Source organism: Triturus cristatus, chromosome 1_1 (genome assembly GCF_964204655.1).
Source record: "Triturus cristatus chromosome 1_1, aTriCri1.1, whole genome shotgun sequence".
NCBI classification, from domain to species: domain Eukaryota; kingdom Metazoa; phylum Chordata; class Amphibia; order Caudata; family Salamandridae; genus Triturus; species Triturus cristatus.
Genome location: NC_140579.1, coordinates 267705363 through 268858795, shown reverse-complemented (window position 1 = coordinate 268858795; position 1153433 = coordinate 267705363). Strand labels below are relative to the sequence as shown.

The following is a 1153433-nucleotide window of genomic DNA, read 5'->3' as shown; positions in this document are numbered from 1 at the left end:
GATATTTTCCACAAAATAAAGAGAGAGGTAACATCGCCTTCCATCCCTGCTGATTTTTCACATGGTCCCAGACTCTTAAAAATCACAATAACAACGTACAATAAATTGAGCGAAGGGCGAATTAAAAAGGTCCTTTCCAGGTGTGAGCTCTTGGGAGGGCCTGGCCTACGTTCTGTCATTGTGAACTGAGAACCAATACTTGGATACTAGCAACATGTTTCTTACAGCACCTTGACACACGAGAAGTGCGGTATGAAGAACTATAGAAAAACCGATGTATAGAAATACAAGACAACATTAAATAAGAAAAGTCTCTGGGCTCCTGCTGCACTCCAAACTTCACCGAAATGCGCCCATATACCTTTACAGTAAATCAACAGGTTGAAAATGAGAAAAGTGTTCAGGTACGAAAATATGATTATTTAAACCCCTGGCACTACTCTTTAAACCTACGATCGTTCTGAAACCAGTCTCGGCTCTCACAATAATCGCAGTCGTGGGGTATTAGGGGGGTATGGCGGGTGTTGTGCGGCAGTGGGGGACGGGGGAGTTTAAAATAAAATAAAATACTACTTACCGGGTCCGTGCCGCCTCTGCTCCGGGGTCCCGTTGGCGCCTACAGGAACAGCCACATCACTGCTGGCAAGTGGCAACCCCTCTCAGCCAATACTGGTGCTGCTCCAGCAGCACCAGGATTGGCTTAGAGCAGGGTTACTCGCCACCCGCCTGCCCATTAGGAGACCGAGGTTTGAGGCTTTGCTCAACCCTCGCTCTCCTAATGGGCATGCGCGAGCCTGAGCAGACACTAGTACGCATGACTGGGAACGGCGGAAAAATTTGACGACCTTCACCAGTCATGCGCAATTGTGCTGCTGCCTGCCCCTGGTCTGACAATGCCTGTCAGTCAACATGACGTCGGACCGCCCACCCCCTTCAGACTCTGAAGGGGGTGGGCGCTCTCATTGGAGATGCAAAGGGAAGCGTTGGGAAAAAGGCTGCTAACATGCGTTTATGCATGTTACAAAAGTAGGAGAAATACCTGGTTGTCGGTTTTGCCGCTATTTATTTTGTGCGGAAAAAACAATGACCACTTGGTTCATATGCTTATGGTGTATCAATCACATTTTTTTATAAACATTAGTTCAAACATATTTCTTATACATTGACTTCATGCCTGAAATACGATACATATTGAATACAACACGTGATTTTCAAACATAGATGATGTGCATAAAGAAAAAACAACACAGTGCAACAATATTTACAAAAACAATAATTAATGTATAAAATACTTGAAATGACACCAGCGATTCACACTTATTATCAGTTCCCAATTTTTCTATCAATAGATTTGTTGGAAAAAGGAACTGTAACCACATGGGAGAAAATTACTACTCCGAGGGGTGCATACTTGATTGCCCACCCTCAACGGAGGATAAAAATTAATCGTTGCCCTATGTGGTAAGGACAGATGGAAATGGCCATTTAACTTATTAAATGGGGAACTGATAATAAGTGTGAATGCACATCATTTATGTTTGAAAATCATGTGTTGTATTCAATATGTATCGTATTTCAGGTATTTCAGGCATGAAGTCAATGTATAAGAAATATGTTTGAACTAATGTTTATAAAAAAATGTGATTGATACACCATAAGCATATGAACCAAGTGGTCATTGCTTTTTCCGCACACAATAAATAGTGGCAAAAACGACAACCAGGTATTTCTCCTATTTTTGTAGTATTCAATATTCGTTCTTACCTGGGTTGCTGAGGACGAGAACCCCCCCTTTTTTTATCATGCATGTTAGCACCCTCTTGTAAATAGGGCGCTGGTTTTATCTCCGCTTTTTTGGCTTTGTAAGCCAAAAAAGCGGAGATAAAGCCCTTGTAAATATGCCCCCACGTGCTCTGGTTGTTGTCCGTATTCCCCGCTTCCCACCTCACCAACAAAAATTGTGACCACTTGATCATCTCAGGCAATTGTGCACACTGGCTCCACCCCGACTGTGCACCCTAGAAGCCAAAGCCGGCGCAATAATAGTTAAAATAACAAGATCATTTGAAAAAAAAATGTTTCGGTAAAGACTTAAACCATATTACCAGAAGAGGGCAGTGTTAGATAAAAAATGAAGGGAAGTTCTCTTTCAATAAAAAAATGGTTACTTTTACTATTATGATAATTCTAAAAAGATAAAGTTTAGGAAGTCCGCTTTCTTTGAAGTTACCCGATTTAGACAAAAAAAAAATGTTTAATAAATATATTTTCCTGCAAGTGGACATATTATTGGAATGTTTGTATTCAATTGTTGTCATATAGCTACCTCTGAACCATGCACATGCTGTGGTGATCAATGAGTCATTTCCTTTTTGGGGCCAGCCCACGAAACAACTGCTCACAAGAATAAAAAACAAACATTAACAATGCAATAGGACTCGCATTTACGCGAGACCTATTGCATTAAAAATGGAAGTGCCGTCAGGCAAGAAGACACGAACGGGAGTGGGCAGGGGGGGGATCGAGAAGTCACAGACTGAGGGAGGGGGCGGGGGGGAGACAGGGAACAAAATAGTGATAGGAGTAAAGGGGCCAATAGCCGTGGAAGCATACAAATGATGAATGAGGAGGGACTAACAAGCCTCAAACCAATCGGAAGGCAGCATTTAAGACAAAAGCCAATGGGCAGAGAGTGGGCGGAGCTCCCATGAAGCTTCCACGCTACAGTATATATTGCATGCCTCGCAAAGCAATGGCAGTGTATTCGCGCTGCATCGCTAGGCGAGACCTTAAAAAGGTCTAGGGGGAAAGTAAAAAGTTTAGGGAACTTTAGCCAAAAAGTGCCAAGTCCAACAAGGAACCTCTTTGCTACATATACATTTTGCAGTAGCGTAGTACTATACAGACATACATGGTGTCTATGTATCTTACACTGACACCAAAATGAATTACACTTGTGTTAAACATTACTGTCAGGGCATACGACATTTCACATGATGATGATTGGTGAACTGACTTTCGGGGTTTTTAACCTAACTCACATAGAATATAATCTTCATCTTCTTCCTCCTGCCATCGCTGGTCTGAAGTTATTTGGTTCTCTTTCATGTCCTGGCTCCACAATTCAGCCAGTTGGGGAAGGTCTGGCCACTTCACACACCCTTTTCTGCAGTTTTTTATTTATTTTTTATGATGCATGGCACCATTGCTGTTTATCGTTTAGATGATGCAAACAGCGTACAGATCATGTTTCATTGCATGTGTGCTGGCAATGTCTTCTTCGCCGTACTATGCAAAGTATATGCGGTGTTTGCTGAATGCAATACCGCTGTTTTTCATGCAGTGTTTTACAAAGGCTTGTAAAATGGGTACCAAAATGCTACAGTGCACCCTTATGTTGTAACTTTGATCTCATTTTTATTTTTTAAAACAATGGTATAACATGGCATAACTATTAACTGACTCATGTGGTTCATAAACCTCACATGATAATTTAGACCTTTTTAAGCCTATACTTTTTGTGACTAAAATTCACAGCGAAATTCTTGAGGCAGGTGAACAGATCACATGTTAAAAATAATAGCTATGTTTAGGAGGCAGGTGACCACAAAACCTTGCAGCTAGATCCCCCAGCCTGCTACTACCATCTGGATCATGAAATGGTAATCAAGGATAAATATAAATAAACCAGCCTCATAGTTCAATCTTGGCCTGCCCATGACTAGTAAACAATGTGGGAGTCCTCCTTCACTAGTTTCCTGGACTTATTCACGTGCTGGGGACCAATATGTCTGTCCAGCCATCTCCCTGCTCTCTCAGAGACTTACCAGGGAGTAGTAAAGCAAAATACTCCACAACCATTTAGCACACCACTTGCTCATACACATACATCTATGGGGCATCAAGACAGGCGATAAAATTATCGCCGCTTTAGCGGCAAACGGAGATAATGGGCTTGATAATATGCTCTATGGAATTCCAATTGAAGCTCAGTTTAGACGTCCTTCACATCTAACCTGGGCTTCAATTGGAATTCCATAGAGCATATTATCAAGCTCATTATCGCCGTTTCAGCTGCAGTTTTCTGCCGCTAAAGCGGCGATAATTTTATCGCCTGTCTTGATAATATGCCCCTTAATTTGTTGACATACAATGCTACATACTTCTGCACACCAAAACGTACATGATCACTGTCTCACTGCCTCACTCACTATCACTCACACTCAGTGCTGCGGGGTGGTGGTGGGGCGGGGCGGGGGAGGGCAGGGTGGGGGTATTAAACTCCGGAATACGGCCGAACTGAATTGAGTAAATAAATAAAACTAATTGCGCGCTGCATTGCCGATTTGGCGTTGCAGCGCGCGCGATGTAATTTGTTTTATTTATTTACTCAATTCCGTTCGGCCATATTCCGGAGTTTACTACCCCCCACCCTGCCCCTCCCCTGCCCCACTGCCCGCAGCACTCCCTGGAGGAGCCGCCACTGCTCACACTCCAACAGCCCCTAGCTCTCATACACACAAACACACACAAAATCATACACTCACTCTCATACATGTATCCTGGGCTAAGCACATATGCAAGAATTTGTATACACACCCACCCTCATATATTTACGGTAAATTAGCCCATGAGTGAATATGTCCTCCCTATTATTGTGAGCATGCATGTGAGTGTGGTTGCATTGTTTGCAGATAAGTGAACCAGTAGGCCAGTGTGATTGTTTGAGGGCGCCTATGTGAATATATACCAGTGACTTCATATTTGAAGGCCACGCGTGTGTGTGTGTGTGCGTAATTTCACCTTGTACTCCCCAGATGAGGACGCAAAACGAGCATTACACAAACCAGTACAATCACAATATGGGAAACTGTGACAGCTGTCCTCTCCCTGTTCCTCCGTGATGCCTTATAATACCTGCTGTTTATGTCAAGAAGAGTGAATTGTGAAATGGTAAAATATTGGGGGGGGGGGGTAAAAGAAGAAAACTTTCGAGGGGTATAACCTAGCTACCTAAGTAACAGAGTTGCTATTTCGTGACCCATTTATTCTCCTTCCTATTTTAGAGGACATCAGAAATTGAAAAGGCCCAATTGTATGCAACCCAGAGCATGAAGACTGCAGCATAGGGAATTTCGAGGCAGTGAAACTGGCAGAAGGGCGTGGCCCAAGGCCTGTTGACCACAACATGCTTCCAGTCCCGGTGGCTTTTGGGCTCAGCCTTCCCCCATTCCTGGCAGGCTCTACTTCAGCTGGCGGACAGCAGGTGGCTTTCACTCATGACCTGCTCCTATTTCACTAAGCAGGAGTCTGCAAGACACAGCAGGCGTCTGGGCCCCACAATTACTGGTTCAGGGGTCTCCAATTGGTAGCTTGGAAGCTTCTGGCAGCACACCAGTGCCCCGGAAGTAACTCTGTCAAGTGCAATCCAGCACAGTGCGTAATTTCGAGGTTATAGCCACATTGAAGAGAGCCTGCTACACATCTTCGTATCTTTGGAGAAACCTCCAGCCAAACTGAAGTCTATGAAACACACTTCCCACACAAACACACACAGCCGGCAGTTCACACTTCCACTATCAATTTAGAAAAGTCACGTGGAGAATGGTCACTTTGCAAGCCCCAATCTATCAGTCATACAGTGTTAGCGAAAACTGGGCCAGAGTTGAGTCATTCGAGTGGCACTGCCAGAGATAGAGTGAAAGTTTGTGAGAACCATACATTAGTAACCTTGTAGCCTAGGAGAGCAAAGGCTGGATTACGAGTGGAGACAGGTAGTGGTCTTGTTTGCTTCAGGCGGTGTGAGTGGAGTGTCCATGTATGTATGTGCTTTAGTTTACATTTTTCTGTGTGCATCTGTACAGATATCTCTGCATTTATGTATGTGTTGTGTATGTGTCTAGCAGTATGCCCTGGAAAGCCATCTTCATGTAAGACATCCTCTTGTCAAGGAACACCAAATGTATCCTTTGCAGCCATTTCATACAAAATGATTTCTATTTCCTATATAACACGAGTTCTGGAATAATAATAGCAAATCTTGACATTTGATGGGCAATGTTGGACTAATATTGGCAGGTATCCTTCCACATTCTGAATAGGGTTGGCTTAGCAGTGGCCATCTATCACAAAATCCTTACCGTCCCTAAAATAATGTTCATGGCTGACATAAAATGGGAGTTCTTTGCATTATGGTGGGCAGTAATGGTAAAACTGTGGCTCGGACTTGGTGGTGGGCATCATTGGCATACTGTAGGCGTCTTTGGAATTATGTGGGCATCCCTGGTTTGTGATGGTGAAACATGAGCAGGTGGAGCAGACTATGTCTTTGTGATACACCTGTATTAGAGAACTCATGCATAAAAACTGATTTTGGGGCAAAAATCTAGCTTTAAATGTTTTTTGAGTTAATGGTATGCTAAAATTTGAAAACAAAATGATTGAACATTCAAAACATATTTAATTTAATGATGTTTCATACAGAGTTAAGGAGATTTATAGCTTTTATTAATTACTTTGTGTCAATGGCACTTGCAGTTGTGGTGAATATTTTATTAGTCACATGGAGGCACTTTAATATGATGATTTTGATAAAGCTTTTTATAAAGATTATGATAAAACTGATATTACTGTTCGCAGCTCTGTCTTATGTTTTTTTTTGGGGGGGGGGGGGGGGGTTGGTGTTCTACTACAAACTCGAATTTCAATTATCCTCCACTGTGAGAAGTTGGCCTGGCATATGCTGGTCACTAGTTAAAGTGGCCACCTTGCACCAGTCCAATTCGACTCTTATGGTAGATAGGTTTAAGACAACCTTTTAAAGAAAGCTATCCTAGTGGTAGCTGTGGAGAGCAGCCTTCAGGCTAAGTCTCAGAGGAATGTAAAGCAGCTTGTTTTACCTTATAATCTCTTGAATTACCAAATGAAAGGACACCACACAGGTATATATATAAAATATATATGTATTTATTTCTAGACACATTCTACTAATCTCTTTATGAGATTAGTAGTCAGGAACATATGCACAAATCAATGTTTCACAACAAATTAAGCACTTATTTGGCTGGGGCCCTAGGGGTGTACCAGACCATATACTAAAAAAGAGGTTTAGGAATGTCGATTTGCAAGGGGACAAGGCCTAGGGCCTTTAGAATCGCTGGGGCCTCACTAATCCACCCAAGGCAGGTAAGTAAAGGACCCACGGGAGACGCGTGCAGAGTGAGAACACAGCCGCGGGTTCCCTATTGATTTCAATGGAGCAAGTCGCGGTTGGATTTTGAAAGTTTTAGGGTACTTCGGGAGAGTCTACAAGCAAGCCACTTACAAGGTAAGTACTTCGAGGGCCAACACCCACAGGAGCACCGGAGTGCATTAGTTACCTCACCCACGGAAGCCGGGTGCATAGGTGTCTTTTAGTGTCGGGTCGCGACGTCATTTTCAATGGAAGCCGAAGAAGATTTGCTGCTTGTGAAGACTGGAGAAGTGTCCGGTGGAATCCAAGGCTGGATTCAGAAGAAGGAAGACCTGAAAGCAGAAGGGACAGTGTTCACAGTCACTTGCCAGTGACCCGGGGTCAGGAAGATGGATGCCCATGGTAGTCGGGTGATTTCAGGTGATTCATGGGTGTCTTGACTCTTCAGCCACGAGGTCCAGGAGATGTCGACAACAACCAGGAGCTGGATTCGGAGTATTCCACAAAGTCTGCAGCTTAATGAGGTGTCGGCAACCAGATTGGAGCCAACAAGCCTTGGCAACAGCAAGTCTCGTGGAATATGAAGAACGTCAGCGGTGCAGACCAGCAAGATCTGAGGGCAGACCTGGAGCAACCAGGGGAGCCCTTTGGTTTGTTGAAAAACTCTTCAGGGGACCCACAAGCCAGCTGGCAAGGGATTGCAAAGACACCTCGCAAGGATTTGCTTCACAGGAGCCCACAGTCACTCGGGACGTGGTAGGCCTCTGATTTTCAAGGGAAATCCTGCTAGAGGCTTGCACCATACGTGGTCCAATGCACAAGTTTGTAGAACATCGTGAAGGGGTTGCACTCGACAATAGTGCACGGTACCCGGGTATTGCTGTTCCTCGTCACTCGTGGGGTCCACTCGCCTCAGGTTTGCTGGGGACTCACAATGGCTGTCGAGAAGTTAGGAAATCAAGTTCTGGGGCTGCAGGGACTTCGGACTCCGGCGGGAGCGGGAAAGTTTGCGACCCTTGATTCAAAGTTTTGGTGCCTGCCAAGCAGGGGAGTCACTCCTTGACTCCAAGGGAGATTCTTCAGTCTTCCAAAGGTAGTGGAACATCGAAGGTCCAGGATTCTTCTTGTAGAGCGTCGTCCAGGGATATCTAGTTTGCAATGGCAAGGTTTCCCTATCTTATACTAAAGGAAAGGGAGGGACTAGCTCTATGACCACTCCTCTGGGAGGGTCAGGGGAGTGGGTGGTTACACCCACTTCCCTTTGTCCAGTTTCGCGCCAGAGCAGGGGCAGGTAGCCCCTGAAACGGTTTGAGCTGGCATATGCACAGAGGAGCCTACTGCTCCCCCAGTGCAGGACTTCAAAGCATTCTCGGAGTGCACCCACCCAGCCCCAATACACTAAATCCTGTCTGGAAGGTGATTACACCTCCCTGTGACAGTATGCCTATTGTTGGGCCTCCTCCACTGCGAGTTTCAGTCAGCAGCAGGAGGGTAGCCCAATGTCTGTGCTGATGGCATCCATTTTGTGATGCCAGGCTCTTTCAGATTTCTACCGTGTCTCCACAGTAGGTACATGTCTACCCCTCTAGAAGGGTGGGATCATACTCCCTCACCAGTTACTGGTGTGGGGGTATGATTTCAAGGCGTTTGACACCAAACACAACATGTTTTAATGCAGCCATCCCAAAGTTAGCATTTAGCGCTATGTTATAATGCACTTAAGAGTATATGGTTTAACCGCATCCACAAACAGAAACAGAGAATAGACTCTGAGGGCTGCAGAGGGGCCCTGCTCAGGCAGAGGCACCCCCTCACATGGAAAACCAAGCACCCTGCCCTCAGGATTGATAGGTCCTTCCTTAGGGGTGACTGATAGGTTTATATGTGTGTGTAAGGTGAGATATAGGAACCTATACCTCAGTGAGGAGTGCTAACACTACCTCGCCCAGGCTGCAGTAGCAGGCCTGTGGTGTCAGATTTAGTCTGCTTCCCAGGGGTGGCATAATACATGCTTCAGCCCCTGGTAGGCCTGTGAAGTACCTATGCCCTTGGTACCTAAGGTACCATATACTAGGGGCTTATAAGGTACCACAGTATCCAATCACTAGTGCATCTAATATGCACTCCAAGTTGTCTAGAGAGAACAGAGAGACTGGGGCCCTGATTAGCAGAGACCCAGCCAGACTAAAGCCAGAAACCAGTGTAAACATCAGAAAAAAAGTGGGGGCAACATAAGTGCAGATCCTACTCTCCTACATCCACCCAATCTGTTGCATCCAGAATATAGATTCACCAATCAGGTATGTATAAATGTATATATAAATGAGTTATTCTATTTTTATTTGCATTTGGTTTTATTTATATTCATTATTTTGCTATTTTAGAAACTACTAATTTTCCTGCCTAAGCCAAATGGGGTTTTCTGCCAGTTAGAAGTGTCACTTGACTGCTGAGAGATCCCCTGTGGCAAGATGTGGATTATTCCCAGACAGTAGACAATGGCCTTGGGAAGGTGTTTGTCCTTCTTGAGAAGGAAGGGCTAGGGTGACTGTGCCCACCATCTTTCTGAGTTTCAAAGGATACCTAACTGTCACTTGCAGATGTAGCTCACACCTAGGCCTGTGTCCCTTTTTTCTTGCCAGCCAAACCTAGTTGGAGGGGAAGCTTCCCCAGAACTGGTTTGGAGTGATCATAAGGAAGGGTTCACCCATTACACACCAAAACATATGGGTGGCCACAGGGACCTCAAACCAGGGGGAAAAGGGTTCTGCTATTCTGTTTTAAGGAAAGAGTGGTACTGTGGGATAGCTTAGAGTAAAACACATGGGAATTGCTACAGATGTGGGTAGGGTCATTCCTAGGAACTTTTACCCCATTGGTTAGGGATTAGCCCACATTTTCCCCCACCCACAAAATGGAACGGGGCATAAATGCGGCACCCCCAGTACCCTCATCCTGTGAAGATTCATAAGAAGCGCTGCACTGCTGTCTGAAGACCCTGAAGGGAGACTGGAACGGCTTGCCTTGAACCAGGGACACTAGAAGTGGCTCTAAGGGACAGTTTACTTGGCTGAACTTCTGTTTGAGCTACAGGGACACAACACGCTTTCAGAGGCCTCTTACCCTGCAAGTGCCCAGCTGACCAGTTACAACTAGACCTGTGCTGGACCCTGCTGCTGGCCACTGTTGGAGTGAGTCCTGACCTCTAATTGGTTCCCTTCAGCAGCTGGGCACTTGGCTGGTGTTAGAGAGTACTCCTCCTGCCCAAACTGCAAAAAGTGGGATCTAGAAACGTTTTGCCAACTTTTCCTCAAAAGAACAGTTGGAAGACCGGAACCACCATCAATCCGAGCCATGGAGATCGAATCACTGATTGGATTCAACTTCCTGGTTTTACACTGAAGGAGATTTGACTTCCAGAAAGTCCGAAGGTAGAGAGGTTCAGTGGGAAGCTGAGCAGTATCCCATTGCTGTTGAGGCCTCCCTGGGCAGGGCCTCTGGACTTCGCCCATTTGGAGAATTCCCAGCATTGTCAACAAGTACACTAGGATCGTGTTTTCCAACAAGCCGCCATCGCCAGGTCTGGCTGTGGATCCAGCTTGCAGTTTACCCAGCCATAAACGTTTCTAAGTCAAATAGTGAACTTTCTACCAGGATGAACTTAGTCACTGTATCTGACATGCTCTCCATCATGGTCAGATTTAACTTTATTACTTTGACCTGGTCTAGAGCCACCAGCTGACTCCAGTTGGCACGTTGTGCTTCTTGGCACTGGTTTTAATCTTAAATTTCTACTTATTGGATTTTAACCATTTTTGTGTCTTTTTATTTATTAAAATATTCTATATTTTTCTAAATTGGATTAAGATTTTTCTTTTGTTGTATACTCACATTTTCTTAAACTATATATATGTATCTTCATGATATTGTATTAGTCAATGTGAAAATTGGGTTATTGGGTGAGGGGTGGGGAAACCCTTCTCAAGCAAGAACCACATTCCTTGTCAGGGTGATCCACAAATGTCACTGAATTAACCTGTGGTTAACCCTCTGGTAGCTTGGCACAAAATCAGAAAGCAGTAAGGCCTAACTTTTTTAAATACAGTGCACCATGCCCTATGGGCTGTTTAGGGCCTACCCTAGGGGTGACATATATATTAAAAATGGAAAGTTTAGGCCTGGTAAAAGATTCATTTTACTGGATCAAAATGGCTGTTTACTACTGCACACAGACATCAATGGCAGGCCCGTGAGATGTTTTGAAGGGCCTTTTAAGTGGGTAGCACAATGAGTGCTCCAGGCCCACTGGTAGCATTTAATTTACAGGCCCTGGGTATCTGTAGTAACACTTTACCTGGGATTTATAAGCTAATTATGGGGCAAATTATCAACCGCCAGCGATAATTATCGCTGGCCGTGCTTAGCGATAATAGTATTATCGCAGGCTAGCTCTGGAATTTATCACCCTGGTAGCGCGTTATTAACAACGCGTTTCTCCAGGGCGATAAAAATTCCAGAGATAGTGAGGTTATCGCCCTTTTGCAGGGAACATCGCTGGTTTTCCAGCGATGTTCCCTGCAAAACGGCGATAACCTTGCTGATACGACCCACAGGGTCGTATCAGCATAATCCACCCCCTATGTTAGGGATGGCTAAGTCAGGAGTTTAGCAGACATTAGATTTTGGCAAAAACGTCCGTTTTCGCCAAAATCTAACATCTGATAAAATCATGTGGGCTGCCTTGTAAATATCGCGATGTAAACATCAGCGATATTTGCAAGGTAGTCCATCCGGGGTACGCCCAGTAACGCCCACTTTGCATCTCATTGGAGATACAAAGGGAGGCATTGGGAAAAAGGGTGCTAACATGCATAATCGCATGTTAGCACCCTTTTTCCCAACTTGTAAATAGGGCGCTGATTTATGATGATAAAGCCCTTTTAACTATGCCCCTGGATCTTTTAATTAGGTGTAAGCCAATGATACTATGTTTAGGGAGAGAACGCGAGCACTTTAGCACTGGGTAGCAGTGGTAACGTGTGGAAAGTCCTTAAAGCCCAAAAAACTGGTTTAGAAAACAGGTGGTGTGAAGGTAAACATATTGGAGGTGTACCATGCAGAAAGGGCCAAGTCCAACAATCAATAATCTGAATATAATATTAACCAATTTTGTGACATACATCTAGACGGGCTCTACTAGTAATCCTCACAGGTGTGGTCACTATTGTGATTGTGGCCAATGGGATCATTACAGCAAAAATTGTAAAAGTCAATAGTAGCTTGGCATCAATCAGAGGTAGCTCGTTATAGAAACGGTTGGAGAACAGTGTTTTACTCTCAAATGCAATCTCTCTTTTCACTCCTAAATCTTTCAGTTCTCCCCTGTACCTCTACACTTTCACAAATTTCTACTACCCTCCCAATGACTATTATTTCTGACATTGGCTCTCAGGCACTAGACAATAAAAAAATACTACTCAACATAGTATGTATAGGTAGGGAGGTGGGGCTTTATTTGCAGCTGTGACATCTTGCCTTGATCAAGATCACATTTTTCAATGTGACTGAAAGGGGGCCACCAAAGAATATAGCTAAAGCAGAAGCAATGTTAGTAGCTCTCAAGTGTACATGGTCCATGCATATCTCATCCAGTCCAGTCCAGATCCTTGATTTGTATTCTGGGTCCCATTAAAAACAATCAGGACTACAAGACCCTGAATGTTAGCAAAAAACTAGATTAGATGTGTTTGCTATGCATGGCCCTCGAAAACCTGAGAACTCTGATATTTATTTCTTCCGACAATATCCGTCCCTTAGTGTCAAGCGATCTGTAAGTCTGCACTCCCCTTTTAGTGCTAAGAGCATAGATATTTATGTCTATTAATAGTGGACAGCTCTGCATTTCCGAACAGAGTCTTCACAGCATATTTCTACTTAAAGCCTCACCAGCACCATCTATTCACAGTGACTCCCACACCATGGTTCTGTCTTCATAATACCACTAACCTGAGCTTTGCAGCTAATCACAGTGACACCAAGATCGAGTTTCTTTTCTCCATGTTACTAGTGATAATGCTTTTACTTTGGAGTGACACCAACTTGCCATCACCTCACAGTGATACGATCACTGAGATTCCCATTCATTCACACTGACTCCATAACTGAGCTTCCTCTCCCCATAACACCAGTGCCGGGTTTCCTTTCTTCTCTCAAAGCCACCAATGCTATGCTCACCATAGCCTGACATTGACATCAGTGCTGAGTTTCTCTTCTCTCAATTCCACCAATGCCAAGCTTCCCATTCGTTGACAGTGATGCCAGTACTGAGCTACCCATCTCTTGGCATCTCTTGATACCACCATAACCAATATGCCCGAGCGCACACCATCTCACTGTCTCATCAAATTAACCACTAGACTGCACAGCCGTTAACATCCTAGGCAAATGTTACTATAGATGCAAGATCAGATTTTCCTCAGAGTGCACTCCTGTCCTAGGACATCCAGGGCTAAATTGCGAATTAAAGCACTTAGATTGAGAGAAATTAATTTAAGGGGCAGTGAAGAACAACAGAAAGAGCAAAATAGGAGAAATGTATAGGGCTAATGAGTGGGGTACAGAAAAGGACAGAAACAGAGGGGGAGAGGGACAAATAATAGGTGAGGAACAGAGACAGACAGAGAGAAATATGGAGAGAGACATAGAGGCATAAAGAGAGGGCCAGCAGTACAAAGAGTGACAAATGGAGATAGAGCGATAGATAGATAGATAGATAGATAGATAGATAGATAGATAGATAGATAGATAGATAGATAGATAGATAGATAGATAGATAGATAGATAGATAGATAGATAGATAGATAGATAGATAGATAGATAGATAGATAGATAGATAGATAGATAGATAGATAGATAGATAGATAGATAGATAGATAGATAGATAGATAGATAGATAGATAGATAGATAGATAGATAGATAGATAGATAGAGTTGTTGGTTGACTGGGGTGTAAGCCCTGATCAAGCAATAGCCACAATCCATTGCAGGGTGTACCACGAAAAGTCACAAAAAGTTTAGCACTAAGAGCAGTCAGGTTTAACTTTGAGACAATGGGTAAAGTATTTATGCAGCGCACAAATAGCAATAAAGTAAAAACATTACACAAAACAATCCCAAAACAATTTAGAAAAATAGAGTACATTTTAATAAATTATTTGACACCAAAAAAACAAGCATCTAATCAGTAGAATGGGAGTTATGAATTTCTAGCGAGAAGAGCACCGAAAAGCATAAAGTTCCAACTGAGAATATCTGGACACACTGGACCTAGTCAAAGTCACACTTGCAAGCTGAAACGTGGTGGAGCTGGTGCTTCTCGTTGGTGGTCCCCGCGACTAGTCGATGCGGTAGCGTAAAAGGGTGACTGTTGGAGCTTCATGTTAAACGGCAGCGCGGTTGACAAGGTCTTGGTGCAAATGGTCTAATTCAGGGTTGCAAAGAGACCAAAAACAGCTATATAGCTCTCTGAGGCCACACCAAGGGCCCAGGACCTAAAGGGCACACTTGGGGCCAGGAACACGCTTTATCTGGGTCCAGGTGGTGGTGCAGAATGTTGGGGAGCCTTTTAAGTCCCTGAGGCTCAGATCAGGAGGCCAGCAGACTAGCTGTTAGAGTCACTCTAATAGCCCTGGGTTCAAGATGAAGTTGAAAGTTCAGTTCTCCTCTCCCAGGCAAGAGGACAGCAGGGCAGCAGTTCAGCAAAGCAGTAGTCCAATAGGGCAGCAGTCAGTCCAGCAGAGTAGCAGTCATTTCAGCAGCACAGCAGCCTTTCTTCCTGACAGAGTTTACAAGTACAGAAGTGTACTGAAAAGTTGGTGTCTGAGTTCCTCTTTTAATACCCGGGTGCCCTCCTTCTACAAGGTGAGAAAAGCTTCTAGACAGCGGCTTTGAAGTGTTCGGAATTTCCTGGCTCCAAGCTGACTGCAATGACAAAGTGAAGGTGATAGGTCCTTTGTGTGAAGGCAGAGCACTCCTTATTCCGTTGCAAGTGAGGCCGCCCCCTGATGCTGCCATCAGATGGCACAATAAGGCACATCTAATCACTCTATGGTGTGACTGTCTGTGAGGAATTTGCAAAGTCTGTCAGTTACATCCAGTCATGGGACCCAAGACAACTTTCTAAAAGAGGCATTTTCAAAATTGTAATAAAAACCCTAACTTTACTATTAATAAGGTTTTTTATTGCAATTCCAAAGGCACCAAACACGTCATAGATACCTGCACTCAATTGGAAATTAACATCTTATTAAATTTATTAAGAAATATCTCCAATGTTATCCTTTTGGAGGGGTAGGGCTCACAGTACTGAAAAACAAATGTAAGAGTGTTTTACTACCAGGACATGTAAAACGTAAAAGTATACATCCAACTTTTTAATTGCATACCACCCTGTCCCGCGGGCTACCCAGGGCCTATCTTAGGGTTGACTTATATGTAATAGGAGGGGAGTTTAAGGGTTGGCGAAGGGGGTTTTAATGTCAAGTTGGCAAGGCAGTTTAACACTGCATGCAGGCTGCAATGGCAGGCCTAGGACATGTTTTAACAAAATACTTAAGTGGGTTGCACAAGAAGTGCTCCAGGGCCACTGGTAACATTTTATTTGCAGGCCCTGGTTATATGGTATACCACTTTACAAGGGACTTTGGGTATAAGCCGATTCTACCACGTTTAAAAGGGGGAGCACAATCACGTTATCACTGGTTAGCAGTTGTGAAGTACACAGAGTCCTATGGCCAACAAAAATGAATTCCTCAAAAAGTGGAGTGTAAAAGTCAAAATGTTTAGGGATGACCCTGCAGATAGATAGCTAGATAGATAGATAAATAGATAGATAGATAGATATAGACAGGTATATAGATAATAATAGATATAAGAGTCATGGAGAGGTGTAGACGCATTGTCATGATGTAGGTAGATAGGTATAGAGAGGTAGAGATATCTAGAAAGATAGGCACATATGTATGGAAAGTTTACCTGTGAACCGAAAAGCTTCACTGCCTCATTGTTTTATTCATAGCTATTATTTTTTTGTGGCCTGTATGAGTAAACACTGTAATACCAGGCCCAAAGTAGGCCCTTCAGTGAACATGGCCTGATGCTGGTACAAGGCATATTGGGTCCCGGACCACAAAAGTAGATGTTGGAACCACTATTAGCTAACTCTGGTGTTTTGTATTAAATATTAGATACATCAGGGACAGCTTCAAGAACACCTCTGAGAAGGGCAGTGTTTAACTTCTCGGCACAACGAGTGAATCACTACTTGAAGCCGGGGACCTTGAGTTTAATTTGAATCAGTGGTTTCCGGTGTGCGACACCGACATCTAATTGTCAACATTGGCCCTTATGACAGTCTGCCACATGCTTCCACTGTTTGTCATATTTAAAGATGAGCCCCAAAACACTTTTTAAAATAATTCAATATACATGAAAAATTAATAAAACCTGCCACGCAACCATTGTTATAGCTTTGCAGGCAATCTGCCTTACTCCAATCCGCTCACCCCACTACATTCAACCACAATCCGCCCCATTGCAAACCACCCCAATCCAGCCCAATACAATCTACCCAACTCCAATCCTATTGAATTTACTCCAATCCAATCCATCCTCTCCATCCCCATTCCACCCCACTTCAATCCCATCCACCACAATCCACCCCACTCCAATCCAAAACAATCTGCCCCACTCCAAACCAAAACAATCTGCACCACTCTAATCCAAAACTAACTGACCCACTCAAATCCAAAGCAATCTGTCCCACTCCAATCCCCAAAAATCCATCCTATTCCAGTCTGCCCCACTCCAATCTAAAACAATCTGCCCCATTTCAATTAAAAAAGAACCTGTCCCACTCCTATCCAAAACAATCTGCCAGACTCCAATCTAAAAGAATCTGCCCCACTCCAATCCAAAACAATCTACCCAAACCAGTCTGCCCCACTCCAGTCTGCCCCGCTCCGATCCACCCTACTTTAATCCAAAACTGTCTGCCCCACTCTAATCTGCCCCTCTGCAACCTACCCCACTCCAATCTGCCCCACTCCAATCAATTTGCTCCACTCCAACCACAACAATCTGCCCACACAAATCCTTCCACTCCAATTCGTCCCACTCCAATCCAATCCACCTCAACCCAATTCATCCACTCCATCCCAATTCACCCCACTCCAAACCACCACAATCCACCCCACTCCAATCCAATCCACCCCTCCAATGCTATTCACCCCAACCGAGCCTAATCCAATCTATCCCACTTCAATCCTAAACACCTCACCCCAATCCAATCCACCCACAATAGACCAAATCCACTCCTCTCCAATCCAATACACCACCATCCACCTCAATCCAAAACAATCTGCCCCACACCAATCTGCCCCACTTCAATCTAAAACAATCTGCCCACACCAACCCAAAACAATGTGTCCTACTCCAATCTGTTCCACGCCAATCCAAAACAATCTGTCCCACTCCTATCCATAACAATCTGCAGCACTCCAATCAGCCTCACTCCAATCCAAAATAATCTTCCCCACTCCTGTCTTCCCCACTCCAATCCAAAACAATCTGCTGCACTCCAATCCACAACAATCCACCCTAGTCTAAACCCCCTCACCGCAATACAATTGACTTTACCCCAATCCACTCTGCCCCACTCCAATCCAATCCACCCCACATCAATCCAATCCACCCCAATCCAATCCGCCCAACTACAATTCACCCCACCTTAATCCAATCCACCTCAATCCAATCCTCCCAACTCAATCTAGTTCACCCCACCCCACGCCAATCTGCCCCACTCCAAACTGCCCCACTCCAATTTGCCCCACTCCAATCTGCCCCACTCCAATCTGCCCCACTCCACTCCAGTCACCTCAACCCAATCCACCCACTCCATCCCAATTCACCCCACTCCAATCCACCACAATCCACCCCACTCCAATCCAGCCCAAACCAATCTACCACACTCCAATCCTCTTGAATTCACTCCAATACAATCCACCCCACTCCCTTCCCAATCCACCCCATTCCAATACAATCCATCACAATCCGCCCCACTCCAAACCAAAACAATCTGCACAACTCCAATCCAAAAGAATATGCCCCACTCCAATCCACAACAGTCCGCCCCACTTCAATTCAATCCACCTCACCCCAATCCAATCAACTTCACCCCAATCCATTCTAATCTACCCCACTCCAATCCAATCCACCCCACTCCAATCCAATCCACCCCACACCAATCCAATCCACCCCAATCAATCTATCCTACTAAAATCCATCCCACCCCATCCCAACCAATCCACCTTGATCCAATCCATCCACTCCAATCTAGTTCACCCCACCCCAGCAAAATCCACCTCAATCTAATACAATCCACACCACTGCAATCCAATCTTCTCCACTCCAATCCACCTCACTCCCACACCATCCAATACACCCCATTCCAATTCACCCCAGTCCATTCCACCCAACTCCAGTCCACCCCACTAGAATGCAATCCACCCCACTACATTCCAATTCCTCCCTCCAATTCACCCCACCCCACTCCCCTCTAATCGACCCCAGTCCACCCCATCCCAATCCAATCTAATCCACCACACCCCACCACATTTCGTTTCACCCCACTCAAAACGAATCCACCTCTTCCAATCCACCCCACTCCATTGCAGTCCAATCCACCCTACTCTACTCAAATCCACCCCACATGACACCAATCCAATTCAATCCATCCCAGTTCAGTCCACCCCACTCAGTCCAAACCATCCAGCCCACTGCACTCAAATTCACCCCACTCCAGTCCAATCCACCCCACCCCACTTCAGTCCAATTCGCCCCACTCTAATCCACCCCACTCCAATCCAATCCAATTAATTCCAATCCAATCCACCCCCTCCAGCCCAGTCCAATCCACCCCTCCACTCTACTCTAATTCACCCCACTCCAAACCACCCTACTCTCATCCAATCCACCTAATCAATGCACCCACCCCACCCCAAACTAATCTAATCCATCCCAATCCATTCCACCTCATCCCATTTCAATACATTTCACTCCAATCCAATCCACCCCATCCAGTCCACCCACTGCACTCAATCCAACCCACTCTACCACACTACTTCAATCCACACCAACCCACTCCACCCTATTCCACCCCTCCATTCAACTCCACTCCACTCTAGCCACTCCACTCGACAACACTGCATTCTATGACACTGCACTCTACCACACTCTCTGCAACTGAACCACTGAACTACATTCCCCTCTACTAAAATCTAGGACCCTCTGCTCCTCCTACTCCAACCTATCACAATCTACTCCAACAAACCCAGTCTACGACACTCTACGCCCCCCCCCACTCCACTCTAGGACACTAAACAGCACTAACTTATAGCCATGATGAACAGCAGCCACACTGGTTTGTAACATGGCAAAAACCACATTGCCAAAGCCAATAGCTCTTGTATGGGCGAGACCGATTGGCTTTGCTAATGCTTGTTTTGAACAGTCACGAACCTACTGAGTAGGTGTTGCAAACCCTAAGTGATCTGCTAACCACATGGTAAGAACAGCTGGCATAGGGAATCCCGCCTTTGTTTATAAGTTAAATCAATTCTAAATTTGATTTCATTTTACACAGACATTGACTATCCTATAATTGTGTGCAATCACTTGAGACCCTGTTTCAAATACCAGTGTAATCACAAAGTAGGCCAGTATATTCATTTAAGCAATGATATTATGGCTTGACGTTCAATCAGGGAGATAAAAAAACAGATAAGCAAACTGACAGGCCACCAATGCCAAAATATGTATTTTCTTCCTGTGTTTGTGCTGTAGTACGTTTCTTAGCTAATCTGCAGTTTCGGCAATACAAATGCACTGATCCAAACCCACCTGTGTTTAATCTAGAATACAGGTGGGTTTGGATTAGTACATTTGTATAGCCTAAAACTGCAGATATCATATTCTCCATTTGCACCGCAAGTCGCTAATTTTATCAACAACTAAGCCCTGCTAACTGAAATGCACTGCATCAGTCAGTCACTGATTTGCCTGATTTTACAAACAGAGCTAAGGAACCAAACCCTGAATAGCTTCATAACACGTTACCAACATATTATTAGGTCACAGATAACAGTATCAAGTTGCACTGTTTACACCCAGTACAGTCGCCCATTAGAGTGATTCTGAGTATGGCCCGTAGAGGTTGTAGGCCTAAGCAGGCCTGCAGTCCGCCAGATCAAGTGGGCCTTTGTTTTGAAATCCCATGAAGAAGGGGCGCTCAGTGTTCTGCTACATAAGAACCGAGCTGGTGCTTGTAATGTTCAGGTCTTCCTTCCTGGACTTGGGGTGGTTCTTGCGGAGTCACATGGCTGGTGCGACTGTCCGACTCCACAGCGAGAGACTTCTGGTGGCCTATAAAATAACCAAAATCCAAGAAAGCCATGAATCAGGTCAGAGGTGACTTGTCTCTAAATTGAAAAGAGGCGTATTTCGTCATCGGGTGTGACAGCAGAGGCAGGCCAACAAACTGGCGACCGGCTTTAGTATCATTGACAGTGTAACTCTGGGTCCACAGGCCACTGGTTTCGCTGGTAAATAAGGGGTGTTGAAAATAGAAATAGAGGAAGAAAGAGAGAAGGTGATTATCTCAGCACTGACTGCATATGTTGCTGACAACTGGTGGACATGAGTGTGCCTGCTTCCCAGGAAGGGGATGTACCACAGGCACATGGCCTTAGCAATGGCACAACCGGGGGTTCCCCACAAATCGAACTACGGAGTCTTGCAGAAGGTATCGTGCATTGTTGTTTCGAGGGCTCTCCATGGCCAAGTCAAACAGCTAGTGCACTTTGGGTATCGGGGCGTAGTGAAAACCAAGTTCCGACTAGTAGAATCTTGGGTATCCTGATATGGGCACAGGTGGGGCAAGTGATAAGAACATGTCTATGGTACCAAGCTACTGGAGGTCCAGAACTACCAGTGCCTTTGGCCACCGAGGTGCCCTGCTCAGTCAGCACCATGGAAAACTGTGAGTGCAGATTTCTGCACTTTTCCAGATGGTAACCAACTCCTTGTGATAATAGACACTGTAGTGTCCACGGTCAATCACGACAGACACATGACTTCAGTTTAAGAGCAGCTTTATTACGTTGCTTCTATCACGTTCCCTGTCCCTATCCTATCTGACCTCTTCCTGTCACTGCCCCTCCTCTTCCCTTGCCCTCCTAACTCCGCCCACACCAACTACTGTACCGCTCAATCTCTACATCTTCCCCTTTTTAACAAAATGAAATGACTGACTTGTTTACAGTTCTTCAATAAGTCGTTTCGGCTTGCGAATGTCCTGTCTCGGTCAAAGTGACATAGTTCCTGTCACCACCTCAGGTTCTCCTAAAGTCCCAGGATGCGGACTCTCGGCAGCGCCGGCAGGTTGTTCTCGGACATCACTCTCTTGATGCCCCCGCATTCTTTGAAGCGACTCCTTCATGCCAGGAGTGCATTTCTGAAAATGGGACGCATTCCGGGTAACTCTTCGGCTGTCAGACTCGGCCGTCACCATGGCACCCTTTTTCTGAATGATTGTCAGTGGTTCAGCTCTGAACTTACAGTCTGTTTTCCTGTGCTGCTCCTGCTTGACGAGAACACAGTCCCCTTCATGGATGGAAGGCGATGTTTCTCTCCTTCTGGCGTCCACATACGATTTCATTCTCTCTTTCCCACGACGGTCCGCGGACACAACCTCTTGATGAATGCGAGCAGGTGAGACTGCTCGCAGAGCGCCTTCCCAGGTGGGTATCCTGTTCCTGATCGGTCTTCCCAGCATTAGGGTGGCAGGGCATTTGCCCGTGGTGGCATGTGGAGTTGTCCTGTAGGCCCGGAGGACCTCACTGAGAGCCACCTGAAGGTCCCTTTTCTCACTGGTCGCTTGTTGAAACGTTTTCTTCAAAGTGGCCATGAATCGTTCAATGGTACCATTGGCCTGTGGCCATAAGGGCGTGATTTTGCGATGCGTGAAGTTCAGGTGTCGCGCAAACTCACCAAACTCATGTCCATTAAATGGAGGGCCATTGTCCGTTTTGAGTAGCTTTGGAATGCCCCACGCCGCAAACACTTCATCCAGCACCGCGACAGTGCTGGCCGCACTAGTGGATGATACAAACTGGGCTATTGGGAACCGAGAATACTCGTCCATAATTGCTAGGACATACTTTCCTGACTGAAGAGGTCCATAGAAGTCCATAGCAAGTTCCTGCCACACGCCACTGGGCAATTCAGTCATTCGCAAAGGAGCTGGGGAACTTCCTTGACTGACAAGTTGACACTGCAGACAGTCTTTGAGAGTGAGTTCTACCATCTTGTCCAATAGCGGGAACCACACTCGCTCTCTCAGGGCTCTCTTAGTTGCAACCACACCTCGATGACCTTCGTGAGCTAGATTGACAATACCCTGCCGTAGTTGCGTCGGAATGACGATCCTATGGTCCCTCAGCAGAAGCGCTTCCGAGGTGGCAGACAACTCCTCACTCACATGTCCGAACGCTTGCAGCTCTTGGCTGTTTGCTGAATCTTCCCGTTCCTCATCACCATCATGCCTCCACCTATTAGTCTGCAGACGCCGAAGTGCCTTCTGAAGAATGACATCTTGCGCCGTCGCCTCCAGAATGGCCTCCAGGGGAACCGCAGGCGGTTGAGCGTGGCCCACGACGAAGTGGACATACTCCTCAGCTATTGATGCACATGGCGCCGACTCGGCTCGAGGGTGGCGAGACATGTAGTCGGCCGGATTCGCTGATTTTCCCGGCTTGTGCAGTATGGTGTAGGTGTACTCTTGCAATCGCAGACCCCATCGCTCAATCCGAGGTGGCATCTTCGACCGTGGATTTCCAAATATGGTGACAAGTGCCTGATGATCCGTCACCATTGTAAAGTGCTTGCCATAAATGGAAACATGGAAGTGTTCGCAGGCCCAGACAACCGCCAGACTCTCTTTCTCTGGTTGAGAATACGCCTTTTCAGTGTCTGACAAGCTGCGACTCGCATAAGCCACAATGTGGCGCTGATCCTCCTCTCTGTCATACTGAGCCAGAATCGCCCCTAGACCCACCGGGCTGGCATCCACGGTTATTTCCGTCTTCCGTTTGGGGTCAAAGTATGCCAGATTGTCGGCCGCCTCAACGGCCTGTTTGATGTCCTGGAAGGCCTGCTCACACTGACGGGTCCAGTCGAAAGGTTGTCCCTGCTTTGTGAGAGTTCGAAGTGGATGACTAATTGTGGCATAGTCCTTGATGTACCTGGCACAATAACTGGCCATACCCAGAAAGGAACGGACATCACTGACATCTTGAGGGCTCTTGGTATCGTTTAAGGCCATCACTTTTTCAGGGTCAGGTTTCATCCCTGCTCCAGAGAACACATGTCCAAAAAACTTGAGTGTGGATCGATGGAATTTGCACTTTTCTTTGTTCAATGTCAGGTTGGCATCCAAGAGGACATGGCATACTCGATCAAGGGCCTTGTCATGTTCTTGGACGTTGGACCCGTACACAAGGATATCGTCGCTGTAGTTCAGCGTATTAGGTATATGGCATATAGTTTGGCGTATCGCCTCTTGAAAGATCTCCGCAGCGGAAGAGATGCCAAAGCTTAACCGTTTATATCGAAACAAACCCAGGTGTGTCGCAAAAGTCGTTATGTACCTTGACCTTTCATGCAGCTCCAGCTGATGATAGCCCTTGTTTAAGTCCATTTTCGAGAACACCCTGGCCCCATTTAATGCAGCAATCATATCACTTAAGTGAGGCCCAGGATGTCGTTCCTGTTCAATCGCAGTGTTAGGAAGCCGCATGTCTACACACAGCCGCACTTTTCCAGAAGCGCCCTTCTTGGGCACTATGACTACGGGTGACACCCATGGGGTGGGGCCGTCAGTCCGTTCAATAATGTCTGAGGTGAGCAGTTCTTGAAGCTCATCCTCCACAGCTTGCTGAAGGTGGTACGGTACTCGCCGGGGATGTTGAGCGACAGGTCGGATCTGCTGGTTGATGTGAAGCCGAACCTAACATCTATTCATCCTTCCCAACCCATTGAACAGCTTGGGGAATTTGTGTAATATGTCTTGATCACCACTGACCCGGTATAAGATCTCAACCAACCGAAGTCGCTCTGCCGTTGGTAGGCTGAGAAGGCAGTCAACTTCCGGGCCATTAATCATATGTATGACAGCTGACACCGACTTGTTCTGATGTAGAAGAGTGGTTAGAAATTTCCCTAGACAAGGGAGCGGTTTCTTTGTCATCCAGGTGAATACCCGGACGTACGCCGGGCACAAAGGAGATGGTGACTTCATCTTTTTGTACTCCGTTACCAGGATGTAATTCAGTGATGCTCCACTGTCCAGGACAAACTGAGTGTCATGATTACCCACACTGATGTTCAGTCTCGGGTATGTCTTTAATTGATCCGGATCTGCGACCATGCTGGCATATTCAACCATGTACTCAGATTCACACGACCCTGATCGCGAGTCCTGGGATGGTGACCTTCCCGCCCAGCGAAATCTCCTCGACTCCCTGCTGGAATGTGATGAACTGGAAGACGATTTTGGCCGATCTTGCACAGCTTTCACGTGGTGTCGCCTAGTGTCAGAGCGAGTTGGCCTCGTCCCTTCGTTCTTCCTTTCCCTGCGATATTCTCCACAGGTCGCCTCAAAGTGATTAGTCCGTCCACACTTCCGACATTGCTGCCCCATGGCTGGACACGCTTCTCTGTGTGGGAAGTCATACCCATATCTGTAGCATTTCCGTCCCCCATCTTGTCTCTTGTCTTTTCTACTTGACTCGTGTCTCCTGCACTCGGTGTATCTCTGGCGGGAGGATGGCCGGGAGGGGTACCGGCGCTCCTTCGAGTGTCTACGCCTGTGACTATCTTGTACTCAACATACTTGCTCGCGTCTTTCAGGGCACCCAGCCTCCATGCTCTTAGCTTGCTCCTCCGCTTGGTCATACACTCAAGTCATCTCGTCTCAGGGTGACGCTGGATGTAGCGCGACCCGGCGCTCGGCAGTGAGAGTGTTTTCTCTCCAGTTGCACCACGGGACAGGGGGCACGTCTTCTTCGGGTTTAGGGACACTGGGCTGCAGCATCCCACCCTCGTCGCCAGCTGTGGTGTCCACGGTCAATCACGACAGACACATGACTTCAGTTTAAGAGCAGCTTTATTACCTTGCTTCTATCACGTTCCCTGTCCCTATCCTATCTGACCTCTTCCTGTCGCTGCCCCTCCTCTTCCCTTGCCCTCCTAACTCCGCCCACACCAACTACTGTACCGCTCAATCTCTACAGACACTTAGCCCAAATTTCCTGTGGTTGAAATAGATGAGTCGACGGTATTTGGGAAAGTGCACATCAAACTGGAAAATATTGTTTCCTTTTCAGTTGTGTCCACAACCAGTGAAAGATGGACAATAGCCTGCCTTTTTAGGGTTGGGAATTTCATAACTACCTAAATGTGCTTGGGGTGAAATACTGCAAGATCATGTGGTCAATGGGAAATTTGAATGCTTCATACGTACCATTAAGACCATGCTGATTGGAGTAGAGCAACAGATAAATGTCGAGGCTGTACTTCATTAATTTGTGAGAGCATACCCCTACCACACCTACCAGCAAACAACGCAGGTGCTGCCCCGCAGTTCTGATGTTTGGGAGATAGGTGGGAGATACACTGCCCCCAGATTTGTCACGAGTGCCTTACACTTTCGACACATCTGAAACTCACCAACCAACGCTACGGTGGAGTTCCACGCCTCCACGTAGCACCTGAGAACCCTACTGCTGCCCCTCCCCCCCCTGCGAGCTCGAGGTCGATGATGGCGGCCGCAAGGCGTTTGCTGCTTCATGCTGCAACTATGCGGTTTTCCCTTTGTCTCTGCACACCTTCGGAGTTTGTCTTCAGAGATTAGCAGCGGGATAAACGGGACAACGATAATTGGTGAAGGATCGGGGATAAAGCTGCCGGGCTGAATCCTCTACTGTAGCTGGTTTTCATCATCCGGTCTACCGGGAGAGACGTGATTCACAGCGGTGATCTGTGCTGGGCTGAGTTCTTCACTGCAAGGCTGTTTCTTTGGTGATTTTCTGCGAAGTTCCACAGTTTGTCTTCACGTCGAAGCTATCAGCACGGTGATCTGCCTTTACTAATAAACGCCGAGGTTCACACTTCTTGGAGTAAAGCTACTGATGCAGTAATTCTTCACTTATCTCGGTAAGAGATTCCTGCTGCCTCCGCCGCTGTGGCCGGTCCTTGGCTACATTGTATACCTGTTTGTGAAGTCTGGTGCTAACTTTTCTGCTCCTCATAGCAGTCGAAGTGTGCGAGGTCTGTCAAAATTTCAAGTCCCAGTTTTCATTTTGATGGATCTAGGAAATGGAAATGTGGAGTTCTTTGCAGCAGTGATTTAATTGGTAGAATACTGACTTTCTACGCCCATCCTAATATAGTTGGACAGAGTGAGGTGTTAGTCTACGCTGCTAGAGTTGTCTGCCCCGCTGCTGCACTTTTATATCTTGTACTGCAGCCGCTGTGTGGGTTAGATTTTCGGTCTCAGTACTTTTTGATGGGCTGGACTTCGCTTCTACTGTAACTTGTTGCGCTGTTGCTACTCATATTCACCGGTGAAAAGTTATTTCGCTATTACCAGTCTCAATAATGGGAAAGCAATTGACGGCCAAGGCCAAGGCCAAAATACGACGCCAACAATTAAAGGAGAATTCCGAAAGGGCCAAGCGGGCTGGGTCGGCCGCGGAGAGAGAAATCTCCTCTGTTGAAAATTCTGAGAGCTCCGGAGAAGGTGAGGACGGTCTCCCGGGCGGCAGCCCGACCCAGGTTCACCATCAGAGTCCTTGTAAATCCGCTGTTAGTGTGGCAAAGGAGGTAATTGAGTCACCCGTGGGGGGAATGGCCTTGGCTCTATTAGGTTCAGAAGCTAAATTACCTGAGATAACTCAGAGCTTTAATCCAGCGGCCTTATTCGATCCACAGCCGTCCAAAGAGGCCACATCAGTTTCTGCTTTCAAGGCTTCTAAACAATTCCCGTTATTTGAGCGAAAAGCAGCAAGATACGACCCCAATAATACAGCTGGTACTCGTGCAGTATCTTCAGGGGCTCCAACTCCCTCAAACCTCTCTACTTCTCCAATAGTTATTCCTCCCGTTGAAAATCTCGCTTCAACTGCTGGTCCAAGTACTTCCTCGATTATTTCCAGTGAGGTTACTTTGTCTCAGAGTCCGATTATGGGGATAGATACTGAAACTACTGGGGACTTTCAGATCTCAGTTAAGGACATGCTGAATTTAATCCTGCAAGAAATAAGAGAGATGAAGCAAATTCAAAAGATGGAAATGGAGGTGATTTGTAAGCGTCTGGACAAAATTGAAGACTCTATGGCTTCATTTTCTAATCGTCTGCAAGAGTCTGAGACCAGAATTTCTAGGGTGGAGGACAATCTGATCATCGCACAGAAAGAGATCATCACTGTTTCTAAATTTTCGAAGGCTTTCGAATCTAAATTGGATGAGTTAGAGAATTACAATAGAAGGTCAAACCTTCGAATAGTAGGTGTACCTGAGAATATCGAGGGGTCGGACATGACAAAATGGATCACTTCTTTTTTTTCTCAAGAGGTCGTCCCTGAGTTTAAGGGAGACTTAACAATCACTAGGGCGCATCGAGTCCCAGCTCGTCCATTCCCTAACTCTCCGTTTCCTCGGACTATCATTATCAACTTTGCCGATGTTCGGGTTAAAGAAATAATCCTATCTCAGGCCTTTAAGCAAAGACAATTTCATGTTAATCCTACCACTAAGTGTCGGATTTTCTCCGATATGTCGGCTGCTGCTGCTAGACGGAGAAAGGACTTTGTAAAGATTCTTCAGTTATTTAAGGACAAAGGAGCCCAAGCATCGATTGCACAGCAATCAAAGTTAAAAGTTTTGATTAAGGGCAAATTCTATTTGTTTACAGATGTTGATGAGGCTCGGGAGATGCTTGATAAGTTGGCTCAGGGTTAGGCTAAAGTTGGATCGTGTTTTGATTTGGCCAGATGGGTACTGAAGACTCTCCTTTCCCTTTTTGTTCCTTTTCTCTCTTCCTTTTTTTTCTCTCTTCTCGTATATTTTAATTAGGGGGGCGGGGGGTGCAGGTGGGAACTCGGGGGTCATGGGAATGGGGGCGCATTACCAAGGCGCTCTTATGAGAGGGGTTAGTGCCATGTGGCCAGCGTGGGAGGGAGATACAGGGGTAGTACAGGGCCACGGGACTAGGTCTAGGGGGGGGAGCACCTGGGTAGAGGGAAGAGCACTTGGGTGGAGGGGGATGGGGGGTAAAAATGGAAAAATGGAAACTCTTGTGGTTCGCGATGAAAAATTATGTTGGCAAGAAGTTATTCTTAATAATTAATGTCTATTGGAGGGGTTAGAGTTGTCTCTTTCAATGTCAATGGATTGAATAATTAAAAAAAAATGTGCACTATCGAGCTCTGGATTAAAACAGAGCGCCCAGCAGTTGTGATGCTGCAAGAAACTCATATTTCTGTGGATAAAATTAACTCTTTTCCAATGTTTAAAAATTGGTCTTTATATCGTGGGTTCTCATGTGCTCAAGAATCTCAAAGGGGAGTCGCGCTGTTTATTAATCGTAATTTAGATGCAGAAATTATCCAGTTTGAAGATGGAGGAGCAGGGCGGTGGTGTTGGGCTACTTGTGTAATTAAAAACAGGAATAGGCCGATTACCTTTGTTAGTTATTATGCCCCAGTGGAAGATCGTGCCCCCATCTATGAGGAGTTATTTCAATCACTACTAATGGTCAGGGGAGATATAGTAATAGGCGGGGATTTTAATATTCTTATTGATATAAAACTAGACTCTACTGGTCTCTTAAAGAAACAATCTAAACCAAAGTCATTAAGGTCCATTATGAAGAACTCCGCATTACTCGATCTTTGTGACCCATGGCGATTAAAATTTCCTCATAAGCAAGAATTTACTTATTGGTCGGGAAGACATAGATCCTCTTCTCGTATTGATTTTTTTTTGGCCTCTAGTTCATTAAAATTTTCATATCAGAAATTTTTGCATAATGGCTTTTCAGACCACGCAATGCTGGTAATTGAGTTTAAAGTAGGGGAAGAAATTAAGTCCCCCAAGAGATGGATATTTAATAAAATGTACCTACAAGATAGTAATTGGGTTTCCTTTCTAAAATCAGAAATTGTTGACTTTATTGCTCGTAATTCATACACGGCTCCATTACATATTATCTGGGACTCACTAAAAGCTTTTGTTCGTGGTATTATTATCGCTAAAGACGCAGAAGAACGGCGTATTATTAAACAGACTAGGACCTTACTCTACCAAAGAATCTGTTCCCTAACTCGGCTTCGACAATCTAATTTTTCTAGTCTTGCGCAAAAAAAATTAAATGAGGCCAAACGTGAACTAAGTACGCTTTTTGCTACACAGAGTGAACAGCAATTTCTTATACTATCTCAAAGGAGCTATGAGGAGAGTAATTTTTCTGGCAAACTCCTTGCGTGGCAGGCTAAGGAGCAAGCTGCTGCAAATTTAATCCGTACCTTGAAGTCTCCTATCACTTTGATAGACACATCACAGCCTGATGCTATTGGTACTATAATGCTTTCTCACTATAAACAGATATATAGTCATCATCAGGAAATAGACCATTCTAGGCTCTTAAATTTTTTAGCAAGATATGATATGCCTTCTCTATCTCAGGCAGACAGTGGAGCAATGATGAGTTTATTTTCAAAGTCAGAGCTGGAATTAGTGGTAAAGAACCTCCCAATTGGTAAGGCCTGTGGCCCGGATGGCCTCCCCGCTGAATTTTTTAAGGTTTTCTTCTGCGCCTTTTCTGATTTTTTACTACAATTAGTTAATTATATGTTAATGGGTGGGCAAGTTCCAGATTCTTTTGGGGAGGGCACAGTTGTTAGTTTTCTCAAAAAAGGCAAAGATCCCAAAGATCCCAATTCATATAGGCCTATTACATTACTTAACACTGATTATAAGATCCTTACTAAATTATTATCAATACGTTTTAATCACATTGCCAAGGATCTTATTCACCCGGATCAGAATGGCTTTGTGGCAGGCCGACAATTAGCTACAAATACACATTTTCTTACTGAGGCTTTAGATTATTTTCAGACAAATAAAATTTCCGCTTTAATTTTATTATTAGACGCGGAAAAAGCTTTTGATTTAGTGGTATGGGCAACTTTATTTGTTATTTTAAACCACTTTGGAATTCCTCCACAGATTATTAGTTTAATTCAAAATTTGTACACGGGTGCCAAAGCCAATATAATCATTAATTCAGTTATGGTGGGTAAAGTTTCGGTTCAACGGGGCACCAGGCAAGGTTGCCCCTTGTCCCCTATTCTTTTTGCATTTTTTATTGAACCATTAGCCACAGCTATTCGGGAATCCGTAAATATCTCTCCTCCTATTCCTTCTATGGCAAAAATTAAACTATATGCCGATGATATTTTGTTACTGATTAAGTCGGATATTCAATCTCAAACTGCCGCTCTTCAGCTTTTTGAGGAATTCGAACATCTGGGTGGTTACCGAATTAATTAAAAAAAAACTGAAATATTAGTTTGTGGTGGGGGTGAGGTTGAGCTACACACTGATTTACTCGGCTGTATCAATCCAAGACCGAAGAGGTATTTAGGAGTTATGTATTCTGTTTTGGTTTCCGATTTAGTTAGGTTGAATTTTGATCCTCTTCTACTCAAGGTTCAATCTTTATTCAATAGATGGGACTCGTTGCCATTTTCCATCCTAGAGCGAGTGGCACTTATAAAAATGTCTATTCTTCCGGTATTTAATTTTTTATTTTCTGCCATTCCCTGTTTTTTGCCCAGTGGTTTCTTCTCAAAAGTACAATCATTATTCACAGGGTTTATATGGGCAAAAAAAAGTCCCAGGATAGCAATGCGGATTCTTTACGCCAATACGGAATTGGGAGGTTTAGCTGTACCCAATATTAAAGATTACTATAGCGCATATTTTGCTCAATATTTAGAGCGGTTTAAATCTGGAATGCAGACCCCAACTGTGTTTATTAATTTTCTTTTTAATAGAATGTGTCATGAGGTTCAGATTCCTTCTCCGTTACATATTTCTAAATTACCGAAACTTACTCGTTATAAGACGATGCTTTGGTTCTTTAAGCGTCAGGATGTCTTTCTTAAAAGATATTCTCTCCCGCAATTTAATATTAGAACCTCCTTAAGAAATGCTCTCCTTTTTTTGGGAATGAAAATTGGAGTCGACACTGCACTACAATGGGCACTTTTGGGATTTCATTCTTTGTTAGATTTCTTGAGGGAGGGGACATGGCTGTTACCTGGAGAGATGCAGCTTATTATTCCAGGGAATTTTATGTTACTTGGTTCGTATGTTTCTATCTTTAAAATGTTGGTACAAGTTGAACCAATAAGCATTGGTTCCTCCAATCAGCTATGGGACGATTTGTTTATGACTTCTAGGACGAGGAAGCCAGGGGTATGGAAACGTGTTTTAGCACAATATACTGCGGACGATCTTAGCCAAAAAGCAATTAAAAAATGGCAAGAACAGGAGAATCATGTACTTACTATTAATACTTGGAAAATTATAAATAAACTGAATTTTAGTGTTCTTCGAGGATCTAATTGGAGAAGAATGCTATTCTTCAGTAAATGGCTTCTGTATCGTACTCCTGCTGCCATTGCTAAAATGTTTCCTAACACTAATGCCACCTGTTTTAGATGCCAGCAATATACTCCTGCAAACTGGTCCCACACTATAGCTAACTGTGTTAAAATTATGCCTTTTTGGAATGAGATATTCGAATATTTGCAAAAGTATTGTGGGATTCTGATTACTTATAATGTTAAATTAATATTGTATGGATACGATTCTGATCTTGGCTTGACAGAACAGAGGGTTAAACTATTATTTATTGCAATGGCAGTTGCAAGGTCATTAGTCCTGCAGAACTGGAAGTCAACTCAAGTTCCTCTTTTTAGTGCCTGGCTGCAAAAAATTAGGAATGTTAGAAAGACTGAAATGCGATATGCACAGCGAATAGGTGGGATTATGAAGTTCAATAGAATTTGGAGTCTTTACTTTGTGTAATGGTCGATTTCCGTATTTCGTAAATTATTTTCTCCATGTTATTCTGTATTTTTATTTTCTGCTTGCCAATTTATATTTTTATTCTCTGTTTGCCAACTTATGTTATTGTCAAATTGTAACTCTGACACAAGATTTTCAATAAAAAAAAAAAAAAAAACATCTGAAACTCATCAGAGAAGGCTGGAAACAATTGTAGAGCCAGCTGCAAAAAGAGGGCCAAAGCTCGGATACTGAAGGTGGGAGACTGGGTATTGATCAGAGACAGGAATCTGTGGAACAAATTCTGTGCCCTGTTTGGGTGCCGACAGTTGAGAGTTGTTGGCCTTAATGGTGCACTGGGCATGGTATTGGGGTGACCAGCAAATGACCTGCAATACATCATGGTTCAAGAAGCTACCAAGGCCTGAATCCCTAACGGTGGGAGGGACGTTAGGATGGCTACTCAGGTGACGAAGGAATGTCAGGGCGAGATGATTACGCTCACCCTAAGAAACTATATTCAGTGGGACCGGAACAACTGCCAGCATCTGGTAATAACCTGAGAGCTTTGACAGATCAAGAAGAACTCACCTCCCCAACCCTCAAGTGACATATTCATCTTAAGACTGTGCAATCAGATCACAATTAAATTGTTTCTTGGGTAGCTTTCAAGGTTTGTTTTTTGTTGATAAACCCCTGTTAGAAATGGGGGTCTCTAATTGGCAGAGGTAGGGACCCTTGCTTCTAGTCAGGGTAAGGGGGATACATGATTTAGATAACCCCTGCTCACCCCCTTGGTATCTTGGCTTGAGCAGACTGGCTTATCCCAAAGGCAAAGTGTAAAGTATTTGTACTCAAAACACACAGTAATACAGTGATAACACCACAAATGAACACCACACCAGTTTAGAAAAATAGAGTATCTAAACTCAACAAGACCAAAAAGACAAAAATACAACATACATTTAGTAAAATAGCACTTCAAAACAGTTATTTCCTAAATAAAGTTTAAAGAAAACAAATATCTCCACCTGGGGCCATTGTGACATTGTCATAGCAATACATCCAAAGTATGGCCCGAACATGAGGTACGGGGCATCAGGCATGGAGTCACGCAGACCCCCAAACAAACAGTACCTTGGAAACAAGCAGGCATCAAAGGGCGTCTGAGACAGCGTCGCTGACGGCATCGGAGATTACTTTTCCTGCTACTTTTAAGTTGCTTCCAGCTCCCAACAGAAGGAACAAACTCCAGAGGTCCAAAACTAGAATAGACACTTCCTGGCAGGTCAGAACACTCAGCAATAAGGTTCAGGGGAGCTGGGGGTGAAGTCTTTGTGTCCCTGAGACTTCAGAGCAGTAGGCCAGCACACACACAGCAAAGTTCCAGTCTTTGTCGTTTCCTTGGCAGAAGCAGCAACTGCAGGACAACCCCACACAGTGCAAAGCAAAGGGGCAGTACTCCTCACAGCTCACCAGCTCTTCTCCTTGGCAAAGGTTAATCTTGAGTTCAGAAGTGATCTAAAGTTTTGAGGTTTAAGGTCTACCACTTATACACTATTTTGTCTTTGTCCTTCTTTGTGCAAGGGTCGCTGAGCCCAGCCCAAACCAGTTCTATCCTCACTGGTGCAGTAAGACCACAGATGGTGGAGACAGCATTGTGCAAGGGAGACAGGCCATATTTAGATGCAAGGAAAACTCCTTCCACCACTCTAAATGCCGCCAAAGTCTATTCAGTTCAGCAATGAGTCATTCCAGAGGGCCAGGCACAACTCAACCCCCCCAGTGGCTGTCTACAGTGAATGCACATCCCCACCCCTTGTCAGTCCAAAACCAGAAAGTCAATCCACAAACAGGCAGAGGCACATTGAATGATTAAACAAGAAAATGCATACTTTCTAAATGTAGCTTTTTCAAACACACAGTTTAAAAAACATCTTTACTAAAAGATGTGTTATTAAATTCTGAGTTCAGAGAGCCTCAACTTTATTCCTCCATCTTGTTCCAATGGGATGTTATACTTGAAAGATGTTACAAAGTATCTCCCATACTATCCTATGGGACAGATAGCCTTTCAATAGTGAAACATGAAATTGGCAGTATTCCACTATCAGGAAATTTCACACACACCAGTACATGCCCTACCTTTCACATGCACTGCACCCCGCCCATGGGGGTACCATGGGGCCTACCAGAGGGGTGTCTTACATGTAAGAAAAGGGAAGGTTAGGGCCTGGTAAGTGGGTGCACTTACCACACGAGAGAAATGAGGGGTAAAAGGAATCTGTCCCACTTCGACCTCCTACACAAATATCTCAAACACAAACTGGAAGGGGGAGTTAAGATATATTAGCTGTTTAGCAAAGTGAGGGGAAACACAGAGGAGTGTTAAAAATGCCCACACACACAAGTTGTGTCATGCTTCATCATAGGGCTGCTAACACACCTCCGCGCAGACCAACGCAGGAGGTGAAGCAATAAGGAGGGGGAAGACAATACAACACAAAGTGACAATGATTTGGGATCACAGGTGAAGAAAGGTGCAGATATAGTGATTAAAACTGGTAACAGGGAGTCCCTATTATATTTTGAATACTGGGTACCCTGACCAGCGTAAAATCTCGTCTACAGCATCACCAGAACAGACTATGTCCACAACTGAGTAGTGCGATAGACTGAGACTCCCATTATTGAGGTATTGGTACCGTACAGCTGGACGAAATGCGTCCACTTACGGGGTAACAACCCCCCTCTCAGCATAAATTAACCATCGTGGGACGTCCCCATTAGAAACCTGACAACCCCCCACTTACTTCATCAAGGTGATCTGTGGCCACACACTGTGTCTTTCCCGGCGCCGCGTAGAAGTGAAGTGCGGTGCTGCCGAGGTTCTGTTCGGAAGCCCACTGATCCACCTCTGCTCACGTGGTCAAAGCATGTGATCACCGTGAGCAGAAGGTGGAAGGTAGTCTTAATGACTAGAGCCTAGTCCGATGTTAGCCATCTTACATGGGGACGCTGCTTATGTGCAAGCGCACCCTAATCAAACCCGGAGTGGACTCGGGATGGAGCCGACCCCGGTGCAAGATCGAATGAAGAGCGCTTCAATGCGTTAAGCCCCATTCTCCACCGTATGCACCTGACCTGATGGGCATAATCTAAGGCACAAATTGAAACGGGTGACAAGTACAAGGGCGGGGTGGGGATAGTGTGTTTGTAGGCTACCAGACCAAACAAATTTGCAATAGAAATGCCAAAGACGTCTGGGAATAATAAATACAGTTAAGTGAGTTGGAAACCATCTACCCTGTGTGGGTGAGTCCCCAGAGTGTTTAGAAGGGGAGACCTGCCCAGAACATAGTGATGTCAATTAAAAAAGAAATTTCTATACATTTTTTCAGTGTGTGCTGGAGTAGCCAGAGGTTCTGTACTAGGTTCAGATGAGGACCCAGCACTAGTGATTTGGTAGGCGGTGCAGAGGTACTGAATGATTAACCCAGGACTGGTTAAAGGTTGTTCAAGCTGTTCCAGGGTATGTGGTTCCAGTGCTTCCACTTCATGCGTAACTGCCTGCTCAAAAGTTTCTATCTCAATGGGGAGTGTACCTACAGACGGTGTGAACTTGGATTTTGGGCGAAAGGTGGCATCCCCTCCTTGTTCTGCTCCTCCTTCTCTTTCCCAGAAGAAAACTCTTAGTCTGATATTGTGGATGAAAGCCACCAGCTCTTGTCGAATTCTGAAAATGTCCAGTGAGTTGGTGGGTAGAAAACCCAACCCCTTGTCAAGTACTGCTACCTAGGCATCAGTAAGTGGGGTCCCTATGAGGTTCATCACCAGGAAGGTTATTCCCTGCTTGTTCCTGGTGATGGGTCCCTCACCATGCTCCTGGTGACCCTCTGTTCCAGATCCTCCCATTGCAACCCTGTTGTTCCCTTCTGCTTGCCACTGCTTTTCACTCGGTCTCTTCCTAAAAAAGGATTGGGCATTTGTGGGAACTGTGTCAGTTGGCCTCCCTGCATTCCTGGAAATGTATCCCTTCAGTAGAAGTAGTATATCAGTTGTATCCTTGAGGTACGCTGGTCTAGACTGGACAACGGGTTTGAAGAAAAAGTTACAGAACTGTGAGAAGGGCTCGAGTAAGGACCCAATACCTGATACTATGGGTCTCCCGGGGTGGGGGGGGGTCGCGTGGGCTTGTGCACTTTCGGGAGGGTGTAAAATATGGGCTTACTGGTTCAGATTGGCATCGGAAGCTCCCCTCTTTCTCTGTGATCCACTCGTTGTGCACTGCTTCCTCAACAACGGACACTATTTCATTCCTGATGTCCTCAGTTGGATCCCCTCGCACCACAGTGTAATTCCTAACCTGAACGTAAACAGCAGGAACCCAGAGAGGGCCCTCTTTATCAGGGAACAAAAGTGGATCTGCAGGACTTGTAGCCATACCAAGGGCCTGAACGACGACATACCTTGGAACAGCTTGAACAACCTGTTGAAGTAATCTAATAGTAATCCCAAGGGCCACATTTACCAGTGGCCCGCAATATCAAGTCAATAATAAGCAGTTGGCAACGTAGAAGGTTCAAGCGTTTATTGGCCACAACAGAACTCTACATAGAGGAGCCTCATCGAACCTCACCCATCAGGTGCGCCGAGGAAGACTGCTGGCTCCTTGACAGAACCACACTTATATACATTACAGATTCAGCATACAAAGCATTGCAAGTGGAAAAGTACCATCTGCCCGTATAAGGTTACTATCTCGTTCAAAGAAGGTCGGCCGGGTGACTCCCTTTCGTCTCGGGCACAGAGGAATTTAGCTTAGTACTCCCTACTGCAGATGTGACCTTGGGCCTCGGCCGTAAATACAATTCACCCTGTCTCTAGGCTGGTACGAGCTAAATCATACAGAAGGGGGGTAGAGAGAGACACGTGATCCGAAACATGACCGTTCATGATTCAAGATGGCCACAGTATGGCTTTCCGGCCCTTTCTATCATGCTGGACACAGAGACCAGAGGAGTTACTTTATAAAGCAGTCCCCGATGCATATGGAGTAGAGATACAGTCTAAGATACATTATGCTAACTACACATATTTGACTCGAATCCCACAGAACGGCCCTTTTTAGCATAATAGTAGCTATCCAGGGAACTACTCTTCAAAAATTCCCTCGTCTATTTGCATTATGTCGTGTATCTCTTTCTGAACTAATTGAGCGTTTACCTTACCCTGGTTTGCTTTAGGAGTAGGTAAGGCAAGGCGAACTTGGGTGGCACAATAGGAGCAACAAGCGGGCCCACATTGGATGCAGACACAACAAGTAAAAAGGAAACCTCCTATTCCTAGAAGGACCATGAAGATTTTCCAACCCCAGGTGGTAAGGAGATCCCAGAACCAGCCTGAAATAGACCAGGTTCCGGTCTCCGTGTGAATCTCGGATACCAATCGATGCAACTTCTGTATGGCCAGATGGACTGAGGGGGCGGAGTCAGGTATATATACACAGCAGGAGTTGCCAATCACTCTACATGCTCCTCCGCGATCGGCTAGGATAACGTCTAAAACAAGGCAGTTCTGAAGCGTCACAAGTCGGGTCGCTTGAAGCTCGACTGTGATATTGGTCAGTATCCCAGCAGTGGTATTTACTACTCCCTCTACTACCCTGGACAGTCTTCTAATTTCTTTACTGGTCAAAATGGTCCCCACATAGGCAGAACTCCCTTTATTATATCGACAAAATGTTGGGCAGGGGTATCAGTCTGGTCAGTGGCATCTCCATTAGTTTTTACTGAGTCTAAACTTCGTCGATTCAGAGAGTGGGATCGGTGATAATCAGAAGGCGCTATATAAACAGGAGGGTATAAGAAGGACAAGTAGCATTTACCTGACCATCCTCTGGGAAGCCAAGTGTAAGCATTTTCTCCACACACAAAATATACATTCGGGGGAGTGAGTATAGGTGGGCTGCTAAAGGTTTGTAATCTATAGGTATAGTTACATCTACTGTAACCAACAAATAAATGGCCAGTACCACGTATGCAAAAGGAGGATGAGCTATTCAACACAGGGACCGGGATGATTCTTTCATTTGACACATTTCGCTCCTGGAAATATCTAAAATCCTCGGTAAAGTTGAAGGACACAAAATCCGATACTTCATCCCTTAACCAGTTGTCATTCTCATGTTCCGTATACACATTCATACAAGCAGTAGGATCCAGGGTACCGTCCGTACCCTCGGCATTTGGGGTGAATCCCTGATGTCTTTCTATATAGGCCAGAATTAGATCATAATCCTTTTCCGAAAATCGGTGCCCATCAACTGCATAATGTTCATACATCATCGACAATAATCTAAACCATGCTTCACAACTGCCTAAATATGACAACGGCATTGAAATGAACAGATCATGTTTGTGCATTACTGAGGAGAGGAGCCCACATACCCAGCAGTTTGTGGTATTCGTTGAACTGTGGGTTTGATGCAACATTTCAATGAAAGCATTATTCACATAGGTCTGGCGGTGTCTTTCTTTATGCGGGGCAAAAGTCTGAAAATGGTGCTCCTCGGGAACGGGAGTGGTAGCTATCAGGGTATGCACAGGATAGCGGAATTCTAGATAAATAAACATTCCTAAGCATAACATTAATGAAACAACTATTATGACAATAAAAACAATCTTGGCACGCAAGCTCCAAGTAGAAAACATTGGCAAATGCGGATGCAAAGGGCGGTGTACTATGGGACGCTCCTCTTCAGGGACAAAACGGGCAAAAGGGTACATTCTCACTAAAAGTCCAAACATAAGCTCGGGGAAACGGAAAATCTACAAGCAGTCCAACCTGCCGGAGGGTGCTTCTTTCCTGTGTCCATTATAGAGCCTCACAGGCAGACTCCTATTGTTCCATGTAATCACAAAATAAGGAAAATGAACACAAAAACTTCTCGCGTCGGAGTTGTACTTGACGCAACTCTTGTAGAAAGGAAAACTCCACCTGGGCCCCCACCAATCAACCAATGTCTCTCTCTTCTTTCTGAACAGAGCAATATCAAAAAGTTCCAGGCTCTCAACGGGTTCAGTCCAGTGTTTTTACTTATTCCCAGAGGCTACCCAGATCTCTCACTTTCATTCTCTAGCCTGGGCCTGGGATCTTTGCTTTCGGCCGGGGCCGCAGGTTATAGCGAACATGACCCGGTGTTTCAGGATTAATGAAAAGAACAGGCACAGTGGGGTCAGGTAAAGGATTGGGTGTGTGAATTTCCCTGTCACCTGTTGCAACCCCAGATGCCTGATTACCTTTTACAGATGTTGCCGAACTTACGACACCCTCCGCTCGCCCATCCGTTTCTCCTTGGGCTTCCGGGGAAGGTGACTCTTCGGTCGATTTATCGCTTTCGTGTCTCAACACCTCGCTTTGGTCCCGTTGGTCATCCGGCAAGGGAAGCGGGACCTTTTTTAGATGGGACACATGGATCCAATGCCGCTTCCCTTCAACCTTCACAGCCGTCCTCGTGGCCAGAAGCACCTGGAAAGGCTTGGTCCAGCGTGGGTCTAGACTCGATTTCCGTTGGTAGTTCCGAACCAGGACCCACCGTCCAGGCTCCACGCCGTGTCCGGGACCCTCCGGCAGGGGCTGCAGTACTGCTGCTATCTGTTGGTGAATAGAACGAAGATCTTTAGTTAGTGCATAAAGGTAATCTGCCAACATAGGGTACTCGATGTCTCTAAGGGATTTTGGTCGCGGCACACCCCATACATTAGCGGGCCTACCAAATATCACTTCATATGGCGTTATTCCACTGCGGGAGTGAGGAGTGGTCCTTACAGATAGTAAAGCCAGAGGTAAGAGATCGGGCCATTTTAGACCTGTGGTGTCCTGCAGCTTAGCCAATTTCAATTTCAGGATCCCATTATATTTTTCCACCAATCTTGCTGATTGGGGATGGCGAGCCGCATGAAACTTCTGCTGTATTGCCAGACCCTTGCAAACATGTTCGACAAGGTCAGCATTGAAATGTTTCCCATTGTCACTCCAAATCACCCGGGGTACCCCATAGCGAGGAAAGAACTCTTTTACTAGAGCCTTCGCGGTGGCTAGGGCAGTATTTTCCTTGGTAGGTTACGCCTCCACCCACTTGCTAAACGTACAAACCACCACCAAAACGTATTTAAGATTGTTAACCCGTTCAAACTGAATGAAGTCCATTTGTAGCACCTCAAAAGGTAGGGTGGGTGGCGCAAAGCTACCAGTCAAAACAGGGATGCTACCCCCTGGGTTATGCTGTAGACAAATCATGCAATTCTGAACTAGTTGCTTCGCAGTCCTGTGGATGTTGGTATTATACCACACAGGATCCAGGATTGCGCAAATACCTTGAATCCCCACATGTGCAGGACCGTGTGCCATAGACACGACTGCATTTACAAATGCATTCGGCAGCAGCCACCTACATCTTTCTGATAGATCAATCCAGCATCCATTGTCATCCAGCCTTCCTATCTGCTCTTGCCAGTATTTTAGTTCTTCAGGGGTTGCTTCTGATTGCAATTCTCTTATGCTGTCCATAGTGTTACTGAAGGCCTCTGCTTCTATCATCCCTTTATGTGAACTCGTTACGAACATGGAAGTGGTATTAGATTGGGCAGTCTCTTTAGCGATTCTGTCCGCAAAGGAATTACCCTTACCTACATCATCAACTATTGCTTTATGAGCACTGCATTTAACAACAGCTATGGCTTGGGGCAGGGTCAGGGCGGCTAACAACCTCAACACCAACTGGCCATTCTGTATCTTCTGACCATGGGATGTAAGGAAACCTCTCTCCTCCCACAATCTTCCAAAGCTATGTGCTACGCCGAAAGCATACTGGCTATCGGTGTAGACATTTATCCTCAACCCTTCACCCAATTCACAAGCCCTCAGTAGTGCAACTAACTCAGCGGCCTGGGCCGATCGAAAAGGTACCTTGGCCGTCTCAACTATTGTTTGCAGCGTGGTGATCGCATAAGCAGCGGTCGTAGTGCCATTGGGTAACCGAAAACATGAGCCATAGACATACAATTCCCCTTGAGGGTCAGAAAAGGGAATATCTGTCAAATCTATCCGCCCCTTCATTTCTTCTTCTGTCCGAAATATGCAATCATGTATATCTTGACTGTGATCCTCCGGAGGGAGGGGTAGTAACGTAGCAGGGTTCAAGGTGACACATCGTTTGATAGTGATGTGTGGTGCAAACAGGGTCAATTCGTACCCCGTAAGACGCACACTAGTTAAGTGCTGAGTCTGTGTCCTGTTCAACAATACGTCCACAGCGTGGGGCACCATCACTGTCAGGTCCGTATTCAGGACGAGCCCTTCCGATTGTTGGATCGCCACTGCAACCGCAGCCGTGGCTCTCAGGCAACTGGGAAGTGCCCTGGCGACATTATCGAATACCGCCGAAAAGTATGCACAAGGTCTTTGCTTACCACCAAATCCTTGTGTTAATACTGAAAGCGAGCAACCGTCCACCTCATGCACGTAGAGTACAAAAGGCTTCCGGTAATCAGGGGTGTCAAGCACAGGGGCAGAGCAAAGAGCAGATTTCAGAGAAACAAAAGCATTCTGACATTCAGCTGTCCAAGGTAAAGGTTCATGCACATCTTTAGTCGTTAGATGCAGGAAAGGTTTAGTCAGTAAGGAATAGTTAGGGATCCATTGGCGACAGTAAGAAGTTATGCCAAGCAAAGCGCAGACATCACGTTGCGTGCAAGGAACAGGCATGTTAGATAGGGTTAGAATACGATCAGGGGTTAGCCGTCGTCCCTCCTTCGACAGGAGATGACCGAGATAGGTCACCTCCGGTCGACAATATTGAAACTTAGACAACAAAACTTTATTACCGTGGTCTGCCAAGTGCTGTAACAACGCAGTCGTCGCCATTCGGCAACCATCCTCAGTATCAGAGGCCACAAGAAGATCGTCCACATACTGCACTAAAACATTATCGGGTGGCAAGGTTAATGTATCCAACAACATTTTAAGCGCTTGGCTATAAATACTAGGACTCTCTGTATAGCCCTGTGGAGCGCGACAAAATCTGAAGCTGCGACCTCCTAAGGAGAAGCCGAAAAGATAACGGCTATCTTGATGTATGGGAATACTGAAAATGGCGTTTTTCAAATCAATAACAGAGAAGAATCTAGCCGTCGGGGGAATCATTGTCAAGATAGTAGTGATGTCAGGCACTACAGGATATTGGGGTACGACAATCTTATTAATTTCACGCAGGTCAATCACGAAACGATAAGTATCAGCATAATCAGGACTCTGATCTATCGGGGCCCGTTTGAGAATAGGAAGAATAGGGCTGTTGCACGTGTTAGAAGCCGTCTCTTCCACCACCCCCATGCGGATCAAACCATGAACAATGGACAGTAATGCCCGCTCCCCTGCAGGGGCAATCTTATACTGCGGAACTCTGGGCAATCGAGCATTTTGTTTCAGAGTGATCGAAATGGGTGGTATGCTCAACAACCCTACATCAGTATCTCCAGTAGCCCAGAGACTCTGTGGAATCTTGGCAAGCTCAGGGGGCAGAGGGTCCGTTTTAGAGAAACATTGTGTGGAGGGAGGTAAGGGTTTCCTAATAGTGAAGGAAACACCGTCCGGAGAGCAATAGATGCGGGCATACAGCCTCTTCAGTATATCCATTCCCAAAAGATTCTCACCACATTGTGAAGTCAGAAGGAAAGGTGAGTCAATGGAAATCGGCCCCAAGTTAAGAGAAAGCGGTTGGGAGATGGGGCTTACCACTGGAGTTCCGGAGAAACCTACAGACACGTTATTCTGGCCAGACAGAGCAGCCCCAGGGACAAGGGCATGTGAAACGGAACTATTCATATCCCCCGTGTCAACTAGAAACTTACCCGATGCATCCATTAGACAAGCATGTACGTAAGGTCCGTTTTGATCGATCGGAATTGACACGTGTCCCCCACTCTGTCCTCGGCTCTCCAATGCCTCACTGTAGCCTGCCGAGTCGTTACTTACACATCCTTCGTTATAGTTCTGCTTTCCTTGACCATGGTCGAAACAATTCTGGCTATTCTCACCTTGCCCAACTCCTTCCTGTCTCGTATATCCACCTCGACGACCACTGCCACGGCCTCTCCCTTGACCCCTCAGAACGCCGGTCTGCGCCTGCAACAACGGACACTGGGCTCGCCAGTGCCCTTCCTGCTTACAGAAGGCACACTGATTTATTCCTAAATCAGTTCGTCCTACACCCTGTCCAAGCCCCGCCCCTCGCGGGGCAAAGTTCTGTGTTCCCTGACCCCTACCGCGTCCCCTCTCAACTTGCTGTAACAAGACCCTAGTTTTCAAGTCCTTCGATCTCTTTTCCGTCTTTTCCTTACTCTCGTTCTCCCGATGCTCATAGTATTGAGCCATACTTAGAATAGTCGAGGGGGTTGATGTAGTCCAGGTACTCTCCGCAGCCTGAAGTCGGGCTGATATCTCGGGCAACAGGTTAGTTACAAACCTATTAACAAACAGACGTATGCCACCCTCCGACACGTTCTCGTCCTTCTTCTGCTTGCACGCAGTCAATTTGTCCCAATCCACCTTCCTAGGAGGGATTAGGGAATGCATATAGGTTATTATTTTCTCCGGCAAAGTCAATATCTCAGTTCTAGGATTATCTCCTGGCTTACGATCCCTATCCCAGTCTCTCAATTGTTCCCATGTTCCCCCGAACTCAGCCACATGATCCTGGTCATGCACCTGCCGCCATATGTCCACCGGTACCAATAGAGCAAAGAATAGCTCGATGTCAACCAGTGTCATCATCGCCGAGGAGGCGGCTTCTGTCAGTTCCTTATAGTATGCGGTAGGATTCTTTCTGGGGTCAGGCAACTGGGTTTTCAAAGAAAGTACCTCACTACGTTTCCAGGGGGTATATACCCATCGTTCCTGGAAACGGGCGTCTACTCTTGGGCGGGTGACCGCCCCTTGTGCGTCTACTATCTCGGTTACTTCAGGGTGATAAATAGGGTGCACCTCACGCATTGGGAACTGCTGTACTCCTGCAGGGCAAGCTGCGTGCAGGCGCATTCTGTAACTGACCAAAGTGTTCACATTCCCGTACACCGCTTCTGGACTTAGCTGAGATCTATGGGCCTGAGTGTGGATATCATATAGTATGGCCGGAGCTCTTTCCCCTTTATAGGCTTGTTCCCACAATGAAATGAGGCGTTGGGCCATATGGGCCAGCGCGTGCTGCTGCATTACTGGTTCATAATCTCGCATGGTGTTACATATGTCAGTCAGGGTATAAATAGGTTGCCGCATCCACTGGGATGCCTGGACTGCAATCACCTCCTTCTCCTCGGTTCCTAAGGCTGATCGAGTGAACAACTTCCTGCCATCTAATGAACCGGTCGGATGTACTGGAGTTGAAACAGCTGTGAAAGGAGTTGCACTCGCGGAAGAGGAGGTCAGGGCAGAAGGGGAATACATGGCCCCCGGTGACAGCTGTGGAGCTTCAGCTGTCGAGGCCGACAGCAAATTGGGCCATAAGGCCATACTTTCCGAGACGGAGGAGGACAGCTGAGAATGATCAATGACGAGCCCAAGGGAGGGGGGCTGAGGCGCCGATGCGACTGAAGTTGCTGTATAGGCAACTGGCGCCGGCATGGGGTCAACGGTCTTCGCTCCAGCCGATACAATAGCAGCTGTTCCCTCCGTGTACAACCGTTGCGGAACATATGGGGGTGGTGGTCGCATGTCCAGCAGGTCTTCTATCTCATCCTCTGCATTGGGTCGGGCCACATAACTTTTATCAACTTTTAATCTAAACTCCCGATTCATACAATCGATTCCTTTCTCTACCCTTGCTCTGTCATAGGCTACAGCTTTCTGAGTTATGGTCTGTCCCGCCTTGGCTCTCGCCAGCTTCTCCCCCTTCATCCGTCTCTGCTTGGCCTCTTTCTGCCAGGCGTTTAAGGCATCAAACATAGATTGCCTACTGCGCCTGGAGAATAGTTGCTCCTGTAGAAAGGCAACTTTCTTTTCATCAAAGGAACCAGTCTTCGGCCACTGCAACTCTTCATTACCTTTAGTATACTTATGCCACAGGGTGTTGAACAATTTGGGGGCAATTCCGTGCTTCACATACATGAAATGGCTAGGGCTGCCCTCCGGGGGGGCAGGCTGGCTCTCGGCCAACCGAGAGTCGCTGGTCCGACAACAACAACCAAAACAATTCAATTTGCTGAAACACGACATGTTGGTTAGTAGACAGACACAAATAACATATAACAGACCCTATGCCACAGATAACATGTATGTCGACATTACTCTCTGCAGTTCAACCTATCCAAATGTGATGCATCCAAACAAACGAACGGAGCCCGTTGACTCCCGTTCGTGGAGAATTATTCAAAAGGGATCAACAAAACCACAACAGGCCGTAGACGATCAGACAGGGGTAACCACGGAGTGGGCTACGTACCATCCCATGACCTCCCTGGTTCACCACTGAGACTGTTCTGATGTAGACCAAGCCGTACCTCAGATATGTCTCATGGCTACCCAGTTATAGCCACAGGTTTTTCCGAGTGCAATCCGGCCGTGCATTACTCACAAGTAACAACTAGGCATCTGATCTGTATCTCAAAACATCACAAAGGATCCGCGGAGTCTCTACAGTCAGTCCCTACTGGACCACCCTGCAAGACCTCCGTAATTCTCCTAGGGTACTCACGACCCCTCAAATCAAATACAGGTAACTGTTCCAGATGCACCGCTCAACAGCGCGTGCTTCAAACCAATGCACCGCTCAACAGCGCATGTTTCAAACAAACAAATTACTCACCGGGTGCACCCAGGTACGAATGTTCGTTCTCCGCTGCCAACTTCTTACCACCAATACGGTCAGCTCCTGGGTCAAGCCCGTAGGACCCCGGTGAAAGGTCACTAGCAGCAGAGGGTACCCCGAGCGGGAGCGCGAAGCGGACGTAGACTCCCCTCCGCCCACCCAGCCAAGACGCCCCCGATCCTCTCACCCGTTTACGGGAAGGGAGAAGACCCTGTCACGGGGTCCCTTCGTGGTCGCCAACTGAAGTAATCTAATAGTAATCCCAAGGGCCACACTTACCAGTGGCCCGCAATATCAAGTCAATAATAAGCAGTTGGCAACGTAGAAGGTTCAAGCGTTTATTGGCCACAACAGAACTCTACATAGAGGAGCCTCATCGAACCTCACCCATCAGGTGCGCCGAGGAAGACTGCTGGCTCCTTGACAGAACAACACTTATATACATTACAAATTCAGCATACAAAGCATTACAAGTGGAAAAGTACCAGTTAGTCCTAGAGCTCCTAAATGAGCTCATACCATCTGCCCGTATAAGGTTACTATCTCGTTCAAAGGAGGTCGGCCGGGTGACTCCCTTTCGTCTCGGGCACAGAGGAATTTAGCTTAATACTCCCTACTGCAGATGTGACCTAGGGCCTCGGCCGTAAATACAATTCACCCTGTCTCTAGGCTGGTACGAGCTAAATCATACAGAAGGGGGGTAGAGAAAGACACGTGATCCGAAACATGACCGTTCATGATTCAAGATGGCCACAGTATGGCTTTCCGGCCCTTTCTATCATGCTGGACACAGAGACCAGAGGAGTTACTTTATAAAGCATTCCCCGATGCATATGGAGTAGAGATACAGTCTAAGATACATTATGCTAACTACACATATTTGACTCGAATCCCACACTGTAACCAGTCCTGGGTTGATCATTCAGTACCTCTGCACCGCCTACCAAGTCACTAGTGTTGGGTCCTCATCAGAACCTAGTACAGAACCTCTGGCTACTCCAGCACACACTGAAAAAAATTATAGAAATTTCTTTTTTAATTGTCATCACTATGTTCTGGGCAGTTCTTCCCTTCTAAACACTCTGGGGACTCACCCACACAGGGAAGATGGTTTCCACCTCACTTAACCATTTATTTTTCCCAGGCGTCTTTGGCATTTCTATCGCAATCTTTGTTTGGTCTGGTAGCATACAAACTAACCACCCCCACCCCACCCTTGTACTTGCCCATCAGGTCAGGCGCATACGGTGGAGAATGGGGGTTAACGCACTGAAGCACTCTTCATCTGATCTTGCACCAGGATCGGCTCCGTCCCCGAGTCCACTCTGGGTTCGATTAGGGTGCGCTTGCGCATAAGTAGCCCCCCTATGTAAGATGGCTAACATCGGACTACGCTCTAGTCATTTAGACTACCTTCCACCTTCTGCTCACAGCGATCACGTACTTTGATCACGTGAGCAGAGGCGGAGCCGGGGGCTTTCTAATGGAACCTCGGCAGAACCGCACTTCACTTCACGTGGCGCCGGGAGAGACACAGTGTGTTGTCACAGCTCACCTTGATGAAGTAAGTGGGGGGTTGTCAGGTTTCTAACAGGGATAACCCACGATGGTTAATTTATGCCGAGATGGGGGTTGTTACCCCATAAGTGGACGCATTTCATCCAGCTGTACGGTACCAATACCTCAATAACAGGGGAGTCTCAGTCTATCGCATTACTCAGTTGTGGACATAGCCTGTCCTGGTGATGCTCTAGATGGGATTCCGCTCACTATTAACTTTGACTTACCTGATTATCTTTTATCCTCATGTCTCACAGAATGTGACTATAGGGAGCTGTCCTAGCTCCCTCGCCAGTTCAAGTCTAGAATTTAAATGAACTCGGTGAGCGTGACATTATGCATGATGGTGTCCATTCTGTCTCCTAGCAATGATGACTGCACGTTTTAATAGTTAGTAAGACAACATGACCTTGATTACTTATGCGTACATTAAGTGTGCAGATTTCAGGGACTGTTTATTTAACACAAACACACCGCCAGGCGTTACATTGTTTACCTCTTAGCCTGTGCTGGTGTTGTAACACCCTGTGATAAATTGCTGTTATTGTGTGTGGGGGTAGACACCACTTCATTTTGATATTATTTGTTGCACTGAGGACACAGCACGTTACACTTCACATGTTTTTATTGATTCTGTTACAGGTTCCTTATGGAGAGCAAGGGGTTCTACCACATTTAACCTGAGCAGTTACTCAGGAGGGTAACTTTCCCTTCACCCCTGGATCGTAAGGAGGTAGGGTTAGTACCCAAGGGATCATATTGTTGTGACTCCTGATGAAAGGCGGGGTATTACATTTAGCCGGCTGAAACATGCCGATGTGTTTGCAAAGTGGAGGGGTTGGAGCCTCATTATAAACTCCCCATACCACCATCCACTGGTCCTGACGTGACCATTTTCCTCTGGTCAGGGTACCCAATATTACAACTATAATAGTGACTCCCTGGTACCAGTTTTAATCACTATATCTGCACCTTTCTTCACTTGTGATCCCTTATCATTGTCACTTTGTGTTGTATTGTCGTCCCCCTCCATATTGCTTCATCTCCTGCATTGGTCTGCGCGGAGGCGTGTTAGTCTTCCCCCTCGTCAGCAGCCCTATGATGAAGCATGACACAGCTTGCTGTGTGTGAGGGCAGTTTTAACACTCCTGTGTGTTTCCCCAACATTTGCTAAACAGCTAATATATCTTGAGTCCCCCTTCCAGTTTGTGTTTGAGAAGTGGGTGCACTTGCCAGGTTGACATGGCAGTTTAAAACTGCGTACAGACACTGCAGTGGCGGGTCTGAGTTAACCTTTCAGGGCTACTCATGTGGGTGGCACAATCATGCAGGCCCACTAGTAGTATTTGATTTACAGGCCCTGGCACACTCAGAGCACTTTACTAGGATCTTACCAGTAAATTAAATATGCCAATCATGGATAACATAACCAATTATGTTCACAATTGACACAGAGAGCATGTGCAATTTAGAACTCATGTGCAGTGGTAAAATGCCCAGAGTCCTAAAACCAACAAAAACAGGTCAGGAAAAAAGGGGGAAGAAGCAAAATGTTTGGGGATGACCCTGCAAAAGGGCCATTTCCAACAACCCCCATTTGTATTCATGTTTCCTTGGTACACATGTCAATTATCACAATAGTAAGGTGTGGCCCTTTTAACACTGCCAGCAAACCAGTAGTTTACAACACATTTACTAGAAAATTGTACTGTAAAATGTTTCAGTGGATAGAAACCCCCACAAGAAATCCTTGATTAAGTCTATGTTGCTTGCTTCACTCACTTGCTTTGTGAAATTTGGTGTAGATATTTATGTACCCACCACACCATCAGCAGAGGCAGCTAAGCCGCGGCAGAGCTACACTGCACAGCTGAGACATGGAGCAGCAGCTGGAATCCCTCTGCATGGCAGTAAAATGTGGCTGCTAGTATTTGCCTTTCAGAAAATCACAATACCATGACATACAACCCCCAGCATCTGACCATGTTCACTGGTCGCCTTTCACTTGCCCTCCTTTCCACCGCTTTTGGCAGCTACCCTTTTCCAACTCCTTCCTCCTGTCTTCGCTTCTCCTTCTTGTGTCACCCTTTACTCCACATATATTTAACATGCCAATGATATATTGTCTCAGTTCATAGATATGAAACTAGGAATAGTACATTTTTATTTACCAGCAAATATTTCCCCACAATATTTTGGTTCTCAATATTATTGCTGCCATATTCGTGTACTACACAAACAAATGATGGACGGAATGCTGAATAAATCATACATTCACCCCCAGTCAAGAGATCTAGGTTAAATCCATCGCTCTTTTGCCAAGCCAGGTCCTCCCTGGAACGGAAACAAGCATCCTGGGACCGGTTTCTGGGTATTACCCTTCATCAGCCAGCCTATCTTGAATCCAGTGGCACAGTGAGCAAGAGACCCACGTCTGGGCATACCCATCCCACATAGGGTGAACAGTGCTACGCAAACAAAGGATGGACGGAATGCTGAATAAATCATACATTCACCCCCAGTCAAGAGATCTGGGTTAAATTCATCGTTCTTATGCTCACCATGCCACCCCAGTTTAGAGCTGCAGTGTAGTTCCAATAGTACCATTTCATGCAGGACCTACGCTGTTTACGGATAACATATACTGTGGGTCTGGGGGCAGACTGACTCCGTCCACCCCGCCGTATATGTTAGCCTATGTTTTACATTAGCTAGGTCGCAGTGCCATTAGAATCTCCTGTTAACAGAGAGATTTGTTTTTGGCAACCTTAGAACACAATAACCTCAGACTTGTGGAAACAATATACTACTTTTCACCCTGTCAATCATGCTTGCTTGATTTCTCTCAGAAAGATACACAGTGGAAACAGTTGGATGTGTTACAATAAGAAATTATTGTACCGTTGTTCTTCTCATGTAAAATAGATGTGCTGCTACAACTGTAACACAGTAGCAGAGATATAGAACCAGCAGTACAGTGAATAAAAAAGAATAGTACAGCTCTACCATTTTTCAATAGTCATGCACGTATACATGAATATAAAATGCATTTATAAAATAAAGTGCATACTCCTAAGATGCCTGTCTAGATGTACTTAAGTGTACCTAGCATGTAAGTAGGTGCGAAAGAGCTAATAAGCCTAAGAGCCTAATAGTCTAGAGTCTAAGAGTCTACGAGCCAAGAATCCCACTAGGATTTAGTCAAACCCCCATACCTGAATAGTGAGAGTGTGAGACTTCGTCCTGGACTTGAGCTGGACACCCCGCAAGGGATAGTCAGACCACTGTCAGCTGGAGCGATGGCATGCCGGAGCCGCAGCGTCTCTGGTCAGTGGGTCTGCCTTGAAGTCTCGGTTCCCTCCCGCTTACTGATAGCAAGAGGTGCTGTATTTATACAGTCTATGTAAGTGTGTTATCCATTGTTCAGTATGAGGATGACGTTGGGGATTAAACCTTTGTGCATAGATAGGAGAGGTGAAGTATGCCCCCTGGAGAGTGTTCTCATAAATTATTCATATGTGCTAAGGATGACGTCTAAGTAATATCGATCGGGCAAAACCCACCCTCGTCATGAAACTAGGTGAAAGGTTTAGTCTTTAAAAGGCCTCAGTCCTTAGAAGGCGTTCAGTCACTATAAGGCATTCTGTCCTTATTTGGAGTTATATCCTTATAAGGCTCGTTCATATGAAATGAAGGGGAGATGACATAGGGAAAGAGTACGATGTTCTCTAAACCTATGTCAGGGTACCGATATGAAATATAACAGACTCAGCCATATGCAAATCAGTCTTAACCCTGTGCCTCATGGGAAAAGTTCAGACCGAACTGCCAAGCCAGGTCCTCCCTGGAACGGAAACGAGCATCCTGGGACCGGTTTCTGGGTATTACCCTTCATCAGCCAGGCTAGCTTGAATCCAGTGGCACAGTGTGCAAGGGGCCCACATCTGGGCATACCCATCCCACATCGGCTAAAAAGTGCTACGCAAACAAATGATGGACGGAATGCTGAATAAATCATACATTCACCCATTCAGTCTAGCTATCCTGGCTGATGAGGGCTGAAAGCCCGAAACCGGTCCTAGGATGCTTGTTTCCAGTCCAGGGAGGACCTGGCCTGGCAGTTCGGGCTGGACTGTTCCCATTGGGCGAAGGGTCAAGACTGATTTGCATATGGCTGGGTCCAAACTGGAATGGCATGGTGAGCAAAAAACAATGGATTTAGACCCAGATCTCTGTACTGGGATGAATGTATGTTTGAAATGTTCTAATGTTTGGCATTAGGGGATTATGAATAAGGGCTTTGAAGTGATTACAAAAGCAGCTTGCTTCATGTAGCCGGCTGAATATGTAAAACCTTCCCTGTTACTTGAAATGCATTTAATCTCTGACTTTCTGGTCCATGCCTTAAACAACCTAAAATAAACTTTCCTGGGAATACATTATACATCAGTACAAAATCAATCAACTATTATGCAAGGGTTTCTGGGTGCTTCTGCAATCATTTCTAAAAGCAGTTTTTGTTTTCATGCAATCGAGTAGCTCTGAGATTTTGCTTTCCCTTTCTGAACCAAGCCTACCAACAAAGGCATGTAATTGTTGTAGTATTTGAGCACATTGATTAAGGACCACTGACTAATATGCCTATAACATTTCAGTTTCAATTGAGCTTTATTGGGTGAAGGTTATGTGTAAGGACATCCGTTTTTTGGGGGGAGATATGTCTTTATTCGTTTTTTATAATAAACATCATATTTGAAGTAAATCTCCTTAAGTTATATCAATTTGGTTCAATCCTTCAACATATTTCAAGATACAGCTATACAGTTTCGTAATACAATTATAATATAGTTTGTAACCTTTACTTATACTTTCCTTGGTGCTCCCATCCTGGAGCGGGAGTTACTCCCAGTCTCCTGTATATTAAGAGATATCCTTATTATACCATACACAACATAAAAAAGAGAAGTAATTTACTAAAATACGGTGTGAGGTTAGTGACTCTACAATCAATAAGCGTTACAACAAACAAATGATGGACGGAATGCTGACAATGCATACATTCTCCCCCAGTCAAGAGATCTGGGTTAAATCCATCGTTCTTTTGCCCACTACACCACCCCAGTTTAGACATGGCCATATGCAAATCAGTCTTGACCCTGTGCCTCATGGGAACAGTCCAGCCCGAACTGCCAAGCCATGTCTTCCCTGGACCGGAATCAAGCATCCTAGGACCGGTTTCTGGCTATCAGCCGTCATCAGCCAGGATAGCTTGACTCCAGTGGCGTAGTGAGCACGGGTCCCACGTCTGGGAATACCCATCCCACTTAGGGCGATAAGCGTTACAACAAACAAATGATGGACGGAATGCTGACAATGCATACATTCTCCCCCAGTCAAGAGATCTGGGTTAAATCCATCGTTCTTTTGCCCACTACACCACCCCAGTTTAGACATGGCCATATGCAAATCAGTCTTGACCCTGTGCCTCATGGGAACAGTCCAGCCCGAACTGCCAAGCCATGTCTTCCCTGGACCGGAATCAAGCATCCTAGGACCGGTTTCTGGCTATCAGCCGTCATCAGCCAGGATAGCTTGACTCCAGTGGCGTAGTGAGCACGGGTCCCACGTCTGGGATTACCCATCCCACTTAGGGCGATAAGCGTTACAACAAACAAATGATGGACGGAATGCTGACAATGCATACATTCTCCCCCAGTCAAGAGATCTGGGTTAAATCCATCGTTCTTTTGCCCACTACACCACCCCAGTTTAGACATGGCCATATGCAAATCAGTCTTGACCCTGTGCCTCATGGGAACAGTCCAGCCCGAACTGCCAAGCCATGTCTTCCCTGGACCGGAATCAAGCATCCTAGGACCGGTTTCTGGCTATCAGCCGTCATCAGCCAGGATAGCTTGACTCCAGTGGCGTAGTGAGCACGGGTCCCACGTCTGGGAATACCCATCCCACTTAGGGCGATAAGCGTTACAACAAACAAATGATGGACGGAATGCTGACAATGCATACATTCTCCCCCAGTCAAGAGATCTGGGTTAAATCCATCGTTCTTTTGCCCACTACACCACCCCAGTTTAGACATGGCCATATGCAAATCAGTCTTGACCCTGTGCCTCATGGGAACAGTCCAGCCCGAACTGCCAAGACATGTCTTCCCTGGACCGGAATCAAGCATCCTAGGACCGGTTTCTGGCTATCAGCCGTCATCAGCCAGGATAGCTTGACTCCAGTGGCGTAGTGAGCACGGGTCCCACGTCTGGGAATACCCATCCCACTTAGGGCGATAAGCGTTACAACAAACAAATGATGGACGGAATGCTGACAATGCATACATTCTCCCCCAGTCAAGAGATCTGGGTTAAATCCATTGTTCTTTTGCCCACTACACCACCCCAGTTTAGACATGGCCATATGCAAATCAGTCTTGACCCTGTGCCTCATGGGAACAGTCCAGCCCGAACTGCTAAGCCATGTCTTCCCTGGACCGGAATCAAGCATCCTAGGACCGGTTTCTGGCTATCAGCCGTCATCAGCCAGGATAGCTTGACTCCAGTGGCGTAGTGAGCACGGGTCCCACGTCTGGGAATACCCATCCCACTTAGGGCGATAAGCGTTACAACAAACATGGGTATTCCCAGACGTGGGACCCGTGCTCACTACGCCACTGGAGTCAAGCTATCCTGGCTGATGACGGCACAGGGTCAAGACTGATTTGCATATGGCCATGTCTAAACTGGGGTGGTGTAGTGGGCAAAAGAACGATGGATTTAACCCAGAGCTCTTGACTGGGGGAGAATGTATGCATTGTCAGCATTCCGTCCATCATTTGTTTGTTGTAACGCTTTTCTACAATCAATAATGGCATATTATATAACAACACTTATTGTGTCAGGATCACCTGTCATGAGTGCTTTGGTGGGTTCTGTATGGGGGTAATGTTTCTATACTTCTGTTGCGGTAATTAAACTGCCCAGAAGAGAAGTGGCAGTGTATTCTGTTGGTGCATTGAGCAACAACTGTCATTATGCATATGGGATTTCTCATTCTCATCTTCGAGCCTGGCTGGTGTAGATTGCTACCTAGCCATGTTGGTGTGGTGATCTAGTATACCATCAGGAGTCGTGGTGAGGTTATCAATCAATTTAGTCTCTGTGGTAGTGAAATACGTCCTCCAATCTGGGGAATTATATATCTTTGGGCGGTCCAGTGCTGAATCCCTGGCTATCTCTAATTCAGCTATTAGCACTTTGCGCAGATCACTAAGCCTAAGTGAAATCAGGGAGAGAGACGTGCCTTCTAGCTCATGGCCAATCTGCGCTTAGCAACTACCATGGCCAGATCTATAAATGTATTCAATGGTTTGCGTTGGAATGATTGTTTGGTGATCCCTAATAGGAAATGCTGCCCAACCACTAGTATTGTTGTGCCAGTAGCTTCTGTCAGTACATCCACTATGTCTGTCCAATATGCAGTTATTTTCGTACTTGACCATGCCATATATGTGAATGTGGCCATGGGGGTGTAACAGAGCGGGCAGATATATGAGGCGCCTGGGGACATTTGGGCTATCCAATGTGGGGTTAGGTATGTATGAAAAAGATAATGAAACTGTGTGTGCACAGGACTAGTTTTCATGCCTGGCAAGGCAAAACAAGAATCCTCAAGCCAGCTATCTTAGCGTATCAGATTTTCCATGGCGTGTCTTTTCTCAAGGCACTTTTTAGGTCTCACTACAGACAACATTAGTTATCTCAAAATAACTCATGTCACTAATTCACAACATACAGCATATATTATACCACATAAAAACGGATATATGGGCTTTTAGATCTCCCTCATAACCACTGGCTTGTTTCTTCCAGTAACGTTCAGGTATTGGCTGTCAGTGTTGTTCATCAGTGGGTAAGTGCTGGTCTCACTCTATAAAGTTTTTGGATGTTCACCACAGCATTGAAGTTCACTTTATTAATTCTTGTTTTTATATGCATGCCATGAAAGGAACCAGAATGGAAACTTCTCTCTCACTGTGATAACACACATAGATACAAGTGTTTGGAACATGATTAGCTGAGCGAGCAAACATCTGCCTGTACAGATATCTGCTTTCTAGTTACACAGTCTGCATACTGCCTGTTACCTGCCTCCTATTTTAAGGTCGAGCCTAGGCAGCGCATGCGCTGTCATAAGACCTGGTGTAATCACTATACTAAGTGTAATCCCGCCTGCTGCTTGGAATTAGTTCACTCCTCCGATGCTCTTCATTCCTGGCTCCTTATTGGTTCCTTATCTGGATACATCATTTCCGGTTTTGCCAAGCAGCACCGACCAACTACAGATTACTCACACTGTAACTGGCTAATTCTTTCCTTAGGGGTTACTTGGTTTATTTCCTGCTTGTTGTACAAGCAGTCAGTAAGCGCCTTGAACATTCGCTCCAAAACCTGAAGCAGGCAAGTCTAAGCGATCATGCCAAGAAATCCCTTGCATTTATTTTGTGGATGATTGCTGCCAGGGGCAGACTAGGTCCAAGCAGCCCGGCCAGGACGTGTCTGTAGCTCAATTAAAACAAGCATTTGCAATGCAAATTGGTCTCGCATTAGTGAGAGTAAGAGGTATTGGCGCTATAAATGAGAATGTGTTTTACCCATGTGTTTTGGATTGGATTGGATATATGTGGTGTGAAGTGGAATTATGTGGTTTGGAATTGTTAGTTGTGGAATTGTGTGTGGTGGAATTGTGTGTAGTGGATTTGTGTAGTGGAATTATGTAGCATGGTGTGTAATAGAAATTTGTGGATAGTAATTATGTGGTATTGAGTCTATTGGAATTATGTGTAGTAGGAGTGTGTGTCAGAGTGTAATTGTGTGGAATGGCATTCTGTGTGGTCGAGTGGTATGTTGTGGAGTTTAATTATGTGGTATGCTGTTGAATTATGTGGCATGATGTGAAATTCTGTGGTGTGGATTGGATGTATGTGGTGTGTTGTGTAATTGTGTTGTTGAATTGAAATATGTGGTTTGTTGTCAAATTATGTGGTGTGGAATGGAAATGTGTAGAGTTGAATTGTCTGGTGTGGAAGTGTGTGGCGCTGAGTGAAATTTTGCTGATTGGAATTATGTGACATGGTATGGAGTGTATTTGTGTGGATTGTGTCACCAAGTTTAAAAATGATTAAACATAATTACAAAGAAAGGTGGCCTTTGATTGAGCACACATTTACAAAACCTTATAATATGTAAAGATCAAATATCAAAACAAAAACATGCAGAGTCAACTTCCAGCGACATTTATGTTCATGAACTCAACCGGGGGCTTGAACAAAGCACATTTTAGGGGACAGTCTTTCAGCAGAAGGAACTATGTTGGCCTTAGTCCCAAACCAAAAAGAGGAGAGTTCAAACTCCTCAGCCAGCAGACAAGCAGAGTACCAGATGGTGCTAATGTACAGTTTTTGGAGGGAGGTGAGGTGGGCGGAATGAACAAAAACAGACGTGGGGAAGAAGGGGCTGGTTAGAAACGTCCTTCTTGCTCTAGTTCTAATGCTATCCTACTGGGATAAGAAGGGGAAGTGGAGAAAGATGCGTAACACAGTGGTGCTGGAGATGTGCAGACAAACATTGTCGCACAGAGTAGCTCCCTGCCATTTAAGTAGGGTTACTCTCGGAATGTGGCTAGTGTGGTGGGAATGTTCTGGTAGGGAGGAAGGCACTTGGTTTTTAAATTATGCAGTCCTGATTTAGACTCAGTCAGTGCTGATGGTGCCGACGGCGGTTTGTTGGTGATCAGGAAAGAAGCTACTGACTCACAAGTGTGCAGAACACTAGTTTAGGCTCTGGTGCTGGGGTGGGGCTACTAGTGGTAGGAGCAGAATTCCTCTGAGGTCAGTGAACACACTGCACTGGGCAAGCTGGGCTTGCTAGCGAGTCAATATCCAGAGAACTTAGAGAGCGCAGGGAGGAGCTGGGCAGAGCAGGGAAGGCAGCAGGAGGCATTGATGAATCATTTAAGGCAGGCTCACAATCCCAAAACCTTTAGCAGCAAAAGCATAACAGATTTATTATTTACCTCACCGTCTGGCGAAAACTGTAGCAAGCTGTCCCAAGTGACATGAATAATGTTTTCTCAAAATACTGGTTTTAATGAATCACAGGAGGATGTGGCTCACTTGGGTAAACTTAAAAACAATACAAAATACTATTTCAAACTTTTGACAAATGCATGCATTGGAACTGTTTGTAGTGTTGCGCTCTAGTTCTCGTGGGCTACGTTGTGACGTAGCACGCGAGGACGAACGTCACTACACTGTTCAACACTCATTTCGCAATCAGCATTATCCAGGGATCACTTCTAATGTAATTGTCTAAAGTATATACAAAAAGTCTTGAATGCTCGACCTAAAAATCAAGAAAGGCCACAGTCAATAGACGAGATTCACAAAGAGGGGGATAAAGGCCTAAACAAATAAATGAACTGAAAAGGGACGCTGCCTTGTTGATACCAGCATTTTTCCAATGTGAATCCATAATTATGGCCGTAGGTTGGCCTCTATTGCACCCTGATGCACAAGAGCAATGTAATGAAAATAACCTAATATTTTAAACGCCCTAAGGTAACCTCAATAGAAAGGACGGCTTCATTGTTCAAACAATCAGGCAACACACTTTGTTTCTTATAAAAAGAAACACTTCTAGAACGAAATATATATATTTAATAATATTCCACACCGCCTTTGATAGGCCAGTAAAGCACTTGTAAAACCTTCACGCCAACATAAAACAAGAGAAGAATAACCCGTTTGTGTTTCCATACTGGAGAAAGCCTGAAGCATGTGATGAGCTGTGAAGTGTTCTGAACGCTGCATTCCTCAGTCTGTAAGGTGAGCTCTTGGCCCTTTTGCCCCCTTCTGAGTTTATGGCCAGAGCAGAGCGTGTTTCTTTTGAAAGATTTACGGGTGGTTGGAAAGGACAGCCTGCGAAAACACAAGCAGAGGCAGGCAAACTAATACCAGAGGGGAGGAGGGACATGTTTGTGCTGTGCGATGCTCATCAAATCACAGAGTCCAGACTAGTGAAGCTCAACTCTCCCGTGAGCAGAAAGATGAGAAACCCCACCATGCAATCTGTAGCAACGCATGTGGCGCTCTTTTAATACAGGGCTTCAGAGATGGCCATAAAGGTAACATTTTCCACACGATCCTTGCTGTATACCTGCGATGCTAAGATGGGCTCAGTCCAGCCACTGCCCAGCACCGGGCACTCACCTCCCTGCTCTGCCGCCTCAATCCGCCCCAGCTCCGCGCTTCCCTCTTCAATGAAGATTTACAGTTTATTATGTGAGAGGCGGGGTGAGAGCGTCCCTTGGAAGAGAACTGTACCCGTCTCCTTGGAGTGTTGCCACAGCTGTCAAGCTCGTGAACGGTTTAGCCTGCACCCAGTATAACAAAGAGGTGAAGCGGCGCATGAAAGTGCAGAGGCAGGCATAAATGTACGCTGAAAATCAAAGTTACACAAGCAATGATCAAGGCAGGAAGCATCAATTAACAAGGAGAAGGGGCGGGTAGCGGTGGGCGGCACCGAGGGTGGGTGGCAGTAGAGGTGATGACGGTGGGGGCACAACAGATGTGCATCGAGCACTGCAATGCTGAATAAGCAAGCAACGAAAAAAACAAAAGAGTTCCAAGACAAACACTTCATTCCACTAGCAGCTTGTTTACCGTAGTTAGGCTATGCTGTATAGGCGTTCCCAAACAAATAAAGGAGGAACTAAAAAGCGCATTAGCCTGTGAAAACCAAGTGATTGAAGCAGATAAGCAAAGAAACCAATAAAAAGCCAATAGGGGGAGTAGGTGGAGTTTCACCACATATACTAATTACTTGATGTCTCAGAGAGACAGCGCATGCATGCGCTGCCTAGGCGAGGCCTAAAAAATACATCACGCACTCCTGCACGCCGTGAATGTGAGATGTGCCTGTGAGCTGCTAGCGTTTGCTAACATGGGAGACAGAGGTGCCACAGCTGAGCATTGTAGTTCAGAAGCCCGCTGTAAGACACGTCCAGCTTTAGCTATGCTAATAATGGGAAATGCGATCACTTGCAGCGAGGTGGCGCTAAACCAGGACAGATCTGTCCCATGGTTATTAACACAGCACCAGAACGGGCATCACACAGTGAAGTCCATGCCCTGTTCTCAATATTGCTGTTGCCAATGCCGCCGTACATTGTGTGACTTGATTGAGGTGTTTTACTATATTCCCATTATTTGTGCCTCATTGGAAGGAAGGGATGTCAAGCAAGGCCAGTGAGAGTGGGGTTGGGAAGGATTGCACCTCCGAAACCATGCTGGTGACAGAGCCTCAGTGCATGCTGTGTAGTTCCACTTTGCAGCTGCTGATCATATTTCATAGAGCTGTTAAGGCACTTAAACTCCAAAATTTGGTACTGTCTGGTAGTAAGTATTTTAAATTGCTGCATCAAGAAATACAGAGGTGCGGTCAACGAATTAAGGATTGGTACATCCAGTTCATGTGAGTAGCAATAGTTTCTCTTTGAAAACATTTACTGTATGTTCTAAATTTGCAGGCTGGTAAAAAGGAATTCTGAATAGTTTCATTATTTACATTTCAATATTTTAAGAAATATTTAGAGTGCTCATCGTGTGAATTTACATTAATACCTAGGTTGTCCGGTTTTAGGTTTAAACCTACATTAACTGATAAAACCTCACCGGAAGGGAAATCGCTCTCACCAGTTCAAACATATAAACACTGAAAAAAACCTGCACAACCACAAACTAAAGGCCATTCAAAGAAAGGAAAAGGAGAGTGAAAGAGTCACTTTTAGGTCTCGCTGAGTCAGCGCGCATGCGCTGCCGAGAGACTTTAGTAGGTGAGTTTTCAAAGTGCTGCTGGCTGGCGACAAGCTTGCGTTCACGCGTGAACCGCCAGCCTTCAGCGCCATCTGTCTTTCCTCTTGCTTGCTCCCTGCCTCCGGCCCTCCCCCCGCCTTCACGCTTACAGTGTTGCAGTGCATGGCTACAATGGTTACGAGGCCTCACCTGTTGGCGCTGTGCTAACAAACTTAAAGGTACACCTTGTTGATGGCACGAGGTGCCAGGTGCATTGAACCACAGCAGCCTTTTATTAGTATGTCTAGCATTTGCTAAGGAGGGCAGTTTGGAGGCTCCTTCAATGTATCTACGGACTTGTTTGTACACCAAGGTTTTACGTTCCAGGACATATTTAACCCCTTCTGCTCGGGTTTTACTGTTTAATGTCCATTGCATAGATCTGCATGTGACATCATCTGTAGTCAGAAGTGCCTTTTAAACTAGGTCCTGGTGATCTTCCCGTACTGCACACGTGACGCAGCATTTAAAACATGCTGATTGGTGCTTCTCGCCACGCTTGGCGGGGTAAGTTTATATTTCGCTTCTTGAGCCCCCCGTGCCACACATCCCGTTTCTTGGAGAATGGAACACCGGCTGGACCATGGTGTTAGCTCAGGATAACACCTGGTCGTTGTTGAGCTGGAAATGAGAGGGGTCCAGGCGGGTCCCGGATCCGGCAGCTATCATTAAGCGTTTCCTATAATATTGCACCCAGTACGGCTAATTTTAATGGGCTTACTGTTGATGTTTTTGCTTTTATTTTGTGTTTTTAAAAAGAAACATTGCAATTCCTGCTTCTCATTGTCTTAAATGTACAGCAGTGAAAATGAAATGCTGAAATGACTGTTTTTTCCTTTAGATTTACACGAGATGGACCTGGGACCACACCCCAAAAATTTAAATGCATCGACAGGCAAGAACCACACACCCTCATACTGCTGATACTTCCCACACACCATAAACCAATTTGTGACGTGACTCTGTGTGAACATATGTTGTTTTCCTGCCTGGGCATATGCCCCCCTTACTACTGGCAGTACTTCTGCCACCGGACGCTTGTGGGCTCTTTCAGGGATTCGGCTGAGGGGTAGTATCTCCGGGAGGGTCGGGGGGCCATTGGTTGGTGGCACCGCGTCCAGCACAGGAGTCGCCAGGCCTGGAGATGTGTATTCGCTTGGCACATGAACCATCTGCTTCCGGTGTGGAACTGCCTGCCAGCTCTCTGCTGCTCTGGGAGCTGCCTGCTGTTCTGGCTCGGAGTTGTGGGGGTGCCCGGAGAGAGCAGTAGGCACCGATGCGTCACTTCCGCAGTCTGCTGTGCCGAAGAAGCATCTTTAGTGATATCAGATCTGTGAGTAGTTTTTGTTACGCGAGCGTCATCTGTCGTGGAACTCCCGTGGGATGAGTTTCCATAGCTCTCAGTGACCACCGTTTGTTACTCACACACAGGCACTTCATTAGTTGTTTGACACATTGGTGATTGTGCATTTTGTTTGTATAGAGGAAGTGCTGTGACACCTGCAACATTTTTTGCCACAGTTGGTGTTTTTGTGGTCATTTGCATCCTTTTTAGGTCTCGCTGAGTCAGCGCGCATGCGCTGCTCGGAGAGACTTTAGTAGGTGAGTTTTCAAAGTACTGCTGGCTGGCGACAAGCTTGCGTTCACGCGCGAACCGCCAGCCTTCAGCGCCATCTGTCTTTCCTCTTGCTTGCTCCCTGCCACTGCCCCTCCCCCCACCTTCACGCTTACAAGCGTTCAGGGTTCTCCCAGTGGGTGCATCTCCGTCAGGCAATATCACACCCACCTTAAATGTATCTTCCATCGCTGCCTCAACGTGCTTTCTCTTTCCACAAATTCGATGTTTGTGTTCCTTTATTTTGAGATACTTTTAGTATTACTGTTTTGTGACTTAAGGAACATTAAGGAAATGTGACCATGAAACTGGACAACGTTCACAGTGTTTATTTCTGATCGCAGCGGCTGCTTTATGTCCGTTGCACCATTCAGGGAGGTCTTTCGTTGGCGCTTTCATGAGGACATGATGAGGAAGCTGGAAACTTTTGGCACATTCTCTTTAAAAGCACAGCATGTTGGCGACTGCTTAGTCGATTAGACCTATGTTGCGCTTTAGATCTCAAAGCGCTATGGTGGGTGCAGCAGTTATAACTCATGAAATATGGGGTGCAACTCACAAGGAGGGGGTAGGTTTGAGTGCTCATTGGTAGCAATCAAACTCTTAAGATGATGGGCTGTGTGTATCCATTATCAGCACTCAGTCTTCGCTAAGTGATCTTGTTTTGTTTTTGTTGTTGTGTCAATGCTTTGCTGCGCCTGTTTGACTTACAACGTGCTTTCTCTTTCTCCAAACTCGATGTTTGTGTTCCTTTATTTTGAGATGCTTTTAGGATTACTGTCACACACACAACCACACACACAACCACAACCACACACACAACCACAAACACACACACACACACAACCACAACCACACACAACCACACACAACCACACACACAACCACAACCACACCCAACCACACACAACCACACACACACACACAACCACAACCACATACACACACAACCACACACAACCACAACCTCACACACAACCACACACACACACACACAACCACACACACAACCACAACCACATACACACAACCACAACCACACACACACAACCACACACACAACCACACACACACACAACCACACACACTCACACAAACAACACATACACACACAACCACACACACAACCATACACACAACACCACATACAACCACACACACACACAACCACACACACAACCACACACACACACTACCACACACAACCACACACACACAACACATACACACACAACCACACACACAACCACACACACAACACCACATACAACCACACACACACACAACCACACACACAACCACACACACACACTACCACACACTACCACACACAACCACACATACACAACCAACCACAACCAACCACACACACAACCACACACACACAACCACACCCACACCCACAACCACACCCACACACAACCACACACACAACCACACCCACAACCACACACACACAACCCCACACACAACCACACACACAACCACACATACAAAGGGAGGAGACAACTGCAGCAGGACCTTCGGCTCGATCAGGACAGCAGAACTACCGGAAACGGAACCCCTCGGCATGACCTGGGAAGCAAGAAGTTGTCACTGGAGACATTGTGATACTATGAACAATAGTGTCATCAATGATCTAATACAAACTGTAAACTGTGACAAATAACATTCCTATATATTGCAGTACCACAAAAACAGCAACAAGCACTGGCATAGCCAATAGGTCTCACCTTTGGGACCTTATAAGTGTTTTGCCATGCAACAGTTGTTGTTGTTGCACCAAGGATATTGTGCTGCATAACTAAATACTTATAAGGTCCCAAAAGCGAGACCTATTGGCTATGCCAATGCTTGTTTTAGGTCTCACTTGACCCAGCGCTTGCGCTGGTCTGGCGAGACTTTAAGTAAGGGCTTCAAAAAATGCTACCAACGGCCACAGCTTGCAGTGCATGTGCGCGGGCGCACGCTTGAGCAGAGGCGCCATATGGCGTGATTACTACTGCGATTTTGGAAAACACACGGGCCCCTGAATCAAAGGATAACCCTATCAGGGAATTAAACTATATTGGAAAAAGAGTGATTGCACCGGGTAAAGTGCCGTTTTACAATGACATGGAAATGACGCAGCTCTGGACTCACATCTATATAGTATAACAAACAACGTAAATTGATTATAATCTTTTTTATTTCTTTTTTTTTTTTAAAGTAATTATATTTTTTCTCAAATTGTGACATATAGATATTCGCTACAGTTGGTGCACATGATGCCCCATGCTGACACCTTGTTTTTGCTTGTATAGTTGATTCTTAAATTCAAAGACGTTATCTCCCAGTACTACTTTTAAACATTCTAAGAGAAACAGTGATGGACATTTGATATTTGATAAACTATACAAGCAAAAACAAGGTGTCAGCATGGGGGCATCATGTGCACCAACTGTAGCGAATATCTATATATACGATCAGTTAGCGTGAAGAGGCAGTGTTATAAACCGAAGTTCCTACATGAAATTATATTGGTTGCAAATAACGTAGCATAATCAATATGTAGAAAATGCAACCTAGATAATAGGTATTCTTACAGACAGTCTCATGTGAATTAGTCTAAATAAAACCATTCCGTTTCCACCAAAAAAAAGCATGCGTCTAGATATCCGGTATATGTAACGAATGAAGAGAAAGGACATCTCTTAATCAATGTTAGAATGCGAGAACAGAAGTGAGAATAGTTGCACTGTAACATTTACAGTTTAGCTGACTCTACATATTTGGTAAAGTAGAGCATCATTAACAGAGTAAGTTTCAGCTTTAGCCATATGACTATCAGGAGACGCATCTCATATTTGGGAATAATATCAGATATATATAAAGTAAATTGAAGTTATGTGTAGAGATAGAGAAATGCTATATAATAGTTTATAGACAAAAATGTGGTAATATTACAATTGGTTATGGCTCACGAGTAGAGCTAATTAATACATTCCCCCCCCCTTTTTACCTTCTCCTGTATAACTTTGTGCTCACAGTGGTCTTTAAAGAAATATAGAATCAGAGTTATGGAACAAGAAAATGCGGACTAAAAATCAATAAGCAAATACCTGAAGAAGACAAACAAACGGCTACATATGAAGTTTTAGGTAAATACATATCACTTATTTAGTATAAAGTCACTGCAATGAAGTTATGTCGAGCTATACGCAATAACATCTAGGTGTGAATATAGGTCTCTATATATGCTCTTTTATCTGTATATATAGGACTCTACAATCTTTGCCAAACGGATTGATACCCTTGGGGGATATAACACGAACAATCACAGTATAAGCAATACGGTCCTGTGCAAGTGAAGTGGGTATGATTAAATCAGTCTAGTATCTATAAGGAATATTATAATAAATCAAAAAAATTAAAAAGTAGTAAATAAATCATTTATGTATTAACATTTCAGGAAAAACATATATTTAGAAACTACATGTTGGTGATATCTACAATTAGACAAGACAATTCATCAGAAGGCACATAAAGCACTCTATAGGTAAGTAATAAAGTAAGACAGTGACAACACTCAGAAATAGTGGGAGAGTATGATTGCCATATAAAACAGCAGATCTACACATTGTATCCTATGCCTTTCAGATAAATAACTACGTTGGACTCCTTCATGTATCCTGAATATCAGTGGAAACATTGAAGAAATATCTTCTTTTAGCTAAAGGTACCCCACCATATGTGATTATAAGAAAATACAGAGATTCAATGCTCAACATAGTAAATAGCATTAGATCATAACACTATACTGATAACACAAAGGTGATATGTTTTATGTACTAAAAGTAAAAAGAATTGTGAGATTGTAGACCATGATTAGAGATTCGTCTGGTAAAAAACTTTAAATGAAATTGGGATGATTTAATATAAGAATACAGCTAACTATTCACTTTTACCTCTCTGACTGGCCCGTCGTATTAGAAGATAAAAGGTGCAATAAATGAATGCACAATACTAGACATCGCTCTAAGGAGGAATGAATTGTCTTGTGGATCGCGGTGACTGTGCACGGTGTTGTTTGATTTTAGTTGTCCTAGACCTCATTTTCAGAAGCATCATTTGATTGTTTCGATGTATAGATATATCAAAAGTATCTAGCTTTGGCGCACTTATAGCTCTGGATGATAATTGTTATTTGTATATAACTTTTGAATTTTTATTTTAGAATACTCACTGGTAAAAGAAAATCCTGAAGAAGGCATTTGCTGAAACGCGTTGGTGGTATTCCTCAAATCACTGCCAGTGTTTTACTCATATTAGTTTGTTTTTATTGTAAATTGTGGTTGATTACAATATATGTGAAATATATAATGTGCTGCTAGAATTGTTGTCTCTACATTGTATTGTGATCAAATTAATGTAACACTAATTGTAATGCCGATTTATCTATGTATTGAAAAAAGAATGTTTCAATTGAATTTGCACACATATTTAATCATTTATAGATGAACATAAAGGGTGACAAAAGTATAAAAAGTTTAACATAAAACGGAAAAAAATGACTTTAAAAAAAAAAAAGAAATAAAAAAGACTATAATCAATTTACGATGTGTGTTATACTATATAGATGTGAGTCCAGAGCTGCGTCATTTCCATGTCATTGTAAAATGGCACTTTACCCGGGGCAATCACTCTTTTTCCAATGTGATTACTACTGCGCGCACCACTCACGCACATGCACTGCAAGCTGTGGCAGGCGGTAGCATTTTTCCCCCGCGATCACTTTCACTTTGGCCCCGCGGTTAACTTCCTTGTTCTAGCTCCCGATTCTCTCCCTTCCTTCCCCCTTCTAGCTCCCCACCTCACCTTCTCCCCACTTTCTTCTTTCCTCCCCATCTTCGTACCTTCCCTTCTTGTCGCTCCATCTCTCTTTCTTGTCAGCGTACTTGTAGTATGTATGTGCTTGTTGTCCGGAAAGGCTCTTTCTCGAGAAAGAACATACGCACACAAATGTATTACAGCTAAACATCACTGTGCCTATTTCCCCAAATACGTCCTTTGCTATATCTCCCCACATTCACACACCCCATCCTAATACTATGTAGATACGTACACTTTGAAGTACTGTGATGCGTCAATCACTCTCTCACACACAGTGTAGCTGACTTACGCAGAAGAGTAACATGTACTTCTGTCACAAACATGTTGCGTCTCATTCAAAAGAAAGTTACAGAATGATTTCGTCACTCATCCACGCACGCACTGTGTGACACACGCACTAAACGACTGTCATCACCCGCACAGCGCACGCTATCGCAACTTGATCTCTCTGGTGGTGAAGCGAGGAATATAACCAAGGAAAATGGATCCTATGATGCCCAGTCAGGAAGTGACCCAGCCACAGTGGGGCTGCGGATGGTCCCCTGTTAGCTCTGGGTCCTCACAGGGATAGCCACGCCCATGCCCATCCCTCTCACCCAGACTGTCTCTCTGTCACGCTCGGCGTCACCACCTACGTTCGCCCCACCCTACGGCAGCAGTATATTTCAGAAGCAATGCTGTGCTCCCTGCTGCCTTCGGTGTCCGCATCAAGTACCAATGTCACCCCTCCACCCCCACTCCACCCGGCAGAAAGTCACCCCCCCTCCCCGTCTCACCCTGCAGAAGGCATCGCTTTGCCACCCAGGCTCAAAACAAATTGCGCTCTGTTGTCTCAGGCCCCAGAATCAATTACACCCCCTGGCCGGCCCGTGTGGGTCCCCCTCCCGCGCATCTGCTCATTTCCACATCAAGCGTGCAACAGGCCGTTACTAGCAAATCAGAGCAATATGAAGCGATCGGCTCCCGTCCGTCCGAGGGGGAAAAATCAGGCCGGTGTTCCATCGAGCCGTGCTCCCTTTGGGTATGCGCTCCCCCTAAGCATCTGCGCCTGCGTATTTCAACGCGCACGCGCGTAAGCAACAACAAAACTTTGGCATATATTTCTGCACTCCCCAGCAAAGCCTCTAAGTACGCGCATGCGCACAACCATCATAAAATGTTTGGCATGTTTTTATGCGCTCCTTAGTACAGCCGCAAACTACCGCCATCGGACATAAAATGTTTGGCATGTTTTTATGCGCTCCCCAGTACAGCCGCAAACTACCGTCATCGGCTTGCTTTGTGGACGTTCGGGGACGGGCAGAGAAGGAATAGGTCTCGGGCAATGTCCTCTTCTTTTTATGTGCTGGCAGCTGTCCCCCCCTCTCTTCCTATTATTCCCTCTCTTCCTGTCTTGCTCCTCACTTACTGAAAACGGTAACTTGAAGAAACGGTTCACAATCTCTCTTTCCTTCTTTCATTTAGTTGCTTCCCTGTGAAATGGATCAAAAAAAGAAAAACACTCTTGCGGGAAATGCCCTTTTTCTTACATTTTTCTATTCCAAAGTGCAGCGGGATGGAGAGAAATAGAAGGTTTTAAATATGAAAAATAAATACATAACTAAATAAAGCAAGACAGAGTGGTTGCAAAGAGGCCAGATTGGTTTTATTCACATCCAAATACATCAGCCTCACTTTACAGAGTTTGCCAATGAAGTGCTACTTTTGTTTTCTAGTCTTTCTTTGAACAGCATTGTTGTCCCCAGTTGGGAAAGTGTACCATTCCTGGAGGGACTGCAATACCTGGTTGATGGGTGGATTGGAAAACAAAATGTGTACCATGGCTCTGTGTTTATAGATGTGGTCTTTTTAAACCGTACTGCTTACGTTTTGTAAGGATATAAGCAATGGACATTGAAACAGTTCCCTTCAGGGCCCTGTAGTCATGTCCTTAACATTCTGGTAAAACCACTCGCTGATTTCTGAATAGTGAGTGAGAGATCGTTAAGGTAACCATGTTGTTTCTGCCTACATTTCACATGCTTTGCTTAATCTTGCATTCCCTATGGGTGTTTGCTTTTTCTTATTTTTTTTTAGGCCGCATATCACTCTTATCAAGTGCATAATTTGAATTGAGCCCCATCCAAGTGTTTATAGCGGGCACAATTAGGTTGTAGCTGAAGGCTTTGCGAGTTTCTCTCAGTGGGGCAGTAAGGTGTTCAGTGGGGGAGAGGATGTGACACTATGGCCAGAGCTGTCGAATTTGGAACTGGGGAACTGGGTTCAGCCTTCATGACCAGTCCACCAGACCACTCTACTGAGGGAGCATATTCCCATGCTAGACCTTCGAAGGCCCCACAAGACCTTAGAAAGCTTGATATCTTAGCACAAGCAGGTGTACCCGAGTGGTGTCAATTGTGAGTCAACCTTGAAGGCCTGTCCACCACAATCCATACTGAAGTTCATCCCCAAACTTGCGGGCAGGCCTACGAAGCAGCACACCCTAGAGCAACAGTGATCCAGTCACTGTGACTCTGTCACTGAGGTCACATGAACCTTGAGCAGGTTAGGGCAGTGCGAACGGTGTGACCACACTGGGTACCTATTTCGGGTGGGTGCGTTGTGTTTGCAAGTATATTATGGTTTAAAAAAACTTACTGCCTTCTTCCTGGCCTCCAGCAATTTTCAGAAACAATAAAAATGTCATGATAACTTCGGTGATTAATGTTCTTCCTAGAGAGAGATCAGAGTTTTGTCTAGTGGAAGGCTTGACTCCTGGAAAGGATAGCACGGAGGGTTAATTTACCTGCTGCTAAGAACATGTACCGTGAAGATTACAAAGTGCACTGCTTTAATGGGGGGACCATGATGAATGGTCATTTAATGTCAGCTGTAGATGATGGATCCCTGAACAGTGTCATGTATGTGCATGTTTGCATTGTGCTGAGGGGATTACCAGGTAATTGTTCACGCAGTTCTCTGATGGATGTCACATGCGGTTTTTCTGAGTCCCCAGATAGATCATGCAGTCTGTGTCTTCTCTTTTGTACTGCCAGTCACTGGTGTATTCAACTGTGTAGCCTTGGACCGTGTCATGTATGTGCATGTAACTTGCATGATCGAGGTAACTATTAGCGGCGATACTACGTGTCTCTCGGTCCTCTTTCAAGTGCTTGTCGTCCTTTTTCCCCAGCAACCCCCCACCCCCAGGGGTGGCAATCTGAGGGATAGCCCCGGGCGCCACAAGCTCTAGCTACGCCTCTGGGTGAAAGAGCCATAAATGATCCTTGACGGCTACCGCTACCAGTCAGATATATTAGCATCTATTTCTCTTCCTCCACGCTACCCTCCCACCCCTCTCGAAACTTAACTTCTCGATACAGCAGTCACACCCTCGCGCAGATTTCCACACTCGGTAAAAAGAATAATTATATTTCTTTTTTACTTTAATTGCAAGGTGAGTTTGTATTTGTTTTTACTTTCTTAATGTGCACAATTTTACTCTTTTGTTGCCTGAATTGCTAATACTCAATTTCATGTTTCATTTTTAGACAATACTTAAATAAAGAGTAGTGTTTTGATTACTCAACTGTTTTACATTGTGAAACGTTTTAGCTTTTCTGTTGCCAGGGCTAGTTGCTTATACTTTGTCGGTATACAAACATTTGGTGCTGTGTTAACTGTTAATGTTACAGCAATTGAAGATGGCAACTTCCCTTCTCCATCTAATTTTTTAAATAATTCGGTGTCCATCTAAATTGAAAGAACGTGAGGAAGTACGAGCACCTATGTTTTACAGTGCCACCTAAATTATTTTTTCTCGTTATACGTAAAAACTGGAAATATTCATTTCTCAATATCAACAATGCTGTCGCTTATTGTACTGTATATTTTTTTTAGCATTTATAAAATGCTTCCTACTCTTTAAGAGTTCACACAGAGTTCTTATTTATTTTTGTAGTCCATACATCTTTGCATAATACATGGTGTTTATGGTGCTGAACATGTTTTACCCTAATTTATAAGTTTCTTGACGTGCGTGAGGCTTCAAACGTAGTTTCTCTGCATAAGCTAAGGGTGTTGCACAGTTTGTGCAAAACAGCCATGCATACTCATGTGTTACATTGATGTCTTTCTGCGACCAAGGTTGTTTTACGCCTCCTCATACCTTGTTGAAATTTATATTAATAATACACAAGTTATTTTTAACTTTCATTCAAGCAGGGTTTCGTACAGCGCACTACTCCCCCCGTTAGGGTCTCAAGGCGTTGAGGGTGTTGTTTTTTTGGGGGGTGTGGGCTGTGAGCAGCTTCTTTGTGATTATTCGAAGTGGAGGGTCTTGAGGTCCTTTTTGAATTTGTGTTGTTTTTTACTATGGTGGATTTGGAGTTCATTCCAAGTCTTGTCTACGAGGTAGGAGAAGGATCTTCTATTTGCTCTGGTCCTGTGGAAACTAGGGACGGTGGCTATTTCGAGATCAGTTGAACGGAGGTTTCTGTGGGGTTGGGGGTGGAAGGAGGTTTGGTCATTCAGCTATTGTGGTCCGTTGTTATGGAGGGCTTTGGAGGCATGTGTGAGCACCTTGAAGGTTATTCTTCTTTCTATGGGGAGCCAGTGGATGTGTTGGAGGTTTTTGTTAATGTGTGTTTTAGTATGAGTCTGCCTGTGCGTTCTAGACAGTCTGTAGTTAGCAGAGGAGTTTTTTCTTGATTACCTGCTCAGAGTGTTGCCGTGGTCCATTCTGCTTGTGATGAGTGCATGTGTTAGGTTTTTTCAGGAGTCAGTGGGATCCACTTGAATGTTTTGCAAAGTATGCCTAGGTTTTTGAACCATGCAGAGGATACGGTGTTGATCTGGCAATTGATTGTGAGTGAAGAGTCGAGTATGATGCCGAAGTTGCGTATGTGTTCTTTTGGTGTGGGTGGTTTTCTAAAGGCCGGTGGCCACCAGGTGTTGTCCCATGCATTTGGGGTGCAGCATAATATTATGACTTCTGTCTTCTACGCGTTGAGCCTCAGCCAACTGTTGCTCATCCAGGTTGCGATGGCTTTCATCCCTTCTTTGAAATTGCTCCTGGTGATGTCAACTTACTTGGTGAGTGTGAGGATGAGCTGGCTGTCATTGTTGTACAAGAACATATTTAGTTTTTGGTTTCTGATGATGGTCGTGATGGTGGCTATGTAGACGTTGAAGAGTGTGGGGCTGACGGAGGATTCTTGTGGTACTCCGCATCTGATATCTTTTGTTTCTGAGAGGAAGGGCAGGATTTGTATTCTCTGTGTTCTTCCTTATAGGAAATATCGTACACAGTCGAATGCTTTTTCCTATACGCTGGCGTCATGGAGTATGTTGACTAGTGAGCGGTTCGATATGGTTTTGAAGCCTGCTGATAGGTCCAGGAGGATGAGGTCTGCCGTGTGGCTTTGGTTGAGGAGCCTGCTCATGTCATTAGTATCAGTGATGAGGCTGTTCTCGTTGCTGTTGTTGTTGTGTAATCTGGATTGAGAGGTGTCTAGGATGTTTTTTTTCCCTATCAAAAAAAGAGCACAAACATGGGCCTTAATTTTTTTTAATTTGTTGGTTCTGCGGCGGGCTTGTTTTAGTATGGGTGTGACTTATGCGTTCTTCCAATTCTCAGGGAATGTAGCGGTCTCAAGGGAGCATGTTCATAGTTTGTCAAAGGTTGGGCTCGATGGCAGTGTCGGCTCTGTGCAAATTGTGCGTCTGGCCGGGGTCAGTAGGTGCTCTGGACTGAATGCTCTTCAATGTCTTTAAGTCGTTTTCTGTGGTGAGAAGTCCCCATGTGAGAAGGGTCAGGTGGATGGCGTAATTGGCGGTGTGGGTTTGAGGCGCTTTTGTCGTCTTGGTTCTCAAGGTTGTCTTAGAGCATTTTGAGCTTGAGTTTAAAGAAGGAGCTGACTTTGTTGCAGCGGTTTTGGGAGTGATGGACGTCAGATTTTTCCCTATTGTGTTTTGCGAATTCCTGTATGATGGCGAAGACTTCCTTGGAGTTTTGGTCGTTGGAGAGGATTCTGTCCGGGATGAAGTTTTTCTTTGTCTGTTTGATAATTGTTGAATTAGTGGTGTGCTGTGATAGCTGCTTTGTATGCGGAGTGTCAATCTGGTATTTTGCTCTCTACTTCCCCAGTCTTCGGCATGAGTGCTTAGATTCCCCTAGATCCATTTCAAACCATTTGGCTTTCTTTTTGTGTTGTCTCTTGGTCTTCTGGATGGGGCGAGGGTGTTGGCACATTTGGCGATCCATTTGTAGAGTTTGCTTGCCGCTATATTACTATCTGTTGAAGTTGGGTGAGGAGTTCAGGTGTTCTTCGTAGACTTTGTAACTGGTTCCGTTTTGGGTGCGGAATGTGCGTTTTGACATTGAATAAATATGTGCAGGACTGTCCATTTGCCTTTTAAGTTAGAAAGTAGTCTTTTACGGCTGATTACATTTTGACAACTCTATACTCTATACTGTTTGTCACGTTATTTCAATAATGATTGAAAAAGCTAAAAATTTTACTACGCTTTGCATAGACAAAAATAATGATGTAGACAATATTTTTTCCGAATTTTTTTGTTCCATAAACTGTTGTAATACATTTTTATTTTGAGAGTTTCTGTCCATATTTTTTACATACACTAATATTGGGAGTTTACTAGCCCCTATTCTTTATGGTGGTGTGCTGTACAGTTATTAAGTTAAGACCAACTGTTCAGTCATCTGCCTCGCTAGATTCATTTTCCTTTATTATTTTTTATAGTATCGAAATACCATAAACTTTGCAAAGGACATACGTAACCTAACACATAAATTACAAATAAATTGTAATATTTGTTGGCCATCATGATCAAACCATATCATTTCTTCTTTATGAAACAAATTTAAAATGTTACTAACTCTCCTTTTTTTTTTAGTAATGAGCCTTTATGTAAAGTTTCGGTAATAATCCTTAAATTCCTAAACAATTCATTCTTGACATATACCTTGCATGAGACATACACAGTACGTCATGTACCTACAAATCTAAAAATACATATCAATCCTAAACAGATATTTTTATTTTTTAATTGAGCAGCACATAAAAATGTTCTATAAAGTTAATTCAGTATTTTTTTAATAAAATGCCAGTATGCAAGGTTAGGGTGACAGACCTGGAAAAGATATACCACGTGCAAATACTACATAGAGGAAAGCCTTTTATTCAAATTAATGCCGAGAAGTGAGGGATGTGCAGGGAATTCGGAGATACTGCTACAAGTTTTACAAGATAATGCTATTGTGTTCATGCGTTTATGCTTATTGCACTAAAAGTGTGAAACCTCTGCAAGCATTCCTAAATGAGGTTATATTGATAGATAGAAGAATGGAATAGTGGGCAGGTTAATATGAGGCGCCAAGAATGGCTATCCAATCAGCATATTTTACATTGTGAAAAGCATATTGTTGAAATTCCTTTTTGTAAAAAAAGGGGTTGGGGGTATAGTAACTTTGGTATAAGCATACCAACTGACTTGATTGTGTTTATGCATTTATCCTGATTACACTTAAAGTGCTAAACCTCGGCATATACAATTAAATTGACTTTTCATTGGGACACGGTTTAAAGGGATAGGCATCAACTTAAGTCTGTTTCCCTAGCAGCTGTCAATGCATAGCGAAGCACCCCATAAGTTCCTGTCAAGAAACCTTTTTATTACTAAATTGGGTACCATCGTTAAAATTTAGTATCCAACCCATCTAAAATATTGGATACATTTCCAATTTCCGTGGTTAGATTAACAGGCCAAAGACTATGCAATGTGTAAATCTTACATAGAAGATACCCTATTTTGCAAATTCATGTCCGAAAAATGGGGTATGTTGATGTTGGTACAGGTTTTCAGAGCTCAGGTAATCGTGTTAATGATTTTTCGCAAATTGCATTGAAAGTGCTAAACCTCTGCGAGCAGACATAAACAATGTTTTAATGATATCTGTCTTGACCGGTTAGACAGCAGCTTACGACCATTTTTCTAGCAGTCTGTTCATGCATGGATTTCTATTGGCGCCTCTTTGTATCAGCCCCCCAGCACCAACAATGTCAGAGCCTTTACACCAACCATGGTTTTAAAAAAGCCCAGCAACTGTACTATTCTAATGTTTAGCTTTGTCTTTCTTGCCTCCGATTAATCCATCATTGTGTTTCTACAGTTCCTGACTCCTTGCTTCTTCAACTCTTTTCTTAACAAACTTCTTCTCTTTGTTGCCGTAGCAGGACAGATTGCCCTTTTGTATACCCACCAGGCTTCTAACAAATATTTTTTCATTTCTGCTTAGTCAAGTACTGTTTTGATAGGCTCATAGTTCTCTGATTTCCACTGCTTGCCTTGCAGCATACCATCTTATTTTTTTATTATGGCGACAGCCAGCTGTTTTATAAATAGTTTTATTTGAAATATTAGTCATTCCCTGTAGCATAACTTGTTTAATCTTAGTCCCAATTATTCAAATTTAAGGACTATTCAGGAGCTTTCATTCCTACCCTCAATAAACTTGTTCACCCTGCCCTTTTTTGTGTAGTCATCTATTTGGTTTTGGATAGGTATATTCGAAGACACCAGTCATGCCAAAATGTATTACAACTATCAATCACGTTTTGCAGTCTACTTCTTGTTTTGGACAACCAAAACATGTCCTTATGAAAGAAGAGGTATGGTTTTTTGAACTACTGCCAAGCAAGATCTAATCTTTGACGCAATTTTATTAGTAAGCAATACAGTTGGTATTGAATTTGAGGAAGAACTTTGAGCCATGGAGGCATACCTTGCGGAGTTACCTTTACTTTCTAACTTATAAAGCGTCCGAAACCCCCGTTTATCTCTGCACTACGGAAGTGCAACTGTTAGCAAGGAGAAGAGCTTTCTGACAGCTAAATTTAGGTGTTTTCACAATAGTAAATAGTCTGGGCATTTCAGAATGGGACTGGGAATTGTTTTCCAGTAGGAGGCGAGCTCCGTAATAAAAGGCATTCCAACCAGTGCAGGTTTTTTCAAAACGAGGTTCCCAAAGTTTGGACATAGAGCCGAACGGAGTGTTTTGGATTTCTGTTAACGGGTAAGCCCAACTACTAGGTAGCTAGGGCCACTGCCATTGAGTGCTTTGTGAACAATGCAGCAGAATTTAAATTTCATCTGCTTGTCTATTGGCAACCAGTGTAATCCTTTAATTTGGGGGAGAGATGCGTTCCGAGCGGGAGAGTTGGCGACAAAGCGGGCCGCTGTTTTTTGAACCACCTGAACTCTATCAAGGGAGGACTTGTTAGCTTAAATCAGAAGACCATTGAAATAGTCTAGGCGGCTAATTACTAATGCTTGGAGAAGTGTTTTACGCACATTCATAGTAAGAAGAGGGAAAACCCTCAGTAAAAGGCTTAGTACATGGAATAATGCGACTGCAGGGGTATGGACGTGCTCCTTCATATTAATTTTCTTGTCCATTATTACCCTCAAATTTTTTATCATTGTTTTATGAGCCATTGCGGCACACATTTAAGTGGTCCACCATGCTGGAGAACAGAGCAGAGGGACATCTCTTTGAATACCATTATCCCAGTTTGCCCTGAATTTAACTGCAGGAAGACGTTCATCATCCTAGCAACAAAGGCAGCCATGCCTTTTGAAAAGGTCAACTAGATGTTGGGAGTGTTTTTGTCTAAAGCCCCTAAATCCTGGGTGGCATCAGTGTCTGATATTGGAATCAAGCCTTGTTCCCTTACTCTATCTGCCAGAGTTGCCACCTAAAATTTAAACAATCTGGGCCTAATACAGGATCCCTGTGGTTCTCCTTCTCTAATATCAAGGTTAGAGATTTAAAGGTGCCTTCCTTGATGGTTAGGGTGGTGTGACTTAGAAAACATGATAACCACTGAAAGGCTAGACCGTGGATTTCGATCTCCCTCAGTCTTTTGAGCAGAATGCAATGGGATATTTTGTCAAATGCCACTGACAAATCCAGCAGCACCAGTAGTGCTGCTTGTCCGATGTCCAGCGAATGTCTTAAGTTGACAATAACGGCAATCAGTGCCCAAGTAGAAATTAAGGATTGAGTAGATGGACGGGGACAAATATTTATTCAGTAATGAATATACTTTAGCTGGAAGAATGTCCTGAGGGTAACCTTACTTTATCTTTTCCTTTAAAGTTTCCACATTATCAGATGTAATTGGGTGGGAAGCCTTCCTTAAGAATTCACATTAGGTGAAAGTGAGGGTTGGTGGATAGAAATATCAATCAACAGGTCCCTCACTTTAGATTATTTTGTAATAAATAATCTAAATTTCCATAAAAAAGTGATTTGCTATCTTATCACTGAGTTCTTGTCATGGGGTACTTCATTGTGACATGCTTCATGATTTGTGAACGAGTTGTGAATGCAATTGAGTTCTTTAGAGGAATTCCCCGCATGACAAATTTGCGACTTAATGTATGCTTTACGTGAATTCTTTAGGTTATGATATTGGTCTGTACAGATCTTGTTCCTAAATTTTATTATTTGTGTCATGGGCGACACACCAGCGTCTTTTCATCTTCTTCCAAAGGCTTTTTTCCTTCCTTTGATCAGTAGAGAACCATGCTGCATGCATGCTTCATGTCAAATTGGAGCACGCTTTGAAAGTGGCCAATCGATCTACTTTTGCTTCTACTATGGTCTGGTAATTATCATAACCTTCCTCACTGTTTTTTAATGTTACTTTGACATTGGCCGGGAAGGTGTCTGCGAAGGGATCTTGCGTCATTTTATTCCATTGTCTTTGAAGGCTTCATGAGGTTTTGCTGGAAGCAGGAGTGGCCTTAGAACCTTTGCTTTGAAAAATAAGTGTTGAATGATCAGACCATGTAAGAGGTCAGAAGGCCTCACAACCGATGTTATGAGAGTTGGTCAGAATTAGATCTATAGTATGACTTGCAAGATGTGTGGGCTTTACATAGATCATCTCTAGTCCTAAGGCAGTTAAGTCCGATAAAACCATTGCGGTATCCGCAGTGCTGCTAATCTCGGTAGGTATATAGAAGTCTCCTACAAGTAAGAAGTGTTTAGTTGAGATAATATATGGGGCAATTAGTTCCATAAGTAGTGGCTAGAAATCCTGAAGGGGTCCTGTGGGTCGTTATATATGTGCACCTTTCCAACAGCAGTTGGATTGAAAATTGATTTAAAAATAAAGAAAAATGATTTTTATTTCATTCCCACTACACTGTTCCAGTATGGATACATTAAAAGAGTCTTTATGAGCAATGGCTATACCTACGACGATCTTGTACTGCACATCAAGTCATTGTATACGTTAGCCATCGGATTGTTCCACCTTAATAGTGGTGATGGATCTAGGTTTCGCACAGGTTTTCGTTCAGTAAACCTATTTTGTTGTTCCTTGAACAAATCAATTTCCGGATTTTGATAGCATGCTTGGTCAATGATATAACATTTGCCAGAAACCAGTACTGGCTACTCTTCCTAATAGAGGTGTTTGGGGGTGAGGTGAGTTGTTAAGCACCACATTTCAGTGTCTCTTACCAGGGTCCGGTATCAAAGAGTACAATTGTTCATGTCTCAATTCTGTGCTATGGATTTTGCATTTACTACATGCTATGGGTCCCTCCTCCTCTGGGAGGGTTTTGGAGGAACGTTTTGAAGGGCTTGCCCATCTTAGTGCAATAAGCTATTTGCTTGTATAATTAAATTTCTGGTGCCTGCTAACCCCTGGTTTGGAAGTAGCATGGTTCCTGGATCCTGGAAACAGCTGTGCATTGACGGGCGCTGAAGGGCTTCCCTTTGGCACGCTGGTGTCCCACCCGCTGTGCGTCGGGCATGGCTTTGGTTTAATTAGACATGGGTAGCAGCTAGACTGCTGACCCGGTGACTCCACGCACATCTTGGTTTACGCTAAAGCCTTGTGTTACTTTTTTTAAGGCTACACCATAATTAGAGAACATTCCCCTCAGCGATTAGCCTAATCAAGTACAGTCCCAATGAGCAACTCCAATAAATTCCCTTGGTGGACCTTACTTAATATGGCGCTCAGTTAAACAAGCGCCACATAACTATTTCACTTTGTCACTCCCACCTTCCTCCATTTCACTTGAAAGAACTTGAAGGCATCATCAATGTCATTAACCTTGTCCATAATTTTCCAGTAGAACTTGAAGCTTCTGGCGGTCCTCACAACAGTCCAACAACTGCTCAAGTATTGTATTTCGGAAAATTTGCACAAAATTGTCCATTAACCATGGCATTGTAAGTTTCTGGTTCACATCTGCGTTGTTCATTTATGTTTTTATTCTTAGACTTTTCATTTTTTTAGCCTAACCTTTTTCGGCGGTCTACAAGTACAACTCCATGTAATGATAAATGTTTACTGTGCTCTTTCTAATTGCCACAAAGCATGTTAATTGTGAAACTGTGCACCCTCTTTAAAGACTTGCTGTTGTTATGCTGAAAAATACTAAATTGTGAGTATAGATTTCTTATTCATTCAAATGCATTGTACGTATATGTAGAATGCTCTAGTTTATATGAACTCTTGTGTACATATGGTGACAAATATTGCAAGTAATCTATTTAAAAATTATTAATTATTGAAACAACGATCTTTCAAAGTTTATAATAAGTATTTCCATTGGTTTAGTGACACAATATCAAAATTAAGAAATCGTCAGACCTAAATATTGAGATCCAAAGATTATCCTTCATTAAAAATATTCTCTTTCAAAATTATAGTTCTGCCTAAATTACATCTATGTACAGAAATCTCTAAATAATTTTTTAATTTTTTAAAAAAAATGTATTAATACATGATACCAAAATATCCTAAATATTAATATAGTTCATAACAATTTTTTGGTAAATGTTATCATTTTGTACAATGACTTTAAACTATATTTGTAATTATATTAAATGTATTATTAAAAAATGTCTGTATAATATTTTGTAGCAGATTTCCTGTTTTAATTCGATACTTTATTTATTTGTTAAGATGGTGGCACATTTTGGTGTTTATAAGGTTTAAAGTCTTGTGCATTTTAAGATAGTAAGTCAATATTAATTAATTTTTTTCTTTACATTTAAAAACAAGCTTAATAATACTTATGTTTATTGTATCATTGTTTTATTTATATTTTCTTTTTTATGTGCTGGTTGCGTGTTTGCTGGATGTATATTGTGAGGAGTAATTTGAATATAATTACATGAGATTCATACTGTAATTCATATTATGGGTATAATTACAATGTCAAACGTTAAGCCTATGGATGCTACTTGGAGGTTTACAGTGTGACTAAGATGTTGGCGCTTTCAGTGTAAAACACATGGTAGTTTCGGCTGGCTTCCAACCTGATCAAGGAGCCTGTCGTCCATTTTGAAATGCAGTGTAATCCCTAAAGGACTGTGCTTTCATTATCAGGATTATATTGTTTTTACATCTTTTCAATTCAGGCCTTTCTGGCATGGAAAGACTGTCAGAAAGTCGCTTTTGTGGCCTGTAGCAAGGCTCCCTTCCCTCGGCGGAGTACTGTTGTTGGTCATGTGCGCCCCTTGAAATCCCTGCACCGTGTGGCTGGCATCCATTGGTGCCTGCTACACGATGCATGTATTTCCACAAACTCCCATTTCTCTATGAGACATTGTGCTGCGGCCTGTTTTGAACACCGCACACACTACTATAGAGATATAGCAGTTTGCAACCTCACTATGGGGTCCATTAGGATGGAGGGCAGATGTCATCCACCTGGCGGGTGGTAGCAACCGCCGGAGCGGCGGCGGACATCCAACCAGCCATCGAAGCCCTGAACACCGCTGGTCCGATTAGCATTGCGGTCGTGACCGCAGCGGTGTGATTTCCCGCCTGCACTTTTCCGCCGGTTGCTTGCCTGGCGTGCTGAGCTGGACCGCTACAAGTGTGGCGGATCAGGGCCAAGCACCGCTGGCACGATTATGATGCCAGCAGTAGCCAGCTTTCCGCGGCGGTGGAACCGCTTTGGAAAGGCATGCGGAGAATGTCTCCGGGGGTCCATTGCGGACCCCCAATGTTTTGGGGATGTGTGTGGGTGCACTGGGGGGTACCATGTACCCCCCCTACATGTCCCTGTACCAGGCACTGTGCAGTGCCTGCAACACAGTGCAGGGACATGCAGGACATGCTTGTTTGGGTACCGCGGCGGTGCTGCTGGCAGCACCACCCGCCACAATGTTAACCACCGCTATCTGACTGCCGCGGTTGGATTCTCACTGCATAGCATAATTAGACCGGCGGTCTTCCCGCGGTTTTGGCAGGCGGTGTTTTCCCGCTACCATGGCGGTCGGGGTGATTTTCCACCCGTCATCCTAATGGACCTCCAAGTCTGCTCGCATTGTTCTTAGTCAATCGGAACTGCCGATCTACGGTCGGCCGGTTCACACACCATACCCGTTTCAGTTAAAGTAAAATCTGATCCACATCATAATCGGGTCATATATATTTCAGGGATACTTATTTATTTTATTTTTAAAAGTATATATTTGGGTTTAATGTTTTTAGTACAGGTTGTGTGTATTGTATGTGTATGGGGTGTAAATTAGTTTCAATTTTTCTTACATTTTTTTTTCTTAAATATTAAATTACATTGTGTTTTTGATCTTCTTTTGTGCTATTTTATGAGTGGTAAAAACTGTTTTGAAATTGACTAATATTATTAAATTAATATTGACAGAAATATTATTTCTGTTCTGTATATAATTAATATACTTTTTGTTTTACGTAGTAAGTTTCAGTTGTACCAATTTTTATATGAAATTTTTCAAAATTATTGAAATACACTAGATTTATTGTTGTTATTATTTAAAATTAATTGCTAATATTTTATTCAAATCATGGTGATAAGACTTTATTTCATTTACATTTGTTGTGTGTTTTTTTATCATTAAAAGTTCTTTTTGAACATTTTGAAAATTGTATTTATTTATTATATTTAAAATAAATATTTGTTATTATGTTTATTAATATTTCATTCTGTTATGTGTTCATAAGAATTTATTTTCATTTTTTTATTGTGAAATGTCTTATGTGGTTTGCAGAAATGGAGGGTAGAATGTGAATTAAGTAGTAACTATTTTATAAATGATTATATGTTATAAATGATTATTTTATTTATTGTATTTAAGCTATTTAACAAGGAAATTGTAATTTTTTTTTTTACAAATTTCACAAAGATGGTACTTATTTTGGGTTTCTAGTTTCAAATTTCTGATTGATATATTTTATAAAATATAAATTGGAATACCTTTTTAGGTTTTTGGTGTGCAGACAGAATAGCAAGTTCCAAATGTCCAACTCTAGAAATATTGAGTACTAAGGTGCCGATTCCGATCCGGCAAAATAAATTTGCATACGACTCGTATCCGTATATTTTCACGTACGAATCGTACAAGCACCGTACAAACTGCGAAGTACGATTTGTACGTGAAAAATACATACGAATTGCGTCGGGAAAAGGGTACGAGAGGGAGCCGGTAATTTTTACGTCCGAATAGCATCGGGAAAAGTGTACGATAGGGAGCCGGACATTTTTACGTGCAAATCGTAAAACAGAAATCCGAGCGCGCAAGTACGATCCGTACCGCCCGTCCGAATGCACAACCGCATGTAAAAGGCCCCGTACGGAGCAAACGCAGTAGCACACATGTACAAGGGTAAACTTGTGGCCGGATACGAGTCGTACAGCCCTCCCGCATATGTCAGCACCGTACCCCCGTATGTCAGCACCATACCCCCCCTGTCCGCACTGTACCCCAGCCCCTTACCTGTACGCACCGTACCCCAGGCCCGTAGGGCCTGTACATGCCGCACCCCATGCCCGTACCCAATCCCCGTACCTGTACGCACCGTACCCCAGGCCTGTAGTGCCTGTACGTGCCGCACCCCAGGCCCGTACCCCAGCCCCATACCTGTACGCACCGTACCCCAGGCCCGTACCCCAGCCCCGTACCTGTACGCACCGTACCCCAGGCCCATACCCCAGCCCCGTACCTGTACACACCGTACCCCAGGCCCATACCCCAGCCCCGCACCTGTACGCGCCGCACCCCAGGACCGTATCCCCGGCCCGTACCTGTACGCACCGCACCCCATGGCCGTACCCCAGCCCCGTACCTGTATGCACCGTACCCCAGGCCCGTACCCCAGCCCCGTACCTGTACACACCGCACCCCATGCCCGTACCCCAGCCCCGTACCTGTACGCACCGTACCCCAGGCCCGTAGTGCCTGTACGCGCCACACCCCAGGCCCGTACCCCAGCCCCGTACCTGTACGCACCGTACCCCAGCCCCGTACCTGTACGCACCGTACCCCAGGCCCGTACCCCAGCCCTGCACCTGTACGCGCCACACCCCAGGCCCGTACCCCAGCCCCGTACCTGTACGCACCGCACCCCAGAATCACAACCAACTCTTATAACACACCCACCAAAATTTCAAACCCAGCCACACCCACAAATGGACCAATATAAAGGGCCCACACACACAACCCATGAGCCTTTGCAACAGACCCACTGCTGACAGACCCCACAGACAAACAACTGCACCTTACTTACACCTTAACTACACCTTAACTTACACACCTTCACACAACCTCCTTCACAAACACCCCCTCTTCACATTCACACACACACCGTCACATTCACACCCACACACCCACAACCATCCACACCCACACCCCACACCATGCCCACAGACAAGAATCCAAAGTTCACAAGGGCGGAGCTGGACCTCCTTGTCAACGAAGTCATCAGAGTCAAGCCACAGCTGTTTGGAACATTGGTCAGACAGACCAGCATAGCCCAAAAAACTAGCCTGTGGCAGAGGATCCTCGATAAGGTGAATACTGTTGCGCCCATCCGAAGGACCAGGCATGAATGCCAAGCCAGGTGGTACGATCTGCCCAGGGCAGTCAAGAGGAAAATGAACGAGGAATACGCCCAGAGTAACATCACTGGAGGTGGGCTGCCCCGCAGACCCGTACATTACCATCCCTGGGAGGAGATGGTGATGGCCATGCTTCCGCCGGTGGGAGTACACGGAGTCGAATGAGTCGCAGAGCCTGGTGAGTACACAAACAACTCACGTAACATGGGGAAAATGGCATCCACACCACAAATACACCAAATGCACGCAACTTCCCACAAGCCCTCACCACACACAACCACACTCAAAAACCACGCTCATCCCACTAACGTCTCCATGCCCCATTCACAAATAAAGGCAATTGCATGTCCCAGGCCACACCAACCACAAACCCAAGACTGGATGTCCGGGATGCTGGGAGGGTGGGGCTCACACAACACATTGTGCAACTCAGAAGCAGACACCAATGCCCTCAGCCCATATGGCCTAGGTACATACCCATGCACCATGCCCAATGCACAGGGACTGGCAAAGTACTGACAAGGTAGCTGACACTTGACCCTGCTGTATGCAGCACAAGGCCCTCCTGTGACCACTGTACACTCAAACACCAACCCCACAAGCTCAGATATCTAGCACAGGAACTCACACTCACTGACATGCCAGCATGCACCATGAGGGGACAGACACATCACCTGGGAGACCCAATGACAAATCACACTACACCCAACAGCAGGCCCAGTCACACACCCCCCCTTACACAAGCACACACCCCCGGGGCAGGCAACGGATTTACCCACACTCACAATGGACATGTGACACAACAAGACCAATCCATAGCCAAATAAGCATCCTAGCCAAAATTCAACTCGCCAAACACTCAGGAGAACATATCAATCTGTCCCCCGCAACATACCCATTCCCAAGTGGACATTGAGAGGAATTCTAGGCACATCCAACTACCTGGAGGAACTGTGACAACTTGAATATGTATGAAACATGGATGTGGCATGAAACAGCATTAACATTGTCTCACTCTCACACACAGGGCAACGTCATGGACCTCCCCCCAACAATGGCGGGGAACAATCACAGTCCCAGGCTCAGCGTGAAGATGATCCCACCGGCAGCGACGACTCTCACCACTCCGTGGATGACCCAGACCAACCTGGCCCCTCTGGTGCCCAAGCCCCTGCAGCACCTGCGTCAGGTACATCTGTGCCAACCCCCACCCCCATTCCTGCCACATCCCAGGAGACACCCAGGAGCCCTGCTCGCACTGAACAACACAGCCAGTCTGACCAGGAGGGACAAGGTTCTCCGGGCACCCAGGAGGAGGCAGACAACCCCGCAAATGCCATCCCTCAGGGGTCCCGTAGACCCGATGTGCCCACAACGGCAGGCCAGGCTCGTGTGGGCAGGGGTGGTGGGAGTGGAGGCAGGCGGAGGCGCGAACCTGACCAGCCAGCTGAGGGAACCGGTATGTCACACATACGCCACATCCTGGACACATACCGGCGTGACACCAGGGGCATCAGCCAGGTAGTGGCGAGCCTCACAGAGATGAAGGGGACCCTCGATGAGATGAAGAACCTGCAGGCCGAGCAACATGCCAGCCAACAACAACACCAAGGATGGATGGAGGCAAGACTGGCTGAGCTCCTGGCGGTGCAAACGGACATGAGCCGTTCACTCTGTCGGATCGCCGACAACATGGGTAACCCTCCCTGTGCCACCAGGCGAAGACCACCAGCAGCCACAGGGAGGGAGGAGGAGGAGGATTCGTCCAACGGAGCATCACAGACATCGTCAAGGCCTGCATCTGAGGGTCCCCCCAGGAAGGTGGGTCGTCCACGGAAAATACCGTGAGAGTCAGCGGACCAGCCACATCTCCCAGGTCACCTGGCCTGGCACCTGGCCCTCTGGCGCATCAGCAGCACCTCATCCAATGACATTCTCTGCCACATGGACTTGCTGGTCACAGTCTGACCAATGATGACCAACACTGTAATCTGGACTCTGATGACTTCCAAAGAAAAGGATACCATCTCCCCCTGTGAACTTTGGATTCTATGCACCCGGTAGAGCACCTCAGTTTATCTACCAAAACACCTACCCCACCGTAAATAAAAACTTTATTTTTTCATGAGATGTTGCTGTCATTTTGCATTAGTCCACAACATATGTGTGTCTAAATCTCAAGCTATGCCTGAGTGTTGAACTAACTCCACCCATCCATACCCTGGGATCTGAGTCTGGTACAGGACACACATGGGTCACAATGTATCATTCAATTCAGACATGGAGCACAATACTCACCTGTGATGGCCTCAAGCTGCTGAGGGGGGGCTTGCAATACTGTGCGGACAGACCTATTTGGAAGAGTTTCATTAAGGCGTAGAGGTCATGCCTCATTCGGAGGGTCCCGGGGAGTGAGTCCCAGGTATGTGTTCCCAGGTGGGAGAACTATGTCCTGCATGCTGGAGTACGGTGGATGTGAAGAATGTTGGCCAGGTCAAGGTTGGATGCACGGAGATGGCACTACGGGGTCTCGGATGACAGTGGTAAAAGGTTGGTTTTGGGTCGGGGTTGTGGCCTGCTTCCTGAGTGTGGGTGGGGAGTCTGAAGGTCATCCTACAGCACACAGTGATCCATTGCAGCTATCTCTGCTGGACGGTGATGTGGCTGGGGCGCGGGATGTTGAAGCTGAGGTGTGCAGATGCACCCTGGATGTGGACAAGTTTCCCGGGAGTTTGGATGTGGCTGTCCATAGAGGGCAGGGCAGTATTTGACACGGATGTTGTCGTGGACCTGGGGGATGGTCCGTCTTCCCTTGGAGTGGATCTATCTGGGGATCATGTGCATAATGCAGAGGGTGTTGCAGTCTGAGGCACAGATGTTGGTGATTACCATGGCAAATGTGAGCAAGCAATCCATGATGCACACCATCTTGTGTGCGTGGCAACTGGGTGCTTGTGCAGGGCTCTTGCGGTGGGACACAAGCAGTTGACCCAGCTGTAAGGGGACAATCCTCAGATGTTGACCTCAGTCCTGTACAAGTCCAGCCTCAGGTGGCTGATGTTCAGCCATTCATCAATGGATGTCATGCAATCTTGAATATTGGAACTGGCAATGTCTGCGTCCTTGGTGAGGGTGAGGAGCACCTGGCTGTCAATGGCATACGAGCTGATGATGAGGTACTGTGCGCATGTGATGGTGGAGAGGGGGACCTGGACACATTGAAGATTGACACACTGAGAGATGATACCTGGGCCATGTGCCTGACGATGACACCATACTACATGCAGAAGCCTTGAGTCCCACTCCCATGGCCTTGCTGGCGTACAGAGCTGATGGGGAGTAGGAGGGACATGACCGGGATGGTGTGACAGGGCCTGGAAGGCATGGCAGCACTGTGTGGGCAGTCGGAGTTGCACACTCATCATGCAAAGGTGTTGTGTGTGCGCTTAGTGTATGCCTGAGAGCAGGCGGGAGATTTGTGGATGGACATTGCTTGGAGGGTGTCTGCAACATCAGACTGTAGTGTGATGTGGGTCATGCAAGGACCTGAGGGTCGTGCAATGTGCACGTTGCATGTGCAGACGGTCCAGCCTTTGGCACCGCGTGGCCGCAACTGTGGCACAGACAAGCTAATGACAGCCAAATAAATGGGTTGAGGGAGGAAGGGAGGAGCATCTTTGATGTGTGTGTGTTGCCAAATCCGGAAACTTTGTGTGCCCTTGCTGCAGTGGCTGCAACAGCAGGCGACAGGTCCTGGAAACTATGCCACAAGTTCCACACAAAGACTAGGATATCAGAAAGGACTACTGCAACAGGTGTATGTAAAGGAAGGAGTGTCCGGTTTTCCATGGCACACCCAGAGACAAAGGATGCACAATCACCAAAGATGACTGACACCGGATCATGAAACTGAAGGCCGAGCTGCGCACAGGAAACACACCCTCAGCAGGTGTTGACGGCCCGTTGTGGGGACCAACATGCAAAAACACATACACAGCCATGGACTTCATCCACAATAGAGAATCAAATACATGAAGAACAGCATGCAGGTTGCTAATCTACACATAGACTCTTATGCACAATCTTTGACATCCATGCCAGAGATGCCGCATGCACAGTGGCAAGAGACCTGCATTGACAGAGATGAGGCACCTTGGAGGGTGAGGAACACCTTTATTACTCAGGCTCACACCTATGGAAATGCATCAATATGAACAGACTCACAGGTCTTTTGGATGAACATGTGGGACCTACACTGGACACCCCCTTCGCACCACTGATGCTGTAAATCCATTGGATTGGCACACAAGTGAAGGGGGTGAGCCAAACATCCCCTGCTGCACACGGAGAGGCTGCAATTCCCCATTGAGCCTCTTATGGGGATGTCCCACACTATGTCCACCCGTAGCATCCCGTATGTTTCAGAGGGAAGTTTTACACACATTGATGCCTTCATCACAGTCCACAATCCCATTTCAGATGACTGTCACGAAGTGTGACTATCAATTCATCTGAGACATGCTACATGTCATGTGCCCCATGGTGAGTCGACATGTATGCATAGTAACAAAACCTGCACAGGAGCAGTGCCCACACATTCCAAACAACTACCACACCCAAAATGCCTTGCTGCAATCCTTACCCAAAGGAGACATCTCACCATGTCCGTGCATGTAAAGCTGATTCAGCAATACTCATGAGGAATAGCAGGAGCACAACGATGCCACGAGCAGACAGCATGCGCAACTACCTGGGGATGACAGACACACAAGAAGTCAGGAAAAAGATAGTCACCCACATGCATGGTCATGTACTCTACATGAATAAGGTTGACACCATGCTAGTTAAAAATTGAGTGTGTCAGCTAAAATGTGTGGAATGACATCATCACTCGAGTGACATATCAGAACACACCTCTAAGTCACTTAGCCTACAGTCAGCTGGACACACACATTGCAACACATGCCACACAAGGCTCCAAGCGTGCACACTCAGACCCAGGGACTCACCATTATGAGAAGAAGTTGCGTATGAGCTGACTTCGGATGTCCTCCTCCTCCTCCTCCTCCTCCTCACTTGCCTCATGACCAAGGTCTTCATCCTCCACGGGTGGATGTTCCTGCTCATCGGGATCCAGGATGAGTGGCACAGCTTTCTCCACTGCCATGTTGTGCAGCATTCAGCACACGAGGAAGATTTTGCAGACCTTCACCGGTGCATATGGGAGGGACCCGCCTGTCTTGTGGAGGCACCGGAATCGGCTCTTCAGGAGGCCAAACGTCCTGGTCTGCCCATGGGCGTTGTTGTAACAGTGATCTGCAGCTGTTCTGGGGTTGCGAAGAGGCGTCACCAGCCATGGCATGTTGGGATAGCCAGAGTCCCCTACATGGAAACATCATGTAAAGAAGTGGGTCAGGAGATGCCGTAACATACAAAGATACCACTAAATACAGGACAAACAGAGTATACCCACCAACAAGACATGCTCATTCGTTGTGCAGCCGCAGCATCATTTCTGGCACCCTGCTACGCCTCATGATGTAGGCATCGTGTGCTGACCCTGGAAAACGTGCACAGACGTGGGAAATCAGCATGTTAGCAAGACACACCACAAGGGCATTAATGGAGTGATAATGCTTTCGGTTTCGATAGGCTACCTCCTGTGCCTGTGGTGGTACCAAAGCCACATGTGTCCCATCAATGGACCCAATTACATGGGGCATCCCTCCCAGGGCATAGAACTCACCCTTGATACCTGTCAACTGCTCACGAGTTGGAAAATGGATGAATTCATCCAGGTGCTCCAACATGGCTTCTAAAACATCATGCAGGACACGGCTGAACATGGTCTGGGACATGCCACCCAAATCAGCTATGGTGAATTGAAACGAACCGGTGGCAAAAAAATGTAGGGCTGCCATCACCTTCATCTTCGGGGTCAGCGCAGTCGGATAACTGTGTCGCGGTTGGAGGTGTGGTGCCAGCCTGTTTGTCAGGTCCTCAATTAACTGTTGGGTGAATCTGTAATGGCGTATGCAGTCACGTTCCCTCATGGCACCCAAGTCTGGCATTGGTCGGGGGAGAGGCGGTGCCCTGCTGAAATTTGGAAGGAATAACGAAGATTGAGTACATTACAACACCAATGTCAAAGAACTGAGCACATGTTCAACAGCTAATACACATCTGCTAAATACAGAGTCTGGTCTGTGCAATACATCCAGGACACGTATGCCAGCCAGGTGATACTCCTACTAAGAGCCAGCTACAAACGTTGATTGTCAAGGTCGACATGAAACTAGCTGTGGCACAGTGCAAGTGAACAGCCAGGCACATTACAGGAGTGACATACATCCACATATCTGCATTAGAAAGATGTTATCTCATTCAGACAGCTTGCGGCAAGCTAGACGCACAGGTCACATGTCATTTAAAAAGTACAGATCACACACATTGCCATGAAGGGGTACATGTCAAAACTGATAACACAGACATTGAGACAACGCAGATATGTCCTCAGGTCGAAATACCATGTTCGATGCATACAGACACACGTTACGTGGGATTCCACATGTGGCATGGTGTGCGTAATTGTGTGCCATGCCCATCTACACACAGACACATGTTGGATGCAGCAACAGCAGATGCAGTTGACGGAGCACCAACAGCAAGCTCATGGGAACACATGACACACACATGACATAGTCACATAGTGGCACGATGGTAGTTAGATGTCAGGTGTATTTATCCGTGTACCTGGCATCTGGGAACAGTTGTGGGTTTTGGGGACTGTGCCATATCAGTGATGCAGTGCTTGACACGTTTGTACTACATGCAGATATGTGCAAAGTGTTAAGGGGAAGTGTGCAACATAGTGCCCCATCACACATGACATGTGTACACAGGTCACCACACATCTATTGTACAAAAACATGAGGAGACATGTGCCACATCACTGCCTGACACACCTAGGCCCTGCACATGAAGGACTGCACTGACAATGACTTGATGTACAGCCTTGTGCGAGTCTGACACCTCCATTCTTTTCGTGTGCGCCTCCTATCACCAGTGTAAGCTGTGAAACACACCGTACACACGCTCTGAGGGCGTGTGTACGGTCGTATCACTATATTGGGTAGGAGTACGGTGTGTGTACAGACCGTACACACGTACGTGTACGACCAGTGTGTACACGTACGTGTACTACGGTAGTACACGTACGTGTACGACCAGTGTGTACGCCTAGGTGTACACACTGGTCGTACGCGTACGTGTACACACTGGTCCTATCCCTATAGTAGTGTTGGCGTAGGTGTATGCCATAGTGATACGACCCGTACACGCGCGTGTACGGGCCGTATCACTATGGCGTACACCTACGCCAACACTAATATAGGGATACGACCCGTACATGCGTGTGTACGGGCCGTATCACTATGGCGTTCACCTACGCCAACACTACTATAGGGATACGACCCATACACGCGCGTGCACGGGCCGTATCACTATGGCGTACACCTACGCCAACACTACTATAGGGATACGACCCGTACACGCGCGTGTACGGGCCGTATCACTATGGCGTACACCTACGCCAACACTACTATAGGGATACGACCCGTACACACGCATGTACGGGCCGTATCACTATAGTAGTGGTGCCCTAGGGGTGCGTGTGAAACGCATCGTACTTGTGTGGGGATTTTAAAATTACAATGGGGACACATAAGGGACAAGAATTAGGGCCTCAATGCATGCTGGTTGTCATGGATATCGAGTTTCAAGATCAAAATTTTCCATCATGTGGGCTGGAAAAAGCAGTTGGCCACATTATACATTGTTGCAGAGTGGTTGTTGACTTGACATGCTGCTGCAAATTTGAAAGATGCTAATGCTGTCACTGGTGTATGTTTAAAGGGATTGGAGGAAACGTAGGATGCAAATGAGTCTGACCAATCACTCTGTACTCCTGTAAATGAAATAGGCCAGCAAGGCAGATATAAGTCAGCCAGAACCCATGAGAGGGCACTTGCCTGCACAACACGTCATTGGACACCACTGCTGCTGTCATGGCTTCCTCTGTCAACATGTCCAGGTCTGTGGAGAGGGCCCAGCCATTCACCCAGGAGGAGAATGAGGCGTTGCTGGACGTCATCCTCCCACAGTACCCCAGCCTGTATGGGAGACCAGGGGAGCAGGTGAGTGCTGACTCCACTAGCTTTGACTGTGCCCCTTTTTTGTGACTGTAACTTCTGGCATTGTGTCCAGGTGTGACAGACATGCAATGTTGTTGAGAGTGGGTCCCAGGTGGGGGGAATGCCTTATGTCTCCCATGCAGAGCATGATGTAGCTCATGTCTGCACTCCTCACTTGCATTGTGCTTACTGTGACAATCACTGCATGGTGCATGGCACATTCAGCCTGGCTAATCCTTTTGGCCATTTTTGTTCTATAGTCCTGATGTGATTCTGTGGTCCCCCCGGTGTGTCAGGTGACTGTACCCACAGATGTGTGTGAGTTGAGTGGAGCTGTGGTGAGAGTGTCCAAATGATGTGTACGCCCCCTGGACATTGATGTGTGTGAATGTTCCTTGTCATGTGGGTGAGTGTCTATGTGGAGTGTTGCACCACAGCTGCATGGAGGAGGCAACTGCTCTACCCATCTGATGTGAGAAGGACGCCGTGCTGTGTGTCTGACTTGCTGAGCTACCCCCACACCTGTGACACCCCCCAGGCAAGTGGCACATGTGCTGAGTGAGGTCTGTATCCGTTGTTGCCAATGGCAGGTGAAAGATCTGTGCCTGTGTGTGTCTGTGTACTCTGCTGAGGTTGCGTCAGTGGCCTGGGGCATGTGACTGCTTGGAGGTGCTGTCCATCAGCCTTGTGTTGCTTGTGATGCACAGTGTGTGCCATGATCAGGGAGTATGTCGAACCCCTCATGCCATAGGTATCAGAAAATAATCTTTGGTCGTGTATGCTCTTTGTGTTTGGAGACATTGTCCCAAGGAGTGTTCCTTCCTCTGTGGCACCTGACATCTTCCCTGCAGGGAGTTGCACAATTGTTGTGCTGAACCTGTGTCTACATTTCCTTTGTGGGTGACGGATCCCTTCAACTATGGCCATGCCTGCTCATCAATGTCTCCGGCTGCATCGTCTGTGCCATCCTTGGTAGTCACTGTACTTGTGTATAGAGTATGTTGCCATGCCTTCATGTAGAAATTGTCCCTTTTTCGCACTATGCATGTGTGTACTCCCAGCCTGGCACACATATGGTACTTGTTCAGCAGGGTATTTGTTCACCTGACTCACAATTGTGGGCATTGTATCTGTGGGAAGTCCTCCCTATTCCTTCCATGGGAGACAACAACTTGGTGGCTGTCCCAGCACCTGTACATTCCTATCAGTCCTGGAATGTGCGTGACAGTGTGTGTTCCCTTTGGCTCTCTTAGTTTAGTAGGCTTTAACATAACTATACAGTCTAGTGACTTGATCTCAGTGTGTGTATTGTGCTGCACCCGCTAGGGGTGGGTATGCATGTGTCATTTGTCCTCACACCCACATGTGGTGTGTCATGCAGTGGGGGAAAGACTTCCATCCTCATGGGAGTGGGACACTGCTGTCAGTGATGTGTTGTTATGGCACTCTCAACATAGTCGCACATTGGGGATGCGTTCATACACCCATGGAGTTGTGGTCATCTGAGGATGATGTACACACCCCCATGTCTCTGTCCACTGCTGGGAGTCCTCTGCACCCACTCCTCATATGTCTGGACACTGCTGGGAGTGATATGCACCCACCCCTCATATGTCTGGGCACTGCTGGGAGTGATATGCACCCACCCCATATATGTCTGTCCACTGCTGGGAATACTCTGCACCCACCCCTCATACGTCTCTGTCCACTGCTGGTAGTGATATGCACCCACTCCTCATATGTCTGGGCACTGCTGGTAGTCCTCTTCCCCCACCCCTCATATGTCTGGGCACTGCTGGTAGTCCTCTGCACCCACCCCTCATATGTCTGGGCACTGCTGGGTGTGATATGCACCCACCCCTCATATGTCTGGACATTGCTGGTAGTCCTCTGCACCCACCCCTCATATGTCTGGGCACTGCTGGTAGTCCTCTGCACCCACCCCTCATATGTCTGGGCACTGCTGGGAGTGATATGCGCCCACCCTTATATGTCTGTGCACTGCTGGGAGTGACATGCATGCACCCACCCCTCATATGTCTGGGTACTGCTGGGAGTGATATGCACCCACCCTCATATGTCTGGGCACTGCTGGGAGTGATATGCACCCACTCCTCATATGTCTGGGCACTGCTGGTAGTCCTCTGCACCCACCCCTCATATGTCTGGGCACTGCTGGGAGTGATATGCACCCACTCCTCATATGTCTGGGCACTGCTGGTAGTCCTCTGCACCCACCCCTCATATGTCTGGGCCCTGCTGGGAGTGATATGCACCCACTCCTCATATGTCTGGGCACTGCTGGTTGTCCTCTGCACCCACCCCTCATACATCTCTGTCCACTGCTGGTAGTGATATGCACCCACTCCTCATATGTATGGACACTGCTGGGAGTGATATGCACCCACCCCGCATATGTCTGTCCACTGCTGGGAATACTCTGCACCCACTCCTCATATGTCTGGACACTGCTGGGAGTTCTCTGCACCCACCCCTCATATGTCTGGACACTGCTGGTAGTCCTCTGCACCCACCCCTCATATGTCTGGGCACTGCTGGTAGTCCTCGGCACCCACCCCTCATATGTATGGGCACTGCTGGGAGTGATATGCACCCACCCCTCATATGTCTGGGCACTGCTGGGAGTGATATGCATCCACCCCTCATATGTCTGGGCACTGCTGGGAGTGATATGCACCCACCCCTCATATGTCTGGGCACTGCTGGGAGTGATATGCACCCACCCCTCATATGTCTGTCCACTGCTGGTTATACTCTGCACCCACCCCTCATACCTCTCTATCCACTGCTGGTAGTGATATGCACCCACTCCTCATATGTCTGGGCACTGCTGGGAGTGATATGCACCCACCCCTCATATGTCTGGGCACTGCTGGGAGTGATATGCACCCACCCCTCATATGTCTGGGCACTGCTGGGAGTGAAATGCACCCACCCCTCATATGTCTGGGCACTGCTGGAAATCCTCTGCACCCACCCCTCATACGTCTCTGTCCACTGCTGGGAGTCTCCTCTGCACCCACTCCTCATATGTCTGGACACTGCTGGGAGTCCTCTGCAGCCACCCACCCACCCACCCCCTTGGTGCAGTACACTGCTGTCCTGGCCGTACACCCCCCCAAATTTACTGCTAATATGCTGCACCAGGCCATAGTCCGCCATTTGTGGCGTGTGTACGCCTTGTATCCATAATGTACTGGTGCCGTAGGGTTACGGGTGAGACGGACCGTACCCCTGCATTCATAGGGTGTGTACGGTCCGTACCACGGTGCCCCTACATAACCACGACAATGGTGGTACGGACCGTACCCACGCTCTGGGGGGCGTGGGTACGGTCCATACCACGCGTACCCCTACGTCACCACTCCAATGGTGGTACGGCCCGTACCCACGCCCCCCAGAGCGTGGGTAAGGCCTGTACCACGCGTACCCCTACGTCACCACTCCAATGGTGGTACAGCCCGTACCCACGCCCCCCAGAGCGTGGGTACGGTCCGTACCACCATTGTAGTGGTGGGGTGGGGGTACGCGTGGTACGGGCCGTACCCATGCCCCACAGAGCGTGTGTACGGTCCGTACCACCATTGTAGTGGTGAGGTAGGGGTACGCGTGATACGGCCCGTACCCATGCCCTCAGAGCGTGGGTACGGTCCGTACCACGCGTACCCCTACGTCACCACTACAATGGTGGTACAGACCATACCCACGCTCTGGGGGCCGTGGGTACGGGCCGTACCACCATTGGAGTGGTGACGTGTATACGTCCACGTCCACTTCCGTTGTGGCGGTATGTGGGATTGGTGGACACGCCCCCCGAAGTGACCAGAACATGGAGGTAATTTATGTGCAGGATATATATGTTTTACATTGGGTGGGGGTTATGTTTCCTGCCCCTCGCCCCCCCCTTTGCCCCTGGGTGTTGTTCTGACCTTCTGCGGCGTCTGCGTCGGTTTCTGTGCAGCAGGTCGTAGGCTAGGAGGGCCGGGATGACACGTAGGATGGGGTCCATGGCTGTCCGTCGCGTATTGGGGCTCCTTCTTCGCGTCGTCCTCAATTTCCCAGGAGTTTTTGGCTGCCGTAAAAAATGAGCGGTGCGGAGTGACGTGGGCACGGATCGTACTTGCTGGTCCGTAAAACGCTGCCTGACTCCGTCCGGACGTCATGTACGCGATGTCCCGGATCGGAATTTTGGGTATTTTTTAGCCGGTCGGTGTTTTGTACGACTCGTACGGAAATGGTATTTCTGTACGAATCGTACTTGCGGGTTTGTAAGGTGGTTTTCCCGGGTACGAGTCGGACGGAGAATACGCTCCATACGACCATTCGTACCCGGGTTTTACAGGATCGGAATCGGCACCTACATGTCGTGACTCAGAAATCTCAACATCAAGAATATCGTCTTCATGAACATCATTTTTAATTTAATTAATATAGTTTTTAAATATATAAATATCAATTCAATAGTGTTTCCTAAAAAATGCATGTATAAAATGAATAAGTCATAATTAGTGTTATGTATGTTATTATAGATTTTAAATTTAAGTGCCGTCTTTTTTTGGTATAAGAACTGTTTTTTTTTTATAAATGTGTTATAGTTTTAGTAATTTCAATTTATTTTAATTTACTTTTGTTTCGTTTATCTTATTTTTTTACTTTATATTTCATACTGTTAATTTTGGGACTTTATTTATTATTCATTATTTATACATTTATAGTTGGTCAATATTAATTACTTGCTAATTAATAATGCTAATTGTGTGACTTTTTTATGCTTATTCTGTGGTTTATAGGGGTAAAGTTTTTTTTTTTGATTAATTATTAATTTGTTACAAAATGATAATAATTAATTGATTGGAAATGTATTACGTACATTGTGTGATTAATTTTATTTGTGGGTTCAGGGTTTGAAAGTTATAAATGCCGGTAACTAATTTTTTCACATTAATAGTTCATAATTAATAATAATTAATTGAACAAAAAATACTGAAATATTCAAATTTTTCTCTATGTGTGGCTTGAGTGGTTGATAGGCGTTAAGGTTGGTAATTAATTTATGTTTATTTTTATAATATTTTGTTGATCGTTGTTATTAAATATTTATGGCAATTTAATTAGCACAATTACTTATATTTTTTGGGGTTGCTTTTTCATTTATATAGGGTAGAGGGTGTGGAGTCATTTAATTTTAACTTCCTTTTAATTACTTATTAAATCCTTTTTTTTATTTTTTAAATGAAACATCATTTTAAATATGTAAATATGTTTTTTGAAAAAGTATAATTTAGATGTGGTTTGTGGTTGGTATAGGTTTAAACTTTATTAACATTGTCTATTTTAATTATTTTTCACGATTGATATTTCTTACAATATTTCTTATATAGTTTATTTAAGAAATTTCTTAGCTTTTAAATTTATATCTGTCATGTGAATCGTGTCGTGTTATAGGGTATGAAATATAAAAATTAAATGTAGGTAATGAAATGAGATTTTTATATATAATTAATTTCAAATTAAATATATATACTTTTGGATTTAATTTTCTTTAATATCTCTAGGTATGCGTCATTTGCATTTGCCATTATAAAATGTTTAATTTACATTTGGAATCTTAAATATATTTGTTTTTTAATTTATAAATTCTTTATATATTTCTGTAGGTTTTTTCTTTTCAAAAAGTTCTTGATTAGTTATTATTTTTTAAAAATTTTAGAACTCACTGTATTGAGAATATAAATGTTAACCCCTCAGCAATCCAATAGTAGCACGACTGTTGCACTGTTTGAAGTACGATTAGTAACCTTTACACCTGCACTATCCAACACTTTCCCTAGATTTGCGCTCACTTTAGTGTGAATAGTAATTTTTACTCCTCTGTATTTTACACTTTCCCTACTGTGGAGCAACCTGGAGTGTCAATAGTTAATTGTATTCCTCTGGTAGCCAACACTTTCACATCTGTTACACTTAGGGGCCGATTCCGATCCTGTATTTTTTTTCCCGTACGACTCGTATCCGTATTATTTTACGTACGAATCGTACAAGTACTGTACAAACGGTGAAGTACGATTCGTACGGGAAAAATACATACGAATCGACTTGGGAAAAGTCTACGAGACGTCCCCGGACAGTTTTACGTACGAGTCGTAAAACTGAAGTCCGAGCGCACAAGTCCGATCCGTACTGGCGTTCCGAATGCACAAGCGTACGGAAAACGTCCTGCACGGAGCGAACTGTGTACGACCCCTACCCCGAGTACACTTGTGCCCGGGGTACGAGTCGTACGGCCCCCCCACCTCAGCCCCGTATGTACGCGCCATACGCCCAGCCCCGTATGTACGCGCTGTACCCCCAGCCCCGTATGTACGTGCCATACCCACAGCCCCGTATGTACGCACCGTACCCCCAGCCCCATATGTACATGCCATACCCCCACCCCAGCCCCGTATGTATGCGCCGTAACCCCAGCCTCGTATGTACGCGACATACCCCCAGCGCTACATGCTGGGGGTACGGCGCGTACATACGGGGCTGGGGGTACGGCGCGTACATATGGGGCTGGGGTGGGGGTACGGCGCGTACATACGGGGCTGGGGTGAGGCTACGGCACGTACATATGGGGCTGGGGTACCGCGCGTACATACGGGTCTGGGGGTACGGCGCGTACATACGGGGCTGGGGTGGGGGTACGGCGCGTACAGACGGGGTAGGGGGTACGGTCTGTACATATGCAATGTTGGGGTACGCACCGTACATGATGACACGTAAGATGTGGGTGATGGCATGTACGTCGCGTAGCGGGCCCCCTTTTCCTCGTGCATCGTGGCGTACTTAGCTTTTCCAGCACCTTTTGGCTCCCATAAAAATATAGCCGTGCGGAGTGCTGTGGGTACGATTCGTACTTGCTGGTCCGTAAAACGCTGCCTGACTCCATGCGGACGTCGCGGACGCGCTGTCCAGAATCGGAATTGTATGTATTTTTTAGCCGTACGGTGTTTTGTACGATTCGTATGGAAATGGTATTTCTGTACGAATCATACTTGCTGGTTTGTATGGTGGAATTCCCGGGTTTTACAGGATCGGAATCGGCACTTTAGTTGCCGATTCTGGTCCGGGTTGGAAAGCACTCCGACCTAGTCGGATCCGGAGTGTTTTCTGACCATGCCAGACCCCTACAGTCTGACCGAGTGAGTACGATGCGCACGTATGCTGTCGGACTTGGTTTGGTCGGACTCCCATAGAAGTCAATGTGAGCCAGTTGTATGACGCGTACATGCGCTCCCATTGACTGAATGGGTACGTCTCGAACAAGTGCGCACCCTACAGTGGGTATTCGCCAGTGCCATCAGCACCGTACATGCCTGTGTGGGGGAGACCCATGTGTCTCCCCCTGTGTGCATGTCGTACGGCTGCGGGTGAGAGCTTTTGCGAGCCGGATGCTCCGACTCGACCTGTCTGATTCGAGCATCGTACTCGTTTGGTCGAGAATTGTCTCCATTGCGCGTGTCGGTTTGCATGCGACTTAGTTGGATGGACCGGGTCGGAGCGGGGAACGAGTCGGTCAGAGAATTCGCGCATCTTCGCATGGTACTTTGTCGCCCGGACCCGTTTATGGATCGGTCGGAAAAGAAGCATCGGAATCAGATCCGCTACTGCCGAACTTCCTATCAGTCCTGGAATGTGCGTGACAGTGTGTGTTCCCTTTGGCTCTCTTAGTTTAGTAGGCTTTAACATAACTATACAGTCTAGTGACTTGATCTCAGTGTGTGTATTGTGCTGCACCCGCTAGGGGTCGGTATGCATGTGTCATTTGTCCTCACACCCACATGTGGTGTGTCATGCAGTGGGGGAAAGACTTCCATCCTCATGGGAGTGGGACACTGCTGTCAGTGATGTGTTGTTATGGCACTCTCAACATAGTCGCACATTGGGGATGCGTTCATACACCCATGGAGTTGTGGTCATCTGAGGATGATGTACACACCCCCATGTCTCTGTCCACTGCTGGGAGTCCTCTGCACCCACTCCTCATATGTCTGGACACTGCTGGGAGTGATATGCACCCACCCCTCATATGTCTGGGTACTGCTGGGAGTGATATGCACCCACCCCATATATGTCTGTCCACTGCTGGGAATACTCTGCACCCACCCCTCATACGTCTCTGTCCACTGCTGGTAGTGATATGCACCCACTCCTCATATGTCTGGGCACTGCTGGTAGTCCTCTTCCCCCACCCCTCATATGTCTGGGCACTGCTGGTAGTCCTCTGCACCCACCCCTCATATGTCTGGGCACTGCTGGGTGTGATGTGCACCCACCCCTCATATGTCTGGACATTGCTGGTAGTCCTCTGCACCCACCCCTCATATGTCTGGGCACTGCTGGTAGTCCTCTGCACCCACCCCTCATATGTCTGGGCACTGCTGGGAGTGATATGCACCCACCCTTATATGTCTGTGCACTGCTGGGAGTGACATGCACACACCCACCCCTCATATGTCTGGGTACTGCTGGGAGTGATATGCACCCACCCTCATATGTCTGGGCACTGCTGGGAGTGCTATGCACCCACCCCTCATATGTCTGGGCACTGCTGGGAGTGATATGCACCCACTCCTCATATGTCTGGGCACTGCTGGTAGTCCTCTGCACCCACCCCTCATATGTCTGGGCACTGCTGGGAGTGATATGCACCCACTCCTCATATGTCTGGGCACTGCTGGTAGTCCTCTGCACCCACCCCTCATATGTCTGGGCCCTGCTGGGAGTGATATGCACCCACTCCTCATATGTCTGGGCACTGCTGGTTGTCCTCTGCACCCACCCCTCATACGTCTCTGTCCACTGCTGGTAGTGATATGCACCCACTCCTCATATGTATGGACACTGCTGGGAGTGATATGCACCCACCCCGCATATGTCTGTCCACTGCTGGGAACACTCTGCACCCACTCCTCATATGTCTGGACACTGCTGGGAGTTCTCTGCACCCACCCCTCATATGTCTGGACACTGCTGGTAGTCCTCTGCACCCACCCCTCATATGTCTGGGCACTGCTGGTAGTCCTCGGCACCCACCCCTCATATGTATGGGCACTGCTGGGAGTGATATGCACCCACCCCTCATATGTCTGGGCACTGCTGGGAGTGATATGCATCCACCCCTCATATGTCTGGGCACTGCTGGGAGTGATATGCACCCACCCCTCATATGTCTGGGCACTGCTGGGAGTGATATGCACCCACCCCTCATATGTCTGTCCACTGCTGGTTATACTCTGCACCCACCCCTCATACCTCTCTATCCACTGCTGGTAGTGATATGCACCCACTCCTCATATGTCTGGGCACTGCTGGGAGTGATATGCACCCACCCCTCATATGTCTGGGCACTGCTGGGAGTGATATGCACCCACCCCTCATATGTCTGGGCACTGCTGGGAGTGATATGCACCCACCCCTCATATGTCTGGGCACTGCTGGAAATCCTCTGCACCCACCCCTCATACGTCTCTGTCCACTGCTGGGAGTCTCCTCTGCACCCACTCCTCATATGTCTGGACACTGCTGGGAGTCCTCTGCAGCCACCCACCCACCCACCCCCTTGGTGCAGTACACTGCTGTCCTGGCCGTACACCCCCCCAAATTTACTGCTAATATGCTGCACCAGGCCATAGTCCGACATTTGTGGCGTGTGTACGCCTTGTATCCATAATGTACTGGTGCCGTAGGGTTACGGGTGAGACGGACCGTACCCCTGCATTCATAGGGTGTGTACGGTCCGTACCACGGTGCCCCTACATCACCACGACAATGGTGGTACGGACCGTACCCACGCTCTGGGGGGCGTGGGTACGGTCTGTACCACGCTTACCCCTACCTCACCACTACAATGGTGGTACGGACCGTACCCACGCTCTGGGGGCATGGGTACGGTCCGTACCACGCGTACCCCTACGTCACCACTCCAATGGTGGTACGGCCCGTACCCACGCCCCCCAGAGCGTGGGTAAGGCCTGTACCACGCGTACCCCTACGTCACCACTCCAATGGTGGTACAGCCCGTACCCACGCCCCCCAGAGCATGGGTACGGTCCGTACCACCATTGTAGTGGTGGGGTGGGGGTACGCGTGGTACGGGCCGTACCCATGCCCCACAGAGCGTGTGTACGGTCCGTACCACCATTGTAGTGGTGAGGTAGGGGTACGTGTGATACGGCCCGTACCCATGCCCTCAGAGTGTGGGTACGGTCCGTACCACGCGTACCCCTACGTCACCACTACAATGGTGGTACAGACCATACCCACGCTCTGGGGGCCGTGGGTACGGGCCGTACCACCATTGGAGTGGTGACGTGTATACGTCCACGTCCACTTCCGTTGTGGCGGTATGTGGGATTGGTGGACACGCCCCCCGAAGTGACCAGACCATGGAGGTAATTTATGTGCAGGATATATATGTTTTACATTGGGTGGGGGTTATGTTTCCTACACCCATGGAGTTGTGGTCATCTGAGGATGATGTACACACCCCCATGTCTCTGTCCACTGCTGGGAGTCCTCTGCACCCACTCCTCATATGTCTGGACACTGCTGGGAGTGATATGCACCCACCCCTCATATGTCTGGGCACTGCTGGGAGTGATATGCACCCACCCCATATATGTCTGTCCACTGCTGGGAATACTCTGCACCCACCCCTCATACGTCTCTGTCCACTGCTGGTAGTGATATGCACCCACTCCTCATATGTCTGGGCACTGCTGGTAGTCCTCTTCCCCTACCCCTCATATGTCTGGGCACTGCTGGTAGTCCTCTGCACCCACCCCTCATATGTCTGGGCACTGCTGGGTGTGATATGAACCCACCCCTCATATGTCTGGACATTGCTGGTAGTCCTCTGCACCCACCCCTCATATGTCTGGGCACTGCTGGTAGTCCTCTGCACCCACCCCTCATATGTCTGGGCACTGCTGGGAGTGATATGCACCCACCGTTATATGTCTGGGCACTGCTGGGAGTGACATGCACGCACCCACCCCTCATATGTCTGGGTACTGCTGGGAGTGATATGCACCCACCCTCATATGTCTGGGCACTGCTGGGAGTGCTATGCACCCACCCCTCATATGTCTGGGCACTGCTGGGAGTGATATGCACTCACTCCTCATATGTCTGGGCACTGCTGGTAGTCCTCTGCACCCACCCCTCATATGTCTGGGCACTGCTGGGAGTGATATGCACCCACTCCTCATATGTCTGGGCACTGCTGGTAGTCCTCTGCACCCACCCCTCATATGTCTGGGCCCTGCTGGGAGTGATATGCACCCACTCCTCATATGTCTGGGCACTGCTGGTTGTCCTCTGCACCCACCCCTCATACGTCTCTGTCCACTGCTGGTAGTGATATGCACCCACTCCTCATATGTATGGACACTGCTGGGAGTGATATGCACCCACCCCGCATATGTCTGTCCACTGCTGGGAATACTCTGCACCCACTCCTCATATGTCTGGACACTGCTGGGAGTTCTCTGCACCCACCCCTCATATGTCTGGACACTGCTGGTAGTCCTCTGCACCCACCCCTCATATGTCTGGGCACTGCTGGTAGTCCTCTGCACCCACCCCTCATATGTATGGGCACTGCTGGGAGTGATATGCGCCCACCCCTCATATGTCTGGGCACTGCTGGGAGTGATATGCATCCACCCCTCATATGTCTGGGCACTGCTGGGAGTGATATGCACCCACCCCTCATATGTCTGGGCACTGCTGGGAGTGATATGCACCCACCCCTCATATGTCTGTCCACTGCTGGTTATACTCTGCACCCACCCCTCATACCTCTCTATCCACTGCTGGTAGTGATATGCACCCACCTCTCATATGTCTGGGCACTGCTGGGAGTGATATGCACCCACCCCTCATATGTCTGGGCACTGCTGGAAATCCTCTGCACCCACCCCTCATACGTCTCTGTCCACTGCTGGGAGTCTCCTCTGCACCCACTCCTCATATGTCTGGACACTGCTGGGAGTCCTCTGCAGCCACCCACCCACCCACCCCCTTGGTGCAGTACACTGCTGTCCTGGCCGTACACCCCCCTAAATTTACTGCTAATATGCTGCACCAGGCCATAATCCGACATTTGTGGCGTGTGTACGCCTTGTATCCATAATGTACTGGTGCCGTAGGGTTACGGGTGAGACGGACCGTACCCCTGCATTCATAGGGTGTGTACGGTCCGTACCACGGTGCCCCTACATCACCACGACAATGGTGGTACGGACCGTACCCACGCTCTGGGGGGCGTGGGTACGGTCTGTACCACGCTTACCCCTACCTCACCACTACAATGGTGGTACGGACCGTACCCACGCTCTGGGGGCATGGGTACGGTCCGTACCACGCGTACCCCTACGTCACCACTCCAATGGTGGTACGGCCCGTACCCACGCCCCCCAGAGCGTGGGTAAGGCCTGTACCACGCGTACCCCTACGTCACCACTCCAATGGTGGTACAGCCCGTACCCACGCCCCCCAGAGCGTGGGTACGGTCCGTACCACCATTGTAGTGGTGGGGTGGGGGTACGCGTGGTACGGGCCGTACCCATGCCCCACAGAGCGTGTGTACGGTCCGTACCACCATTGTAGTGGTGAGGTAGGGGTACGTGTGATACGGCCCGTACCCATGCCCTCAGAGCGTGGGTACGGTCCGTACCACGCGCACCCCTACGTCACCACTACAATGGTGGTACAGACCATACCCACGCTCTGGGGGCCGTGGGTACGGGCCGTACCACCATTGGAGTGGTGACGTGTATACTTCCACGTCCACTTCCGTTGTGGCGGTATGTGGGATTGGTGGACACGCCCCCCGAAGTGACCAGACCATGGAGGTAATTTATGTGCAGGATATATATGTTTTACATTGGGTGGGGGTTATGTTTCCTGCCCCTCGCCCCCCCCTTTGCCCCTGGGTGTTGTTCTGACCTTCTGCGGCGTCTGCGTCGGTTTCTGTGCAGCAGGTTGTAGGCTAGGAGGGCCGGGATGACACGTAGGATGGGGTCCATGGCTGTCCGTCGCGTATTGGTGCTCCTTCTTCGCGTCGTCCTCAATTTCCCGGGAGTTTTTGGCTGCCGTAAAAAATGAGCGGTGCGGAGTGACGTGGGCACGGATCGTACTTGCTGGTCCGTAAAACGCTGCCTGACTCCGTCCGGACGTCATGTACGCGATGTCCCGGATCGGAATTTTTGGTATTTTTTAGCCGGTCGGTGTTTTGTACGACTCGTACGGAAATGGTATTTCTGTACGAATCGTACTTGCGGGTTTGTAAGGTGGTTTTCCCGGGTACGAGTCGGACGGAGAATACGCTCCATACGACCATTCGTACCCGGGTTTTACAGGATCGGAATCGGCACCTACATGTCGTGACTCAGAAATCTCAACATCAAGAATATCGTCTTCATGAACATCATTTTTAATTTAATTAATATAGTTTTTAAATATATAAATATCAATTCAATAGTGTTTCCTAAAAAATGCATGTATAAAATGAATAAGTCATAATTAGTGTTATGTATGTTATTATAGATTTTAATTTTAAGTGCCGTCTTTTTTTGGTATAAGAACTGTTTTTTTTTCATAAATGTGTTATAGTTTTAGTAATTTCAATTTATTTTAATTTACTTTTGTTTCGTTTATCTTATTTTTTTACTTTATATTTCATACTGTTAATTTTGGGACTTTATTTATTATTCATTATTTATACATTTATAGTTGGTCAATATTAATTACTTGCTAATTAATAATGCTAATTGTGTGACTTTTTTATGCTTATTCTGTGGTTTATAGGGGTAAAGTTTTTTTTTTGGATTAATTATTAATTTGTTACAAAATGATAATAATTAATTGATTGGAAATGTATTACGTACATTGTGTGATTAATTTTATTTGTGGGTTCAGGGTTTGAAAGTTATAAATGCCGGTAACTAATTTTTTCACATTAATAGTTCATAATTAATAATAATTAATTGAACAAAAAATACTGAAATATTCAAATTTTGCTCTATGTGTGGCTTGAGTGGTTGATAGGCGTTAAGGTTGGTAATTAATTTATGTTTATTTTTATAATATTTTGTTGATCGTTGTTATTAAATATTTATGGCAATTTAATTAGCACAATTACTTATATTTTTTGGGGTTGCTTTTTCATTTATATAGGGTAGAGGGTGTGGAGTCATTTAATTTTAACCTCCTTTTAATTACTTATTAAATCCTTTTTTTTATTTTTTAAATGAAACATCATTTTAAATATGTAAATATGTTTTTTGCAAAAGTATAATTTAGATGTGGTTTGTGGTTGGTATAGGTTTAAACTTTATTAACATTGTCTATTTTAATTATTTTTCACGATTGATATTTCTTACAATATTTCTTATATAGTTTATTTAAGAAATTTCTTAGCTTTTAAATTTATATCTGTCATGTGAATCGTGTCGTGTTATAGGGTATGAAATATAAAAATTAAATGTAGGTAATGAAATGAGATTTTTATATATAATTAATTTCAAATTAAATATATATACTTTTGGATTTAATTTTCTTTAATATCTCTAGGTATGCGTCATTTGCATTTGCCATTATAAAATGTTTAATTTACATTTGGAATCTTAAATATATTTGTTTTTTAATTTATAAATTCTTTATATATTTCTGTAGGTTTTTTCTTTTCAAAAAGTTCTTGATTAGTTATTATTTTTTAAAAATTTTAGAACTCACTGTATTGAGAATATAAATGTTAACCCCTCAGCAATCCAATAGTAGCACGACTGTTGCACTGTTTGAAGTACGATTAGTAACCTTTACACCTGCACTATCCAACACTTTACCTAGATTTGCGCTCACTTTAGTGTGAATAGTAATTTTTACTCCTCTGTATTTTACACTTTCCCTACTGTGGAGCAACCTGGAGTGTTAATAGTTAATTGTATTCCTCTGGTAGCCAACACTTTCACATCTGTTACACTTAGGGGCCGATTCCGATCCTGTATTTTTTTTCCCGTACGACTCGTATCCGTATTATTTTACGTACGAATCGTACAAGTACTGTACAAACGGTGAAGTACGATTCGTACGGGAAAAATACATACGAATCGACTTGGGAAAAGTCTACGAGACGTCCCCGGACAGTTTTACGTACGAGTCGTAAAACTGAAGTCCGAGCGCACAAGTCCGATCCGTACCGGCGTTCCGAATGCACAAGCGTACGGAAAACGTCCTGCACGGAGCGAACTGTGTACGACCCCTTCCCCGAGTACACTTGTGCCCGGGGTACGAGTCGTACGGCCCCCCCACCTCAGCCCTGTATGTACGCGCCATACGCCCAGCCCCGTATGTACGCGCTGTACCCCCAGCCCCGTATGTACGTGCCGTACCCACAGCCCCGTATGTACGCACCGTACCCCCAGCCCCATATGTACATGCCATACCCCCACCCCAGCCCCGTATGTACGCGCCGTACCCCCAGCCTCGTATGTACGCGACATACCCCCAGCGCTACATGCTGGGGGTACGGCGCGTACATACGGGGCTGGGGGTACGGCGCGTACATATGGGGCTGGGGTGGGGGTACGGCGCGTACATACGGGCTGGGGTGAGGCTACGGCACGTACATATGGGGCTGGGGTACCGCGCGTACATACGGGTCTGGGGGTACGGCGCGTACATACGGGGCTGGGGTGGGGGTACGGCGCGTACAGACGGCGTAGGGGGTACGGTCTGTACATATGCAATGTTGGGGTACGCACCGTACATGATGACACGTACGATGTGGGTGATGGCATGTACGTCGCGTAGCGGGCCCCCTTTTCCTCGTGCATCGTGGCATACTTAGCTTTTCCAGCACCTTTTGGCTCCCATAAAAATATAGCCGTGCGGAGTGCTGTGGGTACGATTCGTACTTGCTGGTCCGTAAAACGCTGCCTGACTCCATGCGGACGTCGCGGACGCGCTGTCCAGAATCGGAATTGTATGTATTTTTTAGCCGTACGGTGTTTTGTACGATTCGTATGGAAATGGTATTTCTGTACGAATCATACTTGCTGGTTTGTATGGTGGAATTCCCGGGTTTTACAGGATCGGAAGCGGCACTTTAGTTGCCGATTCTGGTCCGGGTTGGAAAGCACTCCGACCTAGTCGGATCCGGAGTGTTTTCTGACCATGCCAGACCCCTACAGTCTGACCGAGTGAGTACGATGCGCACGTATGCTGTCGGACTTGGTTTGGTCGGACTCCCATAGAAGTCAATGTGAGCCAGTTGTATGACGCGTACATGCGCTCCCATTGACTGAATGGGTACGTCTCGAACAAGTGCGCACCCTACAGTGGGTATTCGCCAGTGCCATCAGCACCGTACATGCCTGTGTGGGGGAGACCCATGTGTCTCCCCCTGTGTGCATGTCGTACGGCTGCGGGTGAGAGCTTTTGCGAGCCGGATGCTCCCACTCGACCTGTCTGATTTGAGCATCGTACTCGTTTGGTCGAGAATTGTCTCCATTGCGCGTGTCGGTTTGCATGCGACTTAGTTGGATGGACCGGGTCGGAGCGGGGAACGAGTCGGTCAGAGAATTCGCGCATCTTCGCATGGTACTTTGTCGCCCGGACCCGTTTATGGATCGGTCGGAAAAGAAGCATCGGAATCAGATCCGCTACTGCCGAACCCGATTTGTTGCCCTTCCGACCGAGATCAGAATCGGCCCCTTATTGGAGTGGCAATATTAATATTTACCCCTAGCCATCCAACACTTTCCATATTGTTGCACTTATTTCGAATGTGACTAGTCTTTGGGTATCCCTATACTATCCAACAGTTTTCCTACTGTTACACTGATTTTAGTGTTCAATTTAATTTGAAAGATGTTTAAATACCTTAAGTATTTAATAAAAAAAATAATGGTTTTTAAAAAAGACTATCTCACCTCTGTATGTATACACATTTATAGATATATATAGCCATAAATAAACAAATATGTATTATATCTATCTATCTATCTATCTATCTATCTATCTATCTATCTATCTATCTATCTATCTATCTATCTATCTATCTATCTATCTATCTATCTATCTATCTATCTATCTATCTGTCTGTCTGTCTGTCTGTCTATCTATCTATCTATCTATCTATCTATCTATCTATCTATCTATCTATCTATCTATCTATCTATCTATCTATCTATCTATCTATCTATATATTATCTACTGGCGGTCGCCAGTAGATAGTTATAGTTAGGACCGTTTTTCCATAGGAAATCCGCAACATTCTATTTGGAATAACTTTTGCGTCGATTGACGAATCCTCGCGAAAGTTTCAAAATAGGTGGGGCGCTCCGCTCCGCTCCTTCCCTGAAAGTCTCGGGTGAATTCGTCAAGCGGGGGCTGAGAAAAAGGGGGTGTCCCAAAACGCGTTTTCCCCATGCATTTTCCCATAGGACCTTTAGTCCGCGCTACAGCCCGAACGGCTGAACAGAAAACCTTGAAATTTGGCAGAGAGGTAGTCCTCAGATCAGGGATGTGCCTTTTGCAGGTCTGGTGTAAATCTGTTCAGTATTTTCTGAGAAAATAGCATTTAAAAGCATATATATATCTATAGGCGCGCACCGTGCGCGTACGGTAAGCGCACCCTGCCGTGCGCGAGCGCAATTCTGATTGGTTGTTAGATCTTAGTAAACATTCGAATCGGTCGAAACCAGGAAGTGTCGGCCGCCATTTTGTCTCTCGCAGTCCGAGGGAGGTGAAAAATAAAGGTGGAGAACATAAAAAGGGGGCAGGGTGGACAGTTCCTGACCCCCTAGCCATTGTCAGGGGGTCCCCAAAGGACCCCCAAGGGCCAAAAATATTTTTAATATTTTTACGAAAAATCGCGGAGTGCGCTTACCGTGCGCGCACGGTTGAAACGGGATAATTACGCGAACGGCGTAACGTGGGCGCACGGTGCAAGAAGCGCTCAGTGCGCGCACGGTACGCGCACGGTAAAAAACCTTAAAAAAAGTAAATAAATACATAACTTAGCATTTAAAAAAACGTACAAATTCACTGAAAAAACCATAGGTTTCACACATGTTATAGTTAGGAATTAGCATTTAAAAAACCTTGCAAATTCACTTAAAAAACCATAGGTTTCACACATGTTATTGTTATTGTTATTTTGGATTTGTATCGCGCCCAATCACCTACAGGTCTCTAGGCGCGCGGAAATCAGTGGTAACAAACAATAAGCTAGGCAGACACAGAATGAAGGCACTTCTTGGTCTAATTTACACCTAGGGTTCTTTTAAACAGCAATGTTTTTAGCATCCTTCTAAACCGCAGGAGGTTCCCTTCCCTGCGCATCCCCTCAGGCAGCGTGTTCCATAGCTGAGGGACTAATACAGAGAAGGCTCTTCCTCCCTTAGTTACAAGTTTGTAACGGGGGCAAACCAGAAGCTGAGAATCTGAGGATCTGAGTGTTCTCACTGGGCTATAAATCTCCAAACGATCAGTGATATAGGCTGGTGCCTGACCGTAGATTGCCTTGTGAGCTGTACATAGATTCTTAAATTCCACTCGCTCTTTAATAGGGAGCCAATGCAAGCTGTTTAGCAATGGAGAGGCCTTAGTTCTCCTTGGGAGTCTAAAAATTAATCGTGCCGCATCATTCATCACGACCTGCAATCTATTAGTAAGAGTTTTAGGTAGTCCAAGATAGAGAGCGTTTCCGTAGTCTATCCTTGAGATGACAGTTGCTGCTACGATTGAGCGCATCATTGATTGGGAGAGGACAGGGTTCAGCTTCCGTAACTGCCGGATGATATTTGTGCAGCTACCCACCACAGATGAAATTTGACTGGACATTGACAAGTCGCAATCCAGTTTGATCCCCAAGCTCTTTACATTCATACTTGGTTTTGGAGCGGGGCCCAACTCGGCTGGCCAGTAGAGGTCACTCCAAGGTGAGGCAGTGGATGGAATCACCAATACCTCGGTCTTGTCTGGATTGATCTTTAATAGGTTTTCAGTCATCCATTGTACAGTGTACCTGAAGATGTTCTGAGCATTGAGTTGTGCGGTCCTTGAATTATCAACACTCAGCAGCAGCTGTGTATCATCCGCATAGTTAAAGACTCTACAGCCCCTGCTGGCCAGTGATGCAATCAGAGGTTGTAGATAGAGATTAAATAACAGTGGGGACAGGGCAGAGCCCTGTGGCACCCCATATTCCAAGTTCCCCACCTCAGATGTTTGATTCCCCAGTTGTATCCTTTGTGTTCTTCCCAAAAGGAAGGATTGCAGCCACTTAAAAGCCAGACCCTTAATCCCAAAGTCTCTCAATCTTTCCAAGAGTAAGGCATGGCTGACCGTATCGAACGCCGCTGATAGATCTAACAAAATCAGGGCGCTCGGTTTCTTATAGTCAGCCATGCCTCTTAATTCATCCAGTACCGAGAGCATCACCAACTCGGTGCTGTGATGGGCTCGGAATCCTGCCTGCCGCTCATGGAGTAGATGGTGAGACTCCAGATACTGGGACAGGGATTTTAATACATGTTGTTCCAGTATTTTAGAGAGGAAAGGCAGTTGGGAGATAGGCCTGTAGTTCTTTAGCACTGCAGGATCTGCACCAGGTTTCTTCAGTAGTGGCCTTACACGTGCCTCCTTGAATTCCACCGGTAGATACCCTGTTTCTAGAGATATATTAAGGAGGGAAATGATACATTTCTCCAATAAAGGACGGGCTGCACGAAAGACGCTGGGTGGGCACGGATCTGCTGGAGAGCCAGATTTAATTTTTCCCATCAGTTTCTCCAGACTCAACTCATCCAGCTCTGGAAATGCTGTAATAGTACAATCAGCTAGATTATACGAGGCCAGAGTTGTGGCGGTTCCATTTAGCAATCCACTCTTTATTTCCGTGATAATGACCTTCACTTTTTCTAAAAAGTACGCCTGAAAGGAATTACAGTCTATAAGGGACTTGGAATTTTCAGGTTTCTTACTTAACTCTGACAGGATTTTGAACGTCTCTTTCTGGATATTGGCTGCCTTACTTAGGCGAGACTCATAGTGTTCCGTTTTGGCTAGGACAATGAGCCTTTTATATAAGTTGAGGGAGGCTTTATAGAGATTCCTGGCTGTATCTTGCTTGGTTTTCCTCCAACCTCTTTCCAAGGCTCTAAGTTTTCTTTTATGCTCCCTTAATAATGGCGTAAACCAGGGGGCCCCCTTACAAGAGCCCCTTATCAGCTGTAATTTTGCTGGCGCTATTTGATCAATAGCCTGGGCCAGGCTCTGTGTTAAGTCCGTGTATTCTTGGTCCAGATTACATTCCAGATCTAAGGACTGGTTCATTGGCGGTAGTACCTTGGTTAAGGCTATTAAATCAACCTCGGCCCATTTACGGGTTCTCCTGGTTTCTAATGATGTGTTATGTATATGGCCATTGATAGGTATCTTGCAAGACACTAGGGTGCCGATTACGATCCGGTAAAAATATTCCCCGTACGACTCGTATCCGGTCTTTTTACCGTACGAATCGTACAAGTGCCGTACAAACTGGCAATCACGATTCGCATGGGAAAAAGTCCATACGAATCGCATTGGGAATTGTCCCCCACACGTCCTCGGGTCGGAAAATGTGTCCGACACCTCCTCGGACGATTTACCGTACGAATGTGAAAAGTGAAGTCCGACCGAGGAATTACGATCCAACCCGTGCGTCCGACCGTACAACCGTATGGTAAAAACACCGTCCGCACCGAACTCCTATAGCAACCATGGAGACCAAACAGGTGCCCGGTACGCGCCGTACCCCCCCCAGCCCCCGCATGTACGCGCCGTACCCACCCCAGCCCCCGCATGTACGCGCCGTACCCCCCCCAGCCCCCGTACGTTCGAGTCGACCCCCCCCAGCCCCCGCATGTACGCGCCGAACCCCCGTGTATGTACACCCGAGTACGTGTCGAACCCCCCGTGTATGTACACCCGAGTACGTGTCGAACTGTACGTGTCGAACCCCCCGTGTATGTACACCCGAGTACGTGTCGAACTGTACGTGTTGAACCCCCCCGTGTATGTACACCCGAGTACGTGTCGAACCCCCCGTGTATGTACACCCGAGTACGAGTCGTACTGTACGTGTCGAACCCCCCATGTATGTACACCCGAGTACGTGTCGAACCCCCCGTGTATGTACACCCGAGTACGAGTCGAACTGTACGTGTCGAACCCCCCGTGTATGTACACCCGAGTACGAGTCGAACTGTACGTGTCGAACCCCCCCGTGTATGTACACCCGAGTACGTGTCGAACCCCCCATGTATGTACACCCGAGTACGAGTCGAACTGTACGTGTCGAACCCCCCGTGTATGTACACCCGAGTACGAGTCGAACTGTACGTGTTGAACCCCCCGTGTATGTACACCCGAGTACGTGTCGAACCCCCCGTGTATGTACACCCGAGTACGAGTCGAACTGTACGTGTCGAACCCCCCGTGTATGTACACCCAGGTACGAGTCGAACTGTATGTGTCGAACCCCCACGTGTATGTACACCCGAGTACGTGTCGAACCCCCCGTGTATGTACACCCGAGTACGTGTCGAACCCCCCGTCTATGTACACCCCAGTACGTTCGAGTCGAACCCCCACCCCTGTATGTGTCGTACCACTGTCTATGTACACCCCAGTACGTTCGAGTCGAACCCCCACCCCTGTACGTGTCGTACCACCGTCTATGTATACCCCAGTACGTTTGAGTCCAACCCCCACCCCAGTACGTGTCGTAACAACGTCCATGTACACCCCAGTACGTTCGAGTCGAACCCCCACCCCTGTATGTGTCCGACCCCCATGTATGTACACCCCAGTACGTTCGAGTCGAACCCCCACCCCTGTATGTGTCGTACCACCGTCTATGTACACCCCAGTACGTTCGAGTCGAACCCCCACCCCTGTACGTGTCGTACCACCGTCTATGTACACCCCAGTACGTTCGAGTCCAACCCCCACCCCAGTACGTGTCGTACCAATGTCCATGTACACCCCAGTACGTTCGAGTCGAACCCCACCCCTGTACGTGTCGTACCACCGTCTATGTACACCCCAGTACGTTCGAGTCGAACCCCCACCCCTGTACGTGTCGTACCACCGTCTATGTACACCCCAGTACGTTCGAGTCCAACCCCCACCCCAGTACGTGTCGTAACAACGTTAATGTACACCCCAGTACGTTCGAGTCGAACCCCCAACACAACCTCCTAAGTACGGAGCGCACCCCAGGCCCCAACATCACAACCTCATGTACGAGTCGTACCAAGCCACACACAAGGACAGCACCGTACAACCAAATGGCCCATGTACACACCGTACACACGCTCAAAACGCACGTACACAACCAGGACAAAACAAAACTACACAAGAATACACTATTCGAATGGCACAAAGCCACTAAACATGGCCAACAAACACTAAAAAAACACATCCACTGACCTGCAACTGCCAAAAACAAACAGAGGCCCAAAACACCACCACTCCTTATAACACACCCATCCAAACTTCAAACACAGCCACACCCACCCATGGACCAATAAAAAGGGCACACACACACAAACCATGAGCCTTTGCAACAGACTCACTGCTGCCAGACACCACAGAACCATACTACAAGCCTCACCACACCTTACACTTGCAAACCTCCACACAACCACCTCCACAAACACCCCCTCATCACATTCACACACACACACACCTGCACAACCACACCCACACACCCACAACCATCCACACCCCCCCCCCCATCCACACCAACACCCCTCACCATGCCCACTAACAAGAATCCAAAGTTCAGTAACCGAGAGTTGGAGGTCCTTGTTGATGAAATCCTCAGAGTCGAGCCACACCTCTTTGGAACATTGGTCAGACAGACCAGCATTGCAGCAAAAACAGCCATGTGGCAGACCATCGTCGATGCTGTGAATGCTGTTGCGGACACCAGAAGAACCAGGCAGGAATGCCAAGCCAGGTGGTACGATCTGCGGAGGAGGGTCCGAGCCAAGATGCTGGAGGAACACAACCAGGCCAACGCCACCGGAGGAGGGCCCTCCCGCAGACCCGTACAATACCAGCCCTGGGAGGAGAGGGTGATGGCTATACAGCCGGTGGAGGCAGTCGAAGGATTAGGAGGACTCCGAGACCCGGTTGAGTACACGAACAACGCACCTCACATGGGGGGGACCTCATCCACAACCAAAATCACTAACAGGCACGCAACCACCCCAACCGATCACATGACTCAACCACACTCCATGAACACGCACATGCCACTGCTGCCACCATGCCCCATGCACCCAGCTGGACAATGTCAAGTCACAGGCCACAGAAGACACCAACACATGACACGGTAACCCGGATGGCGGGAGGGTGGGCCCCAAAAATCACATAGTGCAACTCAGAAGCAGACAACAATGCCCTCTGCCCATATGGCCCAGGTCACAGCCAGACAAACAGTGTGTCCCCACACAGGAAAGACTCGCCAGCAAATGGCGGACGCCTTGCATCAACACATGGGGGTGAAGGCACTTTTTGCACATGACAGCAGCTAATGAACAGCCAACACTGTGAAAGAGTGGCAGCACACACAACCACAGCAGCAGCGCACACACAGACACCACACCCAATGGGTGCCTGGAGATCAGAAACAAACTCACAGGAACAAGCCAAGGGCCATTCAAAGGACTGGAAAAAGTGTGTGTCTAGGAAGCTGGGCTGAGGTGACAGAGGGTGACACACAGTGGGAGGGAGAGGGGGACAGAGAGCGGGAGGGAGAGGGGGACAGAGAGGGAGGGAGAGGGGGACAGAGAGGGAGGGAGAGGGGGACAGAGAGGGAGGGAGACACAGGGACACGGACAGAGGGAGGAGGCTGACACACAGAGGGAGGGAGAGGGGGACAGAGAGGGAGGGAGAGGGGGACAGAGAGGGAGGGAGAGGGGGACAGAGAGGGAGGGAGACACAGGGACACGGACAGAGGGAAGAGGCTGACACACAGAGGGAGGGAGAGGGGGACAGAGAGGGAGGGAGAGGGGGACAGAGAGGGAGGGAGAGGGGGACAGAGAGGGAGGGAGACACAGGGACACGGACAGAGGGAGGAGGCTGACACACAGAGGGAGGGAGAGGGGGACAGAGAGGGAGGGAGAGGGGGACAGAGAGGGAGGGAGAGGGGGACAGAGAGGGAGGGAGAGGGGGACAGAGAGGGAGGGAGACACAGGGAGAGCAAATCAGCCGTGTGGTGTGTGGGAATGTCTGCTCGTCAGCAGGTAGACTGCGTGCATGTAGCCAAGGGTGGCCAGTGCCAGAACCCCCCTCTTCACCATGGCAAAACACAGGGCCATGTCACAACCTGTTTACGAGCACAACGACAGCTACCTGCATTATATAAGTGTGTGGATCCACTCCATGCGCACATGTACAGTGCCACACGGAAGGCGCCAATGCATGGCTCGCCACACCTGCCCACTCCACTGCTGACTGCAGTCACACTTGACGCAGCACGTAAGACTGTGCCACACATATTTAAAGGGGCCAAAGTGGTGTCCAAGGGACACACCCATGCACAAGTGCACTGTGAGTGGAATGCAAGACAGATCCTAATTCCAAGAGGAAAAGTGCCAACTTTGACACTGATGAAACATGGATGTTGCATGGACCAAAATTAACATTGTCTCTCTCACACACAGGTCAACGTCGTGGTTCACCCCCCAACACTGGGGGGGAAGACTCACAGGACCCGGATCTGCGGGAGCCCGATCCCACCGGCAGCGACCACTCTCACCACTCTGTGGACGACCCCGACCGACCTGGCCCCTCTGGTGTCCAACCACCTGCAGCACCTGCGTCAGGTACAACTGTGCCAACCACCACCCCCACTCCTGCCACATCCCAGGAGACACCCAGGATCCCTGCCCCAACACCACAATGCAGCCAGGCTGGCCAGGAGGGACATGGTGTCCCGGGCACCCAGGAGGAGGCAGGCGACAACGCCAATGCCACCCCTCAGGGGTCCCGGAGACCCGATGTACCCACAAGGGCAGGCCAGGTGCAAGTGGGCAGGGTGGTGGGAGTGGATGACGGCGGAGGCGCGAGCCTGACCAGTTGGCTGGGGAACCGGTATTTGCCCATGTCCGAAACATCATGGACACATACCGGCAGGACACCACGGGCATGGCCCAGGTTGTGTCCACCCTCATTGAGATCAAGGGGACCCTCGATGAGATAAAGACCCAGCAGGCCCAGCAACATGCGGAGCAACATGCCTGTCTACTGCGACACCAACGGAGGATGGAGGACAGACAGGCTGAGCAAGTGACGGCGTTCCAGGGGATTCACGATACACTCCGTCGGATGGCCGACAACATGGCCGACCCTCCCTGTGCCAGAAGGCGGAGAACATCACCACCCATAGGGAGGGATCAGGAGGAGGAGGAGGAAACATCCGATGGAGCATCCCAGACGTCGTCACGGCCTGCTGCTGAGGGTCCCCACAGGAGGGCCGGGTCGTATACGGAAAGGACCGTGAGGGTCGGCGCTACATCACCATCTCCCAGGACACCTGGCCTGGCACCTGGCCCACTGGAGCAACAGCATCACAGCATCAAGAGACATTCTCTGCCACATGCCTGCTGGTCACTGGCTGACCAATGTTGACAAAGACTGTGGCATGGACTCTGAGGATTTCAAATGGCAAGGACACCAACTCCCTACTGAACTTTGGATTCCAAAATCCCGGAAAGCCCTCACTTTGTCCCCCCCCACCCCCCCAATAATAAATCACACTATGAAGAGTAGATGCCTGCTGGTTGCATTATTACCTAACATGTGTCTTGTAAAGTCTAAACATGCCTGAGTCATCTTTTGTCTTCAACCATCCACACCCTGGGGCCTGAGTCTGGCACAGGACACACGGGTCACAGTGTATTAGTCAAGACAGACATGGAGCACCATACACACCCGTGATGGGCCCAACCAGCTGAGGGGGTGGCCGCACAACCGTGCTGACAGACACATTGAGTACAGCAACAGTCATGCGCAGAGGTCAGGGATCCAGTCCAGGGTCCGGGGGGGCACCCAGGTATGTGTAGACAGGTGGCAGAACCATGTCCTGCAAGCTTGAGTCCGGTGGATGCAGAGAATGGGGGCCTGGCCAACGTTGGATGCATGGGGATGGCACATGTCACAATACCCACACACTCATGGACATCATGCACAATACACAGTCTCAGCCCACACACACAGCTTGCATCTTGCTACTCGACACATTGACACATAGCCACCATCAGGGAGAACCATGCCAGACATGCTGGATGCACCGTGGCAACACACCAGCATTGACGGAGAAGAGGCACCTTGGAGGCATAGGGACACCTTTATTAGTCATGTATTCGGGATTGCAGAGGCAACTTGAAGTACACATGAACACATCTTGTGGAGTAACATGTGGGTCCAACACTGGCACCCCCCTTCTGCAGCACAAATGCGTGTTAGCCATGGAACTGGAACACAATTGTCGGCTAACAGCTAAACACCCACAGCTGCTCACGGAGAGACTGCCATACACCATTGATCAGCTGATGTGGAAGTCCCACACCATGTCAACCCAATGCTAACCGCATGTGTCCGAGGGCAGTGTTACACACATGGATGCCATCATCACAATCCACTATCCCATTACAGATGACTGTCAACAAGTCTGACCATCTATTCAGGTGTACCCAGCTGCATGTCATGTGCACCATGGTGATGCGACATGTCTGCAGAGGCACCAAACATCGACATGGGCAGTGTGCATACATCGTGAACAACTGCCACACCCAATACACCCCTGATGCATCCCTTACCCGAAGGAGACTTCCAAACGTGTCCGTGCCTGTAACGCTGAGTCAGCCCACGATGACGTGTCCATGAGAAATAGCAGTGCCACAACAATGCAAGCAGCAGACGGCATGCGCAAGTACCTGGGGAAGAGAGACACACAAGAAGTCAGCCACAAAAAGCACAGCCACTTGCATGTGCATTTACTCGACACATGTATGGATGACAACATGCTAGGTCACAATTATGACTGGGGAAATACAACCATCACTGCCACCATCACTCCAGTGACACACCCACACACACCTCTGACTCACGTGCCATACATGCAGGTGGAGACACACATCACAACACATGCCACACGGGGACCAATGCGTGCACACTCAGACACTGGTACTCACCACTAAGCAAAGAAGTCGCGTATGAGCCGAGTCCGGATGTCCTCTTGCGGCTCCACATCCTCCACATCACTAGCCCCATTGCCAAGCCCTTCGTCCTCCACGGGTGGATGGTCCTCGTCATGTTGATCCAGGATAAGTGGCACAGCTCTCTCAACTGCCATGTTGTGCAGCATGCAGCAGACCATGAAGATTTTGCAGACCTTCGCAGGGGCATATGGGAGCACGCCGCCGGTCTTGTGGAGGCACCGAAATCGGCTCTTCAGCAGGCCAAACGTCCTCTCTATCACTCGCCTTGTCCGGCCATGGGCGGTGTTGTAGCGGAGCTGTGCCGGCGTGATGGGGTTGCGGAGAGGTGTGAGCAGCCATGGCATGCTGGGATAGCCAGCGTCCCCTATGCCAAGCAGTATCCCTCTAGACCTAACTTTCTTTGATTTATGTGGGTACAAATGGAAATAGATATCACAACTGTGTATACATTTTTATAACTTTTTTATTTATAGTTGTTTTTTCATTTTTTCTTCTTAGTTAATTACTTCTTTACATTGTTTTCTCATACAGTAAAATTCATCTCTTTTCAATAAATGGTTTTGTCTTTTTTATAAAATGCAAAATCAGAAACAGAAAAAAAAAAATTTGATTGTCAAAACCATGTGAGTTTCAACAATGTTTCAAGAAATAACCCCACACCAATCACACCTCTAAAATTACTACATACATATCACTTTCATACAACACCTTTCATACTACACCCCAAAGAGAAGGACAACGAATGCAGAGCTACGTCCAAGAAAGGGCGAGCCGCTGGGTTCTCTGATAGATTGCTAAACGTTGGGGTGTCTCATACAAGCTGGTCGACGCACGTTTCGGTGGCCTAACAATCTTCAGATGCCACCTTCCTCAGGACCTGTTGCTACGTGTATTAGTCACGGGCAAAGGTGGGGCCTGAATTTTGAAAATCAATAAAATAATATTACTAAACATAATTTTCTGTAATATCATATTACCATGTATCAATCCCACAGGAGAGTATGCAGTGTATCTCCAAAGCGTTATTTATTTAAAAACCCTTTTTAACTGTCAGGCTAGCAATAGCGCTACTGAATTCATTGCCCTCTAAATATTATTACTGATATTTTAAGTGAATGAAAGAAAAGAAAGTGAGAAAGCCAGAATAATAGAGGGTATGGAGAGTATAAAATCTTTACATCTAGTTCTGCATCTATCCACCTGTAATTCTAGGGAACATTTTCACATACTACAGTTGATAGATATGCTGTAAGAAGTTTGATGCTGACTGTTTCCCTATTTATACATAATCGGATAGGAAGGAGGAAGAAATGACTGAATCTACCTGGTATAAGACAACAAGGCTCACTAGTAGTAATATTTGGACTTGTAGTTTCCTGGATTTTAAGAGAGATCTACTTGACTCTGGCTATTTCTGTAAAAAATAAAAAATAATAATGATGGTTAGCTAGTCTGTTTATAGTTGGTATATCATTACTATCTACATAATTGCCCAATATGTCACTAACCAACATACCTCATATATGCCTGAGTCACACTAAAGCTGTAAGGTGGGGCCGTAGATTCACCACGTGATCCGTTTTCGGGGTCTTTTTGTTTGAAGAGACTGGTTACATTCAAAGTACATATGGTCCGTTGTTTGCCTATATTTAGTAATAAGAACTAAAGGTTATTTCCTCCCAGGTTGCTCGGCGTACGAGGTAAGGTGGGTTATACCATTTGTAGGGGAGTCACTCTGTTTATAAAATGTAACCTACTTGTTCAGGACTTTTCCCAGTCTTGTCTTTCCAGATTGTTCTTAGTTCTTTTCTTGGGTTCTTGACTGCTGTGGCTGTCTGCATCAAGGTTTGGGATCTGTCTCTTAATGCCCTGACCAACGGTGATAAAGAGAATGGGATTAAGAGAAAATTAGCTAGATTTGATGACCGCGGAGCCAGTTTATGCGCATGTATTCTTTGGCTCTGATTTGCTATCCTTTCCCATTAGGTATCAAACTAGGGTTTGATACCTTATTTGCTCTCACCAACGTTAGGTAGTTCCCTCCCAGACATGAGGCACAGTTTCCCTTATACCCACTGCGTCTATTTCGGTCCAAGGGCTTACTATTTACGGGGTTTATTTCAAGATAAAACAAGTCCCCATTCACCATGCTTACGTAGATTCGCACGGTCTCGTTTAAGGGTATCTCACCTGTTGGTTCGTGATGACTAGTTTTCCGCGAAGGATCCTAACGTGGTCCGGCTCCATGTGAATCAGAGGCAATACTGTTGCCTTTTATATGTTTTCTACCTTAAGCTATTTTTGAGTAATTGATTAATGCGGAACACCTGCGACGCGCTATCGGCGGGATGTATGTCATTTCTCCGTACATAGCCTCTTCGTGGAGTATTTACTATAACGTTAGCTCCATCTTGGAATGGTTTTAAACAAATGGTGCCCTATTGCGATTCTAAAAGATCTCATAATTATACGAAATGTGCGTGCTATTATTTACCACTTTCTACTATAAAGCCCGAAACAAGATATTGTATCCATTCTTTTTGCTAGGCATAAAGCCATTACCTATTATTTTAGTAAGCCCAAAGTGATTGTATCGCTGTATTTTTATCGTGAAATATAGGCGCCATATTGGAATGGGTCAATCCTGATGTACGTATGTAAGGTAGTATGGCTCTATTCGTATCGCGAATCTACGACGACATAGTCGATAGGGTAGATGCCAGTAATATGTAACGAGTCGTATGACAATTGATTATAATGGACGCAGATATCCGTACAGAATACTGCTTGTAATAATACATACGAATAAACGTTGTATATCTGTGCTGGAATTAGATAGACGGTACATTGAATACGATTCACTCATGTGCTTTACCCAGACTATGGTTTATTCGTAAACCCGAATTGGTTGCAATACTGTGTACAGATCACAGAGCATGAACATCGTGTGAAATACAGTGGGTATGTATAGAATAGCTTCTGGAGTTATTTAAGGCAAAATCCTGTACGAAACGTAACCGCCATTATTTAATAGGGGACTGGTCTCAATGCTCCCATATTGAGATAGAGAGAATTAAAATAGGCATAAGTGGTAAGTGGTATATTACGCCTGATACTTTCTGAGTTTAAACTCAGGCTTTCAGCTCTAGTTATAGATAGTCTTAAGGGACACATGTTAGCACATAGTGTGTGATGGCGTCTGGTTACTATGCCAATATCGCAATTTCCCCTAATACAGCTATTCCTACTCCATCTGCCTAAAAATTGGAAGGTGGGACAGTATTTATAGTTATATGACAGCTTATTATGTACAATAACAGCAAGTGGTCCATTGCATAATCATCTTCAGCATAAGATATAAAAATCCTTTTAGCTAGTATGCCACACTATTTCCTCGTTCAGACCGTTCTTAACTGTGTCCAGAGTGTAAATCCAATAGTTCTCACGTGTTTTTCTCACTTTTTGTGTTTCCTTACCTGGAATATTTTTTATCTTTTCAAGGATCAGCCATCTTAGTTCATTTTCATTGTGACGAAGTTCAATGCAGTGTTGAACCATAGGACTAAGTAGTTTTTTAGTTTTAATAGCAGATCTGTGCTCACTGTAGCGAGTTCTGAACTCGCGTCCTGTCTCCCCTACGTATCCGAGAGCACACGGACACAAAATGAGATACACAAGGTTGTGACTTCTACAATTAGTGAAATCACGCAATCTGCCTGTTTTTCCTTGGTAGTTCCATGATTCAGTGACTAACGCGCTTTCACAGGCAAAGCATGAGCCACATTTGTGGTTGCCTAGGATCGGGGGTCCTACTAACGTAGTTTGTGAATTGACTTTTCTCTGTTTAGGCCTTGTGTTGACCAGACTATCCTTGATATTGCGGTTTCTGCGATATGCAAGGATGGGCTTTTGGATGTTCTCTTGGTCCTCATCTGCATTGAGAATATGCCAGTTTTTGTTCAGGACCTTTTTTATTTTAAAGTTAAGAGTTGAATGATTCACAACACAAACTAGTTTGTCGTTGTTAGAACGAGTATTGCTTGCTAAAAGGGCATCTCGGTTGTAATATCGTGCCCTTTTGTAAGCGGATCTAATCAGACGTCTCGGGTAACCTCGTGCAATCAATCTCTGTTTCAAGTCCTCCCCATGTTTGTCATAGTCTTTGATGTTGGAGCAATTGCGTCTAATACGCAAAAACTCACCAAAAGGGATAGAGTCTTTTTGGCTATTCGGATGGTAACTAGAATGTGCCAAAATGGTGTTTTTAGAAGTTGGTTTTCTATAGAAGCTGACAGAGATCTTACCATCTTCTGATTGTATCATTATATCAAGGAACTCCACTGAGACCGTACTTCTATGGCTGGTGAATTTCAAATTCTTGTCAATGGCATTTAACCATTCTATGAATGTGGTCAGGGTTTCCTTTGTATCGAATACATACTGTAATAAGTTTAAACTCATGCAGGACATCTTTTCCTTTTTCAGGAAAATTCGCCTAAAAAAATTCTTTTTGGGCAAAGATGATGGGGATCCTGATACTAACCTATCAGGATGTAAATTAAAATCTATATTTACACCCACTTTGGAAATGGTGGGCCCTGAGGTTGCCATTTTCGAAAAATCGGTCCTGAATGACATTAATAAACTTATGAAATATAACCATCAGAGTAAACCCAACTTAACAACTGGAGAAAGAACTGCCCTTTTAAAACTCCAAAATGCACCAGAACTCACCATTAAACCTTGTGACAAAGGTGGGGGCATTGTTCTCATGGATACCTGTAAGTACGAGGAAAAAGTGCAACAAATGTTAAATGTGGCTGAGCACTATAGGCCCATCAAAGCAGGGGCTCTTACCAAGTTGAAAGACCTTGTTGACAGGACTACGAGTAAAGCCTATGCAGATAACACTATATGTGAAAAAGAATATTTGTTTCTAAACAAAACCAATGCAATAATTCCAGCATTGTATGGTGTGCCCAAAACACATAAGAATGTGTTGGACCCACCATTACGTCCAATAGTCTCTTCCATTAATTCTTTAACTGAACCACTATCGAAATACGTTCAGAACTCGCTACAGTGAGCACAGATCTGCTATTAAAACTAAAAAACTACTTAGTCCTATGGTTCAACACTGCATTGACCTTCGTCACAATGAAAATGAACTAAGATGGCTGATCCTTGAAAAGATAAAAAATATTCCAGGTAAGGAAACACAAAAAGTGAGAAAAACACGTGAGAACTATTGGATTTACACTCTGGACACAGTTAAGAACGGTCTGAACGAGGAAATAGTGTGGCATACTAGCTAAAAGGATTTTTATATCTTATGCTGAAGATGATTATGCCATGGACCACTTGCTGTTATTGTACATAATAAGCTGTCATATAACTATAAATACTGTCCCACCTTCCAATTTTTAGGCAGATGGAGTAGGAATAGCTGTATTAGGGGAAATTGCGATATTGGCATAGTAACCAGACGCCATCACACACTATGTGCTAACATGTGTCCCTTAAGACTATCTATAACTAGAGCTGAAAGCCTGAGTTTAAACTCAGAAAGTATCAGGCGTAATATACCACTTACCACTTATGCCTATTTTAATTCTCTCTATCTCAATATGGGAGCATTGAGACCAGTCCCCTATTAAATAATGGCGGTTACGTTTCGTACAGGATTTTGCCTTAAATAACTCCAGAAGCTATTCTATACATACCCACTGTATTTCACACGATGTTCATGCTCTGTGATCTGTACACAGTATTGCAACCAATTCGGGTTTACGAATAAACCATAGTCTGGGTAAAGCACATGAGTGAATCGTATTCAATGTACCGTCTATCTAATTCCAGCACAGATATACAACGTTTATTCGTATGTATAATTACAAGCAGTATTCTGTACGGATATCTGCGTCCATTATAATCAATTGTCATACGACTCGTTACATATTACTGGCATCTACCCTATCGACTATGTCGTCGTAGATTCGCGATACGAATAGAGCCATACTACCTTACATACGTACATCAGGATTGACCCATTCCAATATGGCGCCTATATTTCACGATAAAAATACAGCGATACAATCACTTTGGGCTTACTAAAATAATAGGTAATGGCTTTATGCCTAGCAAAAAGAATGGATACAATATCTTGTTTCGGGCTTTATAGTAGAATGTGGTAAATAATAGGACACACATTTCGTATAATTATGAGATCTTTTAGATTCGCAATAGGGCACCATTTGTTTAAAACCATTCCAAGATGGAGCTAACGTTATAGTAAATACTCCACGAAGAGGCTATGTACGGAGAAATGACATACATCCCGCCGATAGCGCGTCGCAGGTGTTCCGCATTAATCAATTACTCAAAATTAGCTTAAGGTAGAAAACATATAAAAGGCAACAGTATTGCCTTTGATTCACATGGAGCCGGACCACGTTAGGATCCTTCGCGGAAAACTAGTCATCACGAACCAACAGGTGAGATACCCTTAAACGAGACCGTGCGAATCTACGTAAGCATGGTGAATGGGGACTTGTTTTATCTTGAAATAAACCCTGTAAATAGTAAGCCCTTGGACCGAAATAGACACAGTGGGTATAAGGGAAACTGTGCCTCATGTCTGGGAGGGAACTACCTAACGTTGGTGAGAGCAAATAAGGTATCAAACCCTAGTTTACGTGTATAGAGACGCCGGAGAGGGAAAGTATCACTAGTATGATATATACCCTCAACTTTTAAGTGTCATAAACACCATAATGGGAAAGGATAGCAAATCAGAGCCAAAGAATACATGCGCATAAACTGGCTCCGCGGTCATCAAATCTAGCTAATTTTCTCTTAATCCCATTCTCTTTATCACCGTTGGTCAGGGCATTAAGAGACAGATCCCAAACCTTGATGCAGACAGCCACAGCAGTCAAGAACCCAAGAAAAAGAACTAAGAACAATCTGGAAAGACAAGACTGGGAAAAGTCCTGAACAAGTAGGTTACATTTTATAAACAGAGTGACTCCCCTACAAATGGTATAACCCACCTTACCTCGTACGCCGAGCAACCTGGGAGGAAATAACCTTTAGTTCTTATTACTAAATATAGGCAAACAACGGACCATATGTACTTTGAATGTAACCAGTCTCTTCAAACAAAAAGACCCCGAAAACGGATCACGTGGTGAATCTACGGCCCCACCTTACAGCTTTAGTGTGACTCAGGCATATATGAGGTATGTTGGTTAGTGACATATTGGGCAATTATGTAGATAGTAATGATATACCAACTATAAACAGACTAGCTAACCATCATTATTATTTTTTATTTTTTACAGAAATAGCCAGAGTCAAGTAGATCTCTCTTAAAATCCAGGAAACTACAAGTCCAAATATTACTACTAGTGAGCCTTGTTGTCTTATACCAGGTAGATTCAGTCATTTCTTCCTCCTTCCTATCCGATTATGTATAAATAGGGAAACAGTCAGCATCAAACTTCTTACAGCATATCTATCAACTGTAGTATGTGAAAATGTTCCCTAGAATTACAGGTGGATAGATGCAGAACTAGATGTAAAAAATTTATACTCTCCATACCCTCTATTTATTCTGGCTTTCTCACTTTCTTTTCTTTTCATTCACTTAAAATATCAGTAATAATATTTAGAGGGCAATGAATTCAGTAGCGCTATTGCTAGCCTGACAGTTAAAAAGGGTTTTTAAATAAATAACGCTTTGGAGATACACTGCATACTCTCCTGTGGGATTGATACATGGTAATATGATATTACAGAAAATTATGTTTAGTAATATTATTTTATTGATTTTCAGAAATTCAGGCCCCCACCTTTGCCCGTGACTAATACACGTAGCACCAGGTCCTGAGGAAGGTGGCATCTGAAGATTGTTAGGCCACCGAAACGTGCGTCGACCAGCTTGTATGAGACACCCCAACGTTTAGCAATCTATCAGAGAACCCAGCGGCTCGCCCTTTCTTGGACGTAGCTCTGCATTCGTTGTCCTTCTCTTTGGGGTGTAGTATGAAAGGTGTTGTATGAAAGTGATATGTATGTAGTAATTTTAGAGGTGTGATTGGTGTTGGGTTATTTCTTGAAACATTGTTGAAACTCACATGGTTTTGACAATCAAAAATTTTTTTTTTATAAAAAAGACAAAACCATTTCTTGAAAAGAGATGAATTTTACTGTATGAGAAAACAATGTAAAGAAGTAATTAACTAAGAAGAAAAAATGAAAAAACAACTATAAATAAAAAAGTTATAAAAATGTATACACAGTTGTGATATCTATTTCCATTTGTACCCACATAAATCAAAGAATGTTAGGTCTAGAGGGATACTGCTTGGCATAGTTGACATTTTTTCTTTCCCCCTGTTCCCTGACCTCAAATTAATTCACTAGGGGGTTACCTTATTTTGTATGACTAATTGTGGTTGTTTAATCACAGGTCTTTATTCAGAGAGTCCCATTCATCTGCCAACGTAAGCAAAAGCGCTCAGTAATTGGATGCTCTCTAATTTTCACACACTATTCTCTACTTACACACCTTCGGTGTCCTATCTTTGAATTATAGCTACCAACGCAACTTCTCTAGAGCACTTATCCTCCCTCTTTATGAGTATATTTATTGTCTTAAATATTGATCTATAATATTTTTCTTCTTTTGTAACTGCATTTAATTTAATGCATAATTGATTTTATATTAGTGGAGGCAAGGATAAGAGTAGCACTCCCTAGTGAATAACTTGTATTGTGACAATGGAAGCTTTACAAACCTTTGGCTTCACAGATGCCGATGTCATAGCACTTATTGGTAACACTGGCATCGCCAATCGGAGTACCACATCAGTAAATGTGGCCAACAGTGAATGGCAAACATTATTGAATTTAAGGAAGAAATGTAAGAGAATGGAATCCCATGCCACATTCATGCTGGAGTATTTGAGGGCAGGAGTCATTCCATCGGGCTTACGGGTCCGCAATGTTCCCATGCTGTTTGTGGAACTACGTAAATTTCTTGAGAGATGGTCTCACATTAGCAACAGGTGCTCAAGAGATTGGATGATCTTAATCATCGAAACAGCAAAAGAACTAGTTGCAGCTCTCAACGTAGAAATCCAAGAATTAGAAGATAAACTAAAAACTAATACAGCTGTAGACGAGGCAAAGGTAAAGTTGGACAGTCTGAATGTTGAACTACATGACTTCGAAGAATATATCTTAAAGAAAAAAACGGAAAAATTGAGGGAAGATATAAAATGGTTTACTCAGGAAAAAGCATATCCATATCTCAGAAGCAATTATTATCAGGAGTGGCAAAATGAAAATGAGTCACACACCTATGCTAACAGCAATAAAAGAAAAGTGGTCACTTTCTCAGATACCAATTCATCGGAATCTGAAGGTGATGTGCCTAATAATTATGAAGACACTTACCAAGGTCAACGACCGTATAGAGGCAGAGGTGGGGACCACCAATCCTACTACCAGGCTCCCGCTCCTTTTTTAGGGAGAGGCCGAGGCCGGAACAGAAACAGATATACGAAGTCAGACAGGAGAGGTTATCAGCAAATGGACCCTCAACCTCCTCAAATGTATATGAGGACCCGAAACCAACAATATTGGAAGAACTGAATATTGTAGGAAAGACAGACATCATACCTATTTTTAACATCTCCACCCATATACTGAAACCTGATGAAGAAGCCATCCTGAGCAGAGGACTGTCCTTTGTACCGAATACATACTGTAATAAGTTTAAACTCATGCAGGACATCTTTTCCTTTTTCAGGAAAATTCGCCCAAAAAAATTCTTTTTGGGTAAAGATGATGGGGATCCTGATACTAACCTATCAGGATGTAAATTAAAATCTATATTTACACCCACTTTGGAAATGGTGGACCCTGAGGTTGCCATTTTCGAAAAATCGGTCCTGAATGACATTAATAAACTTATGAAATATAACCATCAGAGTAAACCCAACTTAACAACTGGAGAAAGAACTGCCCTTTTAAAACTCCAAAATGCACCAGAACTCACCATTAAACCTTGTGACAAAGGTGGGGGCATTGTTCTAATGGATACCTGTAAGTACGAGGAAAAAGTGCAACAAATGTTAAATGTGGCTGAGCACTATAGGCCCATCAAAGCAGGGGCTCTTACCAAGTTGAAAGACCTTGTTGACAGGACTACGAGTAAAGCCTATGCAGATAACACTATATGTGAAAAAGAATATTTGTTTCTAAACAAAACCAATGCAATAATTCCAGCATTGTATGGTGTGCCCAAAACACATAAGAATGTGTTGGACCCACCATTACGTCCAATAGTCTCTTCCATTAATTCCTTAACTGAACCACTATCGAAATACGTGGATACATTTTTATGCCCACTCACAACTCAGTACAAGTCCTACATCAAGGACACACGGGACATCATTAACAAACTTGAACATGTACCCTATGACCCCAATAACGAGATCTTAGTCACGCTCGACATCGAAGCGCTATATACTAATATACCACAACAACAAGCAGTGGAAGCAGTCAAGACTCTCTTAGCAAGAACACAGGGAGAGAGACCAAATGACTTTATATTGGAATGTTTGGAAATAGTGCTGAAAAACAACTACTTTGACTTTAGAGGGGACCTTTATCATCAGATTAAGGGGACCAGCATGGGGGCCTCTTGTGCCCCCAGTGTGGCCAATATATACATGGGCGAGTACGAATTGAAACATATCTTCAATGAAATAGCTCCATTTTATGAGAATGTTTTAAGATGGCATAGATTCATTGATGATATTTTTTTCATTTGGCGAGGAGACGATGAAACCCTGACCACATTCATAGAATGGTTAAATGCCAGTGACAAGAATTTGAAATTCACCAGCCATAGAAGTACGGTCTCAGTGGAGTTCCTTGATATAATGATACAATCAGAAGATGGTAAGATCTCTGTCAGCTTCTATAGAAAACCAACTTCTAAAAACACCATTTTGGCACATTCTAGTTACCATCCGAATAGCCAAAAAGACTCTATCCCTTTTGGTGAGTTTTTGCGTATTAGACGCAATTGCTCCAACATCAAAGACTATGACAAACATGGGGAGGACTTGAAACAGAGATTGATTGCACGAGGTTACCCGAGACGTCTGATTAGATCCGCTTACAAAAGGGCACGATATTACAACCGAGATGCCCTTTTAGCAGGCAATACTCGTTCTAACAACGACAAACTAGTTTGTGTTGTGAATCATTCAACTCTTAACTTTAAAATAAAAAAGGTCCTGAACAAAAACTGGCATATTCTCAATGCAGATGAGGACCAAGAGAACATCCAAAAGCCCATCCTTGCATATCGCAGAAACCGCAATATCAAGGATAGTCTGGTCAACACAAGGCCTAAACAGAGAAAAGTTAATTCACAAACTACGTTAGTAGGACCCCCGATCCTAGGCAACCACAAATGTGGCTCATGCTTTGCCTGTGAAAGCGCGTTAGTCACTGAATCATGGAACTACCAAGGAAAAACAGGCAGATTGCGTGATTTCACTAATTGTAGAAGTCACAACCTTGTGTATCTCATTTTGTGTCCGTGTGCTCTCGGATACGTAGGGGAGACAGGACGCGAGTTCAGAACTCGCTACAGTGAGCACAGATCTGCTATTAAAACTAAAAAACTACTTAGTCCTATGGTTCAACACTGCATTGACCTTCGTCACAATGAAAATGAACTAAGATGGCTGATCCTTAAAAGATAAAAAATATTCCAGGTAAGGAAACACAAAAAGTGAGAAAAACACGTGAGAACTATTGGATTTACACTCTGGACACAGTTAAGAACGGTCTGAACGAGGAAATAGTGTGGCATACTAGCTAAAAGGATTTTTATATCTTATGCTGAAGATGATTATGCCATGGACCACTTGCTGTTATTGTACATAATAAGCTGTCATATAACTATAAATACTGTCCCACCTTCCAATTTTTAGGCAGATGGAGTAGGAATAGCTGTATTAGGGGAAATTGCGATATTGGCATAGTAACCAGACGCCATCACACACTATGTGCTAACATGTGTCCCTTAAGACTATCTATAACTAGAGCTGAAAGCCTGAGTTTAAACTCAGAAAGTATCAGGCGTAATATACCACTTACCACTTATGCCTATTTTAATTCTCTCTATCTCAATATGGGAGCATTGAGACCAGTCCCCTATTAAATAATGGCGGTTACATTTCGTACAGGATTTTGCCTTAAATAACTCCAGAAGCTATTCTATACATACCCACTGTATTTCACACGATGTTCATGCTCTGTGATCTGTACACAGTATTGCAACCAATTCGGGTTTACGAATAAACCATAGTCTGGGTAAAGCACATGAGTGAATCGTATTCAATGTACCGTCTATCTAATTCCAGCACAGATATACAACGTTTATTCGTATGTATAATTACAAGCAGTATTCTGTACGGATATCTGCGTCCATTATAATCAATTGTCATACGACTCGTTACATATTACTGGCATCTACCCTATCGACTATGTCGTCGTAGATTCGCGATACGAATAGAGCCATACCACCATACATACGTACATCAGGATTGACCCATTCCAATATGGCGCCTATATTTCACGATAAAAATACAGCGATACAATCACTTTGGGCTTACTAAAATAATAGGTAATGGCTTTATGCCTAGCAAAAAGAATGGATACAATATCTTGTTTCGGGCTTTATAGTAGAATGTGGTAAATAATAGCACGCACATTTCGTATAATTATGAGATCTTTTAGAATCGCAATAGGGCACCATTTGTTTAAAACCATTCCAAGATGGAGGCAACGTTATAGTAAATACTCCACGAAGAGGCTATGTATGGAGAAATGACATACATCCCGCCGATAGCGCGTCGCAGGTGTTCCGCATTAATCAATTACTCAAAATTAGCTTAAGGTAGAAAACATATAAAAGGCAACAGTATTGCCTTTGATTCACATGGAGCCGGACCACGTTAGGATCCTTCGCGGAAAACTAGTCATCACGAACCAACAGGTGAGATACCCTTAAACGAGACCGTGCGAATCTACGTAAGCATGGTGAATGGGGACTTGTTTTATCTTGAAATAAACCCCGTAAATAGTAAGCCCTTGGATCGAAATAGATGCAGTGGGTATAAGGGAAACTGTGCCTCATGTCTGGGAGGGAACTACCTAACGTTGGTGAGAGCAAATAAGGTATCAAACCCTAGTTTACGTGTATTGAGACGCCGGAGAGGGAAAGTATCACTAGTATGATATATACCCTCAACTTTTAAGTGTCATAAACACCATAATGGGAAAGGATAGCAAATCAGAGCCAAAGAATACATGCGCATAAACTGGCTCCGCGGTCATCAAATCTAGCTAATTTTCTCTTAATCCCATTCTCTTTATCACCGTTGGTCAGGGCATTAAGAGACAGATCCCAAACCTTGATGCAGACAGCCACAGCAGTCAAGAACCCAAGAAAAAGAACTAAGAACAATCTGGAAAGACAAGACTGGGAAAAGTCCTGAACAAGTAGGTTACATTTTATAAACAGAGTGACTCCCCTACAAATGGTATAACCCACCTTACCTCGTATGCCGAGCAACCTGGGAGGAAATAACCTTTGGTTCTTATTACTAAATATAGGCAAACAACGGACCATATGTACTTTGAATGTAACCAGTCTCTTCAAACAAAAAGACCCCGAAAACGGATCACGTGGTGAATCTACGGCCCCACCTTACAGCTTTAGTGTGACTCAGGCATATATGAGGTATGTTGGTTAGTGACATATTGGGCAATTATGTAGATAGTAATGATATACCAACTATAAACAGACTAGCTAACCATCATTATTATTTTTTATTTTTTACAGAAATAGCCAGGGTCAAGTAGATCTCTCTTAAAATCCAGGAAACTACAAGTCCAAATATTACTACTAGTGAGCCTTGTTGTCTTATACCAGGTAGATTCAGTCATTTCTTCCTCCTTCCTATCCGATTATGTATAAATAGGGAAACAGTCAGCATCAAACTTCTTACAGCATATCTATCAACTGTAGTATGTGAAAATGTTCCCTAGAATTACAGGTGGATAGATGCAGAACTAGATGTAAAGATTTTATTCTCTCCATACCCTCTATTTATTCTGGCTTTCTCACTTTCTTTTCTTTTCATTCACTTAAAATATCAGTAATAATATTTAGAGGGCAATGAATTCAGTAGCGCTATTGCTAGCCTGACAGTTAAAAAGGGTTTTCAAATAAATAACGCTTTGGAGATACACTGCATACTCTCCTGTGGGATTGATACATGGTAATATGATATTACAGAAAATTATGTTTAGTAATATTATTTTATTGATTTTCAGAAATTCAGGCCCCCACCTTTGCCCGTGACTAATACACGTAGCAACAGGTCCTGAGGAAGGTGGCATCTGAAGATTGTTAGGCCACCGAACCGTGCGTCGACCAGCTTGTATGAGACACCCCAACGTTTAGCAATCTATCAGAGAACCCAGCGGCTCGCCCTTTCTTGGACGTAGCTCTGCATTCGTTGTCCTTCTCTTTGGGGTGTAGTATGAAAGGTGTTGTATGAAAGTGATATGTATGTAGTAATTTTAGAGGTGTGATTGGTGTGGGGTTATTTCTTGAAACATTGTTGAAACTCACATGGTTTTGACAATCAAAATTTTTTTTTTTCTGTTTCTGATTTTGCATTTTATAAAAAAGACAAAACCATTTATTGAAAAGAGATGAATTTTACTGTATGAGAAAACAATGTAAAGAAGTAATTAACTAAGAAGAAAAAATGAAAAAACAACTATAAATAAAAAAGTTATAAAAATGTATACACAGTTGTGATATCTATTTCCATTTGTACCCACATAAATCAAAGAAAGTTAGGTCTAGAGGGATACTGCTTGGCATAGTTGACATTTTTTCTTTCCCCCTGTTCCCTGACCTCAAATTAATTCACTAGGGGGTTACCTTATTTTGTATGACTAATTGTGGTTGTTTAATCACAGGTCTTTATTCAGAGAGTCCCATTCATCTGCCAAGGTAAGCAAAAGCGCTCAGTAATTGGATGCTCTCTAATTTTCACACACTATTCTCTACTTACACACCTTCGGTGTCCTATCTTTGAATTATAGCTACCAACGCAACTTCTCTAGAGCACTTATCCTCCCTCTTTATGAGTATATTTATTGTCTTAAATATTGATCTATAATATTTTTCTTCTTTTGTAACTGCATTTAATTTAATGCATAATTGATTTTATATTAGTGGAGGCAAGGATAAGAGTAGCACTCCCTAGTGAATAACTTGTATTGTGACAATGGAAGCTTTACAAACCTTTGGCTTCACAGATGCCGATGTCATAGCACTTATTGGTAACACTGGCATCGCCAATCGGAGTACCACATCAGTAAATGTGGCCAACAGTGAATGGCAAACATTATTGAATTTAAGGAAGAAATGTAAGAGAATGGAATCCCATGCCACATTCATGCTGGAGTATTTGAGGGCAGGAGTCATTCCATCGGGCTTACGGGTCCGCAATGTTCCCATGCTGTTTGTGGAACTACGTAAATTTCTTGAGAGATGGTCTCACATTAGCAACAGGTGCTCAAGAGATTGGATGATCTTAATCATCGAAACAGCAAAAGAACTAGTTGCAGCTCTCAACGTAGAAATCCAAGAATTAGAAGATAAACTAAAAACTAATACAGCTGTAGACGAGGCAAAGGTAAAGTTGGACAGTCTGAATGTTGAACTACATGACTTCGAAGAATATATCTTAAAGAAAAAAACGGAAAAATTGAGGAAAGATATAAAATGGTTTACTCAGGAAAAAGCATATCCATATCTCAGAAGCAATTATTATCAGGAGTGGCAAAATGAAAATGAGTCACACACCTATGCTAACAGCAATAAAAGAAAAGTGGTCACTGTTGGACCTGGCCTCGTGGCGTGGTCCTTAACCCCCTAGATTGTGGCCGCTCCCCGCCCCGGCCGTCACGGGCCACCCGTCTGGACTGCACCAAGGCCCTTCCCCCGGAGCTGCACGTGGTCGCATACTCCTCGTGGCTCCGCCATCTTGTTGACATCCACGTCACACCGTGCCCCAGCCGGCGCGACCCCGCTCAACCCCGCCTCGACCCCAGCGAAGCCCCGACATCGAGGCACCACGAACTGGCCAGGGGGTGCCGCAGGAACCATTCATCGCCCCGGCGGAGGACAGTATCGATGGGACCCCCAACTGTCCTCCCCTCTCGAGGTGTGATCGCCCTGCAACTCCCATGGGCCTGGCGCCTCTCCTGCTGGGCGTCTGGCCACCTCCACCCGGCCACGCCGCCCCCTCGGGCACATAGGTCCGGACATCAAGGGGCTCCAGACCTATATCTGGGGCGACCCCACCACAGCTCGGCAGTTGTATCCCGGAGTCGAGAGCCCTGCTGATTGAATCGCGGCTGACCCTAGGGAGAAGAACTCTTGTCGGAACCATCACGAGCCCTGCTGACTGCGTCGCGGCTCCTGCTTGTGAACCCTTTCTGAACCACCTGGAACATCGGAGCCCTGCTGATGCTGTCGCGGCCCAACCTCGCTGAAACCTTCCTCGGAGCCCTGCTGACGACGTCGCGGCTCGAGCTGAGCAGAAACCATCTTGAGAGCCCTGCTGATTGAATAGCGGCTCTCCACGAACTGTACGCCAGAGCCCTGCTGACGCCGTCGCGGCTCGACCCCTCCGAGATCGGAGGTCCTCCAGCTTGAGGATAAGAACTGGGCCCCAGGTACCCTCGTACCGCACTCCTGCCAAAGACTGACCCGCTACCCCTACCCTTCCAAAGAGACATTGAGACTTTTGGTGGATCCCTCGATCCCTTCATGTAAATATTGAACTCGTAACCTTTTTATTGATGATAAAGAATTGCTTGTCTTGAGACAACCTCCTTGAGTCCGGTGTGGTGGTGTTACTGTGCTAGTACGGGATAGGAGAAGGATCTCTCAGGAGACTTCTCGGCAGCGCTCGGCTACTTCGTGCAGTGAGAGGGCCCCCCCCTTGGTGGTCTCACCGACTCCTCGGGGTCCGCCTTCCAACATTTGGTGGCCAGCGACGGGATCCGAGCCGAACGCAGTACGTACCAGCCAGTACCCACTAGCTACCCATCCAAACGAATAGCATCATGAGCAGCCAGGAAAACAACGCGACAATGGAGTTCCAGCCCGAACGGCTGGAAGAATATACACACAAAGAGTTAAAACAGTTCTGCAGAGACAAAGGCATTGCAACCACCAGCCTCGGTACCAAGGAAGAGATGCAGAAAGCTCTGAGGGCATGGTTGGAGGCTGGGGCAGGCCCCTCCCAGGAAGAAGGGCCCTTGCCCCTGACAGAGACCACAGCAACCGCACTGACCCCGGCAACCGGAGGAAGAAAGAGCCTAGAAACCGGCCTCTCCGAGGAAGAAATACGAGAGCGGGAAAAGGTCCGGAGCCACGAGCTAGAGCTCGCCCGACTGCGACTGGACGGCGAACTCCAGCTGGCAGAAAAGAAACTGGCCCTCGAGCAGCTACGCCTTCAAGAAGAAATAGAAGAGAAGAGACGACACCGGGAGTTGGAGGAAAAGAAACTAACTCTTGAGCACGAGCGCAGTCTCAAGGAGCTCGAGATCAAGGACAAGAACGGAGGGACCAACACCCCCGGTACTAGAGACACTCTACCGCCCCCCGAGGCCAAGGTGCATATCCCGAAGGAGGTCGTCAAGGAGTATTACAAGAATGACGATATCCAACAATGGTTCAAGGCCTACGAGGTGGCCATGACCTCCCATCGAGTGCCCCGAAAAGACTGGGGCGCAGGCCTGTGGGGGCGATTCCTGAGTGAAGGGCGGGACATGCTGCTCCAGCTACCGGAGGAGGTGATGACCTCCTACGATCACATGAAGGAGGCCCTGCTCACCCGCTACGGGCTAACAGCGGAGATGTACCGCCAGCGGTTCCGAGACTGCAAGAAAATCCCGGGTACCACATGGGTGGAATATGTGGACTTTTTCAGTCGGGCCCTAGAAGGGTGGATCAAAGGCAGCAAAGTAACCACCTACGGGCAACTGGTCGACCTCATCGTCTGGGAACATCTTTCCAACAATTGCTTCGTGGAACTGAGACAGCACCTCCTCGACAGCAAAATGACCGACCCGCGAAAACTTGCCGTCGAAGCCGATCGATGGGTCAACTCCCGGGTCCCCCGGAGCTCAATGGGGGAGTACCAGAGGAACCCCAACGGACCCCCACGCCAGCGCGGTGTGGGGGAGGGCCGAACAGGAACCGAGACCCTCCCGCTGGGGCCCCCAGGAGCCCCCCTCGAGGGCCACCGCAGCCACATCTCTCCCCGAGCCTAGCGCGAAGGGTGGGCCCGGCCCGACCCGGACCACGGCCACCAGTGACCTGCTATGGCTGCCAACAAACCGGACACTTTGCCAGCGACCCGGCCTGCCCCCTGAACCGAAGAAACGGGGCCGGCGGGCCCCCGCCCCGGCAGCTGACAGCCGCCGCCTTGGGGGGAGAGGAGGAAGAAGAGGCCCTCGACCGAGAAAACACTGAGTGGGAGCCGGCAGCCATGTCCCTGGTCTGCCTGGGTAGCCGAGAGATGGTACCCTGCACCCCCATCCCAACCAACACCCAGAAGTACCGGCAGCAGGTCACGGTCAACGGACAACGGGCCGAAGCCCTTCGCGACACCGGCGCCAGTATCACCGCTGTCCGCTGCCACCTGGTGACCCCTGAACAGATTCTACCGAATGTGCTGTGCCCTGTGCGGACGGCCGACAACAGTGAAAGCCTATGCCAGATGGCCCTGGTCCCCTTCGAGTGGGGAGGGGTGGCGGGCCTGCTGAAGGTGACAGTGCGCGACGACGCCCCGGTCGACTGCCTCCTGGGGAACGACTTGGAGAGTTCCCCCTGGGCTCAAGTAGAACGACGAGAGCACCTCCGAATGTTGGGACTGGCTGATTGGGCCTGCGCCATCACCCGGTCCATGACCGCCCAGGCCCCCCGCTCATCCTCGACCTCCGGGACTGCCCGACCCGAGGGGCTCACACCCCCTCCCGCCAGCAGCGAGGAGGAGGCGGACACCGACCCCGGGCCCAGAGAATCCTCCCCCGAAGAGATGGCTTCTCCGAGCGCCCTACCAGAACTGACGCAATGGCAACATGAAGGGGGCCCCACCCGAGAGCAGTTCCAGCAAGAGCAACAGTCCTGTCCCTCTCTCGAAGGGGTCCGACAGCAGGCGACCACGCAAGCCAACGGTGACCAGACCGGCACCCACTGGATCTACTGGGCCGAGGGTCTGTTGTACAGTGAACAGAAAGTGGCAGAACTCGGGGCCGGCCGCGTGTTGGTGGTCCCCCTCCGCTTCCGGGAGTTCCTTCTCAACCTGGCCCATGATGTGCCCCTCGCCGGACACTTGGGGCAAGACAAAACGTACAGTCGTCTGGTGACCCACTTCTACTGGCCCCGGATGCGGAGAGATGTGGACAACCACTGCCGGTCCTGCCAGACCTGCCAAGCCAGCGGAAAGACGGGGGGTCGGGTCAAGGCCCCCCTCCAGCCCTTTCCCGCCGTCAGCACCCCGTTTGAACGAGTCGGAATCGACATTGTGGGACCCCTGGACCCCCAAACCGCCCTGGGCCACCGCTTCATCCTGGTCCTCGTGGACCACGCCACCAGGTACCCGGAGGCGGTCCCGCTCAGAACTATAACGGCCCCTGTGGTAGGCCGGGCCTTGATGGGGATCTTCTCCCGAGTGGGATTCCCCAGCGAAGCGGTGAGCGACCGTGGCACGAACTTTATCTCCCGGTACATGCGGTCCCTGTGGCAACAGTGCGGGGTCACATACAAGTTCACGACCCCATATCACCCTCAGGGGAACGGACTGGTTGAGCGGTTCAACCGAACATTGAAAGGGATGATCCAGGGCCTGGAAGAACCCCACAGGCGGAAATGGGATGTCCTGCTGCCCTGCCTCCTGTTTGCCTATCGGGAGGTCCCGCAGAAGTCCCTGGGGTTCAGCCCGTTTGAACTATTGTATGGACACCCGGTCCGCGGACCGCTCAGCCTGGTCAAGGAGGGCTGGGAGATGAAGCCCCGAGGCGCCCCTCCTGACGTCTACCGATACCTCCTGACCCTCCGAAACCAGACCCGCAAGTTCCGAGCCATAGCCGAAGCCAACCTCGAGGCCAGCCAGGAGGACATGAAGCGGTGGTACGATCGCAACACTTCTACGGTAGAATTCGAGCCAGGTCAGAAAGTATGGGTCATGGCCCCGGTCGAACCCGGCGCCCTCCAGGACAAATGGACCGGGCCCTTCAAGGTAGTGGAGAAGAAAAGTCCCGTCACCTACCTGGTCGATCTGGAGTCCCCCCGGAACCCCCTCCGGGTCCTACATGCGAACAGGCTAAAACCCCACTTCGCCCGGACCGAACTGAGCCTGCTGCTGGCGACCGACGAGGGGGGCGAGGACGACTCCGAGCCCTTGCCCGACCTCTTGCAATCCGACATTCACGATGGATCGATCGAAGGGGTCCAACTCGCCTCGTCCCTGACCCCGGAGCAGCGCAACGACTGCCAGCGATTACTGCGGGACTACGCAGCCCTCTTCTCTCTCACCCCGGGGGTGACCCACTGGTGCGTCCACGACGTCGACACCGGGGAGAACCCCCCCATACGACACAGAGCCTACCGGGTGCCTGACCGAGTGCGGGCCTGCATCCAGGCCGAAGTAGCGAAGATGCTGGCCCTGGGGGTCATCGAGCCTTCCGACAGCCCGTGGGCCAGCCCTGTCGTCCTGGTGCCCAAGGCCGCAGCTCCCGGTCACCCCCCGGAGTTGCGATTCTGCGTGGACTACCGAGCCCTGAATGTAGTAACCAAGACGGACGCACACCCGATACCCCGGGCCGACGAACTGATCGACCGCCTAGGGGCCGCTCGCTACTTGAGCACGCTGGACCTCACCGCCGGGTACTGGCAAATCCAGCTCACCCCCGGCGCCCAAGAAAGATCCGCCTTTTCGACTCCGGATGGGCATTACCACTTTCGGGTGATGCCCTTCGGAATGAAGAACGCCCCGGCCACCTTCCAAAGACTGGTGAACAAGGTTTTGGCCGGGCTTGAGGCCTTCAGCGCGGCCTACTTAGATGACATTGCCGTGTACAGCAACCACTGGGCCGAGCACCTCCTCCACCTGGAGGCCGTCCTGGCCGCCCTCCAGCGGGCCGGGCTCACAATCAAGGCCAGCAAATGCCAAATCGGCCACGGATCCGTGACCTACTTGGGCCATCAAGTGGGGAGCGGGCAGGTGGCCCCCCTCCAAGCGAAGATAGATGCCATCCAGACCTGGGAACCCCCCACTACCCAGACCGCTGTCCGGGCCTTCCTGGGCCTCACCGGATACTACCGGCGGTTTATCCGGGACTATGGGAGCATTGTTGGCCCCCTCACAGAGTTAACGTCCAAAAAACAGCCCAAGAAGGTACACTGGACACCCCGCTGCCAAACAGCCTTCGACACCCTCAAAACAGCCATGTGTACTGCGCCGGTGCTGCAAGCCCCGGACTACCAGAAGGAGTTCGTGGTACAGACGGACGCCTCCGAGTATGGGATCGGGGCCGTCCTCTCCCAAACTGACGAAAGGGGGCTCGACAGACCAGTGGCCTTCATCAGCCGGCGACTACTGCCCCGGGAGCAACGCTGGAGCACTATTGAGCGCGAGGCCTTCGCTGTGGTGTGGGCCCTCAAGAAGCTCCGGCCCTACCTCTTTGGCGCCCACTTCCGGGTCCAGACCGACCACCGGCCCTTGCAATGGTTAATGCGAATGCGGGGCGAGAACCCCAAGCTGCTGCGATGGTCCATCTCGCTACAAGGGATGGATTTTGACGTCGAACACCGGCCCGGCAATGACCACGCCAACGCCGACGGCCTGTCCCGCTTCTTCCGCCTTGACGAGGAGAATCCCCAAGGAGATGGGTGACTCTCCATGCCTTCGGCTGGGGGGGACGCCTGTTGGACCTGGCCTCGTGGCGTGGTCCTTAACCCCCTAGATTGTGGCCGCTCCCCGCCCCGGCCGTCACGGGCCACCCGTCTGGACTGCACCAAGGCCCTTCCCCCGGAGCTGCACGTGGTCACATACTCCTCGTGGCTCCGCCATCTTGTTGACATCCACGTCACACCGTGCCCCAGCCGGCGCGACCCCGCTCAACCCCGCCTCGACCCCAGCGAAGCCCCGACATCGAGGCACCACGAACTGGCCAGGGGGTGCCGCAGGAACCATTCATCGCCCCGGCGGAGGACAGTATCGATGGGACCCCCAACTGTCCTCCCCTCTCGAGGTGTGATCGCCCTGCAACTCCCATGGGCCTGGCGCCTCTCCTGCTGGGCGTCTGGCCACCTCCACCCGGCCACGCCGCCCCCTCGGGCGCATAGGTCCGGACATCAAAGGGCTCCAGACCTATATCTGGGGCGACCCCACCACAGCTCGGCAGTTGTATCCCGGAGTCGAGAGCCCTGCTGATTGAATCGCGGCTGACCCTACGGAGAAGAACTCTTGTCGGAACCATCACGAGCCCTGCTGACTGCGTCGCGGCTCCTGCTTGTGAACCCTTTCTGAACCACCTGGAACATCGGAGCCCTGCTGACGCTGTCGCGGCCCAACCTCGCTGAAACCTTCCTCGGAGCCCTGCTGACGACGTCGCGGCTCGAGCTGAGCAGAAACCATCTTGAGAGCCCTGCTGATTGAATCGCGGCTCTCCACGAACTGTACGCCAGAGCCCTGCTGACGCCATCGCGGCTCGACCCCTCCGAGATCGGAGGTCCTCCAGCTTGAGGATAAGAACTGGGCCCCAGGTACCCTCGTACCGCACTCCTGCCAAAGACTGACCCGCTACCCCTACCCTTCCAAAGAGACATTGAGACTTTTGGTGGATCCCTCGATCCCTTCATGTAAATATTGAACTCGTAACCTTTTTATTGATGATAAAGAATTGCTTGTCTTGAGACAACCTCCTTGAGTCCGGTGTGGTGGTGTTACTGTGCTAGTACGGGATAGGAGAAGGATCTCTCAGGAGACTTCTCGGCAGCGCTCGGCTACTTCGTGCAGTGAGAGGGCCCCCCCCTTGGTGGTCTCACCGACTCCTCGGGGTCCGCCTTCCAACAGTCACTTTCTCAGATACCAATTCATCGGAATCTGAAGGTGATGTGCCTAATAATTATGAAGACACTTACCAAGGTCAACGACCGTATAGAGGCAGAGGTGGGGACCACCAATCCTACTACCAGGCTCCCGCTCCTTTTTTAGGGAGAGGCCGAGGCCGGAACAGAAACAGATATACGAAGTCAGACAGGAGAGGTTATCAGCAAATGGACCCTCAACCTCCTCAAATGTACATGAGGACCCGAAACCAACAATATTGGAAGAACTGAATATTGTAGGAAAGACAGACATCATACCTATTTTTAACATCTCCACCCATATACTGAAACCTGATAAAGAAGCCAACCTGAGCAGAGGACTGTCCTTTGTACCGAATACATACTGTAATAAGTTTAAACTCATGCAGGACATCTTTTCCTTTTTCAGGAAAATTCGCCCAAAAAAATTCTTTTTGGGCAAAGATGATGGGGATCCTGATACTAACCTATCAGGATGTAAATTAAAATCTATATTTACACCCACTTTGGAAATGGTGGGCCCTGAGGTTGCCATTTTCCAAAAATCGGTCCTGAATGACATTAATAAACTTATGAAATATAACCATCAGAGTAAACCCAACTTAACAACTGGAGAAAGAACTGCCCTTTTAAAACTCCAAAATGCACCAGAACTCACCATTAAACCTTGTGACAAAGGTGGGGGCATTGTTCTCATGGATACCTGTAAGTACGAGGAAAAAGTGCAACAAATGTTAAATGTGGCTGAGCACTATAGGCCCATCAAAACAGGGGCTCTTACCAAGTTGAAAGACCTTGTTGACAGGACTACGAGTAAAGCCTATGCAGATAACACTATATGTGAAAAAGAATATTTGTTTCTAAACAAAACCAATGCAATAATTCCAGCATTGTATGGTGTGCCCAAAACACATAGGAATGTGTTGGACCCACCATTACGTCCAATAGTCTCTTCCATTAATTCCTTAACTGAACCACTATCGAAATACGTGGATACATTTTTATGCCCACTCACAACTCAGTACAAGTCCTACATCAAGGACACACGGGACATCATTAACAAACTTGAACATGTACCCTATGACCCCAATAACGAGATCTTAGTCACGCTCGACATCGAAGCGCTATATACTAATATACCACAACAACAAGCAGTGGAAGCAGTCAAGACTCTCTTAGCAAGAACACAGGGAGAGAGACCAAATGACTTTATATTGGAATGTTTGGAAATAGTGCTGAAAAACAACTACTTTGACTTTAGAGGGGACCTTTACCATCAGATTAAGGGGACCAGCATGGGGGCCTCTTGTGCCCCCAGGGTGGCCAATATATACATGGGCGAGTACGAATTGAAACATATCTTCAATGAAATAGCTCCATTTTATGAGAATGTTTTAAGATGGCATAGATTCATTGATGATATTTTTTTCATTTGGCGAGGAGACGATGAAACCCTGACCACATTCATAGAATGGTTAAATGCCAGTGACAAGAATTTGAAATTCACCAGCCATAGAAGTACGGTCTCAGTGGAGTTCCTTGATATAATGATACAATCAGAAGATGGTAAGATCTCTGTCAGCTTCTATAGAAAACCAACTTCTAAAAACACCATTTTGGCACATTCTAGTTACCATCCGAATAGCCAAAAAGACTCTATCCCTTTTGGTGAGTTTTTGCGTATTAGACACAATTGCTCCAACATCAAAGACTATGACAAACATGGGGAGGACTTGAAACAGAGATTGATTGCACGAGGTTACCCGAGACTTCTGATTAGATCCGCTTACAAAAGGGCACGATATTACAACCGAGATGCCCTTTTAGCAGGCAATACTCGTTCTAACAACGACAAACTAGTTTGTGTTGTGAATCATTCAACTCTTAACTTTAAAATAAAAAAGGTCCTGAACAAAAACTGGCATATTCTCAATGCAGATGAGGACCAAGAGAACATCCAAAAGCCCATCCTTGCATATCGCAGAAACCGCAACATCAAGGATAGTCTGGTCAACACAAGGCCTAAACAGAGAAAAGTCAATTCACAAACTACGTTAGTAGGACCCCCGATCCTAGGCAACCACAAATGTGGCTCATGCTTTGCCTGTGAAAGCGCGTTAGTCACTGAATCATGGAACTACCAAGGAAAAACAGGCAGATTGCGTGATTTCACTAATTGTAGAAGTCACAACCTTGTGTATCTCATTTTGTGTCCCTGTGCTCTCGGATACGTAGGGGAGAAAGGACGCGAGTTCAGAACTCGCTACAGTGAGCACAGATCTGCTATTAAAACTAAAAAACTACTTAGTCCTATGGTTCAACACTGCATTGACCTTCCTCACAATGAAAATGAACTAAGATGGCTGACCCTTGAAAAGATAAAAAATATTCCAGGTAAGGAAACACAAAAAGTGAGAAAAACACGTGAGAACTATTGGATTTACACTCTGGACACAGTTAAGAACGGTCTGAACGAGGAAATAGTGTGGCATACTAGCTAAAAGGATTTTTATATCTTATGCTGAAGATGATTATGCCATGGACCACTTGCTGTTATTGTACATAATAAGCTGTCATATAACTATAAATACTGTCCCACCTTCCAATTTTTAGGCAGATGGAGTAGGAATAGCTGTATTAGGGGAAATTGCGATATTGGCATAGTAACCAGACGCCATCACACACTATGTGCTAACATGTGTCCCTTAAGACTATCTATAACTAGAGCTGAAAGCCTGAGTTTAAACTCAGAAAGTATCAGGCGTAATATACCACTTACCACTTATGCCTATTTTAATTCTCTCTATCTCAATATGGGAGCATTGAGACCAGTCCCCTATTAAATAATGGTGGTTACGTTTCGTACAGGATTTTGCCTTAAATAACTCCAGAAGCTATTCTATACATACCCACTGTATTTCACACGATGTTCATGCTCTGTGATCTGTACACAGTATTGCAACCAATTCGGGTTTACGAATAAACCATAGTCTGGGTAAAGCACATGAGTGAATCGTATTCAATGTACCGTCTATCTACTTCCAGCACAGATATACAACGTTTATTCGTATGTATAATTACAAGCAGTATTCTGTACGGATATCTGCGTCCATTATAATCAATTGTCATACGACTCGTTACATATTACTGGCATCTACCCTATCGACTATGTCGTCGTAGATTCGCGATACGAATAGAGCCATACTACCTTACATACGTACATCAGGATTGACCCATTCCAATATGGCGCCTATATTTCACGATAAAAATACAGCGATACAATCACTTTGGGCTTACTAAAATAATAGGTAATGGCTTTATGCCTAGCAAAAAGAATGGATACAATATCTTGTTTCGGGCTTTATAGTAGAATGTGGTAAATAATAGCACGCACATTTCGTATAATTATGAGATCTTTTAGAATCGCAATAGGGCACCATTTGTTTAAAACCATTCCAAGATGGAGGCAACGTTATAGTAAATACTCCACGAAGAGGCTATGTACGGAGAAATGACATACATCCCGCCGATAGCGCGTCGCAGGTGTTCCGCATTAATCAATTACTCAAAATTAGCTTAAGGTAGAAAACTTATAAAAGGCAACAGTATTGCCTTTGATTCACATGGAGCCGGACCACGTTAGGATCCTTCGCGGAAAACTAGTCATCACGAACCAACAGGTGAGATACCCTTAAACGAGACCGTGCGAATCTACGTAAGCATGGTGAATGGGGACTTGTTTTATCTTGAAATAAACCCCGTAAATAGTAAGCCCTTGGACCGAAATAGACGCAGTGGGTATAAGGGAAACTGTGCCTCATGTCTGGGAGGGAACTACCTAACGTTGGTGAGAGCAAATAAGGTATCAAACCCTAGTTTACGTGTATTGAGATGCCGGAGAGGGAAAGTATCACTAGTATGATATATACCCTCAACTTTTAAGTGTCATAAACACCATAATGGGAAAGGATAGCAAATCAGAGCCAAAGAATACATGCGCATAAACTGGCTCCGCGGTCATCAAATCTAGCTAATTTTCTCTTAATCCCATTCTCTTTATCACCGTTGGTCAGGGCATTAAGAGACAGATCCCAAACCTTGATGCAGACAGCCACAGCAGTCAAGAACCCACGAAAAAGAACTAAGAACAATCTGGAAAGACAAGACTGGGAAAAGTCCTGAACAAGTAGGTTACATTTTATAAACAGAGTGACTCCCCTACAAATGGTATAACCCACCTTACCTCGTACGCCGAGCAACCTGGGAGGAAATAACCTTTAGTTCTTATTACTAAATATAGGCAAACAACGGACCATATGTACTTTGAATGTAACCAGTCTCTTCAAACAAAAAGACCCCGAAAACGGATCACGTGGTGAATCTACGGCCCCACCTTACAGCTTTAGTGTGACTCAGGCATATATGAGGTATGTTGGTTAGTGACATATTGGGCAATTATGTAGATAGTAATGATATACCAACTATAAACAGACTAGCTAACCATCATTATTATTTTTTATTTTTTACAGAAATAGCCAGAGTCAAGTAGATCTCTCTTAAAATCCAGGAAACTACAAGTCCAAATATTACTACTAGTGAGCCTTGTTGTCTTATACCAGGTAGATTCAGTCATTTCTTCCTCCTTCCTATCCGATTATGTATAAATAGGGAAACAGTCAGCATCAAACTTCTTACAGCATATCTATCAACTGTAGTATGTGAAAATGTTCCCTAGAATTACAGGTGGATAGATGCAGAACTAGATGTAAAGATTTTATACTCTCCATACCCTCTATTTATTCTGGCTTTCTCACTTTCTTTTCTTTTCATTCACTTAAAATATCAGTAATAATATTTAGAGGGCAATGAATTCAGTAGCGCTATTGCTAGCCTGACAGTTAAAAAGGGTTTTTAAATAAATAACGCTTTGGAGATACACTGCATACTCTCCTGTGGGATTCATACATGGTAATATGATATTACAGAAAATTATGTTTAGTAATATTATTTTATTGATTTTCAGAAATTCAGGCCCCCACCTTTGCCCGTGACTAATACACGTAGCAACAGGTCCTGAGGAAGGTGGCATCTGAAGATTGTTAGGCCACCGAACCGTGCGTCGACCAGCTTGTATGAGACACCCCAACGTTTAGCAATCTATCAGAGAACCCAGCGGCTCGCCCTTTCTTGGACGTAGCTCTGCATTCGTTGTCCTTCTCTTTGGGGTGTAGTATGAAAGGTGTTGTATGAAAGTGATATGTATGTAGTAATTTTAGAGGTGTGATTGGTGTGGGGTTATTTCTTGAAACATTGTTGAAACTCACATGGTTTTGACAATCAAAAAATTTTTTTTTCTGTTTCTGATTTTGTATTTTATAAAAAAGACAAAACCATTTATTGAAAAGAGATGAATTTTACTGTATGAGAAAACAATGTAAAGAAGTAATTAACTAAGAAGAAAAAATGAAAAAACAACTATAAATAAAAAAGTTATAAAAATGTATACACAGTTGTGATATCTATTTCCATTTGTACCCACATAAATCAAAGAAAGTTAGGTCTAGAGGGATACTGCTTGGCATAGTTGACATTTTTTCTTTCCCCCTGTTCCCTGACCTCAAATTAATTCACTAGGGGGTTACCTTATTTTGTATAGCCAGCGTCCCCTACATGGGAAGCACATTGACATCGGTGCAGCGGTCGTGCTGGTAGGCTATGCAAAATACAGGACAGACAGACTGTACCCACCAACAACACATGCTCTTTCGTTGCGCAGCTGCATCATCATTTCAGGCATCCTGCTACGCCTCATGATGTAGGCATCGTGTGCTGATCCTGGAAAACGAGCACAGACATGTGAAATCACCATGTCGGACTGACACACCACAAGGGCATTGATGGAGTGGTAGTGCTTCCGATTGCGGTACGCCACCTCCCGTGCGTGTGGTGGTACCAAAGCTACATGTGTCCCATCTATGGACCCAATGACATGGGGCATCCCTCCCAGGGCATAGAATCCACGCTTGACCGCAGTCAACTGTTCAGGGGTTGGGAACTTGATGAAGTCATCCAGGTGAATCAACATGGCCTCTAAGAAATCATGCAGCACACGGCAGAACATGCTCTGGGACATGCCACCAACATGAGCTATGGTATATTGAAAGGTACCCGTGGCAAGAAAATGTAGGGCAGCCATTACCTTCAGCTGGGGTGTCAGTGCCGTAGGATACCTGTGCTGCGGTTGCAGGTGTGGTGCCAGTCTCGCCGTCAACTCCAGAATCAACGGTTGGGGGAAGCGGTAGAGCCGGATGCTGTCATTCTCCCGCATGTCAGCCAAGTCCGGAATTGCTCGGGCAAGAGGCGGCGCTCTGCAGTAATTTGGAAGTGACAAGGAAGAGTGAGTGCACTACGACAACAATTCATATGTACTGCGCACATGTTAATCTGTCAATACACATATGCTACATAGGGAGTCAGGTATGTGCTACATGCCCAGGACACGTATGGATGCAAGGTGACACCCCTACCAAGACCCAGCTACACACGGAGATTGAGAACCTCCCCATGCCATGCCATGGGAATAGCTGTGTCCCAGTGCAAGTGAACAGCCAGACGCAAGACAGGAGTGACATACGCCCACACATCAGCAGAAGTAGGATGCCGATTGCAGAGACTGGTAGCGGAACACTAGAGCCACAGGTCACATGACATCACACTAGGACAGCCCACACACCTTGCCATGAAGGTGCACATGTCATGACTCACCACACATTCATTGTGAGGATGCAGACATGTCCTTGTCACGCTACTCTGTGTCCCATGCATACATGTGCACCTCACATCCGATACCACATGTGGCATGGTGTGCGGAACAGTGTGCAATGTCAATCTACACACAGACACATGTTGGTTGCTGCAACGGCTGCAGCTTTTGAGGGTGCTCCAACATCAACCTGATGGGAAGCCCCCACACATACATGACATAGTCACATTGTGCACCGTGGGTAGTGACAAGTCAGGTGTGGTAAGCCCTGTACCGGGCATCAGAGGACACTTCCGTGTGTTGGTGTCCGTGCCATGCCAGTGACGCTCACCCCAAGTGTGCAGTACGACATGCACACATGTCAAAGGAGTCAAGGGCATGCCTGCCACACATTGCACCATCACACAGTACATCTGTAGACATCTCATCATACATCTGGTGCCTTCTCGACTCAGGAGTAATGTTCCACATCACAGGCCGTCACACCTGTGCCCCGCACATGTAGTAATGCACAGACGATGCCTCGATGTCAATTAATGGACAAGTATGTCCATTCATGGACAAGTATGTCCATCCATGGACAAGTATGTCCATCCATGGACAAGTATGTCCGCCCTATCCCTACCTGTGTGCCGCCTGTCACCACTGTGATGTGTGAAAACCACTGTACTGCTGCGAAGAGGGCCTGTGTACGTTACCATTTCACTATGGGAGTGCTGCCGTATGTGTACCCATCGTGATGGCGAGCGTACAGGCATGTGTACGGCCCGTATCACTACAAGTACGCATACGCAAGAACACCCATAGTGGTAGGGCGGTACACACGCCTGTACGCTCCCTATCACTAAGGGTGTCCTCGCGCATGCGTACTCGTAGTGGTACGGGCCGTACACACGCCTGTACGCTCCTTATCACTATGGGTGTCCTCGCGTATGCGTACTCGTAGTGGTACGGGCCGTACACACGCCTGTACGCTCCCTATCACTATGGGTGTCCTCGCGTATGCGTACTCGTAGTGGTACGGGCCGTACACACGCCTGTACTCTCCCTATCACAACGTGTACGCATACGCGAGGACACCCATAGTGATAGGGAGCGTACAGGCGTGTGTACGGCCCGTACCACTACGAGTACGCATACGCGAGGACACCCATAGTGATAGGGAGCGTACAGGCGTGTGTACGGCCCGTACCACTACGAGTTCGCATACGCGAGGACACCCATAGTGATAGGGAGCGTACAGGCATGTGTATGGCCCGTACCACTACGAGTACGCATACGCGAGGACACCCATAGTGATAGTGAACGTAGGCACGCGTGTACGGGCCGTTGCAATGCATTTGGGGTGCCCTAGGGCCCCGGAACGCACCGTACCTGTGTGTGAAGCTCCTAATTACATAGGGGACACATGAGGGACAAGTATTAAGGCCTACATGCATGCTGGTTGTCATGGAGACCAAGTTCAAATTTTGAATTTGTTCTGGAAGGTGCACAGCAGAAGTCAGTTGGAATTAATCTACTTTGTTGCAATGTGTTTGTGGGGCTGACATCATGCAGGAGAATGAAACCGATAGAGTACACACAGACTGCTAGGTTTGAAGGGATTGGTGGAAACATAGGATGCAAATGTGAGTGACCAATCACTCTGTACTCCTGTGCATGAGACAGGGCAGAAAGGCAGATATAAGGCAGCCAGGTCCCATGAGGGAGAACTTGCCTGCACATCTTTGAATTCGTCGACCCAGCTGCTGCTACTGATTCCCTGGAACCATGTCAAGGGCTGTGGAGAGGACACAGCCATTCACCCTGGAGGAGAACCTGGCATTGCTGGATGTGATCCTCCCACAGTACCCCCTTCTGTATGGGCGACCAGGGTATCAGGTGAGTACATAGGCCACTGGCACAGACTGTCCCTTTGTTGTGACTGTGACTTCTGGCATTGTGTCCTGGTGTGACACACATGCTATGTACTGTAGGAGGGGTCCCAGGGGGGGATGCCTGATGTCTCCCGGCCAGAGCATGCTGTGGTGCATGTCTGCTCTCCTCACTTGCATTGTGTTTACTGTGACATTCACTGCATGTGGCATTACACATTGTGCCTGTCTAATCCTCCAGGGTATGGAGCTACTACAGTCCTCCTGTGATTCTGTGGTTACCCCAGTGTGACAGGTGACTGTACCTACAGATGTGTGTTTGTCCACTGTACCTATGCTGAGAGTGTCCACATGATGTGTTCGTCCCCTGGACATCTGTGTGTGTAAGTCCAATGTCATTTGTGTGGGTGCATATGTGTAGTGGACCACCCCAGATGCATGAGGCCTGGATATGCCCTGCACATCTCATGTGAGCAGGGAGCAGTGCTGTGTGTCTGACGTGCAGAGCCAGCCCCACACCTGTGAGCCCCCCCCGATCTAGTGGCACATGTGCATTGAGGTTTGTATCTGCATTTGGCAATGGCAGGTGAATGTCCTGTGCCTGTGTGTGTCTGTGTACTCTGCTGAGGTGGCATCAGTGGCCTGTGGCATGTGACTGCTTTGAGGTGCTGGCCAGACACAGGAGGTGTGTGTGCAGAGTCCTCCCAGCAGTGCCCTGAGACAGGAGGGGTGTGTGCAGAGTCCTCCCAGCAGTGCCCTGAGACAGGAGGTGTGTGTGCAGAGTCCTCCCAGCAGTGCCCTGAGACAGGAGGGGTGTGTGCAGAGTCCTCCCAGCAGTGCCCTGAGACAGGAGGTGTGTGTGCAGAGTCCTCCCAGCAGTGCCCTGAGACAGGAGGTGTGTGTGCAGAGTCCTCCCAGCAGTGCCCTGAGACAGGAGGGGTGTGTGCAGAGTCCTCCCAGCAGTGCCCTAAGACAGGAGGTGTGTGTGCAGAGTCCTCCCAGCAGTGCCCTGAGACAGGAGGGGTGTGTGCAGAGTCCTCCCAGCAGTGCCCTGAGACAGGAGGGGTGTGTGCAGAGTCCTCCCAGCAGTGCCCTGAGACAGGAGGGGTGTGTGCAGAGTCCTCCCAGCAGTGCCCTGAGACAGGAGGTGTGTGTGCAGAGTCCTCCCAGCAGTGCCCTGAGACAGGAGGGGTGTGTGCAGAGTCCTCCCAGCAGTGCCCTGAGACAGGAGGGGTGTGTGCAGAGTCCTCCCAGCAGTGCCCTGAGACAGGAGGGGTGGGTGTGATGCACAGTGTGAGCCTTGATCATTGATTGTGACATTGCCATCATTCCACCTGTGTACCTACAATGGCACGTACTGCTTTTTCCCTCCCAGAGGATCATGTCCCTATGACAAAGGTGCAATGCGTTGGCTGCATGACATGCCTTGTTGTAACCAGCTAATTTGTTCTCATATGTCTCTCTGTGACATGTGGCTGGTGTATTGATGTGGTGTCACTTGTTCTTCCTCACAGGTAGGCGCCACTGCCAAGGAGCAGATCTGGCTGACCGCCGTCAGTGCCGTGAGGGGTGTGGATGGTCAGAGGCGGAGCCTGTCCCAGGTGAGGAAACGCTGGCAGGATATCCGGTGCTGGACGCGGAGGATCGCACGGGTCCTGCTGGGGGACTCACATGTGAGCCACAAGAACCACGGGCACCGCCGTCTGAGCCACCTCCACAGGCGTGTGCTGCCGGTGGTCTTTCCAGACTTGGAGAGGCGCTTACAGGAGATGCAGCAGCCGGAAGGGGGTAGGTACATGTGTGTTTGTTGTGTGTCACCGGCATTTGTAAGGGCACAGTAGCATGAATTCACTGCCAGGGTTTAAAGGTGCTGTGCAGATCCAGTTTGCCCCAGTATAGCGCTGCGCTCCTGCCACCCTTCCCCTCCTTGCAATGTGTTCCCTGGTCTGTGTGTAGTCACTCCTTCACAAGGTAATGTAGGCTGGCGCTTTGTCCACGAGAACTATGCCTGTAGCATCATGTGTGGGGGTGGTGTGTAACAGGTTTTGGGACCTTGCCTGTGCCCTGTCCAGTTCACTGCATGTGGGTTCCATGTCAGTTGGCACTGATGCTGAGTCCAGACATGGGAGTTAGTCTCTCAAGTGTCATGCCTTACAGCGCGCATGTCCTATGTAGTGGCCTGTGACATGATGTGCATGAGTGTGCGATACGCATAGTGCAGGGATGGTGGCGTGTGTTGCAGTCATTACCATTCAGGAGCATGGAGTTGTGTGGCCACTACTGTCCCCTGGGGCACCTTTTCCTCGGTGTTGTATGTGTCATCACAAAACGTGGACACTCTCAGTGTCTACAGCGTAGGTTGTGCTCTGTGCCATTGTCCCCTGGCACCATGTATATAGACGTGAAATTTAGTACAGGTGTCCACTGTGCAGCCTGACCTGAATGTCCTTCTTCATACTCACAGTTGCCAGTGCCTGTGTGTCTTGTTATACTCATCTGAGGATGGGCACTGGTACCTCATTATTTGTACAGGTGCACCTTGGGTGTTTGGCGTCCAATCTTGCATTTTGCCTGCCCCTGTGTTTATCACCCAGACTATGAGATGTTGGTGCCACCTGTGTCTCAACAATTTGCCTCGTGTAGGGGGTGGTTGGGGCGGGCAAAGCCTATATGTCAAATCCTGATTTCTACTTGCTGGGTCTGGGCAGTGTGTGATGTTTGTCTGGACATACACTCAAGGTGCAGTGACCCAGTCATGTTGGGCATGTTTTCAGCATTACCTATGCAGCATGTGTCTCAAGTTCATGGATATGGTCCCTGGTCATCCCTATTTTCGCCAACGCTGTGTGGTGCAGATGCAGTGCTGGATTGTCCCCAGGGCCTGGGTGCTATGTCAGACTCCGTTTCCTGTCATTTGCTATTGTCTCATGCTCTCCATGGTATTTCAGTGGCATGGTGGCTCAACCAACTGTGTGTTTCATGCCCTACATCGGTACCTTGTTTAGTAGATGTTAGGGATCTTCCTTTTCAGGCTATGCAATGTAACCTATGTAGATTGGACTCATGTGACAGATGTGTACAGGTGTCTGATTAATTTCTGTCTCTCCACCCTGCCCACAGCATCGTCGGGGGACACAGAGGGAGACATGGACACAGACCAGGCGGAGGGACCGAGCACCAGTGCCAGCCGTGACATCGTGGCTGGCACATCGAGTGGGACAGAGGCGGAGGAGAGTGCGGCCGAGGACCTGTCGACTGGCACGTCAGAATACGAAGCTGTCAGGTCCGAGGAGGATGTCTCCGAGTGGGCGGAGGCTGCACCAGCAGCTGACAGCGGAACAACACCTCGCACCGCCCCCTCCGTTCCCATCAGCCGCCTCCCACTTGCTCGTGTCCCTTCCCAGCGTGCCCGGTCACCGCATGTCTCCTTCATGCCAGGCACCGCACCCCCTGCCCCTGTCTCCACTGCTGCCGCCAATGCCGAGTCTGTGGACATCCAGCGGCAGCTGCAGGTTGGTCAGGCTGCGATCCTTAATGTCCTCCATGCCCACGGCCAGACCCTCAACAACATCGAGGCATACTTGGAGGGCATTCATTCATCGCAGGCTGACCAACGCAGCTTGCTGAGGTCGATAGACCCGACACTGACTGCAGCAGTGGGTCTCCTGCAGCGCGACCTCCCACCACCTACCCCTGCCCCATCCACACTTCCCACTCCCATGCCTGTCCCACGTACACCCAGACGTCGGCATGCACCCACCACAACAGACACAGGCACCACACCAGCAGGGAAGGTCCACCGCACTCCTCCTGACACGCACACACAGGGTGAGGTAGGCACACCCACTGGGTCGGGGGGCAAACGTGTGACACGCAGCCAGAGTGGGAGTCCGGATTCCACCCAGTCCACTCCCTCCAAATCCCCTCCCCTCAGCTCTCCTGGCCACCTCTCCCCCAAAGACTCCTTCATGGCCGCTCTGTCCCTGAGCCCCACAGTGACACCACCCCGCAAGCGGTCAAGGAAGTCCCCGGTCAGGGTGGTTGCGTCCCCCCCTGTCCACACCCTCCCCCGGTGGCGCTGCGACCCATCCCTCTGACCCCCCCCCCCTCCTTGGGGCCTGTGGTTCCTTCAGATGCAGGGGAATCCCTGGAGGACCTTGCAAAGGTGTGTAGTGCCATCCTGGCCTCCGCCTTTGGCCCTGCCCCACCCCCTGTGGTGGAGTCCTCCATCCCTGCACCCACAACGCCTCCCCTTTGCCCTGATGTCCCTGCGGTGCCTGGTGCTTCCCCCCCCCTGATGCCCTCACCCCTGTGGCAGACGACGGCATGTAACTGTGCAGGCAAGCTAGGGGACACGCATCCCACTGTGTCCCCCATCTAGCTGAGACTTATTGACTGCCCTATGGGCTTTGTGAATATTGAACTGCCTGCGATCCACGGACATTGTGATCATGCTGAATAAAGCTTTACTTTTTTTTTCATTCTGACACTACTGCTGTGCTGGTATTGGTGTTGGTGGGGCTGCTACATGGTTTTGGGTGGTGTTCATGTGTTGGGTGTGTGGGAAATGTAGTAGTGTGCTGCTCATTGGGGGGACCCTGGGATCTGTGTGCCATCACAAGGTGTTAGCTAACTTTCTTTGTTCATGTAAGCAGTTACTGCATGGTGCAATTGTCCCAGGGTGTATTCCTCCCTCTGTGTACCCTGATATCTTCCCTGCAGGGTGTTCCCAATATTTAGCGCAGAGCTGTGTCTACATGAGCTGTGTGTGTGACGGAGAACTTCTACTTTGGCCATGCATGCAGGGCCATGTCTCCACCTGCAACATTCGTGGCATCCTTGGTGATCACTGTACTTGTGTATGGAGTCTGTTGACATGAGTTCATGGGGACATGTTCCCTTGTAGGCAGTATGCATGTGTGTACTTCCAGCCTCACACACATGTGTTACACCCCTCCTGTCCCAGGGCACTGCTGGGAGGACTCCACACCCACCCCTCCTGTCTCAGGGCACTGCTGGGAGGACTCTGCACCCACCCCTCCTGTCTCAGGGCACTGGCGGGAGGACTCTGCACCCACCCCTCCTGTCTCAGGGCATTGCTGGGAGGACTCTGCACCCACCCCTCCTGTCTCAGGGCACTGCTGGTAGTGTTAGGCACACACCCCTCCTGTCTCAGGGCACTGCTGGGAGGACTCTGCACCCACTCCTCCTGTCTCAGGGCACTGCTGCGAGGACTCTGCACCCACCCCTCCTGTCTCAGGGCACTGCTGGGAGGACTCTGCACCCACCCCTCCTGTCTCAGGGCACTGCTGGGAGGACTCTGCACCCACCCCTCCTGTCTCAGGGCACTGCTGGGAGTGTTAGGCACACACCCCTCCTGTCTCAGGGCACTGCTGGGAGGACTCTGCACCCACCCCTCCTGTCTCAGGGCACTGCTGGGAGGACTCAGCACCCACCCCTCCTGTCTCAGGGCACTGCTGGGAGGACTCTGCACCCACCCCTCCTGTCTCAGGGCACTGCTGGGAGGACTCTGCACCCACCCCTCCTGTCTCAGGGCACTGCTGGGAGTGTTAGGCACCCACCCCTCCTGTCTCAGGGCACTGCTGGGAGTACTCTGCACACACACCTCCTATTTCTGGATATGTACGCTTGGAACATACACGGTGGGGGTACGCTCCATGCATTCGAGTTGAGGGTACGAGTCGTACTTACACTGGTGGGGTGGGGGTACGCTCCATGCATTCGAGGTGAGGGTACGAGTCGTACTTACACTGGTGGGGTGGGGGTACGCTCCATGCATTCGAGGTGAGGGTACGAGTCGTACTTACACTGGTGGGGTGGGGGTACGCTCCATGCATACGCGGGTGAGGGTACGAGTCGTACTTACACTGGTGGGGTGGTGGTAGGCTCCATGCCTACGGGGGTGGGGGTACGTGTCGTACTTACACTGGTGGGGGTGGGGGTACGGTCCGTACATCCGCGGGTGAGGGTACGAGTCGTACTTACACTGTTGGGGTGGGGGTACGCTCCATGCATACGGGGTGAGGGTACGAGTCATACTTACACTGGTGGGGTGGGGGTACGCTACATGCATACGGGGTGAGGGTACGAGTCGTACTTACACTGGTGGGGTGGGGGTAGGCTCCATGCCTACGGGGGTGGGGGTACGTGTCGTACTTACACTGGTGGGGGTGGGGGTACGCTCTGTACGTCCGCGGGTGAGGGTACGAGTCGTACTTACACTGTTGGGGTGGGGGTATGCTCCATGCATACGCGGGTGAGGGTACGAGTCGTACTTACACTGGTGGGGTGGGGGTAGGCTCCATGCCTACGGGGGTGGGGGTATGTGTCGTACTTACACTGGTGGGGTGGGGGTAGGCTCCATGCATATGCGGGTGAGGGTACGAGTCGTACTTACTCTGGTGGGGTGGGGGGTACGCTCCATGCATACGGGGTGAGGGTAAGAGTCGTACTTACACTGGTGGGGTGGGGGTAGGCTCCATGCCTACGGGGGTGGGGGTACGTGTCGTACTTACACTGGTGGGGGTGGGGGTACGCTCCGTACATCCGCGGGTGAGGGTACGAGTCGTACTTACACTGTTGGGGTGGGGGTACGCTCCATGCATATGCGGGTGAGGGTACGAGTCGTACTTACACTGGTGGGGTGGGGGTAGGCTCCATGCCTACGGGGGTGGGGGTACGTGTCGTACTTACACTGGTGGGGGTGGGGGTACGGTCCGTACGTCCGCGGGTGAGGGTACGAGTCGTACTTACACTGTTGGGGTGGGGGTACGCTGCATGCATACGGGGTGAGGGTACGAGTCGTACTTACACTGGTGGGGTGGGGGTATGCTCCATGCATATGGGGTGAGGGTACGAGTCGTACTTACACTGGTGGGGTGGGGGTAGGCTCCATGCCTACGGGGGTGGGGGTACGTGTCGTACTTACACTGGTGGGGGTGGGGGTACGGTCCGTACGTCCGCGGGTGAGGGTACGAGTCGTACTTACACTGTTGGGTTGGGGGTACGCTCCATGCATACGGGGTGAGGGTACGAGTCGTACTTACACTGGTGGGGTGGGGGTAGGCTCCATGCCTGGGGGTGGGGGTACGTGTCGTACTTACACTGGTGGGGGTGGGGGTACGGTCCGTACGTCCGTGGGTGAGGGTACGTGTCGTACTTACACTGGTGGGGGTGGGGGTACGGTCCGTACGTCTGCGGGTGAGGGTACGAGTCGTACTTACACTGGTGGGGTGGGGGTACACTCCATACGTACGCGGGTGGGGGTAGGGTCAGTACATATCCGTCCCCACGCTATGTGATGCTTGTGCGGGCCATACCCAGGCCTTTGGCACGTGGGTACGATCCGTCCCGCCATTGTTGGGGTGACGTGGGTGTGGGCGTGGTACGTCTCGTACCCACGCTCTTCAGGCATGGGTACGGGACGTACCGGTCTGGTTGTGTTGCCGGTTCGCGTGGTGACGGACTTCCGTTGTGGCGGTCGCTGGCTTAGCTGGACACGCCCCCACCCCCTCGTAGTGACCAGGGCATGGGAGTCAGGTATGTCCTGGGCATGTGTGCTGTGTGACTTTGGTGGGGGTTTTGTGGCCTGCCCTGGTCCTGCCACCCCCACCCCACCCCACTTTACCTCCTCCCTTAGTTATTCTGACCTTCTGCGGCATCTGCGTCCGAACCTGTAGAGGAGGTCGACTGCTATGAGGGCCGGGATGACACGTAGGTTCGGGTCCATGTCTGTCCGTCGCGTACGGGTCCTCCTTGTTCGCGTCGTCCTGTCTGTCCGTCGTGTACTGGTCCTCCTTGATCGCGTCATCCTGTCTGTTCGTCGCGTACTGGTACTCCTTGTTCGCGTCGTCCTGTCGCGTACTGGTCCTCCTTGTTCGCGTCGTCCTGTCTGTCCGTCGCGTACTGGTGGTCCTTGTTCGCGTCGTCCTGATTTCCCGGCAGTTTTTGGCAGCCGGAAAATATTCACCGTGCGGGATGACGTCGGTGCGAATCGTAATTCCTGGTTCGTGAATGGCAGGCTGCGAGCGTCCCAACGTCACGTCGGCGCTTTCCCGGATCGCATTTGTAGGTTTATTTTGTTCGGTCGGGCTTTTTTACGATTCGTACGGAAATGGTGTTCCCGTGCGAATCGTAATTCCTTGTTTGTAAATTTTGAAGACCGGGTACGCGTCGGACGGAGAATATGCTCCGTCCGACGGTTCGTACCCAGTTTTTCCAGGATCGTAATCGGCACCTAGATGGTGATCTGACCATATACATTGTGTAACATCCTTAAGAATGACATTTGTATCTGTCGTCCACACAAGGTCAAGAACATGGCCTTTAATATGTGGGGGAACATCCACAAGTTGTGTAAAACTCAAGGCAGTCATTATAGTATCCAATTGACGAGTAGCCAAGTCCCAATAGGGGTTATCCCAGTGCAAATTGAAATCTCCTGTCACCAAGATTTTCGTATATCGGGTACATAAGCGAGCACGGTACGCGCACGGTAAAAAAACCGTAAAAAAAAAAAATAAATACATAACTTAGCATTTAAAAAACCGTACAAATTCACTGAAAAAACCATAGGTTTCACACATGTTATAGTTAGGAATTAGCATTTAAAAAACCTTGCAAATTCACTTAAAAAAGTACATAGTTAGCTGGACATTTCCCTCGTAAAAAACCAATGAAATTCCCCCGTTATAGTTAGTAAAGGGAACTATAACTCACGCGACCGCAATCCACTGCTGATGACGTCAGATATTACATCACTGATGACATATGTGTCTTTCTGTAAAATAAATATTTATTAAATATGTATAGCTAAAGGTTAAAGGAAATAAAAATGGGTAAATAAGTGAATAAATACAGTGATATAATATCTGACGTCATCAGCAGTGGATTGCGGTCGCGTGAGTTATAGTTCCCTTTACTAACTATAACGGGGGAATTTCATATATATATATATCTATAGGCGCGCACCGTGCGCGTACGGTAAGCGTACCCTGCCGTGCGCGAGCGCAATTCTGATTGGTTGTTAGATCTTAGTAAACATTCGAATCGGTCGAAACCAGGAAGTGTCGGCCGCCATTTTGTCTCTTGCAGTCCGAGGGAGGTGAAAAATAAAGGTGGAGAACATGAAAAGGGGGCAGGGTGGACAGTTCCTGACCCCCTAGCCATTGTCAGGGTGTCCCCAAAGGACCCCCCAGGGCCATAAATGTTTTTAATATTTTTACGAAAAATCGCGGAGTGCGCTTACTAACTATAACGGGGGAATTTCATTGGTTTTTTACGAGGGAAATGTCCAGCTAACTATAACATGTGTGAAACCTATGGTTTTTTAAGTGAATTTGCAAGGTTTTTTAAATGCTAATTCCTAACTATAACATGTGTGAAACCTATGTTTTTTTCAGTGAATTTATATATATATATAAATATATCTATCAATGTGTGTGTATGTATATATTAATTTATATATATATTTGTCAATCTTTATTATCTACTGGCGGTCGCCAGTAGATAGTTATAGTTAGGACCGTGTTTCCATAGGAAATCTGAAAATTCTATTTTGAATAACTTTGGCGCCGGTTGACGAATCCTCGCGAAATTTTCAAAACTCAGCTCCTACCCTGAAAGTCTCGGGGTGATTCGTCAAGCGGGGGCTGAGAAAAAATGGGGGTCCCAAAACGCATTTTCCCCATGCATTTTCCCATAGGACCTTTAGTCGAAGGTACAGCCTGAACGGCTGAACAGAATTACTTGAAATTTGGCAAAGAGGTAGTCCTCAGGTCAGGGATGTGCCTTTTCCATATATGGAGTCAATCTGTTCAGTAGTTCCTGAGAAAATTGCAGTTAAAAGTACATAAATATCTATAGGCACGCACCGTGCGCGCACCGTGCACGCACCCTAACGTGCGCGAACGCAATTCTGATTGGTGGTTACATGTCAGTCAACATTTGAATCGGTCGAAATCAGGAAGTGTCGGCCGCCATTTTGTGTGTTTGGTGTGTGACAGTGAAAAAGAAAGGTGGAGAACGTGAAAAGGGGGCAGGGTAGAGAGTTCCTGACCCCCTAGCCTTTGTCAGGGGTCCCTGAAGGACCCCAAAGGGTGAAAAAAACATTTTAATTTTTTTTCAAAAATTCGCGGGGTGCGCGCACCGTGCGCGCATGGTGCGCGCACCGTGCGCGCATGGTGCGCGCACCGTGCGCGCACGGTGAAAAACCTTTAAAAAAAAAACATTTTAAACGAGCCATTCCATATTACAGGATACAGTCAATCTATAACTATATACATAGGTAGTTTATTGAAAAATAAATATCTAAAAAATATAATAATACATACAAAAACCTTACAAATTCACTTAAAAAACCATAGGTTTCACACACGTTATAGTTAGGAATTAGCATTTAAAAAACCTTGCAAATTCACTTAAAAAACCATAGGTTTCACACATGTTATAGTTAGCTGGACATTTCACTCATAAAAAATCAATGAAATTCCCCCGTTATAGTTAGTTCAGATAACTATAACTCGCGCGACCGCCACTCTATCACAAGGATGATGTCATCAGTGATGTCATGAGTGATGCCACTGACCATGTCATGAGTGATGTAATATGTGACGTCATGAGCAGTGGATTGCGGGCGCGCGAGCTATAGTTATCTGAACTAACAATAACGGGGGAATTTCATTGTTTTTTTACGAGTGAAATGTCCAGCTAACTATAACATGTGTGAAACCTATGGTTTTTTAAGTGAATATATATATATTTTTTTTTTTAATTATACATTTTTTTTTTATAAATAGTTTAATTATTGTTTTAAAATAAATATATATAACTTGATAAATTAGGTATAAGTGTTTATCTATTAAATTATATTTTATTTTATATATTTGTTAAAATGTATATTAACTCAATATTTACATAAAAATAATATATTTTAATAAGTTAATACTTTGATTATTTATTATCATTTTGGATTTTGTATATACTTATAACAACAACATTGTGTACTTACCTGTTTAAGTATAGGTAGTAATCATTTTATGTCAATATCAGGGTCATTAAAACTTTTATATATATATTTTTTTTACTATGTACTTTAAAATCATTTATTAATTAGTAGTGCATTACTCATTTAGTACATTTCAATTTAATGGTGTAGATTACTAAATATTAACATTCCGCAGCCAGAACAATTCTATACTTTTTGCAGCACTTTTGAGAGAATACAAAGTTTAAACTCCTTTACAGCCCAATACTTTATCATATTCTTACATTCCATGAATTTTTTGGGTTACCCCTCCAAATCAAACACTTACTCTATTGTTTCACTGTAAGTATGTGTGTGAGTTAATGTTACCCCTCTGCAATCCAACACTTCACATAGGGCATCATTATGATATACGTTATTGTTGCCTCATAATTACACCTTCACTGGTTATGCGTACTGGAATAGTATGCAACTGCAAATTGGCACTCAATAGGATTGCGGTTTGTCTGCCAACATCAGCCCGTCGGTTCCTTGCCCAGCGCCATCTGACCCTTCTGGACCGCCCACCGCATTATCATGGTGGGCGGAGAGAGGGAGGGTAGATACACTGACAGCCATGTATCTGACATGATCAATTTGGTCGTCATAGGGACTGTAATCTCTACACCAGTGGCAGTGCCTGATCAGGCACCACCGTAACGATTACCGTAGAAATTACTATATACTTTTCTGCTTGCTGTTTCATGGCAGTTAACCCGCCATAAAAATGCACTCAAATAGGGTCTTTGGGCCCTGTAGTCGACCTCTTTCCCCTTTGCACTTTAAGATGGGACATGTGGTGCACCTACGGTGCCCCCCTACATATTCCTGCACTGTGGTGCCTGCCACATAGTACATGTATATGTCAGATGTATTTCGTTTTAAATTTGCAGAGTGTGCTGCAGGCCACAGCACATGCAGCAATATAAAGAATACACATTGCGATTGTCGTGAAAGCAGATGAAATATAATGCGGCAGCGGTACCTTAAACTCCTATATGTGTGGGACTGATTCCACGACAGTGTTTGTGAAGACCTAAGTCCACCCTACATCATAAGCGGGCCCATGGTGCGCTCGCAAACTCAATTTTTCCTATTTATGCTTGTGTTATGGTTGATAAACCGCCCGCAGCACAATCTCCCACATCGAATTAGAATTTTGTGTAAATCCCTGCACTGTGTGCCAGGTACCTTATTGGTGCTGCCACACAGTGCATTCATTTTTAATGTTGCACCATAGGTACCCCCAAAGGCCACATCAGGATACCTTAAGAAGATGGTGGCCCTGCCATGGCCCCCACATACACTTTCTAAGAGCACTTCTCTGTCGGAAATCCGACATGAACTGCTATGTGTAAGTGCCAGCATAATTCCAACGTCGTTAAGACTGTCTGTTAAGTATTCTGAGGCCCTGCTGACTGTGCAACGGGCTCATTGATCTAGCCGTAACCAAGGCAGTACATTTTATGTGATCCAGGAGGCCATTGACGATCCAGGACAGGACATGGATGGTTCTATGTAGCGTGGACGTCATTTGAGTGGAAAATATGCGGTGAATGGGCCGCGAGCACGGGTGGACCCGAGTCCCAGGGGAGGCGTCGGGCAGTGGTCAGTGGATGGGTGAAAGCGGTGCAACATATTGAGTCCTTGGGCATCGCCAGGAGTGGGCATGCATAGATCTCTGCCAAGAAAAACTAAAAACAGCGGCCCATATGCGGCGGAAAACAACAAACAAATGGAAGACAACGGTCTACCCCCTCCCTCACCCCCCAACACCCCCCTCCCTACACTTCCAAAGATTAAGCATATGCCGCCCTGAAAAAGGAACAGCATATAACACAACCCACCAATGAGTCTAAATGCTAAGCTAAAACGGTTAGCTGAACATGGATAAAGCGGAGATGGACCCCCCCATAGAATCAGATGGATATTCGTCATCCGCTGCTAATAACAGGAGAGCATTTCTACACCCGGAAAAACACCAATAGGACCCAGCAATTAGGGCATATACCACCCGCCCCTCCCCCACCATGAAGCAGAACCTCCTCGCTACAAGGTGTTAAGGCCAGTGACACTATAGAAGCAGTCAGAAGGCATGAACAAGGATCCTCATGTGTGGCCCCCTCAATCATTCTCATCGGTACCAGATCGGTGGATCTCGGGGTTCCGGGACAAGTCAGAGTCTGACACAGGGTGCCGCACCGTGTCCGACAGCCTGGGGAGGTCGCTCAGGTCGATCGGAGGATCAGCTGGGCCAGGGGAGGGAGACCCCCCCGCAGGACCTGGGACAGGAGGCATGGCGAGAGCCCGCCCGGCGATCGGGACAACGCCCCCCGATGTTCAGTCTTCTTACGGGACCTGGTCCGGCGCCTATGGGGCCCCAGCTGTCTGAGCAGGGCCGTGAGGAACGCCGCCGGGGAGGGCCCCAGCCCCTGCCGGAGAGGCCGCTCCTCCGTGAGCCAGCTCCAAGCCGCCTGGGGAGAGTCAAAGAAAAGGGTCTTGTCTTGAAAGATAACCTTGAGTCGGGCGGGGAAGAGGAGGCCATACCGTATTCCCATGGATCGGAGCTTCAGTTTGACATCTTCATAGGAACGGCGTTGGAACTGCACCTCTTTGAAATAGTCGGGGAACACCATGATACGATGATTTTGGAACTGGAGGGGACCGTGTGCCCTGGCCGCCTTGAGGATGGCATCCCGGTCACGAAAGTTCAGTCCCCTCAAAATTGGGGCGGGCAGAGGCTCTGGGTGGGGGTTTAGGAGCCAGGGAGCGGTGGACCCGCTCTACGGCGAACCAGGTCAAAAGGTCCGCCTTAGGCCTCCATGAGCGCACCCAGGTCTCTACAAACGTGTCGACGGGACCCTGTTCTACTCCCTCCAGAAAGTCAGTAAGGTGCAGATTGTTACTCCATGATCTATTTTCAGCATCCTCCGCCCGCCGGCGGAGCTCGGGGGCTTAGGTTTGGAGGCGGGCCACCTGAGACTTAAGCTGGCTGATATCGTCTTCCGCAGTAGAAATACGGAATTCCGCCTCCGAGATGCGTGCCGTGGAGTTGCGTAGATCCTGGCGGAGAAGGGACACGCCCACCCGCACCTCACCAATCTTACTTTCAACGTGCTGATCGCCTGGAGAATGGCGGAGAGGTCACCACCTGAAACCCCCGGCGCAGCAGGAGCCCCCCCGCCTGAATCCCGCTCCACCGTGGTGAACTGATCCATTTTAGTTTGAGTCAGGGGGACGGAGGCCGAAGGGACGTGGGTCTTAACGCCTCAAATAGGAGTCAATTTGTAGCTGTGGGACTGCAGGGGAAGCAAGAGGGAGGGGGAACCCCCGACACCCCGGCCGGTGCCACTCGGGCCCGCGCGGATAGGGCCAAGCTAGGCGGGGGAAGCGGCGAAGGCGCCCAGCACAGTAGGAGCCCTCCAGCGTGGCCCGTACACCGAGAGGCAGGGAGGGAACGGAAGCAGAGGTGCCACCCACCAGCACCGCCACCCAAAATGATGGCCGATCCCGTCCCGCTGGCGATGTCAGGTCCGGCTGCCACCCGAAGGCAGGGCCAACCAGTAGGAGCCAGGCAACTTCAATCAATGGCCCCTGGGACAGGCCTCATGAGGGGACTCCACCAGCCGATAGACCACCAAAAGCCACAGCCAACCGGGCAGCCTCGGGCCAATGACAGCAAAAGACACCACAGTGCCGGCGGGGGAGGGGGGGCAAGGGCAACCAGCTACCATCGTGCCCAGCCACCCTGCATGATGGCCGGTTCCCCCCACCGCCGTCACAAAGGAGAAAGGAGGGAGGGCACCATCCCCACCGACCGCCAGTGGGCCCCACCCCTGGCCGGACCTTAGCCACAGGTGAAAGCACGGTCACAGCAGGATGACAGGGCCGCACCATCCCACCATGGCTGTCTCCACCAAGAGAGGTCTCTAGTAGGCACTATACCTCCAGGGGGAGGGCCCCCACCGCGATCTGATGCAAGGGGAGAAAGCACCCCCCCCAGATTGTCCCCCTCAAAGTCCTGCCGTGGGTAGCCCCGGCACCGAGCCCCAAGTCCGGCCCAGGGCCCAACCCCCGCAGCATGCCGCCACCCGACTTAGTGGATGAGCAGGAGCAGAGAGCCAGTGCCCCAGGCCCCTCTGCACTTAAGAAGCCACAGTCACGTGGCATGCCCCCAGCACTAGGGGCCCCAGTGCCGCAGTCTCAATCGGGGAACGGCCTGCCGCAGCCTCAGATGTAGGCGGGAGAAGCCAGGGGCCTAAAAGACTGTGCACGAGGCTAGGGCTCACACTCCCGCAGGCCCCCACCTGCAGAGCGGATTCACACCGCCAACTGCGCCGGTAATGCCAAATCCTGGGCTGCCCAAGGCAGAGCACCGCTGCCCGACCTGACAGCCGGTCAAGGGCCCGGACACGGATGCACGGGTTAGTTGGGAGGAGCCAGGAGCCCACAAGGCCACGCAGGAGATAGGGGCCGTGCTCCTACAGGCCCGCACCCGCTAGGTGGGGTCACGCCGCCCACAGCCCCAGCACGGTAGTGGCCTGGTCTACCCCCCGCAGGGCGCCGGCGCCCGATCCGACGGCCAAGCAAAGCCCCAGACGCCACCGAAGGCACACCATCCGCTGCCTGCCGCTGGCTGGCCCAGGCAGCCGAGTCCAGCACACCCCCTCCTACGGCCACTCACCAGGTACGGGAGACAGCCGCTTCCAGGGCTGCCTCCCAAGCAGCAGGGCGGCCCCGGCTCCGAATCGCCGCCGGGGCCCCGCAGCGCCCTCCACACCGCCGGACCTCAGAAGGCCTGCCAGGAAAGGTGCCAGAAGGGGAAAGCCGCTGGCCCTCTACAGCTCTGGAGCGGCCCAGCCGCTGAGCCCAACGCCGCCGCGCCGAACAGTCCCAGGCAAATCCGGGTCCACAGGATGACCCAGCACCACCGAAACGGCTCCACAAACAGCCATGGAGGTCCGGGAGGCAGGTAGGAGCAGTTTAGGAAAAAACAGGCAGCTGATGGCGGCGGATGCCAGGCGGATGACAGAGGGGGTCCGGAGCACTCTTAGAGTGCGACCGCCATCTTGACGCCCTTGGCCACGCCCCGACTGACGGACTTCTAACAACGCATTTCAGTATAAAAGCCTAGATTAGCGGTTGTAGGTTTTATCATCCTACATTGAACTAAGGCTCATAATTTCAAATGAATGGACAGTGAATTATACCTTTCATTCCTCATATATCCAACACTTAACATACGGTTAAAGTCACTGACTGTAGTTGTGAGATTTCATTTAAAAAAAAAAAAAAAAAAAAACATTTTACTATCTCAAGATTTACCAATATTGTACTAGTTAATTTTTTCGCTCTGCAAGAAAAAAGTTACCACTAATCTTGCACTGCGTCACACTGGATTAGTAAATGTAAGTCCTTTTCAGATACACCCTTTCAGTGAGTTTTGTAGAGTTTATAAACGAAATATGGTATTTTCACATCTGACAAAAGTTTTTATTGTACCTTATGTTTTTTCAAATTTTAAAAACTTTCTCTTTCATAAAATAATTTCTTATTCAAATTTATTAAGGTTTTACATATAAGGTGCCGATTCCGATCCGTTAAAAAAAGATTACCGTATGGCTCGTATCCGTATTTTTTTACGTACGAATCGTACAAGAGTCGTCCCACCGGTGAAGTACGATTCGTACGTGTAAAATACATACGACTCGTATCGGGAAAATGTCTACGAGACGTCGTCGTAATGTTTTACGTACAACTCGTAAAAATTTAGTCCGAGCGCACAAGTACGATCTGTACCGCCCTTCCCAATACACAAGAGTATGTAAAAAGTCCCGTGCGGAGCGAACTCCGTACCACTCGTATCCCGGGTAAACCTGTGCCCGGGATACGAGTCGTACAGCCCCCCCATCCCCCGCGTATGGCCGCACATACCCCATATGTCTGCACCGTACCCCCCGTATGTCAGCACCGTACCCCCCATTACCGCACTGGACCCCAGCCCCGTACCCCAGCCCCGTTCTTGTACGCGCCGTACCCCAGCCCTGTACCCCAGCCCTGTACACCAGCCCCCTACTTGTACGTGCCATACCCCAGCCCCATACTTGGATGCACTGTACCCCAGCCCCGTACCCCAGCCCTGTACTTGTACGCGCCGTACCCCAGCCCCGTACCCCAGCCCCCTACTTGTACATGCCGTACCCCAGCCCCATACTTGTAAGTGCCGTACCCCAGCCCTGTACCCCAGCCCCGTACACCAGCCCCCTACTTGTACACGCCATACCCCAGCCCCGTACTTGGACACGCCGTACCCCAGCCCCGTACTTGGACGTGCCGCTCCCCAGCCCCGTACCCCAGCCCCGTACTTGGACGCGCCGTACCCCAGCCCCGTACCCCAGCCCTGTACTTGGACGCGCCGTACCCCAGCCCCATATTTGGACGCGCCGTACCCCAGCCCCGTACCCCAGCCCCGTACTTGGACACGCCGTACCCCAGCCCCGTACTTGGACGCACCGTACCCCAGCCCTGTACACCAGCATCGCGTCTGTATGCACCGTACATACGCTAAAACGACTCGTACTGACCAGGACACTGTAAAACCGCAAAAGGAGGGTCAATTCGACTCGCACAACACCACAAAACACGTCTACAGGAGAAAATACATCAAAATGACTGACCTGGCACATCCAAACGGGCAAACAGAGGCCCAAACTCACAACCACCTCTTAAAACACACCCACCCAAATTTCAAACTCAGGCACAACCACAAATGGACCAATAAAAAGGGCCCTCACACACAAACCATGAGCCTTACCAACAGACTCACTGCAGATACAAACCACACCACAACAACTGCACCCATACACCTTTCATATTCACCTTCAAACACACTCCTTCTTCACACATAGCCCCTCTCCACATTCCCACACACACCTTCACATTCACACCCACAACCATCCACACCCTCACCCCACACCATGCCCACAGACAAGAATCCAAAGTTGACAAGGGAGGAGTTGGACATCCTTGTCAACAAAGTCATCAGAGTCGAGCCACAGCTCTTTGGAACATTGGTCAGACAGACCAGCATAGCCAAAAAAACACGCATGTGGCAGAGGATCGTCGATCGGGTGAATGCTGTTGCGCCCATCAGAAGGACCAGGAATGAATGCCAAGCCAGGTGGTACGATCTGCGGAGGGCAGTCAAGCGCAAAATGAACAAGGACTACGCCCAGATCAACATCACTGGAGGTGGGCTGCCCCGCAGACCGGTACATTACCATCCCTGGGAGGAGAAGGTGATGGCCCTGCTTCCGCCGGTGGGAGTACACGGAGTCGAAGGAGTTGCCGAGCCTGGTGAGTACACAAACAACTTACGTAACATGGGGGTAATGGCATCCACACCCCAACTACAACAAATGCACTCACCTACCCCCAAGCCCTCACCGGACACAACCACACTCAAAAACAACGCTCATGCCACTAACATGTGTATGCCCCATTCACAAAGCAAGGCCATGCCATGTCCCAGGCTACACAAACCACAAACCCAAGACTGGATGTCCGGGATGCTGGGAGGGTGGGGATCACAAAACACATTGTAAAACTCAGAAACAGACACCATTGCCCTCAGCCCATATGGCCCAGGTACATACCCATGCACCATGCTCAATGCACAGGGACTGGCAAAGTACTGACAAGGTAGCTGACACTTGGCCCTGCTGTAGGCAGCACAAGGCCCTCCTGTGACCACTGCAAACTCAAACATAAACACAACAAGCTCAGATATCTAGGACAGGAACTCACACTCACTGACATGGTAGCATGCTCCATGGGGGGACAGATACATCACCTGGGAGACCTGAAGAACCACAACCTTTTGGGCCTGGCGGCGCATGGTACGCCTTAATCTCCTGGGATCTCCTGCTCAGCTACACAGAGACACGGGACACTCTGTTAGGCATTAGAAGATCAGATTTATTAGCTGCAGCTAGTACAGGTATCCCAGAAGTACACAAGGTACACTCAGGAGACTGCCACTTCACTCCGTGGCGCACAATCTTTTATACCATATAGGTAACATATACATTAACCAAATACACACCCAGAATATACAAGAAAGAGCCAATAAGAAAATTTGAAAAACAGGACAGAACCAATAGGAAAGGTTTGAAAACAAAGTGTCAGATGACTCGAAGAAACCTCTCCTCCAACTATGTTTGTCACACCTCCCTCAAACTAATTCATTAACGGATTCGTAACTAACTTGCAGGTGGCGAGATATGTTTGTGTGTGTTGGAGGACAGTTGTGAAACGAGAGAATGCTAGCAGAGAACAGTGAAGGCCAGACGATAAGATAAAGTCAGAAAAGAATAGTGTGAACCAACAGATAGTTGAGACGGGGATTAGAAAAACCAGACAGGGATTAGTGTACTCGGCCAGTCCTAACACTAGCTTTGCAAATAGAGGCAGAAGGGTTGTTCTGACACGAAGCTGCAGAAAAAGCAGAATAGACTTTGCTCACCGTGCTGCCTGAGTGATGGCAACATAAAATGGTGGCGGAGCACAAAATGGCGGGTCGATTCGATCATGATCAAAAATCGAAGTTCCTCAGACCCTCCTTTTGCCAGAACTCAGGCAAGATAGACTCATGTTAGTCTGAGTCAATGTTGATAGCCATGAGGTCATCGAGCTGTTGCTGTAACATCATTCTTATGTTCTCTGTTCTTTGTGATTTGGGTTTAAGGATGCACATAGTAGCACAAAGGTCACAGATGGCGGGACCACAGTGCATACAAAGGCAACAAGAGAAAATAATGGTCAAAACTATTCCAAGAAATGTCAATGCTTTCCAACCCCATTTGGACAGTAATCCCCAAAACCACTCCGAAAAGGACCAATCTCCTTCGTCCTGATGAATCGACTCAGAGATTATATGCAACTTGGAGATAGCTTGGTATACTGTCGGAGTGTCATTAGGTATGAAAATACAGCAACTTGACCCGATCAATTTGCACACTCCACCACGAACTGCAAGAACAAAATCTAAGGCAACTCGATTTTGTAAGGTCATAAGACGGTCCGCCTGTAGTTCTGCCGTGATATTACTTAAGGCTCCTACAGTGATGTCTATTGTGGTCTCTACGACACGGACCAGTTGCCTTATATTTCTGCTGTTTGCCATTGGACCCCAGAAAGGAAGAAATCCTTTGAGGAAATCTCCTCCCTCCTGTCCTGCTGTGTCTTTTGAATCAATAATCCCTCTGCCATATCTGTTCCGATGATAGTTTGCGGAAGCGGTGTATGTAGGGGGAAGAAGGAAAGCTATATAGCAGGTACCAGAAAAACCCGTTGGCAACCACGTGTAAGCCCTATTGTGACAAATAAAATATGTACCTTGAGATGGCACTAGAGGAGGCGAATTCTGAGAGGAGTAGACGTATGTGTGGGAACAGTTGTTTCTTTGTATGGTGTCAGAAGACCGATCATTTATTTGCAGACAGAAGTTTCCCTGATGAGGAATAGTCCAAATTGGTGAAGATTTTCTTTGCTTAACCTTATCACTAAGGCTAGTGACATAATGGGTGACGTTCCAGTTTGTATACGCTTTTCTTTAATCAACGGAAATCTTACTATTTTCCATGATTTTAGCCATAGCTACCATTCCCTTAATTAATGAGCTATGACTAAAATCTGGACCACCAATATATGAACTAACGGATCGTTTGAACTTGCTTTGGTAGGCATTGGAGAAAATGACAAAATAAGCCCAAGCAGAACCCTCAGAAGAAAACGGGAGAACTAAATATGGCATTCCTTTTTCTGTGGTATGTGGCATGAGTCCACACACCCAACAGTCACTTGTATTGACCACTAACTGGTGTTGATGTAATAACTGGACAAATGAGTTATTGTAATATTCAGTTCTTCTAATGAGTTCATGTTGAGGAAGGGTATGAAATACATGTGGTGAGACAGTAGAAGAAGACGAAGAGGAAGAAGGAGAGACAACTTTTTGCTGCAGAGCATAAATAATCCAACCTATAAACGCCAAAACAATACACAATATTATAATAACACATAAGGTTATATTAAAACGACTGTACATTAATTTACAGGATTCTTTCTTTATTTCATCCTTTCTCTCTCTTTTGCTTTGTGTAGTTTCCATCTTTCTAATGGATGCTCACGGCAATCTTCCTCGATCACTCAATTATGATTATCTGCCGTCCTATGACACTGCAAGTCCTGCAGGCCTATTGCCACTACTCAGGTCACAATCAAGACTCCTACCGTGACCCTGAAACCGGGATAGAATGCTACACAGGAGAGAAAAATCTTAAATGTTCTTTGGTCTAGGTCTCAGATTATAATGTTCTTTATCAGGTACAGTTTGGTTTTGGAACAATGTTCGTGGATTTGTCATATCCAAGTGACGATGTGGTGTTACCGCTTCCTGCAGAATGTCGTCGTCCTCTTTCTCAGACAGTGTCCCATTCAGGCGTGCATCGCTAAAAGGTACGAATCGTGGAACCTTTTCACTTTCAGAGTCACCAATGCCCCTACGCACCCATTGATCAAAAGGTAAAGGCACTTTCTTACAATGCACGCCGTGAATCCAATTTTTCTTTCCTTCAACTTTAACTGCTGTTCTCGTGGTGAAAAGCACCAAACGAGGCTCCCTCCACCTGGGCTCCAAATTTCTCGTCCTTTGGAAATTCTTGGTGCAGACCCAGTCACCTGGTCGGATGGAATGACCTGGATCTGTTGAAGCCTCCGATAAAGCACTCTGAACCTGTTGATGGAGAACACGCAATTTAGTCGTAAGATCATGCAAGTAGTCAATCAACATTGGATATGGCAAGTCTGAGTATTTCTTAGGGCGAGGGACTCCCCATACATTAGCCGGGCGTCCAAAAACCACTTCGTGAGGGCTAAGTCCCAAACGAGAGTGTACTACAGTTCTGGTGGACAGCAGAGCCAATGGTAAAGCATCGGGCCAATTGAGTCCTGTACTAGCCTGAACTTTTGCTAGTTTTAACTTTAATGTACCGTTGTAGCATTCTACTAAACCCGCTGACTGTGGATGATTTGCCGCATGGAACTTTTGCTTGATACCAAGACCCGCACAAACTTTTTGCATGACTTGGCCCACAAATTCGCTCCCATTGTCACTCCAGACAATACGCGGCAAACCAAACCTGGGGAAAAATTATTTTAGTAAAGCTTTAGCTGTGGATAAGGCTGTGTTGTCTTTTAAAGGGTATGCTTCTATCCATCTTGAAAAGGCGCATACTACCACCAGAACGTATTTAAATTTGTTGCATTGTTCCATATGAATATAATCGATCTGCAACACCTCAAATGGATATGTTGGAGGAGCAAAGTGACCTGTTGGAGTTGGGGTTCCCTTTCCCGGATTGTACATTAAACAAACAATACAATGTTTCACTACATTGTCTGCACTCTTTAGGATTCCTTCATTTTGCCACACTGGAGCCAGAAGTTTGCATATACCTTTTGCACTTAAGTGGGCTGGACCATGCGCCATGGTAACTACTGGGAGTACATAGGCATCTGGTAACAGCCAACGTTGGTGTTCAGATAATTCCACCCAACAACCCATCTCATCTAGTTTTAACTTTAATGTGCCGTTGTAGCATTCTACTAAACCCGCTGACTGTGAATGATTTGCCGCATGGAACTTTTGCTTGATACCAAGACCCGCACAAACTTTTTGCATGACTTGGCCCACAAATTCGCTCCCATTGTCACTCCAGACAATGCGCGGCAAACCAAACCTGGGGGAAAATTATTTTAGTAAAGCTTTAGCTGTGGATAAGGCTGTGTTGTCTTTTAAAGGGTATGCTTCTATCCATCTTGAAAAGGCGCATACTACCACCAGAACGTATTTAAGGTTGTTGCATCGTTACATATGAATATAATCGATCTGCAACATCTCAAATGGATATGTTGGAGGAGCAAAGTGACCTGTTGGAGTTGGGGTTCCCTTTCCCGGATTGTACATTAAACAAACAATACAATGTTTCACTACATTGTCTGCACACTTTGGGATTCCTTCATTTTGCCACACTGGAGCCAGAAGTTTGCATATACCTTTTGCACTTAAGTGGGCTGGACCATGCGCCATGGTAACTACTGGGAGTACATAGGCATCTGGTAACAGCCAACATTGGTGTTCAGATAATTCCACCCAACAACCCATCTCATCTAACATTCCCGTACTTTCTTTCCACCTACTTAATTCCTTCTTTGTAGCCTCTTCCTGAATCGATTTTACACTTTCTACTGTATTCTCATACATTCCTCTCTCTCTGACCCAATTCGCAGGACCCGCCACATAAATTCGATTTGTAGCGTCTCTCGCTGTCTTTTTCGCTACTTCATCTGCAAATGCATTTCCTCGGCCAACATCATCTGTAATCTTTTTGTGCGCACTACACTTCACAATCGCTATTTGGGTGGGTAAGGCAAGTGATTCAAGAAGATCAGTCACTAGCTGACCATGTTGTATTTTAGTGCCATGTGAAGTGAGGAATCCCCTCTCCTTCCAAAGACGCCCAAAATTGAACGCTACATCAAAGGCGTATTGACTGTCGGTGTATACGTTCACTCTTTTCCCTTTTGACAATACACATGCTCTCGTTAAAGCTATCAGTTCTGCTGCTTGAGCTGAATTGTGTCTGATGCGTGCTGTTTCCACAACTGTATGTAAAGTAGTTACAGCATAGGCTGAAACTGTATCTCCATTAGGCATTTTAAAACAAGAACCATCTACCCATAGAGTTCCATCCGGATTCTCTAGCGGCTTATCTCTCAAGTCAATTCTTACTTTTGTCTCTTCCTCGGTACGGAAGAAACAATCATGTTGCTCCTCAACACTTTTCTCATCTGGAAGGGGCAACAGAGTAGCCGGATTTAGGGTATTACATCGTTTGATGTGTACGTGACTAGCCAAAAGCGTCAGCTCGTATCCAGTTAGACGAGCACTCGAAAGATGCTGCGTTTTTATTCTGTTTAGTAAGGTATCCACTGCATGTGGTACCATGACAATGAGAGTGTTATCCAACACCACTCCAGCAGACTGTCGAATAGAAATTGCTGCTGCTGCTGGGCAATGCTTTAGCTACGGGATCTAACATAGCCGAAAAATAGGCACATTGCCGCTGTTTGTCTCCAAATTGCTGTGTTAAAACTGACAATGCACAACCTTCTCTCTCATGAACATAGAGCGTAAAAGGCTTACTGTAATCAGGAGTACCCAATACAGGAGCAGAACACAGAGCAGTACGTAAGTCAGTAAAACTCCTTTGGCACTCATCAGTCCAAGGAAGGGGCTGAGGCGTATCTTTCAAAGTGAGTGCCAACAGAGGCTTGGCCAACAGAGAGAAGTTAGGGATCCACTGCCTACAGTAGGAAGTAATACCCAGAAAGGCACGTACCTCCCTTTGTGTGGATGGCACAGACATTTGCGTAATCGCCTGAATTCATTCTGGGGTTAATTGTCGTCCCTCCTTTGATAGGAGATGACCCAAGTAGGTAACCTCTCGACGGACATATTGTAATTTGGAAGGTGAAACCTTAGGGTTCAGACTAAACAAGTGGCGTAACAATGCAACAGTGACATTTTTGCAAATATCTTCTGAATCAGCAGCGATCAACAAGTCATCCATGTATTGTATAAGAGCAGCACCAGATGGCAAATAAAAAGTATCAAGATGACATTTTAAAGCTTGGCTGTAAATGGAAGGACTTTCACAATAGCCCTGAGATGCGCGTTTGAACCGGAAGCTTCGGCCTCCAAGAGAGAAGCCAAAAATGTCCCTACTCTCTTCTGCAATGGGAATACTAAAGAAGGCATTCTTTAGATCGATAACAGAAAACCAAGTCGCTGTGGAAGGTATCATTGTCAACAGAGCAGTGATATCTGGGACGACAGGAAATTGTGGTACAACAATTTTGTTTACCTCCCGAAGATCAATTACGAAACGATATACAGGAGGCTGAGAAGGATCAGTGCGTTTAAGAACAGGAAGAATAGGACTATTGCATATGTTTCCTCTCATTTCCTCAACCACATCCTTCTGAATCAAATCATGAATGATTTCCAAAAGCGCTTTTTCACCTTCAGTGGAAATTCTATACTGCGGAATACGAGGCAATTCAACATTAGGTTTGAGAGTGACAACATAAGGTGGAATCTCAAGACAGCCCACGTCGTTCGGACCCGTGGCCCAAAGCGTTGCCGGAAGAGAAAGAAATTCAGGTGGAAACTGATCTTTGGACAAATACATTGGAGAAATCAGTTTCTGTCCTAAAGTAAGATGTACACCAGAAGGAGAACAATATATCGTAGCATGCATTCTTTTCAATAGGTCCAAACCCAACAGATTCTCACCGCAACCATTCGTCAACAGAAGTGGAGCTTCCAAATCATAAGGACCAATTGAGATGGGCAGAGGGCAAGTACCCGGATTACGAACAGTGGCGCCAGAAAATCCTACAGATACGTTTGTTAAGCCAGACAAAGGTGCCCCAGGGAGCTTAGAATGAATGATAGAACTTCTCATCGCCCCAGTATCTAGAAGAAATGGCTCCAAAACACCCATTGTAGTGACGTTAACATAAGGTCCATTCTGATCTACTGGAATCGATACAACTCCCTTGCTTTGTCCATGGCTGTCCTAGTTAGCATGAAGACTTTCATTTCCGTTTTCAATATAATGGTCTTCATTGTAGTACTGAGTAGACCTAACATTTTGCTGATCAAAGTAATTCACGGAATTAGGAGGAGGAAAGGCACGCTGTTCTTGAGTCAACACACCTCGACCTCTACCTCTGTTTGCTGATTGGAGGCCAGCACGACCTCGTGGAGCAGACAATGCTCCATTGCGCTGTAATAAAACCGGACAACTATTTTTAAAATGACCTTCTTCTCTACAATAGGCACATTGATTAGGTCCTAACAAAGGTTGCGGATTGTATGGCTCAGGTTTTTGTTATAACCTCTGAAACTGCGGAGGCTGTTGAAACTGAGGCTGAGCATGACGAGGAGGATAAGCTTGTTGCAAGAGAACCTTCGTTTTTAATTCTTTCATCTTGTTCTCTTGCTTTTCTTTTTCCTCTTTATCTCTGTTTTCATAATATTGTACAGTAGCCAATATCTGGGCAGAAGAGGAAACAGCCCATGAACTTTCTGAATCTTTTAATTTGTGTGACAGCTCAGGAAGCAAATTAAATACGAATTTGTCCACGAATAATCGCTGTCCACCCTCCGTAGCCATATCTTGACCACTGTGATCAATAAATGTCTCCTTTAAACGAGTGAAGAAATCAGAGACAATTTCATCTTTCTTTTGTTTGCATGCCGCTAATTTATCCCAATTAACTCTCAATGCAGGCATCATCGTTTTCATTAATGTAATAATCCTACCAGGGAGTTCTGAAATCAAAGCGTCAGGCTTTGCACCACCCACTTGGTCTCTATCTGTGGCAGTTATAACATCCCAAGTAGCACCTAATTCCTTTGCATGGTTTTCCTTACGAATATTAGCCCATATTGTCTGTGGGACTACATTTCCCATTAACATATTGATATCAGCTAGGTTCATGATGCAAGCATCAACTGTCTGTGATAATTCTTTATAATAACCCACAGGGTTTTTACGAGGATCCGGTAGAGTCTGTATTAGGGCCAAAACTTCAGATCTCTTCCAGGGGACATGTACCCATATACGCTGAAAATGAGCAGGAATAGCTAGATTAGCACCTACTGCTGCAACCTCTTCCTTCCATAACGGAGGAACCTCTCTCATGGGATAATTTTTCAGTGTCAGTTTAACCGACGGATCAGAATCAAGAAAAGTCTGAGAGGATAATAAGTTTCTAAAGGAAATAAGTGTCCTTACAGCATTTTCAACTTTAGGACCCACTACAAGTCTTTTATCAAAGTCAGCCTGAACATCTAACAGACCCTGAGGAACCGAATTTAAATTCACATCCTCCCATTCTTTAATGAAAGTATCGCACATTACATCGAAAACATATCTTTGCGTGGGTGCATTCCATTGTGAGAAAGTGGGCATAATATCAAGTACACTGTATTGGGGACCCTTTTTGATCCATTTTTGTGCGAGAGATTCCAATCTCTCTCGTTCTTCCAAATCTGGGAACTGACTACGAGATTGGCTTCGAGCAAAAGCCGGAGACACATTTAAAGCTTCAAAGAAAGGAGATAGGATACCGGTGACAGTGTCCGTGAGTCGCTTACGCATGGACGGAGAATTGGAGATGAGAATAGGAGACAAAGTATTAGGCGAGCTAATGGAAGGAGAACCAATAATTGCAGGAGGTGCAGAAGGCAAAGGAGATCGAAGATCAGGAGATGAGGGCAAAGAAGTCGAAGTTAATGGTAAAGCTGGCAGAGGCGGTAATACTGGAGGAGGCAAATATGGAAGAGCCGGAACAGGCGGAGGTATCGCTGGCGGCTGAACAGGCTGTAACAACTGGGGTGCATTGGCACCTTGTGCATAGGGCGGAGGCAATCTCAATAAGTGAGACATTAGGGGATCTTCTTCTAAATCTTTCTTATTTTCGGAAGGGGAAACAGGCAACACCGGATAGCATTTATCTCTTGCCATACGATGCTGTCTCTCTGAGATTTCTGTCGCATTATCAATTTCATCGTCTTTAAATTGTTGGGCAGCCTGTATAACTGTCATACCCTGTGCTTTTCTATCTCGTTTTGCTTGCTTAATTTCTTTCTGTTTGGCTTCCTTACGCCAAAAGCGAAAGAGCCAAACATTGCCGGCCGGGCTTTTCTTTTGAACAAAACTGCTTCTAAATTGTCTAACACATCAAGATCAAAACTACCATTTTCTGGCCATTTTAGAACACCATCTTTCTTTGTGTATCGGGTCCACGCCTCGTTAAAGGCAATGGGGCCAATACCATATTTTGAATAGAGCTCATGTGTGGGAGTTCCGCCCGAAGGAATCGGACAGGAGTCCTCAAGCCGGGAATCCCTATTACATCCAAAGCAACAAAGTTTTCCAAACTTAGTCAGACCAGGCATCTCGTGATTTCACCTGACTGTTCACAAACTTCAAGGGGGTAAAACTCAGTTTACGCAGCACAAATGCACTTACCTCTCGGCTTCGGCTATTGCAATAGTCGAATCTAAGAAACCAGAAGATCAAAGTAACTAAGAAAACACAATTGTGGGAGCGACCCACCAAATACTTAACTAAGGACGTCTTCTCACGCCAACAGAGGCCCGTCTATCGTCTCGCCTTACCATACATCACCAAAGGAAGGGCCAAGGCAGGGAGGCAGTCAGGGCAGCGGTCGTCAGTAGCCGTCAGGAAGGAGTAACCACGCTGCAAAAGACCTTCGGACCACTTTCGACATACAGGGGTCGCTTGACGTGGCTCGCGAATCCTCCAGAATTTTCTTGCGGGGTTCCTCATGACCTTCAGGCAGAACCGGTACCACTGAAGCCGCCCTACGTTGGGCACCAGTTGAAGAACCAGAACCTTTTGGGCCTGGCGGCGCAGGGTACGCCTTAATCTCCTGGGTTCTCCTGCTCAGCTACACAGAGACACGGCACACTCTGTTAGGCGTTAGAAGATCAGATTTATTAGCTGCAGCTAGTACAGTTATCCCAGAAGTACACAAGGTAGGTTCTCAGGAGACTGCCACTTCACTCCGTGGCGCACAATCTTTTATACCATATAGGTAACATATACATTAACCAAATAAACACCCAGAATATACAAGAAAGAGACAATAAGAAAAGTTGAAAAACAGGACAGAACCAATAGGAAAGGTTTGAAAACAAAGTGTCAGATGACTCGAAGAAACCTCTCCTCCAACTATGTTTGTCACCCCTCCCTCAAACTAATTCATTAACGGATTCGTAACTAACTTGCAGGTGGTGAGATACGTTTGTGTGTGTTGGAGGACAGTTGTGAAACGAGAGAATGCTAGCAGAGGACAGTGAAGGCCAGACGATAAGATAAAGTCAGAAAAGAATAGTGTGAACCAACAGATAGTTGAGACGGGGATTAGAAAAACCAGACAGGGATTAGTGTACTCGGCCAGTCCTAACACTAGCTTTGCAAATAGAGGCAGAAGGGTTGTTCTGACACGAAGCTGCAGAAAAAGCAGAATAGACTTTGTTCACCGTGCTGCCTGAGTGATGGCAACATAAAATGGCGGCGGAGCACAAAATGGCGGGTCGATTCGATCATGATCACAAATCGAAGTTCCTCAGACCCACTGCCAAATCACACTACACCCATCAGCAGGCACCGTCAATCAATCAATCAATCGATCAGGGTACTTGTAAGGTGTGCTACTTACCCGTGAGGGTCTCAAGGCGCTAAGGGGGGGGGGGGGGGTTCCACTACTGCTCGAAGAGCCAGGTCTTGAGGAGTCTTCCAAAGGCAAGTAGGTCTTGGGTCAGTCGTAGGTGGGTTGGGAGGGTGTTCCAGGTCTTGGCGGCGAGGTAGGAGAAGGATCTGCCGCAGGCGGTCGTACGTTGGATGCGGGGGACAGCTGCGAGGGTGAGGGCGAGGCTGCCGGAGCGGAACTGGCGGGTGGGGGTGTAGAAGCTGAGTCTGATGTTCAGGTACGCTGGTCCGGCGTTGTGGAGTGCCTTGTGTGCGTGGGTGAGGAGCTTGAAGGTGATCCTCTTGTCGATGGGGAGCCAGTGCAGGTCTCTCAGGAGGGGGGTGATGTGGCTGTGGCGGGGGCGTTGATGATCAGTCGTGCGGAGGCGTTTTGGAAGCGTTGTAGCCGCTGTTGGTGTTTGGATGGGAGTCCTGCATAGAGTGCATCGCCGTAGTCCAGTCTGCTGCTGACGAGGGCCTGTGTCACTGTTCTACTTGTTTCGGTCGGGATCCACCTGTAGATCCGGCGGAGCGTGCGTAGGGTGTTGTAGCAGGAGGAGGAGACGGCGTTGACCTGCTTGGACATGGAGAGGGAGGATGCGAGGATCAATCCTATGTTGCGTGCGTGCGTGGTCGGTGGGTGTCGGTGCTGTTCCCGGAGCGGTCGGCCACCAGGAGTCGTCCCAGGCTGAGGGTGTGGGTCCGAGGATGAGGACCTCCGTCTTGTCCGAGTTCAGTTTCAGACGGCTGCTCCTCATCCAGTCGGCGATGGCCTTCATACCCTCGTGGATGTTTGTTTTGGCAGTGTGAGGGTCCTTGGTGAGGGAGAGGATGAGCTGGGTGCCGTCGGTGTAGGAGATGATGTTGAGGTTGTGGTGGCGTGCCACTTGGGTGAGGGGGGCCATGTGGATGTTGAACAGCGTTGGGCTGAGGGATGATCACACACCCCTTACACAAGCACACACCTCCGGGGCAGCCAATGGAGTTACCCACTCTCACAATGGACATGTGACACAACAAGATCAAGACACAGCCACAGAAGCATCCAAGCCCAAATTCGACATGTCAAACACTGGAGAACATTTCAATCAGTCCCCTGCAACATACCCATCCACAAGTGAACATTGATGTGAATGCTAGGCACATACAACTACCTGGAGGAACTGTGGCAACTAGAATATGTATGAATCATGGATGTCGCATTAAACAGCATTAACATTGTCTCTCTCTCACACACAGGGCAACGTCATGGATCTCCCCCCAACAATGGGGGGGAAGTACCACAGTCCCAGGCTCGGGAGGAACCTGATCCCACCGGCAGCGACACCTCACAACACTCCGCGGATGACCCCAACCCACCTGGCCCCTCTGGTGTCCAAGCCCCTGCAACACCTGCTTCAGGTACATCTGTGCCAACCACCACCCCCATTACTGCCACATCCCAGGAGACACCCAGGAGCCCTGCCCACCCTGAACAACTGAGCCAGTCTGACCTGGAGGGACAAGGTTCGCCGTGCACCCAGGAGGAGGCAGACAACACCGCAACTGCCATCCCTCAGGGGTCCCGTAGACCCGATGTGCCCACAACGGCAGGCCAGGCTCATGTGGGCAGGGGTGGTGGGAGTGGAGGCAGGCGGAGGCGAGAACCTGACCAGCCAGCTGAAGGGACCGGTATGTCACACGTACGCAACATCATGGAGGCATACCGGCGTGACACCAGGGCCATCAGTCAGGTAGTGGTGACCCTCACAGACATTAAGAATCAGCAGACCCAGCAACATGCCAGTCAACAACAACAACAACAACACCAAGGACGAATGGAGGTAAGACTGGCTGAGCTCCTGGTGGTGCAAATGGACATAAGCCGTTCACTCCGTCGGATCGCCGACAACATGGGCAACCCTCCCTGTGCCACCAGGCGAAGACCACCACCAGCCTCAGGGAGGGAGGAGGAGGAGGATTCGTCCGACAGAGCGTCCCAAGCATCGTCAAGACCTGTATCTGAGGGTCCCCGGAGGAAGGTGCGTCGTCCACGGAAAAGACCGTGAGAGGCAGCGGACCATCCACATCTCCTAGGTCACCTGGCCTGGCACCTGGCCTTCATGCGCAACAGCATCACCTCATTCACTGACATTCTCTGCCACATGGACTTGCTGGTCACAGTCTGACCAATGATGACCAACACTGTGGTCTGGACTCTGATGACTTCAAATGCCAAGTATCCCATCTCCCCCTGTGAACTTTGGATTCTATGCACCCGGTAGACCACCTTCTTTCTTTCTAACAAAACACGCACCCCACCGAGAATAAAACTAATTTTTTATTATTAGATGTTGCAGTCATTTTGCATTAGTCTACAACATACTTGTGGGTAAATGTCAAACTATGCCTGAGTGTTGAACTAACTCCAGCCATCCATACCCTGGGATCTGAGTCCGGTACAGGACACACATGGGTCACAATGCATCATCCGATACAGACTGGGAGCCCAATACTCACCCGTGATGGCCTCAAGCTGCTGAGGGGGGGCTTGCAATACTGTGCGGACAGACCAATCAGGAAGAGGATGATGAAGGCCTGGAGGTCATGGCTCATGTGGAGGTTCCCAGGGAGGAAGTCCCAGGTATGTTTGGCCAGGTGGGAGAACCATCTCCTTCATGCTGGAGTTTTGTGGATGTGAAGAATGGTGGCCAGGGCAAGTTTGGATGCATAGAGTTGGCCCAACGGGGTCTTGGATGACAGACGTACAAGGTTGATTTTGGGGTCTGGGGTTGTTGACTGCCTCCTGAGTGTGTGTGAAGAGTGTGAAGGTCATCCTGCAGCACACAGTGATCCCTTGCAGCTATCTCAGGTGGACGTTGATGTGGCTGGTGCACGGGATGTTGAAGCTGAGGTGTGCAGATGCACCCTGGATGTGGACAAGTTTGCCGGGAGTTTGGCTGTACTTGCTCTGTAGGGTGCGGGGCTGTAGTTGACACAGCTGGTGTCGTGGACCTTGGGGATGGTCTGTCTTGCCTTGGAGTGGATCTATCTGTGGATCATGTGCATCATGCGGAGGGTGTTGCAGCATGAGGTACAGATGCTGGTGAGTAGCATGGTAATTGTGAGAGTCGAGTAAAGGATGCACACCATCTTGTGTGCGTGGTCACTGGGTGCTGGTGCAGTGCCCTGGCGGGTGGGACACAAGTAGTTGACCCAGCTGTAAGGGGACAATCCTCAGATTATAACCTCAGTCCTGGCCAAGTCCAGCCTCATGTGGCTGATGCTCACACATTCATCAACGGACCTCATGCGTACTTGAAGGTTGGAACCGGCAATGGCTGTGTCTTTGGTGGGGGTGAGGAGCAGCTGGCTGTCAATGGCATACGAGATGATGAAGAGTTTGTGTGCGCATGTGATGGTGGAGAGGGGGGTCATGGACACATTGAAGATTGACACGCTGAGAGATGAGCCCTTGGCCATGTTCCAGATGAGGCCACTGTACTACATGCTTAAGGCTTGAGTCCCACTCCCATGGCCTTGCTGGTGAGCTACTAGGTGATTTCATCAGGGTCCATACCCGGGATACCAGTGTTGGAGATGTGTGAGCTGACAGTGTGTGAGCACATCATGTCTAATGCTATGGAGTGGTCAAGGGGGGTGGCCTCACCATTGTGGAGCAGGGCAAAGTTGTTGTTGGTGGTAATGATGATGTTTGCAGTGGGGTGATTACAGTGGAAGATGGCCTTGTGCAGGTTGCCTGGAGCTCTTTGCGTGGAGGAAGTTTGTCAGTTGCTCGTTGCCTGTCTTCTTGATGACATTTGCTGGCTAGGGAAGCACGGTGATGTTCCTTGAGAGCCTGCGTTCCTGCCGTCCGTTGTCTAAGAAGGGCCTGGGTCACTGCATGCATCTATCTACCATGGATTGTGGCTAACTCCAATGATACATACATGACGTGCTGGACAGGGGCTACAAGGATGGGGAATGATGTGGTTGAGATGTTGTGTGGGAAGGGGCCTGATGGAGATCCAAAGTGGATGTTGCACATGAGCCGGGTGTTGTATCTCCTGATGATGGAAGTGCTAAACTTGAGGGGGGTTGGTCCCGCGTATAATAGTGCGTTCTGCCTCTGTGTGCCAAGGCTTGCTTGTATGTCCATTTGCTTGCAGTGGTAGAAAGTAGAAAGGGATTGACTCAGCCTTGCAAGGGTGGGCTGTCTTGTGGATGGAGAGCTGATGTCAGTGCACTCACAATGCAGAAGAGCTCCTTGATGTTGTGCGCTGTGTTTGCCTCTGCACCTTCTGAAGGATCTCCAATTGTCCTTGATGATGACATGGTGATAGCTGTGTGTGCCGTTTGCCCTGCTTGTAAGGCCACTGATGGTTATTTGTGTTGCAAGCTGTGCACAATAGTCCTGCTAGATGTGTATGAGTCCACTAGCTGTGCCTGGTCACAGGTGGCGTAATTCTTGATGTGCATCACAGGAAAGTCCGTCAACGTGGCTAGATTGTTGGATCAGTTGCTGATCCAGTGTGTGAGGTTGCAGGGTGTGGCGGTAGTGTTGGTTCCAGTGTCCCACACAGCATGTCTGTGTTGACTTACATCAAGCATCTGTGGGGGTTTGGTAGCGGGGGGTGTGGCAGTGTGTTGATTGTCAGAAACGTGGATGCCAATGTGGATGGACCAATGATGGTTGCTGGTGTGGTTCTCATCCAGCCAGAAGTTCTGGGCCCACAGCCACATGTATCATGTGGATGTGAGTGCGTGCATCAAGATGGACGTGTTGATGGCTTTGTTGAATTGTGGATGTAGGCTTGGAGATCTGTAGATGAGTCTTACTCTGAGGGTTTGCAGGGGGTTTGTGCCAAACCTGATTAGTGACCCTGAGTGCGTACTTGGGAATAGATATCAATTCATCCCCCGGGATTGTTAGTGTTGTCCCTGCGGCTGCTCTTGTAGCCGTCTGAGATGGCAATTAAGAAGTTGTGTGCGGCGGATGCTTTTATCCACGTCACTGTCATGAAGGTGATGTGTGGTCCTGTTGTGTTGAGGATGTAACAGAGTCCAATGGCGTGCTGTTGGACGGAGCCGGTGTGGAGTAGGAGGGACATGACCTGGTTGGTGTGCCCGGGCCTGGAAGGCGGGGCAACGCTGTGTAGGCAGTTGGAGTTGCACACTCAGCATGCAAAGGGGTCGTGTGCGCGCTTAGGGTATGGCTGAGAGCATGTGGTTGATTTTTGGTTGCACATTGCTTGGGGGGTGTCTGCAACATGAGACTGTTCTGTGATGTGGGTCATGCAAGGACATGAGTGTTGTGCAATGTGCACGTTGCATGCGCTGATGGTCCTGTCTTTGGCACCGCGTGGCGGCAACAGTGGCACAGACAAGCTGATGCCAGCCCAATGAATGGGTGGAGGGAGGAAGGGAGGAGCAACTTGGAGGCGTGTGGGTTGCAGAATCCGGGAACTTGTTGGGCCCTTGCCGCAGGGGCCGCAGCAGCAGGCGGCATGTACTGGAAACTAGGCCGAAAGTAGTACACAAAGACAAGGAGGTCAGAAAGGAAAACAATTGCAACAGGCGTATGTAAAGGAAGGAGTGTCAGGTTAGTCATGGCTCACCCAGAGAAAATGGCTGAACAATCACACAGGATCAGGGAACAGAATGCCGATCTGCGCACAGGAGACACACCCTCAGCAGGCGTGTCCGGCCCGTTGGGGTGAGCAACCTGGACAAAAACATTCACACCCATGGACCTCATGCACAATAGAGATCATTATCCATGAAGAAATGCATGCATGTTGACGAAATACACATACACTCCTAGGCACAATCTTTGACAACTATGCCAGAGATGACGCATGCAAAGTGGCAAGAGACCTGCATTGACAGAGATGAGGCACTTATGAGTGTGAGGAACACCTTTATTACTCAAACTCACACTAAGGGAAATGCATCTATGTGCACAGACTCACAGGTCAATTGACTGAACATGTGGGACCTACGCTGGACACCCCCTTCACAACACGGATGTTGTAAATCCAAATGAACTGGCACACAAGTTAAGGGGATGAGCCAAACACCTCCTGCTGCACACGGAGAGGCTGCAATTCCCCATTGAGCCTGTCATGGGGATGTCCCACACTATGTCCACCCGTAGCATCCCATAGGTTTCAGAGGGAATTTTTACACACATTGATGCCTTCACCTGAATCCTACACCCATTACAGATGACTGTCAGGAAGGGTGACTATCAATTCATGGGAGTCATGCTACATGTTATGTGCCCCATGGTGAGTCGACATGTATGCATGGGAACACAACATGCACAGGAGCAGTACCCACACTCTCCAAACACGTACCACCCCAAAAATTGCCTTGCTTCAATCCTTACCCAAAATGACCTTTCCCCGTGTCCGTGCATGGAACGCTGATTCACCACACGTTGCAATACTCATGAGGAATAGCAGAAGGACAACGATGACACGAGCAGACAACATGCGCAAGTACCTGGGAATGACAGACACACAAGAAGTCAGCGCAAAGAGTTTTCTATGCATACATGGTCATTTACTAAACCTGAACAATGTTGTCCCCATGCTAATTTAAAAGACAGTGTCTCTGGGAAAATGTGTGGAATGACATCCTCACTCGAGTGACACATCAGAACACACATCTAAGTCACTTAGCATACAGTCAGCTGGACACACACATTGCAACACATGCCACCCAAGGATACAAGCGTGCACCCTCAGACCCAGTGACTCACCATTATGAGAAGAAGTTGCGTATGAGCTGACTCCGGATATCCTCCTCCTCCTCCTTGTCACTTGCCTTGTGACCAAGCCCTTCATCCTCCACGGGTGGATGTTCCTGCTCACCAGGATCTAGGATGAGTGGCACTGCCTTCTCCACTGCCATGTTGTGCAGCATGCAGCACACGAGGAAGATATTGCAGACCTTCACCGGTGCATATGGGAGGGACCCGCCTGTCTTGTGAAGGCACCGGAATCTGCTCTTCAGGAGCCCAAAAGTTCTCTCAATCACTCGCCTTGTCTGCCCGTGTGCATTGTTGTAGCGGTGATCTGCAGCTGATCTTGGGTTGCGGAGAGGTGTCATCAGCCATGGCATGTTGGGATATCCTGAGTCACCTACATGGAAACATCATGTAAAAAAGTGGGTCAGGAGATGCCGTAAGCTCAAAAGATACCGCAACACACAGGCCAAACAGAGTATACCCACCAACAAGACATGCTCGTTCGTTGTGCAGCCGCAGCATCATTTGTGGCACCCTGCTATGCCTCATGATGTAGGCATCGTGTGCTGACCCTGGAAACCGTGCACAGACATGGGAAATCAGCATCTTAGCAAGACACACCACAAGGGCATTAATAAAGTGGTAATGTTTACGGTTGCGATAGGCTACCTCCTGTGCCTGTGGTGGTACCAAAGCTACATCTGTCCCATCAATGGACCCAATGACATGGAGCATCCTTCCCAGGGCATAGAAATCACCCTTGATACCTGTCAACTCCTCAGGAGTAGGGAAATGGATGAATTCATCAAGGTGCACCAACATGGCTGAAAAAACATCACGCAGGACACGGCTGAACATTGTCTTGGACATGCCACCAACATCAGCTATGGTGAATTGAAATGTAACGGTGGCAAAAAAATGTAGGGCTGCCATCACCTTCATCTTTGGGGTCAGCGCAGTAGGATACCTGTGTCGCGGTTGGAGGTGTGGTTGCAGCTTGGTGGTCAAGTCCTCAATCAACTGCGGTGTGAATCTGTACCGTCGGATGCAGTCACGTTCCCTCATGGCACCCAAGTCTGGCATTGGTCGGGGGACAGGCGGTGCCCTGCAGAAAATTGAATTGAATACCGAAGATTTTGAGCATGACATCATCAATGTCAATGAACAGAGCACATGCGAAACTGCTACTACACATCAGATGAAAACAGAGTCTGGTCTGTGCAATACATCCAGGACAAATATGCCAGCTTGGTGAGACTCCTACAAAAACCAAGATACATCCCTTGATTGGCAAGTCGACATGACATGCCCTGAAACGAGCTGGGGGCCAGTCTGAGTGAACAGCCAGAGACATCACAGGAGTGACATACATCCACATAGTTGCATTTAAAGAATGTCATCTCATCCAGACAGCTGACGGCAAGCTCGACGCACAGGTCACATGGAATGTCCAATGTACAGATCCAACACATTGCAATGAAGGGGTACACGTGAAAACAGAAACCACAGACATTGATACGATGCAGATATGTCCTCATGTGAAAATGTCATGTCCAATGCATACAGACCATGCTTACGTGGGAATCCACATGTGGCATGGTGTGCGCAGATGTGTGCCGTGCCTATCTCCACACAGACACATGTTGGATGCAGCAACAGCAGATGTAGTTGACGGAACACTAACAGCAAGCTCATGGGAACACATGACACACACATGACATAGTCACATCGGGGCACGCTGATCGTGAAATGTCAGTTGGTAGAGTCCCTGTCCATGGCATCAGGGGACAGTTGCGGGTGGTGGTGACTGTGCCATGCCAGTGATGCTGTGCGTGACAGGTGTGGAGTACAGGCACACATGTGCAAAGTGTGAAGGGGAAGTGTGCCACATAGTGCCCCATCACACATGACATGAGTACACAGGTCATCACACATCCATTGTGCAACTACATGAGGGGACATGTGCAATTTCACTGCCTAACACACCTAGGCCATGCACACGAAAGTCTGCAATGACAATGACTTGATGTACTTCCTTGTGCGAGTCTGATACCTCCATTCCTTTCGTGTGCGCATCCTATCACCAGTGTAAGCGTGTGAAACGCACCGTACACACGCTCTGAGAGCGTGTGTACGGTCCGTATCACTATAGGAGTAGTGCCGTAGGAGTACGCGTGTGTGTACGCTCCGTACACACACGCGTACTCCTATGGCACCATTCCTATAGTGATACGGACCGTACACACGCTCTGAGAGAGTGTGTACGGTCCGTATCACTATAAGAGTAGTGCCGTAGGAGTACGCGTGTGTGTACGCTCGGTACACACACGCGTACTCCTACGGCACCACTCCTATAGTGATACGGACCGTACACACGCTCTCGGAGCGTGTGTACGGTCCGCATCACTATAGGAGTAGTGCCGTAGGAGTACGCGTGATATGGACCGTACTCACGTCATGGGCACGGTCCGTATCACTATAGGAGTAGTGCCGTAGGAGTACGCGTGGTACGGACCGTACTCACGTCGTGGGTACGGTCCGTATCACTACAGGAGTAGTACCGTAGGAGTACGCGTGTGTGTACGCTCGGTACACACATGCGTACTCCTACGGCACCACTCCTATAGTGATACGGACCGTACACACGCTCTGAGAGAGTGTGTAGGGTCCGTATCACTATAGGAGTAGTGCCGTAGGAGTACGTGTGTGTGTACGCTCCGTACACACACGCGTACTCTTACAGCACCACTCCTATAGTGATACGGACCGTACACACGCTCTCAGAGCGTGTGTACGGTCCGTATCACTATAGGAGCAGTGCCGTAGGAGTACGCGTGGTACGGACCGTACTCACGTCGTGGGTACTGTCCGTATCACTATAGGAGTAGTGCCGTAGGAGTACGCGTGGTACGGACCGTACTCACGTCATGGGTACGGTCCGTATCACTATAGGAGTAGTGCCGTAGGAGTACGCGTGTGTGTACGCTCCGTACACACACGCGTACTCCTACGGCACCACTACTATAGTGATACGGACCGTACACAGGCTCTCAGAGCGCGTGTACGGTCCGTATCACTATTGTAGTGGTGATGTACATGTACGGGTACGTGTGAAACGCACCGTACATGTTTTTTTGAATCAAAAATTACATAGGGGACAAGTATTAGGCCCAAAATGCATGCTGGTTGTCATGGATACAGAGATTTCAGTTGCAATGTGGCCATCATGTGGGCTTGAAAAGTCAGTTGGCCCAAAAATTACAATGTTGCAAAGTGGTGTTTGCCTTGCTATGATGTTCAAAATTTGAACCATGCAAATTGGTGTATGTTTAAAGGGATTGGAGGAAAGGTAGGATGCAAATGAGTCTGACCAATCACTCTGTACTCCTGTAAATGAAAGCCCCCAGCAAGACAGATATAAGTCAGGCTGAACCCATGAGAGGGCACCTGCCTGCACAACTTTCCTGTCGACCACTGCTGCTGTGTGTGTTTGCTCTGGCACCATGTCAAGGACTGTGGAGAGGGCACAGCCATTCACCCTGGAGGAGAATGAGGCCCTGCTGGATGTGCTCCTCCCACAGTACCTCAGCCTGTATGGGAGACCAGGGCAACAGGTGAGTGCTGACTCCACTACCTTTGACTGTGCACCTTTTTTGTGACTGTCACTTCTGCCATTGTGTGCAGGTGTGACAGACATGCAATGTTGTTTACAGTGGGTCCCGGGGGGGGGGAAAGCTTATGTATGTCATGCTGAGCATGATGTAGTTCGGGTGTGCACTACTCACTTGCATTGTGCTTACTGTGACATTCACTGCATAGTGCATGACACATTCAGCCTGGCAAATCCTTTGTTCCCTATTTTGTCTATTGTCCTGAGGTGATTCAGTGGTCCCCCCAGTGTGACAGGTGACTGTACCCACAGATGTGTGTGAGTTGAGTGGAGCTGTGGTGAGAGTGTCCAAGTGATGTGTACGCCCCATGGACATTGATGTGTGTGAATGTTCCTTGTCATGTGGGTGAGTGTGTATGTGAAGTGTTGCACCATAGCTGCATGGAGGATGCAACAGCTCTAACCATCTGATGTGAGAAGTAAGCCGTGCTGTGTGTCTGACTTGATGAGGTAGCCCGACACCTGTGACACCCCACAGGCAAGTGGCACATGTGCAGAGTGATGTATGTATCCGCTGTTGCCAATGGCAGGTGATTGTTCTGTGCCTGTGTGTGTCTGTGTACTCTGCTGAGGTTGCGTCAGTGGCCTAGGGCACGTAACTGCTTAGAGGTGTTGTCCATCAGCCTAGGTGTTGCATGTGATGCACAGTGTGTGCCATGATCAGGGAGTGTGTGGCACCCCTCATGCCACCTGTGTACTTTCAATGGCATGTAGTGCATTGGGGATTCCACAGAGGCCAATAGACATATGAGAAATAATAAATTCATTGACAGCATCCGATGCCCTGTCCAACATGTCAAAGATGTTCAAATGTGTGTCTCTGTGACATGGAGCATGTGTAGTGATGTTGTCTCACTTTGTCATCCTCACAGGTAACTGCCTACAAGAAGGGGGTCATCTGGAAGATGATCGCCAGGGCCGTGTGGGCGGCGGGGGATCGCAGGCGGCGCCTGGCCCAAGTCCGGAAACGCTGGCAGGACATCCGGTGCTGGACCCGGCGGATCGCCCGGGTCCAGCTGAAACTATCACCTCCACGCAAACACGGAGGGTGCCGACGCATGACCCCCCACATGCAGTGTGTCCTGGCGGTGGTCTTCCCTGACCTGGATAGGCGGTTCCAGGAGATACAGCAGCAAGGAGGGGGTAGGTACATGTGTGTTTGTTGTGTTGTGTGTCACCAGCCTTTCGAAGTGCTCTGTTGCCTGGATACACTGCCAGGGTTCATATGTGCAGTGCATATTCTGTTCCCCAAAGTCAAACGGTGCTCTTATTCATCCCTTCCCCTCCTTGACATGTGTACCCTGGTCTGTGTGTAATCACTATTGCACATGGTCATCTGGGCTGCCAGTTAATCCAAGTGCACATTGCTGTATGCATCATGTGTGAGGGTGGTCTGTGACATGTGTTCGTATCTTGCCTGTGCCCTGTCCTCTTCGCTCAGTTGGGGGTCCATATTGGTTTGCACTGATGATGAGTCTCACCATAGGAGTGTGAGGTTTCCAGTGAACACACTTGCAGCATGTATGACCGATGTTGTGGCCTCAGACCTGATGTGCATGAGTGGGAGATATGCATGGTGCCAGGACGGTTGCTCATGTTACAGTCAGATCATTCCAGGAACAAGGAGCAGTGTGCCCACTACAGTCCCCTGAGACACCCTTGCCTCGTAATCAGGTGTGTCATCCAACACTGTGCCCATTCTCTGTGTGTTCAGCATTGGTTTGCCTCTGTGGCATTGTTCCCTGGCCTTATTATTATTTATCCGAAGTGTGCTACATGTGTTCACTGGACAGGGAGACCCCATTTGGCTTGTGCATACTCACACTGGGCAGTGCCTGTATGGCTATTTACAACTATCTGTTGATGGTTGTTTGTCACATATATGTGTTGGCAGCCTCACAAGGTGATGTTGAGTAAATTTTGGGAACATTTGAGCAAAGTTTAGAAAACACTGATTAAGAGGTGTCAGTTCTTGATCTGTCTCAATCACATTGTCTCAGGTATGGGGGGTTTGTGCGGGCGAGGCCTACATGGCCAAACCTTATGTCTCCTTGCCAGCTCTGACCTGTGTGCAATAATTGTCTTGACAGAGACTCAACGTGCAGTGACCCAGTCATGTTGTGCGGTGTTTAATGTTTGTGCATTGCAGCATGTGTCAATAGTTTAAATACATGATTCCTGGTCATCCATTTTTGGCACCAGTGTGTGGTCCAGATGCTACGTAGTTTTGTCTTTGTGTGCTGACATCTGTGTGGACATTCTGGCTTGCCATGAGGGTGTCTGCTCAGTGCAGGTGTGCCTTTTTACGACCCAATTGCAGGCCCCGCAGCTTTTGCATTGTCCTGTGTTTGGACAAGTGTGCCACTCCACATGACAGGCAGTGGGTCAGATGTGTTGCCAACTGTGTCATCAGGGAACGGATGGCCATGTGACAACTGGCATAATTAAAGTTGTTAGTCAAAAGAGTCTTGTACCTTGGCACTCACTCCACTTGTCAACATGTCTTCCAGTTTTCAATGCTTTAGTTTGATGTTTTTGTGTGAAGAACAATAATGTGCATGCATGACAGATGTCTCCCAAGGAAGTGCACAACAAACCACCTTTATACTTTCATGGAGCACGCTGGCACTTTTGAAAAGAAGCCACTGTTCTCATCAGACTGTTTAGCAGACTATACAGATACTTGTTCCCAGAGTGTTGTGGAATCTGGGTAAGTGCTTGGTTGTTGGTGATACCAACTTACGAGTGTCAAGTCATCAGGACCTCTGTGGGCCCATGTATATGTACTTTCTGCAACACCATTTCTTTTGAACAGTGGGTCCTGTGGATAAGGCTGCCAGCTTCTTCAATGACTGGGTAAATGTTTGGTGTGCACCTCCTTTGGAGACATCTTTTATACAGGCACATGTGTGTTCTGTTCACAAAATGGAACATTCCCACATTATTGACATGTCGATTGTGTGAAGTATTGTTATTCCCAAGTGACTAAAGTTTTGGGGGTTACTGTTCGAAATTACTTACAAGGCTTTGAGTGTGGGGACACCTTTAGTATTGAGGTGTGTTAGTTTGCCTTGGGTGCACCACTCGTGTTTCTTTCAGGGTAAACAAGAGGTGGCATGATTTCATTGTATTGCTGTGCTCACCTGTTCCCAATCACTAGCTTCTCAGTATATTTATCAGTCTAGTTTTGGGATGGTGTGTCCTATTTTTCCTTGTGTCCAAGTGGCATGGTGGGTCTACCAACTGGGGAGTACAGGGCTTACATATGTGCGGAGTAATCTAGCTATTACTCATTAAGCATTGCCTGATATGCACTGTGACCTATTGTTTTGGTACTCATGTGTCAGATGTATACAGGTGACTGATGTCTTTCTGGATGTTCACCTTGCCCACAGCATCATCAACGGTAACCGAGGGAGACACCAGCACGGACCTTTAGGAGGGACCCAGCACCAGTGGCACCAGTGCTGGCGAGTCATCGGGAGCCAGTGGCACATAGGGCGAGGGAAGTCAGTCAGAGGACCTGTCTGGTAGCGACACCAACTATGACGCAGACGGGTCCGAGGCTGACCTCATCGAGGGGGCGGAGGCTGCCACTACAACTTGCAGCAGCCCAACATCTGGTCCCGCCTCCTCCATTCCCATCACCACCCTCCCAGTTGCTCCGGTCCCTTCTGTCCGTGCTGACCACCACCATGTCTCCTTCGGTCCAGGCACCGCACCCCCTGCCCCTGTCACCCCTGCTGCCCTCAGTGCTGAGTCTGTGGACATACAGCGGCAGTTGCAGGTTGGCCATGCATCGATGCTGAATGTCCTCCATGGCCACACCAGACTGCTGACACAGATGGTGTCGTTCATGGAGGGCATGTCATCAGCGATGTCTGAGCAACGCCGGTTTCTGCAGTCCACGGACTCTTCACTGACGGTAGCAGTGTCTCTCCTGCAGCGCTTCGTCCCCCCCCTACCCCAGCCCCATCCACAATTCCCTCTCCCATACCTGTCCCATGCACACACAGACCTTTCCACGCACGCACCACACCAGACACATCCAGCACACCACCAAGAAAGGGCAAGCGCACACATCCTGACACGCACACTCAGGGGGAGATAGGCATACCCACTGGGTCTGGGGCACAAAGCCATACATGCAGCCATAGTCTGAGTACGCATGCCTCACAACCCAGTCCCTCCACCAGCACTCCCCTTGGCTTCCCTGCCCCCACTGTGTCACCACCCCGCAAGCGGTCAAGGAAGTCCCCGGGCAGGGGAGTTGAGTCCACCCCCATGTCCACCCCCTCCCCCAGGAGCACTGAAACCCATCCCTGCACCCCCCCTCCGTTGTCCCTGGAGTTTCTTCCGGGGCAGGGGTTACTCTGTCTGCCCTTGCAGAAGTGTGCAGCGCCGAGCTCACCACCAGCTTTGGCGCTGCCCCACCCCCTGTGGTGGACACGTCCACCCCTACACCCACCCCACCTACCCTTCTCCCTCCTGTCCCTGCGGTGCCTGGTCCTTCCCCACATGATGTCCCCCCCCCGGTCGACGAACCTGAGGGTTCCAGTGTGCAGGCAAGCTGGGGGAGACATGTGCCCCAGTGACCCGCCAAGGACTTATATGATGGACTGGCCATTGGCATTTGTATATAGTCTTATTACTTCGTTTTGTTTATTGCTGAATAAAGCATTTTATTTTTCCTTTGAACACTATTGCATTTCAGGTATTGATGTTGGTGCTGAGGCTCCAGGAGTTGGGGTTGTGGTAATGTGTTATTGTTCTGAGAAATGTTCGAGTCTGATGGTGATGCGGTTGACCATGGTATCTGCGTGCCATCACAAGGTCTCTGCCAAGTATCATTTGTAGTGTGTGTTATGATGGTTTTGAGACATTGTCCCAAGGAGTGTTTCTTCCTCTGTGGCACCTGACATCTTCCCTGCCAAGAGTTGCCCAATTGTTGTGCTGACCTGTGTCTACATTTCCTTTGTTGGTGACGGATCCCTTCAACTATGGCCATGCCTGCTCAGCAATGTCTCCGGCTGCATCGTCTGTGCCATCCTTGCTAGTCACTGTTCTTGTGTATTGAGTATGTTGAAATGCTTTCATGTGGAAATCCTCCCTTTTCAGCACTATGCATGTGTGTAATCCAGGCCTAGCACACATCTGGTACTTGTTCTGCAGGGTATTTGGGCATGTGACTCACAATTGTGGGCATTGTATCTGTGGAAACTCCACCCTATTCCTTCCATGAGAGACGACATCTTGGTGGCTGGCCCAGCACCTGTACATTTCTATCATTCCTGGGATGTGCCTGACAATGTGTGTTCCCTTTGGCTCTCTTACTTTAGTAGGCAGTGACATGACTATACAGTCTTGTGGCATGATCTCAGTGTGTGTATTGTGCTGCATCTGCCAGGGGTGGGTATGCATGTGTCATTTGTCCTCACACCCACATGTGCTGTGTCATGCAGTGGGGGAAAGACAGCCATCCTCCTTGGAGTGGGACACTGCTGTCAGTGATGTGTTGTTATGGCACTATCATCATAGTCAAAACTCAGGGATGCATACATACACCCATGGAGTCGTGGGCATATGCTAATGATGTACACACCCCCATGTCTATGTCCACTGCTGGGCGTCCTCTGCACCCACCCATTTATGTCTGTCCACTGCTGGAAGTGAGGTGCACCCACCCATATATGTCTGTCCACTGCTGGGAGTCCTCTGCACCCACCCCTCATATTGCAGCCCACTGCTGGGAGTCATATACACCCACCCACATATGTCTGTTCACTGCTGGAAGTCCTCTGCACCCACCCCTCATATTGCAGCCCACTGCTGGGAGTCATATACACCCACCCACATATGTCTGTCCACTGCTGGTAGTGATATGCACCCACCCCCATGTCTCTGTCCACTGCTGGTAGTGATGTGCACCCACCCACATATGTCTGTCCACTGCTGGGAGTCCTCTGCACCCACCCCTCATATTGCAGGCCACTGCTGGGAGTCATATACACCCACCCCTCACATGTCTGTCCACTGCTGGGAGTCCTCTGCACCCACCCATATATGTCTGTCCACTGCTGGGAGTGAGGTGCACCCACCCATATATGTCTGTCCACTGCTGGGAGTCATATAAACCCACCCCTCACATGTCTGTCCACTGCTGGGAGTCCTCTGCACCCACCCCTCATGTTGCAGCCCACTGCTGGGAGTCATATACACCCACCCACATATGTCTGTCCACTGCTGGTAGTGATATGCACCCACCGCCATGTCTCTGTCCACTGCTGGTAGTGATGTGCACCCACCCACATATGTCTGTCCACTGCTGGGAGTCCTCTGCACCCACCCCTCATATTGCAGGCCACTGCTGGGAGTCATATACACCCACCCCTCACATGTCTGTCCACTGCTGGGAGTCCTCTGCACCCACCCATATATGTCTGTCCACTGCTGGGAGTGAGGTGCACCCACCCATATATGTCTGTCCACTGCTGGGAGTCATATACACCCACCCCTCACATGTCTGTCCACTGCTGGGAGTCCTCTGCACCCACCCCTCATATTGCAGGCCACTGCTGAGAGTCATATACACCCACCCCTCACATGTATGTCCACTGCTGGGAGTCCTCTGCACCCACCCATATATGTCTGTCCACTGCTGGGAGTGAGGTGCACCCACCCATATATGTCTGTCCACTGCTGGGAGTCATATACACCCACCCATATATGTCTGTCCACTGCTGGGAGTCCTCTGCACCCACCCCTCATATTGCAGGCCACTGCTGGGAGTCATATACACCCACCCCTCACATGTCTGTCCACTGCTGGGAGTCCTCTGCACCCACCCCTCATTTTGCAGGCCACTGCTGGGAGTCATTTACACCCTCCCCTCACATGTCTGTCCACTGCTGGGAGTCCTCTGCACCCACCCATATATGTCTGTCCACTGCTGGGAGTGAGGTGCACCCACCCATATATGTCTGTCCACTGCTGGTAGTGATGTGCACCCGCCCCCATGCCTCTGGCCACTGCTGGGAATCCTATGCAGCCACATACCCACCCACCCACCCCCTTGGTGCTGTCCACTGCTCTCCTTGACCTCCACACACACCAATATAATGGTGATATGCTGCACCAGGCCATACAACACCATTCGTTGCATGTGTATGCCTTGTATCCCAAGTGTACTGGTGCCGTAGGGGTACGTGTGATACGGACCGTACCCCCGCATTCAGAGGATGTGTACGGACTGTACCACGCGTACCCCTAAGGCCCCAATCCAATAGTGGTACGGGCCGTACACCCGCTCTAAGAGCGTGTGTACGGCCCTTACCACGCGTACCTACGGGGGTGGGCGTCCGCACCGTACCTACGGGGTGGGGGTCTGCACCGTACCTACGCACTGGGGTTCTGCACCGTACCTACGGGGGTGGGCTGGGGGTACGGCGCGTACCTACGGGGGTGGGCTGGGGGTACGGCGCATACCTACGGGGGTGGGCTGGGGGTACGGCGCATACCTATGGGGGTGGGCTGGGGGTACGCTCCAGAAGTACGGGGGGCTGGGGGTACGGTGCGGACGTGTAGGGATGGGGGTACGGTGCATACCGGGCCCCCTTTTCGTCGTGCATCGCGGCGTACTTAGCTTTTCCGGCACTTTTTGGGTCTCGTAAAAATGTTGCCGTGCGAAGTGCTGTGGGTACGAGTCGTACTTGCTGATCCGTAAAACGCTGCCTGACTCCGTGTGAATGTCGCGTACGCGGTGTCCCGGATCCGATTTGTATGTATTTTCTTGCCGGTCGATGTTTTTTACGATTCGTACGGAAATGGTGTTTCCGTACGAAACGTACTTGCATGTTTGTAAGGTATTTTTCCCGGGTACGAGTCGGACGGAGAAAACGCTCCGTCCGACGATTCGTACCCGGTTTTTCCAGGATCGGAATCGGCACCTGAATCTGATCTATCATCTTCCTGCGATGTGCTAAGCCCTCCTGCAAGCAGTGGTTACAATTGATTTAAATTAAAAAAAATTAATAAGCAGGCATTGCTATTCTGCTCTTTTAACTTATGTCTTGATTAGGGGTTTTGCACTCTTGTAGTGGCAATCAACGCTAGCGCAGTCACACCTCCTACACTAATAATAATTAAAACATGTTCTTGTATTTGTTTAGTTTGTGTTCCCACTGTCCTCCCTTATAAGGCTACTATGAGAACCTTACTAATGAATTACTTTTGCACCAACAAACCACGTTCCAGCCTGGGAAGACACGTAAACACAAACTGAATTTCTTCCTCTGCTGTTACTGGCTGTGCAGATTCCCGCTCTGCATGCACCACAAAGAAGATTTGCAAAACAGGGTCACTTGTAAGACGCTCTTACCTTATTAACTGCTACATTTCTCATGGAGGCCTCCCGACAATAAAAGTAGGTCATTCTGGAAACTCATAATATGCTTGTCGCTGCTGTATTGGGACTGCCTGCATATTGACGCACAATACTGTTGCAGCAAGTCAGATGGTTCGCTGATCCACATAGGTTGCATTTGTCCTTTGCTGTTTCGATCAACACATTTGTAATACGCCGATCCTGTGGGGCATGCAATGCCACATTCTATGCCCCAGTTTTAAATACCCAATAAGGGTCTATGAAAAGCTTTTACTAAATCAATGTGGATGCTTTGAAAAAAGCATTGCCACTGTTTCGCTAAGGTAACGCCTGATTATCACCAGATTATGAATTTATAGTATTCGGAGACATGGGCGGCGTGGCATTACCATGGTGATACCTCATTGTAAGGCTGCCCCACTGTTAGAGTCCTTGCAATGGGACTTCACTACAAGGTTCATAAACGTCATGAACTCGAAAGTCCATGACGTACATGAACCTATGTGCATGCACACAGTTTGGCACATGTTATGCCCCTCTGTGTGCATGCACGTGCATTGAAGGCACAGGGGGGCTCTGCACTGCCCCATTTATTTCCTCTCCAACATGTTTTTCATGGCGCTTCAACTGCCATGTAAACCCTGACTGAGAGGAAACTCTTAATATGCTTGGAGTAACCATTGCAGTTTAGCCAAGGCATATTGCGTGATCTGACTGCTGATCCTACGTCAGGCTTTTCCCTGGCAGAGCTGGTGGGCACAGGTGGCCCGATTCACAGAACTAACTTAAGTCAAAATCCTAAAGTTACTACTTTTTGTATTCACAGAAGGCATTTAGTAGTAGTAAAGTTAGGATTTTGTCTTAACTCTGTGTTAAGTCTGTGTTAAGTCTGTCCTAAGTCTGTCTTAAGTCTGTCTTAAGTCTGTCTTAAGTCTGTCCTACTACTTTTGGTATTCTTAGAAGGTATTTATTAGTATTAAACTTAGGATTTTGTCTTAAGTTTGACTTAAGACAAACTGCTGGGCCTCGTGGCCTCATGCATCCTGCTGGTCGATCATGACAGATGGCATATACAGGCTCTGCAGTGGGACCTGAAGTTCCAGTGGGCGCAGCATCAGGGCAACCTGTCAGATTACGTCCAAATCTCAGAGGGCACTGCACAACAATTGTAGTGGTGTCTCATGTACCGGCATTGGGTCAATGGAAGATCCCACTCCCTTCCCCAAACGGATCACACAGTGGTGACGGATGGGTCCCTCCTGGGATGGGTCGTCCAAAGGGGAGATGCGGCGATCAGAGGCCTCTGGTCTCAGGTGGAGTCCAGGCTCCATATCAACATTCTGGATCTCAAGGGCGAGCTTACTTGCACTGAAGGCATTACTTCCCCCTGTCAAGGGGAGAGTAGTGCAGGTGTTCACAGAAAACATCAGCGCCATGTGGTATTGAAAAATACAAGGCGTGGTGGGGTTGTGGCATCTTAGTCAGGAGGCTCTGCACCTCTGGACATGGCTGGAACAACAGGGCATTTCCCTGGTGGTTCAACACTTGGCAAATTCACTGAACGCCAGGGAGGACGAACTCAGCCGCAGGAGCATGATGGATCACGAATGGTGTCTTTACTAGGAGGTGGCGAAAGATCTCTTTCAACAGTGGGGATAGTCTTGGTTAGATCTATTCACCACTAAAGACAACGTGCAATGTCAGCAGCGTTGCACGTTGTAATTTCCAAGCCGGCCTTAGCTAGGTGATGCTTTTCGTTGAAAGTGGATTTGCGGTCTGTTGTACGCCTTTCCGCCTATACCACTTCTGGCCAGAGTGCTAAATAACATCAGGCGCGACCGGCCAAAAGTCATTCTTGTGTTTCCTGACTGTGCTTGAAGAGTATGGTATCCAAAGCTACTCATTATGACTATCGATCACCAGATCAGATTGCCTCTTCTGGAGGAACTTCTGTCACAGCATAAGGGGACGGTTCTCCAGCCGTACATGTATAGTATCCACCTCTTCGCGAGGACATTGAACAGCGACAGTTGATTCCATTTGACTTTGCGCTGAACTTCTGTGATGTTAATTTGGCATGTAGGTGTCCCTACACTTTGTTGGTGTATGCCTGCAGGTGGAACCAGTTTTTGACATGATGCTGTGGAACCCTTTCTGCACCTCTTTTAGAAGTAATACTTTCCCTTCTTTCTTTGGCTCAACAGGGCTCTGCTATGGGCACTGTCAAGGAGTACCTTTCTGCTATTCCTGCATTTCTATGTCTTCCTGATCAGCCCTCTATTTTCAGGTCCCCTGTTGTTAATAGATTCCTCAAAGGCATTACTCATGTTTTCACTCCTGTTCCCTTCGTAATGCCACAGTGGTCTTTGAACCTGGTTCACACATATTCTATGTGCGCTCCCTTTGAGCCTCTTCACAACTGTCCTCTTAGTCTGTTAACATTGAAGAATGCTTTCCTGGTTACCTTCACCTCAGCAGTAGAGAGATTGAGCTCCAGGCTCTTTCTTGCAAACCTTACTTTGTTTTTGTTCCATCTTGACAAGGTTGTGCTCAGGACACATGTATCCTTTTTGCCCAAGGTTTTCACATACTTTTAAATTGTCCAGACCATCACCTTGGCCACCTTCTTTCCACCTCCGCATCCTTCTAGAGTGGAATAGAGGCTCTACCTTCTGGACCCAAAACTTGCGCTCTCATTTAGCCTAAATCACACACAACAGTTCTGGGTGGATGACCAGCTGTTGGTTGGCTACGTGGGTGCAAAAATAGTTTAGAACTTACACAAGCGGACTATCTCCAGATGGGTCGTCTTGTCTATTAAAGCCTGTTGTCTGACTAAAAAGTAGCCTCCTGTATTACGGCGCACCCATTTTAACACTGCGACGGAAGCCACTCCACCATTGGTACGTAGTGTGCCACTGCAAGACATGCACACTTTTAATAAGCATTATTGCGTGTACACACAAGTTTATTTGGCCATTCAGTTCTCCAGGACTTCCTGGTCTGATCTTGGTTCCCAGACCCAGCACCGGGCTAGGTATTGCTGGTGTATGTTTATAAAAGTAAAGAATCTGTCACTAACCGGTTTCTTTCAGATGCACAAATTACTAACCTTGGGTAAAGATAAATCTGTAAGAAACATTAGTTAATGATAGAGTCATTACCGCCCCACCCATCATCCCAGTTCTGGGAATTCATTTCTAGGGTTAAAGTCATCCCTTTTAGGGCCCTAGTTTCTATGCTCCACTGCATGGTTTTTAATTCCTGGCACAGAAAGTCGGGTACGGAACTGACTTAGGCACGCAAGTGTGGCGTCTAGGTAGCTGTGCCAACATCATCACAACAACCATGACGCCCACAACTCCAAAGACGACCGGGGATCCGCACATCACCACCTTTTGACGCGCAGGACTACTGCTGACGAAAACTTTACGTATACATACTGACCCCTGGGTGTAATTCTAAGCAAAGGAATCTATCACTAACTAATGTTTCTGACAGATATATTGTGACCGAACATAAGTAACTAGTGTTTTTTTCCCATTTGTAAAAAATAATAAATATAAAATCCATAAACATATAAAACTACATGTACATTTTAAAAACATTATACATTTTTATATAAAGAAGCAGATACATTTTTCAATAGACTATAACAGCAAATTTTTTATAAATAAGCCAAACAATACAAACCCATAAAAAATGTTCAACTGTTTAAAAATACAATATAAAACAAATACAAAGAAATATGAACCAACTACATTAAAAATTGGAAACACTGAATATGAACAATTCGATCTAGGAAAACTACAGAAAAACATAGCGAACAACTCCCAATTGAGAAATGTGAGTTTGCGACCACACTATAGAGTTCATAAAATTTTTTTGTTGTAACGCCTCACGCCGAACACATTTTCTGAATCCGGTTCTGACGGACTCGCAGTCAGCATTTCCGCAAACCATATTATTGATGCAACCGAACACTGCTCTGCCGGATTTCCAGCTTCCTTTTTTAGCTCGTGGTCTTGTCAACAACAGGAGTTAACACAGCCTGGTATGTGGAAATTTGATGTGTTTTTGGAAAACCATGCACGCTGTTGCGGGTGCCCCAATGTGCCTACCAAACAGAGGAGTGTTTTCTAGTGTGTCCGCTATGTCTCCCCCGGCCCCACAAACGTAGGGACCATGATGAATGGAGTCTGCTAGTGCACACCAAAGTCACTTACTGTCATACTTTATCTTTTTGAAAGTCTGCACCGAAAGGATGTTGTAAAGCAACATCGTAAAACTGAGGACAGAATCACTGTCCATAGGGGTTGGCATTGTGGTTCATACCAACACGGATACTCCAAGAGCTTGATGGAACAGATTCCAAATAACCTTGCAATTTACGTTGTGAGTGCAAACATAATAATTGGTCATTCAGAATGTAAACAAACGAGTACGCCTAAAGGGTTCTAACACGGTTAATGAAATTCCAACCTTCAGAAGAAGGATTTGTGCCAGACATCATAATCAGCCACTAAGTTTGTTCGGATAGTATTAATTTGTGCTGAACTGGCAAACAATAAAACCTTGTTGGTGGAAGGCATCAACGACCAACATAGTACTGTTGTCATAAGGTTACTATTCACACTTGAATATATTTTAATTCATTAAAGGTGCTGGACAATAAAATAAAACAATTAACTAATGTCATTGTAATTTTGAATTAAATAATTTACAGTATATGTTGGACCGTAATTTTTTTTTTCATTAACACTCCAATGTAACAAAATGAATTGCCGGAGCTGTACAAATTTTGACCTTATTACGATGTTGGGTGAACGTTGCTGTCTCGTGACCGTCCGTCCTCAGTTCGGCGGTCCCAAAACTGCTATTACAGTGCAACCGCACATGGTGTGTTCAAATAGTCCAATTTCTCTATGGGAGCTTGTGCTGCGGCCGTAAACAGAAGAAATGCTTTGTCAGTTCAGGCTGGAGTGTTCCCATGAGGCACAGGGTCAGACTGATTTGCATATGGCCATGTCTGAACTGGGGTGGCGGAGCGAGTTAAAGAATGATGAAGTATTAAAACGAAAACAGTTGACTCGAGGTGAGTGTTAGCAATGTTCAACACTACGTCCATCATACCCTTTGGTTTTGAGTAAACAGACTGTAGCACAAGCTCCCATTGTGAAATGGAAATTTATGTAAAGCTGTGGATTCTGTGTTCGGCAGATCAGGGTGCCTGCCACACAGTGCAGGAATTATCAGACCCCCCAACATAGGCCGCATGGAGAATGGAGGGACCAGGTAGCGGCACCCAGAGTAACTTTTCAAAAGGCTTTACATGTAGTAAAGCCCACCATAAAAAGCATAACGGAGAACAACATTGTAAAAACAACAGCAGAAACATGGAGCTTAGCGAATACGGTAAGGCCTCTGACTGGCACAAGGTCTAGTTAACCCGGTTGGAATCCTGCCTGAATAACCTGTCAGTTTCACTTTCGATAACCTGCATTGTAATGCGGTAGTGAAACCTACGATGTAACTCGGAATGCCTCAGACCTGCAATCTGACGCTTACAAATGGACATTGTAATGAGGCCCATAGTTAAGTAATGTAATATTTCCACTCCCTAGTAAAAAAAAAGATCTGTAAAAGTGCTGATCAATAAACATACAAAATGTATTATTTTCAAAACAATATTAATTAAATCTTGGAAGATGTGTAACAGTAAATATTTTAAATTAATTTTTTGCATTCCAAAAATAAATTAATATATATAAAACTCTTCAGTATAAACATATAGAATCTACTCTTTCCATTCCAATGTAACTTAATTCTGTTAAGCTACTGGACACTTAAAACCAAATAATTAACTAACCCCATTGCACAACTAAAGTAAGTAAGGTTAATTAGTTGGTACGCTGCATAAATATTTCAATATTCCAAATCATATATTTTAGCTAAGTCATAGAGGGTGTTTGAGAATAAAAACCATAAATATCCAAATTTCATTGGAAACTTAATTTAATACAGATGAAGTGTTAAAAATAAAAATAAAGAAAAACAACTATTCCCAGTACTAAACTAACATAATTAGTGACGGTGCGGAAAGGTAAATGTAAGTAATTAACTATCAGCAATAGATACATAAATTAATGTAACAAACGTGATGGACAGTCAAAATTCAAAAATGTGTATTCTCTCTCCAGTATAACCTTACTGTGGGAAGCAGCTGTACAGTACTTAAAGAAATAGTTCTCCCACAAAAAAAAAAATTAATCCACAGAAAGTGCAGGCAGTAATTTTTTAAAACAATTTAGTCATATAAAACCCAAAATATTTACAAAAAGTGTTTAACAGTAAACATAAAAATAATTAAATCTTCCCAAACGAAATCTAACATAATTCATGGAAAGTACAGAGGCAAACCAAAATATGTATTTCCCCCTTCAATTAACATAAAGTATAATAAAGTAGTAGTCCCTAAAAAGAAACTTTAACTTGTAGAAAAACAAAATCAGTAACGTAACACCATGTTACTATTCATGAATATTGTAAATTGCTATATGAATTCCAAAAACATGTTAATTTAAAATATATATTCATTACTTTATGATATATATGACATGTACCGTTTATAAAGTTAAAATTTTAAACATATATAAAATATAATGAAATAAAGTATAGATTTCAAATTTCAGAAATTTCGGGACTAATTACCATGCCATTCGTAAATTCTCCTCCCGTTGGTGGGGAGGCTGTTCGAAGGACATTGCAAGTTTTAAAGTTCAACCGCCACATTACAAAGTTGAAAGTGGAAGTTGAAAGAGGCATGGAGATCTGAATGGAATCCTAAGGTGTCAAGTAGAATGTTGTCCAGTTGGAAAGGCCTAATGATTCCTTAGAGAAGGTGTTTCCACTTTTGTAATTAAGATGTCGTTTTCCAACCTGAAATGCATGTAAGACTTTCAGGCATGGATTTGGTGTTGAAGAGCGTCTTTAGGGGCACCTATCAAGACCCTATTCTCCCATATCCCTATGCATGTGTGAGGTGCATGTCACGCTGTGCATGGATTTAGACAAACTCCTATTTCTATATAGGAGGTAGTGATGCGATATGTTTCCAAATGCAGCACAAGTTTCCATATGGAAATGGTAGTTTGAGACCACACCATGTGCACTCGCATCCATATGACAGTGTCGGAACCACCGACTGGAGCTCTGTCCAGATTCGGGTATGGTCCACCCGACATTGTAATAAGCCCCTAAGTCTGAAAACAAGACTCCTAATAATCACCTATTGTTAATATATAAGTAACATATAATTATTCTAAAATAACATTTGTTTTAAATAGTAAATGTAAGACGGTATAAAAAATGTTTCCATATAATTCTATGCAAAATAATTGTTGTATAGAAATAAAATCTTCTCTTTCAGTTAGTAAATGTCAGTAAAAAAAGTATATATTTCAACAATACTAATCTAAAATTATTTTACCTTGTCTCATATTTTTAACCCCTTGTGTGCGCACGATGGCTCCCGACCGTCGTGCATTACGGTGGGCGTGTGCGCACGACGGCCGGGAGCCGTCGCAATGGCGCACGCGTTTATTTCTCCCGCACAGCGGGAGAAATAAACCCACACACAAGGGGTTAAAAACAAATACTTTTGAATATAATATGTAAACAACCTGTCAAAAAAAAAAACTAATGTCACCTAATCAGACTTATTACAATAACACCTGCAAACAAAAAAGAAGTTTGTAAATTTGTTACAATTAAAATAGATCAAATAAGTAAATTACAATTTTTAAATTATTCTCGAAATAATGTAAATAATTTGGACGAAGTTTTCAAGGCAAAAAAAAATAAAGAAAAATAATTAAAAACTTTTGTTTTACCAATAATAAAAAAAAAATGTTTCATGTAATTAACCTCCAAGGTGCCGATTCCGATCCTGTAAAACCCGGGTACGAATGGTCATACGGAGCGTATTCTCCATACGACTCGTACCCGGGAAATCCTCCTTACAAAGCAGCAAGTACGATTTGTACAGAAATACCATTTCCGTACGAATCATACAAAACTACGTGCGGTGAAAAAATACCCACAATTCCGATCTGGGACATCGCATACGTGACGTCCGGACGGAGTCAGGCAGTGTTTTACGGACCAGCAAGTACGATTCGTGCCTACGTCACTCCGCACGTCTAATATTTTACGGCAGCCAAAAACTCCCGAGAAATTGAGGACTACGCAAAGAAGGAGCACCGGTACGCGACGGACAGCCATGGACCCCAGCCTACGTGTCATCCTGGCCCTCCTAGCCTACGACCTGGTGCACCAAAACCGCCGCGCACGCCGCAGAAGGTCAGAACAACACCCAGGGGCAAAGGGGGGGGCGAGGGGCAGGAAACATAACCCCTACGCAAGTTACAAAAAATATATCCTGTACATACATTACCTCCAGGGTCTCATCACTGCATACCGCCACAACGGAAGTGGACGTCTACGTGTTCCCGTCACCACTACAATGGGGGGACGGACCGTACCCATGCTCTGAGGGCGTGGGTACGGTCCGTACCACCATTGTTGTGGCGATGTAGGGGCACGTGTGGTACGGACCGTACCCACGCCCTCAAATCGTGGGTACGGCCCGTACCATCATTGCAGTGGTGATGTAGGGGTACGCGTGGTACGGACCGTACCCACGCCCTCAGAGCGTGGGTACAGTCTGTACCACCACTGCAGTGGTGATGTAGGGGTACACGTGGTACGGACCGTACCCACGCCCTCAGAGCGTGGGTACGGTCCGTACCACGCGTACCCCTACATCACCACTACAATGGTGGTATGGACCGTACCCATGCCCTCATAGCATGGGTACGGTCCGTACCACGCGTACCCCTACATCACCACTACAATGGTGGTACGGACCGTACCCACGCCCTCAGAGCCAAGTAGCTCTCCTTGTCTGGCAGTGTGGCAGGGGAGCCAAGGGGAGTGCCTTTGGAGGGACTGGGTAGTGAGGCATGCGGACTCAGACTGTGGCTGCGTGTATGCCTGTGTGCCCCAGACCCAGTGGGTGTGCCTTTATTCCCCTGAGTGTGTGTGCCAGGAGGTGTGTTCTTGCCCTTACGTGTTTGTGTGCTGCCTGTGTCTGGTGGGGTGCGTGCTTGGGAATGTCTGGGTGTGCATGGGACAGGCATGGGAGTGGGAAGTGTGGATGGTGCAGGGGTAGGGGGGTACGAAGCGCTGCAGGAGACTCACTGCTGCCATGAGTGAAGAGTCCATGTACCTCAGCAACATCCGTTGGTCAGACATCGCTGCTGACATGCCCTCCATGAATGACACCATCTGTGTCAGCAGTCTGGTGTGGCCATGGAGGACATTCAGCATTGATGTCTGGCCAACCTGCAACTGCTGCTGAATGTCCACAGACTCTGCAGTGAGGGCAGCAGGGGGGACAGGGGCAGGGGGTGCGGTGCCTGGCACGAAGGAGACACGGTGGTGCCCTGCACGGACAGAAGGGACCGGAGCAACTGGGAGGGCGGTGATGGGAATGGAGGAGGCGGTGACAGATGTTGTGCTGCTGCCAGGTGTTGTAGCTGCCTCCGCCCCCTCGAGGAGTTCAGCCTCAGACCCGTCAGCGTCGTAGTCGGTGTCGCCACCAGACAGGTCCTCCGCCTGACTCCCCTCGCCCTCCGTGCCACTTGCTCCCGCAGACTAGCCAGCAGTGGTGGCACCGGTGCTGGATCCCTCCTCAAGGTCCGTGCAGGTGTCTCCCTCTGTGTCCTCCGATGATGCTGTGGGTAAGGTGAAGATACAGAAAATAATCAGTCACCTGTATACATCTGACACATGAGTCCAAACAAAATAGGTCACAGTGCATATCAGGAAAAGCATCATGAGTATCATCTACATTACTCCGCACATATGTAAGCCCTGCACTCCCCAGTTGGTTGACCCACCATGCCACTTGGAAACAAGGAAAATTAGGACACTACAGCAAATGACTTGATATCGAATTATACTGAGAAGCTAGTGTCTGGGAACAGTTGAGCACAGCAATACTATGAAGGCATGCCACCTCTTGTTTACTGTGAACGAAACAGTATTGGTGCACCCAAGGCTAAATAACAGACAGCAATGCTGAAGGTGTCCCCACAATCAGAGACCTGTGAGTACTTTGGAAACCCAAACAAAATACATTGTGATCCCTTGGGAATCACCACACTTTACACAATCTACATGTTTAGAATGTGTGAATGTGCCACTTTGTGAACAGAACACACATGTGCCTGTATAAAAGTAGTCACACAAGGAGGTGCACAAAAACTACATTTACACAGTCATTGTATGAGCTGCCAGCCTTATTCGAACAAGCCACTGTTAGAAAGAAATGGGGTTTCAGTAAGTACATATACATCGCCCCACGGCGGTCTGGATGACTTGACACTAGTAAGTTGGTATCAGCAACAACCAAGGACTTACCCAAATGCCACCACACTGTGGGAACATGGATATGTATAACCTTAAAAAAAGTGTTATTCGAACTGTGCCTTTCTTTAATATGTGCCAGCGTGTCCCCTGAAAGTGTAAAGGTGGTTTCTTGTGCACTTCCGTGGGAGACATCTGTCATGCAGGCACATTATTGTCCTACACAACAAAACATCAAAGTCAAGCATTGAAAACATGAAGACATGTTGACAAGTGTAGTGAGTGCCAGGGTACAAGACTTCTTGACTAACAACTTGAATCATGCCACCTGTCACATGGCCATCTGTACCATGATGACACAGTTGGCAACACATCTGACCCACTGTCTGTCATGTGGAGTGGCACACATGTCCAAACACAGGACAATGCATAAGATAATGGGCCTGAAATTGTGTCGGAATAAGGAGCACCTGCACTGAGGAGACACACTCATGGCAAGCAAGAATGTCCACACAGATGTAACCACACAAAGACCAAACTACGTAGCATCTGGACCACACACTGGTGCCAAAAATGGATGAGCAGGAATCATGTATTTAAACTTTTGACACATGCAACAAAGCACTAAAATTAAACCCTGCACAACATGACTGGGTCACTGCATGTTGAGTGTCTGTCCATACAATTATCACACACAGGTCAGACCTGGCAAGGAGACATAAGGTTTGGACATGTAGGCTTTGCCCGCACAAACCCCCCATACCTGACACAATGTGATTGAGACAGATCAAGAAGTTACACCTCTTGATCTGGGTTTACTAAAATGTGCATCAAGAAATCCTAAATGTACTCAACATCACCTTGTGAGGCTGCCAACACATATTTGTGACAAACAACCATCAACAGATAGTTGTACATAGATACACAGGCACTGCCCAATGTGAGGATGCACAAGCCAAATGGGGTTACCCTGTCCAGTGGACACATGTAGCACACTTTACATTAATACAAATGAGGCCAGGGAACAATACCACAGAGGCAACCTATGCTGAACCCACAGAGAATGGGCACAGTGTTGGATGACACACATGAATCAGAGGCAAGGGTGTCTCAGGGGACTGTAGTGGGCACACTGCTCCATGGTCCTGGAATGATCTGACTGTAACATGAGCAAAGGTCCCGGCACTATGCATATTTCCCACTCATGCACATCATGTCTGAGGCCACAACATCGGTCATGCATGCTGCAAGTCTGTTAATTTGAATCATCACACTCCTATGTTGAGACTCAGCATCAGTGCCAACAAATATGGACCCCCAAATGGCTGAACCGGACAGGGCACAGGCAAGGTACCAACACATGTCACAGACCACCCCTACACATGATGCAGAAAGCAATGTGCACTTGGATTAACTGGCAGCCTAGATGACCATGTGGAATAGTGTTTACACACAGACCAGGGAACACATGTCAAGGAGGGGAAGAGAGGAAGAACAGCACCGGTTGACTTTGGGGAAAAGGATATGCACTGCACATATAAACCCTGGCAGTGTATCCAGGCGACTGAGCACTTCCAAAAGCTGGTGACACACAACAAACACACATGTACTTACCCCCTTGCTGCTGCTGCTGTTTCTCCTGTAACCGCCCATCCATCTCAGGGAAAACCACCGCCAGGACACGCTTCATCTGGTGGGTCAGGCGTCGGCGCCCGCCGTGGCGGCGTGGAGGTGAGTCCTCCAGCAGGACCCGGGCGATCCTCCGGGTCCAGCACCGGATGTCCTGCCACCGTTTTCTTACTTGTGCTAGGTGCCGACTGCGACCCTCCACCGATCTCACGGCCCTGACGGCCTGCTTCCAGATCTCCCCCTTGGCGTAGGCAGTTACCTGTGAGGATGACAAAGTGAGACAACATCACTACACCTGCTCCATGTCAGAGAGACACACATTTGAACATCTTTGAAATGTTGAACAGGGCATAGGATGCTGCCAAGGAATGGCATCTTAGTCATATGGACATTGGCCTCTGTGGAAGCCCCAATGCACTACATGGCATATAAAGTACACAGGTGGCATGAGGGGTGCGACACACTCCATGAACATGGCACACACTGTGCATCACAAGAGACACCAGGCTGATGGACAGCACCTCCAAGCAGTTACATGCCCCAGGCCACTGACGCAACCTCAGCAGAGTACACAGACACACACCGGCACAGATCAATCACATGCCATTGGCAAAAGCGGATACAAACCTCACTCTGCACATGTGCCACTTGCCTGTGGGGTGTCACAGGTGTGGGGCTAGCTCAGCAAGTCAGACACACAGCACGGCTTACTTCTCACATCAGATGGGTAGAGCTGTTGCCTCCTCCATGCAGCTGTGGTGCAACACTTCACATAGAGACTCACCAATATGACAAGGAACATTCACACACATCAATGTCCAGGGGGCATACACATCACTTGGACACTCTCACCACAGCTCCACTCAACTCAGACACATCTGTGGGAACAGTCACCTGTCACACCGGGGGGACCACTGAATCACCTCAGGACAATAGACAAAAAATGCCACAAAGGATTAGCCAGGCTGAATGTGTCATGCACTATGCAGTGAATGTCACAGTAAGCACAATGCAAGTGAGGAGTGCACACATGAACTACATCATGCTCTGCATGGGAAACATAAGGCATCCCCCCGGGACCCACTCTAAACAACATTGCATGTATGTCACATCTGGACACAATGCCAGAAGTGACAGTCACAAAAAAGGTGCACAGTCAAAGCTAGTGGAGTCAGCACTCACCTGCTCCCCTGGTCTCCCATACAGGCTGGAGTACCGTGGGAGGATGACATCCAGCAATGCCTCATTCTCCTCCTGGGTGAATGGCTGGGCCCTCTCCACAGACCTTGACATTGTGCCAGAGGAAGCACAGACAGCAGCAGTGTTGTCGACAGGAAACTTGTGCAGGCAAGTGCCCTCTCATGGGTTCTGGCTGACTTATATCTGTCTTGCTGAGGGGCATTCATTTGGAGGAGTACACAGTGTTTGGTCAGATTCATTCGCATCTTACGTTTACTCCAATCCCTTTCCACATACACCAGTGACAGCATTTGCATCGTTCAAAATTTCAGAATCAAGTCAAGTCAACAACCACTTTGAAACATTGTATATTGTGGCCAACTGACTTTTCCAGGCCACCTGATGGAACATTTGAACTGAAAACTCTGTATCCATGACAACCAGCATGCATTTAGTGCCTAATACTTGTCCCTTATGTGTCCCCTATATAATTTTCAAATCCACACAAAGGTACGGTGCGTTTCACACGTACCCCTACGGCACCAGTTGCACAGTGCCTTTGACACGTATGTGTAGGCACTGGTAGTACACGTACCCGTACGTGTACTACCAGTGCCTACACGTACGTGTACTATCAGTGCCTACACGTACACATGTAGGCATTGGGAGTACGTAGTACACGTACCCGTACGTGTACTATCAGTGCCTACACATACGTGTAGGCACTGTGAGTACACGTACGGGTATGTGTACTACCATTGCGGACACGTACGTGTAGGCACTGGTAGTACACGTACCTGTACGTGTACTACCAGTGCCTACACCTACGTGTACTCACAGTGCCTACACATACGTGTAGGCACTGGTAGTACACGTACGTGTGTACGGTCCGTACCACGAGTGCTCCTACGGGCACACAACTCTAGTGATACGGACCGTACACACGCCCTCAGATCGTGTGTACGGTGCGTTTCACACACTTACACTGTTGATAGGATGCCCACACGAAAGGAATGGAGGCCTCAGACCCACAGAAGGATGTACATCAAGTCATTGTCATTGCTGTCCTACATGTGCAGGGCCTAGGTGTGTCAGGCAGTGATATTGCACATGTCTCCTCATGTATTTGCACAATTGATGTGTGATGACCTGTGTACACATGTCATGTGTGATGGGGCACTATGTGGCACACTTCCCCTTCACACTTTGCACATGTGTGCATGTAGTACAAACATGTCAAGCACAGCATCACTGGTATGGCACAGTAACCACCACCCGCAACTGTCCCCTGATGCTAGGGGCAGGGACACTAACAACTTACATTTAACGATTAGCGTGCACCGATGTGACTCTGTCATGTGTGTGTCATATGTTCCCATGAGCTTGCTGTTGGTGTCCCGTCAACTGCATCTGCTGTTCCTGCATCCAACATGTGTCTGTGTCTAGATGGGCATGGCACACATCTACGCACACCATGCCACATGTGGATTTCCACATAACGTGTGTCTGTATGCATCAAACTTGATATTTTGACATGAGGACATATCTGCGTTGTCTCAATGTCTGTGTTTTCTGTTTTCACGTGTACCCCTTCATCGCAATGTATGTGATCTGTAAATTTGACCTTCCATGTGATCTGTGCGTCTAGCTTGCCGTCAGCTGTCTGAGATGACATCCTTAAAATGCAGAAATGTGGATGTATGTCACTCTTGTGATTTCTCTGGCTATTCACTGACACTGGCCCACAGCTCGTTTCAGGGCATCTCATGTACACTTGCCAATCAACGGGTGTAGCTGGCTTTTCGTAGGAGTATCACCTGGCTGGCATACGTGTCCTGGATGTATTGCACAGACCAGACTCTGTATTTAGCAGATGTGTATTAGCAGTTGAGCATGTGCTCAGTTCATTGGCATTGATGTTGTTATGTTCTCACTCTTCGTTATTTATTCCCAATTTCTGCAGGGTACCGCCTTTCCCCAGACCAATGCCAGACTTGGGTGCCATGAGGGAACGTGACAGCATACGCCGTTACAGATTCACCCAACAGTTGATTGAGGACCTGACAAACAGGCTGGCACCACACCTCCGACCGCAACACAGTTATCCTACTGCGCTGACCCCCAAGATGAAGGTGATGGCAGCCCTACATTTTTTTGCCACAGGTACGTTTCAATTCACCATGGTTGATGTTGGTGGCATGTCCCAGACGATGTTCAGTCGTATCCTGCATGATGTTTTGGCAGCCATGTTGGAGCACCTGGATGAATTCATCCATTTTCCAACTCCTGAGGAGTTGACAGGTGTCAAGGGTGATTTCTATGCCCTGGGAGGGATGCCCCATGTCATTGGGTCCATTGATGGGACACATGTGGCTTTTGTACCACCACAGGCACAGGAGGTCGCCTATCGCAACCTTAAACATTACCACTCTATAAATGCCCTTGTGGTGTGTCTTGCTAACATGCTGATTTCCCATGTCTGTGCACGTTTTCTAGGGTCAGCACACGATGCCTACATCATGAGGCATAGCAGGGTGCCAGAAAGGATGCTACGGCTGCACAACGAATGAGCATGTCTTGTTAGTGGGTATACTCTGTTTGTCCTGTGTTTTGTGGTATCTTTGTATCTTACGGCATCTCCTGACCCACGTTTTTACATGATGTTTCCATGTAGGGGACTCTGGCTATCCCAACATGTCATGGCTGATGACGCCTCTCCGCAACCCAAGATCAGCTGCGGATCACTGTTACAACGATGCACACGGGCAGACCAGGCGAGTGATTGAGAGGACGTTTGGCCTCCTGAAGAGCCGATTACGGTGCCTTCACAAGACAGGCGGGTCCCTCCCATATGCACCGGTGAAGGTCTGCAAAATCTTCCTTGTGTGCTGCATGCTGCACAACATGGCAGTGGAGAAGGCAGTGCCACTCATCCTGGAGGAGCATGAGCAGGAATATCCACCCGTGGAGGATGAAGGGCTTGGTCGCGAGGCAAGTGAGGAGGAGGAGGAGGAGGAGTATATCCGGAGTCAGCTCATACGCAACTTCTTCTCATAATGGTGAGTCACTGGGTCTGAGTGTGAATGCTTGGAGCCTTGTGTGGCATGTGTTGCAATGTGTGTGTCCAGCTGACTGTATGCTAAGTGACTTAGATGTGTGTTCTGATGTGTCACTCAAGTGATGATGTAATTCCAATCATTTTAGCTGTGACCCTAAATTTTCTAATCGCACATTATTCCTGTAGAGTAAATGACCATGTATGCGGATAACAATCTTTTAGCTGACTGCTTGTGTGTCTGTCATCCACAGGTTCTTGCGCATGTTGTCTGGTCGTGTCATCATTGGCCTCCTGCTATTCCTCATGAGTATTGCAACGTGTGCTGAATCAGCGTTCCATGCACGGACATGTGGAAAAGTAATTTTGGGTGAGGATTGCAGCAAGGCATTTTGGGGTTGTTAGGTGTTTGGAAAGTGTGGAGACTGCTCCTGTGCATGGTGGGTTACCATGCATACATGTTGACTCACCATGGGGCACATGACATGTAGCATGACTCCCATGAATTGATAGTCTACCTTTGTGACAGTCATCTCTAATGGTTTGTGGATTCTGATGAAGGCATCAATGTGTGTATAACTTCCCTCAGAAACATACGGGATGCTACGGGTGGACATGGTTTGGGACATCCCCATAAGAGGCTGAATGGGGAATTGCAGCCTCTCCGTGTGCAGAAGGGGGTGTTTGGCTCATCCCTTAACTTGTGTGCCAGGCCATTAGGATTTACTACATCTGTATTGTGAAGGGGGTATCCAGTGTAGGTCCCACATGTTCAGCCAAATGACCTGTGTGTCTGTTCATATTGATGCTTTTCCCTTAGTGTGAGCCTGAGTAATAAAGGGGTTCCTCACCCTCCAAGGTGCCTCATCTCTGTCAATGCAGCTCTCTTGCCACTTTGCAGGCGACATCTCTGGCATAGTTGTCAAAGATTGTGCATATGAGCCTATGTGTAGTTTGGCTACATGCATGCAGGTCTTCATGGGTCAGAATCTCGATTGTGCATGAAGTCCATGGTTGTGTATGTATTTGGGCATGTTGGTCCCCACGACGGGCCGTCAACGCCTGCTGAGGGTGTGTCTCCTGTGCGCGGCTCGGCCTTCTGTTTCCTGATCCTGTGTCAGTCATCTTTGGTGATTGTGCATCCATTTTCTCTGGGTGTTCCATGGGTAACCGGACACTCCTTCCTTTACTTACGCCTGTTGCATTTGTCCTTTCTGACATCCTTGTCTTTGTGTGCTACTTTTGGCATAGTTTCAAGGACATGCCACCTGCTGATGCGGCCCCTGCAGCAAGGGCCAACAAAGTGGTGGGATTCGGCAACACACACGCCTCAAAGATGCTCCTCCCTGCCTATGATATGATATGATATGATAGCAATTTATATCGCGCAAAACAATGACCCGAAGGTATCAAGGCGCCTAAGAATACAATCAGTAATTGAAACAAACATCCTTACATATAGGCCTGCCGAAAGAGGTAAGGCCATTCATTTGGCTGTCATCACCTTGTCTATGTCACTGTTGGGTACACACAGTGCCAAAGGCAGGACCGTCAGCACATGCAACGTGCACATTGCACGACACTCATGTCCTTGCATGACCCACATCACACTACAGTCTGAGGTTGTAGCCACCCTCCAAGCAATGTCTATCCGAAACTCAACCGCCTGCTCTCAGCCATACCCATAGCGCACACATGACACCTTTGCATGCTGAGTGTGCAACTCCAACTGCCAACACAGCGCTGCCTCGCCTTCCAGGCCCTGTCACACCAACCAGATCATGTCCCTCCTGCTCCACATCGGCTCCATACACCAGCAAGGCCATTGGAGTGGGACTCAGGCCTTCAGCATGTGGTATAGTGGCGTCATCTGGCACATGGCCCAGGGATCATCTCTCAGCGTGTTAATCTTCAATGTGTCCAGGACCCCCTCTCCACCATCACATGCGCACACAACCTCATCATCATGTCGGATGCCATTGACACCCAGGTGCTCCTCACCCTCACCAAAGACCCAGCCATTGCCAGTTCCAACATTCAAGAAGGCATGAGGTCCGTGGATAAATGGCTGAACATCAGCCACCTGAGGCTAGACTTGTACAGGACTGAGGTAAGCATCGGAGGATTGTCCCCTTACAGCTGGCTCAACTCCTTGTGTCCCACCCGCAGGATGACAGATGTAACCACACAAAGACCAAACTACGTAGCATCTGGACCACACACTGGTGCCAAAAATGGATGAGCAGGAATCATGTATTTAAACTTTTGACACATGCTGCAAAGCACTAAAATTAAACCCTGCATAACATGACTGGGTCACTGCATGTTGAGTGTCTGTCCATACAATTATCACACACAGGTCAGACCTGGCAAGGAGACATAAGGTTTGGACATGTAGGCTTTGCCCGCACAAACCCCCCATACCTGACACAATGTGATTGAGACAGATCAAGAAGTTACACCTCTTGATCTGGGTTTACTAAAATGTGCATCAAGAAATCCTAAATGTACTCAACATCACCTTGTGAGGCTGCCAACACATATTTGTGACAAACAACCATCAACAGATAGTTGTACATAGACACACAGGCACTGCCCAATGTGAGGATGCACAAGCCAAATGGGGTTACCCTGTCCAGTGGACACATGTAGCACACTTTACATTAATACAAATGAGGCCAGGGGACAATACCACAGAGGCAACCTATGCTGAACCCACAGAGAATGGGCACAGTGTTGGATGACACACATGAATCAGAGGCAAGGGTGTCTCAGGGGACTGTAGTGGGCACACTGCTCCATGGTCCTGGAATGATCTGACTGTAACATGAGCAAAGGTCCCGGCACTATGCATATTTCCCACTCATGCACATCATGTCTGAGGCCACAACATCGGTCATGCATGCTGCAAGTCTGTTAATTTGAATCATCACACTCCTATGTTGAGACTCAGCATCAGTGCCAACAAATATGGACCCCCAAATGGCTGAACCGGACAGGGCACAGGCAAGGTACCAACACATGTCACAGACCACCCCCACACATGATGCAGAAAGCAATGTGCACTTGGATTAACTGGCAGCCTAGATGACCATGTGGAATAGTGTTTACACACAGACCAGGGAACACATGTCAAGGAGGGGAAGAGAGGAAGAACAGCACCGGTTGACTTTGGGGAAAAGGATATGCACTGCACATATAAACCCTGGCAGTGTATCCAGGCGACTGAGCACTTCCAAAAGCTGGTGACACACAACAAACACACATGTACCTACCCCCTTGCTGCTGCTGCTGTTTCTCCTGTAACCGCCCATCCATCTCAGGGAAAACCACCGCCAGGACACGCTTCATCTGGTGGGTCAGGCGTCGGCGCCCGCCGTGGCGGCGTGGAGGTGAGTCCTCCAGCAGGACCCGGGCGATCCTCCGGGTCCAGCACCGGATGTCCTGCCACCGTTTTCTTACTTGTGCTAGGTGCCGACTGCGACCCTCCACCGATCTCACGGCCCTGACGGCCTGCTTCCAGATCTCCCCCTTGGCGTAGGCAGTTACCTGTGAGGATGACAAAGTGAGACAACATCACTACACCTGCTCCATGTCAGAGAGACACACATTTGAACATCTTTGAAATGTTGAACAGGGCATAGGATGCTGCCAAGGAATGGCATCTTAGTCATATGGACATTGGCCTCTGTGGAAGCCCCAATGCACTACATGGCATATAAAGTACACAGGTGGCATGAGGGGTGCGACACACTCCATGAACATGGCACACACTGTGCATCACAAGAGACACCAGGCTGATGGACAGCACCTCCAAGCAGTTACATGCCCCAGGCCACTGACGCAACCTCAGCAGAGTACACAGACACACACCGGCACAGATCAATCACATGCCATTGGCAAAAGCGGATACAAACCTCACTCTGCACATGTGCCACTTGCCTGTGGGGTGTCACAGGTGTGGGGCTAGCTCAGCAAGTCAGACACACAGCACGGCTTACTTCTCACATCAGATGGGTAGAGCTGTTGCCTCCTCCATGCAGCTGTGGTGCAACACTTCACATAGACACTCACCAATATGACAAGGAACATTCACACACATCAATGTCCAGGGGGCATACACATCACTTGGACACTCTCACCACAGCTCCACTCAACTCAGACACATCTGTGGGAACAGTCACCTGTCACACCGGGGGGACCACTGAATCACCTCAGGACAATAGACAAAAAATGCCACAAAGGATTAGCCAGGCTGAATGTGTCATGCACTATGCAGTGAATGTCACAGTAAGCACAATGCAAGTGAGGAGTGCACACATGAACTACATCATGCTCTGCATGGGAGACATAAGGCATCCCCCCCGGGACCCACTCTAAACAACATTGCATGTACGTCACATCTGGACACAATGCCAGAAGTGACAGTCACAAAAAAGGTGCACAGTCAAAGCTAGTGGAGTCAGCACTCACCTGCTCCCCTGGTCTCCCATATAGGCTGGAGTACTGTGGGAGGATGACATCCAGCAATGCCTCATTCTCCTCCTGGGTGAATGTCTGGGCCCTCTCCACAGACCTTGACATTGTGCCAGAGGAAGCACAGACAGCAGCAGTGTTGTCGACAGGAAACTTGTGCAGGCAAGTGCCCTCTCATGGGTTCTGGCTGACTTATATCTGTCTTGCTGAGGGGCATTCATTTGGAGGAGTACACAGTGTTTGGTCAGATTCATTCGCATCTTACGTTTACTCCAATCCCTTTCCACATACACCAGTGACAGCATTTGCATCGTTCAAAATTTCAGAATCAAGTCAAGTCAACAACCACTTTGAAACATTGTATATTGTGGCCAACTGACTTTTCCAGGCCACCTGATGGAACATTTGAACTGAAAACACTGTATCCATGACAACCAGCATGCATTTAGTGCCTAATACTTGTCCCTTATGTGTCCCCTATATAATTTTCAAATCCACACACAGGTACGGTGCGTTTCACACGTACCCCTACGGCACCAGTTGCACAGTGCCTTTGACACGTATGTGTAGGCACTGGTAGTACACGTAACCGTACGTGTACTACCAGTGCCTACACGTACGTGTACTATCAGTGCCTACACGTACACATGTAGGCATTGGGAGTACGTAGTACACGTACCCGTACTGTACTATCAGTACCTACACATACGTGTAGGCACTGTGAGTACACGTACGGGTATGTGTACTACCATTGCGGACACGTACGTGTAGGCACTGGTAGTACACGTACCCGTACGTGTACTACCAGTGCCTACACCTACGTGTACTCACAGTGCCTACACATACGTGTAGGCACTGGTAGTACACGTACGTGTGTACGGTCCGTACCACGAGTGCTCCTACAGGCACACAACTCTAGTGATACGGACCGTACACACGCCCTCAGATCGTGTGTACGGTGCGTTTCACACACTTACACTGTTGATAGGATGCCCACACGAAAGGAATGGAGGCCTCAGACCCACAGAAGGATGTACATCAAGTCATTGTCATTGCTGTCCTACATGTGCAGGGCCTAGGTGTGTCAGGCAGTGATATTGCACATGTCTCCTCATGTATTTGCACAATTGATGTGTGATTACCTGTGTACACATGTCATGTGTGATGGGGCACTATGTGGCACACTTCCCCTTCACACTTTGCACATGTGTGCATGTAGTACAAACATGTCAAGCACAGCATCACTGGTATGGCACAGTAACCACCACCCGCAACTGTCCCCTGATGCTAGGGGCAGGGACACTAACAACTTACATTTAACGATCAGCGTGCACCGATGTGACTCTGTCATGTGTGTGTCATATGTTCCCATGAGCTTGCTGTTGGTGTCCCGTCAACTGCATCTGCTGTTCCTGCATCCAACATGTGTCTGTGTCTAGATGGGCATGGCACACATCTACGCACACCATGCCACATGTGGATTTCCACATAACGTGTGTCTGTATGCATCAAACTTGATATTTTGACATGAGGACATATCCGCGTTGTCTCAATGTCTGTGTTTTCTGTTTTCACGTGTACCCCTTCATCACAATGTGTGTGATCTGTAAATTTGACCTTCCATGTGATCTGTGCGTCTAGCTTGCCGTCAGCTGTCTGAGATGACATCCTTAAAATGCAGAAATGTGGATGTATGTCACTCTTGTGATTTCTCTGGCTATTCACTGACACTGGCCCACAGCTCGTTTCAGGGCATCTCATGTACACTTGCCAATCAACGGGTGTAGCTGGCTTTTCGTAGGAGTATCACCTGGCTGGCATACGTGTCCTGGATGTATTGCACAGACCAGACTCTGTATTTAGCAGATGTGTATTAGCAGTTGAGCATGTGCTCAGTTCATTGGCATTGATGTTGTTATGTTCTCACTCTTCGTTATTTATTCCCAATTTCTGCAGGGTACCGCCTTTCCCCAGACCAATGCCAGACTTGGGTGCCATGAGGGAACGTGACAGCATACGCCGTTACAGATTCACCCAACAGTTGATTGAGGACCTGACAAACAGGCTGGCACCACACCTCCGACCGCAACACAGTTATCCTACTGCGCTGACCCCCAAGATGAAGGTGATGGCAGCCCTACATTTTTTTGCCACAGGTACGTTTCAATTCACCATGGTTGATGTTGGTGGCATGTCCCAGACGATGTTCAGTCGTGTCCTGCATGATGTTTTGGCAGCCATGTTGGAGCACCTGGATGAATTCATCCATTTTCCAACTCCTGAGGAGTTGACAGGTGTCAAGGGTGATTTCTATGCCCTGGGAGGGATGCCCCATGTCATTGGGTCCATTGATGGGACACATGTGGCTTTTGTACCACCACAGGCACAGGAGGTCGCCTATCGCAACCTTAAACATTACCACTCTATAAATGCCCTTGTGGTGTGTCTTGCTAACATGCTGATTTCCCATGTCTGTGCACGTTTTCCAGGGTCAGCACACGATGCCTACATCATGAGGCATAGCAGGGTGCCAGAAATGATGCTACGGCTGCACAACGAATGAGCATGTCTTGTTAGTGGGTATACTCTGTTTGTCCTGTGTTTTGTGGTATCTTTGTATCTTACAGCATCTCCTGACCCACGTTTTTACATGATGTTTCCATGTAGGGGACTCTGGCTATCCCAACATGCCATGGCTGATGACGCCTCTCCGCAACCCAAGATCAGCTGCGGATCACTGTTACAACGATGCACACGGGCAGACCAGGCGAGTGATTGAGAGGACGTTTGGCCTCCTGAAGAGCCGATTACGGTGCCTTCACAAGACAGGCGGGTCCCTCCCATATGCACCGGTGAAGGTCTGCAAAATCTTCCTTGTGTGCTGCATGCTGCACAACATGGCAGTGGAGAAGGCAGTGCCACTCATCCTGGAGGAGCATGCGCAGGAATATCCACCCGTGGAGGATGAAGGGCTTGGTCGCGAGGCAAGTGAGGAGGAGGAGGAGGAGGAGTATATCCGGAGTCAGCTCATACGCAACTTCTTCTCATAATGGTGAGTCACTGGGTCTGAGTGTGAATGCTTGGAGCCTTGTGTGGCATGTGTTGCAATGTGTGTGTCCAGCTGACTGTATGCTAAGTGACTTAGATGTGTGTTCTGATGTGTCACTCAAGTGATGATGTAATTCCAATCATTTTAGCTGTGACCCTAATTTTTCTAATCGCACATTATTCCTGTAGAGTAAATGACCATGTATGCGGATAACAATCTTTTAGCTGACTGCTTGTGTGTCTGTCATCCACAGGTTCTTGCGCATGTTGTCTGGTCGTGTCATCATTGGCCTCCTGCTATTCCTCATGAGTATTGCAACGTGTGCTGAATCAGCGTTCCATGCACGGACATGTGGAAAAGTAATTTTGGGTGAGGATTGCAGCAAGGCATTCTGGGGTTGTTAGGTGTTTGGAAAGTGTGGAGACTGCTCCTGTGCATGGTGGGTTACCATGCATACATGTTGACTCACCATGGGGCACATGACATGTAGCATGACTCCCATGAATTGATAGTCTACCTTCGTGACAGTCATCTCTAATGGTTTGTGGATTCTGATGAAGGCATCAATGTGTGTATAACTTCCCTCAGAAACATACGGGATGCTACGGGTGGACATGGTTTGGGACATCCCCATAAGAGGCTGAATGGGGAATTGCAGCCTCTCCGTGTGCAGAAGGGGGTGTTTGGCTCATCCCCTTAACTTGTGTGCCAGGCCATTAGGATTTACTACATCTGTGTTGTGAAGGGGGTATCCAGTGTAGGTCCCACATGTTCAGCCAAATGACCTGTGTGTCTGTTCATATTGATGCTTTTCCCTTAGTGTGAGCCTGAGTAATAAAGGGGTTCCTCACCCTCCAAGGTGCCTCATCTCTGTCAATGCAGCTCTCTTGCCACTTTGCATGCGACATCTCTGGCATAGTTGTCAAAGATTGTGCATATGAGCCTATGTGTAGTTTGGCTACATGCATGCAGGTCTTCATGGGTCAGAATCTCGATTGTGCATGAAGTCCATGGTTGTGTATGTATTTGGGCATGTTGGTCCCCACGACGGGCCGTCAACGCCTGCTGAGGGTGTGTCTCCTGTGCGCGGCTCGGCCTTCTGTTTCCTGATCCTGTGTCAGTCATCTTTGGTGATTGTGCATCCATTTTCTCTGGGTGTTCCATGGGTAACCGGACACTCCTTCCTTTACTTACGCCTGTTGCATTTGTCCTTTCTGACATCCTTGTCTTTGTGTGCTACTTTTGGCATAGTTTCAAGGACATGCCACCTGCTGATGCGGCCCCTGCAGCAAGGGCCAACAAAGTGGCGGGATTCGGCAACACACACGCCTCAAAGATGCTCCTCCCTGCATACCTCCAGCCATTCATTTGGCTGTCATCACCTTGTCTATGTCACTGTTGGGTACACGCAGTGCCAAAGGCAGGACCGTCAGCACATGCAACGTGCACATTGCACGACCCTCATGTCCTTGCATGACCCACATCACACTACAGTCTGAGGTTGTAGCCACCCTCCAAGCAATGTCTATCCGAAACTCAACCGCCTGCTCTCAGCCATACCCTAAGCGCACACATGACACCTTTGCATGCTGAGTGTGCAACTCCAACTGCCAACACAGCGCTGCCTCGCCTTCCAGGCCTTGTCACACCAACCAGATCATGTCCCTCCTGCTCCACATCGGCTCCGTACACCAGCAAGGCCATTGGAGTGGGACTCAGGCCTTCAGCATGTGGTATAGTGGCGTCATCTGGCACATGGCCCAGGGATCATCTCTCAGCGTGTTAATCTTCAATGTGTCCAGGACCCCCTCTCCACCATCACATGCGCACACAACCTCATCATCATGTCGGATGCCATTGACACCCAGGTGCTCCTCACCCTCACCAAAGACCCAGCCATTGCCAGTTCCAACATTCAAGAAGGCATGAGGTCCGTGGATAAATGGCTGAACATCAGCCACCTGAGGCTAGACTTGTACAGGACTGAGGTAAGCATCGGAGGATTGTCCCCTTACAGCTGGCTCAACTCCTAGTGTCCCACCCGCAGGGGCCCTACACAAGCACCCAGTGGCCACGCACACAAGATGGTGTGCATCATGAATTTGTCACTCACATTTGCCATGCAAATCACCAGCATCTGTACCTTATGCTGCAGCACCCTCTGAATGATGCACATGATCCTCTGATAGATCCACTCCAAGGAAAGACAGACCATCCCCCAGGTCCACGACACCAGCCGTGTCAACTACTGCCCCGCCCTCTACGGAGCAAGTACATCCTAACTCACAGGAAAATTGTCCACATCCAGGGTGCATCTGCACAACTCAGCTTCAACATCCCGCACCCCATCAACATCACCGTCCACCTGAGATAGCTGCAAGGGATTACTGTGTGCTGCAGGAAGACCTTCACACTCCTCACACACACTCAGGAGGCAGTCAACAACCCCAGACCCCAAAACCAACCTTGTACGTCTGTCATCCAAGACCCCGTTGGCCCAACTCAATGCATCCGAACTTGGCCTGGCCACCATTCTTCACATCCACAACACTCCAGCATGCAGGAGATGGTTCTCCCACCTGGACAAACATACCTGGGACTCCCTCCCCGGGAACCTCCACATGAGCCATCACCTGTAGGCCTTCATCATCGTCTTCCTGATTGGTGTGTGCGCACAGTACTTCAAGCCCCCCCTCAGCAGCTTGAGGCCATCACGGGTGAGTATTGGGCTCCCAGGCTGTATTGGATGATACATTGTGACCCATGTGTGTCCTGTACCGGACTCAGATCCCAGGGTATGGATGGCTGGAGTTAGTTCAACACTCAGGCATAGTTTGACATTAACACACACGTATGTTGTGGACTAATGCAAAATGACGGCAAGATCTCATGACAAAAAAATAGTTTTATTCTCGGTGGGGTGCGTGTTTTGGTAGATAACATAAAGTGCTCTAACGGGGGCATAGAATCCAAAGTTCACAGGGGGAGATGCTATCCTTGGCATTTGAAGTCATCATAGTCCAGACCACAGTGTTGGTCATCATTGGTCAGACTGTGACCAGCAAGTCCATGTGGCAGAGAATGTCAGTGAATGATGTGCTGCTGTTGCGAATGAAGGCCAGGTGCCAGGCCAGGTGACGTGGGAGATGTGGATGGTCCGCTACCTCTCACGGTCTTTACCGTGGATGACCCACCTTCCTCCAGGGACCCTCAGATGCAGGCCTTGATGATGTTTGGGATGCTCTGTCGGACGAATCCTCCTCCTCCTCCTCCCTCCCTGTGGCTGGTGCTGGTCTGCGCCTGGTGTCACAGGGAGGGTTGCCCATGTTGTCGGCGATCCGACGGAGTGAATGGCGTATGTCCCTTTGCACCGCCACGAGCTCAGCCAGTCTTGCCTCCATCCGTCCTTGGTGTTGTTGTTGACTGGCGTGTTGCTCGGCCTGCTGATTCTCAATGTCTGTGAGGGTCGCCACTACCGGACTGATGGCCCTGGTGTCACGCCGGTATGCCTCCATGATGTTGCGGACGTGTGACATACCGGTCCCTTCACCTGGCTGGTCAGGTTCTCGCCTCCATCTGCCTCCACTCCCACCACCCCTGCCCACACGGGCCTGGCCTGCCGTTGTGGGCACATCGGGTCTACGGGACCCCTGAGGGATGGCAGTGTCGGTATTGGCTGCCTCCTCCTGGGTGCCCGGCGAACCTTGTCCCTCAAGCTCAGACTGGCTCAGTTGTTCAGTGTAGGCAGGGCTCCTGGGTGTCTCCTGGGATGTGGCAGGAATGGGGGTGGTGGTTGGCACAGATGTACCTGAAGCAGGTGCTGCAGGGGCTTGGACACCAGAGGGGCCAGGTGGGTTGGGGTCATCCGCGGAGTGTTGTGAGGTGTCGCTGCCGGTGGGATCAGGTTCCTCCCGAGCCTGGGACTGTGGTTCTTCTCCCCCATTGTTGGAGGGAGATCCATGACGTTGCCCTGTGTGTGAGAGAGAGACAATGTTAATGCTGTTTAATGCGACATCCATGTTTCACACATATTCTATTTGCCACAGTTCCTCAAGGTAGTTGTATGTGCCTAGTATTCACATCAATGTTCACTTGTGGATGGGTATGTTGCAGGGGACTGATTGAAATGTTCTCCACGGTGTTTGACATGTCGAATTTGAGCTTGGATGCTTCTTTGGCTGTGGCTTGATCTTGTTGTGTCACATGTCCATTGTGAGAGTGGGTAACTCCATTGGCTGCCCTGGGGGTGTGTGCTTGTGTAAGGGGTGAGTGATCATCCCTCAGCCCGACGCTGTTGAACATCCACATTACCCCCTCATACAAGTGGCCCGCCCCCACCACCTTAAAACCATCTCCTACACCAACGACACCCAGCTCATGCTCTCCATCACCAAGGACCCTCACACCGCCAAAACAAACATCTACAAGGGCTGAGGTCCATCGCCGACTGGATGCGGAGCGGCGATCTGAAACCGAACTCGGACAAGACGGAGGTCGTCATCCGACACCCACCGACAACACACGCAACCTAGGATTGATCCTCGCATCCTCCCTCTCCATGTCCAAGCAGGTCAATGCCGTCTCCTCCTCCTGCTACGACACCCTACGTACGCTCCGCCGGATCTACTGGTGGATCATGACCGAAACAAGTAGAACAGTGACACAGGCCCTCGTCAGCAGCTGACTGGACTATGGCAATGCACTCTACGCAGGACTCCCATCCAAACACCAACGGCGGATACAACGCTTCCAAAAAGCCTCCGCACGACTGATCTACAATGCCCCCTGCCACAGCCACATCCCCCCTCCTGAGTGACCTGCACTGGCTCCATATCGACAAGAGGATAACCTTTAAGCTCCTCACCCACTCACACAAGGCACTCCACAACGCCGGACAAGCCTACCTGAACATCAGACTCAGCTTCTACAACCCCACCTGCCAGCTCCGCTCCGGCAGCCTCGCCCTTGCAGCTATCCCCCGCATCCAACGTATGACTGCCTGCGGGAGATCCTTCTCCTACCTCGCCGCCAAGACCTGGAACACCCTCACAACCCATCTACGACTGACCCAACACCTACTTGCCTTCAGATGACTCCTCAAGACCTGGCTCTTCGAGAAGTGGTGGAACCCCCCCCCCCAGCACCTGGAGACCCTCACAGGTAAGTAGCGTGCCTTATAAGTACCCTGATTGATTGTTGATTGATTGACGGTGCCTGCTGGTGGGTGTAGTGTGATTTGGCAGTGGGTCTCCCAGGTGATGTATCTGTCCCCCCATGGAGCATGCTGCCATGTCAGTGAGTGTGAGTTCCTGTCCTAGATATCTGAGCTGGTTGTGTTTGTGTTAGATTTTTCAATTGTCACAGGAGGTGCTTGTGCTGCCTACAACAGGGCCAAGTGTCAGCTACCTTGTCAGTACTTTGCCAGTCCCTGTGCATTGCGCATGGTGCATGGGTATGTACCTGGGCCATATGGGATGAGGGCAATGGTGTCTGTTTCTGAGTTGTACAATATGTTTAGTGATCCCCACCCTCCCCGCATCCCGGACATCCAGTCTTGGGTTTGTGGTTTGTGTAGGCTGGGACATGGCATGGCCTTGCTTTGTGAATGGGGCATACACATGTTAGTGGCATGAGCGTTGTTTTTGAGTGTGGTTGTGTCCGGTGACGACTTGGGGGTAGGTGTGTGCATTTGTTGTAGTTGGGGTGTGGATGCCATTACCCCCATGTTACGTAAGTTGTTTGTGTACTCACCAGGCTCGGCAACTCCTTCGACTCCGTGTACTCCCACCGGCGGAAGTAGGGCCATCACCTTCTCCTCCCAGGGATGGTAATGTACCGGTCTGCGGGGCAGCCCACCTCCTGTGATGTTACTCTGGGCGTAGTCCTCATTCATTTTGCGCTTGACTGCCCTGCGCAGATCGTACCACCTGGCTTGGCATTCATTCCTGGTCCTTCTGATGGGCGCAACAGAATTCACCCGATCGAGAATCCTCTGCCACAGGTGTGATTTTTCAGCTATGCTGGTCTGTCTGACCAATGTTCCAAAGAGCTGTGGCTCGACTCTGATGACTTTGTTGACAAGGATGTCCAGCTCCTCCCTTGTGAACTTTGGATTCTTGTCTGTGGGCATGGTGTGGGGTGTGGGAGTGGATGGTTGTGGGTGTGAATGTGTAGGTGTGTGTGTGAATGTGTAGAGGGGGTATGTGTGAAGGAGGTTGTGTGATGGTGTTTAAGTTAAGGTGTGTGGGTGCTGTTGTTTGTGTGTGGTGTCTGTCAGCAGTGGGTCTGTTGCAAAGGCTCATGGTTTGTGAGGGTGGGCCCTTTTTATTGGTCCATTTGTGGGTGTGGCTGGGTTTGAACTTTTGGTGGGTGTGTTATAAGAGGTGGTTGTGAGTTTGGGCCTCTGTTTGCCTGTTTGGATGTGCCAGGTCAGTCTTTTAGATGTTTTTAGTACTATAGATGTGTTTTGTGGTGTTGTGCGATTTGAATTGACCCTCCTTGTGCTGTTTTGCTGTGTCCTGGTTCTGTATGAGTCGTTTTAGCGTATGTAACGTGCGTACATACGCGATGTTGTTGTACAGTGCTCACATATGCAATGTTGTTGTACGGTTCGTACATACGGGATGCTGGGGTACGGTGGTGGGGTACGGTGCGTCCAAGTACGCAGCTGGGGTACGGTGGTGGGGTACGGTGGTGGGGTACGGTGCGTCCAAGTACGCGGCTGGGGTACGGTGGTGGGGTACGGTGCGTACAAGTACGGGGCTGGGGTACGGCGCTGGGGTACGGTGCGTCCAAGTACGTGGCTGGGGTACGGTGGTGGGGTATGGTGCGTACAAGTATGGGGCTGGGGGACGGTGTTGGGGTACGGTGCGTACAAGTAAGGGGCTGGGGTAGGGTGGTAGGGTACGGTGCGTACATGTACGGGGCTGGGGTACGGTGGTGGGGTACGGTGCGTACAAGTATGTGGCTGGGGGACGGTGTTGGGGTACGGTGTGTACAAGTAAGGGGCTGGGGTAGGGTGGTGGGGTACGGTGCGTACATGTACAGGGCTGGGGTACGGTGGTGGGGTACGGTGGTGGGGTACGGTACGTCCAAGTACGCGGCTGGGGTACGGTGGCGGGGTACGGTGCATACAAGAAGGGGCTGGGGGACGGTGTTGGGGTACGGTGTGTACATGTATGGGGCTGGGGTACGGTGGTGGGGTACGGTGGTGGGGTACGATGCGTACACGTACGGGGCTGGGATACATTGCGGACATGGGGGGGTACGATGCAGACATATGGCGGGGGAGGGGGGGCTGTACGACTCGTATCCCGGGCACAAGTTTACCCGGATACGAGTGGTATGGCGTTCGATCTGTACGGAGCCTTTTCCATGCGCTTGTGTTTTCGGACGGCTGGTACGGATCGTACTTGCGCGCTCGGACTTCACTTTTACAATTTGTATGTAAAAATGTCCGGGGACGTCTCGTAGACTTTTCCCGAAGTCATTCGTATGTATTTTACACGTACGAATCGTATTTCGCCGTTTGTACGGGACTTGTACGATTCGTACGTAAAAAAATACGGAGGCGAGTCGGACGGTAACTTTTTTTGACGGATCGGAATCGGCACCCAAATGTTAATTTAAAACCATATAAATAACTACTTAATTAACATCAAACAACAAACATCCCATTCTGATATCTATCTAAATGTAGATAAATGTAAAAATGTAAAATGAAATGTATTTTCATCATGACCAAAATGTTTATAATGTATTTAATTACTCCCCTTGTTTATCCACCATAAAAAAAACCTTCACAGAAAGTTCTCAAAATCGATTTATAATCTTAAAAAAATATATATCTTATCCAACTTTTTTAAAATATGGAATTTTATTTTCAAAAATCAATAAGATTATAACCGAAAAAAAAGTAGGGAAAAAAAAAATTAAACATTAGAAAAACCATTAATCGTACAGTTCAAATTGTAAACAACATATAAATTCGCCACAAAATCAAAGAAATATTATGATAAAGTTCCAATAAATAAGAAAACATAACAAAATTAAGACTATTTTTAAATTCTAAAATCTCAATTTCATTGTAGTTTATTTTTAACAGACTTATTTCACATAACAACAATGAGCTCATGAAAATGTCAGTTTGAAATTTTGTGCCCAACACCGCCTCATATTAGGGATTTGACCGACTACTGGTCGGCGGTTGAACATGACAGAATACAATGCATCCCAAAAAATTTGGAAGGACTCCCGTTCACTTCTATGGGAGGCTGTGTTCGCCACAACAGCACAAACTCTTATAGGGGAAATAACTATCTGCGGAAAACCATACAATATGACAAGTCTCCTTATAGGAGTCCCAAAAGTCAGTTTCCAACATCCTTTTTACGTGTTGGACATACCAAGTAAGAATGGCTGTATGAATAACAAATCGTAATGGGGCAGTCGTAAACTGTATATGCAGAACTGTACGGATCACCTCAGACCAAGTCTGTATCTTCAATTGCCATCCGTGACCGTTTCAGAATGACCAAACAGTTCCCCTTCCGACCGTGAGCATTTGAATCGGTTAGGAAGATTTTATTCCGGCCGACTCGGGCAGATGGGTTATGACCCAGGCGATGGGAACCAGACTGTGTGTCAGATGCTTTCAGAAGAAGAAAATAATGAGGGAATTAATTTTGATTATTTTTAACTTGTTATTACATTCAAGGATATTTGAACATTGCAATATTGTTTAGAAGATATTTAAGTAACACAAATTTTTTTCTGTTAAGTTTGTTAACATACCAACTTCAGGACCAATTGTGTTTCTACGCTGTGGGGTTCCCGACGCAGCCTTTAGCCTCTGTTTGCATGCCCCCTCTACCGTGGGCATTCACATTGACAAACAACCCCACACCTTAGGAGAACTCTGCACTTGTCACCTCTGGACTGTGGAGAAGAGGACCAAAGGTGTCCCAAAATCATTGATCATCGTAAATCCTGGCTTTGCCAAACAATGACTTGCATTGTGAATCAAATTTTAATTTGATGAATTTCTTCTTTGCAGCCTACTGCCACTGGAAGTAAACCGATGTTGCTGCCATTGAACTTGCCCATATTAAACTTAACAGAAAGTGGGTTCTGTTGTAAGTTGCATCGAAGACATCATATTGAATATGTGTTTCTCCTCCCATAGGACAAATTTGCAGCCTCTGAAAAATGCATTGGCGACATTGTAAACGTAAAAATGTTGATCTTGCTAACTGTACTTAACTGATCTTATTGGTTTTTGGGCCAAAATATATATAAAGGTACATGTTTTTTATACATTCGTATCGATCTACTTGAGTCGTGTGAATCAATTTTTGAATATTGTGTGTGTTTGCAGTCGTGTAACACTTCTCGCTTATGAGCATAAGGATACTCTACGACACTGCCACGTAAAAGAAACCTTTGGATTGCTAGAGCAATCCATGCCCATTTATTTTTGAATACTAGGACTCTTTGTACAGAATATTGATTTATGAAATACTATATAGAGAGCCAGCTTCCTAAAGCAAGGGGCAAGGCCATCCGGATTGTAAGCCAAGAGCAAGACCAGAAGCACAACAAGTCCAAGTTGCATGCGAGCGGCGTGGACACAACCCAGCATCTAAGTCACAACATCTGTTTTGGAGAGTTTTTTATAATGCAGCCTTATGAAACATTAAGACATGCCACACTTAACAATGTGGCTAATTCTTTAAAGCATTTGGGGGCACATAAAAAATGTTGGCCTTTGCTTAGGGGCACCAGCTATTGTGTCCAAACAGCATGTGGAGCACCTAGGGGCTCTGAGGACAGTTGTACACCGCAGCTGGAGCCGCTCGGCTTGTTAGATGCCCATCACCCTCAGACACAACATGTAAGTGGACTTTAGGAATAGTGTTTACCTCTCTTCTGCCCCAACACGTTGCATTGCCCTAAAGGTCTTGCAGATTTGATTAGCAGTGAGGCATGGATTTGAGTGTGCCTGTCACAGGAAGGATCGCCCCAGGTACGCTGCTGCTGTGGACGGTCATTGACACTAGACAAGAGCAGTCCAGCCACAATGCCAGGGAAATTTCAAGAAGAAACAGTTTAAAGTCCACAGACGGTGAAAAACAGCTTATATATTATAGTCTTCTGACATGCTAGAATCAAAACCGAGTCCAATGTCAATGTCAACCACTCTTCACTTGAAACGGGATTGCCATACATGCTCTCGTTCCTTGGATTGAGGGGAAGCACAGTGGTTTCTGTACCCTGCTGACACAGTGCTTTTCTGCCCCTGGAGTCCCGCACTGGTGTTCTATGCCTGGAGTGCACCCAGAAACCTAATTCTGTTGGTTTGGAAGTGGAGATTCCATTTCTGAACATCTGATTCACCAGGTGAGCTACTTCTTGCCCCTAGATGTGACTTGATTGTCGTAGATGTCCAAGCTCAAGTCGAAGTACTGATTATGTGAAGCTGTCTCCAGTGTGACTATGCCCACTGACTCAAAAGCAGAAGACATGGTGCTGGCACCACCATGTTTTCATCTTTGGTTGTAGAAAACCTGCTTCGTAAACACTGTGATATCAAATGATCCGTGTGTTCAAAAGTGACATGAGTGTAAATTCTTTTACTAGGCTTCAAAGCTGAGTTATGTACATTAGTTCTTTTGTTTTGGATGAGGTGGACAGTGGGATGTGTTTTAGAGTTAATTTTCCCCTTTACCTATACAGCAACTATGCTGGTGTTGAACCGCTTTCATTTGATAACTGTCAATTTATGAACCAGGGAATAAAAACCACTGACCAGCATTTTTACTATCTCTCTGGTCTATAGCTTTCTTGATACCAGTAGAGGTCGAGACGTTGGTAGGCATACACTTCACTGTATTCTACTTTAGTTATAATACACCCTGCCAGGGGACTTGGAGAAGAAATTTTGTATAGTCAGTTGTTCTCCTCAGGTAACTGAATTCAGGTACCTTCTTCCCTTGTAATAGCAACCTTTCCCTTCCCTCCCACAGAATCATTACATAGGTTCTCCTCAAAACATAGTCTAACCTGCCCTTTGTCGATACTACTCTCTGTTCAGCGGATGCACCTCCTTGATGTGTCATTGGTAGAGGTTACCTGTCCCACACAGAGCATGACTAACCCAGGGCCCAATTACGATGCGGCCTGTCAGGACTGCGAACATCGAGCAAGAACTACAGCCTGCATTGTATTGTTCATTTGGATTCTGTACAGACAGACCCATTTCAATAAATTAGTTTGGAAGTGAGTCCAATTTGGTTTTCAGAATGTCTTACCAAGGGCATCGATAGGCCGTCAGCCATTCAGAAGTCCTGCAGTAATCATTCACCCTGCTATATTACTGTAGAGAAATTACAATGTCAGATTACCACTGCCATTCTGTGCAGACCTTTCTGACATTGAAAAGCATTGGGAATCTATGTGTGGGACCTCCCAGCATGTACAATATGGGTGAAAGGATGCAGATTGGCAACCTAGGGGATACCTGTGACTCACTACTTTAGATCAATGGATACAATTGCTGGTAACTTAAGGTACCTGTGACCGGGTGCAGAAATGAAATGCACCCATGCTCTTTACAATGAGAGCATGCATTGCGTTAATAATGCAAGCTCAAATTTTAAAGCAAAGGATTGCGACCGAACAAGGTTCAATGGCATTGTACTTGCGGAGCTGTAACTAACTACAGAAGGTCATTCAGTTCCTGTTCATAACCAATGTGTGATGGTCTCCTGTCTGTCAGGCATCGGAATATGCCCATCAGACAGGATTGTGTGGGTGCTGTGATACATGCCATTAAGACAAATCCCACGACCCGAGTAGCCACATGGCACAGAGAAAAAGAGGTGTGACCATCCTGTTTTATGAATCCCTGGTGCTCCGCTCATTGTGGACATGGATAGAACCAATGGGTAGATATGTCTAAGTAAAAATCTGGACACAAAATAAGGTCCTGAAAATATGGTAAGTCTTCTGCTTTAGGATGTGAAAAAGTGGACTTCCTTGCCAAAATCAACAAACAACATCTTTTTTTTGGCAACAGCTATTTGCAATGGCTAGAGTGCTCATGGTTGTGTGTTTCTGTGTGGGAGGGACATTGACACAGATGGTAATTTCATGGTGCTACCCAAGCGGAACAGATTCCTGTTATCTGACATTAGAGCTGTTAATGCCATGACAGATCCCTGTTGAAAGACACACCAGAGAGGCAAAGACTACCCTTTGACCTTATGCCTCCAAGGCACAGGTTGCCATCTTGACTACTTTTTATTCCCTACCGCGCTGGTTGTTAAGGTAGATTTTACTGAACAAATACCAACAACCATTATATCCTCACCTTAAAATCTTGCCAAAGAAATGTATATAGGTAAAAACTATTCATGATATATGGTAGCACAGAAAATCACAGAATCATTGAAGAAAATATTTCGTTGTTACTAATAGCATTTGAGCAAATATATATTTTTATTTATATAAAAATCTCAATAGTAAGCATAAAATAAGTCAAATAAGAACACAAATGTAAATACCCTGCAAATTATATTATGGTTTATATAAATATCTATAAAATATCATTAATTTCAGAAAGTCAAACAAACACACGCATATCTATAAATATATATATCTATATATCTATCTATATATATATATATATAAGCATATATATTTATGTATATATATAAATGTATACAAACACTGCGCCCCCGTGCTCAAGGTGCCAAAGACAGTCCGGACGCAACTTCAAAAGAGGGGAAAGACGAAAGAAGTGCAAACAACGTAGGGAAAAAGCACTACAACAGGAAGGCAAAGAAACAATGGGTGCGCAAGTAGTCACCAACAATGATGACCAAACTATTGTTAATCTATCCAACGTTCCTCTAACTAACAACGAGCGAAATATTTTGTCCTTGGGGTTGTCTTTCAGTCCTAGGAGTGACTTTAACTATGCAGAATGTCGTATTGACATATTTAAATTTGTGCGCAAATTGAAGTTGCGTAAGTTCCATTTACTACAACCTGCAAAAAATAAACCTGTTGGGGCTTCTGACAATATCACACAGGCCTTAACGGTGGGTGATAGTGATCTGATGCGGGACTTATACGATCTACAACAAGAGTCTGGCAATGGTATATCATCATTTAGCCAAGAAATAATGCGACAGGAAGTTGGGGCACTAACAACATTCAAACCAAAATCAACATTTTGCCCCATCATGATCAAGGATAATATCGACCTATTCCATGACAAAGTCACACAGGAACTGAAATCTTTACATAAAAAGCAGGGGTCGATCAAAAAGAAATACACTGCACAAGACAACCAATATCACTGTCTAGTAAAAAAACTTAAGGACAATAAGGACACAATCATCCGACAGTCAGATAAGGGTGGCAACATTGTCCTTTGGCCACGCAGTATGTACATGACAGAGGCACTTAACCAACTTAATGTAACTAATTGTTACAGAAGGAGTGATATGATCACGGTCAAAGCGTTTTGGAAAGTATTCTACTCGAATCTACTGGCATGGAAAAGCAAGGGACTATTAACATTGAATGAATTTCGTTTTCTCAAAAATGACAACCCTGTTATGCCAGTCCTGTATTTTATACCAAAGATTCACAAAAACGCACTCATACCACCTGGGAGGCCAATCATATCAGCCCGTAATAGTATCTTAGAAAATGCAAGTAAATACGTTGATTTTTTCCTACAGGATTTTATGAGACAATTACCTTCATTTATCTTAGATACGGGTGATCTCTTGCGCAGGTTGGAGGACTTTGTATGGCATGATGACTACCTACTCATCTCTTTGGATGTCTCTTCGCTTTATACAAGCATTAACCATAGAGACGGTCTCAAAGCTGTAGAGTTCTACTTAAACAAACGCCCCATTTGTTTTGCTGAACATAACAAAATGCTGATGTCAATCATCTCCATGTGCCTAGAAAACAACTATTTCTTATTTCAAAGAATTGTCTACCAACAGATCAGAGGCGTTGCGATGGGGGCCTGTTTCTCCCCGAGCTATGCTTGTCTGCATATGGGACTTTGGGAGGAGCAGGTCCTCATGGCATCGTTTCAAGAGGTCGTTCACAACCACATAATCCGTTGGTACAGGTATATTGACGATCTTCTGATCATTTGGAAGGGCCCGGAGATTGGGGCTCTTCAATTTATTGATGACATCAACAAAAATGATTTGAATCTAGAATTTTCAGGTCAAATTAGTTCCAATAGTATTTGTTTTCTTGATGTTGAGCTGTTTGTCCTAGATAACCACCTACACTCTAGACTCCATAGGAAAATGACGGCTGGAAACTCCCTCCTACATGCAACTAGCCATCATCCTGCACACCTGATTCACAGTATCCCCTTTGGGGAGATGCTGCGCATCAGAAGAATATGTACCACTGATTTGGATTGTTCCAAGGCACAATCAGAATGCCGAGAACGGTTCCTGAATCGCGGATATACCACAAAAATGATAGATACAGCTATATCTAAAGCCAATAATCAGGGCAGGTCTAAGGCTCTAACCAGAAAACCATCTAGGGATCAGACTATCGACCCTAATACCTCAGAATCCCCGAGACTAATTCTGACATATAGTCAACAACAGCAGACTATAAGAAGAATTGTAACCAGAAATTGGGCGTTGGTCAGAAGTGACCCCATTTTGGGAGACACGTTATGTCGTTCACCCAATCTGACGTTTAGGAAGGCACGCTCTATGAGGGATGAATTGGTTAACAGCAGCCCTGAATTGGTAGAAAACACATCGTGGTTATCTTCTAGCAAAGGTTTCATTAAGTGTGCTAGTTGCAAGGCTTGCAAACATGGGATTAACAAATCTGAATATACTACACCATGGAGTGAGAGGATGACTAAAATTGATAAAAAACTTACCTGCAAAACAGAATTTGTTGTCTGTGTACTTGAATGCCCATGTGGCTTACGCTACGTGGGCAGTACAAAATTACAAGCACATAAAAGAATTCTGCAGCATATTCGAGCCATCAACCATGGTGATTCCAGTTACCCAGTAGCACGTCATTTTGATGAAGTACATTCTAGGAGATCTAGTGAACTCAAATATTTTTTGATTGACTCAGTCCCTCCTTTAAGGAGAGGTGGCAATCGTGATTCTTTATTAAGGAAACTTGAAACACGATACATAATTCAATTAGACAGTAAGATCCCAAATGGATTGAACTTCAGTGAGGATTTTTATACTCACCTGTGAAAATCTATTCTTATCAACATTCAATCCTGCTGTCTATTGACCACTGAATCACTAGCGCTCTTCTTCTCTGTGTTCCTTTTTAACCTATGATCAATTTAAGACTTTTTTTATTTAACACAAATAATTTTATGATTATTTATTGCACAATATTGCCCTTTTAGGTTACCCTACACCTTTTAAAGATGACATCAGGTAGATTCTAATTTTAATGTGCTACTTTTGTTTTGCTATGTGTAATTATCCATTATGGATATTAATAAGATATTAATGCAGTCTGTTTTCATGTGTCAACAAGGTTATATATAGATGGTTTCCTCAAGAACCACTATTTTATTTAGTAGGATTTTTTTTATACAAAACTATGAACGTTTATTTAAACCCTGGTATCGTTTGTTTTAAAATTCTGTTTTTTAACCGTATGTGAATTTTTAATGAATATATTTATATATTTATTTATTTATTCATATTTCATTTGACCATGTACTTCGTTTTGGTATTTAGACCAGAACACTTGCACAATTTTGCACTTAGCGGTATTTTGCACAAGTAGCACTTTGTTTACATTACACAAACAAAAAAACTGTATCTTCGATAAAAACAAACATGTATTTATACAGTTATTAAGGGAAGTGCGTTACATTAGTAAAAGATGTTTTCTATGTCTATTCCCATGACGCGGGAGAACCCGCCTTCCCTTTCTGTGTACTGTCTCCTTAAAAGGTGTAATTACAATCATGTGGTGTATCATGTGATCAAGGCTCGTGTAGAGCTGAAACGCGTAATGGCGGCGGTGCTGGGCACGGAATAAAACTTACATTCACAGAATCTGGGTTCGCCTCGTCTTTCCAGCATACGGAGTGTGGGCGAGTTGTGGCGATATATATATATATATATATATATATATATATATATATATATATATATATATATACATTATCTACTGACGGTCGCCAGTAGATAGTTATAGTTAGGACCGTGTTTCCATAGGAAATCTGAAAATTCTATTTTGAATAACTTTGGCGCCGGTTGATGAATCCTCTCGAAATTTTCAAAACGAATGGGGCGCTCCGCTCAGCTCCTACCCTGAAAGTCTCGGGGTGATTCGTCAAGTGGGAGCTGAAAAAAAAGAGGGGTCCCAAAACGCGTTTTCTCCATGCATTTTCCCATAGGACCTTTAGTCGAAGGTACAGCCCTAACGGTTGAACAGAATTACTTGAAATTTGGCAAAGAGGTAGTCCTCAGGTCAGGCATGTGCCTTTTGCATATATGGTGTCAATCTGTTCAGTAGTTCCTGAGAAAATTGCATTTAAAAGTACATAAATATTTATAAGCGCGCACCCTAACGTGCGCGAGCGCAATTCTGATTGGTGGTTACATGTCAGTCAACATTCGAATCGGTCGAAATCAGGAAGTGTCGGCCGCCATTTTGTGTGTTTGGTGTGTGACAGTGAAAAAGAAAGGTGGAGAATGTGAAAAGGGGGCAGGGTAGAGAGTTCCTGACCCCCTGGCCTTTGTCAGGGGGTCCCTGAAGGACCCTGAAGGGTGAAAAAAACATTTTTTTTTTTTCAAAAATTCGCGAAAAACCTTAAAAAAAAAAAAAAAACATTTTAAACGAGCCATTCCATATTACAGGATACAGTCAATCTATAACTATATACATAGGTAGTTTATTGTAAAATAAATATATAAAAAATATAATAATACATACATAACTTAGCATTTAAAAAACATTACAAATTCACTTAAAAAACCATAGGTTTCACACATGTTATAGTTAGCTGGATATTTCACTCGTAAAAAACCAATGAAATTCCCCCGTTATAGTTAGTTCAGATAACTATAACTCGCGCGACCGCCACTCTATCACAAGGATGATGTCATCAGTGATGTCATGAGTGATGCCACTGACCATGTCATGAGTGATGTAATATGTGACGTCATAAGCAGTGGATTGCGGGCGCGCGAGTTATAGTTATCTGAACTATCTATAACGGGGGAATTTCATTGGTTTTTTACGAGTGAAATGTCCAGCTAACTATAACATGTGTGAAACCTATGGTTTTTTAAGTGAATTTGCAAGGTTTTTTAAATGCTAATTCCTAACTATAACGTATGTGAAACCTATGGTTTTTTAAGTGAATATATATATGTATATATATATATATTTTTTTTTTCTTCCACCAAAAAACAAATAAAGTACAAATTTATTTCTGGATGTAAATTCAATGTTAAAACTATTATACAGTAACACGTTTTGCCAATTTTATTTGGTATTCAAATGTATATTAAATACCTAAAAAACCTTGAAGAAAAAAATAATACATATTAAATAAATGAATAATATAAGATTTGAAAATTCTATGTGACCATAAACGTAATAATAACAATTTTAACAATGTAGATTATACAATAAAATCTGTCAATTGAAAGATATAATATTCCCACTAAAATGTATAAAAAAGTAGTAAAAATTTTAAAATTATAATGTGTAAAATGTACGCTACCCAAAAAAGAAAATCCTACATTAGTGACAAAGCTGGATTTGTGGAGGGGTAAAAAAAAGTATTTCGATTTCAATAAGCACACAAGTAGGGAAAGAGTTATTTGACAAAGCGGTAAATTTTACTATTGAGACTCTAGTAAGCGCAATAATAGGGAAATAGTTGTATTGCATAGGGGTAACTATTATTAATTACTACTCCAGTAAGAGGAATATTATAAACAGACTAACTCACTTAAACAAAATATAACAGTTTTTAAATAATACTAAATACACACAAAAATAAAATTTGAAAATACATAATATCAAACAAAAGTTTTAGAATAACAAAAAAAATATCATAAGTATTTATCTCAAACACTGATACCAAAAAAATATAAATATTTCAAGAACTATATTATATATCTTTCTTATAACTCTAAAAACAATGTGCATGATTATAATATCTGTAGGACCGTCAGTATCTGTAGTACTAAGATCTCTACACACGGGCGAGAGCCACATTAGGATGCAGTCCGAAAGAATTGCCGAGGCATCAACCAAGCAAAATCTTCCAATTGCCTCAAGTAGCACAGTGGTCGGTACGATTGCATTCCACCACAATGGATTATGATGCAACATTCTGCCAACCACTTTGCGTAGCTTATGCTGACTTAAAAAGGCTGGTGGAACATTTATTTGGGGGGTACGTATCGGGGGCTGTGCCACCTATGGCCCTCCGCAATGTTGAAATCATTACATAGTGCACCATCTACAAATACTTGCATGCCGTGCCTGGCATGTGGTACAGGGATGTTTAAAAACAGGCCTCCTTGGATTGAAGCTTGTGATGCGGTACTTTTCCAGGCTTCATCACAAGCCTTTATAAAATAGACATGTTTAGGAATGACTGAAAGGCAGTCTGATCATAAATTTGGTACGGTGGGACTAATGACTACCTGTTGGTCCGTCACATTCTTGCAACAATGGCGGCAGGACAGTCTTCCAAATGCAATCATAATCAGAACTAATGTTATTTACATGCAAAAGCAGACCACAATAAAAATATACAATAACCAAAAATTGTACAAAATCAAATAACTCTAAAGACATTTATTATTAGTTTATAAAATGTATACACTTTACATATACAAAGTACACAAAAAGAATCTTAACAAAGTATTCAAATGATATAATATACACGTTATTAAAATTGTAATATGTGAATATATTAATAGCAAGTAATAATATAACACACTATTTATAATTATGAACATACATACAGTTAAAGGATAGAATAAAAAATCAACCAAAACATAATATACAAATTAAGATAATATTCTGTGCTCTTTTGATGATTGCCAGTTAAATTATTATTATTATTTATTAACTAGAGAAAATGAATTATATAAAATTAACTTAATTTAAAAAATGTTCGGACAAATGCCAAACGTACCACCAATTATACCAAATAAACAATATCACAAGTACAGAATAAGCATAAATATTTAACATTTCATTAATTATTAGGGATTAACATTGTATTTAATGATTAAAATTACATTAATTCACAGGGTTTAAACATACAGGAATGACATATTGTATTACAATCAATCTATCAGTACATTTGTAGAGCGCACAACTTACCTGTGAGGGTGTCAAGATGCTGGGGGGGGGCGGGGTTGCTGCTACTGCTTAAACAGCCAGGTCTTAAGGAGTCTCCTGAAGGCCAGCAGGTCCAGGGCCTGTCGTAGGCGTGTGTGGAAGGTGTTCCAGGTTTTTGCGGCGAGGTGGGATAACGATCTGCTGCCGAAGGTCGCTCGACAGATGCGAGGGACTGTGACGAGTGCGAGGTCAGCATAGCGAAGCTGGCGGTTCGTGGTGTAGAAGGTGAGTCGTTCATTGAGTCCAGTGTTGTGAAGAGCTTTGTGAGGGTGGGTGAGGAGACTGAAGGTGATCCTCTTGTTGACAGGGAGCCAGTGCAGGTCTTTCAGGTGGGCTGCGATGTGGCTGTTGAGGGGGTTGTTGAGGATGAGGCGTGCAGAGGCGTTCTGTATGCGTTGTAGTCATTTCTGGAGTTTGGCTGAGGTTCCTGCATAGAGAGCATTGCCGTAGTCCAGTCTGCTGCTGACGAGGGCATGGGTGACTGTTCTTCTGGTACCGGATGGGATCCAACTGTAGATCTTGCGGAGCATGCGGATGGTGTTGAAACATGAGGAGGAGACGGCGTACACTTGCTGGGTCATTGACAATGCGAAGTCCAGGATGACTCCCAGGTTGTGTGCGTGGTTAAAGGGCTTCAGTGCAGCTCCCAGTGCGGACGGCCACTATGAGTCGTCCCAGGCAGAGGGGGTGGATCCGATGATGAGGAACTTTGTATTGTCCGATTTCAGTTTAAGGCGGCTGTTCCTCATCTGTTTGGCATTGGCCTTCATTCGTTCATGTTGGTAGATTTGGCGGTGGTGGGGGCCTTGGTGAAGGAGAGGATAAGATGGGTGTCGTCAGCGTATGAGACGATGTTGAGGTGGTGCGATCAGGTGATGTTGGTGAGAGGTGCCATGTAGATGTTGAAGAGTGTTGGGCTAAGGGACGATCCTTGGGGTTCACTTGGGGTACATATTACAGAATAAAATCAATACATTTTCAAGCTAACATTAAAAATCAACTAATAATAATAATTACATTCAAAATATTTCAATAAACATCATATGCCACTGCACAACACAAAACACTAAGCAAAAAGATAGGGTCTATTAGGAGGGCAGAAAGATGGTCGCCTCAGGGCCGACGGTAGCAACCACCAAGCCAGCGGCGGCCATCCGTCTGCGAGCGAAACCCGGAAAACGGATGGTCACATTAGCATTGCGGTGATGGCCGTGATAAATTCCACAGGCCACTTTTTCACAGTTAGCAGTCCTCACGCTTGTATGGTGGGCAGAGCTGGCCCGCTAAAATGGTGCATGTGCAGGGGGAGGCTCATCCGGCACTATTATGATGACAGTGGAAGCCAGCCTTTCCCCAGCATTGGAACCTCCATTGAAAGGATGGCGAAGACAGGTTCCGGGGGCCTAATTGCGGGCCCCCAATGTTTTGGGGGGGTGTGGGTGCGCTGGGGGGCTAATATGTCCCTGTACCAGGTGGCAGGCAATGTGCAGTGCCTGCCACACAGTGCACGGAAATCAGGACATGCTCATTTTAACATTGCGGCGGTGCTGCTGGCAGCAGCAACCGCAGCAATGTTAAAGGCCAGGATTGTACCGCGGAGGTCGGATTTGGACTGCGGAGCATACTAATTGGACTGTCGGTTATGCCGCGGTCTTTGTGGGCGGTCTTTTCCCGCTACCATGGCAGTCGGGGTGATTTTACGACCTTCATCCTAATGACCCCCATTGTGAAAAATTGTATTATACAATTGACATACATATTTCTCTAATAAATAAGCCATACTAACCAAAACATAATAATTAATTCTAATTCATTACATTCCTTCACTATCTCTACACCTAAAAAACACATTCAGCTACATAATCTTTAATCAGAAATAACATGTAATTATATAAGAAACAATTAATTTTTATTTATATTTAAAAAATAATAGATAATAATTGTTTGGTGATGAATTATAATTTATTTAATAACCACCCTAAATGGTTATGAACCACACAACCATTGTACATTTTAACTTTACAAAAATAATAAAATGTAATTTAAAAAATTAATTACATTTTAAAAACACTAATAGAGATAAAAATTTAAAATACATTTTATAACAGATAAAGTAAGAAAACATATAAAACAAATTATCTTTAATATTCTTTAAATTTGAAATTTATGTTAAGTATAGTATTGATTTCAATAATACTAACAACTGTATTAATTCCATCAAAATCAATATTTTTGATTCTGATATTCTAGCACAAATTATTTCTATGTGACAATATTTCATACTCGATGTTTATGCATGGCAGTATTTATTGTAACATATTTTATCCCAAAAACAAAATATATTAAATGCCTCGATTGTAGTGAAGGATACATCTGAGAAAGACTGTGTGTTGCTGTAACTTGAACTCTGTCTCCTGTAACCCGACCAGGAGCCCTGGATTAGGACCAATATACAGTACAATGTCCCAGAGGACAAGCATTGGTTGTGCCACTAACTGAGATTCTATTTGGTGTTAGATTGCTGTATTAATTTGCTCTGCACAGGTACTCTGTACAGACAGAAATTAATCCGTGAGAAGAAATTTGTTGAGAAAATCAACAGCCTTCAAGCCACGTTGGTTGAAACAATGCAAGTGGTTGACTGGCATGATCATTTGCCTGAGTATGGCACATAACACTTTACCAACCCCCTCAGTACATCTAGAACTTCTAATCACCGAGATCAATATAATGACTTATTGCAAGGAGTTAAAAGAGAAAATTCCTTTTTTCTTCAAGCTGTGACTTTTAAATAGAGGATAAAGGCTGGATGTTGATTTGCTGCGGAGTTTTACCAGGCTCAGTCGTATGCAATGATAAAAACAATGAAATACACATGTGATATGCCAGTAACTGGCAAGCAAGAAAAATTGCGTAAATATGCAATTCTTAGCAAGGCACCTGCCTCCTTAACTAGGCAGTAACATTCTTCAACACAACTAGTGTTTCAATAAATTGCACAATTAAATTTCCAAGAACGCAACTGTGAAGGCCACAGGAAAAAAGAATTTATCCAATTGAATTCAACAAAATTAATTAACAGATTATAATGCATTTTTTAGATCAAACTGATACTGTGTATATCCAGCATCCCAGATCCTCTTGCATTATTAAGGGGTCGATTCCGATCCTGGATAAACCGGGTACGAACCATCGGACGGAGAGTTTTCTCCGTCCGACTCGTACCCAGTAGAAATACCTTACAAACATGCAAGTACGATTCGTACGCAAACACCATTTGCGTACGAATCGTAAAAAGCACCGACCGAACTAAAAATACCCACAATTCTGATCCGGGACAACGCGGACGTGACGTCCGGACGGAGACAGGCAGCGTTTCACGAACCAGCAAGTACGATTCGTGCCGACGTCACTCCGCACGGACAATATTTTACGGGAGCCAAAAAACTGCCGGGAAATCAGGACGACGCGCACAAGGAGCACCTGTACGCGACGGACAGCCATGGACCCCAACCTACGTGTCATCCCCGCCCTCATTGCAGTCCACCTGGTGTACAGGAACCACCGCAGATGCTGCAGAAGGTCAGAACAACACCCAGGGTCAAAGGTGGGGGGGCAGGGCCAGGAAACATAACCCCCACCCAAGTCCTAAATCAAACATGCCCTGTACATACCTGACCCCCAGGGCCTGGTCACTTCGGGGTGGGGGCGTCTCCACCAAGGCCTGCGTCCGCCACAACGGAAGTCAACATGGACGCGAACTGGCAACACAACAATTGTGGTACGCACCGTACCCACGCCTTAAGATCGTGGGTACAGGTCGTACCACGCCCACCCCTACGTCACCGCCACAATGGCGGTACGGCCCGTACCCACGTCCCAAAGGCATGAGTATGGGCCGTACCGCCATTCTTGGGGTGACGTAGGGGTGGCCGTGGTACGACCCATACCCACGCCCTTAAGGCGTGGGTACGGTGCGTACCCCTACGGCACCCCAACAATGGTGGTACGGCCCGTACCCACGCCCCCAGAGCATGTGTACGGCCCGTACCACGCGTACCCCTACGTCACTGCCACAATGGCGGTACGGCCCGTACCCACGTCCCACAGGCATGGGTACGGGCCGTACCGCCATTCTTGGGTTGACGTAGGGGTGGGCGTGGTATGACCCGTACCCATACGGTGCGTACCCCTACGGCACCCCAACAATGGTGGTAAGGCCCGTACCCACGCCCCCAGAGCGTGGGTACGGCCCGTACCATGCATACCCCTACGTCACCGCCACAATGGCCGTACGGCCCGTACCCACGTCCCACAGGCATGGGTACGGCCCGTACCACCACTGCAGTGGTGATGTAGGGGGTACGCTTGGTATGAGCCGTACCCACGTCCTAAAGGCATGGGTACGGTACGTACCCCTACGGCACCCCAACAATAGGGGTACGACCCGTACCCATGCCTCCAGGACGTGGGTACAGCTCATACCAAGCATACCCCCACATCACCACTGCAATGGTGCTACGAGCCGTACCCATGCCTGTGGGACGTGGGTACGGCTCGTACCACGCCAGTGGACAGACACATAGGGGTGTGTGGCCATCAGCCCCAGCAGTGCCCAGATATGGGAGGGGTGAGTGCAGAGTCCCCCCAGCAGTGCCCAGACATAGGAGGGGTGGGTGCCTATCACTCCCAGCAGTGCCCAGACATAGGAGGGGTGGGTGCAGAGTCCTCCCAGCAGTGCCCAGACATAGGAGGGGTGGGTGCAGAGTCCTCCCAGCAGTGCCCAGACACAGGAGGGGTGTGTGCCAATCACTCCCAGCAGTGCACAGACATAGGAGGGGTGGGTGCAGAGTCCTCTCAGCAGTGCCCAGACACAGGAGGGGTGTGTGCCTATCACTCCCAGCAGTGCCCAGACACAGGAGGGGTGGGTGCAGAGTCCTCCCAGCAGTGCCCAGACATAGGAGGGGTGGGTGCAGAGTCCCCCTAGCAGTACCCAGACATAGCAGTGGTGGGTGCAGAGTCCTCCCAGCAGTGCCCAGACATAGCAGGGGTGGGTGCAGAGTCCTCCCAGCAGTGCCCAGACATAGGAGGGGTGGGTGCAGAGTCCTCCCAGCAGTGCCCAGACACAGGAGTGGTGGGTGCCTATCACTCCCAGCAGTGCCCAGACATAGGAGGGGTGGGTGCAGAGTCCTCCCAGCAGTGCCCAGACACAGGAGGGGTGGGTGCCTATCACTCCCAGCAGTGCCCAAACATAGGAGGGGTGGGTGCCTATCACTCCCAGCAGTGCCCAGACATAGGAGGGGTGGGTGCAGAGTCCTCCCAGCAGTGCCCAGACATAGGAGGGGTGGGTGCCTATCACTCCCAGCAGTGCCCAGACATAGGAGGGGTGGGTGCAGAGTCCCCCCAGCAGTGCCCAGACATAGCAGGGGTGGGTGCAGAGTCCTCCCAGCAGTGCCCAGACATAGCAGGGGTGGGTGCAGAGTCCTCCCAGCAGTGCCCAGACATAGGAGGGGTGGGTGCAGAGTCCTCCCAGCAGTGCCCAGACACAGGAGGGGTGGATGCCTATCACTCCCAACAGTGCCCAGACATAGGAGGGGTGGGTGCCTATCACTCCCAGCAGTGCCCAGACACAGGAGGGGTGGGTGCAGAGTCCTCCCAGCAGTGCCCAGACATAGGAGGGGTGGGTGCCTATCCCTCCCAGCAGTGCCCAGACATATGACACATGCATACCCAGCACAATACACACAATGAGAGCATGCAACAAGACTGTATACTCATGTGCCACCCTACCAAACTAAGAGACCCAAAGGGAACACACAGTGTCACGCACATTCCAGGACTGATAGGAATGTACAGGTGCTGGGGCAGCCAACAAGATGTTGCCTCCCATGGAAGGAAAAGGGTGGAGTACCCACAGATACAATGCCCACAATTGTCAGTCAGGTGACCAAATACCCTGCAGACCACGTAACACATGTGTGCGAGGCTGGGAGTACACACATGCATAGGGCGTAAAAGAGAACATGTCCACATGAAGTCATGTCAATATACTCCATACACTAGTACAGTGACCACCAAGGATGCCACAAATGATGCAGCTGGAGACATTAATGAGCAGGCATGGCCAAAGTTGAAGGGATCCGCCACACATCCAGGATATGTAGACACAGCTCAGCACAACAATTGGGAAACAGCCTGCAGGGAAGATGTCAGGGACCACAGAGGAAGGAACACACCTTGGGACAATATCACCATACAGTAAGAGCACACATGATCAAAGATTATTTGCAGAGCCCATATGATGGCACACAGATACCAGGGTCCACCCCATGAGCAGCACACTACAACATTTCCCAGACACCTAACACATTATCACCACCCCAAATCATGGAGCAGCACCACCAACAGCAAGTCCAGGTAAGCATAAGTGTGCAAAAGAAAAACAAAATGCTTTATTCAGCATTCAAAATAAATTTTTCAAATGTCCACTATTTACAAGGCCCATGGGCCAGGCCATCAGCAAAGTCCTGGGGGGGTACACATCGGGACGTGTGTCCCCTAGCTTGCCTGCACAGTTCACATGTCCATTTCATCCACAGAAGGGGGGGCATCATGTGGGGGGGAAGGACCAGGCACCGCAGGGACAGGAGGGGCAAGGGTAGGTGTCATGGGTGCAGGGACGGACGACTCCACCACAGGGGGTGGGGCAGCGCCAAAGGTGGATTCCAGCACGGCGCTACACACTACTGCCAGATCGCCCAGCGTCTCCCCTGCACCCGAATGAACCACAGGCCCCAAGGAGGGGGGGGGTCAGAGGGATGGGTTGCAGCTCTACTGGGGGAGGGTGTGGACAGGGGGGGGGACTCAACTCCCCTGCCCGGGGACTCTCTCGACCGCTTGCGGGGTGGTGTCACACTGGGGCTGAGGGACAGACTGGCCAGGAAGGACTCCTTGTCCGACTGTTGGGCAGGGGAGCTAAGGGGAGTGGTTTTGGAGGAAGTGGGTCTTGAGGAATGTGGACTCCCACTCTGGCTGCGTGGCTGCCGTTTGCCCCCAGACCCCCGTTTGCCCCCAGACCCAGTGGGTGTGCCTACTTCACCCTGTGTGTGCATGACTGGAGGAGTGCGCTTTGCCTTCCCTGGTGGTGTGCTGCCTGTGTCTGGTGGGGTGCGTGCATGGGGACATCTGGGTGTGCGTGGGACAGGCATGGGAGTAGGAAGTGTGGATGGTGCAGGGGTAGGGGGGGGACGGAGCGCTGCTGGAGATCCACTGCTTAAGTCAGTGAGGAGTCTATGGGCTTCAGCAACATCCGTTGATCAGACATCGCTGCTGACATGCCCTCCATGTACGACAACATCTGTGTCAGCAGTCTGGTGTGCTCATGGAGGACAGTAAGCATCGATGCCTGACCAACCTGCAACTGCCGCTGAATGTCCACAGACTCGGCATTGACGGCAGCAGGGGAGACAGGGGCAGGGGGTGCGGTGCCTGGCACGAAGGAGACATGTTGGCGCCTAGCACGAACGGAAGGGACCCGAGCAGGTGGGAGGCGGGTGATGGGAATGGAGGGGGCGGCCACAGATGGAGTGCTGCTCTCAGCTCTGGGAGCAGCCTCCGCCCTCTCAGGGAGCTCAGCCTCGGACCCGTCAGCGTCATAGTCGGTGGTGGGACTGGACAGGTCCTCCGCCACACTCCCCTCCGCCTCCGTGCCACTCGCTGAGCCAGACTCGCCAGCACTGGTGGCACCGCTGCTGGATCCCTCCTCAATTTCCGTGCCAGTGTCTCCCTCGGTTTCCCCCGACGATGCTGTGGGCAAGGTGAAGAGACAGGAAATAATCAGACACCTGTATACATATGACACATGATTCAAAACTACATAGGTCACAGTGCATAGCATGAAAAGCAACATGAGTAACATCTACAATACTACGCACATATGTAGGCCCTGCACCACACAGTTGGTGACCCACCATGCCACTGAGAAACAATGGAGAGCATGACACAACAGCAAAGAACTTGATATTAAATTAGACAGAGGAGCAAGTCTCTGGGGACAGTCGAGTACAGCATCTGGACCACACACCATAGCCAAAAAAGGGATGAGCAGGAACCATGTCTTGTAACTTTTGGCACATGCTGCTTAGCAAATACATTAAACCCTGCCCAACATGACTGGGTCACTGCATGTTGAGTGTATGTCCAGACAATCATCACACACAGGCCAGACCTGGCAAGGACACATACGGTTTGGACATGTAGGCCTTACACGCACAAACCCCCCCCTACCTGAGACAATGTGAGTGACACAGAGGGAGTACTTACACCTCTTACTCAGGGATTACTAAAATGCCCTTCAATAAATCCTGATTGTACATGTACTAACCCTTGTGCGCCTGTCCACAGATAAAATTGACAAACCACCATCATCAGATAGTTGTACCAAAACACACTGGCACCGGCCACTGTTAGTATGCACAAGCCTAATCGGGTCACCCTGTACAGTGGACACATGTAGCACACTTTACGTATATACACATTAGGCCAGGGTACAATGCCACCGAGCCCAACCTATGCTGAAGACACAGTGAATGTCCACATTTTTGGATGACACACATGATACCTAGGAAAAGGTGCCCCAGGGGACTGTAGTGGCCACACTCCTCCATGGTCCGGGATGAATATGACTGCAACAGAAGCAAACGTCCCTGCACTATGCATATCTCCCACTCATGCACATCATGTCTGAGGCCACAACATCGGTCATGCATGCTGCAAGGCAGTACACTTTTCAGACACACTCCTATGTCGGGACTCAGCATCAGTGCCAACTAACATGGACCCCACATTGACTGAACTGGCCAGGGCACAGGCAAGGTCCCAACACATGTTACACACCACCCCCACACACGATGCTGCAAGCATTGGGCACTTGGATTAACTGGCAGCCTAGATGACCTTGTGCAAGAGTGACTACACACAGACCAGGGAACACGTGTCAAGGAGGGGAAGGGAGGAAGAAAAGCACCGATTTACTTTGGGGAACAGGATATGTACTGCACATATGAACCCTGCCAGTGTATCCATGCAACTGCGCACTTCCAAAAGCTGGTGACACACAACAAACACACATGTACCTACCCCCTTCCTGCTGCTGCTTCTCCGCTAGGCGCCTATGCAAGTCAGGGAAGACCACCGCCAGCACACGCTTCATCTGGTGGGTCAGGCGCCGGCACCCACGGTTCTTGTGGCATTCAGGTGAGACCCCCAGCAGGACTCGGGCGATCCTCCTGGTCCAGCACCGGATATCCTGCCAGCGTTTCCTCACCTGGGGCAGGCGCCGTCTCCGACCCTCCACCGACCTCACGGCACTGACGGCTCTCCTCCAGATCTCCCCCTTGGCATCGACGCCTACCTGTGAGGATGACAAAGTGAGACAACATCAATACACCTGCTACATATCACAGAGACACACATGTGAACAATTTGGCTGGTTTGAACAGGGCATAGTATGCAGCAAAATCATTGCATCTTCATCATAGGAACATTATCCTCTGGGGAAGGCCAAATGCACGACGTGGCATTGAAAGTACACAGGTGAAATGAGGGGTGCAACACAATCACTGATCCCGGCTCACACTGTGCATCACAAGCTACACCACAATTATGTACAGCACCTCAAAGTAGTCACATGCCCCAGGCCACTGGCGCAACCTCAGCAGGGTACACAGACACACACAGGCACAGGACACTAGACCGGGGGGTGTCACAGGTGTGGGGCAGGCTCAGCATGTCAGACACACAGCACTGCTCCCTGCTCACATCAGATGGGTAGAGTATATGCATCCCACATGCAGCTGGGGTGCATCACTCCACATAGACACTCACCCACATGACAGGGGACTTACACACACACGAATGTCCAGGGGGCGGACACATCATTTGGACACTCTCACCACAGGTACACTCAACTCACACACATCTGTGGGTACAGTCACCTGTCTCCCTGGGGGGAACACAGAATCACATCAGGACTGTAGAAACAACATTCCCAAGAGGATTAGCCAGGCTGAATGTAGCATGCACCATGCAGTGCTTGTCACAGTGAGCACTATGCAAGTGAGGAGTGCAGACATGCACTACAGCATGCTCTGCATGGGAGACATGAGGCATAGCCCCCCCTGGGACCCACTCTAAAGAAAATTGCATGTCTGTCACACCTGGACACAATGCCAGAAGTGACAGTCACAAAACAGGGGCACAGTCTGAGCTAATGGAGTCAGCACTCACCTGCAGGGCCTGGTTCTCCTCCTGTGTGAATGGCTGGGCCCTCTCCACAGACCTGGACATGGTGCCAGAGGAATCACGAGCAGCAGCAGTGGTGTGGAATGAAAGGTTGTGCAGGCAAGTGCTCTCTAATGGGGCCTGGCTGCCTTATATTTGCCTTGCTGGCCTGTTTCATTTACAGGAGTACAGAGTGATTGGTCAATCTCATTTGCATCCTACGTTTCCTCCAATCCCTTTAAACCTACCCCAGTGGGTGCCTTTGCATGTTTAAAACAAGCATTTGCAATGCAATAGGTCTCGCATTTATAAGAGTTTGAGCTATTGGCTTTGTAAAATTACAATGCCTTTTATTTATGTTTTGGTTTTAAAACAAATAAAAGGCATTGTTATTTACAATGTCAGTAGCATAAACTCGCATAAAAGCAGTGTGTGGAGTGCAGCAGTGTGCCGCGTGCAGCAGTGGGCGGCGTGCAGCAGTGTGAGGCGTGCAGCAGTGTACGGCATGCAGCAGTGTGCGGCGTGCAGCAGTGTGCGGCGTGCAGCAGTGTTTCGTGTAGCAGTGTGAGGCATGCAGCACTGTGACACGCAGCGGTGTGCAGCAGTGTGTGGCGTGCAGCAGTGTGCTGCGTGCAGCAGTGTGCGGCATGCAGCAGTGTTTCGTGTAGCAGTGTGAGGCATGCAGCACTGTGGCGCGCAGCAGTGTGCGGCGTGCAGCAGTGTGCTGCGTGCAGCAGTGTCGTGTGCAGCATGCAGCAGTGAGTAATGCAGCAGTGTGTGGCATGCAGCAGTGTGCCGGTTGCATCAGTGTGTGCCGTGCAGCAGTGTGTGGCGTGCAGCAATGTTTCGTGTAGCAGTGTGTGGCGTGCAGCAGTGTGTGGCGTGCAGCAGTGTGTGGCGTGCAGCAGTGTGCGGCGTGCAGCCATAGCCAATAGGTCTCGCTTTTGGGACCTTATAAGTATTTAGTTATGCAGCACAATATCCTTGGTGCAACAACATCAACTGTTGCATGGCTGAACACTTATAAGGTTCCAAAAGCGAGACCTATTGGCTATGCCAATGCTTGTATTTTATTGTTTCAAATGATCATTCAGCACCCCGGCTACTGCTATTGGAAGGCCTGCAGGGGGCCTTGGCCAGCAGACACAGGCGGGAGAGAAGAGCAGGCCATGCCAGGTGTGAATGCAGCTTATCCTTGGCTGTGTTGCTATCTGGAAGGCGTGCAGCGGAGCACACGCCCAACACTTCATACAGGGGGCGGGGGGTATCAGTCTTAGTGAAACGTTCCATGGGAGGTTATCTTGAGTCCTTCAGAGGGTGAGCTGGGGCATGCGTCTTTTATCCTTTTACAGTACCTCACCTCTTGATGGTGAGTGCACACCCAGCTGGCACGTTCGTGTTATAGCCACTCAGTTATTTGCCAATGAACCAAGAAAATCGCTTCAAATACAATTATTGTAACGTGTATTCAATCCGTTTTCGGAAATTCGAAAACATCTCTATAACAAACACCAAAGTTCAGTGTTTTTGTGCAATAGCCATTTGGATTTCATTTAGCTGTCCCTGAAAACAGTAAGGGCGTTGTTGTCGATTGGCTCTGGGTTTATTTCAAAATGAGTATTGGACTTGGTTCTTATGTCACACACAAAAAAAAAAAAGCAACAGAAAAACGCAAACGCCTGCTGTCAGCGTATGAATTTCCTTTGTGAACTAATTCTTCTTGGAGTTTGAATCAGAAATGGAATCAAGCCAAGTGATCCATCGATGTAATCAAGATAAAAATGGAAGTCCTCCCTCTATTACTTTTCCGACATATGCACATAACATATACTAATGCGCACTTAATGGACACAACGCATAACTATCTTAGAATGCAATCAAACAAGAAAGTCCATAACATAAATCCCTCTTAGTTGGTACAATCTAAATACATAGGTAGTATGATATATGCGGACAGCCCTTGGAAGAAGCTACATGACGGTTATTTTGAAAAAGCGACAGCACCTTTAAATGTACTTACTTGATAGAATGCCATCAAAACAAAGTGTAGGTAAGATAGCCTCGCCCCACCCCTTCTCATACCTCTAAATTATCCAGAGGACATTAGTAGTAGTAGGTAGTAAAGCCTACGCGACTGAATGACACGTTTAGCACAACTGAGAACTGCTGCTTGAATAGGGAATGCTGTGCAAAATATTCTCTTTATAATAGCATCCTGCTCCTTTAGACACGCGTTGTCTTCTTTGCAGTGGGAATTTTTGCACAGGCAGGATTCCGAGTGCTATCAATAAGCCATCTTCTTATGTTGACTTCTGCCCTTGTTTCTAGTTACAGTCACATGGAGCAGCTGATAGCTTCACATTCCCGTCACCCCACCCCAGAGATGAAGGCTGGCTGCAGTTTTATGGCAGGCTGCCCTTCCTGCCCGAGCGGGGTGTGGAGGCCATAAACGCAGCTTGGAGTCTGGTTTGATCTCCTGTAATCACAGGAAGTGCTTGTCTGTTTGCTCAAATGTTGTAAATTCCAGAAATGTGCTTTCTCAATGGCTGTGAATTTCCAAAGGGCACATCAAGAGGACAAGAAAAAAATATATATATTAATTTGGATATTCAAGTCCCTAACCCCATACTTAAACATCGGTCTGTACATTGCCCAGTGTAAATCCTCAATGGAACGTTGAAGCTAAAATGAACGGACCAATCAAACATTTTTTATTGCAAAATACATTCTTGTGCTTAAGGTTCTTCAACGTCCAAAGGTTTTTGTGAGTACTACAATGAATAGTTATCTCAAATTTCCGTAACATTGAGAAGTAATATGTTATGCATCTCACAAAGCCAGCCTCACCCATTCACACAGTGCTACTGTTTCTTAAAAGATGGATAAGGAAGTCCCTTGCACTGACAAATTTAAGACTGAACAATATGGTCGTTTTGCTGTTGACAACAAGTTAGTTTCTTTGCGTAATTTGAAAGAAAACGGGGAAGAAAAATTACATATTAGGACAGGTCACCAAATATATCCTCTTTTTCGGAAAGATGATTTCTGCACTTAACATCGCTACACTAGTGTTATTGTATGCCAAAGTGGAAAGCATAGGTCCAAACAAATCTATGTGCCTCCCCCCATACATCTTCATTACAGTTAAAAACATCTAGGAAAGAGTCTCTCGGTCCAATCGGCCACTTCACACCTCGTGCACACACTAGGCATTGCAGCAAGTTCCCCGTGTGTTTACACCACCATAAAAGATGCTCAGGGGACCAGTCACCTTTCCCAAGTCTGATGTGTACATAGTGGCATGAATTCTGTTGCTTGATCCAAGAAGGATTTCTACAGTACTGCGAAGTACTGTTGAGGCAGACACTGCAACTTTCATAAAGGCCTCTGTACCGTCTTCTGGATTTTGAATGCCATGCGCGAGAAGACTTACTTTTCTTCAGTTCCCTCTTTGAAAGAGGCCACTTTCTCCTGCAGAAAACTAGAAGTCGTCCAGGTTACGATTTGCTTTCAAAACCAGACAATGAAATCGTATTTTGGGGAAATTAAACCACTGCATGGGATCCTCACCCCTGACTCGTGGGGGTACAGCAGTATTTGCAATTATGAGGTATAACAGTAACACTGAGACCACATCTTGAGCTGTTGAGCCCCCAGGTTTATGCACTCTAGTGTCGTGTTCTGACGAATGCTTGCTGGTAGCAAGACTTCTTTCTTCACTGCCTGTCCACCGCAGTCCTCGCGGGTGAGATCAAAGCATGTCCAGGGCCCACAAAAGGAGTTCTTGCACCTTTCTTCGGTAGCCTAAATGTCCCTTATCTCTAAATGCCCTAGGCATGTTTTTGTGCGTTTTGACCCAGTGTTTTGATTGCTCAACTACAGTGTACTTTTTGTGGTTTGAGTAATGGCAGCTGCAGTCCGAAATGCATGCAGGATCCTAATAAAAAGCAATTTCACATGGATCAAATTACAACTGTAAGCAGTTGCCCGCCGTTTAGCGATGACAACTACCTGTACTTACTATTTTGTCTCGCGGATGATGGAAAACATTACTTGCACAGTGTTGGTATAGTGGGAACTGGGCCTTATAGATTGCCCATGATCTATTAGAACTCCAGTCCTACCACTCTTGCACCACCCACAATACCTTTGTGTGAAGAATACTCTCTCAGACGCTTGCACTCCCTCAAACTGCTGAGGATGGGCGATTTACTCCGAATGGAGAATTCATTTCACTTTCCCAATTTGTAGTGGGGGAGGAATACATACCACTAGAGATATGCTATTACAGATTGCATTTGGCATAGAATGAAGGTTTGCCTACCTTTCCAGGTGAACTTCCACAATTTAAAGCCATTGCATTGCTTTTAGAAGTTGCATCCACTAAAGGCCTCGTGAAAAGGCTATATTCTCTGCATGCAATCTGAAATGCCCACCCATACCAGTCCTCAGCCTGTGACAAACTGAACAATGACCTTTGTCAATCCATACCGAGGGAGGATTGGTCCTTCTATTGTGCTCAGCCCGAAGCCCCAACACCCAATACTCGATTGAGGAGAATTCATTTTAAGTTCCTTTATAGGATCCGTCTCACCCCTCCCAGCCCAATAAAGAGTAAACTTAGGACTGATTCTTGCTGCTACTGGTGTCTCACCATAGGCTGGCTTCCTGTACTTAGAATGAACTTGTCCCCCTACCAATCAACCACTTCTGGTGGAAAGTGTTTGATATGTTTTTTAAAAAATGGTGGAACACTGTTCCACTAGACCCTGGAATCGGTGTACTGGGCCTGTCAGCCAAGTTCCTGCTGCAGAGCGGGGATTCACGACCCTGGCCAATTCACTGGCTAAGAGTCGGACGGCAGGTCACTGGGGGCGCTGTTGCGCCCCCACTCCGAGAATACATTGCTGAATTATGTGGTTTACCCTCAAGAAAATTTCAAAATGTACACTAAAACACCGCCCTCCAATTCACGTCCACTTTGGTCTCTTTAGACTGTACCAGCATATGCAGTCGGACGGGTGGCATTAGTTTTAATAACGCTGTCCTGCGGTGCCCCCAACAACTTTGGTATCAGTGCCTCCTTGTGCATGCAGTCTTTCTCCTCGTGTCCTTAATGCAGAATCCAATGACTGAGGGAATATTTCGTTTATTATACTGCTAGCAAAACATCACACGGCAACAGAGCACCTTACAGAAGATGGAGGCAAACACGGTCAACACCAAAGCAAAATTAAGACTTGAGCCACCAAAAAGAAACAAACGGATCACTCTTAATGCAAATAAAACTATCGCTGCTTGCACGGATACTTGCGCTTGCAGCAAAGATTCACATCTATTCAAAGTATGTAGGCAAATGTATAGGTGTACCACTTGTTCCTTCCACATTTAGACGAAAACCTGTTTTCCAAGTAGGGCTTACCGCAATGGCACTATTTAAAAAGAAAATGTTTGATCAAAAAACTTCCGATTCCAAGGTCCTCAAGTTGCACACAGTTTTCCGCAGCATGTGCATCAACTCACTGAGCCACAACATTACAACCTTGTGTTTGTTTCCAATCCACGGTGAAACGGAAGGCTGGAAGTGTGGAAAGCTGCTAAATCTGAAGAGGGCGGGGAAAGAAAAGAAAGGAAGGAAATAATAAATACTGCCTCAGCGCTGCACCTGTAGGCCTGTGTGTTGAATGGCACATTTAAACATGGCAACTGAAACAAAGCACAACAAAAACAAAATACATCGTGTGAAACTAGAGGACGAATGCAGTCATCGCAAAGTGACACAAAAGGAGATCACCCGAGGTTAAAAATACACTTGTCTCCTTTCACGGAAGGGGTGGGGGGCAGGGGGGCTAGTTCGAAGCCAGGCGTGCTCGAGAAGCAATTAGCAGCGAAAAGGGAAGTGAAGGGAGGCGGACGGGCGGGGGCGCAGCGGATGAGGGCCCAGGAGAGAGACACAAAAACATGGTAAATAAAGGTGCAGCGCTGCCAAACTCTGCTTCTGGAGCCCGGCACCGCAGGCACCCGGCCTGCCAGCAGCAGGGTGCTTAAATCAGGCACTGACTGCAGGACACGAGGCCATGCAAAGGTGCTGCTCGTAACCTCCGACGGCCGATTACATGGGTCATCATCGGCCCCTCAAGCAACGGTGAACCCAGAGACTCGGACAGCCCAAAGGAGCGGATAATCAAGGCATACACCGTATACAAGAACGGGGATTTACGAGGTGATTCTGGGGCTGTAAATGAAACGTCCAGGAAATTCCTCATTCCCTAGGAGGTCCCCAGGGTCCGAATTGTGATGCCATGGCTTCCGATCACTGGAATCAACCTGTTGGTAAAGGGCAACTCCGGGAGTCGGATTACTGGTCAAAAAAGAAAAAAAGAGAATGTCTCCGTGAGCCTTGTGCTCGGCTGGCGCCTCGGGCATGTTTACTACGGGAACACATGGGAATGCAAAGCCATTAATCAAGCAGGATGGCTCTGTCTCCCTTCACGCCCAGGGAGGAGGGAGATGCGAGCAGAGCATCAAAGGGCTGGGTGAGAAGGGAGGGGGGAATGCAAGGGTCAAAGCGGCGAAAGTGAAAGTAATCGAGCAGAGCATCAAAGGGCTGGGTGAGAAGGGAAGGGGGAATGCAATGAGCAGAGGAGCAGCTGTGCACGTGCATGTGATCGTGCACTCAAGGTTTAGGCCAGCCAAAAGACTGTGGGTAGCACTTTGAAAACCCCACATATAAAATGTCTCTTCGAGCCTTTGGCTCAGCGAGACCTAAAAATGAGCATGATGTCAAATCAACAACCACTTTGCAACTTTGTATATTGTCTCCAACCGACTTCTGCTGGCCACCTGTTGAAAAAATGTGAACTTGAAACTGGGTCTCCATGACAACCAGCATGCATTTAGGCCCTTATAATTGTCCCTCATGTGTCCCCTATGAAATTTCACTATACACACACATACGGCGACACTACCATAGTGGTACAAGCCTACACACACGTGTATGGACCGTATCACCATGGCGTACGCGTACGGCAACACTACCATAGTGGTACGGAGCCTACACACGCGTGTACGGACTGTATCACCATGGCGTACGCGTACGGCAACACTACCATAGTGGTACGGAGCCTACACACGCGTGTACGGACCTTATCACCATGGCGAACGCGTACGGCAACACTACCATAGTGGTACGGAGCCTACACACGCGTGTACGGACCGTATCACCATGGCGTACACGTACGGCAACGATACCATAGTGGTACGGACCCTACACATGCGTGTACGGACCGTATCACCATGGCGTACGCCTACGGCGACACAACAATAGTGGTACGGACCCTACACACGCGTGTACGGACCGTATCACCATGGCGTACGCCTATGGCGACACAACCATAGTGATAAGGAGCCTACACACGCCCTCAGAGCGTGTGTACGGTGCGTTTCACACCTTACACTGGCAACAGGCGGCACACAGAAAGAAATTGAGCTATCATACTTGGCCGAGGCTGGACATCAAGTCATTGTCAGGGCAGTCCTACATGTTTCGGGCCGAGGTGTGTCAGGCTGTGATGTGGCACAAATCTCCTCATGTTTGAACCCAGTAGATGTGTGATGAGCTGTGTACACATGTCATGTGTCAAGCTGCACTATGTCCCACACATCCCCTTCACACCTTTGACATGTGTGCAGATGTGTTGACCACTGCGTCACTGGCATGGCACAGTCGCCAACACCCGCAACTGTCCCCTGATGCCAGGTCCACGGATAATGACACCTGACATGTGACTACCAGCTTTGCACGATGTGAGTATGTCATGTGTGTGTCATGTGTTCCCATAAGCTTGCTGTTGGTGTACCGTCTAATGCATCTGCAGTTGCTGCATCCAACATGTGCATGTGTGTGGATGGGCATGGCACACTATTATGCACACCAGGACACATGTGGAATCAGACGTAACGTGTGTATGTATGCATCGAACATGGACTTGCGAGACAAGGACATATCTGCGTAGTTTCAATGTCTGTGTGATCAGTTTTGACATGTAGCCCTTCATGGCAAGGTGTGTGGTCTGTCCTGTTTTCAGGGACATGTGACCTGTGCCTCTAGTGTGCCGCAACCTGTCTGTATGATAAACATCCTTCTCCTGCACACATGTGGATGTCTGTCACTCCTGTAATGCGTCTGCCTGTTCACTTACACTGGCCCACAGCTAGTCTCATGCCATGTCATGTTGAGCCTGTGAATCCATGTTTGTAGATGGCTCTTGGTAGGAGTGTCACCTGCCTGGCATACGGGTCCAGGATATATTGCACAGACCTGACTCTGCATGTAGCATATGTGTATTGGCTGTTCAACATGTGCTCAGTACATTGACAGTGTTGTTGTACTGTACTCACTCTTCGTTGTCCCTTCCAAATTATTGCAGGGCTCCGCCTCTCCCCCGACCAATCCCAGACTTGGCTGCCCTGAGGGAACGTGACTGTATACGCCGCTACCGCTTCACCCAACGGTTGATTCTGAACTTGACAGCAAGGCTGGCACCACACCTCCAACCGCTACACAGGTATCCTACTGCACTGACACCCAAGATGAAGGTGATGGCAGCCCTACATTTCTTTGCCACGGGTACGTTCCAACATACCATTGCTCATGTGGGTGGCATGTCCCAGACCATGTTCAGCCATGTCCTGCATGATTTTTTAGAGGCCATGTTGCTTCACCTGGATGAGTTTATACATTTCCCAACTCCTGAGCAGTTGACAGGTGTCAAGGGTGACTTCTATGCCCTGGGAGGGATGCCCCATGTCATTGGGTCTATTGATGGGACACATGTGGCTTTGGTACCGCCACAGGCACAGGAGGTAGCCTATAGGAACAGGAAACTTTACCACTCCATTAATGCCCTTGTGGTGTGTCTCGCCAACATGGTGATTTCCCATGTCTGTGCTTGTTTTCCAGGATCAGCACACGATGCCTACATCATGAGGCGTAGCAGGGTGCCTGAAATGATGCTGCAGCTGCGCAACGAACGAGCATGTCTTGTTGGTGGGTATACTCTGTTACTCCTGTATTTAGCGTCATCTTACTGTCTTACTGCTTCTCCTGACCCACTTCTGTCCATGATGTTTCCATGTAGGGGACTCTGGTATCCCAACATGCCATGGCTGATCACACCTCTCCGCAACCCCAGAACCGCTGCCGATCACCGGTACAACAACGCCCATGGGCAGACCAGGCGAGTGATAGAGAGGACCTTTGGCCTCCTGAAGAGCCAATTCCGGTGTCTCGACAAGACCGGTGGCGCATTCCCATATGCACCGGTGAAGGTCTGCAAAATCTTCCTTGTGTGCTGCATGCTGCACAACATGGCAGTGAAGAAAGCTGTGCCACTCATCCTGGATCCGGATGAGCAGGAACATCCACCCGTGGAGGACGAGGGGCTTGGTGACGAGGCAAGTGATGTTGAGGAGGAGGAGGAAGAGGACATCCGGAGTCAGCTCATACGCAACTTCTTTGCTTAGTGGTGAGTTGCAGTGTCTGAGTGTGCACGCATTGAGCCTTGTGTGGCATGTGTTGCAATGTGTGGGTCCACCTGCATGTCTGGCAAGTGAGTCAGAGGTGTGTTTGGATGTGTCACTCGAGTGATGGTGTAATAACAGTATGTCTTACCTAAGACACGATTTTCACCTAGCATGTTGACTACCTTATACGTGTCGAGTACATGCCATGCATGCGGATATGCTTCATTTGGCTCACTTCTTGTGTGTCTCTCATTCCCAGGTATTTACGCATGCTGTCTGCTGGTGGCATTGTTGTGCTCCTGCTATTCCTCATGAATACAGCAACGTGTGCTGAATCAGCGTAACATGCACGGACATGTTGAAAAATCACCTTAGGGTAAGGGATGCACCATGGCTTTTTGGGTGTGCTATGTGTTTGCAATGTGTGTGCACTGCTCCTGTTCATGTTTCGTTACTTAGCATACATGTAGAATCACCATGGGTCACATGACATGGAGCTGGATTCACCTGAATTGATAGTCACACTTGGTGACAGTCATCTGTAATGTGATTTTGGATTGTGATGAAGGCATCAATGTGTGCAACACTGCCCTCGGAAACATACGGGATTGACATAGTGTGGGACATCCACATTAGTGGTTCAATGGTGAATTGCAGCCTCTCCGTGAGCAGCACGGGGTGTTTGCCTCAAACCTGTCACTTGTGTGCCAGTCCTATGGGTTTCCTGCTTCTGTGGTGCAAAGGGGGGTGCAAGTGTAGGTTCCACATGTTAATTCACATGACCTGTGCATCTGTTAATATTGATGCATTTGCCTTCTGGCAAACATGACTAATAAAGGTGTCCCTCAGCCTCCAAGGTGCCTCATCTCTGTCTATGCAGGTCTCTTGCCACTGTGCATGCGGCATGTCTGGCATAGTTGTCACAGATTGTGCATATGAGTCTATGTGTAGAGTAGCAAGATGCATGCTGTTTGTCAGGGATTATGATATGTATTGTGCACGATGTACATGGCTGTGTAGGTATTTTGCCATCTCAGTCCCCACAACGGCCACTTTGCTGCATGTGCATCCATTGTCTGTGTGTGTGCCATGTTGAACCAGACACTCCTCCCTTCTCATACACCTTATGCAGTAGTCCTTTCTGACATGCTTGTGTTAGTGTGCAACTTGTGGCATGGTTTCCAGGACATGGCACCCGCTGCTGCAGGCCCTGCAGCAAGGGCACACAGAGTTTCTCGATTTGCCCTCACACACACGCCTCTAAGACGCACCCCCCTTCCTCCCTCCACCCATTCATTTTGGTGTAATCTGCTTGTGTGTGACACAGTTGCGGTGGCAAAGGCTGGACCGTCTGCACATGCTACGTGCACATTGCACGTGCCTCATGTCCTTGCATGTGCCACATCACGCTACACCATGATGTTGAGGCCACCCACCAAGCAATGTCCATCCAATACATCTGTTGCATGCACTCAGGCATGCACTCATCGCCCACACAACACCTTTGCATAATGAGTGTGCAACTCCAACTGCCTACACAGCGCTGGCACGCCTTCCAGGCCCTGTCACACCAACCAGGTCCTGTCGCTCCTACTCCCCACCGGCTCTGTACCCCAACATGGCTATGTGATTGGTACTCCAGGCCTCTGCATGTAGTATGGTGACGTTGTGGGACACATGGCACAGTTATCATGTCTCAGTGTGTCAGTCTACAATGTGTCCAGGATCCCCCTCTACACCATGACATGCGCACTGCATCTCATCATCATCTGGTGTCTCATTGACAGGCAGGTGCTCCTCACCCTCCCCACAGACACAGTCCTTGCCAGTTCCCATATTGAATAATGCATGGTATCCATTGGCAGGTGGCTGCACTTTGGGCACCTGATGCTGGACTTGTACACGACTGGGGTGTTCAACTGCGGATTGTCCCCTTACAGATGGGTCAACTGCTTGTGTCCCACCCGCAAGGGCCCTGCACAGGCACACAGTGTCCAAGCACACGAGCTGGTGTGCATCATGGAATGCCTGCTCTCATGTGCTATGCTGATCACCAGCATCTGTACCTCAGGCCTCAGAACACTCTGCATTATGCACACGGTCCACTGTTCGATCCACCTCAAGGCAAGACAGACCATCCCCCAGGTCAACTTCGACATCCATGTCCAATCCTACCCTGCACTCTTGGGAGAAGTACCTTACACCTCCCATGACACTTGTCCACATCCAGGGTGCATCTGCACAGCTCTGCTTCAACATCCGGCAACCCAGCCACATCACCGTCCAACAGGGATAGCGGCAATGGATCACTGTCATCTGCAGGATGACCTTCACAATCCACGCCCACACTCAGGATGCAGCCCACGACCACGCCCCCAACACAACCATGTGGCACTGTCATCCAAGACACCATTGTGCCATCTCCATGCATCCAACCTTGGCCTGGCCACCATTCTCCACATCCACCTGACTCCTGCTTGCAGGACATAGTTCGCCCACCTGGCTACACATTACCTGGGGCTCCCACCCCAGGACACTCCACATGATCCCTGACCTCTGCGAATGACTGTTGCTCTTCGAAATAGGTCTGTCCGCACAGTTGTGCAGGCACCCCCTCAGCTGGTTGGGCCCATCACGGGTGAGTATGGTGCTCCATGTCTGTATTGGATGATACATTGTGACCCATGTGTGTCCTGTGCCAGACTCAGACCCCGGGGTATGCATGGTTGGAGTTACTTCAAAACTCAGGCATGGTTTGACTTGCCAACACACACATGTAAAGGAATAATGCTAATTGACGGCATCATCTCGTGATTTCATATATTTTTATTGGTGGTGGGGTACGTGTTTGGGGGGATGCAATTAGGTGCTGTACCGGTGGAATAGAATCCAAAGTTCACAGGGGGAGATGGTATCCTTGCCATTGGAAGTCATCAGAGTCCATGCCACAGTCTTTGTCAACATTGGTCAGACACTGACCAGCAAGTCCATGTGGCAGAGAATGTCATTGGATGAGGTGCTGCTGTTGCGCCAGAGGGACAGGTGCCAGGCCAGGTGACCTGGGAGATGGTGATGGTCCGCTGACTCTCACGGTCTTTTGCGTGGACGACCCACCTTCCTGGGGGGACCCTTAGAAGCAGGCCGTGACGATGTCTGGGATGCTCCGTCTAACGAATCCTCCACCTCCTGATCCCTCCCTGTGGCTGGTGGTGATCTACGCCTGGTGGCACAGGGAGGGTTGCCCATGTTTTCGGCAATCCAACGGAGTACACGGGTCATGTCCGTTTGCACCGCCACGAGCTCAGCCAGACTTGCCTCCATCCGTCCTTGGTGTTGCTGTTGACTGGCATATTGCTCGGCCTGCACGTTCTTTATCTGGTTGAGGGCCTCCACGGCCTGGCTGATGCCCCTGGTGTCACGCCGGTATGTGTCCAGGATGTTGCGGACGTGTGACATTACCGGTTCCTCAGCTGGCTGGCCAGGCTCGCGCCTCCGCCGTCCTCCACTCCCACCACCCCTGCCCACTTGAGCCGGGCCTGCCCTTGTGGGCACGTCGGGTCTCCGGGACCCCTGAAGGATGGCATTTGCAGGGTCGCCTGCCTCCTCCTGGGTGCAAGGGGTCCGTCGTCCCTCCTGGTCAGACTGGCTGCGTTGTGTGCGAGCAGGGCTCCTGTGTGTATCCTGGGATGTGGCAGGAATGGGGGTGGTGGTTGGCACAGTTGTACCTGACGCAGGTGCTGCAGGTGCTTGGGCACCAGAGGGGCCAGGTTGGTCGGGGTCATCCACGCTGTGGTGAGAGTCGTCGCTGCCGGTGGGATCATCCTCATGCCGAGGCTGGTCCTGTGTGTCCTTCCCCCCAGTGTTGGGGGGAGATCGACGACGTTGCCCTGTGTGTGAGAGAGAGACAATGTTAATGGTGTTACATGCGTCATCCATGTTTCATACATATTCAAGTTGGCACAGTTGCTCTGGGTAGTTGGATATGTCTAGCATTCCTCTCACAGTGCACTTGTGGATGGGTATGTTGCAGGGGTCAGATTGATATGTACTCCTGGTTATTTGGCCTGTCTAATGAGTGTTGGGATGCTTATTTGGCTATGGATTGGTCTTGTTGTGTCACATGTCCATTGTGGGAGTGGCAATTTGCGTTGGCTGCCCCGGGGGTGTGTGCTTGTGTAAGGGGGGGGTGTGACCAGGCATGCTGTTGGGTGTGGTGTGACTTGTCATTGGGTCGACCAGGTGATGTGTCTATCCCCTCATGGTGCCTGCTGGCATGACAGTGAATGTGAGTTCCTGTGGTAGGTAGGTGGCATGTGGAGTTGGTGTTTGAGTGTACAGTGGTCAAAGGTTTGCCTTGTGCTGTCTACAGCAGGGCCAAGTGTCATCTACCTTGTCTGTACTTGGCAAGTCCCTGTGCATTGTGCATGGTGCATGGGTATGTCCCTTGGCCATGGCTGTCAACACTTTTCCTATGTGTGACACACTCTTTGTTGTTGCATCAGTTTTGAACGCAGGGAGCAGTGTAGCAAGCGTGCGTAGCAAGCGCTGCAGGACCGACTTACGTGTTGCACTGTACGCGGCCAAATGTTGCTTTGTCATGTCTATTGGAGAATGCAGGTAGGAAACTTATGCATTTGTGACTGGGTTCTAACAAACACAGTGAGTGGGTATACTGGGTGTGAGGTTAGGTTTGTGCCTGCAGCGAGGATCGACTCGTGCACAGTTTGACACATGTGCCAGTGCTTTCCAAATGAACGAGGGGTGTTTCATGCACTGCCAGACCTTGTCAACATGCACACAGTCCACCTGCTGATGGGCGGACATGCCCACACCACCCAAGGGTGATTTTGTCTCCCTCTGTCTCTCTCTCTCCCTCCGTCACCCTCCTCCCTCCCTCTGTCTGTCTCCCTCTGTCGCCCTCTGTCTCCCTCCCTCTCTCTCCCTCTCCCTCCCTCTGTCTGTCGCCCTCTGTCGCCCTCTGTCGCCCTCTGTCGCCCTCTGTCTCCCTCCCTCTCTCTCACTCCCCCTCCCTCTGTCTGTCTCCCTCTGTCGCCCTCTGTCTCCCTCCCTCTCTCTCCCTCCCCCTCCCTCTGTCTGTCTCCCTCTGTCACCCTCTGTCTCCCTCCCTCTCTCTCCCTCTCCCTCCGTCTGTCTGTCACCCTCTGTTACACTCTGTCGCCCTCTGTCACCCTCTGTCTCCCTCCCTCTCTCTTACTCCCCCTCCCTCTGTCTGTCTCCCTCTGTCGCCCTCTGTCTCCCTCCCTCTCTCTCCCTCTCCCTCCGTCTGTCTGTTACCCTCTGTCACCTCAGCCCAGCTTCCTGGGAACACATACTTTGCTGGTCATTCAAAGGCCATTGGCTTGTTCATGTGGCTTTGTATAGAATCTCCCGGACCCCATTGGGCAGAGTGTCTCTGAGTCTGCGCTGCAGCGGCGGTGTGTGCTGACACTCTTTCACAGTGTTGCCTCTTCATTAGCTGCTGTTGTGTGCGAATTGGGCCTTCATACCAATGTCATCCTGCGACGCGGCCGCCATTTGCAGGCAACACAGTACAGTGTCGGGACACACTGTTTGTATAGCTCTGCCCTAGGCCATATGGGCTGAGGGCATTGGTGTCTGCTTCTGAGTTGCACAATGTGATTTTGGAGCCCCCCCCTCCCGGCATCACGGACATCCTGTCTTGTGTTGGTGTTTTGTGTGGCCTGTGACTTGGCATGGCCTTGCTTGGTGCATGGGGCATGGTGCCGATAGTGGCATGTGCGTGTTGTTGGAATGTGGTTGCGTCCGGGGATGGCTTTGGGGTAGTTGCGTGCATTATTGGGAGTTGGGTTGTGGACGCGGTTCCCCCCATGTGGGGTGATTTGTTTGTGTACTCACCAGGCTTGGCGAGTCCTTCTAGTCCGTGTACTCCCACCGGCGGCAGCGTGCGCATCACCATCTCCTCCCAGGGATGGTAGTGTACCGGTCTGCGGCCCGGCCCACCTCCAGTGATGTTGGCCTGGTTGTGTTCGTCGGTCATTTTGCGGCTGACCGTCCTCCGCAGATCGTACCACCTGGCTTGGCATTCATGCCTGGTCCTTCTGATGGGCGCAACAGCATTCACCCTCTCGATGATCCTCTGCCACATGGCTGATTTTTCAGATACGCTGGTCTGTCTGACCAGTGTTCCAAAGAGCTGTGGCTCGACTCTGATGATTTTGTTGACAAGGATCTCCAGCTCCACTGTTGTGAACTTTGGATTCCTGTCTGTGGGCATGGTGTGGGGTGTGGGTGTGGATGGTTGTGGGTGTGTGTGTGGGGTTGTGAAGGTGTGTGTGTGAATGTGATGAGGGGGTGTTTGTGAAGGTGGTTGTGTAAAGGTGTGCAAGTGTAAGGTGTAGTAAAGGTTGAAGTCTGGTGCTGTGGGTTGTCTGTGGGGTCTGGCAGCAGTGGGTCTGTTGCAAAGGCTCATGGTTTGTGTGTGTGGGCCCTTTTTATTGGTCCATTTGTGGGTGTGGCTGTGTTTGAACTTTGGGTGGGTGTGTTATAAGGGGTGGTTGTGTTTTGGGCCTCTGTTTACCTGTTTGGCTGTTGCAGGTCAATGTATTGGGTGTATTTGGGCTTGTTGGACGTGTTTTGTGGTGTTGTGCGATTCAAATTGACTCTCCTTGTGGTGTTTGGCAGTGTCCTGGTTCAGTACCTGTGTTTTTCGCGTCTGTGTGGTGCGTACATCGGCCATGTTGTTGTACAGTGCTCACATTTGCTATGGCTTGGTACGACTCGTACATGTGCACGGCTGGGTGAGGGTGCTGGTGTAGGGGCCTTGGGTAAGGTGCGTACAGGCACGGGCAGGGTGTGGGGGCCTGGGGGTACATGCCGTACATACGTGAACCCAGGGTACGACGCGTACATGGGGGGGCTGGGTGTACGGGACGTACATACGGGGTGCTGGGGGTACGGTGTGTGCCCCCACCCCCGTATGGACGGTGCGTATGCGGGCAACTATTTGGATATCTATATAACATTTATATAGATATTTTATATATATATGTGTGTGTGTGTGAAATAAATAAAATATATATATATATATATAATTAACAAAAAAAAATTGATTAAAAAGTAAATGTAATATATTTTTTACGAAATATACCCCCAAAAAATTAAGGTAAAACAAACATACATAATCAACAATTGTATAGATATTAAATTAAAAAATATATATATTTTTGCTTTTTCACTTTTAAATTTATATCAAACTATAAACACACACACACACATATATATATATATATATATACATATCAATAATATTAAAAAAAAAATTACTAAATATAAAAGTCTTTTAACTTTAATATAGTAATACAGTCAGTTCAACCGTAAGGAAAATGTTGAATAACGATGGAGTTAAAATTACTATTCCCACTCCAGTGACTGCAACAATAGTAAAATTGTTGGATAGCGGAGGTGTTAAAAATACTTTTCACACTCGAGTAAGTGTATCAGAAGGTGAAAGTGTTACATAGGGGAGGGGTAAAAATTACTGTTCACACTCCAGTAAAGGCCCGATTCTGATACGGGTTGGAAAACATTACCGATCAAATCGTTTGGAAAATAGTTTTTGACCCACTCGGATCGGAAGAGTCCAACCGGCGGAGTACGATGCATCCGGATGCTTCCAGATACAATATGGTTGGACTCCCATTGACTTCAATGGGAGCATATGTTCCTAACCGCATCATAATTGGACCTTCGTCGGGAAAACACGTTCCCGATCCAATTTGGAAGGAGCAAATGCTGTTAGGAGGCCTTCCTAACCGCATCAGAATCAGGCCCTAGGTGTGAATGCTCTCCTAACCGGATCAGAATCAGGCACTTAGAGCCAGATTCTGATGTGGGTTGGAAAAGCTTCCCGACTGAAACGGTTGGGAAATAGTTTCCGACCCACTCGGATCGGGAGAGTCCGACCGGCGAAGTACGATGCATCCGGATGCTTCTAGATACGATTTGGTTGGACTCTCATTGACTTCAAAGGGCGCATATGTTCCTAACCACATCATAATTGGGCCCTCGGTCGGGAAAACACGTTTCCGATCCGATTTGGAAGGAGCAGATGACGTTAGGAGGCCCTGGTTGGGAATGCTTTACTAACTGCATCAGAATCAGGCCCACAGTGTAACAATAAGGAAAGCATTGGATAGCGTACGGGTCAAAAATAAATATTCACAATCCAATGAGTGCAACAGTTGGCAAAGTGCTGGGTATCGGAGGTGTACAAACTACTATTCCCACTCCAAGTGGGTGCAACAGTGGTGAAAGTGTTGGATAGTGGCGGGGTAAAATGTACTATTGCCAACAAAATGAGTGCAACAGTAGGGAAAATGTTGGATAGGCGAGGGATAACATTTACTATTCCCACTCCAATAATTGTAACAGTAGTGAAAGTGTTGGATAGCAGAGGGGTAAAAATTAAGCTTCATACTAAAATGAGTGTAACAGTAGTGAAAGTGTTGGATAGCGGAGGGGTACAAATTTACAATTAGAAATGCAATGAGTGCAACTGTAGGGAAAGTGTTGGATAGTGGACTGGTAAAAATAATATTCCAACTCCAATGAGTGCAAGAGTTGAGAAAGTGTTGGATAGCAGAGGAGCAAAAATTATTATTCATACTCCAGTAAGGATAGTGTTTGATAGCAGCAAGCTAATTGTTAATATTCACACTGCAATAAATAAATAGAATTCATATTGTCACTGCAGTCAGTACCAAATTAAAAAGAATAAAAATATTAAAAACAGCAAACTTATTTACAAAAATATAAATATGATACTAATTCAATTGAAAATATATTTAATATTATATATTGAGCAAAACATATACTAAGGATAAGTGCATATAACACATACCTATAAAGATTATATTGAATTAAAAAAACTTAAGAAATTGGCTTGACCCAAAAAAAAGAAAGGAAAATATTAATTTTTACTTAAATGTAATTATTTTGATTACCTGCCCTATAACAACACAAAATTCAAAAGCCATCTCTAAATTAAGGGCTTACCTAATACACTTAGTAATTACCAATTAAAGAATATTCAGATTGAAAAAACTAAAAACAATATTAAAACTTAAGAAAATACCCACAATTTATACACTTGTAATTGCGAAACATCACAGCTAAAATTAAAATGTAAAAACTGAAATTAGACAATTAAAACATATTTTAAGCTATAAAGCTAATTTTGCTTAGCTTGTAATTATAAACTTAGTAAAATTAATATACTTCACACCTTTTACCCCAATAAAAGTAAAATGCACACAACAAAATGATAAACAATAACCATGAATAAATATCAATTAATGAATTAATATTTTAGAAAACATAGTTAAAAATGAAAAAAATAAATTGTACTTACCACCCCACCCTTAAGCCCCTATAAACCCCAAAAGCCGCGCCTAAAATAACTTACCCAGTTTAGATATTAAAATTTGGTAATAAATAGTTAATATTAATTAAGAACTTATTCTTAATACATTTTTAAAATAAAATTACTTAAGAAAACTTTACCCAATAAAAACCCCACAAACTGCATCGAAAACAATTAGAAAATTAAAATAATTAGTTAGAAAATTATTATTATTAAAAAAACAACAATTCATAATAATTTTGAAATTACTACCCCCAATTTGCATTATAAAACAAAAAATAAATATAAAAAAACAAAAAATAATCACTATTGTGTTAAAATTAAAATAATTAACAACCTATTGCATTTTAGAACATTACAGAGATTAAAATTGCAAATGTTATAGACTTTGCCACCTACTCTGAAGCTTCTATTTTGACAGATTTCAGGCTGGAAAATGACTCTTAACACACTTATATTAGCAACAAAAGTGATAAACCCACTACCTGCTAGGGAAGTAAGAAACGTTACATTTTATTACAATAAAATTGGTAACTCCTAAAAACCTAACACATATATTAAACAACATAAACAATTATTAATGAAATACATAAAGTCACATACTTTTAAAATATGTACTACAATACATGAGAATAATTTTAAAAAATTAAAAGTAGATTTTTTACAAAATTAATACAATTTAATGTATTATTTAAAATGAGATTTGAGTTATAACCAATATTCTTAAAAACGATATTCTCGCTTTAGAGATTTCAGAATCATGATATCTAAGAATAGATTTTTCTGTAGTGCTGCATTTACTAAACAATAAGAGCTCCATTAGGATGTAGGGCGGTGGCACCACCGCCACGTGGGCGGTGCGGAAAAATGCCTTTTTCCGCCCGCTAGCAGCGGACATCACGTCTGCCATATTATTATGGTCAAACATAGGCCAATTCCCGAATGCCACGGTGCAATGCGCACCGCCATCAAAGTGAGCCTGCCACCGCGGCGGTGGGAGCCAATGGAGAGCCTCCGCCGTGCGAAATGACGTCCGTCCCGGTCCACAAATTAGGATGGCTCAAGCAAGCAGACGCACCGCAGCGGAGACACCGCCCAACAAGAGACGGCAGAAACTCAACAGCGGAGTGCGAAACCAGAGTCCCTGTCCACACCACCCGGACACGACCGCAATGGACCCAGCTCTACATGTCTTTCCGGTGCTGTACCTGCTACATCAACCGGAACTCATGGACCGTCGCGGACACCGCCGCAGATACGCAATAACACAACACACAACCCACGGCCTGACACAGTGTCCAAATCCAAATCAGACAACCTAGGGGGGATAGGGACACATCTCCAAGGGCACCCACACAACACCCACCTGCCACAAATTCACCACGCAGCATCCTGGACACACAGCTACTGCCACTATGCAGCAATGTCCCGGTCACGTCACCGCAGCAGCGAACACAAGCAAATACCTGCGCAATGCAGAAGGCAGGGCCAGGCATGGGCAGGGCACAAAGACCACAGGGCAACACCCACAAACATGCGCACCCCATGAAGGCAGATGCCATTTGCCCCCCCCCGGTGCACCCCATGCACAACAACAAGCCAGGGCAATACATACCCTGCACCACACAACCAACAATCATGGAGACACACAATGCAGGAGTGGCTGCAAAGGAACAAACAACACGCAGCACAGTAGCACAGGGCCAGGGAAACACACACTACACCACACTCAGCGAAAAAGACATGAGGACAAGCAACAAATGAGCACACACAAGGAAGCAACATCCAAATGGACACACAGCCTGCACAGTCACACATACATGTCACAGACTGACACACACATACACACCCCAAATGCCGACTGCAATGGAGCACAACAAATAGGGAAACCAAAGTGGGATGCACACAAATGGAAGGCCTTGGAGACGCACAACAAGCATGTGTACATCACATCAACACAAGGAACGGAGCACAACACCCATACACCATCAAAGCACACATGGCTGGCACAGTCAGTGAAATCAAACCACAGGGAGACAGCAAGGCAAACCATGTATAGGCACATTGATGAAAGGAAGGCCCTGAACTCAAACTGGGAACAGCCACACATACATACAACTACTTCACAGGAGTACACAAGCAGCACTACACACAGGGACCATCTACATACCTCAGGACTGACAAACACCAGTAAGAATCTACGCAAATACCCCCCTCACACCAGCAGCACACAACACAGGTGCCAAACACACTTAAGCCTGCCAATACTTGACAGGCAATAGACACACAAACAACCACAGACCATGGGCACAGCCACAAATATCACAAACACACACACAGGGATGCCACCACAAATGTGGAAACAAATACAACAGACAAACACATCACCGAACTGAAACACACACAGAGCCACAACAACAACAACAGACATGCCCTGTGCAGCTAAACTGGGGAAAGGCAATGGGAGCACAGACACAACAGGAGTGCACAACCTCATCACCCAGGAATAATGCACAGACAACATTCCACAACACACACAAGAAGTGCACCATCACAGAACAACACAGCCACAGCAAACAAACAACAGATGCACAGGCAGAACAATCACATAGCAAACATAGCATGAAATCAGGAGATGCACAACAAGCAATCACAAGGCAACATACACACAGCACAGCAAGCACAACAAGCTGTGTGTGCACACCAAGCATACCAGACAAACACAGAAATCAGTGACAGAACAGCAACACACACAACACAATACAGCACAGCACAAAGACAACAGCACACCCAGGAAGTGAAGCAATAACACAAACAACACACATACATCCAACACAACACCCAATAGATGCACAAGTCTGGTACACAAAGTTGGAAACAACTTGACCACGGGACTGGGCAGCACACACAGTTGAACTGCGTAGCAGCAACCATGTCTGACAAACAGCAGCAGAACAACACACATGACCCATTGGGGAAATGCACTGAGTGACACATTGACCATGGACAAAGAACTGCACCACAAAGCACAGTAGCACAAATGAAGTCATGGGGAGGCGCACACACATACAAACCAAGGGGACAGCTCACACCAAAGTGAAGTGTACCTGTCACGTTGTGCATTGAAAGGCACAGGCTGCCTTTGTGGCATTTCGGCGGGCGGCCAGTGTGGCGGGTGCATGCTAATCGGGAGTGCTGACCGCTGCACCCTCAGCAGGCACTACCATTTCCCGAGGGTATGGCGGGCAGACTTTGTCCACCCGCCATACTAATGGGGCCCTTTGTGTCCGCAACTATACCCAACGCCATCCTAATATTGTGGTGGGTAAATCTTAATGTGATGGCTATCATAATGAGCTCATAATATACTACATATCGCAAAGCCTTAAAGCTTATCATGGTAGTAAACATATAACTGTAAATATGTATTACACAACATATTAAAATGCACAAAAAGACAACACAATCAATATAGAAAACCTAACTACCTCCCCTCTAATATTAAATTAACTAAAATTAAAATTAACCTTAACTGATAACCTTAGCTACCAAATGCAAGCTTCTCTCCCCAAATGCATCCAAACAATAACAGGGATAGATGAAAAAATCTACTTGGACACCAAATAAAAAATGGAAAAAATATTATGTACCTTTGAAGTCAATATAACACAATATGATTCTAAAAATATATGTAAAAAATTAAATCACTTCAAAAAAATGTTATACAAATGTTTGACAAAATGAAGAAATATATAGTAATAATTATTATAATATACATACGTTTTTAAAAAATATATACAAAATGGTTTGGTTAATTTGTTGTTGATTATTTGTAACAAAAAATATACACAAATGTTGCAAAAGTAATAAAAAAAGTGTAAATATAGAAAAATAATGTATGAAAAAAAGATTAATATGTATACAACTGTATTTCAGGTTCAAGTTATAAATTAAAAAATATTATTTAAAAATATAAGATCATTTAAGGGATGATTAGCATGCAGCTGTAAAAGCCTCCGACCCTTCATCAGAACCTTTAAATTTGCATTGTAATATGCCTGTAAGATTACTTTACGAGTGCCTCATTTTCATGATAGCAGTCGTAATGGAATTCAAATGGTCATTCAGGCTAACTTAGAGGCGTAAAAAAAAATTATGCCAATTCTGTATTGGACACCCGACCAAGTGAGGTATCATTTTACTCGGAAGACTGAGGAGGACGCTGTGTGGTAAGACATTTGTGCCAGCATGGTGATCACACACAAAGGTGCCGATTACAATCCTGAAAAAACCGGGTACGAATCGTCGGTCGGAGCGTTTTCTCCGTCCGACTCGTACCCGGTTGTAAAACTTTACAAACATGGAATTACGATTCGCACGGAAACACCATTTCCGTACGAATCGTAAAAAACACCGACCGACGAAAATAAACGTACAAATGCGATCCGGGAAAGCGCCGACGTGACGTCGGGACGCTGTCAGGCAGCGTATCACGACCCAGGAAGTACGATTCGAACCGACAGCAGTCCGGACGGCAATATTTTTACGGCACCCAAAAAGTGCCGGACAAGCGAAGTACGCCACAAAACGACCAGAATAGGGGGCCCGGTACGCGCCGTACCCCCCCCCAGCCCCCGTGAGTATGTGCCGTACCCCCCCCAGCCCCCGTGAGTACGCACCGAACCCCCGTGTATGTACACCCCTGTACGTGTCGAACCCCCGTGTATGTACACCCCTGTACGTGTCGAACCCCCGTGTATGTACACTCCTGTACGTGTCAAACCCCCCGTGTATGTACACCCCTGTACGTGTCGAACCCCCCGTGTATGTACACCCCTGTACGTGTCGAACCCCCCGTACAGGGGTGTACATACACGGGGGGTACGACACGTACAGGGGTGTACATACACGGGGGGTTCGGTGCGTACTCACGGGGGCTGGGGGGGTTCGGCGCATACTCACGGGGGCTGGGGGGGGTACGGCGCGTATGCGGGCACATGTCTCCATGGTTGCAATTGGAGTTCGGTGCGGACGGTGTTTTTTCCATACGGTTGTGACATCGGATGCACGGATGGATCGTAATTGCGCGGTCGGTCTTCACTTTTCACGTTTGTACGGTAAATCGTCCAGGGAGGTGTCGGACACATTTTCCGACCCGAGGACGTGTGGGGAATTATTCCCAATGCGACTCGTATGGGCTTTTTACCATGCGAATCGTGATTGCCAGTTTGTACGGCACTTGTACGATTCGTACGGTAAAAAGACCGGATACGAGTCGGACGGGCAATTTTTTTACCGGATCGTGATCGGCACCAAAATATGTGGAAAAAGTGATTTTTAAAAGTAAAATTGAGGTTTGCACGGAATTCAGGTCAGGGATATTTTTGGGGGGATACACGCAAGCCATGCCTCCCTGTACTCGCCCAGATGTCTAGTTTTGAGAAATGTTTAGTTTTAAAACATGTATAAATTTGCTAGGTTTCGCGAGGTGCAGGCAGAGCTAGGATTCAAAATCCAAAGCTTGGCACTTAGAAAATAAGGGTCAGTTTTCACTTTAAAATGTGGTGTGTCTACATTGCATTTTGAAACATTTCCTGCTGCAGGCACTAGGCCGACACACACAAGTCAGCTACCGTTTTTATCAGGAGACTTGTTCAATACAGGGTGGGTAGAATTTTGTGGGTCAAGGCAGATTCAGGAACTTTCCATCCGAGAAATAAGAGGAAAATGTGCTTCATTTTTTAGAAGTTTGAGGTTTGCAAGGGATTCTGGGACACAGAACCTGAAGAGAGCCACAGAAGTGACCCCATACTGGATTTCACTTGGGGGCTCATTAGTATGTCGTAACGTTCGACACCGCCAAGCCTGCAGTGGCGACCGCCACCACATCGTAACAACTTAAACCACCAGTCATATTACAATGGCGGGGGTTCCCAGCGGATGCAAAGTGCGTCTGCCGCTTTTCCGCCGTCAGGCAATCATTCCAAATGCCAACTGTGCAGAATTGGCCCCTAATATGGTGGAGGTGCCTAGCAGGCACCACCATCCATATTAGGATGGTGTAATTAGAAGACCTATCCATGGCGGCTTCACCGCCATGGAAAGGCTGGCGGGAATTGCTTTGGGTGTCTAGGGGTTTGAGGGTTGGGGGGCTGCACTTGGGGGCTACCTATGGTACCTCCCTCATTGTCATCTACAAGGTGGCAGGCACCAAGAGGTGCCTGCTACGTTGTGCATGGCAATGCAAGACATGCCACTTTGGCTTTGCGGCGGGTGCTGCTTACAGGAGATGTGCAAAACACACTGCTTCTAAAATCTATATTTTTTTAAAGAAATATTTGGCTTTCTTTTGTACCTATATTTATCTGTTTATATTTACCAAATGAGTTGCGAAAAACACCGTACACAATGAAAAACAAGTACAAGATGCAGCTCAGTTTTTGGATCTGTGTTCCGCGGGTTCTTGGTGAACCTATAAGACCTACATATCCAAAAAAAAGAAGGGTTATGCAGATTAAAATGTTATATTATTTGTCATACTTTAAATTACAGGTGAAAACATTGACACAATTACCTATTTTTTTTTCAACATTAGTGCAATATTATTATCAAATGTAAATTTTTATAGGAAATCATTAAAGGATTTAGACAAATGTCCCCATTACTTAATTCATAATTTTGTCTAGTTTTCAGAAATGTCTAGTTTTCAGGGCTCCATTTTTGTTTTGAAACCCATTCCTAACACAGTAAAATTTAAAAACTTCAAAGAAAATTTTGATTACTGTCAAAAGTTTACTTGCCCCTGAAATCAGAGATGATGGTGATTTTATCACCACAAACACATTGTTGATGCCATTTACAGGAAACACACCAGACGCTTTCTAATGTAGAAGTTTTTTATTTAAAAATGCAAAACATTAAAATATTTAGAAAATGTATGGGTCCCTTCCAGGGGAATTAAAAAACCCTGGGGACCTTTCGAATACTCAGGTTGTTGGGAAAAAGGGGACAAATTTAACATTGATACCTTATGTGGACAAAAAGTTACAAGGGCCTAAGTGCGAAATGACAAAAAAAAAGGATGAGCACAGGGGGGTGGGGAAAGACTCTATTATATTTAGGTATAAATATATACATATTTGTAAAAAATTATGGCATTATTCAAACAAAAAAAAACTACTTTTTTCAAAATCTAAAAATACTTTAAATACCAAAGATGTTGAGAAAAGAAAAATGTTCCAATGCATTATGCATGTGCTACATATGAAAATATATTCAAAATTATTCCTTAAAAAAGTAATTGTTTGACAACTTTACCCATGCCATAACAGTTTTCGGTCAGGTAGTTAAAATAGCTGCAGCGCTTTAGGGGAGGCATAGACATATGGCCAGGCACCAACAAGCAATGTATTAGCTCTACTTGTAAGCCCCGTAGGGGGGAGCACATATAGTTAGGTTTATGCTGTATTTGTAAGCTCCCCTAAGACGTAGGGGGAGCACATACCGATGGGGGAGCACAGCTCGTTAGATCTATGCTGTATTTGTCAGCTCCACCAGCAACTTCTCTTTTCAATGCCTGGGAGACAAAGAACTCTTCAGACTAAAGAACTTAGAGAACTCACACGAAATGCTTTAATGAAAGTAGAATGAATCCAGAATGGAATTTGCATTTAAGTAACACCTGTGAAAAAAGAATTTCGGAATTCACTTTGAGCAAAGGGGAGAAACAGCTGCATTCCATGAAGGGTTTATCTCGTGTTTTGTCTGATAAATGTCCTTACGGAAGCCCAAATACTAATACCATACGTGGTACATATATTAAGCAAGAGTAGCTTGTGGGCTGTCATAATCACAGCAAGAATAGCACCAGCTCCTATCTGAGATTTATATGTTATACATGATGGCGGTATTGTATTAACAGCAGCCAAATTGGATGGATATAACCTCAAATTTAAGACATTCTGGGGCCGATTCCGATCCTGGAAAAATTTTCTCCGTACGAAACGTATCCGGATTTTTTTCCGTCCGAATCGTACAAGTACCGTACAAACTGGCAAGTACGATTCGCATGGGAAAAAATACATACGAATCGCATTGGGAAAATTCTCCCACACGTCCTCGGGTCGGAAAAAGTGTCCGACACGTCCCCGGACGATTTTACGTAGGAATCGGAAAAATGAAGTCCGAGCGCGCAAGTACGATCCATCCCGTCCGTCCGATTGTACAACCGTATGGAAAAAACACCGCACGGAGCGAACCTCAATAGCAACCATGGAGACATGTGCCCGCATACGCGCCGTCCCCCCCAGCCCCCCGTATGTACGCGCCGTCCCCACAGCCCCCCCGCGGATGGATGCGCCGTAGCCCCAGCCCCCCCCGTGGATGGACGCGCCGTACCCCCAGCCCCCCGCGGATGGACGCACCGTACCCCCAGCCCCCCCGCGGATGGACGCGCCGTACCCCCAGCCCCCCCCGTGGATGGACGCGCCGTACCCCCACCCCCGAATGTACGGTGCGGACCCCCACCCCTCAAATGTATGGAGCGTACCCCCACCCCCGAATGTACGCTGCGGACCCCCACCCCCGAATGTACGGTGCAGACCCCCACCCCACCCCCCAAATGTACGGAGCGTACCCCCACCCCCGAATGTACGGTGCGGACCCCCACCCCACCCCCGAATGTACGGAGCGTACCTCCACCCCCGAATGTACGGTGCGGACCCCCACCCCCGTATGTACATTGCGGACCCCCACCCCCATATGTACGTTGCGGACCCCCACCCCCGTATGTACGATGCGGACCCCCACCCCCGAATGTATGGTGCGGACCCCCACCCCACCCCCCGAATGTACGGAGCGTACCCCCACCCCCGAATGTACGGTGCGGACCCCCACCCCCGTATATACGGGGGTGGGGGTACGCTCCGTACATTCGGGGGGTGGGGTGGGGGTCCGCACCGTACATTCGGGGGGTGGAGTGGGGGTCCGCACTGGACATACATGGAGGGGGGATGGGGGTACGGCACATCCATCCGTGGGGGACTGGGGGGACGGCGCGTACATACGGGGGGCTGGGGGCGGTACGGCGCGTACCGGGCCCCCAATTCCGCTCGCATCGTGGCGTACTTCGCTTTTCCGGCACTTTTTGGGTGCCGTAAAAATATTGCCGTCCGGACTGCTGTCGGTTCGAATCGTACTTCCTGGTTCGTGAAACGCAGCCTGAATGCGTCCCGACGTCACGTCGGCACTTTCCCGGATCACATTTGTATGGATATTTTCGTCGGCCGGTGTTTTTTACGGTTCGTACGGAAATTGTGTTTCCGTGCGAATCGTACTTGCATGTTTGTAATGTTTTTTTCCCGGGTACGAGTCGGACGGAGAAAACACTCCGACCGACGGTTCGTACCCGGTTTTTCCAGGATCGGAATCGGCACCTCTTTAGTTTCGTTCTATCAAGAACCTTGGCCTCAGATTCCCTCTTCACTAATCTTGGAGTATGCTTAATGATACACTGTAGGCCATTTCTGGGGAGTATGAAAAGAAGCAGCACCTTTGTTGTGTGTTCTGCGCCTCCCCAGATAATGTTGTGAGTCCCGTGGCATAATGAGCCATGGAGCAAAGGTTGGGGATATTCAAACATTTAATTGAACACTATAACAAGCACAAGCATCATTATAACTACTCCATAAGGTATCACATTGGAAGTGAAAATGATGACCTGGGCTCAAAGGTCACCAAAATGTCAAAGGCATAGGACTAAGTGACAATTTATTGCACATGAGTTTGAGTTGTGCTGTAAGGAGGAGGTAAGTAGGGCCCATGTTCTGGTATCTACTAATAAAAGTGGAATATGCCAACATACCGGATGTGGATAAATAACAATGCCTAATGATAGTGAAGCTGATACGTATATAGAATAACATGTAAATATGCAACCCCACTCAGAACACATGCATGAAGTCCTTGAAAAGATCACAAGGAAATACCTGTGGGATACATCTGTGTGGTCATAGAAATGGCAGCACTGATTTAAAGCATATAACCCTACTCCAGGGGAGATCAAAAAAACAAAAGGCTTTAAATACCTCCCTTCATTCTGTCCCCATAGATCACTTGCCCCTCTTTCTCCCCTCACTAACGCAATGCAGTGCCTTCATCCCGCCTCCATGCGCGCCCTCCGTTTCCACCTCTAAGCCAATCTCTGACCTGCATTCTTGCCTCTACTACTCATCCTTCCCCGTCTCCTGGTCCATATGTTGTGATCCTTCATTTCTTTGTCCATTTCAAAGGTGCAACTTCTGTTTAGTAAAGGCACTGGAGGTGCTCGGATGGAAGTGGCTCTTTAACTGCTGAATGAGACACTCCAGGATTGCAGAGCGTGTGAGGCTTTTCAACCTGGAGGTCTCGTTGGAAATCTTTTATTCAATTCCTCAACCAGGGCAGGACTAGGAACCCAAAGCAACTCTGGCAATTTTATCGGAACAGCCCCTGGGGAAGCATTGACTGGCCCCGGGAGGCTAGAAACGCTTGCTTGCAGCTTTTGTTACAGGGGTCGATGTTACAGCACTGCTGCAAAATCTGCCCCCACCTCCGCAAAACCGACCCCCACCCTTTCAGCCTCCTGGGGAAGCTCCTGACATCCGGTCCAGCCAGTCCTCAACTATTCTCTTGCTTAGATTAACCTTATTTAACGATCTAATGATACGATGCATAAATGAAACGGGTAGACGTCTGCTCTATTGTGTGGTGAAAAGGATAATCTGCACAATCTTCCCTGGATGCTTTCATTATGGATTTTACCCCCAAAACAAGGTCCATCCAGATATTTAGTCTGGAAATTGTCATAGTTGAACACCAACATTTTGGTTTCAGTGGTCCCAAGCAAAAGCTCAGATTATTTTGAAGGCAGATTGCTTTAAAATGGGAACCAGTCAACCTCTGACGCTCTCCCACTCTGCACACCTTTGGGAGGAGCCTCAAGACCTGGCATTTTGACTAATCCGTAGCTGCACCCCCCCCCCCCCATCGCCTTAAGACCCTCACGGGTAAGTAGCGTGCATTATAAACCCCTGATTGATCTATTGATCGAACCAGTGACATAATGCAAGTATTTTGGGCCTGATGCACAAAGTGTTTTAATGGTTGCAAACCCTCATATTTGGTAAATTACTTTTTGTAATCACTACACATAATTAACCTGTGGAAAAGGTTTTCTGAATCATTGAGTTAAGTAAACATTAAGGTATGGCTATTTGGAAGGGGCAAGTTTAGGGCATCCCTTCCGAATACCGATTCCTTATAGTATGTACTGATGTTTTGTGACCAATTTTTCGGTTGCAAAATATTAACATTTTATTACCAATTCAAATTTGATCGTTAGCCATTCGCAAACAGGATGGGGTCAGCCGTGGCTGCTGCAGGTAAAAGCGGTGGGGTGGAGGGGCCAGGTGAGGGGGGACTTCAAGAAACGACCACAAAGAAAAATTAAATAAGGAATTAATTTTCCCTCGTGGTCCTCCCTCACCTGGCCCCTCTGCCCCACCGCTTTTACCTGCAGCAGCAGCAGCTGGATGGGGTGCTCCAGGTAGCCCCTTCCAGTTTGAGAATGTTGATAAAAGTTTTTTAGGTATCGCCTAGCGTTGCTGCGCACATACACCGCTCGCTCAGCGATATTTATTGCTAATGAGTAGTTTTAATCGAACGAACAGCACAGCCAAACAAGAAGAAGCTGATGCCATATCTCATTAGTACATCAATGGTATTTTCCAAAGAGTGGGCTTCTGTACAATAATATTCCACATAAAACATACAAATTATTTAATAAATACATTTCTATAGCTTGGATAGACAGAGAGTCAACCCACCCAGCACCTCTCTGGATAAAACTTAAAATAAATCTCTCGAGTGCTTGTAAAAGCGCCTTTGTGCACTGGAGCTGTGTTGTGAAGGTGTGCCATGTGTGTGCAGCAGTGGTGTGCACACGTGCCTGCCTCTCCCTCTGTATACGCCCTCGGGTGTGTGTATTTCTCTGCATGTTTCTGTCTGGGTGTTTGCGTGCATGTTTCCAGGTGTGTTTTGTGTGCACCAATGTAGAAATATGTTTTGTGTGCCCTAACTGCATGTGTGCACGTGTCTGCTTGTGAGCGGTCCTTTGTCTTCTTGGTGTTAGTGTGCCTTTGAGTGCTTGTGGGTCCGTCAGTGTGTGCATGCATGTGTGCATGGGTGCGTGCGTTTGTGCGTGTGTGCGTTCGTGCGTGTGCTCGCACACATCCCTCTCTCTGTACCAGGAAGCAGCATTTCATCTCTCAGCAGCCAGTGTGAAATTATGGGATGCCTGACGTAGAAACAGACATTCATGGGGCACAGCTCGCATTGCCAGATACCTGCCCCGCGCCCAGTAAGTACACAGACACCTCTGGTGCCAGCAGCTGCAGGGCACAGGGGAGTGTCTGGGTCACGTGCTACAGACAGCCAGATGCCAGGGCTCACAATAAAGCCAACCCGACGATGGTGCCAGGGACTCCTTGCACGAGAAGCCACCAGTGCATGGCTGTGGCACACGCAGTGCTGCTGAGTGGTGCTAAACCTGGGCAGAAAGGGTCACATCTGCACAGAGAGGCCCCCATCTCACTGCATGTGCTTGATGGCACATCAGACTAGCCTGTGCTGTGCGCCATAAAGCAGTGCAATACCGTTACAGTATCGTGAGCAGGGGTTTCAAAAAGTCTCTCACTGGACCGACGAGCCATTACACCTCCATGAGAGTCTCAGTGCTGCAACCTCTGCTGAGCATCACACCCAAGCACCGCCGTGACTCGCTACAGTACCAGTGCGTCCCTTCCGCTGAATGTCTAAAAGGGTCTCTCTGCTGCAACCTGAGTTAAGCACAAATTCTACATGTGTTTACATCTAATATTCAGTCACAGACATACTGGTCTGCTAACCCCATCCGTCCATCATGTCCGTGGCTGTAGCCAGCCGTTGTGGTTTGCAATTTGCGACCTGCCTTAAGCACATACATGAGGAAGCTCGAATTGTGAACCAATATGATTCAGAATTGTGTGAACCAATCTATTAGTAAATAGGTCAGTTCATAAAGTTCCTTTCCATTCACAGACAGTCAGTGCTTAATTTGTAACCACTTTTTGAGAATGAACAATTCGTATATCAGGCTATGAGTCTTTTGTTTATTCCCTGACACAGTACCATACATACTTATGTGAAGCATTTCCAATGAGAAAGCTCAAATTTTGTACAAAGCACATGAAATATTAGTGTGCTTTCCTAAGGGCCACCAATCAAAATAACTGTCTGTTTTAGGATCTTTTAGTGGATGTTTTATGTGCAGCCTGTTAAGATGTGAAGTTCACTTTCAAAAATGTATGCAATAATAATTTAAAACATTTCCAAATCTGGAAACACTAGTGAAAGATTTTTCGAGAGATTCTGGATTGTTAATTTGAGGGAAGGGTTCCGCCCAGTTAGTAATCTAGTATGTTGCTAGGACAAACACAGTTGTAATTAGAAAATTAAAAAACATGATTTTATGCCCTGGCGACAATGGCACAAAGTGGTAACCTTTTACCCAGATAAATGTATGCTATATTTTTGAGGAGCATAAAACCAGCATTAAAGTCAAGGATCCTTCCAGTACAATACCTGTGATTGACATCACACACACACTTTTGCACTATTTATTTCACATTCTCTTCACAATCTATTGTCTTGTCATTGCTGATTCCAAAGCATGGGTGAAATTTAAATAATGCAGTTAATATGTGTAATTTAGGAAATTTTGTGATACGAAAGTCATACAAAATTCTTACATTTATGGTATTATGCCACACACATAATTACGGCACCATCCACAGCAAAATTACAGCGCTGGAGCACAATAAAAGCATGAACAAGCAGAGCGCGAGTGCCTGCTGTTCACGGCAATTGTAATTTTGGTACTAACTTTTAAAGCGAAGTGTGTAATTGAGTCAGTCAGAAATTGATGCAGAGACAACTTGCAGGCTAAAATATAGCGCTAAAGGAAGGATGTTGCATAATTTTTCAAAAATGTGTTATTATGCAAAAGCAAATTATGTGAATTTTGCACGCCCCCAGTGATTACACTTTCAACAAGGAACTCTTACAAAAACCCTATTTGACCATTGTACAAGTAATCTAGGGCCAGATGTACGACGTGATTTTGTATACGCAAACGGTTTTGTGACCTGTTTGCGCATGCAAAATCACTGTGGGCCATGTACAAACACTATTTTGTGAGTCGCCAAAAATTGCGATTTGCAAAATAGTGTTTTGCAACTCGCTATTGGGAAGAAGTTTTCCCTTCCTAATAGCAACTCACAAGCCATGTATGAATGTTTTGCGACCACAATTGGGGTAGCAAAACACTTGCACCCTCTTCAAGAGGGTGGAAATGGAAAAGCAAATGGAAAGGGGTCCCCAGCGAACCCCTTCTCCTTTGTGACTGGCTCTTAAAATATTTTTTAAGAGCAGGCAGTGGTCCCAGGGACCACTACCTGCCCTTGAAGAATGAAACGAAAATGTTTTTTTTTTTTTAATGCATCCCATTTTCCTTTAAGGAAAACAGGCTGCATTAAAAAAACAGCTTAATTGAAAGCAATCCCAGACATGGAGGTCTCTGGGAGGGCCAGTCATTCCCAATGGGGACGCAAATTGCGAATGGCTCAATAATATTCATGAGCCTCGTATTTTGCGACCCCATTGGGAATCGCAATCAGTGTCTCTGACACTGTTGTACATTACAAATTGTGACTAGCAATTTGCGACTCGCAATCGAGCGTAAATTACGAGTCGCAATTTGGAATGGTAGTACATCTGGCCCCTAGTACACAATATTCCTGTCATTCACATGACATTTTCTTGTGTTCCATTAATAAGCCAATGGAAATCCCTAGGAATAACAAAATATACTCAAAGGAAAAAAGCTTAGGTGGCAAGTGATTCTTTCAATTGCGTGCCAAATGTCCTAGATCTCAGTACCACTGTGCAACAGTACTTCTTATTCAGAGTACGCAATTCAAGTCTCTATAGGCACATCCAAGTTGCTTATGGAATGTGGCATTTTTCATGTCTTTGAAACAGATCAGAGCACATTGACGTTAAAGATTATTCAACTATGAGTGCTTTGTGCGTTTGCATCCATCTTCGCATTGAAAGAAAGTGGATAAACTGTAGAACCATGGATCCTCATTTCCACAGGCTAGCGTTTTAGCAATTAGAATAACATTGATTTTAATAATGAAATAGGCAATCTAAGCTTCAAAGAAAATCTTGAACATGAATTATTCATAATTGGGTTGAAAAAAATGTTCTGCTTTGCATTGAAGCCACAGTGCATTTTTAAGTGGCTCAGATGTTGAAATACTAAAGAAGGAAAAGGATTTTGGGATGTGTTGAGGGTTTGTGGGACACAGCTGCGCAGGCTAAACCCCAGCACACCTGTCATGTTCCCATTGACACAGCTAGTTATTATTTCATATTAAATCTGAGAAGAAGTCATCTTTAAACTTCCACTCAAGCGAAAAATTACATTTTCCCACCATGCTGTGAGAAAGTCAGGTTCAGGCGAGATAGCAAGAGGGAGAAAGAGAGTTACGAGCTCAGAATCCTCATGAAAGGGTCTGGTGCTTCTGGGTTAAGGAAACAGGATGGATTCATATTACCTGCTCATCCCCAGGGACACACGAAGAAATTACTTACATGGAAAATGTAAATAGATGTAAATGTCTTGAAATACACAGCACTTTAGAAATATGTTCCTAATTTCAAGGCACCCTCAATGTACAACCCAAAGAGCTCAAAAACAAAGCAAAAAATAAAGACGGAAGTGGGATTAGAACACAAGACTCGGGCGTCAAAGCTTATATCTTATCCACTTGAACACCCTCTTCGGACACCTACAAAATCAGAACAATATCATTCCAGTTCCCCACCACAGACCCAATCTAACCAAAAGAAAAATAGCTGCAGTCAACTCTAGGCATTAAACATGCAAATGTTCCACCTCCAGACTGTCCTAACCTTGTGGAGGTTTTTAGGTCTCGCCTGAGCCAGTGCATCCGCTGCTCTGGCGAGACATTTAGTGAGTGGATTTTCTAAAGTGAGACCGGGTGGCATAGAGCGTGCGGTTACACGCACAATGACGAGCAGAGGCGCCATCTGGCTTTCCTCTCTCGTCATGGTGTGCACACATTGCACACCACTCGCCAGCCTGCTTTCACTTTTCCCAGCGCGCGCGCGCACCACTCACATCCTTTTTTTTCTTTTAGCGCTCTTGCACACAACTCCCGGGCAGGTCCTCAAAAGGCTGCCTGCTTAGGCTGGGTATTACATACTTATGGCTATTTAACGCACTCTCTCCTTTTGTCTTCGTGCAGCTCATTGTTTGTTTACTGTTGTCAAGCTGTAAATTACTTTTGCCTTACGCTACCATTTTTTTTTGCGTCGCCTGCACTACTCTGATCGCGCGCAGGTTTCACAAGCAGTGGCCCCTACTAGATTTCCTGCAGCCCCTTCACGGCTCGGTGGCACATGGCGTTTGGTTAAAAAAACAAGTCTTTTATGGTTCAGAAATGTGGACTTGGTGCTCCCTTTCAAATGGTTTGTATTTGTATATGGCAAAACGAAGTCTTTGCTGTGTGAGTGTGTTTTTTATTTATTTTCCTTCATGGTCGGTAACATCGCCCTGGTTTTAAATATTGGCTACCAAACGCAAGTTAAACTTGCTATATCCTTTAACTTATGGTTTGTTTTTCAGGCAGTGAGTTTTTACGGCTTCAAACATTCAACAGCAGGAAGTGAAAAGTTGGCTGCACACATTGTAATGAAATAAGGAGACAAGAGAGTCTTGTTTTCAAAGCAGTGAAATTCTTTGCGTTGTTTTCTTAGTTTTCCCTTTATGTTGTAGTTCTTTATCGCAGCCTGCTACCGGGCAGTGCGCAGGAGGAGTGATTACGTCATTGTGTTGGGGAAACAGCATTATTTGTAGGTTAAGTGACACTTGGGTAGTTATTTCTTGTATCTACCCATAGCATTAGACTGAAAACATGTTTAGTCAGGATTTTTCTTGTCGTTTTGCTATACTAGTTAAATGAGGTCCAGGAAGAAGGCCGCTTTATGGTCTTTGTTAGATTTACTTCTTTTCTTTGTATGCATCACAATCTTGTCGATATTCTGCATTATATTAGCCTGGAGTGCATTACTTTGATTTTGTTATAACTCAATTCTTTATTAATTTTTCGCAAGTTACATCATCTGAGAAACATAAGGGTAGCAATGCACAAAACACAGTGCATGTGGTTGATACATAGGTGGGAAAAAAAAGCTTCCAGTGAGGGAAGAGAGGAGAAGTCCCAATAGAAATCAAAGTGACCAAACAAACAAGCATTTGCAATGCAATAGGTCTCGCATTTACACAAGTTTAAGCTATTGCAATTGTAAATGACAATGCCTTTTATTTATGTTTTAAAAACGAAAAATAAAATAAAATGCATTGTCATTTGCAATGTCAATAGCTCAAACTCACATAAAGGCGAGACCTATTGCATTGCAAATGCTTGTTTATCTTCTCATGTAGCTCCACTATTAAGGGTCGTCACCTACAGCCTTAACACCCTTCAGAGTAAGGCTGTGTAACAGTGCAATTTCAGGAAGGACCAGGCACCTCCTAATTATGAGGAATCCATACTTGCTTTTTGTGAGAGAGGCCCCAGTCAAAGTCCACAAAGCACTGATTAGGGTACCACACTAGGTCAAGCAGTGGGGTAATCTTTATTGACCCAAGTACTGCAATGGCCAATCTGTTGCACGCTGTAGTACACAGATGAGCACTTTGTGGCAGATACTGTGGGAGGGATGGGCTGATGATCCAAGCAGCTGCCAGAAACCTTGCAGCAGTGGCGGTTCCTCCACTAAGGCGGAGGAGCGTCGCCCCACTGCTCTGTGTAGCAGTAGTTAAAGAAAACTAAAATGATAATAACTAGTGTTTTTATCATTTTAGTTAACCTTTCCTGGTTCGGTGCGGGCTGTACTGCCAGAGCAGGGCAGGGGAGGGGTGGTTTGGCCACTCCAAGGTGCGCAATGACGCTTTGACCGGCCCTCTCAGGCTGGCCAAACCGTCATACCACTTTTTATGTTCTGCACCCAGGCTGCATTACAGCCTGTGTGCAGTACATGCCCCAGGCTCCCATTCCCTGTCTGATCGTCGAGCCACGGTTCTCAGACCAATCACAGCGCTGCATTGCAGTGTTATAAATGGCTAGGGGAGTCAGGAGCCTGGCGGTGGAGAGCTGAGGTAAATGTTATTTTTTTAATTTACAACCCTGCCCACCCCCCTGTCCTGCCACCCCCGGTAAATAGGGGTCGCCACAACTCTGCAGCCCAATTTAGTGATTATAATAAATTGCCCCTTCAAGTTGTAAACACTTAACGTCTCAGAACGCTGCTTCTGAGCACTTCCAATGTCGTCCTAGGATCTTACCCACCGAGAGACTAGGCAAGCATAACCCAAAGTACTGTATTACTAACTGTAAAGGGCTCCGTGCTCTTCAAAAGCTCTAATTACGCTGCGAGGCGCGCCGCGTCTGAGAGCAATAATTGGGACACCACACTCATTGATGCTTGGGCGCCGAGTGACCACATGCGGTCACACCCCCTTTTATTCAACGTGCTGCACCTTCCAGCGTGACCGCGTGGGTGTAACACTTCCGGCGCGAGCCGTGGCAGTAAGCTAGACCGCTGACTCATTACACTAACCAGTGCGCTGAACAAGAGGGTCTAGCAATGAATCTATTTTGAAGGTTTCTCCTTCTTATTCTGACTATGGTAACCACCAAAGGTCCAGTCATTCAGTGTGCAACAGACCCATGTTCATCTATTGCATATTGTCTTTAAAATCCCAAGCCTGTGATTGCATTACCTGTAAAGGAAGAAGATATAGCATGCACGTAATCCCCAAACTATATCTGATTTCTCTTTTTTAGCCAAGACAGAGGTAGTGGTGGAAGTCGGTAAAGGTGAAATGCATCATACCCCGAGAAAACTGTTTTCTATTCAATATTGTACATATTGTTTCTATATGTACAGATTCCTAGCAGACTGACATCATTATCTAACATTGCCATGATGGGTCAACAAGTAAAGCACTCACTGCACAAATTTCGTTTGACCAGCAGAGCCAATTCAGCCATTACTCCTTTTGGTGATGATAAACCGAGGTCCATTAAATTACATAGTAATAACACCTGCCTTTGCAGGACTGCCATGCACACATTTTATAATTGCTAGTCTTAACCTATGAGGAATTTATGAAATGTTTGCTCTCTAGAAATTCACTTTAGAGTATAGACAGTGAGGACATAGTCCATTATCAGGCGGCTCCGTACAGCGGCCTTAGGGTAGCACTTGCTCTGCTAAGATTTGTTGGACTAATGCTCACTAGTTTTCTACGAGTGGCTCACAGCAAAGAGTTTTTTCATGTTTTTTTGTGTTTTTTTTCCACAGGTAGAATTTCCAAAATCAACTCTGGAGAAAATGGGCCGTAAGGAAGAGGAAGATGGAAGCGCCTGGAAGAAGCAAACAAACAACATACGGGACACATTCATCTTTATGGAGGTGCTGGGATCGTAAGTACACGAGTCACAGATGGGGGGGTGGTTGGTCAGGCAGTGGTGAATTGAAGCATATCATTAAGCCAAGGTCTTTTCTGACGAAAGTGCTGTGCAAAAGCTGCTGTAATTTGAGTTCCTTTTGTACTAAATCTTTGTGCTATTATGATACAACAACGGTTCAGTCCTGCCAAGTACCACGCATCAGGCGTTACACTAATGCATTTCAGTGTGGTAATCTGCATTACCGCACTGAAATGCATTGTCAGGCATATCTATTGCGACTTGTGTCTCAGCTGTCACTGAAAGCACAAAGTGTGGCAGCTAACAGCACACCGCCTCCCCAAGGTCCTGCACTGCACAGGCTGTGGTCCTGCAGGCTTGGGGCTCGCACTGTTAGGTAAGGAACCACTGGCAGCCTCACAACTCACTCAACTGCACTGTATCATGATTTATTATTGTGATCATTCCCCCGCGGCGCGGCTCTGACCGTTAGCCTGGCGTCATGATCCAATGACTAAAATGCTAGGCCCAGTCAGGTTGTGCTACATTGCGGCACTGCGGGGGATGTCACATCCTGCTGCTGGAGCGGGGAATTTTGAGGAAGGTGCGCCTCAGGGCTGGCTGTTTTGTTGGTGGTGCTGAAAATTGAATGATGTCGCCATTCACAACGCTGCTGCAGGCACCTCGCACTGGCCCATGCTGTTGCGGTGCCTGTGGCTCAGCTGTTAATTTACTCCGCCAAAATTATTGCAGCCACCTTGACCATTTATAAATAATAAAGCAATTATGGCCTCATTCAGACTTCAGCTACCGAGTTGTCAACCTACTGAAGTGTCAAGGACCTGTCATCGCTGACCCTGCAGCCTCGTGCCCAACTTAGACTTCACCTATCAAACGACATACTTTCATTGCCATTTTTCAGTGTTCCCCAAACTACTGTGCCACGGCAATCGCAGTGGAGATTCAGTTGGCTTTTCCACCAGACCCCCAGAGAAAAGGAGGTTTCAGGTTTGGCCTAATTTAATTGACGCTATAGAGTCAGTGTTCCAAACACACTGGGACTTTTCTCCCAGGACGCGCTTTCTATTGCAGTTTTTTACGTTACGCGAACGTGATCCAATGATATTGGAGGGCTTTACTTGCGCCACAGTTACATTACAAGGACACATTAGTTCTTTTTGGGCACATGGAAATTAACTGATTTGCCCAGAATCACAAGATTTTGAGCCGGCTTCGCTGATACTCGAACCTGGCTCCCAGTGCCAAAGTCAGTAGCCCTTGATCATTTCTCCATGACCAGCACAACCATGTTCCGCATCATGAATGTAGAAAAAACCACCGCAGATTTGGTCTGCCTTCCTATGTAATGCCATACCAAATTGTAGCAGCTGACGCCCCACACCCCTCCCGCAAGGCTTCTATGATGGTGGAGCTACTGTAGGTTCCGCATCGAACACACCGATGTACCCAACCTCTGAATGAGGAGGGTTGGAACTGGGGGTGCTGAGAGGTAGACAGATTTTATAGCCATCAGTTTTCGGGGGGTGTCCTGTTAGAAATGGGATTTCTGGTTGGCTAGGGCTTGCGCCAAAGCCAGGCAGAAACCACCACTCTAGTCAGGGCTGGGGAGTTACACGCCAAAGATAACCCCTGCTCACCCCCTTGGTAGCTTGGCACGAGCAGTCAGGCTTATCCCGGAGGCAATGTGTAAAGCGTTTGCGCGCGCACCCAGAAACAACACCCAAGGCCCACCACAAAAGAAACTCCACACAAGGTATTATATAAAAATAGCCTTTGTATTATACCAAAACACATTAGATAATATTCACACAATTTACACTGTGCCAACTGGCACTGGGCAGAATTTACAGGGTACTATTTACACAAGACAGGGCCACATGGGCCACTGTCAGAGTTAGCACAAATCACCAAATGGTAAACGTAGAAAGGTAGAACAAATAATAAATGTAGCGCACAACCAGTAACCACTGGTAACAGGTAAGTACCACCTATGCAACCCTAACCACCTTAGGAAAATATTACGCAGGGAATCATGAACTCACTAGTATCACTATACTAGGTAACACAACCTCCTATGCATATACACAGTTTAGGAACGAAAATAGCATAAAGGCAGTGCACATTGCGCAAAAGTATACACGTTAAAATTAACCATGCACCCTAGGGGAGGGCACAACACAGGGAAACTGTCCCTAGGCCAACTTGGCCTTTCAAGGGCTCAAACGCCCTTTGTCCATAGAGTCAGGGCTGGACTGCGCACGCAGTCAAGGCAAAGCGCAATGGGCCACTACCTAAACGTTGCAGCTGCCCACTAAGTGCTGGGCAGCTGGGGAAAGGAGCCTGGGCACCACTGTGCCTTTTGAGCCCTCTCTGGGCTCTGGAATGCCCCAAAACAACATGGGAGCCTAGTAAATGTAAATTGATACTTGTATAGCGCACTACTCACCCGCAAGGGTCTCAAGGCGCTTGTACGGATACCGCTGTGGAACCCATCCTGGCTTTCCCTGTGAGGTGTCCACTCCTGGGCACCCCCAAGGTGGAGGCCAGGCATCCTTAGCATTGTGGGGGCTGTTGTGGAGATTAAGCAAGTTATTGCCCAGAGTTGCAGAGTGGGACTCCATGATTGGAATGGCACCGAGGCGAGAATTATCAGGTCCATGGAATTTTTGAGCCCAAAACCCACCGAGGCGGGGAATTGAACCCTGGTCCTGGGCTAGACCTCTGCATCAGGGTCTGCCGCTCTAATCATTGAGCCACACTTCTCCACTAGTGGGTTCTAGAACACAAATATGCCCTGGGACAATGTTGGAGCCTCGTGGGCTTTAAACAAACAATGCTGCGTTGGAGCCTTCTAGGCTCTTAAACAAATATGCCCCGTTGGAGCCTCGTGGCTCTTAAACAATGTGCCCCCATCGTTGGAACGGCCCGCTGCCTTCCGGGGCCGCTCGTGTCACAAACAGAAATGTCCCCGTAGGTTGGAGCCTCACTCGGGGCTCTAAACAAAGGACGCCCCCTTCGTTGGAGCCTGTCAGGGCTCTAAACAAAGCACAGCGCTGTGCGGGGCCGAGAAGAGACCGGTGGGGACACCCACACTTACCGGCTCTCCGCGGCATCGTCCTCACACTTCTTCGTGGCCGGCAGCACTTCGGCCGGGCAGCAGCAACGCTGCTGCCTCGCGGACTCGCCCTCTCTTCTTTCCTCGGGGAAGCGCGGGGTAGGCTCCCGTCTGCTTCCTCCAATCCGAGCGCGGCTGCGGGGCAGAGTGAGGAGGTGGCTCGCGCCTCCTCCACTCACAGCGCGGCTTCCTCGGACGAGCCTCTGGTCACATGTACACACTCTCTCCCGCTGGGCCAATCCCAGCGCGGCGGAGAGATGACGTTGCAGAGACTCTGGGCCTGCGGCGGTGATTGTCTTCCTGCTCCTTTCACTGAAGCGTGGGGGGGGCTCCCGTCTTCGTTAAACGAGCGCCACAATGCGGGGTAGGCACCCGCTAATAAACACGGCAAAAAGCGGGGGAATCCCTACGTCGGGGTTCCCTTGTTTAGGATGAGCAGCTCAGAGCTGCAGAGGCGACATAAAAGCGCTCTCTAAGCGCTAGGGCACAGTCACCAGCCCTCTCCTTAGAAGCGCTCCCAGGGGTAACAGTTAAAGGTCCAGGAGCAAAGTTCTTCCAGGAATAAAGTCTTTAAGGAGGCAGGGCCCAGGGCCCTCCAGGTAGGGAGGCAGTCCCCAGTGGCGGTCTCTCCTGGCGCCGAGCAGCAGCAGCAGCAGCAGGCCCCCCCCAGTTCGGATCAGCAGAGAACACTTTACATGGGGTCACAGCCCCCTCTTATACTCAGGTTTCCTTTGTCTCAAGGTGCAGGGAAGGGGCGAACCAGTTACAACTGGTTCCTGAGCACTTTGTTTTGCTCAGCCCCTCTCCCTATTCACAGAACAGGCCAGGGTCATCAGTCGCAGCACAGGGGGCGGAGCCAGCATTGTGTGGGGAAAGCCCAGCCCTATTCAGGTCCCAGGTGTACTCCTCCCACCCATCTGGCTGCTGATCTCCCCATTCACCACTGGGTGACTCCTCCTCACTCTGGGGATTCCCTAGCCCATCACATGACCTCAGCCAGCCAATCGCCAGACAAGGCACTCATCTCACACTGCACACAGAAATGCCAACTTCTAGAAGTGGCACTTCCACACTAGGTACATTGACGCCGCACACATCATCGCGCAGCATTTCAACACACGAGTCCGCACATACCAAACTCGCACCTGCACTCTCCACGCATCAGGAACTACCAGGAACACATACATTCCCTCATGCATTCCTATGGGAGGGCAGGCCAACCTCACTACACGCACGCACTTTACCCTGGGACACAGGGGTAAAGTGCGCAGAAGCCAAAAATCACTAACACCAGGTCACAGTAAAAAGCAAAAAGTTTTAGGGGTGAACCTGCCAGAAGGGCCAAGTCCAACATGTCCCATTACCTGCCATCTCTAAATGACGGCTTTCTACTGTTTGGAGGCAAGCAATCACCAGTCAGTTCCACGGAGCTCCTCAAATGCCACTTCAGGTTACAAGGGCACTAGGTTAGTGCCTTTCCATTTCTGGTACTTTACAGCAGTTAACATCTTAGAGTTTTTCATTGCTCAGATGGGTGTAATTTCTGATATTTATATGCTTCCCTTGTCTTCATTTCATGATTTTGCTCGAGAGAAAGTGTCATTCACAGTTGTTCAAATGTCACTCATAATTACACTAAATTATGAAAATGTCACATACAGCAATCTGACACCTTGGCAGCTATGACAACAGGAAATATCTGTGGACATTAAGGTGCCGATTCCGATCCGATAAAAATATTCCCCGTACGAATCGTATCCGGATTTTTTTCCGTACGAATCGTACATGTCCCGTACAAACTGGCAAGTACGATTCGTATGTGAAAAAATCCATACAAATCGCATTCGGAAAATTCCCCGACACGTCCTCGGGTGGGAAAAAGTGTCCGACACGTCCCCGGACAGTTTTACGTACGAATCGGGAAACTGAAGCCCGAGCTCGCAAGTACGATCCGTCCCGTCCGTCCGAATGCACAACCGTATGGAAAAAACACCGTACTGTGCGAACTCCCATAGAAACTATGGAGATGTCCAAATATGTGCCCGCATATGCGCCGAACACCCCCCCACGTACGCGCCGTACCCCAGCACCCCCCTTATGTCCGTGCCGTACCCCCACCCCACCCCCGTAGGTACGGAGCGTACCCCCACCCCGTAGGTACGGAGCGTACCCCCACCCCCCGTAGGTACGGAGCGTACCACCACCCCCGTAGGTACGGAGCGTACCCCCACCCCGTAGGTATGGAGCATACCCCCACCCCACCCCGTAGGTACAGAGCGTACCCCCACCCCCGTATGTACGGTGCGGACCCCCAGCGCATAGCGCTGGGGGTCTGCAGCGTACCTACGGGGTGGGGGTACGCTCCATACCTTTGGGGTGGGGTTACGCACCCTCCGTAGGGGGGGTGGGGGTACGCACTGTCCATAGGGGGGTGGGGGTACGCACCATCCATAGGGGGGCTGGGGGTACGGCACGTACATACGGGGGGCCGGGTGTACGGCGCATACATACGGGGGCTGTGGGCACTGCGTGTACATACAGGGGGCTGGGGGTATGTGCTGGGGACAGTGCTTACATACAGGGGCTGGGGGTACGCACCGTCCATACGGGGGTGGGGGCACACACCGTACCCCCAGCACCCCGTATGTACGCGCCGTACCCTCAGATCCCCCCATGTACGCGCCATACCCTCAGTTCACGTATGTATGGCATGTACCCCCAGGCCCCTACACCCTTCCCGTGCCTGTACGCACCCTACCCCAGGCCCCTACACCAGCACCCTCACCCAGCCTTGCGCATGTACAAGTCGTACCAAGCCATAGCAAATGTGAGCACTGTACAACAACATGGCCGATGTACGCACCTCACAGACGTGAAAAACACACGTACTGAACCAGGACACTGCAAAACACCACAAGGAGAGTCAATTCGAATCGCACAACACCACAAAACACATCCAAGAAGTCCAAATACATCCAATAAACTGACCTGCAACAGCCAAACAGGTAAACAGAGGCCCAAAACACAACCACTCCTTATAACACACCCACCCAAAGTTCAAACACAGCCACACCCACAAATGGACCAATAAAAAGGGCCCACAGACACAAACCATGAGCCTTTGCAACAGACCCACTGCTGCCAGACCCTACAGACAACCCACAGCACCATACTTGAACCTTTACTATACTTTACACTTGCACACCTTCACACAACCACCTTCCCAAACACCCCCTCATCACATTCACACACACACCTTCACAACCACACACACACACCCACAACCATCCACACCCACACCCCACACCATGCCCACAGACAGGAATCCAAAGTTCACAACAGCGGAGCTGGAGATCCTTGTCAACGAAATCATCAGAGTCGAGCCACAGCTCTTTGGAACATTGGTCAGACAGACCAGCGTAGCAGCTAAATCAGCCATGTGGCAGAGGATCATCGAGAGGGTGAATGCTGTTGCGCCCATCAGAAGGACCAGGCATGAATGCCAAGCCAGGTGGTACGATCTGCGGAGGACGGTCCACCGCAAAATGACAGACGAATACAACCAGGGGGAACATCACTGGAGGTGGCCCGCCCCGCAGACCGGTACACTACCATCCCTGGGAGGAGAAGGTGATGCGCACGCTGCTGCCGGTGGGAGTACACGGAGTAGAAGGAGTCGCCGAGCCTGGTGAGTACACAAACAACTCACCCCACATGGGGGGAACCGCATCAACAACCCAACTCACAATAATGCACGCAACTACCCCAAAGCCATCACCGGACACAACCACACTCCAAAAACACGCACATGCCACTAGCGGCTCCATGCCCCATGCACCAAGCAAGGCCATGCCAAGTCACAGGCCACACAAAACACCAACACAAGACAGGATGTCCGTGATGCCGGGGGGGGCCTCCAAAATCACATTGTGCAACTCAGAAGCAAACACCAATGCCCTCAGCCCATATGGCCTAGGGCAGAGCTATACAAACAGTGTGTCCCGACACTGTACTGTGTCGTCTGCAAATGGCGGCCGCGTCGCAGGATGACATGGATATGAAGGCCCAATTTGCACATAACAGCAGCTAATGAAGAGGCATCACTGTGGAAGAGTGTCAGCACACACTGTCGCTGCAGCGCAGACTCAGAGACACTCTGCCCAATGGGGTCTGGCAGATTCTAAACAAAGCCACATGAACAAGCCAATGGCCTTTGAAAGACCTGCAAAGTGTGTGTGCCCAGGAAGCTGGGCTGAGGTGACAGAGGGTGACAGACAGACGGAGGGAGAGGGAGAGAGAGGGAGGGAGACAGAGGGCGACAGAGGGCGACAGAGGGAGACAGACAGAGGGAGGGAGAGGGAGAGAGAGGGAGGGAGACAGAGGGCGACAGAGGGAGACAGACAGAGGGAGGGAGAGGGAGCAAGAGGGAGGGAGACAGAGGGCGACAGAGGGAGACAGACAGAGGGAGGAGGGAGACAGAGGGAGGGAGAGAGGGAGACAGAGGGAGACAAAATCACCCTTGGGTGGTGTGGGCATGTCCGCTCATCAGCAGGTGGACTGTGTGCATGTTGACAAGGTCTGGCAGTGCGTGAAACACCCCTCATTTGTTTGGAAAGCACTGGGCCATGTGTCAAACTGTGCACGAGTCGGTCCTTGCTGCAGGCACAAACCTAACCTCACACCTAGTATACCCACTCACTGTGTTTGTTAGAACCCAGTCACAAATGCATAAGTTACCTACCTGCATTCTCCAATAGACATGACAAAGCACCATTTGGCCACGTACAGGGCAACACGTAAGTTGGTTCTGCAGCGCTCGCTACGCATGCTCGCTACACTGCTTACTGCGTTCAAAACTGATGCAACAACAAAGAGTGTGTCACACATAGGAAAAGTGTTGACAGCTGTGGCCAAGGGACATACCCATGCACCATGCACCATGCACAATGCACAGGGACTTGCCAAGTACAGACAAGGTAGATGACACTTGGCCCTGCTGTAGACAGCACAAGGCAAACCTGTGACCACTGTACACTCAAACACCAACTCCACATGCCACCTACCTACCACAGGAACTCACATTCACTGTCATGCCAGCAGGCACCAAGAGGGGATAGACACATCACCTGGTAGACCCAATGACAAATCACACCACACCCAACAGCATGCCCGGTCACACACCCCCCCCTTACACAAGCACACACCCCCGGGGCAGCCAACGCAAATTGGCACTCCCACAATGGATATGTGACACAACAAGACCAATCCATAGTCAAATAAGCATCCCAACACTCATTAGACAGGCCAAATAACCTGGAGTACATATCAATCTGTCCCCCGCAACATACCCATCCACAAGTGCAGTGTGAGAGGAATGCTAGACATATCCAACTACCCAGAGGAACTGTGCCAACTTGAATATGCATGAAACACCATTAACATTGTCTCTCCCCCACACACAGGGCAACGTCGTCGATCTCCCCCCAACACTGAGGGGGGGGAAGAATCACAGGACCAGGCTCGGCGTGACGATGATCCCACCGGCAGCGACGACTCTCACCACACCGTGGATGACCCCGACCAACCTGGCCCCTCTGGTGCCCAAGCACCTGCGTCAGGTACAACTGTGCCAACCACCACCCCCATTCCTGCCACATCCCAGGATACACACAGGAGCCCTGCTCGCACACAACGCAGCCAGCCTGACCAGGAGGGACAAGGAACTCCGGGCACCCAGGAGGAGGCAGGTGACCCCGCAAATGCCATCCCTCAGGGGTCCCGGAGACCCGATGTGCCCACAACGGCAGGCCAGGCTCAAGTGGGCAGGGGTGGTGGGAGTGGAGGACGGCAGAGGCGCGAACCTGACCAGACAGCTGAGGAACCCGTTATGTCACACTTCCGCAACATCCTGGACACATACCGGCATGACACCAGGGGCATCAGCCAGGTAGTGGAGACCCTCAATGAGATGAAGAACGTGCAGGCCGAGCAATATGCCAGTCAACAGCAACACCAAGGACGGATGGAGGCAAGACAGGCTGAGCTCGTGGCGGTGCTAACGGACATGAGCCGTTCACTCCCTCGGATTGCCGAAAACATGGGCAACCCTCCCTGTGCCACCAGGAGAAGATCAACACCAGCCACAGGGAGGGATCAGGAGGAGGAGGATTCGTCCGACGGAGCATCACAGACATCGTCACGGCCTGCTTCTGAGGGTCCCCCGAGGAAGGTGGGTCGTCCACGCAAAAGACCGTGAGAGTCAGCGGACCATCACCATCTCCCAGGCCACCTGGGCTGGCACCTGGCCTTCTGGCGCAACAGCAGCACCTTATCCAATGACATTCTCTGACACATGGACTTGCTGGTCACTGTCTGACCAATGTTGACAAAGACTGTGGCATGGACTCTGATGACTTCCAATGGCAAGGATCCCAACTCCCCCTGTGAACTTTGGATTACAGACACCCGGCGAGCACCTTTACATCCCCCCAAACACGTACCCCACCACTAATAAAAATCATACAAATCATGAGATGATGCCGTCATTTTGCATTATTCCATAACATGTGCGTGTTGGAAAGTCAAACCATGCCTGAGTTTTGAAGTAACTCCAACCATGCATACCCTGGGGTCTGAGTCTGGCACAGGACACACGTGGGTCACAATGTATCATCCACTACAGACATGTAGCACCATACTCACCCGTTATGGGCCCAACCAGCTGAGGAGGTGCCTGCCCAACTGTGCGGACAGACCTATTTCGAAGCGCAACAGTCATGCGCAGAGGTCAGGGATCATGTGGAGTGTCCTGGGGTGGGAGTCCCAGGTATGTGTAGCCAGGTGGGAGAACAATGTCCTGCATGCTGGAGTCAGGTGGATGTGGAGAATGGTGGCCAGGCCAAGGTTGGATGCATGGAGATGGCACAATGGGGTCTTGGATGACAGTGTCACAAGGTTGTGTTGGGGTCGTGGTCGTGGGCTGCATCCTGAGTGTGGGCGTGGATTGTGAAGGTCATCCTGCAGCCGACAGTGAACCATTGCAGCTATCTCTGTTGGACGGTGATGTGGCTGGGTTGCCGGATTTTGAAGCAGAGCTGTGCAGATGCACCCTGGATGTGGACAAGTAACGTACTTCTCCCTAGAGTGCAGGGTAGGATTAGACACGGATGTTGTAGTTGACCTGGGGGATGGTCAGTCTTGCCTTGAGGTGGAGCGAACTGTGGATCTTGTGCATAATGCAGAGTGTGCTGAAGCCTGAGGTACAGGTGCTGGTGATCAGCATAGCACATGTGAGCAAGCAATCCATGATGCACACCAGCTCGTGTGCGTGGACACTGTGTGCCTGTGCAGGGCCCTTGCGGGTGGGACACAAGCAGTTGACCCAGCTGTAAGGGGACAATCTGCAGATGAACACCTCAGTCGTGTACAAGTCCAGCATCAGGTGGCCGATGTTCAGCCATCTGCCAATGGATACCATGCATTATTCAATATGAGAACTGGCAAGGACTGCGTCTTTGGGGAGGGTGAGGAGCACCTGGCTGGCAATGGGACACCAGATGATGATGAGATGCAGTGCGCATGTCATGGTGTAGAGGGGGATCCTGGACACATTGTAGACTGACACGCTGAAACATGATACCTGTGCCATGTGTCCCACGACGACACCATACTACATGCAGAGGCCTGGAGTACCACTCCCATGGCCTTGTTGGGGTACAGAGCCGGTGGGGAGTAGGAGGGACATGACATGGTTGGTGTGACAGGGCCTGGAAGGCGTGCCAGCGGTGTGTAGGCAGTTGGAGTTGCACACTCATTATGCCAAGGTGTAGTGTGGGCGATGAGTGCATGCCTGAGTGCATGCAAAAGATGTATTGGATGGACACTGCTTGGTGGGTGGCCTCAACATCATGGTGTAGCGTGATGTGGCACATGCAAGGACATGAGGCACGTGCAATGTGCACGTAGCATGTGCAGACGGTCCAGCCTTTCCCACCGCAACTCACCACTAAGCAAAGAAGTTGCGTATGAGCCGACTCCGGATGTCCTCTTCCTCCTCCTCCTCAACATCACTTGCCTCGTCACCAAGCCCCTCGTCCTCCACGGGTGGATGTTCCTGCTCATCCGGATCCAGGATGAGTGACACAGCTTTCTCCACTGCCATGTTGTGCAGCATGCAGCACACGAGGAAGATTTTGCAGACCTTCACCGGTGCATATGGGAGTGCGCCGCCGGTCTTGTGGAGGCACCGGAATTGGCTCTTCAGGAGGCCAAAGGTCCTCTCTATCACTCGCCTGGTCTGCCCATGGGCGTTGTTGTACCGGTGATCGGCAGCCGTTCTGCGGTTGCGGAGAGGCGTGATCAGCCATGGCATGTTGGGATAGCCAGAGTCCCCTACATGGAAACATCATGGACAGAAGTGGGTCAGGAGAAGCAGTAAGACAGAAAGATGGCGCTAAATAGAGGAGTAACAGAGTATACCCACCAACAAGACATGCTTGTTCGTTGCACAGCTGCAGCATCATTTCAGGCACCCTGCTACGCCTCATGATGTAGGCATTGTGTGCTGATCCTGGAAAATGAGCACAGACATGGGAAATCACCATGTTAGCAAGACACACCACAAGGGCATTAATGGAGTGGTAATGTTTCCTGTTTCTATAGGCTACCTCCTGTGCCTGTGGTGGTACCAAAGCCACATGTGTCCCATCAATAGACCCAATGACATGGGGCATCCCTCCCAGGGCATAGAAGTCACCCTTGACACCTGTCAACTGCTCAGGAGTTGGGAAATGAATAAACTCATCCAGGTGAACCAACATGGCCTCTAAAAAATCATGCAGGACACGGCTGAACATGGTCTGGGACAGGCCACCAACATGAGCTATGGTCTCTTGAAACGTACCCGTGGCAAAGAAATGTAGAGCTGCCATCACCTTCATCATGAGTGTCAGTGCAGTAGGATACCTGTGTAGTGGTTGGAGTTGTGGTGCCAGCCTTGCTGTGAAGTTCAGAATAAACCGTTGGGTGAAGCGGTAGCGGCGTATACAGTCACGTTCCCTCAGGGCAGCCAAGTCTGGGATTGGTCGGGGGAGAGGCGGAGCCCTGCAGTAATTTGGAAGGGACAACGGAGAGTGAGTACAGTACAACAACACTGTCAATGTACTGAGCACATGTTAAACAGCCAATACACATATGCTACATGCAGAGTCAGGTCTGTGCAATATATCCTGGACACGTATGCCAGGCAGGTGACACTCCTACCAAGAGCCAGCTACAAACGTGGATTTACAAGCTCAACATAACATGGCATGAAACTAGCTGTGGGCCAGTGTAAGTGAACAGGCAGACGCATTACAGGAGTGACAGACATCCACATGTGTGCAGAAGAAGGATGTTTATCATACAGACAGGTTGCGGAACACTAGAGGCACAGGTCACATGTCCCTGAAAAAAGGACAGACCACACACCTTGCCATGAAGGGGTACATGTCAAGACTGATCACACATACATTGATACTACACAGATATGTTCTTGTCTCGCAAGTCCATGTTCGATGCATACATACACACGTTACATCTGATTCCACATGTGTCCTGGTGTGCATAATAGTGTGCCATGCCCATCCACACACATGCACATGTTGGATGCAGCAACTGCAGATGCATTTGACGGAACACCAACAGCAAGCTTATGGGAACACATGACACACACATGACATACTCACATCGTGCAACGCCGGTAGTCACATGTCAGGTGTCATTATCCGTGTACCTGGCATCAGGGGACAGTTGCGGGTGTTGGCGACTGTGCCATGCCAGTGACGCAGTGCTCAACAAGTCTGTACTACATGCACACATGTCAAAGGTGTGAAGGGGATGTGTGACACATAGTGCACCATCACACATGACATGTGTACACAGCTCATCACACATCTATTGGGTTCAAACATGAAGAGATTTGTGCCACATCACAGCCTGACAAACCTAGGCCCGAGACATGCAGGACTGCACTGAAAATGACTTGATGTCCAGCCTTGGCCAAGTATGACAGCTCAATTCCTTTCTGTGTGCCGCCTGTCACCAGTGTAAGGTGTGAAACGCACCGTACACACGCTCTGAGGGCGTGTGTAGGGTCCGTATCACTATGGTTGTGTTGCCGTAGGTGTACGCCATAGGGATACGGTCCGTACAGGCGTGTGTAGGGTCCGTATCACTATGGTTGTGTTGCCGTAGGCGTACGCCATAGGGATACGGTCCGTACACGCGTGTGTAGGGTCCGCATCACTATGGTTGTGTTGCCGTAGGCGTACGCCATAGGGATACGGTCCGTACACGCGTGTGTAGGGTCCGCATCACTATGGTTGTGTTGCCGTAGGCATACACCATAGGGATACGGTCCGTACAGGCGTGTGTAGGGTCCGCATCACTATGGTTGTGTTGCCGTAGGCGTACGCCATAGGGATACGGTCCGTACATGCGTGTGTAGGGTCCGCATCACTATGGTTGTCTTGCCTTAGGCGTACGCCATAGGGATACGGTCCGTACACGCGTGTGTAGGGTCCGCATCACTATGGTTGTGTTGCCGTAGGCATACGCCATAGGGATACGGTCCGTACACGCGTGTGTAGGGACCGCATCACTATGGTTGTGCTGCCGTAGGCGTACGCCATAGTGATACGGACCCTACACACGCCTGTACGGACCGTATCCCTATGGCGTACGCCTATGGCAACACAACCATAGTGATACGGACCCTACACACGCGTGTACGGACCGTATCCCATGGTGATAATGTGTTAGGTGTCTGGGAAATGTTGTAGTGTGCTGCTCATGGGGTGTACCCTGGTATCTGTGTGCCATCACAAGGTATCTGCAAACAATCTTTGGTCATGTAAGCTCTTACTGTATGGTGACATTGTCCCAAGGTGTGTTCCTTCCTCTGTGGACCCTGACATCTTCCCTGCAGGGTGTTTCTCAATTGTTTTGCTGAGCTCTGTCTACATTGCCTGGGTGTGTGACGGATCCCTTCAACTTTGGACATGCATGCTCGGCAATGTCTCCACCTGCATCATTTGTGGCATCCTTGGTGGTCACTGTACTTGTGTATGGAGTATATTGACATGACTTCATGTGGACATGTTCCCTTTACGCACTATACATGTGTGTACTCCCAGCCTCGCACACATGTGTTACGTGTTCTGCAGGGTCTTTGGGCACCTGTCTGACAATTGTGGGCATTGTATCTGTGGGTACTCCACCCTTTTCCTTCCATGGGAGGCACCAACTTGTTGACTGCCCCAGCACCTATACATTCCTATCAGTCCTTGTTAGATCTGGGGGTCTCTAGTTGGCAGGGTAGGTACCACTGTCCAAGTAGGGACCCTTGCTTCTAGTCAGGGAAAGGGGGATACACTGTTAAGATAACCCCTGCTCACCCTCTAGGTAGCTTGGCCTGAGCAGTCTAGGCTATCAAAGGCAATGTGTAAAGTATTTGTACCAACACTCACAGTAACACAGTGAAAACACCACAGATTTACTCCACACCAGTTTTAGAAAAAATAATGTATATTTACTAAAAACTTCACAAGACCAAATATTACAGACAAACCAACATATAATTCAAAAAGGTTACTTTAAAGATAGTTCAAGAGTTTTCAGAAAGTACTCCAGGATGTAAAAGTCAGTGTCTTGCACAATGCGACTCTCAATGCACAAAATGCGACACTTTCGTGCCCAACAGTACCTGTAGTTGCGATAAGGTTCCCAAAAGCTATAACAAGGAAGATGGCAAAGGCGATGCGATACTCCTGAGATCCTGGGGAGGCTTTGCAGCAGCCCTGCTTCACGCAGCAGAGGTAGATGCGCCGGCTCCGATCTGTAGGGGGAGTATGCGATGACTTTGGCTTTCGTTGCGTAGGTTTCTTAGGGGGAAGCTTCACGCACAGGTTCGATGCGACACTCTTCGATGTGGCACGATGCGCGGCGCAGCGTTGACTTCCGGCGCCGCAACTCTCGATGCGCCACGGAACGGGACTCTGCGTCGACGCACGCAGCCACTGGATACTTTCACGCACCGGCAGTGGTGCGGCCCGCAAACTGGTTCTGCGACGACCCTCGCAGCGTCAGGAATCTTCTCGCACCGGGACGATGCTCGACGCACTCGGCGATGCTGGGACTCCGGGTGCTGCGATGACGCCGCAATGAAATTCTCCTCGCACTCTCGTCCTTGCGACACGCAATCGGATGATGCGCTTGGGTACCAGTTACTCTTTTTCACGCTTCTGCTTCCCAGCTCCCAAACACAGCAAAACGACCTCCTGAGGCCCCAAGACTGGGCAAGCACTCCAAGGCAGGTCAGAACTCCTTCAGCAGAGTTCCAGGGGAGCTGGTGGTGAAGTCCTTTTGTTCCTGGGACTTCTTAACAGGGAGCCAGCTCTTCTCAGGCCCTTGGAGATCAGAATCAAAAGAAGGGGACACAGCAAAGTCCTTCCCCTCTCCTTGGCAGCAAAGCAAAACAGCAAGCAGGCAGTCTTCTCCTCTTCAGTCCTTTTCAGCTTTCTCCTTGGCAGAGGTTTCTTCTTAGTTCCAAAGTGATCTAAAGTTTAGGTGTCTGGGGTCCTCTTCTTATACCCCTCCAAGTCTTTGTCTCTCTTTGTTCCAGTGGGGGGATTCCCCTGCTCAAACCGGTTCCTGGGTGTGCTCTGCTCTGGAGCACCTGGTTCCTTTCAGAGGGAGGGGCAGGGTCGTTAGACGCTCAGCAGGAGGTGGAGCCTTCTTTGTGCCAGCAGAGGCAGAGTCCTCAGCCTGGCCAGCAGGGGGTGGAGCCAGCTTTGTGCTGGCAGGGGCAGCCCTATTCAAACCCAGGGACTACTCCTCCCACCCATCTAAAGCAGATCTCCCTATTCACCCTGCTGCTGACTCATCCAGGCTCCTGGAGCCACCTAGCCCATCACATGACACCAGTCAGCCAACCAGCACACAGGCACACAGGAAGGTTAAACAGGAGAATAGCTACTTTCTAAAAAGTGCTATTCTCACACAGTGAATTTAAAAACCATCTTGCTAAAAAGATGTATAATTAAATTCTGAACACAAAGATACCAAACTTGGATTTTCTATCTTGCCCTTATGGGAAGATAGGCATGTAAACAGCCTTCCCCATTCTATCCTATGGGCAAGATAGCCTCTCAGCAGTGAAAAACGAAAATGGCTGCAATTCACTACCAGGGCATGTTACACACCTCAGTACATGCCTTACCTTTCAGATACACTGCACCCAGCCCAGGGGGGTACCTAGGGCCACCATAGGGATGCCTTACATGTACAGAAAGGGAAGGATAAGGCCTGGTCAGTGGGTGCACTGGCCAGGTCGACATGGCAGTCCTGGACTGCACATAGGCACTGCAAGCAGGCCTAAGACATCACCTTAGCGCTACTCCTGTGGGTGGCACAATCAGTGCTGCAGCCCACTAGTAGCATTTGAATCACCAGCCCTGGCACACGCAGTGCACTTTACTAGGGGCTAACAGGTGAAACAAATATACCAATCATGGATAACCAATCAATATAACAATTTACCAAGGGAGCACTTGCACTTTGACACTGATCAGCAGTGGCAAAGTGCCCAAAGCATCTAAACCAGCAAAAACGAAATCCAGCATAGCATCAAAAATACAGGGGGTAGAGGCAAAAAGTCAGGGGTAACCACGCCAAAGATGCCAGGTCTAACATGTGTCCCCTCCAGCTGAAAGTGGGGAGAACTACCCACCCTCTTGGGAGTTCTCATCGCTAAGGCGGAAAAACCTGGACAGACCATCAGCGTTGGCGTGTTCTGTACCGGGGCAGTGTTCCACCGTAAAGTCCATCCCCTGTAGGGAAATGGACCACCTCAACAGCTTAGGATTCTCACCCCTCATCTGCATCAACCATCTGAGGGGCCTGTGGTCCGTCTGAACCCGGAAGTGAGTCCCAAACAAGTAGGGTCTCAGCTTCTTCAGCGCCCAGACCACAGCAAAAGCTTCCCTTTCAATCGCACTCCACCTCTGTTCCCTGGGAAGTAGCCTCCTACTAATGAAAGCTACAGGTTGGTCCAAGTCCTCATCATTTAGTTGTGAGAGCACCGCTCCCACTCCATGCTCAGAAGCGTCTGTCTGCACTATGAATTCCTTGGAGAAGTCAGGCGCCTTGAGTACAGGTGCTGTACACATGGCCTCCTTCAGGGCATCAAAAGCTTCTTGGCAGGCACTGGTCCAAATCACTTTCTTCGGTAACTTCTTGGAAGTTAGTTCTGTCAAGGGAGCAACAATGGTGCCATACCCCTTGACAAAACGGCTATAGTACCCGGTGAGTCCTAAGAAGGCTCTCACCGCTGTCTGGGTCTTGGGGGGTTCCCAGGCCCGGATGGTATCTATCTTGGCCTGTAGGGGCGCCACCTGGCCGCTTCCTACCTGGTGTCCCAAATACACCACCGAACCCTGCCCTATCTGGCACTTACTGGCCTTGATAGTGAGGCCTGCACTGTGCAGAGCTTTCAACACTGCACAGAGGTGTTGCAAGTGTTCTTCCCAAGTGGAGCTGAACACAGCAATATCATCCAGATATGCAGCGCTGAATTGCTCCAGCCCGGACAGCACCTGGTTGACCAGTCTCTGGAATGTGGCAGGGGCGTTCTTCAACCCAAAGGGCATGACACGGAACTGGAAGTGCCCCTCTGGCGTTGAAAACGCAGACCTATCCTTGGCCCCATCAGTTAAGGCAATCTGCCAGTACCCAGAAGTTAAATCAAACGTACTGAGGTAGTTGGCAGCTCCCAACCGATCCACGAGCTCATCAGCTCTGGGGATGGGGTGTGGGTCAGTCTTCGTGACCGCATTGAGCCCGCGGTAGTCCACACAAAACCTAAGTTCTGGAGTGGCACCTGGCGCAGCAGCTTTCGGTACAAGTACCACTGGGCTAGCCCAGGGGCTGCTGGAGGGCTCAATCACCCCTAGTTCCAACATCTTAGAAACCTCCTTCTTGATGCTGGCCCTGACCTAGTCAGCCACCCGGTAAAACTTCTGTTTCACAGGCATGCTATCTCCCGTGTCCACATCATGGACACACCAGTTGGTGATACCGGGGTCAGGGAGAACAGAGATGCAAACTGACCCAGCACATGGCGACAGTCCCTCTGCTGTTCTGGGGTCAGGGTGGGCGAGAGGACCACTCCATCCACTGACCCATCTTGCTCCTTAGCTTCCAGGAGGTCAGGAAGAGGATCGCTATCCTCCTCCATCCCTGCATCTGTAGCAAGTAGCATTGTGATTTCAGACCTCTCAAAATGGGGTTTGAGGCGGTTCACGTGTAGGACCCTCATGGGGTTCCTGGGAGACCGTAAGTTGACCAGGTAGGTCACTTCACTCTTGCGCTCCACCACCTCATATGGCCCAGTCCACTTGTCTTGGAGCGCGCAAGGCTCCACTGGCGCCATCACCCACACCATCTGCCCAGGTTGAAATTCCACCAGAGTGGTATGCTGGTCATACCACCTCTTCATCTCATCCTGGCTGGCTTCCAGGTTCGCCTGAGCGAGGGCCCGGAAGAGCTGTGTCTGGTTGCGGATGGCCAGCACATAGCTGAACACATCCTGGGGGGTTTTCCCAGGGGATTTCTCCCAACCCTCCTTCACCAGACTGAGAGGTCCTCTAACAGGGTGCCTGTACAAAAGCTCAAAGGGACTGAACCCTAGAGACTTTTGTGATACCTCCCTGTAGGCAAATAATAGGCATGGCAAAAAGACGTCCCACTTCCGTCTCATGGGCTCTGTCAGCCCCATGATCATGCCTTTCAGGGTCCGGTTGAACCTTTCAACCAACCCATTTCCTTGAGGGTGGTAAGGAGTGGTGAACTTATAAGTTACCCCACACTCCTCCCACAGAGACTTCATATACCTGGAGATGAAGTTGGTACCCCGGTCAGATACCACCTCTTTGGGGAAACCCACACAGTAAAAGATCCCCATCAACGCACGGCCCACCACCGGGGCTGTGGTTGTCCTGAGAGGGATAGCCTCCGGGTACCGGGTGGCATGATCCACCAGGACCAGGATGAACCTGTTGCCTAAGGCTGTCCTGGGGTCCAGTGGCCCCACAATATCTATTCCCACCCGCTCGAAAGGGGTGCTCACTACAGGAAAAGGCTGGAGAGGGCCTTTGCATTTTCCTCCAGCCTTGTCACTTGCCTGGCAAGTCTGGCATGATTTACAAAAGGAAGCAACGTCCGTCTTCATCCCGGGCCAGTAAAAGTGGGTGGCAAGCCTTTGTCGGGTCTTGTCCTGCCCGAGATGTCCTGCAAGAGGCACGTCGTGAGCCAGACCCAGTAGGAAGTCTCTGAACCCTGCGGGTACCACCAGGGTACGTGATCCACTGGGCTCAGCAAACCTAGGCTCACTGTACAACAAGTCATTCTCCCAGTAGAGAAAGAAGTTCTTCGGATCAGCACCTGCTGCCTGGTCTGCAGCCTGGTGCCGCAGACCTTCAAGAGTAGGGCATGCCTTCTGCGCTCGGCAGAACTCCTCTCTGGAGGGACCACCCTCTTGCTGCCAATGGGTCAGCTCAGGTATGTCTCCCAGCTCAGCTACCTGTTCCCCTGTAGGCTCCAGGGCATCCCCCGCAGGTTCTGCTCCTTCCTGGACTGTGGGAACAGTGGGGGTGGATGCACCACGCCCCTTGCCCTTCCTCTTTCTGGCAGGGACCTGGGCCACTGTTTCCAGCTCCAGGTCTGCTTCACAACCCTGTCTGGCTGCCATGGACCGGGTGGTCACACAGACCCTCTCAGGCAAACCCAACATCTCCAAATGAGCCTGGCGTTCCACCTCCTTCCATGGGGAACTCTCCAGGTCATTACCTAGCAGACAGTCTACTGGCATGGATGGACTCACAACAACTCTGAGAGGATCTGAGACCCCCCCCCCACTCAAAGGGAACATGTGCTACCTTGCAAAGGCGCACAGAGTTGTCAGCTGACACTACATGGTGAAGTACATCGGGAATGATCAGCTCCTCGGGGACCCACTGACACCTGACCGTGGTCACACTGGCTCCAGTGTCCCTGAGAGCCTCCACCCTCTTCCCATTGATGGTCACCCACTGCCTGTACTTCTTAGTGTTATCAGGGACAGGGGTTTTCCTGGACCATCTCTGTGTCTCCTAAAGAGACAAGGGACATAACTGCTAATCCCTCCAAATCGCTAGAAATTAAATCCCCACCAAAAGCTACACTAGCTATACCCGGTGTTGGAGCACCAGAGGGTGCCTGGGATTTCTTGGGACACACAGGAGACTTGTGACCCAATTCCTGACAGTGATAACACCTAATGGGACCCTTGTTATCCGACCTGCCCTTAGGGGGCCAGGTTGGTTTGGGTTTTGACTTGGGGGGCTGGGACTGGTTACCCTGGGAACTGTTTTGGGGCCCTTGTGAGAACTCCTTTTGGTTACCCTTGTCCCCCCCACTCTTCTGCTGGGGACCCTGCCCACCTTTGGCAATGGTACCCACAATTCCTCTGTGGACCCTGGTACTGGTCCAGCGGTCCGCCTCCTTAGCAAACTCAATGGGGTCCGTCAGCTTGCTGTCTAAAAGATGCTGGCGCAGCTCTGGAACACATAGACTACTCAAGTGCTCCCAACTAATTAAATGTAACAACCCCTTATAATCAGTTACCTTGCTGCCCTTCATCCAACCTTCCAGTGCCCGCAAGTACAGATTCACACACTCCATCCAAGTCTCAGACTCTTTCTTCTTGGAGTTCCTAAACTGCAGTCTATACTGCTCTGGAGTAAGTCCATACCTGAGACATAGGGCCTCCTCATATTGGGATAGGTCATGGCACCTGCTAATTCTAAGGGCTCTAGAGCACTCCTCCCAGAAGCCTCAAAATGTTTCCACAGGCCCGCCCCCCAATGCTGTTCAGGCACACCATTCATTCTCAATGCTATTTCATACGATGTAAACCAGGCATAGATATCTTCACTCCTATTGTAATTCTGTTCTAAATCCTTGGGGATATATACTTTACCCCCCTGCACTGGCTGTGCGCTGCCACCATTCGAACCGGACTCCACCTGCTTGGCCTTGATGTCCAGTTCTCTCATGCTCACTTCATGAGCCAGAAGCAATTTCTTCTCTTCCAAGGCACGGGCATTCTTGCTCTCCTCCGCCGCCTTGTCCTTCTCTACTTCCAATTGCTTCATTTTCATTTTCATCATTTCCATTTCATGGTTTCTCACCCTTTGATTCTCCTCCAACTCCTCTGGAGTGAGCCCCCTACTGGAATGTGAGCTGCCAGCCCTTGAGACTACTCTGCCCATGGGCAGATCTTGGGGAACAAAACCATCCTCTTCATTTGCACCACCTTCCTCTTGGGCCTCCCACCAGGCCTTCAAGATTCTTTGTAGAACATCCTTTCTAGCTCCGCTTTTCACAGGGCAACCAAGGTCTTTGCAGAATTGTTTGAGCTCCTCAACTTTGTATGAATATAAATCCGCAATGGAAAACTCCAATTCTGCCCTCTCACTTGTTGCCACCTGACACATGATGCTCTTGAAGAGTTACTCAAAAATAGAAAAATACAGTATGTGGTTGTCTATTGGTCTGCACTCCTAGTGATGTACACCAATTACTGTGGGTCAAGTACAAATACAAGTTCAATCCTCACCGCTGACCACCAATGTTAGATCTGGGGGTCTCTAGTTGGCACGGTAGGTACCACTGTCCAAGTAGGGACCCTTGCTTCTAGTCAGGGAAAGGGGGATACACTGTTAAGATAACCCCTGCTCACCCTCTAGGTAGCTTGGCCTGAGCAGTCTAGGCTATCAAAGGCAATGTGTAAAGTATTTGTACCAACACTCACAGTAACACAGTGAAAACACCACAGATTTACTCCACACCAGTTTTAGAAAAAATAATGTATCTTTACTAAAAACTTCACAAGACCAAATATTACAGACAAACCAACATATAATTCAAAAAGGTTACTTTAAAGATAGTTCAAGAGTTTGCAGAAAGTACTCCAGGATGTAAAAGTCAGTGTCTTGCACAATGCGACTCTCAATGCACAAAATGCGACACTTTCGTGCCCAACAGTACCTGTAGTTGCGATAAGGTTCCCAAAAGCTATAACAAGGAAGATGGCAAAGGCGATGCGATACACCTGAGATCCTGGAGAGGCTTTGCAGCAGCCCTGCTTCACGCAGCAGAGGTGGATGCGCCGGCTCCGATCTGTAGGGGGAGGATGCGATGACTTTGGCTTTCGTTGAGTAGGTTTCTTAGGGGGAAGCTTCACGCACAGGTTCGATGCGACACTCTTCGATGTGGCACGATGCGCGGCGCAGCGTTGACTTCCGGCGCCGCAACTCTAGATGCGCCACGGAACGGCCCGCAAACTGGTTCTGCGACGACCCTCGCAGCGTCAGGAATCTTCTCGCACCGGGACGATGCTCGACGCACTCGGCGATGCGGGGACTCCGGGTGCTGCGATGACGCCGCAATGAAATTCTCCTCGCACTCTCGTCCTTGCGACACGCAATCGGATGATGCGTTGGGTACCAGTTACTCTTTTTCACGCTTCTGCTTCCCAGCTCCCAAACACAGCAAAACGACCTCCTGAGGCCCCAAGACTGGGCAAGCACTCCAAGGCAGGTCAGAACTCCTTCAGCAGAGTTCCAGGGGAGCTGGTGGTGAAGTCCTTTTGTTCCTGGGACTTCTTAACAGGGAGCCAGCTCTTCTCAGGCCCTTGGAGATCAGAATCAAAAGAAGGGGACACAGCAAAGTCCTTCCCCTCTCCTTGGCAGCAAAGCAAAACAGCAAGCAGGCAGTCTTCTCCTCTTCAGCTTTCTCCTTGGCAGAGGTTTCTTCTTAGTTTCAAAGTGATCTAAAGTTTAGGTGTCTGGGGTCCTCTTCTTATACACCTCCAAATCTTTGTCTCTCTTTGTTCCAGTGGGGGGATTCCCCTGCTCAAACCGGTTCCTGGGTGTGCGCTGCTCTGGAGCACCTGGTTCCTTTCAGAGGGAGGGGCAGGGTCGTTAGACGCTCAGCAGGAGGTGGAGCCTTCTTTGTGCCAGCAGAGGCAGAGTCCTCAGCCTGACCAGCAGGGGGTGGAGCCAGCTTTGTGCTGGCAGGGGCAGCCCTATTCAAACCCAGGGACTACTCCTCCCACCCATCTAAAGCAGATCTCCCTATTCACCCTGCTGCTGACTCATCCAGGCTCCTGGAGCCCCCTAGCCCATCACATGACACCAGTCAGCCAACCAGCACACAGGCACAGAGGAAGGTTAAACAGGAGAATAGCTACTTTCTAAAAAGTGCTATTCTCACACATTGAATTTAAAAACCACCTTGCTAAAAAGATGTATAATTAAATTCTGAACACAAAGATACCAAACTTGGATTTTCTATCTTGCCCTTATGGGAAGATAGGCATGTAAACAGCCTTCCCCATTCTATCCTATGGGCAAGATAGCCTCTCAGCAGTGAAAAACGAATATGGCTGCAATTCACTACCAGGGCATGTTACACACCTCAGTACATGCCCTACCTTTCAGATACACTGCACCCAGCCCAGGGGGGTGCCTAGGGCCACCATAGGGATGCCTTACATGTACAGAAAGGGAAGGATAAGGCCTGGTCAGTGGGTGCACTGGCCAGGTCGACATGGCAGTCCTGGACTGCACATAGGCACTGCAAGCAGGCCTAAGACATCACTTTAGCGCTACTCCTGTGGGTGGCACAATCAGTGCTGCAGCCCACTAGTAGCATTTGAATCACCAGCCCTGGCACACGCAGTGCACTTTACTAGGGGCTAACAGGTGAAACAAATATACCAATCATGGATAACCAATCAATATAACAATTTACCAAGGGAGCACTTGCACTTTGACACTGATCAGCAGTGGCAAAGTGCCCAAAGCATCTAAACCAGCAAAAACGAAATCCAGCATAGCATGAAAAATACAGGAGGTAGAGGCAAAAAGTCAGGGGTAACCACGCCAAAGATGCCAGGTCTAACAGTCCTGGAATGTGCGTGACAGTGTGTGTTCCCTTTGGTTCTCTTAGTTTAGTAGAGTGGCACATGAATATACAGTCTCGTTGCATGCTCTCAATGTGTGTATTGTGCTGCCAGTGCCAGGGGTGGGTAAGCATGTGTCATATGTCATCACACCCACATGTGGTGTGTCATGCAGTGGGGGATGGACATCCACCCTCATGGGAGTAGGACACTGCTGTCAGTGATGTGTTGGCATGCCACTCTCAATATAGTCACACTTTGTGTATGCCTTCATGCACCCATGGAGTTTTGCTACTTGTAGGATGGTGTACACACCACCATGTCTCTGTCCACTGCTGGGAGGACTCTGCACCCACCCCTCATATGTCTGAGCACTGCTGGGAGGACTCTGCACCCTCCCCTCATATGTCTGGGCACTGCTGGGAGGACTCTGCACCCACCCCTCCTGTGTCTGGGCACTGCTGGGAGGACTCTGCACCCACCCCTCCTGTGTCTGGGCACTGCTGGGAGTGATAGGCACCCACCACTCCTGTGTCTGGGCACTGCTGGGAGTGATAGGCACCTACCCCTCATATGTCTGGGCACTGCTGGGAGGACTCTGCACCCACCCCTCCTGTGTCTGGGCACTGCTGGGGCTGATGTCCACTGGCGTGGTACGACCCGTACCCACGCTCTTGAGGCATGGGTACGGGCCGTACCCCTACGGAACCCCAACAATGGCGGTACGGCCCGTACCCACGTCCCACAGTCATGGGTACGGGCCGTACCACCATTGTTGGGGAGACATAGGGGTACGGCCCGTACCCACGCCTTAAGAGCGTGGGTGCGGGTCGTACCACGCCCACCCCTATGTCACCCCAAAAATGGCCGTACAGCCCGTACCCACATCCCGAAGGCATGGGTACGGGCCGTACCGCCATTGTTGGGGTGACGTAGGGGTGGGTGTGGTACGACCCGTACCCATGCCTTTGGGACGTTGGTTTGGGCCGTACCACCATTGTTGGGGTGACATAGGGGTACGGCCCGTACCCACGCCTTACGAGCGTGGGTACGGGTCATACCACGCCCACCCCTACGTCACCCCAACAATGGCGGTACGGCCCGTACCCACGTCCCGAAGGCATGGGTACGGGCCGTGCCGCCATTGTTGGGGTGACGTAGGGGTACGGCCCGTACCCACGCCTTTAGTGCGAGGGTACGGGTCATACCACGCCCACCCCTACGTCACCCCAACAATGGCGGTACGGCTGGTACCCACGTCCAAAAGGCATGGGTACGAGCCATACCGCCATAGTTGGGGTGACGTAGGGGTACGGCCCGTACTCACGCCTTTAGTGCGTGGGTACGGGTTGTACCACGCACACCCCTACGTCACCCCAACAATGGCGGTACGGCTGGTACCCACGTCCCAAAGGCATGGGTATGAGCCGTACCGCCATTGTTGGGGTGCCGTAGGGGTACGGCCCGTACCCAGGCCTTAAGAGCGTGGGTGCGGGTCGTACCACGCCCACCCCTACATCACCCCAACAATGGCGGTACGGCTCGTACCCATGCCTTTGGGACGTGGGTAGGGGCCGTACCGCCAATGTTGGGGTGACGTAGGGGTGGGCGTGGTACGACTCGTACCCACGCTCTTAAGGCCTGGGTACGGTGCGTACCACAATTGTTGTCTTGCCGGTTCGCGTCCATGTCGACTTCCGTTGTGGCGGACGCAGGCCTTGGTGGAGACGCCCCCCGAAGTGACCATGCCCTGGGGGTCAGGTATGTACAGGGCATGTATGAATTTTGGCTTGGGTGGGGGTTATGTTTCCTGCCCCTGCCCCCCCCTTTGCCCCTGGGTGTTGTTCTGACCTCCTGCGGCGTCTGCGGCGGCACCTGTACACCAGGTGGACTGCTATGAGGGCCGGGATGACACGTAGGTTGGGGTCCATGGCTGTCCGACGCGTACAGGTGCTCCTTCTGCACGTCGTCCTGATTTCCCGGCAGGTTTTGGCTGCCGTAAAATATTATACGTGCGTAGTGACGTGGGCACGGATCGTACTTGCTGGTTCGTGAAACGCTGCCTGACTCCGTCCGGACGTCACGTCCGCGGTGTCCCGGATCCGATTTGTATGTTATTTTTTGCCGGTCGGTGTTTTGTATGAATCGTTCGGAAACGGTGTTTCTGTACGAATCGTACTTGCGGGTTTGTAAGGTGTTTCTCCCGGGTACAGGTCGGATGGAGAAAACGCTCTGTCCGACGATTTGTACCCGGTTTTTCCAGGATCGGAATCGACACCTAGGTCTTCTACCATCAGCCTTATCGCTAGGACAGACTGAATAGCTGGCTGGCTAAGTTCCTTACTGGTATTCTTCATTACTCCAACTTCAGATCTTCGTCTTAACCATCCTTACTGGGTGAGATGTCATCTATATCACAGAAATGGTTTACCTATTGTAGGAAGTTGGCTCTTTATGTGATATACCAAAATGAGGTATGTCGTGCAAAGAGTCCATGTATTCCCTTACGGGTAGACAGGGTTTGCTCTAGCAAACCCAAGGTGCGCTTCTTGGGGGTAGTGGCATCAAGCAGCCTTAGGCTTATCAGAGAGGAGTGTTCTACATCTGCAAAATACACACACAGCCAATAAATGATGCACATGACTCAATACGGAGATCCACAACAATTTATAAAAAATAACACCTATCTCTATATATGTTTAGGCACCAGAATCAATATGATCAGGCAAGTACATTTTGCAAGAGAAACACTTTACATCTAAAAAGTTGACAGTGCATTTTTTAGTAGCTGCAATGTTATCCTATGGGAGGAAAAACAAGTACAGCTTTCAGGTAGAGCACAATGACTTACGAGACCAAAATCCTGGACTTATGGTGAATATGGAGCAAGGTCCAAGGCAACACCAGCAAGTCACCGCTAGCGGCAATAGGGCGGCTGGGTGCAGGGGTGCAATACATCAAAAACCCACTCACTACCTCCCATCTGAAGAAGGTAATGATTCATAAAAGTATTTGGTATTTCCAATGTGGAGAGCATGCACTCATTCCTCATAGAAGCCCTTTTCAAAATGGCCCAGGAAGCAGAAATGCCCAGAGTTGATCTTCCCTGAACTGCCCTTAGCAATGACTGATTCTCCTTTTCATGCATCAAAATAACTGCTTCGGCCATTTGCACAGAGTGGAGTAGATGATCTCAAACCTTGTCGGAATAGTCCAAATGTCATAAAAAGAGGTTGCACCTTCCAAAAACAATCCCTTAAAAAAATCCATAATTTTCATAGGGTCCACAGAGGATGGTTCACATGATTTTCTCCACACCAAGTAGAAAATGATATCCAATGTCTAGTGTACAATTAAAGCATGGTTTGAGGTCTAATGCTGGATCTATTGCTGGATTGAGGCAGCAACCTCTGCCGAACAGCCTAAAGCTTGAAGATTCATCCGTTCAAGCACCAGATCTCCAACTGCAGGTGAGCCAAAGGTGCCCTAATCAGGTGTGGAGCTAACAGACAGGAAGGCTGTAAGGAGAGTACTCCATGAGGAGTTACTGACAAATGAAAAAGAAGGAAAAAAACAAGTCCACATTGATTAATACTACACCACTAACAAAACCTCTGCTTGATTTAACTGGATCTTCTATAGAATCCCTGGATTCATGGAATTAGAAGAAAAGTATAATGCATCCACTGACCAAACTCCTGGGTTGTAATTCATCTAAAGAACCTGGGCAGCTGAGTGTTTCCCTTGGCGGTAAATGGGTCCAAGCATGTACTATTTGGAGAAATACCCTGGGTGGAGAATTAGACAGGCTGCAAATGGGAAGGTGTGACTCAATTGATCAGAATAATCTCCCTCCCCAGAAAATAAACTGCAGAGAGATTGAGTGAATTACTCTTTTCCCAAATGCAAGTCAGCAAACTCTATGCTTCCCTGGTAATTCAATTTGGCTCTGAATATCTAATTGTCTGAACAAATCATTTCCACCTGACTGAATAATTGTGCAGCAAATTGCAACACAGCCGGCAGGACAGCCTTAATTTCTTCCAACTGGAGGATCTTGAGAGCATTAAGAGCTCCCAGATGCCCTGAACCTGATTTTCCTCAAAGGTTGCTCTGCCTCCTATCTCACTGACTTCCGTTGCAATCACCTTCAGGGAGGAAGGAAGAACCCTTACTTAACAGCTCTAACTAAAGCCATCATTGGAGCTCCTGAGTAATCCGGGCTGGAAGAGGAACCAGGTGATTGTACTCTTGAGATGACGGGACCAAGTAACTTAAGAGATGAACATCTTTGGATGTTGAAGCTGGGTGGAATACTCGTTTGAACCTAAATCATCTTCCTTTTGCCGCAGGCTTCACTAGAGTCAGGACTTTTCTATCCACAGCTGACTTTTTAACCATCTCCATCAGCTGATGGCGCAAAAAGCTTGGAACGTGCTACGGAAGATGTGTAACATGTTCTTTTGAGGTGTACCTGCCTTTTCAGCTTCTGGTTGCAATAAACACTCACGATGCAGCCAGTGCAGATCCCAGAGCATCAAAAGAAATGTCCATAATGGACAATACTTAAGAAAAATCCACTCCCTAGTTGTTCTAGTCCTTCAATAGGGATTGGATCGCATATTTCGAATACATGCTGGTCCTGATTGAGAGGTTTGGTTCTCCATATGCTCTCTTGGCAGCTGCCTCAACCTTCTTATCTACCACATCTGATGGGGTTGCCTCCTTAGAGACAATCACTCCCTGAAAGGAGGACCGCACCATTAATGAATCCACCTTCATCACAGGGGGGAATCGATCCGAGAACTTACACAGGGTGAAACACGTAGAGAGAAATCTCATCAATGTTTGTTTCTTAACATCACTCCTTTCATGGATCATGAACTTTCTCAATGCAGAATGAAGTGGTAGACTCTCAGGTTCCATTTTTTGTCTCTGAGTTTTCTGAAAAAAAAAAAAAAGAGGTTATCTCTGGCATGTTGTACGACCTCTGAAAGATGCTGCTGTGGAAACCCTCTTATTAATTATCCTCTAATATGAAGTCATCAGGCGGTAAGATCTTTCTTGGGCTCTTGGGTGGAGGTTGCCCCTCTCTTGTTACAAAGACTGCTTCTACTTCATTCTGGGTAATTTGTTATATTGATTCCATGGTTATTTTATCACTAGAGTCAGACTTAGCATCTGCCTCAATAACTGGCTTCAAGTGGTGTCTCAGATGCAACCTTGACATCCATAATGACCTGAGACCAGCACAGGAATGGCAACTGGTCAAAGTTTGTGCTTTAAATAATCCTGATTTCAGACCACTTCCCACTGAAAGCTTTGCCTGCTAACTAAGTATCTCATTCCATGGCAACTCTTGCTTAACCTATGAGTAAAAAGCAACGCCACTGCACAGCTCAACCAACAAACAATAAAGTTGCAGAAGTGAAGCTACTGCATTCCACAGGACTGTTAAAGCACATCCAAGAATGCTGCCTCATCACTGGACCTTTACCATTAGAGTGAGTCGACATGGGTCTCTACTACAGTCAGTCTGGCTCATTCAATGGCACCTACATTAATTGGTAGGAGTCATATATAGACAGAACTGAGCTTGCTACAGTAAAACTCACCACAACTTACAAATAACAAATAGTTGAATCATACTGCTTGTGACAGGAAACCATTCACACAGAAATGAAAAACACAGGGGTTGGTGCTGGTTTGCTTCCTCGGTATACTCTCCAGACAGGAAGGGGAAGTTAGCCATCGTGGTGGTATTTTGTTTTAACTTAGATAGGTAAGCCATTTCTGTGTTGCAGAGGACATCTCACCCCATAAGGAATGGGAAGAGGATGACAATAGAAAGCGTAGTTTCTTTTACTCCATGGTGGTAGCCTTCTGCCACCGCCAATTATTCCTTCCCTGTGGTGTTCCACCCAAAGAACACCAAAAATAGCGGCAGGTCACGGTGTTCACCATTGTTGCTAGCGTTTTGTATTACAGCTACTCGGATTGTTTGGCATTGCTTAAACTAGAAAGCTCGATGCTGTCTTGCATTGGGTGGTATGGGTGCACAGTTGTAAAATAGAGTCGTAATTGAGGTACAGTGGACTGCTTACATCTCTGTGTCCTGCTTGCACTCCTGCTGCTGCTTTAATGATAGATGCAACCCTAAGAGTATTTAGCTCAGGGAGGAAGTGGGGGTGCTGGTGGCAGTAATACCCTTGAATTCTTAAAGTTTCTCTCACTGTGAATGTTCTGCCAACCCCTAGCAAAGACAACACCTCTGTTAGCACACAGGACCCACCAGTTGATTTATAGCTCGCGCCACTAACAATTGTTATTCGTATACTATTTTGTAGCTTTCAATTCAGCATCTCTTTTTATTGGTTCAATAAATTGTATGCCGCCTTACAGAGGGAGTAATCGGAAAATACAAAGGGAATTATTTAATCAGTACAATAGACTCTCAATGTGACATCATTGAAATATTCACATCATTCCATTTGGATATTAAAGGCAGGCACCGTTTTCTGTTGTGGGACAGACTCAATGGAATACGCTTTCCATAACAAATCTCGGATTGTGTTAGTTGTGAGAAGCATGTACCCATTTGTCATATGACTACACCTCTGTCTAATATAATTTGCCTGAAGAGATGTCTATTGGGGTTAGGAGCCTGTCAACAATGATTGCATTAAACCCTCTGTTCTTTAACATGTGCGGACCAGTGCTACTTCCTCGTTCAGAACGGCACTCTAACATAGCCAAAAGGCACATCAGGAAATGCTTTTGGACGTTTTACATTATTATAATGAATGTGCAAAATGGCTAGTGAGAATTTCATCCTCTTTGGCCTGATCACCCCCATTTTTTGACTGATACTGGTGGCAACTGACTCTGACTGTGCCCTGGACTCTACTAACCAGCCACAGGGCCAGTGCTCTGATTAAAAATGTATATGGCAATTAGGTAGAATTATAGTTGATAATGACAAACCTATGTGTAATTCCCTAGTATATGTAAGGGCATGTAGGTTTAGAGGTCCAGCAGATTTAATGCACGCAAGGGTGCACTGCTGTGTTGCATTCTGTCATTTGAATAGTCAGCCCTGCAATGCAAGCTGCTTTTAAATTGAAATATATGCAAATTTGACTTGGAATTTAAAGATACTTCCAAGTTTGTACATAAAAGTCACCCTTAAGGTCCACCGTGGATGCCCCCAGGATAGGGTGCAATGTAAAAATAAGCATGGACATTTTAAAATGTATTTTATATGCCCTGGTGAGGGAACAACTACCAACTTTGTTTTTCCACATTGTAGCATTTTAGCTCCATAGGCTAACATGGGAATACTGTAATAAAGTATAACTTTTGACAGGAGTGAGCTAAAATAATATTTCAAGGACTTAAAAGATTGGTAATGATGAATCCAACAACTTGGCACTGTAATGTATCGTAACTAATACAGTAGAGAAGTAAGAGGTGTGGTGCAGTGGCCATGGCGGCTGACTCAAGAAACGGGGGCTCGCGGTTATATCGCCTGCGGCAGGTTATCCCAGCAGCTTGTTCCTCTGGGCAATAGCTCACTTAATCTCCCCGACGGCCCCCTGTGCCGGGACACCTCGACTGAGGTAGCTGCACGCTTTACAAATGCTGGTATTAGTATTAAGAGAACTGACTTTTGTGTGAGCCAAAATCTATCCTTCTAGCAGCCTCGACTGATTGACCAATTTTGACACTTAGCCAAACTACTTTGATGAGGTGATAAGTTGCCTGCACAGAAACAAAGGTTATCTGGTGGTGGCAAATCAACTGGTCTTCATAGGGAGCAGGGCAGTAGTTATGCAAGCCAGGTCTACCCCCTGTTCCTGTATTCCCCCCCCACCCAGCCAGCCAGATGGGAATCTCAGGAATGAAATTTGCAGGAGGTGTGAAAAGGGAGTGTTAAGGGAAATGAGCCACACCATTAAGTTGGCTTAGACAGATCTTAAACCCAAGGAGAAACTTTCTCCATCTTGAATTTTAAAGTACTGTGCTGTGTGGGACAAGAATATGCCACCGTTTTGGAGGAAGATGTCACACTTTTGGATGCCACCCTGTACCGCATTGGTTAGGGGCGCACCCACTTATTGCCTCTGGACACTGGATAAATATTGGAGAGCTGCATAGCAACTCAAATCCTCTGTCCGCAACTACAAGAAGAAGAAGGACTGCCCTGCTGGAACCCTGGCCTCCACCAAGATAACCACATTCTGAATGACTGCACCTGCTGCATCCTAAAGAACTACAGCTCTAAGGACTTTGTCTTGCTTCAAAAAGAGGAGTGGACTCCCTGCAAGCAACAGGTTAAAAGAGCTCATCCTGTATCATCTCCAGAAAGAAGAACCTTGCTGACCACTATCAACTGGACTTTAAAGGATTTGGCCAGGTGCATTGTGAGAACTGTAGTCTGAACGTCCAAGGAGCAACTCAGAGACTTTGCAACCTTGGATTTTATTTGTGGAAACTTTGAACCCCAAAAGGTACTTCAGGAAGTACCTCCTGAAGTTTGGAGAACTTCTGTGAAAAAGCTGCATAAGTGGACTGACCCATCGACGAGAGTCACGCTGCTGAAGTCGAACGGCAACTCTGCCAGGATTTCAGATTCATCCTGCTGAAAGCTCTGGCGTTCAAGACTTCCAAGATTTCACCGAGGTCTTGCTCAGATCCAAGCCACTGTCAATGATCCAAATCTCAGCCTGACGAAGTGCATCGCTCAACAACGAAAGAAAAAAATCCACAAAAAGAACTAAGTTTGAAGGTAAAAACTTGATCGGCCTTACCGCTCAGTGTATCGGATCTGTGCCCCATCGTAGTCGGCATTAAACTTTGACTTTCTCCCAGCCTGGTGCGAGCAGATGTCCCACGTTCACGCTTATCATTATTAGGCACAATAAAGTATATATTATTTTTTTATAAATTGGTGGTGGATTTTTATTGTGTGTTGTGTCCTACTTATTTAATGTATTGCTGTTTTAAATGCTTTACATACCTGCTGTCACCTAAGTTACGCCTGCCTGCTCTCAGCCAACTACCAAGGGTTGAGCAAGGGAATACTTTATTGAGACCCTGACTGGGTCTTATATTGTGTTGGTGGCCTTATTGCTAGTGGTAGGTGCATACTTACCCCAGGGGCGGCTCTAGGCTCATGGTGGCCCTGTGCAGGGAGCGCAGGTAGGGGGCCCCGGAAGAGGGGGTCCGGGCGGGGCGGAGCTCAGGAAGGTGTTTTAATAAAACGTCCAGAAAAGGCGTTAGATGACCAGTAACATGGTAACAGAAAGACGACGTTTACTTTTTGAGTGCTCATCACTTGGATACTTTGTTTCAGAATCTGGGTCTCTGGAGGGACCCCTTTCAACAAGAAAAACACGTTGCGCGTCCGTAAGAGAGTTCGGCCACAAATTAGGATCCCTCCAATCACATAAATCATATTCAGAACACGGGTCTGTAACATGGTCTTGCTCTTTGGCTTCCTTTTCAATACCAGCATCATCCGTCTGTAAACTCTGAACCTCCTTCAGAATGCCAGATGTTGATGGACCGATGAATGATGTTTCAGTTTCTCTGTCTGAGGGTCTTTTGTAATAATCCTCATCCTGAGTTGGTAATTGCTGCATGTTTGTATCAATTTCAGAGTCACCTTGTTCATTTTCATTGGTCTGCTCATGAGTATCATTCTGCTCATGGATATCATAATTTTTTTGTTCTTCTTTATGGTCATCAGCGCCTGTTTTACCTAGTGCATCAGCAGTACTCTGGCCAGAGGATTCTCCATCTTTAGGTTTCCCTTGGGTGATAAAGTTCAGGATTGCTCCTTCCTGTGACACTACGAAAGCCTGCTGAGCCACCTTTCTCTTTCGTTTCGAATAACCAGATTTGTGTACTCGAATTCTCTTCATTTTGCTTGCAATGCAGCGGGCGAGGCTAGCAGTGGGTAGGGAAAAAAAGAAGACAATCAGCAGTGGCGGTTGCTGAAAGATTTTGATGTGTAATTTTTATTTTCTTGCAAAAACAACAGTTGATGGACAGAATGCAGAACAATGTCATACATTCACCACAGTACAGAGATCTGGGCCTAAATCCATCGTTTTTTTGCTCACCACACCACCCCAGTTCAGACATGGCCATATGCAAATCAGCCTTGACCCTGTGCCTCATGGGAACAGTCCAGCCCGAACTGCCAAGCCAAGTCTTCCCTGGACTACACAATGAAGGACCAGCATACCTTAATGAACGAGTGAATTTCCACCAACCTACCAGGAAAATATGTTCCAGAACCATCTCCCTAGCAGCCACCCAATGCAGCCGCTGATAAAACAGTGGAGGCCGCTACTTCTCCCACCTGGCAGTGAAGACCTGAAAACCCTCCCCCTGCACCTCAGAGCCTCACCATCGCTCCAGCAGTTCAGGAAGGACCACAAGACCTCGCTGTTCAACCAACAAGCAGCATGATCCAGCAGCATGAATCCCACACCGCCTCGAGACCCTTATGTGTGAAGCAGCTGAGCTTTACAAACCCTGACTGATTGATAGTAATTACCCTTCCCACTACATGTATGACACATTATGAGGACTAGCCACATATGGAAGGTTTATTTGAAGAGTGTTATAAAACTATAGGGTAGATCATGTGACTTGGCATACAAGGTCTGTTTTATCAGTCCACTGAGAACAGTGGAGCCTGGAGAATAGTTCATGATCTATTTGGGAAGTGACCTTAGCAGGAAGAGAGTAAGCTACCTTGAAATCATGGCACACAGAGACCTGTCTCAGTACGTCACTAACTGATCCTGAAGACAGCCTACAGGTAACCAAAGACTCGTCCACTTTACCACATTGTCAAAAGACAAAATACAATATATTTAATTAAGGTTTCTTGTATAGTGCCATATTCCAGCAACCAGTTCTGCTCGCTTTACAGAGCACCTATTAAACAAGGATTACTTACAGTGAGTCCTAAGGCTATGAAAAGGCACTAGAGGTTCACTGAAGCAAAATTAATGTGCAAGGAACATCCAGTCAGGAGACAACTTTCAAGCAGATGTACGAATCACTAGCACAGCGTACCAACGACCCCATGGGCCGTGGCATAAGCAAGGAAAATGGCCCCTTTGGCTGCTGCTCAGGAAGTAGAATATAGCAATTATCAGGGTTCAATGGGCCCCTGAGGGTTTTGGGTCTCAGTACCACTGTACTTGCTGAACCAATGTTAACTATGCCCCTAGTATGGACAGAGAAGGCTGCTTCACCAATTGCAAACTGAGGACTAGTTAAACTAGTTTTCTCTGCTAGTCACATGACAAGCACTGGAATGTAATTAAAGAACTGATCAAGAAGCCAGTCTCCTACCAAGGTCTCTGCAAAAGGGCATTAGATTGAGTTAACATGGGTAGGCACTGCCATCCTATTCCAGGCGTCCATCCATAGGTGCTTGCATTTCATGTCTGCCTCAACACCATATAAACAGACATATCCAAATGCCAAGTACATTCGAACACTCAATGTTTTAAAAGATTTGTGCAGGCAGATCCACTCATTAGATCACAAGTATCAGCTTTATACTCTGTTTTCATGATTGTTGATAAGTAATTGTAATCATTTTAATGAATCCTTAACATTACGTCTAACACCTCGTACCCTGCTCTCCTCTTCCCCCCAATACGACCGTGCCTCCCAAGTTACACCTCCAAAAGTCACCATGCCTCCCCTCAGCCACAAGTAAACACCGCCCCTGCACTCCTGACTCACATTTCCCTCAACATACAGCGCCGATCTGTACCACTCCCTACCCCTGGCGCACAGTGACCACCTCTCCGACCCGCGCCCTCTCAGAGATGAATCGTGAGAGAGAGGCTCTCTCTCACAATTCATCATGCCCTCCCTTCCCATGACCACCAGAATACCTCCAGCTCGCCACCTCACATGGCTTACCTCCACCCAGACCCAAAGCACACACCCTCTACAATAACATCCTCACCCAACCTTCCCCACGCCCCCGGCTCCTCACCCCCACGGGCTGGGATACATTCCTATGCCTGATCTGCCCTCCTCCCCAGGGCTCCCCACACCCTCGTCCAATGGCTCACCTTCCCTCGGGTTCACTCTGCAGTGGCACACGCTGACCTCCTCACTCCCCCTCCCCATGCCCTGACCCTCGGGCTGCTCACCTCGCAGCTGGCACCAAAGGTTGCACACTGGCATGCTATCCTCTGCAAGGCGGCCTTTCTTGCCCAGGGTCTCTAGGCGCGCCGGTGCATGGCCTCGGCCGGTCTCGGTGCTGCTCGCTGCACGCCGGGTACGGGTGCTGCCACCCCTCCTGCCGCCAGTGATGCATGGTGCTTCTGTAACCCCTTCGCTGCAGGACTCGCGGGCACTGCGCATGCGCGCGCATGCGAGCCTCCGGAGGTGCCAGATCTGGACTATTAAAACAAGCTCGATTCTCCTGGAAAAAAAGTTCTAAACAAGCACAAGACCTACCAGAAGAGCCCGAAACAAGGCCGACCCCACACAAAGACGAGACTGGGTTAGAAAGGAAAAGAGTATAAGAACAACCATTCAGCGTGCATCACATTAGATTTAGCACGCCTCAGTCATTCATGCGCCAAATCCCTGCCAGGGGCTGCCACGAATATGTATTGTATCCGATTCCTCGTGGTGGCCCCTGGGGTTTGGTGGCCCTGTGCAGGTGCACAGCTTGCACATGCCTAAGGCCGCCCCTGCTTACCCCTCCTAATAATCCACCTTCCAACATGGCTGCATTCTAGAAATGGTTGAGCATTATGTTTATGATATTCAGGCGAGAAATTATTTATTACTGGTCATACCCTGCTCTAAAACTACTCGTAGGGAATATGATTATGATGGCCAGGACTAAATTCCAGAGTTTGTCCTTAAATTGAGTAGAGATGTGGATTATAGAAGAAGGACAGAGGCAATATTCGGAGGCAGGTGCATGGAGCATGGAGCATGCACCGGCTTCTGTAATTTAACTCCTTAAGTGTCTATCGGGATCTGCTCTAATGAAGAATGAAATACAAGAGTAAGCAGGTGGGTCACTGGCTGTTCTCTGTAAATTTTGATTTCCTTTGCCTTTATACTGAAATAGAGAAATCTCATCATCTGTGTATATTAGAGTACAGAGATATTTTTCTAGGCTAAGTGCAGACTAAATAGATGTCTAGATGCAGGGTTTTTAGTATAACCAGGAAGATTGGCGCTCAGACTAGTACGCGTTGTGTTAACTATGCTCGGAATATGTACGGTGCTGCCAGGTCGGGGGAATTACCCTATAACCCCCATAAGTGTGTGAGTCAAAGAACCCACACCAGTAATGAGAGAGACCACAGTCCCGGGCACACGTAGTGGGGATATGACAATGGTATAAATGTCTCGTTTAGATCAAATTGCTGCGGTCGACACCAGTATATTCTTCAGAGTTATTTAATGAAGCAACAACAAAATAAAACAACCAGCCGACACGTGCTTCGTCACTAAGGGAATTGTCCCGTGACTCTTCAGGGCTGTGTGGTGTTGCGAAAAAGAGAAATGGTCCCTAAGGGCCTGTGTTAATTCCAACCCGGCCTGGGGCTCGAGGAGGACCGAGTGGTAAGTGATGGGTTGGGGTGCAGGGGGAACTCTAGAGAGAGGTATATACGTCTCAGAAGTAACGTGTAAAGGAGATGGCGAGGGCTGCGGGAGTATGAGCTGCCACGGGTTAAAGTGACATAAAGTCCGAAGTTCTATGTATTATTTATAAATATCTACATCCCTGACAGACAATCAACTGTCTGCAACAATAAAATCTAACACTCGGAGTCGTGCTGCTTATCCATCTTGTTTTACTTAGCCAAAAAGTATGTTTCTCTTGCAGAGATGCTCAGAAATGGCATACATATCTGTACCAAGAGCTGAGCAAAAACATCATTTAATATCCATCTAAAGGTAATGCTCACTGCCATTGAAAGGATGATGTTCTGAGACAAAATGGGCGAGATAATGTCAAAGACATTAGCAGAAAACAGTAAGGTCAACAAGAAACTGTAAATGGTTTTCAGTTCCAGAAACTAGATCTGATTATTTTTATCTTTGTTTACACTAACCCATTAACCCATTTACCTGAAATTTGTGGATGTTAAATTAACTGTGCAATCCATCTAATTTGCATTTGATCCCATTAATTAGTTCTCATTATTTGTTGTATTTTTTTAAGCTGGCTACCCTCTATATTACACTGGGGAGTAAACTCACTTGGCCATAAAAAATACATTGAAATGAGGTGGGCAATAAAAGAGACTGACATTGAGGAATGTTGTGTAGTATTTATTAATGAATTCGAATACTTGCATTCGACAAAAGGATAAGTCAAGTTAGAAAAAGTGGTCTTCTGGACCACTGATGCTGATGTATAATTACCATTGCCATCACATGTACATGCTATGTAAGACTATCCCCTGGCCCTGGGGCGCACTTGTGTATCCCTCTGCCAGCATTCCCCATGCATGAGAAGACACATCTTCTGCCAAGAAGGCCATCTTTCCTCTTGACACATAGAGTACCCTTTCCCAGAGGCATTTGGTGACCCAGGTGGAGGATTCTCCTGCGATGAGATCACACAGGCAGGAGTGTAGCCTGATCAGTAAAATTGGGGGGGATGAGCTTCAGATTTTGCAACAATCACGTTGGCATATCATGTCAATCATTATAGGAGTAGCAGCACCTAAGGGGGGCTTATGGTTCAGTGGAAAGCAAAAGGGGTGCGGATTGTGAGCGGTACTTGAAATACAGTATTTTAGAAATAACCATGTTTTACGAGCTTCAAAACAAAGACGAGTGTGTTTGGGTGTATATGTTTGTCTGAGTGAGTATTTAAAAAATCCAGGTAAAATCCGACAGATACCTTATTGTACGCAACTGAAAGCTCCGGTACCCAACTATTTATTAAATAATACATTTATTAGGGGGTGTAACACACCCTTGAAGCTCTGCCCCTGCACACAGGCTGCAAAAAGCAGTATGCAAACAGCAGAGGCCTTGATGAAGCCCTATAACGTAGTACTCTGATAAAGTAAAATGAGACAACGTAGATCTAGTCTCAAGAAAAGCGAGTGAGAAGAGATGAGATTAAGAAAAGAAGAGTAAAATCTAGGGCATGAGACCCTCCAAAATAATAATTTGATTTCGGTTTTCTAATTTTTGACTATTGTATATCTCCTACTGCGTATTGTCATTTTACATCTTAACATCTATGGACCTCACCAGACATCAGTGTTTAAAGCACTCACTCATTAATGGCCTCTGCCCACCAGAAGGAGCATCATAACATTTTTTTAGCATTCGGCAGGAGGTAACCCGTTTACTCCCTCTCTTTCCTGTGAAACAAAACAGATACCCTTGCTAAGGTACAAAACACTGCGTTGCTATGGTGAAGCAAAGCCTACTCAACATGCATTGTGCAGCAGTGACCCTCTTTCCGCTGTCTCTACGACAACGCCACAAATTCTCAATGTTTGTTTCAAACATCAAGCACGTCCCTGTCACAATGACCTCTGAACACCCCTGAATCTCCTGTCGCAAGCACTGGCTGGCCGGGGTTCTGGTTTTCGATTTTGCTCCATCCCACGCAAGGTTAGTGGGTCATGCGTTCGGATGATGTGCTCAGAACCGCACGGTGACCTACTGAGCCCTCAGCTCGCCTACCATTGAAAACAAGCATTGGCATAGCCAATAGATCTCGCTTTTGGGACCTTATAAGTATTTAGTTATGCAGCACAATATCCTTGGTGCAACAACATCAACTGTTGCATGGCTAAACACTTATAAGGTCCCAAAGGCGAGACCTATTGGCTATGCCAATGCTTGTTATATTTATGTTATTGTTTCATATGGTTGAGGATATTATTACTTAGGTAGGGTGCACTGCATATATGGCTCAGAGATTTGGGGATATAGGAAAAACTCCATTCATCCGAATCACCGAGAACAACTCTTTACGGCGGCTAATGCACTTGGGCTGGGGAACACCGATGGACGCTTTGAAAGCCGATCTAGGTATTGAAAATAGAAAGGGAAAGAAAAAAAAAGATAGAGGAATATTTTGCCTTAGAACTGGTCAAGTACTGTAACAGGTCGAATGAGGAGCTTTTCTCATACAGATCCACATTACTGGACATAATGTGCCCAGTTGAGATATTACATAGAGAAACACACTTCTGCTGCTAATTTGGTGCAATACTATGTTGTTTGTCTGATGGGTTAATATTAAGGCAAAGCACTGCGTACATGCACTTTATGCTCACAAAATGAACAGCACTTAAAAATATTCCTTACCACCTCGCCAAGCATCATTTGAGTCAGAGTATTATAACGGTCTGATTAGTGTTCAGCTGAAGACAGCTAATATGATATTCTACTATAATATTTCTCGCCAACACAATTATCTATAATTGTTAAATCACTGAACTAAAAATAACTTTTGTATTTTTTGTACTTGTGATCTTAGAGCCAATTGTGACTTTTTATATGTAAATGGTGTGTTTTGAACGAAGTTGATCAATTGCTAGGGCCTACTATTACTGAGAGTAATAAAAATTCAATTTCAAAATGCCCATCCAAACAGATCTCTCCACTTTCCTCTCCCTAAACCCATGCCAGCTCACGACCATAACCATGCACAAAATATCAGATTTGACAACCCAGTGCAGTAACCAGCTGTTGTATCTTGACTCCAATGTATTTCTTGCTCTATCTGTGGAAACTTGCTGTGATGTCATTCTACGGAATGTTAGGAGTCAAATGTTCAGAGTTGACTGGGCAGAGCTGCCTGCTGGCTGCTCCTGGTGGGGTCTTGTTATAGTCTTGATCTGGTCTCCCTGTGATCTTGTACCATCCTGTATAAAACCTCTCTGAACTACATCTACCTGCGTGGACTTGATCACTACAATTTTTGGCGACGATCTTCAAAAGAACCTGCATCTTTCACCTCTTCAAACCTCAAGCAACTCCAAGTACAGTCTCTACAGTAACTCAAGCTAAGCATCTACCTTCAACTGGCATCCTTAACCCCACCAGTGACCTCCCAACGGTCGTCCACAGCAGTCTGCCAGTTGTTCCTGTGTTTTTGGGGAAGTGCTACTTCAAGACCTACCGTACAGTTTTGGGTGTCTAAGCCTCATCATCTCTACGCATCTCTGCTGTGCCTTCAAGTGAGGGTAAGCCTACCGATGTCTGGGGAAGTGCTGTGCCTTCAGTGAGGGTAAGCCTGACGCTCTTCAAGCCTTCCGACGTTTCTGCCCTGTGCTGTGCCTTCAGCGAGGGTAAGCCAAATCTAGTCTGTTCACCTGCCACATATGTACGTATGCACTCTGTCTGGAGAAGAAGTGTGCTTCTATATTTGTGCTCCATTCAAGACAGTCTCTACTATCTGGATGTCTGTTCCATTGTGCTTTCAAGTGACTGTCATATTTCAAGGTATTTGTACCATGCAGGGGAACCTATATTCAAGCCTACTCTTCAGCTGTGCAAGCGGTTTTATTCGTCAGTTTATGCTTATGTTTCCGTGAGCAAACACTGGATGTTGTGCGGTGAGTCGGGACATTTCTTTTAACTAGCAGAGCATCTTGTTATCTCTGGGGCGGCATATCTGGCCATTCAATGCACACATTTGGGAAAGCGGGGACTGTGGCCGTGTGATTTCCGGTGAGTGTTAATCTTTATTTTGCTGATTTGGATGTTCAAGCAGATACCTTCCCATTACAGTTTAACTGCTACCATTCAAACTGCCCTCGAGCCTCCCGAGCGCGCGCTTATACTCAACGCGCGTAGCCTTACCTTTCCCACCATGCCTTCAAGTTGCCTTCTGTGACGTCCGCAGCTTCTTCAAGCTCCTTCGTCTGGTGGACACTTTGGTGCACACTTTTTCCGTTAGCCACCCGGCACTGCTTAGCCAACGTGCTGCCATGTTTTGGTTGGCTGCCACTGCAAAGGCAGGTCCTGTTTCATTACACCAAGCACGTCTTGTGCGGCAATTATGTGAAGAATAGACTTCCTTCGCCTTCATGCTCTGTCTGTCCCTGCTGGTTAGTTTTGTCCTACGATCACCGTCGTGGGATCTGCTTTGAGTTTCTGCGGTGAGTGACAGTTTACTCTTCTGGAGTCATAATTGACTTTTACACTGTGCTACGATTGACTAAGGATGTTCATTGCTTCACTTCTCTTCAAGCTGAAAGACCCAGACTGAGCGTGTCATCACACCAACTACTCTGCGGTGACACGCACACCTGATGTATTTATTGCAAGTTTACTCCCCTCGTCATTACAAATGTTATAGTGTGCATGGTTCTTAATTTTACCTATTTTCGCATATTATTCAATTTTGATGCTAGTTTGCCGAATTCCTTGATTTAGGTAACATGTCACAGTCTTGGCAATACGTGTAATTGTCTCTCTTGTGTAGCACATTCTCATGTATAGTGGCATGTTTTCCCCAATTTGTTTCTTTACAGTTACCTATTTTCTTGATCTGCTTCCCTTACGCAATGGGCGTTTCTTTTCTAGCACAACTCGGGTGAGAGACCGCTCACCGGCGTGTAGTCTGGTTTATAGTTGCAATTTATTCATGGAAAAATATTCTTACTTTGTGAATATGTTATTGTGCAGTGATGCCACATCTTTTGTTCTCTTTCATTAGGGACGCATTAGTTTTCTTGTAGGTGGCATTCATGCTCTACTCTCTTCAATTGGGAATGGGCGTGCGGATGGGTACAAGTCCCATTCACACAGAGTGCATTACTTGACCCTTTAGGTGTTGGTCCTAAGGGTGCTATTTCCTTGCACACAGTCCCTCATTCACGCTGATTCTCGCACTTTGTGCGTTCTGCCAGTCAGTGTTCCTGCAAGCACGGAAGTGCTGTGAGCCATCCGGGGTGACGTGGGATACGTCCCGCCATCTTGCGGTTGGTTGCATGTTCTTCCGGCTTCTCTCTGGAAGTCAGGAACCAAGTCAGGAACGAAGTCGCACCATCTTGAGGCACTCGTGATGCATGGTGTGAGTAAACCGTTACCGGGAATGAGAGTGCACCTCAGGTATTGTCATCGTCGAGGGATTCCCTGATTCATGGATCTAAGTTACTTTATCTGGCCCTCTTGCTGCGTTACACTGTGTTCTTGGAGTCAACTGTATGCCACCACAGAAGACAATAGTGGTGTGTTGTTTTCTTTGGGTTTTATTTTCCAGACTTCCGATACTCGGGTGACATATCGGTCACTACATGTCTCTTAGAAAAGTGTTTTTTCTGTAACATGTTTGAGAGTTTTGCACGTATATCGGACTCTTTTATGCCTTTGCTTCTGCCAATTTCACAGTCCTCCCGTGAGTGTTTCTGCATTTCTGGGGGTGGGGAATTTTAACATGCTATTTATTTTACCTACCTGTATTGATGGCATTAGCGAATCCAAGCTCCGTTTACAATGTTCTATGTTTGGAGTTTCCCTTCACATTGCAGTGGAAAGTTTGCAATGGGTTTGTAGTCCCATTTTCCAGCAGTGGGTTTTAGTTGTTGTCCCTATAGCCAGCAGTGGGTTTTAGTGCCATCTGCTCATTTTACAACTACTGTTCTTTGTTTTACGTTGTGTTGCTACGTGTGAGAAGTTGGCCTGATGTATGATGTCACTAGTTCTAGTGTACACCTTATATCAGTCCAAAAAACCCTTATGGTGATTGGTTGTAAAGTCAACCTTATAGACCAGCTATCCTAGTGGTAGCATGGACAAGAGCAGTCTTAGGCTAAACTCTGAATGGCATGTGAAGCCAGCTGTGATACCATATATAATCCCTTGAATACCAAATGAAAGGACACCACAACGGATATATATATAAAATAAAGTGCATTTATTCTAGTCAAACCCTCAGCACTCTTTATGAGATTAGAGGTAAGTACAACACAGTCTTATTTAAGCATACATTAAGTCACACAGGTAAGTAATACAGTTAGGCCCTAGGGGCCACGTAAACCATATACTAAAGAAGTGGTATAAGGACCACTGTCACGGAAATAGGATAGGCCTAGGCCTAGGGAATCGCTGGGGCTACACAACACTAGCAACAGTTAGGAAGTGGGAGGCCCACGGGATTCAGGTGCAGAGTGGAAACACTCACGCGTAATGCGTAAAAGTCGATAGAATTACTAGCAGTTAGAAATTAACAGTTTAAGGACACTTCTGAAGCAGCTAGAGAGTCGAGACTCGGAAACTGGACCCTAGGATAGTCACTACCCTTGTGAGCACCGAAGTACCCAAGTTACCTAGCCCACAGGCTGCGGGTGCATAGGTGTGAACTTGCGTCGGGTTTCGTCGTGGACTTCTATGGATGCCTGAAGGAAAGTTGCTGAAGAGGCGGTCAGTGAAGAGTGTCCGGTGGATCCCAAGGCTGGGATCAAGAAGAGAGGATACCTGCAAGCAGAAGGGACAGAGTCAAGGTCACTAGCCAGTGACCACGTGGAACCAGGAAGGAACCAGGCGATGTCGTGAAGATTGCAGGTGAAAGGTGAAGCTTGTCGCTGCAGCCACGGGTACCAGGAGACATCGAGGATGACCAGGAGGCGAGCTGTCCCACGAAGGCTCTTGCTGTCGGCGGCGTCGAAGTCGAACTAGGACTCACCAAGCCTTGGCAAGCGGAACCCACGAAGAACGGAGGACTTGCTTCTGGTGCTGACCAGGAAGGTCTGGGGTGCTTCTCTTTTGCAAGGAAGCGGGAGCCAGTCTGGAGGAGCCAAACCAGCAGTGAAGATTTCAAGGTGTGTCGTCTCAAAGGCAGCTAGCCAACGGGCAAGCAACCGGACAGACGCGGCAAGCAGGAAAATGCAGAAGGGCCCCACGCAGGACTCGTGGAGTGTGGGGGGCTGATCTTCAGTGCAGATGGTGCTTGGGGTTGGGGCTTCTCAATCCCCGGTGCACAACTTCGAGGGTGCCTCAGAAGCTGCGCTGGAAGATACTCGCCACTTTTCCCAGGTAGCCGGTCCCACGTCTCTCGTCGCCTCCACGGATCTCAGCTCGGCTGTGGATGTGGATCAGGGTCGAAGAAGTCTGGAAGTCAAGGCTCTGGTCGGGCTCTGCAGTCGGTCCCTCGTAGAACTTCAGCAATGCAAAGGGTAGTCTCTTGATGGTGCCTGTTTGCACAGGGTAGCCACTCCTTGGCCACAAGGGAGATTCTTCAGTCTTCTTCTTTCGTCGAATGTCGAAGGTCCAGAGTTTCTGTTCAAGTTGCAGGTTCAGGATAATCTAATCTCCTGGGGCCCAGCTACCACTCTTATACTAATCTGGGGGGCTGGGTTGCCTGCTAGGTCACGCCTTATGGGTGGGACCTGGGAGGAGGGTGGTTACACCCCCTTCCCTTTGTCCAGTTTCGCGCCAGGACTGAGGCTGGAGTGCCCCAGCACCGGTTTGAACTGGACTATGCATGGAGCACCTTGTGTGCCCCAGGCAGTGTCTCGTTTCATTCATCCCTCCCTGCCCCAATACACTAAGGCCTGTCTGGGGTGGTGCTCGCACCTCCCAAGGCAGGAAACCTATTGTCCAAGCCTCCCTTGCCGGGATCACTCCCAGCAGCAGGAGGTCAGACTTGTGTCGTGGCAGCAGCATCCATTTTGTGATGCTGGGGCTCTGGTTAACTTTAACCGGGTAAGTAGGATACAACATGTCTTCTCCCTCTAGAAGGGAGGGATAATATCCCCAGCCCCAGAAATGGGATGGGGGTATTATTCCAAAGTGTTAGACACCTTACACGACATGTTTTAATAAAGCCAAACCATAGTTACCATAACCGTTTAAGATTATAAGGCACTTTAAGAGTATATGGTAGGCTATATCATAGAACAGCTATAAGGACATGGTTCCGAAAGCTGCAGACAGGCTCAGCTCATGCTAGAGCACCATCTCACATGTTACCAAGCACTCTGCCTCCAGGATTGTTAAGGCCTGCCATAGGAGTGGCTGATAGGTACACATGTGTCTATATGTAAGTTAGGTATAGGAATACTACACCTAAGCAAGGAGTGATTACACGACCTTGCCCCAGCTGAGTGATCAGCCAGTTGTGTCATAATGGAAGGCCAGGCCAGGGGTGGCATAATACATGCTGCAGCCCCTGGTAGGCCTAGGGTACACCTATGCCCTGGGTACCTAAGGTACACTGTACAGGGGCCAATAAGGTGATCCCATCCAAATGGGTTATGCACCTAAAGTACATAGTATTAATTTAGAGAGAGAACAGCAGGGCTGTGGGTCGGATTAGCAGGCCCACAGCCACATCTAAGTCGAAAACCAGCAAAGCAAAAGCAAAAAGTGGGGGTGAACATAGAAAGCAGACCCTACTCTCCTACACAATCCCCCCCAAACTTAGGGACATTAAACTAACCTTGACCAGTTGAGTCTTCATGTTCTAAGTGGAAATATCTGGAGAGTCCATCTGCATTGGCATGGTCAGTCCCAGGTCTATGTTCCACTGTGAAGTCCATCCCCTGTAGGGAAATGGACCACCTAAGAAGTTTGGGATTTTCACCCTTCATCTGATTTAGCCACAAGAGGGGCTTATGGTCTGTCTGAATCTTGAAGTGAGTGCCAAACAAGTATGGCCTCAGCTTCTTCAGGGCCCAAACCACAGCAAAGGCCTCCCTCTCAATAGCTGACCAACGTTTCTCTCTAGGGGTCAGCCTTCTACTTATAAAAGCAATGGGTTGGTCTTGACCATCTATATTAAGTTGTGAAAGAACAACTCTCACACCTAACTCAGAAGCATCTGTCTGGACAATGAACTCTTTGGAGTAGTCTGGACTTTTCAGAATAGGTGCACTGCACATGGCCTGCTTCAGGTCATCAAATGCTTTTTGACAGCTTACTGTCCACTGAACTTTCTTTGGCATTTTCTTGGAGGTCAAGTCATTAAGTGGTGTCACAATGGACCTATAGTTCTTAACAAACTTTCTGTAGTACCCAGTCAGGCCCAAGAAAGCTCTGACCTGAGTCTGGGTAGTTGGAGGAGTTCAGTCCTTTATGGTCTGGATCTTGCTCTCCAGTGGTTGAACCTGACCCCCACCAAATAGGTGGCCCAGGTATACAACCTTGCTCTGCCCTATCTGGCACTTAGTGGCCTTGATAGTGAGGCCTGCCTTCTGCAGGGCCTCTAAAACATTCCTCAGGTGGACCAGGTGATCCTCCCAGGTGGAGCTAAAGACAGCAATATCATCAAGAAAAGCTGCACAGTAATCATCCAACCCAGTAAGGACTTGATTCACCAACCTTTGGAAAGTGGCAGGTGCATTCTTCAAACCAAAGGGCATTACCACAAATAGATAATGTCCTCCTGGGGTTGAGAAAGCAGTTTTGGCCTTTGCATTCTCAGCTAGTCTGATTTGCCAGTAGCCTGCTGTCAGGTCAAATGTGCTAAAAAACTTAGCAGCTGCGAGTCTGTCAATGAGCTCATCTGCCCTAGGTATTGGGTGGGCATCTGTCCTAGTGACAGCATTGAGACCTCTGTAATCCACGCAAAACCTCATCTCTCTCTTACCATCTCGGGTGTGAGGTTTTGGCACAAGGACCACAGGACTAGCCCAAGGGCTCTCTGAAGGTTCAATGACTCCCAGCTCCAACATCTTTTGTACCTCAACTTTTATGCAGTCCCTGACATGGTCAGGTTGCCTGTAGATTTTACTCTTCACAGGCAGACTGTCACCAGTGTCCACCTCATGGGTGCACCAGTTTGTCTGACTTGGGGTCAGAGAGAACATATGTCTGTAGGACTGCAGAATCTGTCTGCAGTCCTGTTGCTGATGGACAGTGAGGCTGTCAGAAAAGACCACACCATCAACTGAGCCATCATCAGGGTTCTGAGTCAACAGGTCTGGGAGAGGGTCACTCTCTTCCTCCTGCCCCTCATCTGTAGCCATGAGTAAGCCCATGTCTGCCCTGTCAACATATGCCTTCAATCTGTTGACATGAAGCACCCTGTGGGGGCTTCTGGGAGTCCCAAGGTCCACCAGGTAGGTGACTTCTCCCTTTTTCTCAACAATAGTGTGGGGTCCAGACCATTTGTCTTGGAGTGCTGCTGGGGCCACTGGCTCCAACACCCACACTTTCTGCCCTGGCTGGTAAACAGTCAGCACAGCCTTTTGGTCATGCCAAGCTTTTTGGAGTTCTTGGCTTGCCTCAAGGTTTTTAGAAGCCTTCTCCATATACTCTGCCATCCTGGAGCGGAGACCAAGTACATAATCCACTATATCAAGTTTGGGTTGTCTGAGAGGTCTCTCCCATCCTTCCCTTACTAAACATAGGGGTCCTCTTATAGGATGCCCAAACAAAAGCTCAAAAGGGCTGTAGCCAACCTCCTTCTGTGGGACCTCTCTGTAAGCAAACAGAAGGCAGGGTAAAAGGATGTCCCATCTTCGCCTAAGCTTGTCTGGTAACCCTTTTATCATTCCCTTTAGGGTCTTTTTGAATCTCTCACAAGCCCATTGCACTGTGGGTGATAGGGGGTGGTGAACTTGTAGTTCACACCACACTCCTTCCACATTGCAGTCAAGTATCCTGACATGAAGTTGGCACCTCTGTCAGAAATGACCTCCTTTGGAAAGCCCACTCTGGAGAATACTCCAAGCAGGGCCCTTGCCACAACAGGAGCTGTTGTGGCCCTCAGGGGAATAGCTTCTGGATACCTGGTGGCATGGTCCACTATCACCAGTATAAATCTGTGCCCAGATGCTGTTTGTGGGTCCATTGGTCCTACAATATCTATGCCCACTCTTTCAAAGGGAACCCCCACCACAGGTAGTGGTATGAGGGGGGCCTTTGTGGTGCCACCTGATTTGCCACTGGCTTGGCAGGTGACACAGGAGCGACAAAACTCCTTGGTATCTTCTGACATATGGGGCCAGTGAAAGTGAGGGACAAGCCTGTCCCAAGTCTTGTTCTGGCCTAAGTGTCCTGCAAGGGGAATATCATGGGCCAAGGTAAGAAGTAAGCCTCTGAACTTCAGTGGTATGACCGACCTCCTGGATGCACCAGGCTTGGGGTCTCTAGCCTCTGAATCTCAATACACTCTATGGGTACCTTGAGCATTCCCTGCAGCCTCAGCAGCAGCCTGCTGTCTGAGGGGTTCAAGAGAGGGGCAGTCTAATTGAGCCTGCCTCAGATCTGCCCTTGAGGGTCCCCCTGTCCCAAGAAACTCAACCTGATCAGGTTCAAGTTCTTCTAGGACAGTTCCTTCAGGGCTCTCAGAATCATCCTCCTGGGAGGGCTGATCCACCACCTGAGGCAGGGGGGAAGGCACAGCCTTAACCCTACTGCTCTTTCTCTTGGGTTGTGACTGGTCCATAGTTTCAGGATCCAGCACTTGTTCAGTGGTGCACTTTTTGGCCTGTGACCTGGTCACAGCAAGGACATGTGCATCTATCCCCAGCATTTCTGCATGGGTCCTATACTCCACTTCAGACCAAACTGAAGTTTCAAGATCATTGCCCAGTAAACACTCTACAGGAAGGTCTGAACTAACAACAACTTTCTTGAGGCCAGTTACCCCTCCCCAGGAGAAGTTAACAATAGCCACACTATGGGAGGTAGTGGCATTGCTAGCGTTGGTCACTAGGTAATTCTCACCTAGTATGATCTGTCCAGGGTCCACAAAGGCAGGTGTCACCATTGTGACACTAGCCCCAGTGTCCCTGTAGGCCTGAGCCATTCTTTGGTTGATAAAAGGAGTCTGTCTGTACTTACCCAGGTTACTGGGGCCTACAGTAGAGGACAAAGCTAAGTCCCCATCACAGATCAGAACAGCCTGAGTAGGTATTCTGACTAGGCCAGAATCCTCCTCAGTTCCCAGGGTTAACTCTACTACACCCTTTTGCTGGGAACCACCACTTACAGCTGGACTAGGGGGTACAGTTGCCTTAGGGGCAATGGTGGCTGGGGGCTTATCCTTTTTGGTGCACTCACTAAACCAATGTGAGTTGGACTTACAATAGTTGCACCATGGTTTCTCTTGCCCATCTTTATTTTTATCCTTTTTGGGACCACCCTCCCCCTGAGCCTTTTGGGGGCCTGGTGAAGACTTCTGGTCTTTTTGTTTCTGATCATTACCCTTCTGGTCTGCCTTTTTCTGATCACCGCCCTGGTTCTGGTTTTTCTGCTTAACTCTAGTCCTGACCCATCTATCTGCCTTCTTTCCCAATTCTTGGGGAGAAGTCAGATCAGAATCAATCAGGTGTTGATGCAGTAGCTGGTTTTGACAGTTGTTAAGTATTTGTTCTCTCATGATCAAATTATACAATCCTGTATAGTCCTTAACCTTACTTCCCACTAGCCAGCCTTCAAGAGCCTTAGTGGCACAATCTACAAAGTCAGTCCAGTCCTAAGTCTGTGTCTTCTGGGTATCCCTGAACAACAACCTGTATTGTTCAGTGGTTAGGCCAAACCCATCAATTAGAGCACTCTTCAGGACAGTGTAATTGTCTGCATCCTCATCACTAACTGTGAGGAGCTTGTCTCTACCTTTCTCAGAGAAGGAGAGCCACAAGATAGCTGCCCACTGACTTTGGGGTACCTGCTGTACTTTGCAAGCTCTCTCCAAAGCAGTTATCCATTTGTGGATGTCATCCCCACACTTGTAGGGAGGGACAATCTTGCTCAGGTTTCTATTATCATAGTGCCTGTCTCTATCCTTAGGGATATTGCTGCCACCAGTGGGTTCTGACCCACTTAACTTTTGCTCTCTAGCCAGAGCAAGCTTCTCCTTGGCAAGGGCAAGTTCTTCCCTCTGAATCCTCAGAATCGCTTCCCTCATTCTGGCTTCATGCTCCTTTCTCTCGGGGGAAGTCATTCTCCTGTGAGAAGAGGCATTAGAGATGCTAGAGTCATGGGAGTGGATGGATTCCCTTGAAGGGGATCTGTCTCTCCTGCTTCTCTGGTTAAGCCCACTTGGGGGTCTGTATGGGGGGACCCCTTGCAAACTCCCATGTAAGCTTAGGTTAGCCTGGCTAAGTCTTCCTACTTGGCCCTGGCTGTCTACCTCTTCATCTGAAGTCCCATCTGACTCATCTGTGGTGGGTAGACCCTCCTTTGTACCTAGGGTACTGGCCTGTGAGGCCCTAAGAGTATCATACTCCTCTAGGAGTTGTACTAGCTGAAGGAGGGTAGGGTTTGCACCCTGTTTTAACTTTCTGGAGGTACACAATTGTCTCATCTCCTGAAAAGTTAGGGTATCATATCTAGAGGGGATCTTCTTCAGACCTGCCCCTCCTGAGAGAGCATCTGCTTGATCTCCTCCCAGAGACATGATCTAGTGAGGGTGTGGTGTGTGCACCTACCTACACTAGTTGTTTCTACTAAACCTCTCTAGTAGTTGTAGTCAGGGTGTGTTACTCCCTTCAACCTACAACAACTAAGTCCAGTAGGACATAAGTATTATAATCTATGTTATATGTACCTAAACAATATCTGTGTGATCTTTCAATTTAGTATCTCAAGATTACAATGGTATTACAACAGCAAGCTCAGATCCCAACCGCTGCTCACCAATGTGAGAAGTTGGCCTGATGTATGATGTCACTAGTTCTAGTGTACACCTTATATCAGTCCAAACAACCCTTATGGTGATTGGTTGTAAAGTCAACCATATAGACCAGCTATCCAAGTGGTAGCATGGACAAGAGCAGTCTTAGGCTAAACTCTGAATGGCATGTGAAGCCAGCTGTGATACCATATATAATCCCTTGAATACCAAATGAAAGGACACCACAACAGATATATATATAAAATAAAGTGTATTTATTCTAGTCAAACCCTCAGCACTCTTTATGAGATTAGAGGTAAGTACAACACAGTCTTATTTAAGCATACATTAAGTCACACAGGTAAGTAATACAGTTAGGCCCTAGGGGCCACGTAAACCATATACTAAAGAAGTGGTATAAGGACCACTGTCACGGAAATAGGATAGGCCTAGGCCTAGGGAATCGCTGGGGCTACACTACACTAGCAACAGTTAGGAAGTGGGAGACCCACGGGACTCAGGTGCAGAGTGGAAACACTCACGCGTAATGCGTAAAAGTCGATAGAATTACTAGCAGTTAGAAATTAACAGTTCAAGGACACTTCTGAAGCAGCTAGAGAGTCGAGACTCGGAAACTGGACCCTAGGATAGTCACTACCCTTGTGAGCACCGAAGTACCCAAGTTACCTAGCCCACAGGCTGCGGGTGCATAGGTGTGAACTTGCGTCGGGTTTCGTCGTGGACTTCTATGGATGCCTGAAGGAAAGTTGCTGAAGAGGCGGTCAGTGAAGAGTGTCCGGTGGATCCCAAGGCTGGGATCAAGAAGAGAGGATACCTGCAAGCAGAAGGGACAGAGTCAAGGTCACTAGCCAGTGACCACGTGGAACCAGGAAGGAACCAGGCGATGTCGTGAAGATTGCAGGTGAAAGGTGAAGCTTGTCGCTGCAGCCACGGGTACCAGGAGACGTCGAGGACGACCAGGACCAGGAGGCGAGCTGTCCCACGAAGGCTCTTGCTGTCGGCGGCGTCGAAGTCGAACTAGGACTCACCAAGCCTTGGCAAGCGGAACCCACGAAGAACGGAGGACTTGCTTCTGGTGCAGACCAGGAAGGTCTGGGGTGCTTCTCTTTTGCAAGGAAGCGGGAGCCAGTCTGGAGGAGCCAAACCAGCAGTGAAGATTTCAAGGTGTGTCGTCACAAAGGCAGCTAGCCAACAGGCAAGCAACCAGACAGACGCGGCAAGCAGGAAAATGCAGAAGGGCCCCACGCAGGACTCGTGGAGTGTGGGGGGCTGATCTTCGGTGCAGATGGTGCTTGGGGTTGGGGCTTCTCAATCCCCGGTGCACAACTTCGAGGGTGCCTCAGAAGCTGCGCTGGAAGATACTCACCACTTTTCCCAGGTAGCCGGTCCCACGTCTCTCGTCGCCTCCACGGATCTCAGCTCGGCTGTGGATGTGGATCAGGGTCGGAGAAGTCTGGAAGTCAAGGCTCTGGTCGGGCTCTGCAGTCGGTCCCTCGTAGAACTTCAGCAAAGGGTAGTCTCTTGATGGTGCCTGTTTGCACAGGGTAGCCACTCCTTGGCCACAAGGGAGATTCTTCAGTCTTCTTCTTTCGTCGAATGTCGAAGGTCCAGAGTTTCTGTTCAAGTTGCAGGTTCAGGATAATCTAATCTCCTGGGGCCCAGCTACCACTCTTATACTAATCTGGGGGGCTGGGTTGCCTGCTAGGTCACGCCTTATGGGTGGGACCTGGGAGGGGGGTGGTTACACCCCCATCCCTTTGTCCAGTTTCGCGCCAGGACTGGGGCTGGAGTGCCCCAGCACCGGTTTGAACTGGACTATGCACGGAGCACCTTGTGTGCCCCAGGCAGTGTCTCGTTTCATTCATCCCTCCCTGCCCCAATACACTAAGGCCTGTCTGGGGTGGTGCTCGCACCTCCCAAGGCAGGAAACCTATTGTCCAAGCCTCCCTTGCCGGGATCACTCCCAGCAGCAGGAGGTCAGACTTGTGTCGTGGCAGCAGCATCCATTTTGTGATGCTGGGGCTCCGGTTAACTTTAACCGGGTAAGTAGGTTACAACATGTCTTCTCCCTCTAGAAGGGAGGGATAATATCCTCATCCCCAGAAATGGGATGGGGGTATTATTCCAAAGTGTTAGACACCTTACACGACATGTTTTGATAAAGCCAAACCATAGTTACCATAACCGTTTAAGATTATAAGGCACTTTAAGAGTATATGGTAGGCTATATCATAGAACAGCTATAAGGACATGGTTCCGAAAGCTGCAGACAGGCTCAGCTCATGCTAAAGCACCATCTCACATGTTACCAAGCACTCTGCCTCCAGGATTGTTAAGGCCTGCCATAGGAGTGTCTGATAGGTACACATGTGTCTATATGTAAGTTAGGTATAGGAATACTACACCTAAGCAAGGAGTGATTACACGACCTTGCCCCATCTGAGTGATCAGCCAGTTGTGTCATAATGGAAGGCCAGGCCCCTGGTAGGCCTAGGGTACACCTATGCCCTGGGTACCTAAGGTACACTGTACAGGGGTCAATAAGGTGATCCTATCCAAATGGGTTATGCACCTAAAGTACATAGTATTAATTTAGAGAGAGAACAGCAAGGCTGTGGGTCTGATTAGCAGGCCCACAGCCACATCTAAGTCGAAAACCAGTAAAGCAAAAGCAAAAAGTGGGGGTGAACATAGAAAGCAGACCCTACTCTCCTACACTACGCTCAAAGCAATCATGCAGTAGGCTTTAGTCCTTTTGCATCTCTTTACACTCAGGGCAACTATGCAACGGTTTTAGTCCATTCTGCATTCTTTTTTAGCTTCTCTATCCATAGAGATTTGTCACGGGTTCCTACCCACATTATGTCACGGGTTCCTACCCGTGTATTCGGGTTCCTACCCGAATAAGCTAACATTTATGTTGCTTTAGTGCACAGTGTGGAAGCTCCACACTAGTTGTCCATACATGGACAGCTCTCGTCTTATTTGTTTACCCTACATTGGGTGTGTTTGACCCTTTGGTGCACAACTTTTGGGTTCTCACCCATATCTGTTTGCTCACATTATTCAACCCCTTTTCGTTTTCCCTGTGTCATCACCACTAGGGGTATTAACGCTATGTTTGTTCTGATTTTATTTCCCATCTTTTTACACTCAGGGCAACTATGCATAGGTTATTGTCCCTTTGCATCTTATGTATTTTACTGTCACCAGAGATATGTTTTGGGTATACAGTATACAGTCCAGTTTACTCCACACAGGGTGTACGTTGTGGGCGTTAGTCCCATCTGCTTATTTATGCATGAGTCAATCAATCTGGCACACTATCTGGTGAAGAAGTATGTTTGCTCATGTGTGTACCAGTCAACTAGATTTCATCTTATGCAGAGGTTATTTCCTCATATCAAGGATTCTTGGCATTGTTTTTTTGTATTGCCTACACGGCAGTTCAACCGCTGCTTTTTGAAAACTCCTCTCTGCCACGCACACTATCTCGCACCCAGCCATACCGAGCTTCTCTTGCCTCCGTGGTGTCTCCTATGACGTGCTCATACTCAAATTCTCTACTGCGAGTTGTTTTAGCCCACGTTCTTGCCGCAAGCCAGTTCAGCTTCCACATTTCATTGTTTAAGTTTCCCTCACGTTGGGGATGTTTAGTTTTCTTTACAATGGTTAGCTGAACTTCACATGGCTCCTACACACGATTGGATCCCATTCATGGGGTATCGTTACGCTTGCATGAGGGTTGGCCCTACATGGGGTTAGTTTTTGGGTTTTCTTTCGTACATACATTTTGTGCCTCTACCTGAGGTTTTACTCTAATTACACAGTTTACTGACACAGTGCACATTGTGTTTACCTCTTGGGGTGTCGTCTCTTTTTCTGGTGCACAATATTTTTTTGTGTTGTACGATGCACAATATTTTACTTTCACACAGTGCACAATATTTAGGTTTCAGTCCTGGGTGTTTCGCCATCGCTACATGTGCAGCTTAACAGGCCTTCACACAAGGTCCGTTGTTTCTCGTTTGGTTAATGTTTTGTCTCATATTACACTAGGTGTACATCCACTATGCACAATCTCTTGACCTCTCCGGAGATGTGTTTGTTGGGTTTTTCCCTATCATCCTGTATATAACATATGACCTCCAGTCGAGGTGCGTCCTTACACGGACATTACATTACATGACTTATACCTTCACTACAGTGCACGTTCTTACCTTACTTAAGGTGGTGTTTCTTTAAAGTTGATTGACAGTTTATATTTTGTATTTATTAATCAGCTATGGAAAGTCACTTTTTTTTTATGCATCTCTTTTTCAAGAGATTAGTGATGGGTTCCTACCCATGAATTTGGGTCCCTACCCATATCTGTTTGAATCATATGGGTTTCTACCCAAATCTATTTTTTTTTTTTACATCACTCAACCTCTTCCTTTGTTTTCACGATGTCAACTTTACAAGGACTATGGTTCCTATGGGTCTTAGTCCCATCTGTTACTGCTGTATTGCTCTATTTCTTCCAAGGGTTTTGTTTTCGGGTCATAGTCCTCCCGAACCTCACGTATAGTTATGAATTATTAATATGCACTTTTGTCTTTACTTTATATTTTAATTTTGTATTGATGAAGGTGTTTCTCATGGGTGAGGATTATTCTTATGCTTTTCCTCATCTTCCTTGTTTTCTTTCTTCATTTCTTTTCTCTTGGTGATGTCTCGTGTGGATTTTGAGCTTTTCTCTGCTTTTCTGTCGTTTTTACTTGCTCTGTTGGTTTTTAATTTTTCAGCCTCCTTTAATTCCTGTTCTGGCCAGTGGGTGTGTTTTCGGGCAGTCGTTCGTGCTTCTTCTTTTTTTATTCTCTGATTATGTATTTTGTCCTTTTTTTTCTTTTGTGTACAGAAGGGAGGATGGTCCTATATCTGGGTTTGCGCCTCTTCTTTGCTGCTTTATTCCTTTTTCTTATGCCCTCTTATTTCTATGGTTTCTTGTTTCTCATTTCCTGCATTCTCCTCATCTTTGGTTCTTCTTTCTTGTGTTTCTTTTATATAAAGAAGAAAGGGGGATATGTTGTATCTTGACTCCAATGTATTTCTTGCTCTATCTGTGGAACCTTGCTGTGATGTCATTATACGGAATGTTAGGAGTCAAATGTTCACAGTTGACTGGGCTGAGCTGCCTGCTGGCTGCTCCTGGTGGGGTCTTGTTATAGTCTTGATCTGGTCTCCCTGTGATCTTGTACCATCCTGAATAAAACCTCTCTGAACTACATCTACCTGCGTGGACTTGATCACTACACCAGCTTAGCAAACTATATCGAGTGAAATACCGTAAAGGGACCTGCAGAGCTTCTCAAAGCTACCAACATACTGTAAACCATTAAACTGTGCATCAGTTTCTCACACTGCATTCCTTTACATGATAAATGCACCTTAGTGCTCATGATGCACGATGGGAGACATTTCCTGCATAGGATCAAAACAAAAACAACATCCTTGCAACCATACACACCACATGGTGTAGTGTGCTACCAATGTAAGCAAGAGTTTCAGATCTCGAAACACTTTATAAATAAAACTATACGAGCCAAATGGGAGAAATGCTATGTTAGCACCATTGCCATCATCCCCTCGCCACCCCACACAAAAAGGAAGTTTGGTTCTGAATTCCCCCCCGCCAAATACCAAGCAGTTAACTTGCTGAGGGGTTGGATTAACTTAAGCTAAACAAGGGTTCAAACCAAGATGTTTAATGCATAGGCAAAGTGGGCTCTGGTTCAGGACTCCAGGCTTTCGAGGGGCCCCCTTATAGGGCTAGAGTCTTGCCCTGATAATCTTGAATAATTGTTAAATAGATTGTTTTAAATATCGTTTTCCTTTAATTTATTATGATGTAAATGATGTGTGAGGGTCAATTACTGACATCATGTAGAAAATGTTTCATCCACAAAAAAGTTTCTTTTAGATCAAAACAGGGCCTCACATATGAGAAATGAGAGGGTGTCACTGAAATTATTTGCAATAATATTAGTGAACTTCTGTGTTACAATATTGAAAACACCCATCCCTGAATATGAAATGCCAACACAATTTGGACGATTGTGTCTGTGCACTAAACCTGGCCAAAGAGGGTATGAAAAGAGTTAAAACTGGACCATAAAATCAAAGCTGTTCCGAACAGAGGACCCCCAAAATATGTTTGGTCCGTGGACCCCAAAATCCTTAAGACTTCACCTAGGATCAAATTCGAAAACATATGTCCAAGAACACTGTCACTTGAGGAAGCAGAATGACGGGGACTAGGTAAAATACGGACATAGGGTGGGTGCTACAGTGCGCGAAATTAGTTTTAACTAAAGGACAAATATAATTTGCAATAAGGGCAACACAAACTGCACCAACATAAACTAGTTTAAACTACACCATATGACTATTTGCCAGAACACGGATATTTAAGTGGGACACAAGAGCACTTTTCAAAAATGAAAGTCGTAGCTTCAACAAGAAGTCATTAACTACTCAACCAAGTACATCTCAATGGGCTATTTCCACTACAGATCTTTAAATAATAATCAAACAGGCTGCATGCCGGGGTTATGGTGGGTGCAGAGGCGCTCACCCACATGGTTCAATTAAGGGCAGCACAACTCGGTAGGTGAGAGTCGAACTCACTCGTAGCGCCTCGACGGGCGAGGTCACTGGCCTGAAGTAAAGTGAAAGACCATGAATCGCACCCAGTGAACTGTGAGGGAGGGGAGTGGGGACAGAGGTGATAGGCTATAGATGCAGATAGTGGCCGGGTGGCTTTCGGTGGCGGGTCGTGCTACAGGAGCTGCTTAGGAAATAGGAGCGCTCTAGGAGGGACACGCTACAACTCACCAGCCCCTATCCGGTTCAGTTTGGGTAACATGAGCTTTTCAAGTGCCTAAAGCACAGATCGAGCTCACTACGTAGGACAGACAACCACCAAATACGACCTCAGATTTATGCAACACGACAAGCCACTGATGAAGAACAGAGACGTGCAGCAGCTGAATACTGTACCACATGCTTATTAATTCATTACCGTCTCACAGCCAATGAACAGCTGCCAAAACATACCAAACCAATCACAGACTACTGTATACTCTTCTCAACTCCGCAGCCAATAAGCAACTGAGAAACAAATCCCAAAGCCAATCCCTTTACAAAAGTTCTCCAAACCAATCCAAGATCACCACATTATTTCTCAGCAATGATATATATCGCTTTCAACCCGGCTTTGTTAGGAGTGCCAGGTTCTGCAACTGTGTTCTGAATTATATTTATAGCCTAAAAATACAATAAATTAAAGAATCCTAACGAAAAATAGATTCCTGTCTTAAATAGCATATTGGAAAGTGCAAGTTCTGGGGCGGCAGACTGGTATGTGCAGAAGCACCGGCTACCTCGGGAGGCAAGCTGATTTGGAGAGTGGCTGCAAGCGAAGGTTGGTATGGACTGTGGTTAGCACCCGAAGGAAGGAGTAGAGACCCAAACTGATCTGAATGGAGAATAAATTAGTATGAAGTGAGGAAGTGACACAATTTGCCATACAAACCAGTATTTAGGTCAGAGATGAATGATATTTAAAAAAGAATCCGGGTTAATTACAATACCTGCAACACATTATCACAGTTGACTCATTATGGGCTCAAGATATAATAATTTAGTGATTTAGTATGAAGTCACGGCCTGTCAAACCTTTGTGCGACCACACCAATCAGCCCTGTAAATAAACGTTGAATAAGAACGGAGGTTGGGGATATATATAGGCAAGTGAAGGTAAGGAAGTTTTAGACACGTAGTGTCTTTGAAACTGTGACTCCTCGCCTGGCCCATTAACACCAATTCCATCCAACATCTTACCAACTACGCACTAAAGGGTGCTATGGAAACATGCAGACAGGAGAGCTTGTCAGGCTCGTCAGCAGTATCAAGCGCTATAAAAATTCTGCGACACATGCCATGAGGTATCCATTGAAAAATAGAGTAGTGAGCGAGAGAGAAAAAAAAAGCTACAGGTAAAGAGTGGCCCAGACTATGTGGTCTGGACAGGTCACACAGGCTGACGTGGCAAAGTAAGTAGAGTTCATGTCCTGGTATAAATCCAGGAAGTGAAACAAAATAACATAACGAGTGGAGAAAAACAGAATGTAATGAATGCATTTTTGGCAACCTTGTTCTCCTAGTTCTAAATTTTAAAAAATCGGCATAAAAAGGCACACACTGACATGTATTGCTCTTTCCGGAGTTGAGCGTTAATCTAAAATTATTTGTATAAATTTCACGCACGAGGACTTAAAAAACAAGCGCGCATGCGCCTCGTGCTGAAAGGAGGCTGCAGGTGGAGGGGAGAAAGGGGGGGCCTGCGCCTGATTCCCTTGCGGGAGCGAGCAGGAACCATATGTTTGTAATTAACGTATGGTTTAAAAGCTCGCTCTCGCAAGGGAATCGCCAGACGTGCACGCGTTGCCATTGGAAGCAATGCAACACGTGCACGTTTTTGCCCGCAAAGCTGTGCCGATGGCTAAAGGTCTCTTTTCCAATGCGGCGCATGCGTGCTGCGTAGGCGAGACGTAAAGAGCAGACATTCACAACAGACGTCAATGTGAAAAAAAACAAATGACACTGTGCGCGCTCAAAGCTGTGTCACTTCCGTTTAACGCCTCTTATATCTCCGGTTTTTACTTATCTGTGGACTTTAGAAAATACCCCATTGCCCCACCTACGTTTTCCGCTCCTTCCCAAAATACAGTAACAGCCGCCTCACCCTTATCGTTGCAAACTCCCTACCTGTCATCTGTCACCACGCTCCTGCTAACATTCAACACTCCACCTGACGATACTGTCAGCTCGACAATGATGTTCCCCGCTCCCGCCCTGAACCTTCCTCGCAAAAGTCGAATATGTAGTATCCTGGTTTGTTATGGTTCATGATGTGCCAGTGGAATGCTGCCTGAATGATGCAAGATGGAATGTTGGGAGTGGGAACTCACAGTTGGAGAAGGGCTGAGCGCCTGGCTGGCTGCTCCTGGTGGGGCTGAATACTACTGAACCTACATCTTGTAACCAACTTGAATAAATCTACCTAAAACTACATTCTTGATGTGGACTTGATTACTACATTTTATTGGCGACGAGTTATAAAAGAACCTGCGATCTCTACCTCTCAAGTTCAAGTGGAAGTGTCTGGGAACCTCAAGAAATCTTCTTCAGTACCTGGTCTGCGTACTACCATCAAACTGTCACGTCAGCCCCACCAGTGACCTCTACATCGGTCGCCCTCATCAGCCTTCCAGCCGGTTCCCGTGCTGTGCCCTCAGTGAGGGTAAGCCTGACACTCTACAACGCCTTGGTCAGGTGCTGTGCACTCAAGAGAGGGTAAGCCTGACACTCTACAACGCCTTGGTCATGTGCTTGAAAGAAACTATTAATCCAGTATTAAATAGTTGATTTATTGTACAGATATGCAGCACAGCAACAGAAACAACTGACACCAAGACAGCTCCAGTACAACTGGCCAGTCTCAGCCCAGGTTCTAGTCCATGGTTCCAAATGGAACTAGAATGTATAACAAAAGATAACTCATGTGGCACAAAGTAAAAGTTAGCATATAACATATCCCCCTTCTATACAAAAACAACAAAAATAGAGAGATATACACTGCAATTATGTGTAACTGAACTATCTAACAAAATCTGACAACTTCACAGGAAAAGATCTTGTACGAGTGGAATCTTTAACTCTATGAGCAACTGAATCATTATGTGATCTAGTGGTATCCAGACCATTGGAAGTTACCTGTTGGGAGCAATCATCCAAATGTACCTTTGCAGATGAAGAATGTAAATCATTATAACCACATTCTGGCCGGGATCTAAAATTTGTAGGACACCTAGAAACCCGCCTGATATTCCAAAGCCTACCATCCTGGGTTATAAGAGAATTCTTGAATACTTTGGTGATCTTAATGGGTTTATAAAACTTACTCATGCATTTCCCTAAGAAACCAGTTTTTTTTATTCTCACCCATTCCCCTACCTTAAAATTGTGTTCCTTAACATTCCACTTCCGGTCATACCACTCCTTGTTCTTTATTTGTTTTTCCTTAACTCTACTGCTGGTATCATTTATATCCTGGACATTCCTTATTTTATTGTCACACTTCTCTTTAAGCCACCATGGACAAATATAAGAAGCAGGATCCCTGCCCCTTAACAGATAAAAAGGACTGACTTCCGTAACTGAATGTGGCGTAATTCTATACGTCCACAACCTTTCCCTTAATTCTCCTTTCCAATCCTGAGCATGCTTAAGAACCTCCGACACGTAACCCTTTAACACTCGATTGAAACGTTCAACCTGACCATTTTCATGTGGCGCATACAACGCCGTGGTAACATGTTTGATCTGGTGACACTTAAGATATTCCTCCATATCTTTCGAAGTCAACTGCACCCCATTATCAGTCACAATGACCGAAGGACAACCTTCCCTTGCAAAAATTTCTTTAAAGAAATCCAAAACTCTAGTAGTGGTGGCCATTGATACAAACTTTACCTCTGGCCATTTTGAATGATAATCTACCAACACAAGAGCATACCGTGAATCCAACGGCAAATTCAAAAAAGGGCCAGAAATATCAAAAGCCAGTTTCTTCTATGGTTCTTCTGGCCAAACTGTGGTATTAAGAGGAGGAATATTGACCTTAAGCATTTTATCATTTGATATGCAAACATCACACTCTCTAACTACCCTGTCAGCCATGCGATCCATCCCTGGTCACCAAAAATAAGTTCTCATTAAACGCTTCATGGCAGACATTCCTGGATGTGATTTGTGAGCCAAATTAAGAATCATCCCTCGAACTCCAAAAGGTGGTACACATTTACCAGCTTTATACACAAAATCCCCTTCTAACTCCAAATCATCCGCCACATTATACAAAGGCATAAGTACTTCTGACACATCTTTCCTGTTTGGCCATCCTTCCACAATAAATTTCTTCACTAACTCCCATAGAGAATCATTCTCTTCACTAGATTTCCATGATTCCTCTGAAATGTCAGCAAATGCACCTACTACAACATCCTGAATGGTTGTGACAATATCTGCTTCATCATCTTTTTTACTAGGAAAAGAATCACAGGGATGACGTGACAAAAAATTAGCAGTTAAAGTTTTCTTCCCTGGTACAAATTCTGTTTTAAAACAATATTCCTGCAATCTCGAGGTTAACCTTGCAATCCTGGCAGTGGAATTCCATCCTCCTCCTGGAGAAAGTATGTTAACCAAAGGTTTATTATCTGTCCTCAATGTAAACCTTCCACCCCAAATGTAGTTTCTATAATGCTCAATCGCCCATACACATGCCAACAACTCCTTTTCTATGACAGCATATCGCCTTTCAGTTTCATTTAAGGTTCTAGACGCAAAACACACATTCCATTCTTCATTGCCTGATTCTGCGATAGAACACCCCCAATTCCATACAAGCTAGCATCTACTGTAATTACACATTGTTTGTTAATGCAAAAAGGTCTTAAAATGGGAGCATTGACAATATCTTTCTTGATCACCATAAACGCCTGTTGTTGCTCATCTGACCATTCAAAATTGGCCTTTTGCCGCAATAACTTCCTTAAATGCTCCATTTTATTCGCAAAATTTGACACAAACTTCGAATAATACTCGCACATTCCTGCGAAAGACAATAATTGTTCCTTAGTCTTGGGCGAAGGAGCATTTAAAATTCCATCTACGTTGGATTTTTTCGGAATCACCCCATCACCCGTTAGTGTATGCCTCAAATACTCCACACTTTTTTTAAACATTTTACACTTATGAGCTTTAAGGGTTAAACCATTTCTTTTTAACCTAAGACAAACTTCCTCCAGGTGTTTTAAGTGCTCTTCATTATTGTGTGAAAATATTAGGATGTCATCCTGAAAGCACTTCACGAAGTTATCAATGTCCTTGAAGATGTTGAACATTATTCTTTGGAATACCGATGCCGCTGAGGCCAAACCAAACGGCATTCTGTTATACTGAAATAACCCTTGTGGAGTTATAAACGCTGTTAGCATTTTCGATTCCTCAGTGAGAGAACTTGGTGATATGCCGACCTTAAGTCAAAAGTCGAAAATACTTTTGCCCCTTCCAATAATGACACCACTTCATTTATATTGGGTAATGGGTGACAATCAACAATTATTTCTGAATTCCAAGCTCTCAAATCCACACACAACCTCAAAGACTTATCTGGTTTCCGGACTAAAACAATGGGCGAAACCCACTCAGATGAATTAATGGGCTCTATTATGCCTTCTGATACCAAATCTTTTAACATAGTTTTTAACTCGTCCCTTACATTTATGGGTACTGGTCTAATCCTTTGTCTAACTGGTGTGGCATTATTCTTAAGTTTAATTTGGTGGGAATAATCCTCAAGTTTTCCCAACGAGTCGGAAAAAACTTCTTTGTACGAATCTTTTATGAATTTTTCCATACTCTCACATCCTGTAAATGAGATGTAATTATCATTTAAAGACTCATCCAACACCACCGGATCCTTAAGTCTTGGATTCAACATTATTCCAAGTTTCCACTGGTCCTTCCAGCCCAATACATTTATGCCCTTGACAGCAATGTATAAATGAATATTTGCCGACCTGTTTTTAAAAGTCACTGATGTTTTAAAATACCCCACCATGTCTATGCGTGAACCATCATAACTCAGCGGGTTTATGTCTGGTGGCAACATCTCATCGACATCAAAGACCCTTGCAAGCTTTTCTTCAAAATACTGTTTACCAATAATGGTCCATGGTGATCCTGAATCAGCCATAAGATCTAAATCTACCTCTGAAACGCAAACCACACACATGGGAGGATTTTTGACAGGAATGTTCTCATTTTCTTCCAAATTAACCATGCCACCCAAAACCGACACCACATAACCTGTATTTTGTGGCCTGTCTAGATTATCTCCCTCAATTAAATCTTGTGCAGGTCTTTGTAACGTACATGAAATTCTGGGGCGATATTGACTTGAAAATTTCCTTTGATCCCTGCACATGTTAACAAAATGACCAACCCTACCACAATTCTTACACTCTCTCTTTATGGCTGGACATCCAGGAAATGATGCCATGTGGTTCCTGTTTCCACATCTGTAACAGGCCACACTCTTTCCCCACCTTTTGAAGTTAGAATTATTTACTGAAAGTGGATTATGCACTTCATTCTTAACCTCATCTTGCCGTTTCACAGCAGCAATCTCTTCCGCTTTATCTACCTTGCTATTATTCTTTACCACATGCATCCATTTCTCAGTTTGTTCAAAAGCTTTTGCTGTCGAAATCGCTTCTGATAATTTGGGATCCCCCATCACCCACAGCTGTTTTTGTGTTTCTTTACATCTCACATGTACTATGATCTGATCTCTTATCATTTCATCTGTAATGTTACCAAAACTGCAATGTAAACTTAAATTGCGTAAAGCTGTTAAAAAGTCATCAAATGACTCACCTTCTTCTTGTACCCTCGTATAAAACTTAAATCTATTCAGTGCTATATTGCTTCTAGGTTTAAATCTTTTTTCTATTCTAAGCAACGCTTCATTGTACACATTAGTTGCTTCAGCATTTTCTGCAATGGTAATTTGTGGTAACGCTCTAAAAACCATCTGACCCTCAGAGCCTAAACAGTGTAACAAAATACTTTTCTTCCGTTCAGCTCCCATCCTCTCCCCATCGATGGCCTTCATATAATTTATAAACTCTTCCTTCCACCTGGCCCATGGAAGAGGTGGATCACCTTTCATTTGTAAGAACTTTGCTGGTGGTTCAAACTGCATTTTTCCTCTTTAAATATCCTTAAACCCTGTATACACTTTACGTTAACCTTTTAAACCCTACCCTACCAGCATTTATATATAAGTTTTTTTTTTTTATATATATTTCCTTCTTTGTAATTTCTGTGCAATGATCTAAGCTTAATCTACAAAAGTCACATCACCAGGATATGTATATATATATCCTTGACCTGTTCTTGTAGTCCAAAGTCACTTCAATACAAAGGCATCGAGTTCACATACATGCAGTTTCTTCCTTTAAAGTTTTACAGATTTTTGCAATCTTACACTTGAAGAAAACCAAGACTTCCGATTCTTAAACAAAACAATCTTCACACAATCTTTAAAATTCTCCCCAACGAAGTCTTTCTTTTAAAAAAAAAAAAACAAATATATAAAATCCACTTACAATAGTTTATTCCTTGTTTCTGCCCTGAGATACCTCCAAAATCTGAATCCGTTGCCCCGAACCGTCACCTGTAGCACTGAATTACAAACCGTGGTGAAATTCAGTTCCTTTAGCACGTTATATTTCCTCACACTGTAATTATCCTGTTCCAAAATGGCCGCCACGCAAAGCGCGTTCTTCACGTCGATGAGGACTTCCAGCATTCCATCCGGTTCCCAGCATACACTGCGCACTCCCAGAAGACGATGTAATGGCGTAGAATATTCAGCTGAGCCGACACGCCAGTGCTCGAAGCAGAATCGCGATGTGCCACCATTCCAGGGAGACTCGCGAAGACCATGCGCAGACTTTTAAAAGATGCAGACCGTGTCTAGTAAGTTAACCACTCTCTTTTGAAACCAAGCATTGTAATTACCTTTTGCTGCTGTAAACCGGCTCTTCCAGCGTAGCACAGCAGACTTAACATTGGTCTCTTAGACACATTGATTTGCGATCTCTCCACTGCTATAATCCTTTTCCAGGCAATTTCGTAAATTCGTCCTCCTTTCGCAATAAATAGGTGAACACGGCTTCCAAATAAACAATTCTTCCACGTTCCCTTGACAAAGTAAAGTTATCGCGTTGTATCTTCTCTTTTTCCATGCATATTTCCTTGCTTTTTTTTCTTTTAAAATAAACAAACTTCTTTAGAATGGGTTCAGGAACATCAATCTTCTGTGCTGCTTCTTAATGTTGAGATGGATGTTCCTCCGCTCGTCGCCATTGAAAGAAACTATTAATCCAGTATTAAATAGTTGATTTATTGTACAGATATGCAGCACAGCAACAGGAACAACTGACACCAAGACAGCTCCAGTACAACTGGCCAGTCTCAGCCCAGGTTCTAGTCCATGGTTCCAAATGGAACGAGAATGGATAACAAAAGATAACTCATGTGGCACAAAGTAAAAGTTAGCATATAACAGTGCTGTGCCTTCAAGAGAGGGTAAGCCAAGCGTTCATCAATGTGTGTTCCTGTGCTGTGCCTTCAAGAGAGGGCAAGCCTACCTACGTCTGGAAACGTCTACAGCATTCATCAAAGTGTATTCCTGAGTCTAAGTTTCTGCCTCATGTTCACGTTTCCCTCAGCATCTCAAAAGGTCAGTCCCTGCTGTCAAGATACTTTAGATCAAAGTACTGCATGCTATTGCTACTACTCCCCAAGATCTCCGTTTTTACTGCCTGCCTCTACTGCCTAGAGAGCGTTTACTTGAGGAGTGCCTGGCTTCAATCAATCAATCTGCAGTTCTCACTCGGTCCTGCTGCTCTTACAGTGTCTCTTGGGCCCTGTGGGGATTTTCAACTAACCTACTGTGCATCTAGATAGGGAAGCTCTTGCGTTACATGCGGGCTCTTCACTCTGGGATCGTCATCCTGCTGTCAGAGGAGACACGGAGCTGCTGAGATGTGAGCATTGTTACCAGCTGTAACATGCATGTTTTCTCTGACAGCAGTGTTTCGTTTTGGTGAGGCACGTTTTATAATATTTTAACTGTCTGTCCAGGTACTGCCTGTTTGACCATCATGGGTTGGTAAGAAAAAAAACCAGCGCCAGTTTAACTGCCATGTTTACATTACAAAAATGCAGCGCGCGTCTCACCTAGCGCGCGCACTTAGGTATCTTGGCTGCTTTCCACGGAGCCTTTATGATCTGTCTTCCTCCACGGGAATCCTCTGATGCTGTGTGTTTTTGGGGAGCGACTGCGCGCCGGGAGCCACCCGGCACGGCGTGATCAACGTGCCGCCATCTTGTGGATCGTGATTCTTGAGTGCAGTTGTAAGTTCCCTTTCTCTGTGTTGCCAACCGCGTTATCGGCAGTTATGGCGTTTTGGATAAAGTTGTCTGAAGCTTTAACCTATCAGGAGCACAAGGCATGCTGGTATCTTCATCTATGCAGCGTTAATGTGTGTCTTCCATTGTTCCCTGTAATCGGGGGGATCATCTTTCAGAGGGGTGAGTGGCATTATTTACACTCATGGACACAAAAAAAAATAAAAAAGAAATATGGAACATCAAGATGTTTCACTAATGGAATTCAATAACGCTATTCTGTTCTCAGACTGCCATTTACCAACTAAGTGCTGCTATTGTCAAATTACAAGCGCCCTGAAACTATGTGCTCACAATTACAATAAAGGCGCAGAAGATGTTCTTTGAAGAGCCGGACCTGTCAGAGTAATTTAACAGAACGGCACAAGTCCTATTAACAGTACACTAGTGCTACGGAGCTGTATTCTCTGCCCTGTGGTATAATGCCATCTAGTGACATGTTGGGAATGGGAATGGAATTTATTCCTACTGCTTGTCTGTTTTTATTCACGGAGTTCAATGTTGGCAAGTCTGTATCTGTTAGCTCCATGTTCAGTGCCTCATTTTTCAGTATTAATATGCCAATTTTGAAGGTCTAAATGTATTTCAGTTTAAAGTGTTTCGTTCCATTTACAGATTATACTGTTTAACCCTATTTCTTCAATGCACAATGTCTCTTGACCTATCCGTGAGGTGTGTCTGTCGGGTCTCTTCCATTTTGATGTGCATACACAATGACCTCCAGAGGAGGTGCAACCTCTTACGTTTTCATTTTACTCAAATTTGACGATTTCGGTCACAGCGTGGGGTACACAACGTTATTACCTCCTTACGAGGTGCCTGTACTCCTTGTATTTACTTACCTCACTAGTGCACAACGTTTCTTTCCCCACACGAGGTGTGTTCCTTGGTTTGTTTTCGCCCATTATTACAGTGTACACTGTCTCTCCTCATGTACACATGGTTATGCGTAGACTAAAGTCCCACTCACACATGCTCATCTAATGACCTCTCCGCGAGGTGTGTTTTGGGGTTATGTCCCACTTTCATGTGCATATCAGTTGACCTCCAGTCGAGGTGCGTCACGCGGACGTGTGTCCCGCATTTACTATGCACAATCTCTTGACCTGTCTGGAGGTGTGTTGTGGGGTCTTTCCCCATTACCCTGTGCATAGCATTTTTACCTCCAGTCGAGGTGCGTCCGTACATGGACATCACATTACATGTCTTATGCCTTCACTGCAGTGCACGTTTTACCTTTCCTAAGGTGTCTAGTGTTAGTCATGTTTTTTGTTTAACAGTGCACATATCCATACCTCCACTCGAGGTTGCCCATGCATAAGCAAATGTTTTTACCCTTAGCGGGTGTATGGTTTAAGTCGCCATAGTGCATGGGTTACGTTACTCTGGGCGTTTTTATTGTTCTAGTTTGGTTTTCCACGCTGTAGCCCAGTTTTATTTTCTATTTGTAATTTCTTTCTTCATGTTTTTGATGGAGAAGAATGAGTATTTGCATTCCTCTTCTTCTCTGTTGTCTTGTTTCCTCCTGATATGAGCTGCCTTCTTGCATCATTAATGGTTTCTCCTTCTATTCTTTGCCCTCTGGTGTTTCTGTTATGTTCCTATCTTTGGAAGGGAAGATGAGTTTGGTTTATGTTATTCTCTCTTATCTCCTTTCATTATATTTTACCCCTACTCTCTCTGGTGCTTTTTGTTCTTCTCGTTCCTTTACCCTACCTCTAGCTTCTGCTCTCTTTCTCTCTTGTTATTCTAAATTTTGGCGTTCCTTTTGTTTTCTTTTTGGAACAAAGGAGGATATGTAGTATCCTGGTTTGTTATGGTTCATGATGTGCCAGTGGAATGCTGCCTGAATGATGCAAGATGGAATGTTGTGAGTGGGAACTCACAGTTGGAGAAGGGCTGAGCGCCTAGCTGGCTGTTCCTGGTGGGGCTGAATACTACTGAACCTACATCTTGTAACCAACTTGAATAGATCTACCTAAAACTACATTCTTGATGTGGACTTGATTACTACAAAATAGTTGATAGATTCTGACCCCAAAGAGCTAAAATGTAAACGTCTGACCACAAAAGAGTTCACATGCTTTCAGCATGCTATAAGTGTGACCACCAGTCCATTATTTACGCTAACTGTCCTTAACGGAGAGGATGTGGCGTAACAGACAGAGCTGCTGACTTAGGAGCTGGGGAACCAGGTTTGATCCTCGGCGTTGGCTGAACATTCCTGTGATTCTGGTCAAATCCCTTAATCTCCCAAGTCCTACCTTGAATGAATGTATCCTTGTGTAACATAATGGGTGCTCATGTAAAGTCTTAAATACCTTCGGGTCGAGTTCACTCTATATAAAACATAAAAAAAAACAATCAAGCCCTATGGCATTGGCTATAATTTGAGTCTTTCCGAAAGCTTGGCGTGGTTCGAGACACTCGTGTACGTGAGCTGAAATTCAGCTCGCTCTGCCATTTAACCGGGTCAAGATCGCGCTATATGAAACTCCGTAAAAAATAAATTGCTAGTGCCCTGCAGAGCTAGGCTGACCTGACAGGACACGCTGAGTCCACTCTAGGGGTATGGTGCTAGAGCCAATAATTTTGACTTCAGACTTTAGGAGAATGGCTCAGGCAGGAAAGTAAATTGTGTGCTTTATTTTAATGCTATTTTCCACCACAATACTAATACACTTTATTGCCTTTCCTGATGTGTTGAATCACTATGTTAACTCGGACACAGTGGTTTATTTAGCTCCTGACAGAACCGTACAAAACACTGCCCTTTGGTGTTAAACGGGTTTAGAGGTAAATATGTCAATTTTGTCAGTGGCTTAATTGCACTGTGTGTACTAGGAAACCAGGGATGAAATCCTGGCTTTCCTGCTTGACCACGTTGTGTTATCTTATTCAAATCACTTTAATTCACTGTGTCTAATTTACTTGATCATAACATTTGAGAGCACTTTCAAATAATTATTCTCAGGATGGGCCCTATACAAAAAACAATCTCATATAATGAAATGAAATTAAATTAAATTAAATGAAAAATACATTTATTGAGCGCATGGCTACCCGGGGGGCATCCCAGTGCCGATAATGGCAAGTAGTAGAGAACCAGCCAGACTAGGGGAAAAGCCAGGCTTTTAACAATTTACGAAAGGCAAGATGATTGGGTTCCTTGTGCAAATGAAGAGGAAGAGTGTTCCAGAGTTTGTGGACTTGTGGGAGAACAGACGACCCCTGCTTCTAGCTTTCAAAATCCTAGGAACTACAGCAATATGCAGATCGTCCGAGCGGAGGCGTCTGTTAGCACGGTAGGGCCGAGCAATAGAAAGATTAATGGGAGTGCCCTTTCCGGCTAATGTCTTATGTACAATGCACATGCCCTTGATATTAACTCTCTCCCTGATGGGCAGCGATTTCATGGCTGATTTTGCAAATTGGCATTTTGGGATATCCAGAAGGATTCTATCTGCCCAATTCTGCGCTTTCTGGAGTCTTGAGAAGGTCGTGCATGGGGCCCCAAGGTATAGGGCATTTCCATAGTCCAGACACGATAGAATGAGTGCCTGGACCTTGAAACTCAGATCTCGATCCAGCCAGACAGTCAGGCTTTTTATTTGGTTCTTGGGGACCGGAACGGGGCCCAAGTCGGCCGGCCACATTATATTGGGATCAAAAAGAGACGGGTTCCAAAAAATCATCATCTCAGTTTTTTCTCCATTTAGTTTCAGGAAGGAGTTATTCATCCATTTGGCTGCCTATTTCAGTCAGGGAGAGAGCCTGGGAGAGGAGTTATCTACTTAGTTGAGTCCCCCCACGAGTTGTGTATCTGCATATGTCACTATGTGTACCCCAAAAGGCAGCACGATCTCCGCTAGCACACTGAAGAAAATGTTAAATAGGGTGGGACTCAGGGATGATCCCTGGGGGGCTCCTCAGCGGAGAGGCAACTGTTTTGAGGTCACCTCAGTGTTGAATACCTGGAAGAATCTAGCATCCCTTTATAAGAATTCCTAGGGTGAATTTTTGACCTTACTCCGGATCCTCCAGATGGTTCCACTGCCAACACTGGCATTGAGTTGTGTGAGACCCGATTTGGGATGTCATGGACAGGCAAGGTTTACTTGGCCTCAGTCATGGGGGTTGGGGTGTTTGCCACTGATGACTCAGGACCATTCATACTTGACTCTGCAGACTGGATCAAGTATAACCAATTTCACACTTGACTTTCGGGGTTGCAAGGTCAAGCAGTCAGAGGTTTCACAAGGGGGTGGTGTGGTGATGCTTGAGCTCAGCACCCAACAATGAATCAGCAGACACAGTAATGCTCATGTCCAGCACAATGCTTATTTTTGCAAGCATTAAAGTAATTTAATCACACAGCTGTACTAAATATTAGCCACTTCAGTGAGCACACAGAAGTCAGTTATGCTATGGATATTTGTAGAGCGCATGGCTACCCAAAGGCGTCCCAGCACTAGCCGAGAGAGAGGCAGGTCACGACAGCTTAATAGGAGGGGTTTTGAAACAAACAAGTTTTCAGAAGTTTACGGAAGGGAAGGCGATTTGGTTCCGATCGTAGGTGGAGGGGGAGCGTGTTCCAGAGCTTGGCGGAGGTAAAGCGGAAGGAACAACCAACACTTCTCATCCTGTTGATTTTAGGGACTGCAGATCGGTAGAGACTGGATGAATGAAGGAGTCTATTAGGGTGGTAAGGGGAGATGATGGGGGGGGGCTTTCTTCCAGAAAAATTTGTGGGCAATACATAGAGACTTGAATTTTTTTCTGTCCACAACCGGGAGCCAGTGCAGGGTTTTCAGAGCAGGCCTTGTGGAGTGGCTGTTGGTAATCATAAAAAGCATCCGTGCTGCACAATTCTTGATGACTTGCACTTTATTTGTGGTAGCCCTAGGAGCTTCTAAATACAGTGCATTTCCATAGTCGGGGTGAGAGAGGATTAAAGCCTGGACCATGAATCTTCTTGCGGAAAAAGGGAGGAGCGGAAGAACTTTACGGAGCATCCGTAGGATGCCATAGCAGGATGCTGCCAGTTTAGTTGCCTGATGATCAAAATTGAGTGACTGATCTAGCCACAAGCCTAGGCTTTTGATCTGATTTTTGGGTGCGGGTTGAGAGCCGAGAGAGCTTGGCCAAGCTAGGCCGATGCCAGAAATGGGTGAGTTGCCCAGCATCATGAGCTCTGTTTTATCTCCATTTAGTTTGAGGAAGGAGAGTTCCATTCATTTGGCGACTCTCTCCAGGCAGGGGCCTAGACTAGATGAGGTGGATCCTGGGTGGTTTAGGGCCACCACTAAGTGGGTGTCATCGGCATACGAAACAATGTCTGTGCCAGTGGGCTCATGTAGACATTGAACAACGTCGGGCTCAGGGATGAACCCTGAGGGGCGCCGCAGCCAAGTGGGATTTCATCTGACGAGTTAGCCCCTTCAAATTCTTGAAAACTCTGTCCTTGAGGAATGACTGTAACCAGGTGATGACACTACCTGATAGACCAACATTTCTCAATCTGTGGATCAGGATGTCGAAGTTAACAGTGTCGAAGGCAGCACTGAGGTCCAAGAGGATGATGGCTGTGGATCCTCCTTTGTCTAGGTATCATTTTGCCCTTTTCAACCACTGTGAGTAATGCAGTTTCAGTCCTGTGTCCAGTTTGAGACAGGTGGAGTATATTATTAGATTCAAGAAAAGAAGAGATACTGAGTTAACGTGCTTTTCCAGCATTTTGCTGATCCCGGAGAGAAGGGAAATAGGGCAATAATTTCCAAGTTTATCAGGGTCAAGACTGGGTTTCTTCAACAGTACCCTCACCATGGCGTGTTTCCAGGGTGGGGGTGGAGCAGTTCGGATTACTAAATTTCCCCCTGCTTCCACGGACAGAATGATTTCTCAGTCACACGCACATACACACATCACACGCTGGTGGGGCCCATAACACCAACATTCATTCTCTCAAACTATCCGTGCCTACAAAGGGACATCAAATCCTAACCGCAACTGCTCGCTTTGATAGAGGAACCACTTCTACTGAATTACCCTAACAATTCCTCCATCAGGAGGTCAATTGGATCATTTAGTTGTTATTTAGTTTAATGATGCTTTTAACTCTCAAATTAATCAATAAACATTTCAAAGAAATAATCACCCGACACAGTACTTCAAATAATGATTTTCTTTATCTAATTCAAATGCAGGTTAAATCCTAATAATGTAATATCATCTTTTGTCATATTTACCTATTCTGGCTAATTGTCGTTTTCTAAGTCAGAACTGGTCCTCAGAAAATTCATCAGAGTTCTAAAGTCTCCGTCCTCTTCCGTCAGCATAAGGATCTCTGATCATCGATTCTCCGTCAATAGCTCAGCACAAAGTGACGTCTAGCGAAGAGCAGCAGCCCTTCCTTCTCTAGTCTACTAATATTTATACTGAAATTTATATATAACAGTTACATTCTCTCATTTCCCAGGCCAACGATTGGCTGAATTCAAATATATCTCAATACATTAGGAAACATTTTCAAATTTTCTCATGTGGAAGAAGTCTCAAAGTAGATGTATGGGAAAGACTAATCCCAGGTCCAAATGTATCAGTTCGTTGGTAATAGGTTGAGTTCGGTAGTTCAGTTTTTCCATTGGCAACAATTGCTTCACGTTCAGGGACATTGGCACCTCGCTCAGGGTATTCTTCATGGGCATGGTCTGACAGGTCACACAAGGGACACGAACGAAGTCAGTGCAGGTGCCTTTCTCCATTGTTCGAATGATGAAGTAATGTACTCTAGTTAGGTTTCAGTCGGCGGCCATCTTTTGGTAGGCCAGAATAGTCAACTTTAAGCAAAGAAACACAAAATCGTAATTAATACATAGAAATGATTAAAACAGTGTTAAACCCTTGCTAATACCCTTATGTGTATGCATTTATCTAGCCATATGCAACATTCTAAGCCGTTAATGTTGGTTTATTTAAGCGCAAATCACATTAACACTAATCAAGCAGCATTTATCGTTTTAATATGCATACAAACTTAGTTCTGCAACTCCCTCGCCTCCTACTTCCACAACAAGATCGCGGACATACATAACCGCTTCAGCACTCAACCGACGCACGCCGCGACCGAACCACCGCCCCCCACCACCACCCTCCGCGCCTGGACCCCGATCAGCACCGAAGACACCGTCCGCACGATGAACTCCATCCACTCCGGATCTCCTACCAACCCCTGCCCTCACCACGTCTTCAACAAGGCCGACGCTGTCATCGCACCCCACCTGCGGGACATCATCAACACCTCCTTCGACACCGCTACCCTCCCGGAGAGCTGGAAGCACGCCAAACTCAGCGCTCTACTAAAGAAGCCATCAGCCGACCCCACCGACCTCAAGAACTACCGCCCCATCTCGCTGCTCCCGTTTCCTGCAAAAGTCATCGAGAAGACCGTCAACAAGCAGCTGGCCGCCTTCCTCGAGACGAACGGATCCCTCGACCTTTCGCAGTCTGGCTTCCGGGCCAACCACAGCACCGAGACCGCCCTGATCGCAGCCACCGATGACATCCGAGCTCTGCTTGACAACGGAGAAACAGCGGCCCTCATCCTCCTAGACCTCTCCGCGGCCTTCGACACTGTCTGCCACCGTACACTAGTGCAGCGACTCAGCAACGTCGGAATCAAGGAGAAGGCACTGGAGTGGATCATCTCCTTCCTCGCCGGAAGGACACAGAGAGTCCGCCTCCCCCCGTTCAGATCTGAAGCCACCGAAGTCATCTGCGGCGTTCCTCAAGGCCCCTCGCTCAGTCCAACCCTCTTCAACGTGTACATGAGCCCCCTCGCAGACATCGCACGCCAGCACAACCTCAACATCATCTCCTACGCCGACGACACCCAGCTGATTCTCTCCCTCACCAACGACCCCGCCACCGCCAGAGCCAACCTCCACGAAGGGATGAAAGAGGTAGCCGAATGGATGAAGAACAGCCGCCTGAAACTGAACTCGGACAAGACAGAAGTCCTCATCCTGGGATCCTCACCCTCTGCCTGGGACGACTCCTGGTGGCCCCCCGCCCTAGGCAGCGCACCCAAACCAACAGACCACGCACGCAACCTGGGCTTCATCCTGGACTCCACCCTCTCCATGACCAGACAAGTCAACGCCGTCTCCTCGTCGTGCTTCAACATCCTGCGCATGCTACGAAAGATCTTCCGGTGGATCCCCACCGAAACCAGGAAGACGGTCACCCAGGCCCTCGTCACCAGCCATCTGGACTACGGCAACTCCCTCTACGCCGGAACCACCGCCAAACTCCAGAAAAGACTTCAGCGGATCCAGAACGCCTCAGCACGACTCATCCTGGACATCCCCCGTCGCAGCCACATCTCCGGACACCTGAGAGACCTGCACTGGCTCCCGGTCACCAAGAGAATCACCTTCCGCCTCCTCACCCACGCACACAAAGCCCTACACAACCAAGGCCCAGGATACCTCAACAGCCGCCTCAACTTCTACGCTCCCAAACGCCAGCTTCGATCGACCGGCCACGCCCTCGCCACCGTCCCCCGCATCCGAAGAGCCACCAGAGGGGGACGGTCCTTCTCCTTCCTCGCCGCCAGGACGTGGAACTCCCTCCCGACCCACCTCCGCCTGACCCAGGACCACCTCGCCTTCAGGAAGCAACTCAAGACCTGGCTGTTCGAGCAGTAGCGGACCCCCCTCCCCTAGCGCCTTGAGACCCTCTGGGTGAGTAGTGCGCTATATAAATGCTTTGATTGATTGATTGATTGAGTTCACTTATTATTTTAGCCATGCAAATGCTGTCCCACGTGTATTCTTTCTGTTAATAAGGTTGATTTAGTACCTTCACATCAACTATTAATTATTAGAATTAATTATTAATCATTGTAATATAAACTTATATAAATGGATTGGGTATATAAAAAGAAAACATTTTACCCGCTCCATCAATCCCCCCTTTGGTGATTTTATCACCACAAACAAAACCCACAAAAAATCAATTTATTTCCCCTTTTACAGAAATTCAAAATGTTTTCTTGCCCAATTAGAATTCTGTTTCCTTTTCATCTTCTCTTTTGATTTTGTCATACATACTCTCCTTCCATTCTTCCAATTCTATTTCATTAAAATCTCTTTCTTGTTTCTTTTCTTTCTTTTTGTAAATTTCTCGTTTAACTTTCTTTTTATTTCTTCCATGTCTACAACACATACATCCTAATCTAAGTATTAATAATATGAAAATCACACACGTTAATGGAAATAATATTTTCCCTAATATAGTACTACCTAATTTACCTAAGAAAGCTTTAATAGCAGCCATCTTATTACTAATTCTAGTCCAGATACTTTCAACCTCCAGTGGTTTTATTTCATCATGCAATTCTGTAATATTCTTAATATATACTTTTAGATCTTTGCTTTCATCAGGAATGTAAGTGCAACAATGTTGAACTTTCAGCATTCCACAGACTCCACCCACTTTTGCCAATAAGATATCAAGGGCAAGTCAATTTTGCATAATCATAGCACGCATGGCAACCATTTCAGTGTTTACCAAAAGAAATCCTCCAGCAGTGCTTGTTGACAAGCGATCCACTATGGTTGACCATTTCCGAATATTATTTGCATTCAAAGATATTCCCACTGCTGGTATCAAGGCTCCAAAAATATCACCTACAATTTCTAACCAGGTTTCTCTTCTGCTACGCATTAGTAGGTTATGTGGTCCACTATTTTCTACTCTATCCATGTGAAAAATCTTTGGAAAGACCAGGCCAACATAACATGTGCCATACCAATGGTCGGGCAACCTGTAATAAGCCTTGTTCCCACAAATATAGTACAGTCCAGGGAAAACTGGATCTTCTCCACCTCTAAATCCCCATCCAGATGCAATAAAATATGTATCATGACACTCAATTGTCCCTATATAATAATAATCATATTGGGATCTTTCTCTCATAATGCATAATTTGCCTTTCTGTGGTGAATCTATAGCTATTGTTGGTCTAGCATCACCCGTTGTCTCCTTTTTCCCATCTATTTCCCAAATGTTTTCCCCTTCTTTAGGTCCTTCTGCATTCTTGTGTATTTTCAATCTCCTCTCTTCGACCATATCCAAAAATGTTTTCTCTTCTGTCTTCAAACTGCAAGTTAAATTGTTCTTAAAAATATATTCTAAAGTTAGTTCTTTAGTTTCTATAAAAATCTCACCTAATACATTAGCAGCTTTAGCTGGATTCAATTCATTATTCATGGGCAATTGTCCAAGAATATTATCTATATTAGACAAATGATATTCTAATTTCCCTACTTGGTAAAATATACTAGTTAAAACGCTGTTATTCCATAAGTTGCTGGGAGGTGATGATAAGTCACCCCTTCTGAAACAGAGGCAGGTAACTGCATGCATACATAGCAATCCCTTACGTCCATTGTTTTTACATATTCATACAATAATTTTGAAAAAACATTGCTAGAAAAATCAGTTATTGGCCTATCCTTGTGCATATGCTCAGTACTTGTTCTAAATGGAACTACCTTTTGTGAACTTTTCACTATGTTAGTCATATTCTCTGTATGTCCCTCTAGCGTATCTAAGGTTACTTTGAAAGAGATCAAAAGAGCGAGTACGCTCCAAAGAAGCATTAATAGTCCTGTACAACAACAACATGTCTTGCACCATCTTCTCATAAAGGTACATCTACTCTTGTTATCATCTATGTTAGCCATCTTGTTAAAATTAACCGTGTCTTTTGACTTAGCCTCTTCTACTCCGCCTCTTGTACCTTTCCTGCAAGAGCTAAGCCCTTATCAGGTGAACCAAATACTTCAATTTCTTATTCAATCCTTTATATTTCTACAAGGATCTGTTTGAAATTACTCAGCTTGGCCTCTCGTCGTTTTTCACTTCCTTCTCGTCATCCACATACAGAATTTCCTGATCTTCCGCTTCTTCTCCAATATCGGATAGGATAACCCTCGATTCAATCCTTTATATTTCTACAAGGATCTGTTTGAAATTACTCAGCTTGGCCTCTCGTCGTTTTTCACTTCCTTCTCGTCATCCACATACAGAATTTCCTGATCTTCCGCTTCTTCTCCGATATCGGATAGGATAACCCTCAGGATTTCCGCTGTTTCTTCTTCCTTCACCACTCTCAGTAAAGTCTCCTTTGGATTTCCTTGACTATCTACCTCTTCTCCTTGTTCAGGCAGTGCCACATACGTCCATTCAGGTGACTTACACTTCTGGTTTGGTTTTCTCGATCGTTTGTTTGCTTCAGACACTTCTGTCTCTGCCTCCTTTTCTTTGTGCTGACTGGTTACTTCATTCACTTGTTCAGCTTCTGAGGGTTTGACTCGTGTCAATCGATATCTCAGTCTCTTAATTTTGTTTGGCCAAAGATCTCCTTTAGCATTCCTTCTTGTTTTGCCGTCTTTACTGTTTCTTTCCTCAATCCAAGTTCTCTTCCTTAGAACTCGACCCTCTGGTATTTCAGTCTCACTGTCTTCAGATTCTGTCTCGTTTGGTTTTTCTTTTTCAACAGTCTCTTTGTCCACCTCTTGTGTTGGCCCTACTTCTGTCCCTCCTCGGGTCTACGGCACGCAATTTTCCTGCTGACTACTTGTCCCTTCACCTAGCTGGATGTTGCAGTTCCCTACACCTCCTCGGGGGTCTTCCGCAATCTGTCCCTCTCTCTCTGTGACTGTCCCTTCTTCTCCTTCCAGTATTTTCTCAGGTGGAACTTCTTCTACTCTCTCATCTGATGTAAATGTTACTTCTGACTGGACATTCTTTTCTTTTCTTTTCTTCTTTCTGTGCTCACCACTGGCGTTTTGTTCGCCTCCAGAATCTGAACCATCTGAAATCTGCAATCTCTTCCTCAGAATTTCTTCTCTTGGAGTCTGAACTAGTCTTGGCTCCTTTTCCCCCCTTTCAGGATTTTCTTTTGACTTTGCATTCTCATCGCCTGAATCATCACTTGATCCCGAATCATCGAAATATTCTTTCCCAATGCGGTCTGCTGGATTTGGAACTCTCAAAGTGTGACTTGCATGTATCCAATTTTTCAATCCAGCACATTTCACAGCAGTTGTTGTGGTCAAGATGACTTGCCTTGGCCTTCCCCACCTTGGAACCAATCAATTCCTTCTTCTGTGGACTTTTATTCTCACCCAGTCCCCTGGGCTCAAATCATGGGCTGGTTTCTTTTCGAGTGTGGTGGCATCTGCTCCAACCTGGTGAAACGCAGAATGGACTGCGTCAGCCAGGCCTTTACAGTAATCCAAAATCATGTCATCAGTTATAGTCATCAGCTTGTTGACTGGTACAAACACGTGTCTCATAGCTCGTCCCATAATGATTTCGTGGGGACTCAAACCTGTAGTTCTGTCTGGAGTAGATCTGATTGTCATCAAAACTAGAGGCAAGACATCAGGTCATTTCATTCCTGTGGCTAAACACATTTTCCCTATTCTGTTTTTGATGATACCATTCATTTGTTCAACCACACCAGAAGCCTCTGGTCGGTAGGCACAATGCAGTTTTTGTTGCACATTCAATGCTTCACAGATCAGTTTCATAATTTCATTATAAAAGTGTCCTCCTCTGTCTGATTCAATGGTTACTGGGAACCCGAACCTTGGGATGAATTCCCTCAACAAGAGCTTGGCCACTATAATTCCATCATTTCTTCTGGTTGGGTATGCTTCCACCCACCTGGAAAACAGACAAACTACCACCAGAACATACCTCAGCTTGTTATAAGGGGGCATTTCAATGAAATCTATTTGCATTGTGGTGAAGGGTCCTCCCTCTCGGCCTATTGTGCCTAGGCTCACCACTGTTTTCCTTCCAGGATTGTACTGCTGACATATCAGGCATCTTTGACAGAGACTCTCTGCTATCAACCTGAATTTTGCATTGTACCAGGTCTGCTTAAAAGCCCTTATCATGGCATCCCTTCTCAGATGTCCTTGGCCATGATACATCCGTGCCATGGTTGACATCATGCTATCAGGCATTACTGGTCTTCCATCCCGATAGACCCACACATGATCTTTCTCCCTGGGTGCACAACCTGCTTTTACCCACTGCTTCATTTCTTCATCTCCTGCTTCATCCTGCAACTGCCTCACCTCATCCCATGTTCCCACAATGTTAGTAAACATTAAGGAGCAAGAAGACATTTCCCTTTCCTTTGACCGATTAATAGAATACTGGTTTCGTGCACAATACTGAGCCATGTCATTTGCAAAGCGATTCCCTGTAGTGATGTAATCTCTTCCTTGACCATGAGCAGCACATTTTACCACAGCCAGCTCTTTGGGCATTTGTATTGCCTCAAGCAATTTTCCAACCACTTCTGAATTCCTTATGGGAGTTCCACTTGAGGTCAGGAAACCTCTTTGTAACCATAATTGGCCACAGTCGTGGACAACTCCGAAGCCATACTGGCTATCAGTCATCACAGTCACTCTCACATTCCTCCCAATTTTGCATGCCTTTGTCAATGCCACTATTTCTGCTACTTGAGCGGATTTAACTCCTTTCAAAAGTGATGCTTCTATAACTGCTGAAACTGTGCATACTGCATATGCTGCACTCAACACTCCTTCATCTGTTCTCAGACAAGATCCATCCACAAAAAACACATAATCACTTTCTGGCAATGGCAGATCTCTTATGTCAGGTCGAGGTTTCGTGCAGTAGTCAAGCACATCCAGACAATCATGATCAACATCATCTCTTACCTCCACTCTCTCTGCATCAGGCAAAAGTGGATTCACATTCACACATCTTTCCAGACTCACATTGGTTGCACCTAGAATGACCTTCTCATACTTAGTCAGCCGACTATGTGACATGAACTGTGTTCGACTCCTTGTTAAAAGGATCGCCACAATGTGAGGTACAAACACTCTTACTGGATACCCCATCACGATTCCTTCACTCTGCTCTAGGCTTCGGCATGTAGCAGCTACTGCTTTCAGACAACCTGGCAGACCTATCGCCACTGGATCTAACATTGACGAGAAATATGCCACTGGTCTCCTTTGCCTTCCATGTTTCTGTATTAACACTGAGAGTGCACATCCGTTTCTCTCACTGCAGTATAACTCAAATTCTTTCTCATAGTCTGGCATTCCCAGAGCTGGGGCTTCACAAAGACTGTTCTTTAGCTGTCTGAATGCTGCCAATTCTTCTTTATTTAGTTCAAGGGGGTCTTTAACCTCACTTTTTGTCAATTTTACCAATGGTTTGGCAATCAGGGAGAAGTTACTTATCCACTGACGACAATAACCAACCATTCCTAGGAACATTCTCACCTCTCTTTGGGTCATTGGAGCTCTCATTCCTCTAATGATTCTGATCCTGTCTATGGTTACTTTCCTCAGCCCTTTTTCAATGGTATGACCCAAATATTGTACTTCTTTTTTACAGTATTGCAATTTTGTCGGATATACTTTTAGTCCTCCATCTGCCAAATGGTTCAGTAAAGCTATGGTGTCCGTTTCACAGGCCTCACGTGTCTTTGACGCCACCAATAGGTCATCAATATACTGGACCAAAACTGAATTCTCAGGCATGGTAAGACTTTCCAGAGATTTCTTTAGCAACTGATTGAAAATGGAGGGGCTCTCTGTGTACCCCTGTGGGATTCGGCACCATGCCAAAATACGTTCTCCAAACCGAAATGCAAAAATCGGCTGGCTGTCATGATGCAACGGAATGGAAAAGAAAGCATGACACAAATCAATTACTGTGTACCATTCTGCATCATGGGGAATCTGATACAAAATAACTGATGGATTTGGAACAATGGGACAACATGACACAACGATTTTGTTAATTTTTCTCAAATCCTGCACAATCCTGAACTTCCCATTAGGCTTTTTCAGTCCCATTATTGGTGAGTTACATGGACTGCTCAATATTTCTCTTAACACTCCTTGCTGGATCATTTTCTCAATTAAAGGTGTTACTCCTGCAATTATTTCGGGTGTCAGTCTGTATTGTGGAATGTTTGGGAAAACTGCTCCTTCCTTAACAGTGATTTTCACTGGGTCTACATCTCTCATCAGGCCTATATCTTCTCCAGTGAAATCCCAGACTGCTGCCTTCACTGTCTGTTTCAATTCTGGGGGCAGTTCATCTGGATTGAATATGGCATAGGTTCCAGCAACCTCATTCTCTCTGTTAGCTATGGTCATTTTATACAGAACATCCTCATCTGGTGTTTCAAAGGCTATTCCGTCTGGTGTACAGAATATGGTGCAATTCATTTTGCACAACAGATCCCTACCTAGCAAATTCACAGGACTGGTGTCACACACCACAAATCGGTGCATGTCTGAAAATTTCCCTATTCTGAACATTACCGGTTCTGTAAGGTACGTTCTAATCTGGGTGTTTGATACACCAACTACTTGGATTGTTTCATCCGAAAGAGGAAGATTTTTCACGTCTGCTGATCTGACAGTAGATCGCGTAGCTCCAGTGTCTACTATAAAAGTAATGTTTTCATCATTAACTTTCCCATCCACAAATGGTCCTGTCTGATCTATTTCTAGAGATGCGCCAAGTACGCACCCTTCTTCCTCTTTTCGGCACCGTCAATAAATCTCCTCTGACTCACTCTCGTCATTTTGCAGCCAGTATTGTGACACAGCGCTCGCGCATTGCGGTTTGTTTACCTGTTCTTCATTGTAGAATCCCGTCTCTTTACTATATCTTTGGGTGTTCCGGCTCTGCGGTAAGGGCGGTTTTGGCACCTGATTCTGTGGATTAACAGCCTTCTGCTGTTGCGGCGGTGGGCCACTCCCCTCACACTGCACCTGTGGATTTAATGATGGATTTTCATTATTAGTACTTGGTGGATATTTACACTCGGATTTCCAGTGCCCTAACCTTCCGCAATTGTGGCATGGAAACTTCTTTTTAGCTTCTTCTATATTTCCCTTTCCTTTTCCTGAGCCAAATCTTGGTTTAATGCCTGGATTATTAGCTTGTTCAACCAGCTGAGCTTCTTGTCTCTCTGCGACTTTCACTTGGACCCACATTGCCTTTTCTTTTAGTTTTCGCTGCTTTGCCTCAGTCTCATCACTAAAGTATTTAGCATGCCTTAGGATCTCATCTATTTTCTTGCTTTGCCAGTCCACGGTATGCTGCTTAATCATTTCCCCAATCTCGGGACGCAGACCATACACAAACCTGTACACAAAATGATTTAGGTCCCTTTCCCCCAGATTGCCATCCCCACTGAACTGTTTGAAAGCTAATATTAGCCTTTCATAGTAAGCGTGGACTGACTCTTTAGCTTCTTGATGTGTTCGATCTATCTTAACCCAGTCTGTTTCTTTGGGAGGCACTTTGTTTTTCAAAAACACCATGACCTGCTCATATTTCTTCATTACCTCCGGATCTGGTGCTCCTGTTTTGGGATCTCTCGGGTATTCTTTAGTTGGCCAATCTATGACTATCTTGCATTCTGCCCACAAGTCTGCTGGCACTATTATATCAAACAGACTCTTCAGATCAATCCACAGCACTTTTGACAATTTAACAAATCTGTCTACCTGTCTGTACCACTTGACCGGCTTTTCTCGTAATCGAGGGAAGTCATTTGTAAATGACAAAATGTCCTGTCTTGTCCATGGGACATGCAGGTATCCCCCTCCTGGAATCTCTCTCATGGGGAACTCTGCCACTACCTTTTCCTTTTCTCTCACAGGAAATGCTGGAAAAGTTCTGTCTGAGGTATCATCCCGCTTCCTATACCACCTGCTTTTCCATTTGTCCACATCTCCCCATTTCCTCAACACTGTGATTATGTCCCTAATCTGCTCTATTCGTCCTGCAGTGTTCAGATTCTCAATATCCTTTTCCATGAAATCCACTCTGTAGGGCTTCTGTAAAGCTTTTACCTTGTCCATGTCAATTCCCATTTCACTTGCTATTTCTGCTAGTCTGTCATGTAAATTCTTTGCTCTCCAAGTGACACTTTTGCACAAAAACAATAGTTCCTCATCTTGGTAATTTTTCAGCTTTTCTGTGGGGATGGTCCCTACTATCAATTCTTCTAACACCATCCGTAATTTTGCCACATCAATGGTATGGGATTCTTTCTCTTTACCTTGCAAGCCCTTCAGCCATTCGCTCAATTCGTCTGTAGTTATACCCACTGATTTTTCTACATTCCCTGGTTCCGTCAGTCTCTGTGGTTCTAATATTGATCCTCCTACCATTCTGCTTCTCTCTACAGTATCAGGACAATAAAATGGGTTATTTCACACATGTAATTCACCTTCACTCATAGTGTGTCTCCAGGAATTCTCTTTTGCTCTCATCAGGGGCTGTTCTGTCTGTCTATTGTTCACATACGGGACTGTTAGACCGTGCTCACTTCCTTTCTGCTTCTCAAAAATAGGCATAACAGGACCTATGGTCACAGGGACTGTAACTGCTTCTAGATTTTTCGTCAATTCTCTTATTTTCTCTGTCAATTCTAATGTGGTTTTTGCTAGTTCCCTGGAATTTTCACTCTCTACCTTATTTTCCATTCCCCGTTCCCTAAGAGAATTCCTTCTCTTTACCTCTGGAGTCACAACTTCTAACTTAATGATTCTCAGAGTCTACCTCACTGGTGTATCTGCAGTTGGCGTCTCTGATTCCTGCCTGTACGGAGGTGGACTTTTGTAAAACATATCATCTAAGACATTGTCATCTGTTTCGTTTGCCCCGTACCTTCTGGTTTCTACATTGTTTTTCTTTTCTATGCATTTTCTATCCTCACTTTCCCCTGCAGTTCTCACTTGAAACAATCCTTCAGTCATACTTGCGTCTCGCCACCTTCTCATTCGATCACAATGAGTTTCGCGATCGTTTGGCCGTCCGAACATATATCGGTATCTACTGCCATTTCTCTGTTTTTCTCACTCATGCATCTCGTCTTCCCACTCTGTCAACGCCTCAAACTGCGTAGGCCTAGGTCGCGGATCTAAGCTCATCATCCTCTCCCTTAAATTCCTTAATATTGCCAAATTAAAGGAACCATTTTCTGGAAACGCTAAAACTCTGTCTTCCTTCGTATATTTTGCCCAATTGTCTAACCAGATGCAAGTATGGTACCCATATTTCGCAACCATGAAGGATGCGGGGGTTTTCGCTGGAGGAAGTAACTGTCCTTCCCTGGTCACAATCTCTTTGTCTTTCACGAACCAATTTCTTATTATACTAAGCAAGGATTTTTTTCTTTTTCTCAGGTGAATGATAATACATTTTCCTTTCTTTCGTGAACCCTTTAGTCTTTTCTGCAACTGTACGATCTTTAGTCCAATAGCAACGCGACTCTCACTCACGCACCAATCCTGGGGCGTCTACGTCACTGTCACAACCTCCAATCCCTGTGCGACTCACATTAACGCACCAATCCTGGAGCGTCTATCCCTCTAACTAGCCGTCCAATCCTAGCGCGGTCTTCCTGACGTCAGCAGTCGCTGCAGCAGCTCCTGCTCCTGACTCCTGTCTGCAGTCTACCCCTCCTTTACAAAACTACTCGGTAGACTTTGTTTCAACTTTACAATACTTGTTAGTTACAACGTACAAACATCTCCATTGTCTGCTCCGCTAACCACAGAATAGCAAAAGACCTTTCCCACGAGAATCCTGTTTCTCCGAGAGCAGCGCTTACCTCTGCCCTACTACAGAATCGTTACGTTCGTTAGCAAAGTAGCACATCCCTCTACTTCACCCTTCTACCAAACATCAATTAACTGTTTTCTCCGGAATTAAGACACATAGTTGGAAACGCAATGCTCCTGAGAAATAAATCCAGAGTTCCGCAATTAATCCGAATGCTATTTCATTCACGCACTTTCACTCAAGAAAATGTCATTCATTCACACAGAATCCTGTCATTTCCGAGAACAGCGAACAGTCTGTCCTACTACAGAATTATAACATACGTTAACAAAGCAGAGCTTACCTCTACTTTGTCCTTCTAACAAGCTCAGAGAACACCTGCTACCTTTTCAGTGATAAGCGTTATCGGTATGCCAATTGGTTTCCTGGTACCTAAGACCAAAATTTCACAGGTAACCCTTTGCTATCATTCACACTTTTCTCACACAGAAATGTCACTAATGGTAACACTCGGCAATGCTACCGAATCGAACCCAGACAATGCGCCGTGCAACTTCTATTGTCACACGTTTTTCCCGTGTACCTACGGGCAACCACAATTCCGTTTTTCCCCAGAGCAGCACTTACCTCTGCTCTGCTACGGAACTGTTACCAATTCCCAACTTCCTACCTCCCAGAAGCCGTACAGACGACATAAAACTTAAGACGACTTCAACCTATAGTGTTAGCACATATATCAATTGCAATCAATAATCGATAAGCTATATACATGCCAAAATCATCAAACCAAAACAATAAAAACCATCTCTAGCTACCAGAAATACTGGTGCAGTTCGGATTACAAAATTTCCCCCTGCTTCCACGGACAGAATGATTTCTCAGTCACACGCACATACACACATCACACGCTGGTGGGGCCCATAACACCAACATTCATTCTCTCTAACTATCCGTGCCTGCAAAGGGACATCAAATCCTAACCGCAACTGCTCGCTTTGATAGAGGAACCACTTCTACTGAATTACCCTAACAATTCCTCCGGAGGTCAATAAAATCATTTAGTTGTTATTTAGTTTAATGATGCTTTTAACTCTCAAATTAATCAATAAACATTTCAAAGAAATAATCACCCGACACAGTACTTCAAATAATGATTTTCTTTATCTAATTCAAATGCAGGTTAAATCCTAATAATGTAATATCATCTTTTGTCATATTTACCTATTCTGGCTAATTGTCGTTTTCTAAGTCAGAACTGGTTCTCAGAAAATTCATCAGAGTTCTAAAGTCTCCGTCCTTTTCCATCAGCATAAGGATCTCTGATCATCGATTCTCCGTCAATAGCTCGGCACAAAGTGACGTCTAGCAAAGAGCAGCAGCCCTTCCTTCTCTAGTCTACTAATATTTATACTAAAATTTACATATAACAGTTACATTTTCTCATTTCCCAGGCCAACGATTGGCTGAATTCAAATATATCTCAATACATTAGGAAACATTTTCAAATTTTCTCATGTGGAAGGAAGAAGTCTCAAAGTAGATGTATGGGAAAGACTAATCCCAGGTCCAAATGTATCAGTTCGTTGGTAATAGGTTGAGTTCGGTATTTCACTTTTTCCATTGGCAACAATTGCTTCACGTTCAGGGACATTGGCACCTCGCCCAGGGTAGTCTTCATGGGCATGGTCTGACAGGTCACACAAGGGACACGAACGAAGTCAGTGCAGGCGCCTTTCTCCATTGTTCGAATGATGAAGTAATGTACTCTAGTTAGGTTTCAGTCGGCGGCCATCTTTTGGTAGGCCAGAATAGTCAACTTTAAGCAAAGAAACACAAAATCGTAATTAATACATAGAAATTATTAAAACAGTGTTAAATCCTTGCTAATACCCTTATGTGTATGCATTTATCTAGCCATATGCAACATTCAAAGCCGTTAAATGTTGGTTTATTTAAGCGCAAATCACATTAACACTAATCAAGCAACATTTATCGTTTTAATATGCATACAAACTTAGTTCACTTATTATTTTAGCCATGCAAATGCTGTCCCACGTGTATTCTTTCTGTTAATAAGGTTGATTTAGTACCTTCACATCAACTATTAACTATTAGAATTAATTATTAATCATTTTAATATAAACTTATATAAATGGATTGGGTATATAAAAAGAAAACATTTTACCCGCTCCATCAGGGGTACTAGTCCAGTTGAAATGGAAGTGTTTATGAGCTTCAGCAACACTGGGAAGATTGTATCCTTGGTCGTACTAAAAAATTGGGGAGGTGCTGGGTCATTGGGAGAGGCAGATTTTACTGAGGCACAAATATTCACTATGGTGTCCATGTCTATCAAGGGAATTTCCCTGAGAAAGTGCTCACCGGACATGGAGTGCTCTGTAAGCCGCTGATTGATGGATGGGCCTGGGGGGTGTGGTAAATTTAAATTACCTCGACTTAATTTATGGGGTAAAATTCAATAAGAATAACTCAGTAAAAATAAGAGGCAGAATCCGTGGTATTTGAGGTTATAAAAGGGAATTTATTCCTTACAAGGAATGATGGTTCGAACCAGGCAATCGAGTTCCGTCACCACGAAGGTTCAGGAAGGGATCAGCAATACATTATTGACAGGTTATCATATTTATAGTAAAATGCATTACAGTAAAGACATATGCAGAAGGCGTTACAGCTGAGAAGAAAGATAAGAATACACACACGTAATGAAAAAGGCGTTACAATAGGCGTGCAAAAAGGCGTATACTAGAAACGTCATTATGATGATGACACAAGTGGGTGGATCCATAAGAGAATCCTGCAAAGTCAGCAAAAATACATGGCAGAGATGCGCGCGCAGCCGCATGACGTGTGATTGACGTGTAACTGGAGGGTGAAGGGAACTTGACATTTAGCCCTACATGAGGAGACAGAAGTCTGGGATGTCAGGACAACCTAATCCCAAATCGTATCTAATATCTTGTGTTTAAGGAACTATATTATCTAGAAGGAAAGGTCTTTTCGGACAGAGCCTATTCTATACTGACTGCTAGTGCGTGTACAAGCGTCTAGGTGTCTACATGAGATGCGAGGGGGCATGGGCCTAACATAGTAACGAAAGTCATGAATTACTTGCACGGAGACAGTAAGGCCGGGCCCTTTGCTCTGCAGCTGGAGGGATGTTTACCTAAGCTACTAGACAGGAATGCATTTCTCGAGGAGCGGAGCAGATAACTTGAAGGCTGAATATAGTTTTGGCAGGCAACAGGCCGGGCTAGGCACCGTTAGCCGCGCAGGAAGTAAGACAAAGGTCATTGATACAGATGCAGGTCCAGGCTGGAGCATTCAGAGGCAGAAGGCAGGAAAAGGCTCGATGGCAGAATTCAGGGCCTAACTTGCTAGAGCTGAAAAACGTGAAAAGTATACCATATAAAGACGGTGGCAAGGCATACTTAGGAACGGAATATCTGACCCATTCATGGCAGATCTGAAAGAGGACATATTAACGTTGGACACAATTGTATTTGCGTCTTCATAGCTTGAAATGGAGGGAACATACATGTACTTGTAACATGTACATGGAGCCGTTGGGGTCTAGATAAGGGGACACAATTGATCATAAAAATTCATATTTCCTCATTCCCTCCTTGTCCCCTACGGACCCTTCATGAAATATCGATCTTCAGGAATCCATCAATCTGTTCATGTAACATCATTTGCTCTTCTTTCTTCTTCCGGGATTTTGAATGAAAACTTGAACGTGGAATACACGATGTGGCACACAGGCCGCAAATCGCTGGTCCACATTGTAGACACAGGCAACAACTGAATACTATGAGAAGGCCAATACCTAGGAAGGATAGGACTTTCCATCCCCAGGCTGACAACACGCTCCAGAACCAACCGGACCATGTCCAGGTGCCTGGATTCAGATGTATCTGGTTTGCAATCTTGTGAAGACGAGTTATGGCCTTATATACGGATGGCGCGTTTTCTGGAATGAAAACACAGCAACTTGATCCGATGACCCTACAGGCTCCGCCCCTATCGGCTAGGATGACGTCAAGGACAAGACGATTTTGGAGAACAACAATCCGCATCGCAGACTGCTCCTCTGTTAAGTTGCCTAGGGCGGAGGTAGTTTCATTCACTACTGCTTCAAGGGTTCTGGTTAATCTACGTATCAGTTTACTATTTGAGACCACACCTATGTAAGGAAAGAGACCTTTATTGAAGTCTGTATATTGTTCCCATGCTGTTTCAGTGTAGTCAACAATCGGGATATCTCTCTGGGGTCTATGGTGTACTAGATTGGTATTTCTATGATAATCAGGAGGGGCTAGAAAAACAGGTGGCAGGAGGAATGCAATGTAACAGGTACCATCCCAATCTAGAGGTAGGCATATATATGCGGTATGACCACATATGAAGTAGGAATGACGGGAAGCTCTAAATGTAGACTTGCCTTTATCACTGAATTCGATCACAGTAGTACATTTACTATGACCCAAGTGTACTGAACCATTCTTTCTTACACATAATTCACCTTTGACTGGTAATACTGACATAGCAGGCAAGACTAGTGCAGCTTCAGATTCAACATTCAGAATCATGAGGTTAAGTGTAAAATTACCTAATCCATATACTTCATTTTCTAGGTCAGTTCCTGTTCTTTTGGGAAGTCCCTCCTTGTTAGGGTAACAGGCTTTAAGCAAAACTAAGTTCAGGTTTCCCCATACCCAGTTGCTCTGGTAAACTACAGTGTTTGAATCTAAAGAGTTAATCAAACTAAACCATGCTCCACAGGAACCATTGTGTGTGAACGGGTACGGAAAGAGAGGCAGAACTCCTTTGTATTTCTGATAGGGAGGGAGTCGGCCACATATCCAACAATTTGTAGCATTGCTGGTCTGATGGGAATGATGTAACATACTAATGAATGTGTTGTTGCGCAGCGCAAATCTATAGGACAACTCATGTAGAGGTAGTTCACTAAAAGAATGTTCGGCAGTAACATTGTAAACAGAATGAGCACGCTTAAAAATAGCATAGTACATGTGCAACAGTATACTTGCAGCAATAATAAAAAGACTTAGAAAAAACATAATCAACAATGTCACTATACAGTGACTATGAAGTGATTTACAATATGCATGTTTCTCGAGCTGTTTCTGTCTATTTCTCTCTCTAATTCGGTCTAGAGGATACATGTCAGAGACTTATTCAACCGATTCACCTTGGAGAGGACTTAAACAATCGAATTGTCTGACTTGCTAGACCTTAGTTTCAGTTTGTATTCCTGTGATTTGGTCTTTTCAACCAGGGGGAGTTTTGAATCAGTCTCTGGAAGGGGGCAGGGCTGAGAGTTCAAATCAGATGGTAGTCCATGAAATTTCTTGATATGGCTCGAGTGTAACCAACCCTTGCGACCCTCGACCTTCACTGCTGTCCTCGTGGTTAGAAGTACCAGCTTTGGCGTTTGCCAGCGAGGCTCCAACGGGCTCCTCCTGTCGAAGTTTCTTATGAAGACCAAGTCTCCAGGAACCACTTCATGGGGCTTCACCTCGGTGTTGTCGGGAAAGGCTGCAGCTACCTGTGAACGGCAAGATTGTAGTGCAGACATCAAGGAAGCAAGGTAATCTGTCAGCATATTACAATCAACATCAGTTATTTTACGAGGTATAGGCGTCCCCCACATATTTGGTGGCCTACCGAAGACCACCTCGTACGGGGATAGCCCTGTGCGAGAATGTGCTACCATTCTCATGTAAAAGAGTGCAACTGGTAAGGCTACTATCCAGTCGACACCTTTCTCTCTACAGATTTTAGAAAGTCGTATTTTCAGGGTCTGATTATGACGTTCCACGAGACCCGCTGCCTCGGGATGTCGGACACAGTGAAATTTCCATTGATAGCCTAACAAGAGTGAAATGTGTTTCATTAGCTCGGATGAGAACGGCTGGCCATTATCTGAGTACACGATACGGGGCAAACCATACCGTGGGAAGAATTCACGAACTAACTGCTTGGCAGTAGTCGGGGCAGTGTAATCTGAGACGGGATATGCCTCTGTCCAACGGGAAAGAGCGCATACAACTACGAGGACATATTTGAATCCTCGACATCGTTCCATCTGGATATAATCCATCTGGAGGACTTCAAAAGGGTGATCGGGAGGTTGAAATCCACCCTGCTCTACAGGTACGCCTTTACCTGGATTGAACTGACAACAAATCATACAAGTTCGGACTTTCTGTTTGGCTGCAGCTCGTAAGTGTTTGTTGAACCAAATGTGTTGAATACTGTCTAACATAGCTTTTTCTCCTAGATGTGCTGGACTATGTATTGTGTTAATGATAACTTGAACCATTGAGTCGGGGAGAAACCATATATATTTTCCCTTCGTCATCCATCCCTGATTTGTTTGGATCCCTCCTAATTCAGTCCATTTCTTTATTTCCTCTGCTGTAGCATGTGTCTGTATGTCAATTACATCAAGGGCGGGATCCCTAACTGTCATGCAGTGTGTCGGCGTCGGAACTATTGTCTTTGTCAAGTCGGTTGCGTGATTCCTATTCTGTGCTGTTTGCTTAGCTGTTCGGTCTGCTAGGTCGTTACCCTGGGAAATAATATCGGTGACTTTTGTATGGGCTTTGCACTTCATGATAGATATTGAAGTAGGTAGATATATTGCATCTAACAAAGCTTGAATGAGGGGACCGTGTTGAATGTTGGCACCGTGAGAAGTCAAATAACCTCTCTCTTGCCAAAGGACTCCGAAGTCGTGTACAACTCCGAATGCATAACGTGAATCTGTGTATATGTTAACTTTTCTATTCTTGGCTTGAATACAGGCTTGTGTCAGAGCAATGAGCTCTGCTGCTTGAGCTGATAATGTGTCAATACAATTTGTTTCAATGACTTCGGTGTCTGTCGTGACTGCATAAGCGGCCACTAACTCTCCTGTACTTGTTCTCATACATGAACCATCTACATAAAATGTCAGGTCTGGGTCTGGTAATGGGACGTCTGTCAAGTCTTGTCTGGGTTTTGTCGTAATAGTAATGACTTCGATGCAATCATGTGCCAGTGGGTCTGTTCCACTTAATGGCAAAAGTGTGGCAGGATTTAATGTACTACAACGTCTGATTTCTATGTGTGGCTGAAACAATGTTAGTTCGTAACCTGTCAGTCGTGCTATAGTCAAGTGTTGTGTTTGTGTCCGGTTCAAGAGAACCTCTACTGCATGTGGTACTTGTACTGTCAATTGATGTCCTAATACTATGGAATCGCTTTGTCTGATCGCTAAAGCTGTCGCTGCGACTGATTTCAGGCACGCAGGAAGAGCTTGAGCTACGGGATCTAACGTGCTAGAAAAGTAAACACATGGTTTGTGTGATCCTGCTTGTTCCTGAGTGAGTGCTGACAAAGCAGTACCTTCACGTTCTGTAACAAAGAGTGTAAAAGGCTTACTGTAACATGGTGTCGCTAAAACAGGTGCTTGGCATAAAGCTTTCTTTAAGTCTTCAAAAGCTTGTGTATGTTCTGGAGTCCAAGGGAGGACAGTCGTTGTTGCTGCCTCCTGGGTTGTCAACTGAATGAGTGGTTTTGCTAGAAATGCGTACTGGGGAATCCACTGCCTACAGTACGAAGTGAGGCCTATGAAGGCCCGTACCTCCTTTTGTGTCTTGGGTGGTGGCATGTTTACAATTAACTGGATGCGGTCAGGTGTGAGCTGTCTCCCCCCCTTGGACAGCAAGTGCCCTAGGTACACAACTTGCTGGGCACAGAATTGCAGCTTCGAAGGGGACACCTTGTGCCCCTTGTCGGCCAGAAAATGTAAAACCGTCAGTGATGCTTTTTCACATTCGGGTTCGCTTCGGGCGGTGATCAGCAGATCATCGACATACTGAAGCAGTGCAGTGTTAACTGGCATGTGGATACTGTCAAGTTGTCTTTTCAGTGCTTGGCTGTAGATGCTAGGACTTTCTGTAAATCCTTGAGGTGCGCGTGCGAATTTAAAGCTTCGTCCATTTAAACTAAATCCGAACAAATATTGGCTTTCCGGGTCGATTGGGACGCTAAAGAATGCGTTCTTAAGGTCAATTACAGTGAAGAACGTTGCTTCTGAATCAATAGCTGTCAGTAATGAAGAGATATCTGGGACCACGGAATATTGTGGTACAATGCATTTATTCAATTCGCGCAGATCAATAACTAATCGATATACTGGCGGTGCTTTTGGATCAGTTCGTTTAAGAATTGGAATGATCGGAGAATTACATATATTGGAGTCGGTTTCCACAACCACTCCTTGTGCAATGAGCTCGTCAATGATTTGCAGTAAAGCCACTACAGCATCTGGAGGTAACTTGTATTGTCGCATTCGTGGTAATACCACCCCTGCTTTGAGTGTGACTCGATATGGTGTAATGTGCATACAACCTACATCAGTGGGGCCTTTTGCCCATAAATGTGCAGGTAGATTCTGTAACCGGTGATCCATGTCTCTTGACACGTAGTGACCTTTAAAGTCACGCAAAAATAGTCGTACTCCGTCCGGAGAACAACATATTATAGCTCCTAGAGCTTTCAATGTTTTTATACCTAACAAGTTTTCTGGGCAAGATTTTGTAAACAATAGATCTGTAGTCCGTGTCAACGGACCAACTGTAAGTGCAAGCGGTTGCGATACTTCGTTAATAGTAGGCTTCCCTGAAAAACCAAGGGAAATATTTTGTGAGCCTGAGAGGGGTGCCCCTGGGACTTCGTCGTGACTTATAGTTGTTCTGCTTGCCCCTGTATCAAGTAGAAACTTTCTGTCTTTCCCTAATACTTGACTCTGTACATAAGGACCCTCTTGATCTACAGGAACCTCAATAAGGGGTAAGCCAACTTCCCTCTCTAGGCTATTTCATGTGTAGCGCTGATAATCTGGATAGTCATTTTGTGCATACTGGTACATCTGTTGTGTCGTGTTTTGTGTTGTGGCAATAGGCTGTGGCTGTGGTACCACTACGGTCTGTTGTGGAACCGGCATAGGCTGTACATGTTGAGGTGCTTGTTGTTGGATCTGGTCCTGTCTAGACGGACGTGGTCTCTCCTTGGTTTTACCCGTAGAGATATTATGTTTCAGAACTGCACAATCGTTTATATAATGACCTGGCTGTTTACAATAGTTGCATGTCCCTTTAACGGGAACCGCTGAATTACTGGACTGTGTCGCTCCCTTTTTATGACCGTCAGCTGGAACTGACTGAGCGACGAGCATTTTCATTTTCGTGTCTTTCATACGTCTTTGTTCGTGTTCTTGTTCTTCTCTAATTCTATTTTGGTGATACTGTAACATTTGTGAAGGAGTGTTAGCTTGCCAAGTGCTCTCAACTTTCAATACTCTGTTTTTGACCTGTGGCAGGGAATTCTCGACTAGTTTTGTTACAAAAAGATGTGGATATGAATCGCTACTTGCTTTCAGGCCGCTATTAATACCAAAACATTTTTCAAATCGGGAATAAAAATCACTAGTGTCTTCATCGGGTTTCTGTTTACAAGCTGAGATTGCTCCCCAGTCTTCCTTTTTCGTAGTTAATAAACGTGGCAATACTTGTACTAATAATCCTGGTAATGCTTTAGTTTTGTCCCCAAGCCCTACGCCTGCAGTTCGGGCATTTTCTTCGTTTTCTAATACTGTCCAATCAATCTTTTGGTCTCCCACTTCCCACTCTTTTTCTTTGAGTTTCTCATAAATACCGGCAGGCAATAATACTTTCAATATTTTCATAATGTCAGGATAGGTATAATCACCCATGAGTAACATGTCCTTTAGTTCACGGTGAAAACCTGCCGGATCTTTGTCATGGCTGGGCACTAATTTTTTCATTTCCAATAGTTCTATTTTAGTTATGGGCGTGTACACGAACACGCGTCTAAACGTATTATCATCATTCCTGACTGGGTGTACTTCGCGTAAGGGATTCTGTCTGTCCATGTAATACGTTTTTCTTTCCATGGGAGGAGCTGGATCATGTTCTGGACACAAAAAGGCACTATATCTATGTCGGTATTCTAGAATTACTTTAATTAGATCGGTACCTAGACCTCTCCATTTATTCAGGAGTAGTTCTATCAGTATATCAGGTAGGGGACCAGGATCGGAGTGTTGGCCTTTATATAATATAAGGAGATGTTGTATCATGTATATACTAGCTAAACGCTGTTCATCTGGGGTGAGATTCAGAAACGTGTGTGCTAGCGCATCATCACTGTATTTTTCAGAACTGTCAGCCCATTGTACTGCTGACCTGGCTAATTCTTGTTCATCCATAGAATTGAGCACATGGTACCCCCTTCGTTCTCGAAGTAATTTATCAGTAGCCTGGAATAAGTGTTCAGGGGTCCTTGGATTTGAGATAACTGTTTGAAAAATTCTGTTACATTCTGGACGCATCGGACGTATCGGATTGTTGAAAGACCTTCCTTTTCCTACATAAGCTATCGTTTGTCTAGCTGGTAATTCTAATTGTCCTGTGTTCATTTCTGACTGTTCCTCCTCCTCTTCCTCTGATTCAGTTTTATCTGCTTCTAATCTTCTTTCATGTATTCGTTCTACTTCTTTTCTGATCTTTCGGCACATGACTTCTATATACTTCTGTTTATCATGTTTTCCGTCTGCTATATTCTGACCCCATCTGGTAAGTACTTGCATTTCCTCCGGATCTACCTCAGGCCTCTCTCTGTTTCTGATCAAGCAGTTTATGAAAAAGCGTAACAATAATTTTTGCATGTCCACCTTCTGGTATTCCATGGCCTCGCCAATACTTTCAGGACCTTGCCCTGTTTGGACAAAGCGATATATTTTGTCTAGATGTTCAACCATTCCTGGTAATGTCATTAAATAGTTTGCGACTCGTCGTAAACGTACTGAAGATAGCAACATTCTGTCGTGTTTACCTGGCACTGGATCATATCTACAATCTGTAAGAGGCTCATTTAATATATTGTCATTAGCTCTTTGGGGTGTACGTTGGTGTGCTAAATCCCTATAAGTCAATCTAGTTGCTGGCGGTGGCGTGGAAAAACCTCCTGTCGCACCTCCTGAGGTGCCAAGTCCAAAAGGATTTGTTGGGTGTAGGGTAGAGAGTGTGGATGCAGAGTGTACGGAATCAGGGAGGACTGTAGAAGCAGATGGAATGTTTAGAACGTGAGGAGGAGTTTGTTGCTGCGGAGGTGGGTGCAGCTGTTCTTGGGGTTGAGCGTCGTTAACAGGTGGTGTGCGTTGCTGCGCACCATTAGCATATTCGGGGGCTGCATCATCTAAATAGGAAGAAAGGAAAATGTCCTTTGCGGTCTTGGAATGTACTTTAATCGGGAGTAATGGAGGTGGCAGATCTTTTGGTACCTCCAGGGTGGTCTTAGGCAAACCCTCGGCCAGAAGAGGATACATACCATTCATAAGAGTGTTTCGTTGTCTGTCTACTTGTTCTGTTTTTTCTCGGATACCTTCGTCAATTAATATGTTTTCTCGGGCTCTTTCTGAATCTTCCCTACTTTTTTCTCCTTTTCTGAGCGCTTTCTCTGTGCGCCTATGCGATTCTTTACGCCATAATTCAATGGCATCTTTCTGTGACTGTCTGGCTTTCTTTTTCCATAATACTTCTTCTACTCTCATGATGCAATCTGCATCCCATGTTCCAGCAGCGGGCCTTCTCTGACTCTCTGCTAAATCCTTGGTGTAGTCCACCCATAGATCAAGATAAAATACGGCATCTAGGCCATGTTTATGGTACATAAAGTACCCCGGAGTGTCCCTAGGTGGAATGGGAACAGCTTCCTCGAGTATCCCTTTTCTAGTTTTTATCTGTCTTAATTTTGAAAATAACGGCATCTTGAACCTTGCTACTTAATCTTGGGTTTGAATACAATAATTACAATAACCACAATAATAAAGATCGAACAGTCACTCATACCACGACATTTAAAACATATCACAAACTTTTTAGAAACGAACAATGATAATTAGAATAAAACTAGTTAACTGCATAATACTAAATATACTGTATGTACTGCTAAACAGTACAGATACACTGCTAAAACAGTGCAGACCAGGTCTGTGTACCCAAACCCGTCTTGACAGGCACAAACTAATGCGCACGTCTAGATGCGCCCCCAGCAACGGTACTCACCGGGAAGCACGGAACGGAAGGCCTCGGAAGTCTGGACTGGACTAGACCAAACTGGACTCGACTCGACTCGTGACTTAGATACTTCGGAACTTCGGAATCTGGTGGGCCTCTGTATACCTCGGATCTTGCTCTCTCAGCTAGGCTCTGGTCGGGATTCTCCGCACTCCTCACCGCCTCGTCTGGGTGTTGATCGCAGCCTCAGTCGCCCCCGTTGGCCTGAGGGAGATACAGGAAATCCTGCGGGTACGCGTAATTGTCCATCCGGCTGTGGCAGGAGACCGGGTCTGCAACGCAACTCCGGCGCGTGGGGTGTGAGAGGTGTCCCTGTTCGGGCGCCAATTATGTGGTAAATTTAAATTACCTCGACTTAATTTATGCGGTAAAATTCAATAAGAATAACTCAGTAAAAATAAGAGGCAGAATCCGTGGTATTTGAGGTTATAAAAGGGAATTTATTCCTTACAAGGAATGATGGTTCGAACCAGGCAATCGAGTTCCGTCACCACGAAGGTTCAGGAAGGGATCAGCAATACATTATTGACAGGTTATCATATTTATAGTAAAATGCATTACAGTAAAGACATATGCAGAAGGCGTTACAGCTGAGAAGAAAGATAAGAATACACATACGTAATGAAAAAGGCGTTACAATAGGCGTGCAAAAAGGCGTATACTAGAAACGTCATTATGATGATGACACAAGTGGGTGGATCCATAAGAGAATCCTGCAAAGTCAGCAAAAATACATGGCAGAGATGCGCGCGCAGCCGCATGACGTGTGATTGACGTGTAACTGGAGGGTGAAGGGAACTTGACATTTAGCCCTACATGAGGAGACAGAAGTCTGGGATGTCAGGACAACCTAATCCCAAATCGTATCTAATATCTTGTGTTTAAGGAACTATATTATCTAGAAGGAAAGGTCTTTTCGGACAGAGCCTATTCTATACTGACTGCTAGTGCGTGTACAAGCGTCTAGGTGTCTACATGAGATGCGAGGGGACATGGGCCTAACATAGTAACGAAAGTCATGAATTACTTGCACGGAGACAGTAAGGCCGGGCCCTTTGCTCTGCAGCTGGAGGGATGTTTACCTAAGCTACTAGACAGGAATGCATTTCTCGAGGAGCGGAGCAGATAACTTGAAGGCTGAATATAGTTTTGGCAGGCAACAGGCCGGGCTAGGCACCGTTAGCCGCGCAGGAAGTAAGACAAAGGTCATTGATACAGATGCAGGTCCAGGCTGGAGCATTCAGAGGCAGAAGGCAGGAAAAGGCTCGATGGCAGAATTCAGGGCCTAACTTGCCAGAGCTGAAAAACGTGAAAAGTATACCATATAAAGACGGTGGCAAGGCATACTTAGGAACGGAATATCTGACCCATTCATGGCAGATCTGAAAGAGGACATATTAACGTTGGACACAATTGAATTTGCGTCTTCATAGCTTGAAATGGAGGGAACATACATGTACTTGTAACATGTACATGGAGCCGTTGGGGTCTAGATAAGGGGACACAATTGATCATAAAAATTCATATTTCCTCAGGGGGGAGGAGTTGTAGATATCCTTGATCTTATTGGAGAAGAACTCTGCAAGTTCGTCACAGCGTGCGTTTGAGCAGTCCGGTGGAACATCCCTGACTGTTAGTTTTAGGAGGTGCTTGGCGATCATAGAAATTTCACGTGGGGCGTTAGAGGTGGAGTTGATTCTTTCCTCATACTATAGCGCTTGTGCCTCCTTCACTTTGGATTGGTAAATTTTAATAGAGTCCCCGTAGATCTGTTTGCTTATTGTACCGTAATTTCTTCTCCATTTCCTCTTGAGTCTTTTACAGATACTGGTTGTTAGCTAGTGTAAGTGCTACATCCACCCGCTCCCTCAGTGGCCTCCGCGGCCCATGATTCTGGATTCACTGTAATCAGGAGTAGTGTGAATCACACTCAAGCACAATGATTTGTCAAACACAGTTGAAATGCTCTCTCTCTTTGAGATATCTTAACTGTGCCTGGGATAAGCTGTACCTCAGAGACCTTTCTTATGCTGCCGTGTACTATGGCACGATGTCATGCAGGTGAGCGTTGTAGGGGAGGAGTAATTTTCTCTGGATTTCCCTTCTCTTTTTGAAACTCAGGAGCAGCAACATCGTCCTGGTGTCACCAGAGATTTCAAGTGGAAGCTTTTTCAATATTATATACAAGCCATAATTGCTGCTTATTTATCTTATGCAATTAACAACGATTGACAAAGCCAACAGTCCTGCCTTGTTGTAGGTATGATGTTACTTGTTGTAGCATATATCTGATGCAATGACAGAAACAGCAAAATACAAGTCCAGCGGCACACTATGCTGAGCACAGATTTTTAGCTTACCTGTTTTAAGCCACGCCCTTCATTACATTGGCCACGCCCCTTTGAGAGACCCCTCAGGCTGCAAAAAGCACACGTACAAAGCGCCGCTGAGACACATTTGGAAACTTTAATGTTCCTGAGTTTCCACAACAGGGAGCCAGCTCTCCTCAGGCCCTTGGGGACAAGTTACTTCAGGACACAGCATACAGCAAAGTCCTTTCAAGCAGGGGGACACAGTCCCTTAGCATCTCCTTAGTTAAATCAGCAAACTGCAGACCAGCCTCAGAACACACAGCAAGGGTCAGTCCTTTCCGTCAGTCTCTTCAGCTGTTCTTCCTTGGCAGAGGTTCCTCTTGACCACTGAGTAGTTTCAATCCTTTTCAGTCTTGATCAATCCAACGTTCAGGGGTTTCAGCTCTCATAGTTATACCCCTAAATGTCTTTGAAGTCTTTGTGTTTCAGGTGGCACTGTCCCCTGTCCAAACCAGTTCTGGGTGTCTCCCTGCCAGTGAAACCTTCTTCCTTTGATAGTGGGGGTCTGGTTCCTCAATCATTCAGTAGGAGGCGGAGCCATTGTCTTATGACAGCGACCCAGGCCCCTTCACCTCCAGGGGCTACTCCTCCCCCCTACACTCCAGATGCATGTCAGCCTGTTGCTGTCTCACCTACTCCTCCCCTGGGTCAAGACATTTCCCAGATCCTATCACATTCAAATCCAGCCATTCAATCCACAGCCAGGCAGAGATACACAGAATAGTTCCTCAGCAGTGGCAGCTGGGCCAGGGACAGGACGCACAGGTGGTGCTGTGCAGAGGGGGAGCGACCTACCTAACAAGGTCAAGGGTCGCTCACCTCACCGCGCAGCGGCCACCATATATGGGGAGGTGGGAGGGAGGAGGAGCTGGGAGGCGGGAGGTAGGGGCAGCGAATGGACAGTCAGGGGGGCGGGGCCACAGGCGACGCAGCGGCGGGAACGGGAGCGGTGAACGGCACAGAAGGGAAGAGCACAGAATCACGGGGGTCACAGAAGGAAAAACGGGCACCGATCACGGGGGCACAGAAGGAAAAACAGGCACAGATTGCGGGGGCACAGAAGGAAAAACGGGCACAGATCACGGGGGCACAGAAGGAAAAACTGGCACAGATCACGGGGCACAGAAGGAAAAATGGGCACAGATCACAGGGGCACAGAAGGAAAAACGGGCACAGATCACGGGGGCACAGAAGGAAAAACGGGCACAGATCACGGGGGCCCAGAAGGAAAAATGGGCACACATAACACAGGGGCACAGAAGGAAAAAAAAGGACACAGATCACGGGGGCACAGAAGGAAAAAAAGGGCACAGATGATGGGGGTGACGATGGGGACAGAAGGAAAGAAGGGTACAAGAGGAAATACAGGCACAGGGGGAAGACAGACAACAGCAGTCACAGACAGCAAAGGAGAAAACGATACGGGCAGTACAATGAACAATAGAACAGACCTAAGGCCTACCACTTGCCACCAGGGATGAGGCACAGGTGGTAGCCTGCAGGTAGAGGAGGGCCTCAACTTTCCTCAGCAGCGGCAGCTGGGGCAGGGACAGGACACACAGGCGGTGCTGTCCGGAGGGGGAGCGACCTACCTGACAAGGTCAAGGGTCGCACACCTCACCGCGCAGCGGCCGCCATATATGGGGAGGTGGGAGGGAGGAGCAGCTGGGAGGCGGGTGGTAGGGAAGCGAATGGACAGTCAGGGGGGCGGGGCCGCAGAGGACGCAGCGGCGGTAACTGGAGCGGTGAACGGCACGGAAGGCAAGGGCACAGAATCACGGGGCTCACAGAAGGAACAAGCATTTGCAATGCAATAGGTCTCGCATTTGCGGGACTTTGAGCTACTGGCATTATAAATGACAAACCTTTTTATCTATGTGTAGGTTTTGAAAACATAAATAAAAGGCATTGTCATTTACAATGCCAATAGCTCAAAATTTCGCGAATCTGAGACCTATTACATTGCAAATGCTTGTTTCCTGAGATTTCGGTCAGCACATCATAATAAGGATAGTAGTTCCCGTGTTAGGACATGGTTGAGGCTATGCATGATAATTCAATTTCAGAAGTGGGACGTAAGGTTCGTGTTAGATTGGGTATTTAAATGAAGTAGATTTGTCATGCGTCTCTTCCCAAGGAAAGCCTGGTAGGACAAAATCTATAAAGTGGTCCTGGAGCACGTAAGAAGATGCATCTGCCGCTGCAACATGACTTCAGGCATCCCTAAACTTGCTCACTATGATTTGCCATGCAGCAAATCAGTAGTCACAAAGATGTGCAATAGTCAGTCACAAATTAACTGGAGCCAGTGTTAATACATCTTTTTGAGCACCAATATTCACAAAGCGTTCCAGGCATCCCCCAATCTGCAATAAAGGAAATACATTTGGAAAAGCTCTATGAAGATTACGGTAACATTAGGAATTTCTGGGCCTCCATTTTCACATCCTAGTAAATCTTAGACCGATACGCTGAGAAGATATTCAATAAATCAGAACCATGATCCTACTATTGACTCTTCGGGCTTCGGATGCAAATCATGTAAAAGATGCAATGTCCAAGGGGATACATTTGTTATGCATTCACCATAAATCCACAACACTGTACTTTCGAGTAGATGAGGGCAGGTAGAGGGGAGCCAATATTTCATGGCGCATGGTAGCAATGTAAGGCAGAAAGACGCCACACAATTGTTACCTGTAGCAAAAGGGTGTAAGAAGGTTTATTTCCTTAATTAGCAGGGGAAGCAATCTGTTCCAAAAATTGAATGTTGACATGTGTTAAACAAAATTTCACTACTCTTGAAACCGCTGGGCCATAAGGTAAGCGCCCGGACTGCAGCACACACCAGCCAGCGCTTGATCATTAACCTTTGCAGATGCCAGCGCCGCTGCTGTTGCCAAGAAAACTGTAAAAAACAATTTCCTCTCTTCAAATGGAAGATAAATTGTTCTGATTTGCACTCTAGGAGTAAATAAATCGTCATCTCTGTGCTCCTTTGAGTGGGCTCTGCATCCGAGAAGGGGGGGGGGGAGTGAGGGGGGGCTGGGCTTTTCAATCAGGACCAGCAACAGTCACAGAAGACGTGCACCTCCAGCGGGGCACCGACTGCAGCGGACACCGGAGAAATACAGAACGGAGAGCAAACTACAAATCCATTTCGGTGACTCATAACAAAACAAGTTTGAAAATAAAAGCACTGGAGGCAATCCAGGTAGTTCTTGTGTTTCTTGCTTGCTTGATTCCCCTTTGCAAACAACTGACCAAACCGACCGCATTTTTTTTTTCGGAGAGCTCTTTTCTATCGAATACACTTTTGTCTCTCATGAGAAAATAACACAATTTACATGGCTCTAGGTGTGAAAACGTTCGCAGAAAGCAAAGACAAACGACACTTCATTTCAGCAACAGTGGATTTTGATTCAGATCAACACATACTTAAACAAGCAGGGAGGGGGTGGCAAATGGTGTGCACTTTCACGGCCGCTTTGATGTCCTCAGTGGCCACGCGGCTCACTGAGGACATCAAAGCGGAAGCGAAAGTGATCAGGCAGTGCTTTTCAGGCTGCCAAATGGTGCGCGCGCCCGGCGCACATCCACTGTATTTGGAGGCCTGAAAAGCACTAGTTTGCACTGCCAGATCCCCCTTTTACAAAAGCTCTCGCGAGAGCAGCGCTAAAGCGCTGGCTCAGACGAGACCTAAAAATGGGCACAGATCACGGGGGCACAGAAGGAAAAAAGGGCACAGATCGCGGTGGGCACAGAAGGAAAAACTGGCACAGATCACGGGGGCACAGAAGGAAAAAAAGGGCACAGATCACGGGGGCATAGAAGGAAAGACGGGTACAGATCGGGGGGCACAGAAGGAAAAATGGGCACAGATCACGGGGGCACAGAAGGAAAAACAGGCACAGATCACGGGGGCACAGAAGGAAAAACGGGCACAGATCACGGGGGCACAGAAGGAAAAACAGGCACAGATCACGGGGGCACAGAAGGAAAAAAAAGGGCACAGATCACGGGGGCACAGAAGGAAAAAAGGGCACAGATCACAGGGGTGACGATGGGAACAGAAGGAAAGAAGGGTACAGGAGAAAATACAGGCACAGGGGGAAGACAGACAACAGCAGTCACAGACAGCAAAAGAGAAAACGATACGGGCAGTACAATGAACAATAGAACAGACCTAAGGCCTACCACTGGCCACCAGGGATGAGGCGCAGGTGGTAGCCTGCGGGTGGAGGAGGGCCTCAACTTTCTTCAGCAGCTGGGGCAGGGACAGGACGCACAGGCGGTGCTGTGCGGAGGGGGAACGACCTACCTAACAAGGTCAAGGGTCGCTTGATTGATTGATTGGCATTGTAAATGACAAAGCCTTTTATTTATGTTTTAAAAACAAAAACAAAAGTAAACAGCATTGTTATTTGCAATGTCAATAGCTCAAACTCGCGTAAATGCAAGACCTATTGCATTTTAAATGCTTGTTTTAAATGAAAGCGTGAATTGGTCACTCAGCAAGTGTTTGTCAATAAATATACGTAGAGTTTTTTTTTAATGCTATTATGAAATTGCAATGTGGCCGAAGGGGCATATGCAAGTCAAAAAAATGGGGTTAAGAAAAAGATATCCTCTAGCAAAAAAAAACTAATAAGTATTTGGAGCTTTGTTGTTGCACTTGACTTTTTTTGTCCAACAGTGATGGTAGCTTTTGCTCTTTTGACTGCTCTCCAACAGGATTGTGTAGCAAGTGCTGAAATTCAATAAGGTGCTGTTAGGTGAACCATGTGCTGGGCGGTGTGCATTGTGTACTCCAGCAACATGTGGACGGCTTGGGAAGGGATCAGTATGCTGGGAGGAAGAGGCAGTGTATTACATATTTGTTTACAGTGAATGCAGAGATGCATGGAGAACATGTAGATGTTTGTAGGATTATAAATAGACTTTTGAACTGTGTATAATTCCTCATTAATCGTTAATTCTACAGCAATACAATGAAAGCGGCTGGATTTGCATAATTCTCGTGGAATTACCTTTGGCACCTGCTGCGCATTTGTACACCCTCACCACTCTATCACTTTTTTCTACCTCCGCACACCTTTTCGCCATTAGACTTGAAAGACTCATTTTAGAGGGTAAGCACACTGAAATCATGGAGAACTGACTCCTTCATGTAATGTGCGGAAGGTTACCAGGTCAGGTGAGGTCAATGAAATTGATGGGCGGCAGTTTCCTCATTTTGTGAAGATGAATCCAAGAAGGGGGATTCCCTCCAAAAGAGGGTGGGAGTTGCGAAGTATTTTCTACGGTTCAGCATAGAAGTGTAATTCCCACAGAAATGATGCATCGCAGACTCTTAAAAGCTGCACAACCACTACACAAAGAAAATAACATTTATTCAAGACCATAAACCCTAAAAAAGGTCAAAGGTAGAACCAATTTTCTCCAAAGAAGCTCCTTTTCACATGCATTCTGCTATAACAATATTAACAAAAAATGACTATATGTGTGTGCACAAAACACACTGAATTGTCTTCTTGCCCTTTATAAATAACATTACTCGACACAATAGTTAGGTTGGCCCTGCACCAATTCACACCTCTTTGTCACCACGGTTCTCTGGAAGCGGCACTCAACACGCTGAGGTGCTCAAGAATGCACCTGTTGATCCTGTGATCTGGTATCAATAGTAAAGATCTGAAAACTGACCCCACGAGGTATCTCCCCATTCGTTTTGAAGGAAAGGCGCTACAGCCTAGTCCTCTATAACTGGCCTAAGGCTGTGCTCCCCTTGCCTTGTGCTTTCTGTCCACGGTACACGCCACACGCCACACTCCCCCTGCCCACAGGTCACTGTTTACACAGGGTTCAAATGTGGCTCGTGAGACATCTTTATTTTTTCAGGGGGTTTGAGTAAATGTGTATGCCGGGAATGTACAGCGCAGGGCGATGTCAGATAGCTGTGTTTTTAAACTCATCTAGCTGAACAGTCCAGGTATTGTTCCAACCACCGAGCTAGGAACGTGAATATTTATAGTGTTCACATAATTCACAAACACGGCTAAGAGCGCGCAAGGAAACGGTTTTATGACTCGAGGTCAGCCTGCCAATGGGAGAAGAGAAATTAATTGCACTGAGGAAAAAAAACGGTGTAATTACATAACTGCGGGGAATGTGTTGCTTGGAAAACTGATGCATTAAAAGTCAGTTTGCACTTGTCAACATTTCAGATAGACTCTTGCCAAGGTATTTTTTTTTTTACATTTAACTTGGTAGTTGTCAGCGAGGCCGGTGATGAAGCAGCCGATCTTGTTGTGTTGGGCGGGGGAGGGAGGGGGCGTAAGTCCGATTCCGAGCATTGTGCATTAGGTGTCTCTTTAAATAGTATTTTAACTCCATGGTAATGAGGCTACTGTTCTGAGTGATGTTTTACAACTACTACACTCCTTCTCCAGTCTCCATTATTTGTAGGCAGAATATGTCATGGAAGCTCGTAATTTGGAGATAATAGCAAATATACAGCACATTTTTAAAAAAACATGCAAGAAACTTGAGCGTGCCGCCTCTTTCTCCGGTGCCCGTCCCCCATCGCCCACTCCTATATTAACAACAACAAAGCCTTGTTAAGTAAATGGTCTTTTTAAAGACCTGTGAAGTACTCGGGTGCGGCCGCAGTAAGACAGAAGGCAGACCACAACAGCTCCTCTCCCCCCACGTGAGCCAGGCAGGGGGCCTGGTGTTGCTCTGGCCCTTGGGCCATCCACACCTCGGCTCCCCATGTGCAGAGGCAGTGTTTTCCCCTGACACCTCCACGCCAGGCCACCACAGGCAGGCCAATGTTTGTAATGCTTTGGCTCCATCAAGTGGCACAACAACTATGAAAATCAGTGACACTCGGTTTAAACCGGGTCAGCTGATTTTCATCCGGTAGGGTACTGTCGTGTACAGTTGGTTTTAACCGATTTCCGGACAGCCTGATTATACAGTAACCAAGGGGTCTGGAAAAAAGGCAGGTGAAGGGAAAACCAAACTAGTATCAATATTATTTTTCACTCTCTCGTTATTAAGATGTCCAAGTGCCACAGCAGAAGTCTTCTAGGTGCTCGTGGCGTTGTATGCCTGAATTTCACAGGGACGAACTCTGTGCTGTCACAAATCTGGAAACTATTGGCCCATCTCACTCATGGGGGACCCTCGCTGAGGCCGGACTTGCCTGGCAGCACCGTGAGTGGAGCGGGTAGTGCCTGGTAGCGCCGTGTAAGTGCAGGTAGTGCTTGGCAGTGCCATGAATGGAGTAGGTAGTGCCTGATAGCTCCCTGAGTGGTACAGGCAGCGCCTGGCAGTGCCGTGAGTGGTACAGGTAGCACCTGGCAGCGCCATGAGTTGTACTGGTAGTGCCTGGTAGCTCTGTGCGTTGTGTATGTAATGCCTGGCAGTGCCGTGAGTGGTGCAGGTAGTGCCTGGTAGTGCCATGAGTGGTGCAGGTTGTGCCTGGAAGCCCCGTGAGTGGTGCTAGTAGTGCCTGGTAGCTCTGTGAGTGGAGTAGGTAGTGCCTGGCAGAGTCGTGAGTGGTGCCTAGCAGCGCCACGAGTGGAGCAGGTAGCTCCTGGCAACGCTGTGAGTGATGCCTCAGCACAGCTGGGTGCTGCCTTCCAATACGCCAGAAGGGCGCTTCCCACCTCCGGACTGCTGATCACACACAGTCACCTCCTGCTTGGCATTCACAGGCGGGCCTTGAGGCGCTTCGCATCTGTAATCTCATTACTCATGGTCTCTGGGACGTTGATCCCTTGGAGAACTGAAGCAAAGTTTGGCAACTTCCTAAGTAACCCCGTCCCCTCTCCGGCTGCGCCCCTCCACGCTAATTAAAAACAGCTAATATGTTATGTGAGGCGAGAAATGTACAGTATGAGACACTCCCACCTTATTGTAACTGCCATGTCAGTTACTTACAGACGCAGTTCGGGGTGGAGGTGGTTCTGTTAGAAGATTCCAATTGGCAGGATGATAGAAAAACGAAATTGCCTTCTTAATTTCTCAGATTTATTGCCTGTAATTGCTCAGAGAACCTGTAGACAGATGTCTTTGATTTTCAGTCCCAAATTCCCTCTGGGGCAATAATTTCACAGTTGAACTTGTCACAGCTGGCTCCATTGCTGTAGATGCTAGGGAGGATGTGGAGGACGGGCGAGGATCTTCTGGATTTTACAGTTTGTATGAGCAGGCAGAATATGGAAATATGTTGTTGTGGTTTTTTCCCATGTTGGTATTCCAATTGGCGCAGCTGACATACTTTCCAAAATATTAGTAATGTAGCATGTAGAGTTTTAGTAAGATTAAATGTCAAACATATACTGTGTGGGAGTCGCATCCTCCTTATTGTAAGGTTCAACGCCACGAATAACATAGGTTAAGTATTTGTTTTTAATTTAGTAAATCACAGAGCACAGTCTTGAGAACGTTGAAGTATACGGAGGATTCCATTACCTGCAGGGCTCAAAACATTTTCAGAGAGAGTGAGTGCTGATAACACGATATAACCTGAAATTTTTTAACGAGCAGTCCTAGCCATCAAGTTCTGTAAAAGTGTGGCATCCCCCTCTTCTGAGACCCTATTTCCAGTCCACTGCTGTAATCGGTAAAGTGTGTGGCCCCACCACTCACGGGCTCTGTGATACACGTTTATGAGGTATATTGTGTTAACGGTACACTTGAGGGTGTCTGCAATCTTGAATTTGCTGTCTGTCATTTAGCACAGTATTTTTTATGCGCTGTAAGGCAGAAACGTGTTTATGAGAGACAGTTACTAGGGAATCAGTTTTGCAAACGAGTATTGCATCTTTTGAAGGTTAACGATGAATAGAGGGACGTTTGGGTTAATGCGAGCAGTACTAACCTTGCACGTTTTGAAGTTTGGAGTAGGTTTGCCACCTCAAGGGGTGGGCTTTTCCCGCATGGCAAATATAATTTTCAACAGTTGCACTGCGCATGAGATCAGGATGTGTGAAATCTGTGGGGGCGAAGAAGCCTGAAGTGGAACAAACTAAGCGGGCTCATCAGCTATCGGTGCATAAAATATTTAGGATTTTAGTCTGTTGTTCCATCTTCTCACATTGGTAGTACAAATCACAAACTCGACCGGCACAGGCTTTCACCTCTGCGATTTCAAATTGTAGTCAATGTTCAAGAAGAATTTTTTTTTACTACATTGCTTTAAATGTACAGATCGAAGACGAAAGAAAGATTTTTTTCCTTTGAGAGGTCGGGGGCAGTGCGCCCCTCCATGCTAATTAGAAACAGATGGACCCCTAAAGATAAGAAATTGCTTCACTACAGCCGTGAAGCAGATGACCCAGTCCGGATGGGCCAGATGAAAAGGAAAAAGGGCGGTAACGAAAAAGCATCCTTTTTAATGGGAAGTCAGTGTTTAGCATAAACGCTGACGCGACCCAATGAAAATGATGGGCGGGGTTTCAAGTCCCCTTCTGAAATCTTCTCATACACAATATGTCTCGCAGAGCGAGTGACGCATGCGTGCTGCAACGACAGGCGAGACCTAAAGATAATTTTTTTTAAATAGAGACTAGTGCAGTAACAGTATCGCTAGTGAGGCTACTAAGTGGGTTAAGTGGTTTAATCCACTTTCTGCTGATACACTATACCTGTGCGAGTCACAGGTTCAAATCATAACTTCACTCCTTTAGTCTTTTGCTCTTTCTAGGACAATGCATTCAATAACTGTGAGCCAATTCATTTTTACACCGACAGGCACAATTCCTGTTAGTTGTAAGCCACGCCATTCAGTTGTAATGGTGATGCTGCATACTCTCCCTAGCATTTCAGGATTCTAGATACCAGAAGCCAGATACATGTATAGACTGGTTGCAGAACGTGGTGGCAAACTGAGCTAATGTTTGAGATCACTCTTGAACTTTGTGATGCAACCTATGTACTAAAATGTTGTATCACAAAATGTACAATCGCGGGAGCGTGGACGAACGATCTACCTAAGGAATATTAATTTGGCTATATAAACACAGGGATGGTGGCCTGCTAGGAACAGAAGACCAACATCCAAGATAATTTTAATCTGACTGGCACTCAGTTAATCACTTCCAAAGATGAACTCATGAATCTTCAACAGGTACCATAAACTGTTGCTGCTCCTTATCAGTTAATAAAAACAGCCAATATGTTTTGTTCCTTTTCTCAGAGGAACTTTTTCAGGGCTGCAAATAATGTAAAATTATACATGATTTATATTTTGTTTAAAATAAAAGGCAAATATCAATACACATCCTTGTACTTAAAATAAAATTGAGGTGTATTGAGTAACAAAAATGGGAACTGTCATAATATTGACACACTGGAAGTGGAAACGCTATCAACAATTATGCATTTATTCAATATTATATATTATCAAAGCAGTGAGGGCCACGTGTCATATTGGTGTGCATTAAGTGAACTTTTCTGATTGGGGTTGTTTTAGAGAAACAGAAATTGATTACAGTTTAAAATGGATAAGCAATACATCATTCTCAAATATTTCACGAATATCCTGAATGTATTTTAATCGCAACTGAAATTGTGGTCTCAAACCAAATATACATCTCATTGCGAACTGCAAATAGAAGGGGATGAACCTCTTATTTGAAACTAGAGTGAGTAGTCAAACTCGTTGAGAAGGAAAATATTTATTTTATTTCTTTTACTTAACACCTAACCTTTGGTGCTCCATCGCCCTAAAAATTAAGTCGCTAAAATGCCATTCTGGTTTCAGAAGAACTCCATTTAGGATAGATCCTCGACTTTGGGCATCTGCAGCTATACTCACTTCTTTAAACACCAAAATACCCTAGGGCATTCATTCACTAAACGCATATTGTGATTTCAAAATGCTTTCATAAATCACAATAGGATTTTATAATATGTCAAAACAACATTTTGGGTGGCAAATGCTGTTAATTTGCTTATCAAGGGATTTGGGACCTCAGCGTGTTTTTGCACATCTGGGCACAAAGCAGAAATGCATAGACATGACTCTTGTTAACTTGCCTCTGCATTTGTAGGAATGGCAGTTGTAACAGTCACAGACTGCCTTAGACAGTGGCGGCCGCCGCAATCCTAAATTGGCAAGGTGAGGGTCAGAGGGTGGACAGGGAGTTTAGGAAAACATCATTTTTTTTTAAACGTGCCTTTTGCTGTTGCTGCCACTGACGTCCACCTCGGTACTTCTCTCTTGGCAGGCACTAGGAAAGCACAGGCTCCCTACTCAATCCAGACGCTGCTCTCATGCTATGCCTAGCATGAGAGCAGCACCAGGATTGGTCTGAGCGGCCTGGTCTGCCACTAAGGCAGTGCCTCAGAGCCTGTGGCATTTCTCTAACCTGGCTGTGCAACACTGTTGCGTTGGAGAAGTAGAAGTGTGCATGTCTGTTTGACTGACCTAAGATGGCCAGCCAAACTGACATGCACACTTCTAAGTGGCCACCACTCCTCCCTGTCATTGCCCGGCCCGCCCTACACAGGCATGCCTCAGCCTTAGTCAAGCACAGAAAAATACAATTATATTACTGTTTCATTATCATTTTATTTTTGTGTGACTGACTCTGCACTATTGCGGAAGTTGTGTCATGATACTGTAATAGAAAACCATAAAGGTCAATCTCAAGTTAGAAGAACTGTTTTTAAAAATAACACCTCTTGCTACGCAGCACAGAAGCAGTACTTAAAGAATATAGACTGCAAGACAAACAAGTGCCACAGTAATGCCCAGATCCAACTGTTCTTTTTATCCTGAATAATTTAGGAGAGTTTTAAATGATGGGCCAGCAACTGAGCTACAGAAAAATTCAGGGCTTTCATTGTGCTCTGGCTGTATTCATGTCATTGTAGAGAACACAGCAAGGCCACTTAATAGGAGTGTTTTGTGTGTGAGGCTGAATACTGTTCTACAGCAGAGTTCTTCCTGGAATACTTACTGTACATCTCCAGCACTGCAATAACCAAGGGCAATTTCCATAGTGTAATGCTTCCTTTTCAACTGTGTTAATCTCCCACTCGGGAAGGGCATGGTCTGCTGACCCGGCAGCCCAGATGATATGCTCTTTGTCTCAGTTATGAAAAGTTATGGGGTAATGGCGCTGTTACTTGCAAGCAGTGCGTTCCTACCCACTGTCAATGAAAAGGTACCCCGGACTGAAAGCAAAGAACTACTGCCAAACCTGTTCCTATAAAAAAAAATTAAAGATAAATATTTCAGAACAAAACTAATACATTTTAGAAAGGAAAACGCATTTTAGATTACATTTGGAAAAAAAGTATTAAGAAAATACTTAAAGGAGCAAAAAGATATGCAAAAAAGAAATAAACCAAATGAACTTTGATTTTGTTGGAAGAGATCTAATCTGATTGAATCGTGGGCATACAACGGAGCCTGTGCTGTGCATGAGACAGGAACATGATATGAACATGAAAGCATTTGATTTCACCCAGGTCCGTATCACTCCATCATCTGAGCTCATTATGTAGTATTACTGTACGACAGAGCATCTTCCAACCAGTCCTTCAAACATGAGCAGTTAATGCTGCAGTCGGGCTTTGGGCCTAACCTGGGGGCAGCACATACCACGACACATTTCTTGGTGTGAAAAAGGCCGCTTTATTGAAAACAGGTGCACCTTACATCAGAATTCCCTTGGCCTGTGCCGTACAAAACTAAACCTCACTAAATAAAGTCTTCCTACCTTACCCCCACCCCCTCCCCTAACCTGTTCCCCCCCTTCAACCATTATAAACAACTGGCCATTCCTAACTTCTCTACACCTACCTAACTAAATAACTTCTTATATTATTCTCATAACTGTAACCATCCAACCTTATACCGAATCAACTAGGAAAAAACACCACCCGAAGGGTGTCCTAGACAGCCTTCGACAACCCCCCCTAGGAATCCGAACACTTCGGGTATCTGCTCACCCCTATTGCTCTATCCAATGCCTCCTTCAGCTGTACAATGTACAGTTCCATGCCGTAGCGGGACAGATGAACTCCATCCTCCCGAAAAAAATATACTGCCGCATAGCGTAATTCCGAGTGCTCCATCCTCCCGAAACCCTCCTTAGCGCAAAAGACTCGCATATCCCTATTCATCTTCCTACGCGCTCTGTCTATTGCCGCAGGACGCTCTGCCCCCCTCCACTTTCTCCTGGGTATGAACTCAAACCAAATCACATGGCACCCGGACCACTGCCTCCGTATCTCCCTCAAGTCCCGCTGCATCTGCTTCAACAAGGCCAAGCCCTTACATTGCACCAAGTCATTTTCCCCTACATGGATGACCAAGACATCTGGACATATCCCCCCCGTACCACCTGATTCAACATGGGAATTAATTAATACCACCTCATGCCCCCCTTTCCCCACCACTGACAATTGAAAAGCCCAGGATCCAGTCCTAAATTAAGATTCTTGTGCCTATCCCATTCAGAGTGCTCAGCCCGTTTCACAAAAGAATGTCCTACGATGAAGATCGAGAGTCCCTCCACGTCCGGTCCCGCCACTGCACCTGAAAAGAGACACATGTCAACCAACGAAAAAACCTCATGACTCCTCCTCCATCCCGTGCCCCCGCAACCTAATGTATGTCTTGAAACAATCTGACTTCCACCTCCCCAAGCGCATCAGTTCGTCCCTCCCCCACCCATTTTGCGCTGCATCGGTCGCCGCCCCTATGTGAAAAGAGTGCGTCCCAAAGCACCTGGGATCCTCCCCTAAGGCCTGCAGCGCATGCCGTAGTACCCAGAGCAGCTGTGCCGCCGTCACCTGTCCTCCGTCCGCCCGGCGAAAATCCTCCCCGTCCCCCGGTTGCCCGCCACCAGCCCGCCGCTCCCCCCACCGCGCGGGGCACACGTCTTGATCCGCCACGGGGCCCTGGACCACCCACTGACCCTCGCCCCTCTGGTCGGTCTTCGCGCGCCGCAGCCGGACCGCCACCTCCCACGATCGCAATTCCACTTCCCCCCACCGCAGTCCTGGCTTGCCCCGTGGCCCTACCAGCTCGGACACCCGAAATGCCCCAAAATACATCCACGACATCAGTGTTGCAAACAACAGGACCTCCTCCTGATTGCGGCATATCTGCGGCATGAGCCGTATCAAATCGCCAAGCATACCTCCCGGGATGGGACAGCGCTTAGGTGCCCTACCTCCCTTCTCGCGCACCCAACCTTCCAACAATCGCGCACCCAGTTCGCCCGCCGATGGCGCGTAGACCCGCAACATCTTTCCCATAAATGCTATAACGGATAGTTTGCTGGCATACGTCACCTTTGACCGTCCCCTGTCCATCAGCGCCAACATAAACTGTACAACTTGCTCATTCCGCACCCAAGGATTGCCATGCCGGACCGCCCCGCTCTCCAAAAACTCCCGCCACGCCTGCTCGTATGCCTTCCATGTGGACGGGGCCACCGACTGCGCGACCCTCTCTCTCCTACAGACCACAGCCCCGCTGGCACCGGCGTCTTGCACTCGTCTGCGTTCGTGGCTAGCCCATGGAATCTCTGCCACTGTGAACGAGACAAAGCATCCGCAATGTCATTGTCCACCCCCAGCACATGACGTGCTTGAAACAGAATGTCATGGTTCAAACATTGCACTACAAACACCCTCAACAGTTTAAGCACCTGCGGATCCCGAGCCGACTGTCGATTAACGACATGCACCACTGCCATGTTGTCCACTTTGAACAGCACCTTTTTATGCGCGAGCTCCCGCACCCACACCGCCACTGCCACCACCAACGGGAACAGCTCCAAAAATGCTATGCTCCTCCCCCCATTCTGCCAGGCTAGAGGCCATGTCTCCGCACACCACCTCCCCTGCCAGTACAGCCCGAAACCCCCGACCCAGGCCGCATCCGACGAGATGGTCACGTCCCATTCCCAATCCTCCGGGTGAGCCATGGGAATCCCATTGAAACGCTCCAAAAACACCCGCCACATACACAGATCCTCCTTCGTACCCACGGACAAGCGCAAGTGGTGGTGCGGCAACGTCAACCCGGACAAGGACAGTCCCAAACGCCGGCAAAATGTACGCCCTGCCCGCACCACTCGGCACGCGAAGGTCAAATGCCGCAACAAAACCTGCACCTCTCTCACGGTCACCTTCTGTTTTCCCAACAGCGTATCCACCAGCACCAGCATATGCATCTTTTTGTCCCTCGGCAATCGAGCCTCCATAGCCTCCGAATCCAGTTCGGTCCCCCAAAACGACAGAACCGTGCTGGGACCTTGCGTCTTCTCTGGCGTCAGGGGCACACCCAGGTAGCCCATGAGCTCTGTCCGCCAAACCGGGCCGTCCCACCAGGAAGAAGTCATCCAGGTAGTGCGTCACTGTCTCGTGTCCCGTGCGCCATGAAAAAGCCCACTGCAGAAACGTGCTGAAATGCTCGAACAGCGCGCAGGAGGTGGAACACCCCATGGGCAATGCCTTATCCACAAAAATAGAGCCGTCGAACTGTATGCCCAGCAGCTGATAGTCTACCGGATGCACCGGCAACAAGCTGACTTGATGTCGCACTTAGCCATGAAAGCACCGGACCCCACTGACGCCACCAGACGCCGCGCCACATCAACCGAAGAATAAGACACCGACGCCACATCAGCCGCTATGTAATCGTTGACCGAAGTCCCCTCGGGCCATGACAAATGTTGGATCAGCCTATATTGATCCGGCTCCTTCTTCGGCACCACCCCTATGGGGGAGATGATCAAGTCCGTAATCGGGGGCCCGCAAAAGGGGCCTGCCATCCGCCCCTCCCGGACCTCTTTGCCCAGTTTCTCCCGAACCACCGCCTTATGCGTCTGGGCGGATTTCAAGTTCTCCGCCCACCGAGCAATCCGTGGACCCGCATACCCCAGCCGGAAACCCTCCCGAACCCTTGTCACAACAGCCCTGCGTCTTCGGTCCGTGGATAAGACGCCAAGAAGGGTTCCAGTCGGTCCAGTTTAACTGGCGTAAGAGCCTTTTCCCAAAGCCCCCTGTCCCCCCCCTACCTCCCCTGCCCCCGGACTGCTACCCCGTCGGAGTGGACTGCTGCCCCTGGCTGCCCCCTGTCCCCCAGCAATGCACCACCACGTGGCGCTTTCCGCATTTGGAACACTCGTGGCGGAACTTGCAGTAGTGCTGCGCGCAAGCTCCCTTGTTGTAATCCCAACATGCTCCCGCACTGGCCCCCCAATACTCTCTCCTTGCCCCAGGTGAGCCGGAAAGGGGCGAGGCGCCACTGGTAGGCCGCTGGCCGTATAAATTGTTTTCCCAAACAGCCTCGCCCATCGTCTGCTGATACAGGTCCGAGTCAATCTCTCCCCATTTTGCCTCCGGGTCCCAGGCCAATCGCGCTCGGAACTCCTCGTCATAGTGCGACCATGCATAACCCCCGTACGTCGCCTGCGCTCGACGGATGACGTCCATAACAACGCCACAGACCTTTCCGGGTACTTGTCACAGTACACACTCGCAAAGATCAAAAACCCCGCCGACCAGTTCTCAATATTCCAGGGCACCTTGGGCCGCCGAGCCAGCTCCAGCTCCTCCTCCTTAGTCCCTTCCCTTGCCATCAGCTCCTTATGTAGGAGCTTCAAGATGTCACATACTCTCCCTTCCAAATTTTTTCTTTGGTGGCCAAAGACAGATGCGCCCCCAGAGGCTTTGCAATGCCCATATACGGGAGTTTACGCACTGGCACCTCAGGACTCTCCTTCCCCGTACCCGTCGCGGGCGCCCCCCCAAACCCCTTATCGCGCAAGGCCCCCGTCTCCTCGCTCCCTGCGCCATCTGTCCCCACCCCGGTGTCCCGTACATATGCACCCTTGTTCAAACGCACCCCCCCATCATCGCCCCTCGCATCCGTGCCCACCGATACCCCCACCGGTGCAGCACCACTCATCCCCACTCCTTGTCTCGCTCTACCTGGCATCAAGGTCGGCGTCCTCACAGGATCCCGCCGCCTAACCAGTTGCGCAGGAGGGGCCGACACTCTCTCCGCCTGGAATCGCTGGGGCTGCAATGAACTAGCACAAACATTATTGTGCTACCCCCCTTCCCCCTTCCCTTCCCGAATCTCCCCCTCTTCCACACTCTCTCCATCCTCATCCCAAATGTAAGGGCCGCCCTCCTCGGACTCCAGCCCTGTCAGGCCATGTTACAGCCACAGACCGCCCTCTACGGGCTCCAGCCGGCTCAACCCCACCCGCTCCCTACATGTGTTCAGCAAGTCCTCCAAATCCACACTCCCGCTCCTCCGCCCTGTGCACTGCTCCGCGCGTGCCCTGTCTGGACTGTAGCAACTCCGGCCCCCGCCCCCGGAGGCCGCATTGGCCCTACGAGGTGAGGCTGGTGGGGACCTACCACCCCGACTCCTGGATGGCGCCCTTGACAGGTCCCTCGTGGGAGCACGACCGCCCGCATGAGGCAGATCCGGCCCATCCCCATAGTGGATTGGAGCTGCATGAAGCTCTCCCAAGCCCCTCTCCACGCCTACCTGCCGAAAGAAAGAAGTGGCATCCGACATGCCGGTGGTAAACCTATCCCCCGACCCGCCGCACCCCCCAGTGACCCCCCAGCCCCTCCCGCCCCCTACCCCCGAGGAATGGCCCCCCGCTGCGACAGTGTAGCCCTCCCCGCACCACCCCTCCCCCAGCCACTCCACCCCACATCCCCCATCCCCCCCACTCTCCCCCCCGTCGCTACACGCCAGGGACTCCACCTCCCACTGAACCGCGCCGGCCCCCGACACCCCCCCGCAGCCCCAGCACCACCCCTCACCCCCTCCCTCCGCACCCCTGTGTCCGGCCCACTCTCGCCCACAATCCCCACCCCCCTTCCCCACCCTCCCCCAACCCGGAACGAGGACCCCCCCCGCGCCAGCTCCCCACCCCCCCCCCGGAGCACCCCCCACCCCGCTCCCAGCCCTCCGCGCCCCCGGCCCCCGTGACTACTCCCTCCTCCCCATGACTACTGGGCCCGTCCCTCCCCGGAGGCCCCCCATGAACACCCGCGCCTGCCCCCCCCAACCCCCCACACTCCCGAGCCGGCGACCTTCCCACTGCTAAAGTCCCCACCAGGCCTCCTCCCTCCCCCTCCCCCGCCCCCTCACCTTCACTCTCTATGAGTAACGGAGAAACCGCCCCGCTGGGCCCCGGTATGGGGGCCTCACCAGCACCGACCGCCTTGCACCCCGCCGCAGCCCCCCCGCCCCTAGCCCCCGCACCACGTCTACCACCTGTCCACTTTGCCCCCTTGGCCTCTGAAGAGGCGTTGGTATCTGTGGCAGCGCTTGCAAACCCACCCCTCGAGCCCTGTGTCACCACCGCCCCTCCCGCCCCCTCCTTAAAATTCAGTGCCGCCTTCGACCCTGCCCGCCTCCCTGCCCTCAACCGCTCCGCCGGGGCACGCTTTAGGGCCCGCGGCGGGTCACACGCGAGCACCGCAGCCGCCACTCCACTCGCAGCGCGGCTGGGGGGCCTTACCTGTACGTCGGGCCGCACTAGATCCATGCGGACCGCGTCCTCCAACAAGCGAAGCGCCTCTGCCACTCGCGGATTGTCCCACGTGGCCATCGCACGCCTCCGAAAACCGCCGGTCCCTGCACTCAGGCTCCAAACACGTCGCCCGACACCAAATCTCGCCGCCAATGCCCTGCAGCAAACTCCGCCGCAAACGCACTAACTCTGCTCACAAATGCCGCCTAAGGAGACTCGTCCTTCATACAACGACAAAAACCGACGCCACTGCCCGCCTCCCTCAACTGGCTGTCGTGTCACGGCCACCGAAATGGTGGCTCGCGACACGAAATGGCCGGTTTTAAACCCTCCCGCCCCAAAACCGCCCAACTCCAGCCCAACGAGCCCAAAAGGAGCCCAAGGCATGCCCCACGTGTCTACTGCTGCCCCCCCCGGCCCAAAACTCCCCGGAGGTGGCAGGCCTCCCGCTGGTCGGCCGCCCCCCCCCAAGACCCCAGTGCACGGAAGCCGACTCGGTGGTACCGGCAAGGGTACATGTGAGGAGCGGCCTCAGGCAGAGCTCCTAATGAGATTGAGGGATTGAAAAGATGTAAATATTTACCCTTCAGTAAAGTCCTACTTTCTGTCCCTTTCCTGATATTGACCGCTTCCTTTATGTACAATCATGAAACGTTCCAAAAGGGTTTCAGAAGAGGTTGATTAGACAATACGATATTTGGCTACAAATGGAGAACCGTGGGCGCCACAGTGGAAATGGGCACTGGAGCAAATTTTCATGAGAATGTGAAGCTAATTTAACACGAAAATATTGTTTTAAATGTGAAGAGATTCATTGATAATGTTAAATCCAATGTTCCTAGCATGCGGGTCTCATTGCCATGGTAATGGAGAATTCTTGTCATTAAATGGATGGGGATTATTCTATAATTAGTTGACTTTTTAATGCAGTAATTCCAATAACAAAGTAAACAATTGTGTCAGAATTCAGGTGACTATTAAGTGAATGTGCTTATGACGCGCAATGCTATCACCCTTAGGCTTGTGGACTGTAAGCTAAAAGTAATGTTTGTTATATAGAAATCAGTCGAACATGTGGGCTTTTAATGAGTTCAATGTCCCACTTACTCTGATATCGATCTTACGAAACCAGGAACTAGCAATAAAAAAGACTAAGAGACTGTGAACGCTCAGTGACATATCTGGGCAGCAATGTCTGTGGTAAGGAGGTCACCACCCCATTAAATGCTTTGTGCCAAAAACATAAGGCCTTAAACTGAATTTGCTAGGCTGGGATGCCAATGCAACTTCCGATGATTCTCTGAACTCTGACAAACGTCTTGAAGTTGTCTACAAGCCACACAGCTGTACCTTGCACTCGTTGTAGTGTTTGGATGGAAGTCATAGCTGGACCAAAAGCAGGTGTTAGCACAATCTACCCCAGAGATGACGATAGCGTTGGCCACAGCAGCTCTCATGTGTGCCAGAATTCAGGTCAGAATTAATTTCAGGATACGCTTTTAATAGTGAAAAGAAGATGTTGTATTCTTATTTGGTTACGTATGTTACATTCACTGCATTCCTGGCATGCGCTGTGTTTATCTTTAGACGTTGGTCTATGTTCTAATGTAGAACTGTTATTGTAAGGTTCCCGCGTAAGACTGAGTTGTTGTTGGAGTCTGGAGCTGGAAGGAGGTCTGCCGTGCCATGCTGAATAAATCTATCTTATTTTAAATTCAAGCGTTGTGAATTTAATATTGGCGACGAGTTTAAGTCTCTCCTGTCAGGAAGGCACGGGTGCGGAGAGCAGAAGAATCCACGAAGAAAAGTGAAGAAGAAAAAAAAAACAAAAAAAAAAAGAGAAGGACGTCGTGGTATTAGAGGAGCCAAGAAGTGGAAGAAAGAAGATTCGTTGTGGCAAGAGGAAAAGTGTGAAGAGGCGAATTCACAGAAAATACTTGTCGACATTTTCAAAGGAAAACATAAGTGGTAACGTACTTTACCAAGAGAGAACGCTCGAGGAGTGTTCGGTGTATCCAGGCACTGAGGAGAGCGAGCGTGACGAGGACGTACAGGAGCGCGTCATAAGGACGGGTTCGGCGTTTCCTAGCAACGAGTACGACAGGCGGAAGAGGAACGAGAGAGTCTGCACGTCAGTGGGCGTTTCCTGGCAACGCGCTGACAAGCTGAAAGGGAACCTGTGAGAGCGCACGCCAGGCGTACACGTTGTGACGTCTAATGGTGTTTGGAGAGGTTGCCTAGTAACTTCACGGGCAAGGAAAGAAGAAGAGCGCCTGCGCAACGAGGAGTGTAACGCGAGCAAGGAAACATTACGCTTTGGCAGGAAAGTCAATAAAAGGGTCGGTAATCGTTTGGGGCTTTGAGCGGAAGGAAGTTCAGAGCATAAAGGAAAAGATGTCAAGGTGGGATTTCATTTTATTTTGCACCTTTTAAGCACGGATCAGGACTACAGATGTTGTAGTTGAAAGTCCACAAGCATCCCATTCTACCTTTTTGGTGTAAGGAAGTACACAAGGTGTTTGATATGGAATGAACCCTATATCTGATTAATTTTGGTTTTGTTTTCTCAATTTATATACATAGTTTGTGACTTGAACTCTTAACCTGGTCTAAAGGTAGTTGGGTGTTGGGCCTCAATTGTTTTGTGTTAATTATTTTGGGGTTTTGTCATTTGACACTCAGTTAGTGCAGTAAAAAAAATGCAGTTTGATCCTCCAGCCAAGTTTTTACAAAGTAAAGGAGACCCACCACTACCATGGTCAAGGTGGAAAGAAGAGTTCTTAACCTACATGAAGGCTATTGACGGAGAACGTATGGGTGCAGAGAGGAAAAAAAGTATTCTTCTACATTGCTTAGGATCGGAAGGACAAGACGTGTTCAGAGCACTTCCACAAATGACTGCACAAGTGGGGGAAGAAAATTTGAATGTTTACAATGAGGCTCTACTGAGGCTAGAAAAACGTTTCAAACCAACGACAAGTATCGCTCTTAACAGATTCAAGTTCTATACTAGAGCACAAAAGGAGGAAGAATCCTTTGACGATTTTTTAACGTCGTTAAGATCTTTATGTGTACATTGTAAGTTTGGGGTTATGGCAGACGAAATGATTAGAGATCAGATTATTGTACATGTAAAAAACAAAAAAGTACAAGAAAATTTGTGGGTCATGGGAGACCCTAGTCTGTCTGAAGCAATAGCTAATGCGAAAGCAGTGGAACAATCAGAGAGCTGGATGCAAACCATTAAGCAGAGTACAAAGAAGGGAGAATGTGTGGAAGAAGTGTGTGCTTTGAAGAGTAGTTCTGGGAACAATACGCAGTTGAAGAAAGACAGTGTGGAAGTTGTCCAAAAGAGAAGCTTAAGCAATAAATATAATGGTGGAAGCCAGTTCAGAAGTAATGTGAACATGGGAGGACATAATAGGTCACATTTTGCGTCTTTTGGAGGTTGTCCCGCCATAAATAGACAATGTAGGAAGTGTGGGAGAATGGGCCATTTTAGTACTGTCTGCAGGGAGATAAGGAGATATAATGCATCTACATCTTTTTCTGGTTCTGTCTCGACCATTAGTGGTACAGATATAGTGCAGGATGGAGAAGGAAAAGAAAAGTCTTCCGAAGAATGTGAAAGAGGGTTTGTAGTTTCAATCATTAATAAGCATTCGGTAGGAGAGGAAGAGTTACGGTTGGAGGCTCCAAAATGTATAGTAGAGGTTTTGGGGGTTGAACTTCATCTTATGGCTGATTCTGGTTCGCCATGGACCATAATCTCAAGAGATTATTTCAGAAAAAGATTGCAAGATGTTTGTGTTGGAAGAATTCTACATGCTAATGATGTTGTTGCTGAAAGTTTTGATGGCACAAGGATTGATTTGGAAGGTTTTTTCAAGGTGTCGCTACAGTGCAAGGGCAGATTTGCAGATATTAAATTGTACAGTGCGAAAAAAGGAGTTAATGTTTTAGGATGGCGCGATCAGTGGAAGTTGGGCATTATGTTAAATCCACGAGCAGAAGATCCTGTCATTTTAGGGGACAAGTGTGAAATTGGAAATATTGCTGTGGTTGATCAAAATGTCAAAGTAAGAAATTTGGTTAACAAATTTAAGAAAGTATTTTGTGAAAATTTAGGGAAACTTAAAGATTTTGAACACAAGATTGTTCTTAAGTCAAATGCTCGCCCAGTTGTACAAAAACTAAGAGGAGTACCCATTAATGTGAGAGAAGAGCTTAGAGAGATGTTAAAACAACTTACAGATGAGGGTATTATTGAAGAGATTGAATCTTCAGAGTGGGTTTCACCCATTGTTTTAGTACGCAAGACTGATAAAAATTTGAGGGTATGTGTCGATCTCAGATCACTTAATTCTAACATAGTGATTGATTGCCATCCTCTCCCAAATATAAACGAGATGGTATCTATGTTGGAAGGAGCTAATGTATTCTCAACTTTGGATCTGCGTTCGGCATACCATCAGATTTGTCTTTCTGAAGAGTCAAAGAATCTAACAGCATTTATTACCCCACAAGGGCTTTTCCGTTACACCAGAATGCCTTTTGGATTAGCCTCAGCGGCATCGGTGTTCCAAAGGGTAATGTTTAGAATTTTTAGAGATGTTGACCGTTTTGTAAAGTGTTTTCAAGACGATATTTTGGTTTTTTCTAAGAATAATGAAGAACATGATTCACACCTTAAAGAAGTTTGCAGAAGGTTGGAAGTGAACGGCCTCACCTTAAAAGAGAGTAAATGTAAATTGTATAAGAAGTCTGTGGAGTATTTGGGGCATACATTATCTGGGAATGGGGTAGTTCCTAAGAAGTCAAATGTGGATGCCATTATCAATGCTCCGGCTCCTACAAACAAGGAACAATTATTGAGTTTTGCTGGCATGTGCGAGTATTATAGTAAGTTTGTAGTGAATTTTGCAAACAAAATGGAGCCGTTGAGAGAGTTACTCAGGAAGAATATTGATTTTAAATGGAGTGGTACCCAACAGGTTGCATTTGAAAACATCAAGCAAGATATTGTGAAAGCACCAACTTTAAAGCCTTTTTGTGTTAAGGAAGAATGCATCATAACTGTAGATGCAAGTTTGTACGGTATTGGGGGTGTGTTATCGCAAAGGCATGGAAGGGAAGAGTGGAACGTGGCTTTTGCCTCTAGAACACTTAATGAGACTGAGAGAAAGTACGCCGTAATTGAAAGAGAGTTACTCGTGTGTGTGTGGGGTATTGAACATTTCAAATTGTACGTGTGGGGTAGCAAGTTTACGTTAAGGACGGACCATAAGCCTTTAGTAAACATCCTTTCTTCTGGTGGAGGGTGGAATTCAACTGCTAGGATTGCTAGGTTGTCCTCAAGGCTACAAGAGTACAATTTCAAGACAGAGTATGTACCAGGGAAAAAAAATGTTACGGCTGACTTTTTGTCAAGACTACCATGTGGGAGTAGTGGTGTAAATTTTGTGAAAGAGGTTGATTTTGTGCTTCAGATTAGTGATGTAATTCCAGCGCAATTTAATGATATCAGTGAGGAATTATGGAAAGAATGCATGTGTAAGGATGAGGATTTGTTGGAGGTCAGGAGGTTTGTGATGGAGGGTTGGCCTAATAAAAGGCAAATCAGATCAGAATTATTGTCTTTTTGCAAGGTTGCAGATGAACTTGAGGTGGAAGGAGATTTTATTTTCAAGAATTCTAAATGTATCCCTCCAAAAGGGATGCGGGAAGTTATTCTTAGAGTTGCACATAAAACACATCCTGGTATTTCATCTATGAAACGTTTAGTAAGGAATTTCTTTTGGTGGCCTGGAATTGACAGATTTATTGATGGAGTAGTAAGAGAGTGTGAGCTATGTGTCTCTAGTGAAAGAATGTTGAGCGTTAGAGTTCCACCTTTGAGAATGGTGGAATGGCCAAAAGTACCTTGGCAAAGGTTAGCTTTTGATATTTCAGGGCCGTTTAATATGCTTCCAGAGAAATGCAGGTTTGCTCTGGTGTTGGTGGATTACCACTCAAAATGGCCGGAGGTAAAGTTTGTAAATAGGATTACAACGGAAATTGTTGTTAATTTTTTAAAAGAGACGTTTGCACGTGAAGGTTGTCCTTCGTATTTGGTCACAGACAATGGAGTGCAGTTTAAGTCGGCTGAAATGAAGGATTTTGTTGGTGAATGTGGTATAAAACATGTTTTCACTTCTCTGTATGGACCGCATGAAAATGGACAAGTTGAAAGATTTAATAGAGTGTTGAAGGAGTTTGTGGTTGATTCAGTTAAGTGTGGAGATGATTGGTTAAACAGGGTTAGAGAGAAGCTTTGGTTGTACAGAATTACTCCTCATACCACCACAGAAGTCAGTCCGTTTAAATTGTTGAAGGGAAGGGAGCCAGCATCAAAGATTTGTCCGTGGTGGTTTAGAGAAAAGTGCACGAAAGTAGACTCTAATGATGTTTGTGTGGATGACATTTCTTTGAAGGTTAAGAGTAAGCAAGGCAAGACTTGTGCGTGGTTTGATAAAAAATGGAAAACTCTATCTCCTTCTTTTGCAGAGGGTGATTGGGTTAGGATCAAAAAACCTGGTATTCTTTGTAAGGGCTCTAGTAGATTTGGGAAAGCTATACAAATTAAAAGAGTCTTTAAAAACTCTGTAGCTACTCAAGATGGGAAGGTTTGGAATGTCAGAAGAGTGGCTAAGTGCCCTCCCAGTATAAACAAGTTTGTTTCTATTCCGGTGTCAGGAAATGGTTTTCGTGACGTTGAGCACAATGTTGGGGTTTCCGGTGATTCTAACAGTGTGGGTGGAAAAGTTCCTGTTGGATTAAATGTCAGATCATCAAGTCGTGTAAAATATTTTCCAAAAAAATTGAATGATTTTGTTTAGTTGCTTATAAGGGGGTTGTGCTTTGTTTGTTTCTTTTTACTTGTATTTTTGTTTCTTTTTAGTTGTGTTTATTTAGTTTTCTTTTTTGTGTTTGTTTCTTTCAAAGGAGGGGGATGTGTTGTATTCTTATTTGGTTACGTATGTTACATTCACTGCATTCCTGGCATGCGCTGTGTTTATCTTTAGACGTTGGTCTATGTTCTAATGTAGAACTGTTATTGTAAGGTTCCAGCGTAAGACTGAGTTGTTGTTGGAGTCTGGAGCTGGAAGGAGGTCTGCCGTGCCATGCTGAATAAATCTATCTTATTTTAAATTCAAGCGTTGTGAATTTAATAGAAGAGGTAACCACTTTAATCTGAGAGAACATGTTAAAATACTTGTCAATCAGAAAACCAAGGCTTCTGACTTTCTCAACAGGGTTTGTTGAAACCCACATTCGAGTTAGCTAGACAGATGTGGATCAGGCAGAATTAACAACCAGACATACTACTTCCAGTTTAGAAGGGCTAGGTTTCAATACGTTATTGTTTATCCAGTATAAAACTAGAGAGATACCCTTTAATAATGCCTTCAAGTTCTGAGATAGAAGTATTCATCCTTAAACTGGCCTTGGCGTTATTTTCTTAGGAAATTACTCTAAAGTCAAAGGCTTGATGATGTTAGCAAGGGGAAGTATATAGATATTAAACAAGATGTGGGAAAGTGATGAACCCTGAGTGGCACCACATTCCATGGCAAGAATTTTGGGAAAAACGGAGGCACCTCATTATGCAGCACTTTCTTGCCAGTCCACCTCCCCAATACTCTTGACCAAGATCGAACGATCCAGTGAATCAAATGCCCACATACAGGCCCATTCTCAGGTCATTCAACACCATAACCAAAGCATTCTTAGTACCTAGATCAGGTCTAAAAGCCAGCTAGCTTAAATATATTAACTGATGACCTTCTGGGTAACTGACCAACCAACGTCCAAGAAACTTCTCATATTTATGACTGCTGCTTTTTCAGAGTAGATCAGATTGTTGCAATTCAAATATACTCTTTACAAAGAAATTTGCTTCTTAGAATACATGCATTGAAATGCATGTATAACGTCACTCCTGTATGTATTTTAATGGAAGACTACAGCTATATTTGTAAACCAGTTTAATCTGTATGTCCTGCTTCTATGTCTTTCTTGTTTGCTTTCAGTGCTCTTGTATGTCATTCTTATATAGATATTTAATTATTTTCTTGCTAATTGAATCTGTGCTGTCTGTCTGTCTGTCTGTCTGTCTGACTGCCCACCCGTCTGTCTGTCTATCTATCTATCTATCTGTCTGTTAAAAATGTGGGTCTCTAGTTGGCGGAGGTAGGTACCTTTGTCCAAATAGGGACCCTTGCTTCTAGTCAGGGTAAGGGGGATACACACTTTAGATAACCCCTACTCACCCCCTTGGTAGCTTGGCACGAGCAGACAGGTTTTTCCCAAAGGCAATTTGTAAAGTATTTGTACCAACACTCACAGTAATACAGTAAAAACACCACAAATGGACACCACACCAGTTTAGAAAAAAAAAATATCTTTATCTAAACTAAACAAGACCAAAACGACAAAAATCCAACATACAGATACTCAGTAAAATGTATTTAAAAAGGATGTTGCAAAAATAAGCTTGTAGAAATCAAATAGCACCAACTGGGGCTATCACGACGTCAGGACAGCACAAAATCAAAAGTACGGCGCCGCCCGCGAGGATCGCTGCTTCGGGTGTAGAGTCAACAGACCCCCAAACAACAGTACCGTGGAAAATGAAGTTGGTGATGTTGCACGGCGTCGAAGATGGCCGATGACGGCTCCGGTGATGAAACGACGTCGGCAAGTTTCTCGAGTCACCCTCGGCTGTTATTGGCACCACGATAACAGGATGCAGGCCCTGGCGAAGACGGAGTCGATGCGAGCGCTGGTGTCGGTCACAGCCGATCACTGCCAGTGTCGGCGGGCGTCATAGGACGTCGGAGCTGCGGAGCAGGCCAGGCACTGCGTTGTTCACTTCACGAGCGGCTCCCCGGGCCTCGGTGCAGGTCACAGCGACAATGTCGACAGCTTCAGAAACAGGATTTCTTCCTTATCTTTTGTTTCTTCCAGCTCCCAACAGCAGTAGCAACCTCCAGAGGCCCACACACAGTTACAGGCACCTCCTGGCAGGTCAGAATTCCCAGCAAGGAAGTTCAGGGGAGCTGGGGGTGAAGTCCTTTTGTTCCTGGGACTTCAAAACAGGAGGCCAGCTATTCTTCAGGCCCTTGGAGACTTCTTTAAGCAGGGGACACAGCACACAGCAAAGTCCATCTTCAAGCTTGGGACACAGCACACAGCAAAGTCCTTCTCATTTGTTTAGCAGAAAAAGCAACTGCAGGCCAACCCCAGGCACACAGCAAGGGCAGTACTTCTCCTCAGTTTCTTTAGCTCTTCTCCTCAGCAAAGATTCCCCTTGATTCCAGCAATAGTCCAAAGTTAAGGGGTTTTAGGTCTAGTACTTATAGACCAAAATGTCTTTGATCCCTTTCTGCACGGGGCTCTGTGCCCAGTCCAAACCAGCTCTGGGGGCACTCTGCCAGTGTACAACAAAATCCTTTGTCAGTGCGAGCCTTGGTTTCAGACGCATCACAGGGGGCAGAGCCAGCATTGTGGAAGGCAGGTACAGCCCTATTCAGGTACAGGTGCTACTCCTCCCACCACTCCAAATACAGATCGGACCCATTCAGCCTAGAGCTGATTCACCCAGACTCCTGAAGCCACCCCAGCCTCTGTCACTCCAAAGCCAGACAGTTAATCCATAAACAGGCAGAGGCACACAAAAAGGTTGAACAAGAAAATAGCCACTTTCTAAAAGTTTTCAAACACAAGAAAAGTTCAGGGATATCACACTTCAAGTTTCCATCTTACACCTATGGGAAGATATGTTTGTAAAATGTTACAGAGCATTCCCCATTCTGGCCTATGGGCAAGATAACCTTTCAATAGTGAAATAGAAATTGGCAGTATTTCACTATCAGGCTTTGTTACACCCACCAATGCATGTCCTACCTTTCACATACACTCACACTTGCACTTTGACACTGATCAGCAGTGGCAAAGTGCCCAAATCATCTAAGCCAGCAAAATCGAAATCCAGAACAGCATCAAAAACACAGGAGGTAAAGGAAAAAAGTCAGGGAAAACCACGCCAAGGACGCCAGATCTAACACTATCTATCTATCTATCTATCTATCTATCTATCTATCTATCTATCTATCTATCTATCTATCTATCTATCTATCTATCTATCTAACCCTCTCTGTCTTCGTGAGCCTCTCTATCTGTTTTGCCAGCCTCTCTATTTATCTATTTTTTTGTAATAAAGGTTTATAAAAAACATTACAAAAAAGCATTAACACAGGCAAGAGGCTGGTAACAAATATCTAATCAATTGGCTTTTTAGTTCAGGTGTTATTTTGACCTTTGGAAAATTATGTGTATGGAATAGTTAGTAATAAATCAAATCAAATCAGGTGTTTGTTAAGCGCAACTACTCACCCGTAAGGGTCTCAAGGCGCTGGGGGATGTGAGGGGGGTTCGCAGGTTCCAGTCCATCAAAGAGGGGGTCTGTCGAAGAGCCAGGTTTTGAGGTTTCTTGCGAAGATGGGGAGCGATGTCATCTGTCTGAGGTGGAGCGGAAGGTCGTTCCAGGCTCTGGCCGCACGGAAGAAGAAGGAGCGGTCTCCCGTTCTGGTCTTTCTGGTGTGGGGGACCACAGCGTAGGAGAGCTGGGCTGATCGTAGGGTCCTTTCGGGTGCGTGGAATTTGAGTCGGCTATTCAGGTATGCTGGTCTGGTGTCGGGGAGGGCCTTGTGAGCGTGGGTTAGCATCTTGAAGGTGACTCTAGCTTCGATGGGGAGCCAGTGGAGTGTGGGTAAGTGCTGGGAGATGTGGCAGTGTCTTGGCAGGTTGAGGACCAGTCTTGCGGCGGCATTTTGGATGTTCTGTAGCTTGTGGTGAGGTTTTTGTTTGTTCCGGCATAGAGTGCGTTGCCGTAGTCGAGCCTGCTGGTGACCAGGGCATGAGTGACGGTCTTTCTGTGTTCGAGGGGGATCCATTTGAACGTCTTACGTAGGAGGCAGAGGGTGTGGAAGCAGGAAGACGATACGGAGTTGATCTGGCGGTCCATTTTGAGTTCAGGATGATTCCCAGGTTGCGTGCGTGGTCGGTGGGGGTGGGCGGACCTCCGAGGGCGGTGGGCCACCAGGTGTCATTCCAGGCATCTGGGTTTGGGCCCATGATGAGTACTTCCGTTTTGTTGGTGTTTGGTTGTAGGCAGCTGTTTTTCATCCATTTGGCGACGGCTTCCATGCCTTCTCGAAAGTTGTCGGCGGCCCTGTTGAAAATGTGGTGGGCAGGGGTCCGTGGTGGCCCCGGAGTGGATTGACTTCATCGTCTTCAGTGTGTCTTCGTGGTGAGGGCTGTCTAGTTGTCGATCGCTGGCATCAGGGTGTCGGGGGTGGTTGGTGAGGGTTCAGAGTGTTGGTTGTCTTCATCGAAGTTGTCGTAGATGCTCTTTATTTTGTGGTGGAAAAAGGTACTGAGTTTGTCGCAGAGGTCTTGTGAGGGAGGGATGTCGGTGGACTCGCTGGTGGGTTGGGCGAACTCCTTGATGAGGGCTGTCCAGTTGTCGATCGCTGGCATCAGGGTGTCGGGGGTGGTTGGTGAGGGTTCAGTGTGTTGTGTTCTTCGTCGAAGTTGTTGTAGATGTTCTTTATTTTGTGGTGGAAAAAGGTACTGAGTTTGTCGCAGAGTTCCTGTGAGGGAGGGATGTCGGTGGACTCGCAGGTGGGTTGGGCGAACTCCTTGATGATGTTGAAGAGTTCTTTGCTGTTGTGTGCATGAGTGGAGATTCTGTCTTCAATCGCTTTTTTCCTTGTTTTTCTGATGAGTTGGTGGTGGGCGTTGGTGGCGGCTCTGAAGTTGTTGTGGGCTTCTGTGGATTTGGTGTTCCTCCAGGCCTTTTCGAGGTGGCGGCAAGTGCGTCTGGACTCTCGAAGTTCAGTGGTGGACAATCTAGCTTTCTTGGCGTGGGTGTTGTTGTTTTTCTTGAGGGGGGCTATGGTGTTGGCGCTGTCGGACATCCATCTGTGCATGGTTCGGGCTGCGGTGTTGGTGTCATCGTTTTCCGCAATGGTTGGGGTGGAGTTGCTGAGTGATGAGGTTAGCTGGTCGTGATTCTGGTCCAGTTTTTTCGTGGGAGCAGGTGGTGGTGTCTGTGGATGGAGGTTGTTCTGAAGGTGAAGTGGACGCATCGATGGTCAGTCCATGGGAGTTCGGTGTTGTGGCTGAAGGTGATGGAGTTTCCTTTTGTGAAGGTGTCCTGCTGAGTGCATGGATTCGGTCACCGACTGGCATAGTCCAATGTTGTGGAGGTTGTCCAGGAGGGATGTCGTGCTGGGGTCCAGTTGGTTGTCGAGGTGGAAGTTGAGGTCTCCCAGTAGGGTGTAGTTGGTGGACGCAATGGCATGCGGCGAGATGATGTCTCTGATGGAGTTGGCGAAAAGTCCACGGGGCCCAGGGGGTCAGTAGATGAGGGTTCCTCGGAGGGTGGAGGTAGGGCTGGCCAGTATCTTGAAGCGAAGGTGTTCCATCAGGTCTGTGGGTTCTTCGGGGAGTGTGCTCAGGCAGAGGGTGGATTTGTGGACGATGGCGATTCCTCATCCCAGGCGGGTGGGGAGGTCCTTCGTTGAGATCTTGTATCCTTGGGGAATGACAATGGCGATGTCCGGTCCCGAGGTGGTGTTGGTCCAGGTTTCGGTAAAGAATGCTACGTCCTGGGTAGTGCTGTCGAGGAGGTCGCAGATTTCAGTGGCGTGTTTGTAGAGGGATCGGACGTTGAGGAGGAAGCATTGCAGGGTCTTCGGTTCTGTTGTGTTCTTGCGGGCGGATTGCACTGGGTCAGTGGTCTTGGCGGTGTCGCAGGTGTGCCGGCAGCGCTGACAGCTGAAGGGTCCGTGGGTGTCGGCTGGTGATGCTAGCTTGCAGTTGTTGTTGCGGCCTGGGTTGAGAGCGTGGAGTGCCGCTGGGTCGGTGCAGAGTTCCAGGGTACCTGCCGCTGGTCGCAGTCAGGTCGCGGACGGGTGCAGATGAGCTTGCCTTTGGCGCCGCGGCGGCGCAGCCGCTAGGCGGCCACACAGCGGTCGCCATTAAGTAGGGGTCGGGGAGGGCTGGACAGCTGGGAGGTGGGGAGGGGAACTGGATTGGGCCGGTCGCATTGGTCGTGCTGGGGGGGGGGAGGGGCCGCGGGGGCAGCAGCGGCAGGGAAAAACAGGCTGAAAAAGGCAAAAGGAAAAAGGCAACAAGCATTGGCATAGCCAATAGGTCTCGCCTTTGGGACCTTATAAGAGTTTGGTTATCCAGCACAATATCCTTGGTGCAACTCCATCAACTGTTGCATGGCTAAACACTTATAAACCGAAAAGTGAGACATTCCAAAGACATAAAAGAAGGACTTCAATTTTACATCAACCAAGGGGCACAGAAAGACCTAAATGACAGTGCTGACCAACATATGCACTAATGGAATACACCAAATGCAACTTGTAATCTCAGTGGCATGCCTGTTAATTAACTAATTTAATTAATTTCTGATAAGAGCAGCTAACTACTCCTGCCTTGGAATACATAAAAACATGCCTCCCTCCGTTTTTAGTCGACCCCCTCTGAAAATAGGGACATTCATTTTTAGCTGTTGAAAAACTGGGACTATCCAGGCGAATTCGGGATACTTGGTCACCAAACAGAAGGGCATAAATATATTTTTTATGCAGGAAAGAGGAGGAAACATCTAAACTGGTCGAGGGATTAAACATTAGAGACCTGTGAAAATAGCAGTAGGCCACAAGTGTAGGTTGCTTGTCTGCTATCATGTGAAGTCATTTTTTTTGTCAATACATTTTGAGATACTTCACGATTTTGAACTTATGCAAAGTTTTGAAGGTTTCCTATGTTTCACATGTGCAGTTTTTTCGGTGCCGCAAGATCATTTTTTACAGCTTAGCAAGATCATAAAAATAAAAAAATCTAAATTGAAGCCAGCCATGCTAGAAACAGTCCCTAAACCTTTTCTCTGTAAGACCACCACCCTGTGCAAACTTGCCTAACCACAATGATTTTGCACAGGAAAATAATTCAAAATGTGTGCTAGAAGAATATTTTATGCATAAACATAAACGTGCATAATCATTTTGCTAGCGGTAAATCGTGATAAACTCGAGTTAAATTGTGCTAATTTTCACTCGAACGTGGCAAAGCAAAAATCTTTATAAATATGACAACAATTTCCAAAGAACTTTACAAAACGTACAGAACAACGTTTGCATACACCTTCACCTGGGGGGTTGATGGAAGGTGCAGTTCCACTGACAGAGGGCGCTGGTGCTGTTCATAGAAGACTACCTACAATTCTAACTAGTCCAGGAACCCGGGCCGGAAGTTGACGTCAGTGCCTATCCGGCCCCTGCCTTCCATATGGCAGCTGCAGGCAAGTTGGAACACACACGGTCTCGTTCGTATGGCAGCTGCAGGCAAGTTGAAACACACACGGTCTCGTTCGTCCAAGCAGGACACACTGCCCTGTGATAGGCCGCCGCACCTCACTCCTTAGCACCTGAGGGGAGCAGCTCTGAAACTTGCTTCTTTTAAGGCACTTAAAAAAGGCTATCTGTGAAAGAAAACACTTCCCTCAGACAGCCGGAGGGCCCTAAACACGCTTTAAAACGCAGCCAACGGCAGGACATGTGTCCGAGTTATTTCCTTTAAGAAAATACCACGTTAACAGGTGCGAGGCATAGCTTTTCTTTAATAAGTATAAAAATATGAATTTTATTTTTGGTATGGATTTAGTTAAAGAAAGTCGTGCGAGCGCGCCCCTACCGCGCGTTTGTGTGCCCCAACTATGAAAGCACATCTGCACCAGAAGTGTGAAACTGGACGACCGTAGCGAGGGCGGATGGGAGAGAGCAGGGCCGGATGAGGGGGGTGGTGGTAGGGCACGTGACGCTCGTGTTTTAGGAACGTGTACCTCCCAGTGTTTTTAGTGCACACTGCATAAGAACGCGGAGCCGCATGACTCAAATATGTCATTAATTAACAAATCAAGGGATATACATTAATTAACATTAATAAGTCATCTAATAAACAGGGCCTTTTCTGGGGTCACCTGGAGTGGTCCCGAGTAGGGTGACCAACTGGCATGGGTGCAAATTCAGGACGGTAAGTGTAAAAATTCAGGACAAAGGGTCAAAATTCAGGACAAAAATTCAGGACATAAGATCAAAATTCAGGACAAAACTTTGGGATAAAAGGTAAGTTTTACAGACACATCAGAGGAAGTTGCGCAATAGTATAAAAGTAAGTAAATAGACAACCACTTAAGTATAAGTCAAAATAAGTTCATATTAGGTTGAGACAATCGTGCACTTCATGGTTTTTCGGTATGCGCGCAGCTTTGAGCAACTGTGCAGGTATTTTGTTGTATTTCATATGATAATAATCTATTTATATGGTTACTGCACTGGGTTGTCCAGTCCGATACTTTGTTTACAACTCATGGTCCTGAGCAGGCATGTTTGGTGAGACGAAGATCTGCTCGGATAGTCTGTGTTACTAGCATCTCATATATGAGTGCCATTGTGAGATGTAAAGCGGCACGCATAGGCGAACTAAAGGGAGGATTGCTGTGATGAACCCACTACAGGGAACGCATCATGAGTGTTAAAGCAAGTGGAAATTAAAATATGGAATTTGACTTTGCTTATGGGGGCTTTGCAGTGAGTTGCACTAGCTGACGAAGTCAGCAGGTGCTTTTCCCTGCAGCTTTCTTAAAGAAGGCACTGTCGATACACTATCACCTCGTTTAATTTTTACGCCTTGCCTTTTGCTAGAAACACAATATACATCTCAAGCACATCTCATGGCACTATGAGGCTCTCCCTAAAACCTTACACCTAAAACAAAACATGCAAACATTTACAATTATTAGTGTAACATTCAAGTAGCAGCCGGGTGTCACTCAAAATGTCATATGCATGATGTATGGATCCCACAGATAAGCACACAGCAAATACAGAATAGTAACACATAGGCAAGGGAGTAGCCAGAAAATGTAAATACCTCGCACTTTGAACTAAAGGTCTTATGGCACCAAGAAAGCAAACTAAATCATCACAACCCTTCCCAGAAGAGCTCTCTTGTCCAAGGATCTAGCCATCCATTCTTCCATCAAACTCCTGATATCCACCATTTCAAATTTTCATTCTGTCATCTATTAATTCTTTCTTCCATCATTCGGTCTTTCACCATTCATTCTGTCCTTCCATCTGTGTGCCCATCCATATCGAAACCTTTTCAAACATTTGCAAACCTATCCATCATCTATCCTTCTATCCATCATTTCACTCATCTATCCATCATCCATCCACCCTTTCACCAAATCCATCCTTTCACATATCCATCCACTTTTCCACCCATCCATCCATTCACTCATATATACAGCCATTTACCCTTTCACCCAAGCCATCCTTTCACTCATCCATCCACTCTTCCATCCATCCACTCACTCATCCATCCATCCAACCATTTACCCTTTCACCCATCCAGCCATCCTTTCACTTACTCATCCATCCACCCAGTCACTCATCCGTCCACCCATTCAACTTTTCACTCATCCATCCATTCTTCCAGCTCTCCACCCTCCCTTTCACTCATGTATGCATTATTTCAATCATGCATCATTACATTCTTCTTTTCACTCATCCAGGCACCCATTCGCCCATCCATTCTGCCAATCATTTATCCATGCTTTAACTCATCCATCCATCTATCCTCCCTTTCTCTTTCCCTTCCCCTTTCACTCAGCCAGTCATCCTTCCATCTTCCCTTCACCCATCCACCCTCTAATCCACCTACTCATCCACTCATAAATCAATCCATTGACCCTATCACTCATTCACCCTTTCACTCATCCATCCTTTCTCTCATCCATCCACCCTTTCACTCATCTATCCATCCTTTTGTCCATCTACCCTCCCTTTCACTCGCTCATACATCCAACCATTTACCCTTTCACCCATCCAGCCATCCTTCCACTTACTCATCCACCCACCCAGTCACTAATCCGTCCACCCATTCAACTTTTCACTCATCCATCCATCCATCCTTTCTTCCAGCTCTCCACCCTCCCTTTCACTCGTGAATGCTCCACATTCAATGTTCTAATGTTACTTATTTCTTCTGCAAGCATAAACAATGTGGAAAAAATAGCAAACATATTAAAAATTCAAATAAAGGTGTTGCCCAGCAGCCCAGGCACAAAGCCGAGGCACTGAAGGGCACCCCTTTTTGGGCTGCTGTGCACATGTAATTTGTCACTTGCTGTGAAGAGAGCCAATGTGGGTTCACTCACTATGTATAAATTCATGTTTAGTATAAACTTTTGAGACAGCATGAGTAGGGCCAGACCTAAAACTAACGCATCATTTAACGCGCAAGAGACAGTAAAGTCCAACAAAGATGTTTACCAACCACACCGTCCCGCAGAAGCATCAACTTCTCCCGAAATCTTCCGATTGACCTTTATGCCAATACACTTCAAGAAAGTTAGGGAGCATCCTTCATCAGCGTTTATCAACTACGAGCCAGTGAAAGAATCATTCTAAAGCATCTGTGTATTAAAACAGGTGAGCACAGGGTCAACTGTTCACCGACCGAAAGTGGGGAACAGATTGGAGGGGCAGGAAAGTATGAATTAATATCTCTTAGAAAATAACCGTCAGGTCACAGATCAGGTCAGGCTTAAGGCGGTTTGAGTTGATTATAAAGTTATTAAGGCTAAATACATGTACGCATAATCTTCAAAGGAAAGGACTGCCGATTTGAGATTGAGGATGCGTGTTGGAGGCAAATCTGGAGGTGAGTGACCGGGTGAATCTGCAGCAGGCACCAAATGTGCGGTAGAAGAGTTTGTCAAATCTTTTGATCAGCGCTGCCCCAGCTGCCCTGGCAAGGCAGAGTCTCCTTGTGTGAAACACTGAGCATTAAATGGAATGCTCCAGGGCAATCTTCACAGCATGTGCATAGTAAGCGTAATCATGACACTTACAAGAAGGAGGCCAGGGCAGACCAATGGGGGCAAAAGGACAGGTAAACAGAGAGCAGGGTTTAACAGCTCAAACTGGCCCATTGTCAATCTGTATGTGGCAATCAGCCGCAGACAGAATGACAATGGACCGGTGGGGCTGCTCTTGTGCTCGAGGAGGAGTGCGAGGCGGCCCCATCAGGGGGCTGAGGCTTCTCGCAGGGAGCAGCGCTGCTCCTGAAATGGCCATAATTACAGACAAAAGGCGTCCGTAAAAGGGATCCTCACGGACAACGGACGTGAGGTCCAAATTACGGACTGTCCGTGAAATTTACGGACGGTTGGTCACCCTAGTCCCGAGCTCACCAGGTGGAGAGCCCCGCCTCCCGGAGTGCACCCCTTGATGCACCATGCACCCTGTGCTCACTAGAACTGCCGGAAAACTGCCTTGCTTTGGCATTTATGCTTGTTTTTAATGTCTCGGAGTGCTCAGAAGCGGCGACAAAGCGCTATATAACATATAACAACAAACACTACAGGCGATATATGTACACAAACAGCTTACGTTAGGGGGGCTATTTACCCCCACTCCCAACCAACACACACCTCACCCACCTTCCCTTCCTGAAAAGTAATTGCATCCGCACCTCTTCATCCTCTTCAAAGGAAACCTAAAGTTCTTGTCAGTCAAATGACTAAGTGCCAACGAATGCTGTAATCAGTTATCATCGCGAATGCTGTAATCAGTTATCATCGCGAATGCTGTAATCAGTTATCATCGCAGTGAAGACCGAATGCCTCTGTTTTGGCAAAAAGTCAAACAATGCAATTGCAATCATGTTTTTATATGATCCGCCCCATTCCCAGAGGACTTGGTATTTTGGGTAAAAATTAAACTCATAAAATAGAAACAACGCTAACATCTACAACAAGTATTTGAAAATATTATTCCTAGAGAAGGACGGGACAATAAAGTACATCGAATAATTAAAAAAAAACAAGCCCGCGAGTGGTGCATGCGCACGCGCCACAGCGAGCAATCTGTTTTCAATTATCACGCCCGTGTCTGAGCACGATAAATTGAAACCACATGCCGGCCGTGCGGGTAACCGACACCAATAGGCCATGGGCGGAGCTATGCGCCCACCTTTGGCCAATTTCGTGCTATCTTTGTTAAAAAGATGCACGCAAAGGCCAATAAATAGCGTGGGCCAAAACAAAAAGCACATGCACGAGCGTGTGCAATTCTTAGGTCCGTTTTCGAAATCCCCTACATGAAGTCTTCGCCAGAACAGCGCATGCTCACTGTTACAGGTTAGACCTAAAAAGAGAGAGAAAAGTGCAAATAAGGCAGCAAAAGTGCAAGAAAGAGTGGAGGAAAGACACAGAGGACACAGGAGAGTAGAAGGGGGACATTGAGATGAGGGTAAAAAATGAGTGAAAAACGGAGGAAAGACACAGAAGGAGAATGAAGGGGAGCTTGAAATGAGGGGAAAATGACAAAAAGTGCAAGAAAGAGTGGAGGAAAGACACAGAGGACACAGGAGAGTGAAAGGGGGAGATTGAGATGAGGGTAAAAAACGAGTGAAAAACGGAGAAAAGACACAGAAGGAGAGTGAAGGGGGGAACTTGAAATGAGGGGAAAACTACAGAAAATGGAGGAAAGACCCAGAAGGAGAGGGAAGGGGGGGAGATAGAAGTGAGAGAAAAATGAGTGAAAATGAGAGAAAAAGCGCAGCAAGAGAATGGAGACAGAGGTCCACTGGACCACCTGGGATGAGGAGCAGGTGAAACCTGCGGGTGGAGGAGGGCCTCGAACACCAACCCTCGAGAGTGCAGGGGCTTGGGGGAAGGCCTCACTTATTGGAGGAACTGCGAGGGAGGGAGAGCAATTCCACTGACAATGAGTCAGTGGTCTTACTCCTAATAGGGGTTTTCAGCCAGACTTGATCCAGTAGTCTATTGTTATGTCTTTCACATGTTCCTTCTACCCACAGCCCACTTCTGCTGTTGTCTGACTCCACTGTGAGTTACAACATGCTTCTTTTTCACAAGGTGCATATCCACATACAAAGTAGTTCCATTTTAGTGCCAGAGACTACTATGGTAATGTGTAACCCTTTTGGACCAAATATATCTTTTTTCCTTTCCTCAATTGTTTTTAGATTGATGAGGGCCCTGCAGCTTCCCCAACAATAATGTTTTGTAAAAACCATGACAGAACAAAACTAGAATTGCAATAGCCAAAAGGATGGTGGCCAACGCCAGACCTCTTGACTTTGTGAATGCCTTTTATGTATAGTTTGCTTAATGAAATATTGTTCAGGTAAACAAAAGGTATTAGAATTATTGTTATTCTTTTCTCATACTTAGTTTAGAAATGACAAGCTTCATCAGTCGGTTTGGAATTTGCGCATGAAACTTACATATTTTCACTTGGTTTTTTGCTTCTGGTGTCATGGTCCATTGAGTTCAATTCTAGACAAAGGAGGGCCCTTGTAAACTAATTAGAGAAGACAAAACCAGGGGAAATCAGCGATCAAGGCACATGAAAAACAATGCTTCTTCGCCTATTTTCAAATAGGTACGACTCAGTAAATAATCAAGATCATGAATCAGATATATTCAAATGATATTTTATTATATGATATATATTTGTTTAGTGTTATACATCGACTTAAATTCTTGTTTGTCATGGGCTCCCTACCATACTACAAAGATCTAAAAACCATACTCAAAGATCAAGAAATCCAAGCACATTCATTCAAAAAGACAAACATCCAATCTACTCTCTAAAAACAATACTCAGAATCCGATAGTGGCATTGCTTTAATTCATTAACTAATTGTATATAATCCAGATATCGATTAACATTCAACAAAATGGGTACAATATATGTCTATACTTGTATCTTTTCATACATATCATCCTCATGGACTAATGACGTAAATGATTAGTTTTTAACAACTATACAACCAAAATGTTGCACCGGCATGTGTTGCGGTGAGTTGAAAAATCAGAATTTGTCATGCCACCTTCATCATTGATCTATGTGCCATAAGCCAATTTCACAATATTTAAAGGAAAGAGAACAGGCACTTTAGCACTGATTAGCAGTGGTAAAGTGCACATGCACAGAGTCCTAAGCCCAACAAAAAATTAGACCAGCAAAAATGGAGACATAAGGTAAAAAGTTTGGGGAAGGCCACCCTAAGGCTGACAAGTCTAACAAATAGCCCTTTGAATATTTGTTGGCATGTGGATTCAAATGGCTCATTGCCCAGAAAACCATTCTATGATTTATTTATTTAGTTTATGCCCCAAGTTTTAGGTATTTCAATGGAATGCCTAAAAGCAACATTTCCCTCAAAATAAATTCTCAATATTCTATGACTTCAGCCTCCTCTTGTAGCCCCAAAGGACTTATTACTGGTGTAGTCAGACTTTCATATAAATAAATATTGCCTGACAGAGATATTGTGTCATACATTATCATTTGCAAATATACTGCCCCACTGAGTTTAGATTTTTTAATATTCACTCTAATACAGAAATATGTTAGCAGGTAATATTTAGTGCACAAATGTCTGCATACAGTATTCTGGTACCACACCATGTGGGCGCCAGGTCCTATTTTAACAAGTCTGTAGTCATGTTTGTGCTGTAAAATGGTTTTTCACTCCCCAAATTAATCTCCTTCTGCTCAGTTTTCAGTCTTTTTTTTATCCATTCTTAGGTACTTTATGGGGTAAAGACGTTCAGTGAGATACTTTTTCTTAAATTAGTCCATGGTTAGTCTGCTCCTTTACATACTTGCATTCCTTATGGGAAATAACGCTGCAGTGGAGTCTCACTGCTTAAAATGGGCTGGAATTAAAGACTAGATTGGTAGCCCTATTTAGTCCAGCCATTCCCAGTCTAACATATGACGTCTGTTCCAGCTCTTTATCGCATGGCTCTGCATCCACCAGTCCTACCTCCAGCCTGGGATGAGGATGTAATACTCTTGCAGGTGGCTGAGGCTCGTGCGTCCTCAGGTTAGCAAACACAGTCGCACTGGAAGCCACGTGATGAGAACTCTGCAGAAAAGCTGCTAATAAGATTGAGGGAATAAAAAAGTTATAAATATTTACCCTCTAGGAAAGTGCAAAGTCATAGTCGCTCACTGCTCTTCATGTAGCATCGCTCAGTGGTTCCCAAAACCGTACAAAAGGCATTCAGTAGACTCTTTCAGGTAGATATTTATAGAACACGACAAGCTGATGTCCTCAGTTTCATGTATTACCCACCTCTCCTTTACTGTTCATGTCCATTTCTGGGCACCTAAACAGACAATCAACAAGGCTTCTCATGCTTACAGTTAACCTGCATGCAGTGACTATCAAGTGGCTTTACATTATGTAAGTCCTCTTCAGAACTCCCAGCCTCTTTAGCTTGATGGGTCTTGTAGTTTCATATAATCCAGTATTTACCTTTCAGAGAATTTTGCAAGTATAACATGTTATCTAGTCTGCGAGCTTTGGTTGTGTGTCAGAAAATCACAGACAAAAATATTGCTTCCTAAATAATAGCATAAAAAAACATTCCATCAGATGTAGATTTTCTATTATTGACCCCAGAGGGGTGATATTTTCATAAATGATATTTAAGATACAATAGTTATATCAGATGCTATTCTGACAACTATATTCCAGTACCATACTTCTCCACGGCATGGCACACCTCACAGACTCAGCAACATAATGTCAGCCTTGGACCGAGGTCTATTCCATGGAAGCATAGCCTGCAGTTGTTCCAGAGATAACAAGCTATGGCAAAGTCAAAAGGTCTGGTGTTGGCTGCCAGCCTTTTGGCAATTCTTGTTTTGTCATGGTTTTTGCAAAATGTTATTGTTCTGGAAACTGTGGGCCTCATCAATCAAAACAAATACATTGGGAAAAGGCATAACTTTTGTTTTAGACTCAAAAAGGCACACATTGTCAAAGTGCTCACTGGCACTGAAAGGAACTACTTGTGTGCAGATGGGCTCCTTGTGAAAGGGCAGCAAACCGTAACTCATAATAAAGTCAGCCAATGTGGGCTGACACATTGCCTTTGATGCATGAGGGGGCGGGTAGAAGAAAATGTGAATGGCAGAACCACAGGCTAATGGTCATAGTCTGGCTGAAAACCCCAATAGGTAACTATGTTATACACACAATTTTAGTGAAATCAAAAGGTCTTGCCTAACCCAGACCTAAAAAAGCCAGTCGGTTGATCATTGGCTGCCAGATCCTTGCCTATAGGAAAAAAAGAAAGAAAGAAAAGGGAAGAAAAGAAAGAAAGAAAATGAAAGGATGGGAGAGGAATGCAAAAAGAAAAAGAGGAAAAATTAAAAGAGGAAAGAACAAAGTAGTCAAGAAAGAAAGAGGAAGGCAAAAAAGAATAAGGAAACACGGAAAGAACAACATGAAAAAAGAGGCGGGCAAGAAAGAAAAAACAACAGAAGGTAAGAAAGAGGAAGGCAAGGAGGAAAGGAAAAAAGATAGAAATCAAGGAATAAAGAAGGAAGGGAAGGAGAGAGAGCAAGAAAGAAACAATGACTAAAAGAAAGAAGAAAAGAACTGGAAGACGGAAAGAAAAGGGCTGTAATAAGAGAGGAATGAGAAAAGAAAGAAAGAAAAAGAAAGAGGAAGGCTAGGAGAACAAATGAAAAGAAGGAAGAAAGGAAAGAAGGAAGAAGAAAGAGGAGAAAATGAAAGAAAGAAGAAAAGAAAAAGAATAAAGAAGGAGAAAATAAAGGAAGAAAGAAGAATAAAGGATGAATGAATGACAGGGCTCCAAAGAGAGAGCTCCCTTATGAGCTTATCTTCAGAGTTCATGTGAGCTGCTGGAGGGGTGTGAAAATATAGCATTCAGCTAAACAAAGGACATTTACAAAGAAGTTTACAAAAACATTGTCAGGATCTGGGAACTGATAAAGCTGTGATGTGTCCTGAGCTCTCATCTGGTAGAAAGTCACCTGCTGTCACATCAGGCTCTACAAACAAAGGCAACACTAAAGTAATTATAAAGTAAAAACCAAAACATTGGCACCAAGGGAACTACCTGTGTGTGGATAAGCTCTTTGTGAAAGGGCTAAATGCAGTCACTTAGAGTGAAGGTACCAGTGGTTGATGTAGGCTGACCCACTGCCCCTTGCTGTATATTGTAGATGGCAGAAGGAAAACGTGAATGAAAGAAGAACAGATCAATGGATGAGGAGAATGTCGCTGTAAGCCCCATTATGTAACTAAATTATGCATATAATTTTAGTCAAATCGAAAGGTGTTGACTAAGACCAGACCTAAAAAGCATAAAGCGCATGTGCTGTCTCCTGTCTGTGCTCTCATACTCCAGCCCAGGCAGTATGTGCTCAGAGCACAGCTGCATAAAAAAAGACAATAATTGTATGGCTTGAAGTGCTCAACCATAAGTACATGGTGTTTGGCCCATTAAAGGCCAGGCATTGGAGCACCTCTGAAACTGATGTATTGCTCCTTCCACCTCTCTAGATCCACCATGGTCGACTGTAATCACATATGCAACAGTTCTGCCATGACTCTATAGCATGATAGGCCTACCTACAAATTGCTGTTTTCAGTGAAAAACATGGTGGAAGCCATCTCAAGACAACAATGTCCATTTCACTGACCGGCAGCACAAAGGGTGTCAGCATGTTGCCACTTATTTGGGAGATGCTGCACTTCCACCACACAGCTTATTTGTTGGCAGATCTGCCAGAAAAGGAGTTAGGCCTTTAGTTTCTGCTTAGTGCAAGAATATATTACATAGCGGATTTATCTCTTCACAGCAAACCTATTGGCTTGGCAGTTTAAGCAAAACAAATATTTACTGTCTTCCATATTGGCTGATCATTCAAACACCACATTCCAGCTATTGTTCAACCTGAAAACCATTAGGTTATATGGATGTGGGTGTTGGACCTGACAATCTTTGCAGGGCTTCCACCAGATCTTTGTCTTCTGTTGCTAAACCTGTTTTTGTTTGTATGAGGACTCTGAACGTTTTCACTGCTAACCAGTGGTAAAGTGCTTGTGCTCTATCACTAAAACACAACCTGCTAGGGGTTGGTCTCTAAGCAGTAAGGCTGGGCCACAAATTTATATACTCAACGTCACAAGTGCCAATACTGACTTCACCAAACCTGGTTTCATCTGTGATCACACAACCAAATTAATATGATCACCGTTTAGTTTCCTCTAAATCATCATTTTTTTTCTCAAATTACATTTCTCATTTTATGAATCAAATTCTCATAATCATAAAATCATACACAGCACGTACATAACAGAATTTACATAGACCTCTCGCATCAACGTGTACCAATAACTCCTGTCGTCACACATGTAATATAATGAATATCGAAAACAATTTAGTGCATCATACAAAATAATGACACATCAAGTTTTTATAAAATGAGCACACATTCTGACTTTTCCAAGCCTCTTCTTAAGGCATGGCACAATTGGCATCTACCTGATTTGTACATTTAATTTACTTGTACTCCCATACTATATGGTACTACATATACCCAGGGCCTGTACATTAAAGGCTGCTAGTGGGTCTATCAACACAAATTGCCTCTTAAAGGAATGGATATGTTTTTAATAATTTGGTTCTTCTTGACAAGAAATTTGGCTTTAAACAACATTTAAAGCACACATGAACTAAAATACATTCACACATCAATGTTGCATAAATGTATCATTATCAGGTTTCTATATAATCAGATTTATTTTTAATTCACAATAATCCCCAAATAACACAATATCTGTTCAGGGTCAGATTGACAGCACAAGCCCCACATCACACAATGATCACAAAATAAATGATGCCATTAACAAGAAGTGATCTGCGACAGACAGGGCAACCATGCAACTGCTCATTAATTGTCCATTAAAGTTCTTTTCCTTCAAAGAGATGTTTGACAAGTAAGTCCATTTACAAGCAATTGTGGTGGTTAATCCATTGAAGTTTCCATCTCTTTTTTTCTAAAAATCACTCAAGACCATCTTCAGGACAATGTGTCAGAATTAAAATACATTGTAGACCCCTTATTTACAATAATACAAGGAATGCATCCCAAGAGAGCTGCATTTTAGATGCTGAATTATCCCAAATCAGTGTGTATTGAGAACATTCTATAGAATAATTAATCTATTTAGGATATGCCTCTCTCTTGGGATTCATTCCTTGTATTATTGTAAAAAAGGGGTCTACAATGTATTCTAATTCTGACACATTGTCCTGAAGATAAATGATACATTTATACAACATTAATGTATGAATTACGTTTTTTTAAAAATTAGTTCACATGTGGATTGGATGCAGTTTAACACCAAACTCTTTGTCAAGAATACCCAAATCAAAAAATCTTCTCCTCCTTCAGGGAGCAATTAGCATTGATATATATTTGCACCCAGTTCACGGGGGGGATTAGTGGGTCACCCTATCATTTGGTACTGTGCTACTTCTGGGTCTGCAGGACTCATGCTGCCCACTAAACTAGCCTTGTAAAACATATCTCGGGTCTGCCACTGCAGCCTGTGCTGCAGTTTTAAACTGCCATTTTAACCTAGCAAAAAAAACCTTTGCCAGGCCGAAACCTTCCCTTTTTAATAGTTATAAGTCACCTCTAAGGTAGACCCTAAGCGCTCATTGGGCAGGGTGCATCGTATTAAAAAGCAAGACATGTGAGCTAAAGTTTCACATGTTGGCAGTACAAAACTCCTAATATCCTTTTTATGGTCTAGCGTAATAGCACAGCTGTTGCCAGACAAGGTTGTGAGCATCACCAGGAGAAAGAAGCTTTGGCTCCACCCACATGTTGGGAGCCATTTTTGCACGATATAATTGGGCAGATGTTATGTACTTCCTTGGAAAGAGTGGTCGTATTTGCACTCCAGTGTTTCCCTTCACCTAATATGGCCGCCATGTTAAGCCTTGATGACTTGGTGGCATGCAAGGGAAACCCTTGTTTCAATTTCCTTGGTTCATGGAGGTCATGTCTCAGGCGTGGTACTTTTAAAAGTTGTTTGCAGTTTTATAGACTCACTTTACATGAGCACCTGTTACCTTACACAGGGTCGCATTTATGTTTTCTTTTAAGAACGGCCATGCAAGGAAAGGATTGACAGATTTATAGCTCTTTCTCAATTCTGTGGGTGGTGTTGCATGGCCATTCTTAGTTGATGGAGCGATTTGTCTGGTTAATTCCGATAACGAACCAGACTCCTCCATGCAAACTAGTTATGCGACCCCCAGCCTTTGAGAAACCAAATGGTGTTCAAAATGCGTCAACAGTTTTCATAATGGCCAAATATGTGTTCTATTTTACGTACTACCACTTGGGCTCACAACTAAGACTTTTCAATCCTAGAGGGTTGCAGAATGACCTGCCAATAAATGCTAATTAAGCAGGTAGGTATTTGCGCCCTGCTGTAATTGGTTACAAACACACAGATAGTGGCCTGCAAGGACCAGCAGACCATCCACCATCCCTGTGTTTGCATTCCCAAACAGGATACTCTTTTTATTTTCCAGTGTCGGTTAAAGAAACTGGTGCTGCTTTAAAAAAAAAAAAAAGTTGCTGTTTGGGAATATATCAATGGAAGCAGGCATTGCTTCTCTGGACCTCCCTCTGAGGTTTCCAGTCATGAATTGCCAACCACAATTCCAAAAGGGAAAGTTGTCAGAGTCGGACTGCCTTCCAGGGAAATCTGACAGTGCCATATGTGGTCTGACAGGTCAGTGTGAGGGCCATTTTTGGGCTGTTTGTGAGCCTACTTAATGGTCTGGTGTGCTGGGTTTTACTGTTGATTTCCTGGATATTACCATAAACACTTCCTACAGCAGGCAGAAATGCCTTACAAAGCACTGTACAGCGTATCTTTATAAGAGCAAAAATGTACCAATTTTGCAAACGGTTGCCAATTTTTTAGCTATCTGATTCGCTAAAAGTGGCCGCTTTTATTTTGTTGCCAGGACCTATTTTTTGTTCTAGTCCGATCCCAGAAGCTCTCCTTCGGTAACAGCTTCCCCTTTGTGAATCTGTTACCACCTTATTTGAGATGTCCTACCTGTGCAAACGTTTGCCACTGCATTTCCTTTTTTGGCTTGCTAAATTGAATATTAAGCCATTTTCTGGTCGCAGACTATTTGATTTTCTGAATCACAGGGCTTGCGATCACACAATGGCTCTGTAAGTCTGGCCTCCTATGTTCTCATACAAAGACCTAATAGTGCCCTTCTGAGAAGCCTATGTGCTAAGGAGTCTGTTCATGAATGGACGAGGCTGGCTCTAGTCAGACATTTCACCACAAGGACACTGACAATAGCCTACAAATCTCGGCTGCCTCATGCTCCCCACGCGCCATTCACAGGAGGACGAAGCAGATGTTTTGTATGAATGGCGCCGGCACACAGAGCTCAGATCTTCCCAACGTGACTAGAATGCAATCCGGGCACGTGACGGCAGCGCCCGAGGAGCGCCGTGATTCCGTGATTCCTGACTTCTGAAGCAGATGTCTGCAGTTCTCATTGTTATCCTGGTTGCAGCAAAGTGTGCGCAAAAGCGTATTTGCAATCACGCCCACGTGTTACTGTATTATTATTAACATGCAATAATAGTCAACATATATGTAGCACGCAAAATAAACAATGCTGTATTTTGGCACCTGAGCAGGCAGAATTGGCTTTGCCGACTTTTGACGTATAGGTCCCTATAGCAACAGGCAACCAATGGTTCTATCTCCTGTGATGGTAATTGAAGTGCTCCATGTTGTATTTTTCACGAAGGACACTTCAGCTATGCTATCTTTGTAAACCAGAGCACTGTGTTTACCCCTTCTAAGTATGGTACTCCCAGCAAAGAGCCAAGAAGCATACCTCTTGTGCTGCCTAAAAGTAGGGATACTCAGAGTACGACCAGGGGGAGCTTGCCGCCCTCCTGACCTTAACACGTGGAGCCCTGGGCTGCTGTTAACCATCCTGAGCATTGACATTCCGAAAGTTGTTAAACGTACAAGTGTTTATTTCATGTTAGCTGAAGTAAAAGGAAAAGAAACAAAGAAGATGTCCTGAGCCTCTTATCTGTAGAAAACCTTAATTTGTATAGACGTGTGTAACAAACATTTCAAAAAGTGTATTTCATTAACATGCAAGAGCATTTCACCTTATTGCATCAGATTTTATCACTGCATTGAAAAGCATTTATTAAAAGTGATAGTTCTGCACTATGAACTTAGAAACATTAATTCCTTCCTTGCCTTGAAAAAAATACCATTAGTGAACCAAGAGTGAGGACCATTGTCTTGTGGACCCTCTATGCGGCCTAGCTATTTTTATATATGCAACAGCATTTTAGTTTATTAAATAAAACACTAGATGTGTTGTACAGTGCACATACTGAACTCTTGTATGTCAAGTCTCTCTCATATATGATAATGAAGAAAAAGGAGACACAAATGTGATAAATCAATTGCTTAGGATCACACAATTTGACCAAGGGGAGAAGCTGGGATTGATCCCAGGTTTTCTGGTTTCACATAGTGCAATGCAACCACTATATGGGTATCTCTTTCCTGTTGTTGTTTTTCATCAATAGTTAATGTGTGGTCTTTAATTATTGGTCCAAGAAAAACATGAGATGAGTCAGGCATCTGGCTCAGGCTTGGCTCGAGCCTTCAGTGTACCACCCACCTCTGTGACATGATGGCAATTAAGGGGTCAAAGGCATAAGAAGGATATGACTCGACTGTCATGAAACAGACTGGTGAAGACGGAGTACCAACACCACAGTGCAGGACTCTTTCATCACATTGTCACTACACCATATTTTAATTAGTGGACTATGGGACTGGATGTTCTCCTCATAATGTATTAAACAAAATTATTGTTGAGTCACACCCCCATTTCTCATCACATACTGACTACCACTGTTTAGTTTGATTTAAGTTTTTTCTATCTAAAAGAAAAAGGAGCTGAGAAATATGTTTATGAAGTGATTGCCTTAGAGTGCACACTTTGTCACAAAGGGAGTTTAATAAAAAATGCTTTCTGGTTCTAAGGTGTCCATTTTGCTCATTACAAAACAACAGCTAGGGTGGAAGTGGTTCCGATTATAAGACTCAGGGACTACTCTCACCAAAGATATGCCACTGTGTTGTGGAACCTGCTCAGACTTTAAAAACAAGTTTCATATCCAGCATATTTTAATAAAGTGATAAAGCCAGGAGTAAATGCCAAGTCTCATAGTGACATGGATAAACCTTTCCCACTGTCCCATCCCTAGCGGTGGAGGTTGTATGTTTGTGTCTGCTCAACTCAATGAATTGCACACATTGTTGGGAGTGTGTTTGACATGGATTTCTTTTTAGTACTTGCTACTTTAACAGATAAGAAACTAAAGGCATATGAGAGACCATGAGACTTAAGAGACCATGTCACTCCAATTCAATAATGAAGTTGCCTCGTTTTTACACTTCATGGGCAAGGTAATAATAGTAAGCAGAGGAGACTTACCTCAGAGTGCTATAAAGGGGTAGTGGCTCAGATACAACATAAAATAGTATTGTAAATTCTATGACTCTTTTAGAGACCAAGGGGCACATGCATCAAGGTAGGATTTTGCAAGTCCTTAATTGGGATTAATAAGGAATCGCAATTAAGGACTCGCAAAAGCCTATGCATGTAGGAATTGCTATAAAAATAGCGATTCCTAAACATTCCTTAATTGCGACTCGCAAATTGCGACTCGCAATTGAGGAATGGCTTCCCTTTCATTCCTATGAGCCTACAGGCCCACAGGAATGAATAGGAAATTGCACATTCAATTTCAAGGGTGCAAGGATGTCAAAAGGACACCCTGTTGCACCCCTGAAACTGTACTGTGCACCCATGTTGCGCACACAAATGCCCCAAGGGCATGTGTGTGTGTTACATGAAACTTTGAAAAATGCACTTTAGTGCATTTTTCAAAGTTTTTGCAAATTACCGACCAGTTATATTTTTCGGTAATTTGCGGCCCCAAATAGCGAAATCGCTATTTTAAAGGGCTACAAGCATTGCATTTAAGGAATCACAAATTGGAATTCCTTAAATGCAATTTGGGAAACCGCAAAAAATTGCGATTACTGAAATTGTGCATCCCAAAAAGTTTCATGCATCGCAAAAGGCCATTTTGCGATCGCAAACAGCCGATTTTTGCAAATCGCACTGTTTGCGATCACAAAATCCCTTGATGCATGTGCCCCAAAGTGATTAATTTAGTTGGCAGTACGGAATGAAACACTCAAAATACCTCCACGACTCACTGTGCACAACATGTACATGCTTGGTTTCGATTATGCACATGATCTGACCCCATCCTCCACTGCCCTCCCCGGACCCTGCCATGCTAAATCAAGGCAGCCTTTGGTCACACAACACACCATAAAATTTGGTCCCAGGGAAAATGTTTGCGAGTACCCATAGTATTATGACTCGTAATCATCGTAACTTCCAGGTTGATTTATTTATAACACCCACCAGCTGTACATCTATTCCTGCTGGCTCCGTGAACATAACCGTCTCATCTCTCCAGTACATTCTTATTGATGTCATCACATTCTCAATGCTTAAAGGGGAAGTTACAACACATCTTCCCTATATAAACAATATACATAAAAATAATAAAGAAAGGAATAGAACAATATGAAAACAGGAAATTGCAACTAAATTGTTTACATAAATAACTGATAGACCAAAGGACTAAGTAATACTGGACAACTCACAAATAATGAGGTAGAACAGTACTGTTTCTACTAATATCTTGCATAGTAATCTTGCAGATACAATGGTGGCCTCCTGACTCTGGAATCACGCATAGATGAATCAGGACGAGGACAATCCACATTACATTTGGGAAACCTTGACTGAGGTAAAGAGCTTCTGTAAACCCTCTCCCTTGAATATTTTGACACACTAAACATACTCCATACATCACCCCCTTCAAGCATTACCACATTCCTCATTACTTTGATAATGCGCCTAGGGCCAAAATATTTTGTTTCGCCTTTAGGAGACCAAACTGCTTTCTTCACAAGCACAAGATCACCTATTTTCCAGGTAGAATGATGTACTCCATTTTTCATGTCAAATCTACGCTTATAATTATTTTGATATCTATTAAATCTCCAATTGATCACAACACAACCCCTGTCCTTTACACTCAACCAAAGTGGATTTAACTTTGAACCAGCTGTTCTCCCCTTAAGTTTTTTAAATGGTGAGCATCCAGTTACACTGTTAGGTGTGTTCCTGTGTGCCCACAGTTTTTCCCTAGATGACCCTCATGTGTTAGATTGATGATTTTCTCTCTCATATCATTAGGAGGTATCAGTCTTTCCCTACGCAACTGCTCACCTTGTAAAATATTCAATTCATCATGAACATTCCAAAAACCTTTTACAGAATTTGGAACTTCATTCAAAGATGGCCAACCATTAATGATGAAATTCATAATTACACCTCTGACCTCATCACTCTCACTACTAGATTCCCATTCTCTCTTGTCTATGGCTGACTCTTTCACCCAAGAAACAATACTGTCAAAATTGTTAGTTGAACTATCTTCTACAGGCATTCTAGATAGAAAATCAGCTGGTACATTCTTTAAACCAGGCAAATATTCCACTGTAAAATTGTACTCCCATAATCCTTCCACCCACCTTTTGATTCTAGGTGTAGTGCTCTCAACATTCCTACATGAAAACATATGCACCAGTGGTTTGTGGTCTGTTCTAACAAGAAACGGTAGACCCCACAAATAAACAGTGGTTTGTGGTCTGTTCTAACAAGAAACGGTAGACTGTTTAAAGGGGAAGTTACAACACATAGGTTAAAGGTATCACATGCTGCATGAAATGATAATCAATCACCTACTACTTACTTTTGTAAGGTCCTGCCAAATCTACATCATATAAATGATGCAGCAAATCCCTTTTCTATCTTAAGAGACAATGTGATGCAGCAATTCTCTTTTCTTGCTTAAGAAGCACTGCACACCTCCAACAGAGAAAAAGCAGCTCTTAAATTAATTGCAACTGGGTCCTCTCCAAAATAACATTTATGTTTATAGTAATGTCCACTAATATGGTATATATTACTAATATGCCTCAAAGAGTTGTTTATTTAATCAGTGAACAGTAAAATGCAGTACGGGGGCATGTCTTGGTAACAAAGCAATTCTGTTCTTGGTTTTGAAAGGTTCTTCGAAATATTAAGAGTAGGATACAGGAAATAAAATAATTAAATCGATGGACGGAAGATGTAAAGAAATATTGTCAAATAAATAGGGCATACTTTTAGAATGGTAGTGCCTAGCTGTAAAGCATTGTTAGAAAAAGGAATAGTAAACATCCAAAATGGCCGCGGTACGTGACGATGCATACACATGCATCTGTGGCTGAATTGGAAAGCTTTTGGTTTGTGAAAATATGTTTCAAAATGGCTGCCTGAGCATGACGACATATGAACGCTCACCGATATCATTTAGACTGCATTTTCGCAAACATAAGTATTACAAGATTGCTGGCAATGCATGTGCATGCATTGTGACATAAAACTACATGTGTACCGGTCGTAACGCAACAGTGGTCGATAAGCAAAGGTCAGACCGAGGAGTGGGAATGTGAGGGAAAATGAGGGGACAGGGTCAGGTGGCCATGGGAAAAAAGGTAATAGTTTTTGGGAAAACAAGAAAGTAAAAAACAAAGTGGGGCGGGGAAGGGGAGCAGTGAACGAGCAGAGGAGAGAGGCAGGAATGAGACTGTGATGAGATTGAGCAAACAGTGATGAGAGGAGCAATGAAAGACACTCTCCTATGGCATGCTACAAACAAAAGAACAACATCATAAAAGTAAAACAAAACAAGCACACAAGGGAAATAAAAACATGCACTTCCATGAAATACTGAAATATAATGAAAGCAGTGGAAAATGAAAAGCAGTGGAAGGATACAACTCATCCATTAAGACGCACTATAATACAACTAAGCTGCAGTTGAGGCACCAACACAGGGGTAGAATAGAAAGCCATCAAATAAGAAGCAAGCAAATGAGATTGAAAAAAAGCCAACTAAAGATAAACAATTGGGTGACTCGAAGCCCGCTCTTTGGTTTCGATTACGATGTCGTTAGGAAAGCATTCCGACCGATTCGGTTCCGGAATGCTTTCCGAAGTTCCGGAATGCTTTCCGAATGACTCGGATTGGGGTAGTCCGACCAAGCGATTTTGATGCATCCGGATGCTTCCAGATAAGTCGGTTAGACTCCCATTGACTTAAATGGGAACCTCTGTTCCGAACGAGAACACAAGCTCCTATTGAAGAAAGGGATGGCTGGGGAAAATCGCGCACCCTGCGGCAGGCACCCCATGGTGCCGGCCACACTGAGCATGGTTGAAAAGGGATTCCCTTGGGTACCCACACAGGCCCCATTCTGAAGTCCTCGGGTGAAGGGGGGCCTGCTACGGGTCCCAAGAGACAGATTCTGACAGCCATTTTGTTTTGGGCAAACCAAATTGGAACGGCTGTCTGAATCAGTCATCGTAATCGCTCGCTCGGAGTCCATAGAGCTGTATGATTCGGCTCCGAAAGACTGGACCTATCTGAATGCCTTTCGGAACCGATTCGGACAGCCCTCATGGTTTTCTCAGCATCATAATCGGTCGTTGGGAACTGTGTACGATTTGGTCAGAAAACAGGGTTCTGAATCGGATTCGGCAAACCCAAATCCGATACGGAGCCATTCCGAACGGCATCGTAATCGACCCCCAAGTATTGGTATTGTGCACAATAGGTCTTTCAAAAACAGAAAAGGCTGCATGTAGATGAGATCTAAACGGAAGACTCGGGTTTGAAGATGACTATTGAACATTGAGGTAGATGTGATGCAGTAACCCAAACCTTGAAAGATTCTTAGAAGACCCGTGACCATAGAGCAGCAAAGGGTCACAAGATGAAAGCCTTTACAATTCAGGGAACTCCAATGCAACATGACAAAATAATAATTGAAAATTCCAGTAGGTTTTTAGAAGATGCAAAAATAAAGTATGACATTAGCAATCATACTCTATAGAGCAGAATCTCATACCAGTACATATCTGCTATATTCTGTTAGTGCACTGAAGTTCTGAGCTGTTCTCCTTGAGAAGCAAAGAGGGCCCTACTAAAAGACAATTCTTGCCGTGGCATGAGGTTACAGAATTTGTGAGTGAATGGCATTCTGAAACTATGGCACAGTCTCTATCCTTTGGAAGAGAATTTGCTATGGGTGATGCGCACCTTCCTGCTTCACAGTTTCTGCAGAAAACCAGTTACTGCTATCTGATACTACAGCAGATGGAGCAGTATTATGGCCCAGTCGCTTTTAATAACTTTTTATAAATAAGCAATGACATATTTTTCTTCTTGCTGGCACATTATTACACCAGAACAAACCTGTACTAAGAACAGAAATAATAGTAGATTTGAAAGAAATAACAGTCCCCCTTGCATGATTTGTTGGTATTTTCTACAGAATAAGGGGTGCTATTCACAAAGGTAAATTTACACACAAACTAACAGTTTAATAATAACTTTACAACTGTGAAAACTCTGCAGTCAGGGCAGAGAACTCCGCATTTGAAAAGATAGGGCACGCCTATCTTTTTATTTGACTGTCCTATCTTTTTATATGTGGCGTTCTCTGCCTTGACTGAGAAGTCTATACAGTCGTAAAGTTACTATTAAATAGTTTGTTTGCGAATACTGAAAAAGAGTCAACTTACACAAAAGTGTAAGTTTACCTTTGTAAATTGTGCTTAAGGTATCCTCCACATTCCAAGACCCTCAAGCTTATACAATCCTACGGTTATAATTTGATTCTAATTATATATGGTTAAATATGCATTTTGGTGTAGATAGAAAGTGTTACTTTATTATTGTTTTATTTATACATTTTAAAACAAAAGAAAGAAATGCATTATATCTAATAAGTACGGTGTAAGAATAAAATTTATTACAATTATAATTTTCCAAAAGTCATGAATTTAAAATGCAAATATGAAAATATATTATGTGCAAACTCCCGTAAAGATGGACCAGAAATGTAACACAAAACTTGTTAACAGGCACTGCTTGTTTTTTTAGAATCATATCACATGCAAAACTATTTTTTGTGTTAAGAAGGATATGGATAACATAAATTGTTGTAACATTTTATTTTCACTTGGGTGTGAAAAAGCGTAACATTTGCAAACTTCACAAAGTTGTGAAACTTCACATTAATGTCTTTAAAGTTCTCAAAAAATATAACTTTTTACATTGCTAGAATATGTAAGTGAAAACATTGATGAAAAGATGTTAATTTAAAACAGACTTATTCTATAAGTCACCATTGTGGTGTACTACACTGTGCGTTAACAATTATTTCACATTGCTTTTACCAAGGATTTTTTCACTATGGTGTAATCCCATATAATTAGGTTATTGCAAGAATGGGCATTTTAGAGATGGATTCAAAATAAAAATATATATCTTTTATCTACCTATCTTAAACTATTTAAGTTCTTATCATTTCGGAGCATTACATTTTGTAATTCAGATAATGGTTTATTAGCAGTTCGGTGAGTGTTTTTTAATTTATTTTATTGATTATTGGGACTTTTACATCTTTGCCCATTAATATCTGTTGTACCTGGCCCTTTCTACAGGGTCATCCCCAAACCTTTTGACTTTCTCCTCCTATGGTTTGCTAAATTCGTTTTTGTTGGTCTTAGGACTCTGTGCATTTTACCACTGCTAATCAGTGCTAAATTGCTTGTGCTCTGTACTCTAAACATGGGGGAAATGGCTTATACCAAATTGGCATATTCAATTTACTTGTAAGTACCTAGCAAAGTGGCACTATATGTGCCTAGAGCATGTAAATGAAATGCTACTGGTGGGCCTGCAGCATTGATTGTGCCACCCACTTAGGTAGCCCTTTAAACATGTCTCAGGTCCGCCATTGCAGAGCCTATGTTTTTAGTTTAAACTGCCATTTATACCTGGCAATTTAAATCTTTTGCCAGGCCCAAACGTTCCTTTTTAAGACATATAAGTCACCCTTAGGGGAGGCCCTGAACAGCCCAAAGGGTAGGGTACAATGTATTTAAAACGTAGGACATGTACTTTTAAGTTTTACATGTACTGATAGTGAATAACTCTTAAATGTGTTTTTTACTATTGCAAGGCTTCTCTCTTCCATATATTAACGTTTGAGTCGCCTTATTACATTTTATTAGTGCAATTTCTAAATGGGAATAGATAACTAGTTCTTGTTTGGTGTCTCTGGAATCACAATTTAGAATCCTAACTTATGATGAAGTTAGATTTTGAATTGCAATTCTAAAAATGATACTTTCAGAAAGTTGGCATTTTCTTACTTTATAAACAACAGGAATTAGGGGGGTCAAAGGGAAAAAGTTTATAGACCAGCAAGATGAAGTTTCCCCATATACGAAGTAAACACAGAGGTCATCTCGGGTCTAAGAAGGTAGTGAACACAAAAGACCAAGGCAGGTGAATTGAATCCCCACAGGGATAATCCCGAAAGAGGACTGGAGCCCTCACTCACCAAGAGGTGACATTCTTCATCATCGGGTTAGTTCCTCCAGTGGAAAAACCTAGTTCCAAAGGGGGCTACAACCCCCTCACTAAGAGGGAGGAGTCCAGGGATTTTGTTCAGCGAGGATGAGGCTGTATGTACAAGGAGTAGTGTTCCTTATACTGTGAGTGAGGTAAAAGAGAGCAGTACTAGAGAATCAGTGGTGAGAAAACTAGTGGTGAGAAAACTAGTGGTGAAGTTAAAACTGGCTAGTGAATACCAAAAAAGGCTTTACTGTGTAGGTTTCACTGTCAGGATTAAAAAAGTGCATAAGGTAGAGTAGTGATGATTCAACACTACTCTTCGCAATAGGTCGACATGTTTCAGCCCTTGGGATCTATACAAGGATCTGGGCTTTCTTCAGGACCGGGTGAAAGATAAAGCTACTGCTGTGGTGTGCTCAAATTGAACAAAATATTAGTAATAATACTACACTGATGATCCAGGTGTTCAGTATTTATTGGGTCCATCTGAGGGAGATAAAAAAACAACAACTCCCCTGGTCAGAAAGGGTCACTACATATATACAGTTCTAGTAATGCAGGTGATATATTTATAAAACATATAAAATGCTAACCCCAAAAGTATGGGCCCCGCACTTACCCAAATAGTTTGGATGACACCCTCACCTCAACCTGGATACAACTCAGGGAAGGGGGCCCGCTCTTTAATAAACAAAATGTGGGATGTCAGAGTGTACAGACAGATCTCTGATCATATGGTTTACTATGAACACAACCACCCACCTAGTCACAACTACAGTATGGCATAAAAAGAAGAACTCAGGACAGGATTCAGTCATTTTAAAATTTGAAAAAAAGGAAAAAAAAATATAAATAATAATTATTTGGTAAACAAATAGAGAAACTGTTAGCTCTGTTAATGTAAGGAGAGGGTATCTAAATTCCAAGCGCAAAGCTTACCTGTCCGTCGGTACCCCGGGGCGGTCAATGAGTTGAGACCGGAGGTACCGAACGGCTGGCCAGCTCTGCGCTTATATAGTGAGTGGAAGACAGTGAATTGTTCCCACCTGTGTCAGTCAGGACCCTGAGGTGGCCAAGTATATCGCCTGGCTTAAAGAATGAGGCCCTGTCATGCACTTATTCATAGCGCGATGAGTGAGCATGCTTAGTGAAGGACATACTTATTCAAAGCCTGAAGAAAAATACTCCAAATTAAAATTAATTAAATTAAATTGAATAGAATGAAATTAAATGGCAATGATGGAGTAAGGCATTGCTTAAAGAGAGGAGGATAGTTCCACAGTGTGAACGATCAAAGAAACGATAAACAAAACGATAAAAAAAGGTTCTGCTATAGTGTTGCGCATGTGCAGTGTCAAAGACACTAATCATAGCCCAAGAAGCAGATTTACAATAGAATCATCTCCAAAAGATGTTATATTAAGCACAACCTTGTGCAAATTTGAGGAATGATTGAGTGGTGCATTGGTAGAGGAGAATTAACCACTGGAAATCATGTGTGCTGTATCTTACGTTGTGATGTAACAGATCAGTAGTATGATACATCTACAATAGAAGCCAGGGTATGTCATCATTCAGTCCATTGGCATCAGTACGTAGTTTGTGTACCCATCGTTGTTCTCTGATCAGTAAGAATTGATGAATGTCACTGATATGAGGGGGAATAGTTGGTTTCTCTAGTACCATCCAACTAATGTCACTGTGTCCTTGTGTAATGAAGTGATTGGTCATCTTAGTTGAACTTTTCTTGCATCTCACATTGCTTTTATGTTCCAGAATTCTTGTCTTCACCTTTCTCGTTGTCATGCCTATGTACCGCATCAGGCAAGGGCATGTGATCATGTAGATCAATTTGTCACTATTGCAATTAGTGTGTTTCATGAGAGACCATGGTCTGTTGGTGCCTATGTCAATTTCTGTAGTCTGTTTTGTTTGTGGGCACACGGCACAAGAACCACATGGGAAATGCCGGTTGAGGTGAGGGTGTCATCCAAACTATTTGGGTAAGTGCGGGACCCATACTTTTGGGGTTAGCATTTTTTATGTTTTATAAATATATTACCTGCATTACTAGAACTGTATATATGTAGTGACCCTTTCTGACCAGGGGAGTTGTTGTTTTTTTATCTCCCTCAGATGGACCCAATAAATACTGAACACCTGGATCATCGGTGTAGTATTATTACTATTATTTTGTTCAATTTGAGCACACCACAGCAGTAGCTTTATCTTTCACCCGGTCCTGAAGAAAGCCCAGATCCTTGTATAGATCCCAAGGGCTGAAACATGTCGACCTATTGCGAAGAGTAGTGTTGAATCTCCACTACTCTACCTTATGCACTTTTTTAATCCTGACAGTGAAACCTACACAGTAAAGCCTGTTTTGGTATTCACTAGCCAGTTTTAACTTCACCACTAGTTTTCTCACCACTAGTTTTCTCACCACTGATTCTCTAGCACTGCTCTCTTTTACCTCACTCACAGTACAAGGAACACTACTCCTTGTACATACAGCCTCATCCTCGCTGAACAAAATCCCTGGACTCCTCCCTCTTAGTGAGGGGGTTGTAGCCCCCTTTGGAACTAGGTTTTTCCACTGGAGGAACGAACCCGATGATGAAGCATGTCACCTCTTGGTGAGTGAGGGCTCCAGTCCTCTTTCGGGATTATCCCTGTGGGGATTCAATTCACCTGCCTTGGTCTTTTGTGTTCACTACCTTCTTAGACTTGAGATGACCTCTGTGTTTACTTAATTTTCTTACTTTAGCCATTTTGTGCCTGCTGCCTATCTCTGATCACCTGTCTGGGGTGGGTGACAGCTGGGATTTGTGTATTCCACCTAGACAGCCACAAACAAGAGGAGCTAAGGTGTGATTGGATTGGCCATCACAGGCAGGATGGGAGGGAGGAGCTGGGCCCAGCCTCACTTACACCTGAATAGGTTGTGTCCTGTCTCCACACAAAGGGTCTAACGACCCTGCATTGTCACATCAGCCAGCTTATAGGAAAGGCAGGGGAACTCGGAAATTCAATGCACCCAAAAGGCACTGTCTGGAAGCTTCTCCAACCTTACAGAACCAGGACACCAGGGTATAAAAAGGAGACCTTGGATGCCAACTCTTCAGTACACTTCTGGACCTGTAGATACCCTACCAGGAAGAAGAACTGGTATGCTGCTGAAAGGACTGCCACTCTGCTGGTCTGCTACTCTGAAGGAGCTATTGCCCTGTTGTGCTGACCTGCTGCCCTCTTGCTTGGGGGGGAACACCTGGACCTGCAACCCATCTTGAACCCAGGATCCCATAGTGACTTAAATGGCTAGTCTGCTGATCTGAGTCTCAGGGATATAAAAGGCTCCACCAACAGCTCCTGGATCCGTCTTCAGTGCGTTCCTGACCTCCAAGTGGTACCTCTCAAGCCCTTGACCTTTGATGTGACTCTCAAGCTCTTAAAATGATGCTTTTCGGTTTTTCGCGACTGTGCCCATTCTAACTGGAACCACGCTGCTCTCACTGAAAATAAGCAATAGCAGCGCCAGCCTGTCTCATAGCACAGCAAGCATCAATCACCATGTACGACTGCCAATGCGAAGCTCCAGCCTGCCCATCCGTGAGACCCAGTCTGCTCTTTGCGACACCTGATCACCAGAGACGCTCCCTATGACTCTCCAACACAAACGGGACTCTTGGTACAAAACTTGAGATGGTAAAACTTCAGCCTGACTAATCTGGGATTGTATCTGACCCACCTTCGGTCTGAACTTTTTACTTTGACCCAGTCCAGCACGACCAAATCTCCCCAGTTGTGGCTTTATGCTTTTTCGGTGCTGTTTTTCATTTTATTCTTGAAAAAAAAATCATACCTCCTGTTTTGCGGTTTGGATTTTTGTCGTTTATTTAGGTCTTGTTTTATTTATTGAATTCATCTCTATTTGTCTAACCTAGCGTGGGATCTTTTTGTGTGGTGTTTTCACTGTTTTACTGTTTGAAGTGTTGCACAGATACTTTACACATTGATCCTAAGTTAAGCCTGACTGCTCTGTGCCAAGCTACCAAAGGGTTGAACACAGGTTAATTTGGGGGTTGCTTGTCAGTTATTGCGGTTGCTGCTTGACCACACCCCAGTCAACCACCAACCCAGTTTCTTGCAATATTAAAGTGAGCCCACTATGTAATAATATCATGAATAATGTATGTAAATGGGTTTTATAGTGGGTAGTGCATAAGACGTGGGAGAGGGGACAGAGGGGAGAAGCAATATAGCATCCCTAACAGAGCATCCTTAAAGATTTTAAAAGAGGAGCAGTAATATTGTCATCAGACGCCATGGGTTTTAGAATTTCCTACTGTAGGCCCTCATTCTTCTGCCCACTCAAATACTGATTTGTGCAGAAACTCTAGCTTGAACAGAATCAGGATTCTGACTTAGGTACTAATCTGCACCCTGCAGGTATATGCCTGTATACATTTTGAGATAAAACTTTTCACCAGGTAAAACCTGGCAAAAAAGTCTTGAAAGCAATCTGGGATAAATTTGAGTTAGCACCGGTCAGAGTGATTCACATGTTGCAAAACATACATTTAATATGTTACCCACCATTTTGTGTTCCAAAAAAGACCACTGACTATTTTGGCGAGTTTCTGATTATCAGTCAGTCAGTCAAAAAGCTTTATTATCGGTTAAAAACCATAAAAGCGAAGAATACATAATTACATAAGACAACCAATTGATCACCAATGAGCAGCAATACCAAGTGTACATGATTAAACAATACACCTAGAACAATAAATAGTATTTAAAATAATAAAAACAGATAAAAACAGGCCACTCAGAGTGGTTTTAAAATTCCCTAGTAAATACAGAAGGGTACTGACAGTTAAACAGTTAGTGCAGCTTTCTCCTTAAGTTTGGCTCCTCTAGAGCACCACATAGAGAACAAGAATCTGGAGGTCGCAAACACAGTCAACGGGGTAGAGTCATATTTCAGCAATCTAAACACAACCCTGTAATCCCTGAAGCCCCTGGACTTGCATAACTGTAAGATCCATTTGGCTCTAGCTGTGGAGTATGAGGGGCAGAAGAGCACAACGTGCAGATCTGTCTCTTCGGCGTATTCACACCCCGGACATAGGCTAGATGCATAATGAGCCAATGACCACTTGTTTGTTACTGCCCTCACTGGGAGAGATCCATGTCTAAATTGGACATACAATTTCTTTGCCAGTGGGGGCTGAATGTCGTCCAAGAGTTTCTCAAATTGGTATCTGTCCTTGACTTTGAGAAAGCTACTGGACAACCTACCCAACGATGGTCTTAGTGCCATCTGTTCCAATCGGAAATAGTTGAGTGCTTTGACCAGCGCCCTCTTGGGAGTCGTAACAGAGGAGAGTGCGGGGGCAAGCCACAGCTCTCCCTTCCCCAGGGCCAGGCATAGATCTTTAACATGCTTTAACCAAGGGATTTTTCCCACACCCCTTAGCGTCAATAGATGACTAAGTTCCTCCTGATAACTTAAGAGCTCAGATGTGGACCAGAGTCTCCTCCAGTACAATAGAGGACAGTTAGGGATAACTTCATGTATGGGGACCAGACCTAAGTCAAGGCATAGCGGGATCAGCGGTGTGCTCTTGGGGAGTCTCAGCAGACGCCTTATGAAACTATTCTCAGAGATAGAGAGCGAGGAGGCATTGGCGTGGCCCCATAGCTCTACACCGTGGAGCGCCCCACCTCTTGCTTGTGCTTTATAGATTTCTACTGGAGGTCCCACAATTTTGGATGTGCACTCATTATGTACCTTTAGAATACCTCCCGCTGCTTGGGCCAGCTTCATATTTGCCTTGGCTATATGGGTCCCCCATTCCATATTGTCATTCAGTGTTACCCCTAAATATTCATCCATGTGGGGAAGGCGACAGTTGGGCAATTTAGAGTTAAAAACCATAAATTTGGTTTTCGACAGGTTGATCTCCAGGTTTCTTAGCCTGCAAAAGGAGCAGAAAGCCTCCAATGTTCACTGAATACCCGTTGAAGATTTTGATAACAAAAGGGTATCGTCAGCAAACATCAGGGCTGGTATCTTTCGGGCTGCCAAGCTGGGAGAATCTAAATCCCGCCCATCCCAAAGATGTTTGATCAACCCATTAAGAACAAGCGAGAAGAGCGTGGGGCCCACACGCACCCCTGCCTCACTCCCTTTTCCACCGGAAAGGCGGCCGAAAGCTCCCCATTCCTCCCGTACCTCACTCTTGCAAAAGTGCCCTGATGTAGACGTTTAAATAATTGGCACAAATAGACTGGAACACCCATCTCCAACAAAATGGCCCATAGTTTCTCCCTCTGGAACAGGTCAAATGCAGATCGAAGATCTACAAAGATCAAATACAAACTGCCAGCCCCCAAAGTCACCGTCTTCCAGAATACCATCTGTAATCTAAACAGTTGGTCGATGGTAGAAACTTTGGCACGAAAACCTGCTTGTAGGGAGGTCAGGATGTGATGATCGTCCATCCAACACTGCAACCTTGATAGAAGAATACGGGCCATTAATTTCTGGAAGACGTCAATAATACTGATGGGGCGGTAGTTGACCGGGTCCAGGGGGGATGCCTTTCTATGGATGGGAATAATCTCCGCGCCCAGCCAAGTTAGAGGAATTTCCATACCCAGGAGTATGGCGTTAAAATATAGGCACATGTAAGGGACCCAAACCTTCTGCTCACTCAGAAACAGGTTTCCCGGTATGCAGTCCAGTCCGGGGGCTTTCCCTGTGGCCAGACTTGTAAGGGCTCCCTGAGTTTCCTGCAGGGTTACTGGATAGTAGTCCGGGTCAGTAGTGACCTTTGTGTCTGGAGCAGGTGTGACTGAGTCTGTTGGGGTCACAGTATTAGTATGCGCGAAGAGGGGTTTAAAGTGCGTTATCCACACATCTTCACTCAAATTAGGTGTAATAGCACTCGACCCCTCGCACGAACCTGTTTTAACCAGGTTCCAAAATGCCCTGTAATCACGTCCATCTAGGGCATCTTTTATGTTATCCCATCTACGGGTCTCCCATTCTGATTTGGACTCCACTGTAATGCTTTTGTAAGCGAGTCTAGCCCCTCTTATACTCTCAACTGTGCCAGTTTTAACCTCTCTAACAAGGGCGCGTTTTGCCTCCCTACAGGATTTGTTAAACCACTGCTCCTGGATTCTTGGCCGGACCCTCCCGTGAGCTGGGATATAGAAATAATCAGCTAGGGAGGTGACTAAATTAGAGTGGATGAGCTCAAACGCCCGAAAGTAGGAGCAATCATAAGTGACCGGCAAAAGGGAAGCCTCTGCAAAGGACGAGGCTACTAGTTGGTAGAGCTCAGATACTTTATCCGATGCCAATGCAAACTTAGCCCATTTAATACGTCTGCCTCCTGCCACAGTGATTAAATTGGGGTTTGGATAAGGATCGTACTCCCCCACTCCAAGTTTGCTGCCCAATGCTGAATGAAGTTCTAGAGACAGGAGATTGTGGTCACTATCCACTCTCTCAATTACAGTGAAGGTCTTAATTTGGGACCACAATTCAACATTGACCATAATATAGTCAATGGTCGTAGTTTTCCCCGCTCTATTGTAAGTGGGCTTCCCTGGGGAGTCGGCAGGAAGTCTGCCATTGCAAGCTCTAAGGGAATGGGAGACTAAAAGCTTATTTATCTGCAGCGCCAATGGAGTCAGGCGCTTAGCTGGATACAATAAGCACTCCTGAATATGCCAGATAGAATCCTCCTCTGCAGTTACAGACGGGATCCCCACCAATGGTTCAAAATGACAATTAAAATCACCACCCAATATTCTATGTATAGGAGTGGGGTACAGTGCGAGGAGTTCGTCAATAGCCTCAATCAGGGGAGACCCCCTGGAGTGGGGAGTGGGGCGCAGGTAGATGTTGAATATCACTACTGACGTGCCATCCAGATATTTAAGTGCAATGCACAAAAGATCCGGGGAGTGTGTATCGATCACTGTCACTGAACACCCCAGATTAGAAGCTACCCATGTGCACAAATCCCCCGATAGTCTACCCCTCAATCCCTGTGCAGCTGGAATGTGGTAGCATGCATAGCCCACCCTGAGGGGGACGGTCATCTCTTGGAACAGACACACGTCATATTGATCCACCAACTCCCCCCAATCTGGGTTCGATAACTTAGAGCCTAACCCCGCTACATTCCAAGACCCTATAAATGAGCTACGTAGCTGGGGCCTTGTGGAATTGGCTGTGACGGGCAGTGGCAAACAAATACAAGGGATTCCTTCTTGAATGGTTGTCCCGCTTCCATCTCCTTGGCCGCGAGCTTTAATATTTACAATTAGTAGAGACGGCAGTGGATCCACTAGTACTGCCCCTCCTGCGGTCTGAGGGAGCTCCTCCCCTTGCCTCTCACCCGCCTTCACCTCCGGGCACTCGGCTGGAATACGATCTATATCATTGTGCCAAGGGAAGGAGGCTAGTCAATCCACATTATTCAAAGCACTAAATCTATTTTCCACAGGTATATTATATTTAGACCTCTCACCGTCCTTATGATAGTAGGATGCTCCAAAACCACCAGGGAACCTTTCCTGTGGGTAAAAATACCCTAAGTGAAGGGGGGTAATCGGACCTTGATGACAGGGTCCGCCCCATTCTAGTGTATGATTAACCACGCCAGGATCTCTAAAATTAATGATCACACAATCCCCACCAATATCTTTAGTGTTATTCCCTATCCAACTAACTCTTCTGGCAGATAATATTTCCCCTTGACCTGAATTCGTTAGTGGCCTGCATTTGTTCAACCAGAATATGATTTTATTCTTTAGCTCGGTGAACGTTTCGCCTCGCTCTTCTGCCAATGGCGGAACTCCAGATAGTACCACCACGTAGGGTGAGGCCTCTGGTGGTAGCTGGATGGAGGGTAGTAATTGTTTGGGGGTATTGGCTGGCAGTTTAGGTGTAGACTTATGTGGTACCATTCCTCAAATTGGCAGCTGTTTATTCATCCCCGTTGAGGTTGATGTCGGGGTACTGGTGCAAAGACCTGCTATAGTTGAGTATCCGCTAGAGAGAATGGCGGGGCAGAAATTGGTAGGTCCAGTAGGACAATTGGTCATAGACAATTGACCTGGCCCTTGTTCCCGTTTATCTGGTCGAGGTCCTACACCTTGACTTTGGTCTTGGATTGTCTGTTTAACATTGCCTACGTCCGGAGTCGGAAAAATATTCCTAGTCGGTGATGTTAGCTGGGGGGGCTACGCCACTTTTTGTATTTATCATGGACACAACTTTATCAATTCTACTCATCAGGGTTTTAAACTGAGATTTGATAAGTTGTTCCATATGAGCTTGCAAATCAATTATTAAGTGGGTAGCCCACAGAGGAGGAGCTAGAGTGGAAAAAGAGAGCCCTGCATCTGGCTGTGGAGTGTCAGAGGCAGGTGTGGTGGGCCTAGTGGCTTTTTTTGTGGTTTAGGCTTCTTTTTTCTAGGGCAGTTCTTAGATGGCTTGTTAACTACCTGACGAGCCAGAGGGGTAGGAAGATTACTACTAGAGCCTACCTCTGACTTTATCTGAGCGCACGGAAGGTCTGCAAAGGAGGTTGCTAACAGCGAGTCAGGAGAGTTAGCTGTGGCTAAAGAAACATTCCCAGGTGGCGTATTAGGTGGTATAGTAGGTGTCAACAAGAGGCGCCTTTCGGTGTTTTCTATGGCCGAAGCTACCACCCCAATAGTCTTTTGAAGCATTTTGTCTATTGCAGTTAGGCTTGGGAGGGGTGTTGTTGAGACGGCTGTTTGGCATCTAATAGGACGTGTGGATTGGGGAATGGTTTTGCCCATAATTCCGATCAAAAGGTTCACACCAAATGTAAAAAAAGAAAAGTACTACAAAATGTGATTTAAACTACTTAGAATACTAATGAGAAAAGCATGTAAACGTACTATGAGTCAACAAATAAGAGATATCACAGAAATAATAATTGACTGACTAGTTAAAACATTACCAAAGTTCATATGTCCAATTCGACCACCTCAATCCCTATGTTGTCCAGCCTTGGGGGTAGGCCTGGCCCGGCCTCTTCTGGCCCCTGACTGCCACAGACGGCCCGCCCTTTGCCCAGGCTTAGCCCAGCACCCGCCCGCGCAGCGGGAGGAACTGGTCAATTAATTACTTCCGTTCACCAGGGGGAGGGGCAAGCAATCCGGTCGGCGCTGGGTCCTTGGGCGCAGAGTTCTTTACTAGGCACACCTCAACAGCGGCGCGAAGCAGGAAGCGCGAGAGGTGTTTGTAGGCCCCGTTCACCTGGGGGAGGGGCAAGCAATCCGGTCGGCGCTGGGTCCTTGGGCGCAGAGTTCTTTACTAGGCACACCCCAACAGCGGCGCGATGCGTTTCCCGCGAAGTGGGAAGCGTGAGAGGTGTTTGTAGCCCCCGTTCACCTGGGGGAGGGGCAAGCAATCCGGTCGGCGCTGGGTCCTTGGGCGCTGGGTCCTTGGGCGCCGAGTTCTTTACTAGGCACACCCCAACAGCGGCGTGATGCGTTTCCCATGAAGCGGGAAGCGCGAGAGGTGTTTGTAGCCCCCGTTCACTTGGGGGAGGGGCAAGCAATCCGGTCGGCGCTGGGTCCTTGGGCGCAGAGTTCTTTACTAGGCACACCCCAATAGCGGCGCAATGCGTTTCCCGCAAAGCGCGAGAGGTGTTTGTAGCCCCCGTTCACCTGGGGGAGGGGCAAGCAATCCGGTCGGCGCTGGGTCCTTGGGCGCAGAGTTCTTTACTAGGCACACCCCAACAGCGGCGCAATGCATTTCCCGCGTAGCGGGAAGCGCGAGAGGTGTTTGTAGCCCCCGTTCACCTGGGGGAGGGGCAAGCAATCAGGTCGGCGCTGGGTCCTTGGGCGCAGAGTTCTTTACTAGGCACACCCCAACAGCGGCGCGATGCGTTTCCTATTTTGGCTTTTTAACTTTAATTACGTGCATTATTTTCTATGGTATGTTGTAAATTTAAAAATATCTGCTTGGCAAATTCTTGTTTCCCATTAATTGGCCATCATTGTAGCCTGCTGATATTTTTGGGAAAATACGTTATACGCATCTTGCATTTTGACGAGGGAATGGTCTAGCTTCCAAATCTTCTGGGTATGTGCTGGGCATTAGAGTGGTATTTAGGGGTGATGGAAGTGGGACCACGCCACTGATGTGCTGCAGCCGAGCCAAGAGCCACCTCCCTCTAAGCCCATCCATGCCAAGGCTGTATGGGCAGGTCAAAAGTTTTGTCCTATCACATATTGCTAATGGCAAACATACCTAACCCAACATTTCTTCTCTCATGGCATTCCGATACTGGTATTCTACCTAAAGAGTATAGAGCGTCTTTAAGAGCTCTTGATTACTCGAATAATCATATTGACGTTCTGCTTCCTGGACAGACCCCTACGCCAGGTTCTAGAACTAAACCTGTGACCGAGGTTCCAGAAAAAATCCATTAAAGGATGGTTAGTGCTGCCTTCTTAAACGTGCAAGCCCATCGGGAGGAATTATTCAACTTCCTCACCCCTACTTTTCACTACAGAAACGGTGTGCGTACATCTATGTGTTGTGAGGTTGAGATAATGTACAGATAAGAAGCTGGCTCCTAAAATGTTCACTGGTTCGTTGTAACAGATGTTACGTGAGCCACTGAAAGTTAAAATTGACGCATCTTTCTGCTACTAAGGAAAAGTGCATTCAGTGTATATTTTAGTAACATTGGAAATATTTTTCAGTATTGAAATGCAATGTGGTTGAGGGCTTATGCCCTGCAATTGATTAATATGGTGACAACCTGATAAAGCCAGTACGCCTGCATTTCTATTGCTGTCCCCTCATGTTGTATTAGGCGCTACGAGAGGATTTGTTTGTAGGGGGTTAGGTCTGCTGGTGTGCAAATCGCTGGAGCTGCCTCCAGCTAAGAGTGGTCAGAGTATATTTGGAGGGTTACCTGACCTCTGTGCGCTTCCTTTGTTCAGTACGCTCTGTAACTTGCAAGGTATTTAGAGGGTGTCCCTGCAAGTATTTCCACCTTCCAGCTCATATAGATTTGTGCCTATTAACGTCTGAGTGCCTGGGACCCTCTGATTCTTCATTTTATTTTTCTCAGCAATTGGCTATTAAATTCGTATTATATTGATGACTCCTAATTAATAATCAGCTTGGTCCACCTACCCTCAAATCATCACCCAATTTGATGGAATGTTTTCAGGGAGTCGAGGCTTGGATATCCCAAAATGTTCTCAAAGTAAGTGCCAACAAACGTAAATCCCTCTGATTGGCAAAACAGCACTTTGGCATAAATGTATACTTGAAAAGAACCTTTCGCTTAAAATACGGTGTTGCTACGGTGTGTATCTACAAACTAAGATGCCTAGGGGCATTTCTTCCATTTCTGCTACATAAAAACCAAGCCCATGGCGTCTCTGCATATATCTCGTCCAGGATTGATGACTGTGACATCCTATATCTTTATCTGTCTAAAATAAACCCAGATAAGCTAGAGAAGATTCAGAATATCCACAAAGCTCCCACCTCAAAAGATATCATCATGTCCCTGAAATTATAATTCAACTTCATGTTAAGAGTCCCTTCAAGACTCCATGCCTTACACAACACATTTTCTAAAACACCGAAAAGTTTTGTTTACAAGAACGTTTCATATCGGTGCTTATTTTGTAAAATATATAATTAAGAAATAAGTGCTAGTCTTCAAACTGCTCCAAGGATGCCACACCCACTTCCACCAGGGCCAGTTCTCCCTTCTACCACTGATGTTGACCAGATGCATGTTGGTTTGCTGTCTCACCATCTACCCGTCTGATTGACTTCTCGCCTCTACCAATGCTATTTTATCTCTCCCTTATACCCTTGCTTTTTCTCATTCATGTCTCTCTATTCTTCCACCTATGCATGTTTCATTCCTGCTTTGTTCTATACTGTCTCTCTCATCTACCCGGTATCATACTCATTTGAGAAAATGTGAGGAAATGAATAGCTGAGATTCATACTTGTAACTTAAAGGGTGCCTAACCCACTGAACTATCGCTCTCTGAAACTAGTCACTCTCATTCCCTTTCCCCCCCCCTCAATCTCTTCCTCCTACATTCATTTTCTTCCCTGTCATCCCACGCCTACACCACTCGTCTCTTCCTCATAATTCTCTCCCTCTCACTGGCAGCCCATCATTGTGAGAACAGGCACTACACTCACCTCTTTTCCAAAGCATGATGACTGTCTGATGGCAGAACAAAGGTCAGCCTGATAGACACTCATGTCAGCATCAGGCAAACAGGGGCTTTACATGCGCTAATACACAGGTGCCTGGCAACTTGAGCCAGGGTTTGCTGGGATGAACTCACAGTCGCAGTGATATCATCAGCCCTACAAGCTCTATGAGAGTCTCCCCTTGATGATGCAGGGAACACTAATAGAGTCAGCCGTGGGCGCTTCAAGTATAAACACTGAAGTGCCCAGGGCTGACTGTCTATCAATGACGCCTTATTCCGCCCATCCCCACCTCATCACAGAGCGGGGTGAGATCTACAAGTTTTACAGACTCTACCCCACTCTGTGGCTTACCCATGACAAGGTTGACCAATGAGAGACGGTGGCAAGATCTTTTTTGTTTTTGTTCCCTCTCTGAAGCCTCCGGCTCTTTCCTGGGGCATCGTACATCTCCCTCCCACCCCCACTGGTTCTGAATTCACCCTTGTGGCCCGGAAAGTTCTTTATTGAATTTCTGAATGTGTGTATGTATGAATGTGATCCAGCACAAAACCAATAATTTGATCAGGAATAAACATTCAATAAAACATATACATTGGCCCATACATATTCACCCAGAACCCTGATGCGCTGGGGTCGAGTTTGTTAACTTGTCTCAAGTTTTACTCGCGCTATTCAGGTTAAACCTTACAAATGTTATATTTGTGTAATTTGAATACTCATAATCGACTTTTCATCTATTTGACCGATGGACCAACTCGTTGAAGAGTTGATGACAATGGTAATTCAAAGGAAACATCAAATCTATAAACTGACTAAAATAATTAGAGACTCTCAGTGAGGTTTAATAATTTTATCTAGTAATTAAAAATGCTCATATCGATTATTACATAAATTCAAATGTTGGAAACCTCGAGAAAGAGAGAGAGCAAAATTTATCAACATAATAAAGGAACTGTAATTTCAAATATACGTTGAAAAACAGTGGACAGATTACAGGCAAGTTATATAAATTTAAATGTCAATTCGGAGGGATAGATGAAGAGACAGAAGGTACAAGACAAGAAATATGGCTGTAAAAGTTTTCTGCAATGCTATATTAAATCAAATACAAACACATTAGATCTTTAAGGAAATCACCACCCAGGCCTAGGTGGCAGTGGGGACCCCTGGACTAAGGGTCAGGGATCAAAGACTCAGGAAAATCGGGACAGGGACAAGACAGGAACAGCTAGGCCTCTCTGCAACCCGAAGATCAGCAGCACACCCCTACACCACTCGTCTCTTCCTCATAATTCTCTCCCTCTCACTGGCAGCCCATCATTGTGAGAACAGGCACTACACTCACCTCTTTTCCAAAGCATGATGACTGTCTGATGGCAGAACAAAGGTCAGCCTGATAGACACTCATGTCAGCATCAGGCAAACAGGGGCTTTACATGCGCTAATACACAGGTGCCTGGCAACTTGAGCCAGGGTTTGCTGGGATGAACTCACAGTCGCAGTGATATCATCAGCCCTACAAGCTCTATGAGAGTCTCCCCTTGATGATGCAGGGAACACTAATAGAGTCAGCCGTGGGCGCTTCAAGTATAAACACTGAAGTGCCCAGGGCTGACTGTCTATCAATGACGCCTTATTCCGCCCATCCCCACCTCATCACAGAGCGGGGTGAGATCTACAAGTTTTACAGACTCTACCCCACTCTGTGGCTTACCCATGACAAGGTTGACCAATGAGAGACGGTGGCAAGATCTTTTTTGTTTTTGTTCCCTCTCTGAAGCCTCCGGCTCTTTCCTGGGGCATCGTACATCTCCCTCCCACCCCCACTGGTTCTGAATTCACCCTTGTGGCCCGGAAAGTTCTTTATTGAATTTCTGAATGTGTGTATGTATGAATGTGATCCAGCACAAAACCAATAATTTGATCAGGAATAAACATTCAATAAAACATATACATTGCCCCATACATATTCACCCAGAACCCTGATGCGCTGGGGTCGAGTTTGTTAACTTATCTCAAGTTTTACTCGCGCTATTCAGGTTAAACCTTAAAAATGTTATATTTGTGTAATTTGAATACTCATAATCGACTTTTCATCTACTTGACCGATGGACCAACTCGTTGAAGAGTTGATGACAATGGTAATTCAAAGGAAACATCAAATCTATAAACTGACGAAAATAATTAGAGACTCTCAGTGAGGTTTAATAATTTTATCTAGTAATTAAAAATGATCATATCGATTATTACATAAATTCAAATGTTGGAAACCTCGAGAAAGAGAGAGAGCAAAACTTATCAACATAATAAAAGAACTGTAATTTCAAATATACGTTGAAAAAGAGTGGACAGATTACAGGCAAGTTATATATATTTAAATGTCAATTCGGAGGGATAGATGAAGAGACAGAAGGTACAAGACAAGAAATATGGCTGCAAAAGTTTTCTGCAATGCTATATTAAATCAAATACAAACACAATAGATCTTTAAGGAAATCACCACCCAGGCCTAGGTAGCAGTGGGGACCCCTGGACTAAGGGTCAGGGATCAAAGACTCAGGAAAATCGGGACAGGGACAAGACAGGAACAGCTAGGCCTCTCTGCAACCCGAAGATCAGCAGCACACCCCTACACCACTCGTCTCTTCCTCATAATTCTCTCCCTCTCACTGGCAGCCCATCATTGTGAGAACAGGCACTACACTCACCTCTTTTCCAAAGCATGATGACTGTCTGATGGCAGAACAAAGGTCAGCCTGATAGACACTCATGTCAGCATCAGGCAAACAGGGGCTTTACATGCGCTAATACACAGGTGCCTGGCAACTTGAGCCAGGGTTTGCTGGGATGAACTCACAGTCGCAGTGATATCATCAGCCCTACAAGCTCTATGAGAGTCTCCCCTTGATGATGCAGGGAACACTAATAGAGTCAGCCGTGGGCGCTTCAAGTATAAACACTGAAGTGCCCAGGGCTGACTGTCTATCAATGACGCCTTATTCCGCCCATCCCCACCTCATCACAGAGCGGGGTGAGATCTACAAGTTTTACAGACTCTACCCCACTCTGTGGCTTACCCATGACAAGGTTGACCAATGAGAGACGGTGGCAAGATCTTTTTTGTTTTTGTTCCCTCTCTGAAGCCTCCGGCTCTTTCCTGGGGCATCGTACATCTCCCTCCCACCCCCACTGGTTCTGAATTCACCCTTGTGGCCCGGAAAGTTCTTTATTGAATTTCTGAATGTGTGTATGTATGAATGTGATCCAGCACAAAACCAATAATTTGATCAGGAATAAATATTCAATAAAACATATACATTGGCCCATACATATTCACCCAGAACCCTGATGCGCTGGGGTCGAGTTTGTTAACTTGTCTCAAGTTTTACTCGCGCTATTCAGGTTAAACCTTAAAAATGTTATATTTGTGTAATTTGAATACTCATAATCGACTTTTCATCTACTTGACCGATGGACCAACTCGTTGAAGAGTTGATGACAATGGTAATTCAAAGGAAACATCAAATCTATAAACTGACTAAAATAATTAGAGACTCTCAGTGAGGTTTAATAATTTTATCTAGTAATTAAAAATGCTCATATCGATTATTACATAAATTCAAATGTTGGAAACCTCGAGAAAGAGAGAGAGCAAAACTTATCAACATAATAAAAGAACTGTAATTTCAAATATACGTTGAAAAAGAGTGGACAGATTACAGGCAAGTTATATATATTTAAATGTCAATTCGGAGGGATAGATGAAGAGACAGAAGGTACAAGACAAGAAATATGGCTGCAAAAGTTTTCTGCAATGCTATATTAAATCAAATACAAACACAATAGATCTTTAAGGAAATCACCACCCAGGCCTAGGTAGCAGTGGGGACCCCTGGACTAAGGGTCAGGGATCAAAGACTCAGGAAAATCGGGACAGGGACAAGACAGGAACAGCTAGGCCTCTCTGCAACCCGAAGATCAGCAGCACACCCCTACACCACTCGTCTCTTCCTCATAATTCTCTCCCTCTCACTGGCAGCCCATCATTGTGAGAACAGGCACTACACTCACCTCTTTTCCAAAGCATGATGACTGTCTGATGGCAGAACAAAGGTCAGCCTGATAGACACTCATGTCAGCATCAGGCAAACAGGGGCTTTACATGCGCTAATACACAGGTGCCTGGCAACTTGAGCCAGGGTTTGCTGGGATGAACTCACAGTCGCAGTGATATCATCAGCCCTACAAGCTCTATGAGAGTCTCCCCTTGATGATGCAGGGAACACTAATAGAGTCAGCCGTGGGCGCTTCAAGTATAAACACTGAAGTGCCCAGGGCTGACTGTCTATCAATGACGCCTTATTCCGCCCATCCCCACCTCATCACAGAGCGGGGTGAGATCTACAAGTTTTACAGACTCTACCCCACTCTGTGGCTTACCCATGACAAGGTTGACCAATGAGAGACGGTGGCAAGATCTTTTTTGTTTTTGTTCCCTCTCTGAAGCCTCCGGCTCTTTCCTGGGGCATCGTACATCTCCCTCCCACCCCCACTGGTTCTGAATTACACCTTCAGCCTATGCAACCTGCAGCAGCTCTAACCACACCCCCAATGCACCAATTCTTATACCCAAAAGCTACACGCCCATCCTACAGTAATTGCTATATCCATACTTTCTAGCTAAGGGATTGGTTAAGTTCTGGGGGTGTGATGTCACCCCATGGTGAAATCACTCTTCTCCTGACTACACTATTGTTCTAAACATTTTTTTATACCCTCATCAATTTCAGCTTCTCTCTCAAGGGTATATCTGCTACATTTTATTATACAATTAATACTTTCAATGACTTGACTTCTATTCCCATGAAGACACTGGCTTTGGCCGCTTGACAAATGTTCTGTCCTTCACCAAGTCACGCTTTCTCAGCTAGTTCAACAGCTCAGTCATGTGGTCACATGGTTCCCTCGCGCCCCCAACTCCACCCGCCAATTTAGTGGTCAACTTAATAAGATGGAAGATTCGTCCATCACTGGAAAACTGAAAACAGACATTTATTAATTATGTAATAATGTATTTTGCACTGTTTACCACCCACCTTAGCTCTACTTCATGTTATCGGTTTTCCTAGCATAGCATAAGCAGGAAAGCAGCGTTATTTATTAGGATAAAGCAGCACACGTCATGCCTTTTACTACATATACATGCAGCCTTGCCATGCAAAACCCTCTTAATTTATACTATACACAAGATTATTACATTTCCGGTTATTTACACATTATTATTGGTTAATTCATGCATTTTGCAAAGCAAGCCTCCCACGTGTAGTGTATTTGTGCATGTTAATCATTTTACCACTACTGTCTGTTAGTACGTGTTATAGGGGTATTTAATTGAGCAGGTCTTCTTTCGGGAAATCCTGCTACATCAAATGTATGTGTATTTGTGTGTGTGTACTGTGAATGGTTCTGTGCAAGTGTGTCTGTGCATGTTTTTGTGAGTGTGTGTGTGTATGTGTTTGCGCATGTTTGTTTGTGAATGGATGGCTGTGAGTATAGGTGCGTGAGTGCCTTTGAATGGATGGGTGTAAGTTTGTGTGTATGTGTCTAGTGGTGAATGGATGGCTGTGATTGTGTGTGGTTGTGGATCAGTGGAACTGAGTGAGCACGTGTCCACCCTACATCTTCTCCAGATTACCTTCTGCCACTGCTCCCACTCTTACTCCACCCATCTATTACCTTCCTGTATAGATGCACTCAGTTCCCTCCTACACTTATGTTCTCTCCCACCTTACTGCTCTTCTTCCTCTCACTAACTTTACTTCCTATCACTCCCTTTGATTTCTGCCTTGGTACCTCTCTCGGCCACCTCTCGCCCCTCCCTCTTGTCCTCCTCTCTCCCTCACATACCTCTCTTTAAAGTGCTCACCGTTAGATCCAGTATTTGCTCTTCGAACTGAGACCTCCATTTCTCCTTCAGGGTGTGAGGAGGGCTTGTGGGCTCTTGCTGACAAAAACAGCACAAAGGGACCACAGCTGCCACTCTTGCCCTCTCTTCCCTCAGTGTCGTGACAGACAGCACCGCAGATTTACGAAAACCGGTCTCGGTGGGCGAGTCACGTGAAGCCACTGACTAATAGGCTTTTCTGGAACACCCTAGAGAAGAACTGATCAGGCACTTCAAGCTTGTTAAAGCGTCGGACCGTCGCCTGCAGTACACACAGGTGTCCTGATCTGAAAAATAAGCGAAAGTGGTGCACACTAGCAAGGCATAAATTAAGCACTGCTTAAGACGCCACATCTCAGGAGAAAAGGTGTGATTAATCTCTAAACGTATGATTGCTGTATATTGATTCAAGAGATCCCAGTTTCGAGATTTCTCCCTTGGCCCACTGGGCCCTCAGTGTGAAACAATCTTCTAGTAACTTCTTGCACAATCTGCGCTTAGAATTTAAAGGAGCTCAGAATGAGTGCTTTCAAATGCTATTTTATAACTCATTATAAATGCACTCATTAGTCTCAGACAGCCCTGTGACTCATTTTCCGATGTATTCATCTCTTTTTATTTCACAACTAGTACCTGTTTATATATATTTCACACAAGGTGATGGACAGAATGTTACACATTGGCAAAACATTCACCCCCAGTCACGGATCTGGGTTTAATCCATCGTTATTTTTCTCACCATGCCACCCCAGTTTAGACCTGGCTATATGCAAATCAGTCTTGACCCTGTGCCTCATGGGAACAGTCCAGCCCGAACTGCCAAGCCATGTCTTCCCTGGACCGGAATCAAGCATCCTAGGACCGGTTTCGGGGTTTCACCCCTCTTCAGCCAGGATAGCTTGACTCCAGTGGCGTAGTGAGCACGGGACCCACGTCTGGGCATACCCTGCGGAGGGTTATGAACCCGAAACCGGTCCCACGATCCTTGTTTCCGGTCCAGGGAAGACATGGCTTGGCATTTCGGGCTGGACTGTTCCCATGAGGCACAGGGTCAGACAGATTTGCATATGGACATGTCTGAACTGGGGTGGTGGAGTGAGCTAAAGAATGATGATGGATTAAACCCAGATCATTTGACTGGGGGTGAGTGTTTGATTTGCTCAAACGCTCCGTCCATCATCCCCTTTGGTATCACTTTGTTCGCCCTAAGTTGGCAGGGTATGCCCAGACATGGGTCCCTTGCTCACTTTGCCACTGGATTCAAGATAACCTGCCTGAGGAGGGTTATGAACCTGAAACCGGTCCCAGGATGCTTGTTTCCGGTCCAGGGAAGACATGGCTTGGCAGTTCGGGCTGGACTGTTCCCATGAGGCACAGGGTCAGACTGGTTTGCATATGGACATGTCTGAACTGGGGTGGTGGAGTGAGCTAAAGAATGATGATGGATTAAACCCAGATCATTTGACTGGGGGTGAGTGTTTGATTTGCTCAACCATTCCGTCCATCATCCCCTTTGGTATCGCTTTGTTCGCCCTAAGTTGGCAGGGTATGCCCAGACGTGGGTCCCTTGCTCACTTTGCCACTCGATTCAAGATAGCCTGGCTGAGGAGGGTTATGAACCCGAAACCGGTCCCAGGATGCTTGTTTCCAGTCCAGGGAAGACATGGCTTGGCAGTTCGGGCTGGACTGTTCCCATGAGGCAAAGGGTCAGACTGATTTGCATATGGCCATGTCTGAACTGGGGTGGTGGAGTGAGCTAAAGAATGATGATGGATTAAACCCAGATCATTTGACTAGGGGTGAGTGTTTGATTTGCTCAAACGCTCCGTCCATCAACCCCTTTGGTATCGCTTTGTTCGCCCTAAGTTGGCAGGGTATGCCCAGACGTGGGTCCCTTGCTCACTTTGCCACTGAATTCAAGATAGCCTGGCTGAGGAGGGTTATGAACCCAAAACCGGTCCCAGGATCCTTGTTTCCGGTCCAGGAAAGACATGGCTTGGCAGTTCGGGCTGGACTGTTCCAATGAGGCACAGGGTCAGACAGATTTGCATATGGCCATGTCTGAACTAGGGTGGTGGAGTGAGCTAAAGAATGATGATGGATTAAACCTAGATCATTTGACTGGGGGTGGGTGTTTGATTTGCTCAAACGCACCGTCCATCATCCCCTTTGGTATCGCTTTATATATATTTCACAGCCAATTTCTTCCTATAGTTTAAATATTTGTTTTTTTGTAATACAAAGAGTTTTTCTTTATTCCAGAATAATCTCCACTAACCACTTAAAAAACTCCATCAACTGACTCATTATGTATTAATTTCCAATTTTAGCTTGTACACAAAAACGCAACTTCTGTGAGTACAACTTCCTGTTAAAATATGGTCTGGCAACTATAGAATGTCATGATTTTTAAACCCTATATATTTATGTGCTTGTGAAATGTTGTTGAAAGACATCAGTCTTTAAATGGGAAAGTCACATTTGCTGAAATTTAGCTTGGCTTCCAGAGTTCTCAGCTTTCTCAGGCATCTTCATGATTTGCTCGGCCAGTCCAGGTTTCTCCTTGCATTCTGGAAATCCTTATTATCACAGAATTCCAAAAACAAACATAGCTTGGACAGGGTAAGCTATTCACACACGGACCCTGGAAACTGTTAGTTCTGGGATGCTATTGAAGCAACAATGTGTGGTTCCTTATCAAAATGCTGATCATTTATTTCTGCTACCTTTTCCTCATTTATTGCTGAGACTTGTTGACAGCAGATCACAAGGAGGGGTGTAAGAAGTGCCTTATTGCTTAGAAAGCATTTTTATGTTGGTAGTTAATGTTAATGGAAGTCTTTCAAGTTAATATTTTAGAACCTCCACAAACGCATTACTTTTGAATTCAAACAGAGATCTGAGGTTAGTGCATCATTCTGTTATTTTAACGATACATTGCAGATTGGAGAGATTTATCAATTTTGTTGCGCTCCTTCTCACAGCGGTGCCTTCTCGGAAGTGTACCTCGTGAAGGAGAGTACCACTGGACAGCTCTCTGCTCTCAAGTGCATCAAGAAGTCTCACAACATGCGTGACACCAGCCTGGAGAACGAGATTGCTGTGCTCAAGAAGTGAGTGTGAACAGCGATGGGGGCGAGCGAGGGTGAATGGGGTGGGACGTCAGCTGCCAAGCTGTATGGGTAGAGAAGGCGCAGGAAATTGGATACTACAGAGATAACATCTGTGCTTGCAATCTTTCACATCACACGACTGGTGCTAGCCAGGCTCAAAGAGGAAGAGAGCAGCAGCACAATATCTTTCTAGATAGGGCTCTGCACTGCAGTGTGAATAAGGTGCAGAGGGCCCCTCACACCTCTGGGTCCCAGTGTCTCTGCACCTGCTGCACTTCCGGTAGCTAAGCCCTGTATGTTTCAATGAGGAAGAGGGTGTGAGAGTGGATTATGGTAATTCAAAATTCTAAGGAAAACAAAGGTTCTTAGATAAATTAAAAAGCCACACTTGCGTTAAGCTGTTTGTAGCATGTCTGTTAAACTCTGAAATTGATATTGATTATTAGCAGTGCAAAAAGTAATTTGATGCCTGCAGACTGAAACGCATGCAGAAGAGACCACCAATCACAAAATCCAAGTTTATTTATTACACGTTGGGCTTTCTGGCAGGTTTCTCTACTGTATGTACCAGTACCAGTACATTGTACTTGGAAAGTGACACACCAGTGATTCCACAGGATTTCTCCAGAACATGGAAAATTCCATCCTAGCTTGTCAATTTGTCTCATTTCTGTATATAACGGACAGTGTCTCTACGAACAAGAGAAGTTTTACATCTGTCCACAAAGCTTCTCCAAAATGCCAAGGGTAGCACTTACCTCTTGATCCCCTCCCCCAATGATATCACATAATTCACCCATTACTCCTTCCTGCTTCAGCAGCCTCCTATGTACTAAGAGAAGTGCAAGGAGTGAAGCCTACAGAAAGTAAACAGGGCTTTCAAAACCGTGTTCACTTTATAATTCTGCCTCTACTGCATGACTGCTGAGACCATGGATAGCAAGGGCAAAATGAGGCACTGCCAGGGGCGTAAGCCTGGGGTAGGAGGCGCTAAATGACTTCCGTCCGTTTGTTTCTTAATTCATAGTCAAACATGAAAACATTGTGTCTCTGGAGGACATCTACGAGAGCTCGAGCCACTACTACCTCGTCATGCAACTGTGAGTACCTGAAGTGTCTTTTCTGCAAACAGTGGGAAGGTGCATAGTTCAGACATGGCCATATGCAAATCAGTCTGACCCTGTGCCTCATGTGAACAGTCCAGCCCGAACTGCCAAGCCATGTCTTCCCTGGTCCGGAAACAAGCATCCTGGGACCGGTTTTGGGTTCATAACCCTCATCAGTCAGGCTATCTTGAATCCAGTGGCAAAGTGAGCAAGGGACCCACGTCTGGGCATACCCTGCCAACTTAGGGCGAACAAAGCGATACCAAAGGGGATAATGGACGGAGCATTTGAGCAAATCAAACACTCACCCGCAGTCAATTGATCTGGGTTTAATCCATCATCATTCTTTAGCTCACTCTACCACCCCAGTTCAGACATGGCCATATGCAAATCAGTCTGACCCTGTGCCTCATGGGAACAGTCCAGCCCGAACTGCCAAGCCAGGTCCTATTGGAGTTATTACATACATCTTGTAAGTATCAGCCACTTCATTCCAACTTATTTTTATTCCCCTATTTTGTTCCTGTGCACCTTGCTTCAAGAAGATACAACCTGAAACTTGGTGCAATCCATGGCAGAACCTTGACATGAGTTTAATGTTGCCAAATTGGCTAAGATAAAGGTAACTTTCCAAATTGAAAAGCCCACAGATCAGCAACTTTTTTGTTCTTATCTTTGTTCCGCAGTTCATCCACAACTCCAACTTACCCCAGTCTTCTATCTGGGACTGTAATTATTTCGTGAAGGAGTGTTTCTTAACTGATGCCCTGTCATCTGCTTGGCCTCCCCAGATTGTGTGGTTATCCCCCGTTCTATGAGGAAACAGAGTCAAAACTCTTTGAGAAGATCCGAGATGGATCCTATGAATTTGAATTTCCTTTCTGGGACGATATCTCCAAGTCAGGTAAGTGGAATCTTTCCTGCTTCAGAATTTAAGTTGCAGCAGAAAAGGGGGAGAGAAGATGGAAGGAATATAAAATCGAACTCGGTAAGTCACAGATGAAAAAGGAAGAAAGTTGTACCACTACCTTTGAGACATGTAAAAAGCACTATCATAGGATAGAGTCAGTGTGTTTTTCGACTGTGCTTACTACTGATGGTACGAGAGCTCAGTGGGTTGAGTCCCTATTGCATGGATATGTTTCAACCATCAAACCAGCAGAATGCATGTTTAAATATGATATGAGAGAGCTGAATCGGTATAATAACATTCAGAGGTTTATAAATTGCATATTGTTGAGGTGGTAAAAATAGCTCGAGAAATGTAAGCACTAAGAAACAATGGTGTTTGTGGTATGCACGTTATAGATGATCAGCATACACAGTAATACACAGTGTTTCCTGTGTTGCTTGTGGAGAAAAAAAGGCACAGGACATATTCATTGGTGCCATACCTCAGTCTACAATCTAAAACAGAAGTAGTACACAAAACATGTTATATAGTAGACGGGTTGGGCAACAAAATGAAAACTCACCCCCAGATGTAGTTCTGTTTTCTGTGGAAAATAAATATGAAAATATATTCATAGCTCTTTACAGGTGAAATACTACCAGCAAACTAAATGGGACTCGGTGAGGAGAAATTCAGAAATGTAAACCCATATATACAGGCAATGTAAACATAGGTGGGAAAGATATTGAGATGCATACCAGGAATGGCACCTGAATACTGTTCGAAGGCCTGCTCATCCCAGTAGAAGGCTGTGACTGGTTTGACTAATGTAGCTGATGAATATATGTTGTAAGTCATGTGAGAAATTGATGACCCTGGACACTGAGACAGGATTTCACTTCGACTGGCTCATGGCCAGGGCAACACTATCACTTGCACAGGGAGACAGTGGGACAGGAACAAAGAGATGCTGTAACTAACACTGGTACACAGTGATATGCTGATTCTGGGCATGGAGACATGGCCACTTACAATGAGACAGGGTGACCCCGCTAATGAGTTTTCTACATGCTGGAAATCTCAGTACCCTACGGAACCATCCCGTCTAGACAACTCTCAGCACAAGAAGGCCATATTAGTGGCAGAAGAGTACCACAGAAAGGCCAAGAACCACCGTGACACTGGGAGACACATAGGCGAGGAGGCACAGACACTGCATCCTGCAGTCAGACTTCTGCAGTTGTCCCCACCTCAAGGCGGAAGCCCAAACTTCCAAAATCCCTGAGCACTGTTTGGTCTCAGAAGTGGCGACACTGCACGCAAAAAGTAATGAAATGAAACGTGATGACCACATTACCGCTGCTAAAAATGGAAGTAACTGAGCCACCCATTGGGTTACTAAAATATGTGATCACGTCAATGAAAAAGAGAAATTCTTGTCTACAGGGGATAATCATTCCACTGAAGACTTGCATTATTTGGCGGAAGTACAGTACCTCCTAGAATTACCTCTCACAGTATAATTTTGCAGCAAGGTCGGCTCGGGAGTAATAGAAATATTTTTCAAATGAACTCGACAAACCCACACTCTCTCGGCAGAAGTAGTGATTCTAAGAACTGCAAAGTTAAAAATACTGCACAGAAACCGAAGAATATTCGTATTGAATGGGCAAGAGTTTCACCTGTGAGTAGGAGAACTCTGCCCTATCAACAGCAGCCATGGGAATGGAAATTTGTTGGCTCTGGGTGTCCACTCCCGACATCGATTTACAGTAAGTTGCGAGCACCATAGTGGAAGCTACGTCATAACGAAAGTCTCTCGTCCTGTGACAAGCTTACAACCTAAGCACGTCTTATTCGAAAGACTCACACAAACAATGATAAGCATTTTGCAATGGCTACTAGTGGTGCTGTCGGCAGAATAGCACCAGGTTTTCCTAAACTGAAGCAGTGCTCCACGGAAACCAGAATCCGCCCCAGCCAGAGCTCACATGGCAATTTATTGATGTTCCAGTCGAATGACTTGTTTGTTATTAACACGTCTCAGTTCTTTAATGTGTTGCTTAATGCTGTGAGCAGTCTTGTGCATCGCGGCAGTACCACGTGCACCACGTAACTGCCAGTCGCACTGACTGCAATCTTCACTCTCCTAAAATGGCAATTAAACAGCGGAGAATTCCCACTAATGGAGGCGCAATTGGTTTTTTAATATTAGCATTCTCGTAAATGCCAGCGGTCGCTGCTCGACAATGGGTTTTTTAATTCATCAGCAGTTCTGCGCTAATTAGTGGGTGGAGCGTGGCCAAGTCTGGTTTCGCCCAAATGTTCTCTCAACACAAATCAAAAAGCCTTCCTCAGACAAGCAACAGACATCATTTGAAAAATATAGGTTTTATGCACTTTTTATTTGAATTGTGCTGTGCCAAGATGTCTGCTAATATTTCAGGACCCAAAACTGTGGCGCGTTGTGTTGCTCCATAGCACCAGTGTTAGTCGAGTCTTTCTTCACTGACATGAAAAAAGTTTAATGGTCTCGACCACCCGAAAAATATGGTCCTTGGCTCACAGGGACAACGAGACATGGATATAGGGACATAAAACTCATTGAGACGCTCAAACATTCTAAAATTGAACCCAAAAATACGAAATAACATTAGGTAGGAACGAAGAGTACTATGCCCTTTCTCGTGGTCAGTTTTTTGGGCCTCGACCAGCACCTTGCAAGGTGGTTAAAAATTAAGGGGCAGATTTACAAGAAAGTGGCGCATCTGTAGAGATGCGTAACTTTCCCTGCGCCAACATGCCAAATCCTTGCGTCAACGTGGATGCGCCATATTTACAGTACGGCGCACCATGGCGCAAGGATTGACAGATGCGTCAGAAATTCTGACGCATCTGTTGACGGAAAAGTCACGCATTGCTGGAGTCGTGTCGCAAGCTCGACGCAACTCCAGCAATGCTCAGGGGCTCCCTATGCCTAATATGCTGCGCCACTCCTTACATCTGCTTCAAACAGGCGCAGGGTTTTGACACAGCATGGACGTAAAAGTGACTCAGTGAAATATTGTAGATTTCACTGCGTCACTTTTACGGAGCTTCATGCGACGGAACGCCCACCCTGCATTCATTAAACCTGACGCAGGTTTAATGAGGCGCAGGGCTTCACAACGTGACGCATCACCCTAGATGCATCACGTTCTAAATGGGCCGCAACTTTTACGCTGCCGCTGCGTCAAAAAAGTGACGCAACGACGGTGCAAAAGTGACGCAAGGGGCTTGTAAATCTGCCCCAAAGTCTTGGGGGGATGCTTATCGTCTCCAAAGTCATCCTAAAAACTCAGATAAACACCTCCACTCCTTGAGAAATGTCTCTAGACCTCGCCTCCGCTTCTCGTGCACCATTTACTCCTTGCCTATCTCCTTAGTTGTGTCTCACATGACCACACAAATAAACTATACCTGGAACAAAGAACATTCATGTTCCATAACCCATGGCTTCAAAATCATGTTGCAATGTTCTTCCAATAACTGCACCCAGGAGATCAGACTTTGCCTGCCATCGGGAGTCTCCAATAGCACCCTATTACCCCAGAATAAAACGTATAGCCTTATACATGGAACATGTGCTCTGTGACATGGGGAGACAGACATCTATAAACTGACACATGACAGGACAGAGGTACAGACACAAGGGCACAGTAACATGGAGACACTGCCCCATAGTGACAGGGGCACACAGACATCAGTGAATGGTTATAGAACATGAAGAAACGCTTTCTTGCCATTGACACTGGAAAAACATGTTCCCACACACTGTCAAATCAGACACTCAGATAACTACCTTCCAGCACATCCTATCAAACTTCTCACTCACTAAGATAATGCACGAAAGCTAAAGCTCTCACTGCCATTGCACTAATGCTATTGTCAGGTAGGGTCCTTAGCTAATACCCTTTACCATTTAGATTGTTAGGGAAAGGAAGGTCATATGACAAATGTACCTTTAGAGACCTGTTACATTTAGATTTTGCTGAGAAAGGTTTAGTTTGAGGCGTGTTACCTTTGCAAGACTTAATCTGTGGCCAAATAGTCTCACAAAAAATTGTTTTTTGAGGAAACTATTCCCATAATTTATTTTGCACGCTTTCCATATAAAGCAGAGTTCTTGCAAGATTTCGTCCTGCAAACCGTGTGTGCGCGGTTTTTGGTCACATTTTCTTTTTTTAAAAACGTCACTATGTTTGAGGAGAAAATTTACAATTTTGCACACCAATATCTGCTGGAGTGAGTCAAGATCTGCAATTGAGTATTTGACATTAGGCTTGGCTAAGTTGTTTAACTTGCTCTGTGTACACAAGTGCGTACAACTACTTTTGAAGAAACTGAATGACGTTTAATCTCAATTTTTAACAAAGATGTTCCAGTAATCATTAAAAGATAATTCTGACATAATTCTGCTTTCCTTGTCCCCATTTTCCATTGTCCAACCAATCTTTAATTTATTGGTGCGTGTAGGACTTGGCCTTTTTGGTTAAAGTTCCCTAAACTTTTTGCTTTCCCCTAGACCGTTTTCCTGAACTAGAGATGCCAATTTAGATTATTATTATTATTATTATTATTATTATTATATAAATTTGTAACGCGCGCAGTTACCCAGGGGCATCCCGGCGCTGTGAACACAGACGCGAAAGGCTCTTACTCAGTCCTACACTGGGAATAAGTGTGTTTTAAGTAGTTTCCTGAAGTGCAGGATATTGGGCTCAGCGCGGATCTTAAGGGGCAAGGAATTCCAGTGTGACGCTACTTGCACCGAGAAGCGTCGGCCCCCGGAGCGAGCTCTTTTTACTCTTGTAGTCTGCATCAGATGTCTTTGATCCGAGCGCAGTGGGCGTGTGGACTTGTAGGGGCGTGCCATAGAAGACAGAATAGAAGGGCCCCTGCCGTACAAGATTTTATGGGCCGTACATAGCGCCTTGAATTTCACCCGCTCCTTAACAGGGAGCCAGTGGAGCGCTTTCAGGGCGGGGGCAGCTGATTGTCTGCGTGGCACTTCCATTAACACCCTCGCTGCTGCATTCTGCACCTGCTGAAGGGTTTTGAAAGTTGCTTCTGGGGCGCCCAAAAATAGTGCGTTCCCGAAGTCAAGCCGCGACAAGATTAGGCCGCGAATCAAAAGCTTCCTGGAAGAGTTAGGGAGCAGAGGTAGCACTTTGCGAGCAGAACGCAGCAAGCCAAAGCATACCCCCGCGGTTTTCCTAGCATGGGTCCTGAAGGATAGATCTTCCTCCAACCAAACCCCCAAGCTCTTGATTTCCTTCTTGGGGGATGGTGGATCACCCAGGGACCGCGGCCAGCAACTGGTAATGAGAGAGGGACAGGCCTTGCCCAGCACCATCAGCTCAGTCTTGTCACCGTTGAGCTTCAACGCGGACTGAGACATCCAGCGATGGACATTGGAGAGACAGTCATGAAGGACTTCGGGATGTTCTTCCAGCTGGGTGAGGCCCACAACCAGCTGCGTATCATCAGCATAGCTGATGATCTTCACTCCTGAGGGGGAGACCACTCTTTCAAGGGGAGCCATATAGGTGTTAAATAAGGTAGGGCTCAAAGATGAGCCCTGCGGGACTCCACATTGAAGAGGGAACAAGGTGGACTGTTCTCCCCCTTCCCAGACTTGATAGGACCGGTCTGAGAGGAAGGATTTCAACCATTCAAGGGCCATCCCTTTAACACCCACCTCTGCCAGCCGTTGGAGGAGCACCTGATGGTTAACGGTGTCAAAGGCCGCGCTCAAGTCCAGGAGGATCACTGCCACTGACCCCCCTGAGTCGAGAATGCTCCTTGCTTCCTCCACCACTGCCAGTAAGGCTGTATCTGTCCCCTGACCAGGGCGAAAACCCGTCTGGGAATCCCCGAGCAAATGGTGGTCTTCAAGATGGCAAGAAAGTTGGTAATTGACCAGCTTTTCTGCAACTTTAGAAAAACCGGGCAAGAGTGAAATGGGCCTAAAATTGGCCAGATTAGACGGATCTAGTCCCGGTTTCTTCAAAAGTGCTTTGACAACAGCGGCTTTCCACCTTTGGGGCACTATTCCTTGTGCAAGCGAAAGATTAATAAGATCCGCAAGCGGAGTGGAAAGAACATTTGCCACCTGTTTAAGGGATTTCATAGGCGCCGGGTCACTTGGAGACCCACTCTTCATCTTTTTCAGGACCTTTTCGACCTCCTCCTCTGAGAAGGGGCCGAACGATAGCAGCTCAGCGGGACTTATTGTTGAACTGATGTCCATTTCCACGCTCTGCAACATCGCTGCATAGATGCTGAGGGTACTTTGCCACTGCTGATCAGTGTCAAAGTACAGGAGTTTCCTGTTTAAAATGTAATGGTGATTGGTGTCCATGATTGGTATGTCTGCTTTACTAGTAAAAGTCCCTAGTGATGTGCACTGTGTGTGCAAGGGCTGGTAATGCAAGGGCGCACAGGCCTTCAGTATAGGGCCTGCGCACAGAATCCTAAGTTAGCATGTTGTCCTGACAAGTGCAACCACTTGTCAGGTCTGACTTTCCCTTTTACACACACATGGGCACCCCTGTGGTAGGTCCCAGGTAACCCCTGTGCAGGGTGCAGTGTGGGTAAAAGGCAAAACATAAACTGAGGTGTGTTTTATGTTCTGGCAGTGTAAAACTTTCCATTTCGTTTTTCTTTGCTGAAAAGCCATTCTGCCCATAGGACAGAATGGGGGAGGCTGGGTGTTGTGTTTGTTAGCCTAGTTTCCGGTCAGATTATAATGGAGAGGTGATGTTTAGTATGTATGAACCCACAGTGTCATAATGCATCTTTATGTGAAGGTGGTTTTGTCACTGTGTGTTTATAAACCACTCTTTTAGAAAGAGGCTGACTTTGAGCATTTCAGTGTGTTTTTAAAATGTGGATTGTCTGTCTGGAACTGAAAGGTGAGAGGAGCTGGGAGAGGTCTTTACCCAGGGAGGGTTTGAGATGGCACCAGGCTGCCCTGCATCTGGAGAGTAGGGGGAGGAGAAGCCCGGGAGGTGAAAAGGCCGGGGCTGGTGCTATTAACCAATTGACCCATCTCCTGCTGAGTGATTAAGGATCCAGACCCCCAGAATCAAAGGGAGAGAGGTGACACTGGGAGGGAGACACCCAGAACTGATTTAGGGAGGGGTCAGGGACCCCTGAGCACATACGAACTTCACAGACATTAAGGGGTATAACTATGAGAGCTGAAACCCCTGAACATTGGAATGAAACAGATATGGATTGAGACTGTAAAGGCTTAGACCCATTCTGTGGTCAAGAGGAACCTCTGCTAAAGAAGGAACAACTGAAGAGACTGTGGTGGATAGACAAATCCTTGCTTCGTGATCTGGGGCTGGTCTACAGTTTGCTGTTCTAACTAAGGAAGAGGTTGTTGGGACTGTGCTTGGAGGCGCTGGGTCCCCCTGCTTGAAGAAGACTGTGCTTTGTGCTGTGTCTTTTAACCCCAAGGGCCCGAGGTGAGCTGGCTCCCTGTTTGGAAATATAGGATCATAAAAGTTTTCAGAGAAGTCCCAAGCAACGCAGTGTGCGCATGCTTTTTGACGCTTGAGACCCTCAGAGGTTGTGCCTTGTGATCGTGGGCACGCAGGAGTAAGCTAAGTCCCAGATGCGCAGAGTGCGTGTTATGGTGCACGCCAAAGCTTTGGTGAGGAGCGTCTGGTCGTGGTGTGCACAAGGAGACGAGGCACGACTCGGACGCACAAGGGTGCATGTCGTGGTGCAGCCCGGGTGTTGGTAAAGAGTGCCTGGGCATCGTGTGCATCAAAGGAAGAAGCGAGACTCGGACGCACGGTGTGCGTGTCGTGGTGCAGCCAGGGTGTTGGTGAAGAGCGCCTGGGCCTTGTAGGCACCAAAGGAAGAAGTGAGTCTCCGGCGTGCAGGAGTGCGTGTCGTGGTGCAGCCAGGGTGTTAGGGAAGAGCGCCTGGACATCGTGTGCACCGGGAGAAGAGGTGAGACTCGGACGCACAAGAGTGAGTGTCGTGGTGCAGCCAGGGCGTTAGTGAAGAGTGCCTGAACATAGTGTGCACTGGGAGAAGAGGAGAGGCTCGAACACGCAGGGTGAGTGTTGAGGTGGAAGCAGAGCGTCGGATCATCGTGAGCACCAGAGAAGAGGCGAGTCTCGGAGCGCGGTGTGCGTGTCGGAGTGCAACCGGAGGTGCTGGTGAGGAGTGCCTGGTGAAGGTGTGCACCGAATTAAAGTAAAGTCTCCACAGTGCTGAGGGCGGATCTCAGGGAGGACTGAGACCGCCGGAGTGAGGGCCAACTCATTGGGGCCCTCGGAGTCAAGTGCAGCGGCCCGGACCGGCAGCCACGGGAGACCTGAGCCGCCGGACCGAGCCCGCTGCAGCCTGTGACGGAGTTCTGGATCAAGGCCCAAGTCGCTGACGTCGGGGAGGAGAGTGAGATCGCACCCCCCCCCCAGGTAACGTGGATCAACACCTGGTATAGGGTGCGGGACCAGAGGGACACTCTCTTGGCCTCCCGCTTCAGTCAGCTGCTCAAGTCGTTGCTTCGTCTCGGATCCCGGCCCATGCTGACCCAAGGCGGGGCAGTACTGGGTCCGGAGTGGGAAACAGTACTTTGTGTATCATCATTTGATCCATAACGGGGGCACTGTTAACGGAGCACGTAAAACTGTCGTATTACACTTTGCATTATTGCTGCTAACGAACTATCGAACTGTCGTATGACGCCTGACCTCATTTGTGCCTGACGAACTTTATGCTTGGTGCGCTACGCACTGCATTATTTCTCCATTGCATATTACCTGATTGTAACTTGATGCTTTGCATTATTACTCCAGTGCACAATATCTGAGTATAACGTGGCGCAGTGTATTATTTCTTCATTGCACCGTACAGGATTGTAGCGTAACACATTGCTTTGTTTCTTCCTGGTACAGGGCACGCTGGTGGTGATACGCATTGCATTATTCCTTCAATTGCAAAGTACATGACTGTGGCGCTACGTATGGCATTGTTTCTCTGTTGCACAGTATAAGAGAATATCGTTATACATTGCAGTATTGTTTCCTTTTGCAACATGTGTGATTCTAGCAATACGACGTGCCTAACCTTTTGGGAAACAGTTAGAATTGAGCTTAACTGTTGGTTAGAAGCGGTGGTTGAGATTAGAACCTACCAACCCACCGGAAAGAATACTACCCATCCCTACATGTTGATTTTGTATCATGTGGTCATATTGTATAATTTCTTAAATAAATATTATACTCATTTTATCAATACTCGTGTGGAGTCTTTTTGTGGTGACATTATGGGATCACTGTGAGTGTGGTTGTACATACAGAACACTCATGCCTTGGAGATGAGCCTGGCTGCTCGTGCCAAGCTACTAAGTGGGTGAGCAGGGCTATCTCAGATGGTATCCTTACTTAGCCTAACGTTGAAGCGAGTGGTCGGGGACGCATGCCTCCAGCATTTGGTGGCGGCCGTAAGTGACAGGGACCTCCATTTCCAACAGTGCCATCATATTATATTAGACAAACATCAGAGTGCTTAGTTAGTGAAACAATCATGTGCAATGAAAGATGCAGCAATTGCTTTGTTTAGATAATGTTTCTGTGTTGAACAGTGGTGTTTTGGATTTGGAAGTCTTAGGTGCCCCTGGCCTAGTCTAGGGTTATTAGATGACTCAGAGGCTCTGGGAAGGCCATGAGGAGTAGACGGCTTTTATTTTGCAACAAAACCATTCTGGGAGCTCATTTTTCATGCACTTCAGTCTACTAGGGTCCCAGGTTAGAGTGTTTTGTAAGAGAAGTTTAGAAGATGAGGAAATTTGTTTTATCTGGGAGACATGAATCCAATTATTAACGCCTGTTATTTACAACAATATGAAGCAGTATAAAAAAAGTCATTTTTAAACATTATCAATTGTGTCCATTTTTTTTTATTTCTTTAACCCTGCCTGGTCCCCTTTAAGCTTTGCTAACAGATGTTCAGTCATTCAATCAGTGCTATGATCCATTTTTGGATTAAAGAGCTGGTGAATAAAGGAAAAATATGGCTAGGATTGGCAAGGATTAAAGAAGCCTTTTGTGGTCTAATCTGGGAGGTTTGCAGGGAAGACTTTGGTGGAGAACACCCAGCATGTGGAGTAAGAAGTATTCTGGAAGAGGAGCAAGCAAGGAGCACCCATTGTCATTTCAATCTGTGCTCCTGTGGAACATGGAAAGGAACTATGCACTATATAAGAGCCAATTAACAATCAGACAGATGAGAAGTACAAATTGCCAAAAAATAATTTTGAGCACTAGGCAGACCAGTGCATATTCCATTCTTAAACTACTCGAAAATCCAAATCAATTGCAATCCTTAAGCACTCCATGTCTTGGAAGGTGTATACACTGTGAACAAACAGTGTAAAGGCGAAAAGACTCTATGAATAAAGGCTCATTGCCTTTTTCCTCTGTTTGGCTGACAGATTGGCCAAACACTGGTGACTAAAAGGAGAAATGGGCCAAACAACCCTCACCATTTTTGACTTGCAAATCATGATATATGCACAGGGCATGGGCAAAACCTTATAGTTAAAATGAGACATCATATGTCCCAAAAAGAGCTTACACAAAACCGCTGTCTTTTATGGGCATTGAAGACCATCATAGCCACCTGATTTTGCATCATCAGTCCTGCAAGACATTGAAATAGTCGGTCTTGGTACTCGCTACTGCTCAAGCCATCTTTGTTTGTAGATTTATATAGCTCGGCTTATCACCAGTAAGAGTATCCAGGCGCTGTCCATAGGGGGGAGATTAAGTGATTTGACCAGAATCACAAGATGATACGCCAATGCCAAGACCCGAACCCAAGTCTCCAGCTCCCGAGTCGGCAGCTCTAGCCACTGAGCCATATCCTCTCCACCTCCTCTTCGCTAAATAATCTTGGGATCAAGGGAACTGTTTGAGATGGAAAATTATGGAGTTAATAAAACACTGCATGACCTGCACATTCATAGACAGTCCAGGTAAATACCTAGCGTCTTGACTTTGGACATGAATCTATCAATATGTTTGGTGGGTTGGATAAATGGGTAACTCTTACTGTCCCTGTTTGTATGGGTTTGAGTACAGGAGATACTCAGTTTGATTGTCATTAAAACTGAAAAAATGTATCTTACCCATAAGTGTATATCACCTTGCACCATATAATGTTTGTGATATTAGATCAAAATCACCCATATATTTTATTCATTCGAAGGTAGAACTGTAGGCCCTGAAGTTGAAGCAGTCGATGCACATACAAAATAGCCATAATGGGAGAGCAACATAACCCTCCACGCACACTGCAGGTGATAAGACATCCCTTTGATTCACAGTCGGCAAAGGCAACGCACCTTATTGTATTGGAAAGGAAAGAAGCAACACTCCTTCAGCAAGCCTTGACAGATCACCCTACTCTAACTCCTCGAAGATTTACCTATGCACAATACTCAAGGATGTTTAATATACCTACCAGGATGGAAAGTATATGGTAGATTACGGGCATGCTTTTAAAAGGCTTGCATTAACTCTCTTCTGGGTGATGTATTAACACATTTGGGGCCATATTATCAAGAAACGGCGTTAAAATTATCGCCGCTTTAGCGGCAGGAAACTGCCGCTAAAGCAGCGATAATGGGCTTGATAATATGCCCTTGTGAATTCCAATAGAAGCCCAGGTTCACACCAGAACATGGGTTTCTGTGGGAATTCACAAGGGCATATTATCAAGCCCATAATCGCTGCTTTAGCGGCAGTTTCCTGCCGCTAAAGCGGCGATAATGTTATCGCCGTTCCTTGATAATATGGCCCTTTGAGAGTGTGTGTAACAGAGTCTCAACTATCTACTTAATAACAAGCCACAGGACTGCTTTCAGAGCCCTGTTAACATCTATAAGTTCTTCTTCCAATATTGGACTGATCTGGGAATATTTTCCTTAGTTAAAGGGCGAGAAAGATACCCTGAGGGCAGGGTGAATGAAATTATACGATAGTGCGGCTGTGGCGATTTTCGCATAATTATAGATTTGCTGCATTTGCCAAACAATCCATCATCTACTGCATAACCTGCAGGTTTTAACGAAAAAAGAATGTTGTTTCTAGCTCAAGCACTTCACAAGTTAATAACACACAGCGACGTGTTTCCGCATTGTGGAAGGCCCTCTGTAAAGGTTGACTGGTCAATTTTTGTTGCATGTTGCTATATTTGGGTGTTCAACTGGTACTAAGGAGGTGCACCAAATGCCCAGTCAGTGTGAACAAGTGTAAAAAGTTAAAAATAGTGAAGTAATACTATCAAAAAATGTGCTGCATCACGCCACATAATTTACTCAACTCTGCCACATAATTTGTCCGTCTCCTGCCACTAAATTCTAGTGGCCCTGCCTGAGGGACACAAACCCAATGGGACTGACTGTTTCTAAAGTACAAGTTTGACTCTCCCCAATTTGTAAAGAATCTTAATGGAAGACTCATTTTGAGAAAAGATAGTATCAAAGAAACAGGATAACTTGTTTACCCGTTTTTGATTCACCATCAGCAAGGGAAGAGATATATGTCCAATTATTTTAAACACATTTTAATTCACCCCTTCCTCTTTCTTCACCGCATAGCACCGTGCTGCTTTGTAGCATGGTTCGCACTACATAAGCCAGTCATATTTGCATTCATTAAGTTCAACTTGCCTGGTCTTCAGTGAGCTGAAATCTCCTGCTTTAGCAGAGATATGGCCTTTTAGCATTTTTTCTTGTCTGACTAGAGCTGCCTGGCAGCACTTTTATATTATGTCATTAATACATAACCTGCATTTGGTTAGCACACATCTGTGGTCTGGCCACGCTGCGGTGTTGTTTGTATGAAGTGTGCATTTCTGCAATATTGTGGCCTTTCTCATGACTGTGTTGTGTCTCAGCAGCAGTCGTATCAGTGTGAAGCATTATGCCCTACAGAGGGTTCATGACTGCATGTCCTACTTATACCTTCAGGAATGGTTTGCATGCATCCAGTGCACAGTCACCGTTTTCCCTTACCTGCTTACGTGCCAATTTACTAAGCTACCCTAATAAATTAGATTATCAGAGGTCTTAGCACATTTTGTTTTCGAGGCCAAGAGGGTCATATTAACACAGAGCATCTGGAGGATAAAATGCAGTGATGTGTGCTTTCTTTCTTGAGCGTTCTCTCATATTCAAGTGAAATCATTCCAGAATCATCACCTATTGGCTTTGTTTGGGGAGATCAAAAAAATGTGTCCAAACCTGGAAGATGCACTCTCTGGATTCTAGAGATAGACTCTGCTTTTACAAGATAGACGCTGAGAGGATAACAGCCATTTGATTGATGTCCACAGACATACTTTACATTCTAAGTGGCATTACTGCTGAGCTCTATGGTTCTAAAATGATGAACTGGAATACAACATTGTGACACTTAGAGCCCCACGGCAGATCTATTAACCCCAATGAGCAGCCCTCAAAGGGGGAACTGATGTATGGATAATGGGGTGTGGAGAATGTTCAACTGCTGGTGTATTCCCTTGTATGCCCTATTTTTCTGGATATGAACGGTTTGTGTTCAGTAGAAACTCTACCACTGAGACCTGGAGTTGCCCTGTATGTACACAACTGTTAAAACTGAAGGATGTGCATTGGGGAGCATGTGCCATGGTTCAACAGCTGCTCAATAAGCCTCATCAATGGTTGACTACAGCCTGCTGCATTAACAATACAGCTGTTGTAGGTGTCTTTAGATAGGCCACTACAGTAGGTCTTATTACATTTTGTTATTCAACATGTTTTGGATCCCCGTTTGAGAGAATGGGGGTTGGACGGTTTCATGGTTGGGCATGGGGTTGTGGGAGTATTTCCTGTCCAACAAGTTATTTCTAAATGTGGGGCATGATTGCGGAATCCATACACGTACTCGAATACTACCATCCTGTTTGGGTTATCCACCAAATTGTTTATTGTTTAGCTATTTATCGTGAAACATCTTGCTATGTACAGCATTTGTTGTAGTAATGCACTTGCAACTGTCCTATAAATAAATTAAATTAAAATAAATCAAAAGCCAGGGTCAATAAACGTTTAATAGAGTGAGCTGAGTGGTGAATTAATTAAACAGAGAATGACAAATTCTTTGTGGGTGCAAACAGTGTATTAAGATTTCCATGCAGTGGGCTCTGACCAATTAGGAAGAGAAATGGGGTTGCTTTGGAAAAAGTTTGAAAAGTCCTTCCCAATAACTCACCATTTTATGTTCAGTCTGGGATACATGTGAATGATAACATAAAGTTAGTTGCTAGTGTGAATTGCATATGTGGGTAGGATCTGTTGATATCAACAAAGAACGCCTTTTAGATTGTCATTGAAAGGCATGCCTGTGATAAGGCCGGGTTCCGCTACCAGAATTTAAGTAGGAACCCTAGGTCGATGTATCGTCATTACCTGCTGAGAATTGTAAAGGGGAGAATAACTCATTTTAGGCAATTCAACGGTCTGTAATAACTATGGCTCAAAAGGATCACAGACTCCGAATTCAAATTTAGTGGGTTTATTACAAAGCCAGAAACAACTGAATGTACAAGCACCTCAGGACTAGGTTGTAAAAGTACATAGGAACTAATACAAAACCATATCAACGAGTGAGCTTATACCGATGGATCATGTAAAGAATGAAAAGTTCCAAAAACAGAAAACAAGCTAGGACTGCTCCAATATTTAAGTCAGACTTCATCTGTGGCTGAAAAGTGAAAAGCATTAGACTATGCCTACTCTAGCTCTAAAGTGACATTCCTATTTAGCATTTCCCAGGCAAGATCAATTAAAGGTGTCAGCTCGTGAAGACTTCCTGAGAAGTACACTCACGCTATTTGGGTCAATTAACCAATGCTACAGAGCTGGTTCTGATAGCTCTTTCCAGATCGATCTCCTCATCCCTTCTCCTAACTCAACCCTCGGGATACTGTCCCTGTAAAACACTCCCACAGATCACCTCATCCCAACAGACACCTCTCCTAGGTAGTTTTCCACCGCCTTCCACACTCCTTCCAATGTTAAGCGTGATGACCTTGATTCCCAGGCCTTCTCAGTGAGAAAGAACGCCGGCTCCCAATTATCGACATTCTTTGCACAATGTATCAACTCTCCTCCATGCCTAAATCCTGAAACAAAGAACATTAGTTTAACTAACAAAGGCAGCTTCTTCTACCTGCAACTGAAAAAGTGAGAACAGAACATCCTTGCATGCACATGAAATTCGCTGACTACCTCCAATTGCGAGAGCTTACCAGGGAAATAAAATTTTCATGCCTACACAAATCAGCCAAGATAAGAATAAATGAATAGGCCATTCATATACACAGACGTGAACATTTCATTTAGGCCTTTACACATCAAAAATTACACACAGGTTATTGATACTTTCCTTTACAAGCTTCTGCAATTATTACATGTTAAGCACAATTAATCATTTCACTGGCAGACTTTAACATGGTGCATGCTTAAATCAAAATGCATTACATAACACATAGGCTTTTCGTTAGGCAATATACTAAAGGTTACTCTTTCCAAACGTAAATGCCAATTTGTTTCTTTGCATGGCACGAAGCAATTTCTATTCTTTTCACCTTGCACTTTTATTATTACAGCACATTTCTAATGACCAATATAAATACAACACAGGAATAAATGCGGGTGCGAACTATCCATGATTATGATGCACCCCAAAAATTTTAGAGCACTATCACGCTCCATCACTTGTTAGCTCTAGCGTGAATGGACTTGACCCAAAATAAGCTTTTCCAGCTCCTGACAAATGTTCGCTAGCACTGGCGCAGGGCAGAAGAGTGCATTCTGGGTAACTATGTCATACTAGCTCTGGGTTGTAATAGGAACTCAATTTTAACATGGCAATACCTAGGATGATGTGCTCTTCCGCTATATGAACCAATGAAATAAAAAAGTATATACAGACAAGGACCAAATAGTGAGGCTATTAAATACAAGTACATAACATAGGTCTGCCATCAGCAAAGCATTTTGATTGTACTAAAATTATAGGTGTAGTATGATATACTTCCCTTCCTCATATGGGTTTTCAGCCAAGCCTCTTTATCCATTGGTCGGCTATTGTGTCATTTTTCTTCTGCCCATTACAGCATACAGCATGGGCAGTGGGTTAGCCCACTTCAGCAATGGCTATCTTCACTTGGAGTGACGACATTTAGCCATTTCACAAGGGACAATTTGTGATTTTGAGACCAAAAATATTTTTGTATTTAACCAATGTATTTTTGGGATTTGCAGCTTTCTCAACAATAAAAATTTGCAAAATCCATAACAATACAAAACAAGCAATGACAAAGCCAAAAGGATTGCAACCAACGCAGCCCTATTGACTTTTCAAATGCTTGTTATTTTGCCATTTAAATTTTGATTTCTAATCATATATGTATCTGTAAGAACATTAACACCAATAAACATTCACATTTGCTGTCCTTATTTATGTTTGCAGCTAAGGACTACATCAGTAATCTGCTGGCAAAAGATCCAAAGAAGAGGTTCACCTGTGAAAAGGCCCTGAAGCATCCCTGGTAAGAGGGGCGAAGCAATGGCGAGCCCAAACTTGTCGCTGAAATACATGTTCGTGCAGACTTTTGTGATGTACCCTTGCTCACCTCTCACAAAAGTGCAGCGTGTACAGGTCCCTGGGAGGTATTCCTGTGTGTGTCCAAGTGCTTTTGAGTGACTGAGTCGGCTTGTTTAGCAGGGCATCACAAACTCAGTTACTTAATCTAGCCGGTTCTCGCCCAGTCCTCTAAAATATGGTATAATAATGGGTTTTAATTGTTTTCAGGCTAATGGTAAAATATACCACTTTCCGAGAACAGTAGAAGCAGAGACAGAAGGGAACAACAACACTGTTCCCAATTTGGGAAACTGAGATTAGAAAATAAATCTCCTGTCTGGTACATGACGGGCTATGCCACTTATATGCAATCCCCTGCACTACTTACGTTGGCATTAAATGATTAATTGTTAACACCTGACATCCCCTTAGCGTAAGCAGTACTGTTAAGTAACGTGAGTGCTAGTTTACACCCTAAATAGAGATTCAGTACTATGCCTGCCCCTTCATAAAATAGCATGGATTTTACAATCCATCTGTTACAGAAGTGAGATTAAATACGTAAGCCCAGGTATGGAAACACTCTCCGCTTGCCCATCAATGGGGTTAACATATAATATTATATTGCTAGATGTAAAGCCAACTATATAGCACTTAAGTTGCATATCAAAACTCTTAATTTATTATGATGTCATCGCTACATACCATCTTACATAATGCTGCATTTACATGCTATTCTTCTCCATGTCATTTATAACACTGCCTGTAAACCCAATTGTAAACAACACTAGTGTTAAATAGGAGTCCTTCCCACTAAACTCCTACATGTCTCAGACACATGACCTGCCTTTCATAAGACAGTAAGTCCCCTGGGCAGAACTACATTTTGCATCCTCCAGAACCCTCCTCCTAAATTTCTTCTCCCGCTTCGGGCCCTTTAGGGCCTACAGGTCAGGTTCTGATTGCTTACTTTAGATTAACTTAGAGCAGTGACCGGCCCCTGAACACACACCCCTCTTCTCCTCTCCTCAAGTGAGACCCCTGGGATGTGGAGAAAGAGAGTTGGGGAAAGGGAAACAGAGGAAGGCTAAAGAACGTAAACAAAAGATTTAGATTTAATGGATATTCTGGAGAAGATGGAGACCGCACTGGCAGCCTGGAAAAACATTATTCAGTGGAGCTGGTGAGGTCACATCCATGTTTGCCCTTCTGTACTTTGGTGATATATTTACAAGCTCCTATCGCCACCATAACAACACTTTTTTATGTTGTGGTGGCGATACAGACTTCACCTTATTTACAAGGCAGCATTAAGCCACTTAAGGTGGCTTAACGCTGCCTGATACAGGCTTCACCTTATTTAAAAGGCAGTTATAAGCCACTAAAGGTGGCTTAACGCTGTCTTGTAAATAAGGCCCCTTTTCACACTATACTAATCGTGATAGGGGTGGACAATGGGTGTTGCGGTGGCGTTCTACCACAACACACTTTGATTTTGACGCTGCTCATATTTACAAGGGTGGAATATATATGGGGCAGCGACAAAATTAAGACCAGAGAAAACCTGGTCTTAACCTGGCGAAATGAGGAGAAATGTTTTCCCTCTCCTCATTTTTGCTGTTTCTATGTGTGCCGCGTTGTGCGCGACACATGGAAACAGCAAAAAGCCATTGATTGTTTATGTACAGGAATGTGTCCCTTCCTGTACATAAAGAATCATTAAAAGAAAATGACGAGTTGCAACTTTTATATGTGTTGTATTCTACAGCACACATAGAAGTTACAAAATGACATTCCTGATTGTTTATGTGCAGGAAGGGATACCTTCTTGCACATAAATATTTTTACCCTGCAACGCAGGCACCCTTGCACAATGGTGCAAAAGTGCCTGCATTGGCGCGAGGCAGTTCAAATTAGCACCAGCGTAGGGTGAAATGGAGGGCTGCACTGTACTGTTGTAAATATAATGCAGTCCTGTGCTTCAAAAGTGGCAGAGAGTGGCGGTAAGCCAAGAAGGCTGACACCGCGCTCCGTCACTTCCTTGTACATATGACCCTTGGTGGCCAGGGCCTGAGTCCAGTTTGACCATGCCAAAACTCAGGCCTGCTCAGAATTAACGCATTTATTTATAAACTTGATAGCATGTGGTGACAAGCTTGACTCAATAGAAAACACTAAAGGAAAGGGAAGCGTAATAAATAATATATGCATACATGGACGTCAATTCACAGAAAAGCTAGGGGAGAAAGGACGTGACATCACACGCTCTTTGAGCTCCACTTTCACTCGCACACACATTCTTACACATACACACAAATTCACACATATACATTCTCTCCCACATAAACACACTCTCACCCGCAAGCATGCACACAACATATATTTAAAAGCATTTTTTACTTACCTCACTTGCCATGGAAGGGCATATTTCAGCTCATTATACTCCATTTTTATTACACTATTAGTGAATAATATGTTATATTTATTCACAATTAGTGGAATAAAAAATGACAAAAAATAAAGAGAGTGGAGCCCCAGCTGACCCTGTGTTCCTCGCACTGAATGTGCTACCTCTGAGGCCGGGTCGCAAAGGCAATGCCACGAGTAGCAAAGGGCAAGCCAGGGATCGCAGCTGCGACCCCTAAATGATGTCCATGGATGCATAGTTAAATAGATTTCAAGCAAAAATGTGAAATTCCTTAGGAGAAATAAATACAAGCATCTCTCTAGCTGGACTGTGCAGGGAAGATCAAGGGTCAGATCAAAGGTTAAACATCTCCTGAAGGCTTGTATCACATAAAATCACAGCCAAAAATATCGCCTACACAAACATCGACTTTACATATTACTATGTAAAGTCTAAGAATAGTAACTCCAAAAATTGTGTGGACAAAAATATTTAATCAAATGGGTAAACAAATCGAATTTCAAATATTTACCTTTAAATTATATATAAACATAAAAAATAATATTACTTTTATTTAATATATGAATATTATATAGAAAATGTATATATAAACGTAAACAATAAAATGAAATCTATAGTTCAAAAATAAATATAAACAAGAATAGTAAAATACAAAATACTAATATTTTAAATATTCTAAAGAATTTTGATAACATTTCTAATAACATAAGCATATAAAAGAATATTGTTTCATTTAAATATATATATATACATATATATATACATATATATATACATATATATATATATATATATATATATATATATATATATATATATATACATTACTTCAAAATATAAAAATACTGTAAAAAGTAAAAGTAAAATAACTTTCAAAATAAATCACAAGAAATACATGTTAAGAAATAGAAAAAAATCACAATAAAAAATAATTGGACATGGTGGGGGCTCAAATTAGTTTTCTCACTCCAAACTAAGCAACAGTAGAGTGTAGTGTAGTTCCTATTTACCTTATAGGCTCTGTGCATTGGAATAATATACACTATAGTTGTGGCGTAGGACTGAGGTCAGTATGCCTCTATCGAGTACATTAAACTTAATTACTTTGTGTGCCAGCTAACTCAGAGGCCACTAGAAACTCCTTGAATAAACAAGAAGGGAGTAGTTTCTGGCAACCGCATAAACATGTCAATTTTGTTTCCCTTAGAATCGTAACATGTCTCAGAATTATGGAAACAACAGATAACAGTTTCACTCAGTCAATCGTGCATGCTTAGTTTCTTCAGAGTTAAACAGAAATAGATAGACGGGCGTTTCAATAAAAGGATTTATTGAACATTCTTGTTTCTCGGGTAAGAGATATGAGCTGTTACAATCGCAGGACAGTATGCAAGATATAATATGTACAGCGTAAGCGGTAAGAAAAAATAATACTGCAACAGCATTGTCTTTTAGCTATGACATATATTCATATACACATACCTAAATAACATAGACTAAAAAGTGGATACTCGTTTGATGCTTCTAAATTGTTCTACCCCAGTGTACCTAACCTAAGTGTAGTTCAAGGTAAGAAGTAGGTGCTGTCTTCTATGGTATGCTATAGTTTTGCATATGCCAAGAGACCCTCTAGGTCCTAGTCAGCTCCATACCTTAGAATGAGAGAGGTGGGAATCTCTTTCCAGGTCTCAAACTCTAACACCTCGTGAAGGGAGTCAGAACACTGGAAGCTGGATTCTCTGCACGCAGGGATGACAGGGTCTGGTCAGTGCGTCAGGTGGGGACTTGAATTCCTTCCGAACTTGCCGTGGCTAGCCGTATCGAGCTGTGCAACCGAACCATGGTTTGCCTTGGTAAGGGAAGGTATATTTATACCTGGAAAGTGCTTAGGAATGTTAGCATTGACCTAAAGTCGGACAGAGGAAGAAGACATGAATGAAGCCCTAAGGAATAGTAGTTCATGCATATCATAAGATTTTTTGGAGAAATCAATAATCCTAGTTAGGGAAAGTCCCAAAGGCTTAAGGGTCTAGTTTCTAAGAACTCGTTGTGTCGTTGGGATGGACGGATGTAGGTGACCATGCCTGTATTTGGATAGCATGGCTAATGCCTAAATAAGGACTGGGATTCTATGCCTAAATAAGGGCAATACGAATTGTACCTATATAAGGACATGATTTAGGAAAACCTATGTATGGACATCTAAATCGAAACACAACACCCACTCCACTTTCGAATGAACGATAATACTAAATGCTAAACATGAAATGCTAAACATTTAAAACTGAGTACCGCATGTTGCTAAAAACATTTGTAAAAGCATACTAAAATAAGTCTTTGTTAAAAACTTTTGCTAGACATGAAATGCAAAGGTGCTGTACATATTAAAGCAATGTTTCATTCTAAGCATATGTTTGCACTGAATGCTAAATGAATGAACATAAATATATACGTATGATGAAATGGTTCACGATTACATGAGAAAAGTTCAAAGCCATTTCATGTCATGGTACATAAAATAAATTGTGGTGTATAAAGGTGACAATGTGTCCCTGGAAGTGTTCAAAGAAGTCTGTTCTCTATGAATAGTTCTACTTTAAGCATATTACTTTGCCATAAAAAGAAAAATTGTAATTTAGAAAAAGAAAAAAGAAAGAATTGTATGAAAAAGTTCCAAGGTTTTGTCTTTGTTTTGAAAAATGAAGCCCAAATTCTTAGCTTTCCCGTTACACTGTGAGCGGAATCAAAAGTCAGTGTAAGGGGCTGGTGAAAACATGAAATCCTCTATTCCTGTAGACAAAAGATCGTCTACCGATGTCAGTGATAGTTGGAATACCTTGTTTAGAAGGTGAACTGCACCTATATGTGAAGCATCGCCAGTAGCAATGTTCGTATCCGATGTTACCTGTGTGCCTGTTGATCCATCTCGTACCTCAGCAGTATCATGCTGCGTCTGTGAGATCTCAACGAATGCCGTCATCAGGATTGGTAGCCTCTGAGGACAACACAGAGCATGGGCCGTTATCGGGTCCAGCAGAGTATCGATATCCATTGGCATGACTGATGGGAGTGGTAGACAGATGTCTAGCACGCATTCTTCACCACAAAGCAGGCAGCGTAGAACAGGTAAAATGCAATCTTGCCAGATTGGTCTGAATTACATAAACCATGTGGTATTTAATTCTCGTAGACGAGGTAAGCCCAAAAGGTGTACTATGCGCTCACGACACTTCCTTTCCAGGTGAGCTTTCTCCAAGGTGCTGGGAGTGATGCTGGTGGATTGGCTTGCCATAGCATAGTAGTAGGAATAAAAACAGGATTCCCACAATGAGTGCTAGAATTAGCGGCAGACCACCAAACACCGAGTGCACAAAGTTTGGCATGATTCAGAGGACTGCTTGAAAAGGTGTTAACAGTCCTGAACATTTGGTCTTAAATACATGCACGTGACGTGACGAGTGTCATGGACTGGGTTGGATTATGCACAAACAGGACCGGGTTTAACATAAGGCACTACATCCTTGAGAACTGTAGGCTACCAAAATGGGTGTAGGATGAGCTATAAGATGGTCTTAAACAGATATTTACATACTGCTGCAGTGTTGTGATACATTTTCAGAACCTTGTTTTGAAGGACCCCAGTGAACAACGACTGCTGAAAAAAAAAACAATTCTGGAAGTAGTCCAAAGGTAATTGACTCTGTAATGCATCAAGGTCTTCCGGGACAGATATTAGAGTGAGCATCTCTCACATGAAAAAGTATGTTGATAGACAGGCAAATTTGTGAGGAACTAAAAGGACAGGATCTTTAGAATCCTCTTCCAGAATGTCTCATCTAGACAAGGCATCAACAAGATCATTTTGTGTGCTATGGATGTAAGTAACATGGAAATCATATGGAGAAAGGAAAAAGGCCCAGTGACCTTGCCTGCTGTTTATACATTGCATGCTCTGCAGGAACTGGAGGTTTCGATGTTTTTTTTTTACTTTAAAAGGTTTGACTGCTACCATTAAAAGTATACCTGAGCAAAAGTTTATATGTACCAGCATAATTGGCATAATGTTGCTCCTTTTGTATAACACAATTTACTTGGAATTACAGAGATCACGCCATTGGGGCACATTGCATATTTTCAGGAGAAAGATTAACACAAAGGGGTCGATTCCGATCCTGTAATTTTTTTTCCCGTACGACTTGTATCCGTATTTTTTCCGTACGAATCGTACAAGTCACGTCCGACCCGTGAAGTACGATTCGTACGGGAAAAAGTACATACGGATCAGCCCTATCCGTACGTATCAGATCGGGAAAAGTTGTAAGAGACGTACCCGGACACTTTTCTGTACGAAACGTAAAAATGCAGTCCGACCGTACTAGTACGATCCGGACCGGCTTTCCGATTTACGATTTGTACGGAAAACGTCCGTCCCGTACACAGGGAATGACTTGTACATATGCAATGTCTGTGTACGCACCGTACATTAGCAATGTCGGTGTACGCACCGTACATAAGCGATGGCGGTGTACGCACCGTATATAAGCGATGGCAGTCTACGCACCGTACATAGCAATGGGGGTGTTCGCACCGTACATTAGCAATGTCGGTGTACGCACCGTACATAGGCGATGGCGGTGTACACACCGTACATAAGTGATGGCGGTGTACGCACCGTACATAAGCGATGGCGGTGTACGCACCGTACATAGCAATGGGGGTGTTCGCACCGTACATAAGCGATGGCGGTGTACACACCATATATAAGCGATGGCGGTGTACGCACCGTACATAGCAATGGGGTTGTACGCACCGTACATAGCAATGGGGTGTACGCACCGTACATAAGCGATGGCGGTGTACGCACAGTACATAGCAATGGCGGTGTACACACCGTACATAAGCGATGGCGGTGTACACACCGAACATAGCAATGGGGGTGTTCGCACCGTACATAGCAATGGGGGTGTATGCACCGTACATAAGCGATGGTGGTGTACGCACCGTACATAGCACTGGCGGTGTACGCACCATACATAAGCGATGGCGGTGTACGCACCATACATAGCAATGGGGGTGTTCGCACCGTACATAGCAATGGCGGTGTACGCACCGTACATACACAATGCATGGGGGGGGGTGTGTCTGTACGACTCGTACCCCTGTACCGTACTGAACCACGGACACTGTAAAACAGCACAAGGAGGGTCTATTCGACTCGCACAACACCACAAAACACGTCTACACTGCACAAAAAATGGAAAGGACTGACCTGGACACATCCAAACAGGCAAACAGAGGGGAAAACTCACAACCACCCCTTATAACACACCCACCAAAAATTCAAACTGAGCCACACCCACAAATGGACCAATAAAAAGGGCCCACACACACAAACCATGAGCCTTTGCAACAAACTCACTGCAGCTAGAGAGCACACACCAACAACTGCACCCATCCACCTTAACATATACACCTTCACACAACCTCCTTCACACATACCCCCTCTCCACATTCAGACCCACAACGTCACATTCAGACCCACACACCCACAACCATCCACACCCTCATCCCACACCATGCCCACAGACAAGAATCCAAGGTTCACAAGGGAAGAGCTGGAGATCCTTGTCAATGAAGTCATCAGAGTCGAGCCACAGCTGTTTGGAACATTGGTCAGACAGACCAGCATAGCAGAAAAATCACGCCTGTGGCAGAGGATCGTCGATAGGGTGAATGCTGTTGCACCCATCAGAAGGACCAGGACCGAATGCCAAGCCAGGTGGTACGATCTGCGGAGGGCGGTCAAGAGAAAAATGAATGACGACTACGCCCAGAGCAACATCACTGGAGGTGGTGCGCCCCGCAGACCAGTACATTACCATCCCTGGGAGGAGAAGGTGATGGCCATGCTTCCGCCGGTGGGAGTTCATGGACTCCAAGTAGTTGCAAAGCCTGGTGAGTACACAAACAACTTACGTAACATGGGGGTAATGGCATCCGCACCCCAACTACACCAAATGCACGCAACTACCCCCAAGCCATTACCGCCCAGAACCACAGTCAAAAACTACCCTAATGCCAATAACATGTATATGCCCCATTGAGAAAGCAAGGCCATGCTATGTCCAATACTACATGAAGCACCAACCCAAGAATGGATGTCCGGTATGCTGGGAGGGTGGGTGTCACAAAACGCTTGTTTGAATCATAAATCAGACACAATTGCCCTCATTCTATATGGCCCAGCTACATACCCATGCACCATGCCCAATGCACAGGGATTGGGAAAGTACTGACAAGATAGCTCACACTTGGCCCTGGTGTAGACAGCACAAGGCCCTCCTGTGACCAGTGCAAACACAAACACCAAGACTGTGGTAAATAATTTAATTACCGGGACTTAATTTGATGCGGAAAATCTATAACAATAGCTCAGTAAAATAAGAGGCAGAATCCGTGGTATTAGAGGTTCGGAACGGGCTTTATTCCAGAATCAATTTAAATTGAGGAGCTCCATATTCCATCACCACGAAGGTTCAGGAAGTGAAGAACATTACTTTATTGACAAGTAATCATTTTTATACAATAGGCATTACAGTGAAGCAAATGCAGGAGGCGTAACAATTGATAGTAAAGATAAAACATACATGCGTAGCAAAAGTGGGTGTAACTGGGTGTAACTAAAGAACGTCATCAGGTATGATGTCATAATAGGGTGGTTCCATGAAAGAAATTTCGCAATGTCAGCAGAAATACTTGGCAGAAATGCGCGCGCAGCAGCATGACGTGTGATTGACGTGCAACTAGGGGGTGAAGGGGACTTGACATTTAGCTCTACATGTGGCGACAGAAGTCTGGAGGGTCAAGTCAACCTAATCCCAAATCATATCTAACATCCTATGTTTAGAGAACTATGTTATCCGAAAGAGAGGTCTCTTAGAGTAGAATCTTATTCTATACTGACTATACTGACTGTTAGTGCGTGTACAAGCGTCTAAGTGTCTACACAATATGCGGGGGCCGAAATCTTCCATAGTAACAGGGCTATGAATCACTTGAAAAAATGACAGAGAAGCCGGGTCTTTTGCTCGGTAGCTGGAAGAATGTTTACTTAAACTACTAGACAGGAATGCATTGGGTAGGGAGCGGAGCAGATAATCACAAGGTGAAATACAGTTTTTGGCAGGCAACAGGCTGGAGTCAGGCACCGTTAGCCGCGCAGGGAATAGGACAAAGTTCATGGATACAGATGCGAGCTCAGACTGGAGCTTTCAGAGGCAGAAGGCAGGAAAAGCTTGATGGCAGAATCAGGGCCTACTTGCCTGGACTGTAAAATGGCATAAGTGAACCATATAAAGCCGGTGGCCTTTCGTACTCAGGAATGGAATATCCGGCCCATTCATGGCGGATCTGAAAGAGGACATGTTGGCGGTGGACGCACATGTGTTTGCGGCTTCATAACTGGAACTGGAGGGAACATACATGTACTTGTGATTTATACATGAAACCGTTGGGGTCCAAGATAGGGGACATAACTGACCAGAAAAATCCATATTTCCACATTCCCTCCTTGTCCCCTACTTGCCCGTCAAGAGATATCAATCTTCATTAATCCATCGATCTGTTCATATAGCATCATTTGTTCTTCTTTCTTCTTCCGTGATGAATGAAATCTTGGTGGTGGAATACACGATGTGGCACACAGACCACAGATCGCTGGTCCACATTGTAGACATAGACAGCAACTGAATAGTATGAGAAAGCCAATACCTAGGAAGGATAGGACCTTCCATCCAAAGGTAGATAATACACTCCAAAACCAACCGGACCAAGTCCAGGTGCCTGGATTCTGGTGTATCTGGCTTACAATCTTATGAAGGCGAGTTATGGCTTTATATACAGATGGCGAATTTTCTGGTATGAAAATGCAACAACTTGATCCGATGACCCTACAAGCTCCGCCCCTATCGGCCAGGATGACGTCAAGGACAAGACGATTTTGAAGCACAACAATCCGCATAGCAGACTGCTCTTCTGTTAAATTGCCTAAGGCGGAAATAGTTTCATTCACTACTGCTTCAAGGGTTCTGGTTAATCTACGTATCAGCTTACTATTGGTAACTGTACCTATATAGGGAAAGAGACCTTTATTGAAATCTGTGTATTTTTCCCATGCTGTCTCAGTGTAATCGACTATTGGGAGATCTCTCCTTTCTCTATTGTGTACTAAATGAGTATTTCTGTGATAATCAGGAGGAGCTAGGAAAACAGGTGGCAAAAGGAATCCGATGTAGCAGGTACCATCCCAATCTAGTGGCAAACGTATGTATGCCGTCTGACCACATATGAAGTAGGAATGGCGGGAAGCTCTAAATGTAGACTTGCCTTGATCACTAAATTCTATTACAGTGGTGCATCTACTATGGCCCATATGTATGGAACCATTCTTTCTTACACATAATTCACCTTTTACTGGAAATACTGACATGGCGGGCAAAATTGGAGTAGCTTCGGATTCGACATTCAGGATCATGAGATTAAGCGTAAAATTACCTAATCCATACACTTCATTTTCTAGATCAGTTCCTGTTCTTTTGGGAAGTCCCTCCTTGTTGGGGTGGCAGACTTTGAGTAAAACTGAGTTCAGATTTCCCCATACCCAGTTATCCTGGTAAACTGCAGAATTCGAATCTAGGGAATTAATTAAACTAAACCATGCTCCACAGGAGCCGTTGTGTGTGAACGGGTATGGAAAGAGAGGTAGAATTCCTTTATAGTTCTGATAGGGAGGGAGTCGACCACATATCCAACAATTTGTAGCATTGCTAACCTGATGGGAATGATGTAACATACTAATAAAAGTGTTATTGCGCAGCGCAAATCTATAAGACAATTCATGCGGAGGTAATTCACTAAAAGAATGTTCAGCAGTAATATTGTAAACATGTCTAGAAATAGGATAATATGTGTGCAACAATATACTTGCAGTAATTATTAAAAGACTTAGGAAAAACAAAATTAATAACGTCACTGTGCAATGACTACGCAGTGATTTACAGTACGCATGTCGTTTCAATTTTATCCTTCTGTTTCTTTCTCTATACAGGTCTAAGGGATACATGTCAGAGACAAATTCGACCGCTTCACCTTGGAGAGGACTTAAACAATCAAATTGCCTGACTTGTTAGACCTAAGTTTTAGTTTGTATTGTTCATGGTTATTCAATTCAACCAAAGGAAGTTTAGAGTCACTCGGGGAAGACACACAAGGTGTGTCGTTTACGTCTGACGGTAGTCCATGAAATTTCTTGATATGACTTGAATGTATCCAGCCTTTTCGTCCTTCGATCTTTACGGCTGTCCTCGTCGTTAGCAATACGAGTTGAGGCGACTTCCACCTAGGATCCAGCTGAGACTTCCGATCAAAGTTCCTTACTAGAACTAAATCCCCTGGAATTACGTCATGGGGTTTCACCTCGGTGTTGTCGGGAAAGGCTGCAGCTACCTGTGAACGACAAGATTGTAGTGCAGACATCAAGGAAGCCAAGTAATCTGTCAGCATATTACAGTCAATATCAGTTATTTTGCGTGGTATAGGCGTCCCCCACATATTTGGTGGTCTACCGAAGATCACCTCATACGGGGATAGCCCTGTTCGAGAGTGTGCTACCATTCTCATGTAAAAGAGTGCAACGGGTAAGGCTACTACCCAGTCGACACCTTTCTCTCTACAAATTTTGGACAATCTAATTTTCAGGGTCTGGTTATGTCGTTCCACGAGACCTGCTGCCTCGGGGTGTCGGACACAGTGAAATTTCCACTGATAGCCTAACAAAAGTGAAACGTGTTTCATTAATTCGGATGCGAACGGCTGGCCGTTATCTGGGTAGACAACACGTGGTAAACCGTACCGTGGGAAGAATTCTCGAACTAACTGTTTGGCAGTAGTCGGGGCAGTGTAATCTGAAACCGGGTATGCCTCTGTCCAACGGGAAAGAGCACAGACAACTACGAGAACATATTTGAATCCTCGACATCGTTCCATCTGGATATAATCCATCTGGAGGACTTCAAAAGGGTGATCAGGAGGCTGAAATCCACCCTGTTCTACGGGAATGCTTTTACCTGGGTTAAACTGACAACAGATCATACAGGTACGAACTTTTTGTTTAGCTGCTGCTCGTAAATGTTTGTTGAACCAAATGTGTTGGATGCTGTCTAGCATAGCTTTTTCTCCTAAATGTGCTGGACTATGTACAGTGTTAATAACGACTTGGACCATTGAATCAGGAAGGAACCACACAGATTTTTCCTTCGTCATCCATCCTTGATCCGTTTGGATCCCTCCTAATTCAGTCCATTTCTTTATTTCGTCTGGTGTAGCATGTGTCTGTATGTCGATTACGTCAAGAGCGGGATCCTTAACCGTCATGCAATATGTTGGTGTCGGGACTATTGTCTTTGTCATGTCGGATGTTTGAGTTTGAGCAGTCTGTTTAGCTGTTCTGTCAGCTAGATCATTGCCTTGAGAAATGATATCAGTAACTTTCGTATGAGCTTTACATTTCATAATTGATATTGCAGTGGGTAGATGTATTGCATCTAATAAGGCATGAATAAGGGGTCCGTGCTGAATGTGGGCACCGTGAGAAGTTAAATAACCTCTCTCTCGCCACAGCACGCCGAAATCATGTACAACTCCGAATGCATAACGTGAATCAGTGTATATGTTGACTTTTTTATTTGTGGCTTGAATACAGGCTTGTGTCAGAGCGATGAGCTCTGCTGCTTGAGCGGACAAGGTATTTATGCAATTTGTTTCAATGATTTCAGTGTCTGTTGTGACTGCATAAGCGGCCACTAGCTCTCCTGTACCTGTTCTCATACATGAACCATCTACATACAACGTCAGGTCTGGGTCTGACAATGGGACGTCTGTCAAATCTTGTCTGGGTTTCGTCGTGATAGTGATAACTTCAATACAATCATGTGCAAGTGGGTCTGTTCCATTTATAGGTAACAGTGTGGCAGGATTCAATGTACTACAACGTCTGATTTCTATATGTGGCTGAAACAATGTTAATTCGTAACCAGTAAGTCGTGCTATAGTCAAGTGTTGTGTTTGTGTGCGGTTCAAGAGAACCTCTACTGCATGTGGTACTTGTACTGTCAATGGATGTCCTAATACTATGGCATCGCTTTGTCTGATTGCTAAAGCTGTTGCTGCCACTGATTTCAGGCACGCAGGCAAAGCCTGAGCTACGGGATCTAATGTACTAGAAAAATAAGCACATGGTTTGTGTGATCCTGCTTGTTCCTGTGTGAGTACTGACAAGGCAGTACCTTCGCGTTCTGTAACGAAGAGTGTAAACTGTTTATTGTAACATGGTGTTGCTAAAACAGGTGCTTGGCATAAGGCTTTCTTTAGGCTTTCAAAAGCTTGTGTATGTTCCTGAGTCCAAGGGAGAACAGTCGATGTGGCTGCCTCCTGTGTTGTCAATTGAATGAGGGGTTTTGCTAGAAATGCATACTGAGGGATCCACTGCCTACAATATGAAGTGAGGCCTATGAAAGCCCGCACCTCCTTTTGTGTCTTGGGTATTGGCATATTTGCAATTAGCTGGATGCGATCTGGTGTAAGCTGCCTTCCCTCCTTGGACAGCGAGTGACCAAGGTAAACAACTCGCTGGACACAGAATTGCAGCTTAGAAGGGGACACCTTGTGCCCCTTTTCGGCCAAAAATTGTAATACCGTCAGTGAGGCTTTCTCACATTCAGGTTCGCTTCTAGCGGTGATCAGCAGATCATCGACATATTGAAGCAGGGCAGTGTTGACTGGCATGTGGATACTGTTGAGTTCTCGTTTCAGTGCTTGGCTATAAATGCTGGGGCTTTCTGTAAATCCTTGAGGTGCGCGTGTGAATTTAAAGCTTCGTCCATTTAAACTAAATCCGAACAAGTATTGGCTTTCCGGATCTATTGGGACGCTGAAGAAGGCATTCTTGAGATCAATTACAGTAAAGAATGTTGCTTCGGAATCAATGGCTGTCAGTAATGAAGAAATGTCTGGGACTACGGGGTATTGTGGTACTATGCATTTATTTAATTCGCGCAGATCAATAACCAATCGATATACTGGCGGGGCTGTTGGATCGGTTCGTTTAAGAATCGGAATTATCGGGGAATTACATACATTGGAGTCAGTTTCCACAACCACTCCTTGGGTAATAAGCTCGTCAATGATTTGTAGTAAAGCCACTACAGTATCTGGGGGTAACTTGTATTGTCGCATTCGTGGAAGTACCACTCCTGCCTTTAGTGTGACTCGATATGGTGTAATGTTCATGCAACCAACATCTGTAGGGCCTTGTGCCCATAAATGTGTCGGTAAAGTCTGTAGTCGGTGATCCATGTCTCGGGACACGTAGTGCCCTTTGAAATCACGTAAAAATAATCTTACTCCTTCTGGAGAACAACATATAATAGCTCCTAGAGCTTTCAAAGTTTTTATGCCTAACAAGTTTTCTGGACATGATTTAGTAAGTAATAAATCTGTAGTTCGTGTCAAGGGACCAATCGTAAGTGGAAGAGGCTGTGTTACTTCGTTAATGATAGGTTTTCCTGAAAAGCCAAGGGAAATATTCTGTGTGCCTGAGAGGGGTGCCCCTGGAACTTCACTACGTTTTATTGTTGTTCGGCTTGCCCCTGTATCAAGTAAGAATTTTCTATCTTGACCTAATAGTTCACTGTGTACATAAGGTCCTTCTTGATCTACAGGGACCTCAATAAGGGGTAAGCCAACTTCCCTCTCTAGGCTGTTTCATGAGTATCGTTGGTAATCAGGATAGTCATACTGTGCGGTCTGATACATCTGTCGGGTCGTTGTTTGTGTGGCAGCAATAGGCTGCGGTGGTGGAGCTGGCATAGACTGTTGCGGAGCTGGCATGGACTGTGCATGCTGCGGAGTTCCTTGTTGATTCTGATCCTGTCTAAGTGGCCGTGGTCTTTCTTTGGTGTTACCTATGGCGATATTATGTTTTAAAACGGGACAATCGTGTACATAATGACCTGGCTGTTTACAATAGTTGCACGTCCCTTTAACAGGACCTGTTGAAACACTGGACTGTGTTATACCCTTCTTATGACCGTCAGCTGGAACTGTCTGGGAAACTAGCATTTTCATTTTCGTGTCTTTCATGCGTCTATGTTCATGTTCTTGTTCTTCTCTAATTCTATTGTGATGGTACTGTAGCATTTGTAACATTTGTGACGGAGTGTTACCTTGCCAGGTACTCTCGAACTTCAATACTCTATTCTTAACTTGGGGCAAGGCATTTTCAACCAATTTTGTCACAAACAGATGTGGATACGACTCGCTACTTGCTTTTATTCCACTATTTATACCAAAACATTTCTCAAATCGGGAATAGAAATCACTAGTGTCTTCATCTGATTTTTGTTTACAGGCTGAGATTGCACCCCAGTCTTCCTTTTTCGTAGTTAATAAACGTGGCAGTACCTGTACTAGTAGACCTGGTAGTGCTTTGATCTTGTCCCCGAGCCCTGAACCTGGACCTCGAGCTTTTTCTTCGTTTTCTAATGCCGTCCAATCTATCTTCTGGTCTCCCACCTCCCAATCCTTTTCCTTGAGTTTTTCGTAAATGCCCGCAGGCATTAATACCTTCAATATTGTCATAATGTCGGGGTAGGTATATTCTCCCATGAGTAACATATCTTTAATTTCACGATGGAAACCTGCTGGGTCTTTATCATGACTGGGTACTACTTTCTTCATTTCTAATAGTTCTATTTTAGATATGGGTGTGTATACAAACACACGTTTAAACTCATTGTCATCACCCTTTATCGGGTGCACTTCGCGTAAGGGATTCTGTCTATCCATGTAATGCGTCGTTCTTTCCTTGATGGGCAGTGAGACATGTTCAGGACATACAAAAAGGATGTACTGCTTTCTGGATTCTAGTATTTCTTTAATTAACTTAGTACCGGAACCTCTCCATTTATTCGTGAGTAATTCAGTCAATATATCAGGTAAGGGGCCAGGATCGGAGTGTTGGCTTTTATATAATATAAGGAGTTGTTGAATCATATAGATACCAGCTAAACGCTGTTCATCTGGGGCGAGGTTCAAAAACGTATGTGCTAGTGTATCATCACCATATTTTCCAGGACTATCAACCCAGTGAACGGCTGACCTGGCTAATTCTTGTTCGTCCATAGAATCGAGTATATGATAACCCCTTCGTTCTCGGAGTAATTTGTCAGCGGCTTGGAATGAATGTTCGGGGGACCTTATATTTATTATAGGAGTTTGGAATTTTCTGTTATTATCTGGACGTATCGGACATATCGGATCAGTAAAGCATCTAGTATTATTGCAAGATCTTCCTCTACCTACATAGGCCATGGTTTCTAACTGTCCTGTGGGCAGTTCTAATTCTTCCTCATCCTCGGTTTGTTCTGGTTCGTCTACTGCTAATCTTTCCTCGTGTATTCGTTCTATTTCTTTGCGGATCTTTCGGCTCATAGCTACTATGCATGATCGTTTATCATGTCTCCCCTCTGATATATTCTTACCCCATGTGGTAAGAATCTGCATTTCTTCCGGATTTACCCCTGGTTGATCTTGATTTCTGATCACACAGTTTATGAGGAAACGTAACAGTTCCCCCTGTATTTCCACCTTTTGGTACTCCATGGCTCTGTTAATACTCTCAGGATCTCGCCCTGATTGAACAAAATGATATATATTTTCTAAATGTGCAGTCATTCCTGGTAGCTTCCCTAAATATATTGCAGCTCGTCGGATACGTAATGATGCCAGCATCATTTCGTCCCCTTTTCCGGGCACAGGGTCATATCTACAGTCTATTAGAAGTTCCTTGAGCGTGTTGGGAGTTACTAGTTTGGGCGTACGTTGGTGGGCTAATTCTTGAAAGGAAAGTTTATTTGTTCTGGGTGGCGTAGAAAAAATGCTTGATGTACCTCCGGTAGCACCACCTGGGGTGCTGGATGTGAAAGGATTCGTTGAACGGGATATAGCAACCATAGGTGTGGATGCGGATGTAGAAACAGATGTGCTTGCCGGAACTTGTGTCGGAGTTTGCTGTTGCAGAGGTACAGACGAAGGAGGGTCTTGGCGTTGAACCCCCTCGGCAGGCGGTCTATGTGGCGCAGCATTAGCATACGCGGGAGCTGCGTCGTCTAAATAAGAGGAAAGAAAAACATCTTCTGCGGTTCTGGGATGCCCTTTGGGATGTGCTTTTATCGGAAACAATGGGGGTGGCAAGTCTCTTGGTATCTCCGGGGTAGCCTTAGGTAGTCCTTCGGCCAGAAGAGGATACATACCATTCACAAGGGCATTTCTTTGTCTGTCTGTTTGTTCTGACTTTACTCGAGTACCTTCTTTAATTAATACACTTTCTCGAACTTTATTTGAATTCTCCTTACTTTTCTCTTCCTGTCTGAGCGCTTTTTCTGTGCGTCTATATGATTCTTTACGCCATAATTCAATGGCATCTTTCTGTGACTGTCTAGCTTTCTTTTTCCACAATTCTTCTTCTACTTTCATAATGCAATCTGCCTCCCAGGTCCCAGCTGCGGGCCACCTCTGACTTTCTGGTAATTCCTTGGTGTAGTCTACCCATAGATCAAGAAATAATATGGCGTCTAGGCCATGTTTATGATACATGAAGTACCCTGGAGTGTCCCTAGGAGGAATGGGAACAGCTTCTTCGAGTACCCCTTTTCTGGTTTTGATCTGTCTTAATTTCGAAAAGAGCGGCATATTGAGAACTGATCTGATACCTAATTTTGAACACGTTTAATACCATAAAACACAATAATGAACAGTCATTCACACCACAATATACAGAACGTATTTAAAACATTTTAACATTTAACATTTAATGAATAAACAATGATGGTTATTTAGGGAACTAGTCACTAAGCATAATACTCGATACTAACTAGGTAAATCTGAATCATATACTAGACATACTTGATATACTGCTAAACAGTACAGATACACTGCTGAAACAGTGCAGACCGGATTTGTGTACCCAAACCCGTCTTGACCGGCACAACCTATGTGCACGTCAGAACGCCTCCCCGATAATGGTACTCACCGGGTAGCTCGGAACGGAAGGCCTCGGAACGGAACTGAACTTGAACCGGACTGGACTCGACTCGGAACTTCGGAAACTTCGGAAACTGGTGGGCCTCTGTATACCTCGGATCTTGCTCTCTCAGCTAGGCTCTGGTCGGGATACTTCGCACTTCTCACCGCCTCGTCTGGGTGTTGATCGCAGCCTCAGTTACCCCCGCTCGGCAGGAGGGAGATACAGGAAATCCTGTGGGTACGCGTTGTTGTCCGTCCAGCTGTGACAGGAGACCGGGCCTGCAACGCACCGCCGGCGCGTGAGATGAGAAAGTGTCCCTGTTCGGGCGCCATTTATGTGGTAAATAATTTAATTACCGGGACTTAATTTGATGCGGAAAATCTATAACAATAGCTCAGTAAAATAAGAGGCAGAATCCGTGGTATTAGAGGTTCGGAACGGGCTTTATTCCAGAATCAATTTAAATTGAGGAGCTCCATATTCCATCACCACGAAGGTTCAGGAAGTGAAGAACATTACTTTATTGACAAGTAATCATTTTTATACAATAGGCATTACAGTGAAGCAAATGCAGGAGGCGTAACAATTGATAGTAAAGATAAAACATACATGCGTAGCAAAAGTGGGTGTAACTGGGTGTAACTAAAGAACGTCATCAGGTATGATGTCATAATAGGGTGGTTCCATGAAAGAAATTTCGCAATGTCAGCAGAAATACTTGGCAGAAATGCGCGCGCAGCAGCATGACGTGTGATTGACGTGCAACTAGGGGGTGAAGGGGACTTGACATTTAGCTCTACATGTGGCGACAGAAGTCTGGAGGGTCAAGTCAACCTAATCCCAAATCATATCTAACATCCTATGTTTAGAGAACTATGTTATCCGAAAGAGAGGTCTCTTAGAGTAGAATCTTATTCTATACTGACTATACTGACTGTTAGTGCGTGTACAAGCGTCTAAGTGTCTACACAATATGCGGGGGCCGAAATCTTCCATAGTAACAGGGCTATGAATCACTTGAAAAAATGACAGAGAAGCCGGGTCTTTTGCTCGGTAGCTGGAAGAATGTTTACTTAAACTACTAGACAGGAATGCATTGGGTAGGGAGCGGAGCAGATAATCACAAGGTGAAATACAGTTTTTGGCAGGCAACAGGCTGGAGTCAGGCACCGTTAGCCGCGCAGGGAATAGGACAAAGTTCATGGATACAGATGCGAGCTCAGACTGGAGCTTTCAGAGGCAGAAGGCAGGAAAAGCTTGATGGCAGAATCAGGGCCTACTTGCCTGGACTGTAAAATGGCATAAGTGAACCATATAAAGCCGGTGGCCTTTCGTACTCAGGAATGGAATATCCGGCCCATTCATGGCGGATCTGAAAGAGGACATGTTGGCGGTGGACGCACATGTGTTTGCGTCTTCATAACTGGAACTGGAGGGAACATACATGTACTTGTGATTTATACATGAAACCGTTGGGGTCCAAGATAGGGGACATAACTGACCAGAAAAATCCATATTTCCACTAGATTGGGATGGTACCTGCTACATCGGATTCCTTTTGCCACCTGTTTTCCTAGCTCCTCCTGATTATCACAGAAATACTCATTTAGTACACAATAGAGAAAGGAGAGATCTCCCAATAGTCGATTACACTGAGACAGCATGGGAAAAATACACAGATTTCAATAAAGGTCTCTTTCCCTATATAGGTACAGTTACCAATAGTAAGCTGATACGTAGATTAACCAGAACCCTTGAAGCAGTAGTGAATGAAACTATTTCCGCCTTAGGCAATTTAACAGAAGAGCAGTCTGCTATGCGGATTGTTGTGCTTCAAAATCGTCTTGTCCTTGACGTCATCCTGGCCGATAGGGGCGGAGCTTGTAGGGTCATCGGATCAAGTTGTTGCATTTTCATACCAGAAAATTCGCCATCTGTATATAAAGCCATAACTCGCCTTCATAAGATTGTAAGGCAGATACACCAGAATCCAGGCACCTGGACTTGGTCCGGTTGGTTTTGGAGTGTATTATCTACCTTTGGATGGAAGGTCCTATCCTTCCTAGGTATTGGCTTTCTCATACTATTCAGTTGCTGTATATGTCTACAATGTGGACCAGCGATCTGTGGTCTGTGTGCCACATCGTGTATTCCACCACCAAGATTTCATTCATCACGGAAGAAGAAAGAAGAACAAATGATGCTATATGAACAGATCGATGGATTAATGAAGATTGATATCTCTTGACGGGCAAGTAGGGGACAAGGAGGGAATGTGGAAATATGGATTTTTCTGGTCAGTTATGTCCCCTATCTTGGACCCCAACGGTTTCATGTATAAATCACAAGTACATGTATGTTCCCTCCAGTTCCAGTTATGAAGACGCAAACACATGTGCGTCCACCGCCAACATGTCCTCTTTCAGATCCGCCATGAATGGGCCGGATATTCCATTCCTGAGTACGAAAGGCCACCGGCTTTATATGGTTCACTTATGCCATTTTACAGTCCAGGCAAGTAGGCCCTGATTCTGCCATCAAGCTTTTCCTGCCTTCTGCCTCTGAAAGCTCCAGTCTGAGCTCGCATCTGTATCCATGAACTTTGTCCTATTCCCTGCGCGGCTAACGGTGCCTGACTCCAGCCTGTTGCCTGCCAAAAACTGTATTTCACCTTGTGATTATCTGCTCCGCTCCCTACCCAATGCATTCCTGTCTAGTAGTTTAAGTAAACATTCTTCCAGCTACCGAGCAAAAGACCCGGCTTCTCTGTCATTTTTTCAAGTGATTCATAGCCCTGTTACTATGGAAGATTTCGGCCCCCGCATATTGTGTAGACACTTAGACGCTTGTACACGCACTAACAGTCAGTATAGTCAGTATAGAATAAGATTCTACTCTAAGAGACCTCTCTTTCGGATAACATAGTTCTCTAAACATAGGATGTTAGATATGATTTGGGATTAGGTTGACTTGACCCTCCAGACTTCTGTCGCCACATGTAGAGCTAAATGTCAAGTCCCCTTCACCCCCTAGTTGCACGTCAATCACACGTCATGCTGCTGCGCGCGCATTTCTGCCAAGTATTTCTGCTGACATTGCAAAATTTCTTTCATGGAACCACCCTATTATGACATCATACCTGATGACGTTCTTTAGTTACACCCAGTTACACCCACTTTTGCTACGCATGTATGTTTTATCTTTACTATCAATTGTTACGCCTCCTGCATTTGCTTCACTGTAATGCCTATTGTATAAAAATGATTACTTGTCAATAAAGTAATGTTCTTCACTTCCTGAACCTTCGTGGTGATACGATCTGCGGGTGGTACGATCTGCGGAGGGCGGTCAAGAGAAAAATGAATGACGACTACGCCCAGAGCAACATCACTGGAGGTGGTGCGCCCCGCAGACCAGTACATTACCATCCCTGGGAGGAGAAGGTGATGGCCATGCTTCCGCCGGTGGGAGTTCATGGACTCCAAGTAGTTGCAAAGCCTGGTGAGTACACAAACAACTTACGTAACATGGGGGTAATGGCATCCGCACCCCAACTACACCAAATGCACGCAACTACCCCCAAGCCATTACCGCCCAGAACCACAGTCAAAAACTACCCTAATGCCAATAACATGTATATGCCCCATTGAGAAAGCAAGGCCATGCTATGTCCAATACTACATGAAGCACCAACCCAAGAATGGATGTCCGGTATGCTGGGAGGGTGGGTGTCACAAAACGATTGTTTGAATCATAAATCAGACACAATTGCCCTCATCCTATATGGCCCAGCTACATACCCATGCACCATGCCCAATGCACAGGGATTGGGAAAGTACTGACAAGATAGCTCACACTTGGCCCTGGTGTAGACAGCACAAGGCCCTCCTGTGACCAGTGCAAACACAAACACCAAGACAACAAGGTCAGATATCTAGGACAGGAACTCACACTCACTGCAATGGCAGCATGCTCCATGGGGGGACAGCTACATCACCTGGGAGCCCCAGGGCCAAATCACACTACACCCACCAGCACACCACACCCCTTACACAAGCAGACACCACCAGGACAGGCAATGGATTTACCCACTGTCACAATGGACATGCAACACAACAAGACCAATACATAGCCGAAGAAGCATCCAAGGTGCGCCGGGCACCCAGGAGGAGGCAGACAACACCGCCACTGCCATCCCTCAGGGGTCCCGTAGACCCGATGTGCCCACAACGGCAGGCCAGGCTCGTGTGGGCAGGGGTGGTGGGAGTGGAGGACGGCGGAGGCGAGAACCTGACCAGCCAGCTGAAGGGACCGGTATGTCACACATACACAACATCATGGAGACATACCGACGTGACACCAGGGAGTTCAGCCAGGTAGTGGTGACCCTCACAGAGATCAAGAACCAGCAGGCCGAGCAACACGCGAGGCAACAAGAGCACCAAGGACGGATGGAGGCAAGACTGGCTGAGCTCCTGGCGGTGCAAAGGGACATAAGACATTCACTCCGTCGGATCGCCGACAACATGGGCAACCCTCCCTGTGCCACCAGGCGAAGACCACCACCAGCCACAGGGAGGGAGGAGGAGGAGGATTCGTCCGACGGAGCGTCTCAAGCATCGTCAAGGCCTGCATCTGAGGGTCCCGCGAGTAAGGTGGGTCATCCACGGAAAAGACCGTGAGAGGCAGCGGCCCATCCACATCTCCCAGGTCACCTGGCCTGGCACCAGGCCTTCATGTGCGACAGCATCACCTCATTGACTGACATCATCTGCCACATGGACTTGCTGGTCACAGTCTGACCAATGATGCCAAACACTGTGGTCTGGACTCTGATGACTTCAAATGCCAAGGATCCCATCTCCCCCTGTGAACTTTGGATTCTATGGTTCCTGCATTGCACCTTTTTCTGTGCACAAATCACGCCCCAGAGTTATAAATAAAAAATTAATACATGAAATGTTATGTTGCAGTCATTTAGCATGAGTCCACAACATACGTGCGGGGATATGTCGAAGTATGCCTGAGTGTGGAACAAACTCCAGCCATCCATACACTTGGATCTGAGTCCGGTCGAGGACACACATGTATGTATGTATGTATGTATAGCATATTTGTATTGCGCTCCTATCACCCATCGGGCATCCTGGCGCTGTGATCTAACTAATCCTGCAGCAAAGTCAATACTGCATCGGCAAGCTACTCAGTCCTAGGAAACAGATGAGTTTTCAATTCTTTTTTAAAAGAAAAAAAGTCTCCTAAGCATCTAAGCGGCAGTGGCAGATTGTTCCACAACTTAGATGCCATGTAGACAAAGGAGCGTTCCCCATCCGCTTTCTCTGGATTTTGGGGACAGCTACCAAATTAGCTGAAGCAGAGCGGAGAGATCTAGTGGGGATGTACCAAGAGAACATCTCCTGTAGGGGAAGTGGTCCCAAACCATGTAAGGCCCGGAAGACCAAGCATAATGCTTTAAATTCAACCCGCTGAGAGATAGGCAGCCAGTGCAGATCTTTAAGTGTTGCAGATGACGAGTCAAAACGTCGGCGAGAGAGTGCTAACTTAGCAGAAAAGTTCTGTACCCGTTGTAGCTTGCCTAATGCCATGGTAGGTGCCCCCCGATGGGTCACAATGTATCACAAAATACAGACATGGTGCCCAATACTCACCCGTGATGGCCTCAAGCTGCTGAGGGGGTGCTTGCAATACTGCTCAGACAGACCAATGTGGAAGAGTATCATGAAGGTGTAGAGGTCATGGGTCATGTTGATGTGCCCGGGGAGGGAGTCCCAGGTCTGTTTGGCGAGGTGGGAGAACTATCTCCTGCATGCAGTTTTAATGTGGATGTGATGAATGGTGGCCAGGGCAAGGTGGGCTGCATGGAGTTGGGCCAACGGACATCCAAGATCGGTGTTGGGTCTGGGGTTGTGGACAGCCTCCTGACTGTGTTTGAGGAGTCTGAAGGTGATCCTGCAGCACACAGTGAGCCATTGTACCTATCTCAGGTGGACGGTGATGTGGCTGGGGTGGGGGATGTTGCAGATGAGGTGTGCGGATGCACCCTGGATGTGGACAAGTTCTCCTGCAGTTTTGCTGTTGTTCTCCGTAGAGGCCGGTGCTGTAGTTGAGCCGGCTGGTGTCGTGGACCAGGGGGACGGTCTGTCTTGCCTTGGAGTGGATCCATCTGTGGGTCATTTGCAGCATGTGGAGGGTGTTGCAGCATGAGGTACAGATGGTGGTGAGTTGCATGGTAATTGTGAGCGATGGGTCCATGATGAACACCAGCTTGCGTGCGTGGCCACTGGGTGCTGGTGCGGTGCACAGACCAGTGGGACACAAGGAGTTGACCCAGCTGTAAGGGGACAATCCTCAGATGATGACCTCTGTCCTGTCCAAGTCCAGCCTCAGGTGGCTGATGTTCAGCCATTCCTCAACGGATCTCATGCCTTCTTGAAGTTTCGATCTGGCAATGGCTGGGTCTTTGGTGAGTTTGAGGAGCAGCTGGGTGTCACTGGCATACGAGATGATGATGAGGTCGTGTGCGCATGTGATGGTGGAGAGGGGGGTCATGGAGACATTGAAGATCGTCACGCGGAGAGAAGAGCCCTGTGGCATGGGCCAGATGACCCCAGTGTACTACATGTTGCAGGGTGGAGGCAGACTCCCTGGGCCTTGCTGGTGAGCGACTTTCTGATTTAACCCTGGGCCCTCCTCTGGATACCAGTGTTGGAGATGTGTGAGCTGACAGTGTGGTAGCACATGGTGTAGAATGTCATTGAGAGGTCAAGGGTGGTGGCCTCACCATTGTCGAGCATGGCAAAGTTGTCGTTGGTGGTGGCAATGCTGACGGTTGCAGTGGTGTGATTACTGTGGAAGATGGTCTGGTGCCGGTTGCCTGGAGATGGTTGCATGGAGGAAATTTGTCATTTGCTTGTTGAGTCTCTTCCTGATGACATTTGCTGGGTAGGGAAGCAGGGTGATGTACCAGGAGATCCTGCGGTACTGCCATCCGTTGTATAAGAAGGGCCTGGGTCTCTGCATGCCTCCTGCACCCATGGAATGTGGCAAACTCAAAGGAGACATTCAGGACGCGCTGGACGTGGGTTTCAAGGATGTGGAATGATGTGGTTTAGATGTTGTATGGGAAGGGGCCTGATGGAGAGCGAGAGTGTATGTTGCACATGAGCCAGGTTGTGTACTTGCTGCTGATGAGAGTCCATAACCTGATGGGGGTTTGTCCTGCGGATAATAGTGCTGTCTGCCTCTGGGTGCCAAGGCTGTTGTATATGCCCATGAGCTTGCAGTGGTACAAAGTTGCAAGGGATGTGATCTGCCTTGCAAGGGTGGGGTGTCTTGGATGGAGATCTGCTGTCAGTTCACCCACAATGCTGATGAACTCCTTGATGTCATGTGTTTGGGTGTCTCGGCACTATCTGAAGGATCTCCACTTGTCCTTGCTGATGATATGGTGATGGCTGTGTGTGGTGTTTTCCAGGGCTGTAAGGCAAATGATGGCTCTTTGTGTTGCAAGGTTTGCACAAGAGTCCGGCTAAGTCTGTAGGAGTCCAGTAGGTCTGCCTTGTCCCAGGTGCCTTAACTGTTGTTGTGCTTCACAGGAAAGTCCGTCAATGTGGCAAGATTGTTGGATCAGTTGCTGATCCAGTGCGTGAGGTTGCAGGGTGTGGCGGGGTGTTGTTTTGAGTGTCCCACACAGCTTGTCTGTGGTGACTTACATCAAGCATCTTTGGGGGATCGGTAGCGGGGTGTGGGGCAGTGTGTTGCTTGTCGGAGACGTGGATTCAAATATTGATAGACCAATGATGGATGGTGGTGTGGTTCCCCTCCAGCAAGAAGTTACTGGCCCCCAGCCACATGTAGCCCATGGAGGTGAGGGCGTGCGTGCAGATGTACGTGTTGATGGCTTAGCGGAATAGTGGATGTAGGCCTGCAGATCTGTAGATGAGTGTTACTCTGAGGGTTGCCATGGAGTTGCAGCAAACACAGATTTGTGACTCTGAGGGTAAACTTGTGAATAAATAGCAATTCATCCCCCGGGATTGGTGTTGCCGTCCCTGCGGGTGATCTTGTATCCGTCTGAGATGGCAATGAAGACGTCATGTGCTGAGGATGCTTTTGTCCAGGTTACTGTCATGAAGGTGATGTGTGGGGCTGTTGTGTTGAGGAGGTAACAGTGTCCAATGGCGTGCTGGTGGACGGAGCGGGTGTGGAGTAGGAGGCACATTACCTGGTTGTTCTGACAGGGTCTTGTAGGCTGGGCAGCGCTGTGTACGCATTTGGAGTAGCACACTCAGCATGCGAAGGTGTCATGTGTGTGCTTAGGGGTTGCCTGATAGCAGGCGGATGATTGTCACAATGACATTGCTTGGAGAGTGGCTGCAGCATGAGCCTGTTGTGTGACGTGGGTCATGCAAAGACTAGAGGGTCGTGCACTGTGCATGTTGCAGGCGCAGACGTTCCTGGCTTTGGCACGGCGCTGGGGCTACAGTGGCACAGAAAAGCTGCTGCCTGCATTTCAAATGGGTGGAGGGGGAAGGGCAGAGCATTTTGGAGGCGTGGGGGTTACAGAATCAGGGCACTCGGTGGGGCGGTGCCGCAGGTGAGGCAGCAGCAGGCAGAAGGGGTTAGAAAATAGGCAAAAAGTAGCACACAAAGCCAAGGTCTGAAAGGCACAGTGCAACAGGTGTATGTAAAGGAAGGAGTGTCAGGTTACTCATGGGTCACTCCGCAAAAATGTATGAACAATCACCATAAATTACAGCCACTGGATCAGGCAACAAAATGCAGAGATGCGCACAGGAGACACACCATCAGCAGGCGTTCACGTCCCGTTGTGGGGAGCAACCTGCACAAATACATACACAACCAGGTACTTCATGCACAATAGAGATCATTAGCCATAAAGCACTGCATGCATGTTGCCAAAGTACACATACACACAGATGCTCAATCTTTGACAAATATGCTATAGATGACGCATGCAAACTGGCAAGAGAGCTGTAGTGACAGAGATGAGGCACTTTGGATTGTGCTGAACACCTTTATTCCACATACACACACAAAGGGATATGCATCCATATTAACAGACTCACAGGTCAGTTGACAGAACATGTGGGACATAAGCTGGACACCCCCTTCACAACACGGATGATGTAAATCCCAATTAACTGGCACACAAGTTAAGGGGATGAGCCAAACACATCCTGCTGCACACGGAGAGGCTGCAATTCCCCATGGAGCCTGTTGTTGTGATGTCCCCCACTATGTCCACCCGTAGCATCTGCAATGTTTCTGAGGCAAGGTTTACACACATTGATGCCTTCATCAGACGCCACACTCCACTACAGATGACTGTCAAGAAGGGTGACTATCATGTCATGGGTGTGATGCTACATGTTATATGCTCCATGGTGAGAAGACATGTATGCATGGTACCACAACATGCACAGAAGCAGTCCCCACACATACCAAACCCGTACCACCACAAAAAATCCTTGCTGCAATCCTTACCAAAACTGACCTTTCCACATGTCCGTGCATGGAACGCTGATTCAGCACACGTTGCAATCCTCATGAGGAATAGCAGGAGGACAACGATGAATCGAGCAGACAACAGGCGCAAAATACCTGGGAATGACAGACACAAAAGAAGTCACCTAAAACAATTCTCACCGCACACATGGACATTTACCAAACATGAACAATGTTTGACACATGTAAATTGCTAAGAAAGTCTCTCCGCAAAACTGTGTGGCATGACATCATCACTCGAGTGACACATCAGAACACACATCCAAGTCACTTTGCATTCAGTCAGCTGGACACACACATTGCAGCACATGCCACTCAATGCTACAAGCTTGCACACTCATACCCAGTGACTCACCATTATGAGAAGAAGTTGCGTATGAGCTGACTCCGGATATCATCCCCCTCTTCCTCCTCATCACTAGCCTTGTGAGCAAGCCCTTGATCCTCCATGGGTGGATGTTCCTGCTCATCCGGATCCAGGATGAGTGGCACTGCCTTCTCAACTGCCATGTTGTGCAGCATGCAGCACACGAGGAAGATTTTGCACACCTTCTCCGGGGCATAAGGGAGGGACCCGCCTGTCTTGTCCAGGCACCGGAATCGGCTCTTCAGGAGTCCAAACGTCCTCTCAATCACTCGCATGGTCTGTCCGTGTGCATTGTTGTACCGGTGATCTGCAGCTGTTCTTGGGTTGCGGAGAGGTGTTATCAGCCATGGCATGTTGGGATAGCCAGAGTCCCCTACATGGAAACATCATGTAAATAAGTGGGTCAGGAGATACCGTAAGAGAGAAAGATACGCAACACAGGACAAAAAGAGTATACCCACCAACAAGACATGCTCGTTCGTTGTGCAGCCGCAGCATCATTTGTGGCACCCTGCTACGCCTCATGATGTAGGCATCGTGTGCTGATCCTGGAAAACGTGCACAGACATGGGAAATCAGCATGTTAGCAAGACACACCACAAGGGCATTTATCGAGTGGTAATGTTTTCTATTGTGATAGGCTTGTTCCTGTGCCTGTGGTGGTACCAAAGCCACATGTGTACCATCAGTGGACCCAATGACATGGGGCATCCCTCCCAGGGCATAGAAATCACCCTTGACATCTGTCAACTCCTCAGGAGTAGGAAATGTGATGAATTCATCAAGGTGCTCCAACATGGCTGCTAAAACATCACGCAGGACACGGCTGAACATTGTCTGTGACATGCCACCAACATCAGCTATGGTGAATTGAAACGTACCTTTGGCAAAAAAATGTAGGGCTGCCATCACCTTCATCTTTGGGGTCAGCGCAGTAGGATACCTGTGTTGCGGTTGGAGGTGTGGTGCCAGCCTGTCGGTCAAGTTCTCAATCAACTGTTGAGTGAATCTGTAAGGTCGGATGCAGGCACGTTCCCTCATGGCACCCAAGTCTGGCATTGGTCTTGGGACAGGCGGTGCCCTGCAAGACATTGTTTGTAAGAATGAAGATTGAGAGTCTGCCAATATCAATGTCAATGAACATAGCACATGCTACACTGCTAATACACATCAGGTAACTATGGAGTCGGGTGTGTGCAATACATACAGGACACATATGCCAGCTTGCTGGCACTCCTACAAAAAGCCAGATACACCTGCTGATTGTCAAGTCAACATGACATGCCCTGAAATGATTTGGGGGCCAGTCTGAGTGAAGAGCCACAGATATCACCGGAGTGACACACAACCACATAGCTGCATTGGAAGGATGTCATCTCATTCAGACAGCTGATTGAAAGGCACACGCACAGGCCACATGGAATGTCAAATGTACATATCAAACACAGTGCGATGAAGGGGTACACGTGACAACACAAAGACACAGCCATTGAGACAAAGCACACATGTATAACTGGAAAAATATGATGTCCGATGCACACAGACACTACAGCCGTGGGAATCCACATGTGGCATGGTGTGCGTAGATGTGTTCCATGCCCATCTCCACACAGACCCCTGTTGGATGCACCGACAGCAGATGCAGTTGACGGGACACTGACATCAAGCTCATGGGAACACATGACACACACCTGACATAGTCCCAAAGGGGCACGCTGATCGTGACAGGTCAGTTGATAGAGTGTCCCTGTCCCTGGCATCAGGAGACAGGTGCGGGTGTTGATGACTGTGCCATCCCACTGCTGCTGTGCATGACACAGTTGGACTACAGACACACATGTGGCAAGTGTCAAGGTGATGTGTGCCACATAGTGCCCCATCACACATGACATGTGTCCACAGGTCATCACACATCAATTGTGCAACTAGATGAGATGACATGTGCAATATCACTGGCTAACACACCTAGGGCCGGCACATGAAAGTATGCAATGACAAGTACTTAATGGACATCCTTGTGTGACTCGTAGCCCTCCATTCCTGGCATGTGTACGCCTGTATTACCATTGTAAGCGAGTGAAAAGCATACGTGTACGCACTAGTAGTACACATGTGTGTACTACTAGTGCGTACCCGTAAGGGGATCGCACTAGTAGTACACGTGTGTGTACTACTATTGCGATCCCCTTACGGGTATGCACTAGTAGTACATGTACATGTACTACTAGTGCGTACACGTACATGCACTACTATTGCGATCCCCTTACGGGTACGCAGTAGTAGTACACGTACATGTACTACTAGTGCGTACCTGTAAGGGGATCGCAATAGTAGTACACGTACGTGTACTACTAGTGCGTACACGTACATGTACTACTATTATGATCCCTTTACGGGTACGCACTAGTAGTACACGTACGTGTACTACTAGTGCACACACGTACGTGTACTACTAGTGCGAACCCTTTACGGGTACGCACTAGTGCGTACACGTACGTGTACTACTAGTGCGTACCCGTAAGGCGATCGCAATAGTAGTACATGTACGTGTACGCACTAGTAGTACACGTACGTGTACTACTAGTGCGTACCCGTAAGGGGATCGCAATAGTAGTGCATGTACGTGTACGCACTAGTAGTATACGTACGTGTACTACTATTGCGATCCCGTAAGGGGATCGCAATAGTAGTACATGTACATGTACTACTAGTGCGTACCCGTAAGGGGATCGCAATAGTAGTACATGTACGTGTATGCACTAGTAGTACACGTACGTGTACTACTAGTGCGTACACGTACGTTTACTACTAGTGCGTACCCGTAAGGGGATCACAATAGTAGTACATGTACGTGTACTACTAGTGCGTACACGTACATGTACTACTATTGCGATCCCTTACGGGTACGCACTAGTAGTACACTAGTGTGTACACGTACGTGTACTACTAGTGCGTACCCGTAAGGGGATCGCAATAGTAGAACATGTACGTGTATGCACTACTAGTACACGTACGTGTACTACTATTGCGATCCCCTTACGGGTACGCACTAGTAGTACACGTGTACTACTAGTGCGTCCCCGTAAGGGGATCGCAATAGTTGTACACGTACGTGTACTACTAGTGCGTACACGTACGTGTGAAACGCACTGTACAACTGGTGCCGTAGGGGTACGTGTGAAACGCACAGTACCTGTGTGTGGTTTCACAATTACATAGGGGACACATAAGGGACAAGTGTTAGGCCATAAATGCATGCTGGTTGTCATGTATGCCGAGTTTTCAGTTGAAATTTGTCCATCAGGTGTCCTGGAAAAGTCCGTTGGCCACAAAATACAATGTTGCAAAGTGGTTGTTGACTTGACATGATGCTCAAATTTTGAACGATGCAAATGCTGTCACTGGTGTATGTTTAAAGGTATTGGAGTAAACGTACAATGCAAATGATTCAGACCAATCACTATGTACTCCTTTAAAATAAATGCCCCTCAGCAAGACAGATATAAGGCAGCCAGAACCCATGAGAGGGCACTTGGCTGCATAACTTAAGAGTCGACACTGCTGCTGTCTCTGCTTCCTCTGGCCATGTCACGTGCTGTGGAGAGGGCCCAGCCATTCACCCTGGAGGAGAATGAGGCCTTGCTGGACGTCCTCCTCCCACAGTACACTAGCCTGTATGGGAGACCAGGGGAGCAGGTGAGTGCTGACTCCACTACATTTGCCTATGCAGCTGTTGTGTGACAGTCAATATAGTGTCCAGGTGGGACACACATGCAATGTTGTTTAGAGTGTGTCCCGGGGGGGGGGGGGGGTCATGCTTATGGCTCTCATGCAGAGCATGATGTAGTTCCTGTGTGCACTCCTCACTTGCATAGTGCTTACAGTGACTTTCACTGCATAGTGCATGACACATTCAGCCTGGCAAATCCTTGGTGGCTTTTTTTCCTGTTGTCCTGAGGTGATTCAGTGGTCCCCCCGGTGTGACAGGTGACTGTACCCACACATGTGTATGAGATGAGTGGACCTGTGGTGAGAGTGTCCAAATGATGTGTACGGCCTCATGGACATTGAGGTGTGTGAATGTTCCTTGTCATGTGGGTGAGTGTCTATGTGAACTGTTGCACCACAGCTGCATGGTGGAGGCAACAGATCTACCTATCTGATGTGACAAGTAAGCCGTGCTTTGTGTCTGACTTGCAGAGCTAGCACGACACCTGTGACTCCCCACTGGCAAATGGCACATGTGCAGAGTGAGGGTTGTATCCGCTGTTGTCAATGACAGGCGAGTGATCTGTGCCTGGGTGTGTCTGTCTAGTCTGCTGAGGGTGCGTCAGTGGAGTGGGACATGTGACTGCTTGGCACGTGCTGGCCATCAGCCTGCTGTTGCATGTGCTGCACAGTGTGTGGCATGATCAGTGAGTGTGTTGCACCCCTCATGCCACCTGTTGACTTTCAATGCCATGTAGTGCATTGGCGCTTGCACACAGGGCTATTTCTTGTTGTGAATGAGGCAATTCATGTCAGCATCTTATGCCCTGTTCAACATTTCAAAGATGTTCTAATGTGTGTTTCTGGCACATGGAGCAGGTGTATTGATGTTGTGTCACTTTGTCATCCTGACAGGTAACTGCCTACGAGAAGGGGGTGATCTGGAACAACGTCGTCAGGGCCGTGAGAACTGTGGGGGAGCGTAGTCGGCAGCTGCCACAGGTCCGCAAGAGATGGCAGGACATCCGGTGCTGGACCCGGCGGATCGCCTGGGTCCAGCTGGGGCTCGACAGTCCTTGCCCCCACGGCGGCTGCCGACGCCTGACCCCCCACATGAGACGTGTCCTGGCGGTGGTCTTCCCTGACCTCAATAGGCAGTTACAGGAGAGACTGCAGCAAGGAGGGATAGGTACATGGCTTTTGGTCGTGTTATGTGTCGCCTGCTTTTGAAAGTGCTCTTTCGCATAAATACACTCCCAGAGTTGATATGTGCAGTGCATTTTCTGTTCCCCATTGTCACCTGGGGCTCTTTTTCATCCCTTCCCCTCCTTGACATGTGTCCCCTGGTCTGTGTGTAATCAAATTGCACATGGTCATCTTGGGTGCCAGTGAATCTAAGTTCACATAGCTTTCTGCATCATGTTGGAGGGTGGTCTGTGACTTGTGTTGGTACCTTGCCTGTGCCATGACCTGTTCGGTATGTTGGGGGTCCATATTTGTTGTCACTGATGATGATTCTCAACATAGGAGTGTGAGCTTTCAACTGAACCCCCTTGCAGCATGCATGACCAATGTTGTGGCCTCAGACATGATGTGCATGAGTGGGAGATATGTATAGTGCCATGACAGTTGAACATGGTACAGTCAGCTCATTCCAGGACCACGGAGCAGTGTGCCCACTACAGGCCCCTGAGACACCCTGGCCTCCTAATCATGTGTGTCATCCAACACTGTGCGCATTCACTGTGGGTTCTGCATAGGTCAGCCTCTGTGGCATTGATACCTGGCCTAGTTTGTATTTTTCAAATGTGTGCTACATGTGTCCACTGGACAGGGATACACCATTTTGCTTGAGCATACTCACACTGGGCAGTGCCTGTGTGGCTATTCACAACAATCTGTTGATGGTTGTTTGTCACAAATATGTGTTGCCAGCCCCACGAGGTGATGCTGTGTCAATGAAGCAAGTTTTCAAGCACAGTTATTGTAACCCTGAATAAGAGGTGTCACTTCTTGATCTGAATCAGTCACATTGACTCAGGTATGGGGGGTTGTGCGGGAGGGGCATACATGTGCAACCCTGATTTTTCATTGCCAGGTCTGACTTGTGTGTGAGAATTGGCTGTACAGAAAATCAACGTGCAGTGTCCCTGTGATGGCGGCCAGTGGTTAATGTTCGTGCTTTGCAGCCTGTGTCAGTTTTTTACAAACATGTATCGTGCTCATACATTTTTGGCACCTGTGTGTGGTTCAGATGCAACACAGTTTTGACTTTGTGTGCTGACATCTGTGTGTACATTCTGGCTTGCCATGAGGGTGTCCCCACAGTACAGCTAGGCTTTTTTTCAAACCAATTGCAGGCCCATTAGCTTATGCATTGTCCTGGGTGTGGACATGTGTGCCACTCCAGATGACAGGCAGTAGGTCATATGTGTAGCCAACTGTGTAATCAGGTGACGGATAGCCATGTGACAAATGACATAATTCAAGTTGTTACTCTAAATAAATTGTACCTTGGCACTCACAGCACTTGTCAACAGTTCTTCATGTTTTAAATGTGGTAATTTGATGATTTGTGTTAAGAACAATGATGTGCCTGCATGAAAGATATCTCCCAAGGAAGTGCACACCAAACGGCATTTCCACTTTCATTGAACACACTGGCACCTTTTCAAAGAAGCCACTTTTAGAATTAATTGGTGTTGCAGATTCTCCATATACATGTTCCCACTGTGGTCTGGATTTTATGAGACTCCTTTGTTGTTGGTGATACGAACTAACAAGTGTCAAGACATCAAGACCATCGTGGGAACATGTATATGTTCTTTCTGCAACACCATTTATTTCTAACTGTGGCTTCTTAGAAAAGGTGTCAGCTTCTTCAATGACAGGGTAAATGTACTTTTGTGTGCACTGCCTTGTGCGACATATTTCATTCAGGCACATGAGTGTTCTTTTCACGAGATGGCGAATTTCCACATTCCCAACATGTTGATTGTGTAACGTATTGTGAGTCCCAAGGTAACCAAATTTTTTTGTTTTGTGTTCCAAAGTACTTAGAGGTCTCTGAGTGTGGTGACACCTTGAGTATTGAGGTGTGTTAGTTTACCTTGGGTGCACCACTGGTTTTTCTTTAAGGGTAAACAAGAGGTGGCATGATTTCATTGTATTGCTGTGCTCACCGGTTCACAGACACTAGCTTCTCAGTGTATTTCTCATTCAAGTTGTGGCCTGGTGTGTTCTTTTCTTCATGGTGTCCAAGTGGCATAGTGGGTCTACCAACTGGGCAGTACAGGGCATACATATGTGCGGAGTAATGTAGCTGTTACTCATGATGCCTTGCCGGATATGCACTGTGACCAATTGTTTTGTGCTCATGTGTCAGATGTATACAGGTGACTGATGCATTTTGGTTTCTTATCCTTGCCCACAGCATCATCAACTGAAAACGAGGGAGACACCTGCATGGACCTGGAGGAGGGACCCAGCGACAGTGCCACCAGTGCTGTGGAGTCAGCAGGAGCCAGTGGCTCGGAGGGCGAGGGGAGTCAGTTGGAGGACCTGTCTGGAGGCGAGAGCAGCTACGACGCCGACGGGTCCGAGGCTGAACTCCCTGAGTAGGTGGAGGCTGCAACACCAACTGACAGCATACCCACATCTGTCCCCGCCTCCTCCATTCCTATCTCCGCCCTCCCAGTTGCTCCCATCACTCCTGTCCGTGCAGCGTCCCACCATGTCTCCTTCGTGCCAGGCACCGCACCCCCTGCACCTGTCACCCCTGCTGTCCTCAGTGAAGAGTCTGTGGACATACTGCCGAAGTTGCAGGTTGGGCAGGCATCGATGCTGAATGTCCTCCATGATCACACTAGACTGCTCACACAGGTGGTGTCGTTCATGGAGGGCATGTCAGCAACGATGTCGGACCAACGCAGGATTCTGCGGTCCATGGACTCTTCACTGACGGCAGCAGTTACTGCCCTGCAGCGCTCCGTCCCCCCCTACCCCGTACTCATCCACACTGCCCTCTCCCATGCCTGCCCAACGCACACCCAGACAGTCATGGGCACGCACCTTAACAGACACATCCAGCACACCCACAAGTAAGGCACAGCGCACACATCCTGGCACGCACACTCAGGGGGATGTAGGCACACCCACAGGGTCTGGGAGAAGCCACAGTCATAGTCCGCAGTCCTCACAACCCAGTTCCTCCAAAACCACTCCCCTTAGCTCCCCTGCCAAACTGTCACCCAAGGACAGCTACATGGCTGATCTGGCCCTCACCCCCACTGTGACACCACCCCACAAGCAGGCGAGGAAGTCCCCGGGCAGGGGAGTTTTAGTCCCCCCATGTCTACCCCCTCCCCAAAGAGCGCTGCACTCCATCCCTGTTGGTGATGAGGCTCATGAAGTTGGTGTTCTGGTAATGTGTTAGGGTTCTGAGATATGTTTTTGTATGATGGTCATGAGGTGGACCATGGTATCTGTGTGCCATCACAATGTCTGTGCAAATAATAATTGGTAGTGTGTGTTCATTTCCTTTGGAGACATTGTCCCAAGGAGTGTTCCTTCCTCTGTGGTACCTGACATCGTCCCTGCAAACAGTTGCTAAATTGTTGTGCTGACCTGTGTCCACATTTCCTTTGTTGGTGACGGATCCCTTCAACAATGGCCATGCCTGCTCACCGATGTCTCCTGCTGAATCGTCTGTGCCATCCTTGCTAGTCACTGTACTTGTGTTTTGGGTATGTAGGAATGGCATCAGGGACAAATTGTCCCTTTTCAGCACTATGCATGTGTGTAATCACGGCCTAACAAACAAATGGTACGTGGTATGCAGGGTATTTGGGCACCTGACTCACAATTGTGGGCATTATATCTAGTGGCATTGAACCCTATTCCTTCCATGAGAGACAACATCTTGGTGGCTGGAACAGCACCTGGACATTCCTATCAGTCCTGGGATGTGCGTGACAGTGTGTGTTCCCTTTGGCTATCTTAGTTTTGTATGCAGTTACATGACTATACAGTCTGTTGGCATGAAATCAGGGTGTGTATTGTGCTGCATCCGCCATGGGTGGGTATGCATGTGTTATATGTCCTCACACCCACATGTGGTGTGTCATGCAGTGTGTGAAAGACATCCATCCTCCTGGGAGTGGGACATTTCTGGGAGTCATCTGCACCCACCCCTCATATGCCTGTCCACTGCTGGGAGTCATATGCACCCACCCCCATATGTCGGACACTGCTGGGAGTCATATGCACCCACCCCTCATATGTCTGGACACTACTGGTAGTGATATGCACCCACCCCCATATCTCTGTCCACTGCTGGGAGTCCTCGGCACCCACCCCCATATCTCTGTCCACTGCTGGGAGTCATATGCACCCACCCCCATATGTCTGTCCACTGCTGGTAGTGATATGCACCCACCCCTCATATGTCTGGACACTGCTGGGAGTCATATGCACCCACCCCTCATATGTCTGTCCACTGCTGGTAGTGATATGCACCCACCCCAATATGTCTGTCCACTGCTGGTAGTGATATGCACCCACCCCATATCTCTGTCCACTGCTGGGAGTCCTCTGCACCCACCCCCATATCTCTGTCCACTGCTGGGAGTCATATGCACCCACCCCTCATATGTCTGTCCACTGCTGGTAGTGATATGCACCCACCCCATATGTCTGTCCACTGCTGGGAGTCCTCTGCACCCACCCCCATATGTCTGGACACTGCTGGTTGTGATATGCACCCACCCCCATATGTCTGGACACTGCTGGTAGTGATATGCACCCACCCCCATATCTCTGTCCACTGCTGGGAGTCCTCTGCACCCACCCCCATATGTCTGTCCACTGCTGGAAGTCATATGCACCCACCCCCATATGTCTGTCCACTGCTGGTAGTGATTTGCACCCACCCCCATATCTCTGTCCACTGCTGGGAGTACTCTGCACCCACCCCCATATCTCTGTCCACTGCTGGGAGTCCTCTGCAACCACACCCATATGTCTGGACACTGCTGGTAGTGATATGCACCCACCCCCATATGTCTGTCCACTGCTGGTAGTGATATGCACCCACCCCTCATATGTCTTGACACTTCTGGGAGTCATATGCACCCACCCCTCATATGTCTGTCCACTGCTGGTAGTGATATGCACCCACCCCATATCTCTGTCCACTGCTGGGAGTCCTCTGCACCCACCCCCATATCTCTGTCCACTGCTGGGAGTCCTATGCACCCACCCCTCATATGTCTGTCCACTGCTGGTAGTGATATGCACCCACCCCCATATGTCTGTCCACTGCTGGGAGTCCTCTGCACCCACCCCTCATATGTCTGGACACTGCTGGGAGTCCTCTACACCCATCCCCACATGCCTGGACACTGCTGGTAGTGATATGCACCCACCCCCATATCTCTGTCCACTGCTGGGAGTCCTCTGCACCCACCCCCATATGTCTGTCCACTGCTGGAAGTCATATGCACCCACCCCCATATTTCTGGACACTGCTGGTAGTGATATGCACCCACCCCCATATGTCTGGACACTGCTGGTAGTGATATGCACCCACCCCCATATGTCTGTCCACTGCTGGTAGTGATATGCACCCACCCCTCATATGTCTGTCCACTGCTGGGAGTCATATGTTCCCACCCCCATATGTCTGGACACTGCTGGTAGTGATATGCACCCACCCCCATATGTCTGGACACTGCTGGGAGTCATATGCACCCACCCCTCATATGTCTGGACACTGCTGGGAGTCATATGCACCCACCCACGCACCCCCTTGGAGCTGTACACTGCTGGCCTGGACCTACACACACACCAATATGATGTTAACATGCTGGGCCAGTCCTCTAAGCCCACATTCATGGCGTGTGTACGCCTCGTATCCCAAATGTACTGATGCCGTAGGGGTACGTGTGGTACGCACCGTACCCATGCATGAATGCGTGGGTACGGTCCGTACCACTGTTGTAATGGTGCCATAGGGGTACGTGTGGTACGCACCGTACCCATGCATTCATGCGTGGGTACGGTCCGTACCTGAGTTGTCATGGTGCCGTAGGGGTACGTGTGGTATGCACCGTACCCACGCATTCATGCGTGGGTACGGTCCGTACCTGAGTTGTCATGGTGCCGTAGGGGTACGTGTGGTATGCACCGTACCCACGCATTCATGCGTGGGTACAGTCCGTACTTGAGTTGTCATGGTGCCGTAGGGGTACGTGTGGTATGCACCGTACCCACGCATTCTTGCGTCGGTATGGTCCATACCTAAGTTGTCATGGTGCCGTAGGGGTACCTGTGGTACGCACCGTACCCACGCATTCATGCGTGGGTACCGTCTGTCCCTGAGTTGTCATGGTGCCGTAGGGGTATGTGTAGTATGCACCGTACCCACGCATTCATGCGTGGGTACGGTCTGTACCACTGTTGTAATGGTGCCGTAGGGGTACATGTGGTACGCACCATACCCACGCATTCATGCATGGGTACGGTCCGTCCCTGAGTTGTCATGGTCCCGTAGGCATACGTGTGGTACGCACCGTACCCACACATTCATGCGTGGGTACGGTCCGTACCTGAGTTGTCATGGTGCAGTAGGGGTACGTATGGTACGCACCGTACACGTCCACTTCCGTTGTTGCGGTATGCAGGGGTTGCTGGACAAGCCCCCCCAAGTGACCAGAGCCTGGTGGTAATGTATGGCCTTATAATCAAAAAAAGGGAGCTAGAAGGAGCAGTCATCCATTCTTCTTCCTAATTGTATATCTTGAATCATAAGGGAATGGATCACTTGTAACTGGAAATAGGGGTCTTTTTGGTCGTTATCTGAACCACTTAATACCTAAATAGGTATTATGAGAACCCTCAATCACGTATTTTTGGTGGTATTGGCGGTGTATCTTGGTTCTCCGCCTTATGAATACGTGTTAGCATTATCATCGGGTCTCTTGTGTGTTATGCTTCCTCCACCTGGAGGCAACCGCTAATTCGCAGTAGTGATCAGAGATATTGGTGCAAAAAAGGTGCAAAATAACGTGAAAAGTTGACGTTAAAAATGTCTTACCGGTACTACCTTCAAAAAGCAAAATTTATTCTGTCAGGTGTATTGGTAGACTTCTAAAAAATGGTGGTGCAGTAGGTCAAATTATGTAACCCCAGCACTATAAGGTGTCCAAATCAAAAAATGGTCGACATGTTTCTGCCCTTCTAGCGCCCCTGGAGGGGGTCGTTGGGCATTCCTCAGGACCTAGTGAATGTGTGAACCGGTATTCTCCAGTTCAGAGAAGGGGGTTTATGGTAATTTCCATAAACAATGAATACATCAGTATCTTAAGGTTATTCTTTTCCTACAAAAAGGAAGAACAAGTACAATAAAATAAAATAAAATTAAATTAAAGTAAAAGAGACAGTACAATGAAATGCACACCAATCAGGGTGATTATACAGCAGATATCTTTGTAGAAAATGGCAATTCTTTAAAATACTGTACTGTAAAGCAATGTCAAAAATGGCAAATCTTCACTGTAATCAGAGAGAGCGATCTCAGAAGTTCGTATCATTTTACTATTTAAACACACAGAGCCTGAATATAGAGCTGGGGTTGGGGAGAGGTAGTATGTAGATCTCGCTATCACAGCGGGAGTTAAGGCAGTGCAGTGGTCTGTTAATGTTCAATTTCGATAGTTGGAGTATTCGGCATTTAGAATGACAGATCACATCGCCAAGATTCTAATTCTAAAAAGCGGTATGTTTATACACTTTAGAACAAAGACGGGAAGAAAACATCGTCAGTTACCTTTTGGGCGCATCCGTGTTGCGGCTGCTGCCTTGCCACCGTGAGCGCGTAGCCTGTAATTAGAAACGGGATAGGGCTGGGATGGGTGGGGGTAGGGTGGTTTCAAATACCGTGTAGTTGTTGAAGGCTGCAGGACTGGTTGCCGGTTACAGGGTTCTTCCTTCGTACCTCCTTTGTGGGCTATGCACGACTTGTGCTGACGCTGGCTTGCAGGGCTCGTACTGAACGAGATCCCGTGTTCTTGCCGTTTTGTGCTCGTTCTTCATGAAGATCGAGGAAGGACTCTATCCGTCATTGTTTGTATGAATCGAAGAAAGACTCGCTTTGTATATGACGTGTTATGCGTTATAAAGTGGGGTTTTAATTGAAAAAGAAGCTGTATTTACAAAAGGCTTACTTTTAAAAAAAGTTGAAATATTTTATGCGCTATAAAGTAGGATTTGATTTGAAAAAGACGCTGTATCTACATAAGGCTTACTTTTTAAAAGTAAATATTTTATATGTGATAGTGATGTGTTTGTACACGTATTTTTGTTTGTTTTCGTTTTTTCACGGCAAAAGCCTTACGATGTTCTTATGAATGTAATTATCTCTATGGCATTGAGAAGGTTGAGAGCAAGTAGGGGTCAAAATATTATGATTATATCGTGTTAAACATGATATTGTCCATCGCATCATAGGTACAACATGAGATTGCCTCTGACTTAGTTTGGGAAGGGCTCCTCACATGTGGGTGTCGAGGGTCAAGACCTAGCACCAAGTTATTTGAAACTTAACCAGGGTATGTTATCGTTCAATCCTTTGGTATCTGTGCATAGACGGTGTACCCATCTTTGTTCTCTTTCGAATAGGATTTTTTCAGCATTGGTCTTTGATCCCAATAGTGTTTCAATTACAATCCATTTCAAATCATCCACTGAGTGTTTCTGTTCGATGTAATGTCGGCTCATCTTTGTGGTTTCTCGTTTGCATTTTATGTTGCTCCTATGTTCGCAAATTCTTACTTTGATTTTCCTGCATGTCATGCCGATGTATCTAAGGTTGCAAGGACATGTGATCATGTAGACAACAAAGGAAGTATTACAGTTTGTGTGTTGTCTTATGGTCCACTTCAGATTTGGCGTTAATTGGATAATCTTTGTTGGTGTAGTCATGTGACAAACTGAGCACTGTCCACAAGGGTAATGTCCTGTGACTGGTTGTAGGTCCCACAGGGTGTTGGTCGTTTTTGGGGAGGGGGGAGGTGGTCGTGTATGTACCTAGATATCTTTTATGTTCCTCGTTCTTTTGTTGGCAAATCTGGGTTTTTGCCAATTTAAAGTACCTGAGGTCAAAATCCGCCAATTTTTGTTGATTATTTTCTTTACAGCATTGCTCGCTGTACTGTAGGTTGTCACGCATGTAGGTGTATCATCTGTAGGATCTCTCTGCGTTGTTTCCAAAAGACAGTCCCTTGGCTGATTTCTCGCCCTTTTCTTGCATTTCGATACTATTCTGGTTGGATAGTCTCGTTTGAGAAGCTTTTGGCTAAGGTCATCAGCTTGCTTCTTGTATTCCGCTAGATCACTGCAGTTACGCTTCAGCCTTAAGAACTGGCTGTATGGTAGATTTTCTTTTAGTGGACGGGGGTGGAAACTGTTGAATGATAATAGGCTGTTTCTGGCAGTCGGTTTGAAGAAAGTACGTGTCTTGATGGTGTCTTTTTCAATGTAAATCGTGAGATCTAAAAAATCCAGCTGTGTGTCATTAGCTGTATAAGTGAATCTCAGACATTCATCTTGTTCATTCATCCATTGGTGGAACTCCCTCAGGCTTTCTTGATCACCTTCCCAAATCACTATGATGTCATCAATGTACCGTTTCCAAAAACGGATGTGAGTTTGATATGGATTCCTTGCATTTTGTATATAGATTTTTTCAAAGGTGCTCACGTATAGTCCCGCTACGCTCGGCGCAAATGTGCTCCCCATAGATGTTCCGTGTCGTTGATGGTATAGTTTCCCTTCGTACTCGAAGTAGTTCTCTGTAAGTGCCAGGGTGCAGCATTGTAATACAAAATGTCGTGGAGTCTGGTATGTCCAGTCTTGGTCAAAAAGTATTGTTTCAAGGGTTTCGAGAGTTTTCTGCTGAGGTAGGCTGGTGTATAAACTCTCTACATCAAAACCTGCCAAGAGCATAGTTTTTGAAGTGTAGTTTTCATTTTTCAGAAGGTTCAATAGATCGCGTGTATCTTTCAGGTAAGTTGGTGTTTGTTGAACCAAAGGTTTTAAAAAATAGTCTGCAAATTGTGAAAGGGGCTCTGGGACAGACCCAATGCCTGACACAATTGGGCGGCCTGGGGGTGGTCTCCTCTCTTTATGTATCTTGGGGAGAGAGTAGAAGTATGGTATTTTTGGGGATGTAGTCTTCAGGAAGTCTGCTTCTTTCTGTGATATCCACCTGTTGATTTCGGCTTCTTCTACCATGATCCTAATGGTTTGTTGTAGTCTTGCAGTTAGATCTGTTGTGATGATGGTATAGAATTTCTCGTCGGATAGTAGGTTTAGGCATTGTTGATTGTAGCCTTCCTTACTTATTAGGACGATTCCTCCTCCTTTGTCTGCTGGTTTTATTATCATGTCTTCGGCATTTTTCAAGGATTCCAGAGCTTGTTTTTCAACTCTTGTTAGATTCATGAATGGTTTTTTTGTAGATTCTGTCAGTTCACCGATTTCCTTCATTATCGATTGTTCAAATGTCTGGAGTTCAATGGGAACTTGGTGATTAAGTGGGCAGAAGGTGGATTTAAGGCGTAATGGTGTATCACCTACTTTTTCCTCAGTATCTTTATTCGAGAAGAAGGCTTTGAGTTTTAGCTTTCTACAAAATTCGGCGGCTTCGCATTTTATCTTGAAGACATCTAGGTTTGGTGTTGGTACATACCCGAGTCCTTTATTGAGTACCTTTTCTTGTGCCTCTGTCAGAACTGTATCAGTTAGATTGATTACGAGCGAGTCGTGCTCGTTCCTGGTTTCTCCTTGGACATGTTGTTCAACTATATGAAACCAAAATCAAGAACATGGTTCAATTATCAATCTATAAAAAAAGACTTGAGGAAATCAATAAAGACATGAATGAGACCAAGGAGTACATAACCAACAATAAAATACAGAAATTGGGAAAAGATCTCAAACGTTTCTCCATGGAAAAAATGCACCCATACAGCAAAGAAGATTATGAAATACCAGATTATCAGTCTGATACCGATAATAGCGGATCATCAATTGACAGCACCGACTGGAACAATGGAAAGACAAGACCACCAAGAAGGAACCGAGGTACCTACAGACGCCAACAACAGCGGAGACCAAATTTCTGGCGTACCCCCCAATATGGAAACCAACAACCACTCCCCTTCCAACCATACACACCGAATTTTCAAGGTTGGATGAATCCATTCACTCCAGGACCTCCACCAATGGGCCATTATCTAGGACCATATATGCAACAACCGTCTTTTTTAGGACGTGGCCAGACGAACCAGAGAGGACGAAGAAAAGGAGTGACGTGGACAGACCAAGAAAGGCAAGTCCAAACCAGGAGCATGTCCAACATGTCCAAGGAGAAACCAGGAACGAGCACGACTTGCTCGTAATCAATCTAACTGATACAGTTCTGACAGAGCCACAAGAAAAGGTACTCAATAAAGGACTCGGGTATGTACCAACACCAAACCTAGATGTCTTCAAGATAAAATGCGAAGCCGCCGAATTTTGTAGAAAGCTAAAACTCAAAGCCTTCTTCTCGAATAAAGATACTGAGGAAAAAGTAGGTGATACACCATTACGCCTTAAATCCACCTTCTGCCCACTTAATCACCAAGTTCCCATTGAACTCCAGACATTTGAACAAGCGATAATGAAGGAAATCGGTGAACTGACAGAATCTACAAAAAAACCATTCATGAATCTAACAAGAGTTGAAAAACAAGCTCTGGAATCCTTGAAAAATGCCGAAGACATGATAATAAAACCAGCAGACAAAGGAGGAGGAATCGTCCTAATAAGTAAGGAAGGCTACAATCAACAATGCCTAAACCTACTATCCGACGAGAAATTCTATACCATCATCACAACAGATCCAACTGCAAGACTACAACAAACCATTAGGATCATGGTAGAAGAAGCCGAAATCAACAGGTGGATATCACAGAAAGAAGCAGACTTCCTGAAGACTACATCCCCAAAAATACCATACTTATACTCTCTCCCCAAGATACATAAAGAGAGGAGACCACCCCCAGGCCGCCCAATTGTGTCAGGCATTGGGTCTGTCCTAGAGCCCCTTTCACAATTTGCAGACTATTTTTTAAAACCTTTGGTTCAACAAACACCAACTTACCTGAAAGATACACGCGATCTATTGAACCTTCTGAAAAATGAAAACTACACTTCAAAAACTATGCTCTTGGCAGGTTTTGATGTAGAGAGTTTATACACCAGCCTACCTCAGCAGAAAACTCTCGAAACCCTTGAAACAATACTTTTTGACCAAGACTGGACATACCAGACTCCACGACATTTTGTATTACAATGCTGCACCCTGGCACTTACAGAGAACTACTTCGAGTACGAAGGGAAACTATACCATCAACGACACGGAACATCTATGGGGAGCACATTTGCGCCGAGCGTAGCGGGACTATACGTGAGCACCTTTGAAAAAATCTATATACAAAATGCAAGGAATCCATATCAAACTCACATCCGTTTTTGGAAACGGTACATTGATGACATCATAGTGATTTGGGAAGGTGATCAAGAAAGCCTGAGGGAGTTCCACCAATGGATGAATGAACAAGATGAATGTCTGAGATTCACTTATACAGCTAATGACACACAGCTGGATTTTTTAGATCTCACGATTTACATTGAAAAAGACACCATCAAGACACGTACTTTCTTCAAACCGACTGCCAGAAACAGCCTATTATCATTCAACAGTTTCCACCCCCGTCCACTAAAAGAAAATCTACCATACAGCCAGTTCTTAAGGCTGAAGCGTAACTGCAGTGATCTAGCGGAATACAAGAAGCAAGCTGATGACCTTAGCCAAAAGCTTCTCAAACGAGACTATCCAACCAGAATAATATCGAAATGCAAGAAAAGGGCGAGAAATCGGCCAAGGGACTGTCTTTTGGAAACAACGCAGAGAGATCCTACAGATGATACACCTACATGCGTGACAACCTACAGTACAGCGAGCAATGCTGTAAAGAAAATAATCAACAAAAATTGGCGGATTTTGACCTCAGGTACTTTAAATTGGCAAAAACCCAGATTTGCCAACAAAAGAACGAGGAACATAAAAGATATCTTGGTACATACACGACCACCTCCCCCCTCCCCAAAAACGACCAACACCCTGTGGGACCTACAACCAGTCACAGGACATTACCCTTGTGGACAGTGCTCAGTTTGTCACATGACTACACCAACAAAGATTATCCAATTAACGCCAACTCTGAAGTGGACCATAAGACAACACACAAACTGTAATACTTCCTTTGTTGTCTACATGATCACATGTCCTTGCAACCTTAGATACATCGGCATGACATGCAGGAAAATCAAAGTAAGAATTTGCGAACATAGGAGCAACATAAAATGCAAACGAGAAACCACAAAGATGAGCCGACATTACATCGAACAGAAACACTCAGTGGATGATTTGAAATGGATTGTAATTGAAACACTATTGGGATCAAAGACCAATGCTGAAAAAATCCTATTCGAAAGAGAACAAAGATGGGTACACCGTCTATGCACAGATACCAAAGGATTGAACGATAACATACCCTGGTTAAGTTTCAAATAACTTGGTGCTAGGTCTTGACCCTCGACACCCACATGTGAGGAGCCCTTCCCAAACTAAGTCAGAGGCAATCTCATGTTGTACCTATGATGCGATGGACAATATCATGTTTAACACGATATAATCATAATATTTTGACCCCTACTTGCTCTCAACCTTCTCAATGCCATAGAGATAATTACATTCATAAGAACATCGTAAGGCTTTTGCCGTGAAAAAACGAAAACAAACAAAAATACGTGTAAAAACACATCACTATCACATATAAAATATTTACTTTTAAAAAGTAAGCCTTATGTAGATACAGCGTCTTTTTCAAATCGAATCCTACTTTATAGCGCATAAAATATTTCAACTTTTTTTAAAAGTAAGCCTTTTGTAAATACAGCTTCTTTTTCAATTAAAACCCCACTTTATAACGCATAACACGTCATATACAAAGCGAGTCTTTCTTCGATTCATACAAACAATGACGGATAGAGTCCTTCCTCGATCTTCATGAAGAACGAGCACAAAACGGCAAGAACATGGGATCTCGTTCAGTACGAGCCCTGCAAGCCAGCGTCAGCACAAGTCGTGCATAGCCCACAAAGGAGGTACGAAGGAAGAACCCTGTAACCGGCAACCAGTCCTGCAGCCTTCAACAACTACACGGTATTTGAAACCACCCTACCCCCACCCATCCCAGCCCTATCCCGTTTCTAATTACAGGCTACGCGCTCACGGTGGCAAGGCAGCAGCCGCAACACGGATGCACCCAAAAGGTAACTGACGATGTTTTCTTCCCGTCTTTGTTCTAAAGTGTATAAACATACCGCTTTTTAGAATTAGAATCTTGGCGATGTGATCTGTCATTCTAAATGCCGAATACTCCAACTATCGAAATTGAACATTAACAGACCACTGCACTGCCTTAACTCCCGCTGTGATAGCGAGATCTACATACTACCTCTCCCCAACCCCAGCTCTATATTCAGGCTCTGTGTGTTTAAATAGTAAAATGATACGAACTTCTGAGATCGCTCTCTCTGATTACAGTGAAGATTTGCCATTTTTGACATTGCTTTACAGTACAGTATTTTAAAGAATTGCCATTTTCTACAAAGATATCTGCTGTATAATCACCCTGATTGGTGTGCATTTCATTGTACTGTCTCTTTTACTTTAATTTAATTTTATTTTATTTTATTGTACTTGTTCTTCCTTTTTGTAGGAAAAGAATAACCTTAAGATACTGATGTATTCATTGTTTATGGAAATTACCATAAACCCCCTTCTCTGAACTGGAGAATACCGGTTCACACATTCACTAGGTCCTGAGGAATGCCCAACGACCCCCTCCAGGGGCGCTAGAAGGGCAGAAACATGTCGACCATTTTTTGATTTGGACACCTTATAGTGCTGGGGTTACATAATTTGACCTACTGCACCACCATTTTTTAGAAGTCTACCAATACACCTGACAGAATAAATTTTGCTTTTTGAAGGTAGTACCGGTAAGACATTTTTAACGTCAACTTTTCACGTTATTTTGCACCTTTTTTGCACCAATATCTCTGATCACTACTGCGAATTAGCGGTTGCCTCCAGGTGGAGGAAGCATAACACACAAGAGACCCGATGATAATGCTAACACGTATTCATAAGGCGGAGAACCAAGATACACCGCCAATACCACCAAAAATACGTGATTGAGGGTTCTCATAATACCTATTTAGGTATTAAGTGGTTCAGATAACGACCAAAAAGACCCCTATTTCCAGTTACAAGTGATCCATTCCCTTATGATTCAAGATATACAATTAGGAAGAAGAATGGATGACTGCTCCTTCTAGCTCCCTTTTTTTGATTATAAGATATTAAGCAGCGCACAGCTGTGGGAGCATCACTAACTACCTCCCCACATCTGGGAAGATAAAGTCAGCTTTTCCCTCTGCAAAGGAACCAAGGACTTTGCTTATAAACGCAACATTTCTAGATACAAACCTCGAACCTACTTTATCAACCATGGCCGAAAATCTAAGTTTGAGTTACTCAGCGGATGAAATAAATGCAATTCTTTCCTTACCATCACTACTTCAGAACAACGATCTCACACAAACATTGGAACAAAATACAGACTGGGAAGAACTCTCTGAGCTGAAAAAGGAGCAAGTAAGGACTGCTATCCACGGCGTCATAATGACTGAATATTTGCGAGCTAATGCAGCCCCCAGGGGCCTCTGGGTACATAATGCACCACGTATTTTCCTAAAAGATCTAGCATTCCGCAAGGACTGGTCTGCGATTTCGTGGAAGTGCACAAGAGATTACCTTGTGTTAATAATAAAAACAGCCACAAGACTGACCGATGCTCTAACTATCAAAATTCAACTATATGAAACCAAAATCAAGAACATGGTTCAATTATCAATCTATAAAAAAAGACTTGAGGAAATCAATAAAGACATGAATGAGACCAAGGAGTACATAACCAACAATAAAATACAGAAATTGGGAAAAGATCTCAAACGTTTCTCCATGGAAAAAATGCACCCATACAGCAAAGAAGATTATGAAATACCAGATTATCAGTCTGATACCGATAATAGCGGATCATCAATTGACAGCACCGACTAGAACGATGGAGAGACAAGACCACCAAGAAGGAACCGAGGTACCTACAGACGCCAACAACAGCGGAGACCAAATTTCTGGCGTACCCCCCAATATGGAAACCAACAACCACTCCCCTTCCAACCATACACACCGAATTTTCAAGGTTGGATGAATCCATTCACTCCAGGACCTCCACCAATGGGCCATTATCTAGGACCATATATGCAACAACCGTCTTTTTTAGGACGTGGCCAGACGAACCAGAGAGGACGAAGAAAAGGAGTGACGTGGACAGACCAAGAAAGGCAAGTCCAAACCAGGAGCATGTCCAACATGTCCAAGGAGAAACCAGGAACGAGCACGACTCGCTCGTAATCAATCTAACTGATACAGTTCTGACAGAGGCACAAGAAAAGGTACTCAATAAAGGACTCGGGTATGTACCAACACCAAACCTAGATGTCTTCAAGATAAAATGCGAAGCCGCCGAATTTTGTAGAAAGCTAAAACTCAAAGCCTTCTTCTCGAATAAAGATACTGAGGAAAAAGTAGGTGATACACCATTACGCCTTAAATCCACCTTCTGCCCACTTAATCACCAAGTTCCCATTGAACTCCAGACATTTGAACAAGCGATAATGAAGGAAATCGGTGAACTGACAGAATCTACAAAAAAAACATTCATGAATCTAACAAGAGTTGAAAAACAAGCTCTGGAATCCTTGAAAAATGCCGAAGACATGATAATAAAACCAGCAGACAAAGGAGGAGGAATCGTCCTAATAAGTAAGGAAGGCTACAATCAACAATGCCTAAACCTACTATCCGACGAGAAATTCTATACCATCATCACAACAGATCCAACTGCAAGACTACAACAAACCATTAGGATCATGGTAGAAGAAGCCGAAATCAACAGGTGGATATCACAGAAAGCAGCAGACTTCCTGAAGACTACATCCCCAAAAATACCATACTTCTACTCTCTCCCCAAGATACATAAAGAGAGGAGACCACCCCCAGGCCGCCCAATTGTGTCAGGCATTGGGTCTGTCCTAGAGCCCCTTTCACAATTTGCGGACTATTTTTTAAAACCTTTGGTTCAACAAACACCAACTTACCTGAAAGATACACGCGATCTATTGAACCTTCTGAAAAATGAAAACTACACTTCAAAAACTATGCTCTTGGCAGGTTTTGATGTAGAGAGTTTATACACCAGCCTACCTCAGCAGAAAACTCTCAAAACCCTTGAAACAATACTTTTTGACCAAGACTGGACATACCAGACTCCACGACATTTTGTATTACAATGCTGCACCCTGGCACTTACAGAGAACTACTTCGAGTACGAAGGGAAACTATACCATCAACGACACGGAACATCTATGGGGAGCACATTTGCGCCGAGCGTAGCGGGACTGTACGTGAGCACCTTTGAAAAAATCTATATACAAAATGCAAGGAATCCATATCAAACTCACATCCGTTTTTGGAAACAGTACATTGATGACATCATAGTGATTTGGGAAGGTGATCAAGAAAGCCTGAGGGAGTTCCACCAATGGATGAATGAACAAGATGAATGTCTGAGATTCACTTATACAGCTAATGACACACAGCTGGATTTTTTAGATCTCACGATTTACATTGAAAAAGACACCATCAAGACACGTACTTTCTTCAAACCGACTGCCAGAAACAGCCTATTATCATTCAACAGTTTCCACCCCCGTCCACTAAAAGAAAATCTACCATACAGCCAGTTCTTAAGGCTGAAGCGTAACTGCAGTGATCTAGCGGAATACAAGAAGCAAGCTGATGACCTTAGCCAAAAGCTTCTCAAACGAGACTATCCAACCAGAATAATATCGAAATGCAAGAAAAGGGCGAGAAATCAGCCAAGGGACTGTCTTTTGGAAACAACGCAGAGAGATCCTACAGATGATACACCTACATGCGTGACAACCTACAGTACAGCGAGCAATGCTGTAAAGAAAATAATCAACAAAAATTGGCGGATTTTGACCTCAGGTACTTTAAATTGGCAAAAACCCAGATTTGCCAACAAAAGAACGAGGAACATAAAAGATATCTTGGTACATACACGACCACCTCCCCCCTCCCCAAAAACGACCAACTGCCTGTGGGACCTACAACCAGTCACAGGACATTACCCTTGTGGACAGTGCTCAGTTTGTCACATGACTACACCAACAAAGATTATCCAATTAACGCCAAATCTGAAGTGGACCATAAGACAACACACAAACTGTAATACTTCCTTTGTTGTCTACATGATCACATGTCCTTGCAACCTTAGATACATCGGCATGACATGCAGGAAAATCAAAGTAAGAATTTGCGAACATAGGAGCAACATAAAATGCAAACGAGAAACCACAAAGATGAGCCGACATTACATCGAACAGAAACACTCAGTGGATGATTTGAAATGGATTGTAATTGAAACACTATTGGGATCAAAGACCAATGCTGAAAAAATCCTATTCGAAAGAGAACAAAGATGGGTACACCGTCTATGCACAGATACCAAAGGATTGAACGATAACATACCCTGGTTAAGTTTCAAATAACTTGGTGCTAGGTCTTGACCCTCGACACCCACATGTGAGGAGCCCTTCCCAAACTAAGTCAGAGGCAATCTCATGTTGTACCTATGATGCGATGGACAATATCATGTTTAACACGATATAATCATAATATTTTGACCCCTACTTGCTCTCAACCTTCTCAATGCCATAGAGATAATTACATTCATAAGAACATCGTAAGGCTTTTGCCGTGAAAAAACGAAAACAAACAAAAATACGTGTAAAAACACATCACTATCACATATAAAATATTTACTTTTAAAAAGTAAGCCTTATGTAGATACAGCGTCTTTTTCAAATCAAATCCTACTTTATAGCGCATAAAATATTTCAACTTTTTTTAAAAGTAAGCCTTTTGTAAATACAGCTTCTTTTTCAATTAAAATCCCACTTTATAACGCATAACACGTCATATACAAAGCGAGTCTTTCTTCGATTCATACAAACAATGACGGATAGAGTCCTTCCTCGATCTTCATGAAGAACGAGCACAAAACGGCAAGAACACGGGATCTCGTTCAGTACGAGCCCTGCAAGTCAGCGTCAGCACAAGTCGTGCATAGCCCACAAAGGAGGTACGAAGGAAGAACCCTGTAACCGGCAACCAGTCCTGCAGCCTTCAACAACTACACGGTATTTGAAACCACCCTACCCCCACCCATCCCAGCCCTATCCCGTTTCTAATTACAGGCTACGCGCTCACGGTGGCAAGGCAGCAGCCGCAACACGGATGCGCCCAAAAGGTAACTGACGATGTTTTCTTCCCGTCTTTGTTCTAAAGTGTATAAACATACCGCTTTTTAGAATTAGAATCTTGGCGATGTGATCTGTCATTCTAAATGCCGAATACTCCAACTATCGAAATTGAACATTAACAGACCACTGCACTGCCTTAACTCCCGCTGTGATAGCGAGATCTACATACTACCTCTCCCCAACCCCAGCTCTATATTCAGGCTCTGTGTGTTTAAATAGTAAAATGATACGAACTTCTGAGATCGCTCTCTCTGATTACAGTGAAGATTTGCCATTTTTGACATTGCTTTACAGTACAGTATTTTAAAGAATTGCCATTTTCTACAAAGATATCTGCTGTATAATCACCCTGATTGGTGTGCATTTCATTGTACTGTCTCTTTTACTTTAATTTAATTTTATTTTATTTTATTGTACTTGTTCTTCCTTTTTGTAGGAAAAGAATAACCTTAAGATACTGATGTATTCATTGTTTATGGAAATTACCATAAACCCCCTTCTCTGAACTGGAGAATACCGGTTCACACATTCACTAGGTCCTGAGGAATGCCCAACGACCCCCTCCAGGGGCGCTAGAAGGGCAGAAACATGTCGACCATTTTTTGATTTGGACACCTTATAGTGCTGGGGTTACATAATTTGACCTACTGCACCACCATTTTTTAGAAGTCTACCAATACACCTGACAGAATAAATTTTGCTTTTTGAAGGTAGTACCGGTAAGACATTTTTAACGTCAACTTTTCACGTTATTTTGCACCTTTTTTGCACCAATATCTCTGATCACTACTGCGAATTAGCGGTTGCCTCCAGGTGGAGGAAGCATAACACACAAGAGACCCGATGATAATGCTAACACGTATTCATAAGGCGGAGAACCAAGATACACCGCCAATACCACCAAAAATACGTGATTGAGGGTTCTCATAATACCTATTTAGGTATTAAGTGGTTCAGATAACGACCAAAAAGACCCCTATTTCCAGTTACAAGTGATCCATTCCCTTATGATTCAAGGTAATGTATGGCCTACACATTATAAGTTTGGGTTTGTGTATGAGGTATGTTTCCTGGCCCTCACCCCCCCGGCCCCTGGGTGTTGTTCTCACCTTCTGCGGCGTGTGCGTCGGGTGCGGTGCACCAGGTCGTAGGCCAAGAGGACCGAGATGACACGTACGATGGGGTTCATGGCGTGTACGTCGCGTACCGGGGCTCCGTTGCATAGCGGTTCCCGTCGAACTCTGCTTTTCCGGCTGTGTTTGACTCCCGTAAAAAAAGAGCCGTACGGAGTGACGTAGGACGAATCGTACTTGCTGGGCTGGAAACCGCTGCATGAATACGTCCGGACGTCGCGTACAAGCTGTTCCGGATCAGAATCGTAGGTATTTTTTCCACGTACGGTCTTTTGTACGATTCGTACGGAAATAGGCTTTCTGTACGAATTGTACTTCCTAGGTTGTAGGGACAGTTTACCGGGTGCGAGTTGTACGGAGAAAACGCTCCGAACGACGATTCGTAGGGCCTTTTTACAGGATCGAAATCGACCCCAAAATGTACAGTTTTGTATTTTTTTAACACAAGCGACATTACATTTTTCAGTTGAATTTTGACTCGATTGGACTGTTTGGCTAAAGGTTTGAGTGCGGGATGCAGTTCAAGTAACTGCACATTGACAAAGGCCTACTGGACTTTAAGAGTCCAAGAAAAACCATTTAGCTGGGTTCTTCTTTTTCAAAGTGGCAAAGATGTGGCTACTAAAGTCACAAAAGTTCTTTATGAATGGTATTTGAAATTATCCAGTCCAAAGAAACTCTGGATCTACTTGATGGACTTAGGAGTGAGCCAATCCAACATGGCAGCGATCTCATGAAGAGGCATAGATAATACACTCTGAGAGAGGCAATATCCCAAACATTCAATCTCTGTTCTTTTGAACTTGCACTTCGCCGCTTTACAGGATAGATGGTTTCCCCTGAGACCTAGAAGGATGTAATGAACATGGACTTGATGTTTAGGGAGGGAAGCAGAGAAGACTAGATGTTGTCCAGGTGCACCACAAGAAACTGTTTCAGTAAATCAGAGCATATGTTGTCTGGAAAACTGCTGGAGAATTAGAAAGTCAAAAAGGCATTGCACCCAAACGGTGACCTAAAGGCCCTATTCTATTCCTTAACAATTGACTCTTCTTTATCTGAAGCAAATGTTAAGCACCACGTTTATCTAACTTTGTAAAACAATAGCGCCCTGGATGAACTTAAGAATGTCCTTGATGAGTTCAAGCTGATAAAGGTCCTAAATAGTGACTTTATCCAATCCATGATAATCAGTGCCAAATTTTTAGCACTTCAAGCCTGTTTGGGATGAAGAAGAGAGGGGCTCCAGTAGGTTTGACTGGAAAATCCAATCAAGCCATTCCACAGGTTTTCATCCAAATATTCACTCAGATACTGCGTCCTGTGCTGGGAAAATAGGTACAGTTTGCCATAGAGAATAATTGCTTCGGGTATGTTGTGGGTGGCTATATGCAAATCCCTATGTGGAGGGGATTAGGGTTCTGAAAGATGTCAAACTCTTGATAAGCTAGAGTAATGGACAAGGGTTGGGAAATGAGTCTGGTTTTCAGAATGGTCTTGTACTACTGGAACCCAAAATCTCCTATCAAAATAACAATTGTCTCTACAAAACTTAGAGGAAAGAATGACACCCGTGGTCTCCCAATGAATGTAGGGATGTGTCGTTCAGCCAGGTCATCCCAAGCACAATCGTGTAGTTCGGCAAAGTGACAAGATGAAAGGCACCCATCTCTTTATGACTGCCCAAGGACACTAAGAGGGAAATTGTGATGAAGGTCACCAGACCTGGCATCAAAGGAGATCCTTTGATAGTTTACACATGATCCAGAGAAGACTTCTTTTGAGTGGAATTTGGAGTCTCTGGTACAGCTCAAGTTCATATACTGTCTAAAGGTAATGCAAACAATTCAAACAAACATCAACTGAACCCACTGGAGGAGCTGAACACTTAAAGGAAAGTATAATCTTTCGCCCCTTTCTCTTTTACTAAAAATTGAATGTGGTGTTTTCCCTGTAGCCTAGAAGATAGAACATTACAGTTTCTCAGTAGGTGATTTGAGCTTGTACAGTAAAGACACATGCCTCCCTTATTTCTTTGATTAGTAGGCTCATTAGTTGGCTCAGTCCACCTAAAAGTCTTTATTCAATCAGAAAAACCTGATCTAGGAGTTCATCAAATGACAACACTCTTGCAAGCACACTGTTTAACTCCTTTTTGAACCCTCTTGTGAATAAGGTAATATGATTGTGTTCCGCTCAGGTGGTCTCAGCAGCAAGCTTACCACATTGTGGCCAATATGACAGTACATGGAATATCCCATACCAATCATCCTCTGCAGAAGTTTCATGACTGAGTCGTCAAACATCTTGAAGTTTGCCTAGAAATTGGAATAATTGTTCCAACATGGTCTTCAGTGACAACTATGGAGTTGTTCAAGATAAAGCTGCACTGGTCAAGTAACCAATCAGATACCCCACTTTGAATCGGTCAGAGAAAAATTGTCCTGGTCAAGAGGCAAAATAAACCGCCAGGCCATGCAAAAACTCTTTTAATCGCTAAAGATCTCCAGAATACTTAGAAGTTAATAGAGTGATAGCAGGAAGATCACAATGACTCGTATGAATTGCTTGGTGAGGAGCAGCATTCTCGTTCCTTAACTGGTCTAATTCCAGGGTTTGTTGGTGTAAGACAGCAGCCACGCCTACATAAGGATCCATGCCGGAAACAATCAGAAATCTTTGGATTCACAACTTGTTCAAGTCTGGACACTTACATGTAATCTGGCTGGGATTTCCACTGTCTAGTGAATGGGTGACTGTTTCCAGGAGCCATAATGTCACCACACACTGTAATATATAGTAGGCAAGTGCCATTAAGAAACTGCCACTTTCTCAGGAAGAAAGGTATATAAAACCTTCCTGTTGGATGAAGACTTCAAAGGATTGAATAAAGCCAGGAATCTATTAGTAGAATTCCTCAGGAGCAATGAGTTGGGATCAGCAAGTGGAGGGGTAAAGGAAACAAGTGAAGAAAATTACATTAAACATTACACTAGAGGCTCCGATATTAAACTCTGGTCTCGTATGCCTTTGACCTTGTATGGGCGGTCGGCAAAATTTAAAATGGTGGCGCTCCCTCGGCTCCTATATCAGCTCCAGAACCACCCGTATAAGATTCAGCCCGGTTGGTTCAGACAGGTGAACTCGGTGCTGGGGCAATTCCTGTGGGATGGGGGTAAGGTGCGCGTGGCTGTGCGGATGTGCTTCCTGTCCACCTACTGTGGAGGGCTGGCGGCCTCGGATATTCTATCATACTATCAAGCATCACATCTTCTAGTCCTTAACGAGTGGTGGTATGGGGACAGGGGAGACCCGGCGTATGCGCTGGAACGGCAGCTTATGGGACGCCACACGCTGCACACGCTCCTCTACTCGGCGTCATTGAGGGGTGCGCTGCCCCCGGTCACGCAGGTAGTGTTTCAAATCTGGAGGCAGGCCTTGCGCTGTACGGGATGGTGGCAGACCTTGACTCGGGAGACTCCCCTGCGGCACAATGGGCGTTTACCCACACTTGGCGGCACTGCAAGGTTTTAAGGGTTGGGATGACATTCGCATCTCCACGCTGGGAGATGTAGTGAGAGGGACGACACTTAAATCTTTCCATGAGCTACAGAGGGAGTTCCATATGCCACGCGAGCAATTTTTTCGATACCTCCAGCTCAGGCACGCCCTGTCGCCCGAACTGGTGGGACTGGAATCGCTTCCCGACTTCAGCCCATTAGAGGCAAAAGTCTTCATGGGGGATCTACCGGATAAAATTTTTTCCAGGATTTATCAATCCCTTGTTATACACAGCTCCCCCACACTGAGCAAACTTCGGGGGGACTGGGAGGCAGATGTGGGTGCTCTGGAGGAGGAGGATTGAAGGGAGGCGCTGGCCGCCCCGCGGGGTGCTGCTATAGCCATGAGGCTCCGGTTGGTTCAATTTAAATACTTGCACCGGGTGTACTTCACGAGGGCGCGGCTGTGGCGGGCGGGGCTGATTGCATCCCCGGAGTGCCTGAGGTGTGGCAGGGAAGAGGGCACTTTCTTTCAAACTATATGGCAGTGCGCATCCCTTGATCGATTCTGGCGGGGAGTGTTGGCGTGCCTCTCGGAGGTATTGGGATGGGAGCTCCCCCGCTCGCCGCGGCTGGCTTTACTTCATGTCATGGAGGATATAGGGGGCAATATATACAAACGTCATCTTCTGTTGCTGGGCCTTACCCTGGCCAAGCGAGATATTGCAAGGGAGTGGAAGGCGGCACGAGCCCCTTCCATGATGAGATGGAAGAATGGTCTGGACTTCTGTATGGGGCTGGAGCTGCCCGTTTTCGAGGCCAGGGGGTGCCCACGCAAGCACTATAAGATCTGGAAAAGATGGGCAGATTACCGTGGCATTGGGCTGGAACCCCCCGTAGAGAGGGAGATTGATCCATAGGGGCAGCCGCTCATGGATATCGGTGGTCATGGGGGGCAGCGCGGGGGTGCGTACGATGCGAGGGGATAGCGGGATGGACCAAAGGGGGAGAGTAAGACTAGTAGGGAGTGCGATCTTTGGGGGTTGGGGGTTAGGGGTGGGGGGAGTTGGGATGGGAGTTGTTTTTTTTCTTTTTTAAATATACAATTGTCCATTGCCTGTACGTACATGTCTGAAGGATATGGCAGACGTCTCTGGGTTACAGGGCTCTGCATGGTATTGGCTATATTGACACAATAAAATTTGTTTTTAAAAAAAACATTACACTAGAGGAATCACAAAGAATTGGGAAAAACAGAATGGAATCAAAGAAGAAACCATCATGCTAAAAAAGTGAAAAACAGGTACAAAAACCTAAGCTGGACTAGCTGCAGAGCACTTTAAAAAGGCAGCTGCAAACCCTCAGGGAAGTGGTTGCTATTTTGGAGCTGGAGAGGGAAGGATCAGCAACTAGGGGCCTAGGATCATGAGGGACCACAGTGAGTGAAACTCAAAGCCAGCCGTTTACTGGGACCCAGGAACCACAGAATCACACAATGTACCGCAGTTCTCAGACACACAGGCGGCTGGGACACTGTGGTTGCAGCAAGATCTACCTTAGTAAAATCTCTGTATAACCCATTCTCTATACTTCAATAGATAACTGGGAATTCCTGAAAGCTATACACGAGGAAACAAATATCTTTCAAAATACATTTATACTCACACCTCCACCTGGACCAGATTCACAAAGGTAAACTTAGATGTTTGGTCTACAACTTTGGGAATTCACAAATGGCATTTACTAGTACTATCTGTATGTCTGTACTCATAAGATTTTGCGGTCTTCTGGGAAACTTCATTTACTGCTGGTGCTCAGCACTGAAGCAAATTCTCTCTGCATGCCCAGCCTGAATTCAGTAATCTCCAGCAGTATGTAATGACTGCCAGCCTTTTCCTCCTGAAGGCACTCAGCATGAATGACTTCAAAGTAATGCTCAGAACATTCTTTATGACAATGAGCACCACAATCTATGCTTCCTGACAAAAACTTGGCGTCAGGTGCAGCTAGTGCAATACACTCGGGCCCAGAAATGGGAGGAGGCCAAGTATGTTGTACACCAGCTGATGTTATCCCAGAGGCTGCATGCTCTGCATTTTTTAGACACAGTGGTGCCGATCACGATCCTGCAAAAACCGTGTACGAACCGTCGGACGGAGCACAATCTCCGCCCGACGCGTACCCGGTCGTCAATTTTCACAAACAAGGAATTACGATTCGCACGGGTACACCATTACCGTACGAATCGTAAAAAAGCCCGACCGAACAAAAAAACACCTACCAATGCGATCCGGGAAAGCGCCGACCTGACGTCGGGACGCTCGCAGCCAGCCATTCACGACCCAGGAATCACGATTCGCACCGACGTCACCCCGCACGGTGAATATTTTGCGGCAGCCAAAAACTGCCGGGAAATCAGGACGACGCGAACAAGGACCACCAGTACGCGACGGACAGACGACGACGCGAACAAGGAGGACCAGTACGTGACGGACACACAGGACGACGCCACCAAGGAGGACCCGTACGCGACAGGACGACGCGATCAAGGAGGACCCGTACGCGACAGGACGACGCGAGCAAGGAGTACCAGTACGCGATGGACAGACATGGACCCGAACCTACGAGTCATCCCTGCCCTCATAGCAGTACACCTCCTCTACAGGTTACGACGCAGACGCCGCAGAAGGTCAGAATAACTAAGGGAGGGGGGAAAGTGGGGTGGGGTGGGGGTGGCACGACCAGGGCAGGCCACAAAACAACCACATAAGTCACACACCACACATGGCCTGGACATACCTGACTCCCATGCCCTGGTCACCACGAGGGGGTGGGGGCGTGTCCTGATAAGCCAGCGACCGCCACAACGGAAGTCCGTCACCACGCGAACCGGCAACACAACCAGACAGGTACGTCCCGTACCCACGCCTGAAGAGCGTGGGTACGAGTCGGACCACGCCCACACACGTCACCCCAACAATGGCGGGACGGATCGCACCCACGTGGCAAAGGCCTGGGTACGGGCCGCACAAACATCACATAGCGTGGGGACGGATATGTACGGACCCTACCCCCACCCCGTATGCAAGGAGCGTACCCCCCAGCCCAACAGTGTAAGTACGACCCGTACCCCCACCCGCGTATGCATGGAGCGTACCCCCCATGCCAACAGTGTAAGTACGACTCGAACCCTCACCCGCGTATGCAAGGAGCGTACCCCCCAGCCCAACAGTGTAAGTACGACCCGTACCCCCATCCGCGTATGCATGCAGCGTACCCCCCATGCCAACAGTGTAAGTACGACTCGAACCCTCACCCGCGTATGCAAGGAGCGTACCCCCCAGCCCAACAGTGTAAGTACGACCCGTACCCCCACCCGCGTATGCATGGAGCGTACCCCCCAGCCCAACAGTGTAAGTACGACCCGTACCCCCACCCGCGTATGCATGGAGCGTACCCCCCATGCCAACAGTGTAAGTACGACTCGAACCCTCACCCGCGTATGCAAGGAGCGTACCCCCCAGCCCAACAGTGAAAGTACGACCCGTACCCCCACCCGCGTATGCATGGAGCGTACCCCCATGCCAACAGTGTAAGTACGACTTGAACCCTCACCCGCGTATGCAAGGAGCGTACCCCCCAGCCCAACAGTGTAAGTACGACTCGAACCCTCACCCGCGTATGCAAGGAGCGTACCCCCCAGCCCAACAGTGTAAGTACGACCCGTACCCCCACCCGCGTATGCATGGAGCGTACCCCCCATGCCAACAGTGTAAGTACGACTCGAACCCTCACCCGCGTATGCAAGGAGCGTACCCCCCAGCCCAACAGTGTAAGTACGACCCGTACCCCCACCCGCGTATGCATGGAGCGTACCCCCCAGCCCAACAGTGTAAGTACGTCCCGTACCCCCACCCGCGTATGCATGGAGCGTACCCCCCATGCCAACAGTGTAAGTACGACTCGAACCCTCACCCGCGTATGCAAGGAGCGTACCCCCCAGCCCAACAGTGTAAGTACGACCCGTACCCCCACCCGCGTATGCATGGAGCGTACCCCCCAGCCCAACAGTGTAAGTACGACCCGTACCCCCACCCGCGTATGCATGGAGCGTACCCCCACCACACCAGTGTAAGTAGACTCGTACCCTCACCTCGAATGCATTGAGCGTACCCCCACCGTGTATGTTCCAAGCGTACATATCCTGAAATCGGAGGTGTGTGTGCAGAGTCCACCCAGCAGTGCCCTGAGACAGGAGGGGTGTGTGCAGAGTCCTCCCAGCAGTGCCCTGAGACAGGAGGGGTGGGTGCCTATCACTCCCAGCAGTGCCCTGAGACAGGAGGGGTGGGTGCAGAGTCCTCCCAGCAGTGCCCTGAGACAGGAGGGGTGTGTGCAGAGTCCTCCCAGCAGTGCCCTGAGACAGGAGGGGTGGGTGCAGAGTCCTCTCAGCAGTGCCCTGAGACAGGAGGGGTGGGTGCCTATCACTCCCAGCAGTGCCCTGAGACAGGAGGGGTGTGTGCAGAGTCCTCCCACCAGTGCCCTGAGACAGGAGGGGTGGGTGTGGAGTCCTCCCAGCAGTGCCCTGAGACAGGAGGGGTGTGTGCAGAGTCCTCCCAGCAGTGCCCTGAGACAGGAGGGGTGTGTGCAGAGTCCTCCCAGCAGTGCCCTGAGACAGGAGGGGTGGGGGTGGAGTCCTCCCAGCAGTGCCCTGAGACAGGAGGGGTGGGTGCCTATCACTCCCAGCAGTGCCCTGAGACAGGAGGGGTGGGTGCCTATCACTCCCAGCAGTGCCCTGAGACAGGAGGGGTGTGTGCAGAGTCCTCCCAGCAGTGCCCTGAGACAGGAGGGGTGGGTGTGGAGTCCTCCCAGCAGTGCCCTGAGACAGGAGGGGTGTAACACATGTGTGTGAGGCCAGAATTATCCACATGCATACTGGCTACAAGGGAACATGTCCCCATGAACTCATGTCAACAGACTCCACACACAAGTACAGTGATCACCAAGGATGCCACGATTGTTGCAGGTGGACACATGGCCCTGCATGCATGGCCAAAGTAGAAGGGCTCCGTCACACACACAGCTCATGTAGACACAGCTCTGCGCTAAACATTGGGAACACCCTGCAGGGAAGAAAGCTGGGTACACAGAGGAAGGAATACACCCTGGGACAAGTGCACCATGCAGTAACTGCTTACATGAACAAAGAAAGTTAGCCAACACCTTGTCATGGCACACAGATCCCAGGGTCCCACCAATGAGCAGTACACTACTACACATCCCACACACCCAAACCCTTACACACCACCCAAAACCATGTAGCAGCCCCACCAACACCAATACCAGCATAGCAGTAGTGTGATAATGAAAAAAAAATTAAGCTTTATTCAGCATGAGCACAATGTCCGTGGATCGCAGGCAGTTCAATCTTCACAAAGCCCATAGGGCAGTCAATGATTCTCAGCTGGATGGGGGACACAGTGGGATGCGTGTCCCCTACCTTGCCTGCACAGTCAAATGGCATCGTCTTCCACACTGGTGAGGGCGTCAGGGGGGGGGGGAGCAACAGGCACCGCAGGGACATCAGGGCAAAGGGGCGGCGTTGTGGGTGCAGGGATGGAGGACTCCACCACAGGGGGTGGGGCAGGGCCAAAGGCGGAGGCCAGGATGGCACTACACACCTTTGCAAGGTCCTCCAGGGAGTCCCCTGCACCCGAAGGGACCTCAGGCCCCAAGGAGGGGGGGGGGTCAGAGGGATGGGTCGCAGCGCCACTGGGGGAGGGTGGAGACAGGGGGGGAGACTCAACCACCCTGACCGGGGACCTCCTTGACCGCTTGCGTGGTGGTGTAACCGTGGGGCTCAGGGACAGAGCGGCCATGAAGGAGTCCTTGGGGGAGATGTGGCCAGGAGAGCTGAGGGGAGGGGATTTGGAGGGAGTGGACTGGGTGGAATGCGGACTCCCACTATGGCTGCGTGTCACACGTTTGCCCCCCGACCCAGTGGGTGTGCCTACCTCACCCTGTGTGTGCGTGTCAGGAGGAGTGCGGTGGACCTTCCCTGCTGGTGTGGTGCCCGTGTCCGTTGATGTGGGTGCATGCCAACGTCTGGGTGTACGTGGGACAGGCATGGGAGTGGGAAGTGTGGATGGGGCAGGGGTAGGTGGGGGGAGGTCGCGCTGCAGGAGACCCACTGCTGCAGTCAGTGTGGAGTCTATGGACCTCAGCAAGTTGCGTTGGTCAGCCTGCAATGAATGAATGCCCTCCAAGAAAGCCTCGATGTTGGTGAGGGTTTTGCCGTGGGCATGGAGGACATTAAGGATCGCAGCCTGACCAACCTGCAGTTGCCGCTGGATGTCCACAGACTCTGCATTGGCGGCAGCAGTGGAGGCAGGGGGTGCGGTGCCTGGCAGGAAGGAGACATGCTGTGACCGGGCACGCTGGGAAGGGACACGAGCAAGTGGGAGGCGGCTGATGGAAACTGAGGGGGCGGTGCGAGGTGTTGTTCCGCTGTCAGCTGCTGGTGCAGCCTCCGCCCACTCGGAGACATCCTCCTCGGACCTGTCAGCTTCGTAGTCTGATGTGCCAGTCGACAGGTCCTCGGCCACACTCTCCTCCGCCTCTGTCCCACTCGATGTGCCAGACCCGATGTCACGGCTGGCACTGGTGCTCGGTCCCTCCGCCTGGTCTGTGTCCATGTCTCCCTCTGTGTCCCCCGACGATGCTGTGGGCAGGGTGGAGAGACAGAAATTAATCAGACACCTGTACACATCTGTCACATGAGTCCAATCTACATAGGTAACATTGCATAGCCTGAAAAGGAAGATCCCTAACATCTACTGAACAGGGTACCGATGTAGGGCATGAAACACACAGTTGGTTGAGCCACCATGCCACTGAAATACCATGGAGAGCATGAGACAATAGCTAAAGACAGGAAACGGAGTCTGACATAGCACCCAGGCCCTGGGGACAATCCAGCACTGCATCTGCACCACACAGCGTTGGCGAAAATACCGATGACCAGGGACCATATCCATGAACTTGAGACACATGCTGCATAGGTAATGCTGAAAACATGCCCAACATGACTCGGTCACTGCACATTGCGTGTGTGTCCAGACACATCACACACTGCCCAGACCCAGCAAGTGGAAATCAGGATTTGACACATAGGCATTGCCCGCCCCAACAAGACCCTACACGAGGCAAATTGTTGAGACACAGGTGGCACCAACATCTCATAGTCTGGGTGATACACACAGGGGCAGGCAAAAAGCAAGATTGGACGCCAAACAGCCAAGGTGCGCCTGTACAAATAATGAGGTACCAGTGCCCATCCTCAGATGAGTATAACAAGACACACAGGCACTGGCAACTGTGAGTATGAAGAAGGACAATCAGGTCAGGCTGCACAGTGGACACCTGTACAAAATAGCACGCCAATATACATGGTGACAGGGGACAATGGCACAGAGCACAACCTACGCTGTAGACACTGAGATTGGCCACGTTTATGATGACACATACACCACTGAGGAAGAGCTGCCCCAGGGGACAGTAGTGGGCACACAACTACATGCTACTGAATGGTAATGACTGCAACACACGTCACCATCCCTGCAATATGTGTATCGCACACTCATGCACATCATGTCACAGGCCACTACATAGGACATGCGCGCTGTAAGGCATGACACATGAGAGACCAACTCCCATGTCTGGAGTCAGCATCAGTGCCAACTGACATGGAACCCACATGCAGTGAACTTGACAGTGCACAGGCAAGGTCCCACAACCTGTTACACACCACCCCCACACATGATGCTACAGTCATTGTTCTCGTGGACAAAGCGCCAGCCTACATTACCTTGTGAAGGAGTGACTACACACAGACCAGGGAACACATTGCAAGGAGGGGAAGGGTGGCAGGGGCACAGCGCTATACTGGGGCAAACAGGATCTGCACAGCACCTTTAAACCCTGCCAGTGAATTCATGCTACTGTGCCCTTACAAATGCAGGTGACACACAACAAACACACATGTACCTACCCCCTTCCGGCTGCTGCATCGCCTGTAAGCGCCTCTCCAGGTCTGGAAAGACCACCGGCAGCACACGCCTGTGGAGGTGGCTCAGACGGCGGCGGCCGCGGTTCTTGTGGCTCTCAGGTGAGTCCCCCAGCAGGAGCCGTGCAATCATCCGCGTCCAGCACCGGATATCCTGCCAGCATTTCCTCACCTGGGGCAGGCTCCGCCTCCGACCATCCACACCCCTCACGGCACTGACGGCGGTCAGCCAGATCTGCTCCTTGGCAGTGGCGCCTACCTGTGAGGAGGAATAGGTGACACCACATCAATACACCAGCCACATGTCACAGAGAGACATATGGGTACAAATTAGCTGGTTACAACAAGGCATGTCATGCAGCCAACGCATTGCACCTTTGTCATAGGGACATCATCCCCTGGTGAGGGAAAAAGCAGTACGTGCCACAGTGGGTACACAGGTGGAATGATGGCAATGCCACAATCAATGATCAAGGCTCACACTGTGCATCACACCCACCCCTCCTGTCTCAGGGCACTGCTGTGAGTGATAGGCCCCCACCCCTCCTGTCTCAGGGCACTGCTGTGAGTGATAGGCCCCCACCCCTCCTGTCTCAGGGCACTGCTGTGAGTGATAGGCCCCCACCCCTCCTGTCTCAGGGCACTGCTGTGAGTGATAGGCCCCCACCCCTCCTGTCTCAGGGCACTGCTGTGAGTGATAGGCCCCCACCCCTCCTGTCTCAGGGCACTGCTGTGAGTGATAGGCCCCCACCCCTCCTGTCTCAGGGCACTGCTGGGAGTGATAGGCCCCCACCCCTCCTGTCTCAGGGCACTGCTGGGAGTGATAGGCCCCCACCCCTCCTGTCTCAGGGCACTGCTGGGAGACATCAGGCACCCACCCCCTGGGACCCCCCCGACAGTACATGGCATGTGTGTTACACCTGGACGCAATGGCAGAAGTCACAGTCACAACATAGGGACAGTCTGTGGCAGTGGCCTATGCACTCACCTGATACCCTGGTCGCCCATACAGCATGGAGTACTGTGGGAGGATCACATCCAGCAGAGCCATGTTCTCCTCCAGGGTGAATGGCTGTGTCCTCTCCACAGCCCTTGACATGGTTCCAGGGAATCAGTAGCAGCAGCTGGGTCGACGAATGCAAAGATGTGCAGGCAAGTGCTCCCTCATGGGACCTGGCTGCCTTATATGTGCCCTTCTGCCCAGTCTCATGCACAGGAGTACAGAGTGATTGGTCACTCACATTTGCATCCTATGTTTCCACCAATCCCTTCAAACCTAGCAGTCTGTGGGTTCTCTATCGGTTTCATTCTCCTGCATGATGTCAGCCCCACAAACACATTGCAACAAAGTAGAAGAATTCCAACTGACTTCTGCTGTGCACCTTCCAGAACAATTTCGAATTTTGAACTTGGTCTCCATGACAACCAGCATGCATGTAGGCCTTAATACTTGTCCCCTATGTAATTTGGAGCATCACACACAGGTACGATGCGTTTCGGGGCCCTAGGGCACCCCAAATGCATGGCAACGGCCCGTACATGCATGCCTACGCTCTCCATCACTATGGGTCTGCACGCGTATGCGTACCCGTAGTGGTACGGACCGTACACACGCATGTACGCTCACTATCACTATGGGTCTGCACGCGCGTGCGTACCCGTAGTGGTACGGACCGTACACACGCATGTACGCTCACTATCACTATGGGTCTGCACGCGTATGCGTACCCGTAGTGGTACGGACCGTACACACGCATGTACGCTCACTATCACTATGGGTCTGCACGCGTATGCGTACCCGTAGTGGTACGGACCGTACACTCGCATGTACGCTCACTATCACTAGGAGTACGCATACGCGTGCAGACCCATAGTGATAGTGAGCGTACATGCGTGTGTACGGTCCGTACCACTACGGGTACGCATACGCGTGCAGACCCATAGTGATAGGGCCGTACACACGCATCTACGCTCACTATCACTATGGGTCTGCACGCGTATGCGTACCCGTAGTGGTACGGACCGTACACACGCATGTACGCTCACTATCACTATGGGTCTGCACGCGTATGCGTACCCGTAGTGGTACGGACCGTACAAATGCCTGTACGCTCGCCATCACGATGGGTACACATACGGCAGCACTCCCACAGTGATTTGGGAACATGCACAGGCCCTCTCAGCAGCAGTACGGCGGTTTTTACACATCACTGTGGTGATAGGCGACACACATGTAGGAATAGGGCGGACATACTTGTCCATGGATGGACATACTTGTCCAGGAATGGACATCAAGGCATCGTCTGTGCATTACTACATGTGTGGGGCACAGGTGTCACAGGCTGTGATGTGGAACATGCCTCCTGAGTGGAGAAGGCACCAGATGTATGATGAGATGTGTACATGTGTACTGTGTGAGGGTGCAATGTGTGCCAGGCATGCCCTTGACTCCTTTGACATGTGTGCATGTGGGACTGCGCACTTGGGGTGAGCGTCACTGGCATGGCACGGACACCAACACACGGAAGTGTCCCATGATGCCCGGTACAGGGGTCATGACACATGACTTGTCACTACCCACAGTGCACAATGTGACTATGTCATATATGTGTCCGGGATTTACATCAGGTTGATGTTGTAGCACCCTCAAAAGCTGCAGCCGTTGCAGCAACCAACATGTGGCTGTGTGTAGATTGTCATTGCACACTGTTCCCAACACCATGCCACATGTGTTATCGGATGTGAGGTGCACATGTATGCATGGGACACGGAGTAGCGTGACAAGGCCATGTCAGCAAACTCACAAGGAATGTGTGGTGAGTCATGACATGTGCACCTTCATGGCAAGGTGTGTGGGCTGGACTAGTGTAATGTCATGTGACCTGTGGCTCCAGTGTTCCGCTACCAGTCTCTGCAATCGGCATCACACTTCTGCTGATGTGTGGGTGTATGTCACTCCTGTCTTGCGTCGGGCAGTGCACTTGCACTGGGACACAGCTATTTCCATGGCGTGGCATGGGGAGGTTCTCAATCACCGTGTGTAGCTGGGTCTTGGAAGGAGTGTCACCTTGCATCCATACGTGTCCTGGGCATGTAGCACATGCCTGACTCCCTATGTGGCATGTGTGTATTGCCAGATTTACATGTGCTCAGTAGACATGAGTTGTTCTCGTAGTGCACTCACTCTTCCTTGTCACTTCCAAATTACTGCAGAGCGCCTCCTGTTGCCCGAAGAATTCCAGACTTGGCTACCATGCAGGAGAATGACAGGATCCGGCTCTACCGCTTCACCCAACCGTTGATTCTGGAGCTGACGGCGAGACTGGCACCACACCTGCAACCGCAGCACAGGTATCCTACGGCACTGACACCCCAGCTGAAGGTAATGGCTGCCCTACATTTTCTGGCCACGGGTACCTTCCAAAATACCATAGCTCATGTTGGTGGCATGTCCCAGAGCATGTTCAGCGGTGTGCTGCATGATTTCTTGGAGGCCATGTTGATTCACCTGGATGACTTCATCAAGTTCCCAACCCCTGAACAGATGACTGAGGTCAAGCGTGGATTCTATGCCCTGGGAGGGATGCCCCATGTCATTGGGTCCATAGATGGGACACATGTAGGTTTGGTACCACCACATGCACGGGAGGTGGCGTACCGCAATCGGAAGCACTACCACTCCATCAATGCCCTTGTGGTGTGTCTGTCCAATATGGTGATTTCACATGTCTGTGCTCGTTTCCCAGGATCAGCACACGATGCCTACATCATGAGGCGTAGCGGGATGCCTGATATGATGATGCAGCTGCGCAACGAACGGGCATGTGTTGTTGGTGGGTACAGTCTGTCTGTCCTGTATTCTGTATAGCCGACCAGCACGACCGCTACACCAGTTCTAACGATGTCCATGTGCTTCCCATGTAGGGGACGCTGGCTATCCCAACATGCCTTGGCTGCTGACACCTCTCCGCAACCCCATCACGCCGGCCCAGCTCCGCTATAACACCGCCCATGGTCGGACAAGGCGAGTGATAGAGAGGACGTTTGGCATGCTGAAGAGCCGATTCCGGTGCCTCCACAAGACCGGCGGTGCACTCCCTTATGCCCCGGCGAAGGTCTGCAAGATCTTCATGGTCTGCTGCATGCTGCACAACATGGCAGTTGAAAGAGCTGTGCCACTCATCCTGAATCAACATGACGAGGACCATCCACCCGTGGAGGACGAAGGGCTTGGCAATGGGGCTAGTGATGTGGAGGATGTGGAGCCGCAAGAGGACATCCGGACTCGGCTCATACGCGACTTCTTTGCTTAGTGGTGAGTACCAGGGTCTGAGTGTGCACGCATTGGTCCCCGTGTGGCATGCGTTGTGATGTGTGTCTCCACCTGCATGTATGGCACGTGGGTCAGAGGTGTGTGTGGGTGTGTCACTGGAGTGATGGTGGCAGTGATGGTAGTATTTCCCCAGTCATAATTGTGACCTAGCATGTTGTCATCCATACATGTGTCGAGTAACTGCACATGCAAGTGGCTGTGCTTTTTGTGGCTGACTTCTTGTGTGTCTCTCTTCCCCAGGTACCTGCGCATGCCGTTTGCTGGTTGCATTGTTGTGGCACTGCTATTCCTCATGGACATGACATCGTGGGCTGACTCAGCGTTACAGGCACGGACACGTTTGGAAGTCTCCATGGGGTAAGGGATGCATCTGGGGTGTATTGGGTGTGGCAGTTGTTCACGATGTGTGCACACTGCCCCGGTCGGGGTTTGGTTCCTCTGCAGACATGTGGCATCCCCATGGGACACGACATGCAGCTGGGTACACCTGAATAGATGGGCTGCCTGGTTGTCAGTCATCAGTGATGGGATAGTGGATTGTGATGATGGCATCAATGTGTGTGACACTGCCCTCGGACACATATGGTTAACATTGTCTTGACATGGCGTGGGACTTCCACATCAGCGGATGTATGGTGTATGGCAGGCTCTCTGTGAGCAGCTGTGGGTGTTTAGCTGTTAGCCGACGCTTGTGTGCCAGTTCCATGGCTATCACGCATTTGTGCTGCAGAAGGGGGGTGCCAGTGTTGGAGCCACATGTTACTCCACATGATGTGTTCATGTGTACTTCAAGTTGCCTCTGCAATCCCAAAAACATGACTAATAAAGGTGTCCCTATGCCTCCAAGGTGCCTCTTCTCAGTCAGTGCTGGTGTGTTGGCACGGTGCATCCTGCATGTCTGGCATGGTATTCCCTGATTGTGGCTATGTGTCAATGTGTCGAGTGGCAAGATGCAAGCTGTGTGTGTGTGCTGAGACTGTGTATTGGGCATGATGTCCATGACTGTGTGGGTATTGTGACATGTGCCATCCCCATGCATCCAACGTTGTCCATGACCCCATTCTCTGCATCCACCGGACTCAAGCTTGCAGGACATGGTTCTGCCACCTGTCTACACATACCTGGGTGCCCCCCAGGACACGGGCCAGGATCCCTGACCTCTGCGCATGACTGTTGCTGTACTCAATGTGTCTGTCAGCACGGTTGTTCGGCCACCCCCTCAGCTGGTTCTGACCATCACGGGTGTGTATGGTGCTCCATGTCTGTCTTGCCTAATAAACTGTGACCCATGTGTCCTGTGCCAGACTCAGGCCCCAGGGTGTGGATGGTTGAAGTGAACAGATGACTCAGGCATGTTTAGACTGTACAAGACACATGTTAGGTAATAATGCTACCAGCAGGCATCTACTCTTAATAGTGTGATTTATTATTGGGGGGGGGGGACAAAGTGAGGGGCTTTCCGGGATTAGGGAATCCAAAGTTCAGTAGGGGAGTTGGTGTCCTTGCCATTGGAAATCCTCAGAGTCCATGCCACAGTCTTTGTCAACATTGGTCAGCCAGTGACCAGCAGGGCCATGTGGCAGAGAATGTCTCTTGATGCTGTGATGCTGTTGCTCCAGGGGGCCAGGTGCCAGGCCAGGTGTCCTGGGAGATGGTGATGTAGCAGCCACCCTCACGGTCCTTTCCGTGGACGACCCGGCTTCCTGCGGGGAACCTCAGCAGCAGGCCGTGACGACGTCTGGGATGCTCCGTCGGATGTTTCCTCCTCCTCCTCATGATCCCTCCCTGTGGGTGGTGATGTTCTCCGCCTTCTGGCACAGGGAGGGTCGGCCATGGTGTCGGCCATCCGGCGGAGTTCAGCGTGAATCCCCTGGGACGCCGTCACTTGCTCAGCCTGTCTGTCCTCCATCCTCCGTTGGTGTACCTGTAGACAGGCTATTAGCTCCGCATGTTGCTGGGCCTGCTGGACCTTGATCCCCTCGAGGACGGACACAACCTGGGCCATGCCCGTGGTGTCCTGTCGGTATGAGTCCAGGATGTTACGGACATGGGAAAATACCGGATCCCCAGCCAACTGGTCAGGCTCGCGCCTCCGCCGTCCTCCACTCCCACCACCCCTGCCCACTTGCGTCTGGCCTGCACTTGTGGGAACATCAGGTCTCCGGGACCCCTGAGGGGTGGCATTGGCGTTGTCGCCTGCCTCCTCCTGGGTGCCCGGGACACCGTGTCCCTCCTGGCGAGCCTGGCTGCATTGTGGTGTTGGGGCAGGGATCCTGGGTGTCTCCTGGGATGTGGCAGGAGTGGGGGTGGTGGTTGGCACGGTTGTACCTGACGCAGGTGCTGCAGGTGGTTGGACACCAGAGGGGCCAGGTCGGTCGGGGTCGTCCGCAGAGGGGTGAGAGTGGTCGCTGCCGGTGGGATCGGTCTCCTGCAGATCCGGGTCCTGTGAGTGTTCCCCCCCAGTGTTGGGGGGTGCAGCACGACGTTGACCTGTGTGTGAGAGAGAAAATGTTAATTTTGATCCATGCAACATCCATGTTTCATCCGTTACAAAGTTGGCACATTTCCTCTTGGAATTAGGATCTGTCTTGCATTCCACTCACAGTGCACTTGTGCATGGGTGTGTCCCTTGGCCACCAATTTGGCCCCTTTAACTATGTGTGGCACAGTCTTACTTGCTGCGTCAAGTGTGACTGCAGTCAGCAGTGGAGTGTGCATGTGTGGCGAGCCATGCATTTGCGCCTTCCTTGTAGCACTGTACATGTGCACATGGAGTGGATCCACACACTTATATGATGCAGGTGGCTGTCCTTGTGCTCGTGTACAGGTTGTGACATGGCCCTGCGTTTTGCCATGATGAAGAGGGGGGGTTCTGGCACTGGCCACCCTTGTCTACATGCACGCAGTCCACCTGCTGACGAGCAGACATTCCCACACACCAAAGGACTGATTTGCTCTCCCTGTGTCTCCCTCCTTCTCTGTCCCCCTCTCCCTCCCTCTCTGTCCCCCTCTCCCTCCCTCTGTGTGTCAGCCTCCTCCCTCTGTCCATCTTCCTGTGTCTCCCTCCCTCTCTGTCCCCCTCTCCCTCCCTCTCTGTCCCCCTCTCCCTCCCTCTGTGTGTCAGCCTCCTCCCTCTGTCCGTCTCCCTCCCTCTCAGTCCCCCTCTCCCTCCCTCTGTGTCCCCCTCTCCCTCCCTCCGTGTGTCACCCTCTGTCACCTTGGCCCAGCTTCCTGGGCACACACTGTTAGCAGATCTTTGAGTGGCTCTTGGCCTGTTGATGTGAGTTTGTTTCTGATCTCCAGGCACCCATTTTGTCTGCTGTGTGTCTGTGCGCTGCTGCTGTGGTGGTGTGTGCTGCCACTCTTTCACAATGTTGGCTGTTCATTAGCTGCTGTCATGTGCAAAACAGTGCCTTCACCCCCATGTGTTGATGCAAGGCGTCCGCCATTTGCTGGCAAGTCATTCCTGTGTTGGGACACAGTGTTTGTCTGGCTGTGACCTAGGCCATATGGGCAGAGGGCATTGTTGTCTGCTTTGGAGTCGCACTATGTGATTCTTGGTGCCCAGCCTCCCGCCATCCGGGTTACCGTGTCATGTGTTGTTGTCTTCTGTGGCCTGTGACTTGACATTGTCCAGCTGGGTGCATGGGGCATGGTGGCAGCAGTGGCATGTGCCTGCTCATGGAGTGTGGTTGAGTCATGCGATGGCTTGTGGTGGTTGCGTGCCTGTTATTAATTTTGGTTGTGGTTGCAGTTCCCCCCATGTGAGGTGCGTTGTTTGTGTACTCACCCGGGTCTCGGAGTCCTTCTACTCCTTCAACTGCCTCCACCGGCAGTATGGCCATCACCCTCTCCTCCCAGGGATGGTACTGTACGGCTCTGCGGGAGGGCCCTCCTCCGGTGGCGTTGGCCTGGTCGTGTTCCTCCTGCCTCTTGGCTCTGACCCTCCTCCGCAGATCGTACCACCTGTTCTGGCAATCCTGCTTGGTCCTCCTGGTGTCCGCAACAGCATTCACAGCATCGACGATGGTCTGCCACATGGCTGTTTTGGCTGCCTGGCTGGTGCTTCTGACCAATGTTCCAAAGATCTGTGGCTCGACTCTGAGGATTTGATCAACAAGGACCTCCAACTCTCGGTGACTGAACTTTGGATTCTTGGTAGTGGGCATGGTGAGGGATGTGGGTGGGGATGGTGTGGGTGTGGGGGGTGTGTGGATGTTGGGGGGGTGTGGATGGTTGTGTGTGTGTGTGAATGTGATGAGAGGGTGTTTGTGAGGGTGGTCGTGTGAAGGTGTGCAAGTGTAAGATGTGGTGTAGCTTGTAGTCTGGTTCTGTGGTGTCTGGCAGCAGTGAGTCTGTTGCAAAGGCTCATGGTTTGTGTGTGTGGGCCCTTTTCATTGGTCCATGGGTGGGTGTGGCAGTGTTTGAATTTTGGGTGGGTGTGTTATAAGGAGTGGTGGTGTATTGGGCCTCTGTTTGTTTTTGACAGTTGCAGGTCAGTGATTGTGTTATTTTAGTGGTTGTTGGCCATGTTTAGTGGCTGTGTGCCTTTCGAATGGTGTATTCTTGTGTTGTTTTGTTTTGTCCTTGTTGTGTACGTGCGTTTTGAGCGTGTGTACGGTGTGTACATGGGCCATTTGGTTGTACGATTATGTCCTTGTGTGTGGCTTTGTACGACTCGTACATGCGGTTGTGATGTTGGGGCATGGGGTGCGCTCCGTACTTAGGAGGTTGTGTTGGGGGTGCGCCAGGAACGTACTGGGGTGTAGGTACACGGGGGGTATGACACGTACTGGGGTGGGGCTCGAACGTACTGGGGTGTACATAGACGGTGGTACGACACGTACTGGGGTGGGGGTACGACTGGAACGTACTGGGGTGTGGGTAGACGGGGCTATGACACGTACTGGGGTGGGGGTGGGGCTCGAACGTACTGGGGTGTAGGTACACGGGGGGTGCGACACGTACTGGGGTGGGGGTACGACTGGAACGTACTGGGGTGTGGGTAGACGGGGCTATGACACGTACTGGGGTGGGGGTGTGGCTCGAACGTACTGGGGTGTAGGTACACGGGGGTACGACACGTACTGGGGTGGGGGTACGACTGGAACGTACTGGGGTGTAGGTAGACGGGGCTATGACACGTACTGGGGTGGGGGTTCGACTGGAACGTACTGGGGTGTACCTAGACGGGTGGGGGTATACATATACGGGGGGTACGTGTCGGACGTACGGGGGCTGGGGGGAGTGTTGGGCGCGTATGCGGGCACATGTCTCCATGGTTGCTGTAGGAGTTCGGTGCGGACGGTGTTTTTTCCATACGGTTGTAACCTCGGACGCACGGGATGGATCGTGATTCCTCGGTCGGACTTGGATTTTCACGTTTGTAAGGTAAATCGTCCGAGGACGTGTCGGACACATTTTCCGACCCGAGGACGTGTGGGGAATGATTCCCAGTGCGGTTCGTATGGACTTTTTACCATGCGAATCGTGATTGCCAGTTCGTACGGCACTTGTACGATTCGTACGGTAAAAAGACCCGATACGAGTCGCACGGGGGAATTTTTTACCGGATCGTGATCGGCACCAGTGTATGTCAAGGGTCTTGCTGTGTTTACTTTTGGGGGCCAAGGAGTATAGATGGAGTAGAGGATAAGGGAATAATGAATAAGAGAGAGGAAAGGGATGAATGAGATGAAACAGAAGGAGATGTGAAAGAATAGGGAGGTGGGCAGAAAAAAGTGACAGAGTATGAGAAGAAAGAAAGGGCGAGTGAGAAAGAGAAGGAAGATAAGGATAAGAAAAGTGGGTAAGGAAAAAGGAAGAGAACGGAATCAGAAAAAAGGAAAGAAGGGAGAGAGGGGATGAGAGTGAGTGAGAGATTGAATAGGGGTAAGAGAGGGACTGAGGAAGGGGGATAGAGAAGAGAGAATTAAATGGATGAAGGATATGGGAAGAGAGTAGAGTGGAGATATGAAGGCACGAATAAAAAAATAATAGGTTGAGGAACTTGGACACACATAAATTCCATTAGTGTGACAAGTGCAGTGACATCTGGTCCAAGGGACGTGATGGGCTTATTGAACTTTATTTCTATGAGTAATTTAAAACTGGCTGGGGGGGGGGGTAAGTTTCATTGCTTACACTTGGGTGATGATCCTCTGGCTATGCCGCGGTATTCAGACAGAATATCGAGATGAGAATTTCGACTTACACAAATATTGAGCTAGAAATATCGTGACACAGAAATATCAACACAAGAATATCATGGTCAAGAATATCAAATTTAAGGTAAGAATTATCTTTTCAAAAATTTTGAAGTCATTAATATCGTTTGCAAATTATAGTTGTTTAATATCGATTTTTTATTAGTGTTATGTATTTTAGTTTATTTTCTAAATGTAAGTGATGTATGTTTTTTGTATAAGTATTGTTTATGTTTTTTAATATATGTGTTACATTTTTAGTAGTTAACAATTTTATTTTAATTTAATTTTGCGTTTTTTTAGTTCCATAGCAGGTTGTGGGTTTGTAGGGGAATAGGGTGGGAAGTAATGTAATAATAATAAATTAATGTTTTTTTAATTAATTTTTTTACAGAGTCTTATATATCGCAAACTTGGCCCGAGGGTATCGGGTATCAGAGCGCTTTACATAGCACCAGTTGCGTTATTGTTATTTAATAATATGTACTTAATTGAGATTTTATAGTGGTAATTGTGAGAAGTAATTAATTTGTAATTAATTATTAACTGATTGTTAAATATAATTAAGGAATTAATTGGTAATTAATTATGGTAATTGTGTTATTTTTTTGAGGATCGGGTTGTGAGGTTGAAAGGGTAAAGGATGGGAAGTAATTTATTTTTAATTAATTAATAATTAGTTGTTAATTAATATTAATTGATTGTAAATGAATGATGGAAATTGTGTAATTAGTTTTAGGTGCAGGTTGAGGGATTTATAGGGGCGAAGGGTGGGAAGTAATTTATGTTTAAGTAATTAATAATTAATTATCGATATTAATTAATTAATTGAAAATTAAAAATGGAAATTGTGTAATGAATTTTAGGTGTAGGTTTTGGGGTTTATAGGGGTTAAGGGTGGGAAGTAATTTATGTTTAAGTAATTCATAATTAGTTGATCATTAATATTAATTAATTAATTGCTATTTAATTAGGGTAATTGTTTAATTTTTTGTGTGTTGGTTTTACTTTTATAGGGGTAAAGGGTGGGGAGTAAATTAATTGTGCTTACTTTATTATTAGTTGTTAAATACTATTAGTTTTTTCATTAAAAATAAGTTTTAAGTGTGTAATTATTTTTTTTCAGTTTAATTTTAGCTGTGGGTTGTGGGGATTATAGGGTAAAGTGTTTGAAGTTAAGTCATTTTTATGAGTTTTAATTTGTTTTTTTATGAAAAATATGTCTTTAATTTTTGATTAATTATGGTAATTATGGAAGGGCATGTTTTAAAAAAAAATGTAGATGTGGGTCGTGAATAGTGTGGTGTTATAGACTAGGTTATAGTCTAGGAAGCCAAGGAGAGAACGAGCTGACACCACATAATGTACAGGATTTCCCTTGGAGTCACGTTTTCCAGCGCGTCCTTTAATTGTAACCACCGTATTGCGGTCACCTTTTTTCTGCTTAATTGACTTGCGATCCAAAAATCCTTGAACGCTGGCACGTCCACCTTACTTGGACGCGTTATAGGTCTACCCCTCATTATGTGGTGTCAGCTCGTTCTCTCCTTGGCTTCCTAGACCCTCGTGGCACACTTTGAAGATATATGCTTATGGAATTTGTTCTGTAATCCATCGCAACATAATCTGGCGTCGTTTGCAATTCCTCATTGTGGAACGTGCCGTGTAGTCTTCGTTTGGTCGTGGCCTCTATTTTGACGGCTCATAGATTTTGGATATAATAATGTACCGGAGGGGAAATTACGAGCAGCGAATCCGAAGGCCTTGCAGTTCATGGAAGTATTTGATTCCACCTTCGTTTAGTGCCATGAAGAAGTCCTGCATTAGGGCGAAATGCGTCGGCTGTACTGTTTGTAGAGTCATTAGAACTGGACTCGGTTTTTTTATCTACGCAAAATGAAATTGGAATAAAAAAAATGGAAGAACTGCTTGCTCTTGAAATGAACTTTATACCTATCTTTAGTGATTAAATTATGCTATGTGGTGCACCTGTGCTTTTGTTTGAAATTGTTAGGTTCCTGATGGAACAAGCACTGTGACGGTGGGTGCTATTCAGTGTGCACACAGACCCCTGGAAGCATAGAAAGGGACAATACTATTGGAGTGATATTAGGTTAGGTGCTGGCAGCTAGAAGGTTCTACTGTTAGGTCTTATTGTTTATGACTTTCCCTACTGTTGCATTGATTGGGGAGGGAATAATTAATTTTATCCCGCCTCTATCCAACACTTTCCCTACTGTTGCACTCACTGGAGTGGTAATAGTAATTTTTACCCCTCCGCTATCCATCACTTTCCCTTTCGTTTCACTCACTGGAGTGGGGACAGTAATTTATACCCCTCCGCTATCCAACACTTTCCCTACTGTTGCACTGACTGGAGTGGGAAATGTAAGTTTAAAGATTTTTAAATAGTTTAATGTTTTAATTTATAATAGAATGTTTTTATTAGATTTTATGCTATTGGTACATATATATTACCTACTGGAGGTCGCCAGCAGGTAGTTATAGTTAGAACCTAGTTTCCATAGGAAAATCGTTTTTTCTTTTCCCAATAACTTTGGCGGTGGTTGACGAATCTTTCAAAACAAGTGGGGCGCTCCGTCAGCTCCTGTCTTGAAAGTTTTGTGGTAATTCGTCAAGTGGGGGCCGAGAAAAAAGGGGGGTCCCAAAACGTGTTTTCCCCATGTTATTTTCCATAGGAAACTTCAGACAAAGCAACAGCCCGAACTGCTGAACGGAATTACACCAAATTTGGTAAAAAGGTAGATCTTGGTTCAGAAAGAGCCCTTTTTTTCAAAATGGTGTAAATCCGTTCAGTAGTTCCTGAGAAATTAGAAAAAGAAAAAGTTTCGAAATCTGGGGCAGCGGTGGGTTTGTGAACCTGCCCGAGCACAAGCTTCACTGTGATTGGCTGCCAACACTCAAAACTAGGAAGGATTGGCAGCCATCTTGTGACTCGGTAGAACGAGTCATAAGAAAACAGTGAAAAAGAGTGTAAAAAAGATGAAACGGGGGCAGGGTAGAAACACCCTGACCCCCTAGCCCTGCTCATGGGGTCCCACAAGAACCCCCAGGGCCCCAAAAAAATTTTTTTTAACATTTTCGGCCGAATTTGCACTGGGTGCGCAAATCCGGTTGAAAATATACAAAAAAAAAAAAGCGTGGTTTTCCTTAAGCCCCCGGGTGGGCCAGGTTCCAAAGGCAATTTATTATTGGTAAGCCGGGGCCCGCCTTTCTCTCACTCTTCTCCCAGATTGGGCCAATGTTTGTGCATTACAGACGTCAGGCAGGAGGCTGACGACCACCAGTAGTTGCGCGTACATTAGTTACACCATAGGAGGATACACATTTTCAGCTCCTGACACCTAAGGGGAGGGAAGTGACTGCTTTTGTATAGCTTGACTTGCACATTGCACAGCACATAGATCGTGCGTGTGCTTAGGTGTCTCCGGGTTTCTCGCCCGGCGCCTGACGTGAGTAAAGCCATAGTTATTCCACCAGCAGCCCTTGGGCTCTGTTCAAGGTGCTAAATGTCCCCACTCACAATCTGGAGCTACTGCCTCCCGTTTCCATGTGTGCAATGTCTAGCGTGAGGTATTCATTCTCTTATAGGGCAGGATGGTGCAGAGTGAGCGGAGGGACTCAGTTTAACACGCTGCGCGCCTTGGCTTCGTGGCGCTCCGGAGGCCTGTTGTACACAGGCGCACCAAGCTGTATTCAAAGACGGCCGCAGATGCGGAGCTTCTGTTCACAAGGACGTGTGCACAACTTGCAAGGGTGCTCCAAAGGCAATTTGGTTTGGGTGAAATGAAAGACTTTAAAGGGCCAGCAAACACTTTTCGTTTGATTCTTCTGTGTACTTTTTTGCACGTTGAATGTTACGGATTATAAAGAAAGGAAAAAAACTCAAAATTCCATGTCTTGTCGAACTGATATCCTTCGATCATGTGTACTCAGTAGAATAGAACTATAACACTCAAATAATGTGGATTAAGGAGTTATAAATGCCTAGTATTATTCATACTCAGATTATCTCAGCATCGCTACTTTTTTAGCTCCCATAAATCATGACGTTAGCAACTCACTGATTGCCTGCTGTAAACCTCATTCTTATCATCCAAAGGAAATCTGAAAGATAACTGGAAAATTCAAATTTTATTTTAAGACCCCATCATTATGTACCAGTACAGCATGCAATGAACTATCCAGTGTACAACATGCCGGCTTCTAAACATGCCAGAGGCAGGAGTGCAGTTTAGGCCCCAGCTGTGTTAGGGGGAGAGCCCTCCCCCCTCCAAAAACACAAGAAGAGCACTGTGGTGCACTTTTACTGAGTTTTTCAACATCGACTACCACTCCTTTTGCTAAACACATTGTACACCTGGTGTAAGCCGCCTCTTCCCACTCCGCGTACGCTTACATAATTCCGTAGATTCTATCCGCAGTATGTCAATGATCCAGTGGTGGAGCTGGGAATATCTTGCAGACAGGTTTCTGGGCCTTTCCTGAGGCTCGGTTTGCAATCCTGGCGCTCCGCCTGGGTTGCCACTGGTTGGCAGCCAATTAGAGCCAAGCTCGTGCTCGGGGGTTAGGCTCCTCCAACATATGTACTTATCCAATCACTCTGCCAATCCCCAAGCACTTATAAATGTACTATACACTCTCCTTGCAGTACTCTAATCATCCAGTCTCTACCCATGAACTCATAGAATGACCCAGACAAAGTTACATAACCAAGGTGTTCCCCACTGCCAGAGGTAACATGGTTGCATGCGCAGTCAGCAGCACAATGTAATGTGATAGGGACCAGAGTCATCATGCATACATAATGAACACACGGACACAGTTAGATAGTGGAACTGGCTACGGGCACGTGCGATCGGCCCCTTTTTATTATAAGGGTCTCATGTTCAGTGATGTCTGTGCGAGATGTGTGTGAGGTGAGTGTAAGCCAGGCCTCAGGGAATGGTTGGTGCTATCAACAGTGATAATCGGATCACACACAGAGATTCAATCATAAAGGGTCCATAACTTGTGGTGCACTAAGGTAGGGGTACCAGATCTTAAATCACACAGAAAAGATTGTATCGGAAAGGGTCCATGACTTGTGGTGCACTGAGGTAGGGTCACCAGAGATGAGCGTGCTGATGTGAAGAAATAGTTAATGTCCCTTCGGGATATTCCTGCTGCATGAGGTGACATTGTTGCGTCCGGTGTCTACAGCACGAAAGTCAATCATAAAGGGTCCATAAGTTGTGATGCACAGAGTTAGTGGCACCTGAAGAGCTCAGCATGTGTGCAGCCAGCGATGATGGCATGTCCTTGCAGGACAGGATTGGATTGGATATGTGTGACACCTGCTGACCGCAGTGTAGGCTGGAGGCAGCGGTCAGCAAGGGCCTACAACCACATAGTGTTGACTTGTGGTGCACTGAGTTAGTGGCATCAGAAGCATTCAGCGTGTGCGCAGACAGCGATGATGCGTGGTACGGGCGGGCCGCACTGGGAGCAATGTCTGTTGCCTACTGGACTGCGCCATCTGCAATCGCGACTCGATGTGAATTGTGAGCTCTGTTGTCCGCAGTGTAGATGGAAGGCAGTAGTCAGCACAGACATCGAGGAATGCTTTTTGTGTCTTCCTCTTGACAAAATCCAAGGAAATAGAGTACAATTCTCTCTGTAATTAATAAATCAAGACTCAATTCAAATTGTGAGCTCTGCTGACTGCAGTGTAGGCGTATGGAACAAACGATGAAATAGGTATGGAATACATTGTCGAAATGTGTAGGTTTCAGGACCGTTATAGTTAGCTGCCTACTGGACTCTGAAATTAATAAATCAAGACTGAATTTGAATTGTGAGCCCTGCTGACCACAGTGAAGGCCGGAGGCATGTAGCATAAAGGTGAGCTGCACAGTTAGTGACACATGAAGCACTCAGCGTGTGCCCAGCCTTCGATGATGCGTGGTCCGGCCGGGCCGCACTGGGAGCAATGTCTGTTGCTTACTGGATTTTACAATTAATGAATCAAGACTCAATTTTAATTGTGAGCCCTGCTGACCCAGTATAGGCCGGAGGCAGCAGTCAGCAAGGGCCCACAGCCATGTGACGTTGACTTGAGCTGCACAGATTGGGAGCATTTGGTCTTCTTAACTAATTATACTCTCTTATACAACTTGCATTGTCACTAATCTTGAATTGTGAGCCCTGCTGAGCACAGTGTAGGCCGGAGGCAGCGGTCAGCAAGGGCCAACAGCCACGTGGCGTTCACTTGAACTGCACAGAGTTAGTGGTACCTGAAGCACTCAGCGTGTGCAGCCAGCGATGATGCGTGGTCTGGGTGGGCCACACTGGTAACAATGTCTTTTGCCTAATGAATTCGGCCTTAATAAGGCTACGTGGCGATGACTTATGGTGCACTGAGTTAGTGGCACCTGAAGAAGTCAGCGTGTGCGCAGCCTGCGATGATATGTTAGCCGAGTGGGCCACACTGGTAGCAATGTTTTTTACCTAATGAATTCTGCCTTAATAAGGCTACGTGACGATGACTTGTGGTGCAGTGAGATAGTGGCACCTGAAGCACTCAGCGTGTGTGCAACCAGCGATGATGCATGGTCCAGGCGGGCCGCACTGGTAGCAATGTCTTTTTTCTAATGAATTCTGCTTCAATAAAGCTACGTGGCGGTGACTTGTGGTGCACTGAGTTAGTGGCACCAGAAGCACTCAGCATATGCGCAGCCTGCGATGATGCGTGGTCCGGGCAGCCAGCCATGGGAGCAATGTCTTTTGCCTAATGAATTCTGCCTTAATAAGGCTACGTGACAATGACTTGTAGTGCAGTGAGATAGGGGCACCTGAAGCACTCAGCGTGGTCGCAGCCAGCGATGATGCGTGGTCCGGGCAGGTCGCACTTGTAGCAATGTCTTTTTTCTAATGAATTCTGCCTTAATAAGTCTACTTGGCGATGACTTGTGGTGCACTGAGATAGTGGCACCTGAAGCACTCAGCGTGGTCGCAGCCAGCGATGATGCGTGGTCCGGGTGGGCCGTACTGGATGCAATGTCTGTTGCCTACTGGACTGCGTCATCTGCAATCGCAACTCTATCTGAATTGTCAGCCCTGCTAACCGAAGTGTAGGCTGGAGGCAGTGGTCAGTAAGGGCCAACAGCCACGTGGCGTTCACTTGAGCTGCACAGAGTTAGTGGTACCTGAAGCACTCAGCGTGTGCGCAGCCAGCAATGTTGCGTGGTCTGGGCGGCTGCAATGGTAGCAATGTCTTTTGCCTAATGAATTCTGCCTTAATAAGGCTACGTGGTGATGACTTGTGGTGCACAAAGTTAGTGGCACCTGAAGCACTCAGCATGTACACAGCCTGCGATAATACATGGTCCGGGCGGGCCACACTGGGAGCAATGTCTCTTGCCTACTGCACTGCGTCATCTGCAATGGCGACTCAATCTGAATTGTGAGCCCTGCTGGCTGCAGTGTACATCGAAGGCAGTAGTCTGTACAGACATACTCTGCTGTGCTGTGCCACTGGGTTCGCAGGGGGCCTGTGTCGAGGAGGCCGGCGGTTACAGCGGCAGCCTCGTGGCAGGGTGAGGGCTGCCGCTCTAGCAGATGTGTTGGCCTTCCCAGAAGTGAACCACGCCCAGAGCCCTGGCCTATTTATTCACACTTCTACGCTAGAGTGGTGCATGTTGGACCAGCCCACTCCGCTTCCGGTTCCGCTTACAGGGGGGGACGACACAGCTACATGACCGAAATCTTCCCCACTACCTGAGGTAACATGGTTGCGTCCACTGTCTACAACAGTACAAGCACCAGCAGTATATGTGGCATGGAGAGGTCTGTGCTCTGCATAGTGAGGTCTGTCCAGCACATTACCGCTACACTTGGCATTGTGTGCATTGTTATTGATGGGTGACTTGCCTCCTTCATACATACTTGGTTCCCACGTCTCCCAACATTTAGCTATTGTGTGGCTGAGGAGCCATGCCATTTTGGGACGGTCCGCTGTTGTGTTCTGCGCTGCCTCGTGGTAGTAGGAGGGGGTTGGTCCGAGGGGGAGGTCCTGGGAGTGGTGGCAGTGGGTGTTGTGGCCTTCTTCGGTGTCATAGCTGCATGGTCAGTAGCTCTATGACATGTGTTGGTCTTCAGATGTGGTTCTGGGCTGGGCTCCCTTTCATACTGTAGGTAGTTGTCCTGCTTTACACAAGTAAAAGGCAGATGTTAAATTCCTAATCACAGAAAATACTTTGTGATTAGTTTTTTTGGTTTTTTTTGTGATTAGTATACTACGTAGGGAGGATATACTCTGGTTATAATGACCTCTCAAACCCTCTAGGTGTTGGGATCCTTCCCAGCACCTTACTATGTTGATATAGATGTTAAATTCCTACTGCTAACGCGGCTCATCGCCTGTTTTTCGATCGCATCGCAGATTTCGCTGGTTGTTGAGAATATCGGGAAGTGGTGTTTTCATGTTTTTATTTTTGCACGGGAACGCCTATTCTGCATATCATTAGCGTTAGTTGTCGCTCTCATTGGTGGCGATGTTTTTTTGAGGAAGCTATCGCTGGAAAACTGGTGATATTGGCAGTTTTCACCAGTTTGAGAATGGGATGATTATTCTTTTGCTGCGGTAAAGTGCCGATAACTCAGCGATAAGTTCTTGAGAATACACCCCATCGGTTTTTCTTATTTTTACATCCGAATTTGTGCACCCAGCCGCTTTAAAAAAAAAAAAAATAGTAATACTTTTTGGGCCCTGGGGCTTTTTGTGGGATCCCCTGAGCAGGCCTAGGGGGTCAGGGTGTTTGTACCCTGCCCACTTTTCTTGTTTTTTCATCTTTTTTCTTGCGATTCGCATGTAGCTACAACAAAGTCCTAATAAACACAAGGGCTCATTTTAGTCACCCTATAACCCAACAGTTGGGACTTATCGCTGCGTTATAGGCAGTTTAGCGCAGCAAAGGTGGCAAAAGAATTATCGCCCCATTATCAAGTTGGTGCACACTGCCACATTCCCACAGGCTGACGGTACCAACACAGCGGACAATCACCATCATTACGCAGACAAAACTGCTGGCTGTGCTGCACCTGTTGGCCTCTGGTATCTTTCAACTAACAACTGCGAGAGTCGGAGGAGTCTCACATCTAGCACTATTAAACTTCCTCACATGTCTTGGATGCATGTCTACAAAAGCAAATTAGGGCCCCTGCATCCGCACCACCCGCACGTCCCAATTCGTAGTATTCCTGCACAACCAACCCCAACCCCAGCCATTGCTTGACGCCTCTGTGCTCCAGATCCAAGATTGTACTCACTGAAATGCTACTGTAATTGGCAATTTTTCCAGTTTTTCAATGCTCAGCACTATATACTTTGCTCACCTTTGTGCCAGTTCGATCTGTTTATCAGTGAGATTGTATTCTAAAAACAGAGACGACGTGTTGATGAAACGCCAAGGCACATAGCCTGCACACAAGTTTTGTAGCATCCAGCCTAATAACAAATTAGAACGTAATTGAGACTGGCCTTGTCGCAGCAGGACCAAATTGTGTTCCACAATGTCTATAGCAGAGGATACAATAATGCCCAGTAAACATATCCTGGATGACAGAGCCGTTAACCCATTGTCGACCACAGCGAGAGATTTCTCTAAATGAATACGATCAATTTCTCGTATTTTTTCTGCGGCGTCTGCTTGGGTAACCTTCCATTTTCATTATAAGCAGCATAGATGCCGGCATATATGAAACGTTTTCGATGCGGTTTTCTTGGACCTAGCAAGAAATCCCTAAGGTCTGCACCTTCTTTAAGTAAAGATAAGTGTTGTTTCACATCCTCTAGTGTAGATTTCTGTACCCAATCAAGGCATAATTTTCCTACACTGTATGTTGCTACTACCCCTGGATGCTGTGGGCCTGACCTATTGATTGTAAAACCCTGTATTCTGTTCAGGAATCTTTCTTGACAGATGTTTGTGTCTGTGGGCCAGAGCAACCATTTTTCCCATTCAGGATCTGATCTGTTGTTTTGTAAAATAGTATGTACTTCGACCTCCCCCTGCGTAGTGCTATTACTTGCAGGTGTAGGTATGGACGGTGTGTTCATGGCTTTGATCTCAGCTAACCCAAGGCAAGACGTTTGTTGGACAGTGTCATTCAAAATCATTATTTGCTGTGGGATGATGCAGGCTCTAAACAAAGCTTCTATCCCCTGCACTTGTCAATCTTTTGTACCCCAGACAGATTTTGTGTCAATTGTGTCTTTCCAAAAGTCGAAACCCTGTCTAGACAGTTGGGCAATAAAGGCTGCAGAATAAATCTGTTTTGTATTAGTTAACATATTTTTCGTTCCAGTTTTGTTCATGTTTTTAAAGTAAAACGTTTCCGGATTGGATGTATTGTACCCTGAAAAATATGGAAACATCATTGCAAATGTTTTTGAGCTACCTTTTGGTGGTGTAGGAAAATGTTCCCATTGGTTATACATTATTACATTTCTAGGTTTTGTAGATCTATGCAAGAAATGATGACCATAGTGGGTGTAACAATAAAGCTGTTCATAGTCTGTTGAACCCTCTAAGTATTCATGGTTAGAGAATGCAGCAGACCTTTCTAGATCAGACATCATGTTATTAACAGTCTCAAAGTCCCAATCATCAGAATAGGTACTGGAGGTAATAAAGTCATTTAATGAAATTTTAAATGGGTGTGGAATCTTCAAAAGTTCTGATGGGCTGAATATATCATAATCCGTTTTGTCCCAAACTATACCATCTTGTATAAGGAACGGCTGTGATGTTCACTGCTGACAAGTCTCTTTCTTCACGATGGGATGATTTGTGTGGTTTCAAAAGTAAGTTCACATTTTTACTTTCTGTGTCCAAGTGAATATATCTTCCATTTATCAGCATGCTCAGAGTTATTACTAAAGCTATCCAAAGCAGAAAGAAAAGTATTCCAGAAATAATCCATAGTTCAATCCATGGTGAAACCAGATAAGTCTTTTCCAAGAGATGAAAAAGTCTTGTGCTCGTTCTTTGAAAGTTCTTTTGGCTGGCATCGTTTCCGGTTCGCTTGGATCCTCAGAAAACATATCAAAGTTAATGAAATAGCCAGAAGCAGTTCTGTCAATGGTTGAAATTGCATCAGGATTCGTTGAAATCGCTGGCACCAGTTGATCACGTGTTACGTTGGTGTAGACCGGTGTATCAGGATGAACTGTCATTTGGGTTTCAAGAGGAATGAGTTCCATAGCATTGTTGCTTAGTCCTTCATTTCTTACTGCTGAATTCTCGATGGTGATGAGTCTTTCAGTCTGAACCTCTTGGATGGTAGCTACAGGAGTGCATCTGCTACTTGGTCGGAGTCCACAAGGCCTACTGCTTAGTATTGGCCACATAGTGTGGTTTGATGAGGTCGATTGCCACAAATCTTTTATCCTTTTTTCCAGCAAGGGGCGGCAGAAGTACTGTTCTTGTTCCGTGGATGGCTAGGACAGGTACTGGTACTCTGTAAGAAGGCCCAAATTCTTTCTTGTCCGCGATCTTCTCTCTGACTAGATCCCCAAGGTTTGGGATCCAGACAGGCCTTGCTGGGACGGCTGGAATTTCCCCAGTGGTGGTTGGCTTCAGGAACACGTTGCTTTGTTTCGATCTTAGTTCATTTAAGTCCTGTAAAGCAGCCAAACGATCTTTGATATCAAATGTTTTATTTTGCACCACTGTGCCTTTACATTTGAGATCTGGAACCCACATTCTTGTCCCAAATAGGACCTCATAATGAGTGACCCCCCCTAGAGAACTTCTTGGCATATTGCTTAATGAGCGTTGGACCCCATAAAGATGTTTGACCCACCCATCACCCGAACCTAATACCCTAGCTGTTATAGACTGCTTTATGTCCTGGTTTTTCCTTTCCACAACTGAATTTCCCTCAGGATGGAATGGGAGGAGTACCTCAATGCAACGCCCAAACTGGCCTTGGCTTCTTTGTAAGCTCGAGAGCTAAACGCAGGGCCCTGTTCAGAATGTAGTGTGCCAATTGCGTATGTGCCGATAAAGACTCGCAAATCTCTTATAACTGTTCGAGCGTCAGCCGAGCGCTGAGGCCACATCCATAGGAACCTTGATTTAGTGTTTTTGGGATTGCATTTGTCCAAACGGACGCCTACGCGTAGATAGTCTAATGCTGTCTAACAATGGTGTTTGTACTGGGCAGGCTACTTCGCAGCCTGGTGTCTGGTGACGTTCTGCACTGCGATCTCTATTGCAGTCTATGCAGTTATTGATGAAGAGGTGAATCAGTGTATTCATTCCAGGCCACCAGTACATCTCTTTTAATGTTAATATGGTTTTAGAGATCCCCTGATGTGAAAGACCCTTTCCCAGATGTGCTGCATAAATCAAAGCTGCTCTGCGTTCCATGTTTGAAATTACCTTATCCCCCACTCCAGGGATTCGAGCAAACGGAACGTTGTTCACATCAATTATATACAAGTATTTGAGTGGAAATTCTTTAGGTAACGATGCACTACTGCCTTTGCTTGAAGCATTGACAGCCAACAATATCTCACTGTCTATTCTCGTTTTTGAACGAGTGATCGCAGCTACTGAAGCCGTTGATGACTCAGTGTGTGTGTCTGAACTACTTGTTCCCAAAGCGTTTTATGCTTGATTGTGCCGCCTTTTGCATCTTTGAAAACATTTTGAAGCCAATTCTGTAAATATTCATTATATGATTGAACACAGTAAAAATAATCGCACACTATAAGTGTGGGGAATTTGCCATCCGTATTTTCAAGTGAAAATTTGAATGCTTGTAGTTCAGCTCCCTGAGCTGTACAATCTCCTAGAGATTGTGTTTTAGTGACCATTGGTCGGAATTTACCATTGCGCATGCGACCTTTAACAATTGCGCACGCTGCACTGTAAGCTTGCTTTCTTTCTGTAGCAGGTTGTGCTGATCCTTCAGTATAAATTATAAATTCGTACTGATCAATAGCGAGAATCTCAATAGGCAGAGGACATTCATGTTCATATTACAGGAATTTTAAATAAGGATCAAAAACATATTAAACATCCGTTGCAGCAAGAGAATTAACCCATTGTATCCATCTTGGATGTAAAGCTTTTGCATTTGGAATGCTCGCTTTCGTGACTGCCTCTAAGGCTGGTACCGGAGTCACGACAATAATGTGTTTCCCCTGAGCTAGAGCTTTTTCTTTTGCTACTACGGTTTGATCTGCTGTCAGAATTTTTTCTGTCGAAGTGAAGTGCATTTCCGCTTGTCTATACAAATGTGATTTGTATGCAATTGGTACTTTTTCACCTTCATTAAAAGTTAAGTAGGTGAATCCGCATTGACCCGAAATTATTCGGATCACTAAATTGTGTGTATTTACGTGTGTTTGTAAGTGATTTGTTGCTAACATGTCAGCTTGAAGTGAACGCAGGATATCTGTGTGTTCCTGTATCCAATTTTTGAGTTTGAAAACAGGTTTGGTACCACCATTGTTGGGGTGACGTAGGGGTAGGCGTGGTGCAACCCGTACCCACGCTCTTCAGGCCTGGGTATGGGCCGTACCACCATTGTTGGGCTGACGTAGGGGTACGGCCCATACCCAGGCCTACAGAACGTGGGTACGGGCCGTACCACCATTGTTGGGGTGACGTAGGGGTAGGCGTGGTACGACCCGTACCCATGCTCTGTAGGACTGGGTACGGGCCGTACCCCTACGGCACCCCAACAATGGTGGTACGGCCCATACCCAGGCCTTCAGAGTGTGTGGGCGGGTGGGTGGGTGTCGTGCTACGATCCACATCAGTGGACAGAGACATAGGGGTGGGCGCCTATCACTCCCAGCAGTGCCCAGACATATGAGGGGTGGGTGCAGAGGACTCCCAGCAGTGCCCAGACATATGAGGGGTGTGTGCCTATCACTCCCAGCAGTGCCCTGACATATGAGGGGTGGGTGCAGAGGACTCCCAGCAGTGCCCAGACATATGAGGGGTGGGTGTCTATCCTTCCCAGCAGTGCCCAGACATATGAGGGGTGGGTGCCTATCACTCCCAGCAGTGCCCTGACATATGAGGGGTGGGTGCAGAGGACCCCCAGCAGTGCCCAGACATATGAGGGGTGGGTGCAGAGGACTCCCAGCAGTGCCCAGACATATGAGGGGTGTGTGCCTATCACTCCCAGCAGTGCCCAGACATATGAGGGGTGGGTGCAGAGGACTCCCAGCATTGCCCAGACATATGAGGGGTGGGTGCCTATCACTCCCAGCAGTGCCCAGACATATGAGGGGTGTGTGCCTATCACTCCCAGCAGTGCCCAGACATATGAGGGGTGGGTGCCTATCACTCCCAGCAGTGCCCAGACATATGAGGGGTGGGTGCAGAGGACCCCCAGCCGTGCCCAGACATATGAGGGGTGGGTGCAGAGGACTCCCAGCAGTGCCCAGACATATGAGGGGTGGGTGCCTATCACTCCCAGCAGTGCCCATACATATGAGGGGTGTGTGCCTATCACTCCCAGCAGTGCCCAGACATATGAGGGGTGGGTGCCTACCACTCCCAGTAGTGCCTAGACATATGAGGGGTGGGTGCAGAGGACTCCAAGCAGTGCCCAGACATATGAGGGGTGTGTGCCTATCACTCCCAGCAGTGCCCAGACATATGAGGGGTGGGTGCCTATCACTCCCAGCATTGCCCAGACATATGAGGGGTGGGTGCAGAGGACTCCCAGCAGTGCCCAGACATATGAGGGGTGGGTGCCTATCCCTCCCAGCAGTGCCCAGACAAATGAGGGGTGGGTGCAGAGGCCTCCCAGCAGTGGACAGAGACATGGGGGTATGTACATCATCCTCCCATTAGCAAAACTCCATGGGTGCATGAAGGCATCCATAATGTGCGACTATGTTGATAGTGCCATGACAACACATCACTGACAGCAGTGTCCCACTCCCATGAGGATGGATGTCCTCCCCCACTGCATGACACACCACATGTGGGTGTGAGGACAAATTACACATGCATACCCACCCCTGGCGGTGGCAGCACAATACACACACTGAGATCATGCAACAAGACTGTATCCTCATGTGAAACCCCACTAAACTAAGAGAGCCTAAGGGAACACACACTGTCACCCACATTGCAGGACTGATAGGAATGTACAGGTGCTGGGGCAGCCACCAAGTTGTTGCCTCCCATGGAAGGAAAAGGGTGGAGTACCCACAGATCCAATGCCCACAATCGTCAGTCTGGTGCCCAGATACCCTGCAGAACAAGTAACACATGTGTGCTAGGCTGGGAGTACACACATGCATAGTGCGGAAAAGGGACCATGTCCACATTAAGCCATGGCAACATACTCCATACACAAGTACAGTGACTACCAAGGATGGCACAGACGATGCAGGCGGAGACATTGCTGAGCAGGCATGGGCAAAGTTGAAGGGATCCCTCACACAACAAGGAAATGTAGACACAGGTCAGCACAACAATTGGGAAACACCCTGCAGGGAAGAAGTCAGGTGCCACAGAGGAAGGAACACTCCTTGGGACAATGTCACCATACAGTAAGAGCTTACATGACCAAAGATTATTTGCAGAGACCTTGTGATGGCACGCAGATACCAGGGTCCTCCCCATGAGCATCACACTACAACATTTCCCAGACACCTAACACATTATGTCCACCCCAACTCAGGGAGCAGCTGCACCAACAGCAATACCAGAAAAGCATTTGTGTGCAAATGAAAAACAAAATGCTTTATTCAGCATAAAAAAAGAGTGGATTTTAAATGTACACTATATACAAGGCCCATAGGCCAGTCCATATGCGAATTCCGGGGGGGGACACATTGGGACGCGTCTCCCCTAGCTTGCCTGCACAGTTCAGAGTTCCTTTCCATCCACGGGGGGGGGCATCATGTGGGGGGGAAGGACCAGGCACCGCAGGGACAGGAGGGGCAAGGGTAGGTGTAGTGGGTGCAGGGACGGACGACTCCACCACAGGGGGTGGGGCAGCGCCAAAGGTGGTGGTTAGGATGGCGCTGCACACGGTTGCAAGGTCTGCCAGCGTCTCCCCTGCACCCGAAGGAACCACAGACCCAAGGAGGGGGGGGTCAGAGGGATGGGTTGCAGCGCTACTGGGGGAGGGTGTGGACAGGGGGGGACTCAACTCACCTGCCTGGGGACTTCCTCGACCGCTTGTGGGGTGGTGTCACACTGGGGCTGAGGGACAGACTGGCCATGAAGGACTCTTTGTCCGACTGTTAGGCAGGGGAGCTAAGGGGAGTGGTTTTGGAGGAAGTGGGTCGTGAGGACTGCGGACTCCCACTGTGGCTGCGTGGCTGCCGTTTTCCCCCCGACCCAGTGGGTGTGCCTACTTCCCCCTGTGTGTGCGTCCCTGCCGTCAGTGACGAGTCCATGGACCTCAGCAACATCTGTTGGTCAGACATCGCTGATGACATGCCCTCCATGTACGACACCATCTGTGTCAGCAGTCTGGTGTGGCCATGGAGGACATTAAGCAGCGATGTCTGACCAACCTGCAACTGCCGCAGGATGTCCACAGACTCGGCATTGATGGCAGCAGGGGAGACAGGGGCAGGGGTGTGGTGCCTGGCACGAAGGAGACATGTGGTCGCCTAGCACAGACAGAAGGGACCCGAGCAAGTGGGAGGGCGGTGATGGGAATGGAGGGGGCGGCGAGAGATGTACTGCTGCTTTCAGCTGTGGGAGCAGCCTCCGCCCCCTCTGGGAGCTCAGCCTCGGACCCTTCAGCGTCATAGTCGGTGTTGGGACTGGACAGGTCCTCCGCCTGACTCCCCTCGCCCTCCATGCCACTTGCTGCGCCAGACTCCCCAGCACTTGTGGCACCGGTGCTGGATCCCTCCTCCACGTCCATGCTGGTGTCTCCCTCGGTGTCCCCCGACGATGCTGTGGGCAAGGTGCAGAGACAGGAAATAATCAGACACCTGTATACATATGACACATGAGTCCAAACTACATAGGTCACAGTGCATAGCATGAAACGCATCATGAGTAACATCTACAATACCACGCACATATGTAGGCCCTGCACTACACAGTTGGTTGACCCACCATGCCACTTTGATACAATGGAGAGCATGACACAACAGCAAAGAACTTGATATCGAATTATACAGAGAAGCTAGTGTCTGTGGACAATTGAGCACAGCATCTGGACCACACACCGTTGCCAAAAATGGATGAGTAGGAACCATGTCTTTTAACTTTTGACACATGCTGCAAAGCACAAACATTAAACCCTGCACAACATGACTGGGTTAATACTTGTTGAGTGTCTGTTCCAACTATCATCACACACAGGCCAGACCTGGCAAGGAGACATAAGCTTTCGACATGTAGGCCTTGCCCGCACAACCCCCCCCCCCTACCTGAGATAATGTGATTGAGACAGAGGAAGGACTTACACCTCATAATCAGGGATCACAAAAATGGGCTCCATTAAATCCTAATTGCACTCTAACTACCCCTCGTGGGGCGGACCACACATAATATTGACAAACAACCATCATCACATAGTTGTACACAGACACACAGGCACTGGCCAGTGTGAGGATGCACAAGCCACATTGGGTCACCCTGTACAGTGTACACATGTAGCACACTTTATGTAAATACAAATGTGGCCAGGGTACAATGCCACAGAGGCCAACCTATGCTGAAGACACTGAGAATGTCCACAGTGTTGGATGATACACATGATTCCTAGGAAAAGGTGTCTCAGGGGACTGTAGTGGCCACACTGCTCCATGGTCCTGGATAGATCTGACTGCAATAGGAGCAACCGTCCCCGCACTATGCATATCTCCGCCTCATGCACATCATGTCTGAGGCCACAACATCGGTCATGCATGCTGCAAGGCAGTTCATTTTAAGCCTCACACTCCTATGTTGAGACTCTGCATCAGTGTCAACAATCATGGACCCCCAAATGACTGAACTGGACAGGGCACAGGCAAGGTCCCAACACATGTCACAGACCACCCCCACACATGATGCTGCAAGCATTGGGCACTTGGATTACCTGCCAGCCTAGATTACCTTGTGCAAGAGTGACTACACACAGACCACGGAACACATGTCAAGGAGGGGAAGGGAGGAAGAACAGGACCGGTTGACTTTGGGGAACAGGATATGCACTGCACATATAAACCCTGGCAGTGTATCCAGGCGACTGAGCACTTCCAAAAGCTGGTGACACACAACAAACACACATGTACCTACCCCCTGCCTGCTGCTGCTTCTCCTGTAGCCGCCTATCCATGTCAGGGAAGACCACCGCCAGGACACGCTTCATTTGGTGGGTCAGGCGCCGGCGCCCGCCGTGTTTGCGTGGAGGTGAGTCCTCCAGCAGGACCCAGGCGATCCGCCTGGTCCAGCACCGGATATCCTGCCAGCGTTTCCTCACCTGGGCCAGGCGCCGACTGCGACCCTCCACCGACCTCACAGCCCTGACGGCCCGCTTCCAAATCTCCCCCTTGGCGTAGGCGGCTACCTGTGAGGATGACAAAGTGAGACAACATCAATACACCTGCTCCATGTCACAGAGACACACATTAGAACAATTGGGCTTGTTTGAACAGGGCATAGTATGTAGCAAACTCATTGCACCTTTGTCATAGGGACATTATCCTCTGGGGAAGGCCAAATGCACTACGTGGCATTTAAAGTACACAGGTGGCACGAGGGGTGCGACAGAATCAATGATCATGGCTCACACTGTGCATCACAAGCAACACCAGGATAATGGACAGCACCTCAAAGCAGTCACATGCCCCAGGCCACTGACGCAACCTCAGCGGAGTACACAGACACACACAGGCACAGGACAATCACCTGCCATTGGCAACTGCGGGTACAAACATCACTCTGCACATGAGCCACTTGACTGGGGGGAGTCACAGGTGTGGGCCTAGCTCAGCACGTCAGATACACAGCACGGCTCCCTGCTCACATCAGATGGGTAGGGCATATGCATCCTCCATGCAGCTGGGGTGCACCACTCCACATAGACACTCACCCACATGACAGGGGACTTACACACACACCAATGTCCAGGGGCCGTACACATCATTTGGACACTATCACCACAGGTACACTCAACTCACACACATCTGTGGGTACAGTCACCTGTCACACTGGGGGGACCACACAATCACATCAGGACTATGGAAACAACATTCCCAAGGGGATTAGCCAGGCTGAATGTGGTATGCACCATGCAGTGATTGTCACAGTAAGCACAATGCAAGTGAGGAGTGCAGATATGAACCACATCAGGCTCTGCATGGGAGACATAATGCATTCCCCCCCCGGGACCAACCATGAACAACATTGCATGTCTGTCACACCTGGACACAATGCCAGAAGTGACAGACACAAAAAAGGGGCACAGTCACAGCTAGTGGAGTCAGCACTCACCTGCTCCCCTGGTCTCCCATATAGGCTGGGGTACTGTGGGAGGATGACGTCCAGCAACGCCTCATTCTCCTCCTGGGTGAATGGCTGAGCCCTCTCCACAGACCTGGACATGGTGCCAGAGGAATCACGAGCAGCAGCAGTGGTGTGGAATGAAAGGTTGTGCAGGCAAGTGCTCTCTCATGGGTCCTGGCTGCCTTATATCTCCCTTGCTGGGCTGTTTCATTTACAGGAGTCCAGAGTGATTGGTCAATCTCATTTGCATCCTACGTTTCCTCCAATCCCTTTAAACCTACCCCAATGAGGGCCTTTGCAGGGTTCAAAATTTGAGCATAATGTCAAGTCAACAACCACTTTGCAATATAGTATATTGTCCCTCATGTGTCCCCTATGTAATTTCGGTATCCACACACAGGTACGGTGCGTTCCACACATACCCCTAGGGCACCACTACTCCAGTGATACGGTCCGTACACGCGTGTGTAGGGCCCGTATCACTTTGGTAGTGTTGCCGTAGGCGTACTCCATTGTGATACGGGCCGTACACGCGTGTGTGTTAAATGGTATCGGCAGTTTCAGTCGATAACCTTTCAAGTATTGCCCGGCGGTAATCGCCTCTTATACCATTCGATGATTAACCAACAAAAGAGGCAGGCGCTGGAGACTGGAAGGCAGGAAACAGGGTTTATTTCTCATGAGGAGAGCCTGTCATTTCGGACACGCACACAGAATGTCTTCGGGAGGTGCTATAACCACATCTCTGAGGCCTGGCCTCTTATACACAGGTTTATTGCTTTATTACACGTGACACATTCTTGTTGAGACTTTGATGTATGGAAAGACATCCTTGGAATCCCCACTTCAAGCTCGTTCCCACACATATCTACAATAAGTGATGGCTATTCCACAGCAGGATACTCTGTCGATTCCCGGAACGGGGTATCTGATCGTATCGCACGGGGTGGGAGGCCGTTGATTAGTCGGAGATCCTTTGAATCGGGGCAACTGCTTACAGGAAGGGGGCCAATAAATGGCAGCTGTAGGACCAGGTGGTGGCTGAGGAGCGGGGCAGGGCAGAGGAAGGGGGTTCATCAAAGGACGGGGAGGTGCTGGCCCTGGGGGGGTTTTTTCGCTTCCGAGGTAGGGTCGCGCTGGGGAGGGGTGTATGGTCAATGCACGAGAGAGCGGGGGGGGGTGTTCGCAGCGCCAAGGGAACGCGCTGGTGATCGGCGAGGGGCAGAGGGGCCATGGCGCTTTCAAAATGGCTACTGCTTAAGTGAGCGTACGGGCCTGAGAGGGGACAAGGTGGCGCCGATTATGTTGACATCGCAAACCAGATTTTAACAGTCCTCCCTTTTCAACATATCTAGCCAGCTTGTCTAGCCGACATCCACCTTCGTTAAATTCTTAGCCACGACATCGTAAATGCGTTCATGCGTTCCTGTTTTCAAAGTACAGAGTCTTAGGACAGACAGGAATAATCTGACACAATTGTACATAATTACATGTAGTTGATGTGATAGGCGAGGAGGTAGCGCATACAAAATTACATCAGCTGCGTCATATGTCAGACCCGGAGATAGGAGGAGGGAAGCTCGCTTGAACACAAACATGATACCGTAAAAAATGTTCTGGCAAAACAAGGAATATTACGTACATTACTTAAGGCCCAGACTTCGTGTGGATCAAACTAGACAGCATAGTCATGTGCACGGCTGATGTTATACAATTGTCATTATACAAAGTTAATGTTTCTTAACTATCAGTGTACAGTTGGAAGTGACCGATGTAATATCTTGAAAACTCGATTGGAAGATAGTCAATATGAAAGTGGTTGGGAGAGGAATTCAACTCAACATGAGTTACAGTCAGGGGGGAAGGGAGCAATGTCCAAAAGGGAGTTCTTCTTTCCAGTGTTCTATTACAGCGAGCCTTCACTGGTAAGCTCTCATTGTGCTTCTTCTTTCGTTGGCACTGTTGAGCACCGGCGGTGGAGCTAAGGTCCAGCTCAAATCCAGGTTTTCACGTTGCAGGGTGTGACCATTCTTTGCTCTTGGATCACAGTCCTGTTTTGTCCTGTTCCCTAACTGATCTTATCATAGGTACCTTGAGACGGGGTACCCGCATTTCGTTCTTCTTTTGTCAAGTCAAGTTCAAAATCCCATATGAAAAAAGGGGGGGGATAGGGGCGTGCTTTGGGAGGCCGAGGGAAGAGGGGTAGGAGTGGGATCGGATCAAAAAGTGGACCAAGGAGAGCAGAATCTTTTAGCACTGAGCCCATCAATCGGGCTCGACGGGCTGGGACTTCAGGCACGAGCTGATCAGTGAGCAGGGGGGCTTCGGGATAGCCCTTCTTTCTATCGCTTTCCATGCTGAGAATGGTGCCTCGTCCCGCATCTTTTTGCTCCGTGGCTCCCCCTTGGTCGAGGCCATAGATGTTTCATGATCCGCAGCCAGGCTGTGCGTCACGTCCGACCCCTCTCCTCCGATGACCGCATGTTATCTTTGAATGAGTACAAGAAACAAAATCTTAGAGAACTGGTAGGGAAGACGTTTACACACTTCATTCTCTCTCCCAACCCCAAGTAGTCGGGGAAACGTTTATCGGTCACTCTATGGTGGATGTCTATTAACTCTTATGTCGGTGTATGCTACTAACTCATTAATCATTGCTGTGGTGCAGGTTTGCGAGTGTTCCTGCAAATTTCCATCATCAGGTCTGCTAGGTGTTGATTCCTGTACCTTATAAACGTGGCAAGAAGTCTGACATCTATCAACTTCCCGGTCTATCAAAATTCGAACCGGCTTCTCCGGTAGAGACTCGTCTTTCTAACACAAGCCCTGTTGATTCATATTTTTCTCCAGGGACTGCTAAGTTTATGAAAAAGTGCGAGGTGCTACTGTCATGGGCTCACAAATATCTGTTTCGGGGAGGAACACAAGCTAAACATTTTTCTTGCTGGAGACAATAGTTAACCTTTATCAGTTTTAGGCGATGTATCTTTAAAAACAAGGTCATCAGCTGTATTGCCTAAAATATCCAGGGACGGCTAGTACAGAACTGGGACTATTCTGGAAGGACGGGGTGCTTAGACGCTCTATTTCTGTGCAATGGGCGGGGCGATTATGAGCGATGGAGGTGGAGTTGTTAGAGCCCTAAAACAACAAAAACCACTGACGTATAGTTCCCGTTATAAGGGCCAGATTGGGAGACCTCAGTCGTCTTACCTGTCCTTTCTTTCTCAGCCAATTAAGTTCCATCATTTTACAGAAAGGAGAGGTAGTAGTGTGGCAAAATACAGTCGTTTTGCTTCTGTCAATTTGTTCGAACACTGTCGTGTTTAGGCCAATTATACGTATACTGAGGAGGTACAGTGTCGTCATCTATTCAACAAGAGGGCAAGGGAGGAGAGAGAGAGAGAGAGAGAGAGAGAGAGAGAGAGAGAGAGAGAGAGAGAGAGAGAGAGAGAGAGAGAGAGAGAGAGAGAGAGAGAGAGAGAGAGAGAGAGAGAGAGAGAGATAGATATGCATCAAGTAGGCTATTTGGTATACACACAACATAGAGCAGCACGGGTCAGTTTTATGTACAAAAACACAAGCTGGGGGAAAACATAAATTCAACGTTCACGTACACACAAATACCGGATAGGGTGTAACAGTACATACATCAAGCACAGAAACCTAAGACGAAGACACAGAGCTATTTTGGGTAAGGGGACCTTTCCTTTCCTGTCCTTTTTCTATGCGTGCTGCGTATCTTCAGTATTTTCCGTAATTCATTTTGGGGAGGGGGGGTCGGACTTTTTACTCCCCTCCCTTTCTGGGCAATTTTGTTGGAGGCCTCATTTTTTAAAAATACTTACTCCTCTTTTTCCGGTCGGACATTAGTCCAGTCGTGTTTATACTCACGGTGGAGCCTTCCAACCCCTGGGCAGGCGGTGATCCAAACTGAGGCAGAGGAGGGGTAACGGTCGGACGTTCAATGGTACAACTCTTATTTTCTAAGTGGATGGAAGAAGAAGTGGTGAATCTAAAACATGCCAGTATCCCTAACTTCTGGGCTGAGGGGGGGGGTTTTGGATGAACCCCGACCTGGGGTATTCTTAACTTCTCTTATTTAGTCAGCACACGAATCGACTCACTGGTGGTACATTTGGGTTATCAGTTGGAGTCGGGTTCGTCGTACTGAAATGACCCTTCAAGTTTCTGGTGTAAGTCACCCTCCAATTTACTAGCTTCCGGGAGAGGGAGAGTCGTTTCTTCAAACGAGGAGTTACCATATTCGGGCTTATTTTCCCATCCCCTTGATCGATAGACAAGCATTTCAGTCATACAAAGACGTTCTCTCCAGCGACCCAGGCATATGCAATACATACACATTCATACCGTACAATCAGGGTACGTACGCACAGTCATACCATACAGTTTTTCACGTTCCCAGTGATGGTCTGCACTCCACGCACCATCTCACAGCGCTTGTCTATGTCTTTCCCTACATGGAGCACGGTGCGGTCCATGTCCACTCCATTCTTCAGTCGGAACTCCGATGTAACCTACAGAGAAGAAAAGAAGGGGGGGGGGCAGCATTCAAAGCACATCAGCGCGCATAAACACGAAAAAGTTCTACACGTACCAGGCTAGCTGCAGGAACGTATAATACCACAGATCTTGACTATCCTTTTCGCATTTTTTTTCTGTGTACTATATCCTTCCTTTCTACTATACCAAAAATGCTTCATTTTATTTGTCCCTAAATTCGAGTTCCCTCTTCGTGCATTTGTTTCTCAATTAGTCGTATATTATGGGACAAAATACCATACCTTACATTCGGCAGATACCTTAAGCTACAGTCAACCATTTTCTAACAACTCTGGAAAAAGACAGGTGTGATGGATACAAATTTTCATCAATCCAAAATTCAGGCAAAGGGTCTGCATTATCTGTCTTCTATTGTTTGGGAATGACAGCCATTATTCAAAACCTTACCAACCTAGGCGATTGTTATGACGCTGATTCCATAATTCCTTCGAAAACCCTTTATTGTGAAAATGTCAGTATACAAATACGGGCCTACAACCGTATAGGCCGGCCACGGTGCAAGAGGCGTCGAGTATCATGAGCAACACTACCTCAACGCGAAAATAAAAATAATCAATAATGAGAAGACCAGCATCAATAAGGTTGTTCGCATGCCCAGTCAGTACCCTCCCCGTCCCCCGCCCGCCATGTGCAAAAAGACCGTATACATATCCCTTAACATCAATGCCAAGTAACCGGAACGCCATAAGGAGTTGTAGGTCCCTCCTACATCGGCGCCATTTTGGGGCGAGGTCGGGTGGGTCCAGGGTACAGTCTAAATGTTTCCACTAACTAGCGGCCGGACCAGAATCCCTTTCGGCAGTTCAAAAAATTTCCATTAACGCCAACAGAAAGAACAGACAGCATGAACCGTGACTCGAAGGTGGGGAAAGCAAAGTTTTTTTTCCTACCGGGTCATGCTGAGGTTCCACCGGAACTGATTCGAGTTGGTAGTCTACAGTGTCTCCTGGTAATTCAAACAGAAGCTGACGTCAGCATGAGGGCACCACCATCTCGCAGCAATGCCGTGGTCCTTTTGGAGAGCGGGACAGCAGGCGTGTCTCTCTGCCGACGCCCTGAATCAGGCTCTCTCACGGCGCCAAATGGGGACAAGGTGGCTGCCGCCCAGGGCAAAGACAAGTTAATGTGGAATGATCGAGCAATAGTGGCGGTTGCCCCCACCGGAAGTCCGTGGGAGTCGAGGGCCAATGACTCCCGTAGAATCTGCAAAGCTGAGAGGACGTCTTCAAGGGTGGGGCCCATGCCCGAGCAGGCAAGCTTCCGAGTTCCAAGGTAGCCCAGAGCCATCTTAATGGACCAGGCCCGAATCCGAAGAGCCGGCCGCCATTTTGATAGTCCTTTGGCAGCAGCAGTTCTCCACCACAGCCACCGGAGTGGGTCCCCCGACCAACCAACTGCGGGGGCCCACTTCTTGGGTGGAACGCTAATGGAAACTTGGTGCAGAAAGGAACCTCCGCCTGGGTGGTCGTCCGGTAGGTGAAACGTTAATGGCTGTCCTGCTGCAGCTGGCCGGTGAGGGAAACGATAAGGGGTGCCCTACTGCAACTGAGGAGCCTCCACCTGGGGAGGCGGGGGAGGCCCGTTCGCGTCGCCTCCCCCCAGGGCACCCCACGCCGTCTTTCGGCGCAGCATTGCAGGATGGCCAGACCAGCGCAACAACTTGCTGGACACCACCTCGGTGCCGTCCGGATCTCGGCGCGCCGTGTTGCCTCCGGCCTATTCGCACAACAGTCCGCCACTGATGCCGCCTCACAGGCCGATGGATTTCGTAGGCTTTTTTATAGCCCAAAGCCTACTAAAAGACAGACCAAAGCAGCCCAATGTTGCTACAATGTTGCTACTCCGAGGAAGGAGGGGCAGGGACTGTGTCAAGCGGAAGGTGAATGCTTTGGGATGGATGTTGCAGCAGGCTGCCATGTAAATAGTTGTTTAAAAAGAGTGTTTTAACGTGTTTACCCTGTTGGAGTGTTGCATATACCTACAAGTTTTTAAAGCGTTTTAATCATACTACTTTGTTGGAGTGTTGTACATATTTGTAATCTGGCAACGAGCACAAAGATGTTACTGCATAACCAGAAAAGGACATAGCCCAATTGTGCGCGATCTAGCCCAGTTCGGCGACGCCGATGGTGGGTATCAGCAGACTTCCATTTGTGTAGGGTTTTGTCGTTTTATTGGGCGGGGTGGGTGGTAGGGCAGACATGCTTAGGCAGCGAGAGCGACGGAGCCGAGCTACCTCGTGGCCATCTCGACCGTGAGCTTGGCTCCTTCCCCTAGTTTCATATTTTTCGCGAAGGGCTATTTCCTAATGTTTCTTATTTTTGCAGGGTCAAAAGGATCCCATCAGTGGCCTACTGGTTTTGCTCGATTCCTTTTGTTTTTCTATAGCGATTTTTATGCTATAGTTTGCTAGAAAGGTACAGCGGCTAATCCGTATTTTATATGTATGTCCTCTTTATTAGGGGTGCCCTCCGGTGGGGCCGGACGAGCTACCTCTAATAAATGGTCCGGGTAGAACCAAAAGAACCAATTACCAATCAGTGGGGAGAAGATAGGCATGACAGGTTACAAAGGGGGACAAAAGTCCGCACTACCTATCCTTCACTATCTGCAAAGACTAGACAGAATATTTCTATTCTACGTTATTTGCAAACAGAGAATATCTCAAAAAGCACTATTCGTCAAAAACAATCAATGTTCGGACAATCAATCAGTGGGGAGAAAAATAGGCACGACAGGTTACAAAGGGGGACAAAAGTCCGCGTTACCTACCCTTCACTATCTGCAAAGGGAGAGAGAGTATTTCTACTCTTCCCCGTCTGTAGGCAGCGAATATCTCAAAAAGAACAATCAAATAAGCAATACTAGTATTTTCAATCAATCAATCAATCGTTTCGCAATTTGTCGTGTTACACGACCTTACCCGGACCGCATGGACAGTTTCTCGTCTTCCGCCTCCAGCGCCCGATCGTCCTCTACTCTTCGTATTTGCCGCGGCACTCCTGATGGTTCCCAGTCAGGACCGTAGATCACTCGAGAGAGGTCTGCTCGGAACCAGTGAAGTTCGGATGATCGGCTGCCAGACGAGGGTCTATCGGGCAGGAGCTCTTCCCGATCGTTGCAGTCGTTCACTCTGTCGTCGGGACCTCTCCCGTTGGATCCACGTGTTGCTGATGGGCCCCACGTTTGGGACGCCAATTGTTAAATGGTAGCGGCAGTTTCAGTCGATAACCTTTCAAGTATTGCCCGGCGGTAATCGCCTCTTATACCATTCGATGATTAACCAACAAAAGAGGCAGGCGCTGGAGACTGGAAGGTAGGAAACAGGGTTTATTTCTCATGAGGAGAGCCTGTCATTTCGGACACGCACACAGAATGTCTTCGGGAGGTGCTCTAACCACATCTCTGAGGCCTGGCCTCTTATACACAGGTTTATTGCTTTATTACACGTGACACATTCTTGTTGAGACTTTGATGTACGGAAAGACATCCTTGGAATCCCCACTTCAAGCTCGTTCCCACACATGTCTACAGTAAGTGATGGCTATTCCACAGCAGGATACTCTGTCGATTCCCGGAACGGGGTATCTGATCGGATCGCACGGGGTGGGAGGCCTTTGATTAGTCGGAGATCCTTTGAATCGGGGCAACTGCTTACAGGAAGGGGGCCAATAAATGGCAGCTGTAGGACCAGGTGGTGGCTGGGGAGCGGGGCAGGGCAGAGGAAGGGGGTTCATCAAAGGACGGGGAGGTGCTGGCCCCGGGGGGGTTTTTTCGCTTCCGAGGTAGGGTCGCGCTGGGGAGGGGTGTATGGTCAATGCACGAGAGAGCGGGGGGGGTGTTCGCAGCGCCAAGGGAAAGCGCTGGTGATCGGCGAGGGGCAGAGGGGCCATGGCGCTTTCAAAATGGCTACTGCTTAAGTGAGCGTACGGGCCTGAGAGGGGAAAAGGTGGCGCCGATTATGTTGACATTGCAAACCAGATTTTAACATGTGTAGGGCCCGTATCTCTATTGCGTATGCCTACGGCAACACTACCCTAGTGCTACGGGCCGTACCCGCGTGTGTAGGGCCCGTAGCACTATGGTAGTGTTTGCGTAGGCATACGCTATAGAGATAGGGCTCGTACCCGTGTTTGTACGGCCCGTATCTCTATGGCGTACGCCTACGCCAACACTACCCTAGTGCTACGGGCCCTACACACGCGGGTACGGCCCGTAGCACTAGGGTAGTGTTAGCGTAGGCGTACGCCATAAAGATACGGGCCGTACATACGCGGGTACGAGCCCTATCTCTATGGCGTACGCCTACGGCAACACTACCATAGTGCTACGGGCCCTACACATGCGGGTACGGCCCGTAACACTATGGTGGTGTTGGCGTAGGCGTACTCCATAGAGATAGGGCTCGTACCCGCGTATGTACGGTTCGTATCTCTATGGTGTATGCCTACGGCAACACTACTATAGTGCTACGGGCCGTACCCGCGTGTGTAGGGCCCGTAGCACTATGGTAGTGTTGCCGTAGGCGTACGCCATAGAGATACGGGCCGTACATACGCGGGTATGAGCCCTATCTCTATGGCGTATGCCTACGCCAACACTACCATGGGGATAGGACCAGTGTGTACACGTACATGTGTACGGTCCTTGCACACATGCGTACTCCTACCCAAACCCCATATTGTGATACGACCGCACACACGCCCTCAGAGCGTGTGTACGGTGCGTTTCACAGCTTACACTGGTGATAGGAGGAGCACAGGAAATGAATGGAGGTGTATGACTCGCACAAGGATGGACATCAAGTCATTGTCAGTGCAGTGCATCATGTGCAGGGCCTAGGTGTGTCAGGCAGTGAGCTGGCACATGTCTCCTCATGTTTTAACCCAATAGTTGTGTGATGACCTGTGTACACATGTCATGTGTGATGGGGCACCATGTGGCGCACTTCCCCTTCACACCTTTTACATGTGTGCATGTATTTCAAACTTGTAAAGCACTGCATCACTGGCATGGCACAGTCCCCAACACCTGCAAATGTCCCCTGATGCCAGGTACACGGATGATGACACCTGACATCTCACTACCAGCGTGCCACGATGTGACTATGTCATGTGTGTGTCATGTGTTCCCATGATCTTGCTGTTGGTGTTCCGTCAACGGCATCTGCTGTAGCTGCATCCAACATGTGTCTGTGTGTAGATGCCCATGTCACACTATTATGCACACCAGGACACATGTGGAATAACACGTGACGTGTGTCTGTATGCATCTAACAGGGACTTGCGAGCTTAGGACATATCTGCGTAGTCTCAATGTCTGTGTGATCATGTTTGACATGTATCCCTTCATGGCAAGGTGTGTGGTCTGTCCTTTTTCCATGACATGTGACCTGTGCGTCTAGCTTGCCGGCAGCTGTCTGTATGAGATGACATCCTTCAAATGCACATATGTGGATGTATGTCACTCCTGTAATGTGTCTGGCTGTTCACTCACACTGGCCCACAGCTACTTTCATGGCATGTCATGTAGACCTTGACAATCCATGTTTGTAGATGGCTTTTGGTAGGAGTATCACCTGGCTGGCATACGTGTGCAGGATGTATTGCACAGACCAGACTCTGTATGTGGCATATGTGTATTAGCTGTTGAACATGTGCTCAGTTCATTGACATTGGTGTAGTAATGTACTCAATCTTCGTTATTCCTTCCAATTTTCTGCAGGGCACCGCCTCTCCCCCGACCAATGCCAGACTTGGCTGCCATGAGGGAACGTGACTGCATACGCCGCTACCGATTCCCCCAACGGTTAATTGTGGACCTGACAAACAGGCTGGCACCACACCTCCAACCGCGACACAGTTATCCGACTGCGCTGACCCCCAAGATGAAGGTGATGTAAGCCCTACATTTCTTTGCCACCGGTATGTTTCAAGTGACCATAGCTGATGTGGGTGGCATGTCTCAGACCATGTTCATCCGTGTCCTGCATGATGTTTTAGAAGCCATGTTGGAGCACCTGGATGAATTCATCCATTTTCCAACTCGTGAGCAGTTGACAGGTATCAAGGGGGAGTTCTATGCCCTGGGAGGGATGCCCCATGTAATTGGGTCCATTGATGGGACACATGTGGCTTTGGCACCACCACAGGCACAGGAGGTAGCCTTCCGTAACCGTAAACATTACCACTCCATTAATGCCCTTGTGGTGTGTCTTTCTAACATGGTGATTTCCCATGTCTGTGCACTTTTTCCAGGGTCAGCACACGATGCCTACATCATGAGGCGTAGCAGGGTGCCAGAAATGATGCTGCAGCTGCACAACGAACGAGCATGTCTTGTTGGTGAGTAGACTCTGTTTGTCCAGTATTTAGCGTTATCTTAGTATGTGACGGCATCTCCTGACCCACTTCTTTACATGATGTATCCATGTAGGGGACTCTGGCTATCCCAACATGCCATGGCTGGTGACGCCTCTCCGCAACCCAAGAACAGCTGCAGATCACCGTTACAACAATGCCCATGGGCAGACCAGGCGAGTGATTGAGAGGACGTTTGGCCTCCTGAAGAGCCGATTCCGGTGCCTCCACAAGACCGGCGGGTCCCTCCCATATGCACCGGTGAAGGTCTGCAAAATCTTCCTCGTGTGCTGCATGCTGCACAACATGGCAGTGGAGAAAGCTGTGCCACTCATCCTGGATCCCGATAAGCAGGAACATCCACCCGTGGAGGATGACGGCCTTGGTCACGAGGCAAGTGAGGAGGAGGAGGAGGAGGAGGACATCCGGAGTCAGCTCATACGCAACTTCTTCTCATAATGGTGAGCCCCTGGGTCTGAGTGTGCACGCTTTGAGCCTTGTGTGGCATGTGTTGCAATGTGTGTGTCCAGCTGACTGTATGCTAAGTGACTTTGAGGTGTGTGCTGATGTGTCACTCGAGTGCTGATGTCATTCCACACATTTTAGCTGACACACTCAATTGACAACTGGCATGGTATCAACCTTATTCATGTAGAGTACATGACCATGCATGCGGATGACTATGTTTTTTCTGACTTCTTGTGTGTCTCTCATCCCCAGGTAGTTGCGCATGCTGTCTGCTCGTGGCATCGTTGTGCTCCTGCTATTCCTCATGAGTAATGCAACGTGTGCTGAATCAGCGTTACATGCACGGGCATGATGAAAATTCTCCTTTGGGTAAGGATTGCAGCAAGGCTTTTTGGGTGTGGTAGTTGTTTGTAATGTGTGGGCACTGCTCCTGTGCATGTTATGTTACTATGCATACATGTTGACACACCATGGGGCACATGACATGTGGCATGACATGAATTGATAGTCACACTTCGTGACAGTCATCTGTTATGGGATTGGGGTTTGTGATGAAGGTATCAATGTGTGTACAACTTCCCTCTGAAACATACGGGAGGCTACAGGTGGACATATTGCGGGACATCCCCATATGATGCTCAATGGGGAATTGCAGCCTGTCCGTGTGCAGCAGGGGATGCTTGGCTCAACCCCTTCACTTGTGTGCCAGTACAATGGATTTACAGCATCTGTGGTGCAAAGGGGGTGTCCGGTGTAGGTCCCACATGTTAATCCAATAGACCTGTGAGTCTGTTAATGTTGATGCTTTTGCATAGGTGTGAGCATGTGTAATAAAGGTGTTCCTCAGCCTCCAAGGTGCCTCATCTCTGTCAATGCAGGTCTCTTGCCACTGTGCATGCGGCATCTCTGGCATGGTTGTCAAGGATTGTGCATATGAGTCTATGTTTAGATTAGCAACCTGCATGCTGTTCTTCATGGCTGTGTATGTGTTTTGGCATGTTAGTCCCCCCCACGGGCCGTCAACACCTTCTGTGGTGTGTTTCCTGTGCGCAGCTCGGCCCTCAGTTTCATGATCCAGTGTCAGTCATCTTTGGTGATTGTGCATCCTTTGTCTCTGTGTGTGCCATTGCAAACCGGTAACTCCTTCCTTGACATACACCTGTTGCAGTAGTCCTTTCTGACATCCTAGTCTTTGTGTGGATATTGTGGCATAATTCCCAGGACATGCCGCCTGCTGTTGCAGCCACTGCAGCAAGGGCACACGTAGTATCCAGATTTGGCAACACACACACATCAAAGGTGCTCCTCCCTTCCTCCCTCAACACATTCATTTGGCTGTCTTCGGCTTGTCTGTGCCACAGTTGCGGCCACGCGGTACCAAAGGCTGGACCGTCTGCACATGCAACGTGCACATTGCACGACCCTCAGGTCCTTTCGTGACCCAGATCACACTACAGTGTGATGTTGCAGTCACCCTCCAAGCAAGGTCCATCCACACATCTCCCTCCTGCGCTCAGGCATGCACTGAGCGCACACACAACACCTTTGCATGATGAGTGTGCAACTCCGACTACCTACACAGCGCTGCCATGCCTTCCAGGACCTGTCACACCCACCAGGTCATGTCCCTCCTACTCCCCACCGGATCTGTACCCCTGCAAGGCCGTGGGAGTGGGACTCAAGGCTTCTGCATGTAGTATGCTTTCGTCGTGAGGCACATGGCACAGGTATCATCTTTCAGCGTGTCAATCTACAATGTGTCCAGGACCCCCCTATCCACCATCACATGCGCACACGTCCTCATCTTCAACTCGTATGCCATTGACAGCCAGGCGCTCCACACCAAGGACGCAGACATTTCCAGTTCCAATATTCAAGATTGCATGGGATCCATAGATGAATGGCAGAACAGCAACCACCTGAGGCTGGACTTGTACAGGACTGAGGTCAACATCTGAGGATTGTCCCCTTACAGCTGGCTCAACTGCTTGTGTCCCACCCACAGAAGCCCCGCACAGGCACCCAGTGTCCACGCACACAAGATGTTGTGCATCATGGATTGCTTGCTCTTATTTGCCATGGTAATCACCAGCATCTGCACCTCACACTGCAACACCCTCAGCATTATGCACATGATCTCCAGATAGATCCACTCCAAGGTAAGACGGACCATCCCCCAGGTCCACGACAACATCCGTGTCAAATACTGCCCTGCCCTCTACGGAGCAGCCACATCCAAAATCCAGGGAAACTTGTCCACATTCCAGGCTGCATCTGCACACCTCAGCGTCAACATCCCGCGCCCCAGCCACATCACCGTCCAGCAGAGATAGCTGCAATGGATCACTGTGTGCTGCAGGATAACCTTCAGACTCCTCACCCACACTCAGGAGGCAGGCCACAACCCTGACCCAAAACCAACCTTGTACCACTGCCATCTGAGACCCCGTAGTGCCATCTCCATGCATCCAACCTTGACCTGGCCACCATTCTTCTGATCCACCGTACTCCTGCATGCAGGACATAGTTCTCCCACCTGGGAACACATACCTGGAACTCCCTCCCTGGGAACCTCCAAATGAGGGATGACCTCTACGCCTTAATGTTACTCTTCCAAATAGGTGTGTCCTCACAGTTTCCCTAGCACCTCCCCAGCAGCTTGAGGCCATCACAGGTGAGTATTGTGCTCCATGTCTGCATTGAATGATACATTGTGACCCATGTGTGTCCTGTACCAGACTCTGATCCCAGGGTATGGATGTGTGGAGTTAGTTCAACACTCAGGCATTTTGTCATGTTGACGTGTTTTGTGGTGTTGTGCGAGTCGAATTGACCCTCCTTGTGCTGGTTTACAGTGTACTGGTTCTGTACAAGTCTTTTTCGCGTAGGTACGGTCCGTACATATGCGATGCTTGGTGAGGGTGCTGGGGTACGGTGTTGGGGTGCGGCGCGAACAGGTGTGGGCTGTGCTACGGTGTTGGGGTGCGGTGCGTACAGGTGCGGGCTGTGCTACGGTGTTGGGGTACGGTGCGTACAGGTGCGGGGCTGTGCTACGGTGTTGGGGTGCGGCGCGTGCAGGTGCGGGTTGTGCTACGGTGTTGGGGTGCGGCGTGTACAGGTGCGGGCTGTGCTACGGTGTTGGGGTACGGTGCGTACAGGTACGGGGCTGGGCTACGGTGTTGGGGTACAGTGCGTACAGGTGCGGGCTGTGCTACAGTGTTGGGGTGCGGCGCGTACAGGTGCGGGCTGTGCTACGATGTTGGGGTGCGGCGCGTACAGGTGTGGGCTGTGCTACGGTGTTGGGGTACGGTGTGTACAGGTACGGGGCTGGGCTACGGTGTTGGGGTACGGTGCGTACAGGTGCGGGCTGTGCTACGGTGTTGGGGTACGGTGCGTACAGGTACGGGGCTGGGCTACGGTTTTGGGGTACGGTGCATACAGGTGCGGGGCTGTGCTACGGCTTTGGTTTACGGTGCGTACAGGTACGGGCTGGGCTACGGTGTTGGAGTACGGTGCGTACAGGTGCGGGGCTGTGCTACGGTGTTGGGGTACAGTGCAGAGGGGGGGTAAGGTGCTGACATACGGGGGCACGGTGCTGACATGTACGGGGTGAGGGGGACTGTAGGACTCATATTCGGGCACAAGTTTACCCGTGTACATGTAGGCTACAGCGTTCGCTCCGTACGGGGCCTTTTACATGCGGTTGTGTATTCGGACGGGCGGTACGGATCGTACTTGCGCGCTCGGACTTCTGTTTTACGATTTGCACGTAAAAATGTCCGGCTCCCTATCGGACACTTTTCCCGACGCTATTCGGACGTAAAAATTTACGCCTCCCTCTCGGACCATTTTCCTGACGCAATTCGTATGTATTTTTCATCGTACTTTGCAGTTTGTACGGTACTTGTACGATTCGTATGTAAAAAAAATACGTATACGAGTCGGACGGTAAATTTTTTTAACGTATCGCAATCGGCACCTAAGGGTCAGATTTACCATTCCCACTCCTAAATTTTCCAATTTCAACAAATATACTAAATAAAGATACTATTTTTAACATTAGATAATTGAGGTAATTATTTGAAAATTAAGATTGAATTAAAAGAATGAAACATTATTTAAAATTATTGATCGATTAAAACATTTAAACATATAGATACATACATATATCTATATATTTAAAACACTTTCCACCCTACTACCTTACAAACCAAAAACCCACGAAAAAAGAAAATAAATATTAGAAAAAAATGAATAGCACACAATTATTAACAAATACAAAATAATTATTATATAAATTATCAAAGCATAATACATTTAAAGAATATAAAGATACTGTTTTTTAATTGATTAATTTGCATATTCAGCAATCTAAATAACAGGTGAACCAATTAATTAAGTATTTACTATCTATCTATTACACAATTTATGAATAAAAAAGTACACAATTTAATAAACAAATTCAATTTTTAAAATAAAATATCTATAGAAAATGATAAAATAAATATTACAAAAAATCTTCCATCCCTACTCTCCTACAAACCCAACGCCCCACAATCAATAAATAAACTCAAATAAACACAGAAAAAAATCTACAACTACATAACCAAAGAGAAAAAAATTCATTATAAAATAATTTCACATAAATAGCATTAACATAATTATTTATGACCACACCATGACCTACTTAATACAGGTCACGGCGTGACCCTGCAGTGGATCCTTGAAGTGCGCGGGCCGTTTGCCATCAAAGGCAAGCCCATATGCACCTGTCCGTGTATGCACAGTGCCAGGCACCATGACCCCTGGCCCTCTGCTCCCCCCCATCACTGAGCTCTACACGCTCGACCCTGGACAACACATCCCTCGCTGAGCCACCCTCCACAGTAGGATCTTTCACCTGCATCCACTGCCACTTCACCTTCCACAGCACACACACCACCCTACCAACCAGCCCCACCCCAAACACACCACAGACACCACCTGAACAAAAACACCAACTCGCATGTGCCCATCTCAACACACGCTCACTATGCAAGCATTCCACCAAATTATGGGACCTCATCTCCAACCTCCCACTCTACATCGTCTTCCTCACTGAGACCTCGCTCAACCCCTTATCCGCCACAGACATTGCCACAGCGATCCCTGATGACTATAAAATCACTCACCAGGACCGCACCAACAAGCCAGGAAGAGGAACAGCCATTATCCACAAATCAACCATACAGTGCAAGACAACCATCAGAGGGACCCTCACATACCAACCCCCAGGCTCACACTCCAGCTTCTGCAACACCATTCCAGACTTCATTGCATCCCTAGCCTTAGACTCCAAGGACTTTGTCAATTTCCACATCAACGACCCCAGCAACAATAACACAGCACAACTCATTGATATTATTAGCAGCCTTGGATTGACCCAGATTGTCCACAAACCGACACAAATTGCAGGACACATGTTGGAAACCCATTTTTGCCATCTCCGTGCATCCAACCTTGACCTCGCCACCATTCTTCTGATCCACCGTACTCCTGCATGCAGGACATAGTTCTCCCACCTGGGAACACATACCTGGGACTCCCTCCCCGGGAACCTCCAAATGAGGCATGACCTCGACGCCTTAATGTTACTCTTCCAAATAGGTGTGTCCTCACAGTTTCCCTAGCACCCCCATAGCAGCTTGAGGCCATCACAGGTGAGTATTGTCCTCCATGTCTGCATTGAATGATACATTGTGACCCATGTGTTTCCTGTACCAGACTCTGATCGCAGGGTATGGATGTGTGGAGTTAGTTCAACACTCAGGCATAGTTTGACATTTACACACACATATGTTGGTGAATAATGCCAAATGACAGCAACATCTCATGACAAAATTAAGTATTTATTTTTGGTGGGGTAAGTCTTTGGGTGAATGAAGTAAGGTGCTCTACCGGGTGCATAGAATCCAAAGTTCACAGGGGGAAATGGCATCCTTGTCAGTTGGAGTCATCAGAGTCTAGACCACAGTGTTGGTCATCATTGGTCAGACTGTGACCAGCAAGTCCATGTGGCAGAGAAAACATTGGGTGAGGGGGTGCTGTTGCGCCAGAGGGCCAGGTGCCAGGCTAGGTGACCTGGGAGATGTTGATGGTCCGCTGACTCTCACAGTCTTTTCCGTGGACAACCCACCTTCCTCCGGGGACCCTCAGATGCAGGCCTTGACGATGTCTGTGATGCTCCGTCGGAGGAATCCTCCTCCTCCTCCTCCTCCCTCCCTGTGGCTGGTGCTGGTCTTTGCCTGATGTCACAGGGAGGGTTGCCCATGTTGTCGGCAATCCGACTGAGTGAACGGCTCATGTCCGTTTGCACCGCCAGGAGCTCAGCCAGTCTTGCCTCCATCCGTCCTTGGTGTTGTTGTTGACTGGCATGTTGCTTGGCCTGCAGGTTCTTCATCTCGTCGAGGGTCCCCTTGATGTCTGTGAGGCTTGACACAACCTGGCTGATGCCCCTGGTGTCACGCCGGTATGTGTCCAGGATGTGGCGCATGTATGCCATACCGGTTCCCTCAGCTGGCTGGTCAGGTTCTCGCCTCCGCCTGCCTCCACTCCCACCACCCCTGCCCACACGAGCCGGGCCTGCCGTTGTGGGCACATCGGGTCTACGGGACCCCTGAGGGATGGCATTAGGTCGGTCGTCTGCCTCCTCCTGGGTGCCCGGAGAACCTTGTCCCTCCTGGTCAGACTGGCTGTGTTGTTCGGTGCGAGCAGGGCTCCTGGGTGTCTCCTGGGATGTGGCAGGAATGGGGGTGGGGGTTGGCACAGATGTACCTGATGCAGGTGCTGCAGGGGCTTGGGCACCAGAGGGGCCAGGTTGGTCGGGGTCATCCACGGAGTGGTGAGAGTCGTCGCTGCCGGTGGGATCATCTTCACGCTGAGCCTGGGACTGTGATTGTTCCCCCCTATTGTTGGGGGGAAGTCGATGACGTTGCCCTGTGTGTGAGAGAGAGACAATGTTAATGCTGTTTCATGCCACATCCATGTTTCATACATATTCAAGTAGTCACAGTTCCTCCAGGGGGTTGGATGTGCCTAGCATTCCTCTCAATGTACACTTGGGGATGGGTATGTTGCGGGGGACAGATTGGTATGTGCTCCTGAGTGTTTGCCAGTAGATTTTTTGCTGGGATGCTTATTTGGCTATGGATTGGTCTTGTTGTGTCACATGTCCATTGTGAGAGTGGGTAAATCCGTTGCCTGCCCCGGGGGTGTGTGCTTGTGTGAGGGGGGGTGTGTGACCAGGCCTGCTGTTGTGTGTAGTGTGATTTGTCATTGGGTCTCCCAGGTGTTGTGTCTGTCCCCTCATGGTGCATGCTGGCATGTCAGTGAGTGTGAGTTCCTGTGCTAGATATCTGAGCTTGTGGGGTTGGTGTTTGAGTGTACAGTGGTCACAGGAGGGCCTTGTGCTGCCTACAGCAGGGCCAAGTGTCAGCTACCTTGTCATTACTTTGCCAGTCCCTGTGCATTGGGCATGGTGCATGGGTATGTACCTAGGCCACATGGGCTGTGGGCATTGGTGTCTGGTTCTGAGTTGCACAATGTGTTGTGTGAGCCCCACCCTCTCAGCATCCCGGACATCCAGTCTTGGGTTTGTGGTTAGTGTGGCCTGGGACATGGCCTTGGCTTTATTTGTGAATGGGGCATGGAGACGTTAGTGGCATGAGCGTGGTTTTTAGGGTGTGGTTGTGTGCGGTGAGGGCTTGGGGGTAGATGAGTGCATTTGTTGTAGTTGGGGTGTGGATGCCATTCCCCCCATGTTACGTGAGTTGTTTGTGTACTCACCAGGCTCTGCGACTCCTTCGACTCCGTGTACTCCCACCGGCGGAAGCGTGGCCATCACCTTCTCCTCCCAGGGATGGTAATGTACGGGTCTGCGGGGCAGCCCGCTTCCAGTAATGTTACTCTGGGTGTATTCCTCATTCATTTTCCTCTTGACTGCCCTGCGCAGATCGTACCACCTAGCTTGGCATTCATGCCTGGTCCTTCGGATGGGCGCAACAGCATTCACCTTATCGACGATCCTCTGCCACAGGCTGGTTTTTTGGGCTATGCTGGTCTGTCTGACCAATGTTCCAAACAGCTGTGGCTCGACTCTGATGACTTCGTTGACAAGGAGCTCCAGCTCCGCCGTAGTGAACTTTGGATTCTTGTCAATGGGCATGGTGTGGGGTGTGGGTGTGGATGGTTGTGGGTGTGTGGGTGTGAATGTGACGGTGTGTGTGTGAAGGTGAAGAGGGGGTGTTTGTGAAGGAGGTTGTGTGAAGGTGTGGAAGTGAAGGTGTAGTTATGGTGTGAGTAAGGTGCAGTTGTTTATCTGTGGTGTCTGTGAGCAGTGGGTCTGTTGCAATGGCTCATGGGTTGTGTGTGTGGGCCCTTTTTATTGGTTTATTTGTGGGTGCGGCTGTGTTTGAATTTGTGGTGGGTGTGTTATAAGAGGTGGTTGTGATTTGGTCCTCTGTTTGGCTGTTTGGATGTGGCAGGTCAGTCATAGAGATGTATTTTGTCATGTTGACGTGTTTTGTGGTGTTGTGCGAGTCGAATTGACCTTCCTTGTGCTGTTTTACAGTGCACTGGTTCTGTACGAGTCTTTTTCGCGTAGGTACGGTCCGTACATACGCGATGCTGGGTGAGGGTGCTGGGGTACGGTTTTGGGGTGTGGCACGAACAGGTGCGGGCTGTGCTACGGTGTTGGGGTGCGGTGCGTACAGGTGCGGGCTGTGTTACGGTGTTGGGGTACGGTGCGTACAGGTGCGGGGCTGTGCTACGGTGTTGGGGTATGGCGCGTACAGGTGCAGGCTGTGCTATGGTGTTGGGGTGCGGTGCGTACAGGTGCGGGCTGTGCTACGGTGTTGGGGTACGGTGCATACAGGTACGGGGCTGGGCTACGGTGTTGGGGTACGGTGCGTACAGGTGCGGGCTGTGCTACGGTGTTGGGGTGCGGCGCGTACAGGTGCGGGCTGTGCTACGGTGTTGGGGTGCGGCGTGTACAGGTGCGGGCTGTGCTACAGTGTTGGGGTACGGTGCGTACAGGTACGGGGCTGGGCTACAGTGTTGGGGTACGGTGCGTACAGGTACGGGGCTGTGCTACGGTGTTGGGGTACGGTGCGTACAGGTACGGGGCTGGGCTACGGTTTTGGGGTATGGTGCATACAGGTGCGGGGCTGTGCTACGGTTTTGGGTTACGGTGCATACAGGTACGGGCTGGACTACGGTGTTGGGGTACGGTGCGTACAGGTGCGGGCTGTGCTACGGTGTTGGGGTGCGGCGCGTACAGGTGCGGGCTGTGCTACGGTGTTGGGGTGCGGCGTGTACAGGTGCGGGCTGTGCTACGGTGTTGGGGTACGGTGCGTACAGGTACGGGGCTGGGCTACGGTGTTGGGGTACGGTGCGTACAGGTACGGGGCTGTGCTACGGTGTTGGGGTACGGTGCGTACAGGTACGGGGCTGGGCTACGGTTTTGGGGTACGGTGCATACAGGTGCGGGGCTGTGCTACGGTTTTGGGTTACGGTGCGTACAGGTACGGGCTGGACTACGGTGTTGGGGTACGGTGCGTACAGGTGCGGGGCTGTGCTACGGTGTTGGGGTACGGTGCGGAGGGGGTAAGGTGCTGACATACGGGGGTACGGTGCTGACATGTGCAGGGTGAGGGGGGCTGTACGACTTGTATTCGGGCACAAGTTTACCCGTGTACATGTAGGCTACAGCGTTCGCTCCGTACGGGGCCTTTTACATGCGGTTGTGTATTCGGACGGGCGGTACGGATCGTACTTGCACGCTCGGACTTCTGTTTTACGATTTGCACGTAAAAATGTCCGGCTCCCTATCGGACACTTTTCCAGACGCTATTCGGACGTAAAAATTTACGCCTCCCTCTCGGACCATTTTCCCGACGCAATTCGTATGTATTTTTCACGTACGAATCGTACTTCGCAGTTTGTACGGTACTTGTACGATTCGTACGTAAAAAAAATACGGATTCGAGTCGGACGGTAAATTTTTTTAACGGATTGCAATCGGCACCTAAGGGTCAGATTTACCATTCCCACTCCTAAATTTTCCAATTTCAACAAATATACTAAATATAGATACTATTTTTAACATTAGATAATTGAGGTAATTATTTGAAAATTAAGATTGAATTAAAAGAATGAAACATTATTTAAAATTATTGATCGATTAAAACATTTAAACATATAGATACATACATATATCTTTATATTTAAAACACTTTCCACCCTACTACCTTACAAACCAAAAACCCACAAAAAATAAAACAAATATTAGAAAAAAATGAATAGCACACAATTATTAACAAATACAAAATAATTATTATATAAATTATCAAGGCATAATACATTTAAAGAATATAAAGATACTGTTTTTTAATTGATTAATTTGCATATTCAGCAATCTAAATAACAGGTGAACCAATTAATTAGGTATTTACTATCTATCTATTGCACAATTTATAAATAAAAAAAGTACACAATTTAATAAACAAATTCAATTTTTAAAATAAAATATCTATAGAAAATGATAAAATAAATATTACAAAAAATCTTCCATCCCTACTCTCCTACAAACCCAACGCCCCACAATCAATAAATAAACTCAAATAAACACAGAAAAAAATCTACAACTACATAACCAAAGAGAAAAAAATTCATTATAAAATAATTTCACATAAATAGCATTAACATAATTATTTCTGACCACCCCATGACCTACCTTCATCCACTGCCACTTCACCTTCCACAGCACACACACCACCCTGCCAACCAGCCCCACCCCAAACACACCACAGACACCACCTGAACAAAAACACCAACTCGCATGTGCCCATCTCAACACACGCTCACTATACAAGCATTCCACCAAATTATGGGACCTCATCTCCAACCTCCCACTCTACATCGTCTTCCTCACTGAGACCTCGCACAACCCCTTATCCGCCACAGACATTGCCACAGCGATCCCTGATGACTATAAAATCACTCACCAGGACCGCACCAACAAGCCAGGAAGAGGTACAGCCATTATCCACAAATCAACCATACAGTGCAAGACAAGCATCAGAGGGACCCACACATACCAACCCCCAGGCTCACAATCCAGCTTCTGCAACACCATTCCAGACTTCATTGCATCCCTAGCCTTAGACTCCAAGGACTTTGTCGATTTCCACATCGACGACCCCAGCAACAATAACACAGCACAACTCATTGATATTATTAGCAGCCTTGGATTGACCCAGATTGTCCACAAACCGACACAAATTGTAGGACACATGTTGGAAACCCATTTTCACCTCAAAAATCCGCATCAAATACAGCCACGTTACAGAACTCACATAGGCAGATCACTCCATCGTTCACATCATCTTCTCTAGCCCCCACAAATCTGCCCCCAAGATCACCAGCAAAATCTTACAGACCAGCTGGATGGACGCGCTCAACACCTCCAACCCCACTACCACCACCAGCACCGAAGAGGGAGTGAAGAACTTCAATGCCTGGATCTCCAATTGTGCCAACGGCATCATCGTTATTAAGAGCAACATCCAAAGAAAATCCTCCAAAAGTGCCAGCTGATAAAAGCAAGAACTTAGTACAGCAAAACGAGACAGCAAACAGCTGGAGAGGAGATGGTGAGTCAACAAGGACACCTCTGACAGCGCAGACTTGAAGACTTTTTTCAACCTCTACTACACTCTTGCTCAACACCTTTATAAATAACAAAATATTTCCAGACACCTGGAAACATGCCAAAATCAGACCAATGCTCACAAAACCCTCTGCCGACCCCAGCAAACTCAAAAACTACTGGCCAATCGCCCTGCTCCATTCGTAATGAAGGTCCTGGAAAAGATCAGCAACAACCAACTCATGGAGCAGAACCAGCTTCTTGACGCCTTCCAATCCAGCTTCTGCAGCAATCACAGCACCAAAACCACCCTGATCATAGCCACCGATGACATCTAAACCCTCCGCAACTGAGGAGAAACAGCCGCTCTGATCCTCCTTGACCTCTCACAGCCTTCAACACCGTATACCACCAAAAGCTGATCGAAAGACATCATCACATCATCACATTGGCATACAAGGTGATGCACTCAGATGGATCACATCCTTCCTCACCAGAAGAACCCAGAGGATCCGCCTCCTACCTCTCACCTCGAAATCCAAGGAGATCACCTGCAGTGTCCTCCAGGGCATATATGACCCCACGGATGTATGACATTACAACGCGTGTCATTACAACGCGTGCAGTTACATCGCATGCGTTACAACGCATGCGATGTTACAACGCTATGCCATTACAACGCAAGTCTTTACATCGACTTGCACTAGATGGCGTGCTAACATTAGAAAAGTGTAATTTACTATTCCAACTCCAGTCCACGTAACAGTAGGGAAGGTGTTGGGATAGTAAACTACACTATTTGTAATGTTAGCACGCCATCTAGCGCAAGTCGATGTAAAGACTTGCGTTGTAATGGCATTGCGTTGTAACATCGCATGCGTTGTAACGCATGCGATGTAAAAGCTGCGCGTGGTAAAAACCGCGTTGTAATGGCTGTTCCCCTGACCCCACTGGCCAATATCGTCAGATTTCAATGTCTCAACATAAATTTCTATGCAGACGACACCCAGCTCATTCTCTCACTTAGTGACAACCCCACCACCACCAGAACCATCTTCCACAGATGCATCACAAGCATTGCTGACTGGATGAAGAATAACTGTCTGCAGCTGAATACAGATAAGACAGAAGTACTGAACTTCTGTAACAGCAGCAAAACATGGAATGACTCCTGTTTGCCATCAGACTTAGGACACGCACCACTCCCTCCGACAACTGCAGAAACCTTGGAATCATCATTTACAATAAGCTCACCATGAAACTGAAATCACAGAAGACCGCCATGTCCTCCGCCTGCTTCCTCAGTTTGCGTATGCTACGTAAGATCTAAACCACCTCTATACACAAGATGCACAGTGACACAGGCCCTTATCACCAGCCAACTGGACTATGGCAGCACCTTCTACGTAGGAATCACCCCATAACTCTTACAGATACTTCAGACTATACAGAGCACAGCAGCCAGACTCATTCTCGGCCTACCCCCAATGAACTCACATCACACCTCACCTCAGGCAACTCCACTGGCTCCCCATACAGAAGAGATGCTAATACAAGTTGATGAACCACACACTTAAGGCTTTACACAGCCAAGGACCCACCTACATCAACCACTGCATGAACTTCCACCATTCATGGAGAAGACAACTCTCTGCCTCCCTCTCTCTTGCCCATACTACCTGCATCTATTGAAGCAGAAGTGGAGGCCACTCCTTCGCGCACATCGCAGCAAAGACTTGGAACAACCTCATCATGAAACTCCAGACCATCAACTCACTTTCAGAATTCCAAATGGCCCTCAAGACCTGGCTGTTCGAATAAGCCTCCGGAACCTGCAAGCACCTGGATACTCTATCGGGTGATTGGCCTCTCCATATAAATCCTGATTGATTGATGAAGTGCATGGATGGTTGAAATTAGTGATGCAGAGTCCAATAATGTTCTAAATGTTGAGCTGTTTTATTTGTAACCTAATTTATCAATGGCTTTTTGACATGTGGATGGACATGCAAGATCAATCATAGCACAAGCTTCACTGGTACCTAGCTTCAGAATAGTTGGGCTTCACACTCCTCCACCCATCTGAAGGTATGAAGTCATCACTGCAGCATCCCCAGAGCACACTTAAAGAGTGCAAGCTGCAGGGCTTTGTACATATGTGTGAGAACAGCCTGCGATGCTCATGAACAAACAGGTGCGTAGTGATTACCTCAACGTTTGGTGATGTTGAGCTTTGGAGTGCACTGGCTGCACAATTTTACCATCTATACACAGACACAGAGCTCCGTCAGCTAGTGGTTGTTGTAAGTCTCATTCACATGTTAATTAGCCCACATTAAAGTTTATGGTTGGAGTAACTGACGTTTAGGACATTTAAGGAATGAGGCATTTATGAGTATGTGAAGTATTACTGTAACACTCTTTTGCCTACACTGACATGCCTTTGTGAATTATCTGCAAACATTTAAATAGGAATATTATAGAAAAATGTAGGGAATATTCACATACAATTAGTATGAATAGAAAAAGATGTTTCCTCTTTGCACTTTGTTGGACTTGGCCCTTTTTGCAGGGTCATCCCTAAACTTTTTGCCTTCCTCCTGCATTTTTTCTGACCTGTTGTTGGCTGTTTTATGACTCTGGGCACTTTACCACTGCTGTTCAGTGCTAAAGTGCATATGCTCTCCCTATGTAAAATGTATATGTTGGTTGGATTCCATGATTGGCTTATTTGGTTTACTATCAGACCCCAGTAAAGTGCACCCGGAGTGCCAGGGCGTGTAAATACAAATGCCGCTGGTGGGCTTGCAGCACTGGTTGTGCCACCCACAGAAGCAGCCTGGTAAAATGTGTCTAGGTCTGCCATTGCAGAACCTGCGTGCAGTCTGGTACTGACATGCTGACTGGCAAGTGCACCCACTTGCCAGTCCCTAAACCTTTCCTTAACTTCATGTTAGTCACCCCTATGGTAGGCCCAAGGGCAGGGTGCATTGTAGAATAAGGTAGGACAAGCCCTGATGTGTGTGGCATGTCCTAATAGTGAATTACAGCCATTTTCGTTTTTCACTATTGTAAGGCTACCCTGTTCTCATAGGCCAGAATGGGCTGTTAAGATTGTTACATCCTATGATCCTAACAGACCCAGGGAACGTGGTAGAAAATCGAGTTTAGTATGCCTGAACTCAGAATAATAAGGTACATCTTTTAGTAAGATTTATTTTAATATTCTGCGTTTGCAAATGCCACTTTTAGAAAGTTGGCCTTTGCTTGCCTAACAATTTCAGCCCGCCTCTGCGTGATGTGTATCTGCTGTCTGGCTTGTGTGAGTGACAGGGCTGGGGAAACCAAGATGGGCAGGGCTAGGTAGCCTGGTGGTGAATAGGAAGATTGGCAGATAGATGGGTGGGAGGAGTACACCTGGACTCTGAATAGGGCTGTGCTCTGCCACCACAATGCTGGCTCCGCCCCCTGTGGAGCGTCTGATGGCTCTGCCCTGCACCCTGAAAGAAGAAGCCTGCATCGCATCAACAAAGTGCTCCAGAACTGGACTGAACTAGGCAAGGGCCCCCCTGGCCTGAGAGAACAAAGGACTTGTGGTATAAATGTAGGAGCCCTGCTCCTAAGAAACTAGATCCTGTCCTGCCAAGAGGAAACCTCTGTCCGACCTGAAGGAACTGGAAAAGCTGCATGGAGGAGTACTGTCCCTGACCTGGGGGATTGGCCTGCAGTGGTTGCCTTGCTGCTGAAGAAGAGGAAGAAAAGACTCAAGGAACTTTTATTTGACTTGTGCTGAGAGATCTCCAAGGGCATGTGAGTGAGCTTGCCCCCTGAATGAAGTCCCAGGACCAGTGGACTTCACCGCTGTGAGATCGCCTTGGAAACCGGACCGTTTTCCCCGCATCTTCGACTCGAACTGCTGCGTACGTCTTGCTGATCACAGCGTACCCCCTGAAAGCTGGTATCCCGTTGTCCGGCCCGATCAACATGACTTAGGCCCCTCTACGAGCCGTAGCTCGCACCGCAAAGGAAGGTATCGTCCGGCCTGAGCAACACGACTAACAGGCCCCTACGAGCCGTAGCTCGCACCGTAACGGAAGGACTGCGAACCGTACTTGCTACTATCCCCTACGAACCGTACTGCCGGCGTACGCTCCTTTCCCCTGCTTTGGAAAGGCTGTGGTGCGTACGGTAGTTGCGTTCGTCTCCCCTGTGCGAAGCGTACTGTTCGCTTGTATACAGCGCTTCGAATCAAGATTGCCGATCTTATGGTATGGCACGAACGCCGCGACAAACTTTGAACGCACCGTACCTATGCACCGTCCCCTGAAGCCCTGCACGCCCAAGGTCTAACGTACCGTAGTACACATCGCACCAGGAGGACAACGCACCGTACATCGCGCTTGATGTCAGCGCAGCATCCATGACGAACTCCCAAGTAAAGGTACTGTGCCTGTTCGCACCGTAGGGTGTACGCTTCACCCCGAAGCGCCTACAGTGCGTGTGAGACCCGTTCCCAAGCAGTTTTTACCACGTACGAAGCGTACGGACAGGAACAAAGTGCACAGAACTTTAAAACTACGCTAAAACCAAGAACTCTTTTTTAATAAGTATTGTGGGCCATTTAAACGTTATCTGGTCTTGTGCTAAGCCTAAACTATATATATAAAGTATTATTTTTCTATATCGCAGTGTGGAGTCCATTTGTGGGGTTGTCACTGAGTTACTGTGTGTGTGTTCACAAATGCTTAACCTAAACACTCTGAGATAGGCCTTGTCTGCTCGCGCCAAGCTACCTAGAGGGTGAGCAGGGGTTATTGTTGGAGTGTACCCCCCTACCCTGACTAGAGGAACGGTTCCCTGCTTGACACAAGTACCTACCTGTGTCAACCAGAGAACCCGGATTCTAACACACTTTTACTAATAAGGTATAGGACATTTCGGCGCAGAGTCACAAAGGTCTGTAAGAGTACTCCTGTATTACTAACTCCCTTGAATTAATGAAATACTACTTCTATAGTGTGAACAGCATCCCGGCCCTTACCAGTATGGTAATAGTTGACTAGCAATTAACCTTGGTTAAAAAGGAAAGTCTTCAGGTCCTTTTTAAACCGAGATTCAGTCCAGTTTCCTAAGCTCCAAGGACAGGCTGTTCCATAGCTTAGCTGCCAAATATGAGAAGGTGTGTCACCCATTTCTGGCTCGCTTTACACTTGCTATAGCCAAGAGCAGCTAAAAGCTTTTATGAATTGGCCCCATTGCATGGGTAGGTGAATAAGTGAGAGATTGGGTGCCTAGAGGGAAGAAGAAGGATAGTTTGGTGGGTACATGAATACATGTGTGGGTGAAATAGCAATTGCAGTTGCAAGCAGGTTTAGGCTAGTGAGAGGGACAGTGAGCGGAGCAGTATTGGGAAAGTGGCAGTATTTGGGGTAGAGGAAGTAATGGTTGAATCATTTTGTCATGGATGGATGACCAGAATAAAGAGTAAGCGCATGACAAAGTGAAAGATATAAAGGCAGCAAGTGGGGGCTCAAGGACAGTGAGTGAGTTCCTGAATTTGGCAAATAACAAAAGATGGAAATTAGGATAAGCAGTTGACACTGCGGAAAGGGCACATGATGCTTATCAGTGCAAGTAAACACTAGATTTCAATTAAATAATGTATTCGCACATTTGAGCACTTCATTCACCCTGTGTAGATGCATAGGTACTTCCTTCAGGCTGTCCTCAGTTTTCCACTTCACCAGAGAGGTTCATCCACAGTGCAAACAGCAGCCAGTAGCGTGAATGAGAGGTATGATCAAGTCCCCCATATCTTCTCCTACATCATTCAGAATGACCTGCTACAACACAAAAGAGCCTCCTCCTCACTTTTTTAATTTCGCAAGAAGCTGAAGACCTGGCTTTTTGAGTAGTCCTACTAGGACCTAGGTGTGCCTAAACTCACACCTCCTCAGTGCCAGCATACTCTCCAGGGTGATAGTGCGCACCACAAATCTGCATAACATAATATAACATATAAAAAGAGAAGCTAATCGGCAAAAGAATAAAATAAAAACAATGGAAGCAAAAACATTGATATTTTGTAACATAGATATTTTTGCAGATATTGTATAGAATTAAATCCAACTTCTATAGAGCACTAGAGTTAAATTTCTCACCTTATTTATAACCACTCTAAACCGCATGGTATTGCACATACTGCTCTCCATCTCACTCCAAATCCATCTTAAAATGCGAACCCGGTCTTCGGATATAAACTCCCATACTACCATGTTATTGATATGGGGCATGATGATAACAGGCATGGTTTGGTACCTAAGAGTGGTGAGTCAAACCGAAGGGCATATGTACAAGCCCCTATCACCATCACAACATCACTTTCAGTGACATTTTGGTGGCCATAGCGGCCTCGCCTTATTTACAAGGCAGCGTTAAGCTACTTAAAGTGGCTTAACGCAGCCTTGTAAATAAGGCCCCCTTTCACGCTATGCTTAGCGTGAAAGGGGTTGGTAGTGGGTGTTGTGGTGTGCGTTCCACCGCAACACCCATTGTTTTTGATGCTGGCCCCTATTTACAAGGGCAGCGTAAATAGGAGGAAGCGCCAAAATTAAGACCAGGGAAAACCTTAACTTGGCAAAATGAGGAGAAATGCTTTATTTCTCCTCGTTTATGCTTTTTCCATGTGTGCTGCCTTGTGCAGCACACATGGAAAAAGCAAAATGCACTGGAATGTTTATGCTCAGAAAGGTGACCCTTCTGGCACATAAACAATCCCCAAGTTCGCTGCCCTGATCACTGCTCTGGGGCCGCGGCAGGAGCCTTAAAGGAGCAAGTTCCTGAGTGTTTACCTTACACATGAAATCACCACCACTTCTCTCAAAGTTAAAAAGAGAAAGTCGAGGGAAAAAAACTTGTATGCCTGAGAAGATGTGGAAAACTATCTCTCTTGTACTGTCTAAACCTGATTGCGCCAATAGCTTTTACCATGGATCATCTTTTTCAACTATGAGCTGGCTACAAATGAATTCAGAACTCTGCTGTCAGACTACTCTTACATGTAAAGCCACAAGACCACATCTCCCTGGCCTTGAGGGCCCTACATTGGTTACTGGTTGCCAGAACGTCTACCTTCAAACTGCTTTGTATCACCCACAAAGCAATACATGGAACAGAACCATCAGGAATGAAATCATCAAATACATACAAGAAAGGAATCTCCACTCCAGATTGGCACCTCATCTCAAAACCCCAGCTTACAAGCAAAAAACATAGGTGGTACTTTTCTCTGTTAAGGCAACCAAACTATGGTTATTACTCCCAAACATAAGAACCATGGATAACTCTCTTATCTTCAGAAGACTGCTCAAGAGGTGGCTTTTTCCTACATGACCGCCCTACTCAAACACAAATGTACAACACATGCCTGTGCATGTAAACATGTATAATTTGACTATATGTATGCATTCAGATATGTGCATTTCTTTGTAAATTAACAAAAGTATATATATGTATCCTCGCGAAAGTTTCAAAACTAATGGGGCGCTCCATTCATCTCCTACCCTGAAAGTCTCGGGGTGATTCGTCAAGCGGGGGCCGAGAAAAAAGGGGGTCCCAAAACGCGTTTTCCCCATGCATTTTTCCATAGGACCTTTAGACACAGCTACAGCCCGAACGGCTGAACAGAATTACTTGAAATTTGGCAGAGAGGTAGCCATAAGGTCAAGGAAGTGCCTTTTGCAGGTCTGGTGTAAATCTGTTCAGTATTTCCTGAGAAAATAGCATTTGAAAGCATATCAATATCTACACGCGCGCAGCGCGCGCGCACTGAGCAAGCCCTGTGCGCGCACCCTGCCGTGCGCGAGCGTAATTGTGATTGGTTGTTACATGTCAGCAAACATTCGAATCGGTCGAAATCAGGAAGTGTCGGCCGCCATTTTGTCTGTCGCACTAAAAAGGAAAGGTGGAGACCGTGAACAGGGGGCAGGGTAGGGAGTTCTAGACCCCCTAGCCATTGTCAGGGGGGCACAGTAGGACCACGAATGGCAAAAAAAAAGATTTTAATTTTTTTAAAAACATCGCGAGGTGCGCGCACTCTACGCGTACCCGAAAAAACCTTAAAAACATCACGAGGTGCGCGCACTGAGTGCGCACCCAAAAAAAAGCCCTAAAAAAAATAGAAATAAAAATCACTTTTAAGTGTTTAGATATTAGGTGGCTCTAAAAAGAGCCCTTGTGTTCATTGAGTGTTTTTTGGTACCTACAAGTAAGTACCGATGCAGAGTCTAAAGTTCAAGAGGAATACTCTGTTCCCTTCATCATTGAAATGTACACCCTCTCCTCTATAAATGTCTTGCATGTTGTAACGCAAGTTGTTGTGGTATATAGAACCCATACCATAGTCTCTGAGGAAAGCAGAAACAGACTTATTGACGTGCTTTCTTGCTTTGTCAATCTGAGGACAAAATTGGTTGGACCAGTTCCACTTTTGCCTTTGGCATATATTAGAATATACAAAGGCAGTTTGTGGAAAAAGTGACATCAATTGCACAAAGGTGTCCTTAATAAGCATTTCCAGACCTACCCCAGTTAAAGTGCCAAGGTCATTTCCACCACAGTGCACAATAATAAGGTTAGGCTGTGGGAGATGTAGAAAGGTTTTCACCAAAGGCATTAATTGGTGCCACTTTAACCCTCTCTGACCAATCCATTTAATGTCTACATTTGGCAAAGCAAGGTCTTTCACAATACCTCTTTTTTCTGCAAACTTTTCACTCCAGAAGACATAGCTATGACCTACAATCCACACTGTGAACATCTTTCAAGGAGAACAGGGTGCGCTCAGGAGATGTCTTTCAGTAGAATGGCAATATGAAAAGAAAGACAGTTGAAAAATGGAGGCATACATACTTTTTTTTAATAAAAAGAACTCATTGGCTGTTTCAAACCATTCTACACTAAAAACTAGGCTGTATGTTTACATTTTTAAAAGCATGTTTTGGATTGGTTCAGAAAAATGTGTTCCCACTGAACAGTACTTTGGATTTGCTGTTAGGTTTGAAAAGTCAAGCACTCTTGCTCTTTGGATTTGAAACATTGTCTGCTGAACTTCTGACCTCTCTGCTCACACCTGTGTTCCATGAGCTGTTGCTATGGTAGCAGGCAGAAGTCATGTTGGGGGAAGGGATGATTTGCAAAGGGGTTGAAAGTTGCAACCAATAGAAATGTGTGATTCCATTTGAAAAAATGTGGGAAGGACTGTGATTTTACATTAACATGTATATGTGGGAAAAAAGAGAGGTAAATTTACTGGTTGTGGAGAGAGGAGAGAGGTGTACAGCTCTGAGATTCTGGCTCTGATAATCTGCTGTTTGAGTGCCACATTTCTTTCTCAACTAATTAATTTTAAAGGTGAGTTATGAGTTTGAGAGGGGAAGTATGTGGTGTATTTTGATATAAATAATAGAATTGTCATTCTTGTTTTAAAGTTGTGTTTTACATTTTGTGGTTTAGAAGATATTTAACTATCTTGAACTTGTAAGATATTATGGAGTATGTCTTCACTGTAAGTTAAGGTGTAGTGGTATCAGTGAGGAATATTGTTTTGTGCCTAGAATCACATCATGAGTCTGTCTGCACACAGGATTTGTTGACAGAGATTTCATTTGTGTTGCTTTTGTTCTGTTAGCCTTGCACTCGCAGAAAAGGGGTAGTTTGTTATCTTAAAGTGTGATGGTTAGCATTCAGCAGAAATCATTTACTGACCAATGAGAGGCAAATGCAAACACATTTGAAAATAGTATGGTACATTTTCCTACCACTTTAAAAGTTGTGTTTTACATTTTATGTTAAGGAAGATATTTAAGTGGCTTGAACATGTTATATATTATGGAGTATGTCTTCATTATAAGTTAATGTGTACTGGTAACACCCAGGAATACTATTTTCTACCTAGAATCATACCATGAGACAGTGAGCACACAGGAAATGTAAACAGAGATTTGATTCAGGTTGGTCTTGCTCTATTACTCTTGCACTCGCAGGAAAGGGGCAGCTTGTTTTTTGTAACACATGGTGATGGCCTCAAGGAGCTGTTAGGACAACTGCTCCTTTGTGCCTGTCTAAAGTAGAAGGAACATGTGTCAGGCTGTTACAGTAATTATCACTTGCTCTACCCCAGTAGTAAATGTGCTTTCAAATTGCCAAAGGAAATATCGCTTTCTGCCTAGAATCAGACCATGAGTCTGTGTGCACACAGGAATTGTTGTCAGTGTTTTAATTTGTGTTGCTGTTGTTCTGTAAAACTTGCACATTCAGGAAAGGCCCATCTTATTTTCTTCCAACGTGTTGGTTAGCACTCAGCAGAAATCAGTATCTCAAAAATGTGAGGCAAATGCAAACACATTTGAAAATAGCATGGTAGATTTTTCATCAATTCTTGCAATGGCTGAGGTGGTTCCTACATGTTGAAAACTCCAATTAACCCTTACCACACATGTACTCTTACACACATGTCTGTACTCTTCATGCAGGTGTGGGAGTCTCCATGCAGATCTCTCTTGCAGCTGACAATACACAGTCTCCAGAAACACACTCTTTGCACACACGCAGCAGCTTCTGCTACACTCTCATGCATAATAGTCAGCTCTGTGTGGTGTTTCAGATAGCAGTGTGTTACGCAAACAGATTCAACGTCACCAAGGCTCATTTCCTTTGCTCTAGTCTAATCACTCACCCTCTTACACATGATCATGGTCTCAAGGAGCTGTTAGAACATGTGCTCCTTTCTGCCTGTCTAAACTAGAAGGAACATGTGTCAGGCTGTTACAGTAATTATCACTTGCTCCTCAACAGAAGTAAATGTGCATTCAAATTGCCAACTAAATATCTTTTTCTGCCTAGAATCACACCATGAGTCTGTGTGCACACAGGAATTGGTGTCAGTGTTTCAATTCATGTTTCTTCTATTTTGTAAGAGTTTGACTCGTAGGAAAGGATCAGCTCATGTGATAGGATTTGAAAAGTTAAAAAAAAAAATTGTAATGAATTTAAATTACATAAAGGTATTTTTTTTTTTTGCAGGTATTGCTGAGCAACAGTGAAAAAATATAAAGATGCCTATAAAGTCAAGAAAAAGAAAAGAAAAGAAACAACAACTATATTTGAAGACGACTGATAAAAAAAAATAGGAGGCGAAGCATGTGTTGGAAAACAGAAAAAGTCTTCTGGTAAGCAAACTAAAGAATTTTTAAAAAATATCTTCCAAAAAAAAAAAAATGATCGAAAGATACATTCAAACAGTGTTTCAAGTACAAAACAACAACAGAGTCAACAGCAAAAACAAAATGCTAATATAGACTCAGAAGTTAGGAAGAGTGACTTAACACGGAAAATAGATTTTAAAAACATTAGTCGAAAAATGTTTCAGAGAAGAGTGATGTTAAATTTGCTGAAGGATATGAAAAAATATAAGAAAAAAACGAAATTTTATAAGAAAAAGAAATTAATTGAAAGTATTGCTACCAAGGCATTAGAAATAAAAAAAAAAATATTCATTTTAATTTTGAACAGGATGCGTAGATTAGATAAATTAGTGAATGCAATAAAGTCACAAAGCAAAAGGAAAAGAGAAGTAAAAAAAAAAAACTTTTGTAAAGTGTTCTTAGGAGAATGGAAGCATTGTTGAAGTACTGAACCATTTTTTAATGAAGAGAGTTATCTTCAAAGTAATAGTTTGTTGCATGCAGTTGACACCAATGGTAGAGCTTATGAAGTTAAGGTTGGTTGTGTAATGGAAAAGGAGAAAATGGTTCCAAGAAATGAGGAACAAGTGATGGCTGATGAGGTTATGGGAAGACGTCCTAAAGCCCCAGTGTACACTTGGAATTGTAGTAGTATTTGTACTGTGCGTCAGGAATCTATTGATAAATTACGTGACTTTCTAAGAGAATATAGTAAAAAGAGTGTTAAACAGAAAATTAAGGTGCTTCAAAGACTAGATCCATGCAGAGTGAGAGAGAATAGTGGTTGCAAGGACATTCTCTGGCTTGTCTATCTAGGAAAGTGCGTCAAAGTGTTTTTCACCATTTTAGGATGCTGGCTGTTCATCATACTGAAATGAGAAAGTTTGTGAGAACATTGTATTTTGCTAAAAGTCCAGCACTAAAGTTAAATGAGTTGAATAATGCTCTGTTCCGTGGATCTGTATCAGATGTAGTGAAGGTTACTGATGAGATTCAGTTTTGTTACTTTGGTCCAGAGCAAGAAAGTGTAGAAAATGACACAGTGATTGATGAAAATGTGGAAGAGAATGTAGAACTCACTGTTAGTAAAAATTTTGAGGATGAAATGACAAAATTTACTATCATCTCTAATGAAAGACCAAATATTACTTGTATTTGTTGCCGGAGAAGCCATTACAAAATTCAAACAAGGAATGTTGATCTGTATAAAAAAAAGTGAAAATTAAGATAATTATAAGTGGAAAGATTTTGCAACATATATATTTCTGGAAAATTGTTTTGATTTGGGTGAAGATCAGCGTATTTGTAAATACTGTTATAACAAGTTAGAAGAAAATAGAATGCCAGCTAGAGCTGTACATAATAATTTAGAATTGGTTGATATTCCTCCAGAACTTTCTGATTTAAATACGTATGAGTCTATACTCATTCAAAGTGTCCATCCGTTTCAGACCATAGTGCGTATGGAGCCAAAAACTGGTAAATTACCTCCTTCAGATTTACAAAGAGGTTTAAAAGGAAGAGTTGTCTATTTGCCATTGGATTTGAAAAAAAATATGGAAGCAATTGATGCAGATACTTTGGAAACGGAACCATTAGTTATTCTGGTTAATGGTGTACCTACAAAGAATAAGAAAATTTGGCAGGAGCTGGTGGATGTACGAAAAGTACAAAGAGCAAATTTGTATTTGAAAAAAAATAATAAATGGTATGAAGCCATTTATATGGATGAAGATGAAGAAGAAATACTAGAAGACACAGGAATACCAACTAGGCAACTTGAAAAAGTGGATAAGTCAAAAGAAGAAGAAATTTATGAACATTTCAGCATACATCCTTTACATTCTAAAGAAGTTATGGGAAACGCTATTGATCTGTTTCAGATGAAGAAAGCACAAGGAACTCCTGTGAGTGTATGGGAGGAGAGCTTGGAAGCTCTTTGTTTTCCCAAGCTGTTTCCTACAGGAGAAGGAGGACGATATGATGAACGTCCAGTACAGATTCCTGCTTCTGAGTATCGGACTACAAGACTACATGCAGAAGATCCGAGATTTTGTCAAAGTATTCCTTATTTGTTCCATCTTTTATTTGAAAGTGACTTGTCAGCACTATCTTACGCAGTAAATCACATTTTGAAAACTGGAGTACATCTACGTAATGTGACTGCAAAGGATTTTATGAACAAAGTGCAACAGCGAGATGATCATTTGGAATCTCAATTGATCAATTTGATGGCTTGTCAGCGTGGGACGAATGAATATTGGTACCGACGCCATGGAGAATTGAAATGTATGTTACGGAATTTAGGAACTCCTACATGGTTCCTTACCCTAGGCTGTGCTGAGTACGCTTGGGATGATCTTCTGGATTTTCTTCGAGAGGCAAATTCAAATATTGAAAACATCCAATACAAGACAGCAGGAGAATTGTGCTCATTGGATCCGGTTAATGTTTGCAGATATTTCAATCATAGATTTGAGGCTATGATGTCCTTCATCTGCAATAAAAAAAATCCACCTCTTGGAGAAGTTGTGGATTTCTTTTGGAGAAAAGAGTACCAAGCCAGAGGTGCTCCTCATATTCATATGCTGTTGTGGATCAAGGATGCTCCAAAATTTGGAACAGATTCTGATGATGCAGTTTTAAGTTTCATCGAAGGATATGCAACATGTGCTATACCTAAAAGCACAGAGGAGAAAAATTTAAAAGAGCAAGTTTTACGTTTCCAAAGTCATCGGTGTGGAAAATACTGTCGACGAAAGTACAAGAGTAAAGATAAATTCTACACAAAATGTCGATTTGGATTTCCACGACCTGTTCTTTCAAAAGGAAGAGTAAACAGTTTTATGTCAGCTGTGCGATATACTATTACAAGAAAATCGCCTAAAAATACCTACAATCTAAGAAGAAAAGAAGAGTCAAAATATATAAATGACTACAACCCAGTCATTTTATCCATGTGGAATGCTAACATGGATATACAGTATGTGGCTGACAATTCTATTGCTGTTGCTCGCTATGTCACATCTTACATCACTAAATCTGAGAAAACGGAATTGAAGGAAATGTGGGAAGAGATTTCTCACGAGAAGACTGTCAGTAAGAAGCTATACAGTTTCAGTTTAAAGATGTTATCGCATCGAGAAATTGGATCCTACGAATGCTCAGATAGGTTATCATCTGCAAGTCTGTACTCAAAATCCAGAAGAATAATTTGGGCAAGTTTAGGTCTTGCAGGAATGCGAAATCGGGAACTGAAATCTATTAGAGAAATTGAGTATTTAGCAGAGTTCGAACCAGAAAGTACAGACATTTTAAGAACAAACATGTTGGACACATATTACCCACAAAGAAGTCATCACCTTGAGAACATGTGTCTCTATGAAGTGCTGCAGAACTTTATTTTTAAACGGAATGTCACAGAAGATATCAACAATGGAAAATATAAAGTCATTGGTGAGGAAGGATGTTTGGTGAAGCAAACAAAAGGAAGTTTGATAAATCACCGGAAGCTGAGTTGCGACACTCCTGATAAAAAGGAATTTTACTACTAGGCACTTTTGCAGCTGTTTAAACCATGGCGTTCAGAGGGCGAACTACTTGGAGAATTTCAGAGCTATGAAGATTCCTTCAATGCTAGCAAAGACAGCGTCGAATGCAGTACTTTCACAACTTATGTTCAAATGTTAAATGAAGAAATTGAACAAGAAGCAACAATTGCAGCTGAAGTAGCTAGAGACAGTTCTCAAGACAGTCAAAGTTCTGGGACATTCAGTCAAGATCCTCTAGGACAACCGATCATCAAAAATGAAGCAGCAATAGCTATGAACGAAGTGGAAACAGCTATGAATCAAGCTCAGGAAGATTTAGTAGACTTAACATATTTGGAGGAGCAACTGAATGAAGAACAAAAACAAATTTATGAAGAAGTCAAACAAAAAATTGATCACGGATTACTACATGAAAATAAAGAGTGCTCATGCACATCTTTTGAACCAATGAGAATGTTTGTAAGTGGACAAGCAGGAACTGGAAAAAGGTTCTTAATTAATGTAATTAGAAGCTACCTACAGAAGAAAATGGATTCCATTTTGTCTTGTGTTGTTACTGCTCCAACTGGGTTAGCAGCATATAACATCAAAGGAGTTACCTTACATCGTTTGCTAATGTTACCAGTAGAGCATGAGAACAAAATACAGTACCACAAACTAGCAGGAGAAGCATGCTTGGAAGTTTCAACAGTATTGAAGAAAATGAATGTACTCATTATTGATGAGGTTAGCATGGTATCAAACTTAATGCTTGCCTTTGTGCATTTAAGAATGCAGCAAATTCTGAAGACAGACTTTGACGTCCTATTTGGAGGAAAACACGTCATAGTTTTTGGAGATCTTTTGCAACTTACTCCAGTTAAAGGACAACCGGTATTCCATACACTTACACATGAAGACACAAAAAAGTCATTAGGAAGTATAGGCAATGTAAATATTTGGACATATTTTGAGTATAAGGAACTCATTACCAATATGAGGCAAGCCAATGATGAGGACTATGCAAGTATTCTGAAAGATATAAGAATTGGACTACTCACAGAACATGGCAGAAAAGCATTACAGAGTCGATTGCTGAGTAATTTGTTTCCAACAGAAGAAATAGTTCCAGAGAAAATATACAAGGAAATTGCAGAAAAAAATACTGTAATCTGCTTAATGCCAACACTACGTGAATGTTCTGTATTCAATCAAGAACTTTTGAAATTGGAAAATGAAGAGATCATAAAACTGGAAGCTGTGGATAAAATAGAACATGAACGAATAACTGTTATATTGACAGGCAAATTGGGTACTAAATTGGATTCTCTGGAGAAAAACATTTCATAAACAGCAGGTTTGGAAAAGAATCTTTATGTGTGTATGAACTGTAGAGTAATTTTAAGACGGAATTTGGATGTAGAGAAAGGCTTAGTGAATGGAGCTATGGGAAGAGTTGTGGGTTTTATTAATTACCAGAAAAAAGTTGGAATTGAATGTTTAAAAATAAAATTTGATCAGATACAAGAGGTTAAAGACATTTGTCGTTGTTCAGTTCGTTTCTTGCTTGTGAAAGACTTATATGTGCGTAGGAAGCAGTTTCCGTTTTCTCTAGCATATGCTGTAACTATTCACAAATCTCAAGGATTAACTGTTGATAGTGCTTTTGTAAACATTGGATCTACTGTGTTTAAAGAAGGTATGGCATATGTTGCTTTGTCACGCGTGAAAACATTATCTGGTTTATTCATGATAGACTTTGATGATTCAAAAGTAAGTGCTGATGCAAACTGTGTAAAGGAGTATAATAGATTAAGAAGAAGCTATGCTCCTCATTTAGGTCAGTATCCTGTATTTGAAAAACGTGTTGTTTGTCGGAAAAGGAGATTTGAGAATATCTGTAATGAGGGTGTACAGAAGAGAAAACAAAAAGATAGTGATGTGACTGCAAGCAAAAAGAAAAAGGACAGTGTGGAAGAGGTTGTTGGTTGTCATTTTGAAAATAGCTCTGGTGTCAACTGCTACGCAAATGTAGTGCTGAATGTTGTATTTTATCTTGATTTTTTGCAAGAGTAGATAACACTAAATCATGAAAAAAGATTCTGTTCTTTGCTGAGTCTCCTCTATGAGAAGCTGAGTAATGATAAAACTAAAATAGAAAGTGCTTCTGATGTTAGAAATCTTTTAGATGTATGTTCTGGACGTACACAGTTTACACAAAATGTCCAGCAAGATGCACAGGAATTCTTGATGTATATCCTGATGGTACTGGAAGATGAAGGGGTAGAAGTAGAAAATGTATTTGGTGTCTCTTATAAATGGGAACATTGTTGTGATAACTGTATGAACACAAGCAGTAGTAATGTTGATTCTGAAAGGTTCATATATTTACCATTACCAGAGAGTAAAACAGTGACTTTTAGTAAATTAGTTAATGATGCTAATCACAACATGGAATGTTCTCAATGTAAATCAGACATGTTGTCAACGTTATTTTTAAAGAAATATGGACAGTATGTAATTTTAATGATGCAATGTTGTAGAGCTGATGGTTCAAAATTGGACACTTTAATAAAGAAGTTTACAGGACAACAATTATCAATATCTGTAAAAACCTTTGATGCAGTTGCAATAATTTTTCATGATGGACCTTCTATAACTTCTGGTCATTACACAGTTTATCTTAAATGTGAAAAAGGATGGACACTGTGTAATGATTCTCAATTGATTTTCAAGCAACGTTTGCCTTATGATTTACCCAATTGTTACCTAATTTTTTTGAAACCCAAATTTTAAATACTAACATCATCATTGGAAGAAAGCATTATTAAAATTTAAAAGGATTTAAATTGCATATTTCGCTCAAAAGAGATTTTAAACTTACCATTTGGCCGTAAGGAAAGGTAAAACAAACAATTGTGGACTTCTTTGACAGATATTATTTTGGAAAATGTTCTTTTGTAACAAGGTTTACAGACGTTATTTTTTGGAAATTGTTATTCTTCTTAAAAGGTATTTTTAACATTTCTATTAAGGTATGTTTTAGTGAGGATACATTTGGGGCTTTTTTAAACAATCTTTCAGATTGTTTTTTTTTTTGCCCGCTGTTAAATGATGAATACAATTGATTTCACTATTTTCAGTGAAAATCAAAACATTCTGAAAACAGCAAAAAAAGGGCAAAAAATTGTTTTGCTAAATATGAAAAAACATGTACTGTTTAATAAAGTGTATTGTTGAATATTAATACTTTTTTTCTTTTTTTCAGAACTAGAAAGAAAATTTAGAAGATGTTATTCAGTTATCTTTGCAATTAAATAAAAACATTTAATTCTAAATTATTTATTTTGATGGTCAGGTAAGTTTAACATATCTGTATGTGTCACTGGTTTCGTTTCATGCTTCCTTTTCTTCACCTCTCCTTACTCTACTTTTCTCTTTTCTCTTCTCACTCTCTCTTCCTGCTTTACTACTCTTTTGTAACTTCCTCACTCCTTCTATACTACTCCCCTACCTTCACTACCTCCATCACTAATGTTTCTTTTTCTGTATCCATATGTCTTAGTCTTTTTAACTGCCTTACTCCTTCTCAGTTGTTTGCTCTCTGTGTCTGTATCTGTCACTCTTGGTTTGTCTGTTTTACCCTTAATTTCCTTAACATCTCTGGGGCACATTTACAAGCCACCTGCGCAGCCACTACGTCAATTTTCTTGACGAACTAGTTGCGCAGGGTGCTTTTCCATATTTACAAGGAGAGGATAAGCCTCTTTGTGTGTCTTTTCCTCTCCTTGTAAATACAGGCAATTCTAATGCAGCACTAAAATGAGCTATTATCTTGTTTGGGTACCTATACATAAATACTGATGCAGAGTTTAAAGTTTAATAGTAAGATTCTCTTCCCTTCATCTGTGAAATGTACACCATCTCTTTTTTAATTACTTTGCCACTCCCCTCTCTCTCTCAGGGAGTCCCTGAAGGTTTACTAAAGGTGAAAAAAATTATTATTATTTTTTTTTTTAAAACCCATTGGGTGCGCGCTGGGTGCGCGCACTCTAAAAAGAAAAAACAGAAATAGATTCTAAAAAACAAGTTTTTTTGTTTTGATTTTAGGTGGCTCTAAAAAGAGCCCTTGAGTTATTGTAGGGACAGAGGAAGAGAAAAACGAAAATAAAAAAATAACAAAATTATGGCCTTTCGCAAGGATGCTCCTCAAATTTTCTTTGAATGAGATCAATACTGCTCTCACCCAAAGAAATAAGAAGACCACAATCCATGCAGTGTGTACTCATCCTCCCAAAACAAGGACGAATATCCAAAGGTGTGGAAGAAGGTGAAGGCACCACTGCAGAAGAAGTGCTTGCCTGAGCTGCCGAAGATGTGCTCGGCTGAGCTGCTGCAGATGTCGTCGGCTGAGCAGGTGGAGGGTTTGCTCCAGAAGCTCGACGAAAAGTCAATGGATGCATTGCCTCAACGTGCCTCGTCATAGTATGAATACTAAAAGAGTACTTCTTGTTAGGATTCCCACGTGACAAGAGGCGCTGACACAGTTTGCAGGTGACCTTTGGTGCATTCACCTTCTTTTGTCCCTCTGGAAAAGTGAAAAACTGCCATATAAAGGAGTCTTTCTGCTTCCTCTGCCTCTGTCTCTCAAGAGTGTCCTGTTCACTCTCAGAAGATGGCTGCTGCTCTGCCATTGTATCTCAACACACAGATTAGCTCCTTCTCCTAGGGAATCAGAACTAACAATGAGGGGTTGGGTGTGATTTTGGAAGAATCTGGAACTAAAAGTACTTTGAACCAATGAAAAGTGATGTTTCTGGATCACACGACTTGCCATGAGGGGATTGGGTGTGGTGTTGAAACAATCTGAAACTGAAAGTAATGAAAACCAATTAAAAGTGTTGTTTTATTATTCACATAACCCGAGGTGCGCGCACTGAGCAAGCTCCCTGCGCGCACGGTGCAATTACGCATGCGCGAACGCGTATGCACGCATGCGCTTACGTACTATGCGCATACGTAATGCGCATACGCAGCATGCGCGTATGCATGAACGTCAGCGCGCGTACTCTACGCGTATACGGAAGTGTACCGCGTGGAGTACGTACGACGCACGCAAGCATGCGTACGTACGCATGCGTACTAGGTGCGCGCTCCGAGCGCACAGTAAAACGTAGGTATGCGTACGTAAATAACGTACGCCGGAATTCATAAAAAATGTACGCAAACGTACTAGGTGCGCGCTCTGAGCGCGCACCCTAAGAATTTATATTAAAAAAAAAGTGGACATAACTTAATAGAAGATATTAACTATGCTGTTCAACTTTATCTTAATTAAAACTTTAAAAAAAATGAGCCACACCAAATTAAAGGATACAGATAATATATAAATGTATACATAGGGAAATTTGTGAAAAAGAAATATTTAATAAATATAATTAAAAAATACAAAAATTAGCATTAAAAAACCTTTGAAATTCAATGAAAAAACCATAGGTTTCACACACGTTATAGTTAGGAATTAGCATTTAAAAAACCTTGCAAATTCACTGAAAAAACCATAGGTTTCACACACGTTATAGTTAGGAATTAGCATTTAAAAAACCTTGCAAATTCACTGAAAAAACCAGAGGTTTCACACACTTTATAGTTAGCTGGACATTTTACTCGTAAAAAACCAATGAAATTCCCCCGTTATAGTTAGTTCAGCTAACTATAACTCGCGCGCCCGCAATCCACTGCTGATGACGTCACATATTACATCACTCATGACATGGTGAGTGACATCACTGATGACATCACTGATGACATCTCAAATGACATCACTGATGACATCACTGATGACATCATCCTTGTGATAGAGTAGCACATCTTCTCACACTCTAATATAACCTTTGATACACCGACTAAAAATTTAAGAGTTCCATTCTCAAAACCATACATACTCCAATACCAATTACTACATACCCAATTATTAACTCTTAGGTCTACATACACCTCCACTCATTCACCTGTACAGTCACTCATACTTACAGTCACTCCATACAAAACTATCATATGCATTTATACACCTATATAGACACTCACACACCACCAATCATCCATAGAGGTACTCTCACACCTAGTCAGTCATGGAAATAATCACACTCCAATTTACTCACCTAGGCAGTGAAACACACTCAAGTTCACTTACTCATAAAAATAGTATCACATTCTTACGCTCTTATAGAATCATTGATACAAGCACACACTCATCCATACAGTCACTCTCACAATCACACACTCTCACATCTACCCACTTATATACTCTTACAGGCATATATACTGCCTTTCACATATGTAGTTAGTCACAAATGTACCACTGACATATACATTCATTCCCTAACACACCCATACATTCACTCACTCAACCATACAGTCCATCACAGATGCAGTCTTAAAACCATGCACCCATAGAATCACCCACTCACACATCTATGCATAGAGTGACACACACCCTACCCACACAAACACTCATGAACCCATACAGATACTTAGACAACCAATCAATTACCCATATAGAGACTCATATAGCTGTTCTCAAAACCATGCAGCCACTTATACACCAACATACAGACACATACACACATTTACACAGTTTAGTCACTAGTCTGCAGTAAGATACATTTAATGACTAACTTAAAGAATCATGTTATGCACCACAGAAAATCATCCATTTACACACTTGTACACCCACTCATTCTTAAACAGGCCTTTCCCTATATATATTAAACATATTGAAAATTTTCAAAAACACATACTCACTGGATGATGTCATCAGTGATGTCATCAGTGATGTCATTTGAGATGTCATCAGTGATGTCATCAGTGATGTCACTGACCATGTCATGAGTGATGTAATATGTGATGTCATCAGCAGTGGATTGCGGGCGCGCGAGTTATAGTTAGCTGAACTAACTATAACGGGGGAATTTCATTGGTTTTTTACGAGTAAAATGTCCAGCTAACTATAACGTGTGTGAATTCTCTGGTTTTTTCAGTGAATTTGCAAGGTTTTTTAAATGCTAATTCCTAACTATAACGTGTGTGAAACCTATGGTTTTTTCAGTGAATATATATATATATATATATATTACCTACTGGCAGTCGCCAGTAGGTAGTTATCGTTAGGACCTATTTTCCATAGGAAATCCGCAACATTCTATTTGGAATAACGTTGGCACCAATTGACGAATCTTCTAGAAATGTTCCAAACTCTTGGCCAGCTCCGGTCCACTCCTATCCTGAAAATTTCACGGTGATTCGTCAAGCGGGGGCCGAGAAAAAAGGGGGGTCCCAAAACACGTTTTCCCCATGCATTTTCCCGTAGGACCTGTTGATGCAGCTACAGCCTGAACTGCTGAACGGAATTACACCAAGTTTGGCAAAGAGGTAGTCCTCAGTTCAGACTCATACCTTTTGCGAAAATAGTGTAAATCCGTTCAGTAGTTCCTGAGAAAATTAGAGTTAAAAAGATAGATATATCTGGGCGGAGCCTAACCACACATCTCATCGTGAGATCTGATTGGCTGTCAGTACTTCATCCAAGAAGTGTTGGCAGCCATCTTGGGACCAATATACATGATAGCACCTCATTAAAAAGCATTGCAGTTAATGGAAGGTTTTCAGACTTTAGATACATTATAAATCATTTATTGATGGTACCATACTCATTTTAGGAATTGTGGTGTGTTCTAAGGGGATTTTACCATGTGAAAAAGCCTTCTGCTGTGATATCATGAATCATGTTTGAGAGAAAACTATTTTCTCATGCTTTTCCCACAGAGGTTTGGAAGGTGATCTATAAGCTAAACTGAGAGCATATTTTCTGTAAATTCACATTATCTTTCTCAGTCATGTGAGAATGAAGTCTGACATACTCAGTAAAACATGTACATCCAACAAGGGCAGAGACTGTCAGTTGATTCCTTTGTGTTCTACTGCAGCTTGTCAGAGTGTTCTAAAGAACAACTAGAGCGCTAACAGTCCTACTTATGACAAACGTATTGCACACCTGAAGCCATCTTGATTGGAATAAAGTGGTAACTCTTAAAACATTTAATTTAAAAAGGAACATTTGAGGGGGTTCATTTTGCCATAGAAAGTGTGATTAGTGCTGCAGAAAGAAAAATTAGGGCACATTTTGACTTCTCAAATCCTCTTCTATTTCATAAAACAATTCTGACATGCAGACTGAAACATGCACTTTGAATACCAGCAGCAGACTTCCCTGGTGATCAGTAGCTTTACTACAGTGATCTAATGAGCAACTAGAGTGCTATCATTCAGAATTTATGGCAAATGTGGGACACATCTGAATGCTTTCTTGATAGAACCAAAGTAAAAACACTGAAAGTATTTCCTACTGAACAGACTGCAGTAAATGAGGAAATTAGGAAACTTCATAACAAATAAATCTCCAAAGATGGCCACCAGAGACAAAAGAGCCCAAATGTAGCCCAAATATCACCCAGATGTAGCCCAAGTATAGCCCAATGACAGAATGTCCCAGAGTGTTCTAACGAACAACTAGAGTGCTAACAGTCTTACTTATGACAAAAGTATGGCACACCTGAAGCCATCTTGATTGGAATAAAGTGGTAACACTTAAAACATTTAATTTACAAAGGAACAAAATGAGGGGGTTCATTTCGCCATAGAAATTATGATTAGTGCTGCAGAAAGAAAAATTAGGGCACATTTTGACTTCTCAAATCCTCTTCTATTTCATAAAACAATTCTGACATGCAGACTGAAACATGCACTTTGAATACCAGCAGCAGACTTCCCTAGTGAGCAGTAGCTTTACTACAGTGATCTAATGAGCAGCTAGAGTGCTATCATTCAGAATTTATGGCAAATGTGTGACACATCTGAATACCTTCTTGATGGAATCAAAGTAAAAAACTGAAAGCATTTCCTACTGAGGACACTGCAGTAAATGAGGAAATTAGGAAGCTTCATAACAAATAAATCTCCCAAGATGGCCACCAGAGACAAAACAGCCCAAATGCAGCACAAATATCACCCAGATGTAGCCCACATGTAGCCCAATGACAGAAGTGCGCAAACACTTATTTTTTGTGTATTTGCAGTTTTATATAGTGCAGACTTGTCAGGTATTGGAGTGCTTTACATGAGCATTGGTTACATCACACAAGATCAAATTCATTTTGGTTGTAGACATGGGGAGATTAAGTGATTTGACCAGAATCACAAAATGTTCAGCTGAAGCAAAAACTCCAACCTGATTCCCCAGTTGCAAAGTCTGCAGCTCTGGAAGTAACACCACATCCTCTCCCCTAAGTGCAACATTTAATCAAGTGGTCAACTGGATAAAAAAACATAAAGATTACAAATAATTTAAAAGTTCTTTGTCGCTATTTGAAAACTCAGAAAATATGTCCTCATTTTAGTTTTTTAGAGCACTAACCATAATTTTGATGCAAATAAGACCCTCTCATATATGTAATTTCTAAAGGAAATGCTCTAGGTATTACAGTTTTGATTACATCAAGATGACGTCAGGCGTTCCACACTTTTGTAATAAATGTACAATGTTAGCAATCTAGTTGTTCATTGGGATACTGTTGAGAGACAGAGGCCAGGGGCACGGACTCTGAAAATTGAAGGCATGTAGGAGAGTGCAGAGGAAACAATTTGACCATACTGGGCAGGCAGGAAGGGCAGTGGCAGCACAACAGACTATGGAGGGCAGTGGAAAGGGGGGCAGGGGCAACAAACCAACAATACAGGACTGGCAAGAGAGGCTGTGGCAATATAATAGACCATTGTGGGCAGAAGGAAGAGGCAGTGGTAGTACAACCATACATGCCAACAGACCCGTTTCAGCCAGGAAACGTCCAATGTTTTTAAGCTCAAATGGGCTTTATTTGATCTGTCTCCTGTCTACAATCTCCTCTTTTTCAATGTAACTCAAAGGGGAAAATCAATACCCCAGTTTATTTCAAAATCTCCCTCTTACCAAGTTCAAAATGTTCACAAGTATGGTACATTGGATCATGGTAGGCAGGAGAAATTGGGGTAGGGACATGGACTCGGATAACAGAGGACAGGAGGGACATGGAGAGGTGCACCAAACTGACCCTACAAGGCAGGCATCAGGGTTTGCAGCAGCACAATACACAACACAGGGCATGCGGGACGGGAGTGCAGCACAACAATCCATAGAAAGCAATAGGGAGGGGACAGGACCATGCACATGGATAACAGAGAACAGAGGGGAAAGAGGCAATGGTAGCTAGCTGACCATAATGGACAGACAGGAGAGAAAGCTGCAGCATAACAGACCATAAAGGGCAGGAGGGACGGATCAGGGGCATTACAATGGAACAGACAAGCCAGGAGGGAGGGAATAGGGGTCTGCACATGGAAACAGAGGGCTGGGGGCAAGGGGACAGGGCAGGAGCAGCAAGATGACCATGGAGGTCAGGCAGGATGGGCACTAGAAACAAGACACACCATGGAGAGCAACAGTGAGACTATGATGGCATACACACAGACCATGGAGGGAAGGTGGGAGGGGGTCAGGGGCAGCTAGCTGACCACACAGGGAAGGTGGGAGGGGCCATGGCAGCACAGAAGACCATGCATGGCAAGCGGGAGGGTTAGTGGCAGCACAATGGCTATGATGGGCAAGAAGGAGGGTGCAGGGGCATGCACAAATGACCATGGAGGATAGAAGGGAGGGTCAGGACCTGGGCACAGACAAGAGAGTTCAGGGGAAGGGGCCTCACAACAGACTGCGCGGGGCAGGCAGGAGGAGCAGTTGCAGCACAACAGACCAGGGAGGGCAGAAGGGTATGGCAGTAAAATGGACCATGGAGGACAGGAGGAAGGGGATAGGGGCATGGCATGTGGACAGGAAGGGTGGAGGTGGCAGGGACAGGTTACAGTCATCTGACAATGCTAGGCAGGTGGGAGGGGAGTGGCAGCTCAACAGAACATAGATAGGAGTGGCAGGTCCATGGAACATGGTGGGCAAAAAGGATGGAGCAGGGGCATGCACAAAGACATCAGAGAGCGGGGGAAGGAGAATAGGGGCAGCAAGCTAAGCAAAGAGGCTAAGCAGGAGGTCAATGATGGGCCATAGAATTGGGCAATGGAGGGCAGGAGGAGTGGACAGGTACATCATGCTAAATGGAGGGCAGTGGCAGCACATCAGACCATGCATGGCAGGAGGGAGGAGGCTAGTCCATGGATTCAGACAACAGAGGATAGGGAGGAGGTGGATGGGGCAGCAAGCTAACTGTTCAGAGAAGGTGGGTATTAGGAACTTTATTGTTTTTAAAATGTGTGTCTGTGTGAACTACTTGAAATATGAACAAGTATGCAGCATAATCTCACTTTTATTCAGGAAGAAGAGGACGTTTGTGACTGTGACTCTGGGCTCACTTGGCAGAAACACCCCCTGACCCTCCACCCCATCGCAAAATGTAATGCCCGTGAAAAGGGTAGGTGGACGCAGTGTTATATAGAACATAGTCCTGAGAGCACGATTGAAAATGAAAACTAGATATAGTATATGGTATAAACTATGCACCAAAAAGTGTGATATAAGATGAACCGGGGCGTGAAATATAATATGCAATACATTGTGCGCAATGACAGATTCATTGGAGAGCGTGAGATAGCACAGGCACTAGCGTGTGCTATGCGATATGCGCCTTGGAGTGTAATATGCACAGGGCAGTGTTGTGTAACCTAACTAGTATCTAAAGTTGTGATATAAAATATGTGCTGGGGAGTGTAACGTTGCATATGCACTGTGACAAAGATATGGATCCCAGATTGTAATATGTATGGCATAGCGCTGTGCGTTATCGCATATATAAGGGGAAACAACGGTTCCTGTGGACTCATAAAAAATGATTCAAGCAATATAATTTGCGCAATCGCAATAAAAAGAGGGTAGAATAATGTCAGAGGGCAAGGAACCACCAACACATTTGTACAATTATGACTTGTTTTATAAACACAACAGACTTATTATATACATTGTTTACATTTACAATAGAACAGATATTTGTGCACTGTGTCCCAAAGTGAAAAATGGAACCTAATTGTAAGTGACAGTGTGTATATTTATATACAAGGTTTCCATAAATCTTAAAAGGCAACCATTCTTGTATAATTTCTTTGTAAACAGCAACTGTATATAATAATACGCGCTGGAGGGGCATTGGGAACCGATCTACGTATGCGACTACGGTGTTGACTAATACGTGCTTTGACCGGTTGTTGCGTTTGTCCAATGTATGGGAGTCTGCAGGGACACCAAAAACAGTACACTACATTTCGTGTGTTACAGTTGGAAAAGGTTAATAGATCATGCTTCACATTGCCATGTTCAAATGTGGCAGTGTTAAACGTGAGATCACAGGAGACACTATTGCCGCATTTGTGATGCCCTTTGATTTTGGGAAGGCCCCAAGCGCTGATAAGTGTATTGGTATTGTTAATCTTGATATCTGTGGCAGATCTGACAAGATGATCTTTGATATTTTTCCCTCTCTTGTATGCAAATAGTGGCGTCTCTATTGTGGGGTCAACACTTTGGATTATGTTCCAATTTTTTGTGATCAGGTTGCGCACTTGATTGGTGTGAGTGCCAAAGGTCGTAACGCATACAATCTTTTCAAGATTTGGTTTGTTTTTTGTTTTTAGCAGTTCCTCTCTAGGGCAATGCCAAGCCCGTTTAAGTGACTTCTTCACTAGTCTATTTGGATAGCCTCTCTTGACTAGTTTCATTCTTAATATTTCAGCTTCTCACATATAGTCAGCTTTATATGTGCAGTTACGCCGCACCCTTAAAAATTGGCCAAATGGTAAGCCATCTCTTAAGGCACGGGGGTGTTGGCTGCGATAAGATGGAAGGGTGTTTCTTTCAGTAGTCTTTCTGTGGAGGGAGGTGTAAAGTGTGCCACTGTCATGGTTGATATTTAAGTCTAGAAATGCTATACTGGATTCATGTACCGTGGACGTGAATGAAAGATGAGTTTGGATAGTGTTGAGGTATGTGACAAAACTATTAAAATCAGTTTCACTGCCTGCCCAGATCAGAAAGATATCGTCTATGTACCGCTTCCAACATTTAATGTTGGAGCGGTACACATTGTTGTCATTTAGGGCAAATTTGTGCTCAACATGGTCCATATAGATATTCCCCAGATTGGGAGCAAAAATTGCTCCCATACTGGTACCAGAGCTCTGTTGATAATAGGTGCCACCTGATATGAAGTAGTTGCTCTGTAAAGCAATGCGCAATAGACTGATAATGAAACTGGCGGGTACCTGGGTGGGTCTAGGTCTGCTGTCTAAGAGTTTTTCTATGACCTCAATACTTTCATTCTGGGGTATGTTAGTGTATAAAGAGCTTATGTCAAGGATAGCTAGCAAGTCAGTGCCAAAGTTAAAGGGCATACCGTCTACCAGATTGACCATGTACATAGTGTCTCTGACGTATGTGTCTTGTAACGGGACAAAGTCCTTGATAAAATGGTCAATGTACTTGCCGATAGGTTCTAAAATAGACCCACATCCCGACAGTATAGGACGACCAGGAGGACTTGTGGTGCTCTTATGTATTTTTGGTAGTGTATAGAGCACTGGAGTTCTGGGGTTATCCGAGTTTAGAAATTCGAATTCTTTTTTCGAGATATATCCCTCGTCCCTGCCTTCACTGGTAACCTGTAAGATCGCATTTCGAATTTCTGTAAGGGGATTGGTGTTGAGCACCCTGTAGTGTTTTTTCTCACTTATTTGTTTGACAATTTCTGTCTCATAATAGGCATAACATAGGCATCGAGGAAGGCACATTAGATGGGGCAATATAACCCGTGCGAAGGCAAGTGTGGCATGACATATTCACGGGGTGGTGTTACAGTGCACATGGGCTAGAGAGTGTCATAGCATACGCACTAGCTGGTGGAATACAACACAGAGGTGTGTGGCACTCGGCAGGCACTGGTGGGTGTAACACAGCATTGGGCTCAGCCAGGAGCACGCTGTCCAGAGAGTAAAATAAAAAGTATTACACATCCGGCGGTGGATGTGTGTTTTATTAACCGTGAGGGGGGTTTCTTGCATAGTTTGGTCGAATTTTTGTTGAATCCCCTTTGAATAGCTTGGTGTGCGTGTGTATTAAATGTGCCCGTCAATAGCTACCCATGTTTGTATAAATAAACGACAAGGGTGTCTACTTGGAGAGTACACACCGGCGGGGGCACCGGGATTAGGCACGGTAGGGCGTCAGTCACGTCAGAGCTTCCCTAGCGGTGTAAATACATTCCACGTGGATTAATTGTATGCATAGTCGCCTTTTAATGAATATCACGCAAATCGTCATGGTGATAGGTACATACTGTTTATCCAGCATGTCCTAGGTGTTTCTATAAATATATATTTTTTAAAACAAAGGCCGGCCCCGGGGGATGGGGTCCCCGGGGCCATAAGTGGCCTGAGGAGGGGGGCAACGCAGCCCCCCTCCTAAAGAATTTTTTAAAAAAAGGTCATGACCCGGGGGTTGGGGTCCCCGGGGCCGATTAAGGCCTTTGAAGGGGGTCCACGCGGCCCCCTTCCAAATAAATTTTTTTCAACAAAAAAATGTGGTGCAGGCCCTGGGGGATGGGGTCCCTAGGGCCAATAAATTAGAAAAAGAAGATAGGCACACAGCCCTCCTTCTTAAAAAAATAAAATAAATAAAAGACCGGCATCGCGCCGGAGGCCACGCCCCCTCCTTGCAGCACTCTGCAAACGCGCCCCCTGGCCAGTTGTAAATTGAGGAATTAATTCCCCTTCAATACTGAGGGTCCCTGAGGGCCAACTAGCCCAACAGGTATCTCCAGTATGCGTCAGGGAGCTGTGTTGCAGACAGGTGTTCTGAGGCCAAGCCCCTTTTCACACCTCTATGCAACGCAGCTCTGTGGCACTTACTGGAGGTACCTAGTGGGCTAGTTTGACCCTGGGGACCCTTATGATTCAAGGGGACTTAATCTCTCAACTTAGAACGGCCACAGGTAGCGTTTACACAGTGGTGAAGGGAGGGGACGGGGCCTTAGGTGACGTGTGCAAACACGCCCTGTGGCACGTTTTAAGTTGGGGAAATAATTCCCTTTCAATCCTGAGGGACCCTGGGGGCCAACTAGCCCACCAGGTGCTTCCAGTAAGCGCCACTGCTCTGCATTGCAGAGAGGTGGTGCAGGCCGTGCCCCTTTTTACACCTCTCTGCAATGGCGCTTACTGGACGTACCGAGTGGGCTATTTTGCCCCTAGGGACCCTCAGGATTCAAGGGGACTTAATCTCCCAACTTAAAACGGCCACAGAGCGTGTTTACACAGTGGGGAAGGGAGGGGATGGGGTCTGAGGTGACGTGTGCAAACACGCCCTATGGCGCATTTTAAGTTAGGGAAATAATTCACCTTCAATCCTGAGGGCCCCTTGGGGCTAACTAGCCCACCAGGTGCTTCCAGTAAGCACCACTGAGCTGCGTTGCAGAGAGGTGGTCTAGGCCGTGCCCCTTTTTACATCTCTCTGCAACGCAGCTCTGTGGTGCTTACTGGAGGTACCTAGTAGTCTAGTTGGACCCTAGGGACCCTCAGGATTCAAGGGGACTTAATCTCCCAACTTAAAACGGCCACAGGGCATGTTTACACAGTGAGAAAGGGAGGGGACGGGGCCTGAGGTGACGTGTGCAAACACGCCCTGTGGCGCATTTTAAGAGGTAGTTTTAATCCCCTGCCCTCTTATATACTAGGGGCTTACAGAGGAGGTCATGCTAATCACAGGGGGACCCCAACGCATAGTGTTCCCTAGTGTATGTAGGTGTTTTCAGTGTATTCTGAGTGTCTTTTAACATAGCACTGGCTCTAGGACTGGTTAGTCAGACTCAGTTACCACCAGTATCCGTCTGAAAAAGTTGAGGGTACAGGATGATTTTGCAACAAGGCTTCTTTCTGCTCTTCTGTACATTATCCTTCTTCCTGCACTTTTCTTCGTCTTTGAAGAGTTATGTTGCTTCTTTCTGCATTTCTTTTTTTTCTTTCTGTGCGTTTTTTCTTCTTTCTTCACATGTCCTATCTCTGTAGGCATAGTTAGAAATTAGCATTTAAAAAACCTTTGAAATTCACTGAAAAAAACATAGGTTTCAGGCACGTTATAATTAGGAATTAGCATTTAAAAAACCTTAAAAATTCACAGAAAAAACCATAGATTTCAGGGGCGTTATAGTTAGCTGGACTTTTCACTCGTACAAAAACATTGAAATTCCCCCGTTATAGTTAGCTCAGCTAACTATAACTCGCGCGCCCGCAATGCACTGCTGATGACGTCACATATTACATCACTCATGACATGGTCAGTGACATCACTCATGATATCACTGATGACATCTCAAATAACATCACTGATGACATCACTGATGACATCATCCTTGTGATAGAGTGGCAGACCTCCTCTCCCCCTAATATAACCTTTGATACACATATTCAAAAATAGAAACTAAAACTTTCAAAACAATGGACATACCAATTCCAGATACAACAACCTATTCAGTAATTCTAAGATCCACATACACAGCCACTCATTCACCAACAGTCCTATACAGTCACTCATACATGTACTCACTCATCATATGTACTCATACACATATACATCCTGTTACACAATGCCACTCATCCATAGAGTTACTCACACACATAGTCACTCATGCTAATAAAGAATCACACATCCATTTACTTGCATATACAGAAAAACACACCACCACACTTACTTCTACAGAAACTTACACATACTTAGTCTTTTAAACAATCACTTATAGAAACACATACTTATTCATACAGGAACTCTTCCAATCTCTCAATCTCACATATACTCACTTATATACACCAATAGTCACATATGCTAGTTTAAAACATATGTAGTTACTCATAAAGACACTATTGAGACAGTCATTCACTCACTAACACACCCATGCACACACTCATCCACCCATACAGTCCTGCACACATGCTGTCTTCAACACATACAAACAGTGAGTCACTCATTCATGCACCTATGCACTACGTAATACCCCCCACCGAACCCTACAGACACTCAGACACTCATCCTGATACTCAAAAGACCAACTAATAACCTATATAGACACTCATGTAGCTACTCACCAACCCATGCAGCCACTTATACACAAAGTGAGAGACTGATACAGTAATTTACATATTTAAACATTACTCACTAAGCCATGTATTCACTAAGATACACTTAATCAGTCAGTTATACAATCAATTTTTCAAAAACAAATCACCCATTTAGACACTTATATACCCATTTATTCTTCCATCGACCTTGAGATATACATATATAAAACATATGTAATTTTCTGAAAAACACACATTCACTGGATGATGTCATCAGTGATGTCATCAGTGATGTCATTTGAGATGTCATCAGTGATGTCATGAGTGATGTCATATGTGACGTCATCAGCAGTGCATTGCGGGCACGCGAGTTATAATTAGCTGAACTAACTATAACGGGGGAATTTCAATGATTTTGTACGAGTGAAAAGTCCAGCTAACTATAACGCCCCTGAAACCTATGGTTTTTTCAGTGAATGAATATATATATATACATTATCTACTGGCGGTCGCCAGTAGATAGTTATAGTTAGGACCGTGTTTCCATAGGAAATCCGCAACATTCTATTTGGAATAACTTTGGCGCCGGTGGACGAATCCTCGCGAAATTTTCAAAATAGGTGGGGCGCTCCGCTCCGCTCGTACCCTAAAAGTCTCGGGGGGATTCGTCAAGCGGGGGCCGAGAAAAAAGGGGGGTCCCAAAACACGTTTTCCCAATGCATTTTTCCATAGGGACCTTTAATCCAAGGTACAGCCCAAACGGCTGAACAGAATTATTTGAAATTTGGCAAAGAGAAAGTCCTCAGGTCAGGGATGTGCCTTTTGCATATCTGGAGTCAATCTGTTCAGTAGTTCCTGAGAAAATTGCAGGTAAAAGTACATACATATCTCTAGCCGCGCACCGTACGCGTACCATACGCGCACCGTACGCATACCGTACGCGCACGCTGCTGTGCGCGAGCGTAATTCTGATTGGTGGTTACATGACAGTAAACATTAAAGTCGGTCGAAATCAGGAAGTGTCGGCCGCCATTTTGTGTGTCTTGCACTGAAAAACAAAGGTGAAGAATGTGCAAAGGGGGCAAGGTAGAGAGTTGCAGACCCCCTAACCTTTGTCAGGGGGTCCAAGAAGGACCCAGAAGTGTGAAAAATACATTTTTTTTTTTTTTAAATCGCGGGGTGCGCGTACTGTGCGCGTACGGTACGCGTATGGCGGTAAAAAAAAAAACAACAAAAATAGAATTAAAAATCAAAATTAAATGTTTAGATGTTAGGTGGCTCTAAAAAGAGCCGTTGTGTTTATGAAGTGTTTTTTTGGTACCTACAAGTAAGTACCGATGCAGAGTCTAAAGTTCAAGAGGAACACTCTGTTCCCTTCATCATTGAAATGTACACGTCTCCTCTATAAATGTCTTGCATGTTGTAACGCAAGTTGTTGTGATATATAGAACCCATACCATAGTCTCTGACGAAAGCAGAAACAGACTTATTGACGTGCTTTCTTGCTTTGTCAATCTGCGGACAAAATTGGTTGGACCAGTTCCACTTTTGCCTTTGGCATATATTAGAATATACAAAGGCAGTTTGTGGAAAAAGTGACATCAATTGCACAAAGGTGTCCTTAATAAGCATTTCCAGACCTACCCCAGTTAAAGTGCCAAGGTCATTTCCACCACAGTGCACAATAATAAGGTTAGGCTGTGGGAGATGTAGAAATGTTTTCACCAAAGGCATTAATTGGTGCCACTTTAACCCTCTCTGACCAATCCATTTAATGTCTACATTTGGCAAAGCAAGGTCTTTGAAAATACCTCTTTTTTCTGCATACTTTTCACTCCAGAAGACATAGCTATGACCTACAATCCACACTGTAAACATCTTCCAAGGAGAACAGGATGCACTCAGGAGGTGTCTTTCAGTAGAATAGCAATATGAAAAGAAAGACAGTTGAAAAATGGAGGCATACATACTTTTTTTTAATAAAAAGAACTCATTGGCTGATTCAAACCATTTTACAGTTAAAACTAGGCTGTATGTTTAGATTTTTACAAGCATGTTTTGGATTGGTTCAGAAAAATGTGTACCCACAGAACATTACTTTGGATTTGCTGTTAGGTTTGAAAAGTCAAGCACTCTTGCTCTAAGGATTAGAAACATTGTGTGCTGAACTTCTGACCTCTCTGCTCACACCAGTGTTCCATGACCTGTTGCTATGGTAGCAGGCAGAAGTCATGCTGGGGGAAGGGATCATTTGGAAAGGGTTGAAATTTCCAACCAATAGAAATGTGTGTTTCCATTTGAAAAAAATGTGGGAAGCACTGTGATTTGGAGTTAACATGTATATGTGTGAAAAAATAGAGGGAAACATTGCCATTAACTGGTTCTAGTGAGAGGAGACAGGTGTACAGCTCAGAGATTGTTGCTCTGATAATCTGCTGTTTGAGTGCCACATTTCTTTCTCAACTAACTACTTTTAAAGGTGAGTTATGAATTTGAGAGGGGATGTATGTGGTGTATTTTGATATAAATAATAGAAATGTGATTCTTCTTTTAAAGTTGTGTTTCACATTTAGTGTTTTGGGAGATATTTAACTGTCTTGAACTTGTAAGATATTATGGAGTATGTCTTCACCATAAGTTAAGGTGTACTGGTATCACCCAGGAATACTGTTTTCTGCCTAGAATCACACCATGAGTCTGTGTGCACAAAGGAATTGTTGTTAGAGATTTAATTTGTGTTGGTCTGGTTCTGTAAGAATGGCATTCGTAGGAAAGGGGCAGCTTGTTTTTTAGAACTGTGATGGTTTGCATTCAGCATAAAACAGTATCTCACAAATGGGAGGCAAATGCTAACACATTTGAAATTGATATGGTAGATTTTACTTTTAATCATGCAATGGGTAAGGTTGTTCCTACATGTACAAAACTCCAATTAACCCTTACCACACATGTACTTTTATATACATCACTCCAATGTTTATGCTGTTGTGGAAGCGTACATGCACATGTCTATTGTAACTGAAAATACACAGTCTGCAGAAGCAGACTCTTAGCACACACCCAGCTGCTTATCCTGTACTATCATGCTTAGTATTCACAACTGTGTGGTGTTTCAGATAGCAGTGAGTAACGCTAATACATTCAACATCACCAAAGCTCATTTCGTTTGCTGGAGTGTAGTCAGTCACCCAGGTTACACATGTTCATGGTCTCAAAAAGCTGTTTGGGCATGTGCTCTTTTCTGCTTTTGAAAACTATAATGAAAATATGTCAGACTGTTAGAGTAATTATCACTTGCTCTACCACAGTAGTAAGTGTGCTTTCAAATTGCAAATAAATTTCGTTTTCTGCCTAGAATCACACCATGAGTCTGTGTGCACTCAGGCATTGTTGTCAGAGATTTAATTTGTGTTACTCTGGTTCTTTTAGAATTGCATTCGTAGGAAAGGGGAAGCTTGTTTTCATGAACTGTGTTGGTTAGCATTCAGCCCAAATTAATATGTCACAAATGAGAGGGCAATGCTAACACATTTGAAATCAACATGGTAGATTTTACTTCCACTCGTGCAATGGGTCATGTAGTTCCTACATGTTCAAAACTCCTATTAACCCTTACCACACATGTAGTTTTACATACATGTCTCCAGTGTTTATGCAGTTGTGCAAGCGTCCATGCAGATCTCTCTTGCACCTGACAGTAGATAATCTCCAGAAGCACACTCTTAGCAGAGAGCAAGCTGTTTCTCCTGTACAGTCATGCTTACTATTCAGCACTGTGTGGTGTTTCAAGATAGCAGTGAGTAACGCTAATACATTCAACATCACCAAGGCTCATTTCCTTTGCTAGAGTGTAGTACGTCATCCAGGTTACACATGTTCATGGTCTCAAAAAGCTGTTCGGACATGTGCTCTTTTCTGTTTCTGAAAACTATAATGAAAATGTGTCAGACTGTTAGAGTAATTATCACTTGCTCTACCACAGTAGTAAGTGTGCTTTCAAATTGCAAATCAAATTTTGTTTTCTGCCTAGAATCACACCATGAGTCTGTGTGCACACAGGAATTGTTGTCAGAGATTTAATTCGTGTTACTCTGGTTCTTTTAGAATGGCATTCGTAGGAAAGGGGAAGTTTGTTTTCATGAACTGTGTTGGTTAGCATTCAGCCCAAATTAATATGTCACAAATGAGAGGGCAATGCTAACACATTTGAAATCAACATGATAGATTTTCCTTCCACTCGTGCAATGGGTCATGTAGTTCGTACATGTTCAAAAGTCCTATTAACCCTTACCACACATGTAGTCTTACATACATGTATCCAGTGTTTATGCAGTTGTGCAAGCGTCCATGCAGATCTCTCTTGAACCTGACAGTAGACAGTCTCCAGAAGCACACTCTTAGCAGAGAGCAAGCTGTTTCTCCTGTACAGTCATGCTTACTATTCAGCACTGTGTGGTGTTTCAGATAGCAGTGAGTAACACTAATACATTGAACATCACCAAGGCTCATTTCCTTTGCTGGAGTGTAGTACGTCACCCAGGTTACACATGTTCATGGTCTCAAAAAGCTGTTTGGACATGTGCTCTTTTCTGTTTCTGAAAACTATAATGAAAATGTGTCAGACTGTTAGAGTAATTATCACTTGCTCTACCACAGTAGTAAGTGTGCTTTCAAGTTGCAAATCAAATTTCGTTTGCTGCCTAGAATCACACCATGAGTCTGTGCACACACAGGAATTGTTGTCAGAGATTTAATTCGTGTTACTCTGGTTCTTTTAGAATCGCATTCGTAGGAAAGGGGAAGCTTGTTTTCATGAACTGTGTTGGTTAGCATTGAGCCCAAATTAATATGTCACAAATGAGAGGGCAATGCTAACACATTTGAAATCAACATGGTAGATTTTCCTTCCACTCGTGCAATGGGTCATGCAGTTCCTACATGTTTAAAACTCCTATTAACCCTTACCACACATGTAGTGTTACATACATGTCTCCAGTGTTTATGCTTTTGTGCAAGCGTCTATGCAGATCTCTCTTGCACCTGACAGTAGACAGTCTCCAGAAGCACACTCTAAGCAGAGAGCAAGCTGTTTCTCCTGCACAGTCATGCTTACTATTCAGCACTATGTGGTGTTTCAGATAGCAGTGAGTAACGCTAATACATTTAACATCACCAAGGCTCATTTCCTTTGCTAGAGTGTAGTTCGTCATCCAGGTTACACATGTTCATGGTCTCAAAAGGCTGTTTGGACATGTGCTCTTTTCTGTTTCTGAAAACTATAATGAAAATGTGTCAGACTGTTAGAGTAATTATCACTTGCTCTACCACAGTAGTGAGTGTGCTTTCAAATTGCAAGTCAAATTTATTTCGTTTTCTGCCTAGAATCACACCATGAGTCTGTGTGCACACAGGAATTGTTGTCAGAGATTTAATTTGTCTTACTCTGGTTCTTTTAGAATTGCATTCGTAGGAAAAGGGAAGCTTGTTTTCATGAACTGTGTTGGTTAGCATTCAGCCCAAATTAATATGTCACAAATGAGAGGGCAATGCTAACACATTTGGAATCAACATGGTAGATTTTACTTCCACTCGTGCAATGGGTCATGTAGTTCCTACATGTCCAAAACTCCTATTAACCCTTACCACACATGTAGTCTTACATACATGTCTCCAGTGTTTATGCAGTTTTGCAAGCGTCCATGCAGATCTCTCTTGCACCTGACAGTAGACAGTCTCCAGAAGCACACTCTTAGCAGAGAGCAAGCTGTTTCTCCTGTACTGTCATGCTTACTATTCAGCACTGTGTGGTGTTTCAGATAGCAGTGAGTAACGCTAATACATTCAACATCACCAAGGCTCATTTCCTTTGCTGGAGTGTAGTACGTCATCCAGGTTACACATGTTCATGGTCTCAAAAAGCTGTTTGGATCAGGTTTCATTCCAGGGAGGCAAGCGCATGATAACACACGACGTATTGTACATCTCATAGTAAAAGCCTCTAGAAGACACTTGCTGGCCATCCTGGTTGGTCTGGATGCCGAAAAGGCGTTCGACCGGGTGGACTGGGGCTTTCTCTTCTCCACCATGCGCCGGACAGGCCAACTATCGGATTCCTACGTTCACGTGTTCAGGTCAATGGGACATGTTCGGCTCCGTTTACCCTCTCTAGGGGCACCAGGCAGGGGTGCCCTTTATCCCCCCTCTTGTTTGCCCTGAGCATTGAGCCCCTGGCGATGGCCATTCGACACAACACGCAGATAACGGGTATTCCATTCACGGGAGAGGACCACAAGATCTCCCTATTCACTGATGACGGGCTCCTCTCCCTCACTCACCCCTCCGCGTCGCTCCCGACTCTCCACGCAGAGCTGCGGTGCTATGAACGGGTGGCGGGGTTCAAGATTAACCAGGACAAGTCGTACATCCTTAATCTTACGCTTCAGGGTGATGAGCTTTCGCGCCTCCAACAGAGCACGCCTTTTCGTTGGGCGACTACATCGCTCTAGTATCTGGGAGTTCAGCTCACTCCATCCGTAGATGATCTGTATAAGGCCAACTTCCCCCCCCCCTTCTTGCGCACATTAAGGCTGACCTAGCGCGCTGGAAGCCATTGTTTATCTCCTGGCTGGGGCGTATTCATTCGCTTAAAATGACAATTTTGCCGAAACTGCTCCACTTGTTTCAAGCCCTCCCCATTGATGTCCCCCTCTCTTTTTTCTCGACTATGCGCTCCCTATGCTCTCGCTACATCTGGCAGGGGGGAAGAGCCTGTCTGTCATTTTCCATGTTGCGGAGGCCTCGCGCTGCGGGCGGGGCGGGCTTCCCCGACTTCCACCTCTACCATAAGGCGTCTCAACTGCGCGTATTGATAGAATGGTCGAAAAGAGAATCGGATAAACATTGGCTACATATGGACAGGTCGGTGGCGGGTCGGACTATTTGGGATGTAGCGTGGCGCCCGAAACGAGAGAGACCGGATAACGCATACATCAGCACGCCCACCAGAACAACGTTGCGGGTTTGGGACACCCTGGCTTCGGACGAACGGTGGACCACTTTCCCTTCCCCCCCACACCCCTATCCATGGGCTGGCAGCCTTCCCGCCAGTGTTCGCTAGGGGGCCATTCGCAGCTTGGGAGGAGGGGGGTTGTTTAATGATCAGACATCTCTTTAGGGGGTCACGGTTGATGACTTTTTCCGAATGCAGGACTGACTTTAGCCTTCCGCAAACTGAACACTATAGATACCTCCAGCTCAGGCACTGGCTTCAATCACAGGAGGTTCAGGCAGCGATCCATGGGCCCCAGACACCATTTGAAAGATTTGTGCGCACTACCACCACCATGAGGGGGGCAATCTCATTTCTTTATGGGCACCTTTTGGCCACTGTGGTCTCCCCATCCCCGCGATATAAGGCTAAATGGGAAGAGGTGCTACTTAGACCAATTGGGGAACGGGAGTGGGAGGCTTTGTGGTCGGACATCTCCAGGCACAACCACTCGATAGAATTGCGAGAGGCCCACATGAAGGTAATGGTGGATTGGTACCTATATCCAGCTAAACTGCGGCGTATTTTCCCAGGCACCTCTGACCGCTGCTGGAGGGGTTGTGGGTTGCTGGGGGACTTTCAGCACATCTGGTGGACCTGTCCTACGATCTGCCCCTTCTCGGAAGAGATCTTGGCGCAAATTAAATCTATGCTGGGCAACCCGATCCCCACCTCCATGACGACAGCACTGTTGGGCCTACGAGATCCCTCCCTGCACTACCAAACCAGAGCAGATAAGGCCGTGATGTGGTTGTGCTTGGGGGCAGCGAAGGTGGCTATCGCCGCCTATTGGAAGAAGCGGGCGCCTCCCACGGCCTCGATGTGGCATGCCCGGCTCTGGAGACTCCTGAGTCTGGAGAGAATGGCGGACATCTTCAGGGATGACTATGCCACCTTTGAGCTCAAGTGGGGCCCACTGGTGACTTTCCTTTCTAGCGGTTTGCCGGCGGCGGTATGTCCGCCCCAGCTTAGGGGCTTGCGGCTGTTCCAACTGTAGTCGGCCACAATGGCTTTGGGTGGCATCCCCTGATTGTATAGTTCGCTGTTGCGGGGTCCCTGGGTGAGCCCTTGGCCTGTCCCCGCTCTGGATGGACCTCTCCCCTCCCTTGCCCCAGCACCGGGCCTTTGGGCCATCCACCGGAGCCCCTCCCCTGTCTCTTTCTCTCTTCCTTTTCTTTCTCTTTCTTTCTTTTCTCTTATGATTTGTGGGGTGGGGCGGGTGGGGCGGGAGGGATTGTGGGGAGTTGGGGGGTGTTTATAAATTGGATTTGCAGCTTCATGACACAGTGTCAGCTGGTGGTTTGGACTAAGCCTTTTTGAGTACCTGACCGGCGCCGGACTGTTAGAACCCGATTGACGCCCACTGGGGGTCTCCGGGGTATAATTCCCGGTCCTGCTTCCCCTCCCTATTTTAGCTCTTCTGTAGCCCTCCATTAGTGTATGTTACTATTGGGGAAGCTCGCCTCTTCTGGGTTCGTTTAGGGTCGGTACTCTGTTGTTGTATCCATCATCGCTTGCTGGTCCACTCAGCTATGAGGCACATGTCATGGTCTGTTCTGTTTGTTATGCTTTTTTTGAGGCTAATAAAAACAATTTTGACAAAAAAAAAAAAAAAGCTGTTTGGACATGTGCTCTTTTCTGTTTCTGAAAACTATAATGAAAATGTGTCAGACTGTTAGAGTAATTATCACTTGCTCTACCACAGTAGTAAGTGTGCTTTCAAATTGCAAATCAAATTTTGTTTTCTGCCCACAATCACACCATGAGTCTGTGCGCACACAGGAATTGTTGTCAGAGATTTAATTCGTGGTACTCTGGTTCTTTTAGAATTGCATTCGTAGGAAAGGGGAAGCTTTAATTCGTGTTGGTTTTATTGTGTTTTTCACTCGTAGGAAAGGGGTAGATAGTATTATAGGATTTGAAAAGCTCAAAAAAAATATAGTAATATATTTAAATTACATAAAGGTATTTTTTTTTTGTTTCTTTCAGGTATTGCTGAACAACAGTGAAATAAATTAAAGATACCTATAAAATCAAGAAAGAGAAAAGAACAGAAAAAACATTTATATTTGAAGACAACTGGAGGACCCAAATTAGTTGAAGATCCTCATGTTGGAAAAAAGAAAAAGTCTTCTGGTAAGCAGACTAAGGATTTTGTAAAAAATATCTTCAAAAAAAGAAAAAATTTGAAAAATGTCCCCACTGCAAATAGTGTTTCAAGTAGAAAACAACAGGACAAAAGTGAGAATGTACAATCAGAAGCAATAAAGATTGACTTAAAAAGAAAAACAGCATTTAAAGACATTCGTAGAAAAATGTTTTAGAGAAGAGTGATGTCCAATTTGCTAAAGGATGTGAAAAAATATAAGAAGAAAGCGAAATTTTATAAGAGAAAGAAAGATATTGAATCAATCGTAGCTAAGGCTTTAGATTTAAAAAGAAAACTATTCATTTTAATTTTGAACAGGATCCGTACATTAGATAAAATGGTCAATGTAATGAAGTCACAAAGCAAAACGAAAAGAGTAGAGAAAAGAAATAACTTTTGTAAAGTGTTTTTAGGAGAATGGATGCATAGTTCAAGTACTGAACCATTTTTTAATGAAGAGAGTTATCTTCAAAGTAATAGTTTGCTGCATGCAATTGACACCAGAGGTCGTGCTTATGAAGTGAAAGATGGTTGCGTAATGGAAAAGGAGAAAATGGTTCCAAGAAATGAGGAAGAAGTGATAGCTGATGAGGTTATGGGGGGGACGTCCTAAAGCCCCAGTGTACACTTGGAATTGTAGTAGTATTTGTACTGTACGACAAGAATCTATTGATAAATTACGTGAGTTTCTAAGAGAATATAGTAAAAAAAGTGTTAAACAGAAGATTAAGGTGCTTCAAAGACTAGATCCATGTAGAGTGAGAGAGAATACTGATTTGCAAGGACATTCTCTGGCTTGTCTTTCTAGGAAAGTTTGCCAAAGTGTTTTTCACCATTTTAGGATGCTGGCAGTTCATCATACTGAAATGAGAAAGTTTTGTGAAAAGATTGTATTTGGCTAAAAGTCCAGCACAAAAGTTAAATGAGTTGAATAGGGCTCTGTTCCGTGGATCTGTATCAGATGTAGAGAAGGTTACTGATGAAATTCAGTTTTGTTACTTTGGTCCGGAACAAGAAAGTGCAGGTAATGACACAGTTATTGAAGAAAATGTGGAAGAGAATGTAGAACCCACTGTTAGTAAAAATGTTGAAGATCAAATGACAAAATTTACTATCATCTCTAATGAAAGACCAAATATTACTTGCATTTGTTGCCGGAGAAGCCATTATAAAATTCAAACAAGAAATGTTGATCTGTATAAAAAAAGTGAAAATGAAGATAATTATAAGTGGAAGGATTTTGCAACATATATATTTCTGGAAAATAGTTTTGATTTGGGTGAAGATCAGCGTATTTGTAAATACTGTTATAACAAGTTAGAAGAAAATAGAATGCCAGCCAGAGCTGTACATAATAATTTAGAATTGGTTGATATTCCTGCAGAACTTTCTGATTTAAATACGTATGAGTCTATACTCATTCAATGTGTCCATCCGTTTCAGACCATAGTGCGTATGGAGCCAAAAACAGGCAAATTACCTCCTTCGGATTGACAAAGAGGTTTAAAAGGAAGAGTTGTCTATTTGCCATTGGATTTGTGGGATAAAATATGGAAACAATTGATGCAGATAGATTGGAAACTGAACCATTAGTTATTCTGGTTAATGGAGTACCAACAAAGAATAAGAAATTTGGCAGGAGCTGGTAGATGTACGAAAAGTACAAAGAGCAAATTTATATTTGAAAAGAAATAATAAATGGTATGAAACAATTTATATGGATGAAGATGAAGAAGTTTTACTACCAGACTCAGGAATACCAGCTGGGTAAATTGAAAAAGTGGATAAGTCGAAAGAAGAAGAAATTCATGAACATTTCAGCATACATCCTCTTCATTCAAAAGAAGTTATGGCAAACACTATTGATCTGTTTCAGATGAAAAAAGCACAAGGAACTCCCGTGAGTGTATGGGAGGAGAGCTTGGAAGCTCGTTGTTTTCCCCAGCTGTTTCCTACAGGAAAAGGTGGACGATATGATGAACGTCCAGTACAGATTCCTGCTTCTGAGTATTGGACTACAAGATTATATGCAGAAGATCCAAGATTTCGTCAAAGTATTCCTTATTTGTTCCATCTTTTATTTGAAAGTGACTTGTCTGCACTATCTTATGCAGTAAATCACATTTTAAAAAGTGGAGTACATCTACATAATGTGTCTGCAAAGGATTTTATGAACAAAGTGCAACAGCGAGATGATCATTTGGAATCACAATTGATGAATCTGATGGCTTGTCAGCGTGGAACTAATGAATATTGGTACCGACGCCATGGAGAATTGAAATGTATGTTACGGAATTTATTAACTCCTACATGGTTTCTCACCCTAAGCTGTGCTGAGTACGCTTGGGATGATCTTCTGGATTTTCTTCGAGAGGCAAATTCAAATATTGAAAACATCCAATACAAGACAGCAGGAGAATTGTGCTCATTGGATCCGGTTAATGTTTGCAGATATTTCAATCATAGATTTGAGGCTATGATGTCCTTCATCTGCAATAAAAAAAAAACACCTCTTGGAGAAGTTGTGGATTTCTTTTGGAGAAAAGAGTACCAAGCAAGAGGTGCTCCTCATATTCATATGCTGTTGTGGATCAAGGATGTCCCAAAATTTGGAACAGATTCTGATGATGCAGTTTTAAGCTTCATCGAAGAATATGCAACATGTGCTATACCTAAAAGCACAGAAGAGAAAAACTTAAAAGAGCAAGTTTTACGTTTCCAAAGTCATCGGTGTGGAAAATACTGTCGACGAAAGTACAAGAGTAAAGAAAAATTCTACACAAAATGTCGATTTGGATTTCCACGACCTGTTCTTTCAAAAGGAAGAGTCAACAGTTTTATGTCAGCTGTGCGACATACTATTACAAGAAAATCTCCCAAAAATACGTACAACCTAAGAAGAAAAGAATAGTCAAAATATATAAATGACTACAACCCAGTCATTTTATCCATGTGGAATGCTAACATGGATATACAGTATGTTGCTGACAATTCTATTGCTGTTGCTCGGTATGTCACATCTTACATCACTAAATCTGAGAAAACGGAATTGAAGGAAATGTGGGAAGAGTTTTCTCAAGAGAAGACTGTCAGTAAGAAGCTATACAGTTTCAGTTTAAAGATCTTATCGCATCGAGAAATTGGATCCTACGAATGCTCAGATAGGTTATCATCTGCAAGTCTGTACTCCAAATCCAGAAGAATAATTTGGGTAAGTTTAGGCCTTGCAGGAATGCGAAATCGGGTACTGAAATCTGTTGGAGAAATTGAATATTTGGCAGAGAACGACCCGGAAAGTACAGATATTTTGAAATCAAACATGTTGGACACATATTACCCAAAAAGAAGTCGTTATCTTGAGAACATGTGTCTCTATGAAGTGCTGCAGAACTACATTTTTACACGGAAAGCCACAGAAGACATCAACAATGGAAAATATAAAGTCATTGGTGAGGAAGGATGTTTGGTGAAGCAAACAAAAGGAAGTTTGATTAATCACAGGAAGCTGAGTTGCGACACTCCTGACAAAAAGGAATTTGACTACTTAGCACTTTTACAGCTGTTTAAACCATGGCGTTCAGAGGATGAATTACTTGGAGATTTTCACAGCTATGACGATTCCTTTAATGCATGTAAAGATACGATTGAATGCAGTACTTTCACAAATTATGTACAAATGTTAAATGAAGAAATTGAACAGGAAGCTACAATTGCAGCTGAAGTAGCTAGAGACAGTTCTCAAGACAGCCAAAGTTCTGGAACGCTCAGTCAAGATCCCCTAGGACAACCAATCGTAGAAAATGAAGCTGCAATAGCAATGACTGAAGTGGAAACAGCTATGAATCAAGCTCAGGAAGATTTAATAGACTTACCAAATTTGGAACAGCAACTGAATGAAGAACAACAACAAATTTATGAAGAAGTCACAAAAAAAATTGATCATGGATTACTACATGAAAAGAAAGAGTGCTCATGCACATCATTTGAACCAATCAGGATGTATGTGAGTGGACCAGCTGGAACTGGAAAAAGTTTCTTAATTAAAGTCATCAGAAGCTACTTACAGCAAAAAACAGATTCAACTTTGTCTTGTGTTGTTACTGCTCCAACTGGGTTAGCAGCATATAACATAAAAGGAATTACCTTACATCGCTTGCTAATGTTACTAGTGGAGCATGAGAACAAAATAGAATATCACAAGCTAACAGGAGAAGCATGCTTCGAAGTTTCAAGAGTGTTGAAGAAGATGCAAGTTCTCATTATTGATGAGGTAAGCATGGTATCAAACTTAATGCTTGCCTTTGTGCATTTAAGAATGCAGCAAATACTAAAGAGAGACTATGACGTGTTATTTGGTGGAAAACATGTTATAGTTTTTGGGGATCTTCTGCAGCTCACTCCAGTTAAAGGACAACCAGTGTTTAATACTGTGACACATGAAGACACGAAGAAGTCATTAGGAAGTATTGGTAATGCAAATATTTGGTCATTCTTTGAGTACAAAGAACTCACTACCAATATGAGGCAAGCAAATGATGAAGATTATGCAAGTATTCTGAAAGATATCAGAATTGGACTACTCACAGAAGTTGGCAGAAAAGCATTACAGAGTCGGTTGCTACATAATTTATTTCCAAGTGAAGAAATAGTTGCAGAGAAAATATACCAGAACATTGCAGAAAAAGATACTGTAATCTGCTTAATGCCAACACTACGTGAATGCTCGATATTCAATGAGGAACTTTTGAAATTGGAAAAGGAAGAGATTAAGAAAATGGAAGCAGTGGACAAAATTTAGCATGAAGGAATTACTATTACATTAACAGGCAAATTGAAAAATAAATTGGATTCTCTAGAGAAGAACATTTCGAAAACAGCTGGATTAGAAACAAATCTTTATGTTTGTCTGAACTGTTGAGTATTTTTAAGAAGAAATTTGGATGTAGAAAAAGGTTTAGTGAATGGAGCTATGGGTAAAGTTGTGGGTTTTGTGAAATACCAGAAAAAAGATGGGATTGAATTTTTAAAAATAAAATTTGATCAGATTGAAGAGGTTAAAGACATTAGTCATTGTTCAGTCCGTTTTTTGCTTGTAAAAGACTTATATGTACGTAGGAAGCAGTTTCCGTTTTCTCTAGCATATGCTGTAACTATTCACAAATCTCAAGGATTAACTGTAGATAGTGCTTTTGTAAACATTGGTTCTACTGTGTTCAAAGAAGGTATGACATATGTTGCTTTGTCATGAGTGAAAACATTATCTGGTTTATTCATGATAGACTTTTATGACTCAAAAGTTAGTGCTGATGCAAATTGTGTAAAGGAGTATAATAGATTAAGAACCTATGCTCCTCATTTAGGTCAGTATCCTGTGTTTGAAAAACTTGTTGTTTCTCGGAAAAGGAGAATTGATAATATCTGTAATGAGGATGTACAGAAGAGAAAACAAAAGGAGAGTGATGTGATTGCAAGCAAAAAGAAAAAGGACAATGTTCAAGAGGTTGTTGGTTGTCATTTTGAAAATAGCTCTGGTGTCAACTGCTACGCTAATGTAGTGCTGAATGTTGTATTTTATCTTGAAAGTTTGCAAGAGCAGATAATAGTAAATCATGAAAAAAGATTTTGTTCTCTGATGAGTTTTCTTTTTGAGAAGCTGAGTATTGATAAAACTAAAATAGAAAGTGCTTCTGATGTTAGAAAACTTTTAGATGTATGTTCAGGATGTACACAGTTTACTCAAAATGTCCAGCAAGATGCACAGGAATTCTTGATGTATATCCTTATGGTACTGGAAGAAGAAGGGGTAGAAATAGAAAATATGTTTGGTCTCTCTTATAAATGGGAACATAGTTGTGAAAACTGTTTCAACACATGCAGCTCTAATGTTGATTCAGAAAGGTTTATATATTTAACATTACCAGAGACTAAATCAGTGACTTTTAGTAAATTAGTTAAAGATGCCAATCACAACATGGAATGTTCTAAATGTAAATCAGACATGTTTTCAACGTTATTTTTAAAGAAATATGGACAGTATGTAATTTTAATGATGCAACGTTGTAGAGCTGATGGTTCAAAATTGGACACTTTAATGAAGAAGTTTACAGGACATCAATTATCAATATCTGGAAAAACGTTTGTTGCAGTTGCAATAATTTTCCATGATGGACCATCTATAACTTCTGGTCATTACATAGTTTATCTTAAATGTGAAAAAGGCTGGACACTGTGTAATGATTCTCAATTGATTTTCAAGCAACGTTTGCCTGCAGAATTACCAAATTCCTATTTAATTTTTCTGAAACCAAAATTTTAGATACAAATTGCAACATCTGAACAAATCATTTTTGCGATTTTATTGGATACCATTGGATATTTCATCAAAAAAGAATTTAAAAATTACCATTTGGCCTCATGGAAAGGTAAAAATTTCTCTTGTGGACTTCTTTGACAGATATTATTTTGGTGTATGTGCTTAAGCAACAAGATGTACAGACGATATTTATTGCAAATAGTTATTGTTTTTAGATGATGTTTTATTAAATATGTTACATTTCTATAAAGGTATGTTTTACTGAGAAGAGATTCAGGGCTTTTTTTAAACAATCTTTCAGATTGTTAATTTTTTTGCCCGCTGTTAAGTGATGAATGCAATTGGTTTCACGATTTACAGTGAAATTCAATATATTCTGAAAACAGCAAAAAAAGGGCAAAATATTGTCTTTTTAAATAAGAAAATATGTGTACTGTATTCTAAAATGTATTGTTAAATATTAATACTTTTTTTCTTTTTTTACAGATTGAGAAAGAAAATTTAGGAAAATTAATCCTTTTTTCTAGCAATTAAAAAAAACCATTTATTGATAATTAAGTTATTTTGTTGGTCAGTTAAGTTTGAAATATCTGTATTTATCACACATTTACTTTCATACTCCCTTTTTTTCACTTCTCCTCACTCTGCTTTTCTCATTTCCCTTGTGGTCCCTCAAGTACCTTGAAGGGTGAAATAAAGATTTTATTATTATTATTTTTTTTTTAAAAATGGGTGCGCGCACGGTAGAAAAAAAATTAAAATAAAGTGATTAAAAAAATTTAAAAAAATTGTGAGGTAAGGTGGCTCTTAAAAGAGCCGTTGTGTTAATACAGGGACAGAGGAAGGAAAGAATGGCAATATTATAAGGTACCGCACTTGCGCTGCTCTATCTTATTGTCTATTAGAGGAATACTAGACTCCCCAAATCAATAAGAGAGTAGCAAGTATTGCACCTTATATGTACACTCTGAAACCGAGGGTAAATGTCCAGAGGAGCAGAAGAGGGTGACGCTCCCACCGCAGAGGAAGTGCTCGGCTGAGCTGCCGAAGATGTACTCAGCTGAGCAGCTGCGGATGTGCTCGGCTGAGCAGCTGAAGGGGTTGCTGCAGTAGCTCGAGCAAAAGTCTTGGTATGTACATCCCTAATGTGTGTGAACATAGTGAAGATTCCAAAAGAGTACTTCTTCTTTGGATCTCCTCTAGACAAGACACGCCCACAAAGTTTGCAGGTGACTAATGGAGCATTGACTTTCTTCTGCCCTCTGGAAATGTAAAATATTGCCAGACAAAAGAATCCTTCTGTTTCCTCTTTCTCTGTCTGATAATGCTGTCCTGCTCACTCCCAGAAGAGGACTGCTGCTCTGCCATTGAATCACAAAGACACTTCAGCTCCTTCTCCTAGGGAATCACAAGCAATAATGAGGGGAATGGGTGTAGTGTTGGAAGTTTCTGGAAATGAAAGAAGTTTAAACCAATGAAAAGTGTTGTTTCTGGATCACATGACTTACCGTGCGCGCTCCGTATGCTTACCGTACGCGCACGGTAAAAGTACGCATGCGCGTACGTAAGACGCGCGCATGCGCGTAAGGAGCTCGTGCGTACGCATGCGCATTAGAGGCACGCACGCATTCGCATACGGCGGTTCCGCGTAAGGTGCAAGCGCGCATGCGCAAAAAATAAAACGCGCACACGGAGCATAGATATTACGTACGCGCACGGTAAAAAATCCTAAAAAAAAAAGTATAAAGGTTTGTAGAAGATATTAACTATGTTGTTCAACTATATCTAAAAATGTATTTAAAAAAGGTGAACCATTCCATATTGCAGGATACAGTACATCTATGATTATATACATAGGTAGCATATTGTTTAAAAAAAGAAATCTCAAAAGAAATAATAAATAAAAAAAATTGCATTTAAAAAACCTTGCAAATTCATTAAAAAAAACATAGGTTTCACACACGTTATAGTTGGGAATTAGCATTTAAAAAACCTTGCAAATTCACTGAAAAAACCATAGGTTTCACACACGTTATAGTTAGGAATTAGCATTTAAAAAACCTTGCAAATTCACTGAAAAAACCATAGGTTTCACACACGTTATAGTTAGGAATTAGCATTTAAAAAACCTTGCAAATTCACAAAAAAAAACCATAGGTTTCACACATGTTATAGTTAGGTGGACAATCTGTCGTAAAAAACCCTGGAACTTCCCCCGTTATAGTTAGTTCAGCTAACTATAACTCGCGCGCCCGCAATCCACTGCTGATGGCGTCACATATTACCTCACTCATGACATGGTCAGTGACATCACTCATGACATCACTGATGACATCTCAAATGACATCACTGATGACGTCATCCATGTGATAAATTACCACATCTTCTCACACCCTAATATAACCTTTGATACACTGACTCAAAATTTCAGAGTTCCATTCTCAAAACCATACATACTGCAATACCAATAACTACATACCCACTTATTAACTCTTAGGTCTACATACACCTCCACTCATTCATTTGTACCGTCACTCATACTTACAGTCACTCCATACAAGACTATCATATGCATTTATACACCAATATAGACACTCACAAACCACCAATCATCCATAGAGCTACTCTCACACCTAGTCAGTCATGCAAATAATCACACTCCCATTTACTCACCTATGCGGTTATACACACTCAAGTTCACTTACTCAAAAATAGTACCACATTCTTACGCTCTTATAGAATCACTGATACAAGCACACACTCATCCATACAGTCACTCTCACAATCACACACTCTCACATCTACCCACTTATATACTCTTACATGCATATATACTGCCTTTCAAATATGTAGTTAGTCACAAATGTACCACTGAGGTATACATTCAATCCCTAACATACCCATACATACACTCACTCAACCATACAGTCCATCACAGATGCACTCTTAAAACCATGCACCCATAGAATCACCCACTCACACATCTAGTCACAGAGTAACACACACCCTACCCACACAAACACTCAGGAACCCATACAGATACTGAGACAATCAATAACTCAAATACACACTCATATAGCTATTCACAAAACCATGCAGCCACTTATACACCAACATACAGACACATACAAACATTTACACAGTTTAGTCACTAGTCTGCAGTAAGATACATTTAATGAATCACATAGTGTCAGTTACGCACCACAGAAAATCATCCATTTACAAACTTGTACACCCACTTATTCTTCAACTGGCCTTTCCCTATATATATTAAACATATTAAAATTGTTCAGAAACACATACTCAATCGATGATGTCATCAGTATTCACTAAGATACTGTTAATAAGTCAGTTATACAATTAATTTTACAAAAAAAACCTCCATTTAGACACTTATTTACCAATTTATTCTTCCATTAACCTTTAGATATACATATATAAAATATATTTATTTTTCAGAAAGACACATATTCACTGGATGATGTCATCAGTGATGTCATTTGAGATGTCATCAGTGATGTCATGAGTGATGTCACTGACCATGTCATGAGTGATGTAATATGTGACGTCATCAGCAGTGGATTTCGGGCGCGCGAGTTAGGGGAATTTCCAGGGTTTTTTACGAGCGAAATGTCCAGCTAACTATAACATGAGTGAAACCTATGGTTTTTTCAGTGAATATATATATATATAGAGAGAGAGAGAGAAAGAGAGATAGATAGATAGATATCTATATCTATATCTATCTCTATATATATCTATATATATCTATATATATATTACCTACTGTCGGTCGCCAGTAGGCAGTTATAGTTAGGACCTATTTTCCATAGGAAATCCGCAACATTCTATTCCCAATAAGTCTGGCGCTGGTAAACGAATCCTCGCGAAATTTTCCAAACTTTTGGCCAGCTCTGCTCCGCTCCTACCCTGAAAGTTTTGCGGTGATCCGTCAAGCGGGGGCCGAGACAAAAGGGGGGTCCCAAAACGTGTTTTCCCCATGCAATTTCCCATAGGATCTGTTGTCGCAGCTACAGCCCGAACCGCTGAACGGAATGACACCAAATTTGGCAAAGAGGTAGTCCCCAGTTCGGACTCGTGCCTTTTGCATACATGGTGTGAATCCGTTCAGTAGTTCCTGAGAAAATTAGAGTTAAACGTATATATATATCTATGGCCTCGGAGGATCCGCGCACCCTACCCGCACCGTAAGCGCACCCTCCGCGAACCAAGCACGCACCCTCCCGATCGCGCGCTGAATGCTAATTGGCTGTCGAGTGTCTCTCTACATTCGAAACCAGGAACTGTTGGCGGCCATTTTCTGCCTCGGTAGAAGCGAGGCTGAAGAAGCAAGGGGAAAAAGTGTGTAAAACATACAAAGGGGGCAGAGTGGAAATACTCTAACCCTCTAGAGGTGTTTAGGGGGTCCCAGAAGGACCCCCTGGGGCCCCTATTTAAAAAAATAATAATACAGCGAAATGCGCGCAGGGTGCGCGCATCCTATCGTGTTGGATGCACGGATCCTCTCGCGGTGGGTTCGCGGATCCAAGGGAAAAAAAATTAAATTGTTGGGAGATAAAGATTAACCTTAAGTGTTTTGTTCTTGAGTGGCTCTAAAAAGAGCCGTTGTGTTCATTCAGAGTTTTTGGTACTTATAAGTAAGTACCTATACAGAGTCTAAAGTTGTTGAGGAAGACTCTGTTTCCTTCATCAGTAAAGTGTACTCCATCTCTCCTATACATCTCTTGCAAATGAAAGCGCAGATTGTTATTGTAAATGGACCCCATTCTGTAGTCTCGGAGAAAAGCAGAAACAGATTTATTCACATGTTTCCTAGCTTTCTCAATCTGTGGACAAAAATGATCGGACCAGTTCCATTTCTGCCTTTGGCATATGTTAGAATACACAAAGGCAGTTTTAGGGAAAAGTGAAATCAGTTCTGCAAAGGTGTCCTTCATTAGTATTTCCAGACCTACCCCAGTCAAAGTGCCTAGGTCACTGCCACCACAGTGCACTACTATGAGGTCAGGGTGTTGGATTTGCATGAAGGATTTCACCAATGGCATCAATTGGTGCCACTTTAACCCTCTCTGTCCAATCCATTTAATGTCTACATTTGGCAAACCTAGGTCTTTGTGAATGCCTTTGTTTTCTGCATACCTTTGGCTCCAGAAAATGTAGCTGTGTCCCACAATCCACACTGTAAGCATCTTGTAAGGAGATCTGGATGCACTCAGATGGTCTCTCTAAATGAAATGGCAGTTTAGAAAGTAAGATGTTTCTAAAATGGTGGCTAAGATGCAAGTTTGAAAAAAGACAAGAAATCATTGGTTGTTTGACAACCTTCTACACTGAAAGGTAGGGTGCATATTTCTGTTTTTTAAATGCATTATTCTAATTGGTTAACAAAAACTGATTGTAAGGAACATTATATATGATAAGCTGATATGTTGAGAAGTCAAGCACACTTGCTGTCTTGATTAGCAACATTGTGTGTGCTGAACGTCTGACCTGTGTCCTCAGTACAGTGTTCCATGACATGTTTCTATGGTAACGGGCAGAAGACAGATTGGGGGAAGGGTTGAAGTTTATGTCATTTGAAAAGGGTTGAAATGTTTAACCAATAGAAATGTGTGTTTGCTTTTGAATTTATGTGGGAAGGAGTGTGATTTGATGTTTACATGTATATGTGTGGAAAAAGAGAGGGAAACTTTGCCAATCTTTGGTTCTGCTGACAGGTGCACAGTGCAGAGATTCTGTATAAGAAAATCTGGTGTGTGACTGATATCTGGTGTGTGACTGATATACTTCTTAATCTACAAAACATCTTGAAAGGTGAGTTATTTAATTGTGAGGGGATGTATGTAGACTATTTTGATTTTAATCAGACTAATGTATTTCTTCTGCTAAAGTGTAGCGAGTACCTTTTTTTTCTCTACAATCTTATTGACAGTGTGTGTGCATGTAGAAACCATTCTGTGATAAGCATTTGTGTTTTTCATGTGTTTGCAGACAGATAACTGTGCAGTTTTTATATTTTGGTAGAATTAGAAACCAGACATTGTTTATGAATTTGTGAAAGGAGTTATGTTATGTTTCTGTACTAAAATGTAGTACTTCTTCTAGATGAAGAAATGTGTTTTGGTATAGTGCAAGGGATAGTGTTGTTTGTCTAGAATCACACTGTGAGTCTGCATTTGTGAACCACTGTGAAAGAAGCGTTTGGTAACATCGTCTATTTGCTGACAGATTAGTATTTTAAAACATGTCATGTTGTCACGTTTTAGTAGCATTAGAAGCCAGTCTTTGCTTATGCGTTGATTAAATGAGTCAGGCATTGACACTAAAGTGCAGTTGTGAAATATGTAGATTGTGTAGAGTTCCCTTACCTCTTCCACTGTAGTGAATGAGTTTTGGTAAACTAGGGATAGTGGTGCTTGTCTAGAATCACACTGTGAGTCTGTGTGCATTTGTAACCACTGTGAGAGAACTGTTTGGTAATATTGTGTATTTTCTGACAGATAAATGTTTTAAAACCTGTCATGTTGTCAAGTTTTAGTAGTATTAGAAGACAGTTATGGCTTATGCTTTCATTAAACGAGTTAGGTATTGACAGTAAAGTGTAGTCGTCAAATATGTAGATTGTGTGCATTTCCTTTACCACTTTCAGTGTAGTGAATGAGTTTTGGTATATTCCTAGGGATAGTGTTGCTTGTCTAGAATCACACTGTGAGTCTGTGTGCATTTGTGAACCACTGTGAGAGAAGCGTTTGGTAACATCGTCTATTTGCTGACAGATAAGTGTTTTAAAACATGTCATGTTGTGAAGTTTTAGTAGCATTAGAAGCCAGTCTTTGCTTATGCATTGATTAAATGAGTCAGACATTGACACTAAAGTGCAGTTGTGAAATATGTAGATTGTGTGCAGTACCTTTACCACTTTCACTGTAGTGAATACGTTTTGGTAAACTCCTAGGGATAGTGGTGCTTGTCTAGAATCACACTGTGAATCTGTGTGCATTTGGGAACCACTGTGAGAGAACTGTTTGGTAACGTTGTGTATTTGCTGACAGATAAATGTTTTAAAACCTGTCATTTTGTCAAGTTTTGGTAGCATTAGAAGACAGTTATGTCTTATGCTTTCATTAAATGAGTTAGGTATTGACAGTAAAGTGTAGTTGTGAAATATGTAGAGTGTGGGCCTTTCCTTTACCACTTTCAGTGTAGTGAATGCGTGTTGGTATATTCCTAGGGATAGTGGTGCTTGTCTAGAATCACACTGTCAGTCTGTGTGCATTTGTGAACCACTGTGAGAGAAGAGTTTGGTAACATAGTCTATTTGCTGACAGATAAGTGTTTTAAAACATGTCATGTTGTGAAGTTTTAGTAGCATTAGAAGCCAGTCTTTGCTTATGCATTGATTAAATGAGTCAGGCATTGACACTAAAGTGCAGTTGTGAAATGTGTAGATTGTGTGCAGTACCTTTACCACTTTCACTGTAGTGAATACGTTTTGGTAAACTCCTAGGGATAGTGGCGCTTGTCTAGAATCACACTGTGAGTCTGTGTGCATTTGTGAACCACTGTGAGAGAAGCGTTTGGTAACATTGTCTATTTGCTGACAGATAAGTGTTTTAAAACATGTCATGTTGTGAAGTTTTAGTAGCATTAGAAGCCAGTCTTTGCTTAAGCATTGATTAAATGAGTCAGGGATTGACACTAAAGTGCAGTTGTGAAATATGTAGATTGTGTGTAGTACCTTTACCACTTTCACTGTAGTGAATAAGTTTTGGTAAACTCCTAGGGATAGTGGTGCTTGTCTAGAATCACACTGTGAGTCTGTGTGCATTTGGGAACCACTATGAGAGAAGTATTTGGTAACATTATGTATTTGGTGGCAGATAAGTGTTTTTAAACCTGTCATGTTGTCAAGTTTTAGTAGCATTAGAAGGCAGTGTTTTTTTATGCATTGAAAAAATGAATCATGCTTTGACACTAAAGTGCAGTACCATGTAGTATTGTCTTCACTCCACCAGAACTGAAAATGTAAAATTTTTACCCAGGTACTGTCCTAGAAGTAGTCTGATGATTTAGTTAGTTTTTAAGTACTTATGGTGTGAACCATTCATTACCAAATACACTGCTTCAAATGTCTATGCAGTATGCATGTAGTTCTCTAACCACCTATACAGTTGTTTTTCACACCTTCAATTCCCTAGTCAGCATGCATACACTTCCAGGAAACACCCTGTCACTGCCTTTGCAGTTTTTTAGTGACCCATTCAGCACCATGTAGTAATCCATTCACTGTGCCAAAACCCAAACACTTATAAATTCACCAAGACACTCTCTTTCCAGTACTCTATTGATTCAGTCACTGCCTAAGTATTCATGCAGCGAGCCAGGCCTTAGCACATGGACTGCTTCAAACCCCTATCTACTATGCATGCAGTCTTCTAACCACCTAGACACTTGTCTTTCACACTTTCAGTTCCCTAGTCAGTATCCATACAGACCAGCAAACATCCTGTCACTGCCATTGCACTCTTCTAGTGACCCATTCAGTACCAAGTACTAATCCAATTCCCTGGGCCAAAATCCAACCACTTATAAACTCACCCAGGCACTCTCCTTGCAGTACTCTAATCATTTAATCAGTATCCAAATAGTATTGGAGTGAGACAGGCCTTAACATATGGATGTATTGAAACATTTGTCCAGTATGCATGTAGGTCTCTAATCACCTACACACTTGTTTTTCACACCATCAATATCCATGTCAGTATTCATACACGTCTAGGAAACACCGTGTCACTCACTTAGTTTGTTTCCTTATAGTATTGTAATCATTCAATCAGTTAGCATGTAGTCTTTTAGTGAGGTAGGCTTTAGGGCATGAACTGCTTCAAAGTAGTATGCACTATGTATGTAGTGTTTTAATCATCGTCACACTTGTGGTTCAGGGACATAGTTTCTTAGTCAGTTTTTATATAAAATGTGTTTGTACAGTAATAGAATAGTATAAATTTGCAAGTTATTAATATACTTTTATTTGTGATTCTTTTTTACGATACTGTTTTTCAACGTTAAAATAGAGAAAGTATGCCAGAAAAAAAAAGAAAAAGAAAAGAGCAGAGACAGGAGGATTATTTGAAGAAACATCAACCACAAGTATTGAATGTACAAGATAATGTGGCTAAAAGGAAAAAATCTTCTGGTAAGATCACAAAGCAATTTATTAAAAATGTTTGTAGGAGCAAACAGAATGTAGAGAATGCTCCAGTTTCACAGATTTTTTTAAGTAAGAAAAAAAATCAAATTAGGAGGAAAAGTAAAAAAGCAAATGTTCAGTCAAAGGAGATAAAGTATGGTAAAAGAAGACAAAATCAGTATAAGGAATTACGCAAAAAAATATTTTAGAGTAGTGAATAATTTGCTGAAAGATGTGAAGAAATATAAAAAGAGAGCTTTATATTATAAAAAGAAGAAGCATATTGAAAGCATTGTGGAGAAGGCTTTTGAAGTAAAAAGGAAACTGTTTATTTTATTGTTAAACAGAATTCGATCACTAGATAAACCAATATATGTAATGAAGGCCACAAGTAGGAGAAAAAGAATTATTAATTAAAAAAAAATTGTGATGTTTTTTGGGGAGAATGGAAACACAGTTCTAGTTCAGAGCCTTTATTTAATGAAGAGAGTTATTCACTAAGTGAAAAATTATTGTATGCAGTTGACACCAGTGGTAGAGGTTATGAAGTTAGTGATGGTTGTCCAATGGAGAAAGAGAAAATGGTTGAAAGAAATGCAGAAGAAGTGATAGCTGATGAAGTTTTAGGGAGACGTGCTAAAACCCCTGTGTACACTTGGGATTGCAGTAGTGTTTGCAGTGTACGACAGGAATCTATTGAAAAATTATGTCGTTTTTTATGAACCTATAATAAAAAAAAGTGTAAAACAAAAGATTAAGCTGTTGCAAGGACTAGACCCTTGCAGAGTGAGAAAACATACTTGTTTGCAAGGTCATTCTCTGGCTTGTCTTTCTAGGAAAGTTTGTGAAAGTGTTTTTCACCATTTCATAATGCTGGCAGTACATCATACTCAAATGCGGAAGTTAGTGAGAAGGTTCTATTATGCAAAAAGTCCAGCACTAAAGTTAAGTGAGTTGAACAGTGCTCTTTTGCGTGGGTCAGTATCAGATGTGAAACAGGTCTGTGAGGATATTGAGTTTTGTTACTTTGGGCCTCAGCAAGAGAGTGTAGAAACTGACACATTAGTAGAACAAAATGTTGAAGACCATGTAGAACCCGCAATTACAGAAAAATTTGAGGATGAAATCACAAAGTTTAAGGTAATTTCAGGTGAAAGACCAAATGTTTCTTGTATTTGTTGTCGGCGAAGTCACTATAAAAATCAGACTAGGGGTGTCAATCTGTATTTAAAGAGTGAAATAGAAGATAATGATAAGTGGATGGAATTTGCAACTTATTTGCTGGTAGAGGATTGTTTTGATTTGGGATCTGAGCAGCGTATTTGCAAATATTGTTATAATAAATTAGATGAGAATAAAATGCCTGCTCGAGCTGTTCATAATAATCTAGAGTTGGTTGCTATTTCTCCAGAGCTGATAGATTTAAATACGTATGAGTCTATTCTGATACAATGTGTTCACCCATTTCAGGCTATTGTTCGTATGGAGCCCAAAACAAGTAAATTACCTCCATCAGAGATGCAAAGAGGATTGAAAGGAAGAGTTGTGTATTTACCATTAGATTTAAGGAAAAATGTTGAAACCATTGGTGTAGATCATGCAGAAAATGAGCCACTAGTCATTCTGGTTAATGGTGTTCCTACTAAGAATGAGCAAATATGGCAAGAGTTAGTGGATGTTAGAAAAGTGCAAAAGGCATCATTGTATCTGTTAAAAAATAATGAGTACTATAGAAATGTGTTTGTTGGAGAAGAAGAAATAGATTTAGCAGAAGATAGTGAAATATTAAGTGGACAAATTGAAAAAGTGGACATGTCCAGATGTGAAGAGATCTATGATCATTACAGTGTACATCCACTTCATTCCAAAGAGGTGATGGGGAATACAATTGAGTTGTTTCAAATGAAAAAAGCAACAGGAAGTCCCATGAGTGTATGGGAAGAGAGCTTGGAAGCTCGTTGTTTCCCGCAGTTGTTTCCAACAGGAAATGGTGGACGATATGATGAACGTCCTGTGCAGATTCCTGCATCTGAATATCGGACAACAAGATTATATGCAGAAGATCCAAGATTTCGACAGTGTATCCCTTATATGTTTCATCTTCTGTTTGAAAGTGACTTGTCTGGACTTTCATATGCAGTAAATCACATTTTAAAAACTGGAATGCATCTTCAAAATGTAACTGCAAAGGATTTTATGGATAAAGTGCATCAGAGAGATGATCATTTAGAATCTCAGTTGATTAATCTGATGGCATGTCAGCGTGGGACTAATGAATATTGGTACCGTCGACATGGAGAACTGAAATGCATGCTACGGAACTTGGGAACTCCTACATGGTTTGTTACACTAAGCTGTGCTGAGTATGCTTGGGATGATTTACTTGAATTTCTTCGAGATGCAAATTGCAATATAAAAAATATTGAATACAAGACACCTGGAGAATTGTGCTCTTTGGATCCTGTCAATGTATGCAGATATTTCAATCATAGATTTGAAGCTATGATGTCTTTCATCTGCAATAAAAAGAATCCTCCTCTTGGAGAAGTTGTGGATTTCTTTTGGAGAAAGGAGTATCAAGCAAGAGGTGCTCCTCATATACATATGTTGTTATGGGTCAAGGATGCCCCCAAATTTGGAACAGATTCAGATGAAACTGTTTTGTCTTTCATTGAAGATTATGCTACATGTGCTCTTCCAAATAGTAGAGAAGAGAAAAACTTAAAACAACAAGTCTTACGATTTCAAAGCCATAGGTGTGGAAAATACTGTCGACGAAAGTACAAGTCAAAGGATAAGTTCTACACCAAATGTCGTTTTGGATTTCCACGTCCTGTATTAGCCAAAGGAAGAGTGAACAGTTTTATGTCAGCTGTACGACATACCATCACAAGAAAGTCTCCGAAAAACACCTACAACTTAAGAAGAAGCGAAGAATCAAAATACATAAATGACTACAATCCAGTTATTTTATCCATGTGGAACGCTAACATGGATATTCAGTATGTTGCGGACAATTCCATTGCTGTTGCTCGATATATAACGTCTTACATTACTAAATCAGAAAAGACTGAATTGAAAGAAATGTGGGAAGAGATTTCTCACGAGAAGACTCTAAGTAAGAAATTATACAGTTTCAGTTTGAAGATGTTATCGCATCGTGAAATTGAAGCATATGAATGTTCAGATCGGTTATCATCTGCAAGTCTATATTCCAAAAGTAGAAGAATCATTTGGGTGAGTCTAGGTCTTGCAGGAATGCGAAATCGGATACTGAAATATGTTCAAGAAATTGAATATTTAGCAGAAAATGACCTAGAAAGTACAGATATTTTGAAAACCAATATGTTGGACACATACTATCCAAAGAGAAGTCATCATCTTGAGAACATGTGTCTCTATGAATTGCTGCAAAACTACACTTTTAAACGGAATATTACAGAGAACATCAACGATGGAAAATATGGAGTGATTGGTTCCGAAGGATGTCTGGTGAAACAAAGGAAAGGAAATTTAATTAATCACAGAAAACTGAGTTGCGACTCTGCTGACAAAAGGGAATTTAACTAATTAGCCCTTTTGCAAATGTTCAAACCATGGCGTTCTGAACTGGAATTACTTGGAGATTTTCCCAGCTATGAAGATTCATTTAATGCTTGTAAAGATAGCATACAATGCAGTGCTTTTGCAAATTATGTGAAAATGTTGAATGATGAAATTGATCAAGAAGCTACAATTGCAGCTGAGATTGCTAGTGACAGTTCTCAAGACAGTCAAAGTTCTGCTGTACTGAGTCAAGATCCACTAGGACAACCAATTGTTGAAAATGAAGCAGCGATTGCAATGAATGAGGTGGAAACAGCAATGTATCAAGCACAAGAAGATACAATACTGTTAGGAAACTTGGAAGAGCAACTAAATGAAAGAAATATATCAGCAAGTGAAAGAGCAGATTGACCATGGATTACTTCATGAAAAGAAAGGATGCTCATGTACATCATTTCAACCTATCCGAATGTATGTGAGTGGTCAAGCTTGAACAGGAAAGAGTTTCTTAATTAAAGTAATTACAAGTTATCTGCAAAAATAGTCGCATTTGTCTTGTGTTGTCACTGCTCCAACTGGGTTGGCAGCACATAACATTAAGGGAATTACTTTACATCGTTTACTAATGCTGCCAGTAGAGCATGAGAACAAATTGGAATACCACAAGCTATCTGGAGAAGCTTGTTGTGAAGTTTCAAGAGTGCTGAAGAAAATGAAACTTCTCAGTATTGATGAGGTGAGCATGGTTTCAAACTTGATGCTTGCCTTTGTGCATTTAAGAATGCAGCACATTCTTAAAACAGAGTATGACGTGTTATTTGGAGGAAAACACGTCATCGTTTTTGGAGATCTACTGCAACTGACACCGGTAAAAGGACAACCGGTATTTAAAACACTTGCCCATGAAGATACCAGAAAGTTTCTTGGCAGTGTTGGTAATGTGAACATTTGGAGTACTTTTGAATACAAGGAAATAACAACAAATATGCGACAGGCAAATGATCCTGATATACGAATTGGAATTCTATCAAAAAAAGGGAAAGAAGCTTTGGAGAGTCGATTACTTTGCAATGTCTTTCCAAATGAAAATGCAGTTGCTGCAAAAGTGTACGTGGAAATTGCTAAAAAAAAGTCAGTGATTTGCTTAATGTCAACACTGCGTGAGTGTTCAATATTCAACGAAGAATTATTAAAATTGGAAAATGAAGAAATTGTGAAAATGGAAGCCATCGATAAAATACCACATGAAGGAATCACTATTATTTTGACGGGTAAGTTGAAATCAAAACTAGATTGTTTAGAAAAAAAAATATCTAAAACTGCTGGTTTGGAAAAGACACTGTATGTGTGTGTAAACTGTCGGGTAATTTTAAGGCGTAATTTGGATGTAGAGAAAGGTATAGTTAATGGTGCAATGGACAAAGTGGTGCATTTTGTGAATTATCAGAAAAAAGAAGGAATTGAATTTAAAAAAATTAAATTTGATCAGATTGATGAAGTTAAAGAAATTGGTCGTTGTTCAGTTTGCTTTTTGCTTGTTAAAGATTTATATGTCCGTAGGATACAATTTCCATTTTCTTTGGCATATGCAGTGACTATTCATAAATCTCAAGGATTAAGTGTAGACAGTGCATTGGTGAACATTGGATCTACTGTATTTAAAGAGGGTATGGCATATGTTGCTTTGTCGCGAGTCAGAACATTATCTGGTTTGTTTTTGATTGATTTTGATGAGACAAAGGTTACTGCAGATGCAAACTGTGTAAAAGAGTATAATAGGTTAAGAAGGGTGTATGCTCCAAATTTAGGTCAATATCCTGTATTTGAAAAGCGTATGGTTGGTCGAAAAAGAAGGTTAGAGAATATCTGTTCTGAAGGTATCAAGAAAAGAAAAGAAGAAGATAATGTTGTGATTGCAGGTAAAAAGAAATTGGACACCGTTGAAGAGATTGTTGGTTATCATTTTGAAAATAGTTCTGGTGTCAACTGCTATGCTAATGTAGTGGTTAATGTTGTTTTTTATCTGGAAGGTTTGCAAGCACAAAATATGCAGAATCGGCAAAAAAGATGTTGTTCTCTGTTGCATTCTGTTTATGAAAAATTGACAACAGATAGAAGTAAAATACAATCTGTTTCAGATGTTCGTAATCTTTTGGATGTGTGTTCTGGTTCTACACAATTTACACAAAATATCCAACAAGATGCTCAGGAATTTTTAATGTATATGCTTACAATTTTTGAAAATGAAGGTGTAGAAATGGAAAATATTTTTGGCCTTTCTTACAAATGGGAACATTATTGTGAAAATTGCATGTATACATGAACCACCAATGTAGACACTGAGAGATTTCTGTATTTAACATTACCAGACTGTAAATCAGTGTCTTTCAATAAATTAGTGAAAGGTGCAATTCAAAACATGGAGTGTAGCCAATGTAAATCAGAAATGTTATCCACATTTTTTTAAAGAAAATATGGAGAATACATAATTTTAATGATGCAACGTTGTACAGCTGACGGAAGAAAATTGGATACTTTAATAAAACAATTTGTAGCAGCACAACTATCAATATCAGGAAGGACTTTTGTAGCAATTGCAATAATTTTCCATGATGGTCCTTCCACCACATCTGGGCATTACACTGCCTATCTAAAATGTGACAAAGGCTGGACACTTTGTAATGATGCCCAGTTGGTTTTCAAACAACGTTTGCCTAGTGAATTACCAAATTCCTACCTAATATTTTGAAAGCCAAAGTTTTAGGAAAATAATTCACTCTCTGAGGAATTTATTATTATAATTTAATAGGACTACCATTGGAAAATTTACATAAAGAAGAAGTGCTAAAATACCATTTGGCCTCAAGGAAAGGTATATTTTTGAATTATGGACTTTTTGGTGGTCATTTGTTCGGTGATTATTTTAATGCGGCAACATTTACAGTTTTTATAAGTTAAAGTTATAACATTTTGTAATCTGTAAGCATTTCATATATGTATGATTTGTATTTTCTGGTATTTTACTGAGAATAGTATGTTGGTTTTTTTTTAACAATCTTTCTGATTGTTTTTTTTTTGCCCGCTGTTAAGTGATGAGTACTATTGAAATCACTATTTCTAGTGAAATTCAATATATTCTGAGAACAGCAAAAAAGGCAAAGAAATTACTTTGTGGACATTATGTTGTGTTGTAAAAAATGTATTATTATATGTAATATTTTTTTTTTCTTTTCTTTCACAGATCCAAAATTTAAAATAAGCAATTTTTAACAATTTATATTAGATCGAAAAGCAGCAAAAAATGAATACAATTTTTTATTCATATTACTGTAAAGGTAAGTTTAACTAAGTCTGAATATGCAGAATGAAGAGGCCTGCAAGAAGCTACAAAGTTGAAACACGTTTCTAAAAACACTCTGTTTATGTATTTTTGAAATCTGACTATAATCAGATATCATGTGACCTGCAAAAAAAGAGATTTGAGGGGTTCATAGTATTTCACCTTTTTAGCTATTGAAGCACTGCAATCATTTCAATCATTCTTCTTTGAACATCTTTGCAGACAAAACTCTGTGCTTACTTTTATCATTCACTACGAATTTTAAAAACGGAAATATGACAGTTTTTGTAAAATAGTTATTGTGTAAGATAGTGTTTCATATTTAGAAAGAGAGGAAATGGCACTCTGTGCACTTTTTATACTCCATGTAAATACAACCTCATCATGCAGACCACTTTGCGTTGATAGGGTGTTCTATAAGTGTTGTTGTGCATGATTGCACTGAACCCTCATAGAACAAGACATATGTCTAGATTTATCATAAATCTCGATATGTGTGTGAATGCTGTACCATTCTAAAATTGGTGTAGGAAAGCACAACAAGGAAAATTGTTTTCATTTATCCACATTTTTATTTCTTCAATGCATGTTGAAATGTTCAGCATACATTGAAGGAGAAAAATGCATTTTCTCATTGTTTTTGTGCAGGAAGGTGTGTCTTCCTGCAGAAAAACAAACAGCACATGACACAGATATCCTTGCACTATGGTGCAAGGGTGCCTGTGTCACTACGTGGCTGCAGTTTAAGCAGCCGTGCAGAGAGAAGCATTTGACTTGCAACATATTTATGTACATATGTTGCATCCCTGTGCTTCGGAAGTACTACAGCACACTGCAGTTAAAGAGGTTACTGTGTGATGCTGCAGCACTTACTCATAGTTCTGCACTTATACATTCACCATACGCTACTAATGCATTCATTCAGTCAATTATGTACTACTCATACATTCATCTAATCTTTCACACACTAACAAAGAAATGTAGTTCTTTTTTTAAACCAGGAAAGTTAGTTCTTATAAGAACTTTTTTTTTCTTCTTTTTTGTTTTTTAATTTTTTTGTACTTTTTGGAACAATTTTGTTATTTTTTTGTTTTTTTCAAAAGGAAAAAAAGACAACAGGAGGAACAAAACAGTTAACTTCTCCAAAATAAAAAATGAACACAAGTTTAGCACTTGTGGTTTTGCTGTGCTCGGCAGATAAGGTCAATTGACTGCTCGCCGTAACACAGCAGTTTGTTGCACTTAATGCAACTTATTTTCAGTTTTCCAAATTCAGGACGTATGTCCGGGTGAGTGGTTGATGGTGATGCTGCAGAAGTTGCTGCAGAAGTGCTTGCCAGTGCTGGCTGAGGCTGCTGTCGGAGTCTTCTGCATTCCCGCCTGGCCTGGTTCACGGGATGCAGAGTCTTCAGGTGTTTTAGCATACTCGCCGTCCCACAAGAGTATTTTTTTGAGGGATCTCCTCTAGAAAGCACTCTTTGACATATTTACATGTCACTTTAGTGGAGTTAGTTTTGTTTTGTCCATCCGGGAAGGAAAAAAATTTCCACACCACAGAGGTGTATCTTTCTTGGCGTGGAGGTTCCACAACAAATTCCTCATCGGACGAAAGGTCTGATTCAGATGTTGGTTGTTGTGCAGAAGCCATTGTTTTGAGAAAAGTTGCAGCTGTGGAAATCTTCCCCAAACAGTTTTTTCTAGATGAGATGTTCCTCTAAAGAAGCTCAAAGAAGAATGATTGAAAGGGGTGGGGTCTTTCAGTAGTTAGAAGAGGAAGTGTAATGAACCAATCAAATCTCTTTTTTTGGAGGTCACATGGGATCCGCGCACCGTGCGCTTACGCAGCACGCACCCAGCGCGTAATTGAATTTAAAAAAAATATAGGATTAGATGTAAAAATATATTAGTTTTAAGACTAGTTTAGAGTTTGTCTTCAATTAATATTCACATGAAATACATATATATGTTTTTTTAAATGTTAAATACTTCACGGGATCCGCGCACCTACCGTGTCATAGACGCAGATGACGCTTCGCGGAAGTGCTTAAACGTTGCGGTACGTACATAGAACGTGTCGCGTATAGGCTGGGAGTAGCGTACCGGTCGCATAGCGATCGCGCACTAACAACGTACCTGACACATACCATGCGCGGACGCTATCGCGTAGGAATCGTGAACGTGCGCTTAGGGTGCGCGTATCCAAAAACATTAAAAAATATATATATAAAATAAAGTTTTGCACATATAGTTCAAATAATATTTTGAAAAATATAAAAAAATATGTTTGAAAAAGCAATTAACTTCAAATAATATTTTTTAATTTTTAAAAGAATTAATTGAAAAAATAAGCTTAAAAAATGGTGATAAAAAAGTCTATAAAAAAAACAAAATTAATGAATTTGACACACTGAATTTGAAAAATATACAAATCCAATCAAAATCATTAAACATGACATCTTCAGAGAGAAGTTAAAGATAGGAATTAGCATTTAAAAAAACTTTGAAATTCACTGAAAAAACCATAGGTTTCATGCACGTTATAGTTAGGAATTGGCATTTAAAAAACCTTTGAAAATCACTGAAAAAACCAAAGGTTTCAGGCGCGTTATAGTTAGGAATTGGCATTTAAAAAACCTTAGAAATTCACTGAAAAAACCATAGGTTTCAGGGGCGTTATAGTTAGCTGGACATTTCCCTTGTACAAAACCCTAGAAATTCCCCTGTTATAGTTAGTTCAGCTAACTATAACTCACGCCCCCGCAATGCACTGCTGACGACGTCACATATTACATCACTCATGACATGGTCAGTGACATCACTGATGACATCACTGATGGCATCTCAAATGACATCACTGATGACATCATCCATTGAGTATGTGTTTCTGAACAGTTTTATTATGTTTAATATATATAGGGAAAGGCCTGTTGAAAAATAAGTGGGTGTACAAGTGTGTGAATGGATGATTTTCTAGGTGCGTAACTGACTCTATAAGTGAGTCATTAAATGTATCTTACTGCAGACTAGTGACTAAACTGTGTGAATGTCTGTATGTGTCTGTGTGTTGGTGTATAAGTGGCTGCATGGTTTTGTGAATAGCTATATGAGTGTCTATATGGGTTATTGATTGGTTGTCTGAGTATCTGTATGGGTGCCTGAGTGTTTGTGTGGGTAGGGTGTGTGTGACTCTGTGACTAGATGTGTGAGTGGGTGATTCAGTGGGTTCATGGTTTTAAGAGTGCATCTGTGATGCACTGTATGGTTGGGTGAGTGTATGTATGGGTGTGTTAGTGATTGAATGTATATCTCAGTTGTACATGTGTCAGTAACTACATATGTGAAACGCAGTGTATATGTGTGTAAGAGTATATAACTATCTATATGTGAGAGTGTGTGATTTTGGGAGTGGCTGTATGCGCCATAGTGCAAGGATATCTGTGTCATGTGCTGTTTGTTTTTTCTGCAGGAAGACACAGAATTTGTTAGTATTTTTACATCATAGTAACCATTTCCAATCAGAATATTCCAACCTCTACTATAATGTACCTACTTCAAATTGGTTCGATGCCCTCTATGAGCAGAATGGCCTAGAGGGGGTTGACTGACTGCATGTTGCATCAGCCACACCTATGTATACTGATTACAAGTTAAGCAATTCTGTCCATGGCGAAATTAGGTCCCCACAAGCAGCAATCGTTCCCCTTTTAATCGCTAAATCAGATAGTAACAATCATGTAGGGCCAGATGCAGATTTTTTAACAAACAGCCTTGTATTAGTCGAATACGAGCACACTAGTACATCGCATTATTCGTTTGAAGCTTCTAATCTTCATCCAGCCCATGTAGAACCAAATCCTTATATAAAAGAAACCACGGGAGTTACACACGCTGAACAACCAAACCGGTTATTAGAACCTATTTTCATTGAAGTTGCCACTGGTACTGAGACTGATGATGTTTGTAATGCGAGTTTAGTCTCCTGGAATATAGCAGGTTTGGCTGATAAAATATGTGACCCTGCCTGGTTGGCATTTGTTAAAAAACACGCTTTTATATGCCTCCAAGAGACATGGATGGAAGATAATAACGCCTTCATTGAAGGATACCAAAGCTTCTTTAGGCCAGCAGCCCCCTCAGTTAGTGGCAGAGCAAAGGGGGGCCTGGCTATTTTTATTAATTTGGCTTTTTCTTGTCATATAAGTAATCGACACCATGCAAATAGAAATATTCAAGTGCTCGAACTGAAGAGAGGCAAACATGCTCTGACTCTAGTTAATTTTTATAATGCTACATCCAGTCAAGGGGAATGTAATATACTGCTTCTGAAAGAAATGTTGAGAGAAGGTGCAGGTATACTGCCACGTAATTTACTGATTGTAGGAGATTTCAATGTACACCCATGTGGTAACCCACGAGTTACCCCCATGGGACTTCTGGGATGTAATAGTGTGAATGGTTTTCACTTTGATCACACTAGGCGTGGACTTCACCTAAATGATTTGCTAAATGAAAATAAGTAAGTTCAAACATCTGGCGACAGCCTGACACGTTTCGATTTATATCTTTATCAAAGGCTTACGTAGTCAAAAGGGTGCATGAAAGTTCTTCATTTCCAATTTGGCGAATATCGTTTGCCCCAATGGGCTGCTTGTGATTCAGCACGTTGCCTTGTGGGAAATGGAGTTCTTGAATAAATCCATAGTGGATGCACCCTCAATAAAATGAACAAAGCTAACAGATGAGCCCCAGAAGTCGTTATTGCCTTAAATCCATCTTGCTCCCCACTTTTGAAACTCGCCGAATTTGCGAGCTCCGTGGCCCCCTGGTTTGAGGTGGTGCAGGCTCAGCACCCTTTTGACTACGTAAGCCTTTTGACCACGCTGCCTGTACCTAATAAAGCTGATGGGGAAAGCAACTTGTCTCTCGAGTGCGGCTCAATCTGTGGACACACCCCAACAAGCTTGATATAAGAGCGGCCGTCCAGCCGCTGAGCCTGCACCCCCTCAAACCAGGGGGCCACGGAGCTCGCAAATTCGGTGAGTTTCAAAAGTGGGGAGCAAGATGGATTTAAGGCAACAACGACTTCTGGGGCTCATCTGTTAGCTTTGTGCATTTTATTGAGGGTGCATCCACTATGGATTTATTCAAGAACTCCATTTCCCACAAGGCAACGTGCTGAATCACAAGCAGCCCATTGGGGCAAACGATATTCGCCAAATTGGAAATGAAGAACTTTCATGCACCCTTTTGACTACGTAAGCCTTTGATAAAGATATAAATCGAAACATGTCAGGCTGTCGTCAGATGTTTGAACTTACCGGAAATCACGCTGCCTGTACCTAATAAAGCTGATGGGGAAAGCAACTTGTCTCTCGAATGTGGCTCAATCTGTGGACACACCCCAACGAGCTTGATGTAAGAGCGGCCGTCCAGCCGCTGAGCCTGCACCACCTCAAACCAGGGGGCCACGGAGCTCACAAATTCGGCGAGTTTCAAAAGTGAGGAGCAAGATGGAATTAAGGCAACAACGACTTCTGGGGCTCATCTGTTAGCTTTGTGCACTTTATTGAGGGTGCATCCACTATGGATTTATTCAAGAACTCCATTTCCCACAAGGCAACGTGCTGAATCACATGCAGCCCATTGGGGCAAACGATATTCGCCAAATTGGAAATGAAGAACTTTCATGCTCCCTTTTGACTACGTAAGCCTTTGATAAAGATATAAATCGAAACGCGTCAGGCTGTCATCAGATGTTTGAACTTACCGGAGATCAAGCTGCCTGTACCTAATAAAGCTGATGGGGAAAGCAACTTGTCTCTCGAGTGCGGCTCAATCTGTGGACACACCCCAACAAGCTTGATATGTATATATATATATATATATATATATATATATATATATATATATTCACTTAAAAAACCATAGGTTTCACACATGTTATAGTTAGCTGGTCATTTTACTCGTAAAAAACCATTGAAATTCCCCCGTTATAGTTAGTTCAGCTAACTATAACTCGCGCGCCCGCAATCCACTGCTGATGACGTCACATATTACATCACTCATGACATGGTCAGTGACATCACTCATGACCTCACTGATGACATCTCAAATGACATCATCCAGTGAGTATGTGTTTCTCAAGAATTTCAATATGTTTTATATATATAGGGAAAGTCCTGTTGAAGAATGAGTGGGTGTACAAGTGTGTAAATGGTTGATTTTCTGTGGTGCATAACATGATTCTTTAAGTAAGTCATTAAATGTATCTTACTGCAGACTAGTGACTAAACTGTGTAAATATGTGTATGTATGTTGGTGTATAAGTGGCTGCATGGTTTTGAGAACAGCTATATGAGTCTCTATATGGGTAATTGATTGGTTGTCTGAGTATCAGTATGGGTTCGTGAGTGTTTGTGTGGGTAGGGTGTGTGTCACTCTATGCATAGATGTGTGAGTGGGTGATTCTATGGGTGAATGGTTTTAGGAGTGCATCTGTGATGGACTGTATGGTTGAGCGAGTGTATGTATCGGTGTGTTAGGGATTGAATATATATTTCAGTAGTACATTTGTGACTAACTACATATGTGAAAGGCAGTATATGTGCGTGTAAGAGTATATAAGTGAGTAGATATGAGAGTGTGTGATTGTGAAAGTGACTGTATGGATGAGTGTGTGCTTGTATCAATGATTCTATAAGAGTGTAAGAATGTGATACTATTTTTATGAGTAAGTGAACTTGAGTGTGTTTTACTGCATAGGTGAGAAAATGGGAGTGTGATTATTTGCATGACTGAGTTGGTGTTACAGTAGCTCTATGGATACTTGTTAGTGTGTGAGTGTCTATATAAGTGTTTAAATGTATATTATAGTTTTGTATGGAGTGACTGTAAGTATGAGTGACTGTACAGGTGAGCAAGTGGAGGTATATGAAGACCAAAGAGTTAATAAGTGGGTATGTAATGATTGGTATTGCAGTATATATGATTTTGAGAATGGAACTCTTAAATTTTTACTCGGTGTATCAAAGGTTCTATTATGGTGTGAGAAGATGTGGTAATTTTTCTCATGGATAACATCATCAGTGATGTCATCAGTGATGTCATTTGAGATGTCATCAGTGATGTCATGAGTGATGTCACTGACCATGCCATGAGTGATGTAATATGTGACGTCATCAGCAGTGGATTGCGGGCGCGCGAGTTATAGTTAGCTGAACTAACTATAATGGGGGAATTTCAATGGTTTTTTACGAGTAAAATGACCAGCTAACTATAACATGTGTAAAACCTATGGTTTTTTAAGTGAATTTGCACGGTTTTTTAAATGCTAATTTTTTATTTTTTTATTATATTTTTTATATATTTCTTTTTCATAAATTTCCCTATGTGTACATTTATAAATTATCTGTATCCTTTAATTTGGTGTGGCTCATTTTTTTTTTTACTTTGAATTTGGATAAAGTTGAACAGCATAGTTAATATCTTCTATTAAGTTATGTCCACTTTTTTTTTTTTTTAATTCTTAGGGTGCGCGCTCAGAGCGCGCACCTAGTACGTTTGCGTACGTTTTTCATGTATGCAGGCGTACGTTATCTACGTACGCATACATACGTTTTAGTGCGCGCTCGCAGCGCGCACCCAGTACGCATGCATACGTACGCATGTGTGCGTCGTACGTGCTCCACGCGGTACACTTCCGTATACGTGTAGAGTACGCGCGCTGGCGTATGCGCGTTACGTACACGCATAATACTTATGCGCATGTGCGCGTACGCGTTCGCGCATGCGTAATTGCACCGTGCGCGCTCGGAGCTTGCTCAGTGCGCGCACCTCGGGTTATGTGATTAATAAAACAACACTTTTAATTGGTTTTCATTACTTTCAGTTTCAGATTGTTTCAACACCACACCCAATCCCCTCATGGCAAGTCATGTGATCAAGAAACATCACTTTTCATTGGTTCAAAGTACTTTCAGTTCCAGGTTCTTCCAAAATCACACCCACCCCCCTCATTGTTAGTTCTGATTCCCTTGGAGAAGGAGCTACTCTGTTTTTGTGAGACAATGGCAGAGCACCAGCCACCTTCTGAGAGTGAGCAGGACACTCTTGAGAGACAGAGGCAGAGGAAGCAGGAAGACTCCTTTATATGGCGCAGTTTTTCACTTTTCCTGAGGGACAAAAGAAGGTGAATGCACCAAAGGTCACCTGCATACTGTGTCAGCGCACTTTGTCATGTGGTAATGCTAATAAGAAGTACTCTTTTAGTATTCACACTATGATGAGGCACGTTGAGGCAATGCATCCTGTGACTTTTCGTCAAGCTTCTGGAGCAAACCCTCCACCTGCTCAGCTGACGACATCTGCAGCAGCTCAGCCGAGCACATCTTCGGCAGCTCAGCGGAGCACTTCTTCTGCAGTGGTGCCTTCACCTTCTTCCACACCTCTGGATATTCGTCCTTGTTTTGGGAGGATGAGTACACACTGCATGGATTGTGGTACTCTTATTACTTTGGGTGAGAGCAGTATTGATCTCATTCAAAGAAAATTTGAGGAGCATCCTTGCGAAAGGCCATAATTTTGTTATTTTTTTTTTTCGTTTTTCACTTCCTCTGTCCCTACATTAACTCAAGGGCTCTTTTTAGAGCCACCTAAAATCAAAACACAAAAACTTGTTTTTTGAATCTATTTTTCTGTTTTGTTTTTTTGCGCGCACCCAATGGGGTTTTTTTTAAAAAAAAAATCATTTTTTTTCACCTTTAGTAAACCTTCAGGGACTCCCTGACAAAGAGAGGGGAGTGGCAAAGTAATTAAAAAAGAGATGGTGTACATTTCACACATGAAGGGAAGAGAGTCTTCCTATTAAACTTTAAACTCTGCCTCAGTACTTACCTATAGGTACCCTAAACCTATCAAAAAAGATAATAGCTCATTTTAGTGCTGCATTTGAATTGGCGGTATTTACAAGGAGAGGAAAAGACACACAGAGTGGCTTATCCTCTCCTTGTAAATAGGGAAGAGCACCCTGCGCCACTAGTACGTCAAGAAAAGTGACGTAGTGGTGGTGCAGGTGGCTTGTAAATCTGCCCCAGAGATGTTAAGGAAGTTAAGGGTAAAACAGACAAACAGAGAGTGACAGATACAGAGACAGAAAGCAAACAACTGAGAAGGAGTAAGGCAGTTAAAAATACTAACAAAACAGATAGTGAGATGCACACCGACGTACTCAAGAATTGTAAATCATGTACTCTTTCAAACTGTGATGGCGTGCAAAACGTGATGCACGCTCCATCCAATTGCGCGCGACAACGTAACAGAACACTTTGACACCTCTGTCGGTGCCAATTCACGATGCACTGCCGAATTTGGGAATGAATCCAATCAATTAAACTCTTCATTTCTTGCTTATCAATTTGTCCATAGATAAAAATACTAAGACATATGGATACAGAGAAAGAAACATGGATGAAAAATTAGTGATGGAGGTAGTAAAGGTAGGGGACTAGTAGAGAAGGAGTAAGGGAGTTACAAAAGAGTAGTAAAGCAGAAAGAGAGAGTGAGAAGAGAAATGAGAAAAGCAGAGTAAGGAGAGGTGAAGAAAAGGAAGCATGAAACGAAAGCAGTGACACATACAGATATGTTAAACTTACCTGACCATCAAAGTAAATTATTTAGAAATAAATGTTTTTATTTAATTGCAAAGAAAACTGAACATCTTCTAAATTTTCTTTCTAGTTCTGAAAAAAAGAAAAAAAGTATTAATATTCAACAATACACTTATTAAACAGTACATGTTTTTTCATATTTAGCAAAGCAATTTTTTGCCCTTTTTTTGCTGTTTTCAGAATGTTTTTGTTTTCACTGAAAATAGTGAAATCAATTGTATTCATCATTTAACAGCGGGCAAAAAATAAACAATCTGAAAGATTGTTTAAAAAAGCCCCAAATGTATCCTCACTAAAACATACCTTAATAGAAATGTCAAAAATACCTTTTAAGAACAATAACAATTTTCAAAAAATAACGTCTGTAAACCTTGTTGCAAAAGAACATTTTCCAAAATATTATCTGTCAAAGAAGTCCACAATTGTTTGTTTTACCTTTCCTTAAGGCCAAATGGTAAGTTTAAAATCCCTTTTGAGTGAAATATCCAATTTTAATCCTTTTAAATTTTAATAATGCTTTCTTCCGATGATGATGTTAGTATTTAAAATTTGGGTTTCAGAAAAATTAAGTAAGAATTGGGTAAATCATAAGGCAAACGTTGCTTGAAAATCAATTGAGAATCATTACACAGTGTCCATCCTTTTTCACATTTAAGATAAACTGTGTAATGACCAGAAGTTATAGAAGGACCATCATGAAAAATTATTGCAACTGTAACAAAAGTTTTCCCAGATATGGATAATTGGTTGCCAACAAACTTCTTTAGTAAAGTTTCCAATTTTGTTCCATCAGCTCTACAACGTTGTACCATTAAAATTACATACTGTCCATATTTCTTTAAAAATAACGTTGACAACATTTCAGATTTACATTTAGAACATTCCATGTTGTGATTAGCATCTTTAACTAATTTACTAAAAGTCACTGTTTTACTTTCGGGTAATGGTAAATATATGAACCTTTCAGAATCTACATTACTACTGCTTGTGTTCATACAGTGATCACAACAATGTTCCTATGTATAAGAGACACCAAACAAATTTTCTACTTCTACTCCTTCATCTTCCAGTACCATCAGGATATACATCAAGAATTCCTGTGCATCTTGCTGGACATTTTGTGTAAACTGTGTACATCCAGAACATACATCTAAAAGATTTCTAACATAAGAAGCACTTTCTATTTTATTTTTATCATTACTCAGCTTCTCATAAAGGAGACTCAGCAAAGAACAGAATCTTTGTTCATGATTTAGTATTATCTGCTCTTGCAAAGTTTCAAGATAAAATACAACATTCAGCACTACATTTGCGTAGCAGTTTACACCAGAGCTATTTTCAAAATGACAACCAACAACCTCTTCCACACTGTCCTTTTTCTTTTTGCTTGCAGTCCCATCACTGTCTTTTTGTTTTCTCTTCTGTACATCCTCATTACAGATATTCTCAAAACTCCTTTTCCGACAAACAACACGTTTTTCAAACACAGGATACTGACCTAAATGAGGAGCATAGCTTTTTCTTAATCTATTATACTCCTTTACACAGTTTGCATCAGCACTTACTTTTGAGTCATCAAAGTCTATCATGAATAAACCAGATAATTTTTTCACGCGTGACAAAGCAACATATGCCATACCTTCTTTGAACACAGTAGACCCAATGTTTACAAAAGCACTATCAACAGTTAATCCTTGAGACTTGTGAATAGTTACAGCATATGCTAGAGAAATCGGAAACTGCTTCCTACGTACATATAAGTCTTTCACTAGCAAAAAACTAACTGAACGACGACTAATCACTTTAACCTCTTCAATCTGATCAAATTTTATTTTTAAGAATTCAATTCCATCTTTTTTCTGGTACTTTACAAAACCCACAACTTTACCCATAGCTCCATTCACTAAACCTTTTTCTACATCCAAATTGCGTCTTAAAATTACTCTACAGTTCATACACACATAAAGATTCTTTTCCAAACCAGCTGTTTTTGAAATGTTTTTCTCAAGAGAATCCAATTTAGTAGCCAATTTGCCTGTCAATATAATAGTTATTCGTTCATGTTGAATTTTATCCACAGCTTCCAGTTTTATGATCTCTTCATTTTCCAATTTCAAAAGTTCTTGATTGAATACAGAGCATTCATGTAGTGGTGGCATTAAGCAGGTTACAGTATTTTTTTCAGCAATTTTCTTGTATATTTTCTCAGGAACTATTTCTTCTGTTGTAAACAAATTACTCAGCAATCAACTCTGTAATGCTTTTCTGCCATGTTCTGTGAGTAGTCCAATTCTTATATCTTTCAGAATACTTGCATAGTCCTCATCATTGGCTTGCCTCATATTGGTAATGAGTTCCTTATACTCAAAATATGTCCAAATATTTACATTGCCTATACTTCCTAACGACTTTTTCGTGTCTTCCTGTGTAAGAGTATGGAATACCGGTTGTCCTTTAACTGGAGTAAGTTGCAAAAGATCCCCAAAAACTATGACGTGTTTTCCTCCAAATAACACGTCATACTCTGTCTTCAGAATTTGCTGCATTCTTAAATGCACAAAGGCAAGCATTAAGTTTGATACCATGCTTACCTCATCAATAATGAGTACTTTCAATTTCTTCAATACTCTTGAAACTTCCAAGCATGCTTCTCCTGCTAGTTTGTGGTACTGTATTTTGTTCTCATGCTCTACTGGTAACATTAGCAAACGATGTAAGGTAACTCCTTTTATGTTATACGCTGCTAACCCAGTTGGAGCAGTAACAACACAAGACAAAATAGAATCCATTTTCTTCTGTAGGTAGCTTCTAATTACATTAATTAAGAAACTTTTTCCAGTTCCTGCTTGTCCACTTACATACATTCTCATTGGTTCAAAAGATGTGCATGAGCACTCTTTCTTTTCATGTAGTAATCCGTGATCAATTTTTTTCCTGACTTCTTCATAACTTTGTTTTTGTTCTTCATTCAGTTGCTGCTCCAAATATGTTAAGTCTACTAATTCTTCCTGAGCTTGATGCATAGCTGTTTCCACTTCATTCATGGCTATTGCTGCTTCATTTTCTACGATTGGTTGTCCTAGAGGATCTTGACTGAATGTCCCAGAACTTTGACTGTCTTGAGAACTGTTTCTAGCTACTTCAGCTGCAATTGTTGCTTCTTGTTCAATTTCTTCATTTAACATTTGAACATAAGTTGTGAAAGAACTGCATTCTATGCTGTCTTTGCTAGCACTGAAGGAATCTTCATAACTCTGGAATTCTCCAAGTAGTTCGTCCTCTGAATGCCATGGTTTAAACAGCTGCAAAAGTGCCAAGTAGTAAAATTCCTTTTTGTCAGGAGTGTCGCAACTCAGCTTCCGGTGATTTATCAAACTTCCTTTTGTTTGCTTCACCAAACATCCCTCCTCACCACTGACTTTATATTTTCAATTGTTGATATCTTCTGTGGCATTCCGTTTAAAAATGAAGTTCTGCAGCACTTCATAAAGACACATGTTCTCAAGGTGATGACTTCTTTGTGGGTAATATGTGTCCAACATGTTTGTTCTTAAAATGTCTGTACTTTCTGGTTCGAACTCTGCTAAATACTCAATTTCTCGAATAGATTTCAGTAACTGATTTCGCATTCCTGCAAGGCCTAAACTTACCCAAATTATTCTTCTGGATTTCGAGTACAGGCTTGCAGATGATAACCTATCTGAGCATTCGTAGGATCCAATTTCTCGATGTGATAACATCTTTAAACTGAAACTGTATAGCTTCTTACTGACAGTCTTCTCGTGAGAAATCTCTTCCCACATTTCCTTCAATTCCGTTTTCTCAGATTTAGTGATGTAAGACGTGACATACCGAGCAACAGCAATAGAATTGTCAGCCACATACTGTATATCCATGTTAGCATTCGACATGGATAAAATGACTGGGTTGTAGTCATTTATATATTTTGACTCTTCTTTTCTTCTTAGGTTGTAGGTATTCTTAGGTGATTTTCTTGTAATAGTATGTCGCACAGCTGACATAAAACTGTTTACTCTTCCTTTTGAAAGAACAGGTCGTGGAAATCCAAATCGACAGTTTGTGTAGAATTTATCTTTACTCTTGTACTTTAGTCGACAGTATTTGCCACACCGATGACTTTGGAAACGTAAAACTTTCTCTTTTAAGTTTTTCTCTTCTGTGCTTTTAGGTATAGCACATGTTGCATATCCTTCAATGAAAGATAAAACTGCTTCATCAGTATCTGTTCCAAATTTTGGGGCATCCTTGATCCACAACAGCATATGAATATGTGGAGCACCTCTTGCTTGGTACTCTTTTCTCCAAAAGAAATCCACAACTTCTCCAAGAGGTGGATTTTTTTTATTGCAGATGAAGGACATCATAGCCTCAAATCTGTGATTGAAATATCTGCAAACATTAACCGGATCTAATGAGCACAATTCTCCTGCTGTCTTGTATTGGATGTTTTCAATGTTTGAATTTGCCTCTCGCAGAAAATCCAGTAAATCATCCCAAGCGTACTCAGCACAGCTCAGGGTAAGGAACCGTGTAGGAGTTCCTAAATTCCGTAACATACACTTCAATTCTCCATGGCGTCGGTACCAATATTCATTAGTTCCACGCTGACAAGCCATCAGATTGATCAATTGAGATTCCAAATGATCATCCCGCTGTTGCACTTTGTTCATAAAATCCTTTGCAGACACATTATGTAGATGTACTCCAGTTTTTAAAATGTGATTTACTGCATAAGATAGTGCAGACAAGTCACTTTCAAATAAAAGATGGAACAAATAAGGAATACTTTGACGAAATCTTGGATCTTCTGCATATAATCTTGTAGTCCGATACTCCGAAGCAAGAATCTGTACTGGACGTTCATCATATCGTCCACCTTCTCCTGTAGGAAACAGTTGGGGAAAACAACGAGCTTCCAAGCTCTCCTCCCATACACTCACAGGAGCTCCTTTTGCTTTCTTCATCTGAAACAGATCAATAGCGTTTCCCATAACTTCTTTAGAATGAAGAGGATGTATGCTGAAATGTTCATAAATTTCTTCTTCTTTTGACTTATCCACTTTTTCTATTTGCCCAGTTGGTATTCCTGTGTCTTCTAGTATTTCTTCTTCATCTTCATCCATATAAATAGCTTCATACCATTTATTATTTTTTTTCAAATACAAATTTGCTCTTTGTACTTTTCGTACATCCACCAGCTCCTGCCAAATTTTCTTATTCTTCGTAGGTACACCATTAACCAGAATAACTAATGGTTCAGTTTCCAAAGTATCTGCATCAATTGTTTCCATATTTTTTTTCAAATCCAATGGCAAATAGACAACTCTTCCTTTTAAACCTCTTTGTAAATCCGAAGTTGGTAATTTACCAGTTTTTGGCTCCATACGCACTATGGTCTGAAACGGATGAACACATTGAATAAGTATAGACTCATACGTATTTAAATCCGAAAGCTCTGGAGGAATTTCAACCAATTCTAATTTATTATGTACAGCTCTTGCTGGCATTCTATTTTCTTCTAACTTGTTATAACAGTATTTACAAATACGCTGATCTTCACCCAATTCAAAACAATTTTCAAGAAATATATATGTTGCAAAATCTTTCCACTTATAATTATCTTCATTTTCACTTTTTTTATACAGATCAGCATTCCTTGTTTGAATTTTGTAATGGCTTCTCCGGCAACATATCCAAGTAATATTTGGTCTTTCATTAGAGATGATAGCAAATTTTGTCATTTCATCATCAAAATTTTTACTAACAGTAAGTTCTACATTCTCTTCTACATTTTCATCAATAACTGTGTCATTTTCTGCACTTTCTTGTTCTGGACCAAAGTAACAAAACTGAATCTCATCAGTAACCTTCACTACATCTGATACAGATCCACGGAACAGAGCATTATTCAACTCATTCAACTTTAGTGCTGGACTTTTAGCAAAATACAATGTTCTCACAAACTTTCTCATTTCAGTATGATGAACAGCGAGCATCCTAAAATGGTGAAAAACACTTTGACACACTTTCCTAGATAGACAAGCCAGAGAATGTCCTTGCAAACCAGTATTCTCTCTCACTCTGCATGGATCTAGTCTTTGAAGCACCTTAATTTTCTGTGTAATACTCTTTTTACTATATTCTCTTAGAAAGTCACGTAATTTATCAATAGATTCCTGACGCACAGTACAAATACTACTACAATTCCAAGTGTACACTGGGGCTTTAGGACGTCTCCCCATAACCTCATCAGCCATCACTTCTTCCTCATTTCTTGGAACCATTTTCTCCTTTTCCATTACACAACCATCTTTAACTTCATATGCTCTTCCATTGGTGTCAACTGCATGCAACAAACTATTACTTTGAAGATAACTCTCTTCATTAAAAAATGGTTCAGTACTTGAACTATGCTTCCATTCTGCTAAGAACACTTTACAAAAGTTATTTTTTTTTACTTCTCTTTTCCTTTTGCTTTGTGACTTCATTGCATTGACTAATTTATCTAATCTACGCATCCTGTTCAAAATTAAAATGAATAGTTTTTTTTTTATTTCTAATGCCTTGGTAACAATATTTTCTATTAATTTCTTTTTCTTATAAAATTTGTTTTTTTTCTTATACTTTTTCACACCCTTTAGCAAATTTAACATCACTCTTCTCTGAAACATTTTTCGACGAATGTTTTTAAAATCTATTTTCCGTGTTAAGTTACTCTTTCTTACTTCTGAGTCTACATTAGCATTTCTTTTTGCTGTCGACTCTGTTGTTGTTTTGTACTTGAAATACTGTTTGAATTTATGTTTCGATCATTTTTTTTTTTAAGACATTTTTTAAAAATTCTTTAGTTTGCTTACCAGAAGACTTTTTCTGTTTTCCAACACACGCTTCGCCGCCTATTTTTTTTTTACCAGTCGTCTTCAAATATAATTGTTGTTTCTTTTCTTTCTCTTTCTTGACTTTATAGGCATCTTTATATTTTTTCAGTGTTGCTCAGCAATACCTGAAAAAAACTAAAAAAAAAATACCTTTATGTAATTTTAATTCATTACAATTTTTTTTTTCAACTTTTCAAATCCTATCACATGAGCTGATCCTTTCCTACGAGTCCAAGTATTACAAAACAAGAGAAACACGAATTAAATCTCTGACAACAATTCCTGTGTGCACACAGACTCATGGTGTGATTCTAGGCAGAAATAGACATTTGCTTGGCAATTTGAAAGCACATTTACTTCTGATGAGGAGCAAATGATAATTACTGTGACAGCCTGACACATTTCCCTTATATTTTAGAGAGGCAAAAAAGAGCACATGTCCTAACAGCTACTTGAGACCATCAACATGTGTTACAGGGTGAGTGATTAGAGTAGAGCAAAGGAAATGAGCCTTGGTGACGTTCATTCTGTTTGTGTTACACACTGCTATCTGAAACACAACACAGAGCTGAGTATTATGCATGGGAGTGTAGGAGAAGCTGCTGCATGTGTGCAAACAATGTGTTTCTGGAGACTGTGTATTGTCAGTTGCAAGAGAGATCTGCATGGAGACTTTTACAAGTGCATGAAGACTGCAGATATGTGTGTAAGATTACATGTTTGGTAAAGGTTAATTGGAGTTTTGTACATGTAGGAACTACCTCACCCATTGCAGGAGTGGAAGGACAATCTACCCTGTTAATTTGAAATGTGTTACCATTTGCCTCTCATTTTTCTGATAGTGATTTCTGCTGACTACTAACCAACACATTTGAACAAAACAAGCTGGCCCTTTCCTGAAAGTGCAAGTTTTACAGAACAACAGCATCACAAATAAAATTTCTGCCAACAATTCCTCTGTCCACTCAGACTCATGCTGTGATTCTAGGCAGAAAACGATATTTCCTTTGGCAATTTGAAAGCACATTTAGTACTATGGATGGAGCAAGTGATAATTACTGAGACAGCCTGACACATTTCCCTTATATTTTAGAGAGGCAAAAAAGAGCACATGTCCTAATAGCTACTTGAGACCATCAGCATGTGTTACAGGGTGAGTGATTAGAGTAGAGCAAAGGAAATGAGCCTTGGTGACGTTCATTCTGTTTGCGTTACACACTACTATTTGAAACACAACACAGAGCTGAGTATTATGCATGGGACTGTAGGAGAAGCTGCTGCATGTGTGCAGAGTGTGTTTCTGGAGACTGTGCATTGTCAGTTGCAAGAGAGATCTGCATGGAGACTTTTACAAGTACATGAACACTGCAGATATGTGTGTAAGAGTACCTCTTTGCTAAAGGTTAATTAGAGTTTTGTACATGTAGGAACTACCTCACCCATTGCAGGAGTGTAAGGAAAATCTACCCTGTTGATTTGAAATGTGTTACCATTAGCCTCTCATTTTTCTCATAGTGATTTCTGCTGACTGCTAACCATCACATTTGAACAAAAAAAACTGGCCCTTTCCTGAAAGTGCAAGTTTTACAGAACAACAGCATCACAAATAAAATCTCTAGCAACAATTCCTCTGTCCACTCAGACTCATGCTGTGATTCTAGGCAGAAAACGATATTTCCTTTGGCAATTTGAAAGCACATTTAGTACTGTGGATGGAGCAAGTGATAGTTACTGACACAGCCTGACACATTTCCCTTATATTTTAGAGAGGCAAAAAAGAGCACATGTCCTAACAGCTCCTTGAGACCATCAGCATGTGTTACAGGGTGAGTGATTAGAGTAGAGCAAAGGAAATGAGCCTTGGTGACATTCATTCTGTTTGTGTTACACACTGCTATCTGAAACACAACACAGAGCTGAGTATTATGCATTAGAGTGTAGGAGAAGCTGCTGCATGTGTGCAAACAGTGTGTTTCTGGAGACTGTGTATTGTCAGTTGCAGGACAGATCTGCATGGAGACTTTTACAAGTGCATGAAGACTGCAGATATGTGTGTAAGAGTACATCTTTGGTAAAGGTTAATTAGAGTTTTGTACATGTAGGAACTACCTCAACCATTGCAGGAGTGGAAGGACAATTTACCCTGTTGATTTGAAATGTGTTACCATTTACCTCTCATTTGTGAAATAGTGATTTCTGCTGAGTGCTAACCATTACATTTGAACAAAACAAGCTGGCCCTTTCCTGAAAGTGCAAGTTTTACAGAACAACAGCAACACAAATACAATCTCTGACAACAATTCCTGTGTCCACACAGACTCATGCTGTGATTCTAGGCAGAAAACGATATTTCCTCTGGCAATTTGAAAGCACATTTAGTACTGTGGATGGAGCAAGTGATAGTTACTGAGACAGCCTGACACATTTCCCTTATATTTTAGAGAGGCAAAAAAGAGCACATGTCCTAACAGGTACTTGAGACCATCAGCATGTGTTACAAAAAACAAGCTGCCCCTTTCCTACAAGTGCAAGGGTAATAGAGCAAGACCAACACAAATTAAATCTCTGATAACAATTCCTGTGTGCACACTGTGTCATGGTGTGATTCTAGGCAGAAAACAGTATTCCTGGGTGATAGCAGTACACCTTAACTTATAGTGAAGACATACTCCATAATATCTAACATGTTTAAGGCAGTTAAATATCTTCCTTAACATAAAATGTAAAACACCACTTTTAAAGTGGTAGGAAAATGTACCATGCAATTTTCAAATGTGTTTGCATATGCCTCTTTTTTGTGAGTAACTAATTTCGGCTGAATGCTAACCATCACACTTTAAGCAAACAAACTGAACAACAGCAGAACAACAGCAATGCAAATTAAATCTCTGACAACAAATCCTGTGTGCAGACACACTCATGATGTGATTCTAGGCACAAAACAGTATTCCTCAGTGATAGCACTACACCTTAACTTACAGTGAAAACATACTCCATAATATCTTACTAGTTCAAGACAGTTAAATTTCTCCTAAATCACAAAATGTAAAACACAACTTTAAAACAAGAATGACAATTATATTATTTATATCAAAATACACCACATACTTCCCCTCTCAAACTCATAACTCACCATTAAAATTAATTAGTTGAGAAAGAAATGTGGCACTCAAACAGCAGATTATCAGAGCCAGAATCTCAGAGCTGTACACCTCTCTCCTCTCTCCACAACCAGTAAATGGCAATTTTTCCCTCTCTTTTTTCCCACATATACATGTTAATGTAAAATCACAGTCCTTCCCGCATTTTTTCAAATGGAATCACACATTTCTATTGGTTGCAACTTTCAACCCCTTTCCAAATCATCCCTTCCCCCAACATGACTTCTGCCTGCTACCATAGCAACAGCTCATGGAACACAGGTGTGAGCAGAGAGGTCAGAAGTTCAGCACACAATGTTTCAAATCCAAAGAGCAAGAGTGCTTGACTTTTCAAACCTAACAGCAAATCCAAAGTAATGTTCAGTGAGAACACATTTTTCTGTACCAATCCAAAACATGCTTTTAAAAATTTAAACATACAGCCTAGTTTTAACTGTAAAATGGTTTGAATCAGCCAATGAGTTCTTTTTATTAAAAAAAGTATGTATGCCTCCATTTTTCAACTGTCTTTCTTTTCATATTGCTATTCTACTGAAAGACACCTCCTGAGTGCATCCTGTTCTCCTTGGAAGATGTTTACAGTGTGGATTGTAGGTCATAGCTATGTCTTCTGGAGTGAAAAGTATGCAGAAAAAAGAGGTATTTTCAAAGACCTTGCTTTGCCAAATGTAGACATTAAATGGATTGGTCAGAGAGGGTTAAAGTGGCACCAATTAATGCCTTTGGTGAAAACCTTTCTACATCTCCCACAACCTAACCTTATTATTGTGCACTGTGGTGGTAATGACCTAGGCACTTTAACTGGGGTAGGTCTGGAAATGCTTATTAAGGACACCTTTCTGCAATTGATGTCACTTTTTCCACAAACTGCCTTTGTATATTCTAATATATGCCAAAGGCAAAAGTGGAACTGGTCCAACCATTATTGTCCACAGATTGACAAAGCAAGAAAGCACGTCAATAAGTCTGTTTCTGCTTTCCTCAGAGACTATGGTATGGGTTCTATATACCACAACAACTTGCGTTACAACATGCAAGACATTTATAGAGGAGACGGTGTACATTTCAATGATGAAGGGAACAGAGTCTTCCTCTTGAACTTTAGACTCTGCATCGGTACTTACTTATAGGTACCGAAAAACACTCAATAAACACAAGGGCTCTTTTTAGAGCCACCTAATATCTAAACACTTAAACGTGATTTTTAATTCTATTTTTTTTAATGTTTTTTTTCGGGTGCGCGCTGGGTGCGCGCACCTCGCGATGTTTTTAAAAAAATTTTTTTTTGCCCTTTGTGGTCCTACTGTGACCCCCTTACAATGGCTAGGGGGTCAAGAACTCCCTACCCTGCCCCCTATTCATGGTCTCCACCTTTCCTTTTCAGTGCGATAGACAAAATGGCGGCCGACACTTCCTGATTTTGACTGATTCGAATGTTGACTGACATCTAACAACCAATCAGAATTTTGCTCGCGCACGGCAGGGTGCGCGCACAGGGCTTGCTCAGTGCGCGCACCCTGCGCGCGTATAGATATTGATATGCTTTTAAATGCTATTTTCTCTGGAAATACTGAACAGATTTACACCAGACCTGCGAAAGGCACTTCCTTGACCTTATGGCTACCTCTCTGCCAAATTTCAAGTAATTCTATTCAGCCGTTCGGGCTGTAGCTGTGTCTAAAGGTCCTATGGGAAAATGCATGGGGAAAACGCGTTTTGGGACCCCCCTTTTTTCTCGGCCCCCGCTTGACAAATCACCCCGAGACTTTCAGGGTAGGAGCTGAGCGGAGCGCCCCATTAGTTTTGAAAATTTTGCGAAGATTCGTCAACCGGCGCCAAAGTTATTCAAAATAGAATTTTGAGATTTCCTATGGAAACACGGTCCTGGCTATAACTATCTACTGGCGACCGCCAGTAGATAATATACACATATATATATTTATTTATTTTTAACCATAAGAAATATATACTTTTGTTGATCAGACCTATAAGAATATCTATATATTTTTAAACCATATATAGTATATATATTTGTACAAAGAGATGCATATATCTAAATACATATATATATTATTTTATGCTTAACATGTTTATATGTCACTGCCTACTTTCTATATAAGGTGTTCGATTAGATGCTTATGGGTCTCTTTTGTTTTTCTATCACAAATTATTATTTTACATATATATACGTGTATATATATATATATATATATATATTTATATTACCTACTGGCGGTTGCCAGTAGGTAGTTGTAGTTAGGACCAAGTTTCCATAGGAAGAGCATTTTTTGTTTTGCTTATAACTTTGGCGTCGTTTGATGAATCTTCATGAAAGTTTCCAAACTAATTCTTTGTGCATATCAGCTCATATGTTAAATGTTTGGGGGTGATTCGTCAAGGGGGGGCTGAGAAAAAAGGGGGTTCCCAAAACTTGTTTTCTCCATGCCATTTCCATAGGACACTTTAGACAAGGCTACAGGTCGAACGGGTGAACGGAATTACCCCAAATTTGGCAGGCAGAAAGGTCTTGCTCTACAAAGCATGCTTTTGTTTATTTGGTGTAAATCCGTTCAGTAGTTTTGGAGAACTATCGAAATTTACAGATATCGATATTTGGGAATTCTGCCATCTGATTAGCTGAGGCGTTACGAGCACGAGCTTGCTGGTTATTGGCTGCGAATGGTTGCAACTAGGAAGTTTTGGCAGCCCTTTTGTGATTCCGTTGAAGTGAGTAAGAGGAAAAAAGGGCGAAAAAGGTAGGAAAGAGGAGGGTAGGAGCGCTGTGAGCTCTGTGTGGTGGTCGCGGTTTGCTATACAGGGAGTGTGAAGCGAAGTATTCACCCCTACCGGTGTGAAAGTGCTGTTTTGCCCAGAGTGAGATGGTGCTGAGGTGAGGTGCCAGTATACTCGGGGATGAAACCGTGCACCTAAACCGTGAGATGATTGCTAAACTGATGTGCTCTGGGCGCTGTAGCATACTGGCCGCTGTAGCATAGCTGTGCAAGTGGTGTTAGTATGCGTTTAGACTATAGCGGGAGTGGTAAGCAAACTTCTCACTCCTACCAGTCTGAAGACTCAGGGATCAAACCGGGAGCCTAAGCCGTGAGCTGATTGCTGTAAAGTAATGTGCTGTGGGTGCTGTAGGATACTGGCTGCTGTAGCATACCTGTGTAATTAGTGTTAGTATGCGTTTATATTATACAGGGAGTGGGAAGCAAACTACTCACCCATACCAGTCTGAAGACTCAAATGCAGTGTTTTAGCAAGCAGGAATAAAGAAATAATCGTGAAGAATATAATGCAGAATGTTGCAATACCACAGAAGACAAATGGTGAAATCAGGTGTGCCCAAGAACGTGGCTGTGTGTAATAAAGCGATGGAGTCTGCAAGTTATATAAAAAGTGTCTTTATTTAAGTGCCATAAATGGACCCACTCGTGCAAGAGCTAAGGCATCCAGCTGAGGCAAACTCCAACCACTTCTGCTGTATTCAAACCTAAGATCCTGCATCAGTGAATTCCACATTACACGTTACAGTTGCATGTGACATAAACAATACCTATTAGACATGAATGACTCTAAATTCTATAATGAAAATAAAGGTAGGAGACGATTACCACATGTATTCTTTAAGAAAACTAAAAAATATATATATTGCAAAATGTAATCATCAAACTTCTTAGGTACCCTGGTACTCCTTTTTTGTAACACAAAATTATCAACAGCATAACAGTCAGCAATCTCTTCTACAGTAGATTCAATCTGGTGCATGTCAGAATTGGTAATAGTTCTACCCACATCGGAACTTTGAGGAGGAACACAAACATTGTGCATCTCAGAAGCACATTCGGTACCCTTCTCGCCAAACCATACATTATTGTCTTCAGTCCTTTCAAAAAAACATTCTTGTGCAAGAGCTAAGGCATCGAGCTGAGGCAAATTCCAACCGCTTCTGCTTTATTCAAACCTAAGCTCCTGCATCACTGAATTCCACATTACATGTTACAGTTCCATGTGACATAAACAATAGCTATTAGACTTGAATGACTAAATTCTATAATAAAAATAAAGGTAGGATACGATTACCACACATGCCAACCAGTTCCTAAACAATGTTGTGTTTCTTGATCTTGATTGCCTGCTCGTGAGCAGAGGCTGAGGATGAGCTAATTTATGTGGAAGGGCTTTGTGGACAACAGGCAGGCAGAGAGACGTGTGCACAAAGAATAGACATGGTTTCAAAATGGATGTCGGGTTTAGGCTAATTTAGCAAGTAAATAGCGTATTTGCATAGGCCATACATCACCCATCCCTGGTTAGGCTGGAGACATAAGGGGCAATAATGAAAGCAGAGTTCAAATGCCTGAGCATACTTAGAAAGTTATTATATGAAAATAGTTCAATTGAAGTCTATTAAAAAAATTTATAGGAAAAAGTCAAAAAGGTTGGAAAAAAATCAATCCAAGAATAACGTGAATTTCTTACAAGTCTTGGAGATTGCAGTCCGGAAGTTCTTCAGCAGCTTGAGATGCCTAATGTTCCAAGAGCCGATTGTTGCCATGTGAGAAAAGCAAAGCAATCCAATTCATATCCTCAAAGGGACAGTAATGTTCCTCGAATGTTGGAGCGGCAATTTGAATTGGCAGGCAATCTGCGATGTTGTCAAAGGTCGCACGTTGCATGAGATCCTTCGCGGCCGTGCAGAAATCCCATTCCACCAGGATACCTTTTTGCGTTGCATCTGCCATTGCTCCACTGCCCGAACAATCAAGTTCATGGTTTTCAAGATACTCCATTACCTGCTGGATATCGGGAGCGATTGTTGGGATGTTGGCAAGGCATACATCCATTCGCCAGTCGAATGGGCAAGTTTTGCAATAAAAAGATGGTTGCACGCAGATTGCATATGTGTAAATAAATGTCATGTTGTTGCTGGCTCCGATAATAGAGGCAGGCAGCCGAAAAGTTGTTCAATTTTTTCACGGTATTGATGTAGCTTCGCGTAGAGGCGTATTCTGTCAGACATGCTTGTTACCATAGGGAGGGCAGCCATTTTTTACAAGCAAAAATAGTAGTAGGATGGCCGCAAACAGAGCGAGAATTATGGGCACTGTTCCTGTTATTCCAGAGATGATCAAATGAATGAAGTCTGGTATTATACCAAAAACAGTTTGAAAGCATGTGACAAGGCCAGTGGAGACAGTGTTAAAAAAGTGTGCCAGATCTTGAGTGTCAAATGTGTTGAAAATTGTGTAACAATTCACAAAGTGTAATGGGAGGTTCGTATTTAAAAGGGACTCTTTTTTACTTGAAGTTCGTGCTATCTAAAGCGCTTTCAGTTTGCTCAGTTTAATGAAATCTGTTTTCAAAGTGGGTATTGAAGGCCAAGTTGAACTTTGGGAGTTACTTTGTGTGGGTGCTCACTTTGCCACTGGATTCAAGCAAGCCTGGCTGAAGACGGCTGAAATGCCAGAAACCGGTCCTAGGAAGCTTGTTTCCGGTCCAGGGAAGGCATGGCTTGGCACTTTGGGCTGGACTGTTCCCATGAGGCACAGGGTCAGACTGATTTGCATATGGCCATGTCTGAACTGGGGTGGCAGAGTGGGCTAAAGAACGGTGATGGATCAAACCCAGATCTGTTGACTAGGTGTGAGTGTTTGATTGGTTCTGATGCTCCGTCCATCACCACCCCCTTTTGTACCGCTTTGGTCGCCATAAGTTGGCAGGGTATGCTCAGACGTGAGTCCCTTGCTCACTTTGCCACTGGATTCAAGCAAGCCTGGCTGAAGACGGCTGAAATGCCAGAAACCGGTCCTAGGAAGCTTGTTTCCGGTCCAGGGAAGACATGGCTTGGCAGTTTGGGCTGGACTGTTCCCATGAGGCACAGGGTCAGACTGATTTGCATATGGACATGTCTGAACTGGGGTGGCAGAGTGGGCTAAAGAACGGTGATGGATCAAACCCAGATCTGTTGACTGGGTGTGAGTGTTTGATTGGTTCTGATGCTCCGTCCATCACCACCCCCTTTTGTACCGCTTTGTTCGCCATAAGTTGGCAGAGTATGCTCAGACGTGAGTCCCTTGCTCACTTTGCCACTGGATTCAAGCAAGCCTGGCTGAAGACGGCTGAAAAGCCAGAAACCGGTCCTAGGAAGCTTGTTTCCGGTCCAGGGAAGGCATGGCTTGGCACTTTGGGCTGGACTGTTCCCATGAGGCACAGGGTCAGACTGATTTGCATATGGCCATGTCTGAACTGGGGTGGTAGAGTGGGCTAAAGAACGGTGATGGATCAAACTCAGATCTGTTGACTGGGTGTGAGTGTTTGATTGGTTCTGATGCTCCGTCCATCACCACCCCCTTTTGTACCGCTTTGTTCGCCATAAGTTGGCAGGGTATGCTCAGACGTGAGTCCCTTGCTCACTTTGCCACTGGATTCAAGCAAGCCTGGCTGAAGACGGCTGAAATGCCAGAAACCGGTCCTAGGAAGCTTGTTTCCGGTCCAGGAAAGGCATGGCTTGGCAGTTTGGGCTGGACTGTTCCCATGAGGCACAGGGTCAGACTGATTTGCATATGGCCATGTCTGAACTGGGGTGGCAGAGTGGGCTAAAGAACGGTGATGGATCAAACCCAGATCTGTTGACTGGGTGTGAGTGTTTGATTGGTTCTGATGCTCCGTCCATCACCACCCCCTTTTGTACCGCTTTGTTCGCAAACCCAGATCTGTTGACTGGGTGTGAGTGTTTGATTGGTTCTGATGCTCCGTCCATCACCACCCCCTTTTGTACCGCTTTGTTCGCCATAAGTTGGCAGGGTATGCTCAGACGTGAGTCCCTTGCTCACTTTGCCACTGGATTCAAGCAAGCCTGGCTGAAGACGGCTGAAATGCCAGAAACCGGTCCTAGGAAGCTTGTTTACGGTCCAGGGAAGGCATGGCTTGGCAGTTTGGGCTGGACTGTTCCCATGAGGCACAGGGTCAGACTGATTTGCATATGGCCATGTCTGAACTGGGGTGGCAGAGTGGACTAAAGAACGGTGATGGATCAAACCCAGATCTGTTGACTGGGTGTGAGTATTTGATTGGTTCTGATGCTCCGTACATCACCACCCCCTTTTGTACCGCTTTGTTCGCCATAAGTTGGCAGGGTATGCTCAGACGTGAGTCCCTTGCTCACTTTGCCACTGGATTCAAGCAAGCCTGGCTGAAGACGGCTGAAATGCCAGAAACCGGTCCTAGGAAGCTTGATTCCGGTCCAGGGAAAGCATGGCTTGGCAGTTTGGGCTGGACTGTTCCCATGAGGCACAGGGTCAGACTGATTTGCATGTGGCCATGTCTGAACTGGGGTGGCAGAGTGGGCTAAAGAACGGTGATGGATCAAACCTAGATCTGTTGGAAACAGGTTCTGCGCACACGTTTAAAAGTAAACACAATGTGGTGGGACCGAAGGGTAAGGTCGAAAGTACGAAGGATGTCTACACCAGAAATGTCTTTGTAGATTTAATCGTGCGTATCATCAAATGAAAAAAGGAACATGAGAACAACCAGCCGACACGTGTTTCGTCAACGGGAAACAACCCGTGACTCTTCAGGGCTGGGAAGGACACAAAGAGAACAAATAAACATACAAATAATAATTAAACGATAAAGCAAACAAAAAACGGTCAAAGGCGGAGGAACATGAAGTGGATGTCCTTCTGTAAAAAGAAAAGAAACAAGGAACACAAAAGAATGGCACAGTGAGAGAGTACAGCCGGTCCGTGAAGTGGTACATGCGGAACAAACCACGCGGCAACTATTGTGGAGGGGCAAAATCATAGTTGTCAGGCAACATTTGGGTCATGAAGGGGTAACAATAGTACCACATGTATGAAGGTAATGCAAAGAGGACTAAAATGCCACACAGTACGTAAAGGTTATCTAACATAATATCAATTGGATCACAGTGTGTCACAACAATGAGATTGCCATTCAAAATGTGGAGAGGGATGAACGAAACTGAGAATATTAAAGAAAACTGAAGCGAAAGAAACAGAAACGAAAAATTCCAGGTAGTCGGTACAAAGGTAGGAAGGCTATAAGAGAGGAAACACAGGCAAACAGAACATCGGTGCAGTGACTGATAAACATGCGTATTTGCGAACGAGCACCCCACGGGTGAAAAAGGACTGAGAAGGCGTGGGGAGGGTAAACCACTGACAGTGAGCAAGAAGTAAAGAAAGGGAGGTCCGCGAGAGAAGGAAACGGATGGGTAGAGTGACAGAGAACAATGGAAGAATCCAACAAGTAAGCGACACAAGACGCGTAAAGTGTAAACGAGCAAGGTACAGTGCAAGAGAATAAACATGGAAGAAATGTGACCTGGAGCGATATGGAAAACGATCACAAGTGACAGGCGTGAGAGAAATCTACCTGAAAAACATAAGGATGGCAGATAGCCAAGTGGTAGTCTCGATGGGTGGAAAGAGGTGAGGATATCACCGTAACGGCCGCGGTATGCAGGAAAGTGGAAAGCTTCGGAATTGGCGCTAAAAGGAAAGGTACAGGAGTAAGGACAAATGCCGGCCAGTAACATATGAAAAGGCAGAATGGGAGTCGCTTACCGTAAGCGCAGTAAGAACACCAAGAAGTCTCTTGCTCAAATACGGCAGAGATAAAGGGCGGGTAAATCCGTTGGGATGCGTGGATGACGGGTAAGTCACTCCACAGTGAAATCTGTGGGAGGTAAAGGGAGCGTGTAAGAAGGTCTGAGTGAACAGGGGGGGGTTCAAAGAATGGAGGGCGGAGGTGGAGTGCTCACCGTGAGGTCCGGGCAACGAGCTGGAATCGTCTCGCGCTCAGCATGGTGGAAGCAGGAAGTGAATATAAAGGAAACGAAAAGGACTAGAACGTGAAGGGCCAACCAGGCGGACCGGAAGTGAGGATAAGAGCATCCAAGGTGAAGACGATTACGGGAGTGAAAAAACTAACCAGATGAATCCTTAGTGGTGATAGAACACGCCAGACACAAGCACGGGACAAAGTTAGTGAAGGGCATTCGTGACAAAAAAGCACTCTAGGCGCCAGAGACACAGAATTAAAGTATTGTCAGTGGTGCACAGAAAAATCCGAAAACTCGCTAGTAGTGCGAGAAAAGGACGATCTTACAAAAAGGCATACAAAAGGAAAAAGGAATGGAGTAAAGTTAATAGACGGAAAACAGTAGAAAGACAGGAAGGGGGGAGTGGAAACAGTAAGAACCGATGTATCAAAATGCAACAAAGGCAAAAAGCACACGTTAGTGAAAATAAAGGCATACTTATAGCAGTGTCCAAAAGCAAAAGGGGGCATGTCAGAAACAAGGACGTAAATTGATAATGGGAGGACTGCATGAATCAGAATTAGGAACCTAGAAAGTACTGTAACTCATGGTCAATGTTCAAGCCGTGTCGCACGGTATGTAGGCGCATGATCCAGATTGCTTCCAGGCGACGTAGTTTCAGTTCTCGGTTACCACCTCTGACATTCGGTGGTGTAGTGTCTATTCCAAAAAAGGTAAGTTTCTTCAGAGTGCCCTGGGTCGGGCAAGACATCACATGTATGGCCATAGGATATCTGGCATCACCATTGCGCATTGCTCTTGCATGTTCAAAGATGCGTTCTTTCAACGGTCTGATGGTGCTCCCTACGTACTGTTTTTTACACGTGCATTCCAGGATGTAAACAACGTACTTGGTGTTGCAGTTAATGTTGCCCCTGATTTCAAATTTTTGATTCACTGCACTAGTGAACTTGTTGATGCCATGAAGTGCCCATTTGCATGCACCACAGCAGCCACATTTGAAGAAACCTTTGGTGTGTTGAGTGAGCCACGTGGTGTTTAAGGTGGTGCGTGGGACTGTGGGACTGAGTCTACTTCTAAGGGTTCTCCCACGTCTGAAAGTGATTTGAGGCTTGGTGGTGATGAATTCCCTCAATGTCCTGTCTTTGAGTAGAGTGTTCCAGTGTCTGTTGAAACTGTTTCTAATGACAGTACTTATATCATTGTAGTCAGTGATGAGTCTGACTGGTTGGGACTCTGAATCGGTTCTCTTTTTGTTGAGTAAGGTTGCGTTTCTGGGGATCTTCCCAATTCTCTGGGCTGCCTTCTGAATGGTGCGTGGTTTGTAGCCTCTGTTGATGAATCTCCCTCTCATATCTCTGAGACAGGCCTCAAACTCACAATCTTCACTGCAGTTTCTACGTGCTCTAGTGAATTCTCCGTAGGGAATTGCCTGTATTTGATGTAAGGGGTGGGAGCTTTCGGCATGGAGAATGGCGTTACAGGAGGTAGCTTTACGGTGAAGACGGCTGTGGAGAGTGTTGTTGCTAACGTATAGTTCTACGTCTAGAAAATTGATTCTGCTCGTGCTGGAGATGCACGTGAAGCGCATGTCCATGTTGTTGGAGTTAAGATAATGGCAGAAATCAGTGAGACTATCTTGAGTGCCAGACCATAGTAGGAGACAGTCGTCGATGTAACGACCCCAATATATGATGTTGTCAGTCCATAGTGCCCCGTTAGGGCCCCAGATCCAGTTGGCCTCTAGGGCACCCATGTACAAGTTGGCAAAAGATGGGGAAAATTTTGAGCCCATGGCCACACCTTTGATCTGTTTGTACCATTGTCTGTCGTACAAGAAATAGTTATTATTCAGGATGATTTCCATCATGGTAGTGAGCATGTTGGTGTGTTGCCACAATGTAGCCGGTCTATTTTCTAGAAAGTGAGTAACTGCTTTTAGACCAAGAATGGGTTTTATGGAGGTGTACAGAGAGACCACATCCAATGTGGCCTTGATCATATCAGGTTGCCACACGACGTTCTCAAGGACACCCAGAATGTGTTTTGTGTCCTTAATGTAGGAGGGTAGGTTTCTGACCATGGGACTGAGAAAAAGGTCAACATATTGAGCTAATCTTTCTGTGGGTCCCCCTATGCCCGACACGATGGGTCGACCAGGAGGAAAAATGGCTTGTTTATGGACCTTGGGTAGAGTGTAGAGCCAGGGGAAGGTGGGTCTTACTACTTTCATATAGAGTGCCTCGTCTTCATCAATCAGGCCCAGGGTGTGCCAGTCTGACAGGTTCTTATTAATCAAGATGGTTAAGGGGCCCGTGGGATTATCACGCAGTAGTTCATAACAAGTATTGTCTTGGAGTTGTGTAAGGATCTCATGGTGGTAGTCAGTGCTGTTCATGACCACCACGTTGCCACCCTTATCAGCTTCTCTGATAGTGATTTCAGTATCAGCTCCAAGTGTTTTGAGAGCTAGGCGTTCGCATCTCTTGAGATTATCCTTGGGTCTACGTGTAGCCATCATTCTTTTGTTTTCATATACATCTAGGTCTTCTAGGACAAGGTTGTGGAATAAATCTATAGAATTACCTCCCGCTAAGGTGGGTGTCCATTTAGATTTGGTTTTGAGACCACTGCAGATGGTGGCGTCAGTGTCTATGTCCAGTTCCTGTAACAGGTGTTCAATACTCAGGGGAGAGTCCTCAGTGTCGGTGAGTGACAGTAAGAGGTGCGTGGCTTTGATGTCATTAATGCTCTGCATGTTGGAGGTAGTAGTGTCTACGGTGTGCTTGGGTCTATTGGTTTCAGAAGAGATAGCAGAGAAATGTTTTTTAAGTTTAAGACCCCTGATGAATTTGAAAAGGTCAATCTTGGATCTGCAAAGGTCTCCTGCCTCATGAGGGTTAAAATTAAGGCCTTTGCTAAGGAGAGAGATCATGTCGTCAGTGAGACTCTTGGAGGAGAGGTTGATTACCTGTACTTCTGAGGTGGAAGTAACTATTTTTTCCCGTTCCCGGATCTTAGCTTCCTCTTGTATTCTTCCTTGCCCAGCTCTTTTCCCTCTATGGGTTTTCTGTCTTGTGCGCCGAGTCTCTGTTGTGACCTGTTTTCCCTTCGTATGGCCTGTATCTCTCGTAAAAAACCAGAAGTAGTAATTCTTTCAGCAGAGGGGCCCTGGGTGTCAAGTTCACTGTCACTGGTCTGGATTGAATTGAGTGAGGAAGAACTGGAGGAGATAGTGCCCGTGTTGGTTCTAGAAATTGTGTCACCCCGGGAAGAATTCTGCACTAGTTGATCATACTTGCGGGCAAAGGTGAAGACACGTCCCTCTCTGTAGTCTGCCTCGTCTCTCTTGAGCTGTCTGGTCTTCCTATCCTTAATATCGTTTTGGTGTTTGTTCAGAATCTCATTGAGTATGTTGTAGTTTTTTTCGGTGGCTTCTTTAAGATTAAGCTCCTGAATCTCTTTCTCTAGAGTAGTGATTTCTGTTTGTAACGCAGTTACTTTACGTTCGGCACTTTCAATGAGAATGTGTATGAGTGTATTGGAGTTCACTGTTAGAGCTTCCTCCCATTTGCCAAGTAAATCGTCATCTAGGTCGTCAAAGGTAGGGAAGATCTGTGAGCGGAGTCCCCTGGGAACCCGGTTTAGTCTGAGGTATTGCTTAAGGGTGGCGCTGTCCCACCATCTGGAATTCTCCGTTTTTTTCAATCTTTCTAGTTTCTGAAATTTTTCTCTGAGTCCTTCTCTGAGTGGTGGGTTACCACTGTTGGAGGTACTGGCTGTGGGAGTTCCTTTGGCTAAATTATCAAACAGTTCTGATGCGACCTTATCTCTATCCATATCAAATAGTGTGTGGTGGTGTTGTGGCTGCCCTTCCTAAGACTCAAAATAGGTTCTGTGAGGGGTTTAGTTGATGAAGGAAGAATGGCGCTCAAACATAACACACCAAGGGTCAGATAGTGGACTGGTAAGTACGGTGCTGCAAGATCAGGGGAAAACAAACCCTGGCAAGAAAAAGAACCCCTGCGATTTGGGGTGTAGGAGACACCCACTACAAATGGAAACAGGTTCTGCGCACACGTTTAAAAGTAAACACAATGTGGTGGGACCGAAGGGTAAGGTCGAAAGTACGAAGGATGTCTACACCAGAAATGTCTTTGTAGATTTAATCGTGCGTATCATCAAATGAAAAAAGGAACATGAGAACAACCAGCCGACACGTGTTTCGTCAACGGGAAACAACCCGTGACTCTTCAGGGCTGGGAAGGACACAAAGGGAACAAATAAACATACAAATAATAATTAAACGATAAAGCAAACAAAAAACGGTCAAAGGCGGAGGAACATGAAGTGGATGTCCTTCTGTAAAAAGAAAAGAAACAAGGAACACAAAAGAATGGCACAGTGAGAGAGTACAGCCGGTCCGTGAAGTGGTACATGCGGAACAAACCGCGCGGCAACTATTGTGGAGGGGCCAAATCATAGTTGTCAGGCAACATTTGGGTCATGAAGGGGTAACAATAGTACCACATGTATGAAGGTAATGCAAAGAGGACTAAAATGACACACAGTACATAAAGGTTATCTAACATAATATCAATTGGATCACAGTGTGTCACAACAATGAGATTGCCATTCAAAATGTGGAGAGGGATGAACGAAACTGAGAATATTAAAGAAAACTGAAGCGAAAGAAACAGAAACGAAAAATTCCAGGTAGTCGGTACAAAGGTAGGAAGGCTATAAGAGAGGAAACACAGGCAAACAGAACATCGGTGCAGTGACTGATAAACATGCGTATTTGCGAACGAGCACCCCACGGGTGAAAAAGGACTGAGAAGGCGTGGGGAGGGTAAACCACTGACAGTGAGCAAGAAGTAAAGAAAGGGAGGTCCGCGAGAGAAGGAAACGGATGGGTAGAGTGACAGAGAACAATGGAAGAATCCAACAAGTAAGCGACACAAGACGCGTAAAGTGTAAACGAGCCAGGTACAGTGCAAGAGAATAAACATGGATGAAATGTGACCTGGAGCGATATGGAAAACGATCACAAGTGACAGGCGTGAGAGAAATCTACCTGAAAAACATAAGGATGGCAGATAGCCAAGTGGTAGTCTCGATGGGTGGAAAGAGGTGAGGATATCACCGTAACGGCCGCGGTATGCAGGAAAGTGGAAAGCTTCGGAATTGGCGCTAAAAGGAAAGGTACATGTACCACTTCACGGACCGGCTGTACTCTCTCACTGTGCCATTCTTTTGTGTTCCTTGTTTCTTTTCTTTTTACAGAAGGACATCCACTTCATGTTCCTCCGCCTTTGACCGTTTTTTGTTTGCTTTATCGTTTAATTATTATTTGTATGTTTATTTGTTCTCTTTGTGTCCTTCCCAGCCCTGAAGAGTCACGGGTTGTTTCCCGTTGACGAGACACGTGTCGGCTGGTTGTTCTCATGTTCCTTTTTTCATTTGATGATACGCACAATTAAATCTACAAAGACATTTCTGGTGTAGACATCTTTCGTACTTTCGACCTTACCCTTCGGTCCCACCACATTGTGTTTACTTTTAAACGTGTGCGCAGAACCTGTTTCCATTTGTAGTGGGTGTCTCCTACACCCCAAATCGCAGGGGTTCTTTTTCTTGCCAGGGTTTGTTTTCCCCTGATCTTGCAGCACCGTACTTACCAGTCCACTATCTGACCCTTGGTGTGTTATGTTTGAGCGCCATTCTTCCTTCATCAACTAAACCCCTCACAGAACCTATTTTGAGTCTTAGGAAGGGCAGCCACAACACCACCACACACTATTTGATATGGATAGAGATAAGGTCGCATCAGAACTGTTTGATAATTTAGCCAAAGGAACTCCCACAGCCAGTACCTCCAACAGTGGTAACCCACCACTCAGAGAAGGACTCAGAGAAAAATTTCAGAAACTAGAAAGATTGAAAAAAACGGAGAATTCCAGATGGTGGGACAGCGCCACCCTTAAGCAATACCTCAGACTAAACCGGGTTCCCAGGGGACTCCGCTCACAGATCTTCCCTACCTTAGACGACCTAGATGACGATTTACTTGGCAAATGGGAGGAAGCTCTAACAGTGAACTCCAATACACTCATACACATTCTCATTGAAAGTGCCGAACGTAAAGTAACTGCGTTACAAACAGAAATCACTACTCTAGAGAAAGAGATTCAGGAGTTTAATCTTAAAGAAGCCACCGAAAAAAACTACAACATACTTAATGAGATTCTGAACAAACACCAAAACGATATTAAGGATAGGAAGACCAGACAGCTCAAGAGAGACGAGGCAGACTACAGAGAGGGACGTGTCTTCACCTTTGCCCGCAAGTATGATCAACTAGTGCAGAATTCTTCCCGGGGTGACACAATTTCTAGAACCAACACGGGCACTATCTCCTCCAGTTCTTCCTCACTCAATTCAATCCAGACCAGTGACAGTGAACTTGACACCCAGGGCCCCTCTGCTGAAAGAATTACTACTTCTGGTTTTTTACGAGAGATACAGGCCATACGAAGGGAAAACAGGTCACAACAGAGACTCGGCGCACAAGACAGAAAACCCATAGAGGGAAAAGAGCTGGGCAAGGAAGAATACAAGAGGAAGCTAAGATCCGGGAACGGGAAAAAATAGTTACTTCCACCTCAGAAGTACAGGTAATCAACCTCTCCTCCAAGAGTCTCACTGACGACATGATCTCTCTCCTTAGCAAAGGCCTTAATTTTAACCCTCATGAGGCAGGAGACCTTTGCAGATCCAAGATTGACCTTTTCAAATTCATCAGGGGTCTTAAACTTAAAAAACATTTCTCTGCTATCTCTTCTGAAACCAATAGACCCAAGCACACCGTAGACACTACTACCTCCAACATGCAGAGCATTAATGACATCAAAGCCACGCACCTCTTACTGTCACTCACCGACACTGAGGACTCTCCCCTGAGTATTGAACACCTGTTACAGGAACTGGACATAGACACTGACGCCACCATCTGCAGTGGTCTCAAAACCAAATCTAAATGGACACCCACCTTAGCGGGAGGTAATTCTATAGATCTATTCCACAACCTTGTCCTAGAAGACCTAGATGTATATGAAAACAAAAGAATGATGGCTACACGTAGACCCAAGGATAATCTCAAGAGATGCGAACGCCTAGCTCTCAAAACACTTGGAGCTGATACTGAAATCACTATCAGAGAAGCTGATAAGGGTGGCAACGTGGTGGTCATGAACAGCACTGACTACCACCATGAGATCCTTACACAACTCCAAGACAATACTTGTTATGAACTACTGCGTGATAATCCCACGGGCCCCTTAACCATCTTGATTAATAAGAACCTGTCAGACTGGCACACCCTGGGCCTGATTGATGAAGACGAGGCACTCTATATGAAAGTAGTAAGACCCACCTTCCCCTGGCTCTACACTCTACCCAAGGTCCATAAACAAGCCATTTTTCCTCCTGGTCGACCCATCGTGTCGGGCATAGGGGGACCCACAGAAAGATTAGCTCAATATGTTGACCTTTTTCTCAGTCCCATGGTCAGAAACCTACCCTCCTACATTCAGGACACAAAACACATTCTGGGTGTCCTTGAGAACGTCGTGTGGCAACCTGATATGATCATGGCCACATTGGATGTGGTCTCTCTGTACACCTCCATAAAACCCATTCTTGGTCTAAAAGCAGTTACTCACTTTCTAGAAAATAGACCGGCTACATTGTGGCAACACACCAACATGCTCACTACCATGATGGAAATCATCCTGAATAATAACTATTTCTTGTACGACAGACAATGGTACAAACAGATCAAAGGTGTGGCCATGGGCTCAAAATTTTCCCCATCTTTTGCCAACTTGTACATGGGTGCCCTAGAGGCCAACTGGATCTGGGGCCCTAACGGGGCACTATGGACTGACAACATCATATATTGGGGTCGTTACATCGACGACTGTCTCCTACTATGGTCTGGCACTCAAGATAGTCTCACTGATTTCTGCCATTATCTTAACTCCAACAACATGGACATGCGCTTCACGTGCATCTCCAGCATGAGCAGAATCAATTTTCTAGACGTAGAACTATACGTTAGCAACAACACTCTCCACAGCCGTCTTCACCGTAAAGCTACCTCCTGTAACGCCATTCTCCATGCCGAAAGCTCCCACCCCTTACATCAAATACAGGCAATTCCCTACGGAGAATTCACTAGAGCACGTAGAAACTGCAGTGAAGATTGTGAGTTTGAGGCCTGTCTCAGAGATATGAGAGGGAGATTCATCAACAGAGGCTACAAACCACGCACCATTCAGAAGGCAGCCCAGAGAATTGGGAAGATCCCCAGAAACGCAACCTTACTCAACAAAAAGAGAACCGATTCAGAGTCCCAACCAGTCAGACTCATCACTGACTACAATGAGATAAGTACTGTCATTAGAAACAGTTTCAACAGACACTGGAACACTCTACTCAAAGACAGGACATTGAGGGAATTCATCACCACCAAGCCTCAAATCACTTTCAGACGTGGGAGAACCCTTAGAAGTAGACTCAGTCCCACAGTCCCACGCACCACCTTAAACACCACGTGGCTCACTCAACACACCAAAGGTTTCTTCAAATGTGGCTGCTGTGGTGCATGCAAATGGGCACTTCATGGCATCAACAAGTTCACTAGTGCAGTGAATCAAAAATTTGAAATCAGGGGCAACATTAACTGCAACACCAAGTACGTTGTTTACATCCTGGAATGCACGTGTAAAAAACAGTACGTAGGGAGCACCATCAGACCGTTGAAAGAACGCATCTTTGAACATGCAAGAGCAATGCGCAATGGTGATGCCAGATATCCTATGGCCATACATGTGATGTCTTGCCCGACCCAGGGCACTCTGAAGAAACTTACCTTTTTTGGAATAGACACTACACCACCGAATGTCAGAGGTGGTAACCGAGAACTGAAACTACGTCGCCTGGAAGCAATCTGGATCATGCGCCTACATACCGTGCGACACGGCTTGAACATTGACCATGAGTTACAGTACTTTCTAGGTTCCTAATTCTGATCTATGCAGTCCTCCCATTATCAATTTACGTCCTTGTTTCTGACATGCCCCCTTTTGCTTTTGGACACTGCTATATGTATGCCTTTATTTTCACTAACGTGTGCTTTTTGCCTTTGTTGCATTTTGATACATCGGTTCTTACTGTTTCCACTCCCCCCTTCCTGTCTTTCTACTGTTTTCCGTCTATTAACTTTACTCCATTCCTTTTTCCTTTTGTATGCCTTTTTGTAAGATCGTCCTTTTCTCGCACTACTAGCGAGTTTTCGGATTTTTCTGTGCACCACTGACAATACTTTAATTCTGTGTCTCTGGCGCCTAGAGTGCTTTTTTGTCACGAATGCCCTTCTCTAACTTTGTCCCGTGCTTGTGTCTGGCGTGTTCTATCACCACTAAGGATTCATCTGGTTAGTTTTTTCACTCCCGTAATCGTCTTCACCTTGGATGCTCTTATCCTCACTTCCGGTCCGCCTGGTTGGCCCTTCAAGTTCTAGTCCTTTTCGTTTCCTTTATATTCACTTCCTGCTTCCACCATGCTGAGCGCGAGACGATTCCAGCTCGTTGCCCGGACCTCACGGTGAGCACTCCACCTCCGCCCTCCATTCTTTGAACCCCCCCCTGTTCACTCAGACCTTCTTACACGCTCCCTTTACCTCCCACAGATTTCACTGTGGAGTGACTTACCCGTCATCCACGCATCCCAACGGATTTACCCGCCCTTTATCTCTGCCGTATTTGAGCAAGAGACTTCTTGGTGTTCTTACTGCGCTTACGGTAAGCGACTCCCACTCGGCCTTTTCATATGTTACTGGCCGGCATTTGTCCTTACTCCTGTACCTTTCCTTTTAGCGCCAATTCCGAAGCTTTCCACTTTCCTGCATACCGCGGCCGTTACGGTGATATCCTCACCTCTTTCCACCCATCGAGACTACCACTTGGCTAGCTGCCATCCTTATGTTTTTCAGGTAGATTTCTCTCACGCCTGTCACTTGTGATCGTTTTCCATATCGCTCCAGGTCACATTTCTTCCATGTTTATTCTCTTGCACTGTACCTGGCTCGTTTACACTTTACGCGTCTTGTGTCGCTTACTTGTTGGATTCTTCCATTGTTCTCTGTCACTCTACCCATCCGTTTCCTTCTCTCACGGACCTCCCTTTCTTTACTTCTTGCTCACTGTCAGTGGTTTACCCTCCCCACGCCTTCTCAGTCCTTTTTCACCCGTGGGGTGCTCGTTCGCAAATACGCATGTTTATCAGTCACTGCACCGATGTTCTGTTTGCCTGTGTTTCCTCTCTTATAGCCTTCCTACCTTTGTACCGACTACCTGGAATTTTTCGTTTCTGTTTCTTTCGCTTCAGTTTTCTTTAATATTCTCAGTTTCGTTCATCCCTCTCCACATTTTGAATGGCAATCTCATTGTTGTGACACACTGTGATCCAATTGATATTATGTTAGATAACCTTTACGTACTGTGTGGCATTTTAGTCCTCTTTGCATTACCTTCATACATGTGGTACTATTGTTACCCCTTCATGACCCAAATGTTGCCTGACAACTATGATTTGGCCCCTCCACAATAGTTGCCGCGCGGTTTGTTCCGCATGTACCACTTCACGGACCGGCTGTACTCTCTCACTGTGCCATTCTTTTGTGTTCCTTGTTTCTTTTCTTTTTACAGAAGGACATCCACTTCATGTTCCTCCGCCTTTGACCGTTTTTTGTTTGCTTTATCGTTTAATTATTATTTGTATGTTTATTTGTTCCCTTTGTGTCCTTCCCAGCCCTGAAGAGTCACGGGTTGTTTCCCGTTGACGAAACACGTGTCGGCTGGTTGTTCTCATGTTCCTTTTTTCATTTGATGATACGCACGATTAAATCTACAAAGACATTTCTGGTGTAGACATCCTTCGTACTTTCGACCTTACCCTTCGGTCCCACCACATTGTGTTTACTTTTAAACGTGTGCGCAGAACCTGTTTCCATTTGTAGTGGGTGTCTCCTACACCCCAAATCGCAGGGGTTCTTTTTCTTGCCAGGGTTTGTTTTCCCCTGATCTTGCAGCACCGTACTTACCAGTCCACTATCTGACCCTTGGTGTGTTATGTTTGAGCGCCATTCTTCCTTCATCAACTAAAACCCTCACAGAACCTAAACCTAGATCTGTTGACTGGGTGTGAGTGTTTGATTGGTTCTGATGCTCCGTCCATCACCACCCCCTTTTGTAACGCTTTGTTCGCCATAAGTTGGCAGGGTATGCTCAGACGTGAGTCCCTTGCTCACTTTGCCACTGGATTCAAGCAAGCCTGGCTGAAGACGGCTGAAATGCCAGAAACCGGTCCTAGGAAGCTTGTTTCCGGTTCAGGGAAGGCATGGCTTGGCAGTTTGGGCTGGACTGCTCCCATGAGGCACAGGGTCAAACTGATTTGCATATGGCCATGTCTGAACTGGGGTGGCAGAGTGGGCTAAAGAACGGTGATGGATCAAACCCAGATCTGTTGACTGGGTGTGAGTGTTTGATTGGTTCTGATGCTCCGTCCATCACCACCCCCTTTTGTACCGCTTTGGGAATAGAGATTGCCACAGGAAGTTACTCGGTTTGAAACAGTAAGGACATACTGTATGCCAGCTCACATTCCGTAGCAGTCCATGTTATTAAGAAGCAGATAACTGCCGTTAGAAAGCTGTGTGAATGTTGGTCTGATTGTGGGAGCTGGCGTGCTTTTAAGAAAGCACGCAAGATTGGGGGCTGTAGACTTAGAAGCGTCGTGCAGTTGGACATTCTTGCATAGTAATGAATGACTGCCATTGTGGTTGCACTTTTCACCTGTGAGAAAAACTTCTGTATCCTCTTTAAGACAGTGATATGTAAATGGGAGAGACCACTGCTCGCGCTACCTTACATAATCACATACAACATGACAAACAACATGTACACCTAGCAGAGACAACGACAATACTTACTGTGGGAACCGTGGCTAGCCATGTACACAAACCAAACATGGCATGGCACCTCTGCCACACTATGCATAATGCAGGAAGAGATGGGAGCAAAGTATGTGCATAGGTGGCAAGTGATTCTCTATTATAAAAGTATACAATGCAAAGTGTTGAGGGGATGTGCTGGACAGACTTGAGTATGCAGAGCACAGACATGTACATGTCAACATACCCTGATGGTCTATTGAGTAGAGTGGACAGTGGACGCAACCATAATAGTCAGTAGGGAAGATTACGAAAACATAGCGTGTACGTGCCCCCTCCCCCCAATCTTTAGCGTAGTGGGCTGGCTCGGTGTATGCAAGGCTAGCGTAGGGGTATGAATAAAAGGCACGTTTCTCTGGGTGAGGTTCTCTTCCGGAATGGCGAACGTGTCTGCCAGGTCTGCGCAGCTTACACCACCACGAGGGTGACGCCGTGAGCGAAGGTGACTGCGTGAATGATGCTCTCAGCCTGCTGGTACCCAGAAACCGTCATGGTCGCTGCGACGCACATATGCCCCACAGTTCACCTTTCGACACCGCCGTGTGTGAAACAGGGCCCACCATGTGCCGGCGGAAGATCCTGGGCCGAGGTCTGCGAGCTCGGAAGGCTCCTGAGATCAACACTGGCTACCGCGACACAGGCACACAGCGCCCAGCCTGAGGCCCAGCACCGTGGAGTGGTTTGTATACTACTAACACAGTAGTCCAACAGGTACCAACAGTGGAACGGTGTCTTGATCCCACAATGGACGATGTTAGAACTGCATCTGAGAGTGGAGATGAAGGTACTCCCTTTGACCAGGTGCAGCCAACTCCAGGTCCCAACAGTGGAACGGTGTCTTGATCCCAGAATGGACGATGTCCTATATTACCTGCTGCTTGGTTTTCACACAACTCCCTCCGTTGAGGTGTATCACAGTCTGTGCTTCCGCAGCTAACTGATGCACATGATTATTGGACTTGGCTGACTGCAGTCGCTGGAGTACACCGCGGTACAGTAGGTCCGAACAGTGAAACGGGGTCTTGATTCTATGATTGATGATGTCAGAAGTTACGATCTGTGATGAGTTCTGTGTACCCCCTTCGATCAGGTGCAACGAACTCCATGCTTCCGAATCCAATGGCATGTGGCTGTGAGGCGTTAATGACCACTGCCTCTGGCCTACACTGCGGTCAGCAGGGCTCACATTTCAGATCGAGTGGTGCCATAAATGGACCCACTCGTGCAAGAGCTAAGGCATCCAGCTGAGGCAAACTCCAACCACTTCTGCTGTATTCAAACCTAAGATCCTGCATCAGTGAATTCCACATTACACGTTACAGTTGCATGTGACATAAACAATACCTATTAGACATGAATGACTCTAAATTCTATAATGAAAATAAAGGTAGGAGACGATTACCACATGTATTCTTTAAGAAAACTAAAAAATATATATATTGCAAAATGTAATCATCAAACTTCTAAGGTACCCTGGTACTCCTTTTTTGTAACACAAAATTATCAACAGCATAACAGTGAGCAATCTCTTCTACAGTAGATTCAATCTGGTGCGTGTCAGAATTGGTAATAGTTCTACCCACATCGGAACTTTGAGGAGGAACACAAACATTGTGCATCTCAGAAGCACATTCGGTACCCTTCTCGTCAAACCATACATTATTGTCTTCAGTCCTTTCAAAAAAACATTCTTGTGCAAGAGCTAAGGCATCGAGCTGAGGCAAATTCCAACCGCTTCTGCTTTATTCAAACCTAAGCTCCTGCATCACTGAATTCCACATTACACGTTATTTTTTCCATGTGACATAAACAATAGCTATTAGACTTGAATGACTAAATTCTATAATAAAAATAAAGGTAGGATACGATTACCACACATGCCAACCAGTTCCTAAACAACGTTGTGTTTCTTGATCTTGATTGCCTGCTCGTGAGCAGAGGCTGAGGATGAGCTAATTTATGTGGAAGGGCTTTGTGGACAACAGGCAGGCAGAGAGACGTGTGCACAAAGAATAGACATGGTTTCAAAATGGATGTCGGGTTTAGGCTAATTTAGCAAGTAAATAGCGTATTTGCATAGGCCATACATCACCCATCCCTGGTTAGGCTGGAGACATAAGGGGCAATAATGAAAGCAGAATTCAAATGCCTGAGCATACTTAGAAAGTTATTATATGAAAATAGTTCAATTGAAGTCTATTAAAAAAATTTATAGGAAAATGTCAAAAAAGTTGGAAAAAATCAATCCAAGAATAACGTGAATTTCTTACAAGTCTTGGAGATTGCAGTCCGGAAGTTCTTCAGCGGCTTGAGATGCGTAATGTTCCAAGAGCCGATTGTTGCCATCATGTGAGAAAAGCAAAGCAATCCAATTCATATCCTCAAAGGGACAGTAATGTTCCTCGAATGTTGGAGCGGCAATTTGAATTGGCAGGCAATCTGCGATGTTGTCAAAGGTCGCACGTTGCATGAGATCCTTCGCGGCCGTGCAGAAATCCCATTCCACCAGGATACCTTTTTGCGTTGCATCTGCCATTGCTCCACTGCCCGAACAATCAAGTTCATGGTTTTCAAGATACTCCATTACCTGCTGGATATCGGGAGCGATTGTTGGGATGTTGGCAAGGCATACATCCATTCGCCAGTCGAATGGGCAAGTTTTGCAATAAAAAGATGGTTGCACGCAGATTGCATATGTGTAAATAAATGTCATGTTGTTGCTGGCTCCGATAATAGAGGCAGGCAGCCGAAAAGTTGTTCAATTTTTTCATGGTATTGATGTAGCTTCGCGTAGAGGCATATTCTGTCAGACATGCTTGTTACCATAGGGAGTGCAGCCATTTTTTACAAGCAAAAATAGTAGTAGGATGGCCGCAAACAGAGCGAGAATTATGAGCACTGTTCCTGTTATTCCACAGATGATCAAATGAATGAAGTCTGGTATTATACCAAAAACAGTTTGAAAGCATGTGACAAGGCCAGTGGAGACAGTGTTAAAAAAGTGTGCCAGATCTTGAGTGTCAGATGTGTTGAAAATTGTGTAACGATTCACAAAGTGTAATGGGAGGTTCGTATTTAAAAGGGACTCTTTTTTACTTGAAGTTCGTGCTATCTGCAGTTGATAAATTTCTTTTGCAGAAGTGAGGGACACTTCTGTTTGAAACTAAAGCGCTTTCAGTTTGCTCAGTTTAATGAAATCTGTTTTCAAAGTGGGTATTGAAGGCCAAGTTGAACTTTGGGAGTTACTTTGTGTGGGTGCTCACTTTGCCACTGGATTCAAGCAAGCCTGGCTGAAGACGGCTGAAATGCCAGAAACCGGTCCTAGGAAGCTTGTTTCCGGTCCAGGGAAGGCATGGCTTGGCAGTTTGGGCTGGACTGTTCCCATGAGGCACAGGGTCAGACTGATTTGCATATGGCCATGTCTGAACTGGGGTGGCAGAGTGGGCTAAAGAACGGTGATGGATCAAACCCAGATCTGTTGACTAGGTGTGAGTGTTTGATTGGTTCTGATGCTCCATCCATCACCACCCCCTTTTGTACCGCTTTGTTCGCCATAAGTTGGCAGGGTATGCTCAGACGTGAGACCCTTGCTCACTTTGCCACTGGATTCAAGCAAGCCTGGCTGAAGACGGCTGAAATGCCAGAAACCAGTCCTAGTAAGCTTGTTTCCGGTCCAGGGAAGACATGGCTTGGCAGTTTGGGCTGGACTGTTCCCATGAGGCACAGGGTCAGACTGATTTGCATATGGCCATGTCTGAACTGGGGTGGCAGAGTGGGCTAAAGAACGGTGATGGATCAAACCCAGATCTGTTGACTGGGTGTGAGTGTTTGATTGGTTCTGATGCTCCGTACATCACCACCCCCTTTTGTACCGCTTTGTTCGCCATAAGTTGGCAGGGTATGCTCAGACGTGAGTCCCTTGCTCACTTTGCCACTGGATTCAAGCAAGCCTGGCTGAAGACGGCTGAAATGCCAGAAACCGGTCCTAGGAAGCTTGTTTCCGGTCCAGGGAAGGCATGGCTTGGCAGTTTGGGCTGGACTGTTCCCATGAGGCACAGGGTCAGACTGATTTGCATATGGCCATGTCTGAACTGGGGTGGCAGAGTGGGCTAAAGAACGGTGATGGATCAAACCCAGATCTGTTGACTAGGTGTGAGTGTTTGATTGGTTCTGATGCTCCATCCATCACCACCCCCTTTTGTACCGCTTTGTTCGCCATAAGTTGGCAGGGTATGCTCAGACGTGAGACCCTTGCTCACTTTGCCACTGGATTCAAGCAAGCCTGGCTGAAGACGGCTGAAATGCCAGAAACCAGTCCTAGTAAGCTTGTTTCCGGTCCAGGGAAGACATGGCTTGGCAGTTTGGGCTGGACTGTTCCCATGAGGCACAGGGTCAGACTGATTTGCATATGGCCATGTCTGAACTGGGGTGGCAGAGTGGGCTAAAGAACGGTGATGGATCAAACCCAGATCTGTTGACTGGGTGTGAGTGTTTGATTGGTTCTGATGCTCCGTACATCACCACCCCCTTTTGTACCGCTTTGTTCGCCATAAGTTGGCAGGGTATGCTCAGACGTGAGTCCCTTGCTCACTTTGCCACTGGATTCAAGCAAGCCTGGCTGAAGACGGCTGAAATGCCAGAAACCGGTCCTAGGAAGCTTGTTTCCGGTCCAGGGAAGGCATGGCTTGGCAGTTTGGGCTGGACTGTTCCCATGAGGCACAGGGTCAGACTGATTTGCATATGGCCATGTCTGAACTGGGGTGGCAGAGTGGGCTAAAGAACGGTGATGGATCAAACCCAGATCTGTTGACTAGGTGTGAGTGTTTGATTGGTTCTGATGCTCCGTCCATCACCACCCCCTTTTGTACCGCTTTGTTCGCCATAAGTTGGCAGGGTATGCTCAGACGTGAGACCCTTGCTCACTTTGCCACTGGATTCAAGCAAGCCTGGCTGAAGACGGCTGAAATGCCAGAAACCAGTCCTAGGAAGCTTGTTTCCGGTCCAGGGAAGACATGGCTTGGCAGTTTGGGCTGGACTGTTCCCATGAGGCACAGGGTCAGACTGATTTGCATATGGACATGTCTGAACTGGGGTGGCAGAGTGGGCTAAAGAACGGTGATGGATCAAACTCAGATCTGTTGACTGGGTGTGAGTGTTTGATTGGTTCTGATGCTCCGTCCATCACCACCCCCTTTTGTACCGCTTTGTTCGCCATAAGTTGGCAGGGTATGCTCAGACGTGAGTCCCTTGCTCACTTTGCCACTGGATTCCAGCAAGCCTGGCTGAAGACGGCTGAAATGCCAGAAACCGGTCCTAGGAAGCTTGTTTCCGGTCCAGGAAAGGCATGGCTTGGCAGTTTGGGCTGGACTGTTCCCATGAGGCACAGAGTCAGACTGATTTGCATATGGCCATGTCTGAACTGGGGTGGCAGAGTGGGCTAAAGAACGGTGATGGATCAAACCCAGATCTGTTGACTGGGTGTGAGTGTTTGATTGGTTCTGATGCTCCGTCCATCACCACCCCCTTTTGTACCGCTTTGTTCGCAAACCCAGATCTGTTGACTGGGTGTGAGTGTTTAATTGGTTCTGATGCTCCGTCCATCCCCACCCCCTTTTGTACCGCTTTGTTCACCATAAGTTGGCAGGGTATGCTTAGACGTTAGTCCCTTGCTCACTTTGCCACTGGATTCAAGCAAGCCTGGCTGAAGACGGCTGAAATGCCAGAAACCGGCCCTAGGAAGATTGTTTACGGTCCAGGGAAGGCATGGCTTGGCAGTTTGGGCTGGACTGTTCCCATGAGGCACAGGGTCAGACTGATTTGCATATGGCCATGTCTGAACTGGGGTGGCAGAGTGGGCTAAAGAACGGTGATGGATCAAACCCAGATCTGTTGACTGGGTGTGAGTGTTTGATTGGTTCTGATGCTCCGTACATCACCACCCCCTTTTGTACCGCTTTGTTTGCCATAAGTTGGCAGGGTATGCTCAGACGTGAGTCCCTTGCTCACTTTGCCACTGGATTCAAGCAAGCCTGGCTGAAGACGGCTGAAATGCCAGAAACCGGTCCTAGGAAGCTTGTTTCCGGTCCAGGGAAGGCATGGCTTGGCAGTTTGGGCTGGACTGTTCCCATGAGGCACAGGGTCAGACTGATTTGCATATGGCCATGTCTGAACTGGGGTGGCAGAGTGGGCTAAAGAACGGTGATGGATTAAACCCAGATCTGTTGACTGGGTGTGAGTGTTTGATTAGTTCTGATGCTCCGTCCATCACCACCCCCTTTTGTACCGCTTTGTTCGCCATAAGTTGGCAGGGTATGCTCAGACGTGAGTCCCTTGCTCACTTTGCCACTGGATTCAAGCAAGCCTGGCTGAAGGCGGCTGAAATGCCAGAAACCGGTCCTAGGAAGCTTGTTTCCGGTCCAGGGAAGGCATGGCTTGGCAGTTTGGGCTGGACTGCTCCCATGAGGCACAGGGTCAGACTGATTTGCATATGGCTATGTCTGAACTGGGGTGGCAGAGTGGGCTAAAGAACGGTGATGGGTCAAACCCAGATCTGTTGACTGGGTGTGAGTGTTTGATTGGTTCTGATGCTCCGTCCATCACCACCCCCTTTTGTACCGCTTTGTTCGCCATAAGTTGGCAGGGTATGCTCAGACGTGAGTCCCTTGCTCACTTTGCCACTGGATTCAAGCAAGCCTGGCTGAAGACGGCTGAAATGCCAGAAACCGGTCCTAGGAAGCTTGTTTCCGGTTTAGGGAAGGCATGGCTTGGCAGTTTGGGCTGGACTGCTCCCATGAGGCACAGGGTCAGACTGATTTGAATATGGCCATGTCTGAACTGGGGTGGCAGAGTGCGCTAAAGAATGGTGATGGATCAAACCCAGATCTGTTGACTGGGTGTGAGTGTTTGATTGGTTCTGATGCTCCGTCCATCACCACCCCCTTTTGTACTGCTTTGGGAATAGAGATTGCCACAGGAAGGTACTCGGTTTGAAACAGTAAGGACATACTGTATGCCAGCTCACATTCCGTTGCAGTCCATGTTATTAAGAAGCAGATAACTGCCGTTAGAAAGCTGTGTGAATGTTGGTCTGATTGTGGGAGCTGGCGTGCTTTTAAGAAAGCACGCAAGATTGGGGGCTGTAGGCTTAGAAGCGTCGTGCAGTTGGACATTCTTGCATAGTAATGAATGACTGCCATTGTGGTCGCACTTTTCACCTGTGATAAAAACTTCTGTATCCTCTTTAAGACAGCGATATGTAAATGGGAGAGACCACTGCTCGCGCTACCTTACATAATCACATACAACATGACAAACAACATGTACACCTAGCAGAGACAACGACAATACTTACTGTGGGAACCGTGGCTAGCCATGTACACAAACCAAACATGGCATGGCACCTCTGCCACACTATGCAGAATGCAGGAAGAGATGGGAGCAAAGTATGTGCAAAGGTGGCAAGTGATTCTCTATTATAAAAGTATACAATGCAAAGTGTTGAGGGGATGTGCTGGACAGACTTGAGTATTCAGAGCACAGACATGTACATGTCAACATACCCTGATGGTCTATTGAGTAGAGTGGACAGTGGACGCAACCATAATAGTCAGTAGGGAAGATTACGAAAACATAGCGTGTACGTGCCCCCTCCCCCCAATCTTTAGCGTAGTGGGCTGGCTCGGTGTATGCAAGGCTAGCGTAGGGGTATGAATAAAAGGCACGTTTCTCTGGGTGAGGTTCTCTTCCGGAATGGCGAACGTGTCTGCCAGGTCTGCGCAGCTTACACCACCACGAGGGTGACGCCGTGAGCGAAGGTGACTGCGTGAATGATGCTCTCAGCCTGCTGGTACCCAGAAACCGTCATGGTCGCTGCGACGCACATATGCCCCACAGTTCACCTTTCGACACCGCCGTATGTGAAAGAGGGCCCACCATGTGCCAGCGGAAGCTCCTGGGCCGAGGTCTGCGAGCTCGGAAGGCTCCTGAGATCAACACTGGCTACCGCGACACAGGCACACAGCGCCCAGCCGGAGGCCCAGCACCGTGGAGTGGTTTGTATACTACTAACACAGTAGTCCAACAGGTACCAACAGTGGAACGGTGTCTTGATCCCACAATGGACGATGTTAGAACTGCATCTGAGAGTGGAGATGAAGGTACTCCCTTTGACCAGGTGCAGCCAACTCCAGGTCCCAACAGTGGAACGGTGTCTTGATCCTAGAATGGACGATGTCCTATATTACCTGCTGCTTGGTTTTCACACAACTCCCTCCGTTGAGGTGTATCACACTCTGTGCTTCCGCAGCTAACTGCTGCACATGATTATTGGACTTGGCTGACTGCAGTCGCTGGAGTACACCGCGGTACAGCAGGTCCGAACAGTGAAACGGGGTCTTGATTCTATGATTGATGATGTCAGAAGTTACGATCTGTGATGAGTTCTGTGTACCCCCTTCGATTAGGTGCAACGAACTCCATGCTTCCGAATCCAATGGCATGTGGCTGTGAGGCCTTAATGACCACTGCCTCTGGCCTACACTGCGGTCAGCAGGGCTCACAATTCAGATCGAGTGGTTATTGTTTAATTACAGAAGCCAGTAGGCAACTAACTACAACGTCTATTGAAATATACACAATATCCTTTTAGTATACTTGCTTGAAGAACTATTTTGAGATGAGCTACAGGTTTACTACAATGACCAAATTCTGCTTGGTAGTGGAAAAGAACACTGAATAACAGTCTACACTGTGGACAGCAGAGATCGCAATTCGAATTGTTTTGATTTATTTATTGCAGAGTTTTTTGTAATTTATGGTGTTGTATTTTGTGAAGAGGAAGTGAGAATAAGTATTCATGGAAGTCTGTGCTGACTACTGCCTTCAATTTACACTGCAGACAGCAGTGTTCACAATTCAGATAGAGTCGCTGTTGTAGATGACGCAGTCCTGTAGGCAAAAGACATTGCTCCAGTGCGCTCTGTCCGCACCACACATACGCATCATCGCAGGCTCCACACATGCTTTTTGTTGCTTCGTGTATTACAGACTGGGCAGCTCAAGTCAATGCCACGTGTCTGTGGGCCCTTGCTGACCGCTCTCTCTGGCCTACACTGCAGACACAATTCAGATCGAGTCGCTATTGCAGATTGTGCAGTCCTGTAGGCAACAGACATTGCTCCTAGTATGGCCCGCCTGCAGCACGCATCATCGCGGGCTGTGCACATGCTGAATGCTTTTGATATGGCTATCTGAGTGCACTAAAACCGATGGACCCCTTATGATACAATGTTTTTGTGTATTATTTCAGATCTACTGCCTGTATACCACAAGTTATAGTTCTTTTACTATAGAATCTTTTGTGTATTATTTCACATCTACTGTCCCTACCTTACTGCAGCACAAACTATTGACCCTTTTATTATTGAATCTCTGTGTGTGATCCAATGATTACTGTTGTAGTTGATGCTAGCAGTAACCATTCCCTGAGGGCTGGTTTACACTCACCCCACACGCATCCAGCACAGACGTCACTGGATATGTGACCCTGGTAATAAAAATGAGTCGAGCGCACGTGCCCGTACCCACTTCCACTATCTATCTGTGTCCGTGTGTTCATTATCTATGCATGATACTGCCCCTGGGCCGTACCACATTACATTGTGCTGTGGACAGCGTATGCAACCATGTTACCTCTCACAGTGGGGAAAACTTCGGTTATGTAACTTTTAGGTGCATGACTATCACAGGTGGAAGGCTACTTTACAGAGCATGAATATTGATGAAGATGATGGTTGCATGTTGTGTGTAGTGTAAAATATGTGTACATAGCAAAAAGATTTCAGATAAGCTCTGTAAGCAGAAGAGGTGTGTCTCATCAAATGCTGTAGAGAGAATGACTAAAATGGGTGGCGTTCTCCAACTGCTACAATGTGAAATGTTATGAACTAATCAAATGTATAATGAGGTAGCGTGGAAAGAAGACAAGTAGTTTGCAGAGGCCTCTTTTTATTTCAAGTACAAGAGTAAACAGAGATGTGTCCCAACCACAGGCAATCCAGCAGCAACTGCCTCACTGGAGAACCCTGCAGCTAGGTTACCAACATTCTTAATTCCAGCAAAACACAAGGCATGGTAGGAGAGTACTACACACCTCCACCCAAACACAACCATAAGAACAAAGCACGATAAACTTTACTTGCAGACATAGTCAAGCAATTTAGCAGGAACAGAACAGGCACGAGAACTCCTACGCAGAGGAGGAACATGTTGAGAAGTTGAAGGTAGTTTAGCATGTGGGTTCAAAGGGGTAAGGGAATGTGTGGGAGCAATCCTATTAAGATTCCAAATGTGCCCATCATCAAGTCTAACTGCATTCTGAAACAACTTAACCACCTTCCGATGAACAGAGAACTTATTTACCCCACTTCTTTGTGGAGATCGAACTCTCACAAAATCACCTACATTGACTAACGTGTGAGCAGCCTGGTGTCAAAGTCTGCTTTCATCTTTTCATGCTTGGCATTTTGACGAATCCTCCACTGAGGATCCTCAGGAACACTAATGTCAGCTCCATACCCTCTCATCCAGGATTGAAATAAGAGGGTGTTAGGTGTACGTCCTCTGAACATTTCAAAAGGAATTCTTTCAGTCGTAGAATGAGGATAGGCCATAACTCTCTCTAAGATTGCATCTCTCCAGTCACAACCTTGATCTTTGGCCAATTGGATGGATTCTTTTAAAACCTGGTTAAATCTCTCAACCATTCCGTTGGATTCGGGATGGTAAAGAGAGCATTCTTTATGGACGATTCCTCTCTTTAGCATAAAGTCTTCCATTTCTTTTGAGACTAGTTGCACACCATTATCGGTTAGAAGAGTCTCAGGAAGACCTTCCCTGTAAAATATATTCTCTAGAAATTTTACCACATCTTTGGTCTCAACCTCTGGCCACCGGGGGTACGTGTCCATCAGAACCAAAACATAAGACTGTCCAGACTTGGAGGAAACCGGTCCCAAGAGGTCAAGAGCAACGTTCTGCCAACATCTAGTTGGAGAATCACGAATAACCATGGGCTGAGTTCTGGTCTTGCACACCTTATCAGACAACCTGCATTCAGAACAGTCCCTGACTAACCGTTCTACCAAGATATCCACACCTGGCCACCAGAAGTGCGCTCAAACTCTCTCCTTGGTTTTTGAAATACCTTGGTGACCTTCATGTGCTAATTGAATAATTTTCTCATGAAGCGAAAGAGGTGGAACCAGACGTGAACCTCCCCACAAGAGATCGTTAAACAAAGAGAGTTCATGTCTGACATTCCAATTTTTTTTAGCATCTTCAGAAAGAAATCTAATTCCAGTCCAGCCATTAGATACATTCTTACATACTTCAAGTAAAACTAATTCATTCTTCAGAGACTCTCGCCATTCCAATTCAGATACAACTCCTTCAACAATCTCACACACTTTGAAGTTGTCAATCTCCCAAGAATCATCAGAATTGGGCTCTTCAGTACCAGGAGGGATTAGTCTAGATAGACAATCTGCCACCTTATTATCCACCCCTGGGATGTATTTGACAAGAAAGTCAAAATCATGAAGGGCAATAATCCACTTACAAATCTTTGAGGAAACTGCATTAAGATCTTTCTTGTAAAATAAATCTTTAAGTGGTTTGTGATCAGAATGTACCATAAAGGAAGAACCCCATAAAAATGTCTTAAGTTTCTTAATAGCCCAATAAATACAAAGGGCTTCCTTTTCAATCACAGAATATTGCAATTCCGGTCCTACAAGGGCTCTGGAAAGAAAAATGATAGTTTCTTCTTTGCCATTTTTGACTTGTTTGAGAACAGCTCCAAGACCCTTAGAGCTTGCATCTGTGGTGAGAATAGAATTTGAAGAAGTGTCAAAGCTCTGCAAGGAGGGAGCTGACTTGAGAGCTTTCTTGACCTCCTCAAATTCTAATTGACACTGAGTTGACCAAAGACATTTTATTCCCTTTTTAAGAAGAGACCTGAGAGCGTGAGTACGGCTGGCAAAGTGTGGTACGAACTTATTGTAATACTCGGCCATGCCTAAGAATGTTACAAGTTCCTCACAAGACTGGGGAACAGACAATTCATCTATGGTCTTCACTAAACGTTCTCTAGGTCTGACACCATCACATGTCAGCCGATTTACATTTGTTCACGCGAAGTGTTAAACCCCTACTGCGGAATCGCTCTAGAACTTCTCTCAACCTCATGTCATGCTCTGATTGTGAAGAGCCATGAATAAATACATCATCTTGATAGATCTTGACTCCCTTTACTCCCTTCAACACGTCCTCCATTACTCTTTGAAAAACAGAGGCTGTGAAGACTAGGCCAAAAGGAAGGCGTGTGAATTTGAAAGTGCCAAAAGGGGTAATGAAGGCAGTCAGATCCATAGAGTCAGTATCTATTCTGACCTGATGATAGGAAGCACGTAAATCCAGTGTTGAGAAGATACAAGAACCTTTCAATTGCGAGAGCATCTCAGAGATGTTTGGGAGCGGGTACTTGTCTGCAATGACTGCGCAGTTAAGTGCGCGCAAGTCAACACATAAGCGCACATCTCCTGAGGCCTTGCGAGCAAGGACAACAGGAGCCAACCATTGGCTTGCTTCAGATTCAATAATAATACCATCACGCCTTAGTTTTTCAAGTTCTAAACGCATAGATTCCTTCATGGCTTAGAGAACATTACGTACTTTACAAGAAACTGGCACAGAGTCAGGTTTCAGAATAATCTTGTGCACATAATCTGAAAGACAACCGAATTTCTCATTGAAGACTTCGTTGAACTCAGATTGTAACATTAAGATAGGGTCACCTTTAAATGGGACTTCTTCCATAACAACACTTTCTATATTTCTTGTTGGTAAATCTCTCAAAACGATACAGGGGTCAGTTCGAGGAACTAGGAGACACCAAGATCAGCCTGGTGAAACCAGCTGATAATACTGTCACCTCTGCAAGAAATATAAATCTTCCCTGCAGTTAAACAACCTTTATACTCAATACTACCAATAAAATATCCAAAAAGCTTTATGGGTTGACCCCCATATGCCAAAGGCTCGATATCCGGCTTGTGTACTTTCACCTTTCCATGTAAGTTTGAATCAAAGAAATCCTTTGGTATAAGGGAGATCTTAGCACCAGAATCGAAGAGCATTTTAATGATACAATCATGAATAAGAACTGAGTCAACAGGACCTTTACACTTGTTGGAAACATCTGAAGATATAACCTCCCCACAATGCAAGTCTTCTTGTTCATATTCAGATTCGTCACTCACAAAGAAAACTTCCTTGACACTCTTGCTTGACTTGATTTTCCTGGCTCTGCATGCTTTCGAAAAGTGACCAGTTTTGCCACAGTTGAGACATTTTGACGAAAGAGCAGGGCAGGATTTATCATTGGCAAGGTGACCATATTGATCACAACGAAAACATTTAAACTTGGTGTCCTCCTTCCATCTGGAGGAAGACGCAAAGTAGTTGACAGGGTGAGTCTTCCTATCCAAGTCCTTTTGTTTCAAAGCAGGTTTCTGTGATTTTTAATCAATGGCATGTACTTTTTCATGAAGCTCATCTTTTCATTGGAGATTCCCATTCTTTTTCTTCTTAATAACTTCAACACAAGGTAAAGAATATTCAATTCTCTTCGCTAGAACAATTACTTCATCGAGATTAGGATCATCTTTTTGCCAGAGTTCGTCTTTTATTTTTTCGACGTTACAGCCCAGCATGATTTGATCGCGTATGTGTTCTCCTAGTGAGTTTCCAAACTTGCAAGTGGCACCCAATTTACGCAAGGCTGTGATGTAAGTTTCCACAGATTCATCAGATAGTTGTACACGTCTACCAAAATGGTAGCGCTCCAGGATGGTACTGAGTTTTGGTAAGTAATGTTTATCTAATTTCTTGAGACCAATTTCAAATTCATTGAGATTGTCAACTTCCTCATCGTTTAAGTCTGGGAGATGCTCGAAAACGTCTTGGCCCTCTGAGCCAAGACAGTGTAATAAAAGAGCAAATTATCGCTCTGCACTCAAAGACACACCACACACCCTAGCGTAATTGAGGAATACTTTTTTCCATTTAGACCATCGTATAGGTGGCTCACCAGGATTTGATAGGAAGAAGGGTGCAGAAGTGACGTTTTGCATGCTTGCTTATAAAGTAAGTAAGTTGTATTTTGAATATAAATGGATATTTAGACCTGAAAAGTAAAAAAAATAAAGCATATAACAGTAAACAACTTAGGAATTAAATAATATGTTGAAAGGGAAGTAATGAATCATGTAATGAATATAGCATAAAGCTTCAACAGAGAAATGTCACAAACAAAATACTCAGTTAAGAAATGTTCATCAAATAACTTTAGAGGTGCTGTGTTTGCCAGCGTAGCTTGACAAACAACACTTCTTCAATTCTTCAATGATTTAATAGTGTAGTAATGCTGTGTTTGTCAGCGAAGGAATATGTGACAAACAAGGATTTTGCTGTGCTTGTCAGCACATTTCGAGCAACAAGCAATAAAAAGTAGTGACAAAGAAATAGTGCTGTGTCTGTCAGCGCGATATGACAAACAAGAACTTTGCTGTGCTTGTCAGCGTGTTTAAGCAGCAAGCAATTTGAAAGGAGGAACTTTAAAGAAATGTTGCAGCTGTTATCCGTGAAAAGTGAACTTTAATTATATCCAGGAGTGTACATGAACATGGTACGCGGCGTTAAATAATGCAGTGTTGCCACATTGCGATGGGTTGCTAGGAGACCAGGCAGACGCAGGCAGAGACTCGTTGATGCGCCACAGAGCCGCTGACGAGAGACGTCAAAGCATTGGCATGGAGACCAGCGTCAATGGTGCATCGGCGTGCTTGTGTGACGGGAAGCAGAGAAAGGAACAGCGCGAGCACAGCGTGTGTGAATTTTCAAAAAGCACAAAGGTGAGCGAGCGCTTAAAGTCACTTTGAGTTTGTAAATGCTTGAATTTAAACAAGCCGCTGCCCAGTCAGAAAGTGCTTATCAACGGTGTTATGTTGACTTAAACACTGAAATATTATAGATGTTGATTGAAGGTGTAAATCATGATAGCCATCTTTAACGAAATGCAAGTTTAAAAATGAAAGCACCCAGTACAGTACCTTGTTTTCGGTGAAGATTGCCACAATCAGCCACAGTCTGAATGTGTTAGGACGCTTTTAGGGATACACCTCACCAAGTAGAAGTAGAAGGCTTGTGATTCTGCGAGGTTCTTGAAATTTCTTGTCAGCTTACAAACACCTTAGTGGGAACTCTTACTCCCGGTCGTCGCCAGTGTAATGAGGTACCGTGGAAAGAAGACAAGTAGTTTGCAGAGTCTTCTTTATTTCAAGTACAAGAGTAAACAGAGAAGCGTCCCAACCACAGGCAATCCAGCAGCAACTGCCTCACTGGAGAACCCTGTAGCTAGGTTACTGTTAGATCTGGGGGTCTCTAGTTGGCAGGGTATGTACCACTGTCCAAGTAGGGACCCTTGCTCCTAGTCAGGGAAAGGGGGATACACTGTTAAGATAACCCCTGCTCACCCTCTAGGTAGCTTGGCCTGAGCAGTCTAGGCTATCAAAGGCAATGTTTAAAGTATTTGTACCAACACTCACAGTAACACAGTGAAAACACCACAGATTTACTCCACACCAGTTTTAGAAAAATAAGGTATCTTTACTAAAAACTTCACAAGACCAAATACTACAGAAAAACCAACATAAAATTAAAAAGGTTACTTTAAAGATAGTTCAAGAGTTTGCAGAAAGTACTCCAGGATGTAAAAATCAGTGTCCTGCACAATGCGACTCTCAATGCACAAAATGCGACACTCTCGTGCCCAACAGTACCTGTAGTTGCGTTAAGGTTCCCAAAAGCTATAACAACGAAGATGGCAAAGGCAATGCGATACTCCTGAGACCTTGGGGAGGCTTTGCAGCAGCCCTGCTTCATGCAGCAGAGGTGGATGCGCCGGCTCCGATCTGTAGGGGGAGGATGCGATGACTTTGGCTTTCGTTGCGTAGGTTTCTTAGGGGGAAGCTTCACGCACAGGTACGATGCGACGATCTTCGGTGTGGCGCGATGCGCGGCGCAGTGCTGACTTCTGGCGCCGCAACACTCGATGTGTCACGGGATGGGGCTCTGTGTCGACACACGCAGCGACTGGATACTTTCACGCACCGGCAGTGGTGCGGCCCGCAAACTGGTTCTGCGACGACCCTCGCAGCGTCAGGAATCTTCACGCACCGGGACGATGCTCGACACACTCGGCGATGTGGGGACTCTGGGTGCTGCGATGACGCCGCAATGAAATTCTCCTCGCACTCTCGCTCTTGCGACTCGCAACCGGATGATGCGTCCCTCAAATGGATGATGCGATGGGTACCAGTTACTCTTGTTCACGCTTCTGCTTTCCAGCTCCCAAACACAACAAAACGACCTCCGGAGGCCCCAAGACTAGGCAAGCACTCCAAGGCAGGTCAGAAATCCCTCGGCAGAGTTCCAGGGGAGCTGGTGGTGACTCCTTTTGTTCCTGGGACTTCTTAACAGGGAGCCAGCTCTCGTCAGGCCCTTGGAGATCAGAATCAAAAGAAGGGGACACAGCAAAGTCCTTCCCCTCTCCTTGGCAGTAAAGCAAAACAGCAAGCAGGCAGTCTTCTCCTCTTCAGTTCCTTCCAGCTTTCTCCTTGGCAGAGATTCCTTCTTAGTTCCACAGTGATCTAAAGTTTAGGTGTCTGGGGTCCTCTTCTTATACCCCTCCAAGTCTTTGTCTCTTTTTGTTTCAGTGGGGGGATTCCCCTGCTCAAACCGGTTCCTGGGTGTGCTCTGCCCTGGAGCACCTGGTTCCTTTCAGAGTGAGGGGCAGGGTCGTTACACGCTCAGCAGGAGGTGGAGCCTTCTTTGTGCTGGCAGAGTCCTCAGCCTGGCCAGCAGGGGGTGGAGCCGGCATTGTGCTGGCAGAGGCAGCCCTACTCAAACCCAGGGGCTACTCCTCCCACCCATTTAGAGCAGATCACCCTATTCACCCTGCTGCTGACTCATCCAGACTCCTGGAGCCACCTAGCCCATCACATGACACCAGTCAGCCAATCTGCACACAGGCACACAGGAAGGTTAAACAGGAGAATAGCTACTTTCTAAAAAGTGCTAGTCTCACACAGTGAATTTAAAAACCATCTTGCTAAAAAGATGTATAATTAAATTCTGAACACAAAGATACCAAACTTGGATTTTCTAACTTGCCTTTAGGGGAGATAGGCATGTAAACAGCCTCCCCCATTCTGTCCTATGGGCAAGATAGCCTCTCAGCAGTGAAAAACGAAAATGGCTGTAATTCACTACCAGGGCCTGTTACACACCTCAGTACATGCCCTACCTTTCAGATACACCGCACCCAGCCCAGGGGGGTACCTAGGGCCACCATAGGGATGCCTGACATGTACAGAAAGGGAAGGATAAAGCCTGGTCAGTGGTTGAACTGGCCAGGTCGAAATGGCAGTCCTGGACTGCACATAGGCACTGCAAGCAGGGGCGTAGCTAGAGCTTGTGGCGCCCGGGGCTATCCCTCAGATTGCCGCCCCTGGGGGGGGAGGGGGGGGGGAATAAGGGGAGGAGGGTGCTGGGGAAAGGACCGAGAGACACGTAGTATCGCCGCTAATAGTTACCTTGATCATGCAAGTTACATGCACATACATGACACGATCCAAGGCTACACAGTTGAATACACTGGTGACCGGCAGTACAAAGGAGAACACACAGACTGCCACACTGCAGGATTTCAGGAAGGGCCTAAAACCATGGTTATTCGATTAAAGTCATCATCAGCAGCACCGCCCCCACCCTCCAGCACCTAGATACCCTTACAGGTGATAAGTGGCGCTATACAAATCCTGTTTGTTTGATTGATTGAGACCCGATTTCCACACATCGTTTTTGCGCTATATTAGTTTTATCTGTAAAACTGTATGTCTTTGCAAGTTAAGTGACCCCTTCAATGGAGATTGTGCTGACTGTACCTTGGGGCACATGGCCTCTGTTTATAACTTCCCTCAGCTCACTCCTTGTACTTGCCAGCCCTTATCACTGACCTACTCCTGCCCAGCAGCTTCAGCTGACACCACGTGCCGGTGGATTTGAGGGTGGACTCTCATCCAACCCTCTAGCTTACTATTTTTCTCCTTTTTGTGCATACTGTGGAAAGTTTAACATGTTGCTTTGTACAAATTGTTACCGATTTGATTATTCAAAACTCCAACCGAATAAATTTCTGTGACTTGGTATTTCCTGTATCAGGTCATTTAAATCTGCCATCATGCCCTGGGAAGCTGCAGCAAAAGAACGACTGTGCTGCGAATTACATTGCGAAAAACTCCACTCTTTGCTAATAGTGGTAAACTGCAAACAATATTAAAGAATCTGTGGGGAAGGAGGTAGTACATGCTTTGCAATACAAGGAAGAAAATGCCCTGATGTGTGACTCAAACTAGACACGGGACACCATGAGATGTCTAACAGCATAGGGTTTCCACGGTGCCAACCTGCACTCTAAACACTTCCTGGCAGGTCTCCCCTCTTCTAATGTTTTCCTTTCCCCTTCTATCCTTGTCATCTTTTTGCGAACTGTAAGCTCTTTCTTGCGCTACACCACCCCCATTCCAGTTTTTCCTGGCTCTTTTTATCTCCTTCATTCTCTTCTGTGCCGCTTTCACTGTACTGTAATACCTTTGGACCTGGGCGAAATTTAAATTATGCTGGCAAAATCTATATCATTTTGGAAATTTCGCCTTAACCTTGCTATGTAAAATTTCCAAACTTGGACCATGTCGTGTAATCGTCATAAAATTATAGCAGAGGGGTACAGGAACAATGCGAACAACCACAACATGAGCAGCTATAGTTTGCAGTAATCAGTTTTTTTTGCACTTTTTTAAAATGCAAAATACGTTGTTGCATCAAAAATTGAGGCTAGGATGCAAATATTGCACTAAATGATGGCTTTGCATTTCACGAAATGATACATAATTTTCTGGAATGTTCCTGATATTTTGCGATTTACACGAGCAAATTAGATAAATTTTGCACACCCCTAAAATAGTTTCCTTTCACCTCCTTTTCTTTATGTTTCCTTGTTCTTAGTTCGTCTCTTCCCTTTGCTACTCCGAGCTCTAATCTCCTGTCCATGCATGCAGGGAAGGATGGGACAGACCTACCGTTTCTGAACTCCCAGAATTTACTACTGTTTCGTTTATCTTTTTCTCATTCGTTCCTCCCCTCCTCCAACGCTGTTTACTGCCTCTCCCTCTCCTTGGTTTCCTTTCCCCTCTCTCTTTCGTTTCTCCTGGTACACTGTGCCTCTAGTTTCCTTTCTCAGTCTCTCCTGCATCGCGCTGCGCCCCCTCCCTGTCTACCTGCCCCCAATCTGCGGAAAATCCCCGATCCCTGCATCTCTGATTGGACACACAGAGTGAGTACAGAGGGTACGTAGTGCATTCACATTCAGAACACACAGGCCCTATCTGTACTTTATTAACTGTATCTTCCTGTACATATAAAATCCCAATAAATATTTTCTGACATTAAAGAGAACACACAGGCTCTTCTTAAGAATATCACGTAAGCAGTAGAAGGTGTTTACTTCTGCAGAAGGGACATCAGTGGTCCTCAAATTTGATAAGGGCATCTTATTTCTTTGTCGCTCTAGAAACATATATCACAATAGTGTCCAACATATAGGAAGGCTTCTAGGAGTGATAAAGTGACACTTTTTATGCAATTACAGTTAAAGCTCCCTGTTTTCCGTTTTTACTGATTTTTACAGGTAAATACAGACAGAAAACTTTTATTTTCTTGTCTGTATTTATTTCTAAATGTGGACAAAAACGGAAATTTTGTTGCTTTTTGAGTAATTCTAAATACTGTCTCCCATGACTGCCAGGCCAATAGCTGTGTGGATTGATAGGTAAGGGAGCTAAAAAAGAAAGGAATTCTAGTAAAGAAGCTTTAACAGCAGTAGATAAGTGCAAGGTTGACACTGACATTTGCATAGTTTCATTAAAGTGCATTGATTTATCTTCTGTGGGTGTTTACAGCATTGAAACCTGGAAGGCATTCAAGCATTAGTGCATATATACTGGTTAAATAAATATGGAAATATACTAATTTCAGCTTAATTTTTCAATAAAACCCACAATAAATATGGATAAATACAGATAAAATTTGCAAAAAATAAATATGGATAAATACAGGCGGAAATGTCCAAAAAATAAATACCATAAATCCGGGAGCCCTAATTACAATACACTACAAACTCCCATTCTCATTGCTTCGGTCCTCTCACACTCTTCGTGAGCTACCCCCTCCCGCACATAATAGCACAGCCAATGCCCCCCCACCGCTCTCTCACCATTACATCTGCACTTCCGTGCCCTTCCCCGAAAGTCTAGCAGTAATAGGTCCATAGAAGATTCTGTTGCTACCTGAGTCAATGCAAACTCATACCTGCCAACTCACACGGTGCCACCGCGTATGACACGATTTCCTACACGCGCGCTGACATCATGCAAGGCTGGCACAGTCTCACTTACTTGGAGGCAGCCCCCATCACTAACTGTACCCAGGACTGTACCCAGATGAAAGACTCACGAGCTGAACATGCGGGACCCTGCACCACAACAGCTGAAACAAACGCGACTATTATTAAAAGAAAAAAATGTGTCCTACCTTACAACGCGAACCAACTGAAAACTTTGGGAAAGGGAGGCCCCTGCACTTCGAGGAAATACAAGCCGAAAGTGTGTGGCAACTCTATGTATGCTACATCACCCTGCTGCCGTGGCTGCCCTGAAGGTGTCGAGGTCAGGGAGGGAGGGAGGACAATCCAGCTCCTGGGGGGAAGGTCCATTAGCAGGAAATTGACAAAAAAAACACATAACGGTGCCTGCCTCACGCTGAGTACGATGAGTGCAACATTGTCGGAGTCTGTTCACGTGACCTGATAGACTGGCGCCAGCGTTCGGGTCCCACTCTAGCAGAGGGCGCCAATTTGATACTAAATGCGCAGCTGTGATCCTCGGCGTATAGTGTCCGAGGCGGCCGCCAAAAGATGTCAGTGGCATAATAGGGAGTGGGTGTTCAGAAGAGCAAAGTGGGAGTTTTAAAAAAATTAATCGGGAGAATGGGGCCTTGAATCAGGTTACTGTCACGTGTGGGCTTTGGAAGTGTGCTGCTGCAGGATCGGGCATTTGAAACGAAAATGCACGTTTTTCTCTTACCTTTCAAAAGCATGGAGCGTAATGGCAGGCAGAGAGAGGGTGATACAAGTGTTGTGTGCACTCACTGGTTTGACAGGTTGCTGGCTAAATCTGGAACCCACGAAGGAGACGCCGATCCCGGCCGGCCGCGGCAGATTCCTTTGTTGACAGGATGTCCCGTCAGCCATGTGAGGAAAGCAGTAAAATGACACTTCCTAAGCCAGGCGGGTCCCAACCACGATCCCAGCGCCCTCCGGACGCACAGGCCAGGACCGCGGCCTCTCTGCGGTCACTACAGGGCTCAGGAGCGCAGTGCCCTAAGAAGGGCGCCCTACAGAGGCGAGGTGAAATAGGCCACCGTCGACTGGGTGGGTTCTTAAAAATAACACCAATAATTGGAGATAAAGTGGGCCCTTAAAACGCTGGGCCTGGTACCACTGTACCTACTGCACTATTGAGAGCTGGGTACCCGAGGGTTGAGAGCTTATCAGGGGCTTTCAACGCCACCACCCCTTACAGGCCCCAGACCCTTTAAATAAGAGCCTTAAACTACGGGAGCTGACGTGGGCCCCTGTAGCATGGAGGAGCCCCACTCGTGACGTGTCCGCCTATAGCATGGCAGAGCCCCTCTCGTGACGTGGGCCCCTATAGCATGGTAAAATGTGACGTGGGCCCCTGTAGCATGGCAAAGCCCCACTAGTGACGTGGGTCACTATAGCATGGCAAAGCCCCCGCTCGTGACGCGAGCCCCCATAGCAAAGCTCCACTCTTGACGCGACGCGGGCTCCTATAGCAAAGCCCCAATCGTGGCGTGGGCCACTATAGCATGGCAAATCTCAAGTCGTGTCCTAGGCTCATATATCATGGCAAAGTCCCCACTCATGTCGCTGGCCCCTATAGCAAAGCCCCACTCGTGACGTGGGCCCCTATTGCAAAACCCCACTCGTGACGCAATGCCCCTACAGTACAGCAAAGCCCCACTCGCGGCGTGGGCCCCTATACACTCGTGACGGGGGCCCCAATAGCATGGCAAATCCCTACCCGTGACGTGGGGCCCCAAAGCATGGCAAAGCCCCACTCGTGACGCGGGTCCCAATAGCAAAGCAAAGCCCCGCTCGTGCTTGTGGGGCGACCTGAAGTGACCTTGCTGCTATTCCTGTGGTTAAACGCAGGTGGCGAGAATGCCAAGGACCTTTGCCACACAATGAATTTTGCCCATTTCGTAAGGGGGTGGGAGACAGGCCCGGCTCTAGGAATTTTTATTTGGGTGGGCCAAGGGTGCAGTGGCAGTGCAAACACCACCGCCCCCACCCCCCTGTGTGTCAGCCCGGGATTACTCGCTGAGACAGCTTCCTGTGAACACACACAGCCGCCCCCAGTACTTCACAGGCCTTTAAAAGACCATTCGCTGGTTAATGAGGCTTTGTTGGTTTTTCACCCCTTCGAGAGCCCCTGCATCGCCACTCTGACTATTGCTGGAAGAATTAGCACTTTACTCGATACAAGCTCTGTCAGCTGAAACCCCGAGGAATCTTGCTTGCAGGAATCGGGAGGCGGGAGACTAGCCTTAACATCGGTAGTCTCCCGCCTGAATCGGGAGGGTGTCTGTTCTTGATCTGGTGACGTCTGGCCTGGGCCCGGGGCCGTAGTCTGATTGACTGGTGGCCCGTCCGTTGCGGAGGCCTTTATAATTTATTTGTGGACTCGACTCGGGGCACTGACTGACTACTGTAAAGTGTCAGACAGTGAGTGTCCCCACTCCTCAAATAAATTATAAAGGTCGCCGCGACGGGCCACCAGTGACCGCCGCCGCCCCAGAAATAGTGCCGCCTGGGGCGGTCCGCCCCCCCCGCCCCCCCCTAGCTACGCCACTGACTGCAAGCAGGCCTAAGACATCATTTTAGCGCTACTCCTGTGGGTGGCACAATCAGTGCAGCAGCCCACTAGTAGCATTTGTACTACCAGCCCTGGCACTCTCAGTGCACTTTACTAGGGCCTTGCAGGTAGAACAAATATGCCAAACATGTATAACCAATTACATCACAATTTCCCTAGGGAGCACTTGCACCTTGACACTGATCAGCAGTGGCAAAGTGCCCAAAGCATCTATACCAGTAAAAACGACATCCAGCATAGCATCAAAAATACAGGAGGTAGAGGCAAAAAAGTCAGGGGTAACCACGCCAAAAGATGCCAGGTCTAACAGTTACCAACATTCTTAACTCCAGCAAAACACAAGGCATGGTAGGAGAATACCACAAAATGCTTTTTTTTAAGGTCACATGGCAATCGCGCACCCATCGCACAAGGAGACCGCACCCGATGCGATTTTGAGAAAATATATTTACCGTAATATACGTTTATTACAGTTAGAAATATATATAAATGTTTACAATATTTTAGATTATCGCTTGCTCTCATATACACTTTAAAGTTATTTAGATATAGTTTTGAGACATAAAAAAACTAGCACACTGTCAGCGTTTAGGACGTATTTCTTAAAAGAAAGGCAAAACTGATTTCAACTGCATTAGGAGTGTGTTAACAGCAGTCAATAAATGGTTGATCGGCCGCCTTTAACAGTGTGTCGTACTGCGCTATAAAACCCCACAGGGTGGAGTCGATGCTACAAAAGATATTACATAAATAAATATAAGGGGGCTGTTAACTTTGTTATGCTGTTCAGAGGTGGGGGTCTGTCCTTTAACTGAAGACCCAATAAGAGATGGCAGCTAACACTTGTTTGAAGAGGCGACCCCTTTCTCTGGACCTATGTACCTCTCTTATCAGAAGAGCTGGGCCCCGCTGTCCCCAAACTAACCCATCCCGCCACCTTTTCAGATCTCTTATCCGTCACCAGCAGCCTCCACCCATGCAAGAGACATTAAACCTCTGTTTGCACAGTCAGGCTGAGTGTCTGGTGTCAAAGGACGGCTGGTTATACAGGGGCTCGTTCACAGGGCCTCGGCACCCGCTCTGAAGAGAAGTGAGGCAAACACGCCTGCATCCTGCAGCCAGCCAGCCGAGCGTGGTTCGAGTCACTGCGTGCCGAGCTGGAGGCAGCCGCTGCACTACAGAATAACACTTTTGGCGCGCATGCGCACGATGTAAAGCATCGTGAACATGCGAGAGTCTGGACTGGTCAGGCAAAAGAAAGTGTGAATGCAGGCTGCCAATCATATGGGAAAAAAAGTATTTACAAATGCAATAGGACTCTTATTTACGTGAGTCCTATTGCATTGTAAACAAAAATGCGGGCACCGAAGAAGGCAAGAACGGAAGTGGGTGTGGGGTGGTGGTGGTCAGAGAAGTCACAGACTTTGGGAGGGAACAGGGGAACAAAAGAGTTGCTGAAGTAAAGGGGCTGATAGCCATGGAAGGATAAAAATAACGTCATGGCAGAAAGGAGGCAGGACTAATACACCGGCAACCAATGAGAATGCAGCATTTCAGATTTGAGCCAATCAAAAGCATGGACAAAAAGTGGGCGGAGCTTCACTCACAATACTGTATACAGCATCTCTCGCCGAGACAGCGCATGCGCTGCCTAGGCGAAACCATAAAATGAGAGAATGGCGTACCCGGTGCGACACCATATGTCTATGACGTTACACAGGGCCGGGCAGCATGCATTTGTTGCATACGGAACGCACAGCCGACATGACCCCATACGTATATGACGTAACACGCGGCTTGGTATCACGCACCCGTCACATACCAACCTAGCAGCTGGCACGACCCTATACGTATATGATGTTAGGCGGGACGCGGTGCCACGAACCCGTCGGATACAAAATGCGCATCAATTACGAGTTTAGCAATATGGCGGAAAGGATTCGTGTGCTGATGGAGCTTGGTACACTACCGGTACGGGACTCCAGTTTTCTCCCAAAAAAAAAAAGATATACATACTTTTTTTTGAAGATATAAAACATTACATAATTTTTAAAATTACAAATAAAAGGATAATAGAGTTCCAAAAGATTACAAAAAAAAATAGAAAAAATATTGGTTTTTATAAATATTAAAATATGAAATTAACATTTAAAAAACCTTCGAAATTCACGAAAAAAACCATAGGTTTCAGGGACGTTATAGTAAGTTGGACATTTGACTCGCCCGTTATAGTTAGTTGAGTTAACTATAACTCGTGCACCCGCAATGCACTGGTGATGACGTCACATATTACATCACTCATGACATGGTCAGTGACATCACTGATGACATCTCAAATGACATCACTGATGACATCACTGATATCATCATCCATGTGATAATCTGATGCACATACTGATGCCCTAATATAAACTTTGATACACGCACTCTAAAATACAGACTACTATTTTTGAAACCATATACACAACAATGTCAGATACTACATACCACCCACTATTTCCGAGGTCTACACACACATCCAGTCACTTATAATAATAATACTGATATTTGTAAAGCGCGAACGGCTACCTCACAAGGAGGTGTCCCGGCGCTATAGACCGCTGGGGAACCCGTCCTGGCTATCCCTGTGAGATGGTCCCTTTCTGGGTATCTCCAAGGTGAAACCAGGCATCCCCAGCGTCTGTGGGGGGCCGTTGTAGAGATGAGGCAAGCTTAATGCCCAGAGTTGCCGAGTGTGTTCCTGATTAGAGTAGGTACCGAGGCGAGAATTATCGAGTCCGTTTTGACCCTGGTCCACAACCCTGCCGCGTCAGGAATTGAACCCTGGTCCCTGGCCAATTCTCTGCTTACAGGTCTGCCGCCTCTAACCAGTGAGCCACACCACACCTTATACATGCAGTTACTCATCAATTCAGTACTATAATATGCACTCATACACCTATACATACAGTCACACTCTGCCTCTCATCCAAAGAGTTACTCACACACCTAGTCAGTCATGCAAAGAATCAATCACGTACCCATTTACTTATGTATACAATTATACACACCAACTCTGTTATTTATATACACACCACATCACTTATTTATGCAGATACTAACACATACAATCACTGATACAAGCAGACACTCATTTATACACCCACTCTTCAAATAACTTACTCTCACGTATAGTCATGTATATACTCCAACACTCACATATACTGCCTTAAAACATATGTAGTTTCTCACACATATACCACTGAGACATTCATTCACTCACCAACACACCCATACACACACTAACTCACCCATACTGCCCTTCCCAGATGCACTTTTGAATCCATACAACCAGTGAATCACCCACTCAGACATCTATGCAGTCATACACACCCCCACCCACACACACACAGACACTCAGGCACCCATACAGATACTCAGACAACAAATCAATAACCCATATAGACACGCATGTGGGTACTCACCAACCCATGCAGCCGCTTACACACGAACTGAGAGACTAATACAGACTTTCACACGGTTTAGTCACTAACCCTTGCATTCAGTAAGACACGTTCAATCACTCACTTATACAGTCAGTCACACACCTACTAAATAATCCATTCAGGCACTCGTAAATTCACTCATTCTTCAATACACCTTGGCATAGATAGATATGAAAAATATGTAAACTTTACAGACACACACATTCACTGGATGATATCTTCAGTGATGTCATCAGTGATGTCATTTGAGATGTCATCAGTGATGTCACTGACCATGTAATGAGTGATGTATTATGTGATGTCATCACCAGTGCATTGCGGGCTCGTGAGGTATAGTTAGCTCAACTAACTATAACGGGCGAATTTCTCTCGTTTTATATGAGTCAAATGTCCAACTAACTATAACGTCCCTGAAACCTATGTTTTTTTAGTGAATAGATAGATAGATAGATAGATAGATAGATAGATAGATATTCTTCCAACTTGGCTCACAAGTCAGCATGCTTTTTCATAAGGTGCAGGCGTTCAGGGTGGAACCATGCCCTGCAATTATTCATCCCCAAAGAGATATACGCCGCCCTCCATGAGTCAGTTGCAAAGTAGTGTTTATTGAGTGGCCATCCATTGCCACACAGCACAACACCACCAAAACATTTTGACTACAAAGACTTGTTCGCAGTTAAGAGAGTCCCTCTTTACTTCCTCTGTTCATACAGGGTTCCCACTTGGCTCACAATGAAACTTTGCGGTATATGAAGTTTGAAAATTTTAAAGCAGTGATACATCTATACAAAACAGTACTGTCATTGTTTCAAAAGACAGCATTTAACATATACAATTATTGAAACTCCTTTTTCTTGTTCTTCACATGCCTTGTGTGTGTTCTTTAAATTTGTCAACCCAATCATAAGCATTATTTAGGGAGGTGGTATGTATGTTGATGGTTTGTGATTATTATGTCACAGTGTGCTCTTTGTTGAGGATTTTATGTTATGTTATGTTATTCGTTCTTCTATAGCGCACAGCTGCCCCAGCAAAGGGGCGTCCCGGCGCTCTGAGCGACAGAACGAAAAGATACATAGAAAAGGATTTAACAGAGCGAGGGAGAAGCGGGACCGAGAAAAGAGATCCTATGTAGTAAGATGACTTCCAGATGGAAAGAGATAGGTTTTAATAGCCCTCCTGAACATGAGCATATCATCAAGGGCACGAATATGAGCAGGTAGTGAGTTCCAAAGCCTAGCTGCTAGAACGCGGAAGGAACGTCCTCCCGCTCTGCAGCGTTTGAACCGTGGAACTACTGCTAGATTTTGGTCCAGTGACCTCAAACAGCGAGCGGGAACATAAGGAGTAAGAAGATGCTCCAGAATCGGAGGAGAGGACAACTTAAGGATCTTAAAGGAGAGACAAAGTCTTAAACTCAATCCTTTGAGCCACAGGCAGCCAATGTAGTTTCCGAATAGTCTCCCTCGCAGAACAGAACCTAGGTAAACCCACCAGGGCTCTGGCCGCCGCGTTCTGTACTCGCTGCATCCGAGTAACTTCCGCCTGTTTGGCCCCCACCAAGAGCGAACTCGCGTAATCCAGCCGCGAGAGTATGGTGGCCTGAATTATCAGCTATCTAGTGGGGGCGTCAAAAAATTTCAGGGTTGGCCTAACCCCGCGCAAAACCCCAAAGCAAGCAGCAGCCACTTTTTTCATGTGTCCGCAGAAACTAAGGGCGGAATCTAACCAAACCCCAGGTTTTTAGTCTCGGGGACCGGAATAGGGGTTGAGCCCAGCTCTGGGGGCCACCACTGAGCACCCCATAGATTGCATTGCTTACCAACGATGAGAACTTCCGTTTTTTTAGCATTGAGTTGTAAGCAGTTAGCCGTCATCCAGCCAGCCACTGCTGTAATGCCCTCACTGAACCTAGGGACCTCCGAGTCGGAGTCCCCGTTAAGTGCAACCGCCAGCTGCGTGTCGTCAGCATAGGAGACCATAGTAAGGCCCCACTGCTTGGCGACCGCAGCCAGCGGCTGCACATACAGATTGAACAGTGTGGGGCTGAGTGCCGACCCCTGAGGGACTCCCTGCTCGATAGGATAGGGTTTGGATTCAAAAGGATTTTATAGCTCACAATCATGGTCAGTGCCCTTGTGTATCATACATGGTTCTTGTGGCCTTATGCTTAGGGTTTTATGTGTATGTCAGGGGGCCTTTGTAGATATAAAAATAATGTTTATGATTGGGTTGAAAAATGTATTAACACACACAAGGCATGTGAAAACAAGAAAAAGAAGTTTCAATAATTGTATATGTTAAATGCTGTCTTTCGAAACAATTACATTACTCTTTTGTATATATGTATCACTGCTTTTACATTTTCGAACTTCATATCACACAATGCTTCATTGTGAGCCAAGTGGGAATTCTGTATAAATAGAGAAACTAAAGAAGGACCCACCTAACCGTGAACAAGACTTTGTTGTCGAAACGCGTTGGTGTTGTTCTGCAGTCTGGCAATGAAGTCTCCGGGCCCGAAATCGACCTGGGGAGGGGGGCTATCCTCCATCTTATTAAAAATACTTTTTAATGCTGGGACCTGGGGGTTTGGGTTCCAGGGCCAAAATTAGACCAGGTAGGAGGGCCGCATGCCCCCTTCTACTTTTATAAACGTATTTGGCCCCCTGGGGGTGGCCCCGAAGCCTCAGGGGGTACGCACAGCCCCAACATAATACTAAGTTATGTCGGGTGAGGTGGTGGTGCCTGGGGAATATGAAAACCCCAAGGGGAGGTGGGTCCCCCCCTTTAGTAAAAATATAGCCCCTGGAAGGTGACAGTCCCCGGGTCTCTTGGAGCTAAATGGAGGGATTCCCTGTGGCCCCCCTCCTTAATATCAGTAAAGCCCCAGGAAGATGGTGATCCCTGGGGCTTTAAGTGGAAAAACAGAGGGCAGAAAAACAAGCAGGAAAGACAAAACAGGGGGCAGAAAAATGAGCAGGATAGGCAAAACAGAGGGCAGAAAAACTAGAAGAAAAGGCAAAACGGAGGATAGAAACACGAGCAGGAAAGGCAAATCAGAGCATAAGAGGGATAAACAGAGGGGACAAAAATGAGCAGGAAAGGCAAAACAGGACATAGAAACAGGTAAATAAGGCAAAATAGAGCAGAAGAGGGCAAAGCATAGAAGACTGAGACACTCACACACCCACTCACAGACCCACTCAGAGACTCATGCACCCACTCACAGACCAAATAAGACACTCATTCATCCACTCACAGACCCCCTCAGAAACTCATGCACCCCCTCACAGACACACTCAGAACCATGCACTCACTCACAGACCCACTCAGAGACTCACGCACCCACTCACAGATCCATTCTGAAACACATGCACCCACTCACAGACCCACTTTGACACTCAGGCACCCACTTACAGACTCATTCAGAACCATGCACTCACTCACAGACCCACTCAGACTCATGCAGTCACTCACAGACCCACTGACAAACTCATGTACCCACTTACAGATCTACTTAAACACTCACACACCCACTCACAGATCCACTCAGAGACGCACGCACTTACTCACAGACCCACTCAGAGAATCATGCACTCATTCACAGACCCACTTTAGGGACTCATGTACTCACTCAAAGACCCACTCACAGACACACACCCATTGAGACACTCACTCACACACCCAGTAAGACACTCATGAACTCACTCACTATCAAAGGTTACAGGTTTTGATTAGGAAATACATTTAGAAAACCTTAGAAATTCACTTAAAAAACAAAGGTTACAGGGATGTTATAGTTAGGAAAAAAAATTGTAAAAACTTTAGAAATTCACTGACAATATCAAAGGTAACAGGGATGTTATAGTTAGGAAATAGAATAAAAAAGCCTTAGAAATGTACAGAAAAAAACAAACGTTACAGGGACGTTATAGTTAGGGCTCACATTTCACTCATACTAAACCAAAGAAATTCAGCAGTTATAGTTAACTGAGCTGAGAATAACATACGGCCCCACAATGCACTGCTTATGACCTCACATATTACATCACTAATTACATGGTCAGTGACATCACTTATGACATCCCTCAAATCTCAAATGACATCACTGATGACATCATCCACAGAATCACTCACAAACACACTCAAACCCCCAGAGAACCTCTCATACACCCTCTCCCATTCAACCCCTCAATTACCCATTCACAGACCCATGCCAGTACTCACACAACCAATCATTCATCCATGGAGCTACTCACACATCCACTCACTCATAATGCCACTCAAACACCCACTAACTCACCCATTTAGCCCACTCACTCACCAATATAGCCACTCACACATCCAGTCATACAGACATATAGGGCCTTATTATGAGTATGGAGGTGCGGGAGCAGGAACACCCTGCTCCCACCCCGCCAAACCAATGTAGGAACCATCTGCCAGATCAGGAGTTTTCTCCTGGTCTGGCGGGAGGTTCTTCGGCATTCCTATGGTGGGGCCTAGCTTGTGCTAGATTTCGGATTCTGAGTTGAATAAAATTTGCTCGGGGTATTTGCACATGGATATCACTCCCTGTATTACCTGTAGGTATGTGCAAGGAGAAAACAAGTTGGAAAGAGAGGATTTGTAGTTTTAAATTGCGATAGAAAGCTGACTCTGGATATTCCCCATGACAACCTTGAAAATTCAAACGTGTGCAAAACCGCCTGGGTCACACTGCAGCCATGCCGCAATGCCTTATTTTCTGGAGGCGTTCTCTGTATCTGAGCTATGAATAGCCCCCTCTGGCAGGCTCCCTTGGGAGACAGATGTATTGATCAAGATCATGGTTTAAAGCCTGGCATTGAGTAATATTTGGCAGAGCATCCTGCAGCTCGCATTAGCTCATGGCCTTGCGTGGGCACTCTGTTTCTAGCACACATGCTGGCGTCGGCTTCTGATGTATGCACGAGCACCACATGCTGGGTTACAGAATAGTCTTGGACCTGGGCCCTCATGAATCAAGATGAAAAAATAGGAAGGATGGCATGCTGAGAACATTTGGAATCATGAAGGAATGGACTGATCTTAAATACTAAAGACTGATGGGCACTAGGAATAAAGCACCTCGTCTGGGGTAGTAGGCGCTATACAAATACAGTTTACAACAAGTTCTGGTTTATACCTCATGATGCAGTTCACACAGTGATACCTGGCACTGGCACGAGGCGTTTCATTTGGGCGGCTCTTCCTCTTATAGTTAACATGCCGCTTCATCCTCCCTGTTCTGTTTCTGCTGCATCTGCCATCAAATTGTGCTACTATCTAACCTATCGCCTCTGTCGGCTATAAATCCTCTGGCTTCGTGTTACAGTACAACCATCTCCCTTTCTCAGCCTTTCTTTCCCTAAACTTTCACCTGAGTGCAGATAGCACTCTCAGTCCACCCTCTCCTGACTTTCTGTACAACAATGTGAAATCATACATTGCTTCAATCAGTAAGGTCATAGTTTGCAGGGACTGAGTCAGCAAGTTCAAACAAGGCCCTCTTAGACTAGGGCCTTTTTTATCATTTATAAAATATGATCTGTAGGTTTAGAGATGACAAGGCAGAACTAGCATTTATCTATGTCATCTAGCGATAAAAGCCATGTTAGTTGCCTCATCACTAATAATCAGTGGGCTCTAGCCTGGCAAATAATGCCCCCTTTGCTCCCCCATTCTGACGGATTTAGCTTCAATAGATTGTTGGCCTGGGACATGGATCTCACCATCCAAGCCCTGACAACCACTCTGCCTCCTTTTGAACATTATGCACCATGTAGCAACTCTCAACTTATACCTATCTTATGTGGTGGATAAGAGGTTTCATCGAAAAAAATTAACTCCACTTTTATTATGCACTTTAACTTTCCTAAACTAATGGGGTTAGATATAAAGTGAATAAAGCACTCACTGTCAGCTGCCTTTCTCCCCAGCAACCACACTGAGATCTGTTACTTAGAGGCAGGGAGGTATGGGGGTGGGTGTGAGGGCGGGTGAGAGGGGAAGCGCAAGGTTTAACAATGTAAAAGAAAATAAATATTACACACTTACCTTGCCGCCGGTGCCGGGTCCCGCATCTCTGCTCGTTGCTCCTGCTCTCCTCATGGGACAGGAAGCCAGAAAGAGCCAGGCTACCCTGACCAATCACAACACTGCAATGCAGCGTTGTGATTGGTAAGCACCCAGGCTCCCCTGACCAATTAAAACGCTGCATTGTAGCGTTATGATTGGTTTTGAGCGTCCTGGTTCGACTCTCAACCAGTTAATGGAGGCCTGGGCTTGTACTCCAAGCAGGCTGTAATGCAGCCTGCATGGAGAACAGGGAAAGTGCACATGACTGGTTTGGACGGCCCGAGAGAGCCGACCAACAGTCATTGCGCACTTAGGCGTGGGCCAGCCACTCCTCTCCTCACCTGCTCAGTAAGCAGAGCAGCCCTGCCCCCCCTGCCCGTCTGTAAAGGAAACATAAAATGATAATAACGTAAAGTTATCATCATTGTATATTTCCTTTACTTTCCACTGCTCGAAAGAAGTGGGGTGACGCTCCACCGCCATAGCGGAGGAGCCACCACTGTCTAAGTAGAGGACAAGGCATTGTGAATTACTGCTGCCCACTCTGGCTCTATCAGTGTGCTCTCTGACACTGGTCCTATCCTAGTGAGGATACTCACGTGAGCGCTAGAACCTAGTTCAAAGATTGCACCAATCCGGTGCAGCAATGCTCTATTACTTACCGGTAATCTTCATTACTCCGGATTCCGTTGTCCTAGTCCCATTCATTTACAAAGTGGAGATAACCATCTCCCGACAGAAAAAAAGACCAGAGGAATGCTGGGACCATAACCCTGCCCCTCCCACTGGGAGTTCATAAGCAGTACTTACCCAGCATTCCTCCTGAACAACCAAGCCCACACAGGAAGGCCGGCCGGCCAGGAGTGAGAGGCGTATGAATGGGACGAGGACAACGGGACCCGGAGTAATGAAGATTACCGGTAAGTAATAGAGCATTACCTCCAGGTCCCTTATGTCCTCGTCCCATTCATTAGCTGGAACGGGGCCCTGATTTATCGCCCCCCGGGGCCCAGGACCCACTTTTCAAATGAACTAGTCGAGCTGATCGCCCTGCAAGCTCTAGCATCCAGCAATTTTATTTTGCTTGGGGACTTCAATTTCCACGGCGAAGATTTAGTGAACCCAGAGATGAGCAACCTCTTAAATAGCCTAAACCAAATTGGGCTCTCCCTACTTTCAATGGCCGCCACGCATAGGGCAGGCCACACTTTAGACCTAATCTTCACCAATATTGGGCATTTATTCGGGTTTCCCCCCCCCCCCCTCCCCTTAACATGGTCTGACCACTTCATGGTCCTTTTCTCCACTCGACGGCAGTATACCAACGTACTACCGGGATCCAAAGCACGTTCAATTCAATTACGCAGACCTTGAAACAACCTATCCTTAGAAGCCTTCGAGGCTGCCTACAACACACAGCCACAGGCAGTTACATTGGCAGACTTAAATGTCTCGGGACGGCTGAAGAATTTTACCACCAGACTAACTTTTGTTTTTGATTCCCTAATACCCGAGAAAAAATTCCGTCCCTCCAAACAGCGACAATCAGCCCCCTGGTTTACAGGGGAGCTTAGCACGGAGAAATCCAGTTGTAAAGCCTTGGAGAGACGCTGGAGAACCAGTAAAACTCCTCTGGACAGACACACCTATAAACAATCCTTATCTAAATATCATCGAAACATAAAAATAGCAAGGAAATCTTTTATTTTATAACAAATTGATCAGGCTACTAACTCTTCGAAAACTCTATTTAACATAGTTAAAGACTTTGTTTCACCCCAAGCCTGTAGATTGCCTCTAATGGAGTCAATACTCTGCTTTCCTCGGCTAAATCTGGTTCCCCTAGTGACATGTGCCCCCCCAGAATTATGGCCCTCATAGCCTCATGTTGCGCTCCGGAAATTCAAGGAATCTTCAACTGTTCCATCAGTTCAGGTATAATTCCTTCCATCTGGAAGGAAGCTTTTGTCCGACCCATCTTTAAAAAACCGGCGGCGGACCCCCACGTACTCGGTAATTACCGCCCCATATCGCTATTGCCCTTGTTGGGCAAACTACTAGAATCGGCCATAAACAGACAGTTGAGTCACTACCTTGAATCCAACAATCTTTTAGACCCTTCGCAATCAGGTTTTAGTCCAGGATTCAGTACCGAAACTGCAATCCTGGCAGTGACCGACTCACTGAGGCAAGAAATGGACGCCGGAGGATCAGCTATTCTGGTCCTCCTGTATCTCTCCGCAGCATTTGACACCATTGCCAACTCTAAGCTGTCGGAGAGACTGCGTTCCTGCGGGATTCAAGTTCAAGCCCTAAAATGGTTACAGAATTTCCTGTCTGACAGAAACCAAACAATCATGCTGGGATCGTATCGCTCAGATAAATGCTGTTTGGACAAAGGCGTTCCCCAGGGCTCATGTCTCAGCCCCACCTTGTTTAATCTGTACATGTCCCCTTTAGCTAAAATAGCAGAGTCATGCGGGTTTGAGATAATCTCATACGCGGACGACACCCAGCTTATTTTCAAAGTTAACCCAAAAGCAACATCAGAACACCTACGCTTCGCAGCTGGAATGCTTACCATTTCCAATTGGATGACCGAGAATTATCTCCAATTGAATCCAAGTAAAACGGAAATTTTGTTAATTGGGAAAGCTCCTCTCTGTTGGTCCCAGGATTGGTGGCCGCGAGAGCTGGGTGTCGCACCTGCTCCTAAACAAGTAGTGAAAAATGTGGGGTTTAAACTTGACTAGGCACTCTCTATGAAGGAACATGTAGCAGCAATCTCCAGCTCCTGCTATTTTAGCCTTCGGCTTCTACGGAAGATCCTCCCCTATCTGCCCATCAAGCATCGCAGAACCCTAGTCCAGGCCATGGTGATCTGTCGCCTCGATTACGGCAACGCTCTGCTGGCAGAACTAGGCCCGACGCTGCTATAGAAGCTACAGGTCATCCAAAATACCGCTGCGCGAATGATCCTAAATCGTCCAGCGGGCTCACCTTCAGCCCCTCTGTTTCTAGACCTTCATTGGCTCCCGATTGCGAAACGAGCATACTTTAAGACCTGTTGCCTTACTTATAAGGCCTTAAATGGTAAAGGTCCCAAATATATGTCAAATAAACTCACTAAACAGACCACTACTCGCAATCTAAGGTCTAATTCTCTTGAGCTCCTGAAGACCCCCCGAATCCGCCTCGCACGTTCTGGGGGAAAGGCCTTCTCATATCTTGCGCCACGCTACTGGAATATGCTTCCTATTTCCATACGTACTTGCCCCTCCCTCACTATCTTCAGGAAACAACTGAAAACTTTTTTGTTCTGATCACTTAGGGTTCTATTTCTGCTGTCGTGCCTTTTCCTCTCATACCCTCCTCAGCAGACTACTAGGTATAGCGCCGAGATGCCCCAGGGTGAGTCGTGTGCTTTAGAAGTATCCCTAACATAACATTAACAAAGTGGAGACTACCAAAGCAGAAACCCGGCCTTCCAAACACTCAAGCAAACCCAGGAAACCACACCAAGGCAGCAACCCAAGGGAAGCAAAAAGGGGGGACCCACAGGAAGCAACCGGCCAGCAACCCAGAACAGGACAGCAGGGACACAAACCATGACTGGAAACATGGCCAAGGAACTCCAAAGGCCAGAGCCACAACAAAACCAACAGGACATGGCCAAGGTAACCCACCGGACAAGGCCGACAAACCCAGAACCACCAGGAAGGCACACAGGACTCGGCAGCAGCATAGACAGCGAGCAAACCCCAACCACACCAGAGAAAGTAAAAGAAAAGAAAAGAAGCCAAGGCCAATCAACAGGGTGCTGGCACAACCACCCAGACCAACCAGGAAGGAGGGAAGCACCGGCCAGGAACCGGCCCCCACCCCCAAACAGAATGACCCGGCCACCAGAGAAGCCAGAGGACCAAGCCCCCGAAACCCCGCAGAGGAGACCCAGGCCCCAGGAAAGAACGGCCAGCACCACCAGGGCCGCCAAAAGAACCACCAATCACCCAGGCCAGAAGGTGTAGCCACAGCGAGCCCAGGTGCCAGCCAAGAGCCAGACCCCAAGCAAACAGAAAGGACAGGGAAAGACCCAGAGACCAGAAAACCCACAAGGCCAAAAGCCCCACAGCGAAGGAGGCCACAACCCGAACCAGAGCCCGACATGTAACCCCAGAGCAGCAGGAGCAGAGAAGGCCAACACCAAAGGCCACAGGCCAGAGATGCCCCCAGAAAGACCAGGCAGACAGCCGACCAAACAACAGAGAGGCTAGCAAAGACTGGAGACCAACAACCCGGAACCGCACGGGCACACAAACACCATGGCCCAGCATGCGGGAAGCACGGGCAGGAGCAGCGGGGCGCACAGTACCCCAGACCAGGAACCAACCAGGCCTGACCCCACTCAACGCCAGAGAGGAGACAAGAACAGGACATGGCATGGACGAAAGGCCGCAGGCCAAGAAAACCGCCCCAACCAAGGCAGCAAACGCAAAAAAAGAAACCAGGAAGCCAGGACCGGAATCAAGCAACCCGCCAAAGCAGGAGAATCCCTCCGGCCGAATCGCACCCGGAAGAAGCCCACACATCGCACAGACTGAGGCAAAGGGCAGGGAGACCAACAGAGACCCCCTGCCGACAACCGCCGGACCACACAGGAGGCCGGAAGAAAGCAAACAAAGGCAACTGCCAGAGCGGAAACAGGAGGAAACAGAGAAGCCAGAGGCCCAAACAGCACCAGACCCCAGACAACCAGCAGCAAGGAGGGCTGACCCCCACAGCGGCAAGACAAACACCACAGAACCGCACCCCAACAGGAGAAAGGTGGGAGCACCAAACAACAGACACACACCAGGAGCAGAGCACGGGGGAGCAAGAAGACAGGAGCAGGCCACTACACCGGCACCAGAAAAGGACCAGGGATGGCAGGCAAAACAAACCCCAGAGCCGGCAGAGAAGCGACAGCACAGCCAGCAAATCAAAGAGGCACAGCCGGAGGCCACACCGAACCAGCAGCAAGCCGGCAGTCCATACAGGCCCGAACAAGGCCAGACACAGCCCAGGGCAGAAAATGCCGCCAGCCACAAGACAGACCAACGAAGGAGGAGCCCCGGGCCAACAGGGGAAAACACGAAGCCAAAAGCTGCCAAAGGAAAAGCAGGACCAGGCAAAAAACACGGACACCCAACCAGAGGCGAACCAAGCCCGGGAAGGGAACAGCTGACAGGAGCAGAGCCAGAAGGGGCACATCAGGGCACGGCCGAAACCACTGGTACGCCACGCCAGAACACCCAGAGAGTGCACAGGCAAGGACGCAGAGCCAAAGAAGGCGACCAACAGGTGCCAAAAAGCCCACAGGAGCAGGAAAGCCGAAGCAGCCCCTCCACCCAGGCACCAGCCAGGCCTGACCCAGCCCAAGGACGGAGACGACACGCGACCAGGAGTCCCCAGGGAGCAACCGCACCCGGAGCCCAGACGGACCCCCAATAGGGAGAACCGTAGAGAAGAGAGGAAACCCAGGACCAACGACCAGGACACAGGACCAGCGAAAAACAGCCAGGCGGAAACAGCAGCAGCACGAACCTAGGACAGAAAACCAACAGGCAAACTGCCCCAGGGAACACACTCCCGGGGGGGACGGGAGCAAAGAACAACGCCCGCCCTCCCAGCCCAAGGCGCGCCACCACGCCAGGGCAAGAGGAGGAACCAGCCCGTGCATCAGGCATACCGGGGGCAGAAAAAAACCAACCCAAAGCCAACGGTCAGGCCGCAAGAGGGACGGAGCACCAAGGCCCCCAACGGACAACCAGAGGCAGACCCCAAGGTGCACCGCACAGGAAAGGAAGCGCAAACACAACCAGAAGGAAGCAGGGGCCGAACACCAGCACCAGCCACCAAACAGGAGGAGACAGACACCAGGTGGAAGCTACCAGCAGGCAGAGGGCCGCAGAAGGAGCAGCCACAGACCGAGCAGAACCGCCGGCGGAACCAGGAGGGCACAGCCAGGACCCACCGAAGCAAGCCAAAGACCAAAGGCAAACACAGACAACAGAGCGGCGCCGGCAAAGACAAGGCCAGACGACCTGTCATGGCAACCCTGGAGGAGCAAGCGGAGCACAGCAGAAGCAGGGGAACACAAGGACAATGCCTAGGAAACCACAGAAGCCAGGAATAGTGAGCAACAAAAGACAGCAGCACCCGACACGGAAGAGGCAAGCAGCCGGAGACAGAACCAGCCAGCCCCCAAGAAGCAACCCAAAGGCAGAGGACAGGCTACACAGTCCAGAGGCCCCAGGACAAACACCGGGAGCCTCAAGCCACATGAAGCCCCATGCCGCACAGGACCCAAACCAGGAGTCACCAGGGCGTGCAGCAGAGGAAGCACAACGACAAAGGAACGGAACCGCCCAGGCCACAGGACCAACCGCCAGAGCCAGCTCGAGGAGCAGAACACCAGCACACCGACCCCAAAACACACCTGCGTACATACAAAAATGAGGCACGCAAAGGAGAACAGCACAGCTGCAAAGGATGCAGCAGGAGCGAAAGAAGGAGCACTGCGCTTTCCAACCCCAGAAATAACACTGCGGCCAGACCCACAACTCGTGACGGAGAGAACCACTGCACCCCACAGGACCTGCTGCCATGAAGTAGGCCTAACCGCTTGGCAAAGGGAGAGCAAGTGAACAGCGCAAGCCAATGACACACCCCGTGGGAGCTGACACCGAAGCCCCTGGAGCACAGTACACCAGCAAAAACACAGTGCGAAAAAAAACGGAAAGGCACAACAGAGCGCCACACACAGCACCAGGCGTGACACATGGAAAGCAGCAGAGAGGAACCAGGCGCAGTTCACGGGAATCCAAGAGAGAATGTGAACTGCCAGACCAGAGTAACGCGCCCCGACACCGAGACGCGAACCCAGAACCCAGCCCCAGAGACAGCAGCCGGCCGCACAGACTGCCGCAGCCGCCGGGCCAGAACCACACCTCACGGAACAGTGGAGCAAAGAAGGAGCAGTCCGGATCCCCCGCAAGAGCAAAGGGCCGAAGGCCAAAGGACCATGCAGAAGGGCAGAAAGCATACCAAACGACCACTGATAGCAGAATCTAGGCACGAAAACCAATCATCCGCCCCAGGAGAGGCCCGAACTTATAACCACGGCAAGGCTCAGTGCAAGCACCGCTGCAGAAGCACTGTGCGTCAATCCACAGCGCCACAGCAGATCACAGCATACAGACAGGCAGGGCCAGAGGCATCAAACAGCCACGCACCGCCCTCTACTGTCCTCACAGAAGCGGAGGTGACCCCCCCCCCCTGCAAACAGCACAAATTGCAGCCCGCACTCAAACATGCGGAAACAGGAACCGCCGGGCACCATGACACACCATCCAGAACGCCATACGTAAATTAATGCAAAGTCACTCATTGTCCCAATCGGGTTGGCTGGTGAAGCTCCGTCCACTGTCCGAGGGATACCAGTGTCTGACAAACAGAAAGCAGGAAATAGCAGACATGTGCAAGTAGCCCACTGAGCCCTCCAGGCGGCTGGTTGCACCCTTCGCACAAGGAGCGCCCCACACCAGACAGCACAGCCACTGTGGGGAGACCTATAGACAGACCTCGAAGAAGTCGAGCGCGCCGCCAGCGGCACAGAAAAGGAACACTAAGCCAAACCAAAACAGAGAAAGAATCCGCTACGCAACTCACCCGGAGCGGGGGCCACCCAGGAACAAAGTCCCCACTCCAACAGCCAGCCCAAGGGAAGTCTGTGAAAGTAAGATTACCAGGAACACCTCCAGTGCGGCACGTCTTCCACCCAGTGTTGCCAGATTTTTTCACAACTTTCAAGCCCAAAAGCAACGAAACGGTAGCCCAAAGTAGCAAAAAATAGCCCAATTTTGCCACTCCATTAACTTACGTGTAGCCTGACTACAACATTCACAAATATACTTCTATTTCAATACCTCCCATATTAATCAGATAACTTACATTTTGTACACTGAAATCAAAGTTGGTCTGTCAGGAAAACTGTCACTCACTTGATATCGCATGGTGTGGAGCAAGCCGGCCCAAAATATTCTGGGTTCAATTTGGGGGACTGCAAGTGCGGAAACGTTCTTCTTGGGAAAGGTGCTCTTCAGCTTGCATACTCACGTCAGGCCCCCCAGAATAACGGCAATATAGGCCAATGCTTCATGTTTTTTTACACTTGTTTGAATTCTCCCAAAGCAATGCTGAACATCTCTTTACATACGCAAATTACGTATGTTTCGTACTTTTTGGTACTCATCAGAAGAGAGCAGTTCGAGGCATGGGGTGCAGGGCTTGCTGCTTGATGTTCCCATGAGCTGATACCTGATAAAGTGCAAGTGCATTCTGCAGACTCACACAAGCGCCATCTCCTGTTTTTTGCCAGGCAACAGTATGGTAGATCCTTGTTCAGACAGTGGAAAGTTCAATTGTGCCAAAGGGTTCTTCTGGGCCAGGCACTGGCAAGATAAGCAGCAGCCCATAGTCTGGCAGTGGCATGGTGAAGGCTAGCAGCATCTCAGTCTGTGGTTCTGCCAAGATTATCAGCATCCTTCAGGGTCTGGCAGTGGCAGGTTGAGGTGGGTAACATTGTTCTGACTGGTTAAGGTGCACAAACTTCTTCTTCTGGGCCATGAACTGTCACGATTAGTAGCATCCCATAGTCTGGCAGTGGTACTGCCAAGATTAGCAGCATCCTCCCAGGTCTACGTTTACAACCAACAGGAGCAACACTATTCCCCAAACCTGGGGTAAATAAACAATGTTATAGCTACAATAGTCCAAGGCAATTATTACAAATTAAAAAATTCATATGCATGAAAACACAGAAAAAAAATCATCTAAGCAAGAAATCCAGAAAAGGTACCCAGCATAGAGACAAAAGTTTATACAAAAACATTTTTACTAAAACAGCAAATATAGAAGAGCCATTACAAAACAGTTTAAGAATACTTAAAAAGGTGCTCACATAGTTACACAGGGGACATCACTAAAGGCTTAATGTACAGTGTGAACACAAACAATGACAAAGAGAGACACAATTTCAAAACATAAAAAGGCCAACAAATAACAAGAACAGAAGATCACAATCAATGCTTCCTCATAAGTATATGCCAAAGACAGACGTCGACGGCGTTTCGACCTATAAGGTTTTCAAGGCCATCATCAGGACACAGGTATTATTAAAAGAGCAACCAGTTCAAATAATTTGTATCTTCCGAAACAAATGTAGCTTGATATAATGCAAAAGAGATCTCATAAAGACAGCACTAGAAGTCCAACAAAAGAACATAATCCTAAAATCAGCACGTCATCCATTTAGTGGCACTGTAGGGTCTGGTACAAATGTATAAACTGGCCCGTTTGCAATTCAGAGCCCAAAGCACCCGAACGCGGATGGGCTAGCCAAACCAATCCGCAAATCACTCCCAGGCAATGCGGTGGAAGGGCGAGAGTCCCGGCGATGCGGTGGAAGAGCGAGAGTCCCGGCGTTAAGACGCCGAGAAGATCACGCTTCCACCGCATTGACGGGGACCGATGTGCAGATTGCTTTGACTAGTCCAGCCGCGTTCGTGTTTTGCGCTCTGTATTGCGATGGGGTCGGTTTTGACAATTGTACCGGACACTACAGTGGCACTAAATTTAAGAAATGCAGTTTTATGATACATTTTTTTGTTGGACTCCTGATGCTGTCTTTATGTGGTCCCTTTTACATTTTATCTGAGTACGCTTGTCTCGGATTATACAAAGTATTTGATTTGGATGCTCTCGTAATAATTCCCTTCTTCTGAGGAAGACCTTGAAAACATTGTAGGTCCAAACACAGTTGGCGCCTGTTTTGCGGCACATACTTATGAGGAAGCATTGATTGCGATCTTCTATTTGTGCTATTTGTTGGACTTTTGTTTTTAAAGTTTGACTCCCTCTGCCATTGTTTTTGTTCACACTGTACATTAGGTCTTTAGTGCTGTCACCTGTGTAACTATGTGAGCACCTTTTAAGTATTCTTAAACTGTTTTGTAATTGCTGTTCTCCAATTGCCGTGTGAGTAAAAATATGTCTTTGCATTAACTTTTGTCTCTATGCCGGGTGCCTTTTCAGGATTTCTTGGTCAGACAATTGTTTCTGCGTTTGCATGCATATGAATTTTTTAATTGTTAAGAATTGCCTCGAACCATTGTAGCGATAACACTGCCAAGAATAGCAGCATGTTAAGACAGTAAAACAATTAATTGTAGATACTGCTGTTGAACTTTGCTAGCAGTTCCGGCGAGGGCTTGAACGAAGAGGAATTAAGACCATTGCGCTTTAGTCCAAATTTTATGTTGAGTATATTTGATAGCAGTTTCAGACCCATTCGGTTACGGTTCTCATTTTTAAGCAGGGTCATTTGTGAGAACACTCGTTCCACTTGTGCATTTGATATGGGTAGGGTCAGAAGTTTAATGGCGCCCATGGCCAACTCCTGAAACCGATGATTCCCAGCTGCATCTCTATAATTCAATACTTCAATCCAGAAGGATTCCATGCCTGAAGAGGTATTGAAAGAACATGAAGTCACTGTTCGCCACTGCGTTTCTAATATGTGTGTTGGGTCTGCAAAACACTCTTTTGGCAAGTCCGTAACCAGAGGTTTAGAATCTGAAAGCACATTTTGGGGCTTCAGAAGCTCCAAATGTCTTAGGAGGCTCAGAGAATCTGGCAAGCGCATCTGATACTCTGCTGCCAGAACTTTAACAAAGTCTGTGCACCGTTTTTCTATGCAGTCCTTGGCAGCATCAGGCAGTTTGCTTTCTTGGAGCTTTTTACGGAAGTCAAGGCCAAGGTCAGCATCCTGCTGCCCAAGATAAATGGCACTACTTTGAAGATCCAAATTACACAATTGCTTCTCGCTATTGGTACTGAAGACACTGGGCTTTACAATTCTTCTCATAGTGGACCTATATAAAGTTTGCAAATCCCGGAATATGTGGAGGACATCACCAGATTCAAGCTGAAATGCTTTGTTCACTACCTTAATTTCTAGCAACATAGGTTTCAGGAAAATAAGATAGAGATAATTTGTCTCGTCATTGTACATTTCTTGCAGCATTCTAGCTGCATAGCAATGTTCTACGTATGATGCGTTGCAAAAGTGCAGCTTTAGAGCATCATACTGCTCCAGAAAACGCTCCACACAATCCGCCATGATAAGCCACCGCGTTTCACATGGCGAAATAAGCTTCAATGGCATTCCTCCATCCAGAGTTTGATATAAATCTGTGTAGACTGCCTGGCGCTTTGGAGAATGTGCAAACCAGTTGTAGGTTTCTCTCACCATGAACTCCACATTGCTGGGCAAACTCCGCATTGCTTTTCTAGCAACAATGTCGAGCGAGCGGCAGATGCACCGTACAAGCTGCAAAGTAGGCTGCTTTTCTCTCAACAATGTGTATGTGGAGTGGTTTTTGCCACACATCACACTTGCGCCATCTGTACCTACCCCTACCATATTTTCAATTGGAAGCCTGTTGTCCTTGAGGAACTCCAGAAGTGCATTTGCAATGTCTTGTGCACATGCCTCTTGCAGTTCTATCATCCCAAGGTAACTACTCACAATTCTGCTACTTTTCTTACTGAAGTATTTTACACAGACACACAGTAGTTTCTTTACAGAAATGTCAGTGGATTCATCAATGATCAACGAATACGGAGAACTGCCCATATCTTGAAGAAGCTCACCTTTGAAATAGGGGCCTAAAAGTCCATTTATTAAAGCTGTGCACTTTGTCCTGTGCATACTGAAAGGAGGAACTTCTTCACTTAAAATTTCTCCCAGTCTGTCAATGCTGTTGATTGATGTGCTACATGCAGTTTGCACAGCAATCCTAAGCTCTCTCCTTTTCTGGTCATTTGATAACTGACAAACTGGTTGTGCAAAAGATGCCATGGTTAGGCTAGGTGTGTCCATGCGCGCACGATGTCTAGCTGTGGATGCATGCAGCTTTAAATCATGGTAGTGGGCCCGCAGCTGTAAGTGACAGTATTTACAGTTTGCCTTTGCTTCATCTGTTTTCACAGGGGCAATCCACTTTTTTAGTTCGGGGTCAGACTCCCATTCCTTTCTGTACACTTTCTTGTACTTTGACCACTTGCCCATTTTGAAAGTTAGTTTGTAGCTTCCTGGGACCCGGTAGAGGGCTGTACAATCTCTGCTGTGTGGCAGGGCAAGTATCTGCAATTGGAAGAGATAGAATATCCATCAACATCCCTGGTTCGATAAAGTTAGCCGTGAGGAGCTTAACCCAGTTTTTGGTCTGGTGCATGGTCTCCTGCATTGATCACCCAAAAAACCCACACAAAAGGACAAAGTCAAATCATAATTGAACCTTAAAACACATTGCACACATCACCCATGGTCAACGTACTAGCCATCTCCTTAGCATTCTAGCTCAGTTTATCACTCATCCCAATATGCAATGCAAAGTAACCTTCAACAAATCTCCACCTGTGTTTGCCCCTGTAAATATTTGGTCATAGGCTGGACCACTGGAATTGTGAGACTGCGAGACAGAGGCATTTTTCCACATAATTATAGATTTGACACATTCGGCGCAAATCGATCTGCTGCATAATCGGCAGATATTACCAAAATTCATTGTTTCCACCTGAAATGGATCAAAAGTTACCAAAAACAGAGACAGCTGTTGCCACGCAGTTGCAGCCCCATTGCGATGGTTGAATCGTCAGATTTCTGTTGCTTACTGCTAGCTTTGGGTGTTAAACTGGTACTACTGGAGGTGCACATACCCAGCTATTGTGTTAACTATGCAAAAATGACAATATGGCACATCATGTGATTCATCCACTTAGCTGGTTACTGCAAGGGGCTGCCCATATGAAATTTGTGTATAATTGTGTTCCTGAGCTGGCATGGTTGGAGAGATCTGTGGGGTGGTCATTTTCAACATCAGCCCATATTGGAGCCTTTTTGCGAGTTGTCAAGAACACATTCTTTAGGGAATTTGCAGGCTATAGTGCCCAGCCCTGTTGCAAGCAGTCTAGGGAAAATAGGGCCATAGCGCAAGAATATTAATAAGTAAGTTATGCAAGTCGTGTGCGAAAGATGATGTTCACATTTGACTTAATTTGCTTCCCTAATAGCATTTCTTTTTGTTTAGCCACCACATTGCTTGTCTGTAGTTTTTTTTTTCATACTGTGCATTAATCTTGTGCTGTGACATTGCTGCTCGCAGGTATCTCAGAGTTCAGATTGTGGGCTGGCGTTTCCCAATGGGACACAATTCAAATATGTGAGCCATTGCGGGGTTTAGATTATTTTGTCTCTCTGCAGAATGCAAAGACCAATGGTTGCAAGTGCCAATTGTGATTATATATGAAAGTGTGTCATGGTGCTATAAAGCTGCCGAAATATTAACAGAACCAAAGTCTCTTTAGGGAATTGATAGGCAAGAGAGTCATGTACACGATGTAGGTGGCCCAGATTATTATAGAGACACATTATAGTCTATTACATTAAACACAATAGGATTTCATACAACAAATATTCAGAAATCGTATTCAAAAGTACCTGCATACAAGACAATAAAGAAAGTATTGGCAACAAAATATTTGCCTAAGATTGCACACTTTAAGCAGGAAGCCAAGATTTAGCCAGGCATTCTGGTCTCACTTTGTACCTCTGTATTTTTGGACGGTTTTGTATACTGGGAACTGGCACAGAAGATATTGAAACGCTTTACATGAGCACCAGTTTCATTACACAACGTCAAATTAATGTTTGCAGGCACCAGGAACACTATATCTATGCGCTACTAAGATGACACCCCATCCATTTCAGAGCCGCTGCTCCACTTTGAATGGGTAAATATTAGGCAACACCTCGAACATACTGTGGAGATACTAAAGATACAGATTCTAGAGGAGGGGAGAGATGCCCATTATAAGTAAGGCTCCCTGTTTTCCGCTTTTACTGGATTTTTACAGATAAATACAGACAGAGAACCATTTATTTTCCTGTCTGTATTTATTTTTAAATGTGGATAAAAACGGAAATTTAGTGATTCTAAATGCTGTCAATCATGACTGCCAGGCCAATAGCTGTGTGGATTGACAGGCAAGGGGGTTAACAAATATAGGGATTTTAATAAAGAGCCTGAGAACAGCAGTAGATTTGCACAATCATGATACAAAAATGTACATACTTTCTTGCACGTGCATAATTTGCCACCTGCGTGTGAGTGTGTGTGTATATATATATATATATATATATATATATATATATATATATATATATATATATATATATATATATATATGTGTGTCATTGAAACCTGTCAGGTGTTCAGGCAAGAGTGCACATTAACTGGTTAAATAAATGCAGAAATACACACATTTCATCGGAATTTCGCAACACCTAAAATAAATATGGATAAATACAGGTAAAATTTGCAAAAATTACATATGGATAAATACAGACATGACACAAATATAAATACCATAAAACCGGGAGCCCTAATTATATGGCACTGGACAACTGGTATCTACAGCCATATAAATCATGAGCACACAATTCATTTGCCCACAAATAAAACCCTTCTAAAACAAAACAACAACTGCCATGAAAACAATATTAAGAAACCCACTCCCAAGGAAGATAGGCGTCTAATTTGGGCAGAGACCCCTCTGTTGAAACATCAAACAGAGGCCGGCGGAGCACTGATGTGGAATTGCTTGGCATTGGTGGTAAACACTCTGGCAGCTTCTTTGGATAAGGAAAACTGCCCTTGCTTGACATTGGTACTTAAGACTGTGGAATACTTTAGACATGGAATGGGTTTCAAAAACAGCCACTATTATCAATAGAGCCTGAATCCATATGTCCCCCTTTGCTTGATTACCCAGCCAAATATTACATAACTTCATTATTCTTGTCTTTTATGCTGTTAGGGACGGTGGGAATTCAGATATTATGACCTTTAACAGGATGCATTTTGTAACTGACTGCATGAACCACGCGGTGTGGTACAATCTTGTCATCTATAGAAATGTATGGTTCATCATGCAGTTTAAATGAACACCAAATAGTAATAATAATTTTTAAAAACTAAGTTGCACCAAGATGCACACACAGGAGGAAGACTACAGGCAATGGTGGGACCATGTACAATAATGTAAAGGTGGCACTGGGATAACTGTGCTCATGTCAAGGACACGTTGGGTCATATTCAGCTTCCGGAAGGTTTGTTAGCAGTGAAGGAGACTGCTTCCTGTTCATGAAAATCTGAACAGCTTCAAGGAACAAATTCCTGATTCGCTCCATGCCTTCTATTCACATTCAGAGCCGGCTATGTTACTTTTGCTCTTCCCTCCTATTCTGTAAGGCTGTGCTGCTCTCGGGGTAACTGCACTGCCGAGTGCAGGTCCACTACACTGAGCACCACTGGTCCTCTCTCAGGCCACGTCTCTGCTGTTCCACCACCTAGAACAGTAGGTGAGGCAGATAACCCAGTAGGTTGAGCGCTTGTGGACAATAATGTGTAATCTGCAAGCCAGCATTCAAGCAGGTCCACATCAACTCTTTACGTTCATGAAAAGCTTACCCTTTTTTTTTTTTCTAATAGCACCTCTTAATGATTCAGTTTGTCGTGTGCATTGCGCACTCATACTATCTATATAAAATGTCCTGTCCCAAGAGGCACTTCTACAAAGGAATCTTTTCTACAGCTATTTAGCAAAATTAAAAAGTTTGTTAGGTAGTGGGCCATATGAATACTTTTTTACGTGTCTTCTGGAACCCCAGGTAAGAAGAAAGAAAACAAGGGCTGTTTTAAAAAATATCATGATAGATAGATACCCATGTCACCAGCATCACTTTCCAAAACAGACCAATGTCTTAGGGCATCTGCTTTACAAGTGTACCCGTTTATCCATTTGTGGTAAAAAAAAAAAAAAAAAATAGAACACACGCAACCACCGAGGTGGTTATCAGGGACAGCTACTATTTGGTCTTCCATGGAGTCTGTCACATCTTCCCCTGAAGGATGGGGCTGGCAGGTGGAAGAACAAATGGCATTGCATAATAATTTACAGGGCCACAGGCTGCTGGAGGAAGCCAAGAATATAATCTGCCAGGCCTTGTTAGTGGAGGAAAGAAAGGAAATACACCTTAGATAATAAGTGAATATGAGGATTGTATTACGATGATGGATTCTTTCACCATTTATGCTAGTTGCAACACAATGGGAAATTAAAACAATAACTACAAAAAATAATACTAACCGGAACAAAAAACAACATTAATTTAGAATTTACATGACTGCTGCGCTCTTAGCGAGCTGTTTACATTTTATCCAGTCTTGTCCAGTTTGGGCGAAACACTTGGCTACTGAGATGCTGCCATTTTGGGGAAGAACACTTTTTTTAAAAATGGGCCTGCGCTCTGTCATATTAGTAGGCAGTATAGTTTAATAGTGATTGATCTGGAGAAACACAAACTTAAAATGTACAACTTAGTACCATGATTGGGGGTTCTCTTTAATAATCATTATTGACAGGGGCGGCTCTAGGCTCATGGTGGCCCTGTGCAGGGAGCGCAGGTAGGGGGCCCCGGAAGAGGGGGTCCGGGCGGGGCGGAGCTCAGGAAGGTGTTTTAATAAAACGTCCAGAAAAGGCGTTAGATGACCAGTAACATGGTAACAGAAAAACGACGTTTACTTTTTGAGTGCTCATCACTTGGATACTTTGTTTTAGAATCTGGGTCTCTGGAGGGACCCCTTTCAACAAGAAAAACACGTTGCGCGTCCGTAAGAGAGTTCGGCCACAAATTAGGATCCCTCCAATCACATAAATCATATTCAGAACACGGGTCTGTAACATGGTCTTGCTCTTTGGCTTCCTTTTCAATACCAGCATCATCCGTCTGTAAACTCTGAACCTCCTTCAGAATGCCAGATGTTGATGGACCGATGAATGATGTTTCAGTTTCTCTGTCTGAGGGTCTTTTGTAATAATCCTCATCCTGAGTTGGCAATTGCTGCATGTTTGTATCAATTTCAGAGTCACCTTGTTCATTTTCATTGGTCTGCTCATGAGTATCATTCTGCTCATGGATATCATAATTTTTTTGTTCTTCTTTATGGTCATCAGCGCCTGTTTTACCTAGTGCATCAGCAGTACTCTGGCCAGAGGATTCTCCATCTTTAGGTTTCCCTTGGGTGATAAAGTTCAGGATTGCTCCTTCCTGTGACACTACGAAAGCCTGCTGAGCCACCTTTCTCTTTCGTTTCGAATAACCAGATTTGTGTACTCGAATTCTCTTCATTTTGCTTGCAATGCAGCGGGCGAGGCTAGCAGTGGGTAGGGAAAAAAAGAAGACAATCAGCAGTGGCGGTTGCTGAAAGATTTTGATGTGTAATTTTTATTTTCTTGCAAAAACAACAGTTGATGGACAGAATGCAGAACAATGTCATACATTCACCACAGTACAGAGATCTGGGCCTAAATCCATCGTTTTTTTGCTCACCACACCACCCCAGTTCAGACATGGCCATATGCAAATCAGCCTTGACCCTGTGCCTCATGGGAACAGTCCAGCCCGAACTGCCAAGCCATGTCTTCCCTGGACTACACAATGAAGGACCAGCATACCTTAATGAACGAGTGAATTTCCACCAACCTACCAGGAAAATATGTTCCAGAACCATCTCCCTAGCAGCCACCCAATGCAGCCGCTGATAAAACAGTGGAGGCCGCTACTTCTCCCACCTGGCAGTGAAGACCTGAAAACCCTCCCCCTGCACCTCAGAGCCTCACCATCGCTCCAGCAGTTCAGGAAGGACCACAAGACCTCGCTGTTCAACCAACAAGCAGCATGATCCAGCAGCATGAATCCCACACCGCCTCGAGACCCTTATGTGTGAAGCAGCTGAGCTTTACAAACCCTGACTGATTCATAGTAATTACCCTTCCCACTACATGTATGACACATTATGAGGACTAGCCACATATGGAAGGTTTATTTGAAGAGTGTTATAAAACTATAGGGTAGATCATGTGACTTGGCATACAAGGTCTGTTTTATCAGTCCACTGAGAACAGTGGAGCCTGGAGAATAGTTCATGATCTATTTGGGAAGTGACATTAGCAGGAAGAGAGTAAGCTACCTTGAAATCATGGCACACAGAGACCTGTCTCAGTACGTCACTAACTGATCCTGAAGACAGCCTACAGGTAACCAAAGACTCGTCCACTTTACCACATTGTCAAAAGACAAAATACAATATATTTAATTAAGGTTTCTTGTATAGTGCCATATTCCAGCAACCAGTTCTGCTCGCTTTACAGAGCACCTATTAAACAAGGATTACTTACAGTGAGTCCTAAGGCTATGAAAAGGCACTAGAGGTTCACTGAAGCAAAATTAATGTGCAAGGAACATCCAGTCAGGAGACAACTTTCAAGCAGATGTACGAATCACTAGCACAGCGTACCAACGACCCCATGGGCCGTGGCATAAGCAAGGAAAATGGCCCCTTTGGCTGCTGCTCAGGAAGTAGAATATAGCAATTATCAGGGTTCAATGGGCCCCTGAGGGTTTTGGGTCTCAGTACCACTGTACTTGCTGAACCAATGTTAACTATGCCCCTAGTATGGACAGAGAAGGCTGCTTCACCAATTGCAAACTGAGGACTAGTTAAACTAGTTTTCTCTGCTAGTCACATGACAAGCACAGGAATGTAATTAAACAACTGATCAAGAAGCCAGTCTCCTACCAAGGTCTCTGCAAAAGGGCATTAGATTGAGTTAACATGGGTAGGCACTGCCATCCTATTCCAGGCGTCCATCCATAGGTGCTTGCATTTCATGTCTGCCTCAACACCATATAAACAGACATATCCAAATGCCAAGTACATTCGAACACTCAATGTTTTAAAAGATTTGTGCAGGCAGATCCACTCATTAGATCACAAGTATCAGCTTTATACTCTGTTTTCATGATTGTTGATAAGTAATTGTAATCATTTCAATGAATCCTTAACATTACGTCTAACACCTCGTACCCTGCTCTCCTCTTCCCCCCAATACGACCGTGCCTCCCAAGTTACACCTCCAAAAGTCACCATGCCTCCCCTCAGCCACAAGTAAACACCGCCCCTGCACTCCTGACTCACATTTCCCTCAACATACAGCGCCGATCTGTACCACTCCCTACCCCTGGCGCACAGTGACCACCTCTCCGACCCGCGCCCTCTCAGAGATGAATCGTGAGAGAGAGGCTCTCTCTCACAATTCATCATGCCCTCCCTTCCCATGACCACCAGAATACCTCCAGCTCGCCACCTCACATGGCTTACCTCCACCCAGACCCAAAGCACACACCCTCTACAATAACATCCTCACCCAACCTTCCCCACGCCCCCGGCTCCTCACCCCCACGGGCTGGGATACATTCCTATGCCTGATCTGCCCTCCTCCCCAGGGCTCCCCACACCCTCGTCCAATGGCTCACCTTCCCTCGGGTTCACTCTGCAGTGGCACACGCTGACCTCCTCACTCCCCCTCCCCATGCCCTGACCCTCGGGCTGCTCACCTCGCAGCTGGCACCAAAGGTTGCACACTGGCATGCTATCCTCTGCAAGGCGGCCTTTCTTGCCCAGGGTCTCTAGGCGCGCCGGTGCATGGCCTCGGCCGGTCTCGGTGCTGCTCGCTGCATGCCGGGCACGGGTGCTGCCACCCCTCCTGCCGCCAGTGATGCATGGTGCTTCTGTAACCCCTTCGCTGCAGGACTCGCGGGCACTGCGCATGCGCGCGCATGCGAGCCTCCGGAGGTGCCAGATCTGGACTATTAAAACAAGCTCGATTCTCCTGGAAAAAAAGTTCTAAACAAGCACAAGACCTACCAGAAGAGCCCGAAACAAGGCCGACCCCACACAAAGACGAGACTGGGTTAGAAAGGAAAAGAGTATAAGAACAACCATTCAGCGTGCATCACATTAGATTTAGCACGCCTCAGTCATTCATGCGCCAAATCCCTGCCAGGGGCTGCCACGAATATGTATTGTATCCGATTCCTCGTGGTGGCCCCTGGGGTTTGGTGGCCCTGTGCAGGTGCACAGCTTGCACATGCCTAAGGCCGCCCCTGTTATTGATTTCTATCCAAATGAACACTTTTTGCAACATTAGGATAATCAAAGGCTTGGGGGAAAAAACATCAAGCTCTAGTTCATAAGTTGCAGTTTGTATGCAGCTCTAAGATTAAAGTTAATAGCTCACGGTTCTTTGTTAGGATTTTAACTTACAAACTTCAAGTAGCAAAAGGATCTTACTGACAAAAGCAGCAACCCACTGACCTATTTTAAATATGTGCACTCTGTGATGGGCATGGTACATTTGCTTTTCAGCAGGCACATTAACCCTCTGCGCTGTCTTTCCATGAGTCAAAACTTCCACTAGATAAAACTCGGATCTCGCTCTAAGAAGAAGTTTATTCACCAGAGTGGTTATGACATTTTTATTATTGCCGAAAATTGCTGTAGGCCAGGAAGGAACCAGCAAGTGCTTTTAAACCATAATTTACAACGCCCCCACTCAAAGTCAGCACCCGTTGCAGTCACACCTGTCGCACCGCCCTAGGTCACTGAGGTCACAGGGGTCCTGTGACCTCAGTGACATAGTCACTGTTGCTCTAGGGTCTGCTACTTCGTAGGCCTGCCTGCAAGACTGGAGGTGAACATCAGTATGGATTGTGGTGGGCAGGCCTTCAAGATGAACCAACACTTGCCACTGCTGGGGTCCACCTGCTGGTGCTGAGACACCAGGGCTTCTCCGGTTTTGCGGGGCCTTCTAAGGTCTAGCGTGGGAATGTGTCAGGAGAGTGGTCTGGGGGACTGGTCATGAAGGCTGAACCTGGTTCCCTAGTTCTAAATTCGGCAGCTCTGCCCCCAGTGCTACTTCCGCTCCCTCACTGAACTGAACGCCATACTGCCCCACTGAGAGAAATTCACACTGCCCTCAACTACAATCAAATTTGACCTGCTATAAACAACTGGATGCGACTCCATTCAAATTACACACTAGGCAAGAGCAATATGTTATCTAAAGGAAATAGTAACAACACCCTGGAAAAAGCAAACACTCGTAGGGAATGAAAGATTAAATAAAGCATGTGAAATGTAGGCGGGAACAACATGGTGAACTTAACGCTTTTACATTTATGCAGAAATCAACGAGTATTTTTGCCTGAAAACTACAGGGCCCAGAAAGGACCCATTTCAATGTCCCCTGCTTATATGCTCACAAAACGTAAGCAGTATGGTTTACAAATACCACGGGGCATATTATCAAGGAACGGCGATAATGTTATCGCCGTTACCTGCTAATATGGCCCCACATTCGTGAACACAAAGCCGCCCTACACATTTTGCAGTGCAATACCTCCAGGTTTGACGCTCTTCGCCAGGGGGGGGGGGGGGGGGGGGGGGGCGGGGAACAGCGCTTCACTGGCAAACTCGGTAAAATGACGCTAATGTTTTTGTGGTTTGAATAAAAAATCTGCCCACTTTAAGAACACTCCGTCTTCCTTCTTTATTTCCATTATTGATTTCATATTTTGAAGCTTTTTATTTCTGAGGCTGCTGCAGGATCGGACATTTGAAACGCAAATGCACGGTTTTTCCCTTACCTTTGTGAAGCATGGAGCGCAATGGCAGGCAGAGAGAGGGGGATGCAAGGGTTGTGCACCCTGGCAGGTTGCTGGCAGTGCGTACACCCCCCCCCCCCCCGGCAGCCCGGGCTGAAACTGCTTGTTAATGGGGCTTTGTTGGTTTTTCACCCCTCCCAGAGCCCCTGCATCGCGACTCTAACAATTGCTGGAAGAATTTACGTTACACAATACCAAGGCCGAGGCGGGAGACTAGCCTTAAAATCGGTAGTCTCCCGCCGGAATCGGGAGGGTTGACATGTATGGAATCTATACAAATAAAGTAGGGGCACGCTGTGCCCTGCCTATCCCGCCCACTTCGACCACTGGCACGCATACATTTAAAATTACACACCTGCCTCACCTTTGAACTTGCTGGGGACGGCCGCCGGTGCAATCTGCAGAGTTCACAGGAGAGGAGGGGCTGGGGCCAGGAGGGGCTGGGGCCGGGAGGAGCAGCTGACTGCAGGGCAGGCTGAGGCTGCTACAAGTCGAAGGCCAAAGACGAGGAGCCACGCAGAGGCCTCGTCGTCGTAATCAAGAAGATGGTCGGTCAGTGGGTACTGGTCACTCTCCCTCGTAGTCGCAGGCTCAGCTCCGAAGTTGAAAAGGAGGAAGTGGGGGGGGGATCCCAAAGATAAAGGTATGGGGCGGGCCAGTACCCTACCTGACGCGCCCACCACAGCACCACTGAGTAAATAATCTGACCCACGATTGGGTCACAGGAACCCCAGGGCAGGTCAGCACACTCTTGGGGGAAGGTCGGGAAGTCGCTGCTGGTAAAGCAGGACCCTCATTGGAAGCAGCTTCCCGCCTGCAAAGATATACGGCCCTGCAGGTGTTACTTGTGGGCAGGGGCCACAGGGCACAGACACCTAAAGGTCAAAAAGGGGTGTGATGAGGAAGGCAACCATCGGCTGCAGCGTGGGCGGGGCGGCGCCGCACAAAGCTTTGAATCCGCCGCACACTCGGCGGATTCTAGCCCAAATTTCGGGAGCCCGCCCAACACGATTTTTTCTCGCACAATCGGGTAAAATATCGCCCAATTGTGCGAGAAATAGCCCAATCTGGCAACCCTGCTTCCACCCAGCCAGGCCCCAGGAAGACGTGCCCGCGACCCGGAAGCAACCGGGACACCACACCAGCCACAAAGGGCCGGTCGGCAAGGCAGGGCCGGCCACGAACACCAACAGCCTCCCAGCAAGCCCGGCAGGCCAGGAGACAGTGACCAGGAAACCCCCCACCCGCACAGCCGGGTGGAGGGAGGAGAGAAGAAACACCACCTCAGCCGAGCAAGGGCAGTACCAGCATCCAATGTCCATTCTGTCGACCGACAGAAAAAAAGAACAGGAGGAATGCTGGGTAAGTACTGCTTATGTACACCCGGTGGGAGGGGCAGGGTGAAAGGTCCCAGTATTCCTCTGGTCTTTTTTTCTGTCGGAGATGGTTATCTCCACCTTGTTAATGAATGGGACGAGGACATAAGGGACCTCGGGGTAATGCCAGGTGCAATTTTTTATTAGAGTTTGTGGAGAGTATGTGTCTCTAAAAGTAATGCAACCCGAAGAAGGATTCGCTAACATCAAAAGGCAATCTTCTTGATTAGAACACGTGTGTGAAACAGGTTGGGGCTCGGCATGTTAAACAAGCACTATGTTCTATTCATCACACGAAAGGTTTCATTTTTTGAGACAGCCTATTGGCTTTGTCAATGCTGGTCCTGAGAGGGGCCATTCAACATGAATCTGCTCCAGAAAGGTGATGAGGCTTCAATGATCATATGTTTTGCAACAGAGGTGACAGTGACAGAAAAATTAAAAGTACATAAAAGCAAGATCATTTACAGCAGAGACGGAAAAGGCAAACACCAGGGGCGGCCTTAGGCATGTGCAAGCTGTGCACCTGCACAGGGCCACCAATCCCCAGGGGCCACCACGAGGAATCGGATACAATACATATTCGTGGCAGCCCCTGGCAGGGATTTGGCGCATGAATGACTGAGGCGTGCTAAATCTAATGTGATGCACGCTGAATGGTTGTTCTTATACTCTTTTCCTTTCTAACCCAGTCTCGTCTTTGTGTGGGGTCGGCCTTGTTTCGGGCTCTTCTGGTAGGTCTTGTGCTTGTTTAGAACTTTTTTTCCAGGAGAATCGAGCTTGTTTTAATAGTCCAGATCTGGCACCTCCGGAGGCTCGCATGCGCGCGCATGCGCAGTGCCCGCGAGTCCTGCAGCGAAGGGGTTACAGAAGCACCATGCATCACTGGCGGCAGGAGGGGTGGCAGCACCCGTGCCCGGCATGCAGCGAGCAGCACCGAGACCGGCCGAGGCCATGCACCGGCGCGCCTAGAGACCCTGGGCAAGAAAGGCCGCCTTGCAGAGGATAGCATGCCAGTGTGCAACCTTTGGTGCCAGCTGCGAGGTGAGCAGCCCGAGGGTCAGGGCATGGGGAGGGGGAGTGAGGAGGTCAGCGTGTGCCACTGCAGAGTGAACCCGAGGGAAGGTGAGCCATTGGACGAGGGTGTGGGGAGCCCTGGGGAGGAGGGCAGATCAGGCATAGGAATGTATCCCAGCCCGTGGGGGTGAGGAGCCGGGGGCGTGGGGAAGGTTGGGTGAGGATGTTATTGTAGAGGGTGTGTGCTTTGGGTCTGGGTGGAGGTAAGCCATGTGAGGTGGCGAGCTGGAGGTATTCTGGTGGTCATGGGAAGGGAGGGCATGATGAATTGTGAGAGAGAGCCTCTCTCTCACGATTCATCTCTGAGAGGGCGCGGGTCGGAGAGGTGGTCACTGTGCGCCAGGGGTAGGGAGTGGTACAGATCGGCGCTGTATGTTGAGGGAAATGTGAGTCAGGAGTGCAGGGGCGGTGTTTACTTGTGGCTGAGGGGAGGCATGGTGACTTTTGGAGGTGTAACTTGGGAGGCACGGTCGTATTGGGGGGAAGAGGAGAGCAGGGTACGAGGTGTTAGACGTAATGTTAAGGATTCATTGAAATGATTACAATTACTTATCAACAATCATGAAAACAGAGTATAAAGCTGATACTTGTGATCTAATGAGTGGATCTGCCTGCACAAATCTTTTAAAACATTGAGTGTTCGAATGTACTTGGCATTTGGATATGTCTGTTTATATGGTGTTGAGGCAGACATGAAATGCAAGCACCTATGGATGGACGCCTGGAATAGGATGGCAGTGCCTACCCATGTTAACTCAATCTAATGCCCTTTTGCAGAGACCTTGGTAGGAGACTGGCTTCTTGATCAGTTGTTTAATTACATTCCTGTGCTTGTCATGTGACTAGCAGAGAAAACTAGTTTAACTAGTCCTAAGTTTGCAATTGGTGAAGCAGCCTTCTCTGTCCATACTAGGGGCATAGTTACCATTGGTTCAGCAAGTACAGTGGTACTGAGACCCAAAACCCTCAGGGGCCCATTGAACCCTGATAATTGCTATATTCTACTTCCTGAGCAGCAGCCAAAGGGGCCATTTTCCTTGCTTATGCCACGGCCCATGGGGTCGTTGGTACGCTGTGCTAGTGATTCGTACATCTGCTTGAAAGTTGTCTCCTGACTGGATGTTCCTTGCACATTAATTTTGCTTCAGTGAACCTCTAGTGCCTTTTCATAGCCTTAGGACTCACTGTAAGTAATCCTTGTTTAATAGGTGCTATGTAAAGCGAGCAGAACTGGTTGCTGGAATATGGCACTATACAAGAAACCTTAATTAAATATATTGTATTTTGTCTTTTGACAATGTGGTAAAGTGGACGAGTCTTTGGTTACCTGTAGGCTGTCTTCAGGATCAGTTAGTGACGTACTGAGACAGGTCTCTGTGTGCCATGATTTCAAGGTAGCTTACTCTCTTCCTGCTAATGTCACTTCCCAAATAGATCATGAACTATTCTCCAGGCTCCACTGTTCTCAGTGGACTGATAAAACAGACCTTGTATGCCAAGTCACATGATCTACCCTATAGTTTTATAACACTCTTCAAATAAACCTTCCATATGTGGCTAGTCCTCATAATGTGTCATACATGTAGTGGGAAGGGTAATTACTATCAATCAGTCAGGGTTTGTAAAGCTCAGCTGCTTCACACATAAGGGTCTCGAGGCGGTGTGGGATTCATGCTGCTGGATCATGCTGCTTGTTGGTTGAACAGCGAGGTCTTGTGGTCCTTCCTGAACTGCTGGAGCGATGGTGAGGCTCTGAGGTGCAGGGGGAGGGTTTTCAGGTCTTCACTGCCAGGTGGGAGAAGTAGCGGCCTCCACTGTTTTATCAGCGGCTGCATTGGGTGGCTGCTAGGGAGATGGTTCTGGAACATATTTTCCTGGTAGGTTGGTGGAAATTCACTCGTTCATTAAGGTATGCTGGTCCTTCATTGTGTAGTCCAGGGAAGACATGGCTTGGCAGTTCGGGCTGGACTGTTCCCATGAGGCACAGGGTCAAGGCTGATTTGCATATGGCCATGTCTGAACTGGGGTGGTGTGGTGAGCAAAAAAACGATGGATTTAGGCCCAGATCTCTGTACTGTGGTGAATGTATGACATTGTTCTGCATTCTGTCCATCAACTGTTGTTTTTGCAAGAAAATAAAAATTACACATCAAAATCTTTCAGCAACCGCCACTGCTGATTGTCTTCTTTTTTTCCCTACCCACTGCTAGCCTCGCCCGCTGCATTGCAAGCAAAATGAAGAGAATTCGAGTACACAAATCTGGTTATTCGAAACGAAAGAGAAAGGTGGCTCAGCAGGCTTTCGTAGTGTCACAGGAAGGAGCAATCCTGAACTTTATCACCCAAGGGAAACCTAAAGATGGAGAATCCTCTGGCCAGAGTACTGCTGATGCACTAGGTAAAACAGGCGCTGATGACCATAAAGAAGAACAAAAAAATTATGATATCCATGAGCAGAATGATACTCATGAGCAGACCAATGAAAATGAACAAGGTGACTCTGAAATTGATACAAACATGCAGCAATTACCAACTCAGGATGAGGATTATTACAAAAGACCCTCAGACAGAGAAACTGAAACATCATTCATCGGTCCATCAACATCTGGCATTCTGAAGGAGGTTCAGAGTTTACAGACGGATGATGCTGGTATTGAAAAGGAAGCCAAAGAGCAAGACCATGTTACAGACCCGTGTTCTGAATATGATTTATGTGATTGGAGGGATCCTAATTTGTGGCCGAACTCTCTTACGGACGCGCAACGTGTTTTTCTTGTTGAAAGGGGTCCCTCCAGAGACCCAGATTCTAAAACAAAGTATCCAAGTGATGAGCACTCAAAAAGTAAACGTCGTTTTTCTGTTACCATGTTACTGGTCATCTAACGCCTTTTCTGGACGTTTTATTAAAACACCTTCCTGAGCTCCGCCCCGCCCGGACCCCCTCTTCCGGGGCCCCCTACCTGCGCTCCCTGCACAGGGCCACCATGAGCCTAGAGCCGCCCCTGCAAACACGAAACTGATTTTCTGCAGATAGATAATTTGCAGTGCTTTTTGTTATGTGCGATGCAATATTCTTGAAATGGGGAAGGTACAAATACATGGGGAAACATAACACAAATGATATGAATGAATAAAAGACATGCATCTTTAATTCCAATAATAGTGTTTCCGTGTAGGAATGTGGTAGGATATAGTAAAATGACAATAGACAACAAGTTCTACTGGCTATACTCGGTGTACACATTTCCTATAAGACACTGCAACATGAGGACGCAAAATATGGGGATACAATTCTATCTTTGTGGGAAATTGTGACTGAATATATACAATTCAATTCAATAATCTTTATTCGGTTTAAAAAACCATAAAAGATACACAATAAAAGCAGTTCGAACATACCAGTAAAAGAACACATCATAAAAACCCAATTCAGACAGATGACAATCTCAATTGTGTCTTTGGACTTTTACAGTGGTCTTTATACTTAAAATGAAATAATAGAGATATCGGGCAATCGGTGGGTCTAATCCAGTGCATAGAAATGCTAAGTGTGCTTATTAGAACATTATTATATTCAACAATTTATGACAAAATTCATAGATAGATTGCACTTAACAAATAAAGTGCTGGTGCTCTCTAATATATGAAGGTGCTTAGTACAGTACATAGTTGGAGAAGAAAGTGCAAATGCTATAACAGTGCATATGGGTACTTGGTGGCGCACAGTACTTAACTGAAGAAGCTACCTAAAAATGCTTCATGTTTAATGCAGGGCAGATATAAAGTGCTAGTGTAAAAAGTGCATGTGTTATTTCTTGAGGCACATTTGTTATTGCTATGTTCAAATAATTGCCATCATGAAAGCTTTTGCATCCTTAAAATCAATGTTATGCAATTTCAAGTTTATAATACTTAAAAAGTTATATAAAAACAAAATTTAAAACACAAACAATGGCACCAATGGTTAGGATTCATAAAAGGCGAGATTCCCAATAAAAGCAAATTACTCATGTTGATGGAAGTTCTTGAAGCACAGATCGTTCCTTCTACCCTCTTACACAGGATAATGGATGCGGGTTTATTGTGTAGCAACATCAACTATTTTTGCAGCTTTAGTGATGGCTTTCGCGCGAATAAACCAAGCGCAGCCCAGAAATTTTGCAACTCCGCATACAAAAACAGACCTGGATGCATCAGATCTCAAGATGCGGAGTGCGACTTGATGATTCTTTGTTCCCAACTGGACACAAATATGTTTGAGCCATTTGTTCTTAGCCTGTCGGTAAGCCGGGCATGCGAATAGGCAATGGGCTATGGTTTCTTGCGTGTAATTGCAACACGGACAGCTTGATGAAATTTTTTTGGCTGGATCCCTTTGGGCAACTGTAGCAATGAGATACAGTGACCCAAACCGGAAAAGCATGTACAGCTTTCTGTCCATAGGAACTCGAATAAAATCCAAATAGGGTTCCAAATGGCCAACTTGTTTATGCTGTAGAAAGTCCTCTGTTAGTTTCCCATGCCTCGGGTAAAGTAGGAGCCGTTGGTGTATCCAGTTCCAATAGATCTTTTTTAGCTCCGCCTTGGATGGCTGGGCTTGGTTCTCCCACGCATCGGCTAAGCCCAAGGACGATAAAAGTTCCTTAACTTCTCTTAGCCATTTTACCCTTTTGCCCGTGTCCAGAGTAATCAATTCACCAAGACCTGCTGCATAATGACATAACTCAGGGGTAGATCTTAGTCTTGCCCAATACAAGAGAGGGCGTAATCTAACTATCTAATCACAAGAAAACTCCACTGAATGTGTGGAGGAGGGAACAAGAGGCGTGGGGTTCTAGGAGCTAGCAGCCTCCAATACTGAATATTTACCACAAAAGAGCTGCTCCTAGTGTGATAACCCAAACGAGTTACAAGAACGTCGTGAGTGTGGGCATCTCACAAAAAGTTACGGACTGGTCTCACACACCACCTGGTGTCATGCTTTATCATTGACCAGTCCTCGCCCTCCAAAACCTTCGTTTGATGGAGGGCGGGCATACACTTGACGACAAGGATGCACTTCTAAGTGACTAAGTGGGGGCCCGTGAATATGTGAGTGGGGTTAAAAATCATTATAGTAGTCAGAGGCGTTTTTAATGTGAAATGAAAACTATATGATATTAAAATGTAAATGTGACGGTGATTGGGGTAGTTAGTGTCCCCTACCGTCTAGTGAATGGTCGACATGTTTCTGCCCAAGCGGCCCAATTGGGTCCATGGCATTCATCAGGACCTAGAGATGAGAAAGGGGCTCCGTTCTTACCAAATGTTGGTAAGATGTTACCACTGTGTGAGTGTGGCGTTGGTCACACTTCACTGTTTTAACTGCTTCCAATGGTGAAGCCCTAATTGAATGGACAACTTGTCCCATGGGGGAAGGGGTGGAGGGAATCCACAGTTTTTGTCTCCTTATGACATGTGATGGATGCGTCCCGAATCCTGTACGTCTGCTCCCGGTCCTCCCGATTGTGGCGTAATCTAACTATATCACTCAACCTGTGTCTCCCCATGTCAAGGAACAAGGGTGTTAAAGGGGTACAATGGGGGGCAGAGACCAGGTCTCTTAAAAACTTGTTCTCTGACTTTTTAATCTCTGATGTTTGTTCGAACCCCCAGAGTTCCGCTCCACAAGAAGCCGAACTCACTGCCTTTCCCCCATATACAACCAGAACAGGGTAGACCAATCTGGAAGAGGACAGGCGCTGCTCTCTCAAGATAACCCCCGCTGCCCTTTTGTGATTTAAAAGCATCTTGCTCAAATGGGGCCCCCATGACATTTTATCCGATAACCTTATCCCCAAATAATCAAAACAATGAACTTGTTCAAGGTATGAACCATTAAGAATGAGTTTGGGTCTGAACTGTTTTCCAGGATTAAAGGCCATGAATTTTGTTTTCGAGATGTTAATAGTAAGGCCCCTTGATGTACAAAAAGCCTGGAAGCGAGTAAGTAGTGTTTGGAGACCCATGGGGGATTTGGAGATTAAGAGAGTATTGTCAGCAAAGAGGAGCGTAGCTATTTTTAGCCCCGCCAGGGTTGGTGCATCAGCTGGAATTTGGCTCAAAAAATCCACCACACCGTTCACAAAAAGTGAAAATAGTGTGGGAGCCAAAACACAGCCCTGGCGGACTCCTCTCCTTACTGGGATACTCTCTGTGGTCTGCCCTTGATCACCCCATCTTATCCTTGCAGAAGTATCGTCATGAAGACGAACTAAAAAGGATAGAATGTAAGGGGATATTCCCATTTCCTGCAAGACGGACCACAACTTTGCTCGTGGGACTAGATCAAATGCCGTCTTGAGGTCAATGAATGCCAAGTATAGGCTCCCCTTTGCTATGACTACCACTTTCCAATAAAGTAAAAGTAGATGAAAAACTTGATCTATAGTACTAGTGGCTTTCCTGAAGCCCGCTTGGCATTTAGATAGGATTCCCTCTTCCTCCATCCAAAGATGAATTCTATTGAGAAGGGTTCGCCCTGCCACTTTTTGCATACAATCTACAAGGCTGATGGGCCTATAGTTGGCAGGGTCTTGGCGATCACCTTTTTTGAAAATAGGGATCACTTCAGCTAATTTCCAAGATGGGGGAACTTCGCCACCCTGTAGCAGGCTATTAATCAAATGCTGGATGTATTTAGCCCATTTAGCTGGTTTCAGACGGAACAGGTCGCCCGGAATGCCATCTGGTCCTGCCGCTTTAGCGGGTACAATACTGTTGATGGCACTTACGACCTCATCAAGGCTAAAGGGGATTATAAGGTCCGAGATAGGTGAGTGCTGAATATCCCTGCCAGGCACTTGTTCTCCCTCTGCAGCTTCAGCATAAAGTTTTGAAAAGTGGTCCCACCAAGTCTGGCTGCCTATATGATTTGGAATAGAAACAGTACCTGCCCTATTTTTGGTGTTAATTAGTGACCAAAAGGAGGCGGGGTTTCTCTCAGTAGCTGCTATTTTTAACTTATCCCAATGTGCTTCCTCCCAAGCCCGTTTAGCTAATGTCAAAGATGAATTGTAATCTTTCCTCGCTAATTTAACCCTAGTAATGTTTTTATCTTTGACAGCAGCTATTAGTGCTTTTCTTTTCTCTTTACAGGATCCTGTAAACCAAGGATTGGGGTTATTTTTTTGAGGTTTCTTTTTTCCTAAGCTGACGCTTCCTGCAAACTGTTCTCCAATCATACATATGGTTTCCTGATGGATTATGGGAATCGTGTCCCTCGTCTGGGACGAGGCCATAGCTGTCTCGAGATCTCTCATTTTTTCTACAAATATTGAGGAGATAAGGGTGATCTTTTTTTTCATCTCCTAATACCCTGGGCCACCTTAGTCGTCTACCACAATTAGAAAGTGTTACCTCTTTAGAAAAAAAGGAGTCCGCTCTACATGCAGATCGGTTTAACGGCAAAACTGCCCAATGGTTCTGCAAAGTTAGGGATAGGGGATTATGATCACTATCTACAGTAGGGCTTACCTCCATATCGACTACATTTTCCCAGAGACGTAGGTCCACCAAGATGTAGTCGATACGGGATGGACATGACAATTTATTGAAAGTGTTCGCCCCCTTAGGGTCTGACAAAGTTCTTCCATTCACGGCTCTTAGGCCGTGTTCCAGAGTGAGGGCGTTCATTTGCGTAACAATCTCTGTCCATTTTCTGATTGGAGTCAAAGATAGGGGTGGTATTCCCCATTTGTTGTTCTCTTTAGATAAATTCAAGGGGTCCTCATCGCTCAGGGTCTCAAATGTACAATTAAAGTCCCCGGCTATGATAGTTTTTGAGGTGGGTGGACATTTTGCTAGAAGGAGTTCTAATTGACTTAAAATGGGCGACGACCTGCCACTCACTGTACCCCTAATATAAACATTGAAGAGATCAAGGGATTCTCCGTTTTTTAGGCTCTTTAGGGAAAGCCACATGATGTCGTTGCTTTTGCTTTCTTGGAAAGTGACAGACCACCCCAAATCAAGGTTAATCCATATTAGGAGGCCTCCAGAGGGTCTTCCCTTACAGCTAGAGGTTGCGGGAATAAAGTAAGTGGCATATCCTGTAAGGAAGAGCGCTTTGGTGCTCCATGTCTCCTGGAAAACACAGACATCGTGCATACCCACAAACTTGACCCATGATGGTATGGTCATGTTTTTATTGAGGCCTACTATGTTCCAGGACAATATTTTCAGTTTGTTCATCGGACAAAGAGATAGGCTGGCGGGATTAGTTAAATTGTGCTGAGCTTGTGTTGTCGGGTGGTATTAAAGTCTCGAATGACATAAGGGAGAAGTACCCTGGGCGGCGGGGCTTATACTATTTGTATTCTGGACTAAGTAGGGTACAGAGAGTCAATCATTTCTATCTAAAGAGGATAAGGGTCCTCCCTTTAGGGAAATATTATGTGGTGTCAAAGTGCATCGCCTAAACTGGATTCCAGAGGGATCTGGGGAGGAGGTTCTGTATTCTAATTTAACCAAATTCTCAACCAATAGGGCGTCCACCAAAGTTAATTCGATCATATCCAGATTGGAATCAGGGGTAGGACGTCTCTTGGCTTTCACGATGTCTTCCCTAATAATGGAACGACACCCTCGGACATGACGAATCCAGTGAATCGATTTATTGATTAATGAATCACTGGACTTGTGATGGCCAGAAATGGGTATTTTGGGGACATTAGTCATAAGGATAATGTTTGAGAATTTCTGACCAGGGCCATTTTGGTCCTGATCCGAAAAAGGACTGGGAGTCTCCTGAGTCCCTAGGTTCAATGTTCTAGACTTAGGGCCTAAATATTGCCTGCCCCCCCAATTTGGGGTGATAATACGATCTTTGTGGATAATCTTGGCCGCTTCCCCATCCCCCCTAGAATGTTGCATCAAAGTATCTTCCCCAGCTAGAGTATTTTTTCTCATACCCCCACCAGTGGGAACTAGATCTTTTTCATTAATGGTATGGTGTGGGTTCTCAGAACGTGTGGATTGGGTAGGGACCAAGAGGTCCATTAATAGACCCCTTATACTCAAAACCTCTCCTCTGAGTTCCTTAATCACCCTTTCTAGTTCTCCTATGGTGTGGCTACAAGTGCAACAGTGACCCAGGGTGGAATGCTCCGGAACAAGCACTGAAGAGGAGGAATCATGATTATCACTGATTGAAACTAAGGGGGCAAATCTATTGGAACAGATAACAATAGGGTTAAGTTCCCTACGTATCTCATCCTCTATCTGAACAGCCCCCTCATTATTTTCATGTGATTCCACAGGCACATAGGGGTCGCCAACAACCCGCTTTGTCCCACCCTTTTTGGATTTAAGAAATAACTGTGGTATCACTATATTTTTCAAGGAAGGTGCAGAAGGGTTTCTAATAGATTCTTCTACGTTGGGGCTTGGAGCATTATCTAATATGCTTTCGCACTCTTCATTGACAGTGTCAATTCTGTCCATCACACAGTTAGCTGCAGCACTTTTGGTCGATTTCTTTTGCCTCTTTTTCTTGCTTTGATTTAGGATAGGACCATTTTGGCCAACCATTTCCTCCATTACTTTCCTGTTCCCCATCAAACCTAAATAATACCCCAAAACAGCCCCGCCAAAAATTGAAAACAATCCCCACAATATAAACACAGTAAAAAGGTGAACCCTGTGACTCCCGTAGAATACAAGGCCCGACTAATGGGTCAGGTGGGGGAATTCCAAGCATTTTAAGGCAAAATAATAAAACACAGGAACAGTACCAGATAAAACCGTAGAGTCCGGGCCCAGCCCTGCCTCAGTCTGCCTCAGACGGCCCGCCCTTTGCCCGGGCTTAGTCCGGCTCGTCCTGCGCGTGTCCTCGCGGGACGAGGGACCGAGCCCACCTTTAAGCGCCTCCTGGCACGTGGTTCTGTGGCGTCCTGCCCCTAGGGATGATGGGAGTTGTGGTCCGGCGGAGCCAAGCCCGGCCGACCGAGTCCAGTATCCAGAGGAGCCCCGGTGAGTTATAGGCAGCGGTTGTAGGGGGCGGAGCCAAGCCCAGCCCCAGGAGAGCAGGAGACACCAACTTCAAGCCGCCAGCAGGAAACAGCAGCGCACCACTTTCACCCACTGGATTCAAAGCAGAAACTTCAGTCAATGAAATCAGTAAGGATAAGGCGTCGATCAAATCCAATCATGTACTCCACTAAATATTCACGCGGTGGGGTTCCGATCTGTGAATCAGGAAGACTCTTTTTGAATAGGAGTGATCGTTTGTTCAGAAGATCTCCGCCAGCCGGTGGAGTCTTTTCACAAGAACACGTCTGACATCCACCAGCCGGTTGGAATCTCGTGTTAGAGCCTTCACGTAATGTTCAAAGTCGACAATGAAGGTCGTCTTACTGTGGAATTAAGAAAACTATTTCAGAATACAGGGGTAATGTGCAGGCAATATTAATTGCGTGCGCATTTGGTCTGGGCTCTCCCCTTCAAAGGAGCAGCGCGCATCCGTCTGTCAGCTTCTGGACATTTAAGTCTATATATATATATATATACAGAAACGACTCTAATTGGATTATAACTTTCTCTGCTGATTTGATAGCCACAATAATAGCGCTGACTCTTATTTGAAATCAATATATACTTGGAGAAAATAGAGGGGAGATAAAACACTATGGGAATCGTAATATAGTATCACACAATAAACATCATAGGTTCATGGGTCCTAATTAGTAATATCCTGTCTTTTAGTTCTTACAAGCACATCCAAATATCATTAAAATATTGGAAGGAGACACCTCACCCACATTATAGTGGCATGTTTTATCATTGGTATCCCTTCCCCTCGAGGTGGGTAAATACCCCTGAAGGGACTTGACCAGTTGTGGAAGTTTAGGCATAAAACGAGGAGAGTTAGGTAAACTTACCTTTACCCACCCTTGATTTATGTGTGGTTTCAGGGAAGTCTTCCTCTTGGTGTCCATAAACTAATAACAACCCTAAGTGCGGTATTCCGGTTCCATCACTCTGTTGTGAGAGTGGGTAGGCCGCATCAAACCATTCACATCTATTACGAATCATCCAACTCATGTATTAGAAATCTAGAGATATGCAGTAAGATATTACCCTGACGAAGGCCCCTGACCTTACCAGGCACCTGAATAGATCGAAATATGTTGGTATGATGATGTACTCCCATGTTTTTTTTTTTATTATTAAAACTAAATATGTATAGAAGTAAAATAGTTATCCGGTGTTGTAGTTTTTTTTTTATAGCAGTAAAAGATTGGTTAGGAAGTCATAGTATAAACCAGGTATGAATGGAATGAACATTAAATATTTAATATGAAGACATAATCACAATTGTAGTGCAAACTTTTTTTGAAGTTGACTCAAGTTCATTGCACACAACACTTCTAAGCAAGAAGCTGTAGAATGCAATGCATGCTCTCATGCAGGTTGGTTTAGCATACTTGGTACCAGATTACATAAATTGCACCTATATCCTGCGCGTTTGCACCCATGGCAGGTAACTTTTCTATTGTACAGTTTTGTGCTGACAATCCTATTTGGAGAGCATAACAAATAATAAGCGCAGCCGCATTGTGCAAACCATTGGGAAGCTTAAAGCAAGACTCCATCTGTTAACTTTATTTTTTTGTGTGAAAATTTCGATGATTGTTTTCTTTTTCTCATTTTGTGTCTTTAATTTGATGTTTAATTTTAAATTCTAAAGCAAACTCCAGGTATCAATACCAAAAGGGAAGATTATTGCGCTACCAATAAGTAAAATAAATGATATGCTCTAAAAGCATACCATTATGCTAGTTGGAAATTGAAGTATTCTTTTAGGCATTAATTGCTGTATGATCTTTTCAAATAAATACCACATTTACATTTAGTTTGTTTCACTCACAGCCATAGTGGGGTCGTGAGGGCTCACCCCTAGATAGTGATACACAACGGACATGTGAAGACAGCATTAGACCCAACTGACCAGTGCAAAACAACACTTCGTGGCAGCTTTAAGTCCAAACGTGCCTGCCAATGGAGCAAATTTACAAAGCACCGGAACCATTTGTGTAATCTGGCCTTTAAGCAACCTGTAATGGCCAGATACATTTATGGTGCAACATAAAGTCAGAAAGCCATAACTTGATGGGCCAATGAGAATACTGCATTCTATATCTTTTCTTTTTTAAATGACAATAGATATGGCAGTATAATCAATTAATTAACCATTAAAACCAAATCTAATTTAACTAGAGACAAACGTGTTAGCATGACTTTCTGGCATTAGTTTAGTTCTAGATATCACTTATAGAATAAATGTCTAACATTCATCCCGCCTCCAGATTAACTTTTCATTGGATTATCATGTTTTTTTAACCTCTTTAGGGTCGCTGGAAACACTGCACTAAATCGCGACATCTACAGATCTGTCAGCGCACAAATCAAGAAGAACTTTGCAAGGCGCAAATGGAAGGTACATTCTGCTTTATTTGACCCGCTTAAGGGGGTTTCTCAGAATCTTCCAATGTAGCAACTATTTTAGAAAGCCACCGGGGACCATTACACAAATACTACTGTGGTGTGGTAACACTCAAAGTTAATACCATGACGTGCGGAGGAACCTAGGGTGACGAACCATCCGGATTTCTGCAGGATTGTCCCACATTAGAAGTGTCTTTCATTTTTTCTGGTGCAGAATTCAGGGGCATAGCTTCAATTGGTGCAGCAGGTGCAGTGACTCCGGGGCCCAGAGGCTTGAGTGGCACACTAAACCCTGATTAGTGCTGTATTTCAGCACTAGGGCCCATGATACACTGGCTATGTCTCTTCCAGGATGCTAAATATCCTGCTTTTTCTCCTCACTGGATGATGCAGGATAATTGACTTGCGAATCCCTTTACAAAGACAGAGTCATCTGGCCAAGTCGTTCATCAAGCAGGAGCTTGTAAAACAAAGGTCTGGCTAGTAAATGTCCCGCAGACTAGCACCACTTCCCAGTTCTGACACTGAACGGGTAGGAGAGCATGAAGGGACAGCATCTGCTGACATGGAAGTTGGGAGGTGGACCTACCACACAGAATGTTTCTTGTACAGGATGCTTTAGAACCCATTTACCCTGAGAGGGTCTAGTACCAAGAAATGTGAAAATCTGTAGTCAAGGGCCCTGAACCCACAATGAAGTGGCCCTAAATCTAAAGCCATTACCTTAGCCAGATTCAGTTAATTGTCAGAGAGCCCTGGAAGACTGAGGAGACGAGTCACAAAAGCATTTATGAATATAGAGAGGAATACTACAGGAATACTGTTTTGCATACATTTGCATCCCTTTCTGAATCATCTCGGAAACGTCCAACTCTCTATTAGTAAAAGTGAATAGAGAGCGCAGTTCTTTCTACTTATACTAACTGCATATGAATATAACCAAAATATTCCCATATTAGAAGTTTGGGACCATTTTACAAAGGCATGCAAGATTACGTAAAAGAGTACTATAGGAGTGCTACATAAAGTACTCGAAAAAGCCTTTGTGCCTAGGCCTCAAATTGTTCTGACTGAGACTGACCAATTCTGCTGTCTGTAAAAAAGAAAATAGAACTAAGGGCCATATTATCAAGGAACGGCGATAACATTATCGCCGCTTTAGTGGCAGAAAACTGCCGCTAAAACGGCGATAATGGGCTTGATAATATGCTCTATGGAATTCCAATTGAAGCCCATGTTAGATGTGAAGGACATCTAACATGGGCTTCAATTGGAATTCCATAGAGCATATTATCAAGCCCATTATCGCCGTTTTAGCGGCAGTTTCCTGCCGCTAAAACGGCGATAATGGGCTTGATTCCAATTGAAGCCCATGTTAGATGTGAAGGACATCTAACCTGAGCTTCAATTGGAATTCCATAGAGCATATTATCAAGCCCATTATCGCCGTTTTAGCGGCAGTTTCCTGCCGCTAAAACGGCGATAATGGGCTTGATTCCAATTGAAGCCCATGTTAGATGTGAAGGACATCTAACCTGAGCTTCAATTGGAATTCCATAGAGCATATTATCAAGCCCATTATCGCCGTTTTAGCGGCAGTTTCCTGCCGCTAAAACGGCGATAATTTTATCGCCTGGCTTGATAATATGCCCCATAGTGTTTCGTTCTACAAAGTAAGTGGCGCACCCTGTGGTCATTACATGCAAGCTACCCTTTAGCTGGCCGTGAGAATATGAAGAAAGAAGGAAAACCACGCTGGGTGCTTGTCCTGGGGAAAATGCCTTGGTGTTCATTACCTATTTCTAGCCTGTTTCAAAGTTCTCACATTACAGCAGTTAAGGGGAAAATGCATGTGAAGAAAGTGATTACTTGTAATCAAAGTATATGAGAACGTAGGGAAACCAGAATTTCAAAGACGGCCTTCTGGGTTCAGGGCCAGTAACTTCCCCTCTTATATCACATTTTAGGGAGTAGAGCAGGACGCTGAGTATTGTCTCGATCATGGTAATGTTCACTCTGCAGTGGGCACTATTTTAATTTTCTTACCACATTCATACTGGTAGTTTTTTGCCTCATTCTAAGCACCTTCAATCTTTGCACTAAATCTGAGCAGATGAATGAATTAAAACGCAGTTGCACACAATTTGTTTGCATGGGTTGGAGTGATTTGAGCTCAGAAGCTTGTAATATTGCATATTAGTCATAGTTGATCAACTCAGATATGTATCGCCTCAGATAAACCCAGTCTTGTGAAATTGCAGTCTTGTTTATTTGCTCAGATATATATCTTTTAAAAGAATTATTAGTCATGAGACTTTATTATATTGTATGAACATTAGTAATGTGTCAATCAATGTGAAAAGAAAAATGAAACAATTTCATCTCTAAAATCGGTCGGTGTTCATTTATCAAAGTTTTAATCACCTGTGGTAGAGATACGACCTGGTCTTCATCCAGCAAGACAGAGGTAATGGTAATGAGCAGAAAAACCTGATTTAGGAAAGAAAGAGGAGCAGCACGCCAGAGTTAAGTAGTTGATGAAAATTGTATCAAACAGTATCCGAGGGGAAGCAATACTTGAGTATAGTGCACTCACCACGCTTGCCTGATACCACAGATAATTCTACTCCTAAATTATTAGAGCATTAACATGGGCAACATCGTTTCCAAATTATTAAAGCAGCTATGCAGGTTTGCTTCTGCTGTTTCTTTTTCGGCGGTAATTGAACACTGGTACAGGATGTCCAGTGGTAGCTTACCATTACCGCTCACTGTCCTGTACTACCTAATCTAAAATCGACTGCGCTAACCTGGCTGAAGTACTTTTATTTATTTATTAGCATTGCTGCCGATTGATACACAGTGAACCACTCCCACTTCACAGGGACACTGCTGCTGCCAACTGTGTCTTAATGACACACGACAGCTGTAGTGAGTAGACTGTAGTGAGAGATGGGTAGAGGAACAGGATCAAAGAAAGTAACTGGAGGAAGAAGAGTTGGAGCTGCCAAAGAAGGGAGAGGTTAAGAGAGACAAGAAGGGAGAGAGGACCAAAATGGCAGGAGGGAAAGAGACAGGAGGAGAATTTAAGAAGGACGGCATGTTGGATGTGAGCAAAGAAGAAGGAAAACAAGCAGAGGGGAGCGGAGAATAAAGAAAAGCGGATGTGAGAGGCAGAGCGGGATGGAGTGAGGCAGGAGGCCATGAAGGAAGTAAGGGGAAGGAAAGCTGAAAGTAATTATTGAGTACTGATTCCGTAACCTTTTCGGACAATGCTACTTTGCACATAAGCGCTATTTTGCACCTCATGAAATGAGGCACACATCAGCCCTTTCTCCCCTTTCATTTTGCTTCAGTCAGTGTTGTCTGCATGATGAAAATACAAACCTTGATTTCTGCTGCTAACAGACGGGAATGCCTTCCCCAAAAGGAAATGCAGCAGCACATTAGCTCGTCCTGAAATGTGTAACATGGCGGTAAATGAAGCACTTTATGCAATTTACCAAGACTGGATTTATGCATCTGGCAGGTGCTCTTTCAAATGCACATATAATCTTAATTCCCTTAGTTATCTGTCTGAAAAAATATTTCTTTAAACAGTGAGTGATCAGGTGCTATCCAGCTCTTACTAATAGTATACTGTTCCATTCACAGCAAGCTTTCAATGCTGCAACAGTATTGTACCATATGAAAAAGCTCCACATGAACAGCGCCAATAAAGGACTAGCACCTATTGCGGAGGTGAAGAATGGATTCCCTACAATCAAAGTGTCAGAAGCGACAAGGCCCAATACTCCTGATACCACTAGTGAAGACAGATCTGGTCAGGAAAACAACAGGTTGCGTCCAACAAAAACCACTGTGTTGCCTACGCAAGCAACTTCTCCAAAGACAACAATGGGAACATGTTCTTTGCACAAAGAAGCCCCCCTACAGACCTGCTTCCAAAAGGAACTTCCACCAATCAGTGCTGGACAAAGAAGCTCATTTACAACAAATACCTCCCAGAAAAGTTCAAGCCAAGGGGGTGAGAGTGAAAAGGTCTCCCATGAAAACAAGAGTGCTCCTGGTGGCAGTCCAGTGTCAAAGAGTGCTGCTCAAACCAGCTCCTACCAAACAAATACTGCTAATGACAATCATGTCCAAAGCAGTGCTGCTTCAGCCAGCCCCATCCAGAAGGGAATGTGTGAAGCCACAGCTCTTCAGCGGAATGCTCCACAAGCGAGCCCCATTCAACCAAACACTGGTCAAACGAACATTCCTGCAAATGATGGTGCCCCCAAGAGCACTGCCCAAAGCAAGTCTGGTCAAGCTGGAACTGCTGATGTAACTCCAGTCCAAAGAGACAATTGCCAAAATGGCCCTGCTCAAAGTGACAATGGTTCAAATAGTCCAGTTCGTAGCGTACCCACCCAAAAAAACTCCGTTAAGAACAGCCCTACTCAAAAGAACTCTGTACAAAAAAACAGCAACCACGAAGCCCCCAGCATTGATATTGAGGAGGGAAAGTCTCGGAATGAGTCTAATAAGGATGTGCAAATCAATGTAGGGATCCACTCCTCTGCAAACCAAGGCACAGCTCATGAGGAGTTTTGCAACTGCAGCTCTCCAGACCAGTCAACACAGAAGGGGAAGCACACATCCTGTTCCGATTCTGGGCTTTTGAAGAAGGTCAACAAAAAACAGTATGTAGACAATTCTAAAATCAGCCTTTTTCATCATTTACTTAAAACCTGGGAGATAACTAAAACAAATCCCATGTTTTTACTTGAACAATCTTTTATTGCAATTGTATATACACATTGATTCTGGAATGGGACATTTTTAAATATGGAATGATTTTCGACAATATAGTTCTCACTTGTAATTAACAGAGAACCCTTTACCATATTGAAGAAACCGTAAAAAAATCAGTTGTTGGTTGAATGTGCAAATGTATTTATTAAAAACTGCGAATCACAGAGAAATCGAGCAGGGTTCCCCCAGCTTCAGCATAGGAGTCGAGCTTTTGAGACAAGGCAGCACACAGATTTATACTGTATTTTTTAAGTTCCTTGAATCCATTATATGTACATATGTTTCACTATCTTAACAACCACGAGCTGTGATGAGCTTATTGGAGGAAGAGAATCCAAAAGCAAACAGCCTCCTCAAGTGTCAATGTGCACATTTTCAGGGCTATTCATGAAGGTAACTTACGACAGTGAGTAATTTACACGTGCAATTTACTCCTACCCTTTTAAGTTAATACTTTTGGCTATCCACAAAATCCAAGCGTAAAGTTATTAAAAAGTGTAGACTTACATGTCTCCATTCCCTGAAAAAGAGGGCAGATCCAAACTTACTAGTGTAAGTTACTGCTGACAAAAGAAACAACTGTAGTAAGTCGAGTTCATCACTTGGCCAACCACTGATACTGAAACTCGTTCCCATGGAAAATAATGGTGACATGGACTTAAAATAAAACCCGGTAGGAAACAACATTCAATACAATTAAATCATCTAAATGTACACAATAAAACATTTATTATTTAATTCTAAAATAGTTGAAAACATTTTTTATTTAAAAATGAATGTAAGATTAAATTGTAATGAAACATAAGTATTTTTTTGATTAATTCTAAACATCACTTTTAATATTTATTAATGCACAATAATTTTTTTATTTAAAGCAGGAGTTAATTTTTTAATTTGAACTTCAGAAAAATAATGTTTATCTAATTTAATATATTTCAATTAATTTAAGTTTTAAATCAAAATTAATTTAATTGTGCTGTAGCATTTTCTATTTTGTGCTTCAAATAGAATCAATATATAACATTAATTTAAATTAATACGTGCACCCAGCTGTTGGCCCGCTCCTGGTACGGGCGCTGACAAAGCTGGGACAAAGCCAAGACTAAGCCAGGGCCAGCTAGGACTAACTTGGACTATAACAGGCAGCCGCTGGTCGCTGAACATCGACAGTAAAAAGAGCTAAAGCCTTAATATAGAACTTGAAAAACCAGAGAGCAAATCTGGAGAGAGAGACGGCAGCAGCAGCGGAGTAGCGCTGAGTGGAACGGCACGGCAGTGAGGAAAACGAAGACCCGCCTGACCCGCCTGACGCCTTCCATACCTGCTGAACTGCTGTGTTGCTGGTGTACGTGTTGTCCCTGCGGCGCTCCTGGTGGGGAGTGTTTGCCTTGCTGCTCCTCCATTGTTGTGCGGCGGCCGGTTTTACCGCATACCCACTGTCTGGCTTCAGTTGGGGGCGCGGCAGGTTACCTTGGGTCACAGTGGGAGCTGCCCGGTCGCCTATCTGCCTATCTGCACGCCGGCAGATTGTTCTTCGGCCCGCTGCCGGACTGTCAGACTGTGGTGGAGGCCGTGGCAGGAGCACGGAGTTTTGGTTTTGTGATTTCATTGCGTACCACTGCCGTCTGGACTTCCTCTCCGCTTCTGTGACAGCACCCGAGCCCCAGCACCTTCAGCAAGAGTCAGATAAGTGCTTGAAGCATGGGCTCGGTGCTCCTGATTCTAATCTAATTTAAATTACTTTTATACCTTGACTTTGACTTGACTTGACTCTGACACAGACAATCCGCTTTGCACAAACCAACCTTCAGCATGAAATTGTGATCATATCCAGGAATTGTGACTTGTTCTTTGGTGCCTCCTTACCTCACCAGCATTGCCAGGGCTTTGGGTCCGCGTTCGCTGCTTGTCTCCCTCCTGCCGCCGCCATTCCAACGCGGCCGCTGCTTGGAGGGGGACTACATCTCCCAGCATCCCTAGCGGCGGAAGAGGAAGCCGCTTCCTGCAGTCTCGCGCCTGGAGGCGCATAAATAATAGCTGGGCTACCGCCTCGCGGGCCCGTTTAAGCCCGTTAAAGACCGGGCAAGACTGGACTGGGCCCCCCCTCTTATATTTTCTTAAAGATCTACTGCCCTGCCACTTGCTATATTCCTTTCAACTGCTGAACTGTAATCTGCTAACTGTTTGGATTTGCTTCCTGGCTGTCCACATTGTTGTATCCTTGACATGATGACTAGGGGTAGAAGGAGCAAAACTGCACATGGGGCAGTGCACGCATCTGGCCCAATCGACCAATATATTACTAGGGCAAACGAAGCGATTAATCAAGGTATTTCACTCTTGGAGCGTAGGGTTTCCCAGGATTTGGCTTTAGCAAGGCGATCTTCTATAGGCCCTTTGGCACTAGCCAAGACACCCACAATCCCAAGGGATATTAGGCCCCTAATTGAAGTTCAGGCTGAAACTCATGGTGTGCCAAATATGGTTGATCTTTCGGCATCTCTGGCTTTCTCGGACATGCAATCAAGTGAGGCACTTGAGAGGACGCCTAAACTTTTTACGAGCCCAAGGCAGGAGGTCCCCATTATCGATCACTCAAGGGGGAAGAGGGAGGGTGCCATCCCAAAACGGAAGAAGCCTAGGGAAGGGAAAAAATGTAAACGCAAAACCAATAAAAAACCCACCACTAGTCGGACGCAAAGCAAAAGTGCATTTACACAGAGTGGCTCAACCAACATAGCTACGGATATAGCAGCCCCCTCCTCGAATCCAATTGATCCCAGTGAGCTTGTTAGTTTGGGTGAGGGATGCAAAGTCTGTGAGGCTAATAACCTACTTCTATGTAGATTAGGAGAACTTATTAAAGTTTATATGCAACCCATAGAAATATCTCTTTCTAATATTGAAAAACAGATAGCCTCTATGAATACATCTCCTAAGGCACAGACGGGTGCTGGGTTGGCTAAACCTGGGGAGCCGAAAGCAACTATTTCAACTCTGAGGTCGGAGCGGATAGTGTCGAAAGCACCCTTCAATGAACCGAATACAAAATCTAAGCCACTGCCAGCTGCATTGAAGAAGGTTGTAGAGCCATCTAAATCCCCAGTGCCTGCTGAAATCACGAAAAATATACCACCTAAACCATCAGGGCCAGCGTATAATAACGACAAAAATAGGGGTGAGAGTGGGCACCACATACATTTACCAGTAGAAGCAGACCCATATGTTGTGATTATGACCGGTGTTCCCGAGTTAAGGCCAAACACAGAGGAACCAACGTGGTCCTTAAAAAATAAGGTACAGCATTGGCTGACTACCAATAGACCGCTCCCACCTTTATGCGGTAGTAGGATCCTAATGGTGCGTAGGGTGCCCTGGTTAGGAAGCGAGAAGAAAACGACTCGGGGGGACTGTGTCATAGTTAATTTTGATGACCCGCGTACGGCTGATTATATTTGCCGTCGTGGTATGTGGGCCAAGTATGATGGAATAGAGATGAGAAGGCTCTCCTTCTTCTATCCCCCTACAAATTGTTGCGCTGTTACCCCTGATAGGAGCAGGCCGCAAATAAGTAACTGGAATAAAAGAAGGGAGTGGGATGATTGGCCAGGCCACGAGGGTAGAGATACAGCTTCTTCTGTAGGTTGGAGAGGCATACCACTTGCCAATAGATTTAGCTGCCTAGAAGCAGTGGATTGACCATTATCGTGCACAGGATATGGCCCTGAGGGTAATGAACACACCAGATCCAAACCATCTCAATCTTCAGATAGCTCTATGTCTGAAAAAAGCATAGGCACTAACCATATTACTCCAACCCTGAAGACAATCGATCGAGAAATCTTGCAGGCCCCAGCCCCATGCCCTTGCCCCACTCCTGTATCAGGGCTTAGTATTGTACTGCCTATGTCCTCCACTGATTTTACATCCCCCGTTGCATCCATGCCCTCTATTGAATGCCCAAGTTCCCAAAGAAATGATGCTCATGATTTTTTGGGCACTTTAAAGATCTTAAGCTGGAACCTAGCAGGCATCCATAGGAAATTATGTTTACCAGAGTGGAATGCCTTAGTGGAGGCACATATGATCTGTTTATTCCAGGAGACCTGGAGTACAGAACCACTTTATCGGGTAGGATATGTTACCCACTTTGTCCCTGCAGTAATTCCCAGAAATGGGAAGGGTCGTCCCTCGGGAGGCCTACTCATTTGGGTAAGCATTGCCTTGAATTGCCGCATAGAACCAAAACAAATTAACTGCCCTGATATTTTAGGAATCTCCTTGAGAGGTCCCCAAAGGGGACCTACCCTCGACTTGTTCAATGTATATGCCACAGGTACCAAACATGGCTCTATGTCCCCGACAGTGTCTATTCTTGAAGCGGAATTTAGAGAAAACTCAGCTGGAACTCAAGTCTTGGTTGCGGGAGACTTTGATTGTACTTATGAGCCTCTCACATCAGATGATATTCTTGACCCGGGTGAGGATGATGCTAGATGGGGTATCCCAATTCTAACCATTCCCCCGATCAAAAAATGGTCTCAAACTGCGATCCAGCTGAATGCTCTAACGTTGGAGTTCGGTCTAAGAGCTACTAACGGCCGTACAAGTTCAGACCCCACGGGCGCGGCCACATTCAATAGAGCTAACCATACCTCGAGGATTGATTATATCATGCTAGATTTTTTCCTTTGGGGCTTGGTTCAGGATATGGTAGTCCTGCCTACCGTTGAAAGCGACCACAATTCGCTCTCCTTGTCCCTCAAGAATCCTTGGCCCAATTAAATGATTAAAACATCCCCTAAGCTAGCTCATAAAATCTCTGTCTCCTCCTGCGGAAGACGATTGAAGTGGAATTTGGTTTCAGGGGACGAAACCAAACTTAACACTATCAATGCATTGCTTATTGCATCACAAATGGAGTTGGATATCATCGACCCGGCCCTTCCAATTTCTGGAAGGGTCACATCCATTTTTGAGGGAACCCTTAGGACTATTGGGAATGTATTTTTGAAAAAGGAGCGTGTGGGCAAGAATATGGCAATCCGTAACCCTAGGGGTAAGCATGATTGGTATACATCTGCTTGTAGGCACGCAAAAACGCTTTTGATTAGGGCCATCAAAAGTAAATCCCAAGTAGCGATACATGGAGCTAGGAAAAATTATAAGGAAACCCTGGCAAGTGCAAGAAAGTAGTGGGAACAAGAGTATTGGTGTACCTTAAAAGAGGCAAGCTCTGGGAAAGATTCAGGGCGCTTCTGGGACGCAATTAGAGCCAAAAGTAGACCTGATAGCGACCTTATAACATGTAATATCACCAGTCAAGCGTGGGTCAAACACTTCTCTAAATTGTATACTCGCCAAACTGGTGATATTGCTATAGCTACTTCTAATGATGAACAGGCCTGGGAGGTGGCCCTAGTAAATCCCGACCTTCCAACAAAGAGAGTAGACCATGCAACTGGCACCTTATGTACTATCACGTCCCTTAAAGATTGGGAGGCAGATTTGGCAGATCCCGTTTTTTCTATTAAAGAAGTGGAGTATGCAATCAGCACCATCAGGCCCCAAAAAGCAGCCGGCCCAGATGGCATCCCTGGGGATCTGCTACGCTCAGATATTCCGAAATGGGGTAAATTTATCCATTGCCTGCTTAATGCCATCTATAGGGGTGCACCTATTCCCGCATCTTGGAAAGGGGCGGAGGTTGTCCCTATTTTTAAAAAGGGGGCTAGGGACGACCCGTCCAACTATAGACCTATAAGCCTGCTGGACATAACCCAAAAGGTGGTCGGGAAGGTGTTGTTTGTCAGATTACTACAATGGATCGGTGAAAACAACATCCTTTCCGACTACCAGGCAGGCTTCAGAGTAGGGACTGGCACAATTGAACAAGCATTTAGATTGTTGCTAGTGTACTGGAAGGTGGTGGTCCTGGGCAAGGGCAGTCTCTATCTCGCATTTATCGATTTAAAGACTACCTTTGACCTAGTTCCAAGGGAGACTCTTTGGAGAGTTCTCGCTGACATGGGGGTACCCCACTACATACTATTGCTAATTGTAAGGATGCATGAAAACACCTTTGCCCAGATTAGATGGGGCAGGGACGGAGAGAAAACTCGCAGAATCCTGGTAGAGAGAGGGGTTCGCCAGGGATGTGTTCTAGCTCCCACCCTCTTTTCTTTATACTTCAACGGTGTGGTCGAGCATCTGCTGAAAGATCCTTCAGACGAACCATCCCTGGCGGGGGAACGTATCCCTACCCTCCTCTTCGCGGATGATACACTCTTACTCTCCAAATCCCCAATGGGCCTCCAAAAATTACTAAACAACTTCCAGCTTTTTTGCGTAGAACGGGGCCTGGTAATCAACACTGATAAAACGAAATATCTTGTGATGAACCCCCCTAAAATACCCGTGCGCCCTCCGAGGTTGAATGCCGTACCTTTGGGGAGGGTGGATGTGTTCGATTACCTAGGGATCCGCTTATCGCATAATATGCAGTGGGCTCCTCATCTATGCAAGATGCTGCTAACCCACAAGAGGGTAACAGGGGCTCTTTTGAAGGAGCAGCGCTCCTGTGCAATCAGACCTATAGCCCCTGTTATCGAAATCTATGCAGCAAGAGGAGTAAGCTCCGCTCTTTATGGGGCTGAGCTGTGGGACTCATGCAATACTAGTGAGCTGTCAAGTTCTGAGAGGAAGTTCTGTAGGGCCATTATGTCACTTCCCCAAGGTACCCCTACGACTCCATTAATGCTTGATTTAGGTTGTCGTCCAATTGGTGATATGGCGAAATTTCGCCCCCTACTGTTATGGGCACGGTTGTGGCGAGTCCCGGAGCTAGCTAAATATGCTAAAGGCCTCTCCGAAGTTATGTCACTTCCCGGGTGGCATAGGATAAAATAGTTGAGAGACATGAAAGCTCTCCTGTGCAATCTGGGGCTAAGTACAGCATGGGAAAATAGGTCTTCCCCTCCAAAAGCAACACTTAAGTCTTTATACTGGAACTGGATTGCGACCCAACGGAACACTAACTGCACATTGGGCAGACTCACGGAGGACTTTCTGAAATTCAAGGACTTGCCGATCCGGGAATAATATCTTGATATCATAGAGAGACCTTTTGATAGGACCCTCTACTTTAAATTTAGGTCCGGGACTCTTCCACTTCATGCTTTTACATCTCGGTGGAAACCCCCAGCCCAGACCATAGAATTTTGCCCTTTTTGCATAGCTAGACAAAAGTCTGTGGCGCATTTTTAATTTGAATGCCAGGAGTATGTTCACCCAAGAAGAAGATGGCTTAAGCAATTGTGTCGTTCGTTAGGAACCAGGCATTACACTGAGGCGCTACGCATTTTAATGTCAGAGTCTCGCCCTTTGTATGCTTGTGCCCTTTCAAAATTTTTATCATGGGCATGGTCCATTAGAAGCAAAAGGCTTAAAGAAATTGTTTCATCTGTTCTTAATACCTATTTATGATGTGCTTCTTTCTTTTATTGTAAAAATTGGTTTTTAAGGTTAAACGAAATAAAATTCTTTAACTGTGAAGCTTTTATGATATGTTTTTATCGAAATAAAGCCTTTGACTTGATTTAATATGAATATATTTTTTCAAATGTATTTTAATAGTTACAAAAAAACATTCCCTATACTTTGCTTTAGGGAGCTCTCCACCCTAACTGTACAGTATTCCTATGGTAAAGTATAGGGAAAAGTAAAAATGTTTATTTAACTCAAAATAAATATGTAAAAATATTGTTTTTTTAAATATTAATGTAAATCAATTGTATATATTTATTTTATATGTAGAACAACATAAAAAGGCAGTAATTACTACATTTTCAATTAATTCTTTAAATAAGTTAAATATATTAAATCAAATAAAAATTGTTTTATGAAGTTTAAATGGAATTGTAATTTCTGATTTAAAGTAAAAATATGAAATGTTTTCTAATGCATTCATAATTATTAAAAGTAATGCATAGAATTATTCAAAGTAATTTAATGTAATTTAAATAAAAAATAATGTTACAATAATTCATAATTTAAAAAGAGTTGTTAAAATATTTCCTAATAAAATATTATGTATTGATTTCAGATTCCTGGGTGCATGTCCCTCACTAAACCTCTCCCTAACCCGCCATAAACCACTCCTTAATCGTTCCTCAACCCCTCCCATTTATTATTAAGTATGTATTCCCTTTTCCCAGCCACTCTACCTGGTCCCTCTCACATTTGCCACTATGTATTAAACTTACATGTGTGAGGAATTTCCCATAGAAAATATAGGGAGAGGTGGAGAAGGTGAGTTACACTTGTAAGTTTGTGAATAGCATTTTGTATCACTTTAGTAGTACAAGTATAGTACTAATAAATATTAATAAAAAATGCAATTTGTGAATAGGCCCCATAGTTTAAAACTGCTACAGGTTCTTTAAACTCACGCTTTCAGATGGCAAAACTGCTCCTTACCTTGGCTATGAGATGGGGCCAGCCAATTAACAGGCTTCAGCACTGCAAAGAAAGCATGGCTATTTTACGTTAAATTAATTATGCATTAGGGTGTGCATTTCATGTTTATCTGACAAATCCCTCAAGTTGTTATCCACAGCCCAACCCAAAATGCATGTATAAAATCCAGCATTCGTCCCATTAAATACCTTCTTTACTTCACCATCATGTATCTCCTGAAAATTATGTACATTATCATTTAGTAGTGTTAGCAGCAGAACAAGACACTTCCATGCCTTAAGTAAAACTTCTTATTGGGGCCTTGCAGGCTCAGAAAAGAGAAATATGACGAATTATAAGAACAGCATTCAATATCTTCAATGCCTAATGCCCAAATATACTTTGTCATCCAGACCAAAAGTATCATCATTCTAACTTATGACTGATAGTACTCACATTCTTAACTTTATACTGGATCGGCTCATTTATTTTAAAGAGTTGGCAGGTACGTAAACACAATACTATTCCCAAAAGGTAGAACAGACACCACCTTTTGCAGCCAATATAAAAATTACGAGCTATTCTCTTTTGCAAAAAAACAGTTCTTTAAGCAATCAGTTAAGAGTTTATACCTTCAAGGGCATCAGCATTGGAGTTTGCCACTTCTTTTGGCACCCTAGCCATTTTTTTTTGCCTTTCTTCTGCAAGTTAATAGGGTAAGCGGTCAAGTGGTTAATGGCTCACATTATGTAGCCAGCAAAACAGGAACCATCCTAAAAGTAAAAGATTCTAGAATGTTCATTTACACTACTTTGAGAGAATATCCCACCTGAAGAAAGAAACAGTTCTCAGCAAGTCAACTTGGAAAACAAGACAACTAAAAGAAGGTCCTTGTGCTGGCCTATATTTATATTGCAATGGCTTTGTTCCATAAAAATGTTGTGAAATCCTTTCTCACAAACTGGTCATTTAGCAACAGCAGCCAGAGAAACACACAGGCCCTGGATACAGCCAGGCCCAATGTCGACCGGGCTGCATGGGCTGAAGTTGCTGTGAAGTGGGGGTTTGCAGTCCATGGAGTGTAGGCCACATATCCTGGCTGTACCCAGGCCATCATGTACAGTGCAGGGTGGCCCCCCACAGCAGTTTGGCTGCACGGCCTGTTCCACTACATGTTCTTGAAGGCCAGGGTTGGCAGCCAGAAGCGGGTTGAGGCCCTACAGCCAACCCACTTGTAACATGGTTGAAGGCCCTGCACAGAAGGGGCTGCACGCCCATGGAGGACATCATGCTCTCATAGAAGGTGGATGTAGTATATGTTCAAAAAACCCAGAAATTAACTGAAGAAAATAAGGCAAAAAGTAAGTTGCAGTCTGCTTTGTTTACAACACTTTAATGTCTCTAAAACCTCGGAAATTAAATAAAAAAATATAAAGAACAGTTAGGGTTTTGATTTAAAACTGAAAAAGCGTTGAACGTTGAGTGTCCGGTGGGATACACAATCCACAACTTGCACAACAGCCATGCAAACCATAGTTCGAACACAAAAAGCAATGCTGATGACCCACCAACATTTTTCATAACAATAAGTAAAAATGCCTAAAGTGTAACATAATTAAACAAAAACAGATGCTCAAAGTAGGTAATATTACTACATTCATAGCCTTCTCTTTCATAGAGTTAAGGGTAACATGATATGACATTTTATGTGTAAGATTATATACTACATTTACTGCCTGTAAAATGGGGTTCAAAGGTCCTGAACCTGGGAAGTCTGGGTGCAGGAACATTGGATCAGTTATAATCCTACCCGTGAATAGCCCTCCACCCAATTTATAATCGCGCATTTTGGATCCGAGAACAACAGGAGAACTGTTCTTGGATTATTCAGTTAGACCATAAGGTTTAGCCTGCAGACAATCTACAGTTGCAATTGAAACAGTCAAATTGCTTTCAAGTTAAATTTGCTCTTCTGTTGGCGTGTACTTCTGATTGTTAGTTCTCGCCTAGGCAGCGCATGCGCTGTCTCGTCGAGAGATGCCGCATACAGTATAGCGGGGGAAGATCCACCCACTTTTTGGCCATAAATTTGATTGGCTGCAATGATTAATTCTGCATTTTCATTGTTTTTTACCTTCGTAGTCCTGCCTCCTGACTGCCATGGCGTCCTTTTTGCTCTTCCGAAGCTATCAGCCCCTTTACTTGTAAAACAGATTTATTTCCCTGTCTCTCCCCGTTCCCTCCCGCAGTCTATAACTTGTAGTACCACAACCACGCCCCACCCCCTCCCGTTTGTGCCTTCTTTCATGCCGGCACTTGCATTTAAAATGCAATTGGTCTCGGGTAAATCCAAGCCCTGTTGCGTTTTCAATGCTTGTTTGTCATTTTATTGGTGGATGAATTCGCACTCTTTGTCTCGCAGGCGCGCAATGTCTTACATCGTATGCATGCGCGACAAAACAGTGGCGTTTTTCCAATTCACAGCTGCCCCAGGCGTCTACGAGCAGACGGCGCACCCCTGTTTCTGTTAGAGAGTGGCCGCGAGGGGCAGATCCTCTGGAGACCAGCAGGCTCCAGCCACCGAGCGCTGCACCGCCTCTCAGCCCAGGTCTTGCACCCACCTTGTGCCCATGGTCGCCGGTCGCAGCTGCGTGGTCCGGCGGGTACAACAGCGCGAATGAAAGTTCGCTCTGATTTCAGGTAAGGTACAGGAGGCCCAGAGGACGAAGACAACAGCGGGCCTTTGGATGCCACAGCAGGGCTGGCTAAGAATGAAAAAAAATATGGATTCTCCTGAGCAGATACAACTGGCAGCCCAAGCCCCGCAGGGAAAGCTACAAAGAAAAAACAAATATAGCGAGTTAAGCCTGACATCTGGTACTGCAGGCAAAGACTTCTCAGAGAGATTTACTACACCTTCGTCCATCATTAATAATAATAATAATAATAATAATATGAAATTTATAATGCGCTCAGCTTACCCGGGGGCATCCCGGTGCAACAGACCCGAAGGAGAGACTCAGCTAATCACTACTATGGAAACAAGTGGGTCTTAAGAAGTTTCCTGAATGGTAGAATCTTGGGCTCTGAGCGAATCTTGAGGGGCAGAGAGTTCCAAAGAGAGGCCACTTGCACAGAGAAACGCCTGCCCCCAGAACGAGCTCTTCTTACTCTCGCTAACTGCAAAAGGTGTTTTTGGTCCGAGCGCAGCAGACGTGGGGGTTTGTAAGGACGGGCCATGTTAGCAAGGATGGGGGGGCCTTTGCCATGTAAAATTTTGTGGGCTGTACATAGCGCTTTAAATTTCACCCGCTCCTTCACGGGGAGCCAGTGAAGCGCTTTGAGGGCCGGAGCAGCAGACTGCCTTCTGGGAACATCCATAAGGACTCTCGCAGCTGCGTTTTGCACCTGTTGGAGGGTTTTGAAGGTCGCTTCAGGAGCACCGAGAAACAGCGCATTCCCATAATCGAGCCTCGATAGAATCATGCCACGTATCAACAGCTTCCTTGCTGGATCAGGAAGCAGAGGTAGCACCTTTCGGGCTGATCTCAGTAAACCAAAGCAAACCCCTGCGGTCTTCCTGGCATGAGTCCTGAAGGACAGGTCTTCTTCCAACCATACTCCCAAGGACTTGATCTCCTTCTTGGGGGATGGTGGGTCACCAAGAGACCGGGGCCAGCAGCTCGCAATAATGGAGGGGCTGGAATTGCCCAGGAGCATCAGCTCGGTTTTACCTCCATTAAGCTTTAGGGCGGAGATAGGCATCCAACGATAAACATTGGCAAGGCAGTCGTGTAACACCTCAGGTTGTTCCGCCAGCTGAGTGAGGCCCACCACCAGCTGAGTATCATCAGCGTAACTGACGATCTTCACCCCTGAAGGGGCGACCACTCTTTCAAGTGGAGTCATATATATATTAAATAGGGTAGGGCTCAGCGATGAGCCCTGCGGGACTCCACATTGAAGAGGGGTTAGGGCAGATTGCTCTGACCCTTCCCAGACTTGGTAGAAACGTTCAGAAATAAAAGATCCCAACCATTTCAGGGCCGTCCCTGAGACACCTACCTCTGACAGACGTTGGAGGAGCACCTGATGACTCACGGTGTCAAAGGCAGCACTCAAGTCCAGGAGGATCACTGCCACTGACCCTCCTGTATCTAGAGTGCTCCTTGCCTCCTCCACTACCGCCAGCAAGGCAGTGTCTGTTCCATGGCCGGGGTGAAAACCAGTCTGGGAATCTCCTAGCAGGTGGTTAGACTCAAGGTGGTGAGAGAGCTGCCGGTTGACCAACTTCTCTGCAATTTTAGAAAATCCAGGCAGAAGTGAGATAGGCCTGAAGTTGGTCAAATTGGATGAATCCAGTCCTGGTTTTTTCAATAGGGCTTTCACCACAGCCTTTTTCCATCTCTGGGGCACTATGCCCTGAGCGAGTGAAAGGTTCAAGAGATCAGTCAGAGGAGTTGACAAGGTGTTAGCCACGAGCTTAAGATGTTTTATGGGAACTGGGTCACTCGAGGAGCCACTCTTTATCTCCAACAGGACTTTTATCACCTCCTCTTCCGAGAAGGGGCCTAAAGATGCTAGCTCAATCGAGCGACTTGTGAGGCTAGTGACCGGTTCATGGCTTTGAGGAATAATGGGTAAGGAGGATAAGATTTTCTCTATTTTTGAATGGAAGAAGCTGGCCAGTTCCTCACATTTTTCTTTGGGATTATCATGCAACACTGGAGGGACCGGGGCTTTCAGAAGTTCCTTGAAGATTTTAAACGATTCTCCAGAAGAATTGCTTGCTCTCTCAATCCTGTCGTTAAAGAAAATCTTTTTAGCGTCCTTCAGTGCGCTTTTATATTTCCTCAACTCCCTTTTGTAATTGGCCCGGCTTTCTTCCGTCTGCTCTCTCCTCCAAGCACGTTCCAGCCTTTTACAAGAGGTTCTGATGCACCTAAGTTCGGGGGTATACCAGGGGGCAGAGCCAATTCTTCTCTCCCTGACAAGCCTCCTTTTATTCGGGATCAGTAAGTCCAGAGAGTTAGTCAGCCATTCGCCCAAGAGCTGATCAGCGGTGTTGGGGTCATCTACGGGGGGAGGACAGGTTCTAGCTAGTTCTTCCGCCCAACTGTCCACCGGGAGCTTCGACCAGAGTCGTTCCACAATATGTCGTCTTGGTGCGGGGTCTCTCCGGTTCCCCAGCAACCAGCTAAACGGAATGAGATGGTGATCGGTCCAGGGGAGAGCCAACATCTTGAGAGCCTGTAGGTTCACAGAATTAACAAAAACCGCATCAAGCTGATGACCTCTAGTATGAGTAGCTCCCATATTAACGAGATGTAGGTCCAGTGCCCCGAGCGAACTTAGAATAGATTAATGGTGCATTATTTCCAACTTCGATATAAATTGTAATTACTATTTTATTGCTTTGCATCGCCCGTGAGTGGGCCATTTGCCTCTTTAAATGCAAATAAACTTCGGACATTTGAACTTGAATGAGGGACTGCTTTTCTGCTTCTCTAAAAGAATGCAAGGTTGTGTTTTCTGACCGAGTGGCCCGAGCGTTTGGGTTAGCATCTCTTTCCGAAAGTATTTAGAGCCCGGTTATAGAATCAGGTTTCTCCCACGATGCAATGATCACAATACTAACAGGACACTATAGCAGCCCTACGGGTTTCTTAGCGCTTGGATAAATCCGAGTTGTGTACTATAAAACAAATATCACACTGGGTGATACTAACATCTGTTTTACCACTGCTAACAAATGGCAAAATCTAACGCCCCATGGGCTGTATTGAAGGTAATTCTTGAATAAACAGGTGCATCTAAAGTTGTACACATCTCGCATTGATCTTCGGGCAGTAAGGTTGCTGAAATAGTTAAGGAGAAACTCGGCTTTAAGTTCCTTCATTCCGTCACATCTTGTCTAAGGCCTTAGCGCCTCGAAGCCTCGCTGTGGAAGTTTAATTAAAGGTGGGCAAGCACTTCTTGTATTTGGAAACCATTTAATACTGCACAGTGCAGCGACTGTCCTTGTTCTGACCGCCCTGCATACAATGTGCCAGTAGGTAAACTCTGCTGCCGCCAGAGTTTTGTGTTCACCGGCCCAACCCCCCTAACCCCCCCAGCATCGTCGCTGCCCACCACCCTCTGAAGCCATTGGGGTCCAGACTCTAGGCGCCCCGGAATCACAACATGCCATGGAACACATGTATCTTATTACCCACACTCTGCTCGCGGCTAGAAGCCTAGAATGGTGTGTACATAACATATCAGATAAAGTGCACGGAAGGTGGGGACAGGTGTGCGAGTCCTGTGTGTCTGTTTGCAGAAGTGCACGGAGGATTACCAGCTCCCACAATGGTGAAATATACCATGTTTATGCACCAGGGGTTTTCATTTTACACATCGTTATCAGGTGTGTTAGGCAAATTATCAACCACTTTGCCTGACAATGTGAGAGGCACCGATACCTCTTCAGCTCACTGAGGGCCGCCCAATGCAGCAGCAGTTCAATGCACATTTTAAAAATAAGTACGTGTTTGTAAGATGTCATATATGTGTTGAATGGCTAAACACTTCAAAGGTCCAAAAGGCGAGACCGATTGCATTGCAAATGCTTGTTTTTATTTTGTTATCAGTGGAAGTGATAGAGCAGAAAGCATTTTATATTTGTAACATATCTTCACAGTACTGCCTTGTATATTTCCTTACAATGAAATGTTTGTTTATTAGTATATTGTCTTGTTTTCCAGACCTTTTATCACGGCTGTTACAGCTCCTGTAAAAAACAATAACTTCACTCAGTGTGGTAGCGGGCAAACGGGAGTCTGTGATTGCCACAATGGCTATTTGACTCACTGGTTTTTGTCTTTGTAAGTATCTAAGAATGGTATAGGAATGGTTTTGATTTCAGAAATGTTAAAGGAAACATGTTTTCCTAAGAGTGTATTGAATGTATGCATTCTGGGCCCTCAACTTTATTAAAAGGGACTTCGGTGTGGCACTCATTTCTATCTTTTAGTCTGTTAACAATATATATGTATTTCATCAAAGGTGCAACTACTTTGCCTGTCCTCCCAGTGATATAATTCCTCTATGTTACGTTACTTCAGCCTGTGTAATAACGCATTTGTGTTATCACATAAGCGAAGCAACAACACTGATCAGCCGGGGGAATGAACATCAATGTATTTTCTTCATTTTACATGGCATTAGCGAAATGTATCAGAAGTGTAGATGGATAATGTTGCAGTTTGCAGTGATGAAATATCTTCCTTAAATGCAGTTGATTCCTTAGAGTTTCGAAAGTAAAACCCGTGCCTTTTTCCACTTTCCATTTCAGTCATACACGAAGCCAATATTATTAAAACGTCCTATAAACCCAAACATAGGGCCTGATTACAATGACGGTGGGACCACCGTCATAGTAATACTGGTTGTCACCCGCCACATTAGGATTGCGGGCGGATGGCTGGAGGTCGGAGAGACTGACCGCCATGGATCCTACTGACTCAAGGAGCCCTTCGGTCTGTTGGAGGGACTTGTATCTCTACAACAATTGCCGTGCCTGCCAAGCACCGCCATATGTCCCTTCCCGTCGGTCGTTTTATGCCATGAAAAGGCAGGGGGAAAGGGACATTGGGGGCCCATAGCGGGCCTCCCTTCTTCTCCGGCCCTCCAACATGGTCCCGGGGGAATCCCTGCACCGCCTGCACCGTGGGGCAGGCACCGCATGGTGCCTGCCACATAGTGCAGAGATATGCACAGGGTGCATATTTTGTACTGTGGTGTGTGCTGCAGCCCGCAGCACCCACGGCAATCCAAAATATACACTGTGGGACCACCTTGAAGGCGGTCGCCCCATGACTCAGGGTGGCGGACTGCCGATAGTTTGTCGGGCAGTCCCGTTTCCCAGCAGGATGGGACTTATGTCCGACCGCCATTCTAATCAATTTTATGACCCTCAAATTAACGAGAACATTATTTTAAGCACAAAAGTTTGAACTGATTGGTGTATGAGTGAATATGCCACATATAGTAAAGGCAAAGTGCTGGTTAATCCATGGATGAGCTGATACTTCAGAAGTAAATGAAACTAAGTTTTTATATGGAAGACATTTCTGCATGAGACAATCAGTGTCTGAGAAACAGGGGTAAGGGGGAAGTTGAGTGAACTGGGGGAATTCTCCTGACCTATGGCAGGCACGGCTGGGCTGTTTCCCACATACAGAACGTGTTGCCCCTAAAGGTTGGGACATACAGTGGTTAGTAAACTGCTGCGAAGACATACTTAATATGGTGGAAGATCAGGCAATTGACTGCATGGGGATCGAGCACCGGGACTATGGATGGTGTCCATGTAGCAGAGCTCAGAAATGGAGCCTTGCCAGAGTGCATGAGGTGCTTACAAGGCAGGAGGTTGTCATGGTGGTGCAGGGCACGTGCAGTGAATGGAGGCTCAGGCAGTAGGTGGCTGCCAAGTGGTGCAATATGATCCATTGTACCTTATACCACATCACGGCTGCAGGAATAGTTTCCCACCTGCCAACTTTTTGTTGCAACATTTTTTTACAATATTTAAGTTCTGACTGTGCAACTTCTCACACTTCTACCGATAAGGAACAGCACCTTCTATTGGGAAGACACTTTTGGGTAGGGAGACATACAAATCTTAGATTTCTAGTAGTTCATTAATATACTGTTCCTGATTTAGGATTTAGCCTTGAGCAAAGAAAAGCAACAGGCCAGTGGGGGCCAACACATTTATATCTATTACGCTACTCTCTGAAAAAAAAGACGTCCACATAAATTACACAAACATTGATGCATCATCTTTTAAAGTGCTTGTCCAATGAGTAGGATTTGAGGGGGATCCAGATAACGAGATGCTGTCACTAAAATATAGGAAATGATAATCTAGAACAATAGGATTTTTGTTTAACACTGGTTGTGCTGCTCAATTCTGAACTAATTGTGATGGGAAACAGTTTCAGCAGAGAGGGTTGGAAAGAGAAAGATACAATAATCCAAGGAAAAATTAACAGAGAAACCATAAAACATCTTCTTCGTTCACCATGTATAAAAATAAGCTCAAGTCTATGTCACATTTGAGGATAATGTGATGTGCACTGATGAGCATAGAAATAGTGTCATATACAAACATCAAAAACTATCTTTAATGCTAATCTCAGAAAAGAAAGATAATTAAGATTCCTGGGAGTTAGGTGAGCAAGTAAGCACATCTCAGTAGATGTTAAGGTCAATTAAAATAATTTTTCGGGCACCAGAGATATTAGCTTCACACTCTGCTGTGCTTTTTTATATTACCAGAAACATACAACAGGGAACACCCAGGTGCAGTTTTGATTTGTGCGCCTAAAATTTGCAGGTGTTGTTTTGACACTTATGTCTAAATTAGGATTTCACTCCCTCGCTCATGTCTTTCAGTCCCTGACTTTGCAGAATTGTGAAATATTCTCTGTCCCCAAAGTAGTCCAGTGCAACTTTCCCAGAAGTGGAGAAAATTCTTTGATGTTCTCATTTTGCTATTTCCGTGCTTCAAAAACAATAAAGGGTTTCCCTTCTGGTGTCAATGCTGGGGAATTGGTGCAACAGCAGGAATGTGACTCCTGCTGGGATCTAATTGTTTGTTACTGTTTGAGGGCCCAATACTAGAACACATGCTGTTGGCCCTAATACAATGAAAATTTGTAAATACTAAGGGCTCGATTGCAATCGTGTTCGGAAAGTAATCCAACTGAATCGGTTCTGGAATGCTTCACAGATGACTCGGATCAGGGGAGTCAGAGTGACCGAGTACGATGCATCCGGATACTTCTGGATACGATTCGGTCGGGCTCCCATTGACTTCAATGGGAGCCTATCTCCCTAATGAGAACACAGTTTCCCATTGAAGAAAGTGGTGGTTGGAAATAATCGTGCACCCTGTGGCGGGCACCCCATGGTGCCTGCCACATTGTGCATGGTTAGAAAGGGGAGTTTCTTAGGTACCCACCTGTGCCCAATTGGGAGGCCCGCGGGTGAAGGGGGGCCTGCTACGGGCCCCCAAAGACAGATTCCGGCAGTCGATTAATTCCGGAGAAACCATTTTGGAACGGCTGTCCAAATTGGTCATTGGACTTGCTCATTCAGTAACCAAGTCAATAAAGCTGCACGATTCAGCTCCGAAAGATGCAAAGTGTCCGAATGCCTTTCAGAACCGATTCGGACAGCCCTACTGGTTTCCAGGCATCGTACTTGGTCATTCGAAAGTGTGTACGATTCGGTCAGAAATAAGGGCTCCAGATCGGATTCTGCAAACCTGAATCCGATTCGGAGCCCTTCCGAACGACATTGGAATCGACCCATAAGATGTAAATGTGTACACCTATATATCTTAAAAATTACCTGTTGTCTGCCTGGTTCTTGACTTGTGTGTGTTGCTAATGATTTCAGAAGTTACATATGAACATGTATGGTATTTACATACATTTTCTGCATACATCTATTTTTACCCCATCCAGAATTTCATCTTTGTAGATTGGTGATATTTCACTGCAAAATGTTTTTACAGTTTCTTTCAACTGAAAAAAGTTTACCATGTGAAGTCTCCCTCCTTCACACCACTGATGAAAATGGGAGCTCTTCATGCAATTTGCCACAAAGTCTGCACCACTTCCACCTGGATCTTTAAGTTGAAAGTAGAAATATATGTGTAAATGTTTGTGTATAACCACAAAACAAAAATCTGCAGGTACTTCCCTCATGTGCATTAGCCTTTACCTCCATGTTCACTCAGAGCACCTACTATTACCCACCATTACTAAAAAAGATATATATAATGGCAGTTTGTCAGCACTTGTGAATGGCATCTCTGTACATGGAATAAGGTGATCCTTCTTTTAAGCATCTGAATTGTAAATGTCTTCTTTTTTTGCTCTCAATTTGATTTACGTGTGTTGGACTTGGCCCATTCTGCAGGGTCATCTCCAAACCTTTGTCTTCATCCTCCATTTTTTATGATCATGTTTTAGGACTATGTGCACTTTACCACCGTTAGCCAGTGGTAAATTGCTTATGTTCTCTCATCTAAACATGGTAGAATTGGTTTACACCCAATTGGCATATTTAATTCATTTGTAAATCCCTAGGAAAGTGGTACTACATATACCCAGGTCCTGTTAATGAAATGCTACAGCACTGATTGTGCCACTTACTTAAGTAGGCCCTTTAAACATGTCTCAGGGCTGTCACTGCAGCCTGTGTGTGCAGGTTTTAAACTGCCAGGCTCAAACCCCTGGCCCTGGGAAGCCTAGAGGGTAGGGTGCAGTGCATTTAAAATGTTGGAGATGCACTTTTGAGGTTTACATGTCCTTGTAGTGTAGAATTCTTCATTTCGTTTTTGATGCTGCAAGGCCTTCCTCTTCCATAGGATAACATTGTGGTTACCTTATTACATTGAATAAGCTGCAACTTTCAAATGCGAAGAGGTAACCAGATCATGTTTGGTGTCTTTGGAATTGTAAAGAAAAATCCTCTCTTATGGTAAAGTTGGATTTTCAATTATAATTTAAAAAATGCTACTTTTAGAAAGTTGGTACTTATTGTCCTTCCTTTGGATAATTAGTGCCTGAAGCCTGTCTCTTGGTCACATGACTCAATATAGCTGTCAGCTTGTTTATTCCTCCTATACAGTTACTATAGAGAGCTTAGATGTGCCTGGATGGGCCATCACTGGCTGGATGGGAGGGTGAATCTAGGCACAGACCTACTTACACTTGAATAGGCTGTGTCCTGCCTCCACACAAAGGGTTGCATGCCCCCTGTAACTAGTCTGGAGCCAGTGCAGGGGAGACAGGAAACCTGTTCACGTCAACGGGAAATCTCTTGAACCTTCTCCCACTTGAAAGAAGGCACCACAGACATCAGCTCTTTAGTACACAGTTAAACTTCTACCAGTAAGAAGGACAGCCACTCTGCTCAACTGCTGCCATGCTGGACTACTTCCTTGCTGGACTGCTGCCTTGCTGAATTGCTGGCCTGCTACCTCACTGCCTGAGTCATAGGTATTGGACATGCACCTGAACCCAGGACTTCCTGAGTGACTCCATGGGCTAGTCTGCTAGCCTCCTGTTCACAGCAACAGGGACATGACAGGCTCACAACCACCTGAAGCAGAAGACAGATCCAGCTTGATGTGGCCTCAGGGAGGTTGGATTGATGTTTTGTGCTCTTCATGAACGTGAATAGGCCAGTTGGTATGAAAACCTTGTCTTTCGCACAACCTGCCAACAAAAAAGTTCAGTCAACCTGGACCTTCGCACTAGAGCATCGACTGCTTGTGGAGAGCTCCGCCATGAAACTACGGCACAGCCCTCAAACACAGGATCTTCATGCTACAACAACAGTCATCCGCCATACCTGGCCTACCCTTTTTGCTACAACAATGACTGTCCACAATGCATCTGATAGAGACATCTGTCAAAGGCAGGATGTCAAATAAAGATCCCCCAAGGGGTAGCAAAGGCTCCACCTCAATAGGATCCATTTGGAGAAGATACAGTAAAGGATCAGAAGGCAGAGAAACCACAGGGGGCTGAAATCGAAGAATAGCTGCCGCCCTGTGAATAGCAAGTGCGTAGGCAGCACTAGCCTCAATCAATCAATCAATCAATCAATCAATCAATCAATCAATCAATCAATCAGGGGAACTTGTAAAGCGCGCTACTTACCCATGAGGGTCTCAAGGCGCTGGGGGGGGGGGGGGTTGCCGCTACCGCTCGAATGGCCAGGTCGTGAGGAGTCTTCTGAAGGCGAGTAGGTCTTGGGTCTGTCGTAGGTGGGTTGGGAGGGTGTTCCAGGTTTTGGCGGCGAGGTAGGAGAAGGATCTGCCACAGGCGGTCGTTCGTTGGATGCGGGGGACGTCTGCGAGAGCGTGGCTGGCGGAGCGGAGCTGGCGGGTGGGGGTGTAGAAGCTGAGTCTGCTGTTCAGGTAGGCTGGTCCGGCGTTGTGGAGTGCTTTGTGTGCGTGGGTGAGGAGCTTGAAGGTGATCCTCTTGTCGATGGGGAGCCAGTGCAGGTCTCTCAGGAGGGGGGTGATGTGGTTGCGGCGGGGAGCGTTGACGATCAGTCGGGCGGAGGCGTATTGGATGCGTTGTAGCCACCGTTGGTGTTTGGCTGGGATTCCTGCGTAGAGTGCGTTGCCGTAGTCCAGTCTGCTGCTGACGAGGGCCTGTGTCACCGTTCTTCTTGTTTCGGTCGGGGTCCATTTGTAGATCCGGCGGAGCATGCGTAGGGTGTTGTAGCAGGAGGAGGAGACGGCGTTGACTTGCTTGGACATGGAGAGGGAGGAGTCGAGGATGAATCCTAGGCTGCGTGCATGGTCGGTTGGTGTCGGTGCTGTCCCCAGAGCGGTCGGCCTCCAGGAGTCATCCCAGGCTGAGGGGGTGGGTCCGAGGATGAGGACCTTCATCTTGTCCAAGTTCAGTTTCAGGCGGCTACTCCTCATCCAGTCGGCGACGGCCTTCATGTCCTCATGAATGTTGGTTTTGGCGGTGTGAGGGTCCTTGGTGAGGGAGAGGATGAGCTGGGTGTTGTCGGCGTAGGAGATGATGTTGAGGTTGTGGTGGCGGGCCACTTGTGCGAGGGGGGACATGTAGATGTTGAACAGTGTCGGGCTGAGGGATGAGCCCTGGGGGACTCCGCAGATGATGTCGGTGGCTTCTGACCGGAAAGGTGGGAGGCGGACGCTCTGGGTTCTGCCGGAGAGGAAGGACATGGTCCAGTCAAGGGCCTTCTCTTGGATTCCGGATTCTTGGAGGCGTGTCTTTAGGGTGCTGTGGCAGACCGTGTCGAATGCGGCTGACAGGTCCAGGAGAATGAGGGCTGATGTCTCGCCGTTGTCCAGTTGGCATCTGATGTCGTCTGTGGCGGCGATGAGGGCTGTCTCGGTGCTGTGGTTTAGTCTGAATCCGGATTGGGATGGGTCCAGGATGTTGTTGTCTTCGAGGTGGCGGGTCAGTTGAATGTTGATGATTTTCTCGATGACCTTTGCCGCGAACGGGAGCAGGGAGATGGGTCGGAAGTTCTTGAGGTCCTTGGGGTCCGCCTTGGGCTTTTTGAGGAGGGCGTTGATTTCGGCGTGCTTCCAGCCATTGTTGCCATTCTGGGAGCTGACAATAAACCATCAGTAGGAGATGGTTGGAGACTAAGCCGATCACTAGACAGCAGAAGTGGAGGAGCCTGAGGCAGGTCTGAAGTCCACGCAACACTAGGTACCTGCACCATGGGGCACAGAGACGACCTCGGACCCGGGGAGTGCAAAGGAACGTCAACCTCTTGCAAAGGAGGAGGCGTAGGAGCCGGCACCGGCGTTGACCGACACTGTTTCAGAGTCGCATCGACGTCCGAGGAGTCAAGAGGAACGTTAACCTCATGCTAAAGAGGAGGCGTAGACGCCGGCACCGGCGTCGACCGATGCCGAGTGGGAGTCGCATCGACGTTGATGTTCTCCAGTGGGGACTCGGCCTGGGTGCGGTCCGACAGCGATCCCACCGCAATATGCGAGAAGGAAAGATGCAGACAGGGCGTCGAGCCCAACGCCGCCTTAGACGTCAGCGCAGGAAGCCGTGCAGGGCTATGCGGTTACCGGGCAGGTGGGCTGGACGGGCGACTGGGATGGCCCTCTGGGCCGTGTCCCATCGGCGCCGGAGTCAATGCACACAGCCGGCACCGAAGACGAATCCGCCGGCGAGGACCCGACATGAGTGCCTTCCACCTCTTTGGGACCCGAAGGCGCACCAGGGAGAGGGGGTGACCCAAAGAAAGATTGGAGTGCCTTTGAATAAGCCTCCATTTGGGTACGCATCGCTCCAACTCCCGGGAAGGGAGGGTATGTAGGAGATGACTGCCGGACGTCCGTGCCTGGCAAGGAGCGAGAGGAACGGGCCTCTGCATCACTCTTATGGGAGGAAGACCTCCGTGACTTACGCTTGTGCTTACCCGCCTCAGAACGACGTCCGCGGGAACGACCATAGGAACGGGCCTGATCCCGAGAGGGAGGACGGCGGCACAAAGGTGCCGGGCCGGACAGCCATGCGGCCAGCAATTTCATATGACGTTCCCTTAAGGACTTGGGTTTCATTTGTTGACAGGCGTCGCACTCTTTGGAGTCATGGTGCACTCCCAGGCACCACATACAGATGGTCATGCGGGTCCATGACAGACATCTGGCGTGCACAGATCTCACACGCCTTAAAGCTCGAAGGCATCGCACACTGTCTTGTGACGCCGAAGGTGTCGAGAGGGCCCAAAAAACAGGCCAAGGAACTGCTGGTTTTCCAGGATCCGCGTTGGGACGCAGAAAAGAAGAAAAACTGACGTCAGCGCGCCGGGAGGGGCATATATGGCTCCGCTGACGTCAAGTCCATGGACGATGTCAGGGCGGGGCCATGAGGCGCCGCACCCCAGGCGCGCATAGGTGCTGCTTCGGAAAGTTTTCTGGATCAAGTCTGACACCTAGGGATATTCTAAGTTAAGGAATCTGCGGCTAGACTGTGTCTCTACTAGATACTTCGTTACCGAAGGTAAGTAACTTGTCCTTCTCTGCTCGTTGCTGCCCCCTTTACGGCAAATGGGACCCTGTGCTGGACTGAGAAGGTCACTTTTCAGCGGGTCTAACCTGGACCCTGTTTCCAACCCATGCTCCAACGTGGTCTGCTTGAACTTGTGACTTTCTCCTGGTCTCACATGACCAGATTGTTGCAAGTGGCGCTTTGGGCTTATTGGCACTACTTTTAGTTAATCTCCCCGGTTCAACTGATTGGACTGTTGTCATTTTGGTCTTGATTTATTTATTAATTTGTTTTCTATTTTTTCTAAATTAGTGTGGGATTTTTCTTGTGTTGAGCTTTCACTTTAATACTGTTTGAAGTGCTGTATAAATGCTTTACATATTTCCTCTAAGTTAAGCCTGAATGGTCCATGCCAAGCTACCATAGGGTTGAGCACAGGTTAATTTGGGGTTTACGTGTGCCTCACCCTGACAAGGATTGTAATTGCTATTTCAGTAGGGTTTCACCCCCCTCAACCAGTAACCCAATTTCTCACAACATGCCAAAAAACATTTTGTGAATCAGGCCAATTGTTTTTTTAAATAATAGCTTGTGAAGTATCAAGTGTCATGTTGATCAGTTGCCTTCCAATTGTCATTTTTGTAGGTTTATCCCTAGAGCACCAGGTGACTATTTATTGGTCCAAGGTAACCGAATGTCTATGAAAAAACTAAAAATGCACTCCTCGTCTGGTATATTCAATCATATGATTTTTTTTCATATTGTCTTTTCACAGAAGGGCTGTATTCTATCCACATTTCTGCACTTTGAAGACAAGTGTTAACAGTGCTTGAATGAGGAGGAAACAAATTGGAGAACACTTGTCTTCATTTTTTCCTTTGGAGTCCCCAGCCACACAAACTGGTAGTTTATGATGAATATTTAAGCCATGGAGAGCTCTTCGCTGTGAAGGTCACGATGGCTGAAAGAGAGCATGGGATGGAGGACATATGAGGATGTATTTGAAACTTTATCTTTGAAAAAAACACCTTTGCAAAAAAGAAATGTAAACATGTATTGACTGTGGTTTCATGGTGTTTTTGTATACATGTATATTTCACTGCCAATAGCAGTTACTTTATTTTTATTTGAGCCATAAAACACTAGACTATTTGAAGATGGCAAATAAGAGAATTGCATTTTCATGGGGTACAACTTGGTAATGAGTTGTACTCAAACTGAATGAAATTACTACTTTGGGTAGATCACTTAGATCAAACCCACTGGAGACATGGAGATTGATAATACAAAGCTTTTCTTGTTGTGTTCAGTGCACAAGCATTCACTTTATAGGGCTATTTGGTACCATATTTGTATCAGTTTGAAAACGAATTAAGGGGCATATCAGCAACAACCGGCGATAATTATGCTAAGCGCACTTAGCACTAGGATAATTATCGCCGGCTAGCGTGGATTTTTATCGCTGAGATAGCGTGCTATTAGCAACGCTTATCTCAATAGCGATAAAAATCCTAGCGCTAACTGCCAAACGTGAGATTATCGCTGGAAACCCAGCGATAATTTCACGCAATGTGGCGTTAGCTTGTTAATAGGGCCTCACAAACTTAGCCATGATATCCACCTTCCATAGCATATCATGGCTAAGTCAGTCCTGAAGCAGGCGTAAGGAAAGTAGCGATAACAGGGGTTATCGCTACTTTTCTTGCCGCTATGCTTCATAGCGTGGGGCTTGATGATAGGAGAAATGTCGCTTAGCGACATTTCTCCTGTCATGTCAGGTCAGGAACACCCACTTTGCATCTCATTAGAGATGCAAAGCTGGGCGTTAGGAATTCCTGCGCCAATGCAAGTTTTCACGCGTTAGCGTGAGCTTGCAAATTAGGCGATAAAATTATCGCCGCTTTTCGGCCGAAAACGGCCGCAAAAGTGGCGATAATTCTCTCGCCTCGCCTTGCTGATATGCCCCTAAGATAGAAAAAAAGGTTTGTTTTCTACTTTGATTCTTGTGAAAATCCTTTGTGAAAATTGCATGCGAGTTGTGTGTGCTAGAGCTGGCAAATGTTTGTAGGCCAGATACAGGATGCAGAGTATCTGTTGCAATGCTATGTTTGCAAGTTAAGTAGAATGTATCATTTTGTGTTTTGTTCTCAAAGGATACACTTCTTTAATGTTAATAGCATAATGTATTTGAACTATTTTGTTAATATTGTTTTCAATTTTGTTTTCAGTAGTAGCCATTTGAGCAAAAGGATGGCTAATGGGCTTCCTAAATTTAGAAATTGTTCTGTTCGGTTTTGCATCCTGCACTACTACTTTAAGGCAAGTATGTAAAGATTTTGTGACATGCTGAGTTTCCAAGCAGCAGCAAAACTTATATTTAACTGGTGAAGACTGTGCCAAATTCTATCACAGTCTGATGACACCATATAGCTTGATCTTTCATTTCCTCACACTATTTTGTGTAATTTCGACCTGTCTTCACACTGCCACATCTTAAATGTTGATGATATATGACAACAGGTCCAAATCATGGCATTGAAAATGTCTTATGCTACTATTGAAAACATTGATAGACCTTTGGGGTGCTATATGAAGTTTTCAGTTTTATTTGTTCCCCAATTTCTGAACAGCATGGATTGTCTCCGGGTAAACTCAAAACAGGTTTTATAGAGAAGAACCTTGCTATTTGTACCCTAAGGTCGCCTGGGTAGCAATAGTAAAACATGTGGTATTTGTGGGACATTTACATGTCTACGTTTATAAATATTTATAGCTTCTTTAAATAGCCATTCGCAAATGAGTCTAATTAGTATTAAACAATAGTCAAATCAGGCAACAATTGCATAGCGGCATGATGCAGTAATCAGATAGAATAGCAAGAATACGGTGGTATATAGCTGTGGTCCTTCTTAGAAATCAAAATTATGATAATAATGTAAAAGGGTTTGGGGTCTTTTTAAAGAGGGCAAAAGGCAAATAACAACAATGATCACTACACATTTATAAAGTTAATGGATTTTTGATAAATGACCTGTGTTGCAAAGCAAATGAAAAAGGTTGTTGAATTCTGTATGTAATGTAAAGCCCTTTGAAGCAACCTGAAGTGTAGGTTGAAATCAAGAAGGGATGATCAGCCAATAGAGAGTAGCAGCAATCTAACATAGAGAATTAGCATTTGTCTTCCAGCCCTCTATGCAGTAAAATATTTTAAACACTCATGCATTGCAGGCTGTCTGTGGAGAAAAATAGAAAAGCATGCAGTCCAAATGGATTGCTCCTTATATACCCTATATGATTTGTAGGGTGTAACATGTCATTTTGTACAAAGACATACTCCCGAAACACAAGAAGAGGCATGAAGCTTCAGGATATAAAAAAGTTTTGTTCATCACCTGAAAATCATAAATCTGATGCACGAGCAGATGTTTCAGCTTATTTGGATACATACCTTTCTTCGTAAATTGAGAACAAATTCCTTACAATTCAGCCACATAGTCTAAAACAGTTAAGAAAACATAGTTATTTCTTTTAATAACAAGTAAGCATCATACCAATATGAATTCAACATATTTGTCATTAACTTTATTTCGCAGATCGTCTTGAAACATTCATCTTAAATGTTGACATACATAGGGGCCACATTCCTGAAAAACAGCTCCTTCAGTAAAAGGCAGACAAAGTCACACCTTTTTTCTCAGTGTAAACATCACCATTTTGCTCCCTAATCTATCAAAGAGCCAAATGTTTATTTGCAGGATGTCATAATGTTTAAAGACCATAGAGGTGAAAAATTACATCAGAACCTTCTATGCAACTGTGCGAGAGAAATGATAACCAAGGCATAATGGCACCACCTTCTTAAACAACATTACAATTTAAAGACCCGTCATGAAAAGCATGGGATTAATTGATGCATCTCTTTAGACTTCTGAGCAGTGAATCAAAGATCATACAAATGTCCTAAAAAGGTTTGCAACAGAATCATGTGTGCTATGATGATTTGGGTACTTAACAATTCAGAATTGTAGAAGGGCAATGTAAATCGTGCATAATGTAAATGATTTTGTACATTTCTTTTAAAACAAAGCACTAGGAATTTCGCACACTCATGACTTTATGTCTATTCAAATTTTATCTCACTATACTTTCTTCAGAGCATCTTTTCAGTTAATGTATGCTTTAAATGCATTTGGGTAGGCAAGAGAAATCTTTCCATATTCACAGTTAATTGAAAATAAATTAATAATTGTTACACTAATGACAGTGCTTATTAATAAATCATACATGGTTCATTTTTATTTGAACATGAGAAATAAATAAAGTAATCATAAAAAACACATACATCTCGTTGTCTTGATTTAAAATACATTCTACAGCACAGTCATGTTTTCAAACAAATCCCATGTTGGTGAAATTTGAGCACCCTGTTGCCTCCTCTAATGGCTGGTGGCATGTTTTCAACACCAAAAACATAAAATACACCAAGCCAGAGTGATATGTGTTATAATGACTAGGAGAATGTGCGTTCATTTTTCTATGCAGTGTTTCAAAACTCTACCACATAACAATGTAGTTATCAAAGATAATCTGTATAAAAACAATTATGTCCATCACACGGGAAGTATTACAATTGAAAAGAAAATTATTGAAGGAATAAAACTGCCAATAAAATGAAAGATTTTGTTTTATTTGTTCCAACGTGAGGTACACTTCAATACCGAAAAAACGAAATTCTGATGCCACAATCGGCAGCCAATTGTTTTATTTTGTGTAAGTTAATGTATGAAGCTTCAGATTTCTCTTCAATCAAGTATCATTCTATATGAGACAAGAAACGTGTCATTTAATATAATTCCCGGAAACTTCTGTATAATGCAAGACGTTTAGGGCCTAATTACGATGAGAGTCGGAAAGCCTCCGACAGCACGTCGGAGGCTTACCGAGTCTCATCGCTGTTTCTGTTTTGGCCACCGCATTACGATGCAGGCGGTTGAAAGTGAAACTGGTCGGTCATTCTGGCTGGACTCCGATGGGTTCAAGGAGTCCATCGGCCAGTAAGAGACCGGTACGTAATCCCTATGGACGGCGTTTCCGCCATAGGGCTTACCATGTTGGTTTCCGACAGGCTTTCCATGTCACTCTTTTCAACATGGGAAGCCTGTCAGAAGTTACATTGGGGGCCCTAGAAGGGCACTCTTCACCCTGCGGCCTCTTGTTGGGGGCCAATGGGGCACCTATGGTGTCCCGCTGTTAATCCATGCACCGCGCGGCAGGCACCCTGTGGATTATTTTTCATACTCCACCAATCATCATATCCACTCCATATCAATTTTACATCATTCAATGGATTACAGATTTCTTGTATGTGCTGGCCTGATAGCATGAGGCATGGCCACTCCCCTACCAACACAAAAAATATGTTAGCATATGAGGGAACAAACCTGGTGCAAATGGTGATGCACACAGTTTCCTATGGAAGTACTGTTATGTGCAACGGAATATAAATATGTTATTGTATAGTATGACTTTTTACAATGATAGCAGTATGTTAAGAACCTGAAAGATCATGTATTGAGAAACAATGTGGTTGCTCCAAACCGAAATTCGAAATGACACCCAGGGGCATATTTATAAATATGTTGCATTGCCCTTGTGCCACGCAAGGGCAGGAGACAAGAGTGACGCAACTCTAAAGTAAAAATTATGAAGCTAAGCAAGACCGGTCAGTGGAACAATGGCAGGTAATCCCGAATGCGCTGCTGTTAGGAGGCTGCCCCGCCGTCCCCCTATCCTGTAATGCATACCTGAGGAGACTAGTGAGGCAGGCTGCACAGAGGCCCGAGTGGCTTTGTTTTCCTTGGACGGGCCGCGCCTCTGGGTCCCGGTGTTGTGTAATATCTGGTATCCCCACGGTATCGTGTATCCCCTGCTCCTCGGCACTTTTCGGAAACGAAACTCAGCCTGGGCGGGTTCAGACAGAAGCAGCTGATCACTGCTCGGGCTGAGTTAGGGGATACACGATTCAACAGGATGCCAAACTCTGCTCTGGCGATAAATCACCTGAAACTTTTGCACTAAGAGAGACAGACAGAAATAAATTGCGAAAATGACTCATAATGGAAATCACAATTAAGTTAATATAATAAACATTGTGAAAGCAAAGAAACTATTGCTGAAGCATATCGAATCCTAACGAAATAACATGAGGGGAAGAGAATAGAAACAACAGCAGGGGTTCAAATAAGGGGAAAAATAATATCAAAACGAGCGAAAGATTAAAGGGTAAAGGTTAAAAATAAAGCAATGAAAAAGCAAAGTTTTAAATTGGGGAAAGAAAGTGTTTTGATTTTCATATAATGAATATGTTCCAAGGTGTTAATGACAAACATAAATTGCACAATAAGTTGAATAACGCATGTTTAGTTTGACTCATACAACATACTTGCCATTTTACCAGCTACCCTATCTTTTTGTGCCCATGCTAATTAAACAAGCATTGGAAACACAATCGATCTCATACTTTTGTGAAAGTTAGAGCTATTGGCGTTGTAAATGATAATGCTTTTTACTTATTTTTTAGGTCAATACTGGGCAGCGCAGGCGCTACTCTGTGGCATGATGTATTGGAGCATGGAATAGAAGCCCCGCCCACTCTCCTACCATATTTGCCATTGGCTTGTGTCATTGTCCTTTGTAAATGCGGGCTTCTGATTCGTTAATAGGCTTGTAAGTCCCCCCTTAGTACCGCCTTGTCTTCATTTGTAACCTCCCATGAGGATTAGCTCTTTTACTTCAGTTGATACACGGTACGTCTTTTTTAGTCTGTAAGCACCATTTTCTTTAATGAGTTTCTCCTACTGCAGGCACAACAGGCTTTCCTGCAACATTCAGTGCGCCATGCGTGCTTTCACTTTCCGAGCAGCCAGGGATAATGGCGGCCGCTTCTTTGAACAGGTCTCGCATTTACAAGAGCTTGAACTATTGGCATTGTAAATGACGATGCCTCTTATTTATGTGTTAATTAGCAAAACAGATAAATAAAAGTCATTGTCATTTACAATGCCAATAGCTTAAACTCTAGCAAATGTGACACCTATTGCATTGCAAATGCTTGTCATACATGGTTCCTGGTGCACACTGGTGGCACACATTCTGATGTTCGTTTCTCACATTGCTGGTTTTCGTACGCAGATACTGGTGCACGCTCGTGTCTCAGGCTACACAGCACACATTCTGGGACTAGTTCCCTTACTGTCTTTGTTCGTACACGGATCCTGGTGCATGCTGGTGGCTCACGGCATACATTCTGGTGCCAGCTTCCTACGTGGCAGGTTTTTGTATAGGAATTCTGGTTCACGCTCATGTAACTCACTGCACAGCGCACTCTAATGCTGGTTTTCCACATAGCAGGGCAGGTTTTCCTACACAAATCCTGCTGCGCGCTTGTGTTGCATGCTGCACAGCACACTCTAATGCTACTTTTCCACATGTCTGTTTTTTATGCACAGATTCTGGTGCACGCTCATGTCTCATGCTGCACAGTACACACTAATGCTGGTTTTCCACAGGGGTATTTTTCATGCACTTATCCTGGAGCACGCGCGTGTCTCACATAGCACTGCACACATTTTGATACTGGTTTTCATACACGGATCCTAGTGCACGCTCGTGTCTCACGCATCACAGCACATTCTAATGCTGGTTTCCCACATGGCTGGCTTTCGCGCACAGATCCTGGTGCACTCTCGTGTCTCACTTTGCACAGCACACACTAATGCTGGTTTTTCACAGGGCTGGTTTTAATGCACGGGTCCTGGTGAACGCTCATGTCTTATGCTGCACAGAAAACTCTAATGCTAGTGTCCCACATGGCTGGTTTTCCCACACGGATACTGGTGCACGCTCATGCCTGACGCTGCACTGCAAACTCTAATGTTGGTTTCCCACACAGCTGGTTTTCGTGCACAGATCCTGGTGCACACTCATGCCTCACGCTGCACAGCACACTCTAATGCTGGTTTCCCACACGGCTGGTTTTCGCACATGGATCCTGGTGCACTCTCATGCCTCACGCTGCAACGCACACACTAATGATAGTTTTCATACATGGACCCTGGTGCACGCTCGTGTCTCATGCGGCACAGAACACTCTAATGCTGATTTCCCATAATGCTGTTTTGAAGGCACAGGTCCTTGTGCACACTTGTGTCTCACGCTGCACAGCACACTTTAATGCTAGTTTCCCACATGGCTGGTTTTCACGCACGGAACCTGGTGTACGCTTATGCTTCATGCTGCACAGCACAATCTAATGCTGGTTTTCAAATGAGTTTCTCCTACTGCAGGCAGAACAGGCTTTCCTGCAACATTCAGCGCGTCATGCGTGCTTTCCCTTTCCAAGCAGCCCGGGACAATGGCGGCTGCTTCTTTGCAAGGAAATAGGTCTCGTATTTACAAGAGTTTGAGCCATTAGCATTGTAAATGAAAATGATTTTTATTTATGTGTTAATTACAAAACAGATAAATAAAAGGCATTGGCATTTACAATGCCGATAGCTTAAACCATTTACAATGCCGATAGCTTAAACTCTCTCAAATGTGAGACCTATTGCATTGCAAACGCTTGTTTTTGTTTGCGGTGGAGTGATCAGTTAGAAAACGAGAGTTGGAGCTATTTGCGTTGTAAATGTAAATATGTATGTGTTATAGAGTAGAGTTGGTGTATGTGGTGTGTAGTGGAATTATGTGGCTAGCATCCAGATAATGTGAGCATTTAAGAAGCAGAGGTGCAGTTAGGTAGGATGGATGGGTTGGTGGAATGATAGCTATTTGTATGAATGCTTGAATGGATGGATAGCTGTATGAGTACATGCATGGATGTCTGGGTGATCAGTTGAATGAAAAGATGGTAGGTGATGCATGGGTAGGAAAGTTACAGATGGTTGGTATGGAAAGAAAAAGATGTATATATAGGGAAAATATTTATAACAATCATTGACATAGCCAATAGGTCTCACCTTTGGGACCTTATAAGTGTTTAGTCATGCAACAGTTGATGTTGTTGCACCAAGGATATTGTGCTGCATAACTAAATACTTATAAGGTCCCAAAATTGAGACCTATTGGCTATGCCAATGCTTGTTTTGTTACGCACGGGGAGATTAAGTGATTTGCCCAGAATAACAGGATGTTCAGCGCTATTGCCAAGACTCAAACCTGGTTTCCCAGATTCGCCCTAGCCGTTAGGCCAACTCCTCCCCCCAATAATAAAATTAAGAATGCTATGCCCCGAAAGCCTATACATATTGGAGGATCCTAACATTTTATATTGAAAAAATAAAATAGCATGTTATCTGTACGAGTGTTATCCTAGCATTCAGTATACGCCAGCTGGGATGTTTTCCTATATTTAAAAGCATGTGATTCTTTGCGAACTCTGACAGTTGGGAAAACAGGTATTATTTTACCACTGATACATGAATACTAATTTGCTGCAACGCAGGGCTCGTTGTGCATAGCTAACACAGGAACAAGAGATAATCGTCACCTACAATTCTGTTGCTGACACGTGCCTCTCAATCAATGACAGGATTCTTTCGACCTCGAGGCATGCGTTTTTATAATGGCAACGGGCACAGCCATGGTGACCGATAGGAGGCAGCCATGAACCTCACCCCAAACCGCTGGTTAAAAGATGCGCAAGAGTCCGGAACCAAAGGTGACAGGCCTGACGTCGTCAGTGTGTCATGGGTATAAATACGTAAATGAAGTCTGCGCATATGGCAATTGGCACAGCCATGGTAAATGATAGGAGGCAGCCATGAGCCTCACCCCAAACCGCCGATTAAAAGATGCGCAAGAGTCTGGAACCAAAGGTGACAGGCCTGACGTCGTCAATGTGTCATGGGTATAAATACGTAAATGAAGTCTGCGCATGCCTGCGCGCGTGCAGTTCAACCCTCTCTATGAGCAGCATGCGCTGTTCGGTACCTAACGGGAAAGTGAGAGTGACGTAACCCTCGCCAAAAGTCTCTGGGAGATGTGGTCCATGAAAAATTCAGATTCTGTTAAAGGCTGGGTGGGAACTACGTCGAAGGGCGGGAACTGTAGAAAATCATAGTGCATCCGCTGTTTAGCCAACCGTAGTGCACAGTGACGCGTTTTGCTTGGTGTCAGTCTCCGTGTGGTGGAAGTGAGGCAGAGGTCGGTGCACGGGTGCTCCCTAAACCTATACGTGAGACGGCGGTACTGCATACCCTAACGGTGGAAGATGCTAGTCAAAGTAAAGGTGAGGACTCCTGGCAGCTGCATTTGGCGGTGAAAGTTGGGGACGAGGAAGAAAATGAACTACCCTTTTGTAGAACTGCTTTTGAAGAATTCACATCTTGTATTTAAATAGATTCAGGTTCATGGTTCGTGATGTACTGTTGTCTCCAGTGGCACTGAGAGGATGTGGCCTTATGGCATATGTGGGGTGGTGGGGTGGCATGGCAAGAGCTTCGCATTATTATTAACAAGCACAGGAGTAAGAACAGGAGAGGCAACAGGAGGGAGGAGCCCTTAGCGGGACGAAGCAAAGAGCCGGCAAGAAAGTGAAAGCACTTGTGCATGTACGGCATCTACCTTGCAGCGACATCTGTTTCCAATTAACAAGCGCGGTGCGGGCGCGATATAATGGCGAAGCTGCTCGCTCCCGCAAGGTGGATGCTGTACATGCACGAGCGCTCATTGGAAACAGTGCAGTACATGTACGAGTTTTCCAAAAAGTGCAGACCGATTCCAAGAGGTCACTCCTAAGCAACGCTTGCGCGCTGATTAGGCGATACCTAAAAAGGAAAGTTTTGTACTTCATTGGACCTTTGGTCACGACTGGATGATATATAAGGCTACATGGTGGCCCAGATCTTAAAAAACATAAAATCCCATTTACAATTCAGAAGTTAGTGGTGGTTTTGTGCCCTTACCCCAAAACTATGCTTTGTTGTCAGCTGCTTGGATGCCTGCCTAATCTGCAGTCTTCCAACACAGTATTACACTTGGATGCTGGTTTAACCCATTCAAATCTTAAAGGCTATGTTTCATCAAACCTTACAAGAAACAGTTACTAATTATGACTGATGAAGGAAAAGTCTGATGAGTAGTCCCATTTATAGCATTTGCATGTGGTGTTCTGCACGTTGCAAGGACACGTTGACAATGCCCTGTTGATGAACACAATTATGCCACTCTCTAGCATTGAGACTGCCAAATAAGGGCCTATTTGTAAACTCTCTGGTGCATGTCATGCACACAAAAGGCATGCTACATGTTTGCGGAGCCTTACAACTTGTAACTGTGTGAGGGCAAGGAAGGGGTGGCATGACTGGCACAGCAGGGGCAGCATTAACGTCTTTTTGTTCTGAGGACTGCAACATTTCTGAGTGAGCCTTCACAGCAGCAGCTTCCTAGTATCTCCGTTGCTTACTCGATTGGAAGACCAAACAAAAGATATCATATTCTGGGGCCGTATTACAGATGACTGCGCCAGCGCTAATTGTGTACTGTGCGCTAGATAATGCGCCCAACGGCATTACAGAGGATCAGTTTGTACCCTTAGGGGATATCAATTATAATAGCATATACGGCATATAATATTTGGTAGCCCCAACGTTTCTCAGGTTAGAAGTTACCAGGATTCAATTTGACATCGCCTTATGTTGGATGGAGGAGCACAGTATTTTAAAACCAAATAGCACCCTTCCTTTTGCTTTCCAACATCATTTACTAGGGGGATACCATATATTATGGCTCAGGCATTGCTGTAATATCTCGTATCCCCTATGTTTCATGGGTTACCCTTTAGCCATTGACCAATTGAATTTGCCTTTTATTTGATAGCAGACTACAGTATCCTTTCACATTTTGTACATCATTCCACAAGATTTTGCATCCGTACCCTTAGCGGATACCAAATTTAATAGCCTATATGGCCTATAATATTTGGTATCTCCAGTGTTTCTCGGGTTAGAAGTTACCAGGATTCAATTTGAATTCGCATTATGTTGGATGGGGGAGAACAGTATTCCTATGCCAAAGAACACCCTTCCGTCTGTTTTCCAACATCATTACTAGGGATGGGCGGAATTTGCGGAATTAACCTTCGCAAATTATCGCGAGAATGTTTAAAATTATCGCAAACAAGCAGAAATATCGCGAAGATGCGGAAGTTTTTTTCCGGCATGTTCGCGAGATTTTCTGCATGGTTGCGGGTCGCCAACTTACCCATGTGGTTGCTTGCGGGCGCGGCCATCTTGTTTTGAGTTGTTCTCGCGGTGCATGATCGCGAGAAGAAAGACGTGATCGCGCGACGCATGACGTCACTGCGGGCGCGAACTGTCGCGAGACAGCGCAAATGGCTAAAAACAATACAACATCTCATGGAGAACGCGACCGGATCAAGAAAACTTGTCGGCGAACGCAGGGATTCAGGTAAGGCGATCGCGCGCGCGCGAGAATGTATCATTTTACAGCGCGAGCAAGAAACAAATTATCGCCAAGCTGCGGAAACCGGAATTTTTGACATTTTCGCGCTCTCCGCGGAACGCAAAAATGTCAAATTATCGCAATTTCCGCGAACGGAACGAAATTTTTTCCCAGGCCTAATCATTACCTATGGGGATACCAAATTTTATGGCTCATGCATTGCTGTATTATCATGTATCCCCTATGTTTCATGGGTTACCCATGAGCCATTGAATAGTTGAAATTGCCAATTGTTTGATAGCAGACTACAGTATCTTTTCACATTTTGTACATCAGTTCACAAGATTTTGCATCCGTACCCTTAGGGGATACCAACCTTCATAGCTTATACGGCCTATAATATTTGCTATCCCCAGCGTTTCTTGGGTTAGAAGTTACAAGGATTCAATTTGACCTCGCCTTATGTTGGATGGAGGAGCACAGTATTTCTACACCAAATAACACCCTTCATTTTACTTTCCAACATCATTTTCTATGGCGATACCAAATATTATGACTCACCCAGTGCTGTAATATATCGTATCCCCTATGTTTCATGGGTTACCCTTTAGCCATTGACCAATTGAATTGGCCTTTTATTTGATAGCAGACTACAGTATCTTTTCACATTTGTACATCATTCCACAAGATTTTGTCTCTGGTACCCTTAAGGGATACCAATTATAATAGCGTATACGGCCTATAATATTTGGTATCCCCAACGTTTCTCGGGTTAGAAGTTACAAGGATTCAATTTGACATCCCCTTATGTTGGATGGAGGAGCACAGTATTTCTATACCAAATAGCACCCTTCCTTTTGCTTTCCAACATCATTTACTAAGGGGATACCAAATATTATGGCTCACGCATTGCTTTAATATCTCGTATTCCCTATATTTCATTGGTTACCCTTTAACCATTGACCAATTGAATTTGCCTTCTATTTGATAGCAGACTAGAGTGTCTTTTCAATTTGTACATCATTCCACAAGATTTTGTATCCGGTTCCGTCAGGGGATACCAAATATAATAGCCTATAAGGCCTATAATATTTAGTATCCCCGATGTTTCTCGGGTTAGAAGTTACCAGGATTCAATTTGACATCGCCTTATGTTGGATGGTTGAGCACAGTATTTCTATACCAAAGAGCACCCTTCCTTTTGCTTTCCAACATCATTTACTATGGGGAAACCAAATATGCATGGCTCACGCACTGCTGTGATACCTCACATCTCCTATGTTTCATTGGTTACCCTTTAGCCATTGACCAATTAAAATTGCTTTTATATTCATAGCAGACAATTATGACTCACGTATTGCTTAAATATCTTGTATCCCCTATGTTTCACAGGTTACTCTTTAGCCATTGACCAGTTGAAGTTGCCTTTTGTTTGATAACAGACAACAATACCTTCTCACATTTTTTACATATTTCCACAAGATTTTATATCCGGTTCCCTTAGGGGATACCAATTATAATGGCCTTACTAGCTACAATATTAGGTATCCCTAGTGTTTCTCGAGTTAGAAGTTACCAGGATTCAATTTAAAATCACCTTATTTTGCATGGGGGAGCACAGTATTTCTATACCAAATAGCACCCTTCCTTTTGCTTTCCAACATCATTTACTATGGGGACACCAAATATTATAGCTCACGCATTGCTGTAATATCTCGTATCCCCTACTTGCCATGGGTTACCTTTTAGACATTGACCAATTGAAGTTGCCTTTTATTTGATAGCAGACTACTGTATCTTTCCACATTTTGTACATCATTCCACAAGATTTTGCACACGGTACCCTTAGGGGATACCAAATATAATGGGCTATACAGCCTATAATATTTGGTATCCCATGTGTTACTTGAGTTGGAACATACCAGGGTTTAATTTGACATGGTCTTATGTTGGATAAGTGAGCACAGTTTTTCTATGCCAAATAGAACCCTTCCATGTGCTTTCCAACATCGTTTACGATAGGGATACCAAATATTTTGGCTCATGCATTGCTGTAATATTGCATATCCTCTACATTTTATGAGTTAACCTTTAGCTATTGACCAGTTAAAGTTACCTTTTATTTGATAGCAGACTACAGTATTTTTTCAAATTTTTTACATCTTTCCACGTGATTTTGCACACGGTACCCTTAGGGGATACCAAATATAATGGCCTATATCAGCTATAATATTTGGTATCCCCTGGGTTTCTCGAGTTAAAACTCACCAGGATTCAATTTGCTATGGTCTTATGATAGGTGGGTGAGCACAGTATTTCTATGCCAAATAGCCCCCTTCCTTTTGCTTTCCAACATTGTTTACTATGGGGATACCAAATATTATGGCTCACGCATTGCTGTAATATCTTGTATGTTTCATGGGTTACCCTTTAGCTATTGATCAGTTGAAGTTGCCTTTTATTTGATAGCAGACTACAGTATATTTTTACATTTTGTACATCATTCCACAAGATTTTGCCTCCGGTACCCTTAGGGGATAGCAATTATAATAGCCTTTACGGCCTATAATATTTGGTATCCCCAGCGTATCTCAAGTTAGTAGTTACCAGAATTCAATTTGACATCGCCTTATGTTGGATGGAGGAGCACAGTATTTCTATACCAAATAGCACCCTTCCTTTTGCTTTCCAACATCATTTACTATGGGGATACCAAATATTATGACTCACGCATTGCTGTAATATCTCGTATCCCCTATGTTTCATGGGTTACCCTTTAGCCATTGACTAGTTGAAATTGCCTTTTATTTGATAGCAGACTACAGTATCTTTTAACATTTTTGTACATCATTCCACAAGATTTTTCATCCGTACCCTTAGGGATACCAACTATATTAGCCTATAAGGCCTATAATATTTAGTATCCCTAGTGTTTCTCGGGTTAGAAGTTATCAGGATTCAATTTGACTTCGCCTTATGTTGGATGCGGGAGCAAGGTATTCCTATACCAATTAGCACCCTTCCTTTTGCTTTCCAACATCATACACTATGGGGATACCAAATATTATGGCTCACGCATTGCTGTAATATTTTGTATCCCCTATGTTTCATGGGTTACCCTTGAGCCATTGAAAAGTTTAAATTCCCTTTTGTTTGATAGCAGACTACAGTATCTTTTCACATTTTGTACATCGTTCGACAAGATTTTGCATCCGGTACACATAGGGGACACCAAATATAATAGCCTATACGGCCTATAATATTTGGTATCCCCAGCGTTTGTTGGGCTAGAAGTTACCAGGATTCATTTGACATCGCAAATTATTGGATGGGGGAGCACAGTATTTCTATACCAAATAGCACCCTTCCGTTTGCTTTCCAACATCTTTTACTATGGGGATACCAAATATTATAGCTCATGAATTTCTGTAATATCTCGTATCAACTATGTTTCATGGGTTACCCTTTAGCCATTGACCAGTTGAAATTGCCTTTTATTTCATAGCAGACTAGAGTATCTTTTCACATTTTGTACATCATTCCACAAGAGTTTGCATCCGGTTCCCTTAGGGCAGAGGTCTTCAAACTTTTGTCGGCTGAGCCCCCCATTTAAAACTTTTTACACGTCAAGCCCCCCCACCATAACCATCACCTGACAAAAAACTTCTAGAAGATAGTACTCTGCATCATTGATGGTCCTTCCCTCCTGCAGAACCCAGATCGTATAGGGCAAATAATATTAAATAAATTAAGAGTGTTTAGTAAACTGAAGTTTTTTAGTGCTTGTGCTCATTCTAAAGTTCAAATGAAAAGTCTCCAAGAAAAAATTAGCACAAAAAATTACATTGGTGCTTTATTTTTCACATAAAACACAAAATTTAGGATAGATTAGCAAAAACACTCCCTAAACACAGGTGTGGGGTGTGCCTGTTTTTCTCCACAGAGACAGTCAATGTGTGGATGGATCCTTGATTCTGCCATCCTTTGGTTGTGCTCCACTTCCAGTTTTGAGCAGTTCCAGGAAACGGGAGTGCTCACAAAATTTTGTAATATATTTTTTGCAGTTTTATATAGTGCGACATGACCCAAAGGTATTGGAGTGCTTACAGGAGCACCTTTTACATTACACAAGCACACATTCATTTTTTGTAAGCACAGGGAGATTAAGTGGTTTGCCCAGAATCACAGGATTTTGAGGAGACACCAAGAATTGAACCTGGTTCCCCAGCTCTACAGTCATGTGCTCTGGCTGTTGCGCCACATCCTTACCCCTAAACAAGATATCAGAAAAAGCGGTTCCACATAACATGCTTTCTGACACGATTGAAAAATCCATGATTATGTGGAGTATGGCCAGGTGCTGCCATGTCAGTAGGAGGCCAGCCACAGTTTTCCAAGAAGGACTAGGGGACATTTACATCATACACATGTGATATAAGTGATTCAAGAGGATATATACATCTTTATTCTCTAGCAGCATCAAGAGTCAATTTGTTGGCATAGTTGGCTTATAAAGAAGATCGCCTTCCAAAGCTTCAGAAATAGCTGCACAAGAATTTTTTTTAATTTGGTCTACGAAAGAAGTGAGGACAGATAGTAGGCATACTTCACAATATTTATTATATCAGGCTTGTGGACTCAGCTCTAGGGATTGGAACATGTCATGCAAGCACCAGCGACTTTAATCAAAGTCAAATTCATTTTTGGTAAGTCACTGGTAAATTAAGTGATTTTGCCCAGGATCACATGATGTTGAGCCGATACCAGGACTGGAACCGGGGTGCCCAGAACCAAAGTCAGCACCTATGGCATTAATGCCAAATCCGCTCCTCCTTGAAACATCCAACGTTCCCACTAGTAGTGGTATGAAGGATAAAGGAGCTAGGCTTTAAAAACTATTACAAAAACCTCTTCAATCTTACCTGCCAGAGAATGGAATCTTCAGGAAGGATACAACCATTGTAAATTGCTTGCAGTGAAACATACTTCCGACGTGGAAAGCAACTTGGGGTGCAACTAGACCCGAACTTCGGGGCGGGGGGATGAAGACTCCCATCCAGGGCTGTCCCTAACACTGATCGTACACCTGAGGGGGACAGGTGAGTGAAGTGTCACATGAGCAGGGTGAGTAGTGTGCTTGTGTGACTGCAGGGTGAGGTACAGGGTGAACTTGTGTGACTGCAGGGTGAGGTACAGGGTGAACAGCGCAAGAGCATTGTGAGTGCAGAGTGATCACTGAGAGTGCAGAGTGTGCGGTGTGCTGATGTGACCGCAGGTAAGTGAAGGGAGAATGGAGTGAGTTCATGGTGAGTGGCATAAGTGCAGTGTGGTCACTGTGAGTGCAGGGTGAGCGGGTGGTATGAGTGCATGGTGATCAGTGTGAGTACATTGTGATCCCTGTGAGTGCAGGGTGAGTGTGAAAGAGGAGGGCGAGAATGAGGAGTGAATTGTATGAATGCAGGGTGCATTCCCAGACAGTTGAAGTTACTTAGCATGTTATTTGAGGCTTGGCATAGGGTTTGAGATATAAGTTAAACTATTGCTTTTATGGCATTATTCCGGCTCCAGGGATAGAGGGTGGAGGAAATAAATATTGTGCTTATCCTGCAACAAACTTCCAGTCTTGCGATTAGGGTTGCCAGCTCTTTATATTGATGTCCCAGATGGTACAGAAATAAGCAGTCCCCTATGTTATGGGCACGGATTTTATCATCATGTTAGAACTGACAGTAACTGAATCGGTGGCGGCAGCCATCTCAAATGCCTTACAAAACATATAGGACCTCCTGTCTGACCGGTTTGGACTTGCAAAGTGTCTCAGTACGGACACACCCTCTGGGTGCAGGAGGGTCCCCAAAGTGTGGATCAGAGATGAGATGATCAGAGCAAAGGCATACTCTTGACAAGTTGCAATTGTGAAAACCCCCCTCAGGCCCCCCACCAGCCCCTCTGCTCGTTGTGTGTGTCAGCCGGGCTGAAACAGCTTCCAGGGCACACACACAGACAGTTTTTGAGCTGCCAGCCGCACCTGAGTACTTCACAGGTCTTTAAAAGACCATTCACGTGTTAACTAGGCTTTGCTGTTTTTTTCACCTCTTAGTGCCCCTGCATCTCCACTCTGACTATGGCTGAGACAGACGACTGGCGCCTGGAGGCAACAATGGAAGATGAAGTGGTGGGGTGGAGAACGCGCCCCCCCCTGAGGGGATGCTGCGCCCCCCCAGGGGGGCGCGCCCCACAGTTTGAAGACCTATGCCTTAGGGGATTCCAAATATAATAGCCTATACGGCCTATAATATTTGGTATCCCCGGTGCTTCTCGGGTTAGAAGTTACCAGGATATAATTTGGCATCACATTATGTTGTATGGAGCAGCACAGTATTTGTATAGCAAATGGCACCTTTCCTTTTGCTTTCCAACATCATTTACCATGGAGATACCAAATATGATGGCTCACGCATTGCTGTAATATCTCGTATACCCTATGTTTCATGGGAAACCCTTTGGTTATTGACTAGCTGAAATTGCGTTTTGTTTGATAGCAGATTACAGTATCTTTTCACATTTTTGTACATCAGTCCACAAGATTTTGCATGCGTACCCTTAGAGGATCACAACTATAATAGCTTATACGGCCTATGATATTTAGTATCCCCAGTGTTTCTTGGGTGAGAAGTTATCAGGATTCAATTTGACTTTGCCTTATGTTGGATGCGGCAGCAAGGTATTTTGCTACCAAATAGCACCCTTCATTTTGCTTTCCAACATCATTTACTATGGGGATACCAAATATTATGGCTCACGCATTGCTGTAATATCTCGTATCCCCGATGTTTAATGGGTTACCCTTGAGCCATTGAATAGTTGAAATTGCCTTTTGTTTGATAGCAGACTACAGTAACTTTTCACATTTTGTACATCATTCCACAAGATTTTCCTTTGGTACCCTTAGGGGATACTAACTATAATAGCATATGCGGCGTATAATATTTGGTATCTGCAGTGTTAGAAGTTACCGGGATTCAATTTAACTTTGCCTTATGTTGGATGCGGGAGCACAGTATTTCTATAGCAAATAGCACCCTTCCTTTTGCTTTCCACCATTTACTAGTGGGATACCAAATAATATTGCTCACGCATTGCCATAATATCTCGTATCCCCTATGTTTAATGGGTTACCCTTTAGCCATTGACCAATTGAGTTTGCTTTTTATTTGCTAGCAGGCTACAGTATATTTTCACATTTTGTACTTCATTCCACAAGATTTTGCCTCCGGTACCCTTAGGGGATAACACATTTTATAGCCTATATGGCCTATAATATTTGGTATCCCCAGTGTTTCTCGGGTTAGAAGTTACCAGGATTCAATTTGACATTGCATTATGTTGGATGGGGGAGAACAGTATTCCTATACCAAATAGCACCCTTCCTTCTTTCTTTTGCTTTCCAACATCATTTACTAGGGGGATACCAAATATTATGGCTCAGCCATTGCTGTAATATATCGTATCCCTTATGTTTCATGGGTTACCCTTTAACCATTGACCAATTGAACTTGCCTTTTATTTGATAACAGACTACAGTACCTTTTCACATTTGTACATCATTCCACAAGATTTTGCCTCCGGTACCCTTAAGGGATACCAATTATAATAGCATATACGGCCTATAATATTTGGTATTCCCAACGTTTTTCGGGTTAGAAGTTGCCCAGATTCAATTTGACAACACCTTATGTTGGATGGAGGAGCACAGTATTTCTATACCAAATAGCAACCTTCCTTTTGCTTTCCAACATTATTTACTAGGGAGATACCAAATATTATGGCTCACGCATTGCTGTAATATCTCGCATCCCCTATGTTTCATGGGTTACCCTTTAGCCATTGACCAATTGAATTTGCCTTTTATTTGATAGCAGACTAGAGTGTCTTTTCACATTTTGTACATCATTCCACAAGATTTTGTATCCGGTTCCCTCAGGGGATACCAAATATAATAGCCTATATGGCCTATAATATTTGGTATCCCCAGTGTTTCTCGGGTTAGAAGTTACTAGGATTCAATTTGACATTGCCTTATGTTGGATAAAGGAGCACAGTATTTCTATTCCAAATAGCACCTTTCCTTTTGCTTTCCAACATCATTTACTATGGGGATACCAAATATTATGGCTCACACATTGCTGTAATATCTCGTATCCCCTATGTTTCATGGGTTAACCTTTAGCCATTGACTAGTTGAAATTGCCTTTTGATTGATAGCAGACTACAGTATCTTTTCACATTTTGTACATCAGTCCACAAGATTTTGCATACGTACCCTTAGGTATACCAACTATAATAGCTTATATGGCCTGTAATATTTGGTATCCCCAGTGTTTTTCGGACTAAAAGTTACAAGTATTCAATTTGACTTTGCCTTGTGTTGGATGGGGAAGCACAGTATTTCTATACCAAATAGCACCTTTCCTTTTGCTTTCCAACATCATTTACTGTGGGATACCAAATATTATGACTCACCTATTGCTTAAATATCTTGTATCACCTATGTTTCACAGGTCACTCTTTAGCCATTGACCAGTTGAAGTTTCCTTTTGCTTGATAACAGACTACAATACCGTCTCACATTTTTTACATCATTCCACAAGATTTTACATCCGGTTCCCTTAGGGGATACCAATTATAACAGCATATACAGCCTATAATATTTGGTCTCCCCAACGTTTCTCAGGTTAGAAGTTACCAGGATTCAATTTGACATCGCCTTATGTTGGATGGTTGAGCACAGTCTTTCTATAACAAAGAGCACCCTTCCTTTTGCTTTCCAACATCATTTAGTATGGGGATACCAAATATGTATGGCTCACGCACAGCTGTAATATCTCGTATCTCCTATGTTTCATTGGTTACCCTCTAGCCATTGACCAGTTGAAATTGCCTTTTATTTCATAGCAGACTAGAGTGGCTTGTAACATTTTGTACATCATTCCACAAGATTTTGTATCCGGTTCCTTTAGGGGATACCAAATATAATAGCCTATACGGCCTATAATATTTGGTATCCCCAGTGTTTCTCGGGGTTGAAGTTACCAGGATTCAATTTAACATCACCTTATTTTGCATGGGGGAGCACAGTATTTCTATACCAAATAGCACCTTTCCTTTTGCTTTCCAACATCATTTACTATGTGGATACCAAATATTATAGCTCACACATTGCTGTAATATCTTGTATTCCCTACTTGCCATGGGTTACCTCTTAGCCATTGACCAATTGAAGTTGCCTTTTATTTGATAGCAGACTACTGTATATTTCCACATTTTTTACATCATTCCACAAGATTTTGCACACGGTACCCTTGGGGGATACCAAATATAAGTGCCTATATAGCCTATAATATTTGGTATCCCCAGCGGATCTCGGGTTAGAAGTTACCAGGATTCAATTTGACATCGCCTTATGTTGGATGGAGGAGCACAGTATTTCTATTCCAAATAGCACCCTTCCTTTTGCTTTCCAACATCATTTACTATGGGGATACCAAATATTATGGCTCACGCATTGCTGTTAAGGGTGGGCGTAGTGGGCGTAGTGGGGCTACATGAAGCAGCACGTAGTGTGCCCAAATCTACGCACACTACGCGCTTCGCGTAGCCCCACTACGTGCCACCCACCTCCCACCCGCCATTCTTTGAAATATTATAAGCAATGAAAAATAAAGTAAAAGTAAGTCGACTTACCCGTAAGCGCGGCGTCTCCGGGGCTCCCTCTTTCAGTTTCTAATTTCTTCTGGCAAATGCGCATGCGCGGACGCCCGCGCATGCGCATTTCTCGCGAGAAATGCGCATGCGCGGGTGTCCGCGCATGCGCATTTGCCAGAAGAAATTAGAAACTGAAAGAGGGAGCCCCGGAGACGCCGCGCTTACGGGTAAGTCGACTTACTTTACTTTATTTTTCATTGCTCATATATTTAAAAGAAGGGCGGGCGGGAGGTGGGTGGCGGGTGGCAAGCAGCTACGCTTCGCCCTCGGCGTGTGCGTAGCGCTGCCCTGCTTCGCCTACTTCGGAAAGTGCGAAGCAGGCAGCGCTACGTACACTACGTGGGCGAAGCGTAGTGCTACGCCCGGGGTTAATTGCTGTAATATCTTGTATCCCCTATGTTTCATGGGTTACCCTTTAGCCATTGACTAGCTGAAATTGCCTTTTGTTTGATAGCAGACTGCAGTATCTTTTCACATTTTGTACATCAGTGCACAAGATTTTGCATCCGTACCCTTAGGGGATACCAACTATAATAGTTTATATGGCCTATAATATTTGTTATCCCCAGTGTTTTTCGGACTAAAAGTTACAAGTATTCAATTTGACTTCACCTTGTGTTGAATGCGGTAGCAAGGTATTTCTATACCCAATAGCACCCTTACTTTTGCTTTCCAACATCATTGACTGTGGGGATACCAAATATTATGGCTCACGCATTGCCATAATATCTCGTTTCCCCTATGATTCATGGGTTACCCTTTAGCCATTGACCAATTGAATTTGCCTTTTATTTGATAGAAGACCACAGTATCTTTTCAAATTTTGTACATTATTTCTCAAGATTTTGCATCTGGTACCCTTAGGGGATACCAAATATAATAGCTTATACGGCCTATAATATTTGGTATCCCCGGTGCTTCTCGAGTTAGAAGTTACCAGGATTTAATTTGACATCACATTATGTTGTATGGAGGAGCACAGTATTTGTATAGCAAATAGCACCTTTCCTTTAATATGATGGCTTATGTATTGCTGCAATATCTTGTATCCCCTATGATTCATGGGTTACCCTTTAGCCATTGACCAATTGAATTTGCCTTTTATTTGATAGCAGGCTACAATATACTTTCACATCTTGTACATCATTCCACAAGATTTTGCCTCCGGTACCCTTAGGGGATACCAATTATAATATCCTTTATGGCCTTTAATATTTGGTATCCCCAGCATTTCTCGGGTTAGAAGTTACCAGGATTCAATTTGACATCGCCTTGTGTTGGATGGAGGAGCACAGTATTTCTATATCAAATAGCACCCTTCCTTCTTTCTTTTGCTTTCCAACATCATTTACTAGGGTGATACCAAATATTATGGCTCAGCCATTGCTGTAATATCTCGTATCCCCTATGTTTCATGGGTTACCCTTTAGTGATTGACTAGTTGAAATTGCCTTTTGTTTGATAGCAGACTACAGTATCTTTTCACAGTTTGAACATCAGTCCACAAGATTTTGCATCCGTACCCTTAGGGGATACCAACTATAATAGCCTATACGGCCTATAATATTTGGTATCCCCAGTGTTTCTCGGGTTAGAAGTTACCAGGATTCAATTTGACTTTCCCTTATATTGGATGCTGGAGCACAGTATTTCTATAGCAAATAGCACCCTTCGTTTTTGCTTTCCCACATCATTTACTAAGGGGATACCAAATATTATGGCTCACGCATTGCCATAATATCTTGTATCCCCTATGTTTCTTGGGTTACCCTTTAGCCATTGACCAATTGAGTTTGCCTTTTATTTGATAGCAGACTAGAGTATCTTTTCACATTTTGTACTTCATCCCACAAGATTTTGCATCCGCTATACATAGGGGACATCAAATATAATAGCCTATACAGCCTATAACATTTGGTACCCCAGTGTTTGTTGGGTTAGAAGTTACCAGGATTCAATTTGACATCGCCTTATGTTGGGTGGAAGAGCACAGTATTTCTATACCAAAGAGCACAATTCCTTTTGTTTTCTAACATCATTTACTGTGGGGATACCAAATATTATGTCTCATGCATTGCCATAATATCTCATATCCCCTATGTTTCATGGGTTACCCTTTAGCCATTGACCAATTGAATTTGCCTTTTATTTGATAGCAGACTATAGTATCATTTAACATTTTGTACATCATTCCACAAGATTTTGCACCCGTACCCTTAGGGGATACCAAATTTAATAGCCTAAACGGCCTATAATATTTGGTTCCCCAGTGTTTCTCGGGTTAGAAGTTACCAGGATTCAATTTGACTTTGCCTTATGTTGGATGGAGGAGAACAGTATTCCTATACCAAAGAACACCCTTCCTTTTGTTTTCAAACATCATTTATGTTGGGGATACCAAATCTTATAGCTCACGCATTCCTGTAATATCTTGTATCCACTATGTTTCATGGGTTACCCGTGAGCCATTGAATAGTTAATATTGCCTTTTGTTTGATAGCAGACTACAGTATCTTTTCACATTTTGTACATCAGTCTAAAAGATTTTGCAAACGTACCCTTAGGGGATACCAACTGTAATAGCTTGTATGGCCTATAATATTTGGTATCACCAGTGTTTTTTGCATTAGAAGTTACCAGTATTCAATTTGACTTTGCCTTGTGTTGGATGCGGGTGCAAGGTATTTCTATACCAAATAGCATCCTTCCATTTGTTTCCAACATCATTTACTGTGGGGATACCAAATATTATGGCTCACGCATTGCCATAATATCTTGTTTCCCCTATGATTCATGGATTACCATTTACCCATTGCTCAATTGAATTTGCCTTTTATTTGATAGCAGACTACAGTATCTTTTCACATTTTGTATATCATTCCACAAGTTTTTGCATCCGGTACCCTTAGGGGATACCAAATATAATAGCCTATACGGCCTATAATATTTGGTATCTCCGGTGCTTCTCGGGTTAGAAGTTACCAGGATTCAATTTAACATTGCATTATGTTGTATGGAGGAGCACAGTATTCGTATAGCAAATAGCACCTTTCCTTTTGCTTTCCAATATCATTTACCATGGGGATACCAAATATTATGGCTCACACATTGCTGTAATATCTTGTATCCCCTATGTTTCATGGGTTACCCTTTAGTGATTGACTAGTTGAAATTGTCTTTTGTTTGATAGCAGACTACAGTATCCTTTCACATTTTTGTACATCAATCCACAAGATTTTGCATCCGTACCCTTAGGGGATATCAACCATAATAGCCTATAAGGCCTATAATATTTAGTATCCCCAGTGTTTCTCGGGTGAGAAGTTATCAGGATTGGCTTTGACTTCGCCTTATGTTGGATGCGGGAGCAACGTATTTCGATACCAAATAGCACCCTTAATTTTGCTTTCCAACATCATTTACTATGGGGATACCAAATAGTATGGCTCACGCTTTGCTGTAATATCTCGTATCCCCCATGTTTCATGGGTTACCCTAGAGCCACTGAATAGTTGAAATTGTCTTTTGTTTGATAGCAGACTACAGTATCTTTTCACATTTTGTACATCATTCCACATGATTTTGCTTCCGTACCTTTAGGGGCTACTAACTATAATAGCCTATACGGCGTATAACATTTGGTATCCCCAGTGTTAGAAGTTACCGGGATTCAATTTGACTTCCCCTTATGTTGGATGCGGGAGCACAGTACTTCTAAGCCAAATAGCTCCCTTCCTTTTGCTTTCCAACATCATTTACTAAGGGGATACCAAATAATATGGCTAACGCATTGCTGTAATATCTCGCATCCCCTAAATTTCATAGGTTACTCTTTAGCCATTGACCAATTGATTTAGCCTTTTATTTGATAGCAGACTACAGTATCTTTTCACATTTTGTACATCATTCCACAAGATTTTATATTTGGTTCCTTTAGGTGATACCAAATATAATGACCTCTACCGCCTATAATATTTGGTATCCCCTGTGCTTCTCGGGTTAGAACTTACCAGGATTCAATTTGACATGGTCCTATGTTGGATGGGTGAGCACAGTATTTCTATGCCAAATAGCACCCTTCCCTTTGCTTTCCAACATCATTTACAATGGGGATACCAAATATTATGGCTCACACATTGCTGTAATATTTTGTATCCCCTACATTTCATGGGTTACCCTTTAGCCCTTGACCACTTGAAGTTGCCGTTTATTTGATAGCAGACTACAGTAACTTTTCACATTTTGTACATCAATCCACAAGATTTTACATCCGGTTCCCTTAGGGGATACCAAATATAATGGCCTATACTGCCTATAATATATGGTATTGCCTGTGGTCCTTGGGTTTGAACGTACCAGGATTCAATTTGACATGGTCTTGTGTTGGATGGGTGAGCACAGTATTTCTATGTGAATAATCACCCTTCCTTTTGCTTACCAACATCGTTTACTATGGGGATACTAAATAAGGTTTTACATGCAGTTCCCTCAGGGGATATTTTAAATAAAATGGCCTATACCGCCCATAGTATTTGGTATCCCCTGTGTTTCTCGGGTTAGAACTTACCAGTATTCAATATGACATGGGCTTATGTTGTATGGATAAGCACAGTGTTCTAAGCCAAATAGCACCCTTCCTTTTGCTTTCCAACATTGTTTACTATGGGGATACCAAGTATTACATCTCCCACATTGCTGTAGTATCTCGTATCCCCTATGTTTCATAGGTTACCCTTTATCCATTGACCATTGAAGTTGCCTCATGTTTGATAGCAGACTACAGTATCTTTTCTCATTGTTTACATCATTCCACAAGATTTTGCCTCCAGTTCCCTTAGGGGATATTAAATATAATGGCCAATACCGCCTATAATGTTTGGTATCCCCTGTGTTTCTCGGGTTAGAACTTACCAGTATTCAATTTGACATAGTCTTATGTTGGATGGATAAGCAAGGTATTTTATGCCAAATAGCACCCTTCCTTTTGCTTTCCAACATCGTTTACAATGGGAATGCCAAATATTATGGCTCACGTATTGCTGTAATATCTTATATCCCCTATGTTTCATGGGTTACCCTTTAGCCATTGACCACTTGATATCAGACTACTGTACCTTTTCACATTTTTAATATCAATATTATGGCCTATACGGACTTAAACATTTGGTATCCCCTATGTTTCCCGGGTTAGACTATACCATGATTCAATTTGGCATGGTCTTATGTTGGCATGGTGAGCACAGTATTTTTCTGTCAACCGACGCCCTTCCTTGAGATTTCTAGCATCTTTTACTATGAGGATACCAAATATTATGGCTCACTAATAGCTGTAATATCTCATATCTCCTAATTCTCATAGTTAGCCTTTAGCTGTTGACCAATTGAAGTTTCCTTTTTTTACAGTAAATTGCAGTTTTGGTTCCTTTTTGATATTATTCAACAAGCTTTCACATTTGGTTCCTCTGGGGGATACCAAATATAATGGCCCATACAGGCTATACTATTTAGTAAAATGAAGGGCCTTCTACTGGTTTTGATGAGGTCGTGGTCTGCAGTGGTGGCTGCTTTGAAGGCAGCGTGGGCTTCCAGGGTTTTGTTGTTCATCCATTTCTTCTCGAGCCATCTACAGATGTGCCTGGAGGCTTGAAGTGTGGGGGTGAACCAGCTTGCTTTCTTGACGCGTTGTTTGCCAGTGGCTTTCTTGAGGGGGGCAAGGGTGTCGGCACACTTTGCGATCCATTGGTGGAGGTTGCGTGCTATGATGTTGACGTCTGAGGATGTCGGTGGTGATGTGTGATTGAGAAAGGTGGTGAGTTGATCTTCTGTGACTCTGTTTTCCAGCTTCTGTGGGGTAAACGGTGGAAGTGGGGGTGTGCGGTGGGTTTGTTGAAAGAGAAGTGGATCAGATGAAGATAGTACATTATTACTGGCATGCATACGAGCAAGGCAAGGGGTCCCATCCTCCGTACTCCCCACTGATCCCCATTTAGTGGGTGCTGACACTCCAGGAGGTGACCCAACAGCATGACATGTCGTCTTGGAGAAAGGCAGAGATTGACCAAATGAGGGACCTTTTCCTGGCGGATGCACTAATGCCATTTCAGGAGATTATGGACACTTATGGCATTGTGACAGGGGATTTCCTGATGTATCACGCCGTACAGCATGCAATCACTACACTACACCACCACTGCATGCAATCCTGTCACACAGAAGCACACAGTAAATTATTACAGCCCTTCAGGTTTTGTTGCGCTCTTCCCACTGCAAGTCAGACAACATGGCTAAAGACCGTTGGATGGCAGACCTTGAGAAGCAATTCACAGACGGTCTCTGGTCCCGGGTGTTACAAAATGTAAAGGAGGTTTCACGTAATCCATGCTTCTGTTACACGCAATTTAACTATTTGCATCAGGCACACCTCAGACTGAAATGCATCAAGCGCATGTTTCCTAAGGCATCCTCTGCATGCCCCAGATATAGAGCACATGGGGCAGGTTTTTTACAACATGGTTTGGGAATACTCGGTGATGCAGCAGGCCTGGGGTGAAGTCAGAGAATTACCGTAACTTGGTGAAGCACTTGGTCCTGCCCTTGCTGGAATCATAAGTCACACAGATGATGAACGGAATGCAGAGCAAATCAAACATTCACCCTCAGTCATAGATCTGGGTTGAATCCATTGTTCTTTTGCTCACCATGCCACCCCAGTTTAGACCCAGCCATCTCCAAATCAGTCTTGACCCTGTGCCTCATGGGAACAGTCCAGCCCGAACTGCCAAGCCAGGTCCATCATGTCTATTCAGTCTTAGACCCAAGGCTAAGGGAGATAAGCATTTTCATAGGTTCATTGATCTAGCCATCATACTCTTTAAACAACATGTCACAATGTCCTGGAAGTCTCTACAGCCACAATATACACTGTTAGCTCTCCATATAGCAGACATGGGCTAAAGCTAAGCTGGGCGTCCTAGCAGTGGCATGTACACGTGGGGGGTGTAATGCCGGAGGTGGGTGCTGAGATGCGTACATCAGAGACTTAGAGGCAAAAAATGATCCTGTCCACCCTGAACACTACGCTAGGTCCTTCTGTCCCATCTTACAACTCATATGATAAGCCATCTCAGCGCAAGAGCATGACCATGCCCCTCTGCGGACTCCAGAGATAGTTTAGGTAATATAGCCATACAAACATTGCCCCTTGAAACCGTGGGGTGTGGGTCTCGTTGGGGGTCCAGATGGGCACCCCAGGATTGGTGCCCTGGCCCAGAGCGACCACTCGCACTGGTCTGCAGGATCTTCCTATATCTCCATGTGAGAATTAGCCCCTACTGGTGTGTGCGCGTTCCTGGGTACCATTTCCAATTATGTTGTTCCCCCAGGGACTATTGCCACGATAGACCAGACTTGCGATATATGTCCATGCAGGGACCTTCTTCATTATGACATGCTGCCACACCTGAGGTTAAGGGGCGGCATGTCTAGGCTATTGTGATTCCACTGTTTGACGTCAACATTTGTTATTCTGTTTGATGTGATATCGTTTGTGAGTGGCACATCCGAATTGTTACTATTCTGTTTTTTTTGTTTCTTTTTCTACTTGTACTAAAGCCAATAAAGAAATTTGTAAAAAAATAAATAAATAAATAAACGTTATGTTTTGGTGGGTCCCTGAAGTCCCACGATATTGCCACTGGGTGGACCAGTCCTGAATGAGCGTCCTTCAAATCACTTCAATAGCTTAAGTCTTGTTTCTAGGTGTCTTTTAGGGTCTTCGCTTTGTGTTTTCAATAGGTATGCTGTAAAGGCTGCCCAAATGTCTTTAGGCCTTGACGCCGTTGGGAGCTCTTCAGCATATCGTGTCAGTTGGCTATATCTCTGAACCATTGTGCTACTTGTGGGGTTGTTCTACCGTCCCAATGTTGGGCTACTTTCCACTTTGCTAACAAGAGTGCAATTGCCACTAATCTACGGTTCTGAGGTTGTAGTCCCACCACCAGCCCCAACAGACACACATGCGGTGTGCACGCCACTTCTTCCATCATCATATCAGACAGTGCCTCAGTCACCTGCATCCAATACTCTTGTACCTTGTCGCAGTGCCATGCTAGGTGGATGAAGTCTGCCTCCTGTGCCTCACATCTTTTGCACCCCGAAGATGCCCATACCTATGTAACTGTTTTGGGGCATAATAAAGCTGTTGTATATATTTAAAATGAATGATTCGCAGGGTGCAATTAGCTGCCAAACGCCAAGTTAGTGCGCAGCACTATTCCCAATCTTTTTGTGTATTTGGGATGTCTAACACTTTGTTCCACTTCACCATTCCTTTATTATGTTGTGCATTCATCTTTGTATTGTATTGTATAATTGGGTTACAAGTTTGGTGCGGGATGAACTGGTGAGCATGACTTGCAACGGTTTTAGAGTCTGTGGTGTCTCCGGGTGAAGGAGATTCATAGCTCTGAGGGCCTCTTTTAATATGTAGTAGATAAATGGAAGCATAGGGATGCTGTTTTGGTGCGCAGATATAATTTCCAATGTGAGGAACATGTCATCTGGATATGCATCCCCATAGTGGTTACCCCCACCTCCTCCAGGAGAGCCATGGCTCTAGGTTCTTGTGCAACGGATATCTCAGAGTGGTATGCCAGTGGTATAGCAGGGGCAAATGGCGGCTCTTTTCCTGCATGGATCGCAATCTTTTGCCAGGCTTTCACCGTACTGTCCGTCGTGTCGAAGTTCCCTCTGGGGTTAGGTTGGTGCTTTTGTGACAATAGGGCTGTGAGTGGCGTGGGGTGCACTGCGTCCGCCTCTACTGCTATGTGCGGAAGGAAAAGGGGAGGAAAAAAACAGTAGTGTACGAAGTGTGCCAGTGTACATAGATAGTATAAATATAGGTCCAGAGCCCCAAACCACTGTTGCATGTATGGTCCAGTGAGTGTCTCCCAGCTACATCGTGGCTGCTTGCCAGCCCACACCATTCTAATCAGGCTGGAGTGCACTGCAGCAAAGTACGCTTTAGTCAGGTTTAGGGGCACATTTGTGAATAGGTAAAGGTACCGTGGGAGATCCACCATCTTGATTACTGCCATTCTGTCCACAAGCATCGGGGTAGCTTTATCGATCTGGATACAAGGGATGATAGTGCTCGGCCATAGTTCTCCATAAGTACTATTTCACGGTCCCTATGTATCAATACCCCCAGGTACTTGACTGGGTCATCACTCCATTCCAGTGGAAAGTCCAGTTTGTGCGGGTCCACACTTCTGGTTAGAGGGAATATATTTGATTTGTCCCAATTTACACTAAGTCCGGAAAGTTTTTCATATTGGATATACTCCCTTATCAGGAGCTTAGCTGCTCTTCTGGGTTTCGGACATACAGCACCATATCATCATATCATCTGTGTAGAGTGATATAGCTTGAGGCTGATGCCTAAATCTTAATGCTGCATCTGCATGTTTTTGGCGCACTCTACATGCCAATGGCTCCATCGTGAGCACGAACAGCATCGGGGAAAATGGGAAGCCCTGTCGCGTACCTCTACATATTGGTATCGGAAACGAGTGAGTGTTATCGATTCGGATTCTAGCGACTGGATCGGTGTATAACAGGCCAATCCATTGTGTAAAAGCCTGCGCCATTCCCAGACGGCACAATACACCAAACATAAAACCCCATTTAATAGAATCAAAAGCCTTGGCTGCGTCTAGCAGAACTGTGGCTACTTTAACATCTCGGTTCAATTGGATCATCACAGCGAATGTCGTTCTTAGATTATGCGTGGCTGATCATTCCGGGATGAATCCCGATTGTTTCGGGAGCACTAGTGCTGGCAGGAGAGGTCTCAGCCTGGTCTCGATAATTTTAACTAGTATCTTCGTATCTATGTTTAAGAGTGACAGCGGCCTATAGGATTCACAGCTCATTGGGTTTTCCCCAGGCTTCAGTGAGGTTATCATCATGGCCTCCCGTAGGGTTGGAGGGAGTTGTTTTTTGTCGTATGCTTCTACATACATGTTATATAGGTGCGGTGCCAGCAAGTCAGCACTTGCTGGCACCGCATCACTCCCTGATGCTTTGTCACTAGGTAGCAATTGCATGGCCTTGCTCATTTCTTCCACAGTTATTGGTTGTACCAAATACTCCCGTTGCCCATGCAATCACCAGCTCATCTAGGCGTGCTGTTATCTCTTCTTCAGCAGCTGCCTCACGTGGGCCATATAGTGCAGCATAATATTCTGTTTAGTATTTCACAAGAGCTGTAGCACCTTGTGCCATCAGGGCGGTCTATTTCAGTGATATAGCTTTCTGTGCGTGGTGTCCTAATCTTGGAGGCTAGAGAGTGACCCGGCCTCCCCGTATGATCTGCCTACCCAGCGTCTAGACATATGTTTTATTTCTTGTTCAGCCGGTTCATTGTATTCTGTGATTAGGTCTCTAAGTTCGGCTAGAGTGTCACTGTTTTGGTTCTCTTCGTATTCCCTCTCCAATCCCCCTAGTGTTTGTTCCATAGTGTGCATCCTATTTCGCAGCGCTTTCAGCACCCCCAACCTGTAGCCCTATGCATGTTCCACGTATTGTGGCTTTAAAGGCCTCCCAGAGTGCGCCTGCAGTATCTACTGAGCCCTTATTCTCCAGGAAGTATTGTATAATGGTCTAATGAACACCCTCCTTGAACACAGAGTCCAGCAATGGTGTGGCCTGTAAGCGCCATTGGAAGGGCTGGGGGGGGAGTGTGTGTAGGGACTACCAAATCTAGCATCACTGGTGAGTGATCTGATAACATTCTTGGTAAATGAATTATTGTGTTCCCCCATGTAGCTGCCTCCCTGGAGATTAACCAATAATCTAGGCTGGACCATGTTTGGTGTACAGATGAAACATGTATGCCTTCCTGAGTCGTGGGGTGTCACATCCTCCATATGTCAACCAGCCAGTAGGTGTTCATGACCTCGTGCATCACAGGTGCAGCCCTTTACCCTGCTATTCTGTCTTGGCACTGCAATCCAGATTGGGGTCTAAGTAAGTATTCAGATCTCCTCCCTAAAGGATTATTGTCGATAAAAATCAGGGTCATCAACGTTAGGTCCATATGTATTTATAATGGTAATTTCTGTGCCAGCTAGCTTACCCTGTACAACCGTATAGCAGCCCTTATCATCAGATATAGTGTGGGTGAGTGTGAAAGAAGTACCTTTTTTAATTAGTATATTAACTCACCTTGAGTATGAGGAGTACGAAGCGGCCGCCCTAACCATCGCCCTACGCGTGTATCCCGTAATTTATTGAGATGAGTCTCTTGCATCAGGGCAATTTGAAAATGATGTTTATCTAAATATGCAAACACCTGTAGAATTCTTTTGGAATTATTCAATCCTCTGACATTCCATGTCAAAAATCAAATTTTTTCCAGCCTTGATGGTATTCTACATAATATTGCCTTTGTGTCTTACTCAGATGCTCCAACCACCCCATGTGCACTACGCGTCTGCAGTCATATTTGTGATGCACCACACTAAGTATGAACAACAAACAGTCCCTGTAGGAGAGTAGGATCTGCACTTATGTTGCCCCCACTTTTTTTCTGATGTTTACACTGGTTTCTGGCTATAGTCTGGCTGGGACCCTGCTAATCAGGGCCCCAGCCTCTCTGTTCTCTCTAAACAACTTGGAGTGCATATTAGATGCACTAGTGATTGGATACTGTGGTACCTTATGAGCCCCTAGTATATGGTACCTTAGGTACCAAGGGCATAGGTACTCCACAGGCCTGCCAGGGGCTGAAGCATGTATTATGCCACCCCTGGGAAGCAGACTAAATCTGACACCACAGGCCTGCTACTGAAGCCTGGGTGAGGTAGTGACCCTGTGCCTCATGGGAACAGTCCAGCCCGAACTGCCAAGCCAGGTCCTCCCTGGACCAGAAACAAGCATCCTAGGACCGGTTTTGGGGTTTCACCCCTCTTCAGCCAGGATAGGTCGATTCCAGTGGGATGGTATGGTGAGCAAAAAAACGATGGATTTAGGCCCAGATCTCTGTACTGACATTGTTCTGCATTCTGTCCATCAATTGTTGCTTTTGCATTTTTCACCCTGAGTGGGACGGGTGGGACGGGTATGCTCAGACGTGAGTCCCGTGCTGTCCATGCCCCTGAAATCAAGCTATCCTTGCTGAAGTGGTGAAACCCCGAATACCGGTCCTAGAATGCTTGGTTCCAGTCGCAGGAGGACCTGGCTTGGCAGTTCGGGCTGGACGGTTCCCATGATGCACAGGGTCAAGACTGATTTGCATATGGCTGGGTTCAAACTGGAATGGCATGGTGAGCAAAAAACCAAGGGATTTAGAAACAGATCTCTGTACTGGGGTGAATGTATGACAGTGTTCTGCATTCTGTCCATCAATTGTTGTTTTTGCATTTGTCACCCGAGTGGGACGGGTATGCTCAGACGTGAGTCCTGTGCTCTCCATGCCATTGAATCAAGCTATCCTGGCTGAAGAGGGGTGAAACCCCGAAACCGGTCCTAGGATGCTTGATTCCAGTCCAGGGAGAACCTGGCTTGGCAGTTCGGGCTGAACTGTTCCCATGAGGCACAGGGTCAAGACTGATTTGCATATGGCTGGGTTCAAACTGGAATGGCATGGTGAGCAAAAAAACTATGGATTTAGGCCCAGATCTCTGTACTGGGGTGAATGTATGACATTGTTCTGCATTCTGTCCATCAATTGTTGTTTTTGCATTTGTCACCCCGCGTGGGACGGATATGCTCAGACGTGAGTCCTGTGCTCTCCATGCCACTGGAATCAAGCTATCCGGGCTGAAGAGGGGTGAAACCCCGAAACCGGTCCTAGGATGCTTGGTTCCAGTCCAGGGAGGACCTGGCTTGGGAGTTAGGGCTGGACTGCTCCCATGAGGCACAGGGTCAAGACTAATTTGCATATGGCTGGGTTCAAACTGGAATGGCATGGTGAGCAAAGAAACGATGGATTTAGGCCCGGATCTCTGTACTGGGGTGAATGTATGACATTGTTCTGCATTCTGTCCATCAATTGTTGTTTTTGCATGTGTAAGTCACAGCAAGCACAGCTCGCCTCTGAACCTGTATATCTCACCCAACCATGTCCCATTAGACAACTATACCTGCAGTCTCACCACTTCTACGTCACACAGGGCCTTCAGATGTAGTAGAAATACTACCCGAGCAGGCTTGGAGGCTGCAGTAACATGACCACATCACCACTCGCGCACGACACCCAACAATTCCCCTCACACTCTCTTCAACCACTTATGCACTCTATGCCCTCACAGAGCTCCGAAACAGGGCAGCGCGCTGAAGTGCCACACAGCACCCTACAAAGACCAGTTGACATGACAGAGGTACCCAGACTTTAAGTGGGATGAAAAAACTGGGGGGTTTCTCAAAGGGGTGTGGCCGATGTAATTAAGGGCGGGGCTTAAAATACATAAGCTAAAGAATCTATGCTTACCATAGTCTCTGCCCGAAAAATTGGTGCTTCTGTCATTGTATTCAGATAAATAATACATGTCAAATTACACCTACAACAAGCCAGGACTATTAACTTTGTCAGTTGTTGCTAGCTGCAATAGATAAATAAGCAACCTGAGGGCAAAAATGGAGAGCCAATAGAGACCGGTCTCAGCACCTGTGAGAAGTAAGTAGTGAAATGTCCCAGTTTTTAAATAGTGTTTCAGTGGGAGACACTATTTAAAAATGGGGACATTTCTCTGTTTAACCCGGGCACTGCACAAAAACCGGGACATTTCTGTAATTTGGAGCAAAGTGTCGGGACACAGGGACACTGCTCCGAAAACGGGAACGTCCGGGGAAAACTGGGACGTATGGCCATCCTATCTATCAACCTTCCATGTACTTTACAATGCCTCAGGAAAGCTAAGGTTATATGGCAACACAAATATACACGAACTGCAAAGGCTATCTAGTGGCCGTTGTTTACAAGTCGTCGCTATTGCAGTTTAATCTCCATTAGTATTGCCTACCAATGTACAGCTGGCGGGAGACAACCCATTTCTCGTTTTCTCTCTATGTGCTCACAGCCGGCTCACCCTACATGTGGGGCTCTTACTGTGGTTTCCCTACTCTTGATTCAGTGGGCCTCACCGGGCATGTGTCCTGCTCCAGTTATGTTGGCGCACACCCCCAGCACCGTTCCTATGTTTTCCTGTAGCTCAGGCCGGGTAGCGTGGGATCTTTCCGGGCCCATCCAATATCTCCCACTGCTTTCTCAAGAACGCGTTCTCGTTCCTGGTCACATCGGCAGAGCCACATCGCTCCTCAGTACAGTGCTAAAATGGGTGATGGGGGATTCTCACCGTTGTTTAGGCTGCATGCCATAGGAGCTGCGCTTACATGTGCACCTCTCCCCCCAACATGTCTATTGCAGGTCTAAATGGGCCTCCTTGGAGATTCGGCTGCGCCAGGCACCTCCTTCTCCAACTGTGGGCCCTCGCGGGTCGGCTACATTTCCCCACTAGGCCGCATAGGCCCTCTGGGCTCCCAGTGCAGCGCACGGCTCTTTGCTATGACCCTCGCCTCCCGGCTTACTTCTTTTTGTTTTTCACCTGCAGCTCCTCCAGGTGCTAGGCTCCATAAGCTTGTCGTCTCATTAATTGCTCACGGCCTGATATTAATGTGCGTCAGGAACGCCGTCGCTCTCCACCTCTCTCCTGTGCATCCGGGACCACTGATGCTGAAGCCGCTCGTGCCTGGGTCACCGCTGTAGGCCTTCTGGATGATGTTGCTCAGTTTATTTTGCTCACCCGCATTCCATGGTGAGTCTCTCTGATGCTTTCCTGCCTCAAGCACCCAGAACGACTTCACTGTAGGCCAGTAGCAACCCTCCTTGCTTAGTTGCGTGCGCTTTGGGCCGCCATATTGCCCTGTCGCTCTCGGATGTCGCTGGTCGATCGACAATTACTTCTTGCTTTCACCTAAGTCTTTCAAGCTTTTTAACCTCAATCGGTGTCTCCCGCCTAGCACTGCACACAATACTGCATTTTAGGGCCTCTGGAGTCTGCCCGTGCGGCGGATTCTGCTGGATTTAGCTGTCCGGCTGGTACAGCTGCACTAATGTACAGCCATCTTGCCGTGGGCTCTCTAGCGCCCTTAATGGTGCAAGGATTTAACTCATCTTGTATAGTGCAGTCATCACTCCTACCCAAAACTTGTGGACATGTTCATGCCAAATGAATAAAACTTGCCCCTCCATCAACTTCAATTTGCCCAATTGATTTTTAGTCCTGAGATAATACTGAGTCACATGGTTTCCTGAATAACTGGATTTATGTTTCTGGTTGTGTTCTGTATATACGGAAGGACATTGTCCATGTACAGGTATACAACCAATGATCTGCCACCTATGTAAATTCCTCTATGTGCCTGTACACAAAGGCCAAGGTTTCTACAGCAATGGTAAATAGGAGTGGTGATAGGGGGCAACTCTGTCTGGTGCCACTGCCCATTGATAAACACTTTTGTCCAAGGGGTTTCTACGGAACAAGATCATTTTAATAAAATGCCTAACCAGACCCATTTTAGTTAATAGCTGAAACCTGTGGCTATTTCAGAGATTCAAATACTTTTTTAGCATCAAGAAAAAGAGACACTGCCGGTAATTGAGGGTCTAAATGATGTATTACTGCTGGGAGAGTCCTTAAATTTAACAATGTTGGGTGGCTGGGTATAAAATCAGTCTGGTCTGGAAGTACCAGACCTGACGTAGGTGGTTTTAGTCTACTAGCTAGGATTTTTGCAAACATCATATTGTTAATGTAAAGCTATTACAGTAGTCTATATGATGCACAGTGGCCCTCTGATCTGTCTGGTTTGAGAAGTGCTAACCACATGTCTTTTCATGTCATTGTGGGAAGTTCCCCTTCCAGAATGGCTTCTTCATACTCCTTACGTAGTTGGGGGCTTATCAAATTGGCATAAACTTCATAAAATGGAATTGTAATCCCATCAGGCCCAGGTACCTCACCACTCTGCAGCTACTTTATTACCTCTAGTAAATCCTCAAGGCAGACACGCATGAACCTTTCCAATCATGCAAGTGTGATATCATTAAGATTGTGTGCAAATCTGCCGCGCTGCAGTAGTGTCTCTAGACTGAAATCACAGTGGCGAGAATGCATGCGATTTTTCTAAGTGTACTGGACAGCATTTAACTTTGTATTCTACATTCCTCTAGTCTAAGGGCCTGAGTTTTGTGAGTGTGCTGTATTCCTAAAACCTTGCACTACAAAAACATGCCCACTGATTGGGTGGATCGAGAATTGTGTTAACCTTTATTTTATGAGGCAATGTGTCCTAAGATAATGTACAAATCAGCATATCAAAATACAGTCAAATAAGAAAATATTGACTCAATGAGTGAGACAAAGGGCAGAATTAGAAGTGTTATGAAGATTTATTACAAAATCCATAAAAGACCAAGTTCCAAATATGCAGGCAAATCAGTAAGAACTCAGACAACATCACTACTAGTAGCATAGGAAAGGTCTTCTGGCTCACCTCCAAAATCAGGCATTTATGAAGTAAATCTCCCCATAGAACAGTATGGAAACTACTGCATTGTGGTATGAGGAAGGAAATACATTTTCAACAAATCAGAATACAGACTAATAACGTTGTACAGCCTTACTAAGCACTCACCTACCACATGAATAATGAATAGTCCCAACCCCCTGACGTAATGTCATCTAGAGGTGTCAGAACAAACAAGTTACATAACCAACAGTAAGCCATTGTGTATAAATTCAATACCACATGCAAGAGCCTTGGATAAATGTTACGTTCTAAGTCTATGCCAAAGAGTCTTCTTCAAGAACAGCGTCATTCAGAAATAAACAAACATGACTTGCTTGACTATGTGCAGCAGAAATAAACAGTGAATGTGACATACATTTTTGACAAGATGATGTTGAAACCTAATTAAGGACTATTTAGTCATAAGCCAGGATAACACATTTTAACAGGTCATATAAAAATAATTTCAAATGCAATAGCATCAGGTCAGTATACACGTGTGAATTCAAGTGTAGATTAAGATTCTGCAGATTCTTAGTAATGCACAATTTTTTATTGTTGGACCTGGCCCTTTTTGAAGGGTTATCCCAGAACTTTTTGCCTTCCTCTTTTTTTTTCTGCCCTGTTTTGTTGCTTTTCTGACTCTGGGCACTTTACCACTGGTGATCAGTACTAAAGTGCATGTGCTCGCTCCTGTAAGCTTGATAAGATTGGTCTACACCTGTTTGGCATATTTCATTTGCCTGCAAGTCCCTTGTACTGTGGTATCCTATATCCCCGGGCCTGTAAATTAAATGATACTAGTGGGCCTGCAGCACTGCTTGCAACACCCAAAGATATAGCCTTTCAAACCTGACTCAGGCCTCTGCCACTGCAGCGCCTGCTTGAGCAGTTTACTGCCACAGTGACGTGGCATTTAAAGTGTTTGCCAAATCTGAAACTCCCGTTTACTACATATAGGTCACTCCTAAGGCAGGCCCTAGGTAGCCCTATGGGCAGGGTGCTGTGTAGGTAAAAGGTAGGACATGTGCCTTTGTTGTGTAGCATGTCCTGGTAGTGACAACCAGCCTATTTTGTTTCTCACTGCTGTGATACTGCTCCTCTCATAGGTTTGCATTGGGAATTTCCTGATATGTATTTCAGTAGTAATTTCTGATATGAAAGGGGTAGCGTGGACATATTTGGTATGTTTGGAATAGTAGCGATAAATCCTGATTATTGATGAAAGCAGATTTGGTATTGCTATTTTAGAAATGCCACTTTTAGAAGTGGGCATTTCTGTGTGCTTATGACTCTTTGAGCCCTGCCTGGTTGTGTATTCACTGTCTGGTTTTGGAGTGACATGGGCTGGGGATGGGCATTCACTCTAGACAGTCACAAGCGGGGTTGGGGTGTGTCCTGCCTTTCCTGGGTGACTCTTAATTGGGCTGAATAGGTCTGGTCTGCATTTAGAGTGGTGGGAGGAATTTCACTCGCACCTGAATAGGGATGTGCCTGCCTTTCACAATGCTGTCTCCGCCCCCCGGAGTGTGTCTCGAGCCAGGGCTGGGGATTGAATGGGGGTGTTGTGCACTTCTAAAGTTGTTCAAAGTGCCCCAGAACAAAGACTTTGTGGGTATAAGTACAGGGGTTGTGACCACACTGGGAGGGACTTGTAACCCGCCAGAAGAAACTATTGTACTGCTAGGAAGAACCACCATTTGGACTGTCTGTTTGTTGTTCTGGAGGGACTTCCCCTCTGCAAGCTGACTATGCTGGCCTTCCTGCCTGCTGTTGCTGTGCGTGTGCCCCCAGTGCTCTCAAGGGTGCTTACGAAGGTGGCACCTTGAGCATCTCTGCCATGGAACTCTTGTCTCCGTGACTCAGGCAGCAGTATATTTCTCTGAGCTGGGGATGAGGGTGCTTCCAGTTAAGTTGCTGCAACCCAGCGCAGGGAGAGTGCTGGATTCATGCTAATCATGGGTTTGCTGTTTGTGCCCTAGCCCCAAGTATGGCTGGGTTCAAACTGGAATAGCATGGTGAGTAAAAAAGACGATGGATTTAGGCCCAGATCTCTGTACTGGGGAGAATGTATGACATTGTTCTACATTCTGTCCATCAACTGTTGTTTTTGCATTTCTAACCCCAAGTCGGCGCAGGTTTAGAGGTGGGCTCCTGTCCCTAGGTCAGCGCGGGGCTGACCAACGTGGTGCTTGCCCTCCTGAGGGTGGACCACCAACATCCAGTACCCACAGCTGCCCTCACCCCGGGGCGACCAGAGTAGCCCGTGTGACGCCGCAATCCTCGGGCAGTAGGAAAGTATGGCACTCTGGTGGATTTGTCCTGGTCTTACGCAGGCAGCAGTAGTGGCATCTTCAACATCCTGAGGGATAAACCAAGTCCTCCCCGGGGTGAATGCCCTGAGGGGTCATTGTTGTGCTCCACTCGTGCACCAGAGGATCAATTGCCAAAGACCCGAGGGGACCACTGTTACCGTAGATCCTGGGATCCGACCACATAGGTGCTCCCACGTCTGCCTTTATTACCCAGAGTGCACCAATGCTCCTATGAGTACTAGCAACATGCCTGGGGAGTAGTGCCATCCTGCTGCGCTCCATATGCCATTGTCTTCAGCAGCTGCACCACGTGTTCACGGGCAGCTGCATCTGGTATTTCATTGCAGGAGTGGGGGTGGCAGACAAGATTCCCCAACACCATTACCTACATTGGTGCCTTCCCCCCTTTCTAGACAGAACTTACCTTGTGAGGTATTTTTCTGTCACCTGATGGGGTGAAACCTCAATGGAGGCCCCCATTGTGCTGAACACAGGAGACATTCAGGAATTACCATACAACATGTCAAAGAAGTGCAGGTGGGCTGTGGCTTTCATGTTCAGGGTGGAAATTGGTAATTCCTGTGCCTTGTTCATTATTGTTGCCATACCAGCACCAATAGGTTGATGTAGGTGTTTCTCCCTGTGTTTGTAGTCATTTCCCAACTGCTTCTTATTTATGCCCTAATTTTGTGATGTAGGTTGTGTTCCCTTACATTTCCAGGACTTGCATAGTATGCCCAGCGGCCATGAGTGATTTATGACCTAACCTGCATTTTATGCCCTGATATTATGATTTATGTCGTTTTAGGCCTTTTAATGACAGGATAACAAGTATCATTTCAGGATCTGCATATTATGTACAGTGATAAGGTCTTTGTGACGTGTGCCAAGTATTTACTTTGGGCACTAACTGATAATATGGTAATTGTCTGGTTGACAAAGTGATTTATGATCTATTTGATGTCATGACAATTGTCTAGATGGCAAAAGAGTTTATGTGATTGTGGTCTAATGTGTTTTATGTATAATACAAAGGATATTTTTATATAACCTTGTGTGGAGTACCTTATTGTGGTGTGCCTAGTGTGTTACTGGTGTGTGTGTGTGTGTTGAACAAGCGCTTTACACATTGCCTCTAGGAAAAGCCTGACTGCTCTGCCAAGCTACCAAGGGTGTGAGCAGGGGTTATCTTTGGTGTGTTACTTCCGTACACTGACTAGAGTGGTGGGTTCTGCCGGGCTGAGGTGCATACCCTAGCCAACCAGAAACCCCATTTCTAACATCTGTTAATACAAAATTCCTCAGCTTGCTTTCCTAAGAATATCCCCTCCTGCTCTTCAACCTCTCTGTAAATGCTTAATGGCTCATTTATTCAGGAAAGGGTGGCATAATGTTGATCCCGTGTATAATCTTTTCCAGCTACCTTAGAGAAATTTCAAGGCATCAATTTCAATGTCTCAGCTTCCTTTGCTATGCCTTTCCCAACAACATACACTTAAAAGCCAAACCGTAGTCGTCCGCAGCACAGAGACCAGATTGAGGTCCAAATATTCAGTGATTGTTTTCCGCAGCTCATTCATGAAAGGCATTTAATTAGGATTCTGGTTTAGATATCCATGTTCCAGTGTGTCAGTCCTGCTTACAGTCCTGTACCAGAACTATTGGGGAGTGGCCTGATAAGGATTGTCATAAATTGCCAGTGTGCCCAATCTAGAATGTCTGGCCCATAGACACCAGCCAGTAGCCTATTCTTGACCTTGCATCGTGCACAGTAGATTAATAATTGTATTGTACTGTGGTTGGATGCTGTGCTCACCACTACTGCAGAACTGATGTTCGTAAGTAGCTCGAGCTTGCGGGTGAGGGCCTGGATGATGATGACGGGGCTTCAAATACATTAAACAATGACTATTATAATGCCAGCAGCCTGAGATTGAACACACAAATATGCTTCATTCATTAGTCTTGTTTGCAATAGTCTGTGTGCAGCATCATATCGCCCTCCATTTACCAGCTGCTTTACTCTTGATGCTCACAGGATAACGGATAGGGCAAATAGCTACATTTGAAGAAGAGAATTTATAAAATGACTCTGCCCTTAAAGTTGCCTGTCAGAAACCCTTTCAGGGGGCCAGGGGACATGCAGGGGTTACTGGGCACAATCGTGGTGGTTGAGGCCTTTTACCCCTGATGTCCCAGGACCCGACCTACTATGGATCCTGAGCAACTGGGTCAAATACCCATTCTGCACTTGATTCTCAGTGGAAGCTGTGTACGAGCAGTCAAAGGCTCCCTCGGGGGAGGAGGGAGAGGGACAGGGGGGAGTATAGATACTGGTGAGTGAAAATGACTCATAACTCAAAGTGCATACAGTACTAACAATAAATCAATGTCCAGACAAATCCTTCCTTTTAAAAGAAAAATAAGTATTTTATTTCTAACTTTACACATAACATTTATGAGCAAGAACACAATCCCCTTGAAGTTGGGGCTCTAGTAGTTCTCAGGCAAATCCCTGTCTCACCTTCTACCTTCTAACATGGTATGGGATTCCCCATTCAATCGTAGCCACATGTAGGGAATGCTCACTAATAGGCCAAACTCAAGAGTTCTCCTTTGACTCTTTAGGAATTAGTCAAAAGTGTCTATAGTGCTGTAGCAGCATCGGCAGAGGGTCCCCTTCCCCCCGGGCTCCACAGGCCCAGTTCTAGTCGTACCTGCTCTGGCTGTGTGGAAGCATTCAGTGGTGCAGTGAGTGCTCTCTCTATGGATGCTCACAAGTCATGATCCTGCTCTGTGAAGCCAGGCTGCTTGCGCTACATGCGGCAGCACCATGCAGGCACAGGCAATCTCCCTCAAGCAGCAGTGCCAGCTTGTCCCAACGGAGTGCCACTTCTCCACGAAGTTGAGGCAAGTCACTCTTTGCCTCACTGGGGTATTTGATCCTCCAGCTCCTGACTGGAGCCAAGCGACGGTAAAACATCTCCGGCAGAGTCCTTTACGTTTCTGGGGGAATTAGTAAGGTGCAGGTATTAGTGTGCGGGCTTGACCAGCAAGTCACAGCTGCAATCATCTGTACGAAAAACAACCCAAACTTCTAGCATTGTTGGTACAGGCAGCCTCTTCCAGCATACAGGGTTCCCGAGGTAGGGCTTCTCAGTGGACTCCCTCCAACGTTCTCCTCTTCCTCACAGGGCACTCGGGTCTTGGCAAGCAGGCAGGCACTGGTGCTCTATGCTCCAGAGGAGGTGCTCTTGGTTTTCCCTGGGTGATGTCCACTCACCCAGCAGGTAGACTAGCCAACCTTTGTCCCTAGTCCTGGTCACAGGCAGAAGTCCAGCACAGCTTCCCCTTCTCAAACAGCCCAGCCGGCTGCTTGGCAGACAGCAAATGTTGTGGTCTAAACCTATCCTTCTTCTTCTTTTTTTTTTTTGTACAGATTTGATTAATTTTGTTCCAGAAAATTGTCATAATACAACATTACGTTGGTGGTACGGTCATACAGTACTTCACATTGTAATTCAATAATGTTATTACAAAGCATAGTGTCAACCTGATAATATCAAGGCTTACATCACACGTTGTATACCTCTATTGTGCCCCCTGCATTGCTTTATCAGGAATCCTGTAAGGCACTGACATCTTAATGATTGACCACCTAGTGTCTGCAATACAATTGCCAACAATATATCTACTCAATGACAATAAAATAAACGACAATACCGAAAAAAAACTCTAGAAAAAACAGTCTTTCCCTAACCCACCCACCAGCTCAGCTGCAATGCCAATACTATGCAATATTATTAGCACGTACTTTTAGATCCAAAGCACCAATTGTATGAAAAAACAACAGCCCCCAGTTACATCAGTAAGACATCTCATAACATCTAGGAATGTAACCAGTAGTATCACTCCGCATGGATCTCCATGGCGGTAAACTCTTCCATCATTACATTCCAATCTAGGGATATCAACCTTTTACGGAGTCCCCTTTGTTCTTCCCGTTTGATTTCAGCACCCTCAGCCCTACCCCATCGAACCATTTCTTTGTGCCTGTCTGCAATGTTAGGTGGCTTTGCCACTTTCCATTGCCTTGTAATATTCCGTTTTGCCAATATAAGAGCGAGGTTCATGAATTTGTGCACAGCACCAGACTTCTTGCCTGTAGGACCCAAACCCAATATACAGTACTCTGGCGAGTCATCCTTCCGTATTGGTACAATTGCGTTCAATATTTTGTGCACTTCATACCAGTAACGTTCTATTCTAGGGCAACTCCATAACATATGGAACAACTTCGCTTGTGGAGTATGGCATCTTGGGCAACAGTCCGATACCTCAGGGTACATTACATGTAATCTATGTGGTGTTAGATAGGCTCTATGCACAATCATCAACTGTATGAACTTAAATTTCGGGTTCCTGGAGATTTTTCTCAGATACTCCAATATCACCTTCCATTCTTTGTCAGTGAGTGCATGACCCAAATCTATGTCCCATTTGTCTCTAAGGAATTGTAGCGGGGCCTCTACCACTGTGCACACACCTCTAAATAACCATCTTGTGACATGACTGCCATTCCCCATTAGGTATTGCAAATTAGTTAAGCCATGCATCAATGGTTCCTGACCCACAGGGGCCCATACCTTGCGTACATAACGTGTAATCTGTGCATGCATCAAAAATAATGTGTGAGGCACGCCATGCACTCTAACAAATACATTGTGCATTGCAAGAGTACCATCCACAAAAAAATCACCTATGTTAGTAACCCCCTCCTCACTCCATGCCTTAACTCTCCTGCTAGTGATAGTGCTAGATTGCAGTGGTAAACCCAGTAGAGGAATATTAGGGGCATACGGGGTCAATCTTTTAGTATAACGTAACGCCCTTTTCCAATATGCCAATGCCACTTTCAGTAGATGAGGTGCACCCGCAGGTGTCCTTCCACCTGGTAGCAATAGCCTATGTAAGTTGCCATTTTCCCACGACTGCTGCGAAATTGCAATTTCATGCAGGTTTTTGCCCGCTATCCAATAAGTCAACCATTGTAGTTGGCTTGCACAGAACCTCCCCTTCTTCTAGTCCATTTCCAGACACCAAATGTGATTTAGAGTCTGAGTCTTTGAAGTTTTATGTTGGGGTTCTGCATCTTTTGAAGTGTACATTTTGCATTTTCTCCTTCCCTCTTGAAAGACTCTCTGTCACAGCAGGAAAGACTCTGAAGTTGATAGACCCACAACACAGTTCATAGGAGTGACCAGGGTTCACACCTGGATGTCAGCCACAGTCATATGTGCATCAAAAGGTTAATCCTGTCTCCAGGCCCCACTCATTATGATTCCCTTTTTAACCCAATCTCCTTCAGAGGTGTGTCGAGGCTACTTCCTTGTGGTCTATCACTGAATCAAAGAGTACCCTTTTGAATTCTACATGGAGAGTCTATTCCTCCCTTTCTTCAGTATGTGTTCCACCCATCTCTAAGAAATGCAAAAATACACAAATCCATCTAGGGTGGTCCTCTACTCCTCATGTCTTCACCAAGCAGGCCTGGGCTTCTCAAAATGGATCCGAAGGTCTTCAATGTAGGGTACCATTGCAGGCACACATAAACCTAGTACACATTCACAGCACACTTATTGGCCAGCACTTTTACCTCCATGCATTGTTCCATTACAGCTACATATACATTCAGCACACACACTCAGTCTGTGTTCATTGTTCAGTACTGAAGCTTTTCTGTATTGTTCCAAGGTGTGCTATTTGCAAACACACGCACTGCTAGCATACATACTCACCATGTGCACACGCCACAACAATTCACTCTTCATGTGTTGTACTTCATGCAAGCACCCACACACTCAGCACATGCTTCCTTGCACATGCACTGCACAGTGCTACAACTCTCATTTGATGAATTCCCAACAGCCAAAATTACACTCACCTCATGCACTAACCACACATATACTGTACGGTATTACTCTATCCCTGTACTGTACCTTTCCCAGGCACACATACATCCAGGGCAGGGTTACTACTGTTACAATGTGCAGCACTCCACATCTACCTGACATATGCCATGGGTGAGTATGCCATGGGTAAGCAGCGGAACGTTTAAAAAGGTGAGTGAGATTGTAGGCCTCACTCCACTGACAAAGGGTAAAATCGACCTGTTCAGAACTACTGATCACTACACCGTATGCTTCCACCACCACATTTTTGCTGTTTAATTCTTCGTGATGGCAATAGCCTTTCACCACTTTGAGGGTAGTGCTTTGGACACCACTCTTGGTCCAACAAGACTGCGATCTGTGAGACAGGCCTATGTCATGGCACACACCCATTATCCGTGTTATCTAAGACAAACAAATCAACAATATGGATCCAGACAACAGTAGAGCTGGCTACTGAAGGCAGGGGTACATGTCTAACCATACAGAAGACTTTTCCACCCCAACATTGTCTTTTCAATTATTCCCACTGCCACAACACATTGTAACCATAGTTTCTTAAGTCATAAATGTGAGGTACTGAGTAATGCACTATAAGAACTTTACATTTTAGACAAGTCAAAATGAAAAAGTAAATCAAATTATTATGGCAAAGTTTTGAAACAAGAAACCTCAATAAATGAACGTTAGCAGCATGAAGCAAAGGTGAGAAAAAGATGATGGTGTGAGGATGGATGAAATTAAGGTTGAGGTGTGGTTGAGGAGAAGGTACAATTCAAGTGAGGTTCAAGTCAGGCTAAGTTAAGAGGAAGGTTGCAGAAAGTGACCGGGGCATTAGTTGGAGGCTGAGCTGTGGTTTAGGTGAGGTTGTGGCTTTGGGGGTCTGGAAGAGGCTGAGGTTGATGTTAGGGCTGAAGGCAAGCTTGAGGCAGAGATGTCACTGAGGTAGGACTAACTGGATGTCAAGGAAGATAAGTCTAGGTTTAGGTGAATTTGAGCCAAAATTGACGTAAAGATGAATTGTGCGAGATTATCTTGATGCAAGGTTGAGCTGAGAATGTGAGATTTAGATGGAGTTGATGTAAAGTTGAGGTGTATGTGAAGATAAGATGAAGAGGGCCAATCATAAGGCTGGGGCAAGCTTGTTGTGAAGGCAGATTAAACTGGATTTAAAGGAAGGAATTGGTGATCACAGGTCAGAAATGGACACTCTAAAAGATCACCTTCAGATTCTAGTGCATTTACATTGCAAGAAGATGTATCAGATTTTCCATCAATTGTCCTAGACTTGAAATAAAGGGGAGACCATGTTGGCTCATAATGTACCTGGTAATAAATTACTGACTCAGCTCTTTGCACTGCATGGCTTGTTCATTTCATTCTGCAAAACTCTTTGACATAGTTTCTGCTTTCTGAACTCCATTATCCACGTTTGTAATAATAAGGGAAAGTAATTCTCAAAGGGGCAGTAGTTCTTTTACTCACAAATTTGTTGAGGGTTTGCGTGGACATTAGAAGCCAAGCTAAAAAGCTAGCTTTAGTGTGGTGCGTTGTTACCATCCTCTTATATTGCAACTGGTTGGATCACTGCTTCTACCAACACCGGTGCTGTTAAAATCTTTCTCAAAAAGTACCACTGTAAAAGTGAGCTATTGAAATATATGAAGGCAGATTATTAACCAGAGTACCTTTATCGTTCCTTTTCCTAAAGATTGGATTTGAAAAATAGGAATCAATCGTGACTGTTTATTGTAGCCTCTCCCTTAACAATAAAGGCTATATAATTTAAAAAGTGAGTGTATATGTCAATTTGCTTCCTTTATTTAAACTTTAAAGAAGCAGAGGCAGCATTCATAATATTACCAAAGATAATTGATCATGTCATTTCATGTACAGTAGACAGTATCAGTGGCAGTAGGTATTCACCAAGAGTAACTTTCAGCTGGAAATGGTTCTTGGTGCTGAAAAGATGTACTGTTCCTGTTGAAATACGAATTAAAAAGAAAGATTTTTAAGGCCTTTCTAAATTGAGAGAGAGACTGATACATTCAAAGCAGATTAGGTTGTATGCTCTCCAACATGTAAAAGTATCAAGTAGGCTATTCACCACTCCCTTATGGGTTTTGGTGCAATGATTCACAGCTACCAGTTAGCACACTATGCTGCACAGTGGTGCTCATTGCTTGAGCACGGGCAATACCACCCTCTCTTCAGTATGGTGTAAAGGGGCATGATGGCATATATGTGCTCTACAGTCGTTGTGGTGGACAAAACACCAAGAAGACTCGCATTGGTCATTGCAGTGGTGGTTTCCTATCTCAACTATTGCAACAACAAATACATGGAGGACTTATGTAAAACCATCTCTAAATTTCAGGGTTTGCCGGTCAATGATGCTCGCCTCACTTCAACCTAAAGTTAGCCATAAAATCCCTGGTTTGACTCCAGCACAAAGAGCCTTGATGTCGCCTGCCCTAGCTCAGAAGCCCTTAAACAAGTGGACCTATGACCCTTCCATCCGCACCAGTCCACCAAATGGTAAAGCCTCCCTGAAACCACATCCTCTTTACAAGATGAGGTATAAGTGCTCAGAGGGACAACCATGCACTACAAGGCTCAACTCTGAAGCCAACTACACAGCATTAATCAAAGCAGTAAAGGGCCACCTACTTCTTTCAGCCTACAGTCGCTGGTCCCTTTGACTGACCTTCTATGTGTGAAAAGGCCATATGATACGTCACATATGAACTAGACATGCCATATGCATGTAAATGAATCTTAAAGTGCTTGTGCACAGAAGGGGTGATACATACATACATATTTCCTGCAATACTTATCCTAACAATGAGCAATGCTTAATTTCTTGCAATGCTTATACAAATAATAAATCACTCCTTCAATGCCTGTGTGAGCAATTCCTGCAATGCCTCTACAAACAATAAGCAATTTCTGCAATGCCTCCATAAACAATTTTTGCAATGGCTGTGTGTACATTTGCTGCAATGCTTATGAAAGCAATAAATCATTCCAACAATGCCTCTGTAAATGATTCCTGCAATGCCTATGTAGACACAATGCTTATGCAAACAATAAACAATCCCTGCAATGCCTCCATAAACAATTCTTGTAATGGCTGTGTGTACATTTCCTGCAATGCTTATGCAAACAATAAACAATCCCTGCAATGCCTCCATAAAAAATTCTTGTAATGGCTGTGTGTACATTTCCTGCAATGCTTATGCAAACAATAAACAATTCCTGCAATGCATGTGTGAACAATCATGCAATACTTCTGAAAACGAGTGCTGTAATGCATGACTGAGGCCTGCAATGAACAATTCCACCAACGTGCGCTTAAAGAAGCGCCCAGAGCAAGGGCGTAGTGAATATCAGCCTAAGCGAGGTTGCCAGTAGGGCAGAATACAATGTTTTATGGACCCTTTTTATCTGTCATCTGTGTTTCGTAGTACTGGAAGAATAATTACCATGACACAGGTGTGTGATAGGGGCCAAGGGTTGCAAAAGTAGCCAAAAACAGTGACAGAAAGAAAGAGAAAGTATGTAAACGGTAAAGAAAAAATAAGTCAGAGCAAATAAAGTGAGAGAGTGGAATAAAGGAAGGAGAATACAATGCAAATAAGAAGAGAAAGATAGAAAATAAAAAGGGAGCAGAATAGAAAAAGGCTCAAAAGAAGAAAGATGGAAAGAAATAAAAAAAAAGGACGAATGAAGAAGATGGAAGGAACAAATAAAAAGAAAAATGGAAAGAGAAAGAGAAAAAGAAATAAGGAGAGCTGGAAAATAGAATGAAATAATGGAAAGAAGAAATGGGAGACAGAAGTAAGGGCAAAGGAAGGAAAAAAGAGGAAGTATTACATTGAAGGAATACATAAAAAGGATAGAATCAAGGGGGGAAGGAAGGATGAAAGGATGATAAGAAGAACAGAAGGAACAAGAAAATAATGAATTACAAAAAGGATGGAAGACGGAAAGCAAATGACATTGAATATAAACAAGGTCAGAAAGATAAAAAACAATGAGGGATGGAACGAAAGAAGTATGGACAGACAGAAAGAAAGATGAAAGAGGAATGAAAGAAGAATGCAAATAATATAAATAAATGTTAATAGAAAGCATTTAAGATGGATGGAAAGGAGGACAGGATAAAAGAAAAAACAAAAGAAAAAAAGGAAAGAAAAAATCAATACAAGTTAAATGCATTTTTTTTACCAAAGTCCTTTAGATTCATGTTTATAAAATGCAATCTTTTGCACATTTTCCTTGAGTGAACAATATTCACTGGCTCTTATAGCAAAATTTGAGATCGCTCACTTTGATCCATTTTATTTTCCTGGCTACATCCTCTGCCTCAGTGCACACGCTAAAGTGCCCCTGTGCAGAGCACGAGCTTTAGGTAGGCGCCTCTCCTGTGGTCTCTTTCCTAGATTTATCACGCTTGGCTACTGACCTACTTTATTAATAAAACTGCCGAAGGATTCTTTACGAGCCATCCTCTGCTCGGAGCGCTGCTGTTTCTGTCTGCCGAGCCGGGTCTGAGATGCCACTCGCCTTGAGGGGGCGTGGATACATTAGAGTAGTCGGAGCTGGCCAATAGGGCAGAGCTCCGAGGACAGCCGAAGCGCAGGGGATACATGATCCCGAGGGGATACCAGATATTACACAACACCGGCTCCGGCTCCTCAGGCAGGCTGAGATGCTCGGAAGGGACGCGTCCCAGAACCAGGCGGCTTGAGAAGACCGCCTATGAGCCAGGACGCAGCATCTCAACGGAGAACGACGTGAGCTGAAGCGATGCTACATTTAATGTAGACACATGTACATGACGCCCGGATGTATGTTCGATGTCTCAGGTGTGCGGTTTGTCACCAGTGATAGATGCCAGGGGTGAAGGGTCGCCTGAGGCCATTGTGAGTGAGAGGGAAGGGCGTCGGTGACAGAAAACGCAGCAATTACAGATGCCAGCTCTGTGTCGGAGGGGCATGCAGCTCAGGGCGGGCCCTGGGATAGTATGTTTGAGCCCGCCAGCGCACAGAGGCCTTCATGTAATGATCTATGCGCCTCACGGCCTTCTGTGCCAACACAACCAGGACACGAGAGAGGGACCCCACCCAGCTTGGGACATTGGACTAAACACCGGTGTATGGCACGATAAGAACATTCGTAGTCAGCCTGCTTCCTTTTGAGAAGCGCCGCACCATGAATGAATGAATGAATACACCTGCAGATCACAGCTCTCCTAAATGTCCCACTGCGACCCTAGAAGAAGTGGTGAGAAGTACTGTTACTATAAATGAACGAATGAATGAATGAAGGGCGTTGTAGATCACAGCTCACTGTTACTTTGAATGAATGATCGAATGAATAGACCAGTAGAGGGCAGCTCTGCAAACTTTCCTATTTCATGTATAGAAGCACTAATGCGAGTTACTGCTACTTTGAATAGATGAATGAATGAATGGCTGAGGGAAGAGACTTCAAGACCACTGCACTGCGAATATAGAGGCACTACTGACAAATACTGCTACTTTGAATGAATGAATGGATGGATGGAGATAGCTGTACAGCTCAACCCTGCCCGATGTCCCTAAGGAAGTATACAACACCACTGCGAAGCACTACTATTGAAAATGAATGAATGGATGCACGATTGATTGAAGGAATGAGTGACCGAACGACTGGCCTGCCCCGTTGAACAGGTCGCAGTATTGCGGAAAATGTTGATACTGTGACTCAATGAAGGTTTCAGTGATTGGAAGAATGAATGAATGTGACAATTAGTGCAGGGCAGCCCTTCAGGCTGATTCCTTGCACGCACAGATGCATTGCCAAGAAGTGTTTCTCCTCTACTGAATGGATGCCTCAATGAATGGACGGGCGCTGTAGAGGCCTGTCACCTCGTAGCACCAGTGAGAGGTGCAGCACTAACAATGAATGAATGAACGAATGGAATGGGCTCGTACATCACATCTGCTTCATTGGCAAAATAGCAGAATTGTTGGAAAGTAGTGGCGCTGTGAATGAAGAAACTTGTATAGCACACCCCTATGAACCGTGGAACAGAAAGATCCATTTAAACATCTGTGGAGAGCCCGTCGCCGCAGTCTTTAACAGTGACCTGCAGACTGGAAGGAAAGCGTGCCATCTTTCACCAGGACCCAAACCTCCCCCACCCCCACCTCGGGCTGTGCTCTTCCTACGGGAGCCTGGCAGACTTTCAACACGGACGGGCTCATTTGTACCGGTGTCACTTGTTCAACACTGCGTTTTGATATTAGACGACCTGGCAAGGTATGACCGAAATGTAGCTAAGGATTTTACTGTAATGTTAATTGCTAACTATAGAAATATCACATTCTAATAGGCCGCGTGATAGATTATAATTAATTACTTATTGAAAGTGATGCAGTACATTGTCATGGAGCCAATTGCGGCTTGAACCTCGCTGGAGAATTAATTCTTCCAAAATGTATACTTTCTAACTCTTGAAAGGTTCCAATCTTTTACTGAATGGTTCAGTATGTTGGTGTTTCTGTGTTTTTTCGCCAGTATATCTATGTAAAAACTGACCACATGTATTCCGTCATACAGACGTCTTAAAGTGTTGTGCTGTTCAGTATTTTCTGCAACGTGAATACATTTTCCTTTTTCCCCCTGCCTTAAATCTCGCCGTGTATCTGTGCCAGTAGACAATGTCTAACCAAATGCTTGCAGACTTTCGCAAATATGGCGCCCTTTTGAGGCAGAAAAAGAAATAGAAGAGTGCAAGCTGTCTTTCCAAAAATAATTCCATTTTTGTACATGTCAAGCATTGGAGAACTGGTGAGGGGACTGAATTGCAACCTCAAGCTTTAACAAGCATTGAAACTGCAATAGGTCTGGCCTTTCATTAAGTTATAGCCATTTGCTTTGCTAATGGTATGGTATAGCAAAGCAAATGGCTTTAACTTAATGAAAGGCGAGACCTATTGCATTTTTAATGCTTGTTAAGTGAGGTGCTACTTGATTGTAAAGTATGCAAGCCTGCTATGAGCATAGAATAGGTCTCCTTTAAGTGCAAATGTAAAGACACGTTATTACGCGCTGTTTTATCACCTAAATTGTCATCATGTTGCTAAAGCACAACAAAAATAGCATGCACTGTAGACAGAGTCTGCCCTCACAACACAGAGGGGAACCAGAGCTGTCAAGCATTGATGGCAGTTGATAGGAATACAGCTCGTTATTGGGGTGACTGGAGCCGGTGTACTATAGTTCCCCGCTCCCCACGGATATGCGCTCTCCCCCCCCCCCCTGCGTTACTGCGCATGCGCATCATCCCACGCAACCGCACTATGCTCTTTCTCGTCATGCATATAATTTTAAACTCCCCGGTCTTCTGCCTTTCGACTGCGCATGCGTCATTGTGTGCATGAGCACTGCGTAGTTTGTCATGCAATCGAAGCTCCGGTGGTAGCGTTACCTAACCGCTACCAGTGATTGTGGATGTTGGTGCGTGGTGGCAGCGTTACCTGTCGGTCACCCTAGTGAGCTGTGGCCGTTCGAGGACGAAAAAGGTCTGTCTCTTCCTTTTTCCCAGATCACACAAGTACAGTCTCCACTTCTGTCTCGCTCCTTACTTAGTGAAAACCACCGACTCTTACCCTAAATATTCTCTCTATTCGTTCCCCTGTGAAATGGACCCAAAAAAGAAAAACACTTGTTGGAAATGTTGTCTTTTTATGACAGTTTTGAATTCCAAAGTGCAGCCTGGCGACTGATAGAAAAAAGGTTCAACATAATTAAATAAAGCAAGATAGAGTGGTCGCAAACTGGCCAGATTGGTTATTATTCACACCCAAACACATTAGTGCCACTTTACGGATTTGCAAGTGAAGCGCAGCTTTTGTTTTTTGGTATGTTAGTTTGAACAGTATTGTTTTACCCGTATGCGGAAGCGCACCATTCCTGGAGGTACTGCAATACTTAGTTGATGCGTGGAGTGGAAATTGTTTAATGTGATCTGTGTCAGCTGTTTTTCTTACTTTAGTTTATAAAATGTGTACCGCTGCTCTGTTCAGGGATGTGGTCTTTTTAAACCATACTGCTGTCATGTTAACTTTTCAGGCAAAAATACTCATTGATTTCTGAATAATGTAAAAATGAGTTCACCACGTTGTTCCTGCTTACATTTCACTCGCGTTACTTAACCTTGCATTCATTATAAGTGTTTACTTTTTCGAAGGCTTTTTTTTTTTTTTTTCAGGCAGCATATTACTTTTGTCTAGTGCGTAATTTGAATTGGGTCTCATCTAGTTGTTTATAGCGGGGCACAATAGGGTTGTAGCTAAAAGAACTGCAAGTTTCTCTCAGTGGGGCAGTATGGTGTTCAGTGGGGAGAGGATGTAGCACTATGGCCAGAGTTGTTGTATTTGGAACTGATGAATTATGGTTCAGCCTTCATGACCAGACCACTCCCCAGAGGGAGCACATTCCTATGCTTGACCTTAGAAGGCCCCACTACACCTTAGAATCGCTGCTGTCTCATAGCACCAACAGGTGGACCCTAGCGGTGGCAATTGTGGGTTAACCTTGAAGGCCTGTCCACTAAAATCCGTACTGCAGTTGACCTGCAGTCTTCCGGGCAATCCTACGAAGCAGCACATCCTAGAGCAACAGTGACGGTCACAGGACCATTGATGCCAGTCCGCCTCACCCTTTGGTACCTCTATTGGCATTGTTTCAGCAGTGCAACTCACCAGGGATTGGCAATGCAGGATTTGCACGCACACCAATCTAAGCTTGCAAGCTTCAGGCACAAGCACTTTTAACTAATTGTTCTAGCAGGGAAGCCAGGAAAAAATACTAAGTTTTCAGATTTTTACATTCCTCATTCAGCTACCAGATTATCATGTCTTGCCCTCTTATACTTTACATTAAAGGTTAATTTTAATAATGTGTTCTTCTTTAATTTGTGGAGCTTTAGTTTACAGCGTGTGTGACATCCAAAAGCCACAACGAAGCTCAGATTATTTGAGCTCTGGCTCAAAGCTCTCAGTGGCTCGCACACATTTTAGTTTAATCTCATACCACCTGCACTCGGTGGGAATGTGGATACTGCCAAAGAGTTAATTAGCTTCCCTGTTTGTGAGGGGAAAAGTAGGCCAGGAAACCAGATTTTATAGGGAACCCTCACCTAGAACAGTCTGGTGTGTACTGGGTGCAGTGAAACTACAAATACTGATCCTGCCACTGTGGGACGGATCACATAGACCGCCCTTTAGTTATGTGGTCTGCTGATATGATTCATTACTTCCCTAAATTCTTGGTCTTTGCAATGTTTGTAGATTGTCCGGTATTTTAAGCCATCTTTCTCATTGTTGTTTATTTTCCACTTTTCCTTTGGATTGTTTAGGACTCCCAGCCATTGCCACCCCTGTTTATTTATTATTTGTCCTGTACCTGACAAATGGGAGCATTTTGAGTTTGTTCCCATGTTTAGTGCTCCCGTACCGAGGGGGTTGGGACACAGGGCGGGAGCGTGGCCTGCTGGTAAACGGATGGTGCGTGCATTCTTTTAAATGGCAAACTCTTGAGAAGGGCGACTGATAAATAGGGGCCTGGGGGAGGAGGGATGTGAAGTTTCCCTCATTGGAAAGTCTTTCATTAACTCTTCAATACTCTTGTGATTCAGTCGCACACAGAATTCTATTGAGTGGTTGACTTGCATCAATGCACTTGCCTTTCTGTCAGTGCATTAAAAAGCCTTCCAATGTGTCCATAATTGTTTCCTGAGGCAAGCATGAGTTCCTGAATCAGACTGCATGACCCAATGTGTAATAATTGTATAGCTCTTCAATCCCTGGCGGCACAGCACCCCGGATAATGTGCTGCACAACTGAACACTTATAAGGTCCCAAAAGCGCAACCTATTGGCTATGCTGATGCTTGTTCACTCCAGTGAACTCCACAAAGAGCTGATGACTCACCTGATGGTCTTTGGTACAATCTGTATAGAAAGTCCGCACTCTCTTGTGCTCCAAGTACTGCACCAGGGGACACATTTGTCCTAACAACTGGCTTTATTAATTTTAGTTAAGGCATGCCTGGCTGCCAAGAGGATATCAACCACCTCTGGAGTAAGATCAAACGTGTTCAGCTGTCGCCGCTCAATCTCCATGCATGGACATGGATTTTGCAAATGCCTAGGCTGAGAACCCATCCCTGCTAAAGCAATAGCGGGTTCTCCCGTGGACACAGCCACATCAGAGGACAGATACTCAAACCCAGGAATTCTGATTATCATACCCTCCGTGCCCAATTGGGGTCCTCTGGGTCCAAGTTATCCAAGTTGGTCCTAATATTCTTGAGCATGAGACAGGAGTGGTATCAACAGGAAGGCAAACAGGAGTCCCACATAAGGCGGAACGCACATCTGAGTGAGAGATGCCTTGGAAACATTGTTCTGCAGAAGTGCTGACATTGCTCTTTCTTGATGGTGGCAAATAGATCAAGCCAAGTTTCTCCCCATTCGTGGAAGAGAACCTGCCGTTGCCTCCAGGTGTAATTGCTGCTTGTGATCCACTAGGCGCTGTCTGCTGAGCCAATCCTCCAAGACCTCTGGCCTCCTGGTCAGAATACTGCTTTTCCCCTCATGCAGCACCCCGTTGAGTGCCTGACCCCAGCGCTGCAAGGTTGGTGCTCGAGGCTTCTGTGCCTCCTCCCACTCGTCTCCGCTTCTGTACCTGATTCTTTCCTCCTTATTCTTGTCTTTTAATTTTTCTTTTCCTTTTCATGTTCTTTTTTGCCTTTTTCTTGTTCCTTTATTTATTCTTCCCAATTCCCCCTTCTTTTTTTCCTGCGTTTTTCGTCGCTTCTGCCCCCACGTGTTGGCGCTCCCGCCTCTCAACTGTCCCACCGTCCCAATACTTAATGGCAGCAGCGGGCGCACCAAAGGCAAGCCGGTCTGCGTCCCGACCAGTGCCAGGGACCCTGGTCCTTTGACCCACCAGCACTACAGCTCCCCGATCCTCTACGCACTCAACGCCAGCCAAGACAACTACAAGCATTCTTCACTTATCGACACACACAGACCTTTTACCTGCTGCCACTGTCGACACTTCTTCGCCTTCACTGAGACCCAGGACCCACCTCAACCCACCCGCCACAACTCCACCACACCCCAAACCATGCAATGAATCCTCATCAACGTCGGCTCCCTCCACAAACATATCGTTGACCTCCTTGACAGCACTTCCACTGACGTCGCCGTCCTCATAGAAAACTGGACGAGCGCCGTCTTGGGACCTGTAGGACCTGGGGTCACCGGGCCCTAAAGGCGTAGCGTGACTCGAGCGGTTGGGCACCCAAAGGCTTACGTGTGAAGCAACCATACAGCACACACATCCCCTGAAGCAGGAAGCGCACGCAATAACTGACACCACACAGTATGTTCACTTAAAAATCAATCAGGTTTATCTAGTTCAAATGCAATTCATGAGATTCTTACTGGCAGTATCAGTATACATGCAAAAGCATTTCATTACACTTTAAATTGGCAACATCTGACTACAATAAAACGGCAGGTTCAAAAGCATGGCATTATACTTTAAATTGGCAACACCTGACTACAATAAAACGGCAGGTTCAAAAGCATTGCATTATACTTTAAATTGGCAATACCTGAACGCAGTGACCAAGACAAGGTTAAACACAGCGCAGCAACTAAACGGCGTTTAAAATCCGACATAGGGGCCTAGCGCTGCACACAGCAGGTCACTAGTGTTTAGCGTCAGGCTGCCAGAACATGGCACTGCAATTAGCAGAGTGATAGTACCCGGGCCCGGGCTCCCAGAACGTAGCGCTGCACACAGCAGGTTGATAGTGCTTAGAGTCCGGCTGCAGGGACAGAGCACTGCAAATAGTAACTTGATAGCCCCGTGAACCAGGCAGTTCGTGTGGCGTCGTAATTCCTTGGCGCTTTACAGGGGAGGGGGGCCTTTTCACACAGCGCGGTCCCTGGAAGGCAGTCCAGGGTCTAACAGTCTCGGGCAAGGTTAGGGAGCAGTGGAGACTTCACTGGGGATCTCCCCGGGGGAGGGGCGTGCTCCGGGCCTCGTGGGGCCTCCCGCCCGCCTCCCCGGAGATTACCTGCGTCGGATGCCTTCTGCCTCACCAGCGGGGGAGTTCGCGATGCTCTCTGGCCTCCCGGCGATATCCGGGTCGAGGGCCTTTCTCCTGCGGGCTTCTCCCGCTGAACTGATTGGCGCGGGGAGTGGGGAACCAAGCGCGGGGCTCCCGGACGGGGCAGACGTGGCCGGGGAGCTCCGCAGTGTTCGCTGATGCCTCCAGGGATCTCCTCACGGCGATAGAGGCCCGCGCCCGCAGCCGCCAATGGCAGTGCGGTCTGCGGGGGGGCGCGGCCTGATCGTCCAATGGCGCTACGGCGGGGGCGGCGTTTGGCAGTCCGCCCCCGTCAGGTGACCTGAGCGCCTGGCTTCAGGCCTACGCGGCCTTCGCTTCTTCCCGGCGGCCTTCCCCGCAATATGACCACGATACCTCGGCGGCGATGGCAGCAGCGGGGCCCCGGGCTTCTCCGCGGGCCCCGGTGGCGATGGGGGCAGACTTCGTGGCCCTGGGCTGTAGCGGTGAGTGCGCCTCGAATCCCCACGGCAGGGGGGGGGGGGCTGAAATTAAGGGGCGACTTCGGCGACCAGCGCCTGGCACAGGACTGACTAGGGGGATCCCAGGCAAGGTCGGGGAGCGCAGGGGTCACAGCGCTAGTACCTGGTTGATCCCCCAGCAGTCCAGCAGTAGTTCTCAGCTTGGAAGTTTCAGCGTTCCGTTTCAGCACTTAAATGCGGTATTACGTTTCGCAGTCTTGGTGGCGCAGTTGGTTCTCGCGCCCTTAAAAGTTCTGTTCCTTGGGGGGGGGGGGTGAGTTGGTGACTAGTTCCCTCCTAGTCAGGCTTGGCAGGTCATTCCGGGGTCTCCCGATCGCTGGGCCAGATCAGTGGGTAGTACAGGATCCCTCACTCACTTAAAGGGCAGTGCCTAAACCCTGTCACCTTCAGAGGCATAAGTCCCTGTCTAGGCCCTACCGCCTAAAACTCCTGCGTGGGTTCCCCAGGTCTGCTTTACCCCAACTAACTAGAAAAAGTTCCCTCCCTCTGTTAAGTAGCCCTAGGTCAGGTGACCACCTCCTAAGGCGGCAAAAGTAAAACCCCACCCTTCTTCTAGAAGGTTCCAGCACATTCCAGGAGCTTCCCCACTCTAGGTATAGGACAAAAAAGGCGGGCTGGTGTCGCAACATTGTTGTGGGGTCCCAGCCAGCTCCTGGCAGCTAGGGTGCTACTAGAAAGGCCACTCCGCAGTAGCAGGGGCCTGTGGCAGCCATCTTAGGGGAAGGGAGCACCTGCACCTTAACACTGATTGGCAATGAAAAGGCGCCCGGAGACCTAAGTCCAACACAAAAATGAGGGTGGAAAAAATGAGGCACGATGAAAAATACAGGGGGAGACCACCCTAGGGCTGACAGGTCTAACACGCGTCCCCCCCAGCCGAAAGAGGGGAGAGCTACCCAACCTCTAGGGAGTTCTCATCGCTAAGGCGGAAAAACCGGGAGAGACCGTCAGCATTGGCGTGGTCAACTCCGGGCCGATGTTCCACCCGAAAGTCCATCCCCTGTAGGGAAATGGACCACCTCAGCAACTTGGGGTTTTCGCCTCTCATCTGCATGAGCCAGCGAAGGGGGCGGTGGTTCGTCTGAATCAGGAAGTGAGATCCAAAGAGGTATGGCCTCAACTTCTTCAGAGCCCAGACCACCGCGAAGGCTTCCCGCTCGATGGTGCTCCATCGCTGTTCCCGAGGGAGGAGTCTTCTGGAGATGAAGGCCACAGGTTGATCTTGGCCTTCTGTGTTGAGCTGCGAGAGCACCGCACCTATGCCGGGCTCTGAGGCGTCCGTCTGTACAATGAACTCTTTACTGAAATCTGGGGTTGCGAGTACTGGAGCGGTACACATCGCTTGTTTCACCGTTTCAAATGCCTCCTGGCAAGCAGCTGTCCATATGACCTTGCGAGGTTGTTTCTTGGACGTCAATTCTGTCAAGGGGGCTACGATGGTGCCATATCCCTTGACAAACCGGCGGTAATACCCAGTGAGGCCGAGGAAAGCTCGGACCGCAGTTTGGGTCTTGGGGGGCTCCCAGGCCATGATGGTCTCTATTTTGGCCTGGAGTGGTTGCACCTTACCTCCGCCCACCAGGTGTCCCAGGTACACGACAGATCCCTGTCCAATCTGGCACTTGCTGGCTTTAATGGTTAAGCCAGCGCGTTGCAGCACCTGCAATACCTTCTGGAGGTGTTGCAGATGGTCCTCCCAGGTGCTACTGAAGACAGCTATGTCATCCAGGTATGCCGCTGAGAAGGACTCCAGGCCAGATAGTACCTGATTCACTAACCGCTGGAATGTGGCCGGAGCATTTTTGAGCCCAAAGGGCATCACTCGGAACTGGTAGTGGCCCTCGGGGGTGGAGAATGTTGTTTTCTCCCTTGCTCCATTGGCCATGGCAATCTGCCAATATCCGGATGTCAGGTCAATGGTGCTGAGGTACCGGGCTGCTCCCAGCCGGTCCACCAGCTCGTCTGCACGTGGGATGGGGTGAGCATCTGTCTTCGTGACAGAGTTCAACCCCCGGTAGTCCACACAGAACCGAAGTTCTGGCGTCGTACCCGGTGGGGCCGCTTTCGGCACCAACACCACGGGACTAGCCCACGGGCTGCTGGAAGGTTCTATCACCCCCAGCTGCAGCATCTTTGCCACCTCACGCTGGATGCTATCCTTCACTCGGTCAGAGAGCCGGTAAGACTTGTTCTTCACCGGGGAACTGTCCCCTGTGTCCACATCATGGGTACACAGATGAGTGATTCCAGGCGTGAGAGAGAACAACGAGGCGAACTGTCCCAGGACATGGCGACAGTCTCTCTGTTGCTCTGGGGTCAAGGATGGGGAGAGGACTACACCTTCTACCGAACCATCCTTCTCTTGGACCGCAAGAAGGTCAGGAAGGGCTTCACTCTCTTCCTCCTCGCTCCCATCCGTCACCATGAGGCGAGCAAGCTCCGATCGCTCATGGTGCGGCTTCAGGCGGTTGACGTGGAGCACCCGATGGGGCTGACGGGGGGTCTTCAGGTCCACTACGTAGGTGGTCTGGCCTCGTCGCTCCACAATTTCGTACGGACCAGTCCACCGGTCCTAGAGGGCACAAAGCTCCCCAGGTTCCATGACCCACACCTTCTGTCCAGCGTCCAACTCTACCATCCAAGCGTTGCGGTCGTACCACTCCTTCATGACGGCCTGGCTAGCCTCTAGATTCTCTGAGGCCGCCTTCCACTGCTTGGCCATCTGGCTGCGGAATGCCAGCATGTAGCTGACAATATCACGGGGAAGCTTCTGCGAAGTCTTCTCCCACCCCTCCTTCACTAGGCTGAGGGGCCCCTTAACGGGATGGCCATAGAGCAGCTCGAAAGGGCTGAACCCGACTCCCTTCTGCGGCACCTCACGGTAGGAGAACAGCAGGCAAGGGAGGAGGACGTCCCACTTACGCCTCAAGCCCTCAGGCAGGCTCCGGATCATTCCTTTCAACGTCTTGTTGAAGCGCTCTACAAGTCCGTTAGTCTGGGGGTGGTAAGGGGTGGAGAACCGATAGGTCACTCCACACTCCTTCCACATGGCCTGCATGTAGGCCGACATGAAATTCGTGCCCCTGTCCGACACCACGACCTTGGGGAATCCCACTCGGGTAAAAATTCCCAACAGTGCCCGCGCCACCACCGGTGCAGTGATGGTACTCAGAGGAATAGCTTCTGGGTACCTTGTGGCGTGGTCCACCAAAACCAAGATGAACCGGTGTCCCGCTGCGGTTGGAGGGTCCAAGGGCCCAACAATATCGATACCGACCCTCTCAAAAGGGGTCCCGACCACGGGGAGCGGTTCCAACGGGACCTTCAACTTAGTCCCAGTCTTGCCACTGGCCTGACAAGACTTGCAGGTTTTACAAAAGGTGTCCGAGGCAATCCTCATCCTGGGCCAATAAAAATGGGGGACTAACCGTGCAAAGGTTTTGTGCTGGCCCAGATGTCCGGCTAAGGGTATCTCGTGCGCTAACTCCAGCAGGAAGGCCCGGTAACATTGGGGGACCACTATGGCCCTCGAAGATCCATGTACCGGCACCCTGGGCTCACTGTATAGGAGACCATCCTCCCAATACACATGATAACCTCCCAGTTCCTGACTGGCCACTTGGGCTTCGGCCTGCCGCCGCATGCCTTCAAGAGTGGGGCACGTCCTTTGTGCCTGACAAAACTCCTCCCGGGTAGGTCCTCCTTCCACATGCCAGTCAGCAAGGGTCGGCAAGTCCTCCACAGGAACGACATCTACCTCCGCGGACTCCGGGGGCACCTCTGCGGCCTCCCCATCCATCTCACGGGGCATGTCCTCCACCACCTTCTTCCTTCCATGTTTGGCTTTGGGTTGGGCCACGATTCCAGGCTCCAACCCAGGGTGAGTTCCATGCTGGGCAGCCATGGACCGCGTGCTTACGCAAGTCCACCCTGGTAACCCCAGCATCTCTGTATGAGCTCGAAATTCTACTTCTCTCCACTCGGTGTGCTCCAGGTCGTTCCCTAGCAAACACCCCACAGGCAAGGCAGGGCTCACCGCAACTCTCAGCAGGCCTTTGACTCCTCCCCACTCAAAGGGAACTTGAGCCACTGGATAGTGACTCACACTGCAGTCAGCCAATACGGCCGGATGGAACTCCTCTGGGATTACTTGCTCTGGGGACACAAGCCGCCTCACGACAGTGGTCATGCTGGCCCCTGTGTCCCTCAGAGCCTCCACCCCCTCCCCGTTAATTCTCACCTTCTGCTGGTATTTAGCAGTATTCGGGGGTAGGGACACTACGGGAACCATCTCTCTATCCCCGAGTGAAACCAGGGCCAGGCCTGTCCACTCCCCTTCCCTATCTAAGGGCAGCTCCACCCCAAGCGCTACACTACTTACCCCGGGGCTCTTCCCGCCCGTTGGGGCTGGGGGTCGCTTGCGACACTTGGGATCTCCCTTGTAGTGTCCAATCTCCCCACATTCGTAGCACCTCACAATCCTTGGCTGCTGACTCCTGTCAGGGTAAGTGGGTTTTGGGGAATTGGACGGGGGTGGGGTTCCTACTCCTTTCCCAAACTTATTTTTGGGGCCTTTTGAGAACTCCACCTTTTTATCTCCCCCCTCTCTCTTCTGGGGGAAACCCTGTCCGCCTTTCGAGCCATCTCCCCCGGGGCCCTTGTGAGACACCCGGGTGCTCACCCAAATATCTGCCTCCTCCGCAAGCTCACGGGGGTCCGTTATCTTGCGGTCCACCAGATGTTGGCGCAGCTCCGGAAAGCACTTATCCAAGAGGTGCTCCCGTAAAAAAAGATTGTACAAGCCCTCGTAATCCTGTGCTTCGCTGCCACGCACCCAACCATCTAGCGCCTTACGGGCGTAATCAAAAAAATCCACCCACGTTTGCGTGGACAGCTTATGGCTGCCACGGAACTTCTGCCGATACCTCTCGGGGTTGAGGCCAAATTTCTTAAGCAGGGCTTCCTTCATGGGGGCATACCTGACCCGATCTGCAGTTTCTAAATACAAAAGGGTGTCCCTGACATCGGGAGGTATGTAGCGATACAGGCCACCCCCCCAGCTACTCTCAGGTACCCCATGGGCTGTCAAGGCCACCTCGTATGCCTCCAGCCACTTGGCGATGTCATCCCCCCTCGTGTAACTGGCCATCACGTCTTTGGGCAAATAGAATTTTGACTCCTGGGGAGTCTTTGGTACGCTGCCACCATTGTCCCTATTGGACGCATTCAACTGGAGAGCGCGCAGCTCCAACTCTTTAAGCTGAAGCTCGTGCACCAGCTTCTTTTCTTCCATTGCCCATCTCTTGTTTTCTCTTTCCTGCTCTAACTTGGCTAGCTCCCACTTCAACCGCCTCTCCTCCCTCCTGTCCTCCTGTCCTCATATTCCTCTGGAGACGCGCTTCTCCTGGACCCTGCCCTACTGCTGGCCCCAGAACGTCTCCCTGGTGGCCCCTTTTCGGACACATCCCCATTGATCAGGTCTAGTACCTACTGCGCGCTCTCCTCCTGAGGGGCATCCTGCGCCTCCTGTCCCTCATCCCCTCTTCCCTCTGGGCGGGGTTCTACCCATGCCCTTAAGGCGGTGCGGAGTTCCGGTCCTTTGACCTTCCGCACCCCAGGCACCCACATCTCCTACACGAATTCCCTCAGTTGCCTCACAGTGTACCCCTCGAGGTCAGCTAACCGGAACTCCATCGTGACAGGCGGGGACCTAGATACTAAGGAAGAAGAAAAAAATCCTAGAATGTGGGGGACAGTTTCCGGCTACTGGGATTCTACACCCTCAGTCTGGACAGTGGAATTCACTCAATGCAGTAATCAACAGTTGAAGAGCTTAACCACAAAAGGCGTCTAATTGCGGCGCCCTCCGCTTCACTGGAGGGTGCTGTATGGTCACAGGTCCTTATCCCACCGCTGCCACCAATGTAGGACCTGGGGTCACCGGGCCCTAAAGGCGTAGCGTGACTCGAGCGGTTGGGCACCCGAAGGCTTACGTGTGAAGCAACCATACAGCACACACATCCCCTGAAGCAGGAAGCGCACGCAATAACTGACACCACACAGTATGTTCACTTAAAAATCAATCAGGTTTATCTAGTTCAAATGCAATTCATGAGATTCTTACTGGCAGTATCAGTATACATGCAAAAGCATTTCATTACACTTTAAATTGGCAACATCTGACTACAATAAAACGGCAGGTTCAAAAGCATGGCATTATACTTTAAATTGGCAACACCTGACTACAATAAAACGGCAGGTTCAAAAGCATTGCATTATACTTTAAATTGGCAATACCTGAACGCAGTGACCAAGACAAGGTTAAACACAGCGCAGCAACTAAACGGCGTATAAAATCCGACATAGGGGCCTAGCGCTGCACACACCAGGTCACTAGCGTTTAGAGTCAGGCTGCCAGAACCTGGCACTGCAATTAGCAGGGTGATAGTACCCGGGCCCGGGCTCCCAGAACGTAGCGCTGCACACAGCAGGTTGATAGTGCTTAGAGTCCGGCTGCAGGGACAGAGCACTGCAAATAGTAACTTGATAGCCCCGTGAACCAGGCAGTTCGTGTGGCGTCGTAATTCCTTGGCGCTTTACAGGGGAGGGGGGCCTTTTCACGCAGCGCGGTCCCTGGAAGGCAGTCCAGGGTCTAACAGTCTCGGGCAAGGTTAGGGGGCAGTGGAGACTTCACTGGAGATCTCCCCGGGGGAGGGGCGTGCTCCGGGCCTCGTGGGGCCTCCCGCCCGCCTCCCCGGAGATTACCTGCGTCGGATGCCTTCTGCCTCACCAGCGGGGGAGTTCGCGATGCTCTCTGGCCTCCCGGCGATATCCGGGTCGAGGGCCTTTCTCCTGCGGGCTTTCCCCGCTGAACTGATTGGCGCGGGGAGTGGGGAACCAAGCGCGGGGCTCCCGGACGGGCCAGACGTGGCCGGAGAGCTCCGCAGTGTTCGCTGATGCCTCCAGGGATCTCCTCACGGCGGTAGAGGCCCGCGCCCGCAGCCGCCAATGGCAGTGCGGTCTGCGGGGGGGCGCGGCCTGATCGTCCAATGGCGCTACGGCGGGGGCGGCGTTTGGCAGTCCGCCCCCGTCAGGTGACCTGAGCGCCTGGCTTCAGGCCTACGCGGTCTTCGCTTCTTCCCGGCGGCCTTCCCCGCAATATGACCACGATACCTCGGCGGCGATGGCAGCAGCGGGGCCCCGGGCTTCTCCGCGGGCCCCGGTGGCAATGGGGGCAGACTTCGTGGCCCCGGGCTGTAGCGGTGAGTGCGCCTCGAATCCCCACGGCAGGGGGGGGGGCTGAAATTAAGGGGCGACTTCGGCGACCAGCGCCTGGCACAGGACTGACTAGGGGGATCCCAGGCAAGGTCGGGGAGCGCAGGGGTCTCAGCGCTAGTACCTGGTTGATCCCCCAGCAGTCCAGCAGTAGTTCTCAGCTTGGAAGTTTCAGCGTTCCTTTTCAGCACTTAAATGCGGTATTACGTTTCGCAGTCTTGGTGGCGCAGTTGGTTCTCGCGCCCTTAAAAGTTCTGTTCCTTGGGGGGGGGGGGGGTGAGTTGGTGACTAGTTCCCTCCTAGTCAGGCTTGGCAGGTCATTCCGGGGTCTCCCGATCGCTGGGCCAGATCAGTGGGTAGTACAGGATCCCTCACTCACTTAAAGGGCAGTGCCTAAACCCTGTCACCTTCAGAGGCATAAGTCCCTGTCTAGGCCCTACCGCCTAAAACTCCTGCGTGGGTTCCCCAGGTCTGCTTTACCCCAACTAACTAGAAAAAGTTCCCTCCCTCTGTTAAGTAGCCCTAGGTCAGGTGACCACCTCCTAAGGCGGCAAAAGTAAAACCCCACCCTTCTTCTAGAAGGTTCCAGCACATTCCAGGAGCTTCCCCACTCTAGGTATAGGACAAAAAAGGCGGGCTGGTGTCGCAACATTGTTGTGGGGTCCCAGCCAGCTCCTGGCAGCTAGGGTGCTACTAGAAAGGCCACTCCGCAGTAGCAGGGGCCTGTGGCAGCCATCTTAGGGGAAGGGAGCACCTGCACCTTAACACTGATTGGCAATGAAAAGGCGCCCGGAGACCTAAGTCCAACACAAAAATGAGGGTGGAAAAAATGAGGCACGATGAAAAATACAGGGGGAGACCACCCTAGGGCTGACAGGTCTAACAGGACCGGACATCGTGATCGCAACCCCTGAAGGCTCCAAGATCACCCGGAAGGACCGCCACGGAGGAGGCATCGCCATCGCTCACAAATCCAACTTCCGACTGAGCACCTACACTGACGGGCCCACAGACATGATGGAACACCTTCACTTAAAGATAGAGCCCAACCCGACCACCATCTTCCGAGGCACCCTCCTCTAAGGAACCGCACACCTTTCTCCCACTCCATCACCAACATCACCCTGCATGACATCGCCTCCACCGACCTACACCTTGCAGGGACACCTCAACTTCCACGTTGACAACCTCGAAGACCCCAACTCCTCCTCCCTCCTGGACAACCTCATCAACATCGGATTTAAACAGATCGTACCAGAACCCACACCCTCAGCAGGACACACCCTTGACCCCATTTTCACAGCTAGAAACTCCATCCCCTTCAGCCCCACCACTCAACTCCCATGGATGGACCATCATTGCGTCCACTTCACCTACAAAGCCAACATCACTCGCAAATGTCCACACCAGCTCCAATGCAGGAATTGGAAACCACATCCCCGATGAACAGCTCACCGCAACCCTCATCTGCTCTGCTCCCACCACCGTTGACGACGACCCAACCACGCCTTCTTCCACCACAAAATTAGGACAACCTCCAGGACAACCTACACGCGGAACCTACACCCACCATTCCCTACACCATGCGGCCTACACTCGACAGCTAAACCACCCTCTCCATCAATGACACCCTGAAGACTATGAAGTCAGTCCACTCCGGGGCCCCACTGACCCTTGCCCCCACCACATCTCCCACAGAGCTGCCAACATCATTGACCCACTGAGCTTCTACGAATCATCAACCGCTCCTTCGAGACCTCCTTCCCCGGTGACTAGAAACACGCCAATATCAACTCTCTCCTTTTAAAAAAACCCTCAGCGGACCCCACCATCCTCAACAACTTCAGACCAATCTCCTTACTCCCTTACCCGGCAAAAGTCATTGTAAAAGTCTTCAACAGCCAGCTTGCCTCCTTCCTAGAAGAAAACAGCATCCTCGACTCCTCCCAATCTGGCTTCACGTAAAATCACAGCACCAAAACCGCCCTTCTCGCTGTGACAGACGACATCTATTCCCTCCTCGACAGAGAAGAGACTGTGGCCCTCATCCTCCTGGACCTCCGCAGCCTTCCGTACTGTATCTCATCACTCCCTAGCCCAAACACTACACGATGCAGAAATCCAGAACAAGTCCCTATACTGGATCCGCTCATTCCCATCTGTCAGTATGCAACAGGTCAGACTCCCACCCTTCCTCTCGTATCCCACACCGACCACCTGCGGAGTTTCCCAAGTATCCTTAATCAGCCCCACCCTGTTCAAGATCTACATGGCCCCGCTCGCACCCATCGTTGGATCCCACGGACTCACTATCCAATAAACCCAATATCTCCAAACACAAATTCCAAGAAGTAATGGAAGCTGTTGCCAGGTGGATGAAGAACAGCTGCCTACAACTCAACGCGGACAAAAGCGAAGTACTCCTCATAAGCCCATACCCAGATACCTATAATGACTCCTTGTGGCCCCCACCTTCTGGAACCCTCCCTCCCCCACCACCGCACACGGAACCTCTGAATCATCCTGGACTCAAAACCACCAAATAAACACCTTCTCCTCCTGTTTCCACACCCACCGTTCCCTACGAAAGACCTTCAACTGGATTCCTCTTGAGCACAGGAAAACTGTCCTCCACACCCTCCTCAGCAGCAGTCTGGACTACGGCAACGCACTCTACGCTGAGATCAACAAGAATCTTACCCCAAACAAAACGTCCAGAACGCCTGCACTAGACTACTACTCAACCTACCTCGCCACATCACCCAACACCTGCGGACACTACATTGGCTCCCCATTGAGTATAGAATCCCCTTCAAGCTTAGCCTGCAAAGCCCTCCACAACAACAGACCTACCTATCTTGTTTTACGCACCCCAAAGATCCCTCCGCTCAGCCCAGCTCTCCCTTGCTATGGTGCCGCTCATAAAGAAGACTAGAACAGGAGGCAGTTCCTTCTTCCATGTGGCCAGGGTATGGAACATCCTCCCTCCTCACCTCCAACAGACACCAACACTCCAAGTTCACGCAGGACCTCAAGACCTGTCTCTTTGACTCAGTGAACATCCGGGACCTGCACGTACCCCCTGCCCCTCCCGAGCGCCTTGAGACCCTTCGGGTGAGTAGTTGCGCTTTACCATCCTTGATTGATTGATGGCCCTCTACTCCAGAAGGTTGCTGTGGGGCTGGGACTCCGCCAGAGGCCACTGATCCCCCACCTTTCACAGATGGCCACCCTCAAACCAGAAGCAACGCATTGGCCACTGTCAGATCTGGGTAGGGAACGCAAGAAGGCTCTACTGCTGACTCAATCACAGTTCAATAAGAATTACTGAAGATCTTTTGCAGTGTCTTCCAAAATATCAATTTAGTCTAAGATGTCCCCTTGATATTAAGCCCACTGAGACTTCCGATCCCGCTCCAGAGCCCACATTTGCCACTTGATGTGCTGGAGGCCATCAGTTCCGCAGCCTTAGAGTTGGCCTTAGTCCAGTACCACAGTGTTACATTGAAGGATGCTACTTTGATGTTCAAACATGTATGTAAATATGTGTACTAAAACATGCGGCCTAAACCTGTATATTATTTTTAGCTTTGTACATCAGGCTTTCCATCTTCCTGTTAAACATTGAGGGATTCTGCTTTGTGAGGTTTGAGTGTGGCAGGCAGAAGCCATGTGAAGCAGGTGAAGTCTCTTCAAAATTCACATAACCACACTACATGTTGCTTTGTTTTCCATGGAAAATAATTTCGTGTTTTTTTTGGTATTTCTTTAAAATGCGGGAGATTTTCACCTTATTCTTAGATTTTCTCCTACACGTTGTACATTAACGGTTGCACCCTATTTGTGTTTGAGCATGACGGTTCAGAATCCACATGCGGCAGATGATTGATCTTCAAATTTCCTCCAACTTTATTTTTTAAACATGGGTATTTTCAACTTTTTACATTAGATTTTCTCTTGCCCATTCCACATGAAGAGTTTTAGATTTTTCTCTTGCCTGTTTTATATTGTTGCTGCTTTTTGTTCCCCCCGATATAGTGATATCACCAGGTCTATGCAGCCTCACAGATGAGCCCTAGTAATTGACCCCTAGCAGCCTGTTGTATTTTGGCAAGCCTCGCATTGTGGCCCGGCTGGTGGATGGCCACTACTGACAGCTAAGCAGTCATGGGCCTAGACCTGCCATGACTTGGGTGGGTGCGGCACTCTGATTCAGCAATTCATGCCTGGTGGGCTCCTGCAGGTCCACTCTATCTGCACATCTTCGCCCACAGACACAGGCCAGCACGGCCGATTTCGATTCACCACTGAGGCTACGCGGAGCGACCTCTGCCTCGGGTCCAGAGAGGGCCCTGTAAGACCTGGGACACTTTTCTTGTCATCTTGCTAGGGCTGTGGTGCGTCCATCCCTGTTCTTCTCCAGGTCTCTTCTCCCCTCTAGGAGTTATTCTGAGCTCTAAGAGCAGCTACCTCGCCTAGGTTCTGCTCCTGCTGCCCCCTACCGCATATCCTCATTATGCCTCGCTCTTTCCTCTGCCTGTTTGCTATACTGCTGTTACCTCCCAAGTGTGCCGCGTTCTCTCGTGCCTGATTATTAGATATCCTAGTGTTCCGTGTTCTCCCTACTGACCTGATGGTAATACTGTTTACCCCTTCATTGTGCTTTGGCCTCTCCACTCCTTATTGTTAGACTGTGTTTGTTAAAAATCTGGTACATTGTGTCCCCTCATTATTTCTCTCTCATCCCTCTCTCTCTCTCTTCCCCCTCCCTCCCTCGTCACCAACTCTACCTGTAGGAGAGTAGGATCTGCTTCTTATAGTTACCCCCATTTTTTGCTGATGTTTCACTGTCTTTTGACTTATGCTGGGGTCCAGATTGGCAGGATCCCAGTCAGACTATCTGATTTCCCTCTAAATTGATTCCATGTACTTTAGGTACACTCCAGATTGGATACTGGGGTACCCTTATGAGTCCCTAGTATACGGTAACACTATGTACCAAGGGCATAGGTACCCCAGAGGTCTACCAGGGACTGCAGCATATATTATGCCACCCCTGAGCAGCCTTCCAAAATGACACCACAGGTCTGCTACTGCAGCCTGGGTAAGGTGGTGCATTCACCCCTTACTGTGGTATAGGTTACCTATATAACTTTTGATCACACACATATAAACCTATAAGTCTTAACAATCCTGAAGGCAGGGTGCTTGGTTTTCATGTGAGAGGGTGCCCATGCATGAGCAGATCCCCTCTGCAGCCTTCAGAATCTATTCCCTGGGGTTGTATGTGATGCAGCCAGACCATATACTCTTAAGTGCATTATAACCTCGCGGTAAATGCTAACTTTGGAATGGCTGCACAGAAACATGTCGGGTTTGGTGTCAAACACTTTGGAATCATACCTCCCTGCCAGTAACTGGCGTGGGAGGTATGATTCCACCCTACTAGAGGGAGAAACATGACTACACTGGTACCAGCTTAACAGAACCCGGGCACCACAAAATGGATGCTGCAGACACAAGTCTGCTCTCCTGCTGCTGGACGAAACTCTGGCAGGGAAAGGCCTGACGATCGGTTTCCTGTCACAGGGAGGTGTGACCACCTCCCAGACAGGCTTTATTGTATTGGGGCTGGGTGGGTGCACTCCAAGAGTGCTTTGATGTCTGCACTGGGGCACGTTTGGTGCCCCTGTGCATAGTCCAGTTCAAACCGGTCCCAGGGGCTACCAGCCCCTGCTCTGGCGCAAAACTGGACTAATGAAATAGGTGTAGCCACCCCTCTTTCCTGACCCTCCCATAGGTGGGTCCACAGAGTATGTACAATCCCTTCCTCGGGTATAAAGTAGGAACCCCTGGCTACAGGACTTTAGATATTCCTGGAAGAAACTCTGACACTGAATCCTGGATCTTCGACGATCTACAAGACTAGATAACTGAAGAATCTCCCTTGAAGTAAAGGAGTTACTCCCCTGCTTGTCAGGCACCAAAAAGACGCATCTGTTCGGAGTCCTCAGGAGCTTCGGAGATGCCAACAGAAGACTGTTGCCACACAGGAGGTGGGTTTCCAAGCGTCCATGAGGCTGACATGATTCCTCAGCAAACCTGAGACCCAAAGCTCTTGTGGGGACCGTGCAACCCGAACCCCTGGACACTGTGACCATTTGCAGCTGCACACTCTTCCCGGCATTCCCCGAGGCTGTGCTTTGGGCTACTTGTAGTCCAGACCCCGAGCAGCGATTGCACTGAAGATCACTGGCCTACACTCTCCGAGTGTTCCGTGGGCTGGTTCCAAGTGTTTTCTCTCAACACCCCTTCGAGATCTCTTGTCCGTCGACTTGTGGGTCCTTGAGAAGGGCAACTTTACTTTTAGCAGGCTTTCCTGTTTGCTCCACAAGTTCCCTGACTCTCCATTGCTTGGGGAGTCCCCTGGACCTCGCTGGTCTCCACCGAAGCCTTTGTTCTCTCACCGCGTGGGTTGCCACTGCCAAGGCTTGTTCCAATCCGGTAACTGAGACCCCATCACTGGACATCCTTTGTGGGACAGTTCGCCTGCGGATCCTGGTCGTCGTCGACTTCTCCTGGTCCTCGTGGCAGCAGAATCCAGCTTCACCTGTCTTCAACTGAAGCACACGACATCGGTGGGCATTCGCCTATCTTGTCACTGGCTAGTGACCCACACTCTGTCCCCTCTGCTTTCAGGTTCTTCCCAACTCGGATCCAAGCTTGGATCTCCTCGGACACTTCTCCTCTTTACGGCAGCAGCACTTTACAGCATCTCGCCATTGAAAACGAGGACGACTTCCGACACCATTTGACACGAGTACTCCGGTGCTCCCGTGGGTGTTGACATTAGAACCTTCTAAGTCCAAAAGGGTTTGTTCCTAGTCTCCTCTAAGTGTCCTTAAACTCTAATTTCTCAACCGCAACTTTGTCATAGCATTGTACGGGGCTCGCACCTGTGTTTAGACACTGCACCCGTCCCCTGTGGGTCTCCTGTGTCACTACCTTGGGTGGTTCCATGGGGTCCCAGCAAGTCTACGTGCTCTAGGGACTCTGTCTAGCCAGTATATGTCCCCCCCCCCACCCCCCCCCTGGACCCTGTAGTATATTGTGCTTATTTACTGTGTTGTATTGATTGCAACATATGTGCTTTGACCTCTAATCTCATAAAGAGATTAGTAGGGAGTGTTCCGAAATAAATATATATATATATATATTATTTACTGGCGGTCGCCAGTAGATAGTTCTAGTTAGGACCGTGTTTCCATAGGAAATCCGCAACATTCTATTTGGAATAACTTTGGCGCCGGTTGACGAATCCTCGCAAAATTTTCAAAATAGGTGGGGCGCTCCGCTCCGCTCCGCTCCTACCCTTAAAGTCTCGGGGTGATTCGTCAAGCGGGGGCCGAGAAAAAAGGGGGTTCCCAAAACACGTTTTCCCCATGCATTTTTCCATAGGGACCTTTAGTCCAAGGTACAGCCCGAACGGCTGAACAGAATTACTTGAAATTTGGCAGAGAGGTAGTCCTCAGGTCAGGGAAGTGCCTTTTGCAGGTCTGGTGTCAATCTGTTCAGTAGTTCCTGAGAAAATCAAAAGTAAAATCATATATATATGTGGGCGGAGCCTAACCACACATCTCATCCTGAGATCTGATTGGCTGTCAGCACTTCATCCAAGAAGTGTTGGCAGCCATCTTGGGACCAATATACATGATAGCACCTCATTAAAAAGCATTGCAGTTAATAGAAGGTTTTAAGACTTTAGTTACATTATAAATCATTTGTTGATGGTACCATACTCATTTTAGGAATTGTGGTATGTTCTAAGGTGATTTCACCATGTGAAAAAGCCTTCTGTTGGGATATCATGATTGAGAGAAAAATATTTTCTCATGCTTTTCCCACAGAGGTTTGGAAGGGGATCTATAAGCTAAACTGAGAGCATATTTTCTGTAAATTCACATTATCTTTCTCAGTCATGTGAGAATGAAGTCTGACATTCTCAGTAAAACATGTACATCCAACAAGGGCAGAGACTGTCAGTTGATTCCTTTGTGTTCTACTGCAGCTTCCCAGAGTGTTCCGAAGAACAACTAGAGCGCTAACAGTCCTACTTATGATAAACGTATGGCACACCTGAAGCCATCTTGCTTGGATTAAAGTGGGAACTCTTAAAACATTTAATTTAAACAGGAACAAAATGAGGGGGTTCATTTTTCCATAAAAAGTATGATTAGTGCTGCAGAAAGGAAAAATTAGGGCACATTTTGAGTGACTTCTCAAATCCTCTTCTATTTCATTAAACAATTTTGACATGCAGACTGAAACATGCACTTTCAATACCAGCAGCAGTTTTCCCTGGTGAGCAGTAGCTTTACTACAGTGATCTAATGAGCAAAAAGAGTGCTACAATTCTGAATTTATGGCAAATGTGTGACACATCTGAATGCCTTCTTGATGGAATCAAAGTAAAAAACTGAAAGTATTTCCTACTGAGGAGACTGCAGTAAATGAGGAAATTAGGAAACTTCATAACAAATAAGTCTCCCAAGATGGCCACCAGAGACAAAAGAGCCCAAATGTAGCCCAAATATCACCCAGATGTAGCCCAAGTATAGCCCAATGACAGAATGTCCCAAAGTGTTCTTAGAAACAACTAGAGCGCTTACTGTCTTCATTATGACAAAAGTATGGCACACCTGAAGCCATCTTGATTGGAATAAACTGGTAACACTTAAAACATTTTATTTAAAGAGGAACACAATGAGGGGGTTCATTTTGCCATAGAAATTATGATTAATGCTGAAGAAAGAAAATGAGGGCACATTTTGAGTGACTTCTCAAATCCTCTTCTATTTCATAAAAACATTCTGACATGCAGACTGAAACATGCACTTTTAATATCAGGAGCAGACTTCCATGGTGAACAGTAGTTTTACTACAGTGATCTAATGAGCAACTAGAGTGCTAACATTCAGAATTTATGGCAAATGTGTGACATATCTGAATACCTTCATGATGGAATCAAAGTAAAAAACTGAAAGCATTTCCTACTGAGGAGACTGCAGTACATGAGGAAATTAGGAAACTTCATAACAAATAAATCTCCCAAAATGGCCACCGGAGACAAAAGAGCCCAAATGTAGCCCAAAATCACCCAGATGTAGCCCAAATATAGCCCAATGACAGAAGTGTGCAAAACACTTATTATTTTGTGTTTTTGCAGTGTTATATAGTGCAGACTTGTCAGGTATTGGAGTGCTTTACATGAGCATTGGTTACATCACACAAGAACAAATTCATTTTGGTTGTAGACATGGGGAGACTAAGTGATTTGACCAGAATCACAGAATGTCGACCTGAAGCAGAAACTCCAACCTGGCCCCCAGTTGCAAAGTCTGCAGTTCTGGAAGTAACACCACATCCTCTCCCCTAAGTGCAACATTTAATCAAGTGGTCAACTGGATAAAAAAATATAAAGATAACAAATAATTTAAAAGTGCTTTGTCGCTATTTGAAAACTCAGAAAATATGTCCTTATTTTAGTCTTTTAGAGCACTAACCATAATTTTGATGCCAATAAGACCTTCTCATATATGTAATTTCTAAAGGAAATGCTCTAGGTATTACAGTTTTGATTACATCAAGATGACGTCAGGCGTTCCACACTTTTGTAATAAATATAGAATGTTAGCAATCTAGTTGTTCATTAGGATACTGTTGAGAGGCAGAGGCCAGGGGCACAGACTCTGAAAATTGAAGGCAGGTAGGAGGGTGCAAAGGCAACAATTTAACCACACTGAGCAGGCAGGAAGGGCCGTGGCAGCACAACAGACTATGGAGGGCAGTGGAAAGGGGGGCAGGGGCAACAAACCAACAATACAGGACTTGCAAGAGAGGCTGTGGCAATGTAATAGACCATTGTGGGCAGAAGGAAGAGGCAATGGTAGTACAACCATACATGCCAACAGACCCGATTCAGCCAGGAAACGTCCAATGTTTTTAAGCTCAAATGGGCTTTATTTGATCTGTCTCCTGTCTACAATCTCCTCTTTTTCAATGTAACTCAAAGGGGAAAATCAATACCCCAGTTTTTTTTCAAAATCTCCCTCTTACCAAGTTCAAAATGTTCGCAAGTATGGTACATTGGATCATGGAAGGAAATGGGGTAGGGACATGGACTTGGATAACAGAGGACTGGAGGGACATGGAGAGGTGCACCAAACTGACCCTGCAGGGCAGGCATCAGGGTTTGCAGCAGCACAATACACCACACAGGGCATGCGGGACGGGAGTGCAGCACAACAGTCCATAGAAAGCAAGAGGGAGGGGACAGGACCATGCCCATGGACAACAGAGAACAGAGGGGAAAGAGGCAATGGTAGCTAGCTGACCATAATGGACAGACCGGAGAGAAAGCTGCAGCATAACAGACCATAAAGGGCAGGAGGGATGGATCAGGGGCATTACAATGGAACAGACAAGCCAGGAGGGAGGGAGTAGGGGTTTGCACATGTAAACAGAGGGCTGGGGGCAAGGGGGCAGGGCAGGAGCAGCAAGATAGCCATGGAGGTCAGGCAGGATGGGCACTAGAAGCAAGACACACCATGAAGAGCAACAGTGAGACTGTGATGGCATACACACAGACCATGGAGGGAAGGTGGGAGGGGGTCAGGGGCAGCTAACTGACCACACAGGGAAAAGGGAGGGGCCATGGCAGCACAGAAGACCATGCATGGCAAGTGGGAGGGTTAGTGGCAGCACAATGGCTATGATGGGCAAGAAGGAGGGTGCAGGGGCATGTACAAAGGACGATGAGGATAGAAGGGAGGGTCAGGACCTGTGCACAGACAAGAAAATTCAGGGGATGAGGCCTCACAACAGACCGCACGGGGCAGGCAGGAGGAGCAGTTGCAGCACAACAGACCAGGGAGGGTAGAAGGGTGTGGCAGTACAATGGACCATGTGGACAGGAGGAAGAGGATAGGGGCATGGCATGTGGACAGGCAGGGTGGAGGTGGCAGGGACAGGTTACAGTCATCTGACAATGCTAGGCAGGTGGGAGGGGAGTGGCAGCTCAACAGAACATAGATAGGAGTGGCAGGTCCATGGAACATGGTGGGCAAAAAGGATGGAGCAGGGGCATGCACAAAGACATCGGAGGGCAGGGGGAAGGAGAATAGGGGCAGCAAGCTAAGCACAGAGTTTAAGCAGGAGGTCAATGATGGGACATAGAATTGGGCAATGGAGAGCAGGAGGAGTGGACTGGTACATCATACTAAATTGAGGGCAGTGGCAGCACATCAGACCATGCATGGCAGGAGGGAGGAGGCTAGTCCATGGATTCACACAACAGAGGATAGGGAGGAGGGGGATGGGGCAGCAAGCTAACTGTTCAAAGAAGGCGGGTATTAGGAACTTTATTGTTTTTAAAACGTGTGTCTGTGCGAACTACTTAAAATATGAACAAGTATGCAGCATAATCTCACTTTTATTCAGGAAGAAGAGGACGTTTGTGACTGTGACTCCGGGCTCACTTGGCAGAAACACCCCCTGACCCTCCACCTCTATCGCAAAATGTAATGCCCGTGAAAAGGGTAGGTGAACACAGTGTTATATAGAACATAGTCCTGAGAGCACGATTGAAAATGAAAACTAGATATAGTGTATGGTATAAACTATGCACCAAAAAGTGTGATATAAGATGAACCGGGCGTGAAATATAATATGCAATACATTGTGCGCAATGACAGATTCATTGGAGAGCGCGAGATAGCACAGGCACTAGAGCGTGCTATGCGATATGCGCCTTGGAGTGTAATATGCACAGGACAGTGTTGTGTAACCTAACTAGTCTCTAAAGTTGTAATATAAAATATGTGCTGGGGAGTGTAACGTTGCATATGCACTGTGACAAAGATATGGATCCCAGATTGTAATATGTATGGCATAGCACTGTGCGTTATAACATAGGCATCGAGGAAGGCACGTTAGATGGGGCAATATAACCCGTGCGAAGACAAGTGTGGCATGACATATTCACGGGGTGGTGTTACAGTGCACATGGGCTAGAGAGTGTCATAGCATATGCACTAGCTAGTGGAATACAACACAGAGGTGTGTGGCACTCAGCAGGCAATGGTGGGTGTAACACAGCATTGGGCTCTGCCAGGAGCGCGCTGTGACTCTCAAGTGATGTTCGTCCCCTTTCCAGAGAGTAAAATAAAAAGTATTACACATCCGGCAGTGGATGTGTGTTTTATTAATCGTGAGGGGGGTTTCTTGCATAGTTTTGGTCGAATTTTTGTCGAATCCCCTTTGAATGGCTTGGTGTGCATGTGTATTAAATGTGCCCGTCAATAGCTACCCATGTTTGTATAAATAAACAACAAGGGTGTCTACCGGGATTAGGCACGGTAGGGCATCAGACATGTCACAGCTTCACTAGTGGTGTAAATACATTCCACGTGGATTCATTGTATGCATAGTCGCCTTTTAATGAATATCACGCAAATAGTCATGGTGATAGGTACGTACGGTTTGTCCAGCATGTCCTAGGTGTGTCTATAAATATATATTTTTTTAAAATATTAAACAGTGGCTGGCCCTGGGGATTGGGGTCAAAAAAATATAATTAGGAGACAGGCCCTGGGGGATGGGGTCATCAGGGCCAATAAATTAGAATAAGAAGGGTAATCACACAGCCCCCCTTCTTAAAAAATTAAAATAAATAAAAGACTGGCATCGTGCCGGAGGCGACGCCCCCTCCTTGCAGCACTCTGCAAACGCGCCCCCTTCGGAGTTGTAAGTTGGGGAATTAATTCCTCTTCAATACTGAGGGTCCCTGAGGGCCAACTAGCCCAACAGGCATCTCCAGTATGCGCCAGGGAGCTGCGCTGCAGACAGGTGTTCTGAGGCCAAGCCCCTTTTTACACCTCTCTGCAACACAGCTCTGTGGCGCTTACTGGAGGTACCTAGTGGTCTAGTTTGACCCTAGGGACCCTTAGGATTCAAGGGGACTTAATCTCTCAACTTAGAACAGCCACAGGGCGCGTTTACACAGTGGTGAAGGGAGGGGACGGAGCCTGAGGTGACGTGTGCAAACACGCACTATGGCATGTTTTAAATTGGGGATATAATTTCCCTTCAATACTGAGGGCCCCTGGGGGCTAACTAGCCCACCAAGTGCTTCCAGTAAGCGCCACTGAGCTGCATTGCAGAGAGGTGGTCCAGGCCGTGCCACTTTTTACACTTCTCTGCAACGCAGCTCTGTGGCACTTACTGGAGGTACCTAGTGGGCTAGTTGGACCCTAGGAACCCTCAGGATTCAAATGAACTTAATCTCCCAACTGAAAACGGACACAGGGCGTGTTTACACAGTGGTGAAGGGAGGGGACGGGGCCTGAGTTAACGTGTGCAAAAACGCCCTGTTGCCTGTTTTAAGAGGTAGTTTTAATCCCCCTGCCCTATTAAATACTAGGGGCTTACAGAGGAGGTCATGCTAATCACAGTGGGACCCCAACGCATAATGTTCCCTAGTGTATGTAGGTGTTTTCACTGTATTCTAAGTGTCTTTTAACATAGCACTGGCTCTAGGACTGGTTAGTCAGACTCAGTTACCACCAGTATCCGTCTGAAAAAGTTGAGGGTACAGGATGATTTTGCAACAAGGCTTCTTTCTGCACTTCTTTTTGTTCTTTCTGCACGTTATCCTTCTTTCTGCACTTTTCTTCGTCTTTGAGGACTTCTGTTGCTTCTTTCTGCACTTCTTTTTTTATCTTTCTGTGCATTTTTTCTTCTTTCTTCACATGTCCTATCTATGTAGGCATAGTTAGAAATTAGCATTTAAAAAACCTTTGAAATTCACAGAAAAAACCATAAGTTTCCGGCACGTTATAGTTAGGAATTAGCATTTAAAAAACCTCAGAAATTCACTGAAAAAACCATAGGTTTCAGGGGTATTATAGTTAGCTGGACTTTTCACTTGTACAAAACCATTGAAATTCCCCCGTTATAGTTAGTTCAGCTAACTATAACTTGCGCGCCCGCAATGCACTGCTGATGACGTCACATATTACATCACTCATGACATGGTCAGTGACATCACTGATGACATCTCAAATGACATCGCAATGCACTGCTGATGACGTCACATATTACATCACTCATGACATGGTCAGTGACATCACTCATGACATCACTGATGACATCTCAAATGACGGATGCGTACGCGATTTACGTACGCATCCGTACTTCGTATGCGACGCTTCTGTGCTTGCTTCCTACGCGCATGCGCGCGTGCACCTTACGCGGAACTGCCGTACGCGCATGCGCGCGTGCCTCTAATGCGCGTGTGCCTCTAATGCGCGTGCGCGCGTGCCTCTAATGCGCACTGTAAATCGTGAAACCAATTGCATTCATCACTTAACAGCGGGCAAAAAAATTAACAATCTGAAAGATTGTTTAAAAAAAGCCCTGAATCTCTTCTCAGTAAAACATACCTTTATAGAAATGTAACATATTTAATAAAAACATCATCTAAAAAAAATAAATATTTGCAATAAATATCGTCTGTAAATCTTGTTGCTTAAGCACATACACCAAAATAATATCTGTCAAAGAAATCCACAAGAGAAATTTTTACCTTTCCATGAGGCCAAATGGTAATTTTTAAATTCTTTTTTGATGAAATATCCAATGGTAATCCAATAAAATCGCAAAAATGATTTGTTCAGATATTGCAATTTGTATCTAAAATTTTGGTTTCAGAAAAATTAAATAGGAATTTGGTAATTCTGCAGGCAAACGTTGCTTGAAAATCAATTGAGAATCATTACACAGTGTCCAGCCTTTTTCACATTTAAGATAAACTGTGTAATGACCAGAAGTTATAGAAGGTCCATCATGGAAAATTATTGCAACTGCAACAAAAGTTTTTCCAGATATTGATAATTGATGTCCTGTAAACTTCATTAAAGTGTCCAATTTTGAACCATCAGCTCTACAACGTTGCATCATTAAAATTACATACTGTCCATATTTTTTTCAAAATAACGTTGAAAACATGTCTGATTTACATTTACAACATTCCATGTTGTGATTGGCATCTTTAACTAATTTACTAAAAGTCTCTGATTTAGTCTCTGGTAATGTTAAATATATAAACCTTTCTGAATCAACATTAGAGCTGCATGTGTTGAAACAGTTTTCACAACTATGTTCCCATTTATAAGAGAGACCAAACATATTTTCTATTTCTACCCCTTCTTCTTCCAGTACCATAAGGATATACATCAAGAATTCCTGTGCATCTTGCTGGACATTTTGAGTAAACTGTGTACATCCTGAACATACATCTAAAAGTTTTCTAACATCAGAAGCACTTTCTATTTTAGTTTTATCAATACTCAGCTTCTCAAAAAGAAAACTCATCCGAGAACAAAATCTTTTTTCATGATTTACTATTATCTGCTCTTGCAAACTTTCAAGATAAAATACAACATTCAGCACTACATTAGCGTAGCAGTTGACACCAGAGCTATTTTCAAAATGACAACCAACAACCTCTTGAACATTGTCCTTTTTCTTTTTGCTTGCAATCACATCACTCGCCTTTTGTTTTCTCTTCTGTACATCCTCATTACAGATATTCTCAATTCTCCTTTTCCGAGAAACAACACGTTTTTCAAACACAGGATACTGACCTAAATGAGGAGCATAGGTTCTTCTTAATCTATTATACTCCTTTACACAATTTGCATCAGCACTAACTTTTGAGTCATCAAAGTCTATCAAGAATAAACCATATAATGTTTTCACTCGTGACAAAGCAACATATGCCATACCTTCTTTGAACACAGTAGAACCAATGTTTACAAAAGCACTATCTACAGTTAATCTTTGAGATTTGTGAATAGTTACAGCATATGCTAGAGAAAACGGAAACTGCTTCCTACGTACATATAAGTCTTTTACAAGCAAAAAACGGACTGAACAACGGCTAATGTCTTTAACCTCTTCAATCTGATCAAATTTTATTTTTAAAAATTCAATCCCATCTTTTTTCTGGTATTTCACAAAACCCACAACTTTACCCATAGCTCCATTCACTAAACCTTTTTCTACATCCAAATTTCTTCTTAAAAATACTCGACAGTTCATACAAACATAAAGATTTTTTTCTAATCCAGCTGTTTTCGAAATGTTCTTCTCTAGAGAATCGAATTTATTTTTCAATTTGCCTGTTAATGTAATAGTAATTCCTTCATGCTGAATTTTGTCCACTGCTTCCATTTTCTTAATCTCTTCCTTTTCCAATTTCAAAAGTTCCTCATTGAATATCGAGCATTCACGTAGTGTTGGCATTAAGCAGATTACAGTATTTTTTTCTGCAATGTTCTGGTATATTTTCTCTGCAACTATTTCTTCACTTGGAAATAAATATGTAGCAACCGACTCTGTAATGCTTTTGTGCCAACTTCTGTGAGTAGTCCAATTCTGATATCTTTCAGAATACTTGCATAATCTTCATCATTTGCTTGCCTCATATTGGTAGTGAGTTCTTTGTACTCAAAGAATGACCAAATATTCGCATTACCAATACTTCCTAATGACTTCTTCGTGTCTTCATGTGTCACAGTATTAAACACTGGTTGTCCTTTAACTGGAGTGAGCTGCAGAAGATCCCCAAAAACTATAACCTGTTTTCCACCAAATAACACGTCATAGTCTCTCTTTAGAATTTACTGCATTCTTAAATGCACAAAGGCAAGCATTAAGTTTGATACCATGCTTACCTCATCAATAATGAGAACTTGCATCTTCTTCAACACTCTTGAAACTTCGAAGCATGCTTCTCCTGTTAGCTTGTGATATTATATTTTGTTCTCATGCTCCACTGGTAACATTAGCAAGCGATGTAAGGTAATTCCTTTAATGTTATATGCTGCTAACCAAGTTGGAGCAGTAACAACACAAGACAAAGTTGAATCTGTTTTTTGCTGTAGGTAGCTTCTGATGACTTTAATTAAGAACCTTTTTCCAGTTCCAGCTTGTCCACTCACATACATCCTGATTGGTTCAAATGAGGTGCATGAGCACTCTTTCTTTTCATGTAGTAATCCATGATCAATTTTTTTTGTGACTTCTTCATAAATTTGTTGTTCTTCATTCAGTTGCTGTTCCAAATTTGGTAAGTCTATTAAATCTTCCTGAGCTTGATTCGTAGCTGTTTCCACTTCAGTCATTGCTATTGCAGCTTCATTTTCTACGATTGGTTGTCCTAGGGGATCTTGACTGAGCGTTCCAGAACTTTGGCTGTCTTGAGAACTGTCTCTAGCTACTTCAGCTGCAATTGTAGCTTCCTGTTCAATTTCTTCATTTAACATTTGTACATAATTTGTGAAAGTACTGCATTCAATCGTATCTTTACATGCATTAAAGGAATCTTCATAGCTGTGAAAATCTCCAAGTAATTCATCCTCTGAACGCCATGGTTTAAACAGCTGTAAAAGTGCTAAGTAGTAAAATTCCTTTTTGTCAGGAGTGTCGCAACTCAGCTTCCTGTGATTAATCAAACTTCCTTTTGTTTGCTTCACCAAACATCCTTCCTCACCAATGACTTTATATTTTCCATTGTTGATGTCTTCTGTGGCTTTCCGTGTAAAATGTAGTTCTGCAGCACTTCATAGAGACACATGTTCTCAAGATGACGACTTCTTTTTGGGTAATATGTGTCCAACATGTTTGATTTCAAAATATCTGTACTTTCCGGGTCGTTCTCTGCCAAATATTCAATTTCTCCAACAGATTTCAGTACCCGATTTCGCATTCCTGCAAGGCCTAAACTTACCCAAATTATTCTTCTGGATTTGGTGTACAGACTTGCAGATGATAACCTATTTTAGCATTCGTAGCATCCAATTTCTCGATGCGATAACATCTTTAAACTGAAACTGTATAGCTTCTTACTGACAGTCTTCTCGTGAGAAAACTCTTCCCACATTTCCTTCAATTCCGTTTTCTCAGATTTAGTGATGTAAGATGTGACATACCGAGCAACAGCAATAGAATTGTCAGCAACATACGGTATATCCATGTTAGCATACCACATGGATAAAATGACTGGGTTGTAGTCATTTATATATTTTGACTTTTCTTTTCTTCTTAGGTTGTACGTATTTTTGGGAGATTTTCTTGTAATAGTATGTCGCACAGCTGACATAAAACTGTTGACTCTTCCTTTTGAAAGAACAGGTCGTGGAAATCCAAATCGACATTTTGTGTAGAATTTTTCTTTACTCTTGTACTTTCGTCGACAGTATTTTCCACACCGATGACTTTGGAAACGTAAAACCTGCTCTTTTAAGTTTTTCTCTTCTGTGCTTTTAGCTATAGCACATGTTGCATATTCTTCGATGAAAGATAACACTGCTTCATGAGAATCTGTTCCAAATTTTGGGGCATCCTTGATCCACAACAGCATATGAATATGAGGAGCACCTCTTGCTTGGTACTCTTTTCTCCAAAAGAAATCCACAACTTCTCCAAGAGGTGGATTTTTTTTATTGCAGATGAAGGACATCATAGCCTCAAATCTATGATTGAAATATCTGCAAACATTAACCGGATCCAATGAGCACAATTCTCCTGCTGTCTTGTATTGGATGTTTTCAATATTTGAATTTGCCTCTCGAAGAAAATCCAGAAGATCATCCCAAGCGTACTCAGCACAGCTTAGGGTGAGAAACCAGGTAGGAGTTCCTAAATTCCGTAACATACATTTCAATTCTCCATGGTGTCTGTACCAATATTCATTTGTCCCACGCTGACAAGCCATCAGATTAATCAATTGAGATTCCAAATGATCATCTCGCTGTTGCACTTTGTTCAGAAAATCCTTTGCAGACACATTATGTAGATGTACTCCAGTTTTAAAAATATGATTTACTGCATAAGATAGTGCAGATAAGTCACTTTCAAATAAAAGATGGAACAAATAAGGAATACTTTGACGAAATCTTGGATCTTCTGCATATAATCTTATAGTCCGATACTCAGAAGCAGGAATCTGTACTGGACGTTCATCATATCGTCCACCTTTTCCTGTAGGAAACAGCTGGGGAAAACAACTAGCTTCCAAGTTCTCCTCCCATACACTCACGGGAGTTCCTTGTGCTTTTTTCATCTGAAACAGATCAATAGTGTTTGCCATAACTTCTTTTGAATGAAGAGGATGTATGCTGAAATGTTCATAAATTTCTTCTTCTTTTGACTTATCCACTTTTTCAATTTGCCCAGCTGGTATTCCTGAGTCTGGTAGTAAAACTTCTTCATCTTCATCCATATAAATTGTTTCATACCATTTTTATTATTTCTTTTCAAATATAAATTTGCTCTTTGTACTTTTCGTACATCTACCAGCTCCTGCCAAATTTTCTTATTCTTTGTTGGTACTCCATTAACCAGAATAACAAATGGTTCAGTTTCCAATCTATCTGCATCAATTATTTCCATATTTTTTTTCAAATCCAATGGCAAATAGACAACTCTTCCTTTTAAACCTCTTTGTAAATCCGAAGGAGGTAATTTACCTGTTTTTGGCTCCATACGCACTATGGTCTGAAACGGATGGACACATTGAATGAGTATAGACTCATACGTATTTAAATCAGAAAGTTCTGCAGGAATATCAACCAATTGTAAATTATTATGTACAGCTCTGGCTGGCATTCTATTTTCTTCTAACTTGTTATAACAGTATTTACAAATACGCTGATCTTCACCCAAATCAAAACTATTTTCCAGAAATATATATATGTTGCAAAATCCTTCCACTTATAATTATCTTCATTTTCACTTTTTTTTATACAGATCAACATTTCTTGTTTGAATTTTGTAATGGCTTCTCTGGCAACAAATACAAGTAATATTTGGTCTTTCATTAGAGATGATAGTACATTTTTTCATTTGATCTTCAAATTTTTTACTAACAGTGGGTTCTACATTCTCTTCCACATTTTCTTCAATAACTGTGTCATTACCTGCACTTTCTTGTTCCGGACCAAAGTAACAAAACTGAATTTCATCAGTAACCTTCTGTACATCTGATACAGATCCACGAAACAGAGCTCTATTCAACTCATTTAACTTTTGTGCTGGACTTTTAGCAAAATACAATCTTCTCACAAACTTTCTCATTTCAGTATGATGAACTGCCAGCATCCTAAAATGGTGAAAAACACTTTGGCAAACTTTCCTAGAAAGACAAGCCAGAGAATGTCCCTGCAAACCAGTATTCTCTCTCACTCTACATGGATCTAGTCTTTGAAGCACCTTAATCTTCTGTTTAACACTTTTTTTTACTATATTCTCTTAGAAACTCACGTAATTTATCAATAGATTCTTGTCGTACAGTACAAATACTACTACAATTCCAAGTGTACACTGGGGCTTTAGTACGTCTCCCCATAACCTCATCAGCTATCACTTCTTCCTCATTTCTTGGAACCATTTTCTCCTTTTCCATTACACAACCATCTTTCACTTCATAAGCACGACCTCTGGTGTCAACTGCATGCAGCAAACTATTACTTTGAAGATAACTCTCTTCATTAAAAAATGGTTCAGTACTTGAACTATGCATCCATTCTCCTAAAAACACTTTATAAAAGATTTTTCTTTTCACTACTCTTTTCGTTTTGCTTTGTGACTTCATTACATTGACCATTTTATCTAATGTACGGATCCTGTTCAAAATTAAAATGAATAGTTTTCTTTTCAAATCTAAAGCCTTAGCTACAATTGATTCTATATCTTTCTTTCTCTTATAAAATTTCGCTTTCTTCTTATATTTTTTCACATCCTTTAGCAAATTGAACATCACTCTTCTCTGAAACATTTTTCTACGATTGTCTTTAAATGCTGTTTTTCTTTTTAAGTCAATCTTTATTGCTTCTGATTGTACATTAGCATTTAGTAATTTCTCACTTTTGTCCTGTTTTCTACTTGAAACACTATTGGCAGTGGGGACATTTTTCAAATGTTTTCTTTTTTTGAAGATATTTTTTAAAAAATCCTTAGTCTGCTTACCAGAAGACTTTTTCTTTTTTCCAACATGAGGATCTTCAACTAATTTGGGTCCTCCAGTTGTCTTCAAATATAAATGTTTTTTCTGTTCTTTTCTCTTTCTTGATTTTATAGGCATCTTTAATTTATTTCACTGTTGTTCAGCAATACCTGAAAGAAACTAAAAAAAATACCTTTATGTAATTTAAATATATTACTATATTTTCTTTGAGCTTTTCAAATCTTATAATACTATCTACCCCTTTCCTACGAGTGAAAAACACAATAAAACCAACACGAATTAAAGCTTCCCCTTTCCTACGAATGCAATTCTAAAAGAACCAGAGTAACACGAATTAAATCTCTGACAACAATTCCTGTGTGCGCACAGACTCATGGTGTGATTCTAGGCAGAAAACGAAATTTGATTTGCAATTTGAAAGCACACTTACTACTGTGGTAGAGCAAGTGATAATTACTCTAACAGTCTGACACATTTTCATTATAGTTTTCAGAAACAGAAAAGAGCACATATCCAAACAGCTTTTTGAGACCATGAACATGTGTAACCTGGATGACGAACTACACTCCAGCAAAGGAAATGAGCCTTGGTGTTGTTAAATGTATTAGCGTTACTCACTGCTATCTGAAACACCACACAGTGCTGAATAGTAAGCATGACTGTACATGAGAAACAGCTTGCTCTCTGCTAAGAGTGTGCTTCTGGAGACTGTCTACTGTCAGGTGCAAGAGAGTTCTGCATCGACGCTTGCACAAAAGCATAAACACTGGTGACATGTATGTAACACTACATGTGTGGTAAGGGTTAATAGGAGTTTTAAACATGTAGAAACTACATGACCCATTGCACGAGTGGAAGGAAAATCTACCATGTTGATTTCAAATGTGTTCGCATTGCCCTCTCATTTGTGACATATTAATTTGGGCTGAATGCTAACCAACACAGTTCATGAAAACAAGCTTCCCCTTTCCTACGAATGCAATTCTAAAAGAACCAGAGTAACACGAATTAAATCTCTGACAACAATTCCTGTGTGCGCACAGACTCATGGTGTGATTCTAGGCAGAAAACGAAATTTGATTTGTAATTTGAAAGCACACTTACTACTGTGGTAGAGCAAGTGATAATTACTCTAACAGTCTGACACATTTTCATTATAGTTTTCAAAAGCAGAAAGAAAAGAGCACATGCCCAAACAGCTTTTTGAGACCATTAACATGTGTAACCTGGGTGACTGACTACACTCCAGCAAAGGAAATGAGCCTTGGTGATGTTCAATGTATTAGCGTTACTCATTGCTATCTGAAACACCACACCGTTGTGAATACTAAGCATGATAGTACAGGATAAGCAGCTGGGTGTGTGCTAAGAGTCTGCTTCTGCAGACTGTGTATTTTCAGTTACAATAGACATGGGCATGTACGCTTCCACAACAGCATAAACATTGGAGTGATGTATATAAAAATACATGTGTGGTAAGGGTTAATTGGAGTTTTGTACATGTAGGAACAACCTTACCCATTGCATGATTAAAAGTAAAATCTACCATATCAATTTCAAATGTGTTAGCATTTGCCTCCCATTTGTGAGATACTGTTTTATGCTGAATGCAAACCATCACAGTTCTAAAAAACAAGCTGCCCCTTTCCTACGAATACCATTCTTACAGAACCAGACCAACACAAATTAAATCTCTGACAACAATTCCTTTGTGCACACAGACTCATGGAGTGATTCTAGGCAGAAAACAGTATTCCTGGGTGATACCAGTACACCTTAACTTATGGTGAAGACATACTCCATAATATCTTACAAGTTCAAGACAGTTAAATATCTCCCAAAACACAAAGGGCCTCATGTAGGTAAAAAATATTTACCGATTCTTAAATACCGAACAGTACCGAATCGGTATTTAAGAATCGGTAAGTTATATGTAGGTAACAAGTCGGTAAAATTTACCGATTCGGTAACATTCGGTATTTTCCGATTCGGTAATTACCGAATCGGTAAATACCGCGGTGGTATTTACCGAATCGGTATATTCCGAGGTGGTATTTACCGAATCGGAAAGTACCGAATCGGAAAAAAAAATCACATGACTGTTTGAAACAGCCAATCCTGTGCAACCAAACCCCACCCAAGTAGGAAGTGGCCACACCCAGGCAGGTGCACACAATCAACTGACTCAGGAGAGGCTTGAAGTGCAGAGGAGAGGCAGGGAGCCAGTGGCTGAATCTTGAGACCAAACTACACCATGTCCAGCCAGAGGACAGGAGGGGAAAGGAGGCGCAAGGTGAAATTTAGCCCCAAGGAACTCCAGGTGCTAGTGGAGGAGGTGGTGAGGCAGCACCAGAAGCTATTTGGGAGGCAATCCCTGCAAGTGGCAGAGTGTGAGAAGCGCACCATTTGGCTGGCAATCCAGGCGCAGGTAAATGCCGTGGGAGTGACCCACAGGGACATAGACGTTCTAAAAAAACGATGGTACGACCTGCGCATCGTGACTAAGAGGAAGATGGGGGACATCCAGAAGGAGGCCAGCCGGACAGGAGGTGGAACTAACAGGGCACCTGCCCTCACTGAACTGGAGGAGCTGGTGCAGTCGACAATCGAGCCTGAGAGTGTCGTGGGCCTTGGGGATGCCGACAGCTCTGCCAGAGCCGCCACCCAACAAGGTAAGAGGAATGCACAGCAATGTAGCCCCCCCTACCCCTATCCCACATCCCCCAATGTGAAATGAGTATCCCACTCCAGTCCATGTGTTACTGCAGACAGGCAATGCATTATGGGAGATGTAGTCAGGGATCCCCCACCATGAACAGAATAGCACAGAACAATGATGCATGGTACAGACATTAGCCTAAAGCACACAGAGGACAATGTGAGAGTCTTAGAACAATTTATTGTCATGCTTGCAATGCATGCCTTCAGATACACTGAGCTGATGTTGCATTTCTGTCCACAGACGTAACATCGCGCAGGACTCCAGATGGCACAGGAGAGGGGGCACACCGTCAATCCAGTTCAGCTACGGCCAGCACAAGTTCTGGCCAGAGAGCGTTGCCACTGCCACCATCCCCAGTACATGAGCCAGCATCCCCACTACCTGAGCCTGCATCCCCAGTACCTGAGCCAGCATCACCACTCCTGCTGGAGTCACCGGCCACATCACCATCCACAATAGTGAGGTCGAGGAGGCGTGCTGCTGCCAGGCTGCGCGTGTTGCACACATCTTCCGATGACAGCAGGGGCCCGGAGCCAAATCCTATGCCCCAGGATGGGAGACATACCACTGGTCCCTCCACCTCACAGGGAGCCGACACGGGTGCAGGACAGCGCCGCAGGTCGCGTGAGACAACTCCACCACCAATCCATCTCGGCCATGGGGTCTTTGGGGGCCTTGAGGCCGGCATGTTAAAACAACAGCGCCTGCAAACGAAGGCAGTAATTTCAGTACAGCGGCATGTGCGGGGACTCAGAACAACATTCAGACACATGGACAGGAACATTGGCGCTATGGCGGCGGGGATTTCTGACATGGCAGTGGGCCTGCGGGACGTCTCACAGTCCATGCAGCTGTTGTGCAGCAAGTTGGACGCAGAGAGAGCTGCAAGGCGCCGGGAATGGCAGAGGGGAGACAGGCACACCAGGGCACTCAACCGCATTGCGAATGCAACATCACTGCTCTGCCGGCGCTCTGTGAACATGCAGGAGGGCCTGACCCACTGCAGCAGCGATGTCACTAGGGGGATGGTGCAGGTCACCAGTGCCCTGGAGGTCCTCTTGACCAGTCAGGCTGCCACAAGTGGTGCAGGGGATGCTGCTGAAAGCATTGACACCAGCAGCAGGAGCAGCATCACACCCCCCGTCCCAGAAACACGCAGGAGCAGCAGGCGGCATGGGGCTGGCACCAGTGAGGAGGCTGAATCCGTGCCATCTCACAATGTAGCGCGTGGCCGCAAACTTTGATGCTGCACCGCGTAGCAATAGACTATTGGGTGACTTAACCCTGGTCTTCACACTTGTGAATTGGCAATGTTACCTGATTTGCATTATCTTGGTTTCGTGGCGTAGTGGCGCATAATTAAACTACTACATGACAACCAACACCTGCCTGTGTCCCCTTACTTACTCAGAAATAGTTGCATGTGATCTCTGCCCGTCTCACTCTCCCATCTGTTGCTGTTGGCACTCCATCTGCGTTGGGCTCTGGCTGTCCTGAATCATCCTCATTGTCCTCGAAATCTGTGAGTTCCACCGCTGTACCTCTCTTTGTGGCAAGGTTGTGCAGCATTGCACAAGTGGCGATGATCTTGCAACAGATGATGGGTGTGTACTGGCGTGCGCCTCCGCTCTTGTGGAGGCAGCGGAACCTGCTTTTCAGTAGTCCAAACGTGCGCTCCACCACGTTGCGAGTTGATTTGTGTGCCACGTTGTATCGTCTCTCACTCTGGGTTGATGGGTGTAGGTAGGGAGTGAGGATGAATGGGCGCACGGCATATGCACTGTCGCCTGGGTGAGTGAAAGGGAACCATCAGTCACATGCCTCAATACACTTACATTTGCTAGTTTCATGGTGCGTCACTGTTACTTACCTAGCAGGTATCCCTCTCCAAATTCTCCGGCAAGCAGTCGTGTGTAGATCCCACTGTTCTGGAAGATGTATGAGTCGTGGGTGCTTCCAGGAAACTTGGCACAAATGTCAGTGATGATGTTCCCTGCATCGCAGATGACCTGCACATTGATGGAGTGGGTGGACTTTCTGTTTCTGTAGATGTGCTCAGTGGCAGCTGGTGGGCAGATTGGGATGTGTGTGCCATCAATACAGCCAATTACATGGGGGAACTGTGCCATGCGATAAAAGTCAGTTTTAGTTTTCTGCAGGTCAGCCTGTGTATTTGGGAAGCTGATGTAGTGGTGCATTCTCTGCATCATGGCATCCAGGAACTTCCTGAAGAAACGGGACAGGCAACTCTGGGATACACCGCCCACCGCAGCTATCACCACCTGGTAACTGCCAGATGCGAGGAGATGTAGGCTGCAGAGTACCTGCACATGTGGTGGTATGGCATGCGCCCTTGGTGTTGGCTGCTCCAGGAGTGGGTGCAGGTCCCTTATTAGGTCCATGATGGTTTGGGGGTGTAGCCTGTACCTTTCATGTATCTCATCCTCAGTCAGTTGGAAAAGTGTGATGCGCTGTCTGTAAATTCGTTCCTCCCTTCTCCAAAACCTCAGTCCTGCTGCCTGTAGACGTAGTCGCCTTGCAATGACATACAGAGCGGCCATGTTGTCCACGCTGATGCATTTTGGGATTTCTTTTATGCACTGTTTATGATTACCACCTGCTTTCAATCTGTGTTAATTACCGACTCTTATTTACCGAATTTCATCGATTTCTAAAATACCGACTTTACCTACATCTCTTTTTCCGTTTTACCACTTCATATTTACCACTTCATATTTACCGAATCGGTAAACATGTATTCGGTAAATATGAATCGGTATTTTAGAACTCGGTAAACATGAATCGGTATTTACCGCTTCATATTTACCGATTTTAGGTTTTTGGCCTCCTACATCTCACTTGACTAAATACCGGTCGGTAACTGGGATTTTACCGAATTTCGGCCGTTACCGACCGGTATTTGGCTACCTACATGAGGCCCAAAATGTGAAACACAACTTTAAAAGAAGAATCACATTTCTATTATTTATATCAAAATACACCACGTACATCCCCTCTCAAATTCATAACTCACCTTTAAAAGTAGTTAGTTGAGAAAGAAATGTGGCACTCAAACAGCAGATTATCAGAGCAACAATCTCTGAGCTGTACACCTCTCTCCTCTCACCAGAACCAGTTAATGGCAATGGTTCACTCTCTTTTTCCACACATATACATGTTAACTCCAAATCACAGTGCTTCCCACATTTTTTTTCAAATGGAAACACACATTTCTATTGGTTGGAAATTTCAACCCTTTCCAAATGATCCTTTCCCCCAACATGACTTCTGCCTGCTACCATAGCAACAGGTCATGGAACACTGGTGTGAGAGGTCAGAAGTTCAGCACACAATGTTTCTAATCCAAAGAGCAAGAGTGCTTGACTTTTCAAACCTAACAGCAAATCCAAAGTAATGTTCTGTGGGTACACATTTTTCTGAACCAATAAAAAACATGCTTGTAAAAATCTAAACATACAGCCTAGTTTTAACTGTAAAATGGTTTGAATCAGCCAATCAGTTCTTTAAAAAAAAAAAAAAAAGTATGTTAGCCTCCATTTTACAACTATCTTTCTTTTCATATTGCCATTCTACTGAAAGACACCACCTGAGTGCATCCAGATCTCCTTGAAAGATGTTCACAGTGTGGATTGTAGGTCATAGCTATGTCTTCTGGAGTGAAAAGTTTGCAGAAAAAAGAGGTATTGTGAAAGACCTTGCTTTGCCAAATGTAGACATTAAATGGATTGGTCAGAGAGGGTTAAAGTGGCACCAATTAATGCCTTTGGTGAAAACCTTTCTACATCTCCCACAGCCTAACCTTATTATTGTGCACTGTGGTGGAAATGACCTAGGCACTTTAACTGGGGTAGGTCTGGAAATGCTTGTTAAGGACACCTTTGTGCAATTGATGTCACTTTTTCCACAAACTGCCTTTGTATATTCTAATATATGCCAAAGGCAAAAGTGGAACTGGTCCAACCAATTTTGTCAGCAGATTGACAAAGCAAGAAAGCACGTCAATAAGTCTGTTTCTACTTTCCTCAGAGACTATGGTATGGGTTCTATATACCACAACAACTTGCGTTACAACATGCAAGACATTTATAGAGGAGACGGTGTACATTTCAATGATGAAGGGAACAGAGTCTTCCTCTTGAACTTTAGACTCTGCATCGGTACTTACTTGTAGGTACCAAAAAACACTTCATAAACAAAACGGCTCTTTTTAGAGCCACCTAACATCTAAACATTTAATTTTGATTTTTAATTCTATTTTTTTCATTTATTTTTTTTACCACCGTACACGCACAGTACGCGCACGCCGCAATTTAAAAAAAAATATATTTTTCACACTTCTGGGTCCTTCTTGGACCCCCTGACAAAGGCTAGGGGGTCTGCAACTCTCTACCTTGCCCCCTTTTCACGTTCTTCACCTTTGTTTTTCAGTGCAAGACACACAAAATGGCGGCCTACACTTCCTGATTTCGACCGACTGGAATGTTTACTGTCATGTAACCAATAATCAGAATTACGCTCGCGCACGGCAGCGTGCGCGTACGGTGTGCGTACGGTACGCGTACGGTGCGAGGCTATAGATATGTATGTACTTTTAACTGCAATTTTCTCAGGAACTACTGAACAGATTGACTCCAGATATTCAAAAGGCACATCCCTGACCTGAGGACTTTCTCTTTGCCAAATTTCAAATAATTCTGTTCAGCCGTTCGGGCTGTACCTTGGACTAAAGGTCCCTATGGAAAAATGCATGGGGAAAACGCGTTTTGGGACCCCCCTTTTTTCTCGGCCCCCGCTTGACGAATCCCCCCGAGACTTTTAGGGTACGAGCAGAGCGGAGCGCCCCACCCATTTTGACAATTTCGCGAAGATTCGTCAACCGGCGCCAAAGTTATTCCAAATAGAATGTTGCGGATTTCCTATGGAAACACGGTCCTAACTATAACTATCTACTGGCGACCACCAGTAGATAAAATATATATATATATATATATATCACACACCTGGTGTAGATCTCCTTTCATTTGGTTATTTAAGAGATTATCGACTGGTAAAACAAGCTGCTTTACATTCCTTCAAAACTTAGCTTGAAGGCTGCTCACCATAGCTACCACTAGGATAGCTTTCAATAAAGGTTGTCTTTAACCTATCATCAATAAGGGTTGTTTGGACTGGTGCAAGGTGCCCACTAGAACTAGTGGACAGCATATACCAGGCCAACTTCTCACACTACCCACATAGCCGGACACACGCCTGACCCCATTTTCACGTCCAGAGACCTGGTCAAGTTCAACCACATCTCACATCTCACCTGGGCCAACCACTACAGCATCCACTTCACCATCTCAAGACTTACCAACACTGGCACCATGCTCCCCAACTCCATGCACAGAAACTGGAAAAATATAGCAGAACAGTGGAACAATACTCTCAACTCTCACCTCCCACAATAAGCTGTGAAAAACTTCTCCCAGTGCTTCATAGAATCCGTCGACATAATTACCACTGCCAAGCAAGCCAGATCCAGATAACTTGTCAGAAGAGCTAGCTGGTTAACCGCTGAGCTGAAATCCACCACATGCAACTGTTGGCAAGTAGAAAGAAGTGGCGCATCAGCAAAGAGATGGGGAATTGCACCACCTTCAAGACAGCTCTAAACCAGCACCACCCCCTTCTGATAGAAAAAAAGAACGCTCTAGCTGACCACATAGAGGCCAGTACAAAACGAAGCAAGGAGCTCTTTGGCATCATGAATGAGTTCTCTAACTCCCCAGCTACCAAGAACAACACCACCCCCTCCATAGAAATGTGACACCCTGACTAACTACTTCCATGACCAGATCAGTCAACAACGAAAACTTCAAAAGCCTAACCCCCAGCTACCGACATAATCAGCCTGCTCACACCCACAAACAGAAACCCCCAACACCTGCTCACAAATTGTGACCTTCACAATTCAAGCCACAATCTCCCTTATGAACTCTGTGTAAAAAGGTTTACCCACAGACCACTGTCACCCCCCCCCGCCTTCACCCGCAGGAGCAAGACTATTGGCGACAAGCTCAAGAAAGTCCTGAACACCTTCGTTACCTCAGCATTCTTCCCTGAAGACGAGACACGCTAAGTGCAGCCCCTCCAGAATAAACCATCTGTTGATCCAGCAGAACTGAAGGTCTACCGGCCCATCTCCCTGCACCTGTTTCCAGCAAAGGATCTCAAAGACCTTCAACCAGCTACTCGCCAAACACCTAGAACTCAACAGTCTCCTGGACTCCTCTGAATCTGGATGCCGAATCAAACACAGCAGAGACAGCCCTCATTGAAGCCACCAACGACATCGGGGCCCTCATTCTCTTGGGCGTATCAGCTGTCTTCAACTCAGTCACCCATCACATCTTGATCAACAGCCTTCACCACATCAGAATCCAGTGAGACGCTCTTAAATGAATCACCTCTCACAGAATTACTCAGAGAATCCTTCTTGCACCAGTCACCTCTGAGCCGGAGAAGATATACAGCATCCCACTTGGATCGTTCATCAGCCCCACTCTCTTCAACATGCAAATGACACTCCCCGCCCCCCCGGCCAACACAGTCAGATCGCCCAGACTCCACATCATCTCCTATGCCATTGACACGCAGATCATCTTCACACTGTCCGAAGACCCCTCCCCCCCACAGAGACAACTTCCACAGATGTATGAGAAACGCCGCTGATTGGATTAATGGCAGCTCTCCCAAGCTCAGCACGCATAAGACTGAAGTCTTCATCTTTGTGGACAACACCTCACCATGAAACAATGCATGGTGGCGTGCTTAACTTGGCCCATGCTCCGCCCCACCAGACCATGCCTGCAACCTCTGCGTCATCTTGAACAGCAAACCATCTATGAAGAAACAGGTAAACGCAGTCTCATCCACCTGCTTCCACACCCTACCCAGCTTGGCAAGGTCTTCAGTTGGCTCCCATTAAACACCAGAAGGACCGTCATGCAGGCCCTTGTCACCAGCAGTCGGGAACACATTCTAAAAATGAGTCACCGCACATCTTCTGAAGAGACTATAGACAATACAAAACTCAGCGGCAAGGCTCTTCCTCATCTCGCAGACAGACCAGCATTACACTCAACATCAAGAAACTACACTGGCTCTTGTTTCGGAAGAGATTCCGGTTCTAGATGCTGATCTACTCGTACAAAGTCCTGCACAACGAAGGACCAGTATACATAAAAAAAAAGCATAACCTTCCACTAACAGACCAGACACCTGCGATCAGCTTCCCTCTTTCTCGCAGACAAGCCCTCTGATACCCCGTGGTTAATAGTCGAGGATGCTCCTCACACCTGGTGGCCAAAGCTTGGAATGACCTTCCCCTGCACCTTCTGGCCGTTCCGGCAATTCAGAAAATGGCTCAAGTCCTGGCTGTTAAAATAAAAAGAGCACCACAAAGCAGTTCAGCAACTCCAGTGCCTTGAGACCCTCACAGGTGAGATGCCTTGCTTTATAAATCCTTGATTGATTAAGAGGTCGTAGACTGTCCCCTCAATTGGTCTGTGGCACCTGGATAAGTGTAGGGAACTGCAGAAGCCTGAATCCTGCTCTGTACCTACTCAGAGCCTTGCATAGCAGCATTGACTCTCTGTGGTCCACCTCTTGGATGCCTTTTCAGGCTGCTCGAGTCAAGCGGGCCGGTTGGGGTGTGCCTATACCCTCCCAAGGTGAATATGGCTATGCTGTTGGAGAGGGGCGTGACTAGCTCCCACAGCCGAAGCTGGCCCAAAGACAAATGGACCAGTACATTGAACCTACTGTAGATACCCGGTGGACCGCAGAGCACCTCCCCATCAATAACAATAAACAGACATGCCCATCATTCTCAAAGCAATTCAAGGCGCCGGGTAGCAGTGGAGACAAAAGTGAATGAGGTCTAGGTGGATGTCACCCTCCTGTGCCAATATACGCACAAAATAGCAGACTGGTTGACTGAGGCTGAAGCCGAGGTCTCAACGGTTGAAGATGAAGTGACGATCCTTAAACTCCAGGCCTCCAAGTTACTCTCCACAATGGATATACTGGAAGAACGAGCAGAGGGTGCTGAAAACCAATGCCTGAGAAAGAGCCTGTGGCTCGTTGGGTTCCCAGAAGTAGTTGAGACCTCAGTGACAGACTGCTTTCTGGAGCAATGGTTCAATTCTTGTGTCCCATTGGATAAGCTGTCTCTTTGTTTCGTGGAGGAGAGGGCGCAGCCGGTCATGGCTAAGTGTCTTCCCCCAAGGGTTTTCTCATCCCATGATGTGCCACATCTTCAACCACCACTGTCGGTATGTCATCTTCCAGGAGGCTCAAATCACCAATATCTGCGCTTCACCACCAAGCTCATGGTCTTCCCAGACTACACCTGGGCAGCCCAGCAACGCAGATGCTTTTTTTAGGTCGTTAAACATAAACTCGTGGCCCTTCAGATCCGATATATGCTCCTATTCTCGGTCCATCTGAAAGTTATTTTCAACCCGTCCACCTATTTCTTTGAAATTCACCAACAAGCATGGAAGTGGGCGATGGAGCAATGGGTACTCTGGCCCACCAGAGTTGGGGAGGCAGCAAACTCTAGGACAGCTGGGTCCCCCGTGAGTTCTCTCAGGTACCCCCTGGGGAAAGAGAACCCACTCAAGGAGAGATAGACCAAACCAGCACAGGTGACTATGGTTATTGAACCTCTCTCATGCTGGGAGTCCACCAGTAGCTCTGGACCCAAAGGCGTCGCTCTCAGGGACTCCCACTCTCTTTCAGACTAAGATGGCGATCATGAGCCACTCAATTGAACCCTGGCAGGTGGAGAGGTGCAGAATAAACCGGTCATGGATAGCCAACCATTGCTGCAGACGCTGTGAACTACTCTATTGCTATATTGCGTAAAAATGTTTTGGATGTGGGGTGGAGAGAGTGTTTTCCTGTGTTCTTTTGTTTTATTGTATGAATTAGAAATTGTTGTCGGCCAGTGTGTTCCTTCAATTGAGCAACAGGGAGCCTCCAATGGATCCTGACCCACCCTACTAGTTTATGTTGAAATGTTGGGCGACAGATACTTTATAGTTGTAAGTATGTGTTGGAGGTGGGGCTGTTGGGTGGGATGGGTTATTGTTCTGTTTTCCTTTTATTCTGGCTTTCTTTTGCAGGCATTTACAACAAATTTCGTCCACTGCGGGCACTCGCATACAAAATGCTCTACGGCTCCACTAAGTCTATCCCCCTTTGGACCAGGAGGCCTCTCATGAGGAGAGGGGCCAGTTCACCACTTTCCAGTACAGCCCCCAAATGGCTAAGGTAATTTCCTGGAATGTAAACCATGTCCTCAGTTTATAAGAGATCGGCAGTACTTTGCTATATAAAGCGGTTTAGCAACGATGTGGTCCTGCTTTAAGAAACGCATCTTTTAGGTTCCCACTGTCCCTTCGCATCATGTTTGGCTATGACTGAGTTTTTTATGCTGGCTTCTTAAGAGGTTCACGAGGGGTCGTGATCCTGCTGCATATGTCCTTCCTAGTGGCGGTGTCCTTATCATACATTGACCCGCAGGGGAGGTACATAGGGATGGAGGGCCCTCTAGAGACTAGACACCAGCACTTCATATCGGCCTATGTTCTCCAACAGAGGTTGCACTGGACAATACAGGCTCTCCAGGACCTTGTGGTGCCTCCCAACCCCCTGGGCTATCTGATTGGGGGTGTGGGTTATTTTTAATGCCGTCCCAGACCCCAGTCTTGATATTTTCGAGGCCCTTCGCCCAGGCCGAATTGCGCGCTCATCACAACTTACATTGTAGGCCAACTCAATTGGCCTATGCGATACTTGGAGATTATGTAACCCCTCACAAGGGCTGTACACTTGCGTGTCAGCAGCGCATAAACTGGATCAAAGACCTTGAGACCCTCCGTGGTGAAGCATCTGTGTTCTACAAATCATGATTGATTTAATCCGTCTGATTTGGCTCCCAGCTAGTGACCTCCCTAGTATTACAATGCAAAAAGATCCTGACCTGAGGCATCTCAGAACACACACCCCTCCTCTTTAAAATGGAAACCCTTTTGTGCACCTTATGACCTATGTAGCGCATCAACGCCTGGCATCTAGTAGACCAAGACTGTATTGACTTTCTAGAGCACTAAAGATCTTCTTTAAGCTCAGCTGTAATATTGTGCCCTCTGCTGGAACCCCTATGGGCGTCCAGTAAACCCACCCTGAGGGGGTCTGACCAAGGGATATGTAGGGGGAAAGAAGACACTAGTACAGGTAATGGATTTAGGAACCCATATCCTCTCCTTGGAGTGGTGGACCTGTGGCTGCACCTCGGCGACATTGAGCGACAGCTGCAAGTCCACCACTCTAGATAGAGGATCTGGACTGCCCACCCTGAAACAGATCTTCCTAAAGGGAGTGTGGGAGAGGGTTGGCCCAGCTGGTCTACGAGCATAGATACAAATCTAGCAAACTCTTATTTTGGCTGGCAGCTTATGCTGCCTCGACTAGAACTGTACCGGCCATTCGCAATTTTCATGGAACCCTTCATGAAAGTATGCCCGAGGTTGCTCATGTCATTGCAGCGTAAAAAAGACTTCTATGGTGCAACCCCTGTACCCCCACAGGAGTCTGCATTCCCACTGCTAAAGAAGATTTCCCATGCACTCGATTCCCTGCCTTTTCTAGCCAAAAAACTTGACCAAACGATCACAACTTAGGAGATAAACATGGCAATTTCAGATCTCAATTTGGGAAAGACCCCTGGCACAGACTAGTTCAGCGTGGAATTCCTTAAAAGTTACCCGACCCGTTCGCTCCCTCACCTACAGGCCCTCTAAACTGAGGGGGCAGAGCATTGGTCATTCACCCCCAGACCTGGCACTGCCATTATTGTGGTGATTTCTAAGGCCAACCAGGCCGCAGAACATTGCTCCTCGTATATGCCAATCTCTCTCAAAAACGCAGACATCACATTTTTTCGAATGTCCTAGTGACTACATTGTCAGACACTGAGTTACCTAGTCTACCCAGACCAAATGTTGGTTCATGCCTGGCAGGAGCACCCGCTGTTGCATACGAAGGGTACAACTCACCCTGCCCCAGGCGTGCCGTTTGAGCAGCTCCCCCTACCAAATTGAATTTGAAACGACCTTTGACACTGTTTTGTGGACCTTCTTGGAAGCTGTGCTGAAGCATGCAGTTTTTTTAACTTACTTCTTTGGGCTCATCAGCCTGCCATACAATGCCCCTGCATCCAAGTCCAGGTAAACTGAGTCCTATACCCGCCCTTCCCAGTAGTCAGAGGCTCCAACCAGGGCTGTCCTCTGTCTCCATTTCTTGGCTTAGTAATTGAACTCTTGGCACGTCTTATCAGATGCGACTCCCAAATTCTGGATGGCTTTAAGAGGAGGATCCTGAAGAGCGCACAGCTCTGTATGTGGATAACATCCTATTACTTCTGGTTTACATGCAGTCTTTTGGCCCCAGACACCTCCACCTATATGGTGAAGCCTCTTGTCTGCAGATAAACATGAACAAGTCACTGTTGGTACCAGTTGAAGACACAGGAGGACATTCTTGGTGCCCTGCGATCCCGATATGCTTACTCCTTCAAATAGTTTGATGTCTGTATATTCTACACCTCCCAGCCCTGGCCTGGACTCTTAATTTTCAGCCCCTTTACTAAAACCTTGACTAGGGACCTGTAGAAATGGAGCCTCCTGCCTTTAAGCGCTATGGGGCGGGTAGCTTTATTTAAGAAGATGTGCCTCCTGGTTTTTGTATGTCATTGTGAACTTCCATCACACAATCCTTCGAGGACAGCCCTGTTGTGCCTTTTGGAGTAAGTTGGTTGACTGAGACTGGAGAGAACCTTTATCGGCATGGCCACATTGTTGGGCAAACAAGATGTCGCCCGTAACTGGAAGTCGCTGGAACCATGCCTCATTCGAGGGGTAGGGTGGGGGGGGGTGGACTGGTGTGCCAGCGATGAGAAGCCGATCTACGAGGCCCTGTTTTGCCACCGAAATTATAAGATGTGGAGCGGGTGGTGGATAAATCATGGCCTGAATGGGTAATGATGTTGATGATGATGTATTTACTATGTCTGTATCTCTAATGCATTTTTTTGTAGTCTTGTAGAATTTTGTGGAAAATGACGAAATCTGAGAACTTGGGTATCCAAAAAAGGATGATGCTTTAAAGTCCCACAGTTTCCTGGATAAGGACAATGTGTCCTAGTGCCGGCAGTGCTAAAGTTAAAGTAGCTGCCACCCATGGGCTGTGCACCACAAAGTTTTATCTTGCCCGCACCACAGGAGACCTAGCAGCAGGCTCAGAAACATTTGGTAGTCTGGCTTACAAATCTACAGCGGCTGGTGCTGGAAAAGAATACCCGCCTATTTGCAACCATCTCTGGACTTGGATCTTCACGCTGCTCTTCAGAGTTGACAGTAAGTTCCTTTGGTTTCTGACAAAGATTTTGAGTGCGTCAGTGTTTACAAAGTTGATTGAGCAGATGCACTTATTGTGTGAGTCTCGACCCACGCTGGTGTTCAAGATCTCCTCTTGCAAATCTGAGGTGTCTTTCACACACTCAAGACGACGTCCCAATTCTGGTCACATCACTGCCTAGGGTGACAAACCGGTCTTCTCCAGCAGCAGTGTACCAATGGCGATGGCCCTTGAATCATACGAAATAAGGTAACCCCTTAATACATTAATTTGAGGTCAGGGAACAAGGGGAACAAAAGAACACAACTATGTCAAACAGTATCCCTCTAGACCTAAATTGCTTTACTTAGTGTAGGTAGGTATACATGGAGATAAATATCACAACTGTATATACATTTTTTTAAACTTTTTTATTTATGTTGTATTCATTTTATAATTCATTTTTAGTTATTTTTTTCTTCTTTGTTGATTTCTTCTTTACATGATTTTTCTCATACAATAAAATTCATTTCTTATTAGTGAATGAACAAACTATACATGGATGGTTATTTCTTATTTGAAAAATAGTGAATCAGAGAAGAATTATAAATTTCAAAGATAATACAAAAGGATAACCCCACACCAATCACGCCTCTAAAATAACTCCATACATATCACTTTCATACAACAACTTTCATACTATGCCCCAAGAATAAGGAACAGCGGGTGCAATGCTCGTCCGAACAGAGGCAAGCCGCTAGATCCTCTAAAGTATGTTAAACGTTGGGGTGTTTCATACAAGTAGGTCGACGCACGTTTCGGTGGCTTAGTTTTCTTCAGATGCCACCTTCCTCAGGACCTGCTGCTACGTGTATTAATCACGGGCAGAGGTGGGGGCCTGAATATTCTGGTATAAGATGACGGAGCTCTCTAGTAGCAAAGGTTGAAAATGTCATATCCTTTATTTTAGAGAGAAGGCTGCTTTGCTCTGGCTGTTGCTCATATATATCTGAGTCATGCTGCATCTGTAGAGTAGAACCGTAAGTTCACCACGTGATCTAATTTCGGGATCTTGTGTTGTTGGTAGAGACTGGTTGCAATCGAAGTACATGTGATCCGTGTTTATCTTGCTTTAAACATGTCCCTGTCTTTTCCTTGCGGTTTTGTTCTTAGTCCTCTTTCCTTTCGGTCATGACAGCTATAGGTGGCAGCGTCGAAGTCTGAGGTCTATCTCTTCACACCCTGACCATCGCTGTCAGTTCGTGACCCGTTTTACCCCGCGAGAATTTTAGACGTGGTCCGGCTTGAATCCCCATGAGCCTTTCCTGGTATACAGAAGTTGTGTTACTCACCTAAGGAGGCAAGCCGCTTGGGGTCACAGCTGTAGCCCTATTATTATTTCAACATCGTTGAACCAGGGCAACCGTCCCTAAGTTCCTGTTGCTCACTCTTGTGCAGTGGTTGTCTCTCACATTTATGGCAGCCCTATAGTCTCTGATGTATTGTTAAAACGCGATGGCCCTAAAGTTTCAGTCCCCCCTTTTCTAATTCAGGGGTCATGTCTCGCATGCAGACAGGTAGTCCGATTGGTGCAGTGGTCCGGATGCACCCTAATCTTTCATTCTGCCTCTCAGATTATTGCACCATGACTTCTAGATCTTGCTACTGCCTAGCTCTGTCCTGAACCTCACAGAGTTCACTGGTCTTGGGTTAGGTAGAAGGTTGTGCACTAGGTGAGAATTCTTGATCCTCTTGGGTGATGTTTCCTCAGCAAGCATGGGAGATTGGACGACCCTCTGGGTCACAATCCTGGTTACAGCAAGCTGACCTCTTGAGTTCTTACATGCTGATGATCAGCTTCATTTGACCAAGTCTTCGTCTCAAGCCTCCTATTTAAACATTTTCCATATAAACTGTTAGATTTTGTCTCTCTGCTTTGCATGTTCGTGTAACGGGTGGCCTATTTGGAAATGGCCACATCTTATGACACTGGAAGTCATCTATCACTAAAGAACAGTCTTCAAATTTGGGAACTCCTAACACAGGCCACCTTGATGTTTTCATCAGTGATATGTGGTTTAAAAGATTACCCGTGACGTTGGTCCCACTCGTTGTGATTCCCTTATCAGTCCTATAGTCTTCGACAGATGTGCTCAGGCCTCCTTTGACCAGTGATTCCTTACGAATGAAAGAGTTACCTTTTGAAATGCAGGGCAGACCCTTGCTCTCCCTTCACCCAGTGTTTTCCCTTCCCGTGTGAGAAAATGCAATCCACATTTCTATTTTTAAGATTTATTGATTGACATCTGAACTTAGTGTTATTTACTGTTGATTATTATTAGACTTTTTTGACTACAGTCTGTCACATGACCTCTTCAGACTTCTTGGCAGAAGACAGAGTGCAGGAGTTGCTACACTTATTGTGAGAAGCAGGGTGCCCTGATTCCCTGTTGGACAGGGGAGCGTTCTCTGTGTCAGTTCGTCTGGCTAGCCGCCACAGTATTGGCATGCACTCTAAGGCAGAGCCAGTAGACATTATGAAACCTAGGTAGTTGGATGGGCCGCTTGTGGGTTCAGGGAGGGCCTCTGAAAGCAGGGAGATGTCTGAGTGAAGTGAGGGTGGCAGGATCGCAGACAAGTGGCATAATTCAATGACGCTTCCCGCTTGGACTCATGGCCCGCAGAGAAACAGAGATAGCTAGCATAATGAAGCGCATGTGGGGGTTGGGCAAAAGTCATGGCAAGCGAGTCCGGGCACAAAGGTGTCTTGCCCAGGGTAGTAAACAAAGAATGATGCATTGTGGTGCGGCCACAGAAGAAAGCAGGCTAAAGCAATTCACAGGCAATGTTGCACAAAATAAGGTTACAGTTCCTCATATAGGGTGAGGGGGGTGATATGGCTGATAGAAGGAACGGGCGGGTGTACTGGGATTCGGTTGCAGGGGGGGGGTCTAAGTGATCAGATCTGAATGCCATCAAACACCCAGAAGGGTGTCCAGCTTCATCATTGAGCAGCTCCTCATTGGGCTGATGCTGCAGTGACTGACCGGCTCCTAAGTGGGGTTCTTTAGCTTTGATCTTTTGATCTTAGCCGTATTGATGAATTCAAGTGAGGGGGTGTAAGAGAAGGGTGGTGTCTCGGTGATCGAAAATAGCCTAAGGAGTGCCGAGGAGACTTTTACTAAAGTGGTCCCCTTGACAAAGTAAAAACAATGGAGCTGTCACGGGTAATGATGTACCAAGATAGCTTCAAAAAGGGTGACGTGGGATCTGCCTGACGTAGGCCAAGCACATAGTCTACAATAGCTAGGTGGGCCTCTTTGAGAGGTCTCTCCCAGCCTTTGCTAGACATGGTGGTCCCCTCACAGGATGACCAAACAGAAGCTCAAAGGGACTAAATACCACTGCTTTCTGTGGCACTTCTCTGTAGGTAAAAACCAGACATGGCAAAAGGACATCCGTAACCTTCTGAGTTCATCAGAGAGTCTTATGATCATACCTTTTTTACATTTTCGTGAATACGATAACCGAAAGCAATCCCAGTAGTACATCCGTTTTGAGCAGACGACGCAGTAATATAAAGAATGCAGAGCATCTACTCAGTATGTTACATGGAGATACATCAATGCAATTAGGTGCATAAATAGACACGATGTTTGATCAACGACGAGCAGAATCTAGTACGCACAGGGCTAAAACACATGCAGTGAATAACAGGGTTGTTGTCAAATCATCCCACAGGGTGAAACCCTAGTCTCAGTCTGCACCATCAGGCAGGGCCATCCCCTTCAGTCACATCCATCTCTTTTCCAGCTATATAGTGCTGATACAGACCCCAAAAACGTTTAGGGCGATAGTAATTCACTATACAATTCAGATTGTGTAGTACATTAAACCATATCTTTTGACCAGTCTTTGACAGTAGGAGCTGGTCCTCGAGCCCAGCGCATCGCAACCCTGCGTTTTGCAAGCAGTAGACCCATGTCTATTAATCGGCGTGTGTCTTTCAGCAGTCGCCTTGTACAACCCGGCAAAGCCAATAGTGGGTCCAATGGCAGTGGCAACCCTGTGATTTCGCTCAGCATGCGAAAAATTAATCTCCAGTGGTTCGCAATCACTGGGCACGACCTGCGATATGCAAGAACACAGCGGGCCGGACTCTACACCGCTCACATTCTGCAGTGTCACGGAGGGCATATCTGTGCAGCCTGTCAGGCGTATAATAAACACTATTAAGCAACTTAAAATATATGACACCGTGTATCCCATTCAAGGAGACATTCTGCGTGACCTCACAGCAATATGGCCAGGTGATGTCATGGAGAGCCTCCCCAAGATCATTTTGCCATTCCAGCTAGCCTTGGTGAAGTGATTCCTACGATAGTCCTGTGATATGTTCTAAATACTGGAGACTATCTTACTAGGAGATTCCGTACACAGATGGAAAGAAAAGGAGGCTATCTCGGGCAGTTCCGTCATGTCCTCCCCAAGTGTTCTGCGAATGGCATGCCTCACCCTGCGAAAGTGAAACTTCACAAGCGATGTGTGAACTTACCCTTCCGCCTCAATATCAGCTCATCCTCTAGCCGTGCCTTCAGAAAGTAGCTCCCCAATTTTAACAATGTTAATTGATACCAGTGCGTGGACCACCTCTCTTTCACGGTATGCTGGCAGCCAATGGCATCACTCCAGCGGGGTTGAAGGGAAATACAAGATAGTGCCCGCCTGCCTTTTTAACAAATTTTGTCATGCATGAGTAACAACAATGAGAGAGGAGGGGGCGCAGCCGCAACCCTTTCAATCTGTACATGTGGGAGGCCAACTTGCTGGTGTACCCAGTGGTACGCATGTGAACCTTGCGCCACACAATAATATAATTCTAAGTCCGGGGCCCGGCTCTACACTACCTGCATGAAAGGATTTCTCAGCGTCGAGAAAGACTTCAGCAGCTTTGGTTTCCGGCTTAATATGCAGCAGCTTTGGTTTCCGGCTTAATATGCTGTATTGTTCCAAACTCAGTCGGTAGATTGTATGTCAAGGTATGCCCTGGGAGAAACCCTGATTGTTCCGGACCAACAAAGAAAGCAACCAGCGGGGCCAGCTGGTTAGCTAAGATTTTAGCGAAGAGCTTGGTATCCACATTAAAAAGTGACAGGGGCCTAAAGGATGAACATTCATTAGGGAGTTTGCCTGGCTTTAATAATGTAACTATTAAGCCTTCCCTCATTGAGGGGGCATTCCCCCCACCCCCTATCTCCTCAAAAAGAGTAATCAGGTGTGGAGTAAGCAACTCCTTAAAGAAAGCAACAGTAAGGCCATCTTGCCCTGGGGTGCTTCCAGCACGCATTGCATTTAGCGCAGCAAGCACTTCACCTGCATCTAACGGCCTCATTAGGTGCTCCCTATGCTCATCAGTCAACCAGGGCATCCAAATATGTTCTAAGTATTCTTTGATCGCTGCATCATCAGCAGAGTGGTACAGATAGGAACAGTACTGATCAAACTTATCTGCTATTGCTGTTGGGTCTCTCAGTAGCTCGCCACTCTCTGCACGCAACTCAGACACACAGCCCGACTCCCACCAATCTCTCAGCACAGCTTCTTACACTGAGCCCGGCCTTTCCCCTCCCCATATGTTTTGGCAACTGCGTATTTTCCCATGTATTTAACCTCGATGTCAGCGATTTCGTGGTACTCCTCCAATGAATTTAATTCTTCCGCTACCTGAGCATCCCAACTCACCAAAGCCTCTTGCTCTATCTCGATCAACCAAACGATCCTCCAGGCTAGCCAGTGTAGGAAACTGGCTCTGTATATACTATACCAAAGTGACGTATAGTGTGCACAGTCCAGTAGAACCCCAAAGGTAGGCAGAGGTAAAGTTAGATAGCACCTCACTCTCTATTTGTGGCAGTGTGGTCAAGCAGGAAGGCATTATAAGAGGACAATGTTAAGCATTTGTTGCACACACCCAGTTAGCAATTTAATTCACACACTCAAAGTAAACCGAAAGCAATCCCAGTAGTACATCCGTTTTGAGCAGACGACGCAGTAATATAAAGAATGCAGAGCATCTACTCAGTATGTTACATGGAGATACATCAATGCAATTAGGTGCATAAATAGACACGATGTTTGATCAACGACGAGCAGAATCTAGTACGCACAGGGCTAAAACACATGCAGTGAATAACAGGGTTGTTGTCAAATCATCCCACAGGGTGAAACCCTAGTCTCAGTCTGCACCATCAGGCAGGGCCATTCCCTTCAGTCACATCCATCTCTTTTCCAGCTATATAGTGCTGATACAGACCCCAAAAACGTTTAGGGCGATAGTAATTCACTATACAATTCAGATTGTGTAGTACATTAAACCATATCTTTTGACCAGTCTTTGACAGTAGGAGCTGGTCCTCGAGCCCAGCGCATCGCAACCCTGCGTTTTGCAAGCAGTAGACCCATGTCTATTAATCGGCGTGTGTCTTTCAGCAGTCGCCTTGTACAACCCGGCAAAGCCAATAGTGGGTCCAATGGCAGTGGCAACCCTGTGATTTCGCTCAGCATGCGAAAAATTAATCTCCAGTGGTTCGCAATCACTGGGCACGACCTGCGATATGCAAGAACACAGCGGGCCGGACTCTACACCGCTCACATTCTGCAGTGTCACGGAGGGCATATCTGTGCAGCCTGTCAGGCGTATAATAAACACTATTAAGCAACTTAAAATATATGACACCGTGTATCCCATTCAAGGAGACATTCTGCGTGACCTCACAGCAATATGGCCAGGTGATGTCATGGAGAGCCTCCCCAAGATCATTTTGCCATTCCAGCTAGCCTTGGTGAAGTGATTCCTACGATAGTCCTGTGATATGTTCTAAATACTGGAGACTATCTTACTAGGAGATTCCGTACACAGATGGAAAGAAAAGGAGGCTATCTCGGGCAGTTCCGTCATGTCCTCCCCAAGTGTTCTGCGAATGGCATGCCTCACCCTGCGAAAGTGAAACTTCACAAGCGATGTGTGAACTTACCCTTCCGCCTCAATATCAGCTCATCCTCTAGCCGTGCCTTCAGAAAGTAGCTCCCCAATTTTAACAATGTTAATTGATACCAGTGCGTGGACCACCTCTCTTTCACGGTATGCTGGCAGCCAATGGCATCACTCCAGCGGGGTTGAAGGGAAATACAAGATAGTGCCCGCCTGCCTTTTTAACAAATTTTGTCATGCATGAGTAACAACAATGAGAGAGGAGGGGGCGCAGCCGCAACCCTTTCAATCTGTACATGTGGGAGGCCAACTTGCTGGTGTACCCAGTGGTACGCATGTGAACCTTGCGCCACACAATAATATAATTCTAAGTCCGGGGCCCGGCTCTACACTACCTGCATGAAAGGATTTCTCAGCGTCGAGAAAGACTTCAGCAGCTTTGGTTTCCGGCTTAATATGCAGCAGCTTTGGTTTCCGGCTTAATATGCTGTATTGTTCCAAACTCAGTCGGTAGATTGTATGTCAAGGTATGCCCTGGGAGAAACCCTGATTGTTCCGGACCAACAAAGAAAGCAACCAGCGGGGCCAGCTGGTTAGCTAAGATTTTAGCGAAGAGCTTGGTATCCACATTAAAAAGTGACAGGGGCCTAAAGGATGAACATTCATTAGGGAGTTTGCCTGGCTTTAATAATGTAACTATTAAGCCTTCCCTCATTGAGGGGGCATTCCCCCCACCCCCTATCTCCTCAAAAAGAGTAATCAGGTGTGGAGTAAGCAACTCCTTAAAGAAAGCAACAGTAAGGCCATCTTGCCCTGGGGTGCTTCCAGCACGCATTGCATTTAGCGCAGCAAGCACTTCACCTGCATCTAACGGCCTCATTAGGTGCTCCCTATGCTCATCAGTCAACCAGGGCATCCAAATATGTTCTAAGTATTCTTTGATCGCTGCATCATCAGCAGAGTGGTACAGATAGGAACAGTACTGATCAAACTTATCTGCTATTGCTGTTGGGTCTCTCAGTAGCTCGCCACTCTCTGCACGCAACTCAGACACACAGCCCGACTCCCACCAATCTCTCAGCACAGCTTCTTACACTGAGCCCGGCCTTTCCCCTCCCCATATGTTTTGGCAACTGCGTATTTTCCCATGTATTTAACCTCGATGTCAGCGATTTCGTGGTACTCCTCCAATGAATTTAATTCTTCCGCTACCTGAGCATCCCAACTCACCAAAGCCTCTTGCTCTATCTCGATCAACCAAACGATCCTCCAGGCTAGCCAGTGTAGGAAACTGGCTCTGTATATACTATACCAAAGTGACGTATAGTGTGCACAGTCCAGTAGAACCCCAAAGGTAGGCAGAGGTAAAGTTAGATAGCACCTCACTCTCTATTTGTGGCAGTGTGGTCAAGCAGGAAGGCATTATAAGAGGACAATGTTAAGCATTTGTTGCACACACCCAGTTAGCAATTTAATTCACACACTCAAAGACTGAAATTCAGACCAATTGGTTTTGTATAAAAATATTCTTGGTTATTTTATTTCCTAGAACCAAGTAAGCCTGGCACAGGTAAGTTGATAATTACTTTGCAGTAAATATACAGTTTGAAATGCTGTTGCAAATGTACTTTGGAATGGTTACAGTTTGAATTAATGGTTATGCAATACTGGGTACTGCTGTACATATATACTTTGTATCGATCTTGCAGTTAAAATTACAGGTAAGTTACTTTTACGTTACTTTGAGATTACTTTTTAGATTAATTTTTCTACTCGGTGTGATCTGCCTAGCTATCACACTGGGACATTTCCAAGAGAAAAAGTAAGTTAAGTCAGTTTTGCACAATTGTTATTTTTCAGGTTTCCATACAAATCAACTCCACACTTGGAACATTTTTCAGAGAAAAACAGTCAATAGGTTCCTATGGAGAGAAATTAAGTTAATGGTTACCAGGTAAGAAATCGGTCTTTGGAGTTGAGCTTCTGGGTTAGAACAAGGGTTCCCCCAGGGTCAAGGATTCACTCTCGTTACACCCTCAGCGGCACTAGGGCGGCCGGGTTAAGAGTGCTGAGGCACAATATTATCCTATGGGGGATGGGGGTTCTCCGGTTGGTAGCTGCTGGCTAGCAGGCCACTTGGCTGTGTGAGCAAAACTCCTGAACTTTAGCTCAGGGCAAATGGGGAAACAAAGGTGCACCCTCAGTGGCACTGGGGTGGCCGGGTGCTGTTTCGACGTCAGGCACCCTGTTGTTTGCTATGGGGAACCTCCGGTTTGAAAAGGCACTGCAGGGAAGAAGGTCTCCTGGGTGCGACCACCACTTCAAAATGTAAGTTGGGGGTTGGCTAGGCACCGTTGGTTGGGCCACCCAAGGTCACGCGACGTCGGTTGCAGGGATGCCTTTTGGGGTCCCTTTTGGGGTCGGATCATCTTACCAGCTCCTGGTCGCGGTTGAGGGGTCCTTTTATATTTAGGTTGCAGGCGTCGGCTGGAGGCTTGAGGCAGGTCAGGCATCACTGGATCTCGGGTCAGGATCACCAGGGGGACCACCTCGTGCTGTTTGCCCACTCGAGCTCCGGCCGTGGACGGCGGGTGCAAACTTGTGCGGATTCACAATTTTCGGCCGAGGCCAGAGATTGCAGGTTAACAAATCCGGTGTTCAGGGGAGACAAAGTCTTTGGGGTTGAAGGCAGGTAGGTCCTCCGGGGTTTTCAAGGTTTCTGGCTGCAGGACACAACGGGATTTTGCAGGAGCAGGTTCGAGGGGGAGACAGGCCAGTAGGGCTGGGGCCAAGTGAGTGGGCCTCTTCCTCTTGTGAGGTTCTGCACGGCTGTTCAGTCCTTCTTCTTGTAGTTTCATCTTGTCTGAGGAAGCAAGGTTCAGGAGTGCCCCTAAATACTAGATTCAGGGGCGTTATAGTTTGGTAAAAAGGTTGGGACCAATGGCTCCCTTCCCTGGGGTGGGTACACCCCCTATTATGCTACCCTACAGTGGGAGGGGGCATAGGCCTATCCTGGTTATCTGGGTCACCCCATCTGCAAGATGGCGGGGACTGAGATTTGTGCCTCACCTCGCTTCCCCCACCTGAGGGGTGAAGTTGGCAGGGGTGGGCACACCTCTCTCCCCACTTGTTGTTCCTGCCGGTTTTCCCGCCCAAAGTGGGGGTCAAAACCAATGGGGGCCAGTTGCTGAGAGCAGCAAGTGGCCTAGGGAAGCTTACAAAGGCGGCAAGCCTTTGCCGCTTCCTCTTCGTGAACCCTGCCAATCCTGGGGGAGTAGGTTTTGCACCTCGTCCCAGGATGTACATTGTTTCAGGCCCCAGAGAGCAGTAAGCTCTCGCCCCAGGGGTCCAGAAACCTGTCTGGTGGTGGCAGCTGAAAGCAGCCACTCAGCCTGGACACTAGTGGTAGGTTAGTTTTCAGCGGGCATCTCTAAGATGCCCTCTGTGTGCATTTTTCATTCAGCCCCACACTGGCATCATTGTGTGCTTAATGTGCTGAGAAGTTTGATACCAAACTTTTCAGTTTACAGTGTGGCCATTATGGCGTTTTGGAGTTCATAATGACATACTCCCAGCACCATATACTCTTAATGGCAGCACTGTACTTACAATGTCTAAGAAAGGACTTGGACACTGTAGGGGTACATGGCTCATGCACCTGTATCCTCACCACTGGTATAGTCCACCCAGCTAGAGGGGAGGCTGACCTATGCCAGGGCAGTGGGTTGCAGGCATGGCACAAAGAGAAGTGTGTCATGTCGACTCTTCACTTTGTTCTGCACCAAAACACACAGCCTGCAAAGGCAGTGTGTGAGTGAAATGGTACAGGACCTCTAAGGGTGGCACAATAAGTGCTGCAGCCTTTAGAGACCTTCTCTGGTCACAGTGCCCTGGGTACCTGTGGTACCATTTACCAGGGGCTGACCTTTGGCCAGAGATGCCAGTTGGGTTTAGGCTTCAATGCAGTTTTAGGGTAAGAACATAGTCCCTGGGTACCTGATTAGCAGGAGCCCAGGGCACACTCAGTCAAAGCACATCATCTATTCAGAAAAAGTGGGGACAACCATGCAGAAAGAGGGCACTTTCTCACAGCCAGTCTCCCTCTAAGAGAACAGAGGACCCCAGAATGCTTGGACATGGCTATCCCCTGTATATAGACTTTTAAAGTCTCCCATACCGTAGAAAACTGGCGAACTGAGCCAATATTTGTTTCAAAGAAGCTCTCTATGTCCGCAGCCATCTCGGATTTGAATACACTGTCTAACAACGAGTATGGCGGAAACTGCCATGTGAAGGGAGCAGGCCTCTTCTGAGGTCTCTCTATGTCCAGCATTATTGGAGAGTGATCTGAAAATGAGTGGGGGTGAGTCAACCAGGTGCAAATCTGAGGATACAAAGGTCTAGTGACCAACCAATAATCCATTCTGGTATGGAGGTCATGCAGGGCTGAGTAGTGGATAAAGCCCCCGGCAGCCGGTGAGAATGTCTGCCAGACATTCAAAATGCCTACGCGCGACTTAATGTCAACGTCCTCCGCCGCAGCCACATTACCCCCCACCTGACAAACCTGCACTGGCTCCCCGTCGAGAAGAGGATCACCTTCAAACTCCTCACCCACGCACACAAAGCACTCCACGACACCGGACCAGCCTACCTGAACAGCAGACTAAGCTTCCACAGCCCCACCCGCCAGCTCCGCTCTGCCAGCCTCGCACTCGCCGCGTCCCCCGCATCCAACGAACAACCTCCGGCGGCAGATCCTTCTCCTACCTCGCCGCCAAGACCTGGAACACCCTACCCACCCAGCTACGGCAGACCAAAGACTTACTCGCCTTCAGAAGACTCCTCAAGACCTGGCTCTTCGAGCGCTACTCCCCCCCCCCCACCACTCAGCGCCTTGAGACCCTCACAGGTAAGTGTTACAACAAACAAATGATGGACGGAATGCTGACAATGCATACATTCTCCCCCAGTCAAGAGATCTGGGTTAAATCCATCGTTCTTTTGCCCACTACACCACCCCAGTTCAGACATGGCCATATGCAAATCAGTCTTGACCCTGTGCCTCATGGGAATAGTCCAGCCCGAACTGCCAAGCCATGTCTTCCCTGGACCCGAATCAAGCATCCTAGGACCGGTTTCTGGATATCAGCCGTCATCAGCCAGGATAGCTTGACTCCAGTGGCGTAGTGAGCACGGGTCCCACGTCTGGGAATACCCATCCCACTTAGGGCGAAAAGCGTTACAACAAACAAATGATGGACGGAATGCTGACAATGCATACATTCTCCCCCAGTCAAGAGATCTGGGTTAAATCCATCGTTCTTTTGCCCACTACACCACCCCAGTTCAGACATGGCCATATGCAAATCAGTCTTGACCCTGTGCCTCATCGGAACAGTCCAGCCCGAACTGCCAAGCCATGTCTTCCCTGGACCGGAATCAAGCATCCTAGGACCGGTTTCTGGCTATCAGCCGTCATCAGCCAGCATAGCTTGACTCCAGTGGCGTAGTGAGCACGGGTCCCACGTCTGGGAATACCCATCCCACTTAGGGCGAAATGCGTTACAACAAACAAATGATGGACGGAATGCTGACAATGCATACATTCTCCCCCAGTCAAGAGATCTGGGTTAAATCCATCGTTCTTTTGCCCACTACACCACCCCAGTTCAGACATGGCCATATGCAAATCAGTCTTGACCCTGTGCCTCATGGGAACAGTCCAGCCCGAACTGCCAAGCCATGTCTTCCCTGGACCGGAATCAAGCATCATAGGACCGGTTTCTGGCTATCATCAGCCAGGATTGCTTGACTCCAGTGGCGTAGTGAGCACGGGTCCCACGTCTGGGAATACCCATCCCAGAGAGAAAAAAAAAAAAAAACGATGGATTTAGGCCCAGATCTCTGTACTGGGGTGAATGTATGACATTGTTCTGCATTCTGTCCATCAATTGTTGATTTTGCATTTGTCACCCCGAGTGGGAAGGGTATGCTCAGACGTGAGTCCCTTGCTCTCCATGCCACTGGAATCAAGCTATCCTGGCTGACGAGGGCTGAAAGCCCGAAACCGGTCCTAGAATGCTTGTTTCCAGTCCAGGGAGGACCTGGCTTGGCAGTTCGGGCTGGACTGTTCCCATGGGGTACAGGGTCAAGACTGATTTGCATATGGCTGGGTTCAAACTGGAATGGCATGGTGAGCAAAAAAACGATGGATTTAGGCCCAGATCTCTGTACTGGGGTGAATGTATGACATTGTTCTGCATTCTGTCCATCAATTGTTGATTTTGCATTTGTCACCCCGAGTGGGAAGGGTATGCTCAGACGTGAGTCCCTTGCTCTCCATGCCACTGGAATCAAGTTAGCCTGGCTGACGAGGGCTGAAAGCCCGAAACCGGTCCTAGGATGCTTGTTTCCAGTCCAGGGAGGACCTGGCTTGGCAGTTCGGGCTGGACTGTTCCCATGGGGTACAGGGTCAAGACTGATTTGCATATGGCTGGGTTCAAACTGGAATGGCATGGTGAGCAAAAAAACGATGGATTTAGGCCCAGATCTCTGTACTGGGGTGAATGTATGACATTGTTCTGCATTCTGTCCATCAATTGTTGATTTTGCATTTGTCACCCCGAGTGGGAAGGGTATGCTCAGACGTGAGTCCCTTGCTCTCCATGCCACTGGAATCAAGCTATCCTGGCTGACGAGGGCTGAAAGCCCGAAACCGGTCCTAAGATGCTTGTTTCCAGTCCAGGGAGGACCTGGCTTGGCAGTTCGGGCTGGACTGTTCCCATGGGGTACAGGGTCAAGACTGATTTGCATATGGCTGGGTTCAAACTGGAATGGCATGGTGAGCAAAAAAACGATGGATTTAGGCCCAGATCTCTGTACTGGGGTGAATGTATGACATTGTTCTGCATTCTGTCCATCAATTGTTGATTTTGCATTTGTCACCCCGAGTGGGAAGGGTATGCTCAGACGTGAGTCCCTTGCTCTCCATGCCACTGGAATCAAGCTATCCTGGCTGACGAGGGCTGAAAGCCCGAAACCGGTCCTAGGATGCTTGTTTCCAGTCCAGGGAGGACCTGGCTTGGCAGTTCGGGCTGGACTGTTCCCATGGGGTACAGGGTCAAGACTGATTTGCATATGGCTGGGTTCAAACTGGAATGGCATGGTGAGCAAAAAAACAATGGATTTAGGCCCAGATCTCTGTACTGGGGTGAATGTATGACATTGTTCTGCATTCTGTCCATCAATTGTTGATTTTGCATTTGTCACCCCGAGTGGGAAAGGTATGCTCAGACGTGAGTCCCTTGCTCTCCATGCCACTGGAATCAAGCTATCCTGGCTGACGAGGGCTGAAAGCCCAAAACCGGTCCTAGGATGCTTGTTTCCAGTCCAGGGAGGACCTGGCTTGGCAGTTCGGGCTGGACTGTTCCCATGGGGTACAGGGTCAAGACTGATTTGCATATGGCTGGGTTCAAACTGGAATGGCATGGTGAGCAAAAAAACGATGGATTTAGGCCCAGATCTCTGTACTGGGGTGAATGTATGACATTGTTCTGCATTCTGTCCATCAATTGTTGATTTTGCATTTGTCACCCCGAGTGGGAAGGGTATGCTCAGACGTGAGTCCCTTGCTCTCCATGCCACTGGAATCAAGCTATCCTGGCTGACGAGGGCTGAAAGCCCGAAACCGGTCCTAGGATGCTTGTTTCCAGTCCAGGGAGGACCTGGCTTGTCAGTTCGGGCTGGACTGTTCCCATGGGGCACAGGGTCAAGACTGATTTGCATATGGCTGGGTTCAAACTGGAATGGCATGGTGAGCAAAAAAACGATGGATTTAGGCCCAGATCTCTGTACTGGGGTGAATGTATGACATTGTTCTGCATTCTGTCCATCAATTGTTGATTTTGCATTTGTCACCCCGAGTGGGAAGGGTATGCTCAGACGTGAGTCCCTTGCTCTCCATGCCACTGGAATCAAGCTATCCTGGCTGACGAGGGCTGAAAGCCCGAAACCGGTCCTAGGATGCTTGTTTCCAGTCCAGGGAGGACCTGGCTTGGCAGTTCGGGCTGGACTGTTCCCATGGGGTACAGGGTCAAGACTGATTTGCATATGGCTGGGTTCAAACTGGAATGGCATGGTGAGCAAAAAAACGATGGATTTAGGCCCAGATCTCTGTACTGGGGTGAATGTATGACATTGTTCTGCATTCTGTCCATCAATTGTTGATTTTGCATTTGTCACCCCGAGTGGGAAGGGTATGCTCAGACGTGAGTCCCTTGCTCTCCATGCCACTGGAATCAAGCTATCCTGGCTGACGAGGGCTGAAAGCCCGAAACCGGTCCTAGGATGCTTGTTTCCAGTCCAGGGAGGACCTGGCTTGGCAGTTCGGGCTGGACTGTTCCCATGGGGTACAGGGTCAAGACTGATTTGCATATGGCTGGGTTCAAACTGGAATGGCATGGTGAGCAAAAAAACGATGGATTTAGGCCCAGATCTCTGTACTGGGGTGAATGTATGACATTGTTCTGCATTCTGTCCATCAATTGTTGATTTTGCATTTGTCACCCCGAGTGGGAAGGGTATGCTCAGACGTGAGTCCCTTGCTCTCCATGCCACTGGAATCAAACTATCCTGGCTGACGAGGGCTGAAAGCCCGAAACCGGTCCTAGGTTGCTTGTTTCCAGTCCAGGGAGGACCTGGCTTGGCAGTTCGGGCTGGACTGTTCCCATGGGGTACAGGGTCAAGACTGATTTGCATATGGCTGGGTTCAAACTGGAATGGCATGGTGAGCAAAAAAACGATGGATTTAGGCCCAGATCTCTGTACTGGGGTGAATGTATGACATTGTTCTGCATTCTGTCCATCAATTGTTGATTTTGCATTTGTCACCCCGAGTGGGAAGGGTATGCTCAGACGTGAGTCCCTTGCTCTCCATGCCACTGGAATCAAGCTATCCTGGCTGACGAGGGCTGAAAGCCCGAAACCGGTCCTAGGATGCTTGTTTCCAGTCCAGGGAGGACCTGGCTTGGCAGTTCGGGCTGGACTGTTCCCATGGGGTACAGGGTCAAGACTGATTTGCATATGGCTGGGTTCAAACTGGAATGGCATGGTGAGCAAAAAAACGATGGATTTAGGCCCAGATCTCTGTACTGGGGTGAATGTATGACATTGTTCTGCATTCTGTCCATCAATTGTTGATTTTGCATTTGTCACCCCGAGTGGGAAGGGTATGCTCAGACGTGAGTCCCTTGCTCTCCATGCCACTGGAATCAAGCTATCCTGGCTGACGAGGGCTGAAAGCCCGAAACCGGTCCTAGGATGCTTGTTTCCAGTCCAGGGAGGACCTGGCTTGGCAGTTCGGGCTGGACTGTTCCCATGGGGTACAGGGTCAAGACTGATTTGCATATGGCTGGGTTCAAACTGGAATGGCATGGTGAGCAAAAAAACGATGGATTTAGGCCCAGATCTCTGTACTGGGGTGAATGTATGACATTGTTCTGCATTCTGTCCATCAATTGTTGATTTTGCATTTGTCACCCCGAGTGGGAAGGGTATGCTCAGACGTGAGTCCCTTGCTCTCCATGCCACTGGAATCAAGCTATCCTGGCTGACGAGGGCTGAAAGCCCGAAACCGGTCCTAGGATGCTTGTTTCCAGTCCAGGGAGGACCTGGCTTGGCAGTTCGGGCTGGACTGTTCCCATGGGGTACAGGGTCAAGACTGATTTGCATATGGCTGGGTTCAAACTGGAATGGCATGGTGAGCAAAAAAACGATGGATTTAGGCCCAGATCTCTGTACTGGGGTGAATGTATGACATTGTTCTGCATTCTGTCCATCAATTGTTGATTTTGCATTTGTCACCCCGAGTGGGAAGGGTATGCTCAGACGTGAGTCCCTTGCTCTCCATGCCACTGGAATCAAGCTATCCTGGCTGACGAGGGCTGAAAGCCCGAAACCGGTCCTAGGATGCTTGTTTCCAGTCCAGGGAGGACCTGGCTTGGCAGTTCGGGCTGGACTGTTCCCATGGGGTACAGGGTCAAGACTGATTTGCATATGGCTGGGTTCAAACTGGAATGGCATGGTGAGCAAAAAAACGATGGATTTAGGCCCAGATCTCTGTACTGGGGTGAATGTTTGACATTGTTCTGCATTCTGTCCATCAATTGTTGATTTTGCATTTGTCACCCCGAGTGGGAAGGGTATGCTCAGACGTGAGTCCCTTGCTCTCCATGCCACTGGAATCAAGCTATCCTGGCTGACGAGGGCTGAAAGCCCGAAACCGGTCCTAGGATGCTTGTTTCCAGTCCAGGGAGGACCTGGCTTGGCAGTTCGGGCTGGACTGTTCCCATGGGGTACAGGGTCAAGACTGATTTGCATATGGCTGGGTTCAAACTGGAATGGCATGGTGAGCAAAAAAACGATGGATTTAGGCCCAGATCTCTGTACTGGGGTGAATGTATGACATTGTTCTGCATTCTGTCCAATTGTTGATTTTGCATTCCTCACAGGTAAGTAGCGCGCTTTACAAATACCATGATTGATTGATTGATCCAGCATATTCAACTGTGTTGCCACATCAGTAATCACTATCCGCAGCTGAAGGGCAACGAGCAGGGCCCCAGGATCGGTCTAATGCCGGGTGCTGCACGCAGTTGAGATCCCCACCCCATATTTGCGGTAGAGAGGACTCCCCTTCCAGACCCCAAAACAAGTTGTGATAGAATTGCTGATTATCGTAGTTAGGTCCATTGATCTTAACTATAAGTAGGTCAGCTCCCTGCCCTAGACAGCTAGAGATCACAAACCTGCCCCCTTGGGTCTGCCTCAAGCGCCTCCAAATGTATCCCTGATCTGTGGTTGACCCAGGTGAGCACCCCCATGGCATGCGTAGTGAACCCCGCCACATGAAAGGGACCATGTAAACGCCTAAGTGTAAGCATTTTACTATCTATGGGCAAATGGGTCTCCTGTAATAAGGCGATATCAATCTCGTGCCTAGTAAGATGAGCTATCACCTTTCGCGTCTTTCTAAAATCATTAAGGCCCCAAATGTTCCATGTGAGGAAGCGAGTTCTATTGCCCTGGCTCTGCGTCATTTCAAGCTACATTAACTGGATCTGCACTATCTATAGGATCCATGCGTCTCCACCCCTCTCTCATATAATAGGGCATTGCTCGAGAATTATGTAAGTACTGTATGCACACTGTTACCAGCTCACCGTTTGGAAATCCACAAAGTCAGAAATAAGACGTGGCCATTTGAACACTGTTTATACATCCATCGAGCAACAGTTAACTGGATCCCCTTAGAGTTGAGTTAGTCTCACTGCCGCCAACTCAGAGGCCTTCCTGCCAAAGAGGACCATCCGCAAGCTGCAGCAGATCTAAAGTCTCAATGTCGATCTCAATCAACGCAGACCGCATCCCCAAACAAGCATATGAAGTTATCCCCTCAAACTCTGGGCAGCAGACATCCATGAATCACCTCCAGTGCACTTCAAACAACAGTTCATATGTTTCATACCTGTTCAGAGAAATGTAAGAAAACCAGAGGACAACCGTGTTATACTTGCCCCTCCAGATCAACCCAAACGCCCCGGCCAGCTCCTCAGTGTCTCTTCTCCGCCCATCAGTCTTGATGTACTCCTTGTTGGCCTTCTGCAGTGACTGTGGGTCAGTGAAAATCTTTGATCCGCCATCCACGATGACCCTCAATTATGCTCCCATAGGCAACTCTTCAAGGGAGCAAACTGTTGCCTTTCCTCATGCACACTCATGGTGAAGTCCGGGAAAAGCAAGATCGAGGAACCCTCAAATTGTATATCGAGTCTCTCTCTCTAGCTTGCCTCAACGCAGCATCCCTGTCCCTTTAGTTCAATAATTTAGCAATAACAGGATGTGGGGGAGCACCAGGCGGTTTCCTAGGACCCAGGGAGCCTTGGGCACACTCGACGACAAATATGGCTGAAAATGTGTCGCGACCCAGGAGTGTCACCAAGAGCTGCTCGACTAACGCCTCCATATTGCCCATTGCTGGAGAATCAGGAAGGCCTGTGATGCGGATATTACATCTCCTTGATCTAGCCTCCAAATCCTCTCCCTTGTCCTGCAGGACTGTAATGAGCTTCCCCATCTGTTTCTGGGCATTAATTGTTTCCATCTCAGCGTCTTCAGCTTCGAACACCAGTCTCTCCGCCATATTTAGGCGCTCACTATGCTCAGACATGCGGACCATCCGGTAGGCCAGAGAGTCACTTTTGCCATTTATCGTAGACAAGCTTTTCTGCCTTGCCCTCAAAATTTGACAGATGTCACCTTCAGACTCCTTGGTGTTATCACTCTGCACATTGGGAGACTTGTCAGCGCCTATATCCCTCTGTCTCTACTTGCGCTGCTCAAACTGCAGCTTGGACTGTGATTTGTCCATCTTGCCCATAGTCTTTAAATGTTCAAGCCCCACAACAGCTGCTACAAGGTTCCCAGTCTCGTAGTACTCTGCCCACGTTAGCAAGGGTCCACAAATCAATCAGCTCAATCTTCAGGTCCAGGCAAGAGTCCTCTGCTTAATAAAAGCCTACACGGGTAGCACAGCAGGGATACAAACAGGAGAAAACCATAGGGGGAAAGGCCAACCCCTGAGTCGTTAGTAGATCGCAGCAGTTAATAGTGGGCATGGGAACTCCCCAGTCTATCTTCTGGTGCCAGACAGGACAGAGTAACAAGGCCCTCTGTGTGCAGCGATAACGTCTAAATATGTCCCTCATCCGCCGGCCAGCAATTTAAGTCCCCACTCACCGATCCCTAGCAGTCTCACCAGGCCTCCCTCAGCAATCCGGAACCAGTATAACAGGGCCCAAGTTGCTATCGCTGCACTTGCTGTCAGAGAGGCGGCTGGGGGCCGTCCGCCGGCGACTCGCAGTGCACTCCCTGTGTGCCAGCAGGAGCGCGCTCGATCTGGGCAACGTCACACCCTCGTGGATATTGCCCAGCCGCTGACAACCAGGACCCAGCACCACCCGCCATCCACCAGTTGGGCACAAAGATCGCTCACGTCCAACGTGAGCACAAGGTTGCGGTTTTGGGCTACAGGACAACCATGCACAAGCAAGCTACACTTCGCCGCACAAGCAGCTTGTCAGTGCCCAGACCGGTCAGCAACGAGCCAGACGCCGCCAGCCCCAAGGATGCCATCAGAGCAAGGTATGTGCTCCGCTCACCAGCGGAGGTCAGTACAGGCCACAGGCCACAGGCCCTGAGACTACTGGTGTCCGTGCTGCCACGTCTCAGCCGGTAATATACTGCAGCACTCTTCTTCACTAGACCCTTGGAGGCCGCAGCGCTGCGTTGTCCACCAGCAACTCGGACAGACCCGATGAGCACGCCGATGGCCAATGAACCTCAAGTGCTTTACAGAGCGGCAGCGAGCATGTAATTTGTTGCTTGGATGTTGCCGGATTCCTGCCGGATAGTTACGATGGCATACGGAGCTCACCTAGAAAGCGGCCATCTTGAGACCAGGCAAACCCCCCACCCCCCCTCCATGATCATACCTTTCATGGTCTTGTTGAATCGTTCAACTAGACCATTGGTTTGTGTTACATGGGGTTGTAAACTTATGTCAACCCAGTCTCAGCCCACATGGGTTTTAGGTGGCCAGATTAGTTACTACCTCTGTCTGACACCACCTCCTTAGGAAAGCCCACTCCAGTAAAGATACTGATTAGGGACCTGTCACCAGCAGGAGCAGTAACTGTCCCAAAAGGAATTGCTTCAGGATACCTGGTGGTATTATCCACCAGCAACAGCATAAATCTGTTTGTTGATGATTTACCTTTTCAAAGGGAACCCCAACCACTCGAAGTGGAATTAAGGGGGGCTTTGGGTGGGTACCTGTTTTGCCACTGGCTTGACGGGTAAGACAGGTGTTGCAAAACTCCTTCACTTTCTGGGGCATGTTTGGGCAGTATAAGTGGGCAACTTTCCTACTCCAAGTCTTTGCCTGGCCAAGATGCCCAGCTAAGGGGATGTCATGGTCCAATGAGAGTGAGAAATCTGTATTACTGAGGGACCGCCCCTCCTCCCAATAGGTTTTGTGGGAGCTACTGACATATCCCATTCCCTGTTAGGCAGTGTGCAGTCTCGGGTTCTTTGTCTATGGCACTGCTCTTCCCTAGAGGAAGGCCCGGGTACCCAGGGCTCAGTTTCCTCTAGGGCTGACAGGTCTTCTCCCAGAGGAGAGGAGAGGAGAACTGAACTTGTGGCTGCTCTTAATTAGGTTTCCAAACATTTTTACCTTTTCTCTTGGACGGTTGGGGCATTATTTCAGGCTACAACTCCCATTTCAATGCCCTGGGTTTTGCTCTGTTCTCCTTGTTTTTACACACACCCATTCAGGTATTCCCAGCATAATTGCTTGGAATCTTGGCTCTACCTCGGCCCATTCTGAGGGCTCCAGGTGATTCCCTAGCAGACACTGTAATGGGATGGCAGAGGACCCAACTACCTTTTTATGGCCAGTAACCCCTCCCCACATTAAGGACACCATAGCCATGACATGAACTTTAGTATAGTTATCAGCATTGGTGACTGGTTAAGTTTGTCCAGCCAAATACTGCTCTGGGGATAGCAGTTCTTTTAGTCGCCTTGGTGACCCTTTTACCTATATCCCTCAAGGCTTCTACTCTAACCCCATTGACATGTGGATGTTGTCTACATTTCTCCATGTTACTGGGCCAGACAGCCAGGGCAGATGCCTCAACCCTGCCCTCTGTGATTAAGGTAGCTTCAGTGTGCTCTCTGACCTGGTCAGTGCACACCAAGAATCCCATCTCAATCCCTCAGTGGTAATTGGGGGTGCACTAGTGGAAGCCTTTTTGGAACATGAACAGCCCTAAGTTAGGTGTCCGTTGGCCTTTAGAATTGAAACATCAGCCTTTTTGAAATCCCAGTTCTTACTATGGTACCCACCCTGGGATTGTGACGTGCCTCTGGTCCCACCCTCCGGAACAGGTTTTTGTGGAACTTTAGAAGACTCTTTACTTTTTTTTTTCTTGGACCGTTCCATATCTTTCTAGTTGAGGGAATAGCAAACCCTTTCTTTTGCTCACTCCCACCATGAGACTTTTGGGACACCCTAATTTTGATCCAAAGGTTAGCCTTCTATCCCCAACTCCTCATGAGAGGCTAAACCAAGGTGTACCAAGCATTGATGCAATTTTTTTTAGACTTAGTCACCTACACACCACCATACACTTACACACTTACTCACTTGAATTCATCAATATGGCTAAGAACAAAAGATCGATGCTAAAGAGCCCCCACTGAGGGGCCTGTCAGGCAATGCTGGATCGGCCCGTCGCGGAGCAGACCAATGCTGAAGCATGAGACCCTTCTAGGTGTGTGAGGGGATTCAGATCTGATCACTCGCTTCCTCCCAGAATCCCACTGATCTACCAGCCAGTTCCTTCTGACATCCTTCACATCCCTCCCACCCCCAATGAGGAACTGCACCTTCCTTTTGTGCTAGATGTCCATTTAGGAGCTCTGATGCTGGACCAATTATATCTGCTCCTTGTCCCTCTTTTGGTTTATAGTGATTCAGAAGCAAGTAGGAGTGGAAAGGGTTATATCTGTTTTAGGCACTGAGTGTAGCGATGTCAGATGAGAGATGTGTGGTAGTGGAAGGGTCTTCCCAAGAGGATTGATATATCAGAAAAGTAGGATGTGAAGATCAGTGGTTGGAGGGTACACCTGAGGATGCAAGAGTGGCTTGAAAGTTGCTGCAAGGTCTGCATGTACAATGGCCAGTGGAGGTGACTTGGGGGCGGGTAGACTCGAGGTGGTGTATAATGTGCAATATCTGGTGGAGGTACCACCACACGCTGATTACGCAAAGGGCAGATGAATTGGTGGGTTGTATGGACTTTGACTATGAGAAGGATAGCCTGGAGGAGGACGAGGTCTTGGGCAGTGATGTAATTGATAAGGCGTCACAGAGGTGGTGGCAGCAAGGGGCAGGAAGGTCAGTGGGTGGTGGGGGCTGGATTTGTTAATCAGTGTCCACCTAGTGTTTTACAGGTTTAAGATACAGTATTGGCCAGATCCACTGACACAAGGTTGGCGGGCAGGTGACTTCTACTGGCAAGGCAACAGAAGCAAGGCAGCAGACTACGGAGCGGGTACTGACTTTAATGCCAGGTAAGGATGAAAGTGCCACTTTCTCTGCCACTGTTATGTTTTCAGTTGGGGTGGAGGCTGGGAATGGAAAGTAGAAAACATGTCTACAGATGTACTGGTATGTTAAGGACACTGGGTTAGGCACGGAGGAGCGAAGGTCTGATACAAAAGAAGCAGGTACACAAAAAAAGGAGGCTGCACTAAGAGATGGAGGATCTTGTGCACGGACAGGTAAGTCAGCAGGAGAACAACGAGGGGGCAAGGTCAAACACGGGAACTGATGCTGTGGAACAGATTGTGATGAGAGGTAGAAAGGTACGGTCAAAATAGCGGAGTTCAAAGAAAGAAAGGATTTGAAAAAAGTTGTCATGCATGGTGACAAAACAGATGGGGACACACAATCTGTTGTCCACCACAGAAAAGATCTGGCAAGGATTATATGACGGAATGTTCAAGCTGTTGCATAGGGAGCTGAAAGCTACAGAACGATCCAAGGAGGAAGAATATGACCCGTTCACTGATAAAATATCGATGTAAAAAATATCAATAACAAATATCGCAGTAAAAATATTGAATACAAAAATATCGACTACCAAAAACTTGAACAGGTAAGTAAAAAAATATAGATGTAAATAATATAGATTTTTTTATAATATATATATATAAAACATAAAATATAATGTATTAAATATGAATAATATTTTTAACCAAGCTAATTCAATTTAATTGACATTTATTACAAATAAACTTAATTTAAAAAATATAAACATACAAACAATAATTTATACATATATTTACTTAAAAATAATTTAACAATTATCTTTATTGAATTTGTAAACTTTTTTAAATTACATAAACAAAATTAATTCTTATATCAATAATTTATAATTTAAAAATACCATTTTATAAGTAATTCTAACATGTAACTATTATAAAAATAATTACAACATACATTTCACAGTAAAATAAATACAACAGTAGGGAAAATGTTGGATAGCGGAGGGCTAAAAATTACTATTCCATCTCCAAATAGTGCAACAGTGGGGAAAATGTTGGATGGCGTAGGGGTAAAAATTACTATTCCCACTCCAGTGACTGCAACAGTAGGAAAAGTGTTTGAAAACACAGGGGTAAAACTTACTATTCACACTCCAGTGAGTGCAACAGTAGGGAAAGTGTTGGATAGTGGAAGGGAAAAAATTACTATTCCAACTCCAAAGAGTGCAACAGTAGGGAAAATGTTGGATAGCGGAGGGGTAAAAATTACTATTCCCACTCCAGTGAGTGCAACAATAGGGAAGTGGTGGTGTTATATGGTAGGGAACAAAATAAATAAATTTATGTTCTAAATGTTTTTTTGTTTTTCAAATTTTAACGTAATTAATAATTATTTTACAAATTAGTATCAAAAAAGATTAATAAACATTCGTTAAATGCACATTCTTTAACACTATAATATGTACAACACACGGAAAATAAATTAAACAATTACCAAAATTACTTATTAATTTTTATTAACTAATTATTGATTCATAAATTAAAAATAAATTACTTCTCACCCTTTCCATCATTTACACCTATAAACACCACACCACAGCACACCTAACATTAATTGCACAATTACCATAATTAATTACTAATTAATTAATTGTAAATAGTTCACTAATTAATTTATCAATTAAAAATAAACTACTTCCCACTCTTCTCACCATTTTCACCTATAAACACAACACACCTCAAAATATTCACACAATTAATATAAATTGCCAATTAATTAATTAAAATTAACTAATGATTAAATAATTAATAAAGTAATTTACACATTTAACCCATCTCAATTCAACAAATATGAGTGAATCAATAAATTTACTATAATTAAATTACTTCCTACCCTATTCCCCTATAAACCCAGAACCTGCTACAGTACTACAAAACGCAAAATTCTAATTGAAAAAAATGACTACTATAAATAATCAATAAATCTTAATTCATTGAATTACTTCCCACCCTATTCTCCTATAAACCCGCTACGGAACAAAAAATGCAAAATTCAAACCAAAAATAATTAAATAAGTACTAAAATTTTAACACAAATAATAAAAATACAAACAATTCTTATACAAAAAATACATGCATCAAAAACATAACATATATACTAAAATACATAACATTAATAAAAAAAATAGATATTTTTAACATCTATATTTTTGCAAACTATATTAAACACTTCGATATGTTTTACATTTATATTAAATACACAAAATTGATATTCTGCACCACGATATTTTTCTTTTGATATTCTTGACCAACAATATTTTACCACGATGTTCTGGCTCTGCACCATATGACCTGCCCAAACGACCTAGGGTTCCCATGACAATATGAAACTGAACAGCAGTATTTTTGCTTTTCGCTAGTGTATATTTAGAAAAATTTCCAGAGCAGAGTGTGGTCCTATTTAAAAAGTTGGATGTTGGCAGAAGCTTGCTCTGTATATGGTATACCACTTAGGGGCCGATTCCGATCTCGGTCGGAAGGGCACCGAATCAGGTTACGGCATTAGTGGATCCGATTCGGAGGCTGATTTTCCGTCCGAGTCGTACACGGGTCCGGATGTCGAAGTACAATGCGAACAAGCGCAAAATCTCTGTCCGAATCTTTTCCGGTTCTGCACCGCTCGGTACAACTTGGTCACAAGCAAACCGTGGCGCGCAATGGAGACGTTTCACGACCGAGCTAGTCTGATGCTCGATTTGGACAGCCGGATTGAGTCTGAGCGTCTGGCTCACAATAGCTCCCGGAGTTGGACTTCGGGGGTCCGCATCGGACCCCCCGTCACCCACAGCCTTACAACTCGGACACAGGGGGAGACCCATGGGTCTCCCCAACACAGGCATGTACGGTGCGGATGGCACCGACGCGTACCCACTGTAGGGGGCGCACTTGTCCGCGACGTACCCATTCAGTCAATGGGAGCCCATGTACGAGTCGTACGACCGGCTCCCATTGACTTATATGGGAGTTCGACCGAACCGAGTCCGACAGCATACGGCCGCATCGTACTCGCTCAGTCGGATTGCAGGACTTCGGCTCGTTTGGAAAACCCTCAGGATCTAGCTCGGTCGGAGTGCTGTCCGACCCGGATCGGAATCGGCCCCTTAATTGTAAAACTCATTACCCGATGTACAGTGTTACCGCATTATATTTTTCTACATTTTGTAAAAGTTTTTCTCTTTTGCATTAAGGAGCACATTCAAGGACTTCATCTTGAAGTAGATTAGTGGTATAGTAATAATAATGTTACAAATATACTTTGCATGTTTTTCATGGTCATCCAAGGGTTCAGATGTTAAAAACGTTTTAAAGGGTTTCAGTGTAAGTGCAGCCAAACAAGGATGGGTTCCAGGACATCTGGATAACTACTTAGGGGGTTAATAACACACTCCACAGGACGACATGATCCGTGTCCAGGGCTGTTCCTTAGACTGTGTAAAAAAAATAAAAAAAATAAAATAGACCTAGTATTTCTGTACTACTATTAGGTCATGGACACAGGTGCCGATTACGATCCGGAAAAAAAAAACCCGTACGACTCGTATCTGCTCTTTTTACCGTACGAATCGTACAAGTGCCGTACAAACTGCCAATTACGATTCGCATGGGAAAAAGACCATACGAATCGCATTGGGAATAATTCCCCACACGTCCTCGGGTCGGAAATTGTGTCCGACACGTCCCCGGACGATTTACCGTACAAATGTGAAAAGTGAAGTCCGACCGCGGAATCACGATCCATCCCGTGCGTCCGATGTTACAACCGTATGCAAAAAACACCGTCCGCACCGAAAACCCATAGCAACCATGGAAACATGTGCCCGCATACGCGCCGAACACCCCCCCAGCCCCGTACGTTCGAGTCGTACCCCCCGTGTATGTACACCTGTGTACGTTCGAGTCGTACTCCCACCCGTGTATGTACACCCGTGTACGAGTCGCACCCCTGTGTATGTACACCCGTGTACGTTCGAGTCGTACCCCCACCCGTGTATGTACACCTGTGTATGTTCGAGTCGTACCCCCACCCGTGTATGTACACCCGTGTACGAGTCGTACCCCCCGTGCATGTACACCCGTGTACGTTCGAGTCGTACCCCCACCCGTGTATGTACACCCATGTACGAGTCACACCCCCGTGTATGTACACCCGTGTACGTTCGAGTCGTACCCCCACTCGTGTATGTACACCCTTGTACGAGTCGTACCCCCGTGCATGTACACCCGTGTACGTTCGAGTCGTACCCCCACCCGTGTATGTACACCCGGGTACGAGTCGCACCCCCGTGTATGTACACCCCTGTACGTTCGAGTCGTACCCCCACCCGTGTATGTATACCCGTGTACGTGCGAGTCGTACCCCCACCCGTGTATGTACACCCGTGTACGAGTCATACCCCCCGTGCATGTACACCCGTGTACGTTCGAGTCGTACCCCCACCCGTGTATGTACACCCGTGTACGTGTCGTACCCCCCGTGTATGTACACCCGTGTATGTTCGAGTCGTACCCCCACCCGTGTATGTACACCCATGTACGAGTCGTACCCCCCCGTGCATGTACACCCGTGTACGTTCGAGTCGTACCCCCACCCGTGTATGTGTCGTACCCCCGTGTATGTACACCCATGTACGTTCGAGTCGTACCCCCACCCGTGTATGTACACCCGTGTACGAGTCGTACCCCCGTGCATGTACACCCGTGTACGAGTCGTACCCCCCGTGTATGTACACCTGTGTACGTTCGAGTCGTACCCCCACCCGTGTATGTACACCCGTGTACGTTCGAGTCGTACCCCTACGTTCGAGTCGTACCCCCACCCGTGTATGTACACCCGTGTACGAGTCGTACCCCCCGTGCATGTACACCCGTGTACGTTCGAGTCGTACCCCCACCCGTGTATGTACACCCGTGTACGAGTCGCACCCCCGTGTATGTACACCCGTGTACGTTCGAGTCATACCCCCACCCGTGTATGTACACCTGTGTACGTGTCGTACCCCCCGTGTATGTACACCCGTGTACGTGTCGCACCCCCCATGTATGTACACCCGTGTACGTTCGAGTCGTACCCCCACCCGTGTATGTACACCCGTGTACGTGTCGTACCCCCCCGTGTATGTACACCCGTGTACGTTCAAGTCGTACCCCCACCCGTGTATGTACACCCGTGTACGTGTCGTACCCCCCCGTGTATGTACACCCGTGTACGTTCGAGTCATACCCCCATCCGTGTATGTACACCTGTGTACATGTCGTACCCCCCGTGTATGTACACCCGTGTACGTTCGAGTCATACCCCCACCCGTGTATGTACACCTGTGTATGTGTCGTACCCCCCGTGTATGTACACCCGTGTACGTGTCGCACCCCCCGTGTATGTACACCCGTGTACGTTCGAGTCGTACCCCCACCCGTGTATGTACACCCGTGTACGTGTCGTACCCCCCGTGTATGTACACCCGTGTACGTTCAAGTCGTACCCCCACCCGTGTATGTACACCCAAGTACGTGTCGTACCCCCCGTGTATGTACACCCGTGTACGTTCGAGTCATACCCCCATCCGTGTATGTACACCTGTGTACATGTCGTACCCCCCGTGTATGTACACCCGTGTACGTGTCGCACCCCCGTGTATGTACACCCGTGTACGTTCGAGTCGTACCCCCACCCGTGTATGTACACCCATGTACGAGTCGCACCCCCGTGTATGTACACCCCTGTACGTTCGAGTCATACCCCCACCCGTGTATGTACACCCGTGTACGAGTCGTACCCCCGTGCATGTACACCCGTGTGCATTCGAGTCGTACCCCACCCGTGTATGTACACCCGTGTACGTGTCGTACCCCCGTGTATGTACACCCGTGTATGTTCGAGTCGTACCCCCACCCGTGTATGTACACCTGTGTATGTGTCGTACCCCCGTGTATGTACACCCGTGTACGTTCGAGTCGTACCCCCACCCGTGTACGTTCGAGTCGTACCCCCACCCGTGTACGAGTCGTACCCCCCGTGTATGTACACCCGTGTACGTTTGAGTCGTACCCCCACCCGTGTATGTACACCCGTGTACGTTCGAGTCGTACCCCCACCCGTGTATGTACACCCGTGTACGAGTCGTACCCCCCCGTGCATGTACACCCGTGTATGTTCGAGTCGTACCCCCACCCGTGTATGTACACCCGTGTACGAGTCGCACCCCCGTGTATGTACACCCGTGTACGTTTGAGTCGTACCCCCACCCGTGTATGTACACCCGTGTACGTGTCATATCCCCCGTGTATGTACACCCGTGTACGTGTAGCACCCCCGTGTATGTACACCCGTGTACGTTCGAGTCGTACCCCCACCCGTGTATGTACACCCATGTGCGTGTCGTACCCCCCGTGTATGTACACCCGTGTACGTTCGAGTCATACCCCCACCCGTGTATGTACGACCCGTACCCTCACCGCGTACGTATGGAGCGTACCCCAGGCCCCAACATCACCACCTTCACACAACATCGCGCATGTACAAGTCGTACCAAGCCAGTCACAAGGACAGCACTGTACAACAAAATGGCCCATGTACACACCGTACACACGCTAAAAACGCACGTACACAACCAGGACAAAGCAACACAACACAAGAATACACCATTCGAATGGCACAAAGCCACAAAACATGTCCAACAAGCACAAAAACAACACATTCACTGACCTGCAACTGCCAAAATCCCAAACAGAGGCCCAAAACACAACCACTCCTTATAACACACCCACCCAAAGTTCAAACACAGCCACACCCACCAATGTACCAATAAAAAGGGCCCACACACACAAACCATGAGCCTTTGCAACAGACTCACTGCTGCCAGACCCCACAGACAACCTACAGCACCATACTAGAAGCTTTACCACACCTTACACTTGCACACCTTCACACACACACCTTCACCAACACCCCCACAACACATTCACACACACACCTGCTATATTCATGTGGCTTTGTTTAGAATTTCCCGGACCCCATTGGGCAGAGTGTCTCTGAGTCTGCGCTGCAGCGGCAGTGTGTGCTGACACTCTTCCACAGTGATGCCTCTTCATTAGCTGCTGTTATGTGCAAATTGGGCCTTCATACCCATGTCATCCTGCGACGCGGCCGCCATTTGCAGACGACACAGTACAGTGTCGGGACACACTGTATAGCTCTGCCCTAGGCCATATGGGCTGAGGGCATTGGTGTCTGCTTCTGAGTTGCACAATGTGATTTTGGAGGCCCCCCCCCCCCCCGGCATCACGGACATCCTGTCTTGTGTTGGTGTTTTGTGTGGCCTGTGACTTGGCATGGCCTTGCTTGGTGCATGGGGCATGGAGCCGCTAGTGGCGTGTGCGTGTTTTTGGAGTGTGGTTGTGTCCGGTGATGGCTTTGGGGTAGTTGCGTGCATTATTGTGAGTTGGGTTGCTGATGCGGTTCCCCCCATGTGGGGTGAGTTGTTTGTGTACTCACCAGGCTCGGCGACTCCTTCTACTCCGTGTACTCCCACCGGTGGCAGCGTGCGCATCACCTTCTCCTCCCAGGGATGGTAGTGTACCGGTCTGCGGGGCGGGCCACCTCCAGTGATGTTCCCCCTGGTTGTATTCGTCTGTCATTTTGCGGCGGACCGTCCTCCGCAGATCGTACCACCTGGCTTGGCATTCATGCCTGGTCCTTCTGATGGGCGCAACAGCATTCACCCTCTCGATGATCCTCTGCCACATGGCTGATTTAGCTGCAGGGGGTGTTTAGCTGTACGTTCCCTATCACTATGGGAGTGCTGCCGTATGTGTACCCATAGTGATAGTGAGCGTACGCACGCATGTACGGTCCGTCTCACTATGGGTGTTCTCGCGTATGCGTACTCATAGTGATAGTGAGCGTACAGGCGTGTGTACGGTCCGTACCACTAGGAGTACGCATACGCGAGAACACCCATAGTGATAGTGAGCGTACAGGCGTGTGTACGGTCCGTACCACTATGGGTGTTATCGCGTATGCGTACTCATAGTGATAGTGAGCGTACAGGCGTGTGTACGGTCCGTACCACTATGAGTACGCATACGCGAGAACACCCATAGTGATAGTGAGCGTACAGGCGTGTGTACGGTCTGTACCACTATGGGTGTTCTCGCGTATGCGTACTCATAGTGATAGTGAGCGTACAGGCGTGTGTACGGTCCGTACCACTATGAGTACGCATACGCGAGAACACCCATAGTGATAGTGAGCGTACAGGCGTGTGTACGGTCCGTACCACTATGGGTGTTCTCGCGTATGCGTACTCATAGTGATAGTGAGCGTACAGGCGTGTGTACGGTCCGTACCACTATGAGTACGCATACGCGAGAACACCCATAGTGATAGTGAGCGTACAGGCGTGTGTACGGTCCGTACCACTATGGGTGTTCTCACGTATGCGTACTCATAGTGATAGTGAGCGTACAGGCGTGTGTACGGTCCGTACCACTAGGAGTACGCATACGCGAGAACACCCATAGTGGTACGGACCGTACACACACCTGTACGCTCACTATCACTATGGGTGTTCTCGCGTATGCGTACTCATAGTGGTACGGACCGTACACACGCCTGTACGCTCACTATCACTATGAGTACGCATACGCGAGAACACCCATAGTGGTACGGACCGTACACACGCCTGTACGCTCACGATCACTATGAGTGTTCTCGCGTATGCGTACTCATAGTGGTACGGACCATACACACGCCTGTACGTTCACTATCACTATGAGTACGCATACGCGAGAACACCCATAGTGGTACGGACCGTACACACGCCTGTACGTTCACTATCACTATGGGTGTTATCGCGTATGCGTACTCATAGTGATAGTGAGCGTACAGGCGTGTGTACGGTCCGTACCACTATGAGTACGCATATACGAGAACACCCATAGTGATAGTGAGCGTACAGGCGTGTGTACGGTCCGTACCACTATGGGTGTTCTCACGTATGCGTACTCATAGTGATAGTGAGCGTACAGGCGTGTGTACGGTCCGTACCACTAGGAGTACGCATACGCGAGAACACCCATAGTGGTACGGACCGTACACACACCTGTACGCTCACTATCACTATGGGTGTTCTCGCGTATGCGTACTCATAGTGGTACGGACCGTACACATGCCTGTACGCTCACTATCACTATGAGTACGCACACGTGAGAACACCCATAGTGGTACGGACCGTACACACGCCTGTACGCTCACGATCACTATGAGTGTTCTCGCGTATGCGTACTCATAGTGGTACGGACCATACACACGCCTGTACGTTCACTATCACTATGAGTACGCATACGCGAGAACACCCATAGTGGTACGGACCGTACACACGCCTGTACGTTCACTATCACTATGGGTGTTATCGCGTATGCGTACTCATAGTGATAGTGAGCGTACAGGCGTGTGTACGGTCCGTACCACTATGAGTACGCATACGCGAGAACACCCATAGTGATAGTGAGCGTACAGGCGTGTGTACGGTCCGTACCACTATGGGTGTTCTCGCGTATGCGTACTCATAGTGATAGTGAGCGTACAGGCGTGTGTACGGTCCGTACCACTATGAGTACGCATACGCGAGAACACCCATAGTGATAGTGAGCGTACAGGCGTGTGTACGGTCCGTACCACTATGGGTGTTCTCACGTATGCATACTCATAGTGATAGTGAGCGTACAGGCGTGTGTACGGTCCGTACCACTAGGAGTACGCATACGCGAGAACACCCATAGTGGTACGGACCGTACACACACCTGTACGCTCACTATCACTATGGGTGTTCTCGCGTATGCGTACTCATAGTGGTACGGACCGTACACACGCCTGTACGCTCACTATCACTATGAGTACGCATACGCGAGAACACCCATAGTGGTACGGACCGTACACACGCCTGTACGCTCACGATCACTATGAGTGTTCTCGCGTATGCGTACTCATAGTGGTACGGACCATACACACGCCTGTACGTTCACTATCACTATGAGTACGCATACGCGAGAACACCCATAGTGGTACGGACCGTACACACGCCTGTACGTTCACTATCACTATGGGTGTTATCGCGTATGCGTACTCATAGTGATAGTGAGCGTACAGGCGTGTGTACGGTCCGTACCACTATGAGTACGCATATACGAGAACACCCATAGTGATAGTGAGCGTACAGGCGTGTGTACGGTCCGTACCACTATGGGTGTTCTCGCGTATGCGTACTCATAGTGATAGTGAGCGTACAGGCGTGTGTACGGTCCGTACCACTATGAGTACGCATACGCGAGAACACCCATAGTGGTACGGACCGTACACACACCTGTACGCTCACTATCACTATGGGTGTTCTCGCGTATGCGTACTCATAGTGGTACGGACCGTACACATGCCTGTACGCTCACTATCACTATGAGTACGCATACGTGAGAACACCCATAGTGGTACGGACCGTACACACGCCTGTACGCTCACGATCACTATGAGTGTTCTCGCGTATGCGTACTCATAGTGGTACGGACCATACACACGCCTGTACGTTCACTATCACTATGAGTACGCATACGCGAGAACACCCATAGTGGTACGGACCGTACACACGCCTGTACGTTCACTATCACTATGGGTGTTATCGCGTATGCGTACTCATAGTGATAGTGAGCGTACAGGCGTGTTTACGGTCCGTACCACTATGAGTACGCATACGCGAGAACACCCATAGTGATAGTGAGCGTACAGGCGTGTGTACGGTCCGTACCACTATGGGTGTTCTCGCGTATGCGTACTCATAGTGATAGTGAGCGTACAGGCGTGTGTACGGTCCGTACCACTATGAGTACGCATACGCGAGAACACCCATAGTGATAGTGAGCGTACAGGCGTGTGTACGGTCCGTACCACTATGGGTGTTCTCGCGTATGCGTACTCATAGTGATAGTGAGCGTACAGGCGTGTGTACGGTCCGTACTACTATGAGTACGCATACGCGAGAACACCCATAGTGGTACGGACCGTACACACACCTGTACGCTCACTATCACTATGGGTGTTCTCGCGTATGCGTACTCATAGTGGTACGGACCGTACACACGCCTGTACGCTCACTATCACTATGAGTACGCATACGCGAGAACACCCATAGTGGTACGGACCGTACACACGCCTGTACGTTCACTATCACTATGGGTGTTATCGCGTATGCGTACTCATAGTGATAGTGAGCGTACAGGCGTGTGTACGGTCCGTACCACTATGAGTACGCATACGCGAGAACACCCATAGTGATAGTGAGCGTACAGGCGTGTGTACGGTCCGTACCACTATGGGTGTTCTCGCGTATGCGTACTCGTAGTGATAGTGAGCGTACAGGCGTGTGTACGGTCCGTACCACTATGAGTACGCATACGCGAGAACACCCATAGTGGTACGGACCGTACACACACCTGTACGCTCACTATCACTATGGGTGTTCTCGCGTATGCGTACTCATAGTGGTACGGACCGTACACACGCCTGTACGCTCACTATCACTATGAGTACGCATACGTGAGAACACCCATAGTGGTACGGACCGTACACACGCCTGTACGCTCACGATCACTATGAGTGTTCTCGCGTATGCTTACTCATAGTGGTACGGACCATACACACGCCTGTACGTTCACTATCACTATGAGCACGCATACGCGAGAACACCCATAGTGGTACGGACCGTACACACGCCTGTACGTTCACTATCACTATGGGTGTTATCGCGTATGCGTACTCATAATGATAGTGAGCGTACAGGCGTGTGTACGGTCCGTACCACTATGAGTACGCATACGCGAGAACACCCATAGTGATAGTGAGCGTACAGGCGTGTGTACGGTCCGTACCACTATGGGTGTTCTCGCGTATGCGTACTCATAGTGATAGTGAGCGTACAGGCGTGTGTACGGTCCGTACCACTATGAGTACGCATACACGAGAACACCCATAGTGGTATGGACCGTACACACGCCTGTACGCTCACTATCACTATGGGTGTTCTCGCGTATGCGTACTCATAGTGGTACGGACCGTACACACGCCTGTACGCTCACTATCACTATGAGTACGCATACGCGAGAACACCCATAGTGGTACGGACCGTACACACGCCTGTACGCTCACGATCACTATGAGTGTTCTCGCGTATGCGTACTCATAGTGGTACGGACCATACACACGCCTGTACGTTCACTATCACTATGAGTACGCATACGCGAGAACACCCATAGTGGTACGGACCGTACACACGCCTGTACGTTCACTATCACTATGGGTGTTCGCGCGTATGCGTACTCATAGTGGTACGGACCGTACACACGCCTGTACGCTCACTATCACTATGAGTACGCATACGCGAGAACACCCATAGTGGTACGGACTGTACACACGCCTGTACGCTCACTATCACTATGGGTGTTCTCGCGTATGCGTACTCATAGTGATACGGACCGTACACACGCCTGTACGGGCCGTTGCTATGCATTTGGGGTGCCCTAGGGCCCGGGAACGCACCGTACCTGTGTGTGAAGCTCCAAATTACATAGGGGACACATGAGGGACAAGTATAAAGGCCTACATGCATGCTGGTTGTCATGGAGACCAAGTTTAAAGTTTGAATTTTTTTCAGCAGGTGCACAGCAGTAGTCAGTTTGAATGAATCTACTTTGTTGCAATGTGCTTCTGGAGTTGACATCATGCTGAAGAAAAAAACCACAATGAGAACCCACTGACTGTGCTAGGTTTGAAGGGATTGGAGGAAACATAGGATGCAAATGTGAGTGACCAATCACTCTGTACTCCTGTGCATGAAACAGGCCAGCAAGGCAGATATAAGGTAGCCAGGTCCCATGAGGGAGCACTTGCCTGCACATCTTTGTATTCCACCACCCAGCTGCTGCTACTGATTCCCTGGAACCATGTCAAGGTCTGTGGAGAGGTCACAGCCCTTCACCCTGGAGGAGAACCTGGCTTTGCTGGATGTGATCCTCCCACAGTACCCCATGCTGTATGGGCGACCAGGGTATCAGGTGAGTGCAGAGTCCACCAGCACAGACTGTGTCCCTTTTTTGTGAGTGTGACTTCTGGCATTGTGTCCAGGTGTGGCACACATGCTATGTACTGTAGGGAGGTCCCGGGGGGGAATGCCTGATGTCTCCCAGCCAGTGCATGCTGTGGTGCATGTCTGCCGTCCTCACTTGCATTGTGTTTACTGTGACAGTCACTGCATGGTGCATGCCACATTCTGCCTCTCTTGTCCTCCTGGGAATGTAGCCTCTACAGTCCTCATGTGATTATGTGGTCAGCCCAGTGTGACAGGTGACTGTACCCACAGATGTGTGTTAGTTCTGTGTACCTGTGCTGAGAGTGTCCACATGATGTGTTCGTACCCTGGACATCGGTGTGTGTGTAAGTCCCCTGTCATGTGGGTGGGAGCATATGTGGAGTGTAGCACCCGGGCTGCATGAGGGATGGATATACCCTGCCCATCTGATGTGAGCAGGGAGCAGTGCTGTGTGTCTGACGTGCAGAGCCAGCCCCACACCTGTGAGCCCCCCGTCTAGTGGCACATGTGCAGAGTGAGTTTTGTCGCAGCATTTGGCAATGGCAGGTGAATGTCCTGTGCCTGTGTGTGTCTGTGTACTCTGCTGCGGTAGCGTCAGTGGCCTGCGGCATGTGACTGCTTAGAGGTGCTGCACATTATCCTGGTGTAGCTTGTGATGCACAGTGTGAGCCTGGATCATTGATTGTGTCGTTGCCCTCATTCCACCTGTGTACTTTCAATGGCACGTACTGCTTTTGCCCTTCCCCAGAGGATCATGTCCCTATGACAAAGGTGCAATGCGTTGGATGCATACTATGCCTTGTTGTAAACAGCACATTTGTTCTAATATGTCTCTCTGTGACATGTGCCTGGTGTATTGATGTAGTGTCACTTGTTCATCCTCACAGGTAGGCGCCTCTGCCAAGAAGCAGATATGGCTGACCGCCGTCAGTGCCGTGAGGAGTGCGGGTGGTCGCAAGCGGCGCCTGGCCCAGGTGAGGAAACGCTGGCAGGATATCCGGTGCTGGACGCGGAGGATCGCACGGGTCCTGCTGGGTGACTCACCTGAGACCCATAAGAACCGGGGGTGCCGCCGTCTGACCCACATCCACAAGCGTGTGCTGGCGGTGGTATTTCCAGACTTGGAGAGGCGCTTACAGGAGAAGCAGCAGCAGGAAGGGGGTAGGTACATGTGTGTTTGTTGTGTGTCACCAGCATTTGTAAGTGCACAGTTGCATGGATACACTGCCAGGGTTTAAAGGTGCTGTGCAGATCCAGTTACCCACAGTATAGCTGTGCTCTCCTGCCTCCCTTCCCCTCCTTGCAATGTGTTCCCTGGTCTGTATGTAGTCACTCCTTCACAAGGTAATGTAGGCTGGCGCTTTCTCCACGTGAACTATGCCTGTAGCATCATGTGTGGGGGTGGTGTGTAACAGGTTTGGGGACCTTGCCTGTGCCCTGTCCAGTTCAGTACATGTGGGTTCCATGTCAGTTGGCACTGATGCTGAGTCCAGACATGGGAGTTAGTCTCTCAAGTGTCATGCCTTACAGCGCGCATGTCCTATGTTGTGGCCTGTGACATGATGTGCATGAGTGTGCGATACGCATAGTGCAGGGATGGTGGCGTGTGTTACAGTCATTCCCATTCAGGACCATGGAGTTGTGTGGCCACTGCTGTCCCCTGGGGCATATGTTCATAGGTGTCATGTGTGTCATCACAAAACGTGGACACTCTCCGTGTCTACAGCATAGGTTGTGCTCTGTGCCATTGTCCCCTGGCACCATGTATATTGACGTGAAATGTAGTACAAGTGTCCACTGTACAGCCTGACCTGAATTTCCTTGTTCATAGTCACAGTGGCCAGTGCCTGTGTGTCTTGTTACAATCATCTGATGATGACCATTTGTACATGATTATTTGGACAGGCGCACCTTGGGAATTTGGCGTCCAATCTTGCATTTATGCAGCCCCTGTGTATTTCACCCAGAGTAAGAGATGTAAGTGCCACCTGTGTCTCAACAAATTGTCTCATGTAGGGGGTGGTTGGTGCGGGCCAAGCCTACATGTCAAAACCAGAATTCTCCTTGCTAGGTCTGGCCAGTGTGTGATGTTTGTCTGGACATACACTCAAGGTGCAGTGAGCCAGTCATGGTGGGCATGTTTTCAGTATTACTTATGCAGCATCTGCCTCAAGTTCATGGATATGGTCCCTCCTCATCCCTATTTTCGGCAACGCTGTGTGGTGCAGATGCAGTGCTGGATTGTCCCCAGGGCCTGGCTCCTATGTCAAACTCCATTTCATGTCATTTGCTATTGTGTCATGCTCTCCATGAATTTTCTTTGGCATGGTGGGTCAACCAACTGTGTGTTGCATGCCCTACATCTGTACCTTGTTTTGTAGATGTTACTGATCTTTCTTTGCAGGCTATGCACTGTAACCTATGTAGATTGGACTCATGTGACATATGTATACAGGTGTGTGATTAATTGCTGTCTCTTCACCTTGCCCACAGCATCGTCGGGGGACACGGAGGGAGACATGAGCACAGACGGGGCGGAGGGACCGAGCACCAGTGCCAGCGTTGACATCGTGGCTGGCACATTGAGTGGTACTGAGGCGGAGGAGAGTGAGGCCGAGGACCTGTCCACTGGCACGACAGAATATGAAGCTGACGGGTCCGAGGATGATCTCTCCGAGTGGGCGGAGGCTGCACCACCAGCTGACAGCGGCACAACATCGCACCCCGCCCCCTCCATTGCCATCAGCCGCCTCCCACTTGCTCGTGTCCCTTCCCAGCGTGCCCGGTCACCACATGTCTCCTTCCTGCCAGGCACCGCACCCCCTGCCCCTGTCTCCACTGCTGCCGCCAATGCCGAGTCTGTGGACATCCAGCGGCAGTTGCAGGTTGGTCAGGCTGCGATCCTTAATGTCCTCCATGGCCACAGCCAAGTGCTGCACAACATGGAGGCATACTTGGAGGGCATTTTTTCATCGCAGGCTGACCAACGCCAGTTGCTGAGGTCCATAGACTCGACACTGACTGCAGCAGTGGGTCTCCTGCAGCGCTACGTCCCACCCCCTACCCCTGCCCCATCCACACTTCCCACTCCCATGCCTGTCCCACGTACACCCAGACGTCAGCATGCACCCACCACAACAGACACAGGCACCACACCAGCAGGGAAGGTCATACGCACACCTCCTGGCACGCACACACAGGGTGAAGTAGGCACACCCACTGGGTCGGGGGGCAAACGTAAGTCATGCAGCCAGAGTGGGAGTCCGCCTTCTACCCATTCCACTCCCTCCAAATCCCCTCCCCTCAGCTCTCCTGGCCACATATCCGGCAAGGACTCCTTCATGGCCGCTCTGTCCCTGAGCCCCACTGTGACACCACCCCGCAAGCGGTCAAGGGAGTCCCCGGTCAGGGTGGATGAGTCCCCCCCCCCTGTCCGCACCCTCCCCCAGTGGCACTGCGACCCATCCCTCTGCCCCCCCCCCCCTCCTTGGGGCCTGTGGTTCCTTCGGGTGCAGGGGAGACGCTGGAGGACCTTGCTAAGGTGTGCAGTGACATCCTGGCCTCCGCCTTTGGCCCTGCCCCACCCCCTGTGGTGGAGTCCTCCATCCCTGCACCCACGACGCCTACCCTTCGCCCTCATGTCCCTGCGGTGCCTGGTCCTTCCCCCCCACATGATGCCCTCCCCGCTGTGGAAGACGAAGGAGTCTGACTGTGCAGGCAAGCTAGGGGACACGCGTCCCACTGTGTCCCCCATCCAGCTGTGACTCATGGACTGCCCTATGGGCTTTGTAAATATTGAACTTGATCCACACACACATTATTTGGAAATGCTGAATAAAGCCTTTTTTTTTTCCTTAGAACACTACTGCTTTTGTGGTGTTGCTGGGGCTGCTACGTGATTTTGGGTGGTGATCATGTGTTGGGTGTGTGGGAAATGTAGTAGTGTACTGGTCATAGGGGGGACCCTGGTATCTGTGTGCCATCACAAGGTGTTAGCTAGGTTTCTCTGTTCATGTAAGCAGTTACTGCATGGTGAAATTGTCCCAAGGTGTATTCCTTCCTCTGTGTACCCTGACATCTTCCCTGCAGGGTGTTCCCAATATTTAGCGGTGAGCTGTGTGTACATTAGCTGGGTGTGTGACGGACCCCTTCAACTTTGGCCATGCATGCAGAGCGATGTCTCCACCTGCATAATTCGTGGCATCCTTGGTGATTACTGTACTTGTGTATGTAGTCTGTTGACATGACTTCATGTGGACATGTTCCCTTTTAGGCTGTATGCATGTGTGTACTCCCAGCCTCGCACACATGTGTTACATGTACTGCAGGGTCTTTGTGCACCTGACTGACAATTGTGGCAATTGGATCTGTGGGTACTCCACCCTTATTTTTTTCCATGGGCAATGCTGGGGCTCCTCTGCACCCACCCCTCCTGTCTCTGGGCACTGCTGGGAGGACTCTGCACACACCCCTCCTGTGTCTGGGCACTGCTGGGAGTGATAGGCACACACCCCTCCTGTGTCTGGGCACTGCTGGGAGTGATAGGCACACACCCCTCCTGTCTCTGGGCACTGCTGGGAGGACTCTGCACCCACCCCTCCTGTCTCTGGGCACTGCTGGGAGGACTCTGCACACACCCCTCCTGTCTCTGGGCACTGCTGGGAGGACTCTGCACCCACCCCTCCTGTGTCTGGGCACTGCTGGGAGTGATAGGCACACACCCCTCCTGTCTCTGGACACTGCTGGGAGGACTCTGCACCCACCCCTCCTGTCTCTGGGCACTGCTGGGAGGACTCTGCACACACCCCTCCTGTCTCTGGGCACTGCTGGGAGGACTCTGCACCCACCCCTCCTGTCTCTGGGCACTGCTGGGAGGACTTTGCACACACCCCTCCTGTCTCTGGGCACTGCTGGGAGGACTCTGAACCCACCCTTCCTGTCTCTGGGCACTGCTGGGAGGACTCTGCACACACCCCTCCTGTCTCTGGGCACTGCTGGGAGGACTCTGCACACACCCCTCCTGTCTCTGGGCACTGCTGGGAGGACTCTGCACACACCCCTCCTGTCTCTTGGCACTTCTGGGAGGACTCTGCACCCACCCCTCCTGTCTCTGGGCACTGCTGGGAGGACTCTGCACACACCCCTCCTGTCTCTGGGCACTGCTGGGAGGACTCTGCACCCACCCCTCCTGTCTCTGGGCACTGCTGGGAGTGATAGGCATACACCCCTCCTGTCTCTGGGCACTGCTGGGAGGACTCTGCACACACTCCTCCTGTCTCTGGGCACTGCTGGGAGGACTCTGCACACACCCCTCCTGTCTCTGGACACTGCTGGGAGGACTCTGCACACACCCCTCCTGTGTCTGGGCACTGCTGGGAGGACTCTGCACCCACCCCTCCTGTGTCTGGGCACTGCTGGGAGTGATAGGCACACACCTCTCCTGTCTCTGGGCACTGCTGGGAGGACTCTGCACCCACCCCTCCTGTCTCTGGGCACTGCTGGGAGGACTCTGCACCCACCCCTCCTGTCTCTGGGCACTGCTGGGAGGACTCTGCACACACCCCTCCTGTGTCTGGGCACTGCTGGGAGGACTCTGCACCCACCCCTCCTATTTCACGATATGTACGCTTAGAACATACACGTGTGTGGGTTCGCTCCATGCATACGAGGTGGGGGTACGTGTCGTACATACACGGTTGGGGTGGGGGTACGCTCCATACATACGCTGGTGAGGGTACGGGTCGTACTTACACTGTTGGGGTGGGGGTACGCTCCATACGTCCGCGGGTGAGGGTACGGGTCGTACTTACACTGTTGGGGTGGGGGTACGCTCCATACGTCCGCGGGTGAGGGTACGGGTCGTACTTACACTGTTGGGGTGGGGGTACGCTCCATACGTACGCGGGTAAGGGTACGGGTCGTACTTACACTGTTGGGGTGGGGGTACGCTCCATACGTACGCGGGTGAGGGTACGGGTCGTACTTACACTGTTGGGGTGGGGGGTACGCTTCATGCATACGGGGGTGGGGGTACGGTCCGTACATATGCGTCCCCACGCTATGTGATGCTTGTGCGGGCCGTACCCAGGCCTTTGCCACGTGGGTACAGCCGTCCCGCCATTGTTGGGATGACGTAGGTGTGGGCGGGGTACGACTCATACCCACGCTCTTAAGGCGTGGGTACGGGACGTACCTGTATTGTTGTGTTGCCGGTTCGCGTCGTCAAGCACTTCCGTTGTGGGGGTCGCTGGCTTTGCTGGACACGCCCCCACCCCCTCGTAGTGACCAGGGCCTGGGGGTCAGGTATGTCCAGGGCATGTGTGCTGTGTGACTTTGGTGGGGGTTTTGTGGCCTGCCCCTGGTCCTGCCCCCCCCCTTTTCCCCCTCCCTTTGTTGTTCTGACCTTCTGCGGCATCTGCGTCCGAACCTGTAGAGGAGGTCGACTGCTATGAGGGCCGGGATGACACGTAGGTTCGGGTCCATGTCTGTCCGTCGCGTACAGGTACTCCTTGTTCGCGTCGTCCTGATTTCCCGGCAGTTTTTGGCAGCCAGAAAATATTCACCGTGCGGGATGACGTCGGTGCGAATCGTGATTCCTGGTTCGTGAATGGCAGGCTGCGTGCGTCCCGACGTCACGTCGGCGCTTTCCCGGATCGCATTTGTATGTTTATTTTCGTCGGTCGGGGTTTTGTACGATTCGTACGGAAATGGTGTTTCCGTGCGAATCGTAATTCCATGTTTGTATATTTTGACGACCGGGTACGCGTCGGACGGAGAATATGCTCCGTCCGATGCTTCGTACCCGGTTTTTACCGGATCGTAATCGGCACCACAATGTCTACTCATGGTCTAGCCATCATTAAATCAAGGAATTGTGCTTTGGAAATTACATGGAAAATCACTATTGGAGAAGGGGCGATTATTCTGGCTGTCTCAGGGTACATGCTCCCTCCTCCTTGTGAAGAGCCTTAATTAATCTACAAGTCAATATTAGGAAAATATTAAACCTATTTTGATTTGGCATTGTAGGAACCTGGATCTCTATGTAATGCACCAAAATAAGGTATACTGTGTAGAGTGAAGATGACCCTTCTTGCTTTACAGGGCTCAAATGACGACCACTACATGCTCTATTTTGTGGCAGTGTGGGTGGGAAGTTTAGGCTTATCAGAGGGTATTGCTAAGCATTTATATCTATTTAGATACCACAAACTTCGTATATAGGTATGTACTTTCTGTGTTTATTGATTTTAGCAGGTAAGTCAAACATAAAATACATTGCGTCTTTACTTGTAATGCTTTCCTATGAGCCGAATAACATTTACTGCATACAGATACTTGTAATGCGTTTCCATGGGACCCATTTCGTACATGAAACGGTTGAGGGACCAGGACCAAAGTTTCATCAGCCGGTTGGTCATATCTGCCCTGGTGAGGGTTCGTTGACAGAATCGACCACAAAATATTGCGATACATTAATATTGCAACCAACATATCGATTACAAAAATATTCTCATCCTATGTTCATAATGTGAAGTACAGAAATATCCCCCCCAAAAAATTGATGTAATTACTAGCATTATACTTAATATTATTTATTTATTTATTTTATAGACATTTAAAAAATAAGTTAAATAACATTCAACAAAGTGAAACACATATATAATAAATATATATTTATATATCATTTTTTAAGCTAATAATTTTAATTTAGATCAATTTAAAAAATAATTATATATTATAAAAAAAAGAAATACTCATAAAATCTTTAAAAAACACTATTCTAATTAAAAAACAAAACAACTTTTTTAAAATTTGGTAAAAGATATTTCACTCATGAAATAACAATAATTAAAATTATAATTTTGATTTAAAAAAAAAATTGAAAAAATATATAATAAAATATAACATTTAATACATATACTATTCACACTAAAATGTATTTAAAACTACGCTATAATAAATATAGTTAAAAGTACAATGCCCACTTTACGCAACACATTTTAAAAAAATTCTTTTTTTACAAATCTCCCTCCAATAAATACGATAATAGTGAAAATGCTTATATTGCCTGCCAGTAATCACGTTACACCTAGTCCTACTCTCATTTAGCTCCATTATGCAATGAGGCCCTTGTGCCTCGTAGACACACTCCCCTACCAATATAAAAAGACATCGCCCAGTACACAATACCTGTATGTACCAAGCCAACATAGACAGTTGGCCGGGCCACCAGTAGGGAGGGTGAGCCGCAGTGGAGATAAGCGAGAGCAGGACTAAGAGTAATGTAATTACCGGTAAGTAATAACATTACCTCCACGTCCCTCTTGCTTATCACCATTACACAATGAGCCATACCAAGCTAAGGAAAAAACCAGGCCAACGGTCCAAGCATCATCCCAGAGCATCACAAAAGATGCCCAAATGAAGGGCAAACAAACAGAAAAGATAGGCCAGTCCCAACACAGTGGACCGAATCACGGAGGTACGCCCGGCCTCAAACACCGGAAAGAAGAAGACCCACAGATAACGAGCCGAGGACCCCCGAGCCTGCAAGCCGACACAAAAGGCAACCCGAAAACAAAAGGAAGAAAACCAGCAGAACCAGAAGGTGCAACCCCCACAGATAAAGGCAACAAAAGGACCGGTAGAACAGACCCAGACTGATCAACAGACCCCCGCAAGAGGACCGCTAAGCCCCTAAGGTCCAGCAGGAGTGCCAGAGAAACAGAAAGGAACCACGAGCACACCACGTCCCAGCCAACAGTCGACGCAGAGCACCTGAAGACCAGACAGACCCCCAAAAGGCACTCTCACAGAAGAGGCGACCAAAGCCGAGAGACCAAGGCACCATCGGGCACCATCGTCCACCATGCTCCATCTGCAAGACGCCCACTTGGGAAACACCCGAGAGGGCACCAGGAAAAAAGAAACCACAGGGCCACAGTCACCAACGGACTCGGAGATTCCAGACCCACCACCAACTCCAATAACAGAGGGACTAAAGGAACCAGACAGGCCGGAGGCACCAGAAACCGGACTCCCATCCCACTGAAACAGAACCCTGGAACAAGTCCTAGAGAGAGAAGCCACCAAGAGGCCCGCAGGTCAAGGAAACCGCAGAGCAACCCCCACATCCACAAACCAAAGCGGTAAACCATGTAAAAGAGGCGCCTGAACAGCCCCTAGGGCAACCCACACCCAGGTGATCACAGGAAATAGCCCGGTCGGCAGGAACCAGAAAGGCTCAGATCACAGCGGACCCCCCCAAAAAACGCAGCAGACATGTACCAACGGGGACGTGCAGGAACGTAACCAGCAAAAAGAAGCAGGAACAAAGACCCAAGTGCCAACGGCAAATGTCCCTCCCCTGACCCAAAGCCGGCGGAACCAAGGCGGCCTGCCAGGGTACGGAAGCAGGGAGGCACTACAAACTAGTTTGGAGGAAAAGCCGGGAGACCCGAACAATCCAACACACCCACTAGAAGGAAAGGCAAGCCCCCAGTAGGATTACCCATGGCAACCAACCAGCCATAGGACAGGTGCACACTGGTCACCCCAGAATAGGCACACTGCCAGAGGGACCTTGCAGCACAGCAGAAAAACAGACGCCAATCTCATCCGGGCAGAAACCGACCCACAGAAGGAAAAGAGATGGGGTACTGCATGCAGGAAAAACCCAGGGGATGCAGGCAGCCAAGCTAGAAAAAGAGCCGAGAGAAGACCAACAGGACCAGGAGGGCTACCAAGCCTGGCAACCTGGTAAACCAAACAACCGGACACCAAACATGGAACCAGCAGGCCAGGACAGCAGAGGAGGCTGTCACCGATGCCCCACGAACCCGAAAGAAGCAGTGGCAACAAGAGGGGCCATGAAGGAACCAGGCAGAACAAACCAGGGCAAGACCTCTGAACTCCTGTTCAGGGACTCTGCCCTCTTCCCCAGCAGCTCTGCTAGTGTGTCGCTGTCCCTGCCCCCTCACCTCGCCTAGTGAGTAGGTGTAGTGCCTGGTGAGCGATGATCCACCTGGATTCGTAATTGTGCCTGTATTGTAATTGTAATAGTGATTTTGTTGTAATCTTTCTGTTGCCTCGCTGCTTTTGCCATTGTTGTGTCCGTTTGTTGCCCTTTCCTGCTGCTGCTGCCCCTGCAGCCCCTCCTCCCTGCAGACTCCCACCTCCCAGCTGCGCTTTCCCCCCCCCTTTCCCTATTTAATGTCAGCCGCTGCTAGGGCGCGCAAGCAAGATCTCTGACCTCCTGTTAAGGGACTCTGCCCCCTGCCCCAGCAGCTCTGCTCGTCTGCCGCTGCCCCGTCTCTCCTAGTGTGTTGGTGTTCGAGTCCTGCCTCCCGCCCGGTGAGCGTTGTTCTGCCTGAATTCATAATTGTTTCTGGATTGTAATTGTAGGAGTGATTTTGTTATCTTTCTGTTAAGATACTGCTTTTGCCCTTGTGCCCCTGTGCCAGTTTGTCACACTTTCCTGCCGCAACTGCCCCCGCAGCCCCTCCTCCCTGCCGACTCCCACCTTCCAGCTGCGCTTCCCTTCCACCTTCCCTGTTTAATGACTGCTGCCCGCTGCTGGTGTGCCAAAAGTGTGCCAAAGGCAAGCCCGTCTGCGACCAGCGGCAGGAACCCTGCGTCTCTGAACATTAGCCACTACGACTCAGGAGCCCTCCTCGCACTCAACCCTGGGAGGAACAACAACTGCCAGCTGCCTACGCCGAACATCACACACACCCAGTCCTGCTGCCACTCCCGACAGACCTTCACCACCCTCCGCAACCCCACAGTCTCCTCCCCCACGTCGGACCCCAACACCACCGAAGCCCTGAAGTGCATCCTCAACGTGCGCTCCCTGCAGTCACGCCGTACCAATCTGGGACCCTCTCGACACCCTTTCGCCAGGCGTTTCCTTCTTAACAGAAACCTGTACCAACACCGCCTCCGCCCCCAACATCACAACCGCCAACCCTGACAAATACAAGATCCAGAGGAAGGACTGCCCCAACCGCCCAGGAGGAGGACTCTCCATATCACACATGAGCTACTGCCGAATCTCCACCTCCACTGCACACCTCCACTTAGAGATTCAGACTGGCCCCAAATCCACACTTCGCTGCACCCTAGTCTACAGACCCCCCGGACCTCAAGCTTCATTCACCACCATCACCGACCTCATCGCGCCCCACGCCATCGCCTCCATGGACTACATACTCATCAGAGACCTGAACTTCCACCTCAACAGCCCCCGTGACCCCCCCCCCAACTTTGTCACCCTCCTGGACAACCAAGCCAATATCTGACTGAGACAGCTCATCACCACCCCCACCAACATGGCAGGACACACCCTCGACCTCATCTTCACAAGTGGGAACAACACCACGCAACCCCCATGGATGGACCACCAATGCATACACTTCCTCGCCAACAAACCCACGCCACCCAAAACTGCACCCCGCCCTCCACGCAGAAACTAGAGCAAGTTCACTGAGGAGCAGCTCAACTCCACCCTCAACTGCGATGCCCCCATCACCCTAACTGACGCCAACCTTGCAACCAAAGAGCTCTACAGATGGATCACTAACTGCACAGACGACCGACAGCGGCCCAGAAAGGCCACCTTGTTCACCGCCGACCTACAAGAAGCCAGACGCACCCGCAGAAGTCTCAAGGAAAAACTTGGAGAAACAGTAAATCCTCGGAATGTCGCTCTCACTATACAAGAACACCATGACTGAATACCGCCAACACATTAAATCCACCAAAAAGACCTTAATCTAAAACGGGATCATCGCCAACTCCAAGGAACTCTTCAGCGTCATCCATGAATTCACAAAAACTCCCAGCAAAACCAGACATCACCCCCTCCCAGGACCTCGGTAACTACCTCGGCTCCTACTTCCATCTGAAAATCAAGTGCTTCTACGACCACTTCAACGACCAGACACCTGACTCCATAACCACTCCAAGCCCCCCCATACCTCCTCCAGCAACGCCAGCCAGCCCACCATCTCCTCCTGGACCCCAATTACCACCGAAGACACCGTGTCGACCATGAAAAGTATCCACTCAGGAGCCCCCACGGACCCCTGCCCCTGCCCCTGCACATCGCCCCGTAACTCCAACGCATCAACGCCACCTTCGAAACCGACATCTTCACTGACAACTGGAAATGCGCAGAAGTCAGACCCCTACTAAAGAAGCCCTCGGCAGACCCCATGGACCTCAAAAACTACTGACCCATCTCACTCCTCCCATTCACAGCCAAGGTCACTGAGAAGACCGTCAACGTCCAACTCACAAAATTCATCAAAGAAAACTCCATCCTCGACCCCTCCAAATTCGGATTCTGCAGCAACCAAAGCACGGAGACCGCTCTACTCGCCGCCACAGACTACATCCGCACCCTCCTCAACCAGGGACACACTGCAGCCCTAATCCTCCTCGACCTCTCTGCAGCCTTCGACACCGTCTACCACCGCACTCTCACAACAAGACTCCACGACGCCGGCATACAGGGAACCGCCCTCAACTGGCTCCGCTCCTTCCTCACCGGCAGAACCCAAAGAGTCCAACTACCACCCTTCCTCTCAGAACCCACGGAAATCAACTGTACCCCAGGGATCGTCACTCAGCCCCACACATCAACATATACATGGCCCCCCTTGCCGCCACTCTCAGACAGCACAGACTCAGCATAGTATCCTATGCCGACGACACTCAGCTCATCCCTCCCTCACCAAAGACCCCATCACCACCAGACTCAACTTCCAGGAAGGAATGAAGGACGTTGCAGCCCAGATAAGCAGCCGCTGCCTGAAGCTCAACTTGGAGAAGACCGAGGTCCTCATCCTCAGACCCTCCCCCTCTGCATGGGACAACACCTGGTGGGCCACCGCTCACGGCAGCCCCCCCACCCCGATAGGCCATGCCTGAAACCTCTGCATCGTACTTGACTCCTCTCTCTCCATGACCCGGCAGGTCAACAATGTCACCTCCACCTGCTTCAACACCCTCTGCATTCTCCAAAAGACCCTTAAATGGATCTCCCCCCCCCCCCCAAATCAAGGAAGACCATCACCCACGCACTCATAACCAGCAGACTGGACTACAGCAAAGCCCTCTACGCTGGGATCAACAAGTCTCTGCTCCGCAAACTCCAAACCATACAGAACACCTCAGCCAGACTCATCCCTACAACAACACATCACCCATCACCTGTGCAACCTCCACTGGCTCCCCGTTGAGAAAAGAGTAACTTTCAAGATGCTCACCCACGCCTACTAATGCCTACAGAACACCAAACCCCAAAATCTCAACAGAATCTCCTTCCACGTACCCTAGAGGAACCTCCGAACAGCCGACCTCACCCTTACCGAACCCCTGCACATCCGTAAAACAAGAACGGGTGTCAGAACCTTGTACATCACGGCCAAAGCCTGGAACAACATCCTGATGAACGTCATCGGACGCACCCCCACTCTGCACATCTTCAGGAATGCCCTCAAGACCTGGCTCTTCCACTGACCGGAGCTGCTCCCCCACCCCTGGTGCCTTGAGACCCTTACCCACGTACTTTAAAACCCCTGATTGATTGAACAAGGCCACAGCACCTTCCCCAACCACCCAGAAACTGGAGAAGCAGGAGCTGGAGACCACTGCCCCACCATGGAACCGAAGAGGGCGAAGCCCAAACCGAACCACAAAACACAGCCCTCATGCCAGGAGGGCAGAGGAGCCAGCGAAGCTTACAGCCCCCGGCAATCCCAGGCAGATTCCCAACCAGGAACGAACCAGGCCTGATGTTGCAGAACGTCCGGGAACATACGAGGGCAGGTGCTTGCAGGGTCATATGGCCAAAGGACACACACACCCCCAACACAGGACGGGACAACAGCACCTGGGAGACCAGCACACTCCCCACTGGCACAACAAGGCAGACCAGGCCAAAACCACAGGTCAGCAAACGAAGCACAAGCCACCACTCGCCGGCAAACCACCGGAACAGCAGGCAAAGAGCTCCAGTACAAGAAGCAGCCAACAGGCGGGATCAAGACTGAACAACCAGGCAGAAAGAAGCGGCCACGGCACCCCATGAAGCAGCACGCAGGGGAAGCCGAAGAAAATGATCACCGCCATACCAAGGGGGGAGAAATTGCACAATAGAGAAGCCCCGAAAACGACATGCAACAGCTCTTACAGACACCAAAGCCACAAACAGGGACCCTGGCAGGAGCGCACCCCTCCCCAAAGGCACCCACAGCCCATAGGAAGCTGAAAACATAGGAAGTGCAGGGAAAGGGCTGGCACAAGACTCTGCCCTGCAACCGGCATGTGCGCCCAGGATCCTGGGGGACGCCCCAGAAGAAGCAGCGCCAGGCCTGCAAGCACTGCACCGTAGGCGCAGAGGCAAGGCACAGGAAAACCGTTGGGCAAGGGGGAAAATTACTGGTTAGGAAACAACCCAAATACAACACAAAAAAAAAATGCACAGCTCAACACACCACAAAAAAGAGGACCAAACGAGAGGCACAGGCCATCCCTGGCAACAGGCCACCCCGACCGGAGTAAAGCAGTCTACCTCCATGTAAGAAAGAAAAACAGGCATTTGTGGGGGTTTTTTAAATGTGAAAGTGATGACGACACAGCGGGACAACAGAGTCCCTGCACACCACCGCAAGCCAGATGGAGGTAAGCATTGCAGACCTCCATTCCAGCAAGAAAAGGGAATGAGAGAGGCGCCCCACGCTCGCAAGCAGACCCACTCCCCCACCTCACCTGAACGACATCTCCCTCCCCCCTCCACCCAGCACGCCTCAAGACATGACAACCAGGAGAGAAGAACGTGGAAGCCGGTCCACACCACCTCCGGCACAGAGCAGCAGGAAACCAAGCCACAAGGAACATCATGCGTGCCCAACCCAGAATAAACTTCTTGCAGCAGGAGCCACACCCCACCCAGTGCGGTTAAAATTTAGCAACTGACACCGCCAAACAAACTCATGCTGGAGTGAGTGCTCCGCACACATCCTACTGAGTCTAGAACCAAAAGAACAGGTTTTGTGGAGTGGGGGGTGCCTTTATTTTGGTAGGGCTGTGTGTCTACGAGGCACAGGGACCTCATTGCGTAATGGAGATAAGCTAAAGGGACGTAGAGGTGATGTTTAACCCCTTCGGTGCTCATGACGGAACGGTTCCGTCATGAGCCACGGTTGAGCTGTGCTCATGACGGAACCGTTCCGTCATGACCACGCCCGCGCAAGATTCCGTCAGCACAGCGGCGGAATCTGCGCAGCATGGAAGGGGTTAATTGCAGATAGGTTTTATTTGCTATTACCATTTGACACACTACAACAGTAGGTAAAATGTTGCAGTACAGAATGGTAAAATTTTAATATTCCAATAAAAACACCAGTATGGAAAGTGTTGAATTGCGGAATAGTAAAATTTACTATACCCACTTCAATTGGTGTAACAATAAAAAGAAACAAAAGTACGACAGTAGGCAAACTCTAAAGGGGTAACATTTATTATTTCCACTCCAATAAGTGCAACAGTAGGGAAAGTGTTGGATTGTGGAGGAGTAACATTTACTATTCCCACTTCAATTAGTGCAACAATAAAAGGAAACCAAATATCTTCGACACAATTAATTTACTTCAAAAACAAATGTTAAAAAATACAAATATGTTAAAAAAATATACAAATATTAATCAAAAAAATAAACATGTTATAATGTTACATTCAGATTACAAATATCATTAGAAATGCAATTAAAAAATAATTTTTATAGAAATTCTTTTTTTTAAATATATATATTTTTTTTACTTCACACCATACAACCCCACCAAACTTAAACTACACCATAAAATGTAATTTAAAAATGAATATTTATTCTGTTAATATAAAGTGGAACAATCCAAATATCATTAATAAAATATTAATTATATGTACTTTACTTGGCACAATATACCCCCAAAAAACACACATTACTCCTACAATTTAACAAAAATGATTTACACACTAAACATGATTATCAAATTATTAATTAATAATTTTAAAATAATTTTCTTTAAATAATTTACTTCCTACCCTATACCCTCAAACAACAAACACAAAATCTAAAACAAATAATGTAATAACACAATTATCAATTAAATATCTAAAACAAAGGGGCCGATTACAATGTTGGTAGTAAAGCTTCCGACCGCTAGTCGGAAGCTTTCCGCACGCAGTGTCGGTTTGCATTCCGACCGTTCGATTGCGATGTCTGTGGTCGGAACGTAAACCATTTCTGTTGGTCGGAACTGCACCGCAATCCCCTATGGATGGTGTTTCCACCATCGGGAATATGATGTCGGTTGTCGAAAGCCTTTCCGTGCCAGCCTTTCTGACATGGAAAGGATGTTAGAAAGCGACTCTGGGGACCCCTAAAAGGGCCCCCTTGCCTTCGTGGCCTATGGTTGGTGTTCGAAAGGGTACCCACCTGTAAAACCCTGCACTGTTACAGGCACCATTGGGTGCCTGGGACAGGGTGCAGGGTTTCTCAAATACACACCCATTTCTCAGTAGGAGCCTGTATTACGGCTCGTTTACAACTGTAACGCAAGCTCCGATAGAGAACTGTGGAAATCCTACCGGACAGTGTTTGATCGCATCGTAATCAGGCGGTCGGAACCGCCGACCTGAGGTCTGTCGGTTCCGAGTCTGAGACCGTGTTGGTCGGAGGCAACTCCAATCGACATCTTAATAAGCCCCTTAATATTAATTCATTAACTTTAATTATATTTCCCACCATTTACGCATATAAACCTCATAACCCAGACCTAAAATCAAAGTAATTTTTTTTTACACAATTAAAACAATTCTCAATTAAATAATTCATAGTATCTAACTAATAATTAACATTAATTTACTCCCCACCCTTTACCCCTATAAACCCCACAAGTCTCACCTAAAAATATTTAATTAATTAAACATAATTAATTTTTATTTCAAATTAACAAATGTCTTCCCAACCATCACCCCTATAACCCTGCAACCCCAACAAATAAACAATTAATATAATTATAATTTATTAAACAATTAATTAGTAATTAACAAAACATAAATTACTTTCCCCCTTCACCCCAAAAAAAACACATACCCCGCACATAAAATTGACATTAGAAAAAGAACACAATTAACATGAATAACAATAAAATAAATATTTTTATTTTAAAAAAAATTATAAATGTGTAATAATTAAATTACTTCCTTCCCTATAAAACCCAAAACCTGCTACGGTATTAAACACAAAATTTAATTTAAATGAATTTGATAGAATAACTACTAAAAATGTAACCAATCTATTTAAAAAAATAATTATACAAAAAATTACAACATATGCATATAAAATATAAACTAATCGCATAACAATTTAACAAATATTTTAAACTATATTTTTGCAAATGATATTAATGACTTTGATATTTAAAAAATCAGCATTACTCAACTTAAAATCGATATTCTTGACATCGATAGTTCCATGTCACGATATTTTAGAATCAATATTCTTGCACATCAATATTTTAAACTCCAATATTTTTTCTGAATTCCCTGGGGAGTCTGGTTGCAGAGGTGCTAGACGGGTTGGTAACCTTGCGTGTGACTCGTTAGAAAGGAAGAGGGACCACCTGGAAAAAGGCTGCAAGTGGAGACTTCCGAGAGCTTCCACCTTGGGGTCGTGAGGGTCTGGGCACATGGGGGAAGCAGGCAGTTTCTTTAGGCTGGACAGCTTAGGTGCAGCGTGTTTTTGTCAGCTGGAACTTGTCTGTCAAGGCGCTTGCTGGTTTTGGTCAAGACCAGTGAGAATGAATAAAAAAGAACAGCTGGGTTACTTTTGGTGCTGGCCTCTGTGGTGCCGATGTTACTCATAGATTGATTGTCGGTGTTGTCGCTGGAGTCCTGACTGGTATTTCAACAAGCGTTGGTTGCAGAAACGGTGGCTGAAGTATACAACATAGCCCTGCCCTATCTGGCACTTGCTTACCTTGATAGTGAGGCCTGTACTCTGCAGACCCTCAAGTTTCTTTCCAAGTAGGATCAGGTGATCCTGCCAGGTGGGGATGTAGACAGCAGGGGATGCATCGCCAAGGTCTGGCGTGGGGCAAGATGGCCACCACAGGGCTGTGACTTTCAGAGGCTCCAGGGCTATGGATGACCTTTTTTGATTAAATACCCACTAAGTCAGCCTTTTGTGCCCTCCCACTTTGCAACCCAATTACTAACTGCTCAGCAGTTTTATAGAACTGATTTAGATCTGCAACAGTACCTGATCGCCTATAAGCTCGCCACGTTGTCCATCAAGTGGTCTGAATTGTACTCCCGGAGGCATGGATAAAGTGCCCTAGAGTACGCACTGCCCCCCTCACCCCACCCTAGCAACATCTGTTTATTCCGATTGCCTGTGCATAGGCTTTCTCAAAGCAGACCACTACTCTACAGGCGGCTAATGAGGTCCTAGAATCCATTGGTCGATGCTGGTGGTCCAACAGGCTGGTGGCTGCTGCCCACTGGAACAGCATGGTGGGGAGCGGCTGTGGCCCGACATCTGTTGTCTGCATCTGACCGACACTTTGCTTTGCAGTGCTGTCACACGGCAACTGTTCATGGTGGTATGGAACGGTATTGGGCACAGCGCATGATGATCCCTGTTTCTCCCCTTTCTTGGACCCCCTATTTTTTATGATTTTGAATGTCCGAAATGCCCCATGTCCTTCCTTCTGTGACTCCACAGAGAAATTCATAGCCCTATATCCCCCACTGTGGGGCTCTGCTTTAGGCAGTGGATCTGGGGGATGAACAATCCATTATAGAGTCGACCCTGCTGAGGTCTTGGGGGCTGATTACGAATATGGCGGTCGTAAGAGCCCCAGACTCACGGTGGTCCGTCCGCCACATTACGACTTCAAAAGTAGTTGCAGCGGAGGACCACCGGCTGTGCCATGGAACCATCGTTGCCTGGCAGTGGTGGAGCTGCGTCCCAGTGTGACATGTTGGGCAGAATTAGCGCAAGTCCCACTCAGCATATTGTGAGTTACGCCAGCCATTACATGGCAGGAGACCCCCCCACCCCATGAAAAAGTTGGGGGTGGAGGAACAAAGGGAATCCTACAGCCCCCCCATGGGGATACATTTAGGGGGGCACAACAGGTGCCCCCTTGCTTATTCCCCCGAAGTTCCGACACAGCATGGACATCACCACCCCATGCTGTGCTGGAACTCTTCTACCATTCCTATTGTGGTGCTTCGTTTATATGCACCACCATGGGAAATAAAGTACCATCTGCCTTACATAAATTAAACTCGGAATAAGGTGGGTGGTCTTGCGCTGCTGTGTTGGCGGAGAGTCGGTGTAATCCGGTCCTTAGACTGCGGAGGTTCAGAAGGCAGTATGCAGCCATCCCATGAATCAGCGAACTGTAGCCTAATGGGTAACCCAGCACCACCCCTCCCTGCCAAGATCTCCAATGTCTTATTGCTCAGCCTTGCCCCGACGTATTATGTTCTTCCTAGAGGGCCAATGCAGAGCTCAGTGCTCACCAGACTTTACCAGAATCTAGTATCACAGTGATTCACTTTATGAAGGACTGAATATGAGCACGGTGCCTGCAGGCCTCTCACCCCGATCAAGCCACTCCTTCCACATAGATGCTGTGGGTTATCCTCCATTTGCATCCAATGCCTTGAGTTGGTGCAGTCTTGCCTGTTCCTTTGATTGGGGTTCAGGGATGTCCTCTTTGTAGTGGACATTTTGTGACTCCCAGGTTAAGGTATTTTTACATGAATGAGCCATAGAAATCAAGAGGGCTTCTTCCCTAGGTAGGACCTTTCCATTTGGGCTTCTTCCCTAGGTAGGACCTTTCCTTTTGGGATAGACATTAAAAGAAATAGAAAGAGGACTAAACTCCCTACTCCTCTTAGGGGGCAGACATCCTGGAACAAGTCCTCTTCCATTACGGCCCTACAACTATTCCCTCCCTCACTACACTAGCTCCTTCCTGCCCAGTGAACTCGCCATGTAGTCATTCCTATTGGCAGTGAGGCCTGGTCTGAGTGTGTCCCCACAGTGAGAGTCACCCCAGGGACTCTTCTGCGGACAGCGAGAGCAGTGCTGCCACAATGGTATGAGCATTTCAAGCAACCACTGTTTATGCTCCACGAACGGGGATGTACAGATTATGTATTACAGCCCCCAGCCTTGCTGGAATCAAAGCAGCGCCAAGCGTCAACGTCAATCACCCTTCTCTTGATACCAGGTTGGCCCACTTCCCTCCTTCCAAGCACTATGCGCAGGCCTAGTGCTTTCTGTGCCATGCTGCCACAGCGCCCCTAAAGCCCAGTCATGGTGTTCCACGCCAGCGGTGTACCCCTCTTCCTACTTCCAGAGGCTGGTATGTGGAGGTTCCCATTCGGAACCGTTGATTCACCAGGGCAGCAACTTCTTACCTCGACATGGATGACTTGACTGTCGTCGATTCCAAGCCCAATTCGAAGTCCATGCACCAACTCCCATTCTGTGAGGCTGCCTCTAGGGTGACTCTGCCCAACGCTTCGGAGGAAGAAGACATGGTGCAGGCACCATCATCTTTGTAATATATGGCTATAGACAACCTGCTTAATGAGCGCTCTGATATCAAACTATACATGGGTTCTACTTTTTCATAAGTGTTAATTTCAATGCTAGGCTTCCAAACCGATTTATGGACCTTTACTCTTTTGTCTTGGATGAGGCAGCCAGTGGCTTGGAGTCCAACCGAACCGGTCTTTCACTATATGGATACATCAGAATTGTTCAAACAGACTCCCGGAGAGCGAGTCGTTCGGAAAGCTTTCCGGATTGGAGTCGTCCGGAGGGCTTTCCTGACGAGGTCGGTATTGGGCACTTAGACGGGATTGGATGGGTGTTGTGATACATGCAAGTAAGATACTGACTCTGCCCCCCCCCCCCCCCCCCCCACCCCACCCGGCTACCCCTATGGTACAGAGGGCATCCATCCGCTTTGTAAATCACTGGTGCTCCACACATTTTGGACATGGGTAGGTATGTGTTATGCAAAATCCGGAGACGCAATAAGGTCTTGAACATAGGTTCCTTATATGCTTAAGTTGGTGACAAGGCGGACTTCCTTCCCACATTGAACAGTCTCCGGCTTTCTTTTGCAACGGCTATTTGCAATGGCGAGGGTGCACATGGGTGGGGGTCCTGGGGGGTTAGTAACCTTGACCTTTGACAACTCTGGAAATCGTGCGGACCAACACCCTCTAGTCAGATTACTGCTATCTGACAATATACCTGTTATGCCATGACAGATCACTGGTAATTGACACATCCGAGCGTTAGGGATTTCACTTTCAGCTCATGCATCCATGGCACACGTTCCTATATCGACTAGTTGCTGCTCTCTCTCAGACTGGTTGGTAATCTAGAGTTTAAGGAAAAAATATCGACCCCCAAAATATCCCCATCCAAAAATATCATGACAAACCTCTTTACCAAAAATATTGTCATGCTATAATTTCAAAATTATTAATGAATAAATTATCATTGTCACTAACAGCATTGAATACAATTTTTTTTTAAATATAAAAATCTCAATATTAAGCATTAAATAAGTCAAATGACAACACTAATGTAATGATAAAAGTTATATAATGCTTTTTTTTAAAAAGCTAACAATTATTTTCAGAAAGTCAAACATATAAATTAATATTTATTAGTTTAGAAATCTAATTTAAAATATTCTGAAACTAATTTTAGATACTATTATAATGGTATAGTTTGCCTAAATCATATAAACTATATATTATCTTCTGGCGGTCGCCAGTAGATAGTTATAGTTAGGACCGTGTTTCCATAGGAAATCCGCAACATTCTATTTGGAATAACTTTGGCGCCAATTGACAAATCCTCGCGAAATTTTCAAAATAGGTGGGGCGCTCCGCTCCGCTTGTACCCTGAAAGTCTCGGGGGGATTCGTCAAGCGGGGGCTGAGAAAAAAGGGGGGTCCCAAAACGTGTTTTGCCATGCAATTTTCCATAGGGACCTTTAGTCCAAGGTACAGCCCAAACGGCTGAACAGAATTACTTTAAATTTGGCAAAGAGGTAGTCCTCAGGTCAGGGATGTGCCTTTTGCATATCTGGTGTCAATCCGTTCAGTAGTTCCTGAGAAAATCAAAAGTAAAATCATATATATATCTGGGCGGAGCCTAACCACACATCTCATCGTGAGATCTGATTGGCTGTCAGCACTTCATCCAAGAAGTGTTGGCAGCCATCTTGGGACCAATATACATGATAGCACCTCATTAAAAAGCCTTGCAGTTAATAGAAGATTTTAAGACTTTAGTTACATTATAAATCATTTGTTGATGGTACCATACTCATTTTAGGAATTGTGGTGTGTTCTAAGGTGAATTTACCATGTGAAAAAGCCTTCTGCTGTGATATCATGAATCGTGTTTGAGAGAAAACTATTTTCTCATGCTTTTCCCACAGAGGTTTGGAAGGTGATCAATAAGCTAAACTGAGAGCATATTTTCTGTAAATTCACATTATCTTTCTCAGTCATGGGAGAATGAAGTCTGACATTCTCAGTAAAACATGTACATCCAACAAGGGCATAGACTGTCAGTTGATTCCTTTGTGTTCTACTGCAGCTTCCCAGAGTGTTCCAAAGAACAACTAGAGCACTAACAGTCCTACTTATGACAAAAGTATGGCACACTTGAAGCCATCTTGGTTGGAATAAAGTGGTAACTCTTAAAACATTTAATTTAAAAAGGAACAAAATGAGGGGGTTCATTTTGCCATAGAAAGTATGATTAGTGCTGCAGAAAGAAAAATGAGGGCACATTTTGAGTGACTTCTCAAATCCTCTTCTATTTCATTAAAACATTCTGACATGCAGACTGAAACATGCACTTTGAATACCAGCAGCAGACTTCCCTGGTGAGCAGTAGCTTTACTACAGTGATCTAATGAGCAACTAGAGTGCTAACATTCAGAATTTATGGCAAATGTGTGACACATCTGAATGCCTTCTTGATGGAACCAAACTAAAAAACTGAAAGTATTTCCTACTGAGGAGACTGCAGTAAATGAGGACATTTGTAAACTTCATAACAAATAAATCTCCCAAGATGGCCACCAGAGACAAAAGAGCCCAAATGTAGCCCAAATATCACCGAGATGTAGCCCAAGTATAGCCCAATGACAGAATGTCCCAGAGTGTTCTAACGAACAACTAGAGCGCTAACAGTCTTACTTATGACAAAAGTATGGCACACCTGAAGCCATCTTGATTGGAATAAAGTGGTAACAGTTAAAACATTTAATTTACAAAGGAACAAACTGAGGGGGTTCATTTTGCCACAGTAATTATGATTAGTGGTGCAGAAAGAAAAATTAGGGCAATTTTTGACTTCTCAAATCCTATTCTATTTCATAAAAAAATTCTGACATGCAGATTGAAACATGCACTTTGAATACCAGCAGCAGACTTCCCTGGTGAGCAGTAGCTTTACTACAGTGTTCTAATGAGCAACTAGAGTGCTAACATTCAGAATTTATGGCAAATGTGTGACACATCTGAATGCCTTCTTGATGGAACCAAACTAAAAAACTGAAAGTATTTCCTACTGAGGAGACTGCAGTAAATGAGGAAATTTGTAAACTTCATAACAAATAAATCCCCCAAGATGGCCACCAGAGACAAAAGAGCCCAAATGTAGCCCAAATATCACCGAGATGTAGCCCAAGTATAGCCCAATGACAGAATGTCCCAGAGTGTTCTAACGAACAACTAGAGCGCTAACAGTCTTACTTATGACAAAAGTATGGCACACCTGAAGCCATCTTGATTGGAATAAAGTGGTAACACTTAAAACATTTAATTTACAATGGAACAAAATGAGGGGGTTCGTTTTCCCATAGAAATTATGAATAGTTCTGCAGAAAGAAAAATTAGGGCACATTTTGACTTCTCAAATTCTCTTCTATTTCATAAAAATATTCTGACATGCAGACTGAAACATACACTTTTAATACCAGCAGCAGACTTCCGTGGTGAGCAGTAGCTTTACTACAGTGATCTAATGAGCAACTGGAGTGCTAACATTCAAAGTTTATGGCAAATGTGTGACATATCTGAATACCTTCTTGGTGGAATCAAAGTAAAAAACTGAAAGCATTTCCTACTGAGGAGACTGCAGTAAATGAGGAAATTAGGAAACTTCATAACAAATAAATCTCCCAAGATGGCCACCAGAGACAAAAGAGCCCAAATGCAGCACAAATATCACCCAGATGTAGCCCACATGTAGCCCAATGACAGAAGTGTGCAAAACACTTATTTTTTGTGTATTTGCAGTTTTATATAGTGCAGACTTGTCAGGTATTGGAGTGCTTTACATGAGCGTTGGTTACATCACACAAGATCAAATTCATTCTGGTTGTAGACATGGGGAGATTAAGTGATTTGACCAGAATCACAGAATGTTGAGCTGAAGCAGAAACTCCAACCTGGTTCCCCAGTCTGCAGCTCTGGAAGTAACACCACATCCTCTCCCCTAGGTGCAACATTTAATCAAGTGGTCAACTGGATAAAAAAAATAAAGATTACAAATAATTTAAAAGTTCTTTGTCGCTATTTGAAAACTCAGAAAATATGTCCTCATTTTAGTTTTTTAGAGCACTAACCACAATTTTGATGCAAATAAGACCCTCTCATATATGCAATTTCTAAAGGAAATACTCTAGGTATTACAGTTTTGATTACATCAAGATGACGTCAGGCGTTGCACACTTTTGTAATAAATATAGAATGTTAGCAATCTAGTTGTTCATTGGGATACTGTTGAGAGGCAGAGGCCAGGGGCACGGACTCTGAAAATTGAAGGCAGGTAGGAGAGTGCAGAGGCAACAAATTGACCACACTGGGCAGGCAGGAAGGGCAATGGCAGCACAACAGACTATGGAGCGCAGTGGAAAGGGGGGCAGGGGCAACAAACCAACAATACAGGACTGGCAAGAGAGGCTGTGGCAATATAATAGACCATTGTGGGCAGAAGGAAGAGGTAGTGATAGTACAACCATACATGCCAACAGACCCATTTCAGCCAGGAAACGTCCAATGTTTTTAAGCTCAAATGGGCTTTACTTGATCTGTCTCCTGTCTACAATCTCCTCTTTTTTAATGTAACTCAAAGGGGAAAATCAATACCCCAGTTTTTTTTCAAAATCTCCCTCTTACCAAGTTCAAAATGTTTGCAAGTATGGTACATTGGATCATGGTAGGCAGCTGGAATTGGGGTAGGGACATGGACTCGGATAACAGAGGACAGGAGGGACATGGAGAGGTGCACCAAACTGACCCTACAGGGCAGGCATCAGGGATTGCAGCACAACAATCCATGGAAAGCAATAGGGAGGGGACAGGACCATGCACATGGACAACAGAGAACAGAGGGGAAAGAGGCAATGGTAGTTAGCTGACCATAATGGACAGACAGGAGAGACAGCTGCAGCATAACAGACCATAAAGGGCAGGAGGGACGGATCAGGGGCATTACAATGGAACAGGCAAGCCAGGAGGGAGGAAATAGGGGTCTGCACATGGAAAAAGAGGGCTGGGGCAAGGGGGCAGGGCAGGAGCAGCAAGATGACCATGGAGGTCAGGCAGTATGGGCACTAGAAAGAAGACACACCATGGAGAGCAACAATGAGACTATGATGTCATACACACAGACCATGGAGGGAAGGTGGGAAGGGGGCAGGGGCAGCTAGCTGACCACACAGGGAAGGTGGGTGGGGCCATGGCAGCACAGAAGACCATGCATGGCAAGCAGGAGGGTTAGTGGCAGCACAATGGCTATGATGGGCAAGAAGGAGGGTGCAGGGGCATGCACAAAGGATCATGGAGGATAGAAGGGAGGGTCAGGACCTGGGCAGAGACAAGAGAGTTCAGGGGGAGGGGCCTCACAACAGACCGCATGGGACAGGCAGGAGGAGCAGTTGCAGCACAACAGACCAGGGAGGGCAGAAGGGTGTGGCAGTAAAAGGACCATGGAGGACAGGAGGAAGGGAATAGGGGCATGGCATGTGGACAGGCAGGGTGGAGGTGGCAGGGACAGGTTACAGTCATCTGACAATGCTAGGCAGGTGGGAGGGAAGTGGCAGCTCAACAGAACACTCAGAGTAGATACGAGTGGCAGGTCCATGGGGGCATGGCATGCACAAAGACATCGGATGGCAGGGGGAAGGAGAATAGGGGCAGCAAGTTAAGCACAGAGGCTAAGCAGGAGGTCAATGATGGGCCATAGAATTGGGCAATGGAGGGCAGGAGGAGTGGACTGGTACATCATGCTAAATGGAGGGCAGTGGCAGCACATCAGACCATGCATGGCAGGAGGGAGGAGGCTAGTCCATGGATTCAGACAGCAGAGGATAGGGAGGAGGTGGATGGGGCAGCAAGCTAACTGTTCAGAGAAGGTGGGTATTAGGAACTTTATTGTTTTTAAAATGTGTGTCTGTGCGAACTACTTAAAATATGAACAAGTATGCAGCATAATCTCACTTTTATTCAGGAAGAAGAGGACGTTTGTGACTGTGACTCCGGGCTCACTTGGCAGAAACACCCCCTGACCCTCCACCCCCCATCGCAAAATGTAATGTCCGTGAAAAGGGTAGGTGGACGCAGTGTTATATAGAACATAGTCCTGAGAGCATGATTGAAAATGAAAACTAGATATAGTATATGGTATAAACTATGCACCAAAAAGTGTGATATAAGATGAACCGGAGCGTGAAATATAATATGCAATACATTGTGCGCAATGACACTCATTGGAGAGCGCGAGATAGCACAGGCACTAGCTTGTGCTATGCGATATGCGCCTTGGAGTGTAATATGCACAGGGCAGTGTTGTGTAACCTAACTAGTCTCTAAAATTGTAATATAAAATATGTGCTGGGGAGTGTAACGTTGTATATGCACTGTGACAAAGATATGGATCCCAGATTGTAATATGTATGGCATAGCGCTGTGCGTTATAACATAGACATCGAGGAAGGCACGTTAGATCGGGCAATATAACCCGTGCGAAGGCAAGTGTGGCACGACATATTCACAGGGTGGTGTTACAGTGCACATGGGCTAGAGAGTGTCATAGCATACGCACTAGCTGGTGGAATACAACACAGAGGTGTGAGGCACTCGGCGGGCACTGGTGGGTGTAACACAGCATTGGGCTCAGCCAGGAGCACACTGTGGCTCTCAAGTGAGGTTTGCCTCCTTTCCAGAGAGTAAAATAAAAAGTATTACACATCCGGCGGTGGATGTGTGTTTTATTAACCGTGAGGGGGGTTTCTTGCATAGTTTGGTCGAATTTTTGTGGAATCCCCTTTGAATGGCTTGGTGTGCGTGTATATTAAATGTGCCCGTCAATAGCTACCCATGTTTGTATAAATAAACGACAAGGGTGTCTACTTGGAGAGTACCCACCGGCGGGGGCGCCGGGATTAGGCACGGTAGGGCGTCAGACACGTCAGAGCTTCACTAGCGGTGTAAATACATTCCATGTGGATTCATTCTATGCATAGTTGCCTTTTAATGATTATCACGCAAATCGTCATGGTGATAGGTACATACGGTTTGTCCAGCATGTCCTAAGTGTTTCTAAAAATATATATATTTTTTAAATAATAAAAAACAAAGGCCGGCCCCGGGGGATGGGGTCCCCGGGGCCATAAGTGGCCTGAGGAGGGGGGCAATGCAGCCCCCTCCTAAAGAATAAAAAAAAAAAAAGGCCTTGACCCGGGGGTTGGGGTCCCCGGGGCCGATTAAGGCCTTGGAGGACCACATTTTTTTTTTAAACAAAAAAATTAGGGTGCAGGCCCTGGGGGACGGGGTCCCCAGGGCCAGTAGATTAGAAAAAGAAGGGGGGCCACACAGCCCTCCTTCTTAAAAAAAAAAAAAAAAAAGACTGGCATCGCACCGGAGGCCAGAGCCCCCTCCTAGCAGCACTCTGCAAATGCACCCCATGGCCAGTTGTAAGTTGGGGAATTATTTCCCCTTCAATAATGAGGGTCCCTGAGGGCTAACTAGCCCAACAGGTATCTCCAGTATGCACCAGGGAGCTGCGTGGCAGACAGGTGTTCTGAGACCACGACCCTTTTTACACCTCTATGCAACGCAGCTCTGTGGCGCTTACTGGAGGTACTTAGTGGGCTAGTTTGACCTTAGGGACCCTTAGGATTCAAGGGGACTTAATCTCTCAACTTAGAACGGCCACAGGGCGCGTTTACACAGTGGTGAAGGGAGGGGACGGGGCCTGAGGTGACGTGTGCAAACACGCCCTGTGGCACGTTTTAAGTTGGGGAAATAATTCCCTTTCAATCCTGAGGGACCCTGGGGGCCAACTAGCCCACCAGGGGCTTCCAGTAAGTGCCACTGCTCTGCGTTGCAGAGAGGTGGTGCAGGCCGTGCCCCTTTTTACACCTCTCTGCAATGCAGCTTTGTGGCGCTTACTGGAGGTACCTAGTGGGCTAGTTGGACCCCAGGGACGCTCAGGTTTCAAATGAACTTAATCTCCCAACTAAAAACGGCCACAGGGCGTGTTTACACAGTGGTGAAGGGAGGGGACGGGGCCTGAGTTAACGTGTGCAAACACGCCCTGTGGCGCGTTTTAGGTTGGGGAAATAATTCCCCTTCAATCCTGAGTGCCCCTGGGGGCCAACTAGCCCACCAGGTGCTTCCAGTAAGCGCCACTGCGCTGCGTTACAGAGAGGTGGTCTAGGCCATGCCCCTTTTATCATCTCTCTGCAACGCAGCTCTGTGGCGCTTACTGGAGGTACCTAGTGGTCTAGTTGGACCCTAGGGACCCTCAGGATTCAAGGGGACTTAATCTCCCAACTTAAAACGGCCACAGGACGTGTTTACACAGTGGGGAAGTGAGGGGATGGGGCCTGAGGTGACATGTGCAAACACGCCCTGGTTTTTTCAGTGAATATATATATATAATCACAGAAAAAACCATAGGTTTCAGGCACGTTATAGTTAGGAATTAGCATTTAAAAAACCTCAGAAATTCACTGAAAAAACATAGGTTTCAGGGGTGTTATAGTTAGCTGGACTTTTCACTTGTACAAAACCATTGAAATTCCCCCGTTATAGTTAGTTCAGCTAACTATAACTCGCGCGCCCGCAATGCACTGCTGATGACGTCACATATTACATCACTCATGACATGGTCAGTGACATCACTCATGACATCACTGATGACATCTCAAAAGACATCACTGATGACATCACTGATGACATCATCCTTGTGATAGAGTGGCAGACCTCCTCTCACCCTAATATAACCTTTGATACACACATTCAAAAATAGAGACTAAAATGTTCAAAACAATGGACATACCAATACCAGTTACAACAACCTCTTCAGTAATTATAAGATCCACATACACATCCACTCATTCACCAACAGTCCTATACAGTCACTCATACATGTACTCACTCATCATATGTACTCATACACCTATACATCCTGTTACACAATGCCACTCATCCATAGAGTTACTCACACACATAGTCACTCATGCTAATAAAGAATCAAACATACATTTACTTACATATACAGTTATACACACACCACCACACTTACTTCTACGGAAACTTACACATACTTAGTCTTTTAAACAATCACTTATAGAAACACATACTTATTCATACAGGAACTCTTTCAATCTCTCACTCTCACATATACTCACTTATATACACCAATAGTCACATATACTAGTTTAAAACATATGTAGTTACTCATAAAGACACTATTGAGACAGTCATTCACTCACCAACACACCCATACACACACTCATCCACCCATACAGTCCTGCACACATGCTGTCTTCAACACATACAAACAGTGAGTCACTCATTCATGCACCTATGCACTACGTAATACCCCCCACCCAACCATGCAGACACTCAGACTGATACTCAAAAAACCAACTAATAACCTATATAGACACCCATGTAGCTACTCACCAACCCATGCAGCCACATACACAAAGTGAGAGACTGATACAGATATTTACATATTTAAACATTACTCACTAAGCCATGTATTCACTATGATACACTTAATCAGTCAGTTACACAATCAATTTTTCAAAAACAAATCATCCATTTAGACACTTATCTACCCATTTATTCTTCCATCATTGTTTAGATATACATATATAAAACATATTTAATTTTCTGACATCAGTGATGTCATCAGTGATGTCATTTGAGATGTCATCAGTGATGTCATGAGTGATGTCACTGACCATGTCATGAGTGGTGTAATATGTGACGTCATCAGCAGTGCATTGCGGGCGCGCGAGTTATAGTTAGCTGAACTAACTGTAACGGGGGATTTTCAATGGTTTTGTACAAGTGAAAAGTCCAGCTAACTATAACACCCCTGAAACCTATGGTTTTTTCAGTGAATATATATATATTCACAGAAAAAACCATAGGTTGGTATTGGTATGTCCATTGTTTTGAACATTTTAGTCTCTATTTTTGAATGTGTGTATCAAAGGTTATATTAGGGTGAGAGGAGGTCTACCACTCTATCACAAGGATGATGTCATCAGTGATGTCATTTGAGATGTCATCAGTGATGTCATGAGTGATGTCACTGACCATGTCATGAGTGATGTAATATGTGACGTCATCAGCAGTGCATTGCGGGTGCGCGAGTTATAGTTAGCTGAAATAACTATAACAGGGGAATTTCAATGGTTTTGTACAAGTGAAAACTCCAGCTAACTATAACACCCCTGAAACCTATGGTTTTTTCAGTGAATTTCTGAGGTTTTTTAAATGCTAATTCCTAACTATAACGTGCCTGAAACCTATGGTTTTTTCTGTGAATTTCAAAGGTTTTTTAAATGCTAATTTCTAACTATGCCTACAGAGATAGGACATGTGAAGAAAGAAGAAAAAATGCACAGAAAGAAAAAAAAGAAGTGCAGAAAGAAGCAACAGAAGTCCTCAAAGACGAAGAAAAGTGCAGGAAGAAGGATAACGTGCAGAAAGAACAAAAAGAAGAGCAGAAAGAATCCTTGTTGCAAAATCATCCTGTACCCTCAACATTTTCAGACGGATACTGGTGGTAACTGAGTCTGACTAACCAGTCCTAGAGCCAGTGCTATGTTAAAAGACACTTAGAATACAGTGAAAACACCTACATACACTAGGGAACATTATGCGTTGGGGTCCCCCTGTGATTAGCATGACCTCCTCCGTAAGCCCCTAGTATATAATAGGGCAGGGGGGTTAAAACCACCTCCTAAAACAGGCCACAGGGCGTTTTTGCACACGTTAACTCAGGCCCCGTTCCCTCCCTTCACCACTGTGTAAACATGCCCTGTGTCCGTTTTTAGTTGGGAGATTAAGTTCATTTGAATCCTGAGGGTCCCTAGGGTCCAACTAGCCCACTAGGTACCTCCAGTAAGTGCCACAGAGCTAGGTTGCAGAGAGGTGTAAAAAGTGGCACGGGCTGGACCACCTCTCTGCAATGCAGCTCAGTGGTGCTTACTGGAAGCACTTGGTGGGCTAGTTAGCCCCCAGGGGCCCTCAGTATTGAAGGGAAATTATATCTCCAATTTAAAACGTGCCATAGTGCGTGTTTGCACACGTCACCTCAGGCCCCGTCCCCTCCCTTCACCACTGTGTAAACGCACCCTGTGGCTGTTCTAAGTTGAGAGATTAAGTCTCCTTGAATCCTAAGGGTCCCTAGGGTCAAACTAGACCACTAGGTACCTCCAGTAAGCGCCACAGAGCTGCGTTGCAGAGAGGTGTAAAGAGGGGCTTGCCCTCAGAACACCTCTCTGCAGCGCAGCTCCCTGGCGCATACTGGAGATGCCTGTTGGGCTAGTTGGCCCTCAGGGACCCTCAGTATTGAAGAGGAATTAATTCCCCAACTTACAACTCGCCGGGGGCGCGTTTGCAGAGTGCTGCAAGGAGGGGGCGTGGCCTCCGGCACGATGCCAGTCTTTTATTTATTTTAATTTTTTAAGAAGGGGGGCTGTGTGGTTCCCCTTCTTATTCTAATTTATTGGCCCTGATGACCCCATCCCCCAGGGCCTGTCTCCTAATTATATTTTTTTGACTCCAATCCCCAGGGCCGGCCACTGTTTTTTATTATTTTAAAAAAAAATATATTTATAGACACACCTAGGACATGCTGGACAAACCGTACGTACCTATCACCATGACGATTTGCGTGATATTCATTAAAAGGCGACTATGCATACAATGAATCCACGTGGAATGTATTTACACCACTAGTGAAGCTCTGACATGTCTGATGCCCTACCGTGCCTAATCCCGGTAGACACCCTTGTCGTTTATTTATACAAACATGGGTAGCTATTGACGGGCACATTTAATACACATGCACACCAAGCCATTCAAAGGGGATTCGACAAGAATTCGACCAAAACTATGCAAGAAACCCCCCTCACGGTTAATAAAACACACATCCACTGCCGGATGTGTAATACTTTTTATTTTACTCTCTGGAAAGGGGATGAACATCACTTGAGAGTCACAGCGCGCTCCTGGCAGAGCCCAATGCTGTGTTACACCCACCATTGCCTGCCGAGTGCCACACACCTCTGTGTTGTATTCCACCAGCTAGTGCATATGCTATGACACTCTCTAGCCCATGTGCACTGTAACACCACCCCGTGAATATGTCATGCCACACATGTCTTCGCACGGGTTATATTGCCCCATCTAACGTGCCTTCCTCGATGCCTATGTTATAACGCACAGTGCTATGCCATACATATTACAATCTGGGATCCATAGCTTTGTCACAGTGCATATGCAACGTTACACTCCCCAGCACATATTTTATATTACAACTTTAGAGACTAGTTAGGTTACACAACACTGCCCTGTGCATATTACACTCCAAGGCGCATATCGCATAGCACACGCTAGTGCCTGTGCTATCTCGCGCTCTCCAATGAATCTGTCATTGCGCACAATGTATTGCATATTATATTTCACGCCCGGTTCATCTTATATCACACTTTTTGGTGCATAGTTTATACCATACACTATATCTAGTTTTAATTTTCAATCGTGCTCTCAGGAGTATGTTCTATATAACACTGTGTTCACCTACCCTTTTCACGGGCATTACATTTTGCGATAGGGGGTGGAGGGTCAGGGGGTGTTTCTGCCAAGTGAGCCCGGAGTCACAGTCAAAAACGCCCTCTTCTTCCTGAATAAAAGTGAGATTATGCTGCATACTTGTTCATATTTTAAGTAGTTCGCACAGACACACGTTTTAAAAACAATAAAGTTCCTAATACCCGCCTTCTCTGAACAGTTAGCTTGCTGCCCCATCCCCCTCCTCCCTATCCTCTGTTGTGTGAATCCATGGACTAGCCTCCTCCCTCCTGCCATGCATGGTCTGATGTGCTGCCACTGCCCTCAATTTAGTATGATGTACCAGTCCACTCCTCCTGCCCTCCATTGCCCAATTCTATGCCCCATCATTGACCTCCTGCTTAAACTCTGTGCTTAGCTTGCTGCCCCTATTCTCCTTCCCCCTGCCCTCCGATGTCTTTGTGCATGCCCCTGCTCCATCCTTTTTGCCCACCATGTTCCATGGACCTGCCACTCCTATCTACTCTGAGTGTTCTGTTGAGCTGCCACTCCCCTCCCACCTGCCTAGCATTGTCAGATGACTGTAACCTGTCCCTGCCACCTCCACCCTACCTGTCCACATGCCATGCCCCTAACCTCTTCCTCCTGTCCTACATGGTCCATTGTACTGCCACACCCTTCTGCCCTCCCTGGTCTGTTGTGCTGCAACTGCTCCTCCTGCCTGCCCCGTGCGGTCTGTTGTGAGGCCCCTTCCCCTGAACTTTCTTGTCTGTGCACAGGTCCTGACCCTCCCTTCTATCCTCCATCGTCCTTTGTGCATGCCCCTGCACCATCCTTCTTGCCCATCATAGCCATTGTGCTGCCACTAACCCTCCCACTTGCCATGCATGGTCTTCTGTGCTGCCATGACCCCTCCCACCTTCCCTGTGTGGTCAGTTAGCTGCCCCTGACCCCCTCCTACCTTCCCTCCATGGTCTGTGTGTATGCCATCACAGTCTCACTGTTGCTCTTCATGGTGTGTCTTGCTTCTAGTGCCCATCCTGCCTGACCTTCATGGCTATCTTGCTGCTCCTGCCCTGCCCCCTTGCCCCCAGCCCTCTGTTTACATGTGAAGACCCCTACTCCCTCCCTCCTGGCTTGTCTGTTCCATTGTAATTCCCCTGATCCGTCCCTCCTGCCCTTTATGGTCGGTTATGCTGCAGCTTTCTCTCCTGTCTGTCCATTATGGTCAGCTAGCTACCATTGCCTCTTGCCCCTCTGTTCTCTGTTGTCCATGTGCATGGTCCTGTCCCCTCCCTCTTGCTTTCTATGAATTGTTGTGCTGCACTCCCGTCCCGCATGCCCTGTGTGGTGTATTGTGCTGCTGCAAACCCTGATGCCTGCCCTGCAGGGTCAGTTTGGTGCACCTCTCCATGTCCCTCCTGTCCTCTGTTATCCAAGTCCATGTCCCTACCCCATTTCCTTCCATGATCCAATGTACCATACTTGCGAACATTTTGAGCTTGGTAAGAGGGAGATTTTGAAAAAAAAACTGGGGTATTGATTTTCCCCTTTGAGTTACATTGAAAAAGAGGAGATTGTAGACAGGAGACAGATCAAATAAAGCCCATTTGAGCTTAAAAACATTGGACGTTTCCTGGCTGAATCGGGTGTGTTGGCATGTATGGTTGTACTACCATTGCCTCGTCCTTCTGCCCACAATGGTCTATTACATTGCCACAGCCTCTCTTGCAAGTCCTGTATTGTTGGTTTGTTGCCCCTGCCCCCCTTTCCACTGCCCTCCATAGTCTGTTGTGCTGCCACGGCCCTTCCTGCCTGCACAGTGTGGTTAAATTGTTGCCTTTGCACCCTCCTACCTGCCTTCAATTTTCAGAGTCCGTGCCCCTGGCCTCTGCCTCTCAACAGTATCCTAATGAACAACTAGATTGCTAACATTCTATATTTATTACAAAAGTGTGGAACGCCTGACGTCATCTTGATGTAATCAAAACTGTAATACCTAGAGCATTTCCTTTAGAAATTACATATATGAGAGGGTCTTATTGGCATCAAAATTATGGTTAGTGCTCTAAAAGACTAAAATAAGGACATATTTTCTGAGTTTTCAAATAGCGACAAAGCACTTTTAAATTATTTGTTATCTTAATGTTTTTTTATTCAGTTGACCACTTGATTAAATGTTGCACTTAGGGGAGAGGATGTGGTGTTACTTCCAGAACTGCAGACTTTGCAACTGGGGGACCAGGTTGGAGTTTCTGCTTCAGCTCGACATTCTGTGATTCTGGTCAAATCACTTAGTCTCCCCATGTCTACAACCAAAATGAATTTGTTCTTGTGTGATGTAACCAATGCTCATGTAAAGCACTCCAATACCTGACAAGTCTGCACTATATAACACTGCAATAACACAAAATAATAAGTGTTTTGCACACTTCTGTCATTGGGCTATATTTGGGCTACATCCGGGTGATTTTGGGCTATATTTGGGCTCTTTTGTCTCCGGTGGCCATCTTGGGAGACTTATTTGTTATGAAGTTTCCTAATTTCCTCATGTACTGCAGTCTCCTCAGTAGGAAATGCTTTCAGTTTTTTACTTTGATTCCATCATGAAGGTATTCAGATATGTCACACATTTGCCATACATTCTGAAAGTTAGCACTCTAGTTGCTCATTAGATCACTGTAGTAAAACTACTGTTCACCATGGAAGTCTGCTCCTGGTATTAAAAGTGCATGTTTCAGTCTGCATGTCAGAATTTTTTAATGAAATAGAAGAGGATTTGAGAAGTCACTCAAAATGTGCCCTCATTTTCTTTCTTCAGCATTAATCATAATTTCTATGGCAAAATGAACCCCCTCATTGTGTTCCTTTTTGAATTAAATGTTTTAAGTGTTACCAGTTTATTCCAATCAAGATGGCTTCAGGTGTGCCATACTTTTGTCATAATGAAGAGAGTAAGCGCTCTAGTTGTTTTTAAGAACACTCTGGGACATTCTGTCATTGGGCTATACTTGGGCTACATCTGGGTGATATTTGGGCTACATTTGGGCTCTTTTGTCTCTGGTGGCCATCTTGGGAGACTTATTTGTTATGAAGTTTCCTAATTTCCTCCTTTACTGCAGTCTCCTCAGTAGGAAATACTTTCAGTTTTTTACTTTGATTCCATCAAGAAGGCATTCAGATGTGTCACACATTTGCCATAAATTCAGAATGTTAGCACTCTTTTTGCTCATTAGATCACTGTAGTAAAGCTACTGCTCACCAGGGAAAACTGCTGCTGGTATTGAAAGTGCATGTTTCAGTCTGCATGTCAGAATTTTTTAATGAAATAGAAGAGGATGTGAGAAGTCACTCAAAATGTGCCCTAATTTTTCTTTCTGCAGCACTAATCATACTTTTTATGGAAAAATGAACCCCCTCATTTTGTTCCTTTTTAAATTAAATGTTTTAAGAGTTACCACTTTAATCCAAGCAAGATGGCTTCAGGTGTGCCATACGTTTATCATAAGTAGGACTGTTAGCGCTCTAGTTGTTCTTTGGAACACTCTGGGAAGCTGCAGTAGAACACAAAGGAATCAACTGACAGTCTCTGCCCTTGTTGGATGTACATGTTTTACTGAGAATGTCAGACTTCATTCTCACATGACTGAGAAAGATAATGTGAATTTACAGAAAATAAGCTCTCAGTTTAGCTTATAGATCACCTTCCAAACCTCTGTGGGAAAAGCATGAGAAAATATTTTTCTCTCAATCATGATATCTCAGCAGAAGGCTTTTTCACATGGTGAAATCACCTTAGAACATACCACAATTCCTAAAATGAGTATGGTACCATCAACAAATGATTTATAATGTAACTAAAGTCTTAAAACCTTCTATTAACTGCAATGCTTTTTAATGAGGTGCTATCATGTATATTGCTCCCAAGATGGCTGCCATCACTTCTTGGATGAAGTGCTGACAGCCAATCAGATCTCAGGATGAGATGTGTGGTTAGGCTCCGCCCACATATATATATGATTTTACTTTTGATTTTCTCAGGAACTACTGAACAGATTGACACCAGACCTGCAAAAGGCACATCCCTGACCTGAGGACTACCTCTTTGCCAAATTTAAAGTTATTCTGTTCAGCCGTTCGGGCTGTACCTTGGACTAAAGGTCCCTATGGAAAATTGCATGGGGAAAACGCGTTTTGGGACCCCCCTTTTTTCTCAGCCCCTGCTTGACGAATCCCCCCGAGACTTTCAGGGTAGGAGCGGAGCGGAGCGCCCCACCTATTTTGACAATTTCGCGAGGATTCGTCAACCGGCGCCAAAGTTATTCCAAATAGAATGTTGCGGATTTCCTATGGAAACACGGTCCTAACTATAACTATCTACTGGCGACCGCCAGTAGATAATAATATAGATATATATATATATATATATATATATATATATATATATATATATATATATATATATATATATACAATAACCAAAAACATTTAAAAAAAAAAAAATTAGTAATATATATTACACTAAATACAAAATTACACTTTAGTAAACATGTATTACATATTAAATATAATAATTTCATATATAATTCCAATTAATCATAAATAAATAATATAAATGTAAACAATGTAAATTAGACTATAATATGTTTCAATTGAAACATATGCTATTCCCACTGCAATGTATAAAATAGTAGGCAAAATGTTATACTCATGATGGGTTAAATATACTATACCCACTCTAGTCAATGCAACATTAGTGAAAGTGTTGGATTGCGTAGTGGTAAAATTAAGTATTCCCATTCCAGTCAGCGCATCAGTATGGAAATTGTTAGAAGGTGTACGGGTAAAATTTACTATTCAAACTCCATTTAGCACAACAATAGGGAAGGAGTTGTACTGCAGAGTTGTAAAATGTATCAATTCCCACACCAGTAAGTGGAAAATTAAAAACAGACTAATTAACTTAAACAAAAAAAAATAGTTTCAAAATAACACTTAATAATCTGAAAGATGTATTTTGTAAATACAAAAAAATCTAAATAAATATAAAAAAAATCCTTATTGCAATTAATAATACATAAACATAACTATAAATATTACTATAGTTAGAATATAAAACTATACATTAAATTTTTTTTTTACCTATAAATGCAATGCGGCCAATTATGATATCAGTGGGACTGACACTGATGTACCATAGGTGTCAGTCCTATAAAGATCTCTTACCGCAGTCATACCGCTGCATTAGGATGCCGGTCCGACTGCATTGGCCCAGGGAGCGACCAACATCTTCAGAGGGGCTCATTCACCACGTTGGAGGGATGTTTTAAAGAATGCCTCTTTGCATTGGGGCTTATGCTGTGGCCTTTTCTGGGCCACAGCACAAGCCTCAATACATATAGGCATGTTTGGTCGGATTCTAATTTGGCAGGCCGGACCACTGGCCACCTGCCGGTTGGTCCCGTTCTTGCAATGATGGTGGTTGGACGCTCTTCCGACTGACATCATAATCAAAACCATTGTTATTGACATTCAAAAGGCACAGCACAATTAAAATGTACAATAACAAATTATATATTGATATAAAATTAAATAACTATTTTTAATGTTATTATTAATTAAATAAATGAATACCCTATATACAAAGTACACAACACACATCTATAATAAAGCATTCAAATGATATTATGTACATGTTATTTAAATACAAATATATGACATTATCAATTAAAATGAACTATTAACACAATAGTTATAATTATTTAACCTACCCACCCTTTAAAGGTACAATAAAAAAACAGCCCAAACCTAATAAATAAATTAAGAAAACATTCTTTGCATTTTTTCATAATTGTATGTTAAACAATTATTATTAATTGTTAACTATATACAATGTATTATATTGCAATAACTTCACTTCCTTTTTTACTACAAATGCCACATCTCTCAACTAATTTGTAAAATAAACATCTCAAGTACATATTCTGCATATTTATCATTTAAGTAATTAGTGTAAATTAACTTTATATAATTATTAAAATTAAATTCCTTCAAACAGTTTACACATACAAAAATAATATACACCACAAATAAAATATTGTATTAGACAATATACTAAATTAATTGTCAAATTAATATTACTAAACAACAAACAAATATTTATTTATTAGAAATAATTTATTACACACCATACACCACTACAAAACACAAAACCTGCACCTGAAACGTAATTTAAAAAAAACTATTATACAATTAACATAAATATTTCTCAGTTAAAGTATTTAAATAAACTTCAAACTATTTATTAGTTATAATTAATTAACTTCCTTCCCTATACCCCTGCAAAACAAACATGCTGCTACTTAAACTTAAATATTTTTTGAATTAATTATACAATTAACAATTAATTTTGAATTTTAGAAAAAATATTCAATTTAATTTATTTATTGATTAATTATAATTTATTTACTTCCCACCCTAAACTCCTATGAATCACACAACCTGCTATAGTACTTAAAGATACAAATTTAATTCCAAAAATACTAACATTTTAAAAAAAATATTAAGCAACATTATCAAAACAAAATGTTTATTAAAAAAAAACATACTAAAATACCTAAAAAGAATACAAATACGATATTCTTAAGAATAATATTTATGTAAACTATATTAATGATTTTGATATTACTAACAACTATATTACCTTAAAATCTATACTCTTGACTGGGGCATTCGTGAACACAATATTTCGGTTTGACAATATTAAATATGGCGGTATTTTATTTAACATATTTTGTCTGATAATCGTGATCTACTGGCTGCCTTGGTTGTAATGAAATATACATCTGACCACGCCCGTGTGTCGCTTCACCTTGACCTCTGTCTCTTGCAACCCCACCAGGTGCATGAACACAACATGGTACAAAGTCCCTGAGGACATCCATCGGTTGTGCAACTAACTGAGATGCAATTTGATATGAGAATGCTGTATCCATTTCCTCGGAGCAAAAACCAAAGGAAATGATGGACGGAGCGTTGAACATTGCAAGCACTCACCCCCAGTCAAATGATCTGGGTTTAATCCATCACCGTTCTTTAGCCCACTCTGCCACCCCAGTTCAGACATGGCCATATGCAAATCAGTCTGACCCTGTGCCTCATGGGAACAGTCCAGCCCGAACTGCCAAGCCATGTCTTCCCTGGACCGGAAACAAGCTTCCTAGGACCGGTTTCTGGCATTTCAGCCGTCTTCAGCCAGGCTTGCTTGCTTGAATCCAGTGGCAAAGTGAGCAAGGGACTCACGTCTGAGCATACCCTGCCAACTTATGGCGAACAAAGCAAAAACCAAAGGAAATGATGGACGGAGCGTTGAACATTGCAAGCACTCACCCCCAGTCAAATGATCTGGGTTTAATCCATCACCGTTCTTTAGCCCACTCTGCCACCCCAGTTCAGACATGGCCATATGCAAATCAGTCTGACCCTGTGCCTCATGGGAACAGTCCAGCCCGAACTGCCAAGCCATGTCTTCCCTGGACCGGAAACAAGCTTCCTAGGACCGGTTTCTGGCATTTCAGCCGTCTTCAGCCAGGCTTGCTTGAATCCAGTGGCAAAGTGAGCAAGGGACTCACGTCTGAGCATACCCTGCCAACTTATGGCGAACAAAGCAAAAACCAAAGGAAATGATGGACGGAGCGTTGAACATTGCAAGCACTCACCCCCAGTCAAATGATCTGGGTTTAATCCATCACCGTTCTTTAGCCCACTCTGCCACCCCAGTTCAGACATGGCCATATGCAAATCAGTCTGACCCTGTGCCTCATGGGAACAGTCCAGCCCGAACTGCCAAGCCATGTCTTCCCTGGACCGGAAACAAGCTTCCTAGGACCGGTTTCTGGCATTTCAGCCGTCTTCAGCCAGGCTTGCTTGAATCCAGTGGCAAAGTGAGCAAGGGACTCACGTCTGAGCATACCCTGCCAACTTATGGCGAACAAAGCAAAAACCAAAGGAAATGATGGACGGAGCGTTGAACATTGCAAGCACTCACCCCCAGTCAAATGATCTGGGTTTAATCCATCACCGTTCTTTAGCCCACTCTGCCACCCCAGTTCAGACATGGCCATATGCAAATCAGTCTGACCCTGTGCCTCATGGGAACAGTCCAGCCCGAACTGCCAAGCCATGTCTTCCCTGGACCGGAAACAAGCTTCCTAGGACCGGTTTCTGGCATTTCAGCCGTCTTCAGCCAGGCTTGCTTGAATCCAGTGGCAAAGTGAGCAAGGGACTCACGTCTGAGCATACCCTGCCAACTTATGGCGAACAAAGCAAAAACCAAAGGAAATGATGGACGGAGCGTTGAACATTGCAAGCACTCACCCCCAGTCAAATGATCTGGGTTTAATCCATCACCGTTCTTTAGCCCACTCTGCCACCCCAGTTCAGACATGGCCATATGCAAATCAGTCTGACCCTGTGCCTCATGGGAACAGTCCAGCCCGAACTGCCAAGCCATGTCTTCCCTGGACCGGAAACAAGCTTCCTAGGACCGGTTTCTGGCATTTCAGCCGTCTTCAGCCAGGCTTGCTTGAATCCAGTGGCAAAGTGAGCAAGGGACTCACGTCTGAGCATACCCTGCCAACTTATGGCGAACAAAGCAAAAACCAAAGGAAATGATGGACGGAGCGTTGAACATTGCAAGCACTCACCCCCAGTCAAATGATCTGGGTTTAATCCATCACCGTTCTTTAGCCCACTCTGCCACCCCAGTTCAGACATGGCCATATGCAAATCAGTCTGACCCTGTGCCTCATGGGAACAGTCCAGCCCGAACTGCCAAGCCATGTCTTCCCTGGACCGGAAACAAGCTTCCTAGGACCGGTTTCTGGCATTTCAGCCGTCTTCAGCCAGGCTTGCTTGAATCCAGTGGCAAAGTGAGCAAGGGACTCACGTCTGAGCATACCCTGCCAACTTATGGCGAACAAAGCAAAAACCAAAGGAAATGATGGACGGAGCGTTGAACATTGCAAGCACTCACCCCCAGTCAAATGATCTGGGTTTAATCCATCACCGTTCTTTAGCCCACTCTGCCACCCCAGTTCAGACATGGCCATATGCAAATCAGTCTGACCCTGTGCCTCATGGGAACAGTCCAGCCCGAACTGCCAAGCCATGTCTTCCCTGGACCGGAAACAAGCTTCCTAGGACCGGTTTCTGGCATTTCAGCCGTCTTCAGCCAGGCTTGCTTGAATCCAGTGGCAAAGTGAGCAAGGGACTCACGTCTGAGCATACCCTGCCAACTTATGGCGAACAAAGCAAAAACCAAAGGAAATGATGGACGGAGCGTTGAACATTGCAAGCACTCACCCCCAGTCAAATGATCTGGGTTTAATCCATCACCGTTCTTTAGCCCACTCTGCCACCCCAGTTCAGACATGGCCATATGCAAATCAGTCTGACCCTGTGCCTCATGGGAACAGTCCAGCCCGAACTGCCAAGCCATGTCTTCCCTGGACCGGAAACAAGCTTCCTAGGACCGGTTTCTGGCATTTCAGCCGTCTTCAGCCAGGCTTGCTTGAATCCAGTGGCAAAGTGAGCAAGGGACTCACGTCTGAGCATACCCTGCCAACTTATGGCGAACAAAGCAAAAACCAAAGGAAATGATGGCATGTATCCATTTCCTCAGCACAGGTTCTCTGGGCAGCCAGAAAGGCCTCCCTGAGAGGAGATTTGATGTGCGACTCAGCAGCCGTCAAGCGCTGTTGTGAGGCACAACGCAAGCAGGTGATGGAAACTACCCTTTGCCTGACTCCGGCATAAAACGCTTCACCAACCCTCACCGTTCATATAGAACTGCTCTCCACCAAGATTGATAATAACCCTCATTACACTGCAGAAGCAGAGACAATGTTTTTTAATTGCGGCAACGGCATTAAGATAGGGAAAAAGGCTGGATGGTGTTTTGCTGCACAGTTGCGTCAGACGCAGTCACACGCAACAATACAGACCATCAGATTTGCATGTGTTGTACCCATTACTGGCCTGCACAATATATTGCAGGAATATGACAATTTTTACAAGGCCCATGACTCCTTAACCAGGCCGGAACATTCTTCCACGGAACAGGCGCTTCTAGCCGGCGTTACCCTACATGTCGTGTTACAAGATCAGGCACAGTCACTAGGGGCTCATTATGATGGCGTGCATACATCAGTCTGCTGCCATCATAACGGTGATGGGACCGCCCGTCAGATGTGTGGTGGTCCCACCAGCCAAATTAGGATGCGCTGGCCACACTGGCGGGCGCATCTTGGCCTTTTCACATAGTGGACGGTGCTGCTGGCTGCAGCAGTGTATGCAATGTGAAAGTGCTACGATGTGCATTTCCATGCACAAGGTGGCAGGCACCACGCGGTGACTGCCACCTTGTGCATGGCAATGTACCCCCCCAGTGCACCCCCTCCACAGAGGGAGCCCGCAACTGTCCCCCAAAGCCAGTCTACGCCTGTCTTTTTGCAGCTCTATATCTGCCGCAAAAAAACAGACGGAAGAGCTCATCCTAATCACTACGGCAGTGCCTGCACGGCACCGCCGCAATGATGCCCTGTTTCCCGATTCCGCAAGGCGTGCGGAAAAGGACCGCCTTGCGGGACCATGGAGGACGGACTTTCCGTCCGCCGTGGAACCAATGTGATTCCCACCGCCATCCTAATTTGGCAGTGGGTGAATCAAATTATGATGGAGGGAGCATCGCCACCACGTGCCCGGCGGCGGTGATCCTCCCACCATCATAATGAGCCCCTTGGTTTTGGCATTAGCACAAAGAAATTGCACAGGCCATTGACAAGATGACAACTGTGAAGGCCCCAGTAGACAATAGTGTTCCATTTTATTTGTACAAAATCAGTTAACACATCATAGTGCCTTTTTTTGGGCAGACTATTAAGGGATATATCCACAGGCACAGATCCTCTTGCCGAATTCAGTAGGGGGCTTATTTGATTATTTTATCAAACCTGGCAGAGAACCACTTCAATGAGCCAACTTAGAACAGATATCCCTCGTAAACGTAGATATGAAGATCCTGGCAAAGGTTTTGGCCAATAAAATCAAGGTCTGTATTCCAATACTGATTTTCTCCCCACAGATTGGGTTTGTGCATGGTCAAACTTCAGCAGTTCTTCTGAGGACGCAATACATCTATGTTGCAGATGCAGTAGGATGAGAAGGCGTTTGACCGTATGAAGTGGCCATACCTGTTCCGGATGATGGAGGTCATTGACCTAGGGGATGCGTACTTTGCTGAAAAGACATGACTCTATAGTGCTCCCATTGCCTGAGTAACCTGTGGTTCATCCACCTTTTTTGCTCTCCTTCGTAGCAAGGGTGCCCACTCTCCACGCTGTTATTTTTTCTATTTATTTTGCCCAAAAAATAAAATTGAGAATTAAAACTGTCCACAAATGAAATCCACAGATGTAATCCTCCATAGCGTCTAACCATAAAAAACATGAATTTTTTTTCTTTTTTTAAATGAAAGCTTCAGGAAAGCTGAAAAAATGGAAATGTAATATATTTATTAGTTATTAATAAACTAATACACATTTCATAAAAAATGGTAACTGCATCATCCATGGAACTCCCAATCAGGAACAAATCCACCTGTTAAAAATAAAAAATAACACACACCCTCCTGCACATACACATATTAATAACAGTAGATGCCTTATTAAAATGTTCAACACCATCGCGGAAACGGGATCGACCGACCTCCGAATGGTAGTCCCTACTGCCTAAATACGATGCGGCCAAACATGGTGCGGTGCGGCGTATTCTAACATTTCCCTAGGGGAGCATGTGCTACAGCTGTAAACTGTCTGAAGCACAAGCTCCCATAGCGAAATGGGTGGTGGTGTTTCTCTCTGCACCGCATTGCAGGCACCTCTGGGTTCCCGCCACACGGTGCAGGGAATCAACAAGGGGGCATCTTAGGTACCCCCTCAGCCATCAACCGTGGGCCGCTGGGTGATGGAGGCCCTGCTAACACGCCATCCATATGGATTATGTGCCGTTCCGACTGGTCGACGGGCTCCTTGAGCCCTTTGGAAGTCGGACGGAATGTGTGGCTGGTTTCACTTCCAACCGGCTGTATTGTAATCAGCCGGTCGGAAGTGAAACTGGGGGTCTCAGTCGGAAAGCCTCCGACCTAAGGTTGAAGACTTTCTGACTGAGACAGTAATCAGGCCCTATATATTACACTTAAAAACAACTACAATAACTCTATACATGCTAATCTACACATAACTAAGGGCCCCATTACAATGGCGGGCGGACTTTGTCCGCTCGCCACATGACAGTAAACAGGACTGACTGCCAGAGGTGCTGCGGTCCCGTTAGGCCAATTGGCATGCGACCGCCACCCTGGCGGTCGCATCCCGCATCTTTTACATTTCGGTGGGCAGCACTGTAAGCAGCACCGGCTGCAATGTAAAAGATGCATGTTGTGCATTGGCATGCAAAACGTGACAGGCACCACACGGTGCCTGCCACCTTGTTTATGCTAATGAAGGCACCTTGTTTATGCCAAGTGCAGCCACACCGGGGGCCCGCAACGGGCCCCCAAATTCATTCACGTATGCCTTTTCATGGAGGAGTCTCCGCCATGGAAAGGCATACCCACCGCAGGCATCCTAATATGGATGGCGGTGCCTGGGCATTTTTCGCCATGCTGGCAATCCGACTGGCGGAAATGCAGTGGACGGACTTTCCGTCCGTTGCGGTACCCCCGTCATAGTAATATGGTGGGGGGTAAATCGTGATGTGAAGGCGTGCGGATCGCCACCACCGCCCGGGCACGACATCATAGTAGACCCCTAGTATCCTACATATCACTAAACCTACAACGTTTTCATGGTACTACACATATAATTACCAATGCACTACACCACATATCAAGATCCAAAAGGGGACAATACAAGCCATATTCAAAACCGAACTACCTTGCCTCTACTCTTAAATTTCCTTAAACATTATTTAAACTAAACTTACCTTAACCATTGAGATGCAGCTCCCAAATGCACGCTTCTCTTTCCAGAAGCGCCCAAACAATAATAGGTATAGATGAAAAAAATCAACTTATAAAAATATTAAAACATAATTAAATTGGAAAATAGAATGTGTACCATTGAAGTTAATATAAAACAATAATATTCTAAAAATGTGTGTCCAAAATGTGTTTGAGTGTAAAAACTGTTAAAAATGTTATACAAATGTTTGAAAAAATTGTACATCATATAGTAATTGATATTATAATATACAAAATATGTTTTACTATACATTACAATTAGTTTGGGTAATTTGTTGTAAAAAAATACACAACTATTTCAAAATGAAAAAATAATGTAAAATATCACAAAAATATAATTATGTATAGAAAAATGACTTTCTAACTTATTTTTGATTCTAGTTATATATTAAATAATAGTATTGAAAAATATATTATTATTTAATGTCAAAGCAATTGTTATAAATAAAAATAAATACAAAGGTGCCGATTCCGATCCGGTAAAAATATTTCCCGTACGACTCGTATCCGTATTTTTTTATGTACAAGTCGTACAAGTCCCGTACAAACGGGCAAGTACGATTCGTACTGTCAAATTACATACAAATTGCCTCGGGAAAAGTCTACGAGACGTCCCCAGACAGATTTACGTACGAGTCGTAAAACTGAAGTCCGAGCGCACAGGTCCGATCAGTACCGGCGTTCCGAATCCCCAAGCGTATGGAAAACGTCCCGTATGGAGCGAACTTTGTATGACCACTACCCCTGTACACTTGGGCACGGGGTACAAGTCGTACGGACCCCCCACCCCACCCGCTCATGTATGCGCCGTACCCCAGCACCCGCGTATGTATGCGCTGTACCCCCCCACCCCAGCACCCGCGCATGTACGCACCGTACCCCCCACCCCAGCACCCGCGCATGTACGCGCCGTACCCCCCACCCCAGCACCCGCACATGTACGTGCCGTACCCCCCACCCCAGCACCCACGCATGTATGCGCCGTACCCCAGCACCTGTGTATGGTCGCGTGGTACCCCCCCACCCCAGCACACGCGTATGTAAGTGCCGTACCCCCCACCCCAGCCCCGTACTCAGACGCTCTGTACCCCAGCATCCCCCGATGTACACGTCGTACCCCAGTACACGCGTATGTAAGTGCTGTACCCCCCCACCCCATCCCCGTACTCGGACGCACCGTACCCCAACACCGTAACCCAGCATCCCCCCATGTACGTGCCGTACCCCAGCACACGTGTATGTACGCGCCGTACCCCCCACCCCAGGACCCGCGCATGTATGTGCCGTACCCCCCACCCCAGCACCCGCGCATGTACGTGCCGAACCCCCCCCACCCCAGCACCCGCACACACCGTACCCCCAACCCCAGCACCCGCGCATGTACGCGCCATACCCCAGCACCTGCGTATGGTTGCGCCGTACCCCCCCACCCCAGCACACACGCATGTAAACACCATACCCCCCACCCCAGCCCCATACTCAGACGCACCGTACCCCAGCATCCCCCATGTACGTGTCGTACCCCAGTACACGCGTATGTAAGCGCCGTATCCCCCACCCCAGCCCCATACTCAGATGCACCGTACCCCAACACCATAACCCAGCATCCCCCCATGTACGTGCCGTACCCCAGCACACGCATATGTAAGCGCCGTACACCCCACCCCCGTACTTGGACGCACCGTACCCCAGCATCGCGTATGTACGAGTCGTACAACAACATTGCAAGTAGGTCTTGGGTCAGTCGTAGGTAGGTTGGGAGTGTGTTCAAGCTCCTTGCGTACTCGGACGCACCGTACCCCAACACCGTAACCCAGCATCCCCCCCATGTACGCGCCGTACCCCAGCACATGCGTATGTAAGCGCCGTACCCCCCACCACAGTACCCGCGTATGTACACCCCGTACACCCCACCCCAGCCCCGTACTTGGACGCACCGTACCCCAACACCGTACCCCAGCATCGCGTATGTACGAGTCGTACAACACCATTGCACATGTGAACACTGAACAACAACTTAGCCATGGACGCACCTTACCCATGCGAAAAAGACTCGTACTGAACCAGGACACTGTAAAACAGCACAAGGACCGTCAATTAGACTCGCACAACACCACAAAAGACGTCTACAGGACAAAAAACTACTAAAAGACTGACCTGGCACATCCAAACAGTCAAACAGAGGCCCAAAATCACAACCACCTCTTATAACACACCCACCTCTTATAACACACCCACCTAAAGTTCAGACAGAGCCACACCCACAAATGGACCAATAAAAAGGGCCCACCAACACAAACCATGAGCCTTTGCAACAGACTCACTGCTGACAGACATCACACACAAACAACTGCACCCATACACCTTAACTCACACACCTTCACACAGACCCCCTCTACACATACACACACACCTACACCTTCACACCCACAACCATCCACACCCACACCCCACACCATGCCCACAGACAAGAATCCAAAGTTCACAACGGCGGAGCTGGACATCCTTGTCAACAAAATCATCAGAGTCGAGCCACAGCTCTTTGGAACATTGGTCAGACAGACCGGCATATCCCAAAAAACTAGCCTGTGGCAGAGGATCATCGATCGGGTGAATGCTGTTGCGCCCATCAGAAGGACCAGGAATGAATGTCAAGCCAGGTGGTATGATCTGCGCAGGGCAGTCATGCGCAAAATGAACGAGGAATAAGCCCAGAGTAACATCACAGGAGGTGGGCTGCCCCGCAGACCGGTACATTACCATCCCCGGGAGGAGAAAGTGATGGCCCTGCTTCCGCCGGTGGGAGTACACAGAGTCGAAGGAGTCCGAGAGCCTGGTGAGTACACAAACAACTCACGTAACATGGGGGGAATGGCATCCACACCCCAACTACAACAAATGCACTCACCTACCCCCAAGCCTTCACCTGACACAACCACACTCTAAACAATGCTCAGGCCACTAACATGAGTATGCCCAATTTACAAAGCAAGGCCATGCCATGTCCCAGCCTACACAAACCACAAACCCAAGACAGGATGTCCGGGATGCTGGGAGGGTGGGGAGCATTAAACATATAGTAAAACTCAGAAACAGACACCAATGCCCTCAGCCCATATGGCCCAGGTACATACCCATGCACCATGCGCAATGCACAGGGACTGCCAAAGTACTGACAAGGTAGCTGACACTTGGCCCTGCTGTAGGCAGCACAAGGCCCTCCTGTGACATCTGAAAAATCTAACACAAACACAACCAGCTCAGATAACTAGGACAGGAACTCACACTCACTGACATGGCAGCATGCGCCATGGGGGGACAGATACATCACCTGGGAGACCAACCGCAATATCACACTACACCCTCCAGCAGGCACCGCCAATCAATCAAAAATCGATCTGGGTACTTGTAAGGCACGCAACTTACCTGTGAGGGTCTCAAGGTGCTGGGGGGGGGGGTTACAATACTGCTAGAAGAGACAGGTCTTGAGGAGACATCAGAAGGCAAGTAGGTCTTGGGTCAGTCGTAAGTGGGTTGGGAGTGTGTTCAAGCTCCTTGCGGCAAGGTCAGAGAAGGATCTGCTGCAGGCGGGCGTACGTTGGATGTGGGGGACAGCTGCGAGGGCGAGGATGCCGGAGCGGAGCTTGCGGGTGGGGGTGTAGAAGCTGAGTCTTATGTGCAGGTAGGCATGTCCATGGGTGTGGAGTGCCTTGTGTGCGTGGCTGAAGAGCGTACAGGTGATCCTCTTGTCGATGTGGACCCAGTGCAGGTCTCTCAGGAGGGGGGTGATGTGGCTGTGGCGGGGGGCGTTGACGATCACTTGTGCCGAGGCGTTGCAGAAGCGTAGTATCCGCCATTGGTGTGTGGATGGGAGTCCTGCGTAGAGTGCAGTGACGTAGTCCAGTCACCTGCTGACGAGGGCCTGTGTCACTGTTCTACTTGTTTAATTCGGGATCCACTAGTAGATCCGGCGGAGCGTGCGTAGGGTGTTGTAGCAGGAGGAGGAGACGCCGTTGACCTGCTTGGACATGGAGAGGGAGTATGCGAGGATCAATCCTAGGTTGCGTGCGTGTTTGGTGGGTGTCGGTGATGTCCCCAGAGCAATTGGCCACCAGGAGTCGCCCCAGGCTGAGTGTGTGGTTCCCAGGATGAGGACCTCCGTCTTGTCCGAGTTCAGTGTCAGATGGCCACTCCGCATCCAGTCGTCTATGGCCCTCAGACCCTCGTGGATGTGTGTCTTGGCAGTGTGAGGGTGCTTGGTGAGGGAGAGCATGCGCTGTGTGTCGTCGGCGTAGGAGATGTCTTAGAGGTTGTGGTGGCGGACCACTTGTGTGAGGGGGGCCATGTAGATGTTGAACAGAGACGGGCTGAGTGATGACCACTACCCCTCACACAAGCACACACCCCCGGGGCAGCCAAGGGAGTCACACACTCTCACAATTGACATGTGACACAACAAGATCAAGCCTCAGCCAAAAAAGCATCCAAGGCCAAATGCGACATGTCAAAGACCATGGATAACCTTTCAATCTGTCCCCTGCAACATACCCATCCACAAGTGAACATTGATGTGAATGCTAGGCACATACAACTACCTGGAGGAACTTTGGCAACCTGAACATGTATGAAACATGGATGTCGCATGAAAATGCATTAACATTGTCTCCCTCTCACACACAGGGCAATGTCATGGATCTCCCCCCAACACTGGGGGCGAACAATCACAGGCCCAGGCTCGGCAGGAAGATGATCCCACTGGCAGCGACGACTCTCAGCACTCTGTGGATGACCCCAACCAACATGGACCCTTTGGTGCCCCAGCCCCTGCAGCACCTGCATCAGGTACATCTGTGTCAACCACCACCCCCATGTTTGCCACATCCCAGGAGACACCCAGGAGCCCTACCCGCACAGAGCAACTGAGCCAGTCTGACCTGGAGGGGCAAGGTTCTCCGGCCACCCAGGAGGAGGCAGACAACCCTGCAAATGCCATCCCTCAGGGGTCCGGTAGACCTGATGTGCCCACAAAGGCAGGCCAGGCTCGTGTGGGCAGGGGTGGTGGGAGTGGAGGCAGGCAGAGGCGCGAACCTGACCAGCCAGCTGAGGGAACCGGTATGTCACACATACGCCACATCTTGGAGACATACCGGCGTGACACCAGGGGCATCAGCCAGGTAGTGGGGAGCCTCACAGAGATGAAGGGGACCCTCGACAAGATGAAGAACCTGCAGGCCGAGCAACATGCCAGTCAACAACAACACCAAGGACGGATGGAGGCAAGACTGGCTGAGCTCATGGCGGTGCAAACGGACATAAGCCGTTCACTCCGTCGGATCGCCGACAACATGGGCAACCCTCCCTGTGCCACCAGGCGAAGACCAGCACCAGCCACAGGGAGGGAGGAGGAGGAGGATTCATCCGACGGAGCGTCCCAAGCATCGTCAAGGCCTGCATCGGAGGGTCCCCCGAGGAAGGTGGGTCGTCCACGGAAAAGACCGTGAGAGGCAGCGGACCATCCACATCTCCCAGGTCACCTGGCCTGGCACCTGGCCCTCTGGCGCAACAGCAGCACCTCATCCAATGACATTCTCTGCCACATGGACTTGCTGGTCACATTCTGACCAATGATGACCAACACTGTGGTCTGGACTCTGACGACTCCAACTTGCAAGGATGCCATCTCCCCCTGTGAACTTTGGATTCCATGCACACTGTATAGCACCTATTTGCCCACACTAAACAGGCCCCCCACCGAGAATAAATCTCTTTTTCTACAATTACATGTTGCATTCATTTTGCATGAGTACACAACCTACGTGTGGTGAAATGTCAAACTAGGAATGAGTGTTGAACTAACTCCAGCTATCCATACCCTGGAATCTGTGTCTGGGACAGGACACACATGGGTCACAATGTATCATACTATATAGACATGGAGCACAATACTCACCCGTGATGGCCTCAAGATGCTGAGGGGGGACATGCATTACTGTGCGGACAGACCAATTGGGAAGAGTATCCTGAAGGAGTAGAGGTCATGGCTCATGTGGATGTTGCCGGGGAGGGAGTAGCAGGTATGTCTTGCCAGGTGGGAGAACTATGTCCAGCATGCTGGAGTACGATGGATGTGAAGAATGGTGGCCAGGGCAAGGTTGGATGCACGGAGTTGGCACAACGGTGTCTCGGATGACAGACGGCCAAGGTTGGTGTGGGCTCTGGGCTTGTGTCCTGCCTCCTGTTTGTGGGTGAGGAGTCTGAAGGTCATCCTGCAGCACAAAGTGATACATTGCAGCTATCTCTGGTGGACGGTGAGGTGGCTGGGGCGCATGATGTTGACGCTGAGGTGTGCACAAGCAGGCTGGATGTGGACTGGTTTCCCGGGTGTTAGGATGTACTTGCTCCGTAGAGGGCGGGGCAGTAGTTGACACGGCTGGTGTTGTGCTCCTGGGGCATGGTCTGTCTTTCCCTGGAGTGGATCTATCTGTGGATCATGTGCATCATGCAGAGGGTGTTGCACCCTGAGGTACAGATGCTGGTGATTAGCATGGTAAATGTGAGTGACAATTCCATGATGCACACCATCTTGTGTGCGTGGCCACTGGGTGCATGTGCAGGGCTCTTGCGGGTGGGACACAAGCAGATGAGCCACCTGTAAGGGGACAATGTGGCATGGTGTGCGTATATGTGTGCCATGCCCATGTACACACAGACACATGTTGGATGCAGCAACATCAGATGTAGTTGACGGAACAACACCAGCAAGATCATGGGAACACATGACACACTCAGGACATGTTCACATCGGGGCACGCTGTTACTTAGATGTCAGGTGTTAGTGTACCTTTCCCTGGCATCAGGGGACATTTGCGGGTGTTGGTGACTGTGCCATACCAGTGATGCAGTGCTTGACACGTTTGTACTACATGCACACATGTGCATTGTGGGAAGGGGAAGTGTGCCACATACTGCCCCATCACACATGACATGTGTACACAGGTCATCACACATCTATTGTGCTACAACATGAGGAGACATGTGCCACATCACTGCCTGACACACCTAGGCCCTGCACATGTAGGACTAGAATGACGAGTCTGACACCTCCATTCCATTCGTGTGCGCCTCCTATCACCTGTGTAAGCTGTGAAGCGCACCGTACACACGCTCTGAGGGCGTGTGAACGGTCCGTATCATCACACTGTTGTTCCCGCCGGAGTACGGGTGTGTGTACGGACCGTACACACGTACGTGTATGACCAGTGTGTACACGTACGTGTATGACCAGTGTGTACACCTACGTGTACACACTGATCGTACACCTACGTGTACACACTGGTCGTACACATACATGTACACACTGGTCATACACGTACATGGACTACCAGTGTCTACACATACGTGGACTACCAGTGTCTACACGTACGTGGACTACCAGTGTCTACACGTATGTGGACTACCAGTGTGTACTCGTACGTGGACTACCAGGGCGTACACGTACGTGGACTACCTGTGCGTACACGTACATGGACTACCAGGGCGTACACATACGTGGACTACCAGTGTGTACACGTACGTGGACTACCAGTGTGTACACGTACGTGGACTACCAGGGCGTACACGTACGTGGACTACCAGGGCGTACTCGTACGTGTACGACCAGTGTGTACACGTACGTGGACTACCAGTGTGTACACATACGTGGACTACCAGGGCGTACGTGTACGACCAGTGTGTACACGTACGTGGACTACCAGTGTGAACATGTACGTGGACTACCAGGGTGTACACGTGCGTGTACGACCAGTGTGTACACGTACGTGGACTACCAGTGCGTACACGTACGTGGACTACCAGGGCGTACACGTACGTGGACTACCAGGGCGTACACGTACGTGGACTACCAGGGCATACACGTACGTGTAAATAAAATTGATACTTGTATAGTGCACTACTCACCCGCAAGGGTCTCAAGGCGCTTGTACGAATACCGCTGTGGAACCCATCCTGGCTTTCCCTGTGAGGCGTCCACTCCTGGGCACCCCTAAGGTGGAGGCCAGGCATCCTTAGCGTTGTGGGGGCCGTTGTGGAGATTAAGCAAGCTATTGCCCAGAGATGCACTCCATGATTGGAATGGCACCGAGGCGAGAATTATCAGGTCCGTGGAATTTTTGAGCCCAAGACCTGCCGAGGCAGGGAATTGAACCCTGGCCCCGGGCTAGACCTCTGCATCAGGGTCTGCCGCTCTAATCATTGAGCCACACTTCTCCACAATCATTGAGCCACACTTCTCCACGTGTACGACCAGTACGACCAGTGTGCACACGTACGTGGACTACCAGTGTGTACACGTACGTGGACTACCAGGGCATACACATACGTGGACTACCAGGGCGTACTCGTACGTGGACTACCAGTGTGTACACGTACGTGGACTACCAGGGCGTACACGTACGTGGACTACCAGTGTGTACACGTACGTGGACTACCAGGGCGTACACGTTCGTGGACTACCAGTGTGTACACGTACGTGGACTACCAGGGCGTACATGTACGTGTATGCCCTGGTAGTCCACGTACGTGTACGCCCTGGTAGTCCACGTACGTGTACACACTGGTGGTACACGTACGTGGCTAACGCAATGTGCAACTGGTGCGGTAGAGTACGTGTGAAACGCACCGTACCTGTGTGTGGATAGCTAAATTACATAGGGACAAGTATTGGGGCCTAAATGCATGCTGGTTGTCATGGATACCGATTTTCAAGTTCAAATTTTCTATCATGTGGCCTGGAATAGGCAGTTGGCAACTAAATACAACGTTGGAAAGTGGTTGTTGACTTCACATCATGCTCAAATTTTGAACCATGTAAAGGCCCTCACTGGGGTATGTTTAAAGGGATTGGAGGTAAAGTAGGATGCAAATGAGACTGACCAATCACTCTGTACTCCTGTAAATGAAACAGCCCAGCAAGGCAGATATAAATCAGCCAGAACCCATGAGAGGGCACTTGCCTGCACTACCTTATACCCGACACCACTGCTGCTGTTTGTGATTCCTCTGGGACCATGTCAGGGACTGTGGAGAGGGCCCAGCCTTTCAGCCATGAGGAGAATGAGGCATTGCTTGATGTCATCCTCCCACAGTACCCCAGCCTGTATGGGAGACCAGGGGAGCAGGTGAGTGCTGACTCCACTTGCTTTGACTGTGCCCCTTTTTTGTGACTGGCACTTCTGGCACTGTGTCAAGGTGTGACAGACATGCAATGTTGTTTAGCGTGGGTCCCAGGGGGGGGAAAGGCTTATGTCTCCCATGCAGAGCATGATGTAGTTCCTGTGTATACTCCTCACTTGCATTGTGCTTGCTGTGACATTCACTGCATAGTGCATGGCACATTCAGCCTACCCAATCCTTATGCCGATTTTTGTCCTATTGTCCAGAGGTGATTCCCTGGCCCCCCCGGTGTGACAGGTGACTGTACCCACAGATGTGTGTGAGTTGAGTGGAGCTGTGCTGAGTGTCCAAATGATGTGTACGCCCCCTGGACATTGATGTGTGTCAATGTTCCTTGTCATGTGGGTGAGTGTCTATGTGGAGTGTTGCACCCCAGCTGCATGGAGGAGGCAACAGCTCCACCCATCTGAGGGGTTTAAGTAAGCCGTGCAGAGTGTCTGACTTGCTGAGCTAGCACCACACCTGTGACACCCCACAGGCAAGTGGCACATGTGCAGAGTGAGGTTTGTATCTGCTGTTGCCAATGGCAGGTGATTGATCTGTGCCTGTGTGTGTCTGTGTACTCTGCTGAGGTTGCGTCAGTGGCCTGGGGCATGTGACTGCTTGGAGGTGCTTTTCATCAGCCTGGTGTTACATGTGATGCACAGCGTGTGCCATGATCATGGAGTGTGTTGCACCCCTCATGCCACCTGTGTACTTTCAATGCCATGTACTGCTTTGGGGCTTCCACATAGGCTAATGTCCCTATGAGAAAGGTGAAATTGGTTGCCAGCATAATATGCCCTGTTCTAAATATCAAAGATGTTCAAATGTGTGTCTCTGTGACATGGAGCAGGTGTAGTGATGTTGTCTCACTTTGTCATCCTCACAGGTAACCGCCTACGCCAAGGGGGAGATACGAAAGCAGGCCGTCAGGGCCGTGAGATCTGTGGAGGGTCGCAGTCGGCGCCTCGCCCAGGTGAGGAAACGCTGGCAGGACATCCAGTGCTGGACCCGGAGGATCGCCTGGTGGCAGCTCAAGGACTCACCTCCACACAAGCACGGCGGGGGCCGACGACTGACCCAACAGATGAAGCGTGTCCTGGCGGTGGTCTTCCCTGAGTTGGATAGGCGGTTACAGGAGTTGCAGCAGCAGGAAGGGGGTAGGTACATGTGTGTTTGTTGTGTGTCACCAGCTTTTGTAAGTGCTCAGTTGCCTGGATACACAGCGAGGGTTAATTTGTGCAGTGCATATCATGTTCCCCAAAGTCAAACGGGGCTGTTCCTCCTCCCTTCCCCTAAATGACATGTGTTCCCTTGTCTGTGTGTAATCACTATTGCACATGGTCATCTAGGCTGCCAGTTAATCCAAGTGCACATTGCTTTCTGCATCATGTGGGGGTGGGGGGGTCTGAGACATGTGTTGTTACCTTGCCTGTGCCCTGTCCTGTACAGTCATTTGGGTGTCCATGTTAGTTGGCACTGATGCTGAGTCTCAACACAGGAGTGTGAGTTTTCAAATGAACAGACTTGCAGCATGCATTAACAATGTTGTGGCCTCAGACATGATGTGCATGAGTGGGAGATATGCATAGTGCAGGGACGGTAGCTCAGGTTACAGTCAGATAATTCCAGGACAATGGAGTTGTGTTCCCGCTATAGTCCCCTAAGACACCCTTGCCTCTGAATCATGTGTGTCATCCAACACTGTGTCCATTCTCTGTGTATTCAGCATAATGTGTCCTCTGTGGCATAGTTCCCTGCCCTCATTTGTATTTCTCTGAAGTGTGCTACATGTGCCCATTGTACATGCTGACCCCATTTAGCCTGTGCATCCTCACACTGGGCAGTGCCTGTGTGTCTATGTACAACTATCTGTTGATGGTTGTTGGTCACAAATATGTGTTGGCAGCCTCACGAGGTGATGTGGAGTACATTTAGGAATTTGTGATGCACATTGGAGTAAACCCAGATTAAGAGGTGTCACTTCTTGATCTGTCTCAATCACATTTGAGGGGTTTGTGCGGGCAAGGCCTACATGATGTCCAAACCTTATGTCTCCTTGCCGTGTCTGACCTGTGTATGATAATTGTCTGGACAGACACTCAACATGCAGTGACCCAGTCAGGTTTTGCTGGGTTTAATGTTTGTGATTTGCAGCATGTGTCAAAAATGGAAATACATGGCTCATGCTCATCCATTTTTGCCACCAGTGTGTGGTCGAGATGCTACATAGTTTGGTCTGTGTGTGCTGACATCTGTGTGGACATTCTTGCTTGCCATGAGGGTGTCTCCTCAGTGCAGGTGCTCCTTATCCAGACACATTGCAGGCCCATTAGCTAATGCATTGTCCTGTGTTTGGACATGTGTGCCACTCCACATGACAGGCAGTGGGTCAGATGTGTTGCCAACTGTGTCATCATGGTACGGATGGCCATGTGACAGGTGGCATGATTCAAGTTTTCAGTCAAGAAGTATTGTACCTTGGCACTCACTACACTTGTCAACATGTCTGCATTTTTCCTATGCTTCTTTTTGCTAGTTGGTTGTGAAGGACAATAATGTGCCTGCATGACAGATGTCTCCCAGGGAAGTGCAAAAGAAAGTACTTTTACACTTTCCGTGGACACGCAGGCACATTTTACTGGAAGGCACAGTTTGATTACCACTTGTCTTCTGAATATACATATCCATGTTCACACAGTGTGTTTGCATGTGTGTAAGTCCTTGGTTGTTGCTGATACGAACTTACGAGTGTCAAGTCATCCAGACCACCGTGCTGCCATGTATATGTACTTACTTATACACCATTTCCTATTTACAGTGGCTTTATTAGAATTCGGCTGCCAGCTCATACAATGACTGTGTAAAAGTATTTTTGTGTGCACATCATTGTGTGACTTCTGTCATGCAGGCAGATGTGTCTTCTGTTCACAAATTGGCACATTCACACATTCTAAACATGTACATTGTGTAAAGTGTTGTGAGTCCCAAGGGTTTGCAATGTTTTTGGCTATGGTTTCCTAAGTACTCGCAGGTCTCAGAGTGTGGGGACACCTTCAGTATTGAGGTGTGTTATTTGGCCTTGGGTGCACCAATACTGTTTTGTTTACAGTGAACATGAGGTGGCATGGATTCATATTCTTGCTGTGCTCAACTGTCCCCAGACACTAGCTTCTCAGTATAATTTGATATCAAGTTATTTGCTGTTGTGTCATGATCTCCATTGTTTCCAAGTGTCATGGTGGGTCAACCAACTGGGGAGTGCAGGGTTACATATGTGCGGACTATTCTAGATGTTACTGATGATGCATTTCCTGATATGCACTGTGACATTTGAATTGTGTCTGTTGTATTCAGGTGACTGATTATTTTCTGTCCCTTCACCTTGCCCACAGCATCATCGGAGGACACCGAGGGAGACACCTGCACGGACGTGGAGGAGGGATCCAGCACCGCTGCAACCAATGCTGCGGAGTCTGCGGGAGCAAGTGGCACAGAGGGCGAGGGGAGTCAGGCGGAGGACCTGTCTAATGACAACACTGACTACGACGCAGACGGGTCCGATGCTGAACTCCTCCAGGGGGCGGAGGCTGCTACGACACCTGGCAGCAGCACTACATCTGTCACTGCCCCCTCCATTCCCATCACCGCCCTCCCAGTTGCTCCGGTCCCTTCTGTCCGTGCTAGGCAACACCGTGACTCCTTCGTGCCAGGCACCGCACCCCCTGCCCCTGTCCCCCGTGCTGCCCTCACTGCAGAGTCTGTGGACATTCTGCGTCAGTTGCAGGTTGGACAGACATCGCTGCTGAATGTCCTCCATGGCCAAACCCGAATGATGACGCAGATGGTGTCGTACATGGAGGGCATGTCATCAGCGATGTCTGACCAACGGATGTTGCTGAGGTCCATGGACTCTTCACTGACGGCAGCAGTGAGTCTCCTGCAGCGCTTCATCCCCCCCTACCCCTGCACCATCCACACTTCCCACTCTCATACCTGTCCCAAGCACACACAGACATTCACAAGCACGCACCCCACCAGACACAGCCAGCACACCACCACGTAAGGGCAAGTGCACTCCTGGCACGCACACTCAGGGGGATGAGGGCACACCCACTGGGTCTGGGGCACACAGGCATACACGCAGCCACAGTCCGAGGCCGCATGGCTCACTAACCAGTCCCTCCAAAGGCACTTCCCTCGGCTCCCCTACCACACCTCCAGAGAAAGAGGCCTACTTGGCTGTGCTGGGCCTCAGCCCCTCTGTCTCTCCAGCCCGCAAACGGGAACGGCACTCCACGGGTAGGGGAGTTGAGCCCCCCCTGTCCCTCCCCTCCCCCAGTAGTGCTGCACCCCATCACTCCGACCCCCCCCTCCTTTGAGGCTGTGTTGTCTTCGGGTGAAGGGAGACGCTTGACGACCTGGCAGCTGTGTGCAGCGCAGAGCTGACCTCCACCTTTGGCGCTGCCCCACCCCCTGTGGTGGAGGCGTCCGTCCCTGCACCCACCACACCAACCCTTCCACCTCCTGTCCCTCCGGTGCCTGGTCCTTCCCCACATGATGCCCCCCCCACTCTAGGGACCTGAGGGTTCTAATGTGCAGGCAAGCTAGGGGAGACGCGTGGCCATGTGTCCCCCCCAAGGACTTCAGATCTGGACTGGCCATGTGCATTTGTTAATAGTGTCGTTAACTACTTTTTCATTTAATGCTGAATAAAGCATTTTGTTTTCCGTTGGAACACATTTGCATTTCAGGTATTGATGTGGGTGTTGATGGTCCCGAAGTTGGGGTGGTGGTAATGTGTTATGTGTCAGGAGAAAGTTGTCGTCTGATGCTAATGGGGTGGCCCATGGTATATGCCTGCCATCACAATGTCTCTGCAAGGTATATTTGGTCATGTGTGCTATTTGTGTTTGGAGACATTGTCCCAAGGACTGTTCCTTCCTCTGTGGCACCTGACATCTACCCTGCAGGGAGTTGCACTTTTGTAGTGCTGACCTGTGTCTACATTTCCTTTGTTGGTGACGGATCCCTTCAACTATGCCCATGCCTGCTCAGCTATGTCTCTGGCTGCATCCTCTGTGCCATCCTTGCTAGTCACTGTACTTGTGTATTGAGTATGTTGTCATGCCTTAATGGCGACAATCAGCATTTTCCACACTATGCATGTGTGTTATCCCAGCCTAGCACACATTTGGTACTTGTTCTGCAGGGTATTTGAGTACCTGACTGACAATTGTGGGCGTTGTATCTGTGGGAAGTCCACCCTATTCCTTCCATGAGGGGCAACATCTTGGTGGCTGTCCCGGCACCTGTACATTCCTATCAGTCCTGGGATGTGCGTGACAGTGTGTGTTCCCTTTGGCTCTCTTAGTGTAGTGGCTATTGACATGAGTATACAGTCTTGTGGCATGATCTCTGTGTGTGTATTGTGCTGCATCCGCCAGGGGTGGGTATGCATGTGTCATTTGTCCTCACACCCACATGTGTTGTTTCATGCAGTGGGGGAAGGACATCCATCCTCATGGGAGTGGGACACTGCTGTCAGTGATGTGTTGTTATGAAACTATCAACATAGTCGAACATTAGGGATGCGTACATACACCCATGGAGTTGTGCTCATCTGATCATGATGTACACACACCCATGACTCTATCCACTGCTGGGAGTCATATACACCCACCCCTCACATGTCTCTGTCCACTGCTGGGAGTCCTCTGCACCCACCCCTCACATGTGTCTATCCACTGCTGGGAGTGGTCTGCACCCACCCCTCACATGTCTCTGTCCACTGCTGGAAGTGATATGCACCCACCCCTCATATGTCTGTCCACTGCTGGGAGTCCTCTGCACCCACCCCTCACATGTCTCTGTCCACTGCTGGGAGTGATATGCACCCACCCCTCATATGTCTGGGCACTGATGGGAGTGATCTGCACCCACCCCTCACATGTCTCTGGGCACTGCTGGTATTCCTCTGCACCCACCCCTCACATGTCTCTGTCCACTGCTGGGAGTCCTCTGCACCCACCCCTCACATGTCTCTGTCCACTGCTGGGAGTCCTCTGCACCCACCCCTCACATGTGTCTGTCCACTGCTGGGAGTGGTCTGCACCCACCCCTCACATGTCTCTGGCCACTGCTGGGAGTGATATGCACCTACCCCTCATATGTCTGTCCACTGCTGGGAGTCCTCTGCACCCACCCCTCACATGTCTCTGTCCACTGCTGGGAGTCCTCGGCACCCACCCCTCACATGTGTCTGTCCACTGCTGGGAGTCCTCTGCACCCACCCCTCACATGTCTCTGTCCACTGCTGGGAGTGATATACACCCACCCCTCATATGTCTGTCCACTGCTGGGAGTCCTCTGCACCCACCCCTCACATGTCTCTCTCCACTGCTGGGAGTGATATGCACCCACCCCTCATATGTCTGTCCACTGCTGGGAGTCCTCTGCACCCACCCCTCCCATGTCTCAGTCCACTGCTGGGAGTCCTCTGCACCCACCCCTCACATGTCTCTGTCCACTGCTGGGAGTGATATGCACCCACCCCTCATATGTCTGGGCACTGCTGGGAGTGATCTGCACCCACCCCTCACATGTCTCTGGGCACTGCTGGTATTCCTCTGCACCCACCCCTCACATGTCTCTGTCCACTGCTGGGAGTCTTCTGCACCCACCCCTCACATGTCTCTGTCCACTGCTGGGAGTCCTCTGCACCCACCCCTCACATGTGTCTGTCCACTGCTGGGAGTCCTCTTCACCCACCCCTCACATGTCTCTGTCCACTGCTGGGAGTGATATGCACCCACCCCTCATATGTCTGTCCACTGCTGGGAGTCCTCTGCACCCACCCCTCACAGGTCTCTGTCCACTGCTGGGAGTCCTCTGCACCCACCCCTCACATGCGTCTGTCCACTGCTGGGAGTCCTCTGCACCCACCCCTCACATGTCTCTGTCCACTGCTGGGAGTGATATGCACCCACCCCTCATATGTCTGGGCACTGCTGGGAGTGATCTGCACCCACCCCTCACATGTCTCTGGGCACTGCTGGTATTCCTCTGCACCCACCCCTCACATGTCTCTGTCCACTGCTGGGAGTCCTCTGCACCCACCCCTCACATGTCTCTGTCCACTGCTGGGAGTCCTCTGCACCCACCCCTCACATGTCTCTGTCCACTGCTGGGAGTCCTCTGCACCCACCCCTCACATGTGTCTGTCCACTGCTGGGAGTGATATGCACCCACCCCTCATATGTCTTTCCACTGCTGGGAGTCCTCTGCACCCACCCCTCACATGTCTCTGTCCACTGCTGGGAGTGATATGCACCCACCCCTCATATGTCTGTCCACTGCTGGGAGTCCTCTGCACCCACCCCTCACATGTCTATGTCCACTGCTGGGACTCCTTGGCAGACACCCACCCACCCACTCACCCACCCCCACCCTTGGTGCTGTACACTGCTGTCATGGCCATGTACACACCCCAATATACTGGTTATATGCTGCACCAGGCCCTAAGCCGACATTTGTGGCGCGTGTACGCCTTGTATCACTAATGTACTGGTGCCCTAGAGGTACGGGTGATGCGGTCCGTACCCCAGCTCTGAGGGCGTGGGTACGGCCTGTACCACCATTGGAGTGGTGATGTAGGGGTACTCGTGGTACGGGCCGTACCCACGCTCTGAGTGCGTGGGTACGGCCCGTACCACAATTGGAGTGGTGATGTAGGGATCCGCGCCGTACCCACGCCCTCAGAGCATGGGTACGGCCCGTACCACCATTGTAGTGGAGATGTAGGTGTACGCGAGGTACGCGCTGTACCCACGCCCTCAGAGCGTGGGTACGGTCCATACCACCATTGCAGTGGTGAAGTAGGTGTACGCGTGGTACGGGCCGTACCCACGCTCTGAGGGCGTGGGTACGGCGTGTACCCCTACATCACCACTCCAATGGTGGTACGGGCCGTACCCACGCCCTCAGAGCGTGGGTATGGCCCGTACCACCATTGGAGTGGTGATGTAGGGGTACGCACCGTACCCATGCCCTCAGAGCGTGGGTATGGCCCGTACCACGCGTACATCTACTTCACCACTCCAATGGTGGTACGAGCCGTACCCACGCCCTCAGAGCGTGGGTACGGCCTGTACCACGTGTACCCCTACATCGCCACTCCAATGGTGGTACGGGCCGTACCCATGACTTCAGAGCGTGGGTACGGCCCGTACCACCATTGGAGTGGTGATGTAGGGGTACGGGCCGTACCCACGCTCTGAGGGCGTGGTTACGACCCATACCACCATTGTAGTGGTGATGGGTATGCGTACGCGGGGACTGGTGGACACGCACCCCGAAGTGACCAGACCCTGGAGGTAATGTTAGGACAGTATATGGTATTTTACAAATTTGGTGCAGGTTGTTTCCTGCCCCTCGCCCCCCCTTTGCCCCTGGGTGTTGTGCTGACCTTCTGCGGCGTCTGCGTCGGTTTCTGTGCACCAGGTCGTAGGCTAGGAGGGCCCGGATGACACGTAGGATGGGGTCCATGGCTGTCCGTCGCGTCCCGCAGCTCCTTCTTCGCTTCGTCCTCACTTTCCCGGGAGTTTTTGGCTGCCGTAAAAAATGATCCGTGCGGAGTGACTTAGGCACGAATCGTATTTGCTGGTCCGTAGAACGCTGCCTGACTCCTTCCGGACGTCACGTACGCGATGTCCCGGATCGGAATTGTGGGTATTTTTTCGTCGCACGTAGTTTTTTCCGATTCGTACGGAAATGGTATTTCTGTACGAATTGTACTTGCTGGTTTGTAAGGTGCATTTCCCGGGTACGAGTCGTACGGAGAATACGCTCCGTACGACCATTCGTACCCGGGTTTTACCGGATCGGAATCGGCACCAAACTAATTAATGCACTATAATGTGTGCTAAATATATATATATATATTAGATATTAATATATACACCATATATTTATTTAACATAGATTAAAAATAATGTGAAAATATTTTAAGAAATAAACAATATCAAACATTAAAAAAATGGACACATGGATCATGATTTGGATGTTGGTCAGTAAGCCTTCGACCGCTCATCGGAGGCTTCCTGACCGACATCCTTGGTTTGAACTTCAACTTCCGTATTTCAATTGACGGCGCTCAGGGGTCCATTAGGATGTAGGGTGGTGGGACTACCTTCGCGCTGGCAGTGTGGAAAAATACCTTTTTCCGCCCACTATCAGTGACATCACGCCCACCATATTAGTATGGTCAAACATAGGCCAATTCCCGACTGCTGCGGTGCGACGCGCACCGCCATCAAGGTGCGCCCGCCACCGCGTCGGTGGGAGCCAATGGAGACCCTCCGCCTTGCAGAATGAAGTCCGCCCGCTCCACAAATTAGGATGACTCAAGCAAGCAGACGCACCACAGCAGAGACACCGCCCAAACAGAGACAGCGGAAACTCGACAGTGGAGCACGAAACCAGAGTCCCGGTCATGACCGCCATAGACCCAGCCCTACACGTCTTTCCGGTGCTGTACCTGCTACATCACCAGGAACTCATGGACCGCCACGGACGCCGCCGCAGGTATGCAAAAACACAACACACAACCCACGGCCTGACACAGGGTCCAAATCCACATCAGACACCCTAGGAGGGATAGGGACACATCCACAAGGGCACCCACACATCAGCCACCTGCCACAAGTGACAAAAACAACAAGTAGGAGTCAAGACAGAACTGCAAGGACACACCAACACACTGCACAGTGCACAACATACAACTCACACGTGGGCATACAACCACATCCACAGGGATGAACAATCAAAACAACAGGCACACAACTCCTGGGTGATACATGTGTAGTTGACATTGCAGAGACATGCACACATCAGCACTCCCCACAAACTCACCCCCTTCACACTGCCCACTACCTGACCATCCAAGAGCACACATGGAAAGTAAGGCATGGGACTAGGATGACTGGCCATCTCAAGATGACCACAAACAATACATCACTGGGCACACAAATAGACACACACATGATGACCCTGGACAGCCTGCCTGCAATACTTTGTGCAGAAACCCACCCTGTGCTGGCAGTGCCCCCCAACCTGACATGTGTACAATAGAGCCAACATGAACTAATCAAGTAAATGACTACTGCTAAACATTCGAAATTGACATCATTGCCACCACAAGTATCTGGGCCAAGAAGAACTGAAGACCCTGTCACCACTGAAAAAATGAGAGCAAGTGAGCCCAAACATTGAACATGTTGAAGTGCCACACAGACCATGTGGCACAGTAAACCATTAAGACAAAGCAAAATAACTTTATTCAGTAAGGACACTGACTAAATAGACAACTGGAGCAACTGTCTTTATTCACATATTGCACAGATAGGCACCATGAGAAGAGAAGAGCAAGGCACAAAATGCAGAGCATGTCCATGAGCAGCTGCACAGGCAAGGGCAAAACAGCAAGTCCAGTGGCCAGGGCAGAGTGCAGAGTATGTCCATGAGAAGCTGCACAGGCAAGGGTCCAACGCAGCAGTGAACAACAAGGCCAGTGGCAAGGGCAGAGTGCAGAGCATGTCCATGAGAAGGTGCACAGGGAATGTGTGCGACTGTACCTTTCCATGGCCAGCAACCCAGTCAGGGGGCAACAATGTGCAGTACAGGCCCTCCTGTGTGAGACACAGGTGTGTGAGGGTGACTACCACTCAGACGTGGCTGTCAGGCAGACTGGGAGCTGGCTGTGCCTCAGGGACTGTCGGGGCACTTAAAGGGGGAGAGAGCGGAACAGCTGAGGTAGAGTGATCAGTGTCTTGGGAGGCTGGAGGGCTGCTTGGACCAGGTGGTGTAGTGGCACATGGAGGTGGAGTCATGCAGACGGGAGGCATGGTGTGGCTGGGAGAATGTGGAGGGGTGCCCTTCCACTTCTTCGGGATCCTAAATGGCTTGCCTGACTTGGGATCAATGGGAATTGGTGTGGGCACAACAGGCACACACACCACCACTGCTGCAGCAGGCACAGGAGCTGGCAGCCCCTCTGGTGATGTGCTGGACCCAGCTGAAAGCTTTGCATTGCTTCGCCTCTTCCTCCCCTTTCCCCTGTTTACTAGGTGTCACCCCTACAATCCTCCCCGGCCCCTGCTTCACTGGGCTTGGAATGGGAGTCGAGGTGGTTGGTGATACTGCCTTTGAACCCTTCCCAGGTGCACCCTTGGCATGCACCACCTCCTTGGTGGGCACAGACACTGTACGATTATCTTTGCGCGATGCCTTAGGGGCACGAGAGTCCTTGGATGGGGATGCCACTGAGGCATGTGTGCCTGAGGTCTGCTGCTTTGCTAATTGTCCCCTGGTGTCACCTGACGGGCTTTTCTCCCTGCGCTCTGGGGTGCCTTTGGTCTTCAGTGGGGATGGTGTCTGCGCACGGGACCGCTTGGGCTGTGTGCTCCGTGTGCTGTATCGTGACTTTGATGTATGTAGACAGTGGTCACTATCGTCAGACGTGGCCACTGCCTGGGTGGTGGACAAAGGGACTGGAGCTGGACTGTGAGAATGTGCCTGTTGCAGGGCAGACGTCACTGTTGATGACAAAGCCTGGACTGTCCGGTGCAGCCCACCCACGTCGGACTGTATGCCGTCCATGAAAGCAACCACCTGGGCCAATTTCTTGTCGTGGTAAATGTAAATGTAAATTGATACTTGTATAGCGCACTACTCACCCGCAAGGGTCTCAAGGCGCTTGTACGAATACCGCTGTGGAACCCATCCTGGCTTTCCCTGTGAGGCGTCCACTCCTGGGCACCCCCAAGGTGGAGGCCAGGCATCCTTTAGCGTTGTGGGGGCCGTTGTGGAGATTAAGCAAGCTATTGCCCAGAGTTGCAGAGTGGAACTCCATGATTGGAATAGGCACCGAGGCGAGAAATATCAGGTCCGTGGAATTTTTGAGCCCAAGACCCGCCGAGGCGGGGAATTGAACCCTGGTCCCGGGCCAGACCTCTGCATCAGGGTCTGCCGCTCCGAACATTGAGCCACACTTCTCCATGAAGGCATTTAGGAGAGCTGTGTGGCCTACACACAGCTGGCGCAAAAGGTCCACAGACTCAGCACTGATGGCAGCAGGGGAGACAGGGGCAGCGGTGCCAGAAGTGAAGGACACTCTTCCCCTCTTACTGAGGCGGACACGAGCAGCAGCAGAGGAAGTGGCTGGGAGGGTGGGCAATGGCCGCTGTGTGGTGGAAGTCGATGCAGAGTCCCCGTTCCCTGTTCCCTCCAACATGGATGCATCCACGCTGACATCAGATGATGTGGTGATTTGCGTCTCAGGCTGGGACTCCTCCAGCAGACTCCTGTCCCCCTCTGATGCACTGGTGACATCTGTGTCACTGGGCTCCTGGGCAGCTGTGGTGCTTGTTTCACCCCCACTGGTGTCCGTCTCCTGTCCCTCCGTAACAACAGGTGATGCTGCATGGGAGAGAGAGATGTAGGGTCAGGTCAGTGGCAAAAACAGAACAAACATATGCAAGCAATGCATGACAAAAGTTGAGCAAATCTACATGTTGCACACCACACTGTGCAATCACATTGTGCCAACTCACTACATAGACTCAAGCAGTGCATGGAAACTGGAAACTCAGGCATGAGTGAGCCATGTGATGACCACACAGCACAATACCCTGCTTGTGGCTCTGTTCAAACAGACACACAACTAGTTCTGAGCACACCTAGAAACATGATGGGGGCACAACTTGTTGCCAATTACAGAACTGGATGTAACAGGAGGGGACAACACAGACCCAGACTACAACATGACAGTCCACAATGGACATTAGCCCATGCCACCCACCATGTCGTACCTTGGGGACACTAGAATGTTGCACATTGCTGTAAGATATCTAGCCCTCCCAATATGGGTGCATGCAATGGAAGCATTGATGTGCGCACAGTCAGATTGGGCACATTGCCATTCCCTCCCTCGGGATTCCCAAGACTACACCAATGCAGAAGAAACCTGAAGAGCACAACTCAGAATGTAATGTGAAGGCACAGCTTCCAAATCAACTTTGTAAGTACAGGTAGGGCAAATGCATGCCACAGGCACCCAGGCCAGCAGCCACTTACATGCCACAGCATCACACTACCAACATCACAGAGGCCAGCGCTGGCACAGGCTCTGTACACATGCAGCCACTCCCATCCAAAGTCAGACTCCCCGAATGCTCAGCCCTGACTTGCTGCTGATGCTCCTTCAAACGTGCATCCAGCTCGGGCTGTGTCACCGCCAAGATGCGCCCCATTAGTGGTATCATGCTGTGCCGTGCCCGACGCCAAGTGCGAGGAATCAGCCCCAGGGTCATCTTCGCCACATTCTTTGCCAGCCGGCTGATGTCATCCCTTCACTTGTGGCAGTGGGTGCGTCATCGGTTTGAGACCCCCAGGGCTCGCACCTTTGCTTCAATGGCCCTCCACACGGCCTTACGCTGGTGTACCTTGAGCTGCAGGCATGGGAGACAAGAGGGAGAAATGATCAGGTACACAGTGCCATGTACCGACATCTATCAGTATAGCAACAAGATAAAACAAAATCACATATCCAACGATAGATTAATCAGAGACCATAGTACAGCCCACATGTGACCGCTGCATGGGAAAAGCTGATGTTAAAGCATGCAGGTGTGAGGGGGAAGACAGTCCCTGCACATCTCACACACATGCAGGATGCCAGCACTGAAACCTGCCTGCCCACATCTCCAGTCAATTGTTGGGTTGAGCAACAAATACATCACATATCAACCTGTGTTGGGGGGGGGGTGACCCACTGTGTCCAAGACTGCGCAGCCCTCAATGAATAGATAACTGTGTCATGGATGTCACATTGAGGGACATGATCTCACAAAATACAAAATGCCCTTCACCAGGGCGGTTGTATGCAATCTACAGTGCTGAGATGGGCCACAGCTGGAGTGCAATGTGAAAAGACTGATGTCATACTCTGTAAGTGAAGTAATGTGTCCTTGTCTTTGTAGACGGGAACTGTGGTGTCCAGCTGGGCTCGCCCTGAGATGGACTACAGGGGCACACACAGCCATCCAGCCAAGCAATCACTGTCCTGACTACAGCATGAACAACCTTCTGTGTCACTGTATGACTGACAACACAGGTCACTCATACTTACATGTGCAGGGAGGGAAAGCTGTGGCATTGGGTACACACACCCTCCCACTGGAGACAGCATGTGAGGCAGTGCATGACACTACCCCACACTCCCAATCACATACTGCATCAATCCACTACATGTGTGGCCTCCCTGCCTTACTACAACACTGTTTAAGACTCACCACGACATTTGGGGCACCATATCGCCTTGGGTACTGTGTGAGCACCTTGTCAACCAGGACCTCCAGCTCCTCGCTGGTGAAGGGACTGGCACGGATCTTCTCTGTCCTTGCCATCAGTGTGGCGAGGGTCGCCAGGCAGCAGTCCCTGGAGGCAGCAGCAGGTGAGAGGTGTCAGGCAGCAGTCCCTGGAGGCAGAAGCAGGTGAGGGGTGTCAGGCAGCAGTCCCTGGAGGCAGAAGCAGGTGAGGGTGTCAGGCAGCAGTCCCTGGAGGCAGCAGCAGGTGATGGGTCTCAGGCAGCATGCTCTGTGAGTAGCGGCAATGTGAGGCTCACTCCCACATATATAGCCCCCTGGGGTCGTTTCAAAGGTGCCAAGCTGCAGCAATTGGTGGTCCATGTCTACCTTTTTCAAATGCATCCAAAGACCGCCTCCACGGTGGCGGAGCATGCCTACCGCGACCTTCAAAATTGCATCATGCCACCGCTATCGAGCTTCCCATTGGCTCTAGGGCCAGCTCCATGGCGGTGTAACACCGCTGGGGCCCGGTGTGCGCTACTGCGATTTTAGTGGCGGAGCATGCCAACCGCCATTTCCACATGTCTTCATGCCTATGACTACTGCACTGGTGTGAATAGGGGTGCTGGTGACACACCACCGGTGCCAGGCGGTAGCTACCGCGATATGGGTGCCATGCATTGACACGAGGCACCGCCATTCTGGCGGCGGAGCATGCCAACCGCCAACTCCACATGTCTCCATGCCTATGACTACTACACTGGTGCGAATGGGGGTGCTGGTGACACGCCACTGGTGCCAGGCAGTAGCTGCCGCGATATGGGTGCCATGCATTGACACGAGGCACTGCCATTCTGGCGGCGGAGCATGCAACCTGCCATTTCCACATGTCTCCATGCCTATGACTATTGCACTGGTGTGAATGGGGGTGCTGGTGACACACCACCGGTGCCAGGCGGTAGCTACCGCGATATGGGTGCCATGCAATGGTGATGGCCATCTGTCACACATCAACAGTGCATAGTGCCAACATGTTCAATGGCACATCATTGTGCACACAATGCCAATGTTCAATTTACTCCACTGATGGCTACACATGCCATGTTTGTGTGTGTGTCACGTACATTTGTCTGTACCCACTCACATGTCACTTGAGGATTTGATGTTGATGTAGGCAGGACAGTGTAGTGCTGGACTGTACAATGTGTACACATGTCAATGTGTTGAGGTCCAGTGACAATCACAGCAATGCTCGTTTCGATGAATGTTGATCTAATTAGCATTGCCTCTCATGTCTGCTCATGAACACATTCATCATTACAGCGCCGACTGTGGTCATTGTGTGGTGGATGTGTGCCAGGTTGTAATGACGCATCAAGGTGTGACCGGTAGAGCAGCTAGGTAGGAGACAGTGGGTTTGATTAGTTACACATATGCTGGATGCTAGACTCCCAGGCGTGCACATGTGTACTGTGGCCATATCCATATGTGCATTCACATCGCTAAAGGTGGTGTTTGAGGTACTTGTCCTGTGTAAGTTGACACATGTGCCCTTTGTGTAGCTGAAGGTGTCCCTCCATGTGAGGTGGTCTGTTAGTCACTCTAGATGTCTGTCATTGTTGTCTTTGTGTCATCCAGAAGGTGATATGCTGTGCACATCTCTTGGTGTATTATATTGACATGTGTCCACTATCAACTCCAATAGGAGGAGGCCAAATCTGATTCACACTTGACGGTGCTGGAGGACATGGAGGATGTTGCGAGCATACGCAAATGCCGCCTGTACAGAGCCACCCTGAAGACCCTTTGTGATCTGTTGGAGCCCCACCTGCAGCCACGCAGGAGATATCTAACAGCTTTCACCCCTGCTTATAAGGTGATGGCAGCCCTGTATTTTTTTGCAACAGGATCGTTCCAGGAGTCTGTGGCCAGTGCTGGAGGGATGTCACAACCAATGTTCAACATGGTGCTGCGTGATGTACTGTCTGACTTTTTGTTAATAACTACCTTCGTGCACCAAAAAGTCACCTTTTAAATCACTTGCCTGGGTACCGGAAATCGGCTGATTTCCTCTTACCCTGCCACCAACTCACTCACTGTTTTGTATTTTTCTCCCTCACTATTTACTGTAATTTACCAGTAATTTCTGCACTGTCTTCAAACATAAAACCCAATTTTTCATTGTACTAATTGTGGCATCTTAATTTACTCTACTTGAATGGGACCATTGTTCCTTTACAGAAATTGGGTTAGATGTGTGTCATTCACATTTTGTACAATGCACCATTGACATATCATCACATTGTTGACTGTGTGCAGTACTGTTCTCCCTGACATGATACAGTGGTACAAGCATTACTAGTCCATGGTGCGAGGTGTCAGGGCATACCATGCGAACCGTGTCCAATTGAGGTTTACTGGAACTTGTTGGAGGACAATGCAAGTAGATCAGAACTTGCCCTCGGAGCAACCTACCCAATTAGCTGATGCTGGCTGTTTTTTTTTAGAAAATAATAATAATGACTGTAATTTTTCTATTCATCATATTTCAATTCATAGTAAAACAATTTGTTGTAAATTGCTCAAATATTCAATGACATTTAATCATTGTTGAAATCACAAATTTATGCCATGTTCATTTCCAGAAATACAATAAACTTGTTCCTGATCATTTTCATGCTTGTCCTTTTCGTGCGGATCCCATTTTCGGTATTTTCTAGTGTGGTATTTTATTTCGGTGCAGTTTTTGAAATAGTAGTGATACCGAGTATTTATGGAGTTCTTGTAAGTTTCCCATTTCAAGATGGCGCGGATTTAGTTGTTAGAATCGTGAGATATAGTCCGTTTTTCATTATGTCGGCACATTAGCCTTATATGGTAGACGCTGAAGGTAGTGTGAATATTGCCACAGGAGAACCAGTTGAGTATATTCAAGTTTCCAGTTTATGAACACCAGAAGGTCCAGGTGAAGGTGAGCAGGAGATCTACACAGCAGTATATCTGCTTGACGGGTTAATGTGCAAACGAGGACGGTAACTCGTTTAAAAAAAAATTTTGTTTCTTTTTGTAGTCATACAGTTCCACGTTGCGAATCTACCAGGCGGTATCCGTACACGTTTACCAGCTTGAATTTGAAGGTTAGTTTTGGCTTCACTGAAGTTGGGGTCTTAGAACTTTATGATTTTACAATTGTTCAGTAACTACAGTCATGTTTAATTGCGTTTCAGAAAGTTCATAACACAGATTTACCAGGTATGTTTTACGTATTATCTTATGGTCATTCACCGATTTTTGTACAATCCTCTGTACACGACAAGTTCTCAACATCAACACACAGGGTGATTGGTTTTTCTAAAAGGGTTTTCGATTCTGAAACGCCACATTTCTTGTTTTTTTTACCCTTTATTGTCATTCTTGGTTTCTATTATTAACTATTTGAAAGAGAAAGACATGATATGGAATGTTCATGAGAGTAATGTTACCTCTAAAAAACAATTCTTTTGTGTTTAACCCCTTCAGTGCCACGCCCTTTCCCCCTCCTGTGCCGGGCGTTGCACTAGTGGGTGGGGTTCATGACGAGATAGTCTTGTCATGGACACAGCGCAACCGTGCTCCATGACGAGACTATCTCGTCATGGGCACTGAAGAGGTTAATCTTGTTGTTGACAATGGTGTTTCCCGCACGAATACACTAAAATGTTCATATCATTTATATTGTTTTTAGATCATTACCCCTGAAGAAGGGCCGCAGAAAGGCCCGAAATGCATTGGGCAAGCAAGTTTATTGTATTTCTGGAAATGAAAATGGCATAAATTTGTGATTTCAACAATAATAAAATGTCATTGAATATTTGAGCAATTTACAACAAATTGTTTTACTATGAATTGTAATATGATGAATAGAAAAATTACAGTCATTATTATTATTTTCTAAAAAAAAAAACAGCCAGCATCAGCTAATTGGGTAGGTTGCTCCGAGGGCAAGTTCTGATCTACTTGCATTGTCCTCCATTTAGTTACGGGCCTGCCCAGACAGCAAGCCTTTCTCTGAAGCACCCGTGGAATAGTATATAAAGCCTTATTATACAAGCAAGTGCCTTTCTTCAATTCTTCATAGTTACTGGGACTTGTTGCCATCTAGGGCCTGGCACAACATGTGTTTAATTGTGGACTCATGGTTTAGTAGTCTGACCTAGCAGACGCCACATCTGGCCATGGATTGGCCATTGTCATCTCCTGCATCCCTTTGTCCTGTCATGTGCATACCTTGATTTGTGCCACCACACATGCTTTCATATTCTGAGAATGGTCCTTGTTGCACTTGCCCCATGGTGATGCACATGTAACTAGTTGCAGTGCATGAATGTGCCCAGGCATTCTTCTACTTGTACATTGGTGTGTCACACTTTGGTGGTTGTGACAGTTTCCTTGGCTTACCTGTGTACACACTGTGCTTGGCAAAGGGTAGGTATGGCTCTTTGTGCAATGCGAGGGCTGGTGTTGTCATATGGCACCATTTAATTTGGGGAAAATGTGTGGGTGCACGTACTGGCTACCTACCTGTGAGTTTGTTTGTTGTACTGCAATGGCTTCCAACTGCTCCTGGGTGGGGTAGGTGAGGTATCCATCCTGCAGGGGTGTGGGGCACAGGGAATGTTGGGAGTAGTAGTCCAGCACTCCCAGCCACAAACACCCTCACAGGGAAGATGGCTAGCTACCTGTAAGTTTGATGAGGGTTGTGTAATGGCTGACATATGCTTCTGGGTGGGGTGGAGGAGTGCTCCATCCTGCTGAGGTGTGGGACAGGGGGCATGGTGGGAGTAGTAGTGCAGGCCCTCCACCCCCAGACACCCTCATTGTAAAGATGTAAGTTTGTTTGTTGTACTGCAATGGCCTCCAACTGCTCCTGGGTGGGGTGGGGGAGGGATCCATCCTGCTCAGGTCTGGGCAAGGGAGCCTGGTGGTTGTTGTAGTGCTGTTTGCCTGTACACATACCCCCATGGTTATGTTGTTAGCTATGCTTGTGGTGAATGGGAGTGGGTGTATGTTAGATCTGTGAGCCATGTTTTTGTGAGTGTGGGGTGCAGATGGATGGTGTGTGTCCTAGGTAGTGTAGCTTTGTAGTTGTGCAAGACAGTACATAGCAGAGTGGCGGTAGTCATTTGTTTGTACTTACCAGCCTCCACTCCCCCGGCTACTCCTGTGAGATTCTCTGGATGCAGTATGGCAAGCACCGTTGGGGATATACTAATTTCTGGGGCGGTGTCTCCACTATACTTGTGGCGGGTTCTTGTTTTTCCGCCACGATTCCGACCGCCGCGGACGGATTTTGGCCATCTCCGCCCGCTACGGGTGGTTATTCTGGAACAAATACCGCTGCGTGCGGTTTTTTTTGGTGGTTAATGCTAATTTGTCCACGGGGCCGGCGGGAGGTTGTTTTCCGCTTCCATGGCGCTTGGGGTGTTTTTCAGCACTACATCCTAATGGACCTCTAAATTTGGTCTGAACCCGCCTTAATTTACAGAACATCGTTATGACCCACTTCAATTAGCAAAATACAAACAGATAATCACTCATAAACGCAGATATGAAGATTGTGGTGAAGGTTTTGCCCAATAGATTCAAGGTCTATATTCCATTAATATTTCACCACCACAGGTAATGTTAATGCATGATCACACTTCAGTGAATCATATTAGGACAAACTCCCATCGACTGTTGGAGACGCAGAACAATGAGGATGAGAAGGTGGTTGTCTCTTGAAAGCAAGAAGGCGTTGAAACTTATAAAGCGGACTTACCGTTATGGATTATGGAGGTCATGGGCCTAAGGGAGTTGTACTTTGATAACGTGAATCTACAGTGCTTTATGGCCTGAGTGACCTGTGGGTGCTTCTCATCCACCTTTTTTGCTCTCCTTTGTAGCACAAGGCAGGGGTGGACACTCTTTCCGCTCTTCTTTTATTTTGTAATTTGCACACAAAAAAAATAATTTGGAAATATAAATGAGAAAAAATTAAAGCTAAAGATATAATCATCGATAGCATCTAAAGATAAAAATACATGAAAAATAGATCAAAAGAAAGAAATGCTTCAGGAAAGCAAAAATTAAAAGAAAATGGAAAATATTTATACATTTATAAAAGAAAAGTCCACATTTCCTTTAAAAAAATGGTAACCTCATCATCCCTGGAACAGAAGATCAGTAAAAAATTCCACCAGTTAAAAAAAATAAAAATACCTCCTCCACATAAATATATTAATAAAATTAAAGGACTTATTATGGTGTACAACACCATCGCGAAACATGAACAAACAAGATAAAACCAGACATGGTGCGGTGCATTTGCATTATCACGTTGCAATATAGGAGCATGTGCTACGGCATTACATTTGCCGTAGGACAAGCTCCCATAGGGAAATAGGAGGTGGAGTTCATCCCTGCACCGTGTGCCAGGAAACACAGGGTGCTTGCTACACAGTGCAGGGATCAACAAGTGGGCATCCTAGGTATCCACTTAAACACAAAACGTAGGCCGCAGGGTGAAGCCAGTTTCCAACAGGCTTTCCATATGTGAAAGCTGGATATTAAAAAACCCTGACAGAAAGAGTGCATCGTAATACAAATGGCGTAAAACGCCATACATATAAATTACATGCAAGTTCCGATTGGGGAACAGGTTCATGGAGCCCGTCAAAGGCCAGCGTGAATAACCGGCCGGTTTCACTTCAGACCGGCAGTATTATATCAGCCGGTCAAAAGTGAAACCGACTGTTTCTGTCAGAAAGCCTCCAACCTAAGGTCAGAGACTTTCAATGTAAGATCATAATGAAGGCCTATATATTACACTTAGAACTGCTAAAATAACTCTACACATACTAATCAAAACATAACTAACGGACTTTGTCTGCCGGCCATTGTAGCGGTGATTGGGACCGCCCGTCAGACATGCAGTGGGCCCACTACTGCGATCAGGATGCGCCCGCCAAAATGGCAGGCGAATCCTGGGCCATTAACATTGCAGGCGGTAATGGGAGCTACAGCACCGTCCATAATGTTAAAGGTGCTTGCACCACATTTGAATGCACCACATGGCAGGCACCATGAAATGCCTTACAGTTGGTGCATGGAAATGCAGGGGGGTACCATGCAGCACAGCAACCACCCCCCCACAATAGGGGCCGACAACAAGCCCACAAACCCAAACCCCGACAGCCTTTCCACCACCGCCATGGAAAAACCGCTTACAGGACACAACCAAATATGGTGGCAGTGCCTGCTAGACACTGCCACCATATTAGTGGCCCTTTTCCATACACCAGGCAATCGGTGCGATTGCCACCGGTTAAAAAGCGGCAGACAGACTTGGGGGTCATTAGTATAGTGGGCGGATCACCACCGCCTGTATGGCGGTGGCGATCCGCCCGCTAAAAACATCCGCCCGCTGCAAATTTCCCCCCCGCCACATTACCATGGCGGGGGGAGCCCGGCGGACAGGAAGACCGTCCGCCGGTAGGCAATCCGTACGAATGCCTACCAGGTGGAAAAGCAGTTTATATGGTGGCGGTGTCTGGTAGACACTGCCATCCATATTACTATGCAGGCGGGGACCTGCCTTTCCGTGGCGACAACGCCGCCACGGAAAGGCAGGCAGTGTTTGACATTGGGGGCCCGTAGCGGGCCCCCATGGATTCTGGGGGGAGGGGAGGTGCACATGGATGGTACCTATGATACCCCCCTGCATTTCTATGTAAAACATGGCGGGCACCGTGTGGTGCCTGTCACGGTATGCATTGAAAGGCACAGGCTGCCTTTGTGGCATTGCGGCGGGCGGTGCTCTCTGCACCGCCCGCTGCTATGTTGCAGATGCACCATGCGCCCGCCAGTGTGGCGGGTGCATGCTAATCGGGAGTGCGGGACCGCCACACCCTCAGCGGGTGGTCCCATTTCCCGAGGATATGGCGGGCAGACAAAGTCCACCCGCCATACTAATGGGGCCCTTTGCATCCGCCATGATACCGACCGCCATCCTAATATTGCGGTGGGTAAATCGTAATGTGATGGCTATCATAATGAGCTCATAATATACTACATATCGCAAAGCCTTAAAGGTTATCATGGTAGTAAACATATAACTGTAACTATGTATTACACAACATATTAAAATGCACAAAAAGACAATACAAACAATATAGAAAACCTAACTACCTCCCCTCTAATATTAAATTAACTAAAATTTAAAATTATTTTAAAAAAACACTAACCTTAACCGATAACCGTAGCTACCAAATGCAAGCTTCTCTCCCCAAATGTGTGCAAACAAAAACAGGGATAGATGAAAAAATCTACTTGGACACCAGATAAAAATTGGAAAAAATATTATGTAGCTTTGAAGTCAATATAACACAATATGATTCTAAAAATATATGTAAAAAATGTATTCACTTCCAAAAAATGTTATACAAATGTTTGACAAAATGAAGAAATATATAGTAATTAATATTATAGTATACATACATTTTAAAAAATATATACAAAAAGGTTTGGTTAATTTGTTGTTGATTATTTGTAACAAAAAATATACACAAATGTTGCAAAAGTAATGAAAAAAATGTGTAAATATAAAAATATAATGTATGAAAAGAAAGATTATTATGTATAAAGCTGAATTTCCGGTTCAAGTTATAAATTAAATAATATTATTTAAAAATATAAGATTATTTAAGGGATGATTAGCATGCAGCTGTAAAAGCCTCCGACCCTTCATCGGAGCCTTTGAAGCTGCATCGTAATATGCCTGTAAGATTACTTTACGAGTGCCTCATTGTCATGAAAGCGATCGTAATGGAATTCAAACGGTCATTCAGGCTAACTTAGAGGCGGTAACAAAAAATTATGACAATTCTGTATTGGACACCCGACCAAGTGAGGTATCATTTTACTCGGAAGACTGAGGAAGACGCTGTGTGGTAGGACATTTGGGGGGATAAACACAAGCCATACCTCCCTGTGCTCGCCCAGATGTCTAGTTTTCAGAAACGTTTAGTTTTAAAAAATGTATACATTTGCTAGGTTTCGCTAGGCGCAGGCAGAGCTAGGATTCAAAATCCAAAGCTTGGCACTTGGAAAAATAAGGGTCAGTTTTCACTTTAAAAATGTGGTGTGTCTACGTTGCATTTTGGGACATTTCCTGCTGCAGGCACTAGGCCCACACACACAAGTCAGCTACCGTTTTTATCAGGAGACTTGTGGGTAGAATTTTGTGGTTCAAGAACTTTTCATCCCAGAAATAAGAGGAAAATGTGTTTAATTTTTTAGAAGTTTGAGGTTTGCAAGGGATTCTGGGACACAGAACCTGAAGAGAGCCACAGAAGTGACCCCATACTGGATTTCACTTGGGGGCTCATTAGTATGTCGTAACGTTCGACACCGCCAAGCCTGCAGTGGCGACCGCCACCACATCGTAACAACTGAAACCACCCGTCATATTACAATGGCGGGGGCTTCCCAGAGGATGCAAAGTGCGTCTGCCGCTTTTCTGCCATCCGGCAATCATTCCAAATGCCAACTGGGCAGAATTGGCCCCTAATGTGATGGAGGTGCCAAGCAGGCACTACCGTCCATTTTAGGATGGTGTAATTAGAAGACCGCCATGGAAAGGCTGGCGGGATTTGCTTTGGGGGCCTGGGGATTTGAGGGGTGGGGGGCTGCACTTGGGGGCTACCTATGGTACCCCCTTCATTGTCATCTAGAAGGTGGCAGGCACCAAGAGGTGCCTGCTACGTTGTGCATGGCAATGCACGACATGCCACTTTGGCTTTGCAGCGGGTGCTGCTTACAGGAGATGTGCAAAACACACTGCTTCTAAAATCTATATTTTGTTTAAGAAATATTTGGCTTTCTTTTGTACCTATATTTATCTGTTTATATTTACCAAATGAATTGCGATAAACACAGTACACAATGAAAAACAAGTACAAGATGCAGCTCAGTTTTTGGATCTGGGTTCCGCGGGTCCTTGGTGAACCTATAAGTCCTACATATCCCAAAAAAAGAAGGGTTATGCAGATTAAAATGTTATATTATTTGGCATACTTAGAAGAAATTACAGGTGAAAACGTTGACACAATTGGCTATTTTTTTTTCTACATTAGTGCAATATTTTCTATTATCAAATGTAAATTTGTATAGGAAATCATTAAACGTGGGGGCAAGATGGCCGCCGTGGCTCTGTAGAGAGAAGTCGCATTTTTTTACTCTCTCCTATCCTAGGATGATGGAGTATTGGTGAACCCAGGGATGTGGGGTCTGACTAACCGGATTTTTCTTGACACAGTGGATACACTCAACCCAGACTGGCTGAGGGGCTTCCCTACAAAGAAAGTGATAAAGAAGGTGATAGACTGGCTGAGCTGCTGGAGAAGTCTGTTTAACGACGACGTGAAAGTACCTCTGAAGATGTCCCAAAGGCTCAAGGCGGATAGAGACAAAATATCGTCAGCAGGACCAATTAAACCCTCAGGAGGTGCTGTGAGAGAGGGGGCTATCCCAAAAACAGCCTCTGTGAGAAAAGCGGCGGAATTTCCAAATCGGAGTTCGAAGAACACAGCAGCAAAGAAAGCAGAGAAGCAGGAGAAGAAATTGGAAGCAGGTCCGGAGACCCGATCAGCGATGTATAAGTCGACGAGGGACACTGCACTAGATGGAAAGCCCCAGCGAGTGCATCCAGCGCAAACGATTGTTAAAGATCAGAAGCGGCAAGCGACCTTACCAGAGTCGTTTACCACAAGGGTTCCTCCGTCTGTTCCACGAATAGAGATCCAGGCAGATGGTCCGCAGCAAAAGGAACGGCAGGATGAGAAGCCGCCGACGGCTACCGGCGCCCAGGGAGACAGCTGCGAGACAAACGCGGAAGCAGAATCAACGGACCGCGAGGACGCAAGCAGCGGAGGCCTGGTTGCTAGGCAACCGGGAAGCGGTGCAGGAGATGGTGCGGTGATCGCAGAGCGGCGCGTAGAAGCTCCAGAAGCCGCGGGAGGCGAGGAGGCAGAGGTGGAGGCTGGTAAGGAGCTGGGCTGTGATACCGACATCGACACTGCTTCTAAGCAATTAGAAAAACAAAACAACACGCAGATGTTAGACGCTCTCCTGTCAGTAGAGGCAGGGTTATACAATAAACATTCGAAGGGCACTGAGGCAAGCTGGGGCAGCACGCAGAGTTTAACGGAGCAGCATGGGCTACACTTGGATCAGGACTTGAGCAGAAATAACAAAAGCATAGATAGAAGTGTGAGGGGAGGCTCGCCTGAGTTTTTTTCGGTCAATGAGGGCTCGGATTCATCAAATCCGAGCGAGGTGGAATCAGAGGAAGAGGAGAGTGGAACTGAATGTACTTCTGACTCAGATATTAGCAATGGATATAGCGAATTAGTCACAAAAAAGAAAAAAGGTACTGTGGGAGTTAAAAAAAGAAGCGGAAGAGGTTCAAGAAGCAGTATGACTAAGAAGTTATCATGGGACTACTCCGCTACTTCAGAGACCTACAAAGAAAGTGAGCAGGAAGGAGGGGAGAAGGAGGGGAGGCAGAATAACCAAAATGTAACCCTCGAAATGCTGTTTGGGACCTTGAAACAGATGCAGAAGGAGGCAAGAATGGAGAGCAGAAGGGCGAAAAGAGACACAAAAAAACTGCAAGCATCACTAAGGAAAGTAAGTAGAAAACAGGAAGAGGTTGAAGAAAGAGTCTTACAAGTGGAGGAAAGGACAAGTAGGGTGGAAGACGAAGTGACAGATTGGCAGACTTTTAAAACGGATCAAGAGAAGGTGGTTGAAGATCTTCAGTGGAAGCTAGAAAGCTTTGAAAATCGCCAAAGAAGGAATAATGTGAGACTTTTGGGTCTGGAGGAGGGAAAAGAGGGGCAGGATCCCAGAGGTTATGTGGTTAAGATTTTGGAAGAGGCCTTTCCTGACTCAAAATGGCAATGGGATGTGGAAGTGCAAAGAGCACATAGGTACCCACTGTTCAAAAAGAAAAATCGGGGAGGGCAGGATAAGGAACTCCCAAGAGCAATGTTGGTTTTTTTGGGTAATTTTCTAGCAAGACAGGAAATAATTGATAAAGCTAGACCTGACTCAAGAATTACAGCTGATGGAAACACTTTTTTCTCTAGGCCAGACTTCTGCCACGTTACCGTGGAAAGAAGGTGGAAATTAAGACAGATGATTGGGCCTTTCCAAAAGCAAGGGGCAGAAGCATATCTCTAGTTCCCGTCTAGGTTGAAAGTTATCAGGAAAGGTTATACCAAAATGTTTACATCCGAGATAAAAGCAGCAGAATACCTAGCAGAAATTTCAGAAACTAATAAAGGGAAGGAGAGTAGAGCTAGAATCAGTACCCCATCACAGTCTCCCCGGAGAACTCCACCAAAAACTCCGTAAGATGGTTAGATGGTAATGCCAAATAGCCTATTTGGCAATACCGGACAGAGGGGTAAACAGGATGGGAGAGAGTAGCGACGCTGCAGAGTACGGTCGGCTACACATAGGCCAGGATTGGCCTATTTGCCTGTAGTGAGGGGGGGGGGGGTCCCAAGGGGCGGGGGGTAAAGGGGGGAGGGGGGAGGGTGGGGGAGGGGGAGACATACATGCTGGTTTTGGGCACAGTTATGGTGTAGAAGAAAGAGGTAAAAAAGACTTAAAAAAAGATGTAGGGATCAAGGTACACAAACAAACTAAAAGGGGGGAGAAATTGTTTTGGAAAGATCAAAGTCTAGAGATAACTACTAAATCCTGCTGGTTAAATTGGAAAAACGGAATAGGGAATGCTATGAAATATAAATGTCGTGTAGAATAGTATCAATAAACATTTGTGGACTCAATGAGATCAATAAGAGGTTAAAAGCTGCGTCACTGTTAAAATCCTTTAAACCAGATTTAGTGTGCCTTCAGGAAACACACATTGAGGGCACTAAGGTCTACTTACTTGATCAACTAGGTTTTAATGTTCTTGCAAAAACTAATCAGAACACCAAGACAAGAGGAGTGGCGATACTGGGCAGGAAACAGGATACAATAGTTAAGAAAAAGCTGGAGGATAAATGGGGAAGATGGGTTATAGTAGAATTATCGTTTAGGGGGGAAACCTTTACGCTTCTTTCAGTCTATGGCTCTACTGGAGATGACCCAGACGTTCCTCAATTCCTAGATGCAGAACTTGCTCAGTGGCCTGAGCCTATTATATTATGCGGTGACCTGAATATTCATGATTCAGATAGTAGTTTTTTAGACCCTAACAGGAAGTATGCGGGGAGGAAAAAAAGAACCTATAGGGCTCTAGCAGATTTAGCAAGGAATAACTCTCTAGAGGATCCTTGGGTACATTGCCATCCGAATCTCGACGGGAGTACTTTCTTTTCAGCGCCCCACCAGATCTTAGTCAGGCTGGATTATTTTTTAATTACAAGAGGGCTGCTAGACGGTGCAAGGATAGTAAGGGAACCAAGGATCATATCAGATCATAGTCCGTTAGTGTTAGATGTAAGTATTGGGCAAAGGAGAAATAAGGAGCCGACGCAATGGACATTTGACAGAGCACTCCTTCAGGATCATAAATATAGGGAAAGAATGGCTGAATGGATTAAGGAATTTTGGGTAATTAATAGAGGTACTTCATCACCAGGGATTGTGTGGGACGCTTTTAAAGCTGGAACACGAGGAGAGACCCTTAGTTATGTTATCAGAACGCAAAGAAGAGAAAGGGAGGAACTAGAAAGAAATAACGAATCAATTAGAGAGGTAGAGGAGGAACTCATGTTGGCTATACATGCGCACACACCAATTGAGCAGATATTGTTAAAACTAGTCGCTCTCAAAGCAGTGGTCATGGAAGGGATGGCAAAAAAGACGGTGGAGAAATATTTAGCCAATAAAGAAAAGGCGTATGAACTTAGCGAAAGAGTGGGTCATATATTAGCGGTGCGAGCTAGACAAAGAGATGGGATGGCTGATATTAAGGAGATCAAAAATGGTCAAGGAATTAAAGTTAAGGGTGCAGAACAGATTAGAGAGGTTTTTAGGCAGTTTTATACGGAATTGTATCAGGTAGATGGGCATGGAAGAGAGGAGGACATAAGGGCTTATCTGAGGGATATTGAGCCATCAAACTTGGAGGAGTCAGACAGAATAGAGCTGGAAGAGAAACTCAAGGTGGATGAACTTGTTGAAGCGTTGAGGGAACTCCCATCTGGGAAGGCTGCTGGCCCGGACCAGATTCCAGTTGAATTTTATAAGGTCTTCCAGACCTCTCTGCTAGCAGACATGTTTAATATAATGGCGTCAGCACAACTGGGTGAAACTGTTCCATGTTCCTGGGGTGGCGCAGACATTATTGTTATCCCAAAAAAAGGTAAACCGCCAGATGTCCCAGGCTCCTACCGACCCATCACCTTAATGAACGCCGATGTCAAGGTGTTTTCAAAAATATTGGCAAAAAGATTATCTAAGACAATTGAATCTTTAGTTACACCCTCTCAGCATGGATTTATTCCAGGGAAAGGAACAACCCACCACACCAGGCAGGTAATTACGGCATTTGATGTAGCAGACATCCTGGAAGATCCAATGGCAGCGGTGTTTCTTGACGCGGAAAAGGCTTTCGATAGGGTCTCATGGGGTTATCTATGGGATGCTCTAAGGTGGCACGGTATAGGACCAGGATTTATAAAGGCTCTGCAGACGCTATACATAGCCCCGACGGCCAAGATAAGAGTCAATAGAGGTTACTCAGCCGCAGTTAATATCCAGAGAGGTACAAGGCAGGGTTGTCCATCTTCTCCCTTACTGTTTGCTCTATATCTGGATCCCTATATTCGTAAATTGGAAATGAATCAACAAATATTACCATTAGTACTAAACGGTTGTAGACTTAAATCACTAGCCTACGCGGACGACGTCGCCATCTTGACTCCAGACCCTGTAGCCGCCATCAGGGCAATTGAATCAGAAGCTGAGAGGTTTGGTCAGTTCTCTGGGTATAGTTTGAACACAACTAAAACACAGATAGTCAAAAATCAGTGGGTAACGTGTAACGATGTAAGAGTGACAAATACGGCAACTTATCTAGGGGTGCAAATGACGGCAGAAGTAAGTAAAATTGTGGAAAAAAATATGGATCCCTTGATAACTCAAATGAAAAAAGATTTAGAAAGAATGAACAATTTACACCTGTCGCTAGTCGGTTGCACAAATATTATCAAAATGATGATTTTACCCAAATTTTTGTATGTATTCAGGGCTGTACCATTGTTGATTGAAGCCAGCTGGTTTAATTGCATAGAGGCTATATGTAATAGGTTTATATGGGCCCAAGGTAAAACCCGGAGAGCTTATAGGTACATGACACTCCCTAGAGAAAAAGGGGGATGGGGGGCACCAGATTTTCGTTTATATTATATGGCCTCTGTGCTGCAATATATTCAAGGTCTTATTGGTGGAAGCCCTGACGATGTTAGAATGCAGAAAATGTCTACAGATGTGTATGCTGTCGCCTTAGGGGTAAATGCTGAGAACTGCTTTTTGAAGTGCATTGATTATAGCTATTTCAAGAGGACTAAGTTTAAAACTGTTAAAGCGGCAGTTACTACATGGAATGCATTCTTGAAGAGGGTAAAACTTGGGAGGTATAACAGATATGTCTTATTAAGTAACAATAGGTCACTCCCCAAGGAAATCTTTGGAGATCATACTATGGCAGAGTGGGCACTAAAGGGGGTTACGCAAATTGGAGATTTATATACACAAGATGGCTTTATGCAATTTTCAGAGTTGAGAGGAAAATACGGCTTAGATAATAGGGGATTTTTCAAATATCTACAGGTTAGAAGTTTCCTTAATAATAAAGTTGGGGGCCCGGCAGGTTTTAATAAAATGGAAATAATGGAGAAAATAAAACTGTTGGGGGATTGTACCATCAAGTCCTTTTATGCAGCATTGGTGAAAGACAAGCAGGATGATTTAGTTAAATTTAGTAAAAAATGGGAAGATAAACTGGGTATTGATACTAGACTTTTTTATGATTCTTTGAATTTTGGATCTACGATATTATGTGCTGCCCCGCTGCAGTCGCAGCATTATAAAACATTGTATTCTTTGTACTTTACTCCTGCAAAGATTGCAAAATGGGGAGGGAATCAAGGAATCAATTGTCCCAGATGTAATGAGCTGGAAGCAGATAGCGTACACATCTTTGCTACATGTCCACAACTAAGAACTCTGATTAGGGAAATTGAGGGGTTTTTGGGGAACTCACTGGATATTGAGATATCTCTTACACCAGTTTGGATTATGTTAGGGGTGAGCGATGACGAGCAGACTCAATATGCTGAATTCCTTTTTGTAGTAATGGCTGTCTATAGACTAACAATAGCTAGGGCATGGCTAGATAAAAGCCCTCCGAAAATGCAATGTTGGCTGGTAAATACCCTATATGCATATAATATAGAGGAAAAAAATGTTGCCCGAAAGGGGAGGAGTGGAAGACGTTTGGGGAGAAGAATTTGGGAGCCATTATGGAAATGGAAAGAGAGACAAAGAAGGAATAGCTAGGGGGAGGGGTAGGTAGTTGCTTTTACTTTGATGTCGAGTTTTTATTTTTTTTGTTTTTTTTCTCTGATTTTGGACTTTGCTCACTAATTATAGCTGATTTGTATAAATGTGTACATTGTGATCGGTCAGATTTATTGTATAATTTATTTGTTAGTATTTAAGGCTTGTGATATAGGTAATGCTCATAATCCATTGTTGTAATGAAGAAAAATGAAAAAATAAAATAAAATAAAAAAAAAAAAAAAAAAGGAAATCATTAAACGATTTAGACAAATGTCCCCATTACTTAATTCATAATTTTGTCTAGTTTTCAGAAATGTCTGATTTTCGGGGCTCCATTTTTGTTTTGAAACCCATTCCTAACACAGTAAAATTTAAAAACTTCAAAGAAAATTTTGATTACTGTCAAAAGTTTACTTGCCCCTGAAATCAGAGATGATGGTGATTTTATCACCACAAACACATTGTTGATGCCATTTACAGGAAACACACCAGACGCTTTCTAATGCAGAAGTTTTTTATTTAAAAAGGCAAAACATTAAAATATTTAGAAAATGTATGGGTCCCTTCCAGGGGAATTAAAAAACCCTGGGTACCTTTCGAATACTCAGGTTGTTGGGAAATAGGGGAGAAATTTAACATTGATACCTTATGTGGACAAAAAGTTACAAGGGCCTAAGTGCGAAATAATACAAAAATAAAAAAAATAAGGATAAGCACAGGGGGGTGGGGAAAGGCCCTATTATATTTAGGTATAAATATATACATATTTGTAAAAAATTATGGCATTATTCAAACAAAAATAAACTTCTTTTTTCAAAATCTAAAAATACTTTAAATACCAAATATTTTGAGAAAAGAAACAATTTCCAATGCCTTATGCATATGCTGCATATGAAAATATATTCAAAAGTATTGCTTAAAAAAGTAATTGTTTGACAACTTTACCCATGCCATAACAGTTTTCGGTCAGGTAGGTAAAATAGCTGCAGCGCTTTAGGGGAGGCATAGACATATGGCCAGGCACCAACAAGCAAGGTATTAGCTCTATTTGTAAGCCCAGTAGGGGGGAGCACATATAGTTAGGTTTATGCTGTATTTGTAAGCTCCCCTATGACATAGGGGGAGCACATACCGATGGGGGAGCACAGCTCGTTAGGTTTATGCTGTATTTGTAAGCTCCCCTATGACGTAGGGGGAGCACATACCGATGGGGGAGCACAGCTCCTTAGAGCACCAAATGCAGCAGTTCACACCGGGGGTAGACTCTCCTTTCGGGCAGCCTGGCGCTGTCAAATGTGCCATCTTGAAAGTGCCAGTGTGAGGGCCATTTATTTTTTGTCTCAGCCTGGTGGAAAAACACAGCTCACACACTTGCCCTTTCAAGCTGGTCCACATGGCAGTGCCAGACTGCCCGAAAAGACAGTCCAACACTGGAACACAGGGGGGCATATTTTTACAATTAAATGGCGCCGCATCGCGCTTCAAGCAATTTAGCTGCGCGGTCCTGTGTAATTTCAGAAACGCAGGGAGGCACCATATTTATAAGAATATGGCGCACCCCTGTGTATTCCCTTGCTTCGTCTCTGAAAAACCTGCCTAGCACACATGTAGGTGCCCCTGCACCATGGTGCAACAGTGCCGGTGTAGCAGGGATGATTGTGTTTGTGCAGGAAGGCACACATTCTTGCATAAAAGCAATCATTAATGGCATTCTGCTCCTTCTATGTGTGCCTCTTTAACAGATCCTTGTAAATCTGGGGAAATGTTAAAAAGCAATGTGTATTGCGTGGAAATGCCCACAATAACACCCATTGCACACCCCTTTGCTGCAGACAACTGCGGCAAGGAGGGACACATTTACAAGGCGGTGCAAAGCCACACTAAGTGGCTTAGCACCGCCTTGTAAATATGTACCAGAGCGTCGGAAAAAGTTATGCTCCTGTGGTGCAATGCCCTTGTAAATATGCCCCACACTTTTGTGGTAGAGAGGGCACAGGCTGAGCAGGCTCCAGCCTAAGAAGATGTATGTTCATGGTATGCATAGGACACTAAATGGTTAGTGATTTACCCATTAATGTTTAGTTTATGCATGAAACTTTGCAATAATATCTCAGCGCTCAGTGTCAGTTTGACACTGAGCAAGGATACTAGGATACTAGGATGAAAGGATGGTAAATAGACACCTCCAAATAGTTACTTTGTGGGAGGATAATTATTGCCTATTTTCAACTGGAGACAAGGCAGGGTTTTTTCTCATAGGCAGGGGCGGCTCCTCCATTAGGGCAGAGGAGCCCACTGCTTTCTCGCAGCGCAAGAAGCAGAAACATAAAGTGGTATTTTAAATACCATTTTATGTTTCAGCTTCTCGCGCTGCGAGAAAGCAGAATGGTATGCCTGGTTGGGGGCTGGCGGGTGGGCGGGTCAGGGAGGAGTGGCTTGCCCAATGTTATGGGGCCGACCAAGCCAGTCATGTGCACTCTGGATTTTCTCTATGTAGGCTGCCTACATAGACAAAGTGGCCTGCCTACAGGCGCCTGGCTGGGCGCCGTCCGCACCAAATACAACATTGCCATTGCAGCATTGTGATTGGCTTAGGGAAGGCGAGGGAGGATGCCTGCTTCCTGTTCCAGGAGCATGAATGCAGCAGGAAAAGGGGCGCGGGACTGTCCTAGACCAGAGGCGGCGCGGGACCTGGTAAGTGAAGCTTTTAATTTATTTTTTAAACTCCCCCATTCCCTCCCAGCCCCCGCGCGAAACCCAGCCCACGAGTCATGCGAGCCACAACTGCTCATAGGCCTAAATCCAGCAAAGTCTATGAGACCAAGAAGTAAACTGTACCTCAATGTATCACAAAATCAAAACTGTACGAGCGGCCGACATTTTTTGTAGAGTTAAAAAGCAGTATGACTCACCAGATTGTTAGGGTTTTAAAGCAGTCTGCAAACTTGCTTGCTAAAGAAGCCATATTAGCAATGGTGCACAGAGCTGCCCTGTCGAGGCTTCACTGTTATGCTATTTTCCTAGGAATAACCAACACTCACACCAGAAGATTGCAAACAGTCTTTAAAAATATAAGCTCTTGCATAGTCATAGATGTCGCAAAATGCACAGATCTCTCTTATCCTTGAATTAAAGCATGGGTTGGTTAAGTTAGCCATGTTAAAGTTCTAATTTGTATGCACTGATACAACAGTTTCAGGTTCACACACCCCATATTAGAACAAAACGACTTTCCGATACTCCCTTTTGATACCAATTAGATCATGTTATGTTCGTATTTAGCATTTTGTTTAGCACACACTGCAAACCTCATTTCCATTGGAGAAGTGTGGCTCATTGGAGAAGTGTGGCTCAATGATTAGAGTGGCAGACCCTGATGCAGAGGTCTAGCCCGGGACCAGGTTTCAATTCCTCGGCGGGTCTTGGGCTCAAAAATTCCACGGACCTGATAATTCTCGCCTCAGTGCCATTCCAATCATGGAGTCCCAGTCTGCAACTCTGGGAAATAGCTTGATTAATCTCCACAACGGCCCCCACAACGCTAAGGATGCCTGGCCTCCACCTTGGGGGTGCCCAGGAGTGGACGCCTCACAGGGAAAGCCAGGATGGGTTCCACAGCGGTATTCATACAAGCGCCTTGAGACCCTTGCGGGTGAGTAGTGCGCTATACAAGTATCAATTTAGATTGATAAGAGGTCATGTTATAGCGACCACAGCAATTACATTAGGAGTTGTGCTTATATAAAATGTATAATTTTGTGCATATTACTTGATACACATAGGAATGTTGCACAAAATATGCTGTCCTGTTGTTTGCCCATGGCTTCATTTTGTATTAAGATTTCATGAAAAGTCAAATTTTGCTAATTAACGCAAACACATTTAAAGGCATGGGCAAAGTGGGAAATTGCCAAGGGCTACCACCTGCCAAGGGGTACACTAGGAAAGTGAACTTTCTCTCTATTAAACCTCTGTTTATTCTATTTCTTCCTCTAAACCCCCTCCCTCTCTGCCTGCATGTATTTCTGACTCCCTCTCTCTCTACCCAGTGTCATCCTAGAAGTCTTGGGCAAGACATAGTTCAACTAGTTTTTGTGACCATGTTAAAGTTCACAATATAAATCAGTATTTTTTGGCATCAAGCCAGCTTGAGTTAGCAGGAATTGGAAATAAAATTCAAATTTGTTCCATACAGGGCCTGTAGGAAAGTAGGATCTACGTCTATGGTTACCCCCAATTTTTGCTTGATGTAATGCTGTTTATGATCCTGCTAATCAGGACCCCAGTCCCTCTGCTTTCTACCCTAAATTGTTATGGTAAGTATTTAGGTACATCCCAGATTGGAAACTGGGGTACCCTTATCAGTCCCTAGTATATGGTACCAAGGTACGCACTGCATAGGTACCCCAGAGGCCCTCCATAGGCTATGGGAGACCATTCAAACTATCTCTACAGGCCTGCCATTGCAGCCTGTGTAAGTTGGTGCTAGCACCACTTACGAAAGATATAGGTTTCCCTATATCTAAGGTCACTGCACTTAAAACCTATAAGTCACCCCTACAGCAGGCCTATTCAATCCTGAATGAAGGGCGCTTGGTTCTAAGTGTGAGGGTGCCCCTGCATGAGCAGACACCCCTACAGCCTTCGGAGTCCATTCTCCCAGGTTGTGAAACAGCCATATCACATATAGAGGGGCACCACATCATTACGCAATGACCATCTCAAAACTAGCAGTAACGTTTTGGTATCAAACATGTTGGAATCATACCCCCATACCATAAACGGTGTGGGAGATATAATTCCAAGCACTGTAAAGGCCCACAGTGCTCCCGGTACCAGTCTTCTAGACCCAAACAGCACAAAATGGCTGTTGCGGACCAGAGACATGATTCTGCCATCCTGCTGCTAAGCCAAGCTTGAGCAGGGGAAGGCAGAACAATAGGCATCCTGTCACAAGGAGGTGGGACCACCTCCCAGACAGGGTTTAGTGTATTGGGGTAGGGTGGGAGCGCTTGCCAGTGCCACATAGTCTGCAGGCAGGGCACATTTGGTGCCCTCCATGCATAGTACAGCTCAAACCAGTTCAGGGAGCAGTTGGCTCCTTCTCTAGTGCGAAACTGGACAAAGGACAGGGAAGTATCCCGCCCCCTTGGCCCAGGTATCGTCCTAACCCTTTCCCTAGGGTACTTAATGGCTTACCTGTGGTTGGGTCCCTACAGTCATCGTGGGACACAATACAATTCAGACACCACTTCAGCTTTGACTGTCTGGGCACTCTGGACTTTGCTGGACTTCACTCTGGGCATCAAGGCTGCAACCGGAAAGACTCCTGCAGCTCCTTATCTCTTCGCCCTGCATGTCTGCTGCAACGTTCGTACCTGTGCTCCATACAGGAACCCACCCAGGGCTTGTGGACATCCAAGCCACCTGAAGGAATCTCCCTTGAAATGAAGGAGTCACTTCCCTGCACCTGCAGGCACCGCAACTAAGCTGACCGGTCTGCTGATCCTGGCTACTATGGACTCTGAAAGGCTCAGGAACATAGGGCATGGTTCCTCACATCCCTCGAGGCCTGCCCTGTCCTTTCACCAAGTTTGAGGCCAGTATCCCTTGTCGAAGCCACAGGAACCGAACTCCTGTGCACCGTGTCGACTTGCTGTTGCAAAGGCTTTTTGGCTTCCTTTCACCAAGATCTTCAGGCTCCAAGTAGCCCCAACCTCAAGCATCTCCAGTAATCAGAATCTTTGGCCACACCACATTGCTAGCATCGTGGGCCTGCTTCTTTGGTAGCTGCTCAAGGTCCTCTTGCGACTCCAGTGCCTCCATCTTTGGGTCCTCTCGGGGTCACATTTGAATTCTCATGGGCTCCCCTGATTGCTCAGGGCCTGTCCTGACTTCCCTCCTTGTGGTGAGTCTCCTGGACCTTCCTGGTCCCGACATTGCACCTTCTTCTGCTTCAACGTTGTTTGTACTTGCCAAGACTTGTTGGTGCTCCCACTGGACAATGATCCCTAATTGGGCTCCTGGTCTTCCACAGCGCTGCCTGGTCCTCACAGCTGCCGTTCCAAGGGCATCGTCAACCCTTTTACAACACCCGACATTGGTGGGCATTCAACTTATGTGCCTCCTGGTAACTTTCAAGCGGCATTGACTCTGTCCCCTCTGCTTTCAGGTACTTCTTGACTTGAATCCACCTTTAGGTTCCACTGGACACTTTCACCTTCTCCAGCAGCAGCATCTTCTTGAAGTCATCCACTGGGTTCAATGGCGGTTTCCGACTCCACTTCAAACCTATACACCCGGCTCTCCTGGGGCAGCTATCCTGGTTCCCAAGGTATCCAGAGGTGGGGTGGCTCTCCAACCTTCTATCTTCCACAGGGTTTCTTCAGGGTCCACTGGGAAGGGTCCTTCTTTAAAACTGCAACTGCAACGTACACATTGATTTGTACGGAGAACACAGTTGTGTTTCCTCACTGCACACAACCCCCGTGGGACTCCTAGATACTCACATTGGGTGGTTCCTTGGGTCCCCAGCACTTTTATGTCCTCTGACTATTGTCTTGACTCGAGTCGTGGTATAGCACCATTTTAGTATGTGGTTTGGTCTCCCCCTGGAGACCACTGTGTATTCTGTGCTACTTACCCATTTCTATTGCAAAGTGTTGTGTGCTTTGTGTATATCTCTGACTAGGAGATATCTGTATGTGTTATTGAATGTCTTATAATAAATACATATTTTTATAAATTCGCTGAGTGGTTCTTTTTCACTCAATCTATATTTATAGGATTGTGTTCTGGTAAAACAAGCAGCTTTACACTCCTTCTGGACTAAGCCTGAAGGCTGCTCTCCACAGCTACCACTTAAAGAGCTTTCTAAGGTTGTCTAACACCACTAAAATCACCATAAGGGTTGCCTGGATCAGTGCAAGGTGTCCACTTACTTAAATGTACATCATATAATGAGCCAGCCGATCACAGGGCCCCAAAATATGTGTTCCCTAGGGCCCCCAAATCCTTAACATGTCACTTCTTGAGTACTCATTCCTTTGTGTGGAAACCTATGGCTGTTTGTGATAGTCCAGCTATGTTCCTTTTGCATAGAAGATAGGGGATATGATGTCATGACCCTTGACCGAAATAGCCCTAATCGGGTCCAGGCAGTTACGCAGCTAAACCATGTACCACCAGTGGTGGTCCCTGCGTATGCCGCCTGAGTAGCCGCATGTAAGAGTGGGAGGGGGTGCTGGCGATTCCTGTGACGGCTGCAGGTAAAAGCGAGGGGGTGGCAGCCACCCACAAAACTCATGCCACCCAGGGCGGACTGCCCCCACCACCACCACCCCCTGATACACCACTGGGTCGAGTGCACACCATGACTAGACTCCGTAGCCAATTTAAGGAGGAAGCTGGGGTAAAGGAATATGAAATCAACTAGAGCAACGAGAAAAGGAAACGTGTTCTAATCCCCTTTATAAGAAATTAAGTACATTTGAACAAGACATTCTATTAGCTTTTAGAGACTACAAGTAATTAATAAAGGGTCCTCTGGCACCTTAATTATGTAATTAGGTGCATACACACCAATAACAGTATAACAACTGTGTATTATTCATGCCTAATAGTAATATTATGCACTACAACAAGGCATCATTTGTTAAATCAAAATAATAATAAACATTAAGTGAACACTGTCAATTCAATTCTTCATCTTTATTCGGTCATAGGTATTAGGCCATAAAAGCACATTGAACATTGTCAACATATAATATATAGAAAATAATACAGTACATTAACAGTCCCAGTTCATTCCCATTCATTCCCACAACAATTAGCGCGTACAATAATACAGGGTACATAAAAACTGTGCAATAATACAGGAAACTTAAAAACTGGCAGTCCTGATAAGATTATAAAAACAGTTAATTCCATACCAATCCTTGATTTCATCAGTGCCAAATGTTAACCCATGACCATTGAAAGGTCAACCTGTGTAAACAGAATAGAAAATACGGGAAGGTAAAAACCTCAACACTGGATCCGCCATACGATCTCTTTTTCCTTGTTTACTATGACATTTGTTAGTACAATGGTATGTAAAACAACAGTAATAAGTATGTCCAGTTTAAAGATAGTACACGTCTATTTTCTCTCATGGATCTTTTTCAGTTACTGTTGCCCTGTCCATTTAAAACATCTTGACCTTCCCTCAATATGGTCTTCCTTGCGTAAAAAACACTCCACAAGAAAGATGAAATTCTTACACATACATCAATCGTTTGTAAGGACTGTAAAAAACATATGCTGGACAACATTGGGTAAAATCTAGATGTTTTAAAAGGCTCAAAATATAAAATTTCCACCACTTTTTATAGAATTTGTAGAATAATACCACATGCATTGTAGTCTGTAAAGAAACATTGTCACAGGGGCATTTTGACAAGTTAGAAGACCAATTGTTGGGTTCAGGGAAGGTGACCATGCGATGAAAAATGTCCATTCTAAAATGCGTTAATATGTATCTGTGCTTTTCATGGGGTACGAATCTAAGATATAAATGCAAGTTGTGACTGACTAGAATAAGCTGGTTTCTTAACACAGTAGGTTTTAACAATTCTGCTGACATCCTAATGCTCTCTAAGTTTGTTAAGCAGTCAGCCTTCAACTCTTTTCTAGTTAACTCGACCAGATATTCAGGGTCGGTAAAGTATTCCGGGTGCCCCAGATCCTGACAGAAAGATGCTATATATCTAAGCCATGGTATGCGTGTATAGGAATGAATTTAGACAATCACTTATAATGAGCTGGTTTAGAGCAGTGTACTCGGCCAACCATACCTTGTGACACAGCAGAATAGGTTGGATCTTAATTAGGTCAACAACGAATGATACCCCCAGCTCTGCGTGACACACAAAGGTAAAGGCAGATTTAGGTAAGGCAAGCAGGTACTTTAAAAACCTATTCTCCACTAATTGTATTGTCATACAATTTACATAGCTCCATATGCCAGCCCCATATACTGCTTTGCTCACACATTTAACTTTGTAAATTGTAAGCATTTCGTGCGGCGGGGTTGAGCCTAGTCTTATGGAGAATTTACGAAGAGCCATGCAAGCGCTTCTAAAAAGAAGTTCCCTAGTCTTTATGGCAGGGGACCATGTTCCATCTTTATTGAATAAGACACCTAAGTACGCAAAAGTGTCAGTACATTCAATACTAGAGTCTTGAATTCTAATATTGCTGCAGTTGCCTTTATTCCTACCGCACTTCATTATAAATGTCTTGGATTGATTCACATGCAGATCAAGGTCATGTATGTAATTAACAAAATCATTCAGTACCAACTGCATGGAAATAGGGGTACATGTCATCAGGACAGCATCATCAGCACAGAGAAGGGCGGGGACAGGGCGATGTCCCACCTGGGCCATATCTCTCATTTGCGATGTCAGGGCAGGGCCAACATTATTTATACAGAGCGAAAATAGAAAAGGTGCAAGGTCACCCCCTCTCTATGCTGAATGGCTTCCTACATTCTCCCATGTTCCCATATCTAATCCTGACCTTAGTGCCAGAATATAAGTCCTGTAGGAAAGAGATAATGGCAGGATCAACTCTCATCACTCATAATTGCCCATAACTTAGAGTGGTTCACACAGTCAAAGGCAGAAGATAGATCAACGAACCCCAAAAAAGGTTTCCGCCTTTGATATTCATATATTTACCTACTAAAATGCTCAGGTTGAGGCTTTGTTTGATAGTTCTCACCCCAGGACGAAACTCATATTGGGTATCTGAAATAACACCTCCAGATTCCGCCCACTCTTTCAGTCTTTTCAGGATTATTCTCCCGCGCTATTTTAACTAGCGAGTCGAGCAGTGAAATAGGCCTGTAACAGGTCCGGTTATGTCTGTCCCCTTTTTTGTAAATGAGAACAATTTTTGATTCTGCCCAAGTCGGAGGAAAATCTGCAGAGCAATAGGCCCTTAGGATGACAGTTAAAATTGGCTCCCACAAAGGGATGTTAGCTGTGTGCAGGTCTACCAGGACGGCATTTTCCCCCTTTACTAGAGGTTATTGAATTAATTACTTAATTTAAGGTGAATGGGGTGATACTAGGCAATTTTTCATGGCCTGAATTGCCGTTAGCGTTGAGGGGCCAAATACGAACAGATTCAGCAGTCTGTGCAGAGTAAATAGCTGAGAAATGGTTGATCTAGTAGTCCTCAGGTATTGCAACCGTAATTCCAGGCGCAGCGTCTTCTCTAAACGGGGGAAATTTACTAGCTCCCAGAAGGAATTATTATCCTTATTGCTGCTTGCCTCGGATAATGCAACCCAGGCCTCTTCCCTCAACTAGCTTTTTCGCTTTTCCTGGGCCTCTCTGTAGGCAGCCCTGCATAGCTGGACCTCAGCGCTACACCTGAGATTACTATGTGGTGCCTTTTTAAGCCTCTTGTTGGCACTGTGTATCAAACCAACCATTTCTGGCCTTATTTATTTTCCTAATCATTTGCAAATTCTCCTTCACGGTCTTACAAATGGTCATAAAGGAATTTATGATCTCACTAGGTTGTGAATTCTCATCCAGACATGTTTCAAAGGCTTCCCCCGCATCACAAATTAATTTTCCAAGAAAGCCCTGTGGGTTGATCTGATGCCACCGTAGTGAGTAACCATTAGTGTGGTTAACTCTAGTTCTCCACTAAGAATTTGGTAAGGGCTATTCTCATCGCTTACTAGAAGACCCTTTGAGATATCTACAGGTTGAGGATAATGGTCACTTAATAGTATGGAATAGGTTCTGAAATTAAAAACATAAGGACTCAGATTATTAGAAATGAAAACAATCAATAATACTGTGGTTATTTCTCCCATTGAACGTGCATCTGAATGTAGCATACGGTAGGGATATTTTGTTTGAAAATGATAGGTCCAATGTATAGATGAGTTCTTTTAGCTTATCTCCATAACAGTTATGAAGGAAATACATTTTACTAGTACCGTCTAAGTGATTCATACCACTTACTTTCTCGGTAAGTGGGCTACATAATTGGATGTTAAAATCACCTCCCCACACAACCGATAAGGTTTTCTTGTTATTGTTGTCCATCTTCTCCAGATACTCATATAAGTTACCTAAATGCATTAAGCTTTCTCCACCAGATCCAGTGGTACACAAATTGACCTCTACCAAGTTAGTCGGGACTGACCCTTCACATACAATGACTCGGATGTAAAGATTAGTAAGTTCTTTCACTGATTTAATAGGAGGTAAACTGTTAGAAGCAAAGATCCATAACCTGCCTTTAGATCTACCATGGGTCACAGGACATGAAGGGGCAGATCTACAAGAAAGTGCCACAGCGTGGCACCGCAAGTCCCTCAACGATATGTCGCATCTCTGTGCTTCCCCCTGCGCTGGTGCAGGCACCCTTGCACCATGGATCAAGGATGCCTGCGTCGTGGGAGATTGTTTTTGTGCAGGAAGGGGCACTTTCCTGCACAAAAATAATCACTACAGGCATTTTTCTCCTTCAATGCGTGCTGTAGAATGCAGCACGCATTGAAAGAGGAAAAAATAGGAGAAATGAAAACATTTCTCCTCGTTGCGCCTTGCTACGCCACCTCTAGGGTGGCGTAGCATTCAGACGCATCTCCAGAGTTACGATTTCTCGTAAATCTGGAGATGTGTCTTGTTCCATGGGTGTTGCGTGGGATCACCCATCGCAACACCCATGGAACGTCCCTTCAACGCAAAGTGCTGCATGTGAAGGGGCCGTATTTATAAGGCGAGGTAAAGTCATGCAGGGTGGCTTTTCCTGTCCTTGTAAATATGGAGGACACCCTGTGCCCCCAGTACGTCACGGAAAGTGACGTACTGGTGGTGCAGGGGGCTTGTAAATCTGCCCCTAAATGTTCCAAAACCGTTTATATGAAGAGGTTCCACTAGCCCGGTCTCCTGGAGACAAATCAAATTGAAGCCCTCCACAAAATCTAACCACTCTTTCAGGCACATGCATCAAGCTAGGATTTTGCGAGTCCTTAATTGCGAATATTAAGGATTCGCAATTAAGGACTCGCAAAATCCTATGCATGTAGGAATCGCTATAATAATAGCGATTCCTACATATTCCTTATTTGCGACTCGCAAATAGCGACTCGCAAATAAGGAATAGTTTCCCATTCATTCCTATGGGCCTACATGCCCATAGGAATGAATGGAAGATTGCAAGCGCAATTTGCAAGTACCAATTGGTACTCGCAAATTGCTCATGCAATTTCAAGGGTGCAAGGGTGTCAAAAGGACACCCTGTTGCACCCCTGAAATTGATCTGTGCACAAATGTTGCGCACACACATGTCTCAAGGACGTGTGTGTGTGTAACCTACAACTTTGAAAAATGCACTTTAGTGCATTTTTCAAAGTTTTTGCAAATTACCATGAAGTTCAACTTCATGGTAATTTGCGCCCCCTAGTAGTGAAATCGCAACTTCAAAGTGGTTCTTGCATTGCATTTAAGGAATCGCAAAATGAGATTCCAAAAAATGCAATCGCAATTTGAGAACTCGCAATTAATTGCGAATTCTCAAATTGCGAGGGGCTTGACCCTTGATGCATCGCAATGGCTAATTTTGCGATCGCAAACGCCCGATTTTTGTGAATCGCACCGTTTGCGATCGCAAAAAGCTTTGATGGAACAGGTTGGTGGAGTGGTGCACCGCTTAATGAAGCGTCAATGACGGTCAAGGAATCAAATAAGTCTTAGTAGGTGAAAAGTCTCTTTTATTTTCCAAAATAAAGATTTGCCAGCCAACGCGTTTTGTTCATGTAATGAACTTCTTCAGGGCAAGTGTAGGCTCTCTTGACACATTCAGATCAAAAAGTATGGATATTGGTAGAAATAGTACAGCGCGTGGGCCACCTTGATAAGGGCCTAGGTGCGCAGTGTGCTGTTTACCGTGATCCGAAGGACTTGAACGAGTCCTTCGGATCACGGTAAACAGCACACTGCGTACCTAGGCCCTTATCAAGGTGGCCCACGCGCTGTACTATTTCTACCTATATCCATACTTTTTGATCTGAATGTGTCAAGAGAGCCTACACTTGCCCTGAAGAAGTTCATTACATGAACGAAACGCGTTGGCTGGCAAATCTTTATTTTGGAAAATAAAAGAGACTTTTCACCTACTAAGACTTATTTGATTCCTTGACCGTCATTGACGCTTCATTAAGCGGTGCACCACTCCACCAACCTGTTCCTCCAGTTTTCTGCTAAGCAGTTGGCACTTCTCAACGGCAAGTGCTGGAGTTTGTCTTTGTGCACGCTCACCCTACATCTAATTACTAGGTAATATCAAGGGAACTACACAGGGTGGTGCGGTCTCTGTGTCCGCCGTTGTCCGGAATCTCAACCTCGCAAAAAGCTTTGATGCATGTGCCAGTATGTTAATTTTGTTCCAAAGTCCTGCCACGTTCCAGAACAAAAAACAAATACGTTCGTTGAGAGAGTATATGGAGCCCCCCGCAGCTGTGATTGGCCTAGCTTCTTTGTTCAGGTTAGAGGTGAAATGAGAGGGGTCCTTGTCAACTAGGGTAGTTGGATAAGAAGGTAATGAGGTCTGTCTTTCGCATCCGAACTGATGTAGTTCTATTGTGCCCTCATGTTGGCACATCATGCCCTCCATGTTCTCCACTGGTGGTCAATCTATGTCTTCAAGGCTTTTCAATCCCTGATAACTGTTACAAGTTGGGACATTGTAATGTCTCGGGGAAACAAGTTGAGGAATACTTAAGGTTATAAACCGATTAGGGGGTCCTATTAAGCCTGGTTGGTAAAAATATCCTGGCAGCAGTGCAGAGATCGTATTTGAAGTGATATGAATGGGCCGAGTTCTATTTAAGACAGTCTCAACCAGTCTAGGTGATTTAAAAGACAGGACTATACAGTCGCCTGGTAGGAGTTTTCTCACTCCTGCTCACCCATTTAATTTGTCTCACCATTTTTATGTCTGCGAACAGGTGCTCTGTCAGGCCTGATCTTTCCCGTAACCAGTGTAATGCCTTTTTTTTAAGTGCGGTCCAGGTTTCCGGAATCTTGTGCTGTAACACAGGGACATTTGATAACACAATACCATATGGAGTAGCTGCAGGTGGAAGATCCATAGAATCTGGTGGCTGTATTAACTGGGTGTTGACAGAAGGATTATTAGTGTTGGAAAGCGATGGTCTAGCGGGAGTATTCCATTTGGTCCTACAGGGACCTGTTTGATCGTCTGATGTTGCACCCTAAGAGCTGTAAGTACATGGGTCATTTTGTTTCCTCGCTGTGTTGGCTCTAGTTGAATTACTAGCTGTTATTTTAGACCTAATTGTCTCAGAAGATAATCGAGTACTCACTTGATCCACACATATGTTACATTTAGTTTCTAGTTCTTTCAGCCCCATTTAATGCTTACTATACTGTTGTTCAGGAACTGCTTGAGATTTGACAATTTAGCAAAGTCTGTCCAATGTTTTAATAATTTTATTGCTACACTGCTTGGGTAGTTCTGTGGGGACCATCGTTGGATTATTCATGGTCTTGTTTTGAGATTTAGTCCTTCTATGAGGTACCTCTTTGTTTAAGGAGCTAATTGTTGGACATATGCATGTTTTTTATGTCCAATTGGAGGGCATTGGGGAGTCTGATTTAGAGGAATTGATAGTGTCAGATATGTTTTGTATACAACAGTTCATTACCGTTATCCAGTGTTTGAGCCATGCCTCTGTCACTAGGTTTTGCATTTCCATCATTATTGACCAGGTTTTGCGAAGCAGTCCGGGGTGTGGTGCAGTGGTCACCACAAACTAATAGAGACTCCTCCATATTTGTAATTTGCTTCTCATTTGCCCTCATAGCACCAGAAATAAACATTAGCAATGAGGTCTGAGTATGCATTTGGGGTCGTTCAGACGAATTAGACCTCCCATGGTCAGGTAATAACTTTCTTTTTCCCATGTTTGCCCTGGGCAGCCCACAAAGTAAATTATCATATGTAGTATATGTGTAGTAAATGGGAGCAGAAGTTGTGCACTTGTAAGTATAAGTGAAGAGTTTTTTTGTTTAAACTTAAATAATTAACCTGATAAAATCTAATAAAATTGTGAATTAGCTAAAATGGTCTAATATTATTATAAAAGTAAGAGTAAGAGAGGATAAGAGAGAGATAGCTAGGTCGAGCGGATGGCCCTACAACTTAATAACACTGACCTCAAAGTTTCTAGTAGCTCAACCTCTAGCGGGTTTATCTTGGCTCACCGAGTTATATTTTATGTTCACCCCAGACTGTGCATCACAATGTAACATAATACATAAAACAGGCTAAACAGTCCTGCGCCTTTTTAATTTCCTAGCAGTAATAGAGCAATAGTAGAGTCTAGACAACTTAGTCCAGCCACATCTCAGACAAGAGCATATAGTAAGATGACAGGGGAAATACAACACGTTGTGGTTACCTCTTGGCCACGGTTCATAGTGCCAATATCGGCAACTGTTGTCACAACACACATAGGTACATAAATAAACCACACGACACATATGTAGGTGGAGAAATATTGCTGCAGGTTTATTAGCATAACCAATTATGCAAACATGGTGGGTTATCTTACGGGCCATCCGATCCCAGGGCAGGCAAACCCCTATGCAGCCTGCCCGTCTGATAAGCCTGAATGACACCGTGGCAGTCGCCAATTGGTGCATACCAAACCTTGGGAAGGGCCACCCCCTCCCATCAGTGGGCCACCAGTCCACTTGTTTTCTCACGCCCCCCCCCGTAAGAGGTGGGCAGAGCGTATTATGGCAGCCCCCGGTTGCTCAGACCCACAACCGCCCGTAGGACTAACGGGGCGCCGTAGTTCTTCCAGGGGACAACGCTAGACATCCCTGGGAATCCTGGCTTAGCACCACGCTGTGCTGCTGCTTGAAGTACCCCTTGGTATCTGCAGACTCTGGATTGCCCTGTAACTCCTCCACAGCCTTGGGAGTGGCCACTGTCACTACCAGGGCCCCCCACCAAGGTAGCCTTATTTCCTTACAACCTGCTGCAGCCAAAGCTTCCCCTAGGTCCAGTAGGGAAGGATCCATGCCTAAACTAGAGAGGTGCACCCCATCTCTCTCCAGGCACCCTGTGGACTCGGCGTGTATAAGACCATGCCTGATGAAGCTAAAACCTCTTATTGCCGGGCTTCTCCCAGGTCTAGCCAAAACAAGTCTTAACCAATACAGGACCGGAGGCCAGCATGCCCCATCAGGACAGGTGCCCCCATCCATTCTAAACTCCCCATGGATTTATGACTGAATTAACCTGCCTAAAAATAGGCGATGGTCCAATGATACCTTTGCCTGGCTGAAGAACAAAACCTATGCCAAGCCACTCCTACCAGGAAGTGCCAATGCGAGTGTAGTTAAGAGTTGACAAGCCCGCTCTACCTCCTCCTTTCTCAGTTATCTGAGTCTAGCACTAGTCGGAGTATGACCATCACCTTCCGACAGTCACCACCCTATGTGAAGCCTTGCCCTCCCAAACTTCTGCTAGCATACCAGGGAGCAGACAGGACAGCGTGACCCAGGGTGGAACCAAAGCATAAATACCTCTCTATGTTGAATACTGGGAATGCCAATAGTTCTCCTGCTACTTTGTAGCCCAAATATGTTTCCCAGGAGTTTCCCCCAATCATCTGGACCAAATCGCCCCTGTTGGAAGGCCACTTCCACAACCTGCATAGCTGCCAGCCAGTGCTGGAGGGCGGGAGAAGTTGCCCGTTACCGTTATTCACATCAATGGTACCTGTTTCGTCGAACTCAAGGACGGGCTACTAAGTGAGCTTACCAGGCTCCGCCCTTGAACCAGAGGTAAGACCCAAGCCCCTCTAAGTTCTGCTGCTTCACCTGCCCGTTAACACGAATAACTGAAGCAACTGAACCACTTATTGCCGTGCTACATGTCCTCCTGGACAGGTGCACGGGCACCTGTCCAAGCATCCAAACGCAACCAGAAAGTCGAACCGTACCCAGAACGGTAACCCCCAACTGGCCTGGGAGCGAGACAGACAATGCTACTGCCTCAACAAGGTATGTCCTTTGCCTATTCCGTGTCTGGCTGTAAGAGTTAGACATTGCCAGTCCTAGTCCCGGGTGAAAATAGGAGCTTTACAGCTGCTGGTGCGCATGATGAAACACGTGGCCTGATGAAGCAGACTGTAATTCCCTTGCTACTGTTGTGCACGAACCCACAACCATTGGCTCTCCATGGTACAATACCTTCATGCTAATCATGCGAGCAATGAAGCAACTGACACCATGCCAACAAAATATCAACTTAACCTTCTAAGACTGCTAGAGAGCTCATATTATTGTCTGTATTATGCTCACTGGCACCCTACCGCCCCGGCAGACAGAGGGTGCCTGATCGTATGTAGCCCCAACCATACGTATGTCACTGACGGTATACCAGGGTACGATGACACTCAGCTGACTCTACTGCTGAGTGCACGTTGCACCATCACAGGTATGTTTCTGCCTGTGCCGTGTCTGGCTGCAAAGTTCGCGACATTGCCAGCCCCAGTCCCGGGCGCAAAAAGAAGCTTTACAGCTGTTGGAGCTATCGATGGTACACTTGGCCTGCAGACACAGAAGGAGATGCCCTTACTACTGCTGTGTACGAACCCACAGGCATTTGCTCTTCAAGGTGCAATACCTTCCTGCTAATAATGGGGTCCTTGGAGAATGTTGACAACCATGGTCTGCCATAGCAGGAGTGCCAGCTCTACTCAGTTTCTAGAAGAACACCTGGTTCACGCCCCCAAAATTACCACTTATCGCCGTGTTGCCTGGGCAGGAGCAACTTGTCAAAGTATCCAATGCAACCAAGCAGTCTAACCTTACCCATAACAGTGACATTTACAGCCTTAAACATGTTGCTTAAAAGGTATGTGTTTAATGCTAAATGGTTTGACTTCTGCTCTTGACAGCATCCCTTCTAACCAACAGTGTTGAAAACCACTAAGTTGATTCTGGTGCAAGTCGTCCTCCGTTAACCTGGCACTGTTAGACCAAATGGACCTATAAACAAGCTTCCTAACCAAAAGTATATCATGTTGACCAACATGGGACACTGTTACTTCAACCCTATGTATGTTCTGGCATGGCCATACTGCCACAGGTATCCCCCTTAATCCTGTTCAACCACTAAATAAAGCTGTCCAAGGGAACAAGAAGTTACCCGGGCACCTCGCCCTGGGACCAAGTATGGGGAAGAGTCTATGTCAGGTAGAGCAAAAGCACGCTCTACTCTGTTCCTAAGTTACCAAAGTGCCGATACATGAAAATTCTCCTCATATGCAAAGCAAGTACTAGGGCAAAATTGATTTTCATAGGCATAAACATGTACCCCCAAGTCCTCATTCTATAAGAGCGCCGTGTTAGTGTCTCCGGCTTGGGAGGGGCAGCTCATACTTTCTGAACACCTTGCTGTCTGAAGTCGCAGCTAAACTTCATTACAAGTGTATGTGCTCGGGCCTGTCTAAAGAAAATGTAAATCCAATACTACTGTTGTGCTGGAACCCACAACCACTGCTCTCCATGGTTAGATAGCTGCCTGCTAATAATGGCTTTCTTTTTAGAAAATTTTGAAAATTATTGTTCTGCAAAGAAGGAACTGCAAGAACTAATGAGTTCCATGAAAGCTACAACCTAGTTCGACACTATACCAAGTTGCAACTATATCGCCATTTAGCATGAGTAAGGGTAGCCTGTCAATGTATCCAAACGCAATTGAGAATTCGAACCTTACCCTGAAAAGAACATCACTGGCCCAGAGACGAGGCAAACAATGCTAGGGCCACTCAGCCGCCTCCCTCAAAATTTCCTGCTGGTTAATTGACCAAAGACTGGCAGGTACCTTCAGTAGTAATTATCTTGCGCCGTTATCCAAAGTACCTGCACCTGCCAGGTTGCTGGTACTGCACGAGCACTCTGGCCAAGTGCGAATTGAGTTTCCTCAATATTCTGGGATAGTGTTTTCAACATAGAAAGACAGCCGCGGCTCACTGATATTACTGCAAATAATATTCTGTCACCTACTTGGTGCATCACCTTGGCCTTCAATGACAGACACCGTCCCGTGAACTTCCCAAGCCCCATATAGGCCCCCCTGCCTACTCACTGCACCCTACAGCATGACAGTTGTGTAACTATAACCAGGACTCACCAAAGCGGCCCCATCAGTTAGGTCCACACTTAGCTCCTGCTGTGCTGTCAACATAGAACATCACAACTACCCAGCTTTGCTCAGGCAATGACTAAGGGTTCAGACCGGCCACTAGCACGCCGTGCAGCTACTAGGTGTTCAGCTCACTGAGAAGCCTAGCTGATGAACAATCCTAGCGTTAATCCAACGCGCATTGAGAAATACATCTCAATTTATACAAATGTAAATGTGTGTGAACGTAAAGGAGTTGAAACGTAAAACATGAGCTCCAGTTACATGACATACAGAGCACGTGTCATTGCATCCCTATATTTACTACAAAAGGCACTACCTACAACAAGCCCATCTATTGCTAATCAGTGCTTCTATTTGCATAAGGTAAGCCACATTATAGCTCAGTTGCAGACAACCGAGAGCTAGCCGCCCCCACTCCTTGCTCTTGCGCTCCACCCAGAGCCCCAGACCACCAAATAAGAATAAGCCAAGGCCACTCCGCCTCAGTTACCAATGAACAAAACACTGCGGTCTCGGTTCCACTGCCTCACTCATGAAATTATCAGGCACCCAAAGTGAACGGCTAATATAAAGACACCAACGGAGCGGAGGGAGCCCTGCGCAGGCTTACGGGTCGTTTAAGTTAACTAATCTGCAGGGCTACACAGCTTGCTCAGGCGAGTACTATGGCAAGCAGCCCGGCCACCAGCACACCGCGCCTTTACCAGGTGTTCCGCTCACCGAAAAACCTGACTGAACACCATTCATGGCGTTAAACTCACGCGCATTGAGGAACATCTCAATTATACCAATGTAAATGATGTGACGCAGGAAATATCGAAACAGGATGCACCAGATACGGGGGGCAGCATAACATCAGAGTCTGTAGGCACGACAGGCCCAATGAACACACCAACGTGCGCCAGGACAGGCCCAGACATGGTTCCCCAGCCCAAAATTCCGCAGCTCTGGCTGCGAGGCCACCAGTTCTCTTGAACTCAAAGAAGGCTAAATAAGCACTATCAATAATACTAGCTCCGCTATAAGCACCGCAGGGGAGCCGCCTAACCAGGAAAGGTAGATGAAAGAATCTATTTCAAGTGTGCGGGGACATCTTTCTCTGAGAAAATATGACCACGGAAAAAACTCTGATAACTGAACCAAGGAAATTAAGCGGATTCGTTTTATGCCATAACTGACGAACCCCTGGGGTAGCACTAAATACCTCTGTCAATGGGATACTGGTTGTGTACCGCCGCAGTATAACGGGGGGACTATCCTGAAATTTCAAAACAACCCATAACTTCTTTTGATGACTCGCATCATGCATGCTCCACCAGGGCTCAAACCCAGCTCCTCCGCTTAACGGCCGAGTCGCCCCTAAATTGTGTGTCGGAAACACCAGGCCTGCATGCCACCCGGCTCCAGCAACGCCCATTGATACCCCAACAAGCTATCCAAGCGCAAGCGAGTCAAAGCCCGACCCTGTGAGTGAAAAATGACCAGACCCCCGCACCTCCCGCAGCGGATGGACTGCCCCTGCACCGAGTGTGACTGCCAAAGACCCTCCCATACTGGGCACTGACAACAGAGACCTCATTTGCTCCCCGCAGCATCCGCCGCGCACTCACCAGTGCATGGGCGAGCCGCACAGTGACTGGGTGGGGGCAACCCCATCCTGCCCTCATTCCAACACCCGCCTGTCGCAATTTCCCCCAGGAGACCTCCGAATACTGTGCCCCTGACACACCTACATATATATACACATAATACAGAGAGGCCGCCCTGGCCGCACGCCTTCTACATGGGGTTACCTAGGCCGCGTGCATTAATGCACCGGCATGCCTTGTGCGTGGAGTGACATCGGACAGTGCGCCTGCATGCATCGTATGAATCTACATACATAAAACCCGTGCACACTGCACTAGCGCCGCCGCCAAAATGCCCGCCAGTGCCCCAGAACTTTGCGAGCTTCCCTTTGAGAAGCACCTCAAACACCAACCTGGCTTCATGAACCCATGTAAAAACAATGAACACAGTATCAATAGGTCAATTCTACCGCTCATATCCCCAGTATTTGAATCTTTTGATGGGAAGAATTAAAGATCTGAGTGAATATGCCCAGTGACAATATAGATGCACCTCTGTCTGGACAGATGCGGCTTGCTCCTATGAGCTAAGACGATCTGCTTCATAACACCTGGGTGAACTGCCCAGGCTAGGCATGGAGCCGTGCGGACCACACAATACACCACCCACCGAAATGAGCCTCCAGACGAAAAAACACGAACACTCCCGACCCACAACATCGATCCCTCCGCGCCAGACAGCTAGGCACCACCCCCAGCCAATCTCCGACACAACTCGGCCTCCCACACCCACCCGGAACGCGAGGCGCGATGGTTGCATTCGTTTCGATAAGGAATAGAAGCAGGCCTGAAACAGCCAGGAGGCAGCAACCCTGAGTCAGCAGCATGAAGGGGCCGTAATTACCGCACTCACCTCCACCCACACAACAGTCGGACCAACCACGATGATAAACCAGGCCAGCCAGCCCTAGCATGACGCCTCCAGCTAGCCCCTACCCGAACTGGGCAGGACCCCTCCAGCCTGTGTAGCTCCCGATCCTCGGTCGGCGCAATGCCGCGCCATGAATTCATCGTCTGTTGAGCCGCGCAACTCCTCCCAGATTCCCAGGAGACCTCATTGTATTTCGTGTTCCTAGAGTATTGAGTCTGCTGGCAGCGTAGTGTAGCGCCCAGAATACTTGCGGTTTTAACAGTGCGCGAACGGCGCCAAGAGCAGCAAGTGCCTTCAACAGATCGCTAGTCTACTGCTCAAAGCAACCGCCTTGTTCAAAGCACACAATTCCGCGCCAGTAGCAGGCCTGTTCTCAACACGGTATCCCCAATATAGTGCACAATATCAGCAACTAGGTTAAAACGCACCACATATGTCGCGATCGTGGTGGGGCAGGGATGCACGAGGGGGGGGGACACAAGGACTTGGCTGCTGCAAATAGTCCGCTGAAAAATTGGCAGCACCCATACGTGGTTCCCAGAATCACAGAATGTAAATGCGACCCCGAGGCTCGAACCCTGGTAAAAGCACCCGAGTCGGCAGTCTATCCGACGGACCACATCCCCTCACCCCTTGCAGCCATATGTAAATGCCAGTACACCTCGGAGAATTGCCCATCCGCAGGCCTCAACCCCGATTCCCAGTTGCCGCACTCAGCGCACAGCGCTTCGCCCATGCCATGTAGCTTACATCGACATTCCGGGCGTATAGTCTAAAACAGGCCCCAAGGCCCTGAGTCCCCCCGAGACCCGGGCACCTCGAGTGCAAGGGAGCAGTCCACCGGCAAAGCGTGTGAAGCGCCTTCCCCCCAACGTATCCTAATTAGGGCCCGCCAGGGTAAGGCAAAGTGGGCGTGACACGGACTCCCTGACCCCTCGCGACCAGAACGCTGTACCTCAAGCAATGTTTAGGCCAGCGCTGGATAGCCCATGACGACAAAAAGGGGCACCTCTTAACAAATACAAATAACAAACAAAATTACAGTCCACGCACTCACAATCGACTCGGCACACACCCTGCAGGCGGCGCATAGCCTCTGCCCGATCGTCCCCGCAGTCAAGCCACAACAAATTTGAATTCCTGCTCGCTCTCCAGGAGTTGAAGACACATGAGGAGATAGCAACATGAGCCAACGAAACTAAGCCAACACCGTAATTACATTACACATATAAGGACGGGGAGATTAAGTGATTTGCCCAGAATCACAGGATGTGGACGCAACCTCGAGGCTCAAACTCCGGTTTCCAAGTAACAATGCCCGACTCCCAAGACTCGGAGAGTTGAGAGTCTACATCGACTCTGAAGCCGGAATAACGCGGGCCGCGCGCGAGACTAAATGCCCCCAGCGCCCTAGCGAGCCACCGCGCCGCCCGAGACTATTGAGACCCCGATAGCAGGGCATGCTCTTGCCCCCCCTTACCAAACTCGCCCCGACAACCGACCTACAAACCCGCTCCGTGCTGGCCCCCCCCGCCCGTGGTGCTCCGACCACAGGGCCCCGTCACCTGGTACTGCCCAGGGACAGGGCGGGGGCGAGAGGAAGGTCAACGGCAAACTCACCAAGTAGAGGCACTGGAGGAGGGCGCACGACGATAACCAGTAACGACGAGACGATCGAGCAGCGACCTGCTCCAAGGCGAGACGAGAGGGACAAGAGGGCGAGGAGGGGGCGGGGACAGCCTATATACGCCCGCCCCCTCCCCCCTTCCGCCGGAAGATCCCTTGCCGGACGTCTTCCCTGGCCCAAGCCAGGAACTAGACCGGCTGCCCACAGTGCCTGCATGTGGCACTAAGGCGGCCGCCCTTTTAGGGGGGTTGCTGCGCAACCCCCCCCCCCCCCCCCCGGGCAGCCTTGCAATAGGCCGGTTAGATCACCAGAGTCCCCCTTAGTTACTTAAGTCCATCCGCTGCGGCTCCTCGCTGGGAAGCAGTTAATGCGTTACTGTTATCACTAAAAATAAATGTTCTGCTATCCCAGCTGAGAGCCAAGAGGGGTGGCCCAGCCCAGCCTCCTCTGGCCTCTGACAGGTGCAGACAGGCCTTCCCTTGGCCACTGCGAGAGGATTGGGGCTTTGAAATACGCCTCCTGGCACGTGGACAGCATCTCCTGCATGCAACGGCACTCGGGTTGGTCCGCCTGCTGGTAGATGTAGTCCACTGCTCCTCTCCTCTGGAAAAAATGCTACGTGCAATAAAGGTCAATTACGGTCTCCCGTGCTCCTGGAGGACCGGGGCCTTAAAATACACCTCCTGGCACGTGGACAGCATCTCCTGCATGCAACGGCACTCGGGCTGGTCCGCCTGCTGGGAGATGTAGTCCACCGCTCCTCTCCTCTGGGAAAAGTGCTACGTGCAATAAAGGTCAATTACGGTCTCCCACGCTGCTGGAGGACCGGGGCCTTAAAATACACCTCCTGGCACGTGGACAGTGTCTCCTGCATGCAACGGCAATCGGGCTGGTCCACCTGCTGGGAGATGTAGTCTCCCGCTCCTCTCCTCGGGAGAAAGTGCTCAGTGCAATAAAGGTCAATTATGGTCACACTCACTGCAGGAGGACCGGGGCCTTGAAATACGCCGCCTGGTGCGTGGACAGCGTCTTCGGCGTGCAACGGCACTCGGGCTGATCCGCCTGCTGGGAGATGTAGTTCCCCGCTCCTCTCCTATAGAAAAAGTGCTCAGTGCAATAAAGGTCAATTACGGTCAACCTGTCAAGCAATAGAGTATTAAAAAAAAATTGTTTTTGCTAAACCAAGGCAGGATACAGAAAGGCACATATACACATACTTGTTAGTACTAGCAGAAGAAAGAGCCAATAGTCCCTGCAGCGGTCTTTACTCTATTTTGCTCATGCCTCATATGAGAGCTAGCCATGCTCTTCATGGTATACAGCAAAGACTTGTGGTCAAAATTTGCACACCAGGATCCAGCACGCTGCAGGTGTTGGTTCTGTGGAACAAATCTAGTTTCAGTCCAGAAGCATTCCATTCCACTCATGATCTTCTTACCCAAACCTCTAAAGACTGATGTTTATATAGGGCTTTTATCCACTCCTTTAAATCATTCATGGACACCCTCTGGGTATTTTCAATGGCTCCGAACCAATTCGAATGATCTCGTCTTACAATCCCAGCAGTCAAGTCAGAGACGATAACATCTCTAATTATGCGAGGGTACAAAACATTTTCAAGATCCTTCTATAAACGATAAAGGCCGCAGCAGTACATAATGCAGTTCAAACTACAGCCATACCTTGGACTTTTATCTCTTTTTAGCCTGATGTTTATCTTGACCTGCTACTCATAACTATGTCGCCTCAACACTTTGAATAAATCTCAGGACATTGCAATGCTTTTGTACTGATGATGCTTTTGGTGTATGTCTTTGTCCAGTATATTGGCAAGCAGTAGTGCTTCTATAGGTATTGTGGCCAAAGCAACTTGAATAACAGCCGAAGCAGGGATACCAAACCCTGAGCCGTGGAAAGAAGCACACTGAAAGTAGTCTGCAAACAGAGTGGAGTATTGAAGCTTGGATAAGACTTCTGAAATGCTCCTTCTGCTAATGTTCTAATGTGTTAATAGTTTAGTAGTACACACCTCTCTTACACATTAACACAAAGCTAAGGCACAGTTTGTATTAGGTGGTTGACAGGCTGAGCTTCACTATGACACAAAAAATGTCACTGGTGGTGAAAACTAATGGTCCAATCTCCCAAGGAATGTGCAGACAAAATAAAGAGTTGGAAATGTCGACCTACAGAAATATCGAGTCCTAAATAACATGAGTCAGAAATATCGACAGCAAGAATATCGTGGTCAAGAATATCGATTTAAGGTAAGAAATATAATTTAAAAATAATATAGAAGTCATTAATATTGTTTGCAAAAATATAGTTGTTTAAATTATCAATTGTTTGATTAGTGTTATGTATTTAAGTATATATTTTAAATGAATGTGATGTAGTTTTTTATATAAGAATTGTTTATTTTTTTTAATATATGTGTTACATGTTTAGTAGTTATTCATTTTATTTTAATTAAATTTTGCGTTTTTTAGTTCCGTAGCGGGTTGGGGGTTTATAGGGGAATAGGGTGGGAAGTAATTTAACTTTAATAAATGAATAATTATTTTTTGTTTATTAATATTTATTTAATTGAGATTTTATAATTTTAATCGTGTGAAGTAATTTATTATTAAGTAATTAATAAATGGTTGTTATTGAACATTAATCAATTAATTGGTAATTCATTATGGTAATTGTGTAATTAATTTCAGGAGCAGATCCTGGGGTTTACAGGGGTAGAGGGTGGGAAGTAATTTATTTGTTATTAGTAATAATTAGTTGTTAATTGATATTAACTAATTTATTGAAAATTAATTATGGTAATTGTGTAATTTCTTTAGGTGAGGGTTGTGGGGTTTATAGGGGTAAAGTAATTTATGTTTAATTAATTAATAAGATGTTATTTAATAATTAATTAATTGTAATTTAAATATGGGCATTGTGTAATTATTTCATGTGTTTGTTGTTTGGTTTATATGGGTAAAGGGTGGGAAGTCATTTGTGTTTAATTAATTATACATTTGTTGTTAATTAATATTAATTAATTAATTGATGTTTAATTAGGGTAATTGTTTATTTTTTTGTGTGGGGTTTTTACTTTTATAGGGGTAAAGGGTTGGGATTAAATACATTTTACTTACGTTATAATTATTTGTTTATTAGTAATTGTTTTTAATTGAAACTGAGTTCTAATTGTGTAAATAACTTTTTCACAGTTTAATTTTAGCTGTGGGTTGTGGGTAAAGTGTGGGAAGTTAATACATTTTTATTAGTTTTAATTTGCTTTTTAATGAATAGTATTTATTTAATTGGTAATGAATCATGTTAATTATGGAAGTACATTTTTGTTTACATTTAGATGTGGGTTGTGATTTGTGTGGTGTTATAGGGTAGAAAATAAAAAAAACGAAATTTATGTAACAATCCATGCTTTTGTTTCTAAATAATTTCTAATAAAAAATATTTATTTGTTTGAAGTTTATTTTTTATTTTATTTAATTTAATATTTGCAATATGTAATTAACATTATAATATGTTTTTATTTATTATGTTTAACAATAGATATCTTTGTATTTTAAGTTAACATATTTATATATTTATTTATTTATTTTGTGTTTTAAATATCTTTTTGTTTTTGTTCATATTTTTTTGGTTTTAAATTTTAACTGACTGGAGTGGGAATCGTAAATGTTATCCCTCCGCTATCCAACACTTTCCCTACTGTTGCACTAATTGGAGTGGGAATAGTAATGTTTACCCCTCCGCTATGCAACACTTTCCCTACTGCTACACTCACTGGGGTTGGAATAGACTTTTTTACCCCTCCGCTATCATACACTTCCCTTACTGTTGCACTTATTGGAGTGGGAATAGACAGTTTTACATCTCTCCTATCCAACGCTTTCTTTACTGTTGTACTCATTGGAGTGGAAATAGTAATTTTTACCCATCCGCTATGCAACACTTTCCCTACTTTTGCACTCATTGGAGTGGGAATACAAATTTTTACCCCCTCTATCTTAACTTTCCCCACTGTTGCACTGACTGTAGTGGTAAATTTAAGTTTAAAGATTTTTGAATAGTTTAATGTTTTAATTTATAATAGGATTTTTTTTATTAGATTTTATGTTATTGTTATATATATAGACACTCTCTGACAAGGTGGACAAGAAGACGGAACTGAGGGAGGACAGCACCAGGATAATTTTGACATACAAAGGCGATGACGGTGATGTCAAGAAGATCCTGGTGAAGAACTGGAATATACTCAAGTCCGACAACATCATAGGCAGTAGCATCAAAGATAGACCACGCATCACTTACAGGGGGGGACGTAGCCTCAGGGACATGCTGGTCCACAGTGACATCACAGAATTACCAGACAGGAAGACTCATAACCTCCAGGGCTTTATCCCATGTGGCCATTGTACGGCGTGCAAAAACAGCCATTTGCACAAAGAGGTTGCACAAGGGCAAACCAGCAGAGTGTGAGAATGTGCCTTCTTTCTGCATGGTATGCCCCCACATTTTGCTGAATTGCTGATGTGCTTTGACTGAGTGTGCCCTGGGCTCCTGCTAATCAGGTACCCAGGGCCTATGTTCCTTCCCTAAAACTGCATTGAAGACTAAACCCAATTGGCAACCCTGGCCACAGGTAGGCCCCAGGTAGATGGTACCACAAGTACCCAGGGCACTGTGACCAGGGAAGGCTCCTAAGGGCTGCAGCACTTATTGTGCCACCCTTAGAGGCCCTGCACCTTTTCATACACACACTGCCTTTGCAGACTGCGTGTCTTGGTGCAGAACAAAGTGAAGAGTCAACATGGCACACATCCCTATGTGCCATGCCCACAACTGACTGCCCTGGCCTAGATTAGCCACCCCTCCAGCTGGGTGCACTATGCCAGTGGTGAGGGTACAGGTGCATGAGCCCTGTGCCCCTACAGTGCCCAAGTCCATTCTTGGGCATTGTAAGTGCAGTGCTGCCATTAAGAGTATATGGTGCTGGGAGTTTATTCATTACGAACTACACAGCACCGAAATGGCTACACTGAAAACTGGGAAGTTTGGTATCAAACTTCTCAGCACATTAAACCCACACTGATGCCAGTGTGGAATTCAATCTGAATGCATGACAAAGGGCATCTTAGAGATGCCCCATGAAACTGGACCAACTTCTAGGGCCCCGACTGAGTGGCTGCTTAGGCTGCCACCAACAGATATGTTTCTGGACCCCTGGGTCAAGGGCCTGCTGCTCTTGGGGGCCTGAAAGAATGCACATCCTGGGACGAGGTGCCAGGCCTCCTACCCCAGGATGGGCAGGGTTCACGAAGGAAACTGCAAAGGCATGCCGCCTTTGTGAGCCTCCCCAGAACATTTGCTGATTTCAGCAACTGGTCCCCACTGGTTCTACCCTCCACTATGGGCGGGAAAACTGGCAGGAAAAACAAGGGAGGGAAAGAGTTGAGCCCACTTCTGCCAACTCCACCCCTCAGGTGGGGGAGGCGAGGTGAACCACACCTCCGAGTCCCTGCCATCTTGAGGATGGGGGGACCCAACCAACCAGGGACAGGCTCCTGCCTGCATCCCACTGGAGGGTGGCACAGTGGGGGTTAACCTACCCCAAGGAAGGGACCCATTGGCCCCTGCCCTTTACCTACCTGTAACGCCCCTAAATCTAGTATTTAGGGGGCACCCTGAACCTTGCTTCCTCAGATCCAGAAACGACAAGAAAGAAGATAAGATGAAGGACCGAAGAGCCGTGGAGAGCTAACAAGCGGACGACGCCCACGGACTTGGCCCCAGCCCTACAGGCCTCTCTCCCCTCGAACCTGCTCCTGCAAAACCCCGGTGTGTCCTGCAGCCAGCAACCTCAAAAACCCAGGAGGACCTGCCTGCCTTCACTTCAAAAGAATTTGTCTCCCGAGAACAGCGGACCTGTTTAACTTGCAACTTCTGGCAGCAGCCGGAGACCGCATATCCAGCCCACTCTGCACCTGCTGAACCCGGCCCGAGCTCGCGTGGAAAAACACCACGAGGAGGTCTCCCCGGCAATTGTGACCCAAGATCCAGAGATCCCAGAACAGCCTCAAGACCCCAGCCGACGCCTGCAGCCTCAATGCAGAAGACACCCTCTACCGTGACCACGAGTGGGTAAGACTTTCTGACGACAATAGGCACCCCTGCACCCGACGCCCCACGGCCTTGTGTGCAACAACCAATGGTGCCTAGCCAACCCAAGACATCCCAACTTAACCCTCGAAACAACCGGGCACCCGACCTTGAAACAGCACCCTGCACCCGGCCGCCCTGGTGCCGCTGAGGGTGCACCTTTGGTGCTACTTTGTTCCCCTATTTGCCCTGAGCTAAAGTCCAGGAGCTTTGCTCCCACAACCCAGTGGCCTGCTTGCCAGCAGCCACCAACCAAAGGTCTCCTATCCCCCATTGGATAACATTGGTCCTCAACACTGCACCCGGCTGCCCTAGTGCCGCTGCTGAGGGTGTAACAAGAGTGCATCACTGACCCTGGGGGACCCCTGAGTCTAACCCCAGAACCTTAACTCCCACAGTCGATAACTCACCTTTGAACCGATAACCTGTTTATCCTCCATAGGATAACATTGACAATTTTCTTCCAAAAAGTATGTGTGGAGTTTTGAAATCTCTAAATATGTCCCAGTGCTGAATCTAGGTATCCAGCACTGAATTAGAAAAGTAACGTGAAAAGTAACTTTAGTTTACTGAAAAAGCCTATTCATTTCAATGTACTGTATTTACTAAGTATTGCAACCTACTGCATCCCCTGTAAATCAAACAAAGTTCAATTCCTATTGCATTTTCAAACTGTTCTACATTCACCAACCTATTACTGTAAAATATTTCATGCTTACCTGTGCCAGGCTTGCTTGGTTCTAAAATAAAACAACAATATATTTCTTATACAAAAACAATTGGCCTGGAGTTCAGTTCTTGAGTGTGTGAATTCATTTGCTGACTGATTGTGTACATCAAATGCTTAACACTGTCCTCTGATACTGCCGTACTGCTCGACCACTCTACCACAAATAAAGAGTAAGGTTCTATCTAACTTTAAGTGTCAAGGCGTAGATTCCTCGGAGCTTGCACGATGTTAGAAGAGTCCACCCCCAGGCAGCTCCAACTCTGACTTGCCGTAATGACACAGAGTATTAGAGTGGCCTGGTGGGGGAAAGGGTGTTGGGAAAGGAACAGCGGGGATGGAGATCTGTAATATAAATATAAAATGTGTCCAATATGAATGACTAATAATGATGTTAACAATTTTCTGATAAATAATGTATTAACATAATTGGCATAATCACCTGTTCTCCCCTACTGTATGCTTGTAATGAGAGTTATTCCGTAGTCTTTCCAAAAGTGTTAATGCTCTTTTAGTTTGTTGTGCTGGACCTGCCACGCAACTTTATACAAGTCTATGGTGAGAGAAAGTTCCTTTCAAAGTGTTCGAAGTGTTCAAAGAATTGTCCCAAAATTATCCTACAAACATAATGCTCTGTAAGAATGAAGATTAACCTTGCTTAAATCAAAGTCATATCTTAACGAGCTCAGGACATCATACTGAACTTGAAGGCATCCGAAAATTTAGAGACATTTGCCCCCTTCCATATTCCAAAAAATGAGTGTTAGCGTTTTGATGCTCAAGCGGCATAGCAAAAGGTTCATACCCTGATTCAGAAGAATCGACTTTGATTACCGCTTTTAGAAACACAATGTATCGCTGCACAGCCTCTTTTCCTGTCCGGAGATTTCTGCTGCCTCTCTGATCTTCACCGAAACAACAGCTTCCTTTCTTGATGATACGGAGGAATTGTGAGCACGCTTCCTTGGGTGTGGTCTCTTTTTATAACAGCGCCACACCCAAAGGGACCTGGAGTCTGCTGAACGTCACAACGTTTGGGTGTGGTTTACCGCTACTATCGGCACTAGGAAAACAGACCGCATTGCGGTAAAACAAAATTGTGAATAAGCGCATAAAGTCTGTTTTGTAATTTAAAAGAACATTGCGATGACAGCGTGCTTGATATACGCTTGCAATAAAACTAAGACAAATGTTCACTCTATAGGAGAATCATTAAAGTTCACAAATACATGCAAACACAATTTAAAGATGTGTGCACATATAAAGAAAATCAGAGCATACAAACAAGCATAATAAAATAGGCGCGCGCACTAAAGTCTAGTTTACCATGACATAGGCAACAGTTCAATGTTTCTTGGTGCGGTAGCATAACCACAAATACCGAGCCGTGTGTGACATAGTGCATCTTACCACATAATGTTCGTCAGCATGTGCCCGTGCCCCTAGAGCCGCAGCCCAAAACCATGATATTAACCTCTGCCTACCTCTGGGGTCACCTGGACTCTATACACACTATACCTCATTTTGGTGTAGTATATATAGAGCCAGTTTCCTACACAGAGTCATATCCCAATTTCTCACATGTAGTACCAACTTTGTCACCTATATCATTGAGTGTCTGTGCAAATTGTGGTACATAGGCAGTACCACCTTAATGGCTAAAAAGAGAATACTGGAGCACATAAGGGCCATCACCGACAGGGACCCTCTGTATCCAGTATCCCAACTGTGAAAAGTTGGCCTGGCATATGCTGGTCACTAGTTATAGTGACCACCTTACACCAGTCCAATTCGACTCTTATGGTAGATAGATTTAAGACAACCTTTTAAAGAAAGCTATCCTAGTGGTAGCTGTGGAGAGCAGCCTTCAGGCTAAGTCTCAGAGGAATGTAAAGCGGCTTGTTTTACCTTATAATCTCTTGAACTACCAAATGAAAGGACACCACACAGGTATATATATCAAATATATATGTATTTATTTCTAGACACACTCTACTAATCTCTTTATGAGATTAGAAGTCAGGAACACATTCAAATATCAATGTTTCACAATAAGTTAAGCACAAATATGGCTGGGGCCCTAGGGGCATACCAGACCATACACTAAAAAAGTGGTTTAGGAAAGTCGACTTGCAAGGGGACAAGGCCTAGGGCCTGTAGAATCGCTGGGATTCACTAATCCACCCAAGGCAGGTAAGTAAAAGACCCACGAGAGACGCGTGCAGTGTGAGAACACAGCCGCGGGTTCCCTATTGATTACAATGGAGCAAGTCGCGGTTGGATTTTTAAAGTTTTAGGGTACTTCGAGGAAGTCAACAAGCACGCCACTTACAAAGTAAGTAATTCGAGGGCCAACAAACACTAGGGCACCGCAGTGCACAAGTTACCTCACCCAGGGAAGCCGGGTGCATAGGTGTCTTTTGGTGTCGGGTCGCGTCGCTGTTTTCTATGGAAGCCAAAGAAGATTTGCTGCTTGCGAAGACTGAAGAAGTGTCCGGTGGAATCCAAGGCTGGATTCAAGATGAAGATGACCTGAAAGCAGAAGGGACAGTGTTCACAGTCACTTGCCAGTGACCCGGGGCCAGGAAGATGGATGCCCACAGAAGTCGGGTGATTTCAGGTGATCAAGGGTATTTTGACTCCACACCACGAGGACCAGGAGGCGTCGATGACAGCCAGGAGCTGGATTCGGAGTGTCTCATGAAGTCTGCAGCTTACTGAGTTGTCAGCAACCGGATTGGAGCCAACAAGCCTTGGCAACAGCAAGTCTTGTGGAATTCAAGAAAAGTCAGCGGTGCAGACCAGCAAGGTCTGAGGGACTCACCCAGCAAGGGTAAGTCAGGGGATGCCTGAAGCAACCAGGGGAGCCCTTTGGTTTGATGAAGAAGTCTTCAGGGGACCCACAAGCCATCCGGCAAGGGATCGCGAAGACGCCTCATGAGGATTCGCTTCACAGGAGCCCACGGTCACTCGGGACGAGGTAGGCCTCTGATTTTAGAGAGGAATCATGCGGGAGGCTTGGGCCACATGTGGTTCAAAGCACAAGTTGGTAGAACGTCAGGAAGGGGTTGCACTCGACAATAGTGCATGGTAACCAGGTATTGTGGTTCCTCATCACTCGTGGGTTCCACTCACCTCCGCTCTGCTGCGGACTCCCAATGGCCGTCGAGAAGTCAGGAAATCCACTTCTGGGGCTGCAGGGACTTTGGACTCCGGCGGGAGTGGGAAAATTTGTGACCGTTGATTCAAGTTTTTGGTGACTGCCAAGCAGGGGATTCACTCCTTGACTCCAAGGGAGATTCTTCTGTCTTCCAAAGGTAGTGGAATGTCGAAGGGCCAGGATTCTTCTCGTAGAGCGTCGTCCAGGGATATCTAACTTGCAATGGCAAGGTGGACCTATCTTATAGTGAAAGAAAGGGAGGGACTAGCTCTATGACCACTCCTCTAGGAGGGTCAGGGGGGTGGGTGGTTACACCCACTTCCCTTTGTCCAGTTTCGCGCCAGAGCAGGGGCTGGTAGCCCCTGAACTGGTTTGAGCTGGCATATGCACAGAGGAGCCTACTGCTCCCCCAGTGCAGGACTTCAAAGCACTCTAAGAGTGCACCCACCCAGCTCCAATACACTAAATCCTGTCTGGAAGGTGGTGACACCTCCCTGTGACAGGATGCCTATTGTTGGGCCTCCTCCACTGCGAGTTTCAGTCAGCAGCAGGAGGGCAGCCCAGTGTCTGTGCCGGTGGCATCCATTTTGTGATGCCAGGGCTCTTTCAGATTTCTACCGTGTTTCCACAGTGGGTACATGTCGTCCCCTCTAGAAGGGTGGGATCGTACTGGTGTGGGGGTATGATTCCAAATTGTTTGACAACAAACACGACATGTTAGCATTTACCGGTAGGTTATAATGCACTTAAGAGAATATGGTTTAACCGCATCCACAAACAGCCACAGGGAATAGACCCTCCCAGCTGCAGAGGGGCCCTGCTCAGGCAGAGGCACCCCCTCACATTGTAAACCAAGCACCCTGCCCTCAGTATTGATAGGGCCTGCCTTAGGGGTGACTGATAGCTTTATATGTGAGTGTATGGTGAGATATAGGAACCTATACCTCAGTGAGGAGTGCTAACACTACCTCACCCAGGCTGCAGTATCACGCCTGAGGTGTCAGATTTAGTCTGCTTCCCAGGGGTGGCATAATACATGCTTCAGTCCCTGGTAGGCCTGTAAAGTACCTATGCCCTTGGTACGTAAGGTACCATATACTAGGGGCTCATAAGGCACCACAGTCTCCAATCACTAGTGCATCTAATATGCACTCCAAGTTGTTTAGAGAGAACAGAGAGACTGGAGCCCTGATTAGCAGGGACCCAGCCAGACTATAGCCAGAAACCAGTGTTTACGTCAGAGAAAAAGTGGGGGCAACATAAGTGCAGATCCTACTCTCCTACACAACCCCCCCAAACACAGGGACACTAAACTAACCTTGACCAGTTGAGTCTTCGTGTTCTAAGTGGAAATACCTTGAGAGTCCATCTGCATTGGCATGTTGGGTCCCAGGTCTATGTTCCACTGTATAGCCCATCCCCTGTAGGGAAATGGACCACCTTAGCAGTTTAGGATTTTTACCTTTCATCGGTTTGAGCCATAGGAGGGGCTTGTGGTCAGTCTGAACTATGAAATAAGTGCCAAACAAGTATGGCCTCAGCTTCTTCAGGGCCCAAACCACAGCAAAGGCCTCCCTCTCTATAGCTGACCAACGTTTCTCTCTAGGGGTCAGCCTTCTACTTATAAAAGCTACTGGCTGGTCTTGACCTTCATCATTCAGGTGAGACAGTACAGCTCCCACACCCAGCTCAGAAGCATCTGTTTGGACAATGAACTTTTTTGTGTAGTCTGGACTCTGTAAGATGGGGGCAGTGCACATGGCCTGCTTCAGGTCATCAAATGCCTTTTGACAGCTAGCTGTCCACTGAACCTTCTTTGGCATTTTCTTAGAGGTAAGATCATTTAAGGAGGTCACTATAGAGCCATATCCCTTAACAAACCTCCTATAGTACCCAGTCAGGTCTAAAAAGGCTCTCATCTGTGTCTGGGTGGTTGGAGCTAACCATTCCATGATGGTTTGGATTTTGCTCTGCAATGGTTGAACCTGGCCTCCACCTACAAGGTGGCCCAGGTACACAACGTGACTCTGGCCTATCTGGCACTTAGTGGCCTTGATAGTGAGCCCTGCTTTTTGCAGGGCCTCCAAAACATTTCTGAAGTGGACCAGGTGATCCTGCCAGGTGGAACTAAATACAGCAATATCATCTGGATAAGCTGAGCAATAAGTTTCCATTCCTGTCAGAACTTTGTTCACCAACCTCTGAAAAGTGTCAGGTGCATTCTTCAAACCAAAGGGCATCACCACAAAGTGGTAGTGCCCACCAGGGGTTGAAAATGCTGTTTTGGCCTTGGCATCATCAGCTAACTTGATTTGCCAGTAGCCAGCTGTTAGGTCAAATGTACTCAGATATTTGGCTGAGGACAAAGTATCAATGAGCTCATCTGCCCTGGGAATAGGATAGGCGTCAGTACTGGTGACTGCATTGAGGCCTCTGTAGTCTACTCAAAACCTCCTTTCTTTCTTACCACCCTGGGTATGAGGTTTAGGCACAAGGACTACTGGACTAGCCCAAGGGCTATCTGAAGGCTCAATCACTCCTAGTTCCAACATTTTCTGGACTTCAGTCCTGATACAGTCCCTGACATGGTCAGGTTGCTTGTAGATTTTACTCTTGGCAGGCAGACTGTCTCCAGTGTCCACCTCATGGGTGCACCAGGAAGTCTGACTAGGGGTCAGGCTAAACATATGTCTGAACTGCTTCAGAACTTGTCTGCATTCAGTTTATTGATGCTCACTGAGGCTGCTTGCCAAAGCAACATCATCTACTGACCCATCATCAGGGTTCTGAGAGAGCAGGTCAGGGAGAGGGTCACTCTCCTCCTCCTGTTCCTCATCAATTGCCATGAGCAAGCCCATGTCAGCCCTGTCAACATATGGATTCAATCTGTTGACATGGAGCACCCTAAGGGGGCTCCTGGGAGTTCCAAGATCCACCAAGTAGGTGCCCTCTCCCTTTTTCTCAACAATTGTATGGGGCCACTCCATTTGTCTTGGAGAGCTGCTGGGGCCCCAGGCTCCAACACCCACACTTTCTGTCCTGGCTGGTATACGGTCAGCACAACCTTTTGGTCATGCCAAGCTTTTTGCAGTTCTTGGCTTGCCTCCAGGTTTTTGGTTGCCTTCTTCATGTATTCAGCCATCCTGGAGCGGAGACCATGTACATAGTCAATCACATCCTGTTTGGGAGGTTTGAGAGGTAACTCCAGCCCTTTTTTACCAAACATAATGGATCTCTGACAGGGTGCCCAAACAGAAGTTCAAAAGGGTTGTAGCCAACCCCCTTCTGTGGGACCTCCCTGTATGCAAACAGAAGGCAGGAAAGTAAAAGGTCCCATTTTCGCCTAAGCTTTCTGGGAGGGCTTTAATAATTCCCTTTAGGGTTTTGTTGAACCTTTCAACTAACCCTTTGCATTGTGGGTGATAGGGAGTAGTGAATTTATAATTGACACCACACTCCTTCCACATTGCTTTTAGATACCCTGACATGAAGTTTGTACCTCTGTCTGATATAACCTCCTTAGGGAAACCTACTCTGGAGAAAACTCCAATGAGGGCTCTTGCCACCACAGGGGCTGTGGTGGTCCTGCGGGGAATTGCTTCTGGGTACCTGGTGACATGATCCACTACCACCAGGATAAACCTGTGCCCAGATGCTGTTGGAGGGTCAAGGGGACCAACAATGTCAATCCCTATCCTTTCAAAGGGTACCCCCACCACAGGTAGTGGTATCAGGGGGGCATTTGTTGTGCCACCTGACTTGCCACTGGCTTGGCAAGTGACACAGGAGCGGCAAAACTCCTTTGTGACATTTGTGGCCAATGAAAATGTGGAACAAGTCTGTCCCAGGTCTTGTTTTGGCCCAAGTGTCCTGCCAAAGGGATATCATGTGCTAGGGTCAAGAGGAACCCCCTAAACTTCTGAGGTATTACCAACCTCCTGGTGGCTCCAGGGGTAGGATATCTAGCTTCAGAATATAGGAGTCCCTCATCCCAATAAACTTTATGGGACCCACTAGCACTCCCAGCAGCCTCAGCAGCAGCTTGCTGTCTGAGGGGTTCAAGAGAGGGGCAGCACTGTTGCTCCTTACTCAGATCTTCCCGGGAATGTCCCCCTGCCCCCAAGAACTCAACCTGATCAGGCTCAAGTCCCTCTGGGGCAGTTCCTTCTTCAGGATCTGCTTCTCCTCCCTCAGGAGGGGAATCCGAGATCTGAGACAGAGGGGAAGGCATTGCCTTAACCCTACTGCTCCTCCTCTTGGGTAGCATCTGGTCCATAATTTCAGGATCCAGAGCAGGTTCAGCTTTATGCATTTTGGCCTGTGACCTGGTCACAGCAAATACCTCTGCAGGTATGCCCAACATCTCAGCATGAGTCCATAACTCTACTTCAGACCAGGCTGAAGTCTCCAGATCATTGCCCAATAGACATTCGACAGGGAGGTCTGCACTGACTGCTACCTTCTCGAGGCCAGTTACTCCTCCCGAGGAGAAATTCACAACTGCCAGACTATGGTTGGTCCTGACATTGCTCGCATTGGTAACCTGGTACATTTCACCCAGGATGATCTGTGCAGGGTCCACCAGATCCTCTGCCACCATGGTGACACTAGCACCTATGTCCCTGAATGTCAAAGCCTGTTTGCCATTTATTACAGGCTGCTGTTTGTATTTGCCCAGATTACTGGGGCTCACTAGGAAGGACATATCAATGTCTCCCTCACAAACCAGCAATGCCTGAGTGGGTACTCTGACTAGGCCAGAGTCCACTTCAGAACCCAGGGTCAACCCTACTACACCCTTCTTCTGATTACCACCTCCACCAGTAGCTGCACTAGGAGGAACAGTTGCCTTAGGGGCAGGAGTGGTGGTGGTTTGGTCTTTGGACTTGGTACAATCAGACGTCCAGTGCCCTTTCTGTTTACAGAATTTGCACCAGGGCTTCTTTTGGCCTTTTCCCTTTGTAGACTGTGAATCCCCACCAGATGCAGATTTTTGGGGCCCTTGTGTAGACTTCTGGTCTTTTGACTTATCCCCACCTTTCTCAGAGCCTTTAGGATCTTGCTTTTTGGTGTCACCCCCTGGTTCTGACCCATTCGTCTGCCTTCTTTCCCAATTCTTGGGGAGAGGTTGAAGAACCAGAGCCTTATGGGCCTGGCGGCGCAGGGTACGCCTTAATCTCCGGGGTTCACCTGCTCAGCTACACCGAGACACGGGACACTCTGTCAGGCTTTAAAAGATCGGATTTATTAGCTGCAGCTAGTACAGTTATCCCAGAAGTACACGAGGTAGGTTCTCAGGAGACTGCCACTTCACTCCGTGGCGCACAATCTTATATAGTACTTATGTGAAATATACATTAACCAAACACACACCTAAAACATATAAAAAGAGCCAATAAGAAAGGTTGGAAAACAGAACAGAACCAATAGGAAAGGTTTGAAAATAAAGTATCAAGTAACTCGAAGAAGCCTCTCCTCCAACTGTGTTTGTCACCCCTCCCCACGAACTAATTCATTAACAGGTTTGTAACCGACTCGCAGGTGGCGAGATACGTTTGTGTGTTTTGGAGGACAGTTGTGAAACAAGAGAATACTAGCAGAGGACAGCGAAGGCCAGACGATAAGATAAAGTCAGAAGAGAATAGTGTGAACCAACAGATAGTTGAGACAGGGATTAGGAAAACCAGACGGGGATTAGTGTACTCGGCCAGTCCTAACACCAGCTTTGTAAATAGAGGCAGAAGGCTTATTTCGACACGATGCTGCAGGAAAAGCAGAAAAGACTTTGTTCGTCGTGCTGCCTGAGTGAGGACAACACAAAATGGCGGCGGAGCACAAAATGGCGGGTCGATTCGATCACGATCGAAAATCGAATTTTCTCAGACCCTCCTTTTGCCAGAACTCAGGCAAGATACATAGACTCACGTTAATCTGAGTCAATGTCGATGGCCATGAGGTCATCGAGCTGTTGCTGTAGCATCATTCTAATATTCTCTTTTCTTTGTGATTTGGGTTTAGGGATGCACATAGTAGCACAAAGGTCGCAGATGGCGGGACCACAGTGCATACAAAGGCAACAAAAGAAAATGATGGTCAAAACTACTCCAAGGAATGTCAATACCTTCCAACCCCATTTGGACAGTAGTCCCCAAAACCACTCCAATAATGACCAATCTCCTTCGTCCTGATGAATCGACTCAGAGATTATATGTAACTTAGAGATAGCTTGGTATACTGTCGGAGCGTCATCCGGTGTGAAAATACAGCAACTTGACCCGATCAATTTGCACACTCCACCACGGTCCGCAAGAACAAAGTCTAAGGCAACTCGATTTTGTAAGGTCATAAGACGATCCGCCTGTAGTTCTGCCGTGATATTACTTAAGGCAACTACAGTGATGTCCATAGTGGTTTCTACGATACGAACCAGTTGCCTTATATTTCTGCTGTTGGCCATTGGACCCCAAAAAGGAAGAAATCCTTTGAGGAAATCTCCCTCTTGTCCTGCTGTGTCTTGAGAATCAATAATCCCTCTGCCATATCTGTTTCGATGATGATTTGCAGAAGCGGTGTATGTAGGGGGAAGAAGGAAAGCTATATAACAGGTACTAGAAAAACCAGTTGGCAACCATGTGTAAGCCCTATCGTGGCAGATAAAATACGTGCCTTGAGATGGTACTAGAGGCGGCGAGTTCTGAGAGGAGTAGATGTATGTGTGGGAACAGTTGTTTCTTTGTATGGTGTCAGTAGACTGACCATTTATTTGCAGACAGAAATTTCCCTGATGAGGAATAGTCCAAATCAGTGGAGATTTTCCTTGTTTAACCATATCACTAAGGCTAGTGACATAATGGGTGACGTTCCAGTTTGTGTACGCTTTTCTTTCGTCAACGGAAATCTTACTATTTTCCATGATTTTAGCCATAGCTACCATTCCCTTTATCAATGAACTATGACTAAAATCCGGACCACCAATATATGAACTAACGGATCGTCTGAATTTGCTTTGATAGGCATTGGAGAAGATAACAAAATAAGCCCAAGCAGAACCCTCATAAGAGAACGGAAGAACTAAATACGGCATTCCTTTTTCTGTGGTATGTGGCGCAAGTCCACACACCCAACAGTCAGTTGTATTGATCACTAATTGGTGTTGATGTAATAACTGGACAAATGAATTGTTGTAATATTCGGTTCTTCTAATAAGTTCATGTTGAGGAAGGGTATGAAACCGATGTGGAGAGACAGTAGAAGAAGACGAAGAGGTAGAAGGAGAGACAACGTTTTGCTGCAGAGCATAAATAATCCAATTTATACACGCCAAAAGGATACACAATAATATAATAATACATAAGGCTATACTAAAACGACTGTACATTAATCTACAGGATTCTTTTTTCATTTTATCCTTTCTCTCTCTTTTGCCTAATGTAGTTTCCATCTTTCTAAATGGATGCTCACGGCAATCTTCCTCAATCACTTGATTATGATTATCTGTCGTCCTATGACACTGCAAGTCCTGCAGGCCTATTGCCACTACTCAGGTCACAACCAAGACTCCTACCGTGACCCTGCAACCGGGATAGAATACTACATAGGAGAGAGAAAATCTTAAGTGTTCTTTAGTCTAGGTCTTAGGTTATAGTGTTCTTTATCAGGTGCAGTTTGGTCTCGGAACAATGTTCGCGGATTTGTCGTATTCAATCGACGATGTGGTGTTATCGCTTCCTGAAGAATGTCGTCGTCCTCTTTCTCAGACAATGTTCCATTCAGGCGTGCATCACTAAAAGGTACAAATCGTGGAACCTTCTCACTTTCAGAGTCACTAAGGCCCTTACGCACCCATTGATCGAAGGGTAGGGGCAAAGGCACTTTCTTACAATGCACGCCGTGAATTAAAAATTTTTCTTTCCTTCGACTTTTACTGCTGTTCTCGTTGTTAGGAGAACCAACCGAGGCTCCTTCCACCGGGGCTTCCAATTTTTCGTCCTTTGGAAATTCTTTATGCAAATCCAGTCACCTGGTCGGATGGAATGACCTGGGTCTGTGGAAGCCTCCGGCAAAGCACTCTGAACCTGGTGATGGAGAACACGCAATTTAGTTGTAAGTTCATGCAAGTAATCAATCAACATTGGATATGGCAAGCCTGAGTATTTCTTAGGGCGAGGGACTCCCCATATATTAGCTGGGTGCCCAAAAACCACCTCGTAAGGGCTAAGTCCCAAACGAGAGTGTACAGCAGTTCTGGTGGATAGAAGAGCCAATGGAAAAGCATCGGGCCAATTAAGTCCTGTACTAGCCTGCACTTTCGCTAGTTTAAGTTTTAAAGTTCCATTGTAGCATTCCACTAAACCCGCTGACTGTGGATGGTGTGCCGCATGGAACTTTTGCTTGATACCAAGACCCGCACAAACTTTTTGCATGACTTGGCCCACAAATTTGCTCCCATTGTCACTCCAGACAATGCGCGGCAAACCAAACGTGGGGAAAAATTCTTTTAGTAGAACTTTGGCTGTGGATAAGACTGTATTATCTTTTAGAGGGTATGCTTCTATCCACCTAGAAAAGGCGCACAACTACCACCAGAACATATTTGAGGTTGTTGCATCGTTCCATATGAATGTAATCGATCTGCAACACCTCAAATGGATATGTCGGAGGAGCAAAGTGACCCGCTGGAGTTGGGGTTCCCTTTCCCGGATTGTACATCAAACAAACAATACAATGTTTCACTACATTGTCTGCACACTTTGGGATTCCTTCATTTTGCCACACTGGAGCCAGAAGCTTGCATATACCTTTCGCACTTAAGTGGGCTGGACCATGCGCCATAGTAACTACTGGGAGTACATAGGCATCTGGTAACAGCCAACGTTGGTGTTCAGATACTTCCACCAAACATACCATCTCATCTAACATTCCTGTACTTTCTTTCCACTTGCTCAATTCTTTCTCTGTAGCCTGTTCCTGAATCGACCTTACACTTTCTACTGTATCCTCATACATTCCTCTCTCTCTAACCCAATTCGCAGGACCCGCAACATGCATTCGACTTGTAGCATCTCTCGCTGCCTTTTCGCTACTTCATCTGCAAATGCATTTCCTCGACCAACATCATCTGTAATCTTCTTGTGTGCACTACACTTCACAATGGGTATCTGAGCAGGTAAAGAAAGTGACTCAAGAAGATCAGTCACCAACTGACCATGTTGTATTTTAGTGCCATGTGAAGTAAGGAATCCCCTCTCTTTCCAAAGACGCCCAAAATTGAACGTTACACCAAACGCATACTGGCTGTCAGTATACACTTTCACTCTTTTTCCTTTTGACAACACACATGCTCTCGTTAAAGCTATCAGTTCTGCTGCTTGAGCTGAATTGTGTCTGATACGTGCTGTTTCCACAACTGTATGTAAAGTAGTAACAGCATAGGCTGAAACTGTATCTCCATTAGAGAGCTTAAAACAAGAACCATCCACCCATAGAATTCCATCCGGATTCTCTAGTGGCGTATCTTTCAAGTCAATTCTTCCTTTTGTCTCTTCCTCAGTACAGAGGAAACAATCATGTTGCTCCTGAACACCTTTCTCCTCTGGAAGGGGCAACAGAGTAGCTGGATTTAGGGCATTACATCTTTTGATATGCACGTGACTAGCCAAAAGCGTCAGCTCGTATCCAGTTAAACGAGCACTCGTAAGATGCTGCGTTTTTGTTCTGTTTAGCAAAGTATCTACTGCATGTGGTACCATAACAATGAGAGTATTATCTAGCACCACTCCAGCAGACTGTCGAATAGAAATTGCTGCTGCTGCTGTCGCTTTGAGACAACTAGGCAATGCTTTAGCTACTGGATCTAACGTAGCCGAAAAATAGGCACATGGCCGCTGTTTGTCTCCAAATCGCTGAGTTATAACTGACAACGCACAACCCTCTCTCTCATGGACATAGAGCGTAAAAGGCTTACTGTAATCAGGAGTACCTAGTACAGGAGCGGTACACAGAGCAGCACGTAAATCAGTAAAACTCCTCTGACACTCGTCAGTCCATGGAAGGGGCTGAGGTGTATCTTTCAAAGTGAGTGCCAACAGAGGTTTAGCTAACAAAGAAAAGTTCGGAATCCACTGCCTAACAATAGGAAGTAATACCCAGAAAGGCACGTACCTCCCTTTGTGTGGATGGCACAGACATTTGCACAATCGCCTGAATTCGTTCTGGGGTTAATCGTCGTCCCTCCTTTGATAGATGACCCAAATAGGTAACCTCTCGACGAACATATTGTAGTTTGGAAGGTGAAACCTTATGATTCAGATTAAACAAATGGCGTAACAATGCAACAGTCACATTTTTACAAATATCTTATGAATCAGCAGCGATTAACAAGTCGTCCATGTACTGAATAAGAGCAGCACCAGACGGCAAATGAAAAGTATCAAGATGACATGTTAAAGCTTGGCTGTAAATAGAGGGACTTTCACAATAGCCCTGGGGTGCGCGCTTGAACCGGAAGCTTCGGCCTCCAAGAGAGAAGCCAAAAATATCCCTACTCTCTTCTGCAATGGGAATACTAAAGAAGGCATTTTTAGATCGATAACAGAAAACCAAGTCGCTGTGGAAGGTATCATTGTCAACAGAGCAGTGATATCTGGGACAACAGGAAATTGTGGTACAACAATTTTGTTTACCTCCCGAAGATCAATTACGAAACGATATACAGGAGGCTGAGAAGGATCAGTGCGTTTAAGAACAGGAAGAATAGGACTATTGCATATGTTTCCTCTCGTTTCTTCAACCACACCCTTCTGAATCAAAAGCGCTTTTTCACCTTCAGTGGAAATTCTATACTGCGGAATTCGTGGCAATTCAACATTAGGCTTGAAAGTGACAACATAAGGTGGAATCTCAAAACAGCCCACATCGTTTGGACCCGTGGCCCAAAGTGTTGCCGGAAGAGAAAGCAATTCAGGTGGAAACTGATCTTTGGACAAATACATTGGAGAAGTCAGTTTCTGTTCTAAAGTAAGATGTACACCAGAAGGAGAACAATATATCGTAGCATGCATTCTTTTCAATAAGTCCAAACCCAACAGATTCTCACCGCAACCATTCGTCAAAAGAAGCGGAGCTTCCAAATCATGAGGGCCAATTGAAATAGGCAAAGGGCAAGAAACCGGATTACGAACAGGGGCGCCAGAAAATCCTACAGATACATTTGTTAAGCCAGACAAAGGTGCCCCAGGGAGTTTAGAATGAATGATAGAACTTCTCATCACCCCAGTATCTAGAAGAAATGGCTCTGAAACACCCATTGTAGTGACATTAACATAAGGTCCATTCTGATCTACTGGAACCGACACAACTCCCTTACTTTGTCCAAGGCTGTCCTAGTTAGCATGAAGACTTTCATTCTCGCCTTCAATATAATGGTCTTCATTGTAGTACTGTGTAGACCTAACATTTTGCTGATCAAAGTAATTCATGGAATTAGGAGGAGGAAGGGCACGCTGTTCTTGAGTCAACACACCTCGACCTCTACCTCTATTTGCTGACTGGAGGCCACCACGACCTCGTGGAGCAGATAATGCTCCACTGCGCTGCAATAAAACCGGGCAACTATTCTTAAAATGACCTTCCTCTCTACAATAGGCACATTGATTAGGTCCTAACAAAGGTCGCGGAATATATGGCTCAGGTTTTTGATACAACCTCTGAAACTGCAGAGGCTGTTGAAACTGAGGCTGAACATAGCGAGGAGGATAAGCTTCGTTTTTAATTCTTTCGTCTTTTTCTCTTGCTTTTCTTTTTCTTCTTTATCTCTGTTCTCATAATATTGTGCAGTAGCCAATATCTGGGCAGAAGAAGAAACAGCCCATGAACTTTCAGAATCTTTCAATTTGTGTGACAGCTCGGGAAGCAAATTAAATACAAATTTGTCCACAAATAATCGCTGTCCACCCTCTGTAGCCATATCTTGACCACTGTGATCAATAAATGTCTCCTCGAAACGAGTAAAGAAATCAGAGACACTTTCATCTTTCTTTTGTTTGCATGCCGCTAATTTATCCCAATTAACTCTCAAGGCAGGCATCATCGTTTTCATTAATGTAATAATCCTACCAGGGAGTTCTGAAACCAAAGCATCAGGTTTAGCACCACCCACTTGAGCTGCATCCGCGGCAGTTATAGCAGCCCAATCACCACCTAATGCTTAAACATGATTCTCTCTACGAATCTTAGCCCATAATGCTTGTGGGACTACATTTCCCATCAACATATCGATATCAGCTAGATTCATGATGCAAGCATCAACCGTCTGTGATAATTCTTTATAATAACCCGCAGGGTTTTTACGAGCATCCGGTAGAGTCTGTTTAAGTGCTAAAACTTCAGATCTCTTCCAGGGGACATATACCCATATACGTTGAAAATGAGCGGGGATAGCTGGATTGTTACCTTGAGCTGCAATCTCTTCCTTCCATACTGGAGGAACCTCTCTCATGGGATAATTTTTCAGTGTCAGTCTAACCGACGGATCGGAATCAAGGAAAGTCTGAGAGGACAATAAGTTTCTAAAGGAAATAAGTGTCCTTACAGCGTTTTCAACCTTGGAACCCACAATAAGTCCTTTACCAAAGTCAGCCTGAACATCTAACAGACCCTGTGGAACCGAATTCAAATTCACATCCTCCCATTCTTTAATGAGAGTATCACACATTACATTGAAAACATATCTTTGCGTAGGCGCATTCCATTGTGAGAAGGTAGGCATAATATCGGGCACACTGTACTGGGGACCCCTTTCGATCCATTTACGTGCGAGAGAGTCCAAATTTTCTCGTTCTTTGGCAGCTGGGAATTGACTACGAGATTGTCTTCGAGCAAAAGCCGGAGATACATTTAAAGCTTCAAAGAAAGGAGATAGAATATCAGAGACAGTGTCCGTGAATCGCCTACGCACAGACGGAGAATTGGACATGAGGATAGGGGACAAGGTATTAGGCCAACTAACAGAAGGAGAACCGGTAATTGCAGGAGGAGCAGAAGGCAAAGGAGATCTAAGATCAGGAGATGAGGGCAAAGAAGTCGAAGTTAAAGGCAAAACTGGTAGAGGCGATAATACTGGAAGGGGCAAATGCGGATGAGCCGGAACAGGCGGAGGTACTGCTGGCGGCTGAACAGGCTGTAACAACTGGGGTGCATTGGCACCCTGTGCATAGGGCGGAGGCAATCTCAATAAATGAGACATTAGGGGATCTTCTTCTAAATCTTTCTGGTTATCGGAAGGGGAAACAGGCAACACCGGATAGCATTTATCTATCGCCATACGATGCTGTCTCTCTGAAATTTCTATCGCATTATCAATTTCATCATCTTTGAATTGTTGGGCAGCCTGTATAATTGTCATACCCTGCTTTCCTATCTCGTTTTGTTTGCTTAATTTCTCTCTGTTTGGCTTCCTCACGCCAAAGGCGGAAAGAGTCAAACATTGCCGGCCGGGCTTTTCTTTTGAATAAAACTGCCTCCAAATCATCTAGCACATCAGACTCAAAACTATAATTTTCTGGCCATTTTAAAACACCATCTTTCTTCGTGTATCGGGTCCATGCCTCGTTAAAGGCAATGGGGCCAACACCATGTTTTGAATAGAGCTCATATGTGGGAGTTCCAACCGAAGGAATCGGACAAGAGTCCTCAAGCCGGGAATCCCTATTACAAACAAAGCAACAAAGTTTTCCAAACTTAGTCAGACCAGGCATCTCGTGATTTCACCGGACTGTTCACAAACTTCAAGGGGGTAAAACTCAGTTTACGCAGCACAAATGCACTTACCCCTCGGCTTCGGCTATTGCAATAGTCGAATCTAAGGACCAAAGAAACAAAGGAACAAAGAAACAAAGGACCAAAATTGTGGGAGCGACCCACCAAATACTTAACTAAGGATTTCTTCTTACGCCAACAGAGGCCCGTCTATCGTCTCGCCTTACCATACATCACCAAAGGAAGGGCCAAGGCAGGGCGGCAGTCAGGGCAGCAGTCGGCAGTAGCCGTCAGGAAGGAGTAACCGCGCTGCAAAAGACCTTCGGACCACTTTCGACATACAAGGGTCGCTTGACGTGGCTCGCGAATCCTCCAGAATTTTCTTGCGGGGTTCCTTCAGGCAGAACCACTACCACTGAAGATGCCCCACATTGGGCGCCAGTTGAAGAACCAGAGCCTTATGGGCCTGGCGGCGCAGGGTACGCCTTAATCTCCGGGGTTCACCTGCTCAGCTACACAGAGACACGGGACACTCTGTCAGGCGTTAAAAGATCGGATTTATTAGCTGCAGCTAGTACAGTTATCCCAGAAGTACACGAGGTAGGTTCTCAGGAGACTGCCACTTCACTCCGTGGTGCACAATCTTATATAGTGCATATGTGAAATATACATTAACCAAACACACACCTAAAACATATAAAAAGAGCCAATAAGAAAGGTTGGAAAACAGAACAGAACCAATAGGAAAGGTTTGAAAATAAAGTTTCAAGTAACTCGAAGAAGCCTCTCCTCCAACTGTGTTTGTCACCCCTCCCCACGAACTAATTCATTAACAGGTTTGTAACCAACTCGCAGGTGGCGAGATACGTTTGTGTGTTTTGGAGGACAGTTGTGAAATGAGAGAATACTAGCAGAGGACAGCGAAGGCCAGACGATAAGATAAAGTCAGAAGAGAATAGTGTGAACCAACAGATAGTTGAGACAGGGATTAGGAAAACCAGACGGGGATTAGTGTACTCGGCCAGTCCTAACACCAGCTTTGTAAATAGAGGCAGAAGGCTTATTTCGACACGATGCTGCAGTAAAAGCAGAAAAGACTTTGTTCGCCGTGCTGCCTGAGTGAGGGCAACACAAAATGGCGGCGGAGCACAAAATGGCGGGTCGATTCGATCACGATCGACAATCGAATTTTCTCAAGGTCAGATCAGAGTCCACCAGGTACTGATGCAACAACTGTTTTTGGCAATTATTAAGGATCTGTTCTCTCATTATAAGATTATACAATCCCTTAAAATCAGTACTCTACTACCAACCAGCCAACCCTCCAGAGCCTTGGTTGCACAATCAACAAAGTCAGTCCAGTCCTGAGTCTGTGCTTTCTGGGTATCTCTGAACTTCAACCTGTACTGTTCAGTGGTTAAGCCAAACCCATCTATCAGTGCACTCTTCAGGACTTCATAATCATCAGCATCCTCTTCTCTAACAGTGAGGAGCTTGTCTCTACCTTTATCAGAAAAGGAGAGCCACAAGATTGCTGCCCACTGTTTCTGGGGGACCTGTTGTACTTTACAGGCCCTCTCCATAGCAGTTATCCACTTGTGGATGTCATGCCCGCTCTGGTAGGGAGGAACAAACTTGGACAGGTTCCTATGGTCTGGAATGTAATCTCTGCCTCTAGGGACACTGTTACTGCCACCGGGTGGTTCTAACCCCTCTTTTCTAGAAGCTCTCTGGAGCTCAAAGGCTTCTCTATCTAAGGCCAATTGCTTGGTTCTGAGGGCAAGTCTGGCTTCCTCATACTGGAGCATCTTGTACCTTCTTTCAGAGGAGGTCTCTCTTCTATTAGAGTATGAGTTCCTCTGATGGACAGATTCTCTGTCAGAGTGATATGAGTGGTTAGGTTCCCTTGAAGGGGACCTAGGCCTCTCTTCACCTCTGTCAGCTCTCTTAGGGAGAATTCGGCTGTCCTTTTCAGACCCTTGTGGGTCTGGCCCTTCAATCACAGACACCAGGTCATCTTGATTTTCATCATCTGACCCATAGACTATGGCTGACCCACCCCCTGATCCAGATCCACTAGCTCCTAGAGCTTGTCTAAGATCATCTCCTGTTAGCAAATGTATCAGGTGTTGTGTGGAGGGACTCTGTCCTAACCCCAGGTGTCTTGCAACACACATGGCCTTCAAGTCAAAGAAGGTCATGTCCTTATACTGAGGTTGGGTGGACCCACTGGCTCCATCCCTTGAGGACATTCTAGTGTTGTGCAGTGTTGTACTACCTACACTAGTTTTGTGGCCTACTGATCCTAGCGTGAGCTGTAGCAAGGGTGTGCTATCCCTTCACAAACAGCTCTAAGTTCAGTAGAACTTATTGATACTAAGCTTGACTTTATATGTACCTTGAGTACCTTAAGTGATTTTCAGTTAGTAATTCAAATAGAGATTTTCTGGTAAAACAATGGCAAGCTGGAATCCCACACGCTGCCCACCAATGTGAGAAGTTGGCCTGGCATATGCTGGTCACTAGTTATAGTGTCCACCTTGCACCAGTCCAATTTGACTCTTATGGTAGATAGGTTTAAGACAACCTTTTAAAGAAAGCTATCCTAGTGGTAGCTGTGGAGAGCAGCCTTCAGGCTAAGTCTCATAGGAATGTAAAGCAGCTTGTTTTACCTTATAATCTTTTGAATTACCAAATGAAACAACACCACACAGGTATATATATCAAATATATATGTATTTATTTCTAGACAAACTCTTCTAATCTCTTTATGAGATTAGAAGTTAGGAACACATTCAAATATCAACGTTTCACAATAAGTTAAGCACGAATATGGCTGGGGCCCTAGGGGCATACCAGACTATATACTAAAAAAGAGGTTTAGGAAAGTCGACTTGCAAGGGGACAAGGCCTAGGGCCTGTAGAATCGCTGGGGCTTCACTAATCCACCCAAGGCAGGTAAGTTAAAGACCCACGAGAGACGTGTGCAGTGTGAGAACAATGGAGCAAGTCGCGGTAGGATTTTTAAAGTTTTACGGTACTTCGAGGAAGTCTACAAGCAAGCCACTTACAAGGTAAGTAATTCGAGGGCCAACACACACTAGGGCACCGGAGAGCACGAGTTACCTCACCCAGGGAAGCCGGGTTCATAGGTGTCTTTTGGTGTCGGGTTGCGTCGCTGTTTTCTATGGAAGCCAAAGAAGATTTGCTGCTTGCGAAGACTGAAGAAGTGTCCGGTGGAATCCAAGGCTGGATTCAAGATGAAGATGACCTGAAAGCAGAAGGGACAGTGTTCACAGTCACTTGCCAGTGACCCGGGGCCAGGAAGATTCATGCCCACGGAAGTCGGGTGATTTCAGGTGATCAAGGGTATTTTGACTCTTCCACCACGAGGACCAGGAGGTGTCAACGACAGCCAGTCGCTGGATTCGGAGTGTCCCACGAAGTCTGCAGCTTACTGAGGTGTCGGTAACCGGATTGGAGCCAACAAGCCTTGGCAACAGAAAGTCTAGTGGAATTCAAGAAAAGTCAGCGGTGCAGACCAGCAAGGTCTAAGGGACTCACCCATCGAAGGTAAGTCAGGGCAGGCCTGGAGCAACCAGGGGAGCCCCTTGGTTTGATGAAGAAGTCATCCGGCAAGGGATCGTGAAGACGCCTCATGAGGATTCGCTTCACAGGAGCCCACGGTCACTCGGGATGAGGTAGGCCTCTGATTTTCAAGGGAAATCCAGCTGGAGGCTTGGGCCACATGTGGTCCAAAGTACAAGTTCGTAGAACATCATAAAGGGATTTCACTCGACAATAGTGCACAGTACACAGGTATTGCGGTTCCTCGTCACTCGTGGGGTCCACTCGCCTCAGCTCTGCAGGGGACTCACAATGGCCGTCCAGAAGTCAGGAAATCCACTTCCGGGGCTGCAGGGACAGTGGACTCCGGTGGGAGCGGGAAAGTTTGCGACCGTTGATTCAAGTTTTTTGGTGCCTGCCAAGCAGGGGAGTCACTCCTTGACTCCAAGGGAGATTCTTCCGTCTTCCAAAGGTAGTGGAACGTCGAAGGGCCAGGATTCTTCTCGTAGAGCGTCATCCAGGGATATCTAACTTGCAATGGTCATTGTTGTAGCAGCTGGGAGGCGGAGCTTACGTGAATTTGTTTCTGAGTGGAGAAAAGAGAGTCTGCGTAAAAAACAGTACTCGCCTACAGACTGTTATAGCCGCTTCGCCTGATTTGCCGCGAGGATCGTTTGGAGGACTACAGTTCCCAGGGGGCCTGCTGCCATCGCCCTCACCTGGTTGCAATTTGCCATCCTGCCAGGCGCCTTTAAAGCGCCTCGCCGCTCCCGCTGTCGCGGGAGCCGCTTCGCCTGATTTGCCGCGAGGATCGTTTGGAGGACTACAGTTCCCAGGGGGCCTGCTGCCATCGCCCTCACCTGGTTGCAATTTGCCATCCTGCCAGGCGCCTTTAAAGCGCCTCGCCGCTCCCGCTGTCGCGGGAGCCGCTTCGCCTGATTTGCCGCGAGGATCGTTTGGAGGACTACAGTTCCCAGGGGGCCTGCTGCCATCGCCCTCACCTGGTTGCAATTTGCCATCCTGCCAGGCGCCTTTAAAGCGCCTCGCCGCTCCCGCTGTCGCGGGAGCCGCTTCGCCTGATTTGCCGCGAGGATCGTTTGGAGGACTACAGTTCCCAGGGGGCCTGCTGCCATCGCCCTCACCTGGTTGCAATTTGCCATCCTGCCAGGCGCCTTTAAAGCGCCTCGCCGCTCCCGCTGTCGCGGGAGCCGCTTCGCCTGATTTGCCGCGAGGATCGTTTGGAGGACTACAGTTCCCAGGGGGCCTGCTGCCATCGCCCTCACCTGGTTGCAATTTGCCATCCTGCCAGGCGCCTTTAAAGCGCCTCGCCGCTGACGCGCAGCGGACGCGCACGGACGCCGCCGGTCGAAGCCCGGACAAAGGGCGGACAGTCTGTGACAGTCCGGGTCTGTCCGAGGCTGGGCTGGGCCCTACCCTGTATGTCGACCTAAGCAGCCACAGAACACTGAAGACTTCCAAGCTGGTAATTTCGTCAAAGGGTTGACTGTACAGTCGAACTATTAACTGGTGTTAATTGCCCTGGTTATTGTCTTTTGTCTTTTTGTTTGCCTTGACCATGCCTAAAAGCTTAAGGGATCCAGGGCTAACGGGGACCGGCCCTCTTGATAACTATTTAGTTAAAAAGGTCAATAAAATTAACAGTGACCGACGGGCTTCCCTGGGGAAGGATTGCCTCCAGGTGAGCCCCCAAAATCCTTTAACTAATGAGAGTTCGCTTTCGGACAAAGTTGTTTGTGTTTCCCCTCCCCTTATTCAAGCAAGCGCTATGATTACGGCCACTGCCCAGGTTCACAAGGGCCCTGTAGATCAGGATTTGGATGTGAACTCTGCAAGTGATGAGACAGTTGAGGATACATATGTTCCCAGACCAGTTAGGACCTGCAGAAGGAAACAAAGGAATAAGGGGGGGGCTTCTACCAAAGGGAAAAAAAGGGAGAACATTGGAGAAAAATCTCATATCGTGCCAGACGAGCCTTTAAACAGCAGTCCTGGTGCAACAACTACTTTACTCCCTGACCATTTTTCAAAATTGTTCAGCTCCTTTGAGGTTTTACTCGATACAAAGCTAGATCTACTTTTTCAACCTCTGGTAAGGAAACTCGATATGGTCGCTGACGAGGTAAAAAGGTTGGGAGGATTATTAACAAAACATCTTGATTGGGTTGACTGTAACAAAAAGAAGGGGCAGTGTGTAGCTGGGCACGTCAATCTGGGTAGAGTAGAAAACCCACAAACTTCTTCTCAGCCCGTTAGCTTTAATGCTAGTGTCACGCCATCATCACCTATGATTACTATAGCCTCAAACACAGCTTGCCCAATAGAAAAGGAGCGGGTTTCAGTGTCTAAAGGTGAGGCGGTAACGAAAGTTAGATCTATTAACCTCCCCCCGGCTTGCTCTCCCTACGTTGTGATCTTAGCCAATGTCCCTCCCCAGGATAGGTTGGCAGTTCCCTTGCAAGAGGAATCGCACGACTCACTTAAGCAAAAGACAGTGTCGTGGTTACATAGGAAGTGTGGGTTCCCTTTTAACATGGCGAACGATATCTTAAGTACTCGCAGGGTAAACTGGATTGGGCCTTCCAAAAAAACATCAAATGGAGATTGTGTTATAGTCAATTTTAAACACACACAACATGTGGCTACTGTTTTACTGAGAGCAGCTTCACTGCCATTAGATATTAATAGTATTCAAGTACGCCCCCTTGGATTCTTCTACTCTCAATTTCCACGGAGAGATAGTTTCCATCTGATTAGACAGAGAAACTTCATCCCAGCATCAAATTCGCTGCCTCTTTTTCACCAGGGGGCAGGTGCTCCCCACCAGGTTATGGGTGGGCTAAATATACCCACATCTAATCGCTTTGAGGCACTCTCCCTGTTAGATACGTGCGACTGACAGGAGGTTGGTATACGGGGGGGGGACGAGTCATCCTCGGTTAAGGCTCTTCACATAGAGGATCAGCCCCCCGCATCACCTACAGAGAGTCATCTGCCTGCCGATGACCGCAAGGGGGGTTCACCCAAAAACTTGATCAAACTATTAACATGGAACATTGCCGGTTTACGTGCTAAGAGTGATAATTTATTTTGGTTAAGCTTCTTGAAGGACTTTGATATCTTGGCATTTCAAGAGACCTGGGAAACAGAAAGTAATTTTTGGCTAGATGGTTTTACTTCTCACTTTGTTCCAGCTTCTAAATTAGTTTCCGGAAGGGCCTCAGGAGGCTTAGTGGTTTTGCTCTCGGTGAAATTAAAAGGAACCGTTAGCAGGATAACTTGTACATGTAACAACTTTCTTATTCTGGAATTTAAATTCCCCAATGATAGGAAGTTGTTACTGATAAATTGTTATAATTCTCAACAAGAGGTCGTGCCGAATGAACACTTGCTATGGTTGGCGAATTTTTTAAAAATGTATTCTTTGAAGCAAACCACTTTTTGTTATTATATTTTGCTTGGTGATTTTAACGTACATTTATGTAGTCATAACTGTTGTTTAACTGATATTGATGGACCTGATCTGACATCACCCCAACATTTTGAGCACTCAAGTAAGGGCGAAGCTCTGGAAAATCTTCTTATTGAAAACCAGCTGTATCAACCAGGCTTCCACGAACAAACCGTACGGGTGCCCACCTTTATTGGAAGGGACAGTAACACCATTATTGACTACATATTTCTTTCATCTGGACTTTTACAATTTGTATGTTTTTATAACGCGATTCCATCTATTTTTAGTGACCACAATCCGGTGGTAATCGAAATGTTAGATGGCCTCTCTCTCTTAAATTCCCTTGCCTCACCCATGTTGGACAATAATCTTAGGGCAAAGGATCAGGGTAGAAGGTTAAATTGGTCTAAGGTAGTTCCAGAGGATTTTTTTAACTCAATAAAGCTAGAGGCGGCCCTAGACTTGGAAATCTGTGGGGACCAACTTTCTATAGGGAAGGAAGTAATCTCCTCGTTTGAAGCCGTATGTTTCCTAGTGTCAAAGGACCTAACTAGTAAAAGTAGACCAGTACAAACTAAAGTAGTCTCCGGCTGGTTTGACCATAACTGCACTAAAGCTCATAACAATCTTAAAATTGCACTTCAGGCCAGCCCGAGGAATAAAATTTTAGTGTCGCAGTTAAGGAGCGACTATAAAGAAGCACTGTTGGTCCGGAAAAAAGAAATTAAACTTAACGCCTGGGCCGATCTTATGGACAAGGCAACTCTAAAAGACAGTGCGAAATTTTGGTCTATTATCAACACTCCTTTATTCTCTGATGTTAAAAATGGAGTGTTGGATACTAATATAACAGAGAAGGACTGGTTAAGCCACTTTAAAATTATATATGGTAGCGACTTAGATTTAGAACCCATAAACAGGCAAGATTCGGCTTCTACTTTAATTCCAGTTAATTTTTATTTAACTGAAGTTTTAAAAGCAATTGAAGACTCTGCGGGTAAGAAGGCTCCCGGACCGGATGGGGTCCCCACCGACCTGTATAAGGCAAATCCGGTTTTTTGGGCCAATATATTAACCAATGTATTTAACTCCTCGGTTATCGCAGGTTTTCCTAAATCCTGGTCCCATTCTACCATAATACCGGTGTTCAAGAAAGGCCAAAGGGCAGACCCTAAGTGCTATAGGCCCATATCCTTGATAGACTCCTCTATAAAAATCCTGGGGAAAGTCATACTTGCTAGGATAACCAATTGGGCCTCGGACAATAACATCTTGTCCGATGCTCAATATGGCTTCAGAGCTGGCCGGAGCACGGAGGATCAATGTCTGAACCTCCTATTAGTAATAGATAAATATACTAGGGTGGCCGGGGGCTCTTTTTACTTGGGCTTTATGGATTTGTCCACGGCCTTTGATCTTGTTAATAGGTCAAAGCTGTGGACAATGCTTTTGGATTTGGGACTCGACCCCCCACTTGTGTATTTCCTTTCAGAGCTCCACCAAGATTTGAATGCATCGATAAGGATGACGACGGATGGGAAGTGTACGGCCAGCTTTAAGTCTAGTAGAGGGGTACGACAGGGATGCATTCTTGCGCCCATGCTGTTCACCCTATACATAAACTCCCTGGAACAAAATCTGCTGGCCGCAACGCAGGACATCCCGCGCATGGGAGGTACCCCGATACCGGTCCTCCTATACGCGGACGATGCTGTCCTGCTGGCTAGGACTCCCCTGGCGCTGCAAAGATTGCTGGACTCGTTCGGGGACTTTATGCATAGCCTGGACTTGGTGGTTAATAACGGCAAATCTCACGCTATGTCGTTAGGCCTTGCGAAAAATAAGGTAAAGCCTTTTTATTGTAGGGGAGCCGTAATCTCAAGAGTAAAGACTTTCACCTACTTGGGAGTAGTCTTTGACGACAAGGGCTCATGGTCCCCCCAGCTCTCTATAAAGATAAACTCAATAAAAATCTCAACTGCGGCTGTACTTGGCTTTGCAAAAAGGCTGGGGGGTAAACCGACAGAGGCAATACTAACAACTTACAAAGCCAAAACAGTTTCCATTGTAAGGTACGGGGCGCCAATCTGGGGTTACATTAAACACGATGCGATCCAAACGGAAGAAAATAAATTTCTTCGCACCCTCCTCGGCCTCCCACAATCTACTGCTTCTTTCTCAGTCCATTTGGAACTCGGGTTAGGATACATAGCAGACATGATTAAATTAGCCCCATTATTGCTATGGATTAAAATTTGGCTAAACCCGAAACTTACTCTAAACCATAAAATACTAAAGGACTGTACTCGACTTGACAACATGAATAAAATTCCATGGCTGTCAAATATCGAGAGGTTATCTGCCTACATTGGGAGACCGGAAATTTTTTCTAGCCCTGACACTCTCTGTAAGGCAGATCTTGACTGGGTAAAATCCAATTTCACGAAGTTAAGGGAGGCCGAGCGGGAAGAAGTTGAACTACGTAAACCTTCCGTCAGGGGACACGTCCTGGTATCTCAATCCTCAGGGTTGTCTTTATATCTTACAGTGGTAACCCATCCCTTTCACAAATGGTTGTTGTCCAAATTCCGGTTCAACCAATTACACCTTGTACTTTGGGATGTGGCTGGCTGGCATAAGCCTGAAAATGTTGCACCTTGCAAGTGCGATGATATTTCTCCACAAGACACTACGCACTTTATGTTATTCTGCCCCTTTTTCAAACATGCCAGGAAGAGGTTTATTATTCCCTTGCTAAAGAGTAGGAATTTTACTCAGTATAAACCAGCTTTATTGTTCCTAAGCATGCTTGATTGTCCATTAATTATGTTCTGTGTCGCTAGTTTTCTGGTGGCAGCTGTTAGAGAAAGGAGGGTGAGACTAAAACCTATACAGGATGTGGAGCCTATCTGATATATGGAATTTGATTCTGTATTATTGATTGCACGTTGTTTATGGTCTTTTATGAATTTTTATTAGGACTTGTTTTTAACTGTAGATTTGTGAATCGCATGATTTTATGTATTTATTTGTGTAGTATACTTTTATGATTTTAAGTAATCGAATAAAGTGGTTTTGACTTGACTTGACTTGAACTTGCAATGGCAAGGTGGACCAATCTTATAGTAAAAGAAAGGGAGGGACTAGCTCTATGACCACTCCTCTAGGAGGGTCAGGGGGGTGGGTGGTTACACCCACTTCCCTTTGTCCAGTTTAGTGCCAGAGCAGGGGCTGGTAGCCCCTGAACTGGTTCGAGCTGGCATATGCACAGAGGAGCCTACTGCTCCCCCAGTGCAGGACTTCAAAGCACTCTAAGAGTGCACCCACCCAGCTCCAATACACTAAATCCTGTCTGGAAGGTGGTGACACGTCCTTGTAACAGGATGCCTATTGTTGGGCCTCCTCCACTGCGAGTTTCAGTCAGCAGCAGGAGGGCAGCCCAGTGTCTGTGCTGGTGGCATCCATTTTGTGATGCCAGGGCTCTTTCAGATTTTTACCGTGTTTCCACAGTGGGTACATGTCGTCCCCTCTAGAAGGGTGGGATGATACTCCCACACCAGTTACTGGTGTGGGGGTATGATTCCAAGTTGTTTGACACCAAACACGACATGTTTTGATGCAGTAATTCCAAAGTTAGCATTTACCGGTAGGTTATATTGCACTTAAGGGTATATGGTTTAACCGAATCCACAAACAGCCACAGGGAATAGACCCTGCCAGCTGCAGAGGGGCTCTGCTCAGGCAGAGGCACCACCTCACATTGTAAACCAAGCACCCTGCCCTCAGGATTGAAAGGGCCTGCCTTAGGGGTGACTGATAGGTTTATATGTGTGTGTATGGTGAGATATAGGAACCTATACCTCAGTGAGGAGTGCTAACACTACCTCACCCAGGCTGCAGTAGCTGGCCTGAGGTGTCAGATTTAGTCTGCTTCCCAGGGGTGGCATAATACATGGTTCAGCCCCTGGTAGGCCTGTAAAGTACCTAAGGTACCATATACTAGGGGCTCATAAGGCACCACAGTAACCAATCTCTAGTGCATCTAATATGCACTCCAAGTCGTTTAGAGAGAACAGAGAGACTGGGGCCCTGATTAGCAGGGACCTACCAAGACTATAGCCAGAAACTAGTGTTAACATCAGAAAAAAAGTGGGGGCAACATAAGTGCAGATCCTACTCTCCTACACCAACACTTTCAGGACAAACATTTTTCTGATGCATCGCAGCCTTCCCACTGTGCCATCGAACAGATTACAAATGATCTCAGGGGTGGGGACAGAGTTCTCAATCTCGTGAAGAAGGAGTCTAAATATATATCAGACTTCCAAACCAGAATCCCAAGTGGCTTGCACTGGGATGAAGAACTTGCTTTACACCTCAAAGAAGAATAGTTTTCGCCCCCATGTCTACTCTTCTCCGTGATGCATTTGAAACTCAATTTTTGATGTTGAATGTTACTTCTAGCATCAGTTGTTTCACATTGTTTTTAAGTTTTTTCCCCCTGATACTGATATCTTTCTCTCTTTTTTGTGTTTCTTCTTACAGGAGGAAAGGAAGGGACCCATCATCACCTCACATCACGTCACTCACCAGCACAGGTTCCCTACCCTTTTCTTTGTCATTACTCCAGGGATGTTGTCACAGATAAGATTAATATGCATGATTTGATTATCATTTGAGGATCAATGTGCACCCTGCCTGTACCTTAATCATCCCCTGCCAGGGCACTTGTCCAACACTAGCTTTGGTTGCTTCACCAAGTATGTTACTTTTCCAAGCAGTCATTGTTGTGATCCAGACTGACCCACTTTGTAGGACTTACCATGTAGTTACACAGTAGTGTACAGGAACTATGCTTTTACTTTCATGGTTTTCCTGTGTGTCTCTGACAATGAGTCCTGGCTCTGACACCATGTCATTCACCAACTATGGTTTGCGTCAACACACCTTTGTGTTTGACCATTGTGCTGTTAACTTGTGGTTGTATACTTTTTATGTGGCAATGGCCGTTGGATTTCCACTTCTTGCTTTTTGCAATGACAGTAAATGCACATCCTATGGCTTGTATACCCATTTTCTGACTAGGTCTTTGCACCATTCCAATATGGCCGACATCTTTGTCTATGTTTACCATGCATTTTTAAGGACACCCTAGTGGTGGTTATGACACGTGACCAAGGCTGCTGGGCATCCGAAACGCGTTGTGTGAATTAAACAGTTTCCTGCAATATTCCGGTGTGGATTGTACTACGTCCTGAGAGCGCTCCTATTGAATTTTATGTGAAAAAAAAATAATCTATATATTTTTTTTATGATATCATTTTAAAATTATAAAATAAATTAAAATTAATAGTTTATGAATTGTTTGAAAGTAAATATATATATATTAATGTGTATGTATGTTTATCTTTTTTAAATTAAGTTTATTTGTTATATTTGTTAAAATCTTTATTACATCGAATTTATTTATTTGTAATTAATTGTATTTAATACTTTTAATATTTGAAATTCTAGTATATATGAGCCTTCATCCCTACAGATGGCAAGTCCCAGCAAACTCTTCAGAACCGTTTCTCCCACTTCACTCTAGATTGTATTGCAGCTGCAGCCTAATTCAAATGTTAATTCTGGTTGGCATTAAGGCAGTATACAGAATAATAGGCTGCACTCCCAGCGAGGTGTGGCTGCCGTTGTTTATTGGACCAAAGAGGCCAGGACAAAGTCAGAACCATCCTTGGCCATTAACAGCATGAAATCAATGGAGGAATCCATGGTGGTGGCTCTTTTGCAAAGCTTAACAAACTTCAAAGAAGTCGACACCTTTATAATGAGTGACTTGGGCAAGATGAGAAAGATCAGTCTTTGCATTATTCTGACTGATTCCATCAAGCCTTGCTGGGCCATCCATGATTCCCCTAGCCAGCTCATGTAAGACTGACTGCACTGCCTAGTTCAGTTAACTATATCAAATGTGAATTCAATGAGGGGGTTGGACATGTGGTAAAACGGCATGTGGTACCTTCTGACTAGGATGCTGGGCACTTGGTCTGAGATGGAAAAGTGGCCTCTGGGACCACACTGACTCTCCAGAAAAGCTTGGATGAGAAGCAAAAACCTCCGTCAAAGGAGGTGGCATTACAAATGAGATCAGATGCAGGGTAAGTATGTTTTAATAAAGATGGAATGTTCAGCCAGAGGCATTACTTCCTTAGAAGAAGCACATTTCAATAAGGCTTTACAGTCATATGTATAAACATAGTAAAATCAAATACTAACAGTAGAAATTACATTCCAAAGTATCAACAGTAGCTGCAAAGTATTAAAACTGGGTACCTAGATTGCAATCAAAATATATTTACTTTTTCAATATATAACTGATTGCACATAAAAATGTTGGAATAGTGTAATTTTTCTCATAATATTTTGCCATAGCACATGAAAATTTAATGCAATTAAGCTTTCATCGTGATAGTTAGTTTCCTGATATCTCATATTACTCTTTTTTTTTGGTAAGCACGTACATTGCATAAGAAAGTGTTGCACGATACTGGCAGGAGGCTGATTTGAGCAGTAAATGTCTCTCGGCAAGACATTTTCTGAAAAAAACAGTCTCCTGCTGGTATCTCATGAGACTTTATTTTATGAGGTGAGCTCACCCTAAAAAAAATATGCAAAATCCTATAATGCAAAATGTCAAGAAACCTTCCCTAACATGAAACTCGTGAATTTAGGTAATTTAATAAATTTTGCTGGCATAATTTACATTTCACAAAGCCCTAGTCACCATCACTGTGCGATTTGAAATCAATGGCTGAAGAAGATAAGGACTGCCGTGCTCCGTCATAGAAAACAAAGATCAATGTTACCTCTTGGTATATATCTTAATAGCAAAGTATCAAGTCGTTTTTAGGTCCTAGCTGCAGGTAGCTTTAGATGTCTGTACGTAGACCATTTTTTAGGTCTCGCCTGACCCAGCGTATGCGCTGGTCTGGCGAGACTTATTGAGAGGGCTCCAAAAAGTGCTACCAGGCCAGCCTAGAGCTACAGTGCATGTGCGCAGGCGCGCGCGCTTGACCGCGATTACTTTCACTTTCGCGGCAGCACGGCCGCTTTGATGTTTGATCGCGACCACTTTCACTTGCCGCTTGGCATAGCCAATAGGTCTCGCTTTTGGGACCTTATAAGTATTTAGTTATGCAACTGTTGCATGGCTAAACACTTATAAGGTCCCAAAGGCGAGACCTATTGGCTATGCCAATGCTTGTTTCAATATACTTTGAGTGGGCTTTGGATTGTCCCTATGCTCATGGTGGGAATGGCTTTATTGTACATCTCAGTTCTCAGTTCTAGGCTCGGGGCTCAGTAGCTTTCCTTCCTATTCTTGTGCTTATCCTGCCAGGAAGCATTACGGTCTAGCAATGAGTTGCACCCTATCACTGCTTGCTTGAGGGGACTCTTTCGTTATTTGATTTTCAGCACTTCATGCTAATGCCTGTTTTTCCTTGCTCTCTCCCGCACTGTCTTCAGTTGCCCTACCCCCACTCACTAATACTTCTAGCACTGTTTCCGTCTATTTCCCAACCCGCACACTGCTCACAATCACTGATTACATTCCTTAGCAAAATACTACTAAAAATATAATATAATTCTAGAATTCTGTGGCCAACTTCAACAAGATGTTAGCACGCTATCATGCTGCACACTGCGTTCAAGGGCTTGTGGATTAAAAGCTAGATGTGTTTCCCACGTTAAGAATTACAGCGTTTACAAGTTCTTATAAAGTTTCCTATCTTAGTACTCAATAAAATTACCTGTGCTTAACCCTCTGTGAGAATTGTGAGCCACCAGATACATGGATGCATTTAATGAATGCTATTCACTTAATGTCATTGGGGCCTTTTCACGTTCTGAAGTAGGTAACGTGCCCTGTTACGTACTGTTGCATACATTTGTGCATCAGCCAAAAAACATCAAAAATAGAAATAAAATGGAAACATATAGAGACTATTTAGACACGATTAGTACTAATAAAAAAGACCTACGAAATTGGAGCATTGGTTGAGGGAGGTTAGAACCTGCCTCAAATAACAATCACAGCCCTAGCAGGATGAACCACAAATGTCAATAAATAACCCTATGCTTAACCCTATGGTAGCTTGCCACAAAAAGCAGTCAGGCAATTTGAGACGATTTGTAGAGTATTTAAGCAGTACGCAAACAGTAATGAAGTGAAAACACAACTCAAGAAAAATTCTAAACCAATTTAGGAAAATAGATGACAAAAATCCAATTAATAGCACCAGAGTTATGCATTTTCAAACGTTAAATGAAAAATACATACAAAAAGAAAAAAGCGCCAACCATGGTTATCTGGTCGTGCAAGACATGGTCAAAGTAAAAGATTATGGTAAACTGCAGTGGAGTGCGGAACGGATAAAAGGACCATGCTGGGACCTGTCAAAGAGTTATCTTCGGATTTAGAAGAAATTCAGAGAAGCTAAAGTCTTGAGCGGGGGAAGACACGTGGTTGCATCAGAAGACGGGATTGTCGACAACAGGAAGCCGCTGGACAAGGTCTCAGTGAAGCCATCAACAAAGGCAGAAAAGCTCCAAGCAGTCAAATTTGGGATTTCACAGCAAGGAGGTCATCATAATTGATGGGGTGCTGCTCAACATTGGGCCTGATGAAGATTTCAACTTTTGGACTTTTGGCTGGAGATTTGATTTCCTCAGCAGAGCAAGGCTTCAGGCTGTAGCCGAAGGCCGGATATTGCTGTCAGAAGGTCCCACTGAACCAGATTTGCTGCTGCGGAGAAGAATGCAGCAGGAGCTGCAGTGAAGTCAATCCCACCAGTGATGCACTTCGGCAGATTGGCTTGTAGGTAGAACCAGATCCCACATCGGTTCTCAGACTGGCAGTTTTAAGAAAAGTTTCTAAATCCCAGTTTTTAGGGTTAGGCAGGGAACGTGCACTTTAACACCAATCCAAGGGTCCAGGAACCTAAGAGGAACTACTTGGGGGTTAGGAATAACTCCAACAGAGACCAGCGCCAGGTTGCAAGGCAGGTCCAGTTAGAACTGAGCAGCTGTGGAGCTTGTTGTGTCCCCATTGTTCAACCAGGAGGTCAGCCAACTGTTCCTTGGAGTCAGATCAGATCAGAATTACTTTATTCGATTAATACAAAATTAATCATAAAAGTTCAAATATAGATCACAGCTAAAAACTTTAAAAAGGAACAATTCATTCCTATCAATCAGTAAGCGATTTCCTGGTTTTCATAGACATACATAAAAAGGAAGCAACACTTAGCGGGTCAGGCAGTATACGAAGAAAAAATAGGGCCAGGTGGCATTGTCTAAAATAAGCTTATGCAAAAGGGGAGTTAAAAACCTTTTCCAATGATAACAATAACATTTACAAAAGAAGAAAATGTGTAAATATGTTTGGCGTGAGAGATCATCACATGGACAGCAAGAGAGATCATTAGTAGAGTAATCACCAGCAGGATGGCCCAACATGCAGGAGATGTAATTAAGGCGAAACCATAGGAGAATAAATCTGTGCCGTGGGACTGTTGCAAACTCCAAATATGATGGTATCCCCTCAACCTGCAGTAGGCCTTCAATGTATTTCTTAACAGTCGGTTTACTATAGCCTTATAGCCCGCCGTAGCGGGCTATACCGGCTGTTAAAGGCCCTCTGCAGCGTCAAAGGCCCGAGCCGAAGGCGAGGGACTTTAACAAAGCAGAGGGGCTTTAAAAGCCGGTATAGCCCTGCTACGAAGGGCTATAAGGCTATTAGAACATTCTGCCACTAGAGGGCAGAATGTTCTAACAAAACAAAGCCTTCAGGGAGCGTGAGGGGATTGAAATCCCCTCAGGCTCCCTGAAGTCTTTGTTCACAGCCAGAGCTGTGAACAAAGACACATTGGAATGTTGATGCTCCAGGCTTATACCAGCCATTATAAGTCCGGCGCGCTCCATTGTTTTCAATGGAGCTCCCAACATTCCAATGTTCTAATATAGTTTACATTTATTCTCACATCATTAGCAATGGTTAAAAAACGGGTCTTAAAAACCTTTTTCGTCACAGTTGCACATTTTCCTGGGAATTCAAAAAGGCTACCTAGATCTAAGGTATGTAAAGTGTTTTTCATATACATTAGCCATTGAATTTTGTCTTCATGTTCTAGAGATAAACAATCCAGTATTATCTGTTGGGTAAGGGACACCGTATCTCTGTGCAATATTGAGTGCCATTGGAGAATGAGTGCTACGTTTATCGAATCAGTTATATATGGGATACTTAATTCTTGATGTAATTTGAAGTTGGAACAACTAATAGGGAGGTTCAGCACTGATTTACAAAAACAATCCTCTATTGTTTGTATCCCCTTTACATTTACATGACCCCACAGCCCCACACGATAGGCAGCTCCTGCACTAGATTTGGCCCCATAAAGCTTTCTTATCTTATCTGGGTTTCTTATTCCCAACGTTTTTTTTTTTAAATGAGCGAATGGCGTTTATAGTCTTTTCGAGCACAGTCCCACGATTCTTTACCATACTCATCCAGTATGCCTTATAGTCAAAATGTACCCCTAGATAGGAGAACAACTCTGTCTGCACCACTTTATAATTAGAAATAAAAAAGGACAACTTTGGACCTGTAATTAAAACAAATGATTTAGATTTGTTTGTATGAAGATCCAAACTTTTCATAAAATCTACATATGTATTTAACAACTTCTGGAGCGTCCTTCCCGCTCGCGCAATTAAAACTGCATCATCTGCATATAATAAAATTGGGATGCGCATCTTGTTTATTCTACGAACGTATATGGCTGTTTCGAGCAGTTTGGACTCCACCCCATTTGTATATAACAAGAACAGAAAGGGTGCAAGGATGCACCCTTTTTGAACTCCTTGAGTAACTCAAAACCATCTGGTGCACTTACCCTGTAGATCATACCTTACACATGCTTCAGCTTTCGAGTACAACTGTCTTATAAAGGTAATTATTTCCTGGTCTACCCCCATTTCCCTCATGATAATCCATAGATGGGAATAGGAGACAAGTCAAAGGCTGCGCTAAGATCCATGAAGGCTGGAAATAAATTACCCTTCTTAGAGTGGGTGTACTTCGCTATAAGGAGACGCAGATTCAAGCATTGATCTTGAGTACCTTTACCTTTTCTGAAGCCATATTGTGCCGGGATCAGGATGTTGTTTATCAGTGTCCATTCCTCCAATCTATAGAATAGTACTCTGCCCATAAGTTTTGCCGTGCTGACTAGGAGGGAAATTGGTCTATAATTTCTGGGGTCTTATTTATCTCCTTTTTTGTAAATAGGTACTAAAACTGCCTTTAAGCCAAGAAGTAGGAGGTTCCTCTTTTGCTGTGGCTTTAACTATATTGGTAAGTAGGGGTCCCCAACGGTCGGGGGAATCTGTGAAAAAATCTATTGGGGCACCGTCTATATCAGGTGCTTTATTACTGGTGCATTGTGCTAGAGCTACACCTATCTCCGCATAGTTAAAAGTAAGGGCGATGCTGGAGACTAGAGCAGACTCCTCATCCGTTACACCGGAAACCTCTCGCAAAGCTTTAAAAATTATACTAAAATGCTCCACCAATGACTCCTCATCCACGTGTGTGTCCAAATTGTGATCAGAGTCCAATTTTTTAAATGGGGCGTTAATCGTTGACCAGAAATCCCTTGAATTATTTGTAGTCAATGCTATCAGTAATTTTTTCCAGGCTTCTTCTTTCAATATCTTTAGTCAATTCTTCCTGGCCACAAAGTAATTTAGATGGGTCTGTTTCACTAGTAGGGGATTTTTTGGTACAGACTTGAGGGATTGGTGTAGGTGGGAAAGTGCTTTAGTGCAGTTATGATCAAACCATTTCGTACCCTTGGGTTTATGTGACCCACCACTCTTTGAGAGATTCTTTTTTTACCCCAAGCAAAATAGCTTGGAAAGCCTCAATTGTAGACTGTGGATCATGATTAGGATCTAAACATGTTGCGATTTCATTCTTTCTTTCTGGGGAATGAGAACAGTCTTATCAAGGCCTTCCCACTTAAGAGTTATCCCATCCTTTCTTGCAATAAGTGGGTTTTTTATGTCAAAATTTAGGGCCATGCTTACCCGACCAGTTCATAAGCCAGGTTACAGCTGAGTGGTCGCTGAAACCCAGAAATTCAACTTTCCTATTGTTGAGTTCCTCCTAGTCTAGATGAAGCTATTATGAAATCAATTGAGGAGCTATATAGAGAGGAACAAAAGGTTTCTAGATGGAGGCCAGTGGATTCTGATCGGGGGTTCATAACCTCCAAATCTTTTATAAAAATAAGTTTATTTAGGGCGTTCCGATAGTGGTTGTGGGCAAAGTCAATATTACATTCTCCATCCTCATCTGTAAAGCCACAGATTGGGGTTAATGCAAAGGGGCAGTGGTGTGCGTTAAAATCGCCTATGCACAGCACTGTCGGATCTTCCTTACATAAACCATATATCCTGTTCATATTTTCCTCTACTGTGGCAACAACTTTGTGCATTTCAACCCCAAATAGATTATTATAAAAGTTCATCAGTAATATAGTGTTACCTTCTGGACCTTTGAGATGTCAAATTTTAAAATATTGACATCCAATTTAAGATTATAACAAGTCAAATCTCGAGGTATTCTTTAAAAATGTCAGAATCCCGCCCTTCCAGCGGATGAGGCAATTGCGGCGGTGTAGTATGACCTGTATCTATCTATGCTAACAGGACCCACTGCCCAAGTCTCTTGCAGGCATATTAAATCAAATGTGTGAATGTACTTTAACCAATCCTGGTCCAATCATTTCTGCCCCAGTCCTGCAATATTCCATGTAATAGCTGTAGAGGTATACTTGTCCTTTGGCGGGGGAAGTTCATCAGTTAAGCTTTCCCGAGATGCATGTCCCACCACATTCTGGGATTCCTCCCTAGTACACAGTCAATCACAAGCCTCCATATCCGTCAATGCCATAAATTGATTTGACGTGGGTAGTAAAGGGGTAGTATTTTCTCTATCTTGTAAGTGTGATTGAAACTCCTGAAACTGCTGAAGGTGAAATCTTGAGCCCCATTTCTGATTGTACCTTGGGGATGCATTCACAGTTTATAAAAGAAACCAAAGGGTAAAGTAAATATTTGTGTGGCTTCTGTAGAGTTATTAGGTAATAGTCTTAATAGCTTTTTAGCCATGACCGGGGATTTCAAAGTTAGGACCACACGGTCCCCTGTAATAGATTTAGTTTGTTTCCCAAGCCAAGAAACTCTGCACACCAATAAAATCTTGCAATGACCCTCAACCTGTCCATTCCCAGTTTAAAAAATCTAGTGAAGTGCTTTATAAATTAACTGGGTAGTAGTTTCTATTTGGTAATTTTTTTTAATTGGGGTATTTGCCAAAATAACTACATAGAGAGAAGCAGCTGGGGGGAGGTCTAACCTCGACCCTTCAACCAAATTGTGTCGGAGATTAGGGCCCCACCCCCTTATAGCTAAAGTCTCCTGATTTGTGCTCCTTAGATCCTGTCTTTCTCCGCCTTTCAGATAAAACAGAATCTCCCTTACGATGGCTCAAATACGGCGAAGCAAAACGTAAAACACAACAATACCTAGAAAAGGGTTCCTCTTTTACAAAATGCAAAGACTCTATTTTTAGAATAAGGCTTGGGGTTTTATTTATGCAATGCTGTCTTACAGAAAAGCTTTCCCAGATGCCACATTCAAATGCATATAGAGTTATATATGTATATGCAAGCAATAACAACACGCTTGGTAAATGCAACAGTTAAATGCATGAATAATACTAATGAATAAACAAGCAGCAAATAATATGAGATAAGACTCAAGCAAATATAGGTGACATCCTGCAAGAGATAAGAAAGATATATATACACTGAATACATCAAATGATTACTTTGGATGTGCACTCATTTACACATCACAAGGAAAACACCTCAAATGATCAAAGCCACTGGACTGGCCATTCATCACAATGGCAATAATCAAAACTCAAACACCTCAAATAACCACAGCCACTGGAACCACACATCACAATGGCACTGGTCAGAAATAAATCACCTCACCAGATCGTTGATTCGACATCCTTGCCAACTCAAGCTGGGGGGCCGTTCACAGCTGGGCTTGGACTCTCGACGAGACTCAGGTTCTGTTTGTCTTACAGCAGTATGTCTACTCTGTAAGTGAGCTTCCAACCTTGGCTGTCAACAACCCTCCGCTTTATCGTCTCAAAACACACACTAGAAGGTTCGAGAGTCTTCCCCTCTGTGCCAAGGAAACTTACTGCAATTGCCCAGCTTCCAGGCAAGCATTCCATGGCAGAAAGGAGTTCCCACGTTCCCTCTAAATTTTCGCATTTTCCAGCCTTTACCTTAACGAAGCTTACGAAAGCCTTCCAGTGTACATTAAACAATCCCTCACAAAAAAACCAATCCTTGAACATGATTAACCCATACAACTTACAAGCGTGTCTGTGCGCGCAGAGAAGCTCAAACTTTGTTTGTTAGTAGTGGGGTTTCCTCTTTTAGTGAAAGACAGCAGACAATGATAAGAAGCTTTGAGACAGCACAATTTGATTTACTACATTATTTCTTAAACTGAGACACATAATTTAACAGGAAAGTCCTGCAACACTCTCCTTTAGTTCATATTTGCTTGCTTGCTTGTTCGATGCCCCCTACTTTTATAGTCCATCAATTGCCCCTGATGTCCACAGTCTTTGGTGACAGGGCTGCTCTGGCCACAGCTGTAGCAGGCTACAAAAACGTATCTCCTTTGACGTTTGGAGTCTTTGGCAAGGTGGCCAATCTCCTCTGTGACATATGTCTCTGGAGGTAGAGCCACCTCTGCTACAACCTCTTCCCAATGCCTCTAGAGAGAGACTTCCTAACCCAAAGGCCTGGACGGCCTGATATGGTGTTTTTAGGGTGATATGAAAGATGAATGCCCATTCAGGATCTTTATCTTCTAAAGCTTTATTGCACTAAGCAATGACCAGGATACATGCAGAGGGCCCAGAGGAGGAACTCCAACTTTGCCAACATTTAAAGGCAAATATTATACATTCTAATAGAGAACACGTAGATGACTAATGAAAACCATTACCTTACTGTTACATCACTCTGATGTAAGTAGCCCATGAATACCTAGTAAACCAAGACACCACAGGTGCCAGCTAGAAGATCTGCTCCATGGTAATCCATGGCAATGCTCCATTGTCACTACTTGCGTTCAACTTTCAAATACTTTGTTATTTCACTCAAATATTGATGCATGTAGCACATTGGATCTTCCTAAACAGAGGCCAATAAGGAACCTAGAACTTGGCTGTGATGATGAGAGTGCGTAGAATGTTTGGGAATTGCAGCACACTCGCTACTCCTTTAGGGAGTTACAAAGAAGCCCCAAAGTCTGACACCTCAAATAAAGTAAACAAGCCTCATCGCCACAGGCAGGATTCACATGCGGCTGAGTTTCACTTAGACCCTCGATCACGAAGAGTGCTCCATTGAAAGCCACGTGCCAAGAAATTAAGAGACTTTTTCATGTTAATTTAACATATGTAGCAGATTGTAATCTACTTTGTGACAAGTTAGAGATTAGAACGGAGGATAGGAATCCTATAGTAGTGAGTACTAACTGTTTCCCTAGAGAGAAACAAAGAGGCATATTTACAAGCCCCTATTTCGACAGGTACGTCACTTTTTCTGACGTTCCTGTGGTGATAGGGTCATCGCCTGGTGAATAAGGCCCCCATTCACACTACACTTAGCATTAAAGGGGTGCGCAATGGGTTTTGCTGCGGGCGTTCCACCACAACACCCATTGATTTTGACGCTGCACCATTTTTACAAGGGTGGCGTAAATATGGGGCAGTGCCAAAATTAAGACCAGGGGAAATCTGGTCTTAACATGGCAAAACGAGGAGAAATGCTTTTTTTCTCCTCATTTTTGCTGTTTCTATGAGTGCTGCACACATAGAAACAGAAAAAAACTAGGAGAAATGATGAGCGAAATGCGTCGAATGATTGTTTATCTGCACACATAGAAGTTACAACTCACCATTATGGATTGTTTATGTGCAGGCAGGTACATCTTCCTGCACACAATCTTTCCCTGCAATGCAGGCACCCTTGCACAAGAGTGCCTGTGTTGGCGCTAGGCAGCTATATTCAGCGCCGGCGCTAAGGGAAAGACAGGAGTGCACCGTATTCTTGTGAATACGGCGCATCCCTGTGTGTGGAAACTGTCAGAGTGCGGCGTTAGCCTTCTTGGCTTAACGCCACGCTCTGACAGTTTCCTAGTAAATATGCCCCAACGTCCCCTCGCCAAAGCATGACCCTTTATGATGCGCCTTGCAATGTGCTTGGTGCATGGGCTGTAGGCTCTGTAAGGGCAGCAGCTTGCAGGTCTTGTGGTTCATGTCCTTCACAGCAGCATGAGATCTTTCTCCTTGACTTTATAAGAGCTGGACTCCTACTCTCAGGGGCGAATGGAAAGTGTATTCTTCTCCTTTCCTGGAGTTTGACTTCTACTTTGAGGGGTGCAATAGAGATGTATTTTTTCCCTTCAATAGAGCTTGACTTCACTTGACTTCTGCGGGGGGCAAGGAAGAAGTGCACGTGCTGAGTCAACAAGCCATCCAAGTTCTCTCTCTCCTGCCCTCAAGCACCTTAGCCCTGTTTCTAAAGGGAGGTCAGCTTGGTAAGTCTCAGCCCGTAGATTTTCTGAGTGCAGTGCACTGAATTTAGCCGGCTGGCAGCTCCTGAGCCCCTATAGAGACCTTGCAGGGTGGCAGCCTCTGGTCGCACTCCCTCTACTTACGTGTTCTGTGTAAGCCTAACAAAACAACTTGAAATGTACTTCCCTACTTATGTCCAATATACAACAACACCCTTCCCAAAGGTACTCCGAGAAGAATCCCTATGCAAATGTACACACAGAGGTTTATGCTCCTTAAGCGTATTTCTGGATGAGGATCTATAAATCGAAGGCCTCTGAGTGCCTCTGAGCATTAGGCTGACATAAAGCCTCAGGGTCTCATACATTGAGGTAGTCTCTAATTGTGGGGACAAATTAAGCACTGACTTTTTGTGAACTGCCTGTGATTTTGTGGTTCCACGTAGGTACTAGTAGGTGGCACTGTAAAATCCCACTCATCTGGGACAGCACAAGGACCACCCTAATGAATAAAAAAATGAGCCAGGTCACTATTTGCGACCACCTCTGATTGGCTACAAACACAGGGATGGTGTCCTGCAGGGGACAGCAGATCAATATCTTCTGAGGCCAAAGGGAATTGGTAACTTTCCAATGGTTTGTGACCGCAATAATGGTGACGGAGCATTGATACACCTGACTGAGAATCACAGTTCAGAGAGGACGCCCTTTTCACCCCCTCACTTTATAACTCAGACTTAAAAGAGTCAAAAACTCCTTTTGAACAAGAACAAGAGGGAGTTAAAACATTGTGAAAAGCCTTTTTATAATCACAAATCCTGTGATTTTGCAAATCACACATATGTGCTGGAAGTAGGGTGTGCAGGGGTGCTGCAGTACCCCGGAAATAATGAGGCTAGAGTTCAGAAGGTGAATGAGCAATAATATTGACTTGAAATGTTGTCTTTAACTTGTTCCATTTGCAATGGGGTTAAAGACAGAAGTAAAATGTCAGGCAATGTCTTCTGACAAATTGCTGCTTACTGTTAACATGGATATTGTTGTTTACTTTTCTTTCTCCGATTGCAAAGGCAGAGAGTTTTGTAAAATGAACTATCTGACAATCTTGCATGGGTACAGAAAGTGTGAAAGAAAAGGCTGCAAGATGTCAGGCTTTTTTTCATTCATACAAAAAATTTAAATATCTGTAAATGTACTGTACAAATATTTAAAAATATTGCAGCAGTTAGAAAAGAACAAATACTGCAAAAAGAGATGGATACATAGGGTCAAAACAAATCAAGACACTTTACTTGGTGATGTGCAAATGTTAAATATTTGCTAAAACCTAATTTTCACACAACATTTGTGCGCTATATAGTATTTATCAATAAAACCGCCGGTCAGTGCAAATTTTGTGGCTGTTTCAAATGGAGAAAGTGCTGTCTGTAAATGACAGTGTGGTACCACACCAAGCTTTAGTAATATATGTGTGACAGTGTGATCGGCAGTGCACAACAGGCTACATACTACACCCTTACCACGCCCCTGCTTAATGGGTGAGGCTCATTAGCTGTACTTGTTCTTTGTGAAACGCTTGCATTTTTCACAATCCCTAGGACTTCTGTGATATGTGTAACACTGATGGCAACACCCCCACTCTAAAAATGGTTGCTGCACCACTGAAATCACATCATTCTGAGTGCAAAGCAGCTATGTACTTGAGGCACTAAAATCTCACGCTGAGGTCAGATGTTCGTATGAAGTCTTTTCACATTTATTATTAGTGAGATACTGATGCCAAATCACTGCTGCTTGTTGATGCCAAACTTTGCCACCGTTTATCCGTCCCTGGGGCTGAATTGCAAAAGAAGTCTGCAAAACTAGGTATTCCATGGATTAAAAATAAATACTGAATCACAGTCATTTGTTGCAAAGCCTCTGATATACGTTATTCAAGAGTGTGTGGCCATCAGTAATAGTTCATAATAACATGCAATGTAGGCGTGGTACAGATTACATTTATGTTGAAATTCCAGTAGCACAACCTAGAATAAACCTTCTATACATTCATGAGAAACTTTACTAGAGCACCATTTTTAGTTTCTGAATAGAGACATCGATGTGGGTTCTGTCTCCCTCCAGTGGCTTAAAATTGAATTGGATTATCATGTAGAATGATGGAACACTTTTGGGTCCCCTACAAGGTGCAACAAAAAACATGCAGCAACTGTTTCCTAAACGAATTAAGACATAATGAAACTGCAAATTCATATGCCTGATGACTCAGTTTAAATCTCAAAAAGACACTGTATTGTTTGCTTCTGTAAATTCAAGCTCCATGTTGTAAGTACAAAAGTCCCAGAAAGATTGTGCAACTGTGCTATCCATGCATTTTTTTGTATTGTTTCCAGAAAAGTTCCACCGTTTTTTATTTTTTGGCAACAGTATATGCGTCTCGTGATCCTGAGGTATGCCTCAAACTCTACATGTTGTTTCTCTCAGGGAAACCATTTGCTATACCTTAAGATGGAGGGCCCGCCATTAGGCTCCTAGGGGTATATTTACTAAAAAATGAAGGAGCGCGGTGCTGCAGGCCATCTTGCTCCGCTGAGCTGCGTCATTAGGAAAGTGCAGGGATACATAGTATTTACAGTAATACAATGCTTTCCTGTGCTTTCCTCTGCACTGGCACACAAATGATGCCTAGCGCCAATGCAGCCACCCTTGCATCATGGTGCAAGGGTGCCTGCGTTGCAGGGATGATTGTCTTCCTGCAGGAAGGAGCACTTTCCTGCACAAAAACAAACATTGATGACATTTCCCTTGTTATATGTGTTCTGCAAAATGCAGCACACATGGAAAGAGCAAAAATCACTAAGAGAAATAAAGTTATTTCTCCTCTTTGCATCACATTCTCCTGTTTGCTCCACATTAACACCTCCCCTGGGGAGGTGTTAGAATCTGACGCATTCCCAGGTTTACAAAACCTTGTAATCTATTAATGTGTCAGGTTCCATGGGTGTTGCGCAGGATACCCACAGCAACACCCATGGAATTCCCCTTTCACACAGAGTAATGCGTGAAAAGGGGCCATATTTACAAGGCCATGAAAAGCCATGCAGGGTGGCTTTAAGTGGTCTTGTAAATATAGGTAGGCACACTACGCCTTCGGAGCATCACAAAAATAATTTGTAATAGCATTGCAAATATGCTCCTGTATTCTGTGGTCTCAAAGGGGCAGTCCTTTAACCTCCTGTATTGCACACTTTTTGGCTGATAGAAACGTTTTATCATGTTAAGGTGCAGTTGCTGCACCTAGCAGAAAAGCCCACTGGTCTCTTAGTATCAGTTAAGCCCAGTGGTGTGGGACAGTTAGGAGTCTCTATTTTTTATTTTACTAAAAATATGCGTGATTTATGCAATATTGATCAGGAACATCTACACACAGTAATGGCTTCACATGCAATAGCAGTATGCTTGTAATTACGGTCACCTATAGTTAATAGTAAACATTTATTGGTGATAAAGGCAGTGGTAAGATGGAGGATAGATGTTGCTGACAGAGAAAAATAAAGACAGGTCCGTTGTCACATCTTCTCTTCTTTGTGTTCCAAGACTGGCTCTACAGAACATACAATAGTACACGTTAGAGCAGGCCCTCAAGTTGTACCCAACCGTAAGCGTTGACCACGGCAATGTGTTTTGGTTGGACCAGAAGATGTGCCCCTCTCAAACACCCCTCAGTAGAAGGAGACTCTGCTCCAGTCTAATTAGCTGGATTTTCAATGTTTGTAAAAGGCACAGGCTCTGATTGGCAGAGGGCTGCTTCTCAATTGCTATGACTTGGAAATATAATTGAGGCTTCCCTCAGTTCCATAGCATATTTGCAGAGTCAGATCTGTGTGGACCCTGTTGCTCTTGATACTTAAAGAACATGTATTTGAGTGCTGCACATGTCCTACTGGCTAGGGATAAGCCTGAAGAACCTCTGAAGCTCTGATAGCCTGTCCTGATGCTACCACTTATGGTGGCTTATCTGGAGGCCCCTAAGCACCTCAAGAGTCTATACATTTGAAGCCATGTTTTTGAAGCAATCTCTATTCCGCGCTGCAAGCCAGAAAACAATCCGGAGAGTCTTCATACGACTAAGCCAATGCCAATAAATTAAATCTCCACAAGAAAAGAATTCAAGTCAAAACCAAAATATTAGGATCATTACAGAAGGCAAAAAGGCATTAGTTAAATCATAGGTAATCAGTAATTAAAAGTCAATCAATATATATTTTAAAATGTACAAGAAGATTAACATAAGGTCACGTCTACAGAAGGTGATACGCCAGAACCAAAATATAGTTCAAGAAGAGGACTAACATAACGTTTCCTTAAAGGCCTCGGGCTAGGGCTATGTCTTACTAACAGACTGACAAAGTCTGAACAGTGAAGGAAGCAAGAAACATCTAAGTATAAAGCAAGTAAAACATAAAAGCCCATAGTCTGCTCAGGTAGCAAGCATTGGTAATGCATCAGTTTAGCCTATGTAGTGAATAAAGAGCTGTTTTCATCAGTCATCATCTGGGAGAAGAAATGAGCTCACTGACAGGGAACATGGGAGTGGAGAGGATGTGGTGCAGTGGCCAGAGCTGCTGACTTAAGGAACTGGGCCTCCCAGTTCAAGTCTCGGAAGCGCTGCGCGAGATTCTGTGATCCTATGCAAATCACTTAATCTCTCTGGGTGATAAATTGTTATATAAATATGCTGCAAGAGTAAAAGGCAAAGCTTTATGAAAATATAATCCCACCAAAGCAGATGTTAACAGTATTTCGGCGGCGGCAAACTGATAAGAGAAGCACGCGAGGAACAAGCATTGGAAATTGCAGGAAAATATGCTACAGCCAAAAGAAATGGAGTAAAGGTAAGTAGCACGCACAGGAACCAATGAGAAGCCAGGAAAGAGAGATGGTGGGATGTAAGTACCTTTTAAGTTGATATTAAAAACAATGGATTTCTCAAGCACGGCGCAAGTGCCGTGCCAGCAAAACCTAAAAAAGGAAGAGAACATTTGGCACATATCCCAAATATTTCTCTTTTTTAGGGTTTTAGACAGAAAAGTCATACAGTCTAGTATGACATGACATAATAGGACTGGATTAGCAAAGATATATTTGCGTAAACCAATCATCCAAATTCACAAGATACATCAAATAAGATACATCTTGTAAACACCTACTTTGTTGCATAATAATAAATGATGCGTGCATAGGAAACTAAGGAAATTATATCATGACATGGTGTTTATGCAACTAAGAAAAACAATAGGCTGTTCAGTTAATAAATGATCCCTAGTAAAGACTCGAGCATAGGACCTTGAATGTTGTCAAGGAAGACAGGAACATCCTGAGCATAGCTTTCTTTAGAGGAACACACATTAATTCAATTATATTTTATTAAAAAAATATCATCAAGAACAAGGCTTCTATTATGCTTATTTTATTAACTGAAAAAGGAACACAGAGAAAGACATGTACTTGTAAAATGCTTGCTGACATAAAATAAAAGTGCACTTTCTTTCTGCAAATATAAATGAATATCACTGCAAGCTTAGTCAGGCTAACTTAGACACATCTAAATTACAAATCATGTTCTAATTAATAAAATGCTCTTACAGCTGTCTCAAAACTGAATGTGATTTAAATGATGGTTCTGCCTGATCAGCACACTCCCTCCCTGCACCAGCAGTTAGCTACTTTTTTCTCTCATAGACTCAGCTTCTTTGGTGCTGGTTCAGCACCTGGTTGGCTCGCAAGCTAGCCAATTTGAGAGATACTTGCGTGATCCTGGTCAAACCCCGTGTGCCTGAGGGCTTGTGAATACTGCTGTGAGTCAGACTGAGCTCTGCTTCAAGAATTCTGTAGGGAGGACTGATGACCCAGAGCTCGGAGCCCCCACAGTGTGAGATATCCATACTTTAAGGTGCAAACATCACTTAACCAAGAGAGAGCTTTTTCATCCTAATACATCACTTTCCTAACCTACTGATACACTTTGTTTTAAAAGTTACTGATATGTGTCATTACTTTCCACCGATTTTTCTTTATTCAACTTGTTTTCAGTATTCAGAAACTGTAGGTACCTCGATAGTAAAGGTTTATGTTTTAGGAATCTGATAAAATTAGCACAGCTTTACTAGAGGATTGTCATCCTTCACTTAAGTGTAGTGTTCCAAAACAGTCACCAATCGTGAACAGTATATGATTGTGAACACTGCTTGAACCAATTTATTGGTCTAGTAGCTGCTGTGCTAAGTTGTTGTGCTTTCATTTTTAGAAGTGGTCATTATCATTTAGTGATTTCAAACAGGGTACATCATCCAGAGTCAGGGGCTGAGGTGTTGCTTTTATCACTGATTATGTTGACTTACTGTGTAATTTTTATTTGGATTTTGTGGCGAGGTGTACATCGTTTTGCAACTCTACACAACCTCCATTGAGGTAGGCCTTGAATTGTTATCCAAATTTACCCGAAGAGTCAAGCAGGCTTAGGAGGCATATATTCTATCACATATCGAAGTTATTCGGGAGCACCAGCACTCACACCTTTAATAGTTTATGATTGTCCCTGAGAGAGCACTGCTGAGATAAAAGAATGGCACATGCAAACAGAACCAGTGAGGTGGTTATAATTCAAGTTAAATACACCAGTGAGGTGGTTACAGGCTGCAAACAAGGATCAGTGCAAGGATTCCATATAGGGGAATATGGCCAAGAGTCAGGGACCCCAAGTCCGGTGTGGTAGTTCCTGTAACAAACTTTCCTTAAATCACCAGAACTGAAGATAGAAAGATAGTGCACTAAATATTTGACATTTTGACAAACCTTTTCTTCCGATCAAATAAACTCGACAGGGCTTATCTAACAATATATACTGATTGATTGTTTCTTTAAATAGGATTTAATTTTTAGGTCTCGTTGTTTCTTTAAATAGGATTTAATTTTTAGGTCTCGTCTGCATGAGCATGCACTCTCGCTTGTGAGACTTTTGTGTTCTATAATTGGCTTGGAATCCGCCCATTGCTTACCATTCATTTGCATCGCTATCACTCTTCTTTACTGCCTTCTAATTGGGCAGTGGTTGCGATTTGTCACGTCCTTTTCTTTTGGTGATGCATGGACCAAGCACAGATTAATTAACTTTAAGTAGTGTCCCTCCGCTGGCCATCTGCTGCTTGCACCGTTATTCAGGTACTATTTTTTTTTTTTTTTTAACGCTATGATGCCGTCAAAGCTGGCTGCATCGTAGCGCTTTTTTTTACCTTCCCCCACCCATCATGATCCTGTTTCTCCCCCCACTCTCACTTCTCACTCATACCCGAACCACATTTCTTCACTTTGAAGTCCAGTATCGATGGTATTGCCATCACTATGGCAAGAGGTCCAGTGGCACAGACCCTAAAGGGGTTAGCAGTGTCCACTGCACCCCCACTATAGCTGCATATTGGTAACCAACTCGTGGGCTAAAGGCCCCTTTTTGGGTACATTGGCCAGCATGGACCTCATGCTGCGCTTACGCGCTGCTAGTGTTCCGGGGCTCTGGGAAGGAAGCTTTGCCCCAAACATAAGGGTGCCGATTACCATCCTGGGAAAACCGGGTACGAACCGTCGGTCGGAGCGTTTTCTCCGTCCGACTCGTACCCGGTTGTAAAACTTTACAAACATGGAAGTACGATTCGCACGGAAACACCATTTCCGTACGAATCGTAAAGAACACCGTCCGACGAAATTATACATACCAATGTGATCCGGGAATGCGCCGACGTGACGTCGGGACGCTGTCAGGCAGCGTTTCACGACCCAGGAAGTACGATTCGAACCGACAGCAGTCCGGACGGCAATATTTTCACGGCACCCAAAAAGTGCCGGAAAAGCGAAGTACGCCGCGAAACGACCAGAATAGGGGGCCCGGTACGCGCCGTACCCCCCCCCCAGCCCCCGTGAGTATGCGCCGAACCCTCCCAGCCCCCGTGAGTACGCGCTGTACCCCCCCAGCCCCCGTGAGTACGCGCCGAGCCCCCACCCGTGTATGTACACCCGTTTATGTGTCGTACCCCCCGTGTATGTACACCCGTGTATGTTCGAGTCGTACCCCCACCCATGTATGTACGGTGCATACCCCCAGTGCTACGCGCTGGCGGTATGCACCGTACATACACGGGTGGGGGTACGACTCGAACGTACACGGGTGTACATACACGGGGGGTACGACTCGAACGTACACGGGTGTACATACACGGGGGGTACGACTCGAACGTACACGGGTGTACATACACAGGGGTACGACACGTACACGGGTGTACATACACGGGGGGTACGACTCGAACGTACACGGGTGTACATACACGGGGGGTTCGGCGCGTACTCACAGGGGCTGGGGGGGGTTCGGCACATACTCACGGGGGCTGGGGGGGTTCGGCGCGTACTCACGGGGGCTGGGGGGGGTTCGGTGCGTACTCACGGGGGCTGGGGGGGTTCAGCGCGTACTCACGGCGGCTGGGGGGGGGTTCGGCGCGTATGTGGGCACATGTCTCCATGGTTGCAATGGGAGTTCGGTGAGGACGGTGTTTTTTCCATACGGTTGTGACATCGGACGCACGGGATAGATCGTACTTGCGCGGTCGGACTTCACTTTTCACGTTTGTACAGTAAATCGTCCGGGGAAGTGTCGGACACATTTTCCGACCCGAGGACGTGTGGGGAATTATTCCCAATGCGACTCGTATGGAGTTTTTCCCATGCGAATCGTACTTGGCAGTTTGTACGGCACTTGTACGATTCGTACGGTAAAAAGACTGGATACGAGTCGTACGGGGAAAATGTTTCCAGGATCCTAATCGGCAAGGTCTTGAAGCATTTTGTAGTAAAAGCAGGTGCACGGTCAACTCTAAAAAAAAAGGGTGTAATAGCTGGCTTGCCTTCCACAAAACCATCGCTCACGCCTCACACCTTGCAGTGTGTGATCATCTTTAATGTATCATTTAATCCATACATTTTGTACCATATGTGGTGCAAAAACAGTGCAGCGTCTATAGGCATTACAGTTACATGATGTAGTACACGCAGTTTGAAATCTTCTCCAGGTTTTTATCACTGGGGGCGAGCAGGTGCTGTAATAAATAATGTTTGTGTTTTAAAACATTGGGGCATATTATCAAGACAGGCGATAAAATTATCGCCGCTTTAGCGGCAGAAAACTGCCGCTAAAACGGCGATAATGGGCTTGATATTATGCTCTATGGAATTCCAATTGAAGCCCATGTTAGATGTGAAGGACATCTACCCTGAGCTTCAATAGGAATTCCATAGAGCAAATTATCAAGCCCATTATCGCTGTTTTAGCGGCAGTTTTCTGCCGCATAGGCGGCGATAATTTTATCGCCTGGTTTGATAATATGCCCTTAATTTTTAATGAGCAACCAAACATGTCTTACAAGTGCAGTTTGCAAGCAGCATCAGGAGTATCCTTTCTCCTGCTTTGACACAATGAATCAATCAGGATTCTTAAAGCGCAGCTAACTATCAGATAGGGGATCCAGGTGCTTGCAGGCCCCTCAGGCTCATTCGAAGGTGAACACCCAAAATAGCGATTCAGAAATATCGACTGCCCAGAATATCAAATTATCAAAATATAGATAGGTCAGAATATCGAAATTGGGGTACGAAATATCGATTTCCATAATATAGAATTTAAAAATATAGAATTCCATAATATCGAATTTAAAAATATAGATTACCATAATATCGAATTTAAAAATATAGATATCTATAATATCGATTTTTTTTTTAGTGTTATGTATGGTAGTATATGTGTTAAAATTATGTATTATTTTTGTAATGTATGTTTAATTTATTTAAACTAATGAATGTTATGTAATTTAATTTTTGCGTAATTTAATTCTGTAGCGGGTTGTGGGTGAATAGGGTGGGAAGTAATTTAATTATGGTTAATTAAATATTAATTATATTTATATGTTTTGATGTTATGTTATGTTATGATAACAAAAAAAGACTTATATAGTGCTCTGTTACCCAGAGGTGTCCTGGTGCTGATAATTCATTGATTGATAATTAATTATTAATTGGTAATTAATTTTTATTAATTGGTAATTAATTTATATTAATTGAATACTTGATAATTATGTTAATTGTATTTTTTATTATTAGGAGCGGGTTGTGGGTTTGTAGGGGAATTGGGTGGGAAGTAATTTAATTGTAATAAAGTAAATAATTATGTTTTTATTTATGTGTATTGATAATTAATTGATAATTAGTTATTAATTGGTAATTAATTTGTATTAATGGGTAAATAATTTGTATGAATTGCTAATTAATTTGTATTAATTGCAAAATTATTTTCATTAATTGATTAATTGATAATAATGTTAATTGTATTTTTTATTATTTGGAGTATGTTGTGGGTTTATAGGGGAATTGGGTGGGAAGTAAATTAATTGTAATAAAGTAAATATTATTTTTTTTTATTTATGTGTATTGATAATTAATTGGTAATTAATTTGTATTAATTGGTAATTAATTTTTATTAATTGCTAATTAATTTTTTTCAATGGTAATTAATTGTTATTGATTGGTAATTATTTTTAATTAACTTTTTATTGGTATTGATAATTAATGTAATCTTATTTTAAAATTAAATCATTACTTTCCCTACTTTTGCACTCTCAGGAGTGGGAATAGTATTTATTACCCTCCCGCTATCCAACTCTTTCCCTACTGTTGCACTCACTGGAGTGGTATAGTAATTTTTACCCTCCTGCTATCCAACGCTTTCCCTACTGTTACACTCTTTGGAGTGGGAATAGTAATTTTCACCCCTACACTATCCAGCGTTTTCCCTACTGTTGCATTCACTGGAGTGGGAATAGTAATTTTTCCCTACGCTTTCCATCGTTTTCCCTACTGTTGCACTCACTGGAGTGGGAATAGTAATTTTTACCCCTACGCTATCCAACGCTTTCCCTACTGTTGCACTCATTGGAGTGGGAATAGTAATTTTTCTCTTCCTGCTATCCAATGCTTTCTGTACTGTTGCACTCTCTGGAGTGGGAATAGTAAATTTTACCCCTACACTATCCAATGCTTTCCCTACTGTTGGAGTCACTGGAGTGGGAATAGTAATTTTTCCCTTCCCGCTATCCAACGATTTCCCTACTGTTGCACTCTCTGGAGTGGGAATAGTAATTTTAACTCTCCCGCTATCCAATGCTTTCCCTACTGTTGCACTCTTTGGAGTGGGAATAGCAATTTTTACCCCTACGCTATCCAACGTTTTTCCTACTGTTGCACTCACTGGAGTGGGAATAGTAATTTTTACCCCTACGCTATCCAACGCTTTCCCTACTGTTGTACTCACTGGAGTGGAAATAGTAATTTTTCCATTCCCGCTATCCAACGCTTTCCCAACTGTTGCACTCTCTGGAGTGGGAATAGTAATTTTTACCCCTACGCTATCCAACGCTTTCCCTACTGTTGCACTCACTGGAGTGGGAATAGTAATTTTTACCCCTACGCTATCCAACGTTTTCCCTACTGTTGCACTCACTGGAGTGGGAATAGTAATTTTTACGCTCTCACTATCCAACAAAAGCTCTACTTTTTTTACATTACTTGTATTATGTTTACATTTTAAGCTTTTTTATATTATATTATGTATGTTTTATTTAATTGTTTTTAATATTTAATTACTTTTATATTATTTTTAATACAATTAAAAAATTCGATATTTTAGCTAACTATATTTTAACATTCAGGTGTCGATTCCGGTCTGGGAAAAAAAAATTGCGTACGACTCGTATCCGTATATTTTCACGTACGAATCGTACAAGTACCGTACAAACTGCGAAGTACGATTCGTACGTGAAAAATACATACGAATTGCGTCGGGAAAATGGTGCGAGAGGGAGCCGGAAATTTTTACGTCTGAATAGCGTCGGGAAAAGTGTACGATAGGGAGCCGGACATTTTTACTTGCAAATCGTAAAACAGAAGTCCGAGCGCGCAAGTACGATCCGTTCCGCTCGTCCGAATACACAACCGCATGTAAAAGGCCCCGTACGGAGCGAACGCTGTAGCACACATGTACACGGGTAAACTTGTGCCCGGATACGAGTCGTACAGCCCCCCTCACCCCGCATATGTCAGCACCGTACCCTCATATGTCAGCACCGTACCCCCCCTCCGAACCGTACCCCAGCCCTGCACCTGTACGCGGCGCACCCCAGGCCCGTCTCCCAGCCCCGCACCTGTACGCACCGTACCCCAGAACTTTACCCCAGCCCCCCAACTGTACGCGCCGCACCCCAGGCACATCTCCCAGCCCCGTACCTGTACGCAGCGTACCCCAACACCGTAGCCCAGCCCCGTACATTTACGCACCATACCCCAACACCGTAGCCCAGCCCCGCACCTGTACGCACCGTACCCCAACACCGTAGCACAGCCCCGCACCTGTACGCACCGTACCCCAACACCATAGCACAGGCCCGCACCTGTACGCACCGTACCCCAACACCATAGCCCAGCCCCCCACCTGTACGCGCCGCACCCGAAGCTCGTACCCCAGCCCCGTACCTGTACGCACCGTACCCCAACACCGTAGCACAGCCCCGCACCTGTATGCACCGTACCCAACACCGTACCCCAGCACCCTCACCCAGCATCGCGTATGTACGGACCTTACCTACGCGAAAAATACTCGTACAGAACCAGGACACTGTAAAACAGCACAAGGAGGGTCAATTCGACTTGCACAACACCACAAAACACGTCTACATGACAAAATACATCTCTATGACTGACCTGGCACATCCAAACAGGCAAACAGAGGCCCTAAATCACAACCACCTCTTATAACACACCCACCACAAATTCAAACACAGCCACACCCACAAATGGACCAATAAAAAGGGCCCACACACACAACCCTTGAGCCTTTGCAAAAGACCCACTGCTGCCAGACCCCACAGACAAACAACTGCACCTTACTTACACCTTAACTACACCTTAACTTACACACCTTCAGCACAACCTCCTTCACAAACACCCCCTCTTCACATTCACATACACAGACCGTCACATTCACACCCACAACCATCCACACCCACACCCCACACCATGCCCACAGACAAGAATCCAAAGTTCACAAGGGCGGAGCTGGACCTCCTTGTCAACAAAGTTATCAGAGTCGAGCCACAGCTGTTTGGAACATTGGTCAGACAGACCAGCATAGCCCAAAAAACAAGCCTGTGGCAGAGGATCGTCGATAAGGTGAATGCTGTTGCGCCCATCCGAAGTACCAGACATGAATGCCAAGCCAGGTGGTACGATCTGCGCAGGGCAGTCAAGAGGAAAATGAACGAGGAATACGCCCAGAGTAACATCACTGGAAGTGGGCTGCCCCGCAGACCCGTACATTACCATCCCTGGGAGGAGAAGGTGATGGCCATGCTTCCGCCGGTGGGAGTACATGAAGTCGAAGGAGTCGCAGAGCCTGGTGAGTACACAAACAACTCACGTAACATGGGGGTAATGGCATCCACACCACAAATACACCAAATGCATGCAACTTCCTACAAGCCCTCACCGCACACAACCACGCTCATGCCACTAACGTCTTCATGCCCCATTCACAAATAAAGGCAATGCCATGTCCCAGGCCACACCAACCACAAACCCAAGACTGGATGTCCGGGATGCTGGGAGGGTGGGGCTCACACAACACATTGTGCAACTCAGAAGCAGACACCAATGCCCTCAGCCCATATGGCCTAGGTACATACTCAGGCACCATGCCCAATGCACAGGGACTGGTAAAATACTGACAAGGTAGCTGACACTTGGCCCTGCTGTATGCAGCACAAGGCCCTCCTGTGACCACTGTACACTCAAACACCAACTCCACAAGCTCAGATATTTAGCACAGGAACTCAAACTCACTGTCATGCCAGCATGCACCATGAGGGGACAGACACATCACCTGGGAGACCCAATGACAAATCACACTACACCCAACAGCAGGCCCGGTCACACACCCCCCTCACACAAGCACACACCCCCGGGGCAGGCAACGGATTTACCCACTCTCACAATGGACATGTGACACAACAAGACCAATCCATCGCCAAATAAGCATCCGAGCCAAAATTCTACTGGTCAAACACTCAGGAGAACATACCAATCTGTCCCCCGCAACATACCCATCCCCAAGTGTACATTGAGAGGAATGCTAGGCACATCCAACTACCTGGAGGAACTGTTACAACTTGTATATGTATGAAACATGGATGTGGCATGAAACAGCATTAACATTGTCTCTCTCTCACACACAGGGCAACGTCATCGACCTCCCCTCAACAATGGGGGGGAACAATCACAGTCCCAGGCTCAGCGTGAAGATGATCCCACCGGCAGCGACGACTCTCACCACTCCGAGGATGACCCCGACAAACCTGGCCCCTCTGGTGCCCAAGCCCCTGCAGCACCTGCGTCAGGTACATCTGTGCCAACCACCACCCCCATTCCTGCCACATCGCAGGAGACACCTGTGAGAAGTTGGCCTGATATGTAGTGCTCACTATTCTAGTGATCACTGTGTATCATTCCAAACGACCCTTATTGATGATTGGTTGTAAGTCAACCTTTTAGACCAGCTATCCTAGTAGCGTGGATACGAGCAGTCTTAGGCTAAACTCTAGAGGGCGTGTTAAGCCAGCTGTTTACCATCACATATACCCCTTGAACACCAAGTGAAAGGACACCACACAAGTTGTTATGAAAATAAAGGATATTTATTTATAACAAGACTACCCTGGCTCTTTATGAGTCAGGGAGCTAAGCACACTACAAAACTCTTAGGAAAATACTTCAGTTGCACAATTTACACAAATGCCCGAGGGGCACGAGAAACCATCTACACTAACAGTGAAATGCGAATGGTTAGAGTCTGGAGATACTGATTCCGGAGTGATCCGATCAGTGGGACTAAACGAAAAAGGAATTGGACACTTGTAGAGCGAACCTGCGATGGAGCACCGAGATGCTCGAGTTACCTAGCCCGGAGGCTGCGGCTGCGTGAAGTTCGTCAAGATGTCAGGAGTCCTCGTGTAGTCTCAGGAGCCTGAAAGAAGAAGTTGCTGGCAGGCGACCAGTGACGATGTTCAGAGCGATCCAAGCCTGGATCGGTGGTGAAGGAAAACCTGAAAGCAGAGGGGACTCAGTTCTCAACCGCTAGCCAGCGATCGTGTGGGTACCAGGAGGGTACCGGCTGAAGTCACCTCGACCAGGTGAGTGGGTGACGTCGGACTCGGCTGTTCCTCGGACCAGGAGGCGCGGCGGCGACCAGGATGGAGGGCGAGCTGTCCCACGAAGGTGTCTGCTGTCGATGATGCTGGGCCCAGGAAGGGGCAGCGGATCTTGGCAGTGGCCACCCAGGCGGGGGAGTCAAGATGGCGTCGGGAGTGGACCAGGAGGGTCCGTGGTACTCCTCTGTCGAAGGGGAGCAAGAGCCAGTCTGGAGCAACCAGACTAGTGATGAAACAATCGTGGTGCGTCGTGAAGAGGGCCACAAGCCGGTCGGCAAGTGGTCGAACAACGCGGTGAACAACAAGGAGCGGAAGGGCCCCCACGCAGATCTCGGGGATGCTGGGGAGGCAGACTTCGATGCTGGAGCTGCTCAGGGTTAGGGCTTCTCAAACCCTAGGTGCACTCACTCGAGGGTCCCTCGGTGGGCGTGCTAGATAAGCGTCGTGCAGGTTCTGAAGATAGCCGGTCCCGCAGGTCTCGTCACACCTACGACTCTCAGCTGAGCTGATGAGGGAGGTAAAAGGTCAGAGATGGCAGGGAACTCGGGTTTCGTCGAGCTGGGCAGTCTTGATCCGTAGGAGAGACTTACAGCAAACCGCAAGCGCTTAGATGGTGCCTGCTGGTGCAGGGTGGCTACTCCTTAGCCACAAGGGAGAGTCTTCAGAAATAGTCAAGAGTTCCTTTCGTGGAAAGTAGTTCGTGATTCGGAGTTATCCGATTATCTGATTATCCGATTATCCAATTTGGGAAGGGGGCTCGCTCCTACCTTTATTCTAAGAGAAAGGGGCTGGCCCGTGACTAGGTTCTACCTATGGGTGGAGCCAGGAGGGGGGTGGTTACACCCCTATCCTTTGTCCGGCTTCGCGCCAGCTCAGGGGCTGGTGTGCCCCCGAAACTGGTTTGAGCCGGGCTATGCACAGTGAGCACCGGGGTGCCACTTGCAGTCACCTTACTTTCAGCCCTGCCTACCTGGGATACACAAACCCTGTCTGGGACGGTGCTAACACCGCCCTCGACAGGAAACCCTTTGTCCAAGCTCCCCTTGCTGGAAGGTCCCCCAGCAGCAGGAGGTCAGACTTGTGTCTGGTGGCAGCATCCATTTTGTGATGCTGAGGCTTGAGTCAACTTTAACCGGGGTTCAAGGTTACTTCCATGTCGTGTCCCTCTAAAAGGGGGGAATGCTAACCCCGTCACCAGGACTGGCGAGGGGTTCGTATTCCCATTCGTATGACACCTTACTCGACATGTATAGGTGATGCGATGCCAAAGTTAGCAAATAACCGCAAGGATTATAATGCCTTAAAAGTAGTTGGCCCGCGTCACCATGGAACGGCTATTAGGGCTTGGTTCCGCAAGCCGTCGACGGGCTCAGCTCGCGCCAGAGCACCGTCCCACATGATTCCCTGCACTCTGCCTTCAGGATTGATAAGGCCTGCTATAGGAGTGACTGATAGGAATCCATGTGTCCATTTTAGGGTTAGGTGTAGGAATACTACACCTACAGCAACGGGTGATTACACCACGTGGCCCCAGCTGTCGTGCAGCCAGTTGTGTCAGATTTGGGCGGCCATTCCAGGGGTGGCATAATACATGCTTCAGCCCCTGGTAGGCCCTGGGTACACCGATGCCCTGGATACCTGTGGTATGCTGAGACAGGGACTGACAAGGTGGCCCAGTTCCAATTAGTGGATGCACCTAACGTACATGTGTGTTAATTTCGAGAGAGAACAGCTAGGCTGTGGGTCTGATTGGCAGGCCCGCAGCCGGAGAAAGTCGTAAACCAATGAAGCAAAAGCAAAAAATCTGGGTGATCATAGGATTGCAGACCCTACTCTCCTACATGACCCCCCCCCAAACTTTGGGACAATAAGCTAACCTTGACCAGGTGAGTCTTCTTGCTCTAAGTGGAAATACCTGGAGAGCCCATCTGCATTGCCATGATCAGTGCCAGGTCTATGCTCCACTGTGAAGTCCATCCCCTGTAGGGAAATGGACCACCTAAGTAGTTTGGGGTTTTCACCCTTCATTTGATTTAGCCACAAGAGGGGCTTATGGTCGGTCTGAATCTTGAAGTGAGTGCCAAACAAGTATGGCCTCAACTTCTTCAGGGCCCAAACCACAGCAAAGGCCTCCCTCTCAATAGCTGACCAATTCTTCTCTCTGGGGGTCAGCCTCCTGCTAATAAAAGCTATGGGCTGGTCATGACCATCAAAATTCAGTTGCGATAGAACAGCTCCCACACTCAGCTCCGAAGCGTCTGTTTGGACAATGAATGGTTTGGAGTAGTCTGGACTCTTTAGGATAGGTGCTGTGCACATGGCCTGCTTTAGGTCATCGAATGCCTTCTGACAGCTTGCTGTCCACTGAACTTTTTTTGGCATCTTTTTACTTGTCAGGTCGTTTAGCGGGGTCACAATGGATCCATAATTTCTGACAAATTTCCGGTAATAACCAGTCAGGCCCAAGAAAGCTCGAACCTGAGTCTGGGTGGTTGGAGGAGCCCAGTCCTGGATGGCCTGTATTTTGCTCTCCAATGGTTGAACCTGGCCTCCACCTACAAGGTGGCCCAGGTATACAACCTGTGTCTGCCCTATCTGGCACTTGGTGGCCTTGATAGTGAGGCCTGCCTTCTGCAGGGCCTCTAACACTTTCCTCAGGTGGACCAGGTGATCCTCCCAGGTGGAGCTAAAGACAGCGATATCGTCCAGATACGCCGCACAGAAGTCGTCCAACCCAGTGAGAACTCGATTCACCAGCCTTTGGAAGGTGGCAGGTGCATTTTTCAAACCAAAGGGCATTACCACGAACTGATAATGCCCACCCGGGGTAGAAAATGCTGTTTTGGGCTTGGCCTCCTCAGCTAACCTGATTTGCCAATACCCAGCTGTCAGGTCAAACGTACTTAAGTAGTTGGCCGAGGCCAACCGGTCGATAAGTTCGTCTGCTCTTGGTATCGGGTGGGCGTCGGTCTTAGTGACCGCATTGAGACCTCTGTAGTCCACGCAAAACCTCATCTCTTTCTTACCGCCCTGGGTGTGAGGTTTCGGCACGAGCACTACGGGACTAGCCCAGGGGCTGTCCGAGGGTTCAATGACTCCCAGCTCCAACATTTTCTGCACCTCTGTCTTGATGCAGTCTCTGACATGATCAGGTTGCCGATAGATTTTACTCTTTACGGGCAGACTGTCCCCAGTGTCGACCTCGTGGGTACACCACTTGGTCTGACTGGGTGTCAGAGAGAACATATGTCGAAAGGATTGAAGAACCTGTTTACAATCCTCTTGTTGATGCCCAGAGAGGCTGCCACAAAAGACAACACCATCTACTGATCCATCGTCAGGGTTCTGAGAGAGCAGGTCCGGGAGAGGGTCACTCTCCTCCTCCTGTCCCTCATCTGTGGCCATGAGCAAGCCCATGCCCTCCCTGTCGACATACGCCTTGAGCCTGTTTACGTGGAGCACCCTGTGGGGGCTCCGGGGAGTTCCCAGGTCTACCAGGTAGGTGACCTCTCCCTTTTGCTCAATGATCGTGTGGGGCCCAGACCATTTGTCTTTGAGTGCTGCTGGGGCCACTGGCTCCAGCACCCACACCTTCTGTCCAGGCTGATACACCGTCAGGACAGCCTTTTGGTCGTGCCAAGCTTTCTGTAATTCTTGGCTCGCCTCAAGGTTTTTAGACGCCTTTTCCATGTACTCCGCCATCCGCGAGCGGAGACCGAGCACATAGTCCACAATGTTTGATGCCGGCTTTCTGAGAGGTCTCTCCCATCCTTCCTTTACCAAACAAAGGGGTCCCCTTACAGGATGTCCGAACAGAAGCTCAAAAGGGCTGTAGCCAACCCCCTTCTGCGGGACCTCTCTGTAGGCGAACAAGAGGCAGGGTATCAGGACATCCCATCTCCGCCGAAGCTTTTCAGGTAGTCCGTGAATCATCCCTTTTAGGGTCCGGTTGAATCTCTCAACCAGCCCATTGCATTGTGGGTGATAGGGTGTGGTGAACTTGTAGTTGACACCACATTCCTTCCACATAGCAGTCAGATATCCCGACATGAAGTTTGCACCTCTGTCTGAGACGACCTCCTTAGGGAAGCCCACTCTGGAGAACACTCCAAGTAGGGCCCGTGCCACCACAGGTGCCGTAGTGGTCCTAAGGGGAATAGCTTCAGGATACCTGGTGGCGTGGTCCACCACCACCAGTATAAACTTGTGCCCTGATGCTGTCTGGGGTTCCATTGGTCCGACAATGTCGATCCCCACTCGTTCAAAGGGTACCCCCACCACTGGTAGTGGTATGAGGGGGGCCTTTGTCGTGCCACCTGACTTACCACTGGCTTGGCAAGTGACACAGGAGCGGCAAAACTCCTTCGTATCTTCGGACATGTGGGGCCAGTGAAAGTGTGGAACAATTCTGTCCCAAGTCTTATTCTGGCCTAAGTGACCTGCAAGGGGAATCTCGTGGGCCAAGGTGAGAAGGAAACCTCTCAGAGACAAGGGGATGACCAGCCTCCTGGTCGCACCAGGTTTGGGGTCTCTTGCCTCAGAGTACAGGAGTCCATCGTCCCAGTACACTTTGTGGGTACCCGTGGCGTTCCCTGCAGCCTCAGCAGCGGCCTGCTGTCTGAGGGGTTCAAGTGAGGGGCAGTCTAACTGTGCCTTCCCCAGGTCTTCCCTGGAGGGTCCCCCTGAGCCCAGAAACTCAACCTGACCAGGTTCAAGCTCTTGCGGCTCAGTTTCCCTCAGTTCTTTAAGGTCAGCCTCCTCGGAGACTTGATCCACGACCTGGGGCAAGGGGGAAGGCGAAGCCTTACCCTTACTGCTCCTTTTCTTGGAAGGTGTCTGGTCCGTTCTTCCAGGATCCAGCACCTGTTCAGTGGGGCATCTTTTGGCCTGTGACCTGGTCACAGCAAGGACATGTGCTGGCAAACCTAACATTTCCATGTGAGTCCTCTGCTCCACTTCTGACCATTGTGACGTTTCCAAATCATTGCCCAACAGACATTCTACGGGGAGGTCTGAACTAACCACAACCTTTTTCGGGCCACTTACCCCTCCCCAGGAGAAATCAACAACTGCCATACTGTGATTGGTAGTGACGTTGCTGGCATTGGTCACTAGGTAACTGGTACCTAGCATGATCTGTCCAGGGTCCACGAAGTTAGGCGTCACCATGGTGACACTGGCACACGTGTCCCTGTAGGCCTGAGCCACTCTTCCATTTATCAAAGGTGTCTGCCTGTATTTGCCCAAAGTATTGGGACTGGCATCAGGGGACATATCCATATCCCCTGTACAGACAAGGACGGCCTGAGTGAGCGTGCCGACTAAGTCGTCACTCCCTTCGGTTCCCAAGGTTAACCCAACTAATGCCTTGGGAGGCGCACTACCACTGCTGACTGTACTAGGGGGCGCAGGTGCCTTAGGGGCTGCAGTGGTAGGAGTTTGCCCTCCTTTCTTGGTGCACTCACTAAACCAGTGAGTCTTACTTTTACAGTATTGGCACCACCTTTTTGACTGGCCTTCTTGAGTCTTCTTCTTCTGTGAAGCCTGACCCCCACCCTCTTTGGTTTGTTGGGGACCTGTCGAAGACTTCTGGTCATTTTGTTCGTTCTTGTTACCCTTTTGGTCTGCTTTCTTCTGACCACCCTGGTTCTGATTCTGGTTCTGCTTGACCCTTGTTCTGACCCATCTGTCTGCCTTCTTTCCCAGTTCTTGGGGAGAGGTCAGATCCGAGTCGACAAGGTGCTGATGCAACAATTGGTTCTGACAGTTGTTTAAAATCTGTTCTCGCATGATAAGATTGTACAATCCTGTGTAATCAGTAACCTTGCTACCCAGCAACCAGCCTTCCAAAGCCTTAGTGGCACAATCGACAAAGTCAGCCCAATCCTGAGACTGAATTTTCTGGGTGTCTCGGAACAGCACCCGGTACTGTTCCGTGGTTAAGCCGAACCCATCAATCAGTGTGTTCTTCAGGACTTGGTAGTTGTTAGCATCCTCAGCTCTTGTAGTGAGGAGCTTGTCCCTTCCTTTACCTTCAAAGGAAAGCCACAGTATAGCTGCCCACTGACTTGGGGGGACGCACTGGACAGTGCAGGCCCTCTCCAAGGCAGTTATCCACTTGTGGATGTCGTCCCCTTGTTTAAAGGGGGGCACTATTTTACTCAGGTGTCTAGTGTCTATACCCCTGTCTTTCTCTCTATTGAGAACGCTGCCACCAGTGGGATCTAACCCACTTAATTTCTGCTCTCGGGCTAAGGCAAGTCTTTCTTTGGCGAGGGCAAGTTCTTCCCGCTCGATCCTCAGATTGACCTCCCGCATCTTCGCTTCATGCTCCCTCCTCTGAGGGGAAGTCATTCCTCTCTGAGAAGGTGCCTGAGAGACATGTGTATGAACCGATCTGCCAGAGCCTCTGGAGAGAGACCTAGCTCGTCCGTTCCCAAGGTTAAGCCTGCTTGAGCGTGGGCCCGGGGCTCCCCCAGTTCCATTCTCATGCCTGCTTAAGTTGGTCCTTGTAAGCCTGCCGACTACCACTGGACCTTTGTCTGCCTCGTCTCCCGATAACTCGTCCTCGTCCTCCTCCTCTGTGTGGAGGTCGAGGTCTGGGTCACCGAGGGTTCCCTCTAAGGGAGGCATGTTCCCATCTGCACTGGGGGGACCTGGGTTAGAGGACCTCCTAGCATCGTACGCCTCTAAGAGACCTATCAGTATTGCGATGGTAGGGTTAGAACCCTGGTTTAGCTTCCAGGAGGCACACAGTTGTCTCATCTCCTTGAAGCTAAGAGTTGCATATCGTGACACGACCTGTGGAGGGTCACTGACCACTAAGGGAGTCCCTGCAGACTCTCCGTGGACCGACATGCTTTTCTAGTGAGGTGTAAGTGTTGCACCTACCTACACTATGGGTTTACCTACTGATCCCTTGCTAAGAGTTGTAGTCAGGGTGTGCTAAGCCCTGTTACACTACAACAGCCGGTTCAGTAGAACTCGGAGTATTCTAAGTTAAGTTATATGTACCTGGGTACTTATGTGATCTTTCACTGCGATATTCTTAGGATACGTGTGTGGTAAAACAACAGCAAGCTCAAATCCCAACCGCTGCTCACCAATGTGAGAAGTTGGCCTGATATGTAGTGCTCACTATTCTAGTGATCACTGTGTATCATTCCAAACGACCCTTATTGATGATTGGTTGTAAGTCAACCTTTTAGACCAGCTATCCTAGTAGCGTGGATACGAGCAGTCTTAGGCTAAACTCTAGAGGGCGTGTTAAGCCAGCTGTTTACCATCACATATACCCCTTGAACACCAAGTGAAAGGACACCACACAAGTTGTTATGAAAATAAAGGATATTTATTTATAACAAGACTACCCTGGCTCTTTATGAGTCAGGGAGCTAAGCACACTACAAAACTCTTAGGAAAATACTTCAGTTGCACAATTTACACAAATGCCCGAGGGGCACGAGAAACCATCTACACTAACAGTGAAATGCGAATGGTTAGAGTCTGGAGATACTGATTCCGGAGTGATCCGATCAGTGGGACTAAACGAAAAAGGAACTGGACACTTGTAGAGCGAACCTGCGATGGAGCACCGAGATGCTCGAGTTACCTAGCCCGGAGGCTGCGGCTGCGTGAAGTTCGTCAAGATGTCGGGAGTCCTCGTGTAGTCTCAGGAGCCTGAAAGAAGAAGTTGCTGGCAGGCGACCAGTGACGATGTTCAGAGCGATCCAAGCCTGGATCGGTGGTGAAGGAAAACCTGAAAGCAGAGGGGACTCAGTTCTCAACCGCTAGCCAGCGATCGTGTGGGTACCAGGAGGGTACCGGCTGAAGTCACCTCGACCAGGTGAGTGGGTGACGTCGGACTCGGCTGTTCCTCGGACCAGGAGGCGCGGCGGCGACCAGGATGGAGGGCGAGCTGTCCCACGAAGGTGTCTGCTGTCGATGATGCTGGGCCCAGGAAGGGGCAGCGGATCTTGGCAGTGGCCACCCAGGCGGGGGAGTCAAGATGGCGTCGGGAGTGGACCAGGAGGGTCCGTGGTACTCCTCTGTCGAAGGGGAGCAAGAGCCAGTCTGGAGCAACCAGACTAGTGATGAAACAATCGTGGTGCGTCGTGAAGAGGGCCACAAGCCGGTCGGCAAGTGGTCGAACAACGCGGTGAACAACAAGGAGCGGAAGGGCCCCCACGCAGATCTCGGGGATGCTGGGGAGGCAGACTTCGATGCTGGAGCTGCTCAGGGTTAGGGCTTCTCAAACCCTAGGTGCACTCACTCGAGGGTCCCTCGGTGGGCGTGCTAGATAAGCGTCGTGCAGGTTCTGAAGATAGCCGGTCCCGCAGGTCTCGTCACACCTACGACTCTCAGCTGAGCTGATGAGGGAGGTAAAAGGTCAGAGATGGCAGGGAACTCGGGTTTCGTCGAGCTGGGCAGTCTTGATCCGTAGGAGAGACTTACAGCAAACCGCAAGCGCTTAGATGGTGCCTGCTGGTGCAGGGTGGCTACTCCTTAGCCACAAGGGAGAGTCTTCAGAAATAGTCAAGAGTTCCTTTCGTGGAAAGTAGTTCGTGATTCGGAGTTATCCGATTATCTGATTATCCGATTATCCAATTTGGGAAGGGGACTCGCTCCTACCTTTATTCTAAGAGAAAGGGGCTGGCCCGTGACTAGGTTCTACCTATGGGTGGAGCCAGGAGGGGGGTGGTTACACCCCTATCCTTTGTCCGGCTTCGCGCCAGCTCAGGGGCTGGTGTGCCCCCGAAACTGGTTTGAGCCGGGCTATGCACAGTGAGCACCGGGGTGCCACTTGCAGTCACCTTCCTTTCAGCCCTGCCTACCTGGGATACACAAACCCTGTCTGGGACGGTGCTAACACCGCCCTCGACAGGAAACCCTTTGTCCAAGCTCCCCTTGCTGGAAGGTCCCCCAGCAGCAGGAGGTCAGACTTGTGTCTGGTGGCAGCATCCATTTTGTGATGCTGAGGCTTGAGTCAACTTTAACCGGGGTTCAAGGTTACTTCCATGTCGTGTCCCTCTAAAAGGGGGGAATGCTAACCCCGTCACCAGGACTGGCGAGGGGTTCGTATTCCCATTCGTATGACACCTTACTCGACATGTATAGGTGATGCGATGCCAAAGTTAGCAAATAACCGCAAGGATTATAATGCCTTAAAAGTAGTTGGCCCGCGTCACCATGGAACGGCTATTAGGGCTTGGTTCCGCAAGCCGTCGACGGGCTCAGCTCGCGCCAGAGCACCGTCCCACATGATTCCCTGCACTCTGCCTTCAGGATTGATAAGGCCTGCTATAGGAGTGACTGATAGGAATCCATGTGTCCATTTTAGGGTTAGGTGTAGGAATACTACACCTACAGCAACGGGTGATTACACCACGTGGCCCCAGCTGTCGTGCAGCCAGTTGTGTCAGATTTGGGCGGCCATTCCAGGGGTGGCATAATACATGCTTCAGCCCCTGGTAGGCCCTGGGTACACCGATGCCCTGGATACCTGTGGTATGCTGAGACAGGGACTGACAAGGTGGCCCAGTTCCAATTAGTGGATGCACCTAACGTACATGTGTGTTAATTTCGAGAGAGAACAGCTAGGCTGTGGGTCTGATTGGCAGGCCCGCAGCCGGAGAAAGTCGTAAACCAATGAAGCAAAAGCAAAAAATCTGGGTGATCATAGGATTGCAGACCCTACTCTCCTACAACACCCACGAGCCCTGCTCGCACTGAACAACACAGCCAGTCTGACCAGGAGGGACAAGGTTCTCTGGGCACCCAGGAGGAGGCAGACGACCCCGATAATGCCATCCCTCAGGGGTCCCGTAGACCCGATGTGCCCACAACGGCAGGCCAGGCTCGTATGGGCAGGGGTGGTGGGAGTGGAGGCAGGCGGAGGCGAGAACCTGACCAGGCAGCTGAGGGAACCGGTATGTCACACATACGCCACATCCTGGACACATACCGGCGTAACACCAGGGGCATCAGCCAGGTAGTGTTGAGCCTCACAGAGATGAAGGGGATTCTCGACGAGATGAAGAACCTGCAGGCCGAGCAACATGCCAGTCAACAACAACACCAAGGACGGATGGAGGCAAACGGAAATGAGCCGTTCACTCCGTCGGATCGCCGACAACATGGGCAACCCTCCCTGTGCCACCAGGTGAAGACCACCACCAGCCACAGGGAGGGAGGAGGAGGAGGAGGATTCGTCCGACGGAGCATCACAGACATCGTCAAGGCCTGCATCTGAGGGTCCCCCCAGGAAGGTGGGTCGTCCACAGAAAAGACCGTGAGAGTCAGCGGACCATCCATATCTCCCAGGTCACCTGGCCTGGCATCTGGCCCACGGGCGCAACAGCAGCACCTCACCCAATGACATTCTCTGCCACATGGACTTGCTGGTCACAGTCTGACCAATGATGACCAACACTGTGGTCTGGACTCTGATGACTCCAACTGACAAGGATGCCATCTCCCCCTGTGAACTTTGAATTCTATGCACCCGGTAGAGCACCTTAGTACATCTACCAAAAGACTTACTCCACCCAAAAAAATGTTGTCACAATTTATCAGTCAATGCTGAGGGGGTGCTTGCAATACTGTGCCGACATACCTATTTGGAAGAGTATCATTAAGGCGTAGAGGTCATGCCTCATTTGGAGGTTCCCGGGGAGGGAGTCCTAGGTATGTGTTCCCAGGTGGGAGAACTATGTCCTGCATGCTGGAGTACGGTGGATCTGAAGAATGGTGGCCAGGTCAAGGTTGGATGCACGGAGATGGCACTACGGGGTCTCGGATGACAGTGGTACAAGGTTGGTTTTGGGTCGGGGTTGTGGCCTGCCTCCTGAGTGTGGGTGGGGAGTCTGAAGGTCATCCTGCAGCACACAGTGATCCATTGCAGCTATCTCTGCTGGACGGTGCTGTGGCTGGGGCGCGGGATGTTGCAGCTGAGGTGTGCAGATGCAGCCTGGATGTGGACAAGTGTCCCGGGAGTTTGGATGTGGCTGCTCCATAGAGGGCAGGGCAGTATTTGACACGGATGTTGTCGTGGACCTGGGGGATGGTCCGTCTTTCCTTGGAGTGGATCTATCTGGGGATCATTTGCATAATGCAGAGGGTGTTGCAGTCTGAGGTACAGATGCTGGTGATTACCATGGCAAATGTGAGCAAGCAATCCATGTAGTGTTGCCGTAGGCGTACGCCATAGTGATACGGCCCGTACACATGCGTGTAGGGGCCGTATCACTATGGCGTATGCCTATGGCAACACTCCCATAGGGATACGACCCCTACACACGCGTGTACAGGCCGTATCACTATGGCGTACGCCTACGGCAACACTCCCATAGGGATAGGACCCCTACACACGCGTGTACGGCCCATATCACTATGGCGTATGCCTACGGCAACACTCCCACAGGGATAGGACCCCTACACACGCGTGTACGGCCCGTATCACTAGAGTAGTGGTGCCCTAGGGGTACGTGTGAAACGCACCGTACCGGTGTGGGTATTTGAAAATCACAATGGGGACACATAAGGGACAAGTATTAGGGCCTAAATGCATGCTGGTTGTGATGGATACCCAGTTTCAAGATCAAATGTTTCCATCATGTGGCCTGGAAAAAGCAGTTGGCCAGCTTATACATTGTTGCAAAGTGGTTGTTGACTTGACATGATGCATCAAATTTGAAAAAATGCTAATGCTGTCACTGGTGTATGTTCAAAGGGATTGGAGGAAACGTAGGATGCTAATGAGTCTGACCAATCACTCGGTACTCCTGTAAAGGAAATAGCCCAGCAAGGCAGATATAAGTCAGCCAGAACCCATGAGAGGGCACTTGCTTGCACAACCTTTCATCGACACCACTGCTGCTGTTTGGCTTCCCCTGGCATCATGTCAAGGACTGTGGAGAGGGCCCAGCCTTTCACCCAGGAGGAGAATGAGGCATTGCTGGACGTCATCCTCCCACAGTTCCCCAGCCTGTATGGTAGACCAGGGCAGCAGGTGAGTGCTGACTCCGCTCCCTTTGACTGTGCCCCTTCTTTTTGTGACTGGCACTTCTGGCATTGTGTCCAGGTGTGACAGACATGCAATGTTGTTTAGAGTGGGTCCGGGGGCGGGGGGGTAATGGCTTAGGTCTGTCATGCAGAGCATGATGTGGTTCATGTGTGCACTCCTCACTTGCATTGTGCTTACTGTGACATTCACTGCATGGTGCATGGCACATTCTGCATGGCTAATCCTCTTGGCCATTCTTGTTCTATAGTCCTGAGATGATTCAGTGTTCCCCCCGGTGTGACAGGTGACTGTACCCACAGATGTGTGTGAGTTTAGTGGAGCTGTGGTGAGAGTGACCAAATGATGTGCACGCCCCTTGGACATTGATGTGTGTTAATGTTCCTTGTCATGTGGGTGAGTGTCTATGTGGAGTGTTGCACCACAGCTGCATGGAGGAGGCAACTGCCCAACCCATCTGATGTAAGTAGTAAGCCGTGCTGTGTGTCTGACTAGCTGGGCTAGCCCCACGCCTGTGACACCCCCAGGCAAGTGGCACATGTGCAGAGTGAGGTTTGTATCCGCTGTTGCCACTGGCAGGTGATTTATCTGTGCCTGTGTGTGTCTGTGTACTCTGCTGAGGTTGGGTCAGTGGCCTGGGGCATGTGACTGCTTGGAGGTGCTGTCCATCAGCCTTGTGTTGCTTGTGATGTACAGTGTGTCATGATCACGGAGTGTGTTGCACCCCTCATGCCACCTGTGTACTTTCAATGCCATGTAGTGCATTGGGGCTTACACAGAGGCGAAATTCCCTATGACGAAGGTGCTATTAGTTTGCAGCATGCTATGCCCTGTACAACAAATCAAAGATGTTCTAATGTGTGTCTCTGTGACATGGTGCAGGTGTAGTGATCTATTCTCACTTTGTCATCCTCACAGGTAACCGCCTACGAGAAGGGGAAGATATGGAAGCGGGCCGTCAGGGCCGTGATCTCCGTGGAGGGTCGCAGTCGGCGCCTGGCCCAGGTTAGGAAACGCTGGCAGGACATCCGGTGCTGGACCAGGAGGATCGCCCAGGTCCTGCTGGGGGACTCACCAGCACGAAAACACGGCGGGCGCCGGCGCCTGACCCACCAAATGAAGCGTGTCCTGGCGGTGGTCTTCCCTGAGATGGATAGGCGGTTACAGGAGAAGCAGCAGCAGCAAGGGGGTAGGTACATGTGTGTCTGTTGTGTGTCACAAGCTTTCGGAAGTGCTCAGTCGCATGGATACACTGCCAGGGTTTATATGTGCAGTGCATCTCCTGTTCCCCCTAGTCAACCACTGCTGTTCTTCCTCCCTACCCCTCCTTGACATGTGTTCCCTGGTCTGTGCGTAATCACTATTGCACATGGTCATCTAGGCTGCAAGTTCATCACGGTGCACAATGCTTTCTGCATCATGTGTGGGGGTGGTCTGTGACATGTGTTGGTACCTTGCCTGTGCCCTGTCCTGTCCACTCATTTGGGGGTCCATAATTGTTGGCACTGTCCTGAGGCTCCACATAGGAGTGTGAGGTTTTAAATACACACCCTTGCAGCATGCATGACCAATGTAGTGGCCTCAGACATGATGTGCATGAGTGGGATATATGCATAGGGCCGGGACGGTTGCTCCAGTTACAGTCAGATCATTCCAGGACCATGGAGCAGTGTGCCCACTACTGTCCCATGAGACACTTGATCCTAGGAATCATGTGTGGCATCACACACTGTGGCCAGTCTCTGTGTGTTCAGCATAGTTTGGCCTCTGTGGCATTGTTCCCTGGCCTAATTTGTATTAACGTAAAGTGTGCTACATGTGTCCACTGTACAGGGTGACCCCATTAGGCTTGTGCATACTCACACTGGGCAGTGCCTGTGTGTCTATGTACAACTATCAGTTGATGGTTGTTTGTCACAGATATATGTGTGGTCTGCCTCACGAAGTGATGTTGAGTACATTTAGGAGTTCTTTATTCCCCTTTTAGTAAACACAGATTGAGAGGTGTAACTACTTGCTCTGTCTCAATCACATTGTCTCATGTATGGGGGGTTTGTGCAGGAAAGGCATACATGTCAAAACCTTATGTCTCCTTGCCAGGTCTGACCTGTGTGTGCTAATTGTCTGGACTGACACTCAACGTGCAGTGACCCACACATATTGTGCAGGGTGTCATGTTTGTGCTTTGCAGCATGTGTCAAAAGTTACAATACATGTTTCGAGCTCATCCATTCTTGGCACCGGTGTGTGCTCCCGATGCTATGTGGTTTGGTCTGTGTGTGCTGACATCTGTGTGGACATTCGTCGTTCCTATCAGGGTGTCTCCTCAGTGCAGGTGCTCCTTATTCCAACACTATTTCAGGGCCATTGGCTAATGCATTGTCCTGTGTCTGGACATGTGTGCCAATCAACATGACAGGTAGTGGGTCAGATGTGTTGCCAACTGTGTCATCATGGTACAGATGGCCATGTGACAGGTGGCATGTTTTAAGTTGTCATTCAAGAAGTCTTGTACCTTGGCACTCACTACACTTGTCAACATGTCCCAATAGTTTAGATGCTTCACTTTGATTATTGTGAAGGGTAATAATGTGCCTGCATGACAGATGTCTCCCAAGGAAGTGCACAAGAAACCACCATTACACTTTGGGGGAACACGCTGGCACATTTCACACAAAGGCACAGTTCTGTCCAAAATTTGTTCTGGAATTATACATGTCCATGTTCCCACAGTGTGTTTGCATTAAGTTTAGTCCTTGGTTGTTGCTGATGCCAACTTACCGGTGTCCAGTCATCCGGACCACCGTGGTGCCATGTATATGTACTTCCTGATACCACATTTCTTCTTAACAATGGCTTCTTGGCATTAGGCTGGCAGCTCATACAATGACTGTATAAATGTAGTTTTGTGTGCACCTCCTTGTGTGACTTGTGATATTCATGCACATGTGTGTTCAGTTCCACAAGTGGAACATTCACACATTCCAAACTTGTCAATTGTGTGAAGTTTTGTGATTCCCAATGAATCAGAAAGTATTTCTTTGGATTTTCTAAAGTACTCACAGGTCTATGAGTGTGGGTACACCTTCAGCATTGGCGTATGTAATTTGGCATTGGGTGTACCAATACTGTTTCGTTCACAGTGAGCAAGGGGTGGCATGCCTTCATAGTCTGGCTGTGCTCCACTGTTCACAGACACTAGCTTCTCTGTATAATTAGATCTCCAGTTATTTGCTGTTGTGTCCTGATTTTCATTATTTAAGGTGGCATGGTGGGTGAACCAACTGGGGAGGGCAGGGCTTACATATGTGCGGAGTCATCTAGATGTTACTCATGATGCATTTCATGATATGCACTGTGACCTATTATGTTTGGACTCATGTGTCAGATGTACACAGGTGACTGATTATTTCCTGTCTCTTCACCTTGCCCACAGCATCATCGGGGGACACCGAGGGAGACACCTGCACGGACGTGGAGGAGGGATCCAGCACCAGTGCCACCACTCCTGGCGAGTCGGCAGCATTAAGTGGCACGGAGGGCGAGGGGCATGCGGCGGGGGACCTGGGTAGTACCAACACAGACTACGATGCAGACGGGTCCGAGGCTGAACTCCCTGAGGGGGCGGAGGCTGCTCCAACAGCTGGCAGCAGCACTACAACTGTCACCGCCCCCTCCATTTCCATCACCGCCCTCCCAGTTGCTCGGGTCCCTTCTGTCCGTGTAGGGCAACAACGTGTCTCCTTTGTGCCAGGCACCGCACCCCCTGCCCCTGTCTCCCCTGCTGCCCTCACTTCCGAGTCTGTGGACATTCAGCGGCAGTTGCAGGTTGGGCAGACATCGATCCTGACTGTCCTCCATGGCCACACCACACTGCTGACCCAGATGGTGTTGTACATGGAGGGCATGTCATCAGCGATGTCTGACCAACGGATGTTGCTGAGGTTCATGGACTCGTCACTGACGGCAGCAGTGGGTCTCCTGCAGCGCTTGGTCCCCCCACCTACCCCTGCACCATCCACACTTCCCGTTCCCATGCCTGTCCCAAGCACACACACACACATTCCCAGGCACGCACCACACCAGACACAGCCAGCACACCAACAGGGAAGGGCAAGCGCACACCTCCAGTCACGCACACTCAGGGGGTAGAAGGCACACCCACTGGGTCTAGGGCACACAGGCAGACACACAGCCACAGTCGGAGTCTGCATGCCTCACTCCCCAGTCCCTCCAATGTCACTCCCCTCGGCTCCCCTGCCCCACAGTCTGAGAAGGAGGCCTACTTAGCTGTGCTGGGCCTCAGCCCCACAGCTTCACCATCGTGCAAACGGGCAAGGCACTCCACGGGTAGGGGAGTTGAGTCCCCCCCTGTTTACCACCTCCCCCAGTAGCGCTGCAACCCATCCCTCCGCCCCCCATCCTTGGGGCCTGTGGTTCATTCGGGTGCAGGGGAGACGCTGGCAGACCTTGCGGACGTGTGCAGCACCATACTAACCTCCACCTTTTCCGCTGCCCCACCCCCTGTGGTGGAGTCGTCCGTCCCTGCACCCACAACACCTACCCTTCCCCCTCCTGTCCCTGCGGTGCCTGGTCCTTCCCCACATGATGCCCCCACCCCAGTCGATGAACCAGAGGTTTCGAATGTGCAGGCAAGCTAGGGGAGATGCATGGACATGTGTCCCCCCCCCAGGACATTGCATCTGGACTGGCCTATGGCCTATGGCCTTTGTACATAGTGTCCTTTCATACATTTTATTTTACTACTGAATAAAGCATTTTGTTTTCCCTTTGCACACAATTGCTTTTCAGGTATTGATGTTGGTGCTGATGCTCCATGAGTTGAGGTGGTGATCATGTGTTAGGTGTCTGGGAAATGTTGTAGTATGGTGCTCATGGGGTGGACCCTGGTATCTGCGTGCCATCACAAGGTCTCTGCAAAGATTCTTTGCTCATGTATGCTCTTTGTGATTGGAGACATTGTCCCAAGGAGTGTTCCTTCCTCTGTGGCACCTGACATCTTCCCTGCAGGGAGTTGCAAAATTGTTGTGCTGACCTGTGTCTACATTTCCTTGGTGGCAGACGGATCACTTCAACTAGGCCCATGCCTGCTCAGCAATGTCTCCGGCTGCATCGTCTGTGCCATCCTTGGTAGTCACTGTACTTGTGTATAGAGTATGTTGCCATGCCTGAGGATGATGCACCCACCACTCATATGTCAGGACTATGCTGGGAATCCTCTGCACCCACCCCCATGTCTCTGTCCACTACTGGTGTTCCTCTGCACCCACCCCTCATCTGTCTGGGAACTGCTGGGAGTGATAGGCACCCACCCCTCACATGTCTCTGTCCAGTGCTGGGATTCCTGGGCACCCACCCCCAAGTCTCTGTCCACTGCTGGGAGTGATTGGCACCCACCCCTCACATTTCTCTGTCCACTACTGGGTGTTCCTCTGCACCCACCCCTCATATGTCTGGGCACTGCTGGGAGTGATAGGCACCCACCCCTCACATGTCTCTGTCCACTACTGGGTGTTCCTCTGCACCCACCCCTCATATGTCTGGGCACTGTTGGGAGTGATAGGCACCCACCCCTCACATGTCTCTGTCCACTGCTGGGAGTCCTAGGCACCCACCCCCATGTCTCTGTCCACTGCTGGGTGTTCCTCTGCACCCACCCCTCATATGTCTGGGCACTGCTGGGAGTGATAGGCACCTACCCCTCACATGTCTCTGTCCACTGCTGGGAGTGATTGGCACCCACCCCTCACATGTCTCTGTCCACTGCTGGGAGTCCTCTGCAGCCACCCAGCCACCCACCCGCCCCCTTGGTGCAGTACACTGCTGTCCTGTGCATACACACACACACCAATATACTGCTTATATGCTGCACCAGGCCCTAAGCCAACATTCGTGGCATGTGTACGCCTTGTATCCATTCTGTACTAGTGCCGTAGGGGTACGGGTGGGATGGACCATACCCCCACATTCATGGTGTGTACGAGCCGTACCCACGCTCTGGGGGCGTGTGTACGGTCTGTACCACGCATACCCCTACATCCCCGCTCCTGGTGCGTGGGTACGGCGCGTACCCCTGCATCGCCACTCCAATGGTGGAACGGACCGTATCCACACCCCCAGAGCGTGGGTACGGCCCGTACCACCATTGGAGTGATGATGTAGGGGTATGCGCCGTACCCACGCCCTCAGAGCATGGGTACGGCCCGTACCACCATTGGAGTGTTGATGTAGGGGTACGCGCCGTACCCACGCCCTCAGAGCGTGGGTACGGCCCATACCACCATTGGAGTGGGGATGTAGGGGTAGGCGCCGTACCCATGCCCCCAGAGCGTGGGTACGGCCCGTACCACCATTGGAGTGTTGATGTAGGGGTATGCGCCGTACCCACACCCCCAGAGTATGGGTACGGCCCGTACCACTATTATCGTGGTGACGGGTACGCGTACACGTCCACTTCCGTTGCGCGTACCCCTACGTCACCACTCCAATGGTGGTACGGGCCGTACCCACACTCTGGGGGCATGGGTACGATGCATACCCCTACATCAACACTCCAATGGTGGTACGGGCCGTACCCACGCTCTGAGGGCGTGTGTACGGCGTGAACCCCTACATCACCACTCCAATGGTGGTACGGGCCGTACCCACGCTCTGGGGGCGTGGTTACGGTCCGTACCACCATTGTCGTGGTGACGGGTCCATGTCCACGTCCACTTCCGTTGTGACGGTACGTAGGGGTTGGTGGACACGCCCCCCCCGAAGTGAACAGACCCTGGAGGTCAGGTATGTACAGGACATATTAACATTTTTACTTGGGTGGGGGTTATGTTTGCTGCCCCTGGCCCCCCCTTTGCCCCTGGGTGTTGTTCTGACCTTCTGCGGCGTCTGCGTCGGTTTCTGTGCACCAGATCGTAGGCTAGGAGGGCCGGGATGACACGTAGGATGGGGTCCATGGCTGTCCGTCGCGTACCGGTGCTCCTTCTTCGCGTCGTCCTCAATTTCCTGTGAGTTTTTGGCTGCCGTAAAAAAGGAGCGCTGCGGAGTGACGTGGGCACGGATCGTACTTGCTGGTCCGTAAAACGCTGCCTGACTCCGTCCGGACGTCACGTACGCGATGTTCCGGATCGGAATTGTGGGTATTTTTTTGCAGGTCGGTGTTTTGTACGACTCGTACGGAAATGGTATTTCTGTACGAATCGTACTTGCGGGTTTGTATGGTGGTTTTCCCGGGTGCCAGTCGGACGGAGAATACGCTCCGTACGACCATTCGTACCCGGGTTTTACAGGATCGGAATCGGCACCTCTATATTTTGGAATCGATATTTTAGTACTTACCTGTTTGTAGATAGGGAGTCGATATTCTGTCCTTCTATATTTTGGCGTCGATATTTTGGCCATTCTATACTATGTCCCTCGATATTTAGTCACTGAACCTCATTCGAACAGTAAGTTATTGAGGGCCCTTCGGTATTACGGAAGTGAGGCGGTGGTCTGGAGTTGCTTGAAGAGGCTGCTCAAAAAACAGGAGAAAAGCAAAGAGAAGGCACACAATAAATAGGGGTAAAGAGCAGGAGACAGCAGTGAAAAAGAGGGAAAAGCAAGATGAAGGCACACAAAAAAACTGGAGTAAAAGCAATGAGAAATCAGTGAAAATTAAGGAAAAGCCAGGAGAAGGCACACAAAAAAAGGGTAAAAAGCAAGGAAAAAGTAGTGGAAATGGGGGAAAAGCAAGGAGAAGGCACTCAAACGAGGTGGCAGCAAGGAGAAAGCAGTGAAAAAAATAGGGGGAAGCAGGGAAAAAGCAGTGTAAAATGAGGGAAAAGCAAGAAGGAAAATCAAGGCGAAAGCTGTAAAAACGAGTGAAAAGCATGGAGAAGGCACTCAAAACAAGGGAGAAAAAGGAAGGAGAAAGCAGTGAAAACGAGGAAAAATCAAGGAGAGGGCACTCAACAAACGAGGGGAAAATCTAAGAGAAAGCAGGAAAAACGAAAGAAAAGCAAGGAGAAGTCACTCAAGAAAGTAGTGAAAACGAGGGAACAGCAAGGAAAAGACAGGCGCAAGAACGATGCAGCAGCATGGGGACAGCTGGGCCTGCGCCTCGTTTGTTTTGCACTTGTTTTGCATACAGTCACCTTGCTCTCACTTTAACATAACAACTGCCGCACTTTAAACATGCACACTCAAGGTTGTGTTTAATGGGGTTTTTTTGGTTAAAAGTTGGTGCCTCTGCGTTTAACTTTAAACTACTTAATTTCATCAAGTTACTGATCATCATGGGTGTATTTGTAAATTGGACGTTAATTTGTAAAGATAATTTCCTTGTTTTCCTACAGCTACACAGTGGGCAATTAAAATCAGGACTTGCTGACAATCACTTTACTTACTGGTGTTTAATGGAGAGGGCAGCATGCAAATTTGGACTGGCCTTTAGGGCAGTGCCAGATTCGCTGGTCTGACAGGTTACTGTGTGGTTTGTGGTTTTTGACAGTATGTGGACGTGTTATTATGGTCTGGTGGAATGGTTTTTAGATCTTGTCTGTGTGAGCATGCACTAGCAAATGCGCTCTCACTTACAACACTCTTGTGATCTATTATTGGCTTGGAACCCACCCATTGCTCACCGTTCATTTGCAGCATTGTCACTCTTCTTTGCTGCTTTCTAATTGACCAGTACTTGCCATGTGTCACTCCCTTTTCTTTCAGCGGTGCATGGACCAACCACAGATTATTTAGCTTTAATTAATGTCCCTCCACTGGCCATCTACTGCTCAAGAATTGATTCAGGTACTATTTCATTTTTTTTAAATGATATGACGCCATCAATGCTAGCCGCATCATAGCGATTTTTTCTCTACCGGTCCCCACCCGCCCCATCCTTTTTCTTTTCAATCCCAAACCTGTTTCTTCTCTCTCGCTCTCTCATCCCAGTTTCTTCTTCTTCTATCACCCTCTATTCCATCTGTCTTTATTCTCCTACTCCCACTGACAGAAGTAAAAAAGCTGGCCACTTCATCCCACTTTTTAAACCATCAAGTTATCCACCACCATCCGCGCCCTTTGTTACTCACCCCCACCTGATTACTAAAGCCAATAGCTCACCCATAGGTGAGACGTACTGGTTTTGCCAATTGGCATTTATTATATAATGCTGGTGCTTCTGAGTTTTTCCATGAGTAGGTAATATGGAATTATATTATATAGGCCGTACATTTGACCCTGAATAAGTTAATAGTAAAAGGTATACGTTTATAGTTAGACCAGATGACATTCTGATTCTTCCACAAACACCTCATGATGGGCCTTATGTAGGTAAATTACATTTACCACTTCATAAATACCGAATGTTACCGATTCGGTATTTATGAATCGGTAAATGTAATGTAGGTAAAAAAATACCGAATCGGTAAGTGTCGGTATTTTAGAGTCGGTATTTACCGATTCGGTAATGTCAACCTGTATCTCATTGATTCCTATGGGCCAGGAGGCCCATAGGAATCAATGGGAAGCCAGTTACCATTACCGAATCGGTAAATACCGAATCGGTAATGGGGGGAGCTTAATCAAGGGTGGCAGGGTGTCACATTGACACCCTGTTGCACCCCTGATTTCTGCATGTGTGCACATATACATGCCCTGAGGGCATGTGTGTCTGCCACATTGCACACATCTAAGGGCTAAAAAATGCATTAACTGAGTCATTCGTCATTTACCACCAACTTTCAGTTGGTGGTAAATAACGACTCCCCACACCCACCACACACTCCCCCTACATCTCATTTCTGTATTCGGTATTTACCGAATCGGTAAAATTACCGATTCGGTAATTTTACCGATTCGGTAGATTACCGAATACAGAAATGAGCCCCCTACATGTCAAAAGCCTAAATACCGGTCGGTAACGGTATAATTACCGAAAATCGGCCGTTACCGACCGGTATTAGGCTACGTACATATGGCCCGATGTGAGGAAAAGATTGGATTGAGGATTTGGTCGGCATTGTGTGTAACCTTGAAAGACCAAAGATGAAGGCCAAACATCCTAGAGGCTCAATCACATTAAGGGCATGTCCTGTAGGGGCCTCAAACTACTAGCTTGAGGTCATCCAACAGGAACACTGGTTGTTTATGCAGACATGATATCCAAACATGTTCAGTCATTTATTCCAAATGGCAATGACTGGATTCTGGGGGGAAAGGGATTCTTGGTGAGGGGCTGATAGCTTAAAAGGGTGCAGACCTTGGGTATACATATAATAGGCTTAGGCAGTAATCCTGAGTTCTTACAAACGTAACCTAGGATTAGTTTACTCAGGTACCAAAAGTAAAATTTCAGGCTTCAGGCATGTTAACTTACCAATTTTGCACTATTTTGAACAGCAAAAGTATCTCTTAGTTTTCTTCCCGGAAAGACTTTCTACACCTCACATTTCCTTCATGCAACCAACTGAATAAACAAAATCTTTAACATCAATGACACATTTTTGAATGCAAATGCCTCTGACAGCAAGCTTTGCGCACCTCCACAGCAATGAGAAGAACTTGATTTCTCTTGATTTTGACTAATATAAAGCTGCCAAAATTCACAATGCTGTCACCAACTCAAGGGTCACTCCCCATTCCATCAAGTTCCACCATACATATATTACACAGCTTTAAAACAAACATTATTGTTAGGTTACAGAGATCTTATCCATTAAGTTAAACAGATCCTACAGGTTCAAATTGCTGTAATATAAGCCATTCCATTTATTTTAAACTATTTCTTCAGGCATAGTCTAAGGCAGTGTGATCACTCAGTTTACAAAGATCTTACATCCTCAGACGTATGTCATCAGAGACTAATGTTTAGGTTACAGAGATTGTTCAGGCTCAGTACATGAACCTTAAAGCAGAGACCTGTCTTAGGTAAACAGAGATATCTTTCAGGTCACAGATAGTTTACATGCTCAGATATTTAATAGTAAAGCTAGTTCTGACATTACATTGCCTACAAGTTTAGGTTTCTAACAAATTTAGAGCCGTATTTTATAAGCTTGGTATGTACAGCTAGCCTTCAATTTAAAGAGGTCTCCCATGCTCAGAGATTGAACGGTAACATTATACTTTGAATAGTATGCATAGATCTTACAGGTTGTGATCTCAGACAGCAGGAGTATCCATTTGATAAAAGATCTCAGTTGTCCAGGTGTATTATCTCCTAACACATACACAACTTACTACACTGGGCTTCAGACAGGCTGTTCACAGGCAATAAAGATCTAAAAGAATTGGGACAACTTGAGAATTCCTTCTTGGATTACTGCTACATTACAGGAGCAGAAGACTATTGGGAGAAAAGCTATCCCTTGAGGTACACATAAAATCCAAGCCTATGCCAATTGATCTATTCTCAGGCTACTAATCCAAGAAAATGTGTAGCCTTCTGAGAGGTAGATGTGCTGTCTCCAGACTTGGTTGTGAAGCTCTGTTCTAAATGGCAAGTCATTAAAGGCAACGAGTTGTGTTACAGTGCAGCTGACAACAATAAACGATGTGCTGTTTCAAATGGTTCAAGAAGGATTTATAAATTGTACACAGGGGTGCAGGTGTCGATGGTGAAGCAGGTACAGTGGTAAGTGGTAAAATGGGCTGGATGTTAGAGGAGACCACTTCACCCTGATTATAACTGCCTTTTATTATCAAACTGAGTTACAGGTGGCCCATAATCCTGTTTGTATTAGGCCCACAGTTCGCTTGCCTGCCAGCTAGGGTACTACTGGGTAATACTTCAAGGTATAAAAATAATAGTTGAACAATATCCGGCAACTTGCCAAGGTTAGGATTTTTAAAACTATTGCAGGAAAGGTGTTTTCCTAATGTTACCTAAAATCAGCCCGTAGCAGCGTCTTTCAATTGCCCAGTGTAGGAGAGTAGGATCTGCACTTATGTTGCCCCCACTTTTTTCCTGATGTAAACACTGGTTTCTGGCTATAGCCTGGCTGGGTCCTGCTAATCAGGGCCCCAGTCTCTCTGTTCTCTCTAAACGACTTGGAGTGCATATTAGATGCACTAGTAATTGGTTACTGTGGTGCCTTATGAGCCCCTAGTATATGGTACCTTAGGTACCAAGGGCATAGGTACTTTACAGGCCTACCAGGGGCTGAAGCATGTATTATGCCACCCCTGAGAAGCAGACTATATCTGACACCTCAGGCCTGCTACTGCAGCCTGGGTGAGATAGTGTTAGCACTCCTCACAGAGGTATAGGTTCCTATATCTCACCATACACCCACATATAAACCTATCAGTCACCCCTAAAGCAGGCCCTATCAATCCTGAGGGCAGGGTGCTTGGTTTACACTGTGAGGGGGTGCCTCTGCCTGAGCAGGGCCCCTCTGCAGCTGGCAGGGTCTATTCCCTGTGGCTGTTTGTGGATGCGGTTAAACCATATACACTTAAGTGCATTATAACCTACTGGTAAATGCTAACTTTGGAATGATTGCATCAAAACATGTCGTGTTTGGTGTCAAACAACTTGGAATCATACCCCCACACCAGTAACTGGTGTGGGAGTATGATCCCACCCTTCTAGAGGGGACGAAATGTACCCACTGTGGAAACACGGTAGAAATCTGAAAGAGCCCTGGCATCACAAAATGGATGCCACCAGCACAGACACTGGGCTGCCCTCCTGCTGCTGACTGAAACTCGCAGTGGAGGAGGCCCAACAATAGGCATCCTGTCACAGGGAGGTGTCACCACCTTCCAGACAGGATTTAGTGTATTGGAGCTGGGTGGGTGCACTATTAGAGTGCTTTGAAGTCCTGCACTGGGGGAGCAGTAGGCTCCTCTGTGCATATGCCAGCTCAAACCAGTTCAGAGGCTACCAGCCCCTGCTCTGGCGCGAAACTGGACAAAGGGAAGTGGGTGTAGCCACCCACCCCCCTGACCCTCCTAGAGGAGTGGTCATAGAGCTATAAAATAGGTACACCATTCCATTGCAAGTTAGATATTCCTGGACGACGCTTTATAAAAAGAATCCTGGCCCTTTGATGTTCCACTACCTTTGGAAGATGGAAGAATCTCCCTTGGAGTCAAGGAGTGACTCCCCTGCTTGGCAGGCACCAAAATCTTGAATCAATGGTCACAAACTTTCCCGCTCCCACCGGAGTCCGAAGTCTCTGCAGCCCCAGAAGTGGATTTCCTGACTTATCGATGGCCATTGTGAGTCTCCAGCAGAGCTGAGGCAAGTGGACCCCACGAGTGACGAGGAAATGCAATACCTGGGAACCGTGCACTATTGTCAAGTGCAACCCCTTCACGATGCTCTATGAACTTGTGCTTTGGACCACGTATGGCCCAAGCCTCCAGCAGGATTTCCCTTGAAAATCAGAGGCCTACCTCGTCCCGAGTGACCTTGGGCTCCTGTGAAGCGAATCCTCATGAGGCGTCTTTGCGATCCCTTGCCAGCTGACTTGTGGGTCCCCTGAAGACTTCTTCATCAAACCAAAGGGCTCCCCTGGTTGCTCCAGGCATGCCCTAACTTACCCTTGCTGGGTAAGTCCCTCAGACCTTGCTGGTCTGCACCACTGACTTTTCTTGAATTCCACGAGACTTGCTGTTGTCAAGGCTTGTTGGCTCCAATCCGGTTGTCGATACCTCAGTAAGCTGCAGACTTCGTGGGGCACTCCGAATCCAGCTCCTGGTTGTCGTCGACACCTCCTGGTCCTCGTGGTGGAAGAGTCAAAATACCCTTGATCACCTGAAATCACCCGACTTCCGTGGGCATCCATCTTCCTGGCCCCGGGTCACTGGCAAGTGACTGTGAACACTGTCCCTTCTGCTTTCAGGTCATCTTCATCTTGAATCCAGCCTTGGATTCCACCGGACACTTCTTCAGTCTTTGCAAGCAGCAAATCTTCTTTGGCTTCCATAGAAAACAGCGATGCGACCCGACACCAAAAGACACCTATGCACCCGGCTTCCCTGGGTGATGTAACTCGTGCACTCCGGTGCCCTAGTGTGTGTTGACCCTCAAATTACTTACCTTGTAAGTGGCTTGCTTGTAGACTTCCTCGAAGTACCCTAAAACTTTAAAAATCCAACCGCGACTTGCTCCATTGTAATCAATAGGGAACCCGTGGCTGTGTTCTCACACTGCACGCGTCTCCCGTGGGTCTTTTACTTACCTGCCTTGGGTGGATTAGTGAAGCCCCAGCGATTCTACAGGCCCTAGGCCTTGTCCCCTTGCAAGTCGACTTTCCTAATCCTCTTGTTTAGTATATGGTCTGGTACGCCCCTAGGTCACCAGCCATATTTGTGCTTAACTTATTGTGAAACGTTGATATTTGAATGTGTTCCTGACTTCTAATCTCATAAAGAGATTTAGTAGAGTGTGTCTAGAAATAAATACATATATATTTGATATATATACCTGTGTGGTGTCCTTTCATTTGGTAATTCAAGAGATTATAAGGTAAAACAAGCTGCTTTACATTCCCTGAGGCTGCTCTCCACAGCTACCACTAGAATAGCTTTCTTTAAAAGGTTGTCTTAAACCTATCTACCATAAGAGTCGAATTGGACTGGTGCAAGGTGGCCACTATAACTAGTGACCAGCATATGCCAGGCCAACTTCTCACAACCAGCCTTTGACAGGTTAAGCTAAGCTGCCCTAATCAGGTGTGAAGTGGCCTGTGCTGAGACAAAGGAGACATGTGGTAGGAGGAGATCTGAAGCAGCAGACACCAGGACAGGAAGGGAGCTGAGTAGCCAAACTGGTCTTCAAAGAGGGAAAGACACTTAAGACATGAGCCAGGCCCACCCCCACTTCCTGCACCCCAAGCGAGATGGGAGCCTCTGTAATTGAATTAGGAGAGGGGCTGGAAGGGGAGTGTCAGGGGAAAGTTAGCCACACCTGTGGGTTGGCTTGGTCAGATCTGAACTTCCAGGAAAGGTTTTCTCCATTTTTGATTTTCGTGAACAGTGCTTTCTGAGACAAAAATATGCCAACCTTCAGGGGTGTGGTCACCACAGAGGGTGGCACACTGCACCCCTTTGATCAGGTGTACCTCCCTTCTTTCTTGCCCAGAAACCTGGACAAACATGGAAGAGCTGACCAGCAACTCAGATCCCTGCCTGGAAACAAGAAGAAGAAGCGCTGCCCTGCTGAATCCCTGGTCTGGACCAAGAAGGACTGCACTCATAAGGACTGCAACTGTTGCATACGCTGGGTTTCACAAAAGAGGCCTTTGCCTTGCTTTAAAGTTTGAGGAGTGGACTGCCTGAAAGCAACATGTACAAAAGAGCTTCAAGACGTCCACCACGAAGAGACCGTCGGACCAGCGTCCAGTGGACTTTTAAGGATTTGGCCAGGTGCATTGTGGGAATTGTAGTCACAACTCTCCAAGCAGCAACTAAGCACTTTTGGAACCTTGGCTGGTGTTGTGGACACTTCAGGAACCCAAAAGGACCTTCTGGAAAAAGATCCAGAAGTTTGGAATCATTTGGAGAATTTTTGGTAAAAAACTCCATAAGTTGACTGACCCGATGTCAAGAGAGAGCTCTTTGCTGTCAACAAAGAGAACCAAAACCTCCAAAAATCACCTAGGCATCACGTGGAAGCAAGTTACCCTCGTTGAACTGCAACCCGGCCTGATGAGGAGCCTCGCTAGATGGCAAGAGAAAAACCTCTGAAAAAGTGACTGAGTCAGATGGTAAAAACTTGACCGGGCCCTACCACTCATCGTATCAGACCCGTGCTCCATTGCGGTCGGTCTGAAACTTTGCCTTTGTTACGGTAAAGCACAATCAGGTGTCCCCAGTTTGTGTTTTTATCTTTTAGGCACTAGAAAACACATTTTTAGCTTTTAACAATTAATATCTCCAGTTCCCGACATTGCCATTAACCCCTTCCCCGATCATGACGGAACCGTTCCGTCATGAGCCACGGTTGCCGTGTGCTCATGACGGAACGGTTCCGTCATGACACTCCCGTTGGCGGCCGCTTCGCCTACGCGGCGCTGTTTCCCCGCCTGTGCGGGGGGACAACGCAAATGGGCGGAGTCATGACGGAACCGTTCCGTCATGAGCACAGCTCAACTGTGGCTCATGACGGAGCGGCTCCGTCATGAGCACAGGCCCACCGCGCTGCCCCCCTGCCCCCCCAGCGCTGCAGCGGAATGTCCGCAGCAGCGAAGGGGTTAAAGTGTTATTTTCACCATAAAAATATTTCCTGTTTGTATAAATTTTGTTGGATTTTTGTGTGTGTTGTATCTTACTTTTTTACTAGTACTGATGTTTCTAAATGCTTTACACCACTGCCTCCTAAATTAATCCTACCTGGCCTTACAAATAAACCAACTTACGGGCAATGATGACGGAAGACTAATTGCAGCCGTCATTTCTCCATCTCCCTCGATGGATCAATGTCTCCGTGAGCGACTGCATTGCGGGGGAGAGCTGGCGAGCATCGCAGCACATAGCTAGTGGCGGGAGACGGTGGAGATCGTGGTTCGGTTGACTGCGGCTGCACTCGCGAAGCTGCTTTACTGTCACAGATTTAATTCCTGGCGGCAGGCAACGAAAACCCCAACCTGTTGGATGGCCATGAGGGGCAGAATGGCGAGGGGGCGAGCATTGTTCGCCCCCGGTAACGGAGCGCATGTAGGAGGCGGCCAGCTCCAGGACATCAATGGTGTATCTGTGGCATCTACGGCATCTGTGGAGGTGAAATCGCGCGGCAGAACCGGTAAGGTAAAGCGCGGTGTTTGCATAAAGAAGCAGACTGTGGCCAGACCAGGAGGATGTGCAGAGGGGGAAGCGCTCAGCCAACAGTTGCCTCAATGTTTGCAAGCCTGTCAATGACTGGGACCACACTGGAAAAAACTGAATCTCTAGATGTAGTGGGGGATAAGACAATAATAGTTGACACCCAGCAGGAGAAGGAGGTTGTAGGGGGGGATGAGACTGGGAATACTTTGTTAGGCTTTGCTGACAGTCAAGCAGGGATCTCACTCCCCGCAATAAATAAATGTTCGAACTGGCAAATAAAAAAGAGTTAACCCAGGCAACATCAGAGCTAGATGTTGCCTTTGCTAAGGAGGTTTGCCACGGGGAGGAAGTTGTGAGGGTGGAAACCCGGGCAACACCTCTCAGCGCAGGAGCATCAAGAAACCTACGTACACAAGCCGGCACTTTCTCACCAGAAGGTAAAGGTGGGAAAAAATTCTACTCATTGACTGAGGAGTCAGGGGCATCAGTGCAAAAGGACGAGTTATTAAGCAGATAATCAATCACAGAAGACAGCTCTAGCTCTTCAACTAAATCAACACAAAGGAAAAAAACGAGGAAAAAAAAGAAAAGCAGGAAAGGGAGCCTTAAAAAAAACATGAAGA

At 46.2% G+C, this 1153433-nt stretch overlaps 3 protein-coding genes across 3 annotated transcripts; 2 read left to right on the top strand and 1 right to left on the bottom strand.

Annotated features, from left to right (window-relative positions):
• Positions 1 to 291898: 291898 nt before the first annotated feature.
• Positions 291899 to 802857, top strand: LOC146870109 (uncharacterized). Its single transcript, XM_085640923.1, has 9 exons — positions 291899 to 292013; positions 471591 to 471719; positions 472745 to 472819; positions 473259 to 473297; positions 473617 to 473729; positions 490289 to 490367; positions 782628 to 782715; positions 786378 to 787408; positions 802721 to 802857. Exons 1-9 carry the CDS (start codon positions 291922 to 291924, stop codon positions 802842 to 802844), a joined length of 1770 nt encoding a protein of 589 aa, XP_085497049.1. The 5' UTR covers positions 291899 to 291921; the 3' UTR covers positions 802845 to 802857.
• LOC146870110 (uncharacterized) lies at positions 756313 to 758223 on the bottom strand. Its single transcript, XM_085599689.1, has one exon. The coding sequence runs from the start codon at positions 758221 to 758223 to the stop codon at positions 756313 to 756315; it is 1911 nt and encodes a 636-aa protein (XP_085455815.1).
• Positions 802858 to 937006: 134149 nt separating the features above from the next.
• LOC146870108 (uncharacterized) lies at positions 937007 to 1033440 on the top strand. Its single transcript, XM_085628117.1, has 2 exons — positions 937007 to 938029; positions 1031416 to 1033440. The coding sequence occupies exons 1-2, from the start codon at positions 938023 to 938025 to the stop codon at positions 1033341 to 1033343; spliced, it is 1935 nt and encodes a 644-aa protein (XP_085484243.1). The 5' UTR covers positions 937007 to 938022; the 3' UTR covers positions 1033344 to 1033440.
• Positions 1033441 to 1153433: the final 119993 nt, after the last annotated feature.

What these genes read in the sequence shown, in the direction of transcription:
- LOC146870110 (XM_085599689.1), bottom strand. Translation starts at nt 758,223, where the DNA reads ATGGGCAAGTGGTCAAAGTACAAGAAAGTGTACAGAAAGGAATGGGAG.
- LOC146870109 (XM_085640923.1), top strand. Translation starts at nt 291,922, where the DNA reads ATGGGCCGTAAGGAAGAGGAAGATGGAAGCGCCTGGAAGAAGCAAACA. An exon ending in TTTATGGAGGTGCTGGGATC is followed by an intron (nt 292,014 to 471,590) that starts GTAAGTACACGA and finishes TCCTTCTCACAG; the next exon opens with CGGTGCCTTCTCGGAAGTGT. An exon ending in TACTACCTCGTCATGCAACT is followed by an intron (nt 472,820 to 473,258) that starts GTGAGTACCTGA and finishes TCCAGCCCGAAC; the next exon opens with TGCCAAGCCAGGTCCTATTG.